Genomic DNA, 997069 nt, shown 5'->3' on the forward strand with positions numbered 1-997069 from the left:
CTGTCCGTAGTTTCCGATATTCTGACCGCCATAGAACGCTGAGTCGCTGTTGAAGACCTCTTTCCAGGTCCCATTGGGAATGGCCGTAGCGTCTTTCCACACCGTGTATCCATTGCTGAACGCTGAGTTGTTCAAGCTGCCCACTACAATTACCTCCTCGTTACCACTCCATCGCTTGAACGCAATCACTCGGTTACTATTAGACTGGTGCAGAACATCGATGTTGTGGGATCGAATGGAGGCTAGCCTTTTTCGTAGGCTGATAAGATCCCGGTAGAAGTGAAACATGGATGCACCTATCCCATCTCGCAGTTCGATGATGTCTTCCCGGTGGTGGATGAAGCCTTCGTACTTGTAGGGCTGCTGAGCGCCCACCTCCTCGCCCATAAAGAACATGGGGGTGGCTGCAGAGAGAAGTGATAGACCGTAGCACAGACGGCACCGGGCCTCGGCCACAGTGCGTGTTGGACCAAACACAGGCGCATGATTCACGGCGACCAATATGGTGCGAGCAGTCCCTTCAGCGTTACCGGCTTCGTCGTGTGATTCGGGGAAAACCACTCGACGATATTGCGTATTGTATAAAGTTTCCGAGAACTTGTCGAACTCGAGCGCGTTGTTTCCACCGAATCCTGCATTCAAAAGCAGCCGAGGCCGACCTGCTGAATGGTTTGAATCGCCTATAAGGCTGTGGTAGAATTCAACCTCCCACCTTGCCTGGAATCCGAGTCCATCCTGTGCTGGTAGTTTCGTGACTGCATCCCACCGTGTGTGATCTTCCGCGATCAGCATCACTGACGGCTTGATCATATACAGGGTTCGACTCCATTGACGCAGAAACTTCTGCCCGAATACATTGGCATGGCCAATCTCGCGCCCATCAGCGTGAAGCTTATTGTCCCGGTGAATGGCATCCGTCAGGTCAACGCGGAGTCCATCGACGTGCATCTCCTCGATCAAGAAAGCTGCACTACTGATGAACTGCTGGCGAACGTTTTCGTTCCAGAATCGCGGAGTGTACCCGCTCGAACCGTTGTCGATATAGCCTCCAGACGAATCCGAATACTGAGAGCTGCGTCCTTCATACCAATAGTAAATATTGTCCTCTGCAAGCGTGGAGTCGTAAGTCCATTCAGCGCGGGTTGCTTTTTGAGCGTAGTGATTATAACACACATCCTGAATGACGGCGATTCCATTCCGATGACACTCGCGCACGAAATGGCGATACTTGTCACGACCACCAGCGCTTGACTCCACGCAGAGGTGATGGGTGTTTCCATAACCCCAGCCCACTTTTCCCTCGAACTCTGCCATGGGCATCAGCTCAACCGCATTTACTCCGAGTGTGCGCAGATGATGCAGAAACTCAATAGCGTCGCTCAAGTCGCCGCTCGTTGCCCTTCCAAAACCGAGCGAACCGATGTGTAACTCGTAGATGACCAGATCGTTTAAATTTGTCGGAACTGCCCGGCCATGCGAAAACTCAGTTGCCCAGAACTCCTCAGCGGCGATAAGATTGGGCGCTGTCGATTCAAATTCTTCCCTTATCACATCAGGGTCAATGACAACGCTGCAGCTGAGAAGGCCATCCAAAGTCTCAACACTGCCATCCCAGTGCGGTGGTTCCTGATCACCTTTCCCAATTTGGCTGCGCGAGAAGATATCGGTGCGGTAAACTAGCTCGCCCTGTTTGTTGCGAACTTTATACATGTAAGGGAGGCCCTGGAAAGTGTTGTAAGGATGTTCTGGGCTGCCCTCCCAAACCCCGTCTCGCGATCGGGTCAGGACCACCTCTGGACACGCATTGTTGATCCCTATGCCCTGGTCATCGATGTGGCCCTGGTTCAGATAACCGAAGACAACGGATACTGCTTGCGCGTTTGGTGCCCAGACGGCAAAGTGTAGCAAGTGATCTCCAACCCCCGTTGGAATGCGTCTATTGGCGCCGAGCCGACGGCAATATGTCAAGTAGTAGCGTTCGACTTGTTGAATGGGAGCTTCTGTATTGGGCCCCTGAATCTGAAATTTCAGATACCGCTCCGCGGAGTTGACATCCTTGACCTCTGTGGGGACCCCCCAAAAGTTGGAGAGCCCATTACCATCTAGAACCACACCCCATCGGAATGTTGTACCAACATCAGCCAGATCCAATGAAACGGAAGTAGTGAACACGGGGCAGCCATCAGGGCCAACGATCGTCGCCATAGGGCTCTCCGTCCATTGCTCGGAATATCGGCCATTGCTATCCCAGCTGCCTTTCAAACGCGGGTTCTGAAATATGGATCGCTTCAGACCCGTGACGTACTCAAACGTGACGCTTACAGACTATGACATGTGACATGTGAGACGGCTTTCTTTTCTGCAAAGGGCCAGAGAACATGATCTAATAACTTACCACCATTTTTTGTATCGAGACAGGGCAAATAGTGGGAATGTGGGGAATTCGAGCGAGTGGAGGAAGCTGATTTCAGCTCAAGTAAAGCATCTGCTGGAGGACTATAAACAGTGGGTCTTACTATTACTATGCAGCATCCGCTCCGCCGTCTCAATCGGTTATCATGTTTGTCAGAGCTGAACATCCCTGCTAAACTTCGTACGGGTTGGCGCGAGGGGAGCTTATTTGTGATAAAGTTAAGGGAGGTCCATATCAATGGAGGTTGCTAGCGGGAATTTGGCTCCGCGGCCAATCAAGACAAACCTCGCTCGCCAGTACTGTATCTGATCACCCTCAGCGCAGTCGAAGCTGTTTCGAGCGGGGTAACTTAGGATAAAGGATGTGAGTGGTCGAACCATAAGGGTGGTGTGCGCACTACCATAGACCCTTGACTTACGCCACCATCAGCCATTCAGTTGGTCTTTGTCCCCAGCCATGCCCGCTGGGTGAGACCTGCCAACCCTATTTTTTAGACCCCAGCCAACTCATGATGTTGCCCTTTAACTATTGAATCAATATTTAGCTACTGTTTGTATATAGATCGATTGTGATGTGCTCGAGAAGTACGAGGACGTGCTGGGTCGGACGAGGAATTAATGGAGGGTCTGCGGAGCTGGAGGGCGGCGCGATGGTTGATCTCTATGGCATCTAAGCTTTCGCGTTAGCTATAGTCGTCCATTGCACTGCATCTCGAAGTCGTACGATGGCTGTATCGGAAGGTGATTGGGATTGGGGTTACAGTTTCGATGCGGGGTGTGTTCGTTGACGTAAGCTATACGCCAGGGCCTTCCAACCTCGCCCTGCCTTGGTAGCTGTGCTTAGTAAGGTACTACCGTAGCTAAGGCTGCATGCCGTCCTGTCATCGATAATGACCCTTATAATCTCTTCGCAATGCCATCCAGTGCGGACGTTCATGGCAACCCTACGACCAGAGCGGATCGGCCATCTTCCCTGCTAGCGTGATCGAGGCGTTCGTCTACTCCTGAGAATGTTGAAGTGGCGAATTTCCAAACGTAGTTCGATGAATGACCATGTTACTTGATCTAGAGGATGCTCGAAGCTTCGCTGCGGCAAATTCATAGGTTATATATTCATGCTAATTCCTGGTCTCCCTCTATAGAAGAGAGATATTTAACATAGTAAGGTATCTCTATGATGACGGTGTTCGTTAATTGGAGTGCGTTGGTACAACAACAGCAAAGTCAGTAATAATAGGAGATATTCTTCGTCGCTCACACGATTGCTCTCGAGAAAACCGGCAGGGTAAGAGTCTCTCAGGGTCTAGGAAGCGAATGCACCGTCGACTATCTGGGCTTTGAATCTATCCCACTGATAACGGCTAACAGCGCAAGAAGAACTAAACTTATCAGCTTGACCAAAGTAGCCATCATATCCTCAACTTACCTGTAGCAAGTGTCAAGATGAATGCAGCCACAGTGAATGCTGTCTGCACGTCTCCACCTCGTGAGCTCCATATCACACCAACAAGAGTGCTCGCAATACAAGGAATGACGCCAAGAATTGCAATTCGAGTTCGATTCCACCCTTCAACGAACTCAAGCGCATGACGCTTGTCCGGCTGTCGTAGTCGAAATATCCATTCGACCCAATCCGTTTCGGGGCCGAATTCAGATGGATGATTGTATGCATAGAGGACCTCTTGCATGGTCATTTCGTCAAATGGTACAGCGGATGGCCGCGTATCCAATGTATACTACACATCACTCAATTCCTAGTATTTCAAGGGGGTAAATGGTAACGTACTGAAAGCAATCTTAGGCACTTGAGAGTTTTCAAGGAAAAGCAACGTCTCCAGAAGCCACACATCTTGTTCTGGTATCTGTCTCTGAGGGCCTTGAATAGTCCTTCGTCGGAAGTAATTATCTTCGGATATCTTGCCATAGTTTTGTCGTAGTCTTCTTTGGTTTCGAACTTAGTTGGCATAGTCACCTGTATTTGGCTCACCACGCACCCTCTACTATAGCAGACCAGATTGAGACTGCAGGTAGGCTTCTTAGTTACATCTTCCTTCTCATTCGAGCTGCTGGTGCCTTCGCTAGGTGTGTAGGAGTTAGGAAGTCCTAGATGGTACGACGTCGTTATTAGAGGGCTTTTTAGTCCGCCAAATGGCTCGACCACCATGGATGTTGGCGGTAGAGGCTTAAGTCGTTTGATTCGCTCGGACCGAGACTGGCTGACCCCAAGAGTTATTTTGTCATCCAGCACTCCTTCTGGATCGTCTTTCTGGTCCGGTAATAGGGCTTGTTTGACTTGGGCTTTCGTAAGATCGTCCTCGGTTTTGGGGGTTTCTGTGTTTGGACTACTAGGTCTTCCCACAACTCCGTCTCCAGGAGCAGATGGAGAGAGATAATGGGAAGTTCCCATTACGTCTATTCCTCACACATTCATTAGCTCAGACATGTTTGCTCCTCCATTACTGTTCTTACGGGCGGGGAGGGGGCTCGATGCAAATGCAAATGCATCGACGCGAGGAGGATCGGTGGGTGATCCCGAATAGTACTCATTCGAACGCCACTGCTGGGGCTGAGGGTGTGGTGTAGCGTCTCTACTCCACTTAAACAGGTCTCTCAGAAACATGCTGAAAAGTTTGTGGTTGGTCAGACAAGAATCGTCCCAGCGGTAAAGCATCAATAATGAAATTGACGCTGAATGCTGTCAGCTAGTCATTCTAAGTAATTCGGGTTGCCGATAACGCGAAGAAGACTAGAGCTCATATCATCTACACAGCCGCCCTCAACCATTCCATGGCCCCAATGAAGGACCTGGTTTATTCACTTGTGGCGGTGGCTGTGGTGGCTGTGGTGGCTGTGGTGGCTGTGTTTAGCTGAAACCCAAATTTTACGACGCTCAGCCAAGCTGCCTTTTAGCAGAGTTCGCAACAAGCAAGTAACTTGCAAGCCTTGCTTGCTTAACTTGGCTTGGCACCAAGTTAAGCAAGTCAAGTTCATCTACATAAAAACATCAAGCAAGTCAAGTTTACCTAGAAAACTTGCTTGGTAAACTTGAATAACTTGAGTAACCTAATAAGATTTTTGTTGTGGCAGGAAAATAAAATTGTGATAGGATTTTTGGTGTTGCAGTAGGTGGGCCTATGCTTACGATACGGTACGTAGTTAGCTTACGCGCCCTAACACGTAGCGTTAACACTTACTACCTACTTCTGCACCTATTGTTATATTAGCGTGTGTTATTACAGTCTTTTCGAGCTACTGTGTTATTATTGATTTTTACTGCCTTCTATGCCTGTTCAACGAGCCGCTAAAGGTACTAAACGTAGCGCAGGACTTGCTGAACAGCCCGCCAAACGCGTGCGCGTTACCTGCGGTACAGGTACCAATACGCAGCTATTAGAGCTAGCTGATACTTAGCAAAGCTCGTTGATAATATTAGCACCTAAGCTACCTCAGCGGCAATCACCACGCAAAGCCTTGGCTGACGCAGCGTCCTAGGCTACCGAACAGCACCCTTTCGAGAGCCTGTTGCTGCTTAACGCCGTGCCTAACGAGGCTATTGTACCGCCTATCGAGGGTTCCAACGCTGCTACGGTAGCTAGCGCCGCCAACGATAATCGCGAGGTCGATAGCTCGTTTGATGAGCGTTTCCTCGACAACTTTGACGGCATTAATTGGAGTCGATTGTCGCGCTTTTGCAAGCCTCTGCGCTTACAGAAGCGCCAAAAAAGCTGGATATACAACCATGGATATCGAGTTGCGCTGCGCAGTAACACTGATGAGATCTACTTTATCTGCAAGTTCTGCCATCAGCGTCGCTCACACGATAGTGTCCTTAAGGTTACGCAGTCAACTACATCCGCGATTACTTACCTTAAGCAACCGAAAGCAGGTTACAACTTCACAAAAATCGGCTTACAAGCAGCGACAAAGCGAGCATTTGGCTAGCGATCGCTTGCGATGGTGACTGGATCTGGTGTAGCAATTAGCTAGGAGCTAGTTAATGAGCTAGGCAACTTTGACGTACAGGCCTTCCGCTACGCAGCTGTTACGTGGCTTATTGAGAACAACCACCCTCTCTGCGAGCTTGAAACACCTGCTTTCCGATCGATGATAGGCTTCGCAAGCCCTGAAGCAGAGAGTGCGTTGTGGACGAGCGCTAACAGCGTTAAGGCGTATGCAATACGGCTATATGAGTTCATGTTACCCCTGGTTGTTACTGCGCTGTCTAAAGCTATTAGCAAAATCCATATAAGCTTTGACGGGTGGACGACAAAGGGAGGCAAGCGGGGCTTCTTTGGGATTGTTGCGCACTACGCCGACGCATTAGGGACGGTTTTCGACATGCCTATCGCGCTGCCGCAGTTAACAGGCGCCCATACTGGGGAACGGATTGCTGAGGTTGTTGGTCAAACGTTGCAGAAGTTTGGGATATCGCCGCTAAGGCTTGGTTGTTTCGTCCTTGATAACGCGTACGCTAACGACACAGCCGTTACCTATCTTGCTGGGTAGTACGGGTTTACTGCAGCTTACTAGCGCCTACGCTGTGGCCCTTATACGCTTAACCTCATCGGCCAGGCTATTATATTTGGTAAGGATCTAGATTCGTACGATAACGACGCAGCGGAGCGCGCAGAGGAAGAGGAATCGATGACGAATTGGCGCAAGGATGGCCCGTTAGGCGTACTTATCGACGTGATTAACTATATTAAAACGCCCCAACAGTACGATCTGTTCAACCGTTTCCAGCTCCTTACTAACGCCGAGCTCCCCACAAACAATCAGAAGGCGATATTAGAGCTAATTAAGCCTGTTGTTACGCGTTGGAACTTATTCTATAGCTGCTTTGAGCGGGCTATTGAACTACAGCACGCTGTGAGCAATTACGCCAACTATCACATCTAGCACACGCGCAATCTCGACGATATCGCTAAGAGGCGCGGCAACAGGGTTCCTGACGTACCAAAGTGGATGCGATTAGACGGCCTTACAGCCGCAGATTGGGCGGTGATATCGGAGTATACAGAGGTGTTGAAACCACTTAAGCAGGCCACTAAACAGCTTAAAGGGCGCGGTAAATCAGGTCAATTTGGCGCCCTATACTCAGTAATACTGGTGTTCGAAACGCTACTACACGAGCTTGAGCAGCGGGTTAAACTATATAATCACGTCAACTACGAACAGATCAACGCTCCTGAGGATCATCTGCCCATCAACCTCCGCGCCGCCTGGGCTAAAGCCAACACCTACTACTCTAAGCTTGATAGCTCACCATTTTACTACGCCGCAACAATACTCCATCCGTACTACAAACGCTATTGCGATCGCAGCTGGCGCTCAAAGCCAGAGTGGTTACACGCTAACAACGTAGCTTTCCAGCAGCTTTGGCAGCAATACAAGCCAACTAACGCTGTACAAACTACTCCTAGGCCACTACAAAGCGCGCTCGAGGACGCTATCGCCGCGATAGCTGACGCCGACGATAGCAGCGACGACGAGGATATCGACGAGTTCCAACGCTGGAAGAAGCTTGAGCCAAAATGGACGCGCGAGCAGTTCACTCAAGGCTGTGATCCTATCCGTTACTGGATTGAACTACAACCAAAGTATCCCAACTTAGCTAGGCTGGCGTTTGACGTTCTAACGATACCTGCTAGCAGCTGCGAGTGCGAGCGATTGTTCAGCGAGCTCGGTGATCTATTAGAGCTAAAGAGACGCAAAATAGGAGCTCAACTACTAGCTACACTGCAGTGCATTCGAGCTTGGACACGTGCTGGATTCGAACGTCCAACTCCAGGGATCGTCGAGAAACTAGAGGCAACGCGTTCTGAGACGCTGCTGGAGGGAGAGTATGATCTGTGCAACTGGGAGGCGCACCCGCAGTAATCTGCATATATGTTAACTATAATAATTACCCAAGTTACCCAAGTTATGGAAGTTTACCAACCAAGTTGTGCTAATACCGCTTCCAAGTCAAGCAAGTTTCGTTACTACCGCAAAATCGTCCCAAGCAAGTCAAGTGAGCCTCAAAACTTGCTTAACTTGCTTGTTGCGAACTCTGGCACCGTGCAACACGGTCCTTCTCCACATCAGCTACTAGTGTACCAGGAGCTTTCATGTCACATATATCTTGCTTGAGCGTGCTCGACATCAGCTGAATGCAATTGCCGGCCAGAGCAGAATGCGCTTGCTTCTCGTCTACCCAAAAGTTCACGTCGACGCATCTGTCTTTGCTGAAAAGAAAGTCGCGAAACGAAGGGTGATGCAGACGGAGCGGTTGGTCTTGACTTTTGGGTATGTCAAGGATGGCATGCAACTCTTTCAGCATTCGATTGACCCTCTGCTCTGGGATCTGTATAAGCATGCTTAACGATAGGACGGAGAGAGGCGAAGACAAAGCTACAATGCTCCCAAGAATCTGCCGCATCATGATGTGATACTTAGCTAGCTCTCGCGCAATATAGCTGCTTTGAACAGACTTTTGCAGAACTGTCAGGTACAGTTGATTGAGGTGTTTTTCTGGACTGACGGCGCTGTCACCATCGTTGCCATCGGCAAGCATATGCAGCCGCTCCTCCGCAAACAAGCCTTCGCTAATAAAGCGGCATGCTGTCGCAGCCCAAATAAACAAGCCACTTGCGCTTCGAACCAAGCTTTGGATGACTTCTGCGCCCGGCCAGCCGAGTTCCTCACCATTCTCTTAGCCAATCAGGTCCAGTCTGTATTCGAGGAAGAGCTGGATGTCGTGGTCGATAATGGACGGCGACACTTCGTGCAGCACAAAATCTCGTCGCCCTGCGTCTAGCACTTGTCCCAGCTTATATTAGATCAGCACCTCAGGCCTGCTTGTGAGGAACACTCGCAGCCGCACATACTTCAACGACCCAGACATCGCCAAGAGCTGCACGATGACTTGCGTGTCATTGCTGCCTTCACATTCGTCAAGTGCGTCGATCACCAGGACATATGTTGCTGGGCTCTCCAACTTCGATAGCGGTTCAAGGACAAGGTATTGCCACTAGTCGCGCAACGACTAGCTGGCGATCTCAGGACGTTGTATAAGAGCATTACTGATATGACGACGGATGCCAGGCACGCTTCGCGCCAGCTGAACCGCAATGCTGGTAACGAATCTGCCCGCCCAACTAGCGTCGCCAACGCCTCTGGAGAAGAAGAAGCTGGCACCGAGATGCTGCTTTGTATAGTACATGCGGGCGACCGAACGTGCAACTGTTGTTTTGCCAGTGCCGGCCATGCCGCTCAGCCAAAAGATGTACTGCTCACCCTCCCCATCTGCCCATTAGTATAATTCTTTCAAGAGATCAACCCAAGTGTTAGGAAGGCAGGTAGCCTCGTGCTGAGAGGTGTTCGAGTTGAAAGGCGCGTCAGGAGCGTACGGAAGGCGAGCAATAAAGTCGTCTGTACTTTCATCAAGTCAACGTAGAGACCAGGCATACTGCAGCCAGATAAGACCAAAGCGCCAAAATGAATCACTCACCATCATGGATCTCCCGTTGCAACCGTGCGAAGGCTCTCTCTTCGCCCTCGCCGTAGATTGGCACCATGCTGACGTTGAACAGACCCAACAAGGAGTACGCCGTATCTTCCACGCGCCTTGTCTCACGATCTTTTGCCCAAGACATTCGCTCTTCCACGCTGAAGTTATCCAGCGGGGCGCCTCGGAGAGCACGATGAGGAACTTTGGTGATCTCGTGAAGTGTCTGCACTAAAGACTCCTTGTCGCCCAAACGAATCCAATCCGAATCGAAGAACTCGACAAATCTGGGGGAGAGGAGCTCTTGAAGCGTCCAGCCGCGCCTAAACCATCGGCTGCTGCGGAATGCTAGTTCCCATGGCTGTGACGAGACATTGGTGAAGCAGCCAGTCCTTGTCGGCACATCTGAGAGATACACGTAGCATCTAGCTGCCCTGCCGTACCAACAGAACATCGACGTGATGGCTTCCGAAAGTTCGGCGTTGTTGCTTTTGTCAATACAGCATGTATCCACCCAGAAGTAGCGCAGACCATCTTTGGCAGCCTGCTTTCCACAAAATCGAAGCTTCTTGTATCCAACTTTCGTTGTCGCTGAATCCTTGTTCAGGTCTGCAAAGCTGACTTCTTCCTCGTCTTTACCCCAGGTATGCGAGAGGATAGCGTAAGGGTGGGAGGCAAGCTCCTCATCGCTCAGGTCCTTGGTCAGGCAAAGACCGCCATGCTGGTCGAACTGCAAGAGACGCATCGTGCGACACAGGCATCGTGGAGCCCTCGATGCAGAACAACGCTCACGTTTCAACAGGTCTCGAGTACGGGAGTGCGCATCGTCGTATGTCGAGGTAGGGGGCAGCGGATGGCGAGCAGGCAGTAGCAGCGGCGGCGGCTGCCGCTGAGCGACCGTGCGGGGCCTGAAAATGGGCACCGCCAGTCATGCGGCACCCCTGCCCCAGCGCCGTCTATTTTTGGCAAACCGCCAATGTGGGCAGATCGGCGCTCCTCCACCTTGTCCGTTACTCCAGTCCTCACAGCAACAGCTATGCAGAACAGGCAGGACGTCGGCATAGTCACGAAAGCACTAACGGAACTGATCGATCGTGCGGGATCCGAGGTGCATCCCCTGCTGTCGACACAAGACGAGGTTCCTGCATCCACCCACTATCACCGTAAGAATGGGAGAAGAACCAGAGCGCAGAAAACACAACAGCAGCAGTATCTTACACTAAGCGAGGAGATGGGTTTGGCAGCTTATCTTATACATGCAGTGCGGGTGGCTCGAGCGGTGGGGCCGCAGGGATGCCTTACGAGGCTTAGCTCAACATGATCTGTATTGGATCACAGCCTCAATCTCAAACTTTGAGATAATGGTTTGGCAACAACATAACCTCACGAATACCTACTGCAGTGGCAACATGCTACAACCCTGCGGCCGGTGCGGCTCGGCCACCCCCTGCTAGTGTGATCAAGGTGTTCGCACACTTTTCGACGATGGCGTAGTCCCAAGGATGCCTGCATCAGCCTCACTTCGCCACATGCTTTCAGCCCTGCGTGCTTGGAGTGGAGCCTATACACAACCACCCGCCTCTTGAATCGTCTCTTTCTCTCAATTCCGACTTTTCCATCTAACTCAACGTCCTCTATTCAGCTACCCTCCCATTGTCACATTGTCTTCAGCAAAAGTACGATGCAAGATTCGCGAAGGTATCATTAGGTAAGCCATGTTTATAAACCGAAGCCTAACCCCAATCCGGAAAACATTCATTTTTAGGTCCTTTTAGGACGATTGTCCTTGTCCACTTGTTGAAACTTCTTCTTCCCGCTGCTTCAACAACCTCGAAAGCTTGTCAAACTGCACAGGCTTCGTGACGAACTTGTCCACACCAGCAGCGAGAGCTTCGTCTTCATCGCGGTCGCTCGCTAACCCGGTCAACGCGACTATGTAGGCAGAGGTTGTGGGATCAAAAGATGGTTGGGCGGAGAATCGTTCGTGCTCTATGCGACGGATCTCGCGCGTAGCTGTGAAGCCGTTCATAACAGGCATCGAAAGATCTATGTTCGAGTCAGCGTACGCTTTAGAAGTATGTCGCTTTGTCTGGATGACAGGATAGTGAAAAATACAAATGCATGTAGGAAAGAGGAAACGTTGGGGTAAGACATGGGGTGATGGAACAACTAGCTAGGAACGCACCCATGAAAATAACATCAAAGCCTTCCGAACGTCCCTCCACCATCTTGACCGCTAATGCACCATTCTCCGCGTATTGGACATGGCGACAGCCATACTTCTTCAGAAAGGCCCCCAAAAGCCTTCTGTTCACCGCATTGTCCTCAACGACAAGAATACGGAGGTTCAGCGGATCCATGCTCGGGTTCTCACTTTGGGAGCCAGTAACGAAGCTTCCAGAGCGAGTTGGAAGAACTGTTTCATTTGGTGTGTCCGTATGTCTGTGTAGCGTATTCTCCATTACCGGTAAAGGGACGTTCTCGCTGTTGGCTGTGTCCGATATGGCTGGAGACGCCTGCGATCGTTTTCTTGACGAATTAGGTGTGCCTTCCTCAACTCTTCGCTTGTCGTCTCGCGACTGGTGATCGGCTTTGCCATGGATGTACTGTCCACGATCATTTTCATCTCCCTCGCCGCTGCCTCTATGTCCGCGAAGCTCTCGTAACTTGACGACACATGCCGAAAGTGCCTTTCCGAGGTTGTGAGGGCCTATGGGACGTGGAATCCGCTCCCATTTCCTGTACCCTTTGATTGGGCGCATCGGCTTGGCTAGTGTATCTGCGATCATTGCAATACTAAGTAGGACACCGCACCGACCATAACGCTGCGCTGTTCTTTCAACATCACTAGCGACCTCGTCATTGCCCTCCTCCACCAATACCACATCCGGCTCTGCAGTATCAGTGCTGACCAATAGATTGCAGTGAAACCACTCGCGGAGATATTTCTCAACAGCTAGGCGAACGAGGCTTGGAAAGCCGAATAGCAACACAGAGAGATATTCCCCACGGAGGAATGCAGTGCATCGTTCTAATTCGAGCGCCGGCTTTCCCATTTCGTCTTGATTGGAATCGCAGAGTCTCATCGGCACCATGACTGTGACCTTGGATCCCTTCCCTGGCTCGCTGTCCACTATGATCTCACCGGCGAGCAACGACACCAAACTCTTCACGATGGACATTCCGAGCCCGACACCATGTGATGACGTCGTGTCTTCCTGGGTAAAGGGGACAAAGAGATGGTTCTCCATGAAGTCCTTCGATATTCCTTTCCCAGTGTCTTTGACGGTAAGAGTAATCGTCCGCCGTGAACTATTATCGCCACCTATCTTAGTGTCGCCCGTAGCAGTTTTTGATGCGGCGAGTGTGATAATTACCGAACCTTCCATAGTATACTTCAACGCATTACCAATGATATTCATTGCAATTCGGCGCAGGGCCCCAGGTTCGGTGAAGTAATTCCAGTTCTCTTCGTAATCAATTTCGACGACGACAGTAACGTCGCGCTGGTCTGCTGGCCTGTCGTACGACTGTCCGGCCTCCAACACGCTGGCAATGTTCTCACACAGCAAGGCAATGTTCGTGCATACGTATAAGCCCTTGAAATCCGTCTCTGGACCTGGAGGAAGGTGCATCTTGTTTGGAAGGGACCAATCTTCGTCAGGAGGCCGCCTCTGCCGGTATTTGTGTTGTTGTCGCTCAAACTGATTGATTCTTGCATACGATAGAACACTGGTAAGCGTTTCGTTAAGCGCCGAGCCAGACGAATTTATTGTGTCGGCCAAACCCGTCTGAAAAGGGTCTAAATCCGTATCCGCAAGGAGCTGTATGGAGCCGAGGATGCCATGAAGTGGAGTTCCTAGTGAAATCAATGTGATGTCAAATGTGTTTAGAGTGGGCGCGATGGCGTACTCAATTCATGACTAATCGAGGAGATAAAAGCTTCCTTTTGCTTAACAGCTGCTGATGCGTCGATTCTGGATATTTCGGACTCAAGGACATGCAAAAAGCCACGAAGAGAGGGAAGATCCGTAGTATCTGATAACACAGGCAACGATCGCGTGGACCATGCGAGACATCCAGCAAGGCGCTTAAGGCTTACAGGATCCGTCAGAGGATGGAATATTATTTGGCGCACGCCTGGGAAGTTCGAAATGAGATGCTGTGTCTCTTCCAGTGATTCGTTCTCAACTAGAATATCGTTCCTTAGCAGATAGCAAATATCCGTAGTATCGTGGAAATACCACACGTTGCCGTCGGGACAGCTATCCATCAGCAGTTGTAGGTGGCCTTCGTCTAGTTTAACTTGTCCTAACGTAGTTTCGTTTAGGAATTTACGCTCGGGAGCCAAGCCTGAGTTACGCGTAGACATGCCAAGGATCTCAGCGGGACGCTCGACGTAGATACCTCTCAGATATTCCGGGCTCGTATACGTTCTTGTAGTTGCGCCTTGTACTCCGCCACTGTTACCTTGCTGGCGTAGCGGAGCATCAGGTGGTGGTCTGCCGTACTCGGGAAAGAAAGGATCATCACCGATGCTTTCTTCGGGAAAGCGCTCCCTCCGTGGCCTTTGTACCATCTCGCGTTCCAGTTCTTCTTCTACTTCCACCATAGGTTGGACGACACCATGGTAGCCAACTAGGCCATCAGTGAACAGCACTCCATCAACTTGCAAGGCTTCTTGCAAGCATTCCGCAGCTCTTCTGAAGATTTTCCGGTAAGTAGTTTCACCCTGGCCGTTGCTACGCTTACTGTCCTCATTAGCTTGAGCGGTAATAGCTCGTGCTTCATGTATCTCATCCTCCTTCACGACGCGTTGGGCTGTCTCGATTTCAGCATGTATGAGTCGATTAGATTCAGCGCCCATGCTGAAGCCATTTTCCGGCAATGCAACATTTTCTGCTTTTGAAGGGTCCTGGCCATGTCGGAGTGCCAGAGCCTGCACTTCTTCAATCTGCATCTTCCTGCGTCGTTGTTGATCTATCCTTCCTAGGGAAGGAGGCTCTTCCAGCTGCTGATCCCTAATTGCACGAGACCCAACGAACCGACAAAGCTGATCATTCATCCTCTTCCATCTCTCTTGGACTGCAGTCTCGCGTGCAGATTCAAGCTGAGCCATGCATTTCTCCGCGGTGACCGTTAAGAGTTCTCCATCCTTGTCAGAAAACCCCTTTCGCGCGGAATTGTCAACAACAAAGACGGCCCCAATGGTTGTGCCTTGTTCAGAAGTGATGGGCGTCCCTGCGTAGAAGGACAGATGCGGAGCGCGGCATACAGATGAGAGTTTGGACGACCGGTCATCTTCATTCAAAGAGAGTATACTGAAGATTTTTTCATTTGGTGGCGCCGGAGACGTATTGACAGAAATTGTTTGCTGGAAGATCCAAAGCCAATGTTGCAGGTCGGCATTAGCAGCCCCTAACCAGCTGGCGTTTTCGACGCGAGACCCGGCTTCCTCGCTTGATTGAGGCCTGGGAGTGCCGGCGAGGAAATAGGGCGTAATACCGTCTGTTAACACCACGAAAGCTCCTTGGACGGCTATGCACGCCATTAGTGTTTACAAGCTACTAGAGACGCGTAAACTTACGCAGGCGGAGACGTAGAAGCTCCACATGCGTGACAAGAGCATCGCGTAGAGTAGAGCGCTCTCGCAGTCTGAAGGAAAAAGGAGCTGCATTGGTGCGTTGAGACTGGCCGTCCGAACTGGTCACAGGCAGGAGCTGGAGATATTTAATCAACTCGTGGTCCCTATTAGCGGCTTGAGAGGGACGCATTTGAGAATCCGGCGTAAAGCGAGATCGAAGAATTAGATAGTGTACGGTACGAACGCTATTGAGATACGCGTCGCAGTTGCCAAGCGGGGTGTGGCGCGGTTTTGAGTGGCGATTGACGTCATCCGGCTCAGACTCCCGAGAATCACAAACTGATACATGTCACGGCGCTGAGTTAAGTTCCAGCGCGCTAAGACCTGCTCGGCGCTGATTGGCCGCACAGATGCCGGGTGTTGCTAGCGCACCCAGCGTTTGTAGAGAAAAACCTGCTCTGCTTGTAGCTCTTTGAGCTACGTCCTGTCAATAGCTTGACCCGTACTGTCAGTCTGTACGTAGTGAATCAAACCAGCCGCGTGCACCTATCTCTCCTGCCCGCCCGCCTCGTGACAATACAGCTACTCCTAGCAAAGCGCTTACAGCCAGCATGCTTGTATGATTTTAACATATTGTCACGGTAACCACCGTGGTTCCCTTGACACTGAACGCGCCACAGAACCCGAGTGCTCCGCCAAGCACCCGGATTCTGCTGATTGGCCGGCCGGGCCTAGCGCCATGCGCACGGCCCCTATCCCAGGGCGTTAACGAAACTCAGCCCTGAGTTGCGTTAGGGTTTTTTTCTATCATTAATGGGCGAGAGGATTAACGGCTATAGCCCTTAATCCCCTAAGAAACCCTGAATGAGCGACCCTAAGATATATGACCATGGCCATCAAGCCCTCAATGGCGTTTTCAGCCAATCACCTGCGGTAGTGGGAGACACCCATGCGCTTCCACCTCGATCCTACTTCGGCGCCAAACAGCAACAACAACAATAGACCCGCGTCGACTAGCACGCAACGCGTACGCGTTTCTTCTGTCAACAAGCCGCTGCTTTCTACTAAGAACGCGTATTATATTGCTGATATCTCTCTTCCTTGCTTTCTACTGCTTGCCGCTATTACTGCAGTTACTGTACAGTCCCTAACTATGGATTTGTTTACTTTCTATGCGCCCTCTAGCGTACTGCTTTGCAAGCTATGCGGCTATGCTGTTCCGCCTACTACTCTTGCCACCCACATGTTACAGGTAACACAAAGGATTCTCTCCTTGACGAGGAGTGACGGGGTAGAAGGCCAACCACGTCCTCGTCAGAAGTTGGTGATCGACGCGGGGCGCGGGGGGATCACGTGACTGGATTGGCATCCCGCCAAGACAGGGCCTCCGGGAGGCCAGTGAGGCAAGGGAAGCCGTGGTCCTCCCAAACCTCCCTCTTGGATAGGAGGCTAGGGAGGACAGGACTAGAGACAATGGGTATAAAGGATGGATGGATTTCATTATTACACTCGTTGTGGTCAACTCAAATAGTTCATCTCTTACACAGATTGTCAACTAGTTATTCTATCGTTTATAGAATAGGATTGTCTTTACCTTTTGGTTAACTTCGATAACTCTTTTCCACTACGAATCGCCAGACAAACCTCACGGCTTACCGCTTAAGTCTACCTCGCCTTAGTACGGACCGAGCATAGAGAAGTATAGCCTAACCCCGTGTAACACTGACAACTGAGGCATCAGGGCAATGCGACCAATCTAGAAAGCGCAGCTCAGAACATGAGCAGATTCATACAGAACCTGATTTCAGAGCCGCAGTCTCCATCGAATCAAGCAGCCATGAGGAACATTGCCGAGTGTATTTCTATCCGTAATACAGCCTGTGGTTACGATTCGCATGTCACCCCGTCTTCCACTACGCGACATACTACTAGCAAGCTTGAGCTCGAAAGCCACTCAAGTGCGGTCACCACAGCGTTATATAACATATTTCACAACAACACACATCTACCGTGTTCGTGCCCGGGGAAAAGGTGGAGCGATGCGTCTGCCCGAGCAGTTTTTTGCGCTTTGCGGCTTCCGGGTATTGGGCAAGGCACATTCGATGACCAATACGACTCCTTCGACTCGGTCATTGCTTACAAGCATGATGACTTTTATAATTGGACACCGGTACAGTTTCAGCTACCCAGGTTGGTCCGAGCGTACATCATGTTTGTGTACGATAGCTAACTATCTCCGAGAGAGCGCAAAGGAAAGGCTCGTCTGGAATTCTCTTCTTCAGAAGTCACAGATGTGGAGAGCAAGCCTTTGACTTATAAAGCATTGTCCAAGACTCTGAATCACTTTTGCGACATCTTGACGTGGAACATAAGATGCTTCCAGATACGTGTCATCAGGCAATTCGATACTTCTGGCTATGGCTGGAGCATGGGCTCTTTCTCCTCGAGCATATTCCCGAAGCAAGGCGCACCACAGTTACTTTCCGAGGCACTGATGCGAGACGAACTATCTGCAAGACACAAGATCTTCCTTGCATTCACCATATCGAAAGCTGTCTGGCAATACTACCCCTTAGAGTGGATGAACGCTGCATGGAGCCTCGAGACAATACAGCTCCTGAAAACGAGTAGTGTTGACTCTCAAGCACCGTTTCTTAAAGTCACCACAGACACAAGAAAAGCTTGGGAACAGAACGAGAATGAATATACCGAAGGCTCCAATGGTGTACCATTTTTACATCCTTACTTATATGTTCTCAACCTTGGCCTTTTGTTAGTGCAAATAGGATCAATAACACCTGCAATGAACACTGTCGCTGCTGTCCCTGCAGACTCGTCAGATGCTGAGAAGAGTAACGCGATTTGCATATCCTGCTGCACGGAAGTGAGCTCAAACAGCGCATGGCCGGCCATAGATCTACCAGAAAAGCACAAGGTCAGATACCGACGTATTGTTGAAGAATGTCTACCGATCGACTCTGACCGTCCACTGTTCTAAGAGAAACTTGATGCAACTGGGAGACGTTCAGCCTTAGGAAATCACGTTGTCCGCCCACTGTTCGACTTGTTTCAAGAAATGGCATGTCCAGATAACATGGTGTCGCGAACACCAAAGAGCTGCAGATCTACAGGCCACTATGGACTGCAGACAGATGGTGCTGACAAAGTACCGAAGACAGACAGGTGCGTTTCAAAAGTTGGTTCCTCAGCTGCTGAGATATAAGCTGACAAGATTCGAAGTGACTTGGCTTGGGACTGGCTAGATACTATCACCACATCTTGGTTACACAAGCATGTTACCGACAACGCCAGCGACGATAGAAGGCCGACTATAGCTGTTATAGACACTGGTTTTAATAGCCAAGCACGTTTTGTTGATCGCAAATTGAAGCGTCGGCTAGGTGTGCTTTCTGGATCGAACACACAGAACCGTACTTGGAAGGATTTTTGGCAATCAAGCGTCTGCCCACAGGACGAAGACGGACATAGTACAGCAATGCTATCAATCATTCATCGAATTGCGCCATTTGCGAACATCTGTGTTGCACGTATAGCAGCCGGAGACCAGGACATGAAGAATGATCCCGGAGGGACCAGCAACAATCTTGCCAAGGTACTAGAGCTGGACACCCCGCGGATGGAGTTTGCCGCTAACCTAGACATTGTAGGCTATCACATGGGCTATCGAGGAGCGAAAGGCCAACATTATCTCCCTATCTCTGGGATGGGAGCAAGAGCAATATGTCGCTGAGAATCGCATAGTCAGCAACGCCATTAGCAACGCCCTCTCGCATCGAAACCAGAACCTCTTGATATTTGCCGCAGCTTCCAATCTAGGTGGGAGCAAGCTTGAGCTGTTCCCAGCAAATCATCCGTCGGTAATCTTAATACGAGGTACTAACAATAAAGGGAAGCACGAAGACTTCAATCCTTCCCTTCCAGATGACCCTCACAAGCGGAACGACGATGTTTTCGGTACGCTAGGTGTCCAGGTTCCAACTGCGAACCAGCGATCTCACTTGCAACAGTTCAGTCCTAGAAATGGAACGTCTGTTGCAACCGCTATTGCGGCTGGAATTGCAGGTATTGTAGTTGGATATATTAACATACATGACACGAAGGGAGCGTGGGAAAATGTTAGGACGCATGATCATTTCCGAACACTTCTATACAAGCTTTCGACTAAGCCAGAGGTGCGGAAACGTTTTATTACATTGGATCGTTATTCGCGAGAAGAGGATCAGACAAAGTTTGAGGCTGCTTTGAGTATTGCTTCGAACTCAAAGGTGAGGAGATGACGGTCTAAAGGGCACACCCCCGCAACATTAAGTCAAGACAATCTGAGACCGATTTCTTGACGATTGGGGCGAGAGAAACCCTACGGTTGTCTTGATTGCGGATTGAGGCGTCGTGAGGCAGTTGAGATTGTCTTGTCTTGACTTGGTTGTCAGACTTTTCGGATTTTGGTAGTGTAGCTACTCCTCCAGAGTCATGATCTCTGGCGACTCTGCCCAGTTGTATATATCGTACTCTCGCGCAAGTAATGTCTGTAAAGCCTTCGCTGCTGTGCGTTTCAATTCTTTTATGTGTGTGCCAGCCCAGTCTATGCCCGTATAAGTTGTAGACCCGCAAGCAACTCACTGCCGATCGCGCGTCGTTTTGGCTCGAGTAGATCACCAAGCTCGCTGAAGAGCCGCTCGTACTCACAGCTTGATGCTGGGATAGTCAGTATATCGATTGCAAATTGGCTTAAACACGGGTATTTTGAGCGCATAGCAATCCAGTACTGGACAGCGTTGCCATCGTCGACAGCCTGCCACGCCGGCTCTTGGTTTAGCCAACGATCGTACTCATCGCCTTGTAGAGTTCCTGTAACGCTGCGACGCGTAAAAGCCCCAATCACGTCATCTATATTACTTGTTCTTGTTGTAAAAAACCCGAGGCGATAGGGGCTGCGGCTGCGGCTGCTATAGCCTTGCCAAAGGCGCTGAAAGCCGTCATTAGCAACGCGTAGCCACTCCGGCTTATCACGCCAACTGTTTTCGCAGTAGTATTTGTAGTAGGGGTGAAGGCATGTAGCGGCGTAATAGGTCGGTGAGTCGTCTAGCTTATTGTAATAATCGTTAGCCTTGTGCCAGGCAGCGCGGAGGTTAATGTGAAGGTAGTCTGCGCAATTAATCGTTAGCAAGTTGTACGCACAATAAGGTAGAATAATTACCTTCAGGCGCCTCTGTATAAGCGTTGAAATCGACGTTGGCGTACGGCTGCGCAAGTTCCTCCATGTTGCGCAATATATACTCAAAGACCGGCAGCACCTCGTATATAGCGCCAAAGCTGCTGCTGTCGCTGCGTCCTTCTAGCTTCTTTGTCGCAATTTTGAGCGGCTCAAGGCAGTTTTGGTACTCCGTAATTGTTGCCCAGTCGCTAGCACTAAGGCCGCCAGATCTCATCTAAACTGGAGCGTCAGCAGGCTTGCTACTCCGTTTATCGTTTATAGCGACGCGGCTGATGTGCTTCTCCATATATCGATCGAAGCCGCCGTAGAGCAACGTAGCGCGCTCGATTGCGGCAAAGTAGGAGTTCCATTAAGTGACAACTGGCCGTACAGGCGCAAGGACTAGGACCTGCTCATCTGCCGGCAACTCTTTATTAGCCTCTCGCTGGCAGTCCTCAAAAAGCTCATGTTGCTGCGGTGTTCTGATGTAGTTAATTACAGCAATAAGAGTGCCTAGTGCCCATGCTGCCGCCATTCTCTCATATATAACTCTTCTCTTTTAAGCTCAGCTGCAACGTTATTGTACGAGTCCTTGTCGTCGCTAAAGAGGAGTGCTTGGCCGATGAGATTAATCGTATGAGGACCGCAGCGGAGGCGCCGGTGCGCAGGATTAAAGCCACCGTAGTCGCGCGCGATTGCAGCAACTGCAATGTCGTTATTTAACGCGTTGTCAAGAACAAAGTAACCTAATTGATTAGGCGTAATCCCAAACTGTTTTAGCGTTTTAATAACAATAGCAGCAATAGCCTCGCCTGTGTGCGCGCCGGCGAGTTGTGGGAGGCTAATAGGGAGGTCGTGTATAACGCCAGCAGTAGTAGCAAAGTGAGCAACAATACCAAAGAAGCCACGCTTGCCGCCTTTTGTCGTCCAGCCGTCAAAGCTTATGTGTATCTTGCTTATAACTGTAGACAGGGCTAGGACTATCTGCAGCTTTAGCAACTTAAACAGCCTCATCGCGTACGTTGCGACACTGCGAGGGCTTCGCCACAGCGCGCTTTCTGCCTCTGGGTTGGCGAACTTAATCATATCGCGCGTCTGCCGCGCGATTACTTCCATTGGCATATTGTTGTCAACGAGCCAGAGAACAAAGGCAAGTCGAAACTGTTGTACGTTGAAGTAGCCAAACACGTTGACTGCTTCTTGGGATAGTTCAACGCCGCCGTCGATCGCCTGCTGCAGCGATAGCTGACCTTGCCCGTACGCGATGCTGCTTTTCACATCGAAATCGTCGGACAGGCCATGGCCGCGTGCAGCCTTCCGGAGGTGAGTTGCTGCTGCAGACGTCGCTCTCGTTATATCGTATAGACCACCACCGAAGACCTTGTGAGAATGGCAGTATCTGCATACAAACCACACGCTTTTTGGGTTGCTTCACTTGACGATGCGATAGCCATGCTGATATATCCAACTCTACTTGCCTGTTGGCGCCTTTACTGGCTTCATGTATTGCTTCAGCCGCTCCCAGCTAATCCCATCAAAGTGATCGGCACCGTCAGTCTCCCACGTAGACCGGCTAGCGCCAGCGCCAGCGTCGTCTGCTATTGATCCAGTGCCAGCGTGGCTACCCTCGGTGGGCGCGGTGATCTCAGCTTCAGGTTGCGACTTCAAAAATTGCGTTTCCCACGCTGGCTCAGACGGCGGTGGCCTGGCTAGCCAGGGCTTCTCGGGGCGACGGCGATCGCTGCGATAGGCGCAGTCGTTTAGTAACTTCAACAGCAACTGTAGGTGCGCCGCTGCCTCTTTGAAATCAGGGAGGCATTGTAACGCGTTTTAGAACGAAAAATATAGGTGGATGATAGAAGGTTTAGAGGGCTCCGCTAATATGACTTGGCACGACGCGTCACGACGCGCTATCACGGGAAAATCCATTCTTTATCTATCCTTCACCCGCCACCCCTACAGGCAGCAATCTCATTAATCTGGCAATCTAGACGTCACGGATTGATTGATTGAGCTACTAATCTGAAGACTAGCTTCTTGATTTGATTGTAGCTTCAATCTGGCAATCTTACAAGATCAATCTCACAATCCGGATTGATTGTTGCGGACTCTGGTCTCAAGGCTTCTTGCGTGGATGAGCAGAAATACTCATACGGCGAAAGTCGTAGCTATTGCTTTAACTAAGAGTGACAATGCAGTTGGCTTCACAAATGGGTGGAACCATACCTAGGTAAGGGTAATCAGCTCATCTCTGCTAGAAGATGCGGCTGAGAGATCCTATCTTGTGGCGAAGTTCTATCAATGTGCGGCTGAAGTAATCCAGCCAACTCCGGGACAGACCTCGCCGCCTATAGCAAAGCGCCACGAATATTCGCGTTCAGCCTTGACCGGTGAGCTGCGAGGCTGCGAGCTGAAGCTGCTCTTATGCACCTACCCCGCTTCTCTCGCCAACCCATCATCCACAGCCTCCAAAGTCCGATACAAGCTCACTCTTCCGCTCCACCAAAACCAAACACCCAACACGAGTTGAGCCATCCCCGGCACCCATTTCCACCATGCCTCCCGATCCTTCAGCCCAAAACTCAGGAAACCTCCCGGGCGCACGACCTGAATTCGCCTCCCAAAGGGCCTATCAAGATTGGCAACATCGACCGATCTCAGTCTACCCCAGGATCCGATCTCCTTCCTAGACCCTTTACCCAACATCATCTCTGGGTCAGGTTATGGTGAAGGTAGAACAGAGAGCGAGCATCATTCTTCTGTCCACGCGGGGCTGTCTGCGAAATTATACGATGTATTAGCGGACAGGCGGAAGCGAAGCAGAGCAGCTCTGTCAAGACTATATACGAATTTAAAGAGGTGGAGGCGCTGTATCTAGAGAAAAATCCGACGGTAAAGGAGATAAAGGCATTGAGGGAGAGGGATGCTAAGGTGAAGAGTGCGTTGAAGAATAAGCTGGTAACTTAGTACCTATCCTGTTTCGAGATACTCGGAATGGGGTTAATATGTCAGGTGAATTTTGTTAATCTGAGCTAGGTAGGTGTATATCGTCACGGGATTGAAGATTGCGAAAGGGCTCAAATATACCAATGAACGAGCGAGTGAGCGCAGTGCGGAATTAAGTGGAGAAGCACACGTTACCGAGGACGTCACACTTGGAGCGAACGCGAATAGCGAGCAAGGTGGAGAAACGACAGGTTAGTACACTCTTACCTGTCTCCCGAAGACGCCACCTGATTGCTTATCCACATAACGCAGATTCTTGGACAGTACTTGGAGATTGTATCCTCGCGTACCGATTACACATCGTCAAAAAGGAAGGCTGGTCATGGCGGGGCGAAGTTGACTTAAATGCAAAAAGCTACCTGCCCAGTAATGCAGGATTTATGAACTAAAAAGACGAGGTGGATGATTTCAAGGTAGCGACAGAAGAAGTACAGCTAAAAGACGTTGCATTCTTTACTAAAGAGCAGGAATTCTCGGGGTTAAAGTATGTAGATTTTGCGGACGAAGAGGAGGAATGGGCGCTCGCTGTGCTTAAAGAATAAACTTGTAGCAGTAATCTAGGATATATTGCTGGATCGAAAGACCATCTGGGTCTGTACTGTAGGTAACATATGTAGATCAGAATAGCATAGTACATTCTGTGTGACATTATCTAAGACTAGCACTAACAATATTGCGATGCTTAATCGCATATAACCGATCACAGCACCGGCTTCTGTGCTCATGTTTCGTCTAGCAATCATAATAGCAAAATATACTAGGCCGCGAAGTTTTGTTGTTTGGCTAGTTACTTGTATCTAAGAATTCCTAAGGCTCTTCGCACCTTTCTACGAGTTAGCAGAATACGTATAAATAATTGACAGCCTCCTAGATAATACAGTTACTCTAAAAAGAAGCTCTAGTAGCAACTAACTAGGTCTAATCCGCCGAAACTAGTCCAAGCCCAATCTCACATTACCCTTGCCCTCCCCTCCTCTCCAATCTCCATACTAACCACAACCTACACCCCCCCCCACTCCTATCCTCGCACCCACAATACTAATCCTCCCTTACTCATCCTCCCCTCCTTCATTCCACCTAAGTATCTTCCCCATCGCCGCCCCCACCTCTTCCCAAACCCTAGATGCTTAATCGCCACACTCCTATCCGCCGCAACATGTCCCTGCTTAATCCCTTCCATCCCACATATCGCCGCAACACCACATGCACATAGCCTCGCGCCTCTCACCGCCACCATTTCGGCGACGCGGCGCGAATATTCGATTTCTGCGTCCGATGGTTGAATAAGAAGGGTTGATATGAATAAACTGCGTGTATCGTCGAAGCGGTGTGATTCGTCGTTTTCGATGTTTGATAAGAAAGCCGTATTAAGCGTGTATGCTTCTTTTAGTTTCGTCGCGTCTTGGTTTAGGAAGAGTAATCAGCGATTAACGAGATCGAGTCAGATAAGACGGAAAGTCTCACCAAGATACAACCCAGCGGATAACTTCTCGAATTCCTGTTAGCCCGGCCTCGGACTCGCTTCAACGATTTTCTCATCGAATTTCGTCCGCGGGCAATACGCAATGCGCATTATCAAATGCGCCGTACTCGCAATTAATCGCCATTTTCTTCCCGTCATACCCACATGCCTCCCTGCTAGCATCAAGTTTGCGAATATCGGATACACTAGCCATGTACGCAGCACTACATCCCGTGCCAAAAATCGCGCCGATGATGGTTTTGGGATCGGTATATGCGGTTGAAGGACAGTCACTCAGCACTGTGAGGGCGCAGCTTGTGGACTCCAGTTCTATGCACGCTCGACTAAGCTTAGTGTGCCTTGCATACATTCATCTGAGCGCATTCGATAGACCAGCCGAACATCACTATGATCTTCACAAGCGCCTTCGAGACAGTAGCTTCGCAGACTACGCATGTCAAAGCTTTGATCATCATATTGTGAAATGCAAAGACATTTCTCCGGATGCTGTGGTACAATTGGAGAAACTCTTTCAGAAAGAGATCTAGTACCTTGCAGCCGTTCTGCAGATAAAGATATTGCGAGAGGGTTCGACTATGGCAGCGCTATACGACACTTTGATCGTTTGCAGTTCTCGGTATCAGCTAGCACAATCGTCTATGGTACCAGTCTGTACAACGCTCCTTCTGTAAGGCAGCGTTGGGTGGACGATGCACCCCCAACATATGCATTACACCTCGTATCTTCTGCAGGGCTAAACAGTGCTGTTGTTCGGCTGCGCAGAATGCGACGTCAATGAGAGAGACGGAAGCGGCGGATCTCCACTGTACCACGCATGTCTCGAGGCTCACTTGGATGTTATTCACATGATGCTGAGCGCAGGTGCGGACGTCAACGCGCAAGGCCGACACTTCGACAACGCACTCTATGCGGCTTCAGAGGGAGGCCACGAGACGGTGGTGAAGCTGCTGCTCGACAAGGGCGCCGACCGCAACGCGCAGAGATGTTTGTGATTGGCCGGATACTTTTCCTTAATAGGATAGTTGCTGTTTAAAACATGTAGCACGATAGTAAGTTCATCATATAGCAATACACAAAGCACGCTGGTAGCTATGTTTACGTGGGTGTAATGAAAGAAGGCGTGGCAAATTTGCCACGACAAACTATTAGATGGCCGACCCGCTCCTGCCACACCCTTGCCATGAACGTCCGCATTGGATTGTGTTGCGAAGAAATATAAGGGTCATTTTTGATGACAGGACGGCATGTAGCCTTAGAGAGCGTAGTACCATAGTAAGCACAGCTTCATCAGATCTCTGCTCTACCCTTACCAGTGCTTATAGGTATCGAATGATCCAAACTCCTCATCACCCTTAGAGGTCAAGCTAAGCACCTTTCTACAGCCCTAATGATTGCAGTGCTCATGCAAGGAGCCATTTGTTGTATAACTGTGCGACAGCTATATTCCTAAGACATGCCGACCCTTCCACCTTTGTACTTGCTTGCACAACGGTGTTCTTCCAGTAACACTCACTACATTTGCTAAAGCCTAGACTCAGGTCTTTATATTCTGTATCATGCGTACATGTATCGGTTGCGATGTGCTCAGGAAGTACGAGGATGTGGTGGGTTGGACGAGGGATCAGCGGCGGGTCTGCAGAGCTAGAGGGCGGCGCGATGGGTTATCTCTACAGCATGCAAGCTTTGGCGTTAGCTATAGTCGTGCATCGCACACGTCTTAAAGTTGCACGATAGCTGTATCGGAAGCTGCTTGCGGTTTCGATGCTAGGTGTGTTCGTTGACATGAGCTATACGCCAGGCCTTCCAACCCAGCCCTGCTCCTAATCCAAACCGGTTTTCGGGTGTCCTGGCGCGCTTGGCAAAAGCGATGTACAGCCACATAGCCCACACTGCCCCAGATCTAGCGTCAGCAATAGATTACAGCTAAGCTGCTTTAAGCTAGTGTGTGAGTCTTCTTTATCTGGCACTTCAAGCAGGCGGACTTGGAACTAGCACAGAAGCACAATAGCCTCTCGAGCTTAAGCGCCGTGCTCGGGATAGGATGATGATACAACAAGCTGTAAGTTGACGGACTTTGGGCAAGATGCATGAGCTTTCGACGCACCTACTGCTAGCTAAAGCGAGGCGGTCGCGTGATGCTTATACCAAATTGTCGTATTGCACGGCAAGCCGAACCTATTTCTAAAAGACATTAAGGAGATAATACTCTTTATAGCTTAAGGCTGCTATTCCGAGAATATATATTCTTATGTCGCATGCCAAGCGCTTTCGTAAACCTAAACTCTGTTACTAAGCATGTGTCAGATGAAGTAAGCGATACTGCATCGTGGACGGTATCACCTATGTATCACCTAGGTATCACCGACGTATCAGGTTTATGTTCAAAAAGGAGAGAGAACAGACCAACGAAAAACAACAATGATCAAGACATAATCCATCATCGCAATCATAAACTTCTCCTGAGCTCATTTTCAGCATTTTAATCTGACAGAAGGCTTGGAGGGAGAGATTAATGATATGTCCGATGCATCGGATGCGGCGATGTTTAGCGTTGAACTTAATCTGCTTAGTAGTTAGTACTAGTATTGAAGCTTTCATTAAATATATCTTTGAGCTCAAATAGTTAAAACTAACCTCATGCTTAGCAAGTAGGTTCTTTTCAAGGTGCTCTACGCAAGTGCTATTTGAAGCAGCATTATCACCTGTGTACCAGCCTATTTTGGACTGGATATTGAAAGTTTCGAGAACGTCAAGGATAAGGCTGGCTTGCTTCTCTCCGGAATGGGTGAATCGGCATTCTGGCAATCCCAAAAGGGCTTTCTGGAGGACATATTGGCTATCTACCCATTGGCCACAGATAGCTAGTAGAGAGTGGAGATGTGGTGAGGTCCATAAATCAGTTGTTAGATGAATCGGGCTAATAGCAGTGGCAAGACTATCTCGAATCTGACCTCTGTAGAGTGAGTAGTTTGATGCAATATAACGAACAGCAGTGCGGCGAGATGTAATGAGTAGGTCTTCAATAAAGGGATTACAGGAGAGCGCTAGATCCTTCATCCCGCTCCATTCAACAGACTGAAAGGGCATCCGGCGTCGTGTGAGTAGTCCGATAACGGCCTCACGATAGCCTTGCTGGTTGAAGGCATTCCGAAGGGCTGCCTGGGAGGATAAAGGCGTAAGCATGGTAGTAATCTCTCGCTGTATTGTAGGCGTGGTCTGAGATAATTGAGATGCCGCACACATTGAGTGACTGCCTAGAACATGTCGAACGGCGTTGCCGCGGTGATGACTCTTCCATGAGCAGAGCTTGCAGGAATACTGGATCCTGTGACGCTTACGGTGCGCATTCTGGACGACGATATGGTGAGAACGGATAACGGCATCGAAGTGCGCTGGTTCTGATGGTATTGATGTCTCATGTGTTGATATTGAAGATGTTTCAGACGGCATTTCGATAGTGGGTTGAGGGTTAAAAGTTGTAAACAGTAAGCATTAAAGTGATTTAAAGGACTAACAGGGTCTCTTACGGACTATGTAACGATCAGAGGAGAAGGCGAGAGGCAATAAGACAAAGTTGACTGTATTGAGTTCTACCAGCATTCTTAGAGCTGTACTTGTAGTCGCTACGTTGACTAGGGTATGTATTAAATGCGCGGGATGCACGGGATTCCTAGTTTCATGTACAAAAAGTAAACATCCTGTTACACCAACACCACTAAATAGCGAATAAGTCCGGGTCCTGCTATACTGTCACAGATAAACGCCACCCAGAACGCCAAGAAGGCATTATTAGGTTATTATCAGGTTAACGGGTTAAAGAAAACGGCATAACTGGTTAACAGGATAACCTAATAAGGATGCATAACTGGGTTAAATCCTAATTAGGTTATAAATAACGGGTTATAGTGCCCAGGTATGGGATCAGTTAAAGAGATGTGGTTTAGACTGTCCCGACATGCTCGAGATTGATCGACCTCAATAGCACTATGCTACACGAATAACAAGTGTGCAGTACGAAGGCCTTCCTTCGTGGGGGGGAGCGAGAGAGGAATCGCATGGTAACTACGGCACAAACTGACCCGTGACATCGGATCCTGCCAATCACGGTACGCGAGGATTTTGACGCTGGGATGCATGCTCGCAACGCACGACCTGCCAGCATGAAGTGATGGGAGAGATATTGTCGACAGTGAAGTACGTCATTCGAACGTGAAGGCTGCAGCAAGTACAGACAGCGCTATAGGGCTGCGTTAATCTGGTCAGTTTTAGGCAGAGCGCAAGAGCAGAAGACCCTGCCTCGCAAAAAAAGAAGACCCTGCCTCGCAGGACCGTGCCACGATCAACGCATGTACCAGGGAGTCTAGAAGCGGTATATAGAGCGCATTAGTCTACAGTAAGTACCCCAATCTTTAATGCCGTCGCGGCGAACTGTAATGGCATCTTGAGGGGCTTGGGAAGGCAGGAGATTGGGGGATATGTTGGGCTGTTTGCGTATTATGCCGTAGGCATTCCGGTTAGTTTGTGCACGGGGTTTGGGGCGAAGTGGGGGCTGTATGGGCTTTGGAGTGTAAGTTTTCCTTTCTGAGCGATATGCAAAGAGAGACGTTGCTAATAGAGAATAGGGCCCGGCGATTGCGTTGGGCATTGTGGCGTGCGTTGAAGGGGTGTTTATTTATCGAACGAGCTTTGAGAGGGCCGTTGACGCGGCGAAGATGAGGAATGCGGCGGGGTGATGGGATGGTGGTTTGTGGTTTAGCGATTGCATGTAGATAGCGTTAGTTTGACGGCGTATTTGAATTCACAGATACAGAGAATCTAGATTGGCAGGTAAACTCATCTCACGCTACTAGTATAGAGTCAAGTCTACGGACTTGCATACGGACCTTACACGACCTCGATGGGACATTGTGAGGCGTGCCTCGCGGTGATCTAAGACTGCTGCCGTTCCCACCGGTAGGATCTATCAACTTTCTCCTGCACACATTCCTCAAAATGCTCGCGGTCTACGTATCGCTCTCCATTGAGCACATCGTCCCAGCGCTCTTGCAGGCCATCACCCCACGGCACACGTCCAATCTGGCGAAAAAGCTCATGAAGCTCAGCATCCGGACGCCACGTGCCGACTTTCCACCATAGATGTGGAACTTGTACACTAAAGTTGTCTGGTTCTTCATTATAGCGAGGCTCGCCTGGCGCCACGTAATTCACTCCCCAGGCGAGTGAGCTCGGTTCGTATCCCACATTTACACAGTCGGGCATAGGGATGTTTTCTTCGCCGTCTTCGTCTACACCCGGCTCCCACGAAAGAGGGCACCAGAGCACCGCTTCTTGGAGGGCCCGCATGTTCGACGCTGCCTTGGCAAAAGCGGCAAGGAATGGGCGTAGTGTAGTCTCATTCGGCACGACGCGGACGTGGAAGTTCTGAACGATGCCCTCTGAGCGTCGGTCTCCCTCGAACGTAATAATGTGGTCCATGTCTCTGTCATAGTCGGTTGTCTTCAAGGGAGGGTATGAAGCATCAGTGACTTTGGTTGCAGCCGTGTTGCGACCTTCGCCGTTTGGTCCGACAAAATACCATTGTCCCGACGGGCTCACCATGTGGAACATGACGACGAAACTTTCCAGATTCGGCCAAGAAGAGGTGCAGTTGTCCTTGGGCATGAACAGCGTTTCGTCCGCGACTACGCGCAAGTGAAGCCGTCGGAGATGATGCGAGAGGTGGTTTAGGCCGGTGCTGAACAGGTCGCTACCCGCTGGGCTTACCATATCAGGTTGTGCGGTGAGATGGTCGATATTCGTGATATCGTGCATGGAAAAAAGGAAATCGAGGCGAACGCGCCGAAGTGATTCAGGCAAACGCGCAGCCATCAGAGCTTTTGCGAAATCTTGTCTGGTATCCCGGCGTGGTCCAGCCCAATCTTGCGTGAAATATTTTGCCGCTTCTTGTTCGGTCTTCGGGGACCATTCATCCCCTCCAATTTGGCAGCCCCAGTAGTCGAGATTCGGCAGCTTTACGACGAGGTCGACCATCACACGGTAGTCCATCTTCACATGCCCCCAATTGAAGTCCTGTCCTGAGCTTTCCCTGTACCATTCACCTCCTACCCCCAGGGAACGAACCGATTCAAGTGACGGCAGTGCGTCGGGTTCCAACAAATGGACGCGCCAGCTCAGATGATGATGGATCGAGAGCGAAGTTCCCCAAGATATCTTTCTCCTAGGAGAGCCAATTTCGAGCCGGACTGTTCCAGGTCCATTGTTGGGCCCTGCACGTTCTTCGACAGTTTTGACAGTCTTGAATAAGAACATGATTTGCTGAGTGAAGCTCTGGTCATGTTTGCTCAGTTGTTCCGCGTTGTCGCGATCCTCCTCGTCTTGTGAAGGGAGGATAATTTCGAACTTCACATCGCGCAAGTACTGGAGCCGATGGCTAGAGAAAGTGTCGATGAACTTGTCGGTGGTCTTCTCTTTCAGGTCGAAGCTTGTGAACGCCCCAGAGTATTTTTCGGCGGGAAAGCGGAATGCGTGAGACAGTAATAGCGTGTTCTTGAGGTCATCGCGAGAGAGATAACTACTGATGCGATCGACCAGTTCCTGTGGAAGCTGGTTCATAGTCGCGGATTGTTTGCGAGTAGCGAGCGAAGTGGAGGTACTGGTCGAGATTTTGAGTACGCAGGGGGAATCGGCCGTGTATTATTCACCACGGTCGCCGCAGTTGACTACTTTTCTTTACTTACTAGCGTAGCGACCGCTCCAACTTCAACATTGAAAATATCAACCGCCTCGTGCGCGTCTCTCCACCTACGAGTGAAAGTACAGGGGTTGAGGGAGGCTGGCGTGATTTGTCCCCCCTTTGAGATTTGTCCCCCGCGCTAATCACATGTGTACTAGCGCGAGCGTAAATCATAGTAACTAATGCGTATCACTATTCAACCTTTTAAAAGAAGGTTAAAGCTAAACTGTTTATATTGTTAACTTATAAACTACTATTCTCGTCGCTTCTTACGCGGGCCAAGGCTCTTCCAGGCCTCAGGAGCCGCCACCGCTGCAGCACGTTTGGGCCGCGGTGTAGGCACCTCTTGAGGCTCATTGAGCGCATTCTGAGCATCGACCTGCGCGAATCTCTCAGCATAGAAAGCTTCCATGTCCCCAAAATGATAGTTCCAAGCCATAGTTGGTGTACATGAACCGAAAAGTCCCTGCGAAGCCAGAGCCATATTTCGTGCTTCTACTAACTCTGCCGGGTCTCCTTCCTGACCCGTTTGCGCCAGAAAGTTGGTCGCCGAGATTATGTCATTACAATCATATAGAACAGGCTCGGACTTTCGGCGTTCAATGTCCACTAGAAATTCTTCTAACGTCGGAGGCTGCCAGACAGGAGGCGGAGTCACAGTTACAGACACAGCAACAGCGACAGGTGGAGACAAGCGAAGTGAAGTGGGGGGAGGTAGAGGGGCAGGGGCAGGAATCGATACCGATATGCAGGTACTGACTAGATTTATCCCTGGTTCAGGTGTAGGGACTGATATAGTGACAGAGGTGTTGGCTTCTTGCAAAGCTTCAGCAAGTGTCTGACCTTGCGGTTGATAGTGAGGCTGGAACCGAGGAACGGAAGGCGGCACACGCTGTTCGAAGGCCGATGGATTCCGACGAGCAGACTTGTCAACAATCAAGTCAATCAAGTTTCAGCTTCCGGCTTGACTTGAGGCTTAAACATCTGTTATTAGGCTTGATTGATTGGCTTGTTTGCAGTATTTGACTTGAGGCTTGATTGAGAGCTTGATTGGCTTGATGTTATACAATTCGACTGCTTATACCAAGTCCTCGTTCTCGTGGTCCCAATCGCACAATCGATATATAGCGTCTATATCAGCGTCAGTTACAGTCGCTGTGGCAGCGCTATCGCCCTGATCAAAGCCAGCCCTATGCCACCGCCGTACGCACTGTATAGCGGCTAATAACTGAGGCGAGATCTGCCGTCTCCGAGGCTCAAGGAGATCGCCAAGCTCGCTGAACATGCGCTCACACTCGCAGCTTGAAGCTGGGATAGAGAGCACGTCAATAGCCATCTGCGCAAGGTTGGGGTAGCGATCACGCAAGCCTACCCAGTATTAAATAGGGTGAACCGCAGCGTAGCTACCCTTACTGGCCTTCGGTTCGCACGCCTTCCACCTCTCGTACTCATCCATATAGCCGTCGGTAGCAGCGATGGCGCCATCTGGGTCTAGGAGAGCATCAATTGCGTCGTCGATCTCGTTAGAAATAACCTTTGGGCGCCTTACAGCACGCGGTAAGGTGTTGTACTCTGCCCAAAGCTCCTGAAACGCGCGGTCATTAGCCTCTAGCCACTCAGGTTTGTCCGCCTAAGCGACCTCGCAGTACGTTTTGTAGCGTGGATGGAGTAGAGTTGCAGCGTAGTACGCGGGTGAGAGGTCAAGCTTGTTGTAGTAATCACTAGCCTTCGCCTAGGCAGCGCGGAGGTTAATCGCAAGGTGGTCTTCGGGCGCTTCGTCATGCGCGTTATAGTCAACAGCCTCATAGGCTTCCACGCGTTGCTCGTAGTACGTAAGTATATACTCAAAGACTGGGATAACCTCAGCGATAGCGCCGTAATGACCGCCTCCAACACGACCCTCAGCGTCTTTGCCACGTCCTTCCAGGCGCTTTGTTGCTGACTTCAGCGGCTTCAAGACGTCGATATACTCGGTAACAACTGCCCAGTCAGTAGCTGTGAGGCCGCTAGACCGCATCCAGACCGCAGCCTCAGGTAGCTTGTTGCCACGGCTAATCGCATATGTATCCTCATCTCGCACGCGACATATATGATAATGGGCATAAGCGTTGACAGCGGGCTGCAGCTTAACAGCGCGCTCAAAGGCGGAATAATACGAGTTCCAGCGCGTAACGACTGGCTTGACAGGTGCAAGTACTTCGCGCTGATTAGGGGGCAGCTCAGCGTTAGCTAGGCGCTGGAACTTTTCAAAAAGCTCGAGCTGCTGCGGTGTTTTGATGTAGATGATCACGCTAAGAAGTACGCCAAGTGGCCCATCCTCGCGCCAGTTGCGTAACAACTCGCTCTCAACAGCAAGCTCGCTGCTATCGTTATCATACGCATCGTTATTGCTACCCCAAAGTAAAGCCTGACCAATCAAGTTAAGAGTATAAGCACCGCAGCGGAGGCGACGATGGGCAGCGTTGAAGCCCATCTGCTGCGCGATGCTGAGGACAGCAGTGTCGTTATTAGTAGCGTTGTTAAGCATAAAGTAGCCAACAGTACGCGAGTTGATGCCAAACTGCTGTAAAGTTTTGCTAACAACCTCTGCAATCTTCTCGCTAGTATGCGTGCCCGTTAGTTGGGGCAGCGCGATAGGGAGGTCTATAAGGTCACTAGCGCTGTTAACGTAGTGCGCAACAACGCCTAGGAAGCCGCGTTTACCGCCTTTTGTTGTCTAACTGTTAAAACTGATGTGAATCTTGCTAAGGGCCTTCGACAGATTAATGACAACCTGGGGTAACATAAGGTCGAAACGACGCATCACGTATCGTGAAACGCTTGCGTGAGACGTCCACAACGCCGTAGCTGCCTCTACGTTTGCAGCTTCAAGCATCTGTCGAAATGCGGGCTTTTGAAACTCAGAGAGCGGGTGGTTGCCGTCGACAAGCCAGGCGACTGCGGCATGTCGAAAGGCCTGACAATCAAAGCCCCCTAGTTCATTAGCAAGGCCCTGCGATACCTTAACGCTAGCGGCTTTTAATAGGGCGCGCAGGCCGCCTTTGCCTGCCTTCATTGTGCTGTGCGTTTTACTAGGAGCTGTAAGGTTATGGCCGCGTCTAACTTGCTCAAGATGGCGGGCTGAGGTTGTTGTTGATAGCGTCGTTTCGTATATACCGCCCTGCCCAGCGTCTATCCACTTGCGCTGATAGCAATAGCGACAGACGAAAAAGAGACGATCGGGGTCCTTGATAAGCGCAACGCGGTATCCATAGCGGTATATCCAGCTTTTGCGCTGCTTCTGGGTGGTTACAGGCTTGCAATATAGCGGCAAACGCGACCAGTCTATGCCGTCAAAGTTGTCGGCAAAGCGCTCATCAAGACCCTTGTCCCTATCCTCATTGCCGTCCTCGTCATCCTCAGTTATAGCAACCGTCGCGGCGCTGCTGCCCTCGGTTAGTGCTACGATAGCGGCTTCAGGCTGGCTCTCGCGCAACTGCGACTCGAAGGTAGGCGGCTCGGTGGCCTGGGACGCGGCAGTCGCCAGGGCTTTGCGCGGTAATAGACGCTAAGCTGGCTGTTGGCTCTTGTCGATGTCGATAGGCTGCGACTCTGTACCACGAGCAGCAACTCTAGCGCGCTTGTTTGGTGCAAACGCGTCTCTGCGCGGACGTTTAGGGGGTTGATTAGGCGGCATAGCGCGATAGAGGCAAGTATAACACGAAATGACGCGTTCATATACGCGAATTAGTAGGCTTTAGCAGCTCTAGAAAGAGTGCGATAACGTAAGGGTCATCGCGGAAGTATAGCTGACTAACATTGCTGGTACTAGTATTAGTAAGCGAGGCTCAACACCATGTGCTCGCATGGCAAACTCAATAGCCTCACTAAAATTAACGCTAAAATATCAAGCCAATCAAGCCAATCAATCAAGCCTTTGCCCCTAAGGCTTGATTGATTGCAAAACTACCAGGCGGAGGCTTGACTTGATTGACTTGCAGTTTTCGTCAAGCCTCAATCAAGTGCTTGTTTGCAGCTTGATTGTTGACAAGTCTGCCGACGAGTCGATGAGTCGTTTCTTCTTGGCCCGCCTCTTGTTTGAGCGATGAGTGGCTCCAGAACAGAAGAGTGTGGCCTTGAAGACAAATAAAATGACGGTCCCTGGTCGCGTTGATAGCGCCAATGATCGTCGTACAGATGACTCAGTCGTAGGGTCGATCCAGCCACTGCCACTTCTTGCAACGTATGGCGATATGGAAGACCGTTCGTTTTTTCGAAAAGGCCTGAACAAGGGTGTCCACCCTGATGTTGTCTCTGCTCCTTCTGGCGGAGAAGGTCCTGTTGCCTGATGCGCTCGATCGCTGGCGGCGTCAAGACGTTGTGGATGCCAGGAGGCAGGAATGGCATTGCTTCTAGTCTATGCTCAAACTTAACACTGTGTTTAGAAGAAGCAATGTCCTTGCTGTACTTGTTGTATTGGCAGACTTGCCAACAAGCAAGCCGATCAAGCCGATCTAACCTAATATGGTAATTGACTAACTCGCGTACGTTAAGATCTTACTGAATTTAGTTAGATCGGCTTGATTGGCTTGCTTGTTGGCAAGTGTGTGTATTGGCTCCTGACCATTTGCTCAATTCTCCCAACGACACGCAGCAAATCGCCTCTTGAGGTCATGAGATAGTCCTTCAAGACCTTGTGCATCCCTTCGACAGGTGAGCTTGTAATAGTGTTATAGTGTCGGTGGTGCGAAGTCCAAGCGGCTGCCCACTCGGTGCGTGTGAGATATTGGTTGTCTCGCAGGTACCTGCAAAGTTCTTGTTGGTGGCTGTAGTCCTTGAGTAATTCATCCCACTTAAGTTGGAACTCTAATGGTCTCTTTGCGTAGACAAGCTGCTCGAGTCAGTTCTGCGAAAAACTTGTAAGACGCTTCGAAGGAAAGCTTCCTTCGATGTATTGTAGAGTTAGGGTGGGCATACCTGCGTCCAGCGCTTCATGAACCCAGCCCTGTATTCTGCGATCCTCTTCTTCTCCTCTCTCGTCACGCCATCGGCATCTCGCCAAGTCTGTTGCGCCTTCGTCTGAATATTCTTGTTGATATGCCACACGCACAAGAGTTGAGGAACTTCTGGGAGCAACGATCGAGCTGTCATCTTTAATGCTTCCTCTTGATCACTAATAAACACACGGGGCTTTTGTACACCTGTTTTGAGGAGAAAGTTCGCGATCGCCCAATGGTAATCAGCTTGGGTCTCATTGGTAAGGAAGCAGAAGCCTGCAGAATAGAAAGTCTGCAAGTTGGTGCAGCCGAGTATGTGTAGTAGTGGAAGTTTGTACTTGTTGGTCCGGTATGTACAATCCATCAGCAGCACATCGGGATTGGCCCGCAGCATCTCAATCTGCTTCTGATGGGCGAAGAAGAGGTTTTGGACGTGGTTGTTGTCATCCTTCTTGACCGCGAAGACCCAGTCTGACGTAGATAGGTTGTCCAGCAACGCCTCGATTGGACTCCTTCCACTTAATTGTTTCTCTCGAACTGCTTTTCTCTCGCTCCGGATGTCGGTAGCAGAGACTAGCGTGTCATGGTCCTCCTTTTGGATTGCAGCTAGGATCTGCATCGGCCGCGCGCCAGCATGCGTCATCGATTCGATCACTTCCTTCTGTGCAGACGTTCGCCTGCGATAGACGTTGTGCGCGCTTGGGTTAATGGATCGAGGGTGGTTATGATGCTTATCCTGAACCTCTAGCTTCCACCGGTCGCTGTGCTTCGTCTTAAAGATGACCAGCTTGAAAGGACATTCTGTTAAGCGCGTGCTTGTGCTCAGTATCTTCGCGGTTGACTAGTACTTCCGGAATCGGTCACAGTGGTAGTAATATCGTGTTTTAACATCGGAATTGTGAGGTTTACTCCGTTTTAGGACAAAGCCGTAACCGTGTTGCATGCCATGCGCCTTAAGAGCATTATACGCTTCTTCGTAGGAGTCATATAAAAGATCTAGAGGTGGCTGGATGTCTTCCATACTTAGGCGCCAGAGGAAGTGAAAACGATCCTAATACTAAAAGTGATGTGGACGATTTCATGTGCTGCAGAGACGCGCAGGTTTCGCGCAGGTCTCGCGTTCGTGGATTACGCGCTAAGCTAAGTTGGGCAGCTGATTTCCACTAGCACTAGCGCGGGGGACAAATCTCAAAAACGGGGGGACAAATCACGCCAGCCGTCTGCACATTACACAGAACACCGAGCCTACAAGGGTCCCTGCATCGCTTAGCTTGGCCTTAGCCTCATTGAGAATAGCCCCTACATAAATAATTACCACAAATGATCCGAGAAGGCGAAAGCTCACTAATACCTAGTTGTAGTCATCACGATATCATATGGAGTGTATGGAGCACGGCAGCAAAGACAATAGCAAAGACAACCAAGTCATTCGCATCCTGACTTTCTAGATAGTTATGCCACGCTTCACCGTGATATCGCTAAAGAGTATCCTGCTAGAGTGCCGTTATTCGATCGTTCTCCTTCGCCTCGAGGTCCGCTCCAAGATCCAGCCGCAGCCGCACCATTGCCTCGTTCTCTCTCAAAAGATGATGCTGCCGAGTGCAGCACCGTCTCCCCATCATTGCTCGTCGCCTTGACATCCGCTCCAAAGTTCACCAGCAGCCGCACTACTACCTCTGCCCCTTCCTCAGCTGCCCAGTGCAGCGCCGTCTTCCCATCGTTATCCCTCTCTTCGATATTTGCACCTCTATCTAACAGTAGCTGCACCACAGCATCCTTTCGCTTTCTTGCTGCCCAGTGTAGCGCTGTCGTTCCGTCATTGTCCTTCGTCTTAACGACTGCTCCTCTGCTAATCAGCAGCTGCGCGAGTGCCTCTCCTCCATTCCACAAAGCTGCCCAATGTAGTGCCGTCTTCCCGTTGTCGTCTTTCGCCTGCACGTTCGCTCCAGTATAGATCAAAAGCTGCACTATTGCCTCATTGCCTGCTCGAGCTGCCCGGTGCAGGACTGTCTCCCCTCCATCAGAGATGCCAACAATCAAGTCAATCAATTTGAGGCCGCCGATTGAGCTTGATTGAAGTTTTATGAGGTCGCGATTGAAATTGATTTAATTGAAGCTGTTTTAGAGTCGTAATTGATTGAAGTTTTAATGCTCTTGATCATGTTTGATATGCAATCTAGGGCGATCTTATATGGCTGCCTCTAGTTATCATTCTCCCACTCGCATATATCATAGATTCTGATCACCTCCTGATCAGTAAGGCTATCCTCCTGGCTATAAGGAGGCTTGAAACCTGCTTTTCTCTAACTCCGGGTACATTAGATAGCCGCTAGCAGTTGAGATCCGATCTTCCGCCTGCGGGGCTCTAATAGGTCGCCAAGCTCGCTGAACAGGCGCTCGCATTAACAGCTACTAGCTGGTAGAGTGAGCAGATCGATTGCCAATCGCGATAGATTTAGATATCGCGATCGCAGGCTGATCCAATACTTAACTGGATTACCCTCCTGCTCAAACTGCTCTTTTATCCACGCTGGCTCATATCGCCGCTAGCAATTAAGCTCGTCTATCTTTAATATATCCACCTCGTTTGCAGGCTCAAAGTTGACAAGCGCAGCGATTGCGTCGTCAATACCGCCTGATTGCGGCGGCCTCGGGCGCGTAACTGGCAGCGATATAGGCTTATATCGCGCCCACAGTTGCTGCAACTCTGCCTCGTTTGAGACAATCCAGTGAGGCTTCTCGCGCCAGCTGTTTAAGCAGTAGTTCTTGTAGTATGGGTGGAGGCAAGTTGCGCTATAGTAGGCGGGCGAGGCATCGAGTTTGGTATAGTAAGCGGTGGCCTTGCGCCAGGCAGCTTTGAGGTTGATCGCGAGGTGATCTTCTGGAGCCTCAGGATGAGCGTTGAAGTCGACGTGATCGTAGGTCCTGAGTATCGCCTCGTAAGCTCCAAGTACGTATTCGAATACTGGGATAACCTCGTATATAGCTCCAAAGCTTCCTTGTTTACCGCGCGCCTCAAGGCGTTTTGTAGCCTCCTTGAGCGGCTTCAACACATCGATATACTCAGTTATCACCGCCCAATCTGCTGCTTTTAGCCCGCCAGATCGCATCCAAGAGGGCGCGTCAGGTAGCTTGTTATCGCGCGAGTGCGCATATGCGTCGTCGCGCGCGGTGCGATCAATATGAGTGTTGGCGTATAGGTTGAAGGTTTCTGACAACTGAACTGCGCGCTCAAAGGCGTCGTGATAGCTGTTCCATCGCGTAACAACAGGCTTGATTGGCTCTAGTATTGTTTTTGTGTGCGATTGATCGTTGACTGAGCGCTGAAGCGATGCGAACAAATCATGTTGCTGAGGCGTTTTGATGTAGTTGATGATATCGATTAGTACTCCTAGCGGACCGTCTCTTCGCCAGTCTCGCAGGTATCGCGCCTCTGTATCATGTTCGTTAACAATGTCGTTGTTATACGCCTCCTTGTCAAGTCCAAACATGATTGTCTGGCCTACAAGGTTGAGCGTGTGAGGTGCGCAGCGGAGGCGGCGATAAGGAGCTTCGAAGTCGTATAACTCGCTGAGTTTGGCGACAGCTTGATCGTTTGAGGATGCGTTATCGAGGACGAAGTAGCCTAGCTTAGAGCGATCAATACTGAACTGTTGCAGCGTCTTTGCAACTATATCAGCAATCCGATCACCGCTGTGAGCACCGGTAAGCTGCGGTAGCGCAATAGGCAGGTCCCTAATGTTACCACAGGCGTCAGCGTAATGAGCGACAATACCAAAAAAATCCTCGTTTGCCACCCTTTGTCGTCTACCCGTCAAAGCTGATATGGATCTGACTAATCGATCGCGACAGATCGTTGACAACCTGCGGTTCAAGGTGGCGATAGAGCCTCATAACAAAGCTCGCGACGCTAGTACGACTCACCCATAGAGCTTCTGCCGCCTCTGGATTGGCGTACGCTATCATCTCACGGAAAGCTGGAGTCTTAAACTCGCGGAGAGCGTGGTTGTTATCAACTAACCAGCTAACAGCAGCGTATCGAAAGTCTTGTACGTTGAAGTTTCCGATCTGATTTGCGACCTCCTGCGATACAGCAACCCCGCTATCGTTCAGTAATCGCAGGGACGTCTGACCTCGAGGTAGCGCAGCCCTGGCGAGCTGGCCCTGACGGTTGAGGCGGTGGCCAACTCTGTTCTGTGCTATGTGAGTTATCGCAGCAGTTGTTGATAGCGTCACCTCTATCGTCTGCTTCCCCTCTGATTTCTGATGTTTATAGCAATGCCTACAGATCCAGAAAGTTCTCTGCGGATTAGCTATCAAGGCGAGGCGATAGCCGTGCTCAAAGACCCAGCTTTTCCTGCCCTTGAGCGTCCTCAGCGGCTTCATAAACCGCGGTATATGAGCCCAATCAAGGCCATCGTGCCTATCCTCAAAGCGACTATCGAGCTCGCCTCCATCGTAGTTATCAGACGCCTCAGTTGAAGCCTCTGTAGTAGCTCGTGAGCCCTCGGTTGGCGGATTAATCGCGTTATCGGGCAGTAGGTTGCGCAGCTGCGATTCGAACGGAGCCTCGTCTGTAGCTTGGCTAGCTGCAACCTTAAGGGCTTTGCGCGGTGAGGTTCGTACAGGCAGCTCAGACTGCGATTGAGAGTTGTTGACTTTGACGCGTTTATTTGACGCAGCAACGCGATTAGCAGCGCGTTTAGAGGCCTTTAGAGGCATAACGGATAGTTACAGCGCGTAAGAAACTTAGAAATAACGATCGCGATGGGCGCTGATATAAGATATAGGCTGATGTTAAACGCTGATAGTATGTTGCAGGGTAAGCTGAATCAGAAGGTTGCTTACTAATCGAAACTCAACACCACTAATCCATCACTATATTGATATTATCTACAGCCTAGCAATCTCATTAGATACCTCGAAAATCGCGCTACAGTTAGCACATAATCAAGCTAATCAATCAAGTTAATCAAAAATAGGGCCTCGATTTGTTCTTGATTGAGAAAACGCTATAGGCGAATTGATCTTGACTTGTTTGAGCTTTTGGATCAAGAATCAATCAAGTCAATCAAAATGCTTGTTTGTTGGCATCCCTGACGTCGAGCAATGGGTTCGGAACTGTCACACTTGTAGACGAATTACGACGTCACGAGAAGCAAAACAAGGAGTCCTGAAACCGTTACCAATACCTAACCGAGCCTGGCAAGATCTGTCGATGGACTTTATCACGCACCTGCCTAAGAGTAGTGGATTTGACGCTATCTTAGTCGTAGTAGACAGACTCACTAAGATGAAGCACTTTGTTGCTTGCCAGGGTACCTGCGACGCCGAGGAGGTATCGCGCCTATTCACGAAGTACGTCTGGAAGCTACACGGCCTCCCCAAGACTATCGTATCAGACTGAGGACCACAGTTCGTATCCGAGTTCTGGAGCCACCTAACCCGACGCCTAGGGATCTAGCCCCTCCTGTCTACTGCGTACTACCTAGAAACTGACGGGCAAACGGAGAGAGCGAACTCCTTCCTAGAACAGTACTTGCGAAGCCAAGTTTCGTACCTGCAGGATAACTGGGCGAGATAGCTACCGCTAGCCGAATTCGCGGTAAACAACGCCAACAACGAGAGCACCCGCACAACGCCATTCTTCGCGAACTACGGCTTCCACCCCCGCCTAGGATTCGAGCCTGTTGATCTAAGCCGACAGCCAGCGGCGCAAGACGCCGAAAATCTAGCCCTAAAGATGAAAACCGTCCACGAGTACTTGCGCTCTGAGATCTGTGTCGCACAAGCCCAGCACGAGAAGTACGCCAACAGGAAACGCAAACCTGCCCGCCAGTTCTTTGAAAACGACCTAGTGTGGCTTGACGCCCGGAATATTAAGACCGCCCGCCTGCAGAAAAAACTAGACTGGAAATTCCTAGGACCCTACAGGGTCACCAAGGTCGTCAGCCCGTATGCTTACCGCCTAGAGCTGCCTGCTTCAATGAAGATCCACCCTGTGTTCCACGTGAGCCTGCTCCGCCCAGCTGCGACTGACCCCCTGCCTGGGCAGCGACAAGACCCGCCTCCTCCTGTCGAAGTTGAGGGAGTCGAGGAGTGTGAGGTCGAGGACATCCTAGACTCCTGCTGGGACCGCCGCGGCCGTGGAAGCCGGCCCCGACTAAAGTATATAGTGAAGTGGGTTGGATACGACGAGCCTACTGAAGTACCAGCCGACTACGTCGAGAACGCCCAGGAGATTGTCAAGAACTTCCACCGCCGTTACCCAGACAAGCCCCGTTGATCGCGTCGTCGGAGCTCCGCCTAAGGAGGGGAGTACTGTCACGGCGCTGACCTAGATAGCCTATTAGAGCGCGCCAAGCTGCTAAGCGAGCAGCTGCGCGATCGCTGAAATTCCTGCGCGAACGCGCCCTGTCGTACGCTCCTTGAGCTACGTCCTTGTCTTAGCCTGACCCCGTACTATCAGCGATATCGTAGTGAATATACTGATCACGTGCACCTACCTTCCCTGCCTGCCGACCCCGTGACATATAGTAAGCCTTAATTAGTCGCTTAATAGAGTTGCTACTTTAGTATAGAAACCTGTGATTAATCTCTAGGTTAAGGGCCTTAAAAAGCTCTCTCGCTTGTAATGAGGACGCTCCGTCATAGCTTTGGTTGTTAAGAACTACCTAATTAACTAGCCTCCGCTGGAATTTAAGGAAGTCGATGTTCGTGAACGTGCGGAGGCGCTCATCTATAGCGCTAAGTTAAGCATTTAAGGTGCTTATTCTGTTGTCTTTAACACAGCTGTTAAGGTCGAACAGGCTATGTGTGTTAGGTGAATTGTTTCGCTCTACTTAGCTGATGTTATGCTTTTAGAGTAGATGCCTTGCTGCTGCTGTTAAGGACACTAGATCAAAGGTAGTCTTATAACCAGCACTATTACAGTAGGTACAAATCTAACAGTCTTTGCTTAGGTTTAATAGGTAATAGACGAGGGCGCCGTAATTATAGATCTAACTTCGGCGTTGTTAAGAGTGCTTATGTGCAAGCTAACGTCGGAGCAGATAGCCGCCGCAAAATTAAGTATTAATATCGAAGCTATGTAGAATAGCATACTTACGTTCGCATGTTAGAGACAAAGGCAGGTTAGATAAGCTCGCAAGTAAGTTAGAAGATATTGATGTCATGCTAAGGGATAGAACATATTTTAAAAGAAGATCGTGCGCACTACTGCAGTGTACAGTAGAGGTAGATTAAGTATATTTCTAGAGGTATCATGAGTAAGGCATGAGGCATAAGACATAAAGCAGGAGTGATAGAAGTTAGATCATTAGTTTGGCCAATAGAGTTGCCCGGTTATCTGTCCGCCGCACTTTAGGTTTCACGTTTAGTGGCTGACAAGGTTATACTATAAAATTTTTAAATCAAATCAAGTTATTTAATTCAAAGCAAGTTATTTAAGTTTATCTTAAATCAAAAACAAATCAAGCTATTCAAATCAAATCAATCAAGCTTTGATTTGATTTTGATCCGTTGCGAGCCCTGAGATGAACGAGGCTAAGGGAAGCACAAGAACCCCACGAACTTTCCGTTCGAGATCATGCTGACTCTATGAGATGATATCGAGAAGCCTACCTTTCTTACCAATTGAGCTAAAGAAGTCTTTCGATCTGGAGGCCATCATCGTGGCCAGAATCTGGGACCCTGAGAGGCAAGAAGTTGGCTGGATACGTGGAGTAAATATCAGAAGATCTAAACTTTATCTGGCAGACCTAGTGAGACTTTAGAGATCCCATCATTCATCCTCGAACTGAAAGTAGAAATCAGGCAGCCATGTATAACCCTGGTTGACAACACACCGATTCTTGGTCCACGTATGACCACAGCGCATGATGTAGCCCAACACTTGCGGACGCTGTGCAATTCTCACGAAAGCTGCCTACCTGAGAATGAGAAGCGAATGCCAACTCGTGTCCTGGCGCATTTCAGAGAGCATACACGACCCTCGATTCAGCTCATTGAAAGCAGGGGCCACAAAGGTCAATATATGACCTTAAGTCACTGTTGGGATTCCACTGAGAGGTAGCCGCTCCGATGACCTCGAAAAGTCTTGTGGTACATCTAAATGGCATTGCGTTCAAACTTTTGCCTAAGAGGTTCCAAGATGTTGTGGGAGTCGCTGAAGGCATTGGCATTAGATGTGTCTGAATTGGCTTTCTCTCTATCATAAAGAGAAACACTCAAGACTAGTATTTAGAAGTAGCGAAGATGGGAGTCGTTTAGCAGGATGTGGCATTGGTTGTGGCTGCCTCTGATGCCAAAGACTCTAGTAGAGGTCTTTTCATCACCGATCGTCACCTCGAGACCGTCTTTCGATTACCTTACACCATAGCTGGTGTGACCAAGGGAAAATTCAACATGTCCCAGTCGCTCAATGAACCGGATTGACGTTCAGAGCCGCCCGTGACAAGTACTATTTGTGTCATCTTTGAATTGGTTGGAGTAGATGTAATGGGTCTTAACAAAGCTTTTCGGGACGAAGTTGTAGAACGGAGCAGATGATGGATTGCTGTTGTAACGACAGTTATAACTGTAGGCGCTCTTATAGTCATTTTGAACCGGCGCATTTGGTACATCCATTGCTTGCGCCTTCACAATGGGAGATGATTCCAAGAATACAACGTCGCGGTGATGTACGTCCTCAGAAATACATCCGACATTCGTGTTATCTTGTTGAAAATCCCCTGCGCATTGATCAAGGTGTATGTTCAGATGGGCAAGACACGTCTAGGATATGCTTACACATGAGCAAAACACTCCAAAATTGGGCTGATAATCGTCCAGGGCAACAATATCACGCCGCAACCACGCCCAATCGAAACAGGAGAGTCGCTCCGTGAGGACTGACATGATTCAGAACGGGCCTGTGGGCCGCAATGAACGCGGCTTTTGGCTGTCCATTAATCATGCTGTTTGCAAGCCGGGAGCTAATGAACAGTACCCAGATACGAATGCGACCATACGTACGCTTTGTACGCCCTACGAAAACTTGAATGACTGGATATAAAGGCATTTGGGTACTAAGATTCAGTGCCGCCGCAATACGCTGGTTACATAATCATCAGAGTGCAAGCATTGGCTGTCGGCTTCGAACTGATTGATCTGACCACCGGAATATGGTCCATAGGTTGCACACTCTGCATTGTACTTGGTCGAACCCAAGGCGTAAATTATCTACTCTTCGAGGGGAACTCGAGATAATTGAAATCACTCTTAGGTCAATGCTGAGGTTGTAACTCCTGTATCGTACTATACCGGCCAAACATGAGTGTCCGACATCTCCAGCGTTGGAACGACTAAATTTAGCAAGCGGCTTACAACTGGGTGCTCAGAGTTCGCAACAAGCAAGTTAAGCAAGTTTTGAGGCTCACTTGACTTGCTTGGGACGATTTTGCGGTAGTAACGAAACTTGCTTGACTTGGAAGCGGTATTAGCACAACTTGGTTGGTAAACTTCCATAACTTGGGTAACTTGGGTAATTATTATAGTTAACATATATGCAGATTACTGCGGGTGCGCCTCCCAGTTGCACAGATCATACTCTCCCTCCAGCAGCGTCTCAGAACGCGTTGCCTCTAGTTTCTCGACGATCCCTGGAGTTGGACGTTCGAATCCAGCACGTGTCCAAGCTCGAATGCACTGCAGTGTAGCTAGTAGTTGAGCTCCTATTTTGCGTCTCTTTAGCTCTAATAGATCACCGAGCTCGCTGAACAATCGCTCGCACTCGCAGCTGCTAGCAGGTATCGTTAGAACGTCAAACGCCAGCCTAGCTAAGTTGGGATACTTTGGTTGTAGTTCAATCCAGTAACGGATAGGATCACAGCCTTGAGTGAACTGCTCGCGCGTCCATTTTGGCTCAAGCTTCTTCCAGCGTTGGAACTCGTCGATATCCTCGTCGTCGCTGCTATCGTCGGCGTCAGCTATCGCGGCGATAGCGTCCTCGAGCGCGCTTTGTAGTGGCCTAGGAGTAGTTTGTACAGCGTTAGTTGGCTTGTATTGCTGCCAAAGCTGCTGGAAAGCTACGTTGTTAGCGTGTAACCACTCTGGCTTTGAGCGCCAGCTGCGATCGCAATAGCGTTTGTAGTACGGATGGAGTATTGTTGCGGCGTAGTAAAATGGTGAGCTATCAAGCTTAGAGTAGTAGGTGTTGGCTTTAGCCCAGGCGGCGCGGAGGTTGATGGGCAGATGATCCTCAGGAGCGTTGATCTGTTCGTAGTTGACGTGATTATATAGTTTAACCCGCTGCTCAAGCTCGTGTAGTAGCGTTTCGAACACCAGTATTACTGAGTATAGGGCGCCAAATTGACCTGATTTACCGCGCCCTTTAAGCTGTTTAGTGGCCTGCTTAAGTGGTTTCAACACCTCTGTATACTCCGATATCACCGCCCAATCTGCGGCTGTAAGGCCGTCTAATCGCATCCACTTTGGTACGTCAGGAACCCTGTTGCCGCGCCTCTTAGCGATATCGTCGAGATTGCGCGTGTGCTAGATGTGATAGTTGGCGTAATTGCTCACAGCGTGCTGTAGTTCAATAGCCCGCTCAAAGCAGCTATAGAATAAATTCCAACGCGTAACAACAGGCTTAATTAGCTCTAATATCGCCTTCTGATTGTTTGTGGGGAGCTCGGCGTTAGTAAGGAGCTGGAAACGGTTGAACAGATCGTACTGTTGGGGCGTTTTAATATAGTTAATCACGTCGATAAGTACGCCTAACGGGCCATCCTTGCGCCAATTCGTCATCGATTCCTCTTCCTCTGCGCGCTCCGCTGCGTCGTTATCGTACGAATCTAGATCCTTACCAAATATAATAGCCTGGCCGATGAGGTTAAGCGTATAAGGGCCACAGCGTAGGCGCTAGTAAGCTGCAGTAAACCCGTACTACCCAGCAAGATAGGTAACGGCTGTGTCGTTAGCGTACGCGTTATCAAGGACGAAACAACCAAGCCTTAGCGGCGATATCCCAAACTTCTGCAACGTTTGACCAACAACCTCAGCAATCCGTTCCCCAGTATGGGCGCCTGTTAACTGCGGCAGCGCGATAGGCATGTCGAAAACCGTCCCTAATGCGTCGGCGTAGTGCGCAACAATCCCAAAGAAGCCCCGCTTGCCTCCCTTTGTCGTCCACCCGTCAAAGCTTATATGGATTTTGCTAATAGCTTTAGACAGCGCAGTAACAACCAGGGTAACATGAACTCATATAGCCGTATTGCATACGCCTTAACGCTGTTAGCGCTCGTCCACAACGCACTCTCTGCTTCAGGGCTTGCGAAGCCTATCATCGATCGGAAAGCAGGTGTTTCAAGCTCGCAGAGAGGGTGGTTGTTCTCAATAAGCCACGTAACAGCTGCGTAGCGGAAGGCCTGTACGTCAAAGTTGCCTAGCTCATTAACTAGCTCCTAGCTAATTGCTACACCAGATCCAGTCACCATCGCAAGCGATCGCTAGCCAAATGCTCGCTTTGTCGCTGCTTGTAAGCCGATTTTTGTGAAGTTGTAACCTGCTTTCGGTTGCTTAAGGTAAGTAATCGCGGATGTAGTTGACTGCGTAACCTTAAGGACACTATCGTGTGAGCGACGCTGATGGCAGAACTTGCAGATAAAGTAGATCTCATCAGTGTTACTGCGCAGCGCAACTCGATATCCATGGTTGTATATCCAGCTTTTTTGGCGCTTCTGTAAGCGCAGAGGCTTGCAAAAGCGCGACAATCGACTCCAATTAATGCCGTCAAAGTTGTCGAGGAAACGCTCATCAAACGAGCTATCGACCTCGCGATTATCGTTGGCGGCGCTAGCTACCGTAGCAGCGTTGGAACCCTCGATAGGCGGTACAATAGCCTCGTTAGGCACGGCGTTAAGCAGCAACTGGCTCTCGAAAGGGTGCTGTTCGGTGGCCTGGGACGCTGCGTCGGCCAGGGCTTTGCGCGGTGATTGCCGCTGAGGTAGCTTAGGTGCTGATATTATCGACGAGCTTTGCTGAGTATCAGCTAGCTCTAACGGCTGCGTATTAGTGCCTGTACCGCGGGTGACGCGCACGCGTTTGGCGGGCTGTTCAGCAAGTCCTGCGCTACGTTTAGTACCTTTAGCGGCTCGTTAAACAGGCATAGAAGGCAGCAAAAAACAATAATAACTACAATAGCTCAAAAAGACTGTGATAATACACGCTGATATAGCAATAGGTGCAGAAGTAGGTAGTAAGTGTTAACGCTACGTGTTGGGGCGCGTAAGCTGACTACGTACCGTACCGTAAGCATAGGCCCACCTACTGCAACACCAAAAATCCTATCGCAGTTTTATTTTCCTGCAACAACAAAGACCTCATAAGGTTACCCAAGTTATTCAAGTTTACCAAGCAAGTTTGCTAGTTAAACTTGACTTGCTTGATGTTTTTATGTAGATGAACTTGACTTGCTTAACTTGGTGCCAAGCCAAGTTAAGCAAGCAAGGCTTGCAAGTTACTTGCTTGTTGCGAACTCTGTGGGTGCTGAACCATGTACACGCGACATCTTCACGATATGGAACTGGAACGTTATCTGCTAGTCACAGTGCATCAGTCTTTGCATCCACCGTACTTTCAGCATCTTAGAACACAGTCAAACCATCATTTCCCATCTTCTTCACAAATCTATATGGCATGAAGGCCTTTGCTCACCTTATCGCTGTCATTACGATGGCTATCGCAAATCCTTAGTTAGTGATTATTCCAAGGCCTTGCTAAATATTATACTTATGCATTTCTGAGCAGGTGGACGAAGAGCAACATCCCTGACGGTGTATCACACCGGAACTTGGCCCAATTCGCCAGCACAAAGTTCGTTGATATGGACAACACTCCGAGTTCCTACACAGCACTTCGTTAAACCGTCAAAGACTCCTCTCGTCTTCGTGAGCCACTACCGTGGCAGTATGGACACATTGGATCCTGTCCTCATGAACATAACCGCGCAAAACCGTGAGGCGATTCAGCTCGAAAACACCGGCATTGGCCATAGCAAAGGCACTATTCCGGATACCCTCGACGCTATGGCTGCAACAGTCACAGATCATCTCACTGCCATCCACGTGCCCAAGGCTGATATCCTTGGCTTCTCTCTGGGCGCCATGATCGCTCAGATGATCGCAACAGATTATCCTCAGGTGGTCAATAAGCTGATACTGGCTGGAGCACGATCCGGGTCCGGTCCAGATGATTCCCAGACGGCGCCCGATGCTGGCATGGGCCCGAGCGGTGAACCTGATCGTCAACCCACCGAGGACTATATGCTTTATATCCTCATCTATCCATCCAAGTCAAGTAGAGATAAAGGCAGTATCTAGTGGGCCCGTATTCATGAACGCCAGGTGGATGGTGAGGAGTGGGAGGACTTCCTCGTCAGTGCGGGCGTCGCAGCCCAGATCACGGCTATAACCACCTTCGCCAAGAATCCTAAACGTTATGCTTGACTCGCTAATACCACCGGGCCAATATATGTCACAAATGGAAAGACCGACATCCTAATGGAAACGGGCACCAGCTTTGTTCTTTAACAGCAGTTACCAGATGCGCGGCTACGCCTCGATCCCGATTCAGTCCATGGACATCTCTTCCAGTCTTCCATGGATTATGTGATGGAACTTCAGCATTTCTTGAATTGCTAAGCTTCGGGTGTATGAAGTGCTGCAAGGCGGTTCTTTGTGTAAGATGGTGAAGGACGTGTTTTGATACGAGTTTCGATTCGCAATCTTTTGTATCGTAAAGCTTGGCCTGCATCTCCAGTCTTGAATAATATAGCATCCTTTTGCTTGAGAGCTTCTCGTATTGCTCGGTCTTCGCGGCATAACTTGAATTCGCAAAAGCGTTCAACCCCGGTCCACTGAGTATAGCAGCTTAATGTGAGAAGCAACAAGCGGGTCAATCAAGGCGTTGCGAAGCCAAACTCGCGCAATGAAATGAAGGTCGCGATGCGAAAGATTTCAGAGCCTGGAGAGAGACCGACAGTTGGGTGGCGCGATATGGAGAGAAGTATTGTGTATATCTACATTGTTGGAACCGTGCGATGTTTGTCGAGCCATCCACCCCACCCCCTAACGGGCAGCACTTTTCGGGCAAGGCTGCCGCGACTAGCGCCCGCTTTGGTGCGAGTGAGTGCCACAGGAAGGCGCCATTGAGATAATCTTGGCTTATTGAGAAACAATATGTGACAAGAATTAACCCTGCCAACAGGAACATAGCTCAAGGAAAGTGGCAATACTCAGCGGCACAGGCAATGTCAGACATGTTGGTATTGTTGCCTACGGTAAGCAAGTGACTGTGCCACAATAACCGAAATCCTTTTCACCCCCGCCTTGATTGAGTATCACATCAATATGGCTAACACACATCCCCACGCCCCGTTACTTTTGATTTTCGAATTAAGGTCCTCCGCTCACAATTGATCTTATGCGACTGATGGCGGACCGAAGGTTGCTGAGACTTCACGGTACTACCTTAGGTTCTCAACGAACCCGCGGGATAATTCCCGCCCGACCACATCACTAAATATCATTGCCTCTTCCTGATTTCGCCCTTGCCAATCATACTTCAACATCCAGAGACGCTGCATAACGATAGCGCTTAACATGCACCCGCGCGCAACTCGTCATATGAGGATCCCAGGCAATGAAAAGCGGACGGACGCATTGGTGGAGCGAGACGTGGTGGGCTATCATTTGAGAAACACTACGCCACTGACGGTAGCTACGCGCACTCTACTCCGCCTATGACACGTAGATACAGCAGGTTTCAAGCAACTCTATTCACTTTAAAAGGCGCACCCACTGCTCGAGCATGTGTCTTTCGCCTATACTCCCTTTCCACATATTCTTGAAGGCTCTCTGGTTATGGTATCATACTTCAATTTGCTATCATACTTCGATTTGCTATCCTACTCTACTTTAAAATTTGATACAGCGCTTACTGCCGCACCATGTCTCTGCAATCCGATGAAACGAAAGATTTGTTGGACATTGTCGACAATCTCCGATCACATGGAATCAATCGATACATCGACCTGCCCGAGATTATCGTGTGTGGCGAACAGTCCTCCGGGAAGAGCTCAGTTCTTGAAGCAGTTTCAGGCATGAAGTTTCCGAGTAAAGACAACCTGTGTACTAGGTTCGCGACAGAGTTAATCCTTCGACGAGGTGCAGATGCACCCATCAAGATTGGTATCGTTCCCAGTTCACGGGAAAGGGATCGCTCAAAATGTGATCTGGAGAAGCTGCACAATTTCCACTACTCCGTCTCGCCAGAGGACCTGCAACTCGAGGCTGTGATTGAAGCCGCGAAAGATGCAATGGGTATATCTGAGGGGAGCGATAAAGTGTTCAGTTCTGACATCCTTCGCCTGGAGCTATCAGGGCCCGAAAAACCACATCTTACTCTTGTCGATCTGCCCGGACTGTTTCAAGCTGGTAGCCGTTCCCAGTCGGAAGAAGATAGCGAGACAGTCAAGTCACTCGTGCTCTCGTATATGAAGAACCCACGTAGCATCATACTCGCCGTCGTGTCCGCCAAGAACGGCTTCAACAACCAATCGATCACAAAGTATTCGCGTGAGATCGATCCAAAGGGGCACCGTACCCTTGGACTGATTACGAAGCCGGATACGCTAGACGAGGGATCTGATAGCGAACGGTTCTACCTTGAGTTGGCGCAGAACAAAGACGTTAAGTTCCGCCTAGGTTGGCACGTGCTTCGCAATAGGGATTTCAATTCCAAGGACACGACTACAGAGGAGCGCGACAAAGCTGAAGCTCTGTTCTTCGAAACCGGAATATGGAGGTCGCTTTCGACCGATCAGACCGGAGTCCACACTCTGAAGCCTAGACTCAGCAAGATTCTCAAAGACCACATTGTAGCACAGCTACCAGATGTGCTCGTGCAGATTAAGGACGGTATTCAAGAATGTACAGCGAGATTGGACACTCTGGGTGCATCCAGGGCGACGTCGCAAGAGCAGCGACGATACCTTCTACAAGTCAGCCAGTCATTCACCACGCTTGTCAGAGCTGCTGTCGATGGGCAATATTCGGATCCTTTCTTCGGTGACTCTTCCACCACTGAAGGCTACCAAAAGCGTCTACGAGCGGTTCTCCAGAACACACTGACAGAATTTGCGGCCGATATGCGCAAGAAGGGCCACACTTTTACTATCATGGACGAAGGCCCGACTAAGCTACCTCATCAAATATCTCGCGCGGATTACATCTCAAAGGTCACCAAGCTCCTAGAGCGAAGCAGAGGTCGAGAGTTGCCGGGAACATTCGATCCACTTATTGTTGGGCAGCTGTTTCATGAACAGCGAAAGCCTTGGATGGAACTTGTCGATCAATATCTAGAGATCGTTCTTCATGCTGTCCGCTTCCTTGCTCGCAAGGCTCTAGCGCACGTCTGTGATGAAACAAGTCTCGCTGGTATAACGAGGCAGTTTATTTACGTCCGGTTGGAAAGACTTACCGCCGAACTCCGTACGAAAGTAGCAGAGCTTCTGGAACCTCATAATACCGGCCATCCGATCACGTACAATCATTACCTCACGGACAACGTACAGAAAGCACAGAACAAACGGCGAGCACAAGAGCTCAAAAAATCATTGGAGGGGGTCCTTGGCGGAGACTTTACTGAGAGTGGCGTACGCTACATTTCAATCGACGTGAAAGTCCTGGTTGACGCACTCGTTTCCAAGACCGAGGCAGATATGCACAGCTACGCGAGCTCTACCGCCACAGATTTCATGCAGGCTTACTATAAGGTAAGGTCACTTGTCTTGCCTCTTGTGCAAGTCACTAACAGTTGTAGGTCGCACAGAAGAAGATTATTGATGACTTCAGCGTCCTCGCTGTCGAAGCGCGTCTTATTCAAGAACTTCCGTCTTTGTTTTCTCCAGCCGATGTCATCGACATCGACGAAACCACCGTCGCTGCTTTGGCATCAGAGAGCGAGGAGTCTTCAAGGGAGAGAACGCGCTGCAGTGAAAAGCTTAGGATCTTGGAAGATGGGCTCAAAGCTCTACAAAATGTTCGCGACGTCTCGCCACTCCAACGAGGTACGATATATCAAGAGGGGTTTGGTCGAATCCTACCGAGGGGATAGAGGCTCACGTCATCCAGATACTGATGAGCCCCTTTTGGAGAATGTCACAGATTGGGAATACAAGCATCAAACCCCTGAATCGGCAGAAACCTTAGCAGACCACAAAGAAGAGGTCCACCAAGTTGTGGAAGAGACTTCCGCTCACGATCAAGCCCCTACGCCTGACGATCAATGGGGTTTACCAGTCCCAGTTTCTATAACGAAAAACAAGAAAAAGGGGTCGAAAAAGACCCCCTGGCCAACTGAGATGCCATTTGAGTAGAGAACGCCCTACGAGACATGTTGCTTACCACTGGGAAGAAGAAAGCTTGTTGAAGTAAATCTAATTCTTCGACAGTCGTTCCTGAGCGACACCATGAGTCGGCAAAAAATACAAGCCTGCTAGGCAATTTGGTCCACGTTGTGATACTACTCTTAACAAACATAGCACTCTAGCTTCCAAAAACCACTGATGGCCCTTAGCCCTCACGGCGTTAGTTAGGCCCCGGTAAAGCGTTCGCCTTGATCCACCAAGTGTAGCTACTCTGCGTAAGCCACAAGCGGGTCAACGAAGCTATGACGCAAATTCGAACTCGGGCGCCGAGCGCACCAGCAACAACCCCAGTTTTAGTGACACCTTCACATCTTCATTCCCGCAACCTTCCCCTTCTCCGGTTCACCCTCTTCGTTCTCATATAGCGGGTTGACCTGCACTTCCCTCAACCACAGCCTGAATGACTTATCCAGCGTCTTCCTGTTCATAATCGCACAATCCTTGATCTCCTGTGCACTCAAATACGACACCGCTTCCGCATCACCCCCCGCGATGCCAATCGCCCGTTGCAGTAGTATGCAGTTCTTCTGGGTGTATATCGACCGATACACCGCTTCTTCAATGCTAGCTCCAAACGTTGTAAACCCGTGCTTATGCTGAAGTACTACAGGGTTCTCAGGTGTGAACCGCGAAGCCAAAGCTGCACCAAGCATAGCGCTCTTAATTAGCAAGTCGTGCTCCGATGGTGCTCGCGCCGTTCCGTATAGACTGTCCATCGTAAACACAGATGCGCCACCCTGCCCGAGGAAGCCAGCCATATGGAACACCGGTCGCACGGGATGCGGCTCTTGCGCACCATGTCCTACGGTGAATGGAATGACGTCCTCCGAATGGGAGTGGACGACGCAGTTCACCTTAGGGAACCTTCGCATTATCTCGCCGTGGATGTAGCGCTCGCTGTAGCCTTGTGGTGCATCAGCATCGACAGGCGTGGAGTCCTTTACCCAGTAAGATATGAAGTCGCTCATATTCTTGACTAGCGCTGGTGCGCCAGGGTCGTACGCGGCGATGATATATTGCTCCTTGTTCAGCGGGTGTCGCACAGATATGTGGCCGAATGCGTCGACGAGGCCATGATGGTGTAGGATGTGGTTTGCGCGGATGAGCAGGCGCAGTTGCTGGTGGAGCGGAGGTGGTATCGACATCTTTGGTTGCCGTGGTTTGCGATGCTTGAGATGCGTTTCTGACGCGGTCGCGAATTCGGGTGATCTTGGTGATGGGGGTCCTGTTTTGAGCGATTCGGCCTTGAGCGATTCAACCCTTGCCTCTTCAATGATCGACAGCTCTCGTTCTTTTGATGGTCTCAGGTATCCTTGCAGTTGTGTTGGTATGGGTGGATGGGATGCCAGGGCACGTGGATGAGAGCCTTCGGCTTCACTTTGATTCTGTTCGGCGGCGCAACGATTGCAAAGTACCATCTGTGTATTCAGCACTCATGTGTGTGCATTTTACTGCGTCCAGAGGACAGATGCCTTCACTTATGAAGCTTGAGAGCGATGTTTCAAGGCGCCGGTGGAAATAGTCGCCCTTGAAACCGCGGATGCCTTGGAGCGCCTAGCTCCTTTCCCTAGCTCTCGACTCTGTGTCGCAAACTTGACGAAGTGGCCTCTGTGTATTGTGCAGTGGTCGAGCTGCGGCAGGCGACCGGTACTTTGCGCCTGTCGTGCACAAGAAAACTTGTGTATCGTGGCATGCTGCTTGATGTGGCCGCCGAGGTGTTACGGATGGAGCCGGGCGATTGGACGTTGGTGAGGGGATCCGACGTTTTAGTGCCGTTAGACTTCCCGCCCGCGACATCCTTCCGATCCCTTACCCACCCCACATCGCGCTGACGCTACGACTCGCAGCCTTCAAGCTTGCGACTTGGAGCGGATACTGCAAACTTTCAGGGACAAGCCTTCAGGAACGCGACGTCTTCGCTCTCTCATCAGGCTTCGGTCAAGCGATAGTATCCTGCTTCCCGCCTCATAACCTCAATCAAAATGGTGGCTCAATACATACTGGCCGGCATTGCAGCTGCGGGACTGGCGTTTTGGTACGACTTCAAAAGCTGGCAAAGACTCGGTTCGCGATTCTCCATATATTCATGAGCTGCGATTGCTGAAATGTCGCAGGAACGGGCGGCACACCTCCAACATTAGAAGGCTACATTAAGATCCGGCGATGGGGACTCTATTTGCTTTATACGCGTCAGAACCTCTTGGATGCAACACCAATTCCCGACTCGGGTACTTCCTACATCAAACCTCAGAAGGTTCCTGATCGCGTCGGACGTAGACCTGGACTTACGCGTTGGACATTACCACAACGCCAATTACCCGAAAGGATAACGCCTGGCGCCTCCACCACCCTTCACAATCTGATGCATGAGTTCGCGAACACAGCGGCATACTCAAAGTACATCGAGACACGCCCTAGCAAAACGGAGGGGGGTACTGGCCCTGCCATATACGTAAAACCAGACATCAAGACCATCAACCCTGTCGCGCACAAGATCTTCTATGAAGTTGCGCATGTGCACCCGGCGGAGAACTCACTTCATGTATATGTGAGCCCGCAAGACGCGAAGCTGGTGATGAAGAGGGGTTGGGGACAACGCTTCCCGGTGACTTGGTTGGCACCGCCAAGCTGGATCATGGTGTATGCGCCGAGGAATGAAGAGGAAGTTGAGATTGTCAGGGAGATTGTCCGCGCTGCAGTATGCCACGCCGTCGGAATCAATGTGGGAGCTGGAACATGATCGAACAGAAGTGAGCAAGGCACGTGGTGCCGCCCAATGTCATAGTCTTACGCATGATGAGATAGTCAGGAAAGAAGCTAGTTGCCTTGGATAGACACGATATACAGCCCAAAGCCTCGCTGCAAGTGACCTTCATTTTTTCAATCTTCATCAATGCCCGAGTCTTCTGTCAAAGATGAAGTCTTCACTCCTCATCCCCATGTTCCATGCGATTGTCATTGCTGCACTTCTGTCATCCTCTGATAGAAGCACGAACATATTATATGAACGCTAAAAACTAGATGTCCTCATAGTGCTGATAGTGCATCCGTTCAGCCCGAGCCACCATGATACCTCAAACTTTCCCTGCATTATCACGTCATAGCCGTCTGCGCCTGTTCTTAGGGTACGCACGAAGCGAGCGGAGGTCGTGTTGCGCTGTATACCTAAGCACGGGATTGGGGAAGCGGAGAACCGACATCAGGCGCTAATGATGATGGCGCCCGCCGCTTCCGCTACCTCTGCATCTCCCCCACTCTTTTGCACTAGCATACACATGTCCGGCGGGGTGAATGACCTGCATTATGGCTTCGGGCTGGCACTTTACATCAAAACTGCTCACGCCGCGACCCAAGGTCATTCGAAATGCAGACCTTCGAGAACGTCCTGTCACTTTCGTTGCAACACCACACCACTCTCGTATTGAAAATCACAACTTGCCAATATGGGTAGCGTCGACAAAAACCTGAAGGCGATCATAATCGGCGCCGGTATGTACTCAACTCCTCGTCCCAAGAGACGCTCATTAACATACAAAGGCCCTGCCGGGTGCGCGCTCGCTCACGGTCTCAAGAAAGCTGGCATCTCGTTCAACATATACGATAAAGGTGACGATGTCTACAGAAATCGTCACTGGGCTTTCACGTTGGGTTGGGCACGACCGTACCTTTTCGATCTCATTCCAGAAGAACTCAGCGCGCAGATCAACTCATGTCAAGTAGACCCGTACACCGACTGCGCGGCAATCGGCGAAGATCGGATCGTCATCTACAACGGCCAAACGCGAGAAGAAGCGTTTGCTTTCCCAATCCCGAAAGCACGGGAGATCAACATCCGAAGACTGCGCATGCTGTTAGCGGAGCGACTGGATGTCAGATATAGCAAGAGCTTCTCGCACTACGAGAATATCGAGAACGGCCAGGTGAAGATTCATTTCGAGGACGGCTCAACCGATGAAGGCGACATTCTCATCGGTCTCGATGGGGCCATGTCGAAGGTCCGCCGCTGCCTTTTACCTCGAGAGGGCAGCATGGACACGCTTCCGTTTGCCTTGATGAACTTCAACGCCTCGTATACCGCCGAGCAAGCACAGTTCATCAAAGATCGCCTCCATCCACTGGTAGACATTGCAATCCACCCTGCAGGTCATTACATCCGCGCGAACGTGCTCGACATGCCGGATGAGAAGGACGCAAGTACCTGGACATTCCAGATACTCTCAACGTGGCCGCTGAAGTATGTCGAAGACCACGATAACGAAACGGATCGACTGGAGCGCCTCAAAGCGCACGTCAAGAGAGACGGGTGGGCAGAGCCATACAAAAGCGCCATCGAATGGATACCGGAGGGCACACCAGTATTGCGCGACCAACTGAAGATATGGAAGACGGTTCCTTGGGACAACCAAGACGGACGAGTGACGCTGTGCGGCGATGCTGCGCACGCTATGACCTTTCATCGTGGGCAAGGCGCCAACAATGCCTTCTACTCCGCGCATTGCCTCGTCGAAGCGCTGAAAAGCGTACAGAGCGGGAGCGCAACTCTCAAAGATGCGGTCACGGCTTACGATGAGAGCATTTGGAAACGCGGCGCAAACGAAGTTCAGATCTCGAAGGCGCAAACGTTCTTCACCCACGATGGGTTGGACAACTTTATCAATAGCCCCGTCATGCAGTTAGGGACGAAACCAAGTCATGCTGCGAAGACAGAGGGGTATCAGTAGCTTGCTAGCCAAAGTAATGCGCGCCCGAGCAATATGGTTGGTATTTGATTCTTGTCCAGCCCACATCATTCTGTTAGTAGTAGATTGCTAGTAGAGTAGTATAGCAAGAGTTCTAATTACTGTTGTTGACGGCGCTGTACAGTCGCGTGCAGCCGTGGTTTTAGTGATGTCTTGGCAAAAGCGGGCAGCTCGCTTGTGGAGTACTTTATATGCTGTTGCGAACAGATAGGGGAGGATTAGAGGAGAACTAGGGACGTTGTTGACAGAACGGCAACAGCATAGTTAGGCACACGCTTTTTAGCGTTGAGAACTAATGTGCCAGGAGGACGAGAGCGGTAAAATAGATGCGCATCGCACTTGTTTGTATCCAAGAACACCAAGGACAATTTGAGAGTCTGGATCAAAGTGTGCCTCGTTACACCGGGCGTCCCGTCACGCTTGGATTGACATTACCGGTAGCGTGCATCACAGACAGCGGAATAAGCCGTAAGTGTCGCTGGGAGTACCAGTTCCATTTGCATGTATTTGCGATCGCCTCTGACAACAAAGAATCGCGTCGCACGCTCGCCAGCACCGCAAAACTGTCGGAGCGACATCGAAAGTTAAGTGAGTGACGAACATAATAGGACGGTTGCGATAAATCTGGAATGCTTGATGTTGATAAGTTCTGAACATATGCGGCTGAAGCGGCTAGTCCTGGTGAGGCTGCGAAAATCTAGATCCGCCACGCGGAGATGACGATATGCACTTGAGACCACTATCCTGGCAAATTTGCCCAAATCTCAGTCTAGATAGCGTTCTGTAGGTCAACTATCGCAAGATTCCGTATCGGAACAGCTTCCCCAATCGCGTCTATTACAAAGGGATGGAGTGGCATCATGTCAGGCCATTGATATTCGAGTCAGGGCTTGATCGCTGTGGAGATGGATCGTGGATCATTTCGCTCGCTTGTTGCCCACCTTGCGGAAAATCTTTCCCCCCACGGGCAATCAGCCTGCCCCTGCATGTATGGCGCTCGTGTCGGAGTCATGTCAACCCCTATGGAAAAGGACGTAGAGAAAATTTGACAGACTACATAGCTGTCTCCCCAGCATCATGATGAGTTTCGAATTGGGCCGTTTCCTACACTATATTTCTGCCGACAACCATGGCGCGAGAAGATCGATCTGGGGAGTTCACCGGTGTCTTGGGCTTCTTCATTTGTATCTGCACCCTGCTGGTACTGCTTCGATGTTACTGCAAGTTGGTCATCGTGAAGAACTTCGCGGCCGATGACTACTTTTCTGTCCTTACCCTAGTATCCTTCTTGGTCTTTTGTACCCTCGCGCTACTAGGTATTCAGAATGGAACCGGAAAGCGACGCTATCTTATTCCGGACGAAAAGTATCCCATGGGCATGAAGGTGTGCAGTACCATGTCAACAGCATATTCCACGAGGCTAACAACTTGGATCAGTGGTGGTGGGCTTGCGAACCTACATACGTTGCTACGAACATTTTTCTCAAATTCAGCATCGGCATCTTCCTGCTGCGTATCGCCGTTGAGAGAACTCACCGCACCATTCTTTGGATCGCCCTGATCGTCATCCAAGTCTACAGCGTGTACTTCTTCTTCCTCTTCACCTTCCAATGCTGGCCTGTCTCATTCTTCTGGGAACAGTTTCGCGGCGGCAAAGGCCACTGCATCCCCTCTAAGCTCGTTGTGAACTCATTCTACGGCTACTCTGCATTGTCCTGTGCCACGGACTGGACATTCAGTATCGTTCCAATCTTCATCGTGCACAAGTTGCAAATGAGTAAGAAAAAGAAGACTACTGTGGCTGTTGTACTCGCTTTCTGCGCTATGTAAGTTTATTTCGTCTTCAATGTGTTCCTTGCATTGTATGCTAACTCGACACCAGCGGCTCCACCGCAACAGTCATCCGCATCCCATTCATACACGGGCTCAACGACATACCGGACTTCCTCTACTCTACTATTGACGTTGCAATATGGTCCACCTGCGAAACTGGCATAGGCCTCGCCACCTCCGCCGCCGCCACTCTCCGCCCCTTGCTCCGCCAGGTCTTTGGCGACATGTCGACGCATGATAGCACCTCTCGCAAGCACTCGCGCATGTGGAATTCGGGACACCCGTCACGATCAGGGTACCGGGAACATGCAAGCCAGCGTGGCGAAAATGATATTCAGCTCAATAGTCATGATTCGAAACACCAGACGGTCCATGTCGTAGGTGGAGATGGTTCGAGCCTGAGCGGGAGTACGATGGAGTTGAACCATGATTGGGAGCAGGACAAAGACAGTGGGCTGGCTGATGCAGGTGAAGCGGGTCACAAGGGGATTATGAAGACGGTGAAGATCACGCAAATGTAGAACGAGGTTGACGTGTGACAGAAAGATGTTACGTGCCCGAGGGGTACCGTGGGTGTTTGATCCCCGTCCAGCCCGCATCATTCTGTGTGGAAACCGACTACTCCTCATATTGCTTCTTCCATTGTCGAGCTGACTCGGTGACGCACAGGGCGGGCACTAGTCGCGGCAGCCTTACCCGAACAGTGCTGATCATCGGCGGCTCCGCGAACATAGTACAGCAACCAAAATCTAGATCTCCTAAATCCTCGTGGTCAATATCACAGCACCCTCACAAAAATGCATAGCCTTTCCTATTGCGATATTCCGCTCACCACATCAGTACGCCTTTGCGGTATGGCCTCATTGGCCCGTTTGTGGCTTCTCCTGTTAGATCGCGACGAGCACCTCCACAACAGCAAAACCACCATGAGTTCCATAAATGCTGTTGTGATCCCAACAAACATACAGCATTGCGCACTCTCTTGTCCATTACGCCGGACACTGTCCGGGAGCCCTACCTTTCGCCGACTTGTCACTCGTTCCGTCACGCAATCAACACCATCTTATGAAAAACTCTCAATGCATAATTCGTCATCATGCGGTCCCTTCTCGCTACAGTACGCGCGACCCTACCGATCGTCAATGCTGCTGTAAGCAGTCCACCCCTTAGCAAATCAGGCCGCTGCGGAAGCAACTTTGGCCTTACATGTACCGGCTCATCTTTTGGTGACTGCCGCTCGTAATACAACTACTGCGGGAAGACATCTGCTCACTGCAACTCTGGTTGCCAGCCTGGCTTGGAAATTGCAGCTCTTCGTCTCTTTCTCTTGAGGTGCCCGCAAAGGTGTCGAAGGATGGATCTTGCCGGGTAAAGACAGGATTCACTTGCTTGAAGTCGTCTTCGGCAACTATTGCCCGAAGTAAGTCAAGATTTGGTATCACTATGATAGCCCGCTGACCAAGAGATGCTTACAGACACGGATACTGTGGCACTAGATTCAATCCTACTTTCGGTTCCTGCTCGAGCTCAGCTGCTACCTGTTCTGTCTCTGCAACGCGTTCAGTCTTAACTTCATCTCGCGCTACTCCCATTGCTGCCTCGACCGCCACAAATACTGCCATCAGGAACATCTACACCAATGCGCGATGCGGTAATGCTTACGAAGCTTCACCTCTCGACATGACTTGTGTTGGATCCAAGTGAGGCAGTTGCTGCAGCCAATACTCATACTGGTAAGTTCAGCCCATGCCTGTTCCATCAGCTGCTTCTGAATACTAGTGCAGCACATCAGAAGCACCGATGCATACTGCGGTACTGGATTTCAGCTAGGCTTTGCCAACTGCGATTCTGCGTCCTCGTCCCCATCGTCCACTTCCGCGGAAGCTCCGATCACGTCATCAGGGGTGCGAGCGACTACAAACACATCCGAAATCCCTTCGGTCGCCTCATCATCAAGCAATGCGTTGTCTTCCGCTACAGCGTTCGAGACCACGAGCACATGGGCTACCTACCCTGCCTCGTCTTCTTTGCCCACGATTGCATCGATCGAAAGCTCTTCTCCAAGTGCATTCGCAACAAGCGCTGAACGTTTAGAATCGGAGAAGGGGACCTCGTCGTCGATGGGTGCTGTGGCAGAGTCAGCAGCTGTTGCGCAGATCGTCTCGGCGTCTAGCGAGCTTCCAGCAATGTCCATGAGCTTGCTCACAACAGAAGATATTGCTACCTTCACAGATGTTGACACTAGGTCTTCTAGCACGTCCGCTTACCCTTCCAACTCACAATCCGTACCTACCAAACTATCAAGTACAGCTGTATTGCCACACACTACATCAGATGTTACTTTGGCTGAAGCTGAGACTGTTTCTGCCGTCGCATCGGCTACCGTCTCGGGAACGCCTCTTGAGCTCGCAACCACACACACACCATCAAGAATCTGTTCAGCTGATACAACTGACCAACGATGTGATGATCGTGATGATGATGATGATGATGATGATAAGGATGACCGAACTACGTGTTGCATTGCGCTTTGTACTCCAGAAACCTAAGGCTGAAATCATCTTGTACTGGGGCTGAAGAAGATCAGCTGAATCAATACTGCAACCTAAGATACCAATAGCGGGGAAGGAGGAGCTGACACCTCCAGAGCTGTGAGATCTTGCTCAGCCGTACAGCCTTGCGTGAGATGGTCATAAATTTCAACTAAAGCTGAGCGATGAGTCTGCCTCATTTGTAGCTAGACTGAAAACAGCTGACGTGCCGGAGGCGGAAGCTGTAGTTGCGCATGTCAGCTGCAACCCCACTGCGACAAGTCTCCAGCCGTTCGAAAGAGTCAGATGGTGCGGGACAAGCCCCTCTCCCGGCGCCGCCGCTGCCTCGTCCTAACTGTCTTGCGTAACACACCATGAACAACAGCTTTAATCCCTAAGACAATGTTAGAAGCTGTTCTCTGCCGCCTACTGCAGCCAGTACGATTGGCCCATATTATTAGTGGGATCTAGATGCAGACCGAAATGGCGGTAGAGCAGACCTACATGGTTGTTTATGCAGCGGACGGGTGCGCGCTCTCTACTGTGAGAAGTCACATGGAATTTTTGATCCCTTAGGGTTTTGGTTCATGCTTTTCTCTGTTCTACCTAGTCTGAAACGCTGACTCTATAAGTAGAGGTCACACTGGACGCTCGGGACATAGAGCAATCCATCACTTGAAGAGCACATTTGTTCAACATGGCGTCCATTCAAGGCTTCCAAGGCAACGCGCTCATTCCCAACACCAAAGCCTACGATCGCGCGAACAACATATACGCTTCATCCTCATTCGGCAAAGAGCGTGACATGAACCCAGGAGAAATTTACCAACCCAGCAGCATCGAAGACATCCGCATGATCGTAAAATACGCCAACCAAGTCAACAAGCCGATCGTCATTAGGACCGGCGGCCACCAGTACAGCGGTGCTTCATCAACAAACCTGAATGGCATACAATTGGACCTCAAGCCGACGTTTCGCCGCCCCGGCGTCGATCAACAACTCGTAAACGAGAATGGGAAGGTTTATATGCAGTCCAGTGTTAGTTGGACCATGATGGAACTCTACGACTTCTTGACAGCAGACTTGGGAACAATCAAGTTTTTTGATTGAATTGATTGATTCTTGATGCAAAAGCTCAATCAATTCAAAATCAATTTACCCTTCGAGATTTTCCAATTAGGAACAATTAGAGGCTTAAAATTGATTGAAAAATTGATCTAATTGATCGTTATTGATCGCAGCATAGGAGGCGTAGGATGAGGCTAGCGGGGCCTACGCAAGATCGATATCGCGATAATTTTTTAGTGTTGAGTTCTTATTAGTCAGCACCTAGGTAACCTCGCAAAAGATCTGTTTCGAAACGCCCTAGCTTATGCAAACACGTTATCTAGTATCTTGTTATAGACGCCTCCTACGCCGCTAATCTACAGTATTTTACGCGCTACGCCTACCTATAATGCCCCAAAGCCTCCTAAACGCGCTGTTAATCGTGCTGCTGCACCTAATAAACGCGTTAGAGTTAGTCGCCAAAGCCCTCCATCGCAACCTCCATCGCAATTGCAGCCCGAGCTGCCTATTACAGCCTCGCCGGGCAGGGCCTTAACGATCGCCGCGAGCCAGGCCGCCGAGGAGACTCCACTCGAACTACAGCTCTTCGATCCGCTACTTAGAGACGCGATTCCTCCGCCAGCTAAGGGCTCAACTGCTGCTACCGAAGCTACAAGCGAGGCAGGCGATATTACCGGCGATACTACAGGCAATACTAGTGAGCTGGATGCCCGGTTTGCTGATACTTTTGACGGCCTTAACTGGGCTGATATACCTCAATATACGAAGCCCTTAAGGACCCTTAAGGGAAAGAAGAGCTGGGTATTCCAGCATGGCTATCGCGTCGCCAAACTCGGCAACCCTACAAGGACTTTCTGGATCTGCAGGTACTGCTATCGACACCAGAACAGAGATGGGATGCGCCCAATAGAGGTAACAACCTCAACAACAGCTGCGATAAGCCATATGGGTCAAGCTCGCGCAGGCCATCGCCTCGATCGTCAAGGCAGGCTCGCTAGTACTACGCTGCCTCGCGGCCAAACGTCTCTACGATTGTTGAGTAACAGCCGTGTAGCTGTATCTCAGGACATTGCAAACACGTTTGGGAGGATTTGATGTACAAGGCTTTCGATACGCTGCAGTCAGCTGGCTAGTCGACAACAATCACGCCCTCCGCGAGTTTGAAACACCAGCTTTCCGCGAGATGATCGCGTACGCTAACCCAGAGGCTGCAGAAGCCCTATGGGTAAGTCACCGCAGTATATCAGCCTTTGTTATGAGGCTCTATCGACACCTAGAACCCTTGGTTGTTGCAGATCTGTCGCAGGCTGCTAGCAAAATTCATATAAGCTTTGACGGCTGGACAACAAAGGGTGGTAAACGCGGGTTCTTTGGCGTTGTTGCTCATTATGCTGATACCTTTGGCAACCTTAGGGACCTACCTATTGCCCTGCCTCAACTTACAGGCGCTCATACAGGCGAGAGGATCGCTGAAGTTGTATACAAAACACTCCAACAGTTCCAAGTTGATAGCTCAAAAGTTGGATACTTTGTCCTCGACAACGCCTATGCAAACGATAGCGCTATCGCCAAACTCGCCGATATATACCAGTTCGACAGGCTCCATCGTCGACTCCGCTGCGCGCCTCATACGCTCAATCTCGTAGGCCAGGCGATTATGTTTGGAGTTAATACTCAATCGTTTAATAATAATACAGAGGAGCATCAGGCTGAGACAGAATACCTGCAAAACTGGCGGCGCGATGGTCCACTAGGTGTCTTACTTGATATAATTAACTATATCAAAACGCCTCAACAACACGATCTGTTTGCCTCGCTGCAGGCCTTAGTTAACAAGCAATCTTACACACAAACAGAAACGATATTAGAGCCTATTAAGCCTGTAGTTACACGGTGGAACAGCTATCACGACGCCTTTGAGCGTGCAGTACACCTATCCCAAACTTTTAACCTATATTCCAGTCACCATATCGAGCAGATCGCTCGCGACGACGCGTACGCTATATCAAAGGGCAACAAGCTACCAGAAGCGCCATCATGGATGCGATCAGATGGCCTATCGGCGGCAGATTGGGCGGTGGTAACTGAGTATATCGAGGCGTTGAGGCCGCTGAAGGAGGCCACCAAACGCCTTGAAGCTCGCGGCAAAACAGGTGGATTTGGAGCTCTATATGAGGTGATCCCAGTATACGAGTATATCCTTAGTACCTATGAGGCGATAATTACTACCTACGATAGCGTTGACTATAGCCCTAATAGCGCTCCTGAGGACCACCTGCCTATTAACCTAAGGGCGGCCTGGCGGAAACTAAACGATTACTACACTAAACTCGACGCCTCGCCTGCCTACTACGGCGCTGTTTCCTCCACCCGTACTACAAAAACTACTGCTTTAACAGCTGGCGCGATAAGCCTCACTGGCTTACCGCAAACGAGGATGCCCTACAACAGCTTTGGGCGCAATACAAGCCGCTATCGCTACCTACAAGAAGGCCTCTACCGCCACGATCAAACACTATAGACGATGCGATCGATGCGCTCGTTGATCGCGAGTATACAACCGAGCTGAACATATCAGAGGCGGATGAGCTTGACTGCTGGCGGCGATATGAGCCAGCGTGGACAAAGGCGCAGTTCGCACAGGAAGGCAGCCCTATACTATACTGGATTGGCCTACGCACGCGATATCCTCACCTATCGCAACTCGCGATAGATCTGCTCACAATACCAGCCAGTAGCTGCCAATGTGAGCGCCTCTTTAGCGAGCTTGGCGATCTATTAGAGCCTCGGAGGCGGAAGATTGGATCTCAACTACTAGCTGCGATACAATGTGTACGGAGTTGGAAGAGGGCAGGTTTTAAGCCTTCTAATAACGCAGAGGATACTCTAAATGAGTCTGAGTTAGCTGCGATCTACGATATATGCAATTGGGAGACAGATCTCTAACTATTTGTATACAAGATTACTCAAAGTTTCACATCAAGAACCATCAAAAAGTCAATCAATCATCAATTAACATGCCTAAAAACCTCTTCAATCAAGTCAATATTAATGTGAACTCGGAGTTTTTTCAATTAGAAACAATTACAGGCTCAAAATTGATTGAATTGATTGTTCCCATCTCTGCTTGACAGACAACGGTGTGTTCTTGCCGACCGGCCAATGTGCGACGGTATGTCTGGGTGGGCATGTACAGACTGGCGGCTATGGAATGCTTGCTCGTTCTTTCGGACTCCTTGGAGACTATATCGTCTCGCTTGACATTGTTGATGCCGAGGGCGATGCCTACACCATCACAAAGCAATCGCACCCAGACTTGTTTTACGGTTTCCTGGGCGGCAGTCCTGGTAACTTTGGAGTTATCACGCACTTTAAGGTCGAATTGCAGGAGGACGTCAAACACAAAGGCTCCAAGGGCCTGTGGATGGCTTTTCAATACAGCGAAGAGACCCTAAAGTACCTCCTCGACATCCTCATCGAAAAGTCCGAAGACGCCAACTTCCCGCGTGGCTACGACTTCGGCGTCAACGTGCTCAGCAGGAATATTAACCTCCTTGACGTCTTCCCTGGCTCCGAAGATGAATTGCGCGAAACACTGCCTGACTGGGTCATGCACAAGGTCACTACTCTTACCAACTTCAAACTCGCTCCTATTGTGGTGTATGTGCAATGGGTTAACCTGCCAGGTGAGCCTGTATTCGATCCGAGCTTGTTCGATCGTATCAGGGAAGCTCCTGGCTCGAGAATTATCGAGAAGAATAGCGGAGATGACTGGGGCATGTCTCAGATTATGAGGCTGTGGCTGTTCAATGGCGATCGCGAGTTTGGGCATCCGTATGTCAAGCGCACGAACACCACCAACTCGACCACTCTTTCTGAAGACGGCTTCTCCTCCTGGTTCACAAGCAGAGTAGAAGAACTTGTTGAAGACCGAAAGAATGGCCTGTATATTTCCTCGCAGCTGCAGGTTATGGGCGGCAAGAACTCGATGTGTACGAAGCATGCGGGGAATGGGACGGCGTATAGTTGGAGAGACACTACGCTGTGTGGTACTTGGGATGCATTTTATGATGAGAAAGTTACAACAAAGCAGAAGGCTGTTGACTGGCAGAAGGAGAACGATGATGGGGCGAAGGCGCACTTTGCTAAGCAAAAGCACGAGCGCCGGCTACTTTGGGGTTCATATGGCGATTGGAATATGAAGGACGAGAGCGTGTGGAGATGCTATTATGAAGAAGAGTCGTACAGGAAGTTACAGAAGATTAAGAAGCAGGTCGATCCGAAGGGGGTGTTTACAGCGAATCCGTTCTGCGTAGAGGCTGCCGAATAAGTTCATTGGCTGTGTGGAATGCAGAGTTCTTTTCTAAGATTCATATAAGTTACTATTTATATTGGGCATAGCCAATATAAGGCGGCGGATTATACATTATCCACGCTAGATTAGGTATCACGTTAGGGTTTACTAGCTAAAAGGGGCGAATATAGAGGCATAATCCGTCTCTATAATCTGCGGGGTAGAACGACGTCGTATACTCTATACTAAATGCCTAAACCGTGCAAATGGTGTAGGGTTAGGTTGCTCCCAGGGGCAAGAGACGAAGAAGGCTTCTCTCAAGTGCAAGCAACAAAAGCTGCCCCTAGGGGCAAGGAACGAAGAAGGCTGCTATCGAGAGCAAGCAACGAAACTAGGATTCAAGAGGGCCGAAAAGGAGGAGTATGCAAAGCGGGTTGGGAGTAGGCATGGGGAGCGGGCGTGGGGGGAGATGTTTTGTAGCAACGCGATGGTAGTCGCAATTCGGGTTGCACCGTCGAATAGCAAATCTAGTCTCTTAGTTAATTCAAGTTAAAGAAGTATCTCAGAATTAGAACCGTATGCTAGAGGGCCTAGTCTTTTCTAATTCAAATACTATTCACTTGCTCTTCTCTTCTTTTGCTAATCCATTCCACCAAAGTTTCTCTATCTTTTTCACACGATCTGCTTCTTCCCGAGCCTCCCACTCTGCGCGAGCCTGGGCGGCTTCCTCTCCCGTCACAGTGACAGAAAACGCCGGATTTTCCCAAGAACCAGCATCGGGTGGTTTACCTCCCCATGGCTTCTTTATCCCATGTTTCTTTAAAGCGGTGAACAGGGCACACATGAATCTTGAGCGTCTAGAAGCACGAAGAGCTTCATCAGAGAAATTGGACTTTTGACAAGTTAGCAATCGATTTTACACCTAGGTTTGATTACTCAATCACCTTTTGACAGATTTCAACGCGTAGATGTAGTTTCTCCATGTCTCCAATCGAGATGAGCTCAACATCAATATTTGGCTGATAATTGCGTTTATTTTGTGGTTCCAGCACAAACCTCCGAAGTTCAGACTTAAGGTTCTCAAGCTGAAACCACGTTGTCTTCGGGCTAATGGCGAAGTTGTACCGTTCCTTCATTGCTTTACTACGAGAGACGTTCTTGATCCATTGAGTGTTATTGACGATGTTGGGGATCTGAACGATACTCCCCGTGTCCACTTGACGGAATACCGTGAAGAGCAATGAGATATGCTCAACGATTAGTTCCGATCCATTAATATCAACACGATCGCCAATGTCGTATGGGTGCTTAATGAATAAGAACACCAGGGACCCGAGGAATTCCTGCACGGTAGTTGCGATTGCAAAGGATATGGCGGCAACGCTGGCCCACAGTGTTGCTAAGGTTGAAGCAATTCCGACGTTGAAAAAAGCAACTATTTTTTATTAACTTTATCAGCACTGCCAACTGAAAGAAAGAAACATTAGTCACTTACTATAGAGGAGGACAGAAACAAAGATCAGGAATACTTCGAGTATCCTATCCAAACTCTTTACTGCCTGACCGATGTCGTGCATACTTCTTTCGATGTCTTTTTTGTCTTTGCTGAACTGCGTCAACAAAAATACCATTTCCTCAAGGCTGATATCTCCATTCTCATCTTTGTCTAAAGCATGGAATACATCTAGCGCGTCTTCCTCCCGACCTGGTCCCAAAATGCGTGTAATGTCATCTTCGGTGACAGCATCTGATTCCATAGAGAATGAGAACCACAGGCGACGAGCCAATGCTTCAGAGGCTTGCTCGTTTTCAAGTGCTTTCAGAACAACGGAGCGTGGCGAGCCGACCTTGAGCACTTCTTTCCCCTGGAGCCTGGCTTTCGTCTCTGCCATTGCGTCAGCTCCATAGAATTTGCTCACTCTTTTACGCAGATGAGATTGCTGCAGTCCCCCTTCTGCTGCTGCCCGCAACGTCTGGGATCGGTGTATTTTGTCATCCTCCAAGGCAAAACGTGCACAGAATCCAGGATACAGCCTGACGGATGCTTCGTACATCTGTGCCAAGACGTGCGTAGTCCTTTTGCTTTCCTCGACCCGAACTTTGAATTGTCGCTTACGATAGTTGACAGTGAGCAAGTGAATGAGAATTTTCTGCACGAAGAACAGCCCTGTGCAAGCAACTGTGGCGAGGAGAAATCTCCGAATGATCAAAACCCAACCATCGTCACAACGCCCCGGTTTCAGCTCATCAAAGACACACAACAATGGAGTGGCTGCACGGCTAAATAGGGCAAAATAAAAAGCGGTCATCGGCAAAATGACAGCTTTAAGGATATCTGTATAGTCCTTTGCGACCGGACTAAAAAACCCGGCGAAATACTGAAACACGAAGGGCAGCACAAACGCAAGTCCCCACGAGCCCCAGAAGATAGCCCAGATAACCTCTAGCCAGACGAAAAGGCCAACGACGCGGATATCGTCTCCAATATGGGCGTCTTTTGCTACGGTCGCGGTGACGACGATGGGGATTAGAAGAAGTAGTGTTGGTGTGAGGTAATATAGCAGTAGCCGTCGAAGTAGAATGGACTTGGTGAACTTGTAAACCAAGGTTTGTAGTTTGCTTGGTTCTTTTTCTTGATCTCCATCGTCATCTCCATCTCCGCCAGACAACTCAGCGTAGGCTCCTTGTCGGTGGAAGGGCTCATAACGAACAGCCTCTTGGTGATCTGCACGGAATGATCGTCTACTTGTTGGCGTTGCTGAGCCAGATGTATGAGCGGGGCTGGTCTCCTCGAGTTCCATAATGTCGATAACTATATCTTTCGGTGAGGACATTTCCCGACCTCTTTGAGTATTGTAGTCTTGGCTACGGGTATAATGGAGAAACAAAAATTGGCTCTGGGTTGAAGCTAGTGAGAGAAAGTTCGAGAGAAGAGTCCACTAAAGGGGTGAGGAAGAGGTCGGTCCGCATAAAGTTCCGTGGCTCATAACAAAGTCTTCAACTCATAATATGCTGACAAGGGTGAATAAATGGACAAAGGCAATATTAAAGCAATTACAAATAGAGTACCATAAACTCAAGACCCCCATTGCGACCCTTACATACTATGCCTCCATCTAAGTCGCGGGCTGAAGGAGATGATGAATTCTGAGGCGCACAAAGCGCCGCCTGGCTCAGCTATGCCGTGAGTCCGGACCGCGAACCAAAGATTAACTAGACCATACAGTGCTGACCGAAATCGGTTCCCAGTTCGCGTACATCATTTGTTCACAGAGCACGGTCGTTCTCTACGGTTGCTAGCTAATAGGTGCTAGCGCTATGCAGGGACTGTCTGGTTACGAATAATTCTTAGGGAGAGTCTCGACGGCTGATCCTCTCTTTAATTAATTGCTGTTAGCACTAGCCTTAGCTGCACGATCTATTAGCTCATATTACTGGTTGAATACAATGAAGACTGTATACGGTGCTCACCTGTATCTGGTAAGCTTCCTGGGTGTACCGTGCGCTGAGAATAAACAACATACGAGAACTGGGAAACCGATTTCTGTTAGCACTATACCTGAGCACATGCTTATAATATGGTTATTTGAATAACTAGTTAAGCAGACGTTAGTGTACTAAAGCCCTTTTCAGCTAATGAGACAGATATTGTTAGTAACAAGATTTCCTCTGATTAGTTAGAAAAGTCTTTGGTACGCTAAAGTTTGCTTGACTGGTTATCTAAATAACTATATTATAACTATGTGCATACGTATAACCTAACACTACAACAAAATTGCTTTAATTGCTAAGTTAATACTGTCTTTACGAGAAAGTGATTCAATGTTTAGTTGTTGAAACATAGTTGTTGAAAGTGGAGATGGTTAGAAGCTTGGTGCGGGTGGTAGCTCGCTTGCAGATGACGTTAATGAAGGTAAGTTAAGATGTTGTTTGGAACCATTACGTAAGGAAATGCTCTAGCGTGACGTCTACTAACGCGTGTCCAATTCAAGGTTCCCCGCATCCTGACTTGCATCAACCTGTAAGAGGCGGCCTTTTCCAGCCCTCGATGTCAGAATTCCTTTTCTCACATGTCATAATGAGATGTAGTGCTCCCAGCCAAACAGCCTCCGTTGTTCTCCAATGTACACGTCCTTCTACAATATCACTTTCGCTTTCTCTTTTTTCTCTTCATTTATCCTACAACTGTGGATGAATTTGTCTAACCCTAGGACATACGTCGTCAATCCAAGCTTCCAGGGATTGCCAAGTGACCGCCTATTCCAAAGACTGCATATCTGCCACGAACAAGACTTTTCGCAGCTAAGCCATGAAGCACAGCAGCTGAGCTTTGCTTTAGTGTGGATCCTGAGGTTGCATATTTTAGACCGAATCGGTTAGGATGGAATTATCAGCCTTCCATTCGGAACCCGGTCATACTGACTGATCTGGGTAGGCATATACTAGCACTACTGAGAGCTGAACAAAGCAATTCAAGAGCTAGAATGTGTTCGGCCAAGATCTCACGCTTGGTAAACTAGGCAACCTGGAGGCTGTGCTATGCTCGTCGTTCCTCACCTCAGAATAGTGTAGTTCATCTTGATGAGCCTCTAAGCTGAGATACTAGCCAATTTTGTCCCCCAACGATGCAAGAATCACCAATCTATAAACACCACTTTTGCCGTTCTGTTAAACTGGTTGGTATTATCTTTCCTTGATATGCAAGACGAACCATTCGAAATCTCGCAACCAGAAATATTGTTCGCACAAATGTATTCAGCACCATCGGATCCATTCGACGATAATGAAGCGTTGCTAAAAGGCCTTACGCAACCATCGATACCTCCCACGTATTACGATATTCAGACTCGGAAACCAAAGTCGCAATTCATCTTCCGAAATGCCTTACGAGCTGGACCTCCCATTTTGGCGGGCACACTCTGGTTTTCGATGATGTCATACTTTCTGATCTACTACGAAACGCTTCCGAAAGATACCCAAGGCCGCCTCCCAAGGATCGGATCTGCATACAGCACCTTCCCCTACATTTCCTGTATTGGTGCTGTAAGACTCAGTTATTTCCGCGGCTTCGCTTGCGTCGTTGCTCCTCTCCTCACCTTAGCCTTCTTGCTTGACTTTTGGACGGGACGAAATGTAACCTCTGGACGTTGGTTCCGTTGCGCAAAGCTCTTTTTCGGAACTATATCCTCGGTCTTCTTGGTGTTGCTTAGCTTCGAAAGTGTAAACAGTGGAAACCATTTGCATCTTATCTTTACCTCTATTCAGATATGGTGTATGGGCGCGGCGAAGCTGTCGGACTATTTTCTAAGTTACCGCATGCGAAGGCATGATCGTAAGAATCACCATCTTCTGTTCGCAAAACTATGGAAGAAGTGTATTGGTATCGTTGCTGCGCGTATGTTCAACTTTTCTTCAGAGTCTACCATGTACGCTGACTGAAGATCTAGCTGCTTCAATAATCACATTGTTTGGAATTTACGGCTGCACAATGCCCGTGGGACTTCTACCGACGACAGCAAAATGTTACAAGTTGACATCATTCTCCGCACCGTCCGAGTGGATCCTCGCATTGTGTTGGATCACATATCTCTATGCATTGGGATACGATTTATACCATGCCGAGACTGTTGCAATAAGAGTCATCTCTCTTACCAGTCAACGAGGCGCTCGGCATGGCAAATCACCAAGTGCGGAGATGAGGCAACTTAGGTTGGCAAGTGTGTTGGGGGCTGACAACGAAGATATTAGTCACGAATCAGAATATACCGTGGTTAGAAAGTTAAAATATACTTCTGTTTAGTTATAAGATATAGAAGTATAGATATACAATTAGCGTTAACGTGGTTTATAAGCGAGCAGCTACCCTAAGCGAGTGTCAAGCAATAGAGTCTTTATAGATACGAGATGCACCGCGATAGTGGAAGTAGAGGTATATTGCCTTGTAAGACTAGAGACGAACCGCTGTCGAGCCACAACAGCGGTAAGGTAGGCTAATATACTGCGATTGCTTGGCATACCGGCCCGAACGGGCCCGGAGTAACCTGGTGCCTGACAGCGAGTAGCTACCCTAACACTAGTGCAGCGCACGCGTAGTAACTGTAAGGCAGACTTCACGCGCAGAAGAGCGAACTGGTTGAGTAGAAGCTTGTATTCGGAGTAGAGAAAATAGCAGACGCAGAGCCTAGAAGAGGCAGAGCGTACGCGTACTTATATAGCCTAGAGAGAGAAGCGAAGCGAAGGCGTACTAGACCGTAGAAGGTCTAGTAGTTTAGGCCTTCGAAGGTCTAGTAGTTTGCGCCTTCGTAGTAAGACGTAGCCTTTTACTCCTTAGCTCTAAACCTCGTAGTAAGTAGTAGCTGAGGAGAGGCTATGTCCTTACAGTAACGTAGCATAACACTATAATAGATTACTATATTATACGTAATACTATAGTATTATTTAAAAGCGTTACTATTATCTATATCTTCTATTTTTACCCTATAGGTGTAAGAGTTGTACCTAACCTTACTATAATAGCTATAGTACCTTTTTACACGTACTCTCTTTATGTTACGGCGCTAACCTAGATAGCCTATTAGAGCGCGCTAAGCTGCTAAGCGAGCAGCTGCGCGATCGCTGAAATTCCTGCGCGAACGCGCCCTGTCGTACTGTCACGATGTTCCATCACCACAGGATTCTAGCCACAGACTGGTGAGCCACCGGGAACCCTTCGGGGCACCGTCGGATCACACCAGCCACAATCACGTGACGTAGGTATATATCATCCCTCTGAGAGGCTTGATAGCTCCTCAAGGATTCGTCTCAATACAAGCCTATACCGATATCTCAGTGCCTGCCCAACTACTCCTCACACGTACGCTCCTTAAGCTACGTCCTTGTCTTAGCCTGACCCCGTACTATCAGCGATATCGTAGTGAATATACTAATCACGTGCACCTACCTTCCCTGCCTGCTAACCCCGTAACATTACGTAGCTCCTATCTATAGGTGCCCGTCCCGCAAGGCCCGCTATAGATCGCCCTAAACCTCCTGTAACCCTAGACTTAGCTAAAGCCCTTATAGCTAAGGTGCAGAGTGTTATAGGCGGAAAGAGGCCTGCTAACGAGTATGCATTTGCTCCTATGTACAGAAGAAGAAGGATAAGGAAAAGAAGAGTAGCGTCCTCCTCGTACGGTATTTATCCTCCGTACGCTAATACAAAGATAGATAAGCGGGAAGTTCTTCGGCGTAGCCTCTTGTGGTACTTAGGCGTAGCCCCTTACAACGTTATCCTACCCTTCCTTATCCTTGCAGGCAAGGTCCTTATTACCTCCTAGTTTGCAGATCTACCTCGCGATTAGATTATTACTGTTTCTCCTACTAGCTGGATTAACAACGACCTCGCGCTAGCGTAGCTTAAGCACTTTAACGCCTATACAAAGGCGTCTTCTACTAGGGCGTACAGGATGCTTATTATCGACGGCCATGAGAGCCACTGCTTAGTAGAATTCTAGGACTACTGCAAGGAGAACAAGATTATCGCTCTCTGTATACCACCTCACTTATCGCACCTCCTGCAGCCTCTTAACGTTGTCCCCCACTCGCTGTTGAAGCGCTACTACGGCGATGGGATCTCGCTCTTGGCACGCAGCCGCATCCACTATGTTAACAAGGAAACCTTCCTACCAGCCTTTAAAGCAGCTTATAAGAAGACGTTTACACTAGAGAATGTTCGCGCAGGCTTTCGAGGTGCTGGGCTAGTCCTATACGACCCAGAGGTTGTGTTATTAAAGCTAGATGTGCAGCTGCGTACGCCGACGCCACCTGCACTAGGCACAGTCGCCTAGGAGGCGCAAACACCGCGCAACGCCCGCGAGATAGAGGCGCAATCTACGCTGATTCGAAATCGCATGCGAAACTACTAAGGGTCACCAGCAAGCTTATTGGACGAGCAGGTTAAGCAGCTAGGTAAAGGCGCTTAGCAGATAGCTCATAATATGGTGTTAATGCAGGAGGAAATAGGCCGCCTTCGAGACGCTGTTGACACGCTCACAAAGCGCAAGACTCGTAAAAGGCAGTACGTACGCGCAGAGGAGACTCTAACAGTTGGTGAGGTATCTAACTTAATTGCTAAAATGGACGGTAGTAGGCGTAAGGACAGCGAGACGCCTGCAAAGAGGGTGCGCGCAGAGAGGCGCTGCGGCCGTTGCAGCGAGACTGGGCACAACTCCCGCACCTGCAAGGCAGAAATAGAGGATGTAGATAATAGCGGCGCTTCTGAATAATTCTATAGTATTGCGTATAGTATAGTAATTTGATGTAGTGTTGTGCTGCGTCGCTGCGCGTGCGCTGCGCTGGTGTTTAGTGGGGCGCTCACTTGGGTAGGGCGCTCACTTACAGTGTCCGTGCACCCAACGCCCGGAGTCACCGGACGCCCGCTCCGAGCCTTAAAGCCCATCACAGAGATGAGGCTACAGAGCCACGTACAATAGTTATTACTACGAAAATCTTTGGTGGAGTACTCTATAGACATATGCGATCAAGTTCCTCTATATATATTATTTATATAAGGTAGCAGTGCGGCCGCTACGTGTAGTGTGGGTTCGCACGGGCGGAGGAGGCGTCGCAGGCTTCGGGCGACTACGAGCACCTACAGCACGACGCGCAGGCTTTGGTTTGACTACAGAAGCTTTTGAGGTTGTAGATTTGCCTCTTTGGGACTGTTGTATACCTTTTGCAGAGTCGCGAGCCTGTTTAGCAGCGGCTCTGGCAGCCTTCCGCGCGTCTATTGCTCGGCGTTCCTCTGCCTTAACCTTTGCACGCTCTTCCTTCTCCCTCGCCCGCTTTTGACGCTTCTCTTCCTCAATCTTCTCCTTGTATAGCTTATTAGCAGCTGCTAACTCCTTCATCTCTGCCTTTCTTAGCTCTTCTTCCTCCTTCTCTTGCTCAGTAACTGCCATGCGGACGCGCGCCTCTTGAATAGCTCGAGGAGACCACACCATCGCCCCGCCGTGATACTCCTAGTGCTGTTGCAAGTCTAATTGCCTGCTAGGTTGCTTCTAACGCTTCTGTTTTAGGTATAGCTTCTGCCGCAAGCCTTCTAGTTCGTTGTGAAGGAGCTCTACCTGTGTCGATAGGTAGTAGATAGTTTGGCCAAGCTTCCGTGCACCTGCACTGCGAGGATCCTTCACCTCTGCATGCAGTGTAGTGCAAGCTCTAAGCCAATCCTCTACAGAATAGGCTGTAGAACTAGAAGAAACTAAGCCTGAGTCGCTAGGTGTTGCGTGGCGGAATCTATCCAGTATAACGTCAGGGTTCATCGGGCTTATCCCTGTGGCAGTGAAGGCGTTTTGTATAAGCTCTTCCTCAAATGTGTGCACCCAGGCAGGCCAGAATAGGTGGAAGAAGTCACCTTTCGTCAATGGCGATAGGCCTTAAGACTTCTAGAGGTAGTCATCGAGCTCGGAGGCGTAGGCGGAGGAGAGTAGCTTGAAGCAGACTACGTCCAACGGCTGCAGCGTCTGTGTACTATGAGGTAGCAACACAGCGAGTATAATTCGATTTTGATCGCAGTAGTCAATAAAGTCCTGCGTTAGGTGACTCCCGTGGCCATCTACTATCAAAAGCCTGTAACTTCTGCGCGCCTTTAGCTTTGTATAGCGGTTAAATACCTGTTCAAGCCAAGCCAACCCTATATCATTATTTGTTCAGCCAGTAGGCGAAGAAGCCACGTGAATTAGGTGTGTTCCTGCCTCAATATCGGCCACCCAATAGCTCTAGATTGTAGAGTTTTTTGATGCGAATATAATGCCAGGAGGCAGAGCAGTACCATCTGCGCAGATTGTAGCCAACAAGCTCACCCACTCACGTAAGCCATCTTAACAAGCCTGCCTAACCTCCTTCTTCTCATATTAACGCCTACTAAAGATGCGCTTCGACCTTCCAAGTACCCCAATTGCGAAGCCCTTCTCATCCATATTGTACGTATTCTCTAGCTCAACGTCATACTCAGTGATCTTCTGCTGCAGTAGGTCAAAGTAAAGCTTATACTTATATCCAGACTCAGCGTTATGGCGATTGGAGTCCATACCCGTCGCCCAGTGGCAGGTGAGTCGGTCGCGGTAACGGTGCAGGAAGCGTGTAACCCAGCTATCAGAGCAAGGATCCTTGTAAGTAGATTGTGTGTATTCTGTGTATTGTCCTTATCACCGAGAGGTCTGTGATCTAAGCTTATATACATAGAGTAGTGGGCTGATTGGTCGCTGGATAGTCCACGTGACCATGCAAGGTACCCTGGGCTTACACACCTCCCTCAGGTTCGAACGTATGTAGAAGCTGATGTGATCATAGGCCACCCCCTACCCTGTTCAGGTAGAGCTGCTTGTTTGAGTGCGGTGGGTAGCCGCTTGATTGGAGCAGTTCCAGGTGGGGATCGTCCGCCGTCGCGGTGTTGGTTGATCTCGCTGATGAGCGTCCTCAAAAGCATATGAGATCTAATTGCCTCTCGCTCTGTATGGAGGTTGGTGGTATCCCTAACAAACATGAAAGTAAAGAGCGTAAGGGTACAAGCCTCATTAAACCTGTAAAAACCGTGTAGGAAAAACCAGGAAGAGTACTGTACATTGTAGAGCTCATAATTTAGGAAATGTGTTGAAATGCAAAAGTGATACCCAATTTTCGTGTCTCTGACGAGGCAACAGTTTAGTTAGACCATCTGCTGGCTGGCTTTTGGTCTGTATGTATGAAAGATTGATGTTGTGTGCTTGTGCTTCCTGGCGAAGCCAGTGATGATGTATATCGACGTGTCGCAGTGAGGTCTTGAGTCGTGGCGTAGCCGTGGTGACTAGACGAATTGTCTGCTGGTTATCACAAAACAGTATTTGCTCATTGCCTGGATCGAATTCGATGTCCTTGAAGAGTCTCCACCACCAGAGAAGCTCAGTGCCTGCTGATGAAGCAGCAACAAGCTCAGCTTCAGTGGTAGACTTGGTAACACATCGTTGAAGTGTCGCTTTCCAGTCAATAGGGCCGCCAAACAGGAAGAATATATAGCCTTGAGAGCTTTTCCGTGTGGCCTTGTGGTCTGCGTATGAGGCGTCGGTTGCACCAAAGAAGTCTGGCTCATCGTGATCGACGATGTGAGCGATGTCGGTGGATATGGAAGCATCGTAGTAGAGCGCTTGATCCTTTGTTGCGTATAGATAGGCAAGCGTCTGGTAAGCAGCGTTAATGTGAAGCTGACCTGGATTGACTAGAAATTCTGCCAATTTTGAGTGAGCTTTAGAAACATCAGGTCGAGTAGCAGTGGCAACATAGCCGATTGATCCAACTAGTTGTGCGTATCTGAGTTTGTTGGAATCGCTCTTTGGTTCGTCTGAAGGAAGCAGTTCGTCAAGTGGAAGCGGAGTGGCTGGAGGTCGATTGAATGACTTTGGTGATGGATACTTAGCACTGAGCTTGTCAAGGTATGCTGCTTGTGATAGCCACATTGTTCCAGTTGACCTGCAGCGATGCGTCTGTATACCGCAGAAGGTGGCTAGCTCCCCAAGCGACCGAATCTCGTAGCGTCGCAGCAGCTTGCGTTCAAAGTCGTTAAGAGCAGCTGTGTGAGCTGGTCTAGCGAGGATGACAATGTCGTCAACGTAGAAGAATACTATCAGTTTGTCGTTCTTCCATAGGCATGGTGCATCTTTGACTTCTTGCAATCCAAGCTCTTTAAGAGTCTTTGTGAGTTCTTTGTACCATAGGAGTGGCGAGGTTTTCAAGCCATACAGTGCACGGTGCAGTTTCCAGAGATGGTCAGGGTCAGAGAAGCCTTCTGGTGGATGGCAGTATACTGGTACAGCAAGCTGAGCATTTGTGAAGGCGTTTACTGCATCGTACTGTCGAACCTCCATGTTGAAGTAGGCTGCAATGGCCATCAGAGCTCGAAATATCCGGATAGCTAGTGTGGCAGCGTACGTATCCTCAGCCGTGGTTTGAAGATCGCCTCGTACGCAGATTCGAGCCTTGTACTTGGTGAGATATCCTTCACTGTCAAGCTTGTATTTGAATACCCAGAGCAGTGGCAGGACCTCGTGGTCTTGAGCGTTGAAGTCCTTCCAGTTGATGATCCTGTAGGTACCTTTGCGCTTGACGTCAGATATTTCGCGGTGCATAGCTGCTATGAAGCCTTGCTTGTGTTGGGCTGGTAGCTTCATCACATCCTGGTAGAATCGAGGTTCAGGGGGAAGATCTGTGTGATGAAATCGCGTTTTAGAAGCTGTAGTGGATGCCGCCACAAAGGCAGACCAATATTTGTTGACGAAGAAGCTGCTGCTTTTGCGAGAAGGCTTTCGAGCTCGTGTTGATCCTTCAGGAAGGATATGCGTTTCGCGTAGGTTGCTATCGATTAGCTCGCGGTTTCGTGCAGCGTTTGAATCATTCGTGTCAACTGCGTTGTCTCGCTTACGCTTCCTTGATGTTTGAGTAGAAGTTTGGAGGTCTGGTGTAGGGCTGCGACTAAGAGTAGCTGATGAGGCTTGATTGAGTGAATCAGCATCTGAATTAGGAGAGAGTGTAGTGACTGGTGTTGGCAAAAGAGGATCGCTGTTGAACGGGTCGTGAGGCTTCGAGTGATTGTCCAGAGGCGAGCTGAATACCGTCTGGTCGAGTTCTGGTGCAGTACTATACTCTTCTTCTGAAGAGTCTTCCAGATCTTGTATAGGTGGCATTTGAAGTGTGTAAGTGGTTGTCTCAAGCTCCTCGCCTTGCAGGATTGGATCAGATTCGTCCTGGTGCTGATAGAAGAGGTCTTCCTTGAATGTCACATCTCGTATCCGAATAACCTTTCCTTGATGTGCTTTGCTCCTTGCATTTGGTAGCCAAACTCGGTAGATGTTTGAGGAGTCGTATCCAACTAGATATCCAATAAGTGCGCGTGGAGATAGTTTGTCACCTCGTGGTATCTGTGGGCGGAGTGCGTATGCGCGGCAGCCGTATACTCGTAGGTGAGCAATTGAAGGCTGTTTCGAGTAGGCCATTTCAAACGGAGTCTTCCAACCAATTGTTCGTGTAGGTGTGCGATTGAGTAGGTAGGCTGCAGCAACGTATATCTCAGGAGCGAGCGGTAGAGGCAGATTTGATGTAACGCTCATGGATCGGCTTCGTATGATCAGGCTCTTGCCTGAACGCTCAGCAGATCCATTCTGCTCCTTAGTATGCGGTGCTCTGATCTGAAGTCTGATTCCTTCTTGATTGCAGTATGCTCGTGCTAAGTTGTCTGTAAGTCTATAGCCTTTCTCATCGTTAGCGATAATAAATGTGACCGTAGTATTGAATTCGCGCTTAATAGATCGATTAAGGCGAGTAAGGACTTTAAGCAGCGTTGCCTTGTCGCGTTTTGCGATTGTATACACGAAGTTAAGCTTTGTGCATAGGTCAAATCCATAGAAAACGTATCGATGTCCGTTGTAGCTAGTGACGTCAAGCTGGATAAGGTCGATGGCTACTGTTTCGAAAGGACGAGATGCGCTAACCTCGTGTCCGATACGACGTGAGATAATCTAGTGTGCCTTGTTCTGCAAGCATTCTTCGCAGTTGATCGTAGCTGGAGCAGAACCTATAGGTGGCAGTATGCCTCTAACGTGGCTTAATAGCTAGTCGATAGCATCACTGCCTGCGTGTCCTAGCAAGACATAAAGCTGTAGCTTTGTGAGCAATCGAGGCTTAAGTGGCAAGCCTAAGTACTGAGGCCTGCGCTGATTGGTTGCAAAGGCTAAATGCTGTGTAGGTAGTGCTGTAGGCTGAGAGCGATGCACGACTAGCTAGTGACCTCCTAATTGAGTAAGCTTTGCGACTTCTTTCTGGAGTATTCCTGCGCGGTACAGAACGTTTCGACTAGAGTTAAAGTAGACATCTAATAACGTGAGACGTAAGAGAGAGACCAGGCTAGTGAAGAAAGATGGGATTAGCGCTACTCGTTTTAGCGTTGTTGTCTTAATGCCAATTAGTGTTAACAGAGGTATTGTAACTTCTCCCTATGCTTTAATCAACATTTCTAAACCCCCTGCTAGGACAATGTCGTCGTTAGCTGCTGGGGCCTTCTACTAGAATTTAGCAGGGTTATTGCAGATATAGACATTAGTAGCAGGATCTAGCGTCCATAAGTAGAGGAGCGGATAGTGTCAGAATGTTAGCTAATTGTTAAATGCGGACGAAAAGACTGCATATGCGTTGTGTATGGATCGGTCTGTAGGCTGATCGCCGGCGTCGATATCGATCGAATCAGGTTCAACTCGCTTATCAGCTTCCTTGCTTTTATGCTTCTTATAGCGCCGATTCTTTTCCCGAATCTTATTTAGTAAGCCTCTTGTGTCTAATTTCTTAAATGTCGTAATCTTCTTAGCTTTTTCCAGGTCTTTAACAAATCCTCGTGTTCTAAGAGCTGTGTCAATGTATAGACACTGACCCCAAAAGTGATTGTCTCCACATAGACAGGGCTTTGATAGTGTCTTATTACCTCTTGATCTCTTCTTCTTGTATAGAGATTCTTGGCTATTCAAAGTAGCTCCAAATACACCTCCATGAATGTTTGTCTTCCTTGAGTGTGTCGTTCGATGATAGCGTAGGAAGTTTGCGAGGATAGTAGACAGCTGCGACTGGTTTAGTATAGGCACGTTGCGATTTAAATTCCATGTCTCTTCAGCTTTGAAGATGTTAAATAAGACACTTGCAGCGTATGCAGCATCAACTTGCTTCACAGCTCGTACGAGATCCTTGTGTGCTCGGAAGCCATGTACTTCAGGTAGATCAAGTTGCTTCGCACGGTTGTAGGCTGTGATGAACTCACTGCACTAGTCTTCGATATTCGATCGTCGAGCGTGTAGGACTTTGGCTGCTTCGTACGCCTTTTGAACGCGATATTCTTGATCAGCAGTCGTTGGAGAGTAGAGTTCTTGAAGCGTCTTTATCTGCTCATAGATCGTTGGCTTGTCTTTGATGTGATAGAGTAGATCCTGCTGAATTGTCTTAGTAATGTGTGCTTCAACTTGTCCTAACTTATCTTTCAAGCGTCTGTATTCTTTGATGTCCTTGTAGTAGTTGCTGAGATCCTGATTGTACTGCATGAGAGCCTGTTGAGTAGGCTGAGTTGGTGGAGATCCATCAGCATTGACAGTAGGTGCTGGTCGAACAGGCCTCTCAGGCTTATGGAGTGGAAGATAGATCTGGTCAGGATCAATATACTCCAATACGTCTCCTGCTTCAGCAGTGCGCTTAACAACAAAGATCTAGAGTTCCTAGTTGCTTTGGCCTTAGAGGACAATGTCTGAGGTAACAGTGTTTTTCGACATGCTAGTAGTGACGCTTGTAGTAAGGTAAGACAGTAGAGTAGATAGGTAGGACGGTTCAATAATAGAAAGAGCGGATTAGGCCGGGCTTATAACTGTAAGTAGATTGTGTGTATTCCTCTTCATCACCGAGAGGTCTGTGATCTAAGCTTATATACATAGAGTAGTGGGCTGATTGGTCGCTGGATAATCCACGTGACCATGCAAGGTACCCTGGGCTTACAATACTTTAGTCGGGGCCGGCCTCCACGGCCGCGGCGGTCCTAGCAGGAGTCTAGGATGTCCTCGACCTCACACTCCTCGACTCCCTCAACTTCGACAGGAGGAGGCGGGTCTTGTCGCTGCCTAGGCAGGGGGTTAGTCGCAGCTGGGCGGAGCAGGCTTACGTGGAACACAGGGTGGATCTTTATTGAAGCAGGCAGCTCTAGGCGGTAAGCATACGGGCTGACGACCTTGGTGACCCTGTAGGGTCCTAGGAATTTCCAGTCTAGTTTTTTCTGCAGGCGGGCGGTCTTAATATTCCGGGCGTCAAGCCACACTAGGTCGTTTTCAAAGAACTGGCGGGCAGGTTTGCGTTTCCTGTTGGCGTACTTCTCGTGCTGGGCTTGTGCGACACAGATCTCAGAGCGCAAGTACTCGTGGACGGTTTTCATCTTTAGGGCTAGATTTTCGGCGTCTTGCGCCGCTGGCTGTCGGCTTGGATTAACAGGCTCAAATCCTAGGCGGGGGTGGAAGCCGTAGTTCGCGAAGAATGGCGTTGTGCGGGTGCTCTCGTTGTTAGCGTTGTTTACCGCAAATTCGGCTAGCGGTAGCCATCTCGCCCAGTCATCCTGCAGGTACGAAACTTGGCTTCGCAAGTACTGTTCTAGGAAGGAGTTCGCTCTCTCCGTTTGCCCGTCAGTTTCTGGGTGGTACGCAGTAGACAGGATGGACTGGATCCCTAGGCGTCGGGTTAGGTGGCTCCAGAACTTGGATACGAACTGTGGTCCTTGGTCTGATACGATAGTCTTGGGAGGCCGTGTAGCTTCTAGACGTACTTCGTGAATAGGCGCGATACCTCCTCGGCGTCGCAGGTACCCTGGCAAGCAACAAAGTGCTTTATCTTAGTGAGCAGAGTTCGCAACAAGCAAGTAACTTGCAAGCCTTGCTTGCTTAACTTGGCTTGGCACCAAGTTAAGCAAGTCAAGTTCATCTACATAAAAACATCAAGCAAGTCAAGTTTAACTAGCAAACTTGCTTGGTAAACTTGAATAACTTGGGTAACCTTATGAGGTCTTTGTTGTTGCAGGAAAATAAAACTGCGATAGGATTTTTGGTGTTGCAGTAGGTGGGCCTATGCTTACGGTACGGTACGTAGTCAGCTTACGCGCCCCAACACGTAGCGTTAACACTTACTACCTACTTCTGCACCTATTGCTATATCAGCGTGTATTATCACAGTCTTTTTGAGCTATTGTAGTTATTATTGTTTTTTGCTGCCTTCTATGCCTGTTTAACGAGCCGCTAAAGGTACTAAACGTAGCGCAGGACTTGCTGAACAGCCCGCCAAACGCGTGCGCGTCACCCGCGGTACAGGCACTAATACGCAGCCGTTAGAGCTAGCTGATACTCAGCAAAGCTCGTCGATAATATCAGCACCTAAGCTACCTCAGCGGCAATCACCGCGCAAAGCCCTGGCCGACGCAGCGTCCCAGGCCACCGAACAGCACCCTTTCGAGAGCCAGTTGCTGCTTAACGCCGTGCCTAACGAGGCTATTGTACCGCCTATCGAGGGTTCCAACGCTGCCACGGTAGCCAGCGCCGCCGACGATAATCGCGAGGTCGATAGCTCGTTTGATGAGCGTTTCCTCGACAACTTTGACGGCATTGATTGGTGTCGATTGTCGCGCTTTTGCAAGCCTCTGCGCTCACAGAAACGCCAAAAAAGCTGGATATACAACCATGGATATCGAGTTGCGCTGCGCAGTAACACTGATGAGATCTACTTTATCTGCAAGTTCTGCCATTAACGTCGCTCACACGATGGTATCCTCAAGGTTACGCAGTCAACTACATCCGCGATTACTTACCTAAAGCAACCGAAAGCAGGCTACAACTTTACAAAAAGCGGCTTACAAGCAGCGACAAAGCGAGCATTTGGCCAGCAATCGCTTGCGATGGTGACTGGATCTGGTGTAGCAATCAGCCAGGAGCTAGTTAATGAGCTAGGCAACTTCGACGTACAGGCCTTCCGCTACGCAGCTGTTACGTGGCTTATTAAGAACAACCACCCTCTCTGCGAGCTTGAAACACCTGCTTTCCGATCGATGATAGGCTTCGCAAGCCCTGAAGCAGAGAGTGCGTTGTAGACGAGCGCTAACAGCGTTAAGGCGTATGCAATACGGCTATATGAGTTCATGTTACCCCTGGTTGTTACTGCGCTGTCTAAAGCTATTAGCAAAATCCATATAAGCTTTGACGGGTGGACGACAAAGGGAGGCAAGCGGGGCTTCTTTGGGATTGTTGCGCACTACGCCGACGCATCAGGGACGGTTTTCGACATGCCTATCGCGCTGCCGCAGTTAACAGGCGCCCATACTGGGGAACGGATTGCTGAGGTTGTTGGTCAAACGTTGCAGAAGTTTGGGATATCGCCGCTAAGGCTTGGTTGTTTCGTCCTTGATAACGCGTACGCCAACGACACAGCCGTTACCTATCTTGCTGGGCAGTACGGGTTTACTGCAGCTTACCAGCGCCTACGCTGTGGCCCTCATACGCTTAACCTCATCGGCCAGGCTATTATATTTGGTAAGGATCCAGATTCGTACGATAACGACGCAGCGGAGCGCGCAGAGGAAGAGGAATCGATGACGAATTGGCGCAAGGATGGCCCGTTAGGCGTACTTATCGACGTGATTAACTATATCAAAACGCCCCAACAGTACGATCTGTTCAACCGTTTCCAGCTCCTTGCTAACGCCGAGCTCCCCACAAACAATCAGAAGGCGATATTAGAGCCAATTAAGCCTGTTGTTACGCGTTGGAACTCATTCTATAGCTGCTTTGAGCGGGCCATTGAACTACAGCACGCTGTGAGCAATTACGCCAACTATCACATCCAGCACACGCGCAATCTCGACGATATCGCTAAGAGGCGCGGCAACAGGGTTCCTGACGTACCAAAGTGGATGCGATCAGACGGCCTTACAGCCGCAGATTGGGCGGTGATATCGGAGTATACAGAGGTGTTGAAACCACTTAAGCAGGCCACTAAACAGCTTGAAGGGCGCGGTAAATCAGGTCAATTTGGCGCCCTATACTCAGTAATACCGGTGTTCGAAACGCTACTACACGAGCTTGAGCAGCGGGTTAAACTATATAATCACGTCAACTACGAACAGATCAACGCTCCTGAGGATCATCTGCCCATCAACCTCCGCGCCGCCTGGGCTAAAGCCAACACCTACTACTCTAAGCTTGATAGCTCACCATTTTACTACGCCGCAACAATACTCCATCCGTACTACAAACGCTATTGCGATCGCAGCTGGCGCTCAAAGCCAGAGTGGTTACACGCTAACAACGTAGCTTTCCAGCAGCTTTGGCAGCAATACAAGCCAACTAACGCTGTACAAACTACTCCTAGGCCACTACAAAGCGCGCTCGAGGACGCTATCGCCGCGATAGCTGACGCCGACGATAGCAGCGACGACGAGGATATCGACGAGTTCCAACGCTGGAAGAAGCTTGAGCCAAAATGGACGCGCGAGCAGTTTACTTAAGGCTGTGATCCTATCCGTTACTGGATTGAACTACAACTAAAGTATCCCAACTTAGCTAGGCTGGCGTTTGACGTTCTAACGATACCTGCTAGCAGCTGCGAGTGCGAGCGATTGTTCAGCGAGCTCGGTGATCTATTAGAGCTAAAGAGACGCAAAATAGGAGCTCAACTACTAGCTACACTGCAGTGCATTCGAGCTTGGACACGTGCTGGATTCGAACGTCCAACTCCAGGGATCGTCGAGAAACTAGAGGCAACGCGTTCTGAGACGCTGCTGGAGGGAGAGTATGATCTGTGCAACTGGGAGGCGCACCCGCAGTAATCTGCATATATGTTAACTATAATAATTACCCAAGTTACCCAAGTTATGGAAGTTTACCAACCAAGTTGTGCTAATACCGCTTCCAAGTCAAGCAAGTTTCGTTACTACCGCAAAATCGTCCCAAGCAAGTCAAGTGAGCCTCAAAACTTGCTTAACTTGCTTGTTGCGAACTCTGTTAGTGAGTCTGTCTACTACGACTAAGATAGCGTCAAATCCACTACTCTTAGGCAGGTGCGTGATAAAGTCCATGGACAGATCTTGCCAGGCTCGGTTAGGTATTGGTAACGGTTTTAGGACTCCTTGTTTTGCTTCTCGTGACGTCGTAATTCGTCTACAAGTGTAACAGTTCCGAACCCATTGCTCGACGTAGTCTAGCATTCCAGGCCAGTAGTATTCTCGGGACAGTGCCTCGTAGGTTCGGGATCGGCCCATGTGGCCGGCGACAGGGCTCTCGTGGTACATCCGTAGTAGCTCAGCATGTAGCTTAGGGTCATTAGGCGCGTACAGGCGGTCTCGATAATACAGGTAGCCTTCACGCTCTACACACTCGGCGAGTGTGATCCTCTTGTGACGACTCTGTCTAGTACGGAGGGCCTCTAGTATAGAACTCAGTTCTTCGTCGTTCTTGTATCCCTTCGTGAACAGATCCTTTATGGTCGGCGGTAGTATCGGTGCAGCTCTCCTAGGTGGTAGTATCGGACGGGCGGGTTCAGCGGCTGGTTCTGGCACTGCTGGTTCTGGACTTCCTATCGCACGGGCGCGTGTAATAGGGAACAGGCGGACGAAGTGGTCGACGGCAAAGCGGACTTTTTTCTTAGGTTTTGGGGAAGCTGGTGGTGTTGGCGGTACATTGACAAGGCGGGCGGCGGCTAGTACGGGGGTTGTAGCGGGCGTGTCCAGCGGGGTTGGAGGCAGATCGAAGTTCTCCTTCTTTAGCACGACTTGGCTCTAGTGCTGCAGGCGTTCATCCCCCTCCTTAGGCAGATCTTCTGACCTCCTGGTCAGCGCGTCAGGCTTCGCACCCAGCTTGCCGGGGCGGTATGTGATCCGGAAGTTAAAGCGGGACAGGAATTCAGACCAGCGGGCTTGTCGTCGGTTCAGCAACTTAGTAGTTGTAAAGTACTCTAGGTTGCGGTGGTCTGTAATAACCTTAATTGGCGATGCGGTTCCTTCCAGCTCAGGTCTCCATTCCTCGAAGCAGCGTACGATCGCGAGCAGTTCTTTATCGTATATCTCATAATTACACTTAGTCGTTGAGTGTTTCTTAGAGAAGAACGCTACGGGTCGAAGTATCCCATCGTCTCCGTACTGAGATAGCACTCCAGCGGATACATAGTCGGATGCGTCCGTCTCTAGGATAATCTCCCTTTCCCAGTCGAACGGGGCCAGGATCGGGGCTTCTGTAAATGCGGTTTTCAGACGGTCGAAGGCCTTCTGGCAGTCACTATTCCAGACAAACTTAATACCCTTTCTTGTAAGAGCGACTAGCGGGGCGATAATCTTCGAGAAGTCTTGTATAAACCGACGGTAGAAGTTACTAAATCCGATAAACGCTTGTACGTCAGTCAGGCAGGACGGGGTTTTCCATTCCTGTATTGTCTCGACCTTCTGTGGGTCTATACGAATCCCTTCGCGTCCAACAATAACGCCTAGGAAGGTAGTCTCTTCCTTGAAGAATTCGCACTTCTAGATCTTTGCGTACAGTCCGGCTTTTCGCAGCGCGGTTAGTACCAGGCGCAGGTGTTTTTCGTGTTCTCCTCTAGTTCGGCTGTAGATCAGAATGTCGTCTAGGTAGGCAGTGCAGAAAACGTCCAAGTATTCCCTCAAGGTATCGTTAATAAACCTCTGAAAGGTAGCTAGTGCTCCAGATAGGCCAAACGGCATCACCAGACTCTCATACAGGCCGAATCGCGTTCGGAACGCAGTCAAATACTCCTGGCCTTCCTTCATACGTACGTTGTTAAAGGCAGCGATGATATCAACCTTGGAGAAGTACTTCATTCCCTTCAAGTTATTTAAGCTCTCCTTTACGAGCGGCAGCGGGTAGCGGTCCTTTACTGAGATGTTGTTTAGTCCTCGGTAATCGACACAGAACCGGAGGCCTCCATCCGGCTTCTTAACAAACAGTACAGGCGAGGCGGCAGGCGAAGAGCTTGGCCGGATAAAGCCCTTCCGCAGGTTCTCCTCTAGCTATTCCTTTAAGGCTTTAAGTTCTTCTCGGGACATAGGGTACAGCGGCCCAAAGGGCGGCGTCTTGCCATCAAGTAAGCGGATGTCATGGTCGTGTGAGCGGTGTAGAGGGAGCTTCTCCGCTTCTTTAGGCGAGAAGACGTCCCAGAAGTCCCTTATCTCCTCTGGCAGTAGGGACTTAGGGTCTAGTAACTCAGGCGTGTCAGGCTAGGACAGATAGCGATCTATCTGTTCGATCGTGATCGTAAACATACAGTAGTTTCTTCGGGCGTACGCAGCGCAAGCGTTCAGCGATACCTTCGCGATATCTCGATTCCTCAGCAGCTTTAGGCGGTCGGGCAGGTCAATCGGGCGGGATTTTGGCGGGAGCTCGTGCAGAGCGTGGATCTTGTTTGGCCTTCCAGGCGTGTTGCAGTGTTTCTGGCAGTACTCGCTCTCAAACGTCAACGTGTGGCTAGCGAAGCCAATCTTCGGGTCATGTTGCTTTAGCCAGGGCATTCCTAGGATTACTGGGTAGTGCGCTAGCTGCGTCACGTTCAGCCGGATCGTCTCTAGGTGGTCCTCTACCCGCATGGTAGTTTCTATATAGTGCGTTACTATCCCCTTAACAGACATGTCGCCCTCAAACGTAACAATGCCAAAGGGGTTCTTTCGCTTCCTTAGAGGTAGCCCGTAGCTATCAGCCCAGCTTCGGTCTATAAATCCTTTACCCTCTGCTCCAGAATCAGTTATAGCGTACGTTAGTATCGCCTTCTTCCCTATCTCTAGCGTGATAGGCAGGATAATCATGTTAGACCTCTGGTCACTTTCCTCGTGCACCGATAGTCCCTTAATAGACGCGGCGGATAATTGGACTAAGGGAAGTGATTTCTTAATGCGCCGTTCAGGAGCCTGCACGCGACTTAGTTCAGGCTCACTCCATTTAACGAGTAGTTCGTCTTAGAGGGCGGGCTGGCGGCACGGCGGAGTAGTGGAGACCTAGAGGGGCTAGCGGGGCGGTAAGGCTGCGGGGACGCAGAGCAGAGAGCCTAGTAGGCGGCTGGCGGACTGGGGTAGCGTTGGTGCTGGTTAGTAATCGTTCCCGCGGACTGGCGGGTGTCAGGCTCAGGGCACTGGGCGACTCGGTAGGATTTTGATCCGCAGCGGAAACATTCGCCTCTCTCCCTCCGGCTGCCTGGTGCGAACGTCTTCTGAGAAGAGAGGTCCATAGGTTCGTACATCGGAGCTGGACTTGGTGGGCCGGAGCGGGGAGAGCTAGGTCGTTTGGCGGTTACGTTTGAGTAGACGGTAGGCTTAGCGGCTGCGGCGTAGCTGCTCGGGAACGCCCTAGCTATAGGGGTGCGGTTACGGGAGACTTGCTGTTGGTGCTGACGGTAGCGGTTGTCAAGTTTCTAGAGGTGGCTAGCATACACGGAGAACTCCTGCGAGGGCGGTGGATTGTGCAGGAGCATATCCTGCAGCTCGCGAGATATCCCTTGGAATAGCAGGGGCGTTAGGGTGCTCTCTAACATTTCTCCTTCTAGTGCTAGGCGCTAGAATTCCGCGAAGTAGGTGCTGAAATCAAGGTTCTTCTGCTTTAGGTTGAAAAGCTTGTTCTAAGCGTTCTGGGTACGGTCTGGGTCCCCAAACGCTTGTTCTAGGTATTCGAGCATCTGCGGGTAGTCCACGAACTGGGGGATTCCGTATCGGATCTTAGGTAGCATAAGCTGATAGGCTCTTCCAGTTAGGCGTCCAGCGACGTAGGTCATCCAATTTGTAGCTAGAGGGAAGCGGTCGGCGTTAGCAGTCATCTTACCATAGATCTGCTGGACGAAGCGCCAAAGGTCGTCTTGAGTTCCATCAAATTCCTTTGGGTCAGGTATTTTCTCGCTAAGGCTAGCGGTTCTGGAATGTGGGGCAGTAACAGGCGTAGGCGGTCTCGCTGGGTTATCTGCACGAGCTTTAGTAGTAGCTCGAGGGGATAGGGTAGAGGCGCGGGGGGTCTGTACAGCGGGGCTTGCGGCGGCAGCAAGGTGAGATTTCTCGATCTCGAGCTGGGTAATCTGCTTCTGGTCGGCGGCGAGTTGCTCCTTCTGGTAGCGGATAATTCCATCGCGCTCGATAACAGAGGTCTGGAGCTCTTGCTCAGTAGTGCGCGCGTCGCTTAGGGAGCCCTCGAGGCTCTGCAGGTACTGGTAGTTATTGCGCAGGTACAGCAGCCAGGCATTGGGGTCTCTCTGCACCTCAGCCACAAGGGCTTCGGCTGAGTCTGGGGTTGCGGGAGGTTCAGGGCGATCCATAGCGGGCCTCGCGGGGACGGGCACCTATAGATAGGAGCTACGTAATGTCACGGGGTCAGCAGGCAGGGAAGGTAGGTGCACGTGATCAGTATATTCACTACGATATCGCTGATAGTACGGGGTCAGGCTAAGACAAGGACGTAGCTCAAGGAGCGTACGACAGGGCGCGTTCGCGCAGGAATTTCAGCGATCGCGCAGCTGCTCGCTTAGCAGCTTGGCGCGCTCTAATAGGCTATCTAGGTTAGCGCCGTGACATAGCGACGAGCTTATAAGCAATGACTAGCTTATAGCCGCTGACTAGGACACGCTTACCGCGATCGAAGCACTGCTTAAGCTACTTTACCTAGCAACAAAAAGACTAGAAGGCTAGAAGGTAAATATCTTAACATAGCTTAATGAGATTGAGAAGCTCCTTAAATACTATAAACAGTAGACTAAGCGAAGCAAGAGACAGCCCTAGCTAAGTAAGGAGGTAAAGCAATTTGCAGCTTTAATCTGGGCAAAGCTCGACTTCTACTACAGGGTTTCAGACCAAACACCAGCCTACACTGCGGCCTAGATCCTTAACCCCAACATCAATTAGCGAGGTCTTTAGAAACGATAGGAGGGTTAGTCTAGATAGCTTAGTGGCGCTTAAAAGCGTTTTGAAACGCTGTGCAAGTCCTACGATACTAGATCTATCGGTCCTAACGTTGCTGTAGAGCCGTTAACTGTTACTAGAGCTACTTAAGCTGCTTAATCGCAGGCTAATGTCCTTATCCCAGAGACTTAATTCGATGACGACCTCCTCTTCTCCGACGACTACGTTCCTTCTAAGCCTGACACGGAGACGCTCGCACAAGAGCTTAACCGTTACTACACAACACTAAAGGTACCACGGCGTGATGGCATCGTAATAGATAAAGTTACTAGCAAACGTAAGGTTGTGAAGGAACTAATAGATCTTATTACTTGGTGGCGCAATAACAAGGAGCGCTTTCCTACACTGCATAAGGTAGCGCTTGATATCTTTGCTGCACTAGCAATGAGTTTAGACCTAGAGCGTCGATTTAGTGAGGCTTTAAAAACGTGTACACTAAATAGGAGCTTACTATTAGGGTCTACGTTAGAGAGGAATTAGGTCCTTAGGTCTCTCATACAGGAGGGTGTGGTACGAGAGCGTCGGGTAGCAAACATTGCTGAAACTAAATACTCTGACATTGATTCTGAGGACTCTGATTAACTGCTTCTGTATATAAAATCTTATCGTAATGTATCACTGTAGAGGCTGTGAGTTACTAGCGTACGATTAGTATATCTATTGTTCATAAATGCGTTTTGTTTAATTCAACAAGTATCGTAGCAAGTTTACTAGCTAGGAGATGACTTACTAGTACAAGAAATCGGGGTCTATCTGCCCCGCAGCGGGGTATCAATTCAAATTAAGTTATCCAAATCAAATCAAAATCAAAGTGGTAAATGCAAGGCAGAAGTCGCACAGTTCTGCGATATTCTCAGTGACCGGTTGCGACGTGTTCGATACATTCCATGGATCTTAAGGAGATAGAGCCGCTACCGTAGCAAACTAACACGTGGGTGTCAACGGACCACAGTTGATCCTGACCAAATCCGAACAGGAGTACGAGTACCGCGTTGGTTCTCCTCTAGTTTCCCTTTCGCGTTCGGATCGTGGTCCATTTTGGCGACATAACCCTGCAATAAAAACTCTTGATCCTTGAGCAGTTTCTGTCCATGAACTGCATGCTAAATGCTATCCTGTTAGCCATATGAACGAGATGATAGTACGCGCACATACAGTCACATCATCAAAGTCCCGTCACATGTTGCAGTAATACGTAAAATTCACCCGCTCAACATCACAGCCAATTCCTCCTCAACAATATCTCTCCCCCAGTAACACCACTCCTCCCAACCTTGCTCTCCTTCAAAGTGCCTGCCTCATACAAATCCCCGATCAGTGAGAATAACATCCCATCACACCCCTTCGCCACCATCAAATTCGCTGTAACAGGTAGATACTCCACATGCCCCGTAATTGTCGAATTATACGGCGCCTCACCCAGCGGCACCACAAAATCCGGCACTTCCGCCATGACTGAAATGCGACTATTGCTGAAACCGAAAGGCACACCAGGCTCATCCCAATACGTGTTACGGTACGTGGTGCGGCCGGTGGAACCAACATACATGACCAAAGACTCAGAGCATGTTTCGGGCGAAGGAGCGAGGAAGGTCTCGTTGGCCCAGGTCTGGAAGATGGTCTTGTTGGCAATGGCCTCGTTGACGGTGATGGTTTGGTTGTCGCCCCAGCCCCAGCGAGCTAGTGGGACGGGGTTAACGAATGGAAGGCGGCCGTCGTGGAGTTTGGCGTAGTCGGCGTAGAAGGGCTCGCGGACCAGCTCAGTCTGCTGTTTGGTGATTAGTAGTGCGTACGTGAGGTTCATGAAGGTCGTTAAGGGTGCAATATCCGCGTTCGCAGCGTCGAACGAGGCCGTAATGTTGTAGGCTGTAGCATTCGCGCTGAGGAACTCGGTCACGTTTCCCAAAAAGTCGACCAGAAGCTGATCAGCGACATCTTCGACTTCAGTGGGCCAGGCAAGAGTCTGGATACTCTTTGGATAGGTGCTCATAATGGTGATGTTGGGCCCGTACATGGCTTGAGCTGCCTCCATCCAAACTTGCGGATTGCGAGCTAGCAAGCCGGGGGTATCGAGCACGGGACTGAGTGGCATCGTGTGGTCTAGGGATACGAGTCCGTGAGATGGTCGGTTACCATAAAGACCTTGGACTTGTGATGGGCCCCGCACACTGCCGCCGGTGTCGGAACCGAGGCTGACATCGAGCCAAGAGTACGATGCTGTACCAGCGCCACCACCAGAAGAACTGGAGGATGTGTCTTGGTAGCCGTCGCCACGAGGGTTGAATGCCTCGTGGTAGTCAACCCAGTCGGCCGTCGCAGTCTCACCGTTTGCAAACTGAGACGTAATCATCTTGCCAATGACGATGGCTCCCGCATCGATTAAGTTTTGAACCGGTGGCGCAGTTGCGTTAGCGGGAGGGTATAACCAGTACCAAGCGCGGTTTCCGTTCGATGTGCGCAGTCCCTTGATATCGTAGATATCTTTGATGCCGATGCGTACACCAGCTAATGGCTTCTCAGCCGTCTTAGTGAAGTATAGACGCGAAGGAACGGCAATCGCATGCTTTTGGCCTACAGTGCCTGCGGGCAAAACCGAGTACGAGCCATCGCCGTTAGCAATCGCAGATTCGGTGAAAGCGCCTTGAACATCGGAGAACAGTCTCCACGCCTCGTGGACATGACCAGCTGCGTTGATGAAGTAGGGTCCTGGAGCTAGGTCCTTGGAAGCAGTGCCAGATAGGATGGTTAAAGAAGTGTTCGCAAGCTTAGGATCGCTACCCTGAACGTATATCGCTACATGATAATATGAGTTAAGTTCTTGGGCAGGTAGAATTAGAAACACACCTTCCATAAAGCCCTCTTGCCATACATCATCTTCGGCGTAGCTGGCTGTAAGTGATGCGACATCTATGCCATCGTCCTGAGACTTCACTACTGTGAACGGCACAAACAAAGCATCTTCGAATGCGGCTTGGATCTCTTGGCATCCGGCGATCTTGGCAATAGGCTTTGGTGGCAGGAAGTAGTCGATGTCCGTCAAGGATACCGTGAAGCCAGTGGAAGACACGGCAGCCTGCACCCCGACAACAGTGAAGGATGCGACGCCGAGGAACCGGAAGAGATGCATCATACCCACGATGAGTCTGGACCGTAGCCTGAGTGAAGCGCGAGATGTAGATTCATACAGCTGCAGGCCCGCGATATGCTTTATACATCAGCAGCATATTTTCCCTTCTCCATTGCGGAAGAGATACTGGCCTCCAAGCCATGCGCAGAGTCATGATTCCGATCCTTCGCGTAGTTCGTTTCCCACTCGTAAGACAAGATATGTCGGTGACTACGAGGCATGCGCCCTACGAGGGTCAAACGTGGAAACCACACAGATAAGCTCTCGGCTCTTTAGCATGACTGGCCAGCTTCATCGGCACGCCTCAAACGAGCTGTGCATGTACGTAAACGGCGTCGAAGACATCGCAATCAGGAAGGTAGGCGGCCGATGATAGTTTCCCGAGGCTGCCGTACGTTACCTGTATCAACGGCTCTTATCGCGTGGTTTGGAGAGGAGTGGAGACGCGGCTTACAGAGCGGGTCAAGCGTGGTTGGCAAGCGCCCGAACAATGTGCCGATGACGTGGGTCCACTTGGTACGATAGACATCTGCGCATATTAGTTTTTTGGTACACTCACATCTTCTGGTTTCTGCACGCCACCTACTCGTCATCCCGCGTGTATCTCCATCTCGCTCGGCATGAGTTTTGCCCTAACTTACCGTGGCTGTGCACTACTCAATGTGCGCGAACGTGATATACGCTTGTTATCCTAAACACCATCACTCAACGCCACAATATGATTAGAGAGGAGCCTTTGCAGAGGTAGACTCTACGGTGCCCTGCGACATGATTCCCTAGTCGAGTATCGCTGGAAAAACGTGCTGTTATAAGTCAGCTTCGCATAACTCGACCGGTTAATGATCCGGCCATTACCATATGGGAACTTTCCATCGAATAACCTGCTTTGTCTGCGATTGCAGCCAGGTGTAACGGGGTATTTTGAGCGAAGTTTTTGGTCTCATCTTGGGATATGGCTTTATCTCCTCGACTGCCCGAATGATTCATCACAGTTGATGCATCTATAGCCTTCGTTCAACCGCAGATGTCAAGAATTCTGATGTCGTGTCGTTGCAGAAGCCACAGACCATTTCACGGCCATCAGTTCTCTGTTTTTATACCTAAAAAGTGTGGCTTATTAACTATCACCAGTCATAACTTGAAGGGCATCAACATTGACCTCAAACAGGCGGTGGTTATATACTCTCGTCGCACGAATCTCAACGCTGACATGAAACGAACTTCCTTCACTGTCATGGATAATAACGTTACCCAGGTCATTCTGAGGATACTCGTGTTCGAGATCAACATAAAAATCACGCCTGTCCTCATCAGAAAAAACGTCCCCCTCCCGAACTATGACTCTACTGTTGATAGTACGCATGAAGACGGTGAAAGTGGTACCTCGCCTACCCGACAATGGTTCGAAGCAGAACTCAATGATGTCCCGGAATCTTGCTTCCCCTTCTATTGTAAGAATCATTGCTCCAGGATCCCAGATCGGGTTGTACCGAGACTCTGAACTTCTCCAGTCCGCAATGTCCCATGCGGTACCACTCCTAACTTGGTAACCGGCATTATTGAGAGCGCTGGATTCGTTGACGACAAACTGCCGGTAGCCCAAGCGCCAGTCTCGTAACTTTTGACCTTCTTCGAATCCAGTAATTGTCACTGTCGTAAGGACTGACCTTGCAGCAGCTCTTGAACCGACAACGACCGTATGATAGTAAGCTCCAAAGGTGTAAGCCCTAGCCCGAGTAAGTTTTGCACTGAAGTCCTGATCGTGCCTCGTTGAGTAGAGCAAGATACCTAGGAACTTCAGGGTTGATCCAGTTGAGCAACTGAGTAGCCCAATCCATCCACGAGACTCATGTAGACTGGAAGAATCATCCATCTCGGACAATGGTAAAAGCGGTAGTTGTATCTGTAGGCCAGCTTTCGTTAATGTGAATGGTGAAGCTGATTCTGCAGCATATCTCAAGTTGCCACAGTTTGCGAAGTCCTTCGGCGAGCTTGCCAAAATCCCACTCCCATGACTTATTCCACTCATATGGTTCCTCGAATTGTCTGATATCGGTCCTAGACCATGATCCATCTCTGGCTTCAGGTCCCAAGCGAGGATAGAGTCATCATCGATTTTCCGGATGATCTCTTCTTGGAGACGAAGAAAAGCCCGGTTACCTTCTCCATACAGAAGCGGCATGTTTATGTCGAATATTCCAAGGAGGCAATATGCAATGTCTTCCTCACGTGTTGTCTGTCTCGCTGAGGCCCATGACATCCTCTTAGCAACGCAGAAGGAGCCAAGTCCGATGGACTGACCATTGTCTCTTGTACCAAGCAGAGCCTCTGCGTCTATTCCTGTTATCTTTGATATCCATCCTGTGTTCTCTGATTTCGTGCCCAAATGGTTCCACTGTCGATCAAAAAAATCAACGTCTTTTGGCGCCAACAGCTCCTGCAGTGTCCAGCCACGTGCAAACCATCTACTTTCGGAGAATTGATTGCCCATGTCGACTTTCGAGACGTCCGAGAGATACGCATAGCATCGAGCTGAGTTTTTATACCAGGTGAACATAGAGTTTATGGCCTCGGAAAGTTCTGCGCTAGAACTTTTGTCAATACAACAGGTGTCTATCCATGCGTAGCCGAATCCGTCGTGGATGGCTTGCTGGCAGGTATACATGATCTTCTGATAGCCAGATTGGGTTGTTATCGTAGGGTTAGAATTAGAGTGACTAGAGGAAAGATTGGCGAAGGACACCTCCTCATCGCCCCAGGTGTGCGAGAGAATAGCATAGTCTGGAATATCACTGCCGAGGAACTCTTCAAGCCGTCGTGTTGAGCAATTAATAAGGCGCATTTGGAGATTTCTTGTTGCCGTGGCTATCAGATTGAGTCAATTCGAATGGAGCGGCAACGTAAGGCGCTCGTGTAGGTATGGACGGTGTCGTTCGCCCTATCGGCTTGAGCCCAGTACCTAGGTAATTAGGCAATACGCCAGTACGTGGCAAACACTAAGGTGATCTTAGAATACACTCAGGAGTGGCCTGTCAAAGATGTAGAGGCCAGGAGAATGCCTGTATTGTTCAGTACATACGGGAGCTGTGTCGAAGTGCGGGAGGTGCGGCTGGAAGGACTGACGTGGATCCACTAGGAGTGGGGCTATTTTTCTCCAGGGCTTAGACGAACGCTCAAAGCACCACCAATCCCAAGCTTTTTGCGCTTTGCTATTGCGGATGAATCCACCGCCAATAGTGAAGGTAGAAATTAATACGCACTGGGTATAGGTTTGCGCGAATTTCACCCTGCTTCGGGCGAGTACTTTCTCAGTGTCTTCTCAGAGTCTTCTCTCGTATGATGTAGTGTCTGGTCAACATCGTAGCTGTTGCCTATATTAAGCGAGGTTTGGTAACTGGGGAAGCGTGGGATGACGGTCTAGCGAAGCGCAGTAGCGAACACTGCAAGTGCGCATAATTGTGATTTCACACAGTCACCGCTATGGATAAAGGAAAGAAGCGAGGTTGGAGGTAGGTGGAGCGATTTGGAGTTGTGACATGTCGGAAAGGTAAACTTGGATGCGACTTCCTAAGCCGTAGCTCAGAAGCTACCATGTCGTTCGACACGGCGCTGCGGCGTAATGCGTTTGCTTCATTGACAACTTCCACTGGAACGTGAAGGTTTCTCCTATCTTAGGTTTGATTCTGTTCCCGTGGCACCTGCTATGTTTGCGCTGATAGCACTAGTTCCGGAAATCCACATCCTTCTCTGCATTACCCCAGATGATGGTGATGGATTTGGCAGGCACGTTCAGGCGTTGGACGAACTGGCTTGCCTGTGTAGTCGGAATGCAGTGACGTCCGTGGTGGGCAAAATCGTCGAGCGGAGTTTCACTGCTTAACAATCTTAATCGCCTAGGCGGTCTACTGCCTTCCCTATATTGTCGGCTTGTGATGCATTGTCATCTCGCTTTATGACCCTTAATGCCATGTCAATTCATTCAACTTAGAAACAAGATGACTGACGTCATGTTCTATGTCGCGTCGCGCAACGCGTCCGCTTCTTTTGTTACTTCAACGGTATCGTGTTCTAAGCAGTATTTGATGCAGGCGGCGGGGAACGCGTGGATGTTGATCTGTTAGGCGACTGGAAGTGTTGGCTTAGTGTTGCCGCCCTGGGGTAGTAGTTGAGCACGGCCACAAAGAGGATAGCGCACATCGTCCTGACGCGCCAAGGGCTGTCCACATTATTCTGTCACTACTCCTGCTGTACATTGCGCAAACCTCTGCCACCACAAACACGTCTTCAACGCGTCCACGCCATCACATTCGACACGCCCACATACCCAGAGACGTCATACGATCGATTGCGCCATTGTTGTCATAACACTCGCCCAACTACACGCGGCGAACAGCCCAAACAGGCAATATGCCGCGGAAGGCCGCTGCGAAGAAGGAGGAGCCATCGTCTGATGAGGCGTCGGTGCATTCAGACGTCGAGATGCAGGACCAGCAAGACGACACGATGAGTGGCTTCAAGAAGTTCGGCGTAAGAGCAATCCCCATGCGCGCCTTCCTCGCCGCGACACCCAGACGTCAAGGTGGTGGAAGGCGCGCCTAAGCAAGAGACAAGGCTAACATCATAGGCACAGTACAACGTTGATACACCCGATTACACAGTACGAAGACTCCGACACCACACCGCATCCACTCGGTCGACAAACTGACACGCGCATAGGACTCTGACACCAACCCCAACACCACAGCAAACAGCGTCGCAGGTGACAACGCGCCAGTCGACGGGCGAAAGCGACGCGCCGAAGAGATGAATATGCGAAAAAGCATGTATGGCAAGAAGGCTGAGGGTCTGAGGGCATCCAAGGTACGCGACGTCATCGGCGCATTACATTCATAGTACATGACTGACTTGGCCTCCCCCCATAGGAAGACGATACGATTCGCCGCTTTCGATACCTCCTCGGTCTGACTGATCTGTTCCGCCACTTCATCGACACGAACCCCAACCCGCGCATAAAGGAGATTCTCGCCGAGATCGATCGCCAGGATGCCGAAGAGACCAAGCGATCCAAGGCGAGCAAGGTGCGGAAAGGCGGCGCCGCTGCGGAGCGACGCAGAAAGACTGAGCAGGAGGAGGATGCTGAGCTGGTGCGCGAAGAGAAGCATGGTGGGCACAACGAGACTGTCTTCCGGGAGTCACCAGGCTTCATTAAAGGAGGTACCATGCGCGACTACCAGGTCGCTGGTCTCAATTGGCTCATCTCTCTGCACGAGAACGGTATTTCTGGTATCCTTGCCGACGAGATGGGTCTCGGAAAGACTCTGCAGACCATCTCCTTCATCGGTTACCTGCGTTATATTGCCGGCATTCACGGTCCCCACCTGGTCGCAGTGCCCAAGTCGACACTCGATAACTGGAAGCGCGAATTCGCCAAGTGGTGCCCCGACGTCAACGTATTGGTCCTTCAGGGTAACAAGGATGATCGTGCCGAGCTCATCAAGGAGCGCCTGGTGCCGGATGGCTTCGACGTCTGCATCACCTCCTACGAGATGATCTTGCGCGAGAAATCACACTTGAAGAAGTTCGCATGGGAATACATCATCATCGACGAAGCCCATCGTATCAAGAACGAGGAGTCATCGCTTGCACAGATGGTTCGTGTCTTCAACTCCCGAAGCCGGCTGCTCATCACTGGTACCCCTCTCCAGAACAACCTCCACGAACTCTGGGCCCTACTCAACTTCCTGCTCCCCGACGTCTTCGGAGACTCTGCCGCCTTCGATGATTGGTTCTCACAGCAGAACGCTGACTCTGACGCCGTCGTCAAGCAACTTCACAAGGTCCTCCGACCCTTTTTGCTCCGACGTGTCAAGGCCGATGTCGAAAAGTCGCTGTTGCCCAAGAAGGAGATCAACCTCTACGTGGGCATGTCCGACATGCAAGTTCAATGGTACAAGAAGATTCTCGAGAAGGACATTGACGCAGTTAATGGCGGTGCTGGCAACAAGGAGTCCAAGACTCGTCTCCTCAACATCGTCATGCAGCTGCGAAAGTGCTGCAACCACCCTTACCTATTCGAAGGCGCCGAGCCTGGTCCGCCATACACTACCGATGAACATCTCGTTACCAACGCTGCCAAAATGGTCATGCTGGACAAACTACTCAAGCGCATGAAGGCACAGGGTAGTCGAGTGCTTATCTTCTCACAGATGAGTCGTGTGTTAGACATTATGGAGGACTATTCAGTCATGCGAGATTACAAGTACTGCCGTATCGACGGTTCAACCGCCCACGAGGATCGTATTCAGGCCATCGACGACTACAACAAGGAAGGCTCGGAGAAGTTCCTGTTCCTCCTCACCACCCGTGCTGGTGGACTGGGTATCAACCTGACTTCCGCTGATATCGTGGTTCTCTTCGACAGCGATTGGAATCCACAAGCCGATCTCCAGGCTATGGACCGTGCTCATCGTATCGGTCAGACCAAGCAGGTATACGTCTTCCGCTTCGTGACCGAGATGGCCATTGAAGAGAAAGTCCTAGAACGTGCTGCGCAGAAGCTACGTCTCGATCAACTAGTCATCCAGCAAGGTCGCTCACAACAGCCTGTCAAGAACGCCGCATCCAAGGACGAGCTTCTGACCATGATCCAGCATGGTGCCGAGAAAGTATTCGCAAGCAAGGGTCCCGTCGGTCCAGCGGCTGATGGCGAACTCGCGGATGACGATTTCGAGGCTGTCATGCGCCGCGGTGAAGAGATGACGGAGAAGCTTAACAAGAGATATGAGACTCTCGGTCTAGACGATCTTCAGAAGTTCACCTCGGACTCAACATACGAGTGGAACGGCGAGACGTTCCAGCCCCGCAAGAAAGAGATCGGTATCTCGTGGATCAACCCTTCGAAGCGCGAGCGCAAGGAGCAAAACTACGGCATCGATTCATATTACCGCAAGACGCTGGTCACTGGCGGACGAACAGAGAACAAGCAGCCTAGGATACCTCGTGCGCCCAAGCAGATCACCATCCACGACTACCAATTCTTCCCTCCGCGCCTATCCGAGCTTCAAGACAAGGAGACCGCATGGTACCGCAAGGAAAACAACCTGAAAGCCCCTCTCCCGGATGGTCCGGATGAGGACCTTGAGGCGCGTGAGGCCGATCAACAACTTGCGCAGCAGGAGATTGATGACGCGGAGCCGCTGACAGAAGAGGAAAAGGCTGAGAAGGAACGTTTGATCGAGCAGGGTTTCCCCGAATGGAACAAGCGTGACTTCCAACAGTTCCTAAACGGTAGCGCCAAGTACGGTCGGCAAAACTACGAGGGTATTTCTGAAGAAGTCGACGGGAAAGATGCCGAAGAGATCAAAGCCTACGCCAAGGTCTTTTGGAAGAAGTATAAGACACTGGACAACTGGCAGAAGCACCTCGGCGTCATCGAAGAAGGTGAACTCCGTGTGCGACAGTCGGAAGAGAAGAAACGTCTCATCGCGAAGAAGATTGGCATGTATCGTATGCCACTTCAGCAGATGCAGATCAAGTATACTGTCTCGACCACAAACAAAAAGGTCTACACGGAGGAAGAAGACAAGTTCCTCGTCGTCATGCTACACAAGCACGGTGTTGAAGGTGAGTACATCTACGAGAAGATCCGCGACGAGATCCGCGAATCGCCCCTCTTCCGCTTCGATTGGTTCTTCCTTTCCCGTACCCCACAGGAGATTGGTCGACGCTGCACCACGCTTATTTCAGCAATCGTCCGTGAGCTCGGTGAGGGCGATGTCAAGAATAAGAATGGGAAGCGTGGGTTTGAAGAAGAGGAGACGGAGGAAGAGGAAGAGGAGCAGCCGAAGAAGAAGCAGGCCAAGAATGGTGTCAAGGTATGTTGAGTTTATGGTCCTGTTAGCAACCGCATATGTACTAACATGATTGCAGAACAAGCAGCTCGACACGGTCAAGGGCAAGGCATCACCGGCTTCAGCGACACCATCGAGGGCGAGTAGTGTTGCTACCAATGGCTCGGCAACCAAGAGCAAGGGTAAGGGCAAGAAGAAGTAGTGTTGTACATCAAGTGAGAGCGATAGGGTAGCAGCATAGTGCGGTGTTTTTGGCGTTATGAAGATGGGCAAGCGGCTTTCAAGCTGGATACATGCCCGGCATTAGGTGTGTTGAGCTTCGAACTCGTCCATGGAGGCGGAATGATCCGGTGTTAGCGTATTGCAAATGTAATTCTACAAGATAAATTAGGCATGTACAATTTCAACAATAGTGTTCATAATGCGTCGATATATCGGTTACTATTCGATGCTATAGCATGTCCATAATCCGCCCTTTGCTCCGATTGTCCAGCTCTTCTAACGCTCGTCATTTTGCCCTGCACCACTTCAGCCACAATGCATCAGACCAAAGACCATGGATAGACCGAGAACGTGTATACGGTGAGAGCCAGCGCAAGCTTCCTGGAAATGTAAAACGTGTTCTTGTCTGCCCGCCACTGAACACTCAGTCTGCCTTTCCAGATAAGGCTACGCTCCTTCTAGTTTAGCGCTATGCTGCCTCCAGGTTAGCACATTTGACACAATGTTGCGTTTCCTTCCACGCCTGCTCGATTAGCGAGCATAGCCTCCACCTTGTGGGAGTTCCTCAGCTGAAAGGTATTGATTGCGGCATAATATATCCGCTTGGTATTTAACCGCATCCATTAATGACTGTTGTATGCTTGTGACCACCAAGGCAGCTTCAACGGCTGCCTGTCAGCCTGGTCCTTGAGGCGAGATAAAAAAAGCTCACCCTCGCCCCTGGCAAATACTTGTGATTTGGACCTAATCTTCACATTTTCAAAGTATGAATAATTTGGAGCTGGAAGATTTCCTAACGCCGCTTGGCAAGAGCTCGTCGTGGGCAGCAAAGTGTGTACGTCGGCTTCTCGAGGCTGAAAACCTCACAGACATAGCCGAAGGTCTGGTCGCGCAAAATGGCCACAAACCTGTGAAATTCGTCAACAACGTATGGAATGCATGGGGGATTGACATGAAGACTTGTCATGCGTACTGCGCCAGGCAGAACTTTCCTATGGTATTGTCATCCCGTTATCAGCACAATTCAACAGAATGCCGGGTTTTACAGGATTGTCACTGGTGATCTGGGTTTTGGAATCTGTGCTGTATATTTTCGACGCTGAACTCTCGCAGGTCTTTGATTTTCCAATCTTCACATCCGGTGTGACGAACTACTTCTTACCGTGGCTTGGTCTGACGGCGCAACTACCGTACGAGACGGGTTCCATATCTGGGAACTTTGAAAGTTTTTGCCTCGCGGTCGGGAGCCCGATGTTGAGTACTTTCTCTCTTATGTCGACAGCTCTGAATGCGCATTCAACATCAATAACATTCGCGGCCAAATTCGGTAACGGTAAAACAACATCACATTTGAAAGAAGCAACGGAATCGGCTAGATACTTCCTTTGCAGCTCTCAGCAGTCTCCCATCAGAATAAATGAGGATCAGTTCCGACGACTGTTTGAGGAAGAACCAAATGGGCTAAGCGATCGATGGCTACCTCTCGAACAACGTCTCCGCAACACTCGCCGGCAGTACACCTTTTCCCTCTTTGCGCAGACCTTTTTTGCAGTCGTTGCTTGGGTCTTGACCATCATTGGATCGTACGTTACATCGCTTGGTCAACATTCTGAAGCTCTTCTGCTCTCCTCTGGCACGCTTTGGACATGGCTAGTTCCCATAGTCTTGGGTTGGATGGCTGTTGGGACACAATCACGAAAGAATACAGTGCGAGACGCAATCTAGGGCGAGATAATACGTGGAGAATCTGCCCGACTAAGAGCACTGGAAGCGAGTTCTGGCTTCATAAACCCGCCATCGACGAGAGTACATGAGGCCTTTTGGGGTAAAGTGCAAGGGGATGAAGCATGCCAGGGCCCCGCTTACAATTATGCACGTATCTTGACCTATCCAAAGCTACGACATAGGATTGTCGACGCCTTCGTAGCGAAGCGCGATTCAGTGCAGGCACAGAGAGCTCAAGCAGACCCTTCTGAGCCTGTACAAGGGCCTCGGCGCAACAACACGAACCTGGCCGAAGCCGCCCTACCTCCCAATCATGATAAGCCATACATGGATTGGAAGGATGTTGTAGCGAGCTCCGACTGGAAGTGGAACTTCATGACCTCCAACGCTATCGCCGTGTTTCTTCAGTGGGGTGTCACTGGGTCTGCCATCGTCATATCGTACCTGACGGAAGTGCGCGGTCTCGGCTGTCGCTCTGGGAGTTACCTGTTGTACGGACTTCTTGCTACTTTTGCGCATGTCCTTCTACTGACATCAGTCTTTCTGTCGCATCACGTGATGCTTTTATATCAGAGAGAACGACCAGTCGACGCAACACGTGCAACGTACGAAACTCCCCGCAGTACCCAGATCAAATGGGTTGGCAGACTCGCCGTGCTTACGCGTTTCTTCGGTAAATCCGTTGCTGTTATCAACGCCATCTGGATCATTTTGAGTTCCATATTCGAATTGATCGGTTTCTATGAAAGCTGTTGGTGTACTGGAACCGTCTTGGGGCTGGGTAACAAGGCTTGGGTCGTTCTCTTTGTTAGTGGTGACAAAATGAGAGAGGATGCTGAGGCATCCTGGATTGGTGGACTTGCTATGAGCCTGTTCACAATGATCTTTACGTACCTTGTTTCGAAAGCGTATTCCTAGAGAAGGAAGAGGCGGCTATATAGAGGTTTCTTTGTCAACGAAATTTCTTGTGTTAGATCTGGGGGACTGTTAACTCATTTAGGGTTTGCGCGTCGCACTCAACTCATTAGAATGGCGCCGTAACAGTCCATTGTAGAGGCTTTTGACTGCTAATCAGAGACTCGATATTCAGTAACCACACAGGATGATATTCTACAAAGTCAGAGTTAGTTCGATCACTGCGTTATTATGATATTTTGTAGTAGCGTTAGCCCTATCGCTGAAGATCTAGATAGAAATGTGTCGTACCACACATCGTGTCTAGCTACACAGTGACGGATAATAGAGCAGTTTCGATGCCAATGTCATTACTCATGATGCGTTCCTATAAAGTTTGCTGTGAGGTTTCGTTACTATGCTCAAGCAACATTCGTTCCGCTTCTTCCCATACTCATCATCGTCCACGTTATGCTCAACACATCAACACATCACTGACCATACAGAGTAGAGAAAGCACAATATATACATTAACGATTATTCCCGTTCGTTGATATCATAAACTTCGTTTTGAACCTCCCCTCATCAAACCTTGATCTCAATCCCTTCCTGTCCCTCACACGAACTAATCGCCCCAAAATACCATAAATGCGCATCGATATCGACACCGAAGTCACCTTCGTTTCCCTTCAAGTTCAGATTGCCCGTCAGCACATTGACATCCGCGCTTCCGGGCTGGACATCGTTCCCACTAGTAACATAGTATTCCGGGGAGATATGCCTGTAACCCAGTAGCGCGGGGGGTAACTTGGGCACTGGATCATTCTTGTGGGTCACGCGGTACGTCTGCCCTTTGCCCGTCGCAGTGATGTAGTCGGATACGCCTGCCAGACCGATTTTGGGCGCACCATAGGTATACAAATCCACACTCATCCCCGTGCTCCTCAGATACCCCGCCGCAAGACTAGCCAGCGCGCCACCAAGGGAATGTCCCGTCGCCACAATCTTATAGCTTGGATACTGCTTTCTCGCTGTGTCTAGCGCCTTCAACACGGGCTTTTGTGCCTCGAGCCACGAGTTCCAGAAACCGAGCGACGAAGAACATGTTGCGCAGATTGTAGTGGGCAAAACGGGGAACTGCACATTAGTGATCCAGTTGCGCACACTCCGGCTGCCTCGGAATGAGATTACGATGAGTTTGTTGGTAGTGTCGGTTGCGACGAAGCCGGTTACATCGGAGGCTATGCTGTTTTCAAATTCGGAGAGGGTGGTTGTGTTGGCTGGAGAGGGGGAGGGAGGAAGTTAGTATTTGGTCCACGTGTATCGTGCGTTTTGTATAGTCATAACTTACCGGCTTCTACGCGGGCACAGTTTCCTTGTGGACAGGTGACCTTCGTGTTGGGGCTGTTGTTGTTGCCGAGACAGTAGGCTGCGGCGGAGTATTGGGAGAAGAATTCCAGTTGGGAGAGGATGCCGGAAGAGACAGCTGGGAGGGTGGGGTTAGTTGAAGCTGGTATGGATGGTGGTATGAGGTCAAATACCTCTGCTGTTAAGTTCTACTGGTGCTGCAGTGACAGAGTGAACTGCACCGAGCAGCAAGGCGCTTAGGCGGAGGATGGAAGATGCCATGTTATCTTGATTGGGTGTATCGGAACTGTCAAGTGGACTGGGATACAGTAAAGAATGCACCGACAACGAGCAAACAACGACTCAATAGGAGCGACTGCAGAGGGGCGAGTATACCACACACGACCTGACCTGGAACTTATTCATGGGCCCGCCACGACGCTCTATATACTAAATCCCATCTTCACTCTTACTAACTCCCACTAACACCCAGTTCTTCTAAGTCCAGCCCAACCCAGCGGCTGAGTTAACCCCCAGCGGTCAAAGTCAAAAGGAAATCGGTTGTAGCGGGTGCCATCCTGGTCCTGGTCATGATCGGCACCCACACTAAAGCTACGGGAACCGGGGTGTAGATGGCGCTTGTCAAGGGGTGTCTGTGTGTCACAAAACGTGGCTTTACTAAGATTAGAAAGTTCGCCGCTGGCTCGAGGCTTGACTGGGTGTACGCTACAGGAAGCTACACAGATGAAACCACTCAACCTCGAGATCTGCTCTACGTGAATTCCATCTCGGAATGCACTGTGTATGCCGCCTGTGTCAGCAAACGCTCACCTCTTCGATGCTGCATCCCCACAATATGACCGCCGCGTCAACTGCCACCTATGCGAGATGGTCAGTTGTCGTCGTTCGGCGCTGTGGTTGTTCGGCGTCTTTTTGTGCACGCGACGAACGCATGATCCCGCACACTACCGCATGCAGTGTGCATGAAGAGCGCGTTTACCCGTTTAGTCGTCTCTTATCCAATAGAGTGAACTACCGAGGCAGGATGTTCTGACATGAGCAGTAGACGTTGAAGCAGTGGGATATTCCTCCATTTCCTCCCTCTTACTGGAAAGGTTCGTTTGTATCGCCTGACGGCCGTTACAGGATCTCTCAGCTGTTGGCTCATTCTGGCTGTTTGCATGACTGGTTTTTCAGTGGGTGGGCTGACATGCGCACGGCGTAGCTTGGGCACGAGATGCGATATACATCGTGATTGATGGGGTAGCCCACTGGCTGTAAGTTGCGGGGTAAAACAGTGACGTAGTCGCTACATACGCCCCAGGATCTACTTCAGGCAGGTACCTACCACAATAAACAACAAAAACCACGGAGCAGACCAGAAGTTGTTTGTGCCCCGAACATTATGGTGTCGTGGAAGCAAGAAACCTCGGTGTTATGGCCTATTTCGCCTAGTGCAGACCACACATGCGGGGTGCGCAAAAGACCCGATAATTGTAATGGCGGGCTAAATGCACCCCAAGAAATGGCGTTCCTGGGTGTCAGCGGCTAACGTATATCTCCGAATCCTTCACCCGTCACAAAAAGTCGCGTGCTGGCATCCGCATTCCGCACGGTCAGCTGTCCACGGACATGCATGAGAAAGAAGACAAGTATTTTCGTGAGTATTCCTACTTTGGTACCTAGGCAAAATCTTTCATTTCCACCGAACGCGATAGATCGGGGCTAGGCGATTAAAGTACAGAACTCCGTTCGCTACTTGAGTCGTGATGTCGTGGGGAAAGAACGCGAAATCGCAGAGCCACATGGTATCGCAAGACGTGCACGAACAAGGGTTAGACGGCGAATAATCGGCAAAGAAAAATGGGAATCTCAAGCCTCGAAGCGGTATCAAAGGGAGTTGAGGCTCTCAAGCCTAGCCAACTTTGCTACAGCGTTTGACGGCGGCACGGGCCTACTGCGGTGGAACGAAGGGTTTGACGAGCATTTCACTGAATCTGGAACCATTGTTAGTATGTCTGAATCGTGAGTCGGTGTGCAGATACCCACTTCTCGAGCTTCTCCTTGCCCCGCACCTCTTCGACCAACAGTGGCATCTTGACCACGTTGAACTCGTCGTAGAGCTCCTCGATCTGATCCAGGTACTTCTTCTGCATCTTCCGTCGCGCGTTGCACTGCTCGCAAGGGTTGTCTTGTTTGGGGAACAGCAACTGGTTAACGACGATGGAATGCGTGTCAATCTCGTAGCTGTTGAGTTCCTGGATCATTCTCTCCGTCTCGTACAGACTCAAGAACTCGGGAATGCAGACACACACAAAGGTAGTGAGGTCGGCGTCCTTGAACTGGCCATTGACTTCTCCAATCGTCTCCCGCAGGTTCTCCATCTTCTCCACCAGCTCATCCATGTTTTGTCCGTTGGGTAATCTGCCGGATGCGCCGAGGAAGGAGTTGAGCATGGGACCGAATTGGCGGGAGAGTTGGGACACTTTAGAGAGAGCCTTCTCCATGACGGTGGGGAACTGCAGGAAGCGGAGCGTGTGGCCCGTGGGCGCAGTGTCGAAGATGATGACTTCGTACGACATGGACTTTACTTGCTTGAGCACTTCAGCGAAGGACATGGCTTCGTCCACACCGGGAATCTATTGCAAGTAGTCAGTATTTGTGTCATCAGGGCGCGTTATGCCACACATACGCTAAAGGCCAGATCTTGCATCATATTGCCCATACCACCCAAACCAGCCATGGGATCTTGACCCTCCTCCGCGCCGCTTGCCAGCAAATCTTGTATACTGCCATTGGGGTCGATCTCCATAGCGCTGAGGTTGTCGAAGCCGTTTACGAGTCGCGCATCCTTGCCGAATTTCTGGTTGAAGGCATCTGAGAGGTTATGCGCGGGGTCGGTAGAGATGAGGAGGACGGATTTGCGGTGCTTTGCGAGCTGGATTGCGAGGGAGCACGATGTCGTCGTCTTTCCTACACCACCCTTTCCGCCGACGAATATCCACCTGAGCGTCTTCTGGTCGAGGATGGACTGTAGCGTGGGCGCCATGTCGGCGTCGATGAGCGCGGTCGAGGCCATGTTTGCGGTGGTCGGTACGGAGTACTGGGAGAAGTATCGTGTGTCTGTAGTAGTAGCCGTCAGTGGAATCCTTCGCAGCCCAAACATGGCGCATGCTTCCCGAAGCTTCGGAGGGGCAACTGCAAGCGCCCAACTTTCGAACCGGCCCAATTCCGTACTCTTGCTTTTTTAGAGGACTTGGTACACTTACATTTACTAGAAACACAATGTGCCTATAGGTGTGGTGATTGCAGATGGGGAGCGTTGGCTGTATTGTGTATTGTGTATTGTGTATTGTGTATTGTGTATTGTGTATTGCAAGTCGCGCAACAAAGTTGACAGGGTGGGATTGCGGGCAGGCGCGTCATGCGCTAGTGCGTCGCTGCACAGCCACGTATGGCGTCCACCCTAGCGTTCCTATCATCTGCAGCCCCGAAAACACCCTTTTACTGTTCCCCACCAACATAAACTTCAGTCACACTTCAATTCGAATGGAACTACGGGCGGAATCGAGACTTCACACAATTCTATCAACGCATGGAAAACCTCACCCAGGGCACATCGGATCGAATCATCATCCTTGGCCATGTCACGGGTGATATTATTATTACGCCGTCTACATTCGCTCAAACATAGCCAAGCCACATCATGCTTTGCTCATATCTCCTAGATCTGATCTCCGGTCACATCGAAGACCAGCTCACCCTCAAACCAAGTTTTTGTAACAGTAGCATGTTCAAAATCCCCCTTCGTAAGATCTCGATCAACAGCGATGAAACTAGCCGTCTTACCGACGGTAATAGTACCATATTCCTAGAGCAATACCAGTCAGCAGATGACATCAGCGTGCGATTGTCTAGACGATACGTACCATGTCTTTCGCAACAGACCTCGCACCATTGATAGTTAGCATCTCGATAAGACGATCGGCTCCGATCTCCTCAACTAGATGCGAAACCGAGGGAAAAAGAGGCAAACTCATGCCAAAAGCCCAATCACTGCCAATCGTGACGAGGTTTTGCGCTGCCAGCATGCCGGAGAAGTTGAAACCCAGGTTAGGAGGAGGAAAGTTGGTTTTGAAATGCATGGCGGGTGACATCTCGGCTGTGATGTTGAACTCACGGAAACGGGGTATGTCAGCTATGTTCTACGATTAGTGCCTTGTTCCACTACGATGAGATGACAAACTAACTAACCTTGATCAACTGAAACGCAGTGGGCGATTTCGTGACGCGGACCACTTGGATTGCTTTCTCGTAAAGCGGCGATATTGTTCAATGCTTGTCTTACGGCACCAGAACCGGCGGCATGGATTTTGCAGGTCAAGCCCGCCGCATCCCACTTTTGTAAGTTTGATCCAATGTTCTTTTCCAGGATATGCGCCATATCGATGTCGCCGCGCTCGTCGAGGTTGGACACCGTGGGCGAAGGAACGATGGGGTTGCCATCCATCATGATCTTAACGAACCGCGTGTCAACATGCTGACTAGCGTACTCGCGGGCCATGGAAATAATCTCATCCCCGTTCTCGCGCATCTCTCCGGTAAGCCATTCGTTTCTATACAGGATATGCGTTGCATATTCCATTTTGAGCTCTCCTTCCATGTCAAGGCTTTGTAGAGCCTCAAGGAAGAGCCTACCGGAAGCAGCCTCTTGAACTGAAGTTATCCCATTCCGGTGCAGCTCCATTGAGGCTCGCTTCAGCGCTCTCTTCACATGGGTGACAGTCGGTCGCGTAACAGCCATATTTGCCTGACCCATAGCGCTCTGCCCACCCACGGCACCGCTCAGAGAACCGTCCGGTCTGCGGAGAAAGTCTCGTCGATCTGCATCTGGCTCCGACGTGATATCAAATCCTGCTCTCTCCAGACCGAGCGTGTTGAGGTATTTGAGGTGGCCGCCACCGGCGTGTATGAGGACAGGATTATTCGGCCAATCCTGGTCAATCAATTCTCGATCGTAGTCCTCAACCTCGTTCAAGACGCCAATGATCCAGTCGGAGTACGTGTTGTGGAAAGCACAAGCGCCAAACCCTTCTTGCATCCTTGGTTGCAGGTTGCTGCTGTTAGTGGAGTAGTCCATCATGACATCGCTTAGCAGATGCAGACCCGAATGGAATGTATGCACATGGCTGTCATGGACGCCAGGCATCACAAACGAGCCATTCAAGTCGACAGTGATGAGCTGTGAAGACTTGGCCAGCTGAGCGATATCAATAGTCGACCCGATGGCTGCGAACTTGGCTTTGGGGGTGACAATGAAGGCTTCGACCCATGGCTGACTTGTGTCGACAGTGTAGACATTGCCGTTGAGATAGGCAACACTTTCAGCGTTGATGGAGATGTTCATCGTCGTATCAAAACCGAGGATGAGGACGTGATGGATGATTCGTCGTTTGCTATCCCATCATGTCATCTTCACATAGGTATATAAACCATGCATCCTTCCCAACCGCGTTTCGTCCGACTTCCTCCTTTCAAAGGTCAGTTCAAACGACCGAAGAGCGAGCTCCGAGAGCACGCAGTCATGGCGAGAATCTCGGAAGCCGGCACGAGGGTATGTTCCGATCCGATGGACTAGCTATGATCTCATGAGGCCAACACGCATCTTCAAAGGACCGACCTAGTTTGCACAATGCCACAAAACCGCACGGATACGTACGAAGCCTTGGTCAGCCCTTGGATGTTTGTCCGAATGATGATTCATCTTGACTCCTCCTTTGGTCTTTAGTCCGGACGGTGTGACGAGTATACGTACTCAGTGTATGAGTCTAGTGTCGACCGGATCTCATCGGCTGGTACTTTTACATAAAGCCTTTATTTGCAATCGGTAATTGTCATGATATCACCTCATTTCTGGATATCCCACTTTGCACGATAAATTCATTTAAGCTTTTGCATACGTACAGCCGTTCCCTTACACAAAGCATAACAATAATGCCTGGAAAGTACCTCGTTACTGGTGGCCTCGTAGTCACCCTTGACGACTCCCTAGGTGATTTCGAAAACGGCTCGATTCTTATCGAGGATGGTGTCATCAAAGCTGTTGGCAGATCAGAGGACATAACCGCAGATGGCGCCGAAATCATCGACGCCACGGAAGGCGTCGTCATACCTGGCATGGTAGACACTCACCGCCACGCTACCTTGAGTCTCTCACGCGGCATCAGTGTGGACGAAAACGCATGGCCTTTCCTCGTCAACACTTACCACCCTCTGGTACCATCGATTGGGATAGAAGAAGTGAGAACGTCCACTTTAGTCAGTGCTCTCGAAGCTCTGGAAAGCGGAATCACCACGATGAACGAGCCTTCCGAGGCTTTCCCCTCAGCTGAGTATGTAGAGGCGGGACTACAAAGCTTCAGGGAGTCTGGTATCCGGTCTCTGTATTCTTTCGGTATGCATCAAAGTCCATACGGTGACGCCCCGGCAGGAAAAGCTAGTTGGGAGGCCCGCATGCAACATGCCAAAAGGCTGTTCCAGGAGTACGGACAGGACGGACTGGTTCGTGTTGGCCTTCACCTCAGCCAACCTGGTACAGTACCAATGACCTGGTTGCGCGACGAGATAACTTTTGCGCAAGACCAAAGAGTTTTCTGCTGTTCCCATTCCGCATGTATCATGGGTTCTGACTTCTCCCGCGATCTGGACGTGCGAGCAGACATGGGGTGCATGCTTCCTGGGCACCTGTACATCCACTGCCCGAGTCTTACGGATCATGACATGGGTCTGATCGCAAAGACCGGAGGCAAAATCTCATTCGCGACTGATTCGAATATCCAGACGGGTATGGGATACCCGCCTCTGAGAAACGCTCTGGCACACGGCTTGAAGCCCTCTCTCAGCACCGACAGCGCCATGACGGCCCCGACAGACATGTTGTCTACAATGCGACTTCAGTTGCAGGCACAGCGCGGACAGGATCACCATGCCGTTCATCTCACTCGCCAACCCTCATTCAACATGGACTTTGTCACCCGTGACGCTCTTATCTGGGGAACGCGGAATGGCGCGGAAGCTCTTGGCCTAGGCGACAAGATCGGTACTCTCACGCCTGGAAAAAGAGCTGATGTCGTCGTTATTACCAGCAAGCGTAGAATCTCTCCGTCGGTAAACCCTCTCGGCACCGCAATGCTCCAGTCCACGCCTGCTGATGTGGACTTGGTGATGGTCGATGGGAAGATCATGAAGCGTGACGGGCGTTTGGTGGGTGTGGATATGAACAAGATTCGTGCGAGGGCGCGAGAAGATTCGCGGCGTATCATGGAAAATTTGGAGCGTCGGCGTTCGGGGTCGGTCATGCAAAAGGGCGAAGATCTTGTTCCGATGTTGGAGAAGGTACAACGAGCTTGTTTTGGTGATGTTTATACTTGAGAAAATAACACGCTAGACAATGTGCATAGGTCTAGTAACTCGGGCACACAGCCGGCTGCGGCTATACCACCCTACCGCGGTCGCGATAGATTAGAGCATGAAATGTAACTCGTGAATATACATTTGTTGACGGGGGTATTCTGAAGGTGAGTAGTAGGCTCTGAAAGAGTTGAATTCCTGGTAGAGAGATTTCATTGGAGAGGCATGGGCTACAGTGTAAAGCCTTGCTGGATCAGAGCGTCACCGAGCGCCTTTGGGGATGTTTCTGAACAGCGAATACTCGTTGAGGTTGTCTGACGTTTCTACTAAAGAACGGAAAGCGGCTTGTGGGAGGTTCTACTTTGCGTGGGAATCAGCCTTTCGAACAAGCAGATTGTTTTCGCGAGGTTCCAATGTACAAACGCTCCTTTCCCCAGCAGTAGTAACATTCTTCTCAAAGGAAGGCACGTTGTTAGGTGACAAATCGAGATCAGAGCGACAGATCCACCAGATCACACGCATCCCGGTACTTGCGCTCCGACGTGCATCTTTGCAGGACTTCAGTATCGAAGAGCGGATAGTATGGACCAGAAGCGCTAAACAATACACAAAGAAGACGAGGTGTATTCATCACTGGGCACCTCCAACACTAGTGTTTCGCCGATGTATGGTGAAGAGAAAGAAAGCGCGTTTCGACGGTTACGGAAAAGGATTCATCCATCGCCGCACGGAGGACACAATAAGTTCCTTATGGAGTCACTACGATTTGACCAAACTTACACATGCCTGACCACCATCAGAAACGCTCACTCTGAGACCTGTACATGTGTCTCGAACACCTCCAAGTACTTCGACTGGTTCGACACCGACAAGCTGAGAGAACACCATGGTTTTCTTTGTATCAAGGGAAAGAGTCGATATTAATGAAGTTTATCCTTGATCATACTCGGAAGACGATACCAGAAAAGGTTGTGATGTCCTTCTTCTTCACCGGGCGGAGCGAGAGTATAGAGCAGTTCAAGAACTGGGGTATACCGCTCACCATTCTTGCCACTCCTCGAACAGTTGCCAGCACCTCATGGCGTGCTCGACTATATCCCACTGTCGGAATCTCACTTCAATAAGTATCAATGGGAACCCAAAACATTGAGAATCCTGTTTAAATCAGCCATACGAAATCTTGAGAACGCCTCTGTAGTATGCTCTATCGATGCTTTAGACGAATCCGATGAAGAGCAGATTCAGGATATGGTACGGCTCTTCGTACGAATAAGCAATGGAGTTCGTGCTATGTGTTCGCTGGATCCTTTTCGCAAAGCAACCTTTGGCCCCAGAAGAGCTGTATTCAACTTGGCAAGTCTGATTGAACTTTGTTGGGTCCCCCTTCGTACCTTAAAGTCGAGATCGGACGCTGGGATCCTTTCCTCTTCGCACTCATCGCTTGTGGGAGAAATGACGCTGCTCAGGTATGTATGGAACGCCTTCAAGCCGGGTACATATCCGAGGAATGTCCTGAGGGACTTGACAAGCATGGTAGTATTAAACCCTGGTTCAGTTACACGACATCCAACGGCATCATATCCAATACGGTGGCCCTTGGAGATAAACGGGTGCTTTCGCTCCTACTCGACTTGAGCAGGTTCCCAGTCAATCTACCAGGTTTGGAAGGGAGGACTTCGTCATTGTAGGCTTCTAAGAACGGATACGTGGCTCTAGTCAAATTGCTGCTTGACAAAGAGGGTGTCAACGTTAATAGCAAAAACTTTAACTACCAAACGCCATTACATATAGCCGCAGCAACAGACCAATGTGCTGCAATAAAGCTACTGCTAAAAAAAAAGCGCAATAGATGCAGACAGCAAGGAAAATGTCGGTCAAACGCCGCTATTTCGAGCGGCACAGAATGGACGTGGGGCGGCAGTACTCATGCTGCTTAATACTAGAAAAGTAGACGTGAACGGACAGCACTATTGTAGGCGGCACATCTTAGGCACAGTGTAGTGGTGTCTTCGCTGCTCGGAACTTCCAAAGTCAAATTTGACCATGAAGATGAGAACGGGTATAACGCGCTATCGCGCACATTATTGCCAGGTTATGATGAAGTGGTCGAGCAGCTGCGGCGGTACAATGATGTTAATAGTGATGGTGCTAGATAGAATCGCTAGTTACAGTCTGGTATTCCATTGTCAAATTTAACTCTCCAAGAGTGCGATCGGAAAAGAGATGCGCAGGTCAGAAAGATGATAGAAATGTGCAATGATGGATCAGATGCCCAATAAATAGAGGCGGTGAACCGACACACATACAACAGTGCCGACGCATCGTTAACGACGCACACCAGATGCTGACTCGCGATTTGGATCGAACCGGAACATACAATTTCGAGAAGGACGTTACACAACATCATTCTAGCCAAGCCTATATGAAGGTCATCGCAACGATTCCATAGTAATTGTTCCATGATATTCGATTGCATGTAATCTTATTTACATCCCGTCTATGATCTATAGCAAGACCACTTATCCCATCCCCCAGCACAATAAGCATACGCATTAGAACCATACTGCACCCTGCATGCCCGAGAAAGATCGACAGAGAGGGAAACTCGGGTCTCCATCCAAATACGTCGCAACGCCAGTCATTGCATGTATTCCCACGTCGAGCAGCATAAGCGCCAACACCCACCTGTTCGTCACATGCCCGTTCAATGTCGATGCCGCCTAGTCGCTCGCCAGCTGCTGCAGCGGCTGCTGCAGGCGCGATGAGGGCTGCTGGAGCGGCAACTCCTGGTGCGGCAAGGAGGCCGAAGCTAATGATTGCGCTGAGGATAGTGGTGTGGGTGACCATGATGGTGGCTGTCTTGTTGGTGTAAATTCAGTAACCGGAAGGAGGAGTAGAGATACTCATATGTTGTGAATTGAGCTGAAGAAAGGATCTTGATACTGTCACATACCTAGGTACTTGAGGATGACTGGTGAGAACAGTAGATAGTGTCAAGGTCTCTAAATTTAGTACAGGCGTGTTGCGTGCTCGTGAATTAGTTGGGGATGGAGGGGAGGTATGCAGGGTGAAAAAAAAAGCTGTTTTTATAGCAACTTGCTCATGCTTAAGCACGTGCCGTCGCGTAGGTCTTCATCGCATAGCTCCATTGTCAGCTACGTCAACGCCGTTGGCCAGGTCATCTTGCTTGTGGGCTAAACTTTTAGGAGCTGCGAAGGAGCTGGTATGTGTAAGGTCGTTTATGCTGCCGTGCGGCGCAGCTCGGTGGAGTCGATTTACTGGCAAGGGCCACAAGCCTGTGTGGCGAGGCTGTTGAAGCTAGGTAGATGTTGTGGTTAGTAGTATCGATATAGAGCTGTTTGGTTACCTACGCACAGTTTTAGTGTCAACAGACTGTTGAGCCGTAACAGAGGTAAATGTAGAATAGAGGGAATTGAGGTTAGACCCCACGAAGGATTCGGTTGCGGAGTTATGTCAAAGCCGACCACACAGGGATTATGTATATTGAGCCTAGTCTTGATTCCTTGCAATTGGCTTATTGATCTGTGGGCCACTAATTAGCAAACGTACATAAAAGATGCTCTCTACAGCTTCGTCCAGTGTTTACGATCAAAAGAGAGTGTATGTCTTGCGTAATTTTCCAGCATTCTAGCTCACCGTATATAAGGCCATCGCACGGAGTTATTAGTAATAAGGTTCATGTTACCGACAACATTTGTCCTCCAGCGGTCTGGGTTACCTAAACCCAAATGTGCGACATTGTTCAACCCCAAAGCCCCTCATCAACGATAGGCTGATCTGCGCTTGAAACCTCAAGAAGCTGCTTGACAGTCCAGAGCTTGTAAATATATCCCGGCACAGTATTTTTGTGTTCGAGAGGTCCGCCCTTTATTATATGATCTGCGAAGCTCGCTTCATTCTACTAGTGTACCTATGCCATCCCTTCCTCGAGCTGCAGTAGAAAATCAAATGGTACAACCAGGACGCCCACCGTAATTACTACACCGGTTCGACAAGCCCGACCGATTGATCTAACATCAGTGCACTGCGCCCTCCACATCGGTGAGCGATACTCTAGCCTATCATCAACATCGAAGCTGACCAATGGTCTCGAAGAGCCGCTGAGATCTTGTGTGCATACTCTAAATGTGCAAGACACATCTGAAAAGTCGCTTTCTGAAACAGAAAGTCGGGTTATTGTTTGATAAATCGTCGCGTCAGTAAACGTGCTCTTCTTGATAAAATCTCGAGGGAAATGGTGCATCGTTTGAGCAGGCAGTCTACTCGCACGAGAAACCAGCTACAATTCGTCTCAAGTTTCAAACTTCTCTCTAGAATCTTGTGTGACTGGCATAGCCTCGTGCTGTCGCATAGATTTATAAATATTTCTTTCTTTTCGATCATCCATACCAACAACCTGCGATTAGAGACACTGCGAGCTACCTATGCCAAACAATCATACACTTCTATTGTCGTATTCCTAACTGTGTACATCGTTCCAGTATGACTGCTCATGTAGCCATCGAAACAGCCGTTGGCCTAACAATCAACGTTCTGGCACTGGTTTTCGCGATCGTTCAATCCGTATTCAGCTGGCAATGTTTAGTAGCTTTGAAGACCAAGCAACGCGCTGATATCGCATTGATGCATCGAGCGAGAGGCGATGATGCGGTGGACTTAAAGGTCGGTGAGACTCTTAGAACGAGTACCTAGTAAAGGTAAGCCTTCGAAGGAGATCCAGATGATTCGGGAGAATGCTGACAACGGCAGGGTCGAACTAGCTCATTGGCATTGCAATTTAAACCAGCAGGCTAGAATTGTTGTACCTGGGTTCGGCGGTCATCGCTAGACATATCGTATAGCAACATTGTTTGGAGATAGTCTGTCGAGCGTCGAGGACTTCGTTTGAACCGCGATGGAATGAAGACAGCGAGCGGAAAAAGAAGAAGGGTGATTTAGCTAAACTGACCTCGGAAAGAAGGCGGTGAGGTAACGCATGTACTTCGCTTCCGACATACTCGCAATTTGCTCGCTAAGTGCGGACTACCGAACTGCGACGTAACAAGATGAACGATTCAAAATTGACATACTGGTCAACCACCATATAATGACTTTGGTGCTTGGATTTGAGCAACTTGTTGTTCGGAGGTCCGAACGTATCTAAATGTGAACCCCTACTAACCAGCCAATCACCGCCTAGTGAAAGCCGCTGACGGACCTCCCGAGATGCGCCCGCCGCACGCGAACTAGTCGCGTGTTGTTCAACCCCCCGCGGCACACCTCTACGAGGTCCGGAGTCGATGACGACACAGTGTAAGCCGAAGATGTTTGCGGCGTTGCACAGGGCACGAGGCGTTCGGCTCTCCGCTGCAATTGCGGCACACACAATCCAACAACGTGCGACGTGAAATACCACTTCTTCTGTCTACCCATCGCCCAGTCAGATCATCCCCAATTGCAATTCTTCGTTACATAGCATCAAGATGAGCCACCCAACACATCCCGCAACGGTGCATTTCCCGATTACAACCACCCTACTGACGGGTGGTCTGGATGCGGTGTATTTTCTCTCGAAATATGCACCGACCTCCAGCGCCGTGGCCTCAGCCTGTACGTCTATATCCCCGATCCTCTATCCGTATAGTCACATGTGGTTAACACTCCCCAGTCAAAACACTAGACATCGCCATCAACCCTTCCATCTTCCCTGTCCTATCCTACTACACCACGATCCTCACGCTTCTCTTCTCCGCCCCGGCCGTCGCGACCGGCATGTACGAATTCATCCCTCTCGTCAAGCGCGACGGCTTGAAGTCGAAGAAAGCACAAGTTGGCGCGCTACACGCTGTCATCAATGATGTCACGGTTATTGGTGCGGCGTTCAATTGGTGGACGCGCAGGAGCAACCCGGGCATGGTGCCGAGTGATACCAACATCTTGATCAGCAGTGTCATTGCGCTGCCAGCGACTATGTTCGCGGCGTACTTGGGTGGCAGTCTGGTGTATGTTTATGGTATGGGCTTCAGAGGAGGACAAGCAAAGGCGAAGAAGGCGCAATAGATACGAGGAACGTGATACGTGGCTAGTTGTGTCACAGTCAAGAAGCAAGAAATGGCCATGGGGTCCTAGTTTATCGGAACTCTATTCTATGTGCCGACTTGGGCTTGTAAGGACCAAAGGAACAGGTAGAGGGAATGAGGAGCCGAGAGGGCAAGAGCAAGAGATAAGAGGATGTGAAAGGGTGTGCGAAGTAAAAGGAAAAGATAAAAGAAAAGGCATCCTCGCGCCAACAGCGTATAGTTCGTCCCCACTCAATTCTCTTTCCGCAGCTCGACGTGACTTGAACGATCAGGAGCTTTGTGTGTTCCCTTGATCGCGAAGCGCTGAGCAAAATATTCTCCTATATAAGGTCAATGTCCAAGTCGGCCGGCAACGCCGTATCGTAGGCCTCTTCCTGTTAACGTTGGTAGGGTCGTCCGGTTGTGGTCACATTCGTGGTGGTGATTGGCAATGGCCCTGGAAGTTGAGTTGGGGGTCGACAACCACTAGGATGCGGGGTAAGAACCGTGTGCTATCGGATGTGTGTACTCAGTCGTATCAGCCTGGGCTGCGTAAGGAAAGGTCGTTAGAGTGTTCAGGCGTGGAACAACTGAGGCTGAAGAATCGCTCGTCCAGAACCCGAATGCACTGTCACCAGGAATTCTTCCTTCGTTGATGATGTCGGCATACCCTTCTCGATCGACCATCGTCGAACTGTACAGGCTAATGGCCCGCATGTTCGGCGTACTTCCTGAGTGTGATGGTCGATCGATAATGGTTTCGTGTATCGTGAGACTCGAAGCAGCTAGTAGAGGGCGATGACTGACAGCACGTGCCGGAAAGGATGTTTTGTATGTGCGCACATGCGTGTCGATGATATGATCAATCAAGAGCCTCTTGCTGGCAAAATATTCATCGCAGGCGGGGCAGTAAGGTTGGGATACCATCAAACCAAGCGCGCTAGGATGATCCCTTTCCAGGTGGTTTTCCATGAAGCCCTTCTTTATGTATCTCGTTTTGGAGCACCGGCAGTCTTCTGCGAAGGCGCAGTTCACTATGAGTGAGCTCACAGTTTGTCGCCTACGTACACTCGGTCGGGACGACATGATGTAGATCACGTATAGTCCGTATTCGTGAAGAGTGAAGTGGAATTAAAGTTTGAACAAATTGAAAAAGTGTGAAAGTGTCCAAGAAACAATAGCAAATGAACGTTGAATTGATCGAATGATGACAATAAATATCGTACGTAAGATTTCTGTGACACGGGAAATAGTTACATTAGAAGCCGCACAGAGCATTTATACTTATAGTAAACAGCTCAAAGACCTCAGACCGGGTCTTCAGATCATGCAAGTCATTGAGTCGCGCGGCAAGAGAAGCGATCAATTCGTTGACTAGCGTTGACGAAACTGCAATGTTCGAAAGTTAGAAGCGGCAGTCTTTCCTGTGCAGGTTGCCAATCGAAAGTCTGCAGATAACGTTGAAGAGAAGAAAGAAGGCAAACTTGCAGGTCGGGTCTTTTATGTATCCCTGACGCCGGACCATTTAGTCTGTCAGCTGAGGGAAAGAGTTTGCTCATAGAATCTCTTGGCCGCTCCTATTCGCTGTGCGGCCTGCGAATGATGCACGTACGGAGCACGACAACCGAGTAGGATGCAGTCTGAAGACGGGACTGGGGTACAGTTCCAGACGTGGACAAGCGCATGGCTTCGCTGTCTCGTGTGCAGTGTGCCATAGGACAGAGTGCCCAAAATTCTAGCTTTGCACAGCTGTAGCGACAAATTTGTGGCTTGTGGCTTTGAGATCAACGTTGCGATCCCGACGACCACGTCCAAAATGCTGTACCATCTAACAGTGCAGCATTGCAGCGCTGTGATATTACTGCATCAATTTTCCCAGACTCAGAAAATCCCATCTTATGGCTTTCAGTAAGTTAGCAGATCATTGTCATAGAGTGACAGACTGCATGATGTTTTCGTTGCACTAAATGCCTATCGTAAAACGGCCTTAGAAGACTTCGAGATCCAACCGTTTTGTCTTAGTACGACCGATTTCGAAAGTAGGTTAGTTCGATCTGAATCACTAACTAGCGTACAAGAAACGCGAATGTACAGGACTTGAGTGCATTCACCATAAGAGTGGGCCACAATCATCGAGCACACCGATTTGTCGCACTCTCGTTGTCAAAACAGATGTGGCAGATGCGGCGCCTCAAACCTCTTTCCTCCTTCTCATCCATCTTATCATCAAGGCATCTTGGGTAAACTCTTGCATGTTGATTTTGCACCATGAGCTGCGCCCACACAAATCCCACGGTTTGCACCAGTGACGTCAACGCGAATAACATCGTTGCATCGCTCACAACGCGGTCTCCATCACCATCGCATCAGCGACTCTTTTGTTTAGATATTGGAGACCTCGTCAACCCAACTGCAGAGGTATGTTTTGCGATCTACATTGAGAAAGTCGATTGCCATCTCGGCTTGGACCAATCTCCGCGACTAGGGTGCGGAGCAGGCGACATAGAGTTGCAAGAGCAGGTAGTCTTGAATGATTAGAGCGCCGATTGCATCTTTTCTATGCCCTCGTTGGGATAACGGAAATCTTTGACTAGGCTCTGGAGCGTGATGGTGGGCGCCCTTACATCCAAGTTGCATCTATTATTTCGCGGTGACGAGCTGGTGAAGGAGATTGGGACGGCGTCATTGCGTTAGTTCATTATATTTTATAATTTTAATGTTGAAATCAGACGATCAGTCTGAATGAAGAAGTATATGTTTCGTGATAAGTGTGTCGCACATCGCCGAGCCCTTTCATTCTGATGTATTGTTACAGCCCAAATTCCAGAACTACCTGATCATTGGTGCCTTGGTGGCATCGGTGAGTTTTTCCCTCCGCTTCACCTCTCAAAGTTTGCTCCATCAAGAAACTCATTTGGACATCGCTCAACAGTTGGCAGCGCTGGAGCTCAAGAAGATCACTCAAGTGGCAGTGGAAGCACATCGTCATGTCATTGAGCGATGCCTGCTGCCTACTCAGCGCACTTGTGCCAAAACTGCTCGTAGTCGTAGCGCCGTTACCTGTGCGTTGCACGGAAGGCGTGCGTAGCTCTGGTAAAAGTATGACTGCAAAGCCAGATATCAGCCATTTCCCGTTGGGTTTCTCTCCGGGATTGAAACGGAGGATGACAGCATTGTTCGCGTCAGTGATACCTGAGAACATGCAGATGCGGTCACCCGATGCTATCTCATATGATCCCGGGCCTCCTCCACAAGCCAGTCCGGTGATACCGTTTGTACCAACGAAGGACGTATACCGTGCGTATCGCTGATCGGTATTGCGCCGGGCTAACTTAGTCCTAGCAGCCGTGTATAGTGCAGCAGCGTCGTCCGTAATACTCCGGGAGATGATCCTGCGTACAACCCTACTGCCACCGTCGCCAGGCCGTGAGCTGGCACTGGCATCCCGCCCTGGCTCACCGATCGCTCGGGAGAGACCACCAATCACAAGATCCGCTGACGCTTCGATCATTGCTTGTCGCACTTTCTCAGTTGGACCAGGATTTCCGTATTCCACGTGGGGGTCAGCAAAGCTCAGTAATGTTTGAGCGTCTCCTTTGGCGATATAGTCGCCGAGATCCTGGATGTCTTGGGCCGAGAAGGATCTTGGATGCATGTTTGATCGGATCGTTGTCCAAGATGCCTTCCACGTTCCGCGCTGGAAAGCCTCATCATGATCTACAAACTCACCGACTTCAGTGATTGTACTAATGAACGAAATGGAGGCTGTTACACAGGGCGTAGCAGCTAGGGTGTAAAGATGTGGCTGGAGATCTGGGCACAGCTTCAGGATATGCTGTGCGAGCGTCTCACGTGAGACAGCTAGCGCTTGCATAAGGAATGTCAAGAAACGGTAGTCGTCTGCATCGCCTCTTCTGGAATCTTCGTGGCATTGGTTGCGAAGCACATCGACTAAAAGCTCGACAGGCGATTTGTTGTAGTCCGGCACGATCTTCTCTCCACGGCCAGTCGATGCAACTCCCAAGAATCCGTAGACCCTATCGTACACTACAGAGCTCTCCGATGTTGCAAAGTCTTGCAAGAGATCACGCAAGCGAAACGTGGATTTTAGAGTCTTGCTGTTGCGGCGACCCAGCACCTCTCTCCTGTAATGCTTCGTGCGCTTGAAATCCTTCCGGTGTTTGAACAATTTGTAGCCACGACTTGTGTAGATCAAGTTCGTTGGAGAGGCCACTGGTGTTGACGCAAGGCCATTGCGCCAGATGCTTTCGACTGTCGCAGCATCTACCTGGAGGTCGCCACACCATATTTCGACGGACTGTGCCAAAACAAACTCCTGAACCACCCATACTCGACTCCAATACGGTTTGTTGAGGACATCAGCAAGAGCGGTGTGAAACTCTTCTATTCTGAGGAGGTCTGGATGGCGCGCAAGCATGAAAGCCAACTCCTCGGATCCCTGTTGAAGGCCGAGCCAGACTATGACAGACTGTGCTCCGGTGTATACATCTCGCATGAGAGATACTTGATGATTGCGTTCAGGTATGTTATTTTGGTCGATTGCGATGGCATCAATCCATAATGGTAAGGCCTTGGCTGGATCTTTCTCACAACACTGTCGAAGGTACTGCTTCCTGCGGTACTGCTGTATGAAACTCCACAAACCCACCCCTACCGCAAATTTGGATCCTTGAATGTTAATGTATTTCTTCTCGCCCTCTTTAGGATCCCACGTATACGAAAGCGCGATGAAGGGTGGCTTATCGTCCAAGTCACAAACGGACAGAGTCGCCTGTATAGGTTCGTATTCCGGCGCTGGTGATATTTCCAGAAGCCTAACACTCTTCTTTCTTGGGTCTAGGGAGTCATATTGTAACAAAGGTAAGGCTCCCAATGGGTCATCCTGATCGGGTGTTGCGGGGGGACTAGCGGGCGCGGTAGACTTGCGCCTCAACTTTTGGAGTCGAAATGGTTCAACGAAGGTCTTCTTGAGTATGCTCTGGGTTGACCAGTCCGATGTAGCCATAATACCCTGGTGTGCACAAGTGCGGCGGTGTAGCGATGAAAGCCTTGATGAAGCTCATCAGTAGCAAGGCTGAGATGGGGGAAGAACGTGGCGCCAAAAAACGTGTTTTGTCCAGGCCATCGTCAAAGGTTGCACCCTTCACTGTAGCTCGTCCCAATAGGAAGGGAATCTGAAGCTTCCTAGCGAATTGACGGCGATGTGGCTTGCGAACCGGTGTTCAGCTGACCGTTCTCTGATGCCAGAGGTTCGTCCAATGTACGGGGACAAGATTGTTCAGCTCGGCTAACTAACCCGTGGGGGCCAAAAGCCAACTTTGGAATTCAGCCCCCAAATGTCCTGATCTGTCATCACCTTTCACGATGGTGTGCCCGGGCAAGCGGGATTACGACTGACTTTATTGCCACTACAAGCATGGCTTATGTGCCATCTGCGTGGCTCGTTGCGCAGATCTACTGCATTAACAGTGCCTATCAGCGGAATGAATTCCGAAGTCGCATCAACCTCCAGTTAACATGATCTCGCCTCGGCAACCTCGTTACCTTCGCGTCATCAGAACCCGCCAAGCTCTCTGTCTTTGCAATCATGTCGATGCGTATTTACAACAACACTCCTCTCAACATCAATAGTTTGCTTTCAGATATAAGTCAATACAACGTTGAACACACACTCGACGCCACGATTCGCGATAGCAAGGCCAACACCAAGCACTCGCCCGCATCACAAGATCACACGCCTTTGGCAGTCTTCTTCCCTCGAAACACAAAGGAAACATCAATCATCTTAAAAGCTTGTAATGAGAGATGTATAGCCGTGACACCTTTTTCGGGCGGCACGAGCTTCGGCGGCGCGCTTGCGGCTACGAAAGGAGGGATTTGTATAAGTTTCGAGCGTATGAAGAGTACCGTCGCGGTACATGAAGATGATCTAGATGCTGTTGTTCAGCCGGGGTTAGGTTGGGTGGAGTTGAATGAAGATTTGAAAGAAAGAGGGTTATTCTTTCCTGTTGATCCTGCGCCGGGAGCCAAGATAGGTGGCATGGTATGTTCGGCCTCCTTGTCTTCTATACTTCCCTCTCGTATAGGTTTCTGTAATTGGAGTGCAATGTTTACTAACTAAAGAGAAGATAGCAATGTCCTGTTCTGGAACAAACGCTTACCACTACGGCACCATGAAGGAAAACGTCATTTCCCTCACTTGCGTGCTGGCCTCTGGCGCTATAATCAAAACACATAATCGACCCCGGAAATCTTCCGCTGGATACGATCTCACGCATCTCGTCATCGGATCGGAGGGTACGCTTGCGCTCGTAACGGAGGTCGTGTTGCGTCTCGCGCCTCTACCAAGGAACCTTCACGTCGGACTAGCAACTTTCAACACGTTCCAAGAAGGTGTCCAGGTTGTTGTCTCGCTCCAGAAACTAGGCCATCGGCTTGAAGCGTTGGAGCTGGCAGATGGACCGCAGATGCAGTGTGTTAACGTCTCTGGGCTAGCACCAAAACGAACGTTCAAAGAGGTGCCAACACTATTTTTCAAGATCGCAGGTCCGTCAGTTCATATTGTGCAAGAGCAGGTTTCTACCATGCAAGAGCTATGCAAAACGAATGGTGCGTCTAGCGTCGAGATTACGTATCAACAAGACGAGATGGATGTCATCTGGGGAGCACGGAAATGCATGGGCACGGCCCTTCTTGCCATGAAGCAAGATCCCACAGACCTCTTCTTGCATAGTGATTGCGCAGTTCCCATCTCGAACCTCTCTCGCCTCGTCGCTGGAACCCAGCATCTCATCACCCAGGCCTCATCTGCTCATCAAGCATCTTGGTTCTGTGCTAATGTAGGCCATATTGGAGATGGCAACGTCCATTCTAGCATCGTTTGCCCACAACAACATTACGATGCTGCAATGAATGCGCTCCTGGATGTTGCTAGACTAGCATTGAAGTTAGAGGGGACAGTTACAGGGGAGCATGGCGTTGGACTGAAGCTGAGAGACGCGCTGGTTGAGGAGGTGGGAAGTGAAGGTGTAGAAATGATGAGGGGCATCAAGAGGGCGTTGGATCCGAAGGGTATCCTGAATCCGGACAAGGTTTTTAGACTGGATGAAGGGAGCACGTCGAAGCTTTGAGCTCACCTAATGTAGGAGAATAATGTAGTAGGATTGTATACAAGCTGTACCAAGGTGATCCTCACAGCTTTGCCGTGCCCTTGGGGTCGCCAGTAGCGCCAGCTGTCTTGAGCGCATTCCACAACTTCAGACCCTCGTCTAGTCTAATGTCTTCTTCGATGGCGACGTGGCCGTCACTTTTCAAAGTCCTCAGCTGCATCGCATTCTGTGTACCCCATACCATGTCTCCTCTCTTCAGAAACCTGCTCAACGGTTCGTGAAATACCTTCGATGCGATTTTTTTCTCCTCTGCAGTCAGATCACTACCGTTGCCCCAAAACCATATCGCCATGTCGGACCCATGACTAGCACCATAGTGTTTGGGCAACTCTTTGTCAACGCATTGCGCTCGCCACTCGATGCGGTATCTGTGGATGAGATCTCCCGCACCATGCTTTACCAACGCATTTACCATCCCACGACGCAGTGCGTGAATCTGCACGTCAGCGTAGATATGACCGAAGGCTGCCTGCCAGCTCGTGTACCTTGACGGCAGCTTGCGATTTGGAAAATAATGCGACATCAACACCTTGCATGCCTCGCGAGGATAGTCAGCTTCAAGGCGGTACAGCATGTTGTCGAAACCTGGTTTAGGTGGTCGCCAAAGACCATAGACAAAATGCTCGTCGCTGCATTCGCCAATGATAAGCTTGATGTTGCGACGCTTCATGCGCTCTGCGTAGGCGCCATTTGACAGCTCTTCGAGAAGACCATGCCGCACAAACGACCCATCCGTGACTGCGCGAAACTGGTGATGCTTAATCTTATTGCTCGCTTCCACGACCGCGCGCGGGCTTAACGCGCGGAGTTTTGCCAACTTCTCAGCTGGCGACATGTCTGAATCGAAATCCAAAGCCTTCAAAAGTTCGTCGAACTGATCTTGCGCCTCAGCCAAACCCTTTGGTTGCATACCTGGGCCATTTGACAGCATCAACGCCCTCTTCACAATAGTCTTATCGTCGGGCAATCCGAGATCGTACGACAGCTGATGGAAAACAGAATGCGAACCTGCCGAGTATCCGCCGATGGTGATGTTCGAGGCGTTCCCGCCAAAGTAGCTAACATTCTCATACGTCCATTGCAAAGCCATTCGCTGATCCCAGAAGCCGAGATTGACGCCAAAATCCGGACATGAATCAATAATCTCCTGTGATGCAAGAAACCCGAATACATTTAGGCGGTAGGCGGGAGCGACGACGATGCATTGGGTGGGGGATTCGCTGAATAGCGCACGGAGATCGAGACCGTTCGGGCTACCCCATTGCAGGAACCCGCCATCTAGTGGAGCTTAGCGCAGATCTACCACGTGGTTCCAGAGTTAATATATCATGCCAATGTGCGCCACACTATACGCCGAAGATGAGCCAGGAAGTTGTTTGCCGTGAAACGGCGAAACCAAGCACTAAAAGGGTGACGAGCTGGAAATGATTTACTTACGAATCCAGAATAGCACCGGCCAACCTACCCGAGTCAGCGATCACTTTTATTAAGGCTGGTAGAGTCAGTCACATACCTTCCGCTGGCGATTCACCAGCTGGAATCCAAACATTGGTCTGTAAGCAATCTTCGTCCCATGCAGGTTCGTCAAGAACTTCTGTATTGGACCCTGGCTGTGGGCAAAATCCACAGCCGCCTGCGTATCGCCCAGGGTTCGCTTTCGTTCCGTAGCGGTAACACGGTGGTAGCGACCGCGGCTTCTGGAAGCGAAAGGGGCCGACGGGTGGGAGGGCATACGGAACGCCTCCAAAATAGTGGCACTGTGCTTGGCTGTCGCCGTCGATATAGGTAAGACCTTCCGCGAAGCCGCGGAACTGAAGATCGCGATGATATGGTTTGGATGACTTCGACATGTTGATGGGAGGAGGTCGAGGTGCAGGTGAGGCTTGTTGATCAATGATCGATGTACCTCGGCTAGGTGTGGGGTGCAGCCCCTGGTGCAGATTATGGAATGACGACCGTGAGCGCGCGACCATGTTCGTCCATACTCTTCAACGGCACGGAATTAAACCAAAGGGACGGGTGATAGAGAGTTTTTCAAGTCATTAATTCATTATCATTACTATTTACGCTTCTGTATGACGAAGCGTTCAAACCCAGGCGCTATAACGCCGCGACGCTATACTCTTGCTATCAGCCGTCACACTCACGTGTGTGGTTTTCATAATCGCTTGATCAGACCCTTTCCTCTCACTGATGACCTCATCGCTTGGCAGTATACCGAGCTCACTGTCGTCATCTGTCTCATTCTTCCGCTTCGATGACTTCCCACTCATTTGAGGCCCCGTTACTTGAAGCGCATAGCTTTGTCTTGATCCCTTCCCTGATCCTCCTGTGATACTGGTAGGAATAACTTTGCGAAGAAGGTTCTCGAACGTCTTACGAAGCGGTGGAAGACTGGCTGTGAAGACGCCAACGAAGACTTCAGCGATTGCGAAAACGCTGAGGTTGACGGCTGTGTAGGTAGGGTCGGGCGACTCGTTCAAGGATTTCATCTCGTAGAGTTTCAGTGCGGAGATGGTGGTTGTGCTGAGGAGTCTTAGTGATGCAGTCAAGAGACACAGCGAGGGGAAGACTTACATGAGACCGCACAGAAACACTGCGCGAACACCCCAGATTGTTCGCTTGGGAAGCTGCACCCTCGCAATGTAGATGAGCGGAGCCATGGTGTAGAGCAAGTCTGTCAATATGTTGACTGCAGCGCCAGAGTATCCGGAGACGACTCGTGGTGTCGCACTCCAGCAGGATCCGGGCTTAGTGCCAGACACGTCCCAATGCTTCGTGTATGGTGTGCATTCGCCGAATAGGATGACTGTAGGAAAGACGAAGTTGACGAGAAGATGGATAACGACTGAAGCCCATATAACGATCCGGAAGGTTCTTGAAAAGTCCAACATGAAGATGTAGGCGCAGACACTCAGCTTGACCAAGGCCATGCCATAGAGATTGAGCAATTGACCCAACCATAGGTAGTAGAGGTATGTTTCCAGGTTTTCGGGTGTCAATATGGGATCCCAGATGTGCCTGCCACCTCCGACCTCTGCCATCCTGTAGCAGCATGCTGCGCCCGCTACGGCTATGACCTGAAGCTTGGTCAGTATAGTATTTGCGGCACCGGCCCCATCGCTAACTTACTTGCCCCGTCCATAAGAGATGATCTGTCAATAGAAAGTAGTTCCTGTTCCTCCAATTTATGCCCAAACGAAGCACAACGAATATCGAACTGAAAATGATCAAGGTGATGATGGGTATCTTGAGCGCATTTGAGCGGTCGTCCAAAGGAAGTCCTTCCGGGGTTGTGGGCACGCCCATGGCGGATGTGAGAATACAAAAGGAAAGAGGCAAGGAAAGATAAAGATGTCCAATGGAAGTAGCTGAGCCAAAGGGTACTCCTCGGACTGGACTACTGCAAATATCCCACGTTGCGATGTTATGCAGGTTCTTGTACAAAGCACGGGACGGATGGACGTGCTGTTATATTTGCTCTGTTAATGTTCTCCAGACAGCCAGCCATTAACAGCGGAGTGACCGACCGACGTCAAACTCAGCCAATCCCGTAAGACGCGACAAGACATGCAGGAGGCGTTTGAAGTCTATCCACACGACTGTGCGTTGCGCACGAGCGCACATCATCGCGGTACGACGTTAGTCAGAATGCGTTCGTGCCCGGGCGCCAGGCCCAGATTTCCACTGATCATCTTGCAGGAGGCTGCCGAGCCGCGAGGCTCTGTAGATCGAACACGGCCCTCTTTTTCCTCTTGCTTGAGCTCAGTAACACTCAAAGGCTGAATATCGGGGGACCTTCCATAGCCATTTGCAATTTAGCTGCTAGAAACAACCCAACCAAACTTTTGCAATACTGCTAATTCGCAGCGCCGACATTAGGTTCATCGTAGGATATGGCCAAAGCGAGCAAGCACGACATCTGTCACTCGGTTAGCCGTCGTGGGATGGACTAAAGCGTTGTGGTTCGCGCCGTTGCACGAGGTTTGAGCTCAGGGTGGCGTGGATTCCTGGACGTCAGCTTCGAAACGGCCCTGTCGTCTAGCCTGGCTGGCGTCCATATTCACGATGGCGCAGTCAATAAGAACGCAAAATAGAGTGAGATCCGATGCGTTTCAGCGCAGAATATGCTTCCCGCAGGACCCTGTCGAACCACAAAAGCCGTCAGGCAAATTCCCCTCCACGAGATGTTATGGCCAGTGGGCGAGCCGAACGGGTATAACAGCCCGCCGGAATTGTTACTCGCTCTTCGCTACCGCAATAATTCTAGTATGTCCGCAACAGAAAAGGGTGCCACGCGACGTAGCTATGAGCGCGAAGTTAGGATAGTCGCCAGTTTTCGACCGTCGTAAGGCTAGGGTTCAGATGCGGAGTCGAACTATACCTGTTTTGGCCACCTCCGGGCGCCATCGATAATCTAGACGATGGACTTTCTCCTGTAAACTTAAACACTCGTACACTAAAGTCAAATAATTGATCTAACAGGGACCCACAGGAGCGCGAGAGGAAGGTGACGACGTTGGAGATTTTCACCGAAGCATGGCTATTGCAGCTTGACAGCCGTGGCCCCTGCATTCCCGTGGTTGCCTTGCCATCACGACGCCGTCGGTCTCGCCCCCTCTACTACATAACCTACGCGACAAAGGACTGCACCATGCAGGGAAAACTTCCTCATCTTCACGGTCGTGTGGCGTGCGTCATGCGATGAATGCACGTGGTTCCTGCAGACGGGAGCTGATAGTCGACGCCACAACAGTTGCGCTTCCCTGATATCGATGTCTGCAGCTCCGAGGCAGTCGATAAGCGTCCACCATGACAGGATCATAGCTCTTGCCATTTTTGATCGACTACTGGTATATGCTTTCCAGCAAGGTTTGTGGATCTCGTTCTAACCGCGCGAAATCGATCCAAGCAACCGGGTGACACGCTATATCGAGCACCGCAGGGTCTGCTAACTTTGGGGACCGATTGCCTCACAAGGCTATGCACTCACACGATGCCCAGCAGATAGTATTGAGCTGCTCTGCTTTACCGAAATCCGCCTGTTCGCAAGCGAGAAGGCTTCCGTAGCTTCGCGTACTCAGGGGTGGCCCAATTGCGAACTACCTGAGCACCGAGTCAGCCATGGTATAAACCTTCGACGATCCTTAGTCTTAGATTTCGTCACCCTCCTCGGACCCTCACCCTTGCGCCATTCATTTGGTGCTCATACACTCGTTCTGTCCATAATTTCTAATATGTCTTTCCTTCTTTCGGGCATCTTCTACCTTGCATCTTTTGTGCCACGCATATTGGATCCATCAGCTCCAGGTAGCAACAACGGCGAAATAGATGTTGGAGGGCAGTCTTTTGATTACATTGTCGTTGGTGGCGGGTTAACTGGCTTGACAGTGGCCAATCGTCTGAGCGAGGATTCGAGCCGTGAGTATTGAACTTAAGGGTTCGATTCACTATCTAACCTCCTCAGGCACTGTTCTTGTTATCGAAAACGGGTTTGTTGTCGACGATGTGACCACCCAAGTACCTAGCTTCGCCAACAGTGTCAATGCGAATCTTATGTACGACATTACGTCGGCATACGATGCTAACACAGGCGGCACACATCCTGTCTGGGTAGGCAACGTCGTTGGCGGTGGGTCAGTGGTCAACGGTATGGCATTTGACCGAGCATCCGCTGCTGACTATAATGCCTGGGAGCAACTTGGTAATAGTGGCTGGAACTTCAACAGTCTGTTATACTACTTCAAGAAATCGACCACGTTTACGCCACCAACCGCATCCAATATCAAAGAGTTTGGTACTACATACGACGCGTCCTACTATGGTACCAACGGTCCGATCCAAGCATCGTTCCCCAACTTCGAGTACCAAGACACGAAAACCATTTGGGCAGCATATAAGCGGGAAGGTGTACCTTTGCCAAAGGAACATGCTTCTGGAAATGCAGTGGGCGCTTACTGGATACCCACTGCTTTGCGTCCCAAGACGCAAACGCGGTCTCATGCGAAGAACGAATATTACGACCCTGTCAAGACCCGTAGAAACCTCTTTCTCGTTACTGGAAAGACCGTCAACGAGATTCTATTCAACAAAGGACTATTTACGGGGTACACGGCTAACGGCGTTCAATACCGATCGCGAACGGACGGCTCGGTCAAGCAAGTCTACGCAAAACGCGAGGTCGTAATGGCCGCCGGCTCCATTTTCACACCCCAGCTACTTCAACTCAGCGGCATAGGTCCAAGAAACGTTCTCAGAGCTGCCGGTGTAAACGTAAAGAAAGACATGCCCGCCGTCGGCGCAAACATGCAAGACCACCCCAACGCCAACATGATTTTCGATCTTCAAAATCTCGCCTTCCCAAACATCTACAGCGGGTCAGACCCAACATACAACGCTACTGTGTGGTCCGAGTACGACAATAACAGGAGCGGGCCCCTCACTCAAGCTCACGGTAGCAGCTTGGCCTTTTTGAGTTTACAGACTGTGTCCGATAAATGGAACGACATTGTGCAGAGTGTCAAGTCACAGAACGTCCGCAACTATCTTCCTTCTGTATATGACGATTCGTCTCTCCTGCGCGGTTTCACTAAGCAACGCGATATCATTGCCGGTCTGCACGCTAGCACTGACGCAGCCGTGGGCGAGTTCCCCATGGTCCCCTTCGGTCTTGCAATCAGCTCTCTACAACGTCCACTCTCCCGCGGCACCGTCACAATCGATGCAAGAAACAAGTATGGCAACCCCATTGTGCAGTTCAACTCGCTCCAGAACCCCGTCGACCGCCAGATCATGGTCGAAATGGTGCGCTGGACGCGCAAGCACTGGGCGAATCCCGAGCTCAAGAAGTTCTCTCCCGTCGAACTCACACCAGGAATACAGGCACAAACCGACGACGAGATCATCAATGACCTTGTTCAGCAAAAGGCCCTTCAGGCTTCTTTCGCTCACATGTCTGGTAGCTGCGCGATGATGCCCGAGTCTTACGGTGGCTGCGTTAGTAGCGACCTCGCTGTGTACGGGGTCAAGGGCCTTAGCATCGTGGATGCGAGTATCATTCCTTTGATTCCCGCGACGCACTTGCAAGCCACCATGTATGCTGTTGCGGAAAAGGCTGCCGATCTGATCAAAGCGCGAAATGCTTTCAATGTCCTCAACCCATTCGGATTCTCTGCAGTCCGCGTACCTTCGTTTGGGGGATTCGGAAGCTTGTTTGGGTTCGGAAGGAGTAGGTGATTTTAGATCATAGTGTAGAATACGATAATATACTTTCCTTGATGACAAAAACGTTTTGTGTTGTGACATGTGTAAACTGCAACGATCCCTCGAATAACTTTCTCTCATCTAGATCACTCCCAAGCGTTCCTAGTTCTGTATCTAGTTGCCAAAAACTGTACAACTAGACGTGTTATTTCAACCCCCTCCGAGGGAATATGTGCAGCAACGATTCCTGAATGCCGTGCCAAGATTTCTGACAAGGAGCTTCCAGACTACCATATGCAGGGTCGGCTCCATGTAGTGTTTTACCTGCAATTAGGCTAAAGACGGGAAGGATAATCAGGCACGAGGCGGTAAACCACGAATCCTAGACCGAATCACAGTAAGATAACATAAAACGACTTGATGAGACAAGTTTAGAAAGAAAGCTTAATCCGTTTGTATACTACATACTGTCGGCGCTCTAAAACAATGACTCCGGCATCAAGCCTTCACCCGTCCTGCCTCCCCGCCATATCCCGATTCATTTAGCCATCTCGCTACCTAGCTCGAAAAGGTCGCAACAAGTCTGGGTACAGCGTAAGCCTTCCAAATCTCGAACTGGTCGCTCTTAGCTTTGCTTAGATCGAACACTGCTTGCCCCTGCGCAGTGTGCTTGGATACGCTAGATGCTGGGTTCGTCTTCTGGGCTGGCGCAGTCGGATTCAGCGCAAAGCCAAGACTCGGTGCCGTATCTGTAAACTTGAACGTCGTGCCATCCGTCTGGATGCACTTTGAGCAAAGGAATGTGTACGTCCAGTGCGTGCTGTTGACATATGTGCCATTCGCTATCGGCGTCTGCGTAAAGGATGCGGTTGCGACGGCTGGAGAGCCATATTGACTGCTGGTGTTTAGCAAAAAGAAAAGCTCAGTAGATCAAGTCGCTGAACAATGCAGACGTACGCAGTTTTTCTGAAGCTGCTTACTACAGCTTGGGCATTTGGCCAGGCGACGATCAAAAGCTTATTGAGCATGCCGCCCCCAAGGGATACACCGCTCCATCCTAAGCCTTTGCCACCAATCGTTGCGATGAAGTCACTGTTTCCCGTGGCGTTGGCTGGAAGTGCAAGACCAAAGAACATGCCGCTACTGTGCTGAAGGGTGTTGAACGTAATGCCCGACTTTACGTCAGTATACGGGGCTGCCGTTTGTGAAGCCGCAAGCGTTGCGAGAGCGCCGAAAACGAAAGCAGAACACTTCATCTTCACTGGATCGAAACAAAAGACGTCAAGGTGGTTTCTGAGACGTTAGCACTGGTCAAAATCTTTCCTGCTCATGCCTTAATAAGTCCCACACAGCTACACCCGGTCTTTTGCGCGAAAAGACCTCGGTATATGATTCATCTGCGCTTTAAATGGAGAGTAGCTCTCCAGATATTCGACGCACATGAATTCGCTGTATCTTCATCTTTCAAAGCGCGTCAACAGAGTGGTGGCTCGTTCCGATGAATCCGACGTGATTGTGAATAGATGATGATTGAAAATGTCTAGTAGCGGATTGGTGGAGAGACAGCGAGTCCCCAAGACTGCGTAATGAAGAAGATGCAGACACCAATGAGGAGTGCGGAGTATGTGAGCTAATTGAGTGCTGAATGCCTATGCTGCACTTCACCTAGCTTTCGTGATTACCGGACGATCTGGACATCTGATGTACGGTTTGTAGATCTACCGCTCCGTACCTGATCTTGCCTCAGATTCCATTGCCAACCCATACTCCTTTAGAAAAGAGACCTCCACCATCCACCGTCCCTATTCAGGTCAGGAGACAAACTATCACAAAACTATGCACATCAAGACACCATTTGAGTACACAAAATAACAGGATAAAAGTTCATTGCTCAAGCTATTACCGCGAGGAAGTATTGCTATAAATCCGAACCATTTCTTGCCCATCATCGCCAGAAGTCTACCACTGGTAGTATCGACGGCAGCATCATCATCAAACAAATAGTCTAAGCGCGCAAAGGGGTATGAAGAAAGAGGCAAAGAAAGACCACGTCTATGGCTTGTGGATGTCAATGACCATCTCGGTCTCGACAGTCTCGGCCTTCTTCGCAAACCTAGCGACATCGGCGCCCTCGACCTTGCCGTACATGGTCTCGGCGATTATGCCGGTGATCTGGTATGGGTCGCCGTTGGAGGCCGGGCGGCGGTCCTCGAAGTAGCCCTTGCCCTCTGCTGCGACGGCACGGGGGATACGGACTGAGGAACCACGGTTGGCGACGCCCCAGGTGAACTTGTCGTACGACGCAGTCTCGTGCTTGCCGGTCATACGGAGCTGGTTGTCTGAACCGTAGACGGCCATGTGCTCGGCTTGGCGGGTAGACAGCTTCTCCATGGCATCCTCGATGGCCTTCATGCCGTTCTCACCACGCGTCTCGTTGGTCGAGACGTTGGTGTGCAGACCGGCGCCGTTCCAGTCACCGGGAATGGGCTTGGGCGCAAAGGTAACCTTGGCACCAAACTCCTCGGCGACGCGGTGGAGCAGGAAACGCGACATCCAGAGCTGGTCACCGAGCGAGATGTCGTCGCAGGGACCGACTTGGTATTCCCACTGGGCGGGCATGACCTCGGCGTTGGTGCCGGAGATGGCAATCTCGGCGTACATGCAGGCCTTGTAGTGGGCCTCGACAATGTCACGGCAGAAGACCTTGCCGGTACCAACACCGCAGTAGTAAGGACCTTGCGGGGCAGGGAAGCCGTTCTTAGGCCAGCCGTATGGCCAGCCGAACTCGTCGAGAAGTGTGTACTCCTGCTCCAGACCGAACCAGAAGCCGTGCTCCTTGTGCTTCTCGAAGATTATGGCGGCGTCGTGACGGAAGTTGTAGGCGTTGGGCGAGCCGTCTGACATGTACGTCTCGCACATGACGAGGACGTTGTCACCCAGACGGAAGGGGTCGGGGTAGTATGCGACGGGGCGGAGGTAGACATCGGAGTTGTCGCCGGGCGCCTGACCCGTCGATGAACCGTCAAAGTTCCATTCTGGGAGATCGTCGAGGCTCTCGACCTTCTTCTTGAGAGTCTGCGGGTTGATGTCAGTAAGTCATGCCATGCATCGCAGCCAAGCTGTGCCTCGGGTAAAACGGGATGGGTAACGACGTCACAGGCCCATGCAGGTCCCTTCCGCCCACCCGCCCAGTTGTGGCTGTGGCTGGTGGTGGTGGGGTTGCGCGATAAAGATAAGGAACGCCAAAACTTCCGGCAGAAGGAGCGATTGGCGCTACGTGCGTCACACACGCAGCACCACCACGCTCGCGACACCAGTAGCCCTGTGGCCTCTCCAGATTGTGTATCGCACAGGCGCATCGCAGCCAGTTGTTTCTCGAGGCTAGAAAAACCTCAAGTCGCAGACTAGGACTGATTTGCGGCCGTAGCGTGAGTGTAAGTGCCGCAGTGGATGCCGCAAGGGATCGGGTCGAGGGATCGGAAAGCTGCAAGATGCTCACCTTTGATTTGGAGCGGACGCCGTTGGAACCATCTATCCAGACGTACTCGGCCATGACTGCGCCCTTTTGGGGCAGGTCAAGGTACTTCTTGAGCTGAAATGGCGTATTAGCATGTGTTTAGACGTGACACGCGAGCAGGTTCAAACTTACGTTGGCAGCATTGGAGACAATTGTTGAGTTCGCCATGACTGCGTGTGTATGTGTGGTGGTTTGTTTGGTGAGGAGAGGAAGAAACAACTACTGTGGATTGTCGACAGTGGACAAGGTAATGTAGAGATTATAAAGGTCGAAGGAGGGGTTTCGAGGTGAAGTGGGGAGTTTGAATGGACAAGCAGATAAGGATAGCGGGCCTGGGGGTTCAGTTATAAGGTAAATGTTCGCTGGATTGACCTGACTGTCTCGGCCTGTGGCGGGGCTAGCCGTGCTCAGATAATAATTAGGCTGGCCGTAGCCAAGAGGCGTCGCCGAACTGTTTCCGTGGGATGAAGAAGCAATCAACCTTCTCTAAACGCGCGACTTTACGCCGCATCCCAGCATGCTCCATGTCCCACTCTGCAATCTCCAACGTTTTGCCGCTAAACCGCGCCATGTTACCGCTTGTCTAGACACGTCGTCTGCCCAATCTTGCGTGGCCCATTGCCAAAAGGCTTTGCAAATGGCCCACGCTGTCCTCTGTTGCGCATCGTGATGTTGGCTGACGGGGTCAAAGCACAGACGCACAGCCTCAAGCATGTTCCGAGTTTGAGCGATTTGACGCTGGGTAGCGTCGCTGTAAGTGTAGCTAAATTTACCCAATTACCCAATTCCTACCAAATTGGTCATGCCGCTCGGCGCTGGCTCGTACACCGCTCCACTGCTACTATTCTGTGCTATTGCCCTTCGTATGCATTGTGTACTTCATGCCCAACCCGAGCTGCGTAATCCCTGGGACCCTGAGCGCAACAAGTCTCGCGACACCTGCATAGCTGTAGCGCATACAAATTGGCTGTAGTGCATACATGCGTGGTTCTGGGCAGGGCGCCGCTGCCCGGGGTTGACGTCGGGGGCGATAAGCCCGGCTCGGGCCAATCGCAGCAGTTCCAGTTAGTCCTCGCTCGTCATGGCAGCATCACTCAACACGTTCGCGCACCGTTTCTTGTAGTCAAGTTAACTGCATCCGAGGCTTGGAGATGCCTCTTCCGACCCGGTATGCCCGACGTGTTCTCTGGGATCAGTGGACGTGCGTTGTTCCAGAAGGACGCTGGAAAAAGTCTCTGTCTACGACTTGTGTGGTACGTACTACGGCTAACAGAGAATCCCATGTTGACCCCACAGGTTTCCTTGCCCGTCGGCAATACTGCGCGCGCGGTACATTCAAGTTGCACGAATTGCCGTTGACCAAATGATAATCCCTCTCCCCAACCCCACGATTGTGATTAATCCAACACGTTCGAGACAACCCGACAGAGGTAAAAAAGCCGCACTGCGACGTCGGCTCAACATTATCGTGCGTCGACGTTGGGCTTAGCGGGGTTGCGGGCGAGCCGTCGATCCGCTAGTACTGCACGCCCCCTACCGCCAAAGATAAGGAGAAAGTCGAGTTTCCATGTTACGTTAGCCTATCGAGTAACGCCGGCGGCCATGGAGCCCTTTGTGTCATGTTTGCCGGACAACACAGTTTCTTCACGATTGCTATAGTTTAAAAGTACAAAAGTGCAAAGTCTGTGCAAGACAACATCACAGCGTAGTTTGGACCTAACGTTGCATGTGAAGATCAGGTACCGTGCATGTGGCGGTGTCATCCCCGCTTTAGGCAAGGCTGGAGGCCCGCTCGTATGCTGGAGCGTGGTCGAGAATGCTTGTACTTCCCCAGATAATAGCTCGCTGCTGATCCAGGAGCCTCATCTGCATGGTTCACACCAGGCCAGCCAGCCCGTCCATCAGTCAGTCGAGTATCGGCGCTGGACAGTGCTGACACGTGCGGCCTACACCGACCGGAAACCCAACACCATCGAGAATAACTAATCGTCCCCGACCACAGATCCAGTTGAGCTCTGAGAGGTCCAAGTCAGCCATCCGACTACGTGCGACATCATCCTGTTCTTTCGAATACGGTCATCGGTGGGCGGTGCCATGTGCTATACGACACTGGCCTGTGTGGGCTGCGATACCCGGCATGCGCACAGAAGCAAAGTGCCTGCACGTCCCTTCTGGTGCGGTCCGGGACGACTGATGACCTGCAGCGCAATATGTTTGTGGTGGGGTGGCAACAACGGGTGTACCTGCAGCAGAGACAGGCTACGCTGGACGAAGCGCTCGGAACGAAACGGGGGAAGATTTTGGCAACGGCCGACCTCCGGGAAGCTAAGGCCCCCGGAGTTGGCGCCAGTAGCATGGCCATGGAAAATCTGGGGTAGACGTTGGGGCTGGAGCGACGAGGGCGATGATGCTATGGCCGTTGCGCACTGAACTCGCGTTAGTCATCATCACTAACAGGTCATCACCACGTCAAGCGACTGCTCAATCTGCTTGGTCGTATCACCGCTTCAAGGACATTAAACCCGCCGAAGAGGTGGTTGTCGGTGATTCGTGGTCCACTGTGTCGACATCCGCTGGCCAATCAGAAGGAATGTCAACAATACAACGGTGAACTGCCAGTTGCGGAGCACCAAACATCTTAGAGACACATTGGACTGCGACTGAATGATTCAGCGGCATTGTGCCGTCGCCTCTGCACAATGAAGGGAAAAAATGTAGTGTTTGCGTGTTTGCACACTGCGGTAACATGACCATATCTGCAACAGGTCAGTGTCCATCCAACAACTCATGTCAGCAACTCTAACGATACTACACCTCACTCGCTCAGAGGTATGATAACCAGAGAGCGACACATGTGTCATATCGAACACGTCTACCACCGGCCCTGTTGCCATTGGGGTCGTGACCGTTTTGTAGGCGAGCCATGTTGCCGGTCTCAATTCGTCAACGGACATGCTGTGGCATGTTCATATGCTGAGAATTTCGGGTCGATCAACAGCAGTAGGCCTTGTTCCAACTGTAGGTATCGCCTGGCAAGTGGACTGACATGGCGGCCGTTCGCCAATATTGGGGCGATCCTACGGGAGAGGATGGAGAAGAGGTTGAAGCAAGAGATGGAAGAAGTGTAGTGTCCAGTGTACCAGATACGAAACGACGCTTGAATCTTTTTTTCTTTTCGATTGAATACAGGCACCTGTCGTGCAATACTGGCACAGAAGACTGCGGTTGGTTTTGTCGCCATCTCAACCGCCGTCATCTGGCTGAAACGCATAACATCGATGGTCGGGAAGCATATGCGACGCGAAGGAGGCCGGAGAGCAGGACGCAAACATCTTCAATGAAGAGAATTCAACTGTATGTGGTCATGTTGTGAAGTCGGGGAAAGATGAGGGGATGAAGCTTGGGCTACAGCATACAGCCAATGGGAGGCTGCGATGAGGTAACAGCAACCACGACGCTCTTGCCTCTGTGGAGATCGCAGCATGTTGGTTTGACTCCAATAACATGAGGGCTTAGCCTAGAGTAGGCTAACTACTAAGCACTGAGCTGAGCATCACTCAGCGCGCAGCAAAACTAAGATGTGACTGTGGCGCAGTGTATTTGTGTTGATGGAAAGTGTGTCAAGTAATGATGCAGCCACAGCCATCATAGCGGCAGTGGCGCAGACCAGATACCTAGGTACCAGCATATGTTTGCAACATGTCTACAACTGTCTCCAACGACCACTGCACTTTGATCATAGCTATGCTTCTAGACCAGCTTGACATGCAGAGAACTGTTCATCGTACTGACTCTTTCATAACAAAAAGCGGACAGCCCCTGAGATTAGCGATATGCGCCAAGTCGTCGAGAACCACCCAGCTGGGACGGATGGTTCGGAAATTAACACTATTGTATGGCTGTCGCAATGGTGTCTTGTGTGACGCACTCAGGCCGAAAACACCACGATGGCTTTTCTCCAAAGCACGAGAATGTGAGTCGGGAGCCAGGGTGGGCGTTGGTCAGGATAGCTGCAGGCGGCGGAGATTTTGTGCGGAACAACGTCTCGGTTTGATGGTGCGACGACTCCACACAAGCACCACCTACTATGCATGCAGACAGCAACTCTAGTAGACACGATGTAGCGGCAAGACATTCAGTTGCAAGTGCCGCTTTAGCTGAAAGTTTGTTTGCATCTCGAAGAAGTTGGAGGTGATGACTAGGCCAAGTGCTGTAGTCGTCGGGGAGCGAACGCGTCTCCACATGACGAGTGTAGCTAGTCCAGGGCAACATTGCAGGACTAGAATCCAAAGATCGCCGCTGGGGTGCCTCTCACAAGCCGTAACAACCCCGATTCTCGTCTGATACTCTTGGTGGCCCAATCTCTCCCTCTTCCCTGTGCTCTTGTCTGCTTCTCTTTCTGCGTGGTAGTATCGATGACATCCTTCTGCTTGTAGTATTGATGATATCGCAGTCACTCGTTAGCGTGCCGCTTTACTTTTTATTAGTTCCGCATCAGCTGCGGACAGGGTCAACAGTGCAAAAGCCATCCAGGGTGCCATATTACCCACGGCAACTCATCTACTTCTGGCATCGATATTTGTCGACGCACATGCTGTAGACGCTCTCCTGCGCCATGCATAGACACGCCCTGTCTGAGACGGCCGGTATGGCGTCGTCGCGCTCCAGCAGGAGCCACAGCTTCAGCAGCGACAAGACTCCCTCTCTTGCGAGCTCCGTCACCTTCCAGATGCCCACGACAGTGCGGCCCGCACCTGCCTACATAGCTGCATCCGTGGCCTCGCAGACAGTCACCGACCATCACAACGCCCAGTTGCGCGACCACGACGCCGATACGGACGAGCTGCAAAATGCCATCTTTTCCGAACAGGCATTGGCCCTCCTCAATGCTTTCCTCGATCACCTGCTGTTCGCATTCCTCTCATCTGCGCGATCACCGTCTCTGGCTGCCATTCGACCTGCCGTGTCCGATGTGCTTAAGCCGCGACTGGCCCGCGATGCCATCGAGGCAGCGGATGAAGAACTCCAGGGGCTGTTGGCAGGGGAGGACGACGAGGAGCTCTCCACGGAGCATGCCAAGGCTGTAGACAGGTGGGACGTGGAGAAGGTATGGAAGCGCACCCGCCTGCGCATCATGGTCTACACGCGCCTGGGCGAGCTCGAGGACGAAGACGAGGAGCGTTATGTCCAGCAGGAGCGCGGCCTCAGCATGGACGAAGACGAAGACGAAGAGGCTGGTCTCGTCGCGTGGGCGTCTGCCATCTTCCTCACCTCGGTCATTGAGTACGTTGCTGAGCAGTCGCTGCTTGTCGCGGGCTCGGCCGCCTTTGCGCGCATGGCCGCGAGGATGAAGAAGCTGGCGCAACAAACCGACGACACCGAACAACAGCCCATTGAGCGTCTAATCATTGAAGAGCCCGACGTGGAGAAGATTGCCCTCAACTCGGCCCTGGGTAGGCTCTGGAGAACGTGGAGGAAACGCGTGCGATCCCCCATATCGCCCACCTCACCCGGCCGAGGCGTCTATGCCGCCTCAAGCTACTCGAGCCTACACCACCGCAAAGCCAGTCGCGAGACCATCAACACCCTGCACAGCGAGCATGAGACTCTACCCGAGCACCCCCCTACCGAGACCGAGATTGCCGCCAATATACCCCTCCCGATAGGCGACAACGACGTCAACGAGATCGAGGTCCCCGGGCTAGCGCAGACATATGAAGACGAGGTCGAGCGCTCGGGCACGCAGACACCTGTGCAGCGACCTCAGCGACCATCCAGTGTCATTGTGCTGTCTCCTGCAGAATATTCCAATAAGAGCACCAGGGCCCGTCCCATGTCAATGCCTCTGCGTCCGGCGCCACTCTTCACTGCGCCCACGCACTTCACCGATGGAGAGTCTACGCACTCTACTGAACAAGGAGCCTCCTCACAGGAAACAGGCGAGACGACATCACAGGAAATAGAGGAAGCCACATCACAAGACAATGCTTCCCAGCAACACGACTCGGAGGGAGAGTCGCCTGAGCCAGATGCCTCGATGGTGGCCTTTGCAGCGGCTACTGGTATGGGCTTCCGGAGGAGCGCCGTTGGACCCTCACAGACCAAGGAGAGCCAAGCTGAGGAGGCCACCAACGAGCCACAGGTAATGCGGTCCAAGAGGATGTCAATCGAACGACCCGGCCCTCCTGGACTGGTGCGTACCTTTTCAACCCGCAGCTCGAGCCTCAAATCACCCGTACAAACACCCTTAGCAACACCCAAAGCCCCTATCAGCTCTGAAGGACGATCCTACCTCGACGACGATGTATCCGACGAGGAGCCAGAACAGCACCGAGTTATTGGCATTGCGCGAACTTCAGACAATGTTATACGGTCAGCGTCTTCTTCTCCGGGAGATTCGCCTCATGAAAGAAGCAGGAGGCCAGGTAGTGGAGGATACGTAGAAGTGCCGCCTCGAAACTTCACACCGACGCCGCTTACGTATCGTAATACTCCTTCGCCTGACGGAAGACCTACAGTACCAGAGCGTTCTGTGGCACGTAAAGAAGCCAACAGAAGGTCCTTCACTGGCGGGGACTTTGTCGATGGTCCCACCAGCGCACCCAGGAGACAAGACGCGCCTCGTTCAATGTCGCGTGGATCGTCACAACTGCCAGCGCTGCAGGAAGTTGAGAGCAACACTACACAGCATCGAGGGAAGACTCCTTCTGTTCACACGAGCCGTAGCGTGCGTACCTTGGACAGCCCCAGGCGTAGCCCTACCTCTGCGACTGATACCCCGGAGCGACGACCGAAGCGCATGTCCGTGGACGATCCAACGCGTCCGGTCGACAAGTCTTCTTCGGATAACTCTTCGCTGAAGCGTGGTGCATCGACCTCTTCTTCTCTTCGCAGACAGGGTGCTTATCCCGTCACATCAAGCGGAAGAGATTCGGGTGCCAGCCACCGTTCGCATGGTCTGAGTGCCAGTGGTCTGAGTGGTCGTATGTCTGAGGAAGATCGTGCTCGCGAGTTCGACTCTCTGGTCAAGGGGCAGGATACGGTAAAGTTCACGTTGACTCCTCAAAGCGTGCGAGATGCTGATGTAAGTCGCCTTTGTCTTGTTGTTTCTACATATACTAAACAGTTCGATAGGAGTCACCCGTTTTGAACAACGCGGAACCACGCAGGCCGTCCGCATCGTCTGTAACTGTGTATCCCCGCGCCAACGCCGAAGACAAATCCTTCGGGACTGCAAACCTGCCCAACACCACAGCACCTAGAGCAAAGGGGCCTACCACCGCCCAGCACAAGCCCTCACCTAGTCGCAAGGTGGTCACCAGACCACTAGCAAGGGATCCTAAGATCGAGTCTGAGTCTATACGTGACTTTGCTGACTTTATTCGGTCGACTGGTCCTTCCCCCGGACAAGAGAAGCCTGTGCAACCCTTTGTCAACATCAGCGGAAATGGCCAAAAGTCGGGCAACCAGTCGACTTCTTCTCTCGGACGCAAGATGTCTATTTCGAGGCAGTCTGGTAGCGCCAACGGGTCAGCTACGCGCGCGCGCCCGAACATGGAGCCCCGCAGCCCAGCAGGTTTGAGCACCGGTAACGGCGACCTGATCGATTTCATCCGTCAAGGTCCACCAGACGCGAATCACGGTCAGCCTAGGATACCGCGAAACGTCGCGCCCTTCCGCACAACCGTTGATTCAGATCAGTTCGAGACGATGCTAGGTGGACATGGCAACGTCGAGTCAGCGTATGGCTCTGCAGCCTCGACGCTCGAATCAAAGGATAGCACCCAAACAATCAATTCACGGACTGGGCTCATTCCAAGTCCCAGCGTCGTCCAACCAGCTTACTCCAACGCGCCTCAACAACTCACGGGTAGCTTGGCCGGCGGTTCAGATACAAATGCAGAGCCGCACATAACACGGACGCGACGACGTGTCAAGGACCCCTATGCCATTGACCTGTCTGACGAAGAGGATGATGATGAGGACGAAGACGAAGACGAAGACGGAGACCAACTCACTGCGCTTCCTACGCCTACTGGTACTCACCAACAACTACATCAACACCAACAACAACAAAACGTACTGCCAAGTCGTCAACCAGCAAACCCACAACGACAAGAGAGTCTAATGGATTTCCTAAACGACATGGATCCCCCCAGTGGAGGCGGTGCTGCCAACAGTAAACCCCAACCGTTTTTGCTTAGCGAGGAAACGATTGCTGCTGCGAGGGCAAGGGCGAATGCGAATAAAACTGCGAGCAGTAATCCGAGTCTGTCATCTGGTGCGACACCTGCGTTCGGCTCCATCTCCTCGTCTCATACTGCTGCTAAACCGAGACTACAAGCCAGAGCCCCTGCTGTCGCCGGTGATATTAGAGGTGGTGGAGGTTCGAGGACTGCTACGAGCGATTTGGCGGATTTCTTGAAGAACTCAGGTCCACCAGAGGAGCTGATGAGGCCGAAGAAGGAGGAGGTGGTGCCGGAGAAGAAGAAGAGGTTTTGGAGTAGGAACAAGGACAGGGGGAAGACATATGGGGATTTGCCTTGATGGAGGGGATTTGAGAGAAAGGGAGAGTGGGGGAGGGAGATAAAGAGGGGATGATGGTTATTTTTGCTACCTTCTTGGATACCCGGGTTTTGGATTTGGATTTACTTACTTGGATTTGAGTTGGAGTTGTGTTCGTAGAGATGTGCGGAGAGTCAAGCTTCGGTCAGGTTCTTCTGGATGATTTTACATAAGTTGACCCGCCTATAATTACTTGTAATGAATTATGTGTTTTGATCATGAAAAAAATACATCTTCTCTAAGAGGGCGCGCATGTTGGGAACAGAATTCACATCGCTCACTACCTCTATCATCTTCTTCCAGGTAGGTGAGGGAGGTGGAGGTCTCTTCTTTAAGTAAGTGAGGGTTGACAGTGGAACATGAACGTAAAAGAGTGCGTACGTGATGGTCTTGAAGTCAAAATGATCCTCACATCAAGGTATATGAAGCCCTTGTAAGGAGACAACATACATCTATAGTACACGTTGTTCCAGATATACATCTTAATCTCTCGGTCTTCTCTCTTTCAACGATGCTAGTTATGTTGATGAATACTCGGCAAGAACAAAAGGCTGTAAGGATAGTTCTTGCAGCCCGTTGATGCCCAGAGAGAGGAAGAGAGGAATGGAAAAAGTGAACGAGACAGAAATCATACCCGTTTTTCAACTCCAAAACGGACCGAGATTTTCTGCGTGGTTCGACGTGTGTTGCTGGGCTGAACCCGAAGCTGATGGTGCTGAAGCAGAGGAATTCGACATGCTTGACGCTCGTCAGCTATACGATCTTGTTTTGTTTACTCGCCATACAATTCAGTGGCCGCGAAAATGAAGAAAACAAATACATACCTAACCTCCCTTAACCTCGCCTCTGTGCTTGCTCCGCCCGGAGTCTGCGTATATAGGTCTATCACATAACCTATGATAGGGATTCCCTTGCGTATGTACGGACTCGTTTTCAGTGCTTGGACACTAGTTCTGATAGTACTTTCGGCGTTTCCTGATGCCAATGTACAGCCTTTTTGGTCGACTTATCAGCCTGGAATGCATAACATCTACGTTCATATTCACATGCCTTGTATTCCTATATTCTACTTCCGTCTTGTAACGCACTACACATGCGCACCGGGGAAAAGAAGGGTGATGAAGGAAAAGCGATAGACATACCAGCATGTCCCATCACAACAATCATACCCAACGGCGTCGCCTGGTCAGCATAGTAAATACTGCTAATAGCCTGTTCCGCCACACGGCCACCATCAATTTTGAGGATAGTCGTGCTTGGGTTTGTTGTGTTGAAGTGGCGCGATGGGGAAAGGAGGGGGGAGGTGGTGGATTCGGTGCAGCAGACTGGTTAGTTGTGTTAGTTGTGTTAGTAGATAGTTATGAAGTTGGAAGCATGATGGAGTAAATGGAATGAACGTGAAAGTAGGTGTTCGACTGACCGATCAAAAGGGCGCCAGAGGTAGACATGACTGCAATGTGACTAGCTATCAAAGCGAAGAGCGATATGTACACTGCTATAGAACGTTGAGGCAGTGAGGAAGGAGACACTGCGATATGGGATATCGTGTTGATGGTCGTTGCTAGACTTAAGGCTGATATCTTGCCCTTGAAAGTTCCTCCATCTTCGTCTTATACCATATACGAAGCACACCAACAGTCTCAAGCTCTACTTCCAACCCCACCAAAGAGGACCCGTTGCAACTACACATCAACCCTCTCATACTACGCGAATATAATCAGCATGTAATCATAACATCCCAGCACTAACTCTCTTCCTTCTCTCTCTCATTACCAGTAGCTGACCAACCAACCCTGTCTTTCCTTCTTTGACCTCACCCTCGCCTCCCGAGCTTTCTTAACTTGGTGGGCAAAGCTGATTACACATTCCTTACTCTTTCTCGATATTGCGATGGAAAAAGAAAGAAAATGAAAGCCTGCATGTAGGTATATCGGTCGCTAGCACGCCGCGGGGCCCACAGATCGACAATAAATACTAGATCTTAACAAAGTGTGTATAGAAAAGCAGTGGCTAAGCTCCTCCTCCAAGAAATGGGCTTGTTCATGTGAGCAAAGTGAGCGGCCGATGCAGTAGTAGCGGCGATCGGGGTAAGAAGATTGATGGACGGATGGAGCAAATTTTGCTATGTTTAGCATGAATCTCAAATCACGTACGCATCTTGATATGTCAATATCGCTGAGCCGAGTCATGTTGGTTACGGTACCATTGGCGTTTGCTTAACAACGTAACCCACGGTGATGGATCCGGAAGCGAGATTCGGGGCCGAGAGAGATCGCTAGCTCGGTCGAACTTCACTCGCAGCAGCCACACGAAACGCGAGTTTTGTGCGTTTACTTCTTTGCAACTAGCGAGGTGCAAAAGGAAGGATTTGTCGTTTGCGATGCAAATCTGTCATGTAGTCTATTACCAACCACCTCATAAGATTTGTGTGTTGTCTGTCCATCGTTTGTGTGCATGACGTCATATTGGTTACTGCAAGCGTTACCGAAAAAGGAAAGGCACGATGCATAAGCTGACATGTCGCTGAATAACCTGTTGTGACGTTTTGCTGCGCACCTAATCGGTCCTACGGATGTGGCTTGCATCATGTACCTGATGGGAGCCGAGAACCGGATCTTCGACGCTACACCATGTACATGTGCCTAGGGTAGTTGGTGTAGTCGCTGACATAGAAACTACAAATTATGTTGGAGACGCAAGGAGGGTCAAGAAGAAGAAATACGAGTGTGGTATCGATGGTAGTATTCATAATGATTGACAAAGGTACTGATCCATATCTAGGTGTTCCTTTCCTGTTGTCAACTGTAGTGTCAAGCTCAAACCCCCTCCTCCTTATGCCTTTGCACCACGCTCTTCTTTGGGGTGCGCAGCTTCCTGTTTCATGCTGGGGGTTAAGGACATGTATTCTGTATCGCAGTATTTTGGTAGCTGTAATCGATCACTCTTATCCATCGCAAGAGTCCGAAGAGGTATCGTGACATGCATTGTCGTCGCTTCAATCTTTGGCTGATAGGGCGGTGGCGCTTCTCCATGTTCGTTCAGCCGCTCCATTTGGCAAAGGAGGTAGACAGAGTTGTCAGTTCTGTATCTCCCATGTATGGGTCTTCGAGTGCTGGACCATGCCTCCACATCTCTCGCCAGTGCATGCTGTCTGCTCCGTCGCTTTCGGACTTTGCGTCGATGTATGAGCCAGAATACCAGAGCGAGAAGGACGACCAGTAACGCAAGTAGGAGGAAGTAATTTTTGAATGCTGTAACGTCTAGGCCTTGCTTATTGTGGAAGTCGTCGTCGTCTTCGTCGCGGGGGACGGTTGGTGGTACATAGGGAGTCATTGTTTGCTAGTGATGGAGCTACAGCGAATTTAGTGTGGGTATCTAGTCGGAAAAGCGAGACATTTGTACGAGTTCTTTGGAAAGAGACTCGTTCGCAGGATGAAGGTGGTGATTAGGCATGTGCGAGGTGGTTGAAGGGGAGCGGACTGTTTACGGGTGCAATGCCTGTATTGACCGCAACATCCACACTCGTTCAGGTAGCCTGAAGAGTAAACAAGAAGGAGCTGTTTGCTTCCAGATTGCGTCTACTGAGATGTATCTGAAGGCATCCGCTATCTTCAAAATACGTCATGGCTGAACCCTAATCGGGGAGAGGCGTGAGGCCTGCGATGAAACCTTTATAGACATTCTAGATGATCACAGTCGTTGGGAAAGAGCCGCGCATAAGTTGGTCTGTTCAAGGCAGACAGAGAGCGTTGATGTGTTAAAGTACCAACGCGTTCATGTGTTGAAGCTTACAGCGGAGGCACCGGAATCTAGCGTGCTTACGGAGCGAGCTCGCCAAGCAATCGCGTCAGTCGCACCTTGTTGTCCAACCTTCTACTTGTACTCAGCCCACCTGCACCCCACAGACATCCTACCCCAGACTCCAACATGGTCAAAGCCATCAGAGGTACGTTTCGTGCTTCGTGTCCGGCTTCACTCTGCTAAAGTATCCAGGTACGCTCGTCAAGTGCGACGCTTCCATCAAAGCCATGCTGGTCGACATCGATAGCAAGAACAACAACGAATACATTATCGAGGAGCTCGACGAGGAGCACATTTTAGTCAAGGAAACGCGTATTAACGAGCTCAAAGCCCGGCTGAACCAGGTATGGGCATGCATATCGTACGCGCGCATGGCTCAGCGCTGACACAGTGACAGATGATGAGGGAACGCTTGAAGGAACCGGAGAGTTCAGACTCTGAGTAGATGTTTGATGCTGAGCGGCTCAAGTCATATTACGATAAACCCTAGTCCCGCCTGTCGTCCCTTGCTCACGAGCACTTCACCGCCTACATGCTCGATTTCTGCGCCGCACCCTCTTGTGCGCCGACCCACTTCGGCCTGTGGTCTACATACAACTCCGCGTTTGTCTTGAGGTTGTCGAGGATGCTGGTCTCGTCTAGGGTTCCCACCTAATTGCCTGTTAGGAAAGGTCTGAGGAGAAGACTTGGGAGCATACCTTGATGATGCGTTTACCGGCAAAGGTATCGCCCTGGCGCCACATGGTCGAGCCACAATCGCCGCTGCAAAGAGGTCAGGACGTCGCTCTACGATAGCGAATCTACATACCAGAAGTTGGAAGTAACCTCGTTTCCACTGTCGCCCTTGACCGTGTGTTGCTTTGGCGTTCCCTTGGTGACCTTGAAGCCATCTTCCGAGTAGACGGCGTTGGTCGAGTAAGCAGAGCCGGTGATTTTGCGACAGTCAAGACAATGGCAGAGAATCTACATCTGTGTCAGCAATGGCACGGTAGGACAGGTATTACGAACGCACGTTGCCTCCACTCTCGCCCTGCACCTCGTATCGCACGTTACCGCAAAAGCATCCTCCGGAAGGCATTTCGACGTATTGGCTTGGGGTTGAAAGAGTAGTTACTGGACTTGTTTGGGTTGTGAGGGTTACAAGATGCAAGTGTCGTGTTGGAATGTTGTATGCCTCGGGCTTTATACTCGAAGTCTCTACCCCGCTGTATGCGATCGCCTACTTGTACACGAAGCGCCCTACGGTATCCTACTGGACAAGGTTCCTACTAGCCTAGCGCCGTGGCCCAACTCCCTTCTCCACACCGACGGCATCCCACCGACGCATGACGGATAGAGGGAAGCTTTCCGCTTACGCAGGTTTCATCTGGTGATTTGGCAGTTTTGGGTCGGCTTTTGACACTTTACTTGGAAGTGGAGGGGGCAATTCCAAATCAAGCATACGCTGTCGGACCGATTGAGATGCAGACAGTGTGCCTAAACCATGGAATCCCTATTTCGTGTTTGTATTGTACAACCACATTTCAGGCTTTCAAATCTGCACGATTGATGTTAATGATACGACTTGAAATATGTACAAATCTTTTATGTGGCGCAAGCTGAGCGACCATGACGTGTACCGCAGGGGTGTCGACAGAGGTTTGCGGAGCGGGGTTTTCCAAATCCGGTTACCGTACAACGCAGCACGTGGATTCGAGACATTTTGGCGTTTGCGCGCGCGCACCTCGACAACTCATCCATGCCAGAAACACTATGTGATGGAGTCGAGTCTTGCGTTTTGATCAACACTGGTCGCTGGTGACCAAAGCTTCGCTTGCTATCTGTTTCTACGCCTAACACGTTGTCGCGCGACGCATCGCTCCTGACGCCGCATCTCAACCAAGGATAATACGATGATGGCGAACAACATGGCCAACGCACCGAATGTCTGGACACAAATGAACTATATCCCTCCCCGTGGACAATGTAATCACAAGCCTTCTCTCCTCGCGGCGAAATGCCCATGTTTGAGGTTCATGCTACATCCGCTCAAGGTGAGTCTTTTCCTATCTCATACCCTTACGGGTGTAGTACAATACTGTGGTCGAGCATGGAGCCAAGCACTTCAGACGAACAGCATGGCAAACCACCGTCAGCAAATTCCTACAGTCCAATATACAACCCAAGGTTTCAACGCCTAATATTCACCAGGCTCGAGCGCGGAAGATACCAGGGCTGTGTAGTACATGCAAGGCTAATGGTCATGTTTACAGTCATCGTCGAGTTATGAATGCGACGGCTGCGGCCACCACGCGTCCTTCCACACGATGGAAAACAAGACCGAAGATGAGATAAGGAAGCGCTGGGAGATTGAAGCGGCGGAGCGAAAAAGGGAAGAAGAGGAAGCACAGCAACAGCGGCCCAAGAAACGTGTACGCGCTATTGAGTATAACCATGACGATGGTGTGCCAACGACGAGGAAGAAGACAACAACTGGGGGCAGGCCTGCTGTGGCTGCTACTAGGGCGAGGGCGAAGGGCAGGATTATCGAGATTGGGGGTGAGGATGGGGTCGTTGAGTTGGATTGATGGAGGTTATGTGAGGAGAGATGGATTTGGATTTGGGCGTTTTGGTTCAACTGGTGCAATGGCGATATGATACCCCCTGTGAAGACATGCGCGCTTCATCAACATAGACAAACCCAGTTATTCGATATCATGGATTTCCAAAGATGCGTGCTGACGTCCCAACTTGCTTGCGACGCCAAGGCCAACCATCGCGCTTTACCTCTACCAAATGAACCCTTGCTCCACCCTTCTAGCTCCACATACGCGAACATGGTAGCTCAACATCCACGACTAACCCGAGCCTGTATGGCTCCTTAGTGTATAAATAGTATTCCACACAATATTGCAACGCATTCACCGACCAGCTGCGATACCCACCATGGCTACCCCAACGCCCAAAGACAAAGAAACGCCCTCGAAAAACCTCCATGCCTTCTCCTCCCCCGCCCCGCGCAGCGTCCCTCCCTCCGGAAATGTCAACATGATGTCGTACGATTCGCCCGCGGTGCTTAATATGCTCAACGACGTGGCCAGCTCGGGCATGGGAGGAGTAGGCATGGGCATCACCATGAGCGGGCTAGGCATGTCCAGCTTAGGCATGAGCGCAAGCGCCATGGGACGCGCCGATGAGGCAGAGAGAAGTCGCCGACTACGCGCAATCATAGACTTGATCGGCAAGAAGCCCGGGCGCGTCAGCGAAGAGGGTCTGCTGGCGCTATGCAAGCGGATGGGCATACCGTGCGAGAAGCACATGGATGAGGCAGGCACCTGGAGTCTCTTGATCGGCGACGAAGCACTATGCGACGTGACCTTCAAGAATGACGAGATCGCGAGCGTCAATCTCCAGACTGGTCTGGACGAATCAAGACCCGACCTCAACTTTGGCGCGGCGGGTTCTGCGATCCTTGTGCGTAGCTTGAAACCCCTGCCAGGTCAGAGTAAACTGAACGTCACGCTCGAACGTTTCTCAGAGAGCTTGGAGAAACTGCTTACCCTCGATAAGCTGGGCTCGCCGCAGAACGGAGGAGTTAGCTGTTACAATGCCATTGCGGGTGTCTATACAAGCCTCCAGAAGCTCTTTGAACATGAAAAGAAGACGGAGCTCGCGAACAGAACGCCGGATGAACGATTCAGGACACACAAGGCTGAGCGCGAGGTTCTCTGCAAGAAGAGTGGACGGCCCAGGCTTAACGGCGGATCGTGTCTGGGTTTGAGCCTCGAATACTGGATGGATGGGCGAGCGCAAATAGACCCGCCCGTAGAGTCTGCCTCATACCCAGAAGACGCCGACAAGAGCCGAAATAAGATGTATTCCCTAACCATCGAGTGCGAATCCTCACCCTCGACCCTCTACACGCCCATCCGCATATCCGACGACTGGATCAGCGACCGCATCGACAAGTCTGCTGACACGGCCAATGACGCCAACATCTCTCTCGACAACATGCTCATGAACACGTCGTCGTCGATAGACTGGCTCGACCCGAAACCAACCTACCTCGAACCTCCCGAGCAGACCGCCGACGACGCAATGAACCTCGACTCCGCAGCTGGCCGCCTCCCCAACGTCCGATTCGTCGCAAAGTTCAACCCCCCACTCGTCGTGCCCTTCGCCGTACACATGCAACTCTACCAGCTCGTTGGTATCGAGCCGCGCACCGACGATTTCCGTCCTACGACGTTCGCTGGGCTGGCGCTGAGGCCTGGCGAGCTTGACCCGGGTATGTCTGGCACCACGGGCGATCGCACACACGAGATACGCAGCTCGAGGACGGTTTTGGTAATAGACGGAGAGGGCAAGGAGCAGGACAGACAACATGATATGAGTTTGTATATTCCGAAACTGGAGTATAGTCGTATGTTGGAGAGCTTGCCGTTTAGCCACCCGAAACAGCTTGTCGAAATCCTGCCGGTGCTGAGACAGTATGCTCATGCTACAAGTCTGCTCAGAGATTGTTTCTACAAGGAACCGGAGAAGAGTATTCCAACACACAGGCTAGGCCAGCAGATTACGCCGCCACGAACACCATTGAAGAAGGAGGTGGAAGTAGTGGCGCAGGGTGGTGACCTGCCACCTATTCAACTCGACGTTAATCTAAGTTACACGCCGCCTGCTCCTCGCTTCACGCTGCATATTCCTCATCCTTCTGCTGGGGATGGCGCAGACGCTGTCGATGAGCTACTGGCTAACCTCGGCGATAAGGAAATATATCACGCGCCCCTTGCAGTGGCAATCGATATCCATCCCAATGGCGAATTAGTCGTTACCGAACAGAACGTTGTCAAAGACGTCTCTGATGTGGAGCAGAGTTCGGAGCAGTCACACAAAGTAAAGAGGCTGGCTAAGGTGTTGGATGTTGCTGATGATTTGGGCGTGTGGGGAGAGTGGTTGAGACAGGAGGTTGTGAGGAATGAAAAGGAGAGTTAGGACGACTTCTTAAGGGAACATGCGCCTCAGTACCTTGAGTGAGTGAGAGTGGGTGTGGAAGGTGGGAAGAGGGATGGACGGTACGGACGGGGTTAACTAGTTGCAGAAGTGTAAGCGCATGTTTGGCCGAGGCTGGAGGCATACTGCAGTAGAGGTCACAGTAATACTGTTAGCGGAAGCAAATGATAACCTCGAGGTGGTAAACTTCTTGAATGAGCAAACAAGCATATGACATTCTAGATTTCGCTACCAATAGCCTTGAGGTGACCGACTCCGCCGCAACGGCCGTTCACGCCAACCCCTTGGCATGCGTCCCTCGAATGTAGTGGCTCGCAATATACTTTGTCTTTATTCTCTAGCTTCATCATCTGGTGAAATCTCTTCTTCACAGACTCCGTCTTACAAGTAGTCTTTATCTTCCTCCGGGATATGTCATATTAATTATTGGGATTTATGTCTTCTTTTCCATCTAAGATATTTTGATAGGGCAAGCCAGATTTCTTTAACAACATGGTAAACAGCCGTGGTACAATTATAGAGTGTCAGGAAAAGTAGAGTGCCTCTACTACATTGAATATTCATGCAATGCTACTACAAGGGATATTCGCGAAGAGAGCCGAGATATGGGTGAAAACGTAAGCTACTGAGAAATATCACTGTATGATCGCAGCAACTTGACTAACGCCTCGTGGCCCTTCCCTGCTGGCCAAAATACTAGCGTCCATCCACTCGTATCATTCAACTCAACGCATGCTATGCCCATACTCTGGGTTGAAGCCAGTATTTTCCCGGACAGGCTGCCGACTGTTCTCTTCATCGAGTTCGTCCATCACTTCCGGGGGCAAGAGTCGGCGTTCCAACCCTTCGGAGGTTTTCTCCCACTTAGATGGGAGTTGATATTCGGGAATTTCGATATCCGGATCGCCCTTGTTGCGTGACGCCTTGATCCAGCGCGTAGGCCAAGACCCGTCCTCGGATTTGACGACATTGAATCCTTCTAGAGCTGCTGGGCTATACTTTGTGATTGGATTCTTACCACCCAGCCATCCTTTGGTGTTGCCTAGGCTTTGTGGTTGAACCTTCATTTTGCCCATCCTGTAGCGCACAGATGGATGGATAAACTCGTTTGTCTCATAGTGCTTTGTTGGCAAGTAGTAATCACCTCGTTCAGACTCTGGGATTTCCAGCTTGTACTCGCCCGGAGTCCTCGTAGCCCACCCGCCTGCACCCGGCGCCAGGTAAGCATAAGATGCACTATCAGTCAGAGTGCCTTCTCCCCACCGGTGATTGTCGGGATGGGTTTGTTGTGCGACAAATACGTCCATTTCCTCTTGACTGAACGTCAGACTGTCTCCAATTTGGTCAATCATCCACGCCAGGGTAAGGTCATCAATCGATGACTCATCGTCCAAACTGTCCGTTGTTCCACCGCCAATGTGTGCATGGTACCCTGGAAACCAGCATTGGATCAGATTTGTACGACGGTTGCCAGTGGGTGGCTTTCTGTCGTACCACATGGTTGGACCAAAAGTACCGCGATATTCGTCCAGCGCTAACGCATGAGCGGCTTTGCGTATTTCTGGATGTCTCAATCAGTCCCTATTAGACACATTTTTGGTGTATAACTCACTATCACTCAACTCCGTGTCATGAAACTTTAGATTCTTGTTGAAATCGTAGACCTTGGAAATTAAGTTGTCCGGGAGGCCCAAAGCACCAACCGTGTCCCATACACCAACAAACTGGATGCTGACATGTTTGTGAGTGATGCGCAGTTCTCCCGCATTCTTCTTCCACCAATCAGACTCTTGGAAAGCTTGACCCTTCGTTTTCCCCTTGTATGCCTCGTACATACTGTAGAATTTCGACATGGAGCCTGGGGGAAGGATGCCAGCGGAAACGATTAGGCCAGATAACGCGCGAGCCGTGTAAGCGCCTCTCGAAAAGCCAAAGAGGAAGATCTCGTCTCCATTCGCGTAATTGTTGCAGAGGAAATTGTATGCCGTGCAGACATTCTCGTCCAGCCCTTGTCCGAGGGCCCCTGAACCGATCTCCATTAACGATTCACGATTTCTAAAACGAGGCGATTAACCTTACCTTGGACCCGCTTGTCTACAAAAGTCAGGTTGCCTGTGCCAACTCCACTCTGGTAGTAAACAATCTGGGGAACCTTTTTGAGCACCGTCTTGTCATTTTCAATAACGATAGCTTCGCCTTCATTTGCAATCAAGCGCCCGATTCTTGCGACATTCGACGGCAGGTTCTTAGCACCTTTATCCGAAGCAAACCAAGTTCCATCACAGCAAATGATCAGGCGTTTCCGTATGTCGGTTGTTCTTTCTTCCTCAGCCTCAGCATCAGGTACCTCAATGAACCCGGCTTGACTAAACCCATCCTGAGGTTGCAGTCTCTCAGCAAGTTTCGACAACTTTGAAGATTTAGGTGGCATTTTGCGCAGGGCGAGACGAGTGAGGAAGGATATCGAGGAAAATGGGGATGCAGAGCGATTTGGACACTTCTTACACCTGGGCTTGGTCATTCTATATCTATTCTTGCGTATGGCCGGAAGCTACATCGTTTCCAAATCGGGCTGTGGCTGGCGGTAATGCTCCTGCTAAACAGAAACAAGCATAAAAAATGTGGATCTGGCAGCAGTTCCCCTTAGTTTGTGGCTGGCTGGAGAACGGGTAACTACACTATAGCTGAGGCCGAACGCGTGGACAATTTCTCTCTGTAGTCTACCGCCAATGATGGACAGCTGTGACAGCCAAACAAGGAACGGGCTAGAGATATGCAAAACTTCTACAGTGCATAAGCACGCCGGGCTGCCCGATGTTGATGCGGACTTTGACTCGTAATTTTCAGTTTAAATTGAGTTGGCGCTCGACAGTGGGGCAATCCGACGTGCCAAAACACAGTTGCAGGTGATGTGTAGCGAAGAGAACACGTTCTAGTTCACCACGCACTTGCATTCGAGTTTGCTGGCGTAACACGGACCGCTCCGGCGCACGTGGAAACGCCTAACCCGATTCTGCTAGCCCGATGTCAAACCAATCCGCTTTAGCATGATCAATCGCAAATGCTAGGGTCTGGCTTACGTTCCATCGGCAGCTATAGACAATAGAACTCATCTAAAACCACTCCTTAAGCAGACTTCAGAATGATTAGAGTCCTTCTTGGCCCGTTACTCGATACAAGGGTCGTTTCGAGAGGTAGAGTCAGTGCTATTTGCGCAAGTCGTGGCCTCGAAACTTCATGTGAGACTCAGCTAACCACAGCGCAACTGTACCATGCTAGGCTGAATCATGCTGTCGCGCAAGTGATCCGATAAGCTTAAGTGCATAAGATAAGACAAAACAGAACACACAAAACAACAAGGCTAGAACATGCCACGTACCCATCAGTCTCGGTGCTTGCAATACGACCAAATCTTCTCCACCCTACCAAAAGTCCTGGGGTGAACGACTCCTCTGCCGCCGTATGCGCAAACCCTTCGGCATATCTCCCTCAAATCCCCCAGTAGCTTTCCATATATTTGTTCTCGAACCCCTAGCTTCCTCTTCTGTTGAAGTGCTTTCTTCAGGTGCTCCGTCTTGGAAGTCGTCCTCATCTCCCTCTGGGGTGGCGAGATCAATATGGGGGATTTCCCTGGCTTCATCTGCGGGCTCGACACCCGGTTGCGGTGGGTGAAGTTGATGTGTGTTGGGATCTGAGTCCGATGCAGGTATTTCTTCAGAGCTGCTCGGCAGTGTTTGGTACACTCGTGACATCCATGGACGGGATGAGGCACTTGATCCTGTTATTTCGTTTGCCTGCATGGAGAATGGTCCGGGTGTGGTACTGGGAATGTACCCCATTGTATGAGACCTTGGATCTGGAGGAGGCTGCCGGATGGAAGTGTTGTGGTCTTCAGTTTTTGTACAGGTGCCGGAACATCTTTGACAGGAATTGAGTATGCTGATTGCCTCCTCTTTGTCGGGCTGTATTTCGATATCAGGGTCTGCTATTGAAGGTTCAGGAGAGGTCGGAGGCGACTCCGGTGCTAACGATGGAATAGCCGACGGTTGAGTAGATTCTGTTCGAGTGGTAGTGATGGATCGAGATGTAACCACTGAGCTATTGCCGTGCACTCGGCGAGCTCTTCGGTCGGATCTGTCTTGGAAAACGATGTGGTCGACGTATCGATCTACTGATCTCTGGAATTGTAACAGTGGTTCTCTTTGCGGGACGAGATTTTGGTCTATATCTTTCGCTTTATAGACTTTGATTTCTTTGACTACTTCTTTCAAGCGAGTGTCAATCTTGTGTCGTTGCGTGCGGCGGTTGCAACTTGAGTAAGTCAGTCGAGTCTTGGTTGATGTTATCGCGCGACCCACGTTTTCTTTTGTACGATTTCAATGCGCTCCTCCATTGTCATTCCATGCCGAAGCTCAATCTGTTGTCTCTCAGCTGAGGACAAGGCAGATCTGAGATAGGCCAATTCCTCGTTCAACTTTCCAAGAACGCGGATGTTTGTGAAAGCGATCATGCTCTGTCTTGCCACGTTGAGAGAAGCACGTAGGTACTTTAGGGTACTCTTGCTCATGATCCATCTGTAATGGGCAGTGAACACCTCAATAGCGGAATGGTCGTAGTCAGGATCCCTGGCTAATGCTTGCACCTTGCTGAGTAGATCATCAAACCCTTCCATGACCTTCCCAGTCCAGGATATCAAGTGCCGCTTGATATCCTGGGTGCCTTTGGTGCTCAACGATGCTTCGTCACACGTATCGAGAAAATCGTCGTAACTTCCGGCAAAAAGGTCTATCTCCTCATCAAGAGCCTGAAGTTCGCGTTTTGCGTACCTGATAGATTTGACGGTTTTCCGAAGCTCTTTGACGATCACAGAAAAAGCTGCTGGCAGTCCAATTATTCCGAGGGCAAGACTGATAGGTTCCATGTCGCAAACGTATAGTTATTATTTTGTAGATTTTGTAAGTATGTTTGTAATAGTACAAGAGGCCGAGAGATTGTAGATATATGGAAAACGATGTGGCGGTGCAGAAACACAAAGAACGTAGCAGAATCATATCGCATTTGCATATTGACCGGTGAACTGTTGGCTTTATTGAGACTGCACGCCTCTACCAACCAGCGGCTATTGACAGTCACCATCTTGATCAGTTACATGCAGGGTAGGCGGGGTAACGACCTCGCCTTACTGCAGGCGCACTGAGGCAGACCTAAAACCTCCCCAATGAACATGTACATGACCGGTAATAACATTGATCGATAGGCCCATGGGGATGCAGGTGCTTTATCCATCGCTTGAGAGCACGCCCCAAAGCCACAGTAAGAAGACCCTCGCTGCGAGCCTTACTGCCGGCCTTGTGGTGTCGCATTCGCGAGATTTTGAAGTTTTGAGATGAAAAAAGGATGAAGGTAGGACGACGGCGTAAGTTGCAAAGTTAACGCCTAGATTAGTGGCTTGGCAGCTGTCGCTAGAAAGGTAATTTCATGTGCATAGCAACTACCGTAGCATTGACGACACGAACGATGCGATAATTCTACTTATGATGAGAGAAAATTAAGAAAGTAAGGTAGGCTTGATATTTTGTACAAGCATTATCAAGACATATTTCTTCTTCACTCTACCTCTATCTTGACTTTTCACTTAGCTACAAAGGTAGCTAGCGAAGGTATACAAAGTATCTACGCATCCTCCAAAATAGAGTCCAGGGCCTTCTCGCTTAGCATAAGCGTTGGCAGCGCAGGGACCGAACCAGGTTGCACGGAAAAAGCGCTGCCATCCACAACCCTCAAGCCACTCACGCCTCGAACCCTAAACTTGGAATCCAAAACTGCCATAGGATCCGTGTCGGACCCAATAGCACACGAACCGGAGACATGGTGGCTGTACGTCTGCTTCCTGAGATAGTCGCGTTGCCAGGCGTCAGTACAGTCAACGCCATCCGCACACGGTCGGAGCTCTGTGTATGGGTTGTTTGACACAGAATTGAAAATTGGTCGGACGAAATTGATGGCTTCGACCATCGAGTTGAGGTCGTCGTCGTCGCCTTGAGGAAAGAAACCGAGGTGGATGATTGGCATGTCGCGGGGATTCTTGGATCGGAGTGTAACGCTCCCATTGATATTGCGAGGGTGGAGCTGCATAAAACCGCATTCAAACTCGTTGGGGAGGCGACGTGACATCCCTGGGTAGAAGCCGATGAACTGTAGAGTCAGTGTATGCTTCAGATACATTTCATACAGTCACAACTTACCTCGGCGCTGAAGCAGTAGAAATGGATATCAGTTGACCGAAGTGCGACTGAAGTTTTGTAGTACATTTCCCAGTATCCAAGCACGGGCTTCTCAAAGGTTCCGTAGAGGACAGCCTCGTAGTTGTCTTTCATGTTGGTTCCTACGCCTGGCAAGTCCTTGACTAATAGAATGTCGTGTGTAGCCAGCTCAGCAGCAGGACCAATACCACTAAGTTTAAGGATTTGCGGCGTCACGAATACTCCAGCAGCAAGAATGACTTCTTTAGAAGCATATGCGCGACCCCATTCACCTGTAGAACTTGCGTTGTATCTAGGATCGGCTGAATACATGCTTTCACCGCGGAGGTACTCGACCCCAATTGCCCGTGGGGCAGAATCCGTAGAGTTTGAGAACAGTACTTTGGTTACAAAAGAGTGTTCTTGCAAGGTCAAAGGGAAGTCTCGTGGGTCGTCCAGTGTGGCCATGATATATTGGAGTGGACTCGATCGTGTTCCATTCATAGAGTGAGAGAAACTTCTAAAGACACCAGTTTGGTTGTCTCGATTCGGATCATCGCTATTCGCATCGCGGCCTAGCTGGTCGAGCAGGGGCATGCCCTCCAGTTCCGGATAACCTGCAGACAAGAGCCCCGCGAGCACCGTGGCGTCATCCGATGTATTCTGCGCCCAAGTGTTGCTGAGAGCTGACGTGTCGATATAGCCATTGAAACCATGGGCTGGTGTACTTCCATTGGGCAAGTAGTTGCATCGCTCAAGACGCACAAGGTATTGGCGCATATTTTCGTTTTGCCAAGAATCGTCGCCAGTGATGGCTGCAATATCGTTCCAGTCTACTGACGCAGGAAGAGAGATTGTGGCAGAGTTGTGCATAGCACAGCCACCAACTGTACCAGCACGTGGATAGTACACACCCAAGCGCTCAGAGCCCTCAGGTGGGTCGAGGCCGACATAAAATGATCCATTTTTTTGGCGCCATGTAGTGAGCTCGTATTGAGCGTCAATTTCTTCCGTGTCGCGGCTCACAAAGAAGTCCCAACGCGTTAATGGATCGTTGATGGCAAGTGTCGCATCGGCGATCATCCTTGAGTTGGAATTGTTTGGCTGCATGTCGCCTGCATCGAGGAGTAGAACCGTGTATCCATTGCGAGCTAGGTTTGCTGCGAGTGGTCCGCCTCCAGGTCCAGAACCGACCACGATATAATCGTAGGTTTGGTCTGCGTTCTTCTCGCTATTCTTGTCGTTTTGGGACCCCAGTGCATGTACCACAGAAGAAGACGCGAGAAGTGAAAGTAAAAACCTCATCTTGTTTAGGGATGGGATGTTGTCTGGAATAGATGCAAGAACGGAAACATATTGTATAAAGTCGGCAACACTTCTTATAGTACAATCATATCTCGCTTTACTCGTCTGAATGCTCATGCGGCCGTGTGAAGGAAAGTGATTACCAACCCTGTTGTCCCATCGCCGTGCGGAACCTCAGTGTGCGGAGTTTCAATATTCGTTATACGCCGGCTTGGCTCAATGACTTGACGGAGATAATTGGCATGGAATCCGATGACTTAGCATACCACCGGCCGAGAAACCTCTTTTTCGGTAACATGTTGACGTGTCATGTGGAATCGCAACGAGCTAACGGGAAAGAAGCCCATGTGGCCTAACAATTATGAATACCGTATAGCGGATGGGGAACCTCTAGTCACAAAGAAGTCGTGTTATTGGAGCCGACAAGGTATCTAAATAGTGTCAAGGTGATGCTCGCGTGCTGTTGTAGGCCTCAAGTGGTGTTAAGGCGCGGTGTGATATTGATTAAGCGGTATCTGAACGATCACAACCTACTTCGGCGCGCTTTGGTACCCTTCGAAACACCGTGAAATGAATTCAGAGGTGTCAAACTATGACGCTTAGCTATGGAGTCCGGGGCATTCAAACGTTGCTTAGAATGGCCCGATTGAGGTCTATGTGTTCTCCCCTGACATGGCTGATTTACCAAGGTACGCCACGGCGAAAAGTGCAGAACCGAGAGTAGGTCAACAGTAACCGAACCAGTGCAAGTGCCCCTCTGGCATCACCGAGAAGAATACGTTATTCATGTCTTGAGACATAACACAGCTGGCACAAGGATGAAGCATTCCTAGTAGACATCCTTACTGCCCCCGCATCGAGGTGGTCGTAGTTGAATTACAATGGAATTTACGTAACATGTCAAGCTCCTTTAATGGCTAGTGGCATTCCCCTCGCTCTTGAGATTGGAAGTCATAGTATGCTATATTTGCTGACCCTTGCTCGTGTGTGGCTGGGCGAGCGAAGAAATGCCGACATCTCGGCCGCTGTGCTGTTAACTCCGACGGTGCTCAGGTGGTGATCCAGCTGCAAAGGTACGGGTTTAACGGGTATGAACGTTCCGGTGTAGTAATTCGAGATTGCTGATCATGATCGTTCAACACTAAGCTCAACCGTGACTCGAACTAGCCATTGGCCACAATCATCTCTCGCGCCCTGTTCTTGGTAGTCAGTGGAAACGACTCTGATTGGAAGCTAACTACCTTCGTCTTCATAACCTTTCAGCTTTCACTATCATACGGTAGAGCGTAGGTTCTTGGAATCTCTTCTAAAGAGATAAATAACGTACATGAGGTTAATGAGTAGATAATATAAAACTTAGAGGGTAGAAGGGAATGCAAAGAGTCTTGAGAGAAGGGCTCTTATGTTAGACTTTAGGTGTTACACAGTAGAAGAAAAGAAGTGCTAGAAGTTAGAGGTATCAGGTAAGGAGGTAGGAGTATCAAGGCAATAGATGTAGTGAATTCTCCTAGTTGTTTAGAGTAGAGACTTCTAATATTGTAAATTGATATTGCGATTCTAGAATGCTAGGAGTTTGATAAACGTTAGCATTAGCTTATAGCTCTTCATATCAGATCTATAGATGTGCTTATTATTCGATCCTCATCCTCAAGGTATGCCGTATTGTGTGAACTACACCACAGGCCTTTCCAATAAGTATGCCACAAAACAACAACACGTCATCCGACTCTCACCGATCACGCCTTGTTCTCCATATCTTTCACCCTCTTCAACCCGGCTCTCGCATTTGTCAACCCCTCCGCAAATCCCATCTTCTTCGCCAAAGCAGCCGCTTCTTCATACCTCTGCCTTGCCTCACCAACCTTACCTTCCATCTCAAAGAACTCTCCAAGGTTATGTGTTGCAACGGCGCAGCCCATGTCACACTCTTGGTTCCGCTCAGGCGCCTTGATCTGTGCTGCCTGGGCCAATGCCCGTTCCGCCCATTGCCGCGCTTGATCTATAAGAAGGGTACGGGGAGCGGAGTTTGAGACGGGAAAGTCGGTGGGTTCGGGGGCCATGGTGATGGCGTCGGTGGTGGAGGGCGGGGTTTGTTGGACGAGGCAGGTTGAGATGTTGTTCACTGGAGCGTGTTGTGTTAGCATGTGGGTATATAGGAGGGTGGGGAGTAAGTACTGAGGACAACGCTGTGGCACGAAGTGGGTGGACACAGCTGAAGCGCCTTGACGAACAGTGGTGCTGCAAGGTAATGCGAGTCGAATTGCTCGTAGTGTGTTCCGAGAGCTGCATTATGTTAGCATGCGTACGTGAGACCCGACCACCATTTGCGCATACCTTCCAGTACACCACCCATCTCGTCGTTGGTCAACCATGGCCCCTCGCCATTCTTAACACCATCCCGCTCCCGTCTTTGTTGCTCCTTGAGCGCGCTCTCAACAGCCTCGACCAATCTCTTCTCACCATTCTCAGGCTCGTTGACATATCTCACGTCGTAGAGCTGGCCCAGCTTGAGGTTAATCTGCACCATGTTCTTCTTCACCCTGCTTCTATTCCCCGTCGTCCAATGCTTATCCGAGAATTCATCCACCCACTTCTGGCAGTCGTTGCGCATAATCTCCAGCACGTCAATGGCCAGACTGTAATACCCCGCGTCTTCAAATAGCGCAGCAATGGTGTATTTGACGCCCATGATCTCATCGCTAAAGGGATCCATGCCCATCTCGTCGGCGAGGGCGAGGGCCTGGCGAAAATGTTTGTTCGCTTCGCGGATGTCGAGCCATTTGCCGCGGCTGTAGAAGAGAGCTTTGCGCAGCTTCTTTGCGACGGGCTCGGGGAAGTTGTGGTACGGTTTTATAATGACATTTTTGTAGTACCACGGTATATAGAAGACACAGATGCCGGCCACGAGGGCGATGGTCGCAATCGCAAAGGGGAACAAGACGGGGCTTTTGTGGTATTGCTCCCGGAACTGCTCTCGCATCGTGGACTGATAGCGCCGACTCAATTGCTGCTGTACTGGCCGCCGCGGCCATGGCTTAGCGGGTAGCCGTGTGCATCTTGTTGTAAGTGGGGCCCGCGCTTCGCAGCGAGCGAATGCGAATGCGCTTGCTCGGGGCACGGCTCGAGGTATAGTGCTGCTGAACATTGTGCGCCGGGCGAGGGCAAAAAGATGTGCGAGGTGGCATGTCGCGCGCGGTGGAGCGAGTGCATGACGGAACGAAGTTTTAGTGCCCGTCGCGTCTATTTCCGCGTAGGGCTGAGGGCGAGCCGCATGACGTAGGCAATCATCGCGTCTTCGGTCTCACAAACAATGCGCTGAACACTTCGTCATGTAAACAATGCACTGAACTACTTCATCATGTGTGGCCGATACGCGCTGGCACTGGTGAGTATACTCTGATGTAGATTCCCATAGATAGCTGACAAGACAGCAGCGGCCTTCCGAGGTCCGCCAGCAGCTCGAGCAGTCGCAGATGCCAGTAGAAGAGGCACCCGATGACGACGACAGTAACGTGCGCCAAAGTTACAACTTTGCCCCCGGCTATCATGGCCTCGTATACCGCGCAGAAGGTCCCGAAACAGGCGGCCAGCACGAAGGTGCGACGGAAGACACAAAGTACAAGCTACAGTCTATGCAATGGGGTAGGCTCTCCCAAGTACCTGGCCACGTGACCCTCACTGATACTATGCACCAGGTCTCGTGCCATTCTGGACAAAGCGCAACCCTGACTACGGATCCAAGATGAAGACAATCAACTGCCGAGACGACTCTCTCGTCGAAGACCGCGGCATGTGGACAACCATGAAGAAGAAGAAGCGCTGCATCATCGTCGCACAGGGCTTCTACGAGTGGCTGAAGAAGAACGGCGGCAAGGAGAAGCTGCCACACTTTACCAAGCGCAAGGACGGCCAGCTCATGTGCTTTGCTGGGCTATGGGACTGTGTGCAGTTTGAAGACTCTAGTGAGAAACTCTTCACCTACACCATCATCACGACCGATTCAAACAAGCAACTCAGCTTTCTGCACGACCGCATGCCCGTCATCTTCGATAATGGCTCAGATGCCGTCCGAACCTGGCTGGATCCGGCTCGCACAGAGTGGAACTCTGAGCTGCAGTCACTCCTGAAACCATACGAGGGCGAGCTGGAGTGCTATCCAGTCAGCAAAGACGTTGGTAAGGTCGGCAATAACTCGCCATCCTTCCTCGTCCCAATAAACAGTGCAGCCAACAAGAACAACATCGCAAACTTCTTCGGCAGCCAACAGAAAGCCGCCAAACCCAAGGCTGACGAAAAGAGCAGTACCAAAGTCGAGCATGATGACGATGAGACGCGTGCTACGACTGACCGCGTGGAAAGTACCGAGGATAACGCGCCACTGCCTATACCAGCGACGCCTGGACAAGCGAAGTTGGAGTCAAAAGGCATCAAGCGAGAGCACGACGACGAGGATGCAACTGACAACGGCACAGAGAGCGAGCCACAGAATAAACGCAATAAGCCCACCGCATCTGCATCTCCAGTAACCAAAAGTTCGGTCAAGAAGACGTCAACGCCTGCAAAGAAGCAGGGCACCAGAAGCGCTACGAGCAATGGCAGTGCAGCAAAGACATCCAAGGCTGATGGTTCGCGGAAGATAACATCCTTCTTTAGCAACAAGTGAGCGAGTACAAGACTATGCTTTCATTCTCCCGAGTCCGGCGAGAGCGACGCCGGGATACTGTATTCCCTAGCATATTCTCGAGAGTCATCTACAGTAACAGGCTTTTTTTTTTGGTGGTGAAGAACCAGGTCCGTCTAGGCTTGCTTCTTCGTACGCTACACCGTCTAACCCATATTTCAGTGGCAAAACTGGCAGCGCATGTACAAAACGTGTGTGGGGAAGCTATTAGGGAGGCGTGCAGCGTGGACATGGAGAGGGGAAAGCCGGGATGGTGGACATCTCGCTACTTGAGGTAGACAGCCAAGGTATGAACATGATAAGAGCTGGTGTGCTATCGGCCTGCGCTTTCCTCGGAATCACCTGCCACGCTTGCCACCACTGACTTGGTGGTAAGAATGGCAACGTGCAAGGTTACGCAAGCCCTGCATTCCACTGCCGCTAAACAGTGACAATTACACATCCTTTCGATCCCGTTAGAGTATCGTCAGCCGCTGCACACATACAACCACATACTTAGCTCGTTTGCTACTACAGCAACAACCGTGGTACGGGGAAGGATGGGAGTGTTGCGAATCGCATTAATCGCGGACACATCTCCGGGCGAACCTCGGAGCTGGTGGTTATGTGTCTCGGAGGGGTACGAGACGTCTGAAGCAGGCGCATGGGCGTTGGATACAAGCCCGTTCTCCATGTTTACGTGCTGTAATTGCTTGCGAGTACAGAGTTGGAGCTTTGTGGGGACCGCGAAGCTGCCATTTTCGTGTCATTTCCTCACTGCGATAGCCTTACATTTGCCAAAAAGAGCCGTGCACTATTGTTTACAAGCCCCATAAATGCTTTTCTTGTACGTACGCTTGTCTCAAACTATGGCGAACGAGCTAGATTTGAAATACTTTGAACTCTGTTGCAAGAGCTGTGACCTGCAGTTGTTGCCAAGACCTCGAGGTTTCGTCTGTGCTCACCTCCGTGGAGTACCCTTACTCCACTTATGTCTAGCATTTTGCCACAAATAAACAGAACGTAGGGCCGGAGAACTGGTCGATCGACACTCGGGGATAGCCGAGTGTCGAAAAACCAGTTTTTGTACTCGTAGAGGGACATAGGCTGCTCTAGAGGGGCATGTTCCACCTCCTGGGCCTCAGGTTGATGATGCCGATGAGAACACTTCTGGTAGCGAATTTCGTCAGTGGCTCAATATAAATGTCCAAAGTGCAAAAACAGATAATCTTAGAGCTATGCAAGGTTCAATTACGCCTCTCATATCTAGCTAGCGTACGCTTTATCTAGCTACCCTTTTGCTTTTTCTGCGCAGCTAGCAATCTAGTCGAGTTGTCAACACACCCCCGGGCCAGTCAAGTGACAAGTGCTTACCAAAACTAGGCTGACTCGTAAGAAAGCCTACACTAAGCGCGATCTAAACGAGCGTAGGACTAAAGCCAAGCGGCGTGCGGAAATCGGAAACTGCGGCTGCACCCGATTGTGACGATTATTGCCACCGGGGCGTGAGCGATGTTTACAGAAGCGGCCTGACAGAAGTGGCGCTTCTGGTTACAGCAGATGACCCGCTCTCTTATCGCAGATCGTTGACATATCCGCCTTGGTGCTTTTCTCCAAGTAAGCCTAATGGAGATAGTGTGCTCTTAGGAGATTTAGGTACCAAAAGTACAAAACTGTCACTCCACTGATTGCTACAGTGTGTTGTAGCTCTCTTACCACCAACAATCTTTTCGTTATGCAATGAATAAAGAGGCGTCTTTGGAGGCGTGCGCTTGAGACTCAACATGACCAACAGCCGTCAGTGTGACGTTTCTGTACGCGCTTCTTGCAGCTGATGCAGGCAACAGAGATGGAAGAGCTGGGTTCAGAAGAAACACGACCTCCGCGGCGACTTTGTTTCGACACGCTGGAAACTTCTATATAAGACCTACGACCGTTCGTTCCTAGATGGCCATCAGAACAACGCAAACACTTACAATTATCAAGCACCTTACTTATCATCATCATATCATCCCTCATAACTACAATCCTCTTCTTCATCTCAACTCAAAGATGAAGCAGTCTATGATCTTTTCCTTCCTTGCTATGGCCCTCGCTGTTTCGGCAATGCCTACAGACACAAAGCCAGCGCACGAGCCAGCACCCGCAGGTGGAAATGGCAATGGTATCAGCTGCAGCGGTGGACAAGGCAAGCAGGTGTGCTGCACCGGCGGCCTCCTTGGCCTGCTCGATCTCAAATGCTTGGTTCAAGTGTTGGGTACCACTTGCGACGGCTCGACCACTTGCTGCTCTACTAGCGCTGAAGGCGTAAGTATCCATTCCACGTTTAGCTCTACACTACAATCCCTTTCAGTCCAAATCACACTCTTCTGCCCCACCGCTCAATAAGCTATTGCTAGCTAATGCTAATTTGGACTGATTATAGGGCGCGCTGATCAACCTCCAACTCCTTACCTGTGGCCTCTAATCTCGGTCCCGACTCCATATATGGCGTGGAACCCTCAGAGACGCAACGGCAACTGCACAAACATGGCGGCAGGTCAGAAATTGCGACATCTGATATACGTACGGCTTTGGACTTTTACTACGTTCGCTTAGGTTTATCATGATGATTCAATTTAGGGGGATTGCTTTACAAAGCGGTATCTTCACTCCTTGACTTTTACTTTTGTACTTGAACGAAATAAGTAGCATGAATAAAAAAGCGATCAACGATCAAATACGGCTTCCGTCTCAGCATGTGACGGGTGAAAGCTTCGTTCGGAAGTATCCGCAGCCGTAAGATAGTAAGTCATCATCAAGACTTGTTGAAGTGTTAAGCAGTAAGCACTGTAGTGACAAACTCTACATCGTGTAATGAATACTGGGAGAGCTCACGCTACCAGACGTTCACTGTTCCGGAATACCATGCGACCATGTTCCTCATTAAGCATGTGTAGTTAAGCTCACCCCGAAGCAATAGGAATTCTGAACTAGGTCGGATTGGCTATACTGTGTGAGTCTGGAGTGAATAGAGGAGGGCAGGAGAGCGTGGAGTTTTGATGACACGAGAATCCATATACTAGTGTACTAGCGCGGGATCTTCAAGTTCCTACACAACTTAGACGTGGAGCCTTTAGCATAGGACTTCAGTAAAATCAAACTGTTTTGTATTTATATCCCTCCTCTTTAGTAAGAGTCTAGTACACCCAAGGTAGGTTACTCGTGAGTGGCTAGGATAAGTGGATAGCCGGGTTTGTTAATCACTCTACTTAGTAGTATGATGGTACATAAATTGCAGTTTAGTGTTGCCATCCACATCTACTTTAGTTTCGTACGACTAGGCTAGTCTGCGTATATCTCTGTACCAGCTGGCGTGTGCGGTTGATGACTAGTAATGTGTAGTTGGTAAAGAAGGGCGGAGCCGGCGCATCTCATGTGGGTGGACAATGATGGATTGCCTATGCCAGATTGGCGACGCTCAAAACTATTGCCTTGACCACATTCAACGCTGTTGGGTCACGAAAATCACATGCTGCCAAATATTGCCTTGGTGGGTTGGTGGTTGAGGTTCGAGAAAGCAGTGTGGAAAAGTCTCTCAGCATAGTATGCGAGGTTGCTATTACGAGTCATTCCTTAAACAAGCGATTGTCGGCGACTAAATCACTGTTTTTCGCCTTATTTCCTTGGTTGTTCGAGCTAAGATTCACCAATGAAACTGCTGTTGGCCACAACAGCGAAATTCATCAGACTATCAGAAGAACGAATTGGTTCTTGGCGTAACTTGCTTCACAGAGATCACGGAATTCCTCCGCGACTATGAAGGGTTAATTTAGACAAGCGAAGAAGTAGATGCTAATCTTCGATCGAGGCGGATATCCGTTGGCGGCTGCCGAGTGACCGCGCGTGCCAAGGTCGGAGATAGAGACGTATCTCCATGAAAACGGGTACCTTTGTATAGGAAGGGTTTGCTGCGTTATGGCGATCATGTTGCTCTTTTTCCCTTGTGCCGTGTTTTGTGAGGCAAAGGAGTATTGTCTCAAAGCCACTTCTGCACTGCATCATGTTGGAATTACATGCTCGAATGTGATAGATGTGCCACGAACGAACATTGTGTATTCATTCCAAGACGGCATGCATCGTGTTGCGATGACCGGCGTGTCGCTATCTATCTGTTGCGATGCGTAGCTCAAAAGTAACGAGATTCCGGAGTTATCGGCGTTTCTAGATCGCTGTGCAAAACAGGAAGACGTGGGCATCATGCATCGTACTTTGTCAAGTTCTATGCCATTAGTCACTATGCAAAGCTTCGGCTCGCGCGTTTCAACAACGTGCCGAGCGCGGAACTCTTACGTTCCATATCACCGACGTTCTTCGTATGCTAACTCTCAATCGAACATTAATAGGCGGCTTCCAGGTTCCCGTCATCACGATCTATCCACTATCCTTGAGAAGCACAAATCATCTTATTATTATTATCGATCATACAACGTTTAGAGATTATCGGCCCATTATGTCCAACAAAGTCGTTCTCATCTCCGGCGCCTCTACAGGCTTCGGTGCCCTTGCTGCACGCCTCATAGCTCAAAATGGCAACACAGTCTATGCTTGTGTGCGCGAACACGAGAAAGCAGAGATTACGAGCATCGAGTCGTTCGCTAGAGAGCACAATGTTGACCTCCGTCCCCTCATTCTCGACGTCACGGACACGGACGTTGTCAATGCGGCAGTCGACGCTGTCATCCGCGAGTCAGGACGTATAGATGTGCTCCATCATAATGCTGGACGCTCTATGATAGGCCCAGCTGAAGCGTTCACGCCTGAAGAAATGATGAAGTACCTCGACGTCAACTTCCTGGGCACACAGAGGCTCAATCGTGCGGCGCTGCCGCATATGCGCAAGGCTAGAACTGGCCTAGTCATGTGGACCTCGTCATCAAGCGTAAAAGGTGGCGTGTCACCTTTCGTTGGCCCGTACTTCGCGGCCAAAGCAGCCATGGACTCATTAGCGGTGTCTTATGCTGGCGAGCTCTCGCGCTGGGGGATCGAGACCAGCATCATCGTACCAGGGATAACTCCAAGCGGCACCAATATGTTTGCGACCCTAGGCAAACCCGACGATCCAAAACGCGAGGCAGAATACATGGAGGGTCCTTACAAAGGGTTTTTCAAACAATTTATGGAGGCTGTGACGAAGATGTTGCCACAAGACGTGGATGCTGGGGAGGTGTCCAGATTGATGGCTAGGATCGTGGAGATGCCGCATGGAACGAGGCCGTACAGGGTTCATATCGATCCAAGTAATGACGGATCTGAGGTCGTGAGTGCTGTGGCGGATCGGGTCCGGGCGGAAATGTTCCGAACCCTTGGCATGGAAGACATGTTAAAACCGAAACTAGCCATCTCTTCGTAGCATTACAATATATAGTTCTCCTACTACCTATCTATCCTTGTCTTCCTTCTTTAGTAACAAGTGAGCGCAAGACTTTGCTTCTAGTATCTCTGGTCCGGCTAGGGCGACGTCGGGACATTGTAGGCCGGAGTGTCAGGCTTTTGGCGGTGGATAACAAGCCATTTAGGCTTGCTGCTTGGTGCGTCATCGTCCGACCTATATCCAGGCAGTCTGGGGGCCAGATTAGCAGCGCAGGTACAAGACTGCGCGGAGATGCAATCGTGGAGATTTGCAGTGTGGAAGATAGGAAAGGAAGGCTCTTTGTGGAGTAGAGCACGTCTCTCGCGGTTCTGTCCGTTGCCCCGCGCTAGTGGCAGTGGGGAATTGACGACGGGCCATAGCGGCCGTCAAAATCTCCAAACACCACCGATCTTGGCCCGTTAGAGCTGTCCAACGCCCTGCGCAACGCATCCTGCAGCGCGATCCTCCAATCCGGCCACCCCTGCATGTGCGGACGGTGCGCCGATTAGACTCCAATTTATTTCTCAGTGGCCTCTTGGCTCTGCCCCTGCGTGTGTCTCATGATCAAATACAAGCTGTCTTATCCTAAATATAATATGCAAAAAAATTTGGCCGTTACATCTTCTGTCCCTTTCGAATTCATGAGACCTCCGTCCCTGGATGACCCCATGCTCACTAGCATCAATGCCAAGACTTGTCGCTTGCGCGTTCAACCCTAGCTGTTCGCGTTCCTGACACGATGGACTCTAACATGGCGTCCTTGATGGACCTTGTGTCCCAAAATCAACCCCACTTCCAGACACACCAAGCTCTTCTTGTCGTTGGACTGCAAAACGACTTTGTGACACCAGACGGACGACTGCCCGTTGACACCAAGACGGGCTTCCTGGAGCGCATCCAGACTTTGATCCCGAAATTTCGGGAGCTCAGCAGCAATGTAATATGGGTGCAAACGCTGTATGAAGCCGACCGCATCGCGACCGGCACCGATACGGGTGAAGGCGACACGCTTGTTGTAGGCGGACTGGTCGATGGAGACGAGAGCAACAATGACGCAGCAGAGGAAGAGTTGGCCAAAGAAGCGGCGTCGCTACCAGCGCAATCCAGATCCTCAAAACACAAGCAACGCGCGCTAGATCTGCTGAAACGCGTGTCGGCGCGAAGGAAGACGCTGCCAAAAGAAGTTGCAAAGGCCAAGGCAGAGGAAGATGAGGAGTTGTTCTTGTTGAAGAGCGAGAAGAGGACGCCGGCATGCGTCCCAGACACGCACGGCGCCGAGTTCGCGGATGCCGTTGCAAAGCAGGTCGAGCTAGCTACGGATGTTGTGATCCGGACTACGAATTACTCCGCTTTCCAAGGAACCAACTTACTCATGACCTTGCGCGCAAGGCTTATCACTGAACTCTTCATTGTAGGATGCATAACCAATGTGTCTGTGCTTGCGACTGTCATCGATGCTGCGCGACACGGTGTTAAGATTCATGTTGTAGAAGACTGTCTGGGCTTTCGTAAGGAAAACCGACATGATCTGGCTCTTAAGCGCATGGAGGACTTCTTTAGCGCTTTTCTGGTCAATAGCGAAGAGATACTCAAGGACGAACCGCTAAAGGATGGGCAAAAGATAGCGACGTTTGCGAATGGCGAGAGAAGCGGTAAGAAGGGCGGCGAGAAGGATAGCGACAAAAATGTTGAGGAGCTGATGGCCAAAATGTCTCTTGCATCTACCATCATAGCAAACCGAACGGCCGCGCAGGGTTCTGCCGCTAAGAACAAATCAGAACCCAATGACAAGGAATTTTCCGAAATGCTTGCAAAGGGAGCGGCGGTACCTGGCACGCAGGGGGAGAAGAAGCCGGAGCTTGTCAAAACCAAGATCCGAATGAGAACAGGAAAACCTAGGAAAAAGAAGAAGAAAGCGAAGGAAGGAGAGGAACCAAGAGAGGACGATGGAGATGCGAATAGCAAGCCCAGCACGACTATGGATCAAGGCACAAACGATCCGCCTCTACCAACCATAGGCTCACCGGCAGCGATGCCACCGCCTACGTCGACAGATTCTCAGCGAACGTCGAAGATTGGGAAAGCAGGGAGTGTGGCAGATTTGCGGGAGAAAGAAGGGAAGCAGCATGCGTTGAAGAACGCTACATCGGTGCCTATATTATCTTCCAAGTCTGGCGGTGAAGAGAAGGAGAAGAACAGAATATCGGATTTCTCGGATCGCGTCCGCATGTCACTCTCTAGGGCGCCAAAGTCTGAATCAGGGTCTGAGTCTAAGAGAGAATCCATTAATTCTGCAAAGGCAACCTCAACCACATCGAAGCAAGACGATAAAGAACCGAGCTCAAAAACTACACAGCCAGAGCAGTCTTCTACAAGCACTCAAAAAGTCGACTCTTCTTCATCAGCAAAAGCCACCACGATGGTCAAGTCATCCAAGTTGCAGTCGCTCGCAACTTTCCCTGTCCTAGGACCCGGAGATCACATTGCAGAAGGCGACTCGCGCATCGTTGATGATTTCTTCCCTGCCGACCTCGTTCACCCCTCCGTGCCATCAAAACCACTCAAGGATGTTATATTTACCCAACTTTACAATGAAGTGCGATGGCAGAAGATGCTACACCAGCAAGGCGAGGTCCCCCGTCTCGTATGCTGTCAAGGCGCCTTTGGCGACGACGGCTCTATGCCTGTATACCGTCATCCAGCAGACCAGACTCTGCCGCTTCTGCGTTTCTCACCTAAAGTGCAGGTCATACGGAAGCGCGCCGAGAAATTCGTGGGTCACCCCCTCAACCACGTCCTAATCCAACTATACCGTTCCGGCAACGACTTCATATCCGAGCATTCAGACAAAACGCTCGACATTGTAAAAGGCTCTTCAATCGTCAACGTGAGCTTTGGCTCCCAACGAACGATGCGACTACGCACCAAGAAGCCTCAGTCGAAATCAGAAGAAGACGTCCACAGCACCACTACTCAGCGCGAAACTCAACGTGTAGCCTTGCCCCACAACTCCATGTTCGTCCTCGGCCTCGAATCGAACGCAAAATGGCTCCACGGTATTCAACCCGATAAGCGCCTATCCAGTGAACGCAGCGAAAGCGAAACAGCTTACAACGGCATTCGCATCAGCCTAACATTCCGGCACATTGGCACCTTCCTCGACGCCAAAGAGACCATCATCTGGGGCCAAGGCGCAACAGCGAAAACCCCCCGCGACGCCGCCGATATCATCTCCAACGAAGAATCAGAATCCAAGCGCCTCATCAGTGCCTTCAGCCGCGAAAACCACTCCCAAGATTTCTCGTGGGAGGAGCACTACGGCGACGGCTTCGATGTCCTGCACCTAAACGCCCCACCACCCGCAGACATCCCTTTGCTTTTCCTCTCCAATAACCACATCGAAAACAACCAAGCCATCATCGGCCTCACTGAAGCAAAAATACACTACACCGTCATTGAAGCACCGATCCTGGACACGGCATTCGAACTCGATCGTCAAGTCACCTTCCGTGACACAGACACGCAACACACAGAAATCCACATGGCTTCTTCCATACTGCTTTATCTTGACCACTACTACCCGCTCGACAAATCTTCTTCCTCCCATCTTACCACTGCAAATGCGTATCCGACGATGCTGCTTGCGGCTGGTATAATGAAAGCTTGGTTGAACCGTGGGGTACCTGGGTATGCTGATGAACTTGGGCATTTGGTAAGTAGATTGGAAGAGATGGTAGAGGCGAATGGGGGTCCTTTTGTGGCGGGAGCGAGGTTTAGTATTGCCGACGCGTTTGTTTGGCCGGTGGTGCATGCTTTGGTGGGGAGTGGAAGGGTTGGAGAGAAGGAGGAGAGGGAGAGGGTGGGTTTCCGAAGTTGGGGGAGTGGTATGGGGCATGTTGGAGGAAGAAGGCTAGTGTTAAGAAGATGGCGGGTACGTTGGCTGTTCCAAGAGGACAAAAGGGTGAAGGGGGGGCGTAGGAGGTGTAGCGGGAGTTGTTATTGGAATTTGAGAGGCTTTTGGATAGGTGCTCCGGTGGGTATGCTGTGATATGAGACGGACGTTGTTGGCGTTTGGTCATATATATTTCCATTGTTATTTTTGAAAATACTCTTTCCAATAGTTCGCGTAGCGCAACCACCCGGTGGGTGTGGGGGACGGAGGGGAGGAGGTTTGGATGGGAATCCGTTTCGATTGGAAGTTGGAAAGGACTTCGATATGTGGTTTCATTGTTAATTCTAGGCATGAAACGGGCTTTATTCGCGTTTGATGTTGTATACATTTGTTCCTTTCGAGTGCGTTTGCAGAAGCGAGACCTTCTATCTGTCCCGCGGTAAGTGCTAGTAAGAGGTGGCACGCGACGTACTGTTAGGGGTAATGTGATATATTCGGTGATGAAGATAATCTGATCCCTACCAAGTACCCCCAGCGACCGAGTATTACCATATACTTTGACGCAAGTGGTCTCTGGTTCTGACAGTAAGTGTATATGATCAGATCAACCTGACACGACGCCACGTCCAACCCTCCGCAAAGGGCCCAAGTCTTGCATCTTCGCTCGGACTTGAATACAACTGAAACGAACCTACGCGCTCAGCCGTCATTTGATCAGCCTTCAAGCGAACGACAAGCACAAATGACTGCTCTTCGTACGCGCGGCCCTCTTCGCTACATCTTCCAGTACACAACACAAGACATAACCAGAGGCCTCTGCGTACGTTCTCGATCAATCGTTCGAAGGGATAGATACCTGGATATGTATTACGGTACACCCTTCGACCAGAGACTTGAAAATTGATCAAATTCACATAGTCGTCTTCGTCAGAATCGCTATCGGCCCATGGACTTTTTACGCGTTCGAAGCTAGCAGCTGGTATCATGGGCGCCTCGAACTGGATCAGCGTTACGGTGTCGAGCTCACGTTGTATATTATTTTTGTAAAGCGCGGAAGACACAACGGTTTGTTCAGACAGTGATTCCAGGCGTGCGTTCCGTAAAAGGGATCGATGTCTAGTCTCATGAATGTAGCGGAGCCAAAATTCCGCTTCTCCGCTCCACCCAGCCCAGGTCCACGAGGGAAATGTAGGTTTCCGCTGTGGCGAGCTGTCTTCGTTTTCACACGAATGCCAAGATAGCGCAGCCGTGATAAGATCCTCAAAGGAATCTAGCAGCGTGGTTTCTGACGCAGAGGGTTTGTAAAATGGTAGGCCACGGAGAAGCTCGGTAGTCGGCTGCGACCGCCGAATGTGATTCTTGACACCTAGAATCGCATCCAGCGTATCGGCCTCTTTGGTGATCTTCCGTGCACTATAATCCTCTATTATACTTGCCAAGTGGCCCCAGCTCCACGATGACGACTTTAGAAACAAGCTGCTTCGGAAGAAATGATGGGGATGGCGAATCTTCTTCCTTTCGCGAGCTGCGTTAGGGTCTGGATTTCCGAAGCCTTCGATCCAAGAATTGGCCGAACAATAGAACGATGTTTGGTGCTCTGTGAATACCAACATTCGCCTACTCAAGAGCCCTTCCTGGAATGTCCTATATATTCCACACGTCAGATCAGCATACATAATGAAAACATGAAGTGCCATGTCTCTCTTACCATGCTCGGGTGAACCATTCTGTTTCTCTAGCTTGGAGAACTGGATCGGGCCCATTCGAAAACACGACCACATCTTCCACACGAATAACTTCCCTATCCCTCCGTTTTGTTGACCCGACTCCTGGCAAGCCGTGTGTTTTGCTTTTACCAGCCGCAGCCACGATGGTGAGATCTGCACCCATATAGATACGATCCATCTTATTGATCTGGTCGTTCCGATGGCTGTCGTCGTTCTGATCGATGCAATATTCGTCAACCCATAAATAACGATATCCAAGCTGCAGTGTCACACTGATTGCATCCCTAATTGTCGCAGGAGTGTCCAGAGATATATTGGACCCTACGCGATATCCTGCAGGATCTGCTGTTTGAGAGTTTGCGCCCCACACGTAGCTCAGTGCCAACCACCGCATCTCTTGCGCCGCTTTGACGATAACCATGTCCTTGCAGTCTATCAGGTTCATGCCCGGGATTTCAAGTACCTCATGTTCGCAGACAGATCCGTGACATCTTGTGCACGTTTCCATCCACGAGCGGGCTTTGACACAGTCCCAGAGGTCCTGCACGGGCTGGGCACAATTCGAATCCTGCAAATCATCGCTAGCCAGTGTACAAACACGTCTTCATATGGACGAAGGAAGAAGTCATTGGGACGATACAAGCCAATCTTCAGTACAATACTATCCCGAGCATCAAGGGTGGTCTCTTTGACCCTATCCTCAGCATCAAGATTTCTGGCCCAGTTGGACAGCTTCTTGAATGAGTATGATCGCAGCTCGAATGTCTTGTACATATCGCATGAGAAGACGTTCTGAAACATCAGACGGCAGAGCTTGCAACCGTGGGAATATCGTATGGTATACGGAGATGGCTCGCCCCTCTGCCACTGATACTCTGCTTGTCGAGGATTCTGAACCAGGTCTTGGAAATCGATCTTCCGGCACGTTTCGCAGATGAAGTCCTCATCTTCGGAAGTCATCTCAACTGATCCAAGTTGGAAGCAGGTAGTTCTTCTCCGACAGTGTTCGCAAAGGGAGTCCCCGTCTCCGGAAGCCATCTCGATTGAATCCTGCAAGTAGTCAATTTTTCCCGACTATCGGATGGATACCGCGGTGAATACCAAACCCAACTGCTGAGATGTAAAGGTAGGCTGCTCAAATATGCTCACTGAATGGGCTGAAGTGGTGTGCAGTAGCTGTTTCGAACCCGTAGCATGTGCCAACCTAATAGATGCGGCGTGCTCCGTGCAAGCGGTTAACTATATTAATGATGTGGAAGCCACGGGCGAATGTGAGGTACGCAGATGCCGTGTCGAGGGGAGAAAGCCGAGACCCGCAGTTGCTGCCTAAGATGCAGCTCGCTTACAGTTACAAGTTTGGAATTGCGAAAGGAAGAAGCCGATCTATTTGCGCTTCCATCATATAGTTATCTACCCAATCTGGTTTTCCATTTTGGTACTTTCCTGCTCATAACAAACATACGTACTATGTGAATATGTTTTCTCTACGCAAAGTCTTCGAAGAACTAACTTCCTGTCGGCGTTTAAACAAAGCCTTCGGCACAGTGTGCGCCATGGAGGGAGAGAGCTCCACTCCGCCAAGGTCCATGAACTCCCCGGCGCTCCAGGAGTTGAAGGAGGAGGATACATTAGTCCTATATAGGTAGTAACTAGACTTATTAGCGTTAGGTGGTAATGTTTTGGGACCCAAACTTGAGACAAACGTGAAACAGGACGCTAGCAATATCAACAATCGCACCTCATCCCTTCTTTTGTAATGTGCAACGTCAAATTTCTGTAACAATTACTACACCCTAACAAAATATATCTATTACCTAATGCCGCTATGCCTTCGAATACACTTGTATTAAGCCAGTGCGAACTTCCTAACACGCAATTCGACGCAGAACTGTCTAGTCGTCGCCCGTCCGGCCATGGCTTCACCGTATTTGATGAAGACGTTTCCCAGCTCAGCGAACTCGATTCTGAACAGGTGCCGGTGCCTACAGAGTACTAGCAGACGAACGCCGACTCGTATATAGCTGTTGCCGAGCCAGGGCATCTGTCGGATACTCCGTTCGACTACAGCTGGGTTGCATGGGAGTGCTACGGGATCAGAGGCTACACAAAGGCAGTGAATAGCGTCTGAAGGACAGCTTGGTGGTGGCGTTTTGGGGTGCCTCTTGCTGGCAAGTACACTAAAAAGGGATCGACGCAGGTGGTTAATGGCATACACTTCTTATGCCGTACTTGCCACACTACTGCGCCAACTCTTACTCGCCCTTTAAACGTTACAAACGGAAGCCAACACGCCCTTGAACACTTCCGGAACGTGCACTCTAAGTCGTACAAGGAGAACGTTAACGATCCCCTTAACGAGCTCGACAAAGCTAACGCTATAAGCTCCTCTTTTGACTTACACGATCCTGTACAGCAACGAATATACAACAGTATCGCGGAGTCATTCGACTCTGGTTTAATCAAGAAGGACATTATGCGTTGGGTAACCCTTGAGAGTATACCATTCAAGAAGCTACAGAGTCCCTACTTTCGGAAAATATTTAGCCGTATACACCCGTTGATTCAGGATTCTATTATCCCATCTGAGAAGGTAGCCCGCTAGTGGGTGTACACTGAGTTCGCTATGCACAAAGAGGAGGTACGAGAGATCTTAAAGAACGCGGCGAGTCGTGTCCACCTCTCCTTCGACCTCTGGACGTCACCGCGGCGTAAGGCAATTAATGGTGTTGTTGCAAACTTTGTAGACGATAGGGGGAAGTGCTAAACAGCCAGACTTGCCTATCCTGATATGCTATCTTGATATCATCTCTGCTATCCTGCTATATCCGATATGATATATATCGGATATCGGATAAAGCTAGGGTCCCTTATCCTGATATCTATTCTGATATCAGGATAAGCTGCGGGCTCTGATTGGCCAGATGTTATCTCATCAATTGATAAGATCCGTTTTTCTCTAAGATCCGTTTTTCTCCCAGCCGATAAAGATTGAAGGCTCCCCTCTTCTCTGGTGGTGTCAGAGGGATCAGATTCGGACATATCCGCGTCTTAGTCGCATGGCCATCGACATACTATCTGTACCCCCTGGTTCTGCTGATCCTGAGTCAGCATTTAGTGGAGCGAGACGTACTGTATCATGGGATCGCGAAAGGATGTCATGTGCGGATCTGGAGAAGGTTGAATGTATTGGCAACTGGCTGCGTGAAGGACTCATTATACCATCATCACGTGGAGGTAGAGGGCTCGTCGTGGACGGTGATATAAACAGTAGTACTCGGGTTGATTCAGATGATGATCTAGATTAGAAATGAATGAAATATTACCCTTTAAGCTATGCATCTAATGCTATATCATCTCTGCTAAAACCGCTATCCTGATATCATCTCTGCTAACCTGCTAAGCCGATATCATATCAGGATAATTTATCATATCGGATATGATATCAGGATAGGCAAGTCTGTAAACAGCCATGTTGGCATTTAAAGAGATGACTGATTATCACGATGGCAAGGCTATTGCTGCGAACGTTCTAGCGGTTATTGACGACTACGACCTGCGCGATAAGGTCGGTTTCTTCGTCCTCGACAACGCCTTAAACAACGATACTGCAGTTGCAATCCTTGGAGAGATGCTCCAGTTCGATCCAAAGGTCAGACGGCTGCGTTGTGTTGGTCATATACTTAACCTTGTTGCCCAGCAGCTCCTGTTCGGCAGCGATTTCGAGAAGTTCGAGGGTGAGGTAGCTCGTGTAGCTAACTTACGAGAAGAGGTGAAGCTTTGGCGAGCTCAAGGGCCGATTGGAATAGTAGCAACAATCGTCCGATGGATAAACAAATCACCAGGGCGCGTAAAGAGGTTTGAGGATGCCCAGGGTGAGGTCTGGCGTAGGGAGAACCCAGAATCCAACCAACAGCCTCCTCCGCTACGGCTTAAAATGGATAATGCAACCCGGTACGTTCCTATCTCTTCTTTTTTTGTTGTGGTTGCGGAGATACACGTGTACAATTACTTTATCTTGGCACTTTGACATAAGACGGTAACTATGTCAGCTATGTAGAACACTAAACTAATGTTTACTAGGTGGAATTTAACAAGAGATATGATCTATTGAGCAGTACAGCTCCGCAACTCTATTGAGCACTTTCTTGACCTTGAAATGGCCACTTACATGCACCTCGTGCGTCGCGGTAATAAGAAACCTATCAATGAACGCCCATCGGAATCAGTTACTCGCGTTATCTTCGACCAGCGCATGTCATCCGATGAATGGGCTATTCTCCAGGAGCTCCTCGCTATCCTCGACCCGATTAAAGCGTGCACAAAGAAGCTCGAAGGTCGACCGAGTGAGGAGTCCGCTACCAGTATTGCCGACGTGTACGACGTCCTCTCCCTTATCCTCCGCCAGCTTAAGAAGCTTAAGGTTGAGTATGCTGAGAGCCAGAAGGACTCCGCCTTTTGGGTAGCAATCGAACAAGCTTGGAGCAAGGCAACAGAGTATTACAATATACTTGACGAAACCCCCGTGTACACTGCTGCTTTGCTGCTAGATCCGCGTCTGAAGTATTAGTACTTAGCGAAAGAATGGGGTGCGCAAGACGCTAAGTGTGGCGTAGAGGCAGTTAGGAGACTATGGGAGAAAGACTACAGGCATAACACCTCTCCTATCGACTTCTATAGCTCACGGCAAAGCTCCCTTGCTTTATCCCAGGACAGTGGGCTGCGCTAACCCCTGAGCGAACGCGATTGTAACGAGCGGCCCCGTAAGCGAATGAAGTACAGCAATATCGACGAGCTTATCAAACAGCAGCGACGTCTACCCTACCCACAAAAGATCGGTGACGAGCTGACGCTGTACCTCGAGGCTGAGCTCGAGACTGACGACGATCTCGTCTCCTTTCAGTACTGGCTCCGCCCAGCTGTTCGCGTCAAGTATCCTTCTCTTGCTCGCATGGCAATCGATATGCTGTCTATCCCAGCAATGAGCGCGGAGGCGGAGCGTATCTTTAGCTCTGCTGGTTTTACACTGAACTCTAGACGACGTCGACTACGCGAAGAGACTCTAGAAGCTATGCTATGCCTTACACACTGGAGCAAGCTTGGCCTTATAACCCTTGCTAAGCACCGTAGTGACGCAGTACTTGGTAACGAGATGGCGGAAGTACAATACGTATCAACTAGCAGTACTAGCAGCGAGGGGTTATGGGGCAATAGCGATGAAGGAGAGTAGCATAAAATGCGCTGGGAACCTACTATTAATCCACCCTATCTCCCTCCTTCGACAACTATCTAAATTATCTGAACTATCTACCTCTAAGCTTTACACCTGGGGGTGGTTTTAATGAAATAGCGATAGATTAAGTAGTATACATATAATATATTGTTCACCTCCTCTAACAATACTATGGTCCGTGCTCCCCGCGTTCTGATAGCAGCGGTGAGGTTAAGCTTTGCACAGCGTGCTAACCTACTCCTAATACGATTAGTGTAAGTGTGGGGTAAAAGCTTAGCAACTCCGTCAACTCCGGCGGAGCTCCATGGAGGCCAAGGAGGGAGGGAGTAAGGAGGGAGGCCAAGGAGTTCCCTCCATGGCGCACACTGCTTCGGCATGCGGAGGTTTATATTAGCAGCACATCGTTAACACATACACACACACACCATCGACACGAAAGGCATCAGGGTAGGCCAGTTCGAAATGTCCATATGTTAACGTCGCTGTTGAAGAACTATGTAAGAAAAACCTATGAAGATGCCGCTGCTGCCGCTTGCCGAGAACGGTTAGTATCCGCTGGAACAAGTCCGCTGCCATTGGTGGAATCTATTTACCACGCTTCACCTTCTACCTCCTACATGATAAAGGTCTCTCTATACGTGTCGTACCGATCAGGTCACCTTTTCTGTTCCATTTATTTATATGTATAAATTTTCTGTCCATCGCTGAAAGAGCTTCATGGCAGTTCCTTAAACGAGATCATAGCGTGTGTATCTGGCTTGCAAGCTGAGTGGGCTAGATCGCTTTGACACTGCCTCTACCAGCATCCGCGACTCATTAGCTGCCGTGTAGCATGTGTTCTACGTGTAGCAACAGCGCGAACGCGGTGTTATGTTATACATGCTTTTTCCGTACACACGGGAAAATCCTTACCCGCCTGCAGCTGTGGCGATCGGCAAGCGAGCCGTGTCGGCATCTGTATCCTGAACTTTACAATCAGTCATAAAGATGCGCTACCCCACAGAGGCATTGCGGAGACGATCGCAGTCGTTTCTGTACCTCCACAGCGCGTTACGATGATGTCGAAGAGTAATGTCGAAGGCGCCGACATGCCTGTTGAAGGCGTAACGGATTTGGAGCGAGTAGCTACCGCGGCACCGCAAACTGCAGATGAGAAGGATGGGGAACTTGTGGCTGTGACTACAACGGCTTCTGAACGCTTGCCTTTTTCAAAAGCACGATGTGTGGCGCTTGTTACGACTATTGCTGCTGCACCGTTTTTAAGTGTAAGTAAGCCCTACGATCTTTATTGGAGAAGAGAGAGGCTTGACTAACTGAGGTAGACCATGGCTGTTCAAGCTTCCGTCATCATCCTGCCCACCATTGGAGAAGAACTGCACATCCCAGTCAGTCGCCAGCAGTGGATCATCTCCGCGTACAACCTCACTTTCGGCTGCTTTCTGCTTCTATGGGGCCGTCTAGCAGACGTATACGGCCGACGAATGATCTTTCTCTGGGGTTCCGCAGCTTTCACACTAACATCCATCATAACACCATTCATCCCGAATGAAATCGGATTCGACATATTCCGTGGACTCCAGGGTCTAGCCGCCGCCGCCATGGCACCCACCGCTCTCGGCATCCTGGCTTCTACCTTCCCGCCCGGAAAGACAAAAGACATCGCTTTTGGATGTTTCGGTGCCGGAGCTCCACTGGGCGGCGTTTTGGGCAACATATTTGGTGGTGTTGTTGGCGAGTACCTCGATTGGCAATGGGTCTTCTGGCTTTTCGGTATCATCGCTGGGATCTCCACGGTGGCTAGTTGGTTTGTGATTCCTGTGCCGCCGGTGAAGGAGGAGCCGGTCATGCGTAGCACGGTAGACTGGATTGGCGGATCTCTCATCACCATCGGGCTTGTCATTCTCGTATTCGCGCTTTCCGAGGGCAACGTCGTGGGCTGGCGGACGCCGTGGGTACCCGTACTCATTGTCGTCTCACTGATCATCATCGTTGCATTCGGCTTCTGGCAGCATTACCTCGAGACGAAGACAGAGAGGCGCCCGTTGATGAAGATGAGCATCTTCAAAAACGCCAAGTTCACTGCTGCCAACGTGCTGATGGCGCTGTTCTTCTCGAGCTTCAACAACTACCTCATCTTCGCCACGTATTGGTTCCAAGACTACCAGGGCCACTCTGTTATCCAGACCACGCTTCGTTTCCTGCCTAACGGTATTACGGGCATTCTGGTTGCGACCATCACCGGTCAAATCCTGTCCCGTGTACCCGGCGACTACATACTCACTTTCAGTACCATCTGTGTAAGCATCTCGTCGCTCCTGTTCGCAATCCCCATCCCAGTCGATACTACTTACTGGGCATATGGATTTCCTGCCATGGTACTGTGTGTCTCAGGTGCGGATACCATTTTCCCTGTCCTTACACTGTTTGTGGCCAAGACGTTGCCACCAGAAGATGCATCGTTAGGCGGCGCACTTATCACTGCTGTGGGCCAGATCGGCCGTGCGATTGGCCTTGCGATTGCGACGGCTGTACAGACAGCTGTTGTAGCAAGAGAGAAAGGCCTGAGTGTGGATCAGATTGGCACTGAAGGACATAAGACGGAGCCATGGGATCCTGCACTAAAGGTGGGCATTAGAACAACGGCTTGGTTCAACTTTGGTATAAGCGTTGCGTCTACAGTTGTGGTAATCTTGTTTATTAGAGGTATTGGCATTATCGGAGGGAAAGGAAAGCGATAGTGCAGTATGACAGGAAGATGTGAGAAGCACTGTATTATTTTCAAGCAAAGTAATTCTCTTCCTATACAGTTCATTTCTTCCCATCTAAAACTTTCTACCTTCAATCCCCAGCATGTCGTCCACCTACACGCACAGACACTCCTCTCCCCGCTCTGTTCAGCGAGACCAACTCGAACCCAAAGAGAGGGTGAGTCAAGGTCTCAAGCCAAAAAAAGAAACAAGAGCCGTAGTGTGCTGATGGACAATCTAGGAGACGAGCCGTGATGGTGTAGAAGAAGAGTAAACCAACAAGTAAGAAAAAAACAGTCCTGTGAACAAAAAAGGGACAAAAAGAAAACGCCAATACCCGATACCCAATGCCCATCCCTAACAATGCAAGAAAGCACTTGTACCCAAGGAATCCCTCTTCGTATTCAGAACAGCACAAACTCCATCCCTATCCTTTTTCCAACAAAACCTGTTGAGCAAGAAGTAGACTTGAACTTCTTCACAGTCAGTGTACACCAGCACCCCTCCACCCCTCAAGAGCGTTATAACTAACATCCCCCTCCATACTCTCATCACCGAAGCCCTCCCAAGGAAGCTCATGAGTCTCATCATCACTCTCAGCACCACGTCCACCATGTTGACCCAGCCCCCTCCTCATCTCTACACTCTCATCTTCATCCTCATCGACAAAACTGCGAATAGTAACCTTCTTCGCCTTCTTCTCGGTGGTCTGTTCTTGTGATGCAACTGCAGCTGCATGTCCAAGGTCAAGCTCCCTAGTCATCTCTTCAACGCCTTGTTCGGTAAGCTCGTCCTGCCCCTCCAAGACATCATGCAAACGGTAAATCTGCTGGTCTATCCAGCCCAGTCTCCTCAGGAGGTCCTGGACGGAAGTTTCAATGGCTGATCTTCTTCGGAATCCTAGACTGGGGTCGTGGCATTCCAGCAGTGCGGTCTGGACTGCCAACTCGGCAGTTAGGTGGATACGCTCGTCGTTCAACCCTTTTACTACAAGTGCGAGGGCCTCGCGGGGCGATTGCGCAGGGCGAAGTGTAGCGTCCACTTCCTCCTTTGTGCGTTCAGATACCTTTTGGAGTTTGGGGACTACGAGAGCGGATGTGGCCGTGGTAAAGCCTTCGCGGCGGCAGACGGTGCAGTTGTCGTTGTCGTGTTCTTTGGTGATGGGGCGGGTAGTCTGGTTTGTGGAATTGAGTTTGATATCGGGTAAGATGAAAGCAGACGTCATCTCTGTAGCAGGCGCACTGCGGCGACGTCGACTAGTGTTGCTGAGCATCGACGCGTCAACAGCAGACTGCTTGGTTTGCGTTGCTTCCGCGTCATCGGCGTCTAGGTTGGACATGTTGCCCGTGTCCTCTGAGAAGTGCGTGTTGCTTGTGCGCTGCGTGGTGTCTTTGAGTGATGACTTGCGCACGAGAGAAGGTCGGCGTTCACTCTTAGCGGAAGCAACTGAACGGACAGTGTCTTCGCGAGTCTGTCGCTGCGATCGAACAGTGTCCTCGCGGACAGGCTCTTCCGGTTTAGCAGATGAAGCGCCATGACGCTCAGCAGCTCGCTGTTCCTCCAGCGATCGTCTCAGTCTCGCAATCTCTTCCTGGGGGAAGAAGCTCAACTCCGTCAGACTTAGATCGGTAGGTGGCTGAATGGTTGTCGTCTGTCTAGCGGAAGCAGGGTTTCGCGAGATGCGAAGAGTTGCGCGAGGCGCAAGTGAAAGATCAGTCGTGGACTCCACGTCGCTTTCAGCGCGCGCATGCTTGTCGGCTGGAACAGGCGCCGAAAAACTGCGGGTTGAGAACCTCGAGTGTCCGGTGAACGACTTCCGTGGGCTCTCCTGGTTTGCAGTGTTGGTAACCTTGCTGTTGCGGACCTCCTGTTGAACACGGTTCCTGATGCGCGTTCGCGTGTCTTCGCGACGATAGCTAGGCTTGCGTTGCAGAGTGTCTTCGAAAATATGCTCCGTGTCGTTCTCCCTAGTCTTTCTCGCGGCGATCTCACGCTGTCGGACCTTTCGCTGCAATTCCGCCTCCTTCCTAGCCCACTCCTCATTCTCCTCGTCTTGCTGCGCCTGCAGCTCCCTCAGCTCATTCCTCAGATTCTCGTTATCCAAACGCATGGCCTCGTTTGTTCGCTCTTGAGTCATATCCTCAAAGTGTCGGATGGTGTCATCACGTCTGCCAACCTGAGCTCGCAGTGAGGCTTCCTGTCGAGACCAGCGCTGAACGTCCTCCTCGCGCTTCGCCTTCAGTTCTGCCAGCTGAGATTTGAGCAACTCGTGATCGAACTTTAGACGAGCATACTCAGCATGTTCTTGACGTGCCTTGCGTAGTTCCATGTCCCTACGAGTCAACTGCTGGGTGTTTTCGTCCTGTTGAGCGCGTACACGAGCCAACTCAGCGTGTAGGTTTGCGTTCTCCCTTTGGGTTGCGTTTGCGGCCTGGTCGAACTGTTGTCGGAGTTGGATGGTCTCTTCTCGGTGGTGCGACAGGTCTTGCTCTAGTTGATCGCGAAGGGATTCATTTTCCGCACGAAGCGTGTCAACCTCCTGGCGAAGTTGATCATTCTCGTTGCTCAAGGCGTTCTTCTCAGTCTTCAGCTCCTCGCAAGTCTGGAACGCGACACCCAGCTGATTGGCCATGTTGTCCCGCTCGGTGCTCAGACGTTTCTTCTCGATTTCAAGTACAGCGAATTTGCGGTCGGCGCGATCGAGCTTCGTTCGGAGGGTTTGTACAGTAGCATCGAGACCTATTTAATGTCAGTAAATTCCTGGATCCTCAATGAATTGCAGCAACTTACGCGTCTTCTCAACCTTCCAACCGTTCTTTCCGCCAGCATCGGAGTCCTGCGCGCTGTCACTTCGTCGCAACTTCTCTTGAGCTTGCGTAGTCGCTCTCAGCTCGATCAACTCCAGCTCTTGCTCGTCCATCTTCTTGTCCTTCTCTTCACGCTCACGCTCCATGTCTGCAATCTTCTCTTGCAGCTGCTGGAGAGCAGCAAAGATGGCCTTCTCTTCGTCGGGTATAGGCGCACCCTCGATGGGAATGTGCGATGGTCGGCGACCGCCGTATGGTGGGGCCGCGAAGCGTGATCGTGAGGGTGCAGTTTTGGAGAAGACTGGTGTGCCATCGTCAAATACGCCGGAGACAAGCTCCGTGAGGTTGGGGAGATCGGGCAAGATAAAGGACTGCGCGGTCGCGTTCTGTGCTGTAGCTGTCCTTGAGCGAGGCGTGGTCTTTGGCTGTGGGAAAGTATCGACATTGCCATCAGTTTGGAGCGAAGTCTGTCGGCTCCTGTTACCCCAGCGCGTGTTCTTGGCCGAATCCATGGTCAGTGTTGGTGGTCGGTGCTCCATAAACGACGACTCGTCCTCGGACAGCTTCGCGTGCAGCTGTGCAAGTGAAGTGCGCTTGCGATCCTCCTTTGTAGACAAGGCGGGAGAATTGCGCTTGCTCGCAGGACGTGGTGATGCAGTATCCAGGTCGTTACGCGAGGCTCGTCGGATTGCCGCGTCACGTCGAAGGCTACCAGTCTCTGCTTGGTATGATTTGCGTGATCGGTTGGTGGGGGGTGTGATGTCGTAGAGGCTGTTAAACTGAGAGCTCATCTTGCTGGGGGTACCGCGGTTGCTGCGGTTACCTCGCGCCTGCTCGACGGCCATGCTTTCCTCGTCGGAAATGCTGTGGTCAAAGTCGCCAAACTCCTTGTTGACCATGGACGTGTCGGGCTGGACCTGCTCGGAACGGAACGGAGCCCATGTGTTCATCTTCTTTGCAGTCGAGCGAATGCGCGGGTATCCTGGAAGTGTGTTGGTGTCGTCGCCCAGGTTATGTTGTGTAGACATGAGAATGTTTGGATCGTCAAAGAATTGAGACGTGTTGGTGCCAAAGCCCGAGCGCTGGGTGGGATTCGAGTCGCTTGGTGGTGGTGAAGGCGATGTGATATTCCTGGGGCTGTGGCTGAGACTACGTGAGAGTTCTCGAATAGCACGCGCTTTCCCATCGCTTGTGGGAGGAGACGACTGCATGCCGAATTGTGTCGAATTTGTGAGGCTGCGGCGGGCAGCTGGGGGTCGCGTCGCGTGTCAAACACGTTCGTAAATAGGGTTTTTAGAAAGTATGTCTCGTAAAGATTCACTGAAGCTATACTAGTACCTCCAAGAGAGTCAAGAAAGTTCCCAGCCCAAGTATGATGGGGCGCGTTGTAATGGGAAAGTGCGATGAGTGTTGCAAGATGAAAGCGGGTCAGCGTGTTTACTCCAAAACAAAGCTAACGAACCCTGGCCCCACCCAGCCACCGACGCGGCGCTTGTCACAACGTGCGCGGGCGTCGCACAGCTCGGATTACATACGATGACTTATCGGGTTGCTCGTTCGCTATATAAATAATAGGCGATAGCTAATTATTCATTGGCTTGTTGAAAGTGAAAGTCTATTTAGAACAAGATGGACTTGATAAATCGTTCATGATCAATACATTTCCGATCATGTTATCGCTCAATGCCAGTACTACAGAGGTATCACAAACTCAAATCTATCAAGCCCGAACACTGCCACACTCTATAACAGTAGAGGGGTATTGGTGCGGAGGTCTGCTGCTACATTCCTTCCCAACTCACACTTCTCCCTGCACACAAAGTACCCCATCTCCACAGTACACCCACCACTACCATGTGCGCAAGCAAAAGCACCACCGATCTTACCAACCCACCCAACCAGACCTGTCTACCCCTGACAGGTACGCCAGTATGCATGAAATCCAGTGAGGATAAACACAACAACGGATACAGTACGCGCGGATCCGCCGCAAAAGGCTGACAAGGCCGCAGCAAACTCCACGCCTTCGCTACGAACAGCATCATCTTCGTAGTGCTGATAACAGTCTGGTTCCTCAGCAACCTGTGCAGCCTTGACGACGCACCTGCAGGCAGCGGGGGTGGCAGCATAAGCCGCTGTGGACTTGGCGTCCTCCCTCCAGAAGACGGCGGCGGGAATTCCAACTTCCTTCTCAGAATCACCGCTCCGTCTTCAGAAGATTGGCGCCTCATATTTTGCGGCCTCGGCGGACTAGGTGACCGGTCCATGACCGTGGCGCTAAGCTGCGATCGACCTGGCCGTGTGTAATTGACCGACGTGCGCTTTTTGTTGCCATTTGTAGGCGATGGGCTCGGTGTGTCAGCTCTAGATATCCTCGGGCTGAACTCGTCGAGGCCGGATGGGCCTGCATAAGCATTGTACTCGTCGAATACTAGAGGTGACTTTAGGACGTGTAGGATTTCCTCTGCGCCTGGGCGTTCGTCGGGATTGATAGCAAGAAGCCTCTTGAGCGATCTGTACAGCTTTTCAGGCAAGTCTGAGCGAACGCGTTGTTCGTCGTCAATACCAGCCCAAGTCGAGATTTCAGCCCTCAATTGGTCTAGATCCTCGTTGTCCTCGTCGATACCATCCGCGTTCCGGTACGGCAGGCGCGCAAAACACATAAAGTAAACGATCATACCGAGCGAAAAGATGTCAGACTTGGTTGTGAAGTTGCCAAAGGCACCGCCGGGTCGCTCTTGACGGAGCACTTCAGGCGCGCAGTACGAGATGGTACCGGTAGCTCCTGTGGAATTCCTGGCTGTGTTGGCCGACTGTACTTCGCCAAAGTCGCTGACTAGGACTTTGACTTTGTGGCCAGTTCGATGGAGCAAGCAGTTACTAGGCTTCAGGTCTCGGTGGATATAGCCATTTGCGTGGAGGTGACTTAAGCCGGATGTGATGTCTTTGAAGAAAGATATAATCTCTTCAAAATGCATGCGACGCGGACCATGCACATCCTCTGGGTCTTCCAACTGACCCTTGGACCTCCTCCTAAGTCTCTCTTTCATCTGTTCCTTTGTGATGGACGTTTTCGCCGAGTCAAGAATATAACTGTGAAGGTCTCCGCCGTTGCAGTACTGTTGCAGTATAAAGGCACATGGTACACTCGGTCCGAAGCTAGATATCTGGTAGTCCTCCAACCAGACATGTCGGTATGATACCAGGTTCTGGTGCGACAGGGTCTGGAGTAGTTGTACTTCAATCAACACCTTCTCCAGCCATTCGTGGTCGTCGCCGACTGGTACACGCTTGCATGCGAACTTGCCCAGATGCACGCCATCCAGGATATGCTGCACTAGCAGAACCACGCCCTTGCCGCCTCTCCCCAGCTCCCGTTCTTCTATGAAGAAGTCTTTGAAATAGTTGGGACTGAAGGCCCTCGCGGATATACCCTGGCTCCTAGCGGGCCGAACTGGTGTGCTTCCCACAAACTCTGACCCTTCTGGTGTGTGAAAGCTGCTCCTGCGCATAGGCGCAGGCGCCAGTTGTTTATGGGGTGATGATGGTCGCGACCCTTCGGTGGAGTCTGGCTGACTCCGGCGCAGCATTTGGAAGTATGCGGGATTAACGAAGCCATTCTCTGTGGGGATGCCAGGCGAGCTATGCTCCTGCTCGGTGGTGTCGTGTTCTTCATGTGGTGATGGTTCGCGGTAGGAACGGTGACAGTAGGGACATGACGGGGAGCCAACGTCGGTCGCGTGTGAGGCATCGCGGAGGGAGAGTTGCTTGGAGCGCTGGTCGTACACGACGACTGCAGAACCATGACGCCTGTAGCTCTCGTTAGCCTCTTGCCAGGTTTTTTCGCATGCCGAACTATCACAAAGACGTACAGTACAATCTCCCGCGACTCGGCCGGGGCGTAAGGAATCAGCGACATGTTGTGGTGCGACTTGCAACGTTGGCCTGGTCGCCAACTTCAGAGGAACGCGCAACGTCTTTGACGATAGTCTGGCGTAGTTGTCTTCACCCAGCGAGCCGTAATGTGTGCGGTCGTACCACCTCTTGCGGTGCGGGGAAGCTGCAGAGGAGAGGTGCGATATAGGCAGGGAGCTTAGTCGATAGCCCACAGACGGTAACAGAAGGGGCTGCGAAGTGCCTCGCGACTGTCGTGTAGAAGTGGCATGACAGTGTTGCTCAAGTAGCGCTGACTGTTGTCATGGTGTCGTCGTGTTTGGGCGGGCGCGCAAGTTTTGGTGGGGAGTTGTGGAACGGCAAGGGCGACCCAGCTGGCAAGGGTCTCAACGCAAACAAAGTGCACACCATCAAGTGGCCAGACTCATGAATTAATTTCGAGTATTGGCTCTAGTCTATCAGTAGTAGAACCCGAGGCATTCGCGGTCTTGTCTCCTTCATCTCATCTCTCCTACAAGTGGCTCTTGACCAACATGCCTCCCTCCCAGACCTCGCCCTTCTCCAGCCTCTGCCAGCCATCCACAGCACCAATCTCGACACAGACCATGTTCTTGTAGCCGTCGTCCGGGGAGAAGTCGCCCATGGCTTTGGCCTTTTCGATCCACGGGTTCCACGTCACCGTGTCCTTGACGTTGTCGCGGATAACGTCAAAGCGAGGCTTGCCGTCTTCGGTAATCGATGTGGTATCCTGCTTGATGTCCTTGTAGACACGGTCCGTCTCGCCTGTGATCTTGAGCTGGTTGTCGCTCTGGGTATGCGTAGAAGCATTGAGGACCTTGTCGATGTACTCGGTGCCCGACAGGCCGGTGATGGCAATCTTGGAAACGTCCTGAATCCTGAAGTACGTGTGGAGCAGGAACTGGAACTCGAAACTCTCCTCGCCCTCGTTGCGGACTGTGAGAACTGCCTGTAGGCTGTCCTTGCTCAGTGTGACGCTGTATACGAGCCCAAAGTCCAATGGCCATGCCTTGCGCGACTCCTCGCTGAGCGATTGGCGGTCGAGGCCAAAGTCGAGCTTGATCGAGTTGGAGTCGAGAGCATCCTCAGCAGTCGACTTGCCCATGTACTCCCAGCGCGATCCACGAGCGAAACCGTGTTGAGGAAGCGACGAGGTGGCGTGTCCATCCTTGGGAGGAGGGCCGAAGACGGGGAATACAACGGGGATGCCACCTCGCACAGGCTTCTTGCCAGTCAGATCAGCCGCATCGCTCAGCCAAAGGTTCTCAGTCTTTCCGCCGTTGCTCTTCCAGCTAGTAACGGTAGCTCCAAAGAGGAGCACTTCGACGCTCTCACCAGACGGCAGTCTTGCGACGACCTTCTGGCTACCACCCTCTCCGACAATGTCGACTTGAGGACCGGGTCCTGACGCAGTTGGCGCGTTCAACGCTGAAGGCTTGTTTGCGCGCTCGACCATGATGATGACGATGTGTTGTTGTAGCTCGAAGTGATGATGGGGTATGTATTTACTTGGCTCGAATTGTTTGCGGCCTTGATTGGTTGATTGCTCGAGACTGCGATTGGAAATCAGATGGAAGAACAGCAGGCGATTGATTAGGGACAGCTTACGATAATTGTAGCAGGCGGTATGGACCTACTTGTTCTAGAAGGGAGGTGCTTGCGGCGAGAATGAGGGGCAACAGCTCATTGCCCCACCAACACCTGCCAGCAACCAAGCATCACTGAAACACATGGCACGTTTCACTTCGACTCTCATACACCCCGCTTAGATGCTCCGCCAGAAGATAATTGGGTCTTCTAGACTTTCGGTGCATGTACTCCCATGCTGAGTGTACAGATTCAACAGAAGGGTGCATTTTCGCCTGCATCTCTGGTGAACAACGGGCCCGAGGTTTCCGGTTCGCCGGTAAGAGATGGATAATGATCATGTTTACTTCTTTCACCCGCCAGCTCAATATAGCCTGAACTCGACTTGGTGGTAAGGAATGGCGTTGCGTAGCCTCCAACGGTGAGCCTACCGAATTCAACTCTTACGGCACCTTGCACTACGGCTCATCCCGGTCGATCATCAGATGCGTACAAGGCACTCACCCTGACTCATTGCTCTGATTCACCAGAGTCCAAAGGCATCTAACTGTATCGGCGCGACAACGGTCACATATGTAATTTTTTCGTCTCTCTGCCTTGTAGCAACGGTTTTGCAGATAAGAAGAAAAAAACGACGGCATATCCTTTACACCTCTAAACCTGATCAGACACATAATTCCATACCACCAGCATGCGACTCATGCGTAGCCGAGTAGTGATGAGTTTTGTATGAGGAATTGGCGATAAAAACACATAACAAAAGGACCAAGAGTACTACTCCATCACATCATCTGCCTACTCCTCTCCCATACATCACCCCAACCTCTGCCTACACAACCCAATCGCCACATCTGCCGTCGCTCCATCGAAAAAGTCATTAAGCACAACAACAACACTCTCCTCCCCCGCCAACTTCCTCCCCGTCTCCCCCTCAATAACGGCAAGATCTTGTGATCACACACCGGTTTCGTCGCCAAGATTGGACTCGTACTAACATCTGAATCCAGCACACTAGCAATGATAACATCGCGAATATTCGTCGCTGTAGCCTGGCATTGCAGCAGTGTAATCGGATGTCCCTTTGGTGGATCCTGGGCCATGACCGACAGTTTCTCAACCATGGAGTCGCCGGTCAGCGTAGCGTTTGCGACGTCGTCGTAGTTTGAGATTTGCGCCGTGTCCTTGAGGAGGATGAGGCGCGTGTTTGAGGTGCGGAGGTCGCGGATGGATCGGTGCATCATGTCGTCTTGGTTGCCCGGCTTGAGATCTTTGTCCCGAAGGAGGTCGTTGAGCACGTCTCTTAGTTCGTCGTCGTTGGGTCGCGGACAGTCGCCTGGAACGCCGTCCCACCGGTTGTGCACAACGATGATTTCGTCTCGGTGGTCGAGTAGAAAGCGGATGATGTGGTCGAGTAACGTGCGGTACGGCATCCCTGGTATCGCGCCGTGTTGGAAGTACCACGTATCCTCCAGCGGGCTGACTTTCTGCATCTGTCTGTGGCATTTGGCGGGTCGAAATTCAAAGTACCGGGCGCCAATTTTCAGGATCGTGTCGAGGGTGTCTTTTTGTGTGATGGCTAGTGCGCGGATAATGTCTGGTGCGATGCGGTTTATGGCGCCGTCGCCGACTTTGTTAAGGATGGAGAGCGCGTGAGGGAGACTACGACCGAGGACTTCTTTGATGATTCCTGTGCCTGCGTTCTTGAGCATGGAGAGACTGCTGGACATGTTGTTCATGCCGATGTCGTGGGCTGAGGGGAGGACCATCTTGTGGAATGGGCGATTCGACTTGTCTGATGCTTGGGGAATTACATCGCGCATCCAGTTCTCGTAGTTCTTTGTGACGGTAACGTAGCATTGATGTTGTTTCGGTAGTTCAGCAAGACCTGGTCCTGCGTCGTAGAACCCATACGTGATGATGAGGTCGTTGGCGAAGATGCTGGGTGTTTGATCCATGTTTACCATTGTGCCATCTTCTAGCTTGCCCGTCATGCTGTTAATTGCTACCCATTGTTTTGTGAGTTCTTGACCGTGCTGACGAACAATGAATTCGAAATTCCCCGTGAACTTGAAACGAGGGAGATTGGACGACTCTACTTCGAGGTGGTCGTGGAGGAATTGTTGTTGATCACTTCGCTTGACGTTCTGCTTTGGTACCGTGTACTCAATTTCCACTCCGTCAGCTGCGATGTAGGTGAAGCATCTCACGCCCTTGGAAGGCATGTTTGATTCTATGTCCTCTTCCTTCTAGTTGTATGGTAGTTGTACCCGTTGCACTAGTATATAGCGAGTCTAAACCTTGGCGGGTTGATCCGGTGGAAGTGATGTAGATAGCATTCCGAGCGAAGCTAGTGAAGCGGGGCATCGTCTCATATAGAACTAAGCCGGCGATCTGCCAGCCACGCGTTTTCAGCTCTGTCTAGACTCTGTGGGTCGTTAGCGGTGGCCTAGCTGTGGTGTTGAAGTGGGGGATCCCACTGCACGCACCAATTAGGCTGGTAGCGATGGCACGCTAGTCGGGCCGATGCCAATCTAGTAGAGCTGCCTGACTGTTGGTGACAGTATTGCATGATGACAGGAGGAAGCATGGAAATTTTCTTGACTTCGAAGAGTTCTGGTGAAAAGCTCAATTTTTTCGTTTCATCTTACACGCCTTGTAATCTAAGATATGATCTTCGTCTTGCGTAGCTATGACTGAAAGTGAACGTTCCACAACCATCTAAGCACCACCATGCTGTCCAGGCGTAAAATCCGTCGCCGTCAAATCCGGATTTCCTTGCACCACAAAGTCCTTGCTCTTCCTCGAACCCAACGTGTCCAAGAACGCATCATCCACATTGAGATGATCCTTGACAATTTGCCTCGGCGTAATCCCCAACCACTGATTCACGCTGATATCGCTATACTGCGTCGATTGTAGCACCTCGAGGTAAACCAGTGTCTCATTTCCTGTATTTTCAAGATAATGCGCATTAGGTACGGGTACATAACCGACATCCCCAGCCGAGAAATCAAATGTGCGCGACGCAGCTGGTGCTTCGTAGACGGTAAGACGCGCGGTGCCAGAAAGGAAGTACGACCATTCGTCTGATGTGGTGTGCCAGTGGAGTTCGCGCATCGCGCCGGGTTCGACGGTGATGAGAGCAGCAGAGAAGGTGCTTGCGATGGGGAAAGTAGCCGGGTCCAGGATTTTAATACTACCACCCGGCACCTTGACAGGTTCCTGTTGGCTCCAATGGTAAGTATACGCGCCCTCCTTTGGAATCACACCAGCGGGGCCCGTGACATTCTGCTCCGAAATGTTCTTCGGCGCGGGCGTACCGGGGAAGATCCAAAGCTGTTCTTTGGGGATGTTCTCAAACGTCTTGACGCTTGTGCGGAAGTTTTTCGCTATAACGGATTCCGGGTTGCGCAACATGAGTTCAGAGAGAAGGAAAGTGTTTTCTTCGCTGAAGGAGCCATCGTTGAAGATCAGGAGGAATTCACAGCCATTTTCGAAGGCTTGGATCGAGTGCGGGATTCCTGGCGGGAAGAACCAGACATCGCCTTCTTGGACGTCGTCGACAAAGGTCTGGCCCGCTTCGTTCATGGAGGCAATGCGTACGCTGCCATTGAGCCTGGTAAGATGTGGTTAGCTTGATTGGGTGTTGAACGTAGGGGGTGTTGTGTACATTAATGCCCATTCACCTTGCTTGTGCCAGTGAAGCTCGCGATAGGCATGCGGGCTTAGTCGCATATTTGTGCCGGCCATTGCGACGGACGAGGGTAGTTGATCGGTGTTCTGAGATCGTGCCCACCCTGCTCCTGCAAGGCCGTGGCGGTTGTGGCTGAGACCGAATGGCCACTTCGCGTTGCTAACCTCTCCCATGTCGGAGGGCGGCGGTGCGTATACGTCGCTGTTCAGCCGATCATAGGCTGGGGTACTGTGACAGATGTTAGCCATAGTTATATCCATGATGATTTTCGTGGACTTACCGTGGGCCAGGCTCTGTAGGCCCTGTAGTACCACCGCGAATTGGTTGCGGGTTCTTTACGTTAGTGAGGTCGATGTATAATCCCAAGTCTGCGTCTTCCGACTGTCCGGGTGCGAGTTCGAAGTCTTCGGGTGGAATGACTGTGGACTTCATGTCGACTGGGTTCGAAGGGTTGTACCCTAGATACTTTTCCGAACCACGCAACGAGCCTGATGCTCCTGAGGGTAGTGGCATGTTCAGAACTTGTGAGGGATCAACAGGACCTGGTATTGTAGGCCCAGAAGCTCCTGACGCCTGGGGTGCGGGTGCAGGTAGACCGTTGGCCGAGCCTGCTAAGGAGCAGAAGAAAGCGGCGGCTGAGGAGTATCGCATGTTGGATTGAAAATGGTTGACTCTCCGTGCGGTTGCAGAGTGATTGTAGAGCATGCCACTGTTCTTATATACAGCCGGACGATAACAAAGCGACACTACCTCATGGTCTTTCCGACATACTCCACCAAACATACGTAATTCGAAGCGACATCATGACTGTCAAGAAGAGTAAAGTGACAGGTACATAACCCTGACATGCATGCGGTGTCGAACCGTAACATGCATGGTATACTCCATGAAGCTTGCCCAATTCGGCTATATCACTTTATCCATAGCCAGGGGTGTGGCGTTCCCGGGGTATGTTCACGAACTGCCGGCGACACTAGTGGCCGAAGAACGACTAAGGATTGGCTGCGGAGGATGAGGCTGGCCACGACTGTATAGACCGGGGTATGATTTGTTCGGATGTTGGGTCAAGTTCTGGTTGTTGATCGTGGCGATACTGACCTCGCGTTGCCCTCAGTCTTGCATCATCGGTATTCCGAGAACAAGCCTGAAACTGTAGGCATTGGGATTGGGTTATGTTTGGATATACAATTCCTTCATGGCTTGGAAGAGTTAGGAAACAGTGACACAATATGTCCGCCGTCGAGCTTTTGGTGTGAACGCGTCAGCTTGCTCATACTCAATAGCCTGATACACTATTCCCGATGCCCGACTATGCCGCCCGCGCGATGTGGATATGGTACCGGACCGATCCAGGCATGTAGGCCACTGCGGGCAGTGATAGGAACCGGCACTGAGCCTTCAAGACTGATTGACTGTCCAGATGTTCGCGAAAGCGGGTGCAGTTGCAATATATTGCTCTTCTTCTTGTTGTAACGCCATGGCATCGTGTACGTATCATCAATGCATCTGTTAGTAAAATGGAGAGCCAGGAAATAAACAAGTAAACACCATGGCTTTCACTCGCGTTGAGAGTGGAGCCGCAATGGTGTGTCAAGCTTTGCGGAGAAGGCTTGACCTGTGGCTAAGGCGGCACTTAGCTCCATCCCGACACGTCATCGTGTGGCTCATTGTGGCTAGTGACACGCTCAACCTGCCTCCCAAACCTCAACTACAACCTCCCTATCTCCACGCCGGCGCGTATGCAACTGAAATTATGGCAACGGAAGAAGGAAATAACAACGTCATAAGCCCCTCTGCAAGTTCAACTCTCGTATCGTGTTGCATAGCATCTCCGATCGTCCACAGTGTCCAACCAATGCGTCTCGTTCGTATCGCCCAATAGCCCGAGCACCGAATTGTTGGAGCACCAGCCTCCTCTGCCTAGCCATGGAACGATGTGTATGTACGATATGGGACAGATTTCCGGTTCTCTGATGATCTGTCATCATGGTTGTTTGTTAACCCCGAAGCTGGAACTCTGAAGCCTCACCAGTGGGAACTCAGCAGCAGCACCGCGAGCTCGCCAGACCCCCCACTATCATTCTCTTCTTCCCAAGGTCTTACCCATATCATTACCGCGCCAGATAAGTGCAGTGGTCTAGGCCGACATGACTGTGGGCCGCGGCTGGATCCAAATCGGTAGACACTCTTCATTTCCATTTCGAGGGCGGTGCATGGAGTCAGCCCCGCCAACAGCCGGATGCAATGCTTCCATCAATCGGTCTCGGCATCTCTCCTCGGCCGAAATAAAGCCATAAGATCGTGAACGGCCTACCTTCGCTCTTCTCGCAGAGTGCTTTCACGAACAAGCTTCTCCGGGTATTGCCCATCGAGTGTGACCTACGATTGGCTACTCGACGGGATATACGGGGACAAGCCAAGGCGTTAAGAATTTTTGTGCGATGAGGTTCTCCATTGAATCTCGTTAAAAGCGTTCGAAACCTGGGTACGGCTCGTCACGGGTTTCGTTGGCCGCCCATGGACCTATGCGATAGCGTCATAACTGGGTACACCGCGATTCTCCACTCGAGGCGAGACTTCCAAATCTGAACAATGAAGACCTAAATCATGGCCCAGATGATTTGAGTTCACGCGGATGAGACTTATCATGGCATGGTTTTGTTCCAGCTCGAAAGACTGGCCATCAGTGAGTCGGCTACGCAAGTTAACACTGATAGCGATAAGGACATCATTTTTCAAGACTTTGAAAGGTCTCGAGCGCTGGGTATACTAACAAAAGAACATAACCACGCCAGATGTCATCAAGTACTATCAAGACCTAGTGAAGGAAAGAGTTGTACTCATCATTCGGTTCCGATTCTCAGTTCTAGACCAAAACGAGAAGCTGTATTAGAAGAATACATACAAAAATACAAGATAGCTTCCGAAGAACACCGTGAAACATAGAGAATCGGATGCGACCTGAGCACTGGACCGCGGCGGTGAATGTAAGACTGAAAGCGAGTCAGAGTGGGTCTAAAATCTACGCCTGCAGCCAGCTGGTGGTCTGACAGCTGAAGATGGAGATGAAATACCGAATTGGGGAGTGAGACGCACGGAACCAGCGAGCAGAGCTTTAGCACGTCTAGCCTGAACCTCCTGTGCTAGGCACACGTTCCGCTGATCCTCTTGTATAGTTTCCACTGCTGCGCAGTGTACCACCTTGGGCTGCTCCAAGTTATGGTGCTGCGTACTCAAGACAAGGTCGTGTTCGATAAGCTTCTGGCGTCGATCGGCGATGTGCCCTTGAGGGAAAGAGGAAGCACAAAGAGAGCTGTGAAGGTGACCATGTTGACTTCGACCGTGAGGTTCGGTGATATGTCCATTAAGATCCTCGACTGACGTGTCAACTAGTATTGCTCGCATTTCCGGAGGAGCTGCTTGTTGATTCTAGACGTATATAGGAACTCAAAGTGAAGCAGTTGGTACAGTACTGCAGTGGCTGTAGTACCTCAAGTGGCGGTCCGGTCCGGTCCGGATGTCGAATGTGGTAGTGAATTATATCATGATATATCCAATCAACAGTTGAAGCGCCGACATCGGGTGACGCCCTTGAAGCTGGGTAGCCACCAGTCTTCTAGATGACACTCGTTAATGAGGAATAGTCCCCCAGGCGTGAATTTGCTTGTGTTTGGTAATGAACTGTTCGTGAGTTGCGAGGTGGTCGTTCTGCACGAGCGGCCTTTTGACGCAGGAGAGCGGAAGCAGGGTAAATAGTTATTCTGCATAGCATCTTGAACTAGAGTTTGGGTTTGGGCATACAGCGAACGATAGTTGAGAAGTGTGATCCACAGCTAGTATGCTAGAGTCGGCCAAGCATTGCGGAATCACACAATGAAGAACTTCTAGAACAAAGGGTGAATATTGACAAGAGTAGGAGTACTCTCTATTAATAGTAAGTCATGGGGTATCATTACAGAACTGTGATCAAAGTGTGTAAAATGAACATAGGAAAGGTCCTGCATCTACCGCGACGATGCACGCACATGTTCATCTACCAGCATCTCCGTGCTGTTCTCCCTCTGCGTTTCCTTGCCGGACACGTTGTCTGACCAGTTCGCTTGCGACGCGGGCGTTCTCCAGCCGCTCAGCCTCCTTCCGTCAGCGCCATCGACTTCTATATGGATATCCGTAATGACTTGTATGTCTCTCGCATCCTCGCTCGAGTTGTTCGACCGCTTTGTCACATCTAGGACGAAATCGTCTTTGGTGCGCAGCGCCTTGCTGCCACCCCTGCTGCCATAGGTTCGAGCATTGTTTGGTCGAGAGTGTGAATATACGCTGCGGTGATTTGACGGGAATGCTCTCGGAAGCCATTTTGTAATCAATGGTCTGAGCAACGGCAAACAGGCGCAAATGATACCGACGTTGGATTCCACGGAGCTCCAAGTCGCTGCAGGCGGATTGTCGTAGCTTGCGTCGACTGAGTTCGAAATGGCGACAAGGGATTGTAGACGGAGGATTGACACTAAGCAAACACTGCAGAATTGCGCGTTAGTATGACTTCTTTGGAACAGCTGAAAGCAGGGTATACAACGATGCACCGCGCGATAACCAGACGGGTTGCTCGCTACATAATGAAATAGATGTGAAGCCACTCGAAGAACGCGAAAGTAAAACAACGAGGTGCCAGAAAGGGATACTCACAATCCTCCAATCGCAAAAATCGAGATAAGTCCGATCTTCTGCCTTTTGCCAAGGTTCAGCTTCTGGATGACCGGTATAGGGAGCAGAATGATCGCAAAATCGGTGATGATGTTAATGGCGGCGTTCGTGAACCATACGGCGAATTGGTTCAGGCAAGTGGCCTTCTCATGGGTCCAGAATGCTCGTACAGGCACGCACATAAATATACTGGAGAAAACCGTCCAGATGGTGTAGCCGATGACGACGGCCATTGTGATCCAGTTTGCGATCTGGAACTGCTTGGTTGGAAAGATACGTCGGTACTGGAGAAGCATGGATGCTTTGGTCAAACCGAGGCATAGGTAATATACGATGAGACTGGACCAGAAAGCCTATTGCTTGGAATTAGCAGAGCCTTCGAACGAATGATAGGTATGGCGTACCCTCAAGAACCTGACCATGTCAGGGTCAGAGATGGTGTCCGTGTGCCTGCCCATACCATATTCAGCCTCTGCACCACGTTAGTTTTCACAAAGAGCTGTAGTCAGGCGTAAGAGTGTATACTAACGAACACCGATGGCGATAGTCAGGCCTATAGAGCAAAGCTGGCAAAGCATTAGCAAGAACATATACAATGTGACATAGAAGTGTACTTACCATTGCAAGAGCTATGCCAGCATCTTCGATGCCCACGCATCGGATCAGAAAGAACCGGGTATATAGTCGAAGGATGACGATTACGAGGGCCAGACCAGTGAAGACAGAAGAAATCTGGACAGCTTGCCTGCCCCTGGGGTTATCAGATAACGATCCAGCCATGATGTGATAGCGTAGGCCTGAGGATGACCGGATAAGGTGAATCAGGTGTCTTTTGCGGGAAACATGGAGTATTTGACAATCTGCTCAGGGACCCTGAACGAAATTGGTGGTATGCGCATCGTCGCTGGCTTTACCTCTAACCACACTTGTGCACGTACCCACTTTCCGTACACCCATTGAACAAGTGACATTCGCCAGTTATTCCGCGGGAGCCAGGGTCTGCAGCCCTGTCAGGAAACCTTCGGCATGGCCACGAGTCGAAAACGCGAAAGCCACCAAGTGTGTGAGATCGGCCTCAACACGTCCCGTGCGACGTTCCGGCCTTTCCGAGATCTACGCAGAACCCTGTCTCTGTGAACGTAGCAACATGTCACGGGTTCGTCAGGCAAGCAAATTGGAGAAGTTGTCCAACATCAATTGACATCTCTGTGCAAAGATTATGTCGGGGATCACCCTAAACAGTTCACGGTTTGTACGTTTTGGAAATGGCGCATATGGTGTCACCAAGCATGTTTGTCGGGTACGATGTTTCAGCTCAACTCCTTCGGCTGCCATCATCCTTGGTTGTAAGATCGTAGGGTTGCATGCGGGCCAAGGGATCGTGGATGCGATCCCTTCTCGAGACGCCTACCGAGCGGAGAAGGGCTGAGGAATCGGGAGGATCAGTAGAAAACCGGAGGGATTGACATATGCAGGAACGTGGCGTGAGGGTGAGCGATGTCGTACAGGAGATGGCGGCGTCTCATTCGCGGATTCTGTATAAGCGAAGCTAAAACTCTTCGCGCGCCAAACCATGATCATCCTTCGTGTCTGTTGGCCGCAGCTAAGGACGCACGGATCGGGTTCCGAGATGAATCACATGTTTTTACGTATATACTACACACTTTCATCTCGTATGTCGCCATAGCACGGAGCTTTGGGTTTTGACGGCACAAGATTCATCGCGAACTGTCTAAAAAGAAGTTTTCAAGTGTCCAGCCACAGCAGTGATTGGTTGATTGAGGCCCAGGCCGGAACCCCTAGTGCTGTCCTATCGAGAATGACAGGACGCTACGTCCTCCGTCGCAGTTAGTTAGGCGATCTTACAACGTCGCAACCTCATTTCTCAGACCATAGATAGGCTCGCAGCCTCATTGCAAACGAGTGAAGAGAAGCAAAACTCCCTGAAAATCTGCAGATCGGTCATCGATAACGCGTGCGTAACAGCTCGATACCGCATCGAGTCGCCGAGGTGAGTCAAGAGGTGGAACTGCAGAAACTGGCTAAGATCAGCTTTCGATAGATATTGGTGAGCAGAATAACTGTGGCTCCAGGACATCTGTGGGCAGCCTTTAGACCGGATCTTGAGGTATGCGTGAGCCGCGATGACCCGACGGCGGCCTTTCCTCGCTATAACTCACTGTGGAGATTGCCAACGGCCTGTAGCCGAGTGTGCGCACGGGAAGAGCTGTATATCTTTTGCTGGCCCTTTAGCTCACTTGAACCACACTACCCAGGTACTCCATTTATCACTAACGCTTCGATATCACTATAGTCGAGAGATTAAGGCTTCCTTATATTGACGAAGCACGCTATGGACTGCGCATCGAAGCCGTTGACATGTCGTCGTTATTGCTGGAATTCTCATTGATTTTCCTACCCCGCGGAACAGGGCTATTCGGTCCTTTCCTTCCCGGCACTCAAAGATCTGAGCCTGAGGATGACACCGATGATGAGGAACTTAGCTTGCGCCGTCGGCGGTGACATGAGGATCGTCGACAGCGTAGTGTTACAAAAAGGTATGGTGTCGTAGGAACAGAGCGGACCCCTTCTCCACAAGTCACGATTCGTGAGTGACCCCAGCGATAGGGCACCACGCGACGCCAAGGGGTTAGTATGCTTCGGAACTGCCCAGCTGTTCGACAGCCCTCAACTTGTCTGACATCTTGTCAATCATACCGAATTCGATCTATACAGCCCTACACATCATTTAGTCGACATGCGATAGTTAGCTGATCGGCAATCAAAAGTGGAAGAAGCGTGCGCGCGAATAGTTGCAAGTTGTACATCGCATATGCCGAGTAAGGTAAAGAGGGATGTGCACTTAAGCACCAGGCTGTCTTCTCGCCCATTGGTGCCTCCCCTTTCCCAAGCCGGACATCATCGATCACGGTTGAAACCGTTACATATGTTCATTGCGTTGCTGTCAAGGGAGCAGGAAGATGACGTTTTGCAGCTGATACCCCACGCCTCAGCTTGGTGCTGTGTTGCACGTGTCCAACGATGCAATTCTCCCTTTTCACGTGCGGCATCCCGCAACTGCGTCCTTTTCGCTGCCGAGATCAGAAAAGCAATATGACGCCTCATCCGCGGAGCCTCAATTGGATCACATCGCCGCATGACGCTAGATCTAAGTTTATCTGGTGTTTTCCTTTTGGGCTACGATCTTGTCGCCTCCAAGGATCGAGGGGCACCGATTACCACAGTACACTTACTGTCGTGCGCATTTACAGTCGGCGCTATTGCTACCAATGAGTCCAATCCACCGTGACGAATTTCGGCGTTGCAGGTCCCAACACCAACGTGGGAGCTGGGGACAATTCAAAGGGTCAGCAATGTGGAGTTAATTGAAGATCGCAGAGTCAGCCTCTTCGATAGAGCAGCTGTCGATCGATCGAACAGCCTGACCTTTACCGTTGGCCTTCTCCGGTATCATTGGAAACTACTCTAGAAACCTACCCGCGACCGGCTCATGTCTTCTTCCTTCCACCGGCTATTGACTGCTTACGTCAAAGCTCCTGTAATCACAGCAGTACCATCGCTTGCGATGAAAGCAACTCCCAGTCTTCGGGCCCTTTCTGAAGAACTCAGGTTCCTCGCCGAGTGAACCGCATCGTTTTGCTCGACTGAAATATCTTCGTGCTCAGGATTCGACAGCGAGATGAAGCGGAAGATTCCGTCGCACCAATAGAGTACAGACCCGCAAGCACAGGCAAGAAGCTTGGTGTCGAGGAAGACAGGAAACGCGTACCGTGAGTGCTACATGCGGAGAGCGCTACGTTCGACGTTGTTACGTGGATGATGCTCAGATGGGGCCTAGTAGCGTTGCGCCATTGGGTGCACAATGGAAGCATGTTGCCTCTATCATATGGTAGAAGTATACAAGGTATAGTATGATTAATCGCTAACGATATACATGATAGTGCTTATTTTGGGCGCCTATCTTGGCCTTCGAAGCCAATGTCAACCGGTGGCAGCATCGCCAAGCGACAGCGGCTCTTAGCCACCGCTCTCGATGGACGCTGCCCAGCCTTGCAACTACGCGATCAGCGACTCGGAAACAATTCTACTACGACCGCTAGCCACCATGTGGCTCACAATGATGTATAGATGATACGAGGCACGAGGCACGAGCCACCACTGCATCACCAACGATACCAATGATACCAACCCCCCTTACGAATGTGTGAAATCGAGAAACCAAGGTTAAGTCCACTGCGACTGTGCGTCCATACCACCATCTTCTGGCATTGCTTCGGCAAGTACCATAGCTGGGCTAACGAGCCCGTCTCTGTACAAAGCCCTCGGCTATTCATAGTCTTCAGCAACGAAGTCCCTGGATTCCAGTAGGGCGAGCTTGCAGTCTCATAGCTCCCGAGCTGCCACTGATCCTTGCGACTACTTTGTGTCATAGGCTTCCGGTACGAGCGCGGTGCTCACACATAGACAGACACGGTACTGCTTGTCGGGGTCTGACTACGCGCCACCCCTTCTTCAGATTCCCCGGTCATTCATGGAGGACCGAACATCGTTCCCAGGCGTACGAACTCATTCCGACGATGGCTTTGCGAATCTGGAAGCTCCAGCTTTGATCGCATAATATCACACAACTAGGCCTCGAGCTTGAAGTTGTCTAGCGGTCGCTCCGGGGAGACATATCTCGCGAATTCCTTGTGGAAGTCAGCTGCCTGTCAACCAGCTAGTGCGGGAGTTTCGACTTCCTGGAAGTGGCTGTTCTGGATCCTACCCCTGAAGAAGACGTATATAAGACGTTGGACGCAGACATGAATATTGCATGCATCTTCGAGCTGAAAGCACATCAAGGTAGGATATTCGCGCGCTAGCGTAAGATAGCTACTAATCTGATTATCTGTTGATACACTGATGTGTTTACATGGCTTTAGTTTCGATGAAATGTAGATATGCACTTCTCCGCCTGGGCTGTCTCAGCGGACCAAGTCAAGGATGTTCAACAGCGTTGTAAATAGTGATGACGCAAACAAAGCTTTTAGGACAAAGCGAGAGCAAGGCCCTTGAGTACATTTTGAGTTCCGATAAGCATTGCTCGGCATTGCCACTTGCGGGCATTGTCAATAATCAACACTAAGGCATTGTAGACGATATGACATATGTCGAGTGAGACCATTTCCATCGAGACAATTTTGATTTTAAAGAATGATGGTTGTTCCACTCACTTATCTCTCCTTTGCGTACCCAGCTTCCCGATCCAAAAGAGATTCCCCGTACCTTTGTAGTTTCTCATGATGAGAATATCACTGTTAACGTAAAATTTAGATGAATGATCGTTGCAATTCACATTTGCATTCATCGTAGGTGCGTACTAGCTGAACGGCAGTGACATCTGAGGTTTTGCGTAGCCGGTTATCCAGATCTTCACTGATCAACCAAGCCCGCCCCCTCACTCATCCAACTTCTATATAAAGACTGTACGATCAGATCAGCAGCCATACTTAGGGCTCCGCAGCTTCAACCCAACCATGTTCCACCACCTAACCCACCTGGCACCTCAGCGCGGCTTAGACGGCTCATTCTCCTGTTACACAACCCTCGACCACCTCCCCACCAAGCCTATGCCCTCTATCTCCTTCGCCGCTGTGCCTACATCATCGCCCCAATCATGCGCAGGCACAACTGGTCCGTCCCGATGCTCCACGAGCTCTCCCCATATTCCTCCTGCCAGGGTAAATGTCTTACTGCTAAACGAACGATCACGACACGCTCCAGCACAATCACCGAGACCATCCCACTGAACGTAGAATTGCGTTTGCGTGAAGATAGTGATCCGAGTCAGTTCATTCGTATGGGTAGTTTGATGAGGACAATGCTACATGAACTTGCTCATTTCATGTATAGGCGGCATTTTATGGGATTTTACAGGTTCAACACGGTATTATTCAGCGAGCTCATTAGAGATGTTGAGGCGGGAGAGTTGCGGGGAAGGGTGGATTGGAGGGATGTTCCTAGAGAAATTGCGGGGGTTGAGGAGATTGTTTGTTCAATAACGGGGGATTTGAAGAAGTGCTTTGCGGTGATGTTTGGTGGCGAGAAGAAAGACCGGTATAGGTACAGAGTGTGATGGTCGTATAGAGGGGTTGTACTGGAAATGCGATGGGCCCTAATGACAAAGACCCGTTCCATATTCATCGGCAGCGAAACTGTCTAGTCAACGTCTTGTAGATACTTGGCTATATCCCATTCAGGAGGAATTGCTGAGTCATGCAAGCTTTCCTGATAGTGGAGTCTTAGGCGGTCCATCAGAATCGAATCGGCGAATCGTGAAAGACGACGACTCGACAACAGTATACCCGACATTCGCGCGCATCTTTGTCGGGACCCAGCCCAGCATTTGTCATCCCAGTATATCCCACGTTGTTCCCTCAAGCCATTCCTCAACCACAGCTTCGTCACTGATGCCTATTTGGTATGTCTATCCGTCTTTGAATCCAGCAAACCTCACCCATCTCAGGACTGATGCGTTGGAGCATTTCTTCTCCCGTTCTTTAGCACCCCAGGATGTAAAGCCTGTTTCGAGAACATGCCTTTCCCCCGGGTACAGCGTGACGTAACCACGTCTAGTAGCCCATGAAATTTCGCCCTCGCTATCGAGATAGTACATATCTCTCCTGTTGCGTGGCATCTGTTGCCCAGTATCGATATCGGTAAACGTGAACCCAGAAGCCCGAAGGATCTTGCCGTCGAAAAGACTCGTGTATCGCTTGTACAAGGTAATCGGTTTGTCGTGACGAAGTGTGAGGCTGAGGCTGATGTTCAGGTTGGTAGATCCGTCGATATCAAAAACGCCGGGCGAAACAGTGATGGCGACATCGATAGTGGGTAGAATGGTCATACTGCCATGAGGAAGCTGTCTGACATCTAGAAAGCAAAGTTCCTAAAGCCCCCGGGTATACTCATGAACCTATGGTAGTAGACGACTGGGGACGCGAAACTGCTGCCTTGACGCGTCTCATCCTACATGTGTTTGCATCGCTCTAGCAGGTGTTCAGTCAGCATCGCTTCTGTCGTGCCTACCTGCGCTCATTCCAAAGCATGACCAATACTAGTGGTCGTATATAGTGGTACTAGGTAGCTGATATTCGTAGCGCTGCTAGTGAAAGGGTTCATGAGGTCGTCAGCCAGGTGATGTCATGACACCTCGATCCAGCCGCTTTGGGCGCTAGCGTGCCTACGAACCATTCACACCTACTGTTGCGTATGCTTTGCCGACAACACTACATGACTCCTTGCACATTTGCAATTGCAACTCTCATCTTCGAAATGAGGACGCAGCCGAATCTAAATGCGATCCTACGAAAACGAAACGCCCGCACGCTGACCACGCGAACCATGGCGTCTTCATCACCACGCCAAACAGGAATGTTAGGACCAAGTGAAGGTCAAAGGACGTGAAATAGAAGCAAGGTCTAGGAACACTAAGATAACTCAGTTGTTATCATGGCTTACTTCGAGGTTTGCGTGAGGACTCGCCTGGGGTAGAGAGGTATACAGTGTTTAGGTAACGTATTGACCTCTCCTACATGCGAAAGTATCGCAAGTCGCCTCGGTTGTCTCCGTACTAAAGGTTGCTCGACACAACTCTATTGTACTATTCGATGAACTCACTCCCAATGAGATGCTTTTGCGTCTTCACCTCGACTGACAATACTAACCCCAACCTTAACCACCCGACGAGAATGCAGACGGGCAGAATTGCGTCTTTACCACGAGACAATAGCGGCTTATTGAGGATGAGTTGCAGCCATCAACAGCAGCCCTAACACTGAAGCAGCCCATATCCTTACAAACTCTATCGTCAAAATACCCAGCTTCCTCTATATTCTCCTTACGATTTTCTTAGTCTACGTTATTACAATTTCTCAGGCCTTTAATCTTTTGACCTTACTTGTATACTGCTAACGATACCCATTAGGCCTCTTTACGATACCCAGTACACCATCATGTCTTCTTCAACTCTACCTTCTGTTGAGCTAGTCTCATTCGACGCTGCTATGTATGAAGCCGCCACGATTCTCGCTGAACTTCGTCACGCGCGCCCCAAGACACCCTCTACGCCTGCCACAAGACCTCTGTCCGTCGTCCTCCCCTCAATTGAGTTGGTCCCACTGAGCGACGCATACTTCGGATCTGCCCAAGCCCCCAACACCTACGGTAGATCTGGCCTAACACTCAAGCTGCGTTGCATCCAATCCGCCCTTCATTCCTCATCTACTCCCATTGCTGGCGCTGGCCCTAAGCGCAAGATCACCCACCTCGTCACCAATCCTGAAGTCGACGCCGACACCGAGATCGAAATCATGCCTCGCAAGCGTCGCGTTAAGAAGAATGTTGAACTTCCTTCCACGCTGCCTCTGATGCTCATTGCCGCACCCACTATGAAGCGAAACAAGCGCGTTCTGGACCCTAAGAAGGTTGGGCATGCCGCCCTCATCGCTACCGCCACCAAAGCTGGCACCGAGTATTACGACTCGGACGCGGACGATGTCGTTGGCGACGTCAAAAACACCACGAAGCCAGAACTGTTTCGCAACGTTGCGTGGGGCGCATACGCCACCTCCTACGGCAACGAGGATGACTTCCAGGCGCAGCCTGACTTCACCCAGTTCGTTCCTGGCCGGTTTGAGCTGCTCCCAGACGGCACCGCGCGTGACCAGAAGCACAAGCTGGCGGTCAAACTCCTCGACAAGAACGGTAAGAAGCACATCTTCGCCAACCCTCCTCCGCGCGACTGGGCCTCGCAAGCGGCCATCACGGCGCTGAACAAGCGCACTGTTCAGCAGCTCCGGCGCAACACCAGCGTCCGGTTTCGCGAGGTTGTGCAGGCTTACGTCGCGGAGGAGCGGCGGTGGATCCTCGCCAACCTCAATGCCGGCAAGCCAACCAAGGGGTGGAAAGCCTTTGTTGAGGCGTTTAACAATAAGTTCGGGGGCAAGATGCTCGCGGGCACGCCCGGTGCTCGGCCTTTCAGAAGTCACTCCAGTCTTAACAAAGAGGTGGAGAGATTTGGAACTGACTTCTATATGAAGGGTCGGGTGCCGGTGCCGGCCAACCAGAAGATCAATAAGGAGTGAGCGGCGGCGGTGGTGATCAGAACATGAGTGGTGGTAGTGAGCTGCGCGCTGGTCGCCCGTAGGTCTCCCCTGGATAACCATTAGCTAGTTGTGAGCTGGGACTGGTCCCTTGCAGGACTCAAGAATGCATACATCTACTCTTCGAATACCTGCACGATAGCTTCACGGCGACTGACGCTGACCAAGGGAAGACCTTGGCTGTTTCCAGGCTATCCAATCAGATATGCGTTAGTCAATGCAGAATACGTCTGCCGCCTCCACGGTGCTACGTTTTTGACTACTCGAGTCCACCGTGCGTATCGAGTTCCTCCAGGCCTTACTATACGGCCTCAATCCTCCACTAAAAACGCCATTGTAGCTATGTCCGCCGCTAAGTCTCCGACATCCCACACCACCTCCCATCGCCCCTTCAGCACTGCCTCCAAATATCGCGTCACTTGAACTCTCGCGGTATCTGCATCCACTAGTCGTGCACCTTCTCTATCTGCAAAATAGTCCACAGTATCTAGCAATCCTTCTCCGTAGCTGTTGTCTGAACTTATGGAATGACGTGAGGAACCTGGATCGCCGCTATGATCGTAGAATTCAGGAATATTCCGCATAAGCATTTTATCATGCGTCATGGCTACAACTTCGTTATGAACGAAGATCATCTGCAAAAGTAGAAGTACGAAGCCAGTATGCATATCACCTGCATTTCGTGTTGTCGCAACTTAGCTTCAAACGGCGATTGAAGATGGATCCCAGTGCTGGTAAAGAGGCGGCTGAGCTGATCTCGCCTCGCGAGATGCGTGTTACTACGTGCACGTAGTCTAAGAATTTTATATCATCGAGGGTAGAATTAACCGCCTGGAATATTGTGTCGGTGTAGCATGGCGTGCGTGTGTCGATTTCCATGGCGAATGCCGTCATCGCAGTTGGTTGGGAGGAGATTCGGAGCTTGATGAGTGTTTGATGTAGTCCGTTGTTAGGATCCTCCTGTAGCAGTTGAGATGGGGAAATCTAAGGTGCCTTGGAGGTATATAAGCCATTTTTCATGCGGTATCAGAGTTGTTTTGACTCTCGCTGTACTGAGCCATGATTCACTTCCCCATTGAAATTCGCGGAGAAACAGACCTTTCACAAGACGATTACAGGATGATAAATACTTCAATAGTGGCTCAGGAAAGCTTTCAAAATGTATGTACTAGCGTTGGTTAACTGTAGAGGGTTTTTAGAGGACATAGCCACTGTGAAAAAGCCAACACATTCTGTTAACAGTCGTATTAGGTGTATAAAATATCAAAGACTGTTATATACTTTTAAAGGATTATTAGATCGTTGTATGTAGGTGAGATGCACTTCTTAAATCCGTACTACCTTCCTTGGCCTTAAGGTTTGACGGTATATTCGCTTGTTTAAAACAACAAGGTGACTGTCGTTGATGTGAATGACATGCAACGACTAGGTCCGATCAACGATTAGTGTGACTGTTGAAGAAAGCGCAAGGCACAAAATTTTGTCGCATTCATGCGTTTAATGCACGATATTGGGAAAGGGTGCTTCGAAAAATTGGCTATAAACAAAAGTCAGATTTAGGATCGGCGAGACAGTGTGCATTAGCTACCAACTTAGCAATCGAAGATCTACCAATTTCAAAGCTTTTTCCACGATGTAGCTGCATCGCAGGGATGAATTCAGGTTAAATAGACCTTGACGTGAGCTGGGTCAAGCTGCGGGCAAGAACCTTCACCCATGAAGCTTTGAGAGTAGCCGCTACCACTGAAATGGGCACAGGCTCAACCTGAACAGGGTGCAACTGCAATGAAATCTCATCCAATAGGGCAGTAAGGTCATGGACACTGATCTAGCCAATAGCCGGCGTTTCCTGCCCAGAGCTGCCAAAGCGGAGGTGCAACACGGTGAATGTTGTCGAGCCTTCTGCTACTGTTGCACCAATCATTCCTGTCCCGTTTTCATTTTCTTCCTCTCCGCATCCAGTACGGTCTCAGCAGCTGCTCATGCATAATCAAAGCTTCTATAGATGAAGTCCACTACCAAATACCGCGTGACGAAGGCATTCCCCTTTGTCATCAATTTAAACCTCTGCGTGATACAATCACGAAACTTTTTTACAATCGAATTAAAGACGTTCGTTCCCTCCAGCATTAGTGGCAGGTTAGGTTCTTCTCCGTCGTAAATCTCGGAGAGGGGGCTTCGTGCCACATTTGGACAATCGGACGAGCGCGTAGGAGGGACATGAGGTTTGCTCTAGCGATGTGCGTCGGCTTGGACTTACATAGCTTGTGTGAGATATAGGTCAGGTAGTAGAACCACTCTACTGGTGGATTGTATGACTGCATCATGGAGAGGATTAATGGGATGGTCTGCCAGCTTGGATGGAGGGCTTTAGGTTGCCGCGTGGGCATGATGGCGTTGATGTGACGCGATGTCGATTCGAGGGTATGAAGACGTCCTGCGTTCTTAGTCTGTTGTGTGTAGAATAAAGAAGCTCGGGCAGCTATCAGCACTCCGTTCATAACCTACAGGGACCGCATCGTGAAGGTCTATGTAAAAGAACAGTGTTTATACGGCTTCTAGTTAATAGCAAGATCTACCGATGATAGAAACTGCTTCATGTGTGCAGTGTATGCGCCTACATCACATATTGCCTGCGCTCATGTATATGCAAGGATCTAGACATCCGAGATAATAGCTCAGCGTGATACAAGTGGGGCTTCGAAGACAATATATCACCATCACATTCCCCATTCAAAGCACCAACCCGCGCCAAACATTCCCAGCCCCACCACACCCGCAACCACCCAAGCCACCACTGTAGTCTTACCTCCCACCACCATTCCAGCTTTACCCTGGAACTGAGATGGCAGCGGCGACATAACCGATGTGTTCGTCGAACTGGGCAGCACCAATTCCGACGTTTGACTCGGCAACGGGGGCAAGAACGTCGCGGACGCCGGCGTCGGGAGTACAATGGTAGCAGAGAGCGCATCGAAGCTAGACTGCGCTTCCGCAGTGTTTGCCGCAAAAACACTAACTGTTGTAGTTGTGGTCACGGTGCTGGAAGTTGCGATGCTGCGTGATAGGGATTGAATGTAGATGTAGTAAAATTGCCAGTAGTAGCTGAGATCGGGTGGTGAGTGGGCGTTCTAGATATATTTTGGGGTAGTAGAGAAATGACGTACTAAGTGATGGTGTATGTGAAGTATCTACTCGTCGGTGGTACCGAAACGACACTGGTGACTGTGAAGCTTGGAGCGCTCGTTGCCTGGTCTGGCGAGGGAAACGCAGAAACGGGGCCCGTGCCATCTGCGGGTGTGCAGCCGCTGCAGGTTTCTCCATTGGGGCAGTAGTAGCCACTAGAGCAGCAGTAATTCCCGAGTGGGGCGTCTGTGAAAAGGCAGGTAGGTCAGCGGTGTGGTTTATCGTGCGGGGGGAACGGATAAGCTTACAACTGCCGCCAGGACAGCAGGTTGCGTCAAGAGGAGCCATATTCAGTTCGTCGCAGCATTTGTAGCCGCTGGGGGCACATTTGAATGCCGAGCACTGGGTGTCACCAGGAAGGCCTGCATGGGGTCAGTGTTTGAAAGGGCATGTATGAGGTCAAGACAAACATTGCCCTTGTCGAGGCATGAGGACGGAGAGCTCCTCCCGTGCTTCGAAAGAATGGCCATGGGCGAAGACTACGAGCGAAGTGAAGAGAAGAAAGACCTTGGAAACCATAGTCGCGGATAGTTGTTACTTCTCGTACTAGAAGTCTTGAGTCGATACAAACACTCAGACGCACAAGACACTACACATTTATACCTCTTTTCTCGTTTCATCGGCATCCCACCTCCGAATCAGACACGGGAAACACGCTTTCAAATCAGCCCTGGTGGCGTCTGCAACGCTTTCAGCTGCGTAGGCCCAAGCCGTGTACATGTTTACCAAGGAGACGAAATCCGCGGCAACTCATTTCGGTCGGAGTTCTTCGTGGCGCGTCTGATTGGCTGGTTTCCGCATCGGTACTTGGTGAGGCTTGTAGTATCTTGTAGTATCTTGTAGTATCTTGTAGTATCTTGTAGTATCTTGTAGTATCTTGTAGTATGTACGTGATGATTTCGTGCATTGAGCCTAACAAGCTAACTAAGATCGGATGGATCCCATATATACCTGAATCAGGCCATCCTTGGCAGTCATGTGACAAGGCCTCGCTTTCCTCGCAGACCTTTCCCTAACTCCACGCGAACTACAGGACTAGAGCCTGACTCTTGATTTAACGCGAGTTCGGCCTATCTTAGCTCCTCCTCTAGCCTTAGGACTAGAACTGACTCTTTTCATTATTTCTTATGGTTAGCTTAGTCCTGGTCTAAAGTACACATGGAGCAGCTATACTCAATCATCCCTCTGTAACTCTATATAGCCATATGTATCTTTCAAAAGATACGGTTCCTTGGATTTGTTTACCTGTAATGCTAAGGAAGTCTACACAATCGATTCAGCACTGGCCACACTTCTCGTGACACTTAGACCGCTCATACGAGGGACCTAGCTAAGAACGAGATTGATAGGTAGCGCTGTCGCGGCAGCGGATGATTGATTGATACATGTCCACAGGTGCGGCTGAATTTGTGCTAAGTCAGCGCGGCCCAGATCCCGCTCGGGCTGAGCCTACTTCCGCGGAGCCTCACGATCAGGGCCCGACTCGTGATATCGCGCGACTTCGGCCTGGTCCACCTAAACCTTGTGGTTGTAGTGAGACATATATTGAATCTATTCAGGATTAGCTCTATCGTAACCTGAAATGCATACCTGGACATGCTGCATGCAGAGTAACATCATCTTGCCCTTGCCGAGATCGCCTTTGATCCACGGCAGCTGGCTCTGTGGGTCATTGTGCCATTGTTGGAAGCTGCAGCTTCCGAGCACCCAGCGGTACGAGCCCTCGAACAAGCCGTCCTTCGTGTCTTCGATGTGCTTCTTATCCTTGAAGAGATCTGTAGGACGTAGGTTCAGAAGGCACTCCTCTCGCTTCCTAACACTTTCTTGTAACTTCTGGAGGTTCTCTTTCCAGCTCTGGATCCTATTATGAGGCCGTCTAAATGGTTGTTCTGTGCCTTCGCCGTAGACAAGCGCCGTTTTGAGATCGAGAACGCCGCTTAAGGAGTACGCCGCATCGTATTAAAGCTCTGTCTGTCAACTTTGTCCCCACCGCAACCGCTCGTCAACGCTACAACGAGAAGTAGGGACCGTTTGTGGGTACATCAAGAGGTTCAAATCTTCAACATTGTGAGCCAATATTTGCGATGATCAAGGATGAACTTCTGATAGATTGGACCTCGCGTGTGACGTCTTGATGCTTACCTGAATTTGTGTAGCAAGCTGCTCACGTCGATTCGTACCTCCCTTTATCATCAAGGTCTTTTCGAAAGGGTCTTTCCGATAGTCTATAGAATGATTTGAAGTAACCTACAGGAGCTATGGTACTGCCCAAATGCTTCATCAGTGAGCGATACCACATCCAGGGGGGTTTAGATGTGAAGTTACGAAATGAGACCATGTCGATCGTATCTGAATGCCAGAGTAGGAATGAAAGGGCCTAACACTGTGCGCAGCGATCCGGAAATGCGTGCACGGAGCACAATGAATGATACAAAACACCCCATGCAGGTGATAGCGCGACAGCAATCCCTCCACCACCATATATCAAGAAACCTTTCCTGTAGCCAACTGCTCGCACTCATACTTCCACCACTCAAAATCTTCCACCTTGCTCCTATTCAAACCAGTGCTAAGCGAAATTATGACGACGCAAGAAGTTCCCGTGCAGGGTCGCTTCCCTCAGGAGAACATCCGCGGATATGGTCCTACCAAAGTCTACAGTATGACCGCTACCGTCGAGATTACCGCCCCCAATCCGCCATCCGAGAATCACACCATTCGAGTCATCAAGGTCGAGATATCATGCACCAACTACCTTGACACTCATACCATTCTCATCGATGACGCTAGCATTCTTCGTATGTTTGTGATAAAAGATGGTACTATACAAATTGATCTGAGTCCTCTCGACATGGCGATACCGGTATTCGGATTGGAGGCTGCTGGTCCTATGCCGGACAACGACGGAGAAGAAGATACAGACGAGGACATCGAAATGGTCAAGAAAGCTTGGGAAACTTGCCGGCTGGTCTGGGGACACTATGATAGACTTACGGAGTTAGGCAAGCAAATGTCTAGGAAGAGGGAACCTGAGCTTGCTGGTCAAGCTAGTAGTGGTTAGTAATTGCTCTTCCTTCGGATCGAGCGTTTGTGCAACGCATATAATGTTATCTGGTTTTCTCGGTGCAAATACTGAGATCTGTATAGCTGAGCGCCCTGTACAACCAGTAGGGCAGATAGATAAGCTTGTAACAGAACGCCAACGACCAGTATATGCACAGCGACCGGCAGATCTTTCCTCATCTACCCCGAAGACTATGACACCTCCTATACATATCGGCGGCGGCGCACACTCGCAGCTAGAGGACTGCGAACATTGGAGTGACATTGAAGAGAACGGTGAAGCCCAAGGTACTGGCGACGTCGGAATCCAATGCGCTGCACAGTCGCTGTGCTCATGTCTTGGTGGCAACTTGGCGCAGTTTTCGCAACCTCTTCTTTCTCAACTGGATGATTCTAGCGCAGCATCGAAGCCAGGAACATACTCATCACATGTCCTGAGGGGTTCTGGACTACGGCAAGAGGTTTTGGTACCCTCCGACATCCCATCGGCTGAAAAGCGCAAGACCATGCCCTCGGAGCATGTCTCAGCCCGGGTGCAGCAACTTCAAGACAAATTCGACGCAACTCAGGCTGAGGGGGATGATCGATCAGTATGATTGGATAAATCTCTATCAAAAGACGAAGCAGTTGGGGATGGCCTATCGAAAGACGGCCCAGAAGACGACAGGGAAGAAGACTCTGAGGATTACAATGAAGGCGGATACGAAAATACAGATGACGAAGATTTCGAACAGTCTACCGCCGCAAAGTCCAAGCGTTTGAACAGTACCAAGGAGGCTCCTAAACTGTCTCAGAAGGCGCTAGGAAAGCAATCAGCGAAGCCCACCTCATCTGGAGCGCCGCGCAAGGTAAAGCTTCGAGACCCGACACTGATGATCTGGCCAACAACTATCATCACGACTGGTACCGCAGGACATAATCTACGACCTCTTATGGAAAAGATGGGCCAGACTCTGGCGACAGAGGCTGAGCGCCAGGAGTATATGGATCTCGTGTGGACGCGTCACCGAGCCGCTGAAGGCAACGATACTGTCAAGCAGATCGTTGTTGATGACCTTGAGACCTTTGTACGTAGTCATGGTATCGTCGATCTGCACAACCTATGGGCGCGATGGATGGAATCTGGCATCAAAGTTGCCATGCCCATGTTCAAGCCGGTTGGGATTGGTGAGATGGACGCAGCCGAGAGGCTGAATATGTTTAAGAGGAAGAAAAAGGTACGTCGGGGCTGAGAGGGTTCCGCGACTCTTGAGAGAAGTCGACTCGGAGAGCAGTTCACGGTAGCTTGTGCAACGTAAGGCGACAGATGAGGTATTGCGCTAGGGTTTGAGCAGCCAAAAGAGTAAATACATTAGCATAATTCGTCTCTATGATCCGCAGCACATGGCTAGATATATCGCTACAACTTATATGCAAGGTGTTTGAGGCATTATAATTCTGTTCATGTGCTGTACCGGTGCGTTAGCTGTGTAGATACTTAGCACGGCCTTTAAATGACATTCTACTACCAACCTTAAGAATAAGATTCTTGGAATAGAGAATCAATAATTACAAAGTTCTAAACCTATTATCTCATAAGATTTCCACTTGCAGAACTACGGGATCCTGCGAGAGCTCGCCTAGCCGCACTCGCCTAGCCGCACTCGCACTGGAATCGTGTTCACACATGGCCCTACCACGTTGGATAGGTCAGGCTGATTGTCCAGTGCATTGCGCCCACCGACAAGTTGGCCGAAGACGAATTCGTCGTGGTTTGCCAAGATCCGGGCTTGAGCGAGGGCCCATGCAGTCTTCATCACATAACCCTAACCTATTGTTAGCGTGAAATTTGTGGGTTGGGGTCTGACAAATCCAACCCAACCCCAACCCATTTGCCAGCCTACATCCAGGGCACCCCGTAGCTCCAAGAACAGCAATTCTGCGACCGGGACACCGAGGATGCTTGTACCTCGGTGGTAGTGGCGAAGTCGGATATATCCCGTTCTTGGAAAGCCAGGTCATGCCATGGCAGAGAGCGAAGCGTATGGATATTGATGGATTCCGACGCGGGTTGATTGTGGACGTGCTCAACTTCAGACGAAGCGTTGAGCGGCTGCGACATCTTCACAAGCTGCGCCAGGGTAGTAGCGCAAGATTTTTGCCACGGTTATCGCTAAGCTTTCGCGACGGGCTCGAGATACCAATCGCATAGCCTTGATGGAATGGCCGCCGTTTTGGAAAAAGGTCGCTTTCTACGAGAATGTCGCTGACTTGGAGGCCCAACACTTCTGCGAACAGTGTCTGCATCTGGTGCTCAGCCACTGTTAGAGGTCTGTCTGACTTGTTGTTACTGTTCCCTACCTTGGTCTCTTGCGTGTGTGCTGCCAGCTGGCGAAGCCTACTCCGATCTAATTTGGCCGATGTGGTCAGAGAGATGCGGGTGTCGAAGATGAAGCGTGGAGGCAGCGTGTACCGAGGCAGCCATTCTTCAAGTTGAACCGCTGCATCATGTGCCTTGAAGACACGATCAGGGCTAGAGTCGTGCTCGAGCACTCGGCATTCCGTATCATCATGATGTCCCTCCCCCCACTATACAAAGGCCCTCAGGGTCTGTCGCGCCGTCTGTTGCGGCTGCAGAACGAGGTCGGCAATCACGCCTTGAGACTCGGAAAATATGCGGCCAATATGGAACTCCATGACCCCAAGCTCAACACGCTGACCGTGGATTTTCAGCTGTTGATTGCGGCACTCCTGTCTGATGCATCACATCACTGAATCGGAGAGTAGGCGAAGTAAACAATGATGACAGTGTCCGAGCGACTACCTCTAGTGACAAAGAAATAAATTAAATAGCCAGGAAGCATGAGTTGGACAAGCGTGTCGTAAACTCGCTAAAGTAAAGCAGCAAACCCGAGTTGAAGCGATGAAAGACCTTGAAGCCCAGCGTCAACCGGCATTCACCCAAGATGGCGGAGGGTAGTACGAGACGATTTAATCGCAAGAAGCTTACTTCGCGTGAAACTGTTCCTGCCCTTTGTAAGCCCAGGGCACCTTGCATGGTCACGTGGATTGTCCACCAGCCAATCAGCCCACCACTTCATGTATATAAGCCTACGTCACAGACCTCTTGGTGAGCAGAAGAACTACACAACACAATACAACCTAAATTATATATAAACCGCCTTTTTGCTTACACCCTTTGTCGCAGTCTACGTACAGCTTGCTCGGTCCGATAAGTACTCGGTCCTATGTGAACAGAGTTTCACCATAACCCTGCTGACATCCGATCATTCCGGTATATCAACACGTAGACTTACTTCAATTCAACTTCAGTGTTCCTACCAAATTCTACTGCCTAATAGCCTATTACTTAAACCGTGATACCCTTCGTGTGATTCGTAGCGTAAACAAATATGGCTTCAACGTATGGGATCCGGCTGCCGAAGGGACCGAAGTCACGACGAGACGTGGTGAGATCAGAATGACTGCGGAAATTCGTTCTGTTCCAGATGTCTCCTCCATAAAATCACATGATACGGATACTGGAGGCTCAGTGCTGGGTGAACACTCTCTTAGCAACAGCGACGGTGGAGTCGACGGGAAGAACGTGCGGATAGAAGCTTCTATAGTGAGGGACAAAGACAACATGTATGAAAGTTCGATCCAAGTATCATGCAAATGCTCTAGGGAGAACGACTCCAACAAGGACATGAAAATGCACGATGCTGGTGGTGAATTAGATAATCAACCGAGCCTCAACTGCGACGTCGACATGGGAGACTTCGTTGTCACTACAGAAGACGCCACTGAGGAAGTCCCTGACATTGAAGATGGAAATTGCTAATTGGCCCATCATATTACGCAAGGCTTGACGTCGGGAGAAGAGGTCATCGGCGCGGGATCCAGCATCAAAACGCAATCACCCAGCTCCCTACACTGGCCTGCAGCCGACAGCGTGACAGCGACTGGCGTCCGTTTATTTAACATGCCTATTGAAGACCTATGGAAAATGGCGCGATTCCAGGCCTTCGGAGAAGCGCAGAGGCGGCGCGTCCAATCTTCTAGCGGGCTTCGCGCCTTGTTCGCCTCCGCGGTCACTGGAAAGGAGTTTACTCCCGAGGAGTGCACTCTCGTCGATCCCAGAATCAAGCTTCAAGCAGGCCGCATTGAAATCTATGGTGTGCAGCTGAAGGAGCGCATGGCTGCTGTGCGTATGTTTGCTGCTGGCGCAACACGACAATCGAATGATATGGTCGACGAGCTCACAGCAAATGTTAGAGAGACACGTGCTGAGTTTGCTGAGGCTCAAAAGGCAGTTTATGGAGGCTTCAGGTGTGTTGAAGTTGCGAAACAAGCTGTCAAAAGCCTTGCGGGTGTGCCTCTCAAGGAGAATGATGATCCAGCGGCAGAAGCGGATGCTCTGCGACAGGATAATATAATCAATGACATCGACGCTGACATCTGTGACTATAAAGCGCAGACACAGAGATATGGGGAGCATGATATGGTCAGATGAAGTGATCATGGCACAAGAGTGTGAGCTGGGAGATCTTGGCGTGGGCTTGATACGGTGGTCGGTAGTGCCGAACTGGGCCATTAATGTTGAGTGATTACTAACCTATCGTACGAAGGTAATAGAGGCAGAACATCGCACTAGGGGTCATTTTCGTTGACTTGACCGCTGGATAGTCGAGTCTGTTTCTTATCGTAGGAGTGGAGGCGTCCCTCAGACGGAAAAGAGCGCTTTGGTGCATAGCGTAGTGTTTGAAGCACAGATAAATAACAATGGAGGTAAACAGATCGCAGTATTTGACACACCACACAAACGTGATTGCGATAGCCTTCACCCGAATTTGACGATGTTCTTGTCACCGAAGTGTATTAGCATACATCTGACGTTTGGTGTATGTCTGACCTAGAGAGAGCTTGCCGCGAGTGAAGCGCCGTCCACACTCTCTCTCATTTTCTTAGGTGACAGGTGAGCAAACGAAAGTGACACAAAACAAAACAACCTTGCCAGCAAACGCACGCCTCGCGAGCATTCCGAACCTCGCATCTCCACCATTTTCGCCCCGATACCACACATTTTCAATCCGCTAAGATCATTGAACACAAGAGCGGGTCAGAATGCAAAACGACACACCACATCCACAGCAGGTCTCAACACCCGCGCCCATTCCACCGATCATAGTCACTGCGCCTGAGACACACATCACGCATACTCCAAAGAAAGCCACCAGAAAGAAGCCAATGACGACGTCAAATAACCTAACTGTGTTCGAACCTCGACTTTTCGCTCTCATGCCGGAAGCCGTAGCGAAAGAGCTTATCAACACTATGCGCTTGATCCTCACAGTAGGCGGTCGTAAACAGCGTCTGCTTAATGTGAGGAGGCAGAAGATTAAAGACTTGCTTCAGAAGCTAAACAACAATGAGGTCATCAAGGTGTACAGTGAATTTGCGAGTGCGCACGAGCAGGCGGAGGAGAGATTGACGTTCAAATTGCCCTTGATCGAGGAACTAGATGGTGGGGACGAGGAGGTAAAGGAGCTTGAGGAAGCGCACGATGACATTGAATCTCATGACGCACAAGAGGAGACTATCGAAGATCAAGCTGCTTTCAACAGTAAGATGCAGGAGAAAAGTGGACTCGGAGTTACCCAGAATCCAGATGTCGACATGGAAGGCATACCTTCACCAACACTACAAGGTTTTGCGACTCGCTATGTCAACTCAGAGACAGCGCCTTCGCCGTCAGTACTAACGCTGCAGCTTCCCCTAATCAGGCCTATAGGTGTAGCGTGCGAGAAGCACACCAATGGCACCTGCACGGTTATACCAATCCAGAACCCGGAAGCTTTCCCTAAAATGGACATCCAAGAGGTTCAAGCCAAGTACTACCCAGCCGCACGCTTTATCGACATGTGCATGCACCGTGATGAGAACAACGAGGTCACCCAAGTGACAGCGACTTTGGATAAGGGCCCAGTCGACCATCTTATCATCAATGATACACGTATCATCAATTTACTAGGTCTCCATCAATCACCATACGATACGATCTGTCTCCAGCACAATCCTCGCTTCGACGAGACATACCAGATTCATGTCCAGCCAGGTCAAGCACCGCATAATCCGAAGGCTTGGATCGTTGGCGAGCTGGCATCAGCACGGCACCCATATCTTTACTGGTTGGACAGCCGGCAGAACATAGACCCGAGAGCACCACCTATCGCAGCAGAAATTAAAACTTTGGCACCTAAGATAGGTCGTAGGGCCTGGGACGTCTGGAGAGAAATTGAGAAGTATTGGAACCTGGAGCAGGGTAGTGGTGGTAGGCATTACCGAGAGAACAGGATGGTGTATCTGGGGAAGGATCCGACGTATGGCAAAGGTGAAGAAAGAAGGTCGCGGAGGAGTATGTGGAGGTAAGTAAATGATGTGTGGGCGTACCTTCGATGGAATCATATCGGAACCACAGCTGGGAGGTAGACTGTATTCGCAGGGACAGATACATGGTGAGCGCGAGCTTGATAACCTACTACTAGTCGTGCGTACGTCACGGGGCATACTCAGCAACACGGCTTCGTAATAAGCAGTTTTCTTGTACCTTACTTCTCTAATATCCATCGTTGTCACTACCGGTCGAAGTACACTTGGTATTTCCCAAGTTGACGGCTATTGTTTATGCGTCCATATTCTGTGGGTTACAATCCCCCAGTGCTTCTTCTATAACCGGCATCACGAAAGAACGTCACCCATGGAGAGTCACATTCGTTCCATGGCGTCCGACGGCAGCGATCGTGGTGGACTCATACGTCACTCTGATACCCGGTCTGGGTCATGTCGCTTTGTCTTGACCTGTGCGACCGTAGTGGTCGGAAAGTCGTTCATGATACTTTGACGAATCAGTCATGCTCAACATTCCTGAAAATTTTCTACCTCCATGCGATTGGTTGGCAATCATGTCAGCTCTTCGTAGGCCGTCCAACACCTATCCGTCGCGTGCGTCCACCATGTACGACGATTTGTATTGCCATGCCTACATCTGTGACGTTGCGCAGCAACACTTGGAACTACGTTTGCGCCAATTATTGGGTCGCCATTTTCTTCTCCAGGTACTGTAGATATGTCCACTGAACGCGGATCGATTGATTTAGCAGATAGATGGGATGAAGCGCCTCGTCTTCCAGAGTCCCTTCCTTGGAGTAACACACAATCTTGCCTTATCAAATCCCGGAGACCTTGGGATTGCCTTTCTCCTCCATATCTCATTTGACTTTGGAGAGTTTCTCTGGGCTCAGTTTTCGAGCAAAGGTGAGTCCAGCCACCCTTCCCGGTTTGGTTGGTGAAAGTTCCACATAAGTGCGCTCCTCAGTATCTTCTAACGATGACCCCATCTAATGCACCATCCTCCTCGGACGCTTCGTTGGGTTCATCTGTCTCGTCGGAGACTCCATCAACAGTAGTGATCTTGCCCTCGACCGGCACGTTTGCTTCCTCCTTATCGATACGAGGCGAATGGCGTCGAGACTCGAGCTTCTCAAACGTAACGACAGATGTGGACATATCTGATATTACATCCTTCGGATCCTTGTCCTTGCCTTCCATAGACTTTACAAGCTCAAAAGGAGATCCTACAATCTGCTGTGAATTTGAGATAAGCTTTCTATGAGGCCGCCAGGTGTTTGCTATTTGCGTGTTTTCAGCAGTATATTTTGGGGTCTGATGATCGGAAGGATCCTGAACACTGTGAATAACAAGGGCCATATTCTCATCACCATCGGTATTACGAACTTGGGTTGTAGTCTGTTTACGGCCAGTCCTACCCTTGCCTCTACCTAGCAACTCTTTCATCTCCAATTCTACTACCAACCACTTTTTTGTACTGGAGCGGGACTAAACAGGCTGGGGTATCGGAGGTGTTGTTCTTTCGACGACGCGTTCGTGAGTTCGCTCGCGTGTTTGCCACTTCGCTCGTGTACGTTGAGCAGAGACCGCTGTGACTTCTGCGCCATCTACGCCCCTCGTCTCCTGTTGGCTTGGGCTGCGCAGTACGTATCTGGCTATTAGCGGCTGGAGTTGCGGTGGTATGACGCTTGTGCTTGCCACTATGAGGGCTAGAGACCGCCCCTGCGGTTGGATCTACCAATGGTGCTGCCTCTGTGGTGTCTTCATCATCCGCCATACGTATATCTCCGTCTTGATCTTGCCCCAATGTATTCGACTGCTGTGCTTGTCCGGGTTTTCCTGTCCCCTGCTCCCCACCCTGCGTCGTGTGCTTGCCGCTTGCCGCCTTTGCTTGGGCCTCCTGATCTTTCGTATGGCCTCCACCCCCAACCAATCCTTCTGCGTACCGCTCGCCTTATATCTAGCCTGCGGGTCGTTCATAGACAGGAGAGCATATCTTCCATTCCACTCCGGAGCAGTCGCTAGAAGATCTTCCTTCTTGAGACTATGCATCTTAATGCATCATGGCCCCTCGAACATCAGTCGAAACCCTGGCTTCATTCCGCCACCGTTCACAATGAAATTACTGTATCTACTCGCCACCGTGTACGAAAGTGGGATTTCAGAGAGCGGACTCTGACTTGTGCTTGTATTCGTGTGTTGCGAGTTACGAGGTTGGGCTGGAGTTAGGATATGTTGGTATCGTTCAAGGACCGTGAGCGGGGTCGCATTAAATACGGAACAAAACAGTGTGCGCCATGGAGGGAGAGAGCTCCACTCCGCCAAGATCCATGAGATCCCCGACGCTCCAGGAGTTGAAGGAGTAGGATACGCTAGTACTATATAGGTAGTAACTAGGCTTGTTAACGTTAGGTGGTGATGTTTCGGGAGCCAGACTTGAGACGAACCTGAAGCAGGACGCTAGTAATATCAACGATCGCACCTCATCCTATCTTTCGCAGTGTACAACGTTAACTTTCTATAATAATTACTTTACCTAAATAAAACATATCTTTTGCCTAATGCTGCTATGTCTTTAAATACACCTGTATTAAACTAGTGCGAACTTCCTAACACGCAATCTAACGCGGAACTGTCTAGTCGTCGCCTATTTAGCTATAGCTTTACTATCTTTAACAAAGACGCCTCCTAGCTTAGCAAACTCGATTCTAAACAGGTGTTAGTGCCTACAGAGTACTAGCAAATGAACGCTAACTTATATATAGCTGTTGCCGAGCTAGGGCATCTATTAGATACTCTATTCAACTACACCTAGGTTGTATAGGAGTCCTACGAGGTTAGAGGCTACACAAAGGCAGTAAATAGCGTCTAAAGGACAGCTTATTAGTAGCGTTTTAGGGTGCCTCTTACTAGTAAGTACACTAAGAAGGGATTAACGCAGGCGATTAATAGCATCTACTTCTTATGCTGTACTTGCTACACTACTGCGCTAACTCTTACTCGCCCTTTAAACGTTATAAACGGAAGCTAGCACGCCCTTAAATACTTCTAGAATGTACACTCTAAATCGTATAAGGAGAACGTTAATAGTCCCCTTAAGGAGCTTAACAAAGCTAACGCTATAAGCTCCTCTTTTAACTTATACAATCCTGTACAGCAACAACTATACAACAGTATTGTAGAATTATTTAACTCTAGGTTAATTAAGAAGGACATTATGCGCTAGATAACCCTTAAGAATATACTATTTAAGAAGCTACAGAGTCTGTACTTTTAGATAATATTTAGCTGTATACACCCGTTAATGCAGGAATCTATTATCCTGTCTAAGAAGGCAGCCTACTAGTAGGTGTATACTAAGTTCGCTATATACAAAGAGGAGGTACGAGAGATCTTAAAGAATGCGGCGAGTCGTATCTACCTCTCTTTCGACCTCTAGACGTTACTGCAGCGTAAGGCAATTAACAGTGTTATTGCAAACTTTATAGACAATAAGGGGAAGTGCTAAACAGCTATGTTAGCGTTTAGAGAGATAACAAATCGTTATAATAGCAAGGCTATTGCTACGAACGTTCTAGCGGTTATTAACGACTACAACCTACGCGATAAGGTCAGTTTCTTTGTTCTTAATAACGCCTTAAGCAACAATACTGCAGTTGCAATCCTTAGAGAGACGCTCTAGTTTAATCTAAAGGTTAGACAGCTGCGTTGTGTTAGTTATATACTTAACCTTATTACCTAGCAGCTCCTGTTTAGCAGCAATTTCGAGAAGTTTAAGGGTAAGATAGCTTATATTGTAAGGGGCTACGCTTAGGGAGCTATCGCATAGGTATACTAGAGTTGTATTCAATAGAGAGCTAAGCTCGAGGCTACGTAGCTATCTATATATACCTAGGTGTAGAGCTAGAAGAACTATTAGCCGATAGCGTCTAAGCGCCTATTGGGCCGAAGAAGGAGAAAACCGAGGTCGTAGACGAGGATAAGAGAGCAAAGGGCTCTAGCCCGTCACACTTATCCTCGGCTAGCTTAAGAAGCTTAAGGTTAAGTATGCTAAGAGCTAGAAAGATTCCGCCTTTTAGGTAACAATCGAACAAGCTTAGAGCAAGGCAACAGAGTATTACAATATACTTAACGAAACCCCTGTGTACACTACTGCTTTGCTACTAGATCTGCGCCTAAAGTATTAGTACTTAGCAAAAGAATAGAGTCTATAAGACGCTAAATGTAGCGTAGAGGCAGTTAGGAGACTATAGGAGTAAGATTGCAGGCCTAACACCTCTCCTGTCAACTTCTATAGCTTACGCTAAAGCTCCCTTACTTTATCCTAAGACAGTAAGCTGCGCTAACCCCTAAGCGAATGCGATTGTAACAAGCGGCCCTATAAGTAGATAAAGTACAGCAATATTAACAAGCTTATTAAACAGCAGCGTTGTCTACCCTATCTGCAAAAGATTAGTAATAAGCTAACGCTGTACCTTAAGGCTAAGCTTAAGACTAACGACAATCTCGTCTCCTTTTAATACTAGCTCCGCCTAGCTGTTCGCGCTAAGTACACTTCTCTTGCTCGCATAGCAATTAACATGCTGTCTATCCTAGTAATAAGCGCAGAGGCAAAGCGTTTCTTTAGCTCTGCTAGTTTTATACTAAACTCTAGACAACGTTAACTCTGTAAAGAGACTCTAGAAGCTATGCTATGCCTTACACACTAGGGTAAGCTTAGCCTTATAACCCTTGCTAAACACTGTAGTAACGCAGTACGTAGTAACGAGATAGCGGAAGTACAATACGTATTAAGTAGTAGTACTAGCAGCGAGGGGTTATAGGACGATAGCAATAAGGGAGAGTAGCATAGAACGCGCCGGGAACCTACTATTAATCTAACCTATCTCCCTCGTTTAATACCTATCTACATTATTTAAACTACTTACTAATTAAAAGCCTTAATTTACACTATTTGTATTGTTAGAATAATCAACCTAACGGCGCTCTACTACTAAGCTATACACCCTAGAGGTAGTTTTAATAGAAGAACGATAGATTAAGTAGTATATATACAATATATTGTTCACCTCCTCTAACAACACTATAGCCTGTGCTCCCCGCGTTCTAATAGCAGCTGTAAGGTTAAGCTTTGCGCCGCGCTCTAACCTACGCCTCATACGATTAGTGTGAGTGTGGGGTAAGAGCTTAGCAACTCCGTCAACTCCGGCGGAGCTCCATGGAGACCAAGGAGGGAGGGAGTAAGGAGGGAGGTCAAGGAGCTCCCTCCATGGCGCACACTGGAACAAAATGCCAGTCGCACCATGTACCGTGTACCGGTTCATCAAGAAAGTTGCCAAGGCTGTGTACCCACTATGACTGCTCGACCCGAGGACTAAGCTGGAACAACCGGATCATCTCCCAATATACTGGTGTCATAAATTAGCCGAAGCGCACAACATGTCCGAAGGCCATCATACTACTAGTGCATGAACTATCATGGCAATATTTACCAGTTCACGAGGTCCCACGGCCTTTATTTGCTCCAGCGCCAGGACCAGCGTTCTCAGATGCTATAGTAGTCATATGCGAAGATTGGACAGCTCTTCTGACGCTATTGTATTCTCATTAACGTCTACGAGCTTTGTGAAGTGTAGTTCACAATGAGTGCGAATGTTGCGACGAAGAACGATAGAGGTTGCTATAATATTTGGCTAGAATATGATTTTCTCTAGCTGGTTACTCGAGCAAGCACCGAAATGCAATACCTTCCATTTCCGTATCCTCCATCAACAGCCATTCTAGCCCAACGCTTCCTAAGTGATTTCGGAATCCCTACTGCTTCACCCCTGCTGACCCTTGGAAGCTGAGAAAAGGATTCTCACCTCTAGCCGCCTTTGCTGTCAGAGCCTTCCGCATCTCCTCCTCAGTACACTTCATGCCCTTTTCACCCGCGCCGAAAGGCGAGTGGTAATGAAACTTGAGAGCATCTTCGATCTGCTGAGCGGTTTTCCTTGCAGCCTGGTCCCCCTTGACGAACTCTTCCTCCTTGCCTCGAATCACCTCGCGTTTGGCCTCACTAACGGCGTAGTTGCCTTTCAGTTTCTTCTGGAACTCGGCCTCTGCTTGTACGTCCTCGCGGCGACGTTTTTCGAGAGCACGCGCGGGAGTCGTCTTCATGCGTGCTTTTCGCTGTATCGGGACGTGTTTCCTGGCGTCTGTGTCTTCGTCGGTTGTGCCCGTGATACGTTCAATCTCTTCTGCATCGACGGCGGCTGCTTTATCGGCAGTAACTTGTTTGATAGCGGTAGTTGGGTTCCTCTTGTCAGCTTCGGGTAGCCTTGAGTGCGCGATGGCTTCCTGCTGTAGTTTGTCTTGACTTAATTGCAGCTTCACCGGGAGGCGTTCATCGTGTGGTTCGTCCATCTGGAAGAACATGTTAGTCGAGGGCTGGATTATACGAACGGACAGCTTTACCTGGAAGATTTCCTCGATTTTGCTTTCCGTTGCGCTCTTCTTTGTTCGGTCGTTCGTCGGATTTGCATGCATCGACACGTTTACGCTTTGCTCTATCAATCTCTATCCGTTTGACAAAGGGAATAGCTGAGGCACTCTACTTATTGCTGTTATGATGTGACCGCCTTGGCGGTTTGGCCTTTGCAGCTCTGGTGGTCTTTCTTCCAGATCTGGGCGTTTGTGAGGTGTTGGAAGAGGGAGGGAATGCAGAGATCTTAGAGTTGGTCGTACGGTCCTCTGTCGATATGGTGGACTCTCCTTCCACACCGCCCATCAGATCCTCTCTGGAATCGCCTTGTTCATGATTCTGATCAGAGTCTGTTTCATCTTCGCCGACGTTCTCTATAATGTTCTCTTGCTCCTCCTCAGACTCCTCTCCTGATGTATTCTGCTTCTCAATCATGGGCTTGATCTCAGCTTTCCACTTGTCTAAGTTATCATCAACCTTCGGTGCAGTCATGAAAAGTTTCGCGGTTTTCTTCTTCATAACAATGTACTTATGAACAGCATCAGGTGCATTCTTCTTGTCACATTCCTTTGCACACTCATATAGCTCTGCATTCTTCTTAGCGCTTTGAACTATGCTTTTCTATTTGATGGCGATCGTACAGCTTTTTGTAATAGTGTTCCCTTGATGCAGAGTTATCCGCGGCGATTCTAGTCTCCATATCAAATTTACTCATCTTGTCGAGTGCGGTCTTTGTGTCCGATCTGTGTGTCAGGTGTGGTCTTCGTGATGGCGGTGGTCTTTTTGGAGACAATGAGTGAGCCCCCCGCGACACTGAGCGGCGCTACTGCGCCACTATTCCCTTCTTCATCACTGCCATGATCACCGTGACCACTGTGACCGCCATTACCGCTACGACTACCTTTACCTTATCTTTGCCACCGCACGGACAGTCTTCTAGGCTACTACATTCGCGGTAGCTGATCGCGAACAAGTCGTTTTCGTCTTCACTCGAGTCTTCGTCACCAGATTCGAAATCCTCGTCTGACATCTTGTTCATGTCGTCGTCGTCATTTTGCTCCTTACGATCATAAGAAGTCTCCCAGTCGAATGATGTTTCTCCAGCTGCGATGAATAAACCACTCTCTAATCGAGTCCTCTTCAGATCTTTGGCTGTTGGCAGACGTGGTACGAGCTCTGATTGTCGTACTCGCCGCTCAGAATGGGAAGCGTCCGTTCCAGACTGATCTTGATTTTTATCTTCTATTTCCCTTCTTCTTTTCTCAATAGCCTCAAGATCCAAATGCAGATTTATGGGTGGCAAGAGGGGCGGATTCCTAGGCCTACCTATTCCTACTGCGAACCTTCTCGCCCTTGGCAGTCTTACGTGCAACATTTCGGAACCCATACTCTTGTAATCTATCTCTTCTGTCGTACCGACTCCATCCCGTTCGAATGAATCAATGATGGGGCGCAGCAGCTTGTCGTAAGTATAATCCTCTGTAAGGAGTCCAGGCGGTTGTCCCTTTCTCATGGACCTTTTCTTTTCACCTTTCTTCTCATCGATATGCTCCCTATACTGATTGCGGTATTCGGGCGTTTGATAATACAAGAAGTCCTCATACAATGAAGTTGCGACGCGTCTCCGCACATGAGCATTCCGGCGTACAGTAGCGCTGAATTTTCTGCTGCCCCCAACCGCTGCGTTAGCTTTAGCAACAACTGCATCCCGATCGTCTTCATTCAAGTCTTTAGCCAGAGCTTGATCGCGGAGATGTTCTTCGAAACTGGGTATCTGGGCAGCCTTTTCCGCATCTCTTAGCCTCGATATTAATTGCTGTTTTTGGGCTTCCAATGACTGGTTCACGCTCTCCCGCGGACGCGAAAATTCACCCCTGTCATCCCCAGATGCCGTACCCTTTTCCTTTGCTAAAGTTTCGTCGCTTTGGACTGGTGGCAGACCCTGTGTTGCATCTCCCTTTGAGTTCTGACTACGAAGCACTCTGTCACTGCCTTTCTGGGGTCCTTTTCCTTGGTTGGGTTCACCATTGGAATCATCTCCTGAATTTTTGGGTGGCATGGCCAATCACGACGATGATGAGGGCAATGATTGGGAAAATAGAATGAGGAAGCATGTAACTGGGAAACTTCAGAGTCATGTATGAAGACAGTACGACGGCAGATTGGCCCTCGAAGGAAACAAGTCAATGTTATACGCTATGTTCTTTGTTTTCAATACTGTTGCTGAGTACAAAGGAACTGTATTGTTCTACTCGTTCGTCCGCTTGCTTTACCAAATAAAGAACATGAAGGCTCTGCGACGTACCCACAAAGCATCCTTGCGCAACATGGCGGCTAGTTCATGGTGTGATTGTACTACTGTCTACCACGTATCCAAATCGAAGTCAGGTTCACCGTCCGTCTTGTAGTCGCTCCTCAGAGCCCTCCCATAGAGCACGTCAGGGCGAGGCTCCTCCGCCCATCCACAGGTCCGGATCCCTTCCTTCTCTTTTTGCCAGGTCTACATAACGCTCGTAGAGGCGCCATGTGCCCAGCTGATCAGTAGGTGCAGGCTCAACACCAGGCCGGATGTGCCCTTCCATGTGCGCATGAACTGTCTTGTTCTTGACGCGAAAGGTGTCTGCGAGAGCAGAGGTATTGTAGCCCCCAAGCCGATGCGCGTTATGAATTATGCCTTTCTCTTCATCATCTTTCTCCTGCTGTTCGTTCGCGTGTCGCTCTGCGGTATTCTGCGTGCCATCCTCGCTGGGATCAGGTCTCGCCTGGTCTGCCTTTGTAGGTTTCTTCTTAGGTTTCTCGCCTCGCGCTGCAAGGCGTCCAAGTGCACGTCGCTTTGTACTTGACCATTGCAACTCTCCGGCGTCAACCTTGAACTCCTCGTCGTCCTCCTCGTCGGCGTGACCTGCAGCATCGTCTCTAGGATCACCTTCTTCATCTTCGTCAACCTGCCTATATGTCACCTCATGCATGTTTTTGTTTGCTCCGATGTGTGTCTGGGGAGCAATCGCTTGACCTTTTCGAGGCTTACGGGCAGGCGTTTGCTTCTGGCGTAGTGTCCGAGTCGACATGATGCCCTTGATCGCAGGCTGCGGGAGAAATCCGTCGTCGCCCGATTCGTCTTCATCGCTCATCTCCACGTCGTCGTCATTCGCGGTCGTTTTGGTCTTGTTCTGGCGCTTCGGTGGTACTGAAGGCTGGGCTGGCACAGCCTTGCGTTTCTTCGACTTCAATGGTTCTACTCCAGTCTTGTTCTGCGTCTGAACGGCCCTCTTTGGCATGTCAGGCTTTTCCTCCTTCTTCCGTCGTGGTAGGAATATAGCAACGCGAGGAGCGTGATCGACATCCCATCTGATCAATGTCTTAGCTAAACCCATCTTGTTGAAATTCTTTCCATGAGTGTTCTTCATGCCGGCTGCTTCGGCCATGGGTCTCAGGTCGGCATTGACAGCATAGTATCCGTCGTCATACGCGATAGGTTCGGGGAGTTTGCCATCCGCGATCATAGTCGACTTGTCGTGTTGGTCAAAACGTCGGGCGACGCTTTTTAGATCCTTCTTCAGTACCTTTGCCGGCATTTCCATCCCATAGCGCTTGAATAGAGTGTGACTTTTTAGTGCAGTCTTGAGCGCATCTATCGACCAGACATCGTTGTCAAGGTTGATCGGGTTCATCGCAGCTGTGCGGTTCGGTTCGGCCTGGCCTTCGGGTGCTCCAGGCTATATTGCCGTGCAGGGGCTTTCGTGGGTGGAAGGCTATCGCAAAATGCGGATAGGAATGTGAAGTGGTCGCATCTCGTTGTGGCAGGAAGGTATTGCAATTGATGCCGACGTGATCAGTGACTTCCGTCAGTGCGGAACCAATGGTTGAAGTTCACAACAATCCTGTTACAGGTTAGCTCCGATGACTCCCAAGGCACTGTAAGGCTCATTGTACATGACCAAACAAGGAAGTGGTGTCAACAACGTCCTGCCCACGTGAGAAATTACTCACCAGGTTGCATATTGGCCAGTATATTTACCCTATCCTCATGCGGATCACTCAACTCCATGGTCCGTGTGAAGTGCGCCGGACCGCCGATATAATTACCACGAATCATCCAATCAGCACAATCCCTCCACCGAAACTGATACTACAAAACACATCATGAACCAATCCGGCCAGCGATCCGCTAAATGGGGCAGTCTTGAGCTGCCATCTCCACTACATACAGGGCTCTGCGCCTTACCGGAAGACCCTGCCTGGCAAGATGACGAGCAGCAATGCTGCGTAGCCAGTAGCGACTTGAGCTCTTCTGAAGATACCACCGATACCGTTAACAACTTCATACGTGTATCCCGTTTCGCCGATACGGGCCTCAATCGTCTACATCCGCTCGCTTCTTACCGAACTCCCGATGTTCGAAACCGCGATACTACCAGAGCTCCTGAACCGAAGACGACACAGCCTTTACGCATGAACAAGTATATGAAGACACTAGACAAAGAAGAAGAAGAAGAAGAAGAAGAAGAAGAAGAAGAAGAAGAAGAAGAAGAAGAAGAAGAAGACTTGATGGAACTGGAGGAGCTTAGGGTACCGAAGAATCTGCAGTTGCTTTCTCAACAGCGTGAAGCATCTTCCACTTATGGATGGCAGCCTATCAACAAGATTAAGGCTTCGCAGTATACCACGTGCATCATGACCCAGACAGGATGGCAGTTGATCGACAACCCAGCGACCACAAATACGCCGAGCGGGGGAATGTCGATGGCCCATGCTTTGGCGCTACAGCGAGGAGATATACTTGACGAAGTGGGCTTGGTAATCGAACCGCCATCGGATCCTAGAGATGGCGAGGAGATTGGAGAGAACCTGGACGACGTCGACGATTTTCCGTGGCTAGACGACAGCTACTTCGACCACTACGGCTACCTTGATTCTATGAACAATCTTGAAGACAGCAAGGATAACAACGAGCTTGATCTAACGCCAGAAAGCAAAACATCCGCCATACAATCCAAATCTAAGGTCGCTGACAAGAAGGGGGTACGACTCGGCTTCGACAATTCTCTCCCCAAGTCTGCGGTGCGTAAAAGGCCGTTATTATCTGCACGACGGCCTACCAAGATACCTGGAGATATACCGGTGATGGGAGATACAACGATAAATGACGCCAATCAACCAGTCCACGATACACTCGAGTTTGACAACGAAGGCAACCACAACGCCAGTGCCGAAACCTCTTCAGACGAGGCCGGCAAATGGGAGTTGCTAGAAGGCAACAAAGACGCTCCAAGGACCGGCAATGTCTCAGTCCACAAACTCACCATCAAACTCCGTAACACTGCGACCGGTGAATCCAAGACCCTCGCCTACCCACAAGCCAAAGACATCGATTGGACCTCCCGACCACAGATCGCCGCCATAACCCAATGGCGTACCGACGTCTTCTACGAGCACGGTCTCAATACCAAAAAGAATGTGATCGTGTACACACCCCTCGAAGACGCATGGATGACGCTGTTCCATCGCAAACTCCGCGCCACCATCGAAGCAGGCCACCTAGTCAGGATCCCTGGTCCAGCCTCCGTGTTGGTAGCCTTCAACGCGTACTTCGAAGGCAGGGCGCTTAGGGATGCAAATGGAGAAGACGTAGGACCCAGACCCTCGCGCGATGCAATCTCTATCCGGGGAAAGCTTGACGGTAGGGCTAGCAAGATTGCCAAAGAGCGGAAGGAAATGAGGGAACTTCTGGAAGGGAAGAAGGGTGGTGCCGTGTTTGTACCGGCTGTTACGGAGGAGGAGCTCACGAAATTTCAAGAAGATGGGACAGTCGCTGCTGACGACCCGAGCGAGGCTAGTAAGAATGCATCGTCGGGTGGTGATGGAAGGAAGAGCAAGCGGTCGTCGCCAAAACGGAAGCGCGAGAAGGAAGATGCAGGGGAACGAGAGGCGAAGAAGGCGAAGCAGACCACTGCAGGTGCCAAAAAGCTGTCTGGAACGTAAGCATATCTGATTCGGTGTCATTGGAGAGAATACCTGAGTAGAGGCTAAGTACGCATGTGGCGCCTCTAGAGAGTTTCCTAATCCGTATGGGATGCAGATTACAGAAGCAACACCGATTTCCTTTAACCACGTATCTTGTCTAAAGCGCCGCCGTCTTCAACCCGTCTTGTCTTCCCAAATCTTCAAGAATAACTTCCACAGAATCGAGAATAGTATACCTTGCAGACCATTCGCAATAATCCTCGTCTTCAATCCCCGGCCAAACAGACCCAACCTCCCGTCTTGACGAATGACCTGCTTGGCGGCCTCGGTATAAGAGATTCTCTTATCGTTGACTTGTCGATATGTCTTCACGACACGAAGTGAATTAGATATCGTATCTGAAACGACCGATGCGCAAAAACCGATGAAAGCCGCACGTAATAACCACCATCCGATTTGCTGCTTCGATGGCTCTGTAATCGTTTCGGAGAGAAAGTTGTATACGGCGAACCAAGGGTAGTGTCCAACAAACGTCGCTGCCGCAGTGGCGAACGCACCCCACCAGAGACTGCCAATACCATCGGTCTTGATACGTTGCTGGAGGAGTGCCCAACCGCTGGAACCCTGGGCTTGCAGTGTAGTCTTCAGCGTATCGATGGGTGTGAGTAACATCCTAAACGCCGCGGCGCATGCAGAGGCGAAGATTGTCTGGATGGGCGATGGAAGCTGTTTCAAGAAGCCATTGGATTGCAGCAAGGCCAGGATACCAGCATTGGCGGCTGTGTCTCCAAATCGTGCGATAGGCCCTTGGAAAAGTGCAGCACCCATGCCTTGATAATATCGGCTTATGCCACCATCTGCGTACAAGGTTCTCGTTGCGACAGTCGTTGATGTTCCATGGCGGTATTGGTAGTTCATGATCGTACGGATGGGCATTAGAAGCAATACTTGCAGGATCATCGCCGCAGCACCACTCAAGCCTCCACCCAATGCACGCTTCAATGCGCCTTTCAGATCGAACTATATTGCATATCGTGAGCTCTGGGTAGTTGTATGTATCGCGATGATTAAGGGATACATACATCGACGTCATCTGCGTCTATCCACCCTTTGACAAAGACAGCAACAACCAATATGGCAAATAGCGTCAGAAGGCCTCTCCAGACATAATACCAGGTCCTGGATGTCTCCTTTTGAGGCTCGTTTATTGTTTCATCGCCTTCAGAAGGTGTAGGCGTGCGTTGGCGTACAGCATCATGCGAGAGCAATGGTGCACGCTCATCTGGTACAACAGCTTCTATGTCGCGTTGAGAAGGCATTGCATCGATGTATATTGTTGGAGTGAGACGTTACACTCGTGGACGACAGATACGTCCATCCGAAGAGTGTTGACATGGATTACCAATCAAGGGCGAATGACGCGCACTCGGCTGCACTTACAAGCCGAGCGATGAGACCCACTTTTACGTCCGAAACCTCCCATTACGGAGCTTACCTATACACCTTTTACATATCTAATTGCTGAACATCTTCTTCTGTATTTCCGCAAGCTAAGTTTATATACTGTTCTCGTCTCCATGTTTTCCCTACATCGCACGAATAGTACACTTGCCGAAGTAGCTCCGAGATCGCCTTCACCTTTGTCTCCAAGTGTGAGCTTCCTAGTCGCGTCATATGACATATGGAATCCCATTCAACCTCATGAGCTTCCACGAAGATGCAAACAGCTCGAGAACCGGCAGATTCTGTAGAGTCATTACCAAGGCCGCAAGAGATAGACTACCGTTGAACAGTCTGCATCATCGTCACTCGATCTTCTTACACACAATCAAGATACTGCAGTAAGATATCGTGGGCGCAGTAGAAATTGTCTGTCCATCAACTCAGGATAAACGCAGGATGCGCCGACAAAAAGGATTACCAGCGCTACGATCGGTATTCTGTCTGCGATGTGAGCGAGCACCAGGCCTGTTCGGGTGAGTCCTTCCTATGCTACCTGCATGATGCCTTGGACGTAAATGCTATCATCCTCACAGTCGAGCAAGATCTTACCGCAAAACAATCTCAACTAACTTCATACGAGATGTCCAGAATTCCATAGCCCTGATGAGTGGTTGTTCGCATGTCTATTATCCACCAATCATGGTTCTTCCGATGGGTTAGTCGCTGAAGCCTACCGTGGTCCTCCCCCGCGTCACCAACACGAACAGTCATGTTCCATCATCTGTCTTGTATCCATCGCACCAATGCCCTATTCCATCATGACTAAGTTACACAGCTAGGCACAGCCGCATCTGCATCGCCATACACGCCAATCAATGCATTGCATGTACATGGGACCCGAGTACCCTTTGTTGGAGGCAAGGCCACCAGCCGCCAATCCAATCTAGGGTACATCCACACAACCGGTTTTCTCGCCACATCCCAACCTATCATGTACCATGCCACCCCAATAAGGCAATAGCTTGCTGTGGTCGCCTTATACGGCACAGTATCCGTTCAGGCGAGGCTGCTGCGCCTTAGGTTCGTCTGACCGGTGTGTACGCCCTCCACTTTTCACGATGCTTAAAGAATGGCAAAGACCTCGTCCCAGGAGCTGGAGTTGCACATCATCACAGACTATTTTCTTCCCGCATTGAATCAGTTGCTACTTCCACCACGATGTCACATCTTCTTTCAACCATGCTGTTCGCAGCTACCGCAACAGCGCAAGTAACAACATCTTTCTGGATGCCCGCCCCTTTCCTCGAAGCAGAACACATTGGCTGGGTCGGATCCGTCGTCAACGCCAACAAAACACACACCACCATCGTCGCCGACTACGACAACGGCACCGATACCTCCGCCCTCAGTCTAGCCGGTGGCCCCCAGACCATGACCATCGGACCCACTAATTTTGGTCTCGAGGTTGAGCTTCCCCCAGGTTTCAATGGCAACTTCAACGACACCAACCAAGTTGCCTACAACTTTTACTGCGAATGGCCTACTACAGATGAGGCTGATTCAAACCGCACCTGCACCATACACTACCCTCCCGAGGTTGCTAGTGCACTTCTCTGCAACCAAGTGGAGTTCCCTTCAACTTCGGTAACGGCGTTCACGGTTACGCATACGTATCCCGCGCGCGGCTCTGACCCAGCGGGTACGGAAACTGTGGAGCAATCCTTTAGCTACGGCTATGGCTCTGGTTACAGTTCTAGAACTGATGACCCAGCTTTTTGCAGCGGGCTTTCGAGTGGTCAGCAGCCTCAAGAGGGATTCTCCACGGTGTATCCCATTGCCGCGTCGGAAATCGAGACTTATTACCTCGTCCTTACAGCGGGTACCGAGAAATTGGAGGCTACCCAGGCAGCTTCTCCGACCATGTCGAGCGCCATGTCTACGGGCACGGGAAGTGCCGATGCGACAAGTGCTTCTTCTGGAAGCGCGGCCTCACCCGAAGCGACGGAGGCCGGTGCGCCGATGGTTACTGGTGCGCCCGTGTTGGTTGGACTGGGTGCTGCTGTTGCTGCGCTGCTTATGTAGTATGTGAGGCGAGAAAGAGAAATGCTGTGGGAAGCAGGGATGGCTATAGACCATACGGTTCTTGTAATTTATGACGCAGAGTTTAATTTAGTCTGGTATGGAACCCCGATAGACGATACCTACCTCGATTTGTGGGAAGGACATGACGGAAGACTCACTGTTACTATACATGCATGACAATACATATAACGTGTTTTATAAGCGAGTCGTCCTTACAAGCGAGTCGTCCACCCCACCAACTTTGATCACCTTTGAAGATCAAATCAGTTATGCCTCAACGCCAACAAGCTCTATTGCGCTCATCTGAAGCTGATATGCAGCTTACTATATCATCTCTTAATAGCCACCAGATCAAGACTGAGAGAGCTGCTGCTCGCGCGTTTAACGTCCCTCGAATGACGCTACGCGACCGACGCGCTGGCAGGCTTGCACGACGCGATTGCCAGCCCAACTCAAAGAAGCTTACCCAGCTAGAGGAGGAGGTAATTATTAGACATATACTCGACCTTGATCAGCGAGGATTTGGGCCTACGTATACAGCTGCGCGCGATATGGCTAATAAGCTGCTTGCTGCGCGTGGCGCAGGTCGCGTTGGCGTCCACTGGCCGCGCAACTTTGTCAAGCGTACAGACAGTCTTATGACGCGTTTTAATCGATCGTACGATAGGCAGAGAGCTCTATGCGAGGATCCTGTGCTAATCAGCCGCTGGTTTAAGCTGGTAGAGGAGACAAAGGCCAAGTACGGCATCTGTGATGAGGACGTCTACAACTTTGACGAGGCTGGCTTTATGATGGGCAAGATCCAGACTCAGCTAGTTATCACAGGGTCAGAGAGGAGAGGCAGGCCAAAGACTATCCAGCCTGGCAACCGCGAGTGGGTGACGGTAATTGCTGCAATCAACGCTGCTGGCTGGACAATCCCACCGTTCCTCATCTTTGCTGGCAAGTATCACCTGTCAGCCTGGTACGAGGAGGATATCCCACGCGACTGGGCTATCGCAGTTAGCGACAACGGCTGGACAACCAACGAGATAGGAGTAGAGTGGCTAAAGCACTTTATTAAGCATACTGAGGGCAAGGTAGTTGGAGCACGCCGCCTGCTTATCCTTGACGGCCACGAGAGCCACCAGTCTCTTGAGTTTCAAGAGCTCTGCAAGGAGAGCAATATCTACACGCTCTGCATGCCAGCTCACTCATCTCACCTACTGCAGCCTCTTGACGTAGGCTGCTTCTCGCCTATGAAGCGCGCGTACAGCCGTGAGATTGAGGCTCTAATGCGCTACAATATCAACCATATCACCAAGCTCGAATTCCTGCCAGCCTTTAAGGCAGCCTTTGATCGATCGTTCACCTTAGCCAATATCTGCTCAGCTTTTCGAGGCGCAGGCCTAGCCCCTCTCCAGCCAGACGCTGTTCTATCAAAGCTCAACGTGCAGCTGCGTACGCCTACTCCACCAGCTGCTCTCGCAGAGCCTCCCTGGGAGGCTCGTACACCAAGCAACGTACGTGAGCTTGAGGCTCAATCAACGTTAATACGTGATCGCGTGCGGCAGCATAAGAGCTCATCACCAGCCTCGATTATTGAGGCGATTAACCAGCTTAAAAAGGGGGCTGAGGTGATGATGCTCTCAGCCGAGCTTATGCGCGATCAGATTACCTGCCTTGAGAGAGCCAACGAGGCAGCAACTAAGCGTAGGCAGCGCAAAAAGAAACGGATACAGAAGCGTGGGACCTTAACAAAGGGAGAGGGAGAGGATATACTAGCTCAAAGGAGGCTGACCAGCAGATTGAGCGTGAACAGCGTCAAGGTGGTGAGCGATCAGGCCTTAGCCGCCAGGCTATTGCGCGCTGCAGGAGGTGCAGGGAGACTGGGCACAACTCACGAACGTGCAAAAAGGATGCTGTAGATACTATTTAATCTACTATATTAATCGCTTTATTCTACCTTATTACGTTGTTGCGTTGCGTAGCTTTGAAGGTGATCAAAGTTAGTGGGGTGGACGACTCGCTTGTAAGGACGACTCGCTTATAAAACACGTTAACCCCCACTATATCTCCAATCATCGTTCACAGCGCCCAGTCATGCCAGCACAGTCTTGTCCCTCAATCCAGACACATGAACAACACCACTCAAATTGATCGACTACCACTAAAAGCCAAAAGCATCCAACAAACTGTTCGCATCCGGTTCGTTAAACTGAGTTGGGGGTGGTTTCTTCTTCGGCTCCTCCTTGTGCTTCTCTTCAATTTTATTCTCCTCTTCGTCCTCCTCATTACCCTCTTCCTCACTCTCCCTACTTTCTTCAAGCGTACCTTTACTCTCAGCAAGGTCATTATGTGCATGTTCTCGCACCGGCAAATCCGCCACAACGAGCGAGCTTCTCCTCCTCAGCAACTTCCTAGGGTCGAAATCAAAGTCCGTCGCAGAATTCAGGTTCGTCCCTTGCGATGTAAAGCTCTGCCTTGGCATCTCGGGACTAAGCGGCGGTCTTCCAGATCCTCCTCCTTTCATCATCGAAGTCGTCGTTGTCATCGTCGGTGGCGGAAGTAAGAATTCCCAACTACGGACTAAATCGAGCGCCAGGACGTCACAGCCCATACGATCGTACAACCCAGCCGTGTGCAGCACAAAATCCCATTCCTCGCGCATTCCAATCATGGTGGCGCCGCGTAGTGTCTGCAGCGACTTTTCACGCAACTGCTTGTACAACACCACCAGCGCCGGGTCGTCAGTGAGGTAAGATTTCGCGGCCGAAGTGGGTGGCTCGGAGCTTTCAAGTAGAGTAGTTAATGGAGTGACTAGCGAGCGGACAGCCATGTCTTTTTTGTTCAACAGCCAGTATGCCCATGTTGCTAGCCATCGATTTCCTTCTCTAGCGGACTGTGGCAGGATCTTGTTCCTCAAGAAGTCTAACAAGACGGGTGAGTCGTCGCCGCCGTAAACGCGGGCGACTGCTATAGCCAGCTGTGTATCGCCGAGTTGGTTGTGTAGGACGCTGACGGCGTCTTGGAGATGGTCTGCCAGGAGGAAGAAGGATGCTGCGTACTCGAATCTTCTTCTGCCCATGAGTGCATACGCGTTTTTGAGAGCAGCGGTCTTCCACCGCTCTTCATTGAAGTTGTTGGATAAGAGGCGGTAGGTCGCGCCTTGTTCTCTTGACCAAGTAGCCATGCGCCAAAGGCCCACCAGTACTGGTTTCTTCCGGAGAGCCATATAGTAGAGTGCACAATCGACGGGGTTCTTCTCTTCGGTCTTGGTGTATTCATTCCGAGCGATGACTTCGAATTGGGCGCGCTGTGGGTGTTATTAGCGAGTTCTTTTGATGAAGAACGGCGTACTGTACCAATGCGTTGATGTCGGACATCCACATGAACACTCCGCATTCCTTTGCGTGCTGCCACATCATCTTACCGCTGAAGTGTCTGCTCACAAGGTCAACGAGGATATCCTGACTCCCCGAGTGAAACGCCCAGATGATCTCACGCCACGATATGGGACCCTTGTGAGTTTCGCTCAGTACGTGCTGACGGAAGAACAACAAGAAGCGTCCAGCGTTATCGTCAATCGATCGACGATGCTTCTCAACCATACCGATACACTCGATAACGTCTGCTAAGCGAAACTGTTCGCGACTGGACAAGAGCGGTATTCGCTTAGTGGTCAAGAGTTCTTTGAGGTTGGAGGCGACTTCTTCGGTGACAGCCTCAGGTTCGCTATCGTCTGAAAAGTCGGCATATGACGTACTAACCTTCCTCCGCGATGCAGTCATTTGAGCCTGTTGATGTCAGTTACGTCCGGCTGAAAATGTCCATGTACGTACCTCAGCATCTGAGAAGTCTTCAGGTGCGAACCCTAACGAGCTGTCTAGCTCCTCACCTTCGATCCAAAACTTGAGCGTAGTGTAGAGACGTATCAAGATGCGCTGAACCAATAACAGCTTACCAGCCAGCACGCATTGCGAGAGTAGCTGGGGATGGTACGCGGGAAGAGGGCCGTTGAGTCGACTAACTGCATTGAAGATATCGATAGATGCAGTCTTACGTGAGATTGTACGCAAGCTAGGGAATAGCCCTTCCGACACCAGGACATTCTCGTCTTGTATGAAGAGCTGGTTGCCTGCGCCGATGACCAGGTTACCACTGCCGAGCCATACTGAATCGCCAATCGAATGGGGTGTGATGTCGCGAATGCGTACATCGCGAATTTGCACCCACGACGGGCCGGCGTTGAGATAGTCGTATCGGAGCTGAGCGTAGATGACGACTCGATGGGGAAACCCAACAGCAAGAATGGACTGGTTGTCAGGTGTAGAAGACCAGTCAAGATCTTGGATGATGCCATTGCCCTCAAATTTCTCCTCATACTCCAATTGAGCACTTCGCGTGTTCCAGATAGTAAGCGTCGTTCGATCAGCATCGACCAACGCAGCTTTACGTATGGACGTGCCACTAGCAAGCGATGGGCTCTTCACGCCAGTCTCGACCTCGGAAGTCAATAGCCAGTCTAACTTCTGATCTTCGACGTTGACGCGCGCAGTCCACGACTTGATGATTCCAGACTTTGTATATGAGATAGCTACGTCTCGCGCAAATGTGTCGAGGAACCCTGAGATGACTGGTGCCGTGCCTGCAGGATCTACGGGTAGTACAAAGGCAAGATCATCACCCGATCCAAGGTCAAATGTTGAAAGTTCCTTGAGTACGATCTCCGAATGACCGTTGGTGAAGCCATTGGTATCCTCAATGGCAGAATGCTTGCGACCAGTCACTGAGCTACGCTCTGGTGTTGGCAGTGTAACCTCCCAACAGATACCCTTCATCTCGGCACTGATAGTGGCGATGTGTATGCGTTTTCCGCCCGCTTCAACCTCGGGTATGACTAGCAGGCACAAAGGCTTGCCCTGTAGCTTGTATGTGGAACGCGTCATCTCAACTGCTTCATGGCCGCGGGTATCCCAGAGCGAAATCTCATCATGATGTAAAAAGACAACAAAGTTACCCTCTTGTAAGAGAGCTGTGCGGTGAATATGCTCAGTCACTTTGACACTGCTATGCCGATGTAGTGTCATGCCCTGATCGCTCTGTCGCTGTAACCATACAATACATTCATCAGTGGTGGTTCGCGATACCAAGGCCCTACCGCTAGCTGTACGGTTGACCTTCTTGATGGCATGCGAATGGCCTGTCCACATGGCTTTTCGCTGAATGCGTTGTGGTTGTGATGAAGGGTCGAACAAGTAGTCGATGCGTGACTCTAGCCATTCAATCCGCCCGTCAAAGTGATGCGATAGCAGTGTCAACTCAGAGTCGGATTTATCGCCGATGAAAGCGTAGAATTGAACATTGTCCTCAATGGCCTTTGGCTCCTTGGCGAAGTGTAGATGCAGTCCATCGACATGCGCAATGTTAAACACGTCGGTGACCTTCTTCTGTTTTGCCCCCACGTTCTCCAACCCCCACGCGGACATATTGCCTCTGTCATCTAGCACCACGCAAATCTCAGGGTTGCGGTTCGCGACTTCTATCAGGTGATGCAGCGCAATGCCGTGATCTTTCTCTTCTGCTGAGGCCTGTTCCATCGCTCTTTCCGTTGCGTGTGCAAAGTGTTTGCCATCGATAAAGAAGGCATATCTCTTCGTCGACTGCTGCTCCGACGGCACATGTTGTGTCATTATCGACTCGACAAGATCCACGTCTGCCCACATGTGCATGCCATCTACTCCATGGTGTTCTCCCGGTACCCAGACTCGCACTTTTTGGTCGGCACATATTGTGTACAGTACGTTGTCCGCGGATTGATCCTTGTGGTGCGGGCGCCGCCAGTGCAAGCCGGTAATGGGTTTGGGGTGTGGGAGGTAGAAGTAGTCGAACCTCTGGTCTGCCGAACCGAAGGATGTGCGTCGCCATATTTTCAGGAGCCGGTCGTATCTTCCTGTCGAAGCTATCAATTCGGCATCAGGCGAGAAGTGGGCGAATTTGACAGGATTCGCCAGTTGCTTTGTCCATATACGTTCAATGTCGCTGTGGGTGTTGAAGAGGGTGAGAGATGCGCTGCCGGCGAGCAATTCGTCGGGCATGCCCCATGAAAGAGTCGCTATTGAATCATCAGCGTCGGAAAGGGACATGCTGCCCTGTTGCGACCACTGCGCACATCAGCAGTCATTCCCAACTTCCCCTCGTTGCGTGCCCACCTTGACAGCCCCCTCATCTTGCCCATATGGTCGGTATATGTAAATACGTCGCGTCGAGCATGCTGCGAGTTTGCCAGTGCCTTCATCGATTGCGACCGCTTCAAGCTCGAATTCCTCGTCGATGTAGATAGTTTGGAGGACGTGGTCGGGTCGATCGAGCACAATGAGCGCATTGCCGGAGATGTAGACCTAAATGAGGAGGATGTCAGTCTCCATGCGCGCAACACGATGCGTAATCATACGATTATCTGAAGGCCTTCCCACAGGCCATGAGCGACAGCTTGGAGCTTAGCCTGGGGTCGCCCAGGGAGAATACCACGCATAGACGTTATCGAGCCCTACTACCGTTGACTGAACATTATCCGGCTGTTTATTTGCATCAAATGGCTTCTGGTAGGAAGCAGTACTTGTGGGGCTCTATCAAGCTTTTGGTGTCTTGCGATACGACGTGCGACACCTGGGGTTCTTGGAGTGCTGAAGCTCACGCGCACGATCCACGTGGTATGTCGTCACCTCACCCATCGACAATCTTGAAGCAAAGTTGGGACGCGCCTATTATATTGCAGAAAGCCTGAGCAGTTTCCTACACATCTAATGCGCGGTGTTGAATTGTATGGGATGTTGTTTGAGTTGAGATACATTGTTGACGCTTGAGGGTTGCGCAGGCGCCTTCCGCAGCGCATCTCGGAATCGGAAGCTAGCGCGAAAAATGTCGGCCCGGCATCAAGGGGTTGAAGCATCGCTTTGAGGCTATATAGATGCGTCTTGGTGGTATCTGTTCTCTACAACTGTCCTTTCCCGTCCCTGCATAAACTCCTAGGCCATCGTCCTTTGCACCTTTCCCTCAACATCGCCCTGTTCTCCCTGACCCTTCCATTCCACCGTCACGGTGATACCCCGATCATCACCCTTCTCCTTCGCATATGTCAAGCTACCCTCCAACACTGTGCCCTTCTTATATGCTTGCTTCTCCGCAACCTCTTTGTCCAGCAGCAGTACCGCCTGATGCCAATGTGTCGGTGTGTTGCTCGGTCCCGTCGAGAAGCCCAGGCCCGGGATACCGTTCTTGCCCCAATCAACATTATCCAGCGTCTTGACGTCTTGTGAGCTTCCAGGGTGGATGAAGATGGTATCGAACCATATTGCAATGGCCTGGAGAGACGTGATGTCGCGGTCAAGCGTCATACGAAGAGGTACATTGAAGCTTAGGTCTTGCACGGACACAGTCTTCATCTCAAGCAGATGACTCGTCGCACTGCCGCAAAGCGCCTTCTCGGGAACATCGAAGACACCGATCTCGTGTGTGTTGAGCAGACCTCCTGGGATCATGGGTGAGAAGTCGAAGCCGTAGATGTCTTTCCAAAACTTCTCACTCGTGCTGTCTGCTATCCAGTCGGCATCCGAGATTGGTGCGAGGCGGATGTTGCAGTGGGAAGGTACCATGATGCCATCAGGCTTGAGGTACATGTCTCGTGCGCGCAGAACAGAGTCTAGCATGCCTTCGAAAAGTAGGCCGTAGCCCATCCATTCAGAGATGATGATGTCGACCTTCTCCTTGCCGATCAGCCGCTGCGTGTTGAAGTCTTCGGCGCGACCCTGGATCAGTTCAATGCGGTCTTGGTACCCGTTCTTTGCGATGATCTCCTTAGCGCGGACTGCGATGCCAGAGTTGTCGACTGCGAACACTTTCTTTGCGCCTGCTCGTGCGCAGAAGAGGGACAGAATACCAGTACCACATCCAACATCTAGCACAGTCTTTCCAGCAAACACCTCGGCGTTCTTTTCAATGAAGTCACGGTACCCTTCTGTTCTTACCCGATCCTCAATCATCTCACGGTGAATGCTGTTGCCTTTGTACGATTCGAAGTAGTCCTGGTCCCGGTCGTTGGTGAGCTTGATCTTGGAGAAGTCCTCTTGCATGTCCTTGTGCATCTTGGCCTCGTACTCGTCGTAGTCGATGGCCTTGTTGTCGTCATCCGGCATGAGATCCCCAAGTTCGAATAGTAAAGCATCATCCTCCAATACTGGCTGCAGATACTTGTCGCTCGCGAGATCATCTGTAGTTACTTTGATACTCTTAGGATCGGTGCCTTTTTGTGCTTCAGACCGGAGGTAGTTGATCAGCTTGATGACAGTGATCTCGTCCGCGTCTAGTGCAAGCAGTCAGTAGTCATCCCAAAAGGGTAAGGCGCAGAAGGCATAGATGGGTGTTGGTAGCCATACCTGATCCAAGTCCTTTGATCGTGGCAGGAAGATCAAAGCCAATCTCAGCTTTGTTGTGCTCTACCATATCTGACACACGAGTCCATTGTCGATCCGAGAATAGATCTTTGAAGCTAGTCGTATCTGGCTCGCTTGCATCTTCGACGATGCTGCCGACCGAGCTTGCGGTGTCTGATTCGGTGTCTGACATGTTGCTTGATACGATCACTGTATTCTATGTGAATGCAAGTGTTTCGAATTCTGCAAAAATTGCAATGAGTCGTGATGTCGCGTCAAGTTGCCTATGGTGGGGGAAGGCTCTGCGGTTAGTGTGTGCTTTTGTGGGCGAGGCTGCGGGGTCGGCTTATCGGGCCTGCCGTATCTTCTCTGCCCTCTGTGCCTGCCGCTTCAACTGCTAGTCCATGTTCCATCAACGCTCATCATCTTCATCCAGCCAGCCATCCATTCATCCATCCATCAGTGGTATTCACGGCCCCTGAAAAGACGGACTATAGCATGCCAGATAGCATCAGAGCCGCGCCCTAGCCTCTCTGTTGATTCACATTGCTCTTACTGCTGATGGTGCCGTGCGATTACTCCCGTATTCTCCAATGTGACGCGGCTCCCTTCCAACGTCATCCAATGTATTCTTCTCATCTATCAAGGTTCACTCTACCCCTCGTAATTCTGTCCGCTTTTGAGATCAATCCTTTCGCAGATGGCCATGCCCGTGATACCAACATCATTTTGTCAGCACACCTACGTTCATCAGCTCTTCCCTCTGGCTACAGGGTCATCGCACCGAACATGGTCACCTATATATGTTGAAGGACGGTTTGCTTCTATATGGTAGTTCCTGCTGGCTTGTGAATCGTCTTCCTTATGTTTCTCATTCTCCCACATACATCACCACAATCTGAATCACAGACATATATAGTCGGCTACATCGATTCCAAGAATTCTTCATTCTCTCTAGTCTGTTCTTCCACTGTACCCCATACGCAAATTCAGTACCATCACTGAGTCTTGGAATCGCCCCTTGGACTCTTCAGCGAAGCTACATCAGAGATGCCTCTTCGAGGCGTCGCATCATCGGCATGCTCGCTCAAACGCTATTAGGAAGATGAAAAAACTCGAGAATGTCTAAGGTTGAGAGCACGTTGCGCCGGTTCACTCAATTCCAAGAGTTCTCGTAATCATCAATCTCCGTCTCAACGTCCGCTGTAGGCCACTATCGCGCCTTCGCTACACCATTGACCCAGTTTTCCATCATGCGAGACGCATCCTAAATATCCTCATCAGAACCCTCTTCAAGCAGTTGACGAGCCAGCTCTTCTGCGTGTTCAGCTAGGCGTGGCTTCTTAGTTTGTGGATGGTGGTCGACCTCTACGTCCTCAGCCGCATCGCCATTGTTCTCTTCGTCGTCCTCTGTCTCACCGGCTTCGCTCCCATAGCCGTGCTCCACTTCTTCCTCTTCACTGTCGTCGTCAGGGACTCCAGCCTCTTCCTTTTCGCTGTCAGAAGCCGGTGCACCGCGCTTACGCTTCTTCACTACAAGACCCACAGACGATTTGTTACCAACACCGCCATCGGAGTCATCGTGGACCACGTTATCATCACCAGTCTGTGTGCCAACAGATCGAAACTTGCTCTTATAAGTGCCAGCCCTAGTTTTTCGCATGCCCATTCGGTAGGTTGTACGCTTCTCGACCGGGAATTCTGTCAAAGGAATGATGTGCTCCGGATACCGCTCCTCATCGCTGACTTTGCCGCCCCCCTCAATCATCAGACGAAACTCACGCGCATTCTCGCGAAGATACCACATGGTATGGTTCTTCGTTTCATGGGCCGACGTAATTTGACCTCGTAGAGCGTCCAGGCCGCGGGCTTTTCCACCAACAGCGTTGATCGCATCCGTGATGGCGCTCAGATCGCTGGTCGACATACTATCGTAGGCGTCGATGCCATTTTCGTGGACAAAGGCATTTATGGCGGTATACATGGCGCAGATCTCTCCAATTGTCCAATGATCGCGTGTCTTCTTCTTCTGGTAATTGGCGTTGGAGCGGCGCGAGATCTGATCAATCCACTTGTTGTAAGCATCCTTCCACATCTTATTGTTGGGATCGATGTTGTTGAGCTTCGACGTCCCGATATGGATGTGCTCGTAGGCGTGGGTACGAGCGTTGAAGCGGCGGAGAGCGATGCTAGGAGTAAAGACCTCGTATTTGCCTTTGAATGTTCGCTCCCAACGGAGATCGGCGACCTTGTTCCACCGCACGGCAACATCGTTCTTCTTTTCTTTGTCCTTCTTAGGTACCTTGCGGCTGTCGAGGTCTGGGAAGAAGATGCTGGCGCATGGCTCGTACAAGTCCTCATCGGCGGAATCGCGCTGCTCTGGTATTACGTCTTTCTGGGTGAACCAGCCGCTGCCGTCGGGCATCTTGATCCGGAATGTCGCCTCGATCTTGGTCGGGTCGGTGTCGTGGGGTTCGAACTTCTCTTTGGAAGACCTCTCTTTGTTAGTAAGTCTGCGGCCTGAGTACGGCGCGGGATCATCCGATAAATTGCCATCGCTGTCTTCCCGCTTCAGCGAGCTCGGGGCTGGCATTCTGCCCTTGTCTTTGCGCTGAGGCGTGGGCATTTCACGCTCGCTAGAAGCCTCGCAGGCGGGCCTAGCAATCGGAGTGGTGGACATCGTATCCCCTTCTTGTCCTCCCGTGAAGGCAGATCGGGTGTATAAGTAATTGGTGTTTGTTGGTGGGGAGAATTGCGTCGGAGGAAAGGATTGCGACTCAAGGTATGAAAGACCTTCGCGTAACCGTTAGTTGATAAGCGTCAAAAGGTCGAGCATGAGAGGAAGCCTGTCACAAGGTACACAGATGATGTTTCGCGTCGGTCGCGCTTCGCGGAATTTATCTGGGAAGTGTGATTCGATTTACTGTCGTAGTGTTGACTGTGCTTGTGGGTGGTCGGGGAGCAGGTGGTTCAAGATATACGCAAAGGGGAGGGAAAGTTTGAGACTTCAAAACAAAGCTTAACGAATCGGGACAGCCCACGTCACATTCTGGCCGAGGAAATGTTGATTCACTTCCTAAGATTACTGCCAGTCACTACCGGTGGTCGCCGATATGGCAGACGTGCTTCGGACGATGCGCGTAGAGGGAGCAGTGGACTTGTCGTCGGCGCGGAGAATACCCACGAGGATATCAAAATGCAGAAAACCATCTGAACTCTCTCTTGACTATGTGTACGCGCGGATGAGGTCATGCCAGTACGCATAGGTACAGTCACTGGGCAACGTGGTCTCTAAGTGTATCAATCCCCACACTCTTCAGAAGCCTATATATCTACGTGCACGTATTTACTATCACCTCGACTCAGTCATAGTGGTACCTGTTTCACACGTCCGGACTCTTATCTTCCTTCGTGTTAGAAGGAGACTACGGAATACCTCCTGGCAGTACCCCCTGCAAACCAATGTCGTAAAGTTCAGACCACTCTATAACAGCTAGCTATTATCACGAACAAATAAAGCCCTGCTACAACTGTACATTCAGCCAAATAGTCAGCCACATCACTGTCACTTTAAGAATACTAGTTTATCGAGAAACGGGCACACGAACAGAAGTACTAGGCAAGTCATATCTCATACATCAGCCATATGTGTGGTTTAATACTTTGCCAAGGCTTCGAAGGAAGCGATGGGTGTTTATCATTTATCACCTAGGTAGTACTGTCAAAAGCTACCACAGCTTCCATGCTCCCCGCGCTTTAATAGTACCATCAACAGTGTCATTGCTTGGGCTGCTAGCAATGCGCGCACTGGGGTTGCCGTTAAAAGCCAGCAGGTTCACCGAACCCAGAGTATCAGTCACAACGCCTCGAGTAGCCAGCTCATACACCCTTGCCTTCACGTCCGCAGCAGTCGATGGTCCCTCAAGAGCACGGAGGTACGAAACCAGACCAGCTACAGCAGGAGACGCCATGGAGGTACCGGTCGTAGTTCTTTCTGCTGTGTCGCTCCGCCAAGACGCAGAGACGATATCCGTTCCTGCAGCGAAGATGTCGACCTCGGGGCCGTAGTTGGAGCCTCCAAAGCCGCTGTGTCTGCTATTGTCAATTTCCGCATTTCCGACACAAATGACTTCAGGAGAGCGGCATGGTGAGGAGTTACTGGCTGGGCTGTCCTCGTTTCCTGCTGCGTTGACGGCGAGGACGCCTTTCTCCCAGGCTGCGGTGATGGCTGCGTCCCATAGTGTTGAAGCGGAAGAGCCAAGCGAGATGTTGATGACTGCGGTGTTTTGTCGACCCTTGGACACGATGTCATTGACTGTCCAGTCGAGCCCAGCGAAGACATCTGATGCACTTCCGGTGTCGCCGCCCAGGACTTTCACAGCAATGATGTTGGTCTTCTTGGCGACGCCGTACTTCGCGCCACCAACGGTTCCAGCTACATGCCTAGGTCGTGTCAGAGGGTGAATGGAGGTGCGTGTGCGTGTAAGGGGGTGACTTACGTTCCGTGGCCATCTGTGTCCGTTTCAGGACTGCCCGCAACGGCATTGAAGCCATAGGTTGCTCGCCCCTCGAAGTCTACGTGAGTGATACGAACACCAGTATCTTCATGAAGCTGTTAGTACCAAGTGAGGAACGGCACGGTCTCCATGACTTACCCATTACGTAGGAGAAGGTGCCATCGCCCGCACTCTCATCGTAGACGTAGGATGTAGCTCCTGGTGTACGGGAAGAGATACTGGCTAGACCCCATGGCGCATTCTCCTGGCTCACATAGGCGCTAATTCTCATGATAAAGTCAGGTTCAATAGTGAGGACCTAGATATGATGTCAGGATCATAGTATCATATTGTTTGGCACTGCTACTCTACTTACCTCAGGAAGAGCCTTCAGTTCTTCGATGGTTGCATCATCGAATGAACCAGCATAGGCTTTGAAATTGCCGAAGCCGTACTCACGCTCCACCGGTGTACCGTTAGGGCCATCGCCACCTCGTCGAGCCAGATTACGGGCATGTATGCTGCGGACTTTGTTGTGGTGGGCAGTAATCGATGCAACGTCGGTGTCAGGCTTCAGTTGGACAATGTATTTGCCGGGGATAATCTCATCCGCGCGAGGGGTGTCGACGGGAGCAGCGTTCGCGAGAAAAGGAGCTGCGGCAGCGGCCAGCACGGTGATACGAGTGAAGAATTGCATCGCGACTGAAGGTAAGACGAGTGTGAGTTAGAATCGACTTGCCAACCACTACTGGACTATATGTAATTTTTGACTTGCACCAAATCCATCGCATACACTACGGTACGAGGAATCACTAATCCAAGCATCTCTTGTCGTCTCTTGACTTCTGCCTTTTTGGGACTGGGCTCCGCAATACGTTTCGTATAAGAGATGATTTGCTAGGGGTGGTTCATGAAAATCTTCCGAGTCATGTACGGCCAAGACGGCAAAGCAAGGGGGGTTTTGAAAGCAATATGCCGGAAGGAAGCCATCCCTGTTCTCCCGGCTAGCGGTTGCCAATTCGAGTGCAACTACCGGGCGCGAAGCGATGAAACACGGGAATCGGCGTCGTATTTTATGGTTAGATCCTATCCCGGAATTGACTCCGCAGAGTCGGGCCTTGTAAAACCAATACCATTGAGCTTGAGAACAGAAGAGGCAGGTTCAAGGCGACTATGCTGTTGCGAAGACTTCGAAAACATGGTGGGAGATAACGACCAGTCTGGGCAATGCAGCTTCTTCAAGGATCTGAGATAGTCGACGACGGAGAAGCGCTCTCCGGAGTTATGGATCCTTCCGAGACACCAGCATGCGGTGCATTTGAAGCCGATGGGTGCCAGCACAGCAGATGAAGTCTTTAGGAGATCACTTCGCGTAGAGACCGACTGAGCTATCGAATGTCGTGCTTACTAGTAGTGATTGTCACATTAGAAGAATCCGCTGGGCGGGCAGTCCCGAGATCTTGTGCGGCTTTCGGCAAATGTCGGCGCGATTACGGAGTAGGCAAGCAAGCACCGAGCTGGTTGATCATCCAAATGCAGACAACTGCCGGTACGTGTCACTTGTGTGGTTGCCAGTGAAGTTGTGTGAATCGCAATGAGCAGTATGTCGTCGATGCATGATGAGATGAGATGAGATAGAATTGGAATGGAGAGCGGTAGCGGGAAACTCACTCTAATTCGAAATAGGATAGATGGCTCAGCACCGAGGCCCTTTATTGTGGCAAGCTCCACCACGACTCAACATTCACATATCTGTGGGAGTTGCTTGGAGTCGTGCGGTAGACTCCATCTCCCCCTTTAACAACAGCAGCACGCAAGCCTTTTTCGCCTACCGTCTTAAGATGAGTACGGCCAGCTCAGCTTCCATGCTTACTGTTATCTCGCCGTGGACGTTAAACCAGCACACGCAGAAAAGCAGTTCGTATTCATCACGAACTTCACAGTCAATAATAGCTGACTCAACTTAGCAGATTCTAGCTGATGTTCCAATCCGTGCATGCCGTCGAAGGCTAGCAATGAATGAGCTGTAATATGGCGAGCGAAAAGAAATGGCGCTCATCGCGTACCTCACACGAACAACAGTTCGAGGAGGAGAATACGCGCACCAAGTCCAATGTATATCCAGTCACCGAAGGAAACCGTATGGAAGCTGAACTTGCACAGCCGCTTGCAAAGAATGAGACCAGCCGGACTATACTAATGCGCCGCGGGCGGGCGGGCAATAGAATTGAAGGAGACAGGAGCAACAATGCAAAGGGCTATGGCGTTCTTGCCATCTCTACCCAGTCTTGAATACGTTCTCAACCGCATCATCGATTTTGGTTTGATCCGCAAACCCTTTACTGTCCTCACTCGTCTGGGTCCGGTCTTTGGACAAGAACTCCAATTGTTCCATTGGGATAACTGATGTTCCTAGCTCGTTAACGTCGGCATCAACTGTAGTCTTGTGATACACCGGGTGTTCTCTTGAGCGTCACGCTATACAATGTGTGCACTTTCGAATTGACGGCAATGTTGCAAGAGGAATTTTGAGAATGGAAACTCAGGATACCTGTCTACTTCTTGCCTGACACTGAAGTCTCTAGGAATAATGCCCACGTATTTTTATACACGCTCTCGCTTCTTGAATGTCGGTTGCATATCCATTAGGCTTTGTCCTAGCGAGTTTATCGCCTTTCTCAAAGGCGCCGCTATCCTCATTTTCACCTGTGGTGCTCTTTGAGCCTGGCCAGGTACATCTGTTCTTTCACAGAGGAGCAAAACTCCAGTTCCCCTATGGCGTCATGCAACCATCGTGACCTTGCTCGTTTACTCTCCGAGTGCGTTCCTCATGCTCAACTGCCAAGATCTATGGTGCAACCGCTGCCACAACTAAAACATTCACCAAGGGTCTCAGTCACGAAAACAGTGATCCGGCTACATTGGGTTATTATCGGACGACTTCGCGAATACAAACAGCAATTTTACGATGGAGGATGTCAAAGACAAGCGAGTCGATACAACCGGCCACGCCACTGGCGACAACGTCAATAACACTGCCGAGAGTAGTGAGTAATGCGCTGTCGCCGACGATCTTGGAACGCCTAAACACTACTGATATATCTTGCTACAGACATACCGATTACGTATACTTCCGACGGGGCCGATTGTAGTGGTGAGCGCGCGACTGACAGAGACACTGTGCCTCACCGCGACAAGGACAGCGACATGACGCCTGCGCCGCAGATCCCATCGAGCACTCCCTTGAATCCGGAGAAGTTACACATTCTCCTGACTTACTCCACTCTTCTGGCCTTGACGCGAGATACTTCAAGGCCGGTCGTCAACTTGGACATGGAAGCTCAAGTTCGACAATTAGATGCGTTTCTAGCTGGAGACGTCACCGAAGACGGCGTCGCGACACACTGGTCCGCCAAAAGTAAGAGTTTCGAGCGGATTCAGCGGTACGAGGGTTTGTGCGACCAACTCGTCCCTAGCCTGATGGCTGCGATCAAGAAGCAATCGCAGATCAACCTGAACGCTGAGCCCAAGAACCGTGTCAATGGCGACAGGAACCCTGAGCACCAATCGTTCTGTGAGCTCTTTTTGGCACCAAACCTGGTGACCATGTACGGAAAATTGGCTGAGAAGTCGAGTAAAAAGGGCATCAACCCTGATTTCGACCCTTGGACGAATACGACGAAGTACGGCAAGCTGATACAACTTTTCCAATCTATATACGGATTTCAATACGACTTCACGCGTTGGCAGCATATACGACCCAAACCGGTCTTCAATCAGACCCCTCGCTCGGATGCCGAGGTATTCATGCGCGTGATGGACCATCGTGGTCAAATTCGGATCTACCATCATGTCATAACCCCGCTCGGGAAGGTCTTCTCGCAGTTGGACACCGTTCCTGAGACTGCGATCAAGTACACTGGCGAGCAACTTGCCAAGATGTGGCGAGACAAAACTCGTCCCAAATATCTGATCCCCGACCCTGCTACCGTCACGATCTTGCCCAAGCGGAAGGATATGACTTGGGTAAATGATGATGGCGCTGGCAAGATCTGGACTCGCGGCGAAGCGAGTTGGTCACCCAACTTCAGGTTCATGGTCTTCGACAAGGCCACGAACGCGTATATCTATAACCACTCCGTCGATGTTAACCTTCTGGACCAGATCGACCTCAACGACGAGACTTGGGTGAACCAGTACCGCAAGAAGATTGCCCAGTGGCGTCACCGCGTGACCGGAGAAGCCACCAAGGTACGTGACCACTGGACCGATCAAGAGCGTGCTGTGGTGTACGAGTTTACAAACGCCTGGATCAAGAAGAACGGCATCGACAAGTTCGTGACTCGTATCTGGGAAGGCGACAAAGATGGTTTTCGGGCTATCCTGACGAACAAGACCCACCATGTGCGCTCGGCTGAGTCGGTGTGTGCTTGGACGCGAAAGCAGATGACCGACGAACCAAACGAGCCTCTCGGCATGCTCTACACCGAGGGCCAGAAGATGGCTATGCGAATCGCCGCTGACGAGGACATTCCTGACGACGAGCGTTACCCCGAAGAGGCTATCGAAGTTGCCGGCTTCTTGACTAAATCACAACCTAAGAAGTCTTCCAGGAACAGGAAGTACGGCATGGAGTACGGTAGCAAGCGCGGACGCTTTTTGGACGATGAGGCCGATGGTGAGGGAATTATGAATGATCCTCGAAACTTCAATCTCGACGGCGACTCTGACCAAGATGCCGATCTAGCGATGGAGGATGGCGACAGTGACTCCGATGACGATGAATTGCCTCCTCCTCAACCCATATCTAGCAAGCGATTGAAGCTTTTGGCTAAAGGCCGGAAATTATCTGGAAGAGCTACCGACGAGCAAGATACCACTTTCGCGAAGCCGAAGCCTCTCTCAAAAGCTGAGATGGATACCCGTACTGCTGAGCGCGACGCTGAAACCGCCATATTCGAGGCTGATGTCGGTGACGTCGAGATTGACATGGACATCGATATAGACGATGTGGAGGTGGGAAAGCTGGTTCAGGAAGATGTAGATTAACCAGTAAATATATTGGGCGATGAGACGAGATGGTACAAGACCTAGAGAGGTTCGGTACAAATAGAGATGCGATGTTCTATGTTTTATGCCATTGTTCTGCATATCATCAGGAGCTCGGCGTTGATTCAGACGATACCCCAGGCCTCCTTTACAGTAATCTAAAAGCGTGCTTCTACGTATCCAGGCTTGAGTTTGATATCAGGATGCTGTGCTGTATCTGAAGTATGTGTGCCAGCTGTAGGAGAATACTGCATCGATGTCGTGTGAAACTTGGTCATGAAAGTGAGCGAGGCGGTATTGAGGAGACGATTCGACACGTCGTTGGTGACGTCATGGCGTGTTGCAAACTCCCCGCAACTCCCCTGCACTGTACCCTACAGTGTTAACAGAAGCACGAAGATTTAGTGACTGCCAAACAAACCTTCTTCTATCCATAATTATACCAACCATGCCCAATGTGGCGTCTGAATATGCTGCCATACCCTGATATATTCATTACAAGGCTGGACATGAGAGAGGAGAAGATTGTTGGGACGGCGAAATTGTAAGAGCTAACAAAATACTTCATATTCCAATTATCAGAATGCACTGGGATGAGCTCTGCGGAGGATGTACTTGCTTCGGTTGATTGAAAACACATTTCTACACCCGCGGGGTTTGATTGCTTTATCGGACAGACAAAGATTCGGATAAAAGGTGGGAAACGATACCAAACGGCCATTAGAACTGTGTTGTAGACGTAATCTTGCAAAGATTCAAGACGACGTGATATGGTCATAGTAAAACGTTGTTCCACGAGCGCATTGGGAGATAAGGTAGTTGGCAAAGCACCCCAGGTTCCGCTGGTGATTTGGAATCAATCAGGCCATTCGGTATATGCTTTCTAAATCATCGTATAAAGAAGTAGGGGTGGCATTGGTGTAGGTGAAGTTACATCGAAAATAATGACTCAGCATACCTTTATATTCTTCTCAGCGGCTGTGTGGTCTTTGAAAATGGGGAGAAACGTCAATGTATGGAGGTAAGTTCATACTTGTAATATGCATCATTATCAACATTGATACTCAAAATGGTAGTGTTGGCCGAAGGGTGCTTACGATGTAAGGCGTGCAACGAACGGATTCATAGCCAGACTAACTGTCAGGTACCAGGCTACTCCGGGCCCGTTCGGGCCGTTATGCCAAGCAATTGCAGTATATTAGCCTACCTTACCGCTGTTGTGGCTCGACAGCGGTTCGTCTCTAGTCTTATAAGGCAATATACCTCTACCTCCACTATCGCGGTGCATCTCGTATCTATAAAGACTCTATTGCTTGACACTAACATGGGAGCTTTTATCATAACGTTCCCTGTTCACACGCTGTGCTCGACCTTTCATCGAAGACACACTTGTTCATTCCAATGATTCACCACACTGTTGTCTACGAAAGCGCAAAGTGGATACAATGGTCAATTTCGATCTTGTAAGAGGGTGGCTGAAACTGTGTGATGGAACCCATGAACATACCATAAATCCTTTCGACTCAACACCGTTGCTGAAAGGTCTCCGGTCCATTGATACTAGAAATTGATGTGTCATAGAACAAAACCACCACGTGCGCTACGCAGCACTCAATTACACCTGGAATCAGGGACAGCAATACTGTCTGGACAACAAAACATGGAAGTCCTCGGAGAATGTGGTTCATTAAATCGTAACGGTATAGTACGAAAGAAAGGCATTGCCGATGCGATCGAGGTTTGTGCGAAGGCAGATATCACGTATCTGTGGGTAGATGCACTCTGCATCATCCAGGAGTCAAACCAGGTAGTTCCGTGATTGCAAAAGCGAGACGTGACTGCACTCCCACGCCCCTCATGCTTCGAAATTAGATTCCCAGATGATTCTGCTAGAAACCAGCGACGAGATCTTCTTTAGCACCGTGTTGCGTAATCCAGGGCCTTCGGCTTTCCAAATATGGATACACCGCGTCTTCTCAGTACGATGCGATCGTTTGGTGAAACTACCCGGGCTGTTGTGTCAGCAAAGCAGATAGTCAAAAGCAAGGAAAGTTGCGGAAGCCTGACGTGAATCCTATCGCATAGTGGAGGTTTTATCTCCACTGTCACCGCTAAACTGGAAGATCATTATCCATGGGAAATTTTTCATTCCCCATCTAAGATTATGCAATATCGACCGAAAATCCGATGTTTGCTCAGAATGACACACATGTGTCGTGTTGGCGGCACCCTCCGCAGCCAATCAGACCAGTAGCAATAACCAATCACGCTCACCAACGCCCAGCCCTGTGGCTCCACTACCCCGCATTCCGGATTCCGGTTGCGAGCTAAGAACATGGCAAGACCCACTCAGACCGCGCAGTCAGCCGTGCCTGCATGTGCGTGCCAACATCGTGAGATGCTGCCCTTTCTGCGTGGCGAGTCAAGCAAGCTAATCGTTACCAAATTCCGAGCCGTATTTTCGTCACGCGCTTCGTGCTGATCAGCTGCAGCGGTTTCGTGTAGCCTCTCAACGAATTGGGAGGAGGAATGGCCGCGGAAGTCATTATGCTTTGTGGAAGCCAAGGTGAAGGAAGGGAGAAGTACGCGTATGAGCTGCAATTACATCATGCCTGCTGTGCAACGTATACATGTCAGCTTGTGAACGCCCGCATTCTTGCTGCGAGACATTGTGGTCCCCTCTCTCTTCTCTTTCCATCTTCTGTACGATTTCTTTTCCTTTGATAAAGAAAAGCGACAACGATAATGGCATCTCTTCGCTCCTCGAGGACGCTGCTTCGCCGATTCGTGCGCCCAGCTCCGCCTGCATTCCGCTTACAGCCTTTCGCAACTCCTCTGCAGCGGCGAAGCCTCGTATCACACCAGGATGCAACCTACCCCCAAGTGCCCTACGAGAAAGCCGAAAGTGTCGGGGAGAAGAGATTCAGCCAGTTCGACGTCGAAGGAAAAGTGTTCGTGGTCACAGGTGCAGCATGCCGTCCTCCTCCCATCCTCCGAGCAAGCACTATGCTTTTGTAACTCGTGTTGACGTGTAAACAGGTGGAGGCCGTGGATTAGGACTATGCATGGCTGAAGGTCTTGTAGAAGCTGGCGGCAAAGTATATTGTCTCGACCGGTTGCCAGAGCCTCCTCAAGCGTTCCAGGAAGCCCAGGCGCGGCTCAAGGGCGACTATGGCGCGAGTCTAGAGTACTGCAACGTGGACGTTACACACGAGGAGGGGTTACGAAAGTGCATCGGGGACATTGCCTCAACGCATAAACGACTCGATGGACTCATCGCAGGTAAGCATGTGTCCAAATTTGTCGAGGGTCACACACTGACTAATTCCTTCCACAGCTGCCGGCATCCAGCAAGTGACCCCCGCACTCGATTTCAAGAAGCAAGACATCACAAAGATGCTAGACGTCAACTATACCGGCGTGTTCCTAGCAGCTCGAGAATGCGCCCGTCAGATGATGGAGTACAAGATCCAAGGCTCAATCTGCCTTGTAGCAAGCATGAGCGGAACGATTGCCAACCGAGGCTTCATCGCACCTGTTTACAACTCGTCCAAGGCAGCAGTGGTGCAGCTGGCGCGAAATTTGGCCATGGAATGGGGTAGAAAGAACCCAGATGGCTCAGGGGGTATTCGTGTCAACTCTTTGAGCCCAGGCCATATCGTTACGCCGATGGTGCAAGCCAACTTTGACAAGGGCGAGGCAAACCGAGAGGAATGGGAGAATAACAGTATGCTGGGCAGACTCAGCACTCCTGAAGAGTACAAGGCTGCAGGTCTGTTCATGTTGAGCAAAGCAAGTAGCTATATGACTGGACATGATCTGAAGTTGGATGGCGGCACCACTGCCTGGTAAAAGAGCTACTATTAGACTTTGGGCAGTGTACTTTCCGAGCGTTCTTAGCGGCAGGTTTGGCGTTTGAATTCATCGTGTACGGCGGTTACGAAACAATTTAATATTCAGACAGCTTGCAACATGGTAATGACATCAGTCTGTGAAGCTGGCCAGATGGTGTTCGTAGCGCGAATGAGTAAAGAGTGATGGTGAGCGCGCTGCTGCCAATCGCCGTTCAGGGTCCGCACGCGCTTTCCCCACTCCACGCTAGCTCACAATCGGACCATCTGTCCTTCCGCGCTCCCTCGCGACAGCTGTACATTTCGCGGAAAGCCACCAAGAGTGCAACAACTTGAGCTGGCAAGCGCTGCAGCTCTACACATCATCTTGAATTCACCAATGGATCGGTTAGCACGTCTTCTCAGCTGCGTGCTGCTCGCACTCCTCCCCCTCACCGCGGCCCTGAAATTCGATCTCCATCCGGTCGCAGCACACGACTCAGCCAAGTACGAGCGATGCATTAGGAACTTTGTTGCTAGGGAACAGTTGGTTGTTGTTACGGCGATTTTGGATGGATACAGGGGAGATGGTCAGAGGGTGGATATGCATGTACGTTGCAACTACCAGTTTCCACACATAGACACACGTCTGCAGCATGCGAGCAATTCACATGTGAAAAGACGAAGAAGAAAAAGAAGTCATACTGACAAGGACAAAATTAGATTCGCGACGCAATGGGCAACGATTACCACCGCCCCAAGGACGTAGCAGGCGAGAACCGCTACGCATTCACCTCTCACGCCGACTCCGCCTTTGACGTATGTTTCGAGAACATCTTCACCTCGTCCGGCTCCTCCAAATCCATCACCCCGCGCCACGTCGAGCTCGACATTGACATTGGCGCTGACGCCAAGGACTGGAATGCTATTTCCGCTGTGGACAAGCTGAAGCCTGTAGAGGCGGAACTCAGGAGGATCGAGGAGGTCGTCGGCGAGATTGTGACGGAGATGGATTACCTCAGGAGTCGCGAGCAGAAGCTGAGGGATACCAATGAGAGTACCAACGAGAGAGTCAAGTGGTTTGCGCTCGGCACCATGGGTATGCTTGTTGGGCTTGGAGCTTGGCAGGTTGTTTACCTTAGGGCCTATTTTAGGAGCAAGCATCTCATCTAGAGAGATGTGAAGTGGCTTTGGAGGGCTTGGAGGAATGAGTTGTTTCTTTGGTTAAGAGAGAGAGACGTCGGCGACAGGATGGGTATGGACGGGTATGAATTCGAGCATGGAAGCGTTATGGACTGCATACTTCACACATGACTGGAGCGGCGTTGGTAGGACATATCCAAATTTCAAAATATGTTAACAGCAGCCCACGTGTTCTTCGCCTACAACGACTTCCGACTGACAGTGTGATCACCCATCAGCTAGCCACAATACCTGCCACCATACCAGAACCCCAGGAGGAACCATACCATGCAGAAGAATGACTCGCCATCTCTCTGCGCGTCATGGCGCGGGAACGATTACACAGGTACGCAAGATCCACTCCCTCTTCCCTTCCTCTTCCCCTTCCCCTTCGGCAACCCGCCATCCCAACCACAGCGCACGTATCAAACTACACAGATACCGCGCATTCATACACCACCCCACTATACTCCAAAAGTTCTCCCCCACTACAACCACGCAAGAGCCACATCATCACCCCAACGCCATCAACAATAACAATAACGTCCAGCAAACTGTCATCGGAGCGCCTGGCCAAAGAAACCGCCACAGAACTTTGAACGCCACTACTCAGATCTTCTCGTTCACTGGTAAACACGCATTGGATGTCTGCCTCTCATCCGCTACCACAATCGCCACGTCGTTGGACCGTCTGCAGTCACTGGGGACATGTGCTGTACCGCAGGTGTGTTCGGTAGCATTGGCTAGTTTTACGTTGATGATGGTATCGCATTTTGATCGATCGGAAAAAAAGACTGCTGGGACTCCCGTAGTGCAGACTCGATGTGAGGAGGGTGTTGGTACGACTGTGAGGGTGTTGGAGAGTTCCTCTGCGGAATTCGAGTTCATCGGACGGTTGAGAGGTATGTCTTTTTGTTTGTTCGATTGAATCAGAGCTTGTGCGGATGTGCTGAGAGCTGACGATGTTGGCTTGCTAGATCAGATTGAGAGAGCTGCTACTGCGACATTTCGGTAGGTGTTGAAGTGTCTAGGAGAATGAGCAATGCTCGAAGAAGGGAGATGGAGGTTTTACCACGAGGCAATAGCGATGGGAAGAAGACGGGATACATCATAATCGTGACGAAAAAAACTACCCGAACTCTTCTAAACCACTCAACCAAATCCTTGCGTCAACTCCAAAAAGTATGAATGGAGATTGTTCTCGTTACAACATGTGCTGCCTTCCTTCTGGAGCGGGATATGATGATGGCGGTTGCCGCCGGTTCCTACCCACTCTTTCCAATGAAACGCCGCCCAATGCAACCAATGTATCGGTACAAACGCCCATGTCCGTCATCCCTCGTTTTCCAAAGCTTTTGGGGTATACAGTATATAGTACAAGAAAGAAAAAATGACATGGGCGTTGAAAGACGCTAAACTCCCGTAAGCAGTCCTGGTAGCAGCTGTTTTAGAAGTCCATTCGGGGCTCCCTCCTTGGTCGGTCACCACCAAAGCTCCTGTCGCCACCTCTCCTGTCACCGCCGAAGCCACCACCACCTCCTCCTCCTCTTCGGTCGCCGCCGAAGCCGCTGCCGCCTCCTCCTCTCCTTTCAGCACCGAAACCACCACCTCCTCTCCTGTCGCCGCCGAACCCTCCACTTCGGCCATCTCGGTCGCCACCAAACCCTCCGCTTCGGCCACCTCGGTCACCGCCGAAGCCACCGCCGCCGCCTCCTCTTCCACCTCCAAATCCGCTACGACCACCTCCGAATCCGCCACGGCCTCCACCGCCACGTCCGCGACCTCCTGCAAAGAGGCTAGAAGGTGGTGCAGGTGGGGTTGGCATGCCCCAGCCAAACTCCGCTAGACGGTTTGCACCCTCCAGCAGACCCTGCTTGTCACCGTACCACTGGTAGCTTCCGAAGAGACCACGGAAGGCGGCGTCCAATTGGTCAGGGTAGACCTTCTTGTGTGCCTCTACGCACTCAGATAGAATCTTCGCAACGTTCTCTGGGACCTCGGCTTGTTGGGTCATGTCGACAGTTGCAGTTTCAAGCATATCAGTGGCATTAACGAGAGGCAGACCGCCGAGACGGCGACGAATCTCATTCTTCTCATAGGGTGAGAGGAACAACCAGCCCTCACCCTCCTTTCCGGCACGTCCAGTACGACCGAGACGATGGATGTAGGAATCGCGTTCACGGGGAAGACCAATTTGAATGACGTGGGTGACTTCAGGGAAGTCCATGCCACGGGCTGTTACGTCTGAGGAGAAGAGGATGCCGGACTTGGCGGCGCGGAAGTCATCTGCAGCCCTTGTACGTTGCTGCTGGCTGAGCTTGGCGTGAATCTCGAAACAGCGGAGCCCAGAGAGAGGGGTATTGCGCCTGAAGCCGCCGCCGAGCTTGTAGAAGACTGATGCTGCAAGTGTGACCTCGGCAGTGCTGTTGAAGTAGATGATGGCCTTGAACGGACGGCTTTCGCCAGCGTTTGCTTTCTGTTGGGCTTGCTGGACAAAATCGTAGAGTGTGGGCATGGTGTTCTCGAAACCGGCAAGGTTCACGTATCTTTGCGGGATACGCTGATGTGTTGGTTCCTCGTTCTCATCGACACACTTGGCGAAGTGGAAGCCAGGGCGCATGGTCGCGCGGACAAGGCCGACAACCTCGCGGGGGATGGTGGCGGAGAACATGAGGTTCTGGCGCTCGACTTCGGCTGGATCGGGGAGGAAGTTTTTGATCTCGTCAATCTCCTTTTGGAAACCATCGTCCATCAGGCGGTCCGCCTCGTCCATGACCAGGGCACTTAGTTTTGGTGCTTTGACGCCAGAGTATGGGTCCGAGAGGATGTCGAATAGTCGTCCGGGGGTGGCGATCATAAGATGGCACCCTTCACGCTGTGTCTTCTGAAGCATAGCCCTCTTCTGTGTGCCTCCGACTGCAACCTGCACAACGATGCCGGTTCCAGAAACCACTTTCTTAGCTTCGACAGCGATCTGTTCTGCCAGTTCTCGGGTTGGTGAGATGATAATGGCCCTGATATCGTCGGGCTTGGCACGCTTGTATCCTCTGACCTTCTCGCCGAGCTGGGGGTCGTTCGCGATGATTCGTTGGATGACGGGGATGAGGAAACCAAGTGTTTTACCGGTACCGGTCTTTGCTTGTGCGATGCTGCAATTTGTTAGCAAAGTGTGTTTGTTTTAGTTGAAGGAGTGTCTTACATGTCAACCCCGCTCAGGGCCTCGTTGATGGTCCTGGTCTGCACATCCGTCATAGTCGTGAGCTTCATCTGGTTGGTGATAGTGTTGATAAGGTTGGGATGAACAAGCCCACGTGTGGCCAGTTCCTTGAACTCTGTGACAGGACCATCTTCTTCAATGCTCTGTTGTGCCTCCTGTTGCCACCTTGTGGCACTGCTGTGGAAGCCAGCAAATGAGACATTTTGGAGGCGCGCTGATTGTAGAGGTATCCGCAGGATACTCGAGTTATGGGAGAGGGGTGTGCGGAGGGCCCTGGTAGAAACTGAGGCAAGATTCCTCGCGAGAGTCGCGGGACATCTTCTCACTGCGCCGAACATGATGTGCGGGTACTGATACACACTTGTTCGTAACAGAGTGTATTTACAACGATTAGAATAAGCAAGTGTGAGTATATTGCGTGTGCGCCTCAAAGAAGACGACGAATTGGGAGAAAAGAATGGCGTGTATTCGTCTAAGATGTTACCGCTAGAAACTTTGCCATGCAGCACTTTTCCAAGGGACGTGCACCCACAACGCGCTAGAGAGTCCGCCAACCGATAACGATAAGCGGCATGCAGACGTCACGTGTCAATCAAGGGTCCAGATCGGTCCCTGCGTCCAACAAGAGAAGGCTGGGGGTTTCGATCAGAATGCTACAATGGGAATCAATGCTTATCATAACGTCATAAGTCTATCCAGCAATGCAACTCTTCAACGCCTTATTCAATGCAGTATCCCCTCTCAACCAATCCTCCCCATGCTCTCCTCGCCCCGCCGTCTCTCCTCCACCCTCACAACCTGTAATCCCTCTGCAAGACCTTGTTGCACACCCCCAGTAATACCCCTAACCCACCAAACTATCACTTCATTAATCGCCTGACCAACCATCCCATCATTCATCTGACACACAGTCTGGCTCAACCTCAACGTCTTCCGCCCTACATCATCAACAGTCGCGACACCTGTATTGACAAGTCGCTTTGTGATCTGATGCTTCCGCTCGAATTGGTAAGCATGCGAGAGGAAGATCTTGATGTATGGTAGGAGGAATTGTATAAGAATGAAAGATTGGAGGACCATGGCTGCGGTTAGGCGGTGTAGGATCGTGGGGTTTCGTGGAGGTGCGTGTGAAGGACTTGGGGTGTGTTGGGAGATAGGGAGTAAGGCGTGGTTGCTTGCGTCGGTTGTAGTGTCTACCAGGTCTTGTGGAAGAGCAGCTTGTATGCTTAATGTCTCTTCTGATGTGAGCTTTGTTGGCAGCCCTCGAAGTAGGTAGGTTATGCCATGTATGTAGAGCTGTCGGGTGAGCGTCGCAGATGTCTCGTCTGAGCTGCTGGTCGGTTCGCTGGATTCGCGGGATGCTTGGGTCATGAGGCTGGTTCCTGTGAGATGTGAGCATATAAAATCGATATCTATGAGCAGTATTCCATACCTAAACTAGCATACTTCCACTTGATTCCTGTGCTCGTCTCTTGAACGCGGTATAGCTGTGGAAGTGCGCTTCCTGAAGAACCCGGTCTATCCTCCGCATCGTCCACGAAATCAGCATCTGCTTCGCTCAATGCAACAGAGAGCCTATGTGGTGTAACGGAGCCGCTTGGAGGTATCGACGAATAGCCTGGGGGAGGAGTCTCGGGCTGTGGTGGTTCATCGACTGAGGTTGATTTACTGTGTGAGCCACGATACCGCACGTCGCTGAGCGATTGTCGTAGCGAAGGTATTGTAGGAAGGTGGTTCGATACAACAGTGGGAAGTACGCTGTACAGCATGCTAGGCCGGAAGCTCATCACCTCTCCTTCCATCATCGACGCTGTATCGAAAGTCGTCGTAGAAATTTCCGCGTGTTCGACCCTCAGCATACTTTCGGCTTATCTCCCGGACGTATCCACCAAAGCCGTTGCAGTCGTGGCTCTCAGCGGCTCTTCACCCAAAGTTTATCGTAGGTAGACGCGAGTAGCAACGAGCCGAATGGACATGCGAGAAGATCGAAGACGAGAAAAGTATGCGAGATAAGCCTTGAGCTTTGGCGCCATCCTCCTTTCGCTGAGACGGCATTATTCCGAATCCGTGCGGATTTTCGAGGAGTCGTGAGTTTCAAGCATGTGAAAGTGTTGAGTCGAGCACACCACACATGCATGTGCAGGCCCGTTGCGCCAGGGTCTGACAGATAGCCGAGCGCCGAGCACCAATGAGCGCGGACGTGGAACAACGTGTGGCAACGTTCTGATATCCTTGCATTGTCTCTTGACACGCCAATTTGCTATCGTGATCTAGCTTACTGCTCGCTTTAAGATGTGTAATGGAAGAAAACACAACCTAAAATTCTACATATATGCAGGATCGCTCACCAAGCAAACCGCGTTGAAGGTTTAGTTGCCCAGGTTGCCCGCTGTGCGTCAATCGGCGAATCGATCACTCCGGCCTGGTCCTCCTGGCCGATATACATCTCGTTGTCCATGCCGTGTTCCTCTACGGCGTTTCCGCCGAGTTTGTTGAGGTCTAGAGGCAAGAAGAAGGTTAGTATGTTAGGTACCACATCAAAGAGAGATCTTCTTACCATCAGCAACACCACCCACATACCCGTTCTCCTCACAGCCCCCATCCATCTCCTCACCGACCCACATCACATTATTCCGCATCATACGTTGGCGTAACGGTACCCGTTCAGTCTCCCTAATCACATCCTGAATCTGCTCACAGTACTTCCGCAGATTCTCAACGTCATCACGAATTCTATCCATAGCAAACGCATCTTTTTTGCCCTCTTTCGCGATCACTTCTTTCCAATGCTCCAAATTACGCACATCTCCATGCAGGTATCTACCCACGTGATGAATATGGTCGATATCTTCGCTTGACCAGCGATGGCCGCCATTGGAGTCGCGATTGTAGTGGATGACAAGGTCATAGGCGCGGGTAGTACGGTTTATGAGGAGGTCTAGATGTTCATCCCATAGTTGTGGAGGTCGGGGTGGACCTGCGGCGGGGCGACGGCAGGGATTGAGTGGCATGCGGTTCACGTCTGCGTTATCGTAGTTGAGCGGATTACCTGGGGGTGCAGACGCCCGTGTCTGTAGCGAGACGGTACCGTACGACGGACGATAGACGTCAGTACGACGAGTGTAGGGGTGGGCCATTGTTGCCACTTTGGTTGAGATTGAGAGTGGAGGCAAAGAAAGAGTTTGGGTTGCAGGTCGAAAAGGTTCATCACTTCCACGTTTGCGTTTGATCTCGGTGAAAGTGAAAGATGAAATCGTGTTGTCTGTGCGTGTAGACCTTTGCCTATGGAGTGAGACGTGAACACCTTGTTTCTTACAGTTGCAATGCTGAATTCCATCAACCCGATTTCCAGGTCTAGTTCAGCTCGCAAAACCACAACCTTAGTGTTGTCCATACGACATCTGATCTTGACCCTGAAGCGTAGCACGACCTGCTCTCTTGACCGAAGGAAGCCAAAGTCTTTAGCTCAGCCTACTGCTTAGGTTATTACGCTCGTCACTGAACTCCACCTCGTAGGAGAGATAGCTGTATCAGCTATTGGTTCACCCCGGCCCCTCGCTACCTGTTTGCGCGCCCACACTCATCATCAGCCTCTATCCGCCTGTGTACCATCTAGCTCCACTGACGGCCCTGGGATAACTCTTACTCTCCTCGATCCAGTTTCTACCGGCTCCGAAGTCCCATCCGTCTTAGCCCTCCATTTCCCACCTACAAAGCGCTCCAGTCCCCTCGAGCTTCCTTCCATCTCTGATATGTCCAGGTGCTCAAAACGTTGTTTTCGCTGCTTTCGTCTTCGCCAAAGGTACAAGAGGAGGACGATGCCGAATATGACGAATACACCTATTCCGACGGTTATGCCTGCTATTGCGCCGGGTTTCATGCTAGAGCTCCGGCCGTTTGCGTTCGTGGGTGGAGGTATGGATGTTGGAGCGTTAGTGTTCGATGAGATAGTGGCTGTGCCTCCAAAAGGAACTTTGATCGCTAATGCGAGAGACGATGCATAGTCGCTGGGAAAAAGAGATAGATCATCTGACTGCCAATATACTAGTATTGGGCTGGCATATGCCGTGCCAGATTCCACTCCAATCGGTTGGCTCAATGTAGATCCCCCCATATAGGCTCGAAGCCAACGAGTGTTGACCAAATCGTCCCTGCGCTCTCGAGCAAGATGCTGGAAGTAAAGTCGGCGAGAACAGCCATAGGAGTCGAAAAGATCTTTTTACATAGGCTGTGCCTATCCGAGATCTTCATATTCCTAGGGAGTATGTAAGTGGGGGTAAGGCCTAGAGGCAGTTCATCGGGAGTAACAACCTGTTGCAACAACGTCCGCACCATAGTCGAGATCCTTTGTATTGCATCTCGAGTATGGCGGCCATGGTTTGACCGGATTCCGACAATGTGAGCTGAAAGGCTGGACCATAATCAAGAGGGGATCATAGATAGGATATCCCGGGGCGGACACTAACGATCTACAAATTTGATCGGTAAGGCATCCGCAGCCACGCAATGTGGCACCCTCTCATACTCGACCGCGCCAGACAGCCAATTCATTCACTGTGAAGATGGACTCTGTAATCGGCTCAACGTTTGAAGGGTCCAAGCCACGCGATAGCACCCGCATCTCAAGTCGCGTGACAAGGCTGGCCCCCACAGCCATCTTGAAAGAGATCGCATGTGAGCTAGTGCCAACACACGGAGAAAGGGAAGCGGTCAATGAGATGAATCGTAAATTGAAATAGGATACGATGTCTTCAAGTTGGTATCGACCTACTTTAGCCCACAAGCATCGTTCATTCCAGATATCACACACATCTAGTTAGGCGCACCAGTACCCCTCGGTCTATGCGATACAGCACGATGCTTCTGTGGTTCTTCCCTGTACCTATTTCTCGTTAGCACATGAATCCTCCGAATCGCCTTCGTATCAAAGAATAAACTTACTTCTTAACAATCCTCTCAATAGAATCCAACCCCTTCTCCAGGACATCCATCCTAGGTCCATAACTCAACCTAACAAAGTGATGGCAAGGAGAATCGAAAAGATCCCTACGCCTACTGGGGTTCAGATCGAAGAAAATACCCGGCACAACAATAACCTTCTCATCAAGACAAGCTTGGAAGAAGTTGAGACCGTCGTTGATACCCTCAGGCAGGTTGGAAAGATCAAGCCAGAGGTAAAACGTCGAGTTGGGCATGTACGGGAACTTGAAACCGATTTCCTGGAGACGGCCAATGACAAAGTCGCGCTTGGTGCGGAAGTGCATTTGCAGAGCGCGCATCTCGTTGCGGACGCGGGGTGGGGAAAGCATTTCTACGGCGGCTTCTTGGAAGGGCACGTTGCAGCCGCCGTCGAGGTAGGAACCGCAGGAGCCAATAGCTTGGATGAATTCTTTAGGACCAATGACCCATGCTACGCGCCATCCGGGGAGACGGAAGCGCTTGGTTAGACCGTCGATGATGAGCACGTCGTCCTCGTCTACGTCTTCGACGTTGTCGGCGGCGGAGATGACGGTGCCGTCGCAGTTGGTGGTGTAGTTGTATCCACAGTAGAACTCGTCCATGATGAGGGTTGCGCGGTCTCGGCAGATGTTTTGGATCTGGGCGAGTTCGGGGTTGGTGACCATTTGGCCGGTGGGGTTACGCGGGTTCGATGTGAGGATGACGGATGTACCGCGAGCGATTTCCTCTGCGATCTTGTCGGGTGACATGTGGTATTGGTCGGCTTCGCCTAGAGGGACGGGAATGGCGGCGATGTTTCGGAAGAGCGACAACATCTCGTTGTAGGCGGTGTAATCTGTTTTATCAGCTCCAGCTCGGTTCCAGAGATTCAGATCCCAGACTTACCAGGAATGAAGAAACCCAAGTAGCAGTTGCCCAAAACAGCAGCGATACGGATTAAACCCGCACGTCCACCAGGGACAATGCATACGTTCTCCCATGTGTACTGACTCTTGCGCCACTTGCGGTGATGCTCGTTGTATAGCGTTGCAACCGCCTCTCTCAGCGGCCTGATACCAGCAGTCGGGCCATATTCTCTGCCATGAGCACTGATATCAACCTCTTTCGGCCTCTCAAAGCAGCCTTTAATGCTATCATCGACCTCAGGTGCACCCTGACCCAAGTTTGCCCATTCTTCTGGGTGTTCGAGGAAACCGTGTTTGTATGCTTGTTCTGATGTCCACACAACACCTGTGGAAGCGCGTGTAGCGTCGAGACCGGCGTGTGGCTTGTGGCCCTCGTGCGACTGGCGGAATTGACGATGGATTGACGAACCGAGTTCTGCAGCGTGTTAGTACCTGCTGCATTTATGTCTGGTTTTTTGGCCAGGTTGTAGAGACCTGATTCGTGTCTAGTGTGTGACATGGCTGAGGACATGGGTGCGTGTGAGGCGGACAAGAAGCGCTTTCAAAAAGGAACAACAAAACTCCAGCAAATCTCCACGAAAGCAGGAAAGTTGGAGAAGATTGGGGTACACTTCAAAAGATAAGGATCGGATTGCCGCGCAATCGAACAGCTCACAAAGCCATCCTCAAGGGCCCGATTTTTCTCAGATCCACTTCAAGAATGACGTAGGATAGCAATCGCAGAACTATAAGCAGGATAAACACGTACCACTCTCGCTTGGATCTTTAGAACTCGAAAATCGCCTCTGGGAGAAAGCTCCCTTGAGATGGCTGACCTTGTCCGCCGAGAAAGACATCGTAGGTAAGCAGTGAGGTTTGCGAAAAAGGGTTGCGGAATCAAGCTTTGCCTAGCTTCGATGGAGGGGTCGCAGATCTTAGTGGGGGACGGCAGCAGCAGCAGCACTTCGGGAAGCGAAGTTAAGGATCGGAGACTCTGGGTACTAATAAACCTCGACTTTCGTGGGGAATATACCGAGCAGAAGGAACTTCAAGAAAAGATGAGGGGCTCGAGGCGACGTTCAAGCTAGATAAAATGGTAAAGTAAGGTAGGTATGGCGCATCGGCCCTTTATAACTCGCCGTAAACCGCGTGTCGTGGTCGCTGGTGGCACGCAGGGCATCCACAAACGCATGCACGCATCCACACTTGCGAGCTGCGTTGGTGGCACCTAGCCTTAAACGTTGTTCTTCGACCGCTTCAGCCACCGGGGATAATCAATCAGACATAAAGGAATCCTTGCGACATCGCTCAGACAGTCCCAATCAATTGCCTCAAGGAGGACCAATCTGTCTCGGATCGGTGCGTGCCTTTAGGGTACAAATCCCGTCCTGGTACCCGTCTCACCGCTTATGATAGTAATGCGTAGCGCACGGTAGTAAATCTGCCGAGTGTAGAAGCCCCGTCGAAGTCGGTGTAAGAAGTTAGATCGGGCATATGCAGGTCGGCATTGGAACCATGCACAGTGTACATCAGCGCACAGCAGCAGATTGGACCGTCTTACTGTGGTAAAAAGCGGCCAAACATGCCTCTGTCAGTTTACGCCTCAGCACCGCCAGATGTCACAGATGCAGCCACAAATGTCATCAACAATCGATGGTTGTTACACGAATGCTGATCCTAGTTGAGCCGGCCCGTGGCGTTCAAGAGAATAATGCCTCAAATGCCTCAAACAATTCCAGCCCTATGATCAGACTTCCCCTTATCTTTGCGTTTAAAATGGTGTCTCGCATTCTCGGCGAAGACGATATTGCATCATGGCAGGGATGAGAAAGCAATAATAGGTTACGAGTACCTGCGTAGTATTATCACGATGCATGTGCTATTGCTAAGTGCAGGCACCACGCTATCAAATACCTGCACAAGTTTATCTGTTCGACGTCTTATAGTATTTAACCTACAAGCCTTATATGTACAGCTGCTTTGAAACCTAGCGTCTATTGTTACTCGTCAAAGTATCTACAGATAACTCGAGTTCAGCCTTGGACGGCGAAGACGATATCGTACCGCAAGGCTGAAGAAGCAATGATAGGTTGCGTATACTTGGGGAATAACGGGTTATATCCGGCACTTCATGCAAGGTAATAGAACACTAAGGTACACCTGTTCACGTTTTATCTTGTATGGGGTGCCGGTTCTCCTCGAATGCTCGTGTCCAAAAGAAAAGACATTGCATCAAGACGCGTGCATGTCGTCTTCGAGGGAAATTGTAGAAAGATAATATGGCAAGTCAGCTCGTATCCGTGGCGCACAACGGAAACGACTACGCACCACATCCGGGACGATTGAGATCGTAGATACTACCACCGTATCAATCTATATAACTGCCACAGAAAGCGTCTACGAGAAATCACGCAGGAGAAACCCACATAAACCCCAGACCACAAACACGAGAGAGCTTCCACAAAGTAAGATTGCATATTTCTATTTACAGACTCGACACAGTTACTCGCAAATACTCGCAAATAAGACGATCACACTCTGCATATATTCCTACACCACCTTAAACCACGCAAGACAGACAAAGGAAAAGCATCCAACCACCTTTACTCCACCGGCTCATCCTCCAACAACTGCTTAAAACTAAACGGTTCAAACGCAACACCATCACCAATAAAATGCTTACTCATAGCCTCGACCCAATGCAACCGCAGGGAATGCAACATGGCACTCGTTCCCTCCATAACACAGAGTACGGCAACCGTAAGCGCGAACCAAAAGTAAAAGACGAAAACCATGATGAAAGCACCGCCAACACCCGTAAACGCAAACGCATTCTTCATGGTCATTTCCCAGAGAACAATAGACAAACGTTGGTGAGCGAGCGACAAGGCCCAAAGACGGAGGTAAGATGCCGTGTGGGATACGCAGTTGAGACAGAATTCTATGAATTAGACATGTTAGCAATTGTAGTAGAATGTGGAGGAGGAGGAGGAGGAGGAGGAGGAGGAGGGTAAAAAAGGGGGAAACAACATACCGATGGTGTGAATAACCTGATGAATCATGACTTCACTGAATTCAAACTCCTCGTGCTCTTCGCCGTGGCCAATATCTTGGGTGATCATGGCAATATCATCGTCGTCTCCGAAGCTCTCGCGACCACCACCATTCATATGACCATCCTCGTCGTCGTCGTCCAGCGCACTGACACGTGTGCTCTCGCCAATACCACGGTATCCCATGGCGCGAGCCTTGTTGTGCTCGTACCGCAGGTAGAATGGCTTGAGGAACAAAAGGATGGGGACACACGCAAGCGCCAACAGCAGGAGAACGACCTGAACAAATGCTTGACCAGGGTAAAGCGGCTGAGTACCAGCCTCAAGAGTACCGGGACTCAAGAACATGTAAATCAACATGTTGAGTAGAGAAGGCGGGCTCTCGCCACGTGCAGGCCAGTCGATGCACCATTTGTATACAATGGTGAAGGCGAGGTAACCGAAGATGGACTGGAAGAAGATCATACCAGGGACGAAGTTACCCCAAATGTCGATCTTGGTCTTGAAGTAGCGCGCGTTGACGAGCGACCACATGAGGGAGAAGGTCATGTGGGACCAACCGAGCAAGATACTGAGCTTCATCTTGTAACTGTTGGAGAAGAGGAGATCGTTTTCGGTGTCGTGCCAGCGGTAGTCTAGACCGAAGGGGTAGGTGTAACCTTCTACACGGGTGGATGTTGGGCCCTTGCCGTCGTTGTCCCATACCCACATGGACTTGAACCAGGGGAGGCCAAGAGAGAAAGCGTCGCAGTAGAGAAGACCAGTGTAGATGGAGAAGATACCCATCATGAAGACAATGTAGCGACCGTAGAACATCATGGAGAAGAGCTCGTCGAGCTTGCTGCGCTCAAGTCGCTTTTCGAAGTAGATCATGGCGCAAGCTGCGAGAAGGAGGATGACACCATGTCCAGCATCACCAAACATGACAGCAAACATGAAAGGGAAAGTGACAATGGCTGGCAGAGCAGGGTTAACTTCGCGGTACTTGATGGTTCCATAAGCGTCGATGATGGTCTGGAAACCGAGGGTGAACCTGTTTGACTTGAAGTATGTCGGTGGGGTTTTGGTAGTCTTGATCTGGTTGACGATGGTGGGTACGGACAGGCCAGCACGCTCGTTGACATCCGAAAGGGTCGACTTGATCAATCCAAGGGAGTTGGTAGGCGCCCAGGCTTCGGCGATGAGCGTCTTGCGCTGGTGGTCGTAGGAGAACTTGTTCAGTGTCTCGTAGGTAGCCTTCTCCTTCTTGATGACGACCATCCATGCTGCAAGGTTGCGTCCTATCGCAGTCAACTCGGCATCCAGTGTGGACTTTGTGTTCTTCAAGACGCTAGCGAGGTCATTCAGACGCGTGTTGACCTCACGGATCTGATCGCGGCGGAGTTCGCTGTTCTCGTCCACGCTGTAGAGGTCGGCACCGAGTGATTCTGAAATCTTCCGGATCTTTGCAATAATCTCCTTGCCGTGGGCGAAGATGATGAAGACGTTCTTGTTGGTTTCCTCGTTGTTCTCTGGGTTGATGATGGCCTCGGGGATCTCCGACTGGTTCATGTACAAGTTACCGCGCAGGGTACGCCACAAGATGCGCTCGAATGCGGCGATGCGTTCTCGGGGAATGACACCAGCAACGAAGCCAATGTTCATGACGGTAAATGAGCGCTCGGCGCCCGTGTCACCCTGTCCATTCTGCTCGACATCCTGAAGCAGCGGCGCGTCATCATCGTCAACGGAATGCCTAATCTCCTCGGTCTGGCCACGGGCTCTGTCGAAGAAGCCGCCAGCCTCTCTCAAAACCCAACGCCACTCTGTGAGCTCCACCTCGCGCTTCTTCAATGTCTCGTAGCTCTCATTCAACGAAGAGATTCTCTGTTCCAAGCTCTGGCTCTTGTCCGCGAGTTCGTCGATCTCGGAGGCGGAAGGTGCAGTGAAGGGGTTGTTGAAGTCGTAGATGGAGCGCATCGAGATGTTTGACTTCTCCATCTGGGCGCGAAAGTAACGGAGCTGTCGTTCCACGTTATCGAGGCGGCGGATCTCCTGAGTAAAGGTACGTTGGAAGGCGGTCGTGTCGGCATTGAGCTAGCACATCTTGTCAGCGTCCCATGCCATCACATGCGTCCAAGAGCCACGGGTGAAGCTCCAGGACATGTCCATATGTGCTCACATCTCTAAAGTCCATGACACCAAGCTCTCCAAGGCCAGAGACGACCTCGCGGCCAATCTCATTGGCAATGTACAGCTGGGTCAAGGACATGTCCGCCGAGCGGAACATGGTGTCCTTGTTGGGCGCCATGGTGGCGGATCGAGAGACAAGACTTTGGATGAGGTGTGCTTGTCCCGGGATTCGATGGGCGTGTGTTATGCGAGATGGTGGTTGATGGAGCGAGAGCTGCCTCGAACGCCTGCGCGATGATGCGGCGAACTGATGCAGCTCCTTAGCGCCTTGACACACACACGCACACACGCCAAGCCCGCTACTGATGTCACTGCATCCCAACCAACGTCACGTCCCTTCACCACCCAAACCACATTACAAGCACTAGAGCAAAGCTTAATCTTTTCACTGCCCAGGTTTCATGGTGGTGAAACCAATATTTATTTGTCTAAGTAGCCCACAAGTCATACACGGCAATGGCCTGCATGACCTTTCTGATACCCGAACACATCGCCGCTTGCCACAATGCAAGAAAGCCCAAAGAACTGCAGACCGGTTAATCGAACAACGGGGAATCAAAGGATAACTTTATTAGAACAGAGTAGAAGTACCCAAGTCCAGGACAGAACAATCGCAGAACGCAAGACGCAGAACACCATGCATACGTGAGCGAATCATCTCTTGTGTGTGTGTGTGTGAAAGGGGTCAAATCAAAAGCAGCTCGAAGAAAAAAACACCAATCCCGCCTTCCACCAGGTTTGATAGTGTAAATGTTTTTGTGTCGCTCGCTGTCATGACGGAGAGGAGAAAAAAAAAACCAGATGCGCTGTCAAGTGTGCTTCGCCTCAAACACCAGATATCGTAACCAAAAAAACCCTCCCAGATGCGCCATGCTCGACTGCAAGGAAGGAACTGTATAGTTGGACGCAACATGTCGAAATATAAAACCGATAATTAAAGCGATCGTAAGACGGGCGGAAATAGTCTAGTCGTCTATTGCTGCGGATAGAAGGTAGCGGGCTGCATCTGCTGAGGGTAGTAGTAGGCGCCGTCCGGGCCAGGTGTCATCATGCCCCCCATACCAGGAACGGCATAGCTGGGTTGAGCATAATTCTCCACTGGCGGCGCAGAGTACAGCTGAGCAGAATCCACATAGTAAGTCATGCCATTAGACTCATACGCGACCATATTGGGCGGGCCAGTAGGAGCCGGTGGAGCGGCGACAGGAGGAGCAGACACTGGCATAGCATAACCGGGCTGCTGGGCACCAGGAACGAACATGGGCACCATGCCGGCAGGAGCCATGTACTGTGGCTGGGCACCGCTTTGTGGGTAGTAGTAGCCCTGTGGCACAAAGGCTTGCGGCTGGAAGCCAGGTTGTGCGTAAGGCTGGAACGCGGGAGCATGAATGGCTCGTTCGGGGATATTGGGAGTTCCGGCTGATACTTGGCTTGGGTAAGAAGGATGACGTCCATGCTGGTAGTAAGGTTGTTCGACTGCTGGAGCAGCCCCATTGATATGCGCGGGGACTTGCTGGTGAAACGGCTGCTGCTCTTGTTGTTGCGGAGGATTGAAGCTCATGGACGCGGGCGACTCGATGCCAGCAACAGAAACAGTCTTCTGTGGGCGGGGCTGATGCATGGGAAGCTGACCTTGCCAATTCTCACGGAAAGTCGGCTTCTGCGGGAGAGGATAAGGTGGCTGTACAGCACCGTTCGTAGGCGAGATCATTGACGGCCCGTTGGGCATTCTAGGACCGCCAGGCGGGAGGCGTACAACAGGACGACTAGGATCCATAAAGCCACCATTGCGTGACATGATAGAGCCGGCCGGAGAGACCAGATTGTCCCGACCCATCTCGCGTGCAATAGAAGACCTCCTACTCATTGCTACACTGGGTGAGTACACACTGCCTCCGTATGCGCTTGTACGTCTGCTTGAGAAGCCTCCGCCAAAGGACCCGAATCGGCCGCGACCCCGACCAAAGCCCTGTTGGTTGGGCCGAAGTGCCCTTGGTATGAAGATGAAGGAACGCTCTGTGGTCGGGAAAATGTATCGCGGTGGGGCCGGGGGTAAAGATATACGAACTGGCTTATCGCGGCGTAGGGGCGGTCGGTGGTTGGGGAGACGAGTGTGCGACTTGATGGGGACGTTCTGAAAGTGTATAGAGCCCTTCATGTTGGGCAAGAAGACGCGTACCATGGCGTTGTGTGTGTGCACCGTAGTAGAGAAGTTTCGAGCTTGTGGAGGCTTCTGACTGGGGCCTGGGGGTACCCTTGACGCGAACAGGGGGGCATTCGATGCAGCTGGAGGTAGTCCAGGCTGTGCGTGAGAGCCGGGCGCGTTGACGGTTTCGTGGAGATCGTGCTGCCAGGGCGAGTCTGTGGCTTCCTGTGGCTGCGGCCTCATGCTAGAGTGTATGTTAGTTAAATGTACCCTCTTTGGTCCCTGCATTTGTACGTACTTTGCTGGAGAAAATGGCCCGCCGATGGGAGCGCCCCGCCCTCGTCCACGGCCTGCGGGCCTAAAGCCATTCTGACCGGGCGCATGCCGCTGGTCATGCATGAAGAAGGCGCCACGATTGGGTATGAAGGCCGGATCGGAGTCGCGCTTCTTCTTGTATTCCTCATGCTCCCGCCGCCGCCGCTCGGCCAGCGTCTCTGTCCGCGACTGAGGCGCACCCACGGCGGGTGCGGCGTCTACCGCTGCCACGCCCGTCTCGAAATCGACTACTTCAGCCTCATTCCCATCCTCTCCAATCTTCAGACCGTTCATCATGATTTCCGTCTCTTTCATGGTGGAGAAGGCAACATCGGAGCGGGCGATGGGCGGGGAAGGTTGACGATTGCTGGCATCTGGCCTGGACTTGGCATCACGCGCGCCATTTGCTTTCCGCTTGGGCTTTCCTTGTGTGAGCGAGGGCGCACTGTCGACTTCGCTGAGGTCGCTGTTGTCGGCGTCGGCGTCCTCGTCGACATCGCTCAGCAGGGAAGCGTCGCTTTGCGAGTCGTCGGCGAGGGTTGCCACCGACTGGTTCTCATCCTCGTCATCTGTTCGCCTGCGACGCGCGATGTTGGTAGTCCTCTTGCGAGCGGGAGCCATAATTGCGGGGTCTGGGTAGCGGCGGAGGTTGGAGGCGCGATAGAGTCGGCGTGGGGTGGTCGTGGATCGGCTCGTGTACGGCGAAGCGATGACACGGCAGCGGAGAAGGTCCGGGTACAAGAGACCAGCAACGTAGGAAGCGCCGGGGGTGCGGGTCCAGAAGTTGCAGCGATTCGAGTCGTGATGGGGCGCGGTGGAGTGTTTGGGCGGAGGGCTGGAATGGTCCGGTAAGGTTGGGTGATGTCGGATGCCCGTGAAAAGATATGACGGAGCTTGCCGTGCGGGAAAGCCTGGTCGCGGAATCGATTGATGCGCGCTACTCCACACAAGAACACCGTCTCAGAACACCATGGACGTTACAAACTACGAAACGACGCGGACGACATGGACATTGCAGAAGTTGGAGAATGCATAGTTTGATTTTTTTGCCATGCGATTGCTTTTGTTATTCATCCGTCTGTTTGGCTACTTCATAGCTGCGTGTTCCAGGCTGCAAACGCTCAACATCAGCTGAACGCCTGTTAGTCCACTACTCCATAGCGCGTCATCGTCACTTGTTACATCATGATTTTGGAAAGATGGCTCAACACCGTGCAAGTGTGTAACTAGAATTATGATGCTATCCTTCTGCACAGTGACTTCCGCCTGAAAAATACAGCTAGCTCAACTCAGCCGTTGTTGCATCCTGTAAATGAACATAGGACCTCGACCACCTCCCCTCCGCCTCCCCTACCCACCATCCCCATCCCCACCCATGACCATGATTATACATCCATACACTGCGCCATTCAAATGCTGCCCACTTAATGCTAGTAACAAACGCCTGTGAATGCTCCGAGACCTGCCATATGGGCAGGTCAACCGTCCGGGGGTATGCATGCAGATGCTCAAAAGATGACTGGGAAAAAACATGAAGAGTAAAAGAAAAAAGCGCTTATTATACAAATCCAACACCTTCTTTCAAAGAAATACCGCTGCTTTCGCTCGAACAGAACATCATCGTTCTATCATCTTTGGGTCGTGGATGTACGTGCAGTTCTCCCCTTTGTTGCACTGGCCTTTAGCGAAGAACTTGCATTGTAGTACCTTGTGAGGCTTGTGGTCTCCCCGGTTCTTAGGCCGCTTTCCTTGGTTACGATCGTTGTTGTTGTTGTTGTTGTTGTTGTTATTGTTGCCATCGTCGCGTTGTCGCTTGGTACCGTTGGTCTGCTGATTGTAATGTGCTTGTATTTGGGGTTGGTAGGCAGCCGCATCCTGCATCTGTGGAGGCCAGGCCGCAGATTCGTGCTGCTGTGGCTGGGGCGGGAAAGCGAACGGAAATGGAGGAAATCCAGTTGGTAGTGGTGGCGGAGGAGGAAGAGCACCTCCGGTCGCTGCCTGCATGTTGGCAATGAGTGCAGCAATGTCCAAGGGCATGCCTGGTTGTTGTGTCGGCGGCTGCGGGAATGACACGGGTGGAGGCTGCGGAGGGGCTTGGCCGTTGCTGATGGAGTTGAGTATGCTCTGAAGACCGGCAGGGTCGAATGGAGCAGCCGTCGAAGGAGGTGGTGGTGTGTAAGTGCTTTCAACAGGAGCCGTTGGAGGAGCGGCAGGAGGTTGGCTAGTTGCTGAGAGCGATTTGATGATGTTCTCCAATTGACTAAAGTCTGGTACGGCTGCGGGCATTGGCGGTTGTGGACATCTCACCAACACTTTGTCGGGTGGGGTACCGAAGTTGACAACAGTGCTCGTAGATACGTTCTCTTGTTCCGATGGCTCTTGAGGTGAAGGTGGGATGTCGGCTAGACTTGAGTAGTAGACCATCAACGTATTGTTCTCGCGCTGTACGTTGGCGTCTCTTTCAGGGCATTCGGGCACCTTCTCTCCGCCTCCGTACGGCATGTAGTTACGTTGGCGCTCTTCGGAGGGCACAACGCTGAAATCGACTTGGGACGGCGGCGGCCAGGGTCGTTCCATATCCAGTTCTTCGTCGTCATCGTCAAGATCGAGCTCTTTGTGTTGCTTGAACATGTGTCCCTCTCCCCCAATGTCACCAGCATCCCGAACAAGATGATCTTCCTTGTCGTCCATCTCTTCATCGTCAGCCTCATGATCAAAGTACTTGACTTCCACCAATGACGTTTCAGGCCGCCAGGTGACGCGTAGATGTCTTCGAGCTTCTTTCCGCAAGCGCTTGGTCTTTTCTTCTTCGGTTTCCGTTGGCACTGGCTTCTCGGATTTGACAGGCGCTGCTTCTGGCTCCTTTGTCTTTTGGAGTGACGCCATTGTTTGAGCGAACGAGAAGGCAGGCTTCGATGCTGTCGTGGCCGCTGGCTTCTTGTCTTTTGCCGCTGGAGCAGCAGCTTTAGGCAGAGCAGCAGCCTTCGCAGCAGCTGGCGTAGGCACCGGCTTTTTGGCGGCTGCGTTGAGGGAGGCAAAGATACCTGAAGGCTTGTTGGTGACCTGACTAACACGGGTCTTGACAGGAGCTGGCGCCGGCGCTGCCCGTTCGCCAGGTCGCTTTTGTACAGTGGTATTGGTGCCAGCGGTCGCAGGCTTCGAAGCCAAAGTGGACGCGAGATCCTTCTTGACTGTATTGGCGGGAGCCTCGGGTGTTTTTGGTTTCTTCGTCAGAGGGTTCTCGTTCGCTGAGCGGCCCGCAGCCTCTGTTGCAGGTCGCTTGATGCCCTTGTTCTCTGCTAGCTCGGCTTTTGGCGGAGGACTTGCTTTGGCCTTTTTGGAATTGGCAGCAGCACCATCTATAATTTGTTGTATGAAGGCCTTGTGTTTCTCATTTGCGTGTTTCTTCATGGACGCAAGTGCTTTTACAAGCCTAGTCTCTTCAAGGAGTTCAGAAGTCAATGTACCGCATCGCGAGAGCACCTCGTATATAACCGCAGATAATGGCCCATCGTAGTCTTTGCTTTTGAATCGGTTTGCCAGAAACTGGTAGCACAGGTACAAGAAAGGCTTAATCAGCCCCAACTGGTAAAGCACATCAGGATGGGAAAACTCAAGCGCAGCTTCAAGGGCAGACTTGAGCAAATCACGCTGACTAGTTACCCGGCTTTTCAGCACGGGCAGCTCGCCTATCTTCTTTTGTTCCTCCGCTTCCGTCACAGCTTTGCTGTCGGCACGCCACCGCTTATGAATGGTGTCAAGTACGTCCCAAATCTCGCGCATGCTGTTCTTGATCTTGTCGGAGCTTGGCGATGATGATGAAGGATGCCACGTAGCTTTGACAACATCATACCGAACAGCAGCATCAGGATCTTCTGGCCTTGTCTCCGGCACCGGCATCTCTTCTTCTTCCGAAGAATCGCTATCATAGTCGGAGGAGTCAGTCGAGCTTTCACTATCACTGGCCTGTCTCTTCAGTTCTGTAGGTTTCCTTGCAGATTTGAAGGCTCTTGACTGAGACTTGGCAGCCGACAGACTGGCACGAAGCTTCTTGCTGTCCGCTCCAGCCTTCTTCAGATCCTTGAGTGATTGCCGAGGGACGTAAACAGGGAGTGCAGCTGTACACATGTTAGAGAGTGTCTTGTGTGAAAGGTTTGTACTACGTTGAGGCTTACTTCTATTAGTTGCGAGGTGAAAGGGTTCATTGCCCAGGGTCACAAATTTATTCAGAGGAGTAGAATTAGTGGCCTTTGCTAGTGCAGCCTGGTCAACAACGTAAAGACCCCCCGACTTCCTGCCCTTCGGTATGTCATACTCAGGCACAGGCACTGGCTTCACAAAAGAGGTAGGTGCAGCTCGCTGCTGAGAAAAAGCGTCGGGTGTACTCTTAGGTGCCTGTAGGAGATTAGCATTTATTCCATGATATTATATACTGGTGAAGCTTACCTGGTAAGGAGATGCCGTAGGGCGGGATTGTTGAAGCGGAGGCATGTTGTGTTGCAAAGCTTGTGGCGTCACGGTACTGGCATGACCCTGGGGAGTGTGGGTTCGCATAGGCATTGGGTATGGTGATTGTTGTTGTTGCTGTTGTTGTTGTTGCTGTTGTTGTTGTTGTTGTTGTTGGATGGTGTTGGGATCCATGCCTAGCGATGGATCGACGTTCGATTGCTGTCCATAACCGCCCAAGTTGTTTTGCTGACCGAATTGTCCATACTGATATGGCGAAGCAGTGCGAAGGCCATGTTGTTGACCGCCGTAGGACTGGCTATTAGCATTGTAGGGTTGTTGTGCGAAGGACCCATGGTGCCAACTCTGGGCTGACGCATTAGGTGGCAGCGTCGTGTGTTGATGTAACTGGGTCTCCCATGAAGGGGTGCCGTAACGGTCGACAGGAGGAAAAAGATGCTGATATGACGGGTCGGTATAGACGTTCTGGCCTTGCATGGGCACTTGGTCACTCGGCACGTGATTAGACGCCATAGTGTGGCTGGTGAAAGGAGGATTTCTTGGCTAACTAAAGTGTCAGCTGTCAGCTTACAGGGGTGTGATTGGCTGATGACGCACAAATGTCTGAAACCAGCAAACAGGATGAATTAGGCGACAACGCAGCAAGCACTAGGCGCTAAGAGGACTGGCGCAAAGTCACAAGTGTGAATTGTTGCCGATTCGGGGAAGAGAAATAGGTCGATAAAACTTCCGGTTCGGGCGGTAGTGCTGTTGTGCTGCTGTGTTGGACTGGCTGCAGAGCGCTTCCAGCCTTACTGATGCCCGTTGCTGGCCCTCGGATTTGGTGGGAAATGCAACAGACCTGGCTCACAAGGCAGTACTCGTGTCCCCGGCGCCCGCAATGCCGTGTTGCCCCCAGTCTACGATGCGTAGATATGGCTTTTATGGAGATGGCACTTTGCCTCGCGTATTATGCGATGAGGAGCACACTGCTGCTGATGCGTCACTTGACGTTTGCGCGCGCACCCAGTACACAGCACGCGTTGTATGTCTGCGACGAGCTGATCTCCGCCTTGCGCGATAGCCCGGCCAGACTCCCTGATGCTTGTGCGTCGACTCGAAGACGGAGCTGTATTAGTAGCAGAAAATCCAAGATGATTGTCACTCTGCCCTCCACAACGCACGCCTTCCTCACAAACGCCGCTGCCAGCCTGAGCGCACACTTCCCCCAAAGCAAGGACCTTTCGGTTGAATCTAGCCTCAGAATCAGATGCCCTTATTAGGTGGGCGAGAGTTCACTGAGAAGTAGCATGGGTGTCAAGAGGGAAGAAGGGGGTTGGTTGTTGTGGGCGAGGTGAGTTGAAGGGCGAGGGAGCGCAGCGAAGGGGCGAGCCCGTTTTCAAAGGTCGCCTGCCCGCCAAGTAGCGCGACGCGCTAGCCCCGGGTGGGGCGGGCAAGCTCGAGCTGCATCACCAAAGTCCGGGACAGCAGTGAGAGCGCGGGCAGGCAGACGCGCCACAGTGTCTTCTTTGCGGCCTGACTACACGAATCATACTTCCTTCACGCCTCTCACCCTCTTTCTGCGCATGCGATTAATTTGACACACGGCGGGTGCCAGGACGAAATACAATGGCTCTTTCACTGCGGGACCGCCAGATTGGTATGCGACTTTCTTTGATACTGCAGCATACCACTAACCACACGTGATAGCTGCCATTAAGCGCATACTCAAGTGAGTGGTCCTACTCCTGCAAGGCCGGCGACCCTGTGCTGACTCCCGAAAGCCTCAATGCCCCCATCAACGACGTCGACGCTCCTGAAGAGTCCAGCGCAACCACCAACACTGCGGATATCGAGTGGAAAGTGCTGATCCTCGATACCCAGGCGAGGAATGTTATATCCGCAGTACTGCGTACCAATGACCTGAGAGCGGCTGGGGTACGGTCAACCCCCCTTAGAATATGGCTGTAGAATACTGAGGGCATGCAGGTTACTGTACACTTCAATCTTGCATCCAAGCGGAGCCCCATACCCGACACACCAGGCATATACCTGATCGCGCCCACAGCCGAGAATCTAGCGCTGGTGACCAAAGATCTGAACGATGGCTTGTACACACCGGTATACGTCAACTTCCTGTCAAGTGTCCCCAGAGCACTCCTAGAAGACTGGGGTGGCCAGATCGCGTCCTCGCCATCGGCTGCCGAGAACCTCGCCCAGATATACGACCAGTATCTAAACTTTGTCACCCTCGACAGCGACCAATTCTCCCTGAACATCGAGGATGCCTATCGAAAGATAAATAGCCCAAAGACGTCGGACCAGGAGCTCGATGAGCTGATCGATCGTATCGTCTCAGGCCTCTTCTCGGTCGTAGTCACCATGGCAGTGGTTCCCATTATACGCTGCCCAACAGGTGGAGCTGCTTCCGATATCGCGGCCAAGCTTGATCGAAAGTTGCGCGATCACATTCTCAACAGCAAGGAAAATCTCTTCTCCGCCAACACAGCGTCTCGCCCTGTGCTCATCATCGTTGACCGCAACATCGACCTTTGCCCCATGTTCAGTCACTCGTGGATATACCAAAGTCTTGTTTACGACGTACTAGACTTTTCCCTCAACAAGGTCGTTGTGACCGTGCCAAACGATAAGGAGAAGCCTGAGAGCGGTTCCAAGAAACAGACTTACGATTTGGCTGCGAGCGACTACTTCTGGAAACGCAATGCAGCCCAACCCTTCCCTCAAGTAGCAGACGACGTCACAAACGAGTGGACCAAGTATACGGCAGATGCGGACAAGATCACGAACTCTACAGGCTCTAACTCCATCGACGATATGGAAACCCAGTTCGCAGCTCATCTAAAGGGCGCCATATCCATGCTTCCCGAGCTCCGTGAGCGCAAGGCGACTATTGAGAGCCACATGAGCATGCTCGAGTCCGTCATGGACGGCATCAAGCAGAGAAAACTGGACGAGTTCTTCCAGCTCGAAGAAGAGCTTGGAAAGGCCACTAAAGCAACCATTTTAGACATAATCAAATCTACGGACAAGGGAAATGATCCGTACGACAAGCTACGTTTGTTCCTACAGTGGTATCTGACTACGTCTGATGACCTATCGCGCAACGAGCTCGACAGCTTTACACAAGCTCTGGAACAAGCTGGATGTGATACAACAGCTGTAGCATATGTTAAAACAGTTCGCCAGATTACGCGTATGACCATGTTGAGCTCTGCGCCTACGCAGCCAGCACAGGCGTCATCGAATCTCTTCGGTGGCTTCTCGAGTTTAAGCAGTCGCGTCTCAGACAAATTCAAAGAAGCCGGTCTAGGAGCACCCAACTTCGAGGGTGTATTAGTAAGTGCTTCGTTCGGCCCATGGAATAACGACTGACGTCCTGTTCTCTAGTCCGGCATCAAGAGTTACTTGCCAGCCAACAAGGATCTGACCCTAACAAAAGTTGTAGAGGCCATCTCCGATCCTCAAAGTAAGCCAAATCTTTGGTAACGCATGTCGAGACTCTTACTAACTGCTACCTATAGACGCAACCTCGAGTGCACTGAACAAGATAGAATCCTGGCTCTACTTCGACCCCCGATCAGCGAACGCCCGCGGAACCATACCGCCAGCTAGCCAGACACGGAACCAAAGCACCGTCTCGCGCGGCATTGAAGCCTCGTTCGGGCAAAGACGACAAGGCTACACAGAAGCATTGGTTTTCCCTGTAGGAGGCGGCAGCATGGACGAAGTAAGTCGACGTGGCCACAAACACAAGTGAAGCATATACTGACTATCTGCCTCTACAGTTTGGTAATCTACAAGCGTGGTCGCAACGGACTAGCGCTGCAGGTCCTGGTCAGCAAAGAAGAGTCGTGTACGGTTCCACGAATTTGTACTCGGCGAGAGACTTCATCGTCAATGAACTGGCGCCCTTGGGTGCTGAGACCACTTGAGCATCCTTGGATGGACTGCAGGAGTACGGAAAGCGGGCATAGCATGATCTATCAAGGGTAGAATAACGAATATCAATTCTTAGCATGTACAATTGCTATACAACGCCAGGTCATCGTATTATCGAAACTCCTGCTTTGCTTTTCTGTCTCGATATGTTATACTCGACTAATCATGCACCTCCCTCACGGTTTCTACTCATGCAGGCACGATGGACTACACTCGGCGTCTGGCGTAACAACCTCGGTTCGTCCTTGGGAGCAAGTGTAAACAAAAAAACAACAAAATATCGTCAGCTATGCTATGGAACGACCTGAAACTTCTTTACTTGCATACACCTTTATCCCCAGCTTAATATCGGGTTGAACATGACCAAGCCAGTCAGTCCTGTTTGATCCACCCCGCATGGGATTATTACTCGTATCTGCATGCATGCCACGATTCAGCCTTCACCAAGCCAATCTTCACCACTCTCATAGCCATGTCAACACGCACACATCACTATTTTTACCCTCATCCCAGAAGCCATAGAAGGAAAAACAAAATCACTTACAGAAGGACCTGAAACCTCAGCCACAAACTCCCAGCTACCTGGATAACACTCGCAGCCTGTTTGATCGACTCCATGGAAGGAATGCAAACCCCTCCATCATCCTACATAACACGCGGTCGCAGATCGAAAAATCCACTTTCTTTCCTTTTTTTTCTCCCTTCTTCCCTGAAGACGTTATCTAAAACGTCCCCATCTCCCACTAATGCTTTCTTTTCTTTTTTTCCGCGCCCACAACATCCAATCCTGCGCGCACATACCGAACTTCAGCCGTTCAGCCGCCCATCCAAATCCTTCAAGCCACGATACGTCGCCCCATCTTAATACACGATCCAACAACGATCGCAGGATTCCTACGATTCACGCTACTGTGTTTCAGATCTTTCCATGCATGGCTTCCATGCACGTCGCGCCCTGCACCCACGACAAGTCACAAAAAGTAAACACATGCAAAGTTTCTCAGCGTTTTGGTGGTGATTATGTGCATGTGTGGGTATGCTGATGAGTAAGTAGCAATAGACATGTTTGAGTTTGGTGACGTAGTGTATGCACGTATTTTGTCCTCCATTCCTGCAGTCTTCGTGCTCGAGGTCTGATGGGATCCTGTCGCTGGGAACGTGGTGTGGTATTTGGTAAGATGTACCTCTGATAATGGTAACGGGAGAGTACACGGAGATATCATAATGCTAGTTCTATGTTGATAGTGAAAGACATGATTAGTTCACTACACTGCACAAAAAGGCATCATGGCGACGCATACGAAATCTGTGAAGTAGTCTGGTAATATACAATAATTCATATCACAATATCTATACAATCTATATACAACATCAATCTAGAGTCATAAATTCCATCCAATCCATCTATCCAGATCACCTCCATATATTCCCACAAACGCCAATAGAAGAAGAAATGTGTCTATGACCTTCTCAATGACCCATAAACCCTATGGTTCCTCACTTCCCCCCTGCCACACCCCGCCAACCTCCCACTGAACCCCGCATCTCCAAACACAACCCCTTTACTCTGCAGCGTCCAACTAACAGTCGGTTTTGGACTCCCAGTAAAAGGATTCATGCTTGTTAGAATCCAGCCTCGGGCTAGAGGAGCGTACTCCGTCCCCTTAACCACGTCCGGAACAGCAATGAGAAGCGTCTTGGAGTGTTCGAATGGAGCGAAGATTATGGCTTTACCGCTACCGCTTTGGAGTGGTGCGCCCGAGTAGTCGTATGTAGACGACGAGGAAGGAGCAGAAATAATCAAAGGCCCATGCGTGCGTTCCGAAGCACCTGACGGCCAGGGTATTCCCGATGTGATCAATGTAGAAAGGAAGTGAACCAACGACGACAACGCCGTCTGGCCTTCTGGAAGTAGAATGTAGTTTTGTAATATGAGATGAGGGTTCAGTAGCATCTCGATATCATATGGTAGAAGTCTCGGTTGGTTTACGTCTTGCAGACCGTTCAAGACTTCCAACAGCCATTGCGATCCGCAACTCAAGACGCAGGCTAGTGTCTGGATGAAGATGTTGCGCAGAGCGGGTGTGCGTGGGTGATTGGGTGCAACGGAAAAATTCCATAATCCTGATCCGGGGATGTGGTATTGGACACACAGGTCGATTATCATGCGTGCTCGCACGACGTGTGTAGGAAAGGATGGGCTGGGTTGTGTCCGGTGTGGGAGGTCGAGGAAGATAAGATCCAGCTGCGCGTACTCTGCTCTGCCATCCGAGGCTTGAACAATCTGCCCTGCTTGGCTTGAGAAGTGTAGTGGTGGGGAACGAGCTGCGGCGGTGTCGAGGGGGGTCGGACGGCATAGCCAGGAGACTGATCCGTCGTGAAGTTGGAGTGGCGTACCAGTTGTGCAAAGTGCGACGGGGTCTCGCGCCGCGATACCGACAAGGAGTAGTGAGCGGAGACACTCATCTTCTATGTTCGGTCTTGAGAATGGACCTGGAGGGGCTAGAGCTAGAGGTAGACCTGAAGCATTCAATGCTATAGCGGTCTTGTCACGATTTGCGTCAAGCCTCCGCACATACTCGGGTAGTCGTGGATCGCCACCTGCTTTCAGGCGAAAAGTGTCCGTAACCAATGAAGTGAATGATTGCATTGTAGGAGGCTGATCGTGTGGGGTATCTGGTCTTCGTAGTGCATTTTGGCCATGTCTGTTGAGCATATCGAGCTCCTGGAAGAATGCCAAAAGTGAGCGGATCTTTGCCGTCACTGGCGGAGTGAACGTCGCGAGCTCACTGGCAAGAACCAGTAAATGAATGAAGAAATCTCCAGTAAACCGCGTGATCGTTTGAACCTCGTCTTCGTAGTGCCGGATCGAAGGTACTAGGAAGATATGGCTTCGCCCCATTTTCATCTCGTGCGAGCACCATGCGCGCTCAAACCAATCTGAGCCGATGATTCGCTCGAGAAAAGTCTTCAAGGGGCTGAACTGCTCCATGAGAGGTGGCGTTAGTCTTGCATTGGGTTCCTGGCCTGAAGGCAGCTGGGAGTAGCTATATTGCTCGACATAGTAGCGCAGGAACTGTTCCTCATCTGGCGTAACAGCAATATCGTCCAGTGCTACGACAACCGCCCTTGCATTCTTGTAGATGACATCGATGGCACCGACGATTCCTGTCGTTTCGCTCTCATCCTCCTGTTCGAGACACACTTGGTCGAACCACAGTCCCTCACCCTTGTTCCTTTCTTTGATGACAGCCTCAAATAGTGCAGCGCTAGTCGGTAGCGGGAACTGCTCGACTTCCTTCTGCCATCCAAAAGGAAGATCTCCTACTGGTGTAACGACTCTTCTTGGTGCGTTCAAGGTGAGTTGTTTTCTGCAGTAGCTGAGTGCGATGTATCCTTCTTCCTCGCCGTGGAAATCGATGTCGTTGATCAACCGAAAGGGAAAGGTATTCTCTACGTGGTCCTTGGGGATAAATTCTTTTATGAGTGAAGGTGCTAGATGGCCGATGTCCGACAAAAGGGTAGTTGCATCGATGTTGGTGTCAAATGTCGATGCCGTCCATCTGTGTCGATTGATCAGATTCTCTCGTGCAGCAGGTTTGACGGTTCGTGTATGGAGGCTCGAAGTGTCCAGCTCGTCTTCGTCGATATCAAGGAAACTGCACTGTCCGAATCGGGAGAAGTATTGAAATGATGTTGGCAACGCCATAGGAAAATACATTATCCGCCTAGTTTGAAAGAAAGATAGAAGTGTTTGATGATGAACTGAACCCTTTACAACAAGGCATCCAGACCTTTTTGACTAGAGTAGCACACCTCTACCTTCAAGACCCATGATCCCTCCATCTGCACCCAAGAACGCCGGCGCACAGCCGCGCTCTGGTCCTGGGTTCAGCTGTAGGAATCGTGAGAGGACGGTGCCATGCATGAACGTTTTCCGTCAGCCCACTGCCGCCACAAGCGGGCCCTCGCGCACCCTCGCGCACCGACTACCGCATTGCGTATTTGCGGGGTACGATGAAGTCTTGGCTGACTTTTGACATTAGGTTAAGATGTATAAGGCGTAGTGAAAGGTAGTAAGGTTTGGGCGATCCAGATGCTCGGGTACTGATACGGGTCTGCACGGCCCTCATACGCGCAACAACGGGCAGCCCGGGTGACGTCGCAATCTTTCGGAAGGGGCAGCCGCGACTTGCAAAAGAAATACACACAACTTGAAACATGCAGCCTCATGGAGACGTTCCGGTAAACGCCTCAGGGTGGACTCGACATGCCACACGCTAGAAGTTCTAGAAGGTAAAAAGCAATTATAACATGCAGCGCCCTTTAATCTTACACGACATGTAATTTTCCGGACGAACCCGTTCTAGCGGAAAGTGGTTATGATGTAGCACCGTTATGAAGCTGAACGGTCATATTGTGAAGAGGCTAAGCCCTACCATGGGGCGTCCCAGTCATGAGCGCATCTGAAGCATGTCGTGCCTGAGTCGATCTGGATATAAATAGACTGGCGACAAGAGGTTGACTCCTCATATCGGTGTAAAGATACACATGTTGTAAGAAACCAAACCCAGACTCCAGCGATTACCAAGCCCAGGCATGTGGTCCTGCCAAACCTCTCACGTTTCGTGATACCGAAACTCAAATCTTCAGGCGGAGACCACCACCCGTTGGACGCAAAACACCTTCCAAAACGCATAGTTGACAAATTACTAAACAAGCGGTTAATCGATCTTTGCATTTGCGAGCCTGTCATTAGAACCTGCGATGACGTTGGACATCCGCACGTTTTGCCGTTTGTATTTGCTGTGTTTCCGGAGTCGTTTCCGGGCAACCATGACTGGCACCGATGATTTGGTTACCAGGTAGTTACTGAAAGATCCGAGTAGAACACTGCCACAGTTAGCATTTATGCGTCCCGTATGTAGAGAGCTTAACATACCCTTTCAGCGCGTTCCGGCCTCGTGACCCAAGAATTACCAGGGTAGGCTCCAAAAAGTCAATCTGTTCACCGTCTGTCAGCACATTGTTCCGAGATCAAATACCAGCTCAAAAAACCTACGACTTCAGTAATCATATGCTTGGGGCTCTTGCAATGGAACACTTCAACAACGGCTCGCACTTGCAGCCGCGTCTTCCTCAACAGTTTAACACACCGGTCAGAGACCTCTACGCATGCCTGATACCTGTCTTTCTCTGCCTTTCCCATGGCACCCACATTGGCTTCCGTTGCCATTATCGAGCTAGACAGAGCAGAAAAACCGGGTCTGGTCGCTGGTAAACCGTCATGGTTGGACAGTGTCCTCTTGAGATGGTCTGATTCCTGTCGTCCGGTAGTACCTTGACTGATAGGCGCACCGGAAGCATCAGTCGTCGCTACTCCTGTTTCCTCATCCACAGCGTAGACTGCTAGAAGGGTATCGCCATCTCGCAAAACGGTGCCGATCGTCCACTCCAGGGCATATGCTGCTTCGTCGCTAAGATCAGTAGACACCAGGTATACACGCTGTCTTCTCAATCCATTCTTCGCATCTTCGGCAAATTGAACATAGTCACCCCTGATAATTTGCCGAACACAACGGTGGGCTTCTGGACTTGATTGGATAGGCGAGATGTTTAGAGAAAGCTGCTGGGCTGATTTGATTTCGGCAAGCTCATCCTCATGGTCTGAATGAACCGGGGTCGAAAGACCTGAACCGCCCTGGTCAAAACTTGTATGAGGATGTACCACTCCCGATGAGTTCTTTCTCGTCATCCTCTCGCCGTTTGGGCCGGTGACGTTTATCGATGGCTCGAGTAGTGATCGCACTTTGTAGGAGACTGCAACTTCTCGCCCTGATTACAGTCAGTGTCTGATGAACAATTCGACATAATCATAGCACTTACGCTCTTGCTCAGCAGCAGCCAGCAGGCTCTTAGCAGTGATGACTTCTCTACCCATACTGTCGGTGCCTCCAGATGACTTTCTTGACCGCTGTCTACCTCGCTCTGTTTTCTTGGTCTTTTTCCAGCCGTCATCCCAATCTGAACTATCGGAGGCGTTGTTGTCACTACTCTCGACAGCAGCGCTGTCCTCGCCATCGTCATCTGTCGCCAGACGCACACCCCCACCCGGTGCGGTAGCAGTGCCTTTGACAGGATCAACACCCTTGCGATTGGGGAGCGAGGATAAGCCGCCCTCAGAGCGCGCCAAAGCGGAGTCGGAGAGTTTGCGATAGGCTGTGTCCATGTCAATGCGCTTGCCCGAGTCTGTCACGAAAGTGTTGTTTGATGTTGGGGCGGGCTGCGCCGGGTTCAGCATGCGCGTTGCTGGAGAAGCAGATCGATTGGGACCCGGAGAGCCTGACTTGGATCTGCCCATGGGTCCGTTCATGGAGTTGTGTCTTTCCTTTGAGTTCGAAGAGCCATAGAAGCCACTGGAGTTGCCATAAACAGACGACATGGCGCGAGGCTTCGCATTAGCATCCAGCTTGCCACCTTGAGATACTCGCTTAGGCATAGCGTGTGCGTCGATGGATGGCAGCATTTCGAACTTGTAGGCTGATTCGGGGTTCACTCGACGCGGTGATTTGGGCATGGCGAAGGGGATGCCAGTGCTTCCGCGGCTAGAGCTTCTGCGCTGCCCCGGAGTATCGATGTCTAGCATGCTGCGAATGGGCGAGGCAGCCGAGCCAGGACTTTGCGCGCGCGCCACTGGACTCTCTGCACGACGTGGTCCAGGATTTTGGTTGCCTTCGAGGATCTTGTTAACCTCCCTCATCTCCTCGTCAATGGCAGCTTCGAGTGACGCCATGGTAGCGGTGTGGAAATGTTCACCAGAGTCGCGTGCGGAGTGTGGACAACGGAGTGTGTAGAGTGAAGCGTGAATGCGTGTCGAAGAAGGGTAGTAAAACGCGGTCTTGCTCGCGGGGTAGCTGAAGTGATTGAAGGTATCAATTGGTGTTGCGCTATGGCATCATAGGCCTAGCTGTGTGCTGTCGGGTGAAGGGGCTACAAATGCCAGCGGTCCAGTACCGAGCAGTCACTGGTCTGGAAAGATGTGGGGTGAGCGCGTGATGGTACTAATAACAGCGGTGGGGTAGTAATTCCAAAGACTGTAGCTGAAAGCGATGGCGGGCCGAACCGTAGTATATAGCTAACCGCTGTCGGAGAACAAGTTGTTCCCTAGCAGGTTGATGGAGGCGGACGACATATGGAAATGAAACCTCGGACAGCAGACAATGGAGCTTTTCGGGAACAGTCAGCGCGAGACGACGGTCGCGGGTATTCTTGGTCCAGGCGGTGGGAAGTGGGCATCGAGCCCCTCAACATCTGGCGGTTTGGCAGTGCTTGGCATGCGAAGATCACCAGCAAGCTGCCTCACGCCGCTGACACAGGGACCGAATCACGACGTGTGGGAATAGACCTGAAGCCGTACGCGGATATAGGAAGTCTTTTCCGTTAAATTATTGCCAACCCCAATCGAGCTGTGCGCATATTGAGCTGTTCAGAATCAACGCATTCATTCATCATGTGCTTGGCGACCGGTGGAGCAGGTGTGGCTGTGCTGGCATGGCTCGCGCGGAGCTACTCGCCCAGTCTAGCTAAAAAGTACATTCAAAGTTACCTCATCATTTGGTTCCCAACCACCTGACATACAGCGGAAAGACACGGTAGGCCGTTGCAACGGTGACATTGATAGATATATTATACATTGACGCTCCTCCGCATGCCTGGACGCTCTACCTCTTTCGGGGCAGAACAATGTTAGCTCGTGCAGCAACACCAAGCTTGTGGATGGCATTGCGCCTGTCCCAGATTCCGCTCGTGCCCTGTACTACAGCGATGAGCTCCTGAGCGATACGCTGGGCCAAGCTGCCCTTGCCACTGCCCGCGTTCCTCCTCTTGGATGCAGCGGCCATGATCCACTGGATAGCAGCACGCCGCCGTTGCCTTTGACCCAGCGGAACGGGAATCTGTAGAGCAACACCACCTCCAGCGGCACCTCGCTGACTTCGGATGCGCATGAGAGGGGCGACCGAGTCGATAGCAAGAGTGAGGTAGAGCACGGGGTTGAGCGGGAGATGTGACGGTGGGGGTGCGCCAGGGAGCAGCGGTCGCGATGGGTTAATGGTAGGAACTGGTGATGTCCGAAGGTGTTGCAGGATCAGCGCCATGTTCTGCCAGTCAAGTCAGTTATCTGCAGGCTATGCTTCGAGGTTGGCTGACCTACCCGCTCTGCAACGCTCTTCTTGCCGTGTCGCATGAGCAGATTGGTGACCTGGTCAACTACGGGGTCGTGGCGGTGCTTGACGTGACCATCCTTTGGAAGAGGTAGAGATGGCATCTCAAACTTCAGTCCTGGGGTCGCCGGTGCTTTTGACACAGACTGCAAGTCTACCAGACCCATGTCCATGCCGCTGTTCCCACTTGGCTGTGTCGTCATAGTCGAATATGACCGTGATCCCTTGGGTGCCATGTTGGGCGTCGTCTTGGGCTTCTGCGAGTTGAGCTTGTCCTGCATCACCTTTGGCAGATTCTGTTGCGCCTCCTTGTCTCCCTTGACTACCTAGCACATTGTTAGTCTTCGCCTTGCAATGTGCGCTACGAATGACCTCACATCTTCAATCGGTGTGCCCTGGTTTAGATCAGGGCCCTTTTCTCCCATTGTTTTTGCCATAGAGGCTGCTTCCTCCGAGACATGTTCAATCGGCTTCGCATCCTCTCGCTTCGATCGGTCGGCGGCTGGAGTCTTGGTCGAGTCCGAGTAGAGGCGGCATTGCGACGGTGCCAGGCGGAGTGCTGACCGAGCAGGCCATTGAGCCTGAGGCCTTGGCCGGAATGCGATTGATCGCGTGAACGCGGGGATGTTTAATCGTGGCGGCATGGTGTTGTGTTGTGGGGTTGAGTTGGTGATGTTCTTGCAAAGTGACGCCGAATATTCAAGCCGATGTCGCGCTACAGAGTCCGTGCGCCATCTACTAGCTGCCTTCCAATTACCCCAGATAAACCAGTCCAACACATATCACGATGACGATATTTTGCAAGCTTCAGCTACAACTGGTCAGCCGACATCGGTTGCGGCCATGTCCAATCATATGGCCATGACTAGTCGCCAGTCGCCAGGCGTAGCATACACCTAGACGATATTGCTCGAGGGACTGATATATCCCTTCACATGAGTCTTTTCAGCACACTGCCCAAGAACGCGCAGTCATGTTCGCAACTTGTCCTCGGAGTTTTCAAGAGCTGCAGGCTATTGACAGCGGTAGTTTCTTACAACCACCCTTGCCCATCACTGTCCAATGTTGGCCCAGAGACTGTTACACACAAGATAGACAGACCGGTGAGTCTGCGGGGGAAATCTGAGACGCCATGTCCAGAAACCGTTGTGCTGTTGCTACTGGATCACACCAGATGGTAGCTTCAACGTAGCATATGCGGTCGGACGCTTTTGAGGGTTGGACCATCCTCTCAAGAGTGTCGATCTGAAGTCTCACATGGTGTCCGAGTGTTCAATCCAGCTATAGGAAGACATTACTTGGTGAGGTAAGACTGCTGCAGACCGGGCTCGGTTGCCCGCCCGTCCACCGCTCGATCCTTTCACAACATGACCAACAGGCAGTCACATGTTGAGACAGGTCTCAGCCCTGGACGTCAATTATAAATGCCCTTCTGCTCCCTTCAACTTCCCTATCTCACCAATTTTGGAGCCACTCCCACAAACTATCCAGATCACATATCCACTAGCCTTTACTGTCTCGCTCATTCAACACTCAAACATTTACAGCTCCAAACCCTAACAGCATATCCGCAATGGCAGGACGCGGGCGTGGCCGCGGTGGAGGCGCAATGCATTATAAACCACCTCGCGAAGAGGTCAAAGTTTTCGGGTAAGCTACACTAAACGATTGGTCAGATAACGTGAGCACTGTAGTAGTTGTCGCGGCTGTACAAACAGTGGCCTTCATCTACAGACATATACCTAGATATCTGACACGTACATAGCAACGGTCGAGTCCCGCCACCCAATCCCCAAGTCGTCAAGCTGGAGAATGAGATGGTCAAGCCTACCTTGTCATCAGCGATGGCAGCCAGCTCCATCAACTTTGCGCTGCCTTCCCGACCGGCCTATGGTATAGCTGGAAGGGCTATCGTACTGCACGCGAACTTCTTCGAATTAAAGGCCGTCAAGAAGGACACACATCTGTACCGGTACTCGCTCATATTTTCGGACGAAGATTTACAAAAAGCCAAGAAGAAGCGATTGATAGAGATACTATTGGACATGCCACCTTTTTCAACCGTCAAGATCACAAGCGACTGGAGCCAGAAGCTTGTGTCCACAGAGAAGATAACACTCCCAGAAAAAAGCCAGACTTACACCGTCGTATGGTATCCCAAGGGCGGTGAACCTTTTCCTCCACCTGCGGCCAATGAGGAGAGTCGACTAACGAAGTCTCGCAAAAGGCAGACTTACGAAATTACTATCCAAGCAGTCAACACCGTCTCACTTGCTGACCTTTTGCGAGACGTGTCACAACCGACATTCAACTACACATTGAAGCCCGAGACCATCGACGCCTTGAACACCATTATCACACATGGACCCAGCACTGAGCTCAGCGTTACTACGGCATCGCGAAACAAGTTTTTTCCTTTCGGTAGCCATCCTCAAGCGGAGTCCCACGTACTGGGCCATGGTCTTCAGGCCTACCGTGGATACTTCACCAGCGTGCGTACGAGCGTTAGCAGATTACTTGTCAACGTCAACGTTGCGACTGGTGTCTTTTACAAGCCTGGGTACGTTGCAGCTATTTAGGAGGTACAGTTGAGACATATACTAATTTACTGCACCCACGTTTAGACCCCTTCTCGACATGATGAAAGAGGTCTGTGGAGGTCATATGCCATCGAACCCGGCCGACCACAGTCGGGTCGCGACCTTCTTCAGAATGGTCAAGATCGAGACGAACTACATTCCCGACGACAAGAACAAAAACAAGGAGAACAAGGGAACCAAGCGCAAATTGCGCACCATAATCGTGGCACCCTACGGAGAGAACAGCACGAATGTCACCTTTCCGAAACAAGACGCCAGTGGAAAGGTTACCTATCCTACGGTTCAGGAGCACTTCCTGAAGACGTACAACATCAGACTTGTTGCTCCTAAAGCACCCTTGGTCAATTATGGAGAGCCAAAGGATCCAAAGTGGTTGCCCTCTGAGCTCTGCAAGGTCATACCTGGTCAGTTAGCACGACGTCTCCTTTCCCCGCAACAAACGAGCGCCATGATCACATTTGCTGCCCGTAGACCACATGAGAACGCCGAGTCGATCACTGGAAATGGTCTGGTATTAGCCAAGATCGATCCGGTGGTCGACGGAGAGAACACAAACTTGAGCGCATTTGGTATCAAGGTCGACCCGAACATGATCACTGTACCTGGCCGGATTCTGAATCCTCCAACGTTGCTGTACAAGGGACTGAAGACGAGTACTCCGAAAAAGGGTGCCTGGAACTTGAAGATTGAGGTCCTGGGCGAATCGCCGTTCCGTGTGACGAGAAAGTTAGGCGAGTGGTAAGTTTGCCTTGGTACGAAGTGCATACGAGACAAAAGCTGACGTTGGACACCACCTTCTAGGAGTACCCTCGTGATCAATTCGGGGAGGTTTGACACCATTCCAGGTGGTATGAACGGTCTCGAAATTTATCTAGCCGCATTCAGGAAGGCTCTCGTACAGTATGGTTTGGGTCCCGCCGAGTCCTCAAAACTATGCATTGTCAACATTCCGCCCGGGCTTCTAGAGAACCCACCACAAGTGGACACTATTCGGTCAACGATTGAATCAGCGCTGATGAATCAATTGCCGGGCAAACCAAAATTCTTGTTGGTCCTGCTGCCCAACCAGAACGCCGTACTATACGACCTACTAAAGTCTCTATTCGACTTGAAATATGGAATACCAAGCATCTGCTGCATTGGCAGCAAGTTTGCGAAGAAGCAAGACCAATACTATGCGAACGTTGCGATGAAATTCAATCAGAAGCTTGGTGGAGTCAATCACATTGTTGACATCAAGAGAATGGCACCTTTAGACGCACAGACGATCATTTTCGGCATTGATGTCACACACCCTTCTCCCGGGAGTTCGGAAACTGCTCCGAGTATCGCTGGCGTGGTGGCTTCGATTGATGCGATGTTCACACAGTATCCCGCGAGTATGCGTAGCCAACAAGGTCGCAAAGAGATGGTCACGGAGCTGGAAGAGATGATCATCGAGCGTCTTCGGTTGTGGCAGAAGCGCAACCGAGGCAATCTTCCAAAGAAGGTTATCGTCTACCGGGACGGAGTGGGCGAAAGCCAGTACCAGACTGTGGTCGAAGATGAAGGTGCCTCTTTCAAGAACGCATTCGACAAGCTCTATGGCGCAAAGGTAAAGCACCCCAAGATCTCCATCATCATGGTCGGAAAGCGTCATCACACGCGCTTCTACCCAACCAAAGCCGAGGATACCGATGGGTCGACAGGTAACCCGAAGCCCGGCACGGTCGTTGATCGAGGCGTCACCGGCGAGAAGCTGTTTGACTTCTTCCTACTTGCGCACCAGGTAAGTTGTCACTGTACGAAATACATGTGAGACATACACTGACTGGTACCTCCACATATGCAGGGACTGCAAGGCACTTCACGACCGGCGCACTACGTGGTGCTCAAGGACGAGAACAAATTTGGAGCTGACCAGCTTCAAAATCTGACACACAATTTGTGCTATACCTTTGCTCGCGCCACCCGATCTGTCAGCATATGCCCACCAGCATACTGGGCGGACGTCGTCTGCGAACGAGGTCGCTCGTACCTACATAGCGTACTCAAAGGCGGCGAAGGGGTCGCGTTACCCGTGAACGCTTGGTCGAGAGATGTTCACCCTGCCCTTGTAGAGACCATGTACTACCTTTAGGTCGCACTGAGCCATTCAGCAACTCGTTCGTTGGATTAGATTCGTCTAGCATTCTTGCGAGATTGCGTATATGGGATGCTAGTCTTGGCCTTTTGTTCAATATTCGAGCGGAGAGGCTGGACTAGCTAGCACGCACACTTTCGTCCATCATGAAAGATAGCGTACTTGTTCCCCTGCATACCAGAGTGTCGATGGCGCTCGATGTCTTCTGCACTCTTTCTTTATTCAAGCAATCCAACATTGCTTTTTGCCCCCCACCCCACTTCTCAGTCTATCCAAACATAGCTGTCCCCACATATGCCCGGCTGTAGTTGGCGTTGGTTTTGTTTCTTGCCTGCCTGGGCGCACGCTTTCCTTGGATTGGTCCCCAGTAGACCGAGAGGTATTATAGGTGTAGTATCAAGTACCCACAGCTGTCAAGCTCAAGTCACTCCTTCACACGTCTGGCCGTGCTCCACAGTGATTGTGACCAATCAGAGCGCAGCAACTCCGCACGGCATTCCCTTATCCCACGATGCGATAATGGCCTTCTCTTCTTGAAGGCTGACATATTCAAGCTATCAAGGGCTTGCTTAATGTTATCGTCACCACTCGGGCAGGCAAGGGTTTAGGCACGCGTGCTGCAGGGCGTCACGGGGTCACGGTTGCCTTTCCCCGCACTAGCCCGGAGCGACGACAGCCAACCAGAGACATGCTCCCAGCCACTCCGTTTCACCCCACTGCAGCCCTGGACAGCACACGGACGGTTGATCTCGCTCCTCGAATGGATTAGCTTATCGCTGGTATACGGAGAGTAGAGAGTCCCTCGTACACTATGATCGCATTCCCTCCCGACACTGTCACGACCATAGCGCTAGACACCCACCATACTGCACGGTTCCTGCCCAGATTCACGCGTCACAAGGGTACTCCCATGTGCCTGCAGAGCCCCCACACTGTGATACCGCCATAGCTGAGACCTCGCACCAGCCTCTACAAGCATTCCTCCCCATTTCCTCACCACCAACGACTGCGCGCAAAAGATGATGGACACAGCGGATCGCGGAAGCATATACGAGCACGACATCCCGTCTCTGAGCGCGTCGCTCGAAGCCTTCGATCCCGAGCGCAGCATGCACTCGGCATACAGCGGGCGCTCCAACATGCATTCGTCGCGCTGGAGCGTGCCCCAGGAGGAAGTAGACTCGGAGACCGAGTCGGACGGACCATGGGCGCCACCAGCCTGGCAGAAGTCCCAATCGAGCAACCACTGGTACAGGAAGTCGCTACTAGGCGAAAGCGCAATGCGCAACAGCCCCTCCAAGTCGCCGTTTGAATTCCGCAGCGACCGTGACGTGACGCCCTCGCGCATACCACTGCCAGAGTCGCCGTACAAGATGACACCGCGAACAAGCCCCGAGCCCATACCCGAGGAAGAGCAGAGATACCTCTCCAACAACATCGCGTCGCGGCTACAGAGTCCGTGCGAAGAACCACAGGCGAGCGCTGGCGCATTGCAGGGGACCGAATCAACTGTGTCGCAACATGATGAGGGGCCAGTAGAGGGGTGTAAGTAGCGACAGACCGATGCGCGCTGTGCATACTGACTGCCGTAGTCATGCGCTTTGCTTACAGAGGAGAAGCCAAATTCCGCACTGCGCCGATAGAAGACACCATATCCACGTTCGCGAGTGGTCTTCATATCTTTACCAGGTCGAGAGCGAACGTCATCTTCACGGTCGCGACCGTCTTCTTATCTTATCTATTGCTGCAGCCCTGGCAAGCTAGTCTCATTCCGGATGTCGCCAATGTCGCCAACATGGCTAAGCAGTTTGAGCCTCTGCTTTACGCTTCTGAGAGTGTAATCCCCCGGTCGCGCGAGCTTGCAGATGCTAGCATCGCAGTGCAGGACCTGGGGGAGAGCGTCCGCGCGACCAACATGTCGGCGTCGTCTGTCATCATAGACCAGCTAGATGACCTAGGTGACAGCCTCAAAATCTTATCAGAGAAGATTACCAGTTTCTTTACCAACGTAGATGGTGATATGGACTCGTAGGTATAGCCTTCTTGACCTCGTACCTCTACTGATCAGTCCAGCATCCTCATAACCATGGAATGGGCCAAGCGAGAACTCCAAAGCATCCAAGGCCCCAAGATAGGCATGATCGACACAGTCATCGACAACGTCCACGGCGGCCTGAGCAAAATCGGCCTCCTCGAGCGCAACGGCTCACCAACAGCCATTGGCCACGTTGTCAACGACATCCTGGGCCACACCACCCAACAGCGTTCCAAAGCCACGCTACAGCGCACATTCGACTACCTCCTCTCCACCTTGGAGGAAAACATTGCCAACGAACTCGCCCGCGCAGATGTCCTCTTCCAACTTTTTGAAAGCGTCGACCGCCAATTCCACAACCTGCACCGCTCCGTCGCCAAAGAAGAAGACAGTCTCGCAAACCGCAAAGACGAGTTTCTAGCGAGCATGTGGCGCCAGACCATCAACAACAAAATGAAGATTAAAAAGTATGAGAAGAATCTCAAGTTATTGAAGGATGTGAGGGCGAGTACGCTTATCAACAAATCGGAACTCAAGGTTCACATTCAAATCATCCATTCTGTCAGAGATCAATTGGACAAGGCAAGGAAGAACTTGATTAGTCCGCTAATTAGGGCGGCGCAGAGTAACAGTTTTGGGATCGATCAGCAGTTGAATGACCTCACAGGGACGTATGGGTTTTTGAAAGGGTTGAGGGATGAGCAGAAGAAGAAGGTGCGGCAGCAAATGTGGGGTGAGCCTAAGAAACGCATAGCGATCACTTCTGGGGGGAAAGAAGAGGAGGCTGACGAGAACGAGTCATAATGTCTCGTCTCTTCAATCTCTTATTTTTCCTTCATTTCACTCTTTGTTCGTGGGCGTTTTGCATAGCGAGCGAGCTTGGCTACTCCTATTTTCGATCACTGCTGCTGCTGCTGCTTTCGTCTTCTGATCGTTCTAGCATGGCGAAATGGTTAGATAAAGGAGTGGTGTCTTGCTTAACTACACATACTGTGGGCTGAGGCGTATTGGGTGTCTGCACGGCATTTGCCGCCTTGGTGGTTACTGGAAGGCGAAGAGGGATCGCACAACATAACATGGAACTAGGTAAGCGGGCGTTTGTTGTAATTAACAGCTTTGCATATGGGAAATAGCACAGATTCATATCAAACTTGAGCATACAATTAATGTTACTTGCTCGCGTTCGTGGTTTCTTGTCAGAAGGGGTTTTTAGGGATTGTCTCGACACCGGATAGGTAGAGGCGTAAGAGGAGGAGTAGAGCTGTCTCACTGGTTGTGAATGCTGGTAAAAAGTGCGCGCGGGGATGGATGGACGGGAAGAAATTATCAGCTGTTTTTTTTTCAGCTCGTTTTGCTAACAGCTGTTTCTCAGCTCGTCTTTGTATCGTACGTCACTCAACGGAACAGCTATTGAAAAGAACTATTTTAGACTTTGTTTCAAGTCGGATTAGGTCATTTTTAGCGATATGTCGGGACTGCTTACCAGCACACAAGACATTCCCGCTGCCTGCTACGTGGAATGGTCTAGCAGCGCCACTCGTACGGTTTGACCGGATAGATTGAAGCTCGTAGCCTGACTCTATAGGTCAGTTTATCACAATCGTTGTGTGTGAACTATAATCCAGCCGCTTAGCTGAGTCGTTCTCCAGAGCTGAATGCGAAGTTCGCGAGAATAGTGGGGTACAAAATACGAAATTCCAACATCCTTTAGTGGATAGAATTCCAGACAAGCTTTCTTGGTGATCTTCTCACGGATTCTTTTTTAAGATCATAGTGCAGTATGCGGGGTTGTCAAGCTTTGAGAAGGCATCAAGACGTACGTATTATGAATCTTAAATTGTGGATATCTCTCCTGACATCCCTGTGTGAACAATCTTGTGGAAGCTCCCTAGGTAAAGGCTTGCCTATGCCGAGAGCCACAAGGACTGTGCGTAGCAAGACCTAGCGGCCGATTGTGTGAGCGAGTGTATAAGTACGCTGTAGATTGGCCGGTTCTGTGTTGTAGATGCCATAAGATCGCTTTAGTCTCTCTAACCTGAAACAATCCTTCACTCTCAACAATGTTCTTTACCCACTTGATCCTCGCCTCCTTGACTGTAACGACAGCTCTCTCTAACCACCACTTTCACGCACTAGACTCGCACGTTTTCGGCAAACGTCAAGAGTATCAACCACCCACGCACCAATGTGGCATTGGGACAACATGCGAAGAATCTTGCGGTGCTGGGTATTCACTTTGTAGTGATCCAGACACATTCCTCTGCTGGAACCCGGATTTGGAACAAACATGTTGCGAATCAGGCTCAGCTGCTTCCTGTAAGTGATATACTAACGGTGTAGTATCTGTACATCTCTGCTCACACCTCTTCTTAGGGGCTTGCCCTGATGGTGATTACTGCCTTGTCGACGGCTGGTGCTGTCCTCGGGGCCTAGACCCTCAAGCATGCGCTGTATCCTTTGGCGTCACCTTGCCAGCTACCTTCGTTGGCCCTACTGCCACACCCGTTGTCTCGAACATGACTTTCTCCTTCACCACGCCGACTTCAGCAATCGCTCCGCCGACTTCAGCATCGACTTCGCTTCCTGAGTTCACTGGTGCGGCCAGTCTGAACACCTTTACAGGTCGAAATGGTCTGTTGTATACTGTCCTGGTTATACTGGGCAACCTGTTCTAGGCTCCCTATTGAACTCATAGCGAACTGTAGGCACTGTAAGCATTGTTTGAACCCAAGAAGAAAAAAGCATGCAGCCTTGAAATCCAGACACTTCTTCATAATCGCCTATATCAGCTTAACATAGGACAGGCAGAAGAACGTCTGCCCGACTGTAGCCTAGTGTATTTAGTCGCTTTTTTTTGTTATTCGCTAGCTCAATCAAGCGATGCTTCCATGACTGATGCCTGCGCCGCGGTGCATTCTTATTTGACCGTAGTTTCCATTATCTAACAAAATTCGAACTTTGCCCCAAGTAAAGTCAGGGTTGCAGGCGAATCTGGCATAGCAGCATAGTCACCCGAACAGTCAGAGTTTAGGATATCTACCTTGCTGCCACACAACAACTCAGAAACTAGCCTCAATTTGTACGCTATGGGAGATAGAGGTGTTCTTCGCCAGCTTGGGCAAGATGCAATCGATCAAACGAGGAGTCTGAATCAGCTACCAAAAGTTCCAAACTCTGTTGCCGTTCATTCAGCTGGGGCTTGTGGCGCAAAATAATATCCTCATTTCTTGCGTCTCACATTCTAGGCTGCCTTCCACCATGGAGAGATGACCACTGTTGTGCATATAGAACCTCCCCGTAGCATTTTGCTTCATCCAAATACTGGTACTCCCTAGTTCAAGACCCTAAGCAACAAATACTGCAATAATGAAGGCAAAGGCTACTGTTATAGGTCTTTTGCCCATTGCCTGTGGAGCTACCCGATCGCCTGTCGATACCGATGTTGCCGCAGCTCCAGGACTTACAACTGACGAGGGCGCCGGCGGGACATATGAGCTTGTTGGTTTTAGAAGTAAGGCTGTGCTGCTGGAAGCAAGAGACGGGCGACTTGTAAGTCCCGTCTGGGTACTTCCTCCGCATATCTGATTCGAATAGACAGCCGTTGGATCCAATGTCTTCCTCAGACATCTTTGACTGGCATCAATGTCGCATCGCGACCCATGATATAGCATTTCATCGTTGCAGAGACAGTTGTGAAGATCTGCGGGTGCCATGCTATACGCCGAATTGCACGAGGTCATGGCCAATGTTAATGTGTCGCAGTCCAATGCAACGCTGTTACAGAACTCTTGGTCGTATGCTGGTGGCTTTGTAACGACCATGGTTGTTGGCGAGTATGTGAACACTTCTTGACATACTGTGGACCACTCATAGTAAAACCCGGTGGTTCCGAGAAAGAGATCGTCGATGTATGTGGTGGGGAAGCAGTCCCACATCTGCTGGTGGCAGCTGGATCTTGTCAGCCTATGAGCAAGCTGCAAACCGTGTGGACCACCCACCCTGCAATATAGTCCAATACGCTCTGTGGACAGTAACAGTCTGCCCGTTCTTTCGAGTTGTCTATATCGAAACAGGTTTCTGCCTTGCTGAGCATCGAGGTGCAGCTGCTCAAGGTAATAACAGTTCCCAGGCAGTCTGTAGGATTCAGGATAAAGTTTGATTCAGTGACTGATTGGGCCGTTGTCAGAATCGAAAGCCCTATCAAAATGGTTGTAACCATGGCGGAAGTAGTACGTTGAAATGTCATTCTGAGAGGTGAGTCTGTTCAGACGAGCTGTAACTAGGTAGTCACAGATCTCTGGCTTTAATTACTTTCATCACATATGAATGCCGAGCTAACCACCCAACCCTCCTCCGCAACACACGCCAACGTAGCCCGTTTCTACATTACCAAATGCTCAGGCCATTTGTGTCCCTGGCCAGTCCCTGCACGAGAACGTGTCTTGGGCGTTCGTCTTCAGCTGATGAGATCGTGGATCACTTCTAACGCCTCGCTTAAGGTAATTCACCCCGATAAGCGAACGAATACGAGCCTTGGCCAAAAGCCGAGAACCTAGCAGCCAGCAAGCTCGAACTGACAAAGGCCAATGCTAAACCGTATCAATATGTGTGGCATGTGCGTTCAGCTTGAGGACGCAGGCAAGATAACAATGGACAGCAAAGCCATATGCCAGTCCGCAGCATTTGCTTCAATTACGTTTAGCCTGCAATTCGACATTTTTGAACTATCAAAAACAATAACTACATCTTCCGCGTAGATTTCCACAATGTCGCCCGAACGAGTTCAGTGGCGGTCCATAGTTCTCCGTCCCGGGATAGTGGCTCTTCTCTTGTCCGCAGAAATGAGCCTCATTGGCGCGATCACAACTCTTTGGATTCTTTCCAACGTACACGCAGGCTTCACCAACGTTGGATTTCAAGGGTCCGGTTCAGCAGTTTTCAGCGTGCAAGGCGCACTCGACCGCAGTCAGCCTTTGCTATGGACGACGTTACCAGTCATCATCCTTACGCTCTATCGCCTCTTCCGCGAAGCTGTCGTCGCAGCTCTCGTTGTTGAAACACCATTCATCGAATTACACCAGTCCTCATCTGTTAGCCCTACCAAGATACGAAAGTCGATATATGTGGACTATCGCACATCACTCAGCATCATAGCATGGTACAAGGCTCTCCAGAACAGCCATATATTCCTTGGTCTATGCATGCTGTTTTCCTTCGTGGTATCAATTGCGCTGGTACCGCTGGCTGGAGGCCTTTTCACCGAAGGGATGGAGCTTTCTGCGACCAACGCAACTTTTAGTCTACTTTCTACACTTAACTTGAATACCGACATCAACGTCGTCGACTATGGTGGCTTCTTCGACGTTGTTTCTGCCTCCTGGATCTACAACGCATCCTATCCTCCTGGGACCGAGGGTCACTTTGCTCTTCCACAAATTGCACCTAAACAAGGCCTGAAGAACTATACCATATCTTTGCCGGCAACCACATCTCAACTTTCTCTCGATTGCCAAGTCATCAGTGACGCAGCATTCACCACAAAGGTCGAAACAGACAACATAGCACTTCGAGCTTTCTCGGCTACCGATCGCGATTGTTTGATCTCCGGAGACATAGCTGTCAGATCCGGAGATGTTTACTACGACAAGTTTTACTACCTGAAAGCTTTCTCCCAGCAGGACTGCCCGGACGTCGCCGGTCGCACACGCATGGTGATCTTCTCCATTCCAGTCTTTTCTAACAGCGACATGCAAGAGCCGACCCTGATATCTTGCATTCCTTCGTACTGGATTGTCAATGGCACAGTCAGCGTCATTAGAAGTACAGACTCAGCTGGCCGACTGACAGAAACGCCTTCTTTCTCAGAAACCTCTCGGCTGATTGAAGAACTGCCCGATATGAAACGCCAGCAGTTCGAACAAGGCGTCATTAACGTGCAATCCATAAACATTGGGAGTAAGTTTAATTCACCGAATCGCCTCGCAGAGCTGGTGGCTAGATATACCGACAGCCATGCTTTGGAATTCGCAGAAGAAAATTTGATTAAGGCTGCAAGCACTGTATACCCAGCTGTCTATACAATGCTTTGCCTTGATAGGTTCTACCCACGCTTGGCACAACCGATTCAGCAGGAGGGTGTGTTGTACATACCTGAGAACCGGTTACATATTGTGGAGCCTGTGGCGATTGTCATGCTTGTCGTTCTCGCCATACTCATTGTCGAGACCATCTATCTCATCATCTACTTGCACAAGCATCCGAGCATATTAGCAGAAGAGCCCGTTGGACTAGTTGGTGCTGCGAATCTCCTTCATGGTAGCAACATCTCATGTTTGGTTGCAAAGTTTCATCACGAGCCCGGATTCGATGGTCGCCTTCGACGGCTGGTTACACAGGCCGGCAAGACGCGAGAAAAGACCAGGGCTCCAAACACTGATGACGGCCTATTAGACGGAGACTGCTGGGTAGAACGAGAGCCTCAGTCAGGGCGGTTGAAGATCTTAGTGGGGTCCGAGGCTGTAGACGCTGAATACGCATTTGCTTAGCTTGGGTAATATCCAAAAGGAACGAGTGCGGACTTGTTCCGCTCATCCATCAGTGATGTCAGCCACCATGTGCTGACAGTACAAGGTATGCTTAGGCGACCAGACTAAACTCTACAATAATGACTAACATACGTCGCATGCTCACTTTACTGCGGGTTGGATCGCTTATAAGGGATCAAATGGTTCCACCCTAATTCAAAAATTTTGAGAAAAAAATCTCCGTCATATGCCTAGGTTCTATACAAGTTCCACCCAGCCTCCCCTTTCCAACACCTCTCCCCACCCTAATCTAAGATGCACAAGCGCTCCAAGACCACAACAAAAAGGTGTAGTACGCAAAGCAAATCTCGCCGTACAGCTCACTCCTCGAACCCCCACCCTCTACCTTCGCGCAAAGTCCTGGACCCTTTCCCACCAGGCACTTCACCTGTGGTCCGAAAAGGTCGTGAAGCAGTCACATACCACATTCCCATTTTCCCACCGGCTCCTTCTCCAGCCCAACCGGTAGTGCCCAAGACAACAATATCGCTGCCTCGCTATTCCACATGGACATCAGGTCTGCACTTCCACACAACACACACCGAGTACCTGCGTTTAGTTCGAGGCGCCATATTTGTGCACGTGGACGGCAAGACTGAGATTCTGAGCGCGGAAGCAGGCGGCAGTGTGACCGTCTATGGGGCTGATAAGAGAGTAGCGCCAGGTTTACTCATCACGGTTCCCAAATACTCCCGCCATGAATGAGGAAGAGCGAGGGAGCACCTCGCCCGCAATACGCCCTCTTGCGTCGAACCAAGGTTTCCAAAAGATATCGACGAAGAGGTTGTGGTGGAGGAATGGACTGAGCCGGCGGATATCAGTAAACCGCTTTTCTTCTGGAACTTGAATGGCGTTGTTTTGGAAGCAACATCTTCTCCTTGTTCATTTTCCACACCACCCCCTCTTTCCCCGCTTCAACGGTTTGTGAGATGGGTGTTGGGAACAGAGTATTGGGTCTCCTTCCAATTGTTTACCATCTTCTGGGAATTGGATAATTGGCCGGTCGTTCTCGATTTACGGGGTGTCTTAGGTGGTGAGACGAGTTGGCTGTTGCCTGATGGGGTCTATTTGAGGGTTAGACATAGGCTGCCGAAGCTACTGTGGGTGGAGCGAGGGAAGAGGAAAGTGGAGGGGTGGGCAGAATGGCTTGTTACCATGGCTGTGGTCGGGGCTGTGAGGATATTGGGGTGGGCGGTTGGTGTTAGGGCTGTGGAAAGGGAAAGAACGCCGATGGGGTTGTGGGAGGAGTATCAGAGAAAAGGCGTGTAAAGATGAAGGGCAGTTGGAGGTGTGAGTCGTGTTTTTGATACACAGTATGTATCGAGCGATACTAGATGAGGTGTTACCTGTTCGGAACTTCCTGCCTTTCTTGTTGAATAAAGATACCCCTCAACGCTGTATAATTCGAAAACCATGGAGAGTTTCCAATAAAACATGATTTCACCACTACTCCATCACAACAAGCCACTCTTCTCCTTCTCCTCATCAACCAGCTGTCTAAACTCCTCAAACGCCTCCTTGGGCATCGGATACGTATGTTCCTCAGCCGGATAACTCCTACTCTTCACCTCGTCCCTATACTGACTTATCGCCCTGTGCGCCTCCCCCCACACATCCCCATACTGCTTCACAAACTTTGGTAAAAACCTGCCAGGCGGGAAATTCCCCAACATATCCACCTGCACTAACACTTGGCCTGAACAACCATTCCCCGCTCCAATCCCGATAGTGGGGATACGCAATTCCCTAGTCACCAAAGCAGCGACTTGTGCGGGCACGGCTTCTAACACGACGGCAAAAGCGCCGGCTTGTTGGACGGCGAGGGCGTCGTCGAGGAGTTTCAACGCCGTGTGTGTGGACTTGCCTTGGACGCGGAAACCACCGAGCGCGTTTTGGCGCTGTGGTGTTAGGCCAATGTGGGCGAGGACTGGGATGCCGGCGGAGGTGATCTTGGAGATGGTGGGTGCCATTTCCGCACCGCCTTCTAGTTTGATGGATTTGACGCGGCCAATTTTTATCATGCGGATGGCGGACTCGAGGGCTTGGGCAGGGGAGATTTCGTAGGTTCCCATGGGGAGGTCGCCGACCTATTCGTTCGGGTTAGTGGATGAGTATGGGGTGGAGGTATGTCTATGGGACATGTTTACTGTAAAAGCGCCCTTTGTTGCGCGCGCAACGGACTTGCAGTGGAGAAGCATCTCTTCCATCAACACTTCGCTTGTGTCTTCCATGCCGAGTGCTACCATGGCTAGACTGTCTCCAACTAGTATCATGTCCATACCGGCGTGGTCGGCGACGTGGGCGCTGGGGAAATCATGCGCAGTGATCATGGTGATGGGCTCACCCTTGCGGTATAGACTCTGGAGCGTGTTGATGGTGACGGGTTTACGGGCGTTTGCGGGCGCAGAGCCCAGTGGGGAATGCGAACTCCATCGTGCTTGTGCGCAAGGAAGAGTGGTTCGCGATATTGACGACGACGACGACGACGACGACGACGACGACGAACATACACGTGGTGTTGCCTGGATAAAGCGGGAGGATGTTCGCAACACGTTCACGAGGGCACGCGACATGGTGGAAGCGTCGCAAGTGTGGTGGTGGAGATGTTTCTGAGCAGGAGAAAATTTATGAAAGCCCCCGGGGATGATGCAGATGTGTGTTCGTAAGCCATGGCTTTAGGGCGGGAGGGGGATTGCTTTTAAGCAACATGTGCAGAAAGCTGCGCTGAAGATTGTATACCTAACCTTGGAGTTTTGGAAGAACCGAGGGTCAGCCTCCACCCGCCGAGACGCCAGGGGGTACTCTTTCGGCGACTCGATTGTTCGGTACGCCCCGCCTTTGATCATAATCGTATACATACTACAGCGACTCTGTTCTGTCTGACTGCTGTGCATTCAATTAGGTTCTAGCTGTATACTCAGCATGCAAAATGCGTTCGACCGGACCAGCGGTGAATGACTGAGGCCAGGATCTCGGGGAAGCTGCGGCATTGCTCCACAGTGATTGGATGTCTGATGTACTGGTTGCAGCACCTCTGAACGGGAACGCGCATCGACGACGAAGACCTTTGTGTTTTTCTCCAATTCATGTGCTGAAGGGTCCAGTCTGGTTGACCGAGCGCCAGCCTGAGCTATCTATTACGAGTATATCCGCTGTTGCTATAAGCCGAATGGAAGAAGCCCGACGACTTCGAGGACCCCTGGAAACGATCTTTGTCGCGACATGGTGTGCTACACTGGGCGACAAGTTCGCGTTATACTCAGTTATAGGTCGTGCTCTTGGAGCGTCGAGTTGTCAATCTAAACCATTGACATGGATACCGGTCTGTGGTACCTGATGACGTAGCCTTCGATATCATCACATCTGCACTGCATGTTAGTGGCCCTCTATAAGGGGTGAGCGATAGAGAGTGGAAGTGATGCCTGAATACTCAAAGCAATAGTCAATGAATGTGAAAGAAGAGGTATCACGGTGGCGTATCAGGGTCTCGGCGATGACTTGCCGGAGGAGACGTGCGCAAGCGTGACATGCCGGTATCGACGCTCGTGATCACAACTACCTCCGCCATCACTCCCGCCTCATTGTTCCTGACCTCCGACACATCCTAGCCCGAAGACACGACATCGACACACATTCACCCAGGTTGACATCACTAAAAGCCTGCAAACGACAACGCTCTGCCAGCAAAGCACTTGCAGCCTGCCAGCGAACGCGCCCCTCATCCGCTATCGATAGCCCCGCCGCCGACCTCACGAGAGCTCTCATCGCGACCTGTAGACTGCCCTACAAGACTCGTACATATCCAAGAAGAAATCGGAAGATTAGGGAAGAACAAAGACCTCCACAAAGCGCTATAGTAGCAACGTCAAGATGAGTTCGCCAAAGAGACGTATCGAGACGGATGTATGTGGAGACCTTCACCCCGGCGATAGATGAGCAAGGAACAAGAGCTAACGGAGGCCTCTTTCCGAATTACACAGGTCATGAAGTAAGTTAAGCAAGTTGCAACTGAGTTATAGAGTGCTAACACAAGAGCAGGATGTACGTCGACTAGTTTACTCGCTTCTTCGCGCCACGCGCCTTACACCCTATGGCGGATCTCAAAGTCGATAGCTAACGTGAAGTAGGCTCATGAGCGACTATGAGGTGACACTGGTCAACGACAACAGTGAGTAACATCGCGCCAATTTCTGTCAAATACGCAGCTAACAACTCGCAGTGTTAGTCCACCCTACTGTCTGAACGCGCATCCGCCGAAACGACACTGACAGAATCTAGGCAGGAGTTCTATGTTAGGTTCAAGGGTCCGGTAGAGAGTATGCCAGGCAAATTTCATACAGCTCATCACGTGCTGACGAAGCGCAGCGCCATTCGAGGGTGGTCTCTGGAAGATCCACGTCGAGTTGCCGGATCAGTATCCGTACAAGAGTCCCAGCATCGGCTTTGTGAACAGGATATTCCACCCTAATATCGACGAGCTGTACGATCCATCCTCTTGGCTAGACCCATCAAAGAGTACCCGCTTACATGTACAGCTCTGGCTCCGTCTGCCTTGACGTCATCAACCAGACATGGTCGCCAATGTACGACATGATCAACATCTTCGAGGTCTTCCTTCCCCAACTCCTACGATACCCCAACCCAACCGATCCCCTCAACGGCGAGGCTGCAGCGCTTTTGATGCGCGAACCGAAAAGCTATGACGCCAAGGTGAAGGGTATGTATAACCAAGGTGGTGGGAGGTGAAGCCAAGCTAAAACACATTCAGAATACGTCCAGAAGTACGCCAACAAGGACACTGCCGAGGACTCTGACAAAGACGATGGCGATGACGACGAGATGAGCTCTGTCGGCAGCTATGAGTCAGGCGATGAAGACGAAGCGGCGGGCAACATGGAGGACATCTAAGGCAACTTTCGCTTGAGATGCCATCAGTCTCCTTCGTATTGTCTACAGCCCTTCTCTCTGAGTCTTGTTCCTTGGCTGGACGTTCACGGCGCTGCTATGGCGCACATATAGGCTGCGTTACTATATATTCCCCTGGCATTTGGCTGCTTCCCGGTTTGGGTATGGTATTGGACTTTTCTGTTGGCGTTCTTGTTTCTTGCTTTTGGTTTACATAAGGTTTTGAGATTAAGGAATCTTCATTGCTCTTGTTGTCGGTATGGTCGGATGGCCTTTCGATTTTACATGTTCGAGTCGGTGTTAGAGGTACTGTATGTTATATGATCCAACACTCCCGTCGTCTGGAGCCCTATTTCTCTAATTTCTCCCTTATATCTTTGTGTCTTCTTTTTCAACTTCCTCACTCTAATCATCTCTTTCACTCCAATCATCTCTTGTTACGTCGGCCAACTTGTATATCCCAAGTATAGACCCGAACTGCCATGGAACACACGGTAAATACCGGACGAACGTTTGCATGTCGAGATGGATGCCTGCATATTGCCATGGCCTATCACTTCCTCAGTCAGATTGCTGCAGTTGTTCGAGACGGGTATACACTCTTCTAGACGGGTGTCTGCTTTCCAGTGTTTCCTCCGGCTCCTCACCGCTCATGCTCCCAATTGGCCGACACAATGAAAACGAATCAAATCCATATCAAGCTCCACCGCCTCCTTCCCCGCTCCTCTTCATCTTCATCACGAAACATCTTTCTCCATGCTGAAGAGTCACATTGTCGTTGCCTCCCAGCCCGAGCTTCTGCCGCCCGTTTGTATATAATCACGCAATCGAGCCACCAAAACAACAACACCTCGCCGCGAACAAACACCAGCAAATACAGCGCATTCCATAATCTCTACGAGTTTCAGTTCAATTCCAGGTTAGTTGGGCTCATTACGGCTATCCCATTGCACAACCGGGGTATTCCAACATTGTGCTAAACTGTTAGAATTAGCTCTCCAAGGTCAAGATGGCTCCACGCAGTCAGGGATACCGCCACGACGCTGCTCGTAGTTCAGGAGAACGCCGGGTCCGTAACGCAAATACAGGTGCGGGTGTAAACTCCAGACGCCTCACTGCAGCCGCTAGTTGTGGTGGCAGTAATGCGCAGAAGGGCCGGCGCACTCAACCTAAAGCGACCAGTCGCGCCGCTGTGCCTCGACCTCAGAATGGTCGCGCTTCGCGGCCTCCAGGTTCCAGAAGGCCTGTTGCTCACGACGCCTCGCGTAGTCTGCAGAATCAGGGATTGGCTGCTCGCATGAGTACCAGAGTCGACGTCGACCAGACGACCGGAGTAGCTGATGATGACTATGATGATGATGGCCGCCCTACTGCCACACTCCCTATCCGCAACGTCAACTCCAGCTCTAGCCAGCAGTCCACACTGTTCGGTGGTTCGAAACTAACCCGCATCTTTCCCGAGTCCCAGCGCCGTCTTGATCCCATCTCCCCCGCCGGTCGCGAATCTCCATTCACCATCTCGCCGAATCCGATTCGTCTTTTCAACCGCACCCGAGACTCCATTTTCGTCGGGGATGATACCAACAACAGCAACAACAAAAATGACGGCCAAGACAGTAATGCCACTCCTAGTCCCGTCAAAGACAGCTATCAGAAGCGTCCTACTAGTCCCACTCTCGTCAAGCGGCGCCCCATCTACCGCGGAACAGATATCGTAAAGAGAGCTGTTACAAACCCCAAGCTCCGCGCCATCTTCGCCGACAGACCGTACCCCAAGGAGAGGAAAAAATGTGGTGGCGAGCGGCCGGTTCTCAAGATGGGGATTACTAAGGAGTACAAGTAAAAGAATTTCCCTTTTTTTCCCTCTCTCTCACCCAGATGGTCGTGCTTTGGTGAAAAACGGTTTGCGGTTGTGTGGAAAGGCCCAGGGGTGGATTTGGATACTTGGTTTTTCTTTTCGCCTTCTTTTCGCACATGAAAGGACACGATGGGATATGGTTTTCGTTGACATGGCTTCTGTGCCCGGATGATCTTCTCTTACGAAGCTTATGACGGGCCGGCTGGTGGCGTTGTAGGGGTTCGGTATGGGGCAATGGATGATACCCTTTTTCTTTACTGGCTTCTTTGGCTTCTAGCATACGTAGGCTGTCACGTGTAGCGATGGAGTTTAGTGGTATGGTTAGATGAAATGAATTTCAACTCTTACTTGATAGCGCGGAGTCTGTGAGAAGAACCAAGCGAGGCTCTTAATCAAGAAACTACTGTAAAATGAATGCCGCGTGAGCTCCAAGAAACATCCGCCACGTCTCAGCTTGTTCTTCTTCTCCTCTCGATTCACCTGGAGCTATAGTTAGTGACGGTATGCCGGAACCTATCTCGTTATGTAATCGCTCGTTTGACCTCGACTGGATGTTTCGTGGCCGTATGGAAACAGTGGAAGCCTCATTAGTTGAGGAAGCACAAAGTACAAGAGTAAAGGTAACAAGGGGTATCAGGAGGTCGTTTAATCTTCTGGCTGGTCAAGGTGGTAGATAGTGAGGGTATGAAGATGATAAGTTCTGTACGTAAACATTCAGTTATCAGTGTGCTATGAGAAGGTAAGTGCATGGGTCATAAACAATTCCTAAGTAAATCGGCATTGAATCCGATATATACTAGCCATTAATCATTCCCACTGGCTGGCTCGTGGAAGCTGCAAGGACGTGGGATTTCTACTGTTCAAGGGTATAGATAGTATGCATAGAGACGACAAAGAGAAAGAGATTCTAAAGGATAACAATCACGAAGAAAAAATTGACATTAAATCCCATATATAACGGCCATCTATTCCCGCCACCCGTGGCAAAGAAGAAAGAAGGCCATGAAGAAACACATCTTCTCTCTGAGTTTGAAAGAGACATCATGAGTATATATATATACAACCGCCAACAGAATCCTTGATATCCTTTATTATCTTACGCACCCACCCAATCTTAGGGGGCCCCCACAGCATTACTACTAACCGTCCTCTTCCACCCGCCCCACCCCCATCCTCCATTTCCGCTTGCAGGCTCCTTGGGGACAGGGCTAGGCGTAACAGCCGGTGTTTGTGTGGGCGTCCCATTCATCGAACTCGCACCACTACCACCTCCCCCGCCACCACTACTCATAACCCTCTTCATCCCCTCAAACCTCGCCCTCAGTTCCTCCAACTCCTGCCTCGCAACCGCCTCCGCCGTCTTCGCATTGACCAGCTCAAGCAGCAACGCCTCATTATCGGCAGGCGAGTTGTTTTCAGTGGCTGAGAGCACGGATTGCGTAGCGAGACTTGATGAGCGTTTAGCAAACGGTGCTGGGGGAGCAGAGTATGGAGCGCGTTCTGATTTCTGACTATTTGTTCTTCCGAGGCGTAACTCGCGGAGGCCGTTTGTTGTGGTTGTGGATATTGAATCTGAGGTTGTGGAGCGGGATAACGTAGGTGGAGTATCTGGCGCGTTTCCGTTGTGGTCAGCGGATGTCCAGGAAGCTGCTGCAGAAGCTTTTCTCGCATTCTGCCTTAGTTCCTGGATGTTCTTCTCGAGGCGCTGGTTTTGGTTGTAGGAATCAGCTAGTCTGTGGCGCGTGTCTTTTAGTGCGTCGCGTGCGATTTGCAGTTCGGCGTCGCGGTCGTTGAGATCACGGGCTAGGGCGTTGGCGCGCGCAGTTTCGTTGGCGAGTTGCTCTTTGGTGCGGGCTAGGGAGTCGCGAAGGAGGGCTTTGGTTTCAAACATGGAGGAGGCGCGGTGGTGGGTTTGTGTGACGGGGAAGCGGGACTCTAGTGTTTCTACTATTTCTGTGGCTTCTTCTGACAGTTCGGCGGAGGGGGTGTTTTCGGATGGGGCAAGGGTTGGCGCAGAGGTAATTGTTGTTCGTCTCCGTGATGCACGTGTTGATGGTGCTGCTAGTGTGGTGGTCTTCTTTCGGACTTTGTCAACCACTGTTCGGACTATCCGGTGGTCTTCTTTCCGGTCTTCTTTGTGCTGTTGCAATGCCGTTTCCAGTTCACTGTTTTGTCGCTGAAGTTGGCTTACGGACATGAGGAGCTGCTCAATCTGATAATGCAAGTCCCGATCTTTCGCCGAAGCGCCCATGGCCATGGACCCATGTCCCGACTTCATCGACAGCGCATCTCCATTTGAGGCGCGCGAAATGTCTGTCATGGCTGTGCTTTGTGTCGCAGCGGAAGCGTCAGACTCGGCAGTCGAGTTGAGTGTTGAGGCAAGACTCTGCTTTGACGCAGAGCGCCTGAGGAAGCTGACCGGTCGTGAAGGCGCGGAGAGACCCGGGCTGAGTGAAACCGACTTGGTCGAAGAGTTGGATGGACCCCACAGGCGGCCCAGGAACGACGTGGCAGATTTTTGAACTTGCTGCTTAGACGAATCCTTCTCCTGAGCTTCCTTGTACTGTTGCTCTAACCCCTGCAACCTTTCGCGCGTCACGTCGTTTGTGAAACCAACGAAATCTCCGACCAACTCATCTGCCGACCCCGCCTTCCGCCCATATGGGTCCCAGAGTTGGCGCCCCAAAAGCAACTGCATTACGTCTTCGAACTCGGTCAGGGACAGGAGTTTTTGTTCGTTGCGCTTCATTAGCGCGAGCGCGACGCGCATGATGGTCTCGGAAGCGCCTTCGGCGAATAGGACGTCGTAGATGCGGAACAGCATCGGTAGCGGACAGGTGACTGCGAAGAAGGATAGGAACCATTGCGACAGGTATGCAGACTGCACGTCTAAGTCGTCGAGATGCTGAGCCAACTGAGGCATATGCTGGCGGAGCAGGTTCTGGAATTGGAAAATGCGGAGGTGGAGGCCAGAGAGGTCTGGTAGGAAACAGGAGCGGAGATCGTAGTCTTCCATGAGCCTAGTGTCGTTAGCAGATGTCGTTGTATGCAGGGTAATGCAACCTACCTCACAAGCACGCAAAAGGCCTCCTTGTCGCCCATCTGCATGAGTAGCGGGCCAACGAGGAAACCAAGACCCTGACAGTAGCCAATCTTGTGGTCATACAGACTGAAGCATTTGAGAACACGACCCAGCATCTTCTGTCCCTCGCCTTCAGGATCCTTGAACATCTCAACACCCGGGAAACTCCTTCCCAGGTCCTTGTTGATGATGTTCTCGTACGGGCTCGACTCCCCGCAAAGCGCGTCATATTGATCCTCGATCAGCTTCTCTCGCGAGCCTGCTGCACTCTGCCAGACTACGCCCCGCAGCGGCGCTGGGATACCTCCCCGAATCTTATTCAAGGAGAGGGTCGGCAGCCGCTGGACCGTCTGTGGGTAGTCGCGTACGAGGGCAGCCCAGAACTCGAGTTCCGTCATGGGTGGTGGAGAGGGCAGCTGGGAGAAGCGCATGGTGGAGGTGTCATCCGCCACAAGGCGCTTCAGCTGGTTGAAGGAGGGCGGCCGGGACTGGCTGCGGGCGCGGGCGACCTTCATGTTGGATTTGGAGTTTGATAATATGGCGTCGTTCTCCTGCTCTAGTCGTGCGAGGAGCAGAGCCATGGCCTAGATATGTTAGCAGATAACCCCTAGCATAGGGGTGTGGTCTGCATACCTCCTCCTCGCCCTCTGGCTCTTGTTCTTCCTTTTTCTCTAGCTCAGCCCAGTCGACTTCTTCGCTTTTTCCCGAGCCATTGCTAGTGCGTCTTCCCCTGGTGTCTTCAGTCTTGGGCGATACCGGCGCGTCGGTGTCACGGACTGATATGGTAGGGCTGGTTGGGGCGGGTGTGTCGATGCTTGCTTGGCTGGCACGTCGTCCAAAGGCATTGCGTATTTCTGTTGAGTTGGTTCGTGACGACGCTCTCCGCTCTTCGACTATAATCTCTGGCCGTATCACCGACTCCCTCGCGCCTTCCTCTTCTTCTGATGTTCTTCCATCCGTCTCCGAGAGGGGCACAGTGACCATCGAGTCGGTCGGCAGTGGCGAGCTGTCCACGTGTGTTCGCGGCGAGCGCTCGACTACTTCCTCTTTAACCTCCATGGTGATGCTGCCGTTGGACATGTTGCCGTCCTCACGAGCAGTTGGATATGACAGACAATTGGATATGACGGAGCGGAAATTTGCGTCCCCGCCGTATGGCACGACAGAACCCTTTGCTTCGGGCGCTCGGTTCCGAAGCGCAGACGGTGCTGGTGTAGAGCGTGTTTCACGAGGGTGGAAATTAGTCTCTGGCGCCGGGCTTGAATCGTACAACGCTGTGACTCTCTGGGTATTACTCTTCAGGCTGCATTCATGCAAAAGAACAAAGTCAGCGACGGCGCAACAAGACAGGACAGCGCGCGAAAAGAGAGCGACGACACGCAAAAGAGGGAATGATTTCCTTAACCGCCTCGAAAGGAGCATCAAGGAGGCCCTGGACTAGGCCCGCAGCCCGCTAGCTCTATCCGTCAGGGTCCACATTCGCCATTCCAACTTAATTAAGACAGGACCAACTGCTGCCCCTGGCCCCGCATCCCACCTACTCACCGACCTCACCTCCGCCTTTCCTATGGATCGAGCCTTTTATGCGACTGATTGCGCGAGGTGCGCGCTGATGTCACTGTCCCTCCACTGACATGCCAGTGTAGCAATGCGCGCGCCCATGGCATGCACGACCGACACGCGACGTAAACATGGCAGTCGCGCTAAATTTCGGCCCGTGAACCAATCACCGCCGCCGCCGACACCACCGCCATCTTCTCACCCACAGTCTGTCCGTATCGAGCGATCATGCAGTTCCCATGCCCTCTTGAGTCGGGGCAGCTCCTACGTCCTGCCTTGGCATCGCTTAACCGGGGCGGGTCATGATAGTACCTCAACGCTCCAGGGATTGCCAAAGACTACCCTCGTGCCCCTGCAGACCGCCTCTTCCTTTAGGCTTGCGGCACAGTTGCTCCACAAGAACCGGCCATCTTTCCCCTACTCTGCAATGATCACGATGTTCGCGTGTAGTCTAGATTTTGGAGTTTGACGATCCGTGATATTTTCTCGCTTGACGGTATCTACCGTTATCTCACGTAGCCGACAGCCTGTCAAATATCTTCTCATACAAACACTACGAGTCTCACCACTTATCTCAACCAGGAGGGAAAGTGAATGCTAGCGTATCTGAATGGTCGAGTCGATAGCGCTGACACGATATAATACCATCACGGCGTTCGATATTTCGTTTCGTCTCTTTTGCACATAGTCACGGAAGAATGTATCCGAAGGCGTCCCCAATGGATTCTGTGAAGACTAGAATACGCATACTGCTATATCTCACACAACAATAACATTATCTTACGTGACATGAAAGACGACTACGGAGAAGCTTGTACCTTCGGAGCTCCATCCTGGTTATGAAGCACCCGCAAAGTTTTCGCAGGCACATGTTGACACACTAACAAGATATAAGATGGTTCATTCCATTACCCATAATTTTCGTCACAGCTTGTCATAAACGAGCTCCCTTCTCGCTACGATCCGATGCGAGTAGCGCGCGAGTGGTGATAGATGACTGGTAAACTCCGCAAACCTTTCTTGCATGCCGATTGATAATAGACGTACGCCATCAGTGCCTACCACACTTTTGGTAGTCCTCTTCCCAGGGAATCGTATACAGCCCGATTTTCCACTCTTATATATCCTCACATCTTGGCACGTCATCTTCCAGGAACCAACATCTCCACGCCAGAGCAATAGTACAGAGCGCACAATGAGGGTGAAACGGTTACTCACACTATGCCATTCACCTTGGACGAAAGCTTTGACCATTGTTCAACATCGCTCTGTGCGCTGAACTTCATTACACCTTAACATAAATCTTCAGACGAAATAAGGCTGGCGAGAATCCCGAAAACTGTCCCTCTGCTCGACATTCATCAACTGTACACCATACCTTCTATCGACTATATCACTAGCCTTGCTCTGTGCCAACATCCACCGCTCTCATCTACCACCGAAAACGACATTCCGCAAAGTACCACTGCGATGCCCCCAAAACGGCAAAGGTCCGCAGCATCCGCAGCGCCCAAGGGTACCAAAAAGATCAAGACCACCCACACCCCTACACGCCGATCCCCACGACGCAACACAAGCGACGATGCGACAAACCCGCAAAGCAAGGTCGAGACGGAACCCACAACACAAAGGAACTCGAGAGCAGTCAAGGCCCCAGTTGCAAATGATGACCACGAATGGGAGATTCTAGACGGCGACAACCGAGAGGCGCTTCTAGTAGGCACCACCGCGTCAAACCGACTAAGACTCCGCTTTCGCCGTAGGCATAATGACAAACAAGCGGAGATTGTTGTTCATCGCTATAAGAAGGCAGTGAATGAGGTAGACTGGAACAGTAGCCAAGATATCATGGATATCAACGAGTGGCGGAATGAGGTCTTCGACCGAACTATGGGGTTCCCCCCCAAGGCCACACGCACTAAATGGACCCCGTTCGAGACTGCTTACCTAGAGGTATTGCACGAGAAGCTCAAGCGTGTCGCTAGTACCAACGCGGAGTTCACGATGCCGCATAATACCAGGATCCTCAAAGCATTCAACGAGTACTTCGAATATAGGGACGGCATCCGGGACAAGAATGGTGAGAATATGGACCCTCTCGGCGCTAGGACCATGGTACAGTTGACTTCGTATATGGGCCGGCCGGGGACCAAGCTTCGTCAGCTACGAAATGATCTGAGCAAGTACAATACAAGCAATGATGCTGATGGATACTTTCCTACTGTGAAAGACACCGAGATCCAGGGCTACTTGGACGGAGATGGAGTAATCGACCTTACTGAAGATGTTCCGGCGCCCGGAGAACCTGCCCAAGATTTGCAAGTTGCTCCTCCAAGCCCCTCGGAGAAACGACCAGAGTTACACTCAGCCCAGAAGTCGTCACAAGCGCATCACGACGCAACTGACAACCCTCAGCCGAAGAAAAAGCCACGATGGGTGAAGCCCAAAGAAACCGCAGTAATACCCTCCACTCCTGAGTACATCCTCTCTCTCAAAGCCAGAGGCTATAAATGGATGTATATGCCCGAAACCGATGATGAGGCGCTCAGACTCCATGTCGCCGCTGGCAAGAAGAGTCCTCCTGACACCACATGGATCCACCAAGCCACCAAAGACCTCGACGACCGAATCAGTAGACGCAATAGTACACGTGTCAATCACGAAGCTTTCAACAGGGACTTGCTTGACAAATATGAACCGAAGGGGGCAATGAAAGATGTAGAAGACTGGCACAAGATTTCTGCACGCAGAGATGGAGCGGCGGCAGTCACTGGTCTACTCAATGCGGCTGATCTCCCACCTCACGGTTACAAGGGTGATATACGGGATCTTGCCCGGAATAGGTTGTTGTCTGAGGGTGAACTGGAGTTGATTGAGGCACGCGACGATGCTATTGAGAAGAAGTATCATATGATTGAGCGTCAGAGGCTACTAACGATCCAGGAAGAGTATGAGGCAAGCCTTTTTGAGAAAGCGAAACATGATCGTGCTGCGCGACTACAGAGGGACGATCAGTACTATGATTCAGATGTTACAAGGGCAGACGATACGGATTCGCCTCATGAGAATGAGGAGGACCTGGAAGGGTGATTAGGCAGATGAGAGATCCCGATGTGATTGCTGGTGGGAAAGCAAGATGCTCATTGCGGATGCATTGCCGAAGAAACTCAGCTAATAGAAGATAAAACAATGAAGTATCTAGTGCAACATGCTTTGTTCTAGCGATATTGGCGAAGTTATCATAATGTGCCTTTGTTACGAATAAGGCACCCGAGTATCAAAAGTGTCGTTGAAGATATGGAGTATGGAACAAAGACTGTGGCCTTGAAAACCGGCATATTGTCCCTGTTGACCTCGGATTCGAATTATCCGTTGGTTAGAACCACAACCTATTAACCTTTTAACGGCGAAAGATAGAAAGTGCTTCAGGCTCTGCCACGATGAGTAACCGAGTTACGAGATCAAGGGCGGCAGCGGCAGCGGGACAGAGCGCCCCTCCAACACCCCGTCTTGTCAACCCCACCCTTCCAGAAAACTGGCCTCCCGAGCCATCAACATCAGAAGAATTTCGAGTCTGGCTGAGGCTAACCAAAGCCGCTCTACAAAAATGGCTGACAGAAGCCGCAGCTGCAGCCCAAGATACATCCACCGCGAACACTATCCGCGACTACACTACAGAAGCAGACCGACGATGGGAGCCATTCGAACGTCAAACAGACTTAGAAACCGGAGAAATATACGATGAAACCCAGCGCGCCGTTATGGAGACGGCCGCCGAAGCAGAAGAGCAAAGACGCGCAGACCTGCACCAACAGCACGAAACATGGCGAAAGTTCGCCGAGTACCGATACGCGCAAGCAGCTTGGGAAGACTTCTTGTACTTCCAAAACGTGTGGAATAGACGGAACTATGAACCTCTGAAGATGTATTCAGAGACTGCATCTGGCAGAAGAGGTGCTACGATACGACGCGCATTTGAACAGATGATGCGGCCAGAAGGTAAAGAGTCTGCGTCAGACCGCGACGTAATATCCAAAGCCAAAGCCGGACCGAAGAAAACAACTCGTGAGTACGGCTTAGAAAGGGCACCAATACTTGGTACCCCTGATCAAGACAGGATGGACAGAACGCATGATGATTGGTCCAATGAACCGTTCTTCGGAATTTATTGCAGGTGGCTGGATCATATAATTGGCTTGTACACTGCTGCTAAGCTTGGGTATCGCAAGCGCGTTCCTGGTGTTGTTGCGCCGGAGGATGCGCATCGGTATACGCAGCCGTCGAGGGGTACTACGCCGCAAGCACTGAGAAGTTACGTGAATCGTGGTCTTCATCTCGAGGAGAGGTTTCCGCGGAAAAGACGAGTACAGATCGATGTTAACGAAGTCGAAGAGCAGTATCGAGGAAACACTGAGCGTGCGCGTGACATCGAGCTTGACGGGGCTGGTGGAATGAAGCCAATCTGTTGGAAGATTAACGAAGAAGCTTATGAGGATTTGAGAGTCGACACAGAAGCAAAGAGCGGGTTTAGCACGAACCCGCGCACCTTGAGACTATTGCCGAAAGACCATAAGACTCATCATGGAAGCCGGGAAACTACTTTTTACTGGCCAACGTCTTTCGATTCCCCAGAATGGGGAGGTGATGTTGCTGTGACAGCTGTTGGGAGGGGTTACGCATATGAGGAAATCAGTGATCCTGAAGATGATCCTAGCAGGTCAAAGAAGAAGAGGGGAAAGAGCCGAGGTTACAAAGTCGACGAAGATGGAGAATACATTAGGAAGTTCGAAGATAGACCACGCCACAAAAGAGAAAGATACACGCAGCAGGGAATCGAGTTTGAGCATGGTATGCTTGGAACTGGGGTAGCTGGCCGAGATCGGAATGATAGATGGATAGGGAGCTACATCCAAGGCAATATCTCCAAAGAACGTTGGGAACTTGACGATGACGGTAATCGCATACCTTTGCCACCTCAGTACGTGCTGCAGAACAAGTTCGCCACCCTCATCGCGAAGAGGTCCAACATAAGAGATACGCGACCTGAGAGACATAATAATCTAAGGATAACGAACCAACTCTCTGACAACGAAGTCAACGGCTGCGTCGACGCCAACGAAAATTTCCCTTGGTCTGGGAATATGAACCCTGAGCAACTAGGTGACCCGTGGGCTTCGAGTGACGAAAACGGCGATGAAGAAGGCGCTGATCATCCTGGCGATAGCGGTGACGATGAGAGCTACGACGACGGCGATTTGTTCCTTATTTCGTATAGAGAATGCTCAAAGTGTCCCAAGAGGGAGCGCGCGCGTTTGTTGTTGGAATCTCTCCATGCCAAATACGATGAGGTTCCTGGTTGGACTGTCGAAGAGATCATGCGCCTGCAGAATGACGACGATGAATTTGAGAATCTTTCAGATGAACAGATTACGGAGAACTATATATTAGAAGCGGTATTGATGAAAAGCGGCTAGGTCCAGGGTAGATCGTACGTATAATTGGTGAATTCATCGTGTCTTCCAGTGCCTTTGCTTGACGAGATACTGGACTGTAAGAAGCCGATGTTGAATAGCATTGTGTGTAGAATGGCGCATAAAAATCGAGGAATATCTTTGTTGGTTCTACATTCATTGTGTATTGGAGGTTCCTCGCGTGAAACTCCTAAGTTAGCGTTGCGCTGCGCTGTGCTTTGACCAGCGTGGTGAGCACTCGCTCCTGACCTACTATAAGTCAGCGCCCACCTCAAATCGGTTTAAGAACAACTCCCACAACCCATTCTCATACTCGGAGCCCACTGATAACACTCGAGCCACCAGTTACAGGTAGTCGCACTATGCAAGACATAATCATGTTAGACACAGCCACTCCCGAAGATGATGAACTCCTCTCCTTCACCACCCAAGATGATCTCGCACAAGCAGCAAGTACCCTCTGGAGCAAGGACGAGTGCCTATTCATCCACTTACAAGCCGAGCTAGCACTCGCCGTCGCCAGTCTACCCGTCGCGGCAGCACTTCCAGCAGATGACGCAACCTACTACCTGAACTTTTGTCAGTTCTTCGAAGACAAAGAGAAAAGTTTCCCCAAAGCGGCCTCCAAACGTACCACTAGTATCACTGCAAAAGGCCAGGATGAATACCTCCTGAAACGGAATGAGCTAGTTTTGCCTGTTTTATGGAAGACGCAGGTTCTGATGATAGCTGCGCTCAGGGCCGGCGGGTTCAAGCTAGTAAAAAGGTGGAAAGTTGCCCCCAAAGTCTTTGACGAGTACCGAAAGATCCGTGAGATGGTTGAATATGATAAAAAAGTTCAAGACCCGAGAGATTTCCCGGAGATGTGGAGGTTCTTAGATCGTGTCGTCCGCGAAAAGTTCCCCGATTCGTGTGCCTCGGAAACCAAAAGTGGCAGCGCTGACGGGAGTGGCATTGCTTCCGAAGTAGCCACCGACGGCATTGCGTCTGAGAGCCTTGTGCGGGACGATGCTAGCGGAGCCGACGCTCACACTGCCAATGGTGCTGCACCGGCGAGCAACGATCCACTTGTCGTAGGAACTACGCGGCCGACAACGGAGACAATCGTAGAGCTAACCCAAGTCCCAGATCTCGACATCGCATCATCGCAGGTCCGCAAGCGCGACCGAACAAACCACGCCGTAGGCGGACTGGAGAAGCGTTTGGGCCCAGTCGATTTCGCGAAGGAGACGGGAAGTATCCAATGTACAGCCTTTGTCAGCAGTAGCGGCAACCAGTGTGAGCGCAGGGCGAGGAGAGAAGTACTTGAAGAGGAGCGTTCGACATGGACTTGCCATCTTCATTCGAAAACAGTAGAGACTACTGGTCAGGACAAGAAGAAGAGAAAGAAGGTGATACCGAGCCAGGAAGACAAGAGCAAGTCCAAGGCAAGTGAGAAGCATACCAGCCAGGCTGCAAAGTTGATCGAAGAAGGAGAAGACGACGATGACGACGACGGAGGACCACCTAGGAAACACATTAAGTCAGCCTCGAAGTTGAAACCCCCTAAGGCTCGTTCTGCAACACGTGCCGGCAACGACCCGTGGGATTATGAAGAGCGTGCGATAATTGTTCGGGTGTGGAACAAGTGGATATGGCAGCATGGACTGGCGTACTGGGAGAAGAACTTTACTGGCATCCTTTGCGAGGCCTGCAACCAAGTGAACGAGCATAGGTCTCAATACCCAAACACGTATGGTGGTCGTGAACCTCGAAAGGTCGATGCAGTCCGGTCTCAAGTAACTAAAAAGCCTGTCGTTATACATTGGCGAGCCAAGGCCAAATCGCTCATGTCGCGGATCAAAGACGACGAGGAGATCGAGGAGACGGAGCTAAAGCCGGCAAAGGACCTGTTCAAGGTGGCAGACATAGAGCCCGGGAAGAAGGAGCAGTAAGACATGGATGGGGAAGAGATGCAGGGCCTTGGGAGATACCGAAGGGAATCTTGTCAAATGTGCTGTCATCATGCCAACGGTTTCGCTTTCCAGCTAATGTTGGACGTAGATCGGAAGTATCCGGTTGCAGCTTCAGGCAGGCGTAAGCGACATGCGCGGGCGATTGGCGAATATCAGCGATGACCTAGTCATTCTTTTCAGTAGTTATAGCCCTGAAGCATATCAATGAAGCAATCAAAACACGTCTCGACGTTCTCGTTTGTACTCACTACAATCGTTCTCCAGCTCTCCTGACTCGCGATATCCGCCATTTGAGAGTATACTCACACCGTATTGAGTAAGCTGCGAGAGAGCTCGTATTTGCGTACAGTGACGATAGACAAGCATTCGCGAGGATGTGTTGTTGCGGTGATTGGAGATGAAAAAAGTACGCGTCGGTGAAGTTTGCAGGGTGCCATGACGTCACTACCAACGCGTCGAAGACGAGAGTCAGCTTCTCAATGGGAGAGTGTTCTTCTAATGCGAAAGCGATATGCGCAGGTGGGTTAGTATATTTTAAGATGCGATCGTAGAGGTGAAGGTTTCGGTAAGAGTGACTGAATGGTGGGATAGCTGGAGAAGGGTACTGTCTCCTGAGCGTTGTGTTGGAGATGACATTGCCGCTTCCTTCACTGCAAGCCCACGGCTGCAACCGTGAATGAGTAGCAGAGAAGCCTCGATGATGGACAACTAAATAAGACACATCACCTATATCATGCAAGCTAAGCCCTAAAGCTTCCACTTCAAGCGGTCATACTGCTTAGGCCAGATCCCCGATTTGCCTGGCGCCAAGATCCCATTGGGATCAACCGCATTCTTTATCGTCTCGTTGAATCGCCTAAAGACGTTATTGTTGAACGAGTATGTGTCCATGATTTGGTCCATAGCTGCAAGATGTGTCCGGTACTCTCCCCATCCTTGCTTAGCACAATCATCAATCAACGTTTTGATTAGCCATACAACTTTCTTCTTTTGTTCCTCGTCTTTGCAATTAAAGACAATGCATACGATGTGGTGCATTTCCCGCATGCCAATCGTGAATGTACCGATGAAGTCAAGGCCAGCTTCGTGACACCGTGCTTTGGTGAGAGCGAACTGCTTGGTTGCATCTTCGCCATTCACTCTAGAAATTGGTGAGAAGAAGAGATGCGAGCCATTCGGTAACCAGTCCAGCCATTTGAGCTCGTCGTAGGTGGGAATTCCCTGCATTGTCTTGTGCCGAGTATGCAAGATCGAGTTTTCCTCCTGTCGGTCTTCTGGGAAGTAGAATCTTGCCCCTGGGATGGCTGAGAAGGCCTCCTTGACGACAGTCCACATCGCATCACGGATCGGCTGGGGCCCGTAGAGTGCACCGTAGAAGTTCCACCGACCAAGGTTAAGCTTCTCAGCTATAGCGTCTAGCTCAGCGTCTGTCAGGGGCTTGTTGATATCGGAGGTGTAGTCGGATTTGTATCCTAACACAGCGGCGTCGAGGAGGATGTGTCGAATTGTAGGTACATTCTGGAGGACCATGTTCAACCTCAGCGGCCGGATGATGTCAACAGCCTGCTTCAAGTCTTCCTCGCGAGGGATTGTGACAAGATATGACTGATAACCACCCGGATTCGGCATGAGCCACATGCCCATCTTTGTAGCGATGCCCAGATTGGATTGTGTGAAGATTCCGTCAACATAGGGACCGAAGCCGTAGTTGAACAGTTGCGCCGTATCGTTCCAAGGTTGGTCTTGAGGGGGAACACCGTCTTTCTGATGGGGATGAGGCAATGCACCCATACCAGTACGAATGAGCTCGCCACTCGGCAAGACGAGTTCTATGCCGCAATGCATCATGAAGTGATCTTATGGAGGTGTCAGACCAGTAGCGACAAGTTTCCAAGGTTAGAACCCACCGCCATAAGGTGTGTAGCCAACACCTCTTTCCATAGTATTACCTAGGACTGAACCACCACCAAGGTCTGGTACGTCGAGCCAAAGCTTGTCGCGAAGGTTGTTCTCGACGAGATAGGTATGTAGGTCGTGAAAAGTGACTCCTAGATATGGGTCAACATGAGAAACGGGTTTGTGGCCCAACTTGACAACTTACCTGGCTCGACCAGAGCATACGCACCCTCCACATTGACTTCGAGGATCTTGTTCATGTGTTTACCCATATTAACGACTACGCTACCAGATACACGTGGAGCGGCGCCTCCATACCCTGAGTTTCTCCCAATGCTGATGGGCCATAGTGGTACATGGTACTCATTTGCAGCTTTGACGATAGTCTGAACATCAGCGACGTTGCGAGGGGCGATAACAGCTGAAGCAAGGAAGAAATCCTGCTTTAGGATGTGATGAGGGTCGTGTGTGTAGTTCGGCTTCATATAGTCGCCGTCATCGATCTGGGTTGCGGAGGATATGACCTCGATATTATCGCGACCGATATCTTCACAAGTTGTCAAAAACTTGTTGAAAACATCGCTACTGGTGTTGGGTGGCAGCACAAGTGGTTCTACGATTGCGATCATAATGATGTGGTGAATGGAATTTATCGTAGTACTCTGAATGATGCGGACACGAAGCGGTACGTTTATGAAAAATACGTTCACGAGAAGGACCGTTGAAACCTCTTATAATCTCCCATCTATCAAATCTGACCAGTGGCAGATCCAACATGAGGGCGGCCAATGTCTCGGTCGCCTAAGAAGAACTAAAGACACTATGGTGTCAGCCAAGTAGTAGCTAGTCAGCCCCTCTGGATACCATCCTAGTGTTTTTGAGGATGGCGAACGGTAGTTGTGACGAAACCCCGCATTGAGTGGGATAATCCCGTCGTTGCCCTTAGCTGTGGAAATTTCCCGACGCTACCGCAGTGTCCGTGCGCGCGGCAACCGGGTTGGCGCAACTGCACCCTATCAAAGGTTGGTTCCCTCTTCAAAACAGCATGACATACGATTTGCGGCCCCAAAGTTGCTACCCCTTCGTTCAGAACGGAGGCAAGTCCGGTGTGGGAAGTTCGCAACAGTGGCCATTGCCGGGAGTGCGATACCCGAGAGGACGGGGAGAACCCACAGCAGCCTCGATCGTACCCAGAGCCACCGCTCAGTCAACCCCGCGAACACTTCGATACGCCATGTCAGTACTCGTAAGGATATCCTTCTGATAGGGGGATAATGCACCTAAAAAACAGCCTCCTGGTTGGCTGCAATCTGTACTTGTGGGTTTGTCGATCAAAAACAGACTAGGCTTGGCACCTTTTTGCCGCATTTCTCCCTATCTTATATTGGCTGAGATCTGTACTAGGGCTTTCTGGTGACCGGTCGACTATTTTACGACGACATGGTTCACCGTGGGGGAGGGGAAAAGAGAGAATTCGTGGGGTAGTGACCACTTTTGTCGACTCTCGCCTTCTAAAACCCAGATGATGTTGGATGTGAGCATGTCCGTTGTATCCACATACAAAACGCAATCAAAAATCACTAATACAACGAAAACTGACCAATCCAAGCAATGTTCGTTCCTCTGGCTGTCGCATCTCTCTATGTCGTTCTTCCAGTAGCCACTATAGCGTATTGGTTCATCTGGAGTGTGTACTCGCGCTTCTTCCATCCGTTGTCCAGGTACCCTGGCCCATTCCTCGCCTCCATATCGCGGGCATGGCTTGTATCCCAAGGCGCTGGAGCTCGGGCAGAGGAAACACAGAGAGAGTTGCACGCCAAGTATGGTAACGAAGACTGCACGATGCAGTCTAGGATTCTTTTGCTAATAGGCCAAGGTTCTATCGTCCGCATTGCACCGAACGAGGTCGCTATTGCTGACCCCACTGCTATCAAGACAATCTACTCTATTTCTTCCGCCTTTACAAAGGTATGTGGTATTTACTCCCTGGGTCAGGAACAACGAGGGTTAAAAGTCTCGGCAACTAAAACAACTTTCTAGACCGATTTCTATCCGATATGGCGTCCTTCCTTTGCCAGATACCCGATCTCTTTACCAACCTAGATGAAAAGTCTCACACTAGTCGGCGTAAGATTGTCAACAATCTATGTTCCATGTTCAATGTTGTCCGCTCGGAAGAGAACATTACCAATTGTACCAGGACCTTGATGGAGTAGTTCCATGAGGCCGCGGAGAAACGGACTCCCATCGATGTATCTAAGTGGGCACAGTGGTATGTTTGGTCCCGGCACTATATTGTTCGCATAGATTCAGCTTCTAATGCACGTATTTATCACGTTACGTATCCCAGGTACGCGTTCGACGTTACAGGCGAACTTTTCTTTAGCCGTATGTTCGGTTTCATGGCGCAAGCTGCCGACTACCGCGGCTACATTACAGCCCTCGACTGTCTTCTCTCTATATTGACAGCAGCATGCGTCATGCCCTCCTACATCCGACCGTTCTTCCCGGTAGGCGGGTCGATCTTCCCACGCGTTCTCAAAGCCCTCGTGAGCGTTAAGAATATCGAAACGGCTGCGAAGGACGCTGTCGCTGAGCGCTTGGCGCTAATGAAGAAAGGAGAGTCTGGCGGAAAGGAGGATATCTTGAACAATCTGTTTGAAATTATCTTGACTAAAGGCGAAAAGGTTGATTTTGGCCTTACAGAAATCACAGTAGGGATTTACATTGCACTGTAGGTCTCCGAGAGCTTGAGTACCCTGTCGAGATCAAGGCCTTTGTACTGACTTGTCTTCTCATTAGTTTCGCAGGCTCAGACACCACCGCGGCAGGAATTTCTTCAATCTTATACCATCTTATGCGCACGCCTATCGCGTACGAAAAACTTACACTAGGGATTGATGCAGCCACAGCATCAGGGCAGCTCACTTGTCCGCTCATGACATACAATGAAGCCATCAAACTTCCCTATCTAGACGCTTGCTGCAAAGAAGCGATGCGTCTTCATCCAAGCGTTGCCCTGACACTACCACGCAATGTACCGGCTGGCGGCTGCGAAATCGCCGGGGAATACTTCCCTGCGGGAAGGAGGGTAGGCTTCAACGCTGCAGTTGTGCACCGCAATCGAGACATCTTTGGGCAGGATGCAGATGACTTCGTTCCTGAGCCATGGCTTCGTGCGGACACCACGATCATGGATAGGCACATGTTCCAATTTGGTGGAGGTTCCCGGAATTGTGTGGGAAAAAACGTACGTAACTTTCCTTTTGTTCTTCATAGGAGCCCCTGGCCCCACCCGCAACCGCCACCATTGACACTTTGGCACAAGATCTCCCTTTGCGAAATGTACAAACTCGTACCACAAATTCTCCATATTTACCATATCTTACTTGTCGATGACGCGCACGATTGGACAACACATAACTACTGGTTTCACAAAGCAAGTAGTGTGAATACGAAAGTGGAAGTACGTGACTGAAAGTAAATTTTCATTCGGAGAAAAGGGTCGCCTGAGTTCCACTGGCCCTCGGAAACGAGCATTCTGTTTTGGAGTAAGTGGTGTTATGACTAGTGGATAAACTCTAAGTAGAGCATGTCATTTTAAGTGAATGCCTCATAATACATGAGTTAATCTGGTAGGGAAGAAACCTTATATTGGGTCGCTCCCCATGATCGAGACAACGGTTCCACTCCTCAACTCTTTGATAAGCCTTCGTGCCTCGATCATATCGCCATACCCAACACTGACACCGGTTTCCGAGTCCCGAGTAGATCCCACATGGTTCTTTGTACATATTTTCTTCAATGTCGAATATGCTATAAGCCAATATTCAGGCGCGTACCTCATGAACCCAACGCGCTGCCACATCGTTGACAAATCACTTTCTTTCCCCAAGAGATCCACCAACTCCGCATCTCTCGTTTGCGATGGCCATGACTGCTGCCAATTTCGCAATGCGTTTCTGATTGGAGTAACTCTTGAAATTTCCAGCGCAGTAATGGCAGAGATCTCAAGGCTGTATACCTGCAGATACAGTACGTGAATGATGGTGAACATGTTGAGAACGCTAAGGTGAGCAAACCTGCAACGGATACTTGGCGTTGCCATGATCGTGTTATCACATAGCGCATTGACGGCGCTCAAGAGGGTGAAGTTTTTCGCATCAACACCCAACCTTTCACGCCAGGCCTGGAGTTGGATGAAGCACTCTTCTTTTGAAGAAGCTTGAAAACAAGATTCTGGGGACGACATCTCGATAGCCAGTTCGGATAAAGCCATGCGGGGTACATGGCGGAAGAAGAGGGCGTAACTCGCGTCGATATTGCAAATATATGAACAGATTCTATTAAGCCAAATTAGCATTAGAATGTGATATGCCAGGTCAAAATATACCGAATGAGTGACTCCCGAAGAATGTACTCTTCCCAGTCGAAACCAGCTGGATGAGATGTGTCGATTCGTCTTAGTGATGCTTGATTTAGCCCTATGTCTCGTGCTAGCTTGGTCATCATCAGTAAGTCATTAATCGGTCATCGAGAACACTGACATAAACGAGATCATTGAAGCGTTGCCGCAGAACGCGTCTCTTACTCCGCTTACTGCCCTCCCACGTTTGATACAGACAAACACAGTAAGCAGCCTGGAGGGTCTGCAAGTGTGTGCTCCGGCAATAGATGGTTCTTGAGTCCCTCCATGCGTTCGCGATATCGTGATCGTTGCAATTGTCATGATTGAAAACGAGTTCTTCAACTATGTCAAACCAGACCTGGGCTGAGGCATGATCACGGTCTTCTGGCGACAGGCAGGCACCAACAAGAGCCATCACAGCAATGAGCTCCGGTGACTTTTCCATCATTTTAAAAGTCGGCGCATGTATTGTGGGCCAATTAGGATACCAGCAAGACCAAAAGAGTGCCAGGAATTTGCGTAGATTTGTTGGATCGAAGAATCTGTAACATAGAGCTTCCACGGAAGATGGCCAGACGATATCAGCGGGACCGCGGTGACAGCGTTTTACTGCCGTCTCTCGGATCTGATGGACGATCTTGTGTGTTACGGGCAGTAGTGTAACTGGATCAGCTGTTTTTTCATTGTTTTGCATCAATGCATTTCGGGTTATGTCAACCCAGTGCATCGTCACATCCGATACCCCTTCTTTTAGAGCTGAGGAATTGTTACCCGGGTTCGCCTTAAGTGGGTCTGATATGATGGACCGTCGCTGCTGCTTAGTGCCGCACCCAAATGATCTGGCAAATCCAGTCGCTTTAGTGAAGTTGTCAAGGAAGGGAAACTGGATCAATACATCGATCTTGAGTTGTGTTGGTCGTTGGCAAAGTGATGCCATGATTCTGTGTTCGATTAGCAGTGGATGGGGGCTAGTCCAGGAGCTAAGATGGACACATGAATTGCGCTGGGAAGATCGTAGCTTTGATCCTGATCCATAATCGAGGTCGGCCATAGGGGTTTCCGGGCGATCGTTGGTGTCATCCAAAGTCCGGAATACTGATTCGTATACATGCATGTCGAATTCAGTGTCAATTTCGTCGCGAGATGTTACCATATCTCCCCCGACACGGCGTTCCATTGTGCCGTTGGTCTCCGTGTTGAAGTCATCAATCTCATCGTTGAAGGAATTAGTCTCACCTGCCTGACCAAGGCTGCTCTCTTGCGTTCGACTATATCTGCAGACTTTGTTTCGCGAAGCACACGGCGTGCATGGTTGTGAAGAAGTACAGGCTCTCTTCAACTGACAGCATTGGTCGCAGGCACGAGCTTTAGGTCCTCTTGCTTTCAGCTTGATCGTCGGAATGGAAAGATTGCGGGCCCTTCGAACACTGCACGAGTTCCAATGGCGTTTTAATGCGTCGCTGGATTTATAAGTTAGGAATCGGTCGTTCCGGACGAGTGAGTATCGTACCTCCTAGCGAATCTACGGGAGCAAAAAACGCAGACGCAGGACTTCTTTGCGATTTCCATGTCGACATTGTAGGGTTGTGGATGGATACTGCTTAAACGTGATGGCGCTCATTGTGCATTTGCAGCCATTCTTGAATGCGACATGGAGGGGAAGGTACCGAGTGCGGGGCTTCTACGCGCTACAGCTTAGTGCCGAATCGCGCGGGTGGTTTCGGCACTTATGGGATGCAAGTTCATGCAAAGTCTGAATGAACCCCGCGTCCTATCAGGTAGTTACAGTGCCCGTGCACTAGATGGGCCAGTTCGATGGTCGGGGAGTTTGTATACCATGGTGTTTGCTGAGGGTTAAAGGTGAGCGAGCATGTCATACCTAGGTACGAGAACAACCAATGACAACAGAACAATTCATTGAATCAGGCGTGTTACATTCCGTTTTCAGAACTTCACCAAGTTCACCTACACGGCACATTGGCTCCTGCACATCATTTCCTGACCTCTGCATGCTCGACTTCAGTCGTCTCTTTGATGTCCAACCCCGCCAAGTCTTCCTGATCCTTCGCTACCTCCCGAACCAGCATACTTTGTTTCTTGCTCTCGCTCTTCTTGTAAAGGTACTGCATGACCAGGAACGTAACCCAACACCCGACGATGAAGCAAATGTTCACCGCGTAACCCTTGGTCCACTTCGGGCCCTCGACGATCGGGAATACTGTGATAGGGTAGAAAGAGAACACGGCCCAGCCAGCTGTCAGCATAGCACCGACAGTGACAGCGCGCGCTTCAGCATCATCTCGCAGCGCCATATTAACGAAGGGCATGAGAATGGGCGTCACTGCCGCGGAGACGCCGAGTAGGTAGTAGCAGGCAAAGTGGTAACCTTTAGGTATGTTCCAGATCAGGAGAGAAATGTTTGCGATGATGTAGATTGTTTGGACGATTGAGAAGATAGACCAGAGTGGATAAACCATGCAGAGAGAGGTAGCGAGGAGCGCGGCGAAGACGGAAACACCTTGGGCGCCGGTGGGGATAGTGTTGATCTGGGGAATGGTGTAGGCACCGGGGTTTTTGGCAGCAAGGTCTTTGAGCCAGATGGCCATTTGGCCGTGAGGGTAGGAAGACGAAAGGAAGCTATATGCAGATTAGTGTGTAGTAGTCAATAAGATGTGTTAAGGCTTACAAAGTATAGCACAGTACACCCATGTAGAACTCCCAGCGCGTGAATGTGCGCTTTGCGACTGTCCAGCTAAGCTCTTTGCTGGGCGCAACACCGGCATTGGTCATGCGTGATCGAGCTAGTGCATGCTCTTTAGGTGTAAGCCACCAAGGCTTTGCGCTACTTGGTAGGCCGGGGAAGATCAGGAAGCCTGCAAAGGCAATAGGGAGAGAGATTACTCCGTCTATAATGAAGAGCCACCTCCAACCCGCCATACCACCGACGCTGAAGTTTGTTAGTAGGTTTGTGATGCCTAATGAACAGATTGCTTACCCGTTGAGATTGTTGTACGCCGCAGCTTGAAGGTAGCCACCGAACATTACGGCGATGTTGTTGGATACATACCAGACTCCAGTTCGCTTGAAGACTTCTTCGGGTCTGTACCAGGAGCCAAGCACATATGTGGTACCGGATGCTACAGGTGTCTCGAGCAGACCGAGTAAGAATCGAGTACCGTAGATGTCGTTTCGGTTGCGCATCTGACTCTGACAGAATGTCACGATGGACCATAGCACTTCCATGGTCGGCAGATAGTACTTGGCAATCTTCGGTCGGGATAGCAAAAGTAAAGATGGGACCTGGAACACAAGATATCCGACGTTGTAGAAGGTGTCGAAAAGCGAGTACTCGTTACCGTAGAGGCTGAGCTCTTCCTTCATGCCTGATACGTATGCGTTCTTGATGTTCGAGGAATCGAGCCATTTGAGAAAAACTAGTTTTGTTAGTGCCACAGTGCTGGAGGTACAATCATAATACTTACACATGAAGGAGCAGAAGGTTAGGAGACAAGCGTCCATCTTCCTCAATAGCTTTCTCTCCTCCTCAGGATAATGTTTGGGATACCATTCCCAGAGGTACATCCACGCCTTCCATGGCGACCTCTTGGGAGCTTCAGCGGGCGCGATAACGTTGGTATCGAATTCACCAGTCCTGTTGGCAATGCCAGCGGTCTCATCATTGGGCTGCGTGCTGGCCATGTTGACTTGCTTCTTGTCAGATCGAAGTGTTGACGGCACGACCTCGGATGCGTATAGCAAAGTTGGGACCCTCGTGCTTAAGACCCTAACTTTCGTTGAAACCCGAAGGACAGGTCAATATGTAGCTTCCGTATGGCTCAACATTAAGGCCAGTAAGCGACTGGACGGATCCTTTGCGGGCGTCGGGTTATTCCTGTATACGGATAGTCGAGTGCGGGGGCGGGCATATCGTAGGGCAAACTCCACGAACAGGTACTGAAGGGGGAATTATCCCGCTGGCCGAGATGTGTCTGGCTGCTACGAGATGGCCAAGAACATGGGGAGACTGTGGGGTGATGGAGTGAAGCTCACATCTTGGTTCTGCGAGGATGCGTGGCGGCCCGTGAGTCGTGCCGACGCGCATGTTTTGAAGCCACAGACAGGCAGTGTCGGCCCATTGTTCGCCTAAAGAATTACATACCAATTTTCGGAATAAATCCCGATACATGTGGTTTCTTCACATTTCGTATCTCCATGTTCGCCCGGGCGATGTCGTGCAAATGCATGGGTGCTGTAAGAACAAAGTATGACGTCATAGTCGAGCTAGCCAATTTCACGGGAAATTCATGGCCTGTCTTCATGCGACATGCACACGAGCACGCCTACACACAACTATACGCGTCGTCTTATGGCGATGCTAAATCCTCTTCCCTTGTAGGCACCTCTGCCTTGTAATTCCATATCGACGCAGGTGGCCGTGCGAGAGAAACCGCCATGCCTATGCCATACCCCTGGTATTGCAAGAAAACTGCGCGTAGTGAATGCGTAAACGTCTGACTTCATCCATCTTTACGCCACCAAACATCGATTAAAACAGTGTATGCACAACAATTTGTAGTCATGAACACTTTGTACTATTATCTACCAGTTGTTCGCCGTATGCTAGCAGAGTACGCCTCTCCGTCATTTCAGCGCCTCAATCATCTTGTACAAGCTGTTCTCTAAGGTGATGGGCGATCGAATGGCAGTCCAATCATAGTTCAACAGTCCCCAAGCCTCGTCTGCCCCAATGATTGTGTTGGGCGTTCTGTTCGGACGCGTCTGGAGATAGAAGCTACCAGACAGCTCCCAATGCTGCCAGCTAACCTGATACTCCTTCACCATCTCTGCCAAGCATTTAGCGTAAGTAGTTTGGTTCCAGTAAGTTCCGTTATGAATGAAGCCCCATTCGGAGATGACCATCGGGAAGGTATACTTGGTCGCTGGGTCATCGGGGTTCACCGCCTGGAAGCCCTTCTGGTACCACTTCCTCTTGAAGGTCGCGCAGTCATCTTGGGTCGCTTCAAAGTCGTACTTGTGGATCTCGAGGACGATCTTTTCCCTCCAAGCAAAGCTATCCGGGACGAACTTGGCAGTCTTGTTGGCGGTTGACGTGCCAGTGGTACCGTTGAGTGTCTTGCCGAGAGGGATTGGGTCAATGTACGTGTCGTACGAGAGTCCAGAGAAGAATATCAAGGCGTCGGGATCCGCTTCGTGAACGGCATCGGCAGCGGCAGTCATGTGGATATACCACGTATACCAATCGACGGGCTCAGATACCTTGGCAGCTCGCAGCTCGTTGCGCAATCCCATCGAAGCGAACGTTGACCAGTTCTCCTTCGCCTAGGTTTATCAGTATCGGCTTACTGGTGAAGAAGTTTTCCGTTGCTTACATGCTTCGTCATGAAAGCTAAACCTCGCTTCCACTTCTCCACGTCGAAATACTTCTCGCCGAACCAGCCATTACCGTCGTCATCGCCGCAGCACCAGAATGCCTTCGATACGTGATTATCCAAGTGAATGATGACGCCTTGGCGCGACAACTCCTTGCCAACGGCATCCCACACTTGCAGTCTTGTTGTGTTCCTGGTAAACTGTGGGTTTTTCTCCAGAATCGAGTTCAAGACATTTGTTCCGTTCGTTCCCGGAATTGCGTTCAAAACGCTCTTCTCAAGAGTTTGGTCTGGGCTGTTCTCGAGGTAATCATCCACCATCTCGATCGCGAACGGCAGGCGGACTGAGTTGAGACCGAGCTTGGGAAACCACGATACGATGTCCTGTACCGAAGAATGCTGGAGACCTTCAGGAATCATGATCTCTTGGTGACCAGGCCAGTTCGTCGACATAAAATGGAAGACATCGCCGTTCGCATCGATTATGTCTCGTCCCTTCGTCGACAAAGGGAGTATTGATGCTGCACGCTTCAATGCCGACGGCGGTGCAGCAGCAGCAAGGGATACCAGGAGGAGCCCTGCAGTTGCGTGTGTGAACAGCATCTTGAACATGTACACGAGGAGGTATCGGTGAGACTGGTACTTGTTTACGAACACACTCGTCTCTATGCCGACTGATCTTTAAATGATCATCTACAATCCAGGGCGCACCAATATTGACGGCCATAGTAGTTCCGTGTCTATCCCAAGCAACGCTACTAGTACCCCAGACTTCGCAGAAACTATGGCGCGGGGAAAATAGTGGAAAGCCCAGCCTCTAGTAATTGTAACGACGCTCCCAAGGCCATACGACGAAAGGAACAGATACCTTTTTCGGAAGGCCGTCCACAAGTCCAAGAAAGCGTAGTCACGAGCGCAAGGAAGATACGGGAAGCAAGAAAAAATGACGTTTAGATGGCGGGCAATGCCCTGGGCTTGTGCAAACGGCCGGGTAGCGGGCATCGGTGCAATGCAGATCCCATGTTTAGCCTACACCCCGACCTTTGCACCTTCGTCGCAAGATAACCCGGTATCGATAACAGCCCCACACCAGTACGCGCGACAGTTCACGCGTCACCCGATGTAGGCTTTTTGGCAAGAAGCACCATCTTGGCTGCTTTTCGCCCTGCCTCCAAGCTCTTCTTTCTACACGGTCGCAATCGAACATTCTGTAGAATCGCTTGCTTTTTGACGGATTACCACGCGTCATCGCACACGAGCATACTCTTGGTTCCAACATACGTCACCCGAAGGTGTTAGCTGCAAACATAAAAATGGGAGGAGCTGTACAGACCGTCAAGATGCCTTCCAAGGCCGCGACGTAAGCAATGGCTCATGCATAATACAGTAGTCTTGTACTAAGTCTATCTAGCGTCAAAGATGTAGACCTGAGCCAAATCTACTCGGAAAGTGCATTAGCGAAGGTCGTGCAAGTTGCACAACGGGGCCTAAAGCAAGAGGTATGAGTATGGTCCATTCGTCCAAAACTTTATCTCACAACTCCAGGCTCCCTTGCCATCGTATCCACACACCGTACCTCAAGTAGGCCCAGACGCAGGAAGATACGAAGAGCGAGAGGCAGACTTCTGGACATGTGGATTCTTCCCAGGATGTATATACGCGCTCCTCGAACGTTCGATACGATACCCACAGGCCATTGATGTCCCAGAGCATATCCGACCACAGATCCAAGACCAGCTGTTGAAGCTAGGAAGACACTATGGCGTTGCTATCAATCAAATGTCAGGTCGAACGGATACTCACGATATGGGTTTTATCGTCCAGCCTGCGTTACAGAAGGACTGGGAGTTGACTGGCAACAAAGAGAGCTTACAGTCCGTCATCAATGCGGCGCATGCGCTCGCATCACGGTACGATGACCGCGTGAAAGCAATCAGGAGTTGGGATGTTGCAATTAATGATCGTTACTCAATCACGGATATGTCGACAAACTTCCTCGTCATTATAGATAGCATGTGCAGTAAGACTCTATCACACATCATCTTATCCATTCTCTTGCTGACCTACACATCACAGATCTCGACCTCCTGTACTTCGTCGGCCACATTCAGAATGATCAATCCCTAATCGACATCGCAACTCAGCACGCCGACTCCATCATCCATGAAATCTTACGTCCAGACTTCTCCTCCTACCACCTCGTAAACTTTGACCCGCGCACCGGTCTACCACAAGCCAAGATGACGAACCAAGGTTGGAAAGACGACTCGACATGGAGCCGCGGTCAGGCCTGGGCGATAATGGGTTTCGCGCAGACATACTCGTGGACGAAGGATGTGAAATACCTATCGACAGCCATCAAATGTGCAGAGTACTTTCTACGGCGGTTGCAAGAGGGCGAGGGAAAGTGGCACCACCCCATGGTCCCATGTTGGGATTTTGATGCGCCTCAAGATAACCCGGAGGAGCCATTGCGCGACGTATCCGCAGGCGTTATAACAGCCAATGGCCTTCTCATCATCCACCAAGCACTCCAGTCTCTCTCTTCTGCCGCCGCGTCTCAGCACTCCATCAACGCTGATACTAATTTCCTCGACATCGCGCTCCAGATCGTCTCCCAGACACTAGACATGTCCTATGACTCCGATCTAGCGTCTTTTGAAAACCCCACTAAGGCCATCATGAACGGGAATGGCGTTAATAGTGGTGCGGCAGTATCAGGGTTGAAGATCAAGGAAACGCGGTTCGAGTGTATACTGAGGAATAGTACGACGAACTGGAATGAGCATGCGCATAAAAAGTATGCGGATCATGGGTTAGTGTATGCAGATTACTATGTTTTAGAGTTTGGGAATAAGCTGTTGAGGGCGGGGTTACTTTGATGGGATAAGGCAGTTGAGCTGATCTTGAATCCAAAGGTGTAAGTCGAGATGGGGGGAAAGGCCGCGTCTTTTGCTCGTAGTGCCCTCGCGCGTTAGCGTCCGTTGGTTGCGAGTCCTGAGCAATCCGCGCTTCCACCTCTCTCTTCCCCACTCTCTTTCCAATATACTTCAAAACATATCAATTCCACCCGCAGAAAGACTCTTCCAGAATCACAAGCTCCTTTCCTTGTGAAAGACTCCTCCACTCACGCTTGTAAACTTGGCCCAAACCAACACGCTCGTATACTTGCTTTTGGGATTCGTGTACAAGCATGTGCCACTATATTGCAGGCACTGCCTGTTCCCAATGTTTGATGCGCACTCTTGTTATGGGGACCCACTATCCAAATTCGAGCATTAGTATCAGCGACTGCCGGCTTACATTTCCGTGGTTTCATGAGACTTGATACCTCGATTTAACTTTCTATCTTACCAGAATGATTCACTAGTACAATCTGATCTCCCAGAACCGATTTGCGCGACCAGAGCGACGGGAGCTTAAGCAGATTTGTGAAACATGGATTGTAGATCACGTTGCACTGGCTGTGCGTTGTATAGTCATACGCGACGCAAGTCTGTACGCGAGTTACGCGCTGCGTCAATTCCAGTCTCCGTTACACGATAAAGTAGATAGTCATTGCGTGCAGGGTGGCTGTTCTTCAACCTTACGCGTGTAGGTGCGGAAGATGAGCATGAGAAATATTCTGTGGCGATTGTTGTTGTGGGATAGGTCTCAAGCCGCCCATGCGCAGTTGTGGTGACTAGCGCCCCAGCCGTCCGCGCAGTACCCGCAGTGTGGGGCTAATAGCTCCTACACTCCCACTTGCAACGCGATACTTCAATGTCACAATAACGTCGTATCATCATCAAATAGAGTGCAATCAATGATGCTTATCCCGCCTTCTATATTGAGGATATCATTCTCGCCGCCGTCCGCGTGTTCCAACTCCCTGAGAGCCTCCGAATCCGTCGAGTCCACCGTCTCACCAGCCTAATGGCCTCTCTACTCCCGTCGCTAGCGAAAACGAACCTCCGACGAGTTCTACGCCGTATGAAACATCGCAAGGCGAAGCGATCAGAATATCTAGCAATGAACATGGTGATAATAGCGCGATAGAAGGTGAGACTAGCCTGATGAAGATATAGCGCGGTGATTCCTGCTGGCAAAGGTGCGATACGAGTCGTTGTTCACCTCAAGGCGCTGAAGGTCTTGTGAACAATGGTAGCGCATACAACAAGCATGTCCAAAAACACCAGATCTGCCACGACCTCTTATCCTCAGCCACAGTCCTGAACCGCAGTATTCTGAAAGCTAGCCACGCACCAACGCAGATGGGGATAAGAAAACCCAGCCAAGCAACATTCCAAAAGACAGGACAAATGATGGACCACAAGAATATTGGAACCGCGATTTCCCACCTGCTCCATGTATCGCCCATAACCAACGGGCTTGTCCGACGTCCTCTAACAGCATCTCCAGCCACATCTGGGAGGTCTTGCATGGACAGCGTGGACAAGATGATTGCTCCAACCATAGCTATCCACCTGTAAGCTTTCGGGGTAAGAGAATGAGCACCAGCAGCGACGTCTGTGGACCCCGAGCTATAGCACATGAATCCCAGTGCATTGATACTGTTGCGAACAAGGTAGAACTCGTCAGCACCTCCTAAGTCGTTGTACATCCACGTCAAGACCATCATGCCGACAGTCTCAAAGAAGCCTCCGAGAAAGAAAGTCGCCACGAAGACCACGGGGATTACAACTAGCAAGAGATGCCGTGCTTCTTTGGGGGTAAGCCGACCGGAAGGAATTGGACGCCATGCTTTGTTTACCTGATCTTCGATGATGGAGTTGGGTAGTCGCTGGTTTGCAATGTCGAAGAGGAGTACGTTGAGCCAGTTCCAGAGTATGACTTGCGGTAATCGTGATAGCACTTCCAGAACCTTTGGCTTATCGTTCGTGGTGAGCGAGATAGATAGGGCGCTGAATATACCGAAGGCTGTTTCTGGGAGGACGATCGATTTCAAGTCATTGCAGGTGATGAGCCAGATGGTATGTATGTGGAACATTAGCGATCGGTTCTTTCTTGTTGTCAGATATCTCAACACTAGTTTCGGGTGGCGCTGGCATGTGGCTAACCTCTTCAAAGCGTGGCGACCCAGTCCGCTCGCTTTCTCGTCGTGATTCTGGTGCTCTTGGAATCATTGTACAATGGATGGTAACGAATGTTCGCTGTAAGTGAAGGAGAACTGATCGTAGGCTGACCAGACGAGTTCTTTGCTGAAGTTCGGAATCTGAACATGAAATCTGAAGCACGCATTGAGACGGGCGTGATAGGTGTGGTTAGTCCAAAAAGGCTCTCTAGGTGGCGCAGTAAGCATGGAAGGTCAACTTGGTTAGCCGCGAAATAAATCCTGTTCCCGGCATTTTCTGGCACCAATAGCATACGGTTACGTTTGTGTAACGCCGCGCTCTCAAAAGATAAAAATATGCACGAGTCGCCGGACTTACAGTACAGCTCTAGTGCACAGTCAGCCGATGTAGACGTGTTCACGTGGTATTATCCCATCAGATGAGTGCGGAAATCGCTCCGCAGGCTATAATCAGTGTCCAATCGGTTAATGAGACTCTGCGTTATCGCTAGTGTGCTTGAAAAGTGTAAGCGCCGTGAAATCAGTGCATGACAGCGTCAAGACTGGGATGTAGGCATAGGATGTAACGGGGCGAAGACATCTCGCATACACGCAAAGATACCCGGAAGAATGTTTCCTTGTTAGTCTACGTAAATTATTCACCGGTGGTGGGACATGGGCCTAGCGTACCCGCAGGTCTGTTTCTCAATATACTCTTGCGCGTTCCTCCAGGAGGTCCTCCACACCTTGTGGTAACCGAGCGTTACTCACGTCTACGCGCCTAGCTATACGGCTTCTATCATACCGGAGAAACGTCATCTCCTGTATCCACTGGTTGCAGTGGTATGGCCCGATATGTGACCCGATAATGAGGGTGTCCATCGATCTTTCGGACCCCGAAACATACTCTACGATCCTCGATATCGGGTCGTCAGCGTCAAGAGTAGAGGACTGACTTTCCTTTTCCGCATCTCTGTGTACGCAATAACGTACCCATGCTGGGGCGGAAGGGTGTGGAGACAACTCTTCTATGCCAATGACAATGAGGGCAGAAATAGTCGAGGTGGGCAGGTTTTCCTTGCGAAGGTCAGGTGACATATCTCTTCATGAGGGAAATCTACGTACCATAAAATCTTGACACCTATCGATTGGTGGAAATGTCAATCCCAGACAATGCAAGCCAGGGCAGTTGCGTCCGATCACTTCAATATCGCTTGCATGGAAGGCTAGCCACCGTCCGTCTGAGTCAGTCACGCCAATGAAAAGGCTCTCCAGCTCTTCGTGGCGCGCAATGCACTCCGCGTTTGGTAGGAGCTTCGCATCTGGGATTTCCACTCTGAGATGTCTCAGTGAATGCTCGGGGAGACTGCTCAGAACTGCCTCTACGACTCGAAGAGTGGTAGGATTATGTTGCATCCGCATATCCGGCAGTACTATGCTCAGACTGTGTAGGCAATGCCAGGTAGTTGTTGCAGTAGGGAGGTTGCTTAGCACAGCTTCCGAACCTAAGCAATTTGATATCCTCAGCCTTTCCAGTCCCTTCTCTCCGAACCTTCCCCAATCGAACGAGTGAGCTTTTGGGAAGTCCAAGCCTCTGAAAGTTACATCCTCTAGGTGGCATGACATTCCATCGAATGGGGCTGAAGCATCTCTGTCCCACAGGCTCAGTGTCGTATTACTCAACCCCGGATGCGGGTTTTGTTCAGCACATCTCAAGTCGAGCTCCTTGACGGTATGTGTTGCATGCCGCAATATAGTCTTAAGCAGCTCGGCGCAACGCTTTGTTGAGAAGACTTTTGAGCTTGTACGTAGTTTCAAGCGTTTCAAGTGTCGAAAGTGCGCACGCTCTAACAAAGCAAAAAGAGAGGCGTCTGGACAGTATATCGAGAGATTGAGAATCCTTGTCTCCAACCCAAGCAGCTCGGACATGACGTGAGACATGTACTCCGCATCTTCATCGACATGAATGTTGATCGACTGCAGCGCGTCAATCGGAAGATTACTGATAGCGAGTCTGAGACTCGCTGCTTCCGCGGAACTGGAGACAGATGCCAGAGTAATAGACATGTTCCGGACGTACGAAGGGCTCCGGAATATAGCATGCAAGCGATGGTGAGCAAATGCGTGCGCAACTCTAAGCGACGGAAGCCGAATATTGCGATAACGCCGCCGGAGAGAAATGTTGTAAGCGTGTTTGTTGACGATACAGAAGCTTGCAAGGGCTTTAGGAGAGATGAACTGGTTCTACGCGTCAGCCATCATTTACAACTCGATATCTAGCTTCCCACTCGGGTTCCTACCTCAACGATTTCATATTGAAGCTCTAGGGGAAGACGCTCGTATGACACCGCTTTACAATAAGATGCGTAGAACGATGGAGATGATTTGCTCAATGTTATGATAGCTGAACTTTCTTCTAGGTACATGTTAAAATCTTCCGCAGTGCCAAACCATACAACGTTACTCATTTACCTTCTTTTACCACTACGCGAACACCAACACTGTTTTTTCTCGGCTGCATGACATACCAATCTCTCCCAAACTCAACGTCTGTCTCGTCTGTCTCAAACAGCTCAAAGTCGAAGGTTTTTAGCACTGTCGCTAGAGCGAGGTAGAGCTCGGCTCGGCCTAGGTTCTTCCCTACACAGTTTCGAGTTCCTTTGCCAAATGCTACTAAATAACGGTCAAGTTCTCGTGTTTCATCTTTGACCAGCCATCTCTCGGGTAAGAATTGTGAGGGCTCAGGAAACAAGTGGGGGTTCCGATGAATGAAGTATGAAGAAGTGCTCAATGGAGTTCCGGGTGGCACATCAAAGGTACCGATGCGAAGAGTTTCGCTGGTGCAAACGCGAGAGCTACGGGCGACAATGCCACCATGTAAGCGAAGACCCTCTTTTATAACCGCTGATAAGTACGGCAACTGTTCAAGCTGACTGAGCGATGGTCTTTGTGAGACGGTCGTGGTAACTCCATTCACTTCCTCTCTTATCTTGCGCACCAAATCTGGACGACGGAGCAGGTGGAATGTAATGAGAGCGAGGACTTTGGCTGGCGTCTCAGAGGCTGCAATGATCAGAATAGTTGCCTCGTCCGTTAATCGAGCTACAGTCATTTCCTGGGCAGGAAGCTCTTCGTCTTCCATTATGTTGTCGAAGATCGTGCGGTATTGAGCCTTGTCTCCACGAGCACGCCGTTCTATGACCGCGTTGATGAGTTGCGAAACATGCTGTGAAAACGTAAGATACGATTCCGAGTAGATGTGTTGCAAGCGAACTTACTTCCTTCATGTCATTCATCATGGCCAAACTCGGCTCGATGGTTTCGACCAATCTTCTCGGCATGAGCTTGATAAGTTTCGGAATCCAGCCGCAGTGATTGAGTAAAGCAGTCTTGCTCATTATGCCAGTAATGGTAGTGCCCCATTCGCTTGAGAATGTTGGATGTTCCAGTAAATTTGAGGAAACACCGAAGGAATAGGATTCGACGATGTCCATTGTCAAGGCTAGGTATGCGTCCGTAAGGTTGATTGGTTTCTGTGCCTTTTTGTATTGCTCTATCCGACCGCATAGCTTCTCGATCTTCTGATGAATACTGTCTTCCAACTTGGCAACACTTTGCGTGCTGAAGAAATGATCCACGGCTTGTCTCCGTTTCCTGTGTAGTCCGTGCGATACCGTAAAGCCCATGGCTTGAGCCGAATCTCCACTCTTGACTTGCCATGTGTACTTGTCTCTTGCACGATGGCTGGAAGCGTATATATCGTCGTAGCATTGGGGATCGTTTACGTGTAGCTCATGTGGACTGATGCGAACGATGGGACCTGCCTTGAATTTAGCTTCACTGCTCTCATAACAGCTCACTCGTCTTATACCATATATTTTATGAAGCCGCTCAATTTCCCAGATGTACATGCCGCCTCGAACCACATCGAAATAGAATTCATACCAAAGCGTCAAAGCGGCAAGTTTCGGTCCAGGAAATTTGCTCAGTGGACTCCAGATCAAACGCCAGACACCAACGTATCCAACGCAAACCAGCGTGATGGCTGCAGCAAAATTTACTGCATCAGCAAAAGATAACATCTTGACACCTAGCAAGGAATCCGTTCGATATCGCAAAGAAGACTAGAAGCTGGGGATGCCCTATACCCTCCGAATGAACATCTGAAGATTTGAGCATGACCCATGTTGCCTGACTGGTCCTTCGAAACCGGTATCATCTCCGTCGAAGCGCGAATCACTCCCGGTGAACAGAGTAACCCGCTGGTATGGTTCCTACCGCACCTCAATATCTTTAATGTTGTGGCACATTGTTGCGCCGTAACTCGTATATGCAGAATTTAGCCTGAGGGGGTGCGTCTCTGACACCCGCCCCCACGGCTGCAGTCAGCATGCACCCGCGTGGCGTCGCAAAGGGGTACCCTTGCGCAAGTCACCGTCGCCAACTCTGTGTAGGAATTCGCTCGATATGAAAGAAGGTTTTAGAAGTCTAGAGGTTGAAACCATCCGAAGCAAAATTGATCACATTGTTTGTTTTTCCTGTTGCTTGTTACTCTTTCAACGACCTCGTGAATCCCTCAAAACGTACCGCAATTCAAGCAAAGCAACATGCCTCAACTACGATGGCTCGTCACTGGATGCTCGTCCGGACTCGGCGAGACCTTTGTTCGCAGCATACTCGCGCGGGGTGACAAAGTCGTTGCAACTGCGCGCGGAGATCCAGAGCGACTGTCTTCTTTGAAAGAAGCCGGGGCTGAGACTGTCAGCCTAGATGTCACAGCTACCCCAGCGTCTATCCAGGCCACCGTTGCAGATATTCTGGAAAGTGGCCCAATCGATGTACTCGTGAATAACGCTGGCTACATTGAAGCTGGGCTCGCCGAGGAAGCTAGGTATGAGTTTTTTCGTTATCTTAAAATAGTGTACCAGCTCATTGAACCACAGCTACGACAGCCATGTTGCCCAGTTCGAGACGAACTTCTTCGGTGTCCTCAAGGTCACCCAGGCAGTGCTTCCACACTTTCGCGAAAAGAAGTCCGGAACCATCGTGTTCGTTAGCTCTTCCGGTGGTATCGGCGGAGAGCCAGGTGCTGGCCCGGTAGGTTCAGTACCTAGCATATGTTAACATGACCAACATCGCTGATCTTAACTCCAGTATTGCGGGAGTAAATTCGCTCTTGAGGGCTGGTACGACTGTCTGAAGCAAGAGACAGCGCACTTGGGCATCAAGAACATCATCTTCGAGCTTGGCTTCTTCCGCACCAACATCATGCATCCAGACAATGTCAAACTCCGTTCCAATCCCATTGCAGACTACGATGACATTCGCAATGGAGTTGCGCAGTTTGTTCAGAGCATGAACGGCAACCAGCCCGGAGATCCCAAGAAAGCTGTAGAGATCATTCTCGATGTTGTTAGGGAAGAGGGTGTGGCCGAGGGCAAACCTCTTCCTGAACGCTTGCCATTGGGTCCGGACTGCTTGGCTACGATGAGAAAGAAGGCCGTTGGCAATCTTGCGATCTGCAATGAATGGGAAGATGTTATCCGCAGCACCAACATTGATTAGGCAGCAGGACTGCTCCCATGATAGTTGTCTAGATAGGGTTCTTTGATGTACATACAGTCGGACGTCAAAAGTCCTGGACGCCAAAATTGCTAGCGAGAAAATCAACGTTCATTAACTTGCAAACACGAGGTTGTAATTCTATAACAATACAAGCTATCACAACAGTTCTTGTATTTTCTTGAAGCTCTATATCAATACCTTGTCTGTCAGTCGCTTGCTTGTCTGCAGGCCCTGATTTATCGCGGCATGCGTGAGATGAGTCGCTTGATCATAGCCCCAGAAATGCGCCGCCAGCATTCATTCAACAGCTTACAAAAACCGTCACATTCTTCCTCAGCTTTGCTATAGTTGTCTTACTGGGAATAGAAGTAATACATACGCTTTTTAAGGTACCACCGGAGGCTCTCGAATGAGAAGTATCGCAAACACAAAGAACTGAGCATGGTAGCTATATAACTGTCTGAACTTGGAACGACCCTGAGGTGATAACATCTCAACTAAGAAATCAGCGAGGGCGAAACTGCACCATCGGACCTTCATGATGCGACACGAATCGGTCCCACGTTTGAAACTCCCCTTTCCTGTTCCGATCCTCTCCCAGTGCCTTGGATCCTTCACCAACTGTTGATCCCGGCTCAATGCGCATCTCGTACATGAAGATCAACTTTGCGAGGATAGTCATCATCTCCTGATAGGCCAAGTTTTTACCCAAGCAGTTTGCCCGTCCCACACTAAAAGGCGCATACGCAGAATGAGCGAGTTGAACATCTTGAGGCGTTACTCCTCCTTCATGGTCTGATGCCAGAAGCCAACGCGTAGGACGGAATTGAAATGGTTCAGGAAAGTAAAGCTCGTTGTGGTGGATGGCATAGTTGCCAACGCCGATGTCAGTGCCGGGTGGGAAGTATGTGCCATCGACTGTCATTCCTGGTCGCATGACCTCACGAAGGAGAATGCCGCCGACGCCTGGAGAAAGACGCATTGCTTCGGTAATGCAAGCGTGGAGGTAATGACATTGCGCTAACTGCTCGCCGCCATGAATGTCCTCGATCTGAGAGAAACTAGCCAAAACCTCGGCTTGAAGTCGCTCGTAGCAATGCTCGTTATGAAGAAGGTAAAAAATGGTTGCGCTGATTGCTGAGCCCGTAGTATCTGATCCAGCAATGATGAAAAGGCCAGCTTCTGCAATCAGCTCTTCTCTGGTCAGGCTTCGGTTGGTTTCGGTGTCGTGAGCAGCCAGCAGTGATCCGAAAATATCGCGCTCCTGTATCTTTTCGCCTTGTTCTATACGGAAGTTCGTTTGGTCGGCGGTCAGCCTCTGGTACTTGTATGTGCCCTCAGTGGCTCCGCGGAAGAATATCTTGTCTAGTTTAAGGCTCAAAATTCCTGGCATGTGTCCCATCTGGTTTAGTGTCAGCCGAAAACTCTAAGTACATGAGCTTGCAGGTGCTTTCGGGCCGCCACTCACCATATTCAGACCACCAACGCCTTGGTTCAAGATCTGCAGTACGTCTCGATTCTCGTCGCTAGTGAGCATGTTCCAGTTGCGATGAAAGGTTATGTCACCCATTATATCGTTGACCAGCCAGCCGCACCACGAGCTCATGTTGCGCGCAGAATTCCATTTCTTGGTTTTGTCACTTGGATCATCCAGCATCTTGTCACAGAAGACGCTAACATTCCTCATAACGCCCGGCTCCATCTGTTTGAGAGCATTCTTAGTCAAAGCTTCCGCAGCGATACGACGTTTGAACGCATGCTCTTTGTGGTCGATGGTTGTCATTACCATCTGAGTTTTGAAGAAATGGCTGAACACAGTGAAGAATTGGCTTTTCTGACAGTTTGCGCGCACATGATAGATGTCGCGCAAGGCCGTGTTCGAGTTCATCGCTATGCGATGTGGTCCATATCGTACGATCGGGCCTATATATGTAAGTTCGTGGGCTTCTGAACAGCAAGAGGGTATATACCGTATTTGCAGTGCAGTTTATAGAAGTCAATGTGTCGGTCTTCAAGAAGGCAATGATATACGGAGTACCAGTCCGTGAACTTAGCAAGGAAAGGTCCTGGATGTTGCGCCAATGGATGGAACCAGATCCGGTAAACAACGATGGTCAAGGTCTGCTGTGAGTTAGCAATTATTCATTAACCGGTCACAGATTGAGATGTACATAGAACACAAACTCTATTGCCAGTAGAGATAAAGCGAACACAGCTTCCGAAAACATACTTGGGCTTTTTCCGCGTCGATAAAGAAGAGTGCCAACGAAACCCAACGAGAGCAACCATGTCAGACCGCCCGGGAGTTTGTGTCTGTTCAGTTCCTTGTAGTAGGTCGGAGACGACGACATAATCGCTTTTGGGATTGGAATCTTCCTAATGGGGTGTGCGTTGAAATATTTGGTGTGAGAACTGTCACAATGGAACAACCTTAGGACTATAATAAAGAGTGTGACTGTGTGGGGGCCATCCTGTTCCCAAGCCCATCATTAGATAAGCGCTGGAGGTTGCCTCAGAACCACTGTTACGACTCGGATGGATGATTTGCTGTAGCACATGCAAATCGGACAACCTCGAGCCGACAAGCAAGGCGATCATGTGTTGATGTGACGTAAGGCAACAAACTCCCTTTCATAAAGTGGTCGAAACTGTGCCGAACTCTTAGCAAGCATCGAAATCGATGAATGCAAGGCAAATTCGAACGGCGTAAGCCTGGAACAGATTACTATTGGATACAACTTCACCACCTTATGATCAGGCGATTATTCTTGGAGCGTAGGCATCAATACAAATGCTTGTAGGATAGGCAGTGAGATGATGTAAGCTCGGACATGGTTGAGATTGGGTGTGGCTTAGCTGCGCTGTAATTTGTCGGGTGCTGCTCGGAGCGCAAGCGCCAATAATTATGCCTGCGAGGTATTGATGTAGTCAGACGGCGTTGATCATGAAACAGCTTGAGAGCAAGGCAGTTTATACCGAAGTACTGGGTGATATTGACAGGGGTAATATATCCAATCCTTCCAGGGCGGATGTCATCTTCCGCACTCGATTGGGTTTTCGGACTCCGAAAGAATTACGCGCAGCTTGCAATCAGGATGTTGCAAAGTCAACACGGATGGAGCGGCAATTCCTTTCCACGCGTACCGGCGGCGCCACCCGTAAGGATCTTAGATCGCGGCTCCAAAGAGGTCAACGATAGCTTTAACTCCCGTGTGCATTATACGAGCTCATATATGAGAGTGTGATGATGTGACGGTCAAAATAGCATCTATTCAAGGAAGTGGAAGCTGGATCTTTTGCTCCGCCCCAATTGATGAGCTGGCTTTACGTATCAAAGGTATTGGCCATGGAGGATTGGCGTTGTACAATTTTGCATTGACCCAAACAAGGACGCCTCAAGAAGCGCCAACCGTTCCTACATTGCTGCTGCAGCTGTTCCTACCAGACCACTGGTATCGGTAGAATACGAGCGGGCGAGTACGACTCGTTGCTCGAGGGATAATCGTATACTCACAGTAGAACGAACGACGGTGAGCCTACTACCGATGGTATTCACGCCAGACACCAGGATGTAGTAGAGGACATGATCAAGAGGGGCTTGCTCGTGGGAGTTATACACAAAGCAAATTCCCGTGGAAGTTCAAACCTCCAAATAACTTGCAGATCCTCAGATGACCTTATTGGTTGGTGTGGAATTACCAAGAAGGACGTATGGCGAGGAAGAAGGACTGTTGGTAGAGAGGATGCCATCCCATAGTGGAGAACATTCAACATCAGGTTGACCATATATATCGTGTATCTACTTCCAATCGTCGAACCCCAAGCCTTGCGCTGTCTGTTTCACATGGAACATTCTCCAACTACCTAAGTACTCTGAGAAGTGAATGAGTGAGTGACGAGGATGTTTTTCTTGGAAGCATGGGATTGCGGCCATTCATTGTCCGGGGCCGTTTCGATCCTAGCTTCAAAGTCGTTATTCCGTCTAAGCTCGTTGTAGAGACGGGCGTCGTGGCTGTCATCCGATGTTACGCTGATATTACTCCGTTTGCTGTTGAGCAGACGACGAAGCGGCACAGTGATTCCTCCGGATCTGCTCCACGCGCCGTTCGTCGCCTTCGTCGGTTGTGGCACAGTGTTCTCTGCGGCTACTCCATGGCGGATCTTGTTCACCAATGGTCGCCACGTGGGGACACATGCTGCAATGATCGCGCTGCAACATTCTAGGCCGGATATGGTTGAAGGCCACACGAAGTCCCCTGTTTTCGCTCATTAGCTTTGTGGCATCGAAGAATGGAAGAACTTACATGTCGGGTCCACAGTGGCTACGTGCTGCGCGTAGAATAGTCTGACAATGCTGATTATGCAAACACTACAACATTTAGGTTTCTTGCTTGAGTGTAGGGATGTGATGAAACTTACAGTCCTCCAATCAGAAACATGAATGTCAAAGCCCACTTTCTATGCGACGACACTTGAAGAGACCAGAGGGGAAATATGGGAAGACCCAGCATGATGAAATCCGTGACGATGTTGATCACGCCGCAGGCAACGATCATGGCGACGTAGTTGATGCACTTTGGAACCACACCAGGCGTCCATTTGGAGTGAATTGGAACACACTGGAAGATCGTGCCGAACATTTGAGGCACTGAGTAAGCGATGATAAAAGCCCCAAGCCCGTATATCGACAGTTTGAACCAGCGGAACGGGAAAATACGATTGTACAGCGCAAGGATAGAGATCTTTGTCGTCATGATGGAGACGTTGTAGAACGTTTCAGCGACCAATGCCCACTGTTCACTCGTTAGCCTTGTAAAGACGATATAGACCCTCTACGGTGTTTGTTGACTTGCCTGCGCAAAGGGCTTCACCTCTGTGAGGTAGGGTACAACGTGTCGACCTATGCCATAATGAACCAATACAAATAGTGAAGCAGTGTAGATGATGGTGAATAGCTTAAATGAGAATATTAGCTCACGGAACTCCAAATCCCTTAGAAGTGAACTCACCAAGGATGCGCAAATAGTGTAGTCGTCTAACCCGAGCCTTACACCAGCTAACGTCCGGGAGACGAAACGGAGCACCACCGCCAGAATTGCCAGACCGATGATGATAGCATTTGCAGCGATGTAGTTTGGTCTGCGGTCGTCGTCTTGGTGCATGAGCATATACTCGATGTCCGCCTGAGTAGGTGCAGCCATTGTGAATGGGAGAGATGTCAGAGTGCGATGACAACACCGAAGGATAGCGATTGGATGTGCCGTATGTTTAGGAAACAAATACTCTGAAAAATCGTTTCCCAGTCCTAAGCATTATTGGTAATGTGATAGACTTGCACAGCGCCCAAGATATGAATGGATCCTTTGGAAGGGCGTCAAATCGTGGCGGTGATGGAGGGTTCCTCGCCCACTCGAGATAGCGAAGTTTAAACCTCAACATAGAGCACTCAAATGCATGGGCACTTTCGGTTAAATTCCGCATCCATGTCCTGTTGCAACAGCTGCACTGACGCCTCAAAAGATGCCTGCATCGGACTCGGGTTTTGTGTACCCACACTTCTCGAAGAAGGTCTCGAACCGTTTCCGAAGTTTTGGTAGAGGGCTTGATTATCTCGGCGCAGCACTGGCAGCTGAGTGGATTATCTACTGTGATTCGTTATCGCGTCAGCTTCGAGCATAGGGAGATTTGCCGGTCTTAGCGAAGCCACCTGAGAAAGACGCATGTATCCATGCTGCATACAGGCAGCGTTCGAATAAGCCCCGAAGATTGATTAAACCCATATGCGAGTGTGGCTTCAGGTAGAGGTACTGCAAGCAAGATTCCCAGACCTGTGCAAACTGTAACGATTGGTGGATGCTGGAGTTATGCGTATATCCCTTGCGAACAAAGGATTGAGCCTCCAGAACGCCTCGTTGTGCCATTACCATAGGTATCGACCCCGACCCTCAAGTGCTCATTGTATCGCTCAAGAGTCTCGAAATGGGCGTCTTCGATTATCAAGTCGCGATCTTTGGACTTACTGCGTACGCAACATATGTAAGAGTGTAGACTACGTGCGATGTCTCTTCAAAGCGCTAACTGACGGCACAGTACATCGCGAGTGCATTGTATTGCATGCTCCTCCATCCTCTGGCGAAGTATCCTGGGCCGATTGTTGCTCGTTTCTCTGGATGGCCTTCATTCTGGCACACCGCAAGCGGAGACCGCCACATCTGGTTATGGCAACTGCATCAAACATATGGTCAATTACCCATGTCCTAGAGGATCGATGGCGGCTTACATGAGACTAGGTCCAATCGTTCGATATCGCCATGATAGCGTAGTCATCACAACTCCAGAGGCGCTGCGCACAATCTACGATTCGCGAGCGAATGTTCAAAAGGCCAATTCGTATCGCGTCTGGCCCAAGATTGCTGCGTCTCCGAACACATTCTCTTGCGTCGATAAATTGAAGCATGCACGACGTCGGCGAATTCTTAATGCTGCGATATCTGATAGAGCAATCAAGTCAGCCCAAAAATACGTCATCGAGCACGTAGATCGCTGGCTGGCGCTGTTGAGTGATGACAAGCCTCAGTGGAGTGAGTCAAGGAATATATCGACGTGGTGCGATAGTTTGCAATTCGACATCATGGCAGAGCTGTGCTACGGAAAGTCTTTCGCCACGAAAGAGCCTGGCAAGAACACTCTCAGGAGCATCCCTCACGACATCGCTGAGTTCATGTGGCTGAACTTCAGGGCAAGTTGATTGTTCCTGCGTCTGAGTACTCTGGATTAACCGCGCTCTAGATCATGCACTCTCCTTTCGTAAATGTGTGGATTTGGTTGAAGCCCAGAGGTTTAGACAAGGCTTTTGGCGAACTGATGCCGAAGAACATCAAACATTATGTCCAGTTCGTAGCAAAGGGTGTAATTGAGCGCTTGGAGCAAGAGGAAAACACGGAGACCTTAGGAGAGGAAAGTACTCGGAAGGACATGCTCCATTATCTTTTCCATGCTGTGGACCCTGAGACAGGTCATCGAGGATATTCACAAACGGATCTTGTGGAGGAGGCCGACATGCTGACCGTCGCAGCAACCGACACCACCGCAGCAACGATTGCAGCCGCCTTATTCTATATTGTCCGCAACCCACTGGCGTATAGCAAGCTGAGGGACGAGATACGAAGCACGTTCCAGTCAATGAAAGACATCAAGCTTGGTCCTCAGCTGAAGAGCTGCAAATATTTGCACGCAGTTATCAACGAGACAATGCGCATGAGTCCTGCTGGTGCCAACGAGTTCCCGCGCGAAGTTCTGGATGGAGGCATCCGGGTCGAAGCAGAGTATCTCCCTCGTGGCGTCAACATTGGCTGCGCCTTCTGGGCCCTGTTCCATGATGCGAACATATACAAAGATCCGTTCGTGTTCCAACCAGAGAGGTGGACGGTCGGAAATGGGATCACAGAGGAGGATGTCGCAGTCGCCGAGAGAGCGTTTGCTCCGTTCTCATTAGGTGTACGCGGCTGTCCTGGCAAGGGTCTTGCGCTCATGGAGATGAGCATTGTCCTTGCTCGCTTGTTCTACGGTTACGAATTTAGACTTGCACCCAATGACAAAACAGGTGAGGGCAACGTTGAAATGAAATGGGGAAGGAGGAACAGTGGCCAGTACCAGACTCGAGATGCATTCGTGCCACTCAGAGATGGTCCGTATGTACAATTCGCTACGAGAGCTTAAAGCGATCCTGTAGTCGTAAGATTAGCTATCATTGTGCAACTTAGACTACATATCTACTATCTGCGATAATTTCTGTTCTCTAGGAAAAATCGCGCTGTGTTCCATAGAACTCTAGTGCACGCGTTCGTTCTATGGCAGGCTTTGCCTAAGGTGAGCTTTAGACGAGCCCCACCCATGAGTGCCGGGAATGAGGCGACGGCTGATTGGTCGTGACGCTAAGTGAGGAGCTACGCATCATTGCGCCTTAGCGCAGGGCGTGAGTGACTGTTTGTACGGTGCTGTGTGCCAATAGCACACTTCGCACAGCTTCTTCCGCTTGCTGCATCAGGCTCTAGGTCTCCAGTAGCGCAATTTTTGCATCTGCCACTCTCGAGATGCGTGGAACAGAGGGGCTGTGCCTCCGCGAGCGAGTTCGAGGATACTCCACTGACAGGAACAGACAACAGGCCACTAACCTCCGCGACAGCAGTGCAGGCTCACTTGTAGCTCCACAACCTCATGACTCTTTCCCCGGACGCATCTTAGAGTAGTAGGAGAGCAACACCGCTCCGAGCTATGCTATCGCAGCACATCGCGCTCACGGTGCTGTACGTCTTCCGGAGCTGCTTGAGCTCTGTACAGGCGACTGCTGGGCATATGCCGCTACTCTATCAGTCGCAGTACGAATTGAAGACACCAGTGTACTGGGTCCTGACAACATGGCACAGTAACACGCCCCACCACTCCTACCCTCCATCGCTTCCACGCTCCTGTTCGCTCTCGCGTTCGCTACCCACAATAGTTGCTACATAAGGGATGGAGCCGAAGACACCTGTTCACGGCCCTGTCCAGGGTCAAACATTTGTTGCTACCTCAATCGAAACGATGGCTACACATGCGACGTATGCGTTCAAGGCGCCTGTTACAGCTACTACTGGACAGGGCAGTACTTCGATTTCTTGGAGGATATTAAATGACTAACTCATGCATGAAGTCTACGCACCTGAAACTTCAACCCTCCTTTGATCACCACGACTTTGTCATACATACAGAATGCGAAATCTCCATCGGAAGTTTGGACTGGATGTACACCACTATTTACATCGCTGTTTAGGGAGTTGTACTCTTCAGGAACGAAAAAGTGTTCCAAGTACTGTCCCGCCTCAAGCTCCATTAAGTCGGCGGAGCATACCCACGATGATCGATGCAGGAACATTACACGCTTGCTTGCTCCACTAGCGCCAAGAAACTGAGTGCATAAATCCGTCGGTATGGGGGTGATTGTGGCATCGGATGCCGGGGCAATCCAGTGTGGAAGCGTGAGCACAGAGCTCGACACGATATGTGATTGCGCATGCTGTATCTCGACGACGACGGAAAACGTTCCTGGTAGACTCGTGATCGACTTGATATTAGCCTCTGCGAAAACATTTGACGTCCCACAAATTATTCTTGAAGCCGCAGAGAAGTCTCGGATTGGGTAAGCCGTCAACGTTCCATTAGCTAAGAGGAGAAAATGGTCGCGATAGTCCTGTTCCGTAGCAACAAACCATTTACTGGCGGTTCGATCGTAAACCAAAGAATTCTGTATCCCGATACAGACCCTCTCTTCGATACTGTATACATAGTCTGAACTGATGGTTGACACTAGTAGGTACATCCCAGAAACATCAAACACGAGTTGTGTGACCGGAGAGCTCAATTTCGTGTCGATCAAAGAGTCCTCTATCTGCAATGATCTGGACTTTACGGAATCGAAGTACCGAACTTGTAAGTTCGCATGTATATCTGCAGAAGCGATAACGTTATGCCTGCTTGAGGCAAGGCACCGGATGATGTTTCCACTGTGCGTGTAAAGAGTCGAAGGCTGGTGGCCGCCGCTGGACTGGTATATTATCACGTCTCCATTGTGATTGCCAGCAAAGAAGATCGGCCACAGTGGATGCGCGATCAGAGTCCTGATCTTTGATGCCTGGAACTTTTCAAACTGACCTTCGGTTACCGGGAGAACAGGACTTTGATCACTGAAGCTAGCCTCTTCCTCTATTGTCCGCCTTACTAGTGCGGAAGGCGCCCACACCTTGAGCTCATGGTCTACCACATGGAAAAGGCCAAGACCGTCGGGCGTAAAATGCAATAGACTGAAGGAGTTATTCGGAGTTAGGACATGATAGAGTAGCGTAAGCGACTCAAAATCCCATATTCGCAAGTGACCCCGGATGTCCACAGAGGCAAATGTGCGACCGTCAGGCGAGCAGGTGATCGAGTTGAGGATGACATGACTTTCGGCCTCCGCGCTCTCTATCAACTGTCCAGACCATGAGTCATACAGAGCAAGGTGAGATTCGTTATATGCGACAAGTAGAAGACCTACGTCCGGATTTGGGTTGAAGAGAATCTGTTCGGCAGCTCGATTGTTCTGATCAATCGCCCATCCAATGAGATCGCCGCCGTTGCAATCAAAGATACAAACGGGACTGTTTCGATAGGCCAGAGCAAGCAACTCAAATCCTGGCGATAGTGATGCAGCAGAGGGCGCTTTTCCGACGCTAGCCTCAGGGAAAGTGTCTGATGCAGGGGCGCGATACGTGTAGGTCTGCTCGTGTATAAGCGCGCCGGTGTCGATGTCCCAGTGATAGGAGCGGCCCTGTGGGGTGATCCCTATCAAAGTGTCCTGTGAAGATTCCAGAAGTATGCAGCGATGTCGAACTCGTACCTTCCATCGCATGGTACCATTGGTGTCCCACAGACCAAGGAACTTTCGACCAGACGCTGCCACGAAAGACCCTGACATATCAAAGTGAATTTTTTCTACTGGGAAGGTGGTGACAATAGTCATCTCTTTCTGGTAGCTTCGGGAGTTGTACATGTGGAGAGCGCCAGACTCCATGCCAACAGCAATAAGACTGTTGTCACATCCCACCGCAGCCGCCGTTTCCTCCTCGAAGCGGATGCTCGCGACACAATCGCTCCAGTCTGACCGACAATATCCTGATAGAGTCAACCCATCAGTTGGCTTGCCAAACTGTTGAAACATCGCGGACTGTGTTGGACAAAGCGGAGGAATAAGGAAGTACACCGAGTTAGGACTCCTAACTAGAGCACGACTGAAGCTTGAGACAATCCGAGTAAGATCGGTAGCCCATGCGGCGATAGTACTGACGTAACAGTTCAGCGGTGAGTGATATTTTGCCCTTCGACCTAGATATGCTTTGAGGTTCTTGGCCGTTCGGAATAAGCGATATGCTTCCTTCTCAACCATGATCTTTTCGATCCATGTTAGAACAGTTAATGTCAAGAACTTGTGCAGTGCCAGAAGAAGCTGATCACTTTCAGTTGATGCATCGACTACATGTTCCGAAAATTGCGTAATGGCATAGTCTGCCAACACGGACGTTGATGGTTTAATTCGCTTCTGGAGCAGCATGCGTCGATGTCGAGGTGGTTGCATGTCCGGTCCAGTAAGAAGGCGAAGACAAGTCAACGCAATTTTCTCGTGTCCACAAGTCTTCGACACCTGGAACTCTCCTGCTTCTTGAGACAGGATAAACTCTCTGGCTGTGGCATGCACCGGTTGTACCAAGTTAGTGTGGACGTCGACGGTCACGAGCTGCCCACAGAGACCCTCGATAGCAGACTTAGCACTAGGCAGATGAACGCCGATGTCGAGCTGTAAAGCATGGGATAGTTCGGAGACAGACAGCGGTCGCGTGGCCAACATTACCCATAAAAGTATTGCTTTGGCGACGTGCTGCTCCCTCTTTTTCTGGCTCATTTCTGCCACCGCTCGAGCATAGTATTGCAACATACCCTCCGGTATCCCTTGGAGTACTTGCTTTATGCTGTCATACCCATAGACACCCTCGAGCTCGTCCATGACCAATCGAACCCACAAAAAGGAGGTTCCCGACTTGGCTAATATCTGCTGAGCGAGATCTTCACGCTCGTTGTCCTCGTCAACGGGTAGATCAGCGATTCTACTGCGTATATACAAGTTGATGTCATTAGTTGTGTCGTTGACAGGAATTTCAACTACTGCAACTTCGCAATTGTCCAATGTGCGAAGCAGTCGAGGCATGTCGGGTAGTCTGCGACTAGTCAGGAGTATTCTGAGAGGAAATCGAGACTGAGCGCTTTTCAGAAGAGTGACGAGCTCGGAATATCTGACGCATTCGTCAACTGCATCAATCACCCAAAACTGGGGTGAAGAAATGAACACCTAGTCCACCAACGTCAGTCACGTCGGTTCAAGGAAGCGTGGATAGGTGGAAAGCATACTTGAAAGATACCTCCAAGGAATATCTTGTGCCAGATGGCGTGTGCACCATCTTGGTCGAATGACGGGGCATTGACGTGGATTTCGGCGAGCTTTCCTCGTATCTCTTTATTAGCATTTGCCATTTGGAGCGCGAGCGATTGTAGTAGGCCTGCTAGTGACTGTGTCGATTTCTTCCCAAAGTGAAAGAAATGCGATGCATGTGAAAGGCGGAAATACGTAAGTTGTGAAATGACATGCGTCGCGAGTACTGTCTTCCCAGCTCCGGGCTGTGCTTGCACCCAGAAGATTGACGGACGATGCATCCGCGCCGTTTCGTCTCTATACTCAACTCCGATCCAAGTTCGAAAGTCTTCCCTGTCCTCAATCCACTGACAGGATCCTTCGAGCTTGTCATGATGTTCCTCTGGCACATACCGAACACGAAGAAGATCTTCAACGTCTCGCATTTGGTCTCTTGTTGACCGGTCGTTTGTTGTAGTAACTATCGATACATATCAGCTTGGTACAGGACACCGATTCTCTTAGCATCCTTACCGTTGCGTATAAGATCTTCGACCGCAGTCGCGAGGGCGTTCCTCAGAATGATGTAGTTGGAGTCTTGTCTAGTTCGAAATTTGCAGATTTCTCGATGGTTCGCGCGTAGGTATTGGATATGCTCATTCCCAGGGTATAGGCCTGCATACATTAGTCACTCGATGGCCCTTCTACCAATAATGGGCATGTGCGGTACCTAAGACCGCCGAAGCTTTCTCAACGATCAATCCAGACGATCCACCAATAGTCGGCAAAGTCTCACAGAATGAGTATACCATTAAGTCTTTTGCATGCCTTGCAAAATCGCTATTAATGAGCTGCGTCGAGGCAGATCCCGTAGTGATATCCTGAATATACTCTCTCGATGAGGTGAGCCCGGTCACTCCGCAATACTTCAGGACGTTATTCAGTACCGCTGCGTAATCTGAGCCTCGATGCGGTGTCGCGAGGAAGAAGATGCACCGGATCCGGTGGGCTAATTCAGGATGTTTCTGATCATTCTGGGCGAGAATGTACGCCTAAAAAGCACGCAAGGTCAACACTGATCATCAAGATCTCCATTTCAGACTCACCTTCTTGATAACGAGACCACCCATTGAATGTCCAACCAGTATAATTGGGCTGTTCTGATCTAGTTAGCAAGTCCAAGAATGAACATAGCACCACCTAACCTTTGAATTGCGCCTTAGCAAAGGTGACGTGCGAAGTTCCTCGTATAAGGACTGCCCAAAATCATTCACATTGAGTATACTGGGTTTCGTGCTGCCCCAATCGCTGTCGTACCCGAAACTGTGTATAGACGTATTGGCGAATTCGGCCTCTTCTGCGAGCCAGTATCGAGGCCAGAAGAGCTGCTCATCCTCCCCAAAACGCCATGTCTTGATAGAACCACCGCGCAGGCCGTGCACGAAGACAAGGTCTATCAGAGGTTCCGGTGCACAGAACAAAGATCTCAAACCGAGCGGCCCCGTTGTTCCATCTTTGTCGCTTGCTTGTGGTCGTGTAAATCTAAAACCGCGGTTAAAGAAGGAGGCTCCTTTACGAACGCCGCCCGCTGACGATTCTTGGTGTCCAAACGTTGGCGTCTGCTCCGTGGGCGACAGTGTAGGAGCCTCAGAGAGGGACGAAGGGAACACATCTGCCCCAACGTACTCAGAGCGCTGACGGGTCGGAAGGTCATACTATAGGGAATATCAATCAGCCGATAGTCCCATTACTGACATCAAAAAACTCACTGCCATCGCTGCATAATGGCCATGCTACTACTGCGGCACCCAAAAGACCTTCTTGGGTGTACCAACAAAGGAGTCCGAGTCAATGCAGAACAGGGCGGGGGCTGTGCACCGGGAGCCTTGTTTGGGTTGCCGTCCGCCCCGTGCCGCTATAGCCCCCATATGCAGCCTGCCCGCGGAGAACATCACAGGCAGGGTAAGGCGCTATGTGCGCCAATGAACGGTCGGGAGAGGCCCTAGCGCGAGACGAAACCACCACACGCGTTGCTAGCCGCGCATTTGATGAATGCGACACATGCGCCCCTCGACAGTCTGCTTATATAGTCTGCCTCTCAAGGTCTCATGGTAATCGAAGGTTCACCAAGTTGCGATCCAAAAGACACCGAGAACATGGACTTCAGTTTAGATCCAGCAGTCCTGAAAGGTCGTGTGCAAAGCCTAAAGTCCTGCTTGCCTTAATGCTGATACATCTATAGCCCTACCGTCAGGCTGGACTATCGAGGAAGTTAACCAGCATGGAAGTTCGAGTTGGTCAACGGGATACAAGCTATGCTTGGAAAAAGACGGTGAAGAGCAGGAGTACTTCCTCAAGGTTTGTAGCCTATATTGCTCAAGTACTCGATGCGTGCTACTCATTACAGACAGGTTGGCCATCGGCCGCAGCACGCGGAGATGGCCCTTGGCGAATACGAGAGTCAAAAAGCATTAGCTCAGCATTTGCCACACAATTCGGTTGTTCCGGTAGCTTTCGGCACATTCGAACTGGACCCGACCAAGTCGTTCTTCCTGACAACATACCGTGAATTGAAAGAGAAGACACCGGACCCAGCGCAGTTGGTAGAAGTGTTGGCCAAGCTGCATAACGGCTCGTCTTCACCGACAGGTAAATTTGGCTTCCATGTCACCACCTTTAATGGCCATGTTCCACTGCAGAACAAGTGGTGCGACAGTTGGGAGCAATGGTATAGTCGTCAGCTCCAATCAGACATCAGATGGGAACAGAGTGTCCGAGGCTTAGATCCCGACTTCAACCAAGTTGCAATGGAGTTCATCGCAAAAGTCATACCGCGCTTATTGAGACCACTTCAATCTGGTGGTCGGACTATCAAGCCTACTCTCGTCCACGGCGACCTATGGCATGGTAACGCTCAAGTCGACATGGACACCAAGCAGGTGATTTTGTTTGATTCCTGCTGCTGTTATGCGCACAATGAATGTGAGCAAATCACTATCGTTCAAGGTGTGATCTGACAGTATTCGTAGTGGAGTTGCACATGATGAGGCAACCGCGTTATCGTTTCACCCAAGAATATGTGAATAAATACAAAGAGGTGATCCAGCCTTCGGAGCCCGTCGAGGACTTCGATGATCGCAATGCGCTATATGCCATGTAAGTATGCCTGTCGTCATCATGACAGTCTCGGCTAGCTGACAGGGACAGGCGGGACGATATTATCAATGCTGGATTGCACGAACATCGAGCTTACCTTCGTGATGAGTAAGTTCATAATATTGTAGCCTCGTCGGGCACTAATTCTGTCTTCAGGGTGAAACAAGAAATGTTACGTCTCCTCGCAAAACATCCAAATGGCCTTGACGGGTTTCAAGACTCCTCCACTGTTTGAACAGCACATGGCGGTTGCAGGCAGCTGTTTTCGGTGGTCTAGGAGTTATGACTCAAATCCAAGAATAGTGTTCGTTGGGAATGATGTGAGTCTTGTAGCTCTTGCAGCCTCTCCATCTGAAAGAGGTGGTTTCCCGTCTTTGTGTCTGCAGCATGGGGTTGAGCCCTTCGAATTTGCTACTAAGTATCTCGAATGCATCACACAAATCAGATGCAACTCCCCATACCACAACCATGGGCAACCCCCAGGATTGAGCCTCTCGAACTGCACAAAGTAGAAGTGCAGATAGGACATCGCTTTTTTCTCCTTCAAGCCCGTCAAGTATCCGGACTCTTTGAACGAAGAGGCGTTGCTTTCGAAAGTCGTGATGCCAGTAGATCCAGGCATTGGAACTGTGAAAGGCTCCTTTGATTGTTGGCGACTTCTTATGTATCTTCATCCCATAGAATTCCGCCCGTGTATGTTGCCAACCGATCAGATCCGTCGTGGGAAGTACGGTCAAAATTGTGTTTCTTCCGGGTGTTCGCGCTTTATCGATTTCTAGTACCAGTGTACGGATGTCCTCTTTGCATAGCTCGTCGATGTCTTCCGCGCGCAGATAGCTGAGGTGCTTTTGCATGCCATACGTCGTGTGAAGTTCGTTGTCGATGGAGAGGTCGGTGGAAAGCACGATTGCAGGGGCTGGGATCGGACTCCAGCCAAGCCGGGCATAGAACTTCAAATAGCTTAGCATTCGTCGTTGTTGCTGTAGCAGTTGCTTACTGCTTCTTTGTTGCTGTAAATCATGCTTGCGAGCGCGTCTCCAGGGCCATCCAGCCATTGGGTGATGTTGTATAAAAGGGCAGAAGCGTAACCTCGACCACGATGATTGGGGTGAGTAACCACGGAGGCGATACAATACCCGTTTCCCATGTGAGATCCATGAACATTCGTGACGAGCAGTTGCCGCTTCACGGTTTTGCAAGTTGCCAGCACTTGAGATCGAGTGTCGCTGTGATACAAACACCAAGTTCGCACACCATTGTCTTGCGCAAGAGCTGTCTTGCTCATGAGCTCTTCTCGCTCCAGGTAGTCAGCTTCGGAAAGCGGTTCCCCAAAAGCTGCTGCTGCTAGTTTGTTACATGCTAACCACTGGTCATCTGTCGCTTCGCCGAAATTCACACCTACTGACATCGATGTTTTCCTGGGCAAAGAGAGGGTTGCATCGGCCGTTTGCACCGTGTTGTGGCCAAGCCGGTGTTGTCGTTCTTGAGCTAGAAGACGCGTCCACGGGTCAGAGCTCAGTCGCACGCGCCAAGACTTATGTAGCTTGTAATCACCTTACAGCTGCGCCAACTGGGAGGCGTGCATGTGCTGACGTAGCGGCCCTTTTGGAACGAGACTGCTTTAAGTAAATTTGCTGCGGTACGCATACCGCAAAGAGCGATTTTAATACCTCGGACGCAGGTGGTGGATCGCGGCACGTCGAAGATGAAGAGCAGCCTGGGCGGCAGGTCGTTCATCGCCATGTTATGCTCGAATTTTACTATTTTCAAATCAAATCAACTGCTTCCTCCATACGACCATGCGATCTTGAGAATCAGGCTTCCCCTCCGCTCAGCCATATACAAGCAGGATACCGTCGGATTAGTGGTCAGGTGGATGACCCACTAGCGAATCACCGCTGTTGTATGTTTTTGAAAACTTTGGCATGTCAAACTAAGCGTAGAGGGATCTCTTTTTTTGCTGGTTGGACTGTTTCTTCTGACGACCATAGGTAAGCATGTATGTGGTATCTCGAAATCCGCTACAGTACGGCTGACAGGGCGCTTCCAGGCGGAGCTACTCACCAGTCAACCGAGCAGAAAATAGTCTGTACAGGCACGAGGCTGTTTCAACGACCACGCATTTTTGTCTCGAGCACTGGGGTTCACGATTTGGACGTGTACTGGCCAGTCCAAGAACTGATAGCAACTGGAGTAGAGCCGTTGATGTCCATACATTCTCTCTGTTCTGAAAGCGGCTGGTTGCCCTCGAATACGGTATTCCACGTCCAGCACACACTTGCGAAAACTGTCCCATACGCGAACAGGGTACAAGTCGCAACACCGTTTCTGCGCATAGTCATCGCATCTAATATCGCTAAGATATTCGGAATTTATCTGACCATCCGTATGTGCTCCACTGGTCATATTATCACCTCTGGGGACGCTGTAGCGTCTTCTTTGAAGGCTCTGGAAGATTTCACCCGAGGCAATTGCACCTCAACAAAATGGAAAACTCGTCGATCCGTAGGTGACTCAGATGTGAAGCCATGGCGAATCACCAAGAAGCCAAAGATGTTCATTCTTGGTGGTACTCGGATCTTGTCGTTTGCGACCATGTAAGTAGTTGACCTTATGCCTCCGTACTCTTCCTCGAACATTGCTGAGAGACCTAGCTTCGTCTCTTTTCTCTTGACTTCAGCAGCTCTCACTCAGGCTACGAGTAAGACAAGACAAATGTCTTGGGGTACCGCATCTACGCTCATCAACCCACTCACATCGACCGCCTTCGATGCTAAAGGCGTGTCGAAAGTGGCGTTCCTGGCAAATGCTCCCCCATTCTGTCTTTCTCTAGTCTACTTCTCGGTCAACAGACTCTGCACCTCAACGTGCTTTGCAATCGAGTGGAACAGTTACGCCGCCCACCGAAAAGGACTCCGGGTCAGGTCTCCAAGCGGGAACCAACGCAGTACCCACTTCCTTCAGTTACCGATTCGATGGGCTGTTCCGCTCTCAGTCACAGTTGGGCTATTGCACTGGTTGTTATCACAATCCTATTTCTGGTGCAAAGGGAAACGCGAAGACGGGACGGTTCGTTGTATGACGGCTCCACTTGCGCGTGTGGTTACTCGGTCTCCAGCATTCTGGTCTTCAGCCTTGTTCTCTTTGCCCTGATCATATTATTACGATGCTTGCTGCTGAAGAAGGTTGCGATACATATACCGCCGGCTCGACATTGCAGTATGGTCATCAGCGCGGCGTGTCACCCTCTGGAAGATGACACGGGTGCTCATTTGGAGCATGTCCACTGGGGTGTAATTGAAGAGTGGAATGAACATGAGGCCGGCCACTGCACGTTCGCTAGCCGTGACGTTATGAGGCCGCAGGCTGGATTTCTAAATAAGTAGTGCATTCTGGCACATTGTGCAGGGCAGAGATGTCAACAATCAAGTCAATCAAATATGAAGCCCGTATTTGGCTTGTTTGGAGTTTTTTTAGTGTTGTACTTGACTTGAGTGACTTGGTGGCCGAAACGGGCATATTTGATTGGTGATTTGACAAATACTTGCAGTTTTAATTACCTAATTAGGCAGGTATCGTGAGATCTTAGACAGGTGGTTGTATTAGAGTTAGTGCAAAAAAGAGGCATATAATAGCGTCTGTAGGCGTGTTTCGAAATTACAGCCGTCCTAATATACCTATATATTAAGTTATATATCTATTGTAGTCCTAAAAACTTTTAAAACTAAACCACTAGTTACTACCTAGTATACTGTAGAGGTTGCGGAACACGGTTTCGTATTAGTAAAGGATTACCTAGAGGTGCTAGGTGTATAGGAGCGACGAAGCTCCTATATACAACTTACCGTCTAGCAGGAGCGAGTAAGTACACTAAGCTAGTGTTTCGTGATAGAGATAAGTAGCTTGATTAAGTATATATATAGCCGTAATCGCGTGATCCGGTTGTAGTAACTATTGTAGAGTTGACGAGCTCACCAGCGCTGGTGGTAAGGTAGTAAGGTAGGGAGCGGGCAACGAGCAGCGTCAACCGACGTCAACGACGCTTAGCAACGTTAGGTATCGTCGAGCAGCGTTAATTTCGAGATCGTAGCTCTGTAGGGAGTTAATTGTTGCGTGCTGGGTAGCGGGAGGTGTATCGATCGATCTCGGCAGCGTTTGCGGAGCAGTACAGTTCGCGAGTTAGGCTCTTTTTAGTGGAGAAACTAGCTGTTAAGCGAAGTAGTTAACTATAGTCTAGCTGCGCTGTTAGATATACTAATCCGCTTTAATCGTTGTTGTTGCTATACTTAGTCTATTGTGCAAGCTCGTATAGCTAGTCTAGCTGCTTATCGCTGAGTTAAGACTCCGTAACGGCTCCAGCAACTGCGGCGCCTGTACTCTTCTAGGTCCGTATACACTGCAACGCGGCGAGTAGTTGCGGACTAATTTTGCGACGTTAAGGAGTAAGTAGATCGCCGAGCTCGCTAAACATACGCTCACACTCGCAACTACTAGCAGGTATCGTCAATATATCGATCGCAAGGCGTGTGAGGTTGGGATATTTTGGTCGTAGAGCAATCTAATACTTTATCGGATTGCTGTTAGGGCTCTTAAACATGGTCTTCGTCCATTTTGGTTCAAAAGCTCGCCACCGCTGGTACTCGTCAAAGCCCTCGTCGCTGTCAGACGATGGGTCCTCCATAATTGCCGCGATAGCGTCGTTAATAGCGTTAGACTTGCGCTCTCTTAGGCGACTCCTCGGGCTCCAAGATACCTAGTAACTGCCCCAAAGTTGCTGGAAGGACTCATTTGCGCGAGCAATCTAACCGGGCTTGTCACGCCAAGCGCGATCACAATATTGCTTGTAGTATGGGTGGAGGCAGCAAGCGGCGTAGTATACGGGCGACTCGTCGAGTTTTTGATAGTATCTATTAAGTTTTGCCCACGCCGCCTTCAAGTTGATCGCGAGGTGGTCCTCAGGAGCACCAGTTGCCTCGTAATCGACGAGCTCGTACGGCTTGTAACGCTGCTCAAACTCTCCAAGTAAGTATTCGAAGACGGGCAATACTTTATATATCGCTCCAAAACGGCCGCTTGTACCGCGGCCCTCGAGCCGTTTTGTAGCTGACTTCAGCGGCTGGAGAACCTCAATATAGTCGTTCACGACAGCCCAATCGTTTGCTGTAAGCCCGCCCGATCTTATCCATGTAGGCGCGTCGGGCGTCTTATTTCTACGGGTTCTGGCGTAACTGTCAGCAGCAAGCTGATTGTTGATATAATACGCGATATACGAGTTAAACGCCAGTTGCAACTTAACAGCACGCTCAAACGCTGAACAATACGAGTTCTAGCGCGTGACGACAAGCTTTATCAGCTCAAGTATCCTCTGTTTCTTGGTAGGGAGCTCACTGTTAGCGAGAACTTAAAAGTTCTTGAAAACGTCGTATTGCTAGGGCGTTCTGATATAATTGATAACGTCAAGAAGCGTACCTAATGGGCCTCGTTGACGCCAATCGCCCATAAACTGCTCCTCGTCCTGTATTGATTAATTAGTAATTGCAATCCCGAGAGGACTAGGAGACTTACAATAATATTGGCGTCGTCGTTGTTAAACGCATCCTTGTTCGAGTCGAAGATCACCGCCTAGCCCACGAGATTAATCGTATAAGCGCCGCAACGTAGGCGACGATAGCTAGCGATAAAACCGTACTTGCTAGCGAGTTTCTTAATAGCCGAGTCGTTGTTGTACGCGTTGTCGAGCATAAAGTATCCTAACTTTGCTGCGTCAACTCCAAACGCTTGCAGAGTTCTCTCGATACAATTAGCTATCCTGTCACCCGTATAGGCGCCCGTAAGCTGCGGCAAGTCAATAGCGACGTCTTTAATAACTCCATGAGCCGTGGCGTAGTAAGCAACTACTCTAAAGAAGCCTTGTTTGCCGCCTTTAGTCGTCCATCCATCAAAACTTATATGGATCTTGCTTATAGCCTCTCTAAGCTGCTTCACGACCTGGGGCTGCATATACCTATACAACCGCATCACAAACCGATTAACGCTGTTGTGGCTTATCCACAACGACTTCTCCGCCTCTGGGTTTGCAAACTGTATTATCGCTCGAAACGCTGGGTCTTTAAACTGCCTCACCGATATATTGTTGTTGACAAGCCAGCAAACAGCCGACAACCGAAACGCTTGTACGTCGAAGTTTCTAATCTCGTTGGCGATAGCTTAACTAACCTGTACGCCAGCGCCTGTTAGCATTATGAGCGATCTCTAACCCGCTGGCAGCGTAATAGGCACCTTGCCCGAAGCGGCAATACGGTGTTTCTTGAGCAGATGAGTCGTTGCTGAGCTCGTCGCCTGTGTCGTCTCTACCACGCCCAAATCAAGCCTCTTGTTTAGGTAGCAATCGCGGCATACGAAGAATATCTGATCTGGGTTTGATTGTAGGGCGACGCGATAACCGTGATTATATATCCAGCTTTTGCGCTGAGATTGAGTCCGCAGCGGCTGTATAAAGCCTTTTAAACGACCCTAATCTACGCTTTTAAAGTTGTCTACAAAACGTGTATCGAAATCGTCGTCGTCGTCTTCGTTGGCCGCCGTTGAGGCCGCGGTAGCTATTTCTGAATCCTTAACAGGCGTAGCAATCGCAGTCTCCGATCGTGAGTCTCGCAACTGTGATTTAAAATCGTCGGCCTAGCTCGCGATTGTTAGAGCTTTACGCGATAAGCTGGGTTAAGTATTATCAACGACTACCAGCTGGCTTTTGGTGCCCTTCGTGAGGAGTCTACGCTGTTTTAACGGGCGCGTGTTAGCGTTATTATGCGTAAGAGCGCGTCGTTTTACATTATGACGAGCCATAACAGTGATACTAATACATAAAAGAGATAGGTTGCGAGTTATTAACGCGTTGTTGTGGTTAAAAAGATCGGACGGCAAGCGAACTGACCAAGAAACGAGGTTCTGATTGATTACTAACTGCACTACAACACCAAAAAACTATCACGAGATCGCTGGCCGAGCTAACTCAACAGCCTCACGCAAAACTCCAAATAAACTGCAATCAAGTCAATCAAATACAGCTATAAAACTTGACTTGTTTGCAGTTACAACAACGCCGTATTTGACTTGATTGATTTGAGTCTTGGCGCCGACGACGATCTATATTTGCAAATATATTTGATTGTTGACAACTCTGGTGCAGGGTACGGCGCAAGCAGAGTGACAAGACGCGAGAACCTTCGTCCAACCCAGGTGTTGATATCCTGGATCTTTCACTTCTGCTTTACAGCAGCATACTGCAAAGAAAGCTCCGGGACTTAGTGCTGATTCGTGATCCTGGGGTGACTCTGGAGGGCCCTGAGACGTAGTCGGACGTTAAGGTCTAGCTCAGAGATGAGATGCAGGTTTGAGCGAGCTATTGTTCTCAGTCTCAAGGTTGGCTTCATCAATAGCCTTCAGGCTTGCCGTCTGAGCATTTTTCTTGATCTCCCACTCCTTCCACTTGCCATCTGAGTCGGTATCTAAAGACCGGTCATCACCTTTCCAAGGTTGCTTTGTAGTTGAGGAGTCGCAGTATCCCTATACGCCTTTCACAGTGGCCAATTGCTTCTTCATCGAGGTCTAGAGCTTCCAGTCGCCCGGTTGGGGGGGTTTTTTTTTGAGAATAATTGAAGCGCGAGTAACAACGTGATCGTCAAACGTGCTTGGGAACGCCATGATGGCGAAAGAATTGCCTTTCTAATCAAGAAAGAAAATGTGAAGTGTAACCTTCAAGGATGTGAAAAATGATCTCGACAGATAGCGTAAGACGATTACTTGAACGCTAAAAGGACAGAAGAACAAAGTATATCGCTCCTTTTTTCCGTAGATCTAGGTTTCGTGAGCTTCTTCAACATTACCGTGACCTCAGGCCTAACCGGGCGTTGTGTAAATCCTTGTCACGGTAACCACCGTGGTTTCCTTGACACTGAACGCGCTACAGAATCCGAGTGCTCCGCCAAGCACCAGGATTCTGCTGATTGGCCGGCCGGGCCTAGCGCCATGCGCACGGCCCCCATCGATAACTTCTTACCGCCTGTACATGCTGATTCTGTTTCCTTACGCAACGTCTTGTATTACACCAGATATCGTACGTAGCCACAATTAACGCTTCTAGTAAGCTCTTAAACACGTGCTCGTAGCATCTCGTGACAATCCTGGACCACAGGTGCTGTTGTCAAGTAATAAAGTCATTTACGATACTAAATACATAACAATAGTTAAGATATAAATATAGTGCCTATTAAGACTAGAGGTGAACTGCTACTAAGCTATAGTAGCGGAGGTGCAGGCTATAAACCAGGGGTAGCTTAGCGTCCTAGCCTAGCGGAAGCTAGGGTCTCACAGTTGCTAAGACAATATACTTCGTCAACCTCGCTACCTTCTAATAACGCTACTTACCAGAAGACTGGTGTTGCCCTGTTGACTATCTGGGAGATCGCAACCGGTTTTTCGATGATAGGAATACCTGCGTTCCTGCGACCTGCTAAAACCATACGGGTGCTTGGGGCCGTATCGTCGCTTTTCCGCTCGTTATCAGGTGGCAACAAATAAATTGGTTCACCCAGTCCAGACAGATGGTAGGTCATGTACAAGCCGAGTCGAGGCGTTTTTTGAGATTGGAGGTGAACCAAATACGCACGATTTGTTGTCAACAAGCGGTTCCAATGATACCAGAAGCGGCAGCGACGATGTTCAGGGGCGAGAGATAGTACATGTACATAAAGAGGAAGAGTTCGCTCAGAAAGGGCAGCTACGATCTGTCTAAAAGGTCCTTATTCAAGGATGTATATACAAATAAGCGACAACACTTTGAAGCAGAGTCAAGTGTACCATCTTGATGAGTCTTCAAGGAACTTGAACGAGGTCGCATGTGCGATGTTAATTTCAGTCTGCAGCGCCCAGCGGCCCATGCAGATGAGCTACGTGGCCTGGCTAGTTGCATACGTATATAGACCCCCGGGAACATCCACTGCACCAAAAGCAAACACTACACACGTGATTCCATCTTTGATCTCATCACTATTACTTTCAATTACATGCCTTGACAAAACCTTTGGACGCTCATCTCACATCCCGACTCAAACCGACCCTTATCATGACCGTAACGAATGACAAGGCGGCCACCGAGATCCGCGAAATGGGATGCCGGTGAGTTGGCCGTCCTCAAAAGGCTAAAGCAAACAGCAAGTTCTCATACAGAGCAGTGAATCTTACCAGCTGGCGATGCATACTCTTTATCAGCATTGAGGCACCGTTGTCGTCTGCCGCTACTTTCCGCCACCTATTATTGCCCGTCCAGAATTGCTTGCAACTCTCAAAGCCCGGTTTTGCGGTGCTCTTGCTCGAGTTCTAATCGCCCAGCCTCATCTACAAGTTGAAATCACAGGGGAGAATTCTAAGAATCCCACCTTCCTCCATCTCGATCACCTCGATCTTCGCAGTCATCTTCAATTGATCAATCTGGAAGCGTCTATCTCTTCACACCAGCAATATCTCAAGATTTTGCAGGATTATCTTGATTCAAAATCGAGAACTCATCGACTCGGCCTGGTTAGCGAGTGGTCGTCTTAGATCAAACTGGGACTGAGTCAATAGAGGTGCTGTATGTCTGGAACCACCCGCACCACGATGGTTCGAGTGGCAGAATCTTCCATCAGGACCTGCTGCATCATCTCAGCAAAGCCACCAGACATGGCGAAGAGCCTATAATCAATATTCCCGAGGACTCAGATGAATGGATCCTTAACCTACCTGATCTCAGTGATGAGTTACCACCGGATCTGGAAATCCTGTCCTCGTGGCCTATGTCGCTAGGGTTCGTGCTGCGGGAACTCTGGAAGGGCCTGATACCAGAATGGATCTTTCCGCCAAGACACATGCATGCGCGCTGGGCTCCAATCCAAGCCTCCCCTTACCAGATTTAGTTTCGCAACTTCACAATCAGTAGTCATTTTGTGACGAAGCTGGTAGATGCTTGCTGTCAGCACCACACCCCTCTGACAGGCCTTGTTCAGGCTCTTTGCCTAGTCTCACTCTCAACTGCGCTTCAGGACGCGAGTGGCTTTGCAAGCAGAACACCCTATGATCTGCGACACATTCTACCATCCAACACAGAACTATATCCTTAGTTACAACCCAAAGAGCTCATGCGTAACTACGTGTCGGTTGTGGATCACAGATTCGATTCCAAATTGGTCGATACAATTCGCCCTCAAACCTCAGTCACGTCTTCGGTTTCAAAACTCTCATCCAATGTCATGGATATAGTTTGGTCCGTCTCAGCAAGTGTCCGACAAGAAATCAAAGCAAGACTAGAATCCGGCACACGCAATTGTTTGATAGATATCATGAAGCTCTGTCCAGACTGGAACAGCCAGCAACAAAGCGAGATACGCAAGACAAGATATCTTTCTTGGCTAGTTACCAAGCTCGGTGTTACTGATGGGGAGAGTAGCACTAGTGTTGGAAGCGAGGAGCCTTGGTCATTACGTCGAGCCGAACTAGTCTTGAGTGCAGAGACGCCTTCAGCTGCACTGTCTGTGTCGATTATGATATTCAAGAGTAGAGAAATGTGTGTCACGTGTAGTTGGCAGGACTGCCTGGTCGATAGAGAGCTTGATGAGCGATCTCGAACGGTGGCTGGAGGAGATTGGGTCGTGAGTATTCGCGGGCTCGCGTTCTCTTTGGGCGTACAGGGCGAGAATGCATAGGTTGCTCTATCCAATTCGCCAACGTCAAGGTAAGCTATCACACAAAAAGAACGGAAGGGTATTGCACAAGGTCAGACTAAAAGAGCGAGAAACTGGATTTCCTTTACTTTTGCAACAAAATGAGCGTAATGCGTAAAGCGTGATAGTGTATATACAACAACAACATAGAACGAGCGTGATAGTGCAAGTGTGCACAAACGTGAGAAGAGCCATGTACATGAAAATCGAGCAAAAGAGAATGTGACACAGTCGACGACAACTGTACGGATACTTAACTGATCACTACCACCACCTTACACAGTGACATACTCCACGATAACTGAAGTCACTACCGTAGTCCGCGGATCAGCAGGCGCAGTAGGCTCAGGTGCTTGTTCCGACACAACCGGCTTGCTAGAGACCTCAGGCGTGGTCGTCGGAGTAGGCGCAGATGTCAGAGTAGCAGAAGCACCTAGTGCCACATACTGCGTGATGACAGACTCCAAGAGCATTGTTTCAGTCTTGGGGTTAGCAGGCACCGCAGCACCAGCGTTGGGGGCAGCATCTGGCGCTTTTTTCCACACAAACTCGCCGGATACGGCGTTGTAGGATCCACTTGCCTGGTCTGCGGGGAGTGTCGAGTTGGTGCCATCGGGCCCAGGTCCGTCGTACACGGGTGGATTGCCTTCGATATCGTCGTTGTATTCGACGTCGCCGTTCCAAGTTGGTACTTCCGTGTCGGACTCTGGAATACTGACTGGCACGTTGAATACAGTAACGTTCAAGCCTGCTGGTGGATTGTTCCGTGGGATCTCGCTGAAGTCTAAAGCCTGGATGCGCCAGCTGAACTTTTCCTTGAGATAGGCTTGCACCGTCTCCTTGTCCAAGCTCTTGAGCTCGCCGGACGCATGCTTCTGCGCAAGCTTCTCAGTCAGGCCGATGTTACCCGTGACAATGACCGAGGAACTCATTCGAGGAGAAGACATCGATGCCAGTTGACCGACGTAGTTGGGGTCCGTAGGCCAGTCAATCGGGTTAGAGCTTGGTTCGCCAAGGAAGGCGCGAACGGAGTAAGATATCTTGATATCGGTCGGCATGTTGACTTCACACTGCCAGTCGATAGCCTGTGCCGTGCGGTTGTCGGGGCTGTCCCCTGGGGCTGGGATCGTCGCATTGGTATCGCTCAAGCCCTGAGTCTGAGATTTGTATAGGTGATTGATGGATGATGTCAGTGTCGCATTACTCGGGTTGTTGGCAACCTCAGGGTAGGTATATCCAAAGGAAGTCCAGTTCCGCGAAGTGGTGGCAGTCCACATGTCGCCGAGAGCATTCATATGGAACGGTGCCAGCGGAGAAGCAGTGCCGAGAACGCTGCCTTTGGCGACAGCGAACGTGCCTGAATGTTGTACGGCGTCTTCAATCCAAGTATCGGGATAGCGAGATTGGTACATGGCTATGATTCGATCGATGTTACAATGATGGAACCAGAAGATGGGGTCAAAAGCTGAAACCTCGACTATGCCCATATGACCTAGTCCGAAGACGTTATGCAGACCGTCATGGAGAGTTTCGAAATTTCCGATCTTGCCACCATTCGCCTTATTGCTTACTTGGCTGAAAGGCTGGTAAGTTGTCAACAACTTGTAGAGCATATCGCGAAGATTGGGTTGCTGTTTGCCGACTCGCGCGTTGACATCGCTGTTACGACTGGTGGCGTTGGCGGCATGCGGATCAAGTGGGTACCGAATAGTGTGGTTCCAGTTCTTGAACTCGAATTCACTCAAAGCAGCGAAGTCGTCATACATCAGAGGATGGAAGTCGTATCGATACAGCGGGTTTGGGATATCTGCTACAGTCCCGTTGGGGAAAGTGACAGTATGTGTTCGGCAACGGACGCTTTCAGGTACAACACCTTCCTGGGCGTTTGGCGGATCCATCGCCCAGTCCCAGTATGGAAGACGTACTCGGCTAGCGATATCCAAGGCCTTGTTACGGGCCTCGCCGATAGGATATTCATTGGCAACGTCAACAGCACGATCATGGAGAACCTGCTCGAACAACGCAAGATAAGGTCGGTGCCAGGGACCGAACATGCTAGACGTGTGAGGGCAGTATCCCATCATCTCTTGCCCAGCTGTTCCGTTCACACCGTCCCATTGCTTGAAGGGCACTCCGTGTATCCCTAGATGGTGTTAGTGAAGTCTTTTAGTAATAGCGATGATATCATACCTGCGACCTGGTAGAAAGAGGTCTTTTGGCTCTGGTCCATAGCCTGGAAGCGAGCAAACGCCTGGATAAAGACATTCCATAATTCCGTGTCCTTCTCAAGCTCACGAAGTTCCTGTCGGGGGTGCACTCCGGTTCCCTGCACTCCGACGACACTGAAGTAGGAGCTGTCGTCTGCCTTTGCGACTCCGCACGAGGGGCCATTGGTTGAGTTTGATCTAGCTTGTACATTTCCGAGTAACGAGAGTAAGGTAGCAAGACCAGTGAATGTAGAAAAGAACGATAACATGTTGGCCAGCCGGTAAAGAAAGGAAGAGATCGTCAAGATCTGAAAGAATGAAGGTGCAACAAGTTGCTGAGGAAAAGACAGAATGTCACTAGGACTGAAAGAAAGACTAGGCAAGCGATGCTGTGGTTCGCATCTGGAGAGCGATATGATCAAGTATATAAGATGCCAGTAAGATGAACGGCTAATCGCACAACCCACTGCCCCGCTCCATGTGCGTGACGTACCAGGCTGTACCACAGCTACTTCATGCGTAAGTCTATCCACACTTTCTCAATATGCATTTATTGCGGCGTATGTGCCATTGTTTCCCAGTATATCCTTGCATGTAGGGTGATGTTCGAAACATGTTTGGTTTCTTCGCATGAAAATGCCAAGGATGGAGGAGCGCGCAGGACGTTGACAACCAGAACAACAGGACGACATATCGTGGAATTCACCTGAAGAATTGACATCGTTTTCATGACTTCAACATGATTGCGTTCGATTGTTAACGTGATTGTCGCAGCCAAGTAGGCTAAGAAGTAACGTAGGCGGTTGAAGCAGATTGGAAAGATGGCTCAGTGCCCTCGAGAGACTGCACATTCGGAGACTGCAATGAACTGACCACCCCTCCTCGGAGCCGTATACTGATTGTGGCTGTGACGTGGGGAGGCCGTGTGATGTTGATTGTCTGAAATAGCAGGGTTGCGGCACAGACCACCACGGCATGGTGAGACGCTTACAAAGAGCAAATTGACGAGCTGCCGAAATTCAGGTACCTGTCACATCCGGACGCAGCGGTCTGAATTGAAACATGCAGCAAGTTGTAGTCGGCACGTGGTGATTGCTAGCCGGTAGAAGTGGACTTGTCGTGAAGTTGCGGGGAATGCACTTCAAACACTTTCCATCGTGTCGGGAGGCATCGAATCATCGATATCACGACTTGTAAAGGTCCGTTTCGCGTACTTCTCTTGTTTCGCCGCACTTCCTTTTCTTTTCCTTGAGCCCGCAGTATCAGAAGCGACGTGCATCTTTGCCCATTTCTTGACCCTCTTGAAAATCTCGACTATTGGCGCTGGCTGTCCACCCGGATGAGCAGATGAGCCGCCGCCGCTTCTTGTCAAGACATCGATGCCTGTTCGAGCACGCGCGATAGCTGGGTTTAGAGATTGGCCAAAGACGGTGTCGCCGAAGGACGTCAGCGCGATGTTCCGCAGGAGGAGGATGTCGCCGACTTTGATACCTTCGAGTGTTTGAAGGAGCAGATTTTGAACGTGGTTTTGTTCGTTGTTCGACTCCCGTGGTGGGCGCAGCCAGAACGTGACCTTGAAGCCTGAGCGTGTATCATCTGCAACGATGATTTCCCACAGGTTCATCTTGTATCCGCCTTTCCGAACGAAGACTTCTTTCTGTTCGGGTGTCGCTGTTACAGCACATATAAAGTTGGGTGTAGGCGTTTGAGGGTAGATTTCTCGTAAGCGCTGTGCGCTAGGTAGTGACCCAAGGGGTGTGACGGCCATCTTGGGCGCGACTTGAGTATTTAGAATGTGCTCATCAACCTTGCTTGAGCTACTAAAGTCAGATGCCGTAGTCCCGAAAGAAGTGGTTAGGAAGGACGATGAGCTGATAGTCCTATCAGTCACGTCGTCCGGTAAGACTTGGGATGATAGTAACGTATCATGAAACATAAGCGATTGCTCGAGGAAACTATTGGTGGCCAATGAGGGATCCTCGAAGGCGATCGTAGGCTCCAGACGGGTGGTGTCTTCCTGTAGAAACGATACAGACCGACTCACATTAGGGAGCGAGATGTTTGACATGTCCCAACCCGGAACACTTCCTGGTAGAAAGGGCTGTGACCATCCGGTCCGAAGTCGGGAGTCCTTGAACGAGATACCGCACCACTTAAAGACTGGCGTGGAGTCATCAGCGGTTGCAGTGATACTTGCTGCAACATCAAAGATATGGCATTCATCAACTGCCAAGAGTTTACTGTCGTCGAAGTCTAAATGTTCGCACAACGGTGCGCCATTGAGCATCTTGAGCCGCATACTGCGTGACTGACGCGTCTACGCGTTCGTGTTGGATCGACGCGTCCTCGGTTGGACATACGGCGACAAAGCGATAGGTCCGCACGAACAGCAATCGTTTTCGAGTTAGACTAGTCTAGGTGAGCTGCGAGAGTTGTGTGCAGCCGATTAGAGGTTTTCAGCATTCGGAGAAAGTGTGGAAGTCCGGGCTTGTACAACAGTAAGTCCGAGCATAATCGTCGCGTAAGTCTGAGTGCGAGGTCCGAGGGCCGATGCAATTCACCGAAACACGAAAAGCAATATAAGAAGCGGTCAGCTTCTTCCGGGAGAGATGGCTATAAGAACGCTCATTCAATAATATGGTATTATTGTTGTTGATTCTAGGCTTCAGCGGGTGAAAGCGGGCGACTTCTATCCATTTCAGGTACCGTCAACGACTAAGCATCGGCGTCATCATCGCGCCCACATTCCGCGTCTTGGCGATCTAATCTCCACATCTGATATAAAGTATCGCAATGGCACCTCCCAAGACTACGCACAGGCCGATAAACGCATACCGAGTCCCTGCCATGTTGCGAAACCTCTCCTACAAGCTGACATCAGCACTGTCGTCGTCTGAAGTTCTTACCTTATCAAAGGATAGCGACGAGTTCACCAAGGCCAAGAAGACGGAGGAGCTATTTCCGACCACCGACCCCGCGATAGATGGCGATGACTGCCTGCACGATTGCGCCAGTTGCAGCGTCAAGTACCCGCGCAAGTTTGAGATCGATGAGACAGAAGAGCTTTATGGACACGTGAAGGGATGGAGTACACATCTGATTGTTGCGACTGGCAAGACAGATTGGGTGCGCGATGTTGCAGATGACAAGGGCAGCATTATGGAGGCGGTCGACAGAGGAGATGCGAAGCCTAGCAACGGGGTGAGTAGCAAACATCGCATATTCGCACATAGAGCGGCTACGTTGAGTTCTGGTGCTAATTGACAATAGAAACTCATGTTATCCGCTTCGAATATGCCGGTTCCAGACCACTCTGATCACAGTTCTATGGTGCTACTGTTACCGTCATGGCAGTTCATAGACAACGTCACGCCCGCGAATATACCAGAGCTAATCACTGGCTTCGTCAATCCTGGGCCTACGAACAATACGCCACTGCGCTCACGCAAAACCTCGACCCTAGCTCCATCAAAAGCCCCGGAAGAGACTTCCTCCGCCAAACCTACCTCCTCTTCCATACCATCATCGATACCCGCCACCTCACAGCTCAAAGCCCGACCATGTCCCCACAAATACCTGATCCTGATGTGCAGTCAAAAGACCCGAGACGCACGTTGCGGTCAGTCAGCGCCCCTCCTACGGAAAGAGTTCGAGCGACTGCTACGACCAATGGGACTCTACCGCGATTTGCATGATGAACGGCCGGGCGGTGTAGGAATATACTTTATCAGCCATGTTGGGGGTCATAAATTCTCGGCAAACGTCATGGTGTACCGACACTCTTCAGTTGTGTCACGACCTGAAAAGACAAACGGACATAGCAATGGGGCAGAGAAGCGGCTTGAGGAGCTGAAACTGGAAGATGATAACGGTCAGGAGGTCCTTCTCGATGCCAATAAGGAGCAGGAGGCAGAAGGCAATGGCGAGGCTGCACAGTGTATATGGCTGGCGCGAGTGAAGCCCGAGGACTGCGAGAACATTATCAAGTACACAGTACTGCAAGGCAAGGTGGTCAAACCTGAAAGGCAACTACGAGGTGGATTTGATCGATGCAAACAGCTGGCGAGTTGGTAACCGCATTTGGGGCGTATCCTCCATTGTGGCAACTTCTTTTTATCTGACGTCGACGGCGAATAGATCGGCTGCAATGCGCGTCGCGATCGGAGGAAGTTGATACTATACAGCTTCAGCAAGAGGCCACGATAGGATCCTGCTTGACAGCAAGGCTGAGATCGACGCGTAGGATGAATACTGGCCAGCGCACGTGATCGCCTACCGTAATACGTGCGACAGACAGCCTTCGCCAGCGCACAGTCGCACGGCTGCGCCTCAACTTTGAACTTGTTAAGTACTAAGAAAAGTTTGAGTGCGTCTATATTGTAGTTCTCATAGTCTTACGCTCTCCTTTCCAACATGAACAATGAACCCGGCATATAAGCCGTCAAGAATTGGCTATCAATTCTCACGATCATCGTCGTCGCTCTGATTAGCGAGTGACGAATAGTTGCCTGGAAGTGTTAAGAACGAGCAATCTGACTTACAAAGACCTACAGATACTGCGCCCCATTTGGCCTGTTAATTCATTGTCCCACATCAGTTTTCAAAAGCAGTCGTCTGAATCCTCAGCGCCTTGCGCATAGTGTCATGGGAAAGAGATGGTATCACACTCGAACAGGCCAAATTCGTCCGCTGCACAGTACCGATCAACCATGTTACAGCGCCTCTGGCAGCAGTTCTATTTCTGCTAGCTGTTACAGCCATCGGAAGGCACGAACCAGAGTTAGGTATCATAGGCGATGATGATACCGGAAATTGCTCTTATGACCTCGTTATTGTCTTCCTAAGCCTGGGCTATTTCGCTAATTCCATTGATGCAGTCGGCTTAATCCGATATGTGGTTGCCAAAACTGTGGGACTCGGGCTCGGGAAAGTAGGTCACTGATCGTTTCTCTACCTCTATATCTACTTCTTTAGCATAGAAGCCTTCCTTGGAAACGATCCCATCACGGTTGTGTTTCTTTCCTACTTGATCCGCGTTATCATCAATATTAAGGATTTTCGTCTCATGGATGTGAACGGAGTGACTGAGCCAACATAGTTTGCGGGGACAAATACCGGCGCATGCATGCTGCTCTCGCGTGTCATACAAGCATGGCAAGAGATACACGACAGAAATGGAACACCGATAAGCGAGAGAATGTTCTGGGGATCAATCTATAGTCTTGCACTGGGTGTCAACTTTGGTGCGTTCGGCACACTGATGAGTGTGTCGCTAACCGATATCATGTGGCAAAGCGTGCTAGAGAAGGATTAAATCAGAGTGGCCAACGTGTAGTTCTGGCGAGTGAACCTTTCGATCATCATTTTTTCTATGGTAATTGCTTGCAGAGGTCTTGTTGGACAAACGTATTTCATTAGGGAACAATAGCTCACATCATCATTGAGGGACAGGTGAACAACTTCTTAGATAAAGATCAACTTCGCCAGCCAAGATGGCTTGCTTAGTCCCTTAGAGCAAGTTATCCCATGTAAATCAACAGTGTATACTAGAGTACATGTAGAGTTGGACGCCACACGCAATCGATCATGCGCATACAATAACACGTCCTGGACTCGAACATGAACATGATGTAAAGTATAGTTTACGATTGTGTCGCTGAGCCAACCATTTATATTGCGTATTGGCTAGGTTCCTGGCCGTCTTCTTCACGGTACCTGGCAATAGATGTCCCCAAGAGCTAGGCTCCACTGAACGTTAATTTGTACTCTCAATTTACGCGCTGTTCATCATTTTCCCTCCTCAATTGAGGTGTTCGTGTGATTCAAACCCTCGCCAGGTTCTTAACATCCACCAAGGGTTCTGCGCGTGGTGATGGCACCAATTTGGAGGATACCGTTCAACTTGAACAGGCTGTCATGGATCCCATAACCCTTGTAGTCGCGATTCTTGAAACATACGCATAGACACTATTCTCATCAGCCTGCGGCTTCCTTGACCTTGCCACCGGGAGTGGGCGCTTCGTCGATAAATTGTGGTGGTGCAGTGTCGTCTAGCATATAACTGGGCATGCTTGACGACTCTCCGATGCCCTCAAAGTCGACTTCATCGCCCAGTGCTTCCAACTCAGCATCTAACTCAGACTCATCCACATCTTCCGGCACATCGTAACTGCGGCTTATAGCATCTTGTATATCGTTTCCCATGTCCATGAGATCGGCCATCTCGTCCTGAAGCTTATCGATCTTGTCAATGTTGACCTTGCCGTACTGCTTCCGTAGCTCCTTCGTCGTTGTCTTCATGGCGTCGATAGTGGTCATTGTGTTCTTGAGGTTGTCTTGCATCATGCCGGCCTGCTCCATGTTCCATGACTGCGCCTGCAGCTGGTCGCGCTGCGCTTCGTATTGTTTCCGCTGCTGGAGGACTTTGAGAGCCTTTTGCTTGATGGCCGTCTTGCCGGGACCGTCGCGCATCTTGGCGAGCTTCTGCTGGTAGGTGGATAGTTCGGCATTGAGCTTCGCAAGCTTCACGTCAAGGCTTTCTATGCGTGTGTCGACCTGGACTCGTCAGTATGTGTGGGGTGTTGCCTAGTACGTGGAGCGCACATTGGATATGGCGCTGTTGAGCGTCGGCTTGGGCGCGGTGCTCTTCGCTCCGAATAGGCGGTTCATGTTGGCTGGAAGGGAATGGTGGGAGATCCACTAGAGTTTGTGATATGCGGCCGAGTTAGAAGAGCAGGCGTGGAGTGTGTTGGCAAGTGTGGGGTGAATGGCAGGCACCGAACGATGGTCGTAGCTCCGGCAGTTCCCGCTAACGTCATCGATCATCACGTGCACACGGTGGATCTCGTAACCCTGAAGATCCAAGTTAGATGCCACACGCGCTCTGTGTGAAGAAGCAAGTTGAATGTTTGTTGTGAAGGCGTTTGCTTATCTGACGTGAATATGCTAACAAAAACAAAGGATAGGTGTATCTCTAGGGTACGAAGTGGAATAACAACTAGGTAATGCTTAATCAGAGAAGGAGTCTCTCCTAGGCGGATACCGGCATGCGATGCAAGATTCAACAACTCATGTAGCTGTTGACAAGTTGTATGGACATGCGATGGTTGACCGGAGGCTGGCTCAAGTTTGCGATCCAAGACTTGTCCAGAATGAAGATGCGAACCAGCGATGAACCCAACGAGCATCGCACATGATAGAATATTCGCAACCACCGAATTAAGAGCAACGAGGTGCTGCCAATCTGCCGTGGTTGATATCAGGGAGGTGCAAGTGATCTGCGGCGCACGCTACCCGTACTACGCAGCTTCTAGCCTCGAGTTGTCACCACCAAACCCAACAATACCCACAACACTATCGCCTCGAGGGAACACACACGTTTTCCACATCTGTATTTGTAACGACGGCTCACGAACAGTCGGTGCATGGGTTGATTAGGAGTCTCGCGCGCTTTTCGCTTGCCATTGCCTTCCTTCCCCGCGGCCTTGTTCGCCTAGTAGTAGGTACCTGTCCCACGTATGCAACTCAGCCCAAGCCACGGACACGCGCCCTCTGTCTCACTCAAGTCTCTCTCTCTCTCTCTCTCTGCTAACAAAGCCCGCCGCTGACGAGTTCAGCTTCTGCATCGGCATTTCCTCCGTTCCATGACGCATTGGTCGCCGCGATAAATCTACGCATGTGCCCCACGCAGCTGCAACAGCTCTCGAGTGCCTCGCCCGACCCTTCCCCTGCCCCGCCCTTGTAGCCGCAAACCACCACAACCACCATGTTTTGGCGCTTCGGCGGGTACGCGCAGCTCTCGTCGCTCGACAGCATCCTCGACAAGCCTGACGTCACTGTCGAGGAGCTGCTGGACGAGTCGGATCTTATACAGGAACTCAAGCAGCAGAACTCGAAGCTGATAGAATACCTTCGCGATGAAAATGTCTTGGAGCGCCTGCTGCGCTACGTTATAGCCGCAAGACCCAACCAACCACCCGAGGAAGACGCTGGAGGTGAGCCTGCGCACGAAGCGAGAAGTCCAAGCCGGACGGGCTTTTTCGGCAAAGTCAGGGCACGCTCGACATCTACCACAAAGTCGGATGCAGGCGATAGTGAAGAGAGCAAGGAGGAGCGACAGCGCATGAAGTACGCTTATGTGTCGTGCGAGATCCTGTCGTCTGAAGTATGGTCCATATCTGAGGCCGTCCTCGAGAACCAGGACACTTTGCGACAGTTCTGGGCATACATCAAGCAGCCTGCACCCCTCGACCCTGTACAGGCTGGCTACTTCACCAAGGTCAACGAGTCGTTGCTCGATCGCAAGATGGAGGAAATGCTCGACTTTTTCAAGTCGCTAGACAATGTCGTGACAGACATGTTGCAGCATGTCGACTGCCCTGTCATCATGGACCTCTTGTTGAAGATTATCAGCCTTGAGAAGAGCGAGGGTGGACAAGGCATAGTTGACGTAAGTTACTCCACATAACTTCGCAGTCAGAACTAACCATAGGTCCAGTGGTTACAACAACAGAACCTCGTTCCTCGCTTGATATCATTCCTCGCCCCCGATCAATCTACTTCTACCCAAACCTCGGCTGGCGACTTCCTCAAAGCCATCATCACTATATCCGCAAACGCCACCACACAAGATCAATCCGTCATCGGGCCCAATGAGCTTACGCGCCAGCTGGTCTCGGAACAATGTCTGAAACAATTGATAGACTTCATGCTACAGGGTGGCAACCCACTTACAGTTGGTGTGGGCATCATCATCGAGGTCATCAGAAAGAACAATTCCGACTATGACCTGGAGAATCAAATTGGGCCAGTTCCCAAAAACTCGGATCCCATCTACCTAGGAACGCTGCTTCGTCAATTCGCGAACCATATCCCGCAGTTCATGGAGCTGGTTAATAGTTCGAGCCAGATCGTGACACAGCGCGATGGCAGCACTACCAAGAAAAAACGAGAACTCAAGACAGCCTTTGGCGAGAAGATTGAGCCACTCGGATTCGATCGTTTCAAGACTTGCGAGTTGATGGCCGAGTTGCTGCATTGCAGTAACATGGCGCTGCTCAACGAACGGGGAAGCGAGGCCGAAGTTAGAAGACGAGACGCTGAACGAGAACGTCTGAAAGCTGATGGCAAATTGACTTCGGCGAATGCCGGTAATCTGGGCGATTTCTCTACCAGTGTCGACAGTCAGGGCTTTCATCATGCACGCGCTCCATCTATGGACTCTCCTGCTGAGATAAAACCTCTGCAGGTACAGAACAGCTCGGAAGATGACTTCGAAAAGGTTGTTGCGCCAGAAGTCGCCGCCGAGGACCCTAAAGACGCCGCAGCTGAGAAAGAGCAGATTGGAGAGCCACTAGAGCCTTCGCCAAAGGTTGCACCGAGAGACGCACCACAGGAAGGGTCCTCTGCCAAGACCGCAGATGACGATGGCGAGTTTGTTGACGAGCCTCTGACACCGCCTAAAGACGCTGCGACGCCTGCTGAGACGCCTGCATCTCCACCCAAGCCCGTAGATGACGCTGAGTCACCTACATCAACAGGACTAAGTGCCAAGGTTAATGATCTTGAACTCGACACCGACACCGTCATGAAAGATCGCCAAGAACCGACAGAGCCTGCAAAGACTGAGAAGCCCGAGGCTGAAGCCAAGACCCCGCCATCTCTTTTAACCCAGCAGCTTAATCAGACTTCGGATCCTAACGTTGAGCAATCCGGAAGTCTTTCACCTCATCCAGATGACAAGCCAGCGCCACTATTTGCGGGTAAGAACCGCGAGAGCAAACCTGAAACAGCCAACATCGACACTTCGCGCTTTACAGCACCAGTAGCGGCATCAGATCTCTCGGAGATTACTCCTATCGACGAGACTCAGAGCGTGCGTTCCGTTATATTTGGCAGTGCAGAAGAGACTGTAGGCTTCGAAATCGATATTGACGGCACACCTGTTGTTGGCGATTTATTGAAGATCACATTTGTTGAGAACAAGGTTGTACCAACAATACTGGTAAATACATTCCTAAGCTCGTTTTCAACGGTCCTTTCTAATCTTTACAGGATTTCTTCTTCCGCTTCCCGTGGAACAACTTCCTGCATAACGTCGTGTACGATGTAGTTCAGCAAGTCTTCAACGGACAGATGGACCGCGGATACAACCGACAATTAGCGATTGATCTTTTCGATAATGGAGGTATTACCGAACGCATCATCAAAGGGCAGCAGGAGAGCGACAAATCGCATAAGGAAACGTCCATGCGACTAGGATACATGGGCCATCTTACCCTGATCGCAGAAGAGGTGTTAAAGTTTACAGAACGACACACCGACGAGGTCCTGTCACAGATGGTCCTAGAGAAGGTCCACGCTCAAGAGTGGGTATACTACGTGGAACACATATTAGCTGAGACGAGAGAACGCGACAACGCCATTCTCGGAGGCGTACGACCCGACATGAGCGTCGGGCCTAGACAGGCTGTGCTCAACGCCGTCAACGCAGCGAACAACAACTTCGGAGGTGACAGTGGCGGGCTCTCCAATGCAAGCCTTGCCAACAACGGCAACATAGGCCTCGACAGCATGGAGCTCACCAATGCTGGTGATACTGAGGGTGGTGGGTACACCTTCAGCGGAGGCTCCTTGCTTAGTGGCTTTACTAACTCGAGTGACGAAGAAGACGAAGACATGGACGATGTCGACACCGAGAGAGAGCGGGAACAACGACAGGGACCTGTCGACGACTCCGAACAAGTGGGTGAAATCTCATTTGACGATGCTGATATGGACTATCGATAACCCCACCGCCCCGACCATACACACTATACCACGATCGTTTCCCGCCTTTGGTGCGTTTCCTTTTCTTATACTTGTTTGTATCATGAGCTGGAACAGACAGACGGCTCGCATACTAGATCTATGGGCCAATCATCATCCCTTATGTACATACATTCCTTCCGCCATCCGACAGGGTGTATGATACATGTAGTAATACGCATCGTGAGATGTGTTCTTCTCCCATCTCCTTTGTGTGATGTACCACCGGATGATTGGGCTCCATTTGATCTGGTATGCTGTCTGCTTTCCCTCCTCGCCTCTCCATCCGCTTGGTTTCCCCTCTGGTCGTTCTTTGCTTGTAGTTTTGTATTGTTTGCGTTCCATCTCCGCCGAATGAGTTCATAACATTCTGTGATAGTCACTGGACAGCTCCGCTAATGCCTATTTCCCTCTCAGCCTAGTGTTCCACCGCCGCTTCAAATACCACCATCGCGAGCCCGCCGCCAGTTTGCTCTTCGTCTCGCGCAACGCAAGGCTCAGCTTGAATCAACGCGCGAAGCAGAAGAAGATCCTGACGACCCTTCAGCCCCGAAAACCCAAGAGCAAGAAGAGCGTGAAGGTCATCAGCGCTTCGCACGCATGTTTGAAGGCATCGAGGATTCTTCCGATGATGACAGTTTGCACAGCATCGAGGGCATTGGAGACGACGAGGAAGGCATTCTAGGCCGCATTGAAGTTGAAGGTCAAGAGATGGGAAGGAGGAGTCCACTGAAAGTGGCTAGTCCTGAGAAGGTGGGTAGTCCTGAGCTGGAGCGGCGAGGAAGTGGTGAGGATGGCAAAGATGAGGAACGGAGGGTTGTGGTCTAGCATGTTGTTGATCATTTATGTGATTGGTACGGCGCGTGATAGATCGTCTGTGCCATTAACAGGTTGATCTATGCTGTTGTTGATCAGCGTGTGGATCCATGTGAGGTTTAGTGATGAATTGGCATGATGTATGTAGTAATGCATGGTTATGAGATACCCCCTCCGATTTTATCCTTTTGGCTACTACATTTTATGTCAAACTGAAGCGCCAGGCTTAATGCCAAGTTCGAGTGGACGCTACTGGGTCCCGTTAACAGAGTGCGGACGCACTTCGGAGCAAGAGCAGTCTCTGTAAGCACATCTCCAAACTCGATCTCATTCGATCACAGGGATGACTGATAAAGAAGGCTGCAAACGGGAATTGGTTTTTGTTAAAGGCTCAGGCGAACCTCAGCTGAACTTCAGCCCAAAGAGCAGATCATGACCAATGAGCTCCCATCTTTGCAAGTATATAATACCAGTATCATTATCGAACGCAGCTACGAGTCTGCTAAAAGACCTGCATTAGTTCCACTCGTTGACGCTAGTTGACGAGGCTGAGAACCAGAGGTTTGCTCCGCGTCGCTTTCGCGCTTTGCGGTGACTGACACGGACTGCGGTCCAGAAGCTTTATAGCCTGCCTGCCGCCCACTTCATCCAAATCAAAAAGGGCAAGAGACCTTTCTTTTGTTCGCTCAAACTTCTTTGTATTTGGATATTTCGATTCAGAAAATATGGCCAACTCTTCTTCTGAATTCCGCACCCAGTAGTCGGAGCCGAGCGACATCTTCTCCCTCTTGCTCATCGTGGGGGGAGATGTCATTCAGACTGCGCTCGCAAGCCCATTGACGCCTGTTGCTTTCTCGTTTGGCTGGGTATCGTACGCCGTGACAGCACTGCTGACATCAGTTGGGCAGACGGCGCAACCACCCAGCCCCGAGATCCCCGTTCTAGTCTTCAATCTCAAAGAAGGTACTATTCGCATGAACGATTCCTGGTTACTGGCAAGACTTTTCAAGTCTTATGAGCGCTGGATACCGTTGGAAGTAAGGCACGCTATGGGGGACCCGGAATCGTCCGGCAAAGACGTTCGTGTGCGAGACCAGGAATGGGAAATGTCTGTGAGGCAGAAACGCAGCCAATATCCTCATGCGCTGTATGTTACCATATACAGGTGGGATGAGCAACAACGAAGTCCCGGGACTCCGGCGCGGGACTGGGTGTGGTGGAGTGGGCTGGTAGTTACCATTGTGCAACTTGGAATTAGTGCCATCCCTTTAGCTCTCTACGGCTATTGGAGCGTACTTTTTATAATGGCTTGTGGGTCTGCCCTCGCATTGGGCTTCAGCGCAGTCCCCGGTTTGACGACTCTTCCACGCGCTAGAATGGGGTCAAGAGACGTGGCGCTATCTAGAGGAAACGGAAGTCGCCATGTCATCATCGTCCTGGGAGAAAAACACGGTTTGGATCTATTGAGCCTGTCCATGAATAAGTTCCATGTTTCGACTAGTGTCAAGTTGATCCGCTTCACGATGGGCGTTTTGTGGATATTGCTACTCATCACAAGCACCGCAATACGGACAAAGACATGGTATCTGGTTGCTGTCGGATTCGTAGGAATGGCACAGAACTTGTTCCTCGGTGCTGTTGTTCGTTAGCCAGACGCCCTGGGACTCCCACTTCGAATCGCAGAAAGTACAGATGATCCAGGTTCAGAGATCATCTCGGAACGAAAGGTCATGTGGACTTTGATGAGACTAGAGTTGAAGTACAAGGGATTCGGCAAGACTCTTCTTCCAGAATTCTTCCTGGGTATTTTGAGAAAGGAGGAGACAGATTGGTGGTCTTCGACTAACGAGGAAGAGAGAAAGAAGATACTGGAGGATGCCGTAGCGCGCTGAAGTAGATTTTGAACATTCAGATATCGCTCAATCAACATCAGACCGCGCCTTAACACCGCGGGAGGCCTGCAACAGTGCGAAGGCATTGCCTTAATACTATCTAGACACTCTGTCAGCTCCAACATCAGGATTCTTTTGTGACTAGATGCCCCCGTCCGCCCATACGGTGTGAAAGAGAAATATGCTGAAAGGATAAGGCGGCAAGAACATTCGACTCACTGACGGATGCCAACGACGTTCATTGGGGGAGCGAAAAAAAAAGAGATCGCATTTTCTCAGTTCTCTTTCCCAATTGTCCACGCGCCTCAACATGTACATGACTCTGTACACTTCTACCTAATCACATGATCCGGCGATACGCTAACTCCGCAGCGCGTCCTCTCGCGTCCACCTCTCCCACTCTCAACTCCCCACAAAACAGCAACCACCACAACAACCCACAATGTCCGCCCAACCAGCACCATCCCGCCCCGCGCCCGATCACCGCCGCTCCTCCACCGCCCCAAAACGCACATCCATCCTTCCCAAGCCATCCTCCATCTTCCTCGACTCCACCGTTCTCATTGCTCAACACGCGCAAATCACCGGCACCCATCCTGTGACTATTGGCCCGAATACGGTTCTACATCCACACAGTAAACTCAGCAGCGCGGTCGCACCTGTTGTTTTAGGTGAAGGATGTGTCGTGTTTGAACGCGCGAAAGTGGGCGTGGGTATGGGTGGTGAGGCAGATGGGGGAGCCGAGGGGAGGCGGGCAAGTATGGCACCGCCCGCACGCAGTAGCGCGCATGTCAGGGATTCGATGCGGAGTGAAGGAACGGTTCTCGGAAAAAACGTGGTCGTGGATTCTGGTGCGGTTGTTGAGGCTGCAGAGGTGGGTGAGGGTAGTGTGGTCGAGGTTGGTGCTGTGCTTGGCAAGGGAAGTATTATTGGAAAGGTAATATATATACATCACTTTTTGTTTGTTCCTGTGGAAAGGTGCAAGGCTGGAAGCTAACAAACATCAGTACTGCACTATCTCGGCGTCCTCGATCATACCCCCGTATACCCGCTTGCCAGATTATACCGTCGTGTTTAGCGGGAACCAACAGCGTGTTGATAAGACGTTGCAGTTGAGACCAGAGATACTGGATGCGAAGATGGCAGTTCATGCGAAACAGTTGGACATGTTCAAGAAGCTTATTCCAAATAATATCGCGAAGTGGGCTTAGTAGGCCGGTGAATCATTACCGGGCCTAGGATATCGAGGGCGAGGGTCAGTGCGATTTGTGCCTCTTTAGAAGTATACAAACTTCCTGAGTTGTACATCTATAGAGCACTTCTACTATTGACCAAGAAAGCTACCACACCACTCGGCTTTTACCCTCGAAACCACAATCGCACCACGTTCAACCAGCATCATCAGCAACAACGATAACAGCGATGCCTACTTACCCTAACAAACCCGCCTTCGTCGCTGGGGGCGTCGAGTCATGTCCTGTATCCGACAAACAGCTCGGTTAGTCCATCAGCAAAGAGGAACTCACCTCGAACGAAAACCGCCTTACGTCCGCACACTTCGCGAGCTTCAATTCACGACACGACCATTCCAGAGTAATGAGCGTGCCCTGTAGTCAGGATGCCTTCACAGTAACCGCCGTCACTACCCTAAACATCACCCACCCCAAATCAAATCGGCTAAGGGCGACATGCCTATCAAAGTCTGCTGTTGTAACAACGTCTCCGGCCGCCGGTGTGCGGAAGCCTGGCTCATAAGGAAGAACGACTGTCCCTTTTGTCGGCTAAGATTCTTTTCAAGGATAAAGTCACAAGATAGATTGGTTGCTATGATGAACGCGGTGGTTGAGATGGCTGTGCATGGGGCGGTTGAAGAGTATTTGAAGGTGAGGGAGGAGTGGTAGGGCGATGGGGAAGGTTCTGACTGGGATCCAGGTGGAGATGAAGATGAAGACAAATATGGGAGCGGCAATTCTGTTGAAGATGAAGACGGCAGCGATGCTACCGATGAGTTTTTAGGGTTGCTCTACGAGTTGGAGTCTTCGGATGATGATAGTAGTGGGTTGGATGGACCCCGAGCCGTCCAGCGAGTCTGATGGGGACTGCTATTGAGGATTGCGATGGCGACTACCAAGGTCTTCTTCCCGGGTGATATCTCCAAGATGAAGACCAGCATGATTGGAAAAAATGGTGGGTATGGTATGTTTTTCTTCGTCCTAAATGCGCTTCTTATGATCCGCATAGAAACATATTGTTATGATACAGGAGTCTTGGATGCTTGCAAACGCAAATCACTTGGACAGCCTACTGCCATCGAAACGCATCTCCAGGAAGAAAGAAATTCGCATCTTCAAACGTAATAACACGATCCATGTCCAAGAAATGCGAATCCATAAACGCGTCAGACAGATTAAGTAGAGATTGATCTTGAACACTTTGTTGATTCCTCGCTGTACCACCTGCGCCGTATGGAGCGAGAGATGGACCAGATGTTGGGACCACGGTTCCGCCCGGTTGATAGTGTGATGGGGTGTGACTGGGGTAGCTAGCCGGCACCTGCGGTGACTGGTATATTGGAGGCGGTGCAGTTGGCGATATGGCATGGGCTGTTGGTAGTCGTGGGTGGTGTTGCTCGTACGCGCTCGGAGATGGCATAGCTGTGTTGTGGTTCATGTCTGGGGGTGGTATGCGTCTTGGACTGAGAGTCGATTGTGAGCTGTTAAAGCTGTTGTTACGCCCGTGGCTCCCCAATAGCGAACGCTCATGCGCAAGACTTCTAGAGCGAGCTTGCGGAGTAGCCGCATATGTGGGACTGGCGTGGTTCTGAGGATCCAACGTAAGTCCATTGTGATCGTAGAAGTCGAATCTAAAGTTTTTGTCGTTTTGGCAGGCTTCAAGTAGACGCTTGAGGTGATTTGCATATGTTCCGGCTTGGTTGTTTGGTTTCGCATCTTCCGTGTCCCGCCCTCTCCATCTTGCCGCCATCTCCTCAAGATTGCGGATTAGGCGATGAAATTCAGAGCGCAGGGGTTGATGGGTGGCTTGATGTTCGAAGAGTAACGCTTTGGCGGCAATGAATGCACAGAACGTGAACTGTACGTTAACGAACGGTATAGGAGTATGGGTGAGAAATTTATCGACAATGTTCGAAGTTTCCACTGCGGCAAGCTCGCAAGTCTGAGCACTACATTCTTTCGGTAGTGCAACGAAGTCATTCCATCCACGAGGCGGGTATCCAATCGGATGATGTAGCAGAATCATCGAGGTGTTATGCGTGATATGTGCTAGTGTAAGGTTGGGATCCATGTCGACCACAGTCCTGTCTGACGAGATGTTCGAGTCCTTCCATCTGGGAGGCAAGAAGATCTTCCATTGCACAAGTCTCAGGTCTAGCTCCTTGAAGCGCGTTAACCAACTGACTGCATGCTCCTTGTCTTGCCAATTGATCCGTTGTTGGAGAAAAAATGTCGTCACTTGACTCAGACTCTCAGTTGCTTCAACGCAATATGCGAATGCACCGAGTTTGGAAGCATCGATGTAGCCGTTGGCAGAGTTAGGACTGGCTCCTTGAGGCAAATGGTCGATACCTGGGTCCTCTTCGTTGTACTGTGCAGGCACATTTGCTAGTGAGCGCCCGATACGAGCAGCCGCCTTATTCCAGATACCTGGAGACGTAGATTAGTGATGAACGATACCAATGTACAGTAATTCAAATGTAAATAAGACTTGTAAAGAGCTGAGCAATCTCGCGGCATACATCATATATATGAGATATGCGCATATAGATCCAAGCACGTACCGAAGTAGGGTGTGGTCACTGGTTCCTCTCTCGTGAAGAAACCGCCATCTGCCGGTAACCGACGGTGCACATCATCTGCTGTGAGGCTTGTATTCCACCCGGTAGACACTGAACAGAATCTGTCAAGCAGGAATATGATCCAAAATAGTCTTCGCCTTTCTTCTAGCTCCGTCCAATCGCTGGAGGGCTTCACTAGCCGAACAGGTGTCATTAGCGATCCTGATTGTGATGTTGATGGCTCGGTAGTAAGTTGTAGGTAGTCGATAGTCCTCGTGAGAGATCCGATCAACGGCCATGCTCTTTGCGTTTGACCGTCGTTAAGAAGATCAAAAACTAGGAAGATGAGGGCCTGTAGACTCTCGATGGTGACATTGCGCATTGCATGAGTTTCCACAATCATACGTGAGACTCTGGTTTGCTGATGTATCTGATCACTGTCCAGGTATAGTACGTTGGGATCCATGTGTCGCAAAGCGACCGCGACCAAAGCGTGGAGGACCAACACATGGCCCGGGTCCTGAGAGCCTTGGCGTACTCGTGTTTGGAGTCTCTGCTTATGAATGTACGGGATCCAATGGTGAAACGAGATACAGAAGAAGTCAGCAACCTTTTCGAGAAGTGGTTGAGACGGCAAGTATTGGGCGATATCAACGTCTTCAAAAGGGAAAAGCCAGCTCTCAGCAATTGGCATTTCATGTCTCCGTTTCAACGGGTTGGACACACCGCTCTCCTCTTCAGGGTCTCTTGGCCTTTCATCTGCGGATTGGTAAATGTGGTTGAACTCGGGAGTAGGCGCAACACACTGTGCGTGTTCTTCAACACGAGGTATAGTGCTCTCCTTTACGGTATTAGGCCCTTCATGGGCGATAGTATGCCCATTGGATGTGGCGTCGTTATCTCTATATCGATATCTGATGTTTCCAGCGTCATCCAAAAGTATCCTCTCCAGAAAGGCTACCCTGTGTGAGATTGAGTTCATGATGGAAGGAGAGCTACCATACCGACGCGGCGGGTCAACGCCTCAACTGCTCCTGGCTTGAGGCCAGGCTTGTTCTTTGGTTGATAGACACATTCGGAAGCTATGGCACATGTCAGTGATGCAAGATAACGTCCTTCAATAGTATCACTTACACAGCCTCAAGCAATGCGAGCATGAGGGTGTCTCTCGCGAGCATCGCAGCTTGCGTTGCTTGCAGCTAACGCACGCAGGAGTGTCACCCCCCACTGAGACGGGGCCGTCATCCTCGCCTGTTTGGCTGCCATTGCCAACCGAGTAATTAGTCCACCCAGCCGACATCAGCACGACATCGCAAAAGCGCTGGTCAGGAAGAAGCAAATGTGGAGGACGCAGGAGCGGCGGGCATCGGGATAAATCAAGGTTTCTCCACACTCGGACCCCGCGAGGCTAACCCCCGTTTCGGCTCATCACTCCACTCCGGAAGCCACCCAATTTCATCGACCCAGGACAGGAAAAGGATGATGATGCGCGACGTTCAGATGTGTATCGGATGCGCTGCCAATTCAGGTGTGGAACGTAAAATGACACGAGGATGACTTTTGCAACCCATCCTGCCGTCCAAAGCGGGTCACGAACATGGATCCACTGTATTTTGCAGACTAGGGAACCTGTAAAGCCGCAGTTACACTGCATCAGTGTAGAACAGTTCGCTGCATTCGCGTCTTCATGCATGCGAAGCTCTCGATAACGCGCAAGACACCATGCCTCCACTAAACGACTTCACAAACAGCACCTTCAAGACCCACGCCCACTTCAAGACGGCATCCATAGCTCTCCTTCGCGCATTGAATCCATACCAATCACCTCATGGTGCCCGAATCAAACTTCCGTTGGCGACAGGTACCCATTTCGACGATGTCGCAGCCCAGCTAGAAGGCTATGCTCGGCCACTATGGGCAGTCGGTGCGCTCATGCACTCAAACATCGTCTCCAAAGATGAGTACAACGAACTCATCCAACCCTACGCTACAGGTCTAGCCAATGGAACCGATCCATACCATACCGAATACTGGGGACCAGTCGTATTGCGAGACCAAAGAATGGTCGAGATGGAAATCATTTCGTTTGCACTACTATCAGCCCCAGATACCATGTTCCATTCGCAGACTGAAGAAGCAAAGAGGAACATCACGGCGTGGCTAGGAACTATCAATGGGAAGGACTTTCCAACGACGAACTGGCTTTGGTTCCGCGTCATGACTAACCTAGCGCTGATCAAAGTATGTGGCGTACCCAAGGAGAGCGTCCTCGATGCCATGAAAGCGGATTTGGATCTTATGGAACAGTTCTACTTAGGTGATGGTTGGGCAGCCGACGGAATCTGGAGTGACGAAGGACGGCAGGCAGATCACTATTCTGGAAGCTTTGCCATCCAGTTCTCTCAGCTCATATATGTGAAGATGGCGCATGACTTGGATCCGGAGCGATGCGAAAGATTTCGGAAAAGAGCAAAGGAATTTTCGCTATCATTTTGGCAGTATTTTGACGTGAACGGTGGGTTCAAATATCTATCTTGAATATCTAACGCCAACTGACACAGATCAGGTGCCGCTATACCTTTTGGTAGAAGCCTAGCATATCGTTTCGCATTCGCTGGGTTCTGGTCCGCCGTAGCTTTTGCAGAGGTCGAGCTGCCGGAACCGCTTAACGATTGGGGTGTCGTAAAAGGTCTTCTCCTTCGGCACTTTCGCTGGTGGAGCAGTAAACATGACATGTTCAACATGGACGGCACCTTGACAATCGGCTTCACTTACCCAAACATGTACATGAGCGAAGACTATAACAGCCCCCAGTCTCCTTACTGGGCTCTGAAATCGTTCTTAGCACTCGGGTTGCCGGATGACCACCCGTTCTGGACTGCGGAAGAGAAACCCCTACCCAGGACTGGACATGCTGTCGTGCCCATAAAATCACCTATGCATATCCTCTGCAGTCAACCAAACCACCACTTCCTCCTCTCCATGGGGCAATTTTGCCCCTGGCCTCTCAAAGCAACAGAAGCCAAGTATGGAAAATATGCATATTCCTCGCACTTTGGTTTCAGCGTGCCTACCGGAACTTTGATACAGCAGATCGCTCCAGACAGTACCCTTGCATTGAGCAAAGACGGTGGCGAGACATGGCGGGTACCGTGGAAAGTCACGAACCATTGCTTTGCTACTGCACAACTGATACACAACGGCGAGCTTGCGGAAAACATACACGTACTGACGAGTACATGGAAGCCTTGGGCCGATGCCGACATCACAGTACAAACCGATCTCATACCCCCCTGCTCGCGCTGGCCAGACTGGTATCTCCGCTGGCACCGCATCACAAACACCGGGTCTAATACAGTTAAAATCCACGCCGTCCAAGGTGGCTTTGCAATCCAAGGACGTGGCAACAAGCACGGTGAAGTCCTGCCTACACACGTACACAGCTCTGATCTCTCTTTCACACCAAACCATAACACTCAGCCTTTCCCCGAAGGCACGGTAACAACTCGTGGCTCCACGCTTATCTGCTCAAACGCCGGTGCTAGCGGTATATCTATTCTCGGTCCACACAACGACGACGACGGCGGCGGCGATTCGCTTGAAGGAGCACACACAGAAGTACTGAAACCAGACGCGAACACGAATTTAATGTGGCAGCGTACACTCATACCCGTGATCAGAAACGAGTTGGACATAGCTCCAAGTATGGCAGGTCGACCATCTTGTCAGTTTGGCAGCGCAGTTTTCGCTCTAGCTAGGACTGTAGATAGAGAAGAGCGGTATGCGGGGTTGGATCATAACGCGTTGTGGACGGATGTGCCAGTGCTGGATACGCTGATTGGGAAGAGAGGCGATGGGGAATGGCACATCAAGCTCCAAGGCCGGACTTTTAGGCGATGAAGACAAAGGGTTAAGAGTAGTCCCAGATCAGACAGGTCAATATCGCCATTGAAGTACATTGGAACTGACACTTTTCTAAAACATATTCTGGCATTCAATCTAGAATAATAACAAGAAACCCCCGAAAGCAAGCTGATCGTGCAAGAAGTGATATACGGTGTATCTCCTCCATTCATTTCCCGCTTATTTCACAAAAATGACCCCAAATATTTCAGCGTCCGTATAGGCCGAGTACACAGATAATACAAGCAAAGGTCGTGATCTTAATTGTGCAGAGGTATTTTTTGTTAAACAAAGACCACGTAAATAGCTCCTAGCTTGCGCTAAAGGAGTAGTCCAAGACACCAAGAAACGCCAACATAATTGATTAGTGGGAATCGAACAGAATGTGGCCCGTTTGCCCGTAAAAGGCGTGGAAAGGGTTGGTTTGCGTCATCTACCTCTTCCTAACGCAGAAGAAGAGACCAGTGCGACCAAGGAACCACAAGCATCCGGCGAAACGGACAATGGCGAGTGCGGCGGTAGCCCATAGAAGGGCTTGGAAGAAATGCGCGGTTCTGCTCGAGGCGCTCGACTGTAAATGGGTTAGAAAGAAATACAATTTAAGACGATCAGGAGAAACTTACAGAGAAACCGAATTGGTCAAAGTTGTCTTGGGTAATGACGACCGCAAGAGTAGCGTTTGAACCAATCCAGGCTATGCAGAGATTGGTACGGAAAGACTTGTACGAGTCCTCAAGGGTCTTCTCGTCGCCCTCGACAGGCGGTACGTAGGGTGCAAGAGCGCGCTTGACGGTGGCTTCGAACTGGCTGTCGATATCGGCTTGCGGTAGATCTGGTTCCTCGATGACATTGGACTTGCCGTCGGCTCCCTTCTCCGTCTTCGCTGAAGGAAGCGCCTCTGCTTTGTCGGAACCTTTGGTACCCCAAGAAACATCGTGCCAGTTGGAGAAGGCGTAGACGTTGAGGATGTTGACATAGGAAGACATGATAAGCAGATATTGCGGGAACGAGGTGAACATGTGCCATGGGTCCATGTAGAGGAACGAGGCGACATAGTAGAGACCGAAAGTAGCAGCAAGCGCGATGATAATGATACCAACGCCACTAGACGAGAAGAAAGACTTGGCGAATGCTTCCGGCGATGAGGTATCGAGCTTCTCCGATGACGGATTCGTGAAAGCCTGGACAACGAGATAGATGGACAGGATAACAATGTAGAACTGGATGAGACCGAAAACGCAGAAAGAGACCAAGTAAGTCCACTTGGAACCCTTTGGACGATTACCGAAAGCCAGAATAAACTGTAGGATCAGGAATGCCAGGTAGAGGTAGGTGACAATGACGTTGAAGATGGGCGTGACAGTGTTTCCAAATGGCCAGGCATCCCGGTCATCGGTTTTGGTGCCGACAAGACTCATGATAACGACGGTAGTAAGCCAGAAGGAAGCCAGGGAGAACCAAGCCATGATGGTTTGGAAGACGTTGTAGAGCATCTGAATATGCAGGAAGAACATGCGGACCAGGTTGTGGCCACTCTTGTACATGCGGCCGAAATGCAGGAGGGAGTAGATACCGGCAGCAAAAGAACCGTTCAACCAACGACGACGCTGACCGATGAATTCAGCAACACCCTCGGGAACATCGGTCTCTCCCTTGGAGGCCTTGATGTAGGTAAGATGCCACTTGGATCCAGCCTTGGCGACAAGTTCGAAACACAGAATACGATCTTCGGCCAAGAACATGTTCTTCTTGAAAATGTTCATGCCTTCGATACCCTTCTTTCCGAGGATCTTAGCGAGAGTGTGGTCACCGTGGAAGTACTGCTCGAGCGGCCTGCCCATGATGGCGCGGTATCGGTAGGCAGAGAAAGCACCGGGCAAGACAGATACGTATCCGAAGGAGGATTCTAGCGGCTTGTCGAGAATGTTACTGATCTTGTACTCGAAGTTCTGTGCGGCCACGAGCGGGTTGAGGAGGTTCTTCCAGCCCTTACCCAACATGGCGTGAATCTCACCGCAAGCACCACCGAGATCCTTGTCGTTGTAGAAACCTTCCCAAAGGGCGAGAAGGGACTTGGGTCCGGGCTTTGTACCAGCATCGAGCAGAATGCAAACCTCAGGGTTCAGGATACGACCAATGGCAGTGAAAAGCCATCTATGCGAGTTGATCTTCTTGGTGTTCTTCTGCTTCAAGCAGAACATCATTTGGACGGGGGGAAGCGTGCTGGCGCTGTCATCGTGGGGGCGGATGAGCTGCTGGTTGGGCGTAACGGACAATTGAGTGGTGTATTCGAACTGGGCTTGTGTTAGCTGCGGGTGATGAGAATGGCAGCCTAGCGCGACTTACGATGTGAGCAACAGTCTCGTTTCCGTCGATATCCTTCTTCATGACACCATCTTGGTAGATACCGATAGTGGCGAGCAGGTCAAGAGTACCCTTGTCGCAAGGGTCGATACCGTCGAAAACCAGGCACACAACAATCTTCTGCCAAGCGGGGCCACCCTTGTTCCAGAACTCGGACTTCTTCAGGTTGACAATGTCGCGGATGTTTTGCATGACACCGTGCAGAGTACGGGCAGTGAGGACCTTGTCTTCGTTGTAGTAGGTGACGGCGATGAGCAGCTCGGTGTGGCGGTTGTACATGGCGGGACGCAGATTGTAACCGTTCTTGAGGGTGAAGTCGTTGGGGTCGCATGTCGCGGCCGTGTCTGGCAGCTGTCAGAAGCGAATGGGGGAGATGCTCGAACTTGGCTACTTACAGCGCATGTGTGTAAACTCCTCGCTGCCGCTCTCGAGATCATTGCGGTACTTGGCCTGGATGGCGTTCTGGATGGCCGAAGGCACAGGGTAGTCGGCACTCAGAACGGAGCCCTGGACAAGCTTGACCTTACGGGTCATACCACGCTTGAGGCCGCCACCAGCGGCTCCGCCGGGCTGCTGTCGCTGTCTCCATGCCTCGGTTGAGCTGGTCTCGCTCCTCTGGTATGGTGATGGAGCTCGCTGAGGAGCGCCGAACTCGCCCGGTGCATCGTAGGCGCCCGTGGTCCCTGAGTAGTCAGAGCCAGCGTGAGCCTGGCCGGGGTACTGTGTTGGCCTGTCGGTCGCGTACGACTCGGTCAAGCTGTAGGTTGAGTGTGGGCGGACCTCGGGGTTGCCGTAGAAAGGGTCCGAGTGGGCGCCGTTGGGGTTCTCATGCAGGAGCGAGCGACCAACTTCCTCCTCATGCTCGGTGCGGTCGTACTGGGGATAGTGTCAGTATGTCGTGTCTTTGTCGCCATCATCATCAGGGGCTCATACGCCGGTGTTGGGGTCACCAAGGTTATAACCTTGGTTATTGTTGTACGCCATGACGTGCTGCAGTCCACGGGCCGGCGCTGCAGAGGGCGATGTTGGAGAGAAAAAGGAATAGGCGGTGGGCAGGTATAACGTTGAGATAGAGAAAAGTAGTCAGCGCACAACTGGGGGTGTCGCTTGATAAAGGTAGATGGAATGTCTAGGGCGCTTCAGGGCTGAGAAAGCTGAAGGGACGCGCGCTATACCCCTTGAAGCGGGATGGGGGAAGTTGCGCTAGGAAAACGGCCGCGCTGCTGAAACACGGTTGATTGGTCGCCTCCAAGTGCTTCCAGGTTTCAGAAATGTAGGCGGGCGCTCCTTTAACAAAAGTGCATTCGTGAGACAGCGTCTTGAGCAACCGGCGATGGCGTCTACTTGAACTCAACCAGGACCGCAAAACCTGCTGGCGGTGAAGCACACGAGCGAGGCACATGGACGTCTCCGTCGTCTGTCAGTGTGGCGCTAGCCCGGCCACGACAGCTAAAATTAGAGACAGGCCTTAATCAGCTCCACGCTTACTTGCTCAGCCTCACCTAAAATCTACCAACATCGCTATTGCCGGCCATGTACTGCCGTAGAGACTACGCCCTGGGCATGCTCTACTTTCCTCGTGCAGACTGCTGCATGCACAAGGACGCTCGTCGCAGTCGAGTGGCTGACATGGACACGATGGCTTCCGTTTCTGGCTACGCGTCTCTTGTCTCAAGCTAGGGGTAGCACGGTCGACGTCAGCATCCTTCAAAGGTTGCTCCGCAGGCGGATCCACTCTCAGAGATCTTCAGGTTTTCTCAAAAGGGTTACATGCATTGGCGGCACTGTAACCCACACTACTAAAGTATACGAGTTCGTAGTCGGCGCGATTGTTACTTTGAATAGGGCCCGGTGTATTGTCGGTAAATGGCCACAACTACGTGTCGCCACATCGGTTCCTGCACCCATGGTTGCATTACTGCCACTGCGGTTTTGTTTGGCTGCTAGGGGGGTCGCCCGACGGCAGTGCGTTGACAGGGTCCAGGCCGTTGATGAGGTCTCCTATCCGCTGCAGTGGGTCGCCGTTGTAGGCTTGTTCCTGGACCCTTCATCTCTCCGCTGGGTCACATCTTAACCGCCATGTATTCGAGACATTGACAGCTCGACACAGGCGCATGTTCGACATGGCTTCTGTCACACGCCGTCGATAACTTGAGCTTCCACCGGTAATGCAGAGTCACCGTCGAGCCTACCTTGCCGATTGTTCTCGACATCAGATCAATCGAGATGAGTAGAATAAACCCCAGAGCAAAAGTCTGCGCGGTTCGCCTAAAACGTCACGTGCCATGACCATCAAGTAGCTTCCCATGTCGAGAATATGACATCGTTCTCGAATTCCTTCTCCTGGCAGCGACGGAAAAGTAATGCGATGTGTTGCTTGCTTACTTCCTTCGTGTTCAACCCCGACAGCGCGGGGAAGAGCAGTTCGCACCTTCCGTCATCAGCGTCTCAACAAAACACAAACTTGTATACCTCCGCTGCACCCAATCAGCCACACCAACGAGTAGTTCCTTTTCTCTCCTGGAGAACAACACCTTTTTAATTTTCCCTCTTGGCTCGCGTCATATTCCGTACAAGTGCCCCGCATCGTGGTACTGGTCACAATACTTGAGGCTGCAACGACTGAACATCTTGTTCGCTGACTACACATACAAAGCTTTCAAACCAACCTTTTTCGACCCGCCATATCCACTAAGCGGTACGAGCCGCTATGGCCTCAGCCGCACCACTAGTGGACCTACCGAGATCCAAGTCCAAGGCTTCATCAGCAACCCCCACAGCCACCACTATCGCTTCAGAAACTAAGGCTCACGTCAGTACATCCCAACAGAGAGCGCCTGAGAATCCGGACTCTGTTCACCCGGTCCATGCGATCCGACCGCCAAGCTATCCGAATGCAGAGAATCTCATCATTGTCTGTTGCCATGCCATTTTCCTTCCGAATGCAGAAGCGCCCGACTTTCCACTGCGCAGTCCTCACTACGAGCCCAACTGGCTGCTGGCACCCTTTCAAAAGTCAGACGAGGCGACAGGCAAAATAAGCGAGCATGAGACCTTCTTAGCCCATGCCAAAGCCGGCATCGATGCTTTGACTGTTGGAACGGACGCAGAGCACCCTCCTTCAAGCATCCTCGTTCTCAGTGGTGGAGCTACTAAACGTTCGGAATCTCTCAAGACCGAGGCACGCTCATACTATCATGCCGCGCTAGCTGAAGAGCTAGCAGAGGGCCACATGGGTGGGGGACGAACTCATAGGTATGTGAATGAATACGAAGATGAATAATTTGACTTTTGGTAGTGGAGATTTTGACAATATTGCACAGACTATACAACAAGGGTTATATATTGCTGGAGGAGCAAGCGACTGATTCATTTCAAAATCTGCTGTTCAGCACTCTACTCTTCAGAAAAGCTACAGGCAACTATCCGAAACAGATACGCGTCATTACACATGCCTTCAAGGCGAGGCGTTTCCTGGAGTTACATGCCCCAGCTATCCGATGGCCGAAAGAGCGTATCCAGGTCCAGGGTATCGACCCGGTATTGTCGAGTGAGGCGTTGCAAAGCACGCTTCGTGGAGAAGAAGAGCACGGATATGCCGCATGGGAAAGCGATCCGTTGGGTACTGGGGACCTCCTAGGCGGAAAGAGACAGCTACGCGGGTGGGATGCTAGCAAGTCGGCTAAGCACTTTAAGGATCTTGAAGACAGTGTCAAAGAGTTGTTTCAAGGCACGGTATCTGATCAGCTGCCATGGCTAAGCTAGCCCAAACTTTGCTAAGAACTTGCATACTTTCTGATACCCTACCTCTCGTACCTCTTACTATCGAAGTGTTTTGTTCGGTCGCCCACATAGCACCACGTCTTCTCCGAGCGGTATCCATCTCGTGTCTCTCAGTCTTGTCATAGGCAATCGTTCGGATCCCCCATCTGGACATACCTGTACACCACCTTTTCCGAGCCATGTGGGGGCAATCGTAACGATGATGGAGTCGATCAGAGAATAGGCTGGACCAGGCCCCAATATATTGTTGATGACGAAGCCGCCACCCTCAATCATTACACTTGCAACACCCCGGTGTGACAAAGCGTCAAGAATGATGTGCCAAGATGAACCAGCCGTAGCAACATCCTCGGGTGAGAGACCCAACATCAAGAACTCGCCACCTACGCTTTCGAGTACCGCTCGTTGGGATTCAGACGGCTTCACGCACGTTACGACGTAAGGCGCCTTCCCTTTACCCTCTTTAGCCAATCTCATCACCTTGCTTTCTTCGCTAAATTGCCATCGTCCATGCGGGTCGACGACAACTGGTCTTGGCTGTCCGACAAGTTCTTCACCACCATAGCCACCCACGCCCTCGATTCGGCAATTCAACGATGGATTGTCGGCAATGGCTGTCCCGGCTCCAACTAAAATGGCATCATGCTTGGATCTCAGGAAATGAGTCATGGCTTTAGATTGCGGACCAGATAAAGCTGTCTGAACGCCTGGTGAAATGGCTAGCTGGCTATCGAGGGAAGTAGCAAAGGTCAATGTGACGAAGGGCTTCTTGGAGTCGATGAGCTGTGGCGGTGAGGAAGGAGGGTGTAGATAATCTTCGATTTGGCGGCTATCCGACGCCGGAAACTGCAATGCATCTCGTGCCGGTGCTGCCATTGTGGTTGCTGTACTTGTTCTTTGTCTGCACTCAAGAGGGGCTGTAAGTATGTAGACAGACCGAGGACCCTGTGTGGTGACTAAGCCGTGAATTGGACATGGCCGCCCCACGTTGCAGCACGGACGGAGGCCCGACGATCGTGGCAGCCTATCCAACTTATCCTCAGTCTCACGTATAATTTCCCTAGGCCTTCTTTTTCATTTGGCGTTTGTGCTTTCGTAGGCCTTCGCACTCGTCGCTTTCTCTATCAACCTTTGCCTGTCTCGCATATCCTCGAGCCCTCTACCTCTCGCCGCTTGCCCCGCGATCCTCTCACACGCGCCTATCCCCAACGCACCCACGCGCTCATATCAATACAGGCAGTGGCCCAGACACCACATACAATACCGTCAAGATGATGAAAATATGGTCCATGGTAGTTTCCGCTGTTTTGAAAGTGCAAGCGCTGGGCGGCGCGATAGGAAAAAGGCTAACATCCCTTGTAGAAGAAGCAGCAGCAGCAGGACGAAGCGGCAGCTGCTGCCTCGAGCAAGAAGAAGAAGGTCACCCCAGCTCAGCTGCGCACACAGAAAGGTACTGCATCCCCTAGTTTGCCGAAAGTATTTGTCCACGCGCAAAAGCTAATGCGACCGACCATAGATCTCGAAGAGCTATCCCTCGGCACAACAATGAAGACGCACTTCCCCAACCCTGACGATATCCTCAACTTCGAGCTCACAATCGACCCAGACGAGGGCATGTACAAGGGCGGACGCTTCAGGTTCGACTTCAAGATCAACCAGAACTTCCCACACGACCCGCCAAAAGTCAAATGCACACAGAAGATTTACCACCCGAACATCGACCTCGAGGGAAACGTCTGTTTGAACATTCTACGAGAGGATTGGAAGCCGGTACTGAACCTGAACGCGGTTGTTGTTGGGTTACAGTTCCTCTTCCTCGAGCCAAACGCGTCCGACCCGTTGAACAAGGAAGCCGCCGAGGATCTCAAGCAGAATCGGGAGGGTTTCAAGCGCAATGTGCGCGCATCGCTCGGCGGTGGTACAGTCAAGGGCCAGAGCTTTGATCGCGTGCTCAAATGAGCAATATCGTACATGGACGGAGCAACACAAAGCTCTCACCGAGCAACCCTCCAAAGTGTCCGTCCACGGACGGATACATCACGATAAGACGAGAGAGAGCCAAAGGCTTACTATGGGACGTGGATCGATGCACAGGGAAGATTGAAGGTGGACATGTCTATAACATTAGCGATTGCATGTGGGGTCTGGCGCATCATGGAGAGGGTGCATGGCGTATCATATGGGGTGCAATATAGTCTTCCAAGATGTCTCACAATATAGATGCATATTTGCGCACAAAGACTGGCAGAACTTGTGTTACCTTGGTGTGACTGTGATGTTTGCTCTGAGCATTGCGTCACTGTACAGACGTGCTCCGTATTTGTCTTTTTACCCATAGGATTGGGACCGCGGCCATACGCAAACCGCGCTGCGGATCGTTACACCGACTACTCGACATATACATATCAAAGCTACCAAGCCCGCTAGGACTGCGGTGAGCACGACCAAGTAGTCCATCGCCACGCACCATCAGCTATGACTGGGTCCAATGCTGCCTCATACCATCAGAACCGCTCTCGGAGACACGCATTCCTCCCCGACGACCCTCTAGCACCCCTGCTAGCACCATCATCGCATGTGCTGATTGGCCAGCGACGCGAACTGCCTGGTCTGGGGCAGCGATAATCGGCCTGGTCCAAGCTCCCCAACTCGAAATTCTGGGTGTGGTAAAGATCGAGCCGGTGACTTTAAAAGCTGCCATCCCCGCCAAACAACTTCTGACCCCAAGATACCCCTTTCACACACATTCACAATGGCTTCAAGACCTGTCACCCGCGCTCTGCGCCAAACCGCCCGCCAATTGGCTGCCACTCCCGCCCAGAAGCGCACTTTTGTGTCTGCTCTGAGTGCTGGTGCCAAGAAGGCTGCTCCCCGCGCGGCTGTAACAAGCCAGTTCCAACAGACTCGTGGTGTCAAGACCATTGACTTTGCTGGTACCAAGGAGACTGTTTACGGTAAGTTTGAGCTACTTTTGATGCCATTGAGGGCAGATGTTGCATTGAGACGAGAGCTGACGTATGACAAACAGAGCGTGATGACTGGCCAAAGGAGAAGCTTCTTGAGTACTTCAAGAACGACACCATGGCCATGATTGGTTACGGTTCCCAAGGTCACGGCCAGGGTCTTAACATGCGCGATAACGGCCTCAACGTCATCGTCGGTGTACGGAAGAACGGTGCTTCGTGGAAGGAAGCTGAGGCGGATGGCTGGGTTCCCGGCAAGAACCTGTTCGACATCGATGAGGCTATTGGCAAGGCGACCATTGTCATGAACCTCCTCTCAGATGCCGCCCAGTCTGAGACCTGGCCCGCCATCAAGCCCCAGCTCAAGGGCAAGGTAAGCGATATTCAACGAATCTGACTGGAATTCAATCTAACCACAACAGACTCTCTACTTCTCCCACGGCTTCTCTCCTGTCTTCAAGGACCTCACCAAGGTCGAAGTCCCCACTGACATCGACGTCATCCTCGTCGCCCCCAAGGGCTCCGGCCGTACCGTCCGCACCCTCTTCCGTGAGGGCCGTGGTATCAACTCGTCCATCGCCGTCTACCAAGACGTCACCGGCAAGGCCAAGGAGAAGGCCATCGCCCTCGGTGTTGCCGTCGGTTCCGGATACATGTACGAGACCACTTTCCAGAAGGAGGTCTACTCCGACCTGTACGGCGAGCGTGGCTGCCTTATGGGCGGTATCCACGGCATGTTCCTCGCTCAATACGAGGTTCTCCGTGAGCGCGGCCACAGCCCCTCGGAGGCCTTCAACGAGACTGTCGAGGAAGCCACACAATCCCTGTACCCCTTGATCGGCGCCAACGGCATGGACTACATGTACGCCGCCTGCTCCACCACCGCCCGCCGTGGTGCCCTTGACTGGAGCCCCCGCTTCAAGGCCGCCCTGAAGCCCGTCTTCGACGACCTCTACACTGCTGTTGAGAACGGCAGCGAGACCAAGCGCTCGCTCGAGTACAACTCTCAGCCTGATTACCGTGAGAAGTACAACCAGGAGCTCAAGGAGATTGATGAGTTGGAGATCTGGCGCGCTGGAAAGGCTGTCCGCTCCCTCCGCCCTGAGAACGCCAAGTAGATTTGCGTCTCTTGTTAGAGGTTGAGCTTGGATGACTTCAAAAACAAAACAAAATGTGTAGATAGTGTCATGTCTTCTTGTTACGATTACGGGTATCTTATGGCGTCGGCGTCGCTGATTTGACATGGGTCGCTGGATTGCATGCCTGCTGCATTGGCGGCGACGGTCAAAAAGAATGAGAAGGGGAAGGGCTTTAGTATAAAAGCGAAATGAATATACCTCTTCATGACAACAAGAATCAGTACTATCTTTATACGCTTCTATGTGACATGTGCCTTGCTTTTCAACTGTTTTTCACGGAATACTTTGTCAAGAAATGAACCTTGAAATAAAGACGCTTTCCTGCTTGTGTCTTTCCACTTAACGACACGTCATGGATAGAACTAACCGTAGTTTCTAAGTCGATGGAGACTTTCAATGTTTCAAGCATTTTTTCCTAGTTTATTACGCAGAAATATCCTTTTTTTTTTCTTGGTATCTGAGGAGGGATGTTGGAAGAGATATAGTTTGAAGTGGGTGGCATGGTAGGATGGGGCTGGGGGGTGCACATGTCGATTTTTCTCTTGTATAAGGAAGGGTTACGATGGTAATCCTGCGGCTCATTTATGTGAGATTTTGAGGTATGGTAGATAGAGACGGAAGTTCAGTTAGGGAAGTCTATGTTTATTGATTGTGAAAAAGTAGGGTGTGGTTCTTCCATGTGGCAGCTCGGGTAGGCCGTTCCACCTACTAACAATTATTGTATATCATGCTCTTTCTGTAGGTGGGCACCTATCATCCGCCTGAGCATAGGAGTAAACTCGAGAATTCATCATAACGTAATTTTAATGTTCATTCGTCCTACTATTCACTTCCCACCTGAATACAGTCGTCCTCCAACTACCCCAGCCCAAGTCGAGTTGGAACTGACTTGATATTCTACTGCCGTTGCCTGTACCAACCTTTTTCTTGTCCTCTACAATGGGCACTTGGACGACTTCCCATTCTTCGTCGAGTTTCTTCTCGTCGTCTGGACTGTTGTCGGTCTTTGGCTCCGAAGCTTCGGTATTACGTGCCGCTGCAGAGATTTAGTCAAGTACAGAGACCTGGTGTGTATGTGGGGAGATGTATCACCTTCTTTGCTGGTGGGCAGTGATCCAAACGTCTTATTGCCTACGCGTACATGATACGACCATGGTGATTCAGGACGGTACGTGCCGCCTTGCTGCGCCATTGTGAGATGCTTGTTTCGAGAACAGTTTACCGTTTATGCGGCGTGCAGCTAAGACAGGACAAAAAGACCTTATGGCGTTATTGCTCTGTGTAAGTAGTCTGCTTTTGCAGATCCGTCTGCTGACAACTGTGCTGGTTGCCTAAAGCGACTGTGCCACATTACATTGGCACTGCTTGGTGCTAGAAAGGGGAATCATCTACATCGAAGACTCGGGTATGACGGCTCCTTGAAAGAAGCGAAGAGAGGCGATTTTTGATCCAATTGGATGCACTGCTTGTACCTTGTCCTTACGCTGCGAGGGATTTTGTCGAGGATTCGACGTGGAGAATTGCATATATATCCGCGAGATCTGTCTGCAAGAAGTTTCTACGAAGAATTTCATGTAAATTAATCTGTGCTAAGTAGCTTTATCCTGTCGCAGCTTGAGAAATCGTGCCACTTCGTAGATGCTGCTTTTTAATGTTTTGGTGCACCGCCGAGTATGTCATGTTTGGGTAGAAGCCCTTTTCTGTCATGATGGCCAGCCTCTTTGTACGTCGACACTTTCGATTACAACTGTTGTTATTTTGTAAAACGTATGACTGGTTGGTCGACTGATGCTGACACTGAACTTTGGTAGACCTGGGTCGCCACGGGCGACACATACAACCATCATGACACAAGACTGAAAAATTGCGAAAGGCTGTCGCGATCGAAGAGTCGCGGCGTGGAGACAAGATAAGGAAAATACAAGTCTGCATCGGTCGAAAGTTAGAGCGAGGCCAAGTGGCTGCGTGAACAAGCACCGCTTGGCTTCTCTTGCCTGACGCAACGATAAATCGCAGGATGGGCCCCCTTGCAGCAAACATGGCCAGAACCTTGCCCAGCAGCGCTCAGGTATTGTAATATACAAAACTATGCCCACTTCTCAACAGGAAACAGAGACACAAGGAAACAAATATCGAAATCTTGCGGCTGCGTAGATATTTGCTTTTGAAGCGACTCAGCTGCCGAAGCCAAACGCCTACGCACCAGCAACTCTCCGCTCCCCGCGGGCGCCTAGCGCCTCCACAAGTCGATCGCGGGTGTAGCAGATCGTGCATCGATCAAGCAGGCGTCAAATCAGTCTCGGTTTGGATATGAGGCTAAATTCCGATTCACCGATCTTGGATCTAACGTTACCGTGACATCATCACTTCAACCTCGAACTATCGACGCGTCGCAAACATGGAGGCCGTAATAAGCTTGTGCGCGCAGCGAGGCGCTCTAGTCAATCGGTCTGTGACTATATACCATCCATTCGGATCTCCCACAAAGCCCGCAAACTTCGCGGATAGTCCCTTGAGACCGTCGCAAACGGCCGCTTTTAGCCATCTTTATTTATTGTCGATCACTGAATAGTGCATGTATTCACAGTAGTGTTACTACAGGTTCTGCTTTCGATTGGCCTTTTCTAGGCTGTGGAACCTTTCACAATGGCTTCATACAACGAGGCTTCAGATACGTCTGCGACATCCAATCGACAACGCTCACACAACGGATTACAGCAACAGCCCAACGTTAGTTCGGACGCGTCTGAAAATAACAACGACGGAAACCCGCACAATACTTTCATTTCCAATGCTTTACATACCAGCAGCCGGAGCTATTACGGTGCAGATGGCATGGGCCTGTCTTCAGCTTCAAGCAATTCCACCGTAGTAGCATCGCCAGATCTTCGGCCATCTCAAAGTGCCACAAAAGAACCTCTAGCTCAAGAAACCATACCCGGAAACGAAACTGCCACTCAACCTACCCCAAGCAATGACTATCTCCAAAAGACGACGTCGGGAGGCCCTGTCGAGGAACACGTAGTGCTCCAGGATGATTCCTCAGACTCCGAGCATGAAGCAGACGAGCCGTCTTCTAAGCCTACCGAGGCTGCGAAAAGGCCTGGCCTGCAATCGAAGAATTCGAAACCCATGACCGAAGATGATCTGTTTCGCGCGTTATCCAGACGGAGAACCAGTCAAATCAATGGCCTCAGCAAGACGAATACCGGTGCTACAGGGCGGAGCCAGGAGGAAGAAGACGAGATTAACAATCTCATGTCAAAGATGTTCGGGCATACTAGACAGGAAGCATCCGAGGAGGAGAAGACCCGACACCAAGGTGTTGTATTCAAGCACTTGATGGTGAAAGGTATGGGTATTGGAGCGGCATTGCAGCCAAGTGTTGGAAGTCTTTTCTTGGACCCTGTTCGGTTCGTCAAGAACCTTCTCACTAAGGGTCCTCGTCAGGCAGCCGGAAAGCCCCCCGTTCGGACCCTTCTTGACGATTTTTCTGGCTGCATAAGACCTGGTGAGATGGTGCTCGTCCTTGGAAGACCGGGAGCAGGTTGTTCAACATTCCTCAAGATGATCGGTAACCAACGATACGGCTTCGAAGAGATCACAGGCGATGTCTCGTACGGTGGCACCGATGCAGAGGAGATGGGCAAGAAATACCGTTCAGAGGTGCTCTACAATCCCGAGGAAGACCTACACTACGCGACACTAAAGGTTAAAGATACACTGCGGTTCGCCTTGAAGACAAGGACTCCAGGCAAAGAGTCCCGCAAAGAGGGAGAGTCTCGCAAGGACTATGTCAACGAATTCCTTCGCGTAGTCACCAAGCTCTTCTGGATCGAACATACCCTGGGCACAAAGGTCGGTAACGAGTTAATTCGCGGAGTGTCTGGAGGCGAGAAGAAGCGTGTTTCCATCGCGGAGGCCATGGTCACAAAGGCTTCAGTACAGTCTTGGGATAACTCGACAAAAGGTCTCGACGCGAGTACTGCCCTTGAGTACGTTCAGAGTTTGCGGTCTCTCACGAACATGGCTCAGATATCCACTGCTGTAGCGCTCTACCAAGCAGGCGAGTCTCTGTACGATCTTTTCGACAAAGTACTTCTCATCCACGAGGGACGCTGCTGCTACTTCGGACCCACAGAGAAAGCCGCGGACTACTTCAAGAACCTCGGCTTTGTTCAACCCGAACGCTGGACCACCAGTGACTTCTTGACATCCGTCACAGACGACCACGAGCGACAAATCAAGGAAGGTTGGGAGGACCGCATCCCCCGTACAGGTGCGGCTTTTGGAGAGGCATTCCTTAACAGTGAGCAAGCCAACGACAACCTTGCCGAGATCGATGAGTTTGAGAAGGAGACGAAGCGACAGGCCGAAGAACGACACCAAGCCCGTACCAAGGCCACCAAGAAGAAAAACTTTACGATCTCGTTTCCAGCACAAGTCGTCGCCTGTACCGATCGCCAGTTCCGTGTTATGGTGGGAGATCCGCAATCCCTCATTGGCAAATGGGGTGGCATTTTCTTCCAAGCCCTCATTGTTGGATCACTCTTTTTCAACCTTCCAAACACCGCTGAAGGCGTGTTTCCGCGAGGTGGTGTTATCTTCTTTATGTTGCTTTTTAACGCTCTTCTTGCCCTCGCCGAGCTTACGTCCGCTTTCGAATCTCGGCCAATTCTGTTGAAACACAAGACCTTCTCGTTCTATCGACCAGCCGCTTACGCCATCGCGCAAACTCTGATCGATATGCCCCTGGTATTGGTCCAGGTATTCATCTTCGACATTGTGGTGTACTTCATGGCGAACCTGTCGCGGACGGCATCTCAGTTCTTCATCAGTCTCCTCTTCCTCTGGATCATCACAATGACCATGTATGCTTTCTTCCGAGCTATTGGTGCCTTGGTTGGATCCCTGGACGTTGCAACTCGAATTACTGGTGTTGCCATCCAGGCACTTGTTGTATACACTGGCTACCTGATCCCTCCAGCGAAGATGCATCCATGGTTCTCCTGGCTTCGATGGGTCAACCCTATTCAGTACGGCTTTGAAGGTCTTCTAGCGAACGAGTTTTACAACCTCGAGATCCAGTGTGTCCCTCCGTTCATCGCGCCGCAGATCCCAGGTGCCCAAGAGCAGTATCAGTCCTGCGCTATTCAAGGTAACAGGCCTGGATCTCTTACGGTTGCTGGTTCGGACTATATCTCGACGGCCTTTGGCTACAGTAGGTCACATCTGTGGCGCAACTTTGGTTTTATCTGCGCTTTCTTCCTCTTCTTCGTCGCGCTCACTGCCTTCGGTATGGAGATCCAGAAGCCCAATAAAGGCGGAGGCGCAGTGACAATCTATAAACGTGGCCAGGTGCCAAAGACTGTCGAGAAAGAGATGGAGACCAAGACCTTACCCAAGGACGAGGAAACTGGCAATAGTGAGCCAGTAACTGAAAAACATTCCTCCAGTGACAAGGACTCCTCTGAAAAGACGGCCCAAGGTGTGGCGAAGAATGAGACCATATTCACATTCCAAGATATTACCTACACGATCCCATACGAGAAGGGAGAGAGAACATTACTGAAAGGTGTACAAGGCTTTGTCAGACCTGGCAAGCTTACCGCGCTAATGGGTGCTTCGGGTGCCGGAAAGACGACATTACTAAACACTCTCGCGCAGCGTATCGATTTCGGTGTTGTTCGTGGAGATTTCCTAGTAGATGGAAAATCACTTCCCGTCGCCTTCCAGCGTTCAACCGGTTTTGCAGAGCAGATGGATGTACACGAATCGACAGCTACAGTACGCGAAGCACTCCAGTTTTCGGCGCGGTTGAGACAGCCAAAGGAGGTACCTATCCAGGAGAAGTACGACTACGTTGAGAAAGTCATCGACTTGCTGGAGATGCGCGACATTGCTGGAGCAGCTATTGGCACCGCTGGAAATGGACTCAATCAAGAGCAGAGGAAGCGTTTAACAATCGGTGTGGAACTTGCAAGCAAGCCTGAACTATTGATGTTCCTTGACGAGCCTACATCCGGTCTGGATTCTGGTGCTGCTTTCAATATCGTTCGATTCTTGCGCAAGGTAAGCAAAATGAGGCCATACAGCCTTGAATACCGACTGACTCAATTCTAGCTTGCGGATGCTGGACAAGCGATTCTTTGCACAATCCATCAACCCAGCGCTGTTCTCTTCGAACATTTCGACCAGCTCCTGCTTCTCAAATCCGGCGGTCGCACAGTCTACTTCGGTGATCTAGGCCATGACTCCCAAAGTCTGATTAAATATCTCGAGAATAATGGCGCCGAAAAATGTAATGTTCCCCGTACGAACTGCTTGTGAGGCAAATACTGACTTCGTTCACCACCTTCTAGGCCCACCCCATACGAACCCTGCCGAATACATGTTGGAGGCTATCGGCGCAGGTAACCCAGACTACAAGGGTCAAGACTGGGGTGATGTTTGGGAAAAGAGTTCAGAAAACGAAAAGTTGGGCAAGGAGATACAAGACATCATCGCGAGCAGACGTGACGCAGCGAAGAACGACGAAGCCCACGACGACAGAGAATACGCGATGCCATATCCTCAACAATGGCTCGCAGTCGTCAAAAGAAGCTTCGTGGCCATCTGGCGGGACCCTCCGTACGTGCAAGGTATGGTGATGCTGCATATCATCACTGGCCTCTTCAACGGCTTCACCTTCTGGGACCTCGGCAATAGCCAAATCGACATGCAGTCACGGCTCTTCTCTATCTTCATGACTCTCACTATCGCGCCTCCCCTGATCCAGCAACTGCAACCCCGCTTCATTAGCATGCGAGGCATCTACGAGTCCCGAGAAGGCAGTGCTAAGATCTACTCTTGGACTGCTATGGTCTGGGGCACGATACTTAGCGAGTTGCCATATCGCATCATCGCCGGAACCATCTACTGGTGCTGCTGGTACTTCCCACCCGGCTTCCCTCGCGATACGTACACTGCGGCAAGCGTTTGGCTTTTCGTCATGCTCTTTGAGGTCTTCTATTTGGGCTTCGGACAAGCAATTGCGTCTTTCTCTCCCAACGAGCTGCTCGCATCGCTACTGGTACCGCTCTTCTTCACCTTCATTGTGTCCTTCTGTGGTGTGGTGGTGCCATACGCCAGCTTACCCACATTTTGGCAAAGCTGGATGTATTTTTTAACACCCTTCAGGTACTTGCTCGAAGGGTTTCTTGCGCTACTTGTTCAAGGACAGGAGATCAGATGCGAGACTAAGGAAATGGCGATCTTTCCACCCCCACCTGGCCAAGACTGTCAGACATACGCCGGTCAATTCGCGCAGCAAGCAGGGGGGTATGTCGAAGCCCAGCCAGACGGGAACTGTGGATTCTGTCAGTACGCAACGGGCGAGTCCTTCCTGACCAGCTTCAACGTCTTTCCACGTTATATCTGGCGCGATTTTGGTATCATGTGGGCGTATATTTTCTTCAACTTTGCAGTCGTCTTCATCTGCACGTGGCTTTACCTGGGCGGCCTACGCCAGATCAAGTCGTTCTTCAGCCCAGCTGCGCGCAAACAAAAGAAGGAGACGAAGAAGAAGCAGAGCGGTGATGCGGCTTGAGGCAGAAAAAAACCATTCGGCACAGTGTGCAGCGACATGGCTTGGAGCTGTGAAGATGCGGGTTCCGGAAAACTCCTAGCTTGCCCGCGGCCGGAACGCGCAAGGCTGGGTTAGACGCAACTTTGGAACGGCCCATCCCAGCGCAAGTGGGGCTCATTTCCGCCTCGTGCATTCCCCGCGAAATGCCTCTTGGGGATCTAGAGCATGTGCTAGGAGTTTGATGTACGTACAGGCTGGATCCTAGCGTTCACCATAGTGTCATTTGTATAGCGATGTTTAAGCGGTGTAGCATCTAATAGTAATTTTGACGGCGCAGCTGTCATACATACAGACACGCAGTAGCTTCCACTGTACATTTGACGCCTGGTAGTTGTCATGGATGTGATGCTCTCTACTATCACTGTGGAGGCATGTGCGCGATTAACCCCTACAACGCACAAGCAAGATGCTCGGCACTTGACACATGCAAACCCAATCTTGTCGGGTTAACAAGGCATCGTGAGATGTGTGCATCGAAATGCCTCAGCTTTTCCGATTATCAGCGCCATCCGTCCGAGGCCCTTGATTTGTGCATCGTGAAATCGAAGGCTAAGCCGAACAGCGTTCCATCATCGTGCAGGGGTCTGTGTGGATCGCAAACAGCACACGAGCTGGAACCGGAACTGTGGTATTTTGCACCGCCTCGCTGTGGCCGAGCTATACCTAGGTACTATCTATCTTTTATTGATTATCGTGATGCCCGAACTATTGACACGGATTCACTGAGTTTGAGGCATGGGGCATTTGATGCAGCTGTATCGTAGCTGCTCTTGCAGACGGAGCTGAAGCATCACGAGGCTTTCAATTCAATAGCACATCAGCTTGTCCGGCGAAAAATAGGCCAAGACGTCGTTGTAGCCGAAATGTGGCCAATGAAACAATGACGAAAGGTCGTTGAGCCTTTACCGCTTCCAGCCAGCGTGAATGTGGGGTAAATGTGATCAGCCCCTCGAGCCAATGCCAGCCCGCGCATTGCAGTTCACGCAGTCGTTACATTCGTCACGAGGGCTCCGTTGCTGCGAGGATGTCGTCGACCATGACACAACAGTGACCGAAGACTTGTTGTTAGTTTTAGTTGGACAAGTTAGAACATCCATGCGCATCGGCTTAAGATTTGTCGGCCATAAAGCTGATGGTTGTGGTTACACTTGCCGCGCGCTCCTTCCGAAGACACCCAGCGCTCGTGCCCAGCTCCGCGTTATTTTCGTCCCTCGTGAGCCGACCGGCACTCCCACTACCCAAACACGTACCATTGCCCAATCAGCTCCAATAGCACTAGCTTGTCCCCGGCCCAGCATTGCCAGACTGAGCGCAGACGACGTCGTCAGAATGGCTTCGAGTGGTATTAAAGCTGCCTCGGACCCCGTTATTCGAACTGCAAGCCCAGCTCCTTTGGCCCAAGACTTTGCCCGTCAACAGGTGTCAAAACAACAACGTTCTAATTTCCATTCCTCTTCCATCTCTCCACTCATATCCAACACCATGGTTTCTCAAAGCGTCAACAAGACCAATCTCCACCCTTCCGGCGTTGCGTGAGTAACCCCATCTTCGCCAGGCCAATTGGTCTGAACCAAGCGAATAACAACTAATAATCTTCTTACAGGCCGAACAAGGAGCACACGGAGATTGAAGAATCTCTCCACGACAAAGCACACATCGACTATGACCGTGTCGCTATTGTAAGCTTCTTCAGATGCGGGAACCCCGATTCCAATGCTAACAACTCGACCAGATCGCCAACCCTTCAGTTGCTGCCCTTTACGAAGATGCGCTCGTATACGAGACTGGCTCAGCTATCACAGCTTCAGGCGCTCTCTCAGCATACTCAGGAGCAAAGACTGGTCGCTCACCCTCGGATAAGCGTATCGTCGAGGAGGACTCGTCAAAAGATGATGTGTGGTGGGGCCCAGTTAACAAGCCGATGAAGACCGACGTAAGTCTTCTCCGCACTCCCTAATCCTTTTAAACTTTTGCCTACGTCAAACCGCGGTATTGGCTTGTGAAATTTTGGCGGCAGACGTCATGTACGCTAGCCGCATACCCGATGGAGTTCGCATCCCTGCACGTGGCGGTTCTGGGGCTCGGCTGCCCCGCATCTGCGCGCCTGCATGACGGATAAACTTCCATCGATCCATGTGGCAGACCATCACGTGCGCATCTCGTTCTCTTTGCTAACGTTTCATCCAGGTCTGGCGTATCAACCGTGAGCGTGCTATCGACTACCTCAACACCAGGAACCGCATCTACGTCGTCGATGGCTTCGCCGGCTGGGACGAGCGCTACAGGATACGCGTACGAGTTGTCTGCGCCCGTGCCTACCATGCCCTCTTCATGCGCAACATGTTGATCCGCCCTTCAAGGGAAGAGCTGGAGCACTTCGAGCCTGACTACACCATCTACAATGCCGGTGCTTTCCCCGCCAACAGGTACACCAGCGGCATGACCTCGTCAACGTCTGTTGCCCTCAACTTTGCCGACAAGGAGATGGTCATCCTCGGTACCGAGTATGCTGGTGAGATGAAGAAGGGAATCTTCACTGTCCTCTACTACGAGATGCCCGTCAAGCACAACGTCCTCACTCTGCACTCGTCAGCGAACGAGGGTATTGAGAACAAGGATGTCACTGTTTTCTTCGGTCTTTCCGGAACCGGCAAGACTACCTTGTCTGCCGACCCCAAGCGCGCCCTGATCGGCGACGACGAGCACTGCTGGAGCGACACTGGTATCTTCAACATTGAGGGTGGCTGCTACGCCAAGTGCATTGGTCTCTCTGCCGAGAAGGAGCCAGACATTCACGGCGCCATCCGCTTCGGATCCATCCTCGAGAACGTCGTCTTTGACCCAGTTACACGCGTTGTTGACTACGACGACGACACTCTGACTGAGAACACCCGATGTGCCTACCCCATCGAGTACATTGAGAACACCAAGATCCCCTGCATCTCAGATGGTCACCCTAAGAACATCGTTCTTCTTACCTGCGATGCCCGTGGTGTCCTTCCTCCCATTTCCAAGCTCAACCCCGAGCAAACCATGTACCACTTCATCTCTGGTTACACCTCCAAGATGGCCGGTACTGAGCAGGGTATCACCGAGCCCCAGGCTACCTTCTCTTCTTGCTTCGCCCAACCTTTCCTCGCCCTTCACCCCATGCGCTACGCCAAGATGCTCGCGGAGAAGATGCAACAACACAACGCCAACGCTTGGCTCCTCAACACCGGCTGGGTCGGTGCTGGTGCTACTACCGGTGGCAAGGTAAGGCGAACCCCTTCAACAAATCCACGTGAATATTTGCTAACTATCTCCTCAGCGTTGCCCTCTCAAATACACCCGTGCGATCCTTGACGCCATCCACTCGGGCGAGCTCGCAAACGTCGAGTATGAGACATACGAAACCTTCGGTCTCTCCGTTCCCAAGACCTGCCCCAACGTCCCCGATGAGCTCCTCAACCCCGCCAAGTCCTGGAACGGCACTGCCGACTTCAAGGGCGAAGTGGAGAAGCTCGGCAAGCTCTTCATGGAGAACTTCAAGAAGTACGAAGACCAAGCCACCAAGGAGGTCATTGAGAGTGGTCCACACGTATGCTGCTGCCCCAAGCACTAGAACCCTGCTCCGTGCTTTTGGTTGATTATTGGTTCCGATCATGTTTTTCTTACTTTTTCGACAGACTGACTAGCGGACTTTATCTCCTCGTCATTCCTCTCTCACTTATCTCGCGGTCGAACGATCACCTCAATCGACGTCAGCGGCTTTTTTGTTCCCTTGGTTGTGGGTATGTATAGCCCAAAGATGGTCAGGATATGATATCACGGTTTCCTTCTTGATTGTTCGCTTGACGGACTTTCTGTTCGCTTTGGCTTATGAGCGCTTCTTGCGTGTACATACACTTTTCGGCGTTGGTATTCCTGTTGAGTAGCATTGCATGGCGGAAGAAGAGAAGATGGCGTAATAGCTGTTGGACGAGGGAGAGAGATACAAAAATTTCATCATGTTCATTTTAACTTTGCGATACGTGTCGGTCTGTGTTCAATGTGAACTCTTGCATTAATAGAAACAAAGACAACCTCACTTTGTCGAAACAGGAATGATGAGAATCTCTATTTTGTTTTGTCAAACAGGATTGCCCAAGGTCACTCACCCAAGTGATGACCGAAAGATCGCTACTGAAGTAGGTGGGCGATCCTTTTTGGAATTGTAGCATTGCCCAGCTTATAGGCATGCACAAAGTTGGATGCGATATATACACCACGCTACCGCTCAGTAGTTGATCAGGTTGATGTTACCGCTGTGCTCGCTTGTATGAATTGTGGTTACAGTTGCAATACGTCGCAGACCGGTTCTCCAACAAATATCTCAGGTGCACTGGGCAAATGAATGATCTAGACAACCTACTAACTACGATGGCCAATTAGATGTTGCTTTCCAAACTTAAGTGTTGGAGATAAGAATCCCTATCTCATGAGGAGTTGCCAATCAACACTCTGTAGTAGCAACGAGCACTACTACCCAACCATCCCTGCCATCGAAACAGCCATCTCCCAACCAAGCACATGTCACCGACGCCCACTTCCCGTCCACACACACTTACACCTACATCACACCACTATCACAACCACCCTCCTCACAAAACCGCCTCATCCATATTCCTGATCCAGTTCCACATCCACCTCACAGTATCCAAATGCGCCTGCACGCCTACCCTCTCATCAACTGTATGAATATTGCCCAAGCCAACCTGCTCCTTATCCCACCCGGGGCCGTACCTAAAGATATTCTCGCTCAAATCCCAGTAGTACCTCGTATCCGTGTTACCTGTCATGATACCAGGGCTTACTATGAGCTCTTTGCCATAGAGGGCGCGGGTAGTTCCGGAGAGGACTTGGTAGGGCGTTACGGTACCGTTGGAAGAAGACCAAGAGGGGACCAGGGACGTAGGTGTGACAGGTGCTGGCTCTAGCATGGTAGGACCGTGAGAGAGGGTGATGCTAGATGGGGTTTCTGTGCCGTTGAACGCGTGCAGTGTAAGGTTGTATTTCTGCGCTACTTGAGCTGCGAGGGCTGCAATGTGTGTCTTTACAACTGAGGAGCTTGAACCGACATTGATGCGGTGGTTTACCGTTATTTGTGTTCGTTCGGGCAAGGCGTTGGTTTTCACACCGCCGTGGATTATGTCGACTGCTACGGAGGTTGTGAAGAGGTATTTTATGCCTGGGCCTGCTTTTGCTGCTTCTGATGCGAGGTCGTCTTTTGTCGGCTTCTTCGAACATGTCGCAGTTCGTTTGGATCGTTTGTCTAGTAGTTTTCCTAGGTGGCGAGGGAAGTCTGGAGCGTGTTCGGCTCCACATTGGAGGAGGCCTAGGTAAGGGTTTTCGTCGAAGAGATGGGGCTCGTAAGGGTTTTCCTCAATCAAGGTGATGAGCTCGCTGGCGACTCCGATGCCGTTGTGTGCTGGCGGGATGCTGCTGTGGCCGCCAGGCATGCGCACAACAATATCGACGTCGACGTAACCTTTTTCAGCAACGCCAGGAATTGCGAAGTTTGCGCCCCAACTCTCAACATTCACGGCGCCCTCGTCGATAATAGCGGCAATAGAATTGTGCCCGAGCTTCTTTAGCAAGTATTCCGAAAGATGTTGCGCGCCTTCCCGACCAGAGATCTCTTCGTCAAATCCAAAGGATAAGATCAACGTTCGCTGAGGAGTAAACCCGGCAGAAATCAACGCCTCGACGCTGTTCAAAATAGCCATCAACTGGTTCTTGCAATCGCTTGCACCCCTACCCCAAACAAATTTCCCGTCATAATGGCCCGAGAAAGGCGGATATGTCCACTGCTTAACTGTAGAGTCAGGAACAGGCACAACATCCTGATGCGCCATGAGCAAATTAGGCTTCAAGCTTGAATTCGTGCCAGCCCATGTATACAGCAAGCCATGCGTATTGACCTTCTCCAATTGCAACGTCGCATGCACGAGTGGAAATGTCTTGCCAAGATAGTCTGCGAAAGAGTACATTATGTCCCATCGAGGGTCAGATCCGATCTCGCCCATGTCATCGTAGCTTTGCGTAGGGATCTTGACAGCACCCGATAAGCGCTCGATGGCAACATCACGAAAAGCGTCAGATGTTAGGTAGCCCTCCATTTCATCCAACTCTTTCGTCTTCCTTGCCGGAAACAAAGGCTCGACTTGCGAGCATTGCGCTCCCGACTTGGCGTTGCTTAGGTCGGAGGGAAGGTGCCATGGCGACGAGATGGGAGCGGTGACATGACGTAAGAAGACCAGTATCCCTAGGCAAAACACAGCGCTGCCGATGAATTGACGGTTGTAAGGCTTTGATGGAACAGGTATTGGTGTCTGCTTTCCCCAGTTCTTGCCCGCCATTGTGATGGTTGTTGAGAGTTGGAGGCTTGGTGGCTCGGAATGTTAGTTATCGGATGTTACGCGGGAATAAGTGATGATACAATTGCAACTAGTCTCGATCAGGAAGGTACATCTACGGGCCCTGTAGTATTATCGGATCGACGAAATATTCGTATCTATTCTGCCGTCCTCACATCGCATGCTAAATGCACAATTGTATCTTGGATTGTCGCCATTCCGCAATGGATGTGCCATCCAAAAGCGCAACCACCCAGATCTATGTTCGTGGGGAAGAGTCAATCCCATTCTCAATCCTCTACCAAAACTGCTTCCAAAGCATGTTGGCTTTGGTATCATGATCGCAGAACGTAACCGATATCCTGCCCTCGATATCGTACCACCGCACGTTCTTGAATACCACCGACATCACTCCAGGTTCCTCTAAACCTGGAATTTCCACCGCGGATGGCGATCTCCCATCGCCAGATCTTCCGCGGTGTCATGAAAACCGCGAGTATCCGGTCTTTCCAATAAGATTCTCTCCTTTTCTTTATTCTCTTTCTTCAGTACTATCAACAACACCCCAACAACGATCAGGTTTAGGCATGAATACCCAAGCGCAAAACTATGGCCAAGAATATACCGTGGCCCAGAGTTTGCGCGATACAACTGCGTACCCAGCACGGCTCCCAGATTACCGATACTGATCTGCATTGCATTCGCCGTCGCTCGTTTCGTCTGGCCGCTTACGTTTATCGCTGGCCAGCAGAGGATCAATGCAACGGAGGGGTATATGCCGATAGCAGCAAAGAAAGTCCCGACGTAGGAAACGCCAGGCCGTGCCTTGGGGTCGGTGTTCGCGAGAAGAATGATGTAGCCGATGATCGCGACGGTGGAGGTTGTGAGGATGAAGAGTGCGCGACGGGCATAGCGCTCGGAAAGTATAGCCCAGAATATTGTAAAGATGGTTGCGACTGCATAAGGCGGAATAGAGAGGAGTTGGGACTGAGCTGACGTATAGCCCATATCGCGGATGATCGTTGGCTTTGAGAATGTCAGAGAGAGCTGAGCTTGGCACTCAACCGAGATAACTTACTAGGAACAATGATAGCGTGTACAAAGGTAAGCTCATGGTATGGAAAGCAAAGGCGTACAACCAGATCTTAATGTCTTTGGCTGCAACTAGCACTTCAGCCCACGAGAACGCCTCCTCGTTTGTAGCGTCACTATCGGCTTTGAGGCGCGCTTGCACGAAGGTTCGCTCTTCTTTGCTGAGCCAGCTGACTGTGCCTGGGTAGTTGGAAATGAACCAGTACGCGACAACTCCAATCACAATGGTGAGAAGACCTTCCTGTGTCTTTGTCAGTGGTAGAACTACTAACAGGCAAGTAGACATACGAGAATGAAGATCCATCGCCAACCCTCGTATCCTCCAACATTACGCATGTGCGCGATTCCGTACGCCAAAATCTAAAGCTGTCAGTGCGAGCGAACGAGAATCCATTGCAGAGACAGCATACTCCACCAAAAGCTCCAGCAAGCGAAGCGCAGCTGAAGAATAACGAAATGCGATATTGGCGCTCTTCGCGCTTGTACCACATGCTCAAGTAGTATACCACACCTGGAAATAGTCCAGACTCGGCAACACCCAAACTGCAATGAAGTCAGTCCATCTGTTCTGGTGTCTCGCTTGCACGCTAAGTGCTTCCCAACAGCTACTCACAAGAAACGCACGGCGAAGAAGCCCTCTCGATTCTGTGTGACACCCATCAATGTTGCGACGATACCCCAAACTATTGTAAGCGTCGGTAACCAGAACTTCGGTGTGGTTCGCTTGAGGATGATGTTGCATGGTAGCTCAAACAAGACGTAACCGATGAAGTACAGCGTAAGACCTGTGAGATACTGGTTTCCTGTCATATTCAGGTCGGTCGTGAGGCCTTCGATGCGGGCGTTGGCGACTGCAGAGATAAGTCAGTATACTCTTCTCCCGCTAGAGGCCAGGCACTTGTACCATTGCTGCGATCGAGGAAACTCAACAAATACAGGACTGATACCGCGGGCAACAATCTCAAATCCAGCGTTCGTAGTAGCTTCTTCTCATTGATGGTACCCGAGACAACCTCGACATCACTGTCGGATGAGTTCGACGCAAGAGGCGCGTCATGCTTCTCCGATGCCATGATCACGATTGAAACAGTCGTGAACCAAATGCGTTAAGATATTTTTTGTTTACTCTGCGACACCCGGGCACTAAGGCCTACTTATCAGCCGGCTATTTTCAAATTCTCCGTAGCTTGAGATGATGCAAGAACGTGGGTTGAGCAGCTCAAGCCGCCGCAGCGTCATGACCACGGGCTCATGCACGCACCCAGGCATAATCGTGGGCTATCATTGGAGCGCATGGCGTGTCGCGTCCGATGCGAGGTTCGATGCGTGTTGACACGGAAAGCCTCCTCGGCATCGTTGCATAACATGGCGAATTGTTGCAAGGGCTTATGAGGATTGGTTGTACACGAAATCGAGGGGTGGTATGTCGTGATTGTAGATCCATGCTGCTAGCCGCCTTGGGTATAGATCCGGAAGAACCACGTTGCCATTCGCTGAAGACTGCTCATACAGTGTTCTTGGTACAGCAAGCAAAGGCCTAGCAGTCTTGAAATGTTTACTTATCTTTAAAGGCTTTTTCCCTTGTACGTTAGTGGCAGAGGGTTACCCGTTCACGAACCAGCATCTTCGCATCAAGATAGATTAAGCGCTAAGATCGGTGGGACACTTGGTTGCGCTGATCTGGGAATGAAAAGATGTTAAGGGCAATACGATCTCTACAGTCATATAGTTACACATGCATATACCTGGATCAAACTGCCCACCCTATGATCTTATGAAGCCCATTTCCCTACATTTTTCTTTGGTACTCACTGCTCCTCTCTCCGTTCAACGAGTGCAGTCTACACAGAGCGGCTTGTAGACGGTGCTTATTATTCGAGAAGATGTTTTGATTGGTGAGATTGAGAGCGAGTGGGTGCATGTAGCCAGCGGAAAGACCGAGGATATCCCAACTGAAAAACTTGTGGAAGGGAGCCTCTGACGAGTATCTCTTCAAGAACCGTGACTGCGCTGGCCCATAGAAGCGTGAACACATCCAGTTCGTCCTTTGTGGGTCCGTCTGGCTGCGCGCTATACGTACAATCTTGCGCTGCTGCTAGGGAGAGAGCCAGAATTTTGAGCGATGGGTTTTGAGACTTCGGACGCTGAGATGACCCCACATCGCGTGAGAAGACTGTTGTTATGTTGTGTTGCTTGGTATAAGGTCCATGCCGCCCCTTCGACGACTTGGCGTGATGTAGTAGATGGAGAAAGCGCTTGATGTTGGCTATAGGAATGGCCTCTGCAAGCACGTCCTTGTTGAGTGGCAACGTCGCTATGTTGTCCTCGTCCATCGATATCTGCCGAAAAGAGTGGCTGGAGATGTCATTTGACGTTGTGTGGTACCCAGAGTTTGCGGAGATCGTGTGAACACCCTAAGTGAATGCGCGGGGTACTGGTGAATTACGTTCAATTGGAAAGACTGAGAATGCTAGAATTACGATGGCAAAGTAAGAACTTTACATCAAGACCAGAAACCAGGAAGCGGTTGGTATAGACGCATTTGAGAGATGACGTGAATAGCAGTCAGCCTTGGTGAATGTGTTTCATCCAGGTGACGCCACGTTCCACCAACTCTCTCACTTCCTTCTGACGACTGACTCAGTGACGCCAGGTCGCGTATCCGTCGGCCATCTGCATGGAGAACGTCATGTATGGACAAGAAAACGAAGCCTTGGCGGTTGTTTTTGGTCTTTTGGTCGGTCGTGGACGCGTCTGAGGCAATTCATTCACGTGTTTTCTCGATTCAGTATATCGATAGTCCTACGGTACTTGTTCTGGAAGCTCAATCGGGTATGCGAAACTTGCCAAGGCTTAGAATGCTCCCGCGAGTAAAGCTGTTTCTGAAGCTGTCGCGCAGATGAAGCTTTGGCGGACCCTCATATTGTTGCTGGACCGTCACAGTATGGACTATCTGACCCTCGGGAGTTTGTGGCGTATTCTCGTCTGTAACAATGATCTTGGGCAGAGACAGGTTGCTTTCAAGGTCTATATCTTGAGGTCCGTGGATCCGTATAGAAGTCATGCCGCCCAGATCGGTAGGCACCAAGTCAGAAGGACTCAGGCTGCGTCGATACCCGCGACGATCTTTGCGCTTCCGGCCAATATTAGTGGGATAGTAACTACGACCTCGTTCGTGGCGAGGTGCTTCGCCCAAACCCATTTTCCATAGACAGTGGCGAATGAGCGGACGAAATGTGGCTATGCTACCCGCTGTGATTCCAATCCCCGGTTCAATCGTGCTCCACAAAGCAATGTCAGTAGTAGCATCTAATCAACCTCGTTAGTAAAGCAGGATTGACAGTGCGTTCGAGTGGTGAATGCGTACATAGAAAATCGGGTCCTTCTACGAGCGTGTGAATATACCCCATACGAATGACAGTACCGGTGCTACCACTAAAGTCTGGTTAGTTCTTGATCCTCAGCAGCTGATAGATCCTACCTACATTGCAGCGAATGCAAGGATACCTGCAACCAGTAACTTTGTGTTCATCTTCATGTCTAAACCCCAAACAATGAAGAAAGGAAGCAGACCGAATCCCCAGTCGGCGAGTGCATTGACGGTGGCGAGCGCATAGGTAATGCCCAAGGTTGGCCCTCTTGCTATGCACTTGCTTGAAGACGGATGCTCGTTCCAAAATGCAGAGACTGTATGAATTAGTAACTGCATAAGGTAAGCATCGGACAAAAGCTTACTGGGCAGGCACTGGAGCATAACTAGAAAGAGGTAGATGAGACCGCACAACACCGTACCTAGCATTAGCAGTCTGATGCACCAGATATGCCAGCGCTCGATCGCGACTCTGAGGTAGAAGTAACCAATAGCAAATTTGAGCAGACAGTTCGCTATCACGTAGAAAAGCTCACACAAGTACCAGAACTGCATTGGGTTAGTTGTCAGATTGCTAAGCAAGGACGTTGGACTGACCATAAGTGCTGTCTTTCTATCGCTGTCACTCAAGTCCCACCGATGCCGTCCGGTTCCATGTATCGCAGCAACGATCTGACATGGCAGGTACAGGGTGAAGACCGCCTACAAAGTTTGATCAGCACAGCCAACTACATGTGTTCTAGAGGTGACAACTTACTAGTGATGCAACCATGAAAGAATCATCCTTTCCCCATGTCTTCATCAATATTGCGCGAACATAGACTCGTAGGGCGACAGTCGTCCATGTGAGCACAAAGAATAATGTAGCAATAGCGAATACTTCGCGACTGCGATCGTCCTTGGTCATACTTCGGGCTCTTCTCGGCTTCTCCAGCTTGGTCGTCGTTCTGTGATAGTTGTGCCTCCTGTCATAGCTCCTTGCGGGCGTCCATTCGATACGTTCCTGGTCAATTTTTACGCGCTGAAAGATGGTTGAGTAATCGACAAGATAGCGAGGGAGGTTCCGGTATTATCAGACCCTGAAGCCTAGGGGGCCGTTGCTAGTTGTCCCAGCCGCATACTCTCCGAAACTGGCAAGACGCATTGCCGTGGAATACCAGTGCGAAGCTATTGACCCACTATTGAAGATCATGTTCGTACTTGAGTCATTGACGACGTCCCTTGAGCTTCATTCGTTGACGAATCATGGTACCTTCAAGCCACAGCACGGAGATAACTCCCTGGAGTGCGCCATGCGGCTAATATCATGCAAGTAAGTTTTGACATATAGCATCTAGATGTCAACTGCCGAAACACTAGGCACAAGTTTTCACGGTATATTTTGTGCAAACCCCACACGAATCCCAGCGTAAGGGTCAATCGTTGACGTTGGGAGGTCATCTCCCAACCACGACTTCAGGCTGTGTTAGATGACACAAAGCGCATGCTGCCAATGCCAAATACACAAGCCGAGTGCAAAAGCCATGATTGGGGGTACCGTTGGTCGAAGCGGTCTAGTGTTTTGAAGTTTGGGTTAGGCAGATCTGGGCGAATCGGAAGTTACCGTGCCGCGGTCGATCTCCACAGTGATAGCCGTTGAGCGAAAAGGGTCAGGCCTGAACACATGGTAGTCCGGCAACCTTTGGAGCCGTTCTTTCAATCTGGTAATCTACTCGTCATCATCGCCATTTTGACAGCACCACGACTGCGATGCTTTGAACTACGAAAAACGGCTGCTCCAGCGTTGTGACTGTAACCGGGAAACATACCCGTACAGCCTACGACCTGCCAACCCACCGCGCTACGCTTGATCACGCGTGAACCGCTAATGACAAATTATTCCCCTTTAACAGCTGTTACGCCATATCTTCAGCATCATCTTCGTATTGTTCAAAACACCAGTGCCAGGCTCTTGTTATCGACTTTTGTGATTCGTTCATGAACTTCTTCCACAATCCGTTTCAGGTCCGACAAAGACAGCTGCCTGCCCATAGTAGTAAGACTGCGATGGATCATCGCTTGACAAACTCTCAAGGCTGTTGCTCATATTCTGCCTTCATGTCTTCTCTCTGGCCGAGTCGCAGGCAATGCAGCTCTCAACGCGATTCCATATGTTTTCAGTTGATCAATGCTCGAAATGACCTTTCGCAGCATTGATTCGCTGGATAGCTGCACAGCACCGCGGGCAAACCGCTTGCTGCGCCGCAGAGACATCAGTTTGCTGTCTCAAGCACAGCGCACAACCACGAATATAAATCACAGTATCTTGCAGACCTCAGTATCCAACTTCCTCTCCAAGCTTCGTTTCTCAGTCATCTCTTCTCTGTATAATACATATACCGGTGAAGTCGTCCACAGCTAAAACTAGTCAAAGCATTTCTCTCGTCGGAATTACCTCGTGCTTTGTCAGTATGGTTATCCAATCTTCAAGCACCTGCGCGCTACCGGAAGGTCTTCGCTACTATCTGCTTCGCGGCGATATCATAGGAGGCAGCATGATGGTTCCGCTAGTACCAGTAGATCAGCTACCCTTCCAACTCCAAGGAATCCCGCGCCAGTTGACCCATCGCCAAATCTCAGATGGAGGCTGGAAGCTTTGTTCAGAGACGAACCAGGCTTCATCGGCGCTCTTGATCCAAGCCCCTACAGCTACCAGCTTCCCATGTCACCCCAGTCCGACCGCGAAACCACGGTACCTGGCACCAGACCATCATGTACGTGCGGAGTCGCAACAACCTCGCTCAACACCTATGGCTACCTTTGAACGCCCGTCCTCACTAACCGACGCCTTCGCCTCCATCTACCAGGAAGATGCGCAGCGCCTCGGATACCGCGTCTCCCACCCGTCCGGCGTCGAGCCCGATCCATCCAAGAAAGAGTACTGCACGCATTGGATTAAGACTGGCGAATGTGACTGGACGGCCATCGGCTGCAAGTTTAAACACGAGATGCCTAGCATCGAGAAGCTGCGTGAACTTGGATTCGTTAGGGGCGTACCGAGGTGGTGGAAGGAGAAGTCTGCTATCGTAGCTAGGCCGCCCACGTGGATGCAGCGACGGCTGGCTGGGAACGAAGATGCAGACCAAGCAGGTGAGATGCCGGAACCAAGAGCCTTTCCTGATCACTCGACATTCAGAGCGAGGAAGGCCCAAGGATATGATCTACTCGGTGAAGAAGTGCAGCAGCCGTGTGATATTTTCAAAAGGGATTCCTCTCCTGAGCAGACCACAGCAGGTCGCTTAACACCTCCACCAGCGTCAGTTCAGGGACCGGTTCGACGTGCTAGCCAGATATTGGATCTGCTCATCGACCTTGAAGATGCTCCGGCTCCACCACCCGGTCCTCAGTTATCTCATACTTCAGCAGACAGTGCAGGATCGAGCGAGGCCCAAGTCTCTTCTAGTCGCACCTCGATTTCATTGCCATCGTCGCCAAGTCTCGGACGCAATCCTTCGTTGCTTATAGACTGCAAATCTCCCATCAAAACCATTACAAAGGAGTCCGCGGAGAAAGAACCCAACATTCGGCATCGCTCCCAACTGCCATGGGCTTCGGATACCGAAGACGACACCGCCATCCCCACCAATCCCAACGCTAAATCCCCTCGATCAACCCGACAGCGACGTAAACCCCCACCCCGCAGCAACGATGGCAACAACAATAGGCGTCCCGCCATTATTTCCATTACACCGACTAAATCCCAACCCGGTCTCGCATCCTCCAAGCATGCCGACAGTGACAACGCAGCAAAGAACACAGCACAACGCAGCAAGAATGCCTATCGTAAGATGCGCGGGAAAAATGGAGGAGAGGTCGGCGCACCATAACTGTATGCTAAGATTGAGCGGTTACGACGGGAGGTGCATCAGGAGGATGGTGCGAGGAAGGGTGCCGTGGCAGCGGTATCTGCGGCTGGTAGGTAGAAAAGCCCGTGTAGGCGGGGAAAGTGTGCCGGGTAATGGGTTGGGGGCATATATCATGGAACAGTGTTCGGCGCGATACGTTATGAGGAAGAAGGGAACAGTAGGCGATGGTTGATATATGCAACGTCAATAAAGATAAAATGGGTATGAGTGGTATAGAGGTTCCGAATCAGGTTTTTGCGTACGTTTGCCTATTCTTCTCACTTTCCTTGGCATAGGCTTATTGTACGTTATGCTTGTCCGATGTGTCCAATTCTGTAATGATATGCTTAACGTTAGTGTCGACCAGAAATACTAAGTTCGGACTCTCTCCATCTTTAGGCCCGAAATGTGCGTACTGCTTTGGTATTGGTGTTGGTGTTGAAATTGCGAGTAGCCAAAAAGCGTAATTGAAGGAGAAAAAGGGACGCCGAATATTACGCCGATGATGCCGCTTCTTCATCAAAACAAACAGAATGCCCCCCAGGTCAATGCCCTGCACATTCCTGTACAACTGCTCACACAAGCCGCCTGTCCAGATCATTGGACGCAGAATGAATAAAAAGCAACGGTGCACCTTTCCAGACATTGGTCGCCCGCCTATGCACCCCACTTCTTGACCGCCTCACCCAACTCTTTCGTAAGCCCTCTCCGTACAGCCAACAACTCTTCCTTCGCATTTTCCGCCTCTTTCTCACTCCTTTCAACTCTACCTCTCAGCTTCTCGACTTCATTTCTCAACTCTTTCCGTAGTTCTTTGCTGGCTTCTTCTACAACTGTTAACCGGTCTACTTCGGCGCGTAGCTTCTCGCCTGATGTTTCGACAGATTCTAAACGCTCCTTAATGGCCATTATCTCTTTTTTCATATACTCGGATTCTTTCCGCAGCGCATCGGATTCGATTTGCAGTCCGCGATATGCATGTGATTCTTTTGCCATTCGTTGTTGCAGATCTGTTTTCTCTGTCTCGAGGCCATTTACTGAGGCTTTCAGACCAGCATTCTCATCTTTGAGGTGTTGGATTCGATCTGTTAGTGCGCGATTGACACGCTCTGGTGCTGGACTACGTGGACTTAAAATGGATGATGGTGATGGCGCTGCCGTTGATTCCTTGAGGCTTGAAGGTACGATGATTTGCTCACTGAGGGTACGTCGGGGATGCTTCTTAGGACGGATAGCCGATGCGATGCCGGGATAGTCTTCATCGCGTTCGCGTTTGATCTTGACGTTCAAGCTGTCTGTTGCTGCGCGTTTGATGGGTGGTGCCTGGATGTCTTCAGGTATGGACCTTGATAGTGATGCTAAATCTAGTCAGTACAATAGCCAACTGGCCGACGATTGGTATTGACATACAAACGGTAGATGATCGCTTTGGCCGAACAGCAATTGGGTCCTTTTCATGAGGAGTACTGGGTTCTGATTTCCTCGATGGCGGCAGCAATGGCCGTTCTCCCTCGTTCTGCACCCATAAACATGCGTCCCGAAAATTCCTGGTAAACATGGTGGGATCCGATCTTGTCCGACATAGCTCTTTCACGTGGCCAGCAGCCAAGAAGTAGTAAAGAATGAGGGCCGACACGCGATGGATGGCTTTGGACCCTCCCGTATCGTCTCCGACATCACAAAAAGGCGCATGGAAGGCAACAGTACTCGTACTATTCACAGCTTGCAGCTCGTTACCGCCGTCGTCCAATTCGGTTATGCGATAAAAGCTGACCTCGGCTTCATCTTCGTGGACGTGCGCGGTGACGCGATCTATGGGTTCATCGTCGTCGCCCGCGGGGCCTGGCGCATATCCGCCGATGACAAGTAATTGCTTGTGAGTGGAACGGCCGAGCCCTCGCCAGATGGCTCTGCTGATGGTGAAGCTCTCGTCGAACTGGATCCATTGCAGTCTTGCGGCGCGCGGCAAAGCGCGAAAGGGCGCGGCAAAATTCGCACGCGCCCATGCCTGGACATTTTCGTTTGTCAGGGGTGATCTTGTCTCATTGAAGTCGGTCATTGTGGCGATTGATTGGCGTGGTGTCACCCGTTGTTGCGCTCGAGTTCAATGGGGCGCGCCTTGATTCGCAGACGCCGAGTTTGCGCAATTGCGGGTTGCGGAGCGGTGGCAAGATTGTGCTGTTCCTGGTCGCGATGAGAAATTGTACGACGAACGCAGGTCGCCGCCATCGAAGCCCAGTTGGTGGTCGGATCACGGCAACATGTTCTGAGAAAGCTGTGTAGAGGTTGACGCAGGCAGAAGTCAGGCGGGATTCCTTCCGCTGCCCGTTATTTGCGGGGCTGGTAGTGGCTGGACGACTAGAACGGAAGGTGTGCAGCGCAGCACCACTTTAACACATGCAAGCCGGCTATCATCTCCATCATCATTGCACATTCGCATGTCTGCGTGTTTCGCGTCTATCGGCCCTGCATGTCTAGTTGTGCAAGTGCGCAAAAAGTACTACACGGGTAGCAGCGTCCACAAAGCTACGGTCCTGGTTCTCATTCACTTATCGAGCGCGTAGCGCGCTTGACCCAGAGAGACTTGATACACTCGCCAACAACAACTGAGTAGTTAAAGTTGAAAATAAGGTTGCAGATGCGATGGACAAGGTTCAGGATAGTCCTTGTTAGCCTAGACGATGAGTTCATCGGCAGTTCGCGGATGTCTGCGCTAGTGGTCGAGTCGATCATGTTCCCGTGTGCTGTACATGTACCATGTATAGGATACGCAGGCTGCCTACGACTGTGACTCTTTACATGAATTTGGAAAGACGTAACGAATCGGGGGTGCTACTCTGGAGTAGAGTACGCTTTCTTTACGCTGGTTGGCGACCTTGGAAGTCCTGTGGGAATGGCGATGATGGAAGCGAGCTCCCTGGTAACGTTGAAAATATGCTTTTTTCCTTGTGAACAGTCGATCGTTGTGTGTCATCGCAAGGTGTATGGTAACGGTGCTGCATATTCAAGGCTTCGAAGTGTGCCCGGGTGCCGCATGAGGCAACCCGACGCGTCTACGTCATCGCCTTTTTTCTTCTAGACGCGCCACACTTACCATCTTCGTCACCACGCTTCACACCTCCAACCTGGCTCATCCACGCTTCCTGGCTATTACAGCATTTGTGATCATCTTGGCTTTCTTTCTCGGAGCATTTCCATTGCGCGCACCAAAGTTCGTAATGCCTCGCCGCAGCGCAACCTCATCGGCGTCAACCGACACAACTACCACGACAAAGCTCCCAGAGAAGGTCCGATGGCCATCGACATTCACAGACGGACTACCGCTTCCTAAGATTGTTGTTTTCGACCTCGACTACACACTATGGCCCTTCTGGGTAGACACGCACGTCACGGCTCCGCTGAAGCCTGTAGAAGGCGGCTTGAAAGTAAAGGACCGTTATGGCGAGGGCTTCGGTTTCTACAATGATGTGGGAGGCATATTAGCAGCTGTAGGTACCAGTTGCTTACATATTGGTGCAACGGAAACTCTCTAACGCCATTGCAGCTCAAAGACAAGAGCATTCTTATCGGCGCCGCCTCGCGCACATGCGCCCCCGATCTCGGCCGCGAAATGCTCAAGCTCCTCAAGATACCCAGCGCATCCGGCTCCTCCTCGCGCGCAATAGACTACTTTGATCACATGCAGATATACCCCGGCAGCAAGACGACGCACTTTGAGAGGATACACAGAGACAGCGGGATCGAATACGACGAGATGCTCTTCTTTGACGATGAGAGCAGGAATAAGAACGTAGAGGTGCTGGGTGTAACTATGCAACTTATAAGAGACGGTGTGACAAGAGATGAGATTGACAAGGGCGTGCAGAGCTGGAGGAAGAGGAACGGCCGGACCAAGGCCTTAGAGAGTTGAGAGGATAGTGCTTGGTGTGTGAGAGAAAGAGCTGGTATTCGGTGCAATCCCATCTGCACGAAGAGACGAATGAAACGAGATACCCATAAATCCTCCAAAACCATTGAGCTCCAGTGGGATGCTGCGCCGTCGCAGCCTGGAAGCTCGCTGCAAGATGACAGCTCATTGCTGCGTATGCACCACAACCACATTACTGACTAGTATTAAGGCGCCCATATGGATTCGCCAAGTACACTTGGCGCCTCAAACCCCTACCTCGTACATGCATATCCGGATGCTGTGGTGGCGGCTAGAGGAAAGACGAACTCGGTATTCCCAGCCTTGAGCCCCTCATGCGGCCATTTCTGGGCAATGCTTCTCTATGGCTTGTCAGTGAGTCTTCTAATAACTGTCCTCAATGTCGCTGTGCCAAATTATTATTGTCGGCCTGATGCAAAAGCAGTTGTGTGGCGCTTTCATACCGCATGCCTTTGACCGACCATACCAAGGCTGATGTTGTCTTGGACAAATGACAATGGATGTATATCAAGCTAATGTTGGGGGCCGTACAACTGTACCACGCCTCCCAAACCTTCGCCATGTACGACTGTAGGATCTGGCCAACGATAGCGCTGTACGTACGGTTTACTTACGCTGTACTAACGTACTCCACCTCACCGTTGTGCGATCGACAGTCTCATGCGGCCGGTTTTAGACAAGGCTCTGTATTTTTTATCCGTATCCAGCGCTCCTTCATAGTCGATGTGTAACTCATCACACACACACGTCTCAACAATAGCATAGACATCAGGGTGTCACTTAGATTGAGGCGCATGCAAGTCTTACTTAACACGTTTGCTTCGTCTATAAGTACTGTCTACCCAGATGTACAAACAGTCTTGTCATCAAGTCAACCTGATAATAGGCAAGCAATAACCACACGAATACCTAGCAACCAAACTTCTATTCGAAAACTTTTATACAATCATGTTCAGCAAGGTTACGCTTGCCCTGCTCGCTATGAGCTGCACCGCTATAGCCTACAAGGACAAGTAAGTCACATACATACATATTCTTTTTACCGTCCCTCATATGATAGCCCCTCTCGTTCCATCACCGCCGCTCATACTAATTCCCTCAGCTGCGACGGCTCCACCAACTCGCCCAACCTCAGCGACTGCTATGTTGGCATCGACAGAATCGACGTGGGGGCCTTCTACAGCGATGGCCAAGAGTTCTCCCAGGGTAGCTGCTTCATCAAGTACGCAATCAACAAATCTGGTCCGTATGCCGTATCTGGTCAGACGATCAAAGATAAGGCGCTCTATATATTAGCCCATTGTGGACATCATCATGGAAGCTATGGGACAGGGAACTGTGAGAAGTGCCATGTGACAGTCAACTATCGGAACTAGTAGCGAGGATAGAGCATTGTCTTATCTTTTAGATGAAGAATGGAGAACACGGCTCTATAGCGATCGACTATTACGTTTACACTTCTTTTCCATCCAAAATGCTTTCTTTGGTGTCTACCCAACCAAGACCGCGGACTTCACCTCTTCGCAAGATTCACGCGACACGGATACCCATCCGAGGGGTGAAACCCAGATCTTGCGGTCTGATATGCGCGCTCGCCTAACACAGTCTTATGCTCGTTACCCCCCAAGCCCAGCTTCCTCAGCATCTTGCTGTACAAGCCCTCGTTGCCAAGTCTCGCAGCATCCCACTCATCATAAGCTGGGACGATATCAAACTTCCTGACTGTCATGATGAGCGCAATATGCATCTCATTGAGGACTAGCGTCTGTCCAATGCAATTGCGTGGACCCAGCTCAAATGGTCGAAACGCACCAGAAGGTGGGTAAAGCTCGTGACCTGATTCAACGAGCCAACGCTCCGGAAGGAATTCTAGAGGTCTTGACCAGATGCGGGGGTTGGTGTGGACGTGGCTGTGCATGACGGTTGCGCCGAGGCCGTCGGTCGATATGGGTGTGCCTTTTCGATCATGCAAAGAGATACCTGGGGCGCCGTCTCTGATTGAACCTGATGGAGGGTAGATACGTAATGTCTCTTTGATGACCGCAGAGGTGTAGCGACAGGAGTTTAGAAGAGCAGGGTTGCTGCGCAATACTTCGCCCGCGTTCTTGTCTCGACCGAACACTGTGTCGTGCTCTTCGCGCATCTTGGCAAGTACAGTAGGATGTTGGAATAGCATGTGGAAGGTGTAGACGATTGCACTCGCTGTCGTGTCGTTACCGGCCCAGAGAAAGAGGCGAATTTGTTGAGCGGCGATCTGGGCGAAGCTCTTGTCTAGCTTCATGGTTTCGAACGGCTGCTTGTCATCATGATGCCTAAAGATCGGTGTACAAAGTCAGTATTTGTCTCACATGCGGTTCGTATAGGGTAAATACTTGCTTCCGGATGATGTATTCTTCCAGTACCAGGGCAGCGACTGACTTGACTCTCTGTTTACGGTTCGGTACAGTCTCTGTAGTGGCCTTTACTATCTTCATCTCGTCGAACCGCTTCTGCAGCTCGTGACCAATCGTCGTCGCCATGACACTACTATAATACCATTGTATGGGAATGCGAAGTGGGTTGAGTAAGATACGTGGATCCCAGAATGAATGCCAATGTAAGATGGTTCTTAGTGCGTGGGCGAGCTTGTGATCGTGTCGTTGGCCGTCCAAATCCATGTCAAGTGAGGTCTTAACAATAACATCCATTGTCAAACGTGTTGCCATGTCGTCCAGTGCGAAAACCCCGTTTCCAACGTTCTCTTGCAGAAGTTCACAGAAGACATCCATGGCATCCACAATGCTCGGTACCAGACTCAGCATGTGAGACGCACTAAAGCCTGGGTTGAGTAGCGACCTCCAAAATTTCCATTGCTCTTTGTTCATACTGATCAGACTAGGCCCTCCAACTACCGGGCGAAACGAAGCCTCTTGATCTGCCGGCTTGGAGAGATCGTACTTCATAGCTTGAGTGGCGACTTCTGGGCCACTGATCATCAACATGGGCTGATACACAGGCCAAAGATCCAGAATGAAGACTTCAGAATCTGCGTGGTCTTGTACAAAGTCATTCATCGCCGTGAAAACGTTTACATCTGGTGGTAAAGACTGGAGCTTCTTGTCTAACACAAGCATGTGGCCAAACCACCAGCTCCAGCCGGCAGGCATAGCCTGAGGTAGTTATTAGTATATCGAAAGCGTCATATTTGGAAGGAGAGGCTGCGTACTACTCCCTGCTTGTGTAATGTGTAGATGTGGAGGCGCCTCCGGTACCCGATGCTGACCATGTAGACGACTGCGGCTATCAACATGGCACCCGCAGTGTTGAGAAGAGTCGCGAGTGCCATCTCAGTGTCGACCCGATTGTGCGCAACAACGAAAACAGCGGCAAGTGAAGTCGTCTGTCGGTGGGTAGTTCTTCAGGACCAAGGCAAAGCTATTTCATGGGGCGTTATCCTAAAGGAAGCTGACAGCATGCCGCCATTGCGGCACAATCCAGAAGTTGGAAGGCGGCTTTGGTGGCTTGTCAGACTGACCTCTCACAACATTTTGCAGACCCATGTTGCACGCCTAATGGGCTAGACGGATAGCAAGAGTTTCCCGGTGTTGTATACCTATACGTGGAGAGCTAAGCGCTATATCTAGATAGAACAATGGCTTGTTGACGTTTAGGTGCACTTCTAACAAAGAGCTATAATGTCGTCTACGTACGACTCACGAGATTTGGATGCAACACCAAGTAATGACGTGTGAGCTGGGCCAGTCTGGGCAAATGGCCGTTATCCAATCAATGTCAACACACCATAGCAAGGCCGAGGCTTGTGTGCATTAACGAAGTAATGACTGCTACCTTGAGATGTTGAAGCGCTGCCTTCATTATTAGACCTGCGGGAATTACAATTTGTACCGGCCGGAGGATGGAAGTGGGGCATGTCCCTCCCGCGTTTGTCAGCCCACCTCGACTTTGTGCTTGTTGCGGTTAAACTTCCTTCCCGTGTCAACCCCTACGACCTTTCATTTAGGGTTATTGGAAAGAATTTGAATCCCAACACTTGAAAGGGAAGGAAAAACCCTCTACCGGCATTTTCAATTTGTTTCAAACCTTGAAAGCTATTTGTCTTGAGGGAGTAACGAACCCTCATCTCTGCTTGCTAATCGGCACCCGAATGGCGGAGCAGGCGCTTGTGCTCTGGTGCGGCCAGTGTAAGAAGCCTTTTACCAAGCGTCAGTATCCTCGCCGGGCTGTTTTGATTACGCGGCATAGGACGCCACACTGACCGTTCCTGAAGAATCAACACTGAAACGTCATGGATACTACTGCCGGTCCAACAAGAAGGTATCAGTCTCCAGACGACGGTCATGTGCAGCCTGTGCACAGGCTAAGACTGGCTGTGACACTACACTGCCGGCGTGTTCACGCTGTGCCCAAAAGGGTTTTACATGCCAATATCCTTCCAAGTCTACGATCAAACGACGTGGCAGTGTGGAAACGCGTCGTGTCGAGACCAGAGATCTGCATGGCTTTGATCGCGATTATGCAGATACTATCATGCCAGCAGTGATCGAACAGGGTCACGGTGTTCAAGAGTTGACACCGACCGGTGATAGTTCCATGCTCTTCACCGATATACAATGGCACTCTTACGACATGACAGCCTTTGGCGATTTTATCCACCATACACCTCAATCGACCTCTCCTCTAATAGCATCATCGTCTTCGCTATCGTCAACTGACCCACCAACCACTTTGCCGCCTTCATTACTTCCAGAAATAACAGATCCGGCATCTCAAGAGCAACCTCAGCTCTCTCCTCAGAAGCAACAGCAGGACCACAATTTACAGCTGATGAAATTTTCGATCCCACCAGCACCCAATGCGAGCGTACGGTCAATGATGCAACGGTCGAAGATGTGTTCTGGAGCGGACCGAACCGCGAGTCTGATCTTCTATACTCTGAAATCTTACCCGCTGATGCTGCGTCAAAACACTCCTCCCCCTTTCATACATCCGAGCTGCGTCTCATTCACAGATGAAATTGTCATAGCTGAGCCGCTTGATAATTGCATTGCTCTGATGCATATGGTGGCGAATGGAGTCCAAGGAAGCCGGAAGCTTTTCTGGCGGAATGTCCAGTTCGAATGTATACGCATGTGTGATCAGAACCAAACACTCAGCAAATGGGAACTACTTGGTGCTATGCAGGCTCTCTCAATCTATATTCTGATTCGTCTCGACGAAGGCGAGACCGAGCACAATAATCTCGATTATCTTCTGGAGAGGGCTGTCATTGTGAGTTTGCTGCATCCGCACTCCCAAAAACCAGGTTTGACGATAGACGCTCTAGATAATCGCAATGCAACTTTCTCGCGACGATTTGAGTTGTCACATGCATTATTTGTCATGTCGCAGCAAGTCTGAGAGCAGTTGGCAAGATTGGATCTACAAGGAGTCGCGGCGAAGGTACACTAAACACCTGCATTATACTTCAAGACTTACATACTAATAATCTTGGCAGACTCGCAGTCATTTATCGCATCCTGAACAAGCTCGTCTTCTTCGGTCCAGCAGCTATGTGTGATATGCCCACTGAGTTCGTCATTGCGCCTCTACCCGCGAAACGGCAGCTCTGGGAGGCGAGAGATGAACAAGAGTGGAAACTACAAAGTCAGAAAGAGCCGCAGGAACAAGTATCATACGCGTTAGCTGTGGACGGCGGAATCGTCAAGCTGGATCAGCGTAGATTGTCCTGCCGCGATGCGTGGTTATCATATGCTCCTCCAAATGAAGAGACGACATTTCAGAGCCAAAACAGTAGGAGTAGCCGCAGCACAGACTGGTGGATAGAGTGGTGTTCGGGTATGGACAGTATGGGTGGGCTGATCATGCTTGCGGCCTCTATGGTATAGCGGTACCGACTTGTGAATAGAATCGGTATGATTTGACGATAAATTAGCGGGTAAGATTTGCCATATGCGACCAAGCGTGGTATGTGGTGCATGGCAAGCCTGTTTTCTCTTGATAAAATTCCACGCGGTCGGAGTTTACATGTGTCGGACGGAACAAAAGTGTATGCCAAGGCATGGTGTAGACTGCGATATGCGACGTTGCATGTCCTTTCCTGATCGGATCTCACAGTATAAGATCGAGGTGATGTTCTCCTCGACGAGTGGCCACGCTATTCGAACTCTTTGCAATCATTGCGAGTCGTAGGGTACACAGCTTTCGATATTTTTCCAGCTCTTCCCTCCCAACATAAGTTAATCAAGTCATCATGGTGTCCAGCACTCCTCCCTTCCCCTCGCCCGTCAAGCGCTGGCACAACAAGGCTCAACCCTCCGGCGACCCTACCCTTGCAGCTCTCTCTCAGGAAGGCAAATCAATTCTCATCACTGGAGGAGGTAACACTGGCATTGGGGGAGAGACAGCGCGCTTCTTCGCTCGCGCAGGTGCCGCGCGTATTGGTCTGCTGGGACGTCGTGAAGGCCCTCTGCTTGAGAACAAAGCCGTTATCAAAAGGGAATCGCCAGACACGACCGTCTTCATTCAGAGCACCGATGTCACCAACGAGACTTCAGTCAATTCTGCCTTTGACAACTTCGCCAAGAATGGAAAGATCGATACGCTTATTCATGCCGCTGCCGCCGTTGGACCCAAGGAGAACTTCGCTGATGTCGACGGCCGCGAGTTTCTCAAAAGCATCACTGAAAACCTCGAAGGCTCTTTGTGGGTCGCGAAGGCCTTCATTCGCACGGCTGCACCGGATGCTCATGTCATCGCCATCAACTCTTGGGGTGCTCATTTGAGTCTTAACAATGCCTTCGCCTCCTACTGCGTTGCTAAGATGGCTGTTTACCGCTTGTGGGACACTGTGCTTCTTGCGAAGCCGAACCTCAGCGTATTTCACACCCAGCCTGGCGTTGTGCTCACTGAGATGAACCTCAAAGTTGGCGGTGCGGACAGCTTCAAAGACGTTAAAACTGATGATGGTGAGCTCTAAGATTCTACTGTGCACTGCAGGGAGACTGATCGCTCTTCATGTAGTTACTCTCCCAGCAAGCTTCAATCTCTGGCTGTCAACCCCAGAGGCTCGCTTCCTCAATGGCAAGTTCTTGTGGTGCAACTGGGATATCGATGAACTCAAATCTTGCGCCAAAGAGATTGAGTCCGGGAGACTACTCAACATTGACCTTGTTGGCTGGCCGTTCGGACCTACTGCCAACTGATTCGTGCTGAGCATAGTCCGAAACATATGTTTGCGTAAGGTCTCGGAATATCATACACATCTCTTGCGACATGGTCGTCTGAATGCGATGTTCCAGTCCTGTAAATGGGAGATGGATACTCGATCAGCATTAGACCTATATAGGAAGAATTTAAAGCCTCGTTAATCCAGACTGCTGTCTGGCTTTCTTCTTTGCTGGCCGTTGAGATTGTGCTCTGATGAGTGGTGTGATCGTGATAGCTTTACACCAATAGACAAGAAATCCGAGATCAGGTTTCTCTCAAATCTTCGCGATACGTGGTTAATTTTCGCATATAGCAGGAAATCGGTGAGAAACTCGCCTCGTTGAGAGATGAATCTCATAAGAAGCGGATGACATGGACGAAATATTCATAAACTCCATGGCTTTGGGCGAGGCAGCTATGACGTCACATAGTAAAGTCAACACGCCCGAGCAAGGTGCCAAGCAGGCCTCCAATACGCCTTGGTAGCTTTGCACAAAAGTAGATGGATAAGAACGAACGATGAGTCTGTTGTCAGCTCCTCTATCTTCTTCGTTTATAGCGCTTTCGTGTTCATCTCAGGATTTGTCATTTCTATCATGTCCCTCTCAATCGAACAGAAGCTTCCTACTGAGCTTCTCGAACATGTAGTATCTTTCGCTTCTCGCAAATCCCTCCATAGCCTATGTATAACTTCAAAAATCTTCAACCAGATCGCCACGCCACACTTGTATCTGGAGATATACCTAAGGAAGACTGGCCATCTTCCCCCTCTCGCATACTTGATTTCCACGCCTCCAACCCACGCCGCTCTCATCAAGTCTTTCATCGTACCTGATACGTGGGCAAAGATTGAAGGGAAGTTTTGCCACTGGTCATGGCCTCGACCCGGGGACCCAGAGTTGCATGGCGTCTTGAAGGCGAAGTGCACGGAGTGCACGTCTAGCGGTAGAGACGCCGACCGGCTCTACAGAGATATTCAATTCGGCGAAAATGAGGATGCTATCATGGCGTTACTACTCGCTAGCCTCCCAAAGCTTCGACGATTAAACATCAACTTCAGTGTCGTGAACAACCAGCACGGTCATTTCTGGGGTTATTGGCCTGAGATAATAAATGGGCTAAGATCACATCAAAAAATACTTCGGAAGGAACGCCAGAAGTCCTCCCATACAGGTGTCTGCAGTTCTTGAGCTTATACACATCATGGTTACAGGGGCTGAGTGCAAATACTCCAACAACGCCGAACATCTAGCGTTGTTCTTCCATTTGCACAACCTCTGGTCTATATACGGATAGAAACACTATGAAGGTAATGAAGTGCAGGATCCAGAAGAACCACTGTCCCCATGGGCAGAGTTGAGGCCAAGATCGTGTCCGGTGGAGTACGTGGAACTTCGATGTGCGCGACTGCACATGGACAGTATCGATCATCTGTTCAAAGCGACGATACCCGGAAAACTCAAGACCTTCAGCTACGCAACCAATTCAATGGTTAGGTTGAAGTGAATCATACAGCAATTATTGGAAGCCTGCAACCACATCATAAGACGCTGGAAGTACTGAGTTTGAGCCACGAAGACCGCTATCCTTATCCAGTGGACGCTCCTCATAGCAAGAACAAGCCTTGCCCATACTCACTCGTTCCTTTCACCGCTCTCAAACGCCTCAAACTAGCTCCTGTATATATCTGGGGCGATGAAAAGCTCACTGATCAAACAAGCTTAGATACACCTGGATCAAAAGACATGCTCTGGTCTGCGCTTCCCAGGAACCTAGAAGAGCTCTGGATTACGAGGGCCCAGCATCAAGAGCAGCGTCTGCGTAACGGGATCACTACGTTCGTTCCAACATATTTACTGCCGGCGCTCAATCTCGTCATCACGAACAAGCCACAGGCTTTCCCAAAATTGCAGCACCTGCGCATCGAATTTCCACAGTTGGAATGGAACAACGAATGGTTTAATGCCTTAGCATCGCTCTGTCAGCTAGCCGCCACTGAAGCTATAAAGGCTACCATCATCTTATGCGACATGTTCGACAAACTCAGCCTTTTCACCGCCGAGCGACGCTGGGGCTGGAACGAAGACACTGAATGGGAACCAACCCATTGTAGCCAAAACCGAGAATTCGCAAAAGCATCAATCGATGCAACGTAGCAGGAATATCTAGCTGATATATTGAAAGACATGAAGGTGAGGTTTGGGGACGAGAATGAGAGATACCGGGAAGCGAGACGTGAGATCAACTCACTAGGCTGGTCGTTTGAGGACTGTATGAAAGACCCAGAGTATGACGCTAGTAGCGGAATTGGCCTTCCTGGGTGGTTTGTTGATGAAAGGTTGCAGAAAGAGCCGTACTGGAAGGGGCGCTGCAAGGCTCCTGATTTAGTGACATGATATGCTTGTCGGTCCTAGAAGCAAATGGTATAGATTAGATTTCACTCGAAACGCTTTCGATCCCACGTGTCTACTGGAAAGCCTCATGGAGGCGACGTATACGAAAGAGCAGCTACTGCACCAATCTTACAGCATGCAGCTGATACACCCGGAATAGAGGCTAATGAAGCCCGATATGTACCTAGGTAACAATGTGAGTGACAACCTGAGTCAAGCTTGATGCCGCATGTAACTAGGAAAGGTCGAACGATTAATTGCGGCTTTAGTCGCTACGGCTATCGAATAAGCACGAGAAGGTCTTTGCATGATTGGAGCTACCTTGTAAAGAACTTTGTTGAACGGCACCTTATTACTAGGCCGTAGCTACAACGATTGATCCTTTGATTTCGACCTGGACTCAATGCCCTCTCTATAAATTCCCCGTGGGGTATTCGTTCTGGTGTCGCCGAGGGCTTAGACGGTCGGTGTTGGCGGAACCCCACTGGCACGTGACGTCTGCGGAATTTTGCAAAAAACCAAGTCCCTCTACCATTACCACCACCACCACCGCACTTGTAGCGACCTGTAGAACGGCAAAAATGCATCGGCCGGGAATCGAACCCGGGGCTAGCCGAAACTGTCCTGTGAAGGATGGCAACGGCTAATTTTACCACTAAACCACCGATGCTGATGGAATCAAGGTGAAAGGTGATTCACGTGATTTGATGATTTTTGTTGAAAACCATATTTTATAGACCAAAACTCTGATGGTAGCTAGGTGCTATCGTGCTTAATGCAGTGCTGCCGTTTTTCTGTTAGCATGTAGCTGTGTTCTAAAGAAAGCGGATACACGGCGGGGCACCTAAACCCAGATGGCACAAGTCTTGTCTGGTCTTCACGCTCGACCCTGATATATCTTATCACGGAAACTTTGGTGGGGTACTTTAGAAGATGGAAGTGATGAAATCTTGTTATTTAGATCTGCGCCCTTGGTATCTATGCAGACATCGCACGCTATGGATACACACGGCTTGATCAGCCGCATTGGGCCCATCTGCCACAACATCACAGTCGTCATTTTTTGATCCCATCTTCACTAATTGTGGCGGACACAGCAGCAGGGTTTTTCATGTAAATCATATTTCAAGGTATACCACACAGTCCGAGCGACATTCTAGTCACAAGGTCTACATAGCCTTTTCATAACGCAAACGCCAACCCATGCTCGTAATAGTCGTAAAAGAAAGAAGAATAGAAAACAGCCCCGCTGCCGGCTCCTTCACATCGGAAGCGAAACGACTATTGCAGAAGAGGATCGCGGAAGTGCTTCTGGAAGTTGTGGCGCTTCTCGTTACCAGCCTGGTAGCGGCTGCGAGCGTTTTGCTCCTTCTTCCGGTCACGCTTCTCGATGGCCTGGATCTCCTTCTTCTTGGCATCGGTGACACCGACCATACCGCGGCCACCATTGGCGCGCGAAATGAGCTGCCGGTCCTGATCATGACCACGTCCACGGACTTGTAGCTGGCTGCCCTCTTCGCCGTCCATGTTGGCGTCACCATCCTCATCTTCATCATCATCATCATCCTCACCTCCAGCTGTGATAGCGCCAGGTATCCGGGCACGTTGAGCCTCCTCCATGCGCTCAGCCACACCTGGGTAGTTTCGCAGGTTCTGGCGGTAGTACTTGTTCAGTGAGCGGTGACCAGCGGTGCGACCTGATGGAAGGTGAAGCTCGTATTCGTCGTGGTAGACGGCTTGTGGAGTGTGATGAGCATGGGAGTGGAAGCCGTCTGCAGCGCGGTGTGGACGCGGATCCGCGTGGCTGTGGTGCTTGGACTTGTTGAGTGATTTGTGTCGGTGGCTGCGGTCGATAGGTACAGCTGTGATCTCATCCGTAGGTACGCTCGATACAGTGCTGTCGGTTTCCCAGCCCGCATCCTCCTCCTCGGCGTTGCTCGACATGGCTGCGTCATCTTCTGTAGTAGTCTTGGTCTCGCGCCTAGCGCCAAGCTTAATTCCGCCTCCTGTTGTGGAGCTAGAGTCGTCTGAACCTTCAGCGTCCTCTGCCATCTCATCGAAATCGGCAGCGTCAGGGTAGGAGCTGCGGAAGTCGTAGAACTCGCCAATTTCAACCAACTCAATATCTGAGTCAAACGCAATCATGCAGTGACCGCGATCGCGCATATGGGTTTGGATGCCGGAGGCAGTGTGAAGAACCTTGTGACACTTGAGGCACTCGTGATAGGCATGGACCTTTTCATGGAGATGCTTGATAAGCTCCTCAGGCTGAGCAAGAAACTCCTTCTCGGGTATGAACATGCCGTGGAAGCGTCCCATGTGTGTAATGTTGAGTTGGAAACTGGGCGACTTGTAGTTGCAGAACAGGCAATCTAGCAGGGGATCGCTGGCAGGCTTGTTGGATGCGGCGACAGAGCTCTTGTCGTCCTCGGTAGCGACGGACTCATCGCCAGTTTTCTCGGCGCTCTCGAGGCTCGCATTCTTCAGACCATCGACGACATCTGAAACATCCTTGTCTGCATCACCGTTGACGGTGGTGACTTCCGACTCAGCCATGGACTCGCCCAGGGAAAAGGCAGAGCTGACCATGGAGCCAGTGACAGAGGCAGCGTCGTCTAGTTGCGCGCCGCTGCCCGACTTGGCCATGTTGATGCGATGCTTTGAGCTATTGAGGTGGTTGTTGTAGGCATTCTCGCTGAAGTACGTCTTCTGGCATGGTGTGCACAACTTCTCAAACGAGGCCTTGGCGGCAGTGGCGGCAGCGGTGGCCTTGTTCGCGAGGACCTTCTCGGTGAAGATTTCGGAGGAGAGGGGTGGGAGGGAGGCAACGCGACGCTTGAGGTTGTAGCGGTGCCAGTCGGTTTGCATGTGCGCCCGCTGCAACTCGCTCGATCGGAAGGCGACCTGACATGTGTTACATGTGAAAGGGTGAGTAGACTGAATGTTAGCCTGGGTAGGCACTTGCGACGCCATTTTTGCAGATATTGTCAGAGTTGTCGGCGTGGTGGCACTGAGAGGGACGAGTAGAAATAATAGGCGATCAGGTGGGGTTGAGTGTGGGATGCGGTAGCGCGGTCAATTCACGACTTTATGACTGGCCGAGGGGCAAAATTTCGCTAGGTCAAACAGGGTACGATTACAAAGTCAGAAGGGAGTGGAAGTAAGCTCTTGGGCCGTATCAGCGGTCCTGTACGGCGAAGATGGTGGAATTGCGCAAAACACCGCCCGGGCCTGGGGGCGAATATTGAAGCATGACATCAATCGGCAGGCAAAGCGCCAAGCCACTGGTACCTGCCATCCCTGCAGCGGATTAGAGCCGCATGGCAAGAGCACCCCTCGGCCACTAACTCCCTCAGCCCTACCACCAGTGGGTTGCGCATGCCTCTATTCATGCATCTATGCCCTGAGTGACCGTCGTGTTGCACCATGACAGCCACACATCCATTATCCGTCTGCATATTTAGCCTCCACTCTCTTGCACATCTGCGCCGCCATCCATGATGAGCATGCCAGAAGGGACCGAGCACAATCGCGATGCTCCGTACAATACCTCCAACTCGAGTGCCTCGTCGGCTTCTACAACAGCGGGACAATCCCTACGGCCGTCACGTACCTCAAGACCTGCTGGTAAGAGGGTTCTTATAGAGGTCCAAGATACCAGCCGCATCTTGGAATGCTCACAAAGCGAGAGACAGCGCCGTTTCCAGTATCTTGTCCGACAGTGCGCATATTGGTCCCCTGTATCTTCGGATGGAGCGCTAACTGTTCAACAGCTACTTATCCCAGATCCTTCATGGCTGCAAAAGCGCTTATTGCAATACCCCCACGTGCCTCTCGTCGACCAAGCGCAATGCTTCCAAGCCTCACCGCCCGCCTACGCTGCTCACGGCCAGCACCCTAGCCCATTATCTTGCCGGTCAAGACAACCCGAATCGTGGCCTATGCCCTCACGAGCTCAAGGTTGCGCCCGAATCGTTCGAAATTGCCGACAGTCTTGCGCAACAAGCTAGGAACAACTCGGCTGAGGAATACGCTGTGTATCCTTCGATATGGCAGTTGACACAACAGCACCGGCAACATCGCGCGGGAAGTGGCTCTGGCAATGAAACTTCTTTTCAAGAGCAAGATTCGGATACCGACTTGATAAGCGCCCTTAGGCAGCGGCAGCAAGCTAGGAAAGACCCAAAAGCTCTTAGTCAGAACTTATACGACAGCTTGACAATGATTTACTCCTATACTACGCAGATACCCAGTCCCGCCTCTGTTCTTGCTTCGTTCCTCACACCGGCTTCTCACAGAAACGGGCATCATGCAGAGCGCATACCACAAACAAACGCTCATTCTAGCACAGCACAATTGAATGCCAAGTCGGCTATTGTTCGCCAGCATTCACACCGAGCATCCGCTCCTCATGACAGTTCACATCCAAACAACACTGCCGCTGAGGTCCTCGCTAACGGCCAGCATGTGCACAAGATACCTTACCATCCCTCCAACGGCACAATTCAAAGACGTCCTTCCACAACATCACACTTTACTGCAGTGGATGGCACATCAGATCCAGAGCTGCTATCAATCAAGAAAACGGCAAAGAAAAACTTCACTATCGGGGGAGCAAGCCCACCTACTGTGCATCAGACAAAGCCTCCTTCAGTGCCACCCAAACCCGCTTCAAAAGATACTGTTGCCACTAGCCGAGCAGCACCTAGTGTACCCATAGTTTCACAGTTGAGTGGCAACATCCTCGAGGAGCTCAGAGAAGACGTCTATCGCCATGGGAACAGCCATTCCACTGACTCCAATTACGCTGTCGACTTCGATCGTCGGCAGCGAACTCGACGTACCAAGCCACTTGTCAATCGATCCTTATTCTATACTCTGAGCGACCCAGAGAAGCTCCTTGCTTCTTTTCATGACGCCAACCAAGACTTCAAAGACTCACCCCTACCCCATCTTGACTCTTCGCACTTAGTGTACTCCTTTCGGGACTGGAACCATCGCAACGGTGCGCTCATATTCGATAGTCTTTGGCTCGCACTGGAGGCTCTGTTCATCTCCCCACCCGAGCTTGACATTCAGAAGAGTCCTCGCCTGAGGCCGTCAAGAAAGGGTGTTGCCACAGACAGTCAACCTGACCAGCCAACTGGTATTCAAGACAGCGTGGCTGCAGGCTCGCGCTATCTTGATACCTGTGAAGCTGCTCATATTGTCATGATATGCATACATGCACTCACCTCACTAGTACCACTTGGATGGCCACACACGTGGGCACAAGTTCGTAAGCTACGATCTTGGGGTGTCGTGATGCCGGACGCGGCTCCCAATGCTGATTCATACATGGAAATCATCGATGCGTTAGAGTATGAGCCAGCAGTCCGACTCGCCCATAGGTTACTTCGTGCTATCGGAACGCGTACTTGCTTTGAGCATATACTCGGAAGCTTGCACGGCGACGTCGATGCGGCCGGGTCCAACGCACCACTTATGGATGTAGTTGTACAACATTTGGAGGTGTTGGAGGACACTAGTACGGCTGCTAAACTGAGACTGACCCAAAATCATGATTTGGTCGGAGACCCGGGATGGACTGTAACAGCCACTTTCATGGAGTGGCTGAAAACTGTCATCATAAAAGGTTGGGACAGAAAGGCTGAGATCAACAAATGGAGCAGTGTTGGCACGGCCGTAATGATCCTTGATAAGCTCCGTAAGCAACAGGGTATTTGTGACGGGAACACCAAAACTAACAAACACAGATTCGAGGCAGCAAGCTTTATGGTTACATTCCAGCATGTTCGAAATGCCGATACTTGATGAGCGAATTGACACGGTGAACGAGCCTATCAAGTACCTTACATGGGAGCATCACTCCAACACTTTACACGTCTTCGAGTACCCCTGTCTCTTCTCCGCGCAACATCTTGTGGCGTACTTTCGCACAATCAACTTCACGGAGATGATGAAACAGTATGACCACACCATGCGTACACAACATATGCAAAGATCACTAGATATGTTTCTGCGGGAACCTTATTGGTGGGAGATCAAAAGACGAACCAAGGTCACACTCAGTGATTACTTGGTGTTGGATGTCAGTCGAGAGGAACCACTAAAGGATACGCTCGATCAATTGTGGGGCCAGGACAAGAGGATGCTTCTTAAGCCACTCAAGGTCAAGATGGGCCACAAGGAAGGAGAAGTCGGTCTGGACCATGGCGGCGTAACGTACGAGTTCTTCCGTGTTGTTCTGAGTGAGGCGTTCAGGCCTGAGAACGGTGAGTTGCATTGCCCTGGCAAGTAACTCTGATGACTGACTCTACTAGGTATGTTCACAATCGATCCACAGACGCGCATGACTTGGTTTCAACCCCAAAGTTTGGAACCCCACTGGAAGTTTGAGCTGCTCGGCATACTTTTCAGTCTTGCCGTTTACAACGGCATCACTCTGCCCATCACATTTCCCCTGGCCTTCTATGACTGCCTCCAAACCGTGGGCAATCCGCGCTGCAAATGCGTAGCTAATTATGACGCACTGAACTACATCAAAGATGGCTGGCCAAGTCTGGCTGAAGGCTTCCAGGAGCTATTATCCTGGCGCGATGGCGACGTTCGAGATATCTTCATGCGAGAGTATGTATTCAGCTACGAGGTTTTTGGCCAAAGAATCGACCAGAACCTGAAGCACGACGCGTTGAACGCTACAAAGTGTTCAGAGCGATCATCAGAAGAGCCAGCTTTGGTCACAAACGAGAACCGAGAAGAATACGTCAGGGACTACGTTCGCGCTCTGACCTACGAGTCCATCACTCCTCAAATTACGTCGTTCATCAAAGGCTTCCTCACCTGCATCAACGCGAAAAGCCTCCAACTCTTCACACCACCAACACTCCGCCACCTCATCGAAGGCACGCAGCACATCTCCATCCCAGAGCTCAAGCGATGCGCCAAGTACGAAGACGGGTACACTGCTACTCACTCCAACATCCGCGCTTTCTGGGACGTAGTCGAGCGATATAGCCAGGAGGACTGTCGGCATCTGCTCGAGTTTGTAACGGCGTCTGATCGCGTCCCTGTAACAGGTTATGAAAGCATTACCTTCCATATTGTTAAGATTGCAGGTGCGCCAGCTGCACTGCCGAGTAGCTCGACATGTTTTGGAAAGTTGTACTTGCCGGATTATGGGGATAAGGAGAGTTTGGAGAGGAAATTGGGGTTGGCGATAAGGAATTCTAAGGGTTTCGGTAACGTGTAGATGGGGTACATTAGTGGAAAGAGGTAATACAATCAGGTAGTTGGCAGTTCCACGGACGATGATTCTGTAAGCAATTAGGTGGCCTTGTGCGTTACGTGTAGATGACTCATTCCACTTGATGGACAAAGGAATGAGGACATCACTCATGCAGCTGTGTGGCAGAACTGTGAAACATGAGCTTATTAGTCAACTGCGACTGCTGCGCCGCATTCAGAACCAACCAAACCAGTGACGGCTCACCAGCTTATTGGCAGGGTAATTATAATCAGCGATACACCTGCTGCGACCCGCTGGGCTGGTTCCCAAAGGGCGGACTGCGCATCTGCACTGCCTGAAACGAATCTAACTGCTATAAGGGATCATTGCTACGGCGTAACTCTAGGTTGGTACGAGTATCAACAGGTGTGTTCGAATGTTACATGCCCAACACCTCGCATTCATGTTCTATCCATTCCCTCTCCAACTTGATCGTTTCTCACCAACCATGGCCCCACAGCGTCGCCCTTCGACTCGCTACGATGCGATATCCTCTATAAACTCGTACCAGCTATTTCCCAGTAGTCGAAACCCTCGTCCCACGAAATCTGCTAGCGATCGAGAAGCAGCAAAAACTATCGCCATGGCGAAGTCCGAACACGTGGAACCTCACACCACGTATTCATCCTCAGCGCCTAACAGAGCAAGCATATCATGCGGAATACAACTCCCTCGGCTCTTTTCCTCTCGCCATATTGCTCGCCGGGAACAAAAAATTCATGTACCCGCCAGATATCGCTATGTAGACTTTTCGAGCTGGGAAACATATTCTGAGACAACCAAAGAATTCAATTTGTATGCATAAAAAGGGCAAAGTGGTATCGTTTTCGCTCGCAACAAGAATCCTCAAGTCCATCGTTCCCATCACGCCATTTATGACAATCAGTCTCCTATGACTTTCTTCTTTTGTTTTTCCCATTCCATTGTCTTTGTCGCGTCGCATCCTACTCGACATCTTCATTCTTGCCTTCATCCTCTCTCCGCCCACTCCTCCTAAACAGCCTCCTCCATCTTGACCCATGTTCCCCAGTCATACCCGTGTCCCTACTCCAGGCGCTACTCCTTCTCCTTCTCCCACTTCCCTCAAGACTACTCTTCCTGCCCTCCTCTGACGTCGAACAAGAATGACGTCGTCGTCGCTCAGTTTTCGATGCAGCGTAATGCTCTTCCGGGCTCGATATGAGGGTGAGTTTGTCCGTAGAGGAAGGATGTGAGAGAATGGTTGACCAGGCGGCGGCTATGGAAGAACGACGGCCTGGGTGTGTGGTTAGCAGGTAAGTAGCGATGTAGGGCGAGTGTGAGGATTGCTCACGCATATTTCCTGCTCCGCCACGGCCGTAGGCGATACAAGGGTCTTGTGTTGAATGTGGTGACATTGCGATATAGCTTGTAGCGATACAATGTTCTGTAGATTTGACGGATTGAATGTGCGAAGAGAGCGATGTGTCGACTGGATGGAACTTTAAGTGTATCGCGGAGTATTATTTTAAAATCGCATTAGAAGCCGAGATTATCTCGCAAATGTCAAGACAACACAATGTTCTCCGTCTTCTTCAATTGTAGCGTTACCGGTGGGAAAAAAAAATGGAGATTGCGGAATATCCTCGATAAAAGTGCAAAGAGCTTCCCATATAACCGTCATTCCGAGCCCGGGTCGATCAACATTCTTTACCCTACGTAACCCACAATTTCTTCTCCTCAGTCCCCATGGTCCCCGGATTCGCCCGCATCCACTCCCGTTCTAGAAGCCTATCTCCCAACCAGCTTGGAAGCTAAAAATCTGCCGAGGACATATAAGCTTCGATAGGGGCGGATCCAACTCTTGGCCACTTCGGGTGAGCGAGTGAAGGGACGCCAAAGGAGGGCACCACTAGCGCTTGAGAAGCTTATCTGTGGATGGCTGTGCTTGGCGAGAGTGACGACCGTGGGGAGGGCTCTAGGATTGACAGGTTTTGTCGCGTGATCGGGAGAGTGTAGGACGATGCGGAAGAGATCCCGCGGGGAGCGAGTGGCTTGCTTTTGTAAGATCGGCAGTGAGGATGGGGGAGGATGACGTAGCGTCCCCAGAGGAAAAGTTTAGTGACAGTTGCAAACACGTTTTCTTTATCAAGTTGATAGAGTCGTCCACACGTGAACTACTTGCAGGATCATTGTTTTGGAGGGATATGCGGCTTCTTCAACAGCTCAACGAACCACATTCTGGAACCGCATTAATTGTTCTACTTCTGGCGGAACAGCTTTGTGAAAGGCCGTTTACTACAATGGCACCGCCGCACCATCACCTCGTAGATCACTACCTCCACTCCAGACCTGCACGCCATCGTCAACATGTCGCCTGATGATCTGGCCCCGCCCGAACATGCCCCGTCCGTAGCCATCTAGTTGCTTTACGTTGTGACCGAGTGCTCGCAACTCCTCTACTACCTTCGGATCAATACCCTCTTCCAAGTAAATCGTCGCATCAGTCATCTTGCCGTCGGCGCTAGGCATGCCCGCTCCGATACAGAAGCGCGGCGAATCGAGCGCAGCTTGTGGGTTAAGCTTGAAGACCTCTTGATTGAGAAGGACCTGAACATGACCTTGGGGTTGCATAAAGCCGCCCATGACGCCATACACGGAGTGCAGGCTGTCATCGCTGGTGTATGTTGTCAGGCCGGGAATGATGGTGTGGTATGGCCGCTTCCTCGGCGCTAGTAGATTTGGGTGGTTTTTGTCGAGACTGAAGTTTGCGCCACGGTTCTGGAGGGTAAAGCCGCAGCCCTTGGGAATGATACCAGTCCCAAACCCGCCGTAGTTGCTGTTGATGAAGGAAATAGCATTGCCTTCAGGGTCGGAGCAGCAAAAGTAGACAGTGTCGCTTTGTAGGTGTGCCGGAGAACCGTGGACAGGCGCTGAGATGGCCTTCTTTTGGTCAAAGAGCTTTGCACGCTCTGCGAGATATGACTGCGAGATAAGCTCGGCAGACGGTACCTTGACGACATTGGGGTCAGTGACGAACCAATGCGCATCACAGAAGGCAATTCGCAATGCTTCGATGACCGTGTGGAGATATCCGGTGCTGTTGTGGTCCTTTAGACTCCACTTTGGGATCTTCTTTTGTCTCTCAAGCTCCTGAATGATGCCGAGGGCCATCAAAGCGACAATCCCTTGGCCGTTCGGCGGGTGCTCCCACAGTTCAATGCCACCCTCGGGCCTATTTCCAACACCTTGGCCATGAAACTTCAGTGAAATTGGGTCGACCGGCTCAGATCCCGTTTCTGCGTGATGTTTAAGATCATCTAATGTGAGATAGCCGCCGAGGTCTTTCACCACCTTTACAAGCTGCTCGGCTACTTCTCCTTCGTAAAAGCCCTTCTTTCCGTGCTTGGCCAAGAGCTTGAAAGTGTTACCAATCGTTGGGTTCTTCATAATCTCTCCAGCTTTGGGCGCTCTGCCATCCTTGAGCATTTCCCGGCCATTAGGAGATGCTTTCAACAGGGCTTGCTCACTAGCCGCCCACTTCGAGATGTTAGTTTGTCAATTGATGTTGAGGCGCGTCAAAACTTACGAAAGTAGCTGATAGTTCAGAAACCGGGAAACCATTTTCTGCGAGATCAATGGCAGGCGCAAGCACATCCTCCATGCTGACCTTGCCGCTACCAAACCGCTCAACACAATCGACCCACCCCGCTGCTGCGCCAGGGACTGTGGCCGCATGTACGTGATCCATAGGGATCTGGCCGCTCTCTCCTTCTGCGATATTGAGGTCTTTCCTAACCTTTTCGAGCGTAACGTTTGCACCAGTCCGCCCAGAGCCGTTCATGGCAGATACCTTCTTCGTTTTCGCATCGTAGTACAGACAAAACATGTCACCGCCAATACCCGTTGAGCCAGGTTCTGTGACATTGATCGCTGCCGCGACAGCTACTGCTGCATCCTGAGTGCTATCAGTACTGAACGGGAGTGGTGATAGATTACGTCATACTGCCGCATTTCCACCCTTCCTTAGAATCTCAATTCCGGCAGCGGATGCGAGTGGCTGCGTACAAGAGACGATGCCTTTGGTACTATGTACGACGGAACGGCGACTGGAAAAGTGTACGAATTGAGGCTCGGGATGCTGATAGACATTGTGGGATTCGAAAGTGATGTCGTTCATCTTGGCTTCCGCGGGCTGCTCCTTCTCAGGCTCGTGATGGATTTTGGTTCTCTTGCTTCGTCGTGGGGTAGGCATTGGTAGTCAAACACTCAAGCTTGAATAGTCTGGGTGGGGTATGGGGAAGCTGCCATTGTATACCTAAGTAGTAGCCAACGGCTATCCCCGGAGATAATTGATGCGGTTCGGATTGCCGATTTCGCTCGACTATTGCCTCGGAGTATATCGCAGCCACGCCCGATTATCGCCATCTACATCTCTGTAAGAGGAAGGTGGTAAAGCGGTGTAGTCCGTCGACATCTGCCGGGGTGAGATCGAACATCACGTGCACACGTTCCGAGCCGATTCGGAAAGCGCGTTGGACATCGACAAATCCATCAGACTTGAAGTTTGACGTATCTCGATGACTATGCTCACAACGCCCTGGATATGCCGCAACTGCTTATCGCGCATAGCTCGCCCATTGCTGAAACGCAGTGTCCGCCTCCAGAGCAATGGTGTGTATTACGGTCGCCCAATTCGTAAAATTCGCTAACGTCACATAGTTGCAACATCCGAATCGATACCACCAGCCCTCCTCTCAAGAGCCCGCGCAATCGTTTCCGAGCACAAGCAATTGACTGAAAAGCTCTCCAATGGCTTCGATACGCGCGCTGCGAAGAAGCTCGGCGAATACAGTCCCATCGTGAATGCATTAGGGGAGTGGGATAAGGCGAATGAGGTGAGCATGACAAGGCAGCCGACAGGAGCAATAGGATAGCTGATATGGACTAAGTCTGTGACAGAGCTCACTTCGATGATACACGACTCCTCGACCGACCCCGAACTACGGTCACTCGCTTCAGACGATCTTGGGGAAACACGGACTCAGCTTGTAAATGCTTCACAGAACCTAATCACCTCCCTGGTGCCCGTACATCCGTTTGCGCATCTCCCATGTCTTCTGGAAATACGGCCTGGTGCAGGTGGGTCAGAGGCAGCTATATTTGCTGGAGACCTTTTCCGCATGTACTCAGCCTTCTGCAACCGCAATGGCTTTCGCACAAACCTCCTCAAGTACGAGAACGTAAACGGCACGACTGAGGCTGGGGTACCGTTATCGGAAGCTATCATTGAGGTGGAGAACGATGGCGCGTATGGCGTCTTCCGATGTGAAGCAGGTGTGCATCGCGTGCAACGAGTGCCCGCTACTGAGACCAAAGGGCGAACGCACACGAGCGCGGCATCCGTACATGTGCTGCCTAGTCTACAAGAGAACTCTGCAGAAGAGCAAGATTTCGACGACCCCGAAAGCGACTATTACATCGACCAAAAGGAGGTCAGATTGGAAGTTATGCGGGCGAGCGGTGCCGGTGGACAGCACGTCAACAAGACAGAGTCAGCCGTTCGGCTAACACATATCCCCACGAACACGGTCGTCGCGATGCAAGATTCTAGATCCCAGCACAAAAATAAAGAGAAGGCCTGGGCCCTTCTGCGCTCGCGTATTGCCCAGTCAAGGCGAGAGAAACGCGAGGAGGAGATGGCGAACATGCGACGAAGCGTTATTGGCGTGGCAAAGATGGGCCGTGGTGACAAAGTGCGGACCTATAATTGGGGCCAGCAGCGAGTCACCGACCATAGGAGTGGAACCACCGTGCATGATCTAGACGACGTGATGGGAGGTGGTCAAACGCTGGAGAAGGTCATGGAGAGTGTTCGCAGCTGGCTTATGGAGCGAGACGTCGAGGCCTTGATTGCGGATGACGCAGATACAAAGTGATGGCACGCCTTTTACATGCTCGGCGACCTACCGGTCTCACAGGCCAGCGACAGCGGTAGGCGCCCAGAAGATAGACGAGGATTATCATCACTCTTAGTATCAATGTCTCATGATACGCATGGGGAGCAATTGCAAAAAGAGGCGACGTCTTTAGGAAACTCGTCGCCAAATCAGCATTCGGCAGGCGGTTAGCAGAGCTTCTTGAATTCATAGTGCGCTTACGGATGCATTCATGCGAAGTCACTACGCTGCACCGCCTGAACATCCAATATCCCGACACTTTCCATGGTATCTGTCAAATCTGCATTTATCCTTGGTTTCATCCCTGACGTGATTCTAACAGCATTTGTCAAAGCTCTGTTGCAAGTGTAGCGAAAGCAGAGTTATGTAATTCAAGATGTATTAAAGGGCGTATACATAGATAGCCAAGTGGATTTATACATATAGGCTACTTGGAAGGTCGCCGGGATTCCACTACAAGCCAAACGCCATCATTACCGCGCAAGCAACCTTCACACTGGATGTCCATCAACCCAAGCCCGCCATCAAACCCAAAAGTCCACAACCGCACCACGAATGACGAAGTGGAAATCGCTCGCCAAGTCCACAGATTCCACGTCCCAGATTGCGGGGTATCTGAAGTTGCTTTGCCGAGAAGATACTAGGTACCAAGCGTGTTTTCTTCACTATGTCGCTACAATCGAGTCAGTCTACACTTGCGCCACCCCAGCTCCAACACGGGCCCAGATCATCACCACGCGAAGATGCTATCAATTCCCCGCACTCGCTGACCGCACTACCCCGGGTTTCGCTTGTACTAGACACAATGGCCAGGGTGAGTGGGTCGAATGTGGGCTTGGGATACGCCTTACTGGGTAGCTAAGCAGTGTCGACTACGTTTCTAGGAAGCCAAGCTGGACTAATAGGAAGATGACTTCAGGAGTGTGGGGCCGACCCAGCTTTAGGTAGAGAATGAGGAAAGGGAGGGACGAATGTGGGATATATGGTGGTACATATGCCCGTTATCAGAGTAGAGATCTTGCAAATTACCTTGTCTTCTTCTTCGCAATCGCCAGCAAACGGTTCAACAAGATTGGTAATAGAAATATAAACGACTAAACCATGGCTTCAGATACCGTTCAAACCGACTATGATAAGGAGAAACAGCAAGTCAACCATCATATCGAACATGCAACTACCCATACTACTTCCGACTCGGTTCTTGACCTGCAGCCAGAGCTCACACTTCAGGGTGTGGACATGAAAAATAGCCATGCACTCAAGGGAGACGACTCGGATGGAAAGGTGGAGTGGAGTGTGCGGAGTATTTTCGCTGCTATCTTCTTGGCTGCACTGTATACTGGTATTGTCCCCACTCTCTCCTTTTCGTAAGTTCATTCAGAAGAAGAACCTATGCTGATTGTCGATCGGTCTAGGCTCCCAAGTAATCCTCTACTTCACCGGCGCCTCTCTATCCTTCATCGAGGAAGACCTAGGTCTAGCACGCGGCTCGGCGTGGCTCCCCACTGCCAACATTCTCGCCATCGCCGCCGTCTGCCCATATGCAGGCTACCTCCAAGACCTGTTCGGCAAGCGGTACATTGCTCTTTTCGGCTCGGTTTGTATCTGTCTAGGATGCGCATTAGTGGGTAGCGGACACAGCTTTGGGCAGTTGTTGGCCGGCATGGCAGTCTCTGGCGCTGGGGCTGCTACAGGGGAACTGACTGGGCTTGCTGGGTATGTATCTTGACAAGTTGAAAACCGTCTTTCATTGGACTGACAAGATCGCCTAGACTTGCGGAAGTAGTACCTGTGAAATACCGAGGCTACTCGCTCGCTCTCGTTACAGCTTTTGTTTTACCATTCTGTCCATATCTGCTCTACGTAGAACTCTGGTCGCATTCAGACGACGGCATCGGTTGGCGCTGGGGTCCTTGGTGCGCACTCATCTTCAACGGTATCGTTGGTATTGGTCTAGCCCTGACGTACTTTCCTCAAAACCACTCGCGCGGAGATGGCTTCTCGCGTCGAGCGATTCTGAAGCGGATCGACTATATCGGCGGCGTCCTATCCATCACCGGTCTAACGCTATTGTAAGCCATACACCCATCCTATCTACTCTAGTCACCTTTACCCCTATCCCCCCAACTAACGAAACAACCTCAAAAACAGTCTCGTAGCCCTTCAATCAGGCGGCTACACTCATCCCTGGACCTCCGCCTACGTCCTAACCACCATGCTCATCGGCCTCTTTCTCATCGCAACCTGGGTACTCTACGAAGCCAAATACGCACCGTACCCCATGGTACCCTCTGAGCTCTTCAGTGGCCAACGCATCGTAGCCCTCGCATACGTCGTTGCCTTCGCCGCAGGCATGAATTTCTTCTCCATCCTAAACTTCTTCCCCGTCACCTTCAGCAGCGTGTACGCACCAGTCCCCGTTTCCATTGGACTCCGCGGCCTAGGTCCCGCTTTAACGACGGCCGTAGGCGCCATCTTCTTCAACGCTGCGTTATCCCGGTTTCCCGGGCATACGAGAGAAGTCTTGCTCGTGGCCGTGGGTATCATGACGGCTTTTGCGGGGGCTCTGGCAGTCATGACACCGGATAATGAGCGCTTGGTGCTTTTCCTCGGTTCCATGGCTGGCTTTGGCGTCGGTGGTGTACTCGTTCCTGCTGCCACTGTTGCTATGCTTGTTTGTCCCGACGCGCTTATTACTACGGCTGCAGCGCTATCTCTGTCGATCCGTACGGTTGGGGGTAGTATTGGGTATTCCATCTACTACAATATCTTTGCTGGGAAATTGACTACGAATCTACCAAAATACACGGCAATGTACGCCGTGGAAGCTGGGCTGCCGCTGGAGAGTGTCGAGGCTTTTGTAGGCTTGTTCCTTACTGCGCCAGAGGAGCTGGCTACGACAAGTATTGTGGGTGTTACACCGGCTGTTGTCGAGGGTGCGACGAGGGGGACGAGGTGGGCGTACAGTGAGAGTTTGAAATATGTTTGGGTGAGTGCACGATTCTAAATAGAATCCCTCCTATGCCACAAAGCTAACATGAACGAATTCTCAGTTTACGAGTATCGCTTTCGGAAGTATAGCAATTGTATGCACGCTCCTACTACCAAGCACGAAGAAATACCAAACGAACCGCGTTGCAGTGCGAATTTGATTCAACCTGGAAACACATAAGATAGGGATGACAGAACTGAAGTAGGCTGAGGAAGCATGCGTAGATACTCCGATCAAGGTATTCAAAGATAATGAATCTATGGTATAAAGGTATGCAGAAAAGGCGCAGGAAGCCAAAGACGCCCTAAAGAACCGAGTTGCATGAGTGATTCAGCATGCTCCCATTCCTCCTCCCTCCCTCGTCCATCGTTTATCGCGTAATCCCCGCCTCGTGCAGAGCGCGACGCCATGAACACCCTCTGTCCGTCATAACTCCAAGCCTATCTCATGTCCATGTCTTCAATCGTCTACCGCTGGTTAAAAAACCAGCTCGTCCTCTTCCCCTTGTTAGACTCCCCACCGTCACCGTCCTGCTTCTGCAGATTGCCAATGACAGGAAGAACCGGGCCATCGGCCACAGGCCCACCACCACCGCCACGAAGAGGTTTGGCGATACGAGAGCCGACGCCGCCGAAGCCAGCGTAACTGGCGCCACCAGCGGGGGAACCGAGACCGCGTGTCGAGCCAGCCTTTGCAGATTCGAGACGTTCTTTCACGGCTGTAAGTTGGGCTTCGAAACTGTAAAGATGTTAGCACAAGTGTCACGTTACGATGAAGTGGTATGACATACCGGTGATTTGCTGCAGTGAGCTTCTCCTGTGAGTCTTGTAGCAGGCTTTCCAGTGACTGTATTCGCTCGTTACGGGCCATGAGTTTGCGTTCAGCGATGGCGACTTCCTTCTTCAAGCTACTGTTTTGCTCAACAAGCTGGCGCTGAACAACAGTGAGCTGCTCGAGATTGCGCTCGAGGAACATCATCTTCTTCTGCTGGGCGCGGTTGTTGGAAGTACGGAGCACGTTGTTATATTGCTCGCGTGTCTCGTCTAGTGAGATCTCGAGCTCGACAACCTGTAGTTTATTAGCACGACGTCTGCGATAGATAGTCTCGATCCACTGACTCGTTCACACCGGTTCTGCAGATCGCGCATGAGGCTCTTCTTCATGTTGTCGAACTCGGCGATTTGCTGCTGCACTGTCTTGCCGTTGATACCGTTTGCAACACCATTAGCAATGGCGCCACTCTTAATGCGCTGTTGCAGGCTTTCGTTCTCGGTCTTGAGCTTCTGGTTCTCTTGCAGCATGCGTGCAGTATCTTGCTTGAGGCTCTCTACCAGCTCGAGATTGCCTTCTTGCCGGGCAGAGTAGGCGTCGGCAAGTCGCGCCTTGAGCTCCTCCTTGTCCTGTTCTGAAAGGTTGCTTTCGAGGAGTTCCTCGTATTGGCTTTGTAGGCTTTCGCAGCGTGCCTCGAGCGCCTCGCGACGCTTGGCATACGTGCCATCCTCTTCACTGCGTGCGGTAAGAGAGAGCTCGGCCTGCCGTACGATGCCTTGTGTTTCAGCAATCTTCTCTCGTATGTCCTTGATCGCATCAGGAGCGATGGTTTCGCCGGATGAGCTCATGTCGTGGAGTTGATCTAGCTGTTCAATGATCTTTCGAATCGTGCGCTCGTTATCGCTGAAGACCTCACCGCCAAGGTCAAAGCCGGCCATCATCTGCGCCATGGCTTCAGCCTTCTTCCTCTTCTTCTCGTCCATGGCGGCAGAAGTCTCCTTGGCGTTCATCTTTGCATCCAGGAGCTGTTGCTTGACTTCGTCCAACTCGGAAGTGAGCTCGGAGTTGGCCTCTTTCAATCCATCCATGGTGATTTGCTGTTCCTTGCTCTCGAACTGAATCTTCTCAACTTGCATCCGCATCTCATTAATCTCCATGGTCATTCGCTCATTTTCCTTGTTCGTCTTCGCGTCCCGATCCTTGTAGTATTGGAGCTCGTCTTTGGCAGATTTTAGTTGATCCTCAGCTTTGGCGAGTTGTGATTCCTTCTCTGCAACTTGATCCTGCAATTCATTCTCTCTTCGCAGAAAATCGTCCTTCTCATCCTTGTCTAGAGGTATGCTTGGTGTGCCCGCACGTTCTAGGTCCATTCGCGAGTCCGGCCGTGGCGTCTCTGAGTTCCTCACCCCCTCCAGTCTCGATGGCGTTCCTGGACGCGGTGCTGTCGGTGCCTTCTTGCCTGATGACGGACTGGACTCCAGAGGCGGAACCCACTTCTCCTTGGGGACGGTTTCACCTTGGCGCCAAAGCGTCACTTCGCCTTCAAGTGTACCAATGTAGTTCTCGAACGATGTAACCTGTCCTTGAACCTTCTTGAGCATGGCCTTGAGCTCGGCCGGACTGAGTTCGGCGTTGACCTTGGCCTTGTTCTTAATGGTCTTCGCTCGCATACCGAATCGAAGTGTACCCAACGTTTCGACATCGTTGTAACTACTTGGCGAACAATTGATGATGAGAGTCGTCCGGGAGTTACCACCAAGCGATTCTTGGAGAATACGTGTAAGCTTCGAGTCTCGGTAGGGAATATGTTGTGTTTTGCTGTCGGTCAAACAGTTGATGACCATGCCCAAGGCACTCAAACTCTTGTTGATCTTCTTTGCTTCCTCCAAGGTCTGTCCGCTCGCTCCGGTCTTGCCAACTTTCTCCGAACCCGCCAAATCGACCAGGAAGAGCTGTCCGCTCTTCAATGAGCCCGTCTCGACGTTCTTTTGGTTGACGGTTATGACAAAGATGGAGTGCGATCGTGAAGATTCGGCGTTCATGTTAGTTGCTGAAACGGCTCGTGCCGATCCACCCCTTCTGAGGACCTCGTAGACTTCTTCCTCGCTCGATACGTACACCTCCAAAAGACCTTTGACATACACTCCCCTGTTCTTCTCTTCGTGTACTGGCAGATTGTCGTTCTGTGGGACCAAGAGATCTCGAATGCGCTCCATGTAGATCTCCATATAGCTGACGCGAACGGTGTATTCGATGTTGCTCGGCGAGGCTAGGATGCTTGCGAAGATCTGTTGGATGATGCGTGGGATGACACCCTTTCCGACTTCGTCGTCCATGTCGCTACCCATCATCGTGTACGACTTTCCCGCTCCTGTCTGACCATAGGCGAAGACTGTTCCGTTGTATCCATTCAAGATGTCGTCGACGGTGGGACGGATGGAGTAATCGAAGACGTCGGCCTGCCGGGAGTTCATGTCGAAAACGCGATCGAAGGTGAAGGCCCCGGAGGCCTCCTTGGACTATACACATGGGTGTTAGCGACTGTTCTTGGTTCGTGCGAAGATTTGTCCATGAAGCTGGCATGCCGTACCTGGATTGTACATGTGTCGTCGTTTTTGAACTCGACTATAGGCTCTCCGCCGCTGGCTATCTCAATCTTGTTCTGCGGACGGAACCGCGCCACCACTGCATTGTCCTACAGTCAGTAACCTCTAAATTGCTGCATTGTGTGTTTCCTGTATCGTAGCGCACCTTTGATCGTATTGCCCCTGTTGTCCGTTTTGTCAGCCATGTCTCACCCCTCTTCGCCGCCGGTATCGCCAGAGCTACTCACGACATGATTGCTGGGGATTCAGGCGTTGCGGCCCAGAGGCCTCGCTCTGTCTGCTTGTCTCGCGCTTTCGCTGCAGGCGTTGCTGCAACCCTGGTGGGAAGTGCTGTTGTGGCACCTTCACGTCTCGCACTGTCTCGGCGCGTGGAGGTGGGTAATTACAGGCCCCGCTATGGTTAAGGGGAACTGATGAAACAGCCACTGAGTCGGCCTTGGTACACACCGGGAATCCCAAGCTAATCGCACCAAAAGAAAGGGAGGGACAGCAGTGCGAGGGCGCGCGCGGTGAGGAAGTCGAGGTTGTGTTGATGCCGGCCTATTGTAGAGGTGCAGGCTTCGGCTTGTGTTGATACATCGGCCAGGGTCTGCATGCCCATAGCGCGGCTTCCTCCTCCCCGCAGCAAACGGCCGTGACGCAACTTGACCTGGTCATAGCATGCTTTGCGAATGCGAATGCTTCCCTTACTGCGGTTCATTTGTCCCGTCTGCTTGCATCGATTCCAATCTTTGTGGCAGTTACGGAGGCATGCGGCGCTGATTGCACCCAAGACAACTAATCCGGGAATCCCTGCATTAGTGAAGCGGAGCGACAAAGTCATTCACCAAACCCCGAATGTCTGCAATAAAAAACAGGCGTATATTAGCTACGCCACTGAACAGATGTAAACCGTCGAACCAGACTCCACGCTGGAAAAGCTCTAGATCAAAACCACTGAGCTGCCAGTAACAGATATGACATTATCCTTGTCCCTTATAACTCCATCCCATGCCATGGTGTCGTGATATTAATACTCTTGTCGCCACCTCAATCCTCCCAACTCTTTTCCACCGTCTCACGCACGCGCTTGGTGTACTCCTTGCGGTTCTCTTTGTACAGGTTCGACGCCTCGACGTTGGCAGGAGACGATGTGTTGGGGTCGTTCAACAAACTGGGCTTGTCAGCATGAGTCCCGCACCATGTCCATAGTCCAGTCATAGCTCCCATTTGACGTACCTCTGAATACTTGTCAAGATAGCCGCGACATCGTACGTGGGTGACCATCGATTTTGAAGAATGTCCAAACACAGCTCACCAGTCCCGTATACGTTGGGATGGAACATCTGGCTAATAAACTTGACGCCAGGCGGCTTGTTGGGGTATGCTTCTTCAAAGTGCATTATGAGGCGGAACGTTCCATCTTCGAACGGCGTGTCTGCGGGGCCGATGATGACTGCATTCCTGCGTCCATGTCAGCAATCAAGTTCAGGGTGTATATCGAGGTCGCTGTTGCATATGCAAAGCATGCGAGTGGCTATGAAGCCACTATGCTAAGTGTCGCGTGCGGGGCGGGTGCGGTGAGACATACCAAGTCATGACATTGTCCGCGACGGGAGACGCAGAGACGCCGGCGGGAGGGTCAGTTTGCATGCGCTGCACTTGTTATCAGTCGTGTGCTCTATTAAACATGGTTCGCAAGCATCTAAAACCTGCTCTTCTTCTAATCTTGACATACCTTGAAGTCGCGCATCAAGCGGCGGCGGGCTGCAGTAGACATGATAGCGCGCAGACGATGAACAAAGCGAGATTTGGTTGAGCGGGAGTAGAGGTCCGAGTGTATGGAGAGACGGTCTATGTAGCTGTGACTGAGGTTGAAGTTGCACTGAGTTGCGGGCGTCACTGGCACCTTCCGCTGTCGGTCTCTCGGCTTGTGGAGGCGAACGCCACCTCACGTGTAGGTGAAACCTAGCTTATCGCAACCTTCCAATCGCGCCTATCACGATTACCTCTCCCCTCTTCCGCTCTTCTTTGCACGACAGTCACAACGCTCGACGGCAGCATACTCCATTGCTTAACATGTGGTTGACCCCAATCACAAATGGCACTGGTTGAAGATATGTTATTCATTCGCATCGTTATCCCTGTTGACGATAGCCGGGCTATCGTTGTCTGTGTCTCACTTTTGACCTCGTAAATATCGAATAATCGCTGAGATGACCCGCCCTCAAATGCCCAAAAACGCCATCAATGGAACTCGTTCTGACCATGCTGATTGCAGAACACTTGACAATACACTCTCGGCGTCGTAAAGTCATGACGCCATAAGTCGCTTAAAGACATAATAAGGAGAAAACACTACAAAGTACAGGTGAAAAAATTGGTGACTTCCAGCACCGATAGTAACACAAATAGGTCGAAGAAGGAAATGGCCATGCGTGCTCAAAAAGAAGCGCACTCTTACTGGCCAGCCGCTCCAGCAAGACCATGGTGGGATGCTGAAGCTGACTTCTCGCGGCCCAGATAGTCCACAATGGGGAAGCGGGCCCGGCGCTCGAGCTCATCCAGAGGAATGTGGGAGCGGATGAAGCGGTCCTTGTCGTTGGCTGGTGGCTGGTAGTCCCAAGACTCCTTGCGACCAATCTTCAGCGCGCTGCAAGCAAGCTGGCGCATGCGCTGGCTTCGCACAACATCGTTGTGGATGGTCTTGAAGTTCCACTTCTCGTGCGCCTCAGCTTCGAACTTAGCAAGCATCTTCTGGTTGTAAGGCTCTGGCGAGGTAGCAAGATCTTGCAGTTCATGTGGATCTTCTACAAGGTTGTAGAGTTGTGGTCCATCTGCGAGAGAGTATGTAAACTTCCACTGGTTGCGACGGATCATGTACGTCGGGGTAACGGTGCCTTCGCCCATGTACTCGCCGAATACTTCGTCCTTGCCTGGCTTGTCTGAGACGAGATAGTCATGGAGGCTGGAACCGTCGAGTGGTAGGCGCTCGTCAACTTGTCCCCCAGCTAGATCGACAAAAGTCGGCAAGAGGTCCATTGTGGAAACCGACTCCTTAACCTGCTTTGGCGCGATGTTGGGTCCGTTGATGATCATCGGTACTCGTGCGCTGTTCTCGTACCAGCTCATCTTGTACCACAAACTCCTCTCGCCAAGCATATCACCGTGGTCTCCAGAAAAGACAATGATGGTGTCTTTGTCTAGCCTGCAGTTCTTGAGGAGTTTGACAAGCTTGCCAACCTGGTCGTCGACAAAGCTGCAAGCAGCAAAGTATGCACGGCGAGCGCGGATCTTCGCCTCATCAGGGACAGGGTTATCCCACAGATCGATGGTCTTGAGCAGACGCTGGGAGTGCGAGTCTTGGTTCTCTTGGGCAATCTCAACCTTGGGTAAGGGGATGTCGACGCCCTCATATCGATCCCAGTATTCCTGAATCATGGTGTAAGGGTCGTGTGGGTGGGTCAAAGAGATGGTCAAAGCGAAAGGTCGACGAGTCTCAGGGTCTGATCGAACGTAGTCGTAAAGGTACTGTTGAGACTGAAGGTATGTGTCAGCATGGATTTCTTGTCCTACTACTGAGAAGTTCTTACCTTGTGCATGACATCCTCGTCATAGTCGAGTTGGTTTGATCGCACACACGGCCCGGCTTGCATGACCGAAGCCATATTGTGGTACCACTCCTGGCGCTCCTCCGGCTTGTCCCAGTTGACGGACCATCCAAGGTCACCAGGGTAGATGTCGGAGGTGAGTCGGTGTTCAAAACCGTGGAGCTGGTCAGGACCGATGAAATGCATCTTTCCTGCGAGCGCAGTCTCGTAGCCTTGTCGACGGAGGTAGTGGGCGTAGGTCGGAACCTCTGGGCTCAGGATGGAAGCGTTGTCGTATCCTCCAATCTTGGACGGCAACTGGCCGCTGCACATGGTGAACCTAGATGGTGCACACAAAGGTGAGTTGCAGTAAGCGCTTGCGAAGTTGACGCCAGTCCTGGCAAGCTCATCAAGATGAGGTGTCTTGATAACTGACTCTGGGTCATTGAACTTTAGCATGGGTGCGGCCATCTGATCGGCCATAATGTACAAGATGTTGGGACGCTTTCCGTCACGCAAATTGCGAGCCTGACTCGCATAGCTTTCCGATTGTTGACGAAGAGTTTGAGCAGTAGTGAAATCGCTTCCGCCTTGCTGAGCATCTGAGAAACTGTTGCCAGACGAGAAGCCATCGTTGGCATTGACATGGGCACCACCATTGCCGTTCATAGCCGCAGAAGAGAAGGAAAAGTCGCCGCTCACAGGAGCCTGGGCTTCCTTGAGTGATACCCCGCCGTCTTTATGGAAGGGTTGCTTAACAGCATGGACATAGGACGATGGCGGCGACTCTGGGTCTAGCAAGAGACTGGGCGCCATACCGTAGTGGCAGTAATTGTAATAGGCCTTGGACCTTTGAGTAGGTTAAATGGAGAAGCGCTTGGTTACTTCGATCAAGTTGCCTGAAAATGGGTGAAGGCAGAAAGCTTTGTGGTGTGCAAACTATTGTAGGAGTGAGGGCAAAGGATTCTTTATAGATAGAAAGAGCGACGCCCCGGAAGTCGCGTCGGCCGCACGGTGTATGTGGGGAAAATGCAACCCTGACGCAGTTTCCAAAAGTTGGGTAGTGACTTCCAGCGGTCGGTCACGCAATCCAACGCAATCGACGCCTCGAGTGACCAATCAACCCTAGACTAAACCCTTTCGGGCGATGGCGAAATCACACCTTCATGTGTGAAGCTTGAACACACCGCCCTAATCTGACATCAAAAGGCCCGACCAACCGCGGCTCGATTCTTCTGGGATCCGAAATTACGTCTCGTCGAGCACGCGATCTGTTCTGCGTCAACATATTAGTTGCTTGCGTAGCCACAGTCTGGTAGCGCTCAGTCATCCTCCCTTTCGCGCTCGGAACTGCTACAGTGCGTTCACCTATATCAATCCTTACCGAATTCGTGGCATACATATATGCAGAGGGGAGCACAGCATGTATGCCCATCGCTAGCGTATGTATTGCCAGTGTAAGTGATCAGCTCCGGGACTTACGACCACGGCCGTCGAGATTGACATGAACATAGGGCATATATGCAGGGCATACAACCCAATCGGAGCTATGTGGGATCCAGCCGTGCGAATCATTTCTGACTGTGAGCGCGTGAGGAAGCTGGATGAGGTTTGGGAAGGAGAATCGATGCGGCCTTGGCACACCATACCTTAGCGTACGAGCTTAGTCGCTCATCCTTCTCGACTCGCTCCCGTGTCCGCACACGCATATTGACATTGCTCAACCATGCCACGGGATTGCAAATGATCGAAACACACGGCACGTCATCAATCGGATTCTTCACTGTGGTCGCGATCGCTGCCTTCTCGGTCAAGATTTCGGAACATCGCTCCTATATGCGTGGCTGCCTAGCATGCAAACATTGGAGACCTCCAGACTCCACCGGTATACACCTTCGCGTCCGGATCACTCGGTGACCGAAGCGTTGCAGAGTGTCTGCATGCTTTTACATGTTCTACCGTCATTGGCCTCCTGCATCGGACTAGCCGGAACGAGAGATATTCTGTTGCGTTGACGAATCATGACTATCGCAGCCGCGGCCTACTGATAGCGCGCTGCAACATCCAACGACACCTGCATATATGCGGCTCTCCGAGGATTCGCTAAAAGTAACTTTTTCACAGGATTCACGAGACACCACGTGAACATGCGAAAAGCTTTGCCAACCCGTCTGTGGTCTGGCCGACAAAACCCTTTCTCGAACTACGCGAGCAGTGATGAGTTGGCACTCAATGCCAAGGAATTTACTATGCGCCGTATCAGTTACGGTCAGACTTGGAGATTGTCTCGTGGTACATGCGACGTTCGGCAAGAGATGTGCAGGGGCAGGGGTATGTCGGAGCATAACCATCATGTTCACATCCCTGATGCACCTGTCTCAACGCGATGAACTTGTCTTTCGACTCAAGGGCTAGATCGCCACGTCTTTCTTACTCATCCACTTCCCTCAGCGTAATTTACTAAAACCATCCCGCAGCAAACCCTGTTTCCAGTATTGAATTGGGTTTACACGCACTTCAATGGAATGTTTACACGGCAAGTGCCTTACTGGTAAGCGTTCCAAGGTCCCGAGGCCCGCAAAAAGTAGTTCAGCACACTATAACCCAGCCCTGCAGGAGCGATATCAGTTTGTTTCTACCTTCCTACACAGCCGAGTTCAAACAGCATCAATCAACATAGACGCCACTTAGCATCCTCTCTGGGTCATTTAACCATGACTGGGCATATTACCCTTACGATCTTGATAACATGGTCTTCTCCGCTTGCGCTAATGTCCAACCCTTCGTGCTCATCTGGTATAATCGATAAAGAGGTCTTGCAGCAGCGTCAGCTCCTTCTCCACATACGCTAGACAACTGAAGATGCACGACTTCGCCTTCATGCGGTCCTTGAGTTTGTCAACGCAATGTCAAGAGATCGTCACGAGGGCCCCAACAAGCAAGTCATGGGCCAATCGCCATCTGCTCCGAAGATAAACAGCCTGCGTGTGATCCGAGTGTCAGGCTCTTGGCAATGCCCCTTCCGACCTCACGAATGACTCTTGATAACCATCCGGCGGTTCGTCGCCCGAATGTGCGACGACCCGTGTAGTGATGATGCGACGAGCCGTTACCAACACCGACTCTCATCTCGCAGTGCGCATACTCGCCACTCGTTTTGCTCCACATACGCTACACGAGCAACTTCATGTTCTGGCAATATTCGTGGTCATATCCGATTGGCGGTAGAGCTTCCTGCGCATACGTCGCGGCCACCCCGAGTTGCGCTGCACCTTTTCACATTGATCATGTGGTAATTCTCTCCGCCATCGCTGATAAGCAGAGTCCGGCCGGAGAACGGCCTCGAACAATATGGGATGTTGATATGTCTTGCGATACGGGTGTCGTTATCTGCGATATCTTCGCGAAGATGCACTTCTACGCGAAACATTCTCTAGTTCCTGGAAATAACAACTATTCCTGTCACCATCGACTTGGAATGATCAGGGTTGTGGTCGGAGCACTGGTAGATTCTCACTCTTATTTCCACTTTGCAAGCTGTTATTCAGGTTCATGGGCCTGGGTGTCTCAGCAGATGCAACATACCTCCACAAAGCATACTACTTCCATCTCATTCTCGTATCTTGACTGCACACTCACCAGGAATAAAACGAAATGATGACGCAGTCACACCTTATGCGAGAAAAAACTGAACAGGTGTACGTTAGTCTTCTATCACTTTGCAGCCTACAATGGTACTAATACAGGTATTATCTATATAAATATGCTTACTAGGAGTCTACATTGATATTAAAAATCCGAGTTTTTTAATTATACACAGTTGTAGGCTGCGAAGTAATAGAAGACTAAGGTACATCTATTTAGTTTTGATCTTGTAAGGGGTGGTCGCACAATCTTGGGTATGCAAATGCAAGACTATCCCACGGCATGCTAGACCATTACGTCACGTAGCATGAACCAACAGAGACAAATAGTCAAATTACTACACCACCACTCATACATCAGCGCAACAAGCGAACAACGAGTTGAAAAGCACCTAACAACAAATTTCCATAAAGCACCATGAAAATGCTATAGTACAGACACACGCTCTCGAAGAGCTTCATCCAACCTTGAGCCCACCCACTCATTATGGCACGACCCGCTAATCTCATTTTTGAAATACATCTCATCCTCTCTGCAAAGATGCCATGAAACATGAAAAAAAAACAGAACAAATGAAAAACATACTATCCCCAAGATCCTTTCCCTCCTGATTTCGTGAAACACATGTTTACTCGGCGCCGGCCTGCTGTTGTCCTCCAGCACCGCCGCCACGTCCACCTCGTGCCCTCTTTCCACCTCTCGTCGCACCTTCACCATCATCTTCCGCATTACGCTTCTGTCCGCGTCCAGCTTGACCGGCCTGACCAGGTTGGAAGCCCGCGGCACCAGGATTCAGACCACCCCTTGCAGGTGAACCTTGGTTCTGATTCTGATTCTGGTTTTGTTGGCCACGACCGCGTCCAGCGCCTCGACCGCCTCCTCGACCAATCTGCGAAGTAGCACCAGGACCTTGGTTTTGGCCTTGTTGGTTCTGCTGTTGGTTTTGGTTTTGCTGTTGCTGGTTCTGACCTCGTCCGCGACCACCGGGCATGGGGATGTTGCTTGCGCCTCCACGGGGAATGTTGGATTGGATGACACCGCGGATGGCTTGGGGCCCAGTTCCTACGCCGTCACCACGACCACGGCCGGACTGCTGCTGGGGTTGTGCTTGTGGTTGTTGAGCTTGGCCTTGGCCTTGGACGGTAAAACCTGGCTGCGGTAGTCCTCGACCCATCTGATTCTGGCTTTGTTGGAAGGGGTTTGCGTTTATGCCATGACCAGCAGCCTGTACGAAAGGGTTGGGTTGTTGCTGGAAGGGCGCAGACTGGGATGCTTGAGTGGGAGTAGCGTTATTGGCACTGTTCGCCTGAGACGTATTGGTCGCAGAAGCTGCCGCTGTCTGTTGCTGTTGCTGTGGTGTTGCTGTATTCAGTGCTTGACCTTGTGTGTTGGCTTGTGCAGGAGCAGGTTTGGCAGGTGTAGCGGGTTGTGGAGGTTTGGCAGCTTCCACAGGCTTCTGAGTCAGTGCAATGGCGTACACCTTTGCTACCTCCTCAGTCGGCGTCTCTTTCGCAGCCTTTTCAACGTAGCTGAATCTAGTTCTGACGAGCTTCAGCTGCGAATCCTTCAATTTCGATTTGAGTTCATGTGTTTTGACCAGCTTTGTTTCCAACTCCTCCAGCTTCTCTTTCAACTTCTTCTCCCACGCAGCGTTGACTGCAGTCAAGTCCTCGCTCGAGCCCGCTTCCTTCGCTTGTCCGGGCTCCTGCTTGACGCCTGTAATACCATCGATGACCTTTTGAGCGTTGAGCTGTTCGATCTGTGTCTTGGACTGTTCGATCTGAGTTTTCAGCTGCTGGATCTCTTGATTGAGTTTGTTGATCATCTCGTCCTTTTTGGCCGTTTGATTGTTGACGTTGGATCTGATCTGAGATATCAGCACCCTGTAAGCTCCGGTATTGTTCTTCAACCAAATCTTTAATTGTTGATCTGTGACTGTGGGTCGCGGTAGATCTTCCGTGCTGACCATACCATCAGGTACAGGTTGAGCAGCCCCTTGTGTGACATCCTTCGGAGTGTCTTGAGGAGGAGCTGCCTTCTGAATCTCTTGCTGCAAGCGCTCGAGTTCAGCTTGATGAGCATCCTTGACCCTGGCAAGTTCTTGGCTTGACTCAGCCCTGATCTTTTTGATGGAATCATTGGCCTTTGTTTTGATATTTTCCAGGTTGCCTTCTCTCGCGATGACCTTGGCTTCGCGGGCGTTCAGTGATGTTTCAAGCTCTTTCAATTGGGCCTCTCGCTGATCAAGTGAAGCCTTGATGGCAGCGATCTGTTCGCTGCTCTGCGAGGCTTCCGGTTGCGATTCACCTTCTGCGGCGTGTTGTGCTGATTTCGCGCTGGCAAGTTGAGCCCGCAGATCGCCGACTTCAGCTGCCTTCGCAGCAAGCTCCTCTCTAAGCTTCTCCATCTCGGCGGCTGCAGCGGAGTTGGTCAGAGGCTCGGCGGAAGTTGAATTGGACGCGGGCTGCTGATCCTGAGCCTGGGCTTGTGAAAGTTGTTGTCGAAGCTCATCAATGGTAGTGCCCTTCGCGGCCTGCGGGTAAATTAGTGTCGTTCGACAAGAATACGAAACGAACTTACAGTCTCCGTTTGGATCTTCTCCAATCCTTCCTGTTGTGTTGACAACTGCGCCTGTAGACTAGATAGCTGGTCTGCAATAGCGGATCGGCTGTTCTCTGCGTCCGTAGCCTTTTGTTGAGCTTCAGCCAGCTGCTTCTGCAGATTTGCCAACTGTTGCGACGTAGCATCAAAGTTCTCGTTGATCTGACCGTCCTCACCTGCATCTGCGTTTCCAGCCGATTGGGCAGATGCACTCGCTTGAGCAATAGCTTCGTCACGAGCAGTTTTTACAACATCGAGCTCTTGCTGGGTAGTCACGAGTTGTGCTCGCGTTTGCTCCAATTGCTTCTGAAGTGTTGCCATTCGCTCTTGGGATTGTCCATTGTCCGCACGTGTCGATTGTGCGTTTGTGAGTTCTTGCCGAATGCGCTCAACCTCCTGCTGCAAGCTCGTAACCGATTTCTGAGCTTCGTCTCGCTCTGCAGCGCGCGCGCTGATCTCCTCGTTCTTTAGTCTCATGCGCTCGTTGTGCTTCTTCTGGAACTTCTCCCTCTCAACCTTCTGGATGTTGTCCCTCTCAGCATTCGCACTCTGGACCTCGCTTGTGAGAGCTGTAATCTGCTCATTGAGACCTGCCACCTGCTCTAGTGCCTGATCGCGCTCCACTTTGTGGTCCTCAATCTGTTTCTTGAGGTCCTCAAGATCTTTGGGGTCGATGCGATCGTATCGCTGGAGTACATCCTGGTGACGCTTTTGCCAACGGTCGCGATCTTCTTCGACAGCCTTGAGATGACCCATGTTGAGTTCGAGCTCGCCCTCAAGTTCAGACACACGAACTTGCAAGGGTTCTAGCTCACTCTGAAGATCCTCCAGCGCCTTGGCCTTCTCGGCAAATGAGGCCTGAAGACGAGTGTTCTCGCTTCGTAACGTCGCGTTGCTCTCGCGGTAAACGTTGAGCTCTTCAAGATTCTTGTTAAGATGCGCAAGACTGGAATTGCTGTGTGAGCCTGAGGCCTTGGCTTGCTCCTCCAGCAGCTTCTCTCGCGTCTGATCGAGTTGACCTTGGGCGTGCGTGAGTTGCTGCTCCAGACGCTTCGACTCCTGCACTTTGAGGTTCAACTGGACCTCCAAGATCTCCTTTTCGCGACGCAGATATGTCTCGATATCCTGGAGATTGTTCGAGCCGGATTCCGTATTACCGCTATCACCAGTCATAGCACCTCTGTCGTTCTTCAAGCTGTTGATTTGCTCTTTGTACTCGTCGAACTGCTTGAGCAAGGTCTGGTTGTATTGCTTCAAGTCGTCGTGGCGGCGTCTGGCCTCAGTAATCTGCTCCTCATACCGGCCCTCGGTAGACTTCCAGTGTTCTTGGCTTTGCTCCAGTGTTGTTCGTGCAGCCTCAGCCTGTGTCTTGAACTCTGTGATCTGAGACTGGAGTTGGTTGTGCTGGTCCCGCAGTTCTCGAAGCTTCTCCATGCTCTCGGCGTGCTTCTGGAACTCATGCTCGTAGTCCTTCTGGGCACGCTCTGCGATGTCGGCTTGGGTCTTGACGTATTGCGTTTGATTCTCAGCTTCGGCTTTGTAGTCGGCGACGTCGTTCTTGAGTCTGATAATCTCTGCCTCCAGGGTTTCCTTCTCTTGTCTCAGTACCAAGGTATCCTGCTCGTGCTTGCCTCTCAGTTCAGTGAGCTCGGTACTGCTTGTAGCAAGCTCAGAGGAGATATCCTCGACACGCTGCTGTAGATCGCTGATAGTTGCATCCTTCTCTTCTTGTGCAAGATTGAGTTGCTCTTGGAGTCGCTCGTGGGCCTCGACGAAGGTCTGCAATCGGTTCTCGGCGTCTTGTGCGATATCCTGGAAGCCGGCAATCTGGGCAGTGACCGCTTCAAGATCCTCCTCCTTGCGCTGAATCTTGCGCTTGAGATCCGAAACCTGTTGTGCCAGCTCTTCCTCGCGGCTAACAGAATCCTGCTCCTCGTTTGAGCCGTTGGCCTGTGATCGTGGTTGCAGAGCCTGTATGCGCTCCTCGGCTGATTGGAGCTGGTTCTGGAGGTCCTTGATGCGTTGTTCCAGCTGTTGGCGTGTTGATTCGGCGGTTGCAGACTTGACTTCGGCACTGTTGCGTGCTGCGATGAGATCATCAATTCGTCGTTGCGTTTCGGTACGCTCATACTCCCGCTGCTGGTTGACCTTTTTGTGCTCAGCAATCTCGTCCTCTAATTTGCTTTCCGCACTCTGCAAGTCCGTCCGGAGCTTGTCCACCGTGTTCTGTAACTCGCGTCGGCTCTCCGCAGTAGCCAACTCAGCTTCGTTGCGTAGGCTTTGAATCTGAGATACCATGCTGCTCAACCGATCGCGCTCTGTTATCAACTCCTGGTTTCTTTCCTTGAGACGTGCCTCGATCGTCGCGGACATTTGTTGAGATGCTTTGAGCTGAACCATCTCACCTTGCAAGCTCTGGAGACGGGCCTCAGCTTCAGCGGCGTTCTGAGTAGCCTTGACAAGCCTGTCGTCTTGTTGGGCCATGGTCGCTTGAACCTTGTTGTAGCGTTCCTGTAGAGAGTCCTTCTCGGATTGGAGCAGTTTGATGCTGCCCTCCAGGCGAGCATACCTGTCCTGCTCTCGTCGCACCTGCGACTCAAAACGAAGCTTGTCACTCTGAAGTTGTGAGTTGTCCCTGGTCAGGTTATCGACTTGCGCCTTGAGTGTAGTACGGTCTGTGGCACTCTCTTCTTTGAGCAGATCGATGTGGGATTGAAGGTCTTTGATGAGCTTGCTGTACTCTGGAATCTCGCGGGACTGCGAGCCGTTCTCCAGCATCAAGGGGGCTCCAGTCGCGGGCACCGACTGTGCGAACGCAGACGTCGACTGGGAATTAGCCGGCAACTGTCCTCGGCCGCTGACTATACGGCTGTACATGTCGCGCTCGGTCTTGAGGGTTTGCGAGCGAACGTTGAGTGACTTGATTTCCTCTTCCTTTTCGGCAACCACAGATCTTAGGCGGGCAAGCTCTTCAATGTCTTGTTGGTATTGCTCAGACTTCATCCGGACCTCTTGCCTCTCTTGTTCATCGCCTACTTGTCGAAGTGTGCGCGTCAGTTCGACGTTCTGTTGCTGAAGACTAGCAATGTCTTTGTAAAGAACAAGATGCTTTGTGATCATGCTGTGTGTAGGCGAGTCCTCGGGTATGTGCTTGTCAGGCACTTCATTCTTCTCGACAGCGTTGATGATGAATTCCTGCTGTTCCTCTGTGAGGCTTCCCAGACCCTCCTCCTCCACCTGACGACGCCACAGCAGTGTCCGTAGCTGGATTGTCATGTCCTGGACCTGACGACGTAGAAGAGCAGATTCGTTTTGTAGACCTTCCAAATCACCAAAGGCCTTGCGTGAGTCGCGTTGTGCTGCCTCGCGCTCGGCAATGGCTTCTTCGAGAAGGGCGGAAATTTCGTTGTTCTGGTCGATTAGCGCGTCGTTTTGACGGCGAAGTTCGTCGAATTCGGGTTGGACACGTTCTAGCTCTTGTAGCATTTCGTTGACGACACCGGTCTGCTCTTCCTGCTTCTCACGGACCTTGCGTAACTCCTTCCTGAGATCATTGTTCTCGATCAGTAGCTGTGTCTTGGACGCATCGGCCTTGAGCTGCGAGCCGCCTGGAGAGAAGACGGCAGGCGAACCTGCCCTGCCCGGCGTGCTGAAGCCACCGTTCACGCTCATGCCGTGTCGCGGTGTTCCGGGAACACGAACAGAGCTTCGAAGGTCGGAGTTGTCGCTCTTGAGAGTCTCAACGAGCGTCTCCAACTCAGCGGTGCGCGCATCGGCTTCGGCAGCCCTTTCGCGTTCCAGCTCGACTTCGGCCTGCAGTTGGCCAATCTCAGTGGCGGCTTCTTCTTGTACCCGGCTGCTGTCTGACTGCAATTGCTCCAAACGCTTCTTGGTCATTTCGTTGTTCTGCTGGTGCAATGTCGACAGGCGGCGTGCACTGTCGAGCTCGATTCGGAAGTGAGCCTCGGCGGCTGATGCTGCGTTCTCGAGCTCCTCAATGCGTAGGCGATCCTCCTCGGCCTTGCTCTTGAGTTCTTCAATGTGTTGTCGCAACAGCGCCTCGGCACGGCGCAGTTCATCGATGGTCTCGGAGGCGTCGGCGTTCTCGCGCTGCAGCTGGGCAATCTGGGCATTCTTCTCCTTTCGGTATTTGCTGTGGTCGTCGGCGCGTGTCTTCAGTTCGGTCGTGTACCAGTCGTTGTTGCTGCGGAGTTGCTCGATTTCCTGCTGCAAGTTGGCCTCGCGGAACTTGACGTTGGTGGCAGCGCTCTCTAGAGACTGCGTCTTCTCTTCGAGTGCCGACACCTGCTTGCGCAGCTCGACCGACTTCTGGTGTTGCTCTGTCAGCTCCTTTGCGAGGCGGTCGTGTGCGGTTGTCTTGGTCTCGTGCATGGCAATCATGTCGCGGTTCTGCGACTCGAGCGTCTTGATGCGCGACTCGAGTGCCTGCGTCTCAGACGTCGAGCTGCTAGCCGTGGCCTGCAGGTTGTGCAGCGCCGACTCTGCCTCTTGCCGTGCATTTTCTGGAAACGCGTCAGTACGAATGCAACGGGCATGGCTTTTGTGTCTCGTACCTTCTTGGACAAGCTTCTTCTTCAATTCCTCGGCCTCCTTCTGCGCCTTCTCCGCGGTGGCCTTCAAGGTTCGCGCGCGCTGCTCGCCGCCCTGAATAGCTGCTTCGAGCTCGACATCGGTGCGAATCTTGTCCGACTGCAAGTCATCGTAGGCGCGCGCCTTGGTTTCGATCTGGGTGAGCAGTGTCTGGACTAGCTCTACGGTGGGTTCGGATAGTAATGACTGTAGCGTCGTCTCGGGGACGGAGTAGGACGCGGCCAGATAGCCAACGTCAACCGTCGCCGCCATTATCGTGTATTAGTTTATTGCAAGTCTCGAGGCATTCTCCAGAGTCGCTCGAGTGTGAGCTGGAAAGAAAGGAGACAAAGGAGGGACGGTGGTGTTGACGCGAGCAAGGGACGAGTCCACAGTCAAAGTCGCGAGTTCAGTTGTTTGACGACGTTCGCGCAGGGGCCAGGCACTAGCGCGGCAGCCTTGAGGTCATAGCACATGTCCGTCTTTCTCTCCGACGCTGTCCAGTCGACGTCTTCCCATTTCATTGCCTTCACCCTCACCTCTCTAGCACCTTCCGCCGACCCACGTTCACTACCGTCCCCGTCCCCGTCCCCGTTCTCGTCCCCATCTCCTCGCCTTTTCCAAGGTTCGCTGTGCGACTCTTTAGCTAGACGCTGCACACCCTGACCACCGACATCTTCCAACCCCCATCTACCAGGCAACAATCTCGCGCCTGCGCAACCGCATCTACAACTACCACAATACCAATGTCCTTCCTCAAAGCAAACTCGGCCACCGGCATGAACGCTCCTTCGCCTACGCCCTCGACCTCCTCTGCCAGCGGGAAGCGCAAGCGTCCGGCCGATGGAGCGCCCCCAGTTGTCTACTCGCAGCCGCAGGACACGGGCACTGGTGAGCACGTCTTTACCCGTCTCACCTATGTCAACGACTTCCTGCGCGAACGAAAGGACAAATGGCACACGTTTGATGACATCATGGAATACCTCAACATCCCGCCCGGTCATATCCAGCGCGAACAGCTCCGCCAGCTCATGCGTGCCGACAACCAAGGCAACAGAATTAGCTGGGACTCTACAAACGAGCGCTACAAATACAAGAGCAAGCTTAGCATCCACGACCGTGCGCAGTTAAAGGGCCATTTTCAAACGCAAAAGTCGGCCATGGGACTTCAGATCAAAGACCTGAAAGACGGCTGGTCCACCGTGGCCGACGACATTACAAAGATGGAGGACAAGAAGGAGGTCTTGGTGCGGCGCGCCAAGGACGGCGTACCAAAGACCGTCTGGGGCAATGACCCCTCTCTCATGCTACCCATGGATCCCGTCTTCGCAAAGGCATGGCATTCGGTTCAGGTGCCCGACAATCCGGATGAGTTGCGTAAGGCGCTGTTAGCCAACAAGTTAACGGCTGCTACTCAAGCCAAGGTTATTGTCGCTGCCCCCACGAACAAGAAGAAGAAGGGTCCCCGCCGTGGTGGCAAGCAGACCAACACCCATATGATTGGTATCTTGAAGGACTTTTCTGGAATGAGGAAGTAAGAATTTTGTTCTTTCTGCATAGCGAAGGCGTTGGGGATTTTATTTTGATTGTGCAGGCGTTTTGTATGCAACGTGGGAAGACCGTTGAAACTCTATCAGATTGATATAACACATGTACATTATGCGTATGCGTCCTCGTTTCCTCCTACGACCACTACTATCACGCTTCCGCACGTGATGATCCGGCAGGCTAGTAGCTAAGACTGTATAACTTTCTCTTCAAATCAGTCAAAATTTCACTGAAGCTTATTTTGCAACAATGCACCATCAACTTACAAGTCAAAGTGCCACCGTGGTGTTGGGTGCAGCGCTACCCACCTTCTTTCTACCCACAATTATTTTGACAAGAAGCCTGTGCCAAAGCGTTAGTGCTCTTTCTAGTTTATATCTGCTGTTGTCTTTTTGTTGTGTCTCGTGTGAGCATCACACTTACGTTGCATTGAGCGCAGCCTGTCCCACACAAACAAGGGGCTTGCCAGCCGGTGCTGCAGCATGTCGGCACGTTTTGTCGTGATACTAGATCGGCGTCCGCGTAGAATTTGATGGAACCATCGGTTTGGAGGACGTTCACTGCCATGGTACTCGCGAAGAGCGAGGTAAGGACAACAGTGAACTTCATGCTTGCGAGTATACTAGAATGTGTTTAGGTGGAGTGGTGGGTATGAGAGAGGATTTAGTAAACAAGGGGAGGCAGGCACTTGGGTACTTATCCAAGTAGTTATGGCCAAGTCGTCTTTCTCCGATAAGTGCTCCGGTCGGATACAGCTATGCCGGTATGTACTACAAGTAAGTGCATTATCTGCGTGGCTTCGGACCGTTCTCTTGCATCTGTGTTGCATAGATTGAATCAGGCGTATCGTTTCTTCTGCGGCGAATTGATTGATTACCCGACCGGTGAATGGTACTAATCCACTATTAGAGATGGATTGCGAGACCTACACATCCAGAAACAAGGCACAGAAGTAATGGTCAAAGAGTTCGTAGGTTGGAATGTTCCTTTGCTGCTCCATTGTGGTCGTTGTTATCACAGCTCAGGAATAGATGTGGATTGTTGCTCCGTTCAGCAGCAGTTTATGCAGCAACGTCGCTTGCGGGTCCGCTTTACTAGCCCAAAGATAACGCCAATATTGATGAGTTAACTATAGTACAGCTATGGCAATACCGGACAAAGAGTGAAGAGCTCACAGGCGGCGAACATAGCAATACAAACATTCACCGCCTCATTCATACAGTCTTCCAAGGAACTTCTTCGGTTTCATTTCGGGTCATCAGAGTACGGCAGTGGATAATGATTAGTGGACCGACGATCTACATCATCGATCGAATCAACATGTTCTCCCAATGTCAGATAGTTTAGCATGGGCGGGGGTTATCCATCAGTGTTCCCTTGTTTGCCTCCTTAGTGGCAAGCGTTTTGGTAATGATTGCGTATGCTTGTCTACACCAAACTTCTAGGTCTTGGTGGCCCGTAATGAAGCGCTAGACGAACAGACGGTGGAACGAGTGCCATGATATTAGTTTTTGGATATATGGCATGACGTTGTGGATGTAGTCTGTAGATAGTCGTGTCCGCTCCTCGTTTCTACTTGCTTCTACGGAATGCATGGTACGAGTGCTAATCTTGAATAGTAATGTGAAAATGCTTTGGTAAACCGTTATAGTTTTCCATTCTAGAAGACATCAGCCAGTGCTTACCTATTAAATAGAAGGGCTTATGCCATCGGCTTTTAAATCGAAGCAGTCTGGTCACAAATATGGCTCCATGTCTTGAATCAGCGGCATATACGCATCTGCGTTTTTGTCTGTTCAGTCGATTTCTTACTCTAGTAGTCTCTGCAGTTACGTACTTAGTGTTGGGTACAAGAAAGGCATATTCTAGTTAGAGTCAACTGCCCCAAATCACGTGTCTCTAGCTACATCTGGTTAGCGGTAGGTTCAAGAGCTTTGGTGCGAGCGAGCACAAACTGCGTCTTCCAACACACCATGCTCATCAGTGTCTAGATGCACTACCCCAAGCTTCGCCATCGCCATGGCACATTGTGCCTATCGCACCTCTAATTCCGAGCGGGGAGTCGCCCAATAAGACGGTCTCCTACAGTTTTCAATCCCCCCCATCGTCTTGTCTTTCTTTTCTTCTTCCGCTACATTAAGCCACTCTCTGTCCTTCTTGGGACCTATCACTCGTATGACAAATAGATAGTTCTGTTATTGGCTGGGGTTGATGGTGGTGTGTGTTGCTCCGCCTCGAACTGCAGGAGGCTTGGCCAGCTGAAAGCATGCCTGCATAAACTCCGCCTTATCAGCCTCCATGCGGCTGAAGATGTCTTCAGAAGCTCGATATTTCAAATCCCCTAAAGTCCATTTGCTTCCAGCAAGGTCTTGATTATCGTTTACCTTTGCTCGTCGTCTCACGTGTTGGAGAATAGTCAAATTACTGCAAATACTAGTTGAATCTAAGCCCGGGGCCTGGCTTAAGCCCCATCTTTCAAGTTACTGCCTATTCCAACCATAAGTTCATCAAACGCCTATTTCGTGTTTTTTCCAAACAAGGCGCCCATAGCACGAGTAGATCCGTCGCAGAAGAAGTCCAGCTTACGGCGCTAAAAAGATTCTCACCAAATTCACATGTTTGATTAGTCTTGGGCAGACTGCGAATTGCTTCAGATAAACAGATGCAATGGTGGTCACACTCAGACGTCTGATCATTTGTGTAGATGGCACATGGTATGGGCCAGATGGGAGCACAGGTTTGTCGCATGTTATTGATCCTTAAGTTTTTGGGCTAACATCTTGTAGCAAATAATACAGGAAACAATAGCAACATCTTCCGCATATACGCTTCCATCAAGCAAGGCAAGTTTGTTGAGGACAACGGAAGAATAATCGAGCAGGTACGTCAGCTTTCCAAATCCTCAAATTTCGTTGGTTCTAGTGCAGTGCTAAGACCGCAAATAATACCAGGATGCAAAATATTTCCATGGAATAGGCATGGGTAAAAACCCTATTACGAAACTCTCGGATGGAGTGACTGGCTACGGATGCAAAGAGCAGATAGAAAAAGTCTATTATGAATGCTGCAAACACTCTCAAGGTCCAAATAGCGAGATCTGGCTCTATGGATTCAGTCGCGGCGCATATGTCATCCGTGCCGTCGCGGGACTACTTCATGCCATGGGCGTACCCTCATTCAAAAACGAATTTGAGTTCAAAGAGGCTTACAGCAAGGCCTTGGAGCTCTTGCGGAAAAAAAGACGAGGTAGCGACAGGGCCTGCGGAGAGGTACGATAGCGCAATATGCTAGATTGTCTAGTGACGTGACTAATTAATCGTGTAGCGATTCCTTTACTTCGAGACAGCGAAGGAGAGTCCTGTCATCCAGCTCATTGGGGCGCTCGATACTGTCAAGGCAACAGATGATCAGTCATTGTTCGATCTCTCCTTCACTCAAAACGCCCGACATGCGCGCCACGCCTTGGCCTTGAATGAAGATCGTGCTACTTTTTCGCCGACGCTATTCAATACAAGCTCAGAATATACCGCGCCACGAGCCTCCACATCTATGATTCAAGCGTGGTTTGTCGGAAGTCACTCCGACATCGGCGGCGGCGAAGTTGCAGATGGACTCTCGTTATATCCTCTGCAGTGGATGCTCATCGAGAGCAAAGCATTGGGCTTGAAATTGGAACACAACCCCAAGGGCCAGGCAAAAGGTTTAATTGAGAATCCTCTCACGTTGGCATTTCCATCAACTGCAACAGGCTCCGATTCTGCCTCCGAGCCATGGGGCTTTACCCACAGGGACGGCGTCAAAATAACCATGTACGATCTTCGCACTTCTCACAACCATGGCAATTTGAGCACCGTCCACCTAAATAGGCTTCGGAAGAAGTCTCCGAACCCTGCTCGTATGAAGAAGTGGTCAATAGGCATTTCGTGGCGTTCAAAGCAAAAGACCAGACAGATACCCGAAAGCAGTGATTCAACCACTGTGAACACAGATGCTAGCAGTGAGTTGTCAGAACCAATGAATCGTCCACACATCATCAAGGTCAACACCAAGGTGCTGTCACTCGGTGTTCCGAGGCCAGTATTTGAGAAAGGTGGAGGTGGCAGACTTGCCGGACACTCTGACCAAGGACATAGCTTGACGACAATACACCCATCCGTCTACTTTCTTCAAGACGTTTATCCACGCCTAGGCATTAGTAAAGAGCTGAGGCAATTTGCCTCTGATCTTGCAGAATATCGGAAGTGCAACTACGTGCTCAGGGCGAAACTAGACCCCTGGGTTCTCGAAAGGCAGTTTCGAGGAGCGGACTTTGAACGAAAAGATTTTCGGATTCTTATCTGTGGACGAGCGGGGATAGGAAAGTCCACCTTGATCAACAAAGTTTTTGGAGAAGACCTGGTAAGCTTTCATTTTGTGAAACTTGGCCGAATACCTATGCTGACGCAGATTCCTTCGTCCAGACCAAGGAATCACATAGGGAGCACGGCCAGCACAATATTGACGAAGGCTTTGAACTTGATACTCGGCCAGGACTCATCATCCATGACTCGTGTGGGTATCACGTCGGTGGCGTGGACCAAGTGGCTATTATTGAAAAGTTCATAAAACGGCGAATGGCAATGAAGGATCCTAGCGAAGCTCTCGACGCGGTCTGGTATGAGCCAAGGGACGGCACTGAAGGTTTTGCACTAACTAACTCAGGCTTTGCATACCAACCGAAACAAACCGTATGGTGGACGACGCTGAAACTAAAACACTCAAGATTCTCTCCAAGTATGCGCCGCATATTCCCGTTGTGGTTGTGCGAACCATGAAAGACAAATTCCTCGCCCTCGTCAAGGACACCATACTGGAAGAACATGCGCAACGGAATGCCCCAATCAATTACCGGGATATCGCGGCGGAAGCGGAGGAGAGATTGCGAGATCGCGCCAAGGAAGATGCAGAAGAACTGCTCGGCAAAGGGTTTGATGCTGGCGCCACTCCTCTTGCATATGTCTCCAGGAGTACGTAATTTATCAGAATCTTTTCTATGGGATTACCGCTCACCATATTTGTAGACGACGGCCAGTCCGTCAAGCAGTTACTGGAAATCACATTGAACATGACACACGACGAGAGCGCCCAAATGAACTGCATCGCAGCTCAAGTCATCGACGTCGAACAAAAGATCTCGCTCGCCGTCGCAGAAAGTATACGTCTACTCCGCTGCGCCCAAGGAGTCTCCATGGCGGGTTCTCCGCTAGTCTTTGCATCCACTATTAGCACGCCAACAATTTCTAGACTGCTCTGCGATAGTATTCTGCGATGCTTTGGGTTTACATACGTCAAAGCTGCCGATGTCGACGCCATCATGTCACGGGTCGTCTGGTGGAACCTCACCAAGTTCATGGCCCAGACGGTCAGTCAGTCCGTTGTTGTCTGGGGAGGAGTGGTAACTGCTACACTCTTCACCCTGGTCGGCGGCATCCCGATCGCGTTGGGCGCACCACTGCTTGAAGTGCTGCCCGCAGCTCGCATGATTCTCAAGTGCGCTTGCGACCTTATCTTGATTCTCGATCGCGCGCTCGATATTGCCGGCAAGCGTACGGTCAAAGAACAAATCAAGCTGGCTACCGATGAATACATTTCTCAGACAAATTTTACAGGCGCCAAGGTCATCTCAAGGAAGACGGTTGTGCACAGGCAAATTGAAAACCTTATCCCAATCATGACGCTGAAGTTTTACAAGCCGCTGCAGATCTCGAAGCTGCAGACTGGCATGGAGACCATCATCAAGAATAGCAGATTCAGTAACGGCAACGCTACCGACTTGCGCAAGTTGGGCTTGGAGACCGCCAGTGGTAGGACCTCGCTTGATTCGTCGCAATCTCAGGACGTGCAGGAGATCAAAGCGTGGGAACGCATAGTCGAGGGTAGACTCGAAACGAGTCCCTAGGTGATGCTGCCTCTACCGAGACCCGGATTGAATCTCGCCGGTTCAACTATGAAATTGAGAGACGCAACCTGTCCCTGTTAGGGAAGAATGACTGATGGTGATTGTGTTGGTTATTAAAGGGTTGAATTTCCCAGTTATGGATTTGATAATATATTAAGGGAGGCGTCCAATAACAGAGTATCTAGTTTGAGCAAGCTATCATCGATCATTATATACTACACCAGCTTGATGCTAACCGAATTCTTACATCGCTCAAGGTCGCTTTGAAAGATAGTGCTTTGTGGCTTTTTGAGTAGGTCGAGGTTGTTCCATATATTTACGATACCCGCCTTTTGAGAGCCTCTTTTTGCATTTAGATCGTATGAGTTTGCGGACGTTATGAGTAGCTCGTTGGTTGTAGGTCATCGCAGTATCGTAGTTGCAGTGGATGGCAAATAATGTATGGCATCGCGAATTTGCGCATTTAACCATATGAGTTAAGGAGAGGTAGTACAAAGTGCAGTGTAGTTTCTTCGCGGGGTCGAGGTAGTCGGTGACGATCACATAATCCGTGCCTGCCGATAGGTTCATTGGATTCAACTGTTATTCCAGACAATATGACATACCTCCAGATGTCCCTGGTCCAAAAAACCTGGTTCTTGGCCTGACATACTGTTAATGACGTGACGAGAAGCGTGATGTCTGTTAATTTACCAGCTTGTATGCTGAAACAAGAGCTCACCTTAGAGACGAACCCTAACACTCAATGTGCTTCTTGTTGGGAGTATACCCGTCTGCAAGGGGAATAGGCGCCCTGGGTTTAGTACTCCTTGTTGATAGCCATGCCACAATGGCGATCAGGACGGCGATGATCCTTTGTAAGATCACGGTTTGGACAGGATGCATAGCTCTTGTGCCTTGAATTTACTGAATTACTGATCGTCTATCACTAATGTTATATGCTTCATGGTAGGTACCGGACGTTGTGGTCCGGGACTTCCGGGGTGCGCGGGACTGCGCGGATTGCGGCATGTTGATTTCCGGACCCGAGCAGACTTTCAAGTTTAGAACCGAACAGGCCTCACTCAACCTCGAAGTGGTGCAAATTTGTGGTAAGACTTAGATCGAGAGCTAAGGTTAGTGTATCCACACAATCCTTGTATGACTTATGTCTTGGTGTTATCTGGTCACTCGATTGAGCAACCAATCAGCTCCCTTATGGTTCGTCAATACGCTGCGCAGCAAACATTCGATCAATCCGGGCGGATGGCTACACATTCGACATGACATGACATTATTCTACGTCCTACAACCAACTATCGTATCGAGCCTCGATGATATATCTAGAGGCAATTCACTTTTGGTACCGGCATCCAGAATCTCTAACTTATTTTTTCTCCTCTCCCCTCAATCCCGCAGCATGCACCTGCCTCCTGATATCAAAAAGCGCATCATCAATCTCCCTCTCCTCTCCTCTTCCTAACACAAGCTGAGGCGTGCTAAACAAATAATTCTTAATCGTCTTGAGCTGATTAATGATACTTCTCGGCGTAAGAACGACGCGTTCAGCGAAGGAACGCGTTGGTGTATCGGTTGTGGAGTGCTGGGTACGGCCTTGGTTTTGGTTTTGGGGTCGGCTGGGTTCGACTTCGGCGTTGGTTTCGAGGACGGATGTGTTTTGCGTGTTGGTGGGCTTATCGCCAACCCCCGACTCTTCTCCTTGTTCTTGTTCGGTGTCTTTGGGAGCGGGAGATGGTTTTCCACTGGAGGAAGAGCGTGGGCGTGGTGAGACTTGTACGTGGCTGAGTCGTTTGGTTTGGCTTCCTGGTGTTGTTTTCTTTGCTTCGCTGACGTCTTGGTCTGCGGTTCCCTTGGATCGCTTGTTCGGCGCTGGCGTCTCGTCTGCTACCAGATCTTGCGAGTTCTCGACCTGGGAGAGAAGAGACTGGGAGCGACGTAGGTTGAGTTTACGATTGGTTGCGGGACTGGCGACGGGGGCTTCGATAGCGCTGGCTTTCCGCTTCTTGCCTTGACTCTTTTCTGTTGGCTTAGGCGACGATGCGACGACGATATTGTCGCGCATTTCTTTATCCTCGGGTTGTGCTGGCGCTGGCTCTGGCTCAGGAGCGGGTTCTTCTTGTGTCTGTCTCTTGGCTTTAGTTCTCCTATCAGCCTTTGCAGGAGTGCGCCTAGGCTTCTTTCCACTTGGAAGCCGAGCAGGACTTCCCATGGAATGGCGGGAAGAACGGCGCAGGGCATTCGGCGTTACTTTTGAGAAGCTCTTATCAAAAGAGTCATCCACTCGGCTTGCACTGCTCATGTCGGCCTGTGAACTCTTGCGGGAAGCTCGACGAGCGGGCCCACGGGTTGGTGTCTGAGCGTCGTCCACTTCGGTGTCACTACCAGGTTGGCCGTGGTCAATTATTGATGACCGCGGGTGCGAAGAAGCATCAACAAACTCAGCATTTGACCCTGACTGAGCCTCCTCGGTTCCTTCAGTAGCAGCATCGTGAATTTGCATATCGGCGTCAATTTGTGCTGTGAGTTGCAGATCTATGGTTGAGCTCGGCAGTTCTGACATGACGGTGTCTGAGACGAGTTCGGAGTCCATTTGCGGGTTGTCATGCGGCGCAACCGCCTCGAGTAGTGCCTCCTCATCGATTGTGGTCCCTTCATCAAAGGAAACCGAGAGTGAGCTTTCTGGCTGACCATAGTCAAAGCTGGATCCTACAAGAACATCAGGTCGGGGCGGCGAAGAATCCAGATCATCATTTGTAGCAAATTGTATGCTTCGAACAGCCGTTGGTGTGGCGAGGTCAGTATCGTCGCTCACAATGTTGCGAGTACTCTTGCGGGCATGCGGAGTTGGCGACGAGCCAAGGTAGCCGTCCATAGGACCCATTGCTGCAAGAGCCTTGAGTGGAGTTGTTCGGGAGGCGTGATCTGGCAGATCATCGACTGTCAATGCATCTGAGTGAATTTCCATTGGCGACGGTACATCCTCCGGCTGTGGTGAAGGCGCTCCCAAGTTGGCGAATAAACCACTGCTGAGCCTTTGACGATCGATCATCTCCTTTTGACGATCGGTCAATACCTGTGACTCTTGATTGAACGGATTTGATGGTGACGATACAATAGATTCAAACTTGATCTGAGAGTTGTCGTGTCGGAGACGGATCTTCGGCGTCTGTCGCGAAGGCATTCTTCTAGTGGCTGACGTTGGGACTGCTGGGGACCGGGACTTGGACCTTCGCGACGCTTTGGAGATCTTGAAGGGTGAATCCTTTACTCTTGGGCTCTTGAAGGCACGTTTGACTTCATCTGCACTGGCATCTGAATCGTAGAACGAGAGTTTGGTTTCCTGTTTTGCTATTAGTAACGTTGTGCAGAAACTGGCGTAATCTCTTACAGTATCCTCTGCCCGGACTCCCAATGATGGCAGTGAGAGTTCGACACTGTGTCGCAACTGATGCAGGGCCTGCTCAAGTCGAGGGGGATATCGTAGGCTATCCTCTTTTCCGAAAGTGGCATTCCAAGTGGCAATTGAGACATTGACGATACTTCGGCGCCTGCTTAGGAAGCCTGCGGTAACCACTGCTTGTAAATGGAGCAACATTTGGCTGTCTTTGCGCGGTAATCGCTCGATAGCTTTGCTGACCTCCTGCCACAAGTTGACGACCTAGACATGGTTAAAACCCACTAACACTCTACATAGCAATAAACATACCTCACGATGTAAGCTCTTCAACGGCTCTTCCCTGCTCTGCATTTTCTTCTCGGGGTCTTCAACCCAAACTTGGATTGCGTCTTGTATCTTCCGCAGATACCCAGCAAGATGAGACGTCGAGCAGTATTGAACCGAGGTGCTGAGTGCAGAAAGAAAGCCTTTCCTGGTCTCGACATTGTCCTTGCCGACATCCCTATAAGCGGCCGACCCTACGGAGATAATGGCTCCATATAGGTGAACATAGGGATCGATATCATGAGACCGTCCAGGTGCTGGATTTGAAGGCCAAAGATTCTGCCGGCCTTGTTCCAGCACCTTGCGGCTGATCTGCTTCGGAAGGTTGCGAAGTAGAATGCTGGCGTACGCCAAACATGAAGCCTTGTCTTCGTTTGGAATGCGTTTGAGGACATGTTCAGAGACCTTCTCAATGACTGCGGACGGGAGCGCACCCTCCCCCGCTTCCCGCCGGACAGTACCGATGAAGGTCAACAGAAGTTGATCACCGAGTGCTTTGTTCAACAAGCAGGCGGAACCGAGACTGAGGATTTCCACTACAATGTCATATTCTTTGCCCAACGAACGACCATTGCGCTCGCCTGAAAGGGCTGTTTGATCTTCTAACAAGACATTGAGCAATGCCGCGATCCGCGCCCAGAACTCTGATGCCACTGCACCCTTTAGCGAACCATCCACGGCTGCAGCGCAATCCCGAAGAAGCTCCAATTTGCTCAGCCGGGTGTTTTGGGCAGCGAAACAGGGCTCGATGATTACTTCCATCGCGCGAAGTCGAACCGGATCTGCTAATTTTCCTTCTGATTGGGTGACTAGAAGATCAACAAGGTAGAGGAGTGGTGATGATCGTGTACCGTGATGCCGTGACCGATGTGATGGTGTCGATGCGACCTCGAACTCGTTGTTCTCGTTGCGTGTGAGGCATTTATCCGCAAACTGAAAGGCGCCCAGCTTTTGTACGACTGTTTCTATTAGGAAGCAAAACTTGTCTGCCCAAATATCCTCGGTCTTCTGTGATGTCGCAATTTCTTCTGTATGCTTGTCCCAAATTCGGCGCAACAAGTTGATTATGTGCGCCATCGCGTCTTTCGTTTCCGTTGATGCCATGATTTCCTTGCTGCTTGCTTCAACCAAGGCGCCAATAACTGCTAGCCACATTGTCTGAACCGGTTCGTCCTCCGGTTCCCTACTCTCAGACGAGAGTGTGGCGTCTAGGAGAGTCTCTACAAACTGCAGTACCAGAGCAATCGACTTCCGCACCCACTTGGGATCAACTAGAGGTAGCTCGCTACGCTGGATCATGACATTTGGCCGAAGATCTAGCGCTCGATACTCGTTCCACGGTTTTCGAGAGCCATCTAAGAGAGCAGACACGATTCGACAAGCGGGTACGGCCTGCTGGTAAGAGCCGGGTAGGATCATCGGACCCCAGAGATCAGCTACGAACTCAATCCAGTATCGGTCGAGTTGCTCAAATGATGAAGTTGGCCTCAAAGCGTAATACAGCAACGTGAAATATGCGGAGGAAACGGCATCTCGTTCGTTCTTCTTCACGGGTGGTTTTCCTTGTAGTGCATGTATTGAGATTTTGCGAAACATTTTCGACCAAGCTGCAGTGGTGGATGGAGCCAGATTGACGGAATACGCAAGGAAGGAAACAGCAACATTGGAGTACAATCTGACTTGGTCTTTCTCAGAAGCAATGCAATTCTGGAGAAGCGTGAGCCAATCCCCTAAGCCAGTGAACATCTCTTGGTAAAGCGAGTCTTTCAGTAAGCCTGTAACAGCAGCCCAGATCTGTGGCACCAAGGCAGCATAATCACCGCCCAACATACGATTCAGCTCGATTGTGAAAACGCTGGCAATAGTCGCACCATCGCTCTTGGTCCGGTTCAGAACAGCTAAGACAGATTTTGCGACATGCCGGTCATGGCCGATGGTTTTGGCAGCCGTCACTGCGGTGTCTAGCGCACTCTGACTGATATCCTTCTGGACTGATACCAGAGCTTTGAGAGTATGTGTGAACCATCGTTCAGTATGCCTAATCATGACGTCCGGGCGTTGTTGGAGCAGCTTTCTGTATATCCGGACCCTGTACGCCTGTACAGCATGACCGGAGGTTCGCTCATGAATGGTGTCTAGTGCATCAAGGACCTTCTCAACACGGGTCGCGGTTATGGTCTTGGGTCGGAAGTTTTGTTGCATTAGCACAGCCAGATGTGTGTTGACGGTAGTCTTGGGCATAGTGCTATCGCTGGATACGCGGATAATGCGTTCTATGACGAAAGAGCAGAAGTCCTCATCCATGGTGGACATTAGGTCGGTGATACGGAAGAGAGTCATGAGTAGCTTCATCGTTTGTCCGACGAGTTGTGAATCCAGTCCTGTACCAGCCAGTCCTGGTGCCTGCATATCCCGCCGTATAAACTGGGTCAACAGGGACAACTTCTGCTTCAGCGCCTGATCATCTGGAGTCTTATCGTATGCCTGCAGGGTCCTCAGCAAGGATTGGTATGCATCCAGCCGCGAACCGCGGTCCGAAGAAGCGAGCAACATGACGATCGCTTCCAGCATCTCGGCGAAAGACTTGAATTTGTGTGCAGTCGCAGCGTTGTCAGCGGGTGGAGGTGTCGGCGTGCCGTCTGAAGGCTTCAGAATCGACTTGAGCGGCTTGGTGAGGCGCGTCTGTGGGAGCGGTCTAAGCGGCGAGCTGCGCGTAGGTGTCCAGGACTGTGCAATGGCCTTCTTGCTGGGTATGTTGCATAGTTGTAGTTCGAAGTTGACTCTCTTCCTTGCGCTAGCTGAACTTGAGGGTATGTCGATGTCGGAGGAGGGCGATTGCTCTGGAGTATTAGGCGGCTTCTTTGCTGCTTTGAGTCTGGGTGGGATAGGCTTCTCGCCGAAGGGGTCTTCGAGGAATTGCTGCGTCTCGTCGGCGCCTGTGTCTTCTTGGTCTTTGGGTGGAGTTGGAGGGCGAACAGTGAGGGCTTCGAATTTAGACACCATGGCTATGCTGAGAATCGCTAACAAGAGAAGAAAACAAATGTACAAGAAGGCACTCGCATCGCTGTCGTATACGTGATTGAACGTGTAGAGCGGGTGTGGAGGTGATCGACTACCCCGGTCTAGAAGACAAAGGTTGGCGTTGGCGACGCGTCTAGCGCGACGCTCCTCGTGCGCGTAAAGTGCTAACCTCAAGTGCCCATTCACTGGACAACGGCCCCTCGAGCCAACACCCGCCACTTGCGTCTGACACTCAACACTGCATGTTCTGTCAGATAGCATACCATGTGCGACCCCTTCACGAATTTGAATTCTTGATGATTTAGTTTTTCAATTCGATGAGAATTCACTAGGGAATTTTCACCATATAGGTACATTGGCTATTATCGTGTAAAACTTCAGAGCGTTTGTGTATCATACCAGATCAATGTATATCGCATCTCCAACACCATATAAGCAAATGCAGCATTCGTGAGTAGAAATCTACGGATACCTGCCTTGATGCACCTTGTTCGTCCCTTGATGGTCTGGACCCTGCAATGCGACAGTTGATGCAGGTCCCATAATAGTGGGGCTCTCCGAGCTCAAGCTTTATCCCACCTACGTGACGTGACAAGCACTGTTCGTCTCTTGCAACTTGACAGCCATGTTATCGCAAAGATCGGGGAGAGGTTGGTTTCCCCCTCTGCACGTATCTTCTTACATCTGTCGGCTACTAACGGAGCATCAGCAAAGCTCGACGACGTCACTAGAATACTTTCCGAGTTGAAAGCCGACCTAGACGCGAAGAAGCTGTCTACTGAGCGTATGTCTTCTTCCACTGTATGTCAATTTCATGCGCTGATTACGTGAGTAGAAAGACGACAACTACTCGAACAGCTCAAAGTCTACGGCCGTTCAGTCGAAAACTCCGATCCCATATTCACGGAAGATGTACGCTGCACTACACCAGGAGCTCTTGGGACGGTATAGTGACCGTTATAGGGCCTTCGGACACTAGGACGCCATGCATTTGATGGAGAGACTACCCCTGCGTCACAGGAGGCTCTTCGATGCATAGCGAACGCTCTCCTCCTCCAGCCCAAGACTCGCCAGATACTTGTTGATCTAGGCCATGGCCCACATGCAGCGGAGAAGTTGAAGGTAGGTAGCCATGCTCCGAAGCTGGGAACGGAAGCATGCTAATTCTTGTACAGGAAGATAGTGTCGACACCGAGTTCCTCGTCTCCCGAATCCTCTTCCTCACGACATACAATGCGACCCTCGACTACGCACAACTCGTCCGCGAAAATCAGTTAGCCGACAGCATCAACAAGACCATCGCAAAGCATGCAAGACGATACTCCAAGTCTGCGCCACGAAGAAATGAGCAGCCTATGGAAGCCATGGCACTCTCCGAAACGCTCAAGCTCGTCTTCAACATCATACACCATAACCAAGACCTCGCTCCACTCTTCAACACCTCAATACCGAACGTCTTTAAGATACTAGTGCGGAGAGGGATACCATCACCGCCACTATCCGGTCCAACAAGGGAATTAGTCAACATCCTCCTCCACCTAGACATTGAAAATGAACAAGGCCTAGAAGCCCTCTTCCCAGCCTTCGACCGCGAGGTCAACATACGCCACCTGATCAAGATCCTCGACCAAGCGCTCATCGTCTACCCACCCAAAGAACTCGATGAAGCCGTCACCCCCCTGCTGACACTCATCCATCGCATCTACACGACCGCGCCAGCAGAAATCGCCAGCACAGCGGAAAAGCTTCTCCTCCCCACAACCGAAGAGCGTGACCGGCCCCTCGGAAAATCAGACACGCTATCTTCTCGACTGCTCAACCTTTCTACTTCGGCAATGACACCCTCGCTACGCAACGGCATCTCTTTACTGTTGTGGAAACTCTCGCATGAAGATCCAGCGACGTTTGTGCATAACGTCGGCTATGGCTTTGCCTCGGGTTTCCTCATGTCGAATAATATTCAGATGCCGGAAGCATTAGTTAAGGAGCATGCGCCGGAGGGGGCGGAGGAAGGTATACCTATTAACCCGATCACGGGACAGAGGCTGGATAAGGAGGAACACGTACAGATGGAACCGATGACGCAGGAGGAGAAGGAGAGAGAGGCGGAGCGACTTTTTGTGCTATTCGAAAGGTGCGTACTGTATTTTGTTATGCCTGCGTGATGAATGCTGATTGTGATTTAGGTTAAAAGCGACTGGTGTTATGGACGTCCAGAACCCTGTCGAAGCGGCCTATCGCTCGGGAAGGATTGAAGAGTTGCCAGATGATTCGGACTAAACCATGGAGTGCACAACACAAGATGGATTATATGTGGATGTCACGATGCAGGATAGCTGCATCAACTTGGCAATCAAGTACGAATTGATGATATGGGAAGATAAATATGAATGAATTCCGCCATATGTCCGCTTGTCCTTAAAACCGCGTCTACACGCCTGAAGAACGCCTCGCTGACCCCTACTCCGACGTTTTGTTCCCAGGTAAGTGCTGAAGATGGTTTAAATTGAAATAAGATGATGCTCCAATGCCGTGCAAATGCTGCTGTAAAGTGCCGGATGTGAAGGATATATCGTGGATTAAATGTAGATAGTTGGCGGAAAGACGGAAGGAGGACAGGCGATGCTCCATGCGGCTGTTCAAGACACGTATCTCTGGAGATATCGTGATGATATGTTGATGTTGATGTTGATGTTGATGCAGGATAGCTGTAACAGAGCAATGAAAGTACGTCTGCCGTTACATTTCGCCACGTGGTGAAGTAGTCTCCGTGTATTCCGGATAGTTGCGGTAGCCGACATGGTTCCCATTGTATCGGTCATCGTTGCGGGGAGGATACGCAGCGGGAACCTCGATGCTTGGCAGGAACCCTATACCATCGCCATTGCTATACTGGTGTACCCAGATTGGGCTGAGGAGCCGCTTCAGTGTTACGGCGATGAGGTTTCCAAGGTAGGTATTGATTCGGCATACTGGATAAGCAGCAAACCAGAGCAGAAGTACAATGCCCGAATTTTTCTGGCAAGGCGACATGTTGGCGACGGTCGCGAGAAGGTTTTGATCGTGGATTTTGGCGAACCGAACGGGAAGGCTTCCGAGCCAGTCGAAGACGCCGCATGTGTGAAGGAGGAACGCTGAGCTGCATGCACCGCCAGTGTATGCTGCTAGCTTGGTGTTGAGCTTGTACAGGACGGCGAACATGAATAGTGTTCCGGCAGTGGCTAGGCAGCCGCGAACAAGCCATGTGACAAGTGCTGGTATCGCGCTCAGGAAGGCGAACCCCTCAGCGATATGCTCGGTCTGCATCTCGAAGATGTCTAGTCGTTGTGCAATACTGTCCACCTTGGAAAGAGAGCGATCCGCAACATTGTTGGTTTGGTTGATGGTGTCTTGTGTGGTACTCATATAAGTTGCTAGGACGTTGTAGCTGTCGATCTGTGCCTCATGGTTGGACTGGATGCTGATCTTGGCCAGTTCGTGATGTTTTTGAAGCTCGCTTGTGAAGTACTTCGCGAGATGGGAGCTATCTAGCATCAGATCTCGTAAGAAGATCTGCATTCTCTCATGTATCCGATCAATCTCGTTGTCTTGGCTCTCAGCCAGAGCTGTGATAAGATTCGAAATTGATGCCTCCATGAAGGTATGAAACTTTTCATCAAGCGCCCCTACAGTGGCGACAGCCTTCTCTTGGACTGCTTGAATGTCTTTCTTAAGCTGCTGATGAGAGTCCCGGGCTTCCTCCGAGTACTGCCTCTGCTCGCGGATCAATGACTCGTGTTCCTCAGTGGTTTTCTGCATGTTCGATGTCACATCACCTAGAACTTGGGTCAGGTTCTTGAATATCTCGAGGTGATTTTCTCGCTCGATGACATCTCTACTGGCTTGGCACATGACCACTGCATTCTGACGAGCATTGCTGAACGAAGTCCAGTATTGAGGCGTCGATTGTAAGCTCTTTAGGCATTGCGTATAGTGGTACTCCTTGAACTCAGGATAGCATTGCTTGTCGCTCGGAACTTCCGACCGAGTATGCCACCAGCTACCGCCTTTACCGCAGTGTTTTGCTGCCGGGACCAGTATGTCGCAATCCAGCGGTGGTGTCGGGTTCATTGGCTGGGCACTGAGTAGTTCGCATACAGCTAATTTAGCGGCATACTCGGTCTTGACGCTGTCCAGGTACGCGTCCGGGCGAGATTTAGCAAAATCCGGTGCATGTTCCAGGAGTTTACATTCGTTCATTAAGTGAGAAGCAGCCATACGGGTACAAGTCGGCGCTGTCTGCATGGACACAACAAAATCCACGGCTTGTGTTATCACCCTGTGATTCCTGGATGTTGTGTACTGGAACAAAGAATCCACGTTGACTGTTGGAGCTGCGTCTGCCGGTTGGGAATGGTATTGAGAGATTGCTGTAGGAAGAAGGAACAGCCCAGTTGTAATCAGCTTCGCCATGGTAAATCCATTTCGAGGGTCCATGTAAGTCATCTGTTGGTGGATAGTCAAGGTTGTCGAAACAATAAAGAGAGAGGCGACTGAGGTGAAGCAAGGGCCAAGGAGCGGAAGGTAGCAGAGGAAAAGAAGGAAGCGAAAGATCAAGCACAGTGAGATTGTTATTTGTGCCGGCCATGTAGGTTTGCGGTACAGTGAGAGAGCGAGGAAGACGCAGCGTTTGAAATTTTGAAGCATGATAACCTGTTACGACAGCTGGGTAAGATCAAATCTGTGGTGAGAGGACACGCTGTTAGTTGATGAGCAATAGGTCCAGGCTTGAGTAAGAGACTGGCTAACTTGAGATGTCAAATATCGGGGTCTGATGCTGTATCGTACAACATCTTCCACCAGAGAGTGATGGCAACTGGAGTTTTGTGTCTTGTGGTGTTGAGGGGAGTTTGGTGGGGAAAGCTACGATATGCCGACCAATCAGAAACGTCGATGACGCGCTATCACGGGATCGGATGAGCTAGCAGCGAGCTGGGGATCGCCGAAAACTCTCGCGATCATCTTTGCCGGCAACAAGACAGAATGTTCGCCCCAGCACGACGGCGGTGCGCTCTAAGCCTTGCGAAGGCATCAAGCCAGACGACTGACTCAATACCGACTTTCCTACTACCCGTATTTTCCAGGCCCGCACCCACCAGGACCTTTACCACGACGACACCATGTCAATCGAAAATCGGGTCTCTACCGCTCTCATTACCCCAGGGAGTCACGTTCCAAGTGGTTGCGCCTTCGGCTAAAGGCAGGAATTCGAGAACGCAGGCCATGTCTACAGTACACATCAAGGGACCACTCGGCGAGCTTTCGATGAACATACCCCCATATGTCAACATCAACCAGGATCCGGCATTGGGTGGACCAACGTTGACGATAGACGACACGAGAGATGCGAAACAAAAGGCAATGTGGGGTATGAGCACCATCTTCAGTACAGGCTGCACAATTGGCTAACGAACACTCAGGCACCACCCGCGCATACCTGCAAAACCATATCCTCGGCGTTAGTGAAGGACACAGCGCTATTCTCCGCTTTGTCGGTGTCGGTTACCGTGCTTCAGTCGAAGATACCGCAACCACCGTAGAATCCGAATTTCCTGGCCAGAAGTTCGTCAACTTGAAGGTCGGATACACTCACCCAGTCGAACTGGCCATACCAAAGGGCGTAACCGCAAGTACACCGCAACCGACACGTCTGCTGTTGGAGGGGCCAGAGAAGGAGGTGGTCATGCAGTTTGCGGCGAAGATAAGGGCCTGGAGGGTACCAGAACCATACAAGGGCAAGGGTGTCTTTGTCAATGGAGAGACCATCAAGATTAAGAACAAGAGAGTGGGCGGCAAATGAGCGAGGGTCATAATCTGGTGGAATTGTACCATACATATTGGCTTTATGTCACGAATTATTGCTAGGACCACCTATTGACACCGAGCATAACAGTGTTCGAAGATGAAGAATGCATACCACGCGTCCAGAGCGCAAGGATTCAGGCGCCCTCTCTTTGACCGTATGCGATCACTTGGCAAATTCCGTACCGAATCTGGTTACGCTGCTGCCTAGTGACACCTGGCAACGGGTCAACTTTTCAACTGCACGACTGGGCCTAGAGGAATTCTGCATATTCTGACCTTGAACTTTGAATCTAGGTAGCCCTATCCGTACAATCGTCGTTTTACGCCATGTCAGTCCTGCAACCACCGACCTGTCATTTCTTACGCATTCCTCGAGAACTACGCAACGAGATCTATGCCTACTATCTCAATTACGAAGGATATCATCACCACCCCGAGTCAGATACTCTACGATATATTGATGGCACGGCAATTGCTCTCGCACTGTTATTTACTTGCAAACAGGTCGAGTCGGAGATGGCAGAGCTGCCTCTGAAGATCAACACTGTTACATTTAATACACACCTAGCGCAGATTTCGGAAGTGAAATGGGTTTATGGAGGTCCGCCTTGGCATTCGGCCGAGTATCTCCACTCCGAGTTCAGCGAAATGGCCGAGTTGAAGTTGAACGCTTGTGTAATAGCATTTGGTGCATTTGGTGCATTTGGTATGACGACCTTTACATACACATGCTTCAGCATATTATTCAACGAAGGCATTGGCTAATTACGTATCACAGGTACCGAGGAAATGGCTAGCCGAATTTCCAAGCAGTATCCTCGGAGTGAAGTAGGCGCTGCTCTTCAGCGAATTCTGCAGACGAAAGGACCTTACCACGATATCCCGGATACCACAGTAACGAGGCTATTCGAAACGACTTATATGGACCGCCAAGTAATTCAAGACACTCTCCGGTATCTATCTTCTCGTTCCGGCCTTCCAAATCGGCTAAAATTATGGAGCCTGGCCAGGCGGCTCACCTACATCAGTGGTTTTGGTAGTTGGAGGTGCGGACCTCAAGTGCGCAGGAGTGCCCTTGAGATCGTATCTTCCACAGTCTCTTCTAAGCTATGGTTACCTTGGGAAAGGCCTACAACTGTGAAAATCAAGGAAATGCGGAAGCTCGACGAGTTCCTGACTGCTAAGAAACGGCCGCGAAACAATTGCTTCGTGCAAGATGTCAAGTACATTGAATCGGCTACCTGTTAGTGCATCCGCTTTCTTGGCATGCTGCAACAGAAGGAGCGGTCTCGTTTGCGCCATCTGGTTGTACGCGAAGATCGCCAATCCTCTGCATCACCACGATGTCATGCCCATGGCCTCATTCCATACCTCAAAGATCTTCCCCAGCTACGGGTCGATCATCGCATTGATATGTGGAATGCTATGTAAGCCGCAGGTTATGACTAAGACTATCCATTACACGCTAATATTCCATGGAAGCTTTATAAAATCTGGCGAGATACTCGATAACCCTTTTGCGCGAACAGGAATAACCACCTGCAGTCTTTCCTACGCTACGAACAGGACCATCTATTGGATCCACGAGGCATTGGATTTGCGACATGCTGGGATGCCGCCGTCTGCCTATCGTCTCCATCTTGAAGCGCCGATTGACATCGCCCAGCATGTCTGGAGTACTATCAAATCTCTCGCAGCCTGGTGCCTCGCAAATACACGCTATCTTCGCGAGGCTCGGGAAACTCCCCTAACCGATACCAACATCGCGAATGATGATCAGGGGCTCGAATGTGACATCTTCCAAAAACGTCTTCTTGTGCCCAATGTACGACTTCTTCTGTCTGGAGATCTCACTGTGCAGTTGCCGTGCCCTATAGGCACCCTAGAAGAATTTGAACAAGAGGCTGGCAGCATAAGCAATGCGTTGAGGGGTCAGCCGAGAGACGCGTGGAAACAGTATAGCTGCAATCTCCTTCAGGGCGACCTGGACGCTTCGGAATACAATCTTGGGCCTACACAGGAGTTGTATGCGGATTATTGGGCCTAAGGCGGCCATTAGTGCACTGAATGAGGGACCCGAGAAGTGTGAGTGCGAAACAGATCGATTAAATGTCATCGAGAGCCCACGTAGTGTTTAGGCCTTTGCGCAGTACCATGCAGAAACGTGGGCCATGACAAGCCGGCCGAACGGCTGGCCAACAATCTCCGTTACCAAAAGACTGCACTCGTATTCTGAGCGCGAAAACCTGAGGACTGGCTGGGCCAATGTTTTGTCGCAGCGTCGATGGATCCGAACACCAAGCTTGCTAAGCTACAATCTTTGCTGCTGCCTGGTGCACTCCAAGGCCGGTTGTTCTTGTTCGACATATGTTCTCGTCTATCTACTTAAACACAGTCTGCGCATGCTCTCAGCAACACGACACTTCTATTGCCCCTGCTTCTTTGGATCCTTCTTCTTCGACTGACTCTAGCACTCGAACACTGCAGGTCCCGGAATCTTATACGGCAGCTGGTTATAGATGCTATACACCAGGCCCGCATCCTTACTGTCGTACGCGCCCGGGAAGCTCACTAAGCCCTCTTTCGGCACCGTCGCGCCATTGCCAGTGACTTCTAGCTGGTGGCACCCAGGATAGAATTGCGCTCCGCCCTCGTTATACGCGCTGTGCAACGCAATGATTTCGTGGCGCACAAGGTAGTAACCAGGCTTCAAGCACGCTGGGATCGTGTAGTCAACACCCGCATTCGGTGCGCTGATGAGCGGTGTCAGACCCCATTGGTTCTTAAGCCAATATGGGTCGGTGGAGTGCAAACCGTCCTCGGCGACCTTGAACCAGGAGGGTGTTGGAGAGGAGGAGGGGGTGTAGTCGTTGCATCCTAGACAACTGTCAGCATCTCGCGTTGTATTGATCGTCGAATGGAATAGGTTACACCCACCAGTATCGGGACATCTCGCCATATAGGTTATGAGCGGACCTTGATGACTCTCTGGCCATGCTGTCCAGCGCAAGTTGACAGTCGATCCAGCTGGTGCCGGAGCGTGCAGAGGAGCGGGCTTTGATCCGATAATCCCGCCGGTTGTGTTGCCACCACATTCAAGGTCGATGAGCTTTGTGCTCTCAATCGGAAAGTTGCCTTGAATCTCGCGAGAGATGCGCGGTGGCTATTTGTTATCAATACGTTTGTATCTCTCGTAAGTCAAAACTGACCTACAGCAGGGCTCATGTACGGATCCTGATAGGGCTGCAGAATTGGATTAGTCACTATGGTGTGGTCTCTGGGATGGCGGGCCAAGTACGTGGTAGAACTGTAGATTGTGTTAGTAATGAAATTCCTGCTGTGCATCAAGTCCAAGTATGCACATCATATTCCCTTCCCCCAATTGTCGCATTTTGCACGAAGCCATGGCCAGCCACAAGAGGCACGATAGAAATAAATGATATGAGTTGCTTCATGATAGAGAAGTTTGCCGTACAATCATCATTTCTTTCTATGCTTCGTGCAGTACTTATTTGCAGGCCGCGAGTGTGCATGGACATGATAAGCTGGGTCACGCATCCACACGTTGTGCCAAACGATTGGTGGCGTAATATATACACAGGCTTTACAGACATTGAACAGTAGGAATATAGCGTTATAAGCATATAGTGGTGTTCTTCACATTTACTCCGGAGACCTTAGCCGTCCGCTGTACAGTTAGATTACTGGCATGGATCGATTTCAGCCGCCGCGGCGATCAGAAACAGCGCTTCGCACGATTAAGTGCATCAACAAAGCGACTATCATAGGCTGGGGTAGGAGTACTCATAAATCCGTTGCGACCCACTTTGCTGGACCCTTTGACGCTGTCCAGCTAATTTGCAACAAAGCTAAATCAGTCGCAGCGCTCTGTGCTGCGAGTCTAACTTGTACGTAGGACTATATTTTCTCTCCCTGACACGGGATGACTTCACGCTGGCCTTCGCAAATCAGGATGACGCTGCCTTCAGCAATTCGAACCCATTTCCCGACTCGGTAGGACGTATATCTTCGGACAACACTGTGGTGCAACCCCTTTGTATCGTGTAGCACTATGGAGGAGGTCAATCAGGAATATTAGTACATGTCCGCTTTCATATGGGATAGACCAAGACGAGATTGGAAGTCACACAGCGACGATGTTCTAGAAGATGTAACTGAGGATGATGAGGTAGACTTCGAGACTGTACAATCCCGGTATCCTGAGTACTGCGGACGTCGCATTATCTGAACGACTTCCTATATCAGGGAACCCTTCTTTGATGATCTATTGCCTTTTACTAACGATTACAGACTGTAAAAGAAAGTTTCAAACCCACACACGTATCAGTGTGTCATTAATAAGAAAAGTACCGCGCATCAGGCACTGGCGCGCGATCCAACTTGAAGTACCCAGGTTGCAGCTTCTGGAACACCTCCGTCGGGTCATACTTCTTCGCAATATTCTTCAGCTTACTCTTACTAGCCGATCCGTAGCTCGCAATCACATCTTGGAACATCGCTGCGTAGTTCATGTACACCCAGTCGTTCTGCACACCCAACTTCACCGCGTCGCTCTTGATGGCCTTCATGATATCCGACATGACCTTGTACACTGTATCGTCGTCCGCAGCATTATTCCAGGAGCATGCTAGCTGGATGATGTGAATAGGGCTACCGTTGGCGTCGAAGCCCATCGCATTGCCGCCGTTGCGGGTACTGCCTTTAAGCGAACCATCGGTGATGTGTTGCCAGATGAGGACAGGGAATGCGCCTTCAACTGCAGAAAGAGCATCAATCGCGTCGAAGAATATATCCACGGAGCGCTGAGCAATCTCGTACGAGGCTTTCACGGTAATATCGTAGAATATTTCACGCTGCCCATACGTGTTGCTAGCTTCGTTGTCTACCACGTACGAAGCATGGCCCCGTGTTTTCGTGTTGTCAGATACGGCAGTGATATTGTAGAAAGGTGCGAGGATGGCAGATTCGTTGCCAGCCGGTGCACTGTACCATAGTTCGGTTGAAGCGAGCTTTGCGCCGGCGTTCATCCAGGCAATCCAGCTGCCGGCCTTGGGATCCTCGGCTGAGTTGAGCGTTAGGTCGATCCATGCTTTGACTACATCCGGAAAGACGTCTTCGGTGAAGGCGCGGGTTCCGCCCCAGATTTGATCGTTGTTAAGGGGTTTCGTCAGTAAGTTGAAACTGGTTACAATGCCGAAATTGTTGCCCCCGCCACGGAGAGACCAATACAGGTCTGGGAAAGTTTTTGGGCTAGCTGTGACTATGACACCGCTTGCTGTGACGACCTGGCTGGAGTTAGAAGAAGTCCAACCATACTTCAGTGCAATATACTGACATCAAAGCTGGCAACGTTGTCGCAAGCCAGACCGTACTCATTTGTAATGAACGAGATACCACCACCAAGAGTCAGGCCGCCAACACCGAGATCACCAATTCGACCAGCTACGACTGTCACGCCGGTAGTCGACAAGGTGGTGAGAACATTGCCCCAGTTGTTTCCCGGCTGAACCGCAACAGTCTTCTTGTCACCGGAGAGCTTGATGCCTTTCATGTTCTCGAAAGACACAGTGATTCCTCCCTCGATAGTAGCTGCGCCAGCAAACGCACTGTGGCCACCTGATTTGACGGCGAATGGGCATTGTGACAAGCGAGACAGGAGCACCATTACAGAGACCGCAGCAGGGCTCGATGGCTTGAAAACACAGTATGGTCGCACTTCAGCCGAGATTCCAGACCAGAATCCGGATGTGAACGCGGAGTAGCCAGCCTCATTTTCGAATTCGATAGACTTGTTTCCGTAAATTGTTTCGAGTGAAGAGCACTGTATCTTGTTTCAGTTTTTGTCATAGTCTGGCTCAAGAGTACTTACGGCAATGTTGCAAGCCAAATTCGAAGATCGCTCCACAAGACTGGCTAACTCTGGCAATGCTGAGACATTGACCCCTTGATCAAGAAGAGCCTCGGTGACGTTGAAGTCGGCAGCCTCGAAGGCCTGCGAAGCCACGAGCGAGACCAACGTCGCGAACAGAAAGGATCGCATAATGACTGGAGTTGGTGCCGACGAGATGGTGGTGAGCCATCGCTGAACGCGGGCACATCTGACTTTATAGATGCATAGCGTTCTGGTGCCCTTCTCTCAAGAATCAAAGGCCTATCTGAAAGAAGTTTAAGGGATTCAATCTGCGCAAGCGAATTTGTCGCTGCTTGCCACCAAAGGGGTCCGGCTTGAGCGCAGCCTCGCCCTCGCCTTCCGCACGCGCATCCGTGCCGTCCGATACTAGTGGTAGAAACCTAGTCGGCGGGCCGTGGGGAGGACGCGTAGCTCAACCGGTGTGAGCCACTCTGTGTCTCATAGAATGCGTGGAAAAGATGTGGAAGACAAAACCGTTTGCTATGAGGCTCGCATGCTCAGTGGCAGCTATGTCCAACGTGTCCTTTCATCGTTCACCAAAAGTCGATACGTACAAGCCAAAATGGATACCCCACGCAGGCACGACTGCGCCGTAATGTTGCAGTTCGGATCATATTACATCAATCCTTCAAGAGGGAGATGGTCGCTAGCGGCAGTCACAGGCTTTCCGCGATTGGCTCACGCAGGCTTAGCGCTTCAAGGATTCCGCCTGCCTCTTTTTTCACCAGCCCTTCCATCCCAAGAACATCCCGCTACAGCACGTGTGCATCCTGCGGCTCCATGTTGTGGAGCATAATTCAAGCAAACGGACGTGTCTGCGGTTCGGCTAGACGGCTCTACTTTCGTTGCCACCATCCTTCGGCCTATGTCTGCGAACCACAACATCGGAAGGACTCAATCTTGGTCATCATTTCGGAGACATTCCTTGTTGGATACTCGTTTATGCATGATGCCTCATTCAGTCAACTTCTAAGCTTCCAGTGACAAGGACGGCTTGTGTCTAAACCGGTCTGACGGAAGATCTGCCCAAGAATTCTGTCGCCACCTGCTTCCCGTTGCAATCAGCAGAAACAATGTACACAACTGAGCTGGTTATGCAAAATATGAGGTTCCAGTTCTAGTGGCCATTACACTTGTGGGTTTTCAGCCTTCATCTTGATGCAAATGTGTACGTATCAGAACATACGGCCCGTGACGCCTTACCCAAAGGTCAGCACTGGAAGTTAAAAATGATGTTCGACCTTGCCTGGTAGGTGCATCGCCCTCGTGATCCTTCAGCTAATGGATCAAACATGGAAACAGGACTGTTGGCGGGGGTGTGGGGGTACGCATCATTTCACGGCAAGTCTCAGGAGGTCGAGGTGCGAACGTGTCTGTTTCTGTTGTCATTCAAAAGCAACAACTGTCACTCTCTGCGCGCAACTTTTGCTCTGTAAGTAGAATCTTCCAATAGTTTAGCATGTCTTCGGACGGCCTCACCGAAACTACCCTTCGTGGTACCGCTATCGGTCTCATGGTTGTGACAACTACCATGGTACTTGCACGAGCTATACTGCGAAGCGACCAGAAGAAACTCATTCAATGGGACGAAATATGGCTGATAGTAGGATATTTGTTGTTCATGGCCGTGACCGGCGTCTACATCAACAAGACTAGCCTTTTGTTTCGACTTCTAGCCGTTCAAGAGGGGCGCCTCGACCCATACCCAAATATCGGTGAAGATGCATTCGACGCACAGAAGACGTTCTTTTTCACCAGTCCAGGGTTGTGGCTCACTCTATGGAGCATCAAGTTCTCTTTACTGGCCTTTTACAAGAGGATCATGGTTGGTGTAAAGCTGTACCTGGCGCTATGGTGGGTGGTGCTTGGTTACTGCGTACTTGTAAGTATTCTAAATCCTTTCTATTGTCATAGTAATGACTTTCGCTTACATGAAGGCTAGACCCTGATACTTTCCGTCATATTACACATTACTGCTTGTGGACCCTCACCATCATCATGATTCATTGCGAATGGATGCGGCACTGACAATGTCAGGAAGAGTTTGATTAGCTTCTGGGAAGGATTTGCCGTGGACTTGACAACAGATCTCATGAGTAGGCTTTCCTATGTGTTCTCCAAGTAAGACGATGTACTGACATGTCGAACAGTCATGTTACTTCCAATCGGTATCATACGGAACCTCCAAATACCTCTAGCCCGCAAGATTCAAATTGGCGGCCTTTTCGCACTGGGTATTCCCGTCATCATTGCAAGTATTGTCCGAGTGATACAAGTTGGCGCAACTACTGGGGCAAATAACACAACGCCTTCGTTGACATGGCTTGCTTTGTGGAGCATCATCGAGTCATCTGTTGCTATCATGGTCGGCTGCGGTCCGGGTTTGTACCGAAAAGCCAAAGCTGTCTACAGTAATACCCCGGTACACGCATACAACAGCCGCGGCTACATCAAAACCACGGAGAACGGGAGAACAGCGACGAAAGGGAACACAGATGACGAATATGGTTTTGCGATGAAGACGATGAGCACCGATATCGCAGCTCGTGGAAATAGTGGTGGTAGTGAGGAAGAGCTTGTCGGTCAAGATACAAGCGGTAGGATTCTGGTTACGAGGTCAGTTGTAGTTAGTCACTAAAATAGGTCACACCAGAAGGACTCAATCATACTAGCTCGGTTGCCATATGTGATTTATCCACAAAGAGTGCAAGTATTACCCTATGCATTTTTGAGAAGCTCATCGCCTTTGAGAAACGAAGATTTTTTTTGCACAAGTGGCCGTGTGTAAATGAAGATACTTAGGAATAGCCATATCCAGCTTGCGTAAACTTCTCCCACGATCGAAGCTTTCCCCACTCTATGTCGCCAGGTCAAACGCAGACATGTAGGCCATTGCATGACGGGATAGTCATCAGGCGTTAAGAATTTCACGGCGAATGCGATAGAAGTCTCGGCATACACAAGATTATTGTGCGTGTCGTGGTAGGCCAACTTAGAAGTGTTGTCCAGTGGCAACTAGCAAGGCGTCCGCGACAGGGTTAGCTAGACGATTTCCCCGCACCTTTCACCGGTTTGCATCCTTGCGAATCATTCACATGAAGCATGAAGACACTCTTTGACGACCTACACTCGCAACCTGATGCTGCGAGTTCATATATTTGTTTGCTTGAGCTCACGAACTAACAGCGCGGACAATAAAGTTTTGCCTTCACGTTAACTGCGGACCTCCAGATCGTCGACAGCATATACCCTGCGAAGCGACCGGCCTTCGGAAATCGCGGCTCTACAGTATTGAGGAAGCCGAGCCCTGTCAGGTGCCTTCATCTTCCTTATGTTGTGTGCAGTCTGCCAAGATACGGTTCAGAAGATATGGGGGGCCGAGGACTATGTTCCTCATCACTCTTCGCCTGCCAACCTTGCCCAATCTGTTGAGGAAGACTGTTCTCTATGTTGTGGGATAAAGGAATATTTCGTTGCGGAATCCATTGAATGGAGCCAGTCTTGTTCCGATCCGTTTACCATGTGGCGTTTGGGGGGCTCCAACTCCGAAGATACCCTCTTGCTTTTGGTCGATTACTCAACTGCGGACGCTGTTAGTAGTTCAGAGCACCCTTTGGAAGGCCCTAATCGTCTTTTCGCCTGTTACCTCAAGCTCGTGCCATCGCTGTCTGCTCCTATCGGTTCGTCAGGGCAGCGAAATGGTAACTTAGCAACGGCCTTTTCCGACAATACAGGTTCCTCTCAGACGATCTCACTGATCAGATCCAGGCTTGAAACATGTACTATCATGCATGATCAATGTAACCAGACCCGCGATAGAGACTGGATGCCGACGCGTTTGCTTGAACTATGCGGCTCGGACAAAGACCTTAAGATACGCTTGAGGCCCCGTTCGGAACTTGAGAGCAATCGATACCTGACCCTTAGTCATTGCTGGGGACCTACAGCTAGCCAGAAGCTGCAGCTGACAGCCGGAAACTTTGAAACCTTCCGCCAGGGTATACCCGTATCAGATCTACAGCAGACGTTTCAGGACATGGCCGATGTTACCACTCGCCTTGGATTCCGGTACTTGTGGATAGACTGTATGTGTATATTCCAAGACAACCCTGAAGATTGGCGACAACAGTCGAGCATGATGGGCCAAATTTACGCAAACACCCAGCTCAATATATCTGCCACATGGGCAGAAGATTGTAGTCAAGGCTGCTTCAGCAGTCGTGATTTGTCGCGGCATTTGCATTATGTTAATGGTCCGGCTCGCGGCGCGACAGAAACAACCACATGGATAATATGTCCATGCGACGTCTGGGAAGACGAAGTGGAGTGCGCACCAGTCAACCGTAGGGGGTGGGTTCTACAGGAGCGGGTTCTGTCACCTCGGGTTGCACATTTCTCCAAAACCCAGGTTTTTTGGGAGTGCAGAGATTTCCGAGCCTCTGAGGCATTTCCAAATGGCGAGCTGATTGATGTACGATCGATGGTGGATGGCATGGTGAAACATCTACCTTCAACCAACATGTCATCCGAGAGTGATGGATTTCTCAAATACTGGAGTCAACTTACTGCAAGATATTCGTCGTGCAACCTTACATTCGACACTGACAGGCTGATTGCCTTGTCTGGAATGGCGCAGGAGATCTGCAAAAGGAGACCATCTGATTATCTGGCAGGCTTGTGGAGTAAAGATTTGCCCAATAGTCTTGCATGGATTTGCGTCTACCCGCTTGTCCGATCGAAAGCCTTTATAGCTCCCTCGTGGAGCTGGGCGTCAGTCCACAAACACAGCGCTATCGGCACCGGTATCAGATACGGTTATGGCGTTTACAACGCGATGCACGAAATGGATGTGTTGGCATGTTCGACGACGCTGAAGAATCCACAAGATCCTTTCGGTCAAGTGACGGTCGGCTTAATCAGAGTGCGCGCATGTTTGGCAGTAGTGGCTTTGACCTACAGCCCTTTCGGAATCGTGTTGCAAGCGGCGCCGGAGGACTCGTATAGTTCGATCACGATCGCGAATTTTACATCAAGAGTCTGGGAATGTTATGTCTGGATCGACACCATAGACGATGAAGGACTGCGAGAGGCATACTTTGTCCCGATCGTCACGGAAGTAGATAAACAGTCGACACGGAAGCAAAACATGTTCGGTCTACTGCTTTTACGTCTACCCTCCTCTCACTTTAGGCGTGTAGGACTCGTGAGCATCGATTGCGGTGATCACGGGGACCCTCTCAACAACATACCAAAACGCGACATAACCATCATTTGAACATTCCTGTCGCGACCACTCAAATACTCGAACAAGGTTGTTGCTTGTTCCATACCCATATCAGAGTCATAGCAAATAAGAATGCGTGAACCTGTTTAGAGAATAACGCTGATCTGCTACTTCGTACGCCGAAGACGAGAATGAGTGATCAACCACAAACCATATTATAACGCCTGATCATATCCACAGCCCATCGTAACGCGGATAGCACCGGCAAAGCCTCCCTTCCTAACAGCATCACCTCCGCCCATAAGCACCCCCCTCCTCCCTCCTCTCCGTCCTCTTAAACCCCAGACTACCCGCCTTCCTCGCCTTCCTAACAATATCCTCGCCAGCCCCCTCGTCATCCTCCAGCACCTTCCTCCGGCCATACATAGCCATTTCCTGCGCATCATCATCATGCTTCCTATCGTACTCCGACTCGCGACTGAACAACGCCATCATGTCCTTCATAGTGAGGTTCTTAATAGCCTTGCCGCCCTCAATAGCTGCATTGGCGAGTTTACGCTTAGCTTCTTGTAACTCGAGGATGCGCTCTTCAACCGAGTTGTGGATGCTGAGGCGGTAGACTGTTACGTCGACGGTCTGGTTGAGGCGGTGGACACGGTCGATGGCTTGTTCTTCGACGAACTGTTGTTGTGTGTTAGTAAGTATGCTTTGAGAATGGGAGAGATGGAAAGGTGCTTACAGGGTTCCAGAATGGCTCCATGATGACTACACGACTTGCAGCCGTAAGATTGAGGCCAAGACTACCGCATTTCAAACTACACAGCAAGACTCGTGTGCGCTTGTCTTCACGGAGCTTTTGTAGACTCGCCTCGCGGAGGTCGTTGCGCATACTACCGTCATAGCGAGTGAAGTTGTAACCTGCGCGCTTGAGGAAGGGCTCGATAAGATCAAGCATCGACGTGAACTGTGAGAAGACGATGACCTTGTGTTCGTCAGTCTCCTTTTCGAGAATGGTAAGTAGTTGGCGGATCTTGGTAGATGGCACAAGGTCCGAGGCGTTGTAAGAGGATTCTGAGGTTTCGGAGTCCGAGGCATCGTCTTCTGAGTTGGATTCAGAGTTCGACGCGTCCGAATCAGCGTCGCTCTCGCTGTCAGCCTCCTCGCTATCGGCGTCTTCATCGTCGGAATCAAGGTTGACGACTTTCTGTGACTTCTTAGCCAACTTCTTACGAGCAACAGGTGCATCATCCTCGCTATCAGTGTCGTGAACGACGAACGAGTCCAAGTTGCTCCTGCTCTGATCCTCATCCTCGGATGTGTCTGAGTCTACTGTAGCAAGCGTGTCACCACCACCTTCTGCGTTCTCATCGTCGGTACCACCAGCCTTGCCTAAGTCCTCAGCATGTTGCTGTTCTTCAGGAACGAGCCACTCGCCCTCCTCTTCTTCGTCATCACTATCGACCACGACGCGGCGATTGCGGGAATGTTTCGCGGCGGCAGGCTTTGCCTCTTCTTCGTCATCGGAGTCCACGACTGGTTTTGGCCGCCGATCCTTCTTGGACTTGCCATCCTTGTGCTTGTGTTTGCGGTGTTTCTTCGACTTGTGTCTAACGTCTGTTAGTATACCGCGTTGATGGGGCTCCGTTCGATGTTGACTTACTTCTTAGTAGACCCTAGAAGATCTTCTTCGCACTCTATACAACGGGCTCCACCAGTAGCTGTGTTGTCACTATTGAGATGGTTCTGGCATATGTCACAGCGCTTGGCCGCAACGCTGAGCCCACCTAGGAGATCCGCAAGGTCGTCGGCATCGTCTTTGGCTGCTGCTTTCCTAGGAGTTTGAAGGCCAGCTGCAGCATTCGAATTCGAGCCGGTTGTCAAAGCATCCTTATCACCTTTGACGTTGCTCTTTGTGAGGTTTGGATGATTGCAAGCCTGGCGCAGACGGAGAAGTAATACCAACGCTCCAATATAATCTTGCTTCTCACCACCCATCATCTCATCAAGACGGGCTTGTGTGCGGTCTCGTAACCGGTCGTAGAAGATGCGCTCTTTAGTCGTGAACTCTCCTATGATGGTCTCAACGTTTCGCGCAACGATGTGGAAAGCTGGCCTCTCCTCTCCCTCCTTGGCTTTGCCGCCGAAGTTGAGCGCGCCCTCCTTTCGTAGCACATCCTTTGTCCGACGCTTCATGAAAGCACGCAAGAAGACTTGAAGTCGCTTCATGGCAAGGTTGCCGCGACCGTTCTTCATTGGTTGCGCTATAGAATCCTTCCAAGCAGAAAGTTCGCAGTAAGGTTGTATACGAAGGAACTTGATCAAACTCTGTAGCTCGTCAATGTTGTTCTGCATCGGTGTACCAGTAAGACACCATCGGTAATGTGAACGCAGCTCGTAACAAGCCTTAGCCATCTTTGTGGTACGATTCTTGATGGTATGTGCCTCGTCCAGCATGATGCGATACCATGAGACGGCGAAACAACCCTTCTTCAGACCATCGGGGCCATCACCACATTTCGCGTAGTCGGTAGCCAAGCTGTTGAAGGTGGTGATGACGACGTCATACTGCTTCAGCTTCTCAGCTGATTCTGTGCGGTTGGGGCCGTGGTGTACGAGGACTTTGAGGGCGTGTGACTTAGTGACCTTGCTCTTGATCTCGGCTTCCCATTGCTTGATCAGTGCTAGTGGAGCGATGACGAGTGTGCCTTTGCCGGTGGAGTCGGAAATCTTGTTCTTCTTGTTTTCTGGCTCTACACCTTTCTCTGGCCGAGGATTCGATAGGATGAGGGCAAGAGACTGCACAGTCTTTCCGAGACCCATGTCATCTGCCAGTATACCACCCTTGGGCAACTTGGCCTTCTTGTTGTGATTACCCGTCTCCTTCTCGATCATCCAGGCCACACCGTCTACCTGATGAGGTAGTAGCTTCACCTTGAGACCTTCGACTGTGCCGTCGTCTTCTTCCTCTTCTTCCTCTGGTTCGGCCTCTGCCTTCGCCTCTTCATCCTTGACAGCAAGCGCTTGTAGCCGGTCAGCTAGGGAGTTGCCAGCGTCTTCCTCTTGTTGCTTCTTCTTCTTACGAAGTCGCGTCCTCGGAATCTTCTCGTTGTCCTCATCAAAAGCGCCCTCAAGCAGCGCTTTGATGTTCTCGCTAGCCGCACCAGAGTCGACGTAGGCGTACGGGTCCGGCTCGCCAAATCGTCCACCCTCTGCTCGGATGGCCTCATCTGGGTCAAAGTTGTCTTCATCGTCCAAGATTACCGTCTGACGCGCCTGCTGTAGCGGGTTATGTGTCCCCTTGTTCAATGGTGCGAAGCCATCAGCGTGGCCCATGGAAGAATATATCGGTCGGGGAGGTGGGAGACTAGTCTTTGGTGCGGGGTTGTACGGTCTGGCGATAGGTACTGGACCGCCTTGAAATGGTCTAGGCTGAAACTGTGAGGCGGGAATCTCGAAGATGCCAGAGCTAGTAGACGAGGTAGAGGCTGTGCTGTAGCGTGAGCTTGATTGTGCGGATGGCACTTTGAAGGGTCGGTTAAGGGTATCCATGCTCTGGCTCGAACTTGAACTCTGTGAAGGCCTAGAGGGCGCGGAGTATTGCGACGGTAGCTTAGTCGTCTGCCTATGTTCCGGCCGCATCTGTCCTGGTTTGGGTTTATTGAAGAGGTGTGCAAATTGTTCGCCCCGGTCCTTCTTCAGTGGGTTCCTGAGCGGGCTCGTCTCTCCAAACTGTGGTGCGGGGTTCCTGAGCTCCTGTAGAGGCTTTGGCGGGGGCGCTTTTCCATCGCGTGGTGCTGGAGCCACGGGGGGCTCACGCTCACGCACCATCTTCAGTCTGCGTTGGAGGTCTTCCTTCTGCTTTGTGTGGCTCGCAGGACTCTCGATATCGTCAAAGAGGGTACTCGAATCGCCGAGTAGAGAGGTTGACTGTTCGTGAGGATAGTCGCTATCGTCCGATGTGTAGGGATGTTTGGTTGCCGCTGGGGTCTTGAATGCGGGCTTCTGTGCGGAGGAAAAGGTGTCGACCGGTCGGAACGGCGCACGGTATTTCCGTTGGGTGCATTGACTCATCGACTAATCCAGTCGTCGGGTCAATCTGCGAGTATTTTTGTAAACGTGCAGTTGTCGCGACGAATATGCCCCTCGTGTTGTTTGCCAAATTAGGCGCTCCACTCGGCGGAGGTTGCCACGACGAAGGGTAAAAGTGGGGCACTCAACACGTGGGACACGCGTAAACAACGACGCGTTATCACAGGATCTACGTCATCTTAGCTCAGGATCTATCCTCATCATTATTCTCAAACACAGACCCTGTCAAGACAGTGGCACGGGTGCGAGACAGCAGAGCGAACGCATCACTGGAAAATATAGGCGTCTATCCGGTAAGGCATTGGAAAGCTAAAACTACAACAATAAGACACCCAGGACATCTCAAGCTTCAGTGCAGGCCCTCACATCTTTACCCAAACGTTTTCCTGTTTCTGCCTCCTCTTCGCTTCGCGTGCAGCTAATATGATAAGTCCCCCAGCCACCAACACACTCCCTGAAAATGCCTGTGCACCAGTGTACGAGCCACCATTCGACGTGATGATAGCACCACACACCGGCGAACCCAGCAACGCGCCAATTCCAATAGCCGCAAACACAATCCCGAACGAGGCTCCCATCTTCGACGTATCAGAGATGATAATAGGAACGATGGCTAGTGAGAGAGACTGAACACCTCCGACAGACATGCTGTAGAAAGTTGTCCACACGTATAGTCCGGGGGCGGAGTGTACCGGGATCCAGGTATACATGCATAGTGCAGAGCAGAAGATGAATGTAATATAAACGTTCATGGTACCGCAGTATCGGGCAATCAGACTGGGTAATAATCGACCTGCAAACCCGATGCCGTTCAGGACGAGGGTAAGGTTGAGCGAGTCAGTGTAGGACATTCCCCGCTTTTCTCGCGCGTAGGAGCTGAGGAAGAAGAACGGGAAGAACACACCCAGAAAAGCCTGCGATTCTGTCAGCAAGGTGCCCACGCTTTATGAATGGGTAAAAGGACGTATCGTGAAGAACCTACCAAGAAAGACCCCACAAGGAGTAGATTGAACGCAGTCTCCCTGAAGACCGAGAGATCCAAAAGCGGGCCTGACTTCCTAGGCGCTTTCTTCGGCTTTCCGCATACCAAAGCGACCGCGAAAGTCCCCAATTGTATGAAGCCAATCGCTCTCAACGTCCACCCAAAGCCAATCGTAGGTAGCAACGTCCGCACCATACTAGGGTAGATGAGACCTCCGGTTACACTCCCGCAAGCAGCTATACCTGTAACCAGCGGAAGTCTCCTCTTAAAGTACGTCGTTACCAGCGCCGACATAGGCGTAAGCAAACACCCGTTTCCTAGACCCGTGCAGACACCCTGAGCGAGGAGGACTTGCCAGTACGTCTCGCTCAAGGATGTCATGAAGGTTCCTAGTACGACTAGGAACGCGCCAGTGCCTGTGACATAGCGGTAGTAACCGGCGTCTGTAAGGCGTCCGCTCACAATGCCTGTGAAGAAGAGGAGGAAGACGGCTATGGAGCCTACCCAAGCGATGTCGGATCGTGTTTTGTGGAGTGTCGAGACGTAGTAGGTTTGGAAGACACCGTAGGAGATAATCATGCCCCTTTTTGAGGTGGTCAGCAAAGTTCGAAGATTTGAGTTTGCTCAGCTGGTTTCTTACCATGTATTCATAATGGCGAGGAAGAAAGCCACCACTATCGGAGTAACGAAATTAGCATTTCAATGAACTCGTCCCGGACGATCTTGCGACGTACCTGCAAGCCAGGCTACCAAGCCCCCTTCTGGTGGTGCCTGGGCAACTACTCCCTCCTGAGGTTGCTCCTCAACACTCAAGCTCGAAGCCGCCAAAGTCGCTGACCCTACATCTTCATAGACCGGCTGGTCATGGTCGGGTGTTGTCGACAAGACTTTACTTTCGTAGTTTTCCATGGTTTTTCTTCCAAACATGATAACTTTGTCTTTGTCCAAGATCACCAAGAAAGGCGTGTTGATTTTATCCAGGTTCTGCAAGGAGGTGCTTGTCGGTCGTCCCAGCAGGTTGGAACTATATATAACAAATTGCTCCAGCCATGTACAAGATGAGGTAATTCTTTCCTCGTCCGAATTCTCTCACAGATTGATAATCAGATACTAGAGTCATGGTTTGTTTGAGGACCTGCCATGTTTTGGGGCTAGATGGCTATGGCGCTAGGCTAAAGATGGTACCAAATGCCGACCCATAAGTTGTATCATATACACAAAAGTTCATCTTCTGCTCGCTGGCAGATCTTGTGAAAGATTTTGCAGACTTTCGGTTCGGCCGAGTTGTTGCTGTTGAAGTTACACGACACGTAATGCGGGAGACTTTGCCAGGAAGTCGCCACCATAGTTCAATGTATTTGTGTAACCATTTGCTTTGTCGATGAATTTTACTTTGCACTATTTCAAGTAGAGATATACGAACGATAGATCTGCAAACAAGTGTCTTCCTGGCGTACATGCATTGTTTGCAACCCTAGATGTATCCATGAGTTTTGCTGGAGTTGAAGATAAGTTGAATGATATGCCTCGAGGGATTCACGTATCGTATCCGATTCTATAGAGGTCATGAGTAGTATCTTTGATCGCTCAATCACTACTGTAATATATTTGGTTCTACAAAAATGACTATTTCCTATATTTCCTTCCAGCTCAGTTGATCTCTACAGCCTTACCAGGCTTCAACCAACGAACCTTCTCCAAGACACCTTCCTCCTTGAATTCCTGTGCAAGCTCATTTCCACCTTGTTTGAAGTGGTCCCACGACTCGTAATGCATGGGAACAAGAACATCCGCATTAAGGTCGCGAAGGAGGTGAGCAGCCTGTCGACCATCCATGGTGATCTGTAAAACATCGCCTGGTTGACCTGGTTTGCCCTCGTCGGTGAACTCGTAGAAAGTTGCTTTACCGCAATTCATAAGGGCGACAGTGATATGGTACTTGTCCGCGATTTTTGCGAGCTCTTCGATGTATACCGTGTCGCCAGAAAAGTAGATAGCATTCGGGCGGCCATCGGCTGCGACCCCAAAGTCCTCAGTATGTACAATGAATCCGACGCACTCATGTCCGGGCCAGTGCTTGCAGGGTGTAGCAGTGATGTGGAAGGGTTTCCCGGCGATGCGAACATCCCTCTCCTGCCAATCGCTGAATCCGAGAACACTGGGTCGCGGTGCGAGGTTTTTTGCGCCATCGTTGGTTGTTACGACGTGACGGCCATCGAGGAGTCGACGTCCAAACTCGTCGAGGTTATCGGGGTGGTTCTCGTGACTCAGGAGAACGGCGTCGATGTGTGGTAGCTCGTCTAGCTTTAGAGCAGGGTCATCGTGAACTTTGAGTGCTGCGACATCATCCCATTCGGTACCAGCTGGAGAGAAGAAGGGGTCGGTAAGGAAAGTAATGCCATCGATGTCGAGGATGGCGGTAGCCGTTCCGATGTGTGTGATGCTGATTTTGTTCTTGAACGTGGAAGCCGACATGATTGCGCGTGGGAATTACGATACGGATCGAATTGTAGAATACTGATGATAGAAGGGTGGGAGGTCTAGTATCGGGCTGATGTCCTCCAATTCACTGGAATGCAGCCATTGGCTTTATATCAACGCTCGCCAGTGATGAAGTCCATAGTGGATTTTAGTCCACATGAAGTTGGACGCCGATGAATAATCCGATGCGTTGCTTGATCATCAAAAGAGAATTTTCGCATGATTTGATGAGGGCTGGTAAAGTGAAGAGGAGGTGCCGACGATAGCTGGGTGTTGTGACGCTATAGCGGCAAGCGCTAAGATCAATCAAGTGTAATGTCGGAACGGCTCTGACCTCTGGACAGCTAAGCCGGCGCTAAGCTCAAAGAGGCAGCATTACTTCCCGCAATGTGCCTGCGTCACTGAGCTCTCAGTCTTACCTCCCAACGTCCAAGCGATGCATCCTCAGCTAATGTCGTCGTAAACCAGCTCTTGCGGCAGTGCCCCACCCTACACTATTCGTTTCAGGACTGAAAACCCGAACCTCATCCCTAGCTTCCGATTGCGGTACCATATCGCGGTCGCTCATTCGCTCACCGACGCATACCTCTGGCATGAAGGTCAGAAAAAAGAATCTCTGTGATACTTGCCGTAAACGCAAACTCCAGGTCTGTCCATATCATTCCGTATCTCTGCGACATGTAGACTAATTCTATTGGTCTTTCAACAGTGCGACGGCAAACGCCCAGCATGTACCCAGTGCGTTTTCGGTAAACGAACATGCGAAGGGTATCCAGATGCCTTATTCGTACCCTTCGTTGCGACCAAAACGGCAGCAAAGCCAAGGGCGACGCGTCCGAAACAGGTATCGCAGACGACACAGTCGGTCTCAGCGTATGCGCAATGTCCTTCCGTCGCCGAATCGGGGTCTGCTCAGGCTAAGGATTCACTTACACTTTCCCAAAAGGAAACCAGTTTATCCGGTTCTTCGCCAATTTTGGATCGACCTCATCCGCAAGGCCTCTCTACGATACAAGACAAAGTAGCGTTGATCTTGCGCAACTTCATCCCGCTACATGAATTGGAATTTGACTTGCCAGATGCGGCTGAGCAATGTTCACGATTCTGCGGCTCCTGGGCCTTGGCCTTGCCAGAACTGACTGCCGACATGACAGGCCCGTTTTCCCAGTGTTTAGCCTCAGCCGTGAGTGCTTTTGCATTATCCCTTGCCGCTTTTCGAAATCATGAGAACCTTCTGGATGCCACAGCAGTGCAATACGAGGAAAGCCTCCGCCTTCTGGGACACAATCTCGCGATGGCGGGAGATACTTACAACAGTAAACTCGTGGCAGCAGTCATGTGTTTGGCTCTTACGGAGGTAATCTCGCCAAGGCCCGAGACTATCGCTCACTGATGCCTTTGGCAGTCTGTTGAAGTGCACTTAGTTGGAACAAAAGCTAACAGTATAATCGTGATAGGTGTTATCACCAACCCAAGAATCTAGTTGGCTCGTACATGTTGAAGGCGTCAGCAAAATGATACAACTCATGCCGCCCGAAACTTTCGAATCTGGTATCGAGCACATTATGCTTATGGGCTTCAGACCACTGCTGGTGAGTATACAGCTACATTGGCATCATGTCTCGTCTAATTGTCATATGTGCCAGATAGCTAGAGCCTTTATACTTCGCAAGCCGACTTTCTTCGCAGACGAACCATGGCTCACATTGCCCTTCCAATATCACCCACCGGCCCCTTTGCAGAGTCTACTAGGTGCCGCTGCACATATCCCTAGCATCCTGGAGAAAGTCGACGTTATACTCCCTGCTTCGTGTGATCGCGCTGCAGCAACCGCCGATCAACTCATCACAGAGCTGATGGGAAGCATATCGCGTCTCAAAGCCTGGGATAATTCTTTTCTCGCAAACGTTGCGGAACCACTTTATTGTTCTCGGAATATACAACAAAACCTTGGCGGTACATTCGAGTCGTTATGGTACCCGAGTCTTGGGACTGCAAACGTGTTTGTCTACTTTTGGGCTTTTCAAGTGCTCTGCCTTACCGAGATCGAAGATTTGTTGGAAAGATTCCCACACTTGAAGCATGCAGTGCACGACGGGGCGGCGTACAGCGCAGAAGCTTTTCGAGAGGAGCGCATCGAGCTTAGCACCTGCATATACAAGAGCATGGAATATATATTGCAAGATGACTTCATGTTATACGGGGTCGCATCGGCGGATTTCCCTTTAAGCATAGCATGCAAGACGCTCCAGTCCGATGCCAAAGGCCGAGCGATTCTCGAGACGCTAGACCACTCGATCATTACTCGGGCCAGAATCAGGGATGTGGGATATGTTACAGAGAAGCACTGCATATGACTTATCAAGCCTCTGTGTTGCATGCATGTTGGCATTAAGATGAGAAGAACAAAAAAAGGATACGATCTCGGTCTTGTTGCGTTTATGATACGCCGAGAACAAAATTAAGATTACATTACAAGCATCTACCATCATGAAAAGTCATCATCTGCGGCCTGTAACGAGCGCTCAATCAATTCTCGCTGATTGGAAAACGAGAGTTCAGTTGTTACATTGCTCTGGAGTCGTCATGTCAATACCAGTGTAGACCAGATGATCTTGGTTAATAAAACCAACCGCAGTACCCTTGTTGCAATCAGGAGCTTCCTGGCCATAACAGCGGAACGTAGTCGCCGCACTCTGCGTTCCACCAACCAGTGCGGTATCCAGCTCATAGATCTCAGTGCGCGTGTGCACGAAGCCCATAGGGGTGAGCGGCAGACCCGGTACGCCATCAATCCGATGTGTAATGCGGATGAGGCTACCAAGTTGGGTATCGCTCGCGCCCGACAGTTTGTCCGTGAAATCGGCGTATTGCTGGTTGCCGACACGGAGTGAGCCCATGGTGTATACGGCCTCTACAGGTATACCATTGGATTTGAGATCTGTATAGGCGATGCTTGCAAGACCACCTCCTAGGCTGTGCCCAACGATGATGGTGGAGTAAGTTGGTTCCTCGGCTCGGAGTTCAGCAAGCGCCTTTGTGAGACCAGCTTGAACGGAACGCCAACCGTTCAGAACACCTCCATGGACTTGGCAGCCGGTGCAGCCTGGTGCAGTGTCGAAGGGCATGAAGAAGAAATTGAAGTCTGTTCCGAAATCTTGCACTGAACTTGTGCCTGGGAAGGACACGATGAATTCTTTGGCGGCATCATCTTGGAATACAGCGATTTGTGTGTCGGATAGGATGTTGCTGACTACTGTCCGAACAAGTTTTGATTCGAAGGGAGGGCTTTTGCATGTTCCGAACCCGTACACAAAGGTTGCGAGTGATGCTACAGCATATCTGGTGTATCGTTGCAAAACGGGGTAGAGCTCGGGTTGAACTGCTCGGGTTAGCGAATGAAGATCTGGAACATGGTTGGTATGATATACTGAGTTCCTTGGGCCGTGTTTGCCTGTTGACGAGCTGTCGAAGTTCAGTTGGGGCAGCCTGGACGAATGGCGCAGCGAGGGCGGCGACAACGGTAAAGGTGGTGAGCTTCATGATGATGAGATGATCTGCTTGCCAAAAGTAACTCCCTCACGAGAGTGGCATCGTATTATATACACATCCTTCAATACGGAGGCACCCCCACGACTCGAGCGCTGGAGTTGAACCGACAGTCAAAAGCATGCTCTAAACACCCACCCTGAGTAGCTCACGCGCATCGTGCCATGTAGATCACCCCTATACGAAGCTACCAGCTGTCAGGTACAAAGCATTGCTTGGTACTACGGGCTTCGAGCCAGACATTGCTTTTGCTCTAAAAGAGGTCTGATGCAGTCCGGTGGCGCAAAGTGATCGTTGTGACAGGCGTTGACGGACGCCTTTGAGGATCAAGGGTCAGTAGCGCACAGCCGATCGCCATGTTTGCGCCTTCTTTTGCCGCTACGCCTCCGTTTTAGTGTATCGAAAACCACAATACAAACTTCTTAGCTTCGGGTTCGTATTCTTTAGCATATGTAGGGCTTGCGGGAATAGCCGGCAGCATATGGCTTAAGGGGAATATGGGGGATCACTCCAGGCTGTGTGAAGATCGACCCCGCACTTCTTTTCACCGCGGTTGACAAGCTGCGACGACTTCCCATTTGGTGGTTTTGTACGCTACATGGCTGCTACTACAATACCTAGGTATTGCGTGGTTCTACAAAGTCGAAGTTCTATCTATGCCTGTCTAGTGACGTATTCGAGGTTATTTGCGGCGTGACGGAGAGTTGTTCGGTGCAACCAACGAAGTGAAGCTAAAAGATTTGAAAGAATATCCTCATTCAAAACATCAGGCCATATGTTGGAAGAGATTATACCTGGATGTTTGGAAACGAACAAAGTTTGACACCGGCGTCAGGCGAATCAACAGCCACGTGCGCGCCATCACCGGAAAGTTCCTACGGCAAACAACGACCACCACGGGATTGGCGAAAGCGTTGCGATACCTCGGCCCCCAGAATCGACTACATTTTCACGTTGCTAAATACTACAACATTGGAAGATGGCAAACGCCTAGTCTTGTATCCAGTAGCAGCGCCAGGCTCTCGACTCCGCAAGATTATCACCTCGGCCTCTAGTGTGGTAGTCAGTGGATGTCGTCAAAGTTCTACTCCGTCTATGCATGAAGCATTACGCAACGACAATCGGTGTCGAAAACACATCCTAGCATGATCGTGGTCCTCAAAGTGCATCCATGTTCCTGCCCAAACTAATAAACTCACATCTAGAGTGACCAAGATAACAGGGGTGCATTTTGTAAATATGGTTCGGCGCATCGTCATAGAGGTAAGTAGACGCCTTTCGGAAAGAACCGAGCCATCAACTCCTCTCTTCTATCTTTTTGTCATTCTGGATACGGGGTTAGAGAAAAACAGTCGTCTGGTTTTGTTACTCATCTGAACCGGCGAGAAAACGAACCACTCCTTGTAGTCAGGTTGTTTTAGGGAAACAAATAGTCACCGCGCACAGGAAACATGTCCAATTTTCGCACACCTTCTGCTTTCCATGCGTTCTCTTGGCATTTATTTTGGGAAGCAAATCAGAAAGTGTGGTGTAAGGAATTCGGAGCAAGAAGAGGGTAAAGCGGTATATATACCATTCGCAAGCTGCCAACATGAGTAGCTGGACGTTCGATTAGAATGCTCTGGATTTTCGCACGTCTTCCAGGTACACCAGCGTTCGTCTTGTGGACGTCGAGTAGCTGAACGACCATAGCAGAACGAGCAGAGCGCATGCACCGTGCTTCTTGTTGTTCTGGGGTTTCGTGGAAGCCGCGACCACATGCGGCTATTGTAATGCCTTTTAGTATTGCAGAAGGACGGAAGAGAAGAAGAACAATCGTCAAAGTGGTCGACAACTGTTTCAGTACCATGATGCACTCGTTGGCATCTTTTAGAATGGTATAGCAGTCCTCTGCTGTGTCGGGAGAAGTGCTGAGAAAGAGTACAAGTTTTTACATTCGATTCCTCGACGTTTCGCTTCCATCATTATAGCCGTCCTCGTTTTGGAACTTCTTGCACACTACCTTGCCTAGTGTTCAGCAGAACAGTGGAGGCCGGGAAAAACATAGATTAGTTGTTCTTTGATTTTGGGTGCCATACTGTTCATTAAATACCTTTTTGGAGATCGGGAGTGGAAAGGTTGTAAGAAAAGGAAAAGAGGAAAGACGACAGAGGATAGATTTGATGGAGCTCCTGATGCTTGAGACTGGGTCGAGGTCGGCATGAATATTATTACCATGCATTTGAACCTGTAGTGCAACACCAAGGTGAGTCGAGGGCGTACTCAGCATTTCTTGAAATGATCAAACGTGGATGTAGATCGAGCAGAATACCACAACATCTGCTAGAGCCATGAACCTCAGCCCCCCTTGACAGGCACGTTAGTTTTGAAAAGCGCAGGGCAATATGAACTTGGTGAAAGATGCAATAAATGAAGGTATCAAATGCTGCGCTATGCAAGACGAAGTATGAATGCAACAATCCCGAAACGCAGAGATACACAATAAACTTCGGTGAAGAAATAGACATTCCAAAATATCACCAAACACCAGCTATCTGCCTTCCAATCTCAACCGATCCCTACTTCTCCCCTCATCCCGCCTCGCTACAAGGAACCACAGACTGCTGATCCAGCAAAGTATGACGCCAATCCAAGTCTGGGCCGGGCTCTTAAACAGAGTAATAGCAACGAGCTGGAACGCACTTCGTGGAACAGACACGAACGTCGCAGTCAACGGAGACGTCGCCTTGACCAGCAGCAAAGTGCCTGAGAAAACGGCCCATGAGCCCATGCCGCCAAACAGCATCATGGCCCAAAAGAAGGGCACATCGAGGAAGGGAATATTGTGGTATATATGCGGGACTTCGCCAGAAAGAATCACAATAGGCGTAAGGAGCATGAGGGACACGAGGGACGTGTAGTGTAACGTGCGGTAGAAAGCGCGAGTCTCCTCCCTGTTGCCTGGTTCTTCCGAGCCGCTAGGGTATCCGGTGAGTACATCGCCTGCAGGTACCAGGCCAGCGACGATCTTGCGGTATGTGCGCAGAAGGAGGATGGGGTATAGGGCGACGAAAATGGAGGAGAAGACGCCAGCTACGACGGATTCCCAGGTGACGCGGACGTTGGAGCGGTAGGAAGCGAAGAAAAGGTTGAGGGTCGCGACGAGTGCGGAGGAGAGGATGCTGCCGTTGACGTTCTCTTTTTGTAGGATGCAGGAGAAGATGACGGCGAGTGGGGTTATGCCGATGCGAGCCAGTTGGTAGGTTGGAAGTGGTGCATAACTATGTCATGTTAGCGGTAAATAATGTGATAGGGCTCTGGGCCTCGTACGCGAATGAGAAGTTGCTCAGCAGCACCTTCACGATGAAGACTACCGCAAGTGGTAGCACCTGTTTGGCGATTTCCCAGTCAAACTCAAACAGACCTCCGCCAGCAATGCCTCCCGAGCCGTTCGACAGCCATCGTGCAAAGGCATATACACCAGGCTTCTTGTTGCCTCTAAATGCTCCTCCTTGTGGCGCAGCTGGTTGCGAGGGCGGTACGGCGGCGCCGAAGCCTATGAAATGTAGCGGGTTGCTGGAGAAACGTAGAAGGCTCGAGATGAGTATGAGGAGAATGTGTGTGATGATGAGCTGCGCGTACGATTGAGTGAGAGGGAATGGGAACCTGATCCTGTTAGTGTGTATCAAGCCACAGTCACGATGCGCCTCACTTGTAGACACCCGTCAGCATGATGAAGCGGTTCATCAGCAGCAGCCCGAAACTACATCCGCCGACCCAAAAGACCAGCAGTCCCACCCAGACCTGCCAGCCCCTCCATGTGCTGAAAAAGAAAGCTCCAGGCCCGCCTTGTTGCCAGAAGCCTCGGAAGGCATGGCTTCCTCTCCCTACGCCGTGGCTGACCAATGGCCGTATGCTGCTCGCCGGCTCGTATTCATCGTCTTCGTCTTCACTTTGTGCGGCGCTGCGAATGCGTGGGTATGGGCTGTTGCTGCGACTCCCGATATCGATCAACGGTACCGCAGGCTGCAGTTCCGACTGCGAGTTCTGCGTCGAATGACTCCGCCTGGACGTCTCCATTTGCGCGTAAAACTCGACGTCAGAGTGATCGGTATCGTCTAGTGAGCTGGCGCTGGTGTTCCGCCTGTGGACGTTGCTGTCCTTTCTCTTTCTGTCCTTTGGGACTTGTACCGAGTTACGCGAGAGATTGCTGAGGAAGTCGAGGGGTTTGCGGAACGTGTTTTGGCTAGTCCGATTGAATGCGCGTGACGAGTTCATCATGTCCGCTTCATTGCGGAGAGAGAAGGGAGCGACAGCATGCTGAGGTTTGGCAATTCGTAAAAGTTGAGCACAGGCAGGTACGAAGGCCGGGCAACGCTGGACCCTGGCTTAGGCTAGGGGAAGTGGGTCCACTCACATCTGGGGACGCGCAGCCTCAACACCATGGCCACCGCTCGCGACGTCGTCTCCTCCATGCCATGATTTTACCGTCTCACACATCTCAAAACTCCTCAAAATGTCAGAAGATTCGCTTTGCGATCCGTGTAAGAGATTGCTCCGAGGAGAAAACCTTGTTATGCCTCCTAAAGACGGATTGTTGCGATTCGCCCATCACACAACGGCCGAGTCGTTTCAGCAAGCTCTTGCATTGTCGTGCGGAATATGCAGACGTTTACGAGCTATGATATCTCGCAGGTTGCGTACGATCAACTGTGTGGAATTGTATGCGAATAATTGACTTACCTTGCAACAGGGCATGGCTCAGGCGGTACGTTTCATATGGCGCCCACTGAATATTCCTGTAAATATAGCGATGATGGAGAAGGAAAAGTCAAGATTGGCTTTCATTGGACCAAGGTTTACATACCTTTCGACCTAGTATCTGACACAAACATCCATCCCTCGCAAGGGCCCCTGCCAGCTCATTCCGGACTTGCACATGTAGACACAAGCCTTAATGCCGGCAATACCGGCAGCGAAGCCTGCACCGACTTTGTCCTATCTCAGTTCAGGCGGTGCCAAGCTACGCATACCGAGTGTCGGAAGATCAGGCAGAGCAGACGAAAAACCAACTCTTTTGTGCCTACAAGAGTGCTTGACGTAGGGCACTGCGAAACTTCGACAATCTGTCTTATTGAAAGCCAAGATTTTGTCGAAACGATACAATACATCGCGCTTTCGCATTGTTGGGGGGGTTCTCAGACTTTCAAACTAACTCGAACAACTGCTGCGCGCCTTAGAGCAGGTATTTTGTTGACAAATCTTCCTAAAACCTTCCAAGATGCCATTCATGTAGCCCGAAAGATGCAAATTCAGTATCTTTGGATTGATTCGCTGTACGTTGCATTTGATCAGCTCATGTGTGTGTCTCCTCTCACGCGCTCTAGATGTATCATACAAGGCGATCCGGAAGACTGGGAGGGAGAAGCAGCTCGTATGCGGGACGTCTACAGTCAAGCCATATTTTGCATTGCAGCCACGGCCGCTAAAGACAGTAATATGGGTCACTTCTTTGACCGCGATCCGCAAGGCCTGTTACCCATGCGAGTCGAAACCACCAGGAATCGCATATATGGGCAGAAGACGAATGAACCCTTGATAGCCTATACTATACAGCCTGAAGTGTTCACGCCTGAAGAGGTTGTTAGTACTGCACCTCTGAACAGAAGAGCCTGGGTTGCGCAGGAACGATACTTGAGTACTGGAATTATCCATTTCACGCAAGAGTTACTCTACTGGGAATGTCATGAAACAATGACTAGCGAACAAGGCCCAAGCGGTGACCACAAGTCTCGAAGCCATTATCGGCTCCGAGGCTTCATGGGTCAAATCCTGAAATGGGAGGTCAACGATTACAAGATCAAGCGGACCTCTGAGCTTCCAGGCACGATCGGAACTGGCCATGAAGACCTATCTGAATATTACAAATATTGGTGCAACTTTAGAGCTAGTTACTCTGGATTTCACCTGACGAATGACAAAGATATACTCGTTGCGTTGAACGGTGTTGCACAAGATGTCGCTGAAGTAATGAACGACGCCTTAGTTGCTGGGTTATGGCGAAGCCGGCTCATTGAAGACATGTGCTGGGTACGAAGGTCTACCGCAAGCGGTTTGCATCCGACAGACACGACCCTGAGGTCCGCTGTTTGGCGTGCACCCACTTGGAGTTGGGCAAGTATCAACCATTCAGTGGAGCGCTGGACACCATGGTCTGGAGAGAACAGAACGTTGGAACCAACTTTCGACATGGCTGTAATAGAAGCCCTGCGTGTACATCAAAAGCCCTCTGGGGAGCTTGTGAACGCTTCCATGACATTGAGATGTCGCCCAATTCTGATTTCTCCACCAAAGTCGGCTGCTCTAGTATGGAAGGACTACCATGGTACTATGTATTTCGACGACTTCACAAGCTCAGGACTGGATTTTTTGGCTCACGAGGTCAGCCTAGTCGTCCTTCGCCACTGCTGCTACGGATCAATAGGAGAAGGATATGTACAGGGTATACTGCTCTCACCTAGCCCAGTTAACATTGGGAGCTACGAACGGGTGGGGTGTTTTCACTTTGAGGCAGATTCTGAGATGTTCATCTTTACAGACTTCGATAATAAGACACGCATGCTGCAAAGGGTGCTTGAAGCATACCATGATGCGGAAGAAAGAGCAATTGAGCTCATATGATATCACAATATGCTGATATCACATGGCTGTCATCCAGACCCTTTATCTATTTTGCTAGACTATGCAAGAGAAACACGCAACCTTGGGTTATTCCCATGCCACCACGGCTCCCTACCTAACCATATCTCAACAACGATCGAACAAACCATGCTATCTTCTTGCATGGAAACACAACGATGACTCGCAAATTGCCATTGTTCATGGTATGGTAGTCAACGAGCAAGCAAAGACTTAATCCTAATCATGGCGCATAATGGGAATGAACATCACCGACCTGACATCATGACTAGCTTCCGAGCAACTATCTCCCGCTACCACCCGTACCACATACACATATCTCAATTCGAGAGCATCTCCATCATTCATATTGGACGCATAGTATACTGGAACAACTGACTAAGGCGCATGTATTGGAAATCACGGCGAGGTGAGTTTCGTGAGAACTTGTATGAAAAACCTATTCCCGCATCATCCTTACGAGAAACAACCCCAAATACGAGGGTTACTGGTACAAACGATAATTACATGAGTATGGCACGCACGATTCTTACACTGGTTGGACACGTAGCGGAAACTTGGGCTACTGTCAAAATAGCACCGTCCGCCGCAAAGATATTACAGTCCTGTAGCAGCCCATCACGGTATCGTATGGTTGTAGTCTCTAAACCCCGACCTGGCTATCCTGGCATGACGTGGACGCAGCACAGCGATAGCTTTAGGAAGCGGTCCATTGCACATACACGATCTAGTCCCGGATATAGCCTCTTGCTGCGAACCACTTCCCAACGACCATATTGAACCTCGTCGCGTTGGTCTGGAAGTGCCAGTGCCCGCCATCTAGAACATTGACTCTCTTCTTCGGCTAACCCAACCTCAATCTCAAGATCAACTGAACTTTGCTGTGCGACTGTAACTAGTTTAGGCATATCTTTTCTTTCTAACCTATACTCGACACTTGAACTCCACTATCCTAAGATGTCGATGAGCTGCTCGAAAACAGCACTAAAAATGCATCCCGGCATACCTCATATTTTGTGCAGACGCCAGACTCCCATCCAGGGCCGTATATCCACCACATATGACTCCTGCTCTTCAAGTATCGACGCAGAAAACTTCAGGCGCTGTTGCAGCTGAGGCGTTTTTCAGCGTTGTCACAACAAGCGCACCCGTCAAGTGAAGCCGTTGCGTAGTAGGCAGGATCAATAAGAACAAGGACTCTAACTAGACTCGGGTTCCCAAAAGCAAGCTCAGATGCAACGACGCCGCCTAGGTTGTGTCCCATTACGATAGCTGCCCCTCTCTCGGTATCGTTTCCGACCATGAGATACTCAAGCAGTGCAGCGGCGTCGTTAGCAAGCGTCACCGGATCGTACGAGTAAGGGCTGTTTGGCGAGTAGATGAACGCCGTAACGTGCAACAGAAAGTAGAAGAGATGCGAATACAGCATGCAATGACAGCTATTGACTTAGAGTCGACATTAATCCTGCAAGAGGCTGCACATGTATTTAAAGTCGCACAAAGAGCATTCGGCGATCGCCCTGCTAGAAAATCTCATAACGCGACATTAGGCCTCGGAGCATATAGCTGGATTCAGAAGAGGAGACAGTGTTTGTTTAGCATATCCTCTGCGTAGAATAGCGAGGGATCTCTCACCAGGGTTACAGCTGTGAGCGATATGGCTGGTACTCTACTAGCTAAACGTCAGTAGCCACCTATAAGTAGAAACTGGATAAACATGATAAGATTCTTTCTATTTCACTCGCGAAAGAGTGAATTTAGGCCCGATGATCGCCAAGCTGTGGTAAACGCGATATTACTTTCAGTGCAGACACGATCTGGTCTGACAGCTCAAGTACTGCAACCGTTTAACCGCCGGGACCTTCCAAGAGCGGAAGGTCGCCAACCGCCGCCAAGACCGGATCCGCCTTCTTATTAAGGCTTGTCCCGCGCTCATGGAGGCTTGTCCTGCATGATGCATGAGGTGTTGCGATAAGCCATGTGACCATGATCCCAATCTCCTTCCAGAAACATGGGTCGGCCCGTTGGGAGAGTCGAGACCTGCTTGTGTTGGTGGCGCTGTATGCGCTCACACTCACACACCAGAAGGCTGTGTGCTTGCAGGGTGTGGAATGGATACTGAGGCCTTGTTCTGAGGCGATCACAACAGCAAGAAGGCTGGAGTATGAAGAGATGAAGTGCTAAGCCCGGTAATGAAGGGATGAGGAAGGAGGTTGAGGAGAGATCGGCGACGAGGAACAGGAAAGTGGTGACCACTGATCCAGCGGGAAGTGAACGGAACGTTGCTTTCGTTTCCTGACGGGAGAGGATGCGGTGGCTGGCGCCGGACGATATCGCCGGTTGAGGTAACGTTTTAATCCTACCAGATAATTGCCACAGTCTATATGCAAGCAATATTCTCCGTTGATATGACCAGACATGGAACGGACCGTCGCTGGAAATGCTGCGTGTGCAACGGAATTGAGTTTTGGTGTATGTGTGGCTCTTAAAAGTACCTACACAATCTACCATAGTCTGCGATGGCGAGTGAGGAAGTAGTGTACTAGGTCGGCCAGCTGCGGATGTAGAACAGCTCGATTAAACTTCCCTATGGAAGATTGCTTGCTGAGCTCAATGCTGTCTAAGTGGGCACCTGTTGTTGCAAGATGGCGAATAATGCGCCATCGCAACACATGTCCCATCGAGGTGGTCTTGTGCGTCGACTATTGAGTTGGAACGGATCAGGAAGGTAGTTTCGAACAGTGAGGCAAGGGATTGTGACTGTAGGGGTAGGCGGCAACATGGCCAGAAGCTGACTACATGTTCGATTGGCAGCGAAACCTACGATGTTAGCAGGTGTACCTGCATGATAGCTGGACAAGAAATGATGCCCAAGACCAGAGAATAGCTTAGGCATAGAAAATGTAGGCTAACGCAAGCCATCATTCCTCCTATATGCAGCTAACTATACCATGCAGTAAATCAATGGCGGAGGTATAGGGTCGTAGCCTGACTCTAGCGCTCTTGGCATCGGTGGAGTCTTGACGTTCAGGGAAGGTCCTCAAATCCCGCATGAAGATCGTCGCAGGGTCTGAGATACGAGCAGATCATGGGAGATCATGCTTGGGGCGCTAAGCACGCGAGCGGCTAGGGCGACATTGAATGAACGGCGAGCAATGAGGAACCAACATGGTACACATAGGTATAGCTTCCATGTGTTGTGAACTGTGGGTTATAGGTTGCAGCGTTTGTCAGCATCTGCATCAAGCTCCATATGGAGTCAGGGAACTTGGCCCTGGGATTATCTTCTAGAACAAATGGGTCGATACTACACTCTACCTCTTTTGCATTTTGTGAGCCCCTTCCGGTTAACATTTGCTTTGCGTTGTCAAACAGCTAGCACCTCTACTTGAAGGTCATTTCGGTACGCTGATGTGGGGATGTAAAATGGGCCATCGCCGTATTAAGCGTAGCTCTCACAAAATGATCATGTGATGACCTGTTCATGGTGCGGTACCCGATGGTATGAAGTATTGGATTGACCTGGAGATTTGGCGATGAGCGGTTCCTTATTGAGAGGAAGCTACAGCAAATATTCGAGGGACGATCTATTGCGCGATGCTCGAAGTGAGTTTGACGACATGAGGAAGCTTGCCTGAAGCTTTGTTGACGCCGGCTGGTACTGATGTTGTGACATGAGTAAATGCCGCGAGGTTGAAAGCGAGGCCGGCTTGAACCATGCATCACACGTGCGCACGGCGGGATCTCGGCATCGCACTTGAGATGGAAGGACCGCTCGCCAAAACACTACACCACACCCCTTCGCCTCTCATGCCTCTGCCAGCCGCAAAGACGGCTGGTAGGTCATCTTTGTGAACGGAGTACCTTACACAAGAGGCAGGAGAAACCTCGTCACGCTCACACTCGCCGGCGGCGTCGCGATCGACACAGCCGCGAGGCGCCAACTCACCAAGTCCGCGGTCGCTGTGAAGGTGCTTGGAAGTTCGCCTCTCCGCTGCACTTTCCTTAGGCTCCTAGTCCTACCGCTATGTGGGCTGCCCGTCTAGATCGCGTGCCTCTGCCGTTTTTGGTTCTGGACTGGATTCGCTCGGAACGAACAAGGGAGCTGCACACGGCCGGCGTGGGACAGGTCAGCCTCTCAAAGCGATCACATCATTCCGCTCTGGCAAGAGCGCTACCTAGATTATCGTAGCTCACCATTCGTCCGTTTCCCCTATCCTGTTGTCGTCTTATCTGAGGTGTGGCTAAGGGCCAGGTTAACTATATTGGTCTGCGTCATGCTAACTCCCAAAGAAGGAGGTGGTTCAGCACCTACGTGCTTTTAAGCTCATTGCTAGCGGGTCTTGGGTGGCCAGCGGATGGGAGCGCTGTCGCTGCTTCAGATCACAGCATTCGAATACTGCATTTTCAAGACGTTCAGCCATTCGGGATTGTGAAAAAGCATAATGATGCCACGATGCAGCGCTACCGGATAGCGCCGTGATAGGAAGGGTACATAGCCGGTTTCGCCAAGCCCGCCAGATAAAGTAAAACTCGGCATCTGATTGGTCTATATCCAAATCATGTCTTTCTGCCGCCTGAAATGGGATCGGTGTAGCTAACCCAGCTGCCGAGAAGTCGGAGACGCAAACGACCTTGTTGTAATTGGAGCAATTCCCGTTGCTGATCTAATTTAGCGAGATTGGACATCCATCCAGTTCTGGTAAAGGACGTAAGGCTCATGGTAAACATATACTCGAACGCCATCTAACCATCTCTCAGTCATGTCATCTAATTAGGCGGTTCTGGTAACTAGCTACTGTAGATTCAGTTTCATTCTTTTCCTCCGTGTTAGCGTTGTTTGCGCAGTATCAACCGACGATTGCCTCGGCATGTGGATGTACATACAGCCTACCAGTACAATGGCGGCTCGTCCCGTACCCTTGCGACTTCAGTTCAGGGATGGAAAAGGAGCACACATCATGCTGATTCACTTGATCCGGGGTTGACAAGCGAGCTATGCCCAAGACGAATAGGACTTGTGGAACCACAACCAACAGACGGAGGGCATGCTTGATGAATCCCAGGCGACAATCCTGCTTGAAACAGCTTCATTCGACAGTCGACTTAGTACCGGCCCACTCATCGCTTCTACGCCGTTATCAGGACATTCACAAGGGGCTGCAGATCGATCCGTCCTCGTCCAATCGCGCCATTGTGCCGGCTTTCTACGTTGATTCTCTACGCGACGTTATTCACATCCCTAAACTAGTAAGCATGTTAATTTAAAGTGCATCATGCCAAGACCTGCGCATCTGACCCACTACTCACAGTATCCTCCTCCTTCTCTAAGACTTTCCGCCCGTTCCATCACCACTACTGCGGTGTCTTGGAAGCAACCTTGGTAGTAGTGCCGGAACACACTGTAGCACCTACCCAATTGAGTATCGAAGGTGTACGAACGCCATTTCAAGCCATTCTAGCGACTGACAACACCTTGTACCGTGGTGTGGGTATGTCGGCATGGCACGAGATCTCCTTGTCGATGGCTGCTAATCCTAATTGGAAGGTGCATTTGCCTCCTGCCATTTCGTTTCAACACCAGGTTGTCAAACAGATCTATATAAGAGGTACCAGACGCCCTCTCATATCATCAGGCCACGAGCACAGCAACACTCAGCCCATCATCAGCAGTCTTCCTTATCTTTCGCTCCAAAGATCTACGTCTTCGATCAATCTCTCAACATGAAGCTCTCACTTCTTCTCGCACTTTTGCCTGTGGCTCTTGCCCTTCCTGCCCCGGTCATCGTTCCCCGTGCCGGCGCTCCTATCCCCGGAAGATGGATCGTCAAGATGAAGAACGAGAACCTTCAGAACCTCATCGACACTGCCTTGAAGATTCTCAAGAAGGACCCTGCTCATGTCTACAAGTTCGCTGGATTCGGTGGTTTCTCTGCTGATATGGCTGATGACATTGTTGAGCTGCTTCGCAACCTCCCTGGTGTAAGCTTTTCGGCCTCGAATATGATCCTCTAGAATACTAACACAGTACAGGTCGACTACATTGAGCAGGACGCTATTGTTAGGGCCAACCTTGGCGAGTCGCACCTCGAGAAGAAAGCCTACGTAACCCAGTCTTCTTCTACCTGGGGCCTTGCTCGTATCTCTCACCAGAGCAAGGGTAGCACATCCTACACCTACGACGACTCTGCTGGCGCCGGTACTTGCGCCTATGTCATTGACACTGGCATTTCCACTACGCACCCCGAGTTTGAGGGTCGTGCTACTTTCCTCGCCAACTACGCTGGCGATGGTCAGAACACTGACGGTAACGGCCACGGCACCCACTGCGCCGGTACTATCGGATCCAAGACCTATGGAGTCGCTAAGAAGACCAAGCTTTACGCTGTCAAGGTCCTTGATGCCAGCGGTTCGGTACGTGGACATATGGTCCATATCTTGAATGCTTACTAACAACTTGAAGGGTTCCAACTCTGGTGTCATTGCTGGTATCAACTACGTCGCCAACGACGTCAAGACTCGCAGCTGCCCCAACGGCGCTGTTGCTAACATGTCTCTTGGTGGCTCTCGCTCTACTGCTGTCAACGCTGCTGCGGCCAATGCTGTCACCGCTGGTGTCTTCATGGCTGTTGCTGCTGGTAACGAGGCTCAGGATGCTAGCAACTCCTCGCCTGCATCCGAACCCACTGTCTACACCGTCGGTGCCACCGACAGCTCAGACAAGCTCGCCTCTTTCTCCAACTACGGTGCTGGTGTTGACATCCTTGCTCCCGGTGTTGCCATCCTCTCTACCTGGCTCAACGGCGGCACTGTAAGTTTGACCCACTATATTCATATTCACAACAGAAGCTAACAAGACGAAGAACTCCATCTCTGGTACCTCCATGGCTACTCCTCACGTTGCTGGTCTTGCCGCCTACATCCTTGGTTTCGAGGGCAAGAAGACCCCTGCTGCCCTCTCCTCCCGCCTCACTACCCTGTCGCTGAAGAACAAGATCACTGGTCTTCCTTCTGGTACCAAGAACCAGCTCGCCTTCAACGGTAACCCCAGTGGTTAAGCAGTGGCTTTCATAGCGACCTTTATGAGCATTCTGCATTGTTATCTGACCTATTTACGCATTGTTAGAGGTCGAAGATTTCCTTCCCTCTTTTCTCATGAGCTTATGATGGCGGTTGTTGCATGTATGACGCATGTGGGGCTATCTTTTGGTAGTAGGTAGCATCAGTGGAAATACAAGTTGTCAGACCAACTCGTTCAGACAGTCCGCAAACGCTGTGTCCGCCTCGCTCGAGACACTAAAGTCTGCGATCGTGATCGATTCTGATGAAGCTTTGATGACGAAAGCAAGAGTACCACCCCGCTACCGCGGCATTCGAATGCGGGGATTGATATAACGAAAGCAGAGTTTGCGATACATTCACTAACGTACTTACGCTGGTGGCTTCAGCCACGATCCAGAATTGAAGCTTTTGCTGACCCTCATTCGTCTCATGATGTCATCAATTGTTTCGAGAGAAGTATCGTTGAATATGCTGCGTGATCGTGTGCATTAGTATAACGGCGCCGTGTTAAAATGCCCTGCATTGTCTTAGCTGATCTTGTGCAGCATCTGGTGGTAGTTGCATCTCCGTGAGTAATGAAAGCACGTACTAAGGTCATATACCTCTAGTCTAAAGACGATCTAGCTTGCAGCGATATTGACATGGAGGCCAGGTGGGTTATGATCAGTGTGGCGTTGGGATCTTGGACTAGAACACCATCCTTCCTGGCAGGTCTTTGAACGTTCAACAGCTATTACCCCGAGCGACTAACAATAGCCTCCACAGGTACCACGCATCATCAGACACAGCTAGCTGCATGCGGGTTCTAAGGCTTCCACTTTCCCCGCATTGTCGATGCTATGTTGGCACAACGTTGATCAGCGTGGTCATCGGAAGATTCGATATCGCCCCACATTTCCAATCAGGAGATATTGCGGCTGAGGCTGCAGCTGCCATCTTCCTTCCGCCTAGGTGCGCGCGCCAAGGTGGAGACTTCCGTACGGCCAAGTGCGCCACCAACTTCGTCGCTCAACTGCCGCTTTGACTTGTGCAAAACATTTTACGCGTCGATATGACATGGACAATGTTTGCATGGCCTCATCACATACAGGACCTAATAACCAAGACGAAGTATAGCCGCATTTGACCCTGACCAACGCGCATCCATGAATCGGTATATGAATGACGTACTCGACCTTCGTATTCAGCCACGATGAGAGTTAGTGACGAACAAAAACAAGAACACTGAACAGATATGGCGCAGAATCGCTACAAAGTGTCCGAACAACAACAAAGCTCATCATTAACATGAAACGTGCAGGGGCGCCGGCTTGCGAATCTGATTCACGATCCTGCCGTATGGCAGCATACCGCGAAGCGAGGCTTGACGTGCGCAGAGTAGTATAGAAGTGTGCGGTAGGAAAGTTGCAGCAAAAATGTCCGGTAAGTGGGATTCCTGTCTGTTAAGTTGCTAGCTTCGTTTTCGTCCCTTCACTCCTGGTCATCTATTGCTGCACATCGAATGCCATCCTGTTAACCGCCTTGTCGGGATCATGGTACGCAGCGATCTCTAGAACGAGCCGTTGTATCATGAGAAGCGTTTGATCAACGCAGCTTCATCAAGAAGCTCCGTCTTGGAAGACAACCTGGGAATATCGCTTTTCATCCAGACACAGATCGCCAAAGTGGGAACCCTTCGAAACCCTCTGCTCGCAACTGAATGAAATGTCTATCGCAATTTTAATATCGACGTGGATTACTTGACCGATTGGGACTACACATAGGGCGAGTGGTCAGACTTGTCAACAATCAATCCAGATCAATCTCATCAATCCATCTAAGCGTCTATAGCCACCAAGCCAAGCCAATCCAATCCGGAGCAAAAAAATCGTCAATCAAGCTGAGATGGGCCAGATTGATTGATCAGATTGATGAGATTGATTGGCCCGAGCGTAAAGCGTGAGGTTGTTGATATTAGTGTTGAGCGATCTCACGATATTTTTTCTGGTGTTGAGGTTGACAACAATATATCTAAAAAAAATCCACCACAACGCGTTGTGTATATATATAAATAAGCTTGATTATGTTTGTGTAATACGCGCGATTCGAACAGCCACAATAGCTAGCTAGTATACACCTCTACTAAGCTTTCTAGGCTTAGCAGAGTTAAAAAGAGGCGCAATAATATTGTATATAGACAGCTGTAGTTGTTGTTGTTATTGTTGCAGGTAAAGGTAGCTATAGATGCAACTTATAAGAAGATTAATTGTAATACTATAGTTACACTACTAGAACACGCTTTTCTCTAATATTTCTGTATGCGCAATTACTAAATAAAGCACGCTAAGTTAACTGCTGCTGTTAAATAACAATAATTATCGCGTTGTTGTAGTTGCTTTTAAACATTATAACAAGTGCTAAGCAATAGATATATTAAGCCACCAACCGTCTCATGTTGCAGCTCTATCGTACAACCACAACCTACCCAAGCTACGCCACCTTTTCAGCTCTTAGCTACCCATCCTTTACGCGCTACTTTATAGTCTCTATTAAAATACGCCTGTTTCCCTCTCTCAATCGCAAGCATGCCACCAAAAAGACGCGTTCAAGACGTTGTTACCGCGTCAGCAAAGCGCCAAAAAAGCACGCCTCGCAGTACTCTCAGCCAGCCTATAACTATCAAAAGCCCTCTATTGTCGCCTCGTATATCCCCTCGTAAAGCCCTAGTTAAAGCGTCCCAGGCATTGGATTTCGAAGCGCAATTGCGCGATACCCAAGCTAAAGAAGCCATCATCCCACCTATCGAGGGCAGCGAGCAGGCAACGATAACAACAACTAACGAGCTCAACACTAGAAGCTTTAACGAATACCTAGAGGATAACTTTAAGGGCATTAATTAGGATCGTATACCGCTGTATATAAAGCCTATGGCGACGCAGCGTTCTAAGAAAAGCTAGGTATATCGCTACAGCTACCGCGTCGCACTGCGCAAAGATCCCACCCGCATCTATTTCGTATGCCGCTATTGCCATAAGCATAAGTTTATTAACGCTGGCGTTAGCCAAATATACGAGACAACGCGCTCAACATCAGCTACTCAGCGACACCTTAGAGAGAAACGACGCGGCCATAACCACCAGGCACCTGACGGAGAAACCCGTTCGAAAGGCCTCAACAACGCCCTCCAGCTTGTACTAACTAGCAATCGAGTTAGCCAGAGAGTCGCGAACGAGCTATCCAGCTTCAATACCCAGCGTTTTAGACTTACAGCAGTTAGCTAGCTTATTAAGGCAAACCTGCCTCTTTCTACATTCAAATCGCCAGCCTTTCGACAGCTTATCGAGCTAGCCAACCCACAAGCAGAGGCAGCACTATAAGCATCTCATAACAGCGTTTCAGCTTACGTTGTGCGCTTATACGACTACCTAAGGCCGCTAGTTATCAAGGAGCTGTCGCAGGCACAGAGTAAGATACACTTTAGCTTTGACGGTTAGACGACAAAGGGCGGCAAGCGTGGCTTCTTAGGTATTGTTGCGTACTACGTTAACAGCCATAGCAGTATTGTAGACCTTCCTATTGCGCTGCCGCAGTTAACAGGCGCTCATAGTAGCGAGATAATAGCCAGCGTAGTCACTCAAACGTTTAAGGACTTCAGGATTAGCCCAGCGAGTATAGGATACTTTGTACTCAACAACGCAAGCAATAACGACACTACTATAGACGCACTTGCGCGGGAGATGGGCTTTAACGCTGCCCATCGTCGCCTCCGCTGTAGTCCCCATACGCTCAATCTTATCAGCCAGATGCTGCTTTAGGGCAACGACGCTACCTCCTACGACAATAGCCCAGCTAAGTACGCTGCTGAGGGCGAGTATATAGGCGTGTGGAGGCGCGACGGGCCCTTAGGCGTACTTATAGCAATTGTTAACTATATTAAAACACCACAACAGTACGCTCTATTTGCCGACTTTCAGCGCCTTGCCCACCGCGAGCTACCTACCAACGCGCCCGCCGATAAACGCAAGATCCTCAAGCCCGTCAAACCTATTGTCACCCGCTAGAACTCCTACTACTCCTGCTTTAAGCGCGCTGTACAGCTACAACCAGCAATTAACGCTTACGCCAACCACCATATAAAGCGCATACGAGATAAGGACACGTACGCAGAAACGCGGGGTAACAGGCCACCTAAGGCGCCGCGGTGGATGCGATCGAGCGGCCTTACAACACACGACTGGGCAGTAATTACTAAGTATATAGATGCGCTGAAGCCTCTAAAAGCTGCTACCAAGCGCCTTGAGGGACGTGGCAAGAGCGGCAAGTTTGGTTCTATTGCTAAGATAATACCAGTATTTAAATATATACTCAACTACTACGAGCAGCGCGTTGAACTGTATAACGCCGTTAATTACAATAGCCACAACGAGGCGCCTAAGGACCATCTTGCTATTAACCTGCGAGCAGCGTAGGCAAAGGCTAGCGAATACTACGCTAAATTAGACCTATCGCCCGCCTATTACACCGCTACAATACTCCATCCCTACTACAAAACGTACTGCGACGTCTCCTAGGGTGCTGAGAAGCCCGACTGGCTTGCTGCCAACAATTACAACTTTCGCGCCTTATAGGCTGAGTACAACACCGCTCCGCTAGTTGTACAGCGCCCAAAGGTGCCCTCAAACGATATAGACGACGCAATCGACAGTCTTATCGACCCTACAACTACTCGCAGCGCTGTGGCAGCGGACGACGAGTTTACTCGGTGGAAACAGTGCGAGCGGCGCGTAGAGAAGGACAGCGAATACGCCAACAACCCCATACAATACTGGCTATCGCTGCAGGATCGCTATCCTCGCCTTAGCAAGCTTGCGCTTGACGTACTATCTATCCCAGCGTCAAGCTGTGAGTGTAAGCGTATGTTTAGTGAGCTTGGGGACCTGCTAGAGCCTCGCCGACGAGCTATACAACCCCAGCTTCTAGCAGCAATACAGTGCGTACGACGGTGGAGAAAAGCTGGCTTGGGCAATGACGATATTAGCTCTACGGGCTCTATAACTGACAGCGAGATGGAGGCGTTGTACAGCTTGAGTACATGGGACGACGATATCGACAGCGATATTGACGACGATAGCGATAATCAACACCAGAAATAGTCACGATACAGCCGATATCACCTACCTGTACAGCCTCACGCTTTACGCTCGGGCCATCAATCTCATCAATCTCATCAATCAATCTGAGCGCCTGTAACCTATCAAGCTCACCAAGCCAATCCGAGCCTCTATAAACATCAAGCCAATCCAATCTGGCTACGCCAGATTGATTGGCTTGATTGTTGACAAGTCTGCGAGTGGTATGCATGACCGTTAGTCTTACGAACTACACTCATCGACCCAGTGCGGAGATGGCTATAAGTTTGCGGCTATCACACAGAGCTTCACGATAGGATGTGTTGCACCTTACATTACAAAACTTCCACCCCTAAGACATACCTTGAATACTCAGATACTCAAGGCCACTCAAAGAACATCATGAGGCATTATGCTCTAGGAACCATATCCAATGCTCCATGGTGCCGGTCCTTCGAAGGCGAGCCTCACGCACCATCGCTCTATGTCTCGAGCCTACAATCACGTCGAGTATGTGTTACACATTCTCATCAACAAAGATTCCATAAAAGCGACAATATATGTGGCTTATCAAAACCCTTCAGTAAAATGGGAAAGCCTGCATGATCATGGTCCCGAAAGTATGATTTGGTCAACATGTTCGCGCACGAGCCAATGCTTGTCCATGGAGCTACACAATCTCGTCGGACTTGTCCCGCTCCTACAATACTTTCCGCACCAACATGCAAGCCCATGGATGCATAGTCTAGTGATGGAAATGGCGCACGTCTAACAGCTGACGTGAGTGCCCACACATGCACCATCTTTCTCCTTACACTGAGCAACTTTTGTGACGGCGGGCTAACATCGTCCTGTATGTTGACTTTCTGACGAGCACTTGTGACATTTATGATAAGATTGCTCACTCTCTACCAGTCGTTGCTACCAATCACAAGGAGCGATAGCTTAGCGCCCATCGAGTACAACAAAGAAAACATGTAGGAACCGAGATCACAACAGGCTATGTGCCACAGTGCTTTGGTCACAGTAACACTACCGGTACCGGGTTTTTTCCAGAGCTTGTTAGGCCTCAAGCTTACCGGCCCGCACGCATTTTACTTTGGGACTTAGATTGAGAGCTTTAAAAAGGCCTCTTTCTGCGGTTCACGTCTTTGAAGTATTGGAGACCATGTGATTAGCAGAAGGGTTTTATTGATACCATGCAGTCATGTAGCATGTGCAGGTTGTTTTGCCTCCTATGACCATGGTTCGCTCGTGCTCAATTTGTATCCCCACATGCACTGCTGAAGAGATCTGCCGCCTTTGGCACTTGGAAGTGTTTTACAGCGTCGCTGTTTAAATTGCAGCGCTGCCGTCGATACAGGTACACCTCAACCAGAGGGATTGAAACGTTCATCACCTGTTCGTAGGCTTCTCTATTCGCCTGGGTACTTTCAACCAAAACATGTCGAAATTATGTATACAACTGTACCATCCGCTCTTCTTCCTTCTGCACTTGCCGCTCCGTTGATCAACGTCGACAGAGCAAATGCCATTACCGAGAAATGGATCGAGAAGCTCAAAGGCGATGTTACATCGCAACCTGAAGATGGCTTGAGGGCTTCGATATCCACCAAGCCCGATTGGAAATATGCGATGCCTGGTTTCGGAGGTCTTGCTGGCAATATTTATGACCAGGAACTTGCTCGACTCCAAGCTTCTGAGCATGTGGGATGGACACTTGGATTGATATGCGTATGCTAATATGGTTAAATTGAGTACGTCCAGCAGGACGCTAGGGTCCGTGAATCTGAGATAGTGCAACAGCTGAACGCTTCATGGGGCTTGGCTCGTCTCTCGCACGCCGAGCCATATCAAACTAATTATCTTTACGACTCCATTGCCGGTGAGAGTACATGCGCGTATGTTACCAGTAATCTTGCGACTCTTTGATATGCATGAGCAGTCTGTGTGAACAGATGCTCGCTGACGCTTCGACGGGTGCCTACTTCCTGGCAGACTTCAGCAATGAGGGAGATATGATCGACGGCCAAGGACATGGTACTCATGTTGCTGGTACAATCGGCTCCGCTACATGAGGTGTGGCGAATAAGACGACTATGTTAGCGGTCCAATTGCTGAACTCTTTCAATTCCAGTACGAACGCTAGCGTACTTGCAGGTATGGATTTTGTTATCATGGATGCAAAGAACGTACGGACGCTGGAGATTGCTCCAATGGAGTCGTGGCCAACATGAGCCTTGGAGGGAGAAAGCTCCAAGCCATGAATGACGCTGTAAGTGGCCAGTTTGCAGCATTTACGATCGATACTTTGACACTGATCCAGGCCTCTGCCATCGCTGCAGCAGGTATCTTCCTCGGCGTCGCGGCAGGCAATGAAGCCATGCCTGGCGATTACACATCCCCGGCATCTAAACCTACTGTGTATACCGTGGGTGCTACGGCAATCAATGGCACGCTCTTCAAACGGTCCAATTATGGCACCGTAATCGACATCCTGGTACCCCACGTTAATATCACCAGCACTTGGATCGGTGGAGGCACTGAGACTATCTCTGGAATCATAAGTAACTTCCCTGATCGACGTGCTTATGTGACGTGCGCTGATATTCTTCACCGTCTTCAGAGTATGATTACCCCGCATGTCGTTGGGCACACTGAACCTTCTGGACTATGATCAGGCGGACGGAACCAAAAAGTAGGGGAGACGTACTGTCCGAGTTGCGTATAATCTTCGAGAGGTGCATCAGCTCGGACATATACATGAGCTTGAAACACGAAGTCAGGCTATCGTACTTGGCGAAGTCTTAGGTACTAGGCATCAGTTCTACAGGAAGGGGATTGCAATGAAAAAACTGAGTGGGCCCACGTCGTCTCTGTTAGCGCTTGCTCATAGATCGTGCGTATCGAGCCGTGAATGATAGCACCGGCCATTGATGAGCGAGAAAATGCATGCGGCCTCACCTGCCGTGCCGTCTCACTTCGATTGTAGCCGCATCGGTGACCGCCTTCCACCTATCGCGATCAGACATTACCGGGTGAAATCCTCCGATCTCAGCGGCTGTCGCAACTGTCGCGCCAAATATTTAGCTTCAAATCTCGAAACCCAAAACGGTGATGTCGCCCAAGCATACGACGCCGATCGTTACTTCACTAGACAGCTGAATCAGCGCGAATCAGCACCCTCGGCCAACCACAAGCCGTGACATCACAGAAATGCGGGGTAGAGACTTGCGGTATCAGGTTAGCCCGGTCTGCAATCCCGACACCTTGCAGAACTCCAAGCCTCCCAAGAGCACTGCCTCCCACCTGAGCTCTCTTCCATCCCGCTCCATATCTGGCGCATTGGCTCAAACGCACATTCCTCGGAACCCAGAGACGCTTCGTCTTTACTGGAGAGGAGAAAGTGACCCCAGAAGTCATGGCGTCATACTTCGACCTCCCGCCGTCCCAGAAGGCCGCGCCAGCTGCAAGTATAGATCAAATACCTCAGGACCAGCGCAAGCAATTGGGCCGTATGAACAGCTTAATGTCCCCGGCAGTCACACAGATACTGGAAGGCCTAGGCGACGAACACTCAGACAGCAGTAGCAGCGAAGGGGACCTATCCGAAGAGGAAGACCAACGTACCACTCAACACACTAAGAAAGCACTCGACCCTCAACGGTTGAGCCAAGACAAACAAAAGCACGTCGCTGCCCAGGCGCCTCGACCTTCATCCTTATCACCAAGCAGGAGTTCCCTAAAATCGACCTCGAACAAAAGCTCTGGTCACCACAAGTCACCTTCGGCCCGTAACAGCGGAGACAGCTCCGCAAAACCTAGGCAAAAGCAGCCGCACATGGCGCGATTCCATTCCCTTCGCAGCATACTTTTTCAGCAAAGAATTGAGGACCAGATGAAGACTGTTACACAGGAAGACTGCGAAAAGGAGCAAAATGCAGCAGATAAGTGGCGGAATCAGCATCAAGAACGCCAGATGCATCGCACAGGGGCGCCCGAGAAGGATGCATCGGGAAAGAATGGCATCGGAAGCAGAATAAAGATGACAGTAAGAAGGATGACAACAAAAGATGCTGGCAATATGGAGAAAATCAGGGAAGATGGCGCACCGGTTGAGTTCAATGATCGCGCATCAACGGCTTCTTCAGATGTGGAAGAAGAACAAAGGGATCGCCATGAGAGTGATGAGGAAAGTATCAATCACTCTGATGTGGAAGACCTAGTACGATGGGTCAGTCGACGAGATCCCCCGAGCGACGGTGAAAGACGGAAAGACGGCGACGTAGTGGAAGCCAAAGAGGACAGTGGTCACGAGAGTCTTGGCACGTCAGATGTTGATGAACTTGTTCGCTACGCCAGTAGAAAGTCAGACACGAAAGAAGACGACGCATTCAATGATAGACATACGGGGTATAGCGATGTATCTACTGAATCCGACAGCGAACTCAAAGAGGGATCCTCAGATGAAGAGGAGGACGCCGACGACCTTGTACGCTGGATATCGCATCGCGACGGACCCAAAGCCGGGCCTGTGCGCAGGAACCTACAACGACCTGAACTGGACTCCGATGTAGGAGAGCACTACGATTCCGACGTGCCAGAGCTAGGCCGCTGGTTCAAGCGCCACGACGGCACCAGCGGCGAGTCTGCAGCTTCTACGCCTGTCAAGGAGACTTTTGACGAGATTGACGAAGAGGAACAGCGAGGCCGCCCAAGAAGTCGCGAGTCAATCGAACCAATCAAGGAAAAGAGGCACATCACTGATGACGATGTTGGCGAACTTGTACGCTGGGTGAGCAGAAAAGACTCCAAACAGCAAGAATCACCAGCACCCGGAAGCGGTAACCCAATTGATCGTCTAAAGCAAGAAGAGGAAGAGAAGCAGCAACAAATTGGCATGAGTGTCGACGATGGCAGTCTCTCCCATGTTGATCTACCGGACATTGTCGAACATGCGCGGAAAACGAGCGGTGACGCGGCTAGTTCCCCACCACCAGCACCATTTGGAGCTGAAACTGGTGATCTGCGAGTTCTGAGAGACGAAAAGACAAAAGCGGGTACCCCGGACCGCGACTCTCAACGGGATCTCAACGGCCAGAGAGAAAGTCTCGACGAAAAGAAACAAGAGCTGGGCATGAGCCTTGACAATAAGAGTCTGAGTCACAGTGACGTGCAAGACCTGATTGCACACGTAAGGAAGAACTGATGCGTGTGAGTCGTGGTTTACATCGAGCGCAAGCGAAGAAATCCACACAGTGAAAATAAAAAACCTGTCTCCTTAGCTCAATTGGGAGAGCGCCAGACTGAAGTCTCAGTCACACTAAATCTGGAGGTATCGTGTTCGATCCACGAAGGGGACAACGTGCCTGAGTTCGCTCAGGATTCTTCGAACTTTCTTTTTGCTGAAAAGGTCAGCTCCAAGTCGTCGTCGGAAGCGAATCTTTTTTTTGTTACGAAGGATCCGGGGAAAGTGCGGAAGCTAAGGGATGTGGGTTTGTGGGTCAGGGCAGAATACGAGAAGATCTAGGCTGAGGCTCAAGGTAGCATAGTGGACTCGGCGTTTAGCATGTTGTTTGATACCAATTGAAGAGCTTGGCGAACATGGATGTGTCCCACGTAGTATGTTTAAATCGATGTTGAACATAAAAAAAAGTTATGGTATTCATACAGCGAAAAGGAACAGCAAAACTCTCTATGGCAATGATACTCCGAAACCCCTACAAATGCAACACTGTATAGCGAAAACACTCAGTCCAGCTTGAGTGCTGGCACACCTTCAAATTGTAATCTCCTGAACATGCCGCGTATGATACCACAGTTTCTCTCCCTGTCTTGATCCCTGCCTCTCATCTCCGTTCGCATCTTGCCCAACATGTTTGTGCCATCACCCCTGTGGCCGCCCTCTTTGATGTTTGTGAAGAACATCCTGCGACCCGTGCTATCCAATGGCTCCCACTTTGCGATCTTGACATTCTCTCTAGGAATAACCTGGTGTTCGCGGTTGGGATCGAGGAACTTGATGAAGCTGATGAAGTAATCCGAGATCTCGTTTTGGCGGCGTACCATGACTTGTCCAACGGTTCCGGCGTGCTTGGTGCCATAGCCGTTCTCGATGTCGACACCCCACATTACGTCCCATTGGTATTGGTAGGTAGGCACATTTTCAGGGTTGTGTTCGGACATGGCGTTGGAAGCGAGGTATGTTGGGCAGATGTAGCGGATGTCGCCCTGGGCTTTGGCTACGGCGTCCCACCATGCGCCGCTGTCGGGCCAGTGTCGGTCGTTGGGGTATGTCTTGACGAGCGTGCTCAGGTCTTCGTCGGTAAGGAGCGGATAGTGGTCTTTGAGGTAGGACTTGAATTCGCCTTCGTTGTCGGTGGTCTTCTTGACCTGGTCTGAACCTTCGTTGGAGGTGAAGCCGATGATGGTTGGGACCTTTGCGTAGCGATTCGACATTATGGCTGCCGGGGCAGGTTCAGTGAACATGCCGCCGGCGGGCTCCGTGGTCGGGGCCCACATCCAGCGGGGTGGAGTTTCGCGGCCGGGGAAGTTCATGGGGTAATTTTGGTAGTAGAGATCGCCTGTCGCAGCGTCGCGTATGCAAGCGATGTCTGTGCAGTTCAATCCCTCTGCGACTTCGTTATAGAATTTCTCAGCTTGCTCGGGCGTGAAGAACGTCGGACTCGCGGGAGATTGGGCTATGGCGCCGTGGAAGAGCTGCTTGCGACCCGTGCCGGGGACAGGGTAGTAGTTGTCGCCTTCGTTAGCGGTGAGTTGCAGCATCACGGAGGCGCCGCCTGCGCTTGTGCCCATGATGACTACGTGGTCTGGGTTGCCTCCAAAGTACCTGATATACTTCTGAACCCACTCCAGCGCCGCTCTCTGGTCGCGAAGCGCGTTGTTGTAGTCACCGTCCTTTGCAATCTGCTCGCCAGGGAGGAAACCGTAGATGCCGTTGCGGTAGTACATGGTGACTACGACTATGCCTTTGTCAAGCTTGCCGTCGATGCCCTTTTCGCGTCGCGCCTTTTCTACCATCTCGCCTCCATTGCTGCGCCCTGGAAGATGGAAACCACCACCGGGAATGTTGACCAACACGGGCAGGTCATCCCCTGGCTCAGCATCGAACGGTGTAAAGACGTTCAAGCTCAAACAGTCCTCGGTTTTCTCAGTCTTGATACCCAAGACATCCGGTCCTGAGATATCTTCCCTGTTCCTCTGGGCTGGATCGATCTTCTGGATCCTTGGGCACATGCCCAGTGATCCGTCCCACACCAAAGGCTTCTCGCCCCGGCCGATGCCATATGTCCTGTTCACCGGTTGTGGACCCCGAAACCTGTTCTTGCCTCCTGCATCTGCGGCATATGGAATATTCCAATAGGACCTGACCTTGTCTGTGACATTTGGCTTGATGGCTAGGTAATCTAGCTCAACGATGTTGGGGTCTTCGGTGTTCTTCAGCGGCACGGAGAAGGTAGACGTGGGTTTCGAGCTCAGAGGCGGTAACCATTCAGAGCTGGGACGTAGGTCGGGCGAGTAGAGGAAGGCAAATGTGAAGGCGAGAATGACAGCTGCTGTCAGACCGAGTATAACGCGCCGGTCGAAGATGACGCTCGAGTTGAGAAGGCGGACTGCCATGGTAGGCAGATGTTGGGAGTTGCAAAAGAATGTGGCGTCGCGTACGGGGCGGCGGAAGTCTATTGAAATGCTGTTGAAGTCTGCATCTGTGCCCTGTATACGAAAATTGGGAACAGGACGGCAAGACGATATTCAGGGAGATAGTGAAAGTGGCCTCCCGCGCTGTCGCAATCCTTCCAAGCATCCATGTCTGCAGGTTTCCTTATCCTGGCCCGACGGGACGACCGAAGGGGCTAAGGGGTCGGAAATCGGCACCATCTCCTTGGCGCTGACGCGTATCGCAATTGTGGAAATACCATGGCGGCACACCACAACTAGAAGGTCGCGTGAAGAGTCGAAGAAAGCTGAATAGCAGAGGTGCGGAAGTTTAGGATAATCGACAGGGTCCAGAGCGTCAACCGGTGCCTGTGCCGGGTACGAGGTCAGCGACTAGCGTGCGGACCAGCGTTGCACCCCCATGAGCTTCCAACATCTATCTCCGCTTCCTTTCAAGTGAACGCATAACCTGGTCACGACAAACGACAGATCGCTTCAATCTACCATGGCGGTATCCGGTCACTATCTGTCCAGGTCTGCCATATGGCGACGTCGTTGGGGCTTGCTTGTATCGTGGTTACCGCGAGTTTTCAAGATCCGTCGATTAATGCGACCAAGCAAATGGAGAGGTAAAGGCGGAGCTCATAGTGAGCAACGGCTTCAAAGCATACACAATGGCCAGTCTGGTGCAGTAAGGTCGCAATAGCGTCACTTAGAAGAGAATAATTGTACGTCTTCACGCGTATATGCCTGACAAGACGCACCATCGGAGGCTATGACTTGAGATCTTCTGCTGGAGTTTGGCATGTCTCGGGCATACCAGAGACGGTGAGTTTGATATCTAAAGAGGCTGCCGTTCTCTTGCCTTTCCACTGGCAAGGTGACTTCAACTTCGGAACCGCTCTCTCACTTGGAGTCGTTCGACTGTGCCAGTACAGGCTTTCATAAGCGTCTTTTCTCTTTCTCCCCCCAACCTTCCTTCTCTTGACCTTTCTGAATCTTCCTCGCATTCGATCTACTCTGCTCACTCTAACTCTACTCGAATAAACCCAGCTTCTGCTTCGGCTTGGTGTTGAGACCTCCCCTCATAGCCTTTGGCGATTGATTCATAATTTCCGTAGACATCGTTCAGACGGAGGGCTTGCAATAGCCTACCCCCGAGAGCATGCAAAGCCTGCTGTTTGAGCCTGAATGCCCAGCTTCGTCCGTACCCGTCGCTACAATGCTCGCACCCTTATCTCCGAACCCTACAAAATCTTCCACTCTGGGCGTCCACAGCATCTCACCATACATGCAAAGGCTTCGAGAGATCGAGGCCACTGCCAATCTTGCTATCCTTAGGTGGAACACTGGCGGTGCCGAATCTTCCGTCCCCGCGAAGCGAAAGAGTTTGTACGGCCTACTCGCTGTGCGAATCGCACTAACCTTTGTCAGTCTCCGACGTGTCGTCTGATAGCGATGATGAAGACAGCGACGACGACAAAGACCCTTCGGCGGTGCCCCCCTACGACCCAGCTCAACAGCGCCGTCCGAAGTTACCCATCTACCACCCCGGCTTCCAGCAAGCTGAAGAAGACATCCAAAAGATCTTGCGTGTGTTCACAGACTTCCTGAAAGCTGCCGAAAACCGTGGGGTCGCTGGTGAAGAAGCTACCTATCTATGGAACGAGATAATCAAGAGTCGTAACATTTCGTATCAACCCGAGATCCGTATTGCTGTGACTGGGGACACTGGATCAGGAAAATCTGCGTTTACCAACAGTCTTCTCGGCGAAGACCTGACACTTGAGGTAACTCTACCCCAGAATCGCAAGGCATATAGACCCTGTTAACAAGAAAACACAGGGCGACGGTGGTGCAGCAGTTACGAACGTCGTGACAGAGTTTCGAAAGAAGACTTTGTCTACAAACATCGGCGCAGTCCAAGCTGAAGTCCAGTTCTACTGTCTAGAATACTGTATGGACGACCTTGTTATGAATTGGTACAAGACATGGTTCAACATCAAGCAGAGGCTTATCGAGGATGAGGACAGCGTCGATGACGATGATCGAGCGCGTAAAGATGCTTCACTCGCTTGCTTGGCAGAGCTCTTCGCTTCCCGTGTCGCCTCGGAGCCTTTTGAGGACTTCATGTCGTCAAGTAAGAGTCCAAAGAACAACAAAGCATTGAATAAGCTGCTACAATGGACTGTCGACATACATAGCCAGTTCGTGCCCGATGGAGAGCTTTCCGTTCCCTTCACGTCCAGTACCCACAACGACATGCGCGAACAACTCCGTGCCTTCCGGACGCGAGCCACCAATGCACGCTACCAAGGCAAAATACTTCCGTTCAACCTATGGCCTTTTGTAGAGATAGTACGGTGAGCACACATGCTTCCTTGGATAACTTACATCGCCAACCGTTGATTATAGGTACTACCATGATAGTCCTCTATTGCAGGATGGTATCTGCTTGGCTGACTTACCCGGGTCGAAAGATGTTAATATGTTCCGTGTTACTGCTGCGACGGCTTATCTTCAACAATGTGAAATGACAATAGTAGTCGTTGATATCAAGCGTGCTACAACCGATGATGGTTTCCGAAAACACTATCTCGATGCACACAGTAGGCGGCACCACGGTAGCGTCATCTTGGTAGCGACAAGAACGGATGTAAGTGTACTCATTTGCAGTCTATTTTCCATTACTCACTCTTCTCTCACAGGAATTGAACGATGGTAGCGGCAGTACCCTTGAGCTTGACGCTATCGCGGAAGAGCAGATTACACCCATAGAGGAAAAGCTGAATGACCTCTTCAACGAATTGCAAAGCCTGGAGAATGAGATCGAGGCCAAAAAGCACGAGATAAAGCGCATCAAGCTCAGGATTCAGCATGCTACCGCTACCGAAGACGAGCGCATTCAATCTGAAACACTTCGTTCAGCAAACAAGGCCTCTTTCAGTCGCAGGAAATCCATAATCACACTCAAGAATTCTTTTGAAAAACAGTAAGTCCAGACCTCGAACTATTATTTCATAACGCTCATTTCATCAGGCGCACGGTCGCTCGCATTGCGTGCCGCAACAGATTTGTGGCTGCAGGTATGCACCAGATGTACAGTCTCAACACCGGCGATGATGCGGGTGCTGCATCCTTTTGCGTATCGAATCGGATGTATATGCGGCATCGACGAGGATATAACGCGACAAACCCCGACAAGGCCCCTACAATGAATCTGGAAGACACTCAGATCCCAGCTGCATGCGCCTATATCACTGGGATACCCTCCTAAGGAAGAGTCGCTGCATTGGAACACTTCGTTCTCTTCAAAGTACCGATGTTGTTGAGCATTGTCCAGATGAGTTGCAGCAAGAGCACCGAGGCCAGAATCGAACATGTCACAAAAATCATCGACAAAGCAATAAAGGTATTACATATTCTTCTTAATAGAGACAATGGACTAATATCCGTAGGGTATCGAAAGGCGAGTTGGAAATGTTGCGAGACAGTGCTACAAGACATTTCTGAAAGACCTTACTGCCGCGACCTCAAGCCTTGATTTGCAAGAAAGGTTTGATAGAAACGCCGTGAGGAAGCTCGCAGAGCTGGCCAAAATGGTACGATTCGTGTCGTTTATTGATTTTCCTCGCTAATCTTTGCAGAACGCGGCCTCGCACAAAGCGTTGGTAAACAAGAAGGGTTGGTGCTGTTTGCTTCCAAGATTGATGAATTATCCGCTAACGAAAGCCAGGCAACTACCACCAAAAGAAGGTCAACATCAAGCACGATTTAAATGCTGCACTTTTGGAACCTGCAAAGTCAACCATCAATGCCGCGTTCCGAAACGCACTAGATACGGCACCCACAGCGTTCAAGGCCCAGGCGGCGCAGACGATCAAGACCGGTATCAACAGCTTGAACAAGCTGCTAAAAGGTATGCTTGCTGGTTGTTAGTTTTTTTTATTTTTTTATTTTTTTTACTAACACTTATCGCAGATGATCCTCAAGCCTTGGCTGGAGATGCATACAAATCATGCTTTGGCAAGAACCTAGTTGAATATGAGAAGGGAATTACTGTCATGGTGGAAGCTTCACGGAAGGAACTCCGACTAGGGCTCAACGAAATACACCAGAAGGCCGTCAAGTCTGGAGAGACATGCTACATGCATGAAGCCATAACGGACATCTACGACAAGGCTCTCCTGGAAAGGCCTGGTAAAGGTATATCTCGCACACAGCCAGGCCATTGTATCTCTACTAATCTACATCTCTAGGCCAGACGCTGAAACATGTCCGCCACGCCTATCTCGAAGACAAAATTCCTGGTCTCGACGGTCCTCTCTCCGCGATCGCTGAGTGGATTGAAGAAGATGTGAAGAAGCTCATCGAAAACACCTGTGACAAGCTGCGTAAAGAAGCCGTCGAGATTCTCAAGATCATTCGAGCCGCTTTCCAGCGCCAGAAGAATCAGAAGGAACAGGACACACATAAGGGCCAGCAGTTCCGCAAGGAGTTGCACGAGCTGGTTGCTGAGGCGCGGAGGGTTCTTGATGGGGTTGTGAGGCAGAGTCTGGAAAAGTGCAAGGAGCATAAGTGAGTGGGTTCGATGGTGGATTTGTGTGATCTGGCATCGCGAGTAACATTGTGGTCGACATTGCGCTACCCGGAATGAATGGAAGGGCGTGGAGATGAACGGATATGGACATCGTTTGTCGAAAGGCTACGACCCGACGATTTTCAATGCGTTGAAGTCTCGGTGGTGCTGAGGACTATGCATTCCATCTGTAGAAGATCCCCAATACGTTTCGGCAAAATTGCGACGTATCTTCTACGGCTTGGTTCATACAAATAAGTCTTTCATTCAATAACTTCATAAATGTGCGCAACTTTGTTTGTGTCTCCATCTGCATCTACTCTCTACCGGTATCCTCTGATGCCACCCTCCCATCCAATCATCTTACCGCCATCCTTCTCCTTGGTCGACTCATTGATCACTTTGATCATGCCATTGCAGGATGCGTCAATAGTTGTCTCTGCTTGCTCGGCGCCGAAACGAAATGCTCCTGCGTTACCAAGATCAGTCTGTAACCAGTCAGGATCGAGAACTAAAGCGTTTAGCCATGATTCCTCGCTGTTGATGCGGACCGTGGACCAGTTGACCATTGCGTTGTTGGGGCCATAAGCCGCGTTTGGTATTGAGAGTTGGTTGCTACTCGCAATTAGCTTACACATGGAACGCACACAGGGAAAGTGGAGGAGGAGGGGGAGGAGGAGGGAAAACGCATGCAATGCAGCCAGCAGTAGATCCAATGGGTGTAAATATGGGCTCTTTCGATGGCTTTTGCAGCAGCGTCTGTGTGGCCTGGTAGAGAGTGATGAAGCTGTAAACGTTCGGGTCTAAGTGACCGCGAAGGCCGTCGAGCTTCAGCTCGGCTACAGATGGCCAGGTATATGAGACGCCTGCACTGGCGATGACAATGTCAAGGTGATCGATGCCGTGATTGTCTTGCAGCTCCTTGACGGCGGGTAAGGCGTCCACTTCAATCGAGGCGTCGACGACGATGAGCTTGCTGCCTTCACCCTTGGGCAATTTGGCCAACGCCTGCGATGAAAGGATACGCAGAATTGCGGTTGCTAGCGATGACCGCGTAGCCTGGGCTGGGCGAGGGATTTTTGTAACAAGCCCAGGCTCAGACGACGGTTGGCACCAGTAAAAAGGACCGTGATTGAAGTCATGGTGGAGACGGCTGATATGGCGAATATTGGTGGAACTTGGAAAACGGTCCAATTATATTTGTATTCAACATGGTCATGAATTAAGAATTGAATACTTACTGCTGGTCGCGCTTCTTCACCATCACGACCACGACCACCTCCCGACGCACAACAGATACTGCTACAGAAATAATCAGAGTTCAAAGAACGGTCATTCACGGCATGTCAGAATGATCATATATCAAAGCTTTTCGAATCTTTCTCCACAGGAAATGAAGGCAGATGACCCCAGACCGTGCTCTTAGGCGACTCGATCATGGAGCGCATGCAGACGACCTGCAAGAGCGCAAGCTTGAGACCCTGGCCAGCGGCCGCCATACTCAGCGATGCCTACCTGCTCGAGTCTACTGTGTTGCACAAAGAAAGATTAAAAGATGTATTTCACGCCGGTGTCGGTGGCGACAAGTACGAAGATATCCTGTAATTGTCTGCATGGCGACGAGGAGCGGCAGTTGCCCGGGCTTTTGGACACGCTGCAGCCATTCCGACATGACATCAAGCTGTGATTCATGCACGCCGGAGCGAATGACCTGCACCCAAAGCATGGGCTGTCCGACGCGAACGTGCAAGTCTTGCCACTTGTGCTGGAGACCATATCATTGTATCATCGTCATCATCATCTTGAGCATCTGCTGAGATGACCATATGCGGAATTCTTCGGGATGCTTCCTCGATGATGATGATGATGATGATGATGATGATGATGAGCACAAGTTCCCGCCCTCCCTGCTGCTGCGATCGCACATTCAACCAGCCATTTCTAAAAAGGTATCGGACCACTTGTGCTCAAAATCCCCAACAAAGGATTCTGGTTGCCTCCCCGACTATATGGGTGAAGACTGGCTGTTTCCCAGCAAGTCGGTCCCCCGTTCATATCTATACCTGTTCCACTCGAGATCGAGCCATTCCTGCCGCCCTAGGATTTCGAACAAACTCATGACCTCCTCGCTGGGTCTCCAGTCGCCAACCTGCCACTGTACCACCGGTGGTGTTGGTGCCGCAGTAGTAGGAGGATCCCATTGTGCGCGACCAGTGGCCTGTTCGACGTAAAACCAGCGCTGGCTGTTCTGATCCCATTCCTGAAGGTAACCTTGAGGTGGGTAACCTTGACCTTGAGGAACATCGCCTTCCTTCTGCTTCTTACTACCGCGCCCAGCAATAAACTTGACGCCCCATCTGTGGCCCTCTTTCATCGGCAGCCCATATTTCTCCACTTCTCTGTCGTCCGAAGGGTGCCACCACAGGTGCGTGAAAATTTCGGCGTCCTCGAGGCTTGGCATATTGTCGCGAGCCAGAGACTTCGCAAAGGCCGCAAGCAGGGGCTCGATCCGCTCCCTACAGGGCTCAGTGCGGAACATGTTTAGATCGTATTCGCACCCGTCAGTAATCTGGTAGTCGTACTCAGCGCCAAGGTCGTTGTCCTCGTCCGTGCCGATTTCGCGGGAGTAGTGTTCTGTGTCTGAGATCTTGTACCCTCCTTGTTCAGAGTCGTGCGGATCCTCGCCACCAGGGCCAACAAAGTACCACCGCCCGTCCGGACGGAGGGAATGAAACTCGAGCCGGAATCGCCGCATCTGTGACCACTGCTGGTCGGTTGATGCCTCGGGACTGGGGAACAGGTCTGAAGTGACTACAGCACGCACGTCGAACAGGCTTAGCTGCGCACCGAGCTTGCACAGACCAACAGACACCGGGTCTTTATCTGCGGGATAGATTAGGTTCGGCCGGGCCACGGACTGGTCATGCTTGGGAAGCGAGAAGAAAGGCCAGAAGTGCAGTGCGGCCCTGGTCAGACTGGCGGGGATCCTTTTCCCGCAGAGGTGCTTCTCCTGGTCTAGGATGGCGGCGCCGAACTCGTGGCGGGCGTCTCGCAGGGGACCCTCCCACGGCCAGGTGTAGTGCTCGCGCATCACCCTACTCGACATGGAGGTGGGCATGGGCCGCTCCCACAACCAGGGGGCATTCCACTCTTGGACAGCCGGCAGGTGGACGAGGCACTGCAGCGGCACGATGGGAGACAGAGGGCGTATGTCTGTCGCGTTTTCGGCGTCGGAACCGTACGGCCTTGACCTGATGGTCAGGCTACTCACAAAGGGCAGATCTGGCAGTGTATCGGGGTCGTGCAGCTGCAGACGGCGCGAGTGATACCTGCGATGATGACAATCTGGCTCCTCTGGGTCAAACTCTTGCGGCTGGACTTCGAGCTTGATGCCGATGCGGGCTGGCGGATCCTCGACCTCGTTATAGGCGGTGGCTAACTGCTCATACAAGGCACGGATGCGCACTGACATGTGGGCGCTGATGGCGATGGTCTCCTCGGCAGGTTCATGGCATGGCAGTTGCTTCTCCGCGTATTCATCGACGAGGAGGAGCGGCAGCGAGAGATCGTATTGGAAAATTCCGAACTTTGCGTTTAACGCTGCCTTGACCTCTTCGAAGAGCTCATTCTCGAAGTTTGGGTCGTTCTCACGAAGCGGCATGTTGATTGATATAATGTGGTGAGGGTGGGAGAAGTGGAGGGGAGCGGGAACGGCCGTTATATACCCGGGATCCCCTGTTCGCTTCGATCCTAACGTGAGCTTGCCTATTGAAGGCTTGGGGTCGCTCGTAGGTGAGTCCGTGTGTGCGCCTGAGGCAGCACCCAGTTGCCTTCCATTCCAACAGGCGCACGTAGCGATCGGCTTTGCGAGAGAATGCTTTCTTCCAATTGGAAAACAAGGTTCCCTTTCTTTTGCCCTCTTTTCATAGTTATTGTCTGGTTACGAGTGACCCGACAGCTACTGATGACGACAGTCAGTAGAAACGTACCGGGGCGCCCTGCCACCGTGTGACTTTGGAAGGCGCTGCACTGCATACCAGGCGTTGTTGAGCTCGACTTGAGACTTCCGCCAAATTTTTGTGTGCTCTTGACGTATCCTCGACTTCCTGCAGTATATCATAGTCTTGTCTTCAACCATCTCGTTGCCCTCAAGGTTATCGCTAGTAGCGGCGCAGGTTTTCGAAACGGGGCTCATCGGTTCCGCGTTCAGGTTGTAGACGTCGCGGTTTGCGTCGCGTCTCGTGTTCTCTCGTCCCGCGTCATAATGTACTCACCGGAGACAAATTCATATCTTCTAGGATCGCAGCGGTATACGTCCGAATCGCCTTCTACATGTGCAAAATGCGCTCTCAGTATCCGGGTATCTTTCGTGGTCGACCCTTGCACGAAGATGCGATCGAATCGGGTCAATATTGCAATCAAGTCAACTCTCCCTTAGATAGTGGACAAGAACCCGAGCAGCTGAAAGCCATGATGAACAGTCATAGGCAACACCTGGTCCATGCAGTGTCGTGTGAGCCGTGGCGCGGATAATTACGCGTCCTCAATCAGGGTGTTCAAGAGATTGAGTCGCGTGTTGATCATACGGCAGGTTCGTGGAAAGTAGGTACGCGTTCTCACTGCAATTGCTGCGATGAACCCAGCTCTAATCCAGATCAGCGGCTAAAACTAGCGTGCACGTCCCCCTCTCCGACGGCCCCTCTCCGCGTCGCATCGGAATGACTGTCACAGATCATTCGTCCCAAGTCGTACCTCAAAATGTATCCTAAAGGTATTCAGTTGGTTCTACTTTCGAATACTCGCAAACCAAAGGATAGTGTACACTTCTAGGGGTAACCAGAGAGCGCCGCTTCAGGAAAGATGAGGTCTTTCGTGGTAAAGCGCAGAAGGCAATGTGACCGGTCAGTTCGAGGAAGCGCGAGGCTGGCCGAACACGAGGATAGCTAACTCTACGCGCAACTGGCAGCACACCTTACTCAACTAAAGCGTGTCTGGGTGTGTTGGCGTTGACCTCTAACACCACAGTTCTTTCTAAACTAACCTTGGAAAACTTCTAGGTCATTCGATCCCCTAAGGTCTGCCCTACAACAGACCGAGTTGCCTAGGTGGAGGACCATGGACTAGTCGCGATCAAGCTACCTTGTGTTGGCCTCACCAGGTTTCAGGCAGACCTCAGATGGCGGCCACCAATCAACGTTGCATGACGTCCGCGGGCATCTGCATCAGCCTTGCCAGCGCGATATCTCAACTGCCATATATTGAGGGTGCAGCCGCTTTTCCTCCTTCATTCCTTACTTCTTTCATCAAGCTACATCCTGTCAACGCGCATATATTTTCATTCCCCAACTGCCGCCTCTGCTCGCCAAAGGCACACGAGGCGGCGTTACCGCTGCCACCAGTTCTTGGTTGGCACCGGTGTCTCTACACGATCGCCGAGAATTTAACAACGCTTCGGCTTCTGTCCGTTTCTCTACTGTTGGCTACTGGGCTGCGTTAAGGTCAACTGAAGCGCGGTATATGCATCGATAATTCGCCTTGTATAAACCGAACACTTCCAGATCGCGGGAACGGCCTGATCATAGGCCGTCCACGCCATCAATTGCTATCACCAGTAAGTTCATGAACCACTGACCGTGTTCACTTTCGTGAGGCTAATTGTGTCTAGTGATCATTGCATAGAACAATCCGGTCAATGTCCGTCTCGAAAAGCATATACGAGACAAGTTCATTCTGATGACCCAACACACGAATTCACCTCGCCTGCAATCTGTCAAGCGATTGACAGGAACTACAATGCGTGTTCAGAAGTGGATTCGACATGGCAGACGAACTACTCCTTCGAAAATAATCAACGCGCTGAAGGTATTGCTTTTGGGCAACCTTCGGATACCCTGGACACAAACGTTCTGTTTGGGTCTTGCTCAGATTCCTTCCTGGGTCCGGGTGTGTTGTTTGACACAGCATGTCCACGGGATCCTATCCCCGAAGATTATATCGATTTCGATTCGTTAACCATGTCGAACCCTGAATCCCAATGTTTTTTTCCGTCAATAGTCAGAGAGCCTGCCGGCGAGGTCTTGGCTTACAGCTATAATTCTTCATTCTGCTTTAATTACCCCATCGCTAGTGTAAACCCTTCGGTCTCCTCCTCTAGCCTCGATGCTGGCCATATAATCGACGAGACTGCTCTGGACTTGCAGTCCTCATCAAGCAAAGTTTCCCCAGCGCCCGAAGAAAGGTGGTCTAGACTATCTTCAAGTCCGCAAAGTATCGACTCCGCATCGGACGACATCCAAGCTGGCAAAGTACCAATCGAGAAAAACCCTATACTTCCGCTTAGACATGTCCAGTCTACGCAGAACTTTGCGTGTACCGCATGCACGAAAGTGTTCAAAGACAGTAAGGGCCTACTGCGCCATAAACTTCGCTCTTGCGGAGGCAAGGAACGACAAGATAAGCCATTCACATGTACATGTGATCGGCTCTACACGCGGAAAGATGACCTCCAGCGCCACATCAGGAAGCTCAACATCCGCGAGAACAACCAGCGCCATCGATTCAAGGACCTAGCAAAAACATCAATACCTTATTAAAGCAACATTGGAGACTACAAGTTGGAGCGTCTTCACGTTTTGGTAGACGGCAGAGATGTCAACAATCAGGCGAACAACATGATTGATTTCTATCAAGGGTGTCTGAGATCAACACATGGATCGTGGCACCCTTAACTGTTTGATTGGGAATCGGTCATGCCGCTTACTCGGTGTTGATCTCAGACACCCTCGATAGAACTCAATCACGTCGTTCGCTTAATGTTTGCAGCTCTACTAGACGGTAGCCTTTGAGAGGGCACCGTCAGCATTCAGGATATTCGGCCGATCGGACGGATACGACCATGTCAGCATGATCATGAGATCGAAATCCTCTACTTAGTAGGGGTACGCAAACATACCAGAGGCCGCAGTCGTTGTGTTAGCCGTTTTCGTCAGGACCTATCGATGCTTGTTTGTCATGCAGACACGAGTAGCTTTTAGCTGGCATTGCATGGATTTCGTGGTCTCCTCACGAGCCGAGCGATGGCATTGATAGGGGAGAGCGGAGTACTTGCCGCTTTCCAGCCTGACGAAAATAGTGAGATGACACCGCTGGCGTAGGGGTATAGGCGCGTTTTCGTTTGTGTTTTTGCCATTCTTATTCCCTATGTGTGCTGCTCTTGCAGACATTTTTGATGCGTCTTCTTTCTTATCCCATCTGCTGCAAATTCTTCGCTGCTGCGGTCAACGCCAGGCAAGTTGTTGAGCTGACCCATTTATGCTGAAAGCGATGGGGGGCTTGTTCTTTCCCGCATGGTGTCCAGTGTGAGAGACCACCTGGCAATATGCGCAAATTCACCGTCTTGTTTTGGCCATATACACATAGGTAGTCTTGGTTCGCTCATGCCAACTTTCCTTGATGTGAAGTTGCACTGTACACGTTATCACCCTGGCCCGAGAGAGAATGAACAAGAACAGGAAGTTGTGGATTCTCTCTCTGGACCAGGGTGATAACGTGTACAGTGCAACTTCACATCAATGAAAATTTTAGTTTATAAAAAAAAAAGTTAGATTAGAAGATTACATTCTTATTTGTCTCGCATCACAGTCTTGCTAATTGCGGCCTATCTTTTGTGTGATCGTAGTTTTCGGCATCGTGGGGTTCGACTGCTGTTCAGTCGCTTAGCTAAAAATCATAGATAGAACAACCGTGACGACGATGTGATGAGTTACTTCAGATCAACTCGTTCTAGGGCTGGGGGTGTAGCTTGCACCGGTTTGGCGGCCTCCAGTTAGATCCAATCGCTAGCCAATGCCAGTTTAGGTTAGTATACTAAGCCACAATGCAGCTGCCAGTACTTTGAGGGGTAGAGGGCGAAGTCAGCCCGGGTCCAAACATTTGCGGCCTCCAATGGAAGCTTGCGATCTTGAACTTCTGTTCGTCTTGTATCCAGATATACCAGGCTTGGGCCTGCGGCCTCCAATAGACGATTCATCAGCCATATTGTGCTAAGACTAGCCATAAGATGTTCACAAACATGACGTGCTGACCGTCAATAACGGGTGCCGAAACGGATGTACCGACAAGGCTGAGCGAAAGCGGCTCTCCTGCTCACCACACCACTGTTGCGGCTTCCAATCGACACTGAACGCGCGCACGTTACTTCATTAGAAACCCGGATCCCTGCAATCAGACTGAGGGTGTATGTACTTCCGGATCCGCTTTTCTTTGCGGCCTGCAATCGCACTCAACTCTTCCTAAGTGTGGACGACATCCTCCTGCGGCCTCGAATCAACTACGCTGATTCCACAAAGTTGCGGCCATGCCTCTTATCCAACAGGCCTCTGGACAAGATGCTATTAAGTTAAGATCCATTCGCGATGTCGAGGTGTCGGTACTCAAGCGCAGATACCTTAGACTCTAACTCTTTGCTTCCACTAATGAGCAATCTACATTCGACAGTAAGTCAAAGCTGCATCGATGTATGTCGCGCGTCGTCTAAATTTTCTCAGAAAGCCGCATACTCCTTAGGTAGTACCTTCGCAACTTGTGGGTCCGATACATCTTCTCGTAGTCTTGCAACTTCGAAGATCGGAACGGATAAGATGGCAGGGCCGAAGACCGCATCGGCAGATGGAGACCAGCCGGTATGTCAGATCGCAACGGTCTTTTCAGCAGCTGGCGGCTAACAAAATTTACTTATCCAGCGAGACGGAGGTCAACGCCCTGAAGTTACGAGCGAAACTTCGGATTGCATGATGAACGAGAGCAGTCGCGAAGGCGGTAGCATATCAGCGTTGGATGGGCGAGACGCGGAAGGAAGAGCCCTGGAGCGTATATAGTCGAATTTCTAACGCCTAAAGGGTGCTGTTTGTGTCGTATGACCGCGGATGAGAATACGATCAGCTTTACGTTTGGGCTGCAAAAGAAGCCTTGTACACTTAAACTTTCATTAGGTCTTTCTATGTGATTTATATCCGTGAGATTCGGAACAATTCCGTAGGCTTGTCTTTTAGTGAGAAGCGAGTGGAACAACCAAGCTAGGTTTCGATAGATAGATCTCATGATGACGATGTCGAAAAAAGAAGCGGTTGAGTCCGGACCTAGGGGACGTGCCTGATGATCAGTCACATGGAAATTGTGATGGTGTAGTAGCTTCAATAGCGGTGTGAATGATTAATGGAAGTGCAAGAAGAAAGGTGCGAGACTACAGCCACGTTGGTTTTCACGATGGGAGGTTAAGATGCATTCAGTCGGACTTCGAGTCCAGGTGACACGGCAATCGACATCACGCTAAAAAGCTTAGCGCGGGAGCGGCGTCCCCGTAGTTCACGCGAACCTTGCAACTGATCCGACCAAGACTTTCGACGTCACGAAGACATCTCAGATGTCTGAATTGCGGGCCTCGCGACACTTTCTCTATTAGCAAATCTCTTGCGTCCTTCCTGTTGTTGACCCCAAGGTCGCCTTGGCCGTCACGGGTACGTTCTACTAAGCCAAGGCGCCATTACTTATGACGATCGCATCCGGGGTCCTTGCTAGCAACCGCGCATCTATTGGTATGCGTGCGTGCACGTAGTGGAAAGTGTGGCGATGCACTCCAGGATACGTACTCGCCCATCTCAGCACACTACCCCGGAGTCTTTAGGGGGAGATGCCGCCTTTCCGGTATTGGATGCGATTTGATGATCCGTCATTTCCTAGCGAGATGCTAGTATCCAAACAACAACATGCTTTTTTGTATCGTGTACGCGCCAGTGTACAAGCCTGGGCGGGAATATGGATTTGTTGCATTATATATGGGTCAATCCTGCAGGTACGTCTTCCAGACCGGTTTGCTGCATGACAACTGTTATCCCCACATTCACACCGCGGATGAGACATTTCTACCCTTCACTGCGTCATTGCACTTTAGTTATGAGCATTTTCCCCAGGTAGATGTCAGGTGGCCGAACGAGACAGGCCGGAAAGAGCAAGATTGTGGGTCAAGCGGTGGAGTGTAAGTCTCAGGTTTGACCCTGGCTACCGATATCGTGAATGTTGGCACGGCCCTTCCAGTGCAGACCTTCCTCAACGTATATATTCTCGGGCAAACGAGTCTTTACCCCCTTTTTTTTCTCGACGAACGGTCCTCAACCCTTGGATAATATTGATAATTCCACATAATGGTCAATATTGTTCTGCTCGGGCTTCTCGCCTGCTCGAGCCTCACCCACGCCATCCCTATATCGCAGGGCCCTGCCGATGTCGCAAGCATCCTCACTCGCCGCGCCGCAGTCGACGCCTGCCCCGGCTACACTGCCTCCAATGTTGTCGAGAGCGATTCAGGATTGACCGCCGACCTTACTCTTTCCGGCGATGCCTGTAACGCCTACAGTGACGATATCAAAGACTTGAAGTTGCTTGTGGAGTACCAGACTGGTAAGACTCAACTCTCTCACTTTGAACTAGATTGTTTACTAATATTGTATAGACGACCGCCTGCACGTCAAGATCTATGATGCCGACCAACAAGTCTACCAGGTCTCAGAAGATGTGTTCCCCCGCCCCAAGCACGAGAATGCGTCCGCTGGAAAGACCGCACTCCAATTTGGTATCAAGACGAGCCCATTCTCATTCGCTGTGAAGCGTCGGGATAACGACGAGGTTCTGTTTGATACCGGTACTGTTCCACTGGTCTTCGAGAAACAGTATGTTCGCCTGCGTACTAAGCTTCCCGACAATCCCAACATCTACGGCCTTGGCGAGCACAGCGACTCGTTCCGCTTCGCCACAGACAACTACGAGCGCGTCTTGCTGAACGCGGAGTCACCCAACATCCCTAGAAACGCCAACCTGTACGGAACGCATCCCGTCTACTTTGACCACCGTGGTGACAAGGGTACGCATGGCGTTTTCATGCTTAACTCTAGCCCAATGCAAGTTGAAATCAAGAAGGCCGACGGCTATCAATATCTTGAGTACAACACGATCGGCGGCGTCATCGATTTGTACTTTATGGCTGGCAGCAAGCCCGCCGATGTCTCCAAGCAATACGCTGACGTCGCCGGTTACTCTGCCATGTACCCGTACTGGACCTTCGGTTTCCACCAGTGCAAGTATGGATACTGGGACGTCAACATGGTCGCTGAGGTCGTTGGCAACTACTCGACTGCTGGAATCCCTCTTGAGGTCATGTGGACCGATATCGATTACATGTATCTTCGTGAGGATTTTACGACTGACCGGGAACGCTTCCCTCTCTCAAAGATGCGCGAGCTTGTGCAGACGCTTCATTCCCGTGATCAGCGCTATGTTTTGATCCTCGATCCTGGTGTCCATGCCGTAGGCGGTCCATACGTCACTTACCAGAAGGGTCACGACATGGATGTTTTCCTCAAGGCCGCGGACGGCTCCGATCTACTTGGTGTCCAGTGGCCTGGTGAGGTTGCGTGGCCTGATTGGTTTGCACCCAACACAGAGAAGTGGTGGACGGAAGAGATCCAAGCGAACTTCAACCCAGAGAACGGTATCGATCTAGACGGTCTCTGGGTCGACATGAACGAGGCCTCCAATTTCTGCCAGGATCCCACCACCTGCAACCCCCGACAGCAAGCGATCGATGAGAACATCCCCCCGCATCCAACCAACGCACCGCGACCCAACACTGGCCGTCCCATCCCTGGTTTCCCGGCTTCTTTCCAGCCAGGAAGTACGCTCAAAGCCCGCGATTCAGATGTTGTTCCCGCGCGTGATGCAGTTTCCGTTGAAGTTCGCGCCTCCAAGTCTGTATCTCCCCGTCAGTCTACCAACGGTAACATGAAGGGCTTCCCCGACCGTGAATGGTTCAAACCCGCATACCATCTCAACAGCCACCTGGGCGATGTGTCCCGCCAGACTATCCCCATGAACACTACAAACTATGACGGTAGCTGGCAATACGACACTCACAACCTCTACGGCTACATGATGGCGGCAACAACACGCGAATCGATGCTGGCCCGCCGTCCCGAGCTCCGTCCCTTCGTGCTGAGCCGCTCCACCTTCGCTGGAGCTGGTCGCAAGGTTGCCCACTGGTTCGGCGACAACTTCTCAGCCTGGGACGACTACCGGATTTCCATTCGTCAGATGCTGTCCTTCGTCTCGATGCATCAAATGCCCATGGTCGGCTCTGACGTCTGTGGTTTCAACGGCAACGCGGACCAATACATGTGCGCTCGCTGGGCTATGCTAGGAGCATTCCAGCCTTTCTACCGCAACCACGCAGAGCTGAGCACCATCCAACAGGAGTTCTACCAGTGGCCCATCGTTGCTGAAGCTGCCAAGAAGGCTATTGCCACTCGGTACAAGCTCCTCGATTACATCTACACTGGCCTTTACTACCAAACCAAGGAGGGCACACCCATGATCAACCCTCTGTTCTTCCTCTACCCAGCAGATACGAACACATTTGGTCTTGATCAGCAGTGGTTCTACGGTGACGCGCTGTTGATTTCGCCCGTCACAACAGAAAACTCCGACACCGTCACCTACTACATGCCAGAGGACACCTTCTACGACTACTGGACCTACGCCAAGGTCGAAGGCCAGGGTCAGAATGTCACCGTCAGCAACTTGACATACAGTGACATCCCCGTTCACATCCGCGGTGGCTCCATCGTCCCACAGCGTGTCAACAGCGCCAACACTACCAAGGCTCTGCGCAAGGAGGACTTCCTCATCATCGTTGCACCGGATGCCGATGGCAAGGCGACGGGACGTTTGTACCTCGATGACGGCGAGAGCCTTGAGCAGCCTAGCATCAGCGAAATCTCCTTCTCGTTTGATGGCGGCAAGTTCAGTGCCACAGGTTCATTTGGCTATTCTGGTGCCGGTGGCGACAGCGTCACCGTCGCCCAGGTCGTTGTGCTGGGCCAAGAACAGGCTGGTGCCACCGGCAACTTTGACGCTGGTAAGGGCACTGTCACGGTCGATGGGCCATGGGAGATGGACAAGGAGTTTGGGTTTCAATTATGACTTGCGGCTGGTTCACGTCTTGCATTGAGTAAGGCTGGCCACACCTCGATTATGCAGCCGGAGGTTGCTTTCCTTGTTGTCTTTGCATGTTGGGTTGGATTCATGACAAGCATTGCATAGAACTGGCGTTCACGCACATTGATGGAAAGCGGGTGTTGGGCAGTGTTGTAGGTTCTTGAGATACCATGGGAGGCACTTTGACGACGACCCTCTATTTTTACTCTATCATCAATAGTATTGCTTCGTTCTTCTTTTATCGTCCTGACTTTCTGTAATTTCTAACACTATCAACGTGCCGTAATGCTTGACCCCGAGCATATACGACTAGGACGTCGATTTTCCAAGATACTACCCCACGCGGGGTACAAAGGTACAAGGTTAGATCTCACCCACCCAAGAGCAACAAGATTGGTGTAGTGCAGATTAGCTATGGTCACAGCTCGAAGTGAGACAGGGCGTCTGGGGATATGAGATCATTCGTGCGGGGTAGTGGAGTGTTGACTCTTGTGTGACTGAGACACTTGTCTTGGTTTGACAGGTCACGCTCATATCTTGTCACACGAGCCTATCAGGCACGAGACTTGTAGCGCACACCGACTATGCCAAGCCAGCAATCCGTCAAGATGTGATTCGGGACGCCCCGATCCAGTTATATGGACAGACTGCCGCCATCGTGACGCTGATGTCGCGCAGAGTATTAAATAGGTCTGCTTTCCGTGTAATATCTCTTCCGTTCGTCGCTCTGTTTGAAAACTGGCTAGCGACTATCGTGCTAGACTTGGAACGTAGCAGTGTCTTTGACATTGGACGCAGTCGTAGAAGGCCATGGTTGGTCGTTCTCTCATTCTCCCCCTATCGTCGTGGCCTCAAGTTCATCGCGAACGCTGTTCAAGCTGACGTCTTGGACTTCGTAACCGACTTCAATCTTGTTCTTCGGTCGCGCCTTGTTGAGTCCCTCGAGCAAAACGCAGGCCTTGCAGACTTCCTGGCTCGAGAGGTATCCACACTTGTTGCACTGGCCCATGACCTGCTTGCTCGTCTTCTTGGGTGTGAAGCCCTTCTTGGCTTTCTTTCCGTTCGCTAGAGGTACTGCGCCGTTGCCTTGCTGTCCGGTCCTGTTGACGCTTTTGGTGGTGATTTCGGTCTCGAGGTTGCCGTCGACGGCTGCTTCGTTCTGCCTGAGTCGTGCCTCCACACTCGCCATTTCACCACCTGTGCTGCGCCCTTGAGCACTTCCACACCCACCTTCCTCTTCTTCGGCGACAGGCACACTACTCGCGCAAACACCTCCGCAGCCTTCGTCGCTACCGGGTACTAGCTTTGCCATGTCCTCACCACTCCTGACCACGTCAAGGATAGCGCTGGGCCTTACCCTTTCAAGATTCTTAATTAGGGCGCGCGCGCTGCCGCGGAAGGCTTCGGGTGAGTATATGCATTCGGTGCTGAAGTAGTCCAGGTTCTTGTGATGGGCGTAGAGAACTATCTCTTTCTCGTATGCGTACTTGAGGGGCTTGCTGCGCTTGATGTTCGTATTCGAGGCAGGATCGGACGACGCTGAAGGAGTAGACGTGATGATGGAGGTTGTGCGCGATAGACGAGGAAGGTCGCCTCTGAGCACTGTTCCAAATTAGCATTTCCTACTGGTCAAACATCAAAACCTTAATACGTACAGTTCATTAGGACAGTCTCCGCGACATCATCAGCATTGTGTCCTGTCACCACGTGCTTGACTCCAAGCCGTGACGCTCCACGATCGAGAGCTTGCCGCCTAAAGACGCCACAGTACGTGCAGTTGCCTTTCTTTCCTACCTGCTCCACCACTTGATCCATCGTCCACCCATACAATTCCGCGTATCCTAGGATCGTCAAGTCCATGCTATACTGCTCCGCATTCCTCTTGACCGTTTCCAAACTATCATCTCGGTAACCTTTGATTCCCTCATCAATGGATAGCAGGATGAGGTCAAGCCCATAGTCGTAGCGCTCATTAAGAGTCTTGAGAACAGAAGCAAGGACAGTGCTGTCCTTACCACCTGATGCGCCGATGGCGACCTTTTCGCCGCGTTTAAAAAGCGAGTTTGTGGTAATAGTGTGGTGGATTTCGGTTTCGAAGACGGAGATGAAGCACGTCTTGCAAAGCTTAGAATGATCCTTGGGTCGCAGGATAAGCGCCCGGTTCACCTTGCACAGAGCGCAGGGTGAGGGTGCCATGTTTGGTTGTGTGTGGTGCTGAAGAGTGACGCACAGATGGATGGGTGGGCTGCGGGGAGAAAAGATTCGCGCGCGAGTCATGATCCATGTGTGCGCGGGGCGAAGCGGCCATCATGCGAAACGCGAAACACCCGTCCCTCCTCTTCTGCATTCGTACCCAATCTCCACCTTCCCTAGACCCCGTCTGAATGAAACATCAAAACACCGAGCTACGTCCATATTACGCTGTTCTTTGTTTCTCCATGGGAATGTGCACTCCTCCACCGCCATTCTAGCAAGCGTGCTGGATGACGGCGTGTAGTAAACTTCCATGTATAACATGCACGAATTGCTAGATATATCTCGTCGACGTGCCAGAGTGGCCCTCAACGTGTACATGGCATAGGTACCGAAGCTTTCTTCCAATCCTCTTGTGAAGTGAGACCATGAACTACAGTCTCCAGGCTTTCCTAAGGCTGTGGACGTGCGAGCACAACTGTTATCATAGGAGGTCAACATTGCAACCGTGGCTGTGAACACCACAGCATCCGAGGAATATCGGACATCTAATAGTAGAACAGCGTAAACGAGCATCCGCGCAACCAAAGCACCTACCCACATGCAGAGTGTTTGCGATCGAGTCCTTCCGGAGCACGAGCGCGAGGCTGAGCCCAAGCTGCCCGCCTGGCCTGTGAGCAGAGGAGTCTCGACCACTTGGCACACCTTGAAGCTCACAACCCATGTACCGCTTCGTCCTTTCGGGTGTGCCTTGCCATCACCCGCCCGGGGTAAGTCAGCGGATGCATGAAATTCCTGACGTCTATCCCTCTTCTGTATATCCATGGCTCTTCTCGCCTCATTCAACATACCTACCTGCCTGGCTGCATCTACGGCTCGGCGGTTCTTTCAAGCACATCGTCCCGAAAGCACTTTCCAGAAACCCCGCTCAAACACAACTATACGCGCATCCACATAAGTGCCGCCTTGCATAGTGACAGGAGAACGGTCTAATTACGTGCTTAGAGGAGTGTTCGGCATGTCATGATGATCATCTAGGTCAGTTGTGGCCTTCGGCAAATCGCCTGCCCATATCGACTATCGGAAACCTCGACTTACTTGCCCTACTTTCCATAGACTTATTGTATAGTTATATCGGATTCTTCGAGATCGTCAGGAACTACAGTAGAACACATCTACGCGACCGCGGATCCAGTATGATCGGACGCTTGGATCAAACAACAGGAGGTTTGTGGCGAAGATCATGGTCCCCCCGGACTTCCGCGCACCCGCACAGAGGAGACAAGACCAGGTGATAACAGGGCGAGTCATACAGATGACGACGGTAAGCACTATCGGCATAGGCCGCAGGAAGCATTGACGTGTCGAATCGGGACGAGGTCGGCGAACTCTTGTTCTGAGAATTCTGAGATCGACAAGACCGCGCAGTACAGGAACCAAGTAGTAACAACGGAATCTGCCTTTGTGCTTTCGCTGCGCATCGGCGAAACGAACCTCTTCAGGGTACGTGTTCAGGGTGCTATGTCTCCGAGGGTGTGCGCCTTCCGATGAAAAAGAAAGGCTTCGTCAGGTACACCAACCAGGTGTTTCACGCCCAGCGTGCAAAAGCAAGGACGCATCATCAATGAAGGGATGTGACACTGGGGTATCGTGCGATGAGATGAGGATCCACAATTTCACCGGGATGGCCACTTACCAGATCGTGCACTAACCGGTTCAGCACAAGAAGAAGCCCCATCTGGCGTTAGCATCACGATCCAGCATACACTAGCGGCACATCGTTGGTTGACAGGTGCACACTGTCGACCCTATCGCCATTGCGCACCCTTGAACATCTCCCGCTTTCAAGATGAATCTTCGGAACAAGACGTCGATCCTCGTACCCTGCATCATGCCGCGAACTCTCTCACCCATTGTCTCGCCGACAAAACTTTCATTATACTTTTGTCGACTGAGACTGCCTGTATAAGGTCGAGGCTGTTTTCCATCACGACGATAGCAGTCTCGCCGAGCAAGCTGCAGTACTCAATACGCTCCTTTGATCATTCTTTTTACGTGACACCATGGGGTATCAACTCGCTCTCGACGGTGTCGGATGGACCTACATTACTATCTTCATTGTTTGGAATGTTCTACTGTTGGCTGGTCTCACCTTCTTATGGACTCACCGTCAGCACCCATCAATCCGCATGCGAAGGCTGCCACTATTGTTTGCGGGTATTTTCGTGCTCCATGTCTATGGTTCCCTTTGCTCAGTAGCCTACCCGTTCGGCGCAGCGTTCCCGTGCTCAGTTGAATTCTGGATGGTATGCTATACGACGACCTGCACATTAGTGTTTACTAACATGAGCAGATGTCTATTACAGTCCCGTTGGGCATGGCTTTGTTCCATGCCTCGAACAGCCAGTTCTTGCACCTCGCTAGTCGTCAGAAGCAGTTCGCTCGTATGAGCTCTCTGAAAGACCACGAGCCCATCGACGAGAAGAAGGCTCAAGAAGTCGTCAACAGCCGATGGAAGAGAATCATGAACGGAGTAGAGCGAGCCGACAACATCGAGCGAACTCTGATCTTCATTGGAATTGGCATGGCTGTTCAGGTAAGCAACCCCCCACTGCTACTATGCGACCGTAGTCTAACCCATGGGATAGATCGCCCTAACTCTGTTTGTCTTCCTCGCTTCAGAAAAGTTCCATAGCAGCTATGGTATCATCAACTATACTGTACAAGGTACTGGTATGGAAGTGCGCGTCAACTGTAGCAAAGGTTGGGAGTGGTGGCTATCGATCGTGTGGCAGTTGTTCTGGTCTTGGGTATATGCCCCATGGATTCTCTTCAAGTCGCGCGGTATTCGCGATGTTCACGGCTGGAGACTCCAGACCATCATCTGTTGTCTTGCTGGGTACGTTATGATTCCCGTACGTTCATCTTCATCGCTGACTCTTGTAGGCTTCCAGCGTCTCCGCTCTGGCTCATAGGCCTCTACACTCCTGCATTCGCTCCCATGAATGCTGTCTTCCCTCCGCCAGTGTGGTTCGCCGTCTGCTTCTGTATCATGGAGATCTGCACTATCGGCTTCCCTATCATCGATGTGCTAAAGGGCAACAAACTGCGCCAAGAGACCCTCGACGCCATCGCAAACTGGGAAGCTCGCCAGAAATTGGCTGGTTCGGATAAAGCGTCGATGGACGCTCCTTTCAAAGCTCCTAGCGAGTTCTCCGCTACGACAACCCTCAAGTCTAGTGGCGAGATCAGCGTTGGCAACCAGTCATTCGACTCGCAGAAGTCTGACATCTTGACGATGACTGCCCTAGAGAACGCGCTCAGGACCAACGCTATGCCACTGCTCCAATTTGCTGCTTTGAAGGACTTTTCTGGTAAGTTTTCCACTCACCACTTGCGTGAACATGTATACTAATTACATATCAATAGGCGAAAATGTCAGTTTCCTCACACACGTCTCAGACTGGCGCCTGCACTGGTTCTCACCAAAGTCATCAACCGCCGAACACCGCCGCAGGCAATTCCTTGCTGCCACGCGCATTTACGCTCACTTCATATCCCTCGAGTTTTCCGAATTCCCTATCAACATCTCATCAAAAGAGATGAAACGTCTTCACATTGTTTTTGAGAGGATGGCAAACCTCCTCTTTGGACGTCGCCGAAATTCAGAGTCATCGTCAACCAGCGACAACGCTACACCTTTTGATAACGTCATGCCTGATGATGCATCGGATTTGCCCATCAACGACAAAAGCAATCACCACATGTCTGCAAATGTCATCAGTCTCGATAGACTTGGACGTGCGAACTTGAAGGCTGTGTCCGGCATGGGCGCGCTTTACTCTGACGAGTCTGTTACAGATGTTGATGTTCCGGACGCCTTCAACGAGTTGGTGTTTGATGCCGCAGAGAACGAGATCAAATACCTTGTTCTCACCAACACATGGCCTAAGTTTGTCAACGTTTCACGTGCCAACAGTCAGTTGAGCAAGGACGCGGACGAGGAGAAGGGCAATGCTTTCATGCGGAAGTTGTTGTGCGCATGATGATTGCGCTACGCGGATGTGACGGCTTTAGTTAATAGTATAATTTGATACCCCTCGTTGCCAAAAAGGAGCAGCAAAATACACTCTTTATCCATTACATGATTTCAACCCTATACTCTTTTGTTCCCGTGCTTGTTATGTCGGAGAAGATAATGGCCGAGGGCGATAACTCAGGGACGTCTCAACTGCCGAGCGCCCGATCCACATCTTCACCATGACGTATCCGTTCTAGAACTCTTGCGCACCACAGCATCAGTTACTTTTTGTCTGTAAAGTCCGTTACTACCGAGATCCGCGTATAGTGGGGTTCAGAATACATTGCGAACCGGGGTGGAGATTGGCTGGCGGCGGCGTTAATGATGTTTTCATGATTCCCTCAACTTGGGTACAAAGGCGCTCGCATTCCCAGCAAAAGTTTACACATTGCCATAGCGACGTACCATTCAAAGCAAAATCTACAGGATGTCTCTTAAATATAACAAGGTCCTCGTGCTAGGCGCGACGTCTGGCATTGGCTGGGCGCTTGCAGAGAAGATTGTCCAAGACGGCAAATACGCCATCATTGTTGGACGACGACAAGAGAAGCTCGACGAATTCCAGAAGAAGCATGGTAGCGATAAAGTCGACACCGTCGTCTTCGACATTACAAAGCTCGACGAGATCCCAAAATTCGTCAAGGATGTAACGAGCAAACACCCCGACCTCGACTCCGTCTTCCTCAACTCTGGCATCCAGCGCGGTTTCGACTTCTCCAAGCCCGAGACGGTCGACCTAGACCTGCTGGAGATGGAGTTTAGGACGAACTACTTGTCGTACATGCATCTTACCACGGCATTTATTCCATTCCTCCAGAAGCAGGAGAAGGAAACCTCGCTCATCTACACGACCTCTGGACTTGCGCTCATGCCACTACCGCGTTGTCCAAACTACTGCGCTTCCAAAGCGGCGCTGCATCACATGATCCTCGTTCTCCGCCATCAATTGGGGAACGGGCCTGGAAACATCAAGGTCATCGAGATCTTCCCGCCAGCTGTACAGACAGAATTGCACGACGCGAAGCACCAGCCGGATATCAAGGATGGAGGCAACATTGGTATGCCGTTGACTGAGTTTACGGATGAAGCCTGGAAGGGACTGGTTGATGGCAAGGATCAGATTCCAGTTGGTTTCGTGGGAAAGGCTTTCGATGCGTTTGAGAACAAGAGGCAGGAGATGTACAAGCAGATTTTCCTGTCGTAAGTAGTTGGTGTCTACATGTAAGAATAGATGGCGGATGAGTGGGGCTCTTGGGTAGTTAGGCAAGCCACATTTGGACCCCGACGGATGGGCGCGCAAGGAAACATAACCACAGTGTGCCGTTGTCGTTCAGTGAGGATTCATGGAATAAGAATATATGCCAATTATCAGTTTCAGTCTAGGTTCAATAGCGGTTTCGGTGAAGAAGTAAAGTACCCACGGGTTGCGCAGCCAACATGAGCACAGCCCCATTGCGGCGCAGAGGTTCCGAAGTGGTGCGCCGCTAGCCTGCTCCCGCTCGTATCAAGTCCCCCCAACTGACAACTCGCGTCGCCGCATTCTCTGACCGACTACTCCCTATACACTCCATTCGACCGTCTACTTACGACCGACTTTTGCGCGTCCCAATCAATCTCCATTCCCGAAATACCATCATCATGGCGGACAGCTTCAGAAATGCGATGATCAACCGATCGCTTCGCGACATAAAGAACGTAAGCTTCCCCCAAACTCCTGACCGTCGCCTGATGCTGACAATGGGTACAGAACCTCGAATTCCTCGTCGAATCCAATGTCATCACCTCGGCACAACACGACACCATCGCATCGCAACTCCCCGTCTCAGCCGAGAACAGCACGCGCGCCCTCCCCGCCGTGCCGACCGCCCAACTCTCCCAGATGAACATCAAGAGCGAGCCAACGCCTCCCCCAGAGAAGAAGAACACCAACATCGGATATTACGCCGACAACACCGCCAATGCGCCGCCGCCAGCCTACCCCTCTGTCCCCGCTACCCCCGCCGCGCCCGCTGTCCTCGCCTACGCCTCAGCAATGTACCAGTACAACGCCCAAGACGCCGGCGACCTGGCTCTCATGCCCAACGACAAGGTTGTCGTGACCGAGTACATGAACAACGAGTGGTGGAAGGGACGCAACGAGCGCACCGGCATGGAGGGTATCTTCCCTGCTAGCTACGTCCGCAAGGAGGAGAAGAGCGTTATGCCCGCCTACACTCCCTCAGCGCCCGCCCCCAGCAACTACGGCAACATGCCTCTCGACGTCGCTTCGGGTGCGCAAGCGCCGCCCGCTGAGCCCAGCAAGATGGAACAGAACGGCAAGAAGTTTGGAAAGAAGTTGGGTAACGCGGCTATCTTCGGTGCTGGTGCGACGATTGGTGGAAACATTGTCAACTCCATCTTCTAGTGGGTATGCAGAGAGTAAAAGGTTGGTTTGGATGAAGGACTGGGCGAAAGTCACTTCACTTTGGCGTTATCTTGGGTCCTTCTTATGGGTTTGTTTATCACGACGTGTGAATTGCTGGGGGGTATTTCCTGGCTAAGGTAGCTGTCAAAACTAATGGTGGTATAGGGAGATTCAATATGAAGTTTCTTCGCTTGTCAAGAAAGGTGTTCTAGTTCTTGTTGTGACAGTGTACTTAGAGTATTGACATGAAGTTGATGCGTTTGACGGGTCTACTGCGACAACAGATTCTCCACATCAGTCGACCACGGTTTACGCTCTATCTCGATTGCACGTCAATCACGTCTACATATGCTCTCCCCCTTCATCGCCCTTTGTTACTGGAAACCCCAAAAGTTGATCCATTAATCACATCACTCGCTATCGAATATCAAGCGTACCCATGCCCACTTTCGATATCCCTCCGTGCACATCCCTCGCAATGTCCCGTCGCCCAGCTCCCTCACCCCCCAGCATCTCCGCCGTTCGACAAGGCAACTTCGGCATCCCCGCCGCAGAGAAGAAATGGAACCAAGACAGCGTCGTGGGCAGTACTCATGTTCTATCTTCACCCGCGCAGCCCTCGTCCGAACGAGCCCACAGACACCGAAACCGATCGTACCCACCCCTTTCTCCTTTCTATACTACAACACTATCCGCTAACATCCAGCACCAGAATGTATGCCCAAGCTCTCGTCCTCTTCAATGTCCTCGGCATCCCCCTTTCATCCGCCACAACCCTACAACACAACTTCACCACTCTCTTCCCCACCTCATCCCTCACATCCCTCGCTCTAATCCACGGTCTACAAATCCTCGTTCTCTTCGCTTCACCGCTACCCATCGGCTATCTCTACAACATGTTATCAGATCGAAAACAGATGCAATCTCGGCAGAGTTGGACTTGCAACTGGAAAGTCGTGTTCGCTACAGCCGCTGTCATGGCGACTACCTCGTCGTCTCTCAGTTACAAAGCTCAGAAAAATTACATTGCTGTTTTACTGTTACAAGGAGTGGGGTTGGGAGGAGCACTGGGAACGTGTTTTACGCTTAGTACGTTGGTGCTGGCAACGCATTACCGGAATGACGTCCCGCTTGTTTCTGTGCAATCGGGGTTTGCGGGGTTCGCTGGGGCGGTTGTTTATACCGTGGTTGCTAGGTTTTCTTTTCGGGGAGATGACGGCGGCGAGTTGGCGTGGGTGTATAGTGGTGGGGTCATGGGAGTGACGTTGCTTGCGGCGTTTTTCCTACTCGCGAGATCAGAATCTGAAGAGGTGAAGTTCTGGAGGGAGGGGTGTAAACTTCATCTTTGTATGCCGAGGAGTTTCTTGAGGGATGTCAGAGGAGGTGGCATGTGGTTTATACTGGGTTATATGCTTACCTTTGTAGGAGTACTGGTTTATCCGGTTTATAGTGTCGTGTTGCTGACGGGAGCTCCTGGAATTTTCTTTCCGGATACTGCGGCGTATGGGGCACTGGCTTTGCTGAGTGTTGCGGCTATTTCAGGTTCGGTGGCGGCGAACCTGAGGAGATTGAAGAAAGTCGGGGCGGTTAACACTTTTGTTACTGCTTCCATACTCGCTGGTGCAGTTGGTCTCGCGCCCATGGTGTATCCGCAGATTTACGTCGTTGTTCCTCTTGCGGCGGTATATGGTGTCGCGCTCGGGGCGATGCTATCGCTACATATGATTGTCGCAGCGTCATTTCTCAGCAAGAAGGTAGAGGGGAGGTGGGAGGGTGATATGCCAGCGCGTATTGCTGTGGTTATGGCCTTGGCTGGATTGAATGCTTTTGGGGGCCTCGTTGGAGCAGCAGCGTTAATTGAGGGAAGCGAGAAGGGAGGGCAAATTGTGATGAAGTTGGCGGGTGCTTGTATGATTAGCGGTGGTGTATTGGCTGGATGTGCGAGGTCATGGAGGTGGAAGCGGGTATTTTATGCTGTGTAGTGTGATTAGAATCGGCTCACAAATAAGGACTATCAAAAAATCATGGAGTTATATGCTCAAGATTTCGTGGGTGTTTATATGTGTGTGATTATTGATTAATGTCTATGTAAACTTTCGTTAGGTTTGTTTCATCATGAAACATTCATGTCTATACGTAAATGTAGCAGAAGGGCCCCTCTGTTGTGCTCATCAAGTCCTCCATCCTTTCTGAACCACTTGCAGCATATCCAAGGTCGATAACAGTATCGAAGGTCGTGTTGGCCGAAGGCGGGTTGTTCAAAAACGTGCCTGTGCCAGAGACACCGCCCTTCTCGCTCTTCACGCGGGTCTTGGTATCAAGCTGCTGCCATGTCCACCAAGTTTTGTCGATCATAGCGTGATGGAGGTAGAAAAGCGGGTCACCAGGCGATACGAAGAAGTCGCGACCGGGGTCGCCGCCCATGGAGTAGTGACCACCGCCGTGTACACCTAGACTGTCTGTTCCCGGCACACCTTGCATCACCATCTCGAAGGTCCAGATGTCCTTTTTGTTGATGATCAGGTCAGCAATGGCGGTCGCATCGGCCCACTTCTTGTTGCTGTAGTCGGTCAAGTCGCGCGTCAAACATCTGGGGTTGTATGAGAGGCCGTCGCCGTTCGCGATTTCGGTTCCGTTGGTTGTGCTCAAAGCAACTGGGCCAAGATTGACCTCTGGAATATCCGAGTTAGTGCGTGATTCACGCCAATCTGGTATAGTTGTCGGAAGACTCACTCATGTTCTTGAAGGGGCCACCCTTTACACAGCCGCCTCCGGTACCGGGCGGGATGATAACAATGGGTGGCCCTCTGCCAGCAATAACAACGTTGCCCTGACCTGCTATGTACTCTCCATTGCCTGACATGGAGTACGCGGATCCGTCGAGCATTGGTGACTTTTCTAGACCACTGGCAGCAGTCTTTGCCCAGTTCCAGTAGGGTTGGTAGCCCTTGTAGCCGCATTCGTTGCGAAGAGCTTGCTCGTACTGCCAAGTGAAGTATCGGTGCCATGCTAGGAACGTACCAGTATAGTGGATTTCCATGGTCTTGAGGATGTGGTTACCCACAAAGTCATCGAATCGCGACTTCGCTCCTGGGATAAGTGAAGCAGGTGTCTTTGCTTGCTTCTGTTGGAGGCAAAGTACTGCATCGGTATAGGCTTTGCGGTCTGTTTTTGACAGGTCGCTCCATTCTCGGCGCACAGCCACGGTGTTCTTGTTGCAGGTGCCTCTCTTCGATGAACTTGCTGCTAGGGCATCGTTGGCTTGTTGTTGAGCGAACAAAAACAGCTGATCAAGTTGCTCGCTAGCAACCGTAGGGTCGCTCGAGGCCGAGGTGGGTAGTGAGGACGGATCTACAGGTGCATCTTGCGGGGCTGGTAGCGCGTTTGCCAACGTCCCAGCGAGCAGGGTCAGCGCCAGAGGAGAATTGAAACGCATGTTGTTTCTTGATCAATCGAATTGAAGAAGTTGTAGTTGTAGAGGATTGGTCGACAGAGAGAGCTGGGTGGCGTTGTGCAAAAAGGAAGAGGCATGCTCCTACACATATATATCCAAAAAATGGTCTTACACCGCTACCGCATGGGTCTGCCATGCTTCACTGCCGGGTTTGGGGGCGAGAAACGCCCGATGCCACTCGAGCTTTGCTAGAACAGTGTAGTACACCGCAGCTAGCCTTGCTATCTCTCAATCTGCTAGTCAAGCATCGAGGCAAGGCGATGCCATGTGTGGAGCCATAATCTTTCGGTGCCTGGCGCGTGTGTCTATGCATTTCCGAGTGAATGTTATGCCATAAACGCAAGGACCCTAAGGCTAGATTGGCAGACTTTCTATCAAGCGCGTCTTTGCCGCAAGCGAGCGTCGATACCTAGGTATACGGAACCATCGTTCGGTGACATGTGCATGGAAGATTCGGATGGAATCTGCCGGACACCTCAAATCGCGTTGATGCACTTACAATGACAAGTGGAGCTTTGCCGAACTTTTGGATAACCCCGCTGGCTCAATGTTGTTTGGTTGAAGAGCCCCAGTGCGTTTCCGTGCTCGGGAACATGATGAGCGCAAGGCATTCTGATTCATGCGGTATGCGAGTGATGAGTTGAGCTCGGTGGTACCTGGGGTCCTATACAACATATACTTCTATACCCCTACCCCAGCCACATTCTTGGATATATGGTTTCAAACCTGAGGGGGGCTTGATACCAGTTTGTTCCATGTCTGCAGGCAATCACACCTCAGCCCTGCATAATGAGCCGCGGTCCACCGACGTGCAGGAAGAAAGGAACATTTTTTCTTGCAGGCGGCAGTTGTGGTCTAGAAAATGTCCTTGAAAGTATTTTGATCCTTCCATGATTCAGGATTCTGCATTGGGATAGGTATCTCGGATGTTCGTGCGTGTTGGGTGAAGAAAGGTAAGCATTCGCTGCGGCTTGACATTGGTGGCGCAGTCTTGCCATTGCGCTAGGCCCCGCTAAGGGATCAGATCCGTCTCGCCGTCTCCCCGTCCCGCCTCCTCTACTCCTCAGAATACACCTTGGGCAAGGCGTCCAAACTACCGGATAATCTCGATCGTTAAAATATCGTGCACCCGCACGGGAAGACCTATTCTAGAGTTGTCATTGGTTTAGGCACTACCCTCCAAGCTTGTGGAGATCTACCGGGTGTTGTGACCTTCCTGACAAGGCGCAGGGAAGCGACAAGCGTAGTAGAGATTAACCGATCTCCTGTTCGGCTTCACAACTTCCTCGGTACGCAGTAAAAGTATTCCAATGCCGCTTCAGTGCGTGCTTCTGAGATTTCAAGTATGGTATTTTTCCAAATACAGCTTCGCGATGGATTATACTTGTGTTCACTCTCATGTCGATTTGGAAATGGCTCTCCTGTCAATCAACCTGTCACCATTTAAGTACTCTACGATGGCTCGTGAATCTTCCTCTACCCCCGCCGGTACTTGTCCGGATTGACAAATTCACCCCGTGCTGCACGCTTCCTCATCTATCATCGACTCCTTACGCACAACCCCACATCCCGGTCCACAAACTAGCACCTTTCAGTGTTTTGGTTTCAAAGACGTGCAGTAAACGGCATGACATGCAGAATATTAGCTCTCGATCACTTGCTTTAACGATCTTGAGAGTACGGTTCATGCTGTAGTTGCAGGCCGTACACTATTATGACCCCTTGGTGGCGTCGATACTCACATGGCTGGCGGCTCAGCCATGAGCCGGCTCTTCGAGGTCATGGTTATCTTCACTGACTGACCATACGCTGGGAAAGCACAGCCATCTTGGAAATGACGCAGCACTGTTGAAATACATCGCTATATTGGTTGTATAGACTACAGCTTAGTGCCGCCGAACTCCTAGGACTCTGTCATCGCACGTAGGTCACCTTGCAAGCACTGTTCCAACACCCTGCACATGGGACTCTACCGTCTGCAGGGATACTCGTAAACCGCAGGATACCGTTTCCCGCTGCGTCAGTCTGTCACGCCAATGAGTCAAGGAGTACGCTTTCGTCTCGAGTCAGCCATTCACAGCCACCCCTCTCGTTAGCGAGGCTAGTCTGGGTATTTTCTTGCCAGCACATGTCATGGCTGCTCGGTAACAGCCTCGATAAGCTCACTCCTCTTACACTCTATGAGTGATAGTATATCCAGATTAAGTTTTGCCGTTAACTGTATTCTCTCGGCTTTTCCGCGTGGCGGTTTAAGGTCTCGCAGACAGGAGCTGTTGGTCTCAGAAGACGGAAGCTATGTGAAACCCCTGACGTCTGTCGCGAACTACCGCTCGCTGGTGCTATATCACAAGCATCTTGCTGGTACCTCGATGAAATCGCGTGTTCAGGAATCCTTCACTTCCAATTGACGTACATTCCACAATGCAGCAGAGCGGCGCAGCGATGCCGCCGATGCGTCCTTACGAAAACCAGGGCCCGACCATCCTCGCAACCACGCTAACCGTCACCATTGTGGCCGTGCTTACTACGGTTGCGAGACTCTATGTTCGAGTTAAGATGATCCGGAATGTTGGTTGGGACGTGAGTGCTCCACAGTGCCCATGGGTTGACCATCACTGATATGTTTCTGCCACCAGGACTACGTGATGCTGTTGGCTATGATCTTGGTATGTAGCAACAGGTCGAGAATATCTCGTACGATGCTAATCAATATGTAGTGTGTTGCTGGTCAATGCCTCGTCATACCGCAAGTCCACTACGGAGCAGGGAAGCATGTCGACTACATCGATAAGGATGATTTTGTAGCTGGTCTGAGGCTAAACCTCATTTCTCAGCCGGTGTTTCTCTTCGCCATCTGTTTCGTTAAGATTTCGGTGGGTTTCTTCCTTTTGAGAATCGCGGTCGGGCGGTTTTACAGGCGCCTAATCATCGGCATCATGGGTAAAAGCGCCCAACTCTCAGACCACTAGTATGGAGGTGTTAACCAGTTCTAGTGTTTATGAGTGTGTACACAATCGGTTGTGTCCTTACAGTCCTACTACAGTGCACAGATATCCGTTTAATGTGGGACCAAACCATCAAGGCTACATGTTGGACCATCAAGACTAGACAAGCCTTGGGCTTTCTCAACATCATACTGAACATCCTTACTGACATCGCCTTTTCAGTTGGCATACCCGCAAGTCTCCACTTTACCTCGACCAGCTACATACTCTGCTAACCAAACCATATAGATTCCCATGTTATGGGGTGTTCAAATGAATCGCCGCCACAAAGCCTCCCTTATTTGCATCCTCGGCCTTGGGACATTCGCTACAGCCGCTGCCTTCGTCAAGCTCTCCTACCTACCCAACTACGGGCGCGAAGGCGACCTGCTGTGGGACTCGCGCGACATGACCATCTGGACCGTCATCGAATGCAACGTCGGTATCGTCGCGGGTAATCTGCCCTGTCTCAAACCGCTTTTCCGCTCTCTCCTCGTATCCACATACGGCTATGGTTCCCGCAAGACCTCGCAGCCACGATATTATCCAGATGCGTATGGAGCAGGCACCAAACAGCGTTCTGCAGTCAAAAACTACAATTCTCTCGGGTCGAACAAGACATCAGACGGCGAATATGCAGGCCATGGCAATACAGGTAAATCATACATGCTCACAACGATCGATGCGGCGACCACGACAGCTGGAGGGTTGAGCAGGAGCTCATCCGAGAGGAGCTCTCCCATCGTAGAAAGAGGTAGCACTGAAAGTATTACGAGGTTGAACAATAAGATCCAGGGTTCCGGCGGGTTGGGCAACATTACTGTCACGACGAAGGTAAACATAACTGAATCGTTGCATTCGCAGGAAACATCCGAGGCCGGGAGGAGTTATCGGACACCACAAGCAAAGGAGATGGTATGAAGTGGATGCAGCGTTTAATAGTAATGAATTGAATTTCTTTTGTCCCTTCCTTTTCTTAGTCTTGGTAATAGACATTAGATGATAGCAACAATGCAGAATTGTACATTCCATCGGTCCAATAATCTTCTTCTCGCTCTGTACAACCGGCACATTGCCAATATCTGATGACACCTCGCGAACACCTTCTCTCTTCCCCAAGCCTGCTGCTAAAATGAATTGCCTTTAGCGGTTCATAGTCCCTATATTATCTGATGCGATATTACCGACCACACGAATGACTGAAGCCATTGTATGCCGTTCTGAACTGTTACTAGGATTGCTCCTCTTCTTCTATGGGTATTGTTTTGCGCAATCTCGACAAATGCCGGAAGCGATGTATAATGACAAATGAAATATTCGTAGCTCTTTTAGGTAGAGCTCAGTGATGCTGGAACAAGCTCGCTGAACTTTGCGCAGCTTAATCGAAATGGCTTCGCATGCTCACTCGGCACATGGAGAGCGATGTACCGCAAAAGTTCGTCCGGTAGCGAAAGCAACATGGACTGAGTGTCCCTCGCTCCGTTCTCTTTTGGCGAAGAGTCTTCCGGTGCCTCTGGAGCGACCTCGCTGTGTTGCTCTTCAATGAAGCTCCCTTCTCGCGAGCCTTGCATGCACCAGGTCTCCCGCCACATCGCTGCGATATGTTGGCGTTCTTCTCGTGCCACGCTGTCTTCCTCATCAGGATGCTCTTCGATCACGTGGATTTTCTTCTCATCTTCTTCTGAACCAGTCGATCCCTCCAACCATGAGGCTGAAACTTTGCGGTAGCGATGCACTTCCGCGTCCATAGGCCGGTCGAGCCAGTCGTCCATCTGCTCGTCTGACATCTCGCTCTTTGTACTTCTGGAGGAGCTCCACGAGAACGAGCTTTGCGGTGTTTGTGGTGGAGAGAGGGGAAGACTGAGAGTAGACTCGTAGGTAGCCTGTTTCCAGTGCACGTAGCCTTGCATGCCTTGAATGAACTCCTTGCTGGGCTTCCGGTCTCTAGGCAGAAGGAACTGCTGGATAGGGAAGAAGCTGCCTTCGACTGGCGAGACTGGTGGGGACAGAAAACCACTTGAGATGCGGTCATCATGGTCGATCTCGGTTGTTCGAGTGGCGTCCTGCAAGTTTTCGCGATCTGACTCGGGCGTTGATGTGAGTGATGTTGTCGATACTGCCCTCGTGCGTTCTGCTGAAAGCTTGAGCGATGTTGTCGACAATGCCCTAGTGCGTTCTGTTGATTGCTTGACGGAAAGTACTGGATCCTCCTTCAACGATCGCATGTGAGAGATGAGCTGGTCGTGGGTGTCGTTCAGCCTCTGGAAGAGAGACTTCTTCGGCCGCACAACATGTGGGCGAAGGTCGTCGTACGACATGCCAATGGTAGTCGTCATCCTGATTGAGTTCGGTCGAGTCCTGGAATGGTTCGATTTGAGTCCTGCAATAGTTCAACGTATTAGGTGCGGATCGCGTGGGTGTTTATGTTGATACGGGCATGTTAGGTTGCTTTTTTGTTGTTGTTGTGTTGTGACGGGTGGGACACGGGTACAAATACAACTGAAACTGGGAAACACAGCTGTGCGTCCGCCGGCCCCGCTAACAGTCGCAAAGCAAGGCGGGGCGATCTTCGAATTACGCCAGAAAAACGGTTGATCCATGCAGAACCAGCCGTTCGGTCAATAGTCCAGCGACCGCGGTGAAAGAGCTGATTGGTTCAATGGCGGGTCGGGCTCGCTGAGGCGGGGCGACGCTGTCGTTCGGACGTTCTCCCGATGACCTCAGAGAAAGTTGAGGACCGGGGTGCATTTTTCGCCTACCTTAGCTACATGCACACACATGGACGGAATTTACGTCCACCATTCAGAAGCCGCTGGGATGCATAATGCGCATGTCAGTGACTTTGTTCATGCACCAACGTTTTCATAGAGACAGCTCGCGATACTTGTCACTTCACGACAGAACTCGACATTGCACTCGAGGCGTCCCATGTGATGCGCAACACGATCGCCAGGATGCCTCGGAGAATAAGGTGGAGTAGGTAATTAGCGACGAGGTCCAGACCACATACCCACCGCAATCGATCACATGTGCTCAATTTCCCAAAGTACTCGCGTGAAAGCCGTTGGTAATGAGGCGCTATGAGGCTATTGAAGCTTACCTAAACAGGGCGTCGTTAACCGGTCCGGAACTCTAAAATCCATCAAAATACTTCTTGACATCTGGCCGTGCATCGCATTCTTGAGTATCCCCATCACATTTCGTCTGTGCTTCCACGTTTCGTCTGCATTACGCAGCTCCCCACGAAGTGTCTTGACAGTGCATGAACGACGCGGGTCGCGGAAGCATACCAGACGTCATGTGAAAGAAGTTCTCATCATGTCCGAACATCTTGCACATAGTCGTTTTTTTGTCTTTTTCATAGTTCACTGGGCAACTCCGAGTAGGTCGGTCGGGCTGGAGAAGCAACATGATGATCGAGATTCATTATCAAGATGTTTGTTGGATCTGAGCGCGAAAAGCTGATGACCTTCGATGAACGTAATTCGAAATTTTCAACCGAAGTTCGGTACATGTCAACTGCACTAGCCAACCAGTGCCCAAGTACGTCATCCCAAAGTAGCTAGGTTTCATTTGTGTGTTCGTGCCCAAAGGCTTGGATGCGTTTCTGGGCGAACACATCACGACGCTCTCTGACCACTGCCTTGTCATTACAAACATGAAGTCATGATCTGAGCCTGTGCTGGTTGATGAGCAGGGACATGCAGGTCTGTTATTTTCTTGGGCGAAAAAGAGCAATGAGAGCCATACGATGCTCAGTGACAGCCCAAAATTGGTACCCGGTAGTTGGCGCAATACCGTTGCTGCAGTTCCCAACGCTAACAAGCTAGCGAGCGCGGCACCGGCAATCTACGCTAAAAAATCACTTTCCTTAGGTCTGGAAACCGTGGCAATTGGTTCGGCACTCCGCGACAGAATGGCTGCAGTGGGAGCGGTTCTCATTCGACGAGTATTTGTGAAAACATACACTTTAAACTGTTGACCCCCTATAGGAACTTCCCATAGACATCAACGATATTCTGTGAGCTTCACTTTGATAAAACTCGCCCCCTGAGCGCGCAACATAGACAAGAGATGGTAGTCGTAGCGAGCGGGCAAGCCCACGTCTTCCGTCGCGCACGCGTAATTACAGCCGATGACGGATATGCGGAGAACAGCAAATGACGATACGCGGTTCTGGACTTTTTGACCGCGCGGGCTCTCTAATCAAAATTTCTCCTTGCAGAACGATTTTTCTTCCTTGCGAACTTGACACCCGATCTTCGCAACGCCCTAGCCCAGGATGTGCCTCCGCAATATCCAGGCGTCCAGGTACCCATGTTCTCCTCGCACGCACTGCGCGAACCCAGTGCACGGTTGAGTATCCTCCAATTAGTAGGACACGATCGCTCAACTCGTGAAGATGGCACACGCGCGCCTCTTCGTCCACTTGTAACGCGCCAGGATGGGCCACACGACGAATACTTTGTTTGAGTGCTCAGAGGGCCTCCGGGTCATCATTGATACTTGCCACAAGCGCAGTAAATTCTAAGCTTCATGGAAACAACCGTCGCTGCATTGCTGTGAAACTGTGGTGAGATGCATCCCACCAACCGCTGTTGCCGATCACACATCAAGCCCCTTGATGTCTTTGGGATCCTGGTAGGTCCTGCCCACGTCTCATAGCAAGAAACATGATCCCCAGAAGTGTCAGTGTGTTTTCAGTCGGACTGATCACACCGATCTTGAGTACATCCTGGGGTCCGCATATAACCGTCTCCGCGATTTCTAGCCGGCGGGCGTCATTTTGGAAGTTATCCACGGTGTGCTTGCTTAATATTCGTGCGGGTTTAGGATCGGCGGAGGAGGTGTAAATAGAAACCGGAACATGCAAATAAGACATAGATGTAAATCGGGAAAGCTTCAAAATAAGGTTCAGACAGAATGCAATTGTCTTCCGAAAATGGATAACCCGAAACCGGAGTATACATGTGAGAACGAGATCGAGTATCATCAATAAGTTTGGTTCAGCCGCTGTCATGATGGGGAAGATTCTCGCAGTTCGTTGGGTGGTCGTAACGATCCTTAGCCGCAGCCATCACGAGGCGCCCGACCTAGGTGCGATGACTCTCTAGACTAGGTGGTAGAAACGGAGTATGAACAACACGGAACCTCAATAACATAGCCTGGAAAAATGAGGAACCATAACCGAACGATCTTTGCCATTGACATACGATATCAATACATATCCGCTAAGATGCAACATACCCATACACAAGTACCACCACATACCACTCTGCCCATCTACTGCAACATTACACCTGCCCCTCATCTCACACCACCAAATCCATTACGTTTACCACCTCAGAAGTTCTCACAAGCCTTTCCAAACCTTCTATCCCACAACGGCTGCGGAAACACACCATTATCCAAAAGCTGAAACAGATCCCACTCCCCAGCACTCCCTTCAGTCTTGAAGTTCCAAAAGATCCAACCACGCGTCTTGGCTTCATACGCATCGAGTTGAACTTCAATGTAGCGACGCACGCTATCCTTCCAGTCCTGAGACCACGAGGACACGAAACCGAATTTACCGGCGCACGAATCAATCCAGTAGGAGCCTGGAAAGCTACCTTCCATGCGGGAACCGTAGTTGAAGCCGTTGAGATGGAGGGCGCAGTCGGTAAAGGCGCCGGACCATTCGCCCACGACTGGCGTGAGGGATTAGTTTATATCGATTACATGAGCATCGTGCAATCACTTACTCGTCCATTTGTCTGAGCTGTCGTAGTTGCTGACCTGGAAGGATGGGTTAGCAATCAATGCCTGGTGGAACGGTAGCGGCAGGACTGTAACGTACAGAGTTGCACGTAAGAGCCACGTGTTGGTCGATAGACATGGCGTTCAACCCGGAGTCAAAGATCTGGTACTCATGGTGATCGACCACGACATTGCGCACATCGTTGTCCTGGGTGGTCAGGAAGCCGTTTAGCCAAGACGGGTTCTCGAACCCATCGTGCAGCATAGCAGGTGTGTCGCTGATACCCCGTAGGCTGTAGTATGCATCGTGGTAAAATTGTTTAACCATCTTCTGATCGAGCTTAAGTAGGAAAGGCTCGTTAAGGAACTGGATGGCGACCACGACATCTTGCATCTCTAGTGTAGCGTATTTCTGCTCGATCTGTTTGAGTGCAGCATGAGTGTGGCTCAGACTGTCGGAATCGCCCCAGGCCGGCCAAGATGCAGTATGGCCGCTGTGATCGAAGCCGTTCTGGGATTTGGGTGCGCCATGAAGATCGATGATGATCTTCAGACCAGTTTGTCGCGCCCAATCGATGGCGACGTCGAGATATGGGGCTGCGCCTGTAGTGTAAGGGCCCCAAGGCTCCACATAACTAAGACCGATAGTAAGTATAAGCTTGCATGCCAAGGTTCCATGAAGTCTTACCTCCAGTAACCAACGGGAATGCGTACGACATTGAAGCCAGCATCCTTGATTTTCCGAAAGTCGTTCCAGGAGACGAAGTTCTTCCAATGCGACTTCAACACATTGAAACATTCACTCTGGCCCAACTTCTCGCAAAGCGTCCATTCGTCGTGGACAGGCCAATCGGCTGAGCTGTGATGCTCGAATATCGACGGTGTGATGAACGGCTCAAGGACTAGCCAGCCACCGATGTTTACTCCTCGGACTTTGTCCGTACTCCAATCGAAAGCGACGCTCCGGTCGTGGAGATTGCTGCAAGTACGATCAGCCTACAAGAGCGAGGACAGGGTGGCATCGCACGTACCTCGGCGCGGATGCTACAAGGGAAGTAACAGCAGCCAGCAATGTTGTAATGAAAAGTTGCGTACGCATGCTTGAGTGTATATGGCTATAGAAGTTTCCCTTAGTCGTGTGCCGGCCGAAGTATCGAGGTACAATAGGCCCAAAGGTAGAAAGCAAAATGGCCAAGTGGTGCTGCAAAGACAAACAATTGTTGGAGTGAAGTTGGAAGGGAAATTCAGAAAGCTTATCCGGGTGTAACCCCGTAAGCTTGGATACAAACGTGGTGGATACGTAAATGGTGAAGCATTTGGAAGGTGCAACGTCGCTCAGAAGGACAACAAACGGGAAGCGATTGCCCCAACATCGTATCATGATCAAGGGCAAGTACTGTAGGCGCGCTTTCCAGCTGCATCCATCCGGTTTGGCTCGGTGATTCGAGCGCGTTGAGACAGCAGATTGACTTTCCTAGCCAGCTCTGAGTCGACCGACCCGGAAACCGGAGATTCAAAAGCGCATAGAGACTGGCTTCAATCCATATGTCCCGTCGTCTCATCCATAATAGCCGCGAAGCTCTTAGTCTCACGATGCTTCCCGCTAGTAACAGGTGGAAACTGCGACATCTTCAATCGGAATTCGTCAGACTTCTTTATCGCAGGTGCAAGATTTCTAGGAATCCGTTAGCTGATGACACTGTCGATACAAGAGAACAGACGTACGTGACGTCGCCGCGGACGAGATAGTTGTTACGTTCCATTGCGGCTGCGAGCTCCTCTTGGTGATTGTCGAGTAGTCCAGTGTTGGGCACGACGATAAGTGGGATCTGGTAGCGGAGTGCTTCGAGGATCGAGCCCGAGCCTGGGCTCCGTTAGTCGATAACCAAGTACGTGGTGTATGGGCAATGATACCAGCATGTGAGATGACCAAGCCTTTTGACCGCTGAACTAATTGGAACTGGGCTTGCAACCCGTCTGGGTTGAAATCGATGCCCTCTATTATGAACTCTCCTTTTGATTGGGTCTCCTGGATGTATGCTCGAGCTAAGGTTGAGAACTGCTCGTAGACATCCTTGGCGGAACCGTACTGCACTAAAAGATGTGTAAATCTACTTTCTCGTAGTGTACCCAGACACGAGGGACTCAAAACCGATTCGATAAGTTCAGTGAATGGCGCGGTGGCTCCAGTGGTAACAAAGCAGAGTTTCGAATCAGGCGTCCATTTCCATGTATCGGCCATTGTGAGCGTTATGTTGTAGATTGGGAATATTGGGAGGTCGTAGTCATCAATAAATGTAATTTGACCTGTCTATAGAGCTGTCTTCGAAGCACAGGTCCAGAATGTGGGATCAAGTCATTAGACAAGTTTGTAGGCATGATGGTCGCATTCATGGTGAAAGCGGAGGTCTCTTAGTTCCAATTGGTCTGGCGCACGGTCTCACTTTCCTCCCCCATCGCCAAGCGTTGCTGCATCGCGAAAAGTCGACGACAGCAGCCAATCGACAACCACACTCAATGGCGTCAATACCACGACGACTGCTATTGCAGTCACGGGCATGCCCCTCACGGATACGATCTCGAGCACCATCAAAACATACCTCAGCACAATGGCAACGGCCGCTTTCGACAACGCCCGCACGATACGCAAATGAACCTACGAAAGAGGGCTCTGCAACCGCTGCGGATGCGAAGCCACCCACCGAGACGCTGGACGAACTGAGCCCGGAATTACCTCAGTCATCTTTCTCCAACACTACAAAAACGAAAGCATTCCGGGAGATGAATACGCAAGAACGTGAATCCGCCATGCTGGAAAATCTACGCGCATCCCTTGCAGAAATCGACCCAGATGTCGTCGCCGACGCCCTCCGCAAGGGAAAACGCGGACTACCCCAGACCCGAGACTTTGGCCTAGAAGCAGATGAAGATTTCGACATTGAGGAAGACGACAAGAGGAAGACGTCAACGGGTTTCTGGGCCGAGGGAGAAGAGAGTATGGGACCGGATGAGGATTACTATGGTGATGACTTGACAAGTCATGGTCACGGGGAGTTGCAGCAGCATAGGGAGTTGAGGGAGTATGCTAGGTTGATTGCGTGGGAGTTGCCGCTTTTGAGTCGTACGTTTACTCATCCTTTGAATGTGTATCTGGTGGAATGCGCATACTAACACATAGCAGACCTCGCCCGCCCATTCGAACCCCCAACAGCAGCCACGCCCTTCCGTTTCCGGTACACATCCTACCTCGGCGAATCGCACCCGGCGTCCAACAAAGTCGTCGTAGAATTCTCGCCAAACGACCTTTCTTCCACACACTCTCTGACAGCCGCCCAAGTCTCCAAGCTGATCAAGCTCGCCGGACCACGCTACAACCCTTCAACCTCCATCATCAAGCTCTCGTGCGAGAAATTCGACACGCAGTCTCAAAACAAGCGCTTCCTCGGCGACACCATCTCCGCCCTGGTCAAAGAAGCCAAGGACGGGAAAGACACATTTGAAGACGTACCATTCGACTTCCGCCACCACACGCCCAAGAAGAAGTTTGAGTTCCCCAAGGAATGGGTGCTGACCAAGGAGCGGAAACAATATCTCGAGGACAAGAGACAGAAGACTGCGTACCTTGAGGATCAGCGCGCGGGTAACGGACAGCTTGTGGATGGAAAGAAGGTACTTGAGACGAGTTTGCCGTTGATGAGTGAGGCTCAGCAGGCGCCTGAGCCGGTTATGGTGGGGGGAGCGAGGGGCAAGTCACCAAGGTAGCTGCGTTGATTGAACATGAAGAAGGATTTATCGAACAGTTCTGTATGATATATGAAATGTTGGTTGTACAAAGTCCGCTGGTTTACAGACGGGGGGAGAATACCGATATCCAGTTGCCCAAATACTCCTTTGATTCAATTTCCTGGAAATAGTTGTCCCAAGGGTATATTTAAACCCGTCTTTTGCGCCGAAATGCCTACAAAAACGCCAATTTCAACTCGAGTTTTGGTGCCCTCTCAAGGTAAAAAGTTTCATGTTTTCTAGGATGCGTCCTGGGTAGACTTTGCCAACATAAGAAGGGTCGTCTACTCTACTGCGCGTTCTGTTAGCAGACAGGTCAGGCAGCTTGTCCGGTGCTGGCGCGATTCTTCTTTCTGCTTCCCTTACCCACGGGCGTGTCACCCTCTTCCCGCTTGCGCTTTGCGGGTCGAGAGCTGCCGCCCTTGGGTCGGTAGGCTGTGTCGTCGTCACCGCCGCCGCCGCCGCCGCCGGTCTTCCGTCGACCCTTGGCGGTTTCGGGGGCTGCAGAGTCTTCGTCGTCGTGATCGCGGGGACCTGGTGTGCCGCCTCCAATGTTGGATTCGCGTTTGACCTTGTTTGCGTTGGCCTTGCTCGTCTTGGGCACGGCAGACTTTTCGGAGAGGTTCTCGTGATGGGCGGCGTCCTTGTCTTGAAGGAAGACCTGTGGCTGGTGCTTGCGCAGCCAGTTGTAGACGCTGTCAGGATTGCGCACGGTGAGGTCCTTTTCGCCGAGCGGGGGTTGGGCGGATGCGAGACGGACGGGACGGCCTTGTTGGAGGGACTGGTCGAAGCCAGGTTGCTCGAGGAGTTGGTCGGTAGCGAGGAGGTATTCGTCTTCGTGGGCAGGCGACATGTAACCCGGCGCATGTTCGCTGAGGTCGATGCCCTCGATGGGGTGGTCTGGCAGGTCGGCGCGCGTGGTGTGGGGGACTTTGCTTTCGAGGCTGGCGAGCGACTTGAGCGTCTGCTGTATGGCCTGCGAAGTGTGCAGCTGGTCGGCCTTGGTCGCGTATTCCTCTGGGGTGATGGTGTTGGCGGCAACGTCATCTCTCAGCGCCTGCAGCTGCTGTTTGACGAATTCCGGGCCAGGGCCGACTTCAAGAGAATCCACGGCGGTATCGGCTTGGGAGAGCTGGCGCAGGTCGTAGCGCAGGCGCGGGTTGACGCGTGTCTGTTCGTTGAGCTCGAGGAGGATGTCGAGGATCTGGTCGTTGTTCTCCTGCAGACGGCGCGCCGTGCCCATGGCCTTCCATTCCTGCTTGATGAGGCTGTCGCTGTCTGTCATGGCCTCGTCGAACTTGATGCGCATCTTGCGGTACTTTCGTCTTTTTGCATAATTAGCTGCGGGTTGCAGTGAGGGTGTCGGCGCGTCATATTACCTCCACGACCGCTTGACGGGCTTCTGTGTCGCATCGCCTGCATCGGCTTGGGGTGCATCGTGTGCGAGGGCGTGGGCGTCCATTGGGGGCGGCGCTTCAGATGCCATGGTGTTCTGGTGGTGTGAAGAGGTCGTGTCTCGGAGGTGGTCGTGGTATGAGGTTCTAGAGTTGTATGGTTGCGCTCTGGGCACGGCCTCGGTGATTGCTAGGAACACGGTCTTTGGAGCATCATGTGGACCTGCCACGCCTCCGTCTTCACGCCTGCCCAGTGAGGAAACCATTCCCCTTCCTCCTTTACCACCACCTACACATCACCTAACACCAACTGCAACCGTCTGCCTTCACATTCTTCCTCACCAATCGCTCAACGCTACAACGCTCGGACGGCCCGGAAGGTACATATTGCCTACACAGTAAGACCCTGAAGGCCCACCTCGCCGCCTTGCTCCTTTTGGACCTGACTGACATGCCATTGCCCGCGCCAGCTCTCCAGTAGCACTCCCACGCGACCCGCTACCATCTCTGCCCTCTTCACACCGCCCGGCCGCCCGACGACCCCATCAATACCGCCAAACTGTCACCCATACTCCTCAATCGCACCTCCCGCCTGAGCTTTGCTGGCGACCCGCGGTCCCGCCAGTCAGATCCGCCCTCTACCTACTCCAAAATGTCTCTGGATGCGGCAAAGGACGCGAGGAGGCGACGTAGCAGTAGTCTTGTCTACAAGGAGCCCCCCGAGTCACTCGAGCAGCTGAGCGACCAGTCCGCCCTGCCCAACCTCAACGCAGAGTGGGTCAATGCAAAGGGTGAGCTCACACGGCACTGAGGCGCATATCTCGAGGATATCTCGTCTTCCATCCATGTCCTAGGCTAACACGTTCAGGCGCCTGGGCTATCCACTTTGTCCTCATCTTCTTCGGCAAGATCTTGTTCGATATCATCCCCGGCATGTCGCAGGAAGCATCGTGGACCCTAGTAAATCTCTCGTACGTAGCCGGATCCTACCTCATGTTCCACTACGTGCGCGGTGTGCCCTTTGACTTCAACTCGGGTGCCTACGACAATTTGAACATGTGGGAACAAATCGACAATGGAGACCAATACACACCAGCCAAGAAGTTCCTTCTCAGCGTACCCATTGTGCTGTTTCTCGTCAGCACGCATTATACGCAATACGATTTGACGTATTTCCTTATCAACTGTTTTGCGACTCTAGCAGTCGTCATTCCAAAGTTGCCTTCGGTATGCATTCCATCACCCTCGAGACTATGCTTTGCTGACTCTTCTCCAGCTTCACAGGATACGATTCGCTTTCTTTAACAACCCACCGGACGACGCATAGCCGAGACTTCACCGTAATAACAACCCTTGGTTTCACTGTAATTTGCATGTATTTTTAATACCAGCCGCGAAGGGTCGTGGTCAGATTGAGTAGCATCACCGCGCGGGAGCGGCGTTTTGGGCATATCCATATTCGAGGGAGGCGCTTGATTGATACAAAAGTAGCGGAATTGATTACCTCGCGTGCTCACGTGGAGATTGTGGCTGCTCTAGCTGCATATATCGCACTCGGGCCTGGTGCATATGATAGGGCCATAATACTCCATGAACATGCACTCTCAAAAACTCGTCTCTTTTAATCTTCCTCAGCGTCCGTCAGATCAGATACCCAATCGTGTGGTTCTGATATGCAAGGTGCCACCTCTTTCGGCAGGGCGGTCCGAGCGTGACTGCCAAATCTAGCCAACCTTCGTCATCGATAGCGGATCTCCATGCAGTGTGATCCTTTACATCCAAACGTGATTCAACGCGCCATTAATTCTATTGACGCATTTCCCTGTCGCCATGATACTCGCTGCCTGAGTGTCTTTGTCCACCAACATTCGTTGTTCTATACAGCGCGCCAGTTCCGTACACGCGTTTGCCTTTTCCACTCGACGTCACGGTGATTGTAGGTTACCAACTCTCAAGCCCAAGCTTCACAGAGACTTCGCCTTTCTCAACTCAACCACAAACAATACAAGCAGTCTTCAAACAAACAGGCGAAGCATCATGGTCTGGTCTCAGCTTGAGCCCACAGGGCCGCACGTTACATACGTGACCTTAACCTTCTTCCTCATCTTGTACGCGCTGTTCTCGCTTATGATCCGGAACCGCCTCCATCTCTCAGAACCGCCTCTAGCCACGCTTTTTGGTATTGTGAGTAGCAAACATCTTCATGTATGAAATCTTTGCTCACACGTAACAGATCGTTGGACCACAGGCTCTCAACCTCATCAGACCATATGAATGGGGCTTCTCCGTGAGTCTACAGTAACCATGTAAACGGACAATACTAACCGCCGCAGGATGACATGATCCAAGAAACAACGCGTCTCATTGTCGGAATCCAATGTTTCGCTGTTGGTCTGGAGCTTCCAAATGGTTACCTGCAAAGAAAATGGCGCGCCCTGCTTGTTCTCCTGGGACCCGTCATGATATTCGGCTGGCTGATATGTGCCATGCTTGTCACACTCATCTTTGGAACCGACTTCCAGACTGGGTTAACGATAGCGGCATGTTTGACCCCGACAGATCCCGTTCTTGCAGCTTCCGTCTTGTCAAACAGCCAGTTCAGCACACGAGTACCCAAGCGTATTAGGGATTACCTAAGCGCCGAGAGTGGTTGCAACGACGGCATGTCTTTTCCGTTCTTGTATTTGGGTCTCAGCCTTCTTCTGAAGAATACTGTTGGTGGCGTGTTGAAGAAGTGGTTTCTCATTACAGTACTGTACCAGTGTGTCGGAGGCATTCTGTTGGGTATCGCCCTCGGACACCTCTTCAACGCGCTTTACAGATTCTCGTACAGCCGCGAGTGGATCGGCAAAGCTTCATATCTTGCCTTCTACCTCCTCTTGGCTATCTTCTCTATCGGACTCGCGTCAGTCCTTGGCGTCGACGACTTCCTGGTGGCCTTCTTCGCAGGACGTGGCTTCGCGCATAACCAAAAGGCTCCGACGGAGGAGACCTCTCTGCCCGTGATTATCGACTTGTTGATCAACTCGGCTTCCTTCATCTTCTTTGGTGCCATGATACCTTGGCACAATTTCAACGCCATGGATGAAATTACGCCTCTTCGACTGTTGCTTTTACTCGCACTCATCATACTTTTCCGCAGGATTCCAATCGTATTCATGCTATTCAAGCTGAACTGGCTACCTTCAGTAAAGACTACGGCCGAAGCCCTCTTTGTCGGACACTTCGGGCCAATGGGCGTCGGTGCTCTCTTCCTTGCCATCGAAGCCCGCGCGCAGCTCGAGACCGGTACATCGCTGCCTCTACCACATCCACCCAAAAACCTGCCAATAGATCAACAGCGAACAGTCACCATGATCTGGCCTATCGTTTGCTTCATTGTGCTCGGAAGTACAATGGTTCACGGCTTCAGTACTCTCGCTGTTAGCATTGGAGGCCATTTCGCGCGCAAAGAGGGCGAGAGGGCTCCTTTGATTGGGGCTGAAAGGGAAGGACTGCATGGCATGTTCCATGATGATAGTGAGACTAGCGATAACGAAGGCGATGAGCAGGAGTAGTGCATGACTCGTGGGTTGGAAAGCTGTAAGCATTCGCTCAGCTTCAGGTCGGGGATGTGCAGGCAGATGTATACAAGGGTCTTAAGAAATGGTAGGGCAACGTGTAATGTCATTGCGATTGTCAACACAACGAATATATATATGCGATCAGAAACTGTACCTGCTTGTAGCTTGGCAGCATGTCTAAACGACCACACCGATAAAACAAAAGACCACCAGAAACGCCTTACCGCAACACCCGTCGCTGATGCATTCTCCAAAACCTGTTTACCCATTTGCGCCCCTTTACAAATTCCCGATAACAACCATGAATCTCAATTTGCCGTCCGTCTTTTTGCTTGCGGCTGGGTTGGCACCAGCCAGGGTATCATCTCCTCCGCCACTGATCGTAATTTCGTCCAGCATCAAGGTGCTGCTCTTCCATCCCCAGCTCTGACTGAAGTTGAAGCGGTCAGGCGCGCTTTCGTAGATGCTTAACATCCTTCCACCCTTGGAAGGACTGTAAATCTTGAAGTAGGTTTTGATTGTAGGTCGGCCGTCGACGTAGGGTGGTAGCGCAGGTATGGCGGCTCTTGTTTTGCGCTGTGTTTTGGAGGCGAGTGAGGGATTGATGTAAGCGGCGGCGTCTGATTCGTCATTGTCATCCGAAGTGTCGGATTCGTGTTCAGATGGCGAGTACTGAGCGTTGGCAAAGGAGGGAGAGTCTGTACCATCACCGTCTTGGGGTGGCGACGAAGCCAGATTGTGGAAGCCCCATTGTGGGATGCCGCGGGTAGGTAGCCGACTGCGATGGCGACCAAGACTGCTGCTGGAGAACAGTGGATTACGCAGTCCTAGAGAGCCGAGAGAAGGGTCAGGATCCCCGCCACTTCCGGAAGTGTCTTCTTCTGCAGCAGGATCCATGAACGGAACACGAGTGCCACGTCGGCGATCGCGCCGATCACTACGCATGAGCATTTCGCGCTCTAGTTGACCAATACGCTCGTCGACAGAGCCGTTGTTCTGCTGGCTAAGGCTACTAACATGTCCAGCTTCGTCCACTTCCCGCTCTTTGGCTCTGTGGAGATACACACCCAACTGGATGTTCTTCGCAGAGCGAACTTTCTGAATATAAATGTTCCATAACGAGCCTGCGTAGGATACTGTTCTCGAATATACGCGCTTCTTCTCTTTAAGGAAGCGCGGATTGGGAAACTCAGCCGAAAACCGGAATGGAGGGAACTCGGTATAGGCGATCGGCTTCGGCTGCCCGGCATTACCACCACCAGCAGATATGGGACGTTGCGCAAAGTCCATGCGGGTATTTGGATTCGTCAGAGTTGACGGAGTGGATGCAAAGTCGGTAGCCCATTGTGCATCCTCTGGTTGAATCGTGGCTGACAGGCGTGAAGCATGGCGCTGGAAAGAATTCGAAGTCGTAACAACAGGATCGGCCCCGTTACCAAGGACAATATTGCAGTCTGAGCTTGGAATCCAGAACTTTCGTGGCTTGCCGTTGCCGTCCCAACTATCTGATTCGATATCACCTTCATCGACCGGATTCGTAGACGCTTTCTGCTTTCCTTTATTGGTCAACTCCCCTTCGGTCTTGGTTGCCGCGTTTGCTACTTCGGGGTCTGGCGTCGATTGGCATAGTCCCAGTTCCTGAGCAGATTCATCAGTATTGAGTACCCTCTGGCGGAGAGCCAGCTGCTGCCATAGCGCGTTCGAGATGACCCTTTCAGGCATCACCGGTAGGCCAAAGACGTCACGAGCGTTCCTGATGAACTCAAGCTGCTCGTACTCCATGTGAATGTAGTGGATGCCTTCGTCTAGCAGCACGAGGATGCGCTCAATGTCAGGCAGAGTGTAAAGAGCGAGCCAGTCTGCCTGCGCGTCGGATGAGGAGTGCGCCGTCGTCAGGGCGTTCTGTCGATAGACACCATCGAAGCGAACAGCCATGAGGCGAAGGGAATTGGGTGCCTGTGGAATAGGCCTCTGCCCTCGCTGTATAAGGCCAGCCTCGACGGCAGCTTGTCGTAGGCGGCGGTCGAGAAGACGCTTGGATAAAACCCATCGGTCCCACTCGCTGTCCACAAAGAACCCATCAGATCCTACGAGCTCGCGGATGATGTCGCCTGGCATGTCGTCCCAGTATTTAAGTGGCATTTCCCAGCCGTTCCTGCTCAGCATTGCTTTGGCTGACTCGAGTATGCGGTCTCCAGATCGACCGTAGTAGTTGGAGGTGACTAAACGGATTAGATATGCAAGCGTCTCTGGTGCCATCTGCCGCAGTATGGATTCGATTGCAGAGTCGATGAGATCCTGCATCTCCAGCCAGCAGCCAGTTGCGAACAGACCGATGGCCTCGGCGTCCGACTCTTTGGATACATCCACGCCGTAGAGCTTGCGTATAGCCAACTCAAACGATGCCTGCGTTATACTGGGATCGATCTCCTCTGGATGTAGTTTGACTTCCTTGGATTGGCTTTCGAGCCATGGCTCTGAGAGAGCGGTTGTAAAGAAGGGCGCGCGGTCGAGAATGAGACGGTGCAGGGGATATCGCTGGCCAAAGGCGATGATTGTAATATCCGAGTGGCGTCCTTCGAGCAGTCCGCGGGTATAGAGGTGATCAGGAAGTGGTATGGCTTCGCCTGAAGCTGACAATGTTAGCGTCTACCCAACCAGATGTCATGAAAGTCGTCACCTCGCAGATACAATGGTCCCGTTGCATTGTTGTAGGAAGGTGCCCTGGTTCCTGGCATGGCCGCGCTCTCGCTAAACAGCCTGCTGATGTCGGTGCGAACAGAATGCTCAGTTTGCATCAGGTCCAGGGTAGTGCGCCTTCTACCTGGCTCTTCGAGTGGGGTATTTGGATCATCAGCGCTCTTCTGGGCTCGGTCAATTTGCGTCTGCAGCTGGACTATGGGCGGTCGGTCATCCGAGATGTGATTTCTGGAGGCGCGCGATGTCATGCTGGAATAGTTGGCCAGTGATGGCATGGAGCGCGAGTAGCTGAGCGACCTAGAGTGGTTCACGTGGGCCCTAGGGCTACCCGTGAGGTCGGAAGGTGCCGAGGGTGGTATGGCGGGTACATTGGGTGAGAAGAGGCTGACGTATGGGGTGCTACTCGAGCCTGCGCCGCCCTCTGTCCCATCTCCCTCACCCAAAGGCCATGTCTCGCCGCGACTTAACCCACCGGTTTGCGGTTTAGCGTCATGATCGAGGTTACTGCATCCGTGGCCTGTGGGTGGCTGATCGTCGGGGTCCATGCTATGCTACAAGCTGCTTTTGAAGTACATGGGTCGTGATATTTGACGACGACTGAGTATGCGACCAGAGCAGGTGGGGTAACGCAGTGCACGCCGGGTCTAATAACACGGGGTGGTCACGCACGCAGTGGAGAGAAGGCAGAAGGCGGAAGTCATGGGAGAATGGAAAGATAACGTTAGCAAAATGCGGTGGAGGCTGGGCGCATCACGCTGCCAGCACGGCAAACGCCAAATGGCGATCTTCACTCTGAGGGGTCCGGTGATGCAGTTGCGAACCTGCGGAGTGGGTCGTCGCTTCCGCCTGTCAACGGCGGTGGATATGCAGGGCTCTTGCTTGGCGCGCCTCCGGGCCATCGAACCACCGAAAAGCCAAAGTCGATGACATGATGACTGACTAACCTCCTTCTTCCTCGACAATTGTCGCTGTAATGGCTTCGATATACCAGGCATTCCCGCAGCTGCGGACTGCTGCTCCACGCCTCTCACGACGACTCTTCGTATCCAGGCCATGCCTCAATTCGCCGATTCGATCCGCCGTCTCCGCTTCACGATCTTCATCCCGGCCCTCTGTCCTGCAATCGGTGAGGTGGAAATCCACCCAGCCTCTCCGCAATACCGCGACTATTGAGGGAACGAATGCGGGAAGGACGATACTGGCCGAAGCTGCGGCCAAGACTGAGAGCCAGTCGAGCAGCTTCCCCAAGACAACCTCCAAGAGCGTCGCATACTGGCTGCTGGGGAGTGCTGCGAGCGTTTTCGGTATAGTCGTCTTCGGTGGTCTGACTCGTCTCACAGAGTCTGGGTAGGCACCAACGTCACCCCAAGTATCGCACCTGCTAAGTTGCACAGGCTGAGCATCACCGAATGGCGTCCTGTTACCGGCTCCCTCTGGCCCATGAGCCAGGCCGAATGGGACAGCGAGTTCACCAAATACAAGGCGTCACCTGAGTTTCAGCAGCTCAATTCGTCCATGGATATGGCCGACTTCAAGCAAATCTACTTTATGGAATGGGCTCATCGTCTCTGGGGTCGTGTCATCGGCGTCACTTTCCTCCTACCAACCGCTTACTTCATCGCACGTCGCAGGGTAGCGCCCTCAATGGCCTGGAAGCTCGTCGGCATCTGCGGCATGATCGGCTTTCAGGGTGTTATTGGCTGGTGGATGGTCAAGAGTGGACTCAAGGACGACCTCTTCGAACCTGGTAGCCATCCTCGAGTCAGCCAGTATCGCTTGACTGCCCATCTTGGTGCTGCTTTTACCGTCTACTGCTCAATGGTCTACACTGGTCTTTCGATTCTCAAAGAGCATCGCATGCTGGCAGACCCAGCCAAGGCTGCTGAGACTATCAAGGCTCTGCAACATCCTGCTCTCCGCATCTTCAGGCGCTCCGTCTTCGGTCTTACTCTTCTTGTCTTCACTACTGCCATGTCAGGCGCTCTGGTTGCTGGTCTCGATGCTGGTCTCATTTACAACGAGTTCCCATGGATGGGTCTTGGTCTCGCTCCACCCAAGAAGGAACTCTTCGACCCCTTCTACAGCCATGTCCCAGATCAGTCGGATCTTTGGTGGCGCAACATGCTTGAGAACCCTTCTTTCGTCCAGCTTGATCACCGTGTCCTCGCAACAACTACTTTCACTGCCATCATGAGTCTATTTGCATACACTCGCTTTGGAAAGGGTGTTCGAACCAAACTCTCCAAAGACCAGCACAAGGGCGTCCAAGGATTGGTTCATCTCGTTACTCTTCAGGTCACCCTTGGTATCAGCACGCTGATCTACATGGTCCCTACGTGGCTGGCTTCCGCACATCAAGCCGGCGCTCTTGCTTTGTTGACTGGTGCGGTCGTTCTGTGCAGCAGGATAACCATGCCACGTCGCGCTATCCTTCGCCAGATCATGAAGCCACAGGCTCCTACAACACATGCTACCCCCCACATTAGCTCACGACTCGAGGCCGCAAAGGTTGCCGAAAAGTCATTGTAGAATATATATCTGCTCAATCGAACCCAGAGCATGTAACATAGCGGTGTACAGAATGTGTCACCACCCTGTACGATATGTAGGTACGAACAACATATAGAGTATATCACCTTTCCTTGATTGCCATGTTCATGTGGTCTTCGCCTCTTTCACAACACTCATTCGCGAGCTATATAGATTTCGAGTACGACATATCCATTGGATAAATTGTAGGTAAGCATGACCACTGACATTGGGCACGCTCACTCGGTTAATTCGAGCAACCACGTGACCTTGTAGACAAGCATTTACATCTATGATGAAAACACTCCGAACTCACGAACACCAAAACTTTGGCATATTGAAATTGCTGAGTGCCATGCGTTTTGTGATGGCAGAATACGAGTTATATCAATATGATCATGTCTCAACACTGACATTGTTGAGAATCTCGGTTCATTTCGCTTCGAGTAGATTGTCCCATTGAGACGGTTCGCGATTTCCGCGCGACAAATCACGGTGCTTGTTGTCATTCATGAAACGAATGCATGCACGTTCAGGCCACCAACACCTGTGGCGTCCGCGCTAGAGTGAGAGAAGCGTAATTGTGGTAGGATTTGGGAGATCCTGGGGTGGGATGTAGTTAGTAGGGTGTCTCAAGCTCCTACTTCAAAACATGCTCCTGCCTGAAGGATCTCTGCTGGGTCTTTTGGCCCCAATGAGCAGGGTATTGATGGATCCCTGTCTGGCTATTTTGGCCACACCCTCGTGGCGCCAGCCGTGCTATATCTTGTCGCGACTCCTTATCGAGTAGTAAAGCTGTCAAAGTTTACCTACAACATTTACATCCCGAAGAACTCAGGTCGAAGCCACCAGACCCCACTACCATTCCGCTCCAGCACTCATGGCCCCGAAATTAAGATCCCGCGGCAATGCACAAGGCTTGCAAACTGTTACTAGTAATGGAAGTAAAAGAAAAAGAAATGGAACGTCAGATGCACAGTCGAAATCAGTACCAAAGAAAAGGAAAGGAAAGCAGTCAGTAGTTGCTGTTCCAGACAAACCAACAGACTGCCAAAAAGCTGTTGTTGACGAGGGGATCATCAAAGATTTCCGCATCAAGTTTCATCCACAGCCATTTTGTCCACAGGAACCTGGAAATGTTCCCAAGGAGCATCAGACAAAGTTCAAGCACATTCAGCAACTAGGCCAGATGAAATACCACTCGTATGCATTACAACCTCGACCTGACATCGCCAATAAGCCATGGGAGCTTGATAACAAGATGCGAGCTAAGCGTCTTACTCAGAAGGCTGCCAAGGCGAGAAGTGACTACCTGAACGAGGATAGCTGGCGAATGGCACTTGAGAATGACGTCTTTGAACGTTTTGAAATAGAAGTTGCATGGTATGATAAATTCCGAGCTCAATCTGTTCCACGTTTCGTATGCTGATGGAAGGTAGCCAGCAGTGCCGCAAACGTCTGTGGGAATCCCACATCCAGGTTAACCCGGCAGAAAGCAATAGTCGAACAACGAACCTCGCAGAGCGTCAAAAACATCGTTCAGTATGCAAGTGTGAGCCATTGTCAAGACAGTATAGCATGTGAGTTGATAGATTCACTATGCAAACGAATTACAGCTAATCATGTGCCTAGTTTAAGCACAGGACTGAGCGACATATTCTCTACTCGTATTGGCGAGCGAAGTGTGATCCAGGATGACCCCGAAAATCACCATCGAATTGAGATGCAGCCTGATCGAATCTATGGCCTGAGAACCACGGATGCCATGGAGAGGATTCTGGAGCAACCGCATGTTTCTCACTTAAGAGAAGACCCTGAGATCGATGATGTTTTACTAAACAGATTGACTATTAGCTGCAATCCAGACAGTGGTGGAGGAGCCTCGATATACCCTTTCTTGGTGATGGAGGCTAAGAGCCTCAAAGGCGGAAGCAACTTCCAGAAGATTGAGACGCAAACGGCAGTACCCATACGAAATCATCTGTACCTACAGCTCAAGCTCCACGATGACGAATTAAACAAGATGCAGATACCAGGAGGCCCATTAGCCTGGTTTCTTGCGTATTTTGGTGAGACGTGGAGGGTATATGGATGTTACGTCACAAAATCTAGTCCGAACGCTCTGCCCTATTATGTAAGTTGACACAGACTCTTCGACGCGTTTGCTGACATGGCGGCAGAACATCGTTCGCCTATGGCAAGGGAGTATCACTGGCGACGACGAAGCACTTCAACTAGTCCTGATTGTGGACTATATTGTTGACTGGGCGCGTGATATCTACCGACCCAGTATCATGAGACAACTGATGTCTGTAGTAGACCAAGGTTCGCAGTCGGCTTACACGATCATCGAAGAACCCGACATTCTCTCGATACGTGATTATGCAAACTCTTGGTATGGTGGTAGACCTGTCGCTACCATTAGCGGAGCTGAAATAACTGGGGTGCCTGCCGAATCAGCCTTCGATGCAATGGACTCCACCATTGAGTCTTCTCTTGAGCCCCTCTTCGAGAGCACAGGAAAACATGTTGATATCAGAGTCTGGGAAGGCGCCAAGTATGAGTCACGAGTACGAGGGCTGTATGTCACCGGAAACGACGCTGTTGCCGAGACACATCTTACGACTAAAGGCTACATCAGATTCAACACGGTTCATATGAGTCGCTGTTGGTTCCTCTTGTCACACCCCCAAGACATCAAGACCATTGAACAGGCTTGGACAGGGAGCCAATGTAAGAGGCTGAAGCCTTGGTTAGTAGTACTTGGCCTGTGGCCTTCGTTATAGCTGGTTGGGATAGGCTGCAACCCTCGGAGCGTTGTCGGGGCTTCATCGGCGCTCCACGGACCCTTAGAAGTTTCTCGAACCTAGCACTACGTGATACATAGACTCAGCGCAAGCGTAGTGTAGCTTCTCTATCGAATTCATTACTGTTATACCTTGCACTTATGGTCAACCCATCGCACCCTTACAATTGAATTCGATCCTTCTGTAGCATCCGCTACGTCGAACTAGCCTCTTTGGAGTAACCTCCATAGCAGTGACGACCGAAGCCCCTAGAGCTACATCTAGACGGACGCCTTTAGAGCGATATATTGAAGATACTGAGTGATCAAAGAACCGATCTCAGTTAAGCCGTTTCGAACCCACCGAGGGTTAACGAAGAGCACTTGCAACTGGCTGCAGTGCTACACAGCTTGGTACACGTACAAGCACCCGGAAATATAGAACGGTCCACCGAGGATCGTTGGATAAGCCTGCCATCGTCGCGGACATTAGGCAGCACCAGAAACCGAGAAAGGTCTACCGAAGACCGTTAGATAAGTCCACTACTCAAGGCGTGGCCCAAGAAATCGACCTACCTACACTGGCACAATGGCAGCGCGGATGCCTCTGCAGTAGGGCTGGCAGTACAGATAACGCAACTGTACCACGACGGTGTAAGCAATGAGGAGATACGAGGATCTCTCCAGAACCTATGTAGGGCCCAGGGGATGGATGAGCCTGCAGTCCAGGAAAGAGTACAGGAAGCTTTCCATATCTGAGTACGATGAGAACTGCGCTGCAGAGGGCTGGTTCAAGCAATGTCTCTACTCCCCAGAGCAATGAGGATTCAGCGCCCATGGAGACAGGAGACCTACATCTTCCAGCCACTACAGCTACAACTACAACCATAAACCCAAACGAACAGCCGCCGGCATGGCTAGCCACCCTTCTAGCTGCGATACAACCCGCAAACACCGTTAATACCGCCGCAAAGCGCCGCCGACAGCCTGACCGGACATGTTCGATGGTACAAGGAAGCAATACCAGGTCTTCCACCAGCAGCTGACAGCTAAAGTGGAAAATGACAAGAATGATTTCGAGAACGATAAGATGGCATGTGATTATGCCTTCACGAGACTCAAGGGAACAGCTGCTACTCTGACCCTGATACATAAGCCAGATGAGAATATCTGGCAAATGGGATTTTAACCAACTTCTTGAGTTCTTTGATCAGATGTTTGGAGATCCACACAAGGAGGAGAGAGCTCGTGACAAGCTTTGGTCTATGTCGCAAGGGAACAAGAACATCCGTAGCTACGTGATGGACTTCCGGGAACAGTTACTGCTTTCCAACAGCAGCCTGGACGAGAATACGAAGATGATGATCTTCAGAAAAGGCCTCGCTTACAAGCTCCAGGACAAGCTTGTAGGCCTAAAGAGCAAGGATCTAGAGGAGCTACAGAGCAGGGCAATCGAGATCGCCGACCAGCTGTATCGGATGGACTTGCATACCAAGGGAACCAAGAACCGCCGTCGGGAAGACAGATCCCTAAACAAAGAACACGGAACAAGCACCGTTCTCCTTCCCCAGTACTAGAGGATAGAATGGAAGGTGTAGAATACACAGGGAGATCCGGGAGGCCCCGCCGACTCAGCAGCTCTGAGTATGACCGATTACGCCGTGAAGGACGCTGCTTTAACTGTAAACGTAGAGGACATGTGTCTGCTACTTGTGCAGAGGATAAAGGTTTACCTGAGAAGAAGGGAAAGAACAAAAAGACAGCTGTGCTAAAGGCCTCTAGCTCTAAGACTACAGAGCAAAGGAAGAGCAGGAAAGCCCAGAAGGAGGAACCAAGTAGTGACGAGGAATTAAGTAGTGTGGATACCCTAGAAGAAGACAGCGACTCGGGAAAAGACTAGCTCTGCCCAAAGTCACCGGCAAGAGCTGCATGTAAGTCAGCACAATTTGGCAAAGAGTGGGCATCCTTTAAGAAGGACATGGGCAGCAATGGGATTACTGTCGAGACACTAGTTGACCAGCATACCTTTGCTTCAACCTTAATTGACACTGGAAATCTCTCATACTCTCTTATAAGCCCCGCCTTGTTAAACGTGCTGGTTTACAGTGCCTACCTATCTCCCCCCGCGTGTTGGAAGGAGTTACCGAAGAGCCTGGGACTATTAGAAGAGTCGCTAGGCTTACTATCGACATTCAAGGCTACAAGGACACTATATGGGGATACGTTGCGCCTTCACACCCAGGGTATGATCTTATACTTGGACGCCCGTGGATGAACAAGAGACAAGTTACTATTGCTCCATCGAAGAAGTCTATCTATATCCATTCATCACACCAGAGGATCCGCCTTATTAGCACAGAGGACCGCCCTATCCCGAAGGACCTACGGCTGAAGCGCATTGGTGCAACAGCTTATTACACGTACATCCGGCGCTCGAAGAACGACAAGACAGTACAGATATTCGCAGCCTCTCTTCAAGACATTGAGAAAGCGTTAGCCCCAAAGAAGAAGGTTGATGTTATGTCTTATCTTCCTAAAGCACACCAGCACATGGCCTGGATCTTTGACCCCAAAACAGCTGCAAAGATGCCTCCTCTGCGCGGACCGGAGATTGATCATCGGATTGAACTAGAGAAGGATGAGAATGGCAAGGAAAGGAGCCACCCTGGGGCCCTTGTACAACATGAGCAGAGGAGAGCTCCTAGTCTTACGCAAGGAATTGATATCTCTCCTCGACAAGGGATGGATCAGAGCAAGCAGCTCCCCAGCTGCCTCCAGTGTTATTCGCAAAGAAGCCAGGAGGAGGGCTACGCTTCTGCGTAGACTATAGAGCTCTTAACGCAATCACCAAGAAGGACCGATACCCGTTACCCCTAATCCAGGAGACCTTTAACAACATCGCTAAAGCAAAATGGTTTACAAAGATTGATGTATCAGCTGCTTTTCACAGGATAAGGATCAACGCGGGAGACGAATGGAAGACAGCCTTCCGCACCCGATTTGGATTATACGAGTGGCTAGTCACCCCTTTTGGTATGGCAAACGCACCTAGCACCTTTCAGCGGTATATCAACTGGACGCTTCGTGAGTACATGGACGACTTCTGCTCAGCCTACCTGGATGATGTCTTGATCTACACCAACGGTACCCTGAAGGAGCACCAGCAAAACACAAACAAGGTCCTTGAGGCCATGGGCAAAGCTGGTTTACCTTTGGATATCAAGAAATGCGAGTTCGACGTTAAATGTACAAAGTACCTTGGGTTTGTGATTGAAGCTGGCAAAGGACTGAAAATGGATCCTGACAAGGTTAAGGCTATTAAGGAATGGGAACCCCCAGTGAACGTAAAGGGAGTGCGCAGCTTTCTAGGATTTGCGAACTTCTACCGACGTTTTATCAAGAACTACTCAGAGATAGCAGCTCCACTTACAAGGTTAACTGGAGATGTTACCTTCCGATGGGGAGAAGTAGAGCAACAGGCGTTCGACAAGCTAAAAGAGATCTTTATTACCGAACCAGTACTCGCTCAATGGGACCCGGATCGAGAGACTATCTTAGAGACTGACTCGTCTGGTTACGTAGTTGCTGGAGTACTATCTCAGTACGATGACCAAGGGCTGCTACGACCAGTCGCCTACTACTCAAAAAAGATGACTAGCGCTCAGAGCAATTACGAAATCCACGATAAAGAATTGCTTGCAGTAATCTGCTGCATAGCTGAATGGGACGGAATGCTGAGGTCTTTAAAGAAGTTCACGGTAATTACCGACCACAAGAACCTAGAGTACTTTGGGAAGCCTCGGCAGCTCAGCGAACGCCAAATGAGATGGGCCCAGTTTCTCGGAAAGTTCCCAAACATGGAGATCGCCTACCGGCCTGGAGCTGACAATGTCAGAGCCGATGCTCTTTCAAGAAGACATCAGGATATGCCAGCTAATGGTTCAGATGCACGGATCTCTCGACGTTTCCTGCAGGTCTTTAAACCCGCTACTGCTACGATAGACGAAGACCCAGCTGACGACGAAGCACTGAAGATCTTTCGGTGTAGTGTTGAGAGACCGACAGTTTCTCCTACCCAGTGTCTGCACCCCCAACCCCACCAGCTCAACACAGGTTAGAGCAACTATGGGAGGAAGCTAGGGAAAAAGATCAGGTGTACCAAGCGGCCTGGAAAGCGGTTAGGGACGGTGAACGCAAGTTTCCAACAGCTTTAGACCTCAAGCTATCGATCTCAGAGTGTCGCTTGGACGACTCTGGTAACCTATTATATCGAGATCGAAAATGGGTACCAGACAGTGAACCTCTAAGGACTGGCATCATACACAAAATGCACTCGTCAAGGGCCTTAGGACACCCAGGAAGAAACCTCACATACCAAGCTGTTGCACGGGAGTATTTCTGGCCTTTATTAAGCAACTCAGTTCGCCAGTATGTACGGAACTGTTCTGTTTGCGGACGAGTGAAGCCTTGGAGAGATGGCCTCCAAGGGCTACTACGGCCTTTACCAATTCCTGAACGCATCTGGAAGGAAGTCTCTATGGACTTTATAACTGGCTTGCCTGAAAGTGAGGGCTGTACCAACCTAATGGTGGTAACAGACCGCCTTAGTAAGGACGTAGTACTTATGGGCTTAGCAGACATTACGACAGAGAGTGTAGCTAAGGCGTACATGAATCACGTCGTTGCATACCACTGGCTACCGGACACATTACTTCAGACCGAGGCTCACAGTTTGTAAGCCACATGTGGGCTAGGCTTTGTGAACTAATGAGTATTGAGCGAAGACTATCGTCAGGATACCACCCAGAGACCGATGGATCTACGGAGAGAATGAACGCGACAGTACAAGCCTACCTCCGCGCTTTCTGCGACTGGAATCAGAGCAATTGGAAATCCAACCTAGGAATGGCTAAAATCGCAATTACAGCAAGGGAAGCGCGGTCTACAAGGATGTCACCATTCTTTATGCAGCACGGATACGAAGTGGACCCTGTTCAGATTGCTATTAAGTACGGCCCGGAAAACAAGCCCAAGGGAAAGAGAGTGCAAGACGAGCATGAAAAGGCTGAGAACATCGTAGAAAGATTGAGGCAGAGCATTCAGCTAGCTCAAGCTGATTATGGGAGAGGCCCAACAAGACCAAGAACTGCAGGCTAACAAGAGAGGAAACAAGCTCCTCAATTGCGAGTTGGTGACAAAGTATGGTTAAAGCTAGGCGACCACTTTAAGACTAAGAGGCCAAGCAGAAAACTTGACTGGAAGAACTTGAAGTATACGGTACTTGAGATTGTAGGACCAAGCGCAGTCAAGCTAAACACTCCTGGACGAGTTCATCCAGTATTCAACGTCAACATGCTGAGGCTCGCTTCATCGGACCCGTTACCTAGTCAGCCACAAGATGATAACAGAGCCAGAGCCTATTGAGGTGGATGGAGAAGAGATGTATCTGGTAGAGGAGATCCTGGAGGAGAGAGGCCAGGGGCACGAAAGCAGTACCTGGTAAAATGGGAAGGCTATCCCGATCCAACTTGGGAACCAGCCAAATCTGAAAGAGACTGATGCTCTCAAAGATTGGAAACACGCACACAGGAGGGATCTAAGCCTAAGAAGGGGGTACTGTAAGAGGCTGAAGCCTTGGTTAGTAGTACTTGGCCTGTGGCCTTCGTTATAGCTGGTTGGGATAGGCTGCAACCCTCGGAGCGTTGTCGGGGCTTCATCGGCGCTCCACGGACCCTTAGAAGTTTCTCGAACCTAGCACTACGTGATACATAGACTCAGCGCAAGCGTAGTGTAGCTTCTCTATCGAATTCATTACTGTTATACCTTGCACTTATGGTCAACCCATCGCACCCTTACAGCCAAGAGATCAAGGACGTGCAAGATCTTTCGCAGCAGAGAATCTTGATTTCGCTCTATGTGCAGTACCGCAAAGATGATGATGGCGTGCTTATACGAGAATTGACGTATCTTGCTATCACTGAATCAGTCGCCAGCAAATTACAGTACGTTAGGAATATAAAAGATATATTAGAGCGCAATGAGCTGGTTGCTTCAGCTGAAGAACTTGGACTCAAGTTGCGCGAAGCCTGGACTTCGAGCCACAAGAATTACTTCCAGCGTTACGCCAGCGGCCAAACTAGCGTACTTTGCGTCACTGCGTCTGACTTTGACAAACTGTCAGATCGTGTCGTCCTTAGCTTCCACAACGACCGCGATATTACGCCATATGTCAGAAAACTGGATTCTTTTATCAGGAACACTTGTGAGAATCCACGAGCGAGGCTTTACAAAGTTTACGCATCGTGTTTTCGATATACCAAGGTCGTTCATTCGCTTACCGTGGAGCCATATTGTATCTTAAACCCTACCGAAGCTTGTGTTTTCATAAACACAAAAGCGATGCCCTCTGGAATATGCGCCTATATCACGAATGCAGCATCTAAAGAGGTCAATAATGTGTGGGTAATCCGGCATCTCGTGCAGATGGTAATTGTCCTTTGGGACAGCACATGGCCAGATACCAAAAACTCCTTCCGCATTGAGCGATATCAGTCGGAAACAAAAGATTATGAACGTAAGATCCTACTCTGGATCGCGTCAGATCCTCAGTGGGATTTGTACGTCGCGATCAAGTCTACTTTGACGATGTCCGGTATGAACAGAGTCCATGAATATTTGGCATGGTTCCGCAAAGTGTTGCTCAGACACAAGTGTGGAACTGGACGTCTTGCAGACAACCAGTGTTACAGAGCTGGTTACAGAAACGTCCAACGCGACATTCAGGACGCTTGCAAGAAGTGCGACTTTGAGTGGTCGTGGAAATATCGTTCAACTGCGTCAGTCCCCAAATTCGATTATTGCGACGAAGATTTCATGCCAGAATAACCTCCTTAGAATAGTTCCAGATAATCATAAGTACAAACATTCTCTTCATCGCCACATGTCGAACTTATGAGGTCTGAACGATACTATTGATGCAACACATAACTGCCTATCCTCTAGTTCGGAGGCAATGGGTAGCATGAGAGTACGTTCCCCATCGTCAAGGCCAGATCGAAGATCAATCTTTATCTCCTAATCTACCTAGCTGTACACAAAAAGCGAGATGAACGTGAAACACATGAAAAACCTTTTCAATCCAGTTTCAGAGTGAAACCCAGCGCCCGTTGCGTTGTGGTTGCATCGTCTGGTTTGCAAGTGGCTGTTGACACAGTTTCGCTAGTATTGCACCATCTCTGGCTGATGCCACAATTTCTATTAAATTGGCATCGTCGCAATGGGCACAATGAGCAAACACATACAACAGCGGGGACCCGCTAGTGGTCACCTACCTAACTACTAATCCGCTGGTACACTACTTGTATATAGCTAAGCGGACGGGAAGCCTAGCTTTCACTCATGCAATTGGCACAAAGTCCGTTAATTTTCTTGTATGCAGTAATCATCCTTTCTGTATGCGGTAAGCCCCTTTTCCTTATGCGGACTATTAGCACACATTCTTGTATTGATGGGCCGCCACCTTTAGGACTTAGTTCTAAGTCACAGTATTGTCAGATAGTTTTGGAGTAACCAACAATTATCTCATTGGTAGAATTATGCCTCTCTATGTTTCCCACTTCCAACAAGATTATGTCTCTAGCGATAACCTAAAAGAAAGATAAGACAATTGATTTAGATTCAAGACTCATCGTCACTAGAATATGCTTCACCAGTAGCTTCTAGCCGAGCGTCCTTTAGCATCTGTCTACATACGGTTTCGAATTCAATGCCACGCGCAACTCGACCATCCAATGCGTCAATGAACACCAGCTTTTCTTCGGCGCAGGGCCAGGCATGGTTACATATAGTCCCAGCCCACATCCAGAAACCATCTGCGCAGACTATGTGAATCTCTTGCACGTTAACAAACTCCATGAGTTCATTTGATTCAGTATGGTAGAAGTATTCATCCCCGTTCTCTCGCTCAAACTTGAGACGCTTGACTGCTGATGCGATCAATTTGTAATTGCAGAACTGAGAAGCCCCGATGTCCACCATATCAATGTCGAGATTCAACCAGACATAGCGCTGCTCGGTGTCGGGGAAGCCTATTTTCTTGGGCCCTTCTTCTCCCTGCTCATCGGGCATGAAGAATCTCTCAATGGCGATCTCGGGCGCGTTGTTGCCTTTGAATTTCTTTACTGCGGCAACCTCAAAGAAGACTCGCTCGTAAAGTCCAAGGTTTCGGGCTTCCCGGCAGGACTGTAGTATGGCTGGTATTGGCGTAGACGAGACCAGCTGGCCATAGCGTTGAGTTCCCTCTCGAACACGCCGGACGTCGACGGTGCGCGGTTCGACGGTGTCCTTCCAGATTTGCTCTCGGAGCTCCAGAGGAAGTCGCGGAAATGATTGAAAAGTGGTCATGGTATAGGATGGCGACCGAGTAAGCTAGCGCTACCGCTAGTAGTCGGAGGAGTGAGCAGCAAAGGGGCTAATATACTGTAAGAAGCAGGTGAAGAAGGCTGTCGCAGCGAGGGATGTGTTTAATGCTAAGCGCTCCGTGGTCAGCCTTACACCATGGAAAAATTCAGATCAAATACGGTGTGGCGAAAGTTCATCTGACTGCATTTTCGAAGGGTCAGGCTCAATGTTGGGCGACCTGCTTCCGCGCCAAGACTGATGCAGGTACCAAGTGCGGGTGTGCAGAGGCCGGGGCCGGGGCGGCTACAGCATGAGGCGACGTTTGCACGTGCACAAGGCGTCTCCATAGTGGCGCGTGCATCCTTCTACCGAGATGAGCAAAGCAGAAAAGCCACCTCGAGACAGCGACACCTTCCAAATTAGTCGACAGATCCGAACGAAGAACGTGCGTCTGTCAGGAATCCCTGCAGCTGTGAACGTTACTGTACATAGGTAGATGGCCTAGCCGAAGGATGCTCGATGTCACCTTCCAGGGCTCGGCTGTCCTGCGTTTTAGAACTGAGCATCAGTAGCCCAAGGGAGTCGGGACGAGTAAACAGATTGTTTTATGGGCGAGAGTCAGGGGTTCTCCCTTATTTCTGACTTCACAAAGGGTGCCGTACACTTCCCTCTGATATCTTTCTCACCCTCAAAGACTTCTTCCTTGAACTTTATCTGTCAGCAAGCTTGCATGATGAGGACCGCTTTCGCACTATCCTTTGCGGCGTTCATCCAGCGAGCAGCTTCCACACGCAATCCGCTCCTCCAATGGGACCCTGATACGGTCAAGGACTGTATCGACTGGTACAACAACGGCGAAGGCAAAACTTGCGAATACGTGCGCGAGCTCTACGGCAGTAAGCTCCCTTTGTACAGCTAACAACTTACCCATACTGATCTTGTACCTTACTATTCAGTCACTCCAGCAGAGTTTAACGAATGGAACCCTTCAGTCGGCCTTAATTGCAAGGGCTGGTATTGGCAATCCTACTGCGTCATCACGCAAAGAAAATTAGACAGCACCGAAACAACGACGACTTCCTTCGAAGTGACCACTACCAGCACGAGCAAATCCCCATCTCTCGCCCCATCTTCTACCGCCTGGAACGCTTTGGGATGCTACGCTCAGAACCCAAACCGCCCAATTCTCGAGCAGAACATGAATCCCAACGGAGATGCGTCTCTAAGCGTCCCAAATTGCAAGAACAGCTGCTACCGCCGCGCCTATCCTTTTGCGGGAGTGCAAGAAGGGAATCAGTGTTGGTGCAGCAGCTACGTAGGCGGTGAGTGGGCGAAGAACCAGGCCGACTGCAACACTCCCTGTACTGGTAACAAAGCGGAGTTCTGTGGAGGCAAAGGCGTCATCAACGTTTTCGAGGCATTAGAGAACGCTGCACCAATTATCACGGCCAGTGTGACTAGCGCCAGTATTGAGGCAGCTGCCACAAGCAATAGCGCTATCAAGAACAGGGCCTTTGTTAGGAAATGGTGGCTCTGAGGCACATGCGACATTAGTTACTATCCATTGATTATGCGCCTAGAACGTTTGGATAAATACTTTATAGAGTTTGTTGTCTGTGATTTGAAACCGCTTCATACGTATTGTGGTAGAGCATAGAGGAGATTGCAGGCCGAAAGGTGATCAGACGTCAAGGGTTGTGGAGTAAGAAAACGCGGGGAACCACCACTAAAATCATATATCGATCGCTACATATAGTTTAATACCATTACTTGCATCGAGCACCCGTTTCGATGGGACAACTCCAAAATACTCCAATACACTGACTACATTATGTCTGAAGCTTGATCCTTCACAAGGGTAAGTAGTCTCGACTAACCCTACCGGCAGAATACCACTTTCCGTCGCGGCGTCGCCGAAGCTCTTGCAGAGGTATACAAGAGTCGGCCTAACTGTGCCTCACTCTTGCAGTACTGAGATTACACCTCCAATCCGATCTCATTTTATTATGCATAGAGCCAGTCTAGTGCAAATTTCTTGCCAGTATGCCAAGGCAAAGCGAAATAAACTCGCACGTGCGACACAACGTTATCACAAACTAGGCTGGTAAATGAGTCGGGGTTGGGTTATCTAGATAGGTAATAACTAGGCTAAGTTAGAACTAGCCTTTATCTTTCAAGTTTAGTTATTACCTATCTAGGTAATCCAACCCCAACCCATTTACCAACCTACCACAAACATTAGCAGACTATGCTGAGCCGGGTCATATCGACGCCGGTGTCGACCGCGAAGGATCCCTACCCAAATCTCGTAACGGCACGGGAGCCCTGCGTTAGCGTGTGTTGTAACTCCACAGCATCGATCGATAGCACGTGCCATACACAGACAGTTTGACCGGATCCGGCCCGGGACCATCCATCAGCGGGGCCGTGGAGCACTCACAAGGTTCTATCCTCAGGCGACTGTCTCTCGCAGCCCGCATGAGTTTTCGCGAGCTCAGGAACTACTGTCTGTGACAAAAGCGTTGTAGCACTCCTTGTGTCGTACATGCGGCTTTGATCGTGCTGATGTGCGACTCAACCTCGGCGGCGCGAATTCATCAAACACATACCTCTAGTGAGGCATGCTTCGTATACATATAAGAAGATGAGTGCGTGCCAAAGACTAATCTGCAAGCATTCACTCATTCTCTCTTCCCCAGTCTTGCATTCGCAGCCATGTTGTCTTTCACTGTTAGTCTTCTCTTGATCGGCAGCTTCTTTCAGTGAGCCGTATCAACAGCCCGCATCCTGCTTTGTTGACATACTTAAACTGTAGCGCTCTGTACACGCTTAGGCTGGTAAATGGGTTGGGTACACCCATTCTTGGGTTAGTGGTTGGGTAGGGGTGACAGGAGCGTTGGGTAGGGTTGGGGTTGGGTTATCCTTGGCGTGGGTAGAGGTAGGGTTGAGGTTAACTAAAGATGAGTAGGGGTGGTCAAGGCTTGGGCAAGGGTTGGGTAGGGGTTGGGTTACGACTTATTTATTCGCTAACATATATAGACTTGAATCTACTAATATTATAGCTTTTTATCGCAGTAGTAGCTAAATACCTAGGTATACCTATAGTTTTATGACCCAACCCTAACCCTACCCCAACCCAACCCCAACCCATTAACCAACCTATACGTGCTGCATTAACAAACCCACTGTCAACCATGCTTAAACCTGTTCGTCCTATTTCCTACATTTACATTGACCTCAAGCCTACGCTCTCTGCGTTCACACGGAACCGTTGGGTATTTCCGTCCTTCAGTAGTCGAATCCTCGTTTCGGCAACTCTCTTCTCGAGCACTATTGGGTTAGTTGTTTCAGAATCAGACAGTGCTGCGATATCTGAGCCTTGCATGGCTCTACTGATCGACGAGAACGACTATTGCTGCTGTCTCCACTGGTGTAGAACGCGTAGCCACCAGCCAGTATGGTAAAGAAGCATGATAGAATAAAACTTCTTTTAGGACTAGATGTCAGCTTTCTGTGGGGACAGAAGGGTACATGTGAATCAGTGGACAGGAATGTGGTCACGTACCCATATGCGATAAGCAAATTTTTCGGGTGGTATGTGTATTTGTTGAGCCAAAGAGTCTGGGTGACTTGACCTTGCACTTGATTGCTAATTGGGTTTAGCAACAACATCTTTACTTTCGGTTGGAATATGAAGAGACCCACTTGTATCTCGGCATTGCCACCAAACTCCAAGACGCGTTCAACGAAAACTCTTCAATGATTGCGCTCAGGTTTTTTACCCGGGTAGTGTCAGAATCCTCAAGTCCTCCATCTTTCCATGCAGCCGTCATGACAGCAAAATCTTGAGCCGTGCCGAAAACAGTTTGGTCCATAGTCGTCATCCAGTTCCAACCAATATCGCTATCTTCAACCTCACTGACCATCGTGAAACCAGAGAGCAAGTCGAAAAGTAGGTCTCCAAAAGCTTGGTAATTATCGAGAGCCCAGTTAGCAGAGGTTTCGTTGCCCGCTACGCGGTCGTCATCGTACGTGACCATATCCATCTCTTTTATAGCGATGGCGTGCAGTGTCTGTATATTGTCCATGAATGACACGTCGGTAGCCACCGGAGTATTTCGTAAGAAGCAAGTGTAGAAGCTGGCGCTATATGAAGTTGGGAATGTGCTAGGCCAGGTATATTTGCCTTCTGATACTTCTGCAACAGCGATCCATAGTTCGCCAAGGTAGTTGGATGTGGTTTGGACGTCAGGCTCCATTGCGTAGTAACCAATCTGTCCTCGGAAATTTCTTTTGTTCCGCTCACCACGATAATCAGTGGCATCCGCCGTGAAAGTCAAATTTTCTGGATGGAAGATCGAGCTCTCGGCGACTATGCTCCCCTCGAGCCCGAGAACAGCTTGATCAAAGGCGGACTCGGCAGTTGTTGGTTGTACAGTTATATTGTTGGTTTGACAGCGTACTAGGGGAACGATCAAATCTATAGTGTAAGTGATGTTTTGTAGATTCCCTGGAGGACTAAGTCTAAGCAGTTCACCTGTACCTGCATGGTGGTGTACGAAGTCAGCATATATCTCACATGCAGTTCGTCAATCGGGGACTCCTACCGGCTATGACAGTGAACATCTGCTGTAACTTGGTTGGTTGTGACGCTCGGGGTGAGTAAACATACCATGTATCACTCTCGAAATTACTAATGGCGGGTTGGTATGCGGATACTGTATGCAGCGTTGCATCCGGCATCGATGCGACACCTAAAGTTGCTGGAGTAATCAGGGATGATATAGGAATGCACCTTGTTCGTATGTTAGCTACAACCGGACCGTCTGGTCACTTGATGGAAGTACCAAAAGATCACCATGAGTCCTACAGCAAATGGAAACTTGACGAGAAACTCCAGATTGAGGAACATGAAGATGTTGCGATCCACAGACAAAGCGGCATCAATTGCGCCTATTTGAATAGCCTTCTGACGACACTGTTGCCAAACCCATTGGACATAAGCTATGCCTGTCGCATTCGCGAGGCAAGCCTTGAACAAGAAGGCAAATGTGGTACCGAATCTAAGATGATCAGCATGCAACAAAAGCAGAGAACTGGTAGTATTCCTTAAAGGCCATTGCTGCCTTGCAGCAGAACCAACGAGCATATTATTGAGCTTTGCATAATAGACGTGGTGTGCGACAGCAAGAACAATGCCTGCGATGAAAGAGCTTATCATCCACATCGGATTGACCCAATGACGGTAGTCTGGTCGGGGTGCAGGTACGTTTGAACCGGATCCATCCTCTGCTCTTTTTACGCGCCAGTACTTGGGCAGGCTGCGCATGACGTTCTCAGGTCGTGAGAGAGGACTACAAGCTGTATTGTTCTCGAAGTGACTGTGTGCAACGAGCTAGGCACTGTTATCCAAAGCTTACCTAGATGTCACGGCTTTCAACTACTACCCTCCTTGTTTCTTTAAGAGATGCGAAGGACGCGCGAAAAGTGGGTGGTGCGACATTCGGGGCGGAAATTGACGAATCGGTGATCGCAATGGGGCCAGTCTCTTCGGCCTCAATCACCAGATGTGGCAGTATGACCCGAGGTCTGTTGCTTCAACAACTACCGACATAGCGCACACAAACTCTCAATGTACAACTCCTCGTTATACTAAATAGGGCTTTACTCGCGATGGTATGATGGTCTTTTGCTAAACTCGCGATGCCGGCAGCAGGGCGGCGCACTGCGCGGTTGCATCGCTTTGCACCCGCTCAAACCCTCCCCCTCACTACCTCCCTCAGAGTCTTGTAACTGCATCACATTCGATCATTGTGTTCTAAACTCTTGCGTTGCAGAGGAAGCTGGGTACAAGACTGCGGATAGATCTGTAGATCAAAACTCCGCTCTGACGTACAATTGCTTGACACTGATTGGATACTAGGGTGACGTATGCTCTGTCTTTTCCGTTGTCTGCTCAGCTTTGTTGCCGCTAGACATACTACCTGTTTCCACAATGACAGTAGGATCGGTACCAATCGCTTGTTCCCATCCCTCTTTCGCAACCCGTCGGCTTCGCTTCACAACATCGCCTTCGTAGAAGAGCCAGTCGACTTCTTCGAGCGTTAGATTGGCAGTCTCGGGATAGAAAAAGTACTGCAGAACACGTTAGCGGGTAGAGAGCTTAGCGTGCCTCTGGAAACCTACGACAAGGGGTATGAACGAAAAATTGAGCGCCATGAAGATGAGGTAGCCCTTCCATGCCAAGCTGTTGAGAAGAGTGGGTGTGACCATGACGACGAAAAAGTTCCAGATCCAATTTGCAGAGATGCCCACAGCCGTTCCCTTTGCTCGTACGTGTAATGGGAGGATTTCGGGCACATAAACCCAAGGGATGCAATTCATCGTCATACCGAACGCGAGCATGTACTCACGCGTGTTAGTCCCAGATGACCACATGAGAAGCAAAGGTCCACTTACGGTGAAGAAAAATGCGACACTAGCGGATGCAGTAGCTTTCGAGACTTTACCACTTTCTGATCGAAAACTTAAAAGAATCGCAATCATCATCATCGATAGACCAAGCCCTAAGGAACCCCACATCATTGGCTTTCGGCGGCCAGTACGATCTAGTGTGAATGTTGGAAGGAGAGATCCGAGGAAGAACATCAAGTTGATGACACCTCCGAGAAGCAACGATAGGTTCCTGTCGAGGCCGACGTTCGTCTCCAGTACCGATGTTATGTAGTAGACTACCTGCAACGTTGGTGCAAAAGTCAGTACATGCATCACATGAAGTTCACAAAAGCTTTCCTTACCAAGTTGATTCCGCCCATTTGGTTCATGAACTGCGCACCGTACGCGAGGAGTACACGGCGTCCTGTCTGCACACGATCTTTCTTAAGGAGTTGCGACCATTTGTACTCTCCATGCTCCCGCTCGACCTGCAGGGCCTCAAGTACCTCTCGATTTTCCTTCTCGATTTTCGGATCTTCGGGTGTGCCGTCGTAGACATCGCATAAAATTTGAAGCGCTTCTTCCTGCCGGCCATGCGCGTATAGGTATCTGGGCGATTCGGGAAGGCCAAAAACAAGGACGACCACGACTATGGCAAAGACGACTTGGCATGCGATGGGGAGTCGCCAAGCGATTGATCCAGACGTGAACGACATTCCGTAGTCAAACCAGTATGCTATCTCGATTCCCACACCGACGAAAAGAGGTTCCGATGCGACGAGTCGGCCGCGCTTGTTCGCTTCACAGAGTTCGGATTGGTACATTGGCACGGTCGACGTTTCGATGCCGGTTCCGATGCCAGTCAAAAACCGAGCTACCATCATATGCGGAACCGAATATGCGCTGGCTTGGAGAGCGCCGCCAATCTATAATTGTTAGTCGCGATACCGATACCAGCAAATACAAACCCCTTACGATAATCCAAACCATAGCAATCCACATGGCCAGTCTCCGCCCCGTCTTCTCGCAGAACATGAAGCTGAGAATGCATCCCGTGAAGCATCCTAGGTTGTATATGGATACAATAATCCCTTCGAGACCAGGCGACGGATGATCGAAAGTGTTCAAAAAATCCTCGTTGCCGACAATACCGCTGAAGACACCCTGATCGTAGCCAAAGAGTACGAATGCCAATTGGCATGCGATAGTGATGGCTGCTCGAAGCTTGAAGCCGCGCCCGTACCAGTTGAAGTGCGGTGTGTGGAACATGATGTTAGTCTCAACCTCTTCAAACTGACACGCAAGCCGCAATCTTGGAAAGAAACAAAACAGCAAAAGCGTTCAGAACACCCGATGGATTTACCCCATGTTGCTATACCCTCTTCGCTACACTGTAATGCTCACTAGCGGAACAGGTCATCCGAAGGTGTAGCGATTAAACGTCGAGATGCTTGCCCGGCGAACAGACTGTGAGCTGTATAATTGACGGAGTAATTGCGGGGGCATTGTTAGTAACAAAACTTTGGCAAATGATCAAGATGTAACGGTACATTGGTAACATTGCCGAGCTTTTTGTGGGGGGTGGGAACGTCGTGTCTGGGTGATCTGCAGATGCGGAGGTGGGGGAAAAGAGGATGACGTCGAATGTTCGGAAACAACTGGCGTCACGTTTCAGGTAAGCCGACTGAGGTTACATCGGAATATTGTTGATAAGGTCCAAGCACGCATCTTCTATTGTACGATGCAACATTGATTGACTTTTTGGTGAAAGCATAAGCTTACGGTGCAAGTCCTGCATGCAAACTCTTGTGACTGGAATTAGGACGCACCGTGGTGTTGAGAGCTACAGATTCCAATCTCCGGATCCCCGGGCCATCTCCGAAGCAATCGTGCCAACTCTCAACCATCCTCCTTTTCTCTTCTGCATTCGACAGTTGGTGTTTGATGAACAAACAACTGAGAGGATAGAAGAGAGTGAAATTACTCCTACGAGAGTCACATCTCTAGCTATGAAGGATAAAACCCCTTCTGGCTCCTGTGAACCGCCCAACCACGCTTCATCAACTCATGTTTCCAACTAAATCACTCAACCCAGACCAAAAACATAGATATACCAGTCATGAAGACTCTAACCCGCACTTCGACCGCGACACTGACTTCTAGTAATAGTTCGCTGCAGCGTTTAGTTAACAAGCTCCGGTGTGAACAGCGCCTGCCAACCCGAACGGAGATCTCATATGCGGAAAATCTATGTCAGGCTATCGAAAAGCAAGCGCGGACAGAGTGCGTCAGCTATCGTGAACGCATGCTGGGCCTCGCTACTCATTCCCGGAAAGTCTTCAATACTCCTTTCACCCGTCACTGTTCCGATAGGGATGATGATCCTCGTAGATCCGGCATTTACCTGGATAGAGATAATGAGGACGAGGGCAGAGAGTTGCTTCTCCGAACTGGCGAAAAGCGATCCGCTTGCACATTCCCAGCGTCCAATCCATCGAAGTGGCAACAGCGACAGCCTAATCGCTCAGCACCAGAATGTTCCGCGCGTTCAGATCAGAGACGCAGTGATCAAGGTGACTTGGATGCTCCATATGTGATAGCTCGTAACAACGACATCCTAAATTCTACGAACGACAAGGGTGGTCATTCGCAGTCACTCGAACCCCCTCTGCTACCAATTATCTTACAAGCAGCGCACCCATCTACAACCAGAACGTAAATAGCGGATCCGGCCAGCAAAACATCAAAGTCATGGGCAACTTTGACCCTCCACCGTCATATACTCCCACTGCTGCGCCAGCTGAGTATGCGGTTTCTGCCGAACCCGGACACCACGAGCAACAAGGCAGCGGCCTACAGAAGCTTACCATCTCCAATGATGTTCATAACAAGACATCTGGTGGCAATAGGCCCGGTGGTCATAGCCAGACCCTGAAGGGTCCGCATGGTCGTACGCATCTGCGAACGATGGCGCCAATCTACAACTAGAACGTAAACAGCGGAAGCGGACAGCAGAACATCGACGTCAGAGGTAGGATGGGTTTCCAAGAACATGACTGCCAAGAGGCGTCTCTCCAAGGTGCTGCAACTGGGCAGTCCAGTCAACTCCCACTCCAAACTCAAACTGTGGATGCACGACCACAACAATGCAATGATCTGGGATTAGATCACCGCGAATTTGGACCTGTCTATCCATCTGCACAGAATTCGCCGTCTCATCGTCGATCCCGCTCGCCTACTCGGCCTGCTTCACATAGTCGAAGCGGCTCTATGGTGTCCAGGCCTTATTCTCCGCGTCGGTACGGCTCCAGGCGGGACGACAAATATGAGGATAGGTACGGCTCTAGGCGCGATGATGATTATAGTGATAGGTACGCCCCCAGGAGCGATGACGACTATGAAGATAGGTACGGCTGCGCTCGTTCGACATCTAATGGGGATTCGTATGGTTCTGACCACAGTTCGGACTGTAGCTACTGACGACCACCGTTTTGTCCTGGCTCGGTGGATTGCGATCATCCATGCTGAGATGAGGTATGGTATACTGGACAAGGCTCATGCATTGAGATTGAGTATGATGTTGCGTCGCTGGGGCGTGACTAGCAATAGAAACAGGAGAAAGAAAATGGGAAGCAGATGTCGGCTTTTACATAGTCACCGATAGGTGTCGGCTAGTCATAGATAGCGGAGCAATTGAAGACGTGTTTACCGAAGCAGTTTAGGTTTAATTTCCTATTTTTCGTGGATACTGAATACAGTAATCCAGTAGAGTCCTCTTTCATATTGCTCCCGACTATATATTCCTCGAGAAACTCTCATAATCTTGAGGTGCGACATAAGCGGGATCCTGAGAGGCTGCTTATGTTAAAAATGATTTGGTGAGTCTGGTGGCTTCTGAATGGGCTCTTCGAAACCATGTTATATGCGACCTAGCACGGCGTTGGGGGCAAGTATTATGTCTAGAAGGCGATCAAACGTCGTCGTGCGCACTGAAGTAGCTATTATGCAGGGCAAATTCTCCGGCTGGAGAGTAAGCGACCGTAAGCAACGCCTGCTTCTGTCGCGCATGCCGCGGCCGTTCTCTCTCAACCACATGCACGTAGCCATATCAAGATACAATTACCAACAACATGGTCGAAAAGTCTTCGGTAAACCTCTTGGAAGTTCCTCTTCCGCTCAAGACCAAAAGTAAGCAAAGAGGGTAAACATGGTTTATGACTAGAAAGTGGGCAGATTGGAGCGCCATAGTAGTTCTTCTGGCTAAAGTCTCCGGTCTGAATGGTAAGGCCAAGGCTCTATAGCGTTCTAACAACGGGCCGATGCTCGGTCCGGCGATCACCAAGCAGCAAGCGCGAAGAATCTTCTAATGCCAATGCGCCGGCTCCGAGGCTAGGCCTAGGCCCTTCGTGTGTCGTATCAGATGTAATAAAAGTACGCGATTGGTACCACTTAATCAATCTGATAATCTTCACTTTATCTGATCTGCTACTATACCCGAGCGAAAATGGGTGCTTTAGGATGTGAGGATTCCATATTTGAAAAGTTGTACGGATACTTGGTTACTAATGCGGACATGTAGGGCTCAATGCCGCTGGTACTGGCGATGCGACGAAGGCTATGGAGAGGAAACTCGTTATGAAGCTTGGTATGGATATCGTCATGCGCAGAACAACGTAACTATGCTGACCCACCTATGATTAGATATCTTCATCATGGTCAGTACTCTCAGGAAGTCAAATATGCATAATATCTGAGTATGTTAACAGGTGTATTGTTGCGCATGCTACTTCTTCAATTACCTCGGTAATTCTTGCTCTAAGATCACATTGAGAACGCCTCATGCTAATTGGTAGCAGACCGTCAAGCTTTTGCCAATGCCTACGTCGCTGGTTTACGGGAAGATGTCAATCTGCAAGGCAATCAGTACAGCATTCTGCTCTCGATATTCACTGCTGGGTCCGTTTAATGCACTAGTCCGTCATGCTGCTCTTACTAACACCTTCTCAGCATGGTCGTGGGCCAGATTCCTCACGGTCTTATCATCCAGAAAGTCCGTCCTAGCATCTGGCTTCCACTCACCCTCCTCTTCTGGTCAGGTCTGACCATGTGTTCGGCCGCGTGCAAGACGTACGAACAACTGTGCGCAGTACGGTTCTTCCAGGGATTAATGGAGGCAAGTCTGTACAGCGGTACGATATACGTATTGGGTTCATGGTAGTAAGTCGAACAAGATACATTCTCGTGGAAACGAGACTCACGATACTCTGTAGCAAGCCTTCCGAGATCGCTAAGCGAACTGCTATATTTACTGCAGTTGGGCAGGTGGGAAGTATGTTTGCAGGTATCATGATGACGGCTATGCATAAGACCATGGAAGGTAAAGGCGGCTTGAAAGGCTGGCAGTGGGTGTTTCTCATCGGTACGTGTGTGAAGTGTACTGTTATCATGAGCATTGCTGACAGATACCGCTAAGACGGTCTGATGGGGATACCAGTTGGTCTTTTTGGCTTTGTAAGTTGATTTGATTGACTATGGCTGAGCTTCAGGTCTGACAATGGTCGCAGTTCACATTCCCGGATCTCCCAGAGTCGACAAGGGTCACCTATATCAGTCAGCAGGAAAGGCAGTTAGCAATTGAGCGCCTGCCACCTAAGAAGGCAAACACCCACAGCATCGAGATCAAAAGCCTTGCTAAGCGTCTTCTCTTGTCGCCAACCATGTGAGCAGGCACTACGCCTTTCAGTCATACTAGTGCGTCGATGCTGACTCTTCCTAAGATATGTTCTCACAGCCTTTTCGGTCATCTGTGCCATGACCGAAGCTTTCGCCTTCCAGGGCATGTTTCTTCTCTGGCTCAAACACAACAAAGCTCGCTTCTCTCAATCCGCTATCAACACCTACCCTCTCGGTATTCAGGCTGTTGCGATTGTCTCCCAGATCTTTGCCGGAACCTTCATCGACCGCACCGGTCATCGCCTGCCCATGGTCGTTTTCGCTGGGGTCATGCAACTTGTCACTGCCTCCCTTCTGCTCGTGCGAGATCTTCCAGATGCAGGAATATTCACAGCGCACTACATCAGTGGCACGAGTTTTATCGTGAATCCTGTTCTGTACGGCTGGGCTACAACAATCTGCCAGAGAGCAGGTGACGATGCGGTGAGGAGCGTGACACTGTATACCATGAATCTCGGCGGACAGATTTTGTATACGTGGTGGGGTATCGTCATGTACCCAGCGACAGATGTGCCGTATTGGAAGAAAGGAAGCATCACCATGATCGGCAAGTGATCCCGAACGAACTTCATGTGAGACATGCACTGACTTCGTTCGCCTACGTTTTAGTGGTGGTATTTGTGTTCATAGGATTTGCGTTCGTGGTTAGATGGGTGAGTATTGTTGTTGATAGTAAGACAAAGCCTATGCTAACGATCCGTATAGCTTGACAGGAGGACAACAGTGGTCGTAGACCGTGGGGCGACTGAGCCTAGTGAGTGCGAGGCGACGGTAGTGGTCGACGAGAAAGCGAAGGCTGGGTAGCGTTGGCTTGGCAGACACGATACCGTACTTCGGTCAGCACTGGCGCTAGTCGGCAAAGGTATCGCATCTACACCTTCCTGATGTTTCCAAAATCAACAACCAAGAAAAAGAAATGCAACCACTATTGTAAAAGGTTGGGACAAGATATCGGGCGTTTAGTGACGATTCGTCTCCACTCCAGTTACGCTGGAAATGCAAGAACAGTGGAGATTAGGGGCGGCTGGCACCATTGCGTCATCGACACCCCTTTCTTCCGTGACCTCTATGAAGCACCCACATGCACGCGAAGTGCACTATGTGCTCTCAGACTATCGACTCAAATCGTTTCCCAGCATTATTAACAATACATTTGCGCGTTCAAACCCGGCGAGAGGTACGTCGCAGTCTAACAGTAACTCTCATAGATCATCCAACGCTACACGCTCTGGCCAAGCCTCAAACAACCATCTCTTGGCAATTCAGAAACCGAAAGCGCGGAGATTTCTGCATCCAGCATCCGTTTCTCATGTTGTTTCCACTTCGAGCCAGTCTTGCACTCGCTTTCATGCACGCGAAAGATAGTTGGTACCTGCAGTCCATCTACAGATCATATGCCAGGAACCGATGGCCTTACCCGACATCAGAAGAACCGTTCTCCTCATCAAGGTCCGCCTCCGCTTTAGCATCAATTTTGCCACCAATACCAGTATCAGTCTTCTGCCGCTTATAGGCTGGCTCTCATATATCGTCCGAGCCTACAGAAAGGGTTTCATACCTCCCATCTTCCGAATTTGAGGCGGTAGTTTCTGCCAAATGCTGTTCTCCAAGCTCCGGAGGTAGCGTGTTATCTGCGGTTCTTCCCCTTCGCTTCTTTGTTCCAGATGTAGGCGAAACCTCTTTGTTTCTGTTTCCTTCCGAATTGGTGAAACTGTTTCCTTCAGACTCGACGACAGTGCTTCCTTCAAGTCTGGCAGCAGACGGCCGGGAGTTATCTTCGGTGGAGGTCACCTGGTCATCTTGGGTCATGGCGGTGTTGGTTATGTTGAACTCTGGAGCATGCAGGGACCCTTGGTAACCTGGGACAAGACAATTGAGCCAGAGGTATCTGCCAACATCGACGTTCTGGCGGTCACTCATGTTGAGAGTGGAAATGCTCATGAACTTCATCCAGATGTCTTATACAAACTTCGTACACTCAGGCTCCAATTTTATTACATTGCTTGCACGGCCATCATCGATGACAGTCTTGAAGCCGAATAGCTTTATTAGAGTGTTGCGTGTAGGTCGGTGCGGATCATCGCGGTATGCTGTTGCAACATTATCCCATAGAGCGTATGGATGAGGATTTCGGTAGGAATACCTGGAATCGCGCGACACTTTAACGCTTGATTCTGGTACGCGTCGAAGGTAATTGGTGACTGCGGCCTCGTAGGTCTTACGTACTTTGGTTTGCGATCGATTCATGATGCCGATGTGTTCTGCACAAAACACTGCCGACTTGGGACGAGTCTATTTGGCGTCTTGCCAGGCTCCTGCGCCACCATATGAAGATTCTGGAAGGAAAGTCACTGTTGCGGGTGGGTCGCCATCAAAACTGGTCACAACAACTCCATATCTGGCCTCCACGTATATGCTATTCGGCCAAGTATACGCCTCACATTCTTCAGTGTCAGGGTAAAATAGCAACACACGATTGTCTCTAAATATCGGCTCTCCATTTTTCGGCTTCTTCCGCGTATCGGCATCAATCAGGCAGCATTTGAGCAACCAGAAGTTGAAAACATCCCCTACCGCCAAACGAAATGTTGCTTTGCGTTCGTTAGCTCGATTCTCTGCTCGTGTCGGTGCCGCTGTTGCGGCGATGGTTCTCTCATCGCCAGCTTGAGTGGAAGCTGTTGAAACCTCGCACCTTGAGCACCTGTAAGCCGAGGCCTACGATTGCTCGTAGTTGGTACCCGATTGGAGGAGCTGTTGTGAGATGGAGCAGGTCCAGGTTGTTGCGGCTTAAGCCATTCCCGGTGGTGTTCGAGATTCCGGTTCCCATTCCGCTAAATATATTGGTGGCGGCGTAGTTGAGGCCGGTGCCACAGTCCGAGACGATTGTAGGCCCTTAAGATGTTTCATGGGCCGCGTATGCGATAGTGAAAATCTATTGTTACGAGAAGGAGCATAGATGTGAATAGGAGATAGATTATTAAATTTAGAGCTTTCCTCAGAGGAATACTTTTTAAAGTATTCCGCTTTATCTTGTAGGCTTAACTTGTGCTAGTAAGCTTACGTATAATGCACTATTTAGAGGGTCTTATAGGAGGGCTACTCTAATACACCTCCTAGTGTAGTAGAGAATCTAGGGGAACTGCAGATCTAAAAAGCTATTAGACTTAGAGATAACAGAGAGAGTAGAAAAGGAACAGGAATAGCTAAACTTAGTTCAGACAACGAACACTACACACAATAGACAACAATATACTCTATCTACTTGTGTTAAGCACCCGTTCTAATAGAGGAAGTGCGGGGTAGTTATAGGCAATAGTATTTGCTTCACACTACAAGAGAATAGTGGGGGAAAGCTCTGGATTACTACACTAGGTGGGGAGGTCTTGAGAATAATTCTTGTCCATCTCCTAACACGCGGAGCGCACATTATGAGCAGGTTCAGAGGCCAAGGCGTGAGCGAGAGAAGCAAACATGTTTGGACCATAATCGTCCTTCTCGCTCAGCCTCTGCCATCCCGTGTTACAGAGGACCTCTAGAATACTCTACTACTATAAGGCAGACTTTACGCGCAGAAGAGCGAACTGGTTGAGTAGAAGCTTGTATTCGGAGTAGAGAAAATAGCAGACGCAGAGCCTAGAAGAGGCAGAGCGTACGCGTACTTATATAGCCTAGAGAGTGAAGCAAAGCGAAGGCGTACTAGGCCGTAGAAGGTCTAGTAGTTTGCGCCTTCGTAGTAAGACGTAGCCTTTCACTCCTTAGCTCTAAACCTCGTAGTAAGTAGTAGCTAAGGAGAGGCTATGTCCTTACAACTAATTAGCTAACTAAGACTAAGCGCTGTACGCATAGGCCTTAGCTATATATCCTTACCGCCTCAGCATTCTACTTCTATTTCCTTATATAACGTCTTATATTATACTAAATATTGTACGGAGCTACAATTAGCGGTTCTAGTAAGCTCTTTAACACGTGCTCGTAGCATCTCGTAACACTAGGCTTAAAATATTCTATAGCTGTAAACGCAGCCTTAATTAAGCTTATATTAGTAGGGCTATCACGTATTAAAGTAAGTAGAAGCTTAGTTACTGCTTTGGTAGGGTAAGTGTGCACAGCGCCGTCGCGTGCACAAGCCTGTTAAGCTTAGTGTCGCATGGTTGCGTGTAGGTATTGTGGATAGAATAATTAGGAGAGAGTTTATATTGTATTAGTTGTAGCACCCTAGCTTAGCTTATATAGAGGTTATCGCACGGCATTATCAATAACAAGGTTCCCGACAGCGCTTGGCCTGCGACACTCGGTAATTGTAATAGAACAGAGATGCTTTTTTATGTTAACGTCGTGACCACGTCATTAGCTCGCACTAGCAGTGGCCACAGTTGCCAACAAGCAAGTCAAGCAAGTCACTGCCTCAAACTTGACTTGCTTGGTTAGAGAGTAGGCGTAACTTGACTTGCTTGGGAGCAATTTGTTGCTTGCTTGACTTGCTTGGTTTGCTTCTAAGTACTTGATTTACTTGACTGCTAAGGGACTAAACACTACTACATTACTAAGCTAACTGTCCCACTTAAGTATTGAAATTTCTAAAAGTTCCTTGTCTGAAAGCTTAGCCTCACTATAAATAGTTAGTTTATAGCTAGCTCGCACCTAGGATCTCACTAGTTAAAGAGCTGCGAGTAGCTTACTACCTAGAGCTCGTCGCTTTAGCTTAAGTAGGTCGCTAAGCTCGCTAACGAGGCGCTCGCAGTCGCTGCTTAGTGCTAGGATAGTGTGAGGAGTAGTTGGGCAGGCACTGAGATATCGGTATAGGCTTGTATTGAGACGAATCCTTGAGGAGCTATCAAGCCTCTCAGAGGGATGATATATACCTACGTCACGTGATTGTGGCTGGTGTGATCCGACGGTGCCCCGAAGGGTTCCCGGGGGCCTCACCAGTCTGTGGCTAGAATCCTGTGGTGGGGAACATCGTGACAATAGCCCCTTCTTGAGAGTCGTCCGACTCTCACAACGGTCTTTGCAATGTCAGCGCAATACTTTTTACGCTTAGACGCCCGCGCTTCACGTCACCGTGTCGCTGTCGGCGTTAGCCCGATCACTGCCCGTTGTCATCCCGCGACCCAAACGCTGGGGGCATGTGAAAAACCTCATGAGGAAAAATCTTACTATGCTCCGCGCACTTCGGTTGCCATGGCCGCAGCTACATTACCTAGCTATCTCCCAGCTTCACCGCGGTGAATAATGGGGTGTTTAGCCTGTTTGTCTTGTAACTGTCCAGCACGTAGCTCAGGTTTGCGTGGTGTTGTTGGGGTGTTGAGCGCATTTTGCTGTGTTTGCGACCCTATAGTGAGGCAAGCGGTGAGGCACCGCTGCGACTACGGAGACCCCTCGGGCATGTAAGAGCGCGGGGGATAGGGTATAAGTTGCAGTGTTTTGGAATCTTTTCTGCATCCAACCTTCATCACAACGACAACAACAGTCTACCGCATCAACACCACAATGACCATCCACGCCAGCACCATCTCCGGCGCCGCCCCTTCGAGCAGCATCCCGTCCCACATCTATAACCTGCCTCAGCACCTGCAAGCCCAGCCTCAGCTGGTGAGGTTCGCCGCCAAGTCTTGCCTTGGGCGCTGGTTACCGTCAGCAAGCCCGGGGTCAGCGAGGGGACTGTGAAGGGATTTCCCCGGGCCTTCATGGAGGACGAGTTCTGCAAGCGTAACAGCTCCATGGTGTCTGCAGTGGTTGTCGAGGCTCATAAGTCGGGTTGTTCTCCTGTAAGTGCTGGTTGCCATCGCAATGGCCCTTTGCTAATGTCTTATAGGTTGATCCTCCCTTCCGCCGCGCCGTCAACCTGCTTATGTACCTCGTCGATTACGCTACCCGCAAGAGCATCAACGCCATGGGGGATTGTAGCTACTCGGAGGGACAAGAGCGGGAGATGTTCGACGCCGCAGAACATCCGCAGTACTGGAAGCGGGCCTTCGACTACGCGAAGGAGCTCCGTACCGCTTTCTCCGAACATGCCGCCCAGGTCAAGCGTGAGATTACCCGCTCTAAGATGTCCGACGTTGAGTGGGCCAAGGCGCGTCAAGTCTCCCGCACCTTCAACCTTGAGCGCTATACTGCTGGCTTGGGTTCTCAGGGTTTGAACGCGCCTTCCAATGTTGTGGTGGACGCTGGCCTTGAGAGGGCTTCATTCTCCAAGGATGGACCGCGTTAGGACGAGAGAAGCGCTGGTACTACTATGGTCGTGAGGTTCCGGGCGGTCATGAGGTTCAGGCGCATATCTGAATGTGAGTGAGGCCGGCAGCTCCCGACTAAGCGCCGTTACAACTCTGAACGTCGTTCCTCTAATGCCCTGATGGGAGGAGCTGGTGATTTCCCCCGAGGGTAACTGAGGTCTCTGGTGGTTCTTCTGGGTTCGTAGTGTATTTGTAGAATGACATCTTCTTCTAAGAACTTGGTTTTGTTGTCCTAGTAATGCTTTCTACTTTGCGCATGACATGGGGTTGCTCACAGCTTCCCTTGCGCCCCCTCCCTCTCAGACCCTCGGGTCTGGCGACGAGTTGTTGGCGGGGCCATGGGCCGCCCTGGGCCTACCTCCGCCGCGTGCCCGTGATACGTCCCTTGGGTTGGGCCCATGTATTCTGGAGGATTTGCCGCAGTTGCCCAAAGGGTGGTCTTCCGGTTCCCAGGTGCAATCCTGGGTTGGCCATCCCAGCCACTTGACCTTGTATTCCCGGCCTCTTGCCGTGGTCTCCTGTGTTCCAGGATGCCTTCTACTCGTATCTGTCTCCTGGGAGACATCTTCGGTATCTGGATCGGTCCTGGTTTGAACTTAGGAACTCAAAGGGGTTTCGTTCCAGGGTTCTAGGAGTGCGATGTTGAAGACGGGGTGTATACGGGCCATCGACGGAGGGAGGCGAGCCTGTATGCCAGCTACCGATCTTCTTGGTGACCGTGAATGGTCCCAGGTACCTGGCATCCATCTTCTTGGAGGGTCGGCTCGTGGTAATGTTCTTTGATCGAAGCAAGACGGGAGTCGCCTTCCGCGAAGTAGAGCGGTAGTCTAGACGTGTTGTACCATTTGGGTTCGTACGCTGGGCTTTTCAAACTAGATTTGGCTGCGCTGCTCATGTCCGCCCACTCTGTAAGTCGGTGGCTGACCTGCCGTCGCAGTTCCGGTGTTGGCCCGCCTTCTGCCCATGATGTAGGTGGTTTTCGCAACCAAATGCTCATCAGGTACTCCATCAAACCCCTTGGGGTTTGTTCCGAAGGCTACTCTTATGGGCGATTGCCCGTGTGCAGAGTTTTCCTTTCGAGTTGTATGCGTACCCCGTGTAGGGCAGCAGGCCGACCCAGTCGTCCTGCCGGTATCCCATGTAGATGCGGAGGTAGGTTTCCAGTTCCTGTTTCTGTCGTTCGGTCTCCCCGTCTGTCAGGGTGGAACGCAGTGCTCAGGCGGTGGTCTATCTTCAGGTGGAAGCATATGTCTGACCAGAACTGGCTGGTGAAGACTGAGCCTCTGTCCGACACCAATGTGTCGGGCGGACCCATCTTCAGGAAACATTGCCGTAGTAGGATGTCGGCGACGCCCCCGGGCAGTTATCGTCTTTGCTACGGGGGGGTAACGGACGTATTTTCGAGAACCTGTCCACCCAAAACAAGGATTGCATCAAATGTTTCCTTGATCATCTTGTGACTTCGGCAGGTCAGTGACGAAGTCCAAGAGTAATGCCGCCATGCGGTATCTGGCACTGGTAGAGGGACAAGTTGCCCCCATGGCTTATGCCTGGGGATCTTGTTCAGCTGACAGGCGGCGCACCGCCGGATGTATTCACTGACGTCGCGCTTCGCATGTGGCCACTAGTACTTCATTTTGAGGACCGCGACCGTCTTGTCGACGCCGTAGTGTCCGCCCATAGGATCATCGTGATTCCTTATGAGGGGGTTCGCGCGGGGTGCCCGCGTCTTCGGGTATCCACACTTTCCCGTTCCTGCGCAAGATGCCAGTGGGTCAACTTCCCACATATTGGCTGTCTTATTCGCCTCGCCCTCCGCTCGACGCGTCAGCGCTTCGTTCCCGTGATAGGCCCGATCACGTTCCTGAACCAGTCTGATGTGTTGGAGTAGGAGGTCTGGGGGTTCCAGTGCGAAGGCGTCATCGCCTTGCGCGGCTTCATGCGCCAGGCTGTTCGGCGAGAGGTATTTGCTGTCAAGGCTTTGGAGGAGGCCTTGGCTACATCAAATTTCTCTCCCCTAGCTTTGTAGGTTTCCCCCTCGCACTGGCATTCTTTGCCCGTGGGTTGAGTGCAGGTAGGACGGGCGACTCATCGCCGGGGTCTGACAACGGGCAGGGAATTCCAGCCCGGGGCGAGTGTTCCGGATGGTTGACGGGACCGCTCTGGTCCCCATCGGGGGTTCGCTGCCCCGTACTTCCGGAGTAGTTAGAAGCCATGGACATCCGGATGGTCCATATTCGAAGCTTTGCTGGAGGGTTGGCAGCATGGCATCTTGCAGTGCTTTTTGCTCACCAACCCGGAGGCCTTGGGCGTAGTTTAGGTCTCCTTGATGGGCCGTCCGCAGGGTTGTCGGCCCCGGGTTTGTATTCGATTTCGAAATCGAACCTGGCCAGTTCTTCCGCCCAGCGCGCTTGCTTTTGGGGGGGAGTTCCTTCGTGGTCATGAAGTACCTCAGGTTGTTGTGATCGGAGAGTACCCGGATCGTAGACGGGCATGTTCGAGGTAGTGCCGCCACGTCTTGAACGACCTCAACTATCGCGGATAGTTCTTTGTCGTGGTGTGCCACCCAGTGACGGGCCGGTGAACTTCTTGCTCCAGAAGGCCACCGGTTTCCAGTGCTTCTCCGTGGGGACATCTGTGTTCGTGGGTTGGAGGAGGATCGCTGCCATAGCGAAGTCAGATGCGTCAGTTAGCACCATCACTGGCTTGGTTGGGTCGAAGTGTTGGTACGGGGCCTCCGTGAACTTCTGTCGCAGTGTTCTGAAAGCCTCTTTGGGGGTCCTCGGGCCATGACCAAGGAGGTACCATTTGGTTGGCCCTTTGCGACTCTTCGCCTTTTCTTCCGAACTTCTCCCGCTTCGGGATTGGTACGGGGTCGGCGGTGATTGGGCGCGTTCATGAGGTCCACCAGCGGGCGGACAATAGCGGAGTAATTATAGATGAACCGTCTGTAGGGTTGCAGAACCCCAGGAAGACTTGGATGTCTTTATATCCCGTTGGTTCTGGCCATTCTGTATTGTTCTGCACCCCGCTGGGTCCATCACGACGCCGCCTGGGGTGACAATGAAGCCCAAGAACTCCACTGACTTCGTTGAGAAGGCGCACTTGCTCGCCTTGCAAAACAACCCCCATTGGGCCAGTCGATCCAGCACCTCTTCGACGTGCCGGTCGTGTTCCGCCTCATTTCCGGAGTAGATGAGGATGTCGTCCAGGTATACCACGCAGGTACGGTCAACCAGGCCTCAAGGGCTCGGTGGACATAGGACTGGGAAAGTTGCTGGGGCTTTGCCAGACCGAACGGCATTACGTTGTACTCGTAATGCCCGTATCGGGTTTTGAAAGCTGCCCTTTCCCTTCATCCTCCCGGATCCGGAGCCTATGATAGGCGTCGCGAAGATCCAGCTCTGGTGTAGATGGCAGCTTTTGACAACCGGTCTAACATCTCGCTGACGAGCGGGATGGGGTACGTCCAATCGTGACCTTGTTAAGGCCACGATAGTCGACGCACAATCGCATTGTGCCATCTGGGCTTTGGGACGAAGAGGATGGGTGCTCCGACCGGCGACTTGCTAGGTCTGATCCATCCTCTCCCCGCGCCGCGGCGAGGTATTCCGTAGTATCTCCAGCTCCCTGCCGGAGAGGTTGTATATCGGAGGTTGGGATCTTCTTCCCTCCCGATCTTTATCGCGTGATCGTATTCGCTGTTCGGGCGGGCCATGCGTGTCTGCCGCTTGCTGAAGGCTAGCCATCTGTGATGTAGCTTGCTCGGGACGTGCTTCAGTTCTTCAGGATCTGGTTCATCGTCTGCCAGGTGGGATTCTGGTGGACTCTCCTCCCCATCGGGGAGAGAGCGGCCCTTTTGCGGAGGGACTGCGGCACGCTGAGGGTCTCCGTTGAATACCGCTGCCACAAGGGGTGGGTGGCCTCCCCAGGGAGGCCAGCCAGATCTGGTGCGTCGGCGATGCACTTGTCGAGGTGGGCTTTGTCCTGTCTACCCAGGTTTTGACCCAGGATGCCTCGACGGTCGTCCAGTCATCATCCCTGATCTCGTCGCCGCTTGGTCCGCTGCGGCGGAGTTTCAGGCGTTTTTGCTTTCAGGGCCTCGAGCAGTTTCCTGACTTGTTCGAGATCGTTGAGCACGACAGTCCCCGGTGTGCACGTAGGCTCGTTCTCCCTTGGCAATGTCGTGAGAGGTCGTGGGTTGGTGATTTGGATTCGGTCCGTGTCGCCCCGGGGCCCCCATCGGAACGTCCCCTTGGGGAAACGGGATCTGGGATCGGCATCGCGGATAAATTAAACCATGTCTCCCTTTAAGCTTGCAGAATCTTTTGGGGCCCACGGTTTTGGGAGTTTCCTTCGTCGTCGCTGCATTCGTGACATCGTACGGTTTGAAGCCGCAGTTCCTGGTCGTCAGGAACCCGCCGTCGGGCGGAATGAAACAGTGGGTTCCATCATGGCGTTCTGGCTCGGAGGCTGATGATGTTAATCCAGCCCAGAGTCGAAAAAGCTCGAGAGGCACTGCCCGGGCCGCGGGAGTTTACCTCTACATCTCGGGGATGCGCTGCCTCCGTAGAGTTCTTCCCCAGTGGCAATAGATTTCGACTAGGGGTTGGCTTTCCGAGTCTTAGGTTTTATCAATCTGCCCTGGTTGTCTCGGTTGCGTGTTTCCAATGAGGTTGAGGTTGTTGCCGTCTTGACGGTCCTCTTGCTTTTTGGTGTGCGTTACATCGTGACTGCTGTCGGCGACGATCTCCATACCCTGGTTGAGGAATATTGGGGTGAATGGACGGTTACCTTCGGCCCACCGTCGGAGCGGGCCTGGGAGGTTCGCCTGGCTGTGTGAAGGCTTGATCTTGCCTCTGCCACCTTGGTCAGTTTGGGGGTTTGGACGCTTGCCTCGACGTCCGCCAAAGCCATCGGAGCCACCCTGATAAAGGGGGCGATTATGGTGCCATTGGCGTCTCTGCGTTGCGCAGTGCTCGCTGAAGTCTATCCAGGTGTAAGCCAACCCGCCGTGCCGCTGCATTTCCCCGCCTCATGATGTCTGGGATCTTGGCCCAGACAAAGGCGACTTGGCTTCATCATCATCCTCATTATCTGGTGTTTTGAAGAAGCTGCGGGAGAAGGACTCCCTCTGCTAGCTTTTAGCAGAAAGTGTTTACTGAATCAGTGTCCTTCCAGACGAGTTAAGAACTTGCATAGTTATCATACTTTGTAAGGAGGGGATCTTGAACGAGGTTGCGCTCCCCGTTCTGACCCAATCCCATCCCTTCGGTGGTCCGTCCCTGAACCGTTGCATGAGGAGTCTCGTCACCGAATGGGGGATAGTACCTAGGGCCCAAAGGGTCCTGGATGGCTGTCCTCGTGAACGGCAGCCATCTCAAAGACGCCCTGACGTCTCTGATCCATTGGTCTACCTGCTGGGGTGTGACTTGCCAGTGTCCCCAGTTTAGCCGAGGAGTGGCGCATTTAGGGCCCTCAGCAGTTTGGATGCGTCACCGTAGTGCTGCTGGGTTTCCGTTGTCTCTCCGACGACGCCCGAGCCGTAGGAGGAGGTTTGGGAGTGGCTACCTTTTGCGGAGTCGCCAGGCGCCTCGGTTCGCCTCTTCTTCGGCTTCCCAAGGGCGTTTGTTACTTGGGCTACCCAATCTTTGGGGGCCAGGGCTGGTGTCCGGGCATGGACGGCCCAAGGGTGAGCCAGGGTTCGCCGTTGTTGTTGTTCCTATCCCATCATGGAAGGATGGTATCGACGCTGCAGCATTTCGGGGCATATGCGCATCAAACCGTGCTGACGGGGGAGAGGATGATCCCCGCCGCTGATCGATGGATCAAGGGTTGGCCCCCCGTGGGAGTAATTCAGGCGCCTCGCTCGAGGGTCCCAGGGGTTTTGGGTCAGGCCCCCAGAGGAGTCTCGCCATTATCGCGACGGCCCTCGGGCTCGTTGCGGTGGTAAAACCCCCAGGTGTCTCACGCTGGAGGAGTTCATCCTCTTGCGTGGTGGTTTCGCGTTGAGCCTGTTGCTCGGTCGCGGATTGATTGGCAACGCTGCGGTCCCGGTCTGGGAGGTGTCGGTGCCCGACGGGCAGCTTGTTTGCCTCGTGTATTGCGTGAAGAGCTCATCTTTCGCGGCTTTTTATGGGAACACTTGTAGCGAAGTGTTTGAAATGGAGTGAAAAGGATATCTTAACGACTGTCCGTCCGACAAGGGGGTGAGAAGGATTCGAATTGTGAGGAGAGTTGGGCAGGCACTGAGATATCGGTATAGGCTTGTATTGAGACGAATCCTTGAGGAGCTATCCCTCAGAGGGATGATATATACCTACGTCACGTGATTGTGGCTGGTGTGATCCGACGGTGCCCCGAAGGGTTCCCGGTGGCTCACCAGTCTGTGGCTGGAATCCTGTGGTGATGGAACATCGTGACAGTAGTGGCCTGAGTAATATTAAACAAACCACTACCGCCAGCGTCGATAGTTTTGTAGATGTAGCAGTACTTGCACACAAACCAGATCTAATTAGTAGCCTGGCGCTTAACAACGCAGTAGCTATACTGAAAAATCTAGCTTTTAGGACGCTTAGAGCCCGCTAGTAGCTTTATGTAGCTAGGTAAACGAGCCTAGTTAATGCCGTTAAAGCTATCAGCAGCGCTGTTTATCTTATCTTGGCTATTATCTTTGTCTCTAGCCTTAGTTGTAGCCACCGTAACAGCCCTGCTACCCTTAGTAGGCGCAACAATATTATCCTCTACATGCGATTCCAAAAACTGCGACTTAAATGTAGGGACTAGCGACGAGACAGTAGCCTGGCTTACGGCAGCGAGGGCTTTACGAGGCGATCGACGCTGAGATGCTAGCTGAGATGCTAGCTAAGATGAGGCCGCAGGAGTTGAGATGACGTCGTTGGTAGCAGCAGCTACTCTCAAACGTTTACTACTCGAAGAGGTATGTAGTACACGGCGTTTGGCCATATTAGGGCAGTTGAAAACACCAGAAAGAAGCGTCAATACAGGAAAATAGAAATCGCGACAGGCTTTAAAACAAGGCTGAGGTTAGGATAGGAGTAGGGCGCTAAGCTATTTTAGCAGCTGTGTAGCCTATTGTAGCCTGTTTAGGAAATAGCTGAGGTAGTTGCAGCACTAAAAAGAACTGCAAGGCTAAAAAAGCATCGCGAGATCTGCTATACAGTCGATTATAGTTAATTTAACCAAGTAAACTAAGCAAGTCAAGCAAGTAAGGCACGCTAACTTGACTTGCTTGGTTCGCTGTGCAGCTCTGACTTGACTTGCTTGCTTGGTATGAACCAAGCAAGTTTGAACAAGCAAGCAAGTCAACTTGCTTTTTGGCAACACTGGCAGTGGCAACACGGTAATAAAGATCGTATCCGCCTGCACGCTCACTGCACCACAACACTCCAAAAATAATGATTTCGCAGCAGCATTTCACTGACGAACCCGTGCAGACTCACTATCGTATTGAAGCTACCTTGGCGCCTGCAGAATTGCAAGCATTTCAACAGTTTAAAGATAAATGCTGTGACTCTGGTTTTCTCGATCATTCGAATACGGCTAGTAGAGACAATCATGTCGGCACTAGCGACAATGTCACCATATTGTACGTCTTCCTTCAGAAGCCTTACACAAAAACGTGCTGACAAGCTTCTAGGAGGTTCTTGCGTGCGCGCAAGTTCGATGTAGATAGTGCATTTGCTCAGTTCGCGCACGCACGTGAGTTACACCGATTGAACGGTATCATCGAAGGGTACGACCACATCGATGTCCAGGAGTACGAAGAAGCAAAAAAGCTTGTACGTGCTTTACAGTAAACGTTTCACATTGATTGACATGTTCCAGTACCCGCATTGGACTGGAAGAAGAGACAGAAGAGGACTTCCGATCTGCTTTTTTGACATCTCATACCTTGACGCCCAGAGGATGAAGAGCTACACGGGGTCTGCGAATGAAGTGATTCGCGCACTTACCGTTCATGATGGGTTGACGCGATTTGTACTACCGCTCTGCTCGATGGCGGCTGCTTGTACAGGCACCACTACTCCTGTCTCTTCGTGCTTATACATCGTAGACATCTCGACATTTGGATTGAAGCAAGCTTGGAGCCTGAGGAAGTACACCCAGGATATCAGCAAACTGCTTGCGACAAGCTACCCTGAGGTGATTGATCGAGTTTGGGTGAGTGCCTTCCTAGGCCAAAAACATTCTCAAACTTTTCAATTACTGACCAGTATTCAGGTCATTGGCGCGCCATCTTACTTCGCAAACGTATGGGGCTGGATTAAAGGGTGGATCGACCCCGTCACTGCGGCAAAGATCATCTTCGTTTCGTCCTCCGAAGCTCTAGCTAAGATGACGGAGTTCATTGACCATGACAACATTCCGTTACGCTATGGTGGAAAATTTGATTATTCCCATGGCGCGTTGCCCGTGCTCGACGATGCGCTTATCGCTGCACTGACGTGGCCCGAAAATGGAGCTAAGCGACTGCCTGCGGGACCATTCAAATGGGCACAAGACTGGGAACGAGATCGGGCTCTCATGGCTGTAGGAACCGAACACGGGAAAGAGCGGAGGCAGCAGGTCGCTGTCATGAAGCCAAAATGATGGAGACGATCGATTTCAGAAAACAGCGTTCAATTTAAGGATGTGTCTGAAAACATGCATAAGCTTTACCTGCGCCTGCGGATAATTGCGAAATCCTTACTGGGAAATCATTGGGGGCTGCAAAAGTGGGCCCACGATCAACGACGCTACTCTAATAATGTGGACCATCTTCGGCCAGCGAACTCCGTTCTGTGCATGGCATTTCATATCGACGACTTTTATATCCATCTTGCATCATCATCACTACACGAAAGGTCGAAGCAGACTTACGTGATCCAGAGATCCCCATGGATTTTTATGAATTTTTCGCTCGTGCCACACTTTTTGTAGTTTCTCAGCATCCCCACTGTAGTGAGCTATCCATTTGGCGTTATATAGTTTCTACGATACGGCAAATGAGAGAGGGTGATAATATGAAGTTACGGCTACCCACTACACTAACGTCAGCTCCCTTCCTGTCAAGCACTGAGTGAATCAGTTACCGTGTCCGTGCACTCAATGCACGCGATCGCGATTTCATCCCCACTCTAACAGCCCCATCTCTCAACGCCACGATGTCTACGGAAGAAGCCCTTAACCCTGACGAAGATTTTCGATATACAGAGATAACCAAGAAACATGGTGTTGCTCGCTCAACAGTGTCCCGGAAGCACCGAGGTGTCAGCGTGACGCGTGCGGAGGCAGGTTTGGCACGTCGATATCTTCAACCAGAACAGGAGGCAGAGCTTGTGAAGTACAGAGAGGACTTAAAAAAGTGAAAGCTACCTCCCACAAGAGAAATGGTGCAGAATTACGCGTCTGATATTGCTGGACACCTTGTCTCTGAAAGCTGAGTTGCTCGCTTCCTCCACCGACACCAAGATGAGCTCACACCTCAATCGAGCATCGCCATGGACCGCAATCGCCACGCTGCTGACTCTGGTGATAAGTGAGAGATGTACTTAGAACAGCTAGGCAGCAAAATCGACTTCTACGGAGTGGAGCCTGAGCATACCTACAATATGGATGAGACAAGCTTCATGGTTGGAGTAGTTGGTAGACAGAAGAGGATCTTCAGCAAGAGGTTGTTCAAGAAGAAGCAATTCAAGCGGATGCTTCAGGACGGTAATCATGAATGGATAAGCTTGTTGGCGGGTGTCTGCGCCGATGGTACAGTGTTTCAGCGCTTCACAGCACCGAAAGCTCGAAGAAAGTACCGCCTGTTGCTTGTAGATGGCCACAGCAGCCATCTCACAGAAGAATTCTTAGAGTATTGCTATAGGCACAAGATACTGTTAGCTGCCTACTCACCCCACACTATCTATACGCTGCAGCCGCTTAATGTAATGATCTTGAAGCCTCTTAATACTGCGTACTCGAAGAAGCTAGCAACACACCTTTACAGGCACTAAGAATTAGTTCCTGTAAAAAAGGGCAACTTCTTTAGCTTATTTCAGGACGCATAGGTAAGCAGCTTTACTAAAACTAACATCCTAAATCCTTTAAGGCAACAGTTGTACACCCCTTTAACCCTAGCGTTATACTTAATTGCTTTACTAACAACGATTTAGACAGTTTAAGCTTAGCGTTATCTAAAGCCCTATACTACAGCAGAGACGAGTAGAGAAAGTTAGACAGTGTAGCACGCCGTGCGCTGTGTAGTGCCTTAGAGAAGGACGCATCTACCATTTTGCAATCACTCTACTACATAGCGATATAGAACAGCCTTCTAAATAGCGAAAATGACGTCCTCCGCGGCGCACTCACTACTAAGAAGAGTTAAAGCAAGGGCAAGTCCAGAGACTTGCTACAACACTATGAGTACTGGGGACTAAACAGGTCGCTGAACGCAAGAAGGAGCAAGAGCGTCAAAAGCAACTTCGCGACTCTAAAAATTTTATACAGAAGCCCTCTACAAGCGAGCGCAAGGCCTTGCAGCGACGAAGGGCTAGAAAGAAGCAGAATCGTGGTGCTGGGGATGATGCGGGTGGTCCCTCGGCCGTAGCCCGCACTCCGACACCTCTACACTAAACCAACAGCCGTGGGAGGAAAATACTTCGGCCAAGAGGGTTTTGGTGAGAAAGCTTTTTGCATAGGTTAATAGAATAATCTACTAACAAATCTTGCAATAATAGCTGTAAGCCTAAGACCACATCACATGACTGCTCTGGAGGCACGACTAATCCGTCCGACTACTTTAGAGGTCAAATCACGCACTTGTACATATACACAACGACACTAGTTCCTCCTTTGCTCACATACACTCTATTCTATACTTCCAGTTTCTGCAATAACGACCTCAAAGTCCAATTTTCTCTTGCTGTGTGCTTCTCGATCTTCGTGACACTCGCGTATGCCTGCTCCTGCAGCCTCTTTAATGTCTCTTGCGTGTACACTGTACTCCCCGCAAGTCTAAGCTGCTCCAGCGCAAGCCGCTTCTGCACATCCAATAGATATTCGATGTCTCGCCTCCGCTAGAGGAGGTCACGCAGTCGAGTGTCATTTGAATGGAAGGTCAGGGCATGGATAAGCGGGAAAGAAAATTTGCCCTCGTCCAGGTCTTCGCAGAACCCTTTTTGAGCACTGCATTCCGCGGATTGGAGGTTCTCGTAATCGTCTCGGATCTGGAATTGTATGCCGATCAGGCTAACGAGGTTTTGATGTCGTCGTGGAGGTGGATATGTGACGACATGTCCCAGGTACATGCGCTCGCTCTATTCGCGAGCGGTAGTCGCGCTAACAACCAGAATAGACCCCCCGTTTTTTTCGTCACCATCTCTAGATACTCACCTTCAGAGGAGCAAATACCGTGACGCGTTCAGTGAAGGTCGTAGCTTTGACTAGCGTGCAACTCCGCAAGCTGCTCAAGAACGATTTCCGCATTCGTGGCTGATGGGACGCTTAGCTGTCGAGCTTCGTTCACAGCTTGCAGAATCTTATAACACATAGAGTTAATCGTCTGTGCCATACTAAATACGGTATGTGTTACTGGCTGGCCTCGTCGAAGGTTGGAGCCGTCTTTAATGTTATCGAGCATAAGGGATGCAGCGTGTAAACGGCTGCCTAGCGATTTAATACGGGACACAATAGGTTTAGGTACGTCGAGCTAAATGTTTAGTGCGTTAATGAAGGTATCTCGCACGCCTTTAGAGGAGAGTAAGATCATGTAGTCGAAGGGCGCTTGGGCGTGTCTCGAATCTAAATGTGCATTCCTTGTGGTACTAGCGGAAGTCGTCTGCTTGGTTTCCGAGCTTGGAGAGTAAGAGGATGCAGAAGACGAGGTAGAGACATAGTCATCTATTGATGAACCATCATCGTTGGAAACCGTCATGAAAGTCTCGGTTGAGGTGTGCCTGGATCGTCCGCCGTCGAGAGCTGATCCCTTTGAGCTAGCGTCGTCTCTGTCTTCGTTTACTTCGATGACCCCTTAAGCATCGTGATCGACACTTAAAACTTTCGGGAGCGACTTCGCTATTAATGAATCCTTAATACCCGCATTTGGATTATATCTGTGCAGTAGATAATACTGCGGACAATGTAAACTCTAAACAACATTTCTACTAACCTAGTATAACAGCGCTTCTAAATACTTATCTAATTTCTTTATTAAGTGCGCATTCTTTCGCTAGTATTCTGCGCGCTTCTCTAGGAACTACCCTTTATATTGTTTTGTCGCTTATTTAGTTATCTATTTCGCGGCGTTGCTGTTAACATAATACTATTGCATGTAAAGTTAGACGAAGTTCGTTAGCGTTTTAGATTCTTCTAATTTTCTAAAACTTAGCGTACTTACAGTTAAAAGAGAAATAGTTATTAGCTAGATTAAGAGCTGCGTAGCATAATTTGCAAATAGAATTAAGCTAGGCGTCTTCTTCTTTGCTTAGTGTTATGCCTATACTAAAGAGTAACGTAGCTTCTACAAAGCTGCATTAAACTTATTAGTATTACATATCTTAATAAGCGATTTAATAATGAAATATACTTACGGCGCTCTATTGCTAACGATGCAGGAATCTACTTACTCGTCTAACGATGTAAACTGCTTATCCTTGTCGCATAGAGTCGTAGCGATTATCTCTTGCTATACACGTTTAACCCGTTCTGTATATGCTTTATTAGTTAATACGAGTTGCATTATTATCTTTCCTTAGATTTGTGTCTTGCCTAATGCTAGATTCGTGTTCTTCCACTCCTGCTACTTGTAGTAATCGGAACTCGACTACAATCGTCAGCAAATAAAAAACTGCGGTCAAAATATTTCACATATAGCGTACTGTATCTGGCTGCTCAAGCTCGATCATATTGTCGTACAAGAATGCATCTACAACCAGGTCAGCGAGTCGCCACTATAATTGTCAGGAACGCAGCCCTGCACCACTACGCCATGCAACCAAAAAGGTACGTATGATCAGTGAACTACTGATCAGGGTGCAGGATAGTATATATCGTCAGCGAGGCCTGACAATAATGAAGCAGGCGATAACCATAATCTCGCAACATAGCACAATACGCAGTGAACTATTTACACTCAAGCACGTAAGCACTCAATCGTAGCCGCTCTGGTTTAGAAAGCAGAAGAATGAAAGCAGAAAAGTTTCCGTTGATGGGGTTGCATCCGCCAAACTGCTCGATAGGCCCAATGTACTTGATCCAGTCTAACCTCGCTTCACGGCACCCAGCATTAGCCTCCTCCTCGCACTTGTGTCGCCTTAATTTGTAGTTCGAGCAAAGACCATGTATATCGTACTAGGAGATGGGGATAAGGTAAGAGGATACGTCGTCTGAGGCTTGCGTCGACATGTTAATTGTTATGTTTTGAGTAATAAAATACAAATCGACGGCGCGGCTAATCATGCTAAAGAAGCTCTCTAAATAGGCCTACCAACGACACATATGCAGAGCAGCTTCAGAACGACACCCTGTGTAACCATATGTCCGCGACCGCTTGCCTTAGCATCACTATTAGACCATCCCTCCTCGTGTGGTAAGTGTTAAGAGGATATGTGGGGCGATTCATGCTGTAGAAACGGAAGCTTATAGGTACTCCTGTGGATTGCCAATCAGGTCATGTTACCGCGCTTGATTGCTTGGAACGTCGCTGTTCCAATTGAGTTGTCGGTTAGACTCTCTTCAATCATGACGTAATGCCGGAAAAAGAAAGTTCACAGGATCTGTTGAACCAGTATAAGGAGATAGTTATTGAGCACTTGAGGGTGGCAGGTAAATGACGTTCGTGTTGTGCGATAGCGGATTTCTTCGACACGCTCAACAATGCGGCTTCACGTACCTTTTTCGTTGATCAACGCTCCGCAGTGGGTCGTATGCAGGAGCTACGTACCAAACACGACCTGAATTTACTTTTTATGGTCTCCACGGTCCACTTGTGCAACAGCCCTGGGTAGAGTAGAACACTCAAGTGATCGACTAGATTCATTCATTCTTAAGGGCGTCACAGACTCTATTTTGCGCCGTATCGGCTCGACTGGAGATCAATCTAGTCAATCACTTGACTATTGCCAACTCAATTTCTGAGAAACCTCGGCCTGAACGCTCCCGATTTATTCAGAAGGCAACTCGCGACGCTGAAAAAGCTATACAATTGTTCTAAAAGGGTAAGCGTAAGGTCTCACAGGTCTCTACTCAAAAGCAGAAGCGTCAGAAACGTGTTGGTATTGATCTATCTCATGCACAGGGGTTGAGGCTGCCCCAGCTCTTCCACCTCAACGTACCCGAACGCGAACGATATCACGGGCACAGACACGGTAACCAAATTTAGTAAGGCTTTAACTCATGTGAGCTAGTGAGTTCCCATATTAAGTTAGATCGGTTTGATTGGCTTGATTGTTGACTATTCTGTTCTTTTGATGGGTGCCAGAACCGTGTCTGCTAGTGCACGCAGCACAGCAGGGATATTGTGAACTGCAAGAGAACAGCGCTTGGACTAAAAGAAAACACAGTTGATGTGCACAAACGTGTTTTTCTTTCGGTATGGGCAGATCCACAAATTCCTATAAATTACAAGTGTAGAGCATCTGCGAACTAGACCTCTCCATTCTACCCCGTTAGAACATCTTGTCCAAAGTCCACGATGGAGCTATAGAAGCTAAGGATTGTTTGCATGAATGAAGAAACGACCTATTTTATTTGCCAATCTCGCTCAAAGATACACATCGGCTCACAATCGTATCGCCTCAACCAGGGACGACACAATAAGCAAGAACTCTCATAAGCTGGAGAAACGTCTTGAAGGGGATATCGTTCTTCTAGTTGCATCAGATGACCATAATTTACTGATGAACTATAATATCCTAGTTGATGATGTAACTTCCTCGCATCTTGAGTTTCTGCATCGTCACTTTGACCATGACAAGATTTGTGCCCTAAATTGGCGACCTGTAAGGCAGTAATGAATGAGGTGTCGTTCGTGAGTAGCGATCGGGAATCCAAGACGAAAGATGATGAAGTTAGTTTGTATAAATGAGATTTGGGCGCCCAAGAGCTTCATGTTAATGGCTACAACACTGGAGACTTTGAAGTGGATAGAGCAAAAGGGAAAGCCAAGCGCGAATACGAACAGATCTGAGGAATATAAAATGAAAATTCGGAGAGAAGACGTCAGTCGAATGCATACAATGAGCCAAGGCCGGAAAAAATTGCTTGTAGATGAGCACAAGGATGGAGTGACGGGTGTGCTGTGTTTGCAACTTGTGCTTACTGATGAAACACAGTCGCCAGTCTTATGGATACATCTCACGCACTCAGGTGACGTTATAGGGCTATCCGGAAATAGGCACTTGGGTAACACCTAGGTAGCTTGGTGGAAAGATCTACGCTCAGGAATTTCGCCCGAGAACTCAGCACGGGTATGACGGCGAAATGAGAAGAAGTTAATCTACCAAAGCTCTGCGCGTTGATGGCTTTAACTATCTCTGGAGAATGGTGAAGTGGAGCACATGTTCGCGAGACTGTGGAGCACGTTGCGCAACGCCTCCCACCAGCACGTCCATTGAACGCTGGACAGCTGTTAGGCATGGCCGATCGCAAAAGCGATTCAGTGCAACCGTGGGAACTATATTCCTCAAATGTTGGTACAGAGTTGTTTTTACTGGCCCAGGCGGAAACAAAACAAACGCAGTCCATGCATATTGCTGCATCGTCCGGCAAAGGCAGGGTGTTTGAATGAACGAAGTTGTCCGCAGCCTTTGCGAAGCTTTGAGATCCACAGGATTTCAACGCTGAACCACGTTTCAAAACGACTGAAGGCGATGTGGAAAAGTTGTTGTGGCTTGAAAGGCATTGGATGACAGGCTGTGGAATGACCGGTACGCTAAGCCTGAAGTGCACTACCGGTAGATTAACGTCGATTGAACTCGCGTATTGCTCAGATCCTAGCCTTTCGCAACCTCCGGCAGCTTTTTCATGGAAATGAACAGCCCTAACATAATGGTAAAACTTCGTCGCTATCTCTCTAGATATCTGCAAGACTACTACCAGAAAGGCTGAACACTCCTCAATGACCTGCTAGCTTGGCCGGTCACCGCCCTGGCGCCCACTACAATGTCGCATTAACACTTTATAGCCCGCACACGTTGACAACAATTTACAGCTCTGGCAGAGGAAACAAAACACGGGGTTGCGAAAGGCGAAGTCTCGGAAGTTTAGCTCTTCGCACTGTCTAGAGACTTCCGATTTCAGTCAAAAACGAACACCTACAGTAGGCCTCTGCTAGTCAACTCCAGTCCAATGTACTCTTACTCTGCCACAATGGGCTCCCTTTTTCTGAAAGACCCATTCGGCCCGTAAAGCTTTCTGTCAGTCTCCTACAGTCCGGATGAGCGCCTGTGCATAAGCGGTTGACACGGCTGCAGATCATGAGTATAAAAAAGACACGCAAACGTCGAAACGAACCAAAGTTTACATGCATGCGTATCGGCGACGATCGTAGTGCCATTTTATGCATGTGGCAGGAAATCAATCTACCCAATTATTCCCTTTGTTACTATACTCTAGTCACATTACGCGCCACTAACAATTCGTCAGCCTTGAACCACATGGCTGGCCCTCACATGTACCAACCTTCGAACCCTAAGTAATCTTGGCCCTTTGCACTGCAAGGTGGATTGAGAAAGCGACTAGGCGATAACAGCGAAGACACAAAATGACCGCCTAACCATGCCTTCGGGTTTTGACGCCGGCCTGACGCTCGCGTAGGCCGGGGTAGGTGTCAACTTGACACTAGCAGAACCGTTGAAGAATGTTGGGTGGCTAGGTAGCTCCAACCTCGGCATATTACGATTCCTTAGAACCCCCGTATTCAGCGAGCTGGGAGACTATAAAGACTTCTTGGACATGCTGACACCTTGAAGCATCAGCCACTCTTTAACATTCGCGTGGTCGTTACTCGTTATTCACTACTTGAATATCATGAAGAATTACCTTTCCTTTGTTGTCGAAGCCATTTTGGTCTCACAGGCACTTGCTGATGACAGCTCATGGCTCAGTCCGGTTTACAAGCACACCTTTCAATACGAGCTTCCTATCCCTCCTACCAAAGTCAAATCATACACCTACAAGAACGCGTCCTCTGGAAATGAGATAGATTTCTACGAGGTCGACGTCAAGCCCTACAAGCAACAGATATATCCCGACCTAGGACCAGCTACGCTTGTGGGGTACGATGGCATGTCACCAGGACCCACCTTCAGGGTTACCAGAGGACGAGAGTCTATCGTTCGCGTTAAAAATCGCAGCGATAAGGATATTTCAGTACATCTTCATGGTTCACATAGTCGTGCACCGTTCGATGGATGGGCTGAGGATACCACTGGGCCTGGCCAATACAAAGACTACTGTAAGTGCGAACAAACACACACTGTTTCGTACAATACTAACATTGTTAGACTACCCAAACAAGCAGAGCGGCCGAACAATGTGGTATCACGACCATGCCGTTGGTATTACTGCAGAGAACGACTACATCGGCCAATCCGGTTTCTACATCCTCGAAGACCCCGCCGAAAGCGCCCTGGACTTTCCTGCTAACGAATACGATGTACCCCTCGCACTGGCATCAAAGCAGTATAACAAAGATGGTACTCTTTTCGATCCTTCAGGCGAGATCTTCGGTCTTCCGGGCGACATCATTCAAGTTAACGGTCAGCCGTGGCCCTACATGAAAGTGGAGCCTCGCAAGTACCGTTTCAGGATCCTGAACACCGCCATCAGCCGAACGTTCAAGCTCTCTCTCGAAAACGAAGAGAACAAAAACGTCGCATTCAACGTTATTGCCGCCGATTCCGGTCTCCTAACCAAGCCAGTAAAAACGGAAAATCTCGAGATCTCCATGGCCGAGCGCTGGGAAATCATCGTCGACTTCACCAAATATGCTGGACAAAACGTAACGATGAAGAACGCGCGCAAAGTCCAAGCTGACCCCGATTACCACAGCACAGACAAAGTCATGCGCTTCGTCGTCGGCTGGGGCATAACCTTCTCCAACGGCAACGGCGACATCCCTAGCACGCTCCGCGACGTACCTTTCCCACCTAAGAAAACAAGCATCGACAAGAGTTTCAAGTTCCAATTTGAGGGTGGCAAGTGGCTCGTAAACGGTGTATCTTTCGCCGACGTTAATAACCGGATCCTCGCCAAGCCCCAGCGCGGTACAGTCGAAGTCTGGGAGTTGGAAAACGCCGCCGGCCTATGGAGTCACCCTGTTCACATTCACCTCGTCGACTTCCAGATTCTGTCGCGCACTGGGGGGACTCGCGAGGTGCTGCCATATGAGAAGGAGGCGTTGAAGGATGTGGTGTTGCTTGGTGTGAATGAGAAGGTTACGGTTATTGCAAGGTATGCGCCGTATGAGGGGGTGTATATGTTCCATTGCCACAACGTCATCCACGAGGATCATGATATGATGGCTGCTTTCAACGTTACCAGCTTGACTGATTGGGGATACCCTGAGAAGACCAAGTTGGCCGACCCGATGGATAAGAAGTATCGCGCCAAAGATATTAGCGACGAAGATAACGAGGAAAAGAAGATTCTGGACAGGTGTGCGGATTTCGAGGCGCTGGAGGCGTATGTTGATTCTGAGAAGATGGAGGAGTCATTGAGGGAGTATTGGGGTAATCGAGGAAAGGGTCAGGGTAAACTTGGTGCTAAGGCTCGGGACTCCTCGTCTGTGAAGAGGAGGCATAGGATGCTTGAAGTTAATGTGTAATCATGGTGTTTAGTGTTTATATGCAGATACAATTTGTAGCTCCCAAAATGGGGGTGGTAGTGTAATAGGCTAGAAGCCTCGTTGTAGTGTTGCTCCTCGGTGAAACCTTCGGTACTTCGTCGAAAAGAGTAGGGCCTTTAAAGCCCCTCGAAGCTTCTCGACTATGACAAGGTAGATACGAATCCGAACTTACTCCTAGACAGCTTGACTTTCCATCGAATACAATCCTGTTATCAGGCATCAGCAACCTTTGCGCAGCCTCGTACAGATAGGGTGTATAGAATAAAGATTGTCCAATAAACTACCTTTTACAGCCTTCTCCAGCCCCATACACTCGGCCAAATTCGTATATCCTAACCAAAGGCGAAAAGCAACCTGTCTAGTTAGTCATCTAAGGTCAATCTTATTCCACTACAATTTATCGTTATCAGGCAGGGCACCACAAGACTCTAGTTCCGCAGCTTTTAGCTTCTTAGCTTTCGTTTCTTACCCGCAAAGCCAACGAGTTTAGTAATGCATATATCGCTAGTCTAAGTCCTCTTACATAATGTTGTGGTAGAGAATCTAGGGGAACTGCAGATCTGAAGGGCTATCGGACTCGGAGATATCGCGTAGGGTAGAAAAGGGACAGGAACGTCTGAACTAGGTTCAGACAACGAACACGACACACACAATACACAATAATATACTCTATCTACTTGTATCGAGCACCTGTTCCAATAGATGACAACCAGAATACTCTACTACAGTGTAGTGTTTACAGGGCGAATATAATAATGCTACATAATCATATAGATCCTTTCTAGCTGTTCTAGCTTAGGGCATAGCAAATTTAGATTATTATAATCATTTAGCTTGCTAGTATTAAAGCAACGTTTATAACCTTATATTTAAGAGGTATAGACTTGTTAACAGGCAAATTAATCGATAGTTCAAATACTTAGATAAGAAAACCTAGATAGAAACTAGCTTATTTAGGTATCTCACCCCCTCTGGTGGTATCCAGACGCCATGCGAAGGGAGGACTTTTATCCTGAAAGCGGCCTTTTGATCGTTAGTAATGGTTTCAATGGGTGCGCAGGCTTCCTGACAACGTTCGAGCTTTCCTGCGCTATATTAAATAAAGCGAGAATGCGACGAGAGGTTGATGCTTCGTGGGCATGGCACAATGGTGAGATCACCGACATTAAGCACAAGTTTGCGACCATACGAAACGATATTGAGCAGTGCCTAGACGAGATCAAAGACATAGATGTAATACTGTCATACGAGAAAGAAAGAAACGCTCTTACCCACCTCACAGAGCGTCATAGAGAACTCGTTCAGCGAATCAAGTCAAACGATACGGAAGAGGCGAAGCTTCGAGAACGCCAGAATGGGGCCAACGCCAGGCAACAAGATGTACTAGAAAAATCCAAGGTCAGCGAGTACTCTTTGCGGCTTTTGTTTGATGATCTGTTGTTCAAAATCGGCGTTCTGTCCAATATTAATAGCATCGATAAGAACCCACGAGTTCAAGTCATAGACGAAGACGGATCTTGGGCCGATTGGTACTGGTCTGAAGACAACTGGAATGATGAAGTTGCAGAGGAATGGAAGCATGCACCGGTCGAGTTGCATGATGCAATAACTACTAATCCTTCGCAATGCGACGATCCAGAGAACACCTGGAATAATGCTTGGAAATACTATCCGGTTGAGGAGCCTCTGATGCAATTGCAAGATATTTCCCACCAAAGGGCAGAAGAGGCGAACCGTGTAGAGTTAGAATTCATTAAGATCCGTGAGCGATACGACTACGAGTTGAAAGCTTATTTGTTCCATCAGAAAGGGCAATATCACGGTGAAGAGGATGATGAAGAAGAAAGGCAGCAGCGACTAGAAGAAGAGTTTGGTCCAATATGGCTACAGAGATGCCGAGAAGTCTCCGGAAAAATGGAGGAAGCCGACGAAGCATATATGCAAGCAGAGCAAGCTCTCTCGATGCAAATCGGCGGGATCGCGAAACTAAAAGAGGCAAATCAGAACCGCGACGACATCTGTTGGTCCAGAGACAAGCCGTATTGTGACAACCGCTTGGGGCGTTACTGCCGCTTCGTAAGCGACGCTGCATTGACGAATGGCGGAATGATACATCTATAGAACCCGTTGATGAAGATGAGCAAAGACATAGAGATGCGCAGGAGAACTTCTTCCCCGCCTCAACCGACATTACGAGCAACTCGCTGTCCATCTGTGGAGAGGATGTCGCACGCGCCACAGGTCACAAACGTCGAAAGATCGACTGTCGAGATACATGCATCGAAACGAAGAACAACGTCAACACACATCCGACGATACAATACTAAAGCTGCATCTCGCGTGGGCGTGGAAAATGGAAGAGGACATGCAGAGTCCGAGCCTAATTTCCGTGGCGGGAGGGCCGATGAATCAGCACGCCTAGAAGGCCATTCTCATCTTAAGCTTATCACCCTCGACAATCTCATCCGTCTTCTCAACAAGCTCATGCATATCCAATGTACAACTCACATAGCTCCCCGCCAACCAAACAATCGTATCACCAGCAACATCTGGACGATCTGGAAACCTGTTTCTCACTTCCTCCGGTGCCGTTTCCGTAATCTTGGTCTTGATTGCACCGAGGTTTACACAAAAGGCCAGAAGTCCTTGATCACCATACTCCAGCTGCAGGGTTTTCGTTCATCGCAGAATAGCAAGTTTTGAGCTGCGGTAACGCGCGCTTCCAGGACGAGCAGTCAATGCACCAGAGGAGGCTACGTTGATCATTTTGCATAGCTCTTTCCCGCTGGTATGCGACGACAGCTGTAAAGGGAGAAACACACGCGCCATGTTGAAGAGACCCCCGACGTTGACCTCATAACTTCGCCAGTATACGTCTGGATCTGTCTCAAGCAGCGGCACGTATGGTTCCATGTGGGCTGCATTGTTCACTACAATGTGTAGTCGGCTATCAAAAGCGCGTGAAACGGTCTTGTACATGGCCTGGACGCTGTCTAGTTTTGATATGTCGACCGTGCAACATACCACTGTAGGTTCGGTGCGTCCAGCATGCATTGCAGCTTCTTTCAATCTTGTGGCCAACTCGTCTGATACGCCATGTAAATTAGCCACTGCTATTGCAGTTGCCCCAGCACGCGCAAACGCCGTAGCTGTGGCATACCCGACTCCGTTCTCCCATGCTGCACCGGTAACCAAGACGTGTTTGCCAGTCAGATCCGGTTTCAAGGGCGAGATGGATTCGAAGGTCGTAGAGTGCCATGTGGCTGTAAAGTCGCCACCAGAGAGCTTGTATCGAGCTTCAACCGTGTGTATATTGTGATACGCGTAAGAGGTGCAGTCTAAAAGTATAGGGGTGTGAGGATGACGAAGCAACGAGGGATAACAGGCAGGTGGAAGCTCTGCGGTAGTCGATCGCCTTGCGCACGTATGAACCTCAAGTCTCAAATGGTTATTGCAAGACGAGTGGACTGTGAGGCACTAGATTGGGGTCGTTTAGTCGATCACTAATCAACTGAATCATGCCTTATCACCAGTATTCTTGTGCAGACTTTGTGTAGGTATAGGAGCTGCATTTGTAATTAAGTTGATGTCGCAGTAGATCTTAGTTGTCGCCTGAATGCGTCTTCGATCTCTTGTCTTCGTAAGTATCAATTACAATCTTGTGTCTCGACATACGGCTACGTATTGTCAGATCACCCTCGAGACGTCAGTCAAGACACAATAGGTCTGTAATGATGCTAAGCGGAGTCGTATATGAGGCCTTCCATCATGTTGCGGATCATCAAGGAATGCGATCAGACTACGAGGAATTGCGATACTCCAGGCTCAGCAGTGCGGCGTCCCTATAGTCAGTTGAATTGTGAGCACATCTATCAGATAAGCATCACTTACCTCCTCGACTGTCAAAAACACGAAAAGCTCAAGATCATCACCATTCCCTCTCTTCCCCACCATTGTTCTCTATGCTTGACCGCTTCACTTCCCAGCCTCTTGGTCGTACGTGTTCCCAGCCACCTCTTTAACTTTCGTACAGCTAAGTTTTCCTTTGACCAGCCTCCTCAAATTTGTCACCGCTCTTTTCAGGTTGCTCCGCTGTTGTCACACAGTCCACGTCGCTCATTGCGCAACCAAAGCAAAGCTTAAAGAACGTGCTAGCAAAAGGGGGATAGGCTGGATGTCTCGGTTTGGAGAGGAGTGGGATGTTGTGATGTTATAGTGTGTTGGATGGCTAGTGCGGTGGATGGGAGTAAGGAAGAGGGTAAGGGATTGATGAAGCGGATCGGAATGAGGATGAAAATGAGCTGTGGCTATTAATTTGCTCTCGTGAGTCCGTAAGTTTGTAATTGATACGTATGCGTTACATAAAGGCAGCGTGAAAGGTCCGTAGTACTTCGCAATAATCATGACCCATAATCTCGCCATGCGCCAAGTGACCCAAAGACTCCAAAGCAGCAAGCGGCCAACGACGGGATCTTGATGCCCATGTACTGTCGTCTAAATGGTATAAACGTGAGGAATAAAGCAACGCTAAATGCTGATGTGCGATGATGAAGGAAACGCCAAACGCTATGATGATGAGAATGAAACTTGGCGGTCGTGGACAATTAAACGGCAACGGTGTGAGCGCGGAACAACATCTTCAAGCCTGAAGGCTCTTTTTCCTTCTTCTTGGTCTTGCTGCTTTCTTTGCCGGATTTGCTGGAGACACTGGGGGCGACTTTACTTGAGGCAACCTTACTTGAGGCGCTCTTTTCCTTACTGGAATGACGCTTGGAATCGGAAGCCTTGCTGGTCCTGACACTGGCTTCGGACTTTGGTGCACGATGTGACTTGTGCTCCTTGTGTTTTGAGTCGCTGGTCCTCTTGGATCTGGTGCTGCGACGGGACTTGAGGTCGTCTTCGTCAAGCACGCCAGCGGCGCAAAGGGTGCGCGATGCTTCGGGTGTGATGAATTCACCGTCAACACTTGTGCCAGCGCTGTTGGCCTCAACGTCTGCGATGCCACGGCGCCATAGTTCGACGCGACTTAGTTCCTGGGGTTCAAGCTCGTCGAGCTGGTTGTTGGAATCCTCGATAGCAGCGGGCATGGTGGCAGCACGGACGGGTAGCGGCATTTGAGACGTGGCCGGCATTGGTGCCTCGACCTCCTTCTGGACCTGCATCTTCTTGATGATCTTGTATCCACCGAGCGCGACAATGGTGACACCAACAGCGACACCACCAGCGATCATAAACTGGGGGCTGAGGAGCAGAGCAGCAACTGCGGGGAAGCTGCCCTTGAGCGTCATGAGCACGCCTGGTCCCATCTTGCCGACGATGGCACTGATCTCGGCGAGTGTGAGTGATACAGCGGCGAGCGCCTCGGGGTTCTTCTGTAGGTTCTCGATCATGGCGGTGGCAGTATGTTGCAGGCAGTTGGCCTCGTCCAACAGCATCTCAATCTTGGAAGCCTTCTCTTTTAGCTCGACGTCGTTGTACTTCTTCTCGGGCAGAGGCGGGGGCACGTCGCCGTAGCAAAGGTCCATGTCGACTGACTTGGATCGGCTCTTGCTTTCGGATGAGCGCTGGACGGCCATGTCGGAATTCCTGCGGGCTATCTCCTTATTGTGTGCGTCGTGTCCGCCAAGGTCATCTTCGAAACGATGTTTGCTGCTGCGCGGGCTGTCGTTGGCGTAGAAGCTATCGCTGTAGCCGCGCTCCATGGTGGGTCGGTCATGGTGCGCCTTGGAGCGGTGGGTGTGAGCTTTGGAAGCCTTGGAACGGTGCGAGACCTGAGAGCGGGCGTCGTCGTCGACGCGGATAGCCTTGACGCTCTTGGCGAGCTCCCTCTCCTTCACGACAGCATCGCGCTCGGCTTTGATCTCCGCCTTGCGCTCGCGGTAGGCGGCCTTGGCCTCCTTGAAGACGTTGACGATGTGCTTGCTCTGGGGGCGGGTAGTCAGTAACGAGTACGAGGCTTATCGCGGGGGGCTAGTTGGCTTATCGGCGACTCACACTGCTCACTACCTTTCCACTCTTGTTAATCACAGTAATAGTCTCTCCGAGTCCGACGGCCATTCTGACGTATGCTGGTTGTGTTCCTGCAGCAGCTGCACAGCGCGCGGCAAGAGGGGGTTTTGTGTGGCCTGGGTAGGCGTTGCGGTGAGAATGGTACTTGTGTCTTGGGCCTAAAAGGCGGCGGTGTGCATGTATCAGTGCTCGCGGAAACGGCAGCTGGCGCAACTCCACAAGGTCCCACCTGGATCATCAAAGTCGTCGCAGGTCTGGCTGAGACTATAAGGGATTTCAGAGTCAGTCCTGACGGCGGTATTGTCGGAACACTACGCGCGGAGTGAGGCGATTTCTACCGACTGAGACACGCAGCCGTCATGGTGGTGGGACGCGGGGAGCGATCAGAGTGGCCGAAACGACCTGCAGCAAAGCCATTCACGAGACTGCCCGCATACTTCGCATCGCTTCTCTGTGACGTCCTGCCCTGGTTCGTGGGCTGCGTCGTGAAGACTCAACCAGTACAGTCCTGGCATAGTCGAAGCGCGTGTCGCCTTGTAACTGGAGGCGCTTCCATGGCGCCGGCTATGCGGGCAGCGAGACGCTGCCTCTTAGAGCACCCGGCTTTGCCTGCCATTGGTGCGGATCCAATTCATGCTTTATTACTGCAGCCATCGTGAACGTGTCGCTGCTACGAGTGGACAACTAATTTTCTGCAGCCTCAGTTCCCACGCGTGCTGATGCAACGATGCATGCCATCTGGCAGCCATAACCCGACTGTTGCTGCCCAAACCTTATCCGCGAGTGCCTAGAATCGAGATTGACAGTCATTGTCCAGTTGGCATGATCGCCTCTAGGTTCAGGCTTCAGCTGGGAATGTTGCCCTTACCGCGCGAGCCGTGGCTGTGCGTACTGTGGCGCGTGTCTGTGGCGGTGCGCTTCAGCGTGGGGGAGGTCGAGGCTCCAAAAGCCCGCCAACATTGAGCTGAAGTCGTCCACGATTCCATCTTGGTTGGACGAAGTATTACGCAAAGCCGCGTCATGTTTCGCTTGTCCGAGGTTTAACGGCCTCGACTGCATCGCCAACAGTGTGGCTGTAATCTGGGTTTCCACCGTCATCCACGCTCCTTTTTCTCTACCCACTTTTCCCACGTTTTCCACGCGGACAGTAAGGCACGCCCTGGTGAGGGATTTCAACGACTCGTTAGTTGCAGTCGATTCAAGCTACTATTGACTTCTGTATTACACATCTTTGCTCGCTGATGTCTCTTCTCCTATCCAATCCCCGGCCGCGCTTCGTAATTTCCACGTTGGCAGTGAGAGGCTTCCAGAACGCACACTGACGATCATCACTCAAAATCTTGCACCTGCATAAGACACCAGCCTCCGACTCCCGCGCCCTAATATGCATGTTCCCGTGAGGCTGTCTTAGGTCTCCCGCCTAGAGCGATTCGACGCAGACAGCGTCATGTGCAATCAGTAGCTTCAACGTCGCAAGTCGCTTCTTAGAGCGCCACCACGTATTCGGGTTCACGAACGGTCAACTTGCAACCTTCATTCAATGCTTGCGGACTTTAGTAGCGACTGCATGATGGACAGCGCGCCGCCAAGCGTAAGATAGGTGCATACATTGACTGCACGCTGGTGCACATATGTTGGCACCCTTATGCGCCTGCTGTGATATACAGCTGCTGCGACAATCGAGAAAAAGGAAGCAGCAATGTTATCCCACCATCTCAGCTTACTGTAAGACGTACTCATCTGAGACATGGCGTCATTGCAGCGAGATCGCTCGCCATGTAGGAGCGGTGAGCTTGTTACCATGTGCGAGCACCAAGGCTCGAGCTCTCCTGAGAGGCCGTCGAGCGACGACGAAACGTCCTTGAACTCTACACTGAACGATGTAGATGTAGCCGATGAACGGCTTCCTCCTTCGAACACAGTAAACCACGAACCGCTATCGCAAAGCACTTGTCGTCCTTGTTCTGTAATTTTTCCCTTTCATCTCATCGCAGGCTGCAGCTCAGCAGGCCGAACGACCATGTGCAACTTGTCTGGATCGCTTACATCACAGGAAGTCAAGAGTGTTGTAGGACTGAGAGGTATGTCTACTTGGGCTGATGCATCTGGCCCCGCAGCCGGCGCCATTTGGCTGACTGGACCCTGACTCCTCCGTCATCGCTCCCACACCAAATCGCGAAACCTTTACACGCGACCATGCATACACACCAAAGACATAACGTCAAGCCAGGCTGACCATGCCAACAGCAGCGCCTCCGAATTATGACAGCATCGTGGAGACGCGGGGTGCAGATAGATCTGCCCCCGATACGAATCCAACGCCTGCGCTCTCACATCGCATGAAGCACGACAAATCGATCCTCGCGTTAGTAGTATCGTCACAGTACATCTTCGCCGGTACTCAGGGAGGGGAGATCCTGGTACGTGTCTAAGCGAGCTCTGAAGGCTCTAGACTCATGACGTGCAGGTGTATAGCCTCGATACCTACGAGCGACGCAGCGTCATACATGCGCACAAGGGCAGCGTACTCGGCTTGTGCTTATCGCATGACCGCAAGTGGCTATTCTCAAGCGCGGCAGATCCAATCGTCAATGTAAGAGTGTCTGGAACGTTGAGTATGGTATATGCTAAGTCAGCAGGTCTGGTGCACGTCAACTTTCAGGCACTTATACGCTCTATGGTCGCCATACGATATCGGAGACATCTTTTGCGTCGCATACTCGTCCCACCATCGCACTGTTTATCTCGGGGCTCAGAACACAAGCATACAAGTAGGAGAGAAGATTGACTACAAGGCGCATAAGCTGACAATGGCAGTGGTACGATTTGAAAGAGAAAGATACCCGGCCGGCTCCAAGCCTCTCATCGCATCCTGCAGAACGAAAGAACAAGTTTTTCGATTCTCTTGGACCTGGCGGCGCGCAGACCCCGAAGCCCAGCGGAGCAGATACAAGGCCGCGAGACGCAGTAGGCGGGCAAGAATTGCAGATTGACAGCCATGATATCTGCCAATTCGCCCACTACGGATATGTTCATTGCATGCTCTTGGGAACCGGCATAATACCAGAAGCGCCATCCGAAGAGATTCTGGTCTCAGGTGGAGGAGATGGGCGCATCTTGTTATGGCGGATAGACCCTGCGCAGCGTGGTGCTATCACAAGCATCTACACACTGGAGGATGGAAGAGAGGAAGGTGAATCTATACTCTCACTCGCCCGAGAAGGTTCCTTCCTTTACAGTGGACGGTTCGACGGTGAGGTCAACGTATGGGACCTTGAGACCCGGCAGCTAGTGAGAAGTCTGAAAGCAACTACTGGCGACGTGCACACTTTGGCATTAGGTGCTGGTGTTCTTTATGCTGGTGGTAAAACGGGTGTCATGCAAGTGAGTAATCTCGGCTGTCTTTCACGAACATGACTAATAGAGATAAGAAATTCAACGAGCACTATGAGAGCATCACATCCTTCAAAGCACACGACGGCTTAATTCTCGCTTCCGCCTTCACCCGATACAACGACAAGCCGACACTCGTTACGGGCGGCAACGATAATACCGTGGTTATCTGGGAAGTTAGAGATTGTGCGGAGCCCAATGCCGTCTCACGCAGAAATAACAATGGTGTGTACACGTTCGAAACTTTGATTAGCCCAACTAATGCGTGGTGCAGATCTCATGGTGGAGTCCCTGAGCCAGTTCGTTTCTTTTCGGACCGTATCATCGCTGCCCAAATATCGCGCTGACTGCCGCAGAGGGGCGTCTTACTTGCGCTCCGTTTTTCAAAACTTTGGCGCCGTGACTGAAATGATCAACACGAGCGAGTACAACCCAATTGTATTTGCTAAGTTTCGCGGTAATCCGGCTACAGCGGCCTCACGTAAGAAGATTCTGTTCTATGGGCACTACGATGTCATCCCCGCAGAAAACGAGCACCGCAAGTGGAAACACGATCCCTTCGCGCTGACTGGAGAAGGAGGCTACTTGTATGGTCGGGGCGCTTCTGACAACAAAGGACCGATCATGGCCGCCATCTACGCGGCCCATGAGCTCGCCAATGAGCAGAGCTTGGACTCCGACATCATCTTTCTGATCGAAGGTGAAGAGGAGAGTGGCTCTCGCGGGTTTGAGAAGGCTGTGCAAGCTAGGAAAGATCTGATTGGTGATGTTGATTGGATCCTCTTGGCTAACAGTTACTGGCTTGACGATCACGTACCGTGCCTGACCTATGGGCTTCGGGGAGTGATACACGCGACCGTGCAGATTGAAAGTAAGCATCCTGACTTACACAGTGGTGTAGATGGAAGCGCTTTGCTGGATGAGCCCCTCAAAGATCTTGTCATGCTGCTTTCACGATTGACTGCGCGTCATGGCAAGGTTCAGATACCAGGCTTCTACGATCCCATCCTACCATTAACGGACGATGAGAAGAAGCTCTATACTGAGATCACCAAAACGCTGTTACGCAGTAATCCAGATCTTGGCGATGCAGAAGAGCTAGCACAGTCACTCATGCGCAGATGGCGAGAAGCTTCGCTCACCATCCATCGCTTCCAAACTTCTGGTCCCGACAACTCGACTATTATTCCTCGCCTTGCCAAGGCTGCACTTTCCATACGATTGGTGCCGAACCAGGAAGCGGGCGACGTAGCAGAAAGTCTAAAGTCCTTCTTACAATCCGAGTTTGAAGAGCTTGACTCGAAGAACCAACTCGCGGTAACAATAGACCACCAAGCTGAACCTTGGCTTGGTGATTTCAACAACGAGATCTTCCAGACGCTTGAGCGCGCCATCATGTCAGTATGGGGTCCAACACTTGGACAGAGACGAGAAAGTGTATCTGCAATCAAGGCACCAGACTATTTCTCGCCATCATCACGAGCGACAGCCGAGCCGCCGACACCTACTACTAAAGACAAGCCCGCGCCTGCGACATCGAACACCCTTGCCAACTCATCCGACCCAGCGCTCTCAGGACCTGTTCCGTCATCCGGCACTTCGACGCCTGACCACACACAAAGCGAAGCAGTATCCCGTAAGCCTCTTTACATTCGGGAGGGTGGTTCTATCCCTAGTATCAGGTTTCTGGAGAAGGAGTTCAACGCACCAGCTGCGCATCTACCCTGCGGCCAGGCAAGTGATAGTGCGCATTTGGACAACGAGCGATTGAAGCTAGTGAACTTGTATAATAGCAAGAAGATTTTCAAGGAGGTGTTTCGAGAGCTGCCGAAAAAATGATAGCCTTGATCTAACTGCATAGTTGACGAGTAGTGGCTTGTTTTGACGCTTGATTGCGGGCGTCTGGTTTGATGTAGGATATAAATATATGTACCTTCGAATGAGTTCACTATCATCGCGTCTCCTGGACGTTAATCTGCGCATGCGACATGTGAATCACATATGCATATCCTCCTCTGTGATAACCTCGTTATCAACCCGTACTTTCCATTGAACCAATCACGGCATGTCAGACCCTTGCCCCACATCCTCGGCTTACCCCGATCGCATACCCCGCTGCAGCTATCCACTAGCCGAACCATTTGGAACCTGCATCTACGTACACCACTACCTGCGGAATATGCGAAAGAAGCTCTGAGCTCTACAACTTATAGCGAACCAGAACCTTGTCCATGCAAAAGAAGTCTAAACCTGGGATAAGGCAAGCAGGCTTACGCACGCCGATACCGGCCGCGGACTGATAGCCGGTGGTATTGTGTTACGGTCGAGCATTTTACAAGTTGTGAATCATACGTACGCTGAGATTTAGATCTGGTTTCACAACGTTTGACTAGAAGTCTGTTGGTGGTCGATTTTTCTGTTTTGAGCTGCCACCATCGCTGGTACCAATAATAGCACCTGCTTTCCCGATACCCATCAAACCTCAATCTAATTAAACCTACATCCGTCTTCCGGGAATCCAAGCTTTTGAGAGCAAAAAGCATTTCAAAAATGGGCGTCTTCTACGAAACCATTCCTAATAGCTTCATCCCATGGATCAAGGAACAGCAAATGCTCTGGGTGGGCACAGCACCCTTGTCAGGCGAAGGCCACATCAACATCTCACCAAAGGGAGGTCAGAACTTTGGTATCCTGGATGAACGGACGTTCTGGTACATGGACCTTACGGGAAGTGGCGTGGAGACACACGCGCATCTTCACGAACCAGGAAATGGGAGGATTTGCGTCATGGTACGTCTTCTACTGAGACCACTCGGCTCAGTGCCAAGAAGAAAACCACACACCGTATTAACAACTCTCCTAGTTCATGGCCTTTCAAGGCCCACCAAAGATAGTGCGTATATGGGGCGATGGACGCGCTCTCGAAAACGGAACACCAGAGTACTCTGCCTTTGTCTCGGACCACAAAGTCGAAACCATCCCGGGTTCACGCAGCATCATCATAATCAACGTCCATCAATGTGGTACATCGTGTGGCTTCAGCGTCCCCTACTACGACTTTGTCGGCCACCGCGACATCCTAAACGAGCATTTCAGGAAAAAGGACGCGAAATACAGGGAGGGCGAGGAAAAGGAATCCATGGATTACTACTGGGCGTGGAAGAGTCAGCTTAGTATTGATGGGCTGCCGGGTATGAAGCGGGGATATGAGTTTGCGCAGAAACATGGGGTTAAGCCGTTGAAGAAGATGGTGGGGTCATATGCGCCGGGGAAGGGAGGAGTGAGGAGGAAGGAGGGGGTGGATCCGATGTATCTGTTTGTGGTCTTGTTGTTGGGGATGGTCATTGGTGGGGCGATGGCGTTGAGTGTTGTTACGCCGGAGAGGTTGAGGATGTTGCAGGAGAAGGGGATGGTTGTATGAGGAAACTCGATTTCACGGGATGTGAGTGATTTTTACCGTTGTAATGATCGAAGCTTAGTATTATTCTTTTGATTAGGCGTCTGGTTAGGTCTCCTGAGTAGGCAAGTATGGTCTGTTTAGTGGTAGCGAGATTGGCTTGAGCGATTGGCATCATTCGCATGTGTTTGAGCTGATCATGTCTATCGATGTACTTGGCGTTACGTGTGAATTACCAGCTGTCATTCAGGCGTGCCATGTGCTGTAGCACGGCGCATGTTATACGAAAGACCAGTGTTGATGGCGGAGATTGTCGAATTTGAGAACAGATGGGGAGACGAGCCGCGGGGTCAGACGGGGCGGGATTCAGCCGTAGCTACCATAGCGTTGGGAAGGTGCGAACTTCTGTTACCTCATTACGGCCTTGGCTATATTCTGTCCACGGCTACTTTGCCACGCGCATGTGTGCTATCCGAGCAGACGGTTAACACGGCCGTGGTCAGTAGATGGTCTTTCCGCTACTATTGGGCGGCCTGTGTTGTAGTCGGTATACGGTGCTGACCATTTCTCGGCTAGGACCGTCTCTGCACAAGCTTGGTAAGCCCGGCCAATAGTAGGAAACAGAAATGTAAAGATGATCCAAGATCACACTTGTAGCATGAGATAGTGCGCGCTCGTGGAGGTTGACGAGGATAGCTCGGCACGATGAAGACAATAGCAGACAAGCTTTGGACCAACACCATAGGACGCATCTGTGGTTCAGCCGTGCATGAGGACAGACTAGGCGTTTCAACAAACCCCCAGCCGTAACGGTGTAGAGTACCTGCTCACGTGCGGAATCGCCCCTGCCGAGGCAGTGGATGTCTTCATCAAGCTTAATTTAAGCGAAATGCTGATCCTGGATTCCTCCAATCCTCGTCTTCTGGCCTATCAACCTCATCGCCGTCGTGACGTTCACATTGCGAAAAAGGACTGTGCATCTGACCATGTTCGTAGAGGACAAGCGCGACACCGCCAGACCGTGCCGCATGGCTGTCACACACCACTGAGGCCGTATCTCGAAGGATGGGTGGGTTGAGTAAGCCCCGTCATGCCACCGAGGCTGGGCAACGAAGCCTCAACCGCTGCCACGGCGTCTTCATGCCCGTTGGCCGAGGCTTGTCTTGTCGCTTGGATTTCTTGATGCCGGTAGCCGGTGTCGTGATGTCGCAGCATCCTCGCGTGTCCCCTGAGCACGCGATTACTATCCACAAAAATACGACCAAGGTCCGTTGCCTAGCTCTCGGGCGACCCAGAGAACATTCGGAGACCCGCCTGGAAGATGGCCCTTGAAAGGATGGCCCTCGCAAAAACGAATCGTAGCGTCCGGAGGAAATCTTGGCTCCATGGCGCGATTGGCTAAGGCCCCGTCCGTATCCCAAGCTTCCAGTCATTGTCTTGTCTGTCTGCAGGCGGCCCCACCACAGCATGGTTGTTGGTGTGAACGTCTGGCTTGCAACCTTCCTCGAGGTCTCTCTCGATTCTCTCGAATCAATCGCCATAATCGTCTTCTAGAACGGCCGTGTCAACGCTATTACCCGCATATAACCGCATTTGCGATCCAAAAGAGCAAGGTCGCTGATACCGCGATTGAGGATCAATGGCTGGGTTGCTAGCAAGGCAAATTGTCGTTGGAGGCGTTACATTAGCGCGTCTGGGCAATTCTTGGGGGTCGTCGCGGGGTAGCGATAGTCGTCCGCTTTAGGCAGGAGGTTAGTCGATGAAGTGCGGCCTGGGCGCCACAGCAAATTGTTATCTTGGTACAGGCAAGCTCTGCTTGTGTCACTGCTTGCCAGTGGTGGTTAGCAACTTGGTGAGGCTTGAGTAGTCCAGGACATCTCGGCGATGCGGTGCGAAAAGAGCATCGTGCAGTACCTATCGCGCACGCCCCGAATGCCTTTCTGGGGACAACAGCCGTGGTGGCAACGCGTTTGCTGATGGGACGACTATCGTGAAGGAGTCGATACGATGCCTATCCCTGTGCCTGTGTGCGCGCCTTCCTTATCGGGCCTGAAGCTGTAGAGCACGACGCTGGACCCGTGATTCGCGTGCTCAAATTAAATGCACCACCACCCACTCTCTTTTGCTCGCCAGGGTCTCTCTTCTCCTCACCGCACCTCATATATCATACGTCGGCTGCTCTGTCCGTCGGTCAACCACGGTCCACCTCTATCGCCAATCTATACAGGTGTACGCACATCATGCCTATCGGTGACGCCGGTGAAGTTGTAAGTGATACTGCCTTCGCCCTGTAGTCCATACATGCTAACACACACCGTAGCAAGCCGTTGGCTTGGACCCTGCTCTCATTGACGCCTCTGGCGACCCCACGCGCAAGCACCCCGAGCTTCACACGACTGCTGCGCCAGCCTACCTCCACTCCGAGGGCAAGGCCACGCTTCAAGACAGCTACATCGACGAAGCTGATGACTTCCCTACCGACGAGGAGCTTGCCACGCTTCGTCGTGTGCCCGCCAGGATCCCATGGAAGATTTTCACTGTATGCAATTGCCATGTAGAGCGCACGTGAGGCAGATATTAACTTCATCTTCAGATCGCTTTTGTCGAGCTCGTTGAGCGTATGAGTTACTACGGAACCATTGCTGTATACTCCAATTTCATCGCCAAGCCCCTCACTACTCCTACTGGAGCCGCCCTCGACCCTGATTCGGATAAAGCTCAACCTGGTGCTCTCAATCTCGGCAAGCAAGTCGCCTTCAGTCTGACCACCTTCAACGCCTTCTGGGTCTACGTCTGCCCTCTTTTTGGAGCATGGATCGCTGACACCTACCTTGGTCGATTCAAGACCATCCTGTACTCTGTCTTGGTTGCTGAAGTTGGTCACTTGATCCTTGTTGCCTCAGCTGCGCCTAAAGTTCTGGAAAACTCGAAAACGTCACTCGGTGTTTTCATTCTCGGACTCATCATCATGGGTCTTGGAACTGGAACTTTCAAGCCCAACATCGCCCCCCTTATCGCCGAGCAGGTTCCTCAGGAGAAGATGCGTGTTGAGACTCGCGGCACTGAGCGTGTTATTGTTGACCCTGCCGTCACTGTCACCCGCATCTACAACTGGTTCTACTTCTTCATCAACATCGGTGCCTTGGTTGGTCAAATCAGCATGGTCTACGCTGAGCGATACGTCGGTTTCTGGCTCGCCTACCTGATCCCTACCATCATGTTCATCGTCGCTCTTCCCGTACTCATCTTCTGCAAGAAATTCTACATCCTCCGTCCCCCGAGTGGTAACGTCATGGGCCCTGCTTTCAAGCTCCTCTTCAAAGCTCTTGGACGCGGTTTCAGCATCAACCCGGTCAGGACATACAAGAACTGGAACGATGGTAGCATGTGGAATGCTGTCAAGCCCTCCGTTCTCGGCGCGGCCGCACCAAAGTGGTATAACTTCGATGACGCCTGGGTTGACGAGGTTGCTCGTGGTTTCGCTGCCTGCTCCGTCTTCTTCTGGGTCCCCATCTTTTGGCTTGCATACCGTCAGATGGACTCCAACCTGACCCAGATGTGCGCCACCATGAAGCTTGGTGGTGTTCCCAATGACATTCTCTCCAACCTCGACCCCATCGCCATTATCATTATTGTGAGTATTAACGAAAAAAGACAGCGTTAGGAAACCGTTGCTAATCGCGTTACAGGTGCCCATCATGGACTCCCTCGTTTACCCCTTCCTTCGCAAGCGCGGTATCCGCTTCACACCCATCAAGAAGATCACCGCTGGTTTCATTCTCGGAGCCTTCGCCATGGTCTGGGCTGCGGTTCTCCAGCATTACATCTACAAGACTTCCGGATACTACGAGACCCACGACCCTGACTACTCCACTGATATCACCGTCTGGGCCGTCACCGGTGTCTACGTCCTCATTGCCATCTCCGAGATCTTCGCTTCCGTCACTACCCTGGAGTACGCTTTCACCAAGGCGCCCAAGAACATGAGGTCGCTCGTCCAGTCCGTCCAGCTCTTCACTACTGCCTTCTCTGCCGCCATCGCCCAGGCTTTCACCCCTCTTACCGCCGACCCCCACATCGTCTGGAACTACGGAAGTGTGGCCATCATCTCTTTCGTCACCGGTATTGCCTTCTTCTTCGCCTACCGCACCATGGACAAGCAAGAAGACCAGCTCAACTTGCTGCCTACTGGTCACCTTGGTACGGAGGCTCAGGCTACCGATATCGAGAGGCGCCAGAGCGTCAACGAGGAGAGGCGCGCTAGCCTTACTGCTCAAGAGAAGATCTAAGCGGCTTACGTCTAGACGTGTGATGTATGATGTTGTGGTTCGATTAACGAATCACTGTTGAACGATATACCCCTCCCAAACTTATTGGTTACTGCGCTTAGGAGGCTAGATACATGGTCATGGGTGTCGGTCGCTGGATGCGTCGGCTACTGCATCATGGCTAGCTTACTTACTTTAATGCCAAACATTCACTTTATATCTATGATCCCACAGCTTCTTCGTGATGTTGAATAAACAAAATAGGATTAAACGTACACTGCATACTTGCCTCGGCGCTGGCAAAACAGTTCGGTGCTGTCACAATCGGCCTTGGCGCTCAGGACACGCGTCCTAGCGCGTCGCACCAACGCCAGCCCCTCAGTTCATCTTAAGCTATTCTTGCACACGTTATGACACCAAACATTACTTTGTGGTTCTCGCTCGGGCACTCCATATCATAGACAGCAGCCTTTGCAACAATATCTCCAACCGGAATGTCGACTAATAAATCCCCGACCGCTCGTGATGAAGCCGCCGCACATCTCGAAGTGTACGGACTCTCGTAGCCTAATCAATCTGTTTCGAAGCTGATCATGCTTAGCTTCCGTCTAGACGACCTCCCACAGGAGCTTCGCAACCTGATCTATGAATATGCCCTAGAGCCGAAGGTCATATTGCGGCATAGTTACTTGTGTGATAGATTCCCTGGGTACCATTTACCCAATGTTGATCCTCATCCGGGTATGAAAATATGTTAATGCAAATCTCCTGGCGCCGACTAGTTCACAGAAGATATCGACAACGACGATGATGGCAATGACGACGAATATTATACGTTCGAAGATTTTGTGCTGTATGGAAATGAAGGGTCCTGGAAAGATTACAATCTACAGTATCCAAGTGTGGCCGACCTCGCTGCAGTCTTGACATTCAAGGTCTTGATCTCAACTCCCCTACTCGCCGTGTCTAAGGCTACGGATGCGGAGGTACAGAAAGTACTAGACACTACCAAGGATTCCTGGATACAATACTATCAGGAACTGATATCAGCGTCCACACATCTACATCGGATTAGATCACCAAGTGTAGCTATCATTGACCTGTGGTCTTGCAGCGAACTTATTCTAGATAGTTATGCCTCCAGTTCCATGTTCTTCTTGCACAACCTTCCAGACTCGCTGAAATCATGCACTCGCCGGCTGGTTATTTGTAGTAGCCTCTTGGGCGCCGATGACGGTGATGCTCGTATAGCATGGGCCAAAGGAAAAACAGGTAGAGGTGGGGCCTTCTTTACCAACTGGATTTCCGACAATCTACCTAACCTACGTACGGTGGCGATCAAGATACCAGACAGTTCCGGGGGCATGGAATGGAACTGGAACCCGGCCTCGGACCTTTTGTGCGAGATGCTCCAGCATGGGCGTCTGGATACTGTGCGGTTCTTTTACAAAGAGGATCGCGAACACACGGAGACAGACGGTTCCTCTTTCAGGCACGTAACGCTGAGCGAGTATACTTACGAGGGGCTAGAAGGATTAGATGATTCATTTTTGAGCGGCGTTGAGGAATCCATATCATCTACTTCAATCGTATCCGAACTATGGCGAGACCTAGGAGTACGCCGTGTTGTCAAGATCACGGGGTCGCAGGCACGCATCGGGAAGGAAAGAGCATATTCCAAACCTCAAGGATCCTCGACAGACCGAGACCAAGTCGAACGACAACTGCAACTTTCACGCGCGCGACCTGGCAGCGCATAACACAGCCACGAAGATCACTCGTAACGTTTCGTTGTAGCGAGAAAAGCTGGACAATGAGCCGCAGTACTAGGCTGCTGCCTCAGTAGATGCTCAACATCCCATGAATGTATCTGGGGAAACGTACAAAGAAAATTCGTCACGAATTTGTGGTACTGCTTATATACTTTGGTATGATTGGTGGTGTACGCTGCGAACCGTAGTTGAGGCGTGCAACCATGGTACAGAATATCTATTGTTTTCAGGCACCAATACCTCGATCTTCTTTCCGAACATATATATTGCTTTCAAATTCCCCTAATATTCGAACCGATAACCAGACACTCTGTTCTACTTCCACTACAGTAGCGGGCAGCATTTAGACATCATGGCTCTCACATTGATCCAACACTCGCCCCAACTCGAAGCGGATCAGCTTTGCTACGGTATCAACAGTTCACAACACGCCTCTACATCCACAATGTCGGTTTCAGCCTGTTTTAGAGATTTTCCATCTCTTCCCCCATTCTATTGCACCGAACCCTGCTCATCACTTTCAACATCCACTTGGCTGCCGCAACTCCAAAGTACAGATAAGACATCGTACTTGATGCAGAAAATGGACGCACCGGTCATGTCTCATCCAATGTTACCGACGAAGCTGAGGTCATACATCGAAACCCAACTGTACCAAGATCTCACCCAGTCAGCTCTCCTTCAACACTGGATGAAGCGTATCGGAAGCGACATTCCGCTTGGCAGTGCTGCTGCGGTCGCAGCGCTTCAAGATGCTGTCATTGTAGCTCTCGACGCAGAGTGGTTTGAACATGATGATCAATTCATCACGGAACTCGGCGTCTCAATCATCGACCCGCGTTTCATCTCACAGCCAATCCCCTCATCACCATGGAACATTCTCTCAAGTATTGAGATCCACCACGTCCGGATTAAAGCACATGCCCATTTTACCAACAAAGACCTCTGCAAAGGATATCCCGAGGCCTTCCAGTTCGGCAATACAACCTTCATCAGCGTGGATGAAGCAACAACCATGCTCCGCCGCGTCTTCACTCCCCAAGACGAATACGGCAATCCACGTCCAGTCATCTTCATGGGCCATGCTGTCGATAACGACTACGAGATCATCAAATCTTGCTTTGGCCTTGATCTCGAGCAACTCGGCACCATCGTCGCTACAATCGACACGCAAGTCCTCGCCGTTGAACATGAGCTTGTCAAACCATCCCGCAAAATGCGCCTCTCAAACTTGCTTGCCAAATATAACATCGAAGAGCAGTATCTTCACAACGCAGGCAACGACATCGTATGCACGATGATCGCTGCTTTCCTCATGCTTTGTCCCACACCCGAGAACAAGCTTCTCACCAACAGACTCCGCTACGCAGATCTCAAAGCTCAACTCAGAGCAGCCGGGCAAATCGCCATCAACGAAAAACGAAGTTACGGTGTGAAACGCTTCTGCGAGAAATGCGATTCGAATAATCACACAGCTCCGTTTTGTCCTGTGAGGGTCTGGCGCTGTGAGCATTGCATGAAGAATCCACTTACGAGGGATGCGGCATTTACGCACAGTTCTGAGAAATGCGTAAATACGGTCAAGCAAGCAGCGCTTTTGAAGGCGCGGAGTAGTATGGGTTATGGATCTGGTGGCACGAAGCGCTCGAGCAGTCCGCCTAATGCATATGCGGTGCCCTGCGAACACTGCATTGAAAGTAGGGATCCGAAGCGGTATAAGAACGAGAATGCGTATTCACACAGAACTGGGGAGTGTTCTTGGCCAAAGTAGAAAATGAACTAAACTCAAGATTCAATTCGTCTTCTTCGTGACCGCGTCTCTTCGTTCTTCGTGTGTATGGGATATTGGGAGAGATATTAGAAACCCTTCCATTACTGAAATGATTGGTCTGATATTATATTTGCGTGTGTGTCGTGTACGTTAGCTCATAAGATAGGTATCCACCCTATCCACTGGTACATCCATGACGCAGAGGCAACGAACCACTCACAACGTTCGCAACCCACAAGATACCTAGGTAAGAAGACCTGATCGAATGAGCGATATTTCGAACAGCCTTAAGACATTATTCGCGACGTATTTTGTTGGGTGGGAAGATACAGCGCGCACGTCGTCGCTTCCTGAACGCGTTTACCTTTGCTCTCTTCGATGGATACGTACTTTCCCATCTTCTATATATCGCATCTCATCTCGGTCAAGACTTTGAATACTTACTCTCTCGCGTTAGTAACAGAGCGGAACCCAATCCTCCTTCCTGAATCTGGCCGCACTACTGCTGCGTCCATGTAAACCCCAAATAACCCTACACGCCCGTCTGCCCATACAGGCCTTTGTCGAAATTCGCAAATGCAATGGAACATCAGCATGTCTATCACACCATAAATTCTCGACATTGTAAGCATAGCGAGTGGCTCTGAAGTTTATTTATTGACTTCGTAATCATGTTCTCGGGTGGCTCGATGAGCGTCAAAGTTTCAGCGTGTTCTGTTGCTGCCGCGCGTTACATCAACGGGCACAATACCTCAGTGCCATCCAAGACTATGCCTTCACCTCAGTAAAATTCCAGACTATTCCCTCAGAATCCCACTTCGCAATCTTCACCCTCTGTTCCACACCGTTCTCTGTCTCCTCTGTATGTACAGCTAGGGGAAGTAGCTCTTCTTTAACTAGCACCAATAGAACATATCCACCTTCTGGCCGTTTCCGTGGACATATATATTCCCAATCATTGTGCTTATCTACAGCACAACGAAGCCACCCCCGATTATCGTAACCTAGATATCTAGCACCAGGTGGGTCCTGAAACCCTAGCCATCCTTTCTTTTCGACGCACCGCCATCTGTATGTGCCAAGGCCTCCCGGTTTGTCTAGTATTATCTTCCCATTCATCAATGTGATGACTTGTCCGTTCTCATGAGATCGAATAATGAAAACACGACCGGGCCATGGAACGGAAGATTGTGAATTTTCGCTTTCCTGCAAGTCCTTCATAGTGTTGTCTGAGGTTGTCGATGGCGTGCAGATAGTAGAAGTTTCGGACTCAGTAACTGGAAGGATGATGGGATGATTTTGTGCCATGTTGCACTCGATTCGGCGTTTCTTCGCTTGCTTTGTAGAGAATCCGATGAGGGGACTGTACTAAATACTTCCACTAGCGAGGATAATACGGGACCGTGGTGAGCGTCTTGAGATGGTGGGAACAGTTTAATGGTCTCTTCAAAGAACTACACAGCAATATTCATGATGCTTTGATAGTTGGGGAGGTTGGAGTGAACATGATGCGCAACGCTGCGGGCGCGTGGTTGATTTTCGTGGGGTTGGCAGGGTTCCTTTGGCAAAGGCGGCAGGTTTCACGCTTGGACCCGCCACAGCGACGCGATGCCAAGCTAACCTGTTCATTCCCCACTATGTGTTGGCTATGCATGACTAGCCACATATATCAAGAACATCAGGATCCAAGACGATGAAGAAAAAATTAGAAAGCCTTTACCTCGGCTCCGTACTCCGAATCAGATGACATGACAAGAATGGGGAATCCAGGAGCAAAAGGTACAGAAGATGAGATGGACATGTCGCATCTGGCCACGTAAAGAGCCGGGGATCTTGGGAGTAGACAAGATTGCCGTTTTCAGACTGCAAATTAAACTTCAGGAACGTCGTCTTTGTTTACAGACCTGATTGATCCGGGACTACCGCGATACAATCACCAACGCAGGTAACGAATCTGCCATCGCGCTCGCCCAAGAAATTTTCTCAAACGCGAGATTTGCCGTTACTTCACTACGAGTCTCGAATATCAATGGCCTCTCCAGGGTAACATTGGTGAAGTTGGGTTTGATCGAGAAAGGTAGGGAATGGGCGTGAACCTCAGCGTGTTTCGAAAGAAGGATTTATTGATGAGAACTCGCCCTAGATGAACCCACTTGCTCAACCAACGCCTTTACCACGCCCCAATACTAGAATATCTAAAACTGTAGAACGTACCATATGCGAAGATCCAATACGATAAACGTTTACAACGAGGAAGCCCTTTGATGAAGCTCAAGAGCGTCAACCTGGAGTGTATGCATTATCTGGCTAGTTTCATCCAATACCTCCTTTCCAGCTCCAAAGACACACTAAAAAGCCTAGGTCTCGATAATATGTTGCTAGGTTTTGACACCGGTTTGAGATACAACAGTCTCCTCCACAATATTGGAAGCAGTTTCCCAGAGCTGGGGTATTTCGATGTTGACCCTTAGAGATATGGGTATTGGGGCCTTGTATCTCTTGTTTCCACGCACGCGAATGCCAGAGGAAACGTGGGAAAGAGAACTTAGAGCCTACGGTTTGGCAGATGAGAGTATCAAGTCCCAAGGACTTAGTGCTGATCATGCTCTTCGGACTCGAATGCGGAACCGGCTTTGAAAGTCGCAGGCTGCTTTTTGAGTCGATGATTCAGTGCTCGTCCCAGTAGATTGTCGAAACGACGGAGGAACATGTGTACCCAAAAGGACGCGAGGATCCTCGACTAGAAAGTAATGATAATTCTCCATGTGCTCTCTGTAGACATCGGGGTCCTTCTGGTAGTAAAGCTAGATGCGGTGGTGGTCAGTCCGTGCGTTTGGGTAGGTTGTCTGATCTTACGCATCAATTCGGGCTATTGGGTCGAAGTTGCCGAAGTTCGGACGTTCATTCATCATGGCGTGGAGGACGAGAGGATGTTTGTCAGTGTAATCCCAGGTTTGGAAAGAGAATCGAGGGTAGCATGAGTCAGTGACATGGACAAAGCTTCTCGTCCATCTGGAGCTCAAACGGTATGTACGGTGCGGTGTTTGTTTTGTTATGCGAAGAGTGGATATCGTTCGTTACATAACGACGCTAGATACCCTTTCCTACTTGCTCCCCATGATCTCCTCCATCCACGGATACACGGTACTATTCGCCTCAGGATACCCCATGTGCAACCTCTGCTGCATGAACCGCATCTCCTTCGGACTCCCGTATTCCGCCAACAACATACTATCCTCAATTGGCATACACCCATCCAACATACCATTCACAAGCAACAGCCTACAGCTCTTCATACCTTGCGCCACCACAGCCACACCCTCGCCTTTACCTGAGACGAGAGAGAATTCATCCTGACACTTCTCTTTCATCTCTTCGAATGACGAGTAGCCATATTTTTGCGTGTAAGCTTGTTCGAGGCCGAAAGGATATTCATGCTTGTCGATTTGCTCGAGCCATTCGCGGCCGATGTAGTGGTGTGTGCCTGCGCCGTGGCCTACGCTGCCGATGAGTTGGGTGCGGTGAGTGTGGGCGAGGCGGATGGCGTAGTAGCCGCCTGCTGAGAGTCCCCATGCGATGACCTTCTTCTCGTTGAGGTATGGTGTTTCTTTGATCCAATCTAAGATACTGGTGAAGAATCGGTCAGGTGATAACGGGTCGCGCTTGTTGGCTGGACAGTCGACAGTGGTACCTGGGATGTCGCAGATCACTGTCGCCCAACCGCGATTGAGATGTTCCTGTGTGCGCTCGGTGTTGTCTGGACGATGGCCGTCAAGGCCTGTGATTAACAGGACTGTTGGGAATGGGCCGTGTCCTGTGGGTTTGCGAATGTACAATGGAATCTTGTCGCCATCACCGTTCGAGGCATGCTTATGCGTTACCACGGCCTCCTCGAGTGGAATGTCCCACAGCTGTGCGCCGCGGAAGTAGACTTCCTTCTGCTCCTCAAAAACCTTCTTCTTCAGCTCGGTGCCGATGTATGGAAATCTCGCCAATCTGTATACAGCGTTTGCGTTCAGGTATAGCCTTTTCGCCGCCTCCTTGTCTTTGCTTTCCATATCCTTGGCTTCTTTCGCTAGACGTTGCGCCGTTGGCAAGAAAGCGTTGGTGTATGCATCGTCATAAGGGTCATTGACGTTGTTGTTGATGAGATGTTTGAAAATGGGTTCAAAGTCTTCAAACTTTCCATCGTGGAAAGGGTAGACGCCTTTGGTGCATGGGAACTTCCAACGTTGTTCCCAAAGTTTCTGAATGCTGCTGCGGTGCCCGTAATCCTTTGTGAAGAGGTCGCCGAGGATCCAATTTCCGTTAGGCATGATGTGAATAATCTGATCGCAGGAATACGCAAGAAGGTTCTCTAGGTAAGCTGCCAACTGTATGCATGTTGTCGTCGTGCATTCGTGCGTCGTATATACCACCTATTTCGGGATCGGCGGGGCCGGCTCGCCGTTTCAGACCCGTCCGGACGGGCCCCCGCAGAATGAATTACGGCTCGTTGGGGACCTGAACTACCAACGTACGATGAAGTTGAAACTAACCGGTTAAATGGTACGGGAGAGTAGCGAAACCCTAGGTCAATGTACAAGGATGCGCATTGTTCTCAGGGAAATTCTTCCACCTCGTCCTCCTCTCCTTTGCGTTTGACGTACTCTCTCAAAACGTGCACTAATCTCGACCTACCCTCTCTCCTCTCGAACACTTGTGCATGATCTACAGTGGGCCACCATACCGTTTCTAGACCACGGCCTCTCCACTCGGAGTCCTTCCAGGTTCGATCCTCACCCTTAAGGTCGGCACCATTTAGGTACTTTCCAACCGTCTCAGTGTCGACTATCAAATCCCTGCCACCAAGACTGACAGTCACATCTCGGTCTTTGAGATCCTCCTTCCATAGTATATTTTGTGCCCAGAAGAACTGACGAGCTAGCGTTTGCGCAACCATCATGTCGGTCGAAGCAAAGTAATATAGCTGGTGCTCATTCGCACCTTTTGGCCTGCGCGCTGTGAAGTTGTATGCCACATCAGGAAGATGTAGTAGAAATGTAACAGGGTCGACAAAGACCATCGGTCCGATCTTGGCAGCGGTGTTGGGGTCTCGAAGAAGGTGGGTGGAGATGACAGAGCCGTAAGAGTGACTTGCCAGGACGACTTTGTCGAAAGCATGGCGTTCTAGGATCATGTTAATCTGCCGGCAGATGTTGTCTCTGTCGGGAATCGGCCCAGTGATGCGAAAGCTGACAGGCATGATTTCCACTGCAATGATACCGACCTGACCGTCTTCTGCCGCAAGTGGATCGTGCTTGTTGATCTCGTGCAAGAACTCGACGTATGGATGCAGGCCGATGCCGATGCCGTGTACGAAAAGAACTGGTAGTCGCGTTCTTGAGGTATGTGGTCGGTACCAGTAGCTCATGTCCGGTGCAGAGGAGATGGTGCGCGTGGTGAAATTGGCAAGCCGTGGTGGGAAGGTGGCCAGCGAGGAGCGAAGCGGGGTGCGGAATAGTATAAAACCATAATAGCGCAGACGAGCGGCAGTGAGGGTGTCGACAAGCATCACAATCTATCGTTGTTAGAAGATATAGCGGGAATAGATCATCAGACATACCATGTACCACAGAAAGGGCCGATGCGCCATATTGACTTGGTCGATAGTCAACCGCAAGCTCTTTGCGCTGCCCCAGCCAGGCTCCAGCTTCCTCCCAAGCATCGTCTCGATGCCATCCGCATACTCATTCAGCTCGTCATCCTCAGCGTTGGCGACCTCTGGGTGTGCCTGTCGTCTCTTCCTCCGCTCTTCATCGCTCTCAGTGCCGCGGTTCAGCAGCGCCCACGAATAGAACTCGCGCACATTTTCACGTCGTATCTCGCCCGGTCGTGCGCCCAGAAACCATCTACTGATATAGTATTCTGGGTGTGGTATCTTATCCCAGCATCGCCAGAATAATTCCTTCCTCTCCTCTTTCTCGAGTGGTTGTGGGTGTTGGGCCGAAGCTTGGAGCGCGCGCTTGCGGGGTAGGTAGACAAGCAACCAGAAGGCGGTCTCTACGATGCTCCACGCCAGTAGAAAGCGACGAAAAGCCGAATGTGGGGGTTCTGCGATGCTGAAAGAGACCCAGAAGATGCTAAAAGGCGTGATTGCGCGAAACCCGAGGATGCATGTCCTCATAAGCAGGTACTTTGGAACCGTATTCTCGATCATGGCGGTCGTATGCTATAATCGGAGGTATTAAGTCAACCGCGTTCCCTTGCTGGGCGTCGCAGTTGTGTTATCCTTATCATGGTGGGAGTTGTTGACGGCTACACGGCAGGGTTGCGGCTTACAGCGGCCACCGATGACGCGGTTGCCTGCTACGTTCCAAGGTTGCCTTAGTCAGCCGCGCATCACATCACGTCTCTCGCAAGCAACACCGTATCCGGCATGATATACTCTCAGCTCATATTGCTTGCATCTATGCTAGACCCAGCGTATCTTCGAGGCATTATTAGCCACCTTCGAACTCCAATAATGACATGACACCCTCCAGGCCTACCCAGAACGCCTGCAAATAACGGCCAAAACCATCTGAAGACCCCCTTGCTACGCGCAATCCTCAACCCCAATGGTAGCCACTTTATCCATCTTGTGGAATATGTAGCCCACCACTACCCCTACCAAACGAAGCATTGCCGTAACCACCCTGACCACCGCGTCCACCAAAGCCCCTGGAAGGGTTTCCTCCAGGGCTATGTGGGACGTATCCCCGTCCGCCAGGAGGGCTATTGTATGGCAAGGTATACTGCTGTGGTCCACCAAAGTTCGGAGGAGGACTGGATGAAGGCTGAGTGCCACCACGTGCCATGGACCGAACCCGAGAGTTGGACATGAAACCTCCACGAGCAATGTTCTTGACCTTGGGCCTCTTGAGTACCCGAGCAGCAGCATCCTTTTGGCGTCGTACAACAGCCTTCTTGTTGGCTACGCATAAACAATGAGCGGTGACGTGTTCAGCTCCGAGTTTGATCTCGCACCCGTTCTCTTCACATTCGTCGCAGTGAAGGTCGGTTGCGACACAGTCTGCCTTCATATGTCCGACTGTTCCGCATTTCCAGCAGTACTTCTCGACACCACCAAGGCTCTCATCGAAGGTGATAACGCTATAGCGCTCGAGATCATCGGCAACCTGCTTCATGCTCTTGCGAGTATCCGTCTTCCATTTGTCTCCACCGAGCGCGATCTGGAAGGCCGAGATCAAGGTTCGACCCACATCATTCGCCGCTGTGTGGGAGTCACTATGCTCGAATCCAAGCGCTTCTACGAGGCGCCTAAGGCCAATCTGCTCGTTCCTCGGCATCAGCCAGTAGCCCTTGTCACGGGTAAGGATTTGCGTGTCGATGTAGCGTACTACAGTGCCAATCGGATCCATATCAAAAGCGATTGCTTTTAACTTCAGGTTGTTCTTGTCATGCCCTACATCGTGGCCAAGAACGACGATTGGGTGGTTACCTTTCAGGCCAGGAATACCCTTGATTGGCTGGATGAAAAGGTCTGTTAGGATCTGACGAGCCTCTTCGAAGGTGACGAAACGGCCTTTACCAAAACGGTTTCCATTGACTCCGCGCGAGTCGGGGTTCTGGTTCGGGAGGTGGGAGGTCTCAATCGGGCGCAAGAGATAGAACCGAGCCTGCTCCATCAGGCGTTCTCCGTGGTAACCGAAATCTCCAGTGCACGCTACTTTCAAGACGTCTTGCCGACTGAACATAGCAACACCGACCTCAGTCGTCTCATCGGTGTTGGTGCTCCAGTGTTCGCAATCCAGGCAGATCACGATGATGTGGTTCGAGATTTCCTCGGCGATGGCGGGGATATTGGGAACGAACTTGCCTCCGATGCAGTGATACCATACTTCCAGATCGGTAGCTTCGTTGAAGCGGCCTTCTAAAGCGACGATGGCGGGGTCTCGCAGATCTGGCGTCGTCGTCGTTGTTGTTGTGGATGGAGAAGCGGTAGCGGGAACGGGCGCGTCCTGAGCGTTGTTGGACATAACGATGTCACTCGAGAAATGTGCAGCGTCGGGGTGTGGTAGGTTTTCTGTGGCTGTGGGTGTATTTGGTGGTCTCTCGTGCGGAGGGGCGGTCTCAATTCGGTGATGTCGCTCGGGTTGAGTTCCTGGTCGCGGTGTGTGATCGCGGTTGAGCAAGAGAAGTAAAGACTGCAATGGAGACAAGGGGGGCAATTTGTACGGAGGGGAGAATGCAAACCTGCACGCGCCCACTGATAGGCAAGGAGAGTAAATTCCTGGCTGACGATGAGCATTGATCGTGAGTAATCTCGTGCCTTGACCCGCCCCGCCGTGCAAACAGAGTCGCACTGGCGAGGCGAAGGTGAAAGTGAAAGAGGAGGAAGAAGTCTGACTGTATACTTGTAGTTAGCACACAGAAGAACTACAGCAACGATGGGGTACTTATACAGCGTCGACGGAGTTTACGTGGTGTTGCTGATTATGGGCAGAGGTAAGTCCACACGGCTATGTCCGTTAGAACATGTCAGGGGACTTGGAGTGTGTGGCCTCTGTAAGACCTCCGACGTCGTGATACAAAACCAAAGGTTCCTCATTTCCTATCCTCGCGCTTGCATACCGACTTTTCACTTCTGTTGGTCAGTCTATGCGAATCGCGCCGCTCTGGAATCTGTCCTTGAACCATATGGCAGCATCACGTCACGATGTCGAAACTGGCAAGCATCCATATGAGTTTGTTCATCAGTTTCGAATCATTAGACCATATTTATAACTTCTACCACTAACTGGAGCACCATTGACAGGCTTCAACCCTGCTCAGGCAAAAGCCAGAAGTTCAAAGTACTCCCTATCATACCAACAACATTGCAAGATCATTCCACGAAAACACAACCAAGTTAATCCAGTATCAAAGACTCGGATGTGCCAATTTGATACCCTCTCAATATCTTTTACTTTCCTCCAAGGTTCAGACCAGCAATCACGCTTGCAACATGCTCAACGGTCGCAACCACCTCAGGCCCACGCATCGCATAAGAGATACAGCACTCCGTTCGATGAGTGCCTGCAGTCTGCTTACGCTTTTCGATCTGGGAGGTAGCACAGTGGCTGCATTTGACCTTGGCAAAACACCGCTTGTTGCGATATTTGTCTTTAGTGTGACCGTATTTGCCACAGCGAAGGCAGTAGAGATCGTTACCCCAAGCCCACTCTTGCAGCTGGCTAGCAATTTCAATATCGTCAACGACCTGCTGCAAGCCGCCATCTCTTGGCTTCAGCTCTTCAGGAAGGACCATCTGAACAGCGGCAATCAACGTCATAGCCGCGTCGTTGCTAGCGGTATGGGCATCCCGATATTTGAAACCACAGCTGGCGACGAGATTACCTAGGCCGATCTTGTTGCCGCCGTAAGAATCGTATCCGCACTCCTTAGCCATTTGCTGGGTGTCGATGATCTTGACCACCGTCTCCAAAGCCATGGCGTCGAAGCCCAGCGTGGACTTTAGCATCGCCATATCCCCATGGAGGGCATGACCCAAGACCACGACGGGACAGAAACCTAACTCCGGCTTCTGGTGGTCGATGGGCCAGGCGAACATTTCCTTGAGCATCGAAGCGGCTTCGAGCTTGGTCAAGAAGCGAGTCTGACCGAAGCGGTTACTAGCATATAATTAAATCATGTTGATTGGAATGGAAGAGGTCTACTTACTCGTCGGGGTTACCAACACAATACTTGATATTGAGGAGATGTGCGTTCTCCAAGATACGCGCATGGTAGAAGTAGACCTGCTTGAGCAGGTTCTCTCCGTTCATACCAGCCTCCTTCAGCGTGCGCATGTCGCGAGAGTCGAAGGTTGAAACGCCGATTTCAGTGAGGGCGTCATGGTTAGCGACCCAGTTCTCGGTGTCGAAGTTTACGACGATTATATTGTCGGCGATGAAGGGAACGCCTTCGAGCTTGGAGAGACCAAGACAGTGCGAGAAGACCTCGCTTCCGGTCTTCGAGGTCAGGGCCAACGCGAGCTGTTGGATCTCGGAAGGAGGAGGGGAGGGGGATGATGAGCTGCCGTGGTCTGGGCTGACGGAGCGAGAGAGGTCTGAGTTGGACATCTTTTCGTTGTTTTGAAGAGTTGATGTTGTAAATCTTCGTTGCCGCACGGAACTTGAAGGATCTACGAGAAGGGTTGGTGGAGGAAAGGGGGACTGGCTGAAATATAAGTGATAAACTTGTAGAGTGATTGATGTGCTTCTTTCGACCATGATTGACTCTACAATACCAAGGCTCTGTGAATGATATACAGTGGTGGGTGCGACGAATAGGCTAGTGCTATACAGCGGGGGTTCAAGCTAATCGCCAAGGGTGAATGTAATCCATGGTGCTGCCTACGTGCTTTGACGTATGACTTTATCAGAGTTTTCTACTTCAAGCAAGTAAGAAGGATGATGCTGCGAATTGCAAGTGATATTACTAGATCGCCATACTTTGGTAGCCTTCGACTGGTACTACCACGATATGTAGCGAGCAGCAAGCCACTCACGACTTCCGCAATCCGCAACCCAAATGACAACTATACCAGAAAACACCTTATTGTCAGATTCGATGTTATTAGTAAGATCAGGGAGGTCGAGCCCTGGAGTTTTCTGCACTATGATTGAAATTCTATGGGGGGGCTAGATACCAGTTTGCCAATGCGGCTAGATTCGACATTTGCTTACTTTACAGACTTGTGTACATCAGTGCGCGCGACGGCATAGACAATGGAGTAGAAAGTAGAAAGCGAAATGGGTAACCATCTGATTGATCAAGCGAGATGGGATTTTGTGATTATGGAATAGCACGCAAGTACTTTACCACGGGCAAACCTCCGCCATATGCGTGTACATTGAGAAATGGTTCCTTGACTTGGCGCACTTCGTACATCTGATCGCGGATTGTAGCAAGCCACAGGCGCAGCGCCGGTGGTCATGTCCACCGCACTGTGTAGAAAAATTCTCTTTACCCCATGTAGGCAGGAGACTTTGGCTATGAAGCATCGTGAGGTTGACCACGGACCGAATGCTTTCCTTCGCCCGCGGAAATCTCGGGTGCATGATGATCTGGACAACGTCGATAAGGGTGTATGCAACACGATCAGCGGCAGTCTTCGAATTCGGGTAATCGATCCCGAGGTCGTTAGTCAGTTGCAGTAACGTGATGGGTTCGTCGCGCCAGCCGAAGCCTTGCTCTTGAGCGACGCTTTGTGCGCTTATCGTTGCTACAATGTTCTTCCAGATTGAAGGGTGGCATCCGAACATATCTTGAAGAGTTTGAAGCTGCGGTTTGTCGAAGTTCAGAAGAACAATAGGACCGAGGTCGCACTCGCCGCACTCCTCGGCAACGTACTCGTCTCGTACGAGATTGTACGTTAGTGGTGTCGGCTCCGTCTTGATGCGTCTCCTGAAGCAGTCTTCCAAAAACTCACCCGCTTCTGCTTCATCTACAAAGCGTGTGGTACCGAAGTGGTTGTCTTCTAACTTATTGGGGTCTGGCAAGCAGTTCGCAAAATGCGCGTTACCCTGCAGACGCAAGTGATGGTATGCTACACTGTTGAGAATGTTCACGCTATGTGGTCCCGGCGACAAAAGATGATGTCGCATACCCTTTCGCTCGAGAACATGTAAGCCAACATCCAGTAGACGAAATGGTTCCCGACTCAAAGTGCCGCACTTCAAAGCGATTAGCACAACATGTTCCGCTAGTGCTGGAACGCCCGGTTTGTCAAAGCCTAAACAGTATTTGAGGATTTCGGTATGACTTAACCCTTCGAAGAATGCAGTAACGCTATCCATACGGAAGTTGTCTGCAACAATAGGTGGTTCCTTTCTATCCGCGTGCGATGTAGCTGGCAAGGCGTCTTTAATATGCGATTTTCCCCATTTGTTTGCGGGTGAACTATAGAGCGCGCTTGCTTGAATTAAAGCATCAACTGACGGCGTTTGACCCATGTCGTTCTTTCCTAGGGTCGTATGCTTCTAAAATGTGATTTCCGTCCGATATATTGAAGGCTGAGTTGCAATGCGTGTAGCTGTTCTACATCTCAAAGTATTCGTTGACCAATATATGGGGGAAGAGAAATGTATTGCACGCAGAACTGTGAATTTTTACGACCAAACGGGTGACCGTATATTGCGCGGTGCTGTGGATCAAAGCAGTGTTACCATGGATGCAGTGCTCGGTGACTGACGCTGGGTGAAACCATGATTCTAGCATCTCAAAAGATATATTCAGGTACTCAATGATTATCCTAATCGGGAGAGACAACTTTTGTCGACGTTGAAAGGCTCGAAATCAATCGCAAAGTCTGTCTTTGGGGCTGCATTAACGACACAGCTGTGCGCTGCGTACTGCCGTCGGCCAAGTCCTGGAGCAGAAGAGCTGGCTACTAATCTGATATGGTTAAAGAAACACGACCCGAAATTGTATCTTTTCTCAGCATTTCCATGCCGCCACGAAACGGAAGTCCAATACACGGTGTATGAAGAAGATGTCATTTGTGGAAATGCAAGCGTCAGATGAGGAATGGAGATTTTGGGGTGATGTCATGGGACCAGCCACACGTGGCGGGCCGTGCGCGCTGTCCAGCTTCCACCCCTGGACTGTCGTATCGCCCGCCGTTTCTTCATTCTCATACTCCTGCATGTACAAATATCGTATCCCAATGTTCTTAGCAATTTCGAACCCTTACTCCAAGGCAGGATTTCCTTTGTATCCTTCTACTGTACCCTGATTGAAGATCGGCGGCTCCACAAGCTTCCCCGCATTCCAGCGAGTCAGGCCATCTCCACGTGTTCGCAGCGAAAGTTGCGAAGTAACTCGCGCATGGATACCTCGTCTTCCCTCTCTCGTATCGATACTTTAATATCAGAGATGCCAATGGATGAGGACAGTAAGGCCGCCGTCCTATGCGATAGGTTGAGCACATTGCCCGATGAGCTGCTGCTCCGTATCTTCGAGGCGGTCGGTTGTATCTCCAGGCGCGATCTTTGCAACGTATCGCGCGTCAATAAAAGATGCCACCGCCTCAGTGATGCCGTCTTGTATAAGAGCATTCTTTTCGAGACTCCAGAATTTCACCTCACGTTCAGCGAGTCGTTGAGCCGTCGACCGCGTCGTGGTTCAGCCATCTATGAAGTCAAGCTGGCGTATCCTTCCTCAGAGCTATCGCAGCTGGCGCTCGACGCGCCTGTCCATGGCTCATATCTCGATCCCAAGACTTCGGACAGCTTATCTCGAACTTTATCTATTATGTCGAATTTGGAGAAGCTCGATATATCGGTTCCCGACGTGCTCTTACACGGTATCGGTACCTTGTTCAATGGACCTTTCGACCTCGCCTGCTTAAAGACCTGCTCACTATTCTACCAGTGCGCTAACGATGCTTACTGGGACCTGCGCGAAAACATACACATCTTCGCTCATCCTACGCTGGAAACCTTGACGATCCGCAGAGCTAAGCTAGACGAAAAGGGTTTCGATCACATCGAGCGGCCGCACATGACAGCGCTCAAGCAACTACACTTGATCGAATGCGACATTAACGACGACTCCCTCGGTGATCTTCTCGAACTACCTGAGGCACTTGAAGAATTCGTCATGACGCAAGCGGAAGAGCCTGAGCCAGAACTGGAAGAGAGCTCTGACAACGTTGGGGATTACATCCTGGCTGCCCAGTCACAGGCCGAGTTTTTGAAGAGCATCACCATCGATCACCCGACACTTACTGGGCGCAAGGTGCTACGCATGAGAGAGTTTGCGGCGCTCAAGACACTGCGTCTGAATTGGGATTACCAGCTATTTGGAAAGTCGTCTAAGAAGCCGCGTCTTCATTCAGTTGGTCTTCCGCCGGTGATGGAGACACTCGAGTTTTTCAACGAGCTAGGAAGTGATACTGAAGTCACAGACCTTCTTCTGGCTACTATTGAGCAGAAAGATATTGTCGCAAGAAACTGGAAAACCATGGTAGTGGTGGAAGGCGAAGGGGGTGTGTCTCGAGAAATTAAAGATGCGTGTAAGACTGCGGGTTTGCGGTTGGATATCATTGGCGCCATGGACGATGAGGATTCTGATCTGGATGAAGATGCTGATATGGAAGATGATTCTGAATCGGAAAGCGAATAGACTATTTCTCGCTACTTATTGGAATACTATTGCTTTTGTAACGCTACCGCACTGGCGTTATTACTGCAATAACAGCGTGTATCTGCCCTTTGCAATGATCTTCACATTTCTGCCTTTGCCTGCTTTTCTACCTGACCTTCCAAGCGCCTTCCGCCTCTTCAAGCGTCTCTTCGCATCTCTTTCGTCTTTTGCATCGTCCCCATTTACTCTATTCTTTCGCCTACTGCTATCCCTCCAACCCTCTACGTATAACCAAATCTGACGCACTACACAGACTGACACTGTTGCCATATTGTCCGCCTTCAGTTTAACATGCGCAGCAGGGATGTAGGAAATTCGCGGCCGTGGGATGGATGCGAGAAGGCTCACTGGTAAGCTGGCTAGGCGCGCGAGCGCGGTAGTTGTATTGTTCATCATATGGAGGTTGTCTGTGGTTTAGGGTCTACGATGAGAATGGCAAAGCAAGGGCCTTCAGTGGGTGTATGATATATACGGTCCTCAATACGTGTCTCTAGATCAAGGTGTCATGCGTGGTGGCAAGGTCTTGAAGTTTTCAGCGTATTATTAGGCATCTATATCCAGCAGATAAGGGTATGAAATATTGTAGCCCTATCTATAATACCTGTAATTTAACGTTTTGCCGGCAGCCAGATGGTTCTCAACTACGGAACGTAGGTTCAGATGACGAAGATCCCCCAACCTTGATGTCCACGCGGTCCGCCACCACGACTTCCACGACCGCCTCGACCACTGCCGTAGTTGCCACGCCCATGACTCCGACTTCGGCCTTGGCCTTGATAATCAGGGCGATAGATATTGACCCTGCTCCGCATCTTTCGAATGCTGTACTCTACGTCTTCAAGGCGAATGACAAAGTCGCCTGCAATCGCCATCAAGACTGAGACGTCTTCAAGTATGTTATTAGTACGATTCTCTTTGGGACTTCGAAGATATCTTACCTTCGTCTACGTTATTGCCGGAAATCTCATTCCTCTCATTCATATGTCTAACCGTAAAGTAGACCGCGTCTCGCTTGTGGGCGCTGCGTGTGAGGTCCGTTAGACGGTTTAGCGCTGTGATGAGGGAAAGACTCCAATAGTGGATATCCGGGTCTGGGAGATACTGGATTGTAAATGGTGTAGCCGGCGAAAGAACACCCCAGAAAAGACCGATAGACTTAGAAGACGGACAATCTTGGCCTTGGTTTCTGAAGGGAGCGCGCTAAACCCGTGGAACGTGGGGTGTCATCAATGATGTAGTTCTCCGCTTCGCCATCCGCCTCGTTGTTCGGAGCTTCTCCGCCCTCCATTCGAATATTATCTGTGATGTTGCTGTCTCCGTCGGCGGATACCGTATTGCCAGTGATGGGATCCATGGGGTCGAAAATGGGGATGTTGCTGGCGTCAATGAGATCCCTGTTGTTTGCAGGCCTGGTATTGATTTGTTGTCGAGAGTAAAACTGATTGATACAGCGATAGTTCTCGTCGAGACTGATTATAAACAAGCCAGGAGTCGATGCGCGAACGATGGAGTTCTAGTAGTGATGGACCGTGTATACGAAGACTAGCAATACGCTAATCTTGAAGCCCCAGGGAAGGGATCTCTCATTGCGGTAGCGAGACAGCTTTCGTCTCTGCATTGCAATAGAATGTCTGCTCCGGAGTTCCGTAGGGACGGCTTCTTATTATATCGGCACGGCGTTTGTCGTCTGCGCTGAAGTAGCACTGGTGATCTCTATCACGATGCATGAACTCCTGACATCTTCATTCGGGTGTCACAATACGCTCTCATTATTTCTGTCTCAGAACTTTTCCATTTGCATCGTTCACCATTACATTCGCAGGTAGTTCAACGGGTTTGCTGTCATCGAATTTTGGCTGCAACACGTCAGCCCTTAAGTTTTCATCAGATATTCCAACAATGATGGCACCTACTGCTGCCATATACCCATCCAGCTGTTGCGCTGGCAGAGGCTCAAGTCTCCCGGTTCCCTGCAACTCTAGCGGCCCGGTGTATCCGTATTGTTGTTCGTTATGCAGCTCTGCCGGTAGAGGTTCCTGATCATTGCTTGGCGCACCTGCCGGCGCAATGTATTGAGCCCCTACGAATGGCGTGCGCTCTTCCTGCATCCTGCGCATAGCCCTTTCGCGCCTCCGCTGTTTGCTACATATTTTGAAGAAAATGATCGTGCAGAAGATGCCGGAAAGAAATATGATAACGAGAATGATGATCGCTACAGTGCCTTGTAACGAGAGGTCGGCGGAGCGACGCTCGAGGGGCGGCATGTCATTTGGCGCTTGATCGGAATCGTGAGTGCGGTCTTGGAGTACGAGGGGTGCGAAAGGATCGAAGTCGCGAATGTGTCACTGTGCAATGGGGGCCTGAGGTGTACTTAAACTACTCATACCTGGAGGAGGCCGAATCCGAAACTCATGCATGCTGGGGCACAGATCCCTTGCACTGCCATGAATGTGATGGAGATGCGGGCGTATCTTGGGGGCCTAAATGGCGGCGCGCGAGGCTGATTCGCAGGTGCCTGAGCAGATCGGCCAACCCAATCAGAAACGACGGAGTTTTACGGTCGAAATGCACGAGGTTGAAGACCCATTAAAATGACCTCTATAGAGCACTTTGGCGATGGCTTTTGGAGGCTTTCCACAGCAGAACCCGTTCAGGATTCTTCTGTTCCGTGGTTCGTGTTGCGCTGACCGAACACCACCTCCTGATAGTCCAACATGTAACTCTTGACCCGCTTTCCGACATCAACAAGGACAAATGACAATGTTCAGACTTCGTAGTCGTTATTTCACAGAGTTGTGAGGTTGTTAAGAGTTCGGCGGTAGATACGCTTGAGCCATACAGCGCTTGCATTAGCGTATACTAAATCGGTGGATGACGCGCGATTCGATCCAGGACGAGATGACGTCTAACATCTGACCAGCGCGAAGAATTAAGTGAGCTTGCAAACTGGACGTCGCGAGCTTTTCATCTTTCCTATATTGACGGTCGCCATGCTGCAGCAACGGTGAACAGTACGTTATGCGCCAAGCTCGGCTGTATTTTCCCCTCCTCCCACGGTTTTCGCGACTACGCGCCGACCCTGTGTCACAACACCCCACGCACTTCTCACTGTGCGACCGCCTATCGGACAATTAATAAACTACAATCCGCCTCGTCACATCAAACGCGCAAGCCTCAAGAAGGGATACCTGCGCGACAAACCCCATCAGTTTCGAAGTCCAGTTTGAGTATGCACTCGCTGTACAGACACTTAAGAAGACGTCAATACTACAAGAACCAAAATGGATGAGGACCTGCGTCTTCTCGAGGTATGTGAGAGAGCGAGACAAAATAGTCGCGAGATGTCGCTAACGGCAATGCTACTCACAGCAGGAGTACTGCCCAGCAATAGACCCCACACTACTTTACACGATATACTCGGACTTTGCGGGGGAACCAAACGCAATTGACCTTACTAGGCAGTTACTGGAACCCCTGAAATTGACAGCCGAGGCGGAAGCCCTCGACTTTGACCCATCTGGCAGTAGCGGAGGCGCTGTCCAGAGTAGCCCAGACAAACACAGCACCGATGCCGACTCCAATGCCGAATCGTGGACGACGCAAACGGTAGCGACGGATCACTCGACTCTCTCGAACGACTTCTCGACACTTAGTGTTAACGGACGGTCAGGGAGCTCGGAAGGGTCATTGGAGGATGGGTACTACAAGGACACTGAACAATTCGACGTCCCAACAAAGGAGTTGTTGCTTGCCGAAACCTTCCCTGGCCTACGTCTTGCGCAAGTGACGTATACGCTGAAGAAGTGCGGATACGATTACGATAAAGCGACGGATGAACTGCTGAACCAAGTTTTCTTCGATGATAGTAGGAGGAGCCCTACTGAAGAAGGACCAGTTGCGAAGGGTATTGATGCGTTTTCAGAAGATCACCATGTACCGCAAAAAGGCAAGAAAGGCAAGGGCAAGAAGAAACAGAGACTGTCGCTCGAAGCGGGCACCACTCACTTCGTCGAATCAGATGCGCCGGCGAATCGCTGGCAAAGTACAAGTCGCGACGTTGACTTTATAACATCACGCACAGGTCTGTCGGCGAAGACTGTATCGTCACTTTACCACGCGAACGGAACATCTCTCTCGGCGACTGTGCTAGCAATCGTAAGAAAGGACATCGCTGAGCACAAGAAGGAAAGTCAGCCCGATGCTGCATTGGTGCAAGATGCGATCACACTCAACGAAGCCTTCCCATCTATGGACTTGGAGCATGCCCTCGCCATAGTACGCCTTACTGCCCCATCAACGATAAAGGCCCAAGACTTAGCAAAGTCCCTCACCCAACAACTTGCGAGCGAGACGGGCGGCAAAGGTGGCATCAAGCTCGACTTACGATACGCTCCCGTCGATCTATCCGACCCTTCCGAAGCCACTAAACTTCCCACCTTGAATCCATCTGCCCGACCGCGCGACGCAGTCTCCACCGCCGCTGCTCGAAACGAAGCATTTGGAAAAGCATCTGGCGCCTATCGTAGGGGCAAATCCACCCCCCTCATGCGACAAGCGGCCGCATACTACGCACAAGAAGGCCGGGACCTAAATGCCAACCTGAAAGCGATGAACGCAGCCGAAGCCGACGCATTCGTCTCGCAACAATCTGGTCCGACATATCTTGATCTGCATGGTGTCACTGTGGCAGATGCAACTAGAATCGCCAGGCAACGAACACAAGCTTGGTGGAACAGTCTGGGCGAGCGGAGAATACCAGAGTGGAGTGGGGCTGGCCGGAGAGGCGGTGGTGAGGCATATAGAATCATCACCGGATTGGGCAGACACAGCGAGGGTGGAAGAGGAAAGCTGGGACCTGCAGTGCTGAAGACGCTAGTCAACGAAGGCTGGAAGGTAGAAGCGGAGCCCGGAGAGCTATATGTCACAGGCCTGGCAAGAAGGAGATAATGCGAGGTTGGATGTTTGCGCGGGATTTTATGAATTTCAGCAATGTACAGGCCTCGACGCTGTCGGAGTGCATACGACGATATCAACATATCACTAGCATACTCTAGCGATATAGTGAAGCGTTGCAATTAAATACGACCAACTAAGAAACCAAGACAACCTCTGTGAATACAAGACTTTTGGCCCTCACTCCTCACTCCTTCCAAAGGTGAGGCTAGCGGTGCGCTAACATCTAAGCTTCTTGGAACCCCACTTGCCATCCACTACCTGCATCTTCATCTTTATTGCCTCAGACCAAACTGATCCCGAAACGTTCAACAACATGTCAAAAACGCTCTCGCACATGGACTGTCACAGTAGTAAGGCCGAACCTGAGATCTGCCTTAGTTTCGAAACCAAAACACGCGTTTTTAACCGGAGAAAGAACGCGCCAAGTTGTTGTTTCACGGGTGCTGCGACGGAAACAGCAACACCATCATTTGGAAGTAGCGTCAACGGTTAATGATGAACGTGTATTAGGAACCACAGACTATCACGCCAATTGCCAGTCCATTGAGCGCGAACAGATAATCACAATATATTTCAACGTCAACGTCAAAGTCAACACAGTGCGTGGTCGTTCCGTAGAGATACCAAGCTGCGCCAAGAACCAGTGTACGGTCGGGCTACAAGTCGCCCATCAAACAAGCAATCACGTGTTTTGTATAATAAGCGGAACAAGCTACACGTCTAGTGTTTCGCTTTTCTCACATCAAAGTTGCAGACTACGGCAAAGTATGCTCGCGCAGCACCACGACGGCCTGAGGGCATGTACGACTTCCTGCACGCATTGCTACAGCCTCACACCTACCATCATGATCGACAGAACGATCGACCGAAGGGCCAGAACACGTCAGCTGTTTGATACCGGACATCCTCTGCCCGATCGGGCCTTTCCCCATGGGAGGATGATATATAGAGGGAATGTCCTGCCCAGACTATAGTGTTATTCTTCAGTTCGATACTCGTTGAACATCTCAGTCCTTGTTCTCTACTTCTCTTCAACATCCTTCCTTGTACATATCGCTGCTAGCCGGCTTTTATTCCTTTATACACTCTCTACGTACTTTACTGCCGGGCAGTTCATCTCAATTTTTCTACAAATCTTATTTATCATTCAATATGAAGTTCGACTCCTCCATCCTTCTCGCCTCTTTGGCAGCGTCCGCTGTTGCGGCTCCAGCTCCTTTCACCAACACCGGTCTTGGAAAGCGATGGGTTGACACCACTGGTGGTCAGAAGATGCCAGCACACTTCGTCTCTACCGTCCGCAAGCTCTCTACCGAGAAGCTCAAGACCAAGCGTCAGCTTGACCAACTTCTCGGTGGATTGACAGGCGGTGCTGGCGGAGCTGGGGGTGCCGCTGGTGGAGCCGGAGGACTTGGTGACCTTCTCGGTGGCCTTGGTGGCGGCGCTGCTGGGGGTGCAGGCGGCGCAGCGGGCGGAGCGGGAGGAGCAGCGGGCGCAGCTGGGGGCCTTGGTGATCTTCTCGGTGGACTGATGGGTGGTGGTGCGGCTGGCGGCAACGCAGCTGGTGCTGGTGCTGCCAACACTGCTGCTACCGGCGCTGCAAACGGCAAAGGGAAGGGCAAGGGCAAGGGAAAGAAGGGTGCTGCTGGAACAACTGCTGGCACTGCTGGTACTGCCAACAGTGCTGGTGTTAACGTGAGTATTTCCTCACCTCGGACCTTTGAAACATGCTGACTTTAGTCAAGGGCGCTGCAGGTGCAAACAACGGCACAGCTGCCGCAGGTGGCAACACTGCTGGAAACAGACAGGCTGGTAACGGACAGGCTGGTAACGGACAGGCCGGTAACGGACAAGCCAATCTTCCCACTGCCGGTAAGTAGTCTGAAATCCAGAAGCTCCAAGCATAGACACTGACATATCCCAGGCGCTGGTCAGGGCCAACAGGGTACCGGAGCTGCCACTCCCCCAACCCCTCCCACTGCCGGTCAGCAGCCTGCTGGTCTCGCTGGTAACGCCGCTCCTTCTGCTCCTGGTGCTGCTGGTCCCGCTGGCACTGCCCCTCCCGCTCCCCCTGCGAACGGTGCTGCTCCTCCTGTCCCAGGCCAGCAGACTGGTACTGGGGTTGCAGGAACCGGTGCTGCAGGAACCGGTGCTGCAGGAGCTGGATCTGCTACTGGAACTCAGCAAGGAACTGGTGCTGCGGGCACTGGCTCTACCACCGGCACTCAGCAAGGTCAGCTTCCTCAGGCTGGCTCGGCTGGCTCGGCTGGTGCTGGACAGTCTACTACTGGTTCTGCTACTGGAAACGGTGCTACTGGCAACACTGGTGCTAACACTGGTGCTGCCTCTAACTCCGGTGCCACTGATGCCAACGGTGCTAAAGGTGCCAACGGTGCGAACGGCGCTACTGGCACTTCAAACGGTGCAAACGGTGCCAACGGTGCCTCTGGCAACGGAAAGGCCTCAGGCGGCAAGAGCCAGTCTGCTGCCGACGCCGATTCTGCTCTCGCCGACTCCCAAGAGGAGGACTAGATTATTATGGCGACTAGTTAATCGACATATGCGTCTTCATAGCGCAGGGTATGAGGGAAAGAGTGGGTCATGTTGTGGCACGATACCACAGATGCAAGCGTTTGGTTTAGCTATGTAATGATAAAGGTTCGACTGGATTCGGGGGCTCACGATCATTTAACGGATAATGCTATTTACCTTTCACGAGACTTTTGGATTGGCAACGGATAATGTGGTGTGATGTGATAGGAAGGTAGAATCGGCATTTCGGTTGAACACGCGAAACAATGAGTAGACATGGAGAAATAGATTTCTTCACCGAAATGTTGGAGTAATCAATACCTTGACGTACCTTCCTGGTTGGATGAGTGGTGTAAGCAAACCTCTAGTGTCTGCAAATATGGAAGATGGTCTACGCGTGAGGGATGGCATGTCGTTGGTGTTGAAGTGAAATATACAGCGCTTCAGCTTTCATCTTACCTCCTTGTTTGCGAGATGAGTATTGGACAGCGACTCCTCTACCTTGCAGAATTCGAGAACTCGCACCACGCGCCGGCATGCGCAACCAAGTTACCCTTTCCATTTTGAACAACGTCGGTAAAGCAATGACGAGGCACTTACGCAGTCTTCCTAACGATTATTTCCTACTCATGACCATACACTGATCAAAACACATTTGCACCAACACCGTGTAAATGGACGAAGAAAAAAACCGACCACAAATCCTTTTGCGATTCTAAAAGTCCAAAATTCGCAGACAAGCTTTGAAAACACACGAAGAACGCCCTGATCCTATCGTTGACCTTTACAATGCATACTGGAAACCAACAGATGATATCGCAATAAGGCGTTGAATCTATGCATGTTCGAGAGAAAAAAACGTGGAATTACATGTCTGGCGCCCCCCAACGCAAAAGCACCAGGGTATCCATAATCTTGTGTCCTCCTCACTCCCCATCGTCATCATCATGATCATACCACCACCGGGCCAACAGTCTAAGAAAGATGGAAAGCGCCTTGGCCCTCGCGGATGGCCACGCTGAGCTTCTCGCGGAGGATCTCGACGGTGCTATAGTCGGGCATCTTCAGGTAGTTGACGCAAGTCATGACGGAAGGAAGGTAGTCGTCGGACGTAAAGGGTGGTTCGCTGGGTTTGCAGACAACCGTGAACATCGGCGTGAGAGCTTTGAAGCCTGGAAAGAGATTAGTAAGAGAATGTTTGTCGCAAGACAAGTGAAGTAGCTTACCTCCAATCGGGAGCTTGGGGCTGCCGGTGATGAACTGCAGGAAGTCCCTACGCTCCTGTGCATCGAATTCGCTCATGGTAGCAAGCAGGTTACGCACGCTTTTGCTATCGAGATTGTAGCCGTGGTCTGCCTTAATGGAATCCATCAGAGCTGGAATGTAGTTAGCAACAGTGATCAACAGCTATATACTAAGAAACTTACTTTCTAGCGACCAATCCTCATCCGTCCGGCCGAACAGCATCACCAACTCATCTGGAGTAAACGCCTTGAGCGCAGAGTATGGGAACACCTCTGTGAAACCTGCGCGGAAAGCATCCGCTTGCCGCTGTACACCCGAGCCAAGCGTGAAGTCGATGACCTTTTCTACATACGTGTCGACATTCTCGATCGTGACTGGTGTATCCGCACCGTTTGCAATAAGCTCGATCGAACCGTAGCCCGGAAGTGTAAAGTCCAAAGCTAGGTCTTCTACCCGACAATCTTGGATGACAATGTCTTGCAGAGCTGCGGCCTTTGCTGTTGCGCTCATGCTGTCGTTGTCGACCTTCTTCTTTGCATCAGCAAATTGCTTGAGCAGCAGCAAGGACTTGGCTAGATCTTCATCGACGGCCTTGATGGCTCCAAGAGATGGTGCGACTGCTGCACTAGTACCATCGCTGATGCGGAAGAACGTTGGGTTGAAGGATACGTCGATGATGCGAGAGTCCAGCATAGATCGAGCAACGAATTTGCCCAGAATCTTGAACAGCTCAAGACGCTTCTCTCCGTTCTCGGTGTTTGCTTCTTCAGCGCTCATAGGAGCGGGGTAGAGGCCTCGCTTACCAAAGGCGTATTCGTCGCTATCGTTAGACTCGTTCTCCCGCCAGAGCTTCAGCTTCTTCTTTGAAAACTCGCGGGACACGGTAGAGTAGAATTCTAGCGTTGGTCCCAGGCCAGTTCCCACTTCCTCAAAGTACTCCACTTCCAGAACACTAGCTGAATGCCCATAAAGCTGCATGACCTTCATTGCGGACTCCAAGATTCGAGACCTGGAGATGCGAACCTTTTGGCGCTGAAGTCTACCTAAGAAAGGCCGCTCATCGCGATGTCGGCTGTCGCGTGAGTCACTCGTGGGTTGCGAGTTCTGCCATCGCGTCATCGACCTTGAGTAGCCGAACGAGGTGGACTGCAGGAAGAGGTGGCGTGTCTCGAATGGGAAAAGGAATGGGTAGAAACGAGCCAGGTCCTCGCTCCAGCTGGGAAGACAGTTGCTGGCTACCACAAGAGGCTCTTCCAGCTGACGGTTCAGTTTTGCTGTAAGCTTCGTGTTGACGAACTGTGAGAGCGGCTCAGCGTTCAATTTGACCCGCTCGTTCGCCAGGAGGATGTCATCAAGGTGCGAGTTCAGCCCGTGAAGTATGCTTAGCAGTCGCAGGATACCGGACGTCACAGGATGCTGATCAAGCGAGGCTGGCATACCCGAAACGTCCGACCTCGACTCTGGGGGTGGTGTCAAGGAGCTAGGCTCGCTTGGTGGAGGGCCTTGGACCCGCTTGAACTTGATAGTATGAATGCCATTCCAAACCGAGCGATGTGACCCGTCTGATGGTTGAGACTGGCTAAAGTGTACAGCTCGGTAGATTGTCGTCTCATTTGAGAGTGGTTGGTCGTTCACGCTGAATTCGATATGCCAGTCTTGAGGGGTCGATTGTACAGCGGCAGCATATGAAAGAGCGCTCGCCGCACCACCCAAGTTTTGACGCATAGCAGCTGAGCTCTGTAGTAATGCAGACAAACGAGATGCTGGTGTTCGGTTCTCGGGAGGTGGTTTTGCCAAAGGTGTGCTTTGCACAGGTGTAGCAATCCTCGTTCCATCTTCATCGCGAGCAGTGGCCTGCCCGGTTGATGCAACTTCAACACTAACAGCCGATGGATCAGGCATTTCCTCATCCAACTCGTCGTCAAGCTCGTCGACGATAGCATTCAAGGCGCTGTCCTCATCCATAGAATCTCCGTCAGAGAGCTGCGCTTCATCAGCGCATTCGACTGGGTCTTGACTGCTGTTCGAGTGAGGCTTCGCGGGAGGTGGTGGCGGCGGTGGAGGGAGCTGCGCCTGTTGACGCCTACTCGATCGCCGAGACTTCTCTCGCGGAGTCGAGCTCGGTCCAGGTTGCGGTGAATCGGTCGGAGCTCCCTTGGATCGTGAAGACTTCTTTGAAGGACTGTTCGTCGTATCTGAGGGGGTATGAGGCGGCGGGGGTGCACGTCCTTCAGAGAGAGCTTGAGCATACATGGCCTCGAACTGATCCCTAGAGGGAAATTGATCCCGAGACTTGGAGGGGCGTGGCCGATCTGCCAGGCTAATACGTGGTCGGAGATAGTCATCCAAGGCTTTGAATGTCGCAATGGCATGAATGGAAACCATGATGTTGCGATAAGTCTTTGGAATGCCTGAATCGTCATCGGCGACAAGCTTTAGGCGAAGCTGTTTGGCAAGCATGGAAGTCGCGCTTCCTCGGCTGTCATACATGTTTTGGTGAACAGTGATCACGTCGAGATGTTCAGACCGGCTCAGCAAATCTTGAAGCTTATGGACCAGCACGCTAAAGGGCGTAGCTGGAGATGCAGTGCTCGCGGTTTTGATCTTGCTCTGGCTACTACCTCCCATGAAGGCTTCGAGGAAGATGGGCCTAGGGTCGACATTGTTGTCGGATGTAGAGGTCGAAAACAGCTCCAACAACACTTCCACAATCTTTGAAGTCTTAAGCTCGTAGCTTGTAATGCTTTCCAACGCATCGCCTTCGAAATAAGATGCCAGTCGAGTGAACAGGTTCATGCAGTCGTTTGTATTGCCATCAGCAACGCACATCTTGATCTCATCAGCAAGCGACTTTAGATCCTCCAAGACCGCAGAAGCCTTGTCGCGTATAGGCTTGTCGGAGTCCTTCTCGTGAGCTTCAATAAACTTCTTAGCACGTAGTGTAATGATGTCTTCGATGTCAGGCATTGGTAGTGGTTCTCGCTGGTCGGAAGATGATGAAGAGTCTGACTCGTCATCCTCGTCCCGGTTCTGGCTGCTTTCGTTTAGATCATCGTCCGGATCTACGTCTTCTCCATCATCGGACTGCATTTCAACATCCACGCCTTCGCTCGAATGAGCGGCTTCTCGCTCAGCGTCCTGTTCTGCAGAGGAAACCGTGCTGGCGCCTGAGTCGGCTGCCACCTCAACCTCAACTGTTGACTTTGAGTCCTTAGGCTTAGTATCCAGAGCCTTGCAAGGTCGATTTGCCAATTGTAAGATCTCGGAAACGACACCTTCGCGATAGAACTGATATCGATAAATGGACTCCAGTCGTTTGAGTAGTAGTTCAGCAGCCTGCAACGCGTACGTGACTAAGGATGGATGATCTTGCTGCGTAAAGATTGACGCCAGATGCGAGGCATATGGCACAGGCCGTAGGGCCTCCTCTAGAATGTCGGTGTCCAAATTTGACAGCATTTTGAGATGAGCGGTAAGCACCTTTTGCCGAACACTGAGGTTAACAGTACTCGAGTAGGCGTCCGTCAGAGTTGGTAGAAGAATTACAGCGAAGCGCTTAACCTCTGCCTTACAATCTTCCAGTAACTCGACACGCTTCTCATTTGCAGTCTTCTTGTTCGTGGAGGATAACGGAAGGAGATCGTCGCCTGGGTAGCCCGCATCGAAGAGATCGTCAAGGTACGTTAGGCCATCGGTTGAGACGTCAGGCAATAGCTCGCAAATGACATTCAATGTCTCGAACACCTGGTCCTTGGGCCGATGAATCAGAGCTTGCATGATAACTACAGAATCGATCTTAGCTGCGACGCCCTCGGTGCCACTGGGAGGCGAGACACCGGTGAGAATTTGGTACAGAGTATCGACTACGTTCATCTTCAGGAGCTCAGCTGATAGACGTGGGCTGGCCTTGGCCGTGTAGGCGAGAACCTGGAGAAACATGGTGTGAATACTGGGTCCAATGAGGTTCGTGCTGCCTGGTAGGAGAAGTCGCAGGATGGCCTTGAGAAGACCTGGGCTGACCAGCTCCTCCAGCTTGCTCTCCTGCTGTCTAAAGCTCTGGACGATCCTTGATACACAGATGCAGCCTTGTTCCACGACCTTTTGGTCATTGTTGTTGAGGATGTTTTCGAGTATAGGCATGACATCGCGAACGACCGGAAAGGAATCCTCTGGGATGTTCCGACAGCAGTTGGCGGCAGTTGTGACGGCTACCCGCTGTGTGCTTGTGGCGAAGAAATCGAGGAACGTCAGGCACGCTGTGAGACCGCCTTCCCGTACAATGACTCCAGGAAATTCCACGGAGATTTTCTCCAAGGTGCTCAGACATTGCTCAGCTAGATCGATAAAGTTGATTTCGAGCAGCTTTGAGCAGAGTACAGGCACGGCGCCACCGTAAACGACATTGGCGGTCGCTTGGGGCAAGGCCTCCATCAAGTTGGCCAAGCATCGGCAGGCGAGCAACATAAGCTCCGGGTTCTCCTCCATTGTGAACTCGTTCGGCTGCATGAGCTTGACCAGTTCCTTGACGTAGGCATCGGGAGAGAAGTGGCCTGCCAGGTTGTCCTCTGTGGAGATGAGGAGGACCTCGGACAGCTCTTGCAGCGCAATCAGCTGCATGGACATGTCTGGCGACCGTAGTTGGTCTAGGATGCCCCGAAGGCGCTGTGTGGTACCCGCCATCATACCGGTGAGCTGCCTCAACGCAGAGAGACTGTGCGAGTTGCGTCCAAGGAAGCCGCTGGTGAAGGGATCGTCATCGTCATCATCATCATCGTCGTCGTCGTCGTCCTCATCGTATCGCTCTCCATGTTCGTCGCCATTCTCGTCGTCGCTGGTGTGATGATCGTCAGGCTGGCGCGTCTCCTCTTCGGCGTTGTTCGTGAGTGCATCGTCCATGCTTGTGTCGTCTCCAGTCTTGTTCGACTTTCGGGAGCTTCGGCGGGATGTGGAAGGAGTATCGGCGTCGGGCGCGGCGTTTAAAGGTTTGCTCTTGCGGCCGCCCTTGGTGCGTTTTGAGAGTTGCGGCGTCGACTTTTCGTCAATAGGATCTGATGGTGGGCTGTTTTCAGTCAGCGCGAGCTCCTGTGTTGGAGCCATTGGCACAGACCCAGATGAAGACATGGCTGCTTTGCCTTTGGCTTTCTTGGCCTTGGTTGCAGGTGGAGCGCGCGGGTCCTGAGAGTCGACTTTGGTTCGCTTGTTACGAGCACCACGTTTGGGTGCTGGCTCTGCGTTGTCCGGTTGCTCTGGGCTAGGTTCTCGCGCTGAGGACTTCCTCTTGCGAGAGGCTGGTGCGGGCGGCGGTAGGGCTGTGGGTGGGGGAGGTGCGAGGGGCGAGTGGTCGTTGGTGTTGGCGGATTGGCGCCTTTGCGAGCGAGTGACTCTGGACGACATGAGATTCTGACTACAGGCTTGTGAAATCGAGATGCGCGCAGACTGTGGCCCCGGCGGGTGCAGCACTTCTGTATCGGCAAAGCAAAGTGAGACTTGGTTGTGAACCGCAGCAGCTGATGGTGTTGAACCGTGGGGTAGAAGCAAACTGCAGCAGCCAAGGGTCGAGTGGGAAGGTATTTACCTTTCACGAGGTCCTCTGGATGCCATCAAGGACGCGCCATTAGGCGTGTGCTCAAGCAAGTGCGGTAGGTGCAAACACGGCGAAGGCGGTGGCGGCGGTGAATGTGGCTGGTGGAATCAAACAGAGCAAACGAGTGTATTGCTCTGGTAGTATGATGGGTAATAGAAAGAGATGGTAATACTGTAGTGACGCTGGCGAATACTCGACGTCCATGTCCACCTGCATGCCAGACGGAGCTAATTACGTGACCTGACTAGCGGCTTTGTTGTTATCGATAGAGGAAGTCGCAGTTGCCGCATACGAAGAAAGTACGGCCCGCGCCTGCCCACTCAGTACTGACTACGGAGCATCTTTCATTGCACTACAGCGGTATCAACGGTGAACTATTGACGCCATGGTACTCTCGCGAATATGTTTGCAGTAGCTCACTTGAGCCTATCTGACCGTTGCGGCCCTCCGTCTTGGTCTCGGGTTATCCAGCCCGACTAAGTGGGGATGAAAGCATTGAGGCTGATTTGTCTCATTCTCAAGGTTAGAGTATCTAAAGGAAGCACTTCGCACGCTACTGCTGGGTGTGGTGTTGTCAGAACCTTTCGACTGAGCAGTCCATGGCCACATAGGTTGGAAAGAGCATGTCTTGATAAGACTGTTTGGACCAGGATACGCAGGCAAACGTCGTGTACTTCCTCGTGTTAGCCTACAGTACTCCGATTTCGCTTCAAAGGTCCCTTTGTGAGTAATCAGCTCACTTCTAGTCATCCTCTAGCGCCTACAGTCACAAGTCAGGGTCGGGCGTAACAGACGAGCAATCCCGTCTGCTCTAGGGCCAAGCACACTGATTGTTCAGCATATGCATCCCACGGCCCAAGAAGACTAATTCCAAAACATAGTCGGGTGCCTGTGGGGTCGGGGAAATGCCGACACGCCCACGTGAGCCTCCCACTTCTCCCCGAGCAGTTTGCAGACCTCGCTTGCCATTTGGCGAATGTTCGCATGCAAAAGGCATTTCATAGGCGGGTGCCACACAAAGTTTGCGGCTCGGAAGGGCTGGAGCGCCGGAGTTATGGCACGGCGAGATGTGCGGTTGCAGGCAAAAAGAACAACCCTGGGAAGCCCCGCCGCCCGTGTCCAGTGTCTCAACGGCCGCCTAGAAGCAAACGCAAAATGGTACAAGATGCCCCCTCCTCCACGGCCGGATCTGCCTGTACAACTATTTCCCTCTGTTCCAATCAGACCTATCCCACTTTCACAGTCTCACCTAGTCCGCTTTGTTACGCCCACTGTCTGCAAACACAGTCCGTCGGGTGTCGCCTCGCTGCCCCCCGCGTCATAACCAGGCTCCTATCGACTCACTTCTTACTACCGCCTAGTCTCCCAGTAGTCTCCCGGTGACCCCGTTTATCGCGGTATTCGTAAGCCTTTCACTCATAAATGGTCCCCTGCCGCCGGCAATTGACCTTGCCTTTCAGAAATACCACACACAACCTACCTGCTGCCGCAACCCAACCCCGCCGTCACCTCCGCATTCCACCACTACATAGCCGACCACTCACCCCTCCGAGGTCCCCCCTTGCTATCCGCCCGCGCATCGCTCCAAGCAACATCACTGTCGCTACCATGTCCTCGACTGATAACCGCGACATCCTGCTCGACTCTGGGCTGCCCAACGTCGACGCCATGTCGCTCGACAACTACACATTCCCCAAGGAACGATTGAAGAAGACTCTCTCAAACCCCAAGAAGCAGCCTCTCGTGCTTGTATCATGTGGATCCTTCTCCCCGCCAACAAATCTACATCTGCGCATGTTTGAAGAGGCTGCCGACTACTGCGAGTTCGAGACCGACTACGAGGTTGTGGGCGGCTTCTTCAGCCCTGTCGGTGACGCCTACAAGAAAGCTGGACTGGCTTCCGCACAACACCGAATCAACATGACGAGGATCGCTGTAGAGGACAGCTCGACTTGGATTGGTGTTGACCCCTGGGAGCCGCTGCACAAGGAGTACCTCCCAACCGTCAAGGTACTCGACCACTTCGACCATGAACTTAACGAGGTCATGGGAGGCATTACGAGCGAGAACGGCGAGAAGCGACGCATCCACGTAGCGCTGCTCGCAGGCGCCGACCTAATCCAAACCATGAGCACACCGGGCCTCTGGGCTCGCGAGGATCTAAGCAGAATCTTGGGTCATTATGGTGCCTTCATCCTCGAGCGTAGTGGTACTGATATCGGTATGTTTTATCCAACTCAGCGCTCTACAACTACTAACATGCTACAGACGATGCGCTCGTACAGCTCCAGCAGTGGAGGGAGAACATCCGCGTCATCCCGCAACTTATCCAGAACGATGTCTCCTCCACCAAGATCCGCCTCTTCCGCAAGCGGGGTAAGAGCATCCGCTACTATATCCCAGACAAGGTCGTCGACTATATCTACGAACACGGCCTCTATAGCGACGACGAGAAGAAAGCAGCCGACAAGGGCAAGGAGACAGCATCCACCGAGGCTGTTGGGTCCTCACAGAGCGTTTCTGCCTCTTGAGTAACCTCGAGTACAAATCTGCAATAACCTCTTTGCAGATCGAGGATTGCATGTATCACCACTTCCGACAGGACTGCCGCGCCGCGTGCCGCGGCCAACGCTAGTTCGTAATTACGCTTGGGTGGCAATCTGAATTGGCATTGTAGAGGCGATACTCTCATTACACCGTCACGATCACCCAAAGACAGGCTTATTAGAGAGGCACGGGTGGGCCTTCACAGGCTTGGTTGGTTGAAAAGAGTAAAGGGTAGGATGAAACCCCTATGACCAACGGCGCATTGTTTTTGTATATTTCCAGCTATGATACCACACACATATTCAACAATGCATGATGATGATTTTTACGACTTCCAGTTGCAACTGTCCACGGAGCGTGAGGCTACGCACGAGCTTGCCAATCATTACAGGGGCAGTGATGTCATTCACAGAGAAGCGAGTGGGCGGCGGCTTGGGCAGATCTTCCCTGCCATCGCCGTTGCTAATCTCGGGATACAGGGTCTTCACGGCTTGGTTCAGATACGATATTCCCGGTATGACGTTATGGCATTCTTCAGGAAATGCTATGCAGCGCGCAGCATGCTGGAGTATTGCAGAGAAAGTATCCTGCAGCTTGTTTATATTGGTGACATCGCCACAGAGGCATACGCAGCCTGTCTGTTACCAAGTGCTCCAAGTGTGCGCTGAGAACATCATCACCCGTGGTACCCGCCTTGTCAAACATCAATAACATTTACACAAGGCCGACTCCTCGTCTTGTGTCCAAGTTTGTTGCACTTCCAAGATGGCCAACCAAGCGGCTTGTGGCGCCCAGTGCTCGGCCACGTCAGGCTGAACATCAACAGCTCATCTCCACAGCAACGACGCCAACATCCCAGCAAGCCCAACCTCGTGCATGTGCCCGGCCGCCGATTACACATATTCGCTACCGATATTCACATGCGTCTGAGAGCCGGCTGCGACCATTGAGCGTATTATTATTCCTTTCGTGCTTTTTCCAGACGTCTTATGAGGTGCATTCTAGCCCCACGTTTCTACACCGCGCTTTCGTTGCACTGCTATAACCATCATCATCACCACCACCACCATCCTTTCCAATGAGCGACCGCGAACGTGACCCGTCACGCAGGCGACCACAGGGCGACCAACGAAGACGACGCAGAGAATCCCACGGCGATGTAGATCCCGAACGACGAAGGCGCAGAGAATCCCGTGGTGAACACACGGTTTACGACCACGAGGGGAGACGGAGAAAGGGTCACAGGGCGACAGACTCTTCAGGCGACCTACTTCCGAAGCCACGAAGGCCCTCGAGGCACCAAAGCGAGTCAGAGCAAGAATCCCCGGCCCCACGCAAAGCACGAGGATCGCGGCGCAATTCTACGACAGATGGGAGTCGGAGGGGAAGTCGGAGCTCAGCTCCTCTGAGTCTCGATGCGCTGGCTAAGCTTGACAAGACCAATGCGAAGAAAGCTGGGGGTTGGGGAGCCTACGACTACGACGACGAGTACCTGAAGGAGGTTAGGAGGAAAGAGAAGAATCTAGAGAAGATGAGGGTGAAGGAGGAGCGAGCAGAGAAGAAGAAGGAGCAAAAAGAGGAGGAGGGTAGACGACGCGCAGCTGAAAGCGATGCCGCAATGCTTGAAGAGAAAGCTAGAAGGCGGCGAGAAGAAAGACGGAAGGCTGCTGCGTTGAAGCAAAGTCAGACTGATGATGAGCTCGAGAGGAAGCGAAGCACGTATACCGAAGACGAGCGGGAAGAACGAAGACGCAGACACGAGTCCAAGTACACACCGTCCGAAGCCGAGGAGCGAAGAGAGCGGAGACGACAAGAGAAGCTACAACGCACAGAGCAGAAGAAGCGGCGCGTTATTAGTGGACCTTTGGCTGAAGAGGGCCGCATCGACGATGACGATTCCGATTATCGATATATGATGGAGAAGCGTGGGGGCGCAGGCAGTGGCCCACCAACAGTATACACGGAAGAGGAACTGGCACGAAAGAAGAAGAAAAAGCGCATTATCTTCGGCATAGTCTGCGTTATAATACTCCTAGCCATCATCATACCTGTAGCTGTCCTGCATTCGGGCAAAGGAAGCAGTGATGACGAGAGCTCAGGGAGCGGATCAGCTGCCGCCTCGTCAGGACCAAAGAACGACAACCTAGCCGGGAAAGACCGAAACAGCGTACCAGAAGCAGATCGAGGTGGCATACTGGATCCATGGGCATGGTACGATACTGATGACTTTAATGTCACCTATACCAATGAACTTGTCGGTGGCCTCCCCATTATCGGTCTCAACTCCGATTGGGATGACGACGTTCAAGCAAATCCTTCAGTTCCAAAACTCTCAGATTCGTTCGAATATGGCAAGACACCTATCCGTGGTGTAAATGTCGGTGGTTGGCTCAACCTCGAACCCTTCATCACACCTTCTTACTTCTCTCAGTATGGATCCAAAGACAACGTATTGGACGAATGGACCTTTGTGAGCAAGCTTGGACCGGCAAAGGCCAAAGACACATTGGAAAAGCACTATTCTACGTTCATTAACAAGAAGACTTTTGCTGAGATTAGGGATGCTGGTATGGACCATGTTCGCATCCCCTTCGGCTACTGGATTGTGCGAACCTACGACGACGATGCGTACGTACCTCAAGTAGCATGGCGCTACCTCCTGCGTGGTATTGAATACTGTCGCCAGAATGGACTGCGCGTGAATCTTGATCTTCACGGCGCACCAGGTAGTCAAAATGGCTGGAACCATTCTGGTCGCCAAGGCCAAATCGGTTGGTTGAATGGCACAGACGGCGACAAAAACGCGCAACGTACGCTGGATGTCCACCACCAGCTCTCCGTCTTTTTCGCTCAGGATCGATACAAGAATGTAGTCACCATGTACGGACTCGTCAACGAGCCCCGCAACGTCGAACTCGACACGGAGAAAGTCGTAGCCTGGACACAGAAAGCCATTGATCAAATCCGCGCCGATGGCATCAAGGGCATCATCGTCTTCGGCGACGGCTTCATGGGTCTAGACAACTGGCAAGGCAAGCTCCAGGGCAACGATAACCTGCTCCTCGACGTACATCAATACGTCATCTTCAACACGGACCAAATCAAGCTCAAACACCGCGACAAGCTACAATTTGCCTGCGAAGGCTGGACTCAACAAAGCAAGCGCTCCATGGACAAGAAGACAGGTTTCGGTCCGACCATGTGCGGAGAATGGTCCCAAGCAGACACTGACTGCACACAATACATCAACAACGTCAACACGGGATCACGCTGGGAGGGCACTCTTCAATCAACCGACAGGACTGGCGCAGTCCTCGCCCCGCAATGTCCCCTACAATCTTCCCAGTGCTCCTGCGACCAGGCCAATGCCGATCCTAGCGACTACTCCGACGAATACAAAAAGTGGCTCTACCAGTTTGCTGTCGGTCAGATGGATGCGTTTGAAGCTGGCTGGGGCTGGTTCTACTGGACGTGGGAGACGGAGAAGAGCACGCAGTGGAGTTATAGACGGGGGCGTGAGGCAGGCATTTTGCCAGATAAGGCGTATGAGAGGGATTGGAAATGTCCCGGGGGAGGGATTGAGAACCTGGATCAATTTGAGGGGTTGGCGGAGAACTATAGGAGGATGTAGATGGGGGATAGGGGGAGCGGAGGAAGGAGTGGATGTTGTATACGATGATTATGCTGTGCTGTTTAGGCTTTGGCCCGCTTTTTCGCGAAACGGTAATGAGGGTGGGAGTTTGGTCACATTATGAAGTATGATCGTCGTTGATTGTTGTTATACATAGGATGAGCCCATGCATTTCCCGGCGTTGGTTACGGTATTCATCCAATTTAATACATATGTCTCAGCGCATATACTATTTCATGTCCCTTCTTAAGCGATAATCGCTCGACAACCAACAGTCATCAGCTTCTCCGAAGAAGCTCGTTTTCTATGAGCTATACCACCCTGAAAGTCTATACTTAGGTGCTGTTGCTTTTTTACGAGAAGTGTGAAGAAGGAAAATACCACGTATACCTTGAGACTACGTTTTCCGTGCTAGATACAACTCAGAACAAAAAAAAACGACCTTCTTCGCAGTACAGTATTCCATGTTCCCAGCTAACTGCTGAATCAGCGAGGCTGACACTCCCATCCGCAGTCCTTTCGTGAACACGAACAAAGGCCCCCACATCTCATCTTACCCACCATGATCTGAGCTTTTTCATAAGGCCATCCACATTTTACGACTCATTGCCGCGGGATTGAATGCCTAATTCCACATCTCCATGTCTTCACAATTCCTAGTCATGTCAACGGTCGAATATGTTCAACATTCCGTGCTACTTGCGAACCTTGGAGATGCGAAATTACATACTACACACAGGCACAGTTGCTTACCACGCCACGTCATGCTCGCACCGTCACACGACACATGTTATTGCGATTGGCAGGAGGGCTTGCGCAAGTCGCTATTTTAAGGCGGGCCGGGCGGAGTCACTGTGGACGTAGAATCCTTGAGGACGATCATGAACAGTGAGCAGAGTTGCCAAAGCGGTGTCGAAGAGGAGGCGGCTGTGTGGGCATCGTTTTTTTGGCGAGGCAAGATGGGTTTATATCGTGTGCTGTAGCCTCTGCTTCGTTTTTTTTTTATTTTAAAGCCATCACTTTTGTCTTTTTATTCTTCTTCTTAACATTCGTAACACGGCGTTATACACACAATCTCGCATTCCATCTCTACAACATAGCAACCATGCCTTCGCGCATCACCACCCACCAAAACCATTCTCGAAACTCCATCTTCGAAAATGATGCCCAGAAACGCGGGTTCATCATCGTCATCATCCTATGCATTCTAGCCACCGTCGGCATGTTCTGTCTCATCATCAGTCTAGTCGTGTGCAAGAATAAGCGCGATCGACGGAAGAGAGCGGCGAAGATGAATGCTGGGATAGGTTTGCCCGGGGCGAAGGGCAAGTATAGAAAGTTGGAGGATGAGGAAGAGGGAGGTGATGGTGGGGTGTGGAGTGTGGAGATGGATGATAGGCGGCCGACGGCTTACAAGGATGGGCAGTATGCACAGGTATGTGAAGAGAGAGGAAGAGGAGGGTATGAAATGGGAGGTTGAGGCTAACGGGTGTATCAGGTTGATGTTGATGTGCCGCATCCGGAGACCTCACATAAATGATTTCGCCACGTCTTGTGATAGATGAGACGACAACAGTCAATGCAGCATTTGCTTAGCTTGTCAGCAAGCAAGTGTAAAACAGTTCCTGGCATCGGGTTATTCACTCGCCATCAACCACCACCACCACCACCACATGAAGCGGAGTCGTATCTCATTACCTCATCAACGCCGAGCATCGCTACTGGGATTTATGCCAACTGCATACTACTAGCAATTGCGTCTACTCATCTCTCTAGGTTGCTTCCAGTCATGCCTCCCTGGTACAGAGGGTACGAAGTGCGCGCTGAAGACGTACCACGTTATTCGGAAGTATGTTGGTAAGGAGAAAGGTGAGTTTGGATTTGAAGCGTGGGTTGAGGAGAAAGGAGAGACTTTTGTTGATTTTAAGGCTATGGTGGAGGGAGGGGAGGTGTGGGAGGGGAGGTGTGGAGGGGAGGATAGTCGATGAAAAGGTGTTTGGGAAGGGGTTTGGGGAGGTTACAGTTGAGCGCGTTGAAAAGGTTATGAAAGATGAGAAGAAGTTCTGGGCGTGTTTTAGCAGATGCTGGTAGAACGCTATTGCGGAAAGCATGGGAAGAGGAGTTGAGATGGCTTGGTAGATGAGTGGGAGGATGGAAGGATTAAGTTCCCAGAGCTGTGTAGAAAGAAGGACGAGACTGTTGAAGATGGACGAAGTTAAGATGAGACCTGATACTGATGTTCATAGTATCTATTCACGTTCTCGTGTTATTCTAAGCGTTTCAACGTTGAATCCTAATAACCCACCACAATGCATGCAATGTCTTCACGCCTTGTTTGCACATCTCTTGTTACAACACACGTTGAAAACGCCTCTACTGCCCGTCCCTCTCAGCGAGCATCTCCTCAATATGCTTGTTCAACCAATACCTCCCCAACACCTCCCTGCTCATATCCTTGGCTCCCTTGATCTCCCCAGCACACTCTCCCGTCTTGCACAAACACTCAAAAGGCTGAGCCATACTCCACTCCGTACTCGGATAAAAGAACGTCAGCTCATCGCCCTCCTTCAGCCCCTCTCCATCATCGGACACCCTCACTTCCCAGCGCTGCATATCAAACACTAGACTGGGCTTGCAGCTATGGTTAATATATACCAAGTCGCAGTTGAGTTCTATGTGGAGGTCGCGCGAGGCTTGGACGGAGGAGTAGGCCACGGTGGCTGGTGTGGGGCTTGTGATGCGGGCAAAGACTGCGCCAGGTGGGAGATTGACGAGCGAAATTGAGCGCGAGGTAAAGGAGCCTGGGTTGTGCTCTACGCGGAGGAGACGGGAGAGGTCGGGTTGAACCCAAGCGGGGATTTGCGAGGCGGCCGTCGAAGAAGGTGTTATAACGGGTTTGGTAGACGATTTTCCGTTCGTGTGGGGTGTTGTGTTGGTAGGAGGAGGGGTCGAGGTTACGGCTGCTGGAGACATGGCGGATGGCGAGGATTCGATGTCTTGAACGATGGATCTAAGTGTATGAGGTGAGGATTGGTCAATATATTTTGCTGTTTGGTTGATAGAGGGCATTTGGTCTTTTAGTACTGCTTCTCCCCGACAGCAAACCGCCTGGGCGATGGGCTCAACTACACGCTTGCAGGCATACTAGTGTCCACATGAAGACGCAGTCTTTTCCTCCGTGTGGGGATACCACGGCTTGTTCCACCTGGTTCCATATTGCCGAACAGGCCTGGTGTCTCTATTTAAGCCTGCTTTGGCGTACGAAGGCCCGAGGTACCTAGGTACATGTGCCCAATGGCACGTGAGGTGAGCTGCTCCGTGTATCATTGTATAATAGTATTACGCGCGGTCATTCCACTTCAAGACAGGATAGCGAGGATCAAGCGGGCTGGAAGCTGGTATATATGTCGTCGGCCTTGCATGGTGGGGAGCTGCTAGTGACGTGGTGGTTGGATAGTTTCCAGGTTCTCCGGCTTCGCAAACAGCCTCGGCAGTGTGAAAGAGCGCTAGGCCCGAAATATCGTAGGGTCTTTGTATAGCGCTCGAGGGCTCTGAAGCTATTCTAAGACATGTATACATGTGGTTGGCAGAGAAAATCGGCAGCTTTGGGAATTTGAGACTTACAGCCAACGTCAGTTTATGTCGTATTAGTCTTTGAATTACCTACAAAGCTCTTTGTCATCGTCGAACGTCCTCATCACACTGAACCTACCTATTTTCCGTGTGTCTGCTCAACCGGTACAGCGCCATTTTCATCACTCTCCGCACCTGCCGCGTCTACGCTCTGGAGACCCATCTTGCTTGTATCGTACCCATTCGCCGTGAGATACTCTCTAAACTTGACGTCCTCCTGGCCAATGGTATCCTGGCCGATGTGCGGAAGCAGCAACACCAAACCAGCAGCTACAAAGGCAAGGGTGGAGGCCACGAAAAAGGGGTTGCGGCCCGCAGCCACTGCGTCATCGCCTGCAGCTTTTTGTAGTGCGTCGAGAGCGTAGGAGCCGGCGAATGCACCGATCTTGCCTACAGCTGCTGCGATACCGTAGTATTGGCCTCTGTCTAGGTGTTAAAGGTTGGAGGGATGAACATGTAATGAGGAGACGTACCGTATACCAGTCGCACAGGTTTTCGAAGCAACCAGACCGATATTATCACCTGGTCCGAACTCGCCCAGCGCAAGGAATATACCATACACCACAACGAACCCAGCGACGTTCTCAGGCTTGTTCAGCCAGGGATAGCACCCAGCCATGATGAATCCGATGATACCTTGCAACGTCACGCCGATAAACAGTGTCTTCTTAGGGCCCATGGAAGGTAGATCCGCAACGAAAGCACCTGCAAGGCAACCGGGCATGTAGAAGAAGTTGATGAGTATGTTCCATGCCAGACTCTTCCATAGTGGTGCCGACTCGCCTAGTAGATTGGCCAAGATAGATGTCGCGTAGATGCCGAATGAGTACGCGCTGAAGTCGTAGATGAACCAGATAATGCTGACTATGCTAAGCCGGAACCAGTAATACTTGATGATAAGTAGCCATGGTGTCTTAGCTTTGGCCAGAGACTCCCGCTTGAATGCCTCGGGCTCTTGTAGCTTCAATCGAAGGTAGAGTAGCGAGAGAGGCGGGATGATGCCGATACCAAGGCAAATACGCCAAGCGACTCGTAGATGGTTTTCCCCTGTGGCAAGAACAACGACAGTAGCGACGATGGCGCTGATAAAAAAGGCCAGATCAATCTGTACATTGGTGAAGAGAATAAACCATTTGTTCCGTGTGCCTTGCTTGAGCTCGCCGGTAGATTCTGCGCAACCGACGCTGCCTGCTGGGTACTCTCCGCCGATACCTACCGCAAGTCAGCAAGTTGAACAAGCACGAATTTTCTCCAGAAGCATGTACCTATTCCGAGGAAGAACCGATACACGACGAGCGCCGTCAATAGTCCACTCGGACTCCCACCCGCCCCATAGGACGCCGTTCCCAGGATGGCGAAAAGTATGATGATGATGGTCGAGGTGAAAAGTGACCATTTCCTCGAGAAATGATCAGATGTGTAACCGAAGAACAACATTCCAACAACTGTACCCGCGAAAGTTATACTCGCAACGTTTGCTTGAGCGGAAGAGTTCGTATATGCGTCTGGGTAGATGGTCTTCAGCATCGTGTTGACCGGTCCGATGATCTACAATTCCTGTATCAGCATTTCTATTTTCACAGCTCCAGTTTTGGCTCCTATATCGCGGTGGCGCATGGTGGGATAGGGAGTGATGTTGTCGCGTTGGGAGATGTCTTGTTGTCGCTTCTTGGGTCGGTTTCTGCGTACATTGTTGAGGTAGCCATCTGAGAACAAACCAGCTCCGCAGGCGATCACAGGCCAAAGTCTCTCCCATCTTCCTTTCTCCGTCTTCGAGACGCTGGCGCTACGTTCGATGTCGCCTTTCTCGTCAGTCGCATGGTATTTGTCCGGCTGGATTCCCGCGGCGGAGGCCATTGTAATGTCGCGTGGGGCTTAACTAGAATGCGATGAAGCAGGGTCGCGCGTCACGATCTTCCAGCGCAGTGAAATGGTAAGAGCTTCGTAGCGACAGCGGATAAGCTTTCAGACGGGAACCGCTCAAGCTTTAACGGTTCCAAGGTCCACATTGAAGCTAGATCTTGCTCGATACCCATGTGCTGGGTTTGTGCCACTCACGGCAAAAGACCATGTGATAACCATGGTAGGAGCTGTATCGGGTTTGGTGCAGGCCTGAAAGATTAACGAACCATTCACAACATGAGAAAGCTTTTTCAATACCCGAGGCATGGGATGCAGAGGCCCACGAGTTGTTACCCAATATAGCAGGTACAATCTCCACCGGGAATACCGATCACGAAAGCCGTGGAAGCTACGAATCTACTGATGGTTGCGCGGCCTTTGCCGCTCGAATGTTGTGGCACTCGGGAATAAGGTCTATAACCGCTCCTAAGGGAAGCGCAGCGCGATTGGTAATTACTACTGAGAAATCCACGAGGATATCATGAGGGTCAAGAGTCGTGTTCAGCTTCAAGCTTTGCCATGCATTGTCTCAGGCGACCGAAGCATCTGCACGTTGCCTGAACAGGTTAGCTGCACTAACGCCGCTGACGCCGCGCAGGGCTTATTCTGCAGCTGCTGAACCGAAATGGCATATGAGCACGCGATCTTCAATACCGCATCCGATGATCGTGACAGCAGTTTGTTACTGTACTGGGGTAGCAGGGGAAGGTTTAGTATGTGGGGCAGCAGCAAGGATTGTTATCGACTAGTAGAAGTTGAGATGGTATACTAGACTATTTGTATCTGGTATGGCCGCCATCCGCATTAATTACAGCCTGATACCTCTCTCCCATACTATTCACTAAGGAGGCAAGATCTTTAGGTGCAATATAATCCTATGCTTCTTTTACTATACAACGAACCTGGTCATAAGTCCTCTGAAGTCCATCTGGGAGATCTGGGTAGTGAATCTCTATATGGCCCTTTATCTAGTTCTACACAGCCTCAATTAGGTTAAGATCTGACGAGAAAGCTAGCCACCACAGAGTTGGCACCCTCCTTGACGCTATCTCACAACGAGTGCCCCTTGAGGGGTAAGATGAAGCGTTATCCTGCATGAAAACTAACCCTAGCCGTATCCTCATCTATCTCTGAACAGTAGGGATAGCCCGCTTACAATATCTTTGTGTTAGTACTCCCCTACTCCTTCTCCTAAAATATATATATAGATCCTTTTCACTCTTGTTAAAGCAGCCCTAGAATATCTAACCTCTCTTTTTAGATACTTTGTCTACCATACAAGTATTATTAAAACTCTCACTAGGTAACCGAGCACGTGCCGAGTAACCTGCTTTTTCCTGTGTCGACCCCTAGTTACCCAGCTTTCATCACTCTAGAGTATCTTTACTACTTAACTGTCTAAAACCTGTAGGCTCTTGCAAAAGCTACCCGATTGTCTTAATTTGCCCGCGTAAGGGGTGGCTTTTGGAGAGCCGCTCTTCTTGAATACCTGACCGCGCGGAGGGCTGAGCGAATAACGTACTCTCTAACATGCCATTGCAGGTTAAAGTAGTCGGCAAGTTTAGAGCAGCTCATTTGTGTTGTTTTCTTGGACGACCTAATAAAAAGGATAAGCTTCTGTACTTGCTTAGGAGATAGTGTCGAGGGTCTACCTGTCCTCTTCTTTGGGGTGACAGGGACAGTAAGCACGTACTGCACCTGCCTCAAGGTAAAGTTAAGATGGTCTGCTATCCATCGCTGTGTGTGGCCAGCCTTGTATAATGTATGTACCATAAGCCGCTGGTCTCGATTTAGTTGTTTTCTGTGCTTAGGGGTACTAGGTTCGTCCATGGTGGCTGTGGGTAGAGAGAAACTGCTGTTGCAGCAAGGTGGTGAGGAGACTAATCTTGGCCCAAATATTACTATGATAGATAATGTTTACTGCCTTCCGAAATCGCACCAAACTAGCGTCTCCACATACAAAACTTTCGCCTGCTACCCACAGTATCTGCTCATTAGCATCAAATCTACAGTACTGTACCCTACTGTACAGGTATTAGGCGAGTAAATTGTGTAGTAGGCGCAGTACCATGTACTGATTTAGTCCTGGAGATCAGAGTAAGAATGGCACAGACAATGTTGTAACGCAAAGCCATGGTCTCGTTTGCTCTTTTCAGTCCTGCTCACATATGTTGGCGGGAAAGGGATTCGCAGTGGGCGGTTGGCGCTTAGATGACGACTCCCAGATCGAGCGAATAACATCCATGTCCATGCAGGTAGAAGCGCGGCAAGCGGAAAGGCAGGAAGGAACACGAACAACAACACCGTGCGCGATTGTGTTGAGATCCGGTACGGCATCTTTGCGGGGGAACCATCGGTGATTGAATCAGTCACCATCGACTCCATCCTGCGACTACTTCGGACCGACAGCTGTGGTTGCGGGCCGAGGAGCATTGGAAGCCAGGAACAAGACCGAAGGATCCACGTGAGCAAGTTCAACCGTGCCCAACCTATGATTGTGTTGATTAGATGACTACCTCATTATATATTCATCTATGTATGTGCTGCGTACAAGAAAAAAAATGTTGCATATTGCATTTCTGCAGGGTATCACGCGAAAGATATTAGCAAAGACATGTACTCAATCCCTTCCCCCCCAACAAGATGACTCTACTTTTTGTCAGACGTCGTGGTATGCTCAAACGGAAGCGATGTTCGTTTAACCGTGGTCGTCACCTGTCCCCGTGAATTCGCCCTATCCATTTCCATAAACCAGTCGTCGCCCTCGCTCTGCGTGAGACTTTTTGAACTCCGGTTTTCGTTGCTCGGGATGCGGTATAGGTGTCGTGATGATTCTTGACTGGGACGGCCAGCGAGGTCTGTGCCCATCGTACGGCCAATAGATGAGGCAGCGCTTGGTTTGTGATGATGGTTTATCGGGGATGACTTTTCGCCTGACTTCCGATGTGTTTGGTCGGATATCGTTGTGACAACGCCCATCTTGCTGTCTCCGCCTGATGACGCTATCTTCCGGTCACTGAGGCTAATACCGCCGTTGGAGTCGAAGCTGTCGTTTCTTGTGACATGTTCAACATGTATCTGTACTTCGTTGACGACAAAAATCTTGTTAGATGCCAGTGTTGCAATGGCGGGCCAGAAGATAGGTATGGAAGCCGTGATGATGGCAAAGTTGACTTCAAGAACAGCGAAGATGTACACGGCCGGGATATGAAAAGACATGTCGAGAACCGGTTCGGTACCGGCCTTGTTGACAGACATGGCGATCATGCGGCCGATGGCTACGATGACGACACTGGCGTATCATTAGTACAAATTCCTTCTGTACGCACGTGGTTCACTTACACACAGCCTAAGCTAAACAGGCTGACCAAGCCTACTCGGCTTTTACCCGCAATCCTTAATGTGGTTACGAAAGGAATAGGTACAAGCAGGACCAGAATATCCAGCAAGCAATTACTGACAGCATGTCCTAAGAACATGTGGAAAAAGTCCTGAGGGTCTTTGCTGCCCCACCCAATGCATGTGCCCTGCAATGTGGAATTCCAGTTCTTGGCGACGGGGTTGCAGGAGAAAAGCGCGAGAAAGAAGAAGGTCAACCCCCACAGTGAGCATATCGCAATCATGGTCCATGTAATGCGTCGTGCGAGGCGATATTGAGCGGTGGTCGTTGAGGGTGCGGCTTCGGCAAAGAGACGAAGATACTGTATCAGTATAGAGACCTTGATTAGCGCTGTGCTTGCGGTGTAGGCAGCATTTGTCGAGTATATGTGCTGTAACCGTTGTCAGCCGGAGTCATGGCCACTACGTCAAGTTCAATGTAGTACCTTAAAATACGACATTAGGTGCTCAGCATCGAGTGTCCACAAGTGTAGACCGAGACCATCCTCCGGCACTGTAGGTGATTAGTCAACCGCTTCTGTCGGGAAGATGTCGATAGACATACTCATGCAAACCATGATATCTCCGATTAAACTCGCTACGGCAGCGAGGACAACGAACAAGTCATCCCAGCCCCAAAGATGGTCTTTGATACGGAACCATAGTCGCAAGCTTAATGTGAAGATAGCGAGTGTCTGATGGAATCAGTACGAAGTCGTCAGGTGTCTATAATTGCTACATTGTCGCACGTACCAGAAAAGCGACTGTGACGCCGAGAATTGTCGCAGGTTCGTTGACATTTGGTAAGTTCGCATTGTCTGGATGTTGTCTTGGATCTTGTAAAAGAGGAGTATCGGTGCTCATGGTTGCGCGCTCGACCGGGCGGATATTATGGTATAGGTAGAACGGATATCGTGTCGGTTAGCAAATCCGAATCGGTATGAAGGTAATGTAGCTAGTTGCGATAAGACTCCATTACATGGTCCTACCAACGCAGTGAAAGATTCGAGTTGGAACTGCAAGAGACAGTGCTACAGTAGACCCAAAATCGTGGTCGAGAACAAGGCTACATCAGATGAGGAGGTGTAGCGGTCTAATACGTTAAACGGTGGGTCTTTCGTGCCGAATGTCCAAGTCATGGCATGCGTGCGTTGCCCTCCCTACGACACATGGTGCAACCCCTGCTGTCCTGCATGGAGGATCAAAAACGGGGTCGTGCAACTAGCGGCAGGTAAGCCTGTACATGTCCGAAACCCTGCTGTGATAGGCGTGATGGGTTGCTGCGTAAGGGCTACACCTACTCGGTCCTTGTGAGACATTGGTACTGGCGTCTCTGACAACGCCTCTTTCAAAGACTACAGTGCTGGACTAAGATAATAACCTATCATTTACACATTCGACGCCGAACTACAACGCGGGGACGCCGCAGGGATCCACAGCAAGGGGGGCGGAAGCAAGACATGAAGGCAGTTCAATCGGTGGTAGTTCGTCACTGTTCCAGCTGAACAGAATGAGGAACAGGTCGACATGAGAACGTGGTGTGGTGGCAAACAGACAGTCTGCTGGCTGTTGAGTTTGATTGGTACCCCGCAAAACAGCCTTGCATCGCGGATGGCTGAAACAAGATAGCCCAGAACTTTGTTGCTTAGGTTTGCTTTAGATGCTCGATATGCACCCATTTTCTTGATTTTTCTTCTTCTAGCCTTGATCTATTTCCGTGACAGGTACGCCGTAATGTCGCTTGGTCACAAAGGAAAGAAAGCCGGCGAGCCAATAACACTGGTGATGTATGGAGGAGACTTGAGTGTGTCTTGTCCAGGGGATCCCTTCGAAGATCAGATCCTTTGAGAAGGAAGCTCCCGTTGGTGGCGTTGCTCATCCTATGATTGGGAAGGAGCATGATGTGGAATGAATGGTCGTTGAACACTGACGGTCCGCAAGGGTAGATGACTCGGTTTCACTCCTCCCCGGGGACCACCACTCGAAGCGAGCAACTATAGCCAGTACCCCTGCTTGCAACGTCTCATGGTGGTGATGATCACAGCGGCGATGGTGATCTCGGCCGCGCCGTATGGCTAAGGAATGGTTCGCATGGCAATTGCAAGCTGTTAACCAATGGCAATCTCGATTTAGTTGGGCGCGAACTACAGTTTCGCAAAGGTTGTCGGGGACGTTTAGTCGAACGCGCTCGGGTTCAACGGGGCCTTGCCGAGCATGACGCGACGACGGTTCTGTAGCGGCGCGGCGATAGCTCAGGTAACATCCCGTTTTGTCCCTTTTCTTTTTGACCTCCTATCCGGCATTGCCATTTCAGCCTGGGGGCCTCGGGGTTGCAAACAATTGAGGACTACGCCTCGGGGAGATATCGGCATGGGAAGCCTGTAAGCGCAACCCCCCGCTGTATCTGGTGGCGCCCGCTGGGCCTATTCGAGCGACTCATGCTTCTAAATATCTTACGACTTCTCAATACAGTAGACGTGTCGCTATACAGGAAGTGTAGTAAGTGCGTGCTTGCTGCATGATGGCCCAGAGATTAAAAAGAGCCCACACCGCAACAACTACCAGCCACCACGCCCTGTTTTCGTGTCGATGTCGCTTGCTCGTATCAACGCAACGCTGCTCACATTTCTCGGCAGTCACCCCGGTATCCATGATGAGGTCAGATGGAAAGCGATGAAACGAAAGGATGTAGGGAGGTGTCGAGGAACATACATGGGTAGTGTATAGCGGTCAAGGGTCTGAAAAAAGCATCCGAGATCAACAGGGCAGTTGCCCAACGTCCTCGCATAGCAGCACACCCTCCAACGACTACCCCAAGACGCAATACGATATCTAGAGCCATATTGCTCTTTCTCAGCTATCCTGAACACTACAGCTTCCCGCTCGGCATATTTGCTTTCTTATCGCAGCAAAGATGAGGAAGAAGACTAATGCTTCATTCGCAACAGGGTATACACAGTAAGCTTGGAATCAAGCGCGCCATCGTTCGAGGCCATGCCACAAACGCAGTATTTCCCTCACTACTGCATAGGCTTATATTGCTGAGATTGTTCGTGGAACGAGAGTCTGGTTAGGGAAAGGCTGACGACCTGCTGCATCTACAGCTCCCACCGCTCGTGAGATGTAACGTGGACGCGCACGCTCAGGATACTTCTCTTACACTGACTGAGAGGCTTGACACCGTCACTACACAACTCAGTTATCCTTTGGGTACATCACAAAATTCGAATCGGGCGTTACGCGACGGCTGGTGTACATGTGCCGAGGAAAGCTTTATAGACTTGATTGTGAATGCAGTCAAGCGCCCCAGTACTAACTTGACCGTTTTGTCGCACTGTCCTGGACCCTGGTTCACCAAAAGATCCGGTGGCTATCCCTCAACGGTTGGTGACCCAACTGGCTCCTCAGGCAGTTCCCGTTCCCGATGGCTGCCGATACCAAAGAACTTATTGATACGCCAAACGATGAACGAAAATCGTGGCATCCAGTCGAGCTTGAACACGTCGCTTCTACCTGAACTTTACTGATTATATACGTATAGCCTGCCACACTTTACGTATAATTCCCTTCTTCCCAATGATTTTGGAATCGATCCTTTTACCAGGTGGTCTCCACAAGACTCGGGCCCACAAAGCGCGTTACCTTGAACAGACAATTCTCCGATACTGTTCTCGAATCCACGAAGCCCCTCTTCGTTATCCACATTATGACCCAAAAGAAAGTCCACGTTACGTCACAACGGATCTGGCAGATATACTCGACTCATGGTCGCTGTCAATGCACGCATTCAGTCAGACGATAGATGTCCCGGCGTTAAGTTGCTGCATGCGGTCGCTTAGAAAGCTCACAAGGAGATGAAGCCAAGATCAGCACTGGTTCATTGACCTTGGCCTATCCATATTCGGGCTTATCATCGTTCGTATGTTGCGCAGTAGGTGATCTTATCTCTACCCCAAGTTCTAAGACTGGATTCGGAGCGAATACGGCGCAACGTCGGTTCTCACGTCACCAAAACGCGAATTGTACGTGCTTCACCTCGTCACCCTACAAGTACATGCGCCAAGCACCCGAGAGATATTGGAAATACGACGTTTCAATAGCTCGCAACCTCAAGGTAGTGATACAGCCTTTTGTTTTTGTACGGATCCAATGACCTAGGTCAAAGTGGTACCCCTTTCCATGCTCTTGTATTGCTTGATATGCGCAAACAAGCCGGCTTTCACGTAGACAGCCCACATAAGGTCGAGAGGTAACTATACATAGAATTCCGGGAACTGAGCTGGGTATTATACTACCGCTTCAGACGACACCAGCACACTAGTGCCATATATAACTAACCTGCCCAAAGTTCAAATTGAAGTAAGTGCAATCGGATCATCGTAAGACGAACACGAACACAAGAAGAGTGGAATGGTGTTCCACCCACAAGTTTTTGAGATCCCCAGAATCGCCCTTTACCTCAATTTTTGTCTCGTCCTTCCGATATAGTGGTCTATTCTATCCTAGTATCCACGACTGTACGGGTACTAGATAAGTGCATAGGGAATAGGTAACTCGACAAAATCATAAACAGTAAACAGTAACACAAGTAGGGGGTTTCATGTTATCAGCATCATAACATCATCAGCATGCAGCCATTGAAATACTTTACAACTTCCGACCGTCTTCTCAGTGCACTCGATCCTTATTTCGCATGAACTAAGCCGACAAGCAACATCTTCTCTAGCTCTATCATGTCGCGCTTCATTCATAGGCATCAACGAACGTCCGTTTCTTACGTACATAGGCACCTTGAGCATGTCCTTCATCATTAAGCATGATTCCATTTCATTTCCCATCAAACTCCTTCCTAATCAGGCAGTTTGCAGAGAGAGTGTGGATAGCGGTTTCACTCTTACTCTTCTACCACCCGCTCTCTTCACTCATATATTGTTCTTTCCTTACCCAGTAGTTTTTTGGTAGGGCGTCGGTTACAGTAAGCTTTCACAGACGCGTATAGCGACCGTGGCGAGCAGGGCTGCCAGAGCTGTTAAAGCGCGCAGGGCTGCAGTAGCTCTTACCGTATGATATTGGAGGAGAAGTGGGTAAGATTGGATCTCAAGCTTCCGATTGCTGGAAGGAAGAGGTTGAAGACAATCGTGTGCAAGGAACGACAAAAAGGAGAGAACGGAACAGGATGGAAGAAGCGCATATGTTTCGAGTAATAACCATGTACAGATAGTTTGAGTATTGAGTAAAGGACCATTGAGTAGCACAAAAAACGATCTGAGGTATTGCATACATACTATTCTTCCCAATCCGTAGCCCACTCTCCACTCCACTCCCACCCCATACAACCCAGAAGCACCGCCTCCAACTAAGCAGTCTTCCTCCACTGACTCCAAACCCCCAGTAGCGAACTCGTCGTACCCGCCAAACCAACAATGCCATCATCCAAATCGACCCAGCCCAAGGCCGAACTTGGGATAGTAATATCGCAAATATCACTAATCAACTGCACCTTGACAGCATTAAGCTCTTTCTGCAGTTTCTTCGTCTCAACAACCTTCTCTGGGTCGGAGGAGGAAGTGATGGTCTTGGAGTGCTGGAGGAGGTTGTAGTACGAGTAGAGACCCGAGGCAATGGAGAAGGAGATTCCGGCGAACCAGGCGCGGTAGCCTTCGCGGAGGAGACGGGGAGCGAAGGAGGATTTGCGGATCGATGTTGCGTCGAGCTGGGGCGTTGTTAGTTTCCCATGTTCTGATGATGACATTGCGTCTCCCCTTTCTCAAAGACGCATATATGACGCATATATGACAGGTGAACATGAACATACCACACAAGCATTGTCGCATAGCATGTAGAATGCATATCCCAACTGCCTTCCCACGGCCGTGAACCTCAACACAGGGTCCATGGTCTTCGCATCGCTAGCCACAGCCGCAGCGCGGAAGTGCTCGACAAACTTGCCCACGCGCATCAACTTGCGCGTCGCGCCAAATGTCTTCTTGGTCGCTTCATAAGGTGCGATGGAGGAGGCGGGGCGGTTTGTGCGGTACAAGTACCATGCTAGGAAGCGGGAGAAGTATTGGAGGGTACGGAGGACTTTGTCGCGTCCGACTAGAGGTTGTTGTTAGTCAGTCGACATTAGGAGACGAGGGTTGAGTCGAGACGTGGGTGTTGGAGGGAATATGCTCGTGACAGTCACAAACAAACGTGACAAGCGAACTATGGAATGGTAGAATAACGCACCAGTTGTCGCAACGAACTTGAGGTAATGCGACACCGTCGGGTGGTAGACGAGCGCATCAGCAACCATCTTATCGGCTTCGCTGCTTCCAACGAACAAGCTGAGGATATATCGCGAGGGAGAGAAGTCCAGCTTCAAGTTGTCGATTTCTTTCTCGTCGCACTAGGATGCTGCGCTTGATCTCGAGAAAACGACGTTTAGGGGGTTGGTTCGATAACAGAAGGAACGTCTGGAGTGTTTGAATGCGGAGATGATGCAGTGCGGAAGCGCAGGGAGTTCGGGCTTTGATGCTCTCTCCCGTTTGCCGGGGAATACGCGACCGACCTCGGCAACTGGATCCGTCTGCGTCACGAGCAACGTGACTGACTGGGCTTTGGTAATTTCTCGCGTTTGTTTAGTAACATGTGAATATGAGTTATGGCTGGGGCACTTGATGTGAACTTGTCATCATCGGGATGCATCATGTCCTCAGCTTTTATGATGTAATGGCTTTTGCACATGTTCGATTGTTACCGCGACTCGTCACACCTGACTAGTAGAGTCCAAGCATCGAAGGAGAGAACATTTGTAGGTTGGCAGAAATTCAATTTGCCTACTCGGCTGTCACATGCTGTGGAAAGAGTATGGGTAAAGCTTCATAAAATCGCCGCAGAAAGCTGACCCGTACCTGCACGTAAGGCTATTACACATGTTGGATATGACTTTTCCTCCCTTGACCCCCTAGGCATACCTGCGAGATCCCTAACGCCGACGATGATGCTCATCTAAACCTTGTAGAAGCAAAATGCATGGTAAAAGTCCGCTGCCTCTAACTCTTCTTCCGAAGTCAGTAGTCGGCCAGTCGCGCGGTCCCTGACCTTCATGACTTCACTCAGAGGACCCAAGATAGGGTCGTCCTTTTGCTCCTCCCAGACCTCCCTGAAGGGCTTGCGATACTGCAACTCGAGGTTGAAGTCTTCTGCCAGCGCTCGGAAAGCTTCCCAAGGCACTACGTACTCGGGTGCCTCGACAGCTTCAGTGAGCCAGTAAGAGTACTTCCAGCCATATGGGGGACGGAATACGCCATCAGGAGGTGTCTTGCCGGGGAACTTGACGCTGTAGATGCTGTTGCCAAAGTTGAAGCCCTCGTCTTCAACCTCGCCGTCTTCTTGTTCTTCCTTGTCCTTTTCCTTTTCCTTATTCTTCGACTCTTCGGGCTTGTCGTCCTTGGCGTGCTCGGTATCAGCAGGCTTAGGGCTATCAAGACTCTTCTCAGGATCCCAGTCGTCCTCGTCGTCGCTTGCAAACGCCGGACGGTCATCGTCGTCGTCGGCACCATCCACATCAGGTGGTGCTGTGCCCTTGGCCTTGTGGTGCTCGATGACCTTTTGCGACAGCACGTCCGAGTTGGGTATGCAACCAATGAACCGTCCTCCCTTTTTCAATGCACCTGCTACATTTCGAAGCATACCTCTTGCCTTGGCTTCGCTCTCAAAAGCGTAGTGCATACAGAACATCATCGTAACCATGTCCCAGCCACCACCGCCCCAACGCTGGCTCATGGCATTACCCTGCCCAGCTCCTGGATCGATGCCAACTTCTTTGATAATGGGTATGTCGCCTAGCCACTCTCCAAAGCAGTCTTTGGCGTAAAACTCGCCGTGGAACAGCCGCCGGTTCTTCTTCTGCATCTGAGCAAATCTGTCTTTGGCCTGCTTGATGGAAACGTCTGCGGGATCGCATCCAACATATAGCTCCACCTTCCTCGACTTCTCCCACTTGCCCAGATCACCGCCCTTTCCGCATCCAACGTCGAGGATCTTGAGGTTCCGCTCGTCGCCAATGAACTTTTGAATGATGGAGGATTTGACCCAGTTGTTGTAACTGCGTAGTCCCTTGATCTTGCTGTCTGTGTTGCGCCATTCACGGCCTCGCTCCGGGACCGAGTTGTAGTGTTGTTTGACCACGTCGTGAACGCCTCTCTGCGCAGCTTCCTGCTGTGCCCTTCTAGCCGCCTCTTCTTCTCTCGCTTGCGCACGCTTTCGGGCAGCTTCGCGGTCGGCGGCTGAAACTCGGGCACCCGCTCCAGGCCGCTTTCGCTGGCGGGGTGGTGAGCGTGAGGGCGATCTCGAGGGTGAGCGCGCGCGCTTTCTGGCTTGGTCGTTGCTCGCCATGTTGTAGGTTATCGTGGTACGCGTCTGAAGGCCAGCTTCCAAGTCCGACGCGTTTGATGCGAGCTGGTAGTGTCTTCGCAGTGATTTGATGGAGACACAAGAATTGGTATGGTATAGTCGTCAAATATTGGAATCCTGTAGAATACAGAAGGAGAGATTGAGAAGGTAGAAAGAGCGACTTTACGTAGCTTCCGTGATTCTAGTTTGCGCTGGTCGACCGCCCCAGGGCCGTGCGCGAGCTTTACGTCGGAAGTCGAGCGGCGGACAGAGCCTCCATCATCATATCAACATCGCACACGACACGCCGTGCCTACCTCCACCCACCACCGAACGCCCCCCTCACATCTCAACCAAAGCTCCAAGATGGGTGATCCGCAATTCGCCAAGTACCCCGACCTCCAGCTGTCGCAGCACATCTTCCAGCTCACCAATCCCGCCGCCTCCAAACAAGCCAAGCAATCCGCCCTTAAGTCTGTCCAAGATGCCATCACCGAGAACAAGATGGCGCCGCTCTACCGGTACCTGGCCCATCCGGTAGACGGTGTCTTGAATGCACAAGGCGAGGGCAGCGCAGACCAGCCGACCAAGAACCGGAGACCGTCCGCAAGCTTAGCGACGATGCTTGCCACACGGAATCCCTCGCTAGAAGTTCCGCTATCATGGGACGAGAAGCTGTATGAGAGCTTGAGAGCGGAGAGCGAGAAAGAGCTCGAGGCGATACAGAAGGAGGAGGAAGAGGCCGAAGAGAAGGCGGGCGAGACCGAAGTACAAGCTGCGAGGGGCAAGCGCGCAGAGCTCTACAACCGCATAGGCGACAAGGTATGCAGTGAAGTATTCATGGTCACAAGGATGAAGACTAATCAAGATGCAGGACAAAGCCATTGCCAGCTACGAGGCCATCTTCGAGAAGACGGGCATCCTAGGCACCAAGATCGACCTTGTCCTTGCTATAATACGTGTTGCGCTCTTCTTCGGCGACAGGATACTGGCCAAGAAGTCGATTGACCGTGCAAGCGCGTTGGTAGAGAGCGGTGGTGACTGGGATCGCCGCAACCGCTTGAAGGCATACACTGGTCTACACTACCTCACCGTGCGATCACACTCACAGGCTGCCCCGCTGCTCCTCGACAGCTTGTCGACATTTACCAGCTACGAGCTTTGCAGCTACTCAAATCTCGTCGTTTACGCTATCCTCGCCGGCTCGGTATCGCTCAAGCGTGTCGACTTCAAGTCCAAGGTGGTGGATGCACCTGAGATCAAGGCTATCGTGGGAACTTCGGAAGAGAAGCTCTCAGCACTCACTGGTCAGGCATCGTCAGGACCAACAGCTGGTGATGAAGACATGGCCGATGCGTCAGGCTCAACAGCGACACCAGTACCCACCCTTGTCAACCTTAGCACCCTTGGCGGTCAACAGGAGAAGGAAGTACCCGTTGACTTTACACCGCTGTCGAAGCTTGTCAAGAGCTTGTACGAGGGCGACTACAAGACCTTCTTCGGCGCTCTTGGTGAAGTAGAGACCAACTTCCTCAGCCAGGACCGCTACATGTACGAGCACCGTGGCTGGTATGTGCGTGAGATGCGCCTGAGGGGATACCAGCAGCTTCTCCAGTCATACCGGGTTGTCGGTCTTGAGAGCATGGCTAAGGACTTTGGTGTCACGGTTGACTTCCTCGACAAGTAAGTGACATTCTGTGCCCAAAGTCTAGTATCGTTTACTAATAACAAGCAGGGACCTCGCTCGATTCATCGCTGCCGACCGCATACCCTGCACCATCGATCGTGTCAAGGGTATCATCGAGACGAACCGACCCGATGACAAGAACAAGCAGTACGCAGACGTGGTCAAGCAGGGCGACCAGCTTATCACCAAGCTACAGAAATATGGTCAGGCAGTCAGGCTGAGGGGCAGTGAGCGTGGCTAGATGCCGCCATGATGAGGTGCATGTGTAATGATCTTGAGGCATTGTAGACTTAGACGAACCAGCGCAAAGACCGCTGAATGAAGCAAAAGCATACCATGACTTTGCCTGCGCCTGTCCTGTCTCAGCTTCCCCGCGTCGCATTGCCATATTCGCAGCACGGCTCTAGCTCCGATATCTCCGTGTTGCGGCTCAACGAGCATGTCATGAACGTGCGGTGAGATAACGCAAAAGCAACGTTCCTTTCAACTTGACAACAAACCCACGCGTCTTTCCAAGTCTTCCAAAACTATTTCTACACCCACGCTTACATTATATCGCTCGTAACAAGCTCCAACCCAAGCAGTCGGTTGAGCCCCCGCCAGGGTGGGGTCATCGCCTCAAGCAGCCGCCGATAAGCATCAATCAGGGTCCATCAACATGTCACCGTCATCGGCGCGGGCATGCGCCCGTTCACTTTGCCCTCATGTCATGGCAAGTCGACGAATTGGTGGCAACCTGGGTTCTAGAGGTATTTGACTTTCGCTGTTCTTTTGTACGCCCGACGAGTAGAGTAAGAGACTGGCACATCCGCAACGCGCCGAGCTACGGAGGGGTAGCATCGTAGTGGCTCTGCCCTACAAGTAGTGGGGCACCACGCGACGCAGCATAAAAAATATAGACCAGCCATTGACGCATATCTTCTACGTGTTTCGAGTACGTCGCGGGATTGAGTAGCGCTGAAAGATATACTTTTCGCCGGAGCTAAGTTATAGTCTCGACGTGTGCTCACCACCTTAGTCCTTCATAGACCATTCACCTCTTCCACTCCCCAAACCCTATCACCGTTCCTCTCTGGGCACGCGCCGACCCAGCTTTACAACCCACCGTCGCACCTTCCGCATATTCGAAGCATCATGTCCAAGGCACCACAGAAGGTGTTGCAGATTGGCAACATCAACCCGCACGTCAAGGCAGCCAAGTATGCCGTCCGTGGTGAACTAGCCGTCAAGTCGGAGGAGTACCGCGCCAAGCTGGCAAAGGGCGAGGGCAAGGACCTTCCCTTTGACACTGTCATCGCGGCCAACATCGGAAACCCACAGCAACTAGACCAAAAGCCCATCACATTCTTCAGGCAGGTCGCGAGTATACTGGAAAACCCTGGCCTATTGGAGCACGAGGATGTTCTTCTCAAGAGTCTTGGATACAAGTCGGACGTGCTTGAGCGCGCGAGGAAGCTGCTGAAGGAAGTCAAGAGCGTAGGCGCATACAGTCAGAGCCAGGGTGCACCAGGCATCAGGCAGAGCGTTGCAGAGTACATTGAACGTGCGTATTTCTCTATATCTATACCTGGATTCGACTAACAAGCGGCAGGACGCGATGGTTACCCAGCAAAGTTCGAGGATATCTACCTTAGCAATGGCGCCTCATCAGGCGTGAACACCCTCCTCCACACCATCTGCGCGAAGCCTGAGACCGGTATCATGGTTCCCATCCCACAGTACCCTCTCTACACCGCGACCCTTTCCGTCCTCGACGCTCGCTGCGTACCATATTACCTCAACGAAGAGCAAGCATGGGGCACGTCACTTGATTCAATTGCGACCGCATACGACAAGGCTGTTAAGGAGGGCACAGATGTCAAGGCTATCTGTGTCATCAACCCAGGTAACCCTACTGGTGCATCGCTGCCTGCCGAAGATATCAAGGCTGTACTCAAGTTCGCTGCCGAAAAGGGTCTTGTTGTCATCGCAGACGAGGTTTACCAGACCAATGTCTTCATTGGCGAGTTCATTTCCTTCAAGAAAGCTCTGCGTGACCTGCAGAAGGAGTCACCCGGCCAGTACGACCACCTCGAGCTCGCTTCGTTGCACTCAGTGTCCAAGGGCATGGTCGGCGAGTGCGGTCACCGAGGTGGCTACTTTGAGCTTATCGGCTTTGACCCAGAGGTCGCGCAGGAAGTCTACAAGTTCATCTCTATTCAGCTGTGTCCACCAGTGTTGGGCCAGTGTATTGTGGAGATGATGGTCAACCCACCAAAGGAGGGCGAGCCAAGCTACGAGCTGTACAAGGAGGAATACGATGGCATCTTCAATGGATTAAAGAAGCGCGCGTATGCTTTGTACGAGGCGTTCAAGCAGATGGAGGGTGTTGAGTGCAATGAGCCACAGGTACGTACCAGGTGTTCCGCCACATATCACGCAGCTAACCCCAATATTAGGGCTCCATGTACCTCTTCCCCACTATCCACCTGCCTGAAAAGGCCGTGCAACAAGCCAAGAAGGAAGGCCGCGCGCCTGATGAGTTTTACTGCTTCCGCATGCTGGACGCTACAGGTGTCTGTGTTGTCGCTGGCACAGGATTCGGACAGAAAGAGGGTACGCTGCATTTCAGAACAACCTTCCTCGCTCCTGGAACGGACTGGACAGGGCGCATTGTCAAGTTCCACGAGGAGTTCATGAAGGAATTCAAGTAGACGTCATAGCCAATAAAGGCTAGACGCGAAGTGAGGGTTGTGATATGATTTACGGTTTGGATGGCATAGATCTCACATATAACACTACTTCCTTTACTAACTGCTAGTTTCTCATCACGCGTGATGTTTGTAACGCTGGCGTACCATGCAATGATGGTGGGGGCGGGGTAAGGAGGACTGTTACATCCGAAGACGATCGCGACATTGCAACTGCCGTGCATTGTACCTGAATGGACCCTTGTCTTGGCTTATGCCTCATGACATGGGACAAATTTATAAGTCTGCACCATTGGTCTCACCATGTACATCGCGTGCCTTTTAATTCTGCATCCTTTTCTGTTTCCTTTGTTTGCATTCCTGGTTATTCCTCCATGACTTCACGCAATTTCAACATCAACAACTTCTCATCATCATTTTGATCTGCGCTCACACTACAAATCCCACTAACACCTCCTCAACCCTCTACCATGGCCACTTCAAGACTCGAGTCCCTTCCTGAAGAACTTCTAGACCTAATCCTCCACCACATCCCAGATCCCCCTAGAACCACTCTCCACGCCCTCTGCCTCGTCTCCCGCAACATCAATCGCCTCGCAACGGCCCGCCTCTATGCTCACATCACCCTCCTCGGCGACGACTTCAAGTATCTCCGGCCCTTAGCCTTTTTATTCTGGACCTCGGAACCACATCGTCAGGCTGTTCGTTCTTTCGCCGTGCATCAAGCTTATGGGGGGAACTTGGATCCGTGGCCGAAGCACGTGAAGCAGGAAGAACTGGATGGAATTATTAGGTGCAATGTGGAGAGGTTTGTCAGGGAGAGTGATTGGGAGGTTTGGTGGAGTGACGTGAAGGATGGGAGTGATTCGACGCGGATTGCGAGTTTGTTGCTAAGGAGCTGTCCGCATTTGAGGAGGATGCAGTTACCGGGGTTTGAGCTGGTGGATCCTGGGGCGAGGGGATTCGTTGAGAGAGAGATGCGGGTGGATTTTGGGAGTCAGGATTGAGTTACCACTGAAATGGTCGAACAAGAGGAGCCTACTAATATCTGGCTACGCGTCTCCACCGCGATCCACAACGATAACGGGTATCTTTCGTCAATATGAAGGGATCTTGTACATTGTGTGCTCTCATAGCTGAACCTGTCAATGTCCTTGCATCGTATGCGAGCTAAGTCGCTATCCATGTTTGGGTTGGATGTAACGAGGGTTCTCTACCGTGGTACGGTACCTACCTCCTGCGGACACACGACGACATATTCGTAATCCAACAAGCCTCGAGTGGTGCTTTGTCTATCTGCTGGAAAGAACGGATATGTTGAGCTAGGTAATGAAAAAGATGTCTGTGTACACAACAGAGTCAGCGGAACGAAGTCTTCAAAGCGACCTTTATGTTTAGCTGGCACCAACGTGGACCCGGTACCGCACCCTGAGTCTGAAAGAGTTTTTCCTTGCTGAGCGATATGGGTTTAGAAAAAGTTGCTCCCTTTGCATTTGTCTCTTCCTACTATCCAGTCTATTACGAGAATATTGCGGTACCATTAGCCCTTCTTTGAAGATGTCTTTTTCCTCTTCCACTATGACTACAACTACAGCAACTACAGAGCACAAAGTCGACTTCCTCATAACAGAGGAAGAACTCGGAATTAAACCGCTTCCCGAAGTACACCAAGACTCCCATAATACCCTCTCCCGCCGCCTCAGCCGACCTACGCTACCTCCCTCCCTTCCATCTCAAACCCCCTCCGCCAGATGGACTCGATCCGAAGGTTTCTGGCGCTCCTTCATCGCCATATGCATCCCGCTTCTCCTCTCCGCTCTCGAAGGGACTGTGACCAATACCGCTCTCCCCACCATCTCCGAGGCCTTGGATCTCGGCACAAAGTTCTCCTGGGTCGCCACGGCGTTTCTCCTCGCGAGCACCATCTTCCAACCCCTGTATTCCCAGTTTGGAGACATGTGGGGGAGGAAGATACCTATGATGGCTGCTGTAGCCGTTTTTGCTGTGGGTTCTGCAATTTGCGGTGGTGCGCAGAATGGTGCTGTGCTCATTGCTGGACGCATTGTTCAGGGTTTGGGGACCGGTGGCATTGATCTGTTTGCTGAGATGGTTCTTTGTGACATCGTCCCGTTGAGGAAGAGAGGTCCGTACTTGGCTATCAAGCATGTTGCTTTCGCTATTGGCACCACGCTCGGTCCACTGTTGGGAGGTGTTTTTGCGGAGCATGGCTGGAGATGGTGTTTCCTCATCAACATACCTGTCTGCGCCATCTCGTTGGTAGTCATCTGGCTGTGGTTGAAGGTCGGTGGTGGCATCAACACTGCCGAGGTATCCCTCAAGGAAGAGTTGAAAAGGGTGGATTATGTAGGAAGTGGTATGCTCACTGGCTCCATTCTCATGCTCCTCGTCGCACTCAGTACAGGTGGCGCACCAAAAGCCTGGTCTCACGTCGCTGTTGTCATACCCATGGTCTTCGGTATCCTCGGTCTTATCGGATTTGGCTTCTGGGAACGCTGCTCCTACTGCAAATACCCCATCATGCCGCCCCATGTCTTCTCAAACCGCACCACTAATATTACCTTTACACTCACCGCAATGCATGGCTTCATAACCTATGGCTTCCAATTCTACCTACCGCCCTTCTTCCAAGCCGTCAAGGGTTCCTCGCCGACTCAATCCGGTCTAGAAGTCATGCCCGCCACCCTCGTCGTTGTCATCCTAGCAGCAATCGGTGGCCCCTTACTGAGCTTCTGGGGCAAGTACAAGCCCATGCACATCGCCGGCTTCGCCTTAATGACCCTCGGCCTAAGTCTCTGCACACTCCTCAACGCCAAGTCCTCAATCGGCGTCTGGCTATCCCTCCAACTTGTCACCGCAGCAGGTCTAGGTATAGTAATCAGCACCATGCTGCCCGCTGTCCAAGTCAAACTCCCCGAGTCCACAACTGGCGCGAGCGCAGGCTCCTGGGCTTTTCTCCGTGGCACGGGTTCACTCTTCGGCGTCGCGATCCCTGGTGCGGTCTTCAACATACGTTTCGCCTCCTTGCTCCCCACCATCTCTTCTGAATCTGCCCGCGCTAGATTGTCCAACGGCCAAGCCTACCAACGCGCAACTGCTTCTTTCATCGCCACGCAGGCCACCTCGCTTACCATCAAGGCTGAGATCATAAGCGCCTTCACCCAGAGTCTCAAGTGCGTGTGGATGGTTTTTGCTATACTTGCTGGCATGGGCTTTTGTCTGACGTGGTGGGAGAAGCAGTACAAAATGCGCAAAGAACTTAATACGGCGTATGGGCTTAAGCCGAGGAAGGTGGGTGGTAGTGCGAAGACGAGCTCTGATGGGCTGGATACGGGTGTTGCTACGCCTGTAGATGTTGATGAGGAGGAAATTGGCAAGACGGTGGGAACAATGGGAGAGGATTTTGGGTGTGCAATCGAGGTCGATGGTGATGTCTAGTTGAGTGAGATTAGGGGATGGGTGGGGGAAGTATGATGATAAAATCGGAATTCGAATGCGAAGTTTCTAGTGGTTTAATGTTGTTCTTCTGGGTTCGAATAGACCGCGAATTGTTGTACTGCTGCCCCACTATATTCTTCATTCGATGTATCGTCTTTCCACTGCTGTCCTCAGTGGTTTGGTTTTGTTTGTAGTACGCGATCTTACAAGTACGAATGAGTACATCGGAAACGAAAGACCCATGCGTTGAAAATAGTGTTATTTATTCTGATTAGCAAATGTAAATTCGCATATCTCATGGTACTTCCTCATCCGAGTGAATGATAAAACTGTAGTAAAGTTCATTACTGGCTCGCGAGACATGAGGCAGGCACTTGAGAACAAAAACGACGATGACCTTTTAAGCACGTCAGATTTCCCTACAATGCTCCATCAACGCTTTTTGAGCCCAACATAGACTGCTCCTATCCCGAAAGATATCAAAACAATGTTGGTGTTGACGCCTCCGTGCATGATGCAGTGGAATCTTCCATCGCGCACGAATCTACGCTTACGCTATATAATGTTGCCCTCGAACCCTGCAAGTCTCGCAGATCGACCGACTCATTTATTTGAGGTTCCGGATGTCATTACGGGTGTGAGAAGTCATCATCGACCCTGTGGCAACGGTCGCACGCTTATTCATGATTGACGCCTTGTTCAATGATTGACTGGGTTTCAGCCTTGCTCCGCCACAACGCCGTCTAAGTTACTTAGCCTCATCCCCAACTTGCGCATCCTCCGTTCTACCAATACACCTCACTGACGACTTACACTCGCCTATCCAACTATATGATCGTGGTTGCCTCTCGTCGTACTGCCCCTGCTCTCATATGAACGTCGCAGCATTCCTAAGATACAATGACCGAAGCTCATACACGTGCGCCGACTCGCTACAAACATACGCCCCTGGACTTCGCGAAAAAACAAATTCGTCTCATCAGGCTCCTTTCACAGTCCGACTCAACCGCCCTTGAATGCGAAATATCAATATTCGACGCCGACGCGCCGCCAGAGTACTATGCTCTTTCCTACACCTGGGACGACGAGCACTCGCCGAAACAAGCACTCTCGGTACTCGGAGACAATTTAGAGATCGGAGAGGCTATGCACAACTTTTTGCAAAGCTGGCGAAGGAGGGCAGAAGGTTGGAAGTGGCTTTGGTGCGACCAGCTCTGTATCGACCAAGGCGACAACCTGGAGAAAGGTCACCAGATTCCGCTTATGGCATCAATCTACTCTCGATGCTACTGCGTAATTGTCTGGTTTAGTCTACATTTCAGCACAATAGAGGAACTGCTTGATCATCGCTACTTCACGCGACTCTGGATCATACAAGAAATTCTGCTTGCACCACAGGTAATATCTCTCTGTGGTGATACAGAGATATGTTGGTCTGATCTGTACGCACATTGCGTGCGTCTACCTGAAGGAGAGTACAATGAAAGCTCAGAAAAGACGAATCGGGCAGCAACCACCGCGCTGTTCTTCACTCGAAAATCCGAGTTTGAGAGCAACAAAACAGAGAGCTTCTCTCGACTGTTCATAATGTATGGTCGAAAAGAATGTAGAGATCCACGCGACAAAGTCTATGGCCTGCTTAGTCTCATCGATGAGCGACACCGACCCGTCGTCGACTATAGCAAACCGGCCTTAGAAGTGTTCTAGGATGGTCTCAAAACTCTCCACGACCAGCACTGGGAGTACATGAACCGAAGGCCAGAGGCTAACCTCGAATCTTGCTCAAACCCATCCGAAATCTTTTCAAACTACATGTATGAGACTCCCGGGTTGTATATCCAAATGGGTCTCCCTGCACAGTGGCGAAGGAATTTAGCTGACATTTCGTTGGCATTAAAGAGGAACCAGAAGTCTGATTTGAGTTTCGAGTGGTTTCAAGCCACCCTTACTAGTAGCCCTCCGACTAGGGCACACAAGACTAAAGATGACTCGATTATGCGTTGGATGTGCCGTGTACTCCATATCAGCGACGTGTTCCGCAAAGCAATCCACAAGCGACCCGGCAAGCATGACCGCTGAGGAACGGAGAGAGATACTTACGGGTACGCTACGACGATATGCGAGATAGCTGGATGAAATCATGGGTCACTTCGAACTGCGCTCTACGCCTGACTATCACTTGGTTCTCCCATATGCTGCAAAAACAAGGTCTGTTTTAAGGAAGGAAGAGCCATCCCAGGGACCGATATTTAAATATAGAATCATTAGTTTTCGATCCGCGTGCTCACGGAATCATAATGCCAGACCAGCTCTACTGTTACCATCACCGCCACCCACAATTCCTTCTCGCCCCATCCATCCTCCTCTTCGCCTCACTAAACCGTCTCCTTGCTTCTTCAAACGCCCTCTGTGCTTCTATTACTTGTATCCTCCGCGCATTGAACTGATGCGTCGCCCTTTGCGCTGCCTGTATACGAGGATCTACTGTAGGCGCTTCATACCTTCCACCCATGAAACTGTCCCAGATATTGCTGTTTTCAAACTGCGGGTATGTACTCGGCCGAGTCGGACATGGAGTATCTGGGTCACCAAATTCGTGTTTCAAACTGTTGAAGAGCGGCGTAAAGGAGGAGCATGGAGGGATGTTTTGGGGGGAAGTGCTCATGGGAGTGTTGATTTCTGTGGTACGAATTGGAGGAAGACGAACGCGGCGTTGGGTTCGAAGAGTTGTCGGAATTGATGGGAGGGTTATCGTGTTTTCTGAGTCTGGGGGCGTGAGCATACCAGGAAGATTGATGGAAAGTGGTGTGTTAGGCTCCCTATCGTCTTCTGGGATGATATTGAGCTCTTCTTTTAGACGTTTCGCTAGATTTTCTCCGTCTTCATGGTCGTCCCTGTTGGTAGCGTTTAGCTCGTGTCTGATTGAGTATTTCCTCTTCCTTGGTTCATCTTCTTTGACCAGAACAGGACCTTGCATCTCGCGACCTCGGCTCATCTTCCTCAAGCTCTCACATGCCTTTTCCACATCTCCAATCTCCAGCATAGCGAAAATATTTTGGCTTTTACCGTTATACGACCCCTCACGGATGCGCGCCTGGAAGTAAGTGTTTACCAGGTTGTGCGCACGGTCTCGTTGCCCGATCGTTAATGTAGAAAGCTGATGGACAGCTTCCACAATTCCTGCTGGTAAGCAATTGAATGGTACTCCAGCAAGTAGTGAAGGCGGGAGAATATCCTCATCCTCAGAGGCGGCTTGAATGAACCAGTTCTGTTGGATGGCTTGGATGTGGCTCGTCACATCCATGTAGCTTTCGGCACCGACCAGATTCGATACTTTTGCAATATTTGTTAATCCCATCTTGATTATCGTGGATAGCAGATTCTAGTCCAGGAGAGGGCGCCGGGATGCAAATGCAATCTGCAACGCAATGTCACGACCATTGATGTGACTCCACCGTGACTGATAGCGAGCAGCCCTACAACAAAGAGTCAGCGGCTACAAAGGTTGTGCAATACCTCTCTGCTTTGTCTCAATCGTAGTCCAAAGACTGGTTTCTGGTCGCTGGTGGCGCTTTGTCTTGCAGCTTTAGAACAGTGTATGAGATTGTGCTCGTTGTAGCAGACGTTGTTCGGGAGGCGAATGTTCTTTTATACAGATCTTGAGACATGTTTTAGACTGGTTGGGCCAGTAGAACGTCATTGGTGACCAGGCAGACGCATTAGAGTATGAAACCTGAATTGTGAACTATGCTTGTGCAGTTGTAAAAGCCACCCTTATCTAATCCTAGGAATCTAATAGCATTGATAAGAATTTCTATTTAGCTGTAGAGCTACAAGCAGCGCTCTGACAATGCGGAGTCTGTGAGGGGTAGTTATAGGCAATAGTATTTGCTTCACACTACAAGAGAATAGTAAGGTAAAGCCCTGTATTACTACACTAGGTGGGGCGGTCGTGAGAATAATTCTTGTCCATCTCCTGACGCGCGGAGCGCAGGTTATGAGCAGGTTTAGAGGCCAAGGCGCGAGCGAGAGAAGCAAACATGTTGGGACCATAATCGTCCTCCTCGCTCAGCCTCTGCCATCCCGTGTTACAGGGTCTTACCCCCTGCCGGTACTTCTACTCTTGACCAACCAATTAAAGCGATCGCTGACTTTCGCTAAGGTCGCTGTGCACGTCCCTAGCGTGCTCTTTATCTTACTTAGTCAACAAGCAAGTGCGTATAGTAACCTTCGGCCTAGCTTAGGCGTCGTAAACAGTGCGCTCGTGCACGTGACCGAGATATCGTCGAAGAACTCAGCGACTAGGCTTCAGCCTATCGTGTGCGCCGGTAACATGCGGAGCTTAGTGCCCGCTCCTACTTGATATACTCAAAGAAACGCCTTTAACGCTATTAACATTAGCACGTGACTGCTATATTCGTGTTATAAGACCGCGACTATTAGGTTTCATTCAAGTTCTTTGAAATTCCGATATGGCAAGACCAACGCGTATATATACACGAGCATCCCCGGTCCCAGCAATCAAAGAGGAGTTATAAGAAAAAAGAAAAAAGAAAAAAAAGATCACGAAGCAAACAAAGTATTAGTATGTGCTAATGTATACGGCTAGGAGAGGATTTAGAGGTTGATACTACAGACCCATACTCTTCCTGACCCAACACCCATTCCAATCATATTCCCGCACACAGACGAGCATAATAGTCAATACTCAGGAGGTATCCAGAGCAAGTGCTTGCCATTATAGGTAATCCATATATTGTCAGAGCTGACGCCCGCGTCTAGGTACTGAGGACGCCAAAGTACCGTAACACTCTCTGCACCAGAATCTATAGATGCACTAACATCAATAGATCCAATTTTGGTGAGGAGACATAAGCTAGTAGCATCGAATGACAAGTTAGAAAGAGAATTGCTAACGTCAAGCGTCTGCAGACACGCGCCGCTGTTCGCATCCCAGATCTTGACAGTCCTGTCGCTAGACGCTGACGCCAGCCAGGTCGAGTCGTGCGAGAAGGCCACCAAGTTAACAACACTGCTATGGCCCTCGAGCGTCTGCAGACACGCGCTCCAGCCGTCACTCAGGCTTAGCTTTAGACCGATGCCTTCTAGCCTTTCGTGCTGGAACAGCTTCCTCACTACACTCTGCTTTGGACTAAACAGCAGCGCAGATCCATATGCCTGAAGAGGGCTACTCTCAATCGCTTATTTGTAGTACATAACAAATCGGTATACATCGTATATAAGCTAAGTAAATAAAGTTGCCTCCCCTTGTCCCTAACTACAGTTAGCAAAGAGAACGTCTAGCGGCGTTACTTATCGTAGACACGCCTGCGCTAATATTCGTAGTTCCCTTATAGAGACTATGCCTTTCGACATGCTCTTACAAAGGCTAAGAGATTCAAGCCAGTATAGACACTTTTCCCTTAAGAATCTATCAACAACGCCTCTGTCTCGCAGAAATTCTACATAGATTGCAGAAGACGTAGGGTTCAAGTCGCATAGATGGTCGACCCAGTGAACACACAAGTAGCGCAAGGCTGCCAGTGGGTCTAGCTCAGGCATCATCTAGCGAAGATAGTCTGATAGACGGTCTCCTGTCCAGCTGGGAAAACTTCCTGAGCAGCCTCGGCTAGGAGAAAGTCCTTAGCTGACTGGTGCACAAAGTACACAGTCTGCTCCCGCAGGGTAAGGAACGAGCCGCAAAGGCCGATAATCTCCAGTAACTCTGTCTCGTCGGCTATGCCTTCGAGCGGTTCGACAAGGGTCACCAGCTCCTTAAGCGTGATTGGCTGATACACGAGTGCGACCGCAGCTAGCACCTGCTTGCATAGCCTGGCATCATCCGTCTTGCTAATCTGCTGCATCATCCGCTCGTACAGGGCGTCTAGTCCAGGTGAGAACAATTCGAGCTTCATTAGAACGTTTCGTCTCGCTGTCGCTTGAAGGTGCCGACACACCAGCGCTACCCAGAGGAAGGTGTCGTTCGCATTCGACGTTAGATGCTCGAGCACGGCGCGCTGAGTTCGCTCGTCATACCTGTTCTGCTGCGCGAGCTCAGAGGCCCTTTGCTCGATATAGGCTTCGACTGCGGTCGACACAGACGCCGCATTTAGCTCAAGGCTCAGCCTGACCTCGTGGCCTGCCTGCTCTAGGCGTCCCTCGATCTCCGGCCAGTTGCGGCTAGAGACAATCCACTTAACGCGGGAAGAGGCAGACGACTGCTTTGCGACAAAGTCAAGCAGCTTTGGCAGGTCAGTGACGCACTCGTCCAGCGCGTCGACGATCAGGTACGTAGTGGTTAAGCTCGGGTCCCGTAGCACGTCTGTGAAGATGTCCACTAGGGCAACCCACGCGTTTGCATCCTCGAACATGTTCTTGCCCGTCTCGTCGTACCTTTTACGGACGTGCGATGCAAGCGACGGCTGCTATTTCACGAGCATGTACAACAGCCCTCGTAGCACGGCTGTGGCGCTGTTGATGCGCGTCGGTAGCCTGGCAGAAGAAGTAGGACACCTTGTTTGTCTGTGCGATCGCACTCGACGTCTGCAGCTCATCGACGATACCACAGCGCAGCATCGTCTTGCCCTTGCCAGGGTCGCCCTTGATCCACAGCAGTCGGCTCTGCGGGTCTTTGTGCCATTTCTGGAAACTATCGTTGTGAAGGACCCAGCGGTATGAGTCTTTCAGCAACCCACCCTTCGTTTGCTCAATGCGCTTCTTGTCGGCATGCGAGTCGGTGCTACATAAGTCTTGGATACATCGTTTTGTCTTATCGATCTCGTCGTGGAGCCGCTTAAACGCCCCATCCACACCTTCGCCATAGCATGGCGCCAGCTCAACACCAAGGACACCTAAGAGTGAGTACACCTTATCCTCTGGATGCGTGGTAAGCCGGTGTTCGATCTACCGCAACCGCTTGTTGATGCTGAATTCAGATAATGGAACTCCCTGCAGTGCTGAGCGCGGTATGCCTGTGACCTCTTGCACTTGCTGTATCAGCGATCTTTTGTCACCGAGCTTCTCCCATTCTCGTGAGAAGAACTCGACCGAGCTTGGTGCGAGAAGCTCCTGGAGTGTCCAACCTCGAGTGAACCATTCGCTTTTTTCGACCTTAGATTCGTATGCTTGCGGACCGGAAACATTTAATACGACGAGGAAGCGTCGAATTATAATGTGATACCAGCGAAGTATAGGATAGATAAACAGCAATATCCAGATCCAAGTGAACCGATCGGTTCTCTGCAACTGCGATTCCTGCGGGTTGCACGCTGGGGTGGTGTCTAAAGGTCGGCTCGAGACGTCCGACAAGTAGACATAACATCGAGCCGAGTTGCGGTACCAGCGAAACATAGACTGAATAGCCAGCGACAGCTCGGCCTTGTTTGCCTTGTTAATGCAGCAGGTATCAACCCAGAAGTACTGCAAGCCATCTCGCTGAGCTTGTTCCCCGCAGAAGCGAATCTTCGCATAGCCAGGCTTGTTCTTGCCCATGTTCCCTGCCACGTCTTCGAAGGTTACCTCGTCCGCTTCTGCTCCCCACCTGTGGGAAAGTATCGCATACGGCGGCTTTGTGTCCTCGTTGAATTCGACGATAGATAGTTCTTCGTCTCCTCCATACTCGAGAAGACGCATCGCTCTGTACGGGTGCAGGGTCGGCGTATGTAGCAGAAACGAAATGTAGGAGGCTTAAGGCGGCAGCCTAGTAGCAAGAGCGTGGGGCGGCGAGGCTGTCTAGCAAGACCTTCGCACCTTATGCAATTGCGATAAGAAAAGGAAGGACAGTGGTGCACCGTACGGCATTATCGCATTGCAGAGGTGCAGACTGCAATTGCGTTCTGAGCTAAGGCGGGCGCTCGCTGCTGTGAAATGTGGTGAGGGTGTCGCATCACACCTCGGGCGGGGTAGGCATGGCTGAGTGCATGCGCCTGAACGTCGGACACAAGGCTGTGGCCTGCCTCCATTGGATACGGCATCGGAGCATATGCGAAACTCCTTGGTGGCGCGCACTACTTAGACGTGCGAACTCTTTGATAACGTGGATAGATGGCGAATAACGAGAACATCGACACGGCACAGCGGCGGACAACCGTGGACGAACGTGAGCTAAAGATAGTATGAGCCAGGTGGCTGTGTTAACTGTATAGAGAATAGCGTGCTTTTCGATACATGATAACAAAGCACGCTCAATCAGATGCCAAGCTCTGTGACAATCTCCCCTCTCGATCGGAGATACTCTCGGATTTCTCATCACAGATGCGATATGCCACCAGAGCTTTAGAATGAGGACTCTTGTGATAGAGCCTTCGCCCTATAGTTTCGAGAATCGAGAATGTGTTATCTGTTGCGATATAGCAGGGGCAAACAGGTGACACGCGAATAATTGTCGCGAACAGAACCTCCGACAACAAGCTTAAGAATGCTGTAATTTTTTACTTTAAATGCGACAGTGTGTGTAAGGTTAGCAAACTTATTAGTGAGCTATGTATTTACTCTTATACAACCGCGTTGGCACCTTCTAAGTAGCAAAGAAGAGGATGTTGTTCCGTTACGGCGGTTGTTCCGTTACGAGTGGATGGACGTTAATACAGTTTCTTGTGTCACAAGCTTGACCAAAACATGCACGGCCAGCTTTCAGCATAGCCACGCGAAGAGGACACTAAGCCAAAGCTATACCGTTTATAGTATAGCGAGCGGCTTGATGAAGTTGATTTGGATGATTTAATCATTTCAATGCTTACAGGCGCACTAAATTCTATCCAAATACACCTTAGTCATATTCATACTCCTATAGCAGAGTGCTATCTATTGCCCTGTAGACATAGATGACGTTGCTTATGAATCCGGCGTCCACTCACTGTGCGCCACATATCTCAGCCACCTCACTCAGCCACTTCGCTCAGCCCCGGAGCCTACTATATTTTAGCTTGGTTACAGTTACCGCCGTGGCTGCCTACGTAAGTGAACAGAAGAATCACCGCTGGAGATACACTACTCTACAGACTTTCCATGCGTAGACTTAGTGATGTTCTCGCCATACAAGTATCAGGTTGCTTAATTGTAACACAATAAGCGATGGCACAGGCATCGGCGTCCAGTGGAACGACAGTGCAGCAAGCAACTACAGCAGCTGATCCCTTCGCCGAAAGAAATGTCCGAAGACGACGACCTGATCAATTGGAACATCTAGGTGTGTTAACTCAGCTGAAATATACAGTTAACAGGTTCGGGTTTTGTTGTGACTGACATGCGCTGTAGGGGCTGAAAGGCTTCAGAGTCAAACGCGCATTGATAATATTCTCGTTATTGTCACCCATATTCTCTGGGTCAATGCAGTAGTACTTAAAACCTTGCAAGATGGGTACTATGGATTCCCGCAAATCATTTCCAGACTCGACGACGACTTCGAGAAATTGATTACCGAAGAGGAGACGAGCCTCGCCGACAGAGTCGAAGACTTGTACGAGCCTCGCATAAAAGGTCATATCATGACATATCTAAGGAAATTGACGCCAAATGAACGACTAGCTTTCATTACCGACGATCAGCCGTGCCAATTCTATCGCGAGGCGTTACGTATTAGGGTCATCAAATGCACTACATCGCATCGAGCGATGGCAGCCGTGGAAACCGATCCAAATTTAGAAAAGCCGGAATTCTATGACTGGTGTAATACGAAACAGCAATACATCGGACAACTTGGCGTGGAGGTCGAGGAGAATCGATATCAGCTTGCCGTATTCTTGAACGTTCTCAAAGACCTTTTGACTTCGATTCAAGCAGCCGCCAGACTGGCTCTTCTTTCAGAAGAAGAATCACATGCCCTTCGAATCAAGTTACAGGCGATAGCAGACTATTATCCAATTGCATATTGTGTTGCCCATGGCGTGTCTGGATCAGAGCAATATCTGTTGAACTCGGCGCCTGAGAGCTGGTGGTAAGTTTGTTTTTGCGCTATGCGTAATCAACACTGACCTCGAGTAGGGACACGAGCACTGAAAGCAAAAATGACACCCCTGGGCCAGAAACCACCGTTTTCACCGCGTATCAAGCCTCAGAAGTCATGCGGTCGAATCTCAATGTCATCGTCCCAATAGTGTCATTGGTCTCTGTAGTACCCGCCGCGATTGCCTGGAAGTATGGCATCGTGGAAAAAGTCACTTTCACAGATCCCAACTTCTACCAAGCGATTACCGGAAGCATTTTGCAGGTGCTAGGCCTTGTCACATTCATGTGGCCAACTTTAGGCCACCCTCGACTATCCCGTCTGAATTGGGTCTGGATCTGGATTCTGGCTGGCTTCAGCCTCTTGTGCGCGCTAATAAGTCCTTTTGTTTATTGGTTCCTTTCTACCACCTGGAGCTTTGTCATTTCTTTTGTTGGTGCAATTCTCCAAGCCGTGATTCAACTTCAAGTTGTTAACTCGATCTGATGGGCGGATACCAGATGTTTGCAACAGCGTTGGCTGGGAGCCGACATTATCCATTTCGTTACCAGTACGATGCCGACGATGCGATGTTACTCTCGTGTAATATGACACGGTTTGTGCGATGAATGAAGTGCTGTATACTGGGGGAGAGATGGCGGGGAGAGATGGCGGGGAGAGAAGGTTGGGGGTGATGACGGAGGGTAAATGGGGCTCGAGACGACGCGTCACGTCAAACGCGACGCGGAAAGCACAATCAATGGTAAGCATCACACCAAGAGCGGCACAGGTTTAGATAAACTTTCGATGTTCCGCAATCACAACTATATATATAATCGTGTGGGCGCTGTTGCACAGCCCCAAAATCAAATGCGCAAAATGAAGATATATAACACGAACGAGTTCGGGAGACTCTTCCAGAATGCTAACGATGTGTCGTAGCTCTCTAAGCCTAGCACACTGATGCTATGACACGAAGATGTAGCATATTTAAGTCGTGTATCAACTTCAAACCGCAAACGAGCAACCCTCAAGCGGAGCTTGCTAACTTCATCGCAGCCTCTTTACTACCTGCTGTCATGAAGTATATCTCCAACCGAGCACCACAGGCTCTTATCGGGTAAGCCCCAAGCACCTTGCGAAGCTTTCAGGTCGGAAGTCTTTGGTGGAGCGTACTTGTATGGACAACCACCATTCATACAACCGTTCGAGGTCATCTGCCATCTGCATGGTATCTCCAATTGAGGCATGTTTCGCGGGTTCTCCTTCTTGCCTCGTCCTGCCGTCTGGATCATGTCGTCAAGGGACTGCTCAATATTGGTTTGGGGAGGTTGGTGTTGAGCAGGCGACTGTGATAGAGGCAGCTTTGCATATTTATTCCTTTTGTCTACTGCCGTGTTGATGATATCATCGAGGGATTGTTCAACCTGAGTTTGAGGAGGCTGATGTCGAGTGGGTGGCTGTAAAGATCGATGTTCACAGTTGCTGGAAGTACCTTGGCCGGCGTGGGAAAAGTCATGACCGTGCCTTTCTTGACCATCGCCAAAACGGCAAGTGCCGCTTCGGAACTATGGACATGGCTGGTAAGCATACTGGCAGTCGTCGCCTGCGTTGCATCTGCCCTTGAGATTATTCTTGCAGGCTGCTTCAAAGAAAGCAGCCTTGTCGTGAGGCCCCTGGACTACATCGGATAGGACAATGCGCTAATCGACAGCGTTTCTATCATTGGTGGAAGCGGAAGTCGAACCTTGTGATGAGATAGGCTGATCGTTGGTCGTTATTCTATCGAAGAACGCGTTACGCCCAGGAGAACTAGCTTGGAAGATCATAATAAGAAATTCCGGAGAACCAAGTACATGGTGACAGTGACAACGAAAGAAATGGCCTGGAATAATCTACGATTTAAGGACGATGGAGGAGGAAGAGAGACTTGATCGTGGGATCCATGGATATCGGCTGGCTTGGCGATGCCGGCCCTAGCGCGAGATGGCAGGCACGGGATGCGGAGGGCTGATCGCGACGGCAAGGGTGACCGAAGCAGGGTCGTTCATCCACCAGTCGATGTTTGGCTTACACATGCATCGCGACAATGCGCAATCCCGTCGCGTGTGTGTCTTGTCGGTCAGCAAAACAAAAGTGCATCCACGAAGATAGGCCGCCATGCGACAGGTGCAAGCAGAGCGGACGCGCGGACCGTTGCGAGTTCCCAGGTGCGTTGAGCTTCTGCCACCTCCTAGAGCGGCGTGTTGACGGTTGTGATAGCACCAGGAACAAGTGCGATACACCGCAAGCCTAAGCGACCACGGCCATCCGAAGATGCAGGAGAGACGCCGACATCGAACAATTCGAGTACAACGGTTGTAGCGCCCCATCACGGCCGCAATGACGCACATCTGCCGAACGGCAACAATGCCGCACAACAGGCGTCGCCGAATGCGGCATCGTCACTACTCGACGGCCTGGATCCATTCGAGCTCCTGACGGATGAGGTCAAGAACAGTTACCTGCGATGTAGTTACAAGTGGAGTTTCCACCATACGCCGACATTGCTGCGCAGAATACGCGATCGCACTTTGGAGCCATGGATGGCCTGGGCGATACTTGCGCTGGCTATCAGGTATGCTATGGCCTTCCTCCTACAATCAATCGCCTGTCTGACATGGCTTAGATTCGTCCAAAATCCCCCGTCGCCTTTCACGTCTCAAACTGAAGCCAGCAATGCGTATGCTGCCCACGCTCGCCAGATTTTGCAACAGGACCTCGAGACCCCTTCGATAAGCCGCGTGCAAGCCTTGTTGATGCTGACAGGGCATGATTGGGGCGCTGGAAATGGAAGGAGAGCGTGGATATATCTCGGCATGGCGATTCGCCTGGTCGAGGTCATGGACCTGACGCGTGAGACGGGCATACCGCGAAATCGCGTGCCGACCCGAGAGGAATTCATCGAGGCAGAAGTACGCCGACGGACTGCCTGGACGTGCTTTTTAATGGACTCGCTGCTAAGTGGCGGCAAGGGGCGCAAGAGGTCGTTGACTGCCGTCGACATGTCGGTCCAGCTACCCTGCGAGCGCGAGGACTTTGTCTTTGGAGAGCCAGTATGCACACCACAGCTGGACAATACACAACGTATGCCGCCAGTAGCATTGCCTGTAGGAGAGATTGGTATCATCGGTTACAGCATGCGTGCTGCCAACATCTGGGGCAAGGTTGCGCGCTGGGCCTGCTCCGATGTCCTCAAGAGCGAACTGCCGTGGGCGTCATCGTCGCAATTCCAGCAGCTCATCTACGAGCTTGAGGGCTGGAAGGCCTCGCTTCCACAGCGTCTGCAGTATGATCTCTTCACTCTGCACAGCCATAATGCCGTCGAACAAGGCCAGGCGTACTGCTACATGCACTGCATACACTTTATGAGTTATATGTTTTTGCACCGCGCCTATCTGCCAGTCCTCGGCCCTCAGCAAAATGGAGCAAATCCTGAGGAGACACCAAACTCCTACGACGAGCACCGGGACATGTGGAGGAAGTGGGAAAAGACCTCACGCAAGGATCTGTTCAAAGACTCAGTCATGGTCCTAGACATGCTCGAGGAAATGCGTACGTTCGGTGTGTATTTCCTGAGAGGCTTGGTGCCGTGGATCGGCTTCACCATCTATACAGCAGTTGGCGCAATGTTGTATTCTTTCAACTTCCCGAGCGGCGATGACGACCCTCGCTGGCGGGAGAAGGCGCGTAGAAGTGTGATACAGGGCTGCAATTTCTTGAAAGAGATGAAAATGCAATGGCCTATGGCAGAAACTTGGGTGAGCGACTACGCAAGGTCAACACAGTACATACTGACAACCCCAGTATGACACTATCAGGCGCATGCAGGCGTACTACCGCTCTGTACTTGGCCAAGATGGACCAGCATCACCCGAAGAACGGCAAGCCTTGCGACATGCCATGATAGACTATGGCGCATTGCAGCCTTCGCCAGTACAAAAGCCAGCAGATTCGTCTAGAGACGTCACCATGGTGGTATCTAGCAGGTCTCCTTCACAACCGCACAATGATGTACGCCCCCAACACCGCATTTACCAAAGTCTGCTAACATATTGCAAGCGCAAACCCATGATTGCCAATCTTACCAATCCACCCGTTACAAGCCCGTTGCCGGCCACAGCGCCTACGCCTAACAGCTACTCTTCTAACTTCTCGTGGAATACCCCTCCAGCGGTGCCCCCGTTGGAAGCTGACGAAACTTTCAACCTCGACTCGTTCGACTTGACGAATGAAGAGTTGGAGGCTATGATGATCAATGCGACACAAGACTTTTGGGCCAGCTTTCCGGGTGAGGTTGGTGTTGGTTATCAGTAAAAAGCGGATAGGGCTGGTATGGCGTTTGAGGTAGCGACAAAATACGGAGACGGAGTAATCACGCTTCATATATGCGCTTATTTTTAATGATTTGAAGCGAGAGTTCCTCGTTGGTCAACGTTTCGTTTCTGGGATCAAATATCAAACATACAGAGAGTTGTCTTTCAGGTTTGACGACGAAGGACTAGGCCCGAGATCGTGCAACATTAAAACATTAAGAAAACCTAGACCAATTCGATACATCTAACCTCGACGCCCTTTTCGCCGAAACATTTGGCGTCTCCATCCGCACAATCGTCAAACCGCGAGTTCCACGAGATGAAGCCCGCCCCGATCCGAGAAAACACATTTTCCCGTTCTGCAACAAGTTGAAGCGCAAGAACCCCCGCTTTGTAACCACGTATAGTGATCCTCTCTGACCTGCCTCCTTTTACGGCAATCTTTCCCAGCTTGAGAAACCAGATGGGCTCTTCTTCACCAACCGGTTTAGCATCGAGCCAGCACTCTCCCAGGGGACGACCAAGGCTGTCTTCGAATTCTTGTTCCTTGCTGGCATCGAATGGAACGATCCGGAACTTGTTCGGTTCGTCGCGGGTCGACGCGCAACCATCATCCAATCTAGCCTGGCAGAGCTTGCCCCGAACTCTGAGTTTTGACGATGCAAGCCTGGAAGTCATGGCCAACCCGTCCCAAGCCACACTAGCTTCGAGGATCTCAATCTCTTCACGCTCAAAAGGACCTGTGCGACCCGAGTCTACCCAGGAAGGCTTCATGATGACAGGCTCGTCAAGTGACAGGAAAGTCCAGGACGGAAGGGTGCCGCCAGTGTTTGACAAACCAGCCGACGGTCGTTGCGCGAACCGCCGCACATGCCACAGCAAGTTTCTGGGCAAAGAGCGTCTCCACATTCCGAGGATTGGAACATCGTCTTTGACCTCGAAGAAGCGTTGTGTGATACCTGCCAGGGCGGGCAGTTTGTCTCTCCGGTAGGTCAAACGCCGTGTGGTGTAGTCCTCCATTATGTTGTCCCAGTGCTCGTCGTGCGACCCGGGATATCGGAACTTGAGCACCTCGTGCGCCCGAATCGTTGCTCGCAGCGAAAACATCCCACCGTTTTTGACATATGTCCTGACTTTGTCGCCGTCGAACTTTGGCATTTGAATGTCGCTCAGGTCATTCAGGCCATCCTCTGACTCCTTGAGGCAGTAGCATTCCCAATGCATCTGATCAGAGGCGAAGTGAAGGAGGCGTGGCGACAGAAATGCCTCCTGTAAAGTCCAGGCTCTTCGGTTGAGAGGTTCCCTCAGCATGTTGTGAGCCGTATAGTCCCATTGAAGATGCTCTCTGGCACGCCAGCCGATATCCTCGACTTCAAAGCATGCAGTAGGGCTACTAAGAGGTTGTATAAGACCACCACTTCCGTCCGGCGATGCCGTCGCCGCAAGTGTGATGAAAGAATTCCTGTATACCGAAGCCATTCTGGCTGCCTCCTTTTCCCAGTCATCTGGACAATCTTGAATGATGCAAAGTGAGTCGATCCACAGATACCGAATTTTCAACAGTCGAGTAACTTCTATCGCGTCTTGAAACGTTTTCGTCAAACAGTCGAGAGGAACACTGTTAGTATATCCCTTCAACGTGCTCCTAGTTGTGCGAGGTATTGGGCCAGTCCCCCAGCAGTGGCTCAGGGCTGCATACCTGCCTTTCGATGATTTTGAAATCAGCAACCTGAGGGCGCCTTGCACGCCCACATCCAAAACTCGGGTGGGGAGCTGTGGAGTAACGTCATCGGAACTTCCGCACAGAATGTGCTTCTCGAGGCACATGCTTAGCCACTCATTGACTCTGGAGAAACGAGATGGAAATGACGGGTAACGCTCCCGCCAAACCGCATGCCCTAGCAAAGTGCCTGTTGAATCAAGGGCGTCAGTTAGTCACTAAACCAGCCAGGCATCAAACACGACCTCTTTTCAAAAGCCGCGACAGAGAGCAAGAACGCACCTGTTTCTGGCATCAATATCACGGGTGCCCCCCGATGTCGCAGGCAACGTTCCTCCTTGCATCGAATTTCGATGTATCCGTCGTGGCGAGACGTGGAAAAAATGGCAGGAGGAGTGCATTCCGAGAAGTAGAATGGTAGAGTGTGCCAGGTTCCCGCTGGGCGTCTGTGAGCATCCGGGGATAAAGATGCAAGCAATTTCTCACAGAGAGGACAACAAGCTGCAGATTTCACTAGTGCCTCGATGGTCTCGTGGTGAGGTTCGCTGTTTGCGGTTCGGTGTCCGACTTTCCAATCTAAGCGGAATGAATACAGTTGTCGCTGGCAACATTCGCAGAGCGCGTTAGAAGCGCCAACAAGATGCGTAGATTCCACATCCATAATCAGTGGTAGTTTGCAGTAACAGTGCCTAACTAGAACAGAGTAGGGTTGGTATGGCGTTTATGATGGCGACAAAATGGCGGGGGCGGAGTAATCGCGCCTCATATATGCGCTGAATTCCAATGATTCAAGGCTAGGGTTTCTCGTTGTTGGTTATGGTTTACGCCGCTAACGCGACGTCTTCGAGCCCGACTTTCACTTTCGCCACTTCGCAGATTGATTAGCCTTGCCATTGCCGAGAGAGCAAATTGAAAGAGAAGTAACACGATAAGATTGAGAAGGAGAAAAAAGAGCAGAACTTGGACATGAATTGGAACATTCCGAGTCGTCATGAACATCCCGCGGAACCATGTTTGTTAGGCCACCATCAAATCCTGCAAGCATCCCAAAGCTTGACGGGAAAGCTTAGCACTCATGCTAGGCCGTGGCAGATATGTACCTGACATATTACCTCTTTCGTCAACGTGATGTGATGTATGCAGGGCGAAGACGGAAGTCGGCACACTGGCGGCTCGTCATGTGGGACGATGGGCAGAAGGGGATCTGCGAGCTTAAATTGACCACATACCATAGCTTCCCAACGTGTTCTCTTGCAATGAAGTTCGTATATCGCTGATGATCGCGTATCGCGACCTGACTGTTGTTGTTGTTGTTGCACTTGCTGTCTTTCGGTCCTTCTCCGCCTCGGTGGCGATGCACCCATTTGGACTAGCGCGGTTGCCGTATTTGAAGAGAAGGAATTCCATGGGGTAAGGAGGTTGCATCGCTCACGCTGCACTTTCGACGCGTAGTGCTTCCTACGCGGTTTGTTGAAAGAGATATGGATACATCCTTGGTTTATGGGTCGCTCAATTGAATGCGTCGCCGGGAATGTATGGAGCAGCCCAAAGTTACAATCCAAGGATCGTGGTTGTCGCTCATCAACATCGCACTTTTGCTCGTGCTTTCCTCCAAACGGCTCAAACCTATGAAACGAAGACTCGGGTCTCCCATGCCTAGTGATTGGGTGTCTGGATATCGCCATTGCGTCGCACGTGTTTCGGTTACATTGGCGAAGAACACACTATCCGATCTTGCTTACGAGTACCCTGCAGACATTCTTGATACCGTCAAAACGGCATTTCCACTCAGTTATGTCTCATACGTTGTCGTAACGATCGCATTGGGATCATCTCGCTGGAGGAACCACCCGAGACATCCTCCTAATCGCTGAGGCGTCGCCACCACGATTGCATATTTCCAGCGGCCAGGTGATTCACAGCTGCTGCGTATCACTTCTCCGAATACTTCCCGCTGGATCATCCCATGTACATATGCCAAGAGACCGAACTTACTGGTAATTTCATGGCAAACATAAGATCGTCTATGCCAATGACGAATCCACCAAGGAATTGTACCTTATCGCGACTGGCGGGCCAAGAGGTCAGCTCTGCTAGTACGCGGAACCCAATATGTGGATCGTACCACCGAGGCATACCCGTTCATGCGATGAGGTTGACCCGCAAGGTGGAAACGGCTTCAGAGATGTTATTTGAGGGATTGCCGCTGTTTATTATGCAACACAGCAACACCAACTATACCACACAACCTGCAATAGCAGCACAGCTTACAGTTCGAGGCATTCATACGGGAAGGTTGCGATAGCCCCAGCTACTCGCAGGTCACCAACATCACACGAGTGGCACCATTGTTCTTGCAGATCGAATCCCAACAACCTCTGGATCCTTACGATACTATAGAGCTACATCTGCATGATTCTCCAGGGCCAGGTGCTCTGATGCAGGTTCACTGTTGGTCAGAATCGTAGCCTCGGCCTTCGCGAAGTGTGTGCCCGGAAATCGCGCAGGAGTTGATTTCATTAGACGATATCTTAGGAATTCACAACTCGCGATCTCAGTCGCAGAGATCCACCGGCGTTAATTTGATTTGGCTTGCATGCTAGAAGTGCCAAGGTCGTTTGTTGCAAATTTCTAGGCCTGTCCGTCAGCTTTCGTGTACTGTTCTGGAAGGTGTATCAATGCACGAGCAAATAACAGGCGTGGGAGAAAGGTAAGGATCCGGGACAGTGGGAAGAATCGGTTCAACTGGTAGATGGATGTCGACGTCTGTCGACCGTTGATGTGACCCACGTTTGCCCGAGCGATGATCCTATTGGCCAGCTTCTGTACACACGACTACTCCACGCCCCAGCGCCACGAGGAATGCCAAGGTGAGACCAAGGAACATAGCAGCTATTGGCATCGGCTTGATATCTTCTTGGAGAGGTCGAGTGCCCATAGCGCTAAGCTCCGCCGTCCATCACCAGAGTTGCTTCAGTACGTTAGTGGGAAGATCCTGACGGCCTTGGCAGAGAATCCGCCTTCCTCCCTCTACATACCCAATCACAACTTCGTTTTGGGCACACGTTCTCTTGGCAGAACTTCTCACGTTGCGGTCTCTGAGTGGTGGCTGTACGTTAGCTGAAGACGCAAGGCGTCGGATGTCACCCACCGGTCTGGATCCTGTCGCAGATGCGAAAGGCTTTGACGCCAATACGGGCCTAATCCGCTGCAAAGAGCTGCGCGAAGGACCTGTTTCATTATATATACACGTCTCATAGACGCCCTTCCTTACTTTCGGCATCCCAGCTCCAGCTTCGGACCATCACTCTTTGTTACTGAGCCCACTGAGCCCCTAGAGCATCAGTCAAGATGGCACGTCTTACCCAGTACAACTATGTCTTCGCTATCGGCACTTTCTTTGCCATGCTCGATGCCTACAACAACGGTGCCAGTACGTGCAGAATGCTACCACTACCTCGTCCTCTAGACTAACACTACCCAGACGATGTTGCCAACGCATGGGCTACCTCAGTCTCTTCCCGTTCGGTATCCTACCGCCAGGCCATGATTCTCGGTACCATTTTCGAGATGGTTGGAGCCATCACCGTCGGTGCTCGTACCGCTGAGACGATCAAGAACGGTATCATTCCTCCTACCGCCTTCAAGGACGACGCTGGTGTTCAGATGCTCGCCTTCACCTGTGCTCTGGCTGGTGCTTCCATGTGGGTTATGTGGTGCACCAAGCACTCTGCTCACGTCTCGTCTTCCTACTCGCTCATCTCTTCCGTCGCTGGTGTCGGTGTTGCCGTTGCCGGTGCTTCCAACGTACAATGGGGATGGAACAAGGGCAAGGGTCTAGGTGCTATCTTCGCTGGTCTTGGAATGGCTCCCGCTGCCTCTGCCTGCTTCGGTGCCATCATCTTCATGTTGATCAAGATGACAGTTCATGTCCGCAAGAACCCCATCCCTTGGGCTATCTGGACAGCGCCCTTCTTCTTCCTTGTTGCCGGAACCATTTGCACCCTCTCCATCGTCTACAAGGGATCGCCCAACCTCGGTCTCAACAAGAAGCCGGCGTGGTATGTCGCAACCGTTACCATGTCCTGCGGTATCGGTCTCGCTGCCATGTCCTTCCTCTTCTTCGTTCCTTACCTACACACCAAGGTCGTTAAGCGCGATCATACCGTTCGCTGGTACCACGTCTTCCAAGGTCCTCTTCTTTTCAAGCGTCCTGCCCTTGAAGGTGCTGAGGCTGCCGTTGTCCCCGACTATGCCGTCATTCAAGAAGAAGAGGAGATGAAGAAGCCTGAACACCGCAGCGACTCTGAGGAGGGCGTCATCGGCCACGATGGTGAGAAGGGCGTCGTTAGTGCCGATGTTGCCGAGCACCAACAACTCAGCTACAAGGAGCTTGTCGAGCAAGGCCAAGAGCGATTCCACTCCAGGCTCAGGCAAAAGAGTGGACCTCTCGGCTGGGCTATGCGATACCTCCACGAGAACAAGATCCAGACTGGTGAGATCTACGAGAAGAAGAACATGCTCATCACCCTCAAGCGTATTCCCGCTATGATCGTCGTCGGTGCTCTCTACGGTGTCAACTACGACATTCACGCCGCCCAGACTGGTATTCACGGTACTCCCGAAGGTCGCCGCATGGAGCGCGTCTACAGTCATGCTAAGAAGTACTCCAACGAAGTCGAGCACACCTACTCTTTCGTCCAAGTTCTCACTGCCTGCACTGCCTCCTTCGCCCACGGCGCCAACGATATTGGTAACGCTGTCGGTCCCTGGGCTGTCATTTACGGTGCCTGGAACACTGGCAAGGCCGCGTCGTCCAAGGCTCCCGTTCCTGTCTGGCAACTCGCTGTTCTCTCCGCCACATTGTCTCTCGGTCTCATCACCTACGGTTACAACATCATGAAGGTCATGGGTAACAAGATCACATACCACTCTCCCAGCAGAGGTTGCTCCATGGAGATGGGTGCTGCTCTCACTGTCCTCATCTTCTCGCAATACTCTCTGCCCGTCTCGACATCCATGTGCATCACCGGTGCTACCGTCGGTGTCGGTCTCTGTAACGGTACCTTCAAGGCTGTCAACTGGCAACGAGTTGGTCTCTTGGTCTTCTCCTGGATCATGACCATCCCCATTGCCGGTACCATCGGTGGTCTCTCTTGCGCCATTGTGCTCAACGCACCCCACTTCGGTTAAGCGCACGCGTAGGTCAGGCATGGTAATGCTTGTGCTTCCTTGATCGGTCCCTCGGTGGTGGATGATAGTTTGCTTTAATACCCCTCTTTCGTTTCAGTCTTGCCATTTTGACTTTGATTTAGCATACGAATAGACTACTTTCCTGCATTTGACCTTCAACTTCCCTCCTACTGTCATCGTTCCAACAGTGATATATGAATACGCACATGACTCTACTGAACATGTGCTCACTTGTTCAATCAATTTCCCATCTCTTTGCGCACTTCTTCACGCACGATTCGGCGCTCTCGGCTCGGCGCTGTACATGTACTGGTGGGATGCCATTTTTCTTGCTATGTGCATGGCTACGCCGCACACTCGCGTCAAGACGACCATAAATACATGGTCACATGATGTGACGACAGGTAAGATCTCCGCGCGTTTAATGAAACAGAATTATTGGCAACGGTCTACAACCAAACTTTAGGTTAGTGTAACCACGGGCAAATGGAGAAGAAAAAGTCGTAGTAGGATTGAGACTCTTACGATGAATAGAAGCATAATCTAGAGCACTCTAGAAAAGGCAAATGAGTATCCTCAGTTCTTGGGGTCCTGTACGCCGTACTAGTGCACAAACCTAGTTCAATCCACACCGAATGCCTGAATTTTGAGGAATGGAAAGGAAAGGTTGAAAAAGGTGATAGTATGCCTAAACATTTCCGAGGAGTAGTGTAAAGTATGGATAACACTGCCACCTCACCGAAAAGACTCGTTGTCCGACAATCCATTGAACCGAACTATTCCGTTCCCACGGCTACGGCCACGGCCACCACGACTACGGCCTCGACCGCGGACACCAGCCCGGCCATGACTAGCCTCACGGTTGACACAATGAGCAGCCGTATTCTCAACATTGGCACGGTCACGACGGACACGAGCCTGGTTAACTTGAAAGTTATTCCGGCCGTCGTAGAAGGTCACGTTGTCGCCCTGGTTGCCAGTCGCCGTATGATGGCCTCGGCCTCAAGTGGCGCCACGAGGAGGAGGAACTGGAAGTATGTCAGCGGTATCCATAACATGATCTAGTGGAATAATCCTACGGGTCGTTTCGCCACCTGGAGGTGGTCTATCACCACGACGAGCAGCGCTACCACGACCAGGGAAGATACTGCCGAAGTGATTGCCAGGGATGGGACCAATCGGTGGCAAGGTCATATTTTGACTAAAGCTCCCGTTCTGCGGCGGGTGCTGTGCGGCGGCATGGGTGGCCAGATCATTGCGTTACGAAAGATTGCCCATCTACATCCAGCTGGGCTGTGGGCCAGCTTAAAGGGGCTGAACGGATACGGGAACACTGGGGTGGTTTGACCCAGGGGTGATGCGGCGAGGGATGACACTCTGCCTGCCGCCGCGAACTTCTATAGATGGCCCTTCCTCGTCCGTGGAAGGGAATTGCCAATCATGAGTCTGTGTAGAGGGTGCTAGGGGTGGTCCTTGGTATGGATTCATATCTCCAATAATGGACACGATGAGTGAGGGTTCCGGGGCAAGGGAAACGATGGGAAGAGGGCTCGAGGACCTGAAAGCTGAGTATCAAACCGATGAGGATGAAGGAATCGGGGGGCTGGCGACTATAGCCTCTGGGAGTGGAGAAGCAACAGAAAGAGGGATTGAAGATCCGAAAGGTAAGTACGGGACTGGCGCAGGTAAAGTAGCCGGCGGGTTAGCAACTTCAGATGGTTCAGTGAAGCCGGCGGCGAAGTTCGCAATAGCGGCTTTTGGATTCATGATGCGATCGAGGACATCTGAATGGCATTAGTAAAATTGATTTTCATCGATTATGACTCTAATTGACAAGCTTGGCAAGTATGGAAAGCGTTTGTTGTCGCCAAACTACGCAAAGGTATCTTGACTTACCTTGGCTGATATTGTTGAAGACATCCACAAGGGCTCTCTGGTTCTGAATCCTTCTATCATTCATTCGTACAACAGGCAGGTTGCGGCTCTCAACAGTCTGCATCAAAACAAGAGCAAAGACCATGCAGTTACTTCCGATCTGGGTGCGACCAATCGCCTCGGGACAATATTCTTAGAGGAATGTCATAACTGCATCGATGTAAACCTCAGTCGAGATGTTCATGATCAGCAGCACGCGACTCCGTGGATCCTCCGGAATATTGGGATTCGGGGAAGGAACACGAAGACGCACAGACATTGGGGCCTGTTCCTCCCAATCGTGGTCTTCGTAGTGTTGTGGACAGGCACCTTCCTACGACGCTACTCTGCAACACGAATTGCACGCTCGTGCCCTTCCCGCCTAAGTGCGTCTTGGCGGATTAGCGCTTCTTCTTCCTCTCGCTCTACTCGGGTACGTGCGTCCTGTGATTCTTAGATGAGTGTTTCTTGTTCGGATGTGATACCGAGAACTGGGAAATCTGATTCCGTGAGAGTTGGGGTTGTAGAGGGCTGCCCAACCGGGGTAGATCCAGTGTTATTGTCTCCAGCTCGGATGAAACCATCCTGAGTGGTATTAGCTAGATAAAGGTAAGCAAAGAGACGATACATATCGACGTAGTTTCCAGAAGGCGTAGGCATTATGTTGACGCGCCGACCACAGATATGGCGGTTCCGGAAGTTCGTCCCGACAACATTCCTATCCTGGGTAGTTGAGGGCATGGCGTAGACACTGGAGTTGATCCCCACCCTGGGGTAGATAGCACGGGTTTGGTCGATGACGGTGTAGCTGTCAAAGAATTGGAGAATATCATCCTCAGTCGCGTCGTAGTGTACGTTAGTTAGACGCACCATCCGAGCAGTTGCGGGCCCGGTGTAAGTGAACATCTTCGAAGAGACCATCTAGCTGTAAATGATCTCTCAAGATTATCAACGAGACCACGTGGGGTATAAGGAAGTTGCGGTAACGAGGAGCAAGTTATATGGGATAAACAGTATGAGATATATTTGGGTCAGGCGCTAGCGTTATGTATAGAACAATGGTACGTACGAGAAGCGCAAACGACTCTGTTTGTCACTTAACGAAAGAGCCCTTTAGTGGTCGTATCTGGGGCCGATGCGAAGCAAATCGTCGGTTCTTGTGACGAGCCGGCGCACAACGATGAGAGAGTGACCAAGAGAAGAAGCGACTCATTGCAAACACCATCCAGAGTGGTAGCTGATCAGTATAACTCCATGCCCTTCGTTTGTCCTGTATGTGTGGAGTAGTATGGTATACGTTGATTCAAGCAGGAAAGTGTAGTGGAAAGTCGAAATAGCGACAGACGATATGTAACCTAGAAAGGTCATTTCGATATAACGGAGATGATAAGTAAGTTGCGAGAGGCAGTGAATTGGATGATAACACATCAAGTTATAAGGAGCTAAGCACGATCGGAACAGCGAGAGATATCGTTTAGACGTATTTGCAAACGTTCATACCATGTGCCGATGTCGAATGAGATGACATATGATGTTGAAGAATGAAAGAGCGTCTGAGTCCTGAAAGTTGGCAGTTCTCGTCGGATGGAAAGCGGACTAGCGTGGGGATCGTGCACACGTGTTGACGACGCATCAGTTTCGCGTTTGACATTACCTCCAACATTTTGGGTCAGTATGTTTCAAGCTTCATGAATCTATTGCGCTGAGGTCTATTTCTATTGCGATATCGTGTTCGACAACCCACTCTACTGCGCTCCGTGTACAAACAGTCTCTTGCCCTGGACCTCCTGGAACTGCTTCTCGCCAGGCTCGCCTGCGCGTCCACCAAAGACCAACTGGGCCCTGAGCTTCCACTCGAGAGGAATGCTCCACTCCTGTGCGGCCTTTTGGTCGATGATGGGGTTGTAGTGCTGAAGGTTGGCGCCCAGACCCTCGGCCTCCAACGCGACCCAAAGGGCATACTGGTGCATGGCGTTGGTGTGTTCAGACCAGTCGCCGAAGTGGTGAGCGTAGAGAGCTGTAATGGAGGTAAGAATAAGCTAGACATGTGCTCATAGTCACTTACGGAAGGCCTTGCGGAGACCCTCGACAGGCTCAGGGTCCTCGTAGCAGAGAATCTACGCGTACATTGTCAGATAACGTTTGTCGAACCTAAGGTCTGCACTTACCGTTCCCTTGGCAGCTCCGAATCCCTTGATCTTCTGTTCCGTCTTGGGGAACTGCTCTTCGGGAGTAAGAGGCTTCAAAACCTCGAGGACGAAGTCCCAGAACTTTTCATGGTCCTTGTTGAGCAGAACAACCAAACGGGTGCTCTGTGAGTTGAAGGACGAAGGGACGTGGAGGAGGGCCTTCTCAGCAATCTCCTCGATTTGCTTGTCGGAAATGGGCGATTCCTTGTTGAGCTGGTAGTAGGTGCGACGCTCCTTGACAGCGTCGAAGAAAGACTTTTGAGAAGACATGGTGCGCGATGTGGTTGAGAGGGCTTGAGAGTTGTGGAAGATAGGAGTTGGAGTTGAAGCTGGAAAACGCAGCGACGATGCGCTTTTGTATCCACCGACCCACGCACGATGCCTAGCAGTGCGGAGGCTATTTTTCACTACTTGCGCCATTGACTCGGATAGGTATAGCGGTGTAGACGTTGAAGACGTGTTGCGACTATGGAAGACCGGCAGATGGAATGCAGGCACCATTTGCTGCATTAACCAAGCAAGAAATAGGCCCGTCACCAGGCCCATCATTAGGGAGCGTGGGGCAAAGACAGCCATGACGTGATGACAACGCCGGAAGTACGAACAAGTTGCGAACACCGAGATGGCTTAATCATGGTAACACAATAAGTCCGCCTCTCGAATTATTTTCACGCATCTCCAGAGTGGATATGACGGGTACGGGAATCTGTAGTGCCGGGGGATTTGCAATCCATCTGTCAGCCGCTTGATGGCGCGCATAGATTCCGCTTGTGGGGCTCCGCGAGCAGATTATGGCACTCCTCATCCGAACTGCGAAGAGCTTTTAGAAACATCACTTTAAACATACCATTATAATCGACAAGATATTTAACAAACCAAGCGCGGGGTATTACAGAAAGGTAAATCAATCTGCCGTTACTCATGCGGCTTTTCTAGATAGTACGCTCAAAGTTGAACACGATGAATCACATCAAAGTGAGGCATTGAACCTGCTGTACCCATACCGCAACCACGCGATGCCATCTACCAAAACACGAGACCAACTTTTCGTCATGTCGGCAGCTGGAGAGCTTCTATTCGACAAAAACAGATCCGCCCAGGCGAAGGCGCAAATGCAATCACATCTCCATACAAACATAACCGCAAGCAGCGACTTGAACATCTCAATGCTCACGGTGCGCAACTGGTTCACGGCCATATACCTTCTCATGCGTGTCAAGCGAGGACGCATCACCGCGCATGTGATGTGAAACCCATTTCTTCGAGGTTCGCGGCGTAGTCTCAAGCATGCGGTCGACCTGCTCGAGAGACAAACCTTTGGTCTCAGGCACCAGGAAATATGAGAAAAGAACGCAGATGGTGCATGCAGCGCCCTAGATAAAGAAAATCTTCGCCTTCATGTTCCCGTAGGTCTCGTCGAAGATGTAGGCGGTGAGGAAGCCGATGACGAAATTCCAGAACCACTGTTTAAATTAGCATTCAAGTCAGAATCATTCGAGGATGCGCGCTACTTACGTTGCTAGCTGTAGAAAGGACTACACCCCTGGCACGGATAGGGAGAAGAAAGATCTCGCCAGTCAGAACCCAGGCATCTGGGCCCCAAGTTGATGCGAAGAAGAGGATGTAGATGCAAGTGAAGACGATCAAGCATAAGCTGGCGGCTTTGCTGCCTTCGTCGACCGTACCGACAATGGCGATAATGAATTCATAGACGAGCATTCGAACAGCGCCGTAGATGAGGAGCGCGCGACGGCCAAGCTTCTCGATGGTCCAAAAAGAAATGGGTGTGGAACCTACATTGACAACTGTCGTGATCATAGAGACTAGGAAGGCATTCTCTATGCCGAGTATCTTGAAAAAGGTGGAACCGTAGTATAATACTATCATGATATGTTAGTATTGTTATATTAGGCTGGTAGATACATAGGTCACTTACTAGAGTTCACCCCAGTCCATTGCTGCATCATTTGGAGTGTCATTCCGAGGACCACGCGGCGGAGATTACTAGACGGCTTCCATTCACAACGGAAACAGTCAGTCCAGCCCGCTTGCATATTGTGCCTCTTGTACTCAGGGTTGGTGATCAGTTCCTTGAGTTCATCGGTGACATAGTCCGAGTTGGCAGGCTGCCCACGAAGGGTACCGAGAGCACGAGCAGCATCCTCATTGCGACCTTTCTTAACATACCAACGAGGCGATTCAGGTAGTAAGAAGACGCCGAGGCCTAGGACCGTGGCAAACAGCCACGGCAACCCGATAGGAATGCGGTATGCACTAGAGTCCATACGGCCCTTGGTTCCATTATCCCCCACCGATGCTAGGAGCAGCTCCGATAGTGATACAGAACTGGTATCCCGATACAATGGCTCCGCCAAAGCGCTTGGGTGCAACCTCGAACATGTACCGGATGATGACAGTAGAGACGAAACCGATGCCAAAATCTGCGATTAGGCGACCTGTAGAATGACACCAGGCAAGATGGTGCACCCAGCGATTATAGTGGCGCGACGGCCGATCCAGTCCGCTATAGAACTTGCGATAAGAGCCCCGAAGAACGTACCAGCAGAAAGAATAGAGATTATGAGAGATATCTCCCACGTCTTATAAAGAAGCCATTGTAGGCTTCCTTGTTGGCAGAAGGTCCAAGTCGTCATGCTACTGTGAAAGCAGGAAAGGTATGTGCAAGTCGGACTTGCCTCCAAACTGCTGCTTGAAGTTCATACCTAACATGCCATTGATGCAGCCCGAGTCATAGCCGAAAAGGATGCCACCCAACGCTGCGAAGACGCACAGGAGGTAACCTCGCACTGTGACCGGCGCTTCTATACGGTCATGTACGGCGGTGCCTTTGCTGGAAGTAGCCCAGGGATTATTATCTTGTGGTTCCCTAGTCTTGTTTAATGACGGGCGTATTAGAACACAATTAGAATTTGGTTGTTAGCGAGGGTGTGGAAGTTAGTATGAAAGCGGAAGCAAGAGCTGGGCGGAAAATATATCTGTGCGTAAAGCGTTTACATCACCTTAACCCACGTCAGTGGACAGGCGGAAGCAACCAGTGTTTGAGCTGGGTGAAGTGCCCGTCAGCATTTTGGTGAGTGCCACTGAGTGAAAGTGTAGAATCAACGTTCGTGGAATGCCGCATTCCGCTAACGAATGAGTCTTTCTTTCCAAGGTTGCATTAACCAGGGACTATTACAGAATGACGTATGAAATACTATGTCAAGAAACAAATTGATATCGTACAGGTTTCATACCACCAAGGGAAATTGGAAACTCAAGAACGTCTTACGTTGTGGCGCATGGCATCCTCGTAACTCGGCGGTGGTTCTTCGTTACTGACCCTTTCTACGTCCACACTTGGCCGTCTGCTTTCGTACTGTGGCACGCTTGGTTGCTCTCGACGTGCTTCATTCAGCGCCCGCTGGGCCTCTTCACGTTTTTTCTCCGCCCTGCTTTGCCGCTCTCGGGTTGTGATTGGTGGTGGTGGGGCCGATGAAGAAGAGCCATATATCGCTTCGTGTTGCTACGGTAGCTAGTCAGCTCGTAGTACGACAACTTATTCAGATCTACACCATACAGCAATAGCCTTCTTCTCCTTTCGCTCGAGCCTTTTATCGGAGATTGTACGTCCTAGCTTCTCGGCACCGAGGCCAATACTGACTGCGATAAGACCAGCCTGTGCTACGTCAGTTGTTTGTCTCACACAGCTCTTATCTTGGCTTCTTACCATAGTAAGCCGTTGGGGCGAACTGTTCGCGTCGAAAGTGCTTAGACGTAGTTTACAACAACCTCGCCTAGGTGGTGAATACAATAACTGTTCAGAGGATCGCTGTTGGTTCTTTCTACAACACATGGTGAGCGGAGTCCAAGCCAAACGTTTGCAACGTTGAAGATTATGTTGTAGTATCAAGCCTTAAGAAGTTGATGCTCCTCTTTCCTGGTATTCTGCTCACCTTTATAGACTTCTGTACAGTGCAGCCGTACAGGGAGCAGTATCTGACGTAGTTGTCGCGATGATCGCCTTTCTGAGGTGCTTGCAGCAGGGAGTAACGTTTTTGGTTTGGATCTCTTAATGGGCAGTGTTGTTGCACCAGAAAAGTTCATCAGATTGTGCCGGTGCAGTGGTTACGTTCGACTTACGGCCGCAATACGGTGACGTATGCCAGGAGTGGCGTGGCCCCCATTGTTCTGATTGGTTGTCTAGCGTACTATGAGGCATCCCATTGCTAGGCGAATGCGAACTGCTGTGTTAGAGACTACCATCTTCATTGCCAACTTTAGTGTATCTTCGAGCCGTAGCTTGAGGGAGTATGATTCTAGTCTCGTTCGGAGCTGTGGCTTACTTCAATGTTGCGCGATCTCAGTCATCAGGCTAATAGCTGTAACAGTCTTAGCGACCTCGGGAGAGTGGCGTACATCATAGATCCGACTAGTCAGGCATCAATCAAGGCCTTGGAACTTCCCCACAACATGCCCTACTTCAAAGTCATATCGGCAGCGTTTCTTCTGCCTCGTATCGCACTGGTAGTCAACCCGAAAGCGCCACCCCCTTGGGCATGTGCGAAAGAAAAATGACGACCGATGGTGATTTTTCGATACATGTTACAAGGCCTGGTGATGAGGGGGAGTCATAGTGGCCGGAGAGATAGCGCATGAATGGACGGCATGTCAGATATCTGATTGGGCGAACAAAGCAAAGAAGCATGGTACACAGCCCGAGTGATGGACGAATCAGTGTCTTCCCACTTCCCAGTTGCACGGGAAATGGGTTTCTTCAGACCCCTTGGGCAGCCCCGCTATGTGAAATAAGTGTAAAGACGAAAGACTGCTATTCGATGTAACTTGCTTTTGATCCGAGTGTGTACCGGCATGCCGAGTCTGGATCTAGGCACAGTGATTGGTAGAAAAAGCCGAGAATGCGTCTCTGCCCGGTGTAGGTGATGGCACGGATAAGAATGTTTGGACGAGTGTCGATAGTCAGATAGCGTTGGGCTCAGCACACGGGAGGAGCAATGCCAGCGTTCCAAGGTTGTTGGCCCGCAGATAGGGGCCCGTCCATGAACCGTAGTTCCGTGGATCAAGCGCTGCATCTTGGGGCCGATCGCTTCCATAGCCCAGCCCACCGCGATGATGATGAGGAGAGGCTAAACCCAGCCCTGGCTATACTCGACGCCGCTAAGACGCGGCGGGCCAACAAGACTGCAGGCAGCCCAACGAGAGTCGTCTCGCCATGGAAATCGAGTACTGTGGGTACGCAGCGCGTCGTCGAGTGGTTGAGATGGGGTACCTGTGTGACGGGGGAATCCAGGACTCGCACAGTAATCAAATTAGCTCCGACGCGCCTTCCCTGGGCTCATCACCAAGAGGCAGTCGCGCCCCGTCAACGCTATGCCTGGGAGGTTTCACTTGTCCTTCTGCCGCTTCTCCTCCCCTCACACTGCCGCCCCATCGCATGCCTCTGCCTAATGCCCACCCTCTCTGCTTCCAATTACTAGATCGCCCGCTACTGTAGTCGACAGGGCTCGCTTCTGCTGCCATTGCACCAAGGTTTGGCTGCGATTCTTGCCCTCAAGCCCATTGGCCGAGTGCCAGAGCCTCGACAGCGCGCATTGCCCAGGCCCACCGCCCGCCCACGCTCACACCCTCGACCGCTGTGGCCTACCATTATCACTGCTATCGACGCCCATCTTTTGTCCTGGTCCTGCTGCCACCGTCGCTATCACCGTCGCCATCCCCATCATCATCACCGCTATCTTCCCACCTGCCAACGCGCAATTCTTCTGCGCCGCCCGCGTCAAGGCTGCCGCTGCCGCCGCCGCCGCGTCCTTTGTCCTTGTCACGCCCGCCGCAACACCTTGAAGACAAAGGCCGACATGGCCGCCCGACCGAGTCCTAGCAGCACAAGCCCCTCGAACTTGTCCAACAGCCCGTTCCCCCACGGCTCCCACGGTTCTCACAGTAGCTCCACGTCGTCGTCGCCGCCGAAGCCTTTTGCGTCACACAATACCATGACGGCCGACGTCTTCGCACCGCCCATGTATGGCATGCCGGGTGCCGTCGGAGAGCGCAGGCCCCTCGAAAAGAGCCTCACCAACAGCGCGCGCTACTCCATTCTTCTGCGCAGACTTCCCAGCAGCAGCGATCGCGATGCCGTGCGCAACATCCTGCTCTTCGCAAAAGACCTTATCGACTGCGAAATCCTTCCACCGTCCCGGAATGCGGATGACAAAGGTTTCGCCTGTGCCATTGCGCATTTCCAGACGCTCGAGGGCGCAAAGGAAGCGCGCCAACTCCTCGACGGGAAGCGCAATGCCACCAACGATGCGACGCTGGTCGTCGAGCTGACACAGGACGTATCGCCTGGTGCAATCGGCTCGCGCCGCAACACAGTCGACAGCACTTCTGCGCGACAAGCCACAGGCACAGGCGCCATGACCGGCGCTACAACCAACGCCCGACAATCATCGCGATACAACGGCACCTTCCAAAACATGGAGAACATGTCCCCACCCAACGGGACCCCAGGTCTTGGCAACGGAGAGTTCCCGGTCAACAACCTATTCTCGCCGACATCCCCCGTCAACACCTCTTTCACGAGCCGCAACTTGGGCAAGTCGGTCATCAACGAAGACGCCGACGATGACGACGGCCTGCTTAACGAGTCAATTGGATACGCCACGGGCGGTCCGCCAATGCACTCCGGCATGCAGCGTCGCGCCACGAATCCCCACACCCCTTCCATTCCCATTCAGCGCTTCGGATCTCTTTCTCTAAACACAAACGGCGTGCCGAATGCCACGTCTCCGCCTCTATCCAACTTTGCTTCTCCACGTTCTGGATCCAATATGCAGTCGCCTGGTCCGGCCTTGTCAGCCTTGTCACCACATAGTATCCCCTCCGCACTGAGCAGCGGACCTAGCACTGGCTATCAGCAGTACACGCAGCATTTTGCGCGCCCCACATATCCTCCAGTGAATCCTGCTGACCAAAATCCACCATGTAACACTCTCTACGTGGGCAATCTCCCCATGGACACATCAGAAGACGAACTCAAAGCTGTCTTCTCGAAGCAGCGTGGATACAAGCGACTCTGTTTCCGTACCAAGCAAAACGGGCCCATGTGTTTTGTCGAATTTGAAGACACTTCTTTTGCTACCAAGGCTCTGAATGAGCTTTACGGATACATGCTTCACAACAGCGTCAAGGGTGGTATCCGCCTGAGCTTCTCCAAAAACCCCCTGGGTGTGCGTAGCGGCCAGAATTCAGTCATGGGACCGCAATCTGCTATTGCCCCTTCTACCCCTCTTCCGGGTTTCGGTAGCAGTGCCGCAGGTCCCCCAGGCTTCTCTACGGCTACCGGCCCACCGCCAGGATTATCCGTGCCTCCGGGCCTGTCTACTCCAGTGCACTCCAACAACAGCTCCGGCTTTGGCATGTACTCCAACGGTGGTTTCGGTATGGGCCACACCGACATGGCGGGTGCTATGCGCCAGCCACTCGCGTCAAGTGGTGCTAGCAACGGCTTTTCGGGCTATTCCACTTACATGATGGGGCGCTAGAGACACCCACCTCCATGATGGAGCGCGAGAGACACCAACCTATATCTGTTATGCCGTTATGAGTGATGATCGAGGAGTTGGGGGGTGCTCATCACGGAGCGTTTGCATATCCGGCCTTCATTTGTTGTTGCCACTATATCCTGTCTTTTCAATCATGGCGAGGTGTTGAGTCGTTTGGGTTGTGTTTGGCTTCATTAACGCAAGGGCATGGGTACTGGCGCGGGGTGACTAGGGCTTTCATGCCCAGTGGGTGTGGCTCTCTTTGCAGCATACAGCGATGATTCCCCCTTGTGCGATTTGCTTGTTTGATCATTACACCGGAGTACGGAGAATGGAGTTTCTCTTCGCTGCAATCGTACGCACTGTCTTGGCTCTGCGTTGACGACCTTCACCACTTATTCTTTTGTATCCTTTGGGGAGAGCTGTTCATATTGTGGTGTATGGCCAAGAGTTCGAACACGTCCCTGTTTTATCATGTCCCTTGGGAAATTCATTCAAGGCGCAGCGCTCTGATTGAACCTTCGAAATGCGTTTCCTGGCTAGGTGTTGGGTCAAGGTTGATAGTGGAGGGATCCTCTCTGACGGCCTGTGGCAAGTTCTTTCCCAGCTCACAGTTCCCAGTCATGTTCGGGGCTTTATGCACACTGGGGTTATGCATGATCCGGTCGCTATGGCATATTTTTATGATGGTAGCGGCTCTCTTTCTTGACTTTTTCGCGTCTGCCTCGGCATCTATGTAACGGCCTCTTAGTTTTCAATACCATACTTCGGCGCAAGCAATGGCGTTAGGTGTGTGGCATTCCGATAGCACTTGATAAAAGTCATCCTCCATTACCGAACATGTAGTTCACAAAGTTGTACGATTATACTGTGTTGCCAAAAGGGCGCCATGCCAGGTGATGTTCATGGTTCCCATGAGCGCCAAGGCGCTAACCGACATCGCGCGTCACTAAGAATTTCCTGCGAGGTCCCCATTCTTCTTCACTCAACTCTACTACTCCCTCTATCCAAACTTACTCACGTGTCCACGCCCTTCTTTCCCTTCCCTTCCTATTCATCTTTGATACCCGGCGCCAATGCGGTAGCCCCCTCATATTTTCCAACATGCCCCCTCGGTTACGGTGTTCAAACTTTTCAACACCGGCCGCTCCATCACAGGTCACTCAGTGCTTAGTTGCACGGCCACAACCCGTCTCGAATCCGTCACGGCATTCGCGGCAATTCTCACAGACACCATGTCCACAAATCACATTACGGCGGCGGAAATTCTATGAGTGGCTCAATGGGCCTGGTCGGCAGCTCAAGGAACCTATTCCAGACTCAACAAACTACCTGGGAGCTTACGACAAGTATGGCAACCTAGTACGTGCTGGTCCTGGATGGAGGAACGACGGGGGCGCAAAGGCTGCGGCCTCGACCAAGACAGAACAAGCCGGTGTAGAAGCCAAGGCAGAAGAGACCACAGAAGCGGCGCCTGCAGGACAGGAGAGCTTGGACGCACTAGAGGCCGCAATACAGTCTGGTGCAGCTGAAGAGAAGGAAACCAAGAAGAGAAGCGAAAAGCAAGATGACAGCAAGCTTCCACCTGAAACGGCAGAAGACTTGCGGCCATTCCCGCTCAATCAGTACTTCCGCAGCCAGCCAGTTCTGAGCGAAGACCTACGGGAAGCAATCTACCGCAGAGTTAAAAAGGACGGCGCGACAGTATCGCTTGCCAGTGTCGAGTTCGGCGTCAGCAATGAGCGTGTCGGCGCAGTAGTGCGACTGAAGCAAATGGAGAAAGAGTGGATAGCCCAGGTATGTTTTCACCCATGCATCAACCCCCCTACAACACGACATGATGAGCTTCTTAAAAATCGATTAGTCTTTAAGACATCCACATGGTTACAAAACTTAAGTCATGCTCTTGCTGAACGTCGTCGACTTGTTCACTCAACCTTGAAGAAAGCACTGCTATACAAGCGCTAACACAACGTGCTCAGGGCAAAACACTCGCACTTCCCTACTCCAAGGCGGTGCTCTCCATGCTTCCAACAACTCCACATATCGACACATCGCTTCCTAAGAACAAGGGCAAACGGCCGATTACCCACGAGCCCATCAATGACCTGATGGTACATCCCGCCACACGCCAGCAGCTTTTCGTGCCTGTTGCCGAGTCTCGGCGCTTCACGCGTGAAGACGCTGGTAAGGCGTTTGACAACACGCTATTACCGGCCGACGCACGCATCCCCCATCCGGAACTTGTGCAGGCGGAGCGTGAGTCGGAGTTGGGGCTCTCGTTCGACGAGCGCAGAAAGCTCGCAGAGCAGCGCTTTGAACAAGAGCAGGAAAAGAAGAGGAAGGAGGAGAGGCGAAAGGAAGAGGAGCTTAGGGCCATGAAAGTGGTGCCGAAGCGGAGATGGGATTTCGTCTTCAAGGACGTCAGCGTAGAAGCTGCGGGCAGAGATGGAAGAGGAGCAGCCGCAGCCGGATGGCGGTATGGTGTGCCGCACCAGGACCGCAAGAGAGGCATTCCCAAGATTCCTACGCGGGTCGAGGCATAGGGTAGTTTTATGTATAATGCTGTATAATACATGGCCAACGAAGACACTTGTTCACCGGTACTGCATCTTCTGTCCACCTCGCTTCTCCATCTTGGCCTGCCTCTTGCTCGCCACTTGCGGCTGGGGCACGCCCGCTGCGTCTTGATATCCACCCCTCATACCCGTGTACATGCTCCAGGCGGAATAGGCACTGTAGGCGGGGATGACGACCCATAGCCACCAGGCGTAGTCACCAAGAATGGCTGCCATGGTGATGCAGCCATAAGTCCAGTAGACAACATCCCACATGTACTCAGTCAGGCCCTTGGCGTCGAGGTCCTCGCCAGCTCGCTTCACGGCACCATCTGCAGTGAGGGTGGGGCGGGAGAGACGCTCGAAGTACAGCTCGATGAGGAGCTGGGGAGCCGAGAGGAGTACATAGACGAGCAGTGATTTGCGTGATAGAGAGGCGCGGAAAACCAGGGCACGCAGGAGCCACCAGAGTCCATGGACGGCGAGGGTTATATACAGGGTTTGGTTGAGGCGCTTGGTGTTGGAGGCGGCGAGCGTCTTGGTGGCTTTCTGTGGGAAATTGTCAGCAAACGGTGCGTGGTATTTAGCGGCGGACGGGTCTGCGTACCTGCGCCATGGTGAAGGTGCGATCAATGGATGGCTGGGACGTTGGGGCTGGGCTGGCTGGTTGGCTGCAGACAAAGCGTGTGCAAAAGACGTAGGTGGAACATTGTTTTGCTGCGTTCCTTGGCGTCCATAGCGCGTAAACCAACAACCTTGACCGCGTTGCACTCGCCTACCCGCAACACCACCACAACCCCAGCCCAGCCGCCATAGCCAACAGCGCCTGGACTATGAGCGCCCCATATTGAGGTTCCGTTTTGTCGTCGTCGCCGCCCAGCAAGCATGTCAGCACCCCCAGGCGTCAATGCCCAACTGCGCCAGCTCGTACACTACCACCTGGACAACGGCTTCGTTGAAAACGCCCTGTTCCTTGCCGGCCGCCTGCACGCTCTCGACCCCCGCAGCCCGGACGCAGCGCATCTCCTTGCTCTTTGCAACTTCCGCCTGGGACGATACAAGCAAGCCTTGGACGATGCGCGATCCAAGAACGCCCACACGCAACATCTGGGATGCGCCTATGTCTTCGCCCAGGCCTGTCTTGCCCTCGGCCGCTATGAGCAGGGAGCCCAGGTGTTGGAGAAGGTGCGCGGTTTATGGGCAGGACGTAACCACTGGAGTAAGAAGCTGTAATAGTAGTAGTCACCCGTGCCTGTGACTAACAACCTTCCAGACAAGCATTCCGAGACGTCACGACGACATGTACCCGATTCCGCCGCCTGCTACTGTATGTTGGGAAAGCTATACGCAGCACACGGCGACTCCAAAAAGGCTATTGATTACTTTGTCGACGCGCTCAAGATCAACTCCTTCATGTGGGATGCCTTCACCGGCCTTTGCGATATAGGCGCTGTCGTCCGCCCCCACAACATATTCAAAATCACGCCCGATATGCTCCCTCCCGTCCCTGCTTCCTCCAACTTCCACTCCAGGCTGAACGGCCGCAGCACACGACCCAACTCATATCATGATGCCGAAAACCCCTTTGGCAACGGCCAGGACATACACGACGAGCAAGCCATGATGGGCGAGGTCGGCGGTCCAGTCCAGATGCGCCCCATCACTTCCAGAGTTCGCACCAAGACCAATCCCGAGGGCGACCAGACGGACATCCCCCGGCCCGTACACCAGAACGGACATAAGAGAACCGTGTCTGGCCATTCTCTGCAGCAATCGCAGCCACAGCCACAGCCCCAATCGCAACCACCTCCACAACCTCACCCGCATTCACAACCACAGTCGCAACCGCTCGATCTCACGGCAGCGCCCCCACGACGCAGTGTACGATTGTTGAACTCCATTACTCAGATTCGGCCCTCGAGTAGCAGACCAGGAGGTACATCAAGCAGAGAACTTGAGTCGAAAGAGCGGCGCGAACTGCGGAGAGCAAGGGCGGCAGCTCCCACCAAGCCGCGATCAGCGACTGGCTCGACTGTAGGCAGAGTTGTTAGTGGCAACAGGAAACCCCATGTCGACACCTCTGAACCCTCAAAGCCAGAGAGCAGGCCGACGAGCGTGGCTGCCACGGCTGTTGCACCACCCCCTAGAATGGCTCCGCCTGCAGATACTTCGCGGGAGCGGGAGCGGGAGCGGGACGCCTTGAGCTGGTTACTTGATCTACTCCTCAAGATAGCTTCTGGATACCGCCATCTGAGTCGATACGATGCAGCAAAAGCACTCGAGGCATTCGGAGTTGTGCCCAAAACACAACGAGAAACGCCTTGGGTCCTGGCGCAAATTGGCAAGGCTCACTATGAGCGCACCCATTACGCAGAGGCAGCCAGCACGTTTCGAAAGATACGAGAAATGGCCCCTTCCTCTGCAGAACACATGGAAGTGTATTCCAACACTCTCTGGCAGCTCAGAGACGAGGTAGCTCTGGGTCACCTCGCGCACACGCTGATGGACCAGGACCGCCTCTCCCCACAGGCTTGGTGTGCGTTGGGCAACGCCAGCTCTATAAATGGACAACACGACGAGGCTGTCAAGTGTTTTTCTAGAGCTACGCAACTGGATCCAAAGTTCGCCTATGCTTTCACCCTTCAAGGTCATGAGCATGTAGCGAATGAAGAATTCGACAAGGCCATGGCGGCCTATCGTAATGCTATTAGCGCGGACAACAGGCACTACAATGGTTGGTATGGCCTTGGAAATGTTTACGAGCGTCTGGGCAAGTACGAGGTGGCTGAGAAACACTATCGGGCGGCGGCGGAGATCAACCAGAACAACGCCATGCTCCTTGTTCGTGTAGGCTTGGTAAGTCTTTCTCCTACATTCGCCCGCCTGCGAGAAACTAACATTAGTGCGCAGGTTCTGGACCGCATGAAGAAGACTGAGCCTGCGCTGTTGCAATTCGAAAACGCAATTAAAATCGAACCGCGCTCCGTCATGGCACGCTTCCGCAAATCGCAGGTTTTACTCAAGCTGAACGTACCGCAAGAGGCCCTACATGAGCTGCTCTACCTCAAAGACGCTGCACCCGACGACCCGAATATCCACTTCCTGCTTGGTAGGTGTTACAAGAAGTTGCGAGACCGCGCGAGCGCGATTCGACACCTTACGATTGCTATGAACTTGGACCCAAAGAGTCATGGAGTTATTAAAGAGGTCATGGAGAGTATTGATCAGGAAGATGATGGCGCATGGAGCAGTGAGGATGAACATTAAGGTGCTTCCTGCTCTTTGATCAAATCCCTTTACGAATTGTACTCGAAATGACTCTTATCCCTACGACGACGACGCACATCATCATCTTCATCATCATCCTTGTCTATTAGCGCATACCCTTTTGGCTTCTCTATGCACCTTTTTTCTTCTATACCCATCATCATGGAGCTTGCATCATGGGCGCATTGGGGAGGCGTAGCAAAATCATGCATTTTAGATTGGCGTTTTGGAGACCAACGACTTGGACGCTGCCTAGTTGGGCGGCGCGGGGATTATATTGGTGTAGTTTTGGACGAGCGACCACGATGGCATACCCTCCATGACTGCTTTTTGATAATCCCCGTCTAGCCTTTGTAGAGCCGAAACACGATTTGCGATTGTACTATATATCAAAATGCATTAGGATATTTTTACCTCTACATGCTGTTCTCTCGATTGCTCGGTCCAAGTACTTTTGTTGGTATTCACATGAAACGGTTCTCTTCTCACTTGAGCACAGCAACCAGTCGTCCTCCACTGACCTCTCTCCTCCTCATGCGATCCAGACCCGCATTAACGCCTCCCAACCCATCGACCGTACCCACAACATCCGGCGGTACCAACAAGCCCTTGGCTAGTAACCGCTCACACCACGCACTGAGCGCCTCACCCACTTGCGGAACCTCATGATATAGCTTGATAGGCACGCTGTGCATTTCAACGCCCTTTGGTATATCACTTTTTGGCAGACCAGTCAGGCCCACAAGATGGGATTTCTGACCCGCGGAAGAAGCCTCCAGGGGTGTGGAAGGAGGAGACGGTAACGAAGATGGTGTAGGGATGGCAAGAGAGTTGAGCAAATACCCTGCTGTATCCTTGCCCATTGTATCAAACCCAAAGCGTGCGCCTCTGCTACCAGTATTCGCCTTGATGACTTGAATCGCTCTTTGCGGATCATGAGAGTCAACAACCAGGTCTGGCACAATGGCTTTGGTGGACGACAACCGAGATCCATGTTTCGCTGCATCGGCGACGGAGATTATCTTGATACCCGCAAGACGCGCTATCTGCGTCGTGACATTCGCGCATACTGAACTTGCGCCCCAGATGACTAGGTAGTCCCCAGCCCCAACACGTTCTTTCTCACTGATGCCGTACAGGCACTCTTGTCGTATATCCGTCGGGAGACTGTTTGGCTCGAGGTTGCGTACAATGTTGAGGAGGTCTGGTCCGGCTTCTATGCTGGAGAAGTCTAAGCCCATGCATATCCCTAGTGTGAGGGCGGCGGATACAAATGCTACGCCTAGTATACTGCCCGAGTTGAGCGATATGCTGGGAGGGAGACGGATGGTGTTGAATGAGGAAGCAACACTGTATTCTTGGAATGCTGCTTTGCGGAGATCGCGATAGTCTGTTGATGGGATGAGGACCAGGTCTCCTTCTTTGATGTTGCGAGGTGATGTTGCATTTGGTACTTTTACTATTGTCCCGGCGAACTCGCGGCCGGATATGTATGGTAGGGTTGGGATGCCGAAGTTGTAGTCACTGGCTATTTGTCAGTGTGTGTGCGAGTATGATGTTGATTCACGTTACTTACGGCGCCTTCCAGTCAATCGGGTTGAGTCCTACTGCTTGCACTTTTACCAATAGTTCGGAGTCATGTTGAATTGTTGGAAGAGGGTGGTTCGTAGTGACATCGTATGGTTGGCGTATCATGTGTAGCTTCAACGCTGACTGTACTGGGGGTAGCGTGACTTCTGTATCTTTTTCTTGAACATCCTGATGTGTTCTGCTTTTTTTCGATATGGTGTCTGTTGGAAGCGCTGCTGCTACGCTGCGGGCCCGCTTGCTTCGCGTTTCCATTCTGTTTGGGAGACCCAGTTTGTCTGGTTCCTTGCGTTTGCGATGATTCTGTTTTGGAAATGTCTCTTTGTATGGGTGTCTTACTCAGGTTTTCCAGGTTTAGCGGCTTTAGTGTTGGTGAAACATAGATTCTAGAGGCGGTAAAGTCGCCTTGGATGCGAACCCTCGAAATGATCTCCAGTCTCCAATCTTCAACCTCCAACTTTCGGATTTCCACGTTCGTATCTCCCGGGAATATGCAAGTCGATCTTCAAAACGGGCTAGGGGAGCTCCATTGCTCCCCGAAGGCCGTGTAAGGTGGAGCAAATGATAGTCGCAATTATGGGCTCGATGGCACAATACAAGTGGTCGGCAAATTCCCAGATCCGCAACCCCAACCTACCGTAGCGTAGTCTCATGAGCGTAGATAGAAGGGCCTATATCGGAGACAAACATGTAGTGAGTATAGTACTTTGGGTATGGTATGATGACATCCCGCAGATAAGCGATCACGTTCGAGAGCGTCCAAAGCACACCATCGCCTCTCAGAACCACGATACTTCTTCCGCACGACACCATTCGATACATCGCGGAAAAACAACCTATCGCGACAATGGCAAAAAGACTTCGAGAAAATGGAAATGGAGATACGAAAAATGCAAAGCCAAAGATTGGTGCTGGCAAGAAGTTAATCATCAATGCATTCGTTGAGATGTGTAAGTTCACGTGACGAACCCCTCAAGAACCCAATCGTTCTATATCAATAACAGCTCGACTGACTAGAACTTATCATTGGCTGACAAGTAATCTCAAACAGGTAGTGGTCATCAGTCACCAGGCTTGTGGAGACATCCTGACGATCATTCGCACGAGTTTAACAACGTCGAGCACTGGGTAGAGCTTGCGAAGCTACTTGAGGAAGCCAAAATACACGGAATCTTTGTAGCCGACGTGCTCGGTGGGTATGATGTTTATAACGGCAATCTTGATGCTGCAAAAATCTCAGGCGCGCAATGGCCAGTCAACGAGCCTTTGGCTATTGTAAGCGCAATGTCTGCAGTGACCAAGAGCATTGGATTCGGCGTGACTGTTTCGACAACATATGAACAGCCATACCACCTTGCTCGGAGATTATCGACCATCGACCATCTTTCGAAGGGAAGGTAAGACAGCCGAGTTCCCTATCCTTTTCAAGGACTGACATGCTCTAGACTCGGTTGGAATGTAAGGAGAACTTGGCTCCTTGATAATTCCATGATTGACAGTGTTTACAGATCGTGACAAGCTATCTCGACTCGGCTGCGCGGAATATGGGTATGAAAGAGCAATTACCAGTTAGTATCGTGGCCAGGTTGAGAAACTGCTGCTAATACAATCCAGCACGATGAGCGCTATGCCCAGGCTGAGGAATACGTAAAGGTCATGTACAAGCTGTTAGAGTCATCTTGGAGAGATGATGCAGTTGTGCTGGACCGGAAGAAGGGAGTGTATACGGTACCTGATCGGGTGCGCGAGATCAACCACGAAGGGAAGTATTTCAGCGTGCCTGGCCCTCATATCTGCCAACCAAGCCCGCAACGCACACCTCTGATTCTCCAGGCGGGGGCATCGAAAGCAGGTAAAAGCTTTGCAGCACAGAACGCAGAAGCAATATTTGTTTCCGCCCATGCGCCTGAGGTCTGTGCAAAGAATGTCACGGAGATCCGACAAATTGCCTCATCGCAGTTCGGTCGGGACGGAAAGAACATCAAATTTATTGCTCTTGTAACTCCCATCATTGGCCGCACTGAGGAAGAAGCTCAGGCTAAGCTTGCTGATTATCGAAGATACGCGTCTTTGGAAGGAGCGTTGACGCTGTTCTGTGGTTGGACTGGGATTGACCTTGGTAAGTATGGAGACGACGAGGAACTGAGACACGTAGAGAGCAATGCTGTACGATCTACTGTCGAAGGCTACGCTCGCTTTTCCCCTGGGACCTCAAAATGGACGAAACATACAGTCGCGGAACACGTGAGTATCGGCGGGAATGGTCCCATCCTTGTTGGAACTCCATCGCAAGTAGCGGATGGGTTGCAAGTTTGGATTGACGAGGCCGATATTGACGGTTTCAACGTGGTAAGTTTTGTCTGACTCCCGTGGCACGATTGATTCTGATGGACATAGGCGTACGCTCTCTTCCCGCAGTCTTTTAAAGACGTGATTGAGTTGCTACTTCCTGAGCTGAAGAAGCGAGGTTTGTTCTGGGATGATTATGCTGTGCCTGGTGGCACATATCGAGAAAACTTTTACGCGAAGAAAGGACAGAAAGGTCCGCTCGAGGAGCACGTAGCATCAACATATCGATGGAAGGCGGGAATTGATGCTAAGGACCATGTTATTCCAGAGTAAAAGCAATTGTCTTTTAGTAGCATGCTGTGTACGCAGACAAATCTCAAGACATGTAAAGATATACGACGATTTCAGGTTGAGCGTGCAGTGTGAGAAAATCAGGTTACAGTAGTACGCAACGATATTAAACTTGCTCTACAACGCGATCGTTTTCGGAACCGTGTCTTGCACTGCGAACCAATGCCACGGAATTTGTGTAGTTTTGGACGCACATCATTTGTCCTCGCTGCTGCTCCAATTCCAGGAGCGCGATGTGGCGTCAACGCAGGGGAGTGAGCACGACATCCACAACGGTTGATACGGCGAAATTCCGACAGCGAGTGGGGAAAAGGCGTGCTTACACTTCTGCAAGACCGGCTCTGCAGGCCTGGAACAGATACCGGAACTGATAGCGTCTTACGGCTTCGGTACTCATCAGGAGGTTTAGCGATAATGAGGCGGCTCACACCAGAGCTTTAAAGTCGCCATGGGAAAAGACGTACGTCTGGTGAGAGGGTATCATCGCAAGAGAAGTAAAGAACACGTCCTGCTGATTCCATGATGGCGCCAAGTTCAGTCTTACCCAATTTGGTCAAGCCAACCGCTGCGGGACCAGAGTCAACGCCATCGCGACGCGTAGCACAGCTCACGGAACACCTCGTACCATTAGAGGGCATCGAGCAGGCTGGAACTCACACTACCCTGCCGACTCCGTATCCCGCCTCGAAGTTGAAGTTGGATCCAACCCATTGCCTCGATCATGCGCGCAAGGTCAGTGTTGCAGTCATAGGTGCTGGTCTATCTGGTATCAATGCAGGTATCCTTTTGCCTGCCAAAGTACCAGGCATCGAATTGACCATCTTTGAGAAGAATAATGATGTTGTAAGTGCATGCGATAGCCATGAGATGGGTGAACTGACGATATACAGAGCGGCACGTGGCTTGAAAATGTCTATCCCGGAGTGCGATGCGACATTCCAGCTCATGTATACCAAGCGACATACTCACCCAACACGCAATGGTCTGAGATCTTTGCGCGAGGCGCTGAAATTCGCGACTATTGGCAGACGCAGGCTAGGAAGCACGATGTTTACAAATATGTCAAACTTCAGCATCGCGTTGACGAAGCAGAGTGGGATGATGCGCAGTCCAAATGGCGGGTGACAGTGCACAACCTTAAAGATGGAACTACGTCAACGGAGACTTTCGATTTTGTGATCACCGCCATTGGCCGATTCAACCAATGGAAATTACCTGATTATCCGGGCTTGAATGACTACCAAGGCCATTTAAGGCACACATCGAATTGGGATACATCGTTCGATCCAACAAACAAGAAAGTCGCTGTCATTGGCAATGGCGCAAGCGGTATCCAGGTTGTGCCAAATTTACAGCCCGTTGCAAAACACATCACCCACTTCGTTCGCAATCCAACATGGATCGCAACATCATGGGCTGGCGATGAGCGGACTTTTGAGCCTCAGCCATACACCGAGGAACAGCGCAAGGCTTTAGAAGACCCTGAAACGTATCTGGCCTTCCGGAAGGATATGGAAGATAGATATTGGAGACGATTCCGAGCCATGATTCGTGGAACGACCGAGAACCAAGGCATGCGAGAGCAGTTCATTGAAGTCATGAAGAAGCGTGTAGCGAAAAAGCCCGAACTGCTTGACGGACTGATACCGGATTTTGCGCCGCATTGCAGGCGACTCACACCAGGCCCTGGATACTTAGAGTCTCTCACCGAAGACAATGTGGACCTTGTCAAGGCGCCTATCAAGCGTTTCACACCTACAGGTATTGAAACGGTCGATGGTAAAACATTCGAGTTCGACGCGATATTTTGCGCGACCGGCGCCAATACCGACCTTGTTCCACCATTTTCGATTAAGGCGCGTGGGGAGGATCTACATGAAGCATGGAAGCCTGGAGGTAAATGGGGCTTCCCTTATACATATTTTGGACTGGCTACACCTGGATTCCCCAACCTGTTCTTCCTAGCTGGGCCGCACGCTACTGGTCCTTCCGGTACGGTACCGCACGGCGTGGAGACGTCGCTTGCATACTTTGCGAAAGTATTTCGCAAAGTTTCCACACAAGGCTACAAGTCTATAGCGCCATCAAAGGAGGCAACAGACGACTTTGTCGACTACAGTGATGCTTTTTTCCCTACTACAGTCTTGACTGATAACTGCTCGTCTTGGAACAACGGTGGAGTTCCTGGACAGCGCATCCATGGCTTATGGCCTGGTTCAGCTGCGCACTTCACCATCGCTAGACGGGAGCCACGTTGGGAAGATTGGGAGTACGAACGCGAGCACAAGGGCAATCGCTTCGCCTACTTTGGCAACGGTTATACGGAAGCAGAACTGGATGACTCGACTGATTTGACTTCATATCTTAGGGCGCCTGGTCAAGAAATAGATTTGAGAGATCTTCATGAACGCTGGTGGGATGTGCCAGGTGCAGAGAGGAAGTCATAGATACTAGTACCGAGTCTTTCGAATGCTTGGCTCCGTATATACTCACACCAAGATACCCTGCTTGCGCAATGGTACAATACGAAAACTCTTTGGTGCACTAGATTTCTAAGCGATAAATATATTTAAGCCAAGAACGAAAGCATTGAGCTCTATCAAAATCCACGCACTTTGTCGCTATGAGGCATGCTCGTTTCGATTGCTAGACTACTTGCTCCTGGCTCACAATTCTGGATGCAGATTGCGTGATCTTGCTACTGTCCTTATCGTATGTCCCCACCTATTCACTAGGCCTTATTTCGCGCTTACGCACCAGTCCCCACGTGTTGGGGTTAGCTGTCCCGCAATACATCGTCAGGTACCTCCAAGATGGCGTGCTGTCCCATCATCATGCCACTACAGGCGATGTCCGAAGTAAGACCGGGGCAGCATACGGAGGTGCTTCTCGTTAGGTCTGGAGCATACTCGGAAGACCTGGGATGATTATTTAGAAATACCAGAAATGTGGCTTACCAGGCGTCCTATCGCGTCGTTCTCGGGTTTTTTCATGTGCAGGGGATGGATGATTAGCTGCACTAACGCAGTGTAGTATGAAGCATTCCTGTGCCGCGTTGTCGCTATATCTATCCATTGCCTGGTGGACGTTCAAATCAGAAAAGGTCACGGTTTCTCTACATCTCGTGTTGTGATTTTGCAGAAGCATTGGGTATGGCCAACTCAGACACCTCCGTCGAATATGGCAGTGATGAAGGGGTCGAGAAGCGAGACTATCCAGGTGAGTTCTTACAGAATCAGACATCGAGACACCACGGGCTCACAAAAGAACAGTCAAGTGGTATCGCTCCACGTTCTTCAACATGACCATTCTGGGACTTTGCAACTTTAGTGCACCAGGTATCTGGGGCGCGATGAACAGTCTCGGTGCTGGCGGGGCACAATCACCACACCTTGTCAACGCAGGCAACGCGCTCACCTTTTGTCTCATGGTTGTGAGCTGCTATTTTAGCAGTGTGATGGTGCATTACATCGGAATCAAAGGAGCACTGATGTTTGGAACGTAAGTGGAAATATCTTGTGGACGAATGTCAGTTTTGACATCAGCAACAGCATCGGTTACGCTCCCTACGCAGCAGCGCTTTATACAAACAACCGCTTCGGAACTGAGTGGTTTATTTACCTTGGTTCCTCACTATGCGGCATCTCAGCAGGTGTCTTCTGGATGGCCGAAGCCGCAATCGCGATTGCATACCCCGAGCCTTGGAATAAAGGAAAAGCACTTGGCTATTGGCTTACGTACCGACTTGCTGGCCAGATCCTTGGAGGAGCCATCAACCTTGGTCTCAATGCAGACCGCGATCAAGCTGGCAAAGTCACGTACACGGTGTACTTGGTCTTCATTGCTCTGCAATGCGTTGGTCCGGTAGTAGGACTATTCCTGAATCGACCCAGCAAGGTACAAAGAAAGGACGGGAAGAAAGTCACCCTGGCCATCTTGGACAATCCTTGGTTTGAGATTAAGCAAACTACTAGGCTGTTCTTCACGAAACGCTTCTTACTCATCCTTCTTTGGATTGGCCAAGCTGTTTTCTCTGAAGCAGTTTTCTTCACCTATCTCGCTTGTAAGTAACAGTACCCATCCTCAGGAAGTATCAAGAGGGCTCGTTATTAACTCGCAAACAGTATGGTTCTCCGTCCGTGCCCGCGCCCTCGGATCGTTGCTATCCGGCATTGTCGCAGTAACCACAGGAAACATACTCGGCCAATACCTAGACCGCATCAAGATACCTCTGAGAACCCGCGCACGTAGTACTTTCTGGGTTATCGTCGTTCTGCAAGGCGCCTGGTGGCTTTGGGCCACAGTACTCGTCACTGAGTTCCGCGATTCGAAACCGACATACGACTGGGTCTCGCCTGGCTTCGGCCGTGCTTTCGCCGTCTTCATATTCTTGACTGCCGGTTTTCAAATGAACTACCTGTTTCTATACTTTGTGATTGGCCAGCTAGCGGTAGACGAACCTGAAGTTATTCGCTACGCCGCATTGTTGAGAGGAAGCGAGAGCGCTTGGCAGGCAGTTAGTTACGGAATCACGAGTGTAACGGTATTCGCCGAGGTTGGAGCTGTATACTGGAACTTTGCGCTATGGGGAGTAGCGGTCTTGCCAGCATGGTTGGTCATAAGGGAGTTTGGTGCTGATAAGGTAACCAGCGCGCAGGCTGTCGAGAGTGGGTCAGAGAATTGCGATCAGCATGAGGTTGAAGAGCCTCCAAAGAGTGTATTGAGTTGATACTCGTGTTGAGCAGCCGTAAGATACGGGGCGCACGCTCGAGATATGCCAGACTGGCTGAAGGTATGGATGGGTGCTGTAACCGGTTCGCCACTCCAGAAGAAAAGAACAAACGCACAATTCCCAAGCTCTTGCTCGTTGCAAATGAGAAATTCTAAAGTTCCCGCCCGACCAACGATGGTGAGTCCTGATACTTGTAGCACAACACACCCCCACCCTCTCGGTTCATCGTATCCAGAACGGCGCCAACATTGACATCCTCGCCCACGAAACCCATCCATACCGGCGTATTTGCTGTAGTTTGCTCGACGGCATCGGGACCGGGGCCGAAGCCCTCTATGGTTCTTGGGCCACTGATATCGGTGAGGCGGGCAGGGTCGCGGGTTTGCCAGAGTGTCCACATGTAGTCGAGTTGGGCATGGTGGAGCCAGAAGAGAGGATCATTGGGGGAGGAGTAAATGTCGCTTATCTAAAGGATTGTGTTAGCCTGTGGGCTGCCATGGGTACTTATGAGAGTAGTATGACTAAGGAGCGGCGTGTTTGGATGGAGTTAAGAGTGTGGCGAACGAAAGAATACGTACATCACCACCAACAGTCTGATGTCCTAGACCATGTGGGTTGATACCTGCTTCCGTGGGGATTTTATCCGCATCGTCGACAAAACTCAATCCATCGATGAAGTTCTGAAGCTGATAATAATTATTCGCCTGCATGGTCGCCGGATAAATGGCTTGCCAAGTAGAACCCATATTGAACAGATCGACATCAACAGCGCGCGTCAAGCAGCGCGGATTCGGTGCCAGTGACTCGACAGGCCCAATATTCAGGAACTCAGGCCCGGAGAACGGACCCTTCTGAATGCAGCCCGACGGCTCGACACCATTACCCCCGAAAGCCTCCAAAACGGGTGAGGTTAGGATGGAGCCGTTGCCTGTGGACGGGTTATCGAGAGTCCAGTCCCAGTACGGTTGTGCGCCAGTGTAGTTGCATTCCGAGCGAAGCACAGATTCGAAGACCCAGATGGCGTAGCGGTGCCAGGGGAGGAAGACACCAACGGTATGAACACCGTAAAGCGTAACGTTGGCTAGAGCCAGAATGGTTAGTATAAGGCTTCTGATAGCTGATGCATCTCGCAATGGTCACTTACGAGCTGGAACATCTGGGTTGGCGAGTGACGGGGCATCCTGGCCGCCTGTCAGAGGTTGTTAGCTGACATGTAGGCTGGTGAGTGGTGCTTGCAACCGACCTCGCGTGGCGTTGATGTGTAACGCGACGAAGTCATCATATCGCGTCTTCAGGGTGCTAAATATCTCAGTGCCCTTGGAAGGTGCGCGTTTCAGGCACTGAATGGCATCGATATAGGCATGTTGTTCGGAAGAGCTCAGCGTACGCCTAGGGGACTGTCAGTGGAGGTCTTGGGAAGATGATTTTTTTCATGATACATACCATTCTTTCCTGATGCGCGGGTTGGAGCAAGTACCTGCAGGTTGCTCAACGATAGGAAGCGTGCTGCAAAGCGAAGCAATCGTTAACGAGAGTAGGATGGATAGACGCATGATGATGGTATTGAAAGAGAAAAAACGAGTGTGTCATGAGTCTAATTGCTACTACAGATGGATATGCCACCTCTATATGAGCTCTACCATATGTGTACACGTCCGAAGTACAACAGTGGTTTAATCACAATGAATACGATGAAACAATGTTCGACAGGTCTGCCTTGCAGATCTTATGACACGCTAGAGTTCACGAGTCGTGCTTAGGTCGTAATTACTTTGACGTTGTTGCAACGCATCTGTGGATCTGGGGAACAGACACCTCCTACTGGTGATTCGCTGGATGGCATTGGCGTCGGCGTTGCTTGGTCTTGGTAACCTATTTTGACAAGTAGTATGTGGTGGAGTGCATTGGGCTACCATGTTTCTCGCGTCGTATTAGAAAGTGAGTTATGCTCACACGCGCCATCTAGAAATAATGTTGCCGTTTTGGGGTAGACTGCGCCAGCATTGATGTACGCGTTTCGGAGGTTTTCTGAGGCTTGGGCTTTCAATCTAGTTTAGTGGCGACATTAAGTAACCAGCCAAGGCGTCCAAGCTCATATCAATGCGAGCAAGGTATGTGATGCAGGAGGTCGGGCTGTGTAAACAGCGCAAAGATGTTTCCAAGTATACGCGTTTGCGTAGTTTGATGGAGGAGATGCATTCTGGGTGCGATTCCCTAATACGCGCATGCGATGCGATATGCGGTCGAACCCTGCCAAGTCTCGTCTCAGCAGCCAATCGGGAGGATGGGCGGTCGCGGAATTGTCACGTCGGCTTCTGTCAGTTCTCCAGCTCCCCACCTCTTTCCTTCTTTATTCCTTCCCCCGCCTTTCACGTTTCCTATATCAATCTCTCTCGCTTGTGCAGGCCGACAATGCCATCACTCATGGAGCTGCTGCCTTTGGCGGTAGCGTTTGCCGCTGTCCTGGGCGGCTTCCTTTGGTACAGCAGCAGTAGCGGTGGGAGCCGCAAGGTGCTGAAGCCGACGGAATTCCAGGAATTCAAGCTCTCGGAGAAGACAATCCTCTCGCATAATACCGCCATCTACCGCCTCGAGCTCCCACGTCCGACCGACATCCTTGGTCTTCCTATCGGCCAGCACATTTCCCTCGCCGCTACCATCGACGGTCAGCCAAAAGAAGTAGTGCGCTCGTACACACCCATCACATCCGACGAAGACAAGGGCCATGTCGACCTCCTCATCAAGTCCTACCCTACGGGCAACATCTCCAAGCACGTCGCGAACTTGAAGATCGGAGACACAATCAAGGTCAAGGGCCCCAAGGGCGCCATGGTCTACACACCCAACATGGTCAGGCACTTTGGTATGATTGCTGGTGGCACTGGTATCACCCCTATGCTGCAGATCGCCAAGGCTATCATGCGTGGGCGCTCTACAGGTGACAGGACAGCTGTCGACCTCATTTTCGCCAACGTCAACCCCGAAGACATCCTACTCAAAGATGATCTTGACGCGCTAGCGGCCAAGGACCCCAAGTTCAATGTTCACTACGTTCTGAACAACCCACCCGAGAACTGGACCGGTGGCACTGGATTCGTCACCGCCGATATGATCAAGGAGAAGTTGCCAGCGCCTGCGAACGACGTTAAAATTCTTATCTGCGGACCACCTCCTATGGTCGCAGCCATGAAGAAGGCGACCGAGAGCCTGGGCTATGCCAAGGCGAGGCCAGTCAGCAAGCTCGAAGACCAAGTCTTCTGCTTCTAAGCGCTGGGGGGCGCTGTGTCGTCAAACATAATTTAGAAATCTGCATTCCCACGAATTGATGCCTTTATGCGGGTCTACCCAACATTGTCTCTTGTCCCTTTGCCTCTTGGTTCTCTTTAGCATCCGAAGAGCACGTTGCCATGATGATACATGAACACAAAATTTCACCTGACACTCAACACCTTGCCTAATCAATGTAATCGTTGGCGGCCTTGGCTATGCTAGCGAGATTATTGATCTACCATATTTAATCTTATTCTCTACGAAGATCACCGTTATGAAGTAAGAAAAGCAATTGACAATAATTAATATATATATCTTAATTCTCGAAGTCGGATGGAACATCGTAAAGGTATGTATGATCCCAACCCGAAACGCCTTGCAGGAAAAAAAGCAGCCGAATGCCAACAAGACCCAGGGTATACCCCCACAGGAGGCGCAACACAAGTCCAGCATCTAACAGCCCTATAAGAACGCCCTAGACCTAATTACAACACGAACAGTCCTCTTCCGTTTGATACCACCCACAGCGCTATCCCCATCATCCCCAACCTTACTCTCATCATCCGTAATCTCAACGTCCATCTCTTCAACATCATGCGGGGTACTCGGGATTTTGTCCTCCGCAAGAACCTTCGCTAGGGTATTATATTCCTCCTCACCCAACTCCACCGTTCCGGTAACGACAGGACGTTTAATATCATCAACAACTCTCGTTGCAAAGCCCTCTTCTTCTTCCAACGGCGGACTCAGCTTCATTATTGGATACCGGGACCTCCATGCACCCCTCCCCTCAGAGATCCCATCTACTACAAAAAACCCTTTTGGCCACTGACACGACGGAGGCCGGAGCGTAGGCTGCCGAATTTCCCTTTGTCGTTGGGGGCTACTTCGCCCATCTCCCCCATCAGGAGGCCAATCGAACTGCCTCGCCTTGAACGCGTCTCGCCACCTGCTTCACTGCCTGGTGCTGCGGGAAGGCCAAGGGTGCTGCGGCGCTGGCCCCCCAGGTTCTTCCAACCTTCCAGTTCGCGCTCGAGACGCAGGGTCTTCTCTCGTTCTTCGCGGAGTTCACGCTCGGCACGCTTAGCAGCGAGTTGATTCGTGGAGTCAGAGGATTGCAGATCGTCGATAGTGGCGAGCAGATTAGAAATCTTGTCGCGAGATTTGTTAAGATCGTCCATGACTTGGGCGTTCTGCTTGTCGCGACGCTCGATTTGTGTTTGCAGGTCTTTCACTGTACGGTCCACATTGCGGACACTGCGAGACTCGGAAAGACGAGTGGATTCGCTGCTTTCGAGGGCCTTTTCAAGCTGATGGAAAAGTTAGTATCGGTCAACAAATTGGATTCGTCACGAAGGAAGTTGACATACCTCTTGAATACGTCCATGGAGGAACCGGACGTCCTTGCCAGCTGATCCGCTGTAGCCCTTCGTCTCGAGATCTACTAGCCGAAGCTGTAGGTCCTTCAGCCCCTTCTCGACAGCAGCCTTGTCCTTGTGAAGCTTCACGTTCGCTTCCCGTTCAGCTACAATATCTTTTTGCAGTTCTTGAGCAAGAGCCTCTGCACGACGCATCTTGCCTACTGCAGCGGCAGTAATGTCCTCCTGTTGTGCCAAGCCGGACTTGAGCTCTAGCAAGTCGCGATCGTAAGCAGCCGCATTGCGCATAGCTGGAGACTCTGAGCGAGACAGTTCATCGAGCGCATCTGCAGCCTCTTGGAGACGCGACTCGAGACGCTTCTTTTCCTCAATGGCGGAATCGCGCTCAGCTGCGAGGTCGTCGACGTTGGTTCGTAGATTTCGAACTTGCGACAGCAGACTGACGATCTTGGATTGCGCTTCATTGTGCGCATTGGCGGCCTCGTCGCGCGAGTTAGAGATAGTCTGCAACGTCATCTCAAGACGGCTCTTCTCCTTCGCCCAAGTCGATGAGTTCAACAGTTCATCGTCCCATTTGTTTCTCAACTCCTCAATTTCTTCCCGTAGTCGACCATTTTCTTCGCGGACGTGGATGACATTCTCGCGCTCTTGGTCGATTTCCTGGGTAAGGGATGCCAGCTCGGACTGATACTTCTTTCGTGTTTGCTCTAGCGAAGTTTCGCTGTCTTCAACATCGTGAGCGTGCTGGCTTCTGTAATCTTCGAGCTCGTTCTGTAATCGTTTCTTGGCTTGCAGAGCCGTCTCCAAGTCTGTCGAGAGGTCTTCAACGCGTTCATCGTACCGCTGGACTTGTCGCTGCAAGTCCTCGACCATGCCGTCCATCTCTTTCCGCTCTGCCATGATCGTCGCGCATGTATCTTCAGCTTCCCGAGCTTGCGACTTTGCAAATTGTTCTGCACGAGATGCTCTCAATACGGCAATCTCGGCTTGTTCCAACTTGCTAAAGTATTCGTCGGCCCTGCTCTTGTACAAGTTCAAGCTCGACTGTGCATCAACCAAGGCCGATGTCTCGTTATCCAAACGGATCTGGAGATCAGCAAATTCTTGGAGGAGTTGGTTGTGGTTCGCGTGCTCCAGCTCTCGCTCATCAGTGATGTCTTCAAGCTCAGCCTGCATCTCGCGAAGCTCAGACTCCAAGGAGAGCTTGGCCTGCTTGATGTCGTCAAAGGCCGTCTTGGCGTCGGCGAGTTCATTGATAGCGGTGTTGTGGGCCTGTACAACGGATTTACGTGACTGCTCTTGCGATGTCAAGAGATCAAACAGTTGCTCGTGTGACTTGGTCTGAACTTCCTGGTAAGAGAGTTGGCCGGAACGAAGGCTTCGCTCAAGTGAAGAAACCTTGGTGGCAGAGTCATCAAGCATATCGTGCAGACGGTAGTTCTCGCGCTCCAACTTCTGCACCCTTCTGACAGAGGGGCTGTCATCTTGCCAGTCGTTACGCATAGGCGAGCGTCCAAGCTGATCTTGGAGATGTTTGTTTTGCATCTCCGACATCTGCAACTGGTTCTGTACCAACTCGAGCTCGGCAGCCATGTCCATGCGGTTGTTGAAAGCAACCGTATCAACGGTTCGATCAGAACGTGCGGAATCGTTCGTCGCATTGCTGATGTGGCGCTGGTTTTGAGGGGTGTTTGTAATCGAGAACGGTCGCCTGTTCTCACTGTCTTTCCGGTTGTGTGTAGGCGATCGACGAGAATTGGCTTGATTGACTTGGCTGCCGTTCATTTCCTCTAATAGCGCACGCTTTGAATTGGTATGGCGTGCATCCAGATCATGGAGCTCGCCCTCATGCCTTTCCCGGAGCTCGTCAAGCTGAGCCTCAGCACGTGAATAGCGCTCTGCTGCTACACGCAAAGCTTGGTTGGCAGCCTCGAGGCGTTCAGCAATATCCACCGTTTTCACGATATCAGGCTTAGCGGCTTCATAAGTGATTGCAACATCGGCCGAGTCTGGGTCAAAGACCTTGCGAAGAAGCATAAGTTGTCGATGGCATTCCTCTAACTCGCCGTTCGTGTTATCAAGCGATGTTTGAACTGCACGCGTGTTGGCCTGAGCTTGTGTACGCAACTGGCGCTCGGTCTCAAGCTGACGGTTGACATCTGCAAGTTGTAAATTGATGGTGGAGGAGGCCTTCTCCGCATTGCGGCTTGTCTTGTGCTCCCTTGCAATCTCGTGGTTGAGGTCTTCAAGATCCAGCGACAACTTCTCTTTCTGCTTCTCCAAAGACGCAATTGTGAGCTGTGCGTCTTCAAGTTGGCGGAAGAGGCGCTTATTCTCTTCCTCAGCCTTAGACTTCTCGTGAGTCAACTGTGTGAGCTTCACACGTTGCGTATCACTAGCTCGTGAATTGGACCGTGCAATGTCCAAGTTCTTTTGTTGCAGCTTGTTGAGAAGTGCACGGTTGTCGTTCTCTGATGCCGTAAGTCTTCCCTTGATGGTGACTATCTCGCGTTCCAAACGCTCTTTTTGCTGGTCATTGCGCTCCTTGAATGAGTCTGAGTCGGCAAGCATCTGCGTCAAGTTGTGGACTTGCTCAGCTAGGTCATCGCGCTCCGCCTCAAGCTGATCAAGTTGTTGATCCTTTGCTTCAAGCTCGAGTTGTTGTACGGCCTGTCGCTCCGTAGCTAACCTTGACTGCGCGCGTTCTGCTTGAGCATCGGCGTCCAGCTTCTCTTCCTCCAACTTCAAATACTTCTCACGAAGGGTGCGAAGTTCAGTCTGGTACTCTTTGCGTTCCTTCTCATGGGCCGTGCGAGTCTCCGTAGCTCGCCGAAGAACATCCTGCTGGGCGTACATCTCTTTTTCAATAGTGATCTTCGATTCGTTTAACGCATCGTAGTCACGCTTGAGTGTGTCGTATTTGTGTTCGCCAAGCATCTCGACATCGTCACGCGATTGTCTTTCCCGACTGAGCTCCTTTTGTACATCAAAAAGCTCGGTCTTAAGACTTTCAACCTGCTCTTCCATTAATTTCCGGCTTTCGCTGTATTGAGTATCTTCGGAAATCTTCTCCTCGAGTAGGCGTTTGGCATCTGCGGCTTCGCGTTCTAGTTGTTGCTTTTGGGAGCGCACAGCATCGAGTTCCGCCTTCGCGTCTCGGAGACGGCTTTGAAGATCATCGTGCTTGGACGCCAAGGTCCGCTTTTCGTCGTCAAACAGCCGTCGGTCGTTTTCGTAGTTCTTGAGGTCGGTCTTTAGAATCGCCAACTCGCTCTCTTTACGTCTGATGAGGTCTTCATAGCTTGTAGACGTCGAGGACAAATCTGCCATCTGTTGGCGGATCTGTCGGTTCTCGTCGAGAAGTTCTTTGATCTGGTTCTTGCCGGCCTGTACCTCCTTCTGAGAAGCCGCCAGCTTGATGTCAAGGTCTTGATCTGTCTTAAGAAGTTTTGCTTCAAGGTCCTGAATCTTTCGTTCCTTCAAGCTCAAGTGGCTCGTGAGCATCTTAATCTCCTGGCTTAATGATTCCTCGGCCTGACTTCGCTGAGACTGCATGACTTCAAGTTCCTTGAGTTGCTGATCTAGCCGTGCGTTTTGCTCCTCTAGCTCCTGTGTTTCGTTTTCGAGTCTGCTGATGATCTGTCCAGCTTGTTCGAGCTCTTTGCGCATATGTTCGGCCTCCTCCTCAGTCCTCTTCTTTGCTTCCACGAGAGCGTCCAACTGATCTTCGAGTTGATCCTGATCTTCGATAGCACCAGCAAGCTTCTCTGAGAGCTCAGTTTCACGAAGTTGAAGACGCTTGAAGATCTCTTCCTTGTCAAGCGCGAGCGCACGTTCGCTCTCAAGCGTCTTCTGGATACGTTGGATGTCCATCTCTGCGCGTCTTCGCTCGTCCTCGACCCGTTGCTTCTCTTCAGCTTCTCGTTGCATCTTTGCCTCGAGTTGGTGTATCATCTCATCGCGCTTCTTGACCTCTGCTGCTTGGCGTGTCGCTCCAAGCATGGGCCTCATGCGAGCGAAAAGCCTCCACCATGGGTTCGACTGCAAATCGAGGTAGACCTGGAAGTTACGCTGGATGATCCGAGTGGCTTCGGCTCGATAGAGACGCTTGTGGGCTAGGCGGCGTTGAACAAACCCGCGAGCTACGGACTGAAATCGGATCATAATATCCCGAATGAGCGCATCGCGTTGATCCTCTAATTCGGCAAGAACACCAGCCCTGAAGAAGACCTTTGTAATTCCGACACGGTATAATGACCGGTCGAGGTTGATCTTTTCGAGAATCATGCTCGCCGCCACTTGCCCTTCGAGGTAGCCTTTGGGGAGATCTCTACAAAGCACCTCGTATCTTTGGCGGAACTCCACGAAGGGAAGTCGGTTGGGAAAGCCAGTACGTGCAATACGTATACCCTCCAATACACCGTTACATCGCAGTTGGTCGAGAACGAGAGGGGCGCTGAACTGCTTTGGTCGTTTCTTGTGATTTGGAAGGATACATCGGACGAAATGAGGGTGTGTGGAATGGAGCTGGGTCATCAACGTAGACAGTTGCTCTTTATGGCGTTGAGCGACGGTACGGAAGAGGCCCTTCTTGACACGGCTACGAGTCCCGCCTATGCCATCGTCCGCATCAGCACAGTCCACAAAAAGGTTGGCGATTTGCTTGTCAGTGGAACCAGCCAAGAGACGTGTGACATTGTCATTCAATGGGTCCTTGTTCTTTTCTAGCCAATTCTCCGTCGAATACTCTACTTCAGCAGCGTAATGTGTGAGAACGAAGCCTTGAGTCAGCATTGATCGCTTGTACTTGGTGCTCTTGCGATCCCATAGTGAATGCAGCTTCTCTGTAAAGCTCTTATCGGTGGCTTTGGGCATAACACTATCCTCGTCCAGGCAAGAAAAGATACCGATGGGGTTTGGCAACTCGATCAGATCGATTGTCGGTTGGAGATCGCGGCCAAAGTCGATGAATTTCCATTCTATCTGTTCGCGAGCGTATTCCTCTTGTTCCAGGACGAACATATGGTGGTTGAAGAATTGTTGCAGCTTTTCGTTAGTGTAGTTGATGCAAAGTTGTTCGAAACTGTTTTCATCAAAAATTTCGAAACCAGCGATATCAAGGACACCAATGAAATGTGAGTCGTCACCGCCGCCACCAGTCTGATCGAGCTGACGGTTGATGCGGTCGACGAGGTCACCGAAACCACGCTCATAGATACCCTTTGCAAGGGCATCGATAGAAAGGTTGACCTGCTCTGGCGTCTGAACCTTTTCAACCCACTCTCTGCCGGCCTTGACACGAGGATGTAGGAGGGCCTTGATGAAGTCATCGGCAGAGATGCCGAGTAGTTGGGCGACTATCTGAGCTTGCTGCTCAGCTGCAAGATTGAGGGTGGCTTGGTCTGCCCGTCGACTCTCCTTGACGGCCCGGATGTTGCCCAAGTGTAGGACTGCAGCGACAGTCTTCAAGATACCCGATTGCTCCTTCTCGGTAAAGCCCATGACATGGAAGGCCTCAATCAAGCCATTCCACTCCTCGCGATCATCCACACCGGAAATTACATCGTTGCCGTGTCTAGTGTAGTCAAAGTCGTCGGTGTCTTTGTTGTTCAAATAAAAGTCCTGCTTCATCTGGTCCTGTGCGCCGCGCAGCAGCTGATAAAAAACGTGGTAGTTGCGCTCGTTCGAGTTGAGGCGCACGACTCTTGACTTCTCCAATAGATACCAGTCTATGTACGCGCCAGCGATGTGACCGGTGCGAGAGAACTCGATCCTGATGAACTTTCCAAAACGGGACGAGTTGTTATTCCGCACCGTTTGCGCGTTACCAAAGGCTTCGAGGATAGGGTTCGCTCGTAGAATCTGCTCGGAGAGGTTGGAGAGGTTGCGTCCTCCCGATTTTGCGCGTGGGGTATCTGAGTTGGCGACGGCAGCTAGATATTGGATAACCTTCTTGGTATTCTCAGTCTTACCAGCACCGGATTCTCCGCTGTAGAGGGTCAGTTACGGTTGTTCTAGTGTTGGACTGACTCACGTCACGAGGATGCTCTGGTTGGTGCCTTCCTCTATAAGATTCCGAAAAGCGTGGTCAGCCATGGCAAAGATATGTGGCTTGGTCTCCTCCCTGCTCCGCCCACGGTACATGTTGATGTACTCTCTTGAATAGATGGGTAGTGGGCAGTAGGGATTTACGGTGACAAGAAAGAGTCCGGAGTAGGTGTATATCAGATCGGCCTGGTATCGCATATGGAGGTTATGGATGACTGAGGGCTCATTCAGATGTGTGAGTTCAGCCATGTCGTCGGCCTTGTCGAATTTGGCGGGATTGACCTTGTCAATGGCATCGGCGTCGACATCTTGCTGGGTGCCATTGTCGCATTGGACCAAGATACGTCCTCCTGGCAGGTCCTCGACAACCCATCCACGGACGAAGGCTGTGGTGGGGTCTCTGAGCCAGACATAGCGCTTGCCGGAGAAGTCGTTCTCGCCCTCTACGATGCCTCCTAGACGCGGGGCCTCGTTGTCGTCTTCGGAGATGAACTGCGGGGCAAAGGTGCCGACGGGTGTGCTGTTGCGGTGCGAGTTGGAGCGCAGGCGTGCAGAGTCACTGCGGCCCAGTGGCGGGCTGGTGAGGTTTGTGAGGGAGCGATTGCGCAGATGACCCATGGCAGAGTCTCCGTTCTCATGGAGCGGCGAGGAGACCATGGCCGCTGTATTCCTGGCAAAGGGAGTGTTGCGCGAGTTGCGGGCGAAGGGGCGGCCATTTGGCGCGGGCCCGGGCGCGCTCATGGTGGTGGGTGGTGATGGGGTCGTCCTGTCCGAGGCGGTGATGTTGTCGTATCCGAATTGGTCATTTGGGCTTAGCCTATTGACATTGTATGTACAGTGGTATGCGGGGACGCGGGTGCAGGCAGGTGCAAAAGAAACCCTAGGGATGGTTTCCTGGTACAGAGACGCTGCACGTAAACAATGACAGCCGCCCGCGGCCCCTAGCAACAGCCACACATGACGTGATTGGCTGCGGAGCGGTATCACGTGCCGCTTGCATTAGCACGGGAGCTCTGTCGCGATTCGCGATATTATCTCACGAACCACCCACTTTCTCCATCGCGCGTCATGGCGAACAACTACGCGCATCCGCCGCCGATGCAACAGCTTCCAGGCATCAACTTCACCCCATATGCGCAAAATGGCCAGCAACCCCCGTTCCCAGCATTCCCGCCTCCCGATCCCAGTCTCTGGGCCCTATTCCAGAATGGCTCTTTCCCTCCAGGTCCACCAAACTTTCCGCCGCCGCCGCCCTTCCCCAACATGGCGTTCCCCCCGTCTTCGCTGCCTGCGCCATCTTCTCTGCCTCCACCTCTACCTCCACCTCCAGAGCGCATACAAGAGGTCATGGATAGCGACCGTGAAGACGGCGAGCTGAGCGAAGGCGGCAGCCAACCGCCGACGCTCATGGACAAGCTACAACAGGATCGCGACGCGGCCAAGCAGTTCATCAAGCTCTTGCATAGCAACAACGTCACTTACCGCGCTCTAGCTCACGAACAGCTTGATCCCGAGCTGCTGAGGGGGCTGTACCAGAGTGCGAATCTGCCATCGGAGCCTGCGCCCATTCTGCCACCCAAGGGTACTGATGGCGCTGTTTCCAAGGCGCCTTCCGTTCAGCCACTAACCCCGGTTGCGCAAGATACGCCCAAGTCTACCGCGTCGCCAAATGGCCCAGGCCATCGTCAAGATTACATTGCACGTCTCCAGGCCGCAAAGGCTGCGAAACAGGCCGCCGCCAAAACCACTACTCCTGCGCCAGCTACCAGGACACCACAGCCTGCGACCCCGCCTACTTCTAAGCCGCCTGTGACAGACGAACAGAGAGCCCGTAATACCGAGTTGATTAAGCAGCGCTTGGAAGCTATTAAGGCGAGACAGAAGCCGCCAGTTACGCCAGGGTCGCAGACACCCACGAATACCGCCTACATGCCATCATTCTCTGCCATCCCAGGTCTCTTCATGAATGCGTCTTCGACGTCCAATACGCCCGGTCCAGTCGTACCTCAACCGCCGTCCTCCTTACCAATTTCTGTCACTCCTCACACCCGGCCTCTGGGTCAGTCTCCGCATGCTGACCAAGAAGATGATTCGATGATAATAGACGTCAGCGAAGATGAGTCCAACGGCAGCGACATGGACATCGACGACGACCAAGCCCCTCCCCAAGCAAGCCAGAATTCGCACCTGGGTTCTGGCAATCTTCCTAACTTTCATTCTGGCGCGCCACCTGCGACCCCATCAGCCGCTACTGTCGGCACGCCTGGCGCGCAGACTCCTAATACGGTCGCGCGCGAGAAGGAGCTAGTGGACAAGGAAAAGCAACTGGTGGCCATGCGGGAGACACTTAAGAGGAAGCTCGCGGAAAAGCGAGAGCGGGACAGGTTGGCGGCAGCTACCACTGCCGGGGCATCGCCTTCCTCGGTTCAAAAGCCTTCAACGCCAGTGTCATCTCTCCAGACCTCTACCCCAGCTACGCTTCCCACATCGATAACCGAGCATGCCACATCATTACCAACACGTTCGCATGATGCCAAAGACCCACACCGTGTTCGCCGAGCGGAGATCCAATCCAGGCTGCCTACCTTGGATGCCGAGATTGCAAACAACGCAAGTAGGATGGCTCAACTGACCAAGGAGTTGGAGCAGCTGACAGCGCAGAATGAGAGGATTGCAAGGGACAAGGAGCAGCTGACCAAGGAGCTGGAGGATCTTGGTGTTGACACAGAGGGTATGTCTCATGCACAACTACGTGCCAAGAAAGATGAAATCGAGGGCGAACAATTTCCAGACTCCAACACATCTTCAAGAGAAACCCAGCCCGCATCGCAGTCTGCATTCAACAAACCTTCTCCGGTTCAACCTCAAGCTTCATATCAACACCCGCCAGTGCACACCACGCTTCCTGGACTTGGACAGGGCACAACCCAGCCTGATATCTCAACAGGGTCACATAGTCTGGATCACACTCGATTGCCAGAACAGGTTATGCATGAAGATGCCACTGTAAAGCCGGTCGGTGCTTCGCAGGTGTTGTCTCAACAAAACGACATCTACTCAGCACAGCACCTGCCTGTCAACGGCATCATGACCCCTAATGTTCCAGCGCCAGCTGACACTGACGTGCAAACTGCAATTGAGGTAGCTGAGGCCGGTGCTAATGCTGCCGGTGACCAAGGAACTCAACAGCCTACCACTGCGCCTTCGCCGTCAGAAGAAGGAGAAGAAGTCGACATGTCCGTTTCCGAAGGCGATGATGACGAGGAAGAGTACGAACCGGAATACGAGCCGGAAGAACCTGTCGTCGTCGCTGAAGTACCTTTGGCAGAGGAAGTTGAGGCCCAGACCAAACCTGAGTTTTCTCTCGCAACCTCGCCAGCCGGTACGCAAGAAGAAGACGCCTATGAGCCGCCCGACGTCGATGAAGATGTCCTGGAGGTCCAGGGCAGCGAGGATGCCACCGCAAACCTCGACGTGCCCACGGGTCAGGCTGAAGCGGAAGATGGTGCTATGGATATCGCTACATCATCTGATGAAAGCTCAGATGACAGCGAATCAGATGATGAATCTACTCCAGAGCCGGATATTGAGACTATATCAGCAAAGAACCCGTCATATCAGGACGCTGAAACGGCTGATGATCTAGCGCCCGAGCTGCAACGACCAGAGGTAACGTCTACGGCGACCGCTGGCGAACCTGTACGTCAATCACCATCTGGGAAGCCTAGCTAATCTGGATTAGGTGTCTGTGTCTGAGATAATCGAAGAACCAGAACCGCCCAGGTTCACACCGTACGAAAGCCCGCTTCGAATGTTCAAGTCTTACCGCTATCATCCCTCTTATGCTCAAGATGTACAAGGTGGCTTCTTGTCCCTGACTTTTAGTCATCAGATAAACCCAGAGAAGCCTCTCTGCCAGTACGAATCAACTGGTGGCGTATGCAATGACCCTGAGTGCCCTGATCAGCACTTCAGGGAGGTTGTTATTACTGGTGCGTTGTAGAGGAGCTTTTTCCTTTGTTTCGATTTCCCATCTCTATTCGTCACTACTGTTCTTTTGGCTGTATACATGCGCAGAAGCTAACTCGACCTCATTGCAGGTGACAGACTACTTGTCCAGCTCGGAACAGCAAATCCTGGCAAGACATCCGAGGAGAAGCAGCGCTGGAACGACGGTCTCCGCGGCGTGCTCAAGGATCTCCGCCAGAAAAACATCAAGGACCCCAACAGTATTGCCGCGGCGATTGCGAGTTTCCGACGTGAATTTCTCCAGGATGATACTCGGGTTGTCAACATGTAATACTTCTTTGCTCCCCCCACTCTGTTCTAGGTCCGGCTAGGAGGGGGGCGTGGCTTATTTCTCATTCAATCTTTGCTAAGTGGTACTCGCGTACCTCTACTTTGTACTGACCTTGATCACTCAGCAGCCCGCTTCTTCTGCATATCGATCTCCACTCGCATGGAAAAGAATTCTATCCCGAATATCTGGAGAACGAAAGATTTCGCCAAGAGCTAGTACGCCAACAGGAGCTGGTGCACAAACAAAAACTGGAAGTTAAAAAAAAACCGTTATCGTCTTGCCTTCCAAAGCGATGAGTTCTAGCGTAATAGGCGACATTGGGCGCTTGGGGACGCACAATTCCTCTCGACTGTAAGCATCGATACCCCTCTGCATTGGCGTGGAGTCTGGTTCTGGTCTTGTTCTCGATCATCTCTTGGATGAACATGGTATAGAGGGGGTTTGGGCATTGGTACACTCTTACCATCGCTACAACCTTACCGTTAGTACAACCTGGCACGTACTGCTGCCAGCTGCGCTCAGCCACATGAGATTCGGTCATCTCCAATAGTGAGTTGATGGCAGCTACGGGGACATGGTTGTAGTCATGGTAGCAAATTAGTCTAAATACAAATGAAATTCCATATGTCAACTACACACAATCACACATGTAGTTTATGTTGTGAGAGGCATGGTCTGATTGATTCAGCTATCCTAAGACTGTGCGCTGCAAAGTGGCATGTAACATCTAGTTGGAGATGCCAATGACACCGCAGGCGGGGCGAGCGCCAGCGTTACCAGTCTTCTTTGACTCCTCGTGTCCACCCTTGCCCAGGTCGTCGGTTCCGGCGTGGACGACAATGGTGCGCTAGTCACGGTATTAGCATTCCAACTCGCAAAAAAGTACAAAAGAAGTCGGAGAAACGTACGCCGATGACGCTCTCAGAGCCAATCAACTTGATGAGCTTGTCTGTGACGCTTCCCTGTGCGTTACCCTGACCGTCGGTCTTGAAGTTACCCAAGTCACCAACGTGGCGCTCCTCATCCTCGGGAGCACCGTGGGTCTTGTTGTGGGGGTTGAAATGGGGACCGGCAGATGTGCAGCCGTTTGTGTTGTCGCCGAAAGCGTGGACGTGCATGCCGCGCTCAGCGTTGGCGTCGTGGCCGGTGATGTTCCATGAGATGGTAGTGTTGGACGACTCGTCGGCCTGCTCAAAGGTGACGGTTCCCTTGACGTTGGAGTCTCCACGGAGGACGGCGACTGTTGCTTTGTGTTAGTGCATCTTCTTTACACGCCTCTATGGTTTGCAGTAATGTTCTACTACTATGCGAGCATGTGGTAGAAAGCCATCAGGGTGTCTCGGAAGAGGAGAGCTGATTGGAGAAGAGACACAAGACAGGTCCACGGTGCTGGAGTGACAGCAGGGTCCTCAATACAGCTCCAAAGCTGTCCAATTGACCTCTTCCCGGCGTTTTGATACCGCTGAGTACCGTGTCGTTGAGATAATCTGCTCAATCTTACGCACCCGGACGACCCCACCATACCTCAACAGGACAAGCTTGTGAAGCTACACTAAATAGACGTACCGGCTTTGACCATTGTGACGGTTATGTGATGTGTATTGACGGTATTGATGTGTGGTTTGGGGATTGTGATAGTGTAGGCGTTGATGGGAAGGAGGGAAGATAACAGACAGCTGTCTCGGTTTGGGTCTCGAGGTGAGCTTTGAAAGCCGAATGCGGGGCTGTCCACATGTAATGACGCAACTCCACCCGAGCCGGGCTAGAGCCGGGCGAATGATTAATACCAATCATGCCCACGACTTGACGTGATTTCGCATACGTTCATAACATTTCACAAGGATGACCTTTCACAAGGACCAAGTTGTTATTTTACATCTGATGTCAATTTTACTATCTATCTGAAGAAAGCTCCAAAAGTATTCAGATGCTTATCGCATCGCCGCTATCGGACTATACAATTTATGCCTGCTGGATCTTCTTGCGGAGAATTTCCTTGAGAGTGACGGCATCAGCAGCGAATTTCGAGATACCCTCACGGAGCTTCTCGACGGCCATTTGGTCCTCGTTGAAGTAGAAGCGGAACTCGGCCTCGTCGTTGATGTAGCTCTTCTTCTCGAGATCGAGCTTGCTGGCATCCTCGGCGATGAGCTTCTTGGGGACGTCGTCTTGTGAGTTGTACAGCTCCTCGAGCAGGTTGGGCTGTATTCGTTAGTCACATGTGTAGGGAAAAAGCCTGTGGGCAGCACTCACAGCAATGGTCAGGTAGTCGCAGCCGGCAAGCTCTGTGACCTCGCCGACGCTACGGAAAGATGCGCCCATGACAATGGTCTTGTAGCCGTGCTTCTTGTAGTAATTGAAGATTTGGACGACGCTCTTGACACCGGGGTCCTCCTCCTTGGAGTACTCCTTCTTAGTTGAGGCCTTGTACCAGTCAAGGATACGGCCAACGAAGGGGGAGATGAGGTAGGCACCGGCCTCAGCAGCGGCGATGGCCTGGACTTGTGAGAACATGAGAGTCAAGTTGCAGTTGATGCCGTGCTTGGACTGCAGGATCTCAGCAGCCTTGATACCCTCCCATGTGGATGCGAGCTTGATGAGGACGCGCTCCTTGTCGATACCGATCTCCTTGTAGAGGTCGATGATGTGCAGCGCCTTGTTTACCGACTGCTCTGTAGAGAAGGAGAAGCGCGCATCAACTTCTGTGGAGACCTTTCCGGGCACAATCTGGAGGATTTCCTTGCCAAACTGTACCAGCAGGTTGTCAAGTGTGGTGTCGACCTGGTTCTCGAGGTCGGTGCCGTTCTTCTTGCCGTATGCGACGGCCGCGTCGATCAGCTTCTCGTACTCGGGCTTCTTAGACGCAGCGAGGATGAGAGAGGGGTTGGTGGTCGCATCTTGGGGCTGGTACTTCTTGATGGTTGCGAAGTCACCAGAGTCGGCGACAACCGTCTGCAAGGCGACTTGGTTAGCTGTAATTCTTCCGTTGCGCTTGGTGTTGCGACTGTGAGAATACTTACGGTGCCAGAGGCCTTGAGTTGGTCGAGAGAGCTAGGCATTGTGGGTGGGTATATATGTGTGTATGGGGATTGGGAAGTTGAATACAAGTGTCTATGTGTGCACTTGATGTTGGAGGTGAGGTGAGTGTTTTATGAGTTGGTATGAGGTTGGAGAGTAAAAGTGTCTGTTGGGACAGCTGCACGGGTGGGGCTATTTCATACGTAGCGCCCCTCACCTTCCGGGCCCCTCCATGGAAAAACAGCGTCACACTGGGTCACAGGTGGCAATCACGGCAGAAGTCATCGCTCAGTCAGCCCTCTCACCACATCAGGTAACCGCTAGCGACGGAAATTTTGGCGCATCGGAGCACAGTCGTCCGAGCCATGAATTCTCCACCGGCGAACAGGAAGCATTATCAAGAGGCTTGTCTATGGCAAGTTCTGGCCAGCATCCTACAGCATTTCCGAGTAGACATTGTCTTGTTTGTTATGGGCTTACTAAACAGAATGCCAACATTAATCCCCACGTGGGTGGTCTACACCGATACATTCACGGCAGGATCGGCCAAAGGCCGACTTGCGGAAAAATGAGCATCTTCATGCTGTCTTCTTCTGCTTTCTGCGCTCGGACCCCGATGGATTCATCACGATGCCTTTTGGTTGAGAACATTGGATGCTTCCTCGAGTACTTGGTGAGCGTGGTTTGTCCATTGTCTAGGTCATGGTTGAACATTACAACTTCGCCTTGCCAATTCCTCCACCCCATCCATCTTGCTGCAGCCACTCATACACCTCCCTGTACTGTTCTTGAAGATTGCTGACCGTATGTCCTGCTCCGCTCGGCCCTGGATCGTTCTGTATCACCAACCATCAGCACGCACAACGCCTGGAAGATTGTCCAAGAATACATACCAATGCCTCAACTAGCCTCGTCTGCTTTGCGCCCACCTCAAGGATCTTGCCTCCGCCCAACTCGGCTTCTTCCAAGCATCTCAACATACCGACCGCCACTTCTTCGGGCGTTGCCCACGCGTCCTTGGTCTCGTCGAGGAATGCCATCTTCTCCGGGTGCTCGGTCCACAGCGGTGTTTTGATAACGCCTGGGGCCACGCCATTGACGCGGATGTTTATTTTTGCCTCGAGGGTGCCTAGGGAGCGTATGAAGCCGTTCATGGCGTGTTTGCCCGCCACGTATAGAGGTGTGTTAAGATTAGCATTCTGGCCTGCAATGCTGGAGATGATGATGACTCTCTTTGGATTCTGCGCGCTCACTCTGTCCATCCCAGGAGGTGGGTTAAGAAAGTGTGCAATGGCGAGTTGTGTCGTGCGGATGGGGTGTGTTATGTTGATGTCGAGACTTGCGTATCGTCCTCCGTCGACCTTGTCTCTACTCTTGCCGCCGGCGACGCCTGGAGGATGCCAAAAATTACTCCAATGCGGATCGTAGATGCCTGCTCCAGGGCATACAATATCTACCTTTCCAAATTCTTGTATGCCTACGACGAACATGCGCTCCAACTGCCGCCAATCCGTCACATCGGTCTTGAGGAAGACGGCTCGTGGTCTCCCTTGCTCTTTCGCACTGTAATCTTCAACTAGTTTCTGCGCTTCAGGACGAAGCGAAAGGTCGGCAATAAGGACGGAACAGCCACGGCTGAGGAGCAGGGATGCAAAAGAGAAGTTGATACCTGACCCAGCGCCGGTTACGATGGCACTTTGCCCTTTGACACTAAATGCATGTCCAGTTGTTGTCTCGTTCTTCAGACCGGGTTGTCTTGCTGCCATGGCTTCCTTGAGTACCCCTTCTTAACTTTGCATGAACTGATTTAGATAGCGAAATATCCTCCAGAGACCGCCAGAGCATGGTTATATATACTACACAATGTCCAACATTCACGCGTCTATTCAGAACGGAATGCCTCATTCGGTAACAGGAGGGGTAGCGTGGGGTAGCTCGCCCCGAGCACTCTTGCGAGCGGGGAAGGTTTGCCGAGCTTTAACCCTCTTACCCTACGGATGCGCTCGTATTTGTTTAGCTATACCTAATATACAAAGCTCGTCCTAGAGGTATTCGTCTTGTGTTACATAACTACTAGCATGACGAGGAAGTTAGTTAATACATTTAGGGTGCATTAGTGGCACAACTCAGAGAATACAAGCTTCTTCGTACTTGTACAAAAACTTACTCTATTCCAAATGAACATGCCGATGGGATGACAGATGATAAATCTTTCGAGAGCACATTGGTGCATTATATGGGACAATTTGATCTTCTTTATATTCAGAGTATGATTATGTACGTGTCATCCAGTCAAACAGTATCGAACCTGTCGTCTTTGGGATATCAATAGGTATATCAAGTACCACCCAACGCCATATGCGCCAGCGTGCAAATGCTAATTCCGTTTCCTCAGCTCACTACGCTCCTGCCCGTCAAGTGCACTAGTTCGCGGGAGAGGCTCGCCGTTGCCCGTGCCCGAGACGTGACTCAAGCGAATCAGCTCATCCATCATAGCATCTCTTGTCTTCTTGACCAGGCCATCGACATGCTCTGGTCCCAATCCTTTCGTTTGTATTGGGGGTAAGACTGACACATCTACCACGCCCGGGGTGAATCTCTTGCCCTTGACGTCCAGAACGTGGTAATAGTTACCACAGACGACCGGCACAATGGGAACTTGTGCTTGTACTGCGAGATGGAATGCGCCCTTCTTGAAGGGCAGGAGATCGGGTTTCGAGGCATAGGATCGCGTTCCCTCGGGGAAGATGAAGACATTCTGGCGCGTTGTTTTCATCGTGTGGGCGGCCGTGTCGAAGGCGGCGCGGGAGGAGGTGCGGTTTGCGCGGTCTATGAAGACGGTTCTGGAGAGGGCCATGAACCAGCCTAACAAAGGCACAAACTTGAGCGATTTCTTGGCCGTGACGGACGTGTATTTGGGGAACATGCAGCCGAGCATGAGGACATCGAGTTCACTATGAAAAACGTCAGCGCCGCGGTCAAGACTTGACCTGGCAAAAAAAGCCTTGGAAACCCACGTCTGATGGTTGCCCACAAACACTGCAGGACGGTCCTTGAGGGCATCTTCTCCACTGAGACCTCCCTCTTTCTTCATGCTCCCGGTCACTCTAAACGTTACGCCAGTGCCTAGCCACATGCACCACTTGAAAGCCCGCCCAACCGTCCATTGGATAAGTCCACCATAGCCCACCATGCGCAGGGGAATAGCCACGAGTGTGCCATATAGGGCGCAGCTCAACATCAGAACGAAGGAGCTTATTGCGAAGGCGTAGTAAGACACGAGCTGGGCAGGCTTCGCTGGCAGCACGAGCGAGAGCAGGCGCATGGCGATGACGAGCACGGCGGGCATGGCGAGGTAGATGAGCCAGCCCATAGCGAAGCCTCTCGTAGGAGAGAGAGAGGAGGGGAGTGCGTATGTGTGTAGGTGTAGGTGTGTTTGTCTTGAAACAAGTTGAAGCTTGGTGGGGGACTTTTTTGTCACGCGCCGAGGTTCGCACCTGCCTCGCTAAATCGCTAAGTTTTGGAGTGTGACACCGCCATGTGCAATCAATCTATTCATCGAGCCCCCGTCTTCTCCACAGAGTCAGCAGAGCTTGTTCGTGCCGCCACATTTCTCCTCTGCCTTGACCAAGCTACCACTGTAACGTACAATGCAGCCATATATACAAGTAAAAGAGGAATCAACATCCACCGCCAGGCCACCATGCTCCTAACCCTACTTTTGATCTGGGCGTGTTGCGCTCCGTCTGCCAGAGGAAGATCGAGGACGGCCTGGAACCACGTTTCAGGTGTCCATGTCTGATACGGGTAGTTGATGCCGACTGAGTTGAGGGCGATGGGTTCGCGAATGTGCTGACCAGTCGTCTGGTACGTTACTACGAAGACGAAGATGAAGGCGGACAGACTGAACATGGTACCGAGCAACAACAGAATGGCAAGGGCGCTAAGACTTTTCCGGGCCTGCTTACAATCATCAGTACACTGTTCAGATAGATGGGAACAATTCGTTTGCCATACTTGTCCAGTCTTCGTCATCCTCCATGCTGTCAACATGCCAAAGACGCCCAAGAAAAACCCATACACTGCCAAACCGTTGCTCATGTGCCCTTGGTCTGTCCACAGCTTCTTAGGCTCAACGTTTATTTGTGTAGGATTTCCAGGCCAGTCCACTCGATATGTGTGCACCTGATGCTTCTGCTCAAGAAGCCATGCCACCATGGAACTTATCAAGCTGAATATGGTGATTGATAGAGCGCAGAGCACTGCGCTGGGAACAAAAAGCGGCCAATGGATACCCTGTCGTCTTGCCACCGATGCTTGAGAGGCGGGGGCTGCGCGAGATCGTTGAAATATGCCCATGTTTATCGAACAGTGTATTGGGAGTTGGGATTTTGACAAAGAGAGAAAGATGAAAACATCTCCCCACGGTTCGTGATCCAGTGTTATACGCTTCAGATCTGGGGCTGAGCCTTTTCCCCAGCATGGTGGCACACATTCGGGGCTGATTGATGAGATCAGCGCTTTTCAAGCTTAGTTGCAGCAGCCTTGGACGCTTCAGGCAAGCTGCTTCTCTCACATGTCCTAATATTAGCAGAAAGCATGGTATTGTCAGCAAGCATGTAGGTATGCTGATGCCTAGTCTCCTAGTTGTTCAGCTTGGCGTGTTTAGAAACTCAGCGGCTGACGCCAGGGTTACCATGTACATCAGCTGTATCAAAGCAATAGACATGCACAAATCAGTATGAGATCCTGAAGATTGCCCGTCTTCGAAACAATGGTGAGATGACGCTGGTGCATTGTTTCTTGTTTCGAAACATGACAATTTTTACGAAACCTGTTGGCCTCCGCGTTTGCTTTCGCAATCAACACTAGAACAGGGCTCCAGTGGTTGCGTCCCAGAAAAGCGAGCGCAATTGCACAATTCGAAAGTGCATCTTCGTTCTTTCGCCAAAGAGAGATGAATAGCGGACGGGATGTGATTGGATGCTCATGAAGGCATTGGTCGGGTTCTGTCGCGCTTCGGGTCGATCTTGCCCGCCGCGGGAGAGCTAGCTCAACCACCTACTTTACCAAGAAGCGTCTTTGCACTTTTCGTTCCATTACTTGAGCCGTCAAACAATGAGCTCACATAGGTGCTGCAACTTTACATGCTCGGCGCCAAAAAAGATGAGGACGGAACAGATACAGGTTGACGGCTCTGGACGACTAATGTAGCTCTGCTCCTGGCCCTCGACGCGACCTACGTCACGTCTGGACAGCGCCTAGCCGTCACATACGCACACATCCACACGCGCCGAGTCACACACGGTACAACCCGCTCTGCCACCTGCCCGAACAATCATGTCTCAGTACAAGACAGAGATTTTCACGCGCGAATTCGAGACTAGAAGATGTCAGCATCGCGCGAAGCTTGCTAACAATACTGTACCCGGGGAACTGTTCATCTTCGTTAGGCTCATGCACAACGCAGAAGGTATTCAACTTTACATGATCACATTCTATCGCGGAAGCTGTTCGAATTCGGACCGGACTTTGGCTACCTAGATAGGATGGCCGTTTCGACGACCGACGTGAGCAGGGCGGCTATTGCATGGTCCACCTATAACCCATACGGGGAGCGCAGAGCCAATACCCAAAACCGACATCAATTACAATTCCAGCCTCTTCAGTGAACCTGTTCTTAACCTTATAACAAGGATGCACTGGCAACCAATCAAGTCTGCCTGTGGTAGGCCTTCGATTGGATGTCGAGCATTAGCATGAGTACGGCGTAGCTAGAGTGAAATGCAAGTTCGGCACATGAAGCTTATCACCTCAACAATCCATGGACAACACTTTATGTGTTCTATATCTAACTGACCTCTGAGTATGTACCAGTTGTTATTTTCGTCCACTCTTTGTTCTCTCATTCGCTTCCTACAACCCTGAGTATCTGGCTGGTCCAGTTTCGATAAGGTGGATACTCTCTTTTAATATATATTTGAGAACTTTCAGTTGCATCCATGCGGCTACCTCACCGGTCGATCAACAGCATTCAACCACTTCCCAGCATTTATACGGCTTTCCCAGCCAATTACGATAGCTCTCAATCGACGGACACGCCTGGAGTCAACTCTGGAACATGCCTCATCAAGAAGATCGAGGATGGGATCGAGGCGGTTCCATTCGAGAGGAGTAACATCCTCTCCGCTCCCATACTTAGCCCAGATCAAGAAGAGAAGGAGGTTTTTGTGTCGTCTTGCGAAGAGGTTGATGCTCTTGAAAAGCCTCTCCCCAGCCTCCCAAGATGCATGTGGCATCGAATGTCTCTGCGGCAACGCATTTTGGCGTTGTTGGGATTACAATTCCTGATGCTCCTTACGATCGGGCTGAGTCTTCTGGCTGTCAAAGATCGATCTTCCACTAGGTAATAGCTTCAAGATCCTGTAGTTGAAATGTCGTTAACAGCGTTTTCATAGCGAACAGGATTCTGCAGTACACGTTGCTAGTGATGGTTCTCCAAGTAAAAACACCACCGGCGGCATACGACGCGGTATTTTTGCGCTACCCATTCAACTTCCACGACAGCAGAGTTCGGTATGCTTGGCAAACGACAACCAGATGAATACATGGCATTGCTCGTCCAACTCAACCTTTCAACTAAGTATACTACCCACCCCGGCGGGCAGCGAAACCGCGACCATGATAGCGGTGGGATCGCCGCCCACTGATAACAGTATTCGCCGTGGCGAACGCGTTCCCAATATTCCGCCTTTGGAGTTGTTAGCAATTACCGAGGCTAACAACGAAGATGAAGCTGTCTATCACTTTCGCGCTACCTACGATAAAGTTGTTTTGTTTGGTGAGGATGAGCTCTCTACCACTGGGGGGCTACAAGCGCACCATTCGACGCTAGGTACTTCGTTCCAACCTGGGGATAGTCTGTGGCAGTGCAACTTCAACGAGACCCTTATTGACGGTTACATCCACGTGCCCAAAGTCAACAATACTGCATCAGACATTGCCAACACAAAGAAGCTTGCTCAGCTTCCGGAATTTCCCTACTCCATCAAGTTGGTCGAAGAGTGGATGCCCAACGGCAAGGACCCCTATTGTGGGAAAATGGCTATGGAACTGGATGGCACCCTGGCTCCGCTCTCTGACAAAATAATATTACGCTTAGAAGACCCCCAGAGTAAGGTTGCAATGCCTACATCACATCCCACAGAGCGCATCAGGAATCGAGAACTACGACAAGAAGTGCGCTCAAGCTCATGTCAATGTCAGTGGGTAGTTGATAGTTGATTCGTTCTGTGTAAAGCATATGAAACATAAACCTATGGCTGTGTCACAATCGCCGTCTTTGCGTTGGTGCAACATGTCTATTGCCCTTGGCCATGCTTTCAGCAAAGATCGACCATACCAGGGTTCTCATCTTAAAACCAGATGAGAAGATGTTGTAATCTACAGAAGGTTGATTGGACCTTGGACACATAACTCCACCCAGGACCGCTTCCCTCTAATACGCCCACACACGCCATGTCGAGAAGATGACCAGCAAAATTCATGAGCGTTCTGCACACCCCACAGAACAATATGTGTCGCAGCCGTTCCTTAGGATCTACCACCAACCAGTCGCCATCCGGACACGCATCCAGCGGATTATATCTTCACTGACCCACCAAGCCTTCGTGGTCTGGAAACTGTGTCACATGCCCATCTCCCTTCTCTAGATCTCCAGATCTCCAAGACAGTCAACCCCCTCCGATATCCAAAGTCGCGTTGTCGAGCGTCCGCTACCTGATATACTTTCTTGAGCGAACCGATCTTCTATCTATTCAGGCGTGACGAGAGGCTCTTGTAGCACATAATCGTACAATCGTCAATCATGCCATCAGTCCACATCAGAGTCGAAGACGGAGCTCCGTTAGCAGCCGGTTTCGAAATACCACGGCGTTACACACTTTATGTGAAAACATCGTCTCAAGCCCCAGTACATGTCAAAGTCGAAGAAGATGCAGCTCCACCAGCAGCCAGTCCCGAAAAACCACGACACTACCGTTCCTTTTCAGCCTTTACCGAAAAATGGTCTCAATCTCCACTTCGTGTGCCAAGTCCCCTTGCTGAAGAATTTTACCGGTCTACTATAGTCAAAGTGGAGGGCGAAGAGGCTTTAGTACATAAGAAAGGGCTGCCACTTCTGTGCCATGATTGTGAGCGGTCGGCTGACTTGATTGACAAAAAGAAACCACCTTCCGAAACCCCTCGCGATTTGGCTTCGCAACAGCCAGTCTCCGCTATCAAGACGGAAGCAGAACCTTCACCTGGATTCTACATCCCTACAGGAGCACACAAAGCCAAAAGTACAGCGCCATCTGCCTCCTCGAAAATCAACCACCAGATCTCCCCTACCACAGATCATTCTAGGTTATACCACGAAGCGCGGATCCCGGGTCGCTGCACTGGCACATCGTCACCAACACCATGCCGCCCTAATACCGAACTTTCGTACCTCCTACCTGTCACGCCAACACCCTTCAGCACACCGAATGCCCCCGTCAATCCCTACAATCGTCCAGCACATCTACATTGCGTACCCGGCTCCTTGCTCGAAGGTATGAGGAGGCGGACAAAGTGGGGCAACAGGGACATCAGAGACAACAAGGACGACAAGGAGAGACTTGCCAGACAGGCAAAGCAGGAAAAACGAGCAAAGCAGTACAAAAAGGCAAAGCAAGCAGAACCCGTAACGCAATTGCGATCCGCGCCTCCATCTGAGAATGTCGCTGAGAACCAGCACGAGAATCCAAACGAGGGAGCAAAGAACCCAGAACATGGCAAAACCTGTACATGGTACAAGATGCCCTTTTGCAGATGCTGCGTGTGCATCATGGTAGTTGGGTCAAAGCTTCTACGTAACGTATTCGTTCCGTCAGTGGTTGCTGTTCCCCGTCCCCATCGAAACACATCCATGATACCAACGCCAAAGGGGTGGGCCAGAAGGAAGAAGTGGTGGCATTTGCAGAGATGCAAACAGCCTCGACAGAACGTCGAGAGGCTGGTAGACGATGAGTCGCATGCTGTCAGGCGGAATGAGTTTTATGCACCGGGTAGAGTAGTAGTGGATAGGGAGGTGCGAGTAGCGTGTGAGCGGTGGTCGAACAGAGGGCAGGAGTAAAATGGTTACGGTGGATCGAGTCCAAGTGATGTGGAGCCTTCTTGGGGTACGGCTATCATGTTTCTCTGCGTTTTTCTAGATAGGTGTCAAAAGAGGGAAAAGATGAGCGGAAGTAACGGCAAGTTTGTTATCACAGCTGCACGAGACCAGTATGATGATGAAAAGTTCATTCATTGACATCAACGGTGTTTACGTACCATTTTGTACTACCCATACACTTATGCATTGTCTTCGTGGAAGAAAGGAAAGAAGAAAGAAGTTAAGACGAAGATGTTTCTCCATCGCCAAGAATATGGCATGCGTATCTAACGCGTAGGCCACTTGAAAGTATTTACAACAACATAATCCCACTGCGAGTTTACCGTCTAATCTCATCCAACTTCAACCAAACGACTTTAAAAGGCGAGCAAGACGGCTCCTACAACAGCACCGACAAGACCACTGGCCTTGATATGACTCGCTGCACCAGTAAACTCTGCTGGAGGAGCAGAGAAGGTAGCGTTACCAGATGGCTGGGGCAGGGCACCGGTAGGCGCCGAGGGTACAACGACACCAGGTGCGGACCTAGTGTCAATCTCCAAGCCAGACTCAGTAGGGTAGGGAGGAGATGAAGGTGCTGCGGAAGTGACAATGGGAGTCTGAGCAGTGCTGGCCAATGGTGTCTCTGCAACAGACGAATCGACACCAGAAGGGAGGATGGCAGAGTATTCAGTTGTGAAGGTGGCGGGCGGTGCGGTAGTGATTGCTGGGGGAGCGCCGGTGACAGTGACAGTAGCAGTACCACACTCGCAAGGCTCATCTCCGTTGTCATTGTTGGAGGGAGAGTCAGGGCTGCCTGACTTTTGGGGGACAGCGGCACCACCAGTGGGGTAGTCGAAGTCGGACTTGCCACCGGCCGGGGCAGGTGTGGCTCCTGCTTGCTCACTCTCAGTGCAGGTAGTGGATGCTGCACCTGAAGGGTTCGAGTCGGGACCACTGCCAGCCTCACCAGTGGCGGTGGGCGCGTCAACACCAGACTCGATCGGCTTTGCTACGGGAGCAGCAGCGGAAGCTTCAATGGCTACAGTGTTCTGAGGAGCACCTTCCGTGTTGCCAGCATCGATGACCTTGATAGATTTGAAATCACCGGTCTTGTCTGTCCATTCGTACTCCTTGCCAGGTGAGTAGTTGATGACCTTGATGCTCTTGACAGTCATGGTAAAGGGCGCATCGTCGTAGGTGACGTTGCCACCCGCCCACTGACGAGTGCCCTCGTTCTCAGAGTCACCACCAGGCCAGTTTCCAAGACGGACATTGCAGGGCGTCTGTGGGTAGTTCTTGCCGCCGTTGGCATCAGCAAAGTTCAGGGTACGCGTAGGTTTGTCGTCAACAATCCAGGTAAGCGACTCAGCAGTCCAGTTGAGAGCGTACTTGTGGAAGTCGTTTTGGTTGTTGGCTACATCAGCCTCAATCATGCGATCGTATGTAGTAGTGTTGCCCTGTCACCCGTGTTAGTTTTTCGAAAAGACAAACCGAGTTTGGTTTTATTTAAATACCTTGCCGAAGTAGTTTTGTTGTACGCGACTGTCTACACCTCCAATCCATTCCCAATCTACTTCATCCAAGTTATCGGATTGGAGAACAATAGAGGAGACAATGCCGACGCCGGGTGCTGCCTTCATAACGACCTCGACGTATCCAAAATGAAGAAAGGCCTCGGATCCAATGGTCGGGGCATCACCCTTCTTGGCAACGGAGAATTCGGCACCCTCGGGTCCGTAGGTAAGGCTACCAGCGGTCTGCTTCCAGCCCTTGACAGCGTCCTTGCCGGCAGTAAAGTCGGTTTCCCAAGTCTGAGGCATCGCAGGGTTGTTGGGGCACTTCTTCTCCATGGGGTTGCAATCGGTGAAGGTTTGAGCAGTGGCTAGAGCAGCCAGTACGCTCGCCGTGGTGTATGTAGAAAAATGCATTGTCGTGGTTTCAGAATCAAGTTGACAAGGTCCAAAAGGAAGGCTTCTGAGCTCGGGAGAAAATAGTCTTCACAGAAGAGCCTGTTGGTGTACGATAGAGTCGTTTCACGCGCAAAGACACAATGTCAACAATGCGTACGCTGCGGCAGTAGTGAAAGAATGCAAGGCTCTGCAAAGAGAGTGTTGGAAAAGGAATGTAATGAATGAGGTCGTCCTGGCGTCCAGACGTCTGACTGAAGAGAGTGTGAGGTATAAAAAGGTCGGATAAAGAATGCAAAGCAAAGCTGCGTGTCAGAGGAGCTCCGACTATTAAAAGTTGCGAGATGGTTTACGAGGCAATCTCGGTACCCACCGGGATAAGCACAACGACCAGCGGTAGAGTCCATGCGGCTTCACCAGCCCATCCATGGTGTCTCCAGTTCAGGAGCTGCGCAGACCTGAGTGGTCGTGATGGCACTCCTGAAGTGTTTCACAAGCCGGCGGTGGAGACTAGGGTGTGTCAGAATCGTCCAGCCGCCTTGCCCGTTATGACGGCGACTCCGGCTAAACCTATCAGAGGGCCGATGTGCCTGGCCTGTGTTTCTTCTGGCAAGCTACTAATACTTTTGCTTTGGGCTGAGTTCGACATGCTGGGTTGATGTGGCTGTGTTGCTGCGCACATGCAGTGGGACGGATGGACGTTCCCCCAGATTGCGATGCGCAGCGAGACGCGTTCCTATCTTATCCTGTAGGCGATCATCCGAGCCATGACATCACTTCAGGTAGCAGAGCAATGTGACATTCTTGGCTGGGTGTTGAGGCGTAACCACCCGATTTTCCCTCTACCCCTGGGTGACATGACATTTCTTGGGGCCGGTTGCATCGGTTTCGCCGCAGGCCGCGTGTGAATACGGGCAAGGCGAACTACCCAAGACAGGCTAGTGTTCTATTCACTTGACCGCCTGTGCCCCGCGGCCACTGGCCCCGCGATTCTGCCAAAGGAATTATTCATGTGACGAAACCTTACCCAACTTTTTTTGCCTCTACCATACACACCAAACAACCAACCATGGCCACCACGAACGGAGGAGTAGAGCTGCCAACGCAACAGCCTCAACAAGAGAATCAAGTCGACCAGGTCGACCAAGTCCAAGAGCCTGCAACAACGGACACGATCGCTAACGATGAAGACAACGACATTGACGACCTTTTCGAAGATGACGACGAGATAGTGCCTGAGCTGATATCGGCCGACCACCACGACTTCACCAAAGCATACAACCGCCAGCGAAAACTCAACGATACGAATATACCAGAGGATCACAAGCCCAAGTCGAATCCGCAGAAGCCGTCAGCCAACACAAACGCCTCCATTGATGATCAAGTCGCATCACTCTCAAAGCATGCCGGCAAGATCCGCTTGACCGGGAGCATGACGGGCGCGTCGGGGGGTAACGCGAGGAACAAGGACAAGGCAGACCGTGCGACAACTGAACAGGTTTTGGACCGGAGAACGCAGATGATCTTGCTCCAGCTCATAAACCGCGGCGCAATCTCTGAGATACACGGTGTCATCTCCACAGGCAAAGAGGCCAACGTCTACCATGCTATGGTAGAAGCCACGGACGATGATGCCGAATCCATCCACCGTGCCGTCAAGGTATACAAGACGTCCATCCTCGTCTTCAAGGACCGCGCCAAGTACGTCGAAGGCGAATTCCGCTTTAGACAGGGATACAATAAGAGCAACAACCGTGCCATGGTAAGGATGTGGGCGGACAAGGAGCGCAGAAATCTGGCCAGAATACACGATGCAGGTATCCCTTCACCAATGGCTCATGCGCTGCGAAACCACGTTCTCGTCATGGGCTTTGTGGGCGACCGCAAAGGCAAGGCAGCGCCTCGTCTAAAGGATGTACGCTTCGAGGGCCTTACGGGAGAGGAAGAAGACGCGAAATGGACCAACCTATACCTCGAGATGCTGGCGTACATGCGCATAATGTACCAGACATGTCGCCTCGTTCATGCCGACTTGAGTGAGTACAATGTGTTGTACCACGAGGGCAAGCAATGGATCATCGACGTCTCGCAAGCCGTCGAACACGACCATCCTCGCTCTCTCGAGTTCCTGCGCATGGACGTAAAAAATGTATCCGATTTCTTCCGCTCACGCAACGTTGAGACGCTTAGCGAGCGGAAGGCTTATGCCTACATTACAAGTGCTGCGGGTGCCAAGACTGTTAAAGAGCAGTCGCAGATGGAAGATAGCATCCGCAGCTTGTTGAACAAAGAGCCTTTGACCGAGGAGGAAAGGAAGAAGGAAGAGGAGGATGACGATGTCTTCCGCAACCAATACATCCCGCAGACGCTCGAACAAGTCTACGACATTGAACGCGATGCTGAGCTTGTCAATGCCGGTGCTAGCTCCGACCTTCCGTACCAAGCCCTCCTTGCTGACAAGGTCGTTGACAACGAATCCGACGCCTCAGACTCCGATGAAGATGATAACTCGGATACCTCCGAGGTCGACCAGAGTATCTTCGAGAAGGGTCCAAGTCGTGGTAAGAAACACGTGGACCATGATGAGAAGGTGGCACATAAAAAGGCCATCAAGGAAGAGAAGCGCGAGAAGCGGAAGGAGAAAATGCCGAAGCACATGAAGAAGAAGTTGACCAGTCAGGGTGGCGGTCGGAAGAAGTGAGCCTAGTTATTGCTTGGCTTGAAACCCTTTCGTGATTGCGGGGAATACCTACAGCGTATGCGAGTGTGATCACGGTACACTGGGGTACATGCGTTTGCTCGCATACGGCACGTGGAAGAAGAGGCATGGAGAGCAGATCAGTTAAGTATAGGCCATCACAGCATTGTGGTTGTTGTCCTGAAAGTCCTTGCTCGGTTCATGGCTAAAGTGCTTGAATAGCTAGCCTACAGTCTTGCCATGGGCTCAACTAGGCAGAAGCTCGTTCTTTTCAGGTCATATCTTGGATTACAACGTATCCTGGAGATATACCATCTTGTAAGCTCCTGTGCACAACTCAGAGAAGGGAAGCTTCTTCGTAGCACACCTTTGTCACCCATGAATGTTAGACCTTGCTCCAGTACGCTGGAGAGATGCGAGTGTAGTTGTCGAGGAGCAAGAATAGAGATCTTTTATTATATCGCAAAAGCCTTTGTCCAATTCTATAGCATGTTCTTCCTCCACGCTCTCGTGCCCAACCTCTCAATTTCTGGTACCTCAACGGGCCCTTTGACCTCATTATCCTCCAGTGCTTCCACGACCGCCTCACCCACCAGATCCGCTTTCAAAGGCTTGATCCCTCCAGCTCCCATTAGCCATGTTAACCGTCCCCCAACTGCGCTGTTGATCATGGCTGCTACTCCACCCGCTGCCGCAATGGGAAGAGTGAATGTGCGGCTGCTGTCGTACATAAAGGGTGCGCGAATGAAGATGGACCGCATGGTAGGGAATGTAGAGGCAATGATGGATTCGGCCTCGCGTTTCGTTGTGATGTAGCGTGCGGGGAGAATGGGTGTACCAGCTGCAGCGGAGATGTAGAGGTAGGTTGGGACTTTGCGTGTGGAGGCTTCGTGGGCTAGAGATACGGCTGTTTGCGCGGGATGGTCAGCCATGTGTATTGATTAGGAAGTTGAAAAAAAATGCGACATACCAGTGTCGCGGTTCATGATTTCGTATGTGAGTTGTCCGTCGCTCTCCTGTGGCTGCAACTTCTCGCCCTCTTTTCGAGTCAATGGGTTTTGAGTTCCTGCTTTGGTGCTGCTGAAAGCTCGCTGCAGACCCTTGATGGGACTCTCTCGTCCACTGACCACGCCTTTGTAGTCTGCTTCTAGCAGTATGCCCATGCTGTGTATCACTGCATCTGCGCCCTCGAGATGTTTCGTGTACGATTCAGGGTCCAGTATGTCGCCTTTCTGCCATGACACCTTGTCTGACCAGTCTGGCGGTGTTTGCGAGGAAGAAACGGAAGACCAGTGTGGTGTGCCCGAACGCCTAGGATCTGGTCAACAGAGGCTCGGGATGGTGTGAATGAAGGATATCATGGGCGTACGAGATCGAGGTTACGCTCCAGCCCCTATGCGCTGCGGCTCTGCATATCCGGCTGCCTATATACTATGTTAGCTAGCCGTTGTGCTGGCGTGGAGTTGTTTACCCCAACTAGCTTGGGGTTTCTATGATCTGCATACCCAAGAAGCCATTGCCGCCGCATACTACAAGTTTCTTCTTTGCAGCTTGTGCTGTTGTCGAGGCCATTGTTGTGCTATACTATGTAATGGGTGGTCTGCGAACGATTAGGAAATTGTTAGGTAGGAGTAAAGTGATGGGAAGCTCCGAGTGTTGATGTCACTCCGCTTCGCGTGCGTCGCGTAAGATTTAGCAGGGATGTGCGGAGAAGCTGTAAACCTCCGCATCTCGCATACAAGCCACTCCATATCGAAACACATATCAAAGCATCGTACCTATGCGCTAGAAATGGTAGATCTGTCACCAGCACGATAGCGTTGCAATACATGTTGCGCTCACAATTCTGGCCTGCAGAAAGCAAGTCAATGTCGTCATGATGCTTCATGTTAGTGTCGAGTAACCCTCCTCAAGGGCTAGATGCAACGTGATGTTGTGACTGTCCTCTCGCATCCATCCGAATAACATCAAGATCTGTCTACCAAGCTATGCAGGCATTCAGAAACCTTTTCAAGAACGACCTCGTTCTCGTCGGCACAAACCTCACCGTGGTAGCCGGCGTCGCGACGTATCTAGGTATTACGCCATCTCTTCATGTCCACTTCCATCAAAAGGCTCGTTATCTTGTTGTTCTAACACTCAGACATTACAGGCTCCAGGGTGGAGAAGAAGCTGGACCACATGGAAGAGGAGCAAGAGGCGCGTATGGACGAGATAGAAGGAACACTACGCGGCCACATCGGCTTGATTGAGGACTCGTTGGATAGGATTGAGGGCAAGCCGAATGGTGGGAAGCAAGACAAACTGTACAATGAGAGGACGAAAGACGCAAAGGGAAATGGAAAGGGACAGGGAACGTAAGGCGGGGCCTGGGGCTAACAAGGATTAGCTATTAGCCTGTCGTGCCTGCATGTTGGTCCTAGTTATAGCTCGACCTTTGACAAAATACACGACACCATCACTTGCACGAATCACGTATAAAAGATCTCTCTTTCCAGAGGATATAAGACGACGCCTGTCGGCATTGATTCTACGCGACTGCGTCAAGATGCCTGCGCCAGCCTCCAACAAGCGCGTCAAGGCAAGTCGGCCGCTTTGATATAGTTGTACGCGCGCGCATACTGATGATGGGCAGAATAAGCGCATCAGCCGGAACCTCAGTAAGACACAAAGCTGCTCATGCGCCCACTCATTTGCTCATTTGCGTAGTAATCGGCTCCGAAGCCTGGCAGTTGCCCCCAGTAGGCCACCCCGACCGCCCTAAGAACGTAAGTAAACCCCATGTACGAACTGCATGTGAGACAGATACCGACTTCGTACACCAATCTTTAGGTACCCGACGATCACACCAAGCGCTGGACCGTATACGTGCGAGTTCCCGACGGCGATCCCGACATCAGAGCCTGGCTCAACAAAGTTTCATTCAAGATATTCAACACGTACGAGAACCCGCTGCGCATGGTGGAGAAGCCGCCTTTTGAGGTGACCGAGACAGGATGGGGAGGCTTCAACATCGACATAAGGCTGCACTTCCAGCCCATCTCAGGCGAGAAGGCGCAATACCGACAGCACTTCCTGCAGCTGGAAAAGTATGGCGACGAGAAGATGCAAGCAGAGCAGGAGCGGACAGGCTGTGTGCGCTCAGAGTTCCTCGAAGTTGTCCAGTTCAACGAGCCCACCGAAGCCCTCTTCGACGCCCTCACATCGGAAGACCAGTGGAATTACCTCATACCCGCCGGCAAGGGCGGCTCAAAGAAGGCATCACTGGGTGCAAACGGAAGGATGAGGCGCGGCCTGCCCAACGGCGAGCGGAGCGCTCAGCTGCCAGAGAAGGGAGGCGATGAGGTCCCCTTCAGCCAGGAACAAGAGCAGGCGCTACAAGATTTCTTCAAGCAAAAGATGGACGACGTCGAGAAACAGTTGGACAAAGAAGCCAAAAGGAAGGAAGAGGTAGAGGCTAAGCTCAAGGCATTACGCAGTGAGCTAGGGCACGAGGCCGCTCAGCAGGCAGCGCAGCAGGCTAGTGGAGACAGGAGTCGGCGCCGGTGAGAGCGCGTGACACAGGCTCACTGTGTTGATAGCTTGAGCTACGAATACCATGGATGCTACACTTCGGTCGGCATCAAACAGCTGACGAGATATAAGAAGACGTATCCGATGATTGCACTCGCGCGCAACGACATACGTCTGTGAATCGCGGAACGAGAGCATGAGTGCTGTCCTTCAGTCACTCCACCTGGGCGAAACGCCGTGCGGTTCCGAACAAAAGTTCGGTCGGTGATCGAGAAGGTTTTGGGATAGCCATTTGTTGGACCAAGTTCTGTCATTACTCGGACATAAATGTATAGATAAGAATCAAATGCCGAGATTTAGGCTTTATGTCGGCTTACTACCTGTATGGTACGTCGATGCAGTCATAGAGCCACGACACATCGCATATGTTGTAATACGATCATAAACAAGTCCCTTGCTACGAACAAGCGCGAGTGCGAGTGCGGGGAACGGAGTCTTGAACTTGGACTCCTGATCAGCACCCGGTCGCATCATGGCCAATTGTTATTTATCATGTGTATGAGTGTATTGGGTATCGTATCTCTGCTCGTGTTATCCGTGACCCGGCCAAGTATTCCCCTATATCTCCAAAAGTCGTAAACGCCCTTAAATGCCAAATATGCCTACCATTGCCAAAACACCGTCAATGCAAACACTGCCACTCTTGTTTCCTCACTCGGCTTCCATGTCTTTCGGCTCCTTGGGCTCCTGCGATTCGTGGAACTGAATGGCGTCGTCGATGTAGCTCAGCACCGCACCCAGACTGTCCTCGTCTTGGACGTCCAGCTTGAGGAAAGAGACCATACTGAAACCATCAATAAGCTCCGCCACAGCCTTGTTGAGCTTATGGAAGGATGATCCGCTCATGAGGCTCTCAGTTGACGCTGGGTCTCTGTACTTCCTCTCTTCCTCGGGCGTAGTCTTTTTGCGCGCGGGATCATCCTCGATCAGATCTGCATCGACATCGACGAAGCGTTTGAGGTCGCGCTTCGCTATCTGCCCTTTTACAAGGTCCATCTTGCTCAGTATATTGATGTGCGGCATCTCCAGCATCATCATGGCACTCATGGCAGAGAGTGTGCCGGAGAAGAACTTGGGTCGGTCGATGACAAAGGTCGCTTCGAGGAGGTAGGCGGCGCACATGCGGATGTTGAGCGAGCCCGTCATGAGGTGCTTCACCAAGTTCGGCAATATCGGTACGTGCGTATATAATTCGATCTGACCTGGCATGTCAAATACGATGAGGTACTCTTCGGTAACTTCCTCGAGCGGGTCCGTCAGCCAGTCGAGGTTCTCCATGAGAAATTCGAAGCAGTATATTAGGCCACCGTTGGGTCCTAGGCTCATCTCTTCCATGACATCTTCCAGGCTAATCAAATCCTTAATGTCTAGATCGGGCTCGAATGCGAATTCCTCAGCCGCAGGATCCAGGTTTACGTAGAAACACGGGCGTTTGCTGTTCTGGAGATGCTGGATCAGGGCGGAACAGAAGGTAGATTTGCCAGCACCGGCCGGGCCCTATTACTGTTAGTTTACGACTTTATGCTTCAAAATGCGATTTTCATACCATAACCAGAGTACCATATTTACTCATTATCGCGGTTGAGCTCTTGGTTGACAGGGCGCGTCATTCGGCTACACAAAATCAACGAGAGCGCCCGCAGCGGGATACTTTTCTGCCCCAAGGCGGTCAGAGATGGGCGGTGAGTAGGATGTGGGGAGCGTGTGGGATTGGGTAGATAACGGGTCGTCAAAAAGGGACGAGATTCAATGGCGTGCTAATGCGAAGCCGCCGTTCGGCTTAGCCCGCGGTCGTTCATTTTTTCGGCAATTTGAGCAGGACGCCAAACCCTTCTCCTCGCATAAATCACTCCTGCCCCTCAACCCCTCCCTTCCCTCACCATCTCATTCTTCCGTCTATAAGAACGCGGTCGCAAGTCCTACACTAGCACACCACGAGTTTTTCTCCCATTCAACCGCCAAAATGACTGTCCCCAACGGAAACGGAAAGGTACTTTCCTAAACTACCTAATGCACCCCTCTATGACTTTATCTTACCATTGTTCAGAGCACCTTCCTCTTCACCTCAGAGTCTGTAGGTGAGGGTCACCCCGACAAGATCTGGTATGTATATTTACCTCTGTTTCTCCAATTGCTTTCAGAGTCGCCTTTTGGTGAGCGATAAGACACGTATATCGCTCGGCGTGATAGACGGCATCCCCCACTTCCTGAAACCGCGACTTCCTCCGAACACGGACACTGCTGACTGTGGCCCAGCGATCAAGTCTCGGACGCCATCCTCGATGCCTGCCTCAAGGAGGACCCCCTCTCCAAGGTCGCTTGCGAGACCGCAGCCAAGACCGGTATGATCATGGTCTTCGGTGAAATCACCACCAAGGCCCACCTCGACTACCAGAAGATCATCCGTGGTGCCATCAAGGACATTGGCTACGACTCCTCCGACAAGGGCTTCGACTACAAGACATGCAACGTCCTCGTTGCCATTGAGCAGCAGTCGCCCGACATTGCTCAGGGTCTTCACTACGAGGAGGCTCTCGAGAAGCTCGGCGCTGGAGACCAGGGTATCATGTTCGGATATGCCACCGACGAGACCCCCGAGCTCCTTCCTCTGACCGTCCTCCTCTCCCACAAGCTGAACTCGGCCATGACCAAGGCCCGCAAGGACGGCACTCTGCCATGGCTGCGACCCGACACCAAGACCCAAGTCACTGTTGAGTACGCCCACGATGGCGGTGCTGTCGTTCCTCTCCGCGTTGACACTGTCGTCGTCTCTGCCCAGCACAGCGAGGACATCACCACTGAGAAGCTCCGTGAGGAGATCAAGGAGAAGATCATCAAGCAGGTCATCCCCAAGAACATGCTTGATGACAAGACCGTCTACCACGTAAGTTCCACAACAAACATAATACCGTACAATTGTGTACTAACAGGTTCCAGATCCAACCCTCTGGTCTCTTCATCATTGGTGGTCCCCAGGGTGACGCTGGTCTTACTGGACGTAAGATCATCGTTGACACCTACGGTGGCTGGGGTGCCCACGGTGGTGGTGCTTTCTCCGGAAAGGACTACTCCAAGGTCGACCGTTCCGCTGCCTACCTTGCGCGCTGGATCGCCAAGTCGCTCGTGAACGCCAAGCTGGCCCGCCGCGCACTCGTGCAGCTGTCATACGCCATCGGTGTCGCTGAGCCCCTCTCTCTTTTCGTTGAGACATACGGTACCTCTGACAAGTCCTCGGACGAGCTCGTCGAAATTGTCAAGAACAACTTCGACCTCCGCCCCGGTGTCATTGTCAAGGAGCTTAACCTCATCAACCCCATTTACTTCCAGACCGCCAAGAACGGTCACTTCACCAACCAGGACTTCACCTGGGAGAAGCCCAAGGAGCTCAAGCTCTAATTTTAATGCCTTTTGCATAAGGTGGGCATGAATCAACTTCATCCCACGTCAAGATTTAACGACGACATGGATCGCGAGTGAGAAAGATTTGCATATCTTTGGGAGGCGGGTAAAGAGCCTTTTCAACAAGTGTTTCAACGGCGTCCAAGGGCATTTTATACCCCATGATACCAGCCCGTTTGTATCTTCCAAAAGTTTCATTTGCAGATTTCCTTTTCATATAGAGACGGCCTAGTGCAGGCCATAGATACAAAGAGCTTCAACAATGGGGCCGCAGTACGTTGTCAACACGTACGTGAGGTCTTTCGCGCGCTAGTCGCGCTTTAGTGGTGGCTGGGGATGGCAAGATAAAGAAGAAATCAATCAAGAGCCAGTCGGTCTGCGCTGGAGGAATGACGCCAGCGCAGACCATGGTGTTATACCGACGTAACAAGATCTTTTCCGTTGCTGTGACGCCAGATTGTGCAATAATGCAACATGACACCTAGTCAGCACGTAATGCATGACTTCGCTATCAACATATCGTGGGACTAAACTCAAAGTAGCCTAAGACCAATTGCTTCAGACTCCCTCAAACTGCAAGAGTGCCACGTCATCTTGCCGAGTAGGGACGCGGCCTTGAGACCAAAACCCTGCTCGAATGAACCATCGAAGAGGAAAGCATCTGGGACGGGACAGGATCAATGTTGTAGAAAAAGTAGCAAGTATATTGTACAAGAAGAAGACGAAAACATCTAAATAGTGGTATTCTGATTTAAGCCCAGTGTGAGAGAGTAGAAATGCGTTGCTTCTCGCCGCTTTATCCAAAAGCAACTTAAGCCGTCGTTAAAAAAAAAAGGCTATATCCCAGCTGACTCCTTATCCTATGCTCGTGCTATGCTCGTAAGTTCTAATGCCAAAAAGAGAGTGATGATAATAATAATAATAATCATCATCCATCAATACCTCATCTCCGTCTTCATCTCCAACCCTAGATAAAAGGGTCAAGTGAGACTACAACCACAACTCAACCACCAACAACACTCCCACTACCCACACTACCGCCGAGATCCCAGTAGTTCCTTTGTGAACTGCCACTCCTCTTACTCTTCTTGGTACTCTGACTAGCGCAACTCGAGCTACTCCGTAACTTCGTCTTGTCTTTGAGGCTACTGGCTGGGGGTGTGTAGTAGGTAGCGAAGCGACGCGACTCCCTTGAATGATGGGCGGACGACGTAGGGAGTCTACCATCGGTCGTCGTCCGGTTTACCAAAGGGTGGTGTTGGCGGATAATGGCTGCTCGACGCGCGGAGCCAAGGTTGTCGTTTGTAGTTGGGGAAGGGGCGCTGGCGGTACGGATGGGTTGTGGTGGTGGGAGAGTTTGGGAAGAGGAGATGCTAGGACGGCGTGAGGAGAAGCGCTTCATGAGGAAGTTGAAGATCATTTTGACATCGATTTCGCGTTCCCAGTACTCGCGCTCTCTGGCTAGATCGTCGGCGATGTTTGTGGTGAGGACAGGAGGGGTGTGAGATGAGGCTGCAGCGTCAGTTTCGGTTTCGGTAGGCTCTTCTTCAATACCCCATAATGATGCTTCGCTGTAGGTGGTTGAGGTTTGTGCGGGGAAGGTGGGTGCGAATTGAGCAGACGAGGGAGTTGTGGCAGGTTGTGAACTGGCGGGTACCGAAGATAGGGGTTCGGATACGACTGTCGTGTTTGATATTTCTCGTGTAAGACCCGCGTAGTCTGGTGTTGATTGTGTTCGTTGGTATGTTGAGAAAGCTCCAGGATGCTCAGAAAGCTGGTTGACCAAAGTTCCCAATTCCTGAGCTACTCTCTCGAGAAGCTTCGTCTGCCAGGTATCATCAGAAAAACGGGACGCGTCGACACCTGCGTCTTGTAGAGCTTTATCTGCTGAGAACTCGGTGGTGGGCGACCCTGGCATGGGTGTTGCGGCCTCGTCAGGCAGAGTCTCTCCAAAGATGACTGAGAGGGTGTCTTCGTCCAGACCAATAAGATCCCTAATCACCCGTCGCGTTATCCGTTGCCAGAAGGAGAGATTCTCCGTGCCTTCATCGGAAGATTCGCTCACGTCTGACACGGATTGGGCAGTGGGTGGTTTTGCGCTCGTCGTCTCCTTTTGTCCATCAACCCGGCTCGCTCCAGTACTAACCATGCTCATTCGCCGCCTCCGCCTAGTCTCCTTCTCGATCTCTTCCAGTAACGCTTTGCTTTGCTCCAGTCGCCATCTCTCAATGCGCTGTCGCTTCTCATGTTCTGTGTTGGTCTCCTCGTGGTCATCGAGGACTGAAAGGTGCCGCTGCACACTCGAACGCCGCCTGGGTGCTCGTCGCCGTGAGCGTTCAAACTGCCACATGTGTTCCTGCATAGTCGCATCCGGCTTGAACTCGCCCAATCCATCATGCGTTGGTAACACAGTATCACCGCTCTCCTGGAGCCTGCTTACTGGCGCGCCATATTCAGATGGCTCATGGAAGGCGTGTAAGCCGTCATCTAGGCTGTCCAGCTCCTCTTCCGTCCCAAGAAATGAGCCAGCATCATCATCTTGCTCTGACCGCGCAGCAGTCTCGAGTGAGCCAAACTCGCTGAAACGTGACAGACCAGCTGTCCGTGGCGTTCGGTCGGTCGAGGTAGTATGTGTGCGGGTGGTAGTAGAAGGCGCGGTGGGCGAGAAGAGGACCCATTCCTCTGATTGATCCAGGGATCGGATAGGCTGTAACGAGGTAGTCGCAGGTTCGGCGGTGGGTTCTGGTGCGTGGTAAGATATCTGTCGTCCGCTCTGCGGTCTATGCTGCTGTATGAAGGCCATGGCGTAGTAGTCTAAGTTGGGCAGCGACGTATGTTGTTGTAGTGGCAATGGAGTTGTCAGGTCCTCTGCACGTCACGAGGACGTGGCACAGATGGGATATGTTGATAGGATGTGTTGCGAGGTAATAGGATGGTATAAACGCGTCGCGGTAAGGGCGGCGTGTTCCTTATCGTCTTGTTGGCTTCACGCCTCGTTGCGACGTTAACCACTACCCTAGCGGTGTGAGGGGAATGGCAGGTGTATGATGTACAGATGTCACTAGGGAGACGCTAAACGAAACAAGCCGTCTACTGCAGGCGGCGGATGATCAGTCGCGAGACCCGGTAAAAACAAGACGTGATTAACCTGACCAAACAAGAGCTCAAGCACGCGGGAAAAGACGATATAAGAGAGGCAGTAAAATTTAACTCGGCGAAGATGTGTCAGAGGCTGAGGCTGGCCTGGGTGTTCGGTGAGGTTTACATAGGTAGATGCAATTGAAGAGACCATGCGACATGCAGGCAGGCCCGCTCGCAGCTTCCCTGATAAGATAGCGAGCTTGATCCACCCTAGAGCACCCCCGCGGCGTGCAGCCCACCAATGCCCACCAATGCCCGACTACAGGCGCTCTGAGTGATGATGAGATGAGCCAACAATGACTGATCTCACACCATTTTTCTAGTGCCCTGACCATGCGAAACCGAAGAAGGGCCTGAAACATTTTCTAGCGACGGCGAGTTACCAGCTAGAAAATGATGCGCGCCTGGGAACACCGTCACTCAGTCACGCAATCGTGCTTGGTATGCGCTCATAGACTCGCAACCCTTCAACACCCCTGACTTTAGATGCCCGTCAGACTGCATGCGGCAAGGCGCACTCGCGAGCTATTCTAATTACCAAACAGCCCATATGCGGCGCCGTACGCAGACGGCTGAGCTGACCGTGAACATGATCCCGGAAATCTTTCGTCAAGACCGAAGCCAGGCTACCTCCCTTATGAAGCATCGCCATGTACAAAACATTGTCCGAAAATCCGGCGAACGTGTTGCGTCACACCAGCTATATCCCGAGTCTTGTCCCCTCCGATCATCCCCCGATTCGGCGAGTTGTCGCCCGCTTGACTTACCCGATGCAGGAGTACAAGTGAATGTATACCAAGCATAGCAAGGAACAAGTCTTTGCAGAGTTTGTTATGGAATCGAGTTGCCTGTTGAGTCACGACTGCTACGTCACACCTGGCTTCTTTTGTGCACGGTTCCACTTGCGTATGCGAACAGTCTGGAAAGCGAATAAGCATGTATGCGTGCTGTGCTACTCAGGTATCTCCAAACGACGCTATTCAGGTATAGTACAGATGCAACAAAACGCCGCGCAGCTATACAATGAATGTCAACAAAACGTCGCTATCCGTAATATCATGTTCTCGTCATTCGCGTCCTCAGGACGCTGAATCATACTCTGCGCCGAAGACCCGTCTCGCATCTTCCTCGTTCATCTCTTCGCCTTCGCCAATGTCCATCCACCTCTTCGTGATGCGTGATTTCTCTCCGGGACGTCCCTTGAGCACACACTCACCGTTGCCTTGACAAATTTCTTGTCGCCCTAGGTTCTTGAAGCGAGGACCTAGCGGTCCGTTAACGTAATGGTACTGGCCTAAAAAGCGGTATTGTCGAGGGTCGCTAAGTGGGTAAAACTTGTCGCCCCAGTGACCAGCAAAATAAAACCATGAGGTAGGTGCGCGCGGGTTGAGGTTGGATGCGACAAGTCGGTCGGACTGATAGTCGTACTTGTATGAATACATGTTCATGACAGGATCCCAGAGAGGACCACGGTCAGTCACATCGTGCAGAATGCCACCAGGCAAGACGTATGGATGTACACCGGCCGTCGCGTACATGGCGTGGGTACCAGTGGCAGAGAAGCCGATGGGCTAGACATGTTAGTTTCGCTTCACAGTGCCAAAACAATGGACTCACCCTCTGTCCACTCTTCTCCACAGCGTCCCATGTGTACGCTTCACCAAAGCTATGTTCACTGAAGAACACCGCTTTGGGCTCGCCATGCTGAAACCTTACCACAGTATGTTCCCAGTCGCCAACGTGATTGCCGAAACGAATGTTGAAGACAGCGTTTCCAAGGTTGTAGCTGTAGAAGAAGAACCAGAATGCGTCCACCACGCCATCACCCTTATCCACCACTACTAACGGCACGGGCGCATCACTTCGACCACCAACAACTTTCTTGCCAGTGAAGCTGCGTCGACGGTAACGTAGCTCTGATCGCCAGTGCTTGTCGTCATTATCATCAACGAGCTCATCGCCTTCGAGTGTGTTCGAAGGAACTGGAAGTCCTGGAGCTGTAGGGTCTGGCCGGATGCCACCTCGATCCCTCGTATCGCCGACACCCACATGCCACCAGCTGGACTTTTCTCCATTCTTGTCTTCTGTGAAGTGGCCGTCGGGTCCCCTCTGGTGTTCCTCGTCATCGTCTTCGTCGTCGCCATTCCCGTCATTTGGTGCATTAGGTATGTTGTAGTCAGCACCCAGCCACGGCGGACGGTCCTCGACATTATCATCGCTCTGGAGATATACAAATCGCCCCCATTTGTTGAGGTCCTCAAGATTGCTGATGTTCGGGTGATCACTGGATGCTTGCAGAGGCGTGTAATTCAGATGCGGTGTTGTGTGTATCAAGTGTTCAGCCATGTCGCCTGGCCAGTACTCTTCTCCCGAGAAGAGGTGAATGAGCGGCGCGTGGTCTAGAACATATTGTGGTATCTCGAGTTGCTCCTCAGGCTTGTAATCAGCCGGAATGGTTCGCGCATCGTTCCAAAAGTCAGTCAGATTGACTTGGTCCCTGTCATCCACTGTCTTCTGGCTCTGAGCCTTTAACGTCTGTGTAGTCCATTGTGCCTTATTCAGGTGCGACAGGCCACACATACCAAACCAGCCACAAACCTTCCGGTCTACCCATGACCGCGACGATGCGACCCATTCCGTTTCGTCTGCGCGTTCGCCTGAGGGGGTCAAGCTTTCGAAAAGAACGTTTTGGTATAGTTGCGAGAACGAGAACAACCCAAAGAAGGTACCCGCAGCGGCAATGGCGGGCTTCCTGCCCTTCATTTGGACGTCGTCCCCGTTCAACGAATCGTCGTTACCAGCGAGAGACGTGAGAGCTTCCGCAGATGGCTTTGCTTGGGAAGAATGCTCTATAGGAATATCGATGGTAGGTAAGATGTATGAATCAGGAGCGTCCTGCGCAGCGTCTGGTGTTTCGATCGGAGAGTGAGGAGAGTATATTGCTATCGGAGTGAACTCAGGTACACCTGTCGAAGGTATGGATGACGACGGAAGCGATGACGGAAGGAGCGCCTGGAGTGGGACCTGCCCTCCTCCATGTTGGATGTATGGGACAATGGGCACTGACTGGTTAGCTCTTCTTCGAAGGCTCGAACAGGCAAAGCAGGGGACGTTTGACGCAGAGTAGGGAAGATCTGAAGCCGATACTGCCGGATAGCTGACAAAAGGCTATCGGCTGTGGCAGGTGTGGCTTCAAGATCCGGCAATCGACCACGCTACGCGATGCCGGTGATGGCAAGTGTAGGGAACGACCGGCACGATCAGCAGCATGGAGGCCATCGCAAGGTCCACAGAGATGTGAATTGAGCTAATGGCATATGCAAAAGTGGGGAGGGCGCGGAGGTGACGGAAAGGTCATGATGACTTGGAGTGCTATAATCTGGCCGGACATGCGCGGAAGCATACTTACTGATGCAGATGGATGGCCGCGGCCAGCCGATTCGACACCAAAACTTGACTTGAAGAGTGTAGTGTTCTTGATTTGAGCTTACGATCAGTGCGACAATAGAACAAAACGCGTGATAGAGGATGGAATTGGGGTGGCGCGTATCCTTGGTGTTTGGTGCATGTCTGACAGTTCCCGGCTGGGCACACGTCGTCACCACTAGTTAGAGATGCAGCGGGGACCTCGGCAGCCATGCAGCTCACAACTTGGCTTCCAGGCACGGGCTGCAGCGCTACCCATATCCACATTATGGGGAGAGGTTGGTCTTAGCTGTGGCTTGTTGCATCTCTCCACTTCACGATGGATCTGGGTCGTGTAAATCGTGAGACCAGGGCTGGCCTCAAGAGCGTGGAGAGCTATGTCTGGCTAACAATACCGTCATTGATTTACCTTAGTGCACAAAAAGATACCTACTAAGCTCAGCGCAACGATGGACATTCATCGGGCCATTCGAAGGCGAACAGGTGCTTTGGAAGGCAAAAAAAAAGAACTGATCTCCCCACCATGAGTCGAACAAGGGACCTTCTGATAACAGCAGATATTACAGTCAGACGCTCTAAACCAACTGAGCTACGGGGAGAATGTTTCGAAACGAAACCGTGCTTGGTTTGAATGAGAGAACAGGAAAACAAATCATAAATATACTACTTGAAAATCATGCGACGATGATGTGTCCAGTAGACGTTAGTAGTTGGCGGCTAATCTATGCTCTTTTATCATTTGGCCCCACCACTACTAACCTTGCAATCCTTCAAACTTGTGTCAACGTACAACGACGCCGCTGATCATGGCCAAACCCGAAGAGGATGAGTGGGAATACGAGTACGACGAGAACGAAACAGAAGATTTCTACATTCCACTGGACTTGTCCAACGTTCCCGCTGCGCAGATTCCCATGGTCTCGCAGGGTAGACCGGGTCACCCAACTCTGCTTAAAAGCAGATTGCGCGCACTGAACGCAGCGCGAGGCCAGCCAGCTGAATTCGCTGCCAACAACAACGATGCACAAGAGACGGCTACGATGGGCGAAGTTCAAGTCGTCGGCCTCCATACACCAAACCCACTGGTCATGTATAACGGCCAGTTGCTGAGTTGTCACTGGACATCGACCGTCGGAACTGACATGTTCTTCGTGAAGCCAGATGCGAACGCTTCAACTCAATCACAAATCCTGCGATCTCTGCCGTCGGTCGACTTGTTGGCTCTGGGGTCCGCAAAATTAGTGGCAAAGGTTGGACGTCTGCGACCACGCGATGATCTCGTCGACAACGCTAGCGATGCACAGCAGGCGACTGAGGTCACGCATACTCCAGACGACAATCAGAGCGCTGCGACGAGGGCACCCGGCATTGCAGACGCCCAACCTTCTAGCAACAAAGAAGGCCCATCCGCTCCCTTGAGCTTTCTCGCCAGGCTGAATGAGGCCAAAGCAAAGAGAGGAGAGAAGTCGCGCTTGTCAATCGCGAAAACATCAGAGGGCTCGCGTCTAGTGGCAGAGAAGGCCACGGTCAGCTCTGCTGGTACAGATACTGGCACGTCGCAAACACATGGTGACTCAGCCATGGGCGGCACGTGAGGAGCATGTGAAAGCCAGGGTCGAAAGAGGTAGGACTATTCCGTTCTCCCTTGTTCGAACGAGAAGCGGCGCACCCTTGGTCATGGACAGAAGCATGCAAAACCAAATTCCGATGGCTGAAAATGGTTCAATGCAGAATCCAAAGCTTGGTAGGATCAAGCGTTATGACAGGGTATCTGCAGGAAAGAAGTCGCGTCACGGTCTACAACCAAAACCTTCCGCGTCTTCCACTAATGTGCTTGCCGCTTGAGAAGACGGCTCAGAGCATCTTTGTTCCAGATTGCACATGGCGATCTTTTTAGATGTGCGTTCAATACATTCCCTCGTCTCCTCTACTGTCCTATTATATCTTATTCAATCTACCCTCTCTCTCCCTACGTACACTCCACCTCTACTTATCCTCGATGCAGCGACCACCAGGCAGGCCGAGTGTCGACATAATTCCCGAACAACTCCTGGATATCCCGGACACGCACTCCCGCTCCTTACACTGGCTGTTTAGCAAAGACGGTGGATACGTGACTCGCCTCAAGGAGGATTATCTGCAAGACACACCGCATGACCTATTTACATCTGCGAAAGCCGAGGCAAGAATTATGAGGGAAATTGCAGACTGGTTACAGTCGCAAGAATGCGATGAGTTCTGGACGCCCAGAGCACGGCAGCCTCGTAGAGTGAGCTACCTGAGCAATTGGCCTGCTTTTGGTTCTGACATGTGCAGGCTCTTCCTACAGCGACCCAACTACTCAGACAATTAGAGGACCACGAATTCCTACCGGCTAAATCTCCAAACAAGACAGCTGTCTTCGAGGCTCTTCTTCACGTCATCGCCTTGCAATTGCTAGCAGCTTCCTATACCCACCTACCCCCTTCGAGCGCAAATCACATTCCTCTATTCCAGCATCGCAAAGAGACGAGATTTGTTACAGCCCTACGCTTACATGCCCACTATCGCTTTTCTCCAGCTGCGGGTCACCAAGCTCGCCCACCTTCCGAGACTGAATTATGGCCTGGGCTTTACACGGGGCCATCAACTGAAGAGAAGCTGGCGAAGCACGTCAGCCAGCGACGCAGATTACGGAAGCAAAACAGCCAGTATGTCCCACATTTCGCAGCAAGTACATGGACAGACGGGCCATCAGCGATAATCACACATAAAAAATCACAGAGCTCCTCATCGCGAAAGAGTTCCAGTTCATCATCTAAACCTGGGTTCTTTTCAAGATTAATATGCCAGGCAGCAGTACCAAAAAACCATCGGCGGAGGCATAACGCCATGTTCCTGAATCGCATCTCCTCGAAGCCAAAGAAGCGAAAACAGTTGCAATCTGAACACAAGCACGATGGTCGTTCCGAGCGTCAATATGTCAGTTCGCAACCCGTTCAGCGTATACCCTCGGTACACCGTCTCCGTCATACGCAATCTGCCCCGCGCATTGAAGTAGATGCAGAAGAGGCATATGTCGAAAGTCCACATGACAGAAAACGTCACGGCTCAGATCCGTCTATTGGCAGTCCACTCGACTACTCTTTTCAGATACCTCAGATCCGCCGCACATCTATAACACCAAGCGCAAGTTGGTGCCCAGGATCTTCTGAGGAGGGCATGATGCGTGCTTGCGGACGACATGATTTTATCACACCAGAAGACTATTTTGACGATATGCCAGAGACGCCAGAATTTGACGTCCCCAGCAGTCCCGGTGGAAAATACCCCATTGGCGACACAGATACACCGGCTCCGTATCACTGCCCGCCACCGTTTCATTCTCCGAGTCAGCTGTGTCGAGTCTGATCACATCCGCTGTTGACTACTTCGCCGAAGTCTATGCCGACAAGCACATCACCCATCAAACTGGCGATCACGATATCGTCGGAGGAGAACACAGCGACGCTGGCCCAGAGATCGAAGACGAACCAAGCCTGCAAAAGATGCCGGGCGGTGTAGTGACTACGCCCAGCGAGGATAAGTCAAGTGACAGCGATATGGAGAGAACCAAGAAAAGAAAGGGTATCGAAGAATCAGAGGCTACAGCTTATGAGATTGCAGAACGTTTCCGAAATAAAACAGGAGATGGGATCGACCATTCCACGGTCAAAGTGGTTTGGTGATGTTACAGGTGAGCAGATGGTATGCGTGTAGCTAGCTTATCTATACATCCGGCCCTTGTTCGAGCCTACCTAGGAGGCTTTGCTTCAACAGCAATTCTATACATCCTGTATATATAAGTCGACCTCAAGCCCAAGACAGGATTGTTAAAGTCATTTTCCCTCTTCTCATGCAGCCTGAACCCAACCTTTTCCAAAACATTCTGACTAGATGCCAGCTCGGTATCGGTATGTGCCTCCGCGTAATCGTATCTCGGTGCCAGTCTGTTTCTGTTGTTCCTGTCGTCACCCTCTAGATTCCCATTTCCTGTGTTCTCGTTGTGTATAGCCTGTCCGAAGTCTTCCGGCACATAGTTTGCCCTATCACGTCCCGAATAATGCTCAAAGAACAAAGGCATGAACGCGCGCAACGCTTCGGTAGCGTACCCATATCCCCAGTATGAAGCGTTGAACATATATCCAATTTCTGGGGCGCGGACCGCTCCGATCAGGCCTATGACATCGGGGCCTTCGTGTGGCGCTAGGAGGACGATTGCAAAGTTCCAGTTGCCTTCAACCTGGTAGCACTACATGTGGTTAATATGTGTATAGCTGTAATTCATAAGAGAGATACACTTACACCTTGAATCCATGCTTTCGCGCCCTCCAGGTCATCCGAAGGTAGAATAGAAGTATGCTTCATGACCTCCGGATGCTTCCGCATCAACAATATATCCTCTGCATCTTCGACGCGTAACGGTCGCAGCAGCAGCCGTTCGGTCCTCGCGAATACGTTCGGATCAACCACCACCATCGTCTCCAGCGTACGGAATGAGAAGTGAAATTCGAGCCATTGTCAGCTGTGTTGTGCCCTGGTTAAGACTCACATGGTGTCGTGTGTCATCAAGCTGGAGCAAGGCCTGAGCGGTACGAATGTGCCTTGCAGGAGAACAAACAAGCTTAACCCTTTTCGGACACCGGCAGCTCCAAACTCCAAACCACAGCTGTTCAAACACACCGCATCCATAACAACACAACCAATCAAGATGCCGTCTTGAACTCAATTTACATCATTTCCAAAGCTTCTTCGTCATTTCCGGTCAGACTCAGGCTTTACCATGTCGAATTCAATACTTTCCGCTTCCGCGAAGGGAGCCACCTTTCTCATCCTCCTGCAGGTGGCTTCTCGGGCGCTGACGTTTGCTGTCAACCAGGTTCTGTTGAGGTTCCTATCACCAGAGCTATTGGGCGTGTCAGCTCAGCTTGAGCTCTTTTCCATCTCTGTGTTGTATTTTGCGCGCGAGAGTCTGCGTGTGGCTTTACAGCGTCAGGCACAGGGAACGCAGGCAATCGTCAACCTTTCGTATCTGGCTGTCTTGTTCGGCACGCCTCTGGCGTATCTTCTCGCGCTACTATGGCTTCGATCTGATACGCCGCATGTCCCGTACTTTGTGGAAGCGTTGGTTGTGTATTGTCTGGCCACATTCTTGGAACTGCTCAGCGAGCCGGCGTTTTCGGCTGTGCAGCAGAAGCTGCTTTACAAGATTCGAGCGTCGGCTGAGAGTTCTGCTACTTTACTACGCTGCGTCGGTACATGCGGCTCAGCGATCTTGGCTAGTCGAGCTGGTCTGGACATCGGAGTCTTACCATTCGCTATCGGACAGTTGGCGTACGCCTTGGCTTTGCTCATTGTATACTCGTACAAGATGTGGCCTGTTGCAAAGACTGATGGCTTTTCACTGTTTCCGGAAAGAGTGCCATCAACTCAGGAGAGTCCGACCTTGATGAACTACTTTTCGACTCCTCTTTTGCGACTGACTGCGTCTCTTAGCCTGCAGTCGGCTTTGAAGTATGTTCTCACCCAGGGAGACTCTCTTCTCATCACAACACTGGCATCTCTCGCAGACCAAGGTGCTTATGCGCTTGCCTCGAATTATGGAGGTCTCATTGCACGTATGCTTTTTCAACCTATTGAGGAAAGTAGTCGCAACATGTTTGCAAAACTATGCGCGAACGTAGGATCGTCGCCTGCAACTGAGAAGAAAGACCTGAAGAAGTCGGACGAACAAAAGCAAAACCTTGCTCAAGCTTCTAGGGTCTTGAGCACCATACTTCGTCTCTACGGAATCATTTCCTTATTTGCGGTCACGTTAGGACCTGAATTAGCTCCTGTTCTCCTTTCCATCGTTGCTGGGCAGAAGTGGTCTGCGACCTCAGCTTCGAAGGTACTGTCAACGTACTGCTACTACATACCTTTCCTTGCTATCAATGGAGTGACGGAGGCTTTTGTAGCCGCGGTTGCCACCAATAAAGAGCTCTATGCACAATCTGTTTCTATGGGCATCTTCTTCGCACTTTTCGCGAGCAGTGCATGGTTCTTTATTGGGCAGCTCGAGATGGGAGGCACCGGCGTGGTACTCGCAAATACGGTCAACATGGGCCTGCGCATTGTGTGGAACACGTGGTTCATCAGGAAGTTCTTTGCGGGAAACGGCTCCGAGTTCAATGCACTCGAGACGCTGCCTTCCCTTACTGCCGTGGCACCCGCTATCGTCATACCTACACTGATGCGAACGAAACCTGCAATCAGATTTCTTGGAAGGCTTGGTGTGCTTGGAGAGCTGATCAGTATGGGTGCAGTGGGTGGTGTCTACGTTCTGCATGTTCTTTTCTTCGAGCGACAGTTTCTTGTCGACTGCTATCGCATGCTTCGGCCGTCACGTGCGCAGCAACCCAAGAGATCGACGTGAACAGGCATAGTAAAAGTTGGAAGCGCTGTGGACTGGGTTTATACAAAGGCAAGACTTGCTTCTAGTTCCAACAATACCTACAGGCTTTCAGCCCTTCGCTGCCCTCCGTACGCCCTTCTGTGATGCACGACAGGTAGTCAATTCCACCTCTTTTATGCCACAATTGGGCCTTTCGTTGCGGTTGGTGCGACTGAGCTCATTGCTGGCCATAGTTTTGTTAGTTCTCACTCGATATCTATCAAGCTTCTGTTCCCCAGGATGGCAGAGTCTTGCGAACCACAGTAGCGATACCTTCCATCACATTGCTCAGCGATTACAGAACAAGATCGATACCGCAACCTATTTCTCCACAGCGCCTTCCACCTTCGTCACGGCCGCGGGCGTGGAACGTTCCTTCCAAGGCTCACTGCCCTACCCTCGTATGATTGGTTGCAGTTGCTAGCGGCAGAGTTTTCCTTCGTGCAAGCAGTGGGACCCCCCGCTACGTCACCGCGAACACAGGAAGTTTACCCCAGAAAACACTGCACATCACAGGACATTGTCGTTACAACTTCTCAAGTAATCTGGGGGTAATAGAAACTACGTTCCGAAACCTGGGGGTAATCAATATCACTCTTGCATAAGGCGGGAACACCAAAACGCCGCTACCGAGTTTCCTGGGGGTAAGAGAAACTAAGCCTCGAACTGGAACCGCATTAATCACGCCATTGAAATTCTACGGCTCGCACCGTTTCTTCCGCTTACTTCTTGGCTAACATCTGGAGCACCAATCGCAAATCCGGGGAACCTGCGCTACCAAAATGGTCACGACGGACGAGTCAAGACACCTTCATGGGTTGGTTGACATGGGCAGTAATGGCATCCGCTTCTCGATCACCGATCTGACACCAGCGACACAAAGGATTCTGCCGACTGTGTATCTAGATCGGGCAGCTATCTCACTTTACGACGCTCAGTACCAAAATGGCCAGGTCGTGCCGATACCAGAAGTTACGATCGAGCAAGTCGTCAAGTCGCTGTTGCGTTTCAAGGCGACTTGTGAGGATTTTGGCGTATCTGAGAAGCAGATTCGGATTGTAGCTACGGAAGCCACCAGAAAAGCTAGCAATTCTGAGGACTTCCAAAGTAAGATCAAGAATGCTACTGGTTGGACCGTTCAACTTTTGTCGAAAGAAATGGAGGGCCGAGTTGGGGCGTTCGGTGTAGCAAGCTCATATCATAGGCCGACAGGGCTTATGATGGACCTTGGTGGAGGCTCCACGCAGATCAACTGGATGGTAAGTCGTGTCGGTTACGATGAGATTGATATGTGCGAGAAAGGAAGTGCAAGCCTGCCGTACGGTGCAGCTGCCCTCACGAAAAGGCTCGAACAAGCGGGCTCTCCTGATAGCGATGCGTTCAAGGTATTCGAAAGCCAAGTCCTCGCGGACCTCAAGGCTGCAGTCAAGGACATAAAGATACCACAGCATCTGCTTGACCGTTCACAATCACCCGAAGGTCTCTCACTCTATCTATCAGGGGGCGGCTTTCGCGGATGGGGCTTCGTACTCATGTCGGAGCATGCAATTCAACCGTATCCCATACCTATTATCAACGGTTTCCGCACAACCAAGGATGCGTTCCAAGATACGCAGGCTGTACAGGCGGCGGTGCAAAAAGAGGATACGCCTGAAATCTTCCGTGTATCGGCCCGTAGAGCAAGTCAAGTCCCAGCAGTAGCTTTCCTGGTGAAATGCTTGTCTAAAGCATTGCCAAGCATCAAGGACGTATACTTCTGCCAAGGGGGTGTAAGGGAAGGCATGTATTTCACGGAGATGAACCCAGCAAACTGGTCGGACTGGCCCCTAGTGGCTGCTACGAGATCATACGCCAAGCTGTCGAGTCACGAGTTTGTAGAACTTTTGCAAAGAGCCAGTATGTCTACGCCAACAGCGTCGTATCAAGGACTGTTCAGCATTGGTATGACGAGAGCGTTCGCATATACTATGTTTGCACATATGGCCCAAGTCAAAGATCTTCGAGCTGGATCTGCGCTTCGAAGTACAACCACTGGGTTGTTTTCCGCCGCACATGGTTTAAGTCACGAAGACCGCGCGATACTTGCCATCTTCCTCTGCGAGCGCTATGGCGGCTACAGCTCGATTAGTCCTACGGAGCAGGACTTCTACCTTCGGATGCTGCAGCTCGTGCCAGAACACTTGCGATGGTGGTGCATGTATACCGGTCGCGTTGCTGCAGTTCTGGCTAGCATATATCCTGCGGGTACAGTCCGAGAGAAGAGGGTGGAGATGAGTTCCCAGTGGACGACGACGAAGAAAGGCAACGAGAAGTTATGTGTCGACTTCAAGTTTAGTAAGGAGCCAGACGAACTCGATGAAGGGCTAAATACGGCGTTGAGAAAGGTGGAGAAGGCGGGAAAGAAGAAGAACTGGATAGGAGGACACGGATACAAAGTACTTTTGACTGTCAATGGCAAGGAATATAGTGAGGAGGAGTAACGGAGAGCTATCATGCCTACGGCTCTCCACGGATGTCGCGATCACATAGTCTAGATTCGAGCTCGCACGAGAATAGCATTGCTCAGCACGGTGGCGAAGATCGTGAAATCCAGGCCTTTGTAATCGGCAGTCGTACCGCAGCTGACACGGGGGAAGCATCGTGACTTGTTGGGCGGTGTATAATGGCGGCTTCACTGGTCGTGCAATGGCCAGGGCTCGGAAGCGACGCACATCGTGACCTGGTGCGGGCTGGATGAGTCCCCGCCTCATCACCAACCAGTAGCAAATATGGTGCAATACGGATCCTGTAACGTCCAGACAGGCACCACGTGCAGCACGCAATCCAGTACCAAGGAGCCACGTACAGTCATGGAAACCGTTTGGAGACGACGCCAAGGATCGTGAGTTCTGCAGGACGCGTAGTGGGGAAGTATGGTCTTGAGGCACTACTGCAGCTACTGCAGCTCATGCAATTCGATACTAGGTTCTTTCGGCGGGATTGCGGAAAACTCTGATGAGGCTTTTTTGCAGGTCATGTTCTTTCGAGTACTGAAGCACCGGCTTGGGGCCCCGTTCTAATTACGTGAAGTTTGGGCGATGCGGTGCAGCGCTAGCGGGCTTACCCATGCAAGTCCGCAAATTCTGGGGAAGCTCGGTTTACGGCGGGACAGTTCAGGTACGCCGCCGCCGAGCATCCAACGACCATGAGACGAGACGAGAAGGGTTATAAAGGTGATGGGGTCCGCTCTCGCTGCTGGGGCTGAAGGTACCCTCATCGGCTGCAAGCCTCATACTTCTCTACTACTACCACCCTATCACCCTATCTTGTTATCTGCCTCCAGTGTGTTACTGTTGCACCGACAGGTATCCTGAAGATTGTAGCCTCGTACCAAGTACTTCGCTGTCACACGCACATCTTGACTGGCATCGGATGTGTTGGGCGGATACACGGACTACTGCAAGATCTATCTGTACGCAAGTTGCTGTCCCGATTCCCCAGACCCATCACACAAAGAGCGGTGGATCATCTGTCCAATTGCCTCTACTATCCTTATCCGAAGCGGTGATCGACGGCTGCGGCTCGTTGGTTGTACTACAAGGTAAGCTAACGTTCCTGCATCATAGCATTTTACGAGGCCCGAAATAGCGGTGCGTCTGACGGTCTTGGTATATTTGTATCGAACAGCCGACTAATTATAAGTTTGTAGGCTTGGTTTCGACTGCCCCTCTATCCAACGCCCCACTATCGCACGGCCGACCAAACCCGTTGCGCTCTCTTACCACGCCTGACGCGTCTCACTAAGCACGCATTTCTACCAGGCATTGCATCAACCGCTATACCAGCACCTCTTTAGAAACCCCACGACTTCAATTGTTTATGCCCAGCATGGCTTCTACACCAGTCGACGCCGCAAATGGCCACCCGGCCCATCACAAGCAGCTCGAGCAGCTCCTTCATACCCCAGACCGCCGACCTTCACCTCTTCCCACACATTTGAGCACCCCGGGCTCGGGAAGCTCAACACCTCGGATAATCCCCCAGGAAGGCTCGGGCGGTTCCGGCTATGTTGCTCCTGTATTCGAGGGCAAGGCACAGCAGATGGAGGCCGTCATGGACGGTGTCGAGGAGAAGGGCTTCATGCCCCCAGAGCTCGTAGAGTCAGAAACCAAGTGGTTCTACAACGAGCTGGGCATTGACGACATGTACTTTGCTACCGAGACGGTAGAAGCGTAAGCATGGCTGCAATTCCCTCCACGACTGCGCTAACAGACGTTACAGAATCGTCAGCCATATCCACTCGCTCTACGCCGCAAAGGTCGCCGCATACGCCAGAGACGACAAGCGCCTTGAGATCCGGCTCGACAAGGAAGCCGCTGACCACGCCGTATACATCGATACCAGCAGACCCGGTGTATCCGTCCTCGGCGGCCCTCAATACGAGCAACGTTTGGGCAAGAAGTACCTGGCTGTATCCAAGCCTGGCCTTGCATACCGTGTCGAGAGCTTCCGCTCCGAAAGCCCACTACCAGGAAGCGAAGACCAGCAATTGCGATGCTACTTCGTCTACCAATGCGACTTTGTCGACCCCAACCCCAGCGAGACCGAGACCAACATCGAGAAGATTGGTGACAAGCGCTTCCTCCAGAAGGCGACCAAAAACACCAAGGAGGTGTACCAGCAAATCCTCCAAGTCGCTGTAGAGCGTACGGGCCCAGTCATTGACCACTTCGACATCGAAGGTTCAAGAGACAAGCGTCTAGTCGTCGGCTTTAAGCGCGGAAGTGCATTGGGTCTTTTCAGTGCCTTGAGTGATCTGTACCATTACTACGGTCTGACCACTTCGCGAAAGTACATCGAGCAGTTCTCCAACGGCTACACCGTCATGTCTCTCTACTTGCGCCCGCTTCCAGGAGCTGCCGGTGCCAAGTACCCACCAATCGAAGCCTCAATCCACCAGATCACTAAGGAGGTCTCCCTGCTCTACTGTCTTCCCCAGAACAAGTTCCAGACGCTCTTCGCTACAGGCAGACTGAGTCTACAAGAGACCATCTACGCGCACTGCGTGTGGGTCTTCATCACTCACTTCCTCAACCGACTTGGAAGCGAATACACTGCTCTGTCGGCGATTCTGGACCCAGAAAACAGCGTACACGCCGAGTTGCTTTCTAAGCTGAAGCGCCGCTTACGTGCTGAGACCTTTACTGCTGACTACATTTACGAGATCATCATGACCTACCCAGAACTGGTTCACACCTTGTATCTGCCATTCGCCAAAACCCACTACGTCCAGACTAGGGGTCAGGAGGACGACTTCCTGCCGACTCTGAGTTATCTCCGTCTTCAGGTTGATAAGGTCCAGACCGACGCAGAGTTGACCGACACCATCAACAAGGCTGTTGCCAACGACCACCACGAGATGGTCATGACCGCCTTCCGTGTCTTCAACCAGTCGGTGCTGAAGACAAACTTCTACACCCCTACCAAGGTCGCCATCAGCTTCCGTCTGAACCCCACCTTCCTCCCATCCACAGAATACCCTCAGCCGCTATATGGAATGTTCCTTGTCATTGGCTCTGAGTTCCGTGGTTTCCATCTCCGCTTCCGTGACATTGCTCGTGGTGGTATCCGTATTGTCAAATCCAGGAGCCAGGAAGCCTACTCCATTAATGCGCGCTCCATGTTCGACGAGAACTACAACCTCGCAAACACGCAGCAACGTAAGAACAAGGACATTCCAGAGGGTGGCTCCAAGGGTGTCGTACTCCTTGACTTCAAGCACCAGGATAAGGCCCAGGGCGCTTTTGAGAAGTACATTGACAGTATTCTTGATCTACTCTTGCCTCCTACCAGTCCTGGTATCAAGGATCCTATCGTCGATCTCCACGGCAAGGAAGAGATCCTCTTCATGGGTCCAGACGAGAACACTGCTGATCTCGTCGACTGGGCCACTGAGCATGCACGCAACCGTGGCGCGCCATGGTGGAAGTCTTTCTTCACTGGAAAGAGCCCGAAGTTGGGTGGTATCCCTCACGACCGATATGGCATGACGACATTGTCTGTCCGCGAGTACGTCTTGGGTATCTACCGCAAGCTTAACCTCGATCCCAGCAAGGTCCGGAAGCTGCAGACAGGTGGTCCAGATGGTGACCTTGGCTCGAACGAGATCTTGCTCAGCAACGAGAAATATATTGCCATTGTCGATGGTTCCGGTGTATTGGTCGACAACAACGGTATCAATCATGAGGAGCTAATACGCCTAGCCAAGGCGCGCAAGATGATCAACGACTTTGATGCTTCGAAGCTTTCGCCGGAGGGCTACCGCATTTTGGTCGACGACACCAACAAGCGACTACCAAATGGAGACCTTGTTTACAACGGCACAACCTTCCGGAACACCTTCCATCTTCGCAGTGATATGCACTACGACTCCTTCGTTCCTTGTGGTGGTCGACCTGAGTCTATCGATCTGTCAACCGCCAACAAGCTCATTGTCGACGGCAAATCAGTAATTCCGTACATTGTGGAAGGTGCCAACCTGTTCATCACGCAAGATGCTAAGCTCCGTCTCGAGAAGGCCGGTTGCATCCTATACAAGGATGCTTCAGCCAACAAGGGTGGTGTTACTTCTTCCTCGCTTGAGGTTCTTGCATCGCTTGCATTCGACGACGAGAGCTTCCTCAAGCACATGTGTGTCGGCGAAGACGGTCAGGCTCCAGAGTTCTATAACAACTACGTTCGTCAAGTGCAAAAGACTATCCAGAACAACGCACGTCTAGAGTTCGAGGCTATCTGGAGAGAGCACCAGAACACTGGTCAGCCTCGTAGTGTCCTTAGTGACACGCTCAGTAATGCGATCACGAAGCTGGACGAGGAATTGCAAAACACTGAGCTGTGGAACAACGTCGAGTTCAGGGAGTCGGTCCTTAAGGAGGCGTTGCCGAACATCTTGCTTGAGAAGATTGGTCTAGACAAGATTGTTAAGAGGGTAAGTCGTAACCAATACTGTACAATTGAAGCATGAACTAACAAACATACAGGTACCTGAAAACTATCTACGTGCCATATTTGGAAGCTACCTCGCCAGTCGCTTCGTTTACGAGTACGGTGTATCGGCTAGTCAATTCGCTTTCTTTGACTTCATGAACAAGCGTATGGCGAAGGGCAGCAAACCAGCTGCTCACTAGGAGGTTGTCACGAGTAATGAGCATGAGCGTCAGAGCTCAAAAGGCGTTTTGGAATGGATTCAAAAGTTAACTGAGGAGGCTCAGAGATATTCTCCGACCATGGACATGGACGGCGCTTAGGGGATCCCATCATATGGGTGCTGGGACGGGCGGCTATTTGGCTGTACCAACGAATGATAGATGAATACAAGTGATTCAATTCATGGCATGCTAAGAATATCGTCAAACATACATCTGTTCCTGCGGCTCTTTCTCATAGCAGTTACAATCCATCGCGATAATATGGTAGGGCCGCAGAGAGCGGTGTGTCGCGAAGCGGGCAAACAACTCTAATAACAAAAGATTACGGTGCTGAGTAGGCTATTTCAGAACAAAACAGTCTGATCGGGAAGCCTCTATAGAACATGACTTGGTTTAGCGGATCTCTCATTGGCCCAGCTGACCTTGCCATGCGTTGTTGTGATGAGACACGTCCTCCGTCTCGCTTGAGAGTTAAAGTGCGAGCTTCCCCCGCCCGTTCTGGCCTCGATCTCCCACTTTCAACAACAACAATCTCTGTCGCATCCACAAACCATACCTCAGATATTGTCGCCAATAGTTGTAAGTAAGTCGCCTGCATTTATTTTCCTATCTGTCTACGTCACTGGCGCAAATCTGCATGTCTTCGCCTGCTTTTGTGCGCTTTTGCAAGGCACGTCAGCGTCATGCCAGCAGCTTTTCGCGCTCATTCGGCATAACGCGCTTACCTTACCTTCTTTCTACATGCATAATGGTCGCCTTCGTCTTATCCATCTGCTTTTTCGGTTTTGGAAGGAATAGCTTGTTGGAAAGCTTCGTATCCCGCGCACTGCTTCCACACTACGTGGCACGCGTGCTAACTTTCGTCATCCAGCTTCGACTCACCACTTCACACGCCACAGAAACACTTCAGAGACACCTAGTCACTACTCAAGAACGTCCAGAATAGACAAGATGGCTGCAACTACGCGCGCGAGAACTGGTAAGCTTCCTCACTACTTCACAAGCTCGGCATGTATATACCGCCTTGCACTGCCCCAATCACGCCCCAATACCCCGAGCGTCCTTACCAAACACATACAGTAATGTACTGACATCTATACAAAGGCAACTCCAAGCCCCGTCTCGTCCAGCAGATTGAAAACGCAGTCGCGCCCACAAAACGAAGCACGACTACCAAAGCCAACACGTCGAAGCCCCGCACCAGCAAAGTGGCTTCTGGTCGCGTTACCAAGCCCAAGGCTACTACTACCACGACTACCACTAAGAAGACTACTACGACCAAAAAGCCTGCTGCCGCACCAAAGAAGACTACTGGCGCGAATGTGAAGACTGTGAAGAAGCCGAGGACCAAGACGGAGAAGGTTGTGGATAAGATTGTGGGAAAGGCAGAGAACATTGTTGGTGATATCGAAGGCAAGCCAGGAAAAAAGGTAAAGCATTCTTTATATCTTGCAAATTAGAGAAACACGTCAACTAATATACTCTTCTTCTCTAGGCCGCAGGTACCGCCAAAGCACGAGGCACAGACTCGACCACCAAGCGTGCCGCACCACGAACTCGAGGCGTCAGGGTCTAAGACAGGTCTTTTGTTCGTTTGCTCTGCAGAGCATCACCGAGCCGACGACGTTGTTGGTCTCTTACCTGCCTCGCTTGCGCCGTCATCTGTTCTGTCTAAAACAAGATGAGCTGAGATACATGGTATCCATCGTGTTTCTCTTTTTTTATTTTTATGAGTTACGATGAGCATTTCTTCTCCTTGTTGTTCTGTTTGTGTTCGGAAAGTGTATGATAAGATACCCAGGCGTTTTTGATACTTTTGTTTCTAGACAATGAGACTGTTATCAACCAGCATAGCCGGCGAGGCTTCATTGTGTTGACCTACTCATGATGCTAGTAGGTGGCTTGTTCTTTAGGATAGGGTAACGTGTGTTGGCAGAAACCGGCGGCGAGGTGGAATACAGGGAACTATGCCCTGAAGACTGCAGTATCTCCTGACGAACAGGACTGAACGACGACAGCACCTTGACGATGAAGAAGCAAAGGAGAGCAACCATGCGTACGGGAAGGAGAGAATATAACGCTCATGGACATGTAAATTACCCCCTAAAACCACTCATGTTCACTCTACCGAAAAGCAACCCTAACTTCCTTAGCAGGCTGCAGCACAATATCAGCATGCATTCCCGGCTCCACACCCCCCATCCTATTCTCCACCGTCTCAAACCGCTGAAACAGTCTCACAAGCGTATACCCCATCTCAGTAAGCGCAAACTGCTGACCAATACAGATCCTAGGCCCCCCGTTGAACGGGACATAGGTCCAGCTCTTCGGGGTCCAAGAATTCCACCGATCGGGTGCGAAAGCCGAGGGAGGAGGGAAAGAAACAGAAGTGGGCGGGTACAAGTCTGCGCGGCGCTGCATGACGAGGGTTGAGTAGCCGATTGGTGTGCCCGCGAGGACACCGATAGGTTGTGTGCCGTCTGGACCACCGCCGGTGGGGAGCGTAGTGTCTTTGAGGGACATGCGCACGTTGTATGGGACGACGGGGTAGAGACGGAGGGTTTCGTTTAGGATGTGTTGGAGATACTTCATGTTTTTGAGGTCCTCGTAGGTTGGCTGGCGGTCTGGACCAACTGTTTGGAGGATTTCTTGACGCAGTTTGGCGGTTATGGTCGGGTCTATGGATAAGTGGTAAATTACCCATGTTAGGGTGCAGGCTGTTGTGTCGCGGCCTGCTAGGAGCACGGAAACGAGTTGGTCGCGTAGCATGGCTCGGTCGCGTGTGTAGCCTGCGATGGCGTGGAGGAACGTGTAACCTTCGTCGTGGTTTGTCTTCTTTTCGAGCTCTTCCGGGGAGAGTGCGAGGGCTTTGTCGATGAAACTGGAGACGAAGTCGTTGATGATGTTGATAGAGTCGTAGAAGCCCATCCGCTTTCGAGGGATAAGCCAGTTTAGAGGTCTGCTTGGTGTTAGTGACAAGCTGCAGATATACAAGCAAGTAGACATACCCGACTCTAGCTACGAAGCTCTGTACACGCTGAGCGTTGTAGAATGCATCTGCGAAGACTGTTTTTGGTTCATCCAAACTGCCTACACTCTGGCCAAGTAGGAAATGTGTAGCTGCATCCAAAGTGTACCTGAACATCATATCAAGCGTGTCGATCTCACCACTTTGGGCGATCTTGGAAATAAGAATTTGGGTATGTTGTTCGAAGATGTCAATATCGCTGAGGCGATCCTTGACGAATTGTGGTCGGATGAGCTGACGTGAGTTATGCCATAATTGCCCATCGGTGGTGAAGATGCCTGTTCGAAAACTGTTAGCCGTCCATCCATTGAGTCTAAGTGTGTATAGTTATTCCACACAACGCGGGGCCGTGGGTTCCGCTCTCTGGTACACGTACCGTTGCCCAAAAAGGTATGCCAGTCCTTCCTAAACTGCTCTCCCTTGCCATAGTCCTTGAACTGCGTCGCAAGAATAGCCTTGATGTTCTCGGGTTCTGCGGTCAAAAGCACGCGCTCGCCTACACCAGCCTCGATTGTGTAATGGCCTGGACCACACCATTTCTCGAACATGCCAACCCACATCTCGTATGACTTGTCCTTCAAAGCATATGTGATGACTTCGTACGCCATGTCAAGGCCGTATGGGACGTATGTCTTTCGGACTGGCGCTCGAGCGCCGAGTTTGCGGATTCGCGCATCGATGTAGAATCTCTGTACGACTCTGTAGCCGATGAACAGGACAGCGACGGCGCCGAGTAGGTAGGGGGTCGAGATATTCATGATCTTGAGCTCGGTCATGACGAGTGGAGACGAGTCTTGGAGCCTATAGTGCTTTGCAGGTTGTCAGCAACGCATATAAGGCAGCATTCACATGAAGAACATGCGTCGCGCCGATTGGACTACCGGCGGGTAAACGACTCACTCTTACTTTAGACTCTCGGGACGTCAAGGAAGCCGAGTTTTGACAGCTGCCTTAAGCATGTTAGGAGCCAGCAGCCAATTGGTGCCGCGGGGTCATCCTTCTTTCATGGCACACAAGCTTGCCATGACCTCTTGCCTCCATCCATGGTGCAATCAGAACGTCGCGTGCTCTTTTGACACCTCGGTATGACATCTGAGAGCACTCGTCCCGCAAGACTCGCTATTTTCGACGTAGACGACGTATGTTAGAGGCTCGCGTAGCCATGGTGCGCTCATGCACATGCTTGATGCCCTGTAAAAGCGGGGAAGGACGATCGATATAGTTGGGCAAAGTGGGGATGGCTGTGGCATCGTGCCGCCCGGGCGAAGTCTGGAAGACTTGGAAATCCGATTTCCGTGCTGCTAAAGCAACATCTTTATGGAAAGCCAACAGCTCAAGAGATAACATGTTTGCGATCTGATAGAGTTTTAGTTGTGCGCTTACTGAGTACGTGCGATACGGATACCTTCCATCATCTCACGGCGATCGCCTGGACTGCCGAGGCGGCTGCATCTTGCCGTCACCATTGACCCGCGGAAACCCCAGAAGATTGTTAGTGATGCGGAGGACGCGTCGCAGGGTGCATCTTACACAACTTGAAGCTAACGTCGAAGCCGATGGAACTTCTCTTATACTGCAGACGAGGCTGAGGCTGAACGCCTGCACGTCATCGTACTTTTGCTTGAAGGCGCCCCACTAGCTTCCATCCACCCACCTCTCGGCGAAGGGTTGCGATACCACCTCAAAGTTACAACTCGACGGCCTTCGAGCAACGCTATACAGAGTATCCTAGACATTAATATATCACCCGCCGTGGTTACCAGGCATACCTGGAAGCTGGGGCTGTGTGAGGCCGTTAGAGCTGACGGATCGGGCCTAATATCTCCTTGCGCCAGTCTTCAGACTTGTACATAAATTGCACTTCGTCATCAGTCTCTCCTATCCTTCTAGGTGTTCTCAGTTTCTACTTGATTTCTTTGCAATATGAGACTTGTTGTACCTACCACACTATCTTTTCTCATATCTTCAGTTGCGGCCGTATGGCCGATACCCGTTTCACATGAGCATGGCGACACCGTTCTTTTCATCTCGAAAGATGTGCCATTCTATTGGTACGAAGCTGGCGCAAGAAATGTAGGCTCAATCATAGATCAGATTCCCTTTCTCTTCGCATCACATTCTAACAGCAGCCCCGATATTCAGGACAGCAGCGAGCTGAAGCTACGCAAGACCTACACAGAACCAGTACTCAGCGAGGCTTCCGGGAATTCTAGCCAACAAGGCGTTACCAGCGAGGACATTATCGAGTTCGCTATCAGTTCCACTTGGCAAACAGTTTTCAAGAACAACTTCTACCCATGGAAGTTTCACCCTCGAGACTGGAATGAGCCATCTCCAAACTCGTCAAATACAACATACGTCTCTCGCGTCGATGTCAAATTGCTCAAAGCCGATCAGCCGAATGTCGCTAAGCCGCTTGCTGGAGAGGTCGACGAATCTTATAGTCTGACCTTAACAGAGCAGGGTGTTGCAAGCATCAGCGCAAATACCAGCATAGGGATAGCACGAGGCCTGACGACATTTACGCAGCTCTTCTATGCACACTCCAACAAGCAGGATGTATACACCCTTTCGTCACCTGTGCGGGTATTCGACAGTCCGAGATTCCAGCATCGCGGCATCAATCTCGATACCTCACGCCACTACTTCTCCACAGCCGACGTCAAACGGCAAATCGACGCATGTGCTTACAACAAGATGAATCGGTTTCACCTCCACGTGACAGATAGTCAGTCCTGGCCTTTGGAGATACCTTCCATGCCTGAGCTATCTGCCAAGGGGGCATACCGTCCAGATCTAGTATACACCGTAAATGACTTCAGAGACTTCCAACGCCATGCAGCAATTCAAGGCGTAGAGATGATTACCGAAATCGACATGCCAGGCCATACCTCAAGCATACACCATAGTTTCCCAGAACTAGTAGCGGCATTCGAGCAACAACCAGACTGGAATACCTACGCCGCGCAGCCGCCAACCGGCACACTGAAACTGAACTCTACCGCCGTCTACGATTTCGTCGAGAAGCTCTTTAATGATTTACTCCCGAGAGTCTACCCGTACTCAGCGTACTATCACACTGGCGGTGATGAAGTAAACCGGAATGCATACTTACTCGATGAAACGGTAAAGAGCAATGATTCGGCTATCCTGCAACCCCTCATGCAGACATTCGTTGATCGAGCCCACGATCAGGTACGCGCCATGGGACTCACACCTGTGGTATGGGAAGAAATGCTATTGGAATGGAACTTGACACTTGGCTCTGATGTGATTGTGCAGTCGTGGCGGAGCGACGAGGCAGTTGCACAGATCACCGCAGCGGGGCATAAAGCCTTGGTTGGAAACTACAACTACTGGGTAAGCGAAACTTCGTCTACATATATTCCAACCAATAACTTCTTCTCCACCACTTCCTGCCCTCCCAAGAAACGATGAATCGCGTGTACTAACAAATGGCAAAAGTACCTCGACTGCGGTAAAGGCCAATGGCTCAACTTTGACCCCTCAGTCAGCGCCCAATACTGGCCTTACCAGGACTACTGTGCTCCCTTTCATAACTGGCGTCTGATCTACTCGTATGACCCCTTATCCGGCGTTCCTCCTGAGAACCAGCATCTCGTACTAGGTGGTGAAGCGCATATGTGGGCCGAGCAGACCGACCCCGTTAATGTCGATAGGATGATTTGGCCCCGTGCTGCTGCGGCTGCGGAGGTGCTTTGGTCGGGCGCCAAGGATGCGTCGGGCCAGAATAGAAGTCAGATTGATGCGGCGCCTAGGTTGAGCGAGATGAGAGAGAGGCTGGTGGGCAAGGGAATTGGGGCCGAGCCGATTCAGATGCCGTACTGTACTATGGAGGGGAATGTTTGTCAATTGGGGTTTACTGGGTGAGGCGAACATGTAGAATGTTGAAGGGAGTATAGCAGTAGGTTGCGAATGAAAACGTCCAGATCCGTCATACATATTTCCCTCTCCCTTTCCTCAACGCCAACCGCCCTCCATATCTTTGTTCATGATACTGGGTATATCATCAGAATTCCATGGCATCAGCACCTTCCTCCCTCTCCCTCTTAAGCGCTGGTTTCTCCTCATCCACCAAGCCCGCGACAAACCGTCGGAAATAATCTACATATGGCTTTAAGCTCGTCTTCTCCCAATCTTGCATCTTCTTATCAGTTTCTTCGCCCGACCAATCGTCGATTTCCTGAAGTAATTGCGTGACTGTTGGAACACTCAACGGGTCGAATTCTTCCACTTTCCTTGTATCAATTGGGACACAGACACGACCTGTTCCGGGATGAATTACGAATGGTGATTTGAGCAAATGGTTTAACTTCTTGGAGACTTCGGCGTCGAGACGGGGGTATGTGTATTCTAGGATGATGTCTTGTTTGGCTTCGAGGAGGTCTTTGGGCGTCTTTGACAAGGCACCGGATTTTGCTAACGCGTCGATGTCGGCCCATTTTGATGCACTAGGGCGGGAGGGTGCCGAGTCCCATTTCTTCTGTAATGCGGCTTTGAGAGTGGTGTCTGGAATGAGGTTGAGGAGGTGTGCAGCCTTTTCTTCTGCGGCCCAAGGGTCTTGTTCGGCGAGGATGGTGGTTTGAAAGTGCTCTTTCAAAACCGCCAAACTACGTTCGAGATGTGGATGTAGGGGTCGTCGTGCATTTACTCTCTTGCCGCCCTGGTCTCCTCCTTTGAGCAACTCGAGATAGCCGGCTACAGAGCGGCGCTTCTGGTCGTCCATTTCTCGTGCGCGCTTGTCACAGACCCAGGCGTGGGCTCCTCGACGACCGGAGTATACCCAGAGGATGTGTTTAAACCCAAAGTCTTCCCGTAGAGCAACATCGATGGTCTTGATGGCCATTGTGATGAAGCCCCAGCACTTCAGACAGATACTCGCACCCGTGCAGCATGTTCTGATATCGTCGTAATCTGTCATATCAATATCAAACACCAACTCTTTCATCAATGGACGGAATGAGCTCGCTTTCCGCAATGTCTTTCTATCTCTCGGGTTCGTGCTGTACATGGGACCGATTTCGAAACGTGAGGGCAGCATGTTTATGCATTGTTTCCGTAGTAAATCGGCTGTTGGAAAAGACTGGTAGCGTAGGTATGCGTCATTGGGTAGAGTGAAGGCGAATTCGCGGTGTGCAAAGTCGTTGCTGGGTGTTGCGGAATGGTTCAGCCATTGGAAGAGAGGGCGGAAAGGGAATAAGCGTTGGTAGAAGGCACGCATAACATCTGGATCGGAGAAGGAGGACTTGGATGTGATCTTGCTATAGGTTTATGAGCGAGTGCCATGGATGTGATACTTCAGTAGGTGGGGGCGTACATTGGTGCGGGTTGCGAGAGATCGTCTTGCGACGTAGGTGCTGGCGCACTCGAAGCAAACTCTTCGTCTGAATCCTCATCATCGAAGAGCTCTTCGAGGCTTACTTTGGGCTTCTCTACTACGGCAGGTGTGGGTGCGTCGTCCATTGCAACATCTTGCGTCTCTGGTTCGGTTTTGACAGCATCAGCTTGGGAAAGTGTCGCCGAGGACTCCTCTGCGGGCGTTGATTCTGACGTAATCGAATGCGGCATCTCGGAAATCATACGAGTAGATTTTGACGTATATGTTGTGAGAACGCGGATGCTGAGGGTGAAAGAGTTGGCCGACGCGTTCGCGTATAGTGGTCGCGCGCGCGTTTGGGCTGCAGGGGTACCCTTGTCAGCTGTCCCTTGTTGCTTCCTCATATGGATAACCATCGCTCGTCATATCACGTCAACTTTCGAGCAAACTTTCCCGACATTGCTCAAACCCCAGGGCATGAACCCCGATAGTTCTCACAACGCGACAGATGGAGGGGGAGGATACTGTGTCTGGAGAAGGGTGGATCTCTGATGACAGCAGCTTCTATGGTGAGTACTTGGTGATGGATTCTATACTGCGGCATGTCACAGCCGCATCTGACTGACATTGGACGCAGGTGATGAAGTTGAACAACGACACCAATCAAGACTGTGCAAGAAATTCAAGCACGAACCGTTCTGGCATGCACATCATAAGGACCTAAATGTGCTTACGATGGCTGCCAGGACACCTAAACCACCATCCGGCAAAGCCAAGTTAGGCACAGATCCTGTGGCGAAGGGCAATACCTTCACTATGACGGGTGTTGATCGCAAAATTATGGAGCAGGAACGACTCGAGAGGCTAGGCAAGCGAAAGCGAGGCCCTTCGCCCATACTGTCGTCGCAGCACGAACTGTTCAATCTCCTAGAAGGACAGTTCGATGCGTGGCAACTAGGCGAGTCTGTTGACGATTTTGCCAGAAGACTCTCTCCCGTTACTACCTCTATCTCGACATGTCCCTGGATTTGGGCCGCTAATCCGCATCGCAACCCTCGCGACAAGTCACCTTCGTCTCGCGTTGAAGACTTCACATCGCGTGGCATGGACCTACTTGAGCAGTCGCTTCAGGTCCGCCGCAACATACAGAAAGAAGGTGCCCGAGCACCCAGAGGCATGGTGACTAAACAGCTGTATCAAGAGAGTAAGGCCCTACAGGAACGAATTACAAGCCTCGCAAAGGATACGCATGTTCTCTCTGGGAAGGTACGTTCAATTAGCCAGTCGAACATCAGGTTGTTCTTTTGATTGACTGAAACTAGTGGATGCTGTTCCCAAAGTCTATGGATGTCGGCCGGGTTTGGAAGCAAGTTGTTGCAATCGTGATCGACAATCGACTCGGTTGTACCTGCAAGGTGGCTACCGATGATGGCAGGGAAGAGAGACTGAGTAAGCTTGACTTGTAGTATGCAGTGTACGATTGCTGATCGTATCGTAGTCTGTGTCTACACAAAGGACTTCCAGGATGCTGACGACGTGTTGCGAGTACTCCACGAGCTCGAGCATATGGGCCTCCTTAACGCCGGTAAAACCATCTATTACAAACCAGACGCCTACACTTACCTAAATCTTGCACGCGAGACAGCCGCAGAATATGGTCTACAAGCTAGCCTTTATAACTCCCGGTCTCTGTTGGCGGCTGACAAGGTGTCAAAGTCAGCATCGCTCGACCGGAAAAAGCAGTCGGCGTTGAACAAGTTTCTTTGAGTGCGCATCGGTGGCTGTTGTGTTACTTAAAGGACGCGACCAGCAGGAGCTTTTAACTAACAACCCCTCAAAAGGTGCAGGTGCTGCCATTTTACCCCAAGGTGACATTCAATTCATCTTAGTCTCTTTCAATGCACCTCCTCAAGCCGATCTGCCCCGTTGCTTCGTCATCGCGATTGCTGGCAGCTACGTCCTTTGAATAGTACTACAGACATCGTCCGCAAACAAAAAAAGCACGCGTCAGGTATGCAGTTAAACCTGTCGACGCTGATCTCCGAGCCGCTCTCGGAGGTAACAGTCCCTTTGATATGCCAACGAGACTGAAACTAAGACCATTGCGTACCATGCTGAACAACATGTTCTTCAATCACCTGAGGCAAACGTAAGCAAAATTCATCTCCGGTGTTGCATTGCAGTTGCAAAGTCTTTACCGCTACACTGAACAGCCCGTAGGCGCATGCAGCCAATGTAGACACAGTTCGGCACATCGTATCTGCAGAGCCTTCTGGCCACCAGAACGAGTTGAGAGTAGCTGTCGTTCTGCGACGTCCGTGGTGTTGGCGCGCTACTGAAAATTCCAGAAACTGTGAGGCGTCGAGTTTCCGTTACTCGATAGTTACCTAGAGGACAGGGCTTCGAGCGCCGTAGTTCGCCGCTTGCATTGGACGACTTCCACCGACGATCACAGCATGTCAGAACATCGGAATACACCGAAACCACATTTTGGCCGTCTCTTTATGTCTATACATAACCTCTTCTAATAAGGTTGCAATACAATATCCAAGTGTAATTGTGTCTGTTTGAATGAGGTAGACTCGAGAAAAGACACAGTAAGAGCCGGGCGCACTCGGGTTCTCGGTTGATAATATGGCTGTCGGCCAGCCCCGAGAATTGTCAGGGCGTTCATATTGGACTAGCCTTCGGCTGGTATCTGTCTTCGGCACATTGTGTTTTCCTTATTCGATTTCTATCGAGTAATGAGAAGGTCGTGTTGGGAGGTACGCTGGCTGACATGCGCTTAGCTTCTCGGACAGAATCGGGCCTTACTCCGATGACTTCTGGACTCGCATCTCTTGTCCACCCACAAGCATCCCAAGGTCAACAACAATTTCTTCTTCACTTCCAACGTAAACTTTCAGGGAAGCAGTGAATAACATATAGTAGATGTTCGGAATCCTACAGTATGACGCTCCGCCGTTGACCCTGCGCTAGTTCGGGGCTCTAATCTCGCGATCTACTGTGCGCCTATCGCATGCAGCTACATCCTTGCAGGTGCTTATCAGTAGCATATGCACGTCCCCCAACACCATCTAAGACGTGCAGCAACACAGTGAGGAAGTGTGCCGCTTTCAACACTTTACCAAACTCTCGAGGGAGTCCTTCGTTAGCATCCATGGCAGAGAAACAGTCTTTAATACGTGCAATTTATACAGCAGATATATTACATTATTGATCTTGCAAATAGAATGCAGTACCAGGGCCAACAGACTCGTATTTACACTAGATCAACTAACGGGAGACAGGGTCGAGACGCATGGCTAAGGCGGCCACGATAGCCTACCTCCACACTGGTTACTCGATAGAATCGAGCAACGTGTATTTCAGGGTTCGCCGATGCTCCACAGTCCCCTGACGCCATGTTAGCCAGTCCCAGATTTTGGCTACAACGCCCCGAGAGGATCTTTGGGCTGGCCCATACCAACGGGTAGATAAGAGGCTGTACCCCAGTTTTTGGCGTTTTTGGTAATCAGTCACTCAGCGCATTTCTTCCGTTACACGTCCTCAGTGTCTAAAAGTACTACTTCGTTTACTCTCTGGAGGATCCAAACCACATTCCTCTTTGACATCTGTTAGGCGCAACACCAAACGTGCCTTATCAACGCTTATCTGCAGCTCACCCGGAGACACCCACATCTTCTTCCCCGCGTTTGCCGAATTCGGGGCTTGTTACTGTATATAGCTCTTGCTGTTAGCACGAAGCTGAGCACCCTTACACTTCTTCCCTAGTCTTTTTGTCTTCTCGTCTTTTCACAGTCGAAAACATTTACAACTTGTCATTATGGCTCCACACGCTACCACACCTCCTCCTGTTTCCCACGAGCAACCCCTTCATCCTATCACAGTTCTTGCTTCTTCAAGAGCAGTCGTTGCTGGTCGGTTGACTGAGGCTACCATCGTTGTATCAAACCACACGGGGAAGATCACATCCATCTTCCATTCAGTACTTCCCCCTACAGACTTCCCCGAAGGCACATCATACACCGACTACTCGCCACATATCCTACTACCCGGTCTTGTCGATGCCCACGTCCACCTCAACGAGCCTGGTCGAACGGAATGGGAAGGCTTCTGGACTGGTACCCGAGCTGCGGCATTCGGTGGTGTCACAACTGTCATTGACATGCCATTGAACGCTATCCCTCCTACGACTACTGTCGAGAACCTCAAGATCAAATGCGAAGCATCACAAGGAAAATGCTGGGTTGATGTAGGCTTCTACGGTGGCATCATCCCTGGTAACTCAGGTGATCTGAAGGCTTTAGTCAAGGAGGGTGTTCGGGGCTTCAAGGGCTTCCTGTGTGACAGTGGAGTAAGTACATTCATCTCGACATCCTAAAGACACATGACACTAACATGCCTTCAGGTCGAAGAATTCCCCGCTGTATCATCAATAGACATTGAAAAAGCTCTCCTCGAACTCAAAGATTCAGCAACAACACTCATGTTCCACGCCGAGATGATCCCACCCATTGCCGACTCGGTAGGCGACGATATCCAGCGTTCAAACCCCCCTCTCGCCCCCAAAGGCCCTCTAACTTCTTACGACACATTCCTCCAATCACGACCGCCATCCTTCGAAACATGCGCCGTGGCCGAAATCCTGTCATTGGCGCATCTTGCCCCAGAGCTACAACTCCACATCGTCCATCTCTCCGCCATAGAAGCTATCCCTATGCTACGCAAAGCACGCGCCGACGGCATAAAAATCACTGCAGAAACCTGTTTTCACTACCTCGCCCTTGCGGCTGAAGGCATCCAAGAAGGCGACACAAGACACAAATGCTGCCCGCCCATCCGCTCCCAATCAAACCAAGACGGTCTATGGGAGGAACTCCTCCAAGACACGGCCGATGGTGTTATCCAAACAGTCGTTTCAGACCACTCCCCTTGCACCCCAGAGATCAAGCTCCTACCCTCACATCTCGCGCCCAAAAAGACGAGTACAGCTGCGCGTAAAGAAGGTCACGCAAAAGACTGCGATTCATGTGAGAGCAGCGAAGGCGAAATGGAAGGACCGGAAGAGAAGGGCGATTTCTTCAGCGCTTGGGGCGGCATCTCGAGTGTGGGGCTCGGTCTACCCATTCTATGGACCGAAGGCACAAAGCGCAATGCCGACTTCAGCGTCGAGGAGATTGTACGATGGTGCTGCAGAAACACAGCCAAGCAAGTTGGACTTGAGAAGAGCAAGGGTGACATTAGTGTGGGCTTTGATGCTGATATTGTTGTTTTTGACGACAAGGCTGAATTCTTGGTACGTTGGCTGCTTCTTCTTCTTCTTCGTCTTCTCTATGAGTTGTAAACTGACTAAGATATAGGTCGAACCAAACACCATGCTCTTCCGTAACAAGGTCTCACCCTACGAGAACAAGACCCTCAAGGGTGTTGTGAGAGAGACTTGGCTACGCGGTCAACGCGTTTTCTCCAGGACAGAAGGGTTCCAAGAGAAATCTGGTCCGCAAGGAAAGTTGCTGCTTGAGCCAAGGAAGATGGGCGTTTAGATTGACAGGGATGGGGAATAGAGTGTCTTTTTTCCGAGTCATTATGAGGGGTATGGTATATATGCATATTTGGGACGCTGCATAGAGCATGTGGTGTTTGATGCATTTTTTTCTTGGGTAACTGCATAGATGGTGTTTTTCAATTGGGTATGAAATGACATATTCTTCATATTTCTACTTGTTCTCAATTCGAAGGAACTGGAGAACGATGCCGTATCTACACGATGCCAGCTTCTTTAGCAAAAAGAGGTGTACGCTGGAATGTTCCGCAATCGCAAGTAAGTATCCACCGAGAACAGAAGTCCACTTCCCCCGGGGTACATAATATAATACACATCCCCCATCTCCCACATATATACGCCTCTTGACGTCACAGCAAGCCTCTGGAGGTTTGATTTACAAGTATTTCTTCGGTGCACCGCCTCGCCTCTTCTTGTACACGATATAAGCACCTGTAACCATGATTTGAACAGCAACGGCGATGAAGAGGAACGTCGTCATGCTAGGTCCACTGTTGGTGACGACTGTAATATCTTGTTAGTTTGTTCTTTTCTCACATCATACGAATCTAGAGTTTATTACTTACCATCACCCATCATACCGGGCAAGCTCTGCATGACGTTGCCGTGATTCCTGTCCAGTGCGCGATGGATCTGGTTCATCATATCCTTGAAGTCCTTGTTCTCCAAGTCTCGCAGTATCTGCATAGTTGTGCGTTCGACCTTTTCAACGTTGCGGATCGTGGCGGCGCCGCGGTCGTCGATGGGTACGATGCGGTGCATGAGCTCGTTCCAGCGCTCGTCGTTCTGCTTTTGGATTTTCTCAACCGTCTCGGCGATTTCAAAGACGCGGTTGTTGATGATTTGAATGCGGTTGTGGAGGTCGGCGAATTGATCCTGTTGCGAGCGGATATTGCCTGCTAGGACATCTTCGAGCATCTTTGGGATGTCGTTCTGAGAGGTGGAGGAACCGTAGTTTTGCTGTTGTGCTTGGTTCTGCTTGTGTGTCTGCTGTTCGTGACCTTGTTGAGCGGCGAGATTCTGCTGCTGCTGGTGTTGCTGGGAGTTTATGTAGTCCTTCTTCTTCAAGTTGGGTTCTTCGCGCGCGTATGAGTTGGTCGTAGATACGATGAACTTGTGGACTTCGAAAGAGTCGGGGTTCTCGGCAGAGGAGGCGCTTACACCGAAGTAGTAGCCTTCAGGCAGTGCGATCTAGAGCAACAGTCAGTACTGTGCATTTGAGGGCGTGGACCATAATAGCATACCTTGTCAGTCTTGAAGCAAGTCTGCCCGTCTACGATGACCTCGAGGAAGCCCTCTGCGTGGTGGAGTTTGATAGGTGTGAGTTCTCCACGGTTTCTGTATGCATAATCGCATTTACCAAAGGCCAGCGTGTCTGGATCAGGGTGGGACCTGATGTCCTTGGTTCCGTCGTTCAAGAAACCGCGGACCGAGCCTCCGTGCCCTTCGTACTGGTCTATAAGTAGCACTAAGCCGTCAAACTTGGGTGCCGTATACAAGCTCGCTGGTGTCTCATGCGCCTGTGAATCCCTCACGTACCACATCTGTAGATTACCACCTCCACGCTCCATACCAGTCGCTCTGAAGTCCAACTCGGCGGTCCAATCGCCCTTGTGGTGTAGCGGATCCTGCGCCCATATCGAACCGCGCTTGCTTCCTGGGTATGGAGGTGTAAGGATCACTCTGTCGGAAAGGATCTGTGGCACATAGTCGTCTGCGCCCTGAACGACGAAGTGAGGGACTGCGCGAAGATCGGGCGAGATATAGACACCGGCTTTCTGACCGAAGCTTAGATTATCTATGACATACTGGGCGTATGCTGGAGAGAAGGCGAGAGTGGACCAGGCAATGCTTCGCAGCGACTGCGATGTGATGTGCATGTTGGTGGGGCGCAATGCGCTGCTCGCGTCGATAAGGAGGTTCGATTTAGAGTGCAATTGATGGCTTGACTATACTCCGAGGTAGTCTATCTTTCACGAAGTTGTGTCAGGGGTTTGTCGAGTTGAGATGCATGGAAGTGAGCATACGTACCTCGTGCTTGACCAGTAGTCCCGCCTGCGTCGCAATACTACACGCGACAGTCGCAAGATGATTAATCGAAAGAGAAAGAAACAATCGGGTATCACGAAACGATGGCAATGCACAAGAAGAGAAGAACCGCCACCAGATGGGCAGGTACGCAACTTATTGGAGTTTGGGAAGCTTATGGACAGCTGTGCTTAAGACGGGACTACCTATGACATTGATTGGGTGGTCTATGCGCGGGCATACTGTGACAACTGTAAGAGCCACCGCCTAAGATGAGACGTCAAGCCCGCGAGGAGACTCGACTTGTGGATACAATTTCAATGTAATGTTTCAAGCGATGCACGAATCACTGGAAACAATGTCGTAAGAGGGTCTAACTCCCGAGAAACAGCAATGCGGAGGTTTGGCTTGGCAGGTCTGTTGCGTCGGGGGTTGTGATTCGCCGGCTACCATTTTCTCCATCGTCGTCTACCTCATCACCGAGCTTCCATCCGCCATCGTCGCCGCCTACACGTCTTACGCACCCCACGTCAACCCCCTCACCTCACCACCAACATGTCTGCACCAGACCCAAAGGAAGCCTGGGCGCGCATCCAGAATGAACTCACACGACGAAGCGCTCGATTCGGAGGCGCGGGCGGCGGCGGACCACCCAAGGGTGTCTTTGGTGGAATCGGAGGACTGATACTCATTGGTGGCGGAATATGGATGGCCAACAACGCTCTGTTCAACGGTACGCCTTGCTTTACACAGGCCTCTGCTAGGCACTTCCGACTGCGCATAAGATGAATGGTACTAACTCGCAACAGTCGATGGTGGCCACCGAGCAATCAAGTACACCCGAGTAGGCGGCGTGCAGAAGGAAATCTACAGCGAAGGAACTCACTTCCGAATTCCCTGGTTCGAGACCCCCATTACCTACGATGTGCGCGCCAAACCACGAAACGTCGCTTCCCTTACTGGTACCAAGGACTTGCAGATGGTCAACATAACCTGCCGTGTACTGTCAAGACCACGTGTAGAGTCTCTGCCCCAGATCTACAGGACACTGGGCACCGACTACGACGAGCGCGTCTTGCCATCCATTGTCAACGAGGTTCTCAAGAGCGTGGTGGCGCAGTTCAATGCTAGTCAACTCATCACACAGCGTGAGAACGTCAGTAGGCTGGTACGAGACAACTTGGTCCGGAGAGCAGCGAGGTTCAACATCATGCTCGATGATGTCTCTCTAACAGTAAGCCACCTCCCAACGTCTTTACCCCGCCACCTTCTGATTATCCTTAGCACCTCGCCTTCTCCCCCGAATTCACCGCCGCAGTAGAAGCCAAGCAAGTCGCACAGCAAGAGGCCCAGCGTGCCGCTTTCGTCGTTGACAAAGCCCGTCAAGAGAAGCAAGCCACCGTCGTTCGCGCCCAGGGTGAGGCCCGCTCCGCCGAGTTGATTGGTGACGCCATCAAGAAGAGCAGGAGTTACGTCGACCTCAGGGAGTTTGAGAACGCAAGGAATATCGCACAGATTCTGCAACAGAGCAGCAATAAGGTCTACCTTGACAGCAGGGGTCTTGGTCTGGACATCAGCCAAACCACGGCGGACAAGGAGCAGAGGGCGAACAGGAAGTAAGAAGATGAAGTGGGGTGTCTCCGAAAGAATATCATCCCAAAACCAACATCGTGTATAAATATCTTTGGGAAAAGCGAGGTGCAAGCGTGCAAATGTGTAGCTTTCCACTCATGACGAATAACAACAAAGTACTCCAAACTCAAACCAAATCATGTCTTGGTATCATCTCGCAAACGCTTACTTGGCATAACGTACCCGCGATGTATGCGTTTGGTCGTGTATACAATCGAGCATGGTAAGAAGAGAAGAATAAGGCTGAGTTGAAGGCGATGGTATTGATGCGCTAGTACTATGTATGGGTATCACTCTTCCTCTTCTGTATCATTCTTCCTTTTCTTTCCCGGTCGCTCTCGCTCTTCCTCTTCATCACCTGTGATATCAGTTCCATCTACAGCAACATCACCCTCAACTTCATCCACAGCCCTCTTCCTCTTCTCACTCCTCGTGACCTCCTCACCAGCCGACTTCTCCGTAACGAACAACGTACTAGCCGTCTCCTTGACACTACTACTCTGTTCGCTCACTCCCTCTGCCACCGCCACCTCGCCATCTTCCTCCTCATCAATCAGCCCCAGATCAGCCGTATTCTTATCCGGATCCTCCAACGCAGCCTGTATCTTCTCCAACCCCATATCATCACCCTCGAGCGTCTCACTGATCTCCGGATCCACCCAACCCTCGGTATAACTACCTCCGAAATCAATAATCCAGAGCTCATCATTCACGTCTACCATAAAGTTGTCCGCTTTCGCATCACCCCATATGATATCGTTATCGTGAAGCAGCTCGACGTACGCCGCGCACTTGTCGCTCCAAATACGCCTCTTCTCCTCATCCACGCTCGCCTTGAGCAACTTTGTCAACGGCGTCGGCGACTCGATGTTCTCTAGTAATAGGCCCATGACTTCAGTCTTGCTGTTGCCCAGAGCGACGAATCCACGTAGACGGGGAAACTTGATATCGAGATTTAGTTTTTCCATCTTGCGTAGGATTTGTATCTCCCGCTTGACAGAGTCGGGCTGGTCGGATACCACAGGTTTGAAGAAGTATGTTTCGCTTGTCTTGTTGTGTAGGACTTGGCCTGGGTGGGCGGGCGGAGGCATGCTGACTTCGGATTGGACGGTCAGGTCGTTTGCGTTGAGCCAGGCGAGTTTGTAGTCTTGCATGTATTTGGGCACTTTCATGCGAGGCACAAGGGCTTCGATTTTGCTTTCTAGATCGGTTGTTGTTTCCAGGAGTGCTGGGGAGAGCTCTCCGTTGGCGATTTGCAGAGTGTAGAAGTAGGTGGGACCGTGGTACCATTCGTAGAGGGTTGATTCTTCTGGTTCGCGGTTCGGCGGCGCATAGGTGTTTGTGAGTTCGGAGAAGGAGGCGAGGATCCAGTTTCGTAATTCGACGCCTGCGCTGGCGGAATCTTGGTCTGCGTCCTCTCCTGCTTCTGAAGAGTCGTCTTCTACGTACTCGTCGTCGTCGTCGTCGTCGTCGGCCGAGACGTCAACTCCGCTGTCCTTTCCTTCTGAGCTTTCTCGGTCTTTGCTCTTGTTCTTTTTGCTATGCACTTTTACTTCCCGCTCTTCAGCTAGCTCCTCCTCGCGCTCCTCGGCTTCGCGAAGCGCGGAGATTTTATCAAGATACTCATAGTAGAGAGGCTTCTCACGGGACTTTTGGAGTTCCTTGGGGTCGACGGTAACGTGGAAGCGGACGTCATTGATAAGGGCAGTTAAGGCACAACTATCGTCGTTGTCGTAGCAAAAGTCTAGAGTATGAGCTTTATTGGCGGTAGTGGTCTGGGCCATTGCTTCGAGGAGTATGAGATCGATAGTACCGTATGGCGGATGGCGGGGGTCTCTAGTCACAAAGAAATCGTGGTATTGCAGCTGACAGGGTGTCTAAATAGTGTCGATGCGATACCTGCGCGCTGTTGTAGGCCTCAAGCGGTATTGAATGCGTATCGCCAAAGTTACGAATGTAGATAAATGGCCTACAATGTGAATGTCGGCAGACCACATCTATACCTCTATTACAATAGCTCACAGACACACTTCTACCCCTGTACTGACATCATCGCTGTGGTGGATCGCCGACCTACTTGCATAGTAAATGCCATGCCACACCATAGGGGGCTTTGTCTGATCCATGCATCTACATCATAGATGTCGTCCTGATCTGCAGGTACGATCGAGATAGTGGAGAAGCGGCACCGTCAGAACGCATCTTGAGTGGCTGTCATATACTAGCGCATCGATAGATCTGATTTGAATTGAGTTCCGGGCATCGATCTGAAACTGTGTAAAATTGGAATGGTTGGGGTGAAAGGGATCGAGGCTGGCGCGTCGCGAACACGTCTACGCGCGATGTCGTGACGTCAACTAAGTATTGGGACAACTTAGCGCTTGTGCGTTTCTGTGACGACCATTTCCTGGACGACACCTCGGATACACACTTTGCTTTTGGTCAGCCCGATCGTTGACAGACAAACCGCATGCTGATACCAAGCCCGGAAGATAACATTCCAACATGAAGTCACTGTGGTAAATTGATAAGGCGTCCAACATTGTCTCATTGCTACAGAGGCGCTCATCGATCATCGCGGCGCATCGCCAGCAGACATGCTGCACTCATTCTGACGTTCAAACGTCGTAAAAACCTAACCGTATACGCCTTTTCCGAAATAACCATTGTGCCTGCGAAAGGAGCGTGATCCCACGTCTTGCGGCCCCTACAATAAACAAAAACCAGAAGTGAAACATCGTCCTTTCGTAAGAATAACCTTAGATCCTGTCCAAGCTCGCCCAAATGTGAAGATCGAAATCAATGCGTTGAAACATCTTCCAGAGATTTTGCGAACGCCAAGTCATTATACGTTCGTAATCCATAACAGTTATCATACAGTCTCGCAGTCGCGTCGTAATGTCGACTAAGAAGATTTACACAGTGAAGTCCAAGAGGTCGTACGAGGAAGAGTCGAGGGAAGTAAAGTCACCCATTGCCTTCATCTCAAGATCGAATTGAGAGTACGAGCTGTCAGGCATCGCATCAAACAACTCATCGAGAGCGTCCTTGGACTCGATTGGCGATGTTGGGGGTGTGGTGAACTGGTTCGACTGGATTGATGACCGTGACGGCGAGGAGGACACCTTCAACGGGCTGGACTGGGCTGGCTCATTCGAACCATTGGCGGACCCGGCAGAAGCAGGTCGTGCGTCGACAGGCGACATGGGAGGCGTGTGCGAGTGCTGAGAAAGCTGTTGGAGGATGTTCATGGACGCAGTGTCACTCGGGTAGGCAGTAGACGCATAGCTCGATTGCGCATCTTCCGCGAAAGGGCTTGACGAGGTCTCGAAGCTAGGATATGTGTTAGCATTGAGTAGGACGAGGAGTGGTTGAGAAACTGACCTGAAGGGATCCACTGAAGCGTTCATGGAGTCGTAGCTTTGCGATTCAGACAGAAGCTGAACTGGTTCATATCCCTCAATCGGTGATGAGGATCGAGCATCTGAGTACGGCGAGCCAGCAGACGACGGCGGTGCAGATACTATCGCCCGTCGTGTTCTACTGGCCTTCTCGACCCGCTGCTCCATGTCTGGACGGTTCTTCTTCGGTCGGCCGCGTTTGGCTTGTCGTCGGACTGCGTCAGGGAATCCACCGACACACATACCACGCTGGCGGTGGCGTGTGAGAGCATCTTGGCGAGCGAAGCCTGCGCCACATGGGCACTTGTAAGGCTTGTTGCCTGAATGGATCTTCGCGTGGCGCTTCAGATCGTGTTGTCGAACAAAACACTTGCCACATCCATTGCACTTGTATTGACGATCGCCAAGATGGGTTTGCACGTGTGATCGGATGTTCTCTCGACGTCCGAAAACTTTGCTGCAACCTTCGAAGAGGCAGGTCCATTTGCCGGTTGTTGTATCTTGCTCGCTGATGTAGCGCGCGACTTCTTCCGGTGCGATACCAGTGTACTCGTAACTCGCGTCAACCTCAAGGTCATTGAAGATCTGGGGTTGCGAGAATGAGTCCATCATTGGCAGACCGCTGATCGACATTGAAGTCTGCGGCGTAGGCAATAGGGACTGTGTATGCGAGAACATCATCTCTTGGTGCTCTTCGATGTTCTCCAAGAAAGATTGTACGTCCTTCTGCTGCGGCGAAGATACTGGTGATGGCGACAAAGCATCGGATGTGTAGTAAGATGACGACTCATAGCCCATGTCGGCATCTGGGTTGTCAAAGTCGAAAGTCATGGCTCTTGAGGTTGGCTCAAGGTTGATGTCACCCATGGCGGTGAAGCTTGGGTGCTGAGGAGCTGCGCTAAAAGCCTCATGACTTGGTAGCTGTGCTGGCTTCTGCGGTGTCGCAGTGGGTGTTGGCAAGATATTAATGAAGACTTGTCCACATGAGCCGTACACTGATTGTATGTGCTCGTGAAGTTCTTTCAGTTGCTGTTCAGTAGGGGGCTTAGAGGGGGAGGAAGGAGGCTGCTGGGGAGACTGCTCACGGAGTGTCCGTCGTGGAGTCCGCGGTGTGATGGGAGAGATCTGTACTGGGGATGCCAAAAAGGTATCCTGGGGGCCCGGCTGGGGCTGTCTGTGCGAATGCGCTACTTGCATAGATTGCTGTGGTATTTGTCCTAGATTGTTAGTATTACTTACCGTACTGTCATCCTGCTGGAAGGTTGGTGTGTCGAAGGGTCCTGTTTGTTGGGTGTAGTCCTGGTGTTGGGCTTGTCGGGCAGCATGGATGGATTCTAGGCTGAGGCCGCGTAGATCCAAGCTCATGCCGCTTCGGTTTGGTCGTCGTCGGTGTAGATTAGCAGGTGGTGCTCGTACTGTGGGTGCGTCGAAAACAGCTGGTGTCGAAAGTTGTCGTCGGTGCTGAATTCGTGGGCGCTGGATGCCGGCTGGCATATTGTTGGACAGCATTTCGTATGCAGGTCGAGTCCGGAGTCGGTTCTCGGGAGGATGGGGAATAGTCCTATGGGGTCCGAAACTGATGTGTTGTTAGCAATCGATGTCATGTGATGGTTCGACTACGCTGAGGTGGAAGTCTCGAGTTCAAGATAGTAACTTACCTCACGCAGTGCAAGCGGCGCTCCGCCGGGCGGTTGGTATCCTTATGAAATCCTCAGTACAGATGCAGTCTCCCAGTAGCCTGCTTCAAGTAAGTATGTGGCCGAAGCCTGTGCGGGTATTTATGTGTGTTGGTGGAGATGTGTTTAGTAGCAGTCGCTAAAGCAGCAGCCGATGTTTGAGATGAACAAAGAGATGTGGATGCGAGGGATGAATAGTGAAGTGGAGGATAAATGCGGAGGAGGAGATGACGATGTATAATGCCTTACCAGGTCGGGTAAACATAGAGCTCTATCTGGCGTTGCCGCCGCAACGACATGGTTACCCGGAGCCGCCCATGCATGATGTTGGAGCTAAACGGAGACGGGGTTAGTCCATCGGCGCCGTGCGACGCAGTGCACGGGCCGCTTAGTAACGCGAGGCCCCGCCCACACACATTTTGCTACTTCACGATTTCGCTTCCGTTTCCTCCCCACCCTTTGCATCTACGTGAGGAAAGCATCTCAACAGAGAGGCTCAGCGTTCAAGATGCAGATCTTCGTCAAGACCCGTAAGTGTTTGATACTACCATCACAGGCTTTGCGCCGCCATCACCGCTTCGATCGCCTCCCATTTCGCCATCACCATCGCAGTCGCCGCGCAGAACATAGCAGCTAACAAACCCACAGTCACGGGCAAGACCATCACTCTCGAGGTCGAGAGCTCTGATACCATTGACAATGTCAAGTCCAAGATTCAGGGTACGTAACCAGGCTTGACTGTGGCACTTTCGCCTCTAATACCCGACAGACAAGGAGGGCATTCCCCCGGACCAGCAGCGTCTGATCTTCGCCGGAAAGCAGCTCGAGGATGGCCGCACTCTTTCGGACTACAACATCCAGAAGGAGTCCACCCTCCACTTGGTCCTCCGCCTTCGTGGTGGTATGGCCAAGAAGCGCAAGAAGAAGGTGTACACCACCCCCAAGAAGATCAAGCACAAGCGCAAGAAGACCAAGCTAGCTGTCCTCAAGTACTACAAGGTCGACGGTGACGGCAAGATCGAGCGTCTCCGCCGCGAGTGCCCCCAGCCCGAGTGCGGTGCCGGTGTCTTCATGGCCGCCATGCACAACCGCCAGTACTGCGGAAAGTGCCACCTCACCTACGTCTTCGATGAGGCCAAATAAGCGCGTCGCCACCGGGGCACGCGACACGATCGATAACGAGTTACGGCATCATGGCATATATGGGAGGAACTGAATAGGTTCACCACAATGTCGGACAACTAGAATCAATCAAACTTGTCATGGACTTCAAAATTGTCTATTATAAATCTGAATTGTGGATTGACTGCTCGGTGCATATGGCACGAGCGTTTCACCAGCGATCTCCCGTGATTTTGCAGATTTTCATATTGCGTTGCCGGCTCTCGCGTTACCGAATTGGTCACAGAGCGTACATCTTTTGAATAGTCATGGTCTCATTACAGCTGCGTAACATCTGCAGCTACCAACTAACAGATGTGCACATCACTACGACCGCTCCCAACATGCCAATCATGAGTATTGAAAAGGATTCGCCAGACATCTTCACAGCTCCTCCCAGTGCAGCGTTACCACCTTGTCCTGGTGCGATCTCTCCCTGACCATTCCTACCGCCTTGGCTATTTCCATTCCCACCCACATTCCCGCTCCCACTCGATCCTTCGTCCGCTCCATTTCCTCCAACTTGACCGCCATCACTCCTTGCGCTCGTCTCGAGCGGAATGTCCTGTATGGGTTGCCCCGGTGGATTATTAACACTGTTGACCTGTGTCTGGAAGTCCTCCAACGGGTTTTCGATCATTGCGCAGGGCATTCGTCCTCCGTTTGCGCTGAGCGGACCGGGAGCAGGTTTCGTGGTAAGTTGCGAAGCACCGGGAAAGCGCTGAATGCTGTTTGTAACACTAATGGGAAGGTTGAAGATGGTGTACCGTTCCACGCCATTCAGTCGGTAGTTCTGGTGTATACTGATGTTGTAGTCTCCCCTCGCAGTTGAACCCTCATCTTCGTTGTTATCTCCGACTAAACACTCCGGCCATTCGAAGTTAATGTGCTTGACTGTTTGGCCGCTTTCTTGATCTAGTATGTCTGCGAATGGTGGTGTGGAGGTCGTTAGGTTCGATATCGTGAAGTTCTTCTGCGTAATTGTAGATGTGAGGAAGAGCGTAAAGTTGAAGACTTGTGTGAGCGGATCGGCAATGTTGCGTGGCGGTACGGGGAGTTTACCATCGCCTGAGATATCGAGCGCGATGTGAAGGAAGTCGCCGCCCATGGGCGTAAAGGGCTGGGGCTTGTCTTTTTGTCAGCCGAAGTATTGCGCATCCTTCAATACCTCAACGTACTGCTAGTATTATCCCTAAGCCCGGTGTAAAAATTCGTCCATTCACGATAGTGAACGCGCTGGTGTCGGGACCATTGTTTTGTCCATTACGATTATTGTTGCCATTCTGCCTTCTCTCAAATGGCCCATGGTTCGGCGACCACGTCCCTAGCATTTGCGCATCGATGACATTGTGCATTAGACATAACGAAAAGAGAGACAGTAACGGAAAAAAGGATGAAAAAATCATTGCTCAACAACGATGCATGCTGACCAGCAGTAACGACAGGAAGAAAGAAGCGAAAAGGACAACCTGAGGTGGGATATCTTGTTAGCAGGAAATCAAGGAAGCGCAATTATAGCGACGATTCGCAGCCCGCAATAGCCGGTAGAGGTATCGCGTGCCCAGAGGCCTTTGCATGATGCTTGATAGAGGGCGAGAGCAGCCTTTCATGCAATACTTGACAGAATGAGTCTTGTGAGGCTTGCGTGTCACGTTCCGAGACGCGTAGTGTCTGAGCCGTGATGATTCGGGTGTGGTTCAGCCGGCGGGGGAATCGTTCGCTTAGTCATTTCTTGCGTGCCTATTCACCCTTCAATCCCTCAACTGCAACGCGTCGACGAGACTGGATTCCTCACTTTTGCAAGCTCAGATACTTAGCAATTCCCAGAAAATGAGTTGTACATGCATTCTTTTCTCGGTGTCTTTTGGCATCTGTGGTCTTGAGTCAACACTGTGCTTACCTCAATTGCTTGTAAGCCTTACGGGCAGCCGAGCCAGCTGGAACAACTGTGGAGAGCTAAGGATTGATGGCTGGGTGCCCCAATCCGAAGACGAATGATGGTGCATGCGCTCAAGCCCTAGCGGAACCTCTCTTCAGCTACTTATAGCAATGTCAACGGCACATTGTATGTGAAATGAATTCTACGAAATCGCTTGCAACTCGATTAAAGAATGTACTGGGGACCGAGACATACATGTAGCAATCATGGCTTGTGTCGCTCTCAATGCAGCACGTTTGCACATTCCGGCCATACTGGACGCACATTTGAACCAGGTCAAATCGCAGATCGCTAGTTCATCTTCATCAGCGGTTACGATAGTCAGCTTTGTAGCGAGCTGCTGAAATTAGCTCGCGAGAAGCTTGACGAAAGCCGGAAGCTTCGACGATCCCGCAGCAAGCATGAAATCCGTGCAATTACAGGCGAGCTCCCACCTATTGCCGGAAATATACAAGGCTCATTTTGACATAACGGCACGCACTTCACGCTCGAAACCCCGCGTCCTCAGACCGCAGATAAGGAAACTGTTGAACGCATGGAGAATAGCGACTTCTTCTCACGCGTTCCCGATCTCTCAACACGTCTGACTGTCCGATGTTAGGGACATAGCCAAGAGCCTGTCACGAACTGGTTCCGCGAAGAAGTCAGTGACTCTTTCAGGCATACTCAATGTCATTGATGGCGTCAGCGCCACGGAAGGGAGATTGGTCATCATGACGACAAACCACCCTGAGACACTTGATCCAGCATTCTATCGTGGAAAGCCGGACATTTCTTTCGAGCAATTTGCTGACTGGTTACAGCGCGGCGCGGACAAGTTCTCTTGTACCATTGACGACACCAAACTAGATGAGGAGCTCCTCCAGATCAGCACATGCGATCTTGTTGACTATATCGCAGCAGCAGCAGCATCTGGCATTGAGGTAGCTTCCGAAGTGCAAACGACGCATCGAAGAACATGACCCTGGAACCCCACCAAAGCCTTGAATAACCCACGCTTCAGCTGTCGTCTCTTCGCGCACCATAGCCAGGCTAGCCCTGTTCACTCGATCGCCTCAGTCATGTTCTCAGAGCCAGGTGAGTTGGCGCTAGCGTCGCCTCTCCCTATCGCTGCAGAACCGGTTGTGCTTGAAAAGGAGCGCAATGATTCTGGCGTTGATGACTCTGAAACTGATGAATTTGACACTCCTGGATAGTAGTTTGGCTCGTCCAGTAAACCAACCCAAGTCGTCGCTGATCAGATCCCACAACGCAGTAGAATAACGCAGTCTAGTACATAGTAAAAAAGGGTATACCACATCTCGAGTGCATTTTGATTCATTCATACGTCATGGAAGAAAATAAAGTAAAGTCTATTGGTATCAAAGAAAGTCGTATCAACCGTGTGCAAAAGTATACACACAGTCTTGTAATTATTGCCAGGGCTGGTTGTCATGTCGCCCATACTGGTGTTCTGACGACACAGAGGACGCACTAGTCCCATGGGTCTCAGGAGGTGCCGAATGAGCCAGAATCTCTTCTTTGCTCTCCGCCAAACTAATCTTATCCCCACTGTCTTCGCGAGCATGACTCTGGACCGTAAATTCTGTTGTTTTGATGACGCTCGATGGAAACGCTTCATTGTTTGCTTTTCCACTGCTGACATGTACCTCCCATTGCTCTTGGTGATCTGTGGCTGTGGCTAGAACGGAGCGTTGATGCCCCGTTCCCCTCATCGTTCCTTTCATTGTTCCTAGCGCCATACCTCGGGATTGATTGCCACCATTGCTGTACGAGTTGGCACACTCACTTCTAGCGTTCCTAGTCAACTGGACGAGTCGGTTGAGAATGCTGAATTCGAGCTTGAGCTTGATGCTGTATACGAGCGGCTTCCACGAGGTCTGAATCTCAAACATGTCGGCGAATTCGAGGCCCAGGATACTGAAGTCGAGGAGGATGACAAGGAAGTTGACGAAGAGGAGGTGGTGGAGTAGGCTTTTTGTGCCAAAGTTTCCGATTGTTCGTTCCATTCGAAGGAGTTTTATGGTCTCGTAGACGTATAGGCCGGAGATGATGAGTTCCTGGGCGATGAAGACGCTGAGCTGGATCTTTTCGTAGATTTGATAGGGTCGTACGAAAGGCTCGGGGTTGCCTGAGTTGTTTCCGTAGACCAAAATGATGATAGGTATGTGGAGCCATATGGCGTTGGTAATGATCATGATCAGAACGGCCTTCAACCGTTTCCTATTGTGCATCACGATGTGTAATCGCGAGTAAAGCACGACCGATTGCCCGGTGATCATCGAGCACCACCCTATCAGGATGAGCGTGGCGTAGATGTTCTTTTGCGGAATTTTCGCCAGGTGCATGAGCGTGTATCCAGTGGCGTTGAAGACGATACCCCATGTTGAAATGGTGAAGCTCCAGAAGTAGAGCCCGCTCCGTCTCTTGAACAAGGTGAATATGTAGACATTAAGTTCGAGGAAGTTGTAAAATGCTATGCTGAGAAAAACTGCCGCAATGGTCTTCGACACAACGATGTTGACGGCCATTGCAAGGCAGAAGGGTGTTTGAGGGAGCAAAAAGCAGTGTTAACGAAGCGAAGAGTGGAGTTCAAAGCGGATCTGGGGATCACCTCCACAACACTTGTTCAATAACTAGGTTCGGTGCAACCGGGGGGGGTCCCGCCATGGATGGGCAATCTGAATCTTCCATGTTCCCTACTTCGGTATCAGCCGTATCGTATCTGAGCCGCGTCTACAGGGGCTTCAAGGACATACCGATCCCCGTACACACGGACAGTGAACTAGAAAATCACTCACACAGTCAGTCTGTTTCGTCCGGGGAGGGCGGAAAACATCTCATGAGACCCTCATTTTCTTGGCGACACATCATGTTCGCCTATGTGAATGCCCTTATTGGTGAGAGCAGAATGCCATGCCAGCCACACTAGCTTGAATCGCAACCAAATGTCAGTCGGTCGCCACTAGTCCTCGACGTGAATAGAGGTTGCGATTCGCTCCTGTAGCCATGCCTGCTTACCGCAGCCAGCATGTCCCAGTTCAGTTCTTATTTCCCCGAAAGAAACCTTGGCTTTAGAAATCAAGCATCGTATGATCTGGGCTGTATTTCCCGACAATATGGCCATGGATAACAAGGCGACCAGCAGCAAGCAAGTAGAACAGGCCCTTCTCGCAATTTGACATTGCACACTTTACGTGAGGCCTGGATGATTTCGATACCATGGTCGGTGCCTGCTCTAGACCACACAAGTACGATGGAGGGTCCTCCGGATCGACCAAGAATGAGGCACATGGTTAGAAGCTTTATGCGCCTCTTCGATCCCGACCACGATACGATACTTGGTTCCCGGTGTCAAGTGAAGCGCGTCGGTTTGACACCTCCTGCATTGACCTGCTCGCTTGCAGCGTACGCGATTTTAACTTTGAGGTACCTGCAGGTGGCATGGCGGAAGTGCGGTTCAGAACTTCTAGTGTGGCTATGTGCCAAGCAGACCGCGCCATGCTCAGCCGTTCCGCTGGTGCCGCGAAGCGGCATGAGAGTGGCATGCGTTCTTCGTATAATCCGAGATGAGAGAAGAGCTACTTAATGTAGAAAAGTATGTGAACAGCGCTGCACCGTCAGAGAACTCAAATTTCCTGAGGGGGAGGCAGTGCTGTATCGCTTCGTGTTTTGTGTTACGTCGAAGTGGCGTTTAGCAATGGAAGACCCGAAGGCATCCTTCCCACGGGGTACGGGGGGTTACACCGACTGGTAGCCTACGGCCCTTCTCGGAAGCTCGTGGGCTTAGCTCCCCCTTATACGCAGGCCCAACGTCACGTACATCTTTTGCGAACTACCTTGCGCATTCGCGTTGAACTTCCGGTGGTCTTAATCAAATATTTAGCAGACGCCACCATGTAACAGCGGCCTGCAAGCCACTATGTATGGCATAGCTTCGGTACCGTATACTTGACAATAGAAGGTGTGTTATCTTGGAATCCTCTTAGGCCTCACCGTCACTGTAAAATCTCCGAGGTTCTCGAGTCTAGAGCTTTGGCATTTCAAATTACATTACTTGTCTAATTGTGCAGTACAACACATTATGGTTTACGCTCAGTCATCAACTACGCAGCGAAATTGGTGGTTCCATCAATCACTGGATAGGTGCGCCAGACGCAGCAACAGTGGCGTAGAATAGCTTAGTCTGTCCGGTGATGACCATGCGTCCCTCTCCCGCGAACTGGAAATTGGCCGCTGTCATACCAGTGTAGATCTTGCCAATGAGCTTGCCAGAAGGGTTGTAGACCCACACACCGTCACCGGCACCAGCGTAAACGCGACCCTTAGAATCAGTGTGTACACCTGTCACAACACGTTAGCGCCCATATTCAGAGATTTGCGTCCACGTGTGAAACGTACCATCGGGGATGAAAGCGGGAACGTAAGCAAAGGTCCTGCGGTTGTTGAAGGTACCGTCTTCGCAGACATCATATGAGTAGATTGAAGCAGGAGCGGTCAGGTTGAGACCATAGAATCCGCCTACAACACCAGTGTCGGCGACATACGCCTTCTTGCCATCGGGTGAGATAGTAACACCGTTGGGGTGACCGAAGTCATCGGCGACAACGGTCAGCGCACCAGTATCGAAGTTGTAGCGGTACACCTGCTCTCGCATACCAGGGTAAGGACGAAAGTCCTGGAGGTAGCCGTAGAGAGTGTCGGTGAAGTAAAGGTCACCGTTTGTCGGGCTGACGACCAAGTCATTGAGCGAGCTGAATTGGCGACCAAAGTAGTTGTTCACAAGAGCTGTGATGGTCAGTGCCAAGCTTTACGTGCAAAATACGCATGATGTACTTACTGGTCGTGTTGTACGGTGGCAGAGGGTTCATCACATACAATGCCGATGGTACGTTATCACCCTGGCCTTCACCAGCGAAGATGATGTTACCCTTCCAGTTGGTACCGCCGTTAGGGTTAATAACCTGCGGGTTCGAGGTATTGACGACAGTCACGGGTGCTGCCTCGAGGGTTCCGTTCCTCACTTTCTCGGCATCCGAAAGACTGATCTTCTGAATGATGGAAGACTTGTTAAGTCCGGTACCCGCGGCAGGCGCACCAGCATTCTGGACGAAGAAGACTTCCTCTGTCGGAGGGTACCAAGTCACAGCCTCGTGGAAAATGGGATCCGACTCTGAGGTTGCAATGGTAGTCAATGAAGGGTTTTCGCCAATGACATCGTAAAACTCCTCATCGTAAATGTGGAAGGGCTTGGCTGAAAGAGACTCTTCGGTGACACCGGGCCAAACGAATAGCTATCCATTTGTCAGATATTTTTAAGACTGGTGGCGCTGCGCGGGATGGAAAACATACCGTTGAAGCATTCGCTCCTGAAGGCGGTGGGACATTTGGCAGAACGTTGAAGCTCTTCTGGTCAACGATCTGCGCAGACTCGGGTACAGTCTGCGCGAAAGCACAGCCAACTGCTGCGCTAGCAGCCAGGAAGACGGATGTAGATGGCATCTTGAATTGAGTTTGACCGGCTGTAACTCTCCAAACCCTGGGGACAGCGCAGGTATAAGAAGTACATAATAGGTCAACGGATAATCTCTTCACCGTTTGTCACTAGGCCAGTTGAAAATTAGATTATCTCGGCATGTATCCATATAGCGGTATTTTCGTCATCATGCGGGTTCCTACTGAGCTGCATTTGGTATGGCATAATAGAAGAGGGCCGATGGCGTTCAATTATTCAAGGATTAGAGAGGCCGGTGATGAAGCTAGGCGCAATGACCCCGTGGGGTCGGGATATCGCAACCCCGCCCTGAAGGCGCACAACGAACTCCAGTTCCCTCTGAGGGGGCAAGGTTTTGACTACCAATGAAAATGCATTCGCATCTCAACACCTCATTCGATAATGAACATTATTTTCGCGCAAATTGGAGGCTAAACAGGCGTACGGTGCTTTGTATGCAGCTTACCATATATTCCTTGCTTCCCCGATGCGCACCAAGCCATGGTACCTTCTTGGCGCGACAGTTTGACCGGACCGGCTAGGGTCTCTCGAGCCGTCCCCGTTGCCGAAATTCTTTGACCAATACACTAGAAGGCGAGATTCATCTCTTCGTGTTCATGTACGTGGACGGAGATACATTGCCGCATAGGGCTGCGGCATGAATAGAATTCCTGGGTTCCAAGGTTCCGTGCCTGCGTCCTACATCTACCAAAAAGCTTAGCCTATTCTTGTCAATATGTATCATATGTACGGATGAGCCGGCTGTTTACGCCCGAGTTTGGCAGAGGAACTCAGCACGGTCGCTGTCAGTTCGTGAACATTGGTAAGTTGGCTGGCTCATTGAATCCTTAATCTCTCTCCCTAAACCTCAGTACTTCGAATTAACCAGCCCCCAACCTTTCCATCCAAAATCACCACTGCAGGCTATTTTCAAGCATCGAAACATTGTCAAACTCCAGCGCAAAGCAATCCCAACCCAAGTCGTAAACATAAAAAACAATCGATGACTATACATATAAAGAGCCTTCCATCTTTCCTTTACGAAACGACATGCCATTCCACACATCGAGACTGGATCTGCCTACAAAAGCCTACTTTGATCCATAATCAAACAAAAGACGTAGTACATCCGCTCCATAGAGAAAAGTATTAGCCATGGCGGGTATTTTTGGTGAGGATGGCCTCGCATTCTTAGTGGTAGCAGTGGTGATCCACCTAGTCACACGTTTCGGAAACCAACCTACCCTAATAGTACACACGTATACAGCATCAGCACATCACACAGGTCGCAAGCAAGGCGCTATGGATATGGGTCATGAAAATCCTGAGTGATATTGCTCTTTCAACATTACCCCGGTGTCAACCGACCACCGACCACCATCCACTGCCATGACCCACCAGGCCTCCTCAACGCCATCCACACACTCCCTACATTGGAACAGTAAAAGCCGTTACCAGTCGTTCAATACGAAAAAGAGAGAAACGCCAATCCCCATTCGCGCTGTTTTCCAGCTGCGAAGGTATCCTCGTGGGGGGAATGCATATGCAACGCACAAAACTCCAAGTATAATGGCCAAACCCAAACCCCGCCAAGAAAGGACAAAGCCTTGTGCCCTAAGATATCGTTGGCCGTAACAGTCAGAAACTCGTAATAACAGTGAGAAACAAAGGAAAAGTATAAGAAACAAAACAGGCGACTCGTAATACAGTGAGTCGTGAAGCATCAGAAGTGCTTTTGCCCTTTTTTCGATCTCAAAACGCCAGATCGTCAAAATAGTGTACAAGGGTGATGATGTTGATGATGTCGAGGTACAACAGTATCGCCAGACATTCAGAAAATGGCTGCAGATGCACGTCGCAATCAAGACTGTGTTTATGCGGAGTAACCGGAGCGGAGTTGTGACAAAGGAGCAACACTGGATAATGAGCAGCCTGGCGCGAGCGCTTAGCTCATATCCATCATGTCCTCAAATACGCCGTCCTGGTATTCACCAGCGTAGGTGGCAAGAACTTCATCGCTGGGCCCGAAGTTGCCTTCGTAAATGGTGGCACCAGCGCGGCGTCTTGACTCGACCCATCGGCAGCCGTAACATTGGAGTACTTGCTCCGCAGTCGGTCGCATATCGGGGTCTCGGTTCAGCATGGCGTAGACGATATGGTCCATCGAGTTAGGATCGTTGCGCTGCACCATGAATGAAGGTGCGCGGGCCAGCTCCTCTTCAGGGTTAGAAGCCGGCTTAACCATAAGTGACGCCATCGAATCTTCAGCGGCGTCCGACATGAGAAAACCGTCCATGGAAGGTCTAGCCGTCTCAGAGACTGGATCGCCATGGGAGTCCCGACTAAGTGTGCTGCTGTCGGCGCTCCAGGTCAGGCTAGGAAGTACGTTCTCAAACTCGCCCGACCGCAGCTTTTGCCAGTAGTCGCCATTCTCAGGAATGACGCAGTTACCGGCAATCTCAGCTAGCATCATGCCAAGGGCGAAGACATCGGCAGGCTTGTCGAATCGGCCGGAGAGTTGCTCGGGTGCGAGGTAGTGGCGGTCGCCTTCGCCATCGATACCAGCTGGGGCTGGCCACTGGCTCGCTAGACCGAAGTCTGCGATCTTCAGTCCGCCCTCGAAGTCGATAAGGACGTTGGCGGGCTTGAGGTCGAGATGAATATAGCCAGCGTCATGAATGGACTTGAGACCCTGCAATAGGATTAGCGGTGCTACAAACAAAGACTAAATTTAGACGTACCATCAGAAGTTCGAGCAGGATCTTCCAGATGCGGAAGTCATCGAGACGGCTATTAAAGCCAACGGTGTCGAGATATTTTCTCAAGTTACCGCCCTCGCAATACTCGGTCTGGATGTATAGGTGTTGATCAAATTCCCAGTGGGTCTTGATGTCCAACACATGCTCGTGGCCCTGGAGAGCGTAGAGGATGTCGACCTCGCGCATCTTCTTTTGACGGTCACCTGCGCCGATGTACGGCTTCTTCGACTTCTTTACGACCCATACCTGGCTGCCAGCGGGTGACCTTAGTGGCGAGATCTTGACCGGCTGGCTCACACGATAGACCGTGGAAAACTCGCCCTCTCCGCCATCAAGAGGCTTGATCTCGTGGAACCTTTCACTCAAGGACTCATCCACATCATTCTTAGTTAGGCCGATAGGGATGGCGCCTTGGACACTTCCGAAGAAGCCAGAATCACGAGGCGTTGTCGGGGTGGCAGGCGCAAAAGAGCCAAAGCTGCTGTTGAAAGGGAAAGATCCCCGTCGGTTACCGGAAATCGAAAGCTTGCTCGCATCAGGGGGACCAAAGGATTCGTGCGCGGGCGTCTGCGGTGATGGTGCGCCGAAGAGACTTCCAGCTGCTGTAGAATGTTTAGTATTGCTCTCGCTATTCGAAGATGGAAGGGATGTACGAGCAACCCGCCGCGAAAGAGACAGAGGGCGAGCCACAGCGTTGGTTTGCCGCAACAGCCGACTCCGATTCTCGTTGAGAGCGTGTGCAGAGGGGGACTTGTTAACCGTTGACTCAGACTCTTCATTCTCTGACGAGCTGTCTTCATGCGGGAAAGTCTCTAGATCTATGCGAGATGTGTACTTACTCGTCGGCCGACCATCATTGTCGGGTACTGCAAATGTGTCTTGGCCAATAGAAGGGCGCGAGCGGAACGTCTTACGGCGCAGGCTGCTCTCCTTGGAGCGACGACTAGACCCACCACTAGGCTTAGTCGGTGTGGGTGGCATGTCATCCGCACTCGATTGACTGTCACCCATCCGGTTCGCTGTCGGTGATTGTGTGTCCGGCTGGACATCTTCATCGTTGTCTCCGTCGATACTTACGAAGCTTCCTCGGCGTTGCATGGTACTGCCCATGCCGCCAAAGATGCTTGGTCGCTTACCGAATGAATCTGTCGTGAACTTTGATACGTTTGATACACTCGCACTAAATGGCGTGCTAGGGGTACCAAATTGATGCTGCGGTCGAGCTTCGTTGCCGAAGAGGCTGCCGCTCCTCTTGACCAAGGGTGTGTCAAGGTCTACGGTGCGTTCTCCTGCAGCTGGAGGAAACGACTGACGCTTCGATGGCGTGTCAGGCATGACATAGACGCCACCTGCTGCTGGCTCGTCCGCATTGCGATTCTTCTTGGATAGAAGGCCGGTCGAGAAGGCGACAGGTGCCGACGGCGCGATCTTGAACGGCGTGTCGAATGAGTCTTGCGATGACTGCTCACCGTCCGGCGCATATGGGCGCCCGATGCCAATCGGAAGTGAGCGAGAGAAATGTGGGTTTGCGGGCATTGGAGGCGGGGCGCCCCATTGAACTGCTGGAGCTCGGGGAGGGGCCATTGGTGTGCCGTGTACGCTGGATGAAGCAGAGGATGGTGTATGTGCATGTGATAGTGGGTGCGGTTGTGCTGCTCCGGCTCCACCACGAGGAAATGGCGTTGGCAAGCCCATGCGTCCGGCGTCGAAGGTTGACTTGCGGAATGGCGTCTGGACAGGCGGTGTCTGTATTGATTGGTTGAAAGTGCTATCCATCGACACGCGATTGCGCGTTTTGGAGGCAGCTGGTCCAGGCATGGCGAACTCGCTGTCGTGACTCGGCTTGCGCGGAGTGTTGGATCGTTGCGATAGGGTCGACCTCCGCAGTGACGTTGTCCGGCGGATGGGTGATGTCGCGCCAGATATAGGTGAGCTGTTGAAAGAGAAGCCGTTGGTCAGGTCGTTGTACGAGCGCGAGCTCTCATCAGCAGAGATGCGCGGTGCGGGGGTTGGGTCGAATATGCTCTCGAAGTCGTTTCCGAGGCTCGACACGCCGTGTAAGCTTCGGCGCTTCGCCATGGGGCTGCTGCCGGGCGATCCGCTGAGGTTCATGAGTCCATCGTTGCGCTTGAGTGGGCTTGACTTTGCGGGGGGCGCGGGCGACAGTTCGGGGCGACGCGCAAACTCGAACTTGATGGGCTTGTCGTCTACCTCTAGTCGCTTGTCCATGTCCATGGTGTCCGGGGACTCTGCGCTCGGTCGTCGCGCGCAGGTGTTTTCTTGGCCAGGTGATTGTCGCGTAATGAAGGGGGTTGCGTTGCCAACGTCGGTGGACTCGGCTAAGGCGCGTCGCCGCGGGCTCTTGGAATTGCTGTTGCGCGTGCGCGGTGATGACCGGAAAGGGCCTGAGCGTCGCAGAGAGAACTTCTTCTTGGCAGGAGCAGCTTGCGCCAGCGGTGACTCAGGGAAATTCGCGATGGGGCTTGTAACCTTGTGCGCCTTGGGGGAGAATGCGCGCGCAATGGCGAGAGGAGAGATGGGAGAGCGGGGCGTGTCGGAGTTGCGGAGCTGGAAACGCGACTGTTTTGATGGTGAGCGCGAGAGAGAGCGTCGGAGCTCCTGGAGGTGGGAGAAATGGGTGCTGTCGAGTCGATAGCTGTGGGGTCCCGTTGGTGAGGGAAAGTGCATGGTGCCACATTCGCGACTGGGCGAATATCCGTAATCCATGGTTCGCGTAACGAGAGCGTCTCAATGCAGATTTTTGGCCCGTGGTAGAGGCGTTTGATGCGAGTCGGGGAGGTTTGGAGACGAGACTATGCAGGTGGCGGGCAGTAAAGTCTCCCGTGACGTGTTGTCGTGTTTTAGGCAGGCGCAGAGGGCATGGAGATGTTTTCAGTCTTGAATCGATAGCGATAGCGCTGTGGTCCTGCTAGTACGTGTTGGTGCGGGCGGTGGTATGAATGCGTGGAATGTTGTCGGCAGGCGCGCAATGTCGTGGGGCGCGATAGTGACGATGTTGGCCAAGTTCCGTGATTCCACCTTCAACAAGCAACGGCCAAAGTCCGGTGGTGCTCCATACAAGGCCTGGTGATGGAGGGTCCTGGGTGGAGAAAGGATGGCTGGAGGTGGAGAGAGCGTGGTTGGTGTTGTCGGCGTGGCCTAGGGTGATTTGCTGTATCGTGTACTGGGGAAGCGAAGGCGCAATGCGCGCGTGTTTACCTCCGCACGCCAGGCAAGTACAAGTATAGTCGAAGCACGGCAGGCGCGACAACGACGTGATGATGCAATGACGAGGAGAGAGTGAGAGCGATCGAGCGATGAAAAGACCCTTCTTGCGCTCGATAGCGATCGGCTGGGAATGCTGTGGTATATGGGAGAAGACGCGTTCTCGCAGGGTGTCTTTTCGCCCGTGTGGCAGGAAGACAAGGGGCCCGTGCACCCAACCCACCCACTTACTGCGTGACGCCCTGCAGCGCGAAGCCCGTTAGCCCTGCCTACCAATAGAATGCAGAACACCAGCACAAAGTGAAGCAGTCATACGGTCGGACAGAATTAGGCACTGCGATTATAGACACGTAAAGCTCCACCTCTGCCAGACCGCTGCGCTTCTAATGCAGTGCGAGGCGCTGGTGCGGAGCCTTTGCCACGTCCAAGTTTGCATGTTTACACGTTGTGTTTGTTGATCAACAACACGAAATCAAAACAACACGGAATCCTCGCCACCATCACACCTCTCCCCAACCACGGTATCGGCACCAGGGCGCTCGAACCACCCGCTGACCCATTCATCCAGACTCTCTCCATGCCCAAATTAGCAAATCTTATCGTCTTCATGCCATCGGGTGGCCGAGTCACGCGGAATAGGGGCTCCAGCTTTGCTCCAGCTTTGCACGCCCGCCTGCCACCAGTTCGGCGGCCCGCGTCACAATCTTAGCTTCCCCATTATGATTGACTTTGCAGCTCGCCTGCAGCCTCCCTATCGATTGTATGCATCTTCGCCTATCTAGCTATCGATAGGCTTTGCGAGTCGTGGAAAACGTCGCCTCCATATTCTTTTCCCTGCAGTGAGCTGAAGTGCCCTTGCAATATTCCAGGGCGTCGTCATCAGCTCCTTCTCAGCTGAATGTGATTATTGCCCAAGAAGCCTCTTTGCGTTGTTGACGCACAGCAACACGGTACCATCGGATCCCCCTCGCCATGTTTCGACTTGTCCGATCGCACGGCTTCCGGCGATGGTGAGTTTTGCTGATGATGTTTGGCCTGCAGTTAGCCAGCCGCCCATCCCATGGCGTCGGGATCGAAGATGGTGGTTACACATGACGTAGCCTCCTGATCTCTCCCCCAGCTTTCGATGTGAGAGCCACTCCGTGAACGTGGAGCGGATAAGCTATTGATCTGATGCACGCTAGAAGCTCACAAGGCTGCAGATAGGTGCTTCTCGGAGGCGGATCGTATGCCGCTCGATAGTCTTCTTCAAGGAATGTGCTCACGAGGCCTTGTTTGATCAACAACGCAGGTACGATCTGTAGCCGCACCTTCCCGGAGATTTTAGTGGTGAAGTCGACGCAACCATCAGCCTGGCCTCAAACGCAAAAGCACGTGGGAAGTCAAGCGTCCTCGAGCTGTCACGCGTCAACTTCATGGCGTCATCGTGAAAAACAACATACTGAGACCTCGAATCTGCCTCATGCGGCCGCTTCTGCGACCTCATTGTTACAGGTACTAGAGATATCCCCGCTAGCCTACCGCTCCAACATGCGGTACTGCAGGAACGCGCTTCCACTGCCATGTTTTCCTGTTTCATCATCGCCGTACCTGCTTTAACCTATTTTGCGTTTCCATATTCCTCTACACCCATCCATCGTCACTACTATGGTACATGCCGATATCGGAAAGATCCGATGGCTGTGAGACCAGCAGCAAATTTCAAGACAGTCGTTGGAAGATGGACCCGAATGTTCCCCGAAACTGTAGTGCGCTGCAGCTCAATCAGTCCTCACCGAAGCGACATTGCATCTATTATGGTCGATACGAGTTTGTTCTGGGTTCCAAATGAGGAACGCGCCATGGGCGCACGGCGACACATCAAGCAGCCACAGGCGCAGGTCAGCCTTAACCGCACTTGCAGCGGGCATCAGCCTCATGATATCCCGAGTTTGATGTTTCAACGCATGTTTCAGGATGCAACTTCGGAGCTCTGATTACTGTCAAGGCCATAACGCTTGTCGCCCAATCCAATCACTATAGTAACATTTGCTGGATTGTCGCCCAGTTCAATTTCCATTTCAATTTCCATGGTAACTGTTCCTAGATGTTGCACTAGGCTTGACGATATTGTGGGGAGATGAGGTGGCTTTTCAACAGGAGAGCATCAGGGCCAGCATCACGACCGTGGTTATGGAAGTAGAAGCCAAAACGGTAGAACAAATGCATCGAAAACCACCGCACTCAAGGTACCACCTAGAACTTCAGCAATCAGAATCCACAAGGCTTACGCGCCAAGAAGCAAGAGAGGGGTTATCGGTCGGTTTTGGGTCGGATATTAGACGCCCAACATGGACAGCTGTCAAAAGGCGACGAACACCAGGGTCCTTCCGTGACAGCGCCTTGAGATCCACAGGGTCCGGAGATGATCTGTTCCCACTGTCCATCCCGTCGCTAAGGTGACGCAAGATGTGCTGCCGTAGATGCCCAATGCTGCGCGTCTTCGTATTGCGCATATTGCGGCCACTGGGTGATCCCTGGATGCTATATCCGGGCATGACCGTGTGAGTCTGTTCCTCGTTATAGTTACTTCGGGCAGAGTCAGAAAGAGGCCGAATGCGTCACTTGAACTTCTTTTAATGAGTCAGGTAAGAAGTGCAATGATGTTGGTAAAGCCAATATTGCTCCGATAGAGGTTGTAACCCACTTTGGGTCAAGAATATGATACAGACACGAACGCGAGTTTGGTTGTGAAATCCATTTACAGATAGTGACCAGACAGGGCAAATAATGCTGCCCTTTCATCTTTACCAATGAAATAGCTCTGTTGTATCAATACTCGGGCGCATGCGGGTTCATAGGATGAATTGCTATACTTGCGATGCCCCGGACGCTGGAGTTAGCATATCTAGTATCAATATGGAGGGTATTTGTAATGTATTCAATTATCAAGGAAGAATGCAGCTATGACATGAGGTATGAGTCCCAGAAGCCGGATGGAAAAACTTTGCCCCGCGGCTTGCAGTCAATGGCGATGGCGGGGTGAGTCAAATCGAAAAGTTTGGCGGGGCATTGTATCTTGTCGCGCAGCCCACACGAGCAACACCGAACATCGCAACAATGGCCGACGAACAACCTGCAACACAGCCACCGGCTGCTGAAGCCAAGGACTTGCACACTGACCCAGTCACTGGCGAGAAGATCTCCAAGAGTGAACTTAAGCGCCGCCAGAAGCAGCGTGAAAAGGACGAGAAGAAGAAGGAGAAGGCGGCGGCGCTCCCAGTGCAGCCCAAGAAGGAGAAGAAGGATGATGTCGAAGAATTGAACCCGAACGTACGCTATCGATTCCCCAGCGTCTGTTGGCTTAATTACTCACATACTGCAGCAATACTTCGAGATCCGATCCAACAAGATTAACGCGCTCCGTACCTCCAAGCAACCAAACCCATACCCGCACAAGTTCCACACCAACTACAAGCTTGCCGACTATGTTCGCGACTACTCACACCTTAAGAAGGGAGAGACTGAGCCGGACAAGGAGATTCGCATCGGTCTCCGCGTCATGGCACAGCGCTCTGCCTCCAACGCGCTGCACTTCTATGTTTGTACGTATACGGAATACGGCAATGCCTTCATAGCTAATAGTCCCTAGGCAAGGCTGAGGGTGTCAACATCCAGGTCATGTGTCAATTGCAAGAATCCAAGGCCGACGTACCCTTCGAGAAGCAGCATGAGAACATCCAGCGTGGAGACATCATCGGTGTCATCGGATTCCCAGGTCGCACCAGTCCCAAGAAGGGTGGTGAGGGTGAGCTGAGTATCTTCGCTCGCGAAGTCATTCTTCTCACGCCCTGCCTGAGGATGTTGCCAACGGAGCATTTGTAAGTTCGGCCATGAACTCGGGTGAGCATAGTACTGATGTTGTGATAGTGGCTACAAGGACCAGGAGCAACGTCACCGCAACCGATTCCTCGATCTCATCATGAACGACTCAACACGCAGCACCTTCATCACTCGGTCCAAGATCATCAAGGGTGTTCGCAAGTACCTCGATGAACGGGACTTCTTGGAAGTGCAGACGCCTATGATGAACAAGATTGCTGGTGGTGCGACTGCGCGACCCTTCAAGACATACCACAACGAACTCGATATGGAGCTCTACATGCGTATCGCACCTGAGCTATACCTCAAGGAACTTGTGGTTGGAGGTCTTGAGAGGGTATACGAGATCGGTCGTCAATTCCGTAACGAGGGTATCGATCTCACCCACAACCCTGAGTTCACTACCTGCGAATTCTATATGGCATACGCCGACTACAACGACGTTTTGAACATGACCGAGGAGCTCGTCAGTGAGTTGGTCAAGGAGGTCACAGGCGGTTACGAGACGGTCTACCACACTCAGACCGGCGAGGTATACAACGTCAACTGGGCAAGGCCATGGAGACGAGTCGAGATGATACCCGCATTGGAGGAGGCCACTGGCGAGAAGTTCCCACCAGCCGACCAGCTACACACCGCAGAGACCAACGAATTCCTCAAGAAGGTGCTCAAGAAGGTCAAGGTCGACTGCTCAGAGCCTCGCACCAACTCAAGAATGATCGACAAGTTGGTCGGTGAGTTCATCGAGGAGACCGCTATCAATCCTACGTTCATAATCGGTCACCCCGAGGTCATGTCGCCACTTGCCAAATACCATCGCGATACCCCTGGTCTCTGCGAGCGCTTCGAGGCATTCGTATGCAAGAAGGAGATCTGTAACGCTTACACTGAGCTTAACGATCCCTTTGACCAACGTCTGCGATTCGTAAGTTTGGAACAGATACGTTGAAAACATGCATGCTAATAGTTATACAGGAAGAGCAAGCGAACCAGAAGGCGGCTGGTGACGATGAAGCACAGCTTATTGACGAGACATTCTGTCAGTCGCTCGAGTACGGTTTGCCACCCACTGGCGGTTGGGGTATGGGTATCGATCGCCTGGTCATGTTCTTGACAGACCACTACTCCATTAAGGAGGTGCTCACCTTCCCCTTCATGAAGGACATTGTTGAGGACAAAAAGTCCGCAGCGGAGGTCGTTGACGTAACGCCCAAGCCCACTGAGGGCATTCGTAAGTACACAATGCTTTGAGGTCATCCACAGTTTGCTAACACGATTCAGCACACAAATAGTTTCAACGTAGCATTTTCGGCGTATGGGATTGTTGGGAAATGAATGGGTACAGATACGGATCATGAGACACGTTTCACGGACGACATAGCCAACATAAACGAACTTGAAGACATGAACGGTTCCAGGAGGACGTACAAAAAAGCTCTTTTCCTCTGACTCGTCCCAAATACTTTGACAGTCGACTCTAAAGGTATGCACTAGGTTTTAACCCGCAACTGTTTTGCTCAAAATCGCAGCGAACACTTTTGGGATTCTGTTTGCCCAGAAGTATGTTTAAGGAAAGAACGAGGCTCTTCATACATAGTATACGCCATGGTGGCCTTAAATTCGCGATTACATCATGTTCCTGACGCGGTCTATCATCACCGAACTTCGCTACAAAGGCGTTCATAACCAAAACGTCCTACGGTGCATCGTATCAGAACACCCGAAGCTAGTCACTTTACGAATAGAAGGATTTGCGCATACATCTTCAACAACTGCGGGCAGGATCACGTGCTATATATGGACAATTGGTTTGAGGTTTCGGCTCCCCGCTTACGGACCCTCACGTTTCATCCCCGAACGGCGTCGGACCGCACCATTGCCGCAACATTATCGGTGCGAGTGAACTTTTGCCGAACGGGAACCCTATGAATAGATCGAACAATTATATATGAGACTTGATAATTGAATACTAATGTCTAGTTTTGTGTTTTCAATCTAACTGTTCGCCTCTCACTAACACGTTGCTACATTGTCGAATGCACTTGGCGCCATAAAAAGAGGCTAGATATACAAGATAACCAGGGAAGACTAGATCAGACATGGCGGTACCGGGCGGAAAGTTCTTTATCCAAGAGAAGCTGAAGACTCCGGCGAAGCATCACGAGTCTTATGAACAGCTTTGGGAGACGAAATGGAAGAAGCCTGTATGTTCATTACTAGTCACTCAGTAATATAAATGCGAGAACTGTAATCACGTCAGATTACATTTACTGATAAATCGCAGGCAGAGATGGGCGTCTACCCCTTCATGTTCGGCACAGCCTCAGACTTCGAGCCGATAGTGAAAGAGATGAAATCCAAAAATATGAAAGAGCCCTACAACTGGGACGAATACGCCAAAATCTACTTTCCCCAAGCCGAAAAACTCAAATCCATAGCTGAAGAAGCCGAGAAAAATGGCGAGAAGGGGAAAGCATCAGAATACTACCTCCGCTCCAGCGCCGTTTACCGCATCAGCCGCTTCCCCGCGCCACGCAGCGACGTCCAACGCGAAGCCTGGAAACTAGGCAAAGAAGTCTGCATCAAAGGCCTAGGAATGCGACCTAATCCCGTTCACGAAGTCATGATCCCACACGTCCACGGCAACCAAGAGGAAGGCGACCACATACCCGTCTACCACCTCGTCCCCGACGGCGCCTCCAAAGAGAACCCCGTACCCACTGTCATCATATTCACCGGCCTCGACGGCTACCGCACCGAACTAGCCGTCTGGATGGAAGGCTGGCGCCGCGTAGGCGTCGCCACCATTGTCCTCGAGATACCCGGTACTGGAGACTGTCCCGCTACAGCATCGGACCCCACATCCCCAGACCGTCTCTACAGCTCACTGTTTGACTGGATAGACTCGCAGGAGCGTCTAGATGCGAAGAAAGTTGCCATCTGGGCCTTCAGCACAGGCGGCTACTACGCCATCCGCGTCGCTCACACACACGCCGACCGTCTCGCAGGCGTCGTTGCACTAGGAGGAGGCTGCCACCACATGTTTGCCCGCGAATGGCTCGACAATGTAAACCACCTCGAGTACCCCTTTGATCTCGCCAACACACTCGCCTACAAATGGGGTTACGGCAACGACGTCGAATCTTTCAAACAAGAAGCCATGGATAAATTCTCACTGCTAAACGACGGCACGCTGGATAAACCGCTGTGTGCAAGGTTGCTCTTGGTAAATGGGACTGAGGATGAGATTTTCCCAATTGATGATTACTATCTTGCGTTACAGCATGGTGCGCCCAAGGAAGCGAGGTTCATACCGGGCATCAAGCATATGGGGGAGCCGGAAAGCTTCTTTGTTATTATCAAGTGGTTGTATAGGTTGTTTGGGATTGAGGCTGAGATCGGCGCGCAGATGTCGACGTTGATGTTTAAGCCCAAGTACTAAAGGGTAGTGCGGAGGAAGAACCAAGAGGATGTAACGAGCAACAGGACATTGGGTGAAGTCATGGTCGCCCAAAATCCATGGTCAATACTCTCTTGCTCTTATGCTACTGTGACGGGAATGTTTGCCCAGTATTGCTAACATGTTTTTGATTGCATCTGAATATTCCTTGAGTAACGTCCGTCCCCGAAGGTCGAAAACCTCCTTGCTTCGAAAAATGCAACCAGTACATCCACTTTCTATCGCGATAACTTAGCCTACACAACAGTATATGCTACTCCTGTTTCTACAGCTTCTTTACTACGAACATAAGAGTAGGTCGCATGTAGCTAATACAAAAAATACCATCGCATTATCGCTAGATCGACTAATCCGTAAAGAGCCTCTATGTTAGGTAAATTAGACGTCCACCGCTACAGCACCGCCACAACGCTGCCCGCGGCTATCTAGTCTTCCAGGAAGGTTCTATCTAAGCCCGCAAGCCATCCTAGAGTGTACAGAGGTTGTTACAGGTCGTGTGGCTGCTGTTGCACGGCGATCTATGCAGGGACACCACGCCCGCTGGTACTTGTGCCCGAAGCGCATCGCTAATCCTAGCTACTACGCACGACCCCGCACGTCTCACATCATATTCTGATCAGTCTGTAATTTACGGGTATTGATAAGCTAAGCAGCTCTTCAACGTCTAGGCCTCTTATAATTTAGTATTAGACTGCTTGTCCCTAAACTAACGCCAGCCATGTTCTAGCCCTTCTAATTGCTGTGCGATATCTACACTATACGCGCGAAGAAGCCTACGATAACAGAGACAGAGCAGTCTAGGAAAAACTGGTCTTCCGAAGAGAAGCTTATGGCTACTCTACGTGTCCTATATACATTACTTAAATAGCAACTATGCCTCTCTGTGTTCTAAAGCAGATTCGTAGTGCTGAAAGCATGCTGCCGTAGTTAGATGCTGTGCACCAAGCACCTTCATGTACCCTTCGTATGCTCGCTGGTACAGTCGAATAGCAACAGAGTAATGCTGTTTCCGATGGGAGAGGAATGCTAGATGGTAGACACTGGTGAGCGTGTCGGGGTGCTCTCTCCCAAGCACCTTCTCAGATCCTTCCAGCGCTCGTCGATGCATCGCCTCTGCCTCGTCGTACTTTCCCTGCCTCGACAGCACCAACCCAAGGTTGCTGACGCTGGTGAGCGTGTCGGGGTGCTCTCTCCCAAGCGCCTTCTCAGATCCTTCCAGATCTCGTCGGTGCATCGCCTCTGCCTCGTCGTACTTTCCCTGCCTCTCCAGCACCGACCCTAGTTGGCTGACGCTGGTGAGCGTATCGGGGTGCTCTCGCCCAAGCGCCCTCTCTTGGATGTCTAGTGATGATCGACAAAACCCCTCTGCTGCTGTATACTCGCCCTTTAGGAACAAGTACCAACCTGCGTTAAGACTAGCCCGGGCCTGGCTCATTAAGTCTTCCCTCTCTTCTGTTCTATGACTGACGACCTCTTTTAGGTGCGGAAGCAGCACCTTGCACTGCTCCCACGTCGCATAGTCCCCGCTCGGAAACGCCACGCTCAGAGCTAGTATCGACTCCTTCACCCACCTGCCCAGCTCGCTCTCCGCCTCCAGCCACCGCCTCATCGACAGCTGTACGAGCCGGTGCATCGCCAGCGCCTGCTCTCCGACCTCCGTCCTCACGAACGAGAAGCTGAGCAGCGGCGCTAGAGCGTCCTCAAAGTCTAGCTGGCTAGTGGTGCCTTGCAGCAGCCAGCGCGGAATCCCCTGCTTGTCAAACATGCTCATCAGTGCAAGCAAATCGGCCGCCTGCGGCTCTGTCGCCTGCATGTGCTGGAACGAGATCTGCCATGTCGCAATCACCGCATGCCGGATGCTGTGGTCGCGCCGGATATCCTTCCACTCCTTCCTGCTGAGAAGGTGCACCTGGTTGGCCTCGCTCTCACGGAACAGGTCGAGGTAGGTAGCTATCGTCGTTGTAGACGCTCTCGTCTTGATGTACGCCGCAGCGTGTGTGATGGCAAGCGGTATGCGCTCTAGCGCGTGGACGAGCGCCTTGGCGTCCGCTCGACTGGCCTCGCCAAACGGCACCCTGGTGTGGAGCAGTTGTAGCGCGTCCTCTTCACCCATCGGCTCTACCTCGACAACGCCGCTGTGTCCGCCAACAAGATTGGTGGCTGCGACGGTGTTCCTGGACATGATCAGAATCGTTCCGTGCGCTGTCTGGGGGAGGAAGCTCTCAAGCGGCCTGCTGTGGTCTGTTGCGTCGGCCTGCTGTGCAGAGCCTGTAGCTGTGGCTGTGGTTATAGCTGTGTCTGTGTTTGTACTATCTAGGACACCACCAAAGAACACGCCGTCGTCGTCAACGTTGTCAAGTATTATCAGCCATTGCCCGTTCCGTCCGTCTGACAGCCAGGCATGCACCAGCTGCAAGACGTCTGCCTTTGGGTCTTCGCGCCCAGGCAGCAGAAGCTTATCGGCTATGTCTCTGTATCCTTGCTGGAACCTTGTGGGACTGCTTGCGTGTATCCAGACTACTAGCAAACGCGGGTCTGCCGTTTGGGTTCTGTATGCATACTCGATAGCAATCTGCGACTTCCTAGTTTCTCGTCAGTACTACTGTCCGAAGCAGACATATAGACGAATAGTGCTTACCCGACACCTCCAAGCCCGACTAAAGCTACGCGTGTGTGCGAAGATGCAGCTGCTCTGCGCTCGCTGATCTTAGCGATAACGTCCTCTCGACCAACGAACATGTCATCCCTTGCAAAGGGCACTAGAAACAGGGCATCGCTCGCTAGTAGTAGCAATCTTGTATAAGCGCTGTGTCTTGCTATACGCTATAGGCAATAGTCTTACGTACATGCAACGTCCGCCGTGTCTACGACAACAGCAGGCGGTACCTGCTGGCTTCCTAGCTCCTGCCGCACAAAGGCCTTCAACACACCAGAGACGGCACGGTACCCTTGGTCGTCTCGGCTGCTGTATCGAGCCATTTGCATGTGGTTCGCGTCGATGCTCTCCACCGTCTCTAGTTCTCGCGGGAGGTCGAGTTTCGACGAGAAGTCGTCCACCACCTGCAGCTGTCAGCCTTGCTCTTCGACTAGCAGCATCAACCCACCTTCTCGTTAAGCCCTTTCATGCCACTAATTCCGCGTGACTCCTGGAAGGTGTGGACCTTCAGCGTTCCCTTGAACGCAATCGTCTTAAACTCCTCGTGGATGTTGTCGAGCACTTCGTTGTTCACTTCGAGCGTCTCGAGCAGCCGCTTGTTCGAGTCTTGCAGTGCCAGACGAGCGAGGTTCGAAGCAATCTGACCCCAGCCTGCGTATGCGCTGCCCCGGTGCGGCGTGCCGAGGAAGATAATGAATTTTGTCTGATCGCGAACTGTCTCTGACCGGCGGATAGCCTGCAGCCGCATGTTAGCAGAGCCGTCGTCGTTGTTTAGCAGATCGCTGCGCCCTTACATCTTTGAGGATGATGCCACCAAGGCTGTGTACTACGAACGCAAGTGGTTTCTACGATTACATTAGACATGTACTTACTTTCCATAAACAGGCTAGCAATCTACCTCGTTGTCAATCTCTCTCTAGCCTGACCGACAGGTCTCGGCCGTGCTACGAGATGCTGTTCTTGTTGTTGGCCTGGAAAAGATCGCCGATGACGTCTGCGTTGTACCCGTACGTCCACACACAAGCCTGCGGGATGTCTGCTGCGAGGTACTCTTCGGGCCAGAAGACGGTGGCCGGTGGTGGTGACGATGCGGGGCCAGAGGGCGGCTGCGCTTGTTCTGCGCTTGTCGATAGCGACCTAGCTGTCCGTCGCTTGAACAAAGACTTCAGGCCTTTGGGTTTCTTGGTCGTGTTGTTGCTACCGTTGCTTGCGCTCGTCGTCGTTGCTACCGTCGTCGCCGCCGCCTCCCAGGTTCCTCGAGGATGACCTCGCAGTCCATGGACGAACACGATACTGCCGGCTGTTAGCAGCTGTCCCGCGACGTGTGTGCAAACGCGATCCTACTTCAGGCCAAACCGGTTATCGTTCTGCTCGCTGGCCGTCAGCCTCGTCAAGCTGTGCCGGTGCACAGTCGTCATACGCGCTGTAGGTCCGGAAGCGCGTCACGTTGTGGGGACCACCGCGGCGCTGCACAGCATTCGGGGGGCAGACTCAAGCAACTCGAAGAATCTACAGCAGCGTGAGCATCGAGTGAGTATTGCAAAGGCCATGGTTCCAGCTGCAGGCGGTATCGACCTCAGCCGCACCCTCACCCTCACCCTCACCCTCACGCACAGCGGCTGCAGGTGCAGTGCAGCTCTAGCTGGGCGTGCGCCCCCTGCCACTCGCTGGGCTACGAACGCGAGCGAGCGCTGTTAGACACTAATTAGTAAAATACAGACTAAGAAGGTTACAGGCGACGTGCGGGGTTGTGCATTATTAGCCAGGATTAGCGATGCGCTTCGGGCACAAGTACCAGCGGGCGTGGCGTCCCTGCATAGATCGCCGTGCGACAGCAGCCACACGACCTGTAACGAACTCTATGCACTCTAGGATGGCCTGCAGGCTTAGATAGAACCTTTCTAGAAGACTAAGTAGCTGCGACAGCGTTGTGGTGGCGCTGTAGGACTAGACGTCTAATTTACCTAACATGGAGGCTCTTTGCGGATCAGTCAATCTAGCGATAATGCGACGGTATTTTTTGTACTAGGTACATCCTTTGTGCTCTTAGGTAGCACTAGTAGAAGACGTACGAGCACAAATAGTAGATAGTGATACGTGTGCTGAGGTCTTGTTGTTTGAAGCCGGTGTACCTCTCGCGTTTTTCGAAGCAGGGGGTTTTTCGACCTTGAGGGAGGGACGTTATCATTATCGTTTCATACCGTTCTTCACTTGTTGTAATTGCTTAACACGTACATCTCATATTGCATGGCTGCACTGATATAGTGTCAACAGCTCTTGGGCGAGAGTACGTACTTCGCTATGACGATGTTCCATCGCGGCAGTTCTGTAGAGACTTTGATTAATATTATTGGTGTAGATTGTACATGCTAGTATTGTCTCTCTGCGCATATTCAGCGATCAATACCTCATGAATCGTCTTATGATGAAGAATAGGAAGCGGGAAATCAGGTGTTCAAATACACAATATAGTTTGCAACGCAAGTTCCATTATAAATTATCTACATCATCTTTTCGCTCTTTCCGCTCGATCGATCCAACATGAACGTACATCAAACACAGTCAGTTCATGTATAAGCAAAGCTTGAGCTCAAGCTCAAACTCAAAGCGAAGGGTATTGCGGCATGTGCGCACGTATGTTGTAGCGTCACCAAAGATGCCGGTTACAAAAAGGTGACAGACATTGAGAAAAGGAAAACTGGTATCATTGTTCTTTCCGAAAAGCCCTGCTTGCATCACGCAAGCCGCCAACCGAAGCAAGTAGAATATAAAAAAATGAGACAAGTAGAGCACAGTGTGTAGACTGTAAAAGGAAATCGATCTTTATCGTGGGTCCATGCTCAAACGCGATGAGTGTGAGACAGAGAGAGAGTGGAGGTGAAGTGGTTCGATGACAAGTCAACAATTTGTTTGAGACACGAACAAAGGATGCAACTGAAATGCGCGATCGGCTCGATGCCGTAGACGACGAGTGTTCCAGCCTGTGGCATTTCGCATGCACGGTGAAAGTCTCAGGACGGTCTTGATGTCTTCTCGCAACTCTACAAACGCGAATTAGCCACTAGCTAGGCGCGCTCAGTCATTCAGTCCAAAGACCCGCCTTAGGCCCTGGAACTTCTTCTTCTTTCCGCTCCTGCCGTAGGAAACGGAACGGCCCTGTGCGTCTACAATCGGCGCCGAAACGTTGGACACGGCGCTAGACTGCCGGTTGGCGAAGCGCGGCCTACGGGGTGCGACACCATCTGAACTCATCGGGCGATCGTCAGTGCCAATGGTGGGTGGGGGCTGAAGTGGCCATTCCGGGGTCTTTCGACGTTGTAGCTTAGGCGATCGAGGAGACATGGGTCTTGTGTCGCCGAATTTCTTGTCCTCGTCGATGGGCGTCATAGGGTGTGTCATGTCGCGATTGCGTTGCGTCGGTGGCATGGGAATTTCATCAGGTGCTGGAACGTGTTGCACAACCTCGGTTTGTGCCTGAACGGCTTCTGGCTGGGCAGTAGTCTTCTTCTTCCCTAGACCGAAGAAGCCACGTTTCTGCTTGGTCTTGCCGGCAGCTTCGGACGAGGGTAAAGGCGCATGCTTGCTGTCGCGTAAAGAGCCAGCGGATAGGGCTGCACCTTGTGTGCCCGCGTTGCCATTCATGCCGTTCGTCACTGGGGCGGCTTTAAGACCAACATTCGACGGCTCATCATCCGCTTCTTCCTCTAGATCAGTAGAGTCGCCATCCTCTTCGCCCGCTTTTCTAGGGATCCCTCGTACTGGGGCCAGACCTGGAGGCAGGGTGTAGTCGGCGGGCTCATCATCGTCCGAGTCGTCGAATCGACTTTGGAAACGAGTCGGTCGAGCATCGTCATCTTCGTCGCTTGAATCAGCGAAACGACTCTTAAACGCAGCTTTTGAGGCCTTGGCAGGCGGTGCCTTTTGCTTTGATGGTTTAGACGGTTTAGGTGGCTGTGTTGGCTTGTTGAAGACGGGCATTGGCGGAGTGGGCGAAGAAGGACGAACATCAGATCCTTTCCGGAATCTGCCCATTGGTGACAATGATCGAATGCTGAACTTGGATGACCTTACGGGTTCCGGCGTTGGCGAAGAAGGCCGCATAGACCGTCGCATTGCGGACGATGGTGTCGCTGGAGGAGAGATTGCACGAACTTGCTTTGGTGCTGGAGCACTTGCTCGCATGGTGGGTGCAGGCTCTTGTCTCATTGAGCCGCGCATTGTGTATCGCCCACCCTGCTCCCGTCCTCCACGCTTTCTGGCGCGTTCGCGTTGGAAACTGCTCGCAGAAGCATCGGAGTCACTGTCGTATGTGGGCGCTGGTGCGGCCACCTGTTTTGCAGCAGGTGTGCTCTGTGGCCTTCCCTTGGTAGCGGCAGCAGGCGGGATGTTTCTCTTTTGGAGAGCACCTCGGGGAGGCTTGGTGTCCAGAGGTACCATGCTGTGTCGTGACGCTGCCAGACCCATGCTTGGTGCTGGCGAGGCATCCGCTGAACGCATACTCTGTCGCATTTGAGGCTGCGCTCTAGAAGCTGTATCCGGGGGTCCCCGCATGCTCGTTCGCATAGTTGATCCCATCTGCGGTTCTGCTCGTGAAGCCGTGTTTGGACCTCCTCGCATAGTCCGCTTCATATGAGTCTCAGAAGAAGCTTCCCTCGGCGTCGCCGTCCGCAGCGTTGTCCTGGTTTGTTGTTCGGCTGGGCGCGCTGGCTGTGGTGCAGGACTCTTCTTCAGGGCAGACTTGAGAGGTTTTGCCGGTGATTGATCAGCCAGTGGAGTAGTTCTTCGGGGTGGCACGGCAGTAATCTTGCGCTCTGGTGTGGTATCCGGTGTATACTCGCGTGAAGCAGACGGTGCTGACCTTTCCTCTGAGACTGGGGCTTGCATGACCCGAGAGATCACTTCCTGGGCATGTGACACTCGTTCGGGAGGCACTTGAGTCTGCTCTGGTTCTGAGTTCGGCTTCTTTAGAGATGCATTGACACCACTCCAATGCTGTTGAGCAGCGTTCCAGTCTTGCGTTGGTGTAGTGTCTGAATCGCGCCTGTCATCCACAGTCGTGTCTAGCTGGAGCTTCGAGGTAGGCTTGTCTGTGGCATCTGCATTGGCGTACTTTGAAGACATTAAGCCTGACGACGACGCGACTACCGGCCTCTCCACCAGGGCGTTGATGCTGCCGAAACCTTCACCATCGGAAAGATCTTCGTAGGCGTCGCTGTAGACGCTGCTGTTGTCATCTGTAGTCTCATCATATTCCTCCGCCTGTGTAGTTGGCTGCGGCTGTTGCCTTGTTGAGTCTGGAACGGGCGCAGACGTAATAGGAGTCGGGCTGGCTGACTTATGCTCGGTTCCAGCAACATCTTCGTCCCAACCCCCAGGTATCGTCATGCTCTGATACACTGGTTCAGACCTCTCGTATGGGCTAGGGGTGGCAGGCTGGAGGGCGATGTTGGGTACCTCAACGATCTGTTCCGTAACTGGAGCTGCTGTTGCCGATGTCTCCTCTCGCGTCGCGGAAAGAGATTTCGGCTCTGGAGCAGGTGGCTGTTGCGAAGCCTCCATAGGCTTATGCGTGTCTGAGTAGTCGCTCGAGTCTGACACATAGCCGCTCCCTTCGACGGTGGTGACCTCAGGTGGTAGAGGGTTGCTGTGCGTTGCGTGCTTCTGAGCGAAATCCTCGGCGACGATGTTCCCAAGCGCGGTGTCACTGGAAGCGTTTGAAGTAGAAAACGTCTCAGTAACCTTTTCAGCCATGTTTTCCTGTGGTCGTCGCTCCTTCTCGCGTATACTACCGAACACAGGCAGGGCAGCACGTGGTTTCATAAAGTCTTCGAACTCATCTTCCTTCTCGGCTATGGGACTCCATTTGGGTGCACCGAGACCTCCGTGAGAAGGCACCTCTGCATCAGCATGTGCAGTTTTGCCTGGCAGCACTGGGTCTTCCTCGAAACTAACACGGACATTTTTCTTCTTCTTCCTGATCCCGTCATCAGATGCAGTGTCAGATGCTTCGCTTGGAGCAAATCGAGCAGAGAGACGCCCGTTTGATGCTACTGGCGATTCGCCGCGGCGCGAAACCGAGGGCGAGTTTTTCAAGACAGACTTTGCAGGGGAAATTGAGCGCGGCAGCGGGTCATGTTTGGTCCCAGCAAGTTCGACGGGTACAGCCGCAAAACGGGCAGTACGTGGTGGGCTCAATGAAGCGTTCCGGTCATGCGCGTCGGGGAGACGGCCACGACCGTGGCCGCTAACAGAGCCTGCAGGTGTCGAATTGGCTGGAGTGGCCAGATGAGGATATGAGCTGTCCTGGTTCGGCGCAAATTTGGGCGAAATCACCGCGTCCTCATGACCAACTACGGTGCCATAGCCAGAGTCTTCCAGTTTGCGACTGGTGTTTGCATGCTCCTGGAGTGAGAAATCTGCATCGACGAAGTCGTCAGAGTGTCTTGTTTCGGTAGCTGTGCTGAGTTGCGGCTCGGGTGCGTATGGTGCAATTGTTGGCTCTTCTCGTCTCTGTGGTGCTTGTTGCTCCTGTCGAACAGAGTGACGTATCGGACTGGGTGAGCCACGGCCCATCTGGTTTTCTGGTATGTGGACTGAATGGAAGGTGTCCACGTGCTGTGACACGTATTGTCGCGCAGGCTCCGGCTCTTCATGTAGCTCCCGGTGACGGGCCATGGCATCCTGCTTATGGATGAACTTGCGCGTCGAAGGATCGTAGATGGCGTCTGGCGAGTTAGGGTCGACGGGTCGAGGAGCCCGCGGCGGCAGGTAGGATTGCGATTGTACAGCAGATCCAGATGGCTTGGCGCGCATGCTGCCACTCGACAGTTTTGCGCCTTGGACGCCCTGTGAGATCTGATGTGTCTTCACTGGACGCTCAGCGGCACTTTGGACCGAGCGTTGAGCGTTCTGGAGGTCATAGCTAGAGACGCCACTGGATGTCTTGGGTCGCGATATCGAAGCCATGCGCTGGACTGCATCCTGATTCACGACAGGGCCACCGAACCATCCTTTGCTGGAGGGAGGCGAGGGGTTCTGGCGTGTGCCTATTGCGCCCGGAGACATTGGGCGGGAGAAGTTTACAGATCGCGACGCATCCTCTTCCTCGGACACCTGAGCGAGATGGCTAGCAGGCCGTTGCCCTCTCCCCACGGGGTTGGCGCCCCTATCTAAGCTGACGCCTCTGCCTCTGCCTGCTGTTGGTGCTGGTGATCCTCCTCGATATGTTGGCTCCAGGCTAGAGGTACGTCGGTGGACGACACTGCCCTGCTGCTGCATGTCCTTTGGCACAGGCGGGACCGGCGGCGCATTCGTATCAGCTGGGCTCCCTCTGCCGGGCGATGGTGCGCGAAATGAGCGCTCTGTCATGGATCCCGAGCTTGACTGTCTGCGCAGGCCGGGGGCACCAGGCTGTTGTCTCGAGAAGCTGCCATTTGATGATAGTGAGCCGCGGCGCACCATGCGCTTCGTGATTGTGTCGCCCACGGGAGTCGGCGTCGTTACGTGTGTGCGCAGGGCGGCAGCGGCGGCAGCAGACGAGAGGTCGCCATTGGATTCGGCATTCCTTATGAAAGCCTTGGAGGCGGCGAGCGAGGCGGATGCGCTGGGCGGAGGAGCTCGTTGGGCCTGCATGGGAAAGAATTGTTAGTATCGCGTCGCCATACGCCTGCTCAGCGCGACAGGAGGTTTGCGCGCGCACACATGTAGAGCACCTACCGGATTAGACGCTGCCCGTCGTCGTTTGCCAAACATGGTGAGTGTGGTGAATTAAAGATTACGGTAGTTGCGACTGGCTCTGCATTTCCGTGTGTATGCGAGGATGTGGTGGCTTCGGAGATGCAGCAAGGGTCGACTGGATGATGTCACGTCTGCAGGGCGGAACCGTGCGGATTGGGTGAAGGAGAGTGGAAGGCTGCTCGCGTCAAACCACCGAAGGAAAAAACAAATCACGAAGCGTAAGTGAGTTGGGATTTCACGTGTGGAAGGATTGAAAGTGGAAAAGGACTCGAAGACGCATCTGGGCGGAGTGGAGTTGTTGTAGCTAGCAAAACAAGTAAGAGGATCGTCATCTTCCCGAACATCTCAAAGCTTAGGTGGACGTGTTGGCGCCGCGAAGGCCAGCAAGCCTCGCGCCGGTGCGATTTGCTACCGCCACAGAAAAGTGTCAAACGCCTCACCGTCTCATCCAGATGGTCAAACGTGCGTAGCTGTCGAGGGTGAGGCTGTCGCATGTGCCGGGAAAGCGTGGCTTGCCCTGCCAAATGCAGTCTAGACATGCCTCAGACACAGGCATGTTTTGTTTATTTTCGCCCTCACTCCTTGTCTACACCCTCATCCATCCATCCATCAAACGCGCACGCACTTCTCCTGACACTGTGCAGCACACGGTCCCTGATTTGGGCCTCTCAAGCTAATAACTCCGTAGAAGCACCAGCACCAGTCTGGCCAGTTCATATCCAGCGCCACTGACGTATGCCATATCTCCACGAAGCCATCCTAGCGCCGGCCGTAGTACGCTGTGTGATTCGTGAATCTACATATTGCAAAGCATGCACACACTGTTCGACGGCGTTTGCCAGCCAAACGTCGCAAAGTCGGCCATGTAGAATGCGAGAAACAAGGCAACTCCATCACGAACCTAGCTCGAATGAAGATTGCAACACGCAACGCCCATGTTTGCATCAGAACATGTGGGTTCTATGATCGACGAACTGGCCCACCCAAGCTCGCGAGATCGCCAAGGCCGGCATCTTCCCCGCGCTGGTAATATCGTGACGATTTCCAAAGTTGCCAGCATGGCCAGCTTGCGTTTCCATCGAGTAGGAAGCAACTGAAGGCATATTATACCTGTACGACCGCCATCCTGTCTCCGTCCTCTCAGTTTACGCTCGGGTTGAATTTCCTCAGCATGGCATCATCAGCGTCGCGTCTTCCGCCTCTACCCCTGCCAGATGGTATTATCGAGAATTATGTCCGCTGCCCCTCGAATGGTCTCACCTTCCATACGCTCGAGGCCGGATATACTCCGCAACGCGATAAGCCTCTGATCATCTTATGTCATGGCTTTCCAGAACTCGCCTTCTCTTGGAGAAAGGTTATGGTTCCTATCGCTGAGGCAGGTTACTATGTGGTAACCTTCGATCAACGTGGCTACGGGCGAACAACTGGATGGGACAACTCTTCATTTCTCAACACCAACCTATCGCAGTTTGCTCTAACTAACGTTGTTCGGGATGTCGTTACTCTGGTCAATGCGCTGGGTTATCGAGAGGTCAAGTGCATTGTTGGTCATGATTTTGGTGCCGTCACCGCGAGCATGTGTGCTTTAATGCGTCCAGATTTTTTCAAGAGCGTTGTCATGATGAGTCACCCCTTCAAGGCACCCTCGCTCCTGCCATTCGACATAGCTCACGGTGAGACTGACAAACCCGCGCCACATCCTGACATCCACGCTGAGCTGGCAAAGCTGCCTGTGCCAAGGAAGCACTACAAGTGGTACAACAGTACCAGCGTAGCTGCAGACGATTGGCTAAATCCAAGCCAAGGGCTGCATACCTTCCTTAGAGGATATCTTCATGTCAAGTCAGCCGATTGGAAAGAAAACTCACCACACCCTCTCAAGAGCTGGACCGCTGAAGAGATGGCCAAAGTGCCCAACTACTACGTTATGCCGTTGCACAAGTCGATGCCCGATACTATTGCTGACATGATGGTCAACCAAGACAGCTCGGCAACCGAACGATGGATGTCTGACCGGGACCTCGCTGTCTATGTTCAGGAATGGTCACGAACAGGCTTCCAAGGTGGCCTCAACTACTACCGAATCACTACTGATCAGGCTCATATGCGAGATCTCCAACTCTTTGCGGGCAAGAAGATCGAATGCCCGAGTATTTTCATCTCAGGCGCTAAAGATTGGGGCAACTACCAGCAACCTGGGGCCATCGAGGCCTATCCCGAGTCATGTTCTGACTTTAGAGGGGTCCGGTTTATTGAAGATGCAGGGCATTGGCCTCAACAAGAGCAGCCGGAGAGAGTCGTCGAAGGAATACTAGGATTTGTTCGCTATCTTTGAGTGGGTTGCAGTTGCGACGTGTACGAATGTCTGCCGATATATGCGATCCTCTCGATTTATCAACTCTTGCGTCCCCACATTATCTGTATATTTTGAGTCTGGATCAAGCCACCAGCTAAGGGCATCCCTTTCATATCAGATCATCATCTTGTTGAGGTCGCTACGCCGCAATCCTTTCTCATCTTCTCTCGGCAAGAGCTACCGTCCGCTCACATACCGTTACCCGAGATCGGGACCCGCAGCCAGATCCGTAGTTAAGCGCAGCTCGACGACTCGTGGTATTGTAGTATTCTGAAGCTCCGTCATAGTCGAGATCCACTGTCATCACACGCCAAGTTAAGCAATGCAGTGTCGGTGATCCATCGCAACCCCTCAAACAGCAGAATCGTCAAGCCGAACACTCATCCGATTTTGTGTAGGCTCTCCTCAGTAAAAATATGATCCGAGGTTCTATTTCAAGTCGATAGAAGACATATATGTGCATCATGATGATGTCGAAGACAATCTTGGGGTCCGATTGATCGAGACGATTTGAAACGAGCTGCACAATGTCTTTGTATTTAGAAGCCCAAGCTAAAGTTGAGTACATATAAGCTCGCTTCGCTGCGGCAACACGGCGCGGGCGTCTATTTCCCCTGATTTTGTATGCAGCATCGCGGCAGTGCTGACTCGGCGCTAGAGCCCGATCTTGATGATATGTGCTTGGCACATCATCCATCATCAACGTGCAGCGTACGCTTGCCTCGTTATGGATGACCAGATTTAGGATTGACGAGATAGCATTGTATAAGTTGGAAGGGCGGGACGAGGTGATTGTGCGGTTGTGCACGGAGAACTTTCACTGATGTGCAGAAATGGCCACTCCTACTACTACTCCCTCAGCCGCTTCTTCCCGTACTTCATCTCTCGCTTCTACGAATACACTTGTGACACTACGTCGCTTGGTTGAATGCTGCCGAGAAATCACGCCTTACCGCCGTCGTCACGTTTCACCTGACCGCAATTCACCTCTCACATATGGCGCAAAAAATCATTCAATGCTCGATGTGGTCCAAGCAACCGAGAACTCAAACACCTCGCTAGAGTCTCTCGAAGAACTCGCCGCTGGCTACTCTGTGTCCGACGTTTCTGAAGATGGGCACGTCGACACCGACGACGCCAATGAAGCCAAAATCTACCGACGCAGTCGCAAAGACACGTTCAATCCTTTGGACGAGTCATGTAACCAAAGACCACACCGTCTGCCACAAGAAAGAAATGATATTACGTGGAGGAGATCTCCAGATACAGAATTTGTAGAGGTCTACAAGGCGCCATCGCTGAAGCCAATTGACGAGAAGGACGTTGGCGTTAAATCGACTGTGACAGTGTCTTCCCACGCTCTGTCAACGGGGTCTCTGTCATCGACGGAAACCAGACCTCGACAACGAGTGCAAAACCTTTGCCTTCATTGGTTCACAGCATACCGGATACTTATCGGGCTTACCTTGATCGTCAACGTCGCAGTGCTCATCGTCCATATTGAAAGGACCCGTTATGAGCGCTTTGCACTCGCCGGGCCTCTAATCGCTACAGCCGCCAATATCTTTGTCGCGGTCTTGGTACGCCAGGAGGATCTCATTAACGCGAGCTTCTCCTTCGTGGCCACAACACGAGCAAGCCTGCCGTTGTGGCTGAGGAAGATGATCGCAGACTTTCACCACTATGGCGGACTACACGTTGGATGCTCCTTGGCAGCGCTGCTATGGTACTGTTACTTTGTGTTTCTCAACACATACTTCTTCCTCGATTTCGCAAGACAGAACGAGGCTACAGGTTGGATGTGGGCCGACATCATCACCTGCTACGCCATCCTCCTATCCATCGTAGTCGTCTGTATCCTAGCCCACCCACGTCTTCGCGTGAGCTTTCACAACACATTCGAGCACACGCATCGCTTCGGCGGATGGGCTGCATTGCTAGTACTATGGATAAACGCAGGTGTAGCAAGCCATAACCCAGGCAGTTTTCCTCTCTACGCCAACGCCGCACTATGGCTTCTAGCCTTGACAACCTTCCTCATAATCCTCCCATGGACCCGCATCCGCCGTGTACCCATCACTGCCGAACTCGTCTCAAGCCGCGAAGTCAAACTCACCTTTCCCTACCAAAACATGCCTTACACATCCACGACTCGCTTCTCCCTCAGCCCGCTCCTCGAATGGCACGCCTTTGCCACCATCCCAATCATTGCCTCCTCCACACCAACCAGCTCCTCCGCATACATAGTCATCTCCCAAGCAGGCGACTGGACAAAATCTATCATCGCATCCCCACCCACCCACCTCTGGCTACGCAAACCTGCCGCCAAGAACTTCCTCTCCTTCGCCCCGCTCTTCAATTCCCTCCTTCTTGTAGGCACGGGCGCGGGAATCGGTCCCTTGCTCTCCCTCTTGAGCTCCCCAGCTATTGCGCACATGCGGGAACAAGGCAAGCAGGTTAGGGTGATGTGGTGTGTGTATGATCCCAATGCGGCGCATTGGCGCTTCGTTCAAGATATCATACGGAGAGTGGATTCGGAGCCTAAGATCTTTGACTCGAGGGATGGTCGACCGGATTTGGTGACTGAAACCGCGTTTATGAAGGAGGAGTGTGGGTTGGAGGCTATTATGATTGTTAGTAATGCCAAGGTCACGAGGGAGGTTGTTGAGGGCATCAAGGGGAAGGGTGGTGCGGCTTATGGGGCTGTGTTTGATTCTTAGTTTTGGGGTCGTTTTGTTCTTGTGGGAGTGCGGGAGTGTTGTGTTGACCAGATCATTGGTGTGGTCCGTTTGTTCTGCGTTATGTTTCCTTGTGTTTATTTCGGTCTATTGACTTGGAGAGCTGGGCTCTCCTTGGGGTGGTTAGCGAACTATCCCTCAACGTCCCCATTTTATCGTTTATTCATGGGTCCAAGAATGTGGAGACATTCTTCGTTTCTTACTTGTCGATATGTAAAGCCCTTACAGGTTTTTCAGCATTTTACTCTGATGAGTCTTTTTACGCATACTACTGAATGGTCACACCGCATCGCGTAAATGTAAATTAGCTGTCGTGGGTAGGTAACTCATGCTTATACGGCAGGATTCTTTCGAGCTACGAAGTCATTGTAACCTTGTTCAACCACCATTACCATTAACGTATTAACCTAGCAAATAGAAAGTACAGATACTCTTTGTACCTTACCCGTCACCCACGTACTCCGAGTATCAGACATCCCATCACAACGACAACCACTGTGACACACCACTTAAACCATAAGCGCAGCAACAACACCGCCAAACAAGCCGACGACCACAGCACTCATGGCTGTATTTCCCGTCGCCGCACCCGTGAATTCTGCCGGAGCACCTGTACCCGTCGGGCTACCCATCATTCCTCCTGTTCCAGACATCATGATGATGCTCGGCTTGGTCTCATTACTGCCTGCGGCACAAGATGGTACAGCGACGGCGGAGCGCGTCACCATTACATCGGCGGGGGCGGCGAAGGGACAGCCCGGGTGGACTGTCAAAGTAGACGTTACGGCGGGGGATTGGCTGAGGCGCGTCAGTTGATTTCGGTTAGGTTGAGTCGTCGAGGTGCGAGGCAAGGATCAGGAGTGTTAGGAGGGGAGGGGAAGAGGGTTTGCTTACGCCGAGACGGTGCTGGATAGCAAGACAGCGGTGCTGAGAATGGGAGCTGAGAACCTCATGTTTTCGGGTGGGAGATATGTGATGTGTTGATGTCAAGATGGCAAGAGATTTGGTATATTATACAACTGTAAAAGAATGTACGTCAAATTTGAATATTCGAGGGAATAGAAAGAGAAGAGAAGGACTCAAGACCCTTCTTTGTACCCACAGTTGGCCACCCACCTCCAGCACACGCACAGTTCACCTCCCTAGTTCTTCCTCCCGAGCTTGATTCCAATTCCTACCTTGGGATATATCGGATGCGGCAGTTCTTCCTGATTTCGGCCAACCAGACCACTAGCAAACGGCCTATCCGCCTCCCAAACAAGCTACAACTCATTTCCACAACTTAATAGACCCCTTCATTTCAAACGCCCGTTAACAAATCGCAAAATCGCGATACAATGGGCCAATCAGTACTCCACGTCCCATCGGATCGAACGTCTTCCGAGAAAGAATCCATCTTGAAGTCACGTTCTCGCTGCATCAGACACAGATCTCCCCAAGGCTGGATGTCGATCTGCGAGTTGTAAGGGGACGGGAGAAATAGAGAAACGTCTACGGCTGCTAAAGCTAAACCAACGGCCTAGAGTACGGAGAGAGATGGTGCCGCCGGTAGTTGGGTAGGGCGGCTAGATGGCACGACCAGCGCGTGGTAATTTACCTGCTTAGCTCAAGGTACGTAAGTGGAATGTGGAGGTGGAAAGTTCCGTTTTTAGTTGGGGAAGGATTTTGTACTAGCGAACGGTGATGGTGCCGACGGTGTGTTAGTCGTGGAAATCCAAGTTTGTAACCAGGTTGGTGGTCTAAGAAGCTGTAAAGAATCGTTATTGGAACGATAGTTAGTTCTATCAGCGTTGCCGTGTATGGTTAACGACAAAGAGGGATGGAGGAAGATAGAAGGCGCAACCGATGTGAGGTTGGCCTCCCTACATCGATGCAAATCAACTGCTTCTTCTTACAGCTTGCATTACCTGCAACATCCTTTCTTGACATAGTCTTCCGTTCCAAGCAAGCCATATCCACCGACATTGCCCCTCGGAAGCTCACCTTTCCATGGTGACACCAACGCCTTCCATGTTCTCCGGTTGTAGATCCCGTCGCGACCAAGCCGCAGCGGAGAGAAAAAAGCGCTTCAACAGCACATGTAGTCTGAACGGGAAGAAGAGATGACAATTGTACGTTCTTCTCCTCTGACTAAAATGGTCATGATTAGCTGTTTACTAGTGCGTTCTTGGTATGGTTAAGATCATTTGGTAGTAGCGCGACGTCATTCTTGAGCTTAATCGTCTTAGCGCCATGTTCGGATGGTGAAGGTTCCGTGGTACACAACATCACTAACTTGCCGTGATTTTGCGGGGAATGTCCTTTGGACCCTTGTTGTTACTCGCTCACTTCGCCTTAACGCCTTTTCCTCGTTCTCGATACGGTTACTCGGATCCTTGGTCTCGGCCTCATTAGGGTGAAGAAGAATTAGTTGGTGAGGTTAGGCTGATTGCGATGTTGGCTGTCCTGGTGCTTGGGCTGTGAGATCGCGCCTGGCGCCGGATGGAATCGTGTCCGTCTACGGGAGTTTGTGACTAGCTTAGACTACGGAAGATGATGAGATTGAGATGGGCGAGCTGGAAGAGGGGTAGTAAGCTTTCAGTCTTGTCTGTGTGGGAGATGAGGAATGAGAGTAATGGTGGGTATAAGATGCGAACGATTTCGCCTGCTACAGAAGAGATATCTCACAGTCCAGTACAGCTTCACACTCTGAGCATCTCTACTACACATTCTCTTGTCTTCGCTACTCGATTACTCGATTTTAATACCCGATCATCATCATGAAGTCCACCATCTTCTCCATTGCTGCTCTTGCGGCTGTCTCTACTGCTGCACCTGTCAAGCGTGCTGATGGCCCATCTGACGGCGATATCCTCAACTACGCCCTTACCCTTGAGCACCTCGAGAACACCTTCTACAGCGAGGCCCTCGCCAAGTACAGCGTTGAGGACTTCAAGGCTGCCAACTTCTCCGAGGAGGCCTACAACCGCATCAAGACTATCTCAAGCGACGAGAAGATTCACGTCGAGTTCTTGACCGGTGCGCTCAGCGCAGCTGGAGCCAAGCCCGTCGAAGCCTGCACCTACGACTTCGGATACAAGGACGTTGCTTCCTTCATGGCCACTGCTAGCGCCCTTGAGGGTGTTGGTGTCAGCGCCTACCTCGGTGCCGCCGCGGACATCATGTCCAAGTCATACCTCACTGCCGCTGGATCTATCTTGACTGTCGAGGCCCGCCACTCGGCCTACGTACGCAACACCATCGGCGCCTCGCCCTTCCCAGCTCCCTTCGACAACCCGTTGAGCTACAACGAGGTCTACACCCTGGCCGCGCAGTTCATCAAGTCCTGCCCGGAGACCAACGCTCCCCTGCCTGTCAAGGCATTCCCTTCCCTCTCCGCTTCCGCATCTGATGGAAGCATGATGATCAAGGCTGGTAGCAAGATCACTCTCGCCACCACTGGATACAAGGTTGACGGCAAGGTCTACGCCGCTTTCATCACCGTCACTGGCCCTATCTTCGCTGAGGCTACCATGGTAGAGGGCGGATTCGAGGTCACGGTTCCTGAGAAGGGTATTGCCGGACAGAGCTACGTTGTGCTCACCAGCTGCAACACTGCTGCTACTGACGACACCATCATTGCTGGACCCGCCATTGTTGAGGTCATGTAAGATGGTCGTTTCATGGAAAGATCTTGCGACCTTGAATAATGGTAGTTGTAACACAAACTAGTATTGATAGTAGTAGTAGTCCTAAATCCTAATTTTTAGTTTCAATTCTCGTGTTTATGGAGTTAGTGAAGATTTCTACAATGCTCTGACATGCCATCCCATGTAACTGCCAAAAACACTCCAGTATTTCAAGCATAATACATTTTTAAGGACAGACCTATTCCTCGACCTGGTATGGAATTCTCTTTGACGCCCAACTGCTCGTATTGGTCCATGCTGTCCAGCCCTAAAGCGATTTACTGCTCTTACGCTCTCTCCATACCGAATCACCCAAGTAATACACGGCAGACCGGTTAGACACACCACCGTAACACACTTGGTCGCACAGCATTCAGAACTGACGAACATGCCTTACATTGCATACAGCAAGAATAGCTGCTCTATTCCCGTACCTCTGTACTACGCATGTGTAACCGTCGTTCCTGGCGGGTCCAGCTGACGCCATCTTCTCATACCCAGATAAACACATACCCGCCGTAGAACTAACCTTGACGCAACCCAATGACGCGGCCTTAAAGACCCCAACGAAAGAAAAAAGATAGAAAGGATACCTCTCTTGCATTTATATATTTCCGCACATACTCTATCTACAAAATGCTTTTCAAACATTTCCCCCTCGTTATTACACAATGCGCAAAGGGGAAAAACCAGCCCGAAGCTTGAGGTAGAGACTTACCCAATTCACCGCACACAATAGCCAGCCGGATTCAACACATTCCCGGTAATCGTATATATACACAAGTAGAGGGCGCTGCCTCTCGCGAGATTATCCAATGCAAAATTCCTAACATGTCTCGATATAGGGCCCGGACGAGTAGACACCCAATATATCGGATGGTGGGATTCAAGCCCGCGCAAAAAAGAAAAGGAAAAAGGGCACAATTGCGCCCTGCATATACAAGTCCGCGGAAAGAGATCGGTGGAGCGGTTTGAGAAAGAGTCGCTGCGATGATGCCGAAGAAGTAAAAACGCCCGCCAACGCCATGCCGTCATGCAAGAACTCGTGATGAGAAGGAATGCTATACGCGCTCGTCTCGTATCTAGTTGTCGTACGTCGAGGGCAAAGATTTGCCGCCGCAATCGGGGATCTTGAGGCCGGGCTTGAGGTTGCGGTTGACGTCCATGAGACCCCATTTGTCTTCCCACTCTTTGCCTTTTTCGTTGTACTGGATCTTCCATGGCTCGTCAAATGCTGAGAACCTACAAATATGTTAGCGGCCGTCTGTCAACGTACAGTAATGCGAATGCTTACCAGAAATACTCTGTTCCATTTGCCAGACTTGGGCATACCCAGTCTTCCATAAATTGGTTCATCTCATCAACTCCAGCAACAGATCCTCCGGTGCAAGTGTCGGCCGCACCACAGTCAGTGCCACCTCCAGATGGCCAACCGACCTCTGCAATGACCTGGTGAATGTCGTTCTGGGTTGCGGTGAGAGACACATCATGGGTTTGCCAGAAGTTCCAGGTCCAGGCAGCCGCCTCCTTGACGTCGACACCGGCGAAGAAGGGATGAACGTTGGACATGACAATGTCAACCTTGGTAGCCATGTCTGCAGTCCAGTTGTCACCCAGATCGGCCATTGCGACAGGCAGTTGGCAGCTATGGTCCGAGATGTTCTTGCGGAAGTCGGTAATGTGTCCAAGCAGCTCGGTTTCCGACAGATCTTTGCGGTAAAGTACCTCGTTACCAATGATGATACCCTTGAAGTAGTCGCAGCCGTAGTCGTCGAGGATGTCCCACGTTTGGGAAATCTGTCGCTCAGTAGTAGTATCGTTCTTGTCGAGCCAAACACCGAGCCAAATCTTCATGGTGTCCTTGATTTCCAAGCGGTTGATAGCATGGATGAGCATCTGGGTCTGGTTGCAGTCGGTACCATACAAGCGGACTGAGTTAGTCAATTGTGACATGACGGCCAAGTCTCGGGTGATGTTGTTTTGTGATGGCCCGACGTGGAGGCAGTCGGGGTACTGTGTGTTTAATGGAGTGTAGTCCATGCCTGGGAACACCTTGTGCAGATCGGCGTTGTTCATCAGGGCCTTGATCTCATCAGAGTCCTTGCCAAGATCGTCCTTGTTGTCTTTGGCGATATCATTAGCAGATTGCTCCGCTGTGGCTTTGCTGGAGTCCTTCCCTCCGCCCTTGCCGACAGTAGCACCCAAGACACCACCAAGAATTGCACCTGCGAGAATGAGAGTGATGATGGCAATGGCGATCCACATTCTCTTCTTCCTCTTCTTCAAATCGTCTTCTGCTTTCCAACTTGCAATCTTTTCAGGCATGAGCTCTCCACTTCCATTGACCATGGGCACGGCGTCGTACTTGGTACCGTCCCGCGACGCAGCAAAGGCACCAGCGCCTGCAGCACCAGCAACAGCCCCGTTGTTTATTGATGATCCTGGTGAGCCATTGCGACTGCTGCCGTCGCGCGAGCCACCGAATGGCACAAAAGAGCGTCGCTTGTTCTGTGGGGAGTTGTGGTCTGGGCCCATTCCCCAGTCGTCATCGTTGTCGACTTCGTTTGGGTTGATCTGGCCCATCTGCGGCGCGAGGTTCTGGGCGGAAGAAGAGTAGCGGTTGTAGGGCGTGTCGGCGTAGGGAACGCCGCTGTGCGCAGAGTGAGGCATGCTGTACATGGAGCTGTCACTCGAGTACATGCCAGCGGCCAGTGGTGCGCCTGAGCCGTAAGAGCGTTGCGAGTACATTGGGCGGGGTATCATCGGCTGGTCGTGGCCATTCGGGTCGTTGAAGGGTGATGACTGCGAGCTCCTGTTTGGTACGCCCATGGGTCGTCCTGGACCTGCCATGCCTCGAGCCGCCTGCATGCCGCTCTCGCGTGGGTGGTTGGAAGCGACGCCGTTGGCGATGCCGTTGATACCGCCGCCAGCGGCTGTCTCGCCCATGTTGTCTGAACCCGGAGTGACGCCTGGGGTTGAGTAGTCGGAGTAGTTATTAGGGTCGGTATACTGTCGCTGCTGAGGCATGCCTACGGGGGTGCGATGGACAGGCGGCGGCGGCGGATTGTCGTCGGAGGGTAGGGCGTCGGTCTGCTGTCCTAATGGCCAAGCCTGAGGTTGCTGGAAAGCCATTGTGAATGCTTGTTTGAGGATTTCCTACACACTTCGCGTCAAGAGGCGAAAACGACAGGCGGGCGCAGGCAACGCTTGCAAGTGGTAGCGGACGGCGGCGCGCCGCTCTGCGGATCGATTGAGGCGGACTGTCGCTGGGCCTGGCTAGTGTTTGCGAATGCGGAACACGGTTAGTCCAAGGTTTGTTATTCACAGGTGCTGGTACAGCAAGGACCAGGCAAAAACGAGGGAAAAGGATAATGCAGCGTTTCGCAGAGGCGCAATTGTGGAGTGTATTGGTCGGGTAGCACGGCTTTGGCAAGACAGAGGCTGGCAAGGCGACTGCTGGTTGCGCTAGCCCGCAAGATTCACCCAGGAAACCACGACGGAACCCACTCTGACGTCTCCGCCAATGCACCAGCGTCTGTCCGTCCAGCCTCAACAGGTTTTCCTCCCGATAAGCCTATACCGTTGCGCATACTGAGCGAGCGTGCCTTTTTGGCCCGACAATGGCCCATTTTGCTTCCTCGGCGGCGCTCTGTCTTTGTATCACGTCTTATCAATTCACTCATGTATCGTCATCATCATCATCGTGCCTGCCTCTTCCTGCACTGTGTTGCATCGCGCCTGCCTGTGCGATTTAGCCTCACCACAAACAAGCAGTTGCAGCGACGCCTTGGCGCTACTCACGGGAAGCCGCACCCACAACGGCACGAGCAAGGGTGGAGCAATAGGTAATCTCCCATATCAGTTGGACGTTTATTGCCGCGTTTCCTCTCTGGTATATCCCTTTAATCCCCTGCTCCATTCTAGACGCCTTGCATCTTGAATCTCCTCTGCTTCCAGCTTCTGTCAACAACGTCTTCGCCTCCAGCCCGTTCTATCATTAGCTCCTCGTGTCAGCCGCTACCGCAAACGGCTCCACCCTAAAATCTGGAGCCATCAACTTTAATCCCATCTAGTCTGCACACAGCCTCATCTTATGCCATCAGCCATGGCATTTCCTCTTTTTCACGCACTCACGTCTTTTCTCACGAGGCCATTTTCTCAGGCGTGTGGGGCATGCGCGACATCCAATGCCCTTGTAACCATCTGATCGCCGTGGTGAAACACAAAACACCAGATCGCCATCGGTCCCGGCTGATAAGGCATGTTGTGCTCACCACTCACTCGTCCCTACCCCGCGCCCTTGAGCGCCGTGCATACGAACGCCGCGTCAGCGTCAAGTCATCCTACCGGACTCCAGCAGCAGACTCTATTTGTTTGGCTCGACTGTCAAAATGCGCGCCAGTCTTGTAGCCTCTTGTATGCTACATGTGCTCCGAGTACCCCGGTCACGTTTCTGCAGTCGAAATATTGGCCTGCATGCACCAAGCCTCGCAATATATATTAGCACATTTGCATGTACATTTTGACATTTACCACGGTTGCAGCGAGCTAAGCTTCATTTGTGAGCCGCATGTTGATTGCATATTGTCCATCTGGGCAACTATGGCGATTTTACACCCACATAAAGTCAACGCCCGTCTCTCGCAACAACGACCACTATTTGCCAAACTTGGAATTCGACACTTGCGCAGGTACACCGTCGTGTTTACAGGCAACGTTCCTTACTAGTATATGTGTATGATGCAGTATATCCTCGCTCTAGCTACCATCCCTCCAGTCGGTTCTGTGTGAGAGATAGACATGTCGCGCAATACTTCCTAATACATGAGTAAACCTCAAGATCACAACATAGGAAATATAACGTCTCGGTGCAATACGTCTCCGATCGCATCTATATACCATGATACCATTGGACTCGAGTTGGACGCCTCTTCTAGCCTAAACCTGTTGTGTGACGCTGGCGCATGATTTTCCTAATCTAGACAACCATCTCAGTCGAATCAAGACTTCAGCCACCATGAAAATGAGTAAGAAACAGTGTTATCCTACACATATATATATCTTTCCCTTGGCAGCTCAACTACGATCACCATCCGACAGTCTGAACATTCCATATCCTGCACTCTAAAACAATGCCAGCTCACGCCCAGATCCATACTACCATCACCACCCTCCCCACCGGCCCCCCTCTCGTCATCGCAATCATAGCCGGAACCTCAGGCATAGGATCCTACATTGCCAAAGCATTTGCTTCCGTCTACCGCAATTCAGGAACCAAACTCCGCGTCTATGTTGTTGGCCGCAACACCTCGCGCGCAGAAGCCCTACTCGCACATGTGCGCTCCACGAGCCCAGGTTCAGAATGGCGGTTCATAAAAGCGCAGGATCTGGCGCTGATGAGTGATGTCGATGCCGTGTGTGCGCAGATCAAGCGATACGAGGAGGAAGAACCGTTCGAGGGAGGAGGAGGTCCGAGGATAGATATGCTATACATGGGTCAAGCAATTTTCCCACTTGCACCGTCAATCGTGAGTTTTCATTCTCTTCTTCACTATTCGATGACGGGGGAGTATAACACATGGTCGGACGAGAGTTTTTCTCATACTAACATCAACCACCAATCTTCCAGCAACAAAGAAGGCCTAGACACCCAAATGTCTCTGTTATACTACTCGCGTATTCGCTTCATCCTCAAACTAACCCCACTGCTCCTCTGCTCTCAAAACCCATCGGGCGCCCACGTTATATCTGTCTTCGCAGGGACAATGGAAGACCCTATCGATGCGAAAAACCTCCCTATCGGCCCACCACCGCCCGAGAAATACGGTGTCACATCGGTCCGCACGCACGTCTCTTTTATGAAGACCCATTTTTTCGAGGCCCTGGCTGAACAACACGCTGGCAACATCTCTTTTATTCATGTTTTCCCTGGCCTGGTTGATGGCCCGACTTTCTATAATGATGCAAATCCACTGTGGTTCCGTGTCTTGTGGCGCGTAGCCAAGGTGATGATGAGCTGGTATATGACGAGTCCCCAAGTCTGTGGCGAGGTCATGGTGCTTTTGGGAACGGGGAGGTATCCTGCCAAAGGGGTTGCTGTGGGGGGAGGTGATGTGGCATTCAGTAGTACGAGGGAAAGAGGAGGCGGTGCCTATGCTGTTGATCAGAGAGGTGACGAGAAAAAGCAAGTTAGTTATGCGAAGCTGAGGCAAAGTGATACAAGGGATCGAGTTTGGAAACATACCATGGGTGTGTTGAATGGTATTCAAGAAATGACGGGGTAGTTGGGACGGTGGGGCTGTGTTTGCCATGAAACATCCCTCGTAAATGAGGTAGAAGAAGAAAAGGTGAACACGACGAGACATAAAAAGGGGGAGTATTGTTATCTCGTAGCAATCGTAAACTTGAATTCCTCTTCTCTTGCTAGTTGTTATGAATTAGCCGTCTAATTTGCTTCAGTAAGCATATATACCCTAGCAAAGAAACCCGTGTGCCTGGTTAGAAATGTCAATGGATCGAGCCTGACCTATACCGCACTCATCATTGCCAGAAGTATTCCCAATCTTGCGCCATACCACCATTGAAAGCATCGCTGGCATCGTACAGTTCAGCCTGGAAATTCGTGTACTCGGCAGCTAGCCCGGGAAAGTCACCGAGCCATTGTTCAGCATCCTCAGAGTCGCTTGGTAGAGCGAGACGCTCAGCTAGTACCGGATTGAGCGTGTGTCCAGGTGTGATGGAGCTGGTATTCATGGTAGTACGAGACGTGGCTGTCGCGGACTTTCTTATACGCTTAGCTAACGGTTCAGTGTACTCGTCTTGTTGGTGTCGATAGTGGTTATTAGTGAGCTCATGCTGCAGCAATTGATCGACACAAGCCGCCATCGTTTTCGTGGCGGTCAGATGTAGTTCGTACGTTCTTTCTGGACATGGATCTGGTAATTGTACCCACTTCAGCACCAAAGAAAGGAAGATGATATCTTTTAAATCACTTCCTTTACGCCCCATTCTCCCGACAAGAGACCTAATAGTATTTTGCACAGTTGCGACGAGTGCTTGCTCATGGTGTGCGTGCATTTGTTGCTCAGGGTGCTGGCAGATCTGTTTGATGCGTTGACATATCATAAGAGCGGCCCACAAAGTATCTGTTTTGCACACCCAATAGTAAAGGTCTTGCTCCGATGATGGGCTATGCACAGCCTCTTTCAAAAGTGGTGGGTTATAGAAGTCTTGATAGGCGAGTATGGCTAGTGACGAATCGATGCAGTGCAGCCAGACCTCCTTGGTCGCTTCGGGATTTCCTTGGTCGTTGTAAAGCAGTGGTTTATACAAGCAGAATAGCGGTCGTCGAAGGTATAAATCGAGGAGAATGCGGTGTAGTAGGTCACCTCGATTACCGGGCATCAACTGAGTGCGGTGCAAGCTGAGGATCAATGGTTTGGAAGATAAGCGTTTTTCGACTTTTCGTCCTATCTCGATTGCCTCGTTCACATCAGGTGTTGAACGCTGCACAAGCGAAAGAGCTTTGAACCGATGAGGAAGTGACATAGCAAGGTAAACCTGGTATAGACTGTCTGTGAGGTCGTCAAGTGGGCGCGAAGGGGGCAGCTTTGTTGAAGGCTCATCGAAGTCCTCGTCGTTGAGATTTGTCGGTACGGGATTGTAACAGTCGAGATCAGAAGCTATCAAGGGCATACCTGCCATCATGGATGCTTGTAGGTCGAGTTCCAAAACGGTTGCCCACAGCCGCTTTCGCATCTCCATCTGGTAGAGTGAGATAGACTTTATGTTGGCAGGATCCAAATGTAGACCCATGATCATAGCTGAGCGTACAAGAGCGCCACTAGTGGTCCACAGCCTCTCTGGCCGGCGAACGCCACTAGAAAGTAGCAAAAGTATTTCGACTTGAAGAGTTGATAACTCGGTCTTTTGTTTTCGTCCAAGTTCGTCGAGCCATGCTTGGACATGGTTGATCGCTGTCTCTTTCAGATAGGGATTATGGGCTTCGTATTCATTAGCGCTTTTTGTTTCATCCAGCAGGTAGGCTCTGGTCATAAGGCTCGTGAGTTGCGCGATAGTGCTGGATGAGGAAGCAATTTCGGATTCGTTGTTAAGCCATAGTTTTTCATACTGACGCATGAATGTTGGGCGGTGAAGAACGCGCATAGTACGCTCAAAATACTTGAAGTATATCGAAACTAGCCGGTCGCAGTAATGCTTTGGAGGTAGGGACTCCCAGAGCTTTAGCAATGCAGGTGAGCATTCGGAGTTTTTCTTGCGTTCTAGTGATGAGAGTGAATTTCCTCTGGATTTGTTCTCAAGAAACTTAATTTTCTTGGCAGATGCCATCAATGGTCCATCATAAGCCATCCGGTTAAGGAAGTCTTTGACATCCAGGAACTGTATTCAGTTAACTTGGTGCCCAGCATGGCGGTGCTGTTCTTTCTTGCCTGGTTGAGGAGCGTAACTCTGTCATTCTGCCCATGATACTGAGATCGATCTCCTTCAGCCACGACCATACCAAGCAGAGGAAGACTTGTTGATGTAGGCCGCTCGACGCGTGTTATTGCTGAGCTCTGATGCGCACGAGCGACGCCTAACAGCTCTTCAACTTTGGCCATTCGGTGCTGAAGATCTTCGAGCGAGTTCAAGTGCGCACTGTCAGAAGTACTCGATAGTCGAGGACGTTTAACTTTCGATGCAGCCGGTGTGATACCGTCTCGATTGTAAGTGCATGTCTCAGCGATGGATGCTTTCGTGCAATTTTCGCATGGAGTTGTGCGATCGCATTTCAATTTCTTCTCGCGACACCTCAAGCATGAAACAACTGGTCGAGGACGTTTTGGTGGCGACGCGTCGTCCATGTTAACGCCGTATGTCCAGGGTTGCAAGTTGTGGATGCGTCTCCTGCCAAGTTGAGCGGCAAGCTAATGCTCGTCTGCGGCACAGTTCAGGCGTCCCACGTGTACCCCTGGCAAAGACGAAGACGGCTCACAGGCATTGTCGAGGCGTAGAGTGCATTTGCCGTCATCTGAAGTAGTTTTCAGAGAACGCGACAAGTAGGGCAATACGAGCGAAAGCGTCTTCGCAATCTTGTGAGACTCTCGAGCAGAGATATTGCAGAGGTATTCGAGAGACAATGCTAGAGGTGCCGGAACCTATGAGGATGTCTGTCGTAACAAGTACGCCATGATGCGAACCATGGTTTGCGAGCTTGCGGCACGTGGCACTGTATCAGCGCTGGCACGTGAGACTTGATGGTTCTACTCAGGTACGGATTGTCGCGTGGTATTGAATTTGAAGGCGTAGGTACAGTCCGCAGTATGGAAGTCTGGAAGGCGGGTGACGTCTAACTTCGCCTAGGCCTCTGACCCCACAACTAAAGGTCCCTGAGTAGCAACGGCGAGATTTGCCCGCCATCACAACACGTAGCTTCACTATCCTCGAATAGCAATTGGCACACATTCCACACATCAATTGCGCCTCCCAAAAACTTCCCTTGGTACATTGAACCCATTTTGGCATCTCCTTCAGGTAAGTGCAAGGGAACAGCTGCGTGGCCCCACCTGGCATCTGAAGCTCTTTGGACACAGTCGCTGACAGCTCCCCTCCCGTTCTGCAGTTATCCGACGTCCATCATGAGCAACCTCTTCGAAGCGAAAGTCAAGAGCGTCCTTTCTGGCGACACTGTCGTCCTCCACAACATCAACAACCCCAAAGCAGAGCGTACACTGAGCTTAGCCTTTGTAACTGCGCCACGACTGCGACGAGAGGGCGACGAGCCCTTTGCCTTCGAGTCACGCGACTACCTGCGTCGTCTGCTTGTAGGCAAAGTCGTCCGCTTCCAAGTCCTGTATAAGATACCGACCGGTGCAAACCGCGAATATGGCCTCATCGTCACACCGAACAAGGAGATACTTCCGCAACAAGCCGTCGCTGCGGGCTGGGTGAAGCTGCGAGACGATGCCGGTCGCAAGGAAGACTCAGACGAAGCTGCCAACCTGCTCGAGCGACTTGCAGTAGACGAGGCACGCGCCAGGGCCGACTCCAAGGGTCTCTGGGCTGAGACTGGCGGCAGGATCACCTCGTCTTCAGAACTGAGCGATCCGCAGAAGTTTGTGGAACAAAACAAGGGCAAGGACATTGACTCTATTGTTGAGAAGGTCCTCTCTGGCGACCGCCTCATCGTGCGATTCCTCCTCTCGCCCACCGAGCATGTGCAAACAATGGTCCTCCTCGCTGGTGTCCGCGCACCGGCAACACAGCGAACAAATCCTTCCGACGGCAAGGTCCAACCCGCCGAGCCATTCGGTGACGATGCGCAACAGTTCGTTGAGACAAGGCTATTACAACGAGGAGTCCTCGTTGAGGTTCTGGGAACAACGCCCAACGGCCAAATCGTCGCAGACGTCAAGCACCCTACCCAAGGCAGCATCACACCTTTCCTGCTTAAGAACGGATTGGCCAAATGCACCGACCACCACACCACACTCCTCGGCCAGAAGATGGGCGTGCTCAGGGGCGCCGAGAAGCTGGCAAAGGACGGCCGTCTGGGTGTCTACAAGGAACACGTCGCACCCAAGGTCAACAAGGCAGGCGAACAAGAAGCCACCGTTAGCCGTGTTCAGAGCGCCGACACCATCTTCATCCGGAATAAGGCGGGTGCGGAGAAGCGCATCAACCTCAGCAGTGTCCGTCAACCGAAGCCTACCGATCCCAAGCAATCACCATGGGTAGCCGAGGCAAAGGAGTTCTTGCGTAAGAAGCTCATCGGCAAGCACGTCAAGTTCCACGTAGACGGAAAGCGACCAGCGACTGAGGGCTATGACGAGCGCGAGATGTGCACCGTCACCTTCCAGGGCAAGAACGTCGGTCTGATGCTTGTAGAGAGCGGCATGGCTTCAGTCATCCGCCACCGACAGGACGACGCCGACAGGAGCCCCATCTACGACGATCTTCTCTTGGCCGAATCCACTGCACAAGCTGAGAAGAAGGGCCTCTGGTCGGATAAGTCGCCCTCTGTGAAGCAGTACGTCGACTACTCGGAGTCGCTCGAGAAGGCCAAGCGTCAACTCACTCTGCTTTCGCGGCAACGCAAGGTACCGGCCATTGTCGACTTCGTCAAGTCAGGATCGCGCTTTACTGTACTAGTACCTCGCGAGAACGCCAAGCTTACCTTTGTCCTCTCCGGTATCCGCGCACCTCGATCAGCGAGGAATGAAAGCGAAAAGGGCGAACCATTCGGCAGGGAAGCCCACGAATTTGCTAACCGCCGCTGCCAACAACGAGACGTTGAGATCGATGTCGAAGACTGCGACAAGGTCGGTGGCTTCATCGGCACTCTATACATCAACCGCGAAAACTTTGCAAAGACTCTGGTTGAGGAAGGTCTGGCTACGGTACATGCCTACTCAGCAGAGAAGTCTGGCAACGCGAACGAATTATTTGCAGCTGAGCAGAAGGCCAAGGATGCACGAAAGAACCTGTGGCAAGACTATGATCCGTCTCAAGAAGAAGAAGATGGTGAGGCAGCAGCAATTGCTGAACCCACTAATGGCGACGCTGAACCATCAAGGAAGGCAGACTACCGCGATGTTATGATCACTCACGTTGAAGATGATGGAAGACTTCGTCTGCAGCAGATTGGTAGCGGCACATCAGCTTTGACATCCCTCATGAGCGCCTTCAGCAAGTTCCATCTCAATCCAGCAAACAGCTCTGGTCTGCCAGACGCACCCAAGGCTGGCGAGTTTGTAGCAGCCAAGTTCACTGCCGACGACCAGTGGTACCGTGCGCGCATTCGACGCAACGACCGAGAGAACAAGAAGGCCGAGGTCGTTTACATTGATTACGGTAACTCGGAGACGATCCCGTGGACCCGCCTTCGTCCTCTCTCACAAGCGGAATTCCTGCCATCGAAACTGAAGCCGCAGGCTGTAGAGGCTCAATTGGCGTTTGTTCAGCTACCCGGCAACTCTGAGTACCTAGCCGACGCTGTTAGCTTCATCTCACAAGAAACAGCGGACCGTGAGCTTGTCGCAAGAGTCGAGGCTACTGAGAAGGATGGCATGCTTTGGGTGACACTGTACAACCCCGACCAGAGCAAAGACGGCACCGAGAGCATCAACGCCGACATTCTCAGCGAAGGTCTTGCCATGGTGCCAAAGAAGCTGCGGCCATGGGAGCGCTCCGCCAGCGTGCTTGCTGCAATGAAGAAGAAGCAGGACGTGGCCAAGGAGGAGCGCCGCGGCCAGTGGGAGTATGGTGATCTCACTGAAGACTAAGCGTCTACGTAGTTTGTCGTTACAGACCAAGTAAAGTGGCAGCACAAGTGAGAACAATGTAGCAATAGCAATAAAAGCATGTATCACCATTCCCAAACAAGCAACCGTCTCGAATACTTGTCTGCTAGCGATAGTGCCTTGTGATGAAGCCCTGCTACGGTAGCTGCCGAGGTGGAGGCGCAGGCGGAGTTGAACGACATGTGATTGGCGGCTTCGGCGGCGTTGTGTGTCTTCCCCCACCCGTCCACGGGCAGCGCGCTGAGGCGGTGCTAGGGCTGGCTGTAGGCAACCACCAAAGTGCACCCCAGTCAGACTGAACACGGGTCTTGCGCCATGACGACCACCTTCCAGGCAGGCGCGTTGCAGACTTCCTTCATGTCTTTACATACCCACACTTGATATCCCCTCGTCCTCGCTCGTCGCGTGTCAGAACACCCGTTGCGACAAGCCTCAAGCCAGTTGCGACCATGGAGACCATCAGTCGACTACCCCGACGCCTGACACAACTCTACTCCGACACCAAAACCACATGCGATGCCGTCGTGGAACAGGATACCAAAGACATGCCCGAGTCGCACGCGCTGCATCGCAAGTTCAGGATACAGAAGGACCGGCTTATAACATGGGGCGTCGACTGGAGCGACAACTCCAAGGGGAAGCAGGGCGACATCGACGACAGCGTGGAAGAGGCAGGCATGACGGAGACGGTCACAAGTGTGCTTGGCACCATCAAAGAAATCCTCGACGAGGCGGAAAAGATGCACCCGGGCACATCTGCTGCGGGTGGGGGAAAGACACTGTCTGGAGAGAAGAGCCGACCTGACCTTCCCTCGTGGGCGGCCGCCGACAGGTCACGTTACGAGGACCTCATCAAGGACCTTACCACTTCCATCGACATACTCTACGATCTCTCACGGAATCGAAGAGCCCAAAGAAGCAATGAACGTGGTGTTAGTCCAGGAAAAGCTGCGACGCGTCCCAGCACATCTACTCCTGTATTCCTGTCGCCCGACTATAATGCTTCTGACCTGACGCTTGTCAATCCAGCCACCTTCCCTTTGAATGCACATACCCTCAAATCTCATCTTCCACCAAGACTGGATCCTGCAGACCTGAGCCTACCTGACGAAGAACCTCCACCATACGAGAGCGTTGGGACTACTTCTGTTCGTGTCGTGGGTCGTTTGCGGTCTCGTCACAGCTCCACGAACCCCTGGAAGACGGACGGCAGTAGGAACATAGAGACTTGCGTTCTGGTTGACTATGCATGCTACGATCCCGCCTATCGTCTTACTGAAGTATCTCCGCCCACAGAGCGCCTTGAGAGCCTTCTGTCCATATTGACGAAGCTGTCCAACAACCAATCTTTCCACGGTACCCTCAAGTGCCTTGGTTATTTCGAAGATCCAAAGCAGCCGCGTTTCGGCCTTGTCTTCGAACTACCCACCTCAGTCTACTCGGGACCAGCTGATTCTCACAAACCAATCGAGGAACTCAAGCCAGTTACACTGCTCAGTGTATTACAGACGGGCTCCAAGTCTTTGCACAACTCCAACAGTGCCACTCCGCCACTTGAAGACCGCTTTCGCCTGGCCTTCACGCTCGCCTTGACATTCAGTAAGATTCACGGCGACAACTTCCTTCACAAAGACGTCAACAGCACCAACATTATGGTCTTCAAGAAGACCAAGAGGCATTCTGCCAATAGCAGAGCGTTACAATACTCGCTGCGATCACCCGTCATATGTTCCTTCGATCTGTTCTCCGACTTTGACATCGAGACTCCCAAGACAACACCAACATTGAACATCTATCGGCATCCCCAGGATCCCAAGTTTACTGGAAGCAAGGACCAAGAATACAACGCCAACTTCGATCTCTATGGCCTGGGATTGGTACTGCTTGAAATAGGATTATGGGTGCCTTTGCTTGATCTTTGGAAGCAAAAGTACACCCTGAGTGACTTCAAGCAGCGGATAGAAGATGTGTACATTCGTAGGCTCGCCTCAAAATGCGGAACAGCCTATATGCAGGTGGTGCGCGACTGCTTCTGGGCAGCCGATGTCAAGGGCGATAATACGATCGATGTCCCGCAGGTCTACACCCGCATTCTTACCAGATTGCAACGCTGTTGCATGCTCGACGAGTCTGAACCTGGTTTCGACTTGAGCGAACTGAGACCGGGTGCTACACCCATACAGCAAGCATCTCCATTGAAGCGCAAGAGCGTGAGTCAGCCACAAATCGCAACCGATGCTCAGTCAAGTCCGTCGTATAGGAGTGCAAAGCGATGGGCACTAGAAAAAGGATCACAGGCTCTGGAGAGGACCAAGTCTCTTTCAAAGAAGTCGCCGGATCTCTCATTAACTCGCAATCCATCCCGGAGCTCGCAACACTCCATTCGAAAGAGCATCTCCGAAAGTCTACGCATGATGAGTCCAAAACAGGAAGCATCAGAGATGGAGTGGGAGCAGAGAGATCCTCTAGAAGAATCAGGTACTCTTGTCGCAACCCCGCCAAACTCGCAAGACCCCAGCGACAATTCTTCTTTGTATAGGGAGCGTGTGATAACCGCCGCGTCAACGATTCAGCGCGCATGGCGACAATCACGCAACCCTCCCAATCGAGGCGCAATGCTTCAAGACTACAAAGACAAAATCACCATCATCCAAAAAGCCTGGCGCCAGACAAAGCAGAAACGGAGTAACAATACTGTCTCAGCCCTCGTCAGTGACGGACTCAGACACTGGCCGCAAGCTACTCTCGGCTACCCTACACCTGAACCCGAGCTCCAAATCAGGACGGTAGATTCAAGTGAGAGCTACGTTACATCCTCAATACAAATCGAGACCGACGTGGAACCCATTTCTCGGCCGAAACTTCGTCTCTTCCCCGTAAAGTTCACGCCCGAGATTGTGGATGAGTGGCACTCGTCTATGTTGCCCCGTCTTGAGCGCCTGATCGAACGTGCGCTTAAAGACTCCGAAGAGACTGTCAGCATTGATCTTGTCGCTATCGGAGAAGTGCTAGAGAAAGCCAAGCCTACTGTATTCGTCACCTGTACCAGTGTTGCAAAGGTCAAAACCATTCTCAATCGTCGCTTCCGCTATGATGAGAATGTGTATGACCTTAAAGTCCGGAGGGGAAAGATCAGGCGGTCCAAGATGAGCCGTTCCTCGCGCCGCACTAGGCCACCCCATCGATCGATGATGAACACAAACCCCTACGACGCCGACATGCCTGTCATGAACCCCTACCATCAGGAGCGCCCACTGTGTGGGGCTTCCATTGGAGCTTTCAACGGTGAGCACCTGCCTCCAGTGTCCTATGGTGGAGTCATCTTGGTCGATGATGAGCCACTGGGCATGAGTGTCCATCACCTACTCGACGCACCATCTGATGATGAGGATGACGTCGGTGAGGAACCCGATAGCCCCTATCCGAGTGATGTGATGCTATCTAGTGCAGCGAACAATCCTTGGTTGATGGGAATGGGTGCGCAGCCAGATCTTTATCTAGAGTCGGATGAGCCTGCTGCAATGTGGGATCTTGAACTTTCAGATGACGAGGACATGAAGAGTGAAGATGAAGACGCTGATCTTGATTCCCTCGACTTCTCTGATAGCGAGCTTGAATCTGACGATGACTCTGCCGAAGGTATGTCATTCGGATACTTCCAAAAAAAAACTCAAAAACTAATTGTTTCAGACATGGCAGATTCTATCGTCTCACGCGCGACCATGGGCGACATTGATGGTGTTGTTCCAGGCGAAGGCGAGGAGATTAAGATCACGCAGCCAGCCATCGACGACGTCGACGCAGACTTCTTCCCCAACGAAGAAGATCGCGACGACGACCATCTCTCCTCGCACGAACTGGGCCACGTTCATGCTTCTTCCGGCATTCGCCGCTGGAAGCGCGACGGTATCCTCCACGAAATCGACTGGGCGCTCCTCAAACTCAAAGAGGATCGCCTCCAACCATACAACATTTGCCAAGGAGGCCGCCGCTTCTGCATGGGCAACATGACACCCGAACAACGCGCCATAGCCTCCAAGCTCGAAAAGCCAGTCAACCGCCGCAATTTTACGCCGGAAGAAGACGAGTACCCCAACGGTGTGGCTCCCGCATCCTCCCTCGGTGGTATGTCTGTGCATTGTTTCGGCCGCACAACAGGCCTCCAAGGCGGCATGGTCAGCAGCGTCATGTCCGCCGTTCGCATCTACCACCGTAAATCCTTCTCCCGCTCCTGGCACGTCGCCGGCGGCTTCGGTAAAGGTGGCGACAGCGGAGCCTGGGTCGTGCAAAACGGCCACCACAAAGTCATCGGCCACGTCCTTGCATTCTGTCACAAGAACCAAATCGCCTACATCTGCCCTATGGAAGTCCTCCTAGAAGACATCAAGCGCACACTAGGCGCCAAACGCATCTACCTCCCTGGCTCTGTTGAGCAGACGCTGTACAAGGCCAAGAAGGCTAGACACCATGACGTCATCGAGGACCTGAGTTCGAGGGTTCAGGGTCTGGGTATTGTGGATTCTGCGGTTGATGTTAGGGAGAGTTTTGGGTCGGGGCCGCCGGCCAATGGCGGCTTGTGGGAGAGGTTGGAGAGGGAAGGGAATAGCGATAGGGAGAATACTAGATCGGCTATGAGGAGTAGTATCATGCGTGTCAATGAGGGGAGGGATGGAGGTTTGGAAATGAGTGTTAAGTAGGTGTGAATTGGTTGGCGTTGGTTAGGTGTTTGGTAAGGACGGCATTGGATGGGGGAGGGTATACCCTGTTACTTCGTTATTTATGTTCGAATCGCAAATTATATCGTTATTTTCATCTGGAAGTGCGCAAAACGTGGAGTGGATGCAAACAAGGAAACCTCTCTGTTCAAGCTCTATACCACTGGTACAAGAACGTCAAGTCCAAATCCTTGTCCCAATGTCCTTACATACGCTCTCAACATCCTCTCCTTCCCCCAATCTCGCCCAATACTCTTCAATCTCAGCCGGATACCCCGTTTCGTTGAGTGGTCTCATCCACTCATTCGCCTTGCTCCGCGCTACTCCGCCCCAGTAAGCCATCCTCTCCGGACGTTTACCGTCTCGGTTTGAAGCAAAGTGGATGAGCAAAGACGCAGGACGTGCCAGTGGTGGTTTCTCGGGATGTGCTGGATTAGGTGGAAAGCCGTTGAACCATCGTTGGGGCACATAGGCAACGGCAGAGGAGAAGTATGGCCGTCTGATAACCTCTTCCATGGCACTCTGCTCACTGTACTTCAACTGTATGTCTGGATCATACTCTTTCAGGCTAAGTGCAGCGGCGAGGAGACGAACCGCCCATTCGTTTACTCTAATGAGGAAGACGCCGTTATTGAGACCATGTCGATCATTTGTCACCACGAGATGGACGTCTTGCACCGGTGGTAAGAAGACGTGCAACGGTACATTCGGGTTCATCAAAATGGTATCGCGGTCATGCCAGAAGAGCCACTCCAACCGTTCCGCAGCCGGCTTAGCAAGTTCAGCTCCCAGGATCGTGAGCAGAAAAACGTGTTTGGACCAGAGACCAGGAAACATGCGTTCGCGGAGTATGAATTGAGGGTACCCGTGGATGTCATTATGGACTTGGTGCGAAGCGATGGCGGCTTCATAGACGGGATCCTCGGGGCCAAATGACGCTGTTACTTTGCCAATGCGAGGGGAAGACTGCGATGATAACGAGGGTGCATGTGAAGCGGGGATTGAGGTAGGCGCAGGAACATGCGTTGGTAGGATCTTGCTTGAGACCGTTGTTCGGGTTGAGAGGAGAAATACGAGACTGAAGCCTAGAACGAACAGTCCGGCGTATTTCAAGAGTCGATATGGTGATGCTCTTCGAAGAGAGTACCGAGAGCAGGGAGGTTCGCTATCGATGGACCACTCGCTGGATACGGAACTGCGCCTGCTTTCGCTCATGATGAGTGCTGTGCTTCACAGCTACAAAGGTGAGAGATCAGCGTCATAGGGTATGGGACTGTCTGAATACAGCGATGAAGAGCTGTGGCGTACACACGAACGAAAATGTCAAAGGAACGAATCAGAAGTTACTTGAGGTCTTGACGTTTTTCTTTTTGCGATTCCGAGGAGTACCATGGTCTCGGAGGTTTTCCACTGCCAGGGCAGCCGGGTAACATGCCAATCGTGCCCAGCGGAGGACAAGCCACCCCGCGTTCAGCTAGTGCCGCTAATTGCTTATATGGTGGCGCATGAAACGCGTACGTGTCTTGAGGCGTCGGAGTATGCGTCTTTTTTCCCAAGGCTTGTAAGCACTTAGTACGGTAACGACACAAGCTTGAGCTATCGTTATTTCCGAGGTAGTCTTCAAGCTGTCTCGGTGAAAGCGTCCAATGCTGAGCTACTCATAGAGAACGCAGAGTTCAGGCATGACCCCATCAGAAGCAGTCGCGAACTGAATGGTATCGGAAGCATCATTCGCGAACTCACACCCACAGATGCTGGTTACGTTGCAGCGCAGGAGACTGGAGCGATGGACACTAGTAACGTCAGGCTGTCCTGCGGCTCTGCCAAGCCGCTAATACTACCTAATCTCTAACACAGCAAGCCACCATCTGAAACTTCAACCTCACAGCAAGTCGACACCTCCAAGCCTGCCAAAGCGGATATCTTCCAGCCAGGTGTGATTTCTCCCAGTGTGTTGAGATTGATTCCAGGATCGACGATAGGGGAGTACGACTAGGAGAGTACACGACGGCCTGGCATCGATGCATGTTAATCCTTGGTACTGGCCCAGAAGCTATGGGAATGAGACAGTAGATGGCCTGGTTGGCTACCTATTAGCATCTCTCAAGAACATACAGATCGTGTAGCCATGGCAGTGGAATCGTGACATATCGTTGCTTTATATGGTCGTTACACAGACTTGGCTTATAGAAGAAAGGAGACTCGTCGCAATATCCAGAATCCATGTACGGCAAGATCGGTCAAGAAGAGAAGACCAATCTTACCGCTCACTTGGCTAGGACTTTGTTGATACCGTCCAAAGTACCAACCTTACTGAGGTCGTTTGGAGTGTCAATCTTACTAGCACCATTCGACGCATCATCCGAATACCCACTGTCCGACTCCGCCCTACCGCTCATCCTACAGCCACACTCTGGTGCTTTCACTTGCTCCGATGTCTTCATCTGCTTCGGTATCCTCGACTTCTCCCCACCATACCGCACAGTCGTCATACTAAAGAAGGTATTCCCCGACAGATTCGCCCACATACCCCTCAAAAACTCCCACGTCTCTTCACTCAGATTCTGCGTCTCGAGCCGCTTCAACTCCTCCCAGAGCCACTGTTCGCGCTGCAGTAAGAGGGCGTACGACATTTCCAGCGCAGAAGCTTCGTTAGGGAGACCGAGTAGCTTTTGCACGACGGTGACGAAATTGATGAGGTCAGGACATTCACCTGTACGGTAGGCGCGCGCTTCTTTCTCGTAGCTGTAGAGGTCATTGGCGATGGAAAGGTGCTCCGTCGCAAGTTTCATAAAGTGCGCAATGGCGGGTTGTTGGATATCAACGCTGGATGCTAGGGAGAACTTTACGGCGGCGAAGGTCCAGCCTGCGCAAATGTTTCCGTCGCGGAATGTGAGATAGTCCTCCAATGATGCGAAGGTCTCTGGGGGATTGATAGATTGGAGTGCGTGGTTGCGGAGTTCTTTGTACATGTCTTCGCCTCCGTTTCCTTTTTGCGCATCGGCGGCGCGTACGTCGATTGTGACTTGGTCAAGAAATGCTTGCAGAGGTGTCTTTGCGAGTTTGGATGTGTATTTGGGATCCTCTAACCGCTTGCAGAAATCGTCGATCAATGCGGGCACTTCCTTGTCGCCTACTACCTCGCTCCGGTCTGGTGTTTGTGTTAGCTACTTGGTCTAGAGCAGAGCCACGAGAATGGATTGAGAGAACATACCGTCGAAAAGAAAAAGCAGGCAGGCGAATATAGCGATGAGTTCGTATCGTCGTGCATCTGTGGTAAAGGGATACATGTAACCTGGGCAGCGCAAGACACGGTGCTTGAATCCAGGACGAAGTTCCCGGCGTGCAATGTCTTGAATGGACATTCCATGCTTCACAGGGAGGTGTTCATCATCTTCCTCGCTGGCAAGAAGAAATATTGTTGTTCTCGCCGCCTCCATACCCTCTCTCCAGAACCGTGATTCGTACACATCGGAGATGGAGCTGCAGTAAGGAACGTCGCATATGCCATTGAGCGGATTGAACGTATTGAACACGCGCTCCTTGGTATTGTGAACCTCTCCTCCGCCTCTAGGGAACGAAACAACGCAACGATGAATCCATGGCGGATTGGACTGCAAAGGGTTGTGCAGATACCGTATAGGGCAGATTCGGTCCTGCTCGGCCTCACCAACAAGGCCTGTAAGAGAATGGTCAGGAATAACCATGCTGAAACAATCAAATCCTTGAACACGGAAGCTATAGAATTTCCTCTTCACTTGGGCTTGTAAGACACTTATGGGCCAGAGACACGTATTGCATGTATTACGAGTCAGCGCCTGCGCTTGGATATCTTGATGGAGACCCAGTATACCAGGGTGGGATCCCGGAGAAGTTTCTCATGTCGGCAAATACCCCTGCGGGATCAGCCGTTACAGCTTCCCATTCTTGTCGCGCTGGATTAACGGCTATCGTGCCTCGACTAGAATACGTCCTAGACCGCCTTGAACGCTTGCAAGTCCCCACATCTTGTAAGAGGAAGACCACTGATTTCTCTTCTTTCCAACATGCTGGCCATCCTGTCATGCGCATGTGAGGCACAGCCCGGGATTTGCTACACTTTCGCGTAGTTTGAGGGATATATCTGCCGTGAAGTATCTGATCCTGAGGTCCAGCCCATCTTGCGCATGACAAAAAGGCCCATGGCTTCTGCTGTTTATCAACATTTTTCACTCCAACGCCACTTCAATGGTACGGAAGTGCTTACGTACCGTACCGTCTACCGCGGCTGCCGCGATGCCTAGTTTCGAAGATCGTGTCTCGTATGCAGTCCCCTCGGTGTTGTTTCATCCCTGCTCACCCACCGGAAAAAAGGGTCCAGAAAACACTCACTCTCCTCGTGAGAATCTGATAATGGTTATCTATGTTTGCCAGGTTCTGTTAATTTTGCCAAAATAGCAGTATTAGGGTGTGGACTTCGTTGTAGGCGAGTGAAATGGGGCATGAGTTTACGGTGATCTACTACTTTTCCGTCCAACCCTCCTGCCCATTACTCGTGTCTACTCGCGATTCCCAGAAGCGATCATGCGACAGGCTCGGTGTTTGTCCGCGAACCACTTTGATATACACTGTGTTCCATGGGGCGAAACTCGATAAACCTCTTCGTGTCGGTTCTTCACCGCTTTTTCTCAGACGAGGTTGTTCCAATCGTCCAGAAAGATGTAAATTTCAGTCGAGGTGGTGCCATCAGGTCTGTGTTCATTGTGCATAGTAGGGAGATGTGTGGCCAGTAAAATTTTAGGCGAGAGGAAGTGTAGAACGATAGCTGGTCGTACCTGATAAGCCCGATGATAAGCCGAATGACAACTGGCAGACTAGAGATGCTCTAACTGTTCGTAGAGTATACGGTGTTCACTTCTAGCCGCGTATAGATCGTATCCGGACTTATGGGCCCAAGATGTCCAGGTGAACAGTTGGGTCTCGTCTTCGGTGACGCGACTCCAGTATCAGTTCTGGAAACCATCGCAACTCTCTCCGGTACCAAGAGCCCGTAGGACGTTGAACCAAGCTAGACCTGCAATTGACTTCGTGTCACGGATCGTATTTGGCGCGATGATCGTAATCCATCGGTGGAGTCGAGAGTCGTCTTGTGGTTCGGCCTGTGGCGAAGTTGAGAAGTTCTGGATGCGAACTTTTTGTGTGCGTAGGAAGATGGAACTTATTCTTAGATGATTTTCTTAGGAATCATGGCGAGCCATGCTCCTCTTCGGGGTTTGGAGGTCGGTTGGGGAAATTCGGTGATGAGAGGCATAGGTATCGGTATCACTGCTTATCACAACGACTCATCATCACACACGCATTTATTGGCTTCAGTAGATTGCGTGTATGGTTAGACTTAACATATGAGTCTGGGTACCTGTTAACCCCGAAATGTTAAAAACCTTTGACATAGCAAATATGCCATGGACTCACCAGCTTTCGTGCAACAGCATGGCATCACAAGAACATGGCGCGCACCATGTGATGACCATGACAGGTTCCTTATTCACTTATTCTCGGTCTTCCAATTGTATCTTCTCTTTTACTGACAGTGCTCTCACTTCTCGAGGTTAAACGGGCGGCGGCCTGTGCCCACGAGTGAAAAACCGATGCGTACGACGGACATTGTGGTTGATGGGGACGGCCTCAGGGTTATATATTCTATACTCTGCCAAGTGAAGGAGTCCCCTGCTAAGATTGCGGGAAAAATCGAAGACATCTCAATACCCGCTACAACGGCCTTGTATTTATTGGCTCTCCAGATAAGAACAATGCAAAAGTGTGGGTAGGAGGTGGTCATGCTTCCAACATGCTCGTCGCGCACTCCGAAGAATTTGTACGAAGCCTGGATTTGGATGCTCGGGGGACTTTGGTGAACACCCAATCCTCCCGAGGTCTCAAGGTCGCTGAAAAGAGTTACATTTAATGGAGCTTTGAAACCGAATCTGACTGTCACTTCATGTTTGAAGTTGCGACGATTAAGTTATCGAAATTTAACACGGACATACTTTAGATGAGCTTGGATGGTTCAAACATAATCAAAGATCTTGACTGCGACACGTTCAGCGCCGAACACGTCTACCAGTTGTTCTTCTGAAAGTCATCGGATATGGTAACTAGAGATCTCATGTCGTAGACAACAGCTGGATCGCAAGTCTCGTCGTTTCGGCTATTACCATATCAAGGTCGTCCTCGATCAGCGTCGCTCAAGCACCTCTTCCAGTGAGGAAGTCGCAGCAACAAGATGCTATCATAGAGGCGCTCTTGAAGTGTCAGTAAATCTCTGTACAAGCTGAAGTGGCGTCCAGTGATGTAAACACACGTTGCTGGAACTAGATAAGCGGGACAAATAAGGTGGCGCAACATGCTTGAACTATAGCGTTGTCGCGCGTTGAAGAATAATATTGGTAATTGGATACAACCGCCATGCAAAGTCCTGTCTTAAAAGCTTTTATACAGGCTTCCTTCGTCAAAGACATCTCGATCGTTGCCTCGAAACTTACCTAGGTACTGTCAGAACCTCCCGGAGCTTTCAAGCTTGCATTCGCGTATCTATGAATCTTTCATAATGTAATGAACCAAGCACGTGCTTTGAAGGCGTTTACAAAGCTTCGTATCGCTGGTCTGATATCTCCGTGTACGGATGGTTGGGCGCTAGTGAGATCTAAAAAGGAAGCGCTAGTGCAAGAACAGATGTGGCGCAGCCCCTGAAGTGGTCTATTCTTTGGCGAACACAGCACGAACATCATGCCCACGTAGTCATGATTCCGACGCGGTCTTTGGTATGTTGCCACTGCTAGGGGAAAGAATAGGATTTACTTCCGACAGACAAATATGAGGTTGTTCAATCATCTGCGTCGCTGTCCACATTACACCTCGGTAGCATACTGATTATTGCCACTCAACGACTTACAAAGAGTCGGCAACCTCAGTCAACTATCAGCCGAACTGAACGTGCGTTCAACGGAGACGGGATCCTGTCAAAATCCACACTATTGAACACGCAATGACCACCAGGTCTAGAATTGAGGTTCAAAAATAAACATTGGAACCTCATTGGATGGTAGAAGCACAATTACTGTTCTCACGACGAGCGCGTTGCTAGCAAGATCACAATTGACAGCATATATCGGGGTATCAAGCTTTCGGCCAAGTGGAGAGACATCCGCCCAAACGGGACCCCTAACCTTCCGCCCGACCCGCCGCCTAGACTTGTAGCATGCATAAAGATGCTTTTGCAAACTCAGTGCGCGAGTCTCTGGTACAATAGAAGCAGACAAGTGTTTGATAGACGGCTGAAGTCCAAGATACCTCGTTCGATATCTCGACAAAGCTCTTCCTCTGAGAGTACTTACTGTTCTTGATGTGTCGGTCTGGATAGTAGCGTTTACGTCCGAAAGCTTATTCTTCGTATTCGTAAGTACATCTGAGTTGAAAACCAATACCGAGTGGTATGCTCATGCGTTGCGCACGTGTCGCGTTCTAGAGCTGAACACCCGCGAATCCATGATAGCAAGCGAGCGATAGACTCTCCACCTCAGGGGCGTGTCTGCCCAGGAGATGTTCGTTTGGTGAGTATATATGGGAATTGCATCTCGCAGTTCTTTCTTTCATCCACACTTTCTACTTAATTATTAAAACCTCTTTCCTACACTCGTTTTTTCCTATACTATCTTACCCCAGTCACTCGTTATACACGATCATATTCATATTTAATATCTAATTAAACAACCACCACCATCACAATGAAGTACGCCCTAATTTTCGCTGCCACTGCAGCTGCCTACGAGGCTTATGGCGGATACGGCGCGGATGCTGAGTCCAGCTCCGTTGTCAAGCCAAGCACCTCCGCGAAGCCCATCGGATACACCACTATCGTCCCAGGCTATGGCAAGCAGCCAGTCACCGTGACCACTCAGCACCAGCCGTACCCCACCTGCGTGTCTCCCGCCTACGGTGGTAAGGATTGCGCCAAGTGGGACGAGGACGCCTATGTGTCGACTGTGATCAAGGACTACGACAACAACTACGCTACGATCACCAAGACGGCGCAGCCCGTTGTTGTCTACCACACCACGAAGACAATCACCCACTCCGCCACTGCAACAGGCGGCTACGCTGCACCTACCGGCGCTGCATACAAGAACGGCACTGAGGGCTGCTGGTACGAGTTGTACGAGAAGATTGAGGAGGTGCCATACAACCAACTTGGTCCTCACGCGCTTCCCGGATACCCCGGCTCCGGCCTCTACAAGGAGGGCGAGAAGAAGCAACCTGTTAATGTTAAGGAGTACAAGGGCGGAAAGTGGTCTGAGTACGTCCACGAGTACTCCTACGGCACTCCTAAGCCTGAGGTCACTACTTATGAGAAGCCCGGTGTCTACACAGTCCCTAGCAAGGACGTCACCATTGACCACCCTGTTACCTACCCAGCTGAGGCCACGAAGACTGCGAAGGCTGGCGAGACTTGCACCTACGGAGGTCAGTCCATTGAAGCCAAGCAGACCGGTTACATCACTGGCGCTTACGCTGCCTATGAGACCAAGGTCAACGGTGGCAAGACTGTGACCGAGACTGTGATCAAGCACACCACAATCTATGCATCCACCACCGGCAACTATGAGGTCGCGAAGCCCACAACCACCGTGTACGACCACGACACCGAAGTCGCATACCCAACTGCTAAGCACTACGAGGCTGGTGTCTACCACCATGAGGCCAAGACTGTCACCATCACCAAGCCTGGACAGGCCTACACTTGCGAGTACGAGCAGACCAAGAAGTACGAAGCTACGTCGACCCCCAAGAAGAGCACCGACCATGCGGCCTACCCTACCTCCACCCCCGCTCACGACAACTCTTACGGCCACAACAAGCCATCTGCCACCCCTAACAAGCCTACTGAGGGTGAGAACAACCATCCCTCATACCCTGCCACCCCCAAGCAGCCTACTGAGGGCGAGCACAACCATCCTTCTTACCCCGCTACTCCCAACAAGCCTGTTGAGGGTGAGAACAACTACCCCTCCTACCCTGCCGGTCCGGTAAAGGGCCACCCATCTTCCGTTCAGGAGTCGTACCCGGCTTCTACTCCTGCCACTATCTACACCAAGCCCTCCTACAACGGCGGAAACGCCTATGGCGACAACGGAAAGCCAACCACGGCTACTGTCTCGTCTAAGGAGCATGCTTACCCTGAGTCTACTCCCGCCTACGGCACTGCTTCCTCAGCGCCTGCTTATGGCGCTAGCTCCTCAGCTCCTGCCTATGGCACTGAGTCCTCCGCGATGGCCAGCTCCACTCCTTGTGAGAGCAGCAGTGCTTCCGTTACCCCTACCAAGTCATCCGATGTATACAGTGCTTCTACCCCAGCTTTTGAGTCTTCCATGTACAGTGCCTCCAGCCCCGCTGCGGCTAGCTCTACCCCTTGCGAGAGCAGCACTGCTTCTGTCACCCCAGCGAAGTCTTCCGGCTACAGTGCTTCTACTCCCGCTGCTGTATACACTAAGCCATCATACAATGACAACCACGGCTATGGTGAGAACGTCAAGTCGACTCTCTCTACCATCTCTACCAAGCCCTACCCTGAGTCTACTCCTGTAGAGCACTACCCTGCAAGCGCCAGCTCCACTCCTTGCGAGAGCAGCACCGCATCCGTCACACCCGCCAAGTCATCCGATGTATACAGCCAGGCTACACCTACCCCGGCCAAGTCTTCGGCCTACAGCACTGACGTTTACGGTGAGGCTTCGTCGACCCCTTGCTCTTCCTCTGTACAGTCGACCCCGACTCCTGTGCAGCCCACATCCGCCCCTGTCTACGACAACACTCCCTACCCCGCTGGTGCCACCTCTACTCCTTGCGAGAGCAGCGACAAGCCTTCCGCTACTCCCGTCGTTCCTGCCGCCTACCAGCCTGCTCAGGGCTACACCAAGCCCCAGACTGGCTACACCAAGCGTGGTGGATTGAACGAGCGTCGCAAGATCGCTGCTGCCAACTAGAAATGTAAAAGGTTTTCTTCTGTAAATATTTCGTTGTGTTGAGAATGTGTTGAGCGGTAGATGGAGAAAGCGGATGCAGTTGGAAGATGTGTATGTAGAACTTAATGGAAAAACTCCATTGCATGAAATCACCTGAAACACGATTGCGCTCAATTTGATGTACATCTGATTACAAAGAGGATTGGGGGACTCATGAAGCCTTGGCGTCTAATCGTAAGCCGTGATACTGGAGAACAACGAAGGTCTCACGGCGGAGTGCTGGCCTGAAGATTTTTGAACCTGAGCGTTAGCGTGATAAGAATTGGCGACTCGATTTTCTGCTTGCATGGAGTGGAGGCAACCACAGCAAAGAACGTAGAAAGTCGGGGTGGGGCGAAAGAGGGGCTCAAGTTTAGCTAAATAGTGATGGCATCACAATTCTTTCTTTACGGCCATGACAAACGGTCTGATTATGAAATGATTATCTGTCGCGCGTTGGATATATAAATGCAAAATTCCACAATTTTTCATCAAGCATTCTTGGTCCAACGGTAGGATAATTGCCTTCCAAGCAATTGGCCCGGGTTCGAGTACGTTCTATTCCATATCCATTATCACCAACACACAACTAACAAGCAACAGCTCCCGGAGGATGCATAACATCCTTCTCCACAATTGCGAGATGATCACTTCTTTTTTTAACTTATTCTGTGAAGGCTGGGTCTGGTTTTTACGACCATGCGCTCACCTAGCCAGCTCATGATACCTCTTTCTTTTTTGTATTCTCAGCTGCACTCTCAGCTTTCCATCCCTTCACCTTATCTGCTGTGCGCATGCAGGCCTAGAATAGGCGAAAGTCTTGGACGCGACACCAAGGTGCGGGGTGTTGGTTTGTTATTAAGCATCATGTCGCTTCTGGCTGATAAGCCTAATAGAGACTTTGGTGCTCGTGAGCTTGTTTTCCACACAAGACGCGCATGATCACTTCAGCTCCCAGACTGGTCTGATACCACGTACATTCCGTCAAGGAGAACACAATGGTCCTCGCAGGACTTTGCAGCTCGGTGGCAGTCTAACGCAGCATTGCGTAACAGTTAGTAAAGATCTCGCTCTACTCCGGCGCTATTCATGTGTTCGATACAGAAGTACCAACTAATACATTGATCGCACAAACAAGTTCCAACGAGCGCGAAGTAGCCACTGTGACGGAGACAAGTATTCGCACCCCTCAAAACCGGTGACCCCAAAATCGCGGTTTAGAGACATACCATCTGCATTCATTGGCTTGCGGCTAGCCCTATATTGCAACGGGAGCCTCTCATGGTCTGGGTTCTCGGTTAGATGCGTTGGCTTTGCAGTGGACGGTGGGGCTCTAGACGCTCGTTCCGAGGTGGGGAGTCGGTCAGCTTGCTTGAGGAACATAGCGAACTGGAGGCCCCGCCTGACATTTGAAGCATCTGATTGGGTGTAATGCTGCAAGATTGTAACAAGTCACCGACATCTTGTTTAAGTTGCGATATGCGCCAAGTATGTGCTGAGGACACAGATCAAAGGAAATGACGAGCATCCTTTGAGGCGTAGGTGTTATATATTGTGCTGACGGCCTGACTTTTGAGCCTCACATCCGTCTTCTGCAGTCATCTTTTGTCACCTTCGTCTGCAATAGGCTGCTACTTTCATACGCAGAGACGAAGAGCACTCTGCGCACGTCTCAACTTTTTGAATCTCCACGTATGACCAACATGGCATCTCACAATCAACCCATGCCGCTGCCGATCCGAACAAACACTGTCGATTCACAAAAATCACAGTCGTCATCGGGTCAAACATCCCCACCCTATTCCCCAGCATCACCAACGGCCCGCACGACTGCTTCGCCGACCGAGGAGTCATTCTTCGGCGCCATTTCAGCACGCATCCGCGGTCGCTCACGAAGTCGCTCTCGTGGAGCCACATCTCGCAAACGCTCCAAGTCGCCCATGGTCATGCCGCCCGACCAAGCACCTTACTCACCAGGGCGTGCTTCCACTATAAGTCCTAACAGTTCAACACGGCCAGCCGCAGTACCGCTACAAAGTGGCAGACCTGGCATACAGGATGCAGGCCGGCGGAGCACAAGTGGAAGCGATCCGTGGAAGGGACGGCATTCAAACGACTGGCTGTTCAACGGATACTCGCTGACGGCTTCGGCAAAAGGGCTGGTCCAGCGACGGAAGTAACCCAGACGGATAACCGATTACTGCTGGCTGTACTACACTTGTGGACGAGTGCCTGGCTGCCTTCTGATGAACGTTACGACGAATGATGATGAGATGATTGAACGAGATTGTATCAATGTTAGCTTAGGTACTGCAGAGATGAAGAGGGTACTTGAGCTGGTCTCGGGGTTGCCATTGTCATTGTCTCTCACATTCTTCCTGTCGTTACCCACCTAGGTAGCTGTATATTAGCTTCGAGCATATAAATTGACATTGCAGTATCGTGCAGTATGTCGTGGTACTACGTTTGCGAGGTGCGCGTGCTCACCAGAGCGACCTAACTCCACACTGGATGGAAGAAAACAATGTTGCTTGATGCTTTGCGCAGAGATCGTATAATGTGTCTTGGTCCGAAGCGAGAGAGTTGTCGGAGTTGATTGCATTGCCTCTTTACATAATCAGCCCTACTGACTCGCGATCTCTGCTCCGGTTCCGCACCAGCCAGCCTGCCATGTCCCAGGTACCAGCTGACCTCACCGCTCCAGGGAGTACCTTCATGTCTTCTTGTGCTCTGTGCTTTTGGGAAACTTCCGACAGCACGCGACGATGATTTCGACATTTGATACGCCTTCCTTGAACGCCGTGCATGTTACATGCTGTTATCGGAGTAATGACATGATACCCCAGGTGGGCTAATCTGCGACATCGAATCCCGAAGTATGACCCACTACCCCTCCATCACGCCGACGTGAGGTTGACCATCCGTCGGTACAAAAACACGCATTCCGAATCTGGAGAAACAACGTTCGTCACACCGCATCGGCTTGTCCTCCAGGGTTTGCATAGAGCGAAGACATACTTAAGACTCAATCGCGATCCGTTCCACCCTGCCCTCTCTTGTACTCCGTCTATACTCGCATCTATCATGAAGCACGAACGCGCAACGCTTCCGACACCGACTTCGTCCAACTCCTTCTGGCACAGCGAACCGAATGAGTTCTTAATCGGTCACCGCACAACGGAGGAATTACCTGCCGAAGCCGACATTGTTATCGTGGGATCTGGTATAACTGGCGCGAGTGCAGCCAGGTATCTTTCTGAGGATAAGAGGGCTGCCGGCAAGAGCATTGTTCTACTCGAGGCCAGAGAGGCGTGTTGGGGCGCCACAGGAAGGGTAAGTCGACTGCGCCCACTCCCTGATCTCAACATTGTCTGACCGAAACCTTCGGCGCACATCTGCTGACGATTGCGCAAACAGAATGGTGGACACTGCCAACCCCTCCTCTTCGATCGAAGTAGCGACGTAGCCGAGTTCGAACTCAAGAACGTCGCTGCAGTGCGATCCTACATTCATGACAACGGCGTGCCTTGCGAGTGGCGCGATGTAACTGGCTGCCGCACATTCTGGACTGAAGAGGCAATGAACGAGGCCGAGAAGGAAATTGAACATCTTGGGAAGATAGCACCTGAAATTGCACGCCATGTCACGATTATCAAGGACAAGGAGGATCTCAAGAAGCACCGTGTCGCACCTGACTGTGTTGGAGCGACGCTAAGTGAAGGTGCTGCGAGTTTATGGCCATACAAGCTAGTTACATTCATTCTCAAGAAGCTTATCGAGAATGACCAGCTCAACCTACAGACCAAGACTCCCGTCACTGAGATTACTTCGTCAGATGGTACGCATACCCTCCACACACCCCGTGGCACCATCAGCAGCAAGACAGTCATTCTCGCAACCAACGGCTACACATCAGCTCTCCTACCTCACTTCGCCGATCTCATTGTGCCTTGTCGGGGTGAGATGTCTGCCCTTTTCCCACCTGCAGGATCTACCCTTATACCAGACTCGTACGGCATGGTTGCAGCTCTTGGTCAACCAGCTAACAATGACGACTACCTTATCCAGCGCCCATTCGAGGGCGTCCCAAACCCCGCTGGTCACTTGATGTTCGGTGGCGGCCGCGGAGCTGGACACTATCCAAGCATAGGCATCTCGGATGACAGCGTGATTGATGAAGGCTCTGCTGCATATCTCCGCGGTGCGCTGTTGAAGGTTTTACAGTTGGACGGACAGACTGAAGGCCTGACTGAACTCAAAGCCGCGGCACAGTGGACTGGCATCATGGGCTATTCTCGTGATGATCATCCGTGGGTTGGCAAGGTGCCGGATAGGGAAGGCTTGTGGCTAGCCGGTGGGTACACAGGACACGGTATGCCGAATGGTACATTGTGCGGGAAGGCAATTGTCGACATGGTACTCGGCCAAAACGACGGCAAAGATCTGGCCGTTGTGCACGAGGAGATGGTTCAGAAGGGTGACATTCCCAAGAGCTACATTTTGACAAAGGAAAGGATCGACCGAGCAAGGCAGATGCTCACAGTACAGCAACAGGACTCACAGGGCGTACATATGAACGGTGTTGTGTAGATCTTAATGATAACACCGTTGGCTCGTCTTCGCACTGACTTTGGTCACATTGAAAGTGCTGAATTTGCTCATCTCACGATCTTGACCCAAATATGTAAGATGCGACTACCGGCCGTGGAGCCGTCGTGACTATGCCCTGTAGCACAATTTCGGCTCTCTCGAATCAAGCAGCGTGCGGACAAGAGCGTCTAAGGCGCGTGGGCGCTACTCCACTTTCCCGGGGTCCCGACTGGGCTACCAAGCCCGATCGATTACCAATGTCATGCTTCACAATACCAAGCTCCCACAAAGCCTAACACATCCACGTGTGAGTCACAATACTACATAAATTTGAAAACACATCTACGACACTACGTGTTTACCTGACCTACAGTCCTCCCTGAGTAGCCATTACAATTGCAAGAACGCGATCACCCATTCCCAAACCTCAACATGCCAGCGAATCCTCTCCCCACAAAGATCGGCGTAGTAATCTTCCCCGGATTTCAACTACTAGACTGGGCCGGCCCCCTAGACGCCTTGAACATTCTCTCCAACAGTCACACTCTGACCCTCTGTACCATTGCCGCAACTCTGGACCCAGTGCCAACCCAGAACTTTGTGCAAGACGAACAAGGCTCCCAATTCTCGCAGTCCATAGTCCCAACGCATACATTTGAGAATGCGCCGGAAGATCTGGAGATGTTGCTGCTTCCGGGAGGTCTAGGAGCAAGGGGACCAAAGAGTGACGAGTGGATGAAGCCACAAGTTGAGTATTTGAAGAAACTGGATCTGAGTGGCAAGGGAAGCATCAAGTGGGTCTTGACTGTCTGTACGGGCAGTGAGATTCTGGCTCGGACTGGCTTGCTGGATGGTAGGAAGGCTACGACTAACAAGCGTGCTTTCAATAATGTAAGTTGAACCTTACTTGTTGTTTCCTTGCCCTTTTTTTTTGGTTGGTACTCGTTCACTTACTATTTCGTCAAGGTCAAAGCTCAGCATCCAAATGTCGAATGGGTCGCAAAGGCTCGGTGGGTTGTTGACGGCAATATCTGGACTAGCTCTGGTATCTCGGCTGGTATAGATCTGACGTTTGCGTGGATAGCGGAGGTGTTTGGCGAGGAGACGGCGCAGTTTGTGGCGGATCGGAGTGAGTATGAAAGGAACGTTGACTCGGGGAATGATCGGTATGCTGAGAGATGGGGAGCTGTGTAGGTCAACACAAAGAAAGGAGCATGTTTGACACAGACGTTGGTCTACTGAGAGGATTTATCTTTCCAGATTCATGGTTCGTATATTGTAACGGAGCCATCTGCTCAAGACTGCTAGAACGCTCTCGTCAAAACCACTGGTCACGCTATACATTGTCTTCCTGGGTGGCCAGGCAGTGAGTGTAATGTAGAAATAGAAAGATATCGTCTATAGTGAGTACCGCTATGCTAAGAAGGCTATCAAGATCGTAATGCTAAAATGTTACGGGATGAGCGTAACAACAGGTAAAAACAACTACACGTCTATGGTTGACGAACGGAAAATAAGAAAAGCTACTTGTTACGGCGGAAGGCAGCAAAAGGGGGGAAGAAGTATGCGGGGTGGAAGCAGGTAAGCACGGTGCAAGCAATAGCCAACATCCTAATTGTTATTATTAGCGATTCGTCTTTGCGGAAAGAGGCATGGATCAGGGAGACTTACATTCCGTCGAGCAAGAGGAACTCCTTCTCGTTACGCATGAGCGCGTTTCCCCATCCACCAGCCATCTCCGGTAAACGGTAGATGCACCGAATAAGCACAGTAGTGTATGCCAGCACAACCATCCATCCGAACAGCTTGATCTTGGCAAGCTTCACAGTACCCGTCTCCTTGTCCATTTCGTACGTGCTCTTCTCTCCAATGGTATCATGTTGCTTGCGGGCCTTGCGGTATCGGAAAATGTATACGAGGATCAGTCCACCACACACAGCCATGGTGACGACCTGGAACGCAATACCAGCTACGATGAGGTTGTTGCCGCCGTCAATAAGCTTCTTGTTTGTTGTACCACCTGCGGCCGCCATACCTCCACCGCATGCCTGGAGCACAATGGAACCGAAGTCGCAGCCGATAAAGATCCAGGGATAGAGACGAGCCTTGAGGAGCGAATGCTGGGGTCCGCAGTACAAGACAAAGTGCTTCAGAGTGAGATAGATAGCGGCAGCGACAAAACTTGGACCGAGAACAAGACAGCAGATTTGCAGTTTGAAACCAGACTCACTCCAAGGGTTGTCATTCATGATGACGCGCCCGGCGTATCCTGCAGCTTCGAGAAAGGTGCCGATCGCCAATGCAGCCGTGTAGGTCCATGTCTTGCTCATAATGCCGATGACTAGCGTGGAGATGCACAGGGTGGCGAAGAGGGCACAGAGAAAGGCGTTGGCCCCTAGGTTGGGACGGTACCCGTATAGTGTTGCGAATACTGGACATTCTGGGCTGACTTCTAAACATTGTCGGAAGTTTCCTTTCGGTCGGTCTTCTTGGGCTGACACAACGACGAGGAATTGTGTTGCGATGACCAGCGTGGCCAGGAGGCCTGTACGTGCGTAGGAACGCATAGGGTTGGCGAGATGAACGTAGGACCAGAGCAGTAGAGAAAGACGACAACGACAACGATACGTGATGAGAGAACGTTGTAAGAAGAGACCCAAGTAAACGCGGGCGACGTGGGAGGTGGACTAATTATTCCGGTGGGGGAGGTGGTTTCAGTGACGCCTAGCCCTTTATCGTGTAGTGTATACCCACCTACCGTATACACCGTGTTCCATCATGTCCAAATTGTGGCTGTAATCTCCTTTGCCTCTTCAAAGTCTCTAAGCGAGGTATGCTTTGCCGTGCTTGACCGCACGCCATTGGCCTCGCTTAGTATCATTTGACATGGCCAAGGCGTCAGCGTCACCGATTTTGGTGGGCCGCAGCATTGAGATCATACCTGACCGGGCGTATGGGTCGCTTCAACACCGTTAGATCTCCCTTCTCTATCGGCGCACGTGTTGAGGTGGCCAGGTGGGTTCTGCTTCCATTTGGGGTGGCAGAGTGCGAGGCGTTTCTGCTGTTTCGATTCAGATGACTAGTGACTTTGTGGTGTGGCGTCGTTCGGCTGTAGTTTACGGGTTGCCGTCTTCCCGGTCGTTAGTTACCTGTTCCGGCTGTTCAGCCATCCGCTCTTCTAGTGTTTAGAGAGAGAATACGATAGGCTGACTCGTCCTTTTCGCAACATTTTTGCAAGCGCACGCGCGTTTCGGGCGAATGCTTACAGTGTGTAGTCCTCCAGATGAGTGGATGTAAGCAGGTTAGTCGCTCACTGTATGTGTAGATTGCACTAGTTTACTTGGCTTCTCTAGTCGCTGCTTCCTTCAACGGTTGTCAGCGGCTGACGTCTTGGTCAGTACCAACCCCACACGAATCAACCGCGTCAACATCCCCATGGAATGACTGCCAAGCCCCCGAACTGAAGTGCAGCATCGAAGAGTAGACACCACCAATAGATCTCGAGAGCACGATGATGCATCGCAGGAATACGACTGATGCTACTCAAACAGCAAAATGTGTACAATAATGGTCATATTCGTAATTTCATAAACAATGCCACGACTTTTAACTCCATCTGATGCAGAGAGCACCCAAAACGCCCAGCAATGCAGCAGCACCAGAAACATCAAATGTCCTCCTTCAACCCTCAACATCCTCGACCCTAACCCACCGTTCTTCCAACGCAAGTACCACCAACTCCTTCGCGCTACCCAATCCCTCCTCTCTGCCCAGCGCAACAGGACATAGCAGCTCACTGACCCTTTGCAAGACCTTGTACAGCCTCAGAGCCTTCTTCTCAACTTTCTTCTTATCCACGTCGCCGTGTTTGGAGACAATAGAACGAGAGGAGACGTGATGTGGCGGGGACGAGAGAGCAGCGAGGTGGTTGAGTAATTTGTGGAGGAGGAAGTGCAACCAGACGAGATTTGTCTTGGGATGGAAATCGCGCCAGATGTCTTCTTCAGGCCCCCCCTCCTCCACTTCGAGACTTTGTTCAATCTCAGGTACAGCTTCGTCATTGTGTTTCCTGGGCGATCGTCGGGGCATAGGTGGTTCGTCGTCCGAGTCGAAGCGAATATGCGTGTTCTTCCTAGGTGAGCGTTGGGGTGTGACTGGCACTCGCTCTAGCTCCTCCTCTTCCTCCTGTTCTTCTATCTCTTCCTCTTCTTGTGGTACATCTAACAGTTCGCATTGTAGTGGGTTATCGAAAAGCGCCACGCCGCGCATGTAGCGGTATATTTCGTACTGGTATTCCTCACTTGCGTCGCCTTGGAAGAGCGCGAGATCTTTGTTGAGATCCAGATAAGCCACTTCAACCTTTTCTTCACTTGCAGACGCGGCCGTAGAGCTTGAAACGTGCGACATGGTCGATATTCTCCGGGACCGGGACTGAGAAGCGAGGATATCTGCGCGTGACAAAGTGTAATCGATGACAGTGGTATCGAGCCCAGTAAAGCGGAGTTTGCGACGCAAGGGTTCTTTGATAGAAGCCTGCAGCACATCCCCCCCTGTGCGTGAAGACCGAACACAAATATTGCCGAGATGCAAATCGCGATGCTCGAACTGACATGCCTCTTCTGCTTTTCCTACACTAATCGCCGCACCCCAGAAGACATCCCAGACTTCCCATATCGATGACATGCCGCCCGTCTCCATGATCTTCTCGCAATCTGTACCGGCGTCTTGCATCTCCACCACCGCCCAGAGCTGATATTCGTCATAGCTAGTCTTTTTACTTGGGTCAGGGAATTCGCTCTTCTTGCCACGTGGCCGTGCCTTGTTCCATTCCTTCCATGCATCGTTGAAGGAGGCCGAAGGTCTACCTTGTACAATCGTAAGGTCACGGAAGACGGTAAAACCAGGGATATGGGTGAGATTCTGAAGGAGCTTAACCTCGGAAACAACATCATCAACCTGTGATTTGTACGCATCGTCCTGTTCGCGTTGTTCCATTTCTTTCTCCAACTGGGCTTCGCGGTCTCGAACTGCACGAGTGTGTAGTTGGCTTGGTAGAGGAACAGCTGGTGGTGTCTTGAGCGCTACGACTTTGAGTACCGACTCCTCTTTGATTCCGTTCGCGGGCGATATTGCAGACAACCGGTATACTTCTGAGAAGGAAGCTTCTGCGATCTTGGTGATCTTAAAGTGCGGTTCCAGCTCGTCTGACCACTCCTGAAATCCTACAACCTTCTTTCTATCGCTGAGAGCCAGTAGTGGGGAAGCATAAGAAGTGTAGACATCTTCAGGCTCAGGCGTAGGTTCGGGCGTAGGTAGACACGCTACTGATTGTATTGATGCCGGTTTTGGTTGGGCTGGATCTATCTGTACTGGGGTTATTATAGGTGTGGTAATAACGTCTTGGGCGACCGCGATAGGCACCACACGTTTCTTCTCTTTTTTCGGTTTCGGGGCTGATCGGGCTAATTCGTCGACATTGTGCAAGACGTTGATGTTGCGGTCACTTAGTACCTTTCGGGGTTTACGTGGTTCCTTGAGCATCTTGGACTCATCCTCCTTCGTGGCCTTGATCGATAGAGCCTGCATGCTCTGTTCCAAGACATCGCCAAATGGGACATCATTCTCCTTTGTGGTATCTTCATTAACTCCACACTTCGTTTTGCGTGATCTCGACCGTTTTCTTGATGTACCCTCATCTTCCGCGGGCTTTGTTTGCTCTATTCGTAGTTTTCCTAATCCCTGCTCTAACACCGAGATATCGACTCCTTCCCGTTCTGTTGGCGGCCGCCGATCACGTGTCGCGCCGCTAGTCGTATTTTCGTCCTCAATTTCCCTGTGCGCAGCTCCTTTCTCAGGAGAAAGGAACTTTGTGAATGCAGTTCGTTCTCCATTCCTCTTCTTTCCATATACGACTTTTGCGGGCATCTTCGAGAGCCTGAGCGAGCGGTGTAGTTGGGTGACGATTAGTTAGGGTTCCAGATGGAAGTGCCAGGGTTTGGAGGGGTCCACGGCGGAAAGTCTAAGCGAGCCGTTTCCACAGCAACGGACGAGGGCCTGGGTGAGACTTCTTCTGAGCACGATCTGTCAGGAGCTATTATGCGCTCAGCAAGGTGACGTAATTAATGAAACTCCAAGTTTATGCACATTGATAAAGCAATGATAGCACCGAAACGCCCATGCATAGAAGATCGCAAACGGTTCCGCAGAATTAACATTAAAAACCAATAGCTTCTCTGTACTGCAACAGAAGCGTCTACGCACCCTCCCAATGCGATATCAAACAAACGCTCCTCTCAAACAAGCGTTCAAATCGTGTATGTGTAAAGTGAGAGTCCAATCTCCCTGCTCTAGACCTAGAAGCAGATTGCATACAGAAGACGCCCAGGTGACCGGCAGACGGGCAGAAACAAGTGTGATGTGACCAAACGCTGGAGACAACAAGACAAGGGTACTGAAGAATTGAACAAAGAAGATATGGGGCCCTTGAAAAGCGTAGAGAGGGCCTGGAAAGTGGTGTTGTGACAATTTACAACCAAGTGACATTTGGTGATTGGTAGGTGAGGGAGTTGGTAGATTGAGAGACGGACGCAGATATCGATGCAAGGAAGACAATGAAGCTCAGTTGTCTCCGTTGTCAACCTCAGCAGGCGGTGTCTCGGCCTCCTCTTGTAGTACGGGAGGTGGTATAACACCTAGACTCTTGCGTTTACTCTTTCTCTCTACATCTCCATCTTTCTTCACGCCGTTTGCCTCTGGATTAGCTGCGGTGGTCGGGCTTAGGATGCTGCTTGACTTCTTGTTCGGAGCGATGCTCGAGTAGCCTCCGGACAGCTTCGACGTGTTGTCGTTGTTCTCGGACTTGTCGGCAAAGTCTTTCCACTTGCGCCATCCATCGAAGTCAATCAGGGCTTGCATGCAGCCCCATTCCTTGACCTTGCGCTCAAGCCAGACAAAGTTGACAGGCTGTGACACGTGTTAGTGTGATTGCATTCAATATACGACATGACTTCTTACCTTGGTCAAAAAGTCGTTACAGCCAGCCGCCAGAGCCTCGTGCCTGTCGCTCTGCAGCGAACTGGCTGTAAGCGCGACGATAATGACGGGGCTTTTGAACATGCCCTTGTCACCGAGGCGATCATCCTCGACCAGCTCGTTTTGCTCCTTGCCCTCTGATCCAAGTTTGTTGTTAGGGGCTTCGGTGCTACCACTGCTAAAGACACCAATGCTGTTGACACGCTCTAACCGTCTTATCTCCTTTGTTGCCTCCAGACCGTTCATGACAGGCAGCTGGATGTCCATGAGTACCAAATGGAATCCACCTGCCTTCCACTTAGTCACCGCCTCTTTTCCGTTCATGGCGCGCTGCCACCGAACCTTCAAACGCTGCATAAAAGCACCCAAAACTCGCAAGTTGATGATGTTGTCTTCTACAATCAGAACATTGATAGGCGGCACTGAGCCATCTAGAAGGCCGGCTGGTAGACTTGGTGGCTCCAACGGTGCCTTTCTCCGCTTCTTCTTGTTGTTCGGTTGGGGTGAGGATATACGTGGGGTGGGCGGAGTCGACTCATGGAGGGTCTGGGAGTGTGCGATAGGATCGGCCGAAGCGGGTGGGGTAGGTATCGGGTTGTTCGAGGCGGCAGAGTTCTTAGCTTCGGAGGCAGAGGAGTCGTGGCGCGGGCGGTTTGGGGGGCGGGCGGACGTTGCTGACGAGGGAATGCCGCCGCCAAGGGTGGTTGGAGAGGCCGTGTGTGTTCTAGGGAACTTGGGCCGATGAGCGTGCAACGGCCCTCGTCTGGTGCCGCCGGGCGATGGCAGTGCAGGCAGCTGTCCGGTGTTGAGCACGGCTATCGAGTGGGGCGCATGAGGCAGAGGCATGCGGGCCTCGCGCTCCTGGCCCGAGGCAGCTGGAGAAGGAGCGATGACGGGCATGGGCGGGAAGTACTCGGTCTGCGCATGGGCACCGTCCTCATGGTGGGCATAGTACAAGGGCACGCGTGGTGAGGGCTTGGGGGTCCTCCGTTGCGGCACGTCGATGATGAGAGCCTCGTTGACGTTTTGGCCGTCAGGGAAGTAGGCATCCAGTGTGCGGCACATGTCCTCTTCGGGACCCAGCGTGCGCTCTCCTGCCCGCTGTGCGTCGCGCGGTATGATGCGCAGTATCACGTCGGGCGAGTCGAAGCTCCTGCCGAGCGAGTTGGCGTACTTTTTGAGAATCATCTCGCGGACATCGTCGACCAGGTCATCTTCGCGAATCTGCACCAGTGTAGCCGAGGCATTGGGCCGCTTGACCCAGATCTTGCGGTGCAGCATGCCAGCGCTGAAGTTGGCGGGTGCTCCGCCAAAATAATCGGCGACGGTGGGCGGGCCGGTGGCGATGGCAGCCTGGGGAATGTCGGGGACGAGAAGGTTTTTGATTATCTGCGCATCGGTCTTGTTGACGACAGACTGGCGGCGGACGAGGGTAGGCGATGGTGCATGAGACGTATCGTTGCTGCTGGCGGGGGGAAGATCACTGTGGTCGCTTGGTGCCGACGAAAGCGATGGTTCCGCGCGGTTGAGCTCGGCAGGCTGCTGCACTACGGAATGGATGGGCGTAGGTGCTTCAAGCGTCACCTCTGGACAGACGATGGGGATGTCGTCGGCTGAGGGCTTGCGGGCGTGGGTGCTTGCGGCGCTCGTGCCCGTGTAGGTCGAGTGTCGATCTCGCGAGGTGTTCAAGCTCCCAGTGCTCCCGTGGACGTCGGCCTGACTTTCGGAGGCCGTTCCCAGCACTTCCGACCTTACCATTCGCGGATCAGTCGTTCTGTCGTTCGCAGCGTCGGGGCCAGATGCCTCAGGCAGCTTCTGTAGCGAGACACTTTTGCGCAAGGAACTGGGTGGCTGTGGCTGTCTCTCGCTGCCTGCCGAGGAAGTTATTGAGCGTGCACTGGCACGGGTCGACGACGCGCTGCTACGTCGCAGCAGTTTGGACCGCGCATTGTGCAGACGCGCCTTGATACTGCTCATACCGGCAACGAGCCGAAGGCGGCCAGCATGCAGTTTGGAGAAGCGCTGCGAGGCCGTTGCGCTGTGAGAATTGGGGGGAAATGTCGGCCTGACTTCTTCTGGTCCGCGGCGTCGCTGTGAAGCTATCGGATGAGCTTGGCCTGACTGTCCATCACTTGCTGGCAAATCAAGGGAGTCGTGCTGCGGGGGGCCACACGAGAAGAATAGACAACTACGATTAGAACAAGAAGGAAAGGGGCATGAGCCAATTACTACAAAAGACGAAAAGGAAATGCGTCGTGTTGTGCTTCTTTGCAAACAAGTATTACCATGTTAATCTCATTCGCGCTTGGGCCGTGTAAAGAGGAGCGTTCACCCCTCTCACTGTTGACACCGCCCAACTTGCCACCTGCCAGTGTGCCCAGTCTGCTTGCGCACGCGTTAAGCTGTCAAGACGTGTCTCGCCCAAATGCCAGTCTCACTAATCGCAGCAGAACGCCTGCAGTCGTCTTCACAGGCTATCCCAGCACGTTCCATGGCCAGCTCACCTTGAGCCAAATCCACCCAGGCTCTCCCAACTCCTATTCAACCTACGTCGACTGTACGTAGCGCTCCGCCCGACTCATCCGCACACCCATCGTCGATTCGTACATGGACTTCCGCGTGCATCCTTCGCCACATGTATGCAGGCTGTCGAGATAAACTTGATAGCACCTACGGTCTACACCAGATTTGGTTTCTGTCCGCCACTGTGGCTGATAAGGCCCGATACCCAGCTCATTGGCCGACATGTGTAAATTGCGTCTTGGTCTACACGGTACCACGGGTTTGGAACGCAACAGTCATAACGGGAAGCGCCTGTCAAACCTCTATTTTCGAAGAACTAACTGACCTACTCCAACGACCGAGACCCTATGCTAGTCTCCATGAAACGTGCGTCGCAGTTCTGTTCCATCGACATTAGTTACTATGCACCAACACCCAATCACGTATGGCTTGATATAACACTATTCTGTCCATTTCCTTCACATACGACCATAGATTCAAGAACATAGCGCTTCCCGTTCGCTCAGCGGTACTCAAGCTTGTAATCGGCGGATTAGTAGTCAGGTGGGTGACCACTGGCGAATCCCCGCTGTTGTATGTTTTTGCCTTGATTTTTGCTTGCTAATCATGACTATACTCCGTGTATGCATAATAATTCGAATGTGTTTGAAAAGGTTCGAGGTGGTAGGCGTGTCTGGTTGGTGGGAATATGATTGAAGAAACCAACATCGATGTTAGTAAGAATTGGATAGAGGATTGTGCAGAGCGGTAACGATATAATGATGACTGCATCTTCATTCTCGAGATGCGTTTGCGTTCCATATGGTTATGTGCGCTTCATACCGAAACGTAACACCAGTATTATCTCCAGCACGTATAGCGTGCATGGCAATGGGGAAACTCGTCATAGTAGAAAAACTAACCCTTACCGAGCCCGAAGCCCCTATTCCCTTCCATCTACAAAGCTTCGTTGTGGACTCTGGGGCGCATATCTAATGCTCTCCTTCTGTCCTAGTCTCGGCCCTCAACTTCTGCGTGTAAATGTTCAAGACTATCATTCATCCCTTTGCTTCGTTTATCAAGTCCGCAAGCCAAGGCCTAAAAGTCTTTGAAGCTCTCCTCCCACTTATCGCTCATTTCCTTGGTATATGGATCTCTCTTCTCCGACTCGGGTTCGTATTCATCAAAGTTGCGTGTATCGGCGGGTCCCCTCAGGTGAGGTACAATAGGTCCTTGAACTTCACGGTTGTACAGTTTTTGCCAGTCAATGTTTTTAAACCACTCGTGTTGTTTTACGCGTTGAGCGCCGCCTGCAACATTACCCAGTCGCTTGGATGTGTCGACTGTGCAGAGGCCAGAGATGAGGTCGCGTGCAGTGGGGGACATGGCAGAAGGGAAGCGCACACGTCCTTCTACGATTCTAAAAGACGTTAGTGCTCGTCTCTCGAATACAGCATGGATACCTGCGTACTGCTCGTAAATTTTCATTGGGTTTTGGTCCCAGAATGGCGGTTGTCCCACGAGGAACTCGTAAACAAGGATACCAAATGCCCACCAATCGACCGCCGTACCGTGGCCTGTGTTCCGAATGACCTCGGGTGCCAGATACTCGGGTGTACCGCAGAGCGTGTAGGTCTCTCTATTCTCTACCTTCTTAGCAAACCCAAAATCCACCAACTTCAGGTGGCCCTCGGCGTCTATGAGTATGTTTTCGGGCTTCAGGTCGCGGTATGCAACACCCTCTCTCTCGTGGAGAAACTCTAGTATAAGGACAATTTCGGCAGCATAGAACTGTGAGGTGGGCTCGTTGAAGCGCCGTGCTCTCCGTAAGTAGCTGAAGACTTCGCCACCGGGGCAGTAGTCCAGCTGTCCATCACGTCAGCCAATGACCAGCACTCGTGAATACGCGTTACTACGTACCACCATATAGAGGGAATCCAGCGATTGGAAGCTGGCGACCATGGTGGTTATGAAAGGGTGGCCAGCAACTTTGGCAAGGACATTGCGCTCGTTCCGGACGTGCTCGACCTGCTTGAGGCGGATGACTGGGAGGGTTAGTAGCTGTAAAGGCGCATACCCAGACACCATGTCCAAGGGTGCATGTCGAATCGAGATGGAGACGTACCATCGACTTTGCGCAGGATCTTCAGTGCAAAGACTTTGTTCTCGTCGCCCGCCTTTGCGTCCTTCAATCGCACCAGCCACACGCGCGCAAATGTACCTGACGTATAGTCAGCGTCCAGTCTTGTGTCTGGCGGCGTGGACAAGCATGCGCACCCGTGCCCAGCGTCTTGATCAGCTCAAAGTCTTCCTGGCGCAGGACCTTGGAGGAGTGGCCGACGGGCTTCTTCTCCGGATCAATGTCAATCTCGTCAGGGCTGAGTGTGTGCTTTTGCGCCTCCCATTGCGCCAGCTGCTGCTTCTCTTCCTCGCGCGGCCTGTCCATGGCGGAATCGGTGCGGTCGTGTAGCGGGCCGGATTGCGACGTTGAAGAGGCCTCCTTCTTATCCCGGTGGTGTTGCATGGGGTGCAGCATGTTCTTGAAGGTAGTCGCCATGGTGGCGGGTTACGCGACAGCGGCAGCGGCAGCGGAGCAGTGGTGCGAGTAGTAGGCGCGATCGAGGGGTTGCAGGTGGTTGCTCAGGTGCTGTCAGGTCTTGTCCAGAAATCAGTAATTCAAGCAACACATGGCAGCAGGCACATGCAGCGGCGGGGGTCAATCGTCGGCTTTGTTTGTGTAGTAAGCAAACGTATCGTGAAAGTCAGCCTGCTGTTAGGCGGAACGGCCGGGCTTGTAGCATTCGACAACCACGGCCAAGGGGCGAGTTGGACTATAAAGCGGGCGCGACAAGGTGCATGCATAGCGGGGGCATTTGGTCACTCACTCAATGACGCAGGGCGTGGGGACAGGGCTTGCAACAAAGCCGACTTAAGCCTGATGAGACTGCACGCCGCTTTTCGAGTACGGCTGGCTCGTTTAAGCTTACCTAGCATGTCCTCCAGGGGTATACAATCAATGCATCGTGTTAACGCGTTGACATGTATTGCGGATACTGTACCAAACTGAAAGAAGACTGATCAAATCAAGGCTCGGACGTTAGACATCGCGTTCACGGACATAACGATACACCTAGTCAAGTACAACTCAGACGAACATCTTCGTACTGAACAGTATAGAACATGATTCCACACTATATTCACCAGCGCTGTCATTCTGCTTGCCAATTTCAATTCGATTCGGAAACAAAACATGCTATTCGACTGTACTAGATATGCCCAAAACTCCGAATGTTGCAACTCCATGTTTGCATGCTCGTCAACTGTTTCTACACCATGTAGTCGTACAAAATCCATCACCTTGTCCGCTTTGTCCGCTTGTAATGTAGGAGCCAAGTGAGTCTCACACGGCTATGCTCAGCCACTTGCTCGGGTGTTGAGGATAAGGGCGACGATGAGTCTACACATGTTAGTCGTTGGCCAATCGCTCTTGGTTGGTTCGACATACCCATAGAGACCCAGGACTTCGGCGAAAATAAGGATGAGGACCATGCCGACAAAGATCCTCGATTGCCGCATGAAAGAGCGCACGCCAGCGTCTCCTACAATTCCAATCGCATAACCTGCAGCCAACCCAGACAACCCGACTGACAGTCCAGCAGCCATGTGCATGAATCCTGCATACAGCGAGTATGTGTTATTCGGCGGCGGCTTGATGTCGCTGGCGATGAGGACGGATATGACGAGGGCGTAGACGGCCAAGATACCGGACATGACGATAGGGATGAGCGACTGCCCTGGTTAGACGGAACCCCCACAGACACATTCTAGACAGCTTCCCACCTTCATAATCAGGTCTGGCCTGTATGTTCCGATACCCGCGATGCCGATACCTGCTTTGGCTGTGCCATAGGCAGCTCCCGCGCCTGTTGCCGTTAGCTCTTGCACCTCCAAGCACTCGTGTCGGGCGTGGTACATCCAAAGATCATCTGGTCAGAGTTCGTATATTAGTTCGACAGCTACGTGAGACAAGTGCCACTCACAGCAAACGCGATTCCGCTCTGCGTCGTAGGTTAGCTATGAAGTCATCAACACGGCGAAGGCGAGGCACTCACCATGCCAAAGAATGGCGCGAAGCTGGGCGCGAGCTCGTTTGACGACATGGTGCCTGCTCGGTTGGTGCGCAGGTATTCGGGGTGGTGGAGTAGGGCGGTAGTCGACGCGTGATGGGTGATGCGTTGAATGATTGATAGTCGTTGCACTGGGCGTTCGTAGGAGAAAGGGCGCTAAGCCGCTTAGGGGCAGCACCTGGCCAGCGCTTCTCATACACACGATGCATGGATACGACTACCCCATACTCGCCCTCATTCCGCACCCAAACTACCCAGACCACCATCTTTATTCAGGACGGCCCTGGGTCCACGCTGGGCGGCTTTCACCCCACCTGCCCGAGTCGCCCTTGAAGCACTTTCAACGCCCCGCGGCACACAACCCCGACCGGGCAAGACTGCGTGAAGAGACATGGCCGACTACGGGAACCAGCAACGTCCAGAGTATGCGCGCGGTCCCAACCACGGGCAGCCCACGGGCGCAAGGGAAACCGCCTTCACCAACATCTTCGGTGCCAGTCCCCAAATGGCCGGCCGCTCGCAGACCATGACCTCGCAGTCTCACACGCGCATGCCCGACAGAGCTGCCACAATGTCTAGCCAGACCGCCGATATGATGCAGCGCGCCCCGCCCCTGCGCCAGCCTGTCAATGGCTACGATCGTCGCCCTCACCCTCAGTACGATGCGCGTCAAGGCCCCAGTCCCGGAGAGCAGCGGCCCATGGACCCTCCGAATCAATACAATCGCCCCATGCCGAACGGCTACGGCCAAGACCCACGATACCACCAGGGACCACAGCAGCCTCAACGCCAGCCCCAGCCACAGTACCTTCCACAGCCGCTTCGCCCAGAGCGCCAGCCATACGGACAGCCACAGCGATTCGACCCGAGAACCTCCCCTCCTGGGCAGCCCCCCTTCACCAAGCCTATACCCAACCGCTTTCCCGGCCCTTCTGGGCCTGCCATGAACTCTGATCCATATCGTTCGCAGTCGCTGGCTCTGAACCCGCGCCCGCAATTCACACCCGGAGGCCCTTCCCACCCCTCGCAAGCCAACACCTTCCGCCAGCAGCCATACATGAACCACATGGCACGAACGACGGCCCAAGGGCGTGTGGTGCCTGAACGTCCCGACGAGCGGACAATGTCCATGACTTCGTATACCCAAGTCCCAGAGCACACACAGACGATGAGCGGCAGGATTATACCGAATCGGAGGCGAGAATCCGGCGGCTCTGAAATGGCACCGGGTCCGCCCGGACACCCACAATCCAACATGAACGCTGGACTTCCGCCGAACCCCAGAAGTATCAGCCAAGGCAGCATGCCGAACCAGTCCCGCACCATGTCCATGGCATCGACCATTGTGCCTCCGTCAGAGCGAACAAGCACCATGTCTTCCATGACATCCCGTCCTGATTCCACCCAGACCTTGGGTAGCAACGCCAGCAACAACCGAACCTCCAACCAGTCCATGACGTCGCTTTCACCAGCCGGACAAGTCCCCGCTGCTCAACGGCGCGCCCCTCTGGTCTATCCCGCCTTGCTATCACGAGTTGCCGAGACCTTCCAGGACCGAGTTGGCCTGACAGAGAAAGAAAAGGACGGGCTTGTGTACAAGAGTGCCTTTACCGGTGCAGACGCGGTTGATCTCATCTCGTTCATTATTAAGACGACGGATCGTAATCTAGCACTGCTCCTCGGCCGTTCTCTGGACGCCCAAAAGTTTTTTCACGATGTAACCTACGCCCACCGGTTGCGAGATTCGACCAACGAAATATACCAGTTCCGTGAGACCATAATGGAGGACAAGTCTGAGATCAACGGAGTCTTCACCCTTCTAACCGAATGTTACTCCCCTACGTGTACACGCGACCGCCTGTGTTACTCAATCGCTTGCCCGCGCCGCCTTGAGCAGCAAGCTCGCCTCAACATGCGCATTCAGCCCGGTCTCAAGCGCGAGGAGTCCAGGGCAAGTTTGCACGAGGACAAAGACAGCGAAGAGCAGAAACTCTGGATCAACACAGTTCCCAAGGAGATCTCCGACAGTGTATCAGAGAAGGAGCAGAAACGGCAAGAGGTCATTTCTGAGCTCATGTACACCGAGCGCGATTTCGTGAAGGATCTAGAGTATCTTCGAGACTTCTGGATGAAGCCCCTTCGCAACCCGGCTACGTCACCCATCCCCGAGCACCGCCGCGAAAAGTTTGTCCGCACAGTCTTCTCAAACTGTCAAGAAGTCTACATGGTCAACTCTCGCATGGCCGAACAGCTTACAAGGCGCCAGCAAAAGGAAGCCGTAGTTCGAAATGTCGGAGACATCTTCCTCGAGTACGTGCCACATTTTGCGCCTTTCATCAAGTACGGTGCGAACCAGCTCTTCGGTAAGTACGAGTTTGAGCATGAGAAACGCACAAATACTGGATTCGCCAAGTTTGTCGATGAGGTAGAGAGAATGAAGGAGTCGCGAAAGCTTGAGCTGAACGGTTATCTTACCAAACCAACAACGAGGTTGGCCAGGTACCCACTACTCCTGGAGAACATCGTAAAATACACGGCCGATGATAATCCCGACAAGGAAGACATCCCCAAGGTTATCAAGATTATCAAAGAGACTCTGTCAAAGGTCAACGTGGAATCCGGAAAAGCAGAGAACCATTTCAATCTGATGCAGCTTAACAAGGACCTCAAGTTCAGACCTGGAGAGTTTGTAGATCTGAAACTGACGGATGAGAACCGGCAATTGGTGTTCAAGGGTACTTTGAAGAAGACTCCAACAGAAACAACTGGTGACATCACCTGTTACCTGTTTGACCATGCGGTCTTGTTGGTCCGAGCAAAGACCGTGAACAAACGCGAAGAACAAAAAGTCTACAAGAAGCCCATACCGCTAGAATTGTTGGTCATCACGCAAATGGAGGAAGTCAACCCCAAGCTGGGCATCTCGAAGAGACCATCAGCAAACTTGATCGCTGGAAAGGCCATTGCCGCTGCTACACCAAAGAACAGCGATCCAAAGCAGCAAGGATATCCTATCACCTTCAAGCACCTCGGAAAAGGCGGTTACGAGTTGACACTGTTTGCCAGCACTCCCATTTCTCAACAGAAGTGGATGGAACACATCGACACACAGCAGCGAAGTTTGAGGGAGCGCAGTAATATCTTTACCAAGACGATTGTTAACGAGGGCTTCTTCTCTCCGACCATTAGAGTCACTTGTGCTGTTCCGCTGGGTACGTTTTCGATCATTTTACTGGCAAGCTTTATACTAACTTTTGATAGACGGAGGCCGCAAACTGGCTCTTGGTACAGATGCTGGTGTTTATGTCGTAGAACGGAAGCCAAAGGACGCCTCGATGCGGCCTCGTCGCGTATTGGACTGCAAGGGAGTTACTCAGATCGAGGTCCTCGAACAACACGCAATCGTACTTGTCTTGGCCGACAAAACGCTGTATTCATACTCAACTGAGGCTCTGGAGTCGGATGAAACGCAGGCCATGGTCAAGCGACCACGCAAGATTTGCCACGCCAACTTCTTCAAGGCCGGTATCTGCTTGGGACAGCAACTGGTCGCTGCAGTCAAGACATCAGCGCTGTCGACTACTATCAAGGTGTACGAGCCGAAGGAGCAGATGGGCAACAAGAACAAGAAGTCAGGTTTTGCGAAGATGATGCTCTCTACGAGTGGGGCAGACCAGCTCAAGCCCTACAAGGAGTTCTATATCCCCACCGAATCGACGTCGATACATTTCCTACGGTCCAAGCTCTGTGTTGGCTGCGCGCGTGGCTTTGAAGTCGTTAGCCTGGAGACGCTTGAAACGCAATCGCTGCTCGACCAAGCAGATACGTCCCTTGACTTTGTCGTACGGAAAGAGAACATCAAGCCGATTCATATCGAACGTATGGCGAGCGAGTTCCTCTTGTGCTACACGGACTATTCATTCTTCGTCAATCGCAACGGCTGGCGTGCGAGACCCGACTGGAAGATTACATGGGAGGGCACGCCACAAGCTTTCGCCATTTTCAATCCTTATATTCTTGCTTTTGAGCCTAGCTTTATTGAAATACGGCATATGGAGAGCGGGGGTCTAGTGCACATCATCACAGCCAAGAACATTAGATGGCTACACACGTCAACACGAGAAGTAAGTCATTTGCATGGAATGATATTTACACAGGATGCTAACTATTGCCAGATCCTGTATTCCTATGAAGACGAACTGGGCACCGATGTCATTGCAAGTCTTGATTTCTGGCAAACTGCAAACGGTGGGAAGCAGTCGCTCGATGTCCAGCGCGCATATGAGAAGAGCTAGGCTTGACGGTAGCCCGCAACGAAACCTTAACGCCGAGCCTCTACTCTCGAACACATGAGCATGAAAGCCGTAGCGACTGCATAGCCGTAGAGCTACAGATGCACTGCCCACTCCGCTGACGACTGCGTTGCAGTTCTTTTTGTCGTCAAATTTGTCAACGGCGACATACGACATTACGGTTAGGGAAGCTCAGTAAGTGCCTCGACCGAGCCGCGGACGGTGGCGATGGATCGATCACGTTGATTATTACTTCCCTTCTCTGAGGTCAAGAGGAGTACATTTGTATCATAATAGAATCGCGTGGTGATTGATCTTATGGTTTTATAAAGGCAACAGGTCTCAAAATGTGTTTGGAGGCAAACCAGGTAGTGCGATTGTTGAAAACATAATCTGAGGAAGCGATTTAGCGAGTTTGATAACCACTCTTCCATCTTGTTTTTTGTCTTCCTTTGCCATTATGTAGATTTTTGATTTGGCACATCACCTCAGGCTGACCAGTCCATCCTATCCTCTGCCACAAATTCAATGTCGTACCCGAGACTTGGATTAACCGCAGTTGCCGACGCTGGATGTGGGTATCCACATCTCCCCCCATCTTTACTAACACTATGGAGGTCTAGTCGGATAACGTGTTCCTTGGTCTATGACTAGTGGTCGGTCCTATTCTCGCAACCTCACATGATGGGGTTAATCAAAGTGTAGTAGTACCTCCGACGTCTCTAATTGTCACTGTCGACTCAAATCATTGTGGTCATCACAGCATCGTTCTGTCGATTACCGCTTCGCCAACCATACAGTCAAATAATTACAGGGCTTGAAGGGTCTGATCGCTGGAGCCATGTCACGCGGTGTACTCTGGGTTTCTTCGCGGATTGTGAATCCTGATAAACTGTCTGCTGAGAAGTTTTGCGATTGGTATGAGAATGTGTGTACTCTGCTCCTCGTCGATGAAGTCTTCTCTGCGAAGGAATAACGAAGCTGATGAGGAAGTAAACAGACACACATCCAAGAGGTCCTCGTCCTCCCCGGTGTCCCAAGCGCACTGCGCTATACAGCCCTGCAACCCCAACCTTCACCGTCTTCGTACAGCAATGAAGCTCCATGGTTGGTACGTTCTCGTTTCTTTAATGCATTACCTCCGCACTATAATGCCGACTCTCCCCGGCTGTCTAATCCCATCTAACCGCAAAACACCACAGACGCTCTACGAGTTCCCAGACTTCTCCTACAAAGAAAGCAAAGACTTCAAAGACATAGCTGTGAACAACCCGCCAAGCGCAGAACTGATCGAAAATGTATACAAAAACGTCCGCTTCGACATACGCTTCTACGAAGAAGTGCAAGTAGTCAGTGGAAACCAAGCCATCCCTACTGAAAGTTCAACTCAACCCAAATTTGTCATCTCCGCTGCCCTCGAACCCCCCAAAGATACGGCTTCAGATGCAGACTTCGATGCCTGGTACCGCGAAGAACACATTCCTCTCCTCGCACGCGCACCAGGCTTTGTGCGCTCGCGTCGCTTTAAACTCACCAATGCAACCGTTATCGACGAGTTCCAGGTTGGTGATGTTACGGAGGAGGCGCCACGCTTTTTAGCGCTGCATGAGTTTAGTGGTGAGGCGTTGCCGTGGAAGGAACTGGGAGAGAGTGCGCAAACGGAGTGGGCGAAGAGGGTTATGGGCGGGTTAACGAAGGAGGAGGTGGGTTGGTATGAGGTTAGTAGGGTGTATAGTGAGAGTGAATGGGGACATGTTGGGAAATAGAGAAGTACCATTCGTTGTAGTTATCTCGATATTTTCTCTCTTCGTTTCCTTGTTACGAAGACATACATAAGAGAGTTTGATGAAAACTAGCTACGAGCAGCTGGTAATGTCTACAGAAAGACTGAGGTGGACTTTTCCCTAGAAAGTCCCTAGAGTATTCGACGCTACAAATCTCCTGATCGAAGGATGTAACCCCACCTTCGAGACCGTTTGAGGCCGTGTTAAACGCTACGCGTCTAGACCCAGAAGGTGATTTGGCTTAAAAAACCATTTCGTATCAATGTACACATGGATCAACCTTACCCCAGTATTCCTGGCGATTGTGTGTGATAATGATATGAGAGTGCTCGTGTTCAGTTTGTAAACGATTTTAATTCGGCTTCCTTTCACATACGACCATAGGACACTGAAAATTAGGCTTCCCGTCCGCTCAGCCATATACAAGCAGTGTACCGGCGGATTAGTAGTTAGGTGGGTGACCACTAGCGAATCCCCGCTGTTGTATGTTTTTGAAGTTTTTGTCATACCAAATAAAACCTACAGAGAATGATTTTTTGCTGTTGATGTGGCGTTCTTTGATAAGAGGGATGCTGCGTGGAAGAGGTTGGGAGGGTGAGAGGAAGTCATCGTCGCGGCATGTACTGTAGGTTTACGAATGTGTTTCTTTCTAGACAGCTAGTGGGCGTATATTGTGATGATCTTTCTTGAGACTGATTGAGTCGGCCCAGGGCTAATGTATGAGCTCCAGCCCGTTGGAAGTACGCTTGGGGTAGTTTGACTTCGGCCCAGGATCGTGGCAACATGTTACGCGCAAGAGCACCATGTTCAGCGAATCGTGTGAGTGGCAAGCTCTAGCAATCGGGCAGGTGTTCGTTCAGCTTTAGCTTACCACACCATTCCAGGGTAGCAGATAGAAGCTCAACCATCAAACGGTCTGGGACGATCGTTTGGCGGTCTTTACTCCTTTCTCGAAGCGGCGAGCGACCCAGAAAGTGTGTTTCCGAGCCCCTCCACATCCAGCCACGAGCGTGTGCCATGCCATGAAGCAATCCCCAATCTTACGTCTTGCCTATCACGCTATGATACATCGTATTAACCCTCAATGTCCAAATCTCGTTCACCATTCCAGGTTCAAGCTGTCAACCCAGCTGCCCTTCTTCTCAACCTTGTGCGCACTTTCTACGTTTCCATTGCCCAGGTCTGCCCCATAAAAATGTGCAAAGCAACCTCGTCCGACCTCTTCCCATTTAAGCTCGGCCTTCTTGTCCGCATGAACCTGTCCGTCGCCGTTTGTGCCCGCAACCAGCACCTCGTACTTGATCTTCAGCAGCCACAATTCCGAGACGTCGCTGAAGAACTTGTCGGCGGTGCCAGGTACTTGCTCCGACGTCGAGAGGTGGATGTAGCCGTCATTGCGGTCGAGATCTGAGAGTGGAAGACGCGTGGGGAGGGGTGATGGCGGGGCAGAAGGCAGGATCTTGTAGAGGTAGGTTGGGAGGGGTGAGGGCGCTGACATTTTGGCGTCTATTTTCGGATTGCGAGGAACGGGAAAATGCGGTATGCAATGTGCGGTGAGTGATAGCTCGTGACGCCTTTGGGGAAATGGATAGTAGTTTGGGCAGAAACTAGAGAGCGTCATAAGTCGCGACAAGTGCACGTTATGCTCGTGATTGGCCGAGGCAAGATTACGTGAGACCATTTTTTGGACAGCGTACCACAGTTCCAACATGCCTTTTGAGCGCCACAAAAGCCAGCCTGAGAGTGACACCTATGCAACATGTCTCGTCCGTCTCTCCACCGTACATCCACCCACTCGCGACATATCACCAGGTTTTCCTGGATCTCTCCGTTGTCCGGTGCATTTACGTCATCCTGTTCGGGCAGCCTCGCACAGTCGCAAGCTTTGGGTGCACAAGGGCCACCGCAGAACACGTTGGCGACAAAGAACACCTACTCGTGAGACCAGAAACACTATTGAACGCCCTTGGAGAGTAAAATCTGTTTCTGCGCATTGCAACAACGAGATCCGACTGTTACTGCCATTTACATGCACCCACAGTAGTCGCCAGGCTGGTTGTCGCGCGGCTGGTAGGATGTTCCGGCCAGCAACAACAGTCGTCCTATATGCCAGTCTGCCCAAACATGGTTTCAATACGGCTCACCCAGGATGAAATGCACCACCTTTTGGAAGAGCAAGGAAATGTCGGGGTTCGCTGCTGTTTACAGGCGACTACTGCGACCACTACGGGGTCACAGGTGGCTTTCGATTACCTCAATAAAGGAGCCGCGAACGTCATTTTCAAGATCCGACCAGAACTCAACTCAAGCGCGAAACGGTTCCAGTTCGTCGATGTATCCCCAAAGGACAAGCTGTCTGGAGTAGCCACACCAGTAGCCCACCAAAATCTGATGGGTACAGTTCTCCGAGTACCAAGGGGCGGCCAAAAGCACCTCTCATCCCTAGAAATCCTTGACGGTTTCGAGCATGCAATCCGCCCACTCTTCTTACCAGGTACCTGTACTAAAACCCAACTCGACCGGGATCTCACGAAGCACCTAATGGATCATGAAGGCGTGCTACTATTCCCAGAAGTCATGAACCATCTCTACACTCGAGTCGAAAAGCTCACCTTTGCAAACACGCAGTCGCAACGCAAATGTTGGGGAATTCTTCTACCCGATATGTCGCCTACATCAGGACAATCGATAATGATCGAAGTGAAGCCAAAGTGGCTTGCGCAATCCCCCAACGCACCACCTAAAGCAATCCGCTGCCGCACCTGTGCCATGCACGTATCTGTGCCCAAGAAACGCGACAACTACATCTGCCCGCTTCAGTTACTCCATGGAAATTCGGCATCACTCCAACCATGGTCACAGACAACAGTCATGCGACAATTCGACGGAACAGCATCACCATCCCCCGTAGTCGTTTCAGGCATTGCAAAAGCCCTGCTGGACTACGTCACAGTAGGCGACGGAATCATTCTACTACAACACCTTCTCAATCTGCAAAGTTCCCTTGACCCTTGTGGCGTCCTTTGTCGACCCCAGGTAGATTCTGGTACATTCGATCATAACCTCCGGCTCGCAATGACGTTGAGAGACTGTTCGCTCTTCATCAAAATCACGTACAATACGGCGGGTGTCACTGTGATTGAGTCGAAACTTGGCGATCTAGACTTCAAATCGGCGGAGAAGATTGTCGATTGGATGGACAAGGAGAAACAATTGTTGCGTGATGGTTCCTATACTGTGAGCGCGAAGCAAAGCCCGATATGTTGGCTCCAGCGGGTGCAGGGAGTGAGTGATATTGTTCAGGTGTGGAAGTAGGAGTCTACGAAGGTGACATTATGTTACATGTATAGCGTTTTTCTGATTCATTGGGGGTTTTTTATGTTGTTGTTGCAATTGGCTGGGTTATTATATAGATTAAGATGGGTGCAGGCCCTATGATATATGTCTACAGAAGTTAATGTATGTATATAGCAAAAGGAGCAAGTTCAAGTGAAGTGTATAAACTGTGTAAGTTTCAACACAACAAGCCCGTTTAAAAGCCGTACACTATGTGAACAGACCAAGACTTAATTTCCGCTAAAGAGAGAGAGAATGAGGGTATCTATCCAAACGCCATTTTGAACAAAGAGGTATGATGAGAACATGATACTACCGAGACTTTGATAACCCTATATGGAACCTAAAAATGTCCATCGCCAGAAGAAGAAAACGCTACAATCGCGCACTGGGAACCATACCAATAGTGTCGGTTCGTTTGTTCAGTCATTCAAGTCATTCATACAACCCACATCAACAATCCCGCCCCTCGTCTACAAAACAATGCACCCTCACCGTACCATCCTCACTTCCACTGACAACCCTCTCATCACTCAAGCCCACACAAGTGATAGGACCCGTGTGACCCGTGAGCGTTCTCTCGTGCTTCCCCGTCCTAGGATCCCAAATCTTAATTGTCTTGTCCTCTGCCCCGCTGACCAATCTAAGTGAATCGGCAGCAAGCGACCAGATGCCCTCGACGTGGCCGAAGAAGCGGTGGACACACCGACCAGAAGGTACGTGCCAGAGACGAATCGTGCCATCGAGGGAGCCGGTGAGCATGTATGAGGGGGGCGATGGGCGGGAGGGGTCGTCGGGGAAGAAACATGGTTCTTCAGGGTGGTTGTAGTTGTGAGAGGAAGAAGACGAGGGTTGGGGGAGAGACTGGGTGGTATCGGAGGCGAGTGAAGCGGTGTCTGAAGTGTCGTTGTTCGCGTTTGCGACGAAGTCGTCTTCGTCAATCTCAAAGGCTTGAGGGAGGGGGAGCACTTGTTGGACCTGGCCGACGTGGCCTTCGTATGTTCTGATACAGCGATGGGTATCGAGATCCCATAGCTTGACTGTCATGTCGTCGGATGCGGAGAAGAGGGTGCGTGAAGGTTGGTCGATTTTGACGGCATTGACCCAATCCGTGTGTCCCATCAATGTGGTGCGCTTCATGCTGCTGAAGTCGTGTACCATGATGGTGTTGTCTGAAGATCCAGATGCTAGGAGTTTGTCCGCCATGTGAAGGCCAATCACACCGTTTGTATGACTGTTCAATGTTTTAATTTCCTTGCCTGTCCGCCAGTTCCATATCTTGATCGTGTTGTCCAAACTTCCGGTGATGAGTTTGCTGTCTTCAAACTGCAGGCATCGGATACCTTGGGTGTGGCCTGTAAGCGTGCGTATCTCTTGGCCCGTCTTGATGTCCCAGACTTTAACTGTGGCGTCGTAGGAGCCAGTGATGAGAACCTCGTCATCGAACTGTAGGCACATGACGCCGTTAGTGTGGCCTTTGAATATGCGTGTTGAATAACGCCCGTACTTCCAGTTGCTACCAACCTTGTAGCGATCCTTGTAGACATCTTTCCACGGACGCTTCTTGGGATGGTCGAAGTAGGATGTGACTTGGTCTTGGCCCGTTCTGGCACCCATGCATGGTCGCTTATTCGAAGCTTCTGGGGAGGAGTCGTCTTCTGGTACAGGGCGCTTGGTGCTAAGAGCGGAGTCGGAGCATTGGGATAGTCGGTGAGCGAGTGTGGCAGGCGGTAAGGAGGATTCGGGCTGTGGTGTAATGTTGGGCGACCACTCGTTGAGGCCGCGTCCAGAGGCGCGCAGTTGTATCCGTCGCTTCTCGTGCCGCAAGCGACGTTGGTCGAGCAGTGGGAGCCCCCAGCCGCACTTTGTGCATTTCCTGTCAATGTGCTGCTCACACATCTTGTGCCAAACGACGTCATCGTCAGCCAGTTGCCTCCACCTCCGATTGACTTGGGAGGCTTTGCAGAGCGAGGTTGTGTCGAGATAGCAGAGGATCTTGAAGCCCAATTCGGTGGGGAGTGCGCCGAGAAAGTCGATCTTGATGAGATTGCGGACGGACGAGGAAATGAAGGAGAGCTGGGGAAAACAGCACTGAGCGAGGATGCCCTGCAACATGAGGTTCCTATGGCGAGACGGGGCGGCGGAGAAGAGCGACCAGACGTTGGCGATGCTCTGCTGGTCGGCTTGTGATTCTCTGCCGAGTTGCTCTTGGAGTTGCTCCATGGACGGTTCGTCTGCCTGTCGTCGGCACAGCAGATCTGGGCGATGTCGGTAGCAGAACTTGGTGTTGGCGGTGGGTGGGCGCTCGTCTTGACCTGGACTGTTCGCCCCGAGCGGATTGTACTGCTGGGGGATATGTTGTGCGAGATATGGCGTGATCAGCTTCTCCATCTTCTTGGATTTGTTGGCCTGAGCTTCTTCAGCGTCATCCACGCTGCCGTGCAAGTGTCTCGTCCGCTCCGAGAGCCCCTCGTGGTCGTGGCCATGCATCAAGGCAGCGTGCGGGTCTGTTGATGTGGCGGCGGTGAAGTCGTCAGGAGAAGAAACTCGGGCGCGCCATGAGAGGCGTCTTTGCTTCGGGGTGGTGGTGGTGGTGGTGGTGGCGGCGTGGGTGGTATGCGAGGCCATGTTCAATTCATGTGTCGCGGCGGCAGGATGTGAGGGCGTGTCGAGATTCCGAGGCAATATCGCGTGCGAGCCCCAACTGTCTGGTTGTACCGTCGGGTCTGGCGAAGCGAGTGTGCCGGCAACTCGACAGATGGTTGCGCGGGAATCCGTTAGGTGAACGAGGTACGGGGCGCAAGAATAGGTTGAATGGCGCAATGCCAGCCCTTGATAGCATCTTCAGCACGCAATGCCAATGTCTCCGCACTGGACCCTTGCCCCCAATGCAGCCCTAGCCAACGCCAAGCCTCTACCGGAAGCATGATCCTAGCTGCGGCTGCCATGGTTCACTACACCAGCCTGACATCCCTCAACGACGACTCCATCGGCACTACTACCACTATGCTTGACGCAAGCCCTTGTAGTCGCCAACATGATGGCTTCCCCACCGTCTCCTGCATCTCCCACCAGCAGTGCTGCCTCTAGAACGTCTTTGGACCAAGACCCGACCCAGTCCCTCACTCTCGAGCATCTCGTGAACCACTTCGTCGCAGCCAAACGTGCACTCAACACGCAAACAGTACTATGGCGCGCCACCGAAATTGTCAATACGGCACGTGATCTTTTGGAAGAGAACGCAGTCGTTGCCGCCAAAAACACATCCATACGTAACATAGTAGAGCAGCAGGTGGATGCTCTGGAAGCCGTCCGCCGTGGCATCGACGTGGTCGAGTCTGAAGTACAGGCCGAGTTCAAGCAGCTGCTCCACGACGTCGACACCTCGTTTGCCGGTCTCAACTCTACCCTCGCTGTACTCCGCGAAACACCCATCGAGGCCGTCCTGCAGCCCTACGGCACTCCGCAGAAGCATCTTTACGACTTCATCGACAGCGCCACCGTCTCCAACCTCCAAACCGCATTGCGCGCCTGCATAGACCGGTACAATGACGCTCACGCGACGCTTGACGAGACTTGTCATGACTTCGACACATGTCTCGACAACATCTACTCCTCGATCGAAAATGTACCCACGACACCTGCAACCACGTCGACCCCGAGTCCCATACCGAGTCTATACCACAACCTTGAGGGCCACGCAAAAGAGGCTGCCCAGGCATTCCAGTCGCTTGTCCAGCATTACGATCTGTGCATCACAGCCTTGCGCCACACAGAAGGAGGCTCCGCTGCTGCCACACAAGCAACGGGAGATGCGCCAGTTCATTCGGGAGACGACAACGCCGCGCCTCCCGAGCCTATGAGTGAAGAAGAGCGCCGCGACATGCTCAATGTCCTGCAAAAGGACGCCCAGGAGGTGGAAGATGTCGTGACCGAGATACAGGAACGAGGCTCTGAGATGACCTTTCTCCTTGGCCAAATCGAGAACCACATCCGCCACGTCCGCAGCGAATCTTCAGCCTTGTCCAGTATACTCGAGATGATATCCCAAGTTACTGGCCAAGTCAAGCGTCATATCGTCACCTCACGCTCTTTCTATGCCTCGTGGCTGCAAGACACGCGGCCTAGCCTAATCAGCGGCATCGAAGATTGGGAGAACCAGCGCGACTTCTACGAACGCTTCGATCTTGCCTATGCCGAACTCCTCGTCGAGATTTCGTCACGACGACGACGGCACGAAAAGGCAAAACGGAAAGCCGAAGAAGCGCAAAGGGAGCTAGATAGACTGCGGGTTGAAGACGAGCGTGCAAGGGAGCAGTTTACCTTGGCTCAGGGCGACTTTCTTCCCTTGGACATCTGGCCGGGACTGAGGGATCCGCCGCGACAGTACCAAGTCACAGTTGTACCCGTTGCTGCGGAAGGGGAGCATGACGAAGATGCTCAAGGAATGGATGGTGGACAAAGCATACCACAACTAGGCAGGACTGTCGTCGAGAGGGCTCTCACACGGGTCAAACGACGAATGTAATGGATTGGTATGATGATAGATATTTGCCATGTAGATTTCACTCTGGCTTTCGTCCGTGTATGAAGTAAAAGGGGATATACATATGCACGTCCCTTCTCCTGATGTCCGCAACGACTTTGGCAATCATGACCCGGCACTCGGATTCGCTCCAGCCCATGACCTTGCCCAGCAGGCCGAGTGTGTAGGGTTCTATGCCCATGGACATGTGTTCGCGTTGGTAGCGGCCGATTTCTTTCATCTTCGCGTCTTTGGGCCAGGGCCCGATGGGTATCTACATACGGTATTAGTATATTGTGCAGGATGATTGAGCTCGAGTGTAGACGTGCCTTGATAAGCTTTTCAGTTACATCGATAAACCCCGCATCCGTCATCTTCTGCTTTAGCGCATTCCCTGCGCGGATGTCCCTCCCCCACGTTTTAGCGGCATCGTGACACAGGTCCTGCCACTTCAGCATGTCAACTGCCAAGTCCATGGTTCCGTCGTCGCACTCACACAGCGCAAGCGGCTCTTGGAACTCCACCCAGCCGCCGGGCTTGGTGTGCGTGTACGTTTGCTGAACCAGCTTGTCCCAGTCGGCAATACTACCAGACATGGTTCGGCAATGGATAAAGTCAAAGGCCTCGTCGGGACTGTAGACCCATTCGGATTCGGCATCGTCAATGTAAAACTTGACGTTGGGCGGTACCCATGTCGGTTGGATGGGACTGAGATCGGTGCCTATAACCTGAGCGCCTGGGTGCTCGTCGGCAAAGTCTATGGCCCAAATGCCAGTGCCGGTACCAATGTCGAGGACACGTTGGGGGGCGGCCGGGATGGGCGCATCGTAGAGTTTGCCGCCTAGGATCAGCAGGAAAATGTGGTGGAGAAGGTCGAGGCGGTCTTGTTCCTGTTCGTCGTTCGGTAGGATGTAAGCACCCGAACGATAACCGTGGTAGCGTCGCCCATTCGAGTATTCGTAATTCAGAATCGTCGATGCGATAGACGTTGATGCCGTCGATTCGCCGCCGAATGCCGAGTCGCTATCACTATTGCTCGCCGTGTCAACATCGAGATGCAGGACGGATTCCAGGTTGCCCTGAGGAGCTGCTTCATTAGGCGGGGCTGCAGACATGCTGTGTTATTTTCCAAGAGCTCTCATGCGCTCGCGGGGTCAGGCCAACCCTTATATCTTCCGCCTCTCTACTTTCGTCGTGGCATGCCGTGAGTCCCAAGATGCCGGGTCATCTCAAGCCCACCCCATGCCATAACCAGTGTGAAAGTGATCACTTGCTTTAGCGACATGTAAGATCTTATTCTGGTCAAAAGAGCACTTTGCCGCCTGATCATTTCTTTTTCGTTCTGACAGCCAGCCATGATGTCTCTACCCGCTCTAGGCGTACTGGCGTACGTTGTGTTTCTCATCGCACGTGTCTTTTACCGCCTATATTTCCACCCACTATCGCGCTTTCCCGGACCTAGAATAGCAGCAGCCACGAGTTGGTACGAGGCCTACTACGAGATTGTCCTCAAAGGGCAGTATTCAAAGCAAATCTCTAAGCTACATGACAAGTATGGCCCTATCGTAAGAGTGACGCCTGATGAGCTACACATACGAGATCCCTATTTTTACGAGCAAGTCTACGCCAAAAATCTCCATCTCGACAAGGAAGGATGGGACAAAAGATTTGGATGTGCGGGCGGCCTGCTTCCGACTGTAAACGCCGAGCAACACAAGCGACGCCGGGCAGCGGTGGCCCCCATGTATGACCTGTGTACTCGAACGTCAAGTACAAAACGCTACTAACGCCTGTCATCAGGTTTTCACGTCGCTCAGTCCTTGACTTCATACATATCATCTACCGCCATGTCGACACCCTTTCCGTGCGCATGCAAGAGTTTGAGGGTTCTGCAGAGCCGCTCAATCTATCCCATGCCTTCCCCGCCCTGACTGGCGACATCATCATGGACTATTTCTTTGGCTTCAACTACAATCAACTCAAAAATCCCGATTTTGACTCCTTCCATGACGCGTTTATCAAGATTGGCGGCGTAGGACACGTCGCTACACAATTTCCCATGATACTTCCGGTAGGATATATTCAGATGAATCGCAATTTAGACGAGTAACATACGAAGCTGACGTAGGTTTTATAGATTATGGACTGTATCCCTGATCGAATCACCAGTTGGCTGCAGCCAGCAGCAAAGTCATTGCTCAAATTCAAGCAGGTACGTGACATGGCAATACCTTGTCTCTTTCTTCCCATCACAAGCTGGGTCACAATCACAGTCGGCATACCGTACTAGCTCAGCCTCTGATACACTCCGTAGGATAACTGGCATCTTATCGCACGCACTCTTCAAGGCGAAGAAATAAAATCCAACGACGCAAAGAAAACCATCTTCCAAGAGATTCTCAGCTCAAAACTCCCAGATTCAGAAAAGACCCACAAACGTCTTGCGGACGAAGCGCAAATCATCATCGGTGGTGGTGTCGAGACAACCGCCTTTTCCCTCTCGACGGCAGCGTTCCACATCATCAACACGCCACGTATCTACGAGCGCTTACACAGGGAGCTTGTAGAAGCTTTCCCGAACCGAGATGTACTGGAGCTGGGTCCGCTAGAAAAGATGCCTTATTTCAAAGCCATCATCATGGAAACAGCGCGTATGTCGTACGGACTGAGTGCAAGGAACCCAAGGACACACAAGACCCCCTTGCAGTATGGGCAGTGGGTCATTCCTGCAAATACTTGCATCGTAAGTCGTTTGCCCCACCCGAAAACCGTCGTATCTGAACTAACTCGCAATCACAAAGTCTATGACTATCCCTGAAGTCTCCCACGATGAATCCATCTTCCCTTCTTCTCGCGAATTCATACCTGAGCGCTGGCTCGATGACCCCAAGACCCCAGATGGCATTCCCTTGGAGCGCTTCATGGTCTCGTTTGGGAGAGGTACACGCTCCTGTTTGGGAATCAATCTAGCTTACATCGAGCTGTATTTAACGCTTGGCATGATGTTCAGGAGGTACAAGTTTGAGCTGCATGATAGCGATGTGGAGGATGTGGAGTTGAGACATGATTTCTTCATCCCTATCACAAAGCTAGATAGCAAAGGGTTGAGGGTTTTGGTCAAGAGGACGACTGATTGAAGCGTTGTTTTGGTACGCTCGAGCTAACCTTTTCGAGACTGTATGACTTGAAGCAGAAATCTGTTTGTACACCTTCAGGATACGTCTCAGCTTCAGTTTTAATTTATAACTTATGAAAAAAAAAACTGTGCTACTTCTGCAGACTTCGTTTTAGCTACATCAACATGCCTCCACCATCTGTCCTAATCATACTCCCATCGATATTGTAATCCCTCAAAAGCCCCAAAAACGTCTCCGCCACATCCTCCGGCCTTCCCACCCTCCCTGTCGTCATCTTACTTGTCATAGCCTGCATAATCGCCTCCTTCTTCTCCTGCCCATGATGATCCCAAAGTTCCGTATCGACTGCTCCAGGACTCACACCATTAACGCGAATGGGTTTCATGTCAAGAGCTAGACCACGTACCATGGAGTGGAGACCTCCTGCATACGAACCAATGACGCTCCAGTTGGGAATCGGCTTCTCGGATACGGCGCCCGTGGTAATGACGTAGGAGGATTTGTAGCTGGGGACCAAGTAGTTGGGAAGGTGTTTTGCGAGGAGAAGGGGGGCGAAGAAACGGAGCTGGCCGGCGGCTAGAATGTTTTGCATTGTCTGGAGAGTGAACAGCGTTAATTCATACCCATCCAAGTTGAGAATTTGGAAGGAAAAGAGACGAAGAGTTGTCCATGCAAAGATCCTGGAAAGAAAAATAAGGACGGCATGATGAAAGAAAATAAAACATACCATATCTGCCAGACCAATTTCCGCCAACTTGTCTCCTGCAGTATAGACAACATGGTCTAATTTGCCCTCCGGCATACTCCCTACTGTCTTTTCCAAAAGTGTCTTCAACTCTTCTTCCAGCGTCTCCTGCTTCCCCAGATCAACAGTAAGACCCCAGACGCGGGGGTTACTAGGGTCGGCGGATGACGGGTATGCATCCTTGAGTTTAGATACAGCGCTATCGACGCGTGATGGGTTTGATGAGCTGATTGTTACCAAAGCTCCATTTTCAAGGCATGCTTCTGCTACGCTGTAGCCGAGGCCTGATGTTCCGCCGATGACTAGGATACGAGACTTTTCTAGTTTGTTGGTGTACCTTTTTTGATCCGTCATGGTTCCGTTTGATGTGTGTAGATGGTTGTGAAATTGACAAATGGTATGTGATTCAGTTTTGTATGCCGAACGTTCGAGTTGCTTTTGTGTCCTGGTTACGTTGGTCGTAGTATGGCCTGATTGAAATGGAGAGTATTGTATTGCACCATTCTCTACGTTAGGAGCATGTAGATATATATGCATACATATATATATATGTGCCGATGTACAAATCTATCCACAACGGCACTTGCATCATTGTACTAAATATTTAGTTGACATTCTTATCTCCGTGATGAACAAATCGTGTCGTTCGCCTCTAACACATAGCGCCGGTTTCTCCGCTCGCTATACCTTAGCCCCGCGTAATTGGAGAAAACGGCTTCTGGTCACAACATTCCCCTGCATGGAGATAAACGGATATATGCTGTTATGGTTGCTCGGGTACAGCCATCATCCATTACATCATCACTAATAGAATAACTAAAGAGCTTGAGCTGACATAACTATGTATTTTTCGACATGCACTTTCTCAGGTACGAGTGGTCTAGACCAGAAGAGCGCACTTGGCCACGCCGATCGCGGCAGCTACCGGGCTAGAGCTGCTCTGCAGCGTGAGTCCCTGGTGTGTGTGCACGTTCACCCAAGCCTTTTGAAGACTTGGATATTTTCAATTCTCAATTCTCTAAAGAGAGCCGTCCCTTGATGGTCGATCATAGTGTCCACATGGTGTTGATCTGCTTTCGCTTAACCTGGGGAGATTGTCAGTACGCTATATAATACACCATTACACCGAGAGGCGGAAAAGGAATGAACTTACCAAAGGCGCGACGAACAAGACTCCAACAAACAGTCCAACAACAGTAAGAAGCATGGAAATCTTGTTAAAGCCCTTACCCAGGATATCGAAGGCAAAACTAGGTGCAACTCTTGTTCCAAAGATATCCAAGCCATAAGCAAAAACCAGACTGGTACTTTCGATTCCGCTCTCGCTTGTGATAATGTTGTTGATACCCAAGACTTCGTACTTGTGGGTAAGGTGCCATTTCGGGTCGAAGTTGATCAGGGGTGTGTACTTGACCAGACCCTCAGACCCTTCTTGCGCAGTAGGATCACGGCCGACTGGTCGGTGGGGATCAATGACCGTTCTTGGAATACCAATTATAGCGTTGATTGCGGGTACAGTGACAAGGAGCTCGCGGCTGGTAATGCCTTGCCTGGTCTGCGTAACACTCATATGCGTAATTTCTGCTGGTACCTGGTAACTTTGCGATATTACATAAGGCTTCACAGCGTCGCCATCCGAGCCAGAGGGTTGCACGGTAGAAGAGTTGGATGTAGCGCCCAATGGTCCCCTGTCGTCAGGGAGCGGGGACTCGTAAAGATCAGAGACGACGAGCTGGTAGCCGCGAGAAGAAGCACCAGAGGTAGAGTCAATGGTCAATGCGTATGCGAACCAGTTCTCTGAGATGGTGGCCGGGATGGGTCGTGTAGTATCAACGTCGTTGTGTGACATGGTGTGTAGTACTTGTCCAGAAGCAGAATCAAGCAGATAGATGGACGCAGATCGCGCGGAGTCAACGACTGCTGTGACTAGGACAAGGTTGGGGTTCAGGTACTTGTAAAGTACCTTCCTATCTCCTAGCACTTTTCCGATAGAGGCAACAGGATCCTTAACCGGTCGGGCAACGTAGCTAGCGATCTTCTCCCCAGCAGGCGGCGTGAAGCTCCATACTGGTTCGGAACTAGGCTTGCTTTCCAAGGAACCTTTCAGGGTACCGTCAACCAATGTAAAGGAAACAAGCTCCTGTCCCTCAGCGATGAGCGGAACCTCAACCTTTATCTTATCGGAAGAGATGAGACCACCGGTTGTCGAATTAATGAACAGTGATCCCTGGAAGCTGGAGTCCCTCACTTCAACGTAGCCACTATGGGCTTTCAAAGTCGGTTGTTGAAATGCTGTATCAGGCGCGAACTGGTTAAGGTCCATGTTCCACATGACTTTGCCTCGCGAACCAACATCGAGGGCAGCGAGACGGCCTGTCTTAGTGGCGACGACAACAAGTTTGTGGAAGCCGAAAGTATCTTGCTGTATGTCGTCAACTGTTGTTTCCCTTGTCTTGCCAACCACACTACCCAGAAGGCGCTGGGGAATGCTCTGCGCCCACGCTGGGAAGTACTTCAAATCTTGAACATGCCTCTGCACGCGGTGGATGTAGGCGGAGACGAGGTTGCGATGGCTTTCGTCAGCAAGTGCTTGTGCTAGGGCCTCCTCTTCAGGCAGGCCGGCCCAGACTGCGGAGATAGTGCCAGACAAGAATTCAGGCCGGGTCCAGGCTACTTCATCGTTTCGCAGGAGTGCCCACTGTCCATTAGAGTACAGAACGGCGGACCGTACAGCGCTCGCGACGCCGGATTTCAGAACGACCTCGGACTGGCCATGCACAGGGAAGGCGCCCGCAAGTGCCGGAGAGCCTCTAAGGGTCCAACGACCCAAGACACCATGTGAAACCGAAGAGAAGACAGTCACTTCGTCTTGGGTAAGCCTATTGAAGTAAACATTGGCGTCGGATGTGCTCGTAGCAAATGTTCCTTTTGTCTTTAGCTCTGGAAGGCTGTAGGCTTTGGAGATGGTTTGCTTGTTGAGGTCGACGTGGTAAACTTCGGCGGAATGACCGACGGCGGTTTGGTACTCGACGAGGAAGTGAGCGAGCGAGTTGATGTGGTTAGGAGCATGCAGGACGATGTTCTCCACAACCTCGTCCCCCGGCGTGTTGAAGGTCGACACAGTCTTGGTTCCGATGATGTTCACTTTCAGCACCTTGTTCGCCTTGTCGGTCCAGGCCAGTAGTGGGGCAGCTGTATTGGCTCCGGCGAAGAGGATACGGTCGCGCGAGGATATCTCAGCGTCTGAGTTTAGGGTGTACTGGTCGAGCTTCTTGCCTGTGATGGGATTGAGTGATGTGACCCGGAGCTTGGAGCCTCCAAGCATGGGCGTGTGGAGGGCGATGTAGTAGATGGTGGTAGGTGAGGTCGAGACCTGGAAGGGTGTGTCTCCGCTATCAAGAGGTCAGTATCGCTACATGTCAATTTGTGGGTGTAGCTACCTGGTATCCTCGAATGTCCACTTGACGCGACCGGTCTTGCCGTCAAGCCTCTTGACACTGTTGCTGCTGTCGGTAACAAGGACAATGGCGTCTTTGGCCGCGCTGATGGTCATGCCATCTTCCTGCTCGAGTATCTCGAGATCCTCGACTGCGGCGCCGTCAACGCTAGTCTCCCATACAAGGCGGCCATCGGAAGCGCTCCATGCCGTTACGCGGTTTCCGACAGCGCTGATAACTGTGTCCTGCTCATTTCCTGAGCGCAGGTGTCCTTTGTGGCCGGGTTGCGAGGCCAGGTGCTGCCGCCATACAAGTGCTCCATCCTTGGGATTGATTGCGCCGATAGTCTGGTTCTGCGAGATGGAGTACAAAAGAGAAGCCTTGGAGCCCGCATAGGGCTTCTGGAAGAAGGTGGCCTCTGGTGCGGGAAGACCTAGTAGCGCATAGTGGAAATCAATGTGATAAGCGTCGTCCTCGAAAATGGCAGCTGCCGGAGCGAGACATGCTGCGAGGGCGATGGCCGCATGGAAACGCATGGTAGGGTGGAATTGCAGCTTGTCGTCGTCGGCGTCGTCGTTCGGCTACTATCTACCATCTGTCGGCTTCACAGCACACCTCTGCAGTGCCCCAACGCACGTGCCAGGCCTGCTCCGGATCACGGGACCCTTATTGGACGCCCTGCTCCCTAACCGCCAGCCCAGCCTCTTCACGACTCAGTTCGAGACGGCGTCGGGGAACCGGGTTGTCTCCATGGGACATTATTACGTCGACAAGATGCTTGCTCGACAGCCTTGCGAACCCTTCTTGTGCACGACTCGATACAAGGACCACGCTATCATAGATTGGAGCTTGTCCCGACGCCCTGGCTTCGTTTCGCGACTGGCCACGACGTCCTCGTCTCCTTCCCTCTCGCAGCATCTCGGCGCTTTGTTTTTTTGGCATAATTACGGGCTGTACGGGCTGCACCCCAGAGCCGAACACCCAGCACGTCTCCTGCTAAGCCCTACCAAGTCTACTGCATGCATGTGCCTTCGCTACCTTCTTCTCGACTGCTCCCTGATTATCGCGACGCCGTTTCCCTCTCCCACCTCGACCTTCACGTGACAGGAAAAATCTGCCCCAGCCCCCCAACCTCGCGCATCAAACAGGTGAGTTACACAAACTTGCCCGCGCATGCATGCAGTCGATTTGCCTCAATGGCTCGTTGATTGATGCATCCACGGCTGCTTTTCTCTGATTGGACGCGGCTTGATTTAGAAATACATGCGCTGACGAGTGTGGTTGGCCCAGAGCGCAGTACCACGCGCACCGCCCGACTCAGCTCGCTGGTACAGACCAACGCAGTGTCCAAGCAGCACGGCGACTGCGACCGCTTAGCCTCTGCTAGACGGCGGTTTTGAGCCGCTCATCCCTCTGTGGCACCCACCGCCACAGGAGGCGACGAGCACCTCTCGTCAATCTCCTCCTGGCCTCGCAGCAAGCTGCTCGCTCACGCAAACCCAAAGCATGTCGCAACGGGAGTACCACATAGTCGTCCTTGGTTCTGGTAAGCTAGTTAGACACCATCAGCAACTAGAAGACAACTGACGACAGTGGCGCCTTAGGTGGAGTCGGAAAGAGCTGCCTAACAGGTAAGGTTACCGCCTCGAGTGCTCGCCATTGTTACAGAAGTGCTGACCCTTTTACAGCGCAATTCGTGCAGAATGTATGGATAGAGAGTTATGATCCTACCATCGAAGACTCGTACCGAAAGGTACTTGATGTTGACGTGCGTCTACTTCAAGTCTATCTCGTTACCTTGTCGCTGATCCACTCCAGGGCCGCCATGTCATCTTGGAGATTTTAGACACTGCAGGCACCGAGCAATTCAGTAAGTGTCTACAGTTGCTGCAAACACACATAAGTCATGACTAACCCCGAGTAGCTGCCATGAGGTAATATACCATCCGAGGCTCATAGCAGCTCCATACTTACAATCCGCAGGGAACTATATATGAAGACCGGTCAAGGGTTCCTTCTCGTCTTCAGCATAACTTCGGCGTCTTCTTTCTGGGAATTGGCAGAGCTTCGGGAGCAGATACGACGAATAAAGGAAGATAGCAACGTTCCCATGGTCCTTATCGGCAACAAGTCAGATCTAGAAGAAGACCGAGCAGTGCCACGCCCACGAGCCTTTGCAATATCCCGTGAGTGGAATATACCGTACTTTGAAACCAGTGCTCGAAGAAGAGCCAACGTGGATGAGGCCTTTGTCGACCTTTGCAGGCAAATCATCCGCAAAGATCAACAGGAACGGTCGCGCATGGCCCCACCGGACTCACCAAGACCTGGTCCAAGGTCGCGGACGCATACTGGAAGACCTAAGCGCAAGGGACACCGACCGCATTGCACCATCCTTTAAGTTACGATACCCTACGACGGACGATTGCACAAATGGCAGCGGGCTTGCTGGTACAGGCGCTGTCATGACTCCATTCGCACCGCCCATTCCAAGTTTCTCGGTTTAGATTTTTAGTACCATAGAGGTATTAGATCATCCGCTCAGTGCGGCAATTAATCCACTTTCACCATGGTTGTTCTGTCACGTCCGTGTGCCCTGTATTCGTCATCGATCCCGTGAATTTGCTGATGGATTGCTCATGTCTCGTTTGTAGATGGAACTTGTGTACATGTAGTCGAGACGGACACGAGAAGTACACCTGTCCTCGCCCCTGGCCCCCACTTGGCGAAGCTGCCAGGTCACTGCGGGTGGGGACATCTCGATCTCGACGAGGTCTACCTATGACGTTCGGCTGTCAGTAAACGGCAATGTATTTGCTTCCAGGCCACGGTATGCTTCACATGCAGCGGAGTAAACTCCTTCGGGAACAAGCACCTTCCGGAACCGACGCCCATAGACCTCAGCTGGCCCTGCATTCCTACGGTAACCGCCTACTCTCGGGCTGGAACAAGAGCGCGTGACATACAAGACTGTCCCTCTTTGCGGCAAGCGTTTGCGTGCTTTGTTGGGCAGCTGTACTTGATACAGACTTGATGCAAGCCGCGGTCCATGGTCTGACGTCATCGGCGGGGCAATAGAGGGGCGTCTTTCAGGCACGCAGCGAATGCCGGATGAGAAACTTAATCGCCCATGACGCGATACGCATGATAATCACGATCGACAGCGGGATTTGCAAAAAGTGCCACTATCTTCCTTGGGTTTGTGCGTTGCATGTGATGGTTCATGGCTGCGGGTACTCACCGCGCTTGCGTGGTCTAGCCCTCTCACACAAAGCCCCTTCCCTGTGACGTCACATATAAAGCACTCCAAGAGTGACGTATGTTTGTTTGTCCTGCGTTGGAGCCTAGCGCCCAGCCCCTCTACTAGCCTCTCCCCTCTACCCCTCTCACTTTACATAAATACCCTCACACCCAGCTCCTCATTGCTTCCTCCATCACACTACAACTCCTCAACTACACAACTTCTTCCTCAAACCAATCCAACCAACCACCCAAACACTCAAAATGTCTGCCCCTAACGCCAACAACCCCAACGAAGGCATCGTCGGCCAGGCCGTCAACTCTGTCAAGAACGCCGCCACCTACGTCTCCGAGACCATCCAGGGACAGTCCGCTGAGGCCTCCAAGGAGGGAAACAAGCAGCAGGCCAAGGGCAACGTCCCCGGCCAGGACTCCCTGACCGACCGTGCCTCCGGTGCTCTCAACGCTGCTGGTGACAAGATCAACCAGGAGAAGCACGAGGGCTCCGCTGAGGCCAACAAGCGCTCCATCTAAGGACTGAGCACCTGAGCGCTGGTTCGACATTTCACTTCGGTATGTTCTTCCACCCACCATCTGGCTTAGGAATTCAGTGCTAACTGAGATCAGATTCAGAACGATACCACTATGGGTTATGAGCGATGAGCACTGCGACTCTCGCCGGGTTCACGATAGTACCATGAATTAATGGATAAGAGATACCAATAAATATCTTCAACAACAACTTGCTTTTTCTTTGCTTTGACCTGTGATTGTATGACCGTGAAACATCGTTACTTTGTCTGTTTGTTTACTGAGCGGGTTAGGGCATGAGGAGAAACGTAGTGGAATAGAATATCGAACAATACGCAAGACGCTTGTCTTGCGGCTCCGCATGTTTCAAGTACACTAGTGAACCATGGTAAGATAATGCATATAGTCGGCTAGTAGTTATAATATTGAGACTTTATGCGGTAAGGACTCTTTCCGAACGCATATAGTGATTGTACTTGCTAATCTAATCCTAACTAAGATGGGAACCTCGACAACAAAGATAAAGGCAGTGCTCAAGACAGCGCTTCGCGGAAAACAAAGGGTATCGAATGATTAGGGAAATGAGAGAGCCATGTTTGGAAAGAGTCTGCGGAGGCCTGGTCCACCCCGTTTGGAATAACTCTTTCCTCGCTTGCTGTAGATGCGACCGTACATGTAGCTGTGGTGGGGTTGGTGTGATATGTAGGTGGGGGTGTGGCTACATTTGGTAATGGCAAAGAAATACAACGCTCGTTTCGAGCAACCGAGAGGTGCTGCTGTGGTCCGCAACAAATAGCACAAGGCGTCGGAGCAAGGAGAAGGAAACTTCGAGAAAAGTCCGCTCTAGGGCGGATTGCCTGCAAGGGCGGCGGAGGACAGTCCTCATCCGAGTCAGTTGAGTGTTGAGTCTCGGTCGCTGGATCCACGCTAGAACAAGCTCTTGATATCGACGACGGTGGCCCCTAAGCAGCCGTCCTAGGCAACGCATTATCCGCATGACCGATATCGACTTCGATACTGATCCGAATCCTCTGCAAATGGTACAAATCCAGTCAGCACATCTCTCTAATTCCCAGTCTCCAAATGTGAAGGACGGGAACAGAGGAAGACTTTTAGACGTGCATGCCAGCACGCCCAGTATGTGTGGTCCTTGCCTTCCTTGTCCTCCAAAACATAAACGCTCCAACCACCGCCGAAATCAACCAAAGCAACATATTAGTCAACAGCACCCAAACCGCATTCTTCATCCTAATAATCCCCTTGTTACCCTCTGGGTCCTCGCCAATAAACATCTTCCCGAAGATGCCAAATGCAACAAGATAACACAGGAAGACGAGCGCGTCGAGGCCGAAGAAGAACCAGGACTTGACCAGTATCAAGACTATGGAGCTGATGGCCCCGAGTGTACCGCATACGACGGCCCACACCCATTTCGAGTCGACGTATTTTCCTTGCTTGCGTGCATTGTCCAGGTCGACGGCGTAGAGACCGATGACGGTGAGGCCCATGACGAACTGGAAGAATCGCAGTACGATACGTGCGATGGTCGTTGGTGTGAGGGAGGCACCGAGAGAGGTTCCTAGGGTGGCCTTTTCGCCCCGCATACTGCTACGTGAGAGGAATTTGAAGCCCATTGCTACTAGGAAACTAAGCATGTGGGTCAGCTAGGCTCGGTGTTTGGAGGTATGTAGCAGAAGACTAATAAGTAAATTCCTACCTTTTGTCGATGCGAAGGTCAGTTTTGTAAGGTCAGTTGATTCGTGTGTTGCGCGCGGACGTGTTTCTCTTATTTCTTTGGTGTTTCGTAAGGGTTCTTGGTCGTATTGGTGGTTGATATGGAAACGATGAGGTCGGTGTGGTGAAGAGCGGGGAAGAAATAGTGCGAGCCGTAGTAATTGACAACTCCTTTTTGGTACTGTGACCAAACTAACGTCGTTGTAGCTTTGCGTCGTGCAAAATAAACTTCGTTGGCGCACAAGGTCCTTGTTTCTTGGGATAGTGACAATATTGCTGTTTCCTTATCTCCTTCCAAGCACGATGACGTCGTATATTGACCCTTGGTGGTGATGGCACGTGGGTGGGATGTGGCTTCCAGGGTTTAATCAAATTTGTGCACGCGGTTATGCTGTTTTGGGTGCAAACTTTGGAAGGATCGGCAGAGGAAGGGGTGTACTGCGCAAGGCTGACTAGAAACACACGACAAAAGGGGTATATGCGCTATCAGGAAGGTGAACGGGTAAGACGCGGTGAAATAAACTCAATAAGGGATTGTCGCTACTGTCAAAGCCAGCGATGATGGAAGACGACACGCGATAGTATAGGTAGAAAGCGTTGTAGATGCGCCGTTGACCTTGCTATCGCATCTCTTTTGAATCTCCTCGCGAGATACATCGTTGCACTAAACACCTTTTACAGCCATGCGTTGGCGCCTGATCGTGCTTTCAGCGCGCGCTGTGAACGTGTGGTTGAAGATCTGGTGACCCTGTTTTGAGGCGCTGACGTCGTTGGCGCCCGAGTAGCGTTGTATCCACGGCAGGGGCATACCACAGCGTGATTGGCTGACAAAACTTCAGCGACTGGTAACATGAAACGCAACCATGAAGTCTGAGATAACTTCGCTGTCGCAGAAGACGGTGCGTCAAGAGTGACATGTGGACTAGAGTGATGTGTTAACAGTTTCGGTGCCTGGTAGCTCGTTGTTTTAAGACCTCTCCGCTATGGCACAAATATGTGTATCAAGAGTAACATTGTCTTATTCTGGAGGGGCATTAATCACCCACGAATCCTATTCAGCTCCCAAACAATCACTCATTGTACCACAAGACATGTCATTGTCTCAAGGGCTGGAGTACTTGTAGCCGTATTGCTCCTTGGCAGCCTTGATCTGCTCCGCAAGCTTGTGCTCCTTCTCCGCAAACTCGGGATCGTCCTTCATCTTCTGTAAATAGGTGTCGTTTCCGAATCCGCTCTTGCTCGGAACCTCCAAGCCACGCTGAACTGCAGGTCGTGCAAGCAAGCGCTCCCACCACTTCTTCAGGTTGGGGAATGAATCCAAGTCTACACCAGACATGCGAAGCCCGTGGACCCAGCCAAAGCTTGCAATGTCCGCAATGCTGAACTTGTTACCTACGAGGTAGTCGGACTTGGCCAGAGCCGCGTCAAGCACGCCGGCAAGACGCTCGGTTTCGCCCGTGTAACGCTGCATGCCGTAGGCGATGCGCTCTTTGGCGAAACGGTTGAAGTGGTTGGCCTGGCCTTGCATCGGGCCCAGTCCGCCGTGTTGCCAAGCCATCCATTGCTCTGCGCGCGATACGTCAAGAGGGTCGGAGAAGCTGAACTTGTGTTCGGGATCGTAGTGGCGCGTCAGGTATGCGAGAATTGCGAGACCCTCTTGGACAGCAAAGCCACCCTGGTCGTGGTCGACGATTACACTAGGTAGGAGTACAACGTCAGTGCAAGTCTCACACGTAGCTCTCAAGGTGAAATTGCTTACGGAATTCGTCCATTGGGGCCAAGCTTGGTGAACCAAGGCTCTTTCTGTGTGTTCTTGCTTATGTTGATGGACTGCCATGTGTAGTCTTTCCCATAGGCATCCTTGAGCTCCTCTAGCAGAATGCTAGCCTTCCATCCATTGGGTGTGCCAAAAGTGAGCAGCTCAATGCCCTTGTCCGCCTTCAATCCGGTAGGTTCTTGGTCGGACATTTCTGGGAGTATGCGCAGCAATAGCTGTGAGGTGTGGAAGTGCGATCGGGGAGGTATGCGCGTTTGGGTGGAGAGGCGTGTGAAGTACCTAAGCTGTGAGGATATAGAGGAGCGTAATAGTGACATGGAGAAGGCTAGCCTGCGCGCAAGGAGGGGTTATATGCACAATGCGCGTAGGCGCATGTGGAGAGCTACATCTTCCCGAGTGGGATTGCTTAGGAATCCATGACGTCGCCGCACCAATCTTCACGGACATTGCATAAGCTCGCGCATCGGTATGATGAGTACGGCGAAGAAGTCTCGTATAGGTGGTAAAGGACCGCAAGTCTGCAAGTTGTGATAGGTGCTGGATCCCGAAAGGTGCTGCATATTGTCAGCATTCTGATTGTTTTCGTGACTAAGCGGCCCCCAAAGCCAGGATACCCAGGCGCCTGTTGTAACTCAAAAGCTACCGTCACATATCGAGGCAACTTGATCAATATAGTTCTATTCCTAGTAATTAACTCGGCACGCTATTATCGTAGAGATTCACTCACGTCAGATGGGTAGGCGGGATGCTCATATAATTTCACGACACATTTGGCAATACGTACGCAAGGCAGTTTATCTGGCTACGCGCAGATCCTACTTTGATCAGCGGCCAGGCGGCTCGACTTGCAGCAATGTCGTTTGGGAAGCCGAATAATCGTATAGCGTACTCTGGGTCGCGAGTAAAGGGCGTGAAACTACCTATGGTAATTGCAGTTAAGAGCAGTAGGGGCGGTAGGTGACGTAGGGTGAAGTGCTCAAACATGTTGGTTCGTATACTGCGATGTTAGTAGGTACCGTGTATACATAAGCAAAATGAGCTCCAAGGGAGCTGCAAGATAATCCTCTAGTTTCGAATATGGGGCGTATGTGCTGTCGGAAGATACTGCTAAGGCGTCCTGTGGTAAGCTTCAGAACGGGTAAGCGTGTTCTTACAGCAGGTATAGTGGTATGGTGGGGCGCCAGTGGCCGATGAACAATTGCAGAACAATTTTAAGATTATGTATGTCTATGTAATGATATACAAGCTCTATCCAAATCTGCTACTATACACCTCCTATCTACCACAGTACAATGTATGCGCGTTAATAACAATTCAACAGCACACGGCCGCACCTCATGAACATCAGTTGATCTTGTACTCACTTCCACCTCCACACCAACACCGCCCCTCGCCCTCTTTCTCCACATGTATTACCACATCCATACCCCGGTCCTTTAGGAATTGATGTGAGCGCTCCCGAACATCTTCTAGATCTGCGGCACGGGAAGCGATGATGTGTATCACGCCGAGAATGCGACGTTGCTTGGGCGCATGATCGTGGTCGTGGTCGTGATGATCATGAGAGTGCGAATGCGAATGTCCGTGGTCGTGAGAGTGGCTATGCGAGTGATTGTGGCCATGGTCGTGGCTGTGGCTGTGATCATGGTCGTGCGAATGTGAGTGATCATGTTCGTGGTGGTCGTGTGGATGGTCGTCATGCTTATGTCCACCTCCACAATCATGGTCCTCTTTCGCGTGTGCTTCCGCGTGCGCAGCACCCTCGTCTTCGAGCCAGAACTTGGGCACCGCGTACCCAATGACCCCTCTCAGTGTACCCAGTTCTCCTAGAGTATTCCTGATGCCGTACTCGACATCGCTTGGCAGACTCAGCATAAGTCGTGCGCCACTCGACTTGACAAGCGGGATAGCCGACAAGAAAATGAGGATTGCAATGATGCAGGACGCGATGGGATCCCACCCGGACCAACCATAATACTTTGTAAGCAAGGTAGAAATGATGACGGCGACTGAGCCGAGTGCGTCGGCGAGGATGTGTAGAAAAATTCCCTGCATGTTCTCGTTGTCGTGAGAGTGTCCATGTCCATGATCGTGTCCTTCATGCCCATGGTCGTGTCCATGGCCGTGATGCGCATGACCGAATGCTACAAGACCTACGATATTAACGATGAAACCGAGGATGCTGACAATCAGAAGCTCATTGAGACGTTGGAGCTCGTGACCTTCCCATAGGCGTTCGAAGCCATCGAAGATGATCTCGACACTCACAAGCCTGGTTCTAGTTAGCATGTATGTCGAGAAGTATATATGATGGTGACTTACAAAAGAAAAACGCCGTTTGCGAAACCAGACAATGTATCTACTTTACCATAGCCGTATGGAAAGCGAGCATTGGGGCGCCACTTGCTCATCACTGCCGCCGCAAGTCCCACAGCGAGACCAGCGCAATCGAAGAGCATGTGGATACTATCCGTGAGCAACCCCAATGACCCGCTAACGAAGCCGTAGAAGAACTGGACCATCATGAAGGAAAGGTTAAGTCTATCGGAATTAGCAAAATCGTCCAAGGCGCGGGATCAAGTGGGGAGAAGAGAGTAGACCTACACGCCAAAGTACGCAATGCGTCGCGAGTCCCGCTCGATCAGCACACTATGTACAATCGAACCCGGAGTCGCGCGCGCGATAAGGAATGCCGAGATTCTAGAGTGGTCACCATGAAGATGATGGTCATGACTATGTCCGTGGTCGTGACCGTGCGAATGCTTGTGGCCCGTATGCCCATGATCGTGCGAATGCGGTACAGGCGAACGGGTGTCAAAGCCGACCGCCCCGATCATCATAGCGCAAACCCAAGGGAACACAATCTTGAAATGGCCAACTGAATTATGTTCCAGGAAACTCAAGGCGAAGATGAAGATGCCACTCAATCTCAATCCCACTTGTTTTTGACTCCGTAATGATGCTGGAAGTGAAAGGAATACAAGCGCTGTCGTAGATGCAACCGATAAAGTTGAGAATCCCAGGGCGTGGGTCGATAAAGAGGGAGTCGCAGACGAAACGAGTGAATACAGAATAGTTGTAACAGTGAGGGCAAGGCCTGACACGATGGTGAGTAGCTGATTCTCGGTGTTGTTCACTAATGGCGAGGAAGGTTTTGGCAGCGATGCGCGAGATGGCTTTTGAGTCATGTATGAGTCCTGGCTCTTTGGTCCCGTCATCAATGACCAGCCTGCTGTGGGTAGAGGCGGAGGGACCAGGAACAGCGATACCAAAAGCGCCAGATAACCGATCAGGCTGCCGGTGACGTTGCCAGATGTTACTATATCAGCGGTCATGCCTACGAAAAGGGCGCCGCAAGTCGCTTTTCTGGTCCTTAATGTCCGCCGGATATCGTCCCAAGGAGTGTGTTTCCCAGGTTTCTGGTCTAGGGCGCCAATTCCCGCAGCCACTGCCACCAATATCACCAATGCTGTCTTCGCTCCTCCTAGGTGTAGGGATGCGTAGAAGGGCAGCAGTACGCTGGTTATGTTGCTTGCCACCCGTTTGGGCGCATTGCTGATGTTGAATGTGCCCTTGTCTTCTTTCCGCCTGTCCAGCGGTTGTAGACTGGAGTTAACTTTGGCAATCACACCGACGAGTAATAGTGTTGCAGAAGAAAGAGCGAGCGCATGTAGTAATGGGAAGCCGCTTGTTCCCGTGACGGATTCGAGTGCGGGTGTACTCTCTACTGCGGCTTCTGATAGAGTCGAGGGCAGCTTGGAGTCTCGTACGACGCCAGTGGGGTATGCTAGCGAGGCAAAAAGATACGGGAGAGGTATGAGGAGCGCGGTAAGGGCTTCGGGAAGTTCTAGCCACGACCTAGACAATACATTAGTTGCGCTCATCTGGATCATGTCAAGAGTGTCTTACGAAGAAACGGGAGGCGGAGGCGCATGTGCTGGAGACTCTTGTATGGGTGATACTGGCGAGAATCCATATCCTCCAGCCGCAGGTGCAATCCTCGCTGGCGAGCGACCCAGATCCGATTCCCCTCTTTGCAGCCCTTTTGGCCTTCCCTTCCAGAAAGGTTTCAGCGTGTGTGTGGAACCGTTGGAGCCAGAGCGTTCATGCCCATGCCCATGCCCATGCTCATGCTCGTGCGCAGGGCTGTTGTACTCGGCCAAAGGCGAGCGCACAGCGCCATGCAATTGTCCGTTGGCGTTCATGTCGGACCGGGTGTGTCGATGGCCGTGGTCTTTCGCCGGTGATGCACCATTCATCGAGTTATTTGTATATGTAGAGGACTCGGGCGTGTATTGTGAGGATGATCGGCCATGGCTATGTGTGTGCGAGGTGGGCGCGATAGGCAGCGCATACGTCGACGCCATCTGCCAACGTCGCGTTCGTTCGTCCGCTGTGAGATGGTCTTGACTCGGTGAAGGTTATCGGCGAAGTGGGGCCCTCTAATTCGCAATGGAACGGTGCTCAATTGCACTAAAGTGGCGGCGTTGGGGGAGAAAGCAACGTGGAATAGCAACTCTCAAGTGTGGATGTGCTGCAATGAGGCTACGCAGCGCTTTGGCGTCTTGGTGTTTCGGTAGCGGCGCGCGTTGCTGCACTATCAATAAGTTTCAGGGGTCTTACAGATTGACATGACTGTCATTGAGCGCCTTCCCCTTTCGGTCCTACCCCGGTTCCGATCTCCGCATTTCGTGCCCTAACCCTTGGCGTTGACGCACGCGGCGGCGGCCACGGTTATCGGAGGAGCCTCGCAATTGGACGGCACTAACACAACACCAAAATGTTCGACCACCACACTTCTCCCGACAAAGATGGCAACCTTTTTTCCGTCATACTGGGTGTAGTTGTCACGTTGTCGACACTTTTCACAGCCCTGCTGTTGACGCTGCCCAGTCAGTATGATCCGTACAAGGATAAGCCGCTTAGGTTCGTGGGTGAGGATGGAAAGGAGATCAAAATGAAGACAAGAGATGGGAAAGACCCAGTGAAATGGAAGCAGGGCCGTTCTGTGCAGGTGGTGGTCTTGGGAGACATTGGAAGATCGCCGCGCATGCAATATCACGCTCTCAGCATCGCCAAGCACGGTGCAAAGGTGTTTCTCATCGGCTATCAAGGTTGGTAAAGTCTATCTGGGCTTGTTGCAGGTGGCTAACACCGTCAAGAGTCGGACATCCTTCCAGACATCGTCTCAAATCCGTTGATTGAGATCATTCCACTCTCACCAGCACCAAGCTTCCTACGTTCGAGCAGCAAGCTTTTGTTTCCTGTCCTGGCACCTCTGAAGGTCCTCTGGCAAATATGGTCGTTATACCGCGCGTTGGGTTACCGCTCTGAGCCCGCAAGATGGGCGCTTGTGCAAAATCCACCTTCGATACCAACGCTCGCCATAGCAAGCCTGGTATGCTTCTTGCGACGTACTGACCTAGTCATCGACTGGCACAACTTCGGGTACAGCATTCTGGCTATGAAACTTGGCGACAACCACCCCCTCGTGAAAGTTTCCGAGAAGTACGAGAAGATATTCGCCAAGGCTGCGTCTCATCATATCACGGTGACCAATGCGATGGCCCGCGTACTCAAAGCCGACTATGGCGTCACAGCAGAAGCACTCCACGATCGTCCAGCCTCGATATTCCAACCGATTGAACTCCTAGAGCGTGAGAAGTTCCTCGCAAGACTGCCAGAAACTGCAGAGTACGCCTCAGATCTTTCTCCAACCTCGAAGACACCCTGGAAGCTCATTGTGAGCGCCACGTCCTGGACCGCCGACGAGGACTTTTCGCTTCTTCTTTCCGCCCTGGTTGCTTATTCTGCTGAATGTACATCCAAGTCCTATCTTCCGAAGATCATTGCCATCATCACTGGAAAAGGGCCACAGAAAGAGTATTACCTTTCCAAGATCAGGGAACTCAACCAGGAGAAGAAGTTATTGAATGTCGTTGTCAAAACAGCATGGCTCACACACTCTGAATATGCTCTCCTCCTTGCATCCGCTGACCTTGGAGTCTCTCTGCATACATCCTCCTCCGGCGTTGACCTGCCCATGAAGGTAGTCGATATGTTTGGCGCAGGCTTACCCGTTGTGGGCTGGGGAAAGTTCGAGGCCTGGCCTGAGCTTGTCAAACAAGGCGTCAACGGACTAGGCTTCCAGAGCTCTGAAGAGCTCGCTTTGCATCTGGCTACGTTCTTCGGTAGTGATACAATATTAAGAGAGACTCTGAAAGAGGGTGCACTCAAGGAGAGCGAACATCGGTGGGATGAAGAGTGGGATAGTGTTGGTGGGAAGCTGTTCAAGCTCACATAGTGGATGTATGGTTAAGCGTATGTAAAGAAGATAGAGTATGCTAGAAATGAATTGCACTGAATGCTGACAGATGAACAAATTCCTAATGAATAGGCTCCAGTATTCCGTACTTACAAGTATACAATAGGCGGACGCGGACAACAACAACGTCCATGTGAATCGATATAGCAACCATATTCGTTGGGTAGCAGCACTCCACCTTCATCTTCAACTGGTTCCGGGCTTGGCGTAGTTTCGACATTCCTCTCAGACGTCTCAGTGCTGCTTCCACGAGTCTTTTCTGAAGCGATCCAGTAACCAACTTCAGCCTCTCCTCCATTCGTCAATCTCTCCTCTCCACACCAGCTCTCAACCAGCTCTCTATCATCTTCATCGATCTCTTTTGCCAAAGAACGATGAGACGGCATCGAATCGAAAGGAACTCCAGAAGTTTCCAGCTCTGCGACAGAACATTCCTCGCACCAAATCAACTCCTCGCGGATTTGGACAACGACACCCTTGTACACCGCGTGAGGAATGCTTGGTTGGGCCCCCACTTTCTCGACATTGTTCCACAATGCAGCTCGCATGACCCTGTTGCCACTACCAGCCCATATATTCATTTCTCCTTCTCCGCGCACAAGGTATGATATCTTGCTCTCGTAATCCCTGACAGCGTCATACATCTCTTCCATGCTTGATCTTATTGCTTGATCCAAGACTTCTGTGTTACCATACATGACCATGCAGTACTGGTATTGCCGTTGAATGTCCTGGTGCAGGGTTGTGGTCAGATCCTCGATGACTTTGAAGGATTGTAGTGGGCGGCTATGTAGTGGCTGAAGCGTATTTGAACGTGTCTTTACCATCTTGCTTTGTGGTTTGGAAGTTGAATATGATGGCGCAGGATGGCAAAGGGATCGGAGGGTATTTTGCTTGTGCTAATGAGTGTAACGATAGCTGAGTTATCTTCGTGGGGAAGCGTAGAAATACAATGTCTTTGGAGCGAGTGTTGATGAAGAGAGAGAGGGCTGGGATATCAGTCATATATAAAAGTTGGAAAAGAATTGAAGACCGCTACCAACCAAATAGAAGTATGGGAAAGTCGAAAGTCTCGAAACTTGGTACCAGAGCCAGGCAATGTGGCCTGAGTCGAGGAAGACCGCCAGCCATAATTCGAATACCGATAGAATTGCGGAAGGCAAACATAGTCGTGAATGAATACCAGAAACCAAATCGAGCGAAAGTGAGGTTTCCGGTTGCAGGCGCAATAGGACCATTAGAGTTGACCTCGTTGGTAAAAGTACCTGCTTGGTTCCTTGCATATCGTAGTCAATGATGACCTACCTGAGCATTTTCATACGTGTACTCCACTATATTGATCACAATATTAGGGCACTGACCGAGGGTTCCAAGGTTCGCGCTGTACTCTTCCTCTTCCTCGTATCCGCTCCACAAACCAAAGATGTCTATGTCAACCACAGGCTCGGATTGGTGTTCCATCTCACCCACTAAGCACACAGGCAATTACTTCCGACGTCTGTGCCTGTACATGTGGAGACTAACCAAGCCGCTTTGAAACTCAGCGCAAAGCTCACAAGATTGGCCATACGAACATCGCAAAGGCAAAATCCATCTACTTAATTAAGTAAATTCCATACAGACCTAGAGAAAGTCGGAACAGCCCGAAAGAGGGAAGAACATAGCGAAAGCCAGAAGAGGCGGTAAGATGATCAAGACTGATGCAGTTGGACGTTATCGTAGTGTTTCATGTGTGCTGGCTCGGCCCTTCCCTTCCTATCGCGTCGCGGCGCGCCCGGACGTTCGGACACCGTCCGCGCCACCCTGAACCCTGTTTATCCCTTTATTGAGCCTACGTACTCGCCAGCACACCCGTCTTCAGCCACAAACGTCAATTCACGTTCTTTTCTCCAACTCTCAACTCCATTTTAACAAACTTTGATCCTCTCTTTAAGTCTTTGTTGCGCATTGCTGACACGAATCTTCTTCTTCAAACATTAATTTACATTTTGCGACTATTTATAGTGCGACCCTCACGAGCATTCAATCTCAGCGCCTCAACAACTCACGCGACATGCTACTTCGATAATCCGACCTTAACTTGGAGCCGCCTCATCCTGAGCTATCTCCTACAACTACACAACAATGGATGGACTCAAAGACCGATGGGAAGCTTTCGAGGCGGATCATCCTAGGATACGCACGATCATTGAGACAGTGAAGCCCTATATTCCGCCAGTGAACTTCATCACGATACACTATGCGTACTTCATCAGCGTTACGCTCGTGGGAACGCTAATCTTCTGGGGCGCCTCAAACCCATCGAAAAGTATTGGGTGGTGGGATTGCATGTTCATGTGCATGAGCGCCATGACCGCTTCGGGACTCAATTCCGTGAACGTTAGTCAACTCACTACGTTCCAGCAAGTGGAACTGGCGGTGTTGATGATGATGGGGAGCCAGGTGCTGGTCAGCTACTTCACGGTTGCTTTTAGGAAACACATTTTCGAGAAGAGGTTTGAGGATATCGTGGAGGCTGAGAAAGAGAGACGGAATGCCCGGAAGGGAAATGTTGGGGCTGTGGTCGGGATGACAGGAGCAATGTTTGGATTGCCGGTTATGGGGTCGTTTGGGAAGGGCAAGAAAGGGAGTAAGACGAACGGAGAGATGAAGGTTGTGACGCCTGCGGAGAAACGCGCGGAGGATATACCGCCCAGCACACCGATCATGGAAGACCAGGCTCAGACGGGACTGTCACCAATTTCACTTCTTTCAAGAGAAAGGAGTCCGCCACAGCATATCGGCTTTCTGGACCCCATACAAGAGCGTCTTTCCCACGAAAGGCCCATGTCAGCAACGACAGGACACTCGATCTATAACGTACACAGCCAGCAGAGCATATCGAAGCGTCGCCGCTCACTGGCTGAAGAGTCTAAGCTAGACGACAGCTTCAACGTGCAGACCTTCGTCAAGGAGCAAAAGCGCAACATTGGCCGCAACGGGCAGTTCTTCAACCTGTCATCAGACCAGCGAGAGTACCTGGGTGGTGTCGAGTACCGTGCGCTCAAGTTCCTCTCCATGTTCGTTCCCGCCTACTTCATACTCTGGCAGCTATTTGGCGGAATTGCACTAGGGGCATATATGTCCGTCTACGAAAAGGAGGCTTGCGCTGTCAATGCGCAGAACCCTTGGTGGGCTGGCATCTTCCTCGCTATCTCTGCGTACAGCAATGCTGGCTTTACGCTACTGGATGCAGGCTTCATACCCTTCCAGTCCTCATACTTCATCCTGGTCATAGTAACGATACTGTCACTCGCTGGACCTGCCTCCTTTCCCGTCGTCGTACGCTTCCTTATCTGGAGTATGTCTACACTTCTCGATCTTTTCTCCAAAGACAAGGAGTACGGCGTATGGAAAGAGGGCTTTGACTTTATCCTCAAATTCCCACGTCGCGTATATACCAGCATGTTCCCTTCACGGGACACCTGGCTGTTCATTGCAACCTTTACCTCGTTTGTAGTGGTAGACTGGATCCTGATTCTCGTTCTCAGCATTGGGAATCCGACCATGGAAGTCATACCCATCGGTCAACGCGTCTTCATCTCCCTCTTCGAAGGTTTCTCGATCCCGACTGGAGGTTACGCTATTGTCTCGCCCTCAGCGATGTACTTCGATGTCCAGGTTTTGTGGCTGGTTGTCTTCTATACCGCCGCGTACCCACACATCATCACCATGCGCAAGACCAACGTATATGAGGAGAGATCTCTGGGTATCTATGAGGGTGACGAAGCTGAGCCAGAACAGCTCCACTCCGCATCCAGCTCGCTCTTCGATGTCGACGCCGCGATACCGTCTTTGCCGACCGCTGAATTAGAGCCGGAGAAATCGCGTCTTGCGCCCATAAAATCCCTCGGGCAAGTCGGCCGCCGCGGCACTGCCTTCGTAGGCCGTCAACTCCAGCACCGCATGACGGCCTTCCAGGGCGTGGGTGTCGCTCCTATACCAGCCGCAACACCCGCCCCATTGAAGCGATCAAAAACCATGGACTTCAATCGTGCGACGTCAATCCACTCGCTCTCCTCACACCCAGCGACCCGACCCCCCTCTCTCATAAGCCAGCAAGTCAGGGGCCAGCTTTCGCACGACGTATGGTGGATAGCTCTTGCGCTTTTTCTCATTACGCTCATCGAGACACACCACTCTATCGAAGACCCCCGTACATACAGCGTGTTCACCATTCTGTTTGAAATTGTGAGTGGATACACGACTATTGGGATTAGTATTGGGTTGCCGGATCAATCGTACAGTTTCAGTGGTGGCATGTATACAGGGAGCAAGATCATCATGATCTTGGTTATGTTGAGAGGAAGGCATAGAGGGTTGCCTGTAGCGCTTGATCGCGCGGTTAGGTTGCCTGGGAAGAAGTTGGGTGAGATGGAAGAGGAAGATGCAGAGATTAGGAGTATGTTCTCTCAGTGAGGGAAATGTGTTGTATGGGCGATTTATCAGATCTAGTCAATGGATAACAAGTTCGGCCTAGTTTGCATTGGAGCTCCCAAATGACTGAAGCATATATATTCATTACGACTGGTATTTCTAGCAAAACACTCTGCAGAACGCTCCTATGCAGCGAGAAAACTGTCCTCTTCCCCGTCCCCACAATGATAAAGTACCAAATGAAATAACGCGCGCAGTGGAAAAGTTCGGCAAGAGTGGATGACTATCACCGATGGCCACGTCTTTGCTAAAGCAAGAGAATAACACACACAGTGGTTCTATGGGCTTTGCTTCCGTTTGCGACTAAAGTGTTCGAGAAACTTGTCTCGACGAGAAGACAGCGGTACCAGGTTACTGTTGCCATGCAATGTAGCTGGGTGTCTGATGGCAAGCGCAAAAGAGGGCCTAGGCAATAGTCTGAGTCCTTCTCGTTCCTCTTTTTCGACTCCAACTTCATCACATATCAAATCACCATGGCTTCCAATTCACGCAAACGCCTAGATAATGTGACATGGAGAATCCTGATGTCTTCCAAAACTTCCGAACTCTCCGATGCCCCAGAATCTGATTCTGATCCGTACCGCCGCTGCTCTGCTGCGCAGTTGGTGGTGACTGACTTGCGCCGCCTGGTACACCTGGCGGGTTCTGGATTGTCGTGCTAGTAGGCCCTGCCTGGGCAGTCTGAGTGACAATATATGCGTTCTCCCATTGTCGACGACGTAACCTCTCAGCTGCTTCAGCTTCAGCTCTTACAGCGGCATCTTGGATGACACTGATGCGGTAGTCTTCATTTCGACGCAGATCCTTTTCCTGGTCCCATGCAACATCACTGCAGAGCTGGTCCGCTCCATTGTAATGGCCCTTGTACTGAAGACTCGTCTCCTTCCTGATGACGAAGACGCAGCCCTGCTCTTGGTCTTCCTCTTCCTCGTAATCATCGAGCAAGTAATCACTGTATTCAATGAAAGCTTTGGTATCCCTCAGTAAGAAGTTTTCGCTAAGAATAACATCCGAGGGTGCGTCCTTGAGTATGTAGAAGTCCAGTAGGAAGCTTTTCCCTTCCTTGGTCGGCCCGAACTGCCATATCACTCCCTGTGTCATGCCTGATGTATGAGCCGCTGAGCCGTCTGCAAAACGTAGCTTAATGCGATATTCCTCTGTGTCGATGATCGGAAGCCCACGCGACCGCACAAAACCCTCATCCATGATTAACACCTTGGAACCGGTGTCCGCCAGTACTTGATGTGGTCGACCACCGATGGTGCCTATGAACCTTGGTCCGGAATTGCCAAGGTAGAGCATGTTATAGTATTGTGACATGCGCGTTACCGTTCGATCGAAGACTCGACGAGCGAAGTTCTTCGCGCTCAAAAAGGTTCTGGTAAGCCTCAAGAAGGTAGAGCCTAAAATGACGTCCTGGGGACACTTCGGAAGAACGTGGAATGTGAATGAATACGAGGTCGTCTCGTCTCGAAAGCGAAAAGGCACACGTACGACACCAATTGTCTTAACTGTCCCTTGACCAACTCGTACGGTGGATGCAGCTTCGCGGTCGATATCATAGCCGCGCTTTCGGACGAATGTTTCATGCATCGCATTGCGATTCGCACCAGTGTCACCCAATGCATCCACCGGGTGTCCTGAGTCGAGAAAGCCAGGGATTCGAAACTCGCGCTCAAGGTCATCATCGCAGCTCATCTCGAGCGTTCTGGCGTACGATTGTTGCATTCCAGATTTCGGACCTAATGTCCTCTTTTAGCTCAGACACTCTTGTGGACTCGAGTACGGCTGTTTACCTGGATATGCGTGGGGCCTGTCAACTGAATACTCCTGTTGCGAAAGTAGCGGCTGGTTGTCCCTCTTGTTCTCCCTGGCGACTGCCTTTTCTGCTGCCAAGCCCTTGTTGCGGTTCAGAGCAATTTCTCGAAACTTATCTCGGCCTTGCCGTGGACTTAAGCCTTCAAAATCGGTGCGATGGTACAATCTTCCGTGGTCATGCAGCTGTTCAGCATTTGGAAAAACACGCCCCTCATGACCTAGATAAGGGCAGGTGTAACCCCTCGCTGGGCTCTGAGTCTTCAGCGCTCGCGCGAACCTCGACTCCCTAAATTCACCAGTGTCCATTGTGAGGCTGGATTCTTCGATGCTATATCCAGGAAGGCCAGCTACCTGCTTTTTAGTGCAAGTTCAATCAATCAATGTGTGAAAGTGTTCGGTTCAGGAAACACAACGGATGCTGAGTTTAAGGAAATATGTATAAACATATAGCGGTGGAACCAACGGACCCAGGATAATATGGTAAGGTAGAGTAATGACCGAAGACGGGAATCAGACTTCGAGTGGATGGCGATTGTGCTAAAGACCCAATGTTGCATCTTGCCAAGTAACATCGGGCTGTGCTACCCCCTCACCGGTGAGTATTCGTTGAGCTGAAATGAGTATCATGCATAGACGCCACCGATGCACTAGCCCGTGGTACAAATACGAAGAGGCTGAGCATACCTTAACGTTCTGTCGCTGCGGCGTTCGTAATGTGATCACTTTCGATATCCATTCTGCGATAACGAGGACGCGCCAATGTCTTCAGACACAGAGTTGCAGCTGGGCCATCTTCGTGATGGTTATCCAACACTTGTTGACTGGATCGCTCGCGATCCCCATAACGAGCCTTCGTCTTCCGCAGATTTGACAGGCTGGGAGCCAGATCTATCTTGCATTTGCAAGCAAAATTGATCGATTTGGAGCGCAAAATCGACCGACAGGACGAGCAAGCTCGTAAAAGTAACGACCGAGAGACCAGAGCATCTTCTCGAAGATGGGAAACACTCATGGAACATGGGAAAGATACAAGTAGGAAAGAGAAAAACCGTGTAGAAAGCTTGGAAGAACTGAGTGCCGTCTTGAAGCAATACTGTATGCGGGACTTTAGCTTGTTCCGGCATCCAAAGTGCACACTGACCCAGAACAGATGAGCTATTGAACTTACAATCGCAAACGCTAGGTCTCCGCAAGCCTGGTGGTCGAATTATATCCGCTTTCCGCGACTTCTTGAACGGGACGTCTTTCCGCGATGAACATGGCAAGCCTCAGCCTCTTCCCCTCATTAGCGGGGCAGCGCAAGGCTTCCTAAACGAAGAACGTGATCTTCTCATGCTGGCCACACCCGTCGAAGAAGACTACCTCTCACTCTTCCTGCGCAATTACTGGCCGTTCCAGAAGCGCAGAACTCAAGATCCACTCGACCGCACGGCGATATACAAGAACTCGCACATTGTGCGAACGGTATCGGCATTGAACATGCTACTCGCTGCTATTCTTTTGATAGGCGCAATTGTCAATCTGTATTATGTCTCTAGCCCGAAAGCAAAGCTAGGTCTGGTAGCGATGTACACTGCGCTCTTTGCGCTAAGTGTCGCGTTGTTGACAACCGCAAAGCGAGCGGAAGTCTTTGCTGCTGCTGCGGCTTATGCGGCTGTACTTGTTGGTATGTATCTCATTTCTTGCACAGAAGATGGAGTTGACTGACAGTTTCTATAGTGTTTGTAAGCGGGAATCTAGGCGGTGCTACGACCGAACAATGCCTTATACAACTCGAAGGCGGCATTTGGAAGACCGTTAGATGCCCGGGATGAAGAAACGTAATCGACGGTTATTGCCTTAACGGGTACATTGGGTCTATTCACGCACCTCCTTTCCGAGAGGTGTCATAAGTGTGCTTTCCAGGAGGAGCTCTTCTGATCTGAGATTAGTCGTTCGTCCCTGTTAGTGTACAAGATCGGGCACTGGAAGAACGCAGCGGTATCAGGCCCTATCGAGCTGGATGAGGGCGACGTCATCTGAGCACATGAAGCACCCTTGGGGTCCAGGATATGGAGTTAGCATCGCGACAGGCCATAGGTCCTTCGCCCGCGGGCTGGTTGTTCATCGAATCCTTCCGTGGCGTAACCCAAGCAAGTTACGTTGGTCAATTGTAGTGGAAGTCAGCAGCTAAACTTTTCTAGGTTACATTTGGGACAATCTGGCGGTCAAGACAAAGTTGTTCCTTCCATGGATGCAACCTTACCTAGCTTGACGCGTACGTATGTGCCAAGCTGCGAATGACACTAGTCACATCCCTGCAACATCCTCGTTGGATTGGTTCACATCCTGTTGCTTCTTCTGGTCTTCGCGCCCCAGCCTTGATGGGTCGTATCTCAGTAACCTTGGTTGAGTATCTTGAACGTTTACTTTGTATGGTTTGGTTATTTGACGACAGTGGTACAATTCATTGTCAAGTACACTCAAGCAACAATTGCTGGCTAGTAAAATGACATTGATTGTACCTTGGTGCGTACATTTTGGATATCAATATCGAAACGTTAGACTTCGTTAGAACCATTAAATTACCACCCTACTCAGAGCCCTCTCGTCAATTGCCTCCAACACACCATTCATATTCCCCCACAACCGGCTACCAAATATCACCAACATCGTCTCTTATCTACAAGATAAGTCCAGCAACACCAAGAAGGCCACCCAATCCGATAGCCGCAGCAGCCATGGTCGGCGCAGGCGCAGCATTGGTGGTTTGCTGCGCGTTACCACCACCGGTACCCGAGGTCGCTGAAGCAGCGTTAGACGGTGCACCAGAAGAACCAGAAGTCCCCGACACGGTAGTTGTCGGAACGACGGAGGAAGCGTTGGAAATCCTCGATGCGATCGACGAAACGACGGAGGAAGCGACAGAGGCAGCAGACGTACCGGAAGCAGAAGCCGGAGGGGCAGTAGAAGCGGCCGAGGGGTTGTAGGAAGTGGTGCTGAAGGAGCATTCGCGAACGATGTCGGAGACATCGTTGTCCAACTCTCCTCCGTTCTGGACGATGCAGGCTGCGCAGAGGGGAATGGCGGTGTTGGCGTTCTGGCCATTGCAGATGCACTGACGCTCTGCGGCATCGTCGGCTACAGTTTGAGGTTAGCCACTATGACTTCCAAAGACTTGTAGTAGAGTTAGTTCAAGGTAACTTACTGGTGCTGTTGTCACAGTCACGGGTCAGTGTAACAACAGAAGCGCAGACGTCGCGGCACTGCATGGGGACATCATCGTTGTCGACATCCTGAGCGAGACCGATGGCCGAAAGGGCAAAGACGATGGCGAGCTTCTGGAAATGCATTGTTGTGGTAGGTGGATAGTAGTCTCAAGCGAAAGTTGTAAAGTTTATTTGGTATTGTAGTGTTGTAGTGATGGTTGATTGCGTTGTTGATGTCCCTCATCGTGGGAAGTATGAGGGAGCTATATACTTCAAAACTGCTCGCGTGCCTACTTTCCCTTCTGAGACGGCCAGCCCTCCGCATCCAATCAAAGATTCCTGCTCCTCGCACAGGGCTGGCATCACATCGCGGTGATTACGTCTCACAGCAGACTCCGCCCTGCGCCCCGCCATCTATCGGCCCGTCGTCGGTTATCACGGTGGGCGTTGTCCATGGGGAAGTGGATTGGCGCCGGGGATCAAGGCCTTGCAGCAGGTCTCCAAGCATGAAGTCAGATAGTTTGCCAAGGCTCCGTCGCATGCTGGGCGCTTGGCGATTGAGGTTTATTGGATTGTTCTCGTAGGACGATCGTCTTGCGTCGCACGCAGCACCGCCTGCCGCGACGCAACAGCCACGGCAGACAACACACCGTGCCTACGCGTAGCCAAGTACCCAGAATTCATGTGTTCTTGAAAGTAACACAAGTTACAAAACAAGCAAGGCCTAGCAACCCAACGCATGTTTTTGGAAATAGTGGTCCTTGGCCACCATCAAACATGATAATGCGGAGACCGGAGAAACTTGTGGACCACTGGTAAATGATCAATGCGAGAACATGAGGTCACCTTGATGCGGATCGAGTCAGGCGATTCTTCGACCAAGGAAAATCTTCCCGCTTCACTTGCCTTGACCCATTGAAGCGTTTAGATTTGATTTGGTCTTGCTTTACACCAAGCTCTGCGGATGTTCCTGCTAAGCATGAGCCAAGTTAGTAGTGCACATATCCGCTTGCACCGCCATTGATTACGTGGTGGGCAGTCGCAATTCCTATGAGGCTGTAAGTTGAGTGAGTGGGTTTGTTTCTATCTTTGTAGTAAACATGCATAGATCCGTGTGCGGGATGTCTTGTATCGGGTAGAAGCGGAGTGTACATATGTCGAACTACTGGGATGTATAAATGGGAGATGGTATCTTTGTGCGCCGCTATGCCTTACGCTATGCTTGTGTGAAACGGAAAGAAGTGTCAAACTTGCATCCGTGCCGATAAGTCAATGCCAAAATGCGACGTCAATGTCAATGTCAAATGCTTCGAAGCAGTAACTCAGAGACGAAACAGGATGCTGCGCGCCAAATGCTATGCTATGCCTCGCAGAGTAGAGACCGATGAACACCGTGCTTATAAGTGACAGAAGACACCGATACTGCAGACTCTTGCTCCGCAATAGGATGTAAGAGGCTGAATCATACTGATGCTGGGCGTGATTCGTGGCTATGCGAGTCGCAATCACCCAACCAGGAAAGGTCTTTGGTGATCACCCGAATAGAAAATAGAAGTTGAATGGCGGGATTATCCGCGAAGCTTGGAGCTTCACGAAGTAGTGTCGGGTGCTTTGCCGCTGGGCGTAATCGGCCGCGATCCAGAGATGAAGCCCCGTGATCCCTTCCTAGGCTCTGGCTGAACAGGGACTCGCATGGCATCCTCTGGCTTCAACTCTCCAGTGAGCCACTGTCCCATATGCGTTTGCCATCTTTTAGGGTCATCCGCTTTTGTTGCTTCTCTTAGCCTTCTATGCCGCACAAGTCTCTCCGCCACCTGTTGCAAAACTATCTTAGGAGGTTGGTACTCGGTCAGGCCTCCTGGGCTTGCGATCGTACTCCTCTCGAGATATGTGTTTGTCGCTTGCTCCATTGTGGAAAGTGTTTTGCCACCAGGAATCTCTTTCCTTTCGTTCGTCTGTGGGTTTGTCCAAGGTCCCTTCTCCCAGTTATCAAGTGGTAGACCTTCAAGTCCCTTGTCGACATTGAGACGCTTGTACCATCGGTGTTCTCCCTTGGCTATTGTACGCATCATCTTATGACGGTCCTCACCCTCGGTGTATTTGATCAAGACATTTTTGAAGACTGCCAGCTTTTCGCTCCACTTCTGCAGCGCCTTGACTTTTCCCAACGGGCCAGGCCAAACTGCCGCGAACCCGTCATTTGTGGTATCCGGGCGTCCCGTTCCGATGGAAAGCAACAATCCCGGCTCTTTTTCGTCGCCGTTCAGCGAAGCGTGTTCACTATACGCAGCATACGAGGGGTTGTTCTCGCGAATTCCTCCATCTTTGAAACTCATTCGCTTTCTGTTCTTCCCGCTACCAATCTCAGCGGTGAGCATCTCAAAGTAGAAAGGAGCTGCTGAAGTAGCTCGTGTGACCTGCCATATCTTCAGCTTGTCTGCGCCGGCGTTGTAGGGAGTGACCCAAGGTGGGGCGATGTCGGGATCGTATTGGTGATTGTATGAACGGAGGAGGTATGCTTCGTCGATTTGGCCGGAGTGGGTGGCGGCCAGACAAATACTGGGTATGGTCAGCTGAGCGAACACTTGATGACGTGGTAGCCAGAAGAATACAAGAGGCTCTACAAGTTCAGTGCGAACCGAAAGACAATCCCGTAGTAGACAAGTCTCATTGAAGTTGCACGGATGGAAGGACCTACGATTGACATATCCTCTCTGTTGGCTTGGACCTGACTGACGGCGCACCACCACTTGACCATGTTGTCGAGCTTTGTAACGAGCCTATTCCTGATTCATTCACCGTCGCTTGCGGTGAAGTGTTCTCTTCCTCTAGGACCCATGGATGCCAGTCATTTCCTGTACAGTTTTCATGCTCCTTGCAGTATTGCCGCACGATATCTTGTACGGCCTTCTCCAACGGCTTGTGGTGATATTTGGTGGCCAGTGGCACCACACTCCTCCTATGCCCAAATAGCTCGTGTCCTACTCTACGGTATAGTTCAAGGCATTGTGGCACGCTCATTCGTAACCTAGCCAGCATGACGGAGATGAGTCCGCCCGTGCTCGTTCCATATATGTAGTCGAAGTAATGACATGGTAGTAGCTCGTCTTCGTTGAACTCGCGTCGTTCGCTGCCTTGTACAGGCCCTTCATCTATTTGTAACCGGCGCTCGCATAGGGCGATTTCGTGCATGAGACGTTGGATGATTAGGAGGCTTGAGTAGCCGCGAATGCCACCTCCATCTATCGGATGTATTAGTACTTGCTAGATGTGCCATAAAATGCCACGAGTCCCTCCACGGTTGACTTTACATGTCCAAGCAGTCGTACCGTTGCGCGCATCCATTGCGCTACGTTCATCTCCACCTGGACCCTTCCCCACATCACGAACCAACTTCACATACCTAGCGTGAGTATCAAATCCTCCCAGCAATTCTCCTTGGTGACGTTCATCTTCCAGGTTACTCCAGTCTTGTCCTGCACTGTCGCACTGGTGCCCGTCGTCCTTATACTCAGCGGCCTCGAGGCCGGCTCCGGTGGTTGCAACATGACGGCGCGCTTGCTGTGTACTTGATGGTGGTTTAGGACCTAAGGTATGTAGGCTTGCACAAATCGCGCACTGATGATCAGGCCAGGGACGTAAGGAGGTAACGGATCGACGCAGAATGCAGTGGATATAAGGCTGCGGAGAGCCTCATGACAGCTCTGGCGCGTTCCTGCAAAGGGCGCGACGGTCTGCAGGCTGGTGGATGGGTGGGTCTCGGGAGTGGCTGACTCTGCCGCTAGCGAAGGGAGTCTGGGGATGTGACGAATAGAACGACAGAAATC

The 997069-nt window shown here is 51.1% G+C and overlaps 310 protein-coding genes across 312 annotated transcripts in view; 150 read left to right on the forward strand and 160 right to left on the reverse strand.

The window, feature by feature from the left end:
- ALTATR162_LOCUS5075 (uncharacterized protein) overlaps positions 1-2401 on the reverse strand; it is a gene marked incomplete at both ends in the record, with an annotated part of 2476 nt that extends 75 nt beyond the window's left edge. The window contains 2 exons of the mRNA XM_043312692.1: positions 1-2325; positions 2396-2401. The exon at positions 1-2325 is cut by the window's left edge and continues 75 nt beyond it. Of these exons, the coding sequence (XP_043168627.1) occupies positions 1-2325; positions 2396-2401 (2331 nt within the window). The remainder of the gene's footprint in view (positions 2326-2395) is intronic.
- Positions 2402-3738: 1337 nt separating this feature from the next.
- On the reverse strand, positions 3739-5032 carry ALTATR162_LOCUS5076 (uncharacterized protein; the record flags this gene model as incomplete). Its single annotated transcript, XM_043312693.1, has 4 exons — positions 3739-3791; positions 3839-4148; positions 4199-4824; positions 4882-5032. 4 exons carry the CDS (start codon positions 5030-5032, stop codon positions 3739-3741), a joined length of 1140 nt encoding a protein of 379 aa, XP_043168628.1.
- Positions 5033-11672: 6640 nt separating this feature from the next.
- Positions 11673-15675, reverse strand: ALTATR162_LOCUS5077 (uncharacterized protein; the record flags this gene model as incomplete). Its single annotated transcript, XM_043312694.1, has 4 exons — positions 11673-11947; positions 12087-13760; positions 13814-15439; positions 15489-15675. 4 exons carry the CDS (start codon positions 15673-15675, stop codon positions 11673-11675), a joined length of 3762 nt encoding a protein of 1253 aa, XP_043168629.1.
- A 2904-nt stretch (positions 15676-18579) lies between these two features.
- Positions 18580-19783, forward strand: ALTATR162_LOCUS5078 (uncharacterized protein; the record flags this gene model as incomplete). The annotated part of the gene is made up of 3 exons (XM_043312695.1): positions 18580-18668; positions 18726-19098; positions 19154-19783. 3 exons carry the CDS (start codon positions 18580-18582, stop codon positions 19781-19783), a joined length of 1092 nt encoding a protein of 363 aa, XP_043168630.1.
- Positions 19784-30118: 10335 nt separating this feature from the next.
- On the reverse strand, positions 30119-31801 carry ALTATR162_LOCUS5079 (uncharacterized protein; the record flags this gene model as incomplete). The annotated part of the gene is made up of 1 exon (XM_043312696.1): positions 30119-31801. The coding sequence occupies one exon, from the start codon at positions 31799-31801 to the stop codon at positions 30119-30121; it is 1683 nt and encodes a 560-aa protein (XP_043168631.1).
- Positions 31802-36863: 5062 nt separating this feature from the next.
- Positions 36864-37541, reverse strand: ALTATR162_LOCUS5080 (uncharacterized protein; the record flags this gene model as incomplete). Its single annotated transcript, XM_043312697.1, has 1 exon — positions 36864-37541. The coding sequence occupies one exon, from the start codon at positions 37539-37541 to the stop codon at positions 36864-36866; it is 678 nt and encodes a 225-aa protein (XP_043168632.1).
- A 12307-nt stretch (positions 37542-49848) lies between these two features.
- ALTATR162_LOCUS5081 (uncharacterized protein) lies at positions 49849-50259 on the forward strand (the record flags this gene model as incomplete). The annotated part of the gene is made up of 1 exon (XM_043312698.1): positions 49849-50259. The coding sequence occupies one exon, from the start codon at positions 49849-49851 to the stop codon at positions 50257-50259; it is 411 nt and encodes a 136-aa protein (XP_043168633.1).
- Positions 50260-51887: 1628 nt separating this feature from the next.
- On the forward strand, positions 51888-54317 carry ALTATR162_LOCUS5082 (uncharacterized protein; the record flags this gene model as incomplete). Its single annotated transcript, XM_043312699.1, has 3 exons — positions 51888-53714; positions 53762-54008; positions 54073-54317. The coding sequence occupies 3 exons, from the start codon at positions 51888-51890 to the stop codon at positions 54315-54317; spliced, it is 2319 nt and encodes a 772-aa protein (XP_043168634.1).
- A 356-nt stretch (positions 54318-54673) lies between these two features.
- ALTATR162_LOCUS5083 (uncharacterized protein) lies at positions 54674-55513 on the reverse strand (the record flags this gene model as incomplete). Its single annotated transcript, XM_043312700.1, has 1 exon — positions 54674-55513. The coding sequence occupies one exon, from the start codon at positions 55511-55513 to the stop codon at positions 54674-54676; it is 840 nt and encodes a 279-aa protein (XP_043168635.1).
- An 837-nt stretch (positions 55514-56350) lies between these two features.
- On the forward strand, positions 56351-57108 carry ALTATR162_LOCUS5084 (uncharacterized protein; the record flags this gene model as incomplete). Its single annotated transcript, XM_043312701.1, has 2 exons — positions 56351-56432; positions 56483-57108. 2 exons carry the CDS (start codon positions 56351-56353, stop codon positions 57106-57108), a joined length of 708 nt encoding a protein of 235 aa, XP_043168636.1.
- Positions 57109-57811: 703 nt separating this feature from the next.
- Positions 57812-59089, forward strand: ALTATR162_LOCUS5085 (uncharacterized protein; the record flags this gene model as incomplete). Its single annotated transcript, XM_043312702.1, has 1 exon — positions 57812-59089. One exon carries the CDS (start codon positions 57812-57814, stop codon positions 59087-59089), a length of 1278 nt encoding a protein of 425 aa, XP_043168637.1.
- Positions 59090-60236: 1147 nt separating this feature from the next.
- Positions 60237-63026, forward strand: ALTATR162_LOCUS5086 (uncharacterized protein; the record flags this gene model as incomplete). Its single annotated transcript, XM_043312703.1, has 6 exons — positions 60237-60491; positions 60545-60933; positions 60990-61417; positions 62273-62360; positions 62416-62640; positions 62684-63026. 6 exons carry the CDS (start codon positions 60237-60239, stop codon positions 63024-63026), a joined length of 1728 nt encoding a protein of 575 aa, XP_043168638.1.
- Positions 63027-64168: 1142 nt separating this feature from the next.
- On the forward strand, positions 64169-64582 carry ALTATR162_LOCUS5087 (uncharacterized protein; the record flags this gene model as incomplete). The annotated part of the gene is made up of 1 exon (XM_043312704.1): positions 64169-64582. One exon carries the CDS (start codon positions 64169-64171, stop codon positions 64580-64582), a length of 414 nt encoding a protein of 137 aa, XP_043168639.1.
- Positions 64583-67751: 3169 nt separating this feature from the next.
- Positions 67752-68870, forward strand: ALTATR162_LOCUS5088 (uncharacterized protein; the record flags this gene model as incomplete). Its single annotated transcript, XM_043312705.1, has 1 exon — positions 67752-68870. The coding sequence occupies one exon, from the start codon at positions 67752-67754 to the stop codon at positions 68868-68870; it is 1119 nt and encodes a 372-aa protein (XP_043168640.1).
- Positions 68871-69450: 580 nt separating this feature from the next.
- Positions 69451-71635, reverse strand: ALTATR162_LOCUS5089 (uncharacterized protein; the record flags this gene model as incomplete). The annotated part of the gene is made up of 3 exons (XM_043312706.1): positions 69451-69726; positions 69779-70269; positions 70330-71635. The coding sequence occupies 3 exons, from the start codon at positions 71633-71635 to the stop codon at positions 69451-69453; spliced, it is 2073 nt and encodes a 690-aa protein (XP_043168641.1).
- A 22914-nt stretch (positions 71636-94549) lies between these two features.
- Positions 94550-96463, reverse strand: ALTATR162_LOCUS5090 (uncharacterized protein; the record flags this gene model as incomplete). The annotated part of the gene is made up of 1 exon (XM_043312707.1): positions 94550-96463. The coding sequence occupies one exon, from the start codon at positions 96461-96463 to the stop codon at positions 94550-94552; it is 1914 nt and encodes a 637-aa protein (XP_043168642.1).
- A 1114-nt stretch (positions 96464-97577) lies between these two features.
- On the reverse strand, positions 97578-98333 carry ALTATR162_LOCUS5091 (uncharacterized protein; the record flags this gene model as incomplete). Its single annotated transcript, XM_043312708.1, has 1 exon — positions 97578-98333. The coding sequence occupies one exon, from the start codon at positions 98331-98333 to the stop codon at positions 97578-97580; it is 756 nt and encodes a 251-aa protein (XP_043168643.1).
- A 2534-nt stretch (positions 98334-100867) lies between these two features.
- On the forward strand, positions 100868-104512 carry ALTATR162_LOCUS5092 (uncharacterized protein; the record flags this gene model as incomplete). The annotated part of the gene is made up of 5 exons (XM_043312709.1): positions 100868-100987; positions 101085-101117; positions 101177-101320; positions 101383-104334; positions 104390-104512. The coding sequence occupies 5 exons, from the start codon at positions 100868-100870 to the stop codon at positions 104510-104512; spliced, it is 3372 nt and encodes a 1123-aa protein (XP_043168644.1).
- A 1052-nt stretch (positions 104513-105564) lies between these two features.
- On the forward strand, positions 105565-107175 carry ALTATR162_LOCUS5093 (uncharacterized protein; the record flags this gene model as incomplete). The annotated part of the gene is made up of 2 exons (XM_043312710.1): positions 105565-106212; positions 106258-107175. The coding sequence occupies 2 exons, from the start codon at positions 105565-105567 to the stop codon at positions 107173-107175; spliced, it is 1566 nt and encodes a 521-aa protein (XP_043168645.1).
- A 561-nt stretch (positions 107176-107736) lies between these two features.
- On the reverse strand, positions 107737-108780 carry ALTATR162_LOCUS5094 (uncharacterized protein; the record flags this gene model as incomplete). The annotated part of the gene is made up of 3 exons (XM_043312711.1): positions 107737-108431; positions 108503-108637; positions 108693-108780. 3 exons carry the CDS (start codon positions 108778-108780, stop codon positions 107737-107739), a joined length of 918 nt encoding a protein of 305 aa, XP_043168646.1.
- A 1672-nt stretch (positions 108781-110452) lies between these two features.
- ALTATR162_LOCUS5095 (uncharacterized protein) lies at positions 110453-111577 on the reverse strand (the record flags this gene model as incomplete). The annotated part of the gene is made up of 3 exons (XM_043312712.1): positions 110453-110495; positions 110548-111137; positions 111191-111577. The coding sequence occupies 3 exons, from the start codon at positions 111575-111577 to the stop codon at positions 110453-110455; spliced, it is 1020 nt and encodes a 339-aa protein (XP_043168647.1).
- Positions 111578-112222: 645 nt separating this feature from the next.
- On the reverse strand, positions 112223-113905 carry ALTATR162_LOCUS5096 (uncharacterized protein; the record flags this gene model as incomplete). Its single annotated transcript, XM_043312713.1, has 3 exons — positions 112223-112369; positions 112428-112696; positions 112753-113905. The coding sequence occupies 3 exons, from the start codon at positions 113903-113905 to the stop codon at positions 112223-112225; spliced, it is 1569 nt and encodes a 522-aa protein (XP_043168648.1).
- A 587-nt stretch (positions 113906-114492) lies between these two features.
- ALTATR162_LOCUS5097 (uncharacterized protein) lies at positions 114493-115929 on the forward strand (the record flags this gene model as incomplete). Its single annotated transcript, XM_043312714.1, has 1 exon — positions 114493-115929. The coding sequence occupies one exon, from the start codon at positions 114493-114495 to the stop codon at positions 115927-115929; it is 1437 nt and encodes a 478-aa protein (XP_043168649.1).
- Positions 115930-119040: 3111 nt separating this feature from the next.
- Positions 119041-120924, reverse strand: ALTATR162_LOCUS5098 (uncharacterized protein; the record flags this gene model as incomplete). Its single annotated transcript, XM_043312715.1, has 3 exons — positions 119041-119226; positions 119280-119301; positions 120878-120924. The coding sequence occupies 3 exons, from the start codon at positions 120922-120924 to the stop codon at positions 119041-119043; spliced, it is 255 nt and encodes an 84-aa protein (XP_043168650.1).
- A 467-nt stretch (positions 120925-121391) lies between these two features.
- Positions 121392-121968, forward strand: ALTATR162_LOCUS5099 (uncharacterized protein; the record flags this gene model as incomplete). The annotated part of the gene is made up of 2 exons (XM_043312716.1): positions 121392-121518; positions 121577-121968. The coding sequence occupies 2 exons, from the start codon at positions 121392-121394 to the stop codon at positions 121966-121968; spliced, it is 519 nt and encodes a 172-aa protein (XP_043168651.1).
- Positions 121969-124776: 2808 nt separating this feature from the next.
- ALTATR162_LOCUS5100 (uncharacterized protein) lies at positions 124777-126993 on the reverse strand (the record flags this gene model as incomplete). Its single annotated transcript, XM_043312717.1, has 1 exon — positions 124777-126993. One exon carries the CDS (start codon positions 126991-126993, stop codon positions 124777-124779), a length of 2217 nt encoding a protein of 738 aa, XP_043168652.1.
- A 1168-nt stretch (positions 126994-128161) lies between these two features.
- Positions 128162-129118, forward strand: ALTATR162_LOCUS5101 (uncharacterized protein; the record flags this gene model as incomplete). Its single annotated transcript, XM_043312718.1, has 1 exon — positions 128162-129118. One exon carries the CDS (start codon positions 128162-128164, stop codon positions 129116-129118), a length of 957 nt encoding a protein of 318 aa, XP_043168653.1.
- Positions 129119-129179: 61 nt separating this feature from the next.
- Positions 129180-132466, reverse strand: ALTATR162_LOCUS5102 (uncharacterized protein; the record flags this gene model as incomplete). The annotated part of the gene is made up of 6 exons (XM_043312719.1): positions 129180-130435; positions 130595-130618; positions 130671-131088; positions 131305-131683; positions 131735-132237; positions 132290-132466. 6 exons carry the CDS (start codon positions 132464-132466, stop codon positions 129180-129182), a joined length of 2757 nt encoding a protein of 918 aa, XP_043168654.1.
- Positions 132467-136918: 4452 nt separating this feature from the next.
- ALTATR162_LOCUS5103 (uncharacterized protein) lies at positions 136919-137616 on the reverse strand (the record flags this gene model as incomplete). The annotated part of the gene is made up of 2 exons (XM_043312720.1): positions 136919-137255; positions 137318-137616. The coding sequence occupies 2 exons, from the start codon at positions 137614-137616 to the stop codon at positions 136919-136921; spliced, it is 636 nt and encodes a 211-aa protein (XP_043168655.1).
- Positions 137617-138412: 796 nt separating this feature from the next.
- Positions 138413-140045, reverse strand: ALTATR162_LOCUS5104 (uncharacterized protein; the record flags this gene model as incomplete). The annotated part of the gene is made up of 3 exons (XM_043312721.1): positions 138413-139435; positions 139860-139952; positions 140010-140045. 3 exons carry the CDS (start codon positions 140043-140045, stop codon positions 138413-138415), a joined length of 1152 nt encoding a protein of 383 aa, XP_043168656.1.
- Positions 140046-142376: 2331 nt separating this feature from the next.
- ALTATR162_LOCUS5105 (uncharacterized protein) lies at positions 142377-142771 on the reverse strand (the record flags this gene model as incomplete). Its single annotated transcript, XM_043312722.1, has 2 exons — positions 142377-142633; positions 142687-142771. The coding sequence occupies 2 exons, from the start codon at positions 142769-142771 to the stop codon at positions 142377-142379; spliced, it is 342 nt and encodes a 113-aa protein (XP_043168657.1).
- Positions 142772-144525: 1754 nt separating this feature from the next.
- On the forward strand, positions 144526-148424 carry ALTATR162_LOCUS5106 (uncharacterized protein; the record flags this gene model as incomplete). Its single annotated transcript, XM_043312723.1, has 3 exons — positions 144526-146074; positions 146129-146961; positions 147012-148424. The coding sequence occupies 3 exons, from the start codon at positions 144526-144528 to the stop codon at positions 148422-148424; spliced, it is 3795 nt and encodes a 1264-aa protein (XP_043168658.1).
- A 3945-nt stretch (positions 148425-152369) lies between these two features.
- ALTATR162_LOCUS5107 (uncharacterized protein) lies at positions 152370-152688 on the forward strand (the record flags this gene model as incomplete). Its single annotated transcript, XM_043312724.1, has 3 exons — positions 152370-152388; positions 152436-152587; positions 152641-152688. The coding sequence occupies 3 exons, from the start codon at positions 152370-152372 to the stop codon at positions 152686-152688; spliced, it is 219 nt and encodes a 72-aa protein (XP_043168659.1).
- An 83-nt stretch (positions 152689-152771) lies between these two features.
- ALTATR162_LOCUS5108 (uncharacterized protein) lies at positions 152772-153321 on the reverse strand (the record flags this gene model as incomplete). The annotated part of the gene is made up of 4 exons (XM_043312725.1): positions 152772-152894; positions 152942-153005; positions 153052-153206; positions 153256-153321. 4 exons carry the CDS (start codon positions 153319-153321, stop codon positions 152772-152774), a joined length of 408 nt encoding a protein of 135 aa, XP_043168660.1.
- Positions 153322-154549: 1228 nt separating this feature from the next.
- Positions 154550-154810, forward strand: ALTATR162_LOCUS5109 (uncharacterized protein; the record flags this gene model as incomplete). Its single annotated transcript, XM_043312726.1, has 1 exon — positions 154550-154810. The coding sequence occupies one exon, from the start codon at positions 154550-154552 to the stop codon at positions 154808-154810; it is 261 nt and encodes an 86-aa protein (XP_043168661.1).
- Positions 154811-155168: 358 nt separating this feature from the next.
- Positions 155169-157217, forward strand: ALTATR162_LOCUS5110 (uncharacterized protein; the record flags this gene model as incomplete). Its single annotated transcript, XM_043312727.1, has 1 exon — positions 155169-157217. One exon carries the CDS (start codon positions 155169-155171, stop codon positions 157215-157217), a length of 2049 nt encoding a protein of 682 aa, XP_043168662.1.
- A 743-nt stretch (positions 157218-157960) lies between these two features.
- On the reverse strand, positions 157961-159666 carry ALTATR162_LOCUS5111 (uncharacterized protein; the record flags this gene model as incomplete). The annotated part of the gene is made up of 3 exons (XM_043312728.1): positions 157961-158796; positions 158848-159258; positions 159315-159666. 3 exons carry the CDS (start codon positions 159664-159666, stop codon positions 157961-157963), a joined length of 1599 nt encoding a protein of 532 aa, XP_043168663.1.
- Positions 159667-160657: 991 nt separating this feature from the next.
- On the reverse strand, positions 160658-162156 carry ALTATR162_LOCUS5112 (uncharacterized protein; the record flags this gene model as incomplete). Its single annotated transcript, XM_043312729.1, has 2 exons — positions 160658-161546; positions 161594-162156. 2 exons carry the CDS (start codon positions 162154-162156, stop codon positions 160658-160660), a joined length of 1452 nt encoding a protein of 483 aa, XP_043168664.1.
- A 752-nt stretch (positions 162157-162908) lies between these two features.
- Positions 162909-164782, reverse strand: ALTATR162_LOCUS5113 (uncharacterized protein; the record flags this gene model as incomplete). The annotated part of the gene is made up of 2 exons (XM_043312730.1): positions 162909-163430; positions 163481-164782. 2 exons carry the CDS (start codon positions 164780-164782, stop codon positions 162909-162911), a joined length of 1824 nt encoding a protein of 607 aa, XP_043168665.1.
- A 1736-nt stretch (positions 164783-166518) lies between these two features.
- On the reverse strand, positions 166519-167762 carry ALTATR162_LOCUS5114 (uncharacterized protein; the record flags this gene model as incomplete). The annotated part of the gene is made up of 3 exons (XM_043312731.1): positions 166519-166904; positions 166958-167065; positions 167117-167762. The coding sequence occupies 3 exons, from the start codon at positions 167760-167762 to the stop codon at positions 166519-166521; spliced, it is 1140 nt and encodes a 379-aa protein (XP_043168666.1).
- A 378-nt stretch (positions 167763-168140) lies between these two features.
- Positions 168141-169445, forward strand: ALTATR162_LOCUS5115 (uncharacterized protein; the record flags this gene model as incomplete). Its single annotated transcript, XM_043312732.1, has 3 exons — positions 168141-168167; positions 168217-168424; positions 168478-169445. The coding sequence occupies 3 exons, from the start codon at positions 168141-168143 to the stop codon at positions 169443-169445; spliced, it is 1203 nt and encodes a 400-aa protein (XP_043168667.1).
- A 4489-nt stretch (positions 169446-173934) lies between these two features.
- Positions 173935-174834, forward strand: ALTATR162_LOCUS5116 (uncharacterized protein; the record flags this gene model as incomplete). The annotated part of the gene is made up of 1 exon (XM_043312733.1): positions 173935-174834. The coding sequence occupies one exon, from the start codon at positions 173935-173937 to the stop codon at positions 174832-174834; it is 900 nt and encodes a 299-aa protein (XP_043168668.1).
- A 739-nt stretch (positions 174835-175573) lies between these two features.
- Positions 175574-188421, forward strand: ALTATR162_LOCUS5117 (uncharacterized protein; the record flags this gene model as incomplete). The annotated part of the gene is made up of 4 exons (XM_043312734.1): positions 175574-178546; positions 184574-184827; positions 186606-186948; positions 187006-188421. The coding sequence occupies 4 exons, from the start codon at positions 175574-175576 to the stop codon at positions 188419-188421; spliced, it is 4986 nt and encodes a 1661-aa protein (XP_043168669.1).
- A 493-nt stretch (positions 188422-188914) lies between these two features.
- Positions 188915-192448, reverse strand: ALTATR162_LOCUS5118 (uncharacterized protein; the record flags this gene model as incomplete). Its single annotated transcript, XM_043312735.1, has 2 exons — positions 188915-191169; positions 191221-192448. 2 exons carry the CDS (start codon positions 192446-192448, stop codon positions 188915-188917), a joined length of 3483 nt encoding a protein of 1160 aa, XP_043168670.1.
- Positions 192449-193145: 697 nt separating this feature from the next.
- On the reverse strand, positions 193146-195156 carry ALTATR162_LOCUS5119 (uncharacterized protein; the record flags this gene model as incomplete). The annotated part of the gene is made up of 3 exons (XM_043312736.1): positions 193146-193446; positions 193497-195047; positions 195110-195156. 3 exons carry the CDS (start codon positions 195154-195156, stop codon positions 193146-193148), a joined length of 1899 nt encoding a protein of 632 aa, XP_043168671.1.
- A 486-nt stretch (positions 195157-195642) lies between these two features.
- ALTATR162_LOCUS5120 (uncharacterized protein) lies at positions 195643-198958 on the reverse strand (the record flags this gene model as incomplete). The annotated part of the gene is made up of 2 exons (XM_043312737.1): positions 195643-196702; positions 197676-198958. 2 exons carry the CDS (start codon positions 198956-198958, stop codon positions 195643-195645), a joined length of 2343 nt encoding a protein of 780 aa, XP_043168672.1.
- Positions 198959-199454: 496 nt separating this feature from the next.
- ALTATR162_LOCUS5121 (uncharacterized protein) lies at positions 199455-201081 on the reverse strand (the record flags this gene model as incomplete). Its single annotated transcript, XM_043312738.1, has 3 exons — positions 199455-200352; positions 200407-200658; positions 200711-201081. 3 exons carry the CDS (start codon positions 201079-201081, stop codon positions 199455-199457), a joined length of 1521 nt encoding a protein of 506 aa, XP_043168673.1.
- Positions 201082-204434: 3353 nt separating this feature from the next.
- ALTATR162_LOCUS5122 (uncharacterized protein) lies at positions 204435-205914 on the reverse strand (the record flags this gene model as incomplete). Its single annotated transcript, XM_043312739.1, has 5 exons — positions 204435-204705; positions 205117-205487; positions 205539-205606; positions 205664-205700; positions 205753-205914. 5 exons carry the CDS (start codon positions 205912-205914, stop codon positions 204435-204437), a joined length of 909 nt encoding a protein of 302 aa, XP_043168674.1.
- Positions 205915-211621: 5707 nt separating this feature from the next.
- On the reverse strand, positions 211622-212041 carry ALTATR162_LOCUS5123 (uncharacterized protein; the record flags this gene model as incomplete). The annotated part of the gene is made up of 1 exon (XM_043312740.1): positions 211622-212041. The coding sequence occupies one exon, from the start codon at positions 212039-212041 to the stop codon at positions 211622-211624; it is 420 nt and encodes a 139-aa protein (XP_043168675.1).
- Positions 212042-213149: 1108 nt separating this feature from the next.
- On the forward strand, positions 213150-214280 carry ALTATR162_LOCUS5124 (uncharacterized protein; the record flags this gene model as incomplete). Its single annotated transcript, XM_043312741.1, has 1 exon — positions 213150-214280. The coding sequence occupies one exon, from the start codon at positions 213150-213152 to the stop codon at positions 214278-214280; it is 1131 nt and encodes a 376-aa protein (XP_043168676.1).
- Positions 214281-220065: 5785 nt separating this feature from the next.
- On the forward strand, positions 220066-221779 carry ALTATR162_LOCUS5125 (uncharacterized protein; the record flags this gene model as incomplete). Its single annotated transcript, XM_043312742.1, has 3 exons — positions 220066-220540; positions 220632-220835; positions 221175-221779. 3 exons carry the CDS (start codon positions 220066-220068, stop codon positions 221777-221779), a joined length of 1284 nt encoding a protein of 427 aa, XP_043168677.1.
- A 2732-nt stretch (positions 221780-224511) lies between these two features.
- Positions 224512-225042, forward strand: ALTATR162_LOCUS5126 (uncharacterized protein; the record flags this gene model as incomplete). The annotated part of the gene is made up of 1 exon (XM_043312743.1): positions 224512-225042. One exon carries the CDS (start codon positions 224512-224514, stop codon positions 225040-225042), a length of 531 nt encoding a protein of 176 aa, XP_043168678.1.
- A 611-nt stretch (positions 225043-225653) lies between these two features.
- Positions 225654-226958, forward strand: ALTATR162_LOCUS5127 (uncharacterized protein; the record flags this gene model as incomplete). Its single annotated transcript, XM_043312744.1, has 1 exon — positions 225654-226958. One exon carries the CDS (start codon positions 225654-225656, stop codon positions 226956-226958), a length of 1305 nt encoding a protein of 434 aa, XP_043168679.1.
- Positions 226959-227900: 942 nt separating this feature from the next.
- On the reverse strand, positions 227901-228296 carry ALTATR162_LOCUS5128 (uncharacterized protein; the record flags this gene model as incomplete). Its single annotated transcript, XM_043312745.1, has 1 exon — positions 227901-228296. One exon carries the CDS (start codon positions 228294-228296, stop codon positions 227901-227903), a length of 396 nt encoding a protein of 131 aa, XP_043168680.1.
- A 4455-nt stretch (positions 228297-232751) lies between these two features.
- Positions 232752-233354, reverse strand: ALTATR162_LOCUS5129 (uncharacterized protein; the record flags this gene model as incomplete). Its single annotated transcript, XM_043312746.1, has 1 exon — positions 232752-233354. One exon carries the CDS (start codon positions 233352-233354, stop codon positions 232752-232754), a length of 603 nt encoding a protein of 200 aa, XP_043168681.1.
- Positions 233355-233529: 175 nt separating this feature from the next.
- ALTATR162_LOCUS5130 (uncharacterized protein) lies at positions 233530-235459 on the reverse strand (the record flags this gene model as incomplete). The annotated part of the gene is made up of 2 exons (XM_043312747.1): positions 233530-234021; positions 234308-235459. 2 exons carry the CDS (start codon positions 235457-235459, stop codon positions 233530-233532), a joined length of 1644 nt encoding a protein of 547 aa, XP_043168682.1.
- A 379-nt stretch (positions 235460-235838) lies between these two features.
- ALTATR162_LOCUS5131 (uncharacterized protein) lies at positions 235839-237071 on the reverse strand (the record flags this gene model as incomplete). Its single annotated transcript, XM_043312748.1, has 1 exon — positions 235839-237071. The coding sequence occupies one exon, from the start codon at positions 237069-237071 to the stop codon at positions 235839-235841; it is 1233 nt and encodes a 410-aa protein (XP_043168683.1).
- A 472-nt stretch (positions 237072-237543) lies between these two features.
- Positions 237544-239382, forward strand: ALTATR162_LOCUS5132 (uncharacterized protein; the record flags this gene model as incomplete). The annotated part of the gene is made up of 1 exon (XM_043312749.1): positions 237544-239382. The coding sequence occupies one exon, from the start codon at positions 237544-237546 to the stop codon at positions 239380-239382; it is 1839 nt and encodes a 612-aa protein (XP_043168684.1).
- A 156-nt stretch (positions 239383-239538) lies between these two features.
- On the reverse strand, positions 239539-240683 carry ALTATR162_LOCUS5133 (uncharacterized protein; the record flags this gene model as incomplete). Its single annotated transcript, XM_043312750.1, has 2 exons — positions 239539-240384; positions 240447-240683. 2 exons carry the CDS (start codon positions 240681-240683, stop codon positions 239539-239541), a joined length of 1083 nt encoding a protein of 360 aa, XP_043168685.1.
- Positions 240684-242025: 1342 nt separating this feature from the next.
- Positions 242026-242889, forward strand: ALTATR162_LOCUS5134 (uncharacterized protein; the record flags this gene model as incomplete). The annotated part of the gene is made up of 1 exon (XM_043312751.1): positions 242026-242889. The coding sequence occupies one exon, from the start codon at positions 242026-242028 to the stop codon at positions 242887-242889; it is 864 nt and encodes a 287-aa protein (XP_043168686.1).
- A 2149-nt stretch (positions 242890-245038) lies between these two features.
- Positions 245039-249403, reverse strand: ALTATR162_LOCUS5135 (uncharacterized protein; the record flags this gene model as incomplete). Its single annotated transcript, XM_043312752.1, has 5 exons — positions 245039-246184; positions 246234-246665; positions 246711-249032; positions 249081-249269; positions 249323-249403. The coding sequence occupies 5 exons, from the start codon at positions 249401-249403 to the stop codon at positions 245039-245041; spliced, it is 4170 nt and encodes a 1389-aa protein (XP_043168687.1).
- A 493-nt stretch (positions 249404-249896) lies between these two features.
- ALTATR162_LOCUS5136 (uncharacterized protein) lies at positions 249897-251493 on the reverse strand (the record flags this gene model as incomplete). The annotated part of the gene is made up of 2 exons (XM_043312753.1): positions 249897-251230; positions 251304-251493. 2 exons carry the CDS (start codon positions 251491-251493, stop codon positions 249897-249899), a joined length of 1524 nt encoding a protein of 507 aa, XP_043168688.1.
- Positions 251494-252567: 1074 nt separating this feature from the next.
- ALTATR162_LOCUS5137 (uncharacterized protein) lies at positions 252568-253980 on the reverse strand (the record flags this gene model as incomplete). Its single annotated transcript, XM_043312754.1, has 1 exon — positions 252568-253980. One exon carries the CDS (start codon positions 253978-253980, stop codon positions 252568-252570), a length of 1413 nt encoding a protein of 470 aa, XP_043168689.1.
- Positions 253981-255028: 1048 nt separating this feature from the next.
- ALTATR162_LOCUS5138 (uncharacterized protein) lies at positions 255029-256493 on the reverse strand (the record flags this gene model as incomplete). The annotated part of the gene is made up of 4 exons (XM_043312755.1): positions 255029-255743; positions 255800-255902; positions 255956-256115; positions 256173-256493. 4 exons carry the CDS (start codon positions 256491-256493, stop codon positions 255029-255031), a joined length of 1299 nt encoding a protein of 432 aa, XP_043168690.1.
- Positions 256494-258764: 2271 nt separating this feature from the next.
- ALTATR162_LOCUS5139 (uncharacterized protein) lies at positions 258765-260845 on the forward strand (the record flags this gene model as incomplete). The annotated part of the gene is made up of 2 exons (XM_043312756.1): positions 258765-258843; positions 258909-260845. 2 exons carry the CDS (start codon positions 258765-258767, stop codon positions 260843-260845), a joined length of 2016 nt encoding a protein of 671 aa, XP_043168691.1.
- A 2745-nt stretch (positions 260846-263590) lies between these two features.
- ALTATR162_LOCUS5140 (uncharacterized protein) lies at positions 263591-264697 on the forward strand (the record flags this gene model as incomplete). The annotated part of the gene is made up of 3 exons (XM_043312757.1): positions 263591-263822; positions 263885-264127; positions 264183-264697. 3 exons carry the CDS (start codon positions 263591-263593, stop codon positions 264695-264697), a joined length of 990 nt encoding a protein of 329 aa, XP_043168692.1.
- A 713-nt stretch (positions 264698-265410) lies between these two features.
- Positions 265411-265848, forward strand: ALTATR162_LOCUS5141 (uncharacterized protein; the record flags this gene model as incomplete). Its single annotated transcript, XM_043312758.1, has 1 exon — positions 265411-265848. The coding sequence occupies one exon, from the start codon at positions 265411-265413 to the stop codon at positions 265846-265848; it is 438 nt and encodes a 145-aa protein (XP_043168693.1).
- Positions 265849-267304: 1456 nt separating this feature from the next.
- ALTATR162_LOCUS5142 (uncharacterized protein) lies at positions 267305-269412 on the reverse strand (the record flags this gene model as incomplete). The annotated part of the gene is made up of 2 exons (XM_043312759.1): positions 267305-269006; positions 269057-269412. The coding sequence occupies 2 exons, from the start codon at positions 269410-269412 to the stop codon at positions 267305-267307; spliced, it is 2058 nt and encodes a 685-aa protein (XP_043168694.1).
- A 403-nt stretch (positions 269413-269815) lies between these two features.
- On the reverse strand, positions 269816-272211 carry ALTATR162_LOCUS5143 (uncharacterized protein; the record flags this gene model as incomplete). Its single annotated transcript, XM_043312760.1, has 4 exons — positions 269816-270456; positions 270507-270742; positions 271423-271573; positions 271632-272211. 4 exons carry the CDS (start codon positions 272209-272211, stop codon positions 269816-269818), a joined length of 1608 nt encoding a protein of 535 aa, XP_043168695.1.
- Positions 272212-273886: 1675 nt separating this feature from the next.
- ALTATR162_LOCUS5144 (uncharacterized protein) lies at positions 273887-280260 on the reverse strand (the record flags this gene model as incomplete). The annotated part of the gene is made up of 5 exons (XM_043312761.1): positions 273887-273956; positions 274016-274868; positions 274919-275353; positions 277952-280046; positions 280132-280260. 5 exons carry the CDS (start codon positions 280258-280260, stop codon positions 273887-273889), a joined length of 3582 nt encoding a protein of 1193 aa, XP_043168696.1.
- Positions 280261-281115: 855 nt separating this feature from the next.
- Positions 281116-283224, reverse strand: ALTATR162_LOCUS5145 (uncharacterized protein; the record flags this gene model as incomplete). Its single annotated transcript, XM_043312762.1, has 2 exons — positions 281116-282532; positions 282587-283224. 2 exons carry the CDS (start codon positions 283222-283224, stop codon positions 281116-281118), a joined length of 2055 nt encoding a protein of 684 aa, XP_043168697.1.
- A 996-nt stretch (positions 283225-284220) lies between these two features.
- On the reverse strand, positions 284221-287583 carry ALTATR162_LOCUS5146 (uncharacterized protein; the record flags this gene model as incomplete). Its single annotated transcript, XM_043312763.1, has 3 exons — positions 284221-286721; positions 286779-286998; positions 287050-287583. The coding sequence occupies 3 exons, from the start codon at positions 287581-287583 to the stop codon at positions 284221-284223; spliced, it is 3255 nt and encodes a 1084-aa protein (XP_043168698.1).
- Positions 287584-288678: 1095 nt separating this feature from the next.
- Positions 288679-291002, forward strand: ALTATR162_LOCUS5147 (uncharacterized protein; the record flags this gene model as incomplete). The annotated part of the gene is made up of 7 exons (XM_043312764.1): positions 288679-288709; positions 288760-288781; positions 288834-288987; positions 289039-290406; positions 290458-290536; positions 290592-290797; positions 290856-291002. 7 exons carry the CDS (start codon positions 288679-288681, stop codon positions 291000-291002), a joined length of 2007 nt encoding a protein of 668 aa, XP_043168699.1.
- A 1466-nt stretch (positions 291003-292468) lies between these two features.
- On the reverse strand, positions 292469-294730 carry ALTATR162_LOCUS5148 (uncharacterized protein; the record flags this gene model as incomplete). The annotated part of the gene is made up of 1 exon (XM_043312765.1): positions 292469-294730. One exon carries the CDS (start codon positions 294728-294730, stop codon positions 292469-292471), a length of 2262 nt encoding a protein of 753 aa, XP_043168700.1.
- Positions 294731-295733: 1003 nt separating this feature from the next.
- Positions 295734-297802, reverse strand: ALTATR162_LOCUS5149 (uncharacterized protein; the record flags this gene model as incomplete). The annotated part of the gene is made up of 4 exons (XM_043312766.1): positions 295734-295902; positions 295952-296013; positions 296072-296844; positions 296896-297802. The coding sequence occupies 4 exons, from the start codon at positions 297800-297802 to the stop codon at positions 295734-295736; spliced, it is 1911 nt and encodes a 636-aa protein (XP_043168701.1).
- Positions 297803-298730: 928 nt separating this feature from the next.
- ALTATR162_LOCUS5150 (uncharacterized protein) lies at positions 298731-299875 on the reverse strand (the record flags this gene model as incomplete). Its single annotated transcript, XM_043312767.1, has 3 exons — positions 298731-299168; positions 299222-299557; positions 299609-299875. The coding sequence occupies 3 exons, from the start codon at positions 299873-299875 to the stop codon at positions 298731-298733; spliced, it is 1041 nt and encodes a 346-aa protein (XP_043168702.1).
- A 929-nt stretch (positions 299876-300804) lies between these two features.
- Positions 300805-303950, forward strand: ALTATR162_LOCUS5151 (uncharacterized protein; the record flags this gene model as incomplete). Of its 2 annotated transcripts, none has more annotated exons than XM_043312768.1 (5): positions 300805-300881; positions 300997-301791; positions 301856-302569; positions 302633-303599; positions 303663-303950. In XM_043312768.1, 5 exons carry the CDS (start codon positions 300805-300807, stop codon positions 303948-303950), a joined length of 2841 nt encoding a protein of 946 aa, XP_043168703.1. The 2 variants fall into 2 exon arrangements, with proteins under 2 accessions (XP_043168703.1, XP_043168704.1); XM_043312769.1 differs by lacking the exon at positions 303663-303950 and having other exon boundaries at positions 302633-303138; positions 303201-303220.
- Positions 303951-304972: 1022 nt separating this feature from the next.
- ALTATR162_LOCUS5152 (uncharacterized protein) lies at positions 304973-306792 on the forward strand (the record flags this gene model as incomplete). The annotated part of the gene is made up of 3 exons (XM_043312770.1): positions 304973-305498; positions 305546-305981; positions 306027-306792. The coding sequence occupies 3 exons, from the start codon at positions 304973-304975 to the stop codon at positions 306790-306792; spliced, it is 1728 nt and encodes a 575-aa protein (XP_043168705.1).
- Positions 306793-308048: 1256 nt separating this feature from the next.
- ALTATR162_LOCUS5153 (uncharacterized protein) lies at positions 308049-308663 on the forward strand (the record flags this gene model as incomplete). The annotated part of the gene is made up of 2 exons (XM_043312771.1): positions 308049-308304; positions 308362-308663. 2 exons carry the CDS (start codon positions 308049-308051, stop codon positions 308661-308663), a joined length of 558 nt encoding a protein of 185 aa, XP_043168706.1.
- Positions 308664-310754: 2091 nt separating this feature from the next.
- Positions 310755-312533, forward strand: ALTATR162_LOCUS5154 (uncharacterized protein; the record flags this gene model as incomplete). Its single annotated transcript, XM_043312772.1, has 1 exon — positions 310755-312533. One exon carries the CDS (start codon positions 310755-310757, stop codon positions 312531-312533), a length of 1779 nt encoding a protein of 592 aa, XP_043168707.1.
- Positions 312534-314026: 1493 nt separating this feature from the next.
- Positions 314027-314902, reverse strand: ALTATR162_LOCUS5155 (uncharacterized protein; the record flags this gene model as incomplete). The annotated part of the gene is made up of 2 exons (XM_043312773.1): positions 314027-314659; positions 314720-314902. 2 exons carry the CDS (start codon positions 314900-314902, stop codon positions 314027-314029), a joined length of 816 nt encoding a protein of 271 aa, XP_043168708.1.
- Positions 314903-316555: 1653 nt separating this feature from the next.
- On the forward strand, positions 316556-317480 carry ALTATR162_LOCUS5156 (uncharacterized protein; the record flags this gene model as incomplete). The annotated part of the gene is made up of 7 exons (XM_043312774.1): positions 316556-316560; positions 316700-316740; positions 316792-316808; positions 316855-316888; positions 316938-317052; positions 317108-317289; positions 317341-317480. The coding sequence occupies 7 exons, from the start codon at positions 316556-316558 to the stop codon at positions 317478-317480; spliced, it is 534 nt and encodes a 177-aa protein (XP_043168709.1).
- Positions 317481-318486: 1006 nt separating this feature from the next.
- Positions 318487-319320, forward strand: ALTATR162_LOCUS5157 (uncharacterized protein; the record flags this gene model as incomplete). The annotated part of the gene is made up of 1 exon (XM_043312775.1): positions 318487-319320. The coding sequence occupies one exon, from the start codon at positions 318487-318489 to the stop codon at positions 319318-319320; it is 834 nt and encodes a 277-aa protein (XP_043168710.1).
- A 1129-nt stretch (positions 319321-320449) lies between these two features.
- Positions 320450-323497, reverse strand: ALTATR162_LOCUS5158 (uncharacterized protein; the record flags this gene model as incomplete). The annotated part of the gene is made up of 3 exons (XM_043312776.1): positions 320450-322355; positions 322403-323001; positions 323051-323497. 3 exons carry the CDS (start codon positions 323495-323497, stop codon positions 320450-320452), a joined length of 2952 nt encoding a protein of 983 aa, XP_043168711.1.
- A 1950-nt stretch (positions 323498-325447) lies between these two features.
- ALTATR162_LOCUS5159 (uncharacterized protein) lies at positions 325448-327067 on the forward strand (the record flags this gene model as incomplete). Its single annotated transcript, XM_043312777.1, has 1 exon — positions 325448-327067. The coding sequence occupies one exon, from the start codon at positions 325448-325450 to the stop codon at positions 327065-327067; it is 1620 nt and encodes a 539-aa protein (XP_043168712.1).
- Positions 327068-327417: 350 nt separating this feature from the next.
- On the forward strand, positions 327418-329451 carry ALTATR162_LOCUS5160 (uncharacterized protein; the record flags this gene model as incomplete). Its single annotated transcript, XM_043312778.1, has 1 exon — positions 327418-329451. The coding sequence occupies one exon, from the start codon at positions 327418-327420 to the stop codon at positions 329449-329451; it is 2034 nt and encodes a 677-aa protein (XP_043168713.1).
- Positions 329452-329810: 359 nt separating this feature from the next.
- On the forward strand, positions 329811-331382 carry ALTATR162_LOCUS5161 (uncharacterized protein; the record flags this gene model as incomplete). Its single annotated transcript, XM_043312779.1, has 1 exon — positions 329811-331382. One exon carries the CDS (start codon positions 329811-329813, stop codon positions 331380-331382), a length of 1572 nt encoding a protein of 523 aa, XP_043168714.1.
- Positions 331383-332150: 768 nt separating this feature from the next.
- On the reverse strand, positions 332151-333928 carry ALTATR162_LOCUS5162 (uncharacterized protein; the record flags this gene model as incomplete). Its single annotated transcript, XM_043312780.1, has 3 exons — positions 332151-333259; positions 333311-333451; positions 333505-333928. 3 exons carry the CDS (start codon positions 333926-333928, stop codon positions 332151-332153), a joined length of 1674 nt encoding a protein of 557 aa, XP_043168715.1.
- A 1761-nt stretch (positions 333929-335689) lies between these two features.
- On the forward strand, positions 335690-336037 carry ALTATR162_LOCUS5163 (uncharacterized protein; the record flags this gene model as incomplete). Its single annotated transcript, XM_043312781.1, has 1 exon — positions 335690-336037. The coding sequence occupies one exon, from the start codon at positions 335690-335692 to the stop codon at positions 336035-336037; it is 348 nt and encodes a 115-aa protein (XP_043168716.1).
- Positions 336038-336948: 911 nt separating this feature from the next.
- Positions 336949-337808, reverse strand: ALTATR162_LOCUS5164 (uncharacterized protein; the record flags this gene model as incomplete). The annotated part of the gene is made up of 2 exons (XM_043312782.1): positions 336949-337642; positions 337693-337808. The coding sequence occupies 2 exons, from the start codon at positions 337806-337808 to the stop codon at positions 336949-336951; spliced, it is 810 nt and encodes a 269-aa protein (XP_043168717.1).
- Positions 337809-339698: 1890 nt separating this feature from the next.
- On the reverse strand, positions 339699-341406 carry ALTATR162_LOCUS5165 (uncharacterized protein; the record flags this gene model as incomplete). The annotated part of the gene is made up of 4 exons (XM_043312783.1): positions 339699-340344; positions 340394-340654; positions 340703-341141; positions 341190-341406. 4 exons carry the CDS (start codon positions 341404-341406, stop codon positions 339699-339701), a joined length of 1563 nt encoding a protein of 520 aa, XP_043168718.1.
- Positions 341407-342348: 942 nt separating this feature from the next.
- On the reverse strand, positions 342349-343700 carry ALTATR162_LOCUS5166 (uncharacterized protein; the record flags this gene model as incomplete). The annotated part of the gene is made up of 2 exons (XM_043312784.1): positions 342349-343047; positions 343098-343700. 2 exons carry the CDS (start codon positions 343698-343700, stop codon positions 342349-342351), a joined length of 1302 nt encoding a protein of 433 aa, XP_043168719.1.
- Positions 343701-344410: 710 nt separating this feature from the next.
- ALTATR162_LOCUS5167 (uncharacterized protein) lies at positions 344411-345979 on the forward strand (the record flags this gene model as incomplete). Its single annotated transcript, XM_043312785.1, has 4 exons — positions 344411-344457; positions 344509-344596; positions 344643-345117; positions 345174-345979. The coding sequence occupies 4 exons, from the start codon at positions 344411-344413 to the stop codon at positions 345977-345979; spliced, it is 1416 nt and encodes a 471-aa protein (XP_043168720.1).
- Positions 345980-347211: 1232 nt separating this feature from the next.
- On the reverse strand, positions 347212-348223 carry ALTATR162_LOCUS5168 (uncharacterized protein; the record flags this gene model as incomplete). The annotated part of the gene is made up of 2 exons (XM_043312786.1): positions 347212-348099; positions 348158-348223. The coding sequence occupies 2 exons, from the start codon at positions 348221-348223 to the stop codon at positions 347212-347214; spliced, it is 954 nt and encodes a 317-aa protein (XP_043168721.1).
- Positions 348224-350502: 2279 nt separating this feature from the next.
- Positions 350503-352232, reverse strand: ALTATR162_LOCUS5169 (uncharacterized protein; the record flags this gene model as incomplete). The annotated part of the gene is made up of 5 exons (XM_043312787.1): positions 350503-350566; positions 350623-350634; positions 350679-351376; positions 351429-351970; positions 352022-352232. The coding sequence occupies 5 exons, from the start codon at positions 352230-352232 to the stop codon at positions 350503-350505; spliced, it is 1527 nt and encodes a 508-aa protein (XP_043168722.1).
- Positions 352233-352757: 525 nt separating this feature from the next.
- On the forward strand, positions 352758-353715 carry ALTATR162_LOCUS5170 (uncharacterized protein; the record flags this gene model as incomplete). Its single annotated transcript, XM_043312788.1, has 3 exons — positions 352758-353041; positions 353094-353247; positions 353305-353715. 3 exons carry the CDS (start codon positions 352758-352760, stop codon positions 353713-353715), a joined length of 849 nt encoding a protein of 282 aa, XP_043168723.1.
- A 505-nt stretch (positions 353716-354220) lies between these two features.
- Positions 354221-356066, reverse strand: ALTATR162_LOCUS5171 (uncharacterized protein; the record flags this gene model as incomplete). Its single annotated transcript, XM_043312789.1, has 4 exons — positions 354221-355117; positions 355184-355638; positions 355686-355836; positions 355887-356066. 4 exons carry the CDS (start codon positions 356064-356066, stop codon positions 354221-354223), a joined length of 1683 nt encoding a protein of 560 aa, XP_043168724.1.
- Positions 356067-357579: 1513 nt separating this feature from the next.
- ALTATR162_LOCUS5172 (uncharacterized protein) lies at positions 357580-358916 on the reverse strand (the record flags this gene model as incomplete). Its single annotated transcript, XM_043312790.1, has 4 exons — positions 357580-357971; positions 358020-358084; positions 358135-358508; positions 358725-358916. 4 exons carry the CDS (start codon positions 358914-358916, stop codon positions 357580-357582), a joined length of 1023 nt encoding a protein of 340 aa, XP_043168725.1.
- Positions 358917-360507: 1591 nt separating this feature from the next.
- ALTATR162_LOCUS5173 (uncharacterized protein) lies at positions 360508-361434 on the forward strand (the record flags this gene model as incomplete). Its single annotated transcript, XM_043312791.1, has 1 exon — positions 360508-361434. One exon carries the CDS (start codon positions 360508-360510, stop codon positions 361432-361434), a length of 927 nt encoding a protein of 308 aa, XP_043168726.1.
- Positions 361435-362344: 910 nt separating this feature from the next.
- ALTATR162_LOCUS5174 (uncharacterized protein) lies at positions 362345-367467 on the reverse strand (the record flags this gene model as incomplete). The annotated part of the gene is made up of 8 exons (XM_043312792.1): positions 362345-362371; positions 362417-365632; positions 365692-366173; positions 366227-366367; positions 366423-366744; positions 366799-366852; positions 366898-367407; positions 367462-367467. 8 exons carry the CDS (start codon positions 367465-367467, stop codon positions 362345-362347), a joined length of 4758 nt encoding a protein of 1585 aa, XP_043168727.1.
- Positions 367468-367848: 381 nt separating this feature from the next.
- ALTATR162_LOCUS5175 (uncharacterized protein) lies at positions 367849-369083 on the forward strand (the record flags this gene model as incomplete). Its single annotated transcript, XM_043312793.1, has 6 exons — positions 367849-367885; positions 367935-368050; positions 368104-368674; positions 368722-368848; positions 368900-368956; positions 369005-369083. The coding sequence occupies 6 exons, from the start codon at positions 367849-367851 to the stop codon at positions 369081-369083; spliced, it is 987 nt and encodes a 328-aa protein (XP_043168728.1).
- A 52-nt stretch (positions 369084-369135) lies between these two features.
- On the reverse strand, positions 369136-369869 carry ALTATR162_LOCUS5176 (uncharacterized protein; the record flags this gene model as incomplete). Its single annotated transcript, XM_043312794.1, has 2 exons — positions 369136-369798; positions 369846-369869. The coding sequence occupies 2 exons, from the start codon at positions 369867-369869 to the stop codon at positions 369136-369138; spliced, it is 687 nt and encodes a 228-aa protein (XP_043168729.1).
- A 10008-nt stretch (positions 369870-379877) lies between these two features.
- On the reverse strand, positions 379878-382078 carry ALTATR162_LOCUS5177 (uncharacterized protein; the record flags this gene model as incomplete). The annotated part of the gene is made up of 2 exons (XM_043312795.1): positions 379878-381745; positions 381793-382078. 2 exons carry the CDS (start codon positions 382076-382078, stop codon positions 379878-379880), a joined length of 2154 nt encoding a protein of 717 aa, XP_043168730.1.
- An 872-nt stretch (positions 382079-382950) lies between these two features.
- ALTATR162_LOCUS5178 (uncharacterized protein) lies at positions 382951-384096 on the reverse strand (the record flags this gene model as incomplete). Its single annotated transcript, XM_043312796.1, has 1 exon — positions 382951-384096. The coding sequence occupies one exon, from the start codon at positions 384094-384096 to the stop codon at positions 382951-382953; it is 1146 nt and encodes a 381-aa protein (XP_043168731.1).
- A 506-nt stretch (positions 384097-384602) lies between these two features.
- ALTATR162_LOCUS5179 (uncharacterized protein) lies at positions 384603-385883 on the forward strand (the record flags this gene model as incomplete). Its single annotated transcript, XM_043312797.1, has 2 exons — positions 384603-385010; positions 385080-385883. 2 exons carry the CDS (start codon positions 384603-384605, stop codon positions 385881-385883), a joined length of 1212 nt encoding a protein of 403 aa, XP_043168732.1.
- Positions 385884-387785: 1902 nt separating this feature from the next.
- Positions 387786-388478, reverse strand: ALTATR162_LOCUS5180 (uncharacterized protein; the record flags this gene model as incomplete). Its single annotated transcript, XM_043312798.1, has 2 exons — positions 387786-388364; positions 388413-388478. The coding sequence occupies 2 exons, from the start codon at positions 388476-388478 to the stop codon at positions 387786-387788; spliced, it is 645 nt and encodes a 214-aa protein (XP_043168733.1).
- A 1096-nt stretch (positions 388479-389574) lies between these two features.
- On the forward strand, positions 389575-393443 carry ALTATR162_LOCUS5181 (uncharacterized protein; the record flags this gene model as incomplete). Its single annotated transcript, XM_043312799.1, has 4 exons — positions 389575-390258; positions 390307-391812; positions 391863-392552; positions 393033-393443. The coding sequence occupies 4 exons, from the start codon at positions 389575-389577 to the stop codon at positions 393441-393443; spliced, it is 3291 nt and encodes a 1096-aa protein (XP_043168734.1).
- Positions 393444-394954: 1511 nt separating this feature from the next.
- On the forward strand, positions 394955-395323 carry ALTATR162_LOCUS5182 (uncharacterized protein; the record flags this gene model as incomplete). Its single annotated transcript, XM_043312800.1, has 2 exons — positions 394955-395075; positions 395133-395323. 2 exons carry the CDS (start codon positions 394955-394957, stop codon positions 395321-395323), a joined length of 312 nt encoding a protein of 103 aa, XP_043168735.1.
- A 442-nt stretch (positions 395324-395765) lies between these two features.
- On the forward strand, positions 395766-396534 carry ALTATR162_LOCUS5183 (uncharacterized protein; the record flags this gene model as incomplete). Its single annotated transcript, XM_043312801.1, has 2 exons — positions 395766-396260; positions 396331-396534. 2 exons carry the CDS (start codon positions 395766-395768, stop codon positions 396532-396534), a joined length of 699 nt encoding a protein of 232 aa, XP_043168736.1.
- Positions 396535-397624: 1090 nt separating this feature from the next.
- On the reverse strand, positions 397625-400416 carry ALTATR162_LOCUS5184 (uncharacterized protein; the record flags this gene model as incomplete). The annotated part of the gene is made up of 4 exons (XM_043312802.1): positions 397625-398985; positions 399120-400073; positions 400121-400198; positions 400251-400416. The coding sequence occupies 4 exons, from the start codon at positions 400414-400416 to the stop codon at positions 397625-397627; spliced, it is 2559 nt and encodes an 852-aa protein (XP_043168737.1).
- A 422-nt stretch (positions 400417-400838) lies between these two features.
- On the forward strand, positions 400839-403016 carry ALTATR162_LOCUS5185 (uncharacterized protein; the record flags this gene model as incomplete). Its single annotated transcript, XM_043312803.1, has 2 exons — positions 400839-401631; positions 401683-403016. 2 exons carry the CDS (start codon positions 400839-400841, stop codon positions 403014-403016), a joined length of 2127 nt encoding a protein of 708 aa, XP_043168738.1.
- Positions 403017-403452: 436 nt separating this feature from the next.
- ALTATR162_LOCUS5186 (uncharacterized protein) lies at positions 403453-406367 on the reverse strand (the record flags this gene model as incomplete). The annotated part of the gene is made up of 5 exons (XM_043312804.1): positions 403453-403590; positions 403643-405313; positions 405366-405727; positions 405779-406259; positions 406317-406367. 5 exons carry the CDS (start codon positions 406365-406367, stop codon positions 403453-403455), a joined length of 2703 nt encoding a protein of 900 aa, XP_043168739.1.
- Positions 406368-408093: 1726 nt separating this feature from the next.
- On the forward strand, positions 408094-409148 carry ALTATR162_LOCUS5187 (uncharacterized protein; the record flags this gene model as incomplete). Its single annotated transcript, XM_043312805.1, has 2 exons — positions 408094-408638; positions 408707-409148. The coding sequence occupies 2 exons, from the start codon at positions 408094-408096 to the stop codon at positions 409146-409148; spliced, it is 987 nt and encodes a 328-aa protein (XP_043168740.1).
- A 57-nt stretch (positions 409149-409205) lies between these two features.
- Positions 409206-410042, reverse strand: ALTATR162_LOCUS5188 (uncharacterized protein; the record flags this gene model as incomplete). The annotated part of the gene is made up of 1 exon (XM_043312806.1): positions 409206-410042. One exon carries the CDS (start codon positions 410040-410042, stop codon positions 409206-409208), a length of 837 nt encoding a protein of 278 aa, XP_043168741.1.
- Positions 410043-410437: 395 nt separating this feature from the next.
- Positions 410438-411125, forward strand: ALTATR162_LOCUS5189 (uncharacterized protein; the record flags this gene model as incomplete). Its single annotated transcript, XM_043312807.1, has 2 exons — positions 410438-410479; positions 410529-411125. 2 exons carry the CDS (start codon positions 410438-410440, stop codon positions 411123-411125), a joined length of 639 nt encoding a protein of 212 aa, XP_043168742.1.
- Positions 411126-411918: 793 nt separating this feature from the next.
- Positions 411919-413247, forward strand: ALTATR162_LOCUS5190 (uncharacterized protein; the record flags this gene model as incomplete). Its single annotated transcript, XM_043312808.1, has 3 exons — positions 411919-412120; positions 412195-412502; positions 412552-413247. 3 exons carry the CDS (start codon positions 411919-411921, stop codon positions 413245-413247), a joined length of 1206 nt encoding a protein of 401 aa, XP_043168743.1.
- Positions 413248-414071: 824 nt separating this feature from the next.
- On the reverse strand, positions 414072-414460 carry ALTATR162_LOCUS5191 (uncharacterized protein; the record flags this gene model as incomplete). Its single annotated transcript, XM_043312809.1, has 2 exons — positions 414072-414304; positions 414361-414460. The coding sequence occupies 2 exons, from the start codon at positions 414458-414460 to the stop codon at positions 414072-414074; spliced, it is 333 nt and encodes a 110-aa protein (XP_043168744.1).
- Positions 414461-415914: 1454 nt separating this feature from the next.
- On the forward strand, positions 415915-420856 carry ALTATR162_LOCUS5192 (uncharacterized protein; the record flags this gene model as incomplete). Its single annotated transcript, XM_043312810.1, has 3 exons — positions 415915-417130; positions 417494-417865; positions 419631-420856. 3 exons carry the CDS (start codon positions 415915-415917, stop codon positions 420854-420856), a joined length of 2814 nt encoding a protein of 937 aa, XP_043168745.1.
- Positions 420857-422377: 1521 nt separating this feature from the next.
- ALTATR162_LOCUS5193 (uncharacterized protein) lies at positions 422378-424499 on the forward strand (the record flags this gene model as incomplete). The annotated part of the gene is made up of 5 exons (XM_043312811.1): positions 422378-422427; positions 422499-422574; positions 422628-422828; positions 423083-424150; positions 424206-424499. 5 exons carry the CDS (start codon positions 422378-422380, stop codon positions 424497-424499), a joined length of 1689 nt encoding a protein of 562 aa, XP_043168746.1.
- A 1018-nt stretch (positions 424500-425517) lies between these two features.
- Positions 425518-427275, reverse strand: ALTATR162_LOCUS5194 (uncharacterized protein; the record flags this gene model as incomplete). Its single annotated transcript, XM_043312812.1, has 1 exon — positions 425518-427275. One exon carries the CDS (start codon positions 427273-427275, stop codon positions 425518-425520), a length of 1758 nt encoding a protein of 585 aa, XP_043168747.1.
- A 420-nt stretch (positions 427276-427695) lies between these two features.
- ALTATR162_LOCUS5195 (uncharacterized protein) lies at positions 427696-429437 on the reverse strand (the record flags this gene model as incomplete). The annotated part of the gene is made up of 6 exons (XM_043312813.1): positions 427696-428298; positions 428351-428605; positions 428653-428724; positions 428775-428907; positions 428978-429215; positions 429269-429437. The coding sequence occupies 6 exons, from the start codon at positions 429435-429437 to the stop codon at positions 427696-427698; spliced, it is 1470 nt and encodes a 489-aa protein (XP_043168748.1).
- Positions 429438-431188: 1751 nt separating this feature from the next.
- On the reverse strand, positions 431189-432641 carry ALTATR162_LOCUS5196 (uncharacterized protein; the record flags this gene model as incomplete). Its single annotated transcript, XM_043312814.1, has 6 exons — positions 431189-431673; positions 431732-431799; positions 431850-432051; positions 432100-432283; positions 432332-432436; positions 432492-432641. 6 exons carry the CDS (start codon positions 432639-432641, stop codon positions 431189-431191), a joined length of 1194 nt encoding a protein of 397 aa, XP_043168749.1.
- Positions 432642-434184: 1543 nt separating this feature from the next.
- ALTATR162_LOCUS5197 (uncharacterized protein) lies at positions 434185-435600 on the forward strand (the record flags this gene model as incomplete). Its single annotated transcript, XM_043312815.1, has 1 exon — positions 434185-435600. The coding sequence occupies one exon, from the start codon at positions 434185-434187 to the stop codon at positions 435598-435600; it is 1416 nt and encodes a 471-aa protein (XP_043168750.1).
- A 675-nt stretch (positions 435601-436275) lies between these two features.
- ALTATR162_LOCUS5198 (uncharacterized protein) lies at positions 436276-437677 on the reverse strand (the record flags this gene model as incomplete). Its single annotated transcript, XM_043312816.1, has 2 exons — positions 436276-436976; positions 437029-437677. 2 exons carry the CDS (start codon positions 437675-437677, stop codon positions 436276-436278), a joined length of 1350 nt encoding a protein of 449 aa, XP_043168751.1.
- A 1159-nt stretch (positions 437678-438836) lies between these two features.
- On the forward strand, positions 438837-439528 carry ALTATR162_LOCUS5199 (uncharacterized protein; the record flags this gene model as incomplete). The annotated part of the gene is made up of 2 exons (XM_043312817.1): positions 438837-439106; positions 439163-439528. 2 exons carry the CDS (start codon positions 438837-438839, stop codon positions 439526-439528), a joined length of 636 nt encoding a protein of 211 aa, XP_043168752.1.
- Positions 439529-440494: 966 nt separating this feature from the next.
- ALTATR162_LOCUS5200 (uncharacterized protein) lies at positions 440495-440922 on the forward strand (the record flags this gene model as incomplete). The annotated part of the gene is made up of 2 exons (XM_043312818.1): positions 440495-440559; positions 440649-440922. The coding sequence occupies 2 exons, from the start codon at positions 440495-440497 to the stop codon at positions 440920-440922; spliced, it is 339 nt and encodes a 112-aa protein (XP_043168753.1).
- Positions 440923-441059: 137 nt separating this feature from the next.
- ALTATR162_LOCUS5201 (uncharacterized protein) lies at positions 441060-442871 on the reverse strand (the record flags this gene model as incomplete). Its single annotated transcript, XM_043312819.1, has 3 exons — positions 441060-441839; positions 441895-442695; positions 442755-442871. The coding sequence occupies 3 exons, from the start codon at positions 442869-442871 to the stop codon at positions 441060-441062; spliced, it is 1698 nt and encodes a 565-aa protein (XP_043168754.1).
- A 1202-nt stretch (positions 442872-444073) lies between these two features.
- On the forward strand, positions 444074-445431 carry ALTATR162_LOCUS5202 (uncharacterized protein; the record flags this gene model as incomplete). The annotated part of the gene is made up of 3 exons (XM_043312820.1): positions 444074-444814; positions 444870-444985; positions 445041-445431. The coding sequence occupies 3 exons, from the start codon at positions 444074-444076 to the stop codon at positions 445429-445431; spliced, it is 1248 nt and encodes a 415-aa protein (XP_043168755.1).
- Positions 445432-445796: 365 nt separating this feature from the next.
- Positions 445797-446748, forward strand: ALTATR162_LOCUS5203 (uncharacterized protein; the record flags this gene model as incomplete). Its single annotated transcript, XM_043312821.1, has 2 exons — positions 445797-446511; positions 446567-446748. The coding sequence occupies 2 exons, from the start codon at positions 445797-445799 to the stop codon at positions 446746-446748; spliced, it is 897 nt and encodes a 298-aa protein (XP_043168756.1).
- Positions 446749-450426: 3678 nt separating this feature from the next.
- ALTATR162_LOCUS5204 (uncharacterized protein) lies at positions 450427-452118 on the reverse strand (the record flags this gene model as incomplete). Its single annotated transcript, XM_043312822.1, has 1 exon — positions 450427-452118. One exon carries the CDS (start codon positions 452116-452118, stop codon positions 450427-450429), a length of 1692 nt encoding a protein of 563 aa, XP_043168757.1.
- Positions 452119-452645: 527 nt separating this feature from the next.
- ALTATR162_LOCUS5205 (uncharacterized protein) lies at positions 452646-456397 on the forward strand (the record flags this gene model as incomplete). Its single annotated transcript, XM_043312823.1, has 4 exons — positions 452646-452866; positions 452919-454852; positions 454902-455420; positions 455469-456397. 4 exons carry the CDS (start codon positions 452646-452648, stop codon positions 456395-456397), a joined length of 3603 nt encoding a protein of 1200 aa, XP_043168758.1.
- Positions 456398-458689: 2292 nt separating this feature from the next.
- On the reverse strand, positions 458690-460571 carry ALTATR162_LOCUS5206 (uncharacterized protein; the record flags this gene model as incomplete). Its single annotated transcript, XM_043312824.1, has 3 exons — positions 458690-459931; positions 459981-460349; positions 460398-460571. The coding sequence occupies 3 exons, from the start codon at positions 460569-460571 to the stop codon at positions 458690-458692; spliced, it is 1785 nt and encodes a 594-aa protein (XP_043168759.1).
- A 406-nt stretch (positions 460572-460977) lies between these two features.
- Positions 460978-462330, forward strand: ALTATR162_LOCUS5207 (uncharacterized protein; the record flags this gene model as incomplete). Its single annotated transcript, XM_043312825.1, has 3 exons — positions 460978-461065; positions 461114-461289; positions 461344-462330. The coding sequence occupies 3 exons, from the start codon at positions 460978-460980 to the stop codon at positions 462328-462330; spliced, it is 1251 nt and encodes a 416-aa protein (XP_043168760.1).
- Positions 462331-463452: 1122 nt separating this feature from the next.
- ALTATR162_LOCUS5208 (uncharacterized protein) lies at positions 463453-465358 on the forward strand (the record flags this gene model as incomplete). Its single annotated transcript, XM_043312826.1, has 4 exons — positions 463453-463693; positions 463767-464067; positions 464124-464423; positions 464503-465358. 4 exons carry the CDS (start codon positions 463453-463455, stop codon positions 465356-465358), a joined length of 1698 nt encoding a protein of 565 aa, XP_043168761.1.
- A 452-nt stretch (positions 465359-465810) lies between these two features.
- On the reverse strand, positions 465811-470479 carry ALTATR162_LOCUS5209 (uncharacterized protein; the record flags this gene model as incomplete). Its single annotated transcript, XM_043312827.1, has 7 exons — positions 465811-466081; positions 466134-466411; positions 466462-468633; positions 469786-469873; positions 469939-470163; positions 470291-470355; positions 470438-470479. 7 exons carry the CDS (start codon positions 470477-470479, stop codon positions 465811-465813), a joined length of 3141 nt encoding a protein of 1046 aa, XP_043168762.1.
- Positions 470480-471159: 680 nt separating this feature from the next.
- On the reverse strand, positions 471160-473105 carry ALTATR162_LOCUS5210 (uncharacterized protein; the record flags this gene model as incomplete). Its single annotated transcript, XM_043312828.1, has 2 exons — positions 471160-472239; positions 472293-473105. The coding sequence occupies 2 exons, from the start codon at positions 473103-473105 to the stop codon at positions 471160-471162; spliced, it is 1893 nt and encodes a 630-aa protein (XP_043168763.1).
- A 3457-nt stretch (positions 473106-476562) lies between these two features.
- On the reverse strand, positions 476563-483398 carry ALTATR162_LOCUS5211 (uncharacterized protein; the record flags this gene model as incomplete). Its single annotated transcript, XM_043312829.1, has 3 exons — positions 476563-478467; positions 478515-483058; positions 483110-483398. 3 exons carry the CDS (start codon positions 483396-483398, stop codon positions 476563-476565), a joined length of 6738 nt encoding a protein of 2245 aa, XP_043168764.1.
- A 473-nt stretch (positions 483399-483871) lies between these two features.
- ALTATR162_LOCUS5212 (uncharacterized protein) lies at positions 483872-484663 on the forward strand (the record flags this gene model as incomplete). The annotated part of the gene is made up of 1 exon (XM_043312830.1): positions 483872-484663. One exon carries the CDS (start codon positions 483872-483874, stop codon positions 484661-484663), a length of 792 nt encoding a protein of 263 aa, XP_043168765.1.
- A 2677-nt stretch (positions 484664-487340) lies between these two features.
- On the forward strand, positions 487341-490611 carry ALTATR162_LOCUS5213 (uncharacterized protein; the record flags this gene model as incomplete). Its single annotated transcript, XM_043312831.1, has 6 exons — positions 487341-487410; positions 487460-487554; positions 487998-489071; positions 489134-489327; positions 489375-489679; positions 489734-490611. 6 exons carry the CDS (start codon positions 487341-487343, stop codon positions 490609-490611), a joined length of 2616 nt encoding a protein of 871 aa, XP_043168766.1.
- Positions 490612-490792: 181 nt separating this feature from the next.
- ALTATR162_LOCUS5214 (uncharacterized protein) lies at positions 490793-497335 on the reverse strand (the record flags this gene model as incomplete). The annotated part of the gene is made up of 5 exons (XM_043312832.1): positions 490793-490806; positions 490859-490872; positions 492096-493951; positions 494000-494269; positions 494318-497335. 5 exons carry the CDS (start codon positions 497333-497335, stop codon positions 490793-490795), a joined length of 5172 nt encoding a protein of 1723 aa, XP_043168767.1.
- A 643-nt stretch (positions 497336-497978) lies between these two features.
- Positions 497979-499633, forward strand: ALTATR162_LOCUS5215 (uncharacterized protein; the record flags this gene model as incomplete). Its single annotated transcript, XM_043312833.1, has 6 exons — positions 497979-498003; positions 498063-498137; positions 498189-498265; positions 498317-498475; positions 498529-499487; positions 499540-499633. 6 exons carry the CDS (start codon positions 497979-497981, stop codon positions 499631-499633), a joined length of 1389 nt encoding a protein of 462 aa, XP_043168768.1.
- Positions 499634-500092: 459 nt separating this feature from the next.
- On the reverse strand, positions 500093-501592 carry ALTATR162_LOCUS5216 (uncharacterized protein; the record flags this gene model as incomplete). The annotated part of the gene is made up of 1 exon (XM_043312834.1): positions 500093-501592. The coding sequence occupies one exon, from the start codon at positions 501590-501592 to the stop codon at positions 500093-500095; it is 1500 nt and encodes a 499-aa protein (XP_043168769.1).
- A 1023-nt stretch (positions 501593-502615) lies between these two features.
- ALTATR162_LOCUS5217 (uncharacterized protein) lies at positions 502616-503192 on the forward strand (the record flags this gene model as incomplete). Its single annotated transcript, XM_043312835.1, has 2 exons — positions 502616-502760; positions 502813-503192. 2 exons carry the CDS (start codon positions 502616-502618, stop codon positions 503190-503192), a joined length of 525 nt encoding a protein of 174 aa, XP_043168770.1.
- A 2472-nt stretch (positions 503193-505664) lies between these two features.
- Positions 505665-509258, reverse strand: ALTATR162_LOCUS5218 (uncharacterized protein; the record flags this gene model as incomplete). Its single annotated transcript, XM_043312836.1, has 6 exons — positions 505665-506074; positions 506135-506360; positions 506411-506504; positions 507608-508503; positions 508554-509039; positions 509088-509258. 6 exons carry the CDS (start codon positions 509256-509258, stop codon positions 505665-505667), a joined length of 2283 nt encoding a protein of 760 aa, XP_043168771.1.
- Positions 509259-510588: 1330 nt separating this feature from the next.
- ALTATR162_LOCUS5219 (uncharacterized protein) lies at positions 510589-511767 on the forward strand (the record flags this gene model as incomplete). The annotated part of the gene is made up of 4 exons (XM_043312837.1): positions 510589-511011; positions 511072-511086; positions 511171-511225; positions 511280-511767. The coding sequence occupies 4 exons, from the start codon at positions 510589-510591 to the stop codon at positions 511765-511767; spliced, it is 981 nt and encodes a 326-aa protein (XP_043168772.1).
- A 2874-nt stretch (positions 511768-514641) lies between these two features.
- Positions 514642-518424, reverse strand: ALTATR162_LOCUS5220 (uncharacterized protein; the record flags this gene model as incomplete). The annotated part of the gene is made up of 3 exons (XM_043312838.1): positions 514642-515034; positions 515093-515960; positions 516014-518424. The coding sequence occupies 3 exons, from the start codon at positions 518422-518424 to the stop codon at positions 514642-514644; spliced, it is 3672 nt and encodes a 1223-aa protein (XP_043168773.1).
- Positions 518425-518804: 380 nt separating this feature from the next.
- On the reverse strand, positions 518805-520351 carry ALTATR162_LOCUS5221 (uncharacterized protein; the record flags this gene model as incomplete). Its single annotated transcript, XM_043312839.1, has 4 exons — positions 518805-519356; positions 519425-520007; positions 520065-520098; positions 520159-520351. The coding sequence occupies 4 exons, from the start codon at positions 520349-520351 to the stop codon at positions 518805-518807; spliced, it is 1362 nt and encodes a 453-aa protein (XP_043168774.1).
- A 723-nt stretch (positions 520352-521074) lies between these two features.
- On the reverse strand, positions 521075-521899 carry ALTATR162_LOCUS5222 (uncharacterized protein; the record flags this gene model as incomplete). Of its 2 annotated transcripts, XM_043312841.1 has the most annotated exons (2): positions 521075-521690; positions 521753-521769. In XM_043312841.1, the coding sequence occupies 2 exons, from the start codon at positions 521767-521769 to the stop codon at positions 521075-521077; spliced, it is 633 nt and encodes a 210-aa protein (XP_043168776.1). The 2 variants fall into 2 exon arrangements, with proteins under 2 accessions (XP_043168776.1, XP_043168775.1); XM_043312840.1 differs by having other exon boundaries at positions 521075-521899.
- A 2564-nt stretch (positions 521900-524463) lies between these two features.
- On the reverse strand, positions 524464-525448 carry ALTATR162_LOCUS5223 (uncharacterized protein; the record flags this gene model as incomplete). The annotated part of the gene is made up of 2 exons (XM_043312842.1): positions 524464-525287; positions 525337-525448. The coding sequence occupies 2 exons, from the start codon at positions 525446-525448 to the stop codon at positions 524464-524466; spliced, it is 936 nt and encodes a 311-aa protein (XP_043168777.1).
- Positions 525449-527984: 2536 nt separating this feature from the next.
- On the reverse strand, positions 527985-529711 carry ALTATR162_LOCUS5224 (uncharacterized protein; the record flags this gene model as incomplete). The annotated part of the gene is made up of 3 exons (XM_043312843.1): positions 527985-528714; positions 528764-529099; positions 529146-529711. 3 exons carry the CDS (start codon positions 529709-529711, stop codon positions 527985-527987), a joined length of 1632 nt encoding a protein of 543 aa, XP_043168778.1.
- Positions 529712-530114: 403 nt separating this feature from the next.
- ALTATR162_LOCUS5225 (uncharacterized protein) lies at positions 530115-532114 on the forward strand (the record flags this gene model as incomplete). The annotated part of the gene is made up of 3 exons (XM_043312844.1): positions 530115-530133; positions 530187-530769; positions 530821-532114. The coding sequence occupies 3 exons, from the start codon at positions 530115-530117 to the stop codon at positions 532112-532114; spliced, it is 1896 nt and encodes a 631-aa protein (XP_043168779.1).
- Positions 532115-537856: 5742 nt separating this feature from the next.
- ALTATR162_LOCUS5226 (uncharacterized protein) lies at positions 537857-539190 on the forward strand (the record flags this gene model as incomplete). The annotated part of the gene is made up of 4 exons (XM_043312845.1): positions 537857-538114; positions 538166-538546; positions 538596-538943; positions 538996-539190. 4 exons carry the CDS (start codon positions 537857-537859, stop codon positions 539188-539190), a joined length of 1182 nt encoding a protein of 393 aa, XP_043168780.1.
- Positions 539191-545757: 6567 nt separating this feature from the next.
- ALTATR162_LOCUS5227 (uncharacterized protein) lies at positions 545758-546380 on the forward strand (the record flags this gene model as incomplete). The annotated part of the gene is made up of 3 exons (XM_043312846.1): positions 545758-546009; positions 546061-546203; positions 546248-546380. The coding sequence occupies 3 exons, from the start codon at positions 545758-545760 to the stop codon at positions 546378-546380; spliced, it is 528 nt and encodes a 175-aa protein (XP_043168781.1).
- Positions 546381-546535: 155 nt separating this feature from the next.
- On the forward strand, positions 546536-546979 carry ALTATR162_LOCUS5228 (uncharacterized protein; the record flags this gene model as incomplete). The annotated part of the gene is made up of 2 exons (XM_043312847.1): positions 546536-546577; positions 546629-546979. 2 exons carry the CDS (start codon positions 546536-546538, stop codon positions 546977-546979), a joined length of 393 nt encoding a protein of 130 aa, XP_043168782.1.
- Positions 546980-547723: 744 nt separating this feature from the next.
- ALTATR162_LOCUS5229 (uncharacterized protein) lies at positions 547724-549511 on the forward strand (the record flags this gene model as incomplete). The annotated part of the gene is made up of 1 exon (XM_043312848.1): positions 547724-549511. The coding sequence occupies one exon, from the start codon at positions 547724-547726 to the stop codon at positions 549509-549511; it is 1788 nt and encodes a 595-aa protein (XP_043168783.1).
- A 542-nt stretch (positions 549512-550053) lies between these two features.
- On the reverse strand, positions 550054-551943 carry ALTATR162_LOCUS5230 (uncharacterized protein; the record flags this gene model as incomplete). Its single annotated transcript, XM_043312849.1, has 1 exon — positions 550054-551943. One exon carries the CDS (start codon positions 551941-551943, stop codon positions 550054-550056), a length of 1890 nt encoding a protein of 629 aa, XP_043168784.1.
- Positions 551944-553201: 1258 nt separating this feature from the next.
- ALTATR162_LOCUS5231 (uncharacterized protein) lies at positions 553202-556561 on the forward strand (the record flags this gene model as incomplete). The annotated part of the gene is made up of 9 exons (XM_043312850.1): positions 553202-553367; positions 553414-553769; positions 553825-554342; positions 554395-554635; positions 554688-554971; positions 555019-555065; positions 555716-555898; positions 555961-556185; positions 556239-556561. The coding sequence occupies 9 exons, from the start codon at positions 553202-553204 to the stop codon at positions 556559-556561; spliced, it is 2343 nt and encodes a 780-aa protein (XP_043168785.1).
- Positions 556562-556881: 320 nt separating this feature from the next.
- ALTATR162_LOCUS5232 (uncharacterized protein) lies at positions 556882-557700 on the reverse strand (the record flags this gene model as incomplete). The annotated part of the gene is made up of 3 exons (XM_043312851.1): positions 556882-557173; positions 557208-557622; positions 557661-557700. The coding sequence occupies 3 exons, from the start codon at positions 557698-557700 to the stop codon at positions 556882-556884; spliced, it is 747 nt and encodes a 248-aa protein (XP_043168786.1).
- Positions 557701-558563: 863 nt separating this feature from the next.
- Positions 558564-560219, reverse strand: ALTATR162_LOCUS5233 (uncharacterized protein; the record flags this gene model as incomplete). The annotated part of the gene is made up of 1 exon (XM_043312852.1): positions 558564-560219. The coding sequence occupies one exon, from the start codon at positions 560217-560219 to the stop codon at positions 558564-558566; it is 1656 nt and encodes a 551-aa protein (XP_043168787.1).
- A 6538-nt stretch (positions 560220-566757) lies between these two features.
- ALTATR162_LOCUS5234 (uncharacterized protein) lies at positions 566758-569587 on the forward strand (the record flags this gene model as incomplete). The annotated part of the gene is made up of 2 exons (XM_043312853.1): positions 566758-567013; positions 567066-569587. 2 exons carry the CDS (start codon positions 566758-566760, stop codon positions 569585-569587), a joined length of 2778 nt encoding a protein of 925 aa, XP_043168788.1.
- Positions 569588-570428: 841 nt separating this feature from the next.
- ALTATR162_LOCUS5235 (uncharacterized protein) lies at positions 570429-571798 on the reverse strand (the record flags this gene model as incomplete). The annotated part of the gene is made up of 2 exons (XM_043312854.1): positions 570429-571204; positions 571258-571798. 2 exons carry the CDS (start codon positions 571796-571798, stop codon positions 570429-570431), a joined length of 1317 nt encoding a protein of 438 aa, XP_043168789.1.
- A 2060-nt stretch (positions 571799-573858) lies between these two features.
- Positions 573859-575841, forward strand: ALTATR162_LOCUS5236 (uncharacterized protein; the record flags this gene model as incomplete). Its single annotated transcript, XM_043312855.1, has 5 exons — positions 573859-574101; positions 574149-574391; positions 574444-574694; positions 574742-575169; positions 575225-575841. 5 exons carry the CDS (start codon positions 573859-573861, stop codon positions 575839-575841), a joined length of 1782 nt encoding a protein of 593 aa, XP_043168790.1.
- Positions 575842-576303: 462 nt separating this feature from the next.
- ALTATR162_LOCUS5237 (uncharacterized protein) lies at positions 576304-577080 on the forward strand (the record flags this gene model as incomplete). Its single annotated transcript, XM_043312856.1, has 1 exon — positions 576304-577080. One exon carries the CDS (start codon positions 576304-576306, stop codon positions 577078-577080), a length of 777 nt encoding a protein of 258 aa, XP_043168791.1.
- Positions 577081-577514: 434 nt separating this feature from the next.
- On the forward strand, positions 577515-578280 carry ALTATR162_LOCUS5238 (uncharacterized protein; the record flags this gene model as incomplete). The annotated part of the gene is made up of 2 exons (XM_043312857.1): positions 577515-577571; positions 577624-578280. 2 exons carry the CDS (start codon positions 577515-577517, stop codon positions 578278-578280), a joined length of 714 nt encoding a protein of 237 aa, XP_043168792.1.
- Positions 578281-580410: 2130 nt separating this feature from the next.
- On the reverse strand, positions 580411-581716 carry ALTATR162_LOCUS5239 (uncharacterized protein; the record flags this gene model as incomplete). The annotated part of the gene is made up of 2 exons (XM_043312858.1): positions 580411-580952; positions 581014-581716. The coding sequence occupies 2 exons, from the start codon at positions 581714-581716 to the stop codon at positions 580411-580413; spliced, it is 1245 nt and encodes a 414-aa protein (XP_043168793.1).
- Positions 581717-584155: 2439 nt separating this feature from the next.
- On the forward strand, positions 584156-585639 carry ALTATR162_LOCUS5240 (uncharacterized protein; the record flags this gene model as incomplete). Its single annotated transcript, XM_043312859.1, has 4 exons — positions 584156-584314; positions 584371-584400; positions 584452-584607; positions 584968-585639. The coding sequence occupies 4 exons, from the start codon at positions 584156-584158 to the stop codon at positions 585637-585639; spliced, it is 1017 nt and encodes a 338-aa protein (XP_043168794.1).
- A 407-nt stretch (positions 585640-586046) lies between these two features.
- On the reverse strand, positions 586047-587054 carry ALTATR162_LOCUS5241 (uncharacterized protein; the record flags this gene model as incomplete). Its single annotated transcript, XM_043312860.1, has 1 exon — positions 586047-587054. The coding sequence occupies one exon, from the start codon at positions 587052-587054 to the stop codon at positions 586047-586049; it is 1008 nt and encodes a 335-aa protein (XP_043168795.1).
- A 3007-nt stretch (positions 587055-590061) lies between these two features.
- ALTATR162_LOCUS5242 (uncharacterized protein) lies at positions 590062-591556 on the reverse strand (the record flags this gene model as incomplete). The annotated part of the gene is made up of 5 exons (XM_043312861.1): positions 590062-590408; positions 590463-590496; positions 590558-591092; positions 591146-591436; positions 591489-591556. The coding sequence occupies 5 exons, from the start codon at positions 591554-591556 to the stop codon at positions 590062-590064; spliced, it is 1275 nt and encodes a 424-aa protein (XP_043168796.1).
- A 437-nt stretch (positions 591557-591993) lies between these two features.
- ALTATR162_LOCUS5243 (uncharacterized protein) lies at positions 591994-592699 on the reverse strand (the record flags this gene model as incomplete). The annotated part of the gene is made up of 4 exons (XM_043312862.1): positions 591994-592132; positions 592183-592321; positions 592372-592551; positions 592603-592699. 4 exons carry the CDS (start codon positions 592697-592699, stop codon positions 591994-591996), a joined length of 555 nt encoding a protein of 184 aa, XP_043168797.1.
- A 275-nt stretch (positions 592700-592974) lies between these two features.
- ALTATR162_LOCUS5244 (uncharacterized protein) lies at positions 592975-594219 on the forward strand (the record flags this gene model as incomplete). The annotated part of the gene is made up of 2 exons (XM_043312863.1): positions 592975-593578; positions 593639-594219. 2 exons carry the CDS (start codon positions 592975-592977, stop codon positions 594217-594219), a joined length of 1185 nt encoding a protein of 394 aa, XP_043168798.1.
- Positions 594220-594556: 337 nt separating this feature from the next.
- ALTATR162_LOCUS5245 (uncharacterized protein) lies at positions 594557-595726 on the reverse strand (the record flags this gene model as incomplete). Its single annotated transcript, XM_043312864.1, has 2 exons — positions 594557-595565; positions 595620-595726. 2 exons carry the CDS (start codon positions 595724-595726, stop codon positions 594557-594559), a joined length of 1116 nt encoding a protein of 371 aa, XP_043168799.1.
- Positions 595727-596286: 560 nt separating this feature from the next.
- Positions 596287-596961, forward strand: ALTATR162_LOCUS5246 (uncharacterized protein; the record flags this gene model as incomplete). The annotated part of the gene is made up of 3 exons (XM_043312865.1): positions 596287-596425; positions 596503-596861; positions 596911-596961. 3 exons carry the CDS (start codon positions 596287-596289, stop codon positions 596959-596961), a joined length of 549 nt encoding a protein of 182 aa, XP_043168800.1.
- A 710-nt stretch (positions 596962-597671) lies between these two features.
- Positions 597672-599191, forward strand: ALTATR162_LOCUS5247 (uncharacterized protein; the record flags this gene model as incomplete). Its single annotated transcript, XM_043312866.1, has 3 exons — positions 597672-597818; positions 597868-597921; positions 597968-599191. The coding sequence occupies 3 exons, from the start codon at positions 597672-597674 to the stop codon at positions 599189-599191; spliced, it is 1425 nt and encodes a 474-aa protein (XP_043168801.1).
- A 285-nt stretch (positions 599192-599476) lies between these two features.
- On the reverse strand, positions 599477-602442 carry ALTATR162_LOCUS5248 (uncharacterized protein; the record flags this gene model as incomplete). The annotated part of the gene is made up of 2 exons (XM_043312867.1): positions 599477-601830; positions 601878-602442. 2 exons carry the CDS (start codon positions 602440-602442, stop codon positions 599477-599479), a joined length of 2919 nt encoding a protein of 972 aa, XP_043168802.1.
- A 428-nt stretch (positions 602443-602870) lies between these two features.
- On the forward strand, positions 602871-604426 carry ALTATR162_LOCUS5249 (uncharacterized protein; the record flags this gene model as incomplete). The annotated part of the gene is made up of 2 exons (XM_043312868.1): positions 602871-603244; positions 603292-604426. 2 exons carry the CDS (start codon positions 602871-602873, stop codon positions 604424-604426), a joined length of 1509 nt encoding a protein of 502 aa, XP_043168803.1.
- An 880-nt stretch (positions 604427-605306) lies between these two features.
- On the forward strand, positions 605307-607136 carry ALTATR162_LOCUS5250 (uncharacterized protein; the record flags this gene model as incomplete). The annotated part of the gene is made up of 5 exons (XM_043312869.1): positions 605307-605809; positions 605866-606006; positions 606059-606560; positions 606607-607007; positions 607058-607136. The coding sequence occupies 5 exons, from the start codon at positions 605307-605309 to the stop codon at positions 607134-607136; spliced, it is 1626 nt and encodes a 541-aa protein (XP_043168804.1).
- Positions 607137-614888: 7752 nt separating this feature from the next.
- Positions 614889-615614, reverse strand: ALTATR162_LOCUS5251 (uncharacterized protein; the record flags this gene model as incomplete). Its single annotated transcript, XM_043312870.1, has 1 exon — positions 614889-615614. The coding sequence occupies one exon, from the start codon at positions 615612-615614 to the stop codon at positions 614889-614891; it is 726 nt and encodes a 241-aa protein (XP_043168805.1).
- Positions 615615-616344: 730 nt separating this feature from the next.
- ALTATR162_LOCUS5252 (uncharacterized protein) lies at positions 616345-617148 on the forward strand (the record flags this gene model as incomplete). The annotated part of the gene is made up of 2 exons (XM_043312871.1): positions 616345-616507; positions 616568-617148. The coding sequence occupies 2 exons, from the start codon at positions 616345-616347 to the stop codon at positions 617146-617148; spliced, it is 744 nt and encodes a 247-aa protein (XP_043168806.1).
- A 2137-nt stretch (positions 617149-619285) lies between these two features.
- Positions 619286-620940, reverse strand: ALTATR162_LOCUS5253 (uncharacterized protein; the record flags this gene model as incomplete). The annotated part of the gene is made up of 3 exons (XM_043312872.1): positions 619286-620154; positions 620219-620406; positions 620459-620940. 3 exons carry the CDS (start codon positions 620938-620940, stop codon positions 619286-619288), a joined length of 1539 nt encoding a protein of 512 aa, XP_043168807.1.
- A 590-nt stretch (positions 620941-621530) lies between these two features.
- ALTATR162_LOCUS5254 (uncharacterized protein) lies at positions 621531-623315 on the reverse strand (the record flags this gene model as incomplete). Its single annotated transcript, XM_043312873.1, has 5 exons — positions 621531-621746; positions 621798-622019; positions 622071-622346; positions 622409-622972; positions 623022-623315. 5 exons carry the CDS (start codon positions 623313-623315, stop codon positions 621531-621533), a joined length of 1572 nt encoding a protein of 523 aa, XP_043168808.1.
- Positions 623316-624797: 1482 nt separating this feature from the next.
- ALTATR162_LOCUS5255 (uncharacterized protein) lies at positions 624798-625212 on the forward strand (the record flags this gene model as incomplete). The annotated part of the gene is made up of 2 exons (XM_043312874.1): positions 624798-624996; positions 625046-625212. 2 exons carry the CDS (start codon positions 624798-624800, stop codon positions 625210-625212), a joined length of 366 nt encoding a protein of 121 aa, XP_043168809.1.
- A 1338-nt stretch (positions 625213-626550) lies between these two features.
- Positions 626551-628334, forward strand: ALTATR162_LOCUS5256 (uncharacterized protein; the record flags this gene model as incomplete). Its single annotated transcript, XM_043312875.1, has 8 exons — positions 626551-626566; positions 626626-626691; positions 626903-627002; positions 627054-627263; positions 627317-627465; positions 627520-627557; positions 627611-627765; positions 627824-628334. 8 exons carry the CDS (start codon positions 626551-626553, stop codon positions 628332-628334), a joined length of 1245 nt encoding a protein of 414 aa, XP_043168810.1.
- A 13099-nt stretch (positions 628335-641433) lies between these two features.
- Positions 641434-642628, forward strand: ALTATR162_LOCUS5257 (uncharacterized protein; the record flags this gene model as incomplete). Its single annotated transcript, XM_043312876.1, has 4 exons — positions 641434-641624; positions 641676-641817; positions 641864-642199; positions 642260-642628. 4 exons carry the CDS (start codon positions 641434-641436, stop codon positions 642626-642628), a joined length of 1038 nt encoding a protein of 345 aa, XP_043168811.1.
- An 8403-nt stretch (positions 642629-651031) lies between these two features.
- ALTATR162_LOCUS5258 (uncharacterized protein) lies at positions 651032-652829 on the forward strand (the record flags this gene model as incomplete). Its single annotated transcript, XM_043312877.1, has 2 exons — positions 651032-651458; positions 651508-652829. The coding sequence occupies 2 exons, from the start codon at positions 651032-651034 to the stop codon at positions 652827-652829; spliced, it is 1749 nt and encodes a 582-aa protein (XP_043168812.1).
- A 1131-nt stretch (positions 652830-653960) lies between these two features.
- On the forward strand, positions 653961-655177 carry ALTATR162_LOCUS5259 (uncharacterized protein; the record flags this gene model as incomplete). Its single annotated transcript, XM_043312878.1, has 2 exons — positions 653961-654912; positions 654972-655177. 2 exons carry the CDS (start codon positions 653961-653963, stop codon positions 655175-655177), a joined length of 1158 nt encoding a protein of 385 aa, XP_043168813.1.
- A 2277-nt stretch (positions 655178-657454) lies between these two features.
- ALTATR162_LOCUS5260 (uncharacterized protein) lies at positions 657455-658907 on the reverse strand (the record flags this gene model as incomplete). The annotated part of the gene is made up of 2 exons (XM_043312879.1): positions 657455-658774; positions 658845-658907. 2 exons carry the CDS (start codon positions 658905-658907, stop codon positions 657455-657457), a joined length of 1383 nt encoding a protein of 460 aa, XP_043168814.1.
- A 2189-nt stretch (positions 658908-661096) lies between these two features.
- ALTATR162_LOCUS5261 (uncharacterized protein) lies at positions 661097-664091 on the forward strand (the record flags this gene model as incomplete). The annotated part of the gene is made up of 6 exons (XM_043312880.1): positions 661097-661279; positions 661327-661452; positions 661499-661630; positions 661677-662243; positions 662291-662477; positions 662527-664091. The coding sequence occupies 6 exons, from the start codon at positions 661097-661099 to the stop codon at positions 664089-664091; spliced, it is 2760 nt and encodes a 919-aa protein (XP_043168815.1).
- Positions 664092-664802: 711 nt separating this feature from the next.
- Positions 664803-665673, forward strand: ALTATR162_LOCUS5262 (uncharacterized protein; the record flags this gene model as incomplete). Its single annotated transcript, XM_043312881.1, has 2 exons — positions 664803-665042; positions 665116-665673. The coding sequence occupies 2 exons, from the start codon at positions 664803-664805 to the stop codon at positions 665671-665673; spliced, it is 798 nt and encodes a 265-aa protein (XP_043168816.1).
- Positions 665674-667889: 2216 nt separating this feature from the next.
- ALTATR162_LOCUS5263 (uncharacterized protein) lies at positions 667890-669938 on the forward strand (the record flags this gene model as incomplete). The annotated part of the gene is made up of 4 exons (XM_043312882.1): positions 667890-667916; positions 667970-668188; positions 668243-669283; positions 669339-669938. The coding sequence occupies 4 exons, from the start codon at positions 667890-667892 to the stop codon at positions 669936-669938; spliced, it is 1887 nt and encodes a 628-aa protein (XP_043168817.1).
- Positions 669939-670411: 473 nt separating this feature from the next.
- Positions 670412-671677, forward strand: ALTATR162_LOCUS5264 (uncharacterized protein; the record flags this gene model as incomplete). Its single annotated transcript, XM_043312883.1, has 3 exons — positions 670412-670467; positions 670519-670658; positions 670707-671677. 3 exons carry the CDS (start codon positions 670412-670414, stop codon positions 671675-671677), a joined length of 1167 nt encoding a protein of 388 aa, XP_043168818.1.
- Positions 671678-672272: 595 nt separating this feature from the next.
- On the forward strand, positions 672273-673460 carry ALTATR162_LOCUS5265 (uncharacterized protein; the record flags this gene model as incomplete). Its single annotated transcript, XM_043312884.1, has 1 exon — positions 672273-673460. One exon carries the CDS (start codon positions 672273-672275, stop codon positions 673458-673460), a length of 1188 nt encoding a protein of 395 aa, XP_043168819.1.
- Positions 673461-676564: 3104 nt separating this feature from the next.
- Positions 676565-677776, reverse strand: ALTATR162_LOCUS5266 (uncharacterized protein; the record flags this gene model as incomplete). The annotated part of the gene is made up of 1 exon (XM_043312885.1): positions 676565-677776. One exon carries the CDS (start codon positions 677774-677776, stop codon positions 676565-676567), a length of 1212 nt encoding a protein of 403 aa, XP_043168820.1.
- A 284-nt stretch (positions 677777-678060) lies between these two features.
- On the reverse strand, positions 678061-679659 carry ALTATR162_LOCUS5267 (uncharacterized protein; the record flags this gene model as incomplete). The annotated part of the gene is made up of 2 exons (XM_043312886.1): positions 678061-679020; positions 679066-679659. The coding sequence occupies 2 exons, from the start codon at positions 679657-679659 to the stop codon at positions 678061-678063; spliced, it is 1554 nt and encodes a 517-aa protein (XP_043168821.1).
- A 412-nt stretch (positions 679660-680071) lies between these two features.
- On the reverse strand, positions 680072-681481 carry ALTATR162_LOCUS5268 (uncharacterized protein; the record flags this gene model as incomplete). The annotated part of the gene is made up of 1 exon (XM_043312887.1): positions 680072-681481. The coding sequence occupies one exon, from the start codon at positions 681479-681481 to the stop codon at positions 680072-680074; it is 1410 nt and encodes a 469-aa protein (XP_043168822.1).
- Positions 681482-682407: 926 nt separating this feature from the next.
- On the reverse strand, positions 682408-685441 carry ALTATR162_LOCUS5269 (uncharacterized protein; the record flags this gene model as incomplete). The annotated part of the gene is made up of 3 exons (XM_043312888.1): positions 682408-683116; positions 683166-683663; positions 684510-685441. The coding sequence occupies 3 exons, from the start codon at positions 685439-685441 to the stop codon at positions 682408-682410; spliced, it is 2139 nt and encodes a 712-aa protein (XP_043168823.1).
- A 922-nt stretch (positions 685442-686363) lies between these two features.
- Positions 686364-687614, forward strand: ALTATR162_LOCUS5270 (uncharacterized protein; the record flags this gene model as incomplete). The annotated part of the gene is made up of 1 exon (XM_043312889.1): positions 686364-687614. The coding sequence occupies one exon, from the start codon at positions 686364-686366 to the stop codon at positions 687612-687614; it is 1251 nt and encodes a 416-aa protein (XP_043168824.1).
- A 677-nt stretch (positions 687615-688291) lies between these two features.
- On the reverse strand, positions 688292-689899 carry ALTATR162_LOCUS5271 (uncharacterized protein; the record flags this gene model as incomplete). The annotated part of the gene is made up of 5 exons (XM_043312890.1): positions 688292-688521; positions 688574-688807; positions 688851-689073; positions 689450-689491; positions 689549-689899. 5 exons carry the CDS (start codon positions 689897-689899, stop codon positions 688292-688294), a joined length of 1080 nt encoding a protein of 359 aa, XP_043168825.1.
- Positions 689900-690916: 1017 nt separating this feature from the next.
- Positions 690917-692582, forward strand: ALTATR162_LOCUS5272 (uncharacterized protein; the record flags this gene model as incomplete). Its single annotated transcript, XM_043312891.1, has 2 exons — positions 690917-690943; positions 691005-692582. The coding sequence occupies 2 exons, from the start codon at positions 690917-690919 to the stop codon at positions 692580-692582; spliced, it is 1605 nt and encodes a 534-aa protein (XP_043168826.1).
- A 1161-nt stretch (positions 692583-693743) lies between these two features.
- Positions 693744-695123, forward strand: ALTATR162_LOCUS5273 (uncharacterized protein; the record flags this gene model as incomplete). Its single annotated transcript, XM_043312892.1, has 3 exons — positions 693744-694286; positions 694337-694463; positions 694516-695123. 3 exons carry the CDS (start codon positions 693744-693746, stop codon positions 695121-695123), a joined length of 1278 nt encoding a protein of 425 aa, XP_043168827.1.
- Positions 695124-696098: 975 nt separating this feature from the next.
- On the reverse strand, positions 696099-701762 carry ALTATR162_LOCUS5274 (uncharacterized protein; the record flags this gene model as incomplete). The annotated part of the gene is made up of 3 exons (XM_043312893.1): positions 696099-696295; positions 696350-696499; positions 696551-701762. The coding sequence occupies 3 exons, from the start codon at positions 701760-701762 to the stop codon at positions 696099-696101; spliced, it is 5559 nt and encodes a 1852-aa protein (XP_043168828.1).
- A 1798-nt stretch (positions 701763-703560) lies between these two features.
- Positions 703561-704483, forward strand: ALTATR162_LOCUS5275 (uncharacterized protein; the record flags this gene model as incomplete). The annotated part of the gene is made up of 2 exons (XM_043312894.1): positions 703561-704173; positions 704221-704483. 2 exons carry the CDS (start codon positions 703561-703563, stop codon positions 704481-704483), a joined length of 876 nt encoding a protein of 291 aa, XP_043168829.1.
- A 1094-nt stretch (positions 704484-705577) lies between these two features.
- ALTATR162_LOCUS5276 (uncharacterized protein) lies at positions 705578-708130 on the forward strand (the record flags this gene model as incomplete). The annotated part of the gene is made up of 1 exon (XM_043312895.1): positions 705578-708130. One exon carries the CDS (start codon positions 705578-705580, stop codon positions 708128-708130), a length of 2553 nt encoding a protein of 850 aa, XP_043168830.1.
- A 2373-nt stretch (positions 708131-710503) lies between these two features.
- ALTATR162_LOCUS5277 (uncharacterized protein) lies at positions 710504-711103 on the reverse strand (the record flags this gene model as incomplete). The annotated part of the gene is made up of 1 exon (XM_043312896.1): positions 710504-711103. The coding sequence occupies one exon, from the start codon at positions 711101-711103 to the stop codon at positions 710504-710506; it is 600 nt and encodes a 199-aa protein (XP_043168831.1).
- Positions 711104-711842: 739 nt separating this feature from the next.
- On the reverse strand, positions 711843-713620 carry ALTATR162_LOCUS5278 (uncharacterized protein; the record flags this gene model as incomplete). The annotated part of the gene is made up of 4 exons (XM_043312897.1): positions 711843-712185; positions 712237-712975; positions 713029-713311; positions 713453-713620. 4 exons carry the CDS (start codon positions 713618-713620, stop codon positions 711843-711845), a joined length of 1533 nt encoding a protein of 510 aa, XP_043168832.1.
- A 2694-nt stretch (positions 713621-716314) lies between these two features.
- On the reverse strand, positions 716315-717907 carry ALTATR162_LOCUS5279 (uncharacterized protein; the record flags this gene model as incomplete). Its single annotated transcript, XM_043312898.1, has 5 exons — positions 716315-716957; positions 717008-717435; positions 717490-717557; positions 717609-717738; positions 717797-717907. The coding sequence occupies 5 exons, from the start codon at positions 717905-717907 to the stop codon at positions 716315-716317; spliced, it is 1380 nt and encodes a 459-aa protein (XP_043168833.1).
- A 4492-nt stretch (positions 717908-722399) lies between these two features.
- On the reverse strand, positions 722400-723341 carry ALTATR162_LOCUS5280 (uncharacterized protein; the record flags this gene model as incomplete). Its single annotated transcript, XM_043312899.1, has 3 exons — positions 722400-722756; positions 722859-723142; positions 723275-723341. The coding sequence occupies 3 exons, from the start codon at positions 723339-723341 to the stop codon at positions 722400-722402; spliced, it is 708 nt and encodes a 235-aa protein (XP_043168834.1).
- A 695-nt stretch (positions 723342-724036) lies between these two features.
- On the reverse strand, positions 724037-725425 carry ALTATR162_LOCUS5281 (uncharacterized protein; the record flags this gene model as incomplete). The annotated part of the gene is made up of 1 exon (XM_043312900.1): positions 724037-725425. The coding sequence occupies one exon, from the start codon at positions 725423-725425 to the stop codon at positions 724037-724039; it is 1389 nt and encodes a 462-aa protein (XP_043168835.1).
- Positions 725426-725788: 363 nt separating this feature from the next.
- ALTATR162_LOCUS5282 (uncharacterized protein) lies at positions 725789-727350 on the forward strand (the record flags this gene model as incomplete). Its single annotated transcript, XM_043312901.1, has 3 exons — positions 725789-726244; positions 726297-727105; positions 727158-727350. The coding sequence occupies 3 exons, from the start codon at positions 725789-725791 to the stop codon at positions 727348-727350; spliced, it is 1458 nt and encodes a 485-aa protein (XP_043168836.1).
- Positions 727351-728243: 893 nt separating this feature from the next.
- On the forward strand, positions 728244-729802 carry ALTATR162_LOCUS5283 (uncharacterized protein; the record flags this gene model as incomplete). The annotated part of the gene is made up of 3 exons (XM_043312902.1): positions 728244-728652; positions 728701-729497; positions 729548-729802. The coding sequence occupies 3 exons, from the start codon at positions 728244-728246 to the stop codon at positions 729800-729802; spliced, it is 1461 nt and encodes a 486-aa protein (XP_043168837.1).
- Positions 729803-731377: 1575 nt separating this feature from the next.
- Positions 731378-733255, forward strand: ALTATR162_LOCUS5284 (uncharacterized protein; the record flags this gene model as incomplete). Its single annotated transcript, XM_043312903.1, has 1 exon — positions 731378-733255. The coding sequence occupies one exon, from the start codon at positions 731378-731380 to the stop codon at positions 733253-733255; it is 1878 nt and encodes a 625-aa protein (XP_043168838.1).
- A 900-nt stretch (positions 733256-734155) lies between these two features.
- On the forward strand, positions 734156-734962 carry ALTATR162_LOCUS5285 (uncharacterized protein; the record flags this gene model as incomplete). The annotated part of the gene is made up of 1 exon (XM_043312904.1): positions 734156-734962. One exon carries the CDS (start codon positions 734156-734158, stop codon positions 734960-734962), a length of 807 nt encoding a protein of 268 aa, XP_043168839.1.
- Positions 734963-735578: 616 nt separating this feature from the next.
- ALTATR162_LOCUS5286 (uncharacterized protein) lies at positions 735579-736613 on the reverse strand (the record flags this gene model as incomplete). The annotated part of the gene is made up of 1 exon (XM_043312905.1): positions 735579-736613. One exon carries the CDS (start codon positions 736611-736613, stop codon positions 735579-735581), a length of 1035 nt encoding a protein of 344 aa, XP_043168840.1.
- A 2203-nt stretch (positions 736614-738816) lies between these two features.
- ALTATR162_LOCUS5287 (uncharacterized protein) lies at positions 738817-739170 on the reverse strand (the record flags this gene model as incomplete). Its single annotated transcript, XM_043312906.1, has 1 exon — positions 738817-739170. One exon carries the CDS (start codon positions 739168-739170, stop codon positions 738817-738819), a length of 354 nt encoding a protein of 117 aa, XP_043168841.1.
- A 3157-nt stretch (positions 739171-742327) lies between these two features.
- ALTATR162_LOCUS5288 (uncharacterized protein) lies at positions 742328-747533 on the forward strand (the record flags this gene model as incomplete). Its single annotated transcript, XM_043312907.1, has 7 exons — positions 742328-742442; positions 742511-743189; positions 743237-743517; positions 745440-745794; positions 745846-746977; positions 747024-747230; positions 747279-747533. The coding sequence occupies 7 exons, from the start codon at positions 742328-742330 to the stop codon at positions 747531-747533; spliced, it is 3024 nt and encodes a 1007-aa protein (XP_043168842.1).
- A 224-nt stretch (positions 747534-747757) lies between these two features.
- On the reverse strand, positions 747758-749011 carry ALTATR162_LOCUS5289 (uncharacterized protein; the record flags this gene model as incomplete). Its single annotated transcript, XM_043312908.1, has 1 exon — positions 747758-749011. The coding sequence occupies one exon, from the start codon at positions 749009-749011 to the stop codon at positions 747758-747760; it is 1254 nt and encodes a 417-aa protein (XP_043168843.1).
- Positions 749012-752603: 3592 nt separating this feature from the next.
- On the forward strand, positions 752604-754445 carry ALTATR162_LOCUS5290 (uncharacterized protein; the record flags this gene model as incomplete). The annotated part of the gene is made up of 2 exons (XM_043312909.1): positions 752604-752685; positions 752737-754445. The coding sequence occupies 2 exons, from the start codon at positions 752604-752606 to the stop codon at positions 754443-754445; spliced, it is 1791 nt and encodes a 596-aa protein (XP_043168844.1).
- Positions 754446-758104: 3659 nt separating this feature from the next.
- ALTATR162_LOCUS5291 (uncharacterized protein) lies at positions 758105-758818 on the reverse strand (the record flags this gene model as incomplete). The annotated part of the gene is made up of 3 exons (XM_043312910.1): positions 758105-758376; positions 758425-758476; positions 758528-758818. The coding sequence occupies 3 exons, from the start codon at positions 758816-758818 to the stop codon at positions 758105-758107; spliced, it is 615 nt and encodes a 204-aa protein (XP_043168845.1).
- Positions 758819-759921: 1103 nt separating this feature from the next.
- Positions 759922-760833, reverse strand: ALTATR162_LOCUS5292 (uncharacterized protein; the record flags this gene model as incomplete). The annotated part of the gene is made up of 3 exons (XM_043312911.1): positions 759922-760011; positions 760064-760428; positions 760485-760833. 3 exons carry the CDS (start codon positions 760831-760833, stop codon positions 759922-759924), a joined length of 804 nt encoding a protein of 267 aa, XP_043168846.1.
- A 989-nt stretch (positions 760834-761822) lies between these two features.
- Positions 761823-762278, reverse strand: ALTATR162_LOCUS5293 (uncharacterized protein; the record flags this gene model as incomplete). Its single annotated transcript, XM_043312912.1, has 3 exons — positions 761823-762071; positions 762126-762224; positions 762276-762278. The coding sequence occupies 3 exons, from the start codon at positions 762276-762278 to the stop codon at positions 761823-761825; spliced, it is 351 nt and encodes a 116-aa protein (XP_043168847.1).
- Positions 762279-764421: 2143 nt separating this feature from the next.
- Positions 764422-766107, forward strand: ALTATR162_LOCUS5294 (uncharacterized protein; the record flags this gene model as incomplete). The annotated part of the gene is made up of 1 exon (XM_043312913.1): positions 764422-766107. One exon carries the CDS (start codon positions 764422-764424, stop codon positions 766105-766107), a length of 1686 nt encoding a protein of 561 aa, XP_043168848.1.
- A 1104-nt stretch (positions 766108-767211) lies between these two features.
- ALTATR162_LOCUS5295 (uncharacterized protein) lies at positions 767212-768653 on the forward strand (the record flags this gene model as incomplete). Its single annotated transcript, XM_043312914.1, has 2 exons — positions 767212-767904; positions 768090-768653. 2 exons carry the CDS (start codon positions 767212-767214, stop codon positions 768651-768653), a joined length of 1257 nt encoding a protein of 418 aa, XP_043168849.1.
- A 51-nt stretch (positions 768654-768704) lies between these two features.
- Positions 768705-769281, reverse strand: ALTATR162_LOCUS5296 (uncharacterized protein; the record flags this gene model as incomplete). Its single annotated transcript, XM_043312915.1, has 2 exons — positions 768705-769214; positions 769273-769281. The coding sequence occupies 2 exons, from the start codon at positions 769279-769281 to the stop codon at positions 768705-768707; spliced, it is 519 nt and encodes a 172-aa protein (XP_043168850.1).
- A 269-nt stretch (positions 769282-769550) lies between these two features.
- Positions 769551-771932, forward strand: ALTATR162_LOCUS5297 (uncharacterized protein; the record flags this gene model as incomplete). The annotated part of the gene is made up of 3 exons (XM_043312916.1): positions 769551-769884; positions 769939-771521; positions 771576-771932. The coding sequence occupies 3 exons, from the start codon at positions 769551-769553 to the stop codon at positions 771930-771932; spliced, it is 2274 nt and encodes a 757-aa protein (XP_043168851.1).
- Positions 771933-772417: 485 nt separating this feature from the next.
- On the reverse strand, positions 772418-773774 carry ALTATR162_LOCUS5298 (uncharacterized protein; the record flags this gene model as incomplete). The annotated part of the gene is made up of 2 exons (XM_043312917.1): positions 772418-773456; positions 773509-773774. The coding sequence occupies 2 exons, from the start codon at positions 773772-773774 to the stop codon at positions 772418-772420; spliced, it is 1305 nt and encodes a 434-aa protein (XP_043168852.1).
- Positions 773775-774366: 592 nt separating this feature from the next.
- On the forward strand, positions 774367-776141 carry ALTATR162_LOCUS5299 (uncharacterized protein; the record flags this gene model as incomplete). The annotated part of the gene is made up of 6 exons (XM_043312918.1): positions 774367-774469; positions 774571-774916; positions 774965-774977; positions 775028-775087; positions 775134-775868; positions 775917-776141. 6 exons carry the CDS (start codon positions 774367-774369, stop codon positions 776139-776141), a joined length of 1482 nt encoding a protein of 493 aa, XP_043168853.1.
- Positions 776142-776681: 540 nt separating this feature from the next.
- ALTATR162_LOCUS5300 (uncharacterized protein) lies at positions 776682-778606 on the forward strand (the record flags this gene model as incomplete). The annotated part of the gene is made up of 2 exons (XM_043312919.1): positions 776682-777002; positions 777050-778606. 2 exons carry the CDS (start codon positions 776682-776684, stop codon positions 778604-778606), a joined length of 1878 nt encoding a protein of 625 aa, XP_043168854.1.
- A 705-nt stretch (positions 778607-779311) lies between these two features.
- ALTATR162_LOCUS5301 (uncharacterized protein) lies at positions 779312-780888 on the forward strand (the record flags this gene model as incomplete). Its single annotated transcript, XM_043312920.1, has 4 exons — positions 779312-779378; positions 779432-779660; positions 779711-780222; positions 780284-780888. 4 exons carry the CDS (start codon positions 779312-779314, stop codon positions 780886-780888), a joined length of 1413 nt encoding a protein of 470 aa, XP_043168855.1.
- Positions 780889-781042: 154 nt separating this feature from the next.
- Positions 781043-782444, reverse strand: ALTATR162_LOCUS5302 (uncharacterized protein; the record flags this gene model as incomplete). The annotated part of the gene is made up of 5 exons (XM_043312921.1): positions 781043-781357; positions 781470-781972; positions 782036-782080; positions 782135-782280; positions 782335-782444. 5 exons carry the CDS (start codon positions 782442-782444, stop codon positions 781043-781045), a joined length of 1119 nt encoding a protein of 372 aa, XP_043168856.1.
- Positions 782445-783303: 859 nt separating this feature from the next.
- ALTATR162_LOCUS5303 (uncharacterized protein) lies at positions 783304-784158 on the forward strand (the record flags this gene model as incomplete). The annotated part of the gene is made up of 1 exon (XM_043312922.1): positions 783304-784158. The coding sequence occupies one exon, from the start codon at positions 783304-783306 to the stop codon at positions 784156-784158; it is 855 nt and encodes a 284-aa protein (XP_043168857.1).
- Positions 784159-784967: 809 nt separating this feature from the next.
- On the reverse strand, positions 784968-792245 carry ALTATR162_LOCUS5304 (uncharacterized protein; the record flags this gene model as incomplete). Its single annotated transcript, XM_043312923.1, has 3 exons — positions 784968-785471; positions 785532-791529; positions 791575-792245. 3 exons carry the CDS (start codon positions 792243-792245, stop codon positions 784968-784970), a joined length of 7173 nt encoding a protein of 2390 aa, XP_043168858.1.
- A 411-nt stretch (positions 792246-792656) lies between these two features.
- ALTATR162_LOCUS5305 (uncharacterized protein) lies at positions 792657-795888 on the forward strand (the record flags this gene model as incomplete). Its single annotated transcript, XM_043312924.1, has 3 exons — positions 792657-795287; positions 795331-795580; positions 795689-795888. 3 exons carry the CDS (start codon positions 792657-792659, stop codon positions 795886-795888), a joined length of 3081 nt encoding a protein of 1026 aa, XP_043168859.1.
- Positions 795889-796615: 727 nt separating this feature from the next.
- Positions 796616-797467, reverse strand: ALTATR162_LOCUS5306 (uncharacterized protein; the record flags this gene model as incomplete). The annotated part of the gene is made up of 3 exons (XM_043312925.1): positions 796616-796735; positions 796797-797128; positions 797455-797467. 3 exons carry the CDS (start codon positions 797465-797467, stop codon positions 796616-796618), a joined length of 465 nt encoding a protein of 154 aa, XP_043168860.1.
- A 383-nt stretch (positions 797468-797850) lies between these two features.
- ALTATR162_LOCUS5307 (uncharacterized protein) lies at positions 797851-798947 on the reverse strand (the record flags this gene model as incomplete). Its single annotated transcript, XM_043312926.1, has 3 exons — positions 797851-798090; positions 798142-798840; positions 798909-798947. The coding sequence occupies 3 exons, from the start codon at positions 798945-798947 to the stop codon at positions 797851-797853; spliced, it is 978 nt and encodes a 325-aa protein (XP_043168861.1).
- A 672-nt stretch (positions 798948-799619) lies between these two features.
- ALTATR162_LOCUS5308 (uncharacterized protein) lies at positions 799620-800672 on the reverse strand (the record flags this gene model as incomplete). The annotated part of the gene is made up of 2 exons (XM_043312927.1): positions 799620-799742; positions 799800-800672. The coding sequence occupies 2 exons, from the start codon at positions 800670-800672 to the stop codon at positions 799620-799622; spliced, it is 996 nt and encodes a 331-aa protein (XP_043168862.1).
- Positions 800673-801283: 611 nt separating this feature from the next.
- On the reverse strand, positions 801284-803265 carry ALTATR162_LOCUS5309 (uncharacterized protein; the record flags this gene model as incomplete). The annotated part of the gene is made up of 4 exons (XM_043312928.1): positions 801284-801860; positions 801924-802346; positions 802556-802869; positions 802924-803265. 4 exons carry the CDS (start codon positions 803263-803265, stop codon positions 801284-801286), a joined length of 1656 nt encoding a protein of 551 aa, XP_043168863.1.
- A 2322-nt stretch (positions 803266-805587) lies between these two features.
- Positions 805588-806190, forward strand: ALTATR162_LOCUS5310 (uncharacterized protein; the record flags this gene model as incomplete). The annotated part of the gene is made up of 1 exon (XM_043312929.1): positions 805588-806190. One exon carries the CDS (start codon positions 805588-805590, stop codon positions 806188-806190), a length of 603 nt encoding a protein of 200 aa, XP_043168864.1.
- Positions 806191-806773: 583 nt separating this feature from the next.
- ALTATR162_LOCUS5311 (uncharacterized protein) lies at positions 806774-808063 on the forward strand (the record flags this gene model as incomplete). The annotated part of the gene is made up of 1 exon (XM_043312930.1): positions 806774-808063. One exon carries the CDS (start codon positions 806774-806776, stop codon positions 808061-808063), a length of 1290 nt encoding a protein of 429 aa, XP_043168865.1.
- A 395-nt stretch (positions 808064-808458) lies between these two features.
- On the reverse strand, positions 808459-810012 carry ALTATR162_LOCUS5312 (uncharacterized protein; the record flags this gene model as incomplete). Its single annotated transcript, XM_043312931.1, has 2 exons — positions 808459-809541; positions 809599-810012. The coding sequence occupies 2 exons, from the start codon at positions 810010-810012 to the stop codon at positions 808459-808461; spliced, it is 1497 nt and encodes a 498-aa protein (XP_043168866.1).
- A 1048-nt stretch (positions 810013-811060) lies between these two features.
- ALTATR162_LOCUS5313 (uncharacterized protein) lies at positions 811061-812692 on the forward strand (the record flags this gene model as incomplete). The annotated part of the gene is made up of 1 exon (XM_043312932.1): positions 811061-812692. One exon carries the CDS (start codon positions 811061-811063, stop codon positions 812690-812692), a length of 1632 nt encoding a protein of 543 aa, XP_043168867.1.
- A 479-nt stretch (positions 812693-813171) lies between these two features.
- On the reverse strand, positions 813172-814261 carry ALTATR162_LOCUS5314 (uncharacterized protein; the record flags this gene model as incomplete). Its single annotated transcript, XM_043312933.1, has 4 exons — positions 813172-813596; positions 813660-814000; positions 814059-814113; positions 814195-814261. 4 exons carry the CDS (start codon positions 814259-814261, stop codon positions 813172-813174), a joined length of 888 nt encoding a protein of 295 aa, XP_043168868.1.
- A 416-nt stretch (positions 814262-814677) lies between these two features.
- ALTATR162_LOCUS5315 (uncharacterized protein) lies at positions 814678-816238 on the forward strand (the record flags this gene model as incomplete). Its single annotated transcript, XM_043312934.1, has 4 exons — positions 814678-814765; positions 814842-815046; positions 815325-815457; positions 815522-816238. The coding sequence occupies 4 exons, from the start codon at positions 814678-814680 to the stop codon at positions 816236-816238; spliced, it is 1143 nt and encodes a 380-aa protein (XP_043168869.1).
- Positions 816239-816913: 675 nt separating this feature from the next.
- ALTATR162_LOCUS5316 (uncharacterized protein) lies at positions 816914-817835 on the reverse strand (the record flags this gene model as incomplete). Its single annotated transcript, XM_043312935.1, has 2 exons — positions 816914-817759; positions 817809-817835. 2 exons carry the CDS (start codon positions 817833-817835, stop codon positions 816914-816916), a joined length of 873 nt encoding a protein of 290 aa, XP_043168870.1.
- Positions 817836-818225: 390 nt separating this feature from the next.
- On the forward strand, positions 818226-819658 carry ALTATR162_LOCUS5317 (uncharacterized protein; the record flags this gene model as incomplete). The annotated part of the gene is made up of 4 exons (XM_043312936.1): positions 818226-818252; positions 818310-818365; positions 818519-819146; positions 819200-819658. The coding sequence occupies 4 exons, from the start codon at positions 818226-818228 to the stop codon at positions 819656-819658; spliced, it is 1170 nt and encodes a 389-aa protein (XP_043168871.1).
- Positions 819659-820664: 1006 nt separating this feature from the next.
- ALTATR162_LOCUS5318 (uncharacterized protein) lies at positions 820665-822464 on the reverse strand (the record flags this gene model as incomplete). The annotated part of the gene is made up of 1 exon (XM_043312937.1): positions 820665-822464. The coding sequence occupies one exon, from the start codon at positions 822462-822464 to the stop codon at positions 820665-820667; it is 1800 nt and encodes a 599-aa protein (XP_043168872.1).
- Positions 822465-823881: 1417 nt separating this feature from the next.
- Positions 823882-826495, reverse strand: ALTATR162_LOCUS5319 (uncharacterized protein; the record flags this gene model as incomplete). Its single annotated transcript, XM_043312938.1, has 3 exons — positions 823882-824373; positions 824420-825864; positions 826378-826495. The coding sequence occupies 3 exons, from the start codon at positions 826493-826495 to the stop codon at positions 823882-823884; spliced, it is 2055 nt and encodes a 684-aa protein (XP_043168873.1).
- A 539-nt stretch (positions 826496-827034) lies between these two features.
- Positions 827035-827823, forward strand: ALTATR162_LOCUS5320 (uncharacterized protein; the record flags this gene model as incomplete). The annotated part of the gene is made up of 1 exon (XM_043312939.1): positions 827035-827823. The coding sequence occupies one exon, from the start codon at positions 827035-827037 to the stop codon at positions 827821-827823; it is 789 nt and encodes a 262-aa protein (XP_043168874.1).
- Positions 827824-828227: 404 nt separating this feature from the next.
- Positions 828228-829935, forward strand: ALTATR162_LOCUS5321 (uncharacterized protein; the record flags this gene model as incomplete). Its single annotated transcript, XM_043312940.1, has 3 exons — positions 828228-828497; positions 828545-829566; positions 829614-829935. The coding sequence occupies 3 exons, from the start codon at positions 828228-828230 to the stop codon at positions 829933-829935; spliced, it is 1614 nt and encodes a 537-aa protein (XP_043168875.1).
- Positions 829936-830000: 65 nt separating this feature from the next.
- On the reverse strand, positions 830001-830725 carry ALTATR162_LOCUS5322 (uncharacterized protein; the record flags this gene model as incomplete). The annotated part of the gene is made up of 2 exons (XM_043312941.1): positions 830001-830498; positions 830552-830725. The coding sequence occupies 2 exons, from the start codon at positions 830723-830725 to the stop codon at positions 830001-830003; spliced, it is 672 nt and encodes a 223-aa protein (XP_043168876.1).
- A 304-nt stretch (positions 830726-831029) lies between these two features.
- On the forward strand, positions 831030-832661 carry ALTATR162_LOCUS5323 (uncharacterized protein; the record flags this gene model as incomplete). Its single annotated transcript, XM_043312942.1, has 1 exon — positions 831030-832661. One exon carries the CDS (start codon positions 831030-831032, stop codon positions 832659-832661), a length of 1632 nt encoding a protein of 543 aa, XP_043168877.1.
- An 800-nt stretch (positions 832662-833461) lies between these two features.
- On the forward strand, positions 833462-835159 carry ALTATR162_LOCUS5324 (uncharacterized protein; the record flags this gene model as incomplete). Its single annotated transcript, XM_043312943.1, has 1 exon — positions 833462-835159. The coding sequence occupies one exon, from the start codon at positions 833462-833464 to the stop codon at positions 835157-835159; it is 1698 nt and encodes a 565-aa protein (XP_043168878.1).
- A 1387-nt stretch (positions 835160-836546) lies between these two features.
- ALTATR162_LOCUS5325 (uncharacterized protein) lies at positions 836547-839845 on the forward strand (the record flags this gene model as incomplete). The annotated part of the gene is made up of 3 exons (XM_043312944.1): positions 836547-836890; positions 836940-839646; positions 839699-839845. 3 exons carry the CDS (start codon positions 836547-836549, stop codon positions 839843-839845), a joined length of 3198 nt encoding a protein of 1065 aa, XP_043168879.1.
- A 972-nt stretch (positions 839846-840817) lies between these two features.
- Positions 840818-841442, forward strand: ALTATR162_LOCUS5326 (uncharacterized protein; the record flags this gene model as incomplete). Its single annotated transcript, XM_043312945.1, has 3 exons — positions 840818-840845; positions 840971-841296; positions 841362-841442. The coding sequence occupies 3 exons, from the start codon at positions 840818-840820 to the stop codon at positions 841440-841442; spliced, it is 435 nt and encodes a 144-aa protein (XP_043168880.1).
- Positions 841443-841990: 548 nt separating this feature from the next.
- On the reverse strand, positions 841991-843670 carry ALTATR162_LOCUS5327 (uncharacterized protein; the record flags this gene model as incomplete). Its single annotated transcript, XM_043312946.1, has 3 exons — positions 841991-842825; positions 842875-843207; positions 843267-843670. The coding sequence occupies 3 exons, from the start codon at positions 843668-843670 to the stop codon at positions 841991-841993; spliced, it is 1572 nt and encodes a 523-aa protein (XP_043168881.1).
- Positions 843671-844817: 1147 nt separating this feature from the next.
- ALTATR162_LOCUS5328 (uncharacterized protein) lies at positions 844818-846785 on the forward strand (the record flags this gene model as incomplete). The annotated part of the gene is made up of 2 exons (XM_043312947.1): positions 844818-846254; positions 846360-846785. 2 exons carry the CDS (start codon positions 844818-844820, stop codon positions 846783-846785), a joined length of 1863 nt encoding a protein of 620 aa, XP_043168882.1.
- Positions 846786-846924: 139 nt separating this feature from the next.
- On the reverse strand, positions 846925-848483 carry ALTATR162_LOCUS5329 (uncharacterized protein; the record flags this gene model as incomplete). The annotated part of the gene is made up of 2 exons (XM_043312948.1): positions 846925-848176; positions 848233-848483. The coding sequence occupies 2 exons, from the start codon at positions 848481-848483 to the stop codon at positions 846925-846927; spliced, it is 1503 nt and encodes a 500-aa protein (XP_043168883.1).
- A 257-nt stretch (positions 848484-848740) lies between these two features.
- On the forward strand, positions 848741-849999 carry ALTATR162_LOCUS5330 (uncharacterized protein; the record flags this gene model as incomplete). Its single annotated transcript, XM_043312949.1, has 4 exons — positions 848741-848801; positions 848870-849498; positions 849555-849681; positions 849731-849999. The coding sequence occupies 4 exons, from the start codon at positions 848741-848743 to the stop codon at positions 849997-849999; spliced, it is 1086 nt and encodes a 361-aa protein (XP_043168884.1).
- Positions 850000-852058: 2059 nt separating this feature from the next.
- Positions 852059-853778, forward strand: ALTATR162_LOCUS5331 (uncharacterized protein; the record flags this gene model as incomplete). Its single annotated transcript, XM_043312950.1, has 3 exons — positions 852059-852589; positions 852644-853531; positions 853596-853778. 3 exons carry the CDS (start codon positions 852059-852061, stop codon positions 853776-853778), a joined length of 1602 nt encoding a protein of 533 aa, XP_043168885.1.
- Positions 853779-854174: 396 nt separating this feature from the next.
- Positions 854175-855678, reverse strand: ALTATR162_LOCUS5332 (uncharacterized protein; the record flags this gene model as incomplete). The annotated part of the gene is made up of 3 exons (XM_043312951.1): positions 854175-854302; positions 854365-854989; positions 855043-855678. The coding sequence occupies 3 exons, from the start codon at positions 855676-855678 to the stop codon at positions 854175-854177; spliced, it is 1389 nt and encodes a 462-aa protein (XP_043168886.1).
- A 703-nt stretch (positions 855679-856381) lies between these two features.
- Positions 856382-857446, forward strand: ALTATR162_LOCUS5333 (uncharacterized protein; the record flags this gene model as incomplete). Its single annotated transcript, XM_043312952.1, has 3 exons — positions 856382-856559; positions 856636-857060; positions 857111-857446. The coding sequence occupies 3 exons, from the start codon at positions 856382-856384 to the stop codon at positions 857444-857446; spliced, it is 939 nt and encodes a 312-aa protein (XP_043168887.1).
- Positions 857447-857748: 302 nt separating this feature from the next.
- ALTATR162_LOCUS5334 (uncharacterized protein) lies at positions 857749-859242 on the reverse strand (the record flags this gene model as incomplete). The annotated part of the gene is made up of 1 exon (XM_043312953.1): positions 857749-859242. One exon carries the CDS (start codon positions 859240-859242, stop codon positions 857749-857751), a length of 1494 nt encoding a protein of 497 aa, XP_043168888.1.
- A 1131-nt stretch (positions 859243-860373) lies between these two features.
- Positions 860374-862368, reverse strand: ALTATR162_LOCUS5335 (uncharacterized protein; the record flags this gene model as incomplete). Its single annotated transcript, XM_043312954.1, has 3 exons — positions 860374-860791; positions 860843-862023; positions 862099-862368. The coding sequence occupies 3 exons, from the start codon at positions 862366-862368 to the stop codon at positions 860374-860376; spliced, it is 1869 nt and encodes a 622-aa protein (XP_043168889.1).
- A 675-nt stretch (positions 862369-863043) lies between these two features.
- Positions 863044-863678, forward strand: ALTATR162_LOCUS5336 (uncharacterized protein; the record flags this gene model as incomplete). Its single annotated transcript, XM_043312955.1, has 3 exons — positions 863044-863065; positions 863184-863255; positions 863305-863678. 3 exons carry the CDS (start codon positions 863044-863046, stop codon positions 863676-863678), a joined length of 468 nt encoding a protein of 155 aa, XP_043168890.1.
- A 319-nt stretch (positions 863679-863997) lies between these two features.
- Positions 863998-865051, reverse strand: ALTATR162_LOCUS5337 (uncharacterized protein; the record flags this gene model as incomplete). The annotated part of the gene is made up of 2 exons (XM_043312956.1): positions 863998-864822; positions 864875-865051. The coding sequence occupies 2 exons, from the start codon at positions 865049-865051 to the stop codon at positions 863998-864000; spliced, it is 1002 nt and encodes a 333-aa protein (XP_043168891.1).
- A 1996-nt stretch (positions 865052-867047) lies between these two features.
- ALTATR162_LOCUS5338 (uncharacterized protein) lies at positions 867048-868166 on the reverse strand (the record flags this gene model as incomplete). Its single annotated transcript, XM_043312957.1, has 1 exon — positions 867048-868166. One exon carries the CDS (start codon positions 868164-868166, stop codon positions 867048-867050), a length of 1119 nt encoding a protein of 372 aa, XP_043168892.1.
- Positions 868167-869770: 1604 nt separating this feature from the next.
- Positions 869771-871137, reverse strand: ALTATR162_LOCUS5339 (uncharacterized protein; the record flags this gene model as incomplete). Its single annotated transcript, XM_043312958.1, has 4 exons — positions 869771-869979; positions 870037-870423; positions 870476-870929; positions 870988-871137. 4 exons carry the CDS (start codon positions 871135-871137, stop codon positions 869771-869773), a joined length of 1200 nt encoding a protein of 399 aa, XP_043168893.1.
- A 1937-nt stretch (positions 871138-873074) lies between these two features.
- Positions 873075-876615, reverse strand: ALTATR162_LOCUS5340 (uncharacterized protein; the record flags this gene model as incomplete). The annotated part of the gene is made up of 3 exons (XM_043312959.1): positions 873075-873821; positions 873871-874490; positions 874728-876615. The coding sequence occupies 3 exons, from the start codon at positions 876613-876615 to the stop codon at positions 873075-873077; spliced, it is 3255 nt and encodes a 1084-aa protein (XP_043168894.1).
- Positions 876616-880212: 3597 nt separating this feature from the next.
- Positions 880213-882266, forward strand: ALTATR162_LOCUS5341 (uncharacterized protein; the record flags this gene model as incomplete). Its single annotated transcript, XM_043312960.1, has 6 exons — positions 880213-880425; positions 880478-880697; positions 880745-880973; positions 881023-881899; positions 881950-882205; positions 882256-882266. The coding sequence occupies 6 exons, from the start codon at positions 880213-880215 to the stop codon at positions 882264-882266; spliced, it is 1806 nt and encodes a 601-aa protein (XP_043168895.1).
- An 807-nt stretch (positions 882267-883073) lies between these two features.
- Positions 883074-884416, forward strand: ALTATR162_LOCUS5342 (uncharacterized protein; the record flags this gene model as incomplete). The annotated part of the gene is made up of 2 exons (XM_043312961.1): positions 883074-883178; positions 883259-884416. 2 exons carry the CDS (start codon positions 883074-883076, stop codon positions 884414-884416), a joined length of 1263 nt encoding a protein of 420 aa, XP_043168896.1.
- Positions 884417-887272: 2856 nt separating this feature from the next.
- ALTATR162_LOCUS5343 (uncharacterized protein) lies at positions 887273-887838 on the reverse strand (the record flags this gene model as incomplete). The annotated part of the gene is made up of 2 exons (XM_043312962.1): positions 887273-887494; positions 887539-887838. The coding sequence occupies 2 exons, from the start codon at positions 887836-887838 to the stop codon at positions 887273-887275; spliced, it is 522 nt and encodes a 173-aa protein (XP_043168897.1).
- Positions 887839-888034: 196 nt separating this feature from the next.
- ALTATR162_LOCUS5344 (uncharacterized protein) lies at positions 888035-888508 on the reverse strand (the record flags this gene model as incomplete). The annotated part of the gene is made up of 2 exons (XM_043312963.1): positions 888035-888383; positions 888435-888508. The coding sequence occupies 2 exons, from the start codon at positions 888506-888508 to the stop codon at positions 888035-888037; spliced, it is 423 nt and encodes a 140-aa protein (XP_043168898.1).
- Positions 888509-890165: 1657 nt separating this feature from the next.
- ALTATR162_LOCUS5345 (uncharacterized protein) lies at positions 890166-894722 on the reverse strand (the record flags this gene model as incomplete). The annotated part of the gene is made up of 1 exon (XM_043312964.1): positions 890166-894722. One exon carries the CDS (start codon positions 894720-894722, stop codon positions 890166-890168), a length of 4557 nt encoding a protein of 1518 aa, XP_043168899.1.
- Positions 894723-895998: 1276 nt separating this feature from the next.
- Positions 895999-897165, forward strand: ALTATR162_LOCUS5346 (uncharacterized protein; the record flags this gene model as incomplete). The annotated part of the gene is made up of 1 exon (XM_043312965.1): positions 895999-897165. One exon carries the CDS (start codon positions 895999-896001, stop codon positions 897163-897165), a length of 1167 nt encoding a protein of 388 aa, XP_043168900.1.
- Positions 897166-898202: 1037 nt separating this feature from the next.
- Positions 898203-899906, forward strand: ALTATR162_LOCUS5347 (uncharacterized protein; the record flags this gene model as incomplete). Its single annotated transcript, XM_043312966.1, has 1 exon — positions 898203-899906. One exon carries the CDS (start codon positions 898203-898205, stop codon positions 899904-899906), a length of 1704 nt encoding a protein of 567 aa, XP_043168901.1.
- Positions 899907-902683: 2777 nt separating this feature from the next.
- ALTATR162_LOCUS5348 (uncharacterized protein) lies at positions 902684-903574 on the forward strand (the record flags this gene model as incomplete). The annotated part of the gene is made up of 1 exon (XM_043312967.1): positions 902684-903574. The coding sequence occupies one exon, from the start codon at positions 902684-902686 to the stop codon at positions 903572-903574; it is 891 nt and encodes a 296-aa protein (XP_043168902.1).
- Positions 903575-904674: 1100 nt separating this feature from the next.
- On the reverse strand, positions 904675-906724 carry ALTATR162_LOCUS5349 (uncharacterized protein; the record flags this gene model as incomplete). The annotated part of the gene is made up of 2 exons (XM_043312968.1): positions 904675-904834; positions 904887-906724. The coding sequence occupies 2 exons, from the start codon at positions 906722-906724 to the stop codon at positions 904675-904677; spliced, it is 1998 nt and encodes a 665-aa protein (XP_043168903.1).
- Positions 906725-908724: 2000 nt separating this feature from the next.
- On the forward strand, positions 908725-909876 carry ALTATR162_LOCUS5350 (uncharacterized protein; the record flags this gene model as incomplete). The annotated part of the gene is made up of 1 exon (XM_043312969.1): positions 908725-909876. One exon carries the CDS (start codon positions 908725-908727, stop codon positions 909874-909876), a length of 1152 nt encoding a protein of 383 aa, XP_043168904.1.
- Positions 909877-910132: 256 nt separating this feature from the next.
- On the reverse strand, positions 910133-911962 carry ALTATR162_LOCUS5351 (uncharacterized protein; the record flags this gene model as incomplete). Its single annotated transcript, XM_043312970.1, has 1 exon — positions 910133-911962. One exon carries the CDS (start codon positions 911960-911962, stop codon positions 910133-910135), a length of 1830 nt encoding a protein of 609 aa, XP_043168905.1.
- A 1268-nt stretch (positions 911963-913230) lies between these two features.
- Positions 913231-915876, forward strand: ALTATR162_LOCUS5352 (uncharacterized protein; the record flags this gene model as incomplete). The annotated part of the gene is made up of 1 exon (XM_043312971.1): positions 913231-915876. The coding sequence occupies one exon, from the start codon at positions 913231-913233 to the stop codon at positions 915874-915876; it is 2646 nt and encodes an 881-aa protein (XP_043168906.1).
- Positions 915877-916343: 467 nt separating this feature from the next.
- Positions 916344-920591, forward strand: ALTATR162_LOCUS5353 (uncharacterized protein; the record flags this gene model as incomplete). The annotated part of the gene is made up of 2 exons (XM_043312972.1): positions 916344-919533; positions 919585-920591. The coding sequence occupies 2 exons, from the start codon at positions 916344-916346 to the stop codon at positions 920589-920591; spliced, it is 4197 nt and encodes a 1398-aa protein (XP_043168907.1).
- A 195-nt stretch (positions 920592-920786) lies between these two features.
- Positions 920787-921824, reverse strand: ALTATR162_LOCUS5354 (uncharacterized protein; the record flags this gene model as incomplete). The annotated part of the gene is made up of 1 exon (XM_043312973.1): positions 920787-921824. One exon carries the CDS (start codon positions 921822-921824, stop codon positions 920787-920789), a length of 1038 nt encoding a protein of 345 aa, XP_043168908.1.
- A 1052-nt stretch (positions 921825-922876) lies between these two features.
- On the reverse strand, positions 922877-924316 carry ALTATR162_LOCUS5355 (uncharacterized protein; the record flags this gene model as incomplete). The annotated part of the gene is made up of 2 exons (XM_043312974.1): positions 922877-923760; positions 923824-924316. The coding sequence occupies 2 exons, from the start codon at positions 924314-924316 to the stop codon at positions 922877-922879; spliced, it is 1377 nt and encodes a 458-aa protein (XP_043168909.1).
- A 4056-nt stretch (positions 924317-928372) lies between these two features.
- On the forward strand, positions 928373-930628 carry ALTATR162_LOCUS5356 (uncharacterized protein; the record flags this gene model as incomplete). Its single annotated transcript, XM_043312975.1, has 1 exon — positions 928373-930628. One exon carries the CDS (start codon positions 928373-928375, stop codon positions 930626-930628), a length of 2256 nt encoding a protein of 751 aa, XP_043168910.1.
- A 3102-nt stretch (positions 930629-933730) lies between these two features.
- On the forward strand, positions 933731-935236 carry ALTATR162_LOCUS5357 (uncharacterized protein; the record flags this gene model as incomplete). The annotated part of the gene is made up of 2 exons (XM_043312976.1): positions 933731-933979; positions 934064-935236. 2 exons carry the CDS (start codon positions 933731-933733, stop codon positions 935234-935236), a joined length of 1422 nt encoding a protein of 473 aa, XP_043168911.1.
- Positions 935237-935668: 432 nt separating this feature from the next.
- On the forward strand, positions 935669-936430 carry ALTATR162_LOCUS5358 (uncharacterized protein; the record flags this gene model as incomplete). The annotated part of the gene is made up of 2 exons (XM_043312977.1): positions 935669-936127; positions 936203-936430. 2 exons carry the CDS (start codon positions 935669-935671, stop codon positions 936428-936430), a joined length of 687 nt encoding a protein of 228 aa, XP_043168912.1.
- A 329-nt stretch (positions 936431-936759) lies between these two features.
- Positions 936760-937803, reverse strand: ALTATR162_LOCUS5359 (uncharacterized protein; the record flags this gene model as incomplete). The annotated part of the gene is made up of 2 exons (XM_043312978.1): positions 936760-936847; positions 936908-937803. The coding sequence occupies 2 exons, from the start codon at positions 937801-937803 to the stop codon at positions 936760-936762; spliced, it is 984 nt and encodes a 327-aa protein (XP_043168913.1).
- A 1114-nt stretch (positions 937804-938917) lies between these two features.
- On the reverse strand, positions 938918-941161 carry ALTATR162_LOCUS5360 (uncharacterized protein; the record flags this gene model as incomplete). The annotated part of the gene is made up of 1 exon (XM_043312979.1): positions 938918-941161. One exon carries the CDS (start codon positions 941159-941161, stop codon positions 938918-938920), a length of 2244 nt encoding a protein of 747 aa, XP_043168914.1.
- A 693-nt stretch (positions 941162-941854) lies between these two features.
- ALTATR162_LOCUS5361 (uncharacterized protein) lies at positions 941855-944245 on the reverse strand (the record flags this gene model as incomplete). The annotated part of the gene is made up of 2 exons (XM_043312980.1): positions 941855-942199; positions 942251-944245. The coding sequence occupies 2 exons, from the start codon at positions 944243-944245 to the stop codon at positions 941855-941857; spliced, it is 2340 nt and encodes a 779-aa protein (XP_043168915.1).
- A 1623-nt stretch (positions 944246-945868) lies between these two features.
- ALTATR162_LOCUS5362 (uncharacterized protein) lies at positions 945869-947327 on the reverse strand (the record flags this gene model as incomplete). The annotated part of the gene is made up of 5 exons (XM_043312981.1): positions 945869-946190; positions 946242-946636; positions 946691-946815; positions 946896-946991; positions 947048-947327. The coding sequence occupies 5 exons, from the start codon at positions 947325-947327 to the stop codon at positions 945869-945871; spliced, it is 1218 nt and encodes a 405-aa protein (XP_043168916.1).
- Positions 947328-948184: 857 nt separating this feature from the next.
- Positions 948185-948930, reverse strand: ALTATR162_LOCUS5363 (uncharacterized protein; the record flags this gene model as incomplete). Its single annotated transcript, XM_043312982.1, has 6 exons — positions 948185-948227; positions 948276-948559; positions 948611-948693; positions 948744-948756; positions 948811-948828; positions 948883-948930. 6 exons carry the CDS (start codon positions 948928-948930, stop codon positions 948185-948187), a joined length of 489 nt encoding a protein of 162 aa, XP_043168917.1.
- A 358-nt stretch (positions 948931-949288) lies between these two features.
- Positions 949289-953192, forward strand: ALTATR162_LOCUS5364 (uncharacterized protein; the record flags this gene model as incomplete). Its single annotated transcript, XM_043312983.1, has 3 exons — positions 949289-952109; positions 952159-953021; positions 953073-953192. The coding sequence occupies 3 exons, from the start codon at positions 949289-949291 to the stop codon at positions 953190-953192; spliced, it is 3804 nt and encodes a 1267-aa protein (XP_043168918.1).
- Positions 953193-954340: 1148 nt separating this feature from the next.
- Positions 954341-954955, forward strand: ALTATR162_LOCUS5365 (uncharacterized protein; the record flags this gene model as incomplete). The annotated part of the gene is made up of 1 exon (XM_043312984.1): positions 954341-954955. One exon carries the CDS (start codon positions 954341-954343, stop codon positions 954953-954955), a length of 615 nt encoding a protein of 204 aa, XP_043168919.1.
- A 1117-nt stretch (positions 954956-956072) lies between these two features.
- ALTATR162_LOCUS5366 (uncharacterized protein) lies at positions 956073-956471 on the reverse strand (the record flags this gene model as incomplete). The annotated part of the gene is made up of 1 exon (XM_043312985.1): positions 956073-956471. The coding sequence occupies one exon, from the start codon at positions 956469-956471 to the stop codon at positions 956073-956075; it is 399 nt and encodes a 132-aa protein (XP_043168920.1).
- Positions 956472-957097: 626 nt separating this feature from the next.
- ALTATR162_LOCUS5367 (uncharacterized protein) lies at positions 957098-958288 on the forward strand (the record flags this gene model as incomplete). The annotated part of the gene is made up of 1 exon (XM_043312986.1): positions 957098-958288. One exon carries the CDS (start codon positions 957098-957100, stop codon positions 958286-958288), a length of 1191 nt encoding a protein of 396 aa, XP_043168921.1.
- A 474-nt stretch (positions 958289-958762) lies between these two features.
- On the reverse strand, positions 958763-960799 carry ALTATR162_LOCUS5368 (uncharacterized protein; the record flags this gene model as incomplete). The annotated part of the gene is made up of 1 exon (XM_043312987.1): positions 958763-960799. One exon carries the CDS (start codon positions 960797-960799, stop codon positions 958763-958765), a length of 2037 nt encoding a protein of 678 aa, XP_043168922.1.
- Positions 960800-961346: 547 nt separating this feature from the next.
- On the forward strand, positions 961347-962837 carry ALTATR162_LOCUS5369 (uncharacterized protein; the record flags this gene model as incomplete). Its single annotated transcript, XM_043312988.1, has 1 exon — positions 961347-962837. The coding sequence occupies one exon, from the start codon at positions 961347-961349 to the stop codon at positions 962835-962837; it is 1491 nt and encodes a 496-aa protein (XP_043168923.1).
- A 37-nt stretch (positions 962838-962874) lies between these two features.
- ALTATR162_LOCUS5370 (uncharacterized protein) lies at positions 962875-963949 on the reverse strand (the record flags this gene model as incomplete). Its single annotated transcript, XM_043312989.1, has 2 exons — positions 962875-963108; positions 963164-963949. The coding sequence occupies 2 exons, from the start codon at positions 963947-963949 to the stop codon at positions 962875-962877; spliced, it is 1020 nt and encodes a 339-aa protein (XP_043168924.1).
- Positions 963950-964192: 243 nt separating this feature from the next.
- On the forward strand, positions 964193-965971 carry ALTATR162_LOCUS5371 (uncharacterized protein; the record flags this gene model as incomplete). The annotated part of the gene is made up of 5 exons (XM_043312990.1): positions 964193-964578; positions 964635-964905; positions 964972-965046; positions 965149-965577; positions 965636-965971. 5 exons carry the CDS (start codon positions 964193-964195, stop codon positions 965969-965971), a joined length of 1497 nt encoding a protein of 498 aa, XP_043168925.1.
- Positions 965972-966125: 154 nt separating this feature from the next.
- Positions 966126-967070, reverse strand: ALTATR162_LOCUS5372 (uncharacterized protein; the record flags this gene model as incomplete). Its single annotated transcript, XM_043312991.1, has 1 exon — positions 966126-967070. One exon carries the CDS (start codon positions 967068-967070, stop codon positions 966126-966128), a length of 945 nt encoding a protein of 314 aa, XP_043168926.1.
- A 692-nt stretch (positions 967071-967762) lies between these two features.
- ALTATR162_LOCUS5373 (uncharacterized protein) lies at positions 967763-970689 on the reverse strand (the record flags this gene model as incomplete). Its single annotated transcript, XM_043312992.1, has 3 exons — positions 967763-967801; positions 967870-970108; positions 970157-970689. The coding sequence occupies 3 exons, from the start codon at positions 970687-970689 to the stop codon at positions 967763-967765; spliced, it is 2811 nt and encodes a 936-aa protein (XP_043168927.1).
- A 970-nt stretch (positions 970690-971659) lies between these two features.
- Positions 971660-972554, forward strand: ALTATR162_LOCUS5374 (uncharacterized protein; the record flags this gene model as incomplete). The annotated part of the gene is made up of 6 exons (XM_043312993.1): positions 971660-971699; positions 971758-971784; positions 971842-971921; positions 971972-972023; positions 972078-972087; positions 972137-972554. 6 exons carry the CDS (start codon positions 971660-971662, stop codon positions 972552-972554), a joined length of 627 nt encoding a protein of 208 aa, XP_043168928.1.
- A 1103-nt stretch (positions 972555-973657) lies between these two features.
- On the forward strand, positions 973658-973927 carry ALTATR162_LOCUS5375 (uncharacterized protein; the record flags this gene model as incomplete). The annotated part of the gene is made up of 1 exon (XM_043312994.1): positions 973658-973927. One exon carries the CDS (start codon positions 973658-973660, stop codon positions 973925-973927), a length of 270 nt encoding a protein of 89 aa, XP_043168929.1.
- A 1109-nt stretch (positions 973928-975036) lies between these two features.
- On the reverse strand, positions 975037-975558 carry ALTATR162_LOCUS5376 (uncharacterized protein; the record flags this gene model as incomplete). The annotated part of the gene is made up of 1 exon (XM_043312995.1): positions 975037-975558. The coding sequence occupies one exon, from the start codon at positions 975556-975558 to the stop codon at positions 975037-975039; it is 522 nt and encodes a 173-aa protein (XP_043168930.1).
- Positions 975559-976760: 1202 nt separating this feature from the next.
- ALTATR162_LOCUS5377 (uncharacterized protein) lies at positions 976761-977626 on the reverse strand (the record flags this gene model as incomplete). Its single annotated transcript, XM_043312996.1, has 2 exons — positions 976761-977355; positions 977418-977626. The coding sequence occupies 2 exons, from the start codon at positions 977624-977626 to the stop codon at positions 976761-976763; spliced, it is 804 nt and encodes a 267-aa protein (XP_043168931.1).
- Positions 977627-978779: 1153 nt separating this feature from the next.
- Positions 978780-981640, reverse strand: ALTATR162_LOCUS5378 (uncharacterized protein; the record flags this gene model as incomplete). The annotated part of the gene is made up of 4 exons (XM_043312997.1): positions 978780-979707; positions 979758-979976; positions 980040-981293; positions 981345-981640. 4 exons carry the CDS (start codon positions 981638-981640, stop codon positions 978780-978782), a joined length of 2697 nt encoding a protein of 898 aa, XP_043168932.1.
- A 575-nt stretch (positions 981641-982215) lies between these two features.
- ALTATR162_LOCUS5379 (uncharacterized protein) lies at positions 982216-983739 on the forward strand (the record flags this gene model as incomplete). Its single annotated transcript, XM_043312998.1, has 2 exons — positions 982216-982549; positions 982598-983739. 2 exons carry the CDS (start codon positions 982216-982218, stop codon positions 983737-983739), a joined length of 1476 nt encoding a protein of 491 aa, XP_043168933.1.
- Positions 983740-985884: 2145 nt separating this feature from the next.
- Positions 985885-988218, forward strand: ALTATR162_LOCUS5380 (uncharacterized protein; the record flags this gene model as incomplete). The annotated part of the gene is made up of 1 exon (XM_043312999.1): positions 985885-988218. The coding sequence occupies one exon, from the start codon at positions 985885-985887 to the stop codon at positions 988216-988218; it is 2334 nt and encodes a 777-aa protein (XP_043168934.1).
- Positions 988219-988704: 486 nt separating this feature from the next.
- On the reverse strand, positions 988705-989934 carry ALTATR162_LOCUS5381 (uncharacterized protein; the record flags this gene model as incomplete). Its single annotated transcript, XM_043313000.1, has 1 exon — positions 988705-989934. The coding sequence occupies one exon, from the start codon at positions 989932-989934 to the stop codon at positions 988705-988707; it is 1230 nt and encodes a 409-aa protein (XP_043168935.1).
- Positions 989935-991064: 1130 nt separating this feature from the next.
- Positions 991065-992308, forward strand: ALTATR162_LOCUS5382 (uncharacterized protein; the record flags this gene model as incomplete). The annotated part of the gene is made up of 5 exons (XM_043313001.1): positions 991065-991149; positions 991205-991720; positions 991774-991850; positions 992127-992190; positions 992238-992308. 5 exons carry the CDS (start codon positions 991065-991067, stop codon positions 992306-992308), a joined length of 813 nt encoding a protein of 270 aa, XP_043168936.1.
- A 408-nt stretch (positions 992309-992716) lies between these two features.
- ALTATR162_LOCUS5383 (uncharacterized protein) lies at positions 992717-993386 on the reverse strand (the record flags this gene model as incomplete). The annotated part of the gene is made up of 2 exons (XM_043313002.1): positions 992717-993174; positions 993242-993386. 2 exons carry the CDS (start codon positions 993384-993386, stop codon positions 992717-992719), a joined length of 603 nt encoding a protein of 200 aa, XP_043168937.1.
- A 1445-nt stretch (positions 993387-994831) lies between these two features.
- ALTATR162_LOCUS5384 (uncharacterized protein) lies at positions 994832-996790 on the reverse strand (the record flags this gene model as incomplete). The annotated part of the gene is made up of 3 exons (XM_043313003.1): positions 994832-995801; positions 995971-996484; positions 996646-996790. 3 exons carry the CDS (start codon positions 996788-996790, stop codon positions 994832-994834), a joined length of 1629 nt encoding a protein of 542 aa, XP_043168938.1.
- Positions 996791-997069: the final 279 nt, after the last annotated feature.

This window comes from Alternaria atra (assembly GCF_907166805.1).
Source record: "Alternaria atra isolate CS162 genome assembly, contig: 25, whole genome shotgun sequence".
NCBI lineage: Eukaryota > Fungi > Ascomycota > Dothideomycetes > Pleosporales > Pleosporaceae > Alternaria > Alternaria atra.